Source organism: Delphinus delphis, chromosome 4, assembly GCF_949987515.2.
Source record: "Delphinus delphis chromosome 4, mDelDel1.2, whole genome shotgun sequence".
Lineage (NCBI taxonomy): Eukaryota > Metazoa > Chordata > Mammalia > Artiodactyla > Delphinidae > Delphinus > Delphinus delphis.
In genome coordinates, this window is record NC_082686.1 from 116,862,014 (window position 1) to 118,015,446 (window position 1,153,433).

General features: G+C 45.1%; 4 protein-coding genes and 4 pseudogenes across 4 annotated transcripts; 4 read left to right on the forward strand and 4 right to left on the reverse strand.

The window, feature by feature from the left end:
• The first annotated feature begins 48,839 nt into the window (after nt 1-48,839).
• On the forward strand, nt 48,840-683,205 carry CLSTN2 (calsyntenin 2). Its single transcript, XM_060010069.1, has 17 exons — nt 48,840-49,005; nt 286,470-286,592; nt 532,284-532,479; nt 533,218-533,426; nt 540,472-540,621; nt 572,811-572,996; nt 583,724-583,972; nt 591,261-591,382; nt 640,945-641,107; nt 661,265-661,431; nt 668,480-668,628; nt 672,637-672,854; nt 676,829-676,999; nt 677,490-677,635; nt 677,766-677,889; nt 678,658-678,842; nt 680,783-683,205. Exons 1-17 carry the CDS (start codon nt 48,894-48,896, stop codon nt 680,963-680,965), a joined length of 2,853 nt encoding a protein of 950 aa, XP_059866052.1. The 5' UTR covers nt 48,840-48,893; the 3' UTR covers nt 680,966-683,205.
• On the reverse strand, nt 120,000-126,671 carry LOC132423904 (condensin complex subunit 3 pseudogene; annotated as a pseudogene).
• A 73,990-nt stretch (nt 683,206-757,195) lies between the features above and the next one.
• Nucleotides 757,196-786,579, forward strand: TRIM42 (tripartite motif containing 42). Its single transcript, XM_060010070.1, has 5 exons — nt 757,196-757,533; nt 762,572-763,269; nt 767,659-768,482; nt 771,549-771,773; nt 786,493-786,579. Exons 1-5 carry the CDS (start codon nt 757,196-757,198, stop codon nt 786,577-786,579), a joined length of 2,172 nt encoding a protein of 723 aa, XP_059866053.1.
• A 63,621-nt stretch (nt 786,580-850,200) lies between these two features.
• On the reverse strand, nt 850,201-851,203 carry LOC132424277 (eukaryotic translation initiation factor 3 subunit J-like; annotated as a pseudogene).
• A 113,915-nt stretch (nt 851,204-965,118) lies between these two features.
• LOC132424455 (SIN3-HDAC complex-associated factor pseudogene) lies at nt 965,119-968,690 on the reverse strand (annotated as a pseudogene).
• Nucleotides 968,691-968,966: 276 nt separating this feature from the next.
• SLC25A36 (solute carrier family 25 member 36) lies at nt 968,967-1,009,999 on the forward strand. The gene is made up of 7 exons (XM_060011340.1): nt 968,967-969,211; nt 986,327-986,491; nt 990,531-990,608; nt 992,705-992,805; nt 1,000,820-1,000,886; nt 1,003,768-1,004,057; nt 1,006,095-1,009,999. The coding sequence occupies exons 1-7, from the start codon at nt 969,171-969,173 to the stop codon at nt 1,006,286-1,006,288; spliced, it is 936 nt and encodes a 311-aa protein (XP_059867323.1). The 5' UTR covers nt 968,967-969,170; the 3' UTR covers nt 1,006,289-1,009,999.
• A 57,590-nt stretch (nt 1,010,000-1,067,589) lies between these two features.
• On the reverse strand, nt 1,067,590-1,068,558 carry LOC132424278 (PDZ and LIM domain protein 1 pseudogene; annotated as a pseudogene).
• A 9,989-nt stretch (nt 1,068,559-1,078,547) lies between these two features.
• Nucleotides 1,078,548-1,140,165, forward strand: SPSB4 (splA/ryanodine receptor domain and SOCS box containing 4). Its single transcript, XM_060010071.1, has 2 exons — nt 1,078,548-1,079,241; nt 1,140,038-1,140,165. Exons 1-2 carry the CDS (start codon nt 1,078,548-1,078,550, stop codon nt 1,140,163-1,140,165), a joined length of 822 nt encoding a protein of 273 aa, XP_059866054.1.
• The last annotated feature ends 13,268 nt before the right edge of the window (nt 1,140,166-1,153,433 follow it).

Genomic DNA, 1,153,433 nt, shown 5'->3' on the forward strand with positions numbered 1-1,153,433 from the left:
CTTCTGTTTCCATGTAAACGTATAGAGTCCATTTATAAAATTCCTTCAAAACTCCATTTAGGGGCTTCCCTGGTGGCGCAGCGGTTGAGAGTCCGCCTGCCGATGCAGGGGACACGGGTTCGTGCCCCGGTCCGGGAGGATCCCACACGCCGTGGAGCGGCTGGGCCCGTGAGCCATGGCCGCTGAGCCTGCGCGTCCGGAGCCTGTGCTCCGCAACGGGAGATGCCACAAAAGTGAGAGGCCCACGTACCGCAAAAAAAAAAAAACAAAAAAAAACCTCCATTTAGAAAATTGATTGTAACTGCCTTGAATTTATAGACTAATTTGGGGAGAATTGATATTCTTATAATATTAAGTTGTCCCGTCCATGACCTTGGAATGGATCTCCACTTATTCGGATCATATATATGTGTATTTTTATTTATTAGAATTGAAAATTTTACTCCCTCTAGGTCTTGTTCATTCTTACATCTTTTCTACACTTTTTGGCTATTGTGAACTGCGTCTTTTTAAAAATTAGATTTGCTAATTTGTTATCACTGGTGTAAAGAAATGATACCGATTTTGAAGGTTGCCCTTTAACACAGTAATTTTGCCCAGCTCTCCTACGCTGTTTGATTCTGCTAGTGTTTCTAGTTAGATGTTTATAATATTTCTGAGTAGTGAGCATTTTATCTTTTTTTCAGAGTCTTTCTTCCTCTTTCTCTTTTCCATTGGCCAGGACCTTCATGATCTGTTTATCAGTAGCCTGCATTTTTATAGCATCTGACGCTTCCCTGCCCCAGCTTCAAGCCTTCCTGGCCACAGATGAATTGAACCAGAAATTAACACTTGAGACAAAATGGGCCAATCGGATTCTCTTCCCCAGGAATTTGGAATTGGGATTCAGAGTTGGTGGTCAGTCTCTGTTGGGCAAGAAATCAGAAAGTGCTGTCAACGTTGCATGGGGAAGCCATGTTTGGTCATTTGCACACAGAAGCAGAGAGAGAAGGAAACAAATAAGTCAAAAGAAGCAGTTTAAGAGACAGAGAGAGGGAGAGACAGATGGACAGAAATAGAGACAGACAGATGGACAGAGACAGAAGCATATGAAGAGAGAAATAATCCTGGAGATGCAAGACACAGGGAGAGGCCCACACCCACACATTCAGAGTGTCAGAGGGACAGACACACAGAGACAAATAGAGAGAGACGTGGAGAAAAATGCAGAGACACACACAGCAGACATAGAGAAAGAGGGACAGAAAGATAGACAGGAGTCCCAGGCTCGCCGAGGCCATAGGAGTCCATCATGGTACAAAGGCAGAAACACTGCTGGTTCCTGGCATCTGTCTGCAGGGCTCGCTGGCTGCAGCTTCCTGGGAGGCCTGCCCTCAGGTTGGGTGAGAATCCTCTGAATCCTCGTAACAAATCCACTTCATGTAAGCTCCCTTGAGAGGCTTCTCCCTGCCCTCAAACGCATCATTCAGCCCAGAACTCTCCTCTGCACTCCAGTTTTGCACAAACGTGACTGTACCTAGAAAGTTCAAAGACATGTCAAACCTAACCCTTCCGAACTGGAACTCTTAATTGTTCCCTCCTGAACACGACACCTTCCTGCCTTCCCAGAAACCTAGGAGCCACCTCTGATTCCTCCCTTCCCCTCAGCCCCTACAGCCGACCAGCACACAGCACTGTCCCACTAGCTGTGTCTCTAATCCATCCCCATTTCTCCATCTCCAGGGTCTCCTTCCTGATCTAACACCATCTTCTCTCACCTGGGACACCACAGCAGCCTCATAACTGGTCTCCCTGTGTTCACTTTGCTCTCGCTCATCCATTCTGCACACAGCTGCTGGAAGTGTCCTCTTAACATTTAAATTGTCTGGTAGCATAGCCCCTTCCCAGCGGCTCAGGCACACACATGGTCATCTCCAAGGACCGTGCCACAGCTGGTCATCTTGTGCCACGAACCCTGCTAGACTGACTCTGTCCTTGAGTTGTTTATCCTTCCTCCCAGGGCAAGGATGCAAAGAGCCTGCTGTTGAGTCTATAAACGATGAAGTCATTTTCTTGTTTCCACCTCTTTTGTTTTTAAATTTTGATTGGAGTGTAGTTGATTTACAATATTGTGTTAGTTTTGGGTGTACAGCAAAGTGAATCAGTTATACATGTATGTATGTATGTGTATATATATGTATATATATATATATATATATACATCTCCACTCTTTTTTAGATTCTTTTCCCATATAGTCCATTACAGAGTGTTGAGTAAACTTCTCTGGGCTATAAAGTAGGTCCTTATTAGTTCTCTACTTTATATAAGGTACTTTGTATATGTAAATCTCCACCTCTTTTAATTTTACTTTATTTGCAGAAATTAGCAGACTTCACGTGAACAGAACAATCTTTCAGTCGTTCATGAAGAGGTAACGCTGCACCCCCTGGATGTGGTGTAAGCTCGCTGCTCTCCAGTCTGTCTTTCCAGGGGGTTCTACCCCTCCTGGAAGTCCTTGATCCTTGAGGGCAGGAAGGTTCCAAGCACCGCTCAGCTGGGAGTGATTTTATCCTCCTCTGAATCCCCAGACCACTTGCCCTCTGAGCTCCTGAGAGCACACTGACAAGGGAGGTGTGTTTGGGGGTGTCTGTCCACCCCACAATTGCTTCCTCTTTGGACAGAGTGTACCCCACTGCCACAGGGGAGGGGGCCTGGTTACACCACGTGACCCGTCTCCACCCCACAGCCGATTGGACCAGGCCAGACACCTGACCCAAGTCAGGCCAGCTGGGCTTTCTGTCTTGAGAATCCTTCTTTGGGCCTGAAAGCCATCGATTTCAAGCAGTGTTTTGGAGTGTGGCCGGAACCCAGGCATGCAGTGGCAACCATGTGACCTGTGCTGCAGAGATTTGGCCACGAGGGAGGAACGAGGAGGCTGGGGGGGGTGGGCGGTGGGCAGGGGGGAGCTGCCTCCAGTCTCTCCTGCCAGCCCTTGGGTCGGCCCAGCTTCTCTGCCCTTTCCCGGGTCCCTGAGTCACATCTGTATCCTTACCATGAGCTATTTCATGGCTTATATCTGTAACCAGCTCTAGCTAATGTGAGTAGGTTTCTGCTACTTCCGACCACACGAGTCTGACTCCACTGGGTATTTGTGTTCTGATATTACAGTCACCTCGTCTTTCCTCTGAGCGTTAAGCTTCCGGAAGGCAGGAATCTGATTCCACACATCTTTGTACCCTCACAGTGCCTGGTGCAGTGTGATGTATGACAAATTACAAATTCATCAAATAAATGACCTTATTTATACTAGTTATGAAAGAGAACCACATGCCTCAATTTTAAGAAACAGCGATTATTCCTAAAAGTGCTTAGTATTTAAACAATGGATACTTAAGAAGGTTATCATTTTAATGCAAATTCGGGCAATTGTGTCTTGTAAGTAACAGTTTTTCTAAGAATCCTCTGCTCCAGAGCCTTCCGCGGTTCTCATTGCCAGCTAAAATTATGTTTACGTTCTTGGAGCTGCACTCAAGACCCCTCAGAACATGGTCCAAGGTTCACGTCCATTCTCTCTCCTACCTCGTGCTGCAGTCACATCAGACCTCTCCTGTGCCCCTCCTCTCCCTGTTGTGCTCAGACTTGATTTACTATTTACAATGCTCTCCCCTCATATTTATTCTCAAAAATCTTAACTTTTTCTTGGAGACCAGTTTAGAATCTCATACTTCGTTTTAAGTCCTTTTCTGGTTGATACAAATTCAACCTGTTCTCTCTTCCTCCAGAGTGTCTCAAAGTAGTGGGCAAAGTACCACAGCCGGGAGGGAAACATACATGCTGAGCGTGAGCTCAAAGGACCAAGGGGCAAGAAGTGATTCAGGCCACAAACAAAACATTCCATCAATTAAATAATTTCAACAAACTCTTCCTGAGTACTTAGAATATGCAGGTGTCTGCCAATTGCTAAGGTTTTCCTTAATCTTCCAGTGGCCCCTCCCCACAATTGTTGACCCCCACGACTGGTATTTTCTCAATCCTCTATAAAAGGATAGGGAACTACAGCTCCAAGTGGCCTTTACTCACCAGATTGACGTGTATTAACCCATTCTTGTAGAGACATTCTGGAACCTTCAGTAAATAAGAGCTTTGTGAGTTTAAGCACTGGAGACCGTGGCAACACAGAGCAGACCCCCTAAACCTAAGGATATCAGGGAGGACTTCCTGGAGGAGGTAAACTGAGTTAAGTTTGAAAATTAAGATCAAGTTGGTTTCCTGGCACCCCATCTTACGCTGCCTTTGTAGTCTTCTGACCCCACCCTTCCTCTCCCCCCAGGCCTGGAGAGGTGAGTGAAGCTTGGATGGTTCTCCTGCAGACCCTTTAGATAGACCAAAAATACCGCAGTGACACATGAATAATGAACTCTTCTATATTTTATTTGCTAAAGAGCAGCATCGTGTCCTCATTTATTTCTGGTGCTAATTCAGACCTTAAGCAATTGAGTTTGTTGAAGGTGAGGGGCCCCTGGACCCAGGGTGGTAGTTGGTCAGATTCAGCATCTGCTGTTTTCTCTATTCAGCACCTGAATGCGTCTGGCAAAAATCCATGCCACGCGGCTCATGCCTGCTACACAAGTCTCTCTGGGTCATAGAAAGCTCTATAATATTTGTTTTTTAGAAACCGAAGTTTTCCCTACGGGTAATGCATGAAAATTTACAGTCCCGTGGACAAAATTAGGTGTCGGATTAGGAATTCAATGCATGGCGATCTGTCTTCCTCTCAGAGAGATATTGTTGCACAAATCAGAAAATCATAACCTGGCTATGTATAATCAACAACATTTCATTCCAGAAAGCATATTCTAGCTGGAATGATAAGGCCTGTTGAAGCTGTGGATGGCATTTCCCGAGGTTTCTGAACAGCTACACTTTCTGGGAACCCTGGCGCTTTTCCAAATGTATCTGAGAATTTGCTAGTAAGCTCTGTTCCTCATAACAGAGCTAATACAGCCAAGGTTGTGGGTTCATTTCAACAAGGGACAGTTTTCTTCACTTTCTACAGCTATATTTTCCACCTCTCAACAGTTCCTGTTAATATATTCCAAGTTAAAGAAACAAAGATAAATCTATGAACCCCACACGCCATTCTGGCTCCAATCGTATGTCTCAAATCCTTTATCACCAAGCAACAGCAATAATCCGTGTCCTGTTTACCGTAATTACCATTTATTGCACACCTACTCTTTGTCAAACACACTATTTTACCTAATTTTACTTGATCACAACCCCATACGCATGGGATTAATACCCCTATTTCCAGGTTTTAAAAAATGGAGGTTCAGAGAGTCCAAGAGGGTTGTTCAAGGTGCCACAGCTAAGATGTGACGCAGGGAGGAGGGATTTCCTCACCTCTTCCCACTCCGCTCCCGCACATGACAGCCCAGTCTCTTCCTCCATGGAAACCACCTCAATGGCTCTCTCCAAGGGCACCAGCGACTGTGGCTAAATGCAATGGAAAGTTGCCTCTCTCCTTCCTTACCTCGGCTGACCTTTCTGCGGTATTTACCACAGGTAGCCTCCGTGGCCCCGTGGCTTTCGAGTTTTCCTCCATCTCCTCTGGATGCTCCTTCTGTCCCCTGAGTGACTTTCCTGCTCTCTGCCATCTCTTAAGGTTGGTGTGGCTGGGCATCTTGTGCTGGGTCCTCTTCTCTTCTCGCAGTGTCCCCACCCTTGGGTGGTCTCACACATTCCCCTGGCTTCAACAGCCATCTGCTGGCGGCCAGCTCTTAAGTCTGTATCTCTCTAGCTTGGTGCTCTCTTTTCTGTCTCAGACCTGTAGCTGCCACCACCCACTGGACATCAATGTGTCCTGATGCCCTGCAGGCACCTCAAGCTCGGTAGACCCCAAAGAGGACTTGTGACACAGCAGTCCTAAGGGACAGCCAGGATTAATCTCATCACTGTGGACCCCAGTCACTGGGTCTCTTTCCTCACCCACACAGCTCTGCTTGGCCCACTTCCCCGGACTAACCCCATCTCTTGAGTCCCCTGGAAAGACCTCTTCTCTGACTGGTCCCTTCACCTCCTTGCTTGCACTGACAGCTGACTTTCCCCCAAGGACCTGGCTTCCTCAGCAGCCTTCTCAAGTGGAGGCTGTCTTTCCTCCTTTAGAGCCTAGACTTGAGGTAGATGTCCTCCCGGCTGCTGATTGCGGTGTCCTGGTGATCCTTTTTTCCGTCTTCCGGTTCACCTTGCCTATCATCAGAATGTCCACTGTCCAGCCCTGTTTGTTGCAATTATATACTGTCCTCTCACCCTTCTTCAGATGTCAGTCATCAAAGATTTGAATACCTGGCTCACTGTATTTCTCTCCTGCACCAAAGTCATGTTTGGTGACTTTGGCATTCATGGAAAGAGGCATCCAACTTCTTGATCTCTCAGTTGCTTAACTGCCCCATCTCTGATGAAATCGTCCTCCACTCTACCTCATCACCCCCTCCCATGGGCACACCAGAGACCTTCTCGTGAGTAATGACTGTAACCTCAAAGTCTTAGCCTAAAGCATAGCAGACTCTGACCCCTGCCAACTTTCCCATCCTTTAGTGCCTTTACTCTAGCAATTCTTTGACTCCTCGGGATCCTAATTTTGAGCCCAGCCACATTTTTGCTACCCATCACCCCTGTTTCCCTTATTTTCAAATTTAAATTTCATCACCATTTATTCTCGACTACACCCTTGCTTTTTGTTCCGCTCCTTGCACTTTCCTGAAAAAACCCGAATCCTGTTGGTTAAAGCCAACTTTCCATGTGTAACAGGGAAGAGCTAAATCGGACTCCATGTTTGATCTGTTTCCTTGACTATAACCTTTGCTTTTCCTTGCTTTTGTTATTATAATCATACATAATGGCCTGCCTCAGGGAACCCTGCCCCTCTGCCTGAATGTTAAACTAAAGTGCCTCTGTTCAGCTCCCAGGGAGACAATCTCACCCTGCCCACGTGTAGATGGCTGTGGAAATTAACACATCCCCTCCCTGAGGCTGGCCATTCCAGGGGACATTTGCAAATCTTATGGCCTTTTTACTTTATTTCCTCATCTCCTCCCACTCTCAGTGCTATAAAAGAAACTGGCATCCAAACCCTGATAAGATGGTTTATTGGAGACACTAGTCTACCGTCTTCTCTGTCTGCTGGTCGTGCCACGTGGACTCGGTAACACACCCATTCTACAGTTGCATCTCAGAAGCTAAACATGGCTGGAGAAAAACCATCAGGTTTCTTTTTGGATTTATCATCACAGATCCCAAGTAGGTCCTCAGATCTAGACAATATTTCACACTTTCCTGCTCTTCTCAAACTTCTGGCATCTTCTTACTCTCAGCTTGTAATCTTGCTTCTTCTTTCACTGATAAAATGGAAGAAATGAGAAGAAAACTGCTTCTGCCAACCTTTTGCTTCCCAATGCTCTGCCGTTGCCCTTACGACAACGGAGACACCCCTTTTGCTGCTGTCTGAAGCCAACTATTTCACCTGAATCTGAATTTTTCTCCTAGACCTTTCCACTCTCTCTTTCTTAAAATATCAAAGTTCCCTTCCCTATTGACTCATTCTTATTAGCATACAAGCATGCTCCCATCTTAACAACAAAACGTCCCTCGACCCCGTACTGCCCTATTGCTTTTCTACGCTTCACAGCAAAGCTTTTCGAAAGAGTGTATAGTCACCGTCTTGCTACCTCACCTCCCATTATTTTTTGAGCCCACCAGGAATAACTTTTGTCTTCACCACTTTCTTAATTCCACTCTGTTGAGATCCATGATCTCCAGATCCCAAATCCAATAATCCAGTCTAAATCTTGGTGTTCATCTCTTAGTAGTATTTGCACTGTCCATCACTCCCTCTTTCTTTGAAGCCCTTTTTTCTCTTGACCTCCAGGATACCAGGGTGGACTTCTCTCCTGAAATCTAGACTCTGACTACCTATCCAACAGCTCCATTTGTATGTCTAATTAGCATTCCAAACTGAACAGGATTGTTGATTTCTACCCAATCCTATGTCTGAATCTTAGCTCAGCTTCTTAGGAGTTGTGCGATATTGCGAAAAAAAAATACTCAATACATTTGTGCCTCAGTATCTTATTGTAAGTTCTGCATAATAATTATTACCTACTTGATAATGTTGTAATAAGGATTAAATGAGGTAATAACATGAAAAGCATTGATCTTAATGCCTGGCATATAGTAAGTGCTCAATAAATGACAGTTCTTCTTATGTCCCGGCCTCATCCTGGTCTCCTCTTGCGTGTTCTTCATTCACAGAATTGGCATCACTCAGTCACCCAACTCAGAACCTGACATCACCCTTGATTCCTTCCCATTCCTAACCTCCCACATCAGTTAATAACCAACAACTCTCGAGTCTACTTTTTAAACATTTCTCACCACCCCAGCCTTTCTCCATTCCTGCTGCCCTTTCTCAGCTCCTCTCTTGTCCGGCTGTGGCTCCCTATTGTTTCTCAAGTCCTTTCTCCCCGTGCAGCCAAAGTGAAGTGATGGCTTTAAAATGCTGATCTGTTCCTATCACTCCCCTTCAATTTCTCCCTACTGGCCTTAGGAAGAGGTTAAATTGCTCAGCGTCACTACGCATTACGAACACAATACAAGGCACTTCAGTTTGTACTTGGCCCCATTTTGCAGCTTCCTCTCTCACTGTTCCCCACTCTGTCTCCAAATCCAAGGTTCAGTTCTTCTGAACCACTTGCCGTCTTCAAAACTTGCCGTGAGTTCACATTGTATATGCACTATCTTTTGCCCAGGACACCGTGCTACCCACCCACCCCCACCCTCTTTACTTGGCTAACTCATACCTGAGGGTTCAGTCCAGATACTTCCATCTATAAGAGGCTAGGGATGATTTTCCTGTTCTGGGTTAACCGCCCCCTCCTGCCAGTGCTTACACTAGTTCCTGTACTTTGCTTATGATTTCCCATTTAAATTATCTGTTTCCTCACCAGACTTTGAGCTCCTGGAGGGAGGGACCTCATACTCAAAACCCTTAAAAGAATACTTTTTTAATCCTTTGACCTTGGAGTACTTCACAGTTTCTTGATATTTTAGGTGTGCACTTAATCGGATGGAGCACACATTTACTTATAAGTGTGCCTGGGAATTAGTTCTTTTGATGGTTGTAATGAGGCTATAGGATTACATGGTCTCGAAGCTTCCTTTGTAGTTCTAAAATGTCAGGAAGGACTCTCTGGAGTATGGAGCTGTAGGGGGCCAGGGTGTCACCCACCAGAATGAAAGGGCTGAAGATGCTGGAGGAGTCTGAGACCGTCTCTACCCACTCTAAGAGAGCTGAGCAAGGGACTTACTTCCTACTTTTCCATCCAGTTTAGAAACCATGTAGACACTGTCTAAAAGGAAAGTGATGAAACTACTTTCTTTGGGGAATGTCTAATATTCATTTTCCACCCCAGCTTCTTAGAATAATGAAGAAGGCAAGATAAAACAATGAAATGGTGCCACTCCCCAAGGGCCACTTGCTGTGCTTTATAATCGTGTTTCTGCCACCCTGTAGAAAACAATACTTCCTACAGCGACATCCCCCTCGGAGTGTTCATGAGTCCTCATGCTTAGAAACGGATGCTACTGCAGGTCTTGCTGACTGTTTGGAGGAGGCGAGGGCTGAGCAGGTGTCTGGCATCTAGATGAACCTCATGACAGGGGAACAAACTTAGTCATGAGTTTTTAGAGAAATCAGTTAATCTAGTCTGGATGCCTCCTGTGGATGAAGAATGTCTCCTGCCGTATTAGTAAACGAAGGATGTTGCAGCCATCGAGCCAGCAGCCACCGGAGCCGTCCCCAACTCTGTACCCTGGTGGAATTCAGGATGGAGAAAAGCAGGATACTGGCCCTAGACAGTTAAAGGCCTATCAGAGGAATGATTTCAATGAGCCCAGACTCTTGCATCTTCCCATGCATAGAAAAGCGCTAAATTCATGAACTTGACATGTCTGGTTTTCTTTAATTAACAGTAATCTTTGATGTTCCCAACTACCTGGCTTTTACTGCAAAACTCCTGTGCATCCTGACTCCCCCCTGTCCTCTTGGGAGCAGGTCCCTCAGAGCGATCTGAGAAGTGGCCTCCCGGGCTTGAGTCCTCAGAAAGTCCACCAAATAAAACATAATTCTCAACTTTTAGGTTGTGCTTTTTTTTTTTTTTTTTTTTTTTTAGTCAACACTACTCTATGCTGAGTCTCTGTGCTATGGAGTAGTGGTATAAAGATGGACAGGATGCAACGTCTGGCCTTAAGGAACTCACCATGAAGAGGAGGAGACAGCAAGGACAACGGTGTGGGCTGTGATATGATGAGGGAAGGAAGCCCAGGGGTAGGAGTGGAGAGGCAAGACGCCTAATTGACCTGAGACAGCAGCGATTTCTGGAAGGATCTGAAGGCAGTGAATTTCAAGATGAGTCCTAAATAATGGGTAGTAATTAGTCTGGTAAAGGTATGTGTGGCAGTCTGATATGAGAAAGGATGGTACCAGAATCTGCAGCTCCTATGCATTCCCTGAGGAACGGCAGTGGGTGTGAAGAGGAAGGAGGGGAGGGAGAGTGGCCACAGGGGCCACAACATGAAGACCTTGCATGAGGCAGGGAATTCTCTGGCGTCTAAAATCCTTCCCATTTCTGAAATTCTAGGGCACGCTGGTGCCTGACAATATTGGGGGCTGGAGTATTACCCAATGTGATGGCGGGACTGAAGATACTGAAGGACTCTGAAACCATCTCTACCTGTTCTAGAATATCCATAGCTGATTACACTTGTTTCTTTTTCTGTTAGTTGTTTGAAAACCATGTAGACAATATATGAACAGAAAGGTATGGAACCTCCATGCTGTAGAGATTTGCTTGAATCGTGAAGGCAATGGGGAGCCATTGAAGATTATTAAGCAAGGAAGTAAACTGGTTTATGTATTCTTTTAGAGAGGTCAGTCTGCAGGGGCAGAGAGGAGGAGGGTGCATCTGAGGGCAGGGGTGGGAGGCGAGAGGACCAGTGTTTTCGTGGACCATCTGCAAGTAATGGAAGAGTCATGATGCTTTTCCATTGCTGCAGCAGCCATGGTTGGGTCCAGTGCAGGATGGCAGAGGGCGAGGGATGCCTCTGGAGTCCCGAGAGAAGCAGACTGAAGCCCTGCCTGCTCGGGCGCTCTGTCTGCCCAGCCACCCACTTCAGCCCCCATCGTCATGGTCACCTTGCCTTACTTCCTGATTGTCCCACCTCTGGACATTTAAGCCAGCCTGATCCAACCTGCCCCAGACCCAAGCTCCTTACCCTCCCGTCCCAAACCTGCCCTTCTCCTCCTTGCTCTGTTTCGGACACTGGCACAACCCTCCTCTCAGCTTCCCACACCGGAAGCCTGGTCTGGATTTCTCCCTCCACAGTCTACACGCAACCAACCTCTGAGTTCTGCCAGTTTCACTTCCTAAATATTTCTGGACTCCACTGCCCTCAGTCCAGCCCTCATTACCCCTGGCCTGGGTTTCTGCCAAGGATTCCTAGCTATTCGGCCTCCATAGGCTCTGTCCGTTGGGAGCTTGTCAATAATGCCTTTCTGAGATGCCCTTCTGATCCCCCATATTTCTCGGCACCACGTGAGTTCTATTTCCCTTTTAAGGCAAACTGAGAGTTGAATGCTCCAAGAAGCCTCATCCTCGGGCTGGGTCAGGGCACCTTTCCTCATGTTCCAGTAGCCTCCTGGCTTCCTTCCTCGTGGCGCTTCCCACCTGCACTGTAACTGTTTTCTCTTCACTCATCTCTTCATACGTTCCCACAGGACAGTGATTCTGTTGGGTTTGTTTCGGGGAGCTCCAACGAACAAGGCTTGACACAGTCTTAGGAGACACTTAATATATATTTGCTGAAGAAATGTGAAACAATAGACAACATTACGGAATCCTGGTGCCTGGTCCTGTGCTTACTTAAGTGATCTCCTTGGGCTTCACATCATCCCTATCAGGGAGGTGTTATTACTCTTATCCCCCTTTATAGGTGAGGAAATGGAGGGTTAGAAGTTGAAGTGTCAGAGCCAGAATTTAATGCCAAGCACACGTACTCCGGAGCTTGTGTTCTTTATCACAAATGAAATCACCCACTACCACAGCGGGGAGAGCTGGGATCCCAGGGGCCATTCTCACTGCAGAGCAGTTGCCCTCTGGAAATGAAACATGGGTAAGCTGATGGGTTCAGGGGCTTTCCCTGCTTTGCTTTCAATAGCTGGGGAACCAACTGCATTTTTTTTTTTTTTTTTTTTTGCGGTACGCGGGCCTCTCGCTGTTGTGGCCTCTCCCGTTGTGGAGCACAGGCTCCGGACGCACAGGCTCAGCGGCCATGGCTCACGGGCCCAGCCGCTCCACGGCATGTGGGATCCTCCCGGACCGGGGCACGAACCCGTGTCCCCTGCATCGGCAGGCGGACTCTCAACCACTGTGCCACCAGGGAAGCCCCCAAGTGCATTTTTAACCCATCCCCTGCCTCACTTCCAGGCTACAAGCCTGACTGCACCTCAGACCGTGTCCTGCCACGTCTCACCTTCCTTCTTCCCTCTGCCTCCGGACTGTGGATGGGGGGGTTGAATTGCCCTTTCCTTCCATGCTGCCTCTGATGTAACTTTCTGGGTGAATAGTGTGGAAACAAGTCCTAAGGGCTGACATGTCCCAAAGCCTGGCCTTGTGGGAGCTTCTTCCCACAGCCTGGCTCACCCTGCTCTCCAGCTGGAGCCAGCAGTCCACCCTGACCGGGGGCAGAGGAGGTGGAGGTGCTTCTCCATCTTTCTTCCTGTGCATGGCTTAGCCTAGCTCAGGCCTGGGGCACAGCAAGGAGCTCGATAAATACTTGCTAAGTTCAATTGAAAACCATCCTGCAAGCAGAGACCTGTGATTTGCTGGGGGATGTTCCAGTCATTCCCAGAAGGGGGGATTTGTATAAGATGTCCATTGCCTCTGCCTCCTAGAGCCCAGGGAGGGTAAACTCCCCATGAGACCCAGAGGATTAATACAAGAAAAAAGTCATCATAATACCTTTATTGCTCCCATTGAAGACATTTTCACATGTGGCAGTCTTTTAAGAAGCAGGATTGAGTCATGTTTATTTCTATATCAGAGAATCAAATCTCAGGTGTTGTAAGGTTTGGGTATCCTGGAGAAAATGGTTTGTGTATGTGTGCATGTGAGGATGGTGAGTATTTAAAGGCTAAAGGGGTTAACTTCTCTGGGAGCATACAATTCTTTGGAGGTTTTGTGGGTACAAGTCTAAGACTGCAAAATCTGAGATGTGAGTCTCTCTTCAAGACCTAATCGATGGTCATCTTACTACTTCCTATAACAGACACTTGTAATTCAGTCTCCTTAATTTTAAATTTTCTTTGAAAAGCAATAAGAGGAATCATTTCCAAGAAGTGGAAAGTTTCCCAATACATGTCACCTTTGGCTTCCTTTGGAGTGAACTGCGTTAGCCATAACCTCGTCTGCAGGTAGAAGAAGCGGCCAGCTGCCCACACTGCCTATTTGTGGATTTCCATTTATTTTCAAGCTGCCAAATGGCACGGGTAGAGCACTGGACCCAAAGGCAGGCAGGACTCCACAGTTGGGAGGGAAGAGACCTTAGAGCTTGGCAAAGAAATTGGCAAAGAGTGCTCCGCCAGCCCAGGCCAGGAGGTACTTGGCAAATGGAGGTATCCGATGGCCAGCAAAGCACCTCACAGTGTGAGGACAGAGGCACAGTGTGGAATCTAAACTGCCTATCACCAAGGACTTGGGTGGACATGTCCAAATCAGACACTTCTCAAGCATGGTCAGCAACTAAGCAGTTTAATTTGCAGATCTCTGTCCAGGCTACAGGAGCACCGCTTGTCCAGGATTCCCATCTCTCTTTTCTTTTTTTCGGTACGCGGGCCTCTCACCTTTGTGGCCTCTCCCGTTGCAGAGCACAGGCTCCGGACGCGCAGGTTCAGCGGCCGTGGCTCACGGGCCCAGCCGCTCCGCGGCATGTGGGATCTTCCCAGACCGGGGCACGAACCGTGTCCCCTGCATCGGCTGGCGGACTCTCAACCACTGCGCCACCAGGGAAGCCCCCCATCTCTTTTTTCAGTTGTCAGTTTTTACAGGATATGTGCCCTGGTCTGTGAAACCCAGCAGACCATGTTCCATTGCTCAGAACTACCAAAAGTATCTCTTTTCAGAAGTCCATTTTCATTTCCCTCAACGGCAGTCTTGTTTTATTTTTATTAAAAGTGAAAATTCTGTGCCTCTCTCCAGTGCATTTCCCATCCATGCAAGTATATTTTCCTCTTTAGTCTTTGGACAGGGGTGAAATTTAGAGTTTTCTCATCAGCGGGGGCCATCTCTGCTCTACCAGGAGTAGAGGTGATCTGGAGGGAGAGGTCTTGGCATGAATAAGTCAAGTTGCCTCATGGATTTTCTAAACACCCACTTTATTCTATTCCTCTCCCATCTCCACAGCAGCTAGAGAGGCTTCCACCTACTCCCCACCAATCTCAACTTCCCTGTGCAAAAATCCCAGGTGGAAATAAACTAAGGGTTTCAGCAGAACTGCAATGACATGTCTCAAAATAATGTGCTGCTTTGGCTATTTCCAGATTTATGAGACCATTTGTTTTCCTAAGACCCCACTTTGTAGTTGGCTGAGATGCAGTTGGAGAGGCAGCGCTTGCAAGGATAACCCAGAGCTGGAATCTGAATGCCTCCCAATACTTCCTTGGATTGAAAACCCAAGTGGCAGGAGGGAATCTCGGATCTGTACATGGGAGCTACATGGGAGATGCCTTTGCTTCTGCTGTGGCAGGAACAGCCTACCTCCGAATGGCATGTGGCTTCTCTCCTTGGTATTTTAAGAAACTGTCTGTCTTGGGCTCTAGTTAATCATAATTTCCCCACAATTCAATTAAAACTGGCAGGCAAAAATGATCTCCTTTTTCATAGCCTTGATTACATGTTAGGCCCGATTCCAGGACATTAGCTCCTGGCGTCTGGAATCTTGGAGTCTGGAAGGGAAGTGCACTTCTGGGTCAGCCTGGGTTGCAAGCGGTCCTGCCCCAGGTTCCCTATCTAAGTTGTTTGTTTGTTGTTGCCTCTGAAACCTCATTCGGGAACTCAGCGTGCTCTCTGCTCATCTGGGAGTCCTGTCTATACTGGAAGTCTCTCTTCCATGAACTGGTGACAGCAGCACAGCACACAGCTGTGAAAACACAATGCGGGGGATCTGCTGGACTTGGGAAATCTCTCCCTCAGAAAGTAACAAGGCAGAGACTAAATCAGGAACATGCCCATACTTGCTCCCTGACCTGAGAGTGACAAATTAGGCCTGGGAGAGCAATGGGCTTTTTAGATAGCACTCCACATCTGTGTCCTGGGGAGCCACCAACAGTTGTCTCAAATGCCCTTTGAGATATATTTGGAAGAGAGATTTTCGCAAGCCCTAACTGTCCTGCTCTGTGATCACCCACTGTGCAACTTACTCCAGTGTCCTCCTGCTTCCTGGGGAAATGCAGACTCCTGGTGAGAAACAGAGAGTCCCCCTGCCACCCTGCGCTGGCCCAAAGTCAGCTGCCCTGACAAAGCAGAACCTGCTGACCCCCTTCATAAAACATAACTGGGGTCTGTCACATGGCACACTGGGGAGGGGAGGCTGGGTTTAGTAGCCCTGATTCCGCCTTCTGTTGCTCACCTTCTCCTTGGAGACTCCTGGCGGGTCACTGCTGCCATCACCAAGGTAGCTTCAGGTGGTGCCACTCCCCTTCTAAATCCTAATGATTTGCTGCTTCTCACTGATTTCCCTGTGGGCAGCACCTGGCAACAGGCAGGAATACTTAACCAAGACTCCACTACAAGATCCCGGATAAGACTAGGGAAATAAACACACACGATAACTGGCAGCTCAATCCATCTGGGGTCCCAAGAGAGGTGTCCCCGACCATCTCCCATAGCCAGAGGCCATGTCCATCTATCACTGTGGCCGGCACATCCTAACCCCTCAATTTCAGGCTCTTCTAGGGATGCTGCCCCTTTTGAGTCCCAAGTCCTCCTTCCAAGCTATAGTGTCTTGTCAGAGAACCATCTGCTTCCACAGGGCATGCCCCACACTCCCCTTCTCAGGTTTCCTGGCCCCTGACCCTCATTACCAAAATCCAACATACGTTCCCAGCCTCTCCTGGGGGGGTGGGGTGATGTAGGTGAAATCAGCACATGTCCTTCTAGAGGCAGTAAGCAGCGAGCAGTAGACATAAGTAGGAGTGGTGAGGTTTGGAATACCAGCAAATCTCTCCTCTCATCCCTCCTCACTGGGCGAACTGTCTCACACCAACTTCCTTTGGGGAGTGCCTGGCTAAACGATGGAAGACCCCTGTGGCAAGCAATTCATTTTTACAACGAATGTAACGTATTTAATCATTAACAGTGCTTTCATGTCCTACACTCTTTTGTCGTTGTCTCTGTTCTCACCTGCCTCCCCTTCGTGATGTGAGAGTCTTGCGCAGAAGAGCTGTGGGTCTTTTAAATTTTATTTTTATTTTTTATGTCCATCGAAAGAGCTCTCAGCAAACACTACCTGAGGGAGTCGTGACCAGCAGGGACAGTTTTGTGATTGTCCTGTCTGCGACCTGTGGCCTGGAATGGAGACAAGGCTAGACCACAAGGATGTTTAACAATTACACTTTAATAACTTACATTGTAGATACCATAGCATCTAATGAAAATAAAAATGTCTTGAGTGCCAACTGTGTGTGTGTCTGGCCTGTGCCAGATGCTCAGGGGACTTACAGCTCCAAACGAAAGCCAATCCTGGTTTTTGTCACAGTCACTTCTGTGCTTTGCGTGTAGTTTTGCCGTATATGAATCCATTCATAGGACATATAATTTCCTTTTGCCTAGGTTTGAAATTTTATAGGAATGGAATAATGCCACATAGAGTCAGTCCTTTGTGGCTGGCTTTTCTTGCTTGACATTATGTTTTGGGGATTTATCCATGTTTTTCGAGACTATAGCAGTAGTTTATTAATTTTCATTGCCTTATCATATTCCACTGAATGCACAATGTATTTATCCCTTCTACTGTGTGTTGACATTTGTGCTGTTTTCAGTTTGGAATGATCACAGTGTGGCATAAACAGTCACACATGTCTCCTGGGTCCCGGTGTGCAACAGTTTCTCTAGGGTAAATGTCTGGGCGTGGTGCTCTTTGGTCACTGGATGTGTATCTTAAATTTTCCTATGTAACAATTTGTCAAAGAATTGTGACACTTTCCACTCACACCAACAGGATAAGATAGTTCCTGTTGTTTCACATTGTCATCAATGTTAGGTATGATCAGGCTTTTAGGTTTGGACAATCTGGTGGTTATAATTCTCGTAAATAATTAATAATATATATTCAGAATACTAGACGTTAGTAGCTGAGATATATCACAAATAACTTCGCACAGTTGAGGCTCTTATTTTCACTCTCTTTGTGGTACTAGATGAATACATACTTTTAATTTAATGTAATCACATTTATTGATCATTTCCTTTATGGTTGTAATACTTCTTATGTATTGTTTAAAAAAAAACAACTCCTCTACCTCAAGGTCATGAGGCTAGTCTCCTATCTTATCTTTTAAATATAATTTTGCCTTTCATGTAGGGTTTTTTGCTTTTCTGTTTTTTGGGTTGTTTTGGTTGTGCCACGTGGCTTACAGGATCTTAGTTCCCTGACCAGGGACTGAACCTGGGCCCATGGCAGTTAAAGCTCCAAATCCCAACCACTGGACAGCTAGGGAGCTCCCTCATGTAGGTTTCTTAACGCACTTGGAGTTGGTGTGTCCCAGTACAATTGATGGAAAGGCATTATGTCCTCATTTGTATCCAATAATCTTTTATCCATACTTGCTTGGGTATGTTTCTTTATACTTTATTCTACTCCACTGGACCATTTGTTTCTATCTTAATTATTACAGCTTTGTAATAAGTCTTGATACAAAGTAAGGCAAGATCTTCCAACTTGTTCTGAAAATGTCTTGGTTGTTCTTGGTCCTTTGTACTTATGAATATATTTTAGATTAGTGTGTAAATCTCCATAAAGCAAAAAGATAAATAACTCTTTTTGAATTTTTAACTTTAGATATAATTGACATATAACACTGTATAAGTTTAAGGTATACAACGTGTTGGTTTGATACATTTATATATCGTAATCTGAAAGGCACCATAATGTTAGCTAACACCTCTATCCTATCACATATCTATCATTTCTTTTTTGTGGTGAGAACAATTAAAATCTAGTCTCTTAGCAACTTTGAAGTTTATAATACAGTATTGTTGACTATAACTGCTATACTGTACATTAGATCTACAGAACTTATTTACCTTCTGGGTGCAAGTTTATAGCCTTAAACAACATCTTCCCAGTTCCCCCACCCCTTGTCCCTGGTAATCACCATTCTACTCTGTCTTTATGAGCGTGGCTTTTTAGATTCCACATGTAAGTGAGATCATACAGTATTTGTCTTCTCTGTCGGACTTATCTCATTTACATAATGCCCTTAAGGTCCATCCATGTTGTTGCAAATGTCAGGATTTCCTTTTATGTCATGGCTGAGTAATATTTCATTGTATATAGTATATACCACATCTTTAAAAAATTAAAACTTGAATCACCATATGATCCAGCAATTCCTCTCCTGGGTATATATCTGAAGGACTTGAAATCAGTATCTTGAAGAGATATTTAAACCCCCATGTTCATTGTAGCATTGTTTGGAAACAACATGAGAGTCCATCAGTGGATGAATGGATGAGGAAAATGTGAGATATATATATATATACATAGTACATATACATAACGATATATTATTCAGCATTTTTGAGTTCTTATTGGGATTGCGTTGAATTGATATGTTATTTTGGAGGGAAATGACATCTTTCAAATAAAAAATACTCTTGATCTCATAACTTATCTCTAGACATTTATTTAGGTCTGTTTAATGTTTCTTGATAATGTTTTATCATATTCCCTGTTGAGGTCTTTTATTGTAATTATTTTTGGGTTTTTTTGATGTTTCTATTTTTATTATTTGTGCCTGGTATATAGAAAGGTAAATGATTTGAGCATATTATTTTTCTTTCTTTCTTTCTTTCTTTTTTGTGTTACATGGGCCTCTCACTGTTGTGGCCTCTCCCGTTGCGGAGCACAGGCTCCGGACGCGCAGGCTCAGCGGCCATGGCACGGACCCAGCCGCTCCGCGGCATGTGGGATCTTCCCGGACCGGGGTACGAACCCGTATCCCCTGCATCGGCAGGCGGACTCTCAACCACTGCGCCACCAGGGAAACCCCCCTGAGCATATTATTTTTGTATCCCGTAATCTTGCTAAATGCTTTTATTGATTCTAATGATTTTTCTATAGAGTTTTTTACATTCCACACTTACAATCTTATAATTTGCAAACAGTAATAGTTTGTTTCCTTTTTTCTCCAATCTTTATACCTTTTTTCTTTTTTCCCCAATCTTTATTCTTTCTTTCTATCTTTATTTCTCTTTCTGTCTTTCTTTCTTTCTTTTCTTTCTTTTTTCTTTTCTTTCCTTCTTTCTTTCTTTCTTTCTTTCTCTTTCTTCCTTTCTTTTCTTCCTTCCTTCCTTCCTTTCTTTCTTCCTTCCTTCCAATCATCATAGTGATTTGATATTTGCATACAATAAGTCTAGTAACAATCTGTCCCTGTACAAAGTTATTACAATATTATTGACCATGATCCTTATACTGTGTATTACATCCCTGTGAGTTATTTATTATAGAACTGGAAGTTTGTACCTTTTAATTCCCTTTACCTGTTTCATCCACTCTATCTCTCTCCCTTCTGGCAACCACCCATTTGTTCCTTATCTATGAGTCTGTTTTCTTTTTTGTTTGTTTGTTTGTTTTGTTTTTTAGATTCCATATATAAGTGAGATCATATGATATTTGTCTTTCTCTGTCTGACTTATTTCACTTAGCATAGTACCCTCTAGATCCATCCATGGATCTAAAGGCAAATGTCAAGGCTTCATTTTTTCTTATGTCTGAGTAGTATTCCATTGTGTGTATATATATACAAGTATATGTATATCATATCTTTTGTATTCATCCATCTATCCATGAACACTTAGGTTGCTTCCATATCTTGACTATTGTAAATAATGCTACAATGAACATTGGTGTGCATATATCTTTTTGAATTAGTGTTTTTGTTTTCTTCAGGTAAATACCCAGAAGTGAAATTGCTGAATTATATGACTGTTCTATTTAATTTTTGAGGAAACTCCCTACTGTTTTTCATAATGCCTGCACTTGTTTATAATTCCACCAAAAATGCACGAGAGCTCCCTTTTCTTCACATCCTTTCCAACACTTGCTATTTATTGTATTTTTGGCGATAGCCATTCTGTCAAGTATGAGCTGATATTTCACTGTGGTTTTGATTTACATTTTTTAGATGATCAGTGATGTTGAGCATCTTTTCATATGTCTGTTGGCCATCTGTAGTCTTTGGAAAAATGTTCAGGTCTTCTGCTCATATTTTAATTGCGTTGTTTGCTTTTTTGATATTGAGTTGTATGAGTTCTTTGTTTATTTTGAATATTAACCCCCAATGGATATTTCATCTGCAAATATCTTCTATCATTAAGTAGGCTGCTTTTTAATTTTCTTGCTAGTTTCCTTCAATGTGCAAAAGCTTTTTAGTTTGATGTGGTCCCATTTGTTTATTTTTGCTTTGTTTTCCTTGCCTGAAGAGACAGATCCCCAAAAATATTGCTAAGACCAATGTCAAAGAGTGCACTGCCTGTGTTTTCTTCTAGGAATTTTATGGTTTGGTCTTACTAATTCATTTTGAGTTTATTTTTGTACATGGTGTGAGAAAGTAGTCCAGGTTCATTTTTTTTGCATATAGCATTTCAGTTTTTTCCAACACCATTTATAAAACATGCTGTCTTTTCCCCATTGGATATTCTTGCCTCCTTATTGTAGATTAATTGACCATATAAGTGTGGTTTATTTCTGGTCTCTCTATTCCCTTCTAATGATCTGTCTGTTTTTGCACCAGTACCATATTGTTTTAATTACTGTAACTTTGTAGCATAGTTTGAAAACAGGGAGCGAATACCTCCAGCTTTGTTCCTCTTTCTCAAGATTGTTTTGGCTATTTGGGGTCTTCTGTGGTTCCATACAAGTTTTAAAATTACTTGTTCTAGTTTTGTGAATATTGCCATTGGCATTTAGATAGAGATTGCATTGAATCTGTAGATTGCCTTGGCTCATATAGTCATTTTAATAATATTAATTCTTCCAGTTCATGATCATGGTATATCTTTCCATTGTTTGTGTTGTCTTTAATTTTTTTAAATCAATGTCTTATAGTTTTCCAAGTACAAGTCCTTTACCTTCTTGATCAGATTTATTCCTAGGTATTTTATTCTTTTTGATGCAATTGAAAATGCGATTGTTTTTTAATTTTTCTTACTGAGAGTTTGTTGTTAGTGTAAAGAAATGCAACAGATTTCTGTATATTAATTTTCTATCCTGCAACTTAGTGAAATACATTTATTAGTTCTAATAGTTTTATGGTGGTGTTGTTAAGATTTTCTATATGTAGTATTATGTCATTTGCAAACTGACAGTTTTACTTCTTCCTTTCCAATTTGGATTTCTAAATCTCTTTTTCTTATCTGGTGGCTGTAGCTAGGACTTCCATATTATGTTGAATAAAAGTAACAAGAGCAGATATCCTCTAATTCCTGATCTTAGAAGAAATGATTTTGGCTTTTGACAGTTGCATATGAAATTGGCCATAGGTTTGTCATATACGACTTGTATTATGTTGAGGTCTGTTCCCTTTGTACCCACTGTGTTGAGAGTTTTATCATAAATGAATCAAAGGCTTTTTCTTCATCTATTGAGATGATCATATAATTTTTATTTTTCAGTTTAATGTGTTATATCACATTGATTGATTTGCAGATATTCAACAGTTCTTGCATCTCTAGGATAAATCCCATTTCATCATGTTGTATAATCCTTTCAATGTGTTGTTGAATTTGGTTTCCTAATATTTTGTTGTGAATTTTTGTACCTATGTGCATCAAGGGTATTGGCCTGTAATTTTCTTTTTTTGTGGTGTCTTTGTCTTGTTTGGTATCAGGGTGATGCTGGTCTTGGCGAATGAATTCAGAAGCATTCCTTCCTCTTCAGTTTTTTTAGAATAGTTTGAGAAGAATAAGTCTTAACCCTTCTTTAAATATTTGGTAGAATTCACCTGTGAAGCTCTCTGGTCCTGGACTTCTTTTGTTGGGAGTTTTTTTTAAATTACTGATTCAATTTCATTACTGGTAATTGTTCTGTTCATATATTGTATTTATTTCTGATTCAGTCTTGGGAGATTATATGTTTCCAGGAATTTATCCATTTTTTACTAGGTTGTCAAGTTTATTGGTACATCATCATTCATTGTAATCTCTTATGATCCTTTATATTTCTGTGGTGTTGGTAGTAACACCTCCTCTTTCATTTCTGATGTTATTTATTTGGACCATCTCTCTTTTTTTTCTTCATGAGTCTGGTTAATGGTTTATCATCTTGTTTCTCTATTCAAAAACCAGCACTTAGTTTTATTGATTTTTTTATTGTTTTATCAGTCTCTATTCATTATTACCACTCTGATCTTTATTAACTCTTTCCTTTTACTAGATTTTGGTTTTGTTTGTTCTTTTTCTAGTTTCTTTAGGTATAAGGTTAAATTGTTTATCTGAGATTTTTCTTATTTCCTGAAGTAGGGTTGTATCAATATAATCTTCCCTCTTAGAACTGCTTTTGCTCTGTCCCATAGATTCTCTTTTATTATTATATATATATTTTTGGCTGTGTTGGGTCTTAGCTTCAGCACACGGGATCTTCGTTGAGGCATGCGGGATCTTTCATTGCACGGGCTTCTCTCTAGTTGTAGCCTGTGGGTTTTTCTCTTCTCTAGTTGTGGCTCACAGGCTCCAGGGCACATGGGCTCTGTAGTTGTGGCGCAGTTGTTCCAGAGCACATGGGCTCTGTAGTTTGCAGCATGCAGGCTCTCTAGTTGAGGTGCATGCGGGCAGTAGCTGTGGCATGTGGGTTTAGTTGCTCTGTGGCATGTGGGATCTGAATTCCCTGAGCAGGGATTGAACCTACGTCCTCTGCATTGGAAGGTGGATTCTTTATCACTGGACCACCAGGGAAGTCCCTGTCCCATAGATTTTAGATCATTGTGTTTTCTTTTTCATTTGTCTCCAGGTATTTTTTAATTTTCTCTTTGATTTCTTCAGTAACCCATTGGTTGTCCAGTAGCATATTGTTTAGCTGCCACGTGCTTGTGTTTTTATTTTTTGCAGTTTTTTTCTTGTCATTGATTTCTAGTCTCACACCGTTGTGGTTGAAAAAGATGCTTGATGTGATTTCAATCTTAAATTTATTGAGACTTGTTTTGTGGCCTAGCCACAAACTAGCGATCTGTCTTGGAGAATGTTCCATGTACACTTAAAAAGTATGTGTATTCCGCTATTTTGTATGGAATGTTATATATATGTATATATCTATTAAGTGAATCTGATCTAATCTATTATTTAAGGCCAGTGTTTCCTTCTTGATATTCTTTTTGGATTGATCTGTCCATTGATGTTTATGGGGTGTTAAAAACTACTACTGTTATTATGTTACTGTCAATTTCTCCCTTTATCTTTGTTAATATGTGCTTTATGTATTTAGGTGCTCCTAAATTGGTCCATATATATTTACAGTTGTTACCTGTTATTGGATTCATCTCTTTATCACTATATAATGTCCTTCTTTGTCCAGTCTGTTTTAAATTCTATTTTGGGGAATTCCCTGGCAGTCCAGTTGTTAGGACTCAGCGCTTTCAGTGCCATGGCCTGGGTTCAATCCCTGGTTGTGGAGCTAAGATCCCAGAAGCTGCACAGAATGGCCAAAAAAAAAAAAAAAAGAAAAGAAATAAAGACAAATATATAATATCACTTATATGTGGAATCTAAAAAAAAGAGATACAAATTTAAAATAATAAAGTCTATTTTGTCTGATATAAGTATTGCTACTCCAACTTTCTTTTTGTTTCCATTTGCATGGAATGCTTATTTTGTTTCACTTTCATCTATTCCTCACTTTCAATCTGTGAGTGTTTTTAGGTCTGAAGTGATTCTTTTGTAGACAGCAAATATATGGGTTTTGTTTTTTTCATCCATTCAACCACCCTATGTCTTTTGATTGGAACATTTAGTTCTTTTACTTTTAAAGCAATTATTGATATGTATGAACTTACTGCCATTTTGTTCATTGTTTTCTAGTTGTATCTGTAGTTCTTTTTTGCTCCTTTCTTCTTTTCATCTCTTCCCTTGTGATTTGAGCACTATCTTTAGTGTTATGTTTGGATTCCTTTCTCGTTTTTTGTTTGTATATCTATTATAGGTTTTTGAGTTTTGGTTATCATGAGGTTCATATATAACAACATATATATTCCTCTTTGTGTGTGCATGTGTGTGTATACATATGATTATTTTAAGTTGATGATCTCTTAAGTTCAAACACATTCTAACAATGCTGCATTTTTACTACCCCCTCCCAATGTTTAATGTTTTTAACATCATGTTTTATATTTTTTTGTTTTGTGTATCCTTCAATTACTTATGGATAATAAACAATTTTATTACTTTTGTCTTTTAACCTTCCTACTAGCTTTTATAAGTGGTTGATCTCCTACCTTTACTGTGTGTTTGACTTTACCACTGAGTATTTTTGGTAATTTTTTATATTTCTAGTTGTGGTCTTTTCTTTTTTGCTTAGAGAAGTCCCTTTAACATTTCTTGTAAAGCTGGTTTAGGGGTGCTGAACTCTTTTAACTTTTGCTTCTCTGTAAAGCTCTTGATCGATCCTTCAAATCTAAATGATAGCCTTGCTGGGTAGAGTATTCTTAGTTGTAGGTTTTTTTCTCTCAACACTTTGACCGTATTGTGTCACTCCCTTTGACCTGAAAATTTTCTGCTGAAAATTCAGCTGATAGACTTATGGCAGTTCCCTTGTATGTAACTAGTTGCTTTTCTCTTGCTTTTAAGATTCTTTCTTTATCTTCAACTTTTGCCGTTTTATTTATAGTGTGTCTTCTTGTGGACCTCTTTGGGAGTCATCCTGTTTGGAACTCTCTGTGTTTCCTGTGCCTGGATGTCTCTTTCCTCACCCAAGGTAGAGATTTTTTTAAGCTGTTATCTCTTCAAATAAGTTTTCTGCCCCTTTCTCTCTCTCTTCTCCTTCTGGGACCCCTATAATATGAATGTTAGTATGCTTGATGTTGTTCTGGGGGGCTCTTAAACTGTCCTCATTCCTTTTTCTGTTTTCTGTTCAGCTTGGCTGATTTCCACTACTCTTCCAGTTTACTGCTCTGCTCCTCTGGTTCATTTATCTATCATTGATTCCTCCTAGTGTATTTTTTTATTTCAGTTATTTTATTCTTCAACTCTGTTTGGTTCCTCTTTATATGTTCTAACTCTGTTGAAATTCTCACTGTGTTCATTCATTCTTTTTCTGAGTTCATTGGGCATTTTTATGATCATTACCTTGAACTCTTTATTGGTTAGATTGCTTATCTCCACTTCTTTTACTTCTTTTTCTGAGGTTTTATATTGTTCCTTCATTTGGAACATATTCTTCTGCCAGCAGCTTTCTCTAGCATCACCCAAATTCTGAGGCTTGATACCTACCTGATTGTGGCCTCTGTTGTCACCCCAGAGGATGGATCCTCATAGGTCTCACCAGTGCTGTACCTCAGTGACTTCTCTGCTATCCAGTGAGCCAAGCTTTGCCCTTCCCAGTGATGTTTGGATCTCAGTCCAAGGGAAGACATGGGTGACTCTTCCTTGGGCACTCTAACTTACCCAAAGGATAGTGATTGTTTCTTATATATGTGATTCATGTATTCTTTGTAATTTTCTTTCACACTCACTAGCTAATTCCATATTACTCCAGTTCCCCATTAATAATTACTTATTTAAAATTTTCTGTATTCAGATCACAGAGGGGATTCTATCTCCTGACAGGATGCTGACCAATATATTCTCAAAAATATATATGCTGTTATTGTGCAATATTTTAATCCTATCCTATTTCCTTTAAATTTGGCATTGCCTCTGTTACTTTACAATGAGAATTTTTGTTTATATTTAAACTGATATTTATCATACCTTAGCTCCCCACTTGTATTAGTTACCTGCTGCTGATGTAACAAACTCTACAAATTTAGTGGCTTAGAACTATACAAATTTATTATGTTACAGATCTGTAGTTCAGAAGTCCAAAATGTGTTTCATTGGACCCATGTCATGGTGTTGGCAGAGCTGCATTCCTATCTGGAAGCTCTAGGGAGAATCCATTTTCTTGTCCTTCCTAGCTTCTAAAAGGTGCCCACATTCCTTGGCTGGTGGCTCTCTTCCTTCATGTTCAATGTCAGCATGTTGCGCCAAGTCTTTCTCATCCTGTCATTTCTCTGACCTCCTCTTCTGCCTCCCTCTTCCACATTTAAGGACCACTGTGATTACATTGGGCCCACTCAGATAATCCAGGATAATCTCCCTATTTTAAGATCAGTTGATTGGCAACCTTAATTCCACCTGCTACCTTAATTCTCCTTTGCCATGTAAGGTAATATATTTCCAGATTCCAAAGATTAGGATGTGGACATCCTTGGGGGCATTATTCTGCCTACCACACCATTTCTTCTTGTAACTCAGAGTTTCCATCTGGGATTAATTCCCTATTCCTTTGTAATTTATGTTAATGAGAGTAATTTTGGTGATAAATTTCTTTTGTCTGAAAATGGCATTATTTCATTTTCATTCTTGAAAGAAAATTTTGACAGTACTTTTCTTTCAGCATTTTGTGTCTTGACTCCCACTGTTTCTATAGAAAGGTCATCATCAAATCACTCTTTGTTTGCAGGTAATCTCTCTTTGTCTATAGTGTTCTCAGGTTTTACTTTGTTGTATTTTGGTGTGGACTTTTTAAAAGTATTTATCCTTTTGTTAATTTATTAGAATTTCTGAACTGGAGACTTGGTGACTCTCAACAATTCTGTAATGTTCTCAGAAACTACTTATTTTTATATTATCTCTTCCCTTTTTCTCTCTTGGCTTTTTCTGGAAATCTCCATCTATCTCTCATGTCTTTTGACCTTTCTTTTATATTTTTTACTCATAATATCTCTGGCCTGAATTTTGAGTAATTATCTGCATCTTTTTGGCAGTTCCAAATTCCTCTTCAGATACTTAATAATTTGTTGATTAGTTTTTTCATTTTGTTTTTTATCTCAATAATCACATATTTTTATTTCTAAAGCTGTATTTTGTTCTTTCTAAAATCTGCTTAGTTATTCAGTAATGGTTTCTTCCTTCTGTTCTTTTGAATCCTTTTAAAAAATTTCTTTAGGTACATTAAACATGCTTATTTAGATTTTTATGTCTCCAAATTCCAATATCTGATGTTTTTGTGTGTCTGTTTTTGCTATCTGTGTGCTGGTTTGTAATCACATATGTATATGTAGTTTTTGAAATTGTGCTGTTTATGTTACTCCAAACTTTACCTGTAGTAATTCTTTGAAGGCTACACAAAGTTTTATTCCTCAGTGTATACATTTTTTTCTGCTACCTATAGGTGCTACCACCTTGGGACTTTAATTTCAATGTTCTGCTATAATTTGTTTTGGAATGCACAGATAACATTTTTTAAGACCACAAACACATGAAAGGGCTGATTTATATCTATGGATGCTCAGGAGAGATATTTTTTAATTTACTCAGCATTAGGGTTTAGACAGACAGGTGTCCTTGCTGTCCCTTTCTGTGTGCTGAGGTTTATTCCTGAATCTCATAGTAAATGTGTAACCTCTTTAAGTAGAATATAGACTTGAGGTTCTGAACATCACATACCAGGCAGACATTAAAAGTGAACCTCAAGGTCTACAAGACTGGCAGAATCACCCAGGGCAGAGCCAGTTTTGTCGCTCACATACTTCCCAGGGTTTCAGGTTTCACTGAATTTTTTATTCTGCAGAATCCTTATTTTTGTGTCAGCTCAGCAATATATTTAAAACTTTTCTGTTTTGTCTATTACTTTAATAGCTAATCTATCATATTGTTGAAAATGGAAACTTGCAATTTGTATTTTATTCTTATCATGATATTTGGTTTTCCCATCTGATATGAGTTCTACTTAATTTAATTTAACTGCTATTTAATATTCCATTGCCTGAATATATCATAACTGATGAACACGTTTTCTGTTGAAGGATATTTATAGTTTTCTGTTTTCATAATTATGAAAAATACTGCAATTAATATATATATATATATATATATATATATATATATATATACCTGTTTTCACGTGCATGTATATATTTTTTAAATATATAACTAATAGTGATGGCTAGGTATTATGGGTAGAACTGTATTCCCTCCAAAAGTCCCCCTTACTCTCAGTACTCAGAATCTGGCCTTATTTGGAAATAGAGTCCTTGCAGATATAATTAGTTCAGGTAAGATGAAGTCATACTGGAGTAGGGTGGGCTCCTAATCCAGTATGACTGGTGTCCTCATAAGTAAACAGCCATGTGAAGACACAGACATACAGGGAGGAGGCCATGTGAAGACAGAGGCAGAGATTAGAGAGATGCTGCCACAGCCAAGGAACGGGGCTACCAGAAACTGGAAGAGCTGAGGAAGGATCTTCCCCTAACGGCTTTAAAGAGAGCAGAGCTGACAGCTTGGTTTCAGATTCTAGCCTCCAGAATTGTGACAGAATAATTTTTTTTTTTTTAAGCCAGCCAGTTTGTGGTAGTACTATGAAACTAACCTGGATCAGAGTATGTGTGCATATTTAGTTTTTGTAGATTCTGCCTAGTGCTTTCTAATGTGCTTGTATCAATTACATTCCCACTGTCAACGTATGAATATTACCATTGCTCTTCATTTTCACCAGTGTATGATTTTATTAGACTTCTACAACTTTTCTAATTTGTTAAGTGTGAAATGGTATGTGTCTTTGTCCGTTTGGGCTGCTATAATAAACTACCACGTCTGGGTAGCATCTAAACAACAGGAATTTCTTTCTCCCAGTTCTGGAGTCTGGAAGTCTAAGTTCAGGGTGCCAGCGTGGTCAGGTGAGGGCCTTCTGCTGGGTTGCCATCTTCTTACTGTATTCTCAACATGGCCAAAGGAGCAAGGGATCTCTGTGGGATCTCTTTTCTTAGGACACAAATCCCAATTATGACAGCAGAGCTTAATCACCTAATAATAACCTAACTACCTCCCAAAGACCCCAAGTCCTAAAACCATCAATTTGGGGTTAGGCTTCGATACTAATTTTCAAGGGACACAAACATTCAGATCATAGCAGTATCTTTTTATCATTTTTAATTTCTATTTCCCTGATGACCTGTGATATTGAGCATCTTTTGAGTGTTAATTTGCCTTTCAGATTTATTTTTCTATAAATTGCCAGTTTATAAATTTCCCCTAGTTTTCTTAATTGCTTAGTTTATTTTTATTGATTTGTAGAAATTCTTCATATATTCTGATACCAATACTTTGTTAGTTATAAGGATTGCAAATATCAATTTTCACCCCCATGGTTTCACATTTCATTTTATTTATGGTGTCTTTTAATGAACCAAAGTTCCTAATTTCAAAGTACTGAATACATCAATACCTTTCTTCATGATTTGTGCTTTTTGTTTTGTGCTGAGGAAATTCTTCCCTACATTTAAGCTGTAAAAATATTCTCCTTAACTTTCTTTTAAAATTTATAATTTTGCATTTTTCAGATGAAGTCTTTGTTGCATCTGGAATTCTTTTATTGCCACGATTGAATAGTCCATCATTTCCCCCGCTGACTTCTGTGCATATATTACATATTTTATATGTGTTGGTCTATTTCTAGGCTCTCTCTGCTGTTCCATTTCTCTGTTTGGCTATTGTTTCACACAATCCCAAGTATGCTGTTGTCCATTTTCTAACTTTTTGTGTTGGTTGCTCAACTGAAAAATCTTCACATTTTCTTCTTTTCCAAGGTAAGCATTAATGACTATTCTTTCTAAATATCACATTAGCTTCATTCTCTAAGTGTTAATACGTCGTATTTTCACTATTTTTCAATTTCTAAATGTTTTTAAATTTTGATTTTCTCCTTGATCCATTAATCATTTCAAAGTTTTTCCCCTTGAATTTTTTTTTTTTTTTTTTTTTTTTTGCCGTATGCAGGCCTCTCACTGTTGTGGCCTCTCCCGTTGCGGAGCACAGGCTCTGGGACGCGCAGGCTCAGTAGCTATGGCTCACAGGCCCAGCCGCTCTGCGGCATGTGGGATCTTCCCGGACCGGGGCACGAACCCGTGTCCCCTGCACCGGCAGGCGGACTCTCAACCACTGTGCCACCAGGGAAGCCCTCCCCTTGATTTTTAAAGATGTGAGCATTTAAAAACATTTTTTGTTATTAATTATATTTTAGTATAATGGTAATAAAAATATTGTCTACACGATATAGACTTCTTGGTATTTGTTAACATTTGCTTTGTAAATATCCAACTTGTGTTTGAAAATTAAACTGTATTCTTTAATTGTTTATTGCTGGGTTTATATTTGTGCATTAGAGCAGAATTTCTGATAGTATTGTTCAAATTTTCTCTATTACTAAATTTTATAGGTTTGACCTATAAATTACAAAATGAAGTACATTAGCATATTTTGATTGTGAATTCATGACTCCTTGTAATTCTGTAAAGTTTTGCTTTATATATTTTGAGATTATGTTATTAAGTACATGGAAGATTAGAACTATTATACCTTCCTGGCAAGTTTACCATTTTATCTTTATGTAAAGATCCTCATTATTTATAGTAATACTTTTTTTAACTGAATGAAAGTTTCTTTAAATTCTATAGTGCTTTACCATTTTCAAAAGTTTCACAAACATGATTTCATGTAATCCCATAATAACCCTTCTTACCCCCCTACCCCTATATTGCCTCTCCCCCATTCCCTTTCCCCACTGGTTCTCTGTATCTGTGAGTTTGGTTCTTTTTTGTTTTATTCACTAGTTTGTTGTATTTTTAGATTCCACATATAAATTATATCATACAGTATTTATCTTTCTCTGTGTGACTTATTTCATTTAGCATAATGCCCTCCAACTCCATCCATGCTGCTGCAAATGGCAACATCTCATTCTTTTTTTATGGCTGAGTAGTATTCCATTATATATATATATATATATATATATATATATATATATATATATATATATATATATATATACACACACTACATCTTCTTTATCCATTCATCTGTTGTTTGACACTTAGGTTGCTTGCATATCTTGGCAATTGTAAATAATGCTGCTATGAACATTGGGGGGCATGTATCTTTTCCAGTGAATTTTTGTTTCTTTTGGATATACACCCAGGAGTAGAATTGCTGGGTCATATGGTAGTTCTATTTTTAGTTTTTTGAGAACTCTCCAATACACACACTCTAATTTTCAACTTTTTTAAGGTGTTTCACTTGTAAACAGCTTACAGCAGCATTTTTAAAATACGTAATTTCAAATCTCTATTAATAGGTATGTTTAGTCCTTTCATATTTAGTAATGGTATATTTGGATTTATCATATCGATTTATTTTGTTTTAAAAAATCTGCCTTCTATGCTTATATTTTTTTATTCCTTTACTGTCATTTATTGGACTGATCACGTTTCCTCCCATCCCCTTTTCTCCTTAATTTTTTGGAAGTTATTTGATCTATATCTTATCTTTAACTGCTTACCCTTAACGTTTTAACCAGCATACTTGTGAGCAAAGAATATTTTAATTCTGAGCTTTCTATTCTAGTTTTCATGCTAGTTTTGCCCAGTATTTTGCTGCTATTTTGTTTATATGCCACTCAAATTACTCATTATTTTAACTTTTTTTGTTTTGTTTTGTTTTATTGCTTAGATTTTGTTTAGATGTGTCCACGTGGTTTTTACTGTTCAGTTTTCCTTCTTCCATGTTAGAGTTTCCTTCCATGAGGGCCTGTTGGTGACCCAGCATTGGGTGCCTGAAAATGTCTTTGTTTCTTATTTATTCCTCAACAGCAGCTCAGTTATTTAAAGAATTTTTAATTACAGGCATGTTTTAAGCACTTTGAAGATACAGGCGTCTGATCAGTTTCTATAAAGAGTCTGAAAGAAGCCCTAATCTCTGTTTGTAAAGTACAAAGTTTCATATTCATGTATATGAATCGTGTTACTTAAATCTTCATAATCACTGTTTGCACATTTGCTCTTTGAAAAACTCTTTCTCTCTCCCTCCCTCCCTCTCTCTCTCCTAGGTAGCTTCAGTATTAAATCAACCTTTAGACCAATTTTAGGAAAATGAAATTACTTTGGATTTTAGTAGTCTGATTTAAGAGTTTCATCCCCAAACTCTAAATCCAAAAAATAGCTTAGTATTTTTTACAATAAAGTCAGCTTCCAATATTCAGTTGCTCATGGACAAAAGCAGGAAGGGAGCCACACTTTGCCATTTAGGGAAAGCATTGGGTTTTTAATGTCCTTCAATTCCTCTGTTGGCAAATACATACCGTTTATCATGTGCCACCACACGGCACTGCTTTTTGACATTCCCAAGTGCTGTAGAACATCATGTGAAGGTACTATAATATATCCTGTCCCCTTTGGACACATGATTCACTACACATTACCATGCCAACCTGGAAAAGAATTTCTTAAATATTGAGAAATATGAGAGACATAAAACTTTAAAATTACTTGGGTGAGATGATTTCCTTGGAGCAGTCTAGCAAGCCTGGATGGCTATGAAAGAGAAAGAGCAAGCATGGGTAGCCTCCTTCTCTGAACCGGGAAAGTGAAGAAATGTTTACCTCTTCACTTCTCTCTCACAGGGACCTCTCCATTGGGCTGTTGGTGTGGAAGCCATCTCCTGGCTCCTAGTCTGGTCGGCTCCAGGCATTTTAAAGCACTGATGTTTGTACACCTACTAACCCCCATTATGTAACTGAGCATGGTCTAGAGGAAGCTCTGGATCAGGAATCAGGAGAACTAGAATCTAGCCCAGGCTGTGTGACTTTAAGCCAACAGTGTAACCTCTCTTTGCTTCCGTTACCTCGTGTATAAAATGAAAACAATACTTTCACCACCTATCCATTAAGATACGCTCTTACCCTTTACCACCATCTCCACCAATAAGATTTTTTTGAATTTTCCTGCAAAATGTGACATGAAAATATTAGCTCTAGATTTTTATAAGAAGAGTGGTTTTGCAGTACAATGTTTGGTGAAATAGTCAAAAAAGAGTAATGTAGAAAAATACTCTGTTCAAAGAAAGCAAACCATTCATTCATTCATTAAACAAGTAACTTTTTAACACCTGTGTGCCACCAACATGAGTCTCTCGTCTCCTAAAGCTTGTATTCTATTGGGAAGAGACAAGAAGAAAATAAGCAAGTAAATTCACAAGAAAATATCAGCAAAGAGTGATTGCAGAGAATTAAAAGAGAGCAATGTTAGACAGTAACTTGGTGGCCTCTCTGGAGAGGTGACATTTAAGACGAGACCTGAATGTCACTTGATGGTCAGAGGGAAGTACAATTTCAGGAAGTAGTTCAGTCCTAAGGCAGAAAAGAGCTTGGACAAAAGGCCAGTGGACAAGGAGAGAATAGTCTGAGAAGCAGGCAGGAGCAGATCAAGTAAGGCTTTGTAAGTTAGACTAAGATTTTTTTCTTTTGTTTTAAGCGAGATAGGAAGCCCCTTGAGGATTTTAAGATAGACAGGTGCTGGGGAATTAGGAGAAGACATCTATTGAAGGTAGAAGTGAGTGGTTAGTGGGGAGGAAGAGGGAGAGACTGTAGGTGGTATATTAGTTTTCTAGGGCTGCCACAACAAAGCAACACAGACTGAATGGCTTATAATTAATTTTCTCATAATACTGGAGGCTAGAAGTCCGAGATCAAGATGTTGGCATTTCTCCTGAGGCCTCTCTCCTTCGCTTGTAGATGACTGTCTTCTCCCTGTGTCTTTACATGGTCTTCCACGTATGTGTCTGAATTTCCTTTTCTTATAAGGACACCAGTCAGATTGGGTTAGGACCCACCCTAATGACCTCATTTCAACTTAATTACCTCCTTAAAGACTCTATCTCTGAATATAGTCCCATTCTGAGGTGCTGGCTTCAATCTACGAATTTGCGGGGGGGATGCAGTTCAACCCATAACAGTAGAAGATACAGTGTGAGCAAAGCTGCAGAAGCAGGTTTCCATGGTGTCTTCAGACAGACAGTGAAGGTAGCAGCCTGGAGCATAGTTTACACATAATGGAGTCACAGAAGGTCAAGTTATCAATGGAAGTGGAGGTCAGGCTCGTGAGGGTACTGAACCCTGATGAAGGAGTTTTGACTTTCACCTATAGGTCCGGGGGAGCCTTGGAGAGTCTCCCAGCAGTGGGGGAGAGCTGGATATTGATGGTTAGGCAGTTGGTTGTATGAAGACCATGTAGGAGAGGACGGGAGCAGAGGACAGTTTAGGGCATGGAACTCGAGTCAAACCCTTAGAGAGAGCAGGGAGGGAGGAACATCCTCCAGAAGAACTTCCAGTGGTGATTTAGACAGCAGGGAGACAGGACTGGATCCTGGGAAGTTGTGCTGAAAGGCAAAGGCTGCTGTGCAAAACTTGTGCTGGGATTACAGTCAGGGTGACTCAGGGCAGCCCTCCTTGTCTCCATCCAAACCCTGCACCTACAGACACAATGGAAGCTAGGCACATTATCTTTGACTGGAAAAATATGACTCCAGTAGCAGACAGACCTCAGTTCAAATCCCAGCTCCTTCATTTATAGCCATGTGTGATGGTCAATTTGGTGTGTCAACTTGACTGGACCCCAAGGTGCCCAGACTTTTGATTAAGCATTATTCTAGGTGCCCCTATGAACTGCCTTTGAACTGGAACACTGGCTTTTTCCTGCCTTTGGACTCAAACTGAAATATCAGATCTTCCTGGGTCTCTAGGTTGCCAGCCTTTGGACTGGAACTACACCATCAGTTCTTCTAGTTCTCAGGCCTTAGGATGGACTAAATGACATAATGTGTATAATGTCTGGCTCATAGTAGGTGCTCAATAAATGGCAGGTTCCTTCTCATCCCCCTTAGTGGAGCAAAGCCCTGAAATGACAGAGCAGGTAGATTTAGATACAGCACATCTGAACTGCTCTGGCAGGGCATGTGGTCTGGTGCTTCTTGTGCCAGTGTTGGCAAAGCAGCTGGTGGGGCTGGAGCTGGTGTGGGCCCATGTGTGTCCATTTGTGTGCACATTTTTTTCTGTATAGACAACACCAAATAATGGGCTAAGAGTCAGAAAAAAGGTGCCCAACAGCAGGTGTGGCCCTAGGTGAGTATCCACTATCACTATCGATGGCTTTATTTACTGCATCTCTACCATTTGGCCGAGAAAGGATTCACCTCCTTACAATTCATTTAACCCCGAAAATAACCTTGTTACATTAGGTTACATACTGTATTCCAATTTTTAGATGAACTAAGGTTCAAACAGAATAAGCAGTTTTCTTGAGTCATATTTAGTTAGAAAATGGTAGAACTGGGTTTGGAATCTAGGTTTGTCCAATTCTAGAATTCATTCTCTTTCCACGAAGCTCCACTGGTTCCTTTTCTTGGCCTTTACAAATCTCAACATTTGAGCTACAGAATGGGACTAATTACACATTACACACAGGACTTACCTCACCATATTTCTCTTTTCCCAGCCTTTGTTGTAGACCAAGTTGGAAGAAGTATGTTCCAGTTACTCTGGAGGCATTACAAACCACCCCAAAACTTAGTGGCATAAACAACTGTTACTGAGCAAAGACTCACTGCCTGACATGCATAGAAGCCAATATTATGGCGCCAGCTTTTGAGAAAAGAAAGGGCTTTATTGAGAGGTCAACCAGTAAGGAGGCAAAAGACAAGGCTCTCAAATCTGTCTCCCAGATGCAGGGTTCAAAGGTGAAATTAAGGAGTTAGGGGAATTTCAAACTTGGAAACTGTTTGGCTAGTCTTGAATTAGTCTGTACAAGCTAATGGCCTGCTGGAAGCTGGGTATTCCTTACTGAAGGACTTCTTGCTTCATAAAGGGCTCTGGTGGCAAAATTTTTATTCTTTGAGTTTCACAGACTGATGATTCTTGGTTCTGGGTCATCCTGGAGACGTGAGTTCCTGTCTTGCACATTTACAGCACTGTCTCTGTAAAACAACTCAAGGTTTGATTAATCAACAAGTTATTTAAGGAAGCAAAACCAGTTTAAGTTGGTCAATGTTTTATGTGCTGTTTCACAACCATCTTGTTATACTCGTGGATTCTGTGGGTCAGGTATACAGGCAGGGTATAATGGGAATGGATTGACTCTGTTTAATGATGTCTGAGACTTTAGCTGGGAAGGTCCAAACAGCTGGAGGTGACTCAGCAGCTAGGAAATGAAATTATCTGGAGGTTCTGGGATGACTTAAAGGTTGGACTCAGCTGGGGCTGTCAGGGCACCTACATGTGGCCTCTTCACATGACCTGGGATCCTCACAGCATGGCGGCCTCAAGGTAGTTGAACTTTGCCAATGCAGGTTCCAGGCTCCAAAAATGAGCATCCCAGTGAGCAAGGCAGAAGCTTCATTGCCCTTGTGATCTGAGAAGTCACAGAACATCGCTTCTGCCAAATTCTACCCGTAGAAGCAGTCCCAAGCCTGCTCAGACTCAAAGAGAGAAAAGATAGGTCCATCCGTCAATGGGAGAAGTGTCACTGAATTTTATGGCTTTTCTTTTTTTTTTTAACACCACAGGGTATAAACGTCCAAGGAAAGTGTAGGAGACTGTACCAGAATCATTCCTTGCTGTCATCAATGACATCTTTGTTTTCAGTCAGGCACTCTACCTCACCAAGCATAGAACACTCATGTCTAAACAATGTCGAACATGAACTGGATTTGGTAGTGAACAAGCTTGTCTTGTCTTCTCGTGAAGAAAAATGCCTGAACTTTAAAAAGCTCCTTTGCCAACAGCAGTGTCTGCACTAGCACCAAAACATCTGAGAGATGTTGAAAATTCTGTAACCTGTCCAGTTGCTGGTGGGTCATGAAGACCCAACTTTGCCTGCCAAGATGTGGGAGGGGAGCAATAAATGACTCCAGTCCTTTAACAATCAGGTTTTTGACCTTTCTTTTAAAGTTAAGTATTTTCAGTTAAATTCAGTTTAGGTCATGTAGAAAGCCGCAGTTTAATTTTCTTTTTAAAAATAAGTTTCCATAAGCTGGTATATTTTATTTATTTTCTTCATTTATCCAGTTTAAATTATTTAGGGGCTGTGTTTTGGTGCTTAATTGGGCAAGGCATTAATGACCCTGGTGAAAATGAGAGGGAATGGCGGTGTTTATGTCAGGCCTGTTCCCTTTGGATTCTATTTCCTGAAACAGGAGAGTTATTTATTTATTAAAAACTATTAACCCAAATAAATTGTCTGAGATTCATTACTGCATTGCCAGGTGGGGCCCTGGACTTGGAGCTTAAAGTGACCAAAGCCTTACATCATTCTTTCCACCATTTTTTGAGCAAGATGTGTAAAGGAACATGCTCCAATAGCAAGTCAAGAAAAAAGGGGGGAGCCTCAAATAAATTCAGATTTATATCACTACTTTCGTGACAACTAGTTATTTGAAAAGTCATTATTCAGAAGTGACGGTGGATAAAGATTTTTTTAAAAATCGAATTCCCAAAGCTACCTCTTCTGATTTGAAACTAGTTTTTAATTGTTTTAATTTACTTTTATTTTTTAACATCTTTATTGGAGTATAACTGATTTACAATTGTGTGTTAGTTTCTGCTTTATAAAAAAGTGAATCACCTATACATATACATATATCCCCATATCTCCTCCCTCTTGCATCTCCTTCCCACACTCCCTATCCCACCTTTCAAGGTGGTCACAAAGCACCAAGCTGATCTCTCAGCTGCTGCCCACTAGTTATCTGTTTTACACTTGGTAGTATATTTAAGTCCATGCCACACTCTCACTTCATCCCAGCTTACCCTTCCCCCTCCCCGTGTCCTCAAGTCCATTCTCTACATCTATGTCTTTATTCCTGTCATGCCCCTAGGTTCTTCATAACCATTTTCTCTCTTTCTTCTTTTTTAGATTCCATATATATGTGTTAGCATACGGTATTTGTTTTTCTCTTTCTGACTTACTTCACTCTGTATGACAGTCTCTAGGTCCATCCACCTCACTACAAATAACTCAATTTCATTTCTTTTTATGGCTGAGTAATATTCCATTGTATATATGTGCCACATCTTCTTTATCCATTCATCTGTCGATGGACACTTAGGTTGCTTCCATGTCCTGGCTATTGTAAATAGAGCTGCAATGAACACTGTGGTACATGACTATTTTTGAGTTATGGTTTTCTCAGGGTATATGCCCAGCATTGGGATTGCTGGGTCGTACGGAAGTTCTATTTTTAGTTTTTTAAGGAACCTCCATGCTGTTCCCCATAGTGGCAGTATCAATTTACATTCCTACCAACAGGGCAAGAGGGTTCCCTTTTCTCCACACCCTCTCCAGCATTTATTGTTTGTAGATTTTTTGATGATGGCCATTCTGACTGGTATGAAGTGATACCTCATTGTAGCTTTGATTTGCATTTCTCTAATGATTAATGATGTTGAGCATTCTTTCATGTGTTTGTTGGCAATCTGTATACCTTCTTTGGAAAAATGTCTATTTAGGTTTTCTGCCCATATTTGGATTGGGTTGTTTTTTTTTTTTTGATATTGAGCTGCATAAACTGCTGTATATTTTGGAGATTAATCATTTGTCAGTTGCTTTATTTGCAAATATTTTCTCCCATTCTGAGGGTTATCTTTTTATCTTGTTTATGTTTTCCTTTGCTGTGCAAAAGCTTTTCAGTTTTTGTATGTTCGATTTGTTTAGTTTTGTTTTTATTTCCATTTCTCTAGGAGGTGGGTCAAAAAGGATCTTGCTGTAATTTCTGTCATAGAGTGGTCTGCTGATGTTTTCCTCTAAGAGTTTGATACTGTCTGGCCTTACATTTAGGTCTTTAATCCATTTTGAGTTTATTTTTGTGTATGATGTTAGGGAGTGTTCTAATTTCATTCTCTTACATATAGCTGTCCAGTTTTCCCAGCACCACTTATCGAAGAGGCTGTCTTTTCTCCATTGCATATTCTTGCCTCCTTTATCAAAAATAAGGTGACCATATATGCGTGGGTTTATCTCTGGGCTTTCTATACTGTTCCATTGATCTATATTTCTATTTTTGTGCCAGTACCATACTGTCTTGATTACTGTAGCTTTGTAGTATAGTCTGAAGTCAGGGCGCCTGATTCCTCCAGCTCGTTTTTTCTTTCTCAAGATTGCTTTGGCTATTCGGGTTCTTTTGTGTTTCCACATAAATTGTGAAATTTTTTGTTCTTATTCTGTGAAAAATGCCATTGGTAGATTGATAGGGATTGCACTGAATCTGTAGATTGCTTTGTGTAGTATAGTCATTTTCACAACGTTGATTCTTCCAATCCAAGAACATGGTATATCTCTCCATCTATTTGTATCATCTTTAATTTCTTTCATCAGTGTCTTATAGTTTTCTGCATAGAGATCTTTTGTCTCCTTAGGTAGGTCTATTCCTAGGTATTTTATTCTTTTTGTTGAAATGGTAAATGAGAGTGTTTCCTTAATTTCTCTTTCAGAATTTTCATCATTAGTGTACAGGAATGCAAGAGATTTCTGAGCATTAATTTTGTATCCTGCTACTTTACCAAATTCATTGATTAGCTCTAGTAGTTTTCTGGTAGAGTCTTTAGGATTCTCTCTGTACAGTATCATGTCATCTGCAAACAGTGACAGCTTTACTTCTTCTTTTCTGATTTGGATTCCTTTTATTTCTTTTTCTTCTCTGATTGCTGTGGCTAAAACTTCCAAAACTATGTTGAATAATATTGGTGAGAGTGCACAGCCTTGTCTTGTTCCTGGTCTTAGAGGAAATGGTTTCAGTTTTTCACCATTGAGAACAATGTTGGCTGTGGGTTTGTCATATAAGGCCTTTATTATGTTGAGCTAAGTTCCCTCTATGCCTACTTTCTGGAGAGTTTTTATCATAAATGTGTGTTGAATTTTGTCAAAAGCTTTTTCTGCATCTATTGAGATGATCATATGGTTTTTCTCCTTCAATTAATATTGTGTATCACATTGATTGATTTGCGCATATTGAGGAATCCTTGCATTCCTGGGATAAACCCCACTCGATCATGGTGTATGATCCTTTTAATGTGCTGTTGGATTCTGTTTGCTAGTATTTTGTTGAGTATTTTTGCATCTATGTTCATCAGTGATATTGGTCTGTAGTTTTCTTTCTTTGTGACATCTTTGTCTGGTTTTGGTATCAGGGTGATTGTGGTCTCATAGAAAGAGTTTGGGAGTGTTCCTCCCTCTGCTATATTTTGGAAGAGTTTGAGAAGTATAGGTGTTAGCTCTTCTCTAAATGTTTGATAGAAGTCACCTGTGAAGCCATCTGGTCCTGGGCTTTTGTTTGTTGGAAAATTTTTAATTACAGTCTCAATTTCAGTGCTTGTGATTGGTCGGTTTATATTTTCTATTTCTTCCTGGTTCAGTCCCTGAAGGTTGTGCTTTTCTAAGAATTTGTCCATTCTTCCAGGTCGTCCATTTTATTGGCATATAGATGCTTGTAGTAATCTCTCATGATCCTTTGTATTTCTGTAGTGTCAGTTGTTACTTCTCCTTTTTCATTTCTAATTCTATTGATTTGAGTCTTCTCCCTTTTTTTTCTTGATGTGTCTGGTTAATGGTTTATCAATTTTGTTTATCTTCTCAAAGAACCAACTTTTAGTTTTATTGATCTTTGCTATTGTTTCCTTCATTTCTTTTTCATTTATTTATGATCTGATCTTTAAGATTTCTTTCCTTCTGCTAACTTTGGGGTTATTTGTTCTTCTTTGTCTAATTGCTTTAGGTGTAAGGTTAGGGTGTTTATTTGAAATGTTTCTTGTTTCTTGAGATAGGATCGTATTCCTATAAACTTTCCTCTTAGGACTGCTTTTGCTGCATCCCATAGGTTTTGGGTCATTGTGTTTTCATTGTCATTTGTTCTTAGGTATTTTTTGATTTCCTCTTTGATTTCTTTTGTGATCTCTTGGTTATTAAGTAGTGTATTGTTTAGCCTCCATGTGTTTGCATTTTTTACAGATGTTTTCCTGTAAGTGATATCTAGTGTCATAGTGTTGTGGTCGGAAAAGATACTTGATGAAATTTCAATTTTCTTAAATTTACCAAGGCTTGATTTGTGACCCAAGATATTGGCTATCCTGGAGAATGTTCATGATCACTTGAGAGGAAAGTGTATACTGTTGTTTTTGGATGGAATGTCCTGTAAATATCAATTAAGTTCATGTTCTTTAATGTATCAGTTAAAGCTTGTGTTTCCTTATTTATTTTCATTTTGGATGATCTGTCATTGGTGAAAGTAGAGTGTTAAAGTCCCCTACTATGATTGTGTTACTGTTGACTTCCCTATTATGGCTGTTAGCATTTGCCTTATGTGTTGTGGTGCTCCTGTGTTGGGTGCATAAATATTTCCAATTGTTATATCTTCTTCTTGGATTGATCCCTTGATCATTATGTAGTGTCCTTCTCTGTCGCTTGTTATAGTCTTTATTTTAAAGTCTATTTTGTCTGATATGAGAATTGCTACTCCAACTTTCCTTTGATTTCCATTTGCACTGAATATCTTTTTCCATCCCCTCATTTTCAGTCTGTTTGTGTCCCTATGTCTGAAGTGGGTCTCTTGTAGACAGCATATATATATATATATATATATATATATATATATATATATATATATATATATATATATATATATATATGTATATATATATACATATATATATATACACACATATATATATATATATATATATATATATATATATATATGGTCTTGTTTTTGTATCCATTCAGCCAGTCTATGTCTTTTAGTTGGAGCATTTAATCCATTTACATTTAAGGTAATTATCAATATGTATGTTCCTATTTCCATTTTCTTAATTGTTTTGGGTTTATTATTGTAGATCTTTTCCTTCTCTTGTGTTTCTTACCTAGAGAAGTTCCTTTAGCGTTTGTTGTAAAGCTGGTTTGGTGGTGCTGAATTCTCTTAGCTTTTGCTTGTCTGTAAAACTTTTAATTTCTCTTTCAAATCTGAATGAGATCCTTGCTGGGTAGAGTAATCTTGGCTGTAGGTTTTTCTCTTGCATCACTTTAAATATGTCCTGCCACTGACTTCTTGCTTGCAGAGTTTCTGCTGAAAGATCAGCTGTTAACCTCATGGGGATTCCCTTATGTGTTACTTGTTGTTTTTCCCTTGCTGCTTTTAATATTTGTTCTTTGTATTTAATTTTTGATAGTTTGATTAATATGTGTCTTGGCATGTTTCTCCTTGGATTTATCCTGTATGGGACTCTCTGTGCACTTCCTGGACTTGATTGATTATTTCCTTTCCCATATTAGGGAAGTTTTCAACTATAATCTCTTCAAACATTTTCTCAGTCCCTTTCTTTTTCTCTTCTTCTTCTGGGACCCCTATAATTCGAATGTTGGTGTGTTTAGTATTGTCCCAGAGGTCTCTGAGACTGTCCTCAATACTTTTCATTCTTTTCTCTTTATTCTCCTCTGCAGTAGTTATTTCCACTATTTTATCTTCCAGGTCTGTTATCCGTTCTTCTGCCTCAGTTATTCTGCTATTGATTCCTTCTAGAGAATTTTAAATTTCATTTATTGTGTTGTTCATCGTTGTTTGTTTGTTCTTTAGTTCATCTAGGTCCTTGTTAAATGTTTCTTGTATTTTTTCCATTCTATTTCCAAGATTTTGGATCATCTATACTATCATTACTCTAAATTCTTTTTCAGGTAGACTGCCTATTTCCTCTTCATTTGTTTTGTCTGGTGGGTTTTTACATTGTTCCTTCATCTGCTTTGTGTTTCTCTGTCTTCTCATTTTGCTTAACTTACTGTGTTTGCTGTCTCCTTTTTGCAGGCTCAGGTTCGTAGTTCCCATTGCTTTTGGTGTCTGCCCCCAGTGGGTAAGTTTGGTTCAATGGGTTGTGTAGGCTTCCTGGTGGAGGAAACTAGTGCCTGTGTTCTGGTGAGTGAGGCTGGATCTTGTATTTCTGGTGGGCAGGACCGCATCCAGTGGTGTGTTTTGGGGTGTCTGTGACCTTATTATGATTTTAGGCAGCCTCTGTGCTAATGGGTGGCATTGTGTTCCTGTCTTGCTAGTTGGTTGGCATAGGGTGTCCAGCACGGTAGCTTGCTGGTCGTTGAGTTGAGCTGGGTCTTAGCCTTGAGATGGAGATCTCTGGAAGAGCTTTTGCCATTCGATATTACATGGTGCCAGGAGGTCTCTGGCGGACCTATGTCCTAAGCTTGGCTCTCCCACCTCAGAGTCAGAGGCCTGACACCAGGCCGGAGCACCAAGACCCTGTCAGCCACATGACTCAGTAGAAAAGGGAGAAAAGAGAGAAAGAGAGAAAGAAAGAAAGAAAGAAAGAGAGAGAGAGAGAGAGAGAGAGAGGGAGGAAGAAAGAAAGAAAGAAAGAATGAAAGAAAAAATAATGTTATTAAAATAAAAAATAATTATTAAAAGTTAAATAATTAAAAAGTAATAAAAAAGAAAAAAAAGAATTAAATAAAGAAAGAAGAGAGCAACCAAACCAAAAAAAAATCCACCAATGATAACAAGCACTAAAATCTATACTAAAAAGAAAAAGAAAGAACAGACAGGACCCTAGGACAAATGGTAAAAGCAAAGTTATACAGACAAAATCACACAAAGAAGCATACAAATACATACTCAGAAAAAGAGAAAAAGGAAAAAATTACATATGTCGTTGCTCCCAAAGTCCACCACCGTCAATTTTGGGATGATTCGTTGTCTATTCAGGTATTCCACAGATGCAGGTACATCAAGTTGATTGTGGAGATTTAATCCGCTGCTCCTGAGGCTGCTGGGAGAGATTTCCCTTTCTCTTCGTTGTTTGCACAGCTCCTGGGTTTCAGCTTTGGGTTTGGCCCTGCCTGTGTGTGTAGGTCACCTGAGGGCGTCTGTTCCCCGCCCAGACAGGATGGGATTAAAGCAGCAGCAGATTAGGGGGCTCTGGCTCAGGCTGGGGGGAGGGAGTGGTATGGAGTGCGGGGCGAGCCTTCAGGGGCAGAGGCCGGCGTGACGTTGCACCAGCCTGAGGCGCGCTGAGTGTTCTCCCGGGGAAGTCGTCCCTGAATCCCGGTACCCTGGCAGTGGCGGGCTGCACAGGCTCCCCGGAAGCGGGGTGTGGATAGTGACCTGTGCTTGCACACAGGCTTCTTGGTGGCTGCAGCAGCAGCCTTAGCGTCTCATGCCAGTCTCTGGGGTCTGTGGTGATAGCCAAGGCATGCACCCGTCTCTGGAGCTCATTTAGGCGGTGCTCTGAATCCCCTCTCCTCGTGCACCCCAAAACAATGGTCTCTTGCCTCTTAGGCAGGTCCAGACTTTTTCCCGGACTCCCTCCCGGCTAGCTGGGGCGCACTAGCCCCCTTCTGGCTGTGTTCACGCAGCCAACCCCAGTCCTCTCCTTGGGATCCCACCTCCAAAGCCTGAGCCTCAGCTCCCAACCCCCGCCCGCCCCGGCGGGTGAGCAGACAAGCCTCTCGGGCTGGTGAGTGCCGGTCGGCACCGATCCTCTGTGCGGGAATCTCTCCGCTTTGCCCTCCGCACCCCTGTTGCTGCGCTCTCCTCCGTGGTCCGAAGCTTCCCTGCTGCCAGCCTCGGTCTCTGCCAGTGAAGGGGCTTCGTAGTGTGTGGTAACTTTTCCTCCTTCACAGCTCCCTCCCAGTGGTGCAGGTCCCATCCCTATTCTTTTGTCTCTGTTTTTTCTTTTTTCTTTTGCCCTATCCAGGTAGTGGGGAGTTTCTTGCCTTTTGGGAAGTCTGAGGTCTTCTGCCAACATTCAGTACGTGTTCTGTAGTTGTTCCACATGTACATGTATTTCTGATGTATTTGTGGGGAGGAAGGTGATCTCCATTTCTTACTCTTAACACCATCTTGAAGGTCTCTCCTATCTGAAACTACTTTTTTAAAAAATTTACTTTATTGAAGTATAGTTGATTTCAATGTTTTGTTAATTTCTGCTGTACAGCAAAGTGATTCAATTATATATATATATATATATATATATTCTTTTTCATAATCTTTTCCATTATGGTTTATCACAGGATATTGAATATAGTTCCCTGTGCTATACGGTAGGACCTTGTTGTTTATCCATTCTATGTATAATAGTTTGCATCTGCTAATCCCAAACTCCCAATCCTTCCCTCCCCCTTGTGGGCAACCACAAGTCTGTTCTCCATGTCTATGAATCTGTGAAACTACATTGTTTTGTTTACTTATTGTATATGTTTCTCTCAAAACCATGATGTGTGAGAAAAAGATGGAATTTGGAATTAGGCAGACATGAATTCACAATCTGCACAAATAGGTGAATGTAGATGAGTTACTCAAACTTTCTTAGACAGTAACCTGGTTAGAACACAATAGGGAACATAACACCTGTTGTTGCAATGATTAAAATAAGTATGGGTTGCAAAACCCCCCATTGCAAAGCCTGGCACCAAGTGAACAGGGACACATTATTTGTTGTGTTGGTTTACCCATTTTTTTGCATCTGCAATGGCCCAGCACAGGCAGAGGGCACAGCTCCATACAAATGATGTGGACTTGAGGCTCTTGTGGCCCGAGAATTTCCAAGTCTATACTTACTCACCTTCATCCCCTCTAAGCCGGGTTGTTGGTGACTTTCTCTCAAAAGACACAAATCAGCGTTATGACTGGCATTTCAGAGACTTGGGAAGTAGAGATAAAAGGGAGACATTTTTTACATTTATTGGATGGTGACTATGTGCCAGGCAACATATTGAGTGTTTCACATATATTTTCTCATTTACTTCTTGTAATGACCTTATGAAGTAGGCATAATGCTCCTTAATCAACCACCCCAAAACATAATGGCTTAATGCAACAACCATTTATTCCTCTTCATGAGTCAGCTGGGCGGCTCTGATGCGGGTCAGGGTTGGCTGACCTCGGCTGGGCTTGCTCATGTGTCTGTGTTCAGCTCGTGGGTCAGCTGGTGCTGACCGGTCTAGGATGGCCTTGGCTGGCTGGACAGCTCAGCTCTACTCCATGTGGTCTCTTGCCCTACTGCAGTGGTCCAAGAGAGGAAGAGGAAACATGCATGTTACCGTCCCACTGGCCAAAGCAAGTCATGTGGCCAAGCTCTGAGTTGAGGTGGGAGAATACATCCAAAGGGAATGAAATCAGGGGGACATGAACAAATGGGGGTCATTAGTACACTTGATTTTTCACAATAGGCATAGTTATTACCTCCAGAGGAGGAGATGGAGGCTAGCAACGCTGTGCCTCTTGTTCACTGGCCTGCCCCCTGGTGTCTTTCTCTGCTGTGTTCTTTTTGGTGATCTACTACATGGGGTGGGGATATTTTCCAATCAGCTGTATTTCCCCTTCTCATTATTTGGTCTGCATTTGAAATTTCATGTAAAAATTTGGGGACTAACCGATTGGTCTTAAAGAAACTCAAAGGAATGACATCAAGGGACAGTGTGGGTAAGTTAGTAAGGTGAGTCTACTTATTAGAAAATGAAGGGGAGGCAGATATGTAATTGGATGGAGCACAAACAGAAGAAAATGAGACAAATTTATATTTCTCCTCTATCTGCTGGTTTCCCTGATTTTGCCTGCGTCACCTTCACCTTCCCTGCCTCCATGCCATCCTTTCTGGATCCCGACATCAAGTCTGGAAAAGGCAAGAGCCTGATATGGACCTGAGGCACTTATTAGCCCTTTGATCTTGGGCAAGGAAGTTCCTTCCCTAATTTCCCCGAGCCTCCATTTGCGCATGTGAGAAAGAATAAGAGCACAGATGTGGGTTGTGTGGGTTTAAGGAGACCTTCAGGTGAAGCGCCCTGCCTAGGCTGAGCCTTCCTGTAGCCGCCATGAGTCATGGCTGCCCTGCAAGTGCTTTTTGGTGCCTGGAAATGCAGAAGAGTCGACCTGCACAACTGCAGCGGCTCTGAGTGAGCTGCCAGGGCGGTGCAGAGCGGCTGAGCAGCACGAGGGCTGTTAATGGATTTTATGGCTTTGTTGAGTATCCCAAATTACAGTTATTAATTATAGGATGCTGTTTAGACACCGTTGCCACATATATTTTGTTAGTTGATTTGTATAGGCATATATCTGGCAACATAAAGAATGTGTAGGACCATAACACTTACAAAGCACTGTAATCGCCTTTTACTGCCCTCTTTGGCTTCTCAGACAGGAACAAAGGCTTTGAGGAGAGGACGGACAACTCTCCTTGGCCTTTGGACTGTCTAATGTCTAATTTAGTGTCCAGTGGCAGGGTGACATAACCTGTCTAGGTGCTCAGTATATGAGTTGAATCAATGAATAAATAACTTTTTTTTTCTAGATTTCTCTATTTCCTTAACTATTCCTTATGAACCCTGACCTGTGTGTGATATTGACACTGCATATATGTATGCAAATAAGGTCAAGGATTTCTTCTGAGCCATCAGTTAATGTTTAGGGAGTACCTCTATGAACCTTGTGTGGCCTGGGGGTGGTGGGGAGTTGTCAAGAGTGCAAGGCCGTTGCACTCTGGGTACTGACAATTACGAGGTGTTACAAGGCATGACGTCGGGTGGCCTGGTCTCAAGATGCGTGGAGTGAAACACAAAGGTGGTAACTTCTTGCCTGGGTACCATACTGCAGGGAGGTGTCTGTCCCACTGCAGCCTCGGCAGGCCCAGCGGCCCACGTTGGCTTTTGTGATCTGGTCCATCAGCCTCCGAGAGCCGTGGCTTTTCCTGCCTCTCCAAGATGGTGCGGAGTGCGGCCATTGCCCTCCGGGTCCGCGGTGATGTACCCGTCTTGGCAACTCAGAGCAGCACTCGCGCTTTCCAGCTCTAGCGTGTGCCTGGCGCCCTCCCCAGACCAGGCGGCACAGAACGTCCGGAGACCCGGCCAAGGGCAGGACCTGCAGCAACGCCCGCCCGCCTGCCCCTCCGCACGGATGTCAGCTCCAAGGGCGTGGCGGGGCACGGTGCGCTGAGCCCCCGCAGGCGACGCTCAGGCTCCCGGGGACCACTTCTGAGGGAGCCAGCCCTCCCACGAGGCAGTTATTTGAGAGCCGGAGCGAGGGCGCGAGGCCGGAGGGCTCCCCGCAGCCGCCCACCCGGTCCTCTGGGAGCCGAGTCCTACCTGGAGGAGGAGCGCCCCGGAGCTCGAGGACGGTGGAGGAAAGTTGGGGGGCGAGGGCGCGGAGCCGCGAGCCTAGGAGCCGCGGCCGGTGTCCGCGTCTCATGAATATGCAGGAGCCACCTCCCTCCCTCCGTGACGTCACGGGCCGTCCTGGGGTGAGCGCCGGAGCTGCTCGGGGTCCGCGCCAGTGAGCGCGGCTGCTGAGGGCGAGCTAGCGGCGCGGCGGCGGGCACCGGAGGCCGAGCGCGGCGGCGCCCGAAGCGCACACAGCGGCAGGGCAAGGCGGCCCGAGGCCCGGCGGACACCGGAAGGCGAGAGCCGGCGAGGGCAGTAGGCGGCGGCGGCGGCAGCGGCAGCTCGTAGGCGGCGGCGGCGGCGAGGATGGTGACTGGGAGGCTGTGCTGGGTACCGCTCCTGCTGGTGCTGGGCGTGGGGAGCGGCAGCGGCGGCGGCGGCGGGGGCAGCCGGCGGCGCCGCCTCCTCGCCTCTAAAGGTGGGTGCTGGGGAAGTTTCTTCGTCTCCGAGGAGGGAAGCAGGGAGGGCTTGAGGGTGCAAGCGGCGGGGACCCCGCTGGATTTGCACACCCTCCCTTGCCGCAGCTTCCCCGGCCTCCGTGCGCCCGGGATGACCAAAGTGAGCGCCCAGCGCCCTGGACCAGAGAGATTCCACCTGCGGACGCCGGCCCAACCCCTGGGCAGGTTCTAGGGACCCAGGGGAAGGCCAGGTCTGGGGAGTCCGGACAACTCTGTGGGCTTTCTGCGTCGGAGTGGGGGTGTAGTGGCCGAGTGGCGGGCTCCGGCCCGGGAGCGGCGGGAGCAGGGCGCTGGCACGGCGCGGACAGGCAGTTGTCTGCTCCAGCCCTGAGGGAGGAATCAGTGGCGGCGACGTCAAAGGAGGGAGCAGAGCTCGTTTCCCAGCTCGGGGATGGGGTGGAAACTTGTGGGCTCCGGGGAAGGCCTCCCTGGCTGGCTTCAGGATCCCCCAGGGCGGCTCTGGCTCCCCTGGGAACGCGCGCCCTCCGGGTGGGCCGCGGAGTCCGGAAGAAGTGCGGGATGTGACCCTTCCCCATGGCCTCTCCGACTGTGCTTGGGCACCCGAGCACAGAGGCGCGGAATCCGGTGACCTCCCTCCCCGCAACCCTATTGGCTTGGAGTTCTTGACCTCCCCGCTTCTCCCGCCCCGGAGGAAGCAAGATCCTGGTGAACGCCTGGCGCGGTCGGGAGACTGTAGGCTGGCGAGCCGCGGAATTTGCTGCCTGGGAGCGCGGGGAGGAGCGCCGGGGTGGGGGCGTCTGGAGGGCGAACTGAAACGGAAGGTCACGTGCTTGCTGGACGGTGGTGGGAGAGGCAAGGGAGGAGCAGAGCGGGCTTGGGTGGCGATGGGCGCAGGAGAGGCGGTGGCAGTTCTGGGCTGGAGTGCCCGGCTTGGTGGTAACTTGTTGATTCTCTGCGTTTTGACTAGGATAGAAGGGCGTGCGATTGGTTTAAAGGCTGTGGCCAGATTTGCCCGGCAACCAGTACGGGAAGGAACGTGGTCACTGACAATCCTCAGAGGACGGAGGAGTTTGCTCTTGTAGATAAAGAGGCTCCGTATTAGCGGCAACCTGATTTGCAAACTGGCTTTGAACTGTAGCTTACCTGTGGCTCAGGAGGGAATGTATTCTACGTTTAATTACCCTTGGAGGGTGGGGAGAGCGCGAGGCAGCCAGTTCGCCTCCTCAGACCTCGGGAATGCCTCTCCCGCAACTTGAGAGTGAGACGGTTGAGAAGAATAGGAGAGTTTCTGTTTATGCTGTAATTTTTTAGTTTGGTGGCATCGTTTTTTGTAACATTATTTTATAAGCAGGCATCCTGTTCCTTTTCATCAATTCCTACCCCACCCCCATCCTTGAGAGGTAGTTTTTTGGGGAGGAAGACGAAAACTGATTATGAAAATGTCTCAAACATGTGGTAAAGGAAAGGTAAAGGAATGGGTAAAGGAGTCGTTGATCATTCAGAGAGACGCTTGTTTTGGTGAAAGCAAGAATAAAAAACAAAGAACGACCAAATCGTTTGCTCTCCTTCCCCAATATAGACACTTTGTTAAATAGGCAGATTACATGTTTTCGATTTTTTTCGTCACTTTGTAGCGGAGCAAATGGCGTATGTTTAAGCCGATGTTTACATACAGGGGGGCTCACAGCAAGTGAAGGAAGGGAAAAAAACTTGTTTGGGAGGAAGACCTGGTATGCTTATGCATCGCCTAGTTCCCAGGTCGAAATGGAAAACTTGGTAGAGATAAAAGAGAAAGATTGAAAAGAAAAAAAAAAAAAAAATCCAGGCTTTCAGTGATTCACGCATATGTGAATAATTACGTGCATTTTAACCAACACCTTGCATCTTCTCCACTTAGAACATATTCATTTCATGTTGAAAATAAGCCATTTGTCTTTCCGGAGTAAAAAGTTGATTGGTCCTGCGGAGCTAGAGTTGCTGTCTCCCCCGCGTTCTTTCCTCTTTCTCTTTTCAACCACTGGGGGGCTGCAAAGGGCGCCGTTAGCTACATTTTTCTTTTCATTTCTTTTTTAAAGACAAATGTGTAATATTCGATCAAAACAGAGACATTTGCTATGACACTTTAGCTGGGATTTACAGGGCTGACTCTCCTTATTACAATGCACGTGCATTTTATGTCTCTAAATTTTATATAATTTCTGAAGAACATTTGAGATACTGAAGGTATGCTTCATATATGATGTGTCCCACCACTGACTCTGCCTTTTCTAAGGTTCATGTCATTATTATCCCCATCACTAAAAAGGAGAAAAGTCAGGAAGACCTATGAAGAAGACTGAACAAAAAAATAGCTTTCTTTTCCCATACAATTTCTGAATTCATTCACAGAGGAAAAATGGGAGTGGGGCATCAAGCTGCGTGGCAGACCTGAATGCACCCTCTGGACAACTGTCTGGAAGTATGTCCTCCCGGCTTGGGCTCGTGTACGATGTCGTGTTTGTGGCACACAGCTTGTTCTGCCTTTGTGTTTCTTGCTTCCTCCTGTAGGGAATTGAGCAGCTAATCCCTGAGAACTGTTTGGGGTTTTCGCAGAATCTCTGCACTTTGAGTACAAACATACTCCTGACGTCAGAAATAATACAGTGGCCAGGCAACTATTATAACTCCTTCCTTTTCTCTCCTGTATCTTGATTATTCAAAAAAAGACAAACACTTTCTGGATGCTTTGAAAAGACCAGATCCTATGCACATGTTTCATGAGCAAAGCTTGGGAAGGCATTGTGGACCCAAGGAGCCTCTGGAGCAGAGAAAGGCATGTCTTATCCAGGGAAGAAAAGGCAATACAAAGTAACCTCTTAAGATTTGTGCCAAATTTGGTGATGCATCAGTGGTCTCAGGTCTCAGGGATCTGGTACACAAACGCTTTTCAGTCCTCAACATCCAGGTATTGGTTGTTCAGGACGATGCTTGAGTAGAGACCATCAGCAATAACTGATGTAGTGCCCGCCTGTGTGTGCGCCCAGAGCCTGGCTCAGTGCTCTGGAGGATTCTTAGCAAATATAAGATCACCCCCCCCCCCAACCATTCCCATCTCACTACTACCTTGCTTTGAGAGCTTTGATCTGACTGGAGACAAGATTTTTATGTGAAAACTTTAAGAGAATGACAGCAGGCTGAGTTTGTGCAAGTATAGTACCATGCGATGGGGACGCAGACAAGGGAGCTAGAGATAGGAAGAGGGCTTGCAAGCACAGCATTTGGTAATAGGGAGGGGAGGAGATTGTAGCAGTAGTTGTATAATTGTAGTAACTGCAGTTTGTGGAACTTCTCCTTAGTGTGTTACAGGCACTGCGCTAATCCGTTTAACTGGGCTGTCTCTCATTTTTACAAATGCAGGGCTGGTTTTGGTAGCCCATTTCACACAGGAAGAAACTAAGTCTGAAAGAGGGCAAGTGACTTGCCAGGACAACCAGGGGAGGATGTGACACTGGGGTGAGAATGCGAAGGCTCACCATGGCCAGTGCGCCTTGACTGTTCATCGCATATTCTCCCCTTTGGATTTAAAGGCAGATCTAGTGACCACAGGGAAGCTGACTGTATCTCTGAGATCCCCAAGAGCCCCTGTGGCCCTGCATACACAGGAGGAGAGTCCAGGGCTGCTGTTTCAAGGACCCTGTTGGGAGATAAATGGAGTGGGCCTTGTTCTCAGCCATGGAAACCTGTGTTCTAGCTTCAAGCAGCAGCCTCATCCTCCCTCTTAACAGATTCAGAAACCATCCTTGCGTATTCCAAAGTGCACACGCAGAACCTCCCGTGGGGGCGAAGGTGGTGTGGACTTTTTATGGTGAATTGTCCTATATCATCTCTTGGAAAGTAGCATGTGTCTCCTGGGGGTGTGGTAGTTATTTCCCCAACAACTGAAGCACAAACGACAAAATGTCCTCAGCACTGCATCAGAGGGTGCACCCTGACCTTCACTCATCCCAAAGCCCCTGTGGTTCCTGGACCAAGATGTGCTCATTCCTGCCCTGGACCCTTTGGACCATGTCTTCAAGCTAGACGGTCACCTTCCTCAGCCTAATGCCTTCTGTGACTCAAGACACAGCCAGGCCTGGGCATGGTTTCTCCTAGGAGCCTTCCCTGACTGGTCCCCCTGGCTGGTCCCCCGGGATATGGCTCTCCCTCTGGTGTACCTGTGCTCCTTGTCTGGCTCCAGCACTGCCCTGTGAGCTCTGAGGGCTGGAATCTTGTCCTGATTCTCCCTCCCTGTCCTGGTCTCCAAGTCCACCCCACTGCCTGGCCTCCGGATGTGAGCCGAGCAGTCAGTAGTGAGTGGCTTGGTGAATCCACCTGTCTGCAGTTGCAGTGCTATTGTTTAATGACACAGAGATTTTGGATGTTTTCTCCTGTCCTGTAGGAAGGAAAATTTGGGCTTCATAGCGAGAGAAACCTGGGTTCCAATCCTGGCCCTACTGCTTCCCAGTAAGATAATCTTGGACAAATCAATGAATCCCTTTGAACCTCAGTTTCCTTATCTATAAAATGGGGATACAAAGACCTACCTTGCCAAGTGGTTGTCAGGCAAGTGTTTAGAAATCACTTAGCACAGTTCATGGCATGTAAACAGCATTAAATACACAGTGACTGTAATTACTGTAATTACTGATCATTTAAACACTGGGTTCTAGCATCTGAGATTTGGTGACATTCTCCCTTTCTGACTGACCTCTTGGCAGTTCAGTAGCTTCGTTCATATCTTCCCTCCGTTCAAACTCTGTTCTCTCTGTCTCTGTCTCCCTCCACATGTGCATATGTGTGGACATAGTCATATATAAATACATGCACACATAGACATTTGGCTTGAATTGTGAAAACACCTGCCTCTTTCACTAGTCTATGAATGCCTTTGAGGCTGGGACCCATGTCTTGTCTCATTCATCTCAAAAGCCCTGGCACTTAACGCAGGGCCAGCTCTGAGGGAGGACTCAGCAATGTGTGTTATCTAAATAAATAAACATCTCTATGTGCCACTGCCGAAGGTGTGGGATTCTGGTCTCTGGAGGAAGAGCTTTACTGGTGTGATTTGGGTTGTAAAGAGAAGTCCCCTGACCAGCAAACACTTTCCTTCCAGCCTTGCTGTCTCAGAATGCAGAGAAGCACTCTTTTTTTGTTTGTTTGTTTAAGACACTGGCAACCTCTGTGATGATGCATGTTTATGTGGAAGGGGGTAATTGACATTGTGATAGCCAAATGACAGCTTGAGGCAGATTATTATTTTATTATTTATTATCTAGCCCACCACTAATTGGACCCTGTGGAAATTGGAATGGTGGGTTTGCAGATAAATCATGAGAGGACTGAGCTGGGGGAAGCCTGCTGAGCTGAAGACACTCGCACTGAACAGGACAGAAGTTCGCCATCTTAATCAGCTGGGGCTTCTGTAGCAAAAATAACATAGATCAGGTGGCTTAGAAACAACAGAAATTGATTTCTACAGTTCTGAAGGAAGGAAGTCCAAGAATGATTATGTTCTGGTGAGAGTTTTCTTCTGGGTTGCAGACTGCTGACTTCTTACCGTGTCCTTCTGTGTGGAATGCAGAGAGAGGAAGCAGGCTCTCTAACGACTCTCGCAAGGACACTAATCCCATTCATGAGGACCCCACCCTCATGATCTCTTCTAATCCTAATATGCTGGGATTTGGGTTTTAAGGAGAGGGTCTCCAAAAGACCCTGTCTCCTAATACTATCACACTGAGGGTAGAGTTTCAACATGTGAATTTTGGGAGGACACAAAATTCATCCTACCAATCATGCTGTCAGCTTTGGGGGAGCAATAGACAGAAGACAGGAGGCAGCAGTGGTTGGAGGAGGATGCTTGGGGTGAGAGTGAGGCCAACCCAAACATGCACTGGGCCTCACTTTTAGCTGTTTCAGCCAAGAGCTATGTCTCAGTCTCCTGTTATTCTCTATGAGCGGATTGAAAAGCTAAAACAAATATCAGATATCAAAGAGCTCTGTCTAGGACAAACATCACACATGACACAGACTATTGGAGAACTTGGTAGCTTCTGGGAAAAGGGTAGACGACTGTGCATGAAACACCTGGAAAAAGTTTTGTGGGAAAGGAAGAAATTGGCAAGGATAGGAGAAGCCAGCAAAGATTAACGGAGAAAATGAAAGAGGTCTTGATGGGAGAGTAGGCATTTGGTCAGCAGATAGGAGGTGGGCAGGACAGGTAGATGCAAGGTAAGAATGCCCATGTTGGTACGCAGGCAGGAGTAAGGAGGGAGCCCAGCCCTGGACAAATATATTTCTGCATACAGATTTATAAGGCTAATAAAAGAGTGAATGTTTATTGAATGCATACCGTGTGCCAGGCACTATTTTAAGCACTTTATATATGTCAGTTGGTTTCATCTTAACCCCAGTTGGTTTGATCTACCAATGATGCAGGTAGAATTACTATCCCATCTTTACAGAGGAGGACACTGAGGCCCAGAGAAGGGAAGTTACTTGCCCAAGGTCCCACAGCTTAGAGACAGTAGAACTGAGATTTGAACCCAGAGCAGTGTGGCAGACATGGATTTCCCATATCACACAGGCTTACCTAGCAGAGTGATGTGTTTTCAGCCCAAGATTATGCTCTGAGTGAGGCCAGAGAGGCCTGCTGCCCTGGAACATTCTGAGGCAGTTCAGGAACATTTGGGTCTTCAAAATTGCTGAAAGAATCAGTTTCTCTGGAAGCCTCACTCTCTGATTGACTTCCCCGTCAGGAGCGAACATCATCTTTCTCTTCTCGCCCTGGCAGCTGGAAGCCTTCCTCCCCTCCCGTCATGCTTGGCCTCAAGTAGAGAAGGCAGCTGTCTGCATTGCATGGTCCATTGGAGGGGTCTCCTGAATCAGGAAGACCTCCCAGCAGTTGTTCATTTGGGTTAAACATGGCCCTCCTCTGACTCTTTTTTTTTTAAGCAGGCAGGGTTAAGAAAAGCTACCACAGACACTTTCAAGTATATTAGATGTACTTGAAGCCTGGACTCTGGGGAGAATGAGGAGGGGTTACTGAAAGGCGAGTGTGGCAAGAGGGGAGAGAGATGGCATAGATGAAATAGAAGGTGACATGACTGCTCATAAGACTGCCTTTTATTCTGCTGTTGTGGCAGGATTTTATATATGTCGATTGTCTTTTTCACACATACCCATTTTACAGATTGGTAAGTGAACACCACAGGGCACGTAGCCGCAGAGCCAGGAATCAGACCAAGCGGTCAGACTAATTGCAGTTGGTTGCAACCCAGCACCAGGAAGCCAGGTGATATCTTGGATGATGTCACCCGAAGACCACTTCTCCCACCTCTTAGTGGTTTTCTAATCCTCAGGCACTTGTTTCCAGTACCTTCTCAGGACTTTGCTTGTCCCCAGCTCAGTGTCCTCTGCTTACATCAGTCCTCCGGAGATGGCCCTGACCAACTCTTCTCCTAGCTCACCTTAAGCCCTGCTCAGAGGCTTGCTCCATGTCTGGCCCCTCTAGGATGCCCTGGGGTACCACCAGCCCCATGTGTGTGCCAACCCAGCCTCTCATCTTCCCTCCACGAAGCTGCTGCTTACTCTGTGGCCTCTGTTTGGATCAAAGGTACAAGATCTGCACACTCACCCAAGCCAGAGCCCTGGAGTCCCCCAGCATCCTCATCTGTCCTCTTCCATCACACCCCATCCTTCATCACGTTCAATTGATTCTACCCATAAAGACCTAGAACCTTCCCACTCCCCTCCATGCCCGTTGCTACTGCCTTATTTAGCACCTCTTGGGAATGAAAGCACCCCCTCCTCATCCCATCCATCACCCTGTTGCCAGGATGGGTCACATCAACCCCGGTCCCACCAGGCCTGTAGGAGTGCCATCCCAATCATCATGAATTCCATCCTTCACCATCCCTGCTGCAGTCTGTTAAGGTCCCAGGGCTTTGAGAATAACGTAACACTCTTGGAATTGCCTCAAGATTCCATCCCTCCCAGGTTACCCTTGTGACGCTCATTGTCTGAACAGCCTGGCCTCTTGATGTCCCCGGCTGACTCTCTACTTCCATGGGCAGCAGAATCTTTGCTGCCACTGGGGTTCCAGCACCTGAAGTCCAATTCTCCTATTACGTTTCATTGCCAATGCCCGGGGGGGGGTGCTTGGGGATAGGAGATGGAACAGGCCACCAGTTCCCATCCTAGAGGAAACCAGCCCTTCTCCCACCTTCTACCTCTCCTATCCCTACCATCACCCCTTCAAGGAGCTCAGGCATTCATAGAGCAAAGGCCTGGACCGAGTGTCTACAGAGATCTTCTGCCTACGCTCTTGCAACCCAAGCCTCCTCTGAAGCTAGGATACACAGAGAGCCTCACCCCTGAAGACAAACCACGGTCCTCTCAAGATAGATCCAAACTCTCCAGCCTCACATAAAAGTCCGTTGATGGTTTCTCCCCTCACTTCTCATCTGGCCTTCTCTTCTCTCAGTGAACTTTCCAGCAGTTTCCAGATAGTAAATACTATCTTCTCTCAAGAGCTTACTGTGTGCTGGGCTCTGTTCTGAGTGCTTTATGGGTATTAATACTCCTTCAGTCCTCCACTCAATCAGATGTCTGCTCTTATTATCCCCATTTTACAGGTGAGGAAACTGAGGCCAGGAAGGTTAAGCTACTTACCTAGTTCACCCAACTACTACTGCTACTACAGCAGAGCTGGGATTTGAATGGCCAAAGTCTACTTGCAGAGACAACCCCCTTATCCGTTGGGTCAGTGACTCTCAAGCCTGGATGCACAGTGGAACCACTTGAGAGTTTCAAAATAACAGAGGTGCCTGGAACACCCCTGCAGAGATGCTGGTGTCATTGATCTAGGACTTGGGGTTTAGTTTAAAGCTCTCAGATGTTTGTTATGCCCAGCCAAGGTTGAGAAGTGCCCCTGCCAACCCCTATTGCTGACAGTTCCCCAGGGAATGCTTCATTTCTTGGCATGGGTTGCAGGGCTGCTCCTGGGTGGGGGCCTTGACCCTCTTTATTTCACCAACTCTGGTTTCCCCCATCACAGTGCCTATCGCCTCCCTGCCTCTCCAGGCAGACTGTGACCCCCTCGAGGGGGAAGCATCCTGGTCACCTCTGTGTGACTGGTGCCCAGCACAGTCTGAGGTCCAGAGTGAATGCTGAGTGTTGAGGGAGTGACGATATGCCGGGGTGATGCCACCCACACTGGCTGCAAGTCCCTGAGGACTCTGCCCATGCACACTTCCCCCAGTCAGGGCTACTCCCTGCCTTTGGTCACTGGTAGGAACTAGTCATCAGGCCTCTCCCCTTTAGTTAACTGATTCTCCTTCCAAACCAATGACAGACAGCATTCACTTTGTAAAGGTTGAAAACACTAAGTTCCGCAGATGAGTTGAGTGAACTCTAACCACACCAAGATGTGTAAGGGAGTCAAGTCCAGCAGATGCCGCTGGAATTCTCACTGAGAAAGGCTGTAAATGCCACTCGTAGCTTCTAAAAATGCTTAATTGGCTGAAATTTGACTTAAGTTTTGCCGATAGAAAAAAACAAAACAAAACACACAGCACATCATTTTTGTGATTTCTGCCACTTTGCATTTCCATGATGTGTGTCGTATTATATAGTTAAACAAATCTGCAGTCTTCAAAGAAGCCTGACGAGGAAATCACCTGTGGAGAAGGCAGTGACTCCAAGTCACGTGACTTGGATCCACTGATCTGTGTGAGGCTCAGGGCACATCACGCAGCCCTCTGGGGTCTGCTTTTCCCTGTGCAGAAAGGACAGGAGGGCACCGCCCTCCTCTATTCAAGAAAGTTCTGAGTATCCACGTGCAAGTGGCTCTGAATACCCTTTGGAAGGATAAAGTGCTTAAGAAAATAAGGTGATCAGATTGAAGAAATTGGTTTTGAGACTTCAGGACTCCAGCCCTCCAAACAAAACCCTACATCTTTCCGTCTTTATACTGTCTTACCAATTTAATTAATGATATTTTCAGGAGAAGTCTGAATTTAGCGGTAAGGCCCTTCCTAATTCTTTAATGTACATTCTGCATATGGTACACGGCGGGCGTTCACCATGGTTATGCAAGGGGTCCAGCAGTTGCAGGCCCATACATTTTCAGGGAAGAACCAGTCAAAACTGTTAATATGATGTCAAGTTGATGTGTCATTTTCCAATTTGCATGGATAACTGCACCTCAGCAAATTAATTAAAACAGATAAATGTTAATCTAATGCATGTCTCCTTGTAATTAATGAAATATAACCATTACCGGGTATTCGATTTATTATTTTAGTTTATAAAATGCCGAATTCTTCTGTAAAGTTAGATACAATAAGAGGAGAAGCTGACCCATATATAGCACTAGGAAAAGTGATCACATTTCAATAAATTAATCACGCTCTAAAAGGATATAGTTCATTAACACCATGAACTGAAAGTGTTCGATGTAAATTAGATTAACCTTTTTAGCGACACTTGCATTTATATTGCATATTCTCTTCAAACTCCAAGCACTTTACATATATTAATTCGATGAACCCTCACCAGACCCTTGTTAAGTAAGTACATATATCAAAGTTGGAAGGGAGGAGAAATGAAACCCTTCAAAAATACTGAAATCCTGGTCTTAAGATTTATGATTTCCTCTTCAGCAGTACCGTTTATGCTGGGCTTCTGGAGCTGGAGAACATGGGTGGTATTCAGGCTGTCTCGTGCTGTCAGGAAACAATTAGCCCATCACTCAGTACCTGAAGCCAGAGATGCTTGTGCTGGGCGCTCAGGCCAAATGCTCTGCCTTCTTTCACAAAATACACCCCAGCAACAGTGGGTCTGGCGGTGGACAGGGCAGCCCCAAGTGGATGTGGGTGATGGGAACTTAGTGCCCCACTGGGGCATCCGAGGGTCATCTTCCCTTGGGCCAGCTGCTGCTCCTTTTTACATCCCTACCCTTGATCATATATCTGGGTGCTGAGGTTGGGCTGTGGTGAACAAGACCTTGGGAGGCTATTGGGAGAAGAAAGGAGGAGGGACAGGGAGATGGGAATGGGCTTAACCTCTTCAGCTGGGGGTCTTTACTCAGGCCCGCCTGAGTTGGGGGCCAAGACCTCTGTCTCTTTACCTGCTGGGATGGAGAGTGAGAGAGGAGGAGTCCCTCTGCATCTAGCTGAAAGCCTGCTCCTCAAAGAAACTTTCCTGAGCGAGTACCTGGGTCTTCTGTAGCAGCTGGTCACTGGGACCACTCCTCTCCTATGGGGGCTCTGCCTACTTGCAGGACTTACTGTCCGTTGCCTACTGAAGATTGCACAGCGGGGAGAGGAAGCAGGGCTCGCATTATAAAAGCCTATGAAGAATCAGGGGAGGAGACTATAAGCATTTCCCAGCTTGATTGACTGTGTGTTTGGTGGTCTGAATATTTATTTTTCCAACTCTTTCTGTTCCTTCAAGTTCTCAAACCCGCAAGTGCTTTCCTAGGGGCAGATTTTCACTTTATTCCACAAACCCATTGAAATGCTGTGTGTCTCAGATAACGGTCTGCCCTGGAGCTAGCACATCACTAATGGTTAGACATGAAATAGAATGTAGGAGAACAAAGTTGGAGTGTCGGGGATTCTTCTCCCTGCTTCTGGAGTTGGAAAATCATGTGCTCTGGTCCTCATGCAAGGACAGTTGAACCCCACCCAGTCCTAGAATCTCAGCTCATTCTGCTCTGCCAGCACTTCTTGGCACACTTGTCTGCTGCAAAATGCTCCAGATTCTCTCCTCCAGACCTCGTACGGAAGGGATGAAGAATCTGGATGTAGGGTCAAGAACCAAGACAGGCCATGACTCAGGAAACTCACAGAAATGCTAGGGAATGAGAGAAAATATTGAATTTGCAGTTTATGGTATTTTAAGAGTTTCCTTCCTTCCTTCCTTCCTCCCTCCCTCTTCATTTCTTCTTCTCTTGTGTGTTTTTGTTTGTTTGTAGGAGGGTGTGTGGTCATTTGGAGCAGGGAAGGAGGCTGAGATAATTTACAATCAGAGTTAAAAAGAATTTCACTTTCAAGATCTAGGTTTCACTTTCTTTTTGTTGGTTATTTATGTTTTTTTCCCGAAAGCAAACCAATTATTTTGGCTTTATGGCGCCATCATGAGAAATATCAAGATGGCTTATCTTGTGTATTAATTTTAAAATTATATTTAAGTCTTTTTAGTGATTTATTCTTCTTTTAACTAGAGGTCACAAATAAAGCACCTTTTTTTTTTTTTTTTTAACTGCACTTGTATCTTTTCCCTCTTGAAAACCCCCCTGCATCCCCTCCCCGCCAACCTTCCAGTCCTTAAATTGCAGCCCTCTTACTTGGAGGAACTCGAGTCAGAGACCAGCCAAGAATCTTTGCTTGAAGACGGAGTTTTCCTGGAGTTTTGCTTTCAGACGTGTCCCACCTCTTGTCTCAGAGCCCACGAGGGAGGAGGGGAGGGCTGACGGAATTGTCGGGTCATCTTCAGCACCCTTCTCATCCTCTCCTTCCCCTCCTGCCATATCTCTTCCTACTCCCTAAGTCCCTCCAGGATCTCTCTCTGCAAGACCTTGGTGGTACCAAGGTCTGCTTTTGGAGGTAGTGTTTGGCTGCTCCCTGGAAACCACTTCTTCTTTTTTTTTTTTTTTTTGCGGTACGCGGGCCTCTCACTGTTGCGGCCTTTCCCGTTGTGGAGCACAGGCTCCGGACGCGCAGGCTCAGCAGCCATGGCTCACTGGCCCAGCCTCTCCGCCGCACGTGGGATCTTCCCGGACCGGGGCACAAACCCGCGTCCCCTGCATCAGCAGGCGGACTCTCAACCACTGCGCCACCAGAGAAGCCCACCCACTTCTTAAATTACTACCAATAATCATGAGAATCATCCTCCTCCTAATCTTACAATTTGTTTTCTCCATCCAATGGGAAATGTGAATAGAAGCATCTTTAGAAAACTTTGCTACCTCTGTGGATCAGAGCCACCTAACCTTTAACTAAAGACAGGGGGTTCACTATGCAGCCACAGCTTCCAAACAAGTCATGTGGTTCATACTTCCAACCAAACGGGCTCTGGTAGAGGAGATTTGGAGCTGCCCCTGCCCCTGTCTCAAGTCTACTAGACGTGGTGACCTAATGCTCTCCTTACATCATCTTATCAGAGAGGAAAGGCCCTGACATTCCTGTAAGCTAAGGCAACGGGACATGATGCAGGATCTCACTTGGCGATGTGCGCATTAGAAAGAGAGGACGCTGCTCAACCCCTAGGGTTACGCATTCGCACACTGGTGGCGTTTGGGGCAGCATGGCAGGCTCTCTGGAGGGGGTGGGGGACGTGTGAGGCAGATAGGTCTCTGTCATGGTGCTCAAACCACATTAGGGTGATTTAGCTCCTGTGCTCAAATTGTGGAAGCCCTCCCGGGATGAGTCTGTGTGACACCTTCTGTCATCTAAAAGCTGGCAGTGGTGGCTACAGGTCTTAAAAAGCTGGGCTCCTGCCCATGCTGACTGCCGACTCTGGTGGGTCTTGATGTCTTTTCACTCGTGGGTCCTGGCATGGAGATAGCCTGGTACTTGGTGTGGGTGGCTTCTCTAGCCGTGGGTGAAGACGTGCCCTTGGACATCCTCTCTCCCCAGTACCAAGGCAGCCTTGATTTCCAGGGACCTTGAGCCCTGCCAATCCCCAGCCATCCCTCCTGAACACCTAAGAAGGCACCCCAAGAGACAAGGGAGGGGTTGCCCATCCATTGTGATGTAAGAGCCTCAGGTGTGCAGCCTGGGGGTGTGCTCAGATCCAACCACAGGAGCACTGCCTGGATACGGGCATCAAGCCCAGTGTCTCCCCTTCATTAGTCACAAGGACTCACCTGGTTCTCTAGCTCGGTTGCATCTGCTTAAAGGCAGGGCAGGGTTTCTCCTGAGCAGCGGCCAGCACACCTGCTCAGCAGTCTGTAGAGCACCGATCCTTCTCTGTCTGGTGTTCTCAGTGTTTTTCAGTGTCCTGAGCTGTTCTTGTCTCTGGTCCTTGCGTCTTGTGGCAGGCGCTATCTATATCCCTGACTCTTGTCTTTCTACTGCAGCCAGCTCAGGATAGGGATGGTGGCGGGTGCAGGGTGAAGAGGCAGGGGCCTCACTGCTCAGAGAGCACTTGGTAACTTGGATTCTCCTTGCCTGACTGTACTTCTCTATCCCTGCAGCTCATGGACCGGTTCCTCTTTAATCCACTTCTACGCAGCCCTTGGCGGTTCTTTCAAACACACACACCCAGTCCATCACCCCCTGCTCAGAATCCCTCCATGTCACTTCATCACTTTCAGGATAAAGTCCACTTTCTTTGGCTTATCCCAAAAGGCCCTTAGTGGGTGCCCACCTGTTCCTGGGCTAGAAGGTGAGCTCGTGTGAGCAGAGCCCAACACCTGCACAGTGGCTGAGGAGTGAATGAGCGAATCTTCTCTCCATATGTTGTCCTCACACTTCAGCCTGACCCGCAGAAAGAGCCCAGTTCCCTGCCTCATGGGTCTTCTTGTGTCTCTGCGCCGATGCACGCCCCGCCCTTGCCCCATCTGCCTTTGCCTTGTCTGGCAGCCTGGTGCGCCTTCTGGGATCCATCCCTGGGCATCCCCTGGGAGTATTCTTACCCCCTACCTCGATTACACAGCTCCCATACGGACCGCCACGGTGGCACTTATCAGCTTGCCTACCTGCCCACCTGCCTGTTCCTCACTAAACTGCCTTATCCCTGAGGTCAGTGTCTGTGACGTCCTCACCCTGTGCCCCCAGGCACGTGTGGTCTAGCACAGGGTAGGAGGGTGAGTGATGTCTGGAGTTCCCTAGAACTCAGCTCGTTGCCTTGTGGGGATGGAGGGCTGGCGTGGAGTTCCTCTTGATTTATCTTTCTCCTTCATCCCCCTGGGTCCCCAGTGCCCATCTTTCCAGTGCAAGCCCACCCGAGTAAGGCTGGTGGAGAAGGAGGATTTGGTTAGGAAGGTTAGCATCGTGGGCTGGGTGCTGGCTATCATTGGCATGAGCTGGTGCGTTCAAGGATGGCGAGATAGAGCCAGGCTGGGGGCAGGTGATGTGCTGGAGGTGAGACACATTGGGGCCTGGGAAGCTAGATGGCTCAGGGCCTTGGACCTCTGAGGCTGATGATTCTGGGGGCCATTTCCAGAGTGTATGTGCTTCTGGGATAATTAATGTAAAGTAACTTTCCCATCAATGCAGAAGCTTAGTCATGAGCTCCCTCTTTAATCTGTAACACTGAATACCACCTATCTGGGAGAACATCTTCTGTCACTGCGCCGATGAGAATTAAGTTGTAACCATCGGCTGCTGCGGGTCTTACGCTCTGCCCAGCGTGCCCTCCATGTCTCTCAGTGGTTACTCCTGGCTCCTGTCAGCATCCTCTCAAGCCGCAGACTGTAGAAGTCCTACATGTATAAAGCACGCCTCCTTTTCCAAACAGGCCATTAAAAGTGATTTGCAGTTGGTGACATCAGATGCATGTGTATGGAGAGGCCAGGATAAGGTCTTTAGTTGGAAAAGCTTTGCCATCAGTTAGAGTGAGATGGCCCCACGTGATGAGGCCCGTGGAGGGCTACCCCCATAGCTAGAAAAAAAAAAAAAGAGCAAGTGGGAATCCTTCAAAGTCCAAACATTTACTTCCAGATCTGAGGATATGCTGCTTCAGTTCTAAGCATTCAAGCTTTGACGCTGTGCACAGGGAAACACCACCATCCCCATCCCACCCAAATCCAGGACTTTGGAGGCTGGTGCTGGTAGGGGAAACTCCTGGGGGTGCTCCCTGGAGATGTGGCTCTGCAGGGCTGTATGGGGCGGGTGGCTAACAGCCCTGACTCTGACCCTGAAGCCCCCCTTCTCCTTGGGGCAGGAGTTTTTGTGTCCATTATGCTGCTGGGGCCGGGGCTTGGACAGGACTGAGCTGCCGCCTTCCTGTAACTCTGGCTCAAGTGGGAACAGCTTCTCCCTCTAGATATTAAGGCTAGAGCTTGGACCCAACTGGGTCTGACTAAAGGCTCAGGGTGCATAACAGGGAAATAAGCAGAAAGGATTATGAAGGCAGACCACTGGTTTGCATTGCTTCAGAACGAATGGCCCCTTTTTACAACAAATATTTTATAGTCCTCCCATTATTATCCTGAAATGAATTGTGCTGATATTAACGCTTGCTTGCATACATAATTTAACAAATCAGTATAATGCCTTAACTGAAATATAAAGAAACTAAAAGGAAAATAATGTATCATAAAATAGTGTGTAATGCTTGTGCCCACCTATACTAGAGGAGTAGTGAATTAGATGTTTGCTGTGAATGCCACAGCTGCAAACGCAGATGGCTCCAGGTGCGTGGTATTGGCAAGTCAAATATCATGGTTGGCCTTCCCTGGTGGCGCAGTGGTTGAGAGTCCGCCTGCCAATGCAGGGGACACGGGTTCATGCCCCGGTCCGGGAAGATCCCACATGTCACAGAGCGGCTGGGCCCGTGAGCCATGGCCGCTGAGCCTGCGCGTCCGGAGCCTGTGCTCCGCAATGAGAGATGCCACAACAGTGAGAGGCCCGCGTACCGCAAAAAAAAAAAAAAAAAAAAAAAATCATGGTTGATATTGGGGTGATGTGATTTTAAGAAATGGTGACATACTTCCGGTGAAATTCTGAACGAGACAAAAGTATCCTCAGGCCTTAATTCATAGGATGGTTGTATTCCTGAGAAACTTGGGGTTTATTAAAGCTACACGAAGAATATTTAGCTGACCCATTCCAGTGCATTAGTACAAGGAAGAGAACCGTGGAGTTCTAGATGGTGTGCTGGGGGATGTCCAGGCCGAGAGGTGCCTGGAGGATATACGCCAACACACACACACATACACACACACACACACACACACACACACACTGACTCCTAAGTTCCTGCTTCTAAGATGTACCAAAGCTGGATCCCACATGTACTTGCAGGTGAAATTGCCTTAAAGGGTAGACAGCTTCTGGAGCTGTAGTCTTTCTAGGGAACTTCTGGGGCAAAGGGGAAAATGCCACTAGCTGGTGGACACCTGAAAGAGGTTGTCCCGTTTCACCAGAAGACCTTCTGAAGAATAAAGCCTTCCCAGGGGGCATGTTGGAAGACCGCACTGAGCCCATCAACCATGTGCTGGAGCATCATTTAAGGGGATAGACCAGCGGAAGGGAGGACTGCTACTTTGCCTGGGATGGAGCCAGGCTGGGAGTAGGTGACATGTTGGGAGTGAGACAGGTTGGGGCCTGGGAATCTAGATGGCTCAGGACCTTGGACCTCTGAGGCTGATGATTCTGGGGGCCATTTCTAGAGTGTATATCCTTCCAGGATGATTAATGTAAAGTAACTTTCCCATCAACGAAAAAGCTTAGTCATGGGCTCCCTCTTTCATCTGTAGCACTGAATACCACGTATTTGGGAGAACATACTTTGCTTTAAGTATAGACATGTCTTCCCCTTTCCCTTCTGCTTCTCTTCCCCACAAGCAGAAGAGTAGGGTGGAGGGGTGGAGGAGAGAGCAGACCACACTCGACCCCTCCATCAGGAGACTTAGGAATACCTTGCCTTTTGTGGGGGAGCAGAAGCTTTGTGGATCAGATAGGAGTTTAAAAATGAGTTGGGTTGAGTCTTAGTAATTGACTGAAAAGCTGTAGAATTGGGCTGGAGTCTCTTTAAGGCAGTTGCCATCCAGTAGGAGGCAGGAGCTTGATAGCACCGTAGGGGGCAAAAATAACAGCTTTTCCTGTTTATATCCAGATGGATTAAATGCTAACAAACTGGCTAGAGTATTTATTATGGTCCATACTGATATTTCAGAGATAAAACATTGTTTTCTTGGATGGAAAATTCTTCCTTAGTGTTCTCATTGATAATTTAGAGGAATGAGGGGTTTTATTTTGTTATTAGTCCCTAGGTGTCTGTTTATTCCCCCCCCCCCTTCCTTCACATAAGCTTTAAGGTGCTCCTAAGAGAGAGGCTGAATTGCCAAAGAGAGTTTCAGTAACTCTGAGATGAAAGTGCATTTTAATATTTTGATTTAATGGGAAATGGTATATCCCCTTAATAAGGAGTTCAGTGACATTTGGTAGTTCTGTAATATTTGACTGGGAGTTGAGTTTATAAAAATTTCAGCCCAACGGTAACTTCAGGGCACTGAGGGATATGTGTATTTCTGAAATGAGAAGACCTGGTTGACATTCTGATTCTAAAACCAACATCATCTCCTATGCATCACCATATTTTCAATTATAATGGACGATGAGCTGTGCATTTAAAAGTGTTTAAATGTCCCAACATCATCACTTATGGACTTACTAAGTCCCAGACCCAGCTGGGAAGGGAGAGTTCTCACACGCACTCTTCCAACTTAACTTACTAACACGCTTCCTGCTCCAAGACTGCTTTGTTTTTTTTTCTGCCTACATTGGTTCCTCAGGGATTCTTTAGAAAGTGGAATCTTTTTTAACTTCGTGGGGGAATTTACATCCTGAGTCACCTGAAAAGGTTGAACTTGGGAAAAGCAAAATCATGGCAGGAAAAGCCTGAGGTTGTATGAAATAGCTCTGCCAGCCAGACAAAAGTACTTCTAACAAAATCTGGGGAGTAAAACCAATGTCTAGGGCATGGTGTTCTAGTATCTCTTGGGTGTTTCAGGATGATTCAGACCTGCTCTACATTTGTTTCTCATTTCAGCATTAGCTTACTCTCCAAGGAAACAAATGCCCTAAATGGATTATATCAAGAACCCGATATGCCACTCGTAGGCAGCGAATAAGGTCGGGGTTACACTCAGGCAGTCCTAGGAGGCAATGGTTTTGTGGAGTAACGTGGGTTCTTATTTTTAAAATTTTTTAAAAATAAATTTATTTTTGTAACCAGTGGAAGCAAATTTTATATGTCACCTATTTCGAGTGTACATTTCAATGATTTTTAAAATAAATTTACCAAATGGCTCAACCATCGTCAGTCAGTTTTAAAACATCTCTATGACTCCGATAAGATCCCTCATGCCTATTTACTCTTTGTTTTTTTTTATTGTTGTTGTTTGTTTGCTTTGCCAGGAGGCTCAGGACCAGACCTCCCTACATCAGAGACTGGTCACAAAACCAGGTCTGCGGTGGCCCTCGCTTCTACCCACAGTCAGTCTAGGGTGGGGCAGGCCCGGTCTTTTCCCCACCCACCTCATCCAGCTGGGCTGGAGGAATAGAACAGCTGTTGAGTTCGGTGAAGCCTGCTACCAGTGGCTTAGAATTAGGGGCCTCTTCCCCAGTGGGGCTGTGAACTCCCGGCTGGCCTTACAGCAGGTCTTGACCCCTTCTCCAGTGTACATTGTCAACAGACTTAATAAGATGCAGGTTGGATAGAGACTAGTCAGCAGCCTCAAGGGTGTGTGTGAGGAGGGGATTTGTGTGGCCATCGAGGGTGCCTTGCCCACGTTCCCTCTGCTCCTGCCATTTTCATAGATTCAGGCCCAACTTCCAGCACTAGGTGCCCTTTGCCTGTGTGCTGTCTCTGGCCGTGAGACCCCTCTCTGCCTGTGTGCGGGCCAGGTCAGAAGTCCCAGGGAATTAACACCCCCAGGAATGGTCCTCCACCCGTGACTGACAGGAGTTGGTGGATCAATACCCCTGCTCCGTTGTCACTGAGGTGGGAGAACATCACAGCCTTTCACGTGGTCCTCCAGGGGTTCCCACGAGGTCTGGGCTCCACTTGCCCAGTTTCCACCCTTTGTTCCTGAGTCATTTCTCCCCTCCCCCACTGATCTTTCCTGAGATCGCCTCCAGATAAACCACCTGCACTCAAATCCTTGTCTCAGGTGGAGCCTGCTCCTGAAGGAACCCAAACAGATAGAGGGGCAGACAAGAGAAGGTTTTTCTTTTTTTTGTTGTTGCGGTACGCGGGCCTCTCACTGTTGTGGCCTCTCCCGTTGCGGAGCACAGGCTCCGGACGCGCAGGCTCAGCGGCCATGGCTCACGGGCCCAGCCGCTCCGCGGCACGTGGGATCTTCCCGGACCGGGGCACGAACCCGTGTCCCCTGCATCGGCAGGCGGACTCTCAACCACTGCGCCACCAGAGAAGCCCAAGAGAAGGTATTTTATAGAGAGCACTTCAGGATCTCAATGCTGGGATTCCATTGCACATTTAGTCAGACTCACTTGGCGGCTGTGAGGTCTCGTGGGGCGTTTGGAGGACTGCTACTCCTTACTGGTGTCCCCCTTCACTGAATTGGGGCGTTCCTGTGTGGCACTTAGCCTGGCCTTCACTCCCACCCGGGGTGAGGAGGTCTCCCTGCAGCGAGCTCTGTGCAGGGCTCTGCGGCCCAAATTCCCTGGGCCTGGGGGGGATGGGCGGCTGTTCCTTGGGGCCCAGGATTCTGAAGGCCCCTTGAGGGCAAGGTTGCCCCAGCTCCTTCCCCAAGATCTGGGCTAGGGTGGGTGCCCAGCCCCCCAGGGGAAATGAGGTGAATTAGGCTGATGCCTGCAGCACACATCATCCACACATCTGGGGCAACATCTGGTGCCTCTGATCGCAGCCAGATTTCTCGAGTGTCTATTTTCAGCATTTTCCCAGAGCGCCTATAAGTGAATTTGCAAAGCGGTAACTCTGTCTGCAAGGCTTCCTTCACTGACGTGGAACAGCCGGCAGAACAGAAAATCTCTCCCCTTCACCCATCCTGGTTTGCCCATGAGTCTGAATGACTGTGGTCATTCTGTCATTTCAGGTAAGGCAGTGAAAAAATCTGATTGATACAAATTCGGCCCTTTCTCTGAGAGACTTAGTGCCCTGAGCCACTGCCGGTTGAGCGGGTTGACGGGAATTAGTCCGTCCGCTTAGCTTCAGTCACATGGCCCAGCTCAAGTGGATGTGATTTGGTATTTTTTATGTTTCTGACAGCCAAATGACTTTATTTCAGAGGTGACTCTTCTCAGCATATAAAATATATGTAAATAGGTGATTTCAGGTACTGAGGACAACCCCTGATTTATTTAAAAAGTTCTTTTAATTCTAGGTGGCTGACTGATGCCTGGTGTGTGAATGGTGTGTGAATGCTGATTCAGTGTAGGGGTCCAGATTAGGCAACTTAGAAGACATGGGGTCTTGGAAAAGTTGCATAACTTCTCTGAGAGTTAGATTTCTCGGCTCTACGATGGGTATATGAAATCCTACCTCAAGATGCTGTTGGAAAGATAAAGTAAGGCCTAGGATGTAAACCACTGGGCATAGCAGAGGCTGGTATTCTGGTGATCTACAGCTAGGTAGCAAACTACTCCCCAACTAATCCATGTAAAGCAGCAACGTTTTTAAAAAATATTTTTTATTGGAGTATAGTTGATTTACAATATTGTACAATGGTATACAGTAAAGTGAATCAGTTATATATATATATATCTCAGTTACATATATATATGTCTTATATATATCTTATATATATATATCTCCATTCTTTTTCAGATTCTTTTCCCATATAGATTATTACAGAATATTGAGTAGAGTTCCCTGTGCTATACAGTAGGTCCTTGTTGATTATCTATTTTCTATATAGTAGTGTGTGTATGTTAATCCCAATTTATGCTCATAGATCCTGTGGCTTGGGAATTTAAATGGGGGTGGGGTGGGGAGGATAGCTTGTCTCTGCTCCGTGATGCCTGCGGTCTTGAATGATCAGGAATTGGTTGGGGTCATCTGGAGGTTTCTTCACTCCTGTGTCTGGTGCCTGGGCCTGGATGACTCAAGGATTGGGCTCAGCTGGGGCTACTGACCAGCGGCTGCATATGATTCAGCTTCCTGCCTGCATGAAGGATAGTCGTGCTTCTTACCAGGACACAGATTAGAAGCTGCACCGCCTCTTGTGGACCCAGCTGCATCCTCTCCTAAGTCATCTGGAAGCAGATCCTGCTCACCTCAGGGCTTTCTCTCACTGGATGATGGCTTGCATTTTCTCCTTGACTATGTCCTTGACCTTGGCCTTAGCCAGAGTGGTCTCTACTCTCTCATGCCCCAAGAGAGAAAGAATGGAGGACACTCATTTCCTGGGTAGCAGGCAGGGAGCACATGCTATGAGGGGGCAGCATGCACAGTGGGACCTCTGGAGGGAAGATGGGTCCCCGTAGGAGGTGCGACCCAAAGGCTGGAGGGAAGGGGGTGATGAGGAGATGGTCGGACCTTGAGCATAGTTACCCCTGTTCTAGAGACTTTACACCCGTCAGCTCACCCTCACAGGGGCTCTGTGCCTAGGTCGGATAACTTCCCCACTTTATAGTTGAAGAAGTCTCCGAGTGCTCTTAGTAAGTCCATAAGTGATGATGTTGGGACTTGAAGCCGGATCTGTGACTTCTGAGTCTGTGCTCTTACTATCGCTCTGGTAGGCAGCTTCCTATTTGGTGACACCTTTCCATATTTTGTTCTCTATTTATTGTGCATTCATCCTTTTCCCTGACTCCATTCTGTACTCACTGAGGGCAAGAGTGTGTCTTCTCCTCTTACATTCTCCTCCTGTGTGCTTGGGAGTCCCTCAGAAAATAGCACCGGGGCCAGGTCGAGAGGCCGCCATCACCTCCATGGGTCCAGCCTGGCGATTCTCTGTCTTGTGAGCCCCACCAGCTGGGTCCCGGTAGATTGAGAGCAGGGAAGGCATAGTTGTTCATAGCCTAGTCTCCAAAGGAAATTTTGTTCTCGTTTATTGTTGAAGTATTGATTTTGAAATTGAAACACAGAAGGTCTACTGAAGGGATGTCCCATTCGGAACAGGCTCTCTTTTTTCTCCTGTTTTCAGGTTAAAAGCAATAATCATGAAGCAAACAGAAAAGGCACCCTCCAAAGAATGTGAATGGCTCTGACAGGTTACGGCTGCTGGATAGATGTGGGGTTTACATGACAAAAACCTGAGCACAATGCCCATTGTCAGTCACCAGTAATAAGATTTCCTGAAAAGCTCAAGATCTTAATTAAAAAAAAAAATCCCATAATTTATTTTTGCTGGTAAGTGTCCTTTTGCCTGAGGAACTACTCAGGCTAGAATATTGCTCTTCCTAAACTTCATTTCACCAAGGCTGGGTCTGCTTCATCCCCGACCCTGCACCTTCAACGCCTCTTCCTGGTTGAGCAGGCTGTTTGGAGCAGAGAAGTCTTGGGTGAATGTTGTTGATTGGAGAGAAACAGGAAGATCTACATTTTGATGGGGAAACCAACAAGCTGACAGATTAAAATATTCAAAGATGATTCTGGGCAGGAGGGCAACACGGGCGTTGAAGTAGGCTGGAGAGTCAGGGCTGGTGGAGGTGATGGGGGGGTTGATGACTGCTCTGAGCAGGGAGCCCTCTGTGCCTTGGGGCCGCCCAGCTCTCCAGCCTCATCTCCAGCCTGGGTCTGGCACTTAGAGCATAAGGAAGGAACCAGGTGTTTCCCCCTCCAGGCAGGCCCACTCCCTCCCCCTGAAGGACCTAGGATGCCCTCACCTCCTCCCTAGGCACAACCTCCATACCAGATCCCCAAGATGGAGAGGGATTTTCTCTTCATGGGCGACTTTTCTGTGACATTTTGCATTTCTCCTCCCACAGTTGTGTCCTGACTCTAACCTGTGCATACCTCAAATAGAGCCTTACTTTTATTTTATTTTTTTAATATGAAAAGCTGGATTTGCCTGCCAGATAGTGAGGCCTGGAAAGGGGCAAGGCTCATCTCTTAATTCAATCCCTGTTCCCCAGTACCTGGTAACTCACAAACTTTTGACCGGGTGAGTGGGCAAAGGCATGGATGATTTGTTGATTCAATGAGATGCTTTGGAGTGTGGGACTCTGAGGGTTCTGGAGAGGGCAGACGATGTCAGGGAAGGAGCTGAAGTCAGCAGAGAGTGCGTGCCATGTTGGGCACACGCCGAGACCAGCCTGTTTTTCATGGGCTGCCATCTGAAGGCCTGCGGAGAACGGGGACCCCCTTTCTAATGCTGAGCCTCCCCACCCTGAGCTAGGGGGGCTGGGCTAGCACAGGAAACATTCTCAGGCCCACAGTCTCAGGATCACCACGGGAGCCCATGTGTCAGACTCTTCAAAGGCAAGCACTTTCCCTTGTTTTTCTGCTTCTTTTTTCCTGCTGAGTCACTGCCTGTGAGAAAGCCGCTGTTTCTCCCACCTGCCAGTGGGGGACCTCGTGTCTGATTGTTGATCCACACTGCAGAGGCAGCCGGGGCTGCTCAGAAATAGGGCTTAGCCGGGGCGCCCAGGCAGCTTGCACTCCTTCACAGGGAGCGTCTGGGGACAGCTGTCACTCGGAAGGCTGCTCAGAGCAAATACCTGCTCCCGCCTGATTTGTAGTCTGGGCAGGGTAATGGCCACTGGAACCCTTGTTCCATAGTGATGTCTCCTAGGAGCCTGGGGGTGGGGACCATCAATGAGGACTGAGGATGTCGCTGACCCACTCTTGGGAGGGCTTATTGGCCACGTGGGGTATGTGCCCCACCTCCAGCACGTGTTCAGGAGGTTTGGGAGTGAGTGATGTGTGCTCTTTCTTTCTTAGCTTTATCCTTCTGCTGTTCATATTTCCTCTTCTTCTGCCTAAGTCGTTCCTTTTCTCCTTTGGCACGATATGCATTTCAGGACAAAAGACTGAAATCCGTTGTAGAATGTGGTGGGGCATCCGTGGATAAAATAATACATCTGAATTCTGCCCAGGTTGACATGATGAACTTGAAGCCTTGATATACTCGGAGTTATGATCTACCTGGTGGGCTGGGGGAAGGAGCACCCGGGAAGGGAGATCCACTAGGAACCTGCAGAGAAACACACCTGGCAACCCCCTGCTCCTTCTAAGGGATCAGAATGTGCCCCTGTAGAGTCAGGATTAGACAACGGTGTCACGCAAAGGAAACCCGATACGTCTGGGAAAATAGATACTCCTTGAAGCATTGGGCCATCCGGCCACGTCTGCACAGGTATACCATGTTTCATCAATCCTAGGATGACGATTGTGCTTTCAAATGTTAACATCTCTGAAATCAAGATGGGTCTTTTAATGGATGGTGCCATAGATACAATGAAATGTGATGAAATGTGGGCAATGACTGTGTCATTCCTTTGCCTGTTTGCTGTCAGATCTGTCCCTACCCTCCTGTTCCTGGGCTTTGTAAGGGAGGGCACTGTGGTCCCCAGCAATTTGCCAATTGCCTCTGCCTCGGTACAACCCATGGGAGGCCCTGGTGGAGACTGGAGAGTGGGGGAAGGAGAAGTCAAAGTGTTTCTCCCTCTGCTTCTTGTCCCTGGAAATCACTGCTGCCACACATCTCCTGCGCCTGCTGTTGCCCTGCCGAGATTCCAGGTTCTGCCCTGCGGCTCCACCTTCTGGGCTTTGGTGACCCTGCCTCCTCTATCCCTTCAGCACTTGGTGGTGATGGCTTCCTGTCTTGCCATTTGCTGCTTAGCTTCCTTGGACCCTGTCACTTGGGTAATTGATTCTTTGCATTAAATTTCCTCTCTTTAAAGTATCTAGAGTAGTCATTGTTTTCCTGGTTAGACCCTGACTGCTACGAAGATACAACATCACAAGATTAAACATTGAGGGGCCATTATTTCTCTTCCCCAAATCCCCTGCCTGCATAAGAACATGATGTGACATTATTATTCATTTACGGTCATCATGGGGTGTGTGTGTGTGTGTGTGTGTGTGTGTGTGTGTGTGTGTGTGTGTGTGTGACTCACTGCCCTCTCAGCTCTTTCCTCCATGTTACGGCACAGTGGGGTGGGAGGGACAGGGGAGATATAAATGAAAGAGAAGACCCCACCTCTGCCTTCAAAGGGCTTACACTCAAAATGTGGATAGAAGTGGAGCTTCAACAAAATAGAGAATAAAATTAGGTGACAGCATATGGTGTTCTTTGGTTGGTTCTCTAGGTTTTCTAAAAGTAGAGGACGGAACACAGATTCAAGTTACAGAGTGGCAATTTGCAGGAAAGACACATCTACATTTTCACAGATGCAAAGATTAGAGAAATGCAATCTGGTTCTTATCCTTATAGCAAGGCTTGCTTTTTCAAGGAACAGGAAAGACTAGAGGGTTTCCTTGAATATTATTTTATTTTATAATTAAAAAAATACATTCTTTTTATAGAAAATTAATAAAAAGCATAAAAAATAGTAGCAACATTTAAAAATTTGCATTAAAAGATTAAAAATTGCTATATTTCCCGTCACTCAGAGGTAACCCTCAAGGTATTTCTAGATTTTTCTATGCATATTTTTACATAATTTAATTCATACCATATATATAATTTATGTCTTACTTTTTTCACTTATCATTATCACATAAGTATTTTTCCAGGTTATTAAAAACTCCTCATAAACATTGCCTTTAATGGCTACATAATATTTCAATATGTGAGTGTACCATAATTTATCTGAGCAGTCATTTTGTCAGATATATTAGTGGCTTCTATTTCCTTTTTTCATTTTAAATAATTCTGTAGTGAAAATTTTGTATTTCTTTTTATGTCCTTAGGATACAGTTCTAGAAGAAGTATCCAAGGGTAAGGACATTATAAGGTCCCTGATACATTTTGCCAAGCTGCTTTCCAAGAGGGGTCCATTGGCTTATCTTCCTATTTATATCCCTTTAGTTCTCTAGCCTCTATTATCATTTTTTTTAACAGGTATAATTAATATGCAGTAAACTGCACATGTTTCAAGTGTACAATCTGATAAGTTTGACATACATGTGCACCCATGAAGCCATCCTCACAACCAAGATAATGAACAAATCTATCGCCTTCAAAATTTTCCTTATGCCCCCCATACTTCTCCCCTGCTACACCTCCCCACCTCACTCCCATCCCACAGACAACCGCTGCTCTGCTTCCTATCATTCTACGTTTAGTTGGCATTTTCTACTTTATATAAATGGAATTATACAAAATCTACTCTTCTTTTTGTCTGGCTGTTTTCACTCAGCATAATTAGTTTGAGATTCATCTGTTGTAGCATATATTAATAGTTCATCCCTTTTTATTGCTGAATAGTGTTCCATTGTATGGGTGAACCAACATTAGTTTATCCATTCAGCTGATGGACATCTGGGCTGCTTCCCAAGAAAGCTGCTATGAACATTCATGTACCAGTCATTTGTGAACATACGCTTTACTTTCTCTTGGGTGAATACCTAGGAATGGAATGGATGAGTCATATGGTAGTTATATGTTTAACTGGTATCTTTTGTTAGTAGTAATTACGTCTTAGGGCAAAACATTGATGCATTACAATGATGATAATAATAATAGTTGTTATTATTAAATTATTTTAATTGGCTTTTTTTTTTTTTTTTTGCGGTACGCGGGCCTCTCACTGTTGTGGCCTCTCCCGTTGCGGAGCACAAGGCTCCGGACGCGCAGGCTCAGCGGCCATGGCTCACGGGCCCAGCCGCTCCGCGGCATGTGGGATCTTCCCAGACCGGGGCACGAACCCGCGTCCCCTGCATGGGCAGGCGGACTTCGCCACCAGGGAAGCCCTTAATTGGCTTATTGAACCTTGTGCTGGTTCCCTGATCAAAGTTGAGGTCAGGGAGGAGTGGAAGTGAGGAGGACAGAGACCCCTTCCTGTCACTCTTTTACGTGTTCAGCAGAGAGTAACTAAGGGGGGTGACCTGTGCACAGAGTGGTTTCTAAACCCCTGCTTCTCACTCCGGTCTGTAGCCCTGTCTCTGCTCATCATCCCTTTTCCTCAGAAGAATAGACTCATGTCCTGCTGGTCTTTGATTGGAATGTCCTGCTTGGATTCAACTTTCTCTTTATAATACTTGGTGATGAAATAACCTAGTCCTGTGCCAATCGCATCACCTTCTTTTCTTCTTCTACAATCGATACCCTTCCTAGTATTAAGGGGGGGGTGGTGGTTGGAGGTGGCAGGTATGGGACTGTGGAAGCAACCACATTGTGGGACCGACTGGGAACTCCATGAAGGCAGACTGGCCTTTCTTGCTTGCTGTCCTTGGCTGGAAGAGATATTCAATAAATAATTGTTGAACAAATAAATGCATGAATTTACATAAGGGGAAAAGTAAGCGTCAACAGTAGTCAGAGGACCAAGTGATCAAACCTATTTCCTTTGGGCAACGAGAGAAGGTTTCATGAAACATAGGGTGCATATGAGAAAGCAATACAAGGTAAAACCTAACGTTAGATTGTGTGCTTCAGAGAGTTTAGTAGAGGAGAGGAACTCTGTTTCCTGTTTGAGAAACTTTCCGTACATCATGACGTTGAACACCCATAACAACCGTGGGCTAGAATTATCTCCATTCTATGGTGAGTAACCAAGACTCTGAGATTTGGGTAAATCTGCCCCAGGTCCCAGCTAGTGGGAGTGAGTCTACAGAGTGCGTACCTCTTGGAAGGGATGGGCCTTGAAATGGCAAGAGAAAGGGTGAGATCGTTTTTGTCCTCTAAGTGGTGTGAGACACTCACTCTTAGTCGACTGGTCCTGCAAACATGAAACCCTGTGCTCTGCAGAGGAGGTTGCTGTGGCTGGAAGGGCCTGAACCCCTCTTCCACTCTTCTTCCCAGGAGCACAGTATGTAGTGAGATGCTGGCTGGGACCATCCCCTTTGCCCACTGTGGCAGCCCAAGGATGCCAGCTCTCACATGGCCTGTCTTGGGGCCTTGCACCCCAGCATCTCTGGGGTTACTTAGGAGTCAGGAAGATGAACAGAGTTTGTCTCCGTGCTAGTCTGTCTTCGTTCTTCTCTGAGCCTTCTCGGAGCCACTCACCACATTGACCTTAAAGAGAGAAGTTTCTGATGCATCTGATAAGGACTTCTGTTGAGTTCCATGAACCATCAGTTTGGTGTTAGTTTCTTTTTCTGGGAACTGCAGTCAGATCCAGAAGGCCTTTGCTTCCTGCTTTGCATTCTGGGCTACGAGAAGGATGATGACTGTGGTGGGTTCGTCTCTCAGCACAGCTCGTCAAGGAGCTCTTCCTGGACAACGTCTTGGGCTGGGGCCAGAGCCGGACTCACCCTTGAGAAGCCCGTCTGGGTGGCCCATGCTGAGCGCAATGCTTGGCACACAGTAGCAGCTCAGCGGCTATTGGAGTGAATAGCACTGCAGGTCGGCTTGGATGACATCGCCAGGGCAGAGGTTCCCCAACTTTCTCAGCTCCCAGCACCCTTTACCTGTGTCTCAGGAATTTTTTTTACAGTGCCCCTAGGCCGAAAGGAGTTCTGCTTATTAAATCGATTGGTCCCCCAAATTTAATAACTATTTATGCTCTAACAACTTAGTGCCTACAAGCACCACATGGTGTCTCAGACTGTGGAACCACACTGGGCAGTGCCATCTGCATATCTTGTTCCGCATTGATTTTTACACAGTTCTTGCCTTTTATCATGAGAATCCTGAAAACTAGGGCTCACAAAGATGGCATCATGAAAGGAAGGCAGCCCTCTAACGTTGAAACTGAACTACCTCGAGCTAGTCGTTTGCATGGCACCTGGCAGATGTCACTGTATGTCCCTCGGAAAATCTAAAACATCCAGTGGCATCTCTGTGAGGTTGCGGTGGCTCTCCCGGCGTGCCTCGGCACGCACTTTGGGAACCGTGGCCCTAGCGTCACCGTCCTCCTTCAGCTCACCTCACAGTGTCCTCTGTCTCAGGGCTAGAGCCCTGCCAGAAGTGCTCTCAAGGGTTTTCTGGTCTAAGGGGAGAATGATCCTCGAATAATCCAGTCTGGGCCATGCCGGGGGTCAGGGCAGGTGTTCTGCATGGCAGGGGAAGGGCCCACTGCATCTGAGAAAGCGCATGATTGCAAGATGAGAAAGGTAGGCATGGGACATGTTGCAAGCACATGTTCTAACCCACCCTGGAGAGCCAGAGGACGCTCGGGTGGAGATGACACCTGAGCCTGGGCTCAAAGCATGAGCTGGAGGAAGCATTCAGAGAGAAGGGGCTGCTGCCCTTAAGCAGGCAACGTAGGGCCAAGCCACCCAGAAGGGGCTCTGGAGGCTGTGGAGTTGGAGGGATGGTCTGCATTTCCGGGCCGGGATGCTTTCTGAAGAGGGAGTGAGACACGGGCTTATGCCCTGAAGGGCAGACTGTTGTGTCTTTTTCCCAGTCCTGCGGGCTGTGCAACCCCAAACCTTTGCCGGGGTGCTTTGTCTTCTCTCTTTCTTCATTTTATTTAAGCAAACAAGAAATGCATTTTGCCTTTGTTATAAACTGCTCTTTCCAGGAGGTTCGATTCCATCTCCCAGCTACATGTGTCTGGCCTGTGGCTGCCGCCTCCCTTCTCTTCTGTCGGGAGTGACCTGCTTTGTCCTTCAGAACAGCGAGTTGACGAATGCCATCTGATGTGTCTCCTAGGCACCTCCATTCATCTTGATGGCAGGCTTCAGACAACACCACCACGGTTGATATTTTATACTTTGAGACTTTTCTGCAGTGATATCATTTTGCGTGCTTTAGGTTTTAGTGCCACCTTCTCTGGGTCCCTGGCACGTTTACACGGTGTCACTTGGTAAAGAAAAAGCTTTTCTGCAGTTCTGTTCAAAGGCTGTTTAAAAGAATGAACGAAAGCCTCTATCATTTGCCCAAATCTAGTTGTGGGCAGCGGTTCTGCCAGAGATGCAGTCATTGATCCTTTGACAACAGCACTGTCTGAACCCACCTCTCTGCCTTGGTATCTGGAGTGGTACCTCTCATGACCTTCGCCGTGACCCGGAAGAGAGGCAGAGGGGAAGGAAGGGGGCATTTGGACTTATGAGTGAGCCGTGGGTCCTGTGCAGCTCTGGGCAGAAGCCAGGTTGATCTGTTTCTCTCTTGTGGGGTGGGAATGGCATCTTCCACACCTGGGGCGTGGGCTTCTGGTCATGGTCTTGGGACCTCTGCTCTGGTGAGCGCTGAAGGGGAAGGAGGGCGGGTAAAGGGCACTGCTCCATCCAGATATGAGGCAGGGTGGCCAGCTCTGGTTTACGGTATCAATACAGGGAAGCAAACACATTCCTTTCTCAGAGCTGGCCCAGCCCTCTTGAGAACCAGGTAAGGCACCAGCGCCTAGCTTTCTTCCATTCGGGGACCTGCCCGCCCCCTGGCAGGGGGCCCAGAGCCTTCCCACAGCCTCCTGCATCCTCCAGAGACCTCCCACGTCTCCCTGAAGCCCCAGGATGCCCCGCAGTGTTCTGCGGCCTGCTGTTCCGCTTACCATCTCTAAAACCAGAGCCTTCTCTCGTTGCTCTCTTTCAAGATCAACTTGCCCTGACAACCTGTTGGACGGTGGTTCGACGGTCGGCCCACTGAGCTAGTGTTGTGCTGTTTACCTCTGGAAGGCGGTGGTGCTTCATCAGCACTGGTCCCCGGAGGGCAGGGAGGTGCTGGAAGGGCTCGGGCCAGGACCAGGAGAATGGACCAGCCAGTGGAAAGGGTGCCCTGGGCTCCAACTCACTGTGACCAAATGACCTGGGAAGATCTGGGCTCTGCAGGCCAGTGTTGCCATCCAAGTAGGTCTTGGTCGTGAGTGAGGATGACACCGACTTCCATTCTCAGCACTGCCGTGCCTGGGGCGACAGCAGTAGCCTCCTACTCAGGCCATAGCTCTGCTGTCTCCCCACGATCTGTAACCCATCATCTTCCCTGCGGCCAGAAACATCGTCGTCAAGCCCAGATCCCAGTATGCCGCTGTTTGTTTGAATCCCTTCAGCTGCTCCAGTCATATCGAGGATGGAGTCAAAGCTCCCTGACTGCATTTATGGTCCTTAATGACCTAGCCCCAGCCTAACGCTGGACCCCGTGTTTGTCGTTCCCACACATACACCATGACGGCTCTTACCTCCTGCTTGGATGATGCTGTTTCCTCTGGGGGATGGCCATTCTCTCCCCATTCAAACTGCCTGATAATTCCTGTTCGTCTTTTCAGACTCACCAGGCCAGGCCTCACCTGCTCCAGAAAGCCCTCCCAGGCTGCTGCAGGTTGGGACTGGAGCCTTCTCTCTGAGCTTGCACAGAACCCTGCTGTCCCTTGAAGCACAGACCACACTGCACTCTCATGGTTTATTTATTCATTAATCTAAATCCCACTAGAGGGACTTCCCTGGTGGCGCAGTGGTTAAGAATCCACCTGCCAATGCAGGGGACACAGGTTCAAACCCTGGTCTGGGTAGATCCCACATGCCGCGGAGCAACTAAGCCCATGAGCCACAACTACTGAGCCTGCACTCTAGAGCCCGCGAGCCACAACTACTGAGCCTGCGTGCTACAACTACTGATGCCCGTGAGCCTAGAGCCCGTGCTCTGCAATAAGAGAAGCCACAGCAATGAGCAGCCTGTGCACTGAGTAGCCCCTGCTCGCCACAACTAGAGAAAGCCCATGCACAGCAACAAAGACCTAACACAGCCAAAAATAAATAAATAAAATTAAAAAAAAATCCCATTGGAGCCTGGGATTGTTGAGATCAGTGACTACAGTCCTCAGAGGTACATGTGTGTCTGTCGATGGACTGAATGAGTGAAGGGAAGGTGCCCAGAGTCAGGCTGGTGGCTCAGTCTTATTTTGGGTCCGTTTGTGCTTGGGCCCTGCCAGAGGTGGGAGATTGAGGAGAAAGGTGACTAGTAAGAGTGAGGCAGGGGATCAGCCCCCAACATGCAGCCAGGCTCCCAGGCCGTCTCCACTGGGAAACTGGACTATAAATCAGGAGAGGAAAATGTGTAAGGTCACAGACATGTGTAAATGCATTGAGGGCGGAGGAAGCCCGCAGCTCTTTAAGCTTCAGCCTTGTAATTGCCACCATCCCTGGTAATGGCCTTGGTAATGGCCTGATCGTGGCAGGAGTCAGGCACTGGCCAGAAGCCACAGGAATGATAGATGAATGGGATGGATTTGGGGAGCAGAGGAATAAGAGCTACTTTTGAGGGATCTTGTGAATGGAAGGCCTCTTGCCATTCTTCTGCCTTCTTCTGTGACTGGCCCAACAGAAACCTGCAAGGTGGCCTTGTCTTTTGAAGCTTTTAAATCATATCCATTAGGATGTGATTAATTTTTCAGTAGGTTATGCCTCTACCTGAGCTCCTGGGCGTGGAGGTCAGATCAGTTGTCAGCAGTGGCCACTGTCATCTTCCATCTGCACTCAGCAACACCCAGGTATCCAAGGAAGGACCACCAGAGAATGGTCATGGCTGTCACCCACGTTTGTCCTTCAGGAGCAAGCCGAGGGGATTTGGCATATGGGACTCAAGGTGGCTACAGGACAAAACCCCATGCATTCTCTGGGAGCCTAACTGTGCTTTCTTTGTATAATTTCTTTCTTTCTTTTTTTTTTTTTTTGCGGTACACGGGCCTCTCACTGTTGTGACCTCTCCCGTTGCGGAGCACAGGCTCCGGACGCGCAGGCTCAGCGGCCATGGCTCTCGGGCCCAGCCACTCCGCAGCATGTGGGATCCTCCCGGACCGGGGCACGAACCCGTGTCCCCTGCATCGGCAGGCGGACTCTCAACCACTGCGCCACCAGGGAAGCCCTCTTTGTATAATTTTGTTTCCAAAACTGTGGATGATTTTCATCTTCCCTCCTGCTTTAGGAAAAGCTGTTTTGTTATTAAAAGTGGTTGCCAATTTATTCTTTGCCTAACAATGAGAACTCCCAGTTTCCCAGGAATAAAATACTCTGAATGTCTCTTGGATATTTTGAAGTTATGGCAAATAACTTTATTTATTTATTTTATTTTTTATGTGTTTTTTTACACATCTCACTAATATTTACACATAATAACATGCTTGCAGACACTACCTATTTGTCAGGTGGTCAGTTTGCCAAGTGGTCCTTCTGGTTCTCTTGGAGTGAAGAGAACCACATGGGATGATTCACACCTCTTAGGTCCCATGGTCTCACATTAAGGTTCTCTGGAAATGGGAGAGTGAATGCAGGGTGTTGGGTCTGCTGAAATATTTTGTAACACGAGATCCATGCTGTGTGACCCTTGGCAAGTTATATAACCTCTTCTTCTGCAAAGTGGGCAACAATAATTCTAGTTTGTTGTGAAGATAAAGTAAGGATGTGTGTATATGTGCGTGTTATATATATGTAGCCCACATATAGACATATAGCTGTGTATATATATGTGTGTGTGTGTGCACATGTATCTGTATAGCAACAAACATGATTAAATATTTGGTATAATCCAAATACTTAAGGATTGGTTATTTGGTTTAGAATAGGTTGAGAAACCCGAATGGGACTCTCCACTTGGATGGCATTTTATGCCTTCTTGAACATGTGAAGTCTTTGGAGAATTCAGTACTCACATTGTAGGCCATGGGGACTGAAGAATTAACTAGAGGCCACAAAGGAAACTGGAGGTCAGAGTTAACTAGAAATTCACAGTTGCAAGCACTGGGTCCCTTGGAACTGTGGAACACTAGTTAATGGAATTCTGGGGATAATAGAGGATTAACCTTCAAACTTGTCCTCTTCTTCAGTCCTTGTAGAATGTTACCAAAATTTCAAGAAGTATAACTGATTGAGGACTCTTGGCATAAACATTATGACCCTCGTGACCGCCGTCTTCTGAGAGATTTCTTTTTTCTTTTTCTTAAGCGAAAGACAGACTGTAACTTTTTTATGGCTCTGTGTTCTGTTTAGTTTGGATCTTGAAGTATTCCAGAAACTCAATATGTCGAATATATTGCTGCATAAAATCAGGGGAAGATGTAAAAAGAAATTAAATATATTTTAAGAAACTCCGATGAAAAATTATTGACATTTTAACTCAAAATCCTGTTGGTAAGTCTGTTCTCTAGCAGCAGCAAAAGACATAAACTCTTTTTATTTGTTCATAACTTTGAGCTATAAAAGAGATCATTATTCGCATTTTTTTCTCATATGGTAGCATAGCCTTCAAGTTTAAGAGGTTGGAAAAGTGAGGAGAACATGCAGAGTATTACGGCCATCAGGAAATTGTGTAGGGCTTTGTGTATAATGCTTTTTCACTCCTCCAAACGTGTTCATATGCATTTTCTTATGGGAGACTCACAGCCTGCCTTTGAGATGGGCAGAGAGGGTTTGATTATTCCCGTTCATCAAGGCCAGGAGGGTTAAGTGACTTGCCCAAGGTCACCTAACTAGTAAGTGTCAGGGCTGCTACCAAAAGCAAGGCTTCCTGGGTTGTCAGTCACTGCCAAGTCTTGTCCGTTCTGCCCTCAGATGGCTCTTACTCCTTTCAGTCTCACTGCCTTAGCCTGGGTCAGCTATGAATCCTTGGGAAGGCTGCATCCTCTTCCTAGTTGAACTCCATCCCACCCACCTGATCTCTCAGTCATTTTCTTGTTCCGTGGTAGACCTTGAGTGTCTCCCCTGTGCCACAGCCAGATGACTCTTCTAAGAGCGTCTCCATTGCCACTGGAGAATCTTCAGGGGCTTCCTTTTGCCAACCACATACATCATCAGGTCCTCCCTGCAGCCACCTGTCTTTCTGCCCTGCCTCTGCCTACTCTCTTAGGCCTCCAAGCTCCAACCTTACTGAGTCATTGTCTTTACGTGGGTCCTGCGTGCTCTGCTCCCCTCCTTCCCTGCGTCATACGTAACCTACAGTCCACCTGTACCGTCTTCCGTTACCACACTATGGATCTGTGCCTCTAGGCCCCTTCCAAAGGAGACTTTCCCAAATAAATCATCACCCACTTGCCCCCAATTCAAGGATCTCTCCTCCCTTGAACTCTAACCCTTAGCACCCACATCGTGGCATTGACTGACTTTCTCCTGCAACATTGTAGACTGGCCTAGTTCCCCTTATAGAGTCTGTGAGCAACCTGAAGGCAGGGACCTAGGATGGGACCCCAGCTTCGGAGTCAGACCTATTTGAGTCCAAGTCACCCTGTCCTCCTACAGCCAGCCGTGGGAACCTCAGTCGGTTACTAGACCATTGCTGGAGTCACCTGCAGGGCTTCCAAAAAAGGAGGTCTGCACCCCACTCTTAGACATTGTCCGGTAATTTGGGCTGGGCCGTGGCCTGGGCATCAGAATACTAAAAGGCCCTCAGATGATTCTGATGAGCAGCACAGTTTGAGAGTCACTGATTAAACCTGCCTAAGCAGATAGGTTAGAACCTTCTCTCAGGTAAAGCACCTCTTGGGCTTTCCTGGTGGCGCAGTGGTTAAGAATCCGCCTGCCAATGCAGGGGTCACGGGTTCGAGCCCTGGTCCGGGAAGATCCCACACGCCGTGGAGCAACTGAGCCCGTGCGCCACAACTACTGAGCCAGCACACCACAACTACTGAAGCCCGCACACCTAGAGAAGCCACCGCAATGAGAAGCCCGCGTGCAGCTGCAAAGACCCAACGCCGCCAAAAATAAATATAAGTAAAATAAATAAATTTATAAAAAACACAACAAAACACCTCTTGCCCAGAGTTCCTGGCACTGCAAGCTATGGCGTGCGTAAAGCCTCTGGTGCAGGGTGCTCTCCTTATGTGCCAGTAAATGGAGGTCATTACAATGATGATTCAACGTTGTAGCCTCCGCAGCACCTCACACCCTGGCCTGAACAGGGTAGGCGCTCAAAGCCCAGTTGTAAGGTATGAAACATAAGAACAGTACGTGCTTTGTGACAGCAGTGTGATGTGTCAGTAACCCCTGGTGACCATTTTCATGACAACACTTGTCGCCAGTGGCCTGTGAACTGCCTTGCGAGGCTCATCCTGAACGCAGCTGCACTTGGCCTCGAGGGCCCTCCCTCTGCCCCTGTCAGAGGCAACTGCAATATTTGTACCCCACCCCTGCCCTGAGGCTGCCTCCTGCAATCCCATTTGGCAGGAGTTGACTGGTGCTCATGCTGTTGTTTCCAAGGGGAATTGTGGCCTCTCTCTTTACCAAGTCATGACGGGTCAGTGGCCGGGAGAGGATGCTCATTTTAGAAATAGCTCTTAAGCATAATGATGGGATTCGGCTTCCAGAAAAGCTAAAAGGACGATGGCAAGATCCATTGTACACCTGCCCCTTGCCCTGTGTCAGATGCTTTGCGCGACATTATGGAGGGCCCGTGGTCTCTGTAAAACCCTGGGTAGTCAATGCTGCTTTTAAGGGCGGATTTTTGCCTTGAGGACATCAGTCAAGGGGAAGATTATGGATTAGAATTATCAGGCTTTCTTCTTGGCATTCATGTGCTCTTCTCGGGACCGAATAGCTATATGTAGTCCTTCCTGAAGCCAGAGAAAAGCAGTGACCACTGAAGATTTGGAATCTCAGTGCCAGTAAATGAAACGCTTATAGAATAAATATACCTCTGATTAGGAGGGGTGCCGAGAAGCCTCAGTGCTCTGCAGGGCTGGAGAAAAATGAGATGAGAGGCCTCATAAAAGAGCAGTCAATTATTTTAAAGACGAGTTGGCATCTTTTAATTCCTCACCAGATAATGAAATAGCTATTTGAGCCTGAGACTATGGTATCATTTCTGGTGTATTCAACAAAATTGATTCAGCAATCATTTATTAAGTGCGCCTCTGTCCCAGGCCCTGGGCTGGGGCCTGGGATATGTAGAGGAAGGAGCTTCAGTCGCTGGCTGTGGAGAGATGACTGTCTCTTGGGGAGAAGTGTAGGATGGAGAGCAGTGCAGGCTTCCTGGAGGAGGTGAGGCCTCAGCCAGACTTGAAGGAAGGGAAGAGTCTGTCCAGTGAAGGACTTGTTGAGCAGGGTAAGAGGTCTCCATCTAGGTGAGCTGGGCAGGTGCTCTGGGTTCTGAGCCCACCCATAGCTGCGGAGTGCAGACCAGGCCCACAGTTAGTGGCCTGGGCGGTACTGCCCCTCCTCCGTCAGCAGGCACTGGAGCCAGGAGGACAGGAGACGTAGATCCCAGCCCCAGCTGTGCTTCCTGCCTGTGTATGACATCAGCCATCGAAACCCACTGGGCTCCAGTGTCGCCATCTGCCAGTACAGCCTCTGATAGCCTCTGAATCCCTGACCTTAGGTGCTGAAGAGGGTCAGAGAGACTCTGTCTGCAGAGGCTTCCTGGAGGAAAGGGCTTAATGGGGTCCTGAGGGATACTGGAAGGTCCTCATTTATTCTTCTTTCAGGCCCCCTAAAAACATTTCAGTCCTCTGCTCTTCCCCCACGCTGCAGGCAGGAGCTGCATGAAGAAGGAAGTAACGAAGTGACTACTCTCTGAGGATCTGAATTCCCTGTAAGTTTTAAGTCTAGCGGAAAAGGAAGAGCACAGGCTGTGGATACTGACAGTGGGCTGCAGTCAGCTCCATCACTTGCTGACAGCGCCGCCCAGCTCCTTCTCAGAGCCTAGCATTCTCTTCAGTAAAATGAGGGTAATCCCAGTTACTCAAAGGTTTCTGAAGATTCCAGATTATCAATGAAAGCCCTTAGCAGAAAGCACTGCCCATTGCCAGGTCTCAGTAAACTGTGGTCAGTAACATCCATTACACCACGACAGTTCCCACAGTGCAGGGGGTGCACGATGGGGAATTTGAGGGCGATGCCAGAGGTGACCCCACTGCCTCAGTCCAGGGCAGAATGTGAGGATTGTAGAACCACTGCTTTCTTCTGCCTTGGCCCTCAGTTAGGTCTCAGTAGTGTTTATTGAATGAATAACTGGATGAATGAATGACTGGATGAATCAATAAAAAAACCAGAAATGGCCATCTGGTATTTTTTGCTAGGAATTTTGTCTGCACATCTGTCTTTATTGTTAGAAATCAACTGTTCCTTTAGTCTACCTTGAAAAAGAGAAAGGATTCCTGCAGAGTTTTATATACGGGTGAGATGTTGGATAACTGGTGGGAAAAGGAAGCCACCCTTATTCGGTGCTCGCTGTGAGCGAGCAGGGGGCGGGGGGTGTGGGCACAGGCAAGGCCTCAAGAGCGGGAGGTGCAGGAGCGGGGGGTGGGGCTCGGGAAGTCGGCTAGGCAGAGGGAGGCAGGTGCTGGAATATGGAACGGGAGGGCTGTGCCTGACCGTGCACTCCCTCAGGGCAGAAACCGCAGCTGTCAAGGGCCCACTGGCTCTGGAGAGCACAGAGTGGGTGCTTGTTAAGTGTTCATGAACCAGAGAGTGGTACCATTATTCCCAGTATTAACTGCAAATATGGAATGGTACCCTGCGTAGAGGTCATTCCTCTGAATCAGGACTAAGGGACTGATGGAGACATTGCAAAGCGAGATTCAGGAAATCTTGGTTCTGAGAAAGGGCCTGTGATGTCTGACCCTTAGACAAGCAGTGATAGGCATGCAGAGCTTCAGACTTCTCAATACACAAGGTCACGAAGACCAGGGACTGGCTCCTGGTCATGTGTGGGTCCCTGCATCCAGGCCAGACTGACACAGAGTGGGACTCTGTGAGTGCTTGTACAGTGAGTGAGTGCGTGGATGAATGGACCATTCCCCCATCACTTTCCTGTGGGCGGTGCATCCTCAGTGAATCAGAAGGCCCTGCATCACATGTGCAGTCCCTGCTCCCTGGTTCCCCGGGCGCCGGCTGAATCATGGCCATGGTCATTGCAACAGCACAAGTGCCGCCACAACCAGAAGCTCCTACAGGGTGTCAGGCAGTTGCTGAGGGCTTTGGACACCTGACTGCACATAATCCTCATGACCCAGTTAGGAGGCGACTGTTAGGGTGCAGAGACTGAAGCTTGGGGTGGCATTAAGCTGACTTTTCTGTGGAGCCATGGAGCGAGTTCAAATCAAAAGGCTGAGGAATACAACTCATCCAAGTACCATGACCCCTCTGTGTACATCACTGAGTTTCAGAATTGATCCCAGACTGTCACCAGATATTTCTGCAGAGCAGTCAGAGCTGGCAGACCAGCCTGGAAACCCTGGGAAGAGCCTGTTCTGCTACCCTGAGACCACCCAGAGTTTAAGGCTCGGCCAGGATGGGCCAAGCCATCTAAATTTGCCACAGATCTGAATACTAAGGTGAGAATTACTAACAGCTGCCACTTAAGGGGACCGCTGCCGTGCTCGGGGCGCTGGGCCAGGTGCTGTACACGTGGAATCTCACAGGATCCTTGAAATAGTGCAGGGAGCAAGTAATACTCTCCTCAGTGCATAGATGAGGGAAACTGAGGCTTGGGGGTGGGGGCGTCAACAACTTGTCCAAGGCCACTCAGCCAATGGTGATAGAGCCAGGAGTCGAATGGAGTCTGTCTGAGCCTACGTCCCTGCCTTTTCTGCCCAAACCTGCCCCCGTGTGCCAACCAGCAGGCCTGTGACGGATTCACCCAGCAGGCAGATGGCTGGGGCGGGAGAAAGGACGGTGGTTCTGTGTCCTGGTCCAGCATGCAGCCTGCCATGGACAAGTCGCCTCACCTCGCCAGGCCGCTTCTTCCACATCTATAGTAGAAGGGAGCTGAATATGCTGAGGGTTGATGACTGCGGGGGTGTGAGCGTACGGCTGTGTCTATATGTGTGCCCGCATGTGCGTCGGCGATTTGGAGACTTACCACCCTCCCCAGCAGACGTGATCCCTAGAATCCAGATATGCAGTCTGCTCCTTTGGGGACCTCCAGTAACGAAGGGCCCGCCTCCTCCACCTGCCTCCTCTTCCTGCTTCAGCCACTTACCACCTGGGCCCCAGCCTGGAAAGGACCAGCAGCCACTTGCAAATAGGAACCTGTGGGAGAGAAAGGACAAAACCTCCAGCCCTCCAGGACCGGCCCTGCAGCTCTAACCCATGATTTGTAGGTGAGGATGGGAGTTGGTTTGATGCCTGCTGTTTTCTCCCGTCTTCCTGCAGCCTTAACTGATCTCTTATCCCCACCGCGTTTCCTTAAACAAAGGGCTGGGCAGTGCTTCAGAGCCCCGCGGGCAAGCGCACTGGAGGTTTGGACAGGGATGAGAGAGGGACCAAAGGAGGAGGGGACCACCGAGAAAGCCAGCTGCCCAGTGCGGAGAGAACCCCAAGCGTGGAGACAGTCTCGCCGAGCATCCTTGGGCCCCAGACACTACAAGACCTGAGACTCACCGTCTGTCCTCTCTTCTCTTGTTCCTTCCAGAATCCCACGTTGGCCTTGAGCACAATGATGGTGTTAGCCATAAACAGTGTCAACTGGTCTGGCTTTTTATCCCTGTGCCTTTTTTCCTCACCTGTGAATCTCCAAGGCACCTGCTAGATTAAGCACCCTCATATCAGGATTACCAGGCTCCACGGGCATCATTCTAATTCACAGGCTTTGCAGCCTTTCGGGGACCCTCCTTCCCTTGTGCTGACTTTTTACCAGGTCTGTTTGGCCTGGAGGCTGAGAGCCAGGCCCCCGACCAGGCAGCCTGGGCATTGTAGGAAAGCCACTGCCCGGCACAGAACAGACCTGCTGTTGTTTCTGTGTCCTGGCCAGGGAAGGGGTCAATCGCATTATTTTTTAGTCTTCACCTGCTGAGAAAGGTATAGTTTTGGAATCAAGGTTATTTCCCCATGTTCGCTGCTCAGCGTGTTCCGAATATTTCCCTTGCTGGCCTGCTTCCGTGACATGTGGTGACGTGGGGGGCAGGGGCACGGATAGTTGTCATTTTGACAGTGGGAGGGGCTGGTTCTGAGGAAGACCCTCACACAGAAGCAGCGTCACTTTCTGGAGAACACTGTGCTAAGTTCAAACACCAGAGGAAGGGCCAGTGCAAAGTTGAGGGAGGACCGAAAGGGACATTTTGTCTCAACAGAGTGAGGAAGCAGAGAAAAGCAAGGGATGCTCTGAGCTCATCCATTCAATTGTTCCAAAAACTTGAATCCGATGAAACCCAACACCCGCTGTTGCTGGGTGCTAAGCCAGGCCTTTCCCACACTCCTGGGGAAAGCTCTTTTCTCAGGGGATACTTACGAATTTGTTTTTGAAATGTTGTTCTTGGGCTGCTGTCTCCTTTCTCAATGAAATCTCCACGATATCGAGTGCAGGAGGCACAGAGAGTCAGAGAGAGTGAGCTTACACATTTAAAGTTTACAGGTTTAGATTCTGCTCGGTAACTTAGAGAAAGTGCGTAGAAAGAAGAAAGACAGAAATCACGATAGTTATTACAAAATGTTGTACAGATAAAGGAAAGTGAGGCATCTGTATGATTTAGGTGGGAATGGCATTTACTTAATCATAATTGTGTAAGCCCTGAATATAGGGCTAACCAGACTGCAACATAGCCAACTCCGTTGGGAAGATTGGGGGTGGTGTGTGCACACACACGTGTGTGTACGTGCATATGTGTATGCGTATATATGTGTGTGTGCACATGCGTGTGTGTATGTTGTGTTTATGCGAGTGTGTGCGTGTGTCCATATTTAGTTGCATGGAGTGGAGAGAGAACAAGAACTAAATCCTCTTCTTCCAAAGTGGAAAGATGATGCCTAGAGGTGATAAATGAGGAAGCAACATAAACACGTTTATTTAGAGATATGGAGGTAAATAACGAAAGAAGCAGCTAACGTAGTTAACAGCAGTTGCTTCTGGGAAGTGGGAAATGGGGCAGAGGGGAGATTCGGGATAGCCGCTGTGTTGTAGCAAGCCCTGCAGAACAGTTTGATTCTTAACTCTGTGTATGTAGGACTTTGATAAAAAGTAATCACACATTTTTAAAAAAGAAAATGTTAAAAAAGTAATCACACATTTTTAAAAAAGAAAATGTTAAAAAACGGATATATAATACCTAGTGGGTCCCCCTGCCCATGCCCCAGGATGTGGACACCCGCTTCGGAGGCAGCAGGCTGTGCAGCTTGGTCCCCTGACTTCTGAGGCCTGTCCAGCAGTGGGCTGTGATCCACGATAAATGGCCAGGGCTCCAGGCCAGTCTGTGGTGACCGCCAGGGCTCCTTGCCTCCTCTGTGAGGGCCGCATTAGCAGTGACCACTGCCCACTGCCCAACACCGCAGAGCCCTTGAGATTTGTCACTTGTTCTCTAAGGGTGTGCGGGGTAAATGTGGGCAATTCTGTTGTCATTTGTCATTTACATTTCCTTGTTCATAGAACTCAAAATAACAGGTTCAATTCTTTCTCATCATGCAGGTAGCTGAAGGCCAGGTTCCTACAGACAACCCTATGTGGGTTTCTTGCTCGGTTTTGTGAGGACTAATTTTTAACTTTGGAGAACCGAGATGAGCTCTTCATTCTACTAGATCATCATCAGCATCGTGCCATCCGATGGCATTTCCGCTTACCCACTTGTCCAGGCCATCTGTTAGTCATCTTTGTCTCTTGTCTGTTTCTCTCATTCCGTATCCCATCCATCGCAAAATCCTGTGAGTTCTGCTTTGAAAATGCACCCATGACCCATACATTTCTCTACCTGTCCAGTCACCACCCTGGTCCAGGCCATCATCATCCCTCCCCTGGGTTACTGCAGTAGACATTTCCCTGCTCCCACCTTGGACCTACAGTCTGAAAAAAGGAAATCTTAAAACTCAGATGCCTTCCAGGGGCGCCCAGAGTGGAATCTAAAGTCCTCACGATGGTTAGCAAGGTTCTGCATGATCTGCCCGTCTCTCTAGCTTCATTGCCCGTCACTCTGTCCCCAGCTCACTCTGCTTCAGCCACACTGCCCTTCTTAAGGTTCCTGACCGCTTCAGACTTGCTGCTGCCTCAGGGCCTTTGCACTTGCAGTTCTCGGCTGGACTCTTCCCCGAGATATTCACATGCCTTCATTTCAGATAGGTCTCTGCTTCCATGTCAGCTCATCAGATAGGCTTTCCATGACTATCATGTGTAAAATGGCAACCCTCCTCCACATCATGGTCTCTCGCCTTCTCCTGCATTATATTTTTTCATAGCACTTGCCATTTCTACTCTATATTATACATGTATTTATTTATCTTCCTCTTTGACTGTAATCTCCGTGAGAGCATTTGTCATCTTGGTTCCCTGATATATCCACAGCCCTGGAACAGTGCCAGCACACAGTAGGCACTAGGTAGATATTTGTTGACTATCCCGGTGAACGAGTTTTGCACCCACTGTGATCAGAACACTTCCAGGGACTATAGGATATAGAGGCATTGGACTTGTGCCCTGCATTCGATTTGTCACGCTCACAGAGAGTTATGTGACCACGGAGAGTGGCGTATACTGACTTCCAACAGCAGTTGTGGACGTAGCGTACTGCTTTCTTAGTTTCCTCGTGTAACTGTCACCTGGATGTCTGGAATGAATGGTGTGTGGTATTATGGAGGGTGGGGCAGAGAATGGAGCCCAGAATACGCTGCCCTCGAGAAACCTTCATGTGTGTGTTTCACTGGGCAGATCAAAGGGATCTCTGTCTACGGGTCACCTGCACATATTGGAGTTTTACTGATGTATCTCAGTGACATCATCTCTTTTCTCTCAAGCTTTCTGGAAAATGTCATTCTCTCAACGGACTTTTTGAGATGATTTGGCTGTGTGCATTGGAGTGATATAGCCCTCACTCGCAGATTGGCCTCTTTGTGAAAATGTAGTGATATTTAACAAATATTTCTGAGCGTCTGCTGTATTCCTAGCTCTGTTCTAGGAAGTAGGGATATGGATGGAATTAACCTCTTTGCAGGGGCAAGAGTGACCCATGCAAAAGAGCATACATCTATGTGGGTATTAGTGTCCTTTGAAAGTATAGTCTCACCCCTTACCATGTAACTTTTATCATTGCCTAAGCTTCAAGGTGGCTATGTTAAGTTTCCATAAATTGGACTTTCTTCTTCAACGAACGGAATACCAGATATTAATTAATGGTCACTGACTATTCCTACCAGCTTACTTTTCTGGCTATATCTAATTATTAGAATTAAATGGTGAGACAGGTTAGGCAGACTAAATCAAAGGAACAAAAAAGAGTCCAGGCTTCCAAATTGTGTCCTGCATTTGCTAAATCAATTTCAATTAGTTGTATAAAGACATTTGGCTGCTTTGTGAAGGAAGATGGTTGCCTCTTCAGAGAGTCTTTATTCTTCCCAGTTATCTATGATGACTTTGGACCACATAATGGCCCTGAGAGCCCATGTCTCCCTTGGGCTCATGCTGCAAGGTAAGCAGGTGAAAAAGTAGGTTTCCAGGCTGGGACTCACAGGTGGAGAAGGTAATTCTGTCTGTTTCCAAGGCTGCCGTGCCCCGGCCCCCTCCGTCTCTTGCTGGTCAATATCTGTCTTCAGTATTCAAAGATGGCTGGTGGGAGAGTTGCCATGATTTGTGTATCTCCTTCTCTCTATTAGCAGAACAAAGAAGAATAGACCTGAGTGATGAGGAACTTGCTAATTTAGCCAATAATAATTTATTTTCTACTAAGGAGAAGCCAAATGCACTGTGGGCAGCTTTTCCCAACCAAATTAGGTGTCCATCCACAAACTAAACATGCTACTAATTTCTCGTCTCTTTTTGTGTTTGTTTCTAGTTGAGTTTTCATATTTGGGGGTTGTTATTATTTCAATTTATTTTTAGATTATGAGGGGACAAATGAACTTATTGCATGCTCCAGTTACACTTTAGGGAGGTCTTTTGGTATTCATTTTTAATATGTTTATACTTTTGAATGACAGTGTACCACAGTAATATTAAAATATCTTAAATTTTTTTTTTTTAGTTATAAAACTTTCATCGGTTCCTTAAGCGAATGTAATACTCTTGGTATTGAATGCTTCTGTAGAGGCTTAACTTCTGCTGAAAGATAATTGTTTATAGTTAGAAATGCTAGGAGGTCTTTTAACAATGGTTGGAGGGGCTTCTTTTTTGGCATCTTACAAGCTTTCATAGATCTGAGAAAAAGCTGTGCACCATGGCAAAGAGACTTGCCAACCCCGCCCCACCATTGGGTGATGGGATCCGCACCCAACCTGCTTGTGAGTAGACATCCATCTCTAGTTTCACTGAATTGGTACTAAAATCTTCCTGTGATGTATTTATATCACGGCTAAAGTTGAAAACCATCCCGTGGTTTTCATCCTGCATCCCGTGAAGAAGAAATGTGTGGACAACAAGGGTACAAGAGCAGAAAAACATTAAGGACTCTATAAAAATTAATAGGAACTAGACATAACCAGACACTATTGAGATAAGTTGACTAATGTTGGTATTAGGCAGATTCCAGATATTGGTTCAAAGAAAAATATGTATTTCTATGGGTTCCATAATAAACAATACTCTAAACCATCACAAACACTTCAGAAACAGAAGCAACCAATAGGTCCCATTTGTTTATTTTTGTGTTTATTTCCATTTCTCTAGGAGGTGGATCCAAAAGGATCTTGCTGTGATTTATGTCATAGAGTGTCCTGCCTATGTTTTCCTATAAGAGTGTTATATATGGAACCTAAAAAAAAGAAAAATGGTTCTGAAGAACTTAGAGGCAGGACAGGAATAAAGACACAGATGTAGAGAATGGACTTAAGGACACGGGGAGGGGGAAGGGTAAGCTGGGACAAAGTGAGAGAGTGGCATGGACATATATACACTACCAAATGTAAAATAGATAGCTAGTGGGAAGCAGCCACATAGCACAGGGAGATCAGCTCCGTGCTTTGTGACCACCTAGAGGGGTGGGATAGGGAGGGTGGGAGGGAGGGCTATGCAAGAGGGAAGAGATATGGGAACATATGTACATGTATAACTGATTCACTTTGTTATAAAGCACAAACTAACACAACAATGTAAAGTAATTGTACTCCAATAAAGATGTTAAAAAAAAAAAAAGCAACCAATAAAAACCTCAGAGGTGAGCTCTTTCCTATGTAAAAATCTGCCCCTAATCTGATATTTTTCCCCCTGATGTTACTGGAAGAACTTGGGGTTGGTTACGGCATGTTCTGTCTGCATGTTTTGATCAGTGAAACTTGATTATGTGTGTGTTACTCACCTTTCATAAGCAGCCACTCATGTGGAAATCAGTTTACAAAAAGAATGAATGGACTGAAAAAAAGATGGGAGGGGTGGTTTTTATCTGGTTTAATATAATCTAACCACATTAAAATCTTAATTAGGAAAGAGATTTTAAGCTGTGGGTCTCATCTGGAGAAATATGCCTGAAAGCACTCCTAAGAGAGAAATGAGCTTTTTCCTTAATTCACTGTCATAACTTGGTTCACATATTCATTCCAAGGCCTTGAAATCCCCTGTTTTAACCCTACAGCCAAGAAAATCCACATACCATTATATTATGAACTTGAGGGATAGGAGAAATTACTGCATATTACTAAGACTGTTATCCTTCGGATTTCTAAAAATACAGAATTTTATGTGTAGAGCTCATTTTTATTAAATCTTCAAATACCCGTGTGATTGAAATTTCTTGGAGAATCAAAATGCCACTTTTCTTTTGCTACACTATAGTATTAAATGATGTAATAATTTAGTATGTAATTTTTAATATATTTTACAGTCAACTCCCAGATGTTTTAGAAGATACTGGGTATCTTTTTTTGTGTAAAGTGCTTCACATTTTAAAGGGGAACTCACCCAATCAATAGCATGTTATTAACTTTGCATATTTGTCATAATATGAAATTAAAACCCAACAGTCTAATGCTTCTGAAAATGAATATATAAAGCAGTATTATTTTTTAATCATTCGTAAGTTGATTCAACCTCCCCCATGGTCTCCCTTCATTACATTCCTTTTTTCCTCTCTGGGTTCTCTCTCAGAACCAGAAGTAAAACCCACTGGAGTCATTCCATAAATTGATCCATCTCATTAGTGAGCCAAGTGATGGTTATTGATAACCATAGTGTGGTCAAAAATGCTCGTCATGGGAGTTGAGCAGGGAGTGTAGGAGGGGCCTGGTGGGGAAACGTGTTTGGGGAAGCTGAGGAGATGAGGGGTGGCAGGTACCAGTGCACGGCAACTGAGGAGACTCATAAGTTCTGATCTTACCCAAGAGCCCAGGTTCTTACCCTGGAACTATTCTCCTGGATGACCCATGGCTATGGGGGCTTCAGGTGGTCACAAACAAGGAGTATCATCACAGATGCTGCTTCAAGAGAGTAAAGCATCATCTACCAAAAGAGACAGAAGGAGACACATCTTGTCAGTTTCTCTGCTCCCGTTTCCCCTGGATTCCCAAATCCCCAGAGAATTTCCCAGAATTCTCTGCTTCCAATTCTCTGCTTGATATTCCTGTCTGGGTCCCAGTTGAATATCTCAAAAGTCAACAGAAGTCTTGTTCACCTATTCTCCATCTTCAATCTCAAATCCTTTCCTTTTCATATTGGCACCACACGCTTGCCAGCCAAAATACTTTTCTTTACCCATTACATTCCAAACTGGCAACAATGCCATCAGCTCTGCGTCCAAAATGTGTCCCAGGTCTGCCCAATTCTCCCTATTTCCACTGCCACAACCATGTGTAAGTCACTGTTGTCTGCCACCTTCGCCTACATCACCTGTTACCTGGTCTCCTGTTTCTGATTTCCACACTCTCTCAACAATTCATTATCCACAGACAATTGTCCACTCAACAGATTTTTTTTAAAGACAAGTAAGATCATGTTGCATTGCTGCTTAAAACTCTCCAGTGGTTGCCCACTGTATCCTGCCTAAAATCCAAACTCAGATGAGACATATGAGGCTCACAGGGGCGGAGTGGAGTGGACTGAGTGAGCTTAGCCTGCGGAGCTGATCATTTCGGTCTAAATAAGGACAAAGAAAGGAACACCCCAAATAAAGTGGTATGAAACAGAAGTAGAGCTTTTTGAGCTTTATTTCTTGTAAAACCTCTTAGGTATTCCTCCCAGCTTTATATCAGTCAACCATTTGATAAACAGGCCTTCTGGGTTGTTCTCTAGATTGAGGTTCCTAATCAGGGGTCCATGGGTGTGTACCTCCCGAAACTCTGACATCGTTTGCAAAATTGTGTGTGTAGGAGTGTGTGTTTGTGTTCAGATGTGCATTGTTTTTCCTGGAGAGAGAATCCATTACTTTCATCAGCTTCCCAAAGATGTCTATAGCTGTCACTAAAAATAGCTTATTTAAATATAGGGACTTAGGGATACAGTTGAGGAGGAAAAGACAGTGGAATCTTGGTTGCCCAGAGATTCCTTTGTCGGGGTCTGTGTTTAGGACCTGGTTGCCATGAGCTTCAGTTTGTGTCATCCAGGTTGCACCACCGTCCAGTAGGACTTCCTGTGATGAAGGGAATGTTCTACGTCTGTGCCATTCACTACGGCAGCTGCCAGCAACATGTACACTTGAAATGTGACAAGTGAGACCGAGGAATAGAATTTTTAAACTTTATCTAATTGTAATTAATTTAAATGAAGATAGCCACACGTGGCTAGTGGTTAGCACATTAGACAATGCAACCTCAAGCCTGGTGGTCCAGTGTAGTGGACAGGAACGAATCACCCTGGTGTCATCTAGCACTTCAGCCCTTCCAACTTCTCAACATCTCTCCTCTCACATCCTAACTCTGGGAGGTAGAGCAGACATGTGTTCCTCTCTGATATTATTGAGGAAGCACATAGAACTGAATTTTTATAGAGCATGTTCCAGGATGTACTGAAAATTCTAAAGTAAGTTATCACATGTGCATAGAGGTTTTTGTTGTGAATCATCATTATGTAATTCTTAAAAATAACATGTCTTTATTACATGGTTTTGTGTTCCTGGGTATTATGCTCTGTTACCTCATTACTTTTCACCCCAGCCCTTTGAGGGAGTATGATGGGGCCCATAGAGGCTCGCATCTTGCCCAGTGTAAGTGGCAGAGCTGGGCGTCTAACCTTCCGTTGTCCGTGTTCCTGTATGCAGCCCCCAGTCCCTGCTCCCCTTCACATGACACAGGGTTCAGCATACCATGGGGAGGGTGTTTGTTCCATCCACCCTGATGCCCCGTCTGTGGAGCACATATAGCTTTCTGTCAAGTCTAGTAGCAAAGATTCTGCTTGACCCTCCCTTGCAGCCCAGACTGTTCAGAGCCTAACTTGAACTTTCTCTGTTGCTCTGGGCAGCTCTCCCCAACCCTGCTTTTCTTTATGAACTTGTGCATCCCTGTGCTGCTTGATCGCGCTCAGCTCTGTCCTTAGCAGTAGGTCAGTGTTGATGCGTTCTTGCCTGGCTGGAAGGAGAGGTAATTCTCTCGGGATTAACGCAGCTCTGGCACCAGAACACAGCACCAGAGAGCTGGGTTTGTAGGCAGCATCTGTTGCACACTCAGGGGCTGGCTATGGTCTGGTGTTACTGGACCATATTTGAAAGACGGTGGGGATGTTGGAGAAACAGAGTTGCTTTGAGGGCTGGGTATCTGCCCAAAGAGATACATCTGATCGTCCTCATCCGTTTTTCTTATGTACACTGCTTAACTTCAGGATAGACCATACATGCCTATTATCTAGCTCGATGCCTTTAGGGAGGCTTTAGGTCTCCAAAGCAGCATTCCCATCGAGATGTCTTTAGAAAAGTGCCAGTTGTACAATGTTAATACAACTAGAAGAGCTGGAAGCTGGCTAGCACCAGCCTTCCCGTGCTCATTTGGAACCTGGCCCGTTCTCTGTATCTGAGAAAAAAGAGTGAAGTATTTACGTAAATACTAAAGTATACATTGTAGACTACTAGTGCAGTACAAGTTCAGGAACAATTGCAGCTGTCACACAAGGCAGGTTTCCAAGGACAGAATCAAAAGCCACGTCTTTAATTAATTCCAGCTCCTGTAGCTCGGAGGCTGAACTCAGAGGGGTTTGGTGACTCGCCTGCTGCCCTCAAGGTGTGCAGTTTGTTTTGTGTGTGTATGTGTGCCTGGCGCCTCAACAAGCCTCACCAGGAGGATAAAGAGTGCTGGAGACAGGAGACCTGGAAACCTTCTACCGCTCGAGGTGGATAAATTCCACCGCCAGCAACGACATCTCCGTGCTGTTTGCTGGCGTGCAGAAAAATAGTATTAAGGAAGTGCTTTTCCTTTTCTGTAATACCTCAGCTATCTATAAGACATAAACTGCAAACCAATGACATAATGGCAAAGCAGCCCTTGGAGAGCAGCCCTGAATGGTGAGAAAGGTGGGATTACGCGGGGGTTGAGCTGAAATATGGGAATGATGAGCTTTGTTGGCTGTTTTTAGTGGTTCCACCGGCCATCCAGTGTTGGCTGATATTAGATAATGCCATAATTAACATTTTCAATAGAAGTCTACACCCATGTCTCATGTTCTTTCCTTAGGGTACATTTCTGTGGCTTTAATTTCCGAGTAAGAGGTATCACACTTTAAGAACAACTTGATACACACTGTCAAAGCACCAGCGGTTTGTAAGGGCCCAGCCCTGGGCATGGCCATTGCTTAAGATCTTTTCAAATGGTATAAGTGAAAGGAAAAGGCAGTTGTACTTTCAGGTTGCTTTAATTGGATTATTAAAAATACTTGACTCTCCAGAAGATAGAGCTCCTGCCCTTACCTCCCTGCTCTGTGTTTTCCTCTCAGGGAAGCGCTGACCTAGAGCCACCAGTTGGCGTGTCAAACATTCCCTTCATCTTATTGGTCCCAATTAGACTCTCCTTTTCAATGTCATGAGTTAAAAACAAATAACAAAGAAACAAGAAAAAAAGAAAAACAAGTCATGCTAGTCGTCACAAAGATGGGCAACCTTCAGCTGGGTGGAATTTTAAAGTACAGTGTTGAGAGCAAAGTAGCAATATAATGAAAAGAACCCCCAGTATGGTGACTCCTTGGTCCATTTTCCATAGTATTTGTGGGGCATCTGTAGACAGTTTCCCCTTCTCAAAAGTTTATTAAGCACAGATGCACACTACTATATATAAAACAGGAAAACAACAGAACCTACTGTATGGCATAGGGAACTATATTCAATATCTTGCAATAACCTAGAATGGAAAAGAATCTGAAAGAAAAAAAAATATAACTCAATACATATATAACTGAGTCACTTTGTTGTATACCTGAAACACTGTAAATCAACTATACTTCAATGGAAAAGAAAATATTAAAACATTTTAAAAAACCTTCCAAAAAAAGTTTATTAAGCATCTACTATGTGCTGGTTGCTTTGCTAGGTCATGAGATACAAGGGTGATTAAGATGTAGTCCTTGCCCCAAGGATTTTGTGGTTCATGGGGAGACTAAGCTGTGGAAGCACTAGGGCAGGGGCAGCTAACCTGGCCTTCCTGCTGGCTACCTGGAGAGGCAAGGTGATACCGTAGTAGGGGTGAGGCGCAGGGAGGATATCTGAGCAGAGAAAGTTGCAAGCAGTCATCAGAGAGCATGGTGAGGCTTGAGTACTGGGGGGATCAGTATTATCCCTGTGTAAATGGAAGTCTGCTGCTGGTTGGTGGGGGCCTGCCTGGATTTGGAGATTTTTTTAAAAATAAATTTATCTATTTTTATTTATTTATTATTTTTGACTGTGTTGGGTCTTTGTTGCGGTGCGCGGGCGTCTCATTGCGGTGGCTTCTCTTGTTGCAGAGCAGGGGCTCTAGGCGCGTGGGCTCAGTAGTTGTGGCTCTTGGGCTGTAGAGCACAGGCTCGGTAGTTGTGGCGCATGGGCTTAGTTGCTCCGCGGCATGTGGGATCTTCCCAGACCAGGGCTCGAACCCGTGTCCCCTGCATTGTCAGGCGGATTCTTAACCACTGCACTATGTTTATATGAATAAAAATCTGGGCTCTGGGGCTTGTAACACAGGTGGATTTGCGTGGTGATCACTTAGTCACCCTTGGTAAGTGTAAGGACAGAGTGTGAAAGCCACGTGCCACCTCATGCGTCTAATATGGAAAGGAGTCCAGCCACACTCCATCCTCAGCGGGTGCAGGGAGAGCCCTCTACCCTGGGACAGGCCCTCTCACCTGCTTTACAACTTGGGAAGCACTTGGACTTGTGTTATTCAGTCCCTCCTCACAGAGGCCTTTGAGGGCGAAAACGATAGCCAGCCAACGTCACACGGGTGAAAATGTTGGGTCCAGGACCTCTCTGGGGTTTCAGCTCTGATGTTGCAGCCCCTATCAGCCCCCTCCTCCTCTGCCCATCTCGGGCTGCGGCGTGGTGTGGGCCTCAGAGGCACCTTTGCGGCCACCAAGGGCCCCGCCTTTCCCCTGCAGGGTTGTTTTTCCGCATCCCACCGTAGACCCACACTTCCTCTTCTGCTCACTTTTCTCCCATGCCCTGGGGCTGCGGGTTTCCTCTCCCCTGCCTTTCTGAGGGTTTTCACTTCTGTATGGTTTTCTGCTCTCCACTTGCAGAATGCCTCTGCCCAAGGCTTGTGCTCCTTGCCTCCATGTGGCCTGTCACAAAGCTCTCCCACTGTCCACCCTCTGCGTCTCCCTTTGCTCTGTCTGCTCTCATTTCTCCCTGCCTGAAGTAAAGGCTGCTGTTCTCGGAGACCGGAGTTCTCAGAACCTGCACAGGTGAGTGCATCCCGGAACCTCCCTGAGCTTTCTGATTTCTTAGCTCGGAACGGAGGGTGTGAGAATCAACGGGGATCACGTATTCAGCAGCTGTGCGCTGAGCCTTTACTGCGTCTGGGGTGCCGTCAAAGGGCAAGCTCCTTCTCCCCGGAGCAAGCACCATGCCAAGGCTTTTCCCACCCGCCCTGCAGTCCACGGTTCTTCCCAATTTCCTCCCCCGTAAAAGGAGGATTCCACTGCCAGCAACAGTGTAATCCATGTGCATTGGAATTAGCAGATTTGAAAGTGTGATACCAATAAAAGGTTTAAAAGTGTCACGTTACATACAAATTTGGAAATCGTTTGGCCTGCCCGTATTTTTTTCCTTACAAATTACATGATTTCCAAGCCAGATGGCTGAAGTAACAACTGCACTCACCCTTGAACTGGTAAGCAGAAATACCCCGTTCTTCGTCCATATCCTGGGGGTCCTTTTGTTGCTAGCAGGCTGTGAGGCATTTTTGGTAACCATTGTGCTGTTACTTTAACATTCACTGTTATTATCATTGGAATCCTCTTTTTTTATACCCTATAGGGGTATAAATGTCATGCATGTGTTTATTAAGAAGCACTGTTTGGGCTTCCCTGGAGGCTCAGTGGTTGGGAGTTCGCCTGCCGATGCAGGGGACGCGGGTTCGTGCCCCAGTCTGGGAGGATCCCACATGCCGCGGAGCGGCTGGGCCCATGAACCGTGGCCGCTGAGCCTGCACGTCCAGAGCCTGTGCTCCGCAACGGGAGAGGCCACAACAGTGAGAGGCCCGCATACCGCAAAAAGAAAAAAAAAAGAAGCATTGTTTGTCCTGAAAATTGCTTCTGAATGTCAATAGGTTTGGGCCTGATATACCAGGAGGAGGCCAGGCCACTGCCGTAATATGTTGCGTGGTAACATAAGGGTGACCACTCTGTGGAATATTATGACCATGCTGAGAAAATAAAAAGCAGCTTTAAAATAAAATAGGCAAGAGTGTTTACAGACTTATGTGCTTCTAGGGTTCATTCCCCTGACTTCGTATTTATCTGTAGGTCTGCAAATGTGGCTATTTTAAATTGTCTGGCACCCTTCGCTTAAAATTGTCCTGCAAAATCAAAGAGGTCACCCACCATGTAAAAAATGATCCTAACTTCTTACTGCCAAGTTCCTGGTCTATCAATAAATAAGTAATGAAATGCTTCATAAAGAGGAGAAGGCTCACTACAGGAAGGTCCAAGGTGGAGGCCCTACCTGGATGCGTTAGAGACAAACAGGTAGATGCCGTGTGACACAGGTAAGCTCAGGAAGGTGCTAGACAGGATGACCTTGGAGGTCTCACTGGAATGGTTTATTCACATTTCCCCCAAATGTACCTTGACGACCGTTGTTGGCACACAGAATGGCTTTAACTGGGTATAGAGATAAACTGTTTTTATGTTAATAGCTATGTCTTTATTTTAATATTGCTTTAAAGCATAGCTAGCATATCAAACTCATGATATAAAGTTTCCTTTTTAAAATAAACTTATTTAAATGAACAATATGGGTCTATTTAAAGAAATATTTTAAGTAAATACTACGACAGGTGGCACATGGCTACAGGAGAAATCATGAGAGTATTATGCAAATGATGGAAATTTGGAAAATGTTGGGTTTAGCTTGTTTAGGTAAATATGGGTGTCATGTTGATGGAAATCCTGGCAAACTTGTATTGTTCTTTTGGGGCAATATATTGCATAATTAGATGTACTGCTATTTCATATGTGGCTAATTTCAGAAGCTAAAACAACCGTATCTATTAAATGCTATTTTATTTGATTAATAAAAATGCTAGATTGTTTTAGGATTGAATAAATATAAAACGCTAATTGGATATAAAATGCTTATTTATGTGATCATAGGCATTGCCATAAAATTATAAGACAGTTATTACTGTTTAATATTGCCTTAATTAGAAGAGCTCTTCCAAAAGTTAGAAGACAATAAGCTTCTCCCCATAGCAATTCCTAAGGAATCAGTGATGTCGCAATGAGATCAGAAGTCAAAATAGAACAGGGTGATTTTCTTTTTCCCAAGAAGGCACAGGGAGATGTTCAGCTGTACTTTTGAAGGCCAGGATTTAAATAGGCTGCCACAGAGTTGTTAGATTTAACTTATCTATAGGATGTCCACTGTGTACCATTCTCACCACGTCCCTGGGGAAGTGGTGACGTTTATATGAGCCAGAATTGTTTCAGGAGCAAATAATAGAAAACCTAACTCAAACTGGCTCAAACAAACAGACAAAGGATTTATAGTTTCACACAATGAAAAGCCTAATGGTGGACTTCAGGCATGGCTGAATCCAGGTGCTCAGGAAGTGTGATTAGGACATGGCTTTCTCCATCTCTCAGCTCTGCTTTCTTCTTCACTCTCCAAGGTTCTGTCCATGTGGTAGCCCCTAACAACATGAGCTGCACCTGAGAGAGGAAACTCAGGGGCACACTAGCATCTATCAGGGCTCAAGACCACATGTGGTGTAGAAGAGTCATGGTTTCTCCTCTCCCACTTCCCCCGTTGCTCGTCGCTCTGTCTCAGGGTGCTCTTGTACCCTTTGAGGTCCTCTCTCTTGCATCCTAATGGGATGAACAGGGAGTTAATAGTTTCATGTTCTCTTCTTATAGTCCTGCCTCTCTTCCCAAGCCCATCTTTAATTCCCCTATAAGGGAGGAGGGCTAATTGGCCAGCGCCTTAGATCTTATTTGGGCGACAGTTCCTGGTGTGTGTGTGTGACTGGCAGCAACCACTGGTGAAAAGTTTGGGCATGGGCCTTCTTTCTCTCTTTTGCTCCCATAGAAAGATCCAGCCTGGTCTTTCCTCCTTTTCCAAGAATACCTCTTTTGGGTAATTAAAGCCAAACCCTTCTTTTGGGCCTGGGGGTCTCTCTTCCTCTTTTTGTTTCTACCTGCAGAGGTTCTGGAACACACTGGTTCCAAGATTCAGATCCATGTGTTTCTAGATCCATGTGGCTTCTGTCCCAACTCAGCCTGTACCACAGACCTCTGCAGTGGGGGACCCTGGAGGGCCCTTTGCTTCCCATTACTGCTGCTTCTCTCCTGACCTGCAAGGACGAAGAGGGGTGAGTGATGCCAGCGTCCAGCTAATCCTGGGTCTGTGGATAATGAGCAAAGGGGCACCAAAACCTCAGCTTAACCCCCAACACGCCCTCTCCTGGAGGGCCTTTTGCCCAAAGAGTATGTTCCCACTTCTCCCACCCTCCCAAAAAGAAACTCATATACTGTGCCTGCACCTCCCTGTGTGTTCATGTATTCACACTGATTGATTTATTAACACAGATTCCCCAAACGGTGGACAAAATTGTCCACTTTGTGAACAAGCATATCTTGGTTTAAATCCTGACTTTGCAACAAACCAGTTATACGATTTTGAGCCAATTTGAGTCTTAGTTTTCTCATCTGTCAAATGGGGATAAAAATACTGACCTAGTGAGCTTGGGAGACATTGACAAAAGTGTGTGACAAGTGAATGATAAATGCAGGCCGCTGCACAAAGAGACTTGCGACTGGTGCTGGGAATCTGTAGCAGCAGGACTGGTCCCCACGGGCTGCTTGCTGGGGGCTTCCTGGGCAACCCAGGACACCTGTGGTGAAATCTTCACCGGGATTTCAGAAAGGTCTCCCAGTGGAGTGCTGGCTTAGCCTGCTCAGTCCCCAGGGATGATGGCCTATCTACCCTTCGTACCTGCTAGTGTCAGGGGTGAAGAACAAAGCTCACTCACAGGCAGACCCAGCACTTTTGTGCTATGCCTGGAGCCGTGCAGGTCTTGGGTTTAGGCAGTGTCTGCCTACACTGAAGTGCATTTGCCTCCCAGAAATTTCAACTTGCCTTTACCCAGCCCTATCTTTGAGCTGGCTTAGAAACTGCCTGTGACCTTTCCTTGTGTTTCTTTAATGTTCCATATCATACTTTCACATCCATATTATCTGATCCTTAGAGCACTTTGGTAGGTGTCGTACTATTTGACAGATGAGGAAACTGAGATGTGGTGTCTTACTTTAGATCTCCTAATTTCTGATCTCATGCTTACTCTATTGCTCTGAGTCACACATCTGGCATTCTGTCTTTATTATTCCTACATGGAGACAATTTTTTGTGAGGTCTTAAATTTCTTGTGACCTCACCTTTTGTGAGGTCTCATATTATTATGCCTGTGTTGAGATCCTGGACTTTAAGCACACCTTCCAGAATGTGCAGTGCCCTTGAGAGGGCTGGTTCCCTTTGCTTCCCCCTTGCTAACCACCCTGTCCCCCAGCCTCCGCTCCTATTCAATGCTTATATGATATTAACTCCAGGTGCATCCTTCCTGCATATTTCTTGTTGCTTACTTGAGACTTTTGGATGGGAGAAATTGATTAGGCAATCAACAGCATTTAGTGAGAATATACTTGCCCCATACTCTGCTAGGAAGTGAAGGTGTTATAAGAATTATGAGATGTTTCTGTTGCCACTAGGGAGTTTACAAGAGAGAGATGGTCCTCTCCTTATGATTTCTTCCCCTTCTTTCCTTCTTTAGAATCCTGATGTCCTTCCTAAATGACTCAGGTCTCAGGCTCAAAAGACTGCCTTTGAACATAAAGAACACCATGCATTACTGGTGTCTTGACCTTTGTCTCTCTGACATTTGCTGGGTGCCTGTTCTGAGCTGTGGCTCTGACTTTGAGGGGCTTTGGAGAGTTGAAAGTTGGTGATATCAGCCACGCCCCTGCGTCTTCCTTGGCATCTGTCTGTCCAGGCCGAGGTCCTGCTTGCAGTGAGCATTCAAGGATGCATCAGAGGAATCACATTTCTTTCCTGAGCTCTGAACATCCAATTTTTCCTCTGGGACCCCAAATGACCCAGTCACCCATGAACAGAGATATTTCTTTGGGAAACTGGTTTTCATTTCCAGCCTCCACACCTCACAGAATAGCATATTTCCTGTGTGTCAAGTTAAATATGCTGTTGTCCATTCTGATTTTCCCTTCCTCTTGGGAACCAAGTAGGCAGGGGCTTGTGCCTAGGGCTTTGTTAACCAGGGAGCCACATGGCAGTTTTATGGACTTTGCATCTCGCTCCATAAGCTGACTTTTCTCCTCTCTCTCGCCTGTGATCCCTTGAATTCTTCTTCTCTGAATTGTCTGCGGTTCTGACATCCTGATTGGGCTTCTTTGTACAGAACTCAGCCACTTTTCCACATGCTTCATCCCAAGTGAGTATGGGGAGAGCTGTGTGAAGAAGGAGCTTGACGTCTTAGCAGATCCATTACCGATGTCCGTCATGGGCATGGCAAGGAAAAGTAGTCATACCTGCTATCTGCGCTAAGGTGTAAAGGGGGGATGGAAAACTTCTGGCTACAGCAGTGTGGGTGATATATAGGTACTTTTTATAGATGACAGTGTTTGGCCATCGCCAATATTCCATTGCACCCGTATCCCCGATTTTTAAAATTGGACCTTAGGTATGCAGAATTGGATTAATCATAGTTCTTTTCATGACACAGTATTATCAGTGGCCCTCTTTTATTTATTAAAAATATAGCAAACACTATGAACTCACAACTCAAACCAAGAATTGTATATCACCGATAACTTACACCTACCCATGTGCTCTTCCCCCACCCCAGCTACATGCCTCCCTTACTCCAGAGAGGTGACCATGATTCTGAAGGTCGAGTTTATTACTCCCTTGTTTATTTTTTTTAAAGTTTTTAAAATCACACATGATACCTAAACCCAAATTGTTTGGTTTTACTCGAACTTTATAAAAAAAGTGTCTTACTGGATATTGTCTTCTGGGACTTTTTTTGTCCAGCCAACTTGAAGATGTTACTCTTCAAGTGTATCTGTTTAATATTTCAGTGTGAAATATATACCCTTTATTTGTCCATTCTGCTGCTGATGGGCCTTCGGGCGGGTGACTGGCCAAATTTGCAAAATGATGCCAGATTGCTTTTCAAAATACTTGTATCATTTTATATCCCTACTGGCAATGTGTAGAATAGCCACATTAAACTGCATTTTCTCCAACACTGAATATTGTCAGCATTCTTATTTTTGCAGTTGAATGGATGTACAATAAAATCTTGTGATCTTGATTTCCAATTTCTTGACTGCTACCAAGGCTTAGCATTCCTTCATATGTTACTGGCTATAAGTGTTTTTGCTTCTGTGAAAACGCCTGGTAATGTCTGTTGCTAATTTTCCTATTAGTTGTTTGTGTTTTTCTTATCTCTTTGTAGGTGCTTTTTATGGTGTTGATACTAATCCTTTGTTGGTCTGTCTATTCCACAGATATCGTCTTCCGGTTGTAGCTTGCCCTTTTTCTTTCTTTGAGTCATCTTTTGATGAGTAAAAGTTTTTCATTTTGTTGAAATCAAATGTATGAATCTTTTCTTTGATTGGTAGAACTTTCTTAATCTTGTTTAGGAAATCGTTTCCTCTTCCAAAGACAGAAAGATAGATAGCTAAACACACACACACACACACACACACACACACACACACACAGGGAGTTGATTTTTGTGAATGATGAGTTCCAGAGCCAGTTTCAATTTTTACACACAGAGAACCACATTTTCCAGCTCTGTGGATTGAATTACCACTTCCTTTCCCCTGTGATGATCATGCTGTTTCTTTCAGATGTTAAAATTCCACGTATGTGAAAATCTCTTCCTGGGATCTCTGGTTTATGGGTCATTTTTCTAGGCCTGTACCGACACTCTTCTGTCTCAATGATCACATCTCTATGTTTAGTCTGTGTAGTCTTCGTATCTGGTAAGTTCCTTCACTGTTTTCTTTTGCAGAAGCAGTGCAGGCTGTGCCTTGTCTATTTCTCTTCAATATACATTTAGAATCCGTTTGTCAAATCCCTTGAAAAAGCTTGGTGTTGTTTTTGAACGGAGTTGCATCAAATTTATAGGCCATTTTGGAGAACACTGACATCTCCCTAATGATGAAAACACCCTTTCCATGAATGTGGTATATCTCTCCATGAGGGAGAGGCCTGGAGATGATAGTTTTCTTAGGACCCTGGAATTACGTGTTTAGATAATAGTGCACGTGTTTAGATAATAGTGCCCCCTTCTTTCTTCTTGCCAGTTAGAGGTTTGTATGGTCTTATGTTAGAAAAAGCATTCATAGGCATCTGGTTAAAACGTTTTCTTTCCTGCTCCCAGGGGGATTGTGAGAATTTAGATGAAACCATGTTTGTAGAGTGTCTGGTGCGGTGTCTGGCCCAGGGCGACACCTCAGTAATGAGAACAGAGCGTGCTGCTGGGAAATGAGGCTCCCTGAGCTTAAGAATCATGCAGACCTGGCTCTGCATCCCTGCACCTACCAACTAGGAGGCCTGGAGCAGGGACCTCACGTCTCCTAGTGTCAGTTTCCTTTACAGAAACTGGGGATAGTAGTGTCCGTAACACAGGGCTCTGGGAAGGTTCTGTAAGGTGCGCAGTTCGGTGTGTGGCACTTGGTGCAGGATGGACCGCGGCCAGGCCAGGACATTGACCGTCCCCCTTAAGCTTCAGGAACTGGCCGTCCCCCTTCCCATCAGGCCGCCTGCCCGGCCCTGCCCTGCCCTGGACCAGAGTGGTCTCAGAAGCTGACAGCCCCATTTCCTCAACTGATGTTCTGACTTATATTCTAATCACATGTAGAGGCTACATAAGATCTAAATAGATTTCTGGAAGCCTTGAGGCCAAGTTTAAAATGAAATTACCTCTGATGGGAAGACCAGGAGCCTCAGCCTTGGCTTTCCTCTTCTCCCTGGACTTTGTGATTTTTTTTTTTTTTTTTTTTTTTTTTTTTTTTTTTTGCGGTACGCGGGCCTCTCACTGCTGTGGCCTCTCCCGTTGCGGAGCACAGGCTCTGGACGCACAGGCTCAGTGGCCATGGCTCACGGGCCCAGCTGCTCCGCGGCATGTGGGATCTTCCCGGACCGGGGCACGAACCCGTGTCCCCTGCATCGGCAGGTGGACTCTCAACCACTGCGCCACCAGGGAAACCCAATCACAATTATTTTAAAGTCCTTATCTGCCAACTCAAATAATGGGATAGTACATGGGTCTGTTTCTGTGATCTTTCTTTCCTTGATTATTGGTCAAATTTCCTTGCCTCTTCATATGTCCTGTAATTTTTTATTGTATGCTGGTCATTGAATACAGAAAACTGTAGAAGCTCTAATATTGTTTTTTGCCAGGGAGGACTCCCCTTTCTTTCTGTTAGGTAGATAAGGTGAGAAAAGTATGATCCAATAAAACATATACATTTATATATTACACACCAGTCAGTGCTCAGTGCCTCTTTGAAGTTTCCATAGTTCAGGCAGTTTTCCTCATTGTAAAGATGAAGCTGCAGTTTCTCTTACACCAAATAATTAAACAAGCACCTCCATTAATATGCAGTGCTCTTGTTTATTCACATAATTAAACACAAAAAGAGAGATAGTCAATCAGTTGGAAGGTAGCTTTCTTAATGGAAGCAGATGACTAATCTGACCTGATTTCCATTGATGACAGGTGCCCTCTGGAGAGCCCTCCAGGAGAGGGCCGACCTCGATGAGGTGGGATGTGGGGAGAGTCAGTGTAAATCCAACTCTGGCCATCTGGATCCCAACAGGGAAACCCCAGCTAGCAATCAGCACTACAAGCCACTCAGAGAGGCAGCAGGAAGGGTGAACCTTTAGAATTACTTGGGAGCCCGTACTTTAGAGACTTTCTCTAAGGCTGGGGCCCTCTCAGGGACCAAGTTTCTTGCCTTCATGACCTTCCAGTAATTCACTAGCATGATGAAGCTCTTCATCTAGGAGTGAGGACTTGAGGAAGATGTCCGAATCGGAAAAAGAAACAAATTTCTAGGCAGGAAGAGATGTTTTCTAGCCTCTCCAAGTAATACAAGTAAAATTGAGTATGAAGGGCTTCTTGCAATAATTTGGTTGTGACCTTTGGCCAGTTCGTGAAAGACCCAGTGGGTTTATTTGTGAGGGCCCCATGATTTTATTGGGTGCTGAGAAAAGTATGGAAATCTAAAGCTCTTCTCCATCCTGGAGCAGGCACTGTTGTTCAGTTCTCCACAATATGGCCATGTAACATGCCCCTTCTATTGGTGCATTGGAACCAAAGGTTATGATTCATCAACGAGTATCATTACGTCAGGTAGCCCTCATCTCCTATGGCCATTGGAGAAGGCTAGGGAAGAGAGAATGGTAACTAGTGGCCAGCCCTGGATATCACCACAACTGGGGAAGGTGGCCCCAGGAACCCAGAGGTAGACGAGCTAAGCCCTGCAGACATTGGCCTGGGGATGCGGTAGTTCTTGGCAGGGCAGCTCTAAGGAGGACAGTGTCCCTTGATTCCTCGGCTATCAGGTGACCCCCAATACCCTCATGTCAGGCACGGTCTAGGTCCTAAATCGCATGCGTGAGCTGGTTTTTGTCCCCCTCCTCACTCCAGATCCTCCCAGTTTGTGTTGTGATTATTGGTTCCCCTGTTCACGGTATTTCCTGTCTGTTCTCACTCTGTGGTGACCTTGACCTCCCTCCCCGTCTTTTCTGTTAATCCAGCCTCGGGCTATATTTCCTCTGGCTGTTCAAATAGTCGTGTCAGGCTCCTAGCCCTTCTTTCACCCTCTGCCCAACAGGACTCGCACACAGAGCCCCACCTACCTTCCTTTATGTCTCCTTTTGGCCCCAGTAAACCTTCTAACGTATAGCTAGTATGTGCTGATCCCACCCACTCTGCGTGCTGTGTGCATAAGTAAAACAAAATTCCTGCTGTTGAACCACTACATTCTACTGAGGAGACACAAGTTTCTCAAGTCTTAACAAGATGGGACTATATTTAATTATGTGCTACATGGTGTGGCGCTGGTAAGTGCTGAAGAAAATCTGATGGGAGAAAAGTGAATGTAGCGAAGTGGAAGAAGAAGTAGATCTTGACCTGGGATGTGTGTCCCCGTCTCCGCATGTTTGGACTTTGGCTAATGTCGTCACCAACTGGCAAGGTAGCTGGCAAACAACTACGGTAAAAGAAATGAAATGATAAACAGAGTTGTAGCGAGGCCAGCCCACACATACCAGGATGGAGATAGCTCACAGCTTCTGAGGTTGACGGCTTAGTCGGAGCAATATCGTACATTTGAACTAGGCTAGAGTTAGCGATATCTAAGTTCATTCATGCTGCCGCTAACATTAGCAAAACGATGGTTCAGGAGCCAGAGCTGATACATTGATATTCAATATAACATCCACATTCTTGGAAAGGCAGCTCCCCGTTCAATCCCCGTGGAAGTTTCACAGTTTCTCAGTGGGGTTTCCATGGATCCCCGGGCCTTAATGAGAACGTGGTATTCATGAGCACATAAAGAAGGCTGACCGATGGCTTTAAATCACGTTAGACATTTTTCTTGTGAGATATTTTGTTTTCTTCTTTCTGAAAAATTTAAATTTCAAGAAAAAGACTTTTGGCCACAGATTTTATAAGAATCTTCCTCCCACAAATCTAAAATAATCTTATGAAAAATTCAAAGCCTGGTTTTTAAAAAACCTACAAGGCTTTCTTCAGTATGTGGATCTTTTAGCTGGGAAGCCTTTCCTTAGTTCATATGGAAATGTTCATGGAAGTGGTTCGTCTCCAAGTCTCTGGACCTTCTGCAGGCACCATGGGATCCATTTAAATCTCTCTGGCTGGCTGTAGAGCGCCTCACCACGCTTGCCCCATGCCATTTTCCCCCTCAATAAGATACACAGTAGGTTGATGTTTTCTAATCAAGCATGGGCCACTTGATTGCCTCCTGAATTTATGTCCTCACTACCTCTCCCCAGGTGTGTGACACTTTCTATGCTGTTAACATTTCATGTCTCATTTTCCCCATTTGTCAAATGGGAATGTTCCTAAGTACTGATAGGAGTATTGTGAGGCTTATATATAATTTTTTTTTTTTTTTTTTTTTTTTTTTTTTTTGTGGTACACGGGCCTCTCACTGTTGTATCCTCTCCCGTTGCGGAGCACAGGCTCCGGATGCGCAGGCCCAGCGGCCATGGCTCACGGGCCCAGCCGCTCCGCGGCACGTGGGATCTTCCCGGACTGGGGCATGAACCTGTGTCCCCTGCATCGGCAGGCAGACTCTCAACCACTGCGCCACCAGGGAAGCCCTTACATATACTTTTTAAGTGCAGTGCCTGGTATATGACTGATAACAAATAGTAGCTCTGTCAGTAAGGCCTAGGCTGGGATGAGTGAAGTACCCATCTCGGGTGAAATTTCAGGAGGCTTGCGCGCGCGCACACACACACACACACACACACACACACACACACACACAAAACCTGAGAAATAAAACTATTACTTTAATGCAACATTTTAGAAAATCAAAATTAATGCAAAAATCCATGACAAAAAGAATGTCAAAATTTAAAATAGATATAAGATCAGTGTTACTGATTTTTCCTTTTGTCTCCAATACAGCTCGGCACGGCACTGATAGTGATATGTAAATATACATCTATGCCCGTTCCTGCCCTTTTATTCCTGCTTGGCCCGCCTTGAAGCCCTCTTCGTCTATCACTCACTAGGGAATCTGAAAATAGGATGGAATGGGGTAGGGGATCGTTCATCTTGCTGGATGGCTTCCCCAAGCTGCCGGGCTTGCTGAAGAAACAGCATGCAGAAAAACATAGGTGTGTCCAGGAGCACGCAGGCTTCATTTGGGACTGAATCATTAAGAGTATATGCTCAGGCCAGGGCCTGATTAGATGGGTGTGGAAACAGGACACAGGGGAGCAGGAGAGGCAGGTGTTCTGGCAGCTGGCGTGGTTAGCACAGCATGAGTGGTACCCATCGGGGCTGCTGGCCAGGGCTGTCCTCTAAGGTGGAGCATTTTTCTTCTCCCCATCCTATCTCATCCCATCTCAACCCTGTTTCTTTTTGAGCTTATGGTAATTCACGTACAGGAGTATAGTTGAGTCCCATCATCTATGAATTTAATGCCTTCATTTATTTGTGCTTCCAGCAATTTTGAAAAGGAGAGAAAAAGAACAGTTGAAATAATGCTAGGGATTCCACCATCCCACTCCAAGCAGGTGGGCTGCAGAGTGAGCAGGCCTGGGGGCAGCAGGAGGCTCAGGCTGGCCTAGGTTCCCAAGTACCTGCCATGGTGTGAGAACCTTGCAATGCCAAATGTGTCCCTGTGTTTGCATACTGCTGTGTGCATATGTGACGCTGTGCACCATGGTAACTCTCTGTGAGCCGGTAACCACTTCCTCTGGCCTTAATAGAAGAACCAGTGACCTTGTCCAATAGTGGAAGAAGGATGCTGGCTGGTTCTATATACTGTCTGGGCAATTTAAGGGATTTCCTGTTAATCCAGCTTCTGACTCATTTCCTCAGGCTGCCTCAAATGATCTTACCAGCCTCCTAGACCTTCTTTCACCCTCTGCTCACCAGGACTCACACGCAGAGCCCTACCTGCCTGACCACCCATGATTTTCATAGCATGTGCGGACTCAGAACCTAGCCTTGGGGGAGATGCAATTTTTATTTTAGGCACTCATCTACTCATTTAACTGCCAATAGTTACTGAGTTGAAGACTCTTGTTCAGATACTGTGCCAGCCTCAAGGATGCCAGGCCTAATAGGGGACAACCTTCCTAGGAGCTCCTGTTCCAGCGGAGAACGACCACATGTAAATAGCTGATTCCAGCACAGGGCGAGTAGTGTTGGGGGCATGATTCTGTGGGGTGATGGCCATTCTTCTTTCCCAGCTCCTTGAGTTTGCCCCATGAGTGTCCCATGCTTCTTTAAGGGAGCAGCTATGAGCTGGCCAGCTCCCAGAAGCTACAACCCAGGTCTTTTCAGGGTACCATGTCCCTGGCATCCTTTTCCTTTTGGTTAGTGTTCCAGGGCTCATCTCACTTCCCGCTCCTGCAGTATGCCTCTCCTGACATCTTCAGGCTCCTGTGAACTTCCACGCTGTTCCAAGGGAGGAGCAGGCAGCTGTTCTTGCAATTTATAGGGGTCCCCAGGGCCCAGAGCCCCCCATTTGTCAGGAGCTTCATAACACCTGCGGTCGGCTTTCTTCTAATCTGCCAGGATCAGAGGCAGTGCTTTGCCTCTATCAGGACCTCCAGAGTTTCAAAGTTAACAGAATTTTCCCAATGATATGAACAAGCGGAGGATTACAGTTTGGTTCCAAAAGGACATCAGAGAGTGGGTGGTGTTATTTGCCCAGCACATACTATTAGTGATGGTCACAGTGTAACTGGCTGGGATTCTGCCCAGCCACTGGCTTGGTCGTCTGAGGCCATATTCTCTATTCTGCTAAAACATCTGGGAGAAACATGGGGGGTGCAATCAGTCACCCCGGAAGTTGGTCCAAAGGGCATTTGTTTGCAGATTTTCCCAAATATTTAAATGTTTGGCATATATAGACTTTTTAAAAATGGTTTTGTTGGTACCATACAAACACAAGCCTGTTGACTTCATTTTTGCATCAATATAAATGTTTTCCTTTATGACAATTTAACTAATGTGCTGTGTTACAGATTGCTGAATAAATATGAAATATGTCATGGACTTCTGCTAAACAAATTCTGGCTGTGACATTGAAGAAAGGTTTATTTCTCTTCCACGTTTAGAGGAGGAACATTTTCTTATCTATTATGCTTATCCAGACACACTATTTCCTGTTTTGTTTTAAGGTCCCGTGTCCTAATTATACGTCTCGATCTTAAAACTGACCTTATTGAGTCACTGATTGCTTTGGAAAGATTTCTTTTCATTCCTTTTTATTGTGCAAGTAATTCGTGTGCACAGTACCAAAAATTAGTTCAGAGAAGCAGATCTAGAAAACAATTTAAAATCACCAGTAATCCCATCACCCAGAAATAATGACAGCAAACATTTTGTTTGATGTTTATCTGTTCAGAGGTATTTATTTGCCATTCATTCAGTAAGTATTTATTGAATTCCTCTTTTGTACTCAATACATGAAATCATCCTATATATAGTCTCTGAGACCCGCTTATTTCTCCTAGACACGTACATCTTTCCAAGTCAATAAATGTGTGTCTACACTGTCTTTTAAAATATCTTTCAATTGTAAGGGCATATCGGTATATTCTGTTATTTGAAAATTTCAGTTATCGTAAGTTTCTGTTGTTATAAACGTTGCTGCAACAAAGGTTCTTGTAAATATTTCTTGGCATGCTTGTCTGATTATTTGGGAAAGATTTTCATATGTATTTACATCCAAATTATAAAAGAAAGTGTAGAATCCCCATGGCTCCCACACACAAAAATGCCCCAATATGCAGGAGTCACTGGTAATGAAACTGCTGTCTCAGCAATGGAGTTTCACCTGTGCTCTTGTACCTGCCCAGACTTTGCTTGGTGGGGTTTGCATTTGATCATCCTTCAGTTTCAATTTAAATGTGACATTCTCAGAAAGTCTTTCCTGACTCTCCATCAGGTTAGTTCTGTATTATTATTGCTGCCACCCCCAGCCCTTCCAGAGTGTCTGTACCTGTCCTGTTCTATTAAGCTCCCTGAAGACAGGGCTGTCTTTCCAACCAATTAGCGTGGTGCTTTGTTGAATTCAGATATTCGTTGGTTGAGTGAAAGTACCTGTCTGTGGTTGTCTTATGCTTTTCTTTGATTTTCTCTTCTGTCTTTCAGGAGATTTCTGTGCCCTTGCCACCAATTAGGAGGCCTTGGTCTTATTCTTTGTGTTGGTGTAAGAGACTTTTTCTGTCCTAACTAAGATGAGAAGATATTGACTCACCCACACGTGAAAATTCCAGCGGTGGGAGGGGCTTCAGACATGGCTGGATTTGTGTGCCCCATGATGGTTCCCAGAAATTCATCTTCCCATTTCTAGGCCTGGATTTCTTGTAACCTGGCCTCGTTCTCCGGCAGGCGTTCTTCTGGGCAGGGTGGTGGTGCTCAGTTGCTCCAGGTGTATGTTTTGCTCTCTCTTGAGGACTCCATCAAATGTGAATGGAGGGTTCTGAGCCGCCTGACTGTGGTCCCAGGCCCTTCCCTGAACCGCCTGCTGTGCCCGAGGAGGTGGGGTTCTCTGGGCCCGGGTCCCACTGGAAACCAGAAGGAAATTCAGGGTGACAAAGTTGACTGTTACCGCCGTCCGCTGCACTCTAAAGTTGTTGTGTGGTCCTCAGCACAGCCAGCCTCTTGGGGCCTTGCTTTGATGCTGTTTGTGTAGGAAATTAGAACAATAATGCTGCCTTGCTTGTTGTGAGGACCCGATGAAACAGTGGATATGAAAGCACTTCGGCATTTATAAAACAATTTGAAGAAAGAGGGGCTCCTCGTATTGCAGATTTGGGGATCCCTTTGTCTTTACCCCACAGGTGCAGCTGAGTGGCCTGTGTGTTCCAGAGGTTACAGACGTGTCACCTGGGGGATTGGTCTGCGCTCAGAGAACCAGGACCCCTCCCCACCTGCCCAGGGCCATTTCCCCACAGAACCTGAGGTGCCCTGGCGGGCAGGCTGCTTCCACAGACCCTCTTCCTCAGACCCAGGGACCCAGGGACCCTCCCTCGGCTGGCGCCAAGCACTGCTAACATGGCCCCTGGTTAGGGTGCAACATTGCCAAGGATCTACAACCCTTGACTGGTGGTGTGGCGGTGCTAGAGTCATGTCTGTTACAGCTACTCTGCTGGCGTCTGCGGGTGCCCGGTTCTGGGAGGGTGTCTCAGCAGAGCTGAGGAGCCAGTGACAGAGCATGGGGAGAGGGTATCCTCTGCTCCAGGACATGCCTGCCTGCCACCTTGACCTACAGATCACCAGCTCCTCCAACCCCATTTCTCTTTAACTCAGACCATGGATCTGCCCATTATTTGCTGTGTGACTCCAGACCCACTGCTGAATCTCTCTGAGCCTTGGAATCCATTCTGTATACAACGATCCCAGCTGTGCACTTGAAAATGAGATAATGTACCACATCTTCTCTGTCCATGCATCTGTCGATGGATGCTTAGGTTGCTTCCATGTCTTGGCAATTGTAAATAGTGCTGCTATAAACATTGGGGTGCATGTATCTTTTTGAATTGGAGTGTTTGTCTTTTACGGATACATGACCAAGAGTGAGATTGCTGGATCTTATGGTAACTCATATGGTAATTTTTAGTTTTTTAAGGAACCTCCATACTGTTCTCCATAGTGGCTGCACTAATTTACATTCCCACCGACATAGGAGAGTTCACTTTTCTCCACATCCTCTCCAGCATTTATTATTTGTAGACTTTTTGAATATTATTTAGCCACAAAAAAGAATGAAATAATGCCATTTGCAGCAACATGGGTACATCTAGAGATTATCATACTAAGTGAAGTAAGTCAGACAGAGAAAGACAAATATATATCACTTATGTATGGAATCTAAAAAAAATGATACAAATGAACTTAGTTACAAAACAGAAATAGACTCATAGACATAGAACACAAACTATGGTTACCAAAAGGGAAAGAGAGGGGTAGGGATAAATTAGGAAATTGGGATTAACAGATATACACTACTATATAGAAAATAGATAAGCAACAAGGACCTACTGTATAGCACAGGGAACTACATTCACTGCCTTGTAATAACCTATAAAGGAAAAGAATCTGAAAAAGAATATATATATTCATCTGAATCACTCTTCTGTACGCCTGAAACTAACGCAACATTGTAAATCAACTATACTTCAATAAAAAAAAAGAGAGAGAATACGTGGATGCCACCGGCCCAGGGCTTAGCACAGAGGGTACGTTTACTCAGCGCTCATAACCTTCCTGGCCTGGCCCTTCCGACGACTCCCACAGGACTGTTTGTCTCTGGACGACGCGCCAGAATGTAACCCTGGTCCTTCCTAAACCCCTGGACCACTGGGCCCCTTTCCCTGGCCGCTGCTGCCCTCACACCAGGGTTTCATAGAGTTCCTGCAGGAAGAGTGAGTGTCTGGGGACAGGGGGGTTCTAAGTGCTGAGCCGAGGGCTCAGGTGGCCGGCGCAGTGGGGGAAGCCTGAGAGCGGGGGCTGTGAGGGAGAGGACCCCAGCTCTGGGATACGGAACCATCCTAGTCAGGAGAGTAAGGCCAGAGATGCCTCTGAGGGAGATGAGGGTCATCGCAGTCCATCAGAGGAGGAGATCCGAGATGCCGCTTGCGCTGGGGGTGTGCAGGAAGCCGCTGAAGAAGGCAGGAGGAACCACGACAGGAGACTTGACGAGACTCAGCACGGCGGAAGGTGCACGGGGAACCTAGCCTGTCACATTGCCTGTACGCACCGCCCTGCACTGAGGACGCCACTGTCTCCTGCTTCTTTGAAGCACAGAGCCTGTCCAGAGTGGGTGCTCAGAAAGCAAGCACTTGAAGAGACAGTGATGAGAGATGGGAGGGAGGAAGAGAGAGAAAAGAGGGAGAGAGCAATTGAGTGAGAAGGTCTGCTGCAAGCAAGCCAGGGAGTGGAGGGAGAAGAGATAAGAAGGAACGAAGTGGATCAGTAAGGATGCGCCAGAAAACACAATGCAGACATGTCTTTCTCTCTTTGGAGAAGCAATCTGGAGACAGGCTGTCCAGAGCTTGAGGGGTCCCTCGGCCGTGCCACCAAAGTCCCCAGTGGTCTCTTTCCCCCTTCAGCTGTTGGCTGTGTACTTGCTGTGCCCGGGGCCTCAGGGCTGCTGCAGCGGCTCCAGGTGCACTTCAGTGTTGGGGGGATTTGGGGGGACTGGGAAGCTGAAAGGAGAAAGGGTAGCCGGCTGCATGGGTCCATATTTTCAGGACAGTAAAAGCTTTCTCAGACACCCCAGCAGACGTCTGTCTCTAACTCATTGGACAGAATCGTGTCTCATGACCACCTCCCGCTGCAAGAAAGGCGAGTCATTAGCTTTCGCTGCCTCTGTGGTGAGGCAGGCGAGTCAGAAGGGTTGGAAAAGGTATGCGGTGAGTGACAGCCAGTGCCCTTGATCCCGCGGGCTTACCCTGGGTGACTGAGCAGCTGCAGACTGAATGAACCCAGCGAGGGAGGTCAGGGGGTGGGAGGCGCTTTAGAGGGGAGCCAGTGAGCCTGAAATTCCAAGGTGCATCGACACAGAAGCAGAGCTGGCCCTGGAAATGCGGTCTGGAGGTGGGGCCGGAGACAGAGGCGTGGAGGGTGGCCGTTACAGCTGCACAGCCATGGGTGAATGTGTCCGTCAGGGAGAGTGCTGACCTGGTCCAGGCGACAGGAGGGAGAAAAGCCAGGGGCTGTCAGGGCAGTGCATCCTGGAAGAGCCAAGGGAAGAGGGCCTGTGCAGTGGGTGGATGGTCCAGGCACGGCTGTGGGAGGGGAACCGCCTCAGGAGAGCATCAGTGGGGAGCATGGTGGGCCCCGAGTCAGAAGGTAAACCACGTCACTTCAGGCAGCCTTTCTGGGAATTGATGAATCTAATTCTGGGTGAGGGAAAACAGTAGAAGGGGCTGCGCCTCTGGGCCCGGGGCTGAGGGCAGAATCGCAGGCTGTGCTAACCGTGTACCCAGCCCACGGGGGAGGTGCTGAGGTGATGGGAAAAGGCCGACGAGTTCTGGTGGCTTTGAACGAGGGCTTAGTTACTTCGCCCAGCTCTGTGTTTGGGCTTACAAGGATATGGAGGGCATCACTGAGGGTGGGAATAGAAAAGAAGTGCATGGAAACGGGTGGGTGATATGGAAACAAGGGCTTTGGGTGCCAACTATTGAAATGTCTTTTTTTTCTGAGGCTATTGCAACCCAAGTATATATAAACGGCACATATGAACACACCGTGGCACGTTACAGACAATCTGATGCCTGGGTCTAAAGTTGTAATTTAAGAAAATTTAATCGCGAAACACTAAAAATAATCAGAAGCATAAATAGCACAGCAAGCCTGTCATCATCACCAAACTCAAAACTGTAACTGGAAAGAGTATGAGATGCTGTAGAAAATGGACCAGTTGGAAGAATAAGCTGAGTCTTCCAGATGCTCCCAGCCTGCGCTGGAGGTGGGGAGCGGGGTCCACGTGCGCCTGGAACGCCTGAATCACTATAGTCTCCTTCCGGACGCCGGGCTGGAGCGCAACCCTGGGCCGCGTCTCCCTCCCCAAGTATACCTGCAGCTCCTGGGATGCAGACATTTATACCAGCCAGTGCCAGTCACCCCTTGCTCCCTCCACCAGCCTCCAGGACCAGCCAATGCGCTGCCCTTTTGCTGAGTGGAGAGCTGCTTCTTTCTCTCTGTTATCATGTCCCAGGTGACCTTTCCCTTTCCGCAGCTGAGAGAACCTTGGGTGCCCACTGTATCATCAGGCATTGTCAGGGGTGGGGCTGTGACCAGGGCACTTTTGCCTGGGGCAAGGGTGATGTTGAGACTGGGGAAAGTGACCCAAGAAGGCCACACTTGGGGAGGCATCTGTGCAGGTGGGGAGCCCTTTGGGGATCCAGGGCTTAGGGAGGTAGCATTGGGGGCCTGCGATGGCAGGGAGGATGCGGTTTTACATAGGCATTCACGATGGTCTCGATGAGAAGGTGACATTGAGCAAAGATGTGAAGGAGGTGGGGAAGGGAGGGAGCAACGTGGATGAGGGGAAGGGCATCCAGCCGATGGGACAGGCGGTATAAGGTCCACAGTAGGACATGTGCCTGGTGTGTGTCTGAGGGTCAGTGAGGAGGCCACTGTGTCTGGAGGAGAGTGAAGGATGGGGGAAGAGAGGAGATGAGGTCAGAGGCCTGATGGGGGTGGGAGGTGGGCTTCTGCAGGGCCTTGCAGCCATTGTAGGGGCTTTGCGTTTTCCTCTGAGTGAGATGAGGGTCATTGCAGGAGTTTGAGTAGAGGAGCAACGTGACCTGACTTAGATTACAGATGAGCGATTGGACTGCTGTATGTCAAAAATCGTGAAGAGTCCGCTTCCAAGCTAACAAATTCACCTGCCACAGTCTCATAGATGTTGGCAGACACAAGCCTGGTCAGAGATAAAGGATTTTATTACTCACAGGATACCAGGCAACACAGCCCCTGCCTCTCGTTCACAACCATTCCCCTTGCTCCCTGAGTTCTACCGGGGCCATTCGGAGCAGCCCAGGTGGATGCTGTGCACACAGTGGGTCTGTGTCACCGCTGGGGAACCCCGGGCCTAGGAACCCACAGTCTTATAAGGGACTATTGGCAAAGCTGCCTCAAGTTTGTCCTGGAGTAAGACAGCATCTTTATCATCTTGTTCAGGAGACAATCTGCCCTCTGCCCAGGAAGGAGATACTATCTCTATCCTCCGAATCTGTTTCTATAAACGTCCTCGAAAAGATAGTCCAGGACAAACACTGTCACAACACACGTGGAAATACCATGGAGAAGTTCCACCTTCCGCAGCTGTATAGTGACAATAAACTAAGTAGGAGGAGGTCGGAAAGCCAGAGGACCCATCAGGAGGATGTTGCAGTGACCTGAGAAAGAGATGATGGTGTTTGGACCGGGTCATAGTAGTGCAGGTTGTGGAAAATAAAAAGTTTCCTCTGTGTAGAGCCACTCAGGGCACTCTGCCCTGGCCATGCAGGAGAAAGATCAGTCCTGCTTGCTTCCTGAAGCCTCAACTCATCATTATAGAAGAGAGACTGTGTGATAGTTAATTTTATGTTTCAATTTGGTGGGGCCACAGTGCCCAGATATTTAACCTGACATTATTCTGGATGTTTCTGTGAGGGTGTTTTTCGATGAGATTAACATTTAAGTTGGTGGACTTTGAGTAAAGCAGATTGCCCTCCTTAGTGTGGTGGGCCTCGTTCAATCAGTTGAAGACCTTCATAGAACAAAAGAGCAACCTCCCCTGAGCAAGAAGGAATTTTGCAGCATGTGGCCTTCAAACTTGAACTGGCTCTTTTCTGGGACTCCAGACTGCTAGCCTACCCTCCAGAGTTTGGACTTGCCAGCCTATATAATGTCATGAACCAGTTCTATCTATATCTATCTATCCATCTATCTATCTATCCATACACACACACACACACACACACACACACACACACACACATCCTATTTGTTTGTGCTTCATCCTGCTTTTGGTGGGAGTCACTGAAGAGTTTAGAGTATTTAGAAGAAGGACATGATTGGATTTATATATTAGAAGGATGCTGAAGAGGGCCAGATGGTGGGTTGGGAGACTGGGCGTTGGGGGACAATTATATTTATCCAGGTAGGAAATGACAAATTTGGTGGCAGAAGTGGGGATGGAGAGGAGGTCTGGAGTGAGGAGATACTTAGCAAGAGGAACTAGTAGGAATCAGAGCCCATTGCATGAGGGATGAAGGGGAAAGTCAGGGTGGGTCTGGTTCCTGGGTACGCTGGGGATGCCAGTGCCTGTTGGTACAGGAGAAGGAGAATTGGGCTGGGGCAGCAGGTGATGAGTGTTCTGGGGGGCATGTCAAACTGTGCTCCCTTATCTTGAGGGAGATGCCCAGGGAGCACAGATTTGGGAGATGTCAAAACTTGAGGGGGGTTGAAACCCTATGGAGTGCGTAGAGCTTGTCCCTGTTGTCCCCAGAGCATCATTCCCACGGAAAACCTGTCCGAGTGCCTCGCCCGGCATCGCCAGCCTAGGTCTTCACCCAGGGGCCCAACACAGAGAACGGGTTAATGCTGAGGGGAAAATTCAATACCTGCCACCAGAACTCAGCAAAGGCATTAAACACCATCTGGTGCCAGACAAGTGAAACAAATGAAAAAGGTCTCCGAGGAGACCCCACCCTAGAGGGAGGCGGCGTCTTGCCTGTACTGGAGGGAGTAGGGGAGGGGCTTTCCTTGTGTGCACACATGTGCACTCAGGTAGAACCCTCAGGCACGTACACACATGCGTTTATGAATAATTGAATCTCCGTAAACCTGCCATTAAGTAGCTCATTTTAGTTTCGCAGACCGCCCCCGCTCTGTCCCCTGTGACGGCTGTCTTGTCCCCATTGATACACAAGGAGAGTGAGGGTCCTGGCCTGCAGACGGGCTCAGAGTGCTGCAAGGGAAGGAGAAAGGCAGTGGTTCTGGCTCAGGTCCTCCCCTTGGGTGCCATATGGGCCACATCGCACCCGGGATGGCAGGTCCAAGGCCAGCAGGCTCCAGGCTTTCTGCTGTGACCGGGAGCCTCCTCCCTCCTCCCCCAGGGCTGGTTGGCCTCTGAGGCAGGACTCTGACACCAGAGTTATGAGTGTCTCTGGCCGGGTGCATTATCTAAATTATTACGGATCACCCCGCGTAATGGCAAAAGTAAAAACCGCTGTTGGCTCAGTGAATAAATCCTCGGTGTTGATCAGTCATCGCGTGGTGTCGACGTTTTTAATGGGCACTATTTACAGGGAGACTTGGCAGCCTGCTCCGTCGTCTAATTGCAGGTGGAAAGTGGATGCCGGTCTCGGCTGTGCCGTAAAAATGTAAACTATAAATGACTGAAGTGCTCATGTGCTCCCTTCTCTACCCAGTACTCATTTCCACCCCGTATTTAGATACCAGGTGGAGAATAAAACTACTCTCCTGTGAGATGATAACTTTTAAGATGTGGGGCTCCCAGCTTCTCCCATTTGATGCCCCCAGTTCTTCCTGGAGCCGTAGTTTCCCTGGTTCTCTCTCCACGGGGGAAGCATCGTTCTGAGCTATGCAGACAGTCCCCTGCCTCTTAAGTGCCACGATGTTATTGCATACTCTTAAGTACTTTGAGTTACTGCCCCCGTGCTCCTTAATGCTCCTGTGGGTTGAAGGGATCGGAAGCTTCCAGAAGAGCTTAACTCCACCACAGAGCCCTGAGAGGAAGTGGATTCTAAGGGTGGGTGTGTGCTGATGATGGCCTGAAAGCAGGTCAGGAGAGCCAGGTCCACGCAAGTGACTCAGTGATGCGGTTTACCCGCAACCTTGCCAGGAGCCAGGCTTGTTTCACGCTACACTTAGCTCTGAGACACCTGCAAGCCCTGTTCTGTTAGAAAATTCCCCGTCAGGGGTGTGTACCTGATGTTCTAATGGGGGCTGGGTGGGCTGTGTGTACATGAGTGGCTCTGTATGCTGGGGCTAGTTTTTTTTTTTTTTTCATACAAGGGTAACTTTATTAAAGCAAAGAACTGAATGTAATTTTAAAGGACATTTTTCAAAGGACTCCACCTCCATCATATCTTCTCCTAATTTTTATCTTCGCTGAGAAATTGTGCAAGGTTAGTGTCTTGGCTCGTCTTGGTAGTCTCATCTTCATTTCTTTCTTTTTTTTTTTTTTTTTGCGGTACGCGGGCCTCTCACTGTTGTGGCCTCTCCCGTTGCGGAGCACAGGCTCCGGACGCGCAGCCTCAGCGGCCATGGCTCACGGGCCCAGCCGCTCTGCGGCATGTGGGATCTTCCCGGCCCGGGACACGAACCCATGTCCCCTGCATCGGCAGGCGGACTCTCAACCACTGCGCCACCAGGGAAGCCCTCATCTTCATTTCTGATTCTGGCTCTGGAACCTCATGATCACTTTCAGGGTCAACCTCAGCCTCAACAGTCTGACGTCTCCTGTTCGTTCTAGCTGAAGCTATCACTTTTCTCCGTCCTCTGTTGGTCCTTTGCTGCGTGGATTTCGTTCGGGATGCTTTTACCTCCTTGACAGGAGTTATATATACTTCTTTATTCTTTTCATCTTCACTTTGAAAAACAGTTGTAGTTGTGTTGTCATCCTGTGCCATTACAGCTTGGTCACCATGTTCTTCATTTCCTTTTTCTAACTGAAACTTGATTTTCTCCAAAGCTCTCAGACACGTTCTCTCTTTTACTTGCTCCAGAATCTCATTCAATAGAACTAGAAGATCTTTAGCAAGACTGCTCCTGAGTTCTAAAGAACTCAAGGCTTTCGTATAGACCCGAATTTCTGGTGAATATGGACATGGTAGGATCTCACTGCAAATTTTTATAGTCAGATTGTCATGAACTGTTAAGGCCTGATAATCTTGGGAATTCTTGGCCTGAGGATTTAATCCACTTGGTCTTGTCAAATCTACAGGTAACTCAGCAACATTAGTGATATCTATTTCGGCTAAAGGAGAAGATGCAGGGGCATTGGCCAGTGTTTGTAGAGCTGGAAGAAAAGGCTTCTTCAAAACATTCCTGGTTAGTCCTGCTTGCATAAGCAAACATTGGGAAGAACACGCCTAGGCAATGTTGAAGTCAAACATCCTCTTCAGTCACAGGATTGTACCATAACAAGACAAGACAAGAAAGAATCCTACTGCTAGTTTTTAATTCATGTTCCAGGAGCACTAAGGGAGTCCATGGAACGACTTTGGGATGATTTGAGGGGGTGCTATGAAGTCCCCTCTTTTTATGGGTCCAAACGCTTTTACCCACATGCCATGGTACCCACTATTCTACCCATAAGGGGTGCATTTCTTAGGGATTTAAGGCAAGAAGACCCCCCCATTCATGTCCAGAATGGAGCCATTCTCCCTTGTTAATACATTAGTTCAGATTACAGTGTGGAACCATTGAAGGTTAACCATGAAAAAAGGTTCGTTCTCTAAGTCTGTTTCTGTTTTGTAAATAAATTCATTTGTATCAGGCTCACAGACTTAGAGAATGAACCTATGGTTACCAGGGAGGAAGGGTTGGGGGGAGGGATAGATTGGGAGTTTGGGATTGACGTGTACACACAGTGCTATATGTAAAATAGATAACCAACAAGGACCTACTGTATAGCACAAGGAACTCTGCTCAATATTCTCTAATAACCTAAAGGGGAAAAGAATTTGAAAAAATATAGATACATATATATGTATAACTGAATCACTTTGCTGTACACCTGAAACTAACACAACATTGTTCATCAAGTATATGCAAGTATAAAATAAAAAAGAAAAGAAAAAAAAGCCATCCAACACACTTCTGGGGGAGAAGCACAGAATCAGAGTGAGAGTGCAGTGCACCTAGCCTGGCAGTGGGCAGAGCTGGGACCTGGGCGCTGCACTTCTGAAGACAAGTATCCTGGAGAGATGCTGAGAGAACATGGTGCATGCCAAGCTGTTTGATGGGTGAAAGTGGAAGATTATACTGGGAACTCCAGGTCCACTCCAGGGTAGAGGGGACCCTTGGAGGCAGTGGCAATGGGGCAGAGCCTGTGGCTGGGGTGCAGCCTGGATGCCCGAGATAAGAGAAGCATAGAGGTGCTGGAGGCCCCTCACTTTCCCAGGTGACTCTAGAAGGAGCCAGGCAGCCTACTGGGTGAGGTGGGGAGAAGCAGAGGCTGCAGAGGCCTGAGCCATCCCTGTACAGGTGAGAGGCGCCTCCTACATTAATGATGCTTTGGCTCCTTGGTCTGCCTGACTGTGTCCACATGGCCTGCTGTGCTCCAGGCCATCCTCCTAGGGGGGCTCCTCTGCCCTGCTGCTTGCAGTCCTACCCAGCTCCTTAGCTGTACAAATACAAGTAAGGGTGGGGGAGACCTCAGTGGGCTGATCAGCTTTTGTGGGTGGTTGGGTTGCTTGCCCTGAACTGATGTAATGGTCCATGTGCGATCTCTCAGCAAAAAGGGCTCAGAGTCAGCTCTCTTTTTTTGGCGTCCCACGGCATGCAGGATCTTAGCTCCCCAACTAGGGATCGAACCTGTGCCCCCTGCAGTGGAAGTGCAGAGTCTTAACCACTGGACAGCCAGGGAAGTCCCTCAGAGTCATTTCTAAGTAAGATTTTTTAAGAAATCAAGTGATTGAACGTGGGCAAGTCAAGAAGCATCATCAAAGAAATGCGACAGGATTTCCTGTGCCTTTTATAGATATTACAAAGCCCCACATGTTTGTCAAGCTCAGGTTGTCCTTGGGCCCTGGTCCCTCTGGTCGCATCAGAGCTGAATGGGGTGCAGGCTGCCCCTGTAGAGGACTGACAGTCGGGAGGGACAGAGAGACAGGCAGAGTCAACACAGTGTCACAAGTACGTGCCAGGACAGATCCATGTGTGATGTGCAGCTCCGCAAGAAAGAGAGATGAGCCCTACTTGGAGATGGAGGCAGGTGACCCAGGAGAGGTGCCAGGTGAGCAGAGAACCAGGGGAGCTGTGTGTGCAGAGGCCCGGACGGTGCGGCGGCATGGCAAGTGCAGCTGTTCTGAGGCTGAAATGGACAGTAGGAGACACAGGGTGTCAGGGGGTGAGGCCGACAGTGAATTGGGAAAGGGCTGTTTGATAAGGGCACTCCTTGACGTTCAGCCTGGAGGTTACGGGGAGTGCTGAGGGGCTTAAACAGGGGAGTGACATCATTGCAGAAGGACACGTGGTGTTGCTGAGTAGAGAATGGGATGGAAGTGGTGGAGGCAGGTAGGTGTTACCCAACAGTGCCAGACCCTTGTAAAATAAGGCAAATGCGGGTGTGACTTGTGGAATATTAGATGATTTTGTTGTTAATGTGATGCTTGGTCCCATGGGAGCTAAGTCATGGACCTCTGCAGACAGGTGCAGAAGTGGACTCTCTGAACAAGACATATGAAATGAAGAGCCCCCTTTCTATTGCATGGACCCTTCCCAGAGTTTGTGCCCTTAAGAGCCCATCATGACACCTCCAATATAGGAAAGATGCTGGGTAGATGAGGAAGGTGATGCAGGATTGGGAGTAAAAAGATTCAGCCTTCTACGGTGACCTCTGCCCTTCACTGGGAGATGTGTGTCCTGGGAGGCCCCTCCCTCCTGCCATGCTGGTCATCCCTTCTTGGTCCCTGGACACCACGACTTGCCCAAAATCAATGGTTCAGTGAGCAGACACAGAATTGAACAGATCTCACCCCCAGGGAAAGAGAACCAGGCCCAGGACAATAAGAGGAGAGATTGTCCTGCAGGTAGAAGTTACCTTCAGGGAGGGGGACCTCACAAGAGAGTTACTGGTGCCCAGGCTTGTGATGCTGGTGGCATGAATGGGGGGAGGGGTGGCCCAGGAAATTGGCCCCTAAGAGGAATTCCAGACTGTGCCGAGAGTCACTGGGAGAAATACACAATCTCAGAAGGGGTCTCTTGAAGAACCACCAGTTTGTGAGATAAATTTCTGGTATGGTTGTGAAAATGTCTTCTGTTATTCAAAAACTATTTATTGGACGCCTACTGTGTGCCATCTCTGCTAGGCATTGGGGGTCCACCGGTGACTATGGCAGACCACCCTGGCCTTTCTGGAGTAACTGAGTGGTGGGAGGGATGGGGCACACACAGATCCCACAAAAATGATTTAATTCCTACTGGGAATGACAGAGAAGCCCAGGGGCCCGTCATCTGTGAGTCTTCAGTTTCTACGTCAATATGGCCAAAGCAGGGAATCAGGGGGTTGTGGGGAGGCTGGGGAGAACCCTGACAATTTGGAATGAACGCCCAGAGCAAGGCTTAGGACCGGTTCTGTTCCTGAAATGCAAATGCATTGAAGAGAGCAGGTAGAACTCTCTCAAACAGAGGAAACTTGGCATTGTTTTCTTGAGTCTGAAAGAAAACTTGCCGTTTGTGCCTGGACCTGCCCTTGCTTTCTCTGAGGCTGTGTCCCCGTTTGTAATACGGAGAGCAGACTGGAAGGTCCTCCGAGGGTGGGGCTGCTCTGTGTCCCTGACATGCTGGGGCATTGGCCTCCCCAACTAGGGGCACCTCAAGCCCCCATTCCCTCAGCAGGTCCTGGGCCCACATGCAGCACCTCTGCACAGGTCAGCTCTGTGGAGGGTGCTGTCCTGCACCCTGCGTCCCAGTCCTGGCTTCATAAGGCAGAGGAGACGCTGGTACAGCTTTCAGTGACGTGAGCTGAGTCTGCTGCCCCGGGAGCTGCTCAAGCTGGGCGCCAGGGCGCCTCCATGGTGGCGGGCGCCCCAGGGGAGCTCAGAGCTCTGACTCCTTGTTTACCAGGCAGCTTTCACCGGATGCTGTGTGTCTCACTGCTACCGCCCCTACCCTGCTCCTCTCAGGCACTGCTTCTTGGCAGGAGTCTGGTCCCAAGGGAAGAGAGCTCAGGCTGGAATCGCTGAGCCTGGGTGTGGCCTCCACCCGGCCCCAGACCTGGGGTTCTGGTTCCTGCTCCAGGACTCGGCGCTGCCCTCCTCCCCGATCCACAGCAGCACGGAAGGTCCCGTGGGGGATGATGGGGGTTGGGGGCCATCAGCAGAGGTTAAACTCTTAGCTTCTGAAGTCCCACTGCCTGTGTTTGAACCCCAGCTCCACGCACTGTAGAGTATAGCCCATCTGGGTCTCAGTTTCCTCATCTGCAAAATGGGGATAAGTATGGATACCTACTGTGTAGCAGGTGAGGATTCAATGAAGGAGTCCATGTAAAGCTCTTAGCACACTTCCTGATGCGGCATTAGCGCTCATTACACTTTGTGGCTATGTACTAATAAGACATGTCAAGTCTGAGCATGGAGGTGGCGGTGTTCCACATGTGCGCCTCCCACGGCACAGGGCACCCCCTGCCCGGGTGCCCACCCTTTGTCTTCCCCTGTGTCCGTCCCTCACACATGTGGGCAGCCTGGGGGAGTGTGCCGTCCTCCCCCAGGGAGACCTGGACTGAGCCGCAGGCAGGGCCCACCTCAGCTGCATGTCCTTTTTCCCGTGAAGTGAGGTTTTCTTTTCCCTGGAGATCCCTGAGGGGTTAAAGGACTTTTCTGCAGCCCTCTGGCAGCCTTGGCCTGGCCCCAGTGGACGTTTGGTCACTAGCAGTTACCCTGTGGTTCAGGCAGCCGTCGGGCCTGGATCTTACCCACACCTCACACAGCTGGGTCTGAGTGATGGCTTCTCGTCCCTATACGACTATTCGTCTTCAGTCTCACGGTGATACTGCAGGTAAAGTAGGCACACACTTTGCACGTAGAGACGCACACAGACCCAAGTCTCAGCTCTGTGGCCTCGAGGCAGTTACTTGGGCTTTCCGGGCCTCAGTTTTGTCATCTGTAAAATGGAGATGATAACCCTTATCTTGCAGGATTGTTTTCAGTCTCAAGATGCTACGTATAAAGCACCTGGCACACATCTGCTGCTCAATAAGTAATAGTTGCCCCTTTTGTTAAATGAATATACCCAATGCCAGGGATTTGGCCCTTTAGGATAAACTTTAGTGATCACTTACAAAATTATCTGAGCTACACTAAGGAAGTCAAGCTGGAACCGTAGTCAACTGCTTGCATTTGGCAGATGAGAAATTAAGGACCCCACAGAGTTGGTCCCCTGTCTCGGATCTCCCTGGTCAGGAACCTTGCTGTTTCTCAAATTCTTTCCCCTCAGCTGACACATTATTTGTCAGTAAACAGGAACTTTGAAAGGGACCCCAATGTTGTTCCCCAAGTAGGTTTGTTTCCATTTGCTCTCTTGGGTACATTCCAACTTTTGGTGAGCAAACTTTTATTCATGGGCATGCTGACCCAAACTAAATCCGTGTCCACCCAGTGGTAGGCCTTAAAACACACTCACAAAAATGCTGCGCGTGCAGAAAGGGGTTCACTTTTCTCCAGGTGTTTACTTTGCAAGGCGCAGGTCACGGTTTGCCTCCTGACCCTGTGCCTTCTCTGGCTGTGTGACTACGGCAAGGTGCTTGTCAGCTTCCCCATCAGAGGTGAGAACAAACAAAGAGCACAGCCATGTAGGGGTTTTGTTATCCTTAATATTACAGATGGTTATTTCTAATCTCTCACTGCTTCCCAATGGATGTTGATGGGGGATGTCAAGGAGGGGTTAAATCATTCTTCATGAGCAAAGCCGGAGAAGGAGGAGAGAGCGATGAGGCCGAAGAGATGTCCGAGGAAGATTTAAAAGATGTGTTGGGTATGATGTATGATGTGGCCCCCTCTGAGATCTTCAGTAACAGCCGTCTTGCTGGGTGTCCTATCTGAGGTTGGGTTTGCTTTATCGGGGTAAGGATAGAGTTGAGTGTGGGATGGGCGCGGAAGCAGCTCACAGATCATGCAAGGAAATGCTGGATGCCTCAGGGCTGGGCGCTCACGGGAATGGAGGAGGTACCCTGCGTGGAGTTACATGGGATTGAGGGCAGTGACCATGGCTGTTGTTGCTAATAGTGAAGGGCATCCCTCCCCCTCCCCCTCCAGGTGGCCCAATCCTGCTTCCCGGAGGGGGAGTGATGGGTGGTGTTTGCGGGTCTACCTCTTCTGCAGCATCTCCCCTCACCCCCTGCATCCCCCCAGGGGGCTGGGAGGAGATCGAGTCCCTCATCCCACTGGAGGGGTGTTGATGAGCTCTCTTGAATGAATTCAAGCCTCAGCACTTCAGTATTTTTGACATGAGGATATATCACTATGGAAAAGTATTGGAGTTGGGAACTATTAAAGTGTTTTCTGAAGTCCGACTGTGGACCGCAGATTTATAGGGAAGGGTTTTGTTAGGAGGGGAAGGTGCCGAGAGCGTAAAAGCTGACCAGACCCAATATCTTTCGCCGACAGAAATGATATTTCAGTAGGTAAAATAAATAGTATGTGGACGTGCTTGCAAATACATCACCGCGCCCTTCATGTCCTGTGCGGGGTTGGTATGTGCAAAATGTGTCTCAAGGCTCAGAAAGCAGAAAAAACTAAACAAAAAAAATTGCCTCCCCATTCAAGGGCCGTCTTTCCTCTGCTTCCTCTCCGTGTCACAGAGTGTTATGGGGCTTGGAGAATGGAATGCCGCTTGTCTCTTGTTGGATTGGTCACCAGAATGGGGGCGCCGAGTGGCTGGAGTCGCAGTTCCGACCCCTCAGGGCCCTGAGCCACCCAGTGCAAAGTGACACTCTGGGGCTGGGTGGGCTCAGTGTGAGACCTCTGTCCCCGAGGCCCTCCTGTCTCGGTTAGCTCACTGTCCCCTGCCAGGAACGTCTGGGAGCCGGAGCTGGCTCTTCGTCTTACAGATGGGTACCAGGGGCCCACAGAGGGGAGGGGAGACCCCCATCTCAGAGGCCTCCCTACTTCACACTGCCCGTGCCCGGGGCGCCTCCCTGCCACCTGGCTGAGAGCCCAGGTTCCTGAGCCAGAGGTGGGACAGTGACCTTGAGAGCCTCATCACGCAGCACCTGGGGGGATCACCTCCCTCCACCCCGCCCTGAACGGAGCTCTGGGGATTGTTGCCAATGGCATCACAGGGTAGATTTGGGGCTGGTGGTGAGACTTCCCCTTCAGCTGTGTATTTCAGGAGAACCTGGAAAAGTAAGTGTCGGTCCTTCTCCTGCAGTTGTCAGCCCAGAGGCTTCGTCAGAGCCCACGTGACTCGGCGGGTCGGGTGCAGGAGCCAGAGAGACAGCTTTGCCTTAGACGTAGTTAGTGGGTTGACTGGTGTCCACAGAACCTCAGAAGGTGGCCTTATTTGGAAATGGGATCTTTGCAGGTGTAACTGGTGAAGGTGAGGTTCTACTGTGTTAAAGTGGGGCCTAAATCCAACCACTGGCATCTTTATCAGAAGAGGAGAGGACACAGAGATGCAGGGGATGCAGCCCCAAGCCAGGGGCCCCCAGAAGCTGGAGGAGACAAGGAACAGCCCTTCCCTACTGCCTTCAGAAGGAACGTGGCCCTGACAAATCTTACTTTTGGGTTTCTGGCGTCTAAAACAGTGAGAGAAGACGTTTCTAGGCCACCCAGTGTGTGATGATTTGCTCCTGCAGCCCCAGAATCTCAACAGGTAGAGAGGCGTTGCTCCTGGATCTGCCTCTTTGAAGAGGGCGTATGGGGTGCTGGGATTTAGCCAAGGGGGTAGAGTTTGAGAAAATGAGAATGTTCCAAATTGGGTTTTCTGTCTCAGAAGCTGTAGTAGTCAGGGGTCTCCAGAGAAACAGAGCCAATAGGATGTGTACACACACACACACACACACACACACACACACGAAGATTTGTTTTGAGAAGTTGGCTCATACAAAGAAGGAGGCTGAGAAGTCCCACGGTCTGCTGTTTGCAAGCTGGGGACCCAGGACAAGCCGGGGGTGTAACTGACTCTGAGTCCGAAGGCCTGCGAATCTGGAGCTCAGAGAGCAGAAGATCTCTGTCCCAGCTCAAGCAACCAGGCAGGAAGAGACAAATCCCTCTTTCCTCTGCCTTTTTTTTCTATTCAGGCCCTCAGCGGGGTGAACGATGCCCGCTTGCACTGGTGGGCAAACGGCTTCTCAGTCCACTGATTCAATGTTAATTTCATCTGGAGACACCTTCCTAGACACACTCAGAAATAAGGTTTTGCCAGCTCTCTGGGCACTCTAGGGTCCAGTCAGGCTGACACACAGAATTAGCCATCCCAGAAGCTATGGCTATGAAGAGCATGGCCCCCGCAGAGTGAGTCGTGGAGCTTCTGTATTGCATTTAAAAAGCCCCACTGACTTGTACGGGGCAGGCTGTGCAGGAAGCCAAGGTCTTCCTTCTGAAACTGTGTGATGGGTTCAGTGGGTCACTTCCATGTTCATGCTGTTACGTCTTAAAATCGTTTCCATCTCTTCTTTTCTCTGCCTCTTCCCCAAACTCCCAGGATCTGGGACATTCTCATTCTGAGACTCCAGCACATTCTCTCAGGCTTTCTAGAGGTTTCTCTCCCTCTGTCTGGAGTGAGAATGGAGGTGGTTTGCAGTAAATGGAGGAAGGAAACAATTTTTGAAGAGAAATGAATTCTCCCCTTTGTTTTTTTCCCTGACTTTTTACATTTTAAGTATGGCAGAAATAATGAGTTTTGTGATTCAAAGTCTGGTGTCCATATGGTAATGCGTGTGTCCTTAGCGTTCACAGTTGAATTTAGATCTGTAAAGGATCCCAGGGGAAAAGAGAACACCGATAAGGATGTCAGGCCCACGCGTGCAAGGCCTGTGCCCCACATGTTGACTTTTTTTTTTGTTTTTGTGCGGTACGCGGGCCTCTCACTGCTGTGGCCTCTCCCGTTGAGGAGCACAGGCTCTGGACACGCAGGCTCAGCGGCCATGGCTCACGGGCCCAGCCGCTCCGCGGCATGTGGGATCTTCCCGGACCGGGGCACGAACGCGTGTCCCCTGCATCGGCAGGCGGATTCTCAACCACTGCGCCACCAGGGAAGTCCCCACATGTTGACTTTTAACTTTATCGTTCGAAATTGGAAGTCATCCTCGTAAAAACATTGCCAAGCCTTTAGAATACTCTTCCCCAAACTATCTGACTCAATGAATTAAGAACTTGGTAGGGAATGTGGGCTTGGGGAGTGTCTGCATGTAAGAAATGCACACATGCAAAACACAGAGATGAGACGTGCTATATTTCAGATGTCTAAATATTGTAAATTTTGAAGTTAAATTTCCCCCAGAGCTTTGGCGTTTGTGTCATTTTCATATCTGGTGCTGGGATCACTATCGTTTGATTCTTCTAGGATTCCTCCTTATTTCTTCTCCCCATCTCCTGATCCCTCTGCTTCACCTTGGTCAGTCTAACACTGAGATCTCCAAAGACTCAGGTTGGAGACCTCAGTGAATTTCAAAGTCGCCAGAATACAGCGGATAGAGTTCCCGAAGGCCAAGTTCAGAGAAGCCAAAGCTGTTTCTGAGAGGTCAGAGCTTCAGCTGGTTCTCTTAGCATTTCGCCTTGGCTCTGCCTCTTCTGTGTTTTGGTTCAGTGATGAAACACGCTGTCCATCACGGCATGCGGCAGCACTGAGAACTGTCAGGAGCTGTGTGCTGGCGAAAACCCCAGAGCCGGGGGCGGCAGCAGGATGCGAAGTCACCCTTTCCTGTCTGGAGGGCTTGCTGAGCGCCAGGCACGTACTAGCTGCTTGACATACCCCATGCCACATCCTCCTCTTGTGAAGTAGATAATATTATACCCATTATAGGGATGGAAATGAAGAGTTAGGTCACTTCTCCAGTGTTAGACCTCTGGTTAGAGGTAGAATACAGGCCCCAGGATGGCTGCCCACAGAGCCCCTGCTCTTTCTTATTTCCCTGATACTGACTCTCTTTTTTTGTTGGTTGGTTTGGGTTTTTTTTTTAATTAATTTTTTAATAGGAGTATAGTTGATTTACAATGTTGTGTTAGTTTCTGCTGCACAGCAAAGGGAATCAGCCATACATGTACACATATCCACTCTCTTCTAGACTTCATTCCCATATAGGTCATTACAGAGCACCGAATAGAGTTCCCTGTGCTATACAGTAGGCTCTTATTAGTTATCTATTTTATATAGATAGCAGTGTGTATATGTCAATCCCAATCTCCCAATTTATCCCTCCCCCCTTCCCCCGCCCCCACCCCCCTGGTAACCATAAATTTGTTTTCTACATCTGTGACTCAATTTCTGTTTTGTAAATAGGTTCATTTGTACCATTTTTTTAGATTCCGTATATAAGCGATACCATCTGACATTTTGTCTTCCTCTGTCAGACTTACTTCATTCAGTATGACAATGTCTAGGCCCATCCATGTCACTGCAAATGACATTATTTTGTTCTTTTTTATGGCTGAGTAATGTTCCATTGTATATATGTACTACATCTTCCTTATCCATTCCTCTGTTGATGGACATTTAGGCTGCTTCCATGTCCTGGCTATTGTAAATTGTGCTGCAATGAACATTGGGGTGCATATATCCTTCCGAATTATGGTTTTCTCCGGATATATGCCCAGGAGTGGGATTGCTGGATCATATGGTAGCTCTGTTTTTAGTTTGTTAAGGAATCTTCATACTGTTCTCCATAGTGTCTGTACCAATTTACATTCCCACCAATAGTGTAGGAGGGTTCTCTTTCTTCCACACCGTCTCCAGCATTTCTTGTTTATAGATTTTTTGATGATGGCCATTCTGACTGGTGTGAGGTGAGACCTCATTGTAGTTTCGATTTGCATTGCTCCCTGATACTGACTCTTTAAAGCTGGGTGTATGCTGAACTGTATCATCAGGGAGCTAAGAAGTGGACAGAAGTGGGGAGTGCGGGTCACGCTTGCAGCCTCCATTTTCCCTGTCTTCTAATGCGTACGGGAGGTCTCCTCTCACCAAACAGGCGGAAGACTCAGAGAACATGGGGCTGAGGGGCGGTGGAGACCTTGTACCCCACATTCTCCCATTGAGGAAACAGCCCCAGGGTGGGAGGACACAGGACTAGTCAGGTACCTGACACCCAATGTTCTTTCCTACCCCTCTTCAGTCTTTTTACAAGAAAAATGGTCTTGTCCCCTCATTGGAGATGATGTAACTGAAACCTAAACTGAATGCACTTTTGGAATTGTTCATTAAAAATGCGTGCCCAGCAATATTTTCTCTAAGGACCCCAAGCGGCAGATAAATGGCATCTTCCGCCTTGACGTCCCCTCGTTGGCACATGATATTACAGCCAGAGAGAGAGGGTAAGGGCTCTGTGGCATAAATTAGGCTGAAGAAAGAGGAGCCCCGGTTGAATGGTGGGCGCGTGTCCTTCCTTTCTCATGTCAGCCTTCTGTTGAGGAGACGTCGCTTGACACTGCTTCTTCTAGCTTTTACTCATCTTGGAACATCTTGACAGCGCCATGTCAAAAGGCTAGGATGCCCTTCTGCCAAAGAACTCAACAGCTGCGCCTGGTGTTTTTTTAAGGGCCTCCAGTAAATCCAGGTAAAGGACTGATATTCTTAGGAAGCCAGTGGAGGTGGGATGTGGTCAAGCTTTGCCTCTGTGTCATCTTGTGGTAAATCAAACCGATTTTTACACGTGGCACGTGGAGGGAAGGCGTTCTTGGACTAGGAAGATGGGCAGAGCCTTGTTTGGTCATTCTTGGCTATTTGCTAATGAGGAGTGACTTAACAGTTGTCAACGGGTTGGGTGAACGTAACCACCATATCCCTGGAGTGGTTGAGGCGTGGACTGTCTGTGTCCTGGCGGCCACCCGGAAGGGTCCCGGGGAGGCATCCTTACTACTGCAACGCTTGCTGTCCCGAGTGAGGAGATTAATCGTTTGGATAAATGTTTTGAGATAGAGCAGGTATCCCTTGCTATCCAAAGTCTTGATGCTTTGCTGTCAACTTTCAGGCACCAAATTGACTCTGGGCTTCTCTATTTGGGAGAAGCATCTAAGTGAATGGGTTTGAAGATCAAGGGATATTTGTATAGTTTCCTTATTCCAGGCATCTCTTGACAACAAGGACGGCATATGTGAGTTGGAACTTGGTGTAATGGAGAGGACACAGACTCAGAAGCTGTTAGAACTGGGTCTCTGCTGCTGCAGTGAAACGGGGTGGTGTTATCCAAAGCTGACCTGGGGAAGAAATCAGGTGGCTGGCAGCTTGCATGATTTGAGATGTGCTGGGGAAGATTCCTATGTCTTCGAGTAATTCTGTGCTCAGACTGAATTATCCATCCAAAGTCACATGGTTAGTGAGAGACAGAGCTGGCATTCAAAGAGCAGGCAGTCTGACTCTACCGTCTGTGCCTGTAGCCACTGCACAATTGACTGGGGACCTTGGGTGAGTCCTTCCTCTTTCTGGACCTCAGGACCCCTCTGTAAAATGGGGAGGTTACACTCCAGGACCTTCAAACCGCTCAGCTGTCCAGGCACTCTCTAGCCTAGGGGATACTGGGGCATGCTGCTCTGGGCCCAGAGCAAGCATAAGTAGGTGGGAGGACCCTTTGACCTCCTTCTCCCCCTACTGCAGACAAAAGGAGGGTGCTGCCCCCGGACATATTACATGGGGCTTGTCCTGAAAATTACGTCTGTGCAAAATGAACAGGCTTGCTGGGGAGAACAGGCTCATAAATATACTCAGGGGAAAAATTAATTCGTTAAAAATATATTTCCCATGTAGTCTTTTTATGAGTCTGCCTCAAATTTATTCTTATTCTCCTGCTCTGTCTTTGCTCCCACCAAGCCCAGGTTCCAGGGCCAGTAAGTACCATTTCTGGGTGGTCCACAGCGGGTACAGGGTGGCAGAAGTGTGGGCACGCCTTCCTGCTTCCTGTCAGCTGGGCGTCAGGCATGGTGCAGAGTCGGCAGTGGCCCAGGACCCAAGACCTGGCTTCCAGCCCCGCATCCGCTCTTTGCCATCTGTGTGACCTTGGGCAAGTCGCTTGGTCTCCTTGCCCCTCAAATTCCCCATTTACCAAATCGAAGGTAACAAAATACTCCTCTGGGTTTGTTTTCGAGAGATGAGTTGGTGTGTAAGCAAAGTGAAAAGGGCTGTAGAGATGAGAGAGACAGCCTGGCCCTTGACAGAGAGCGAGGACGCTGGAGTCAGATGGGTCCGGTGGAATCCGGCTTCAACACTTATCAGCCAGTAAGCCAGCATGAGTCCCTTCACCTCTCTGAGCCTCAGTTTCTTTATTTGTAAAATTGCAATCATGACCCCTACTTTAGAGAGTTGTTTCAATATTAGAAAAGAAATAGGAGGCCTGGCACATAGTAGATAGTATAGAAAAATTATGATATGCTCTGGGACACAGCTTAAGAGAACACTGAGGCTGCACAGACCTCCTGTGTAGACCAAAGGGACGTAGCATGGTGGCAGGGTCAACCTAACTGCATCAAGGACCAGGTTCTCAAAGGTAATGACTTCACAATGATAACCAAAGCAGCTTTATTTTTTTAAAATTATTTATTTATTTTTAACTTTTTGGCCTTTCCACATGGCATGCAGGATCTTAGTTCCCCCACCAGAGATCGAACCCGTACTCCCTGCAGTGGAAGCGCGGAGTTTCAACCCCTGGGCCACCGGGGAAGTCCCCAAAGCAGCTTTATTGAACACCCACCTTGGGCCAGCTGCTGGGCTTCAGAGAAGAGCCTTCCCCTTCTGCTGTAACTTCCCTGGGGTGCCAGGTATGACACCCCCTGCCCCATTCCAATGGTGCATTTATCTGTCTTCTCCAGAGGCCATGAGCACATTCTTAAAGTGCATGCAAAACACCTGATAATTTAGTGTGGGAGCAGAGAAATAAACACAAATGCCGCTTATCATTCTGCGAGCGTCCTTCACTCAGCACCGACACTACTGATGAAACGGGCAGCCATCGGTTTAATAAACAGTTGAGTAGACTGAAAAAAGAGGAGAGGCAGAACATTCTTCAGGGTTCCTGGGATCTTAGGTGAGCCAGGAAATAACTGAAATGCTGTTTTATGTCTGTGCAAAATTACTTTTTTTGTGTGTGCATGTGCATAACTGGGTGAAACGCTGGGTTTTACTAGGGAGAGGGTCCATAACACTCTTCATATTCTTAGAGGGCTGAAGATCAAAAGGTTACAGCCTATTAATCTACTGAGTTGTTTTTTTTTTTTTTAGACAGGAGGAGGTGGAAATAATTAGTTGTATCATAATATATGGGAGAAAATGTCTCTCATTAGCCTTTTAATAGCTTGAAAGGGTGCAAACTTTCAAGACCTCACCGATGGACGTTTTCAATTAATGTTGAGTAAATTTGCATTTTGTAAATGTGACCAAATGTGTATGATGCTATATTTGAAACATTTCGAGACTCTGACAGAAAGTACAAAGCCAGAACATGGAGGTTAACGTTGATAATCTCAAGTCAACTCTCTATTTGTTTTAGAGATGGCTTTGCAGTGCATAGAAATTAATAAGTAATTTTCTTGGTGACAGCCTGAGGCAACTGAATTAATGCTTAAATCCAAGTCTATGCAGTATGGAAAGGAGCAAATGATTTTTATAGAAGTTGTCTCTAGCAGTAGGGGAGAGGGAGGTACTATGGGGGAGCATCTAATGAGAATTCTCATATTTTAGTCATTAACCTAGAATCAGGATGTCACCATCCTGTCAGAGAAAGAGGAAATAAAAATCCCAGAGGCCACAGGAGTCTTGAATGCCAAATTGGAATCAAAGTTTGAAATGGGGCTTGTCCTCTCTGCAGAGGTACTCTGTGCTGTTTCCCTGGGAATGATCCCCTTCCTGCCATGAGGCATTCCACGTGGGTAGTATGCCTGCAAATGCTGACCCCAGGGGGCTTGCAGATTTAGGGGAGCCTGCCCTGCCTTCCTCTCCTTTATCAGAACTTCTCCTTCAGCTGGAATTGCAGCTTCTGGAGATCCAAGAAGAGTGAGAAGCATGGAGGAAGGTCAGGGGGAATTTTTCGGAGTTTGATATCCACTGATATCAGTCAACTTTTTTTCCTGCAACCTCTTCATTCAATAATTCATTTATTCTGGGGGAGAGACTTGAAGTCAAATAAATCTAGATCCAAATGTACATTTCTCATCCACAGAGTGGGAACTGTAATGCCTACTTCACAGGGTGGCCATTAGGTATATTAATAAAGCAAAGCCCAGGTACCTGGTGGGCCTACAATGGTAGTTCGGACTGAAGCATTGTTATCCTATTCTGGGCAAGAAGCAATCTATCCACACACACAGTCTATCCAAACACCGTGGGCTTTGGGACCCCCCCTTCTTGTCCTTCTTATGCCCTTAGTGGCCTTTCGGGGAATTTTTATGGGAATTTCTGGGAACCTACCCTTACCTGGTTTAGGGATGATTGACACTCAAAGGACATTGTTTTCTGCCTAATCACACATATTGGAATTTTTCTGAGAACAGCATCTTCCTAGGGAGTTTTAAATTCTGGCCAGCCAGGATGCTAGCTAGCCCTATGGCCTGTGTCAGCTAAGGAACTTTTACCAAAGCTCTACCTCCTTTGGAATTCTGATTCATCCCAAGACTGGAAGAGGGCTTGGAGATCCCAGTGGCACCTTGTCAAGGGAATCACTAAGTACCTAGGATGGCCCATTAGTTGGAATGTCTTTCCTCAGTGTACTGTAAGCTTTTTGTGAATTATACAGGGTGATAGGAAACCGATGACTCTGAGAGCTTCTTGGGTGGTCTTCCAACCCCACCCTGCCACTCTCAGTCATTCCCAACACAGCGGCCCTGTGAACATAGAAGAAACAGAGCATGGTGAGAGGGTGGACTTTGGAGTCCGGGTTTGAGTCCCAGCTCTAAGTCCTACTAGTTGTGGGAAATTGCTCCATCTTGGATAATAATAATACCTGCATCCCAGGGCTGTTATGCGGATTAAATGAGAGGATCCACCACCCTCTGCCTGCCTTCCCGACCTCATTCTGAGCTCCCTGGGTTCCAGTCATGCTTGTTTCCTCTTCATCCCTGGGAAGTACCATCTTAAGACAGCGCTTTTCTGCTTTGTGCGTCTTCTCCCCAACTCACCTCTCCAGCTGCGTGGGTGCCACGTGCTGCTTTCACATCTTTCACATCTCAGCTGGAAGGCACCTGCCCTGAGCACCAGCGCTGGACCAGGCCCCCTGTCCTATGCTCACAAAGTAGCCAGTTCTTTGGCCTCAGGGCGTTCACCCCCACTTGTAATTATAGATTTGTGTTTTTATTGGATTAAAATCTGTCTCTCCCGGTAAACTGTGAGCTCTGCAAAGCTGGGGATCGCTTCATTTGCCTGTTTTCTTTCCCACTGCCTGGCCTGGGATTTGACACCAACTAGATGCTGGATAGTATCTGGTGAATGAGTGGCTGAACATTTATCTTCTGAAGCCCTGGCAAGCACATACATTCCACTAGTGTTTGGTTTCACTTTTCAGAATGGTTTCCATTCCTCCATTCCATTACAGGCACACCTCTTTTTATTACATTTCACTTTATTGCACTTCTCGGATACTGCTCCTTTTTTTTTTTTTTTTTTTTTTTTTAAACAAATTGAAGGTTTGTGGCAATTCTGTGTCGAGCAAGTCTATCGGCACCATTTTTCCAACAACATTAGCTCACTTCATGTCTCTGTGTCGCCTTTTGGTAATTCTCACAATATTTCAAACTTTTTCATTGTTATTATACTTGTATGGTAATCTGTGATCGGTGATCTTGGATGTTACTACTGCGACTTGCTGAAGGCTCAGATGATGGTTAGCATTTTTTAGCAGTAAAGTAGTTTTAATCAAGGCATGTGCATTGTTTTTTTAGACACACTTAATACTTCAGTATAGTGTAAATATAACTTTTATGGGCACTGGGGAACCAAAGCATTCCCATGATTCGCTTTATGGACATATTCGCTTTATTGCAGTGGTCTGGAACCGAACCCGCAGTATCTCTGAGGTATGCTTGATCTAAAACATTTCCAGCCCAGCCCAAAATCCATAGAGTGATTTATGCTGCTTTTAATTAGAACCAGCTCTGAGACAGCTTGGCTCAAGTCTAGAAGAATCCCATGACTTTGTCAAGTATTTGCCCTGAAGATTCAGATGGCATTGTACACCTGTACCTTTCCTTCTGGATACACCTGTTTGAAGTAAGTGGGAATTAATGATATCCTGGGGTACATATCATAATACAGATATGTAGGTAAAAAGTCCAACCTACTGTATAGCATGGGGAACTCTACTCAATACTCTGTAATGACCTATATGGGAAAAGAATCTAAAAAAGAGTGGATATATGTATATGTATAACTGATTCACTTTGCTGGACAGCAGAAACTAACATAACATCGTAAATCACTATACTCCAATAAAAATTAATTTTAAAAAATGCCCAAATCTGGGCACAACTAAGACATTTGGAAATGTTTGCATTTTCACTTTCAGAGTCTACTTTCCTTCCCCTTTGTGCATGAAGTGGACATAGTATTAATGTCCACATCACAGCATCGCATCGAATGCTCTGCCCATTCCCATTATTCTTGTCCCTTCAGTGAGGATGCTAGATCTGTTTTTATAGGAGGTTGAGCATCAGATAAAATGCAAGACATTCTGTCACTCATCAGAATGTTTCCAACATTTAGCATTTTGTCATTAATTTTGACCTACATTTTAGATCATATTTATTTATAGATGGGAGTATATTTAATCAAATTCTTGAACATTATGTACACTGTTAGAGGTAAAGAGTGGTAATACTTTTTAGATTAAAACGTGTGTGATAACTATAAAGAAGTACAAATTACAGAAAATAAAAATATAAAGGAAATAAAAGTCTTACATAATCCCTGCACCCTAAGATAATTACAGTTTGCATTTTGGAGTGTATAATTTTAGTCTCTTCTCTTGTGTTATATGTATATATTTATATACCAATTTGGAATCATACAGTACATGCAATTTTGTAACATCCCTTTTCTGAAAACAAATACATTGACACATTTTAACAATCTTAATGATTATTTTCAACCTTTTAAAGAACTTTTTGAGGCTGGAAAATTTCAAACAGATATGACAAGAAACACACCACTGTTATAAACCTTCATGTACAGTTTCCCAGGTTCAACACTTCGGTACGCAGGCCTCTCACTGTTGTGGCCTCTCCCGTTGCGGAGCACGGGCTCCAGACGCGCAGGCTCAGCGGCCATGGCTCACGGGCCCAGCCGCTCCGCGGCATGTGGGATCTTCCCGGACCAGGGCATGAACCCGCGTCCCCTGCATCGACAGGCGGACTCTCAACCACTACGCCACCAGGGAAGCCCAAGTTTCAACACTTTTGATTCATCTGCCATGGAGGTATTTTGAAGGACCTCTTAACCATCATGTCTTTTATCAATACGTGAGCCTGGATCTCTGAAAGATAAGGACTTATCATTAAATACATACCCACAGTGTCATTATCTCACCTAAAAATTAATAGTAATTTCTTATCATCATGAAATATTCAGTCACTGTTCAAATTTCCCCAATTGGCTTATAAAAGATTTTTACGGTTTGTTTGAATAAGGTCCAATTAAGTCCATAAACTGCAATTGGCTGATATGTCTCAGAAGTGTGTTTTAATTTAAAAGTCTCCCTGCGTGTGCACGCGCGCACATGCACTTTTTTTCTTGCAGTTTATATGTTAACTTTTTCTGTAGATTTTCCCACGGTCTGAAATTATGTCCCTGTGGTATCTTTATAACATGTTCCTCTCTCCTCTGTATTTCCGGTAAATTGATAGTTAGCTCTAGAACTTTGCTAGGTTCTGGTTTGAAGTTTTGGCAAGATGACTTCATGTGGTGTAGCATATTTCCATCAGATGGTATGTAATATCTGATTGTCCTTACTTTTGTGGCATTGGTAGTCATTAATGATTATTGCCTAAGTAATTATTTCACTGGGGCCTGTGGAATAGTGATATTCCAAGTTTATCATTCCTTCTGCCCTTATTAGCTGAAAGACTTTTATTAAGATAAACTTCCCTTTATTAACTGTTTGGCAGATTTCAAACTAAGCAGTTGGTTCCTTAATCTTCCTTACTTGAAGGTAACTAATGTGTGTTGTGTTCTGTGAAAACATGGATTGAAGCACATTTGATGTGCTTTTCAGTAATTATTCAGATAATAATGTTTCAGTTAACATTATTATCAATATTCACATTGACCCAACTGTGGTCAGTGGAAGCCTCTTTAGGCCGGCGCCTGGGTTCTCTGAGACACAATTCCGTAGTCTTTGATGACATCCGTGCTTCCTGTCGTGGCAGAAACGTACACAGGCTGCACATGGCTCCTCTTGTTCATCTCCTGCCCCAGACCTAGAATTAGCCATTTCTCTAAGGGGTCTTTGTTCCTTTTTACTGAAAAATGTGTTTTAGGTAGTAGGGGTGCCATTGCTGCTGGGTTTTTCATTGTTTCTAGTCTTCTCATTAGCTAGAGCTTGGGAAAATGTATTCGGTTAAGCTATATGAAATTGTCATGTTATTGGTTAAAGTGATCCGATATTGGCAATTTCACGTGGGTTAATCTGTTTTTAGAGAAAACACATTATGAGTTCAAACTGATCTGTTCCAGTGAGTTTGTCTTTACTTCATTGATCCTGACAATCTGAGCCACTTATCCCTAGATATCTGGTGAGGCCAGTTCATACTTCTTTTCTTCTCTTAAGGGTTTCTGGGCAAGTGTTGATTTGGAACGTCATTCATTCATTCATTGTGTAATAGATGCAAGTCTGTCCCTTGCATCCACTATAATTTATTTAATCCATTTCCTTTTCCTGAATACTTTGATTCCATTTGTTCTCTTTGTAAATGTGTCTGCGGTGAACATATTTGAATATAAATCTTTCGTGTGTATTTCTGATGATGCCCTTAAGATGAACTCTTAGAATGTGGAATTTTGAGGCCAAGGGGTAGAGACCTTTTAAGGCTTTTGGGTGCATTTTGCCAACTTGCTTTCCTCTCCTGCTTCCACCACTGTTCACTGTTAGGTTTTTGGTCAAATTCTTCATTCCTAGTCACATGGATCTTTCTAGTTTGTATGTCCATCGTTTGCACGTTAATACTTGTGTTATCAGTACTGACAATATGAAAAACATGTGGAACTATTTGTAAGTAAATTAGAGTTTTTTAGTTTATAACCATGCATGATATTCCTGTAGCTGATTCAGATTTAGAGCCTGTGTTAAAAACACTATTGATTTCTTTCTCCGCAACAATGCCCTATATCTCTCCCCTGCCACCAGGTTATTTGTGGGGCTGAAAACAACTTGAGGACTGGGATTCTAAGTTCTGGGGGAGCATTCCATTTGATATGTGTAAATTATATGTGTGTGTGTATATATATATATAAGTATTAATAAATGCATATGTATTTTATAAAGTAATTTATTTTATTTTATTGTTTTTTAAAGAAGACGTTGGCGGTAGGAGTTTATTAATTAATTTATTTTTGCTGTGCTGCGTCTTCGTTTCTGTGCGAGGGCTTTCTCTAGCTATGGCAAGCGGGGGCCACTCTTCATCGCGCTGCGCGTGCCTCTCACTATCGTGGCCTCTCTTGTTGCGGAGCACAGGCTCCAGATGCGCAGGCTCAGTAGCTGTGGCTCACGGGCCTAGTTGCTCCGCGGCATGTGGGAATCCTCCCAGACCAGGGCTCGAACCCGTGTCCCCTGCATTAGCAGGCAGATTCTCAACCACTGCGCCACCAGGGAAGCCCTAAAGTAATTTATTAAATAAGTAGGAACAGATAAACAATATGAATTAGATTAAAAGACAACAGTAACAACTTCTAAGTGTCAAAAATGTCAAACTCTGCCTAAATTATTTTGAGTTAGATAAATTGGAACTTTCCTTCTTTTACTTTAAGCGGTTTTAAGAAATCAAAGCTCCAGCATTCAATATCTCTTTGTACAAAAAAATTCATGGTTTGCCTCCTGTAAGCCAGGCATTGTAGGTGAGCTTGTACACTTCATACCATTGCTTACTAAGCTGCTAAAGCTACCAGATTTTGCGCTCACCTGGTCAGTTTCTCCTGTGCCTTGCACATCAGCTGTTTTCCGTAGCTGCGCCTTCGTTTCCTCATCCCCTTTGGTGTCTTTCTTAGGCATTGCCCTCCAGTGCACAGCTGAGGCAGTCCTGGCCCTGAAGCTGACTGCAGTCCTCAATCTGCGTGCATCCTAACTTCTCTGTGTCATTTATTATAGAAACACATTGTAAGTTTTAGTCGACACCCTTGGGTGCCAATGTGCAAAGAAAGGAACCTCCTGAACCTTTTCAAGTTGCCAGACCGTGCCTTGCATACGTTAAATAGAGTCAACTTTTTCAACAGAACCGTTACAAGGTGCGTTATACACAGGAGATTTCCACCGCTGGTATCATTCCACGCTGTTTCTGTGCCCGGGACGTGGAAAGAGGAAGGCCAGTGGCTAATGTCGCCCTACTTGCGAGTGTTAGTATTCCTCCCTGAGCAGCCTGACCCGACCTCATCCAGATGCTGCCAGGGGTCTGAATGTTTTATTCAGCGCCGGTGTGTCTTCCCATTGGCAAAAAGAGAGTTCGAGTGGACAAGCAATTTGAAGAGATTAAAGAAAATGGACCGCTTCTTTAGAAATGTGGTTTTACTTCTCTTTTCATTTGAACCCAGTGGCAAGAGGAAAAGAATAAAGTCTCGCCTGTGGATAAGGCAGTGAGGGTGACAGTCCCGCTGAAGGGGAGAGAGTATTTTTCACGATTACAAGGTGGAGTGTGTGGGATCCGGCTGTTGGGCCGCCCCAGCCATGAATCAGTCATATCTAGCATGACGGGGGGATGAGGGAAGAAAGTGGGGCTTTGACATCCAGCTCCTGTTGCCAGTAGCAGTGATAAATGAAGGAACTAAGCCCCCTCCAAATCAGGCGGCCCTCGTGGAGAAGAGGCAATGTAATAAAGATGGGAGATACCTTTCCCCTGTGCCTCGGTGAGCTCTCCATACGATATATTACTCCTGATGTTTATCACGTTAAATCCAGAGAGCAGTGGGGAGACATCATAGCTCATTTTTTATCATCTTGAGATAGACAAGATGTGGTCGTGACTTTAATTAACCGACTCAAAGCAAGTTTATTTAGAGCCTCCTCCCAAGGCCGTGTAAGTGCTGTCTGTGAGAGTGACTTGGCCACGTAGAGCTAGCTCCTGGCTGAGACGGCCATCTACTCTGCACAAGGGACCATCTGGTTCATGTACACAGAGTTCATTTTCCAGAAACCAGAGGGGTCAGCAGAAGCAGATTCTAGGCAGGCTACGGTCTCTTGTCTGGGGGCCAACAAAAGAATTCAGCACCAGCTTAGACAAGATCTTTGTAGAGGACAGTCCCAGAGGAAACGGAGTTTTCCTTTCACACATTGTGGGGAGGGGTAGGTGGTGCAGGAGGAAAGATGGGAAGCCGGGTCTTGTCGGAGGTTTCATCACGTGTGTGTCCAAGGCTCTTCCACCCCTGGCCTGTCTCTTTACAGCCATCTCCTTTCAGTGCTTACATCCTGCCCAAACTCCCTGCAAAGCCTCAGTCTCTCTTGCTTCCACACTTTTGTACACGTCATTCCCTCTGTCTGAACGGTGTTTCCCCACGTTCCAGATCTGACGATTTCCTACAACGTTTTTAAGGCATTTCTGTGTCACTTTAGACTATCAGAGTGATTGCTTCGCTCTGCTCACCAGGCAAGAACCTGCACGGCGGCACAGGTCGTGTCTGCCTGGGTCTTTACTGTGTCTCAGCATCCCAAGCACAGATTGTGCAGAGCGGGAGAGAGAAAGCTTTGCTGAAGTAGGGAGCTGGGCTGAGCTGTTTTCAGTCACGATCCCTCCAGCTCCATCACACCCTGGTCCTGAGTCTTTATTTTACTTGAATATAAAAGCCTTATTTTATTTATTTATTTATTTTTATTATTTTTATTATTTTTTTGCAGTACGTGAGCCTCTCACTGCTGTGACCTCTCCCCCTGCAGAGCACAGGCTCCGGACGCTCAGGCTCAGCGGCCATGGCTCACGGGCCATGATGGCTCACGGGCCGGCATGTGGGATCTTCCCGGACCGGGGCACGAACCCGCGTACCCTGCATCAGCAGGTGGACTCTCAACCACTGCGCCACCAGGGGAGCCCTAAACGTCTTTATTGAAATAGAATTCACAAGTCATAGAATTCACCCATTTAAAGAGTGTTATAAAGTGATTTTTAGTATATTCGCCAACTTGGGCAACCATCACCACGATCAATCTTAGAATGTTTTCATCAACAAAACCCCATGCCTGTTAGCAGTCAATACACTGTTCAGTTCATTTGATTTGTTATGCATTTGAAACCAAAAAGAAACCCTGCACCCGTGAGCAGCCTCCCTGTTACTTCCCCAGCCTCCCTTTCCCCCAGCCCTCTGCAGTCACTAACCTACTTTCTTTCTTTATGGACTTGCCTATTCTGGCCGTTTCGTAAAAATGGAATCGTACAATCTGTGGCCTTTTGTGTCTGGTTTCTTTCATTTAAGCCCAGCGTCATTCAGGTGCATCTGTGCTGAGGGATGTCTCAGTACTTCAATCCTTTTTACTGCCAAGTAACATTCCATCGTGTGGATGTATCGCCTTTTATTTTTCTGTTCATCGGCCAATGGATCCCAGCCCCGATTCTTAACGACAGCTCTGGTGTCGCCTCCTCCAGAAGGCCTTTCCTGCCTCACATCTGTCACAGATTTGGGACGGTTTCCTTTCTGCACCTACCACTCGAGTATGACACTGTGAGAGCCAGGACTCGACTGTCATTTTCGCATCCTTGGAACTTGGCAACTGGCCTAGCTTGGTGTTGCCACCTCCAGCTATCCGTTCTGGGTGATTTTTTGCACATCTTCATACCCTCTGTGTTACTTATGTTGAGAGATTTATAAAATAAAGGAAAAGGCAAGAATATTTGGTAAACGTCGTGTTGCTTCCATCCAGAATTTTAGCATCATGTTATATTTCCTTCAAGTCACTTTGTCTCTCCTTAAAAAAAAAGGATTTAAAACTCTTAATACTTTATATCCCCTTTGATCATCAATCTTGGCCGTCCTCCTTCCTCTCTTTCCCCTTTACCTTCCACAGGAGACACCAACCTGTTAGTCAGTTTTGCGTATCTTTACAGTTCTATACATGTAGTCATGAAAAATACCAGTAGTCCTCTTTGGGGTATGTTTTAAGTTTTCTGTAAACGATGCCACAAAATGCATATTGAGTCTACAACATTCTTTTCATTTCAGCTTCTCTCTCTCTGTTGATATGTAGATTAGTAGTTCATTCTTTCTAACAGCCATGTAATATTCCACCTGGGCTTTTCATTTACATAATATTTTCTTTTAACTAACTCACTTCGTATGGAAATTAATTTAAGAAGGAACCTATGTCACCCCTATAAATGGAAAATGATTATTGCTTGCCTTAAATAATGTTACAAGGAAATAAAGAAAAGTATGGCCATTAAAATTGAAGTATAAAGCATAAAAAATTGACCAGAAGGATATTGTTGCCATGATGACTGAAGCGAGACAGGAGGGGGGGCGAATAATGCTAAGAATCATGATCTAAAGGGAGGTACATTTATCTGAAATCTTAGCATTGTTTATTTAAATGGAAAGCTGATAGAGCTTGCCTTAAATATTGATATGAGGAAATTAAAAGTATACATGGCTATTAAAATTAAAATAATACCCTCCAGGGTAACCCCTGCTGTCAGCTTGTATGCCACGGTTGTACTGGAACATACTTTGGGAAATCCAGCTTAGTTAAATGATTGAATGAATGAACACATCCAAGAATGAGTGGTCTGCAGTGGAATTTCAGGCATCATGCCCAGAGCCCAGGGGTGATCTGTGGTGAGACTGAAGACTTCCTCAAAAACCCTGCCTGCACACTGAATGGCGCCCAGACTTGGCCAGCGTCCGGAATGACAGCCGGCCGAGGCAAAGAGAGGTTAAATATCAACAGATTGCCTAGCGTCACACAGCTAGTGAGTAGAAGAACTGGCTGTGAACGTGGGGAGGGTGACTTCGGGCTCCGGATCCTTCCCCCTGCCCCATTGGTGCCTCTGTCCCCAGCTGGTGGGGCTGTGTGAGCCCCTCCTCTGGGGGTGGTCCTGTGTTCAAGGCCTCAGCGTAGGCTGGACAGGGAACCGGCAAACTCGGCGTCCACTCCTACGGAGGCCATAGCCCTGCAGCTGTGTGAGGCACCTGCAGCCCCACCACACCCAGGGGCGAAGGCCAGACTCAGACCCTGCCCGCGGCTCCAGAGAGAGAGTCTGCTCTCTCGCCTCCTGGTCTCCGGCCCCACCTGGTTCACCGTCTCAGTTCCCTCCTAGTCTGACCAGCTGTACCCCTCTGGCCGGCACTGATGAGCCCCAACTGTGTGGTCCTTGCAGACTCCTGGGGAAGCCCAGGCAGGTGGCACTGGCTGGAACTCGAGTTTGAGCCAGAGAAACAATCAAAGGGACCTGGCGTCACGGGGAGCAGGGAGTTAACTCTGGCCCAGGCACGAAAGGCGTCTCCACGGAGGACACAGTGACCAGCACGCCCTGCAGAGGGCCAGCCCCGAAGAGGAATACATCGCCTTCGACTCGCCCCTCTCTGGGTGGCCTTTGACTGACTTGTCTTCCTAAAGGCTGTTGCCAAGGAAATCCTGAAATTTCACAGTAAAACCAAGAAAACCATCTTTTACGGCAAGTTTTCTAATCCCAGGTACATAAAATCAAAGTGCGATACACAGTTTTAGCCTCTCTTTTTAACCAGCAATTATAATCTCCAGACTAGAATGATTATTTCCAGAAGGAGGGACCAGAACCAGCCCCTTATCAAATGCTCGTAGGTTCTACATGTTTTACCTTGGCTATCTTGTCTTCTTAGTCTCTCTGAGCAGGGGAGGGCCTTACCTCCCTGAAGGGGAGGATGCTGTGTGCAGGGGGGCCAGGTGAGGGATCCAGGGCACGGAGTTAGGAGATGCTGGCACTGGGCACGGTCTCCGTGGCTCCAAAGCTTCCTGTCGACTGCATCGCTTTGGGAGGAGGACAGTAGGGTCCCAGGGGCTGAACGTGAACTTAAAAGAGTCGAGGGAAGGGGAGGTGGGCTGTGCCCCATTGCAAAGCCTCAAGACAGTGGTGACCCTGGGACAGTGTGCCGCTCACTTGGCATTCTCCAGGCTTAATCACGCTCACCTGTGGTTCCATTGCCTCCTACAGCTGTATGATGTACTGAATCTTGTACTAAGTATGTCAGGGGCCACCAGTGGGAGGGAACAGGCAGAATGAAGAGAGTGGAAGGTCATACAGTTCAGTGGGAAGGAACTCGGTAGAAGCAGCACACGGGCTCGAGGGATAAAAACCAGGCCGTGATTAAGGGTCTGCAGTGAGGCTACCGGCCCAGCGCTGGGCCCACACACTCTCTCCTTTTATCTGAACCCAAAGCACGGGACCTTGTTAATCTGCTCCTGTCCCTTCGGGCCTGTCTCCCGTCTCCACCTTCTCTGTTCTGCCCTGTGCCCTGGGGAGCCAACCTCTGGAGGCTGCTTCCTCCAAGCTTCCTTCCCTCTTGCTTCTGGTTGAGTTTGACCAGAAGTAGTTACCTGCTCTTAACTTACCCAGGCTTCGATGTCCCCACTGGGGACAATAACAGTCTAAAATGGGGAGAATAACAGTCTGTACCTCAGAGTTTTGAGGACTAAATGAGATCCCCTGTATGAACTGTTAGCGCAGCAACTGACACACGGTAAACTCTCCACTTTACTATTTTCGCAGTCTTACGCTTCACCTGGGACGATTCAGCAAAGGCCTTTGAGTCTCTGTTCTCACCTGTGAATGGATGCTAACAGCATCTCCCCACACCTGCCGTGTGGGTTGAGCAGGACACAGAGGCCCACTTGGAGGGATTAACTGAAGAGAGTTAAGGAAGGGACTCTTACTAGATGAACCATATGGAGCTGCCAGTGACTTGACCATTTTTGACCTACAGACGCAGCAGTTTCACGTGGTTCCAAGGTGTGGGCAGTGTTAAAGGGGTGACGCTATTATGGGAGACTGAAGTGCCCAGGCCTGGCAACATGGCAGCCCTTAGCGCCCAGGCCACAGGGGCAGGGGGAGAGCGGTTAGCAGGACCGGCAACTGGGCCCTGCCCAGACCTGTGGCTGTAGAGACAGGATGGTCTGCAGCAGCTGAGACCCTCTGTAGGCGAGCAGGGACCACACTGGGACCGATGGAGAGAGTCAGAGGAACGAACACCCCAGCCTGTCACTCCTCCTGCCATTTCTGTTTTCTCCTGGTGCCTTCCTTTGGTTAAACCCAACCAGACAGACAACAAGGGAGCGTGGATGAAGCAGATGGTAGACATCAGCCTCTCAGACATGGAGGCGAGCTGGAGAATAAGTCTGCAGGGGCGAGAGGGGTGTCACCAGCTCCCATGCTTTTGGCTCAGATGAGGGCCCTGCAGTGGGCCTGGTGTGTGTGGCTGCTTCCTTGTCATCCTTACTGTTACTGCTGTTGAGGGGTCTGAAGGCCAAGCAGGGGTGAAGAGGGATGCAAAGGTTCAGGAACATCAAAGGAAGAAACACGGCACTGGACCAACCACAAGAAAAGCTCCCACAGAGGGGCCTTCGGAGGCTGTCCTGGATTCCACGCAGCCTCTGGTGTTCCCTGGCTGGGATTCAAGGCCAAGAGAGGCAGGAAACACAGCATCTGATTCCCACTCAAAGTCCACGCCAGGCTGATGGCGTGAACAGCCTCAAGGTCTTTGGTAGAACCGAGCTTTAAATGGCAAATTGCTCCAGGGAGAGGCTGTGGGGAGAAGCCATCAATTTGGGGCCTATGCAACTTGCACAAGCTTGCAGACCTTCAGGACTTTTTCTGATGAATGAAAAACAGTTGGACCTGGATGAAATATCACAGACTTCTATGAAGCCCCATTATAGTTCACAATCCATCCTCAGCGTGGCCGCTGCGCATCTTCCTAAAAGCGCTCTCATCGTTCGTCCATACCCCACCTGCACGCTTGCTGGGCCCTGCCCAAAAGACAGGGGAAGAGGGTGGAGCAGTGGGCCATCTGCAGGCCACAGGGGCCAAGAGGAGGCCTCATTCACACTTGTGTTTCTCCATCTGTGCTCTTAGACCCGGCCCTCCACTTCCTGCAAGGACTGTGTGATCATCTCCAGAGAACAGGCATCTGGCATCACCAGGGAAGCTTCAAAATAGTATTGAGGCCCAGGTCTCACCTCATTTACATCAGAGATGGTGATGTCATTGGTCTGGAGCGTGGCCTGCGTTCTGGGACTGTTGTAGAAACTCCCCAGGTGACTCCAGTGTGTACCCAGCATGAGGGTCATGGCCTTCAAGCAGAGGGGCTCTTGAGCTGCATCAGAATCCCCAGGAGGACTTGGAAACACAGATTGTGGCGCCCCAGCCCCAGAGCTGCAGGTGCAATAAATAGGTCTGATGTGGGGACTGAAAATGGACGTTTCTCCTAAGTTCCCGGGCAATGCTGATGCTGCTTATCTGGGGACCACACTCTGGAACCCCTGCCTTAGTGGAAACTGAGGCTCAGAGAGTTTAAATGATTTGCTTGAGGTCAAATGACCCTCAGTGGATAGAGAACTGAAGTCTGTTTATCCCCCTCCAGGCCTGGCTGGTTGAACCTGTGCAGAAGGCCGATATTTTCTTCAGATATTTCTGGTATCAAGTTATCACAGAAAGCCAAACGTGCTCCCACCCCATTCTAGGTTTATCCTTTTAAGTCTGTGATTATTAGACCTGGCAGATCAGAAGAATCCCAGGCTGGGCGGGGAAAAGCACTTGTTTAAAATATTTATTTCTAACCAGCCGAATCTCCCAGCGCCGTGAAGTGGGTTTGGCAATACCCCCTAAGGGAAGCAGTGGCCTCCCTGAGCTTCTCTTCTGAAGTGCAGCCTTCTCCTCCGGTTTGGAAAATCCTTGGCCTGTGCTTGGAGCCCAGCAAACCTGGGTTCCAAGCACAGCTTGTCAATTTGTAGGTTGTGTGGCCTTGGACACGTTACCTAACCTCTCTGAGCTCACTTTCCTTCTCTGACAGCCCCACTTCTGCACAGCGAGGATCTGGGGAGGATTAAATAGCATGCCTCGGGTGTGGGCACAGTACGTCGTTTCTGCCTTCCCTAGGCTGTGTGGTAAGGACAGACATAGCTGCCATCAGGAAAACATAGCCAACCATGGGTCTGCAGGAGTGAGCACAGACCCTTCCTACGGGTGGAGCTGGCAGTCAGGTCTCCCAGAGCATCCGTGTGGGCTCCCTGTCCCTCCTGGGTGCAGGGAGGATGGGCCCTGCCCAAGAGCCCGGCCCTCCCAGTCGGCAGCCCCTCTGTGCCCTCGCTGTGCCTCTGCCGTCCTCTGGGCTCTGGGTGGGAGACAGTTTCATGCCCCGACTCCGTACCCTGGTGATGGATGTGTGTAAGTGACTTGGGCTCCTCGGCCACCATTGGCACACACGATGATGTTATTGAATTTGTATACACTGTAAATTTTATTAGAGGAAAGCAATCTAGTTCCAATTCTGGTTCTCCGGAGTTACTGGACTGTACAGAAGATAAACCGGCTGGTCAGCTGGCCGGGGATAGAGGTCAGGGCCACGGTGACTCTCTCACTAGCTTTCACTGGGCATGATAAACAGAAGTGTGTGGCCAGTGCCAAGAGCACCAGACGCCTCCCAAGTGGTGGGGAAGGCCTTAAGGGAAGGGGCGGGTATGAGGCCAGCTCAGAGCTGCTCACCACAGGGGCTCAACAAAGAGGAGTCCCTCCTGGCTGACCCTCTGTCTCTGTCGGCCCCACTCTCCATCACCCATCTCTCCTTCTTCCCTTCCTCCCTCATGGTTCTTCCTCCATTCCTGCCCCTCTGAGCTTCACGGCTTTGGGGAAACAATTAACTCACCTCTGTGAGCCTCAGTTTCTTCATCTGTGAAATGGACTCCGTAACCCTTGTCTCAGAGGGATGTGGTAGGATAGAGTGAGATGATTACTGTCAAATGCTTGGGCATAGTCAGGGTTAATGCACGTGAGGAGCCTCTCTGTCATTGGAAACCCCTCTTGGGTGATTGAATGCCTTGTCTGTAGGCACAGATTTACTAACTGTCTGCTTGGAAGGAGGCTTGGGCCTGACCCCAGTGGGTGACCACAGTTGGTTCTCAGGCAGCTCAGTCCGGCTGGGGATTCCCAGCACACAGGACAAGGTGGTGAGTGACCACAAGGGGCTGGTGGTGACCAATAGTACCACAGAGCTCATGGGAGGGAGTGGTCCTTGGGGACCCATATAGTCAAGGAGTGCTTCCTGGAGGAAGTGAGGGTGAGCTGGGCCTTTATGTAGAAAATAGACATATGGTTACCAGTGGGTAAGGGTGGGGGAGGGATGAATTGGGAGATTGGGACTGACATATACACACTGCTATATATAAAATAGGTAACTAATAAGGACCTACTGTGTAGCACAGGGAACTCTACTCAATGCTCTGTAATGACCTATATGGGAAAAGAATCTAAAAAAGAGTGGATACGTGTATATGTATAACTGATTCACTTTGCTGTACAGCAGAAACTGACACAACATTGTAAATCAATTCTACTCTAATAAAAATTATAAAGAAAAAAAAAAAAGACCTGGCCAGATTCGGGGAGGGTGGGCCAAGTAAGGAGGCCAGGCATTTATTAAGTGCCCTCCCTATGCCAAGAGCTTTACACTATCCTTTTAAGTTCTTACTTTAAGCCAAGAAATAGGCATGCTTTTCCCTCCTTGACAGATGCTGAGACATCAGGATAACAAGAGGTAAGGGATTACACCCCAAGGGCCGGGTAAGGAAAGTAAGATGCACAAACCCAAGGCTGTGTAGCCAGTAAGTGGTGGGAATGACTTTCAAAACTAGATCTGTCCGACCCCACAGACTCTGCTGTAACCTCCTCTCACACCACTGACACCCACATGCCCCTGTCTCTGCCAGAGGCCCCTACCTGGTACCAGGGAAGGAGACAAAAGCGCCCCCTCTTGACTAGTAAGTAGGGTGCGAGTGGGTCTGTCTGTAGGAGACCCTGCACTCTGTGTGTGTGTGTGTGTGTGTGTGTGTGTGTGAGTGTTCTTCATGGACAAATTTATTAGCAGAGGTTGACTCACTGAGCACTCTGCTGTGTATTAAGCGTTTGTCGACTACTGTTAACTCCCTGTCAAGGATGGCCCTGACTGGGGAGGAGGGCACTTAGGAGGAAAACTTAAAGCTGATGTCACGAGAGACACTCCTTCTATTCCATCCTGCAGCCACAAAGGCAGCTTTCCCTCACACGATTAGCAGGGACTGAGCTCCCCCTCAATTTCATTTCCACCCAACTTCTCAGAAACCTGGCTATTTCTGGAACACACCTGGGAAACGCCTGTAGGTTTATGGACTGTTGTTTCTGAACTTGACAGAAAAATTGGCTTGATTTTGTTGAAGGTTTTCTGTTTTATTAATGTTGGGTTTTCCCTCTAGATAGGAAGGCAGCTCAGTGATGTGTAAACCTCCATTTTCATCTTTTTTTTTTTTCTCTCAGAATTTCATTCCACTTCATCACCTGCTGCCTCCCATCTACGGCTTCCCAGAGATGGATGGCAGTGTCCAGAAACCATTTTCTTATTCTTCTTATCTTGTTTGCTTAAACCCTGGCTCGGATGGGCTTTCCTCTCCTTGAGCAGGCCCTGGATTTTCACCTGATTTCAAGCCACCATAATCATACGGCAAACAAGTTCTGTGTATCTTTCCAGATTGCAGAATTTAAGCAGGTCTTTGGAAGTCGAAAAGGGCGTGTGTTCCTGAGAAAAAGCTTGGTGGAGGAAGAACAGCTTAGATTTCAGAATCGCCTAGCTGTGTTTAAACCTCAGGTTTGCCCCTGACTAGTGGTGAGGCCCTGGGCAAGTTAACCTACCTCCGTTTTTTTTTAAATCTTTTGGCCGAGCCGCGCGCCATGTGGGACGTTAGTTCCCCGAGTGGGGATCAAACCTGAGCCCCCTGCAGCATCGAGTCAACTACTGGACCACCAGGAAAGTCCCTAACCTACCTCCTTAAACCTTGGTTTCTGTGTATGCAATAAGGAAATAAAAATGCTAGCCTGCAGGCTTGTGGAGGGGGTTAAAAAGAGGTGAAATGAAAGCATCCAGCACGGTACCCAGCATGTAGTAGATATTCAGTAAATGATGCCTTTTTCCTTCTGACACCTCAGACAAGAAAACAAAACATGCCCTGGTTTAGTGCTAATCTTAGGAAGGTGATAACAAGTAGAGGAAACATCTCATTTCAGCACCCTATTCATCAGTCTCCCAGTCTGCCTGGCGTTTAGAGCTGTCCTTGGCACGATAAAGTATAAAAGAAGAAGGAAACAAGGGCCCCCGCTCAAAGGAGTTGAGTTGGGGGTGTGAGATACGTGGAAGTGAAATAGCTGGGGTGCCTCTCATGCTGACCCCATCAGGAGCAGATGTGCACGGGGGCCTTTGGCATCAGTATAAAGAGAAGGCCTGGGAGGAGGCCGAACTGGAGAGTGCCGATGGCTTTGGGCTGAATTTGGATGCGGGGAGGGAGTCTAGGATGGCGGGGCATTCTGGGAAAAAAGATGCTTGCTTGCTGGGGTTGGGTGCCAAGCCACAGTGGGGAGGTTCTGTCAGTAAGGCAGAAGGGTATAGAATGAGCGCTGCAATGAGTGGCTAGAGTGAGCCATTGTGGAGCCTTTTTTTTTTTTTGCCATTTTTATTTATTAAAATTTTTTTCTTTTTATTGAAGTATAGTTGATTTACAATGTTGCGTTAGCTTCTGGTGTACAGCAGAGTGATTTGGTTATACATATATATTCATATTCTTTTTCATAATCTTTTCCATTATGGTTTATTACAGGATATTGAATACAGTTCCCTGTGCTATACAGTAGGGCTTTATTGTTTATTTTATATATAGTAGTTTGTATCTGCTAATCCCCAAATCCTAATTTATCCTTCCTCCACCCCCTTTCCCCTTTGGTAACAATACATTTGTTTTCTATGTCTGTGAGTCTGTTTCTGTTTCGTAAATAAGTTCATTTGTGTCATATTTTAGATTCCACGTGTAGGTGATATCATATGATATTTGTCTTTCTCTTTCTGACTTACTTCAGTAGTATGATAATCTCTAGGCCCATCCATGTTGCTGCAAGTGGCGTTATTTCATTCTTTTTTATGACTGGGTGGTACTCCATTGTGTATATATACCACATCTTCTTTATCCATTCGTTTGTTGATGGACATTTACGTTGCTTCCATGTCTTGGTTATTGTGCTAATGTGCTGCTATGAACATTGGGGTGCATGTACCTTTTTGAATTAGAGTTTTCTCCAGATATATGCCCAGTATTGTGGATTCTTGAGGTAGGAAATGACATGGTTACATTCAGTGTTATAGCCTCAGCATCGAGCAAAATGCCTCATACACAGTAGGTGCTCAATAAATAGTTGCAGACTGCTTGTTGGATGAATGTCTGGTTGGATGACCAAGGCTCAGCTTGAGCATCACCTCCTCCAGGAAGCCTTTCCTAACCCTGCCAACCCCCTCTCTGCCTGCGGGGCCCCTGTGCGCTCTCTGTTGTAGACCATGACCCACCCGGTTGGCCTTGTCATTCTCTGGTCTGCCATCCCCACTGGACTCCAGTTTTCCTGAGGACAGGACCATGTTCTGTATCCTCAGCCTGGCTCATGGAACACGTGGGTTGGATCAATGCCCACACACATGGTTGGAAAGATAGGGTGCAGCTCCTGAATGAGGACTGAGAGAGAGAGAGAGAGTTTGCAGAACTTAGAGGCCCTTAAGGGCTACAGATTGGACTGTTTAATTGCAGTGTAATTCTGGTTACAAACTGTGGACCGAAACCCAAATAAGCATGGAAAAGGTCACAAATGAGGCTACTTTGTAACAAACTATTTGGAAAAAAGTGTGAACTATTTTGTAGCATTGGACAGTGCTGGGTTCCCAGAGCAGTGCCTTGGAAATCACTTAGGCAAATGCTGTTGTTTTATGGACGTTGAAAGAATGACAACGATGCCCGAGATCACTTGGCTTGAACGTGAAGGGCGGGGTGGGACCCAGTATCCTGACTCTTGAGTCATCCTTGCTGGAATCCCTACCTCATGCCAGAGCCTCTTCCTGGAACAGGGGGTTTCTGTGCCCTCCCCACTCAGCAGCTTCGATAGCAATTTCTCTAGGACACATCAGCCTGCTAATCGCCATACCGAGTGCTTCACATGCATTGGCTCATGGAATCCTCACCTGTCCGTGAGACAGGTATCACAATCTGCATTTCACAGGGGAAGAAATCAAGGCCCAGAGCAATGATATGGACCATCTAAGGCCACTTAGCTGTAACCGGTGTGGTGCTGAGATTTGAACCAAGTGTTCCTGACTCCTGAATTAATGCCATTCTAGCGGTGCCGTGTTGAAAAGAATTGCTCAGAGCAGCACACATGCGGGAGCCACATGGGAGCGTTCGCAGCAGCAGCTGTTTCCTAGCTGAGCAGATCAAGCTAGAAAGACATGGGTACTTTTCGTGCCCTCCTCAGCCTTCCCTGACAGTAGCAATGTCTTTTCTTCCTAGATCCCTTTGGTCACTGATGCCATCAAACTGAATTTTTTAGCACAGAAGTGTTACATCCCAGGAATTGATTTTCTTGCATAATATTTCTAGAAAAGTTAATCGTCTCATTAGTCATATTTGCATTCTGTTTTAATTGCATCTTGAGAGCAAATATATTCATGTTTCTCCTATGTTATAGTTCTCACTTTAACAAACTTTTAACAAAGCAGAGATCAGAGCACATGAAGAATACCTTGCTGTCTTAAAATACTCCACCTTCCAAAAATGTAGGGCCCAATTTTCATTGCAGCTATAAGCTAATTATCAGATACAAAATATGGATCACAACTAATTATCAGGATCTGACCTTATTTTGAAGCCATAGATTCCCATAAACTAGGTTACCATTACTAAAGGAATAGAAATTTAAGTAGGAATTCAAGAACTGCAGTAATGAGTGGGTATGAAATGTTTATATTGTTAACAAATGGCAAAGGCAAGAGATCATTTTCCTAGGCTTATGTCTGGTGAAATTTTCCAGAAGCCCACCCTTTGCAGGGCCTTATTAGTGGGACAGAGATGATGAAACATCCATTTCCATTTCATTAGCATCCTAGAATCTTCTATTTGGAAATAAGGATGGCTGCTTCCAGTTTTCAGTTTTTTTCAAAAAATGGACACCATATGCCTGCTGTCTACAGAGCTCTGTGCTGCATGAGGTGAAAGATTGTGAGACAGCTAAGCCAGCATCCTTGCCCTAAAGAGGTCCATTGGAGTAGGTAGAAATGAGGTGTGGTCCCAAATTCCAGGCAGGGAGCACTGAAATCCCATGAGGGCAGCTGGTGGTGAAAACATCAGGGGAGAGCTCTTGTCTGGCCTAGTGACATTGGAGCTGGGTTTTGATGGGTCACGAGGATTTCATTAGATGGAAGAGAGGAATGGAGGAAGCATCTGGGGTGGGAGAAAATGTTGAGAGGGAGATGGAAAGACACACGTTTAAGGAACTGAGGAACAGTAATAAGATCTGTCTGTCTAGGGACTTCCCTGGCGGTCCAGTGGTTAAGACTTCGCCTTCCAATGCAGGGGACACAGGTTCGATCCCTGACTGGGGAGCTAAGATCCCACATGCCTCGGCTGCCAAAAAACCACAACGTACAGCAGAAGCAATATTGTAACAAATTCAAGAAAGACTTTAAAAAAATTGGTCCACATCAAAAAATCAAAATCTTTAGGAAAAAAACAATGTGTGTGTCTATTGCTGGGGTCTTCATGATGGTGGCATCGTGACAGTGCAGAAGGCGCGTGCTAACTTTGGGAAGTATTCATACATGTTTTTTTCCTGGGGAAGGATGGTCCATAGCTTTCTCAAAAAGGCCAGCGATTCCCCCAAAAGTTTAGGCTCTCTGGCGCGGAGGATAGTTTTTGTTAACTGAGCATTGGGGAGCGGGTAGAGAAACGCAGAAATGCATGTCAGAGCAGACCGTGGTGGGCCTTGAGGCCAGGGCTCTACACCTGGACTCTTGGGGACTCAGCTGGGGTGGGAGGCAAGATGGAATGGAGGTGACAGAGGCTACGTGGGAGCTGGGCAGAGGCTAGAAGAGGCAGGAAGGCCAGAGGGAGGCTGCTGTGCTTCCAGGACGGACGAGGGCCTGGGACGCAGGGAGGGGGCTACCAGAAAGGAGAGCAGGAGAAGCTGCGGAGGAAAAGGTGAAAGGGTTGGAGACAGAGGGAAAGCAGGTAGAGATACGCGGCAGCAGAGAGTGCTGATGGCGTGTGAGCTCTGGCGCCAGACCGCGCAGTTCAAACCCAGCTTTGCTGCCTCCCACCTGTGCAACTTGGGGCAACTTACCTAACCTTCTGTGCTTCGGTTTCCTTAGCTGTAATGCTGGCTCCTCCCTCAGAGTTGCGTGGGCGAGCATCAATTGGACTGAGATGCACCAGGTACCTGGAACAGCCGTGATGAGTGCCCCAGGAGTGTGGGCTTTCATCCCCAGGAGGCCGGCAGCAGCTCCACCTGGGCAGAGCTGGTCCACTGCCATCTCCCCAGGGTCTGGAACCATGCCCGGGACACAATGGGGGCTCCAAAATTGTATGTTCAATGCTGAATAGATGACTCACGGTGACGTGCTAGGAACTGGGACACAGGCCTGCCCTTGCTGGAGGTACGTGTGCTCATGAGCAGGGCACCATTGAAAGCTACACAAGAGGGTGCCAGGGGACACAGGACCTCACCCCGGCCTCCTTCGCAGGCCCATGTGTCGAGCCGTTGCACACTTACCATCATGTCCAGTCCTCCCGGTGGCCTCCTCTGAGCATGGCGGGTTGGATATGATTATCCCCATTTTTCAGGTGAGAGACTGAGGTCCGTGCAGTGAAGGAACTGGCCCTTTTCAGCTACTCCCTGGGAGGCAGCCGCGTGGGCCTGCTCCTTGGCCCTGTGTCTTCCCATCTCTGCGGCTTCCGTGGATCCTCAATCTATGATTTCCCAAATTGCAACAGAAGTGTTTAGCTTACTAAGAAAACAAAATGTCCAAAGAGAGTATGCATTTTAAACAACAGAAATTAGGGACTCTTAGTAATGCAGAAAGAGCTTATTCAGGATATAATGGTTTCACTTAACGATGGGATTAAGCAGAACATCATCACAGGCAGATCTCAGGAGCAGCTGAAATCCCTGTGGAAATCCCTGTTTCAGGAGCAAATCCCTAGCCCTGCCCGACCAGCTCTGTGGCTTTTGACAAACTGCTTCATCTCTCTGAGCCTCGGTTTCCTCATCCATAAAATCAGGATAATGAAACTCCTTCACGGCTGTTAGGAGAACTAAATACCATGTGTGTAAATAACTCAGCAAGGTTCTTGGCATATAGGAAGAGTTCAATAAAGGGTTGTTACCCTTCTTTCTTCTGTCATTATGCCTTATTTGTGCAGATAGCCTAGCTTCGAGGGAATAATGTAATATACGTACTGTTGGAAAAGCTGAAAGGCTAGTCCTCCAGATACAGGAGAATAAACTTGTCAGTGAAGGTCAGGTGTGATATTACTGGAGAAGAGGTGTGTGAGGTGGGGGAATGGGGTCAGGGGAGGTAGGCTTTTTACGACTATAACCAAGGCTGTCCCACTGCTAACCTGCAAAATTGACCAGGAGCTGCCTTGATACAATACCCAAAGTCCTCTTAGAAGTGAACTTGGCAAGGGCAAGGGCAGCCTCAGCTTTCCCAGACATGCGGAAACCCTGGATCTCAGGGGACCCAGCTCTGCCACACCCTGACTGTCTGAGTGAGCTGAGCCTCGCAATGGCAGGTCCAGATGGGATGACTGATGTGATGGGGCCTCAGGGATGCCTGGTCCAGAGGAAGTACTCCCCATCTGGCTGCTAGAGCAAGCCCTTTAGAGACTGGACCCAACACCAGTGGGCTGCCCTCTGTGGGATCTGGGGTAATGAGACTTGTGGTTGACCTGGGTAACTGGTTAACCACAGTGGTGGGCAACACAGGGAAACATCTGAGTTTCACAGGCATACATACTGAGTGCTGGGTCTGAGTTTCATGGGTGTGCCATTCTTGTCACTCATTCAGCATTTTCTGAGCATCTTTTGGGGTCGGGTCTGTGCCAAAAAACCTGGAAAAGATAAACCTTGATCCCTGCTGTCAGTGAATTTCCAGCCTGGAGAGAGGACAGAGGAGGAAACAGACCAGGACTGGACACTGGCCCAGTGCTCTGGCAGAGGGAAGCCCTGAGCAGAGGTGAACAGGAGGAGACACCCCTTCCTCTCTGCCTGGGGGCCAAGAAGCAAGATTCCCCGAGGGAATCCCAAGCTTTTCCCCAAGACTCCAACCTTCTCAATTCACACAGAAATAGTAACGTTGATCATTTTCTCAAAGCGAGCTTTTCTGGATCAAATTCTATTTTGTAAGCAGTGCCGTAGTTAACACTTCAAAGGCGAGGAATTAAAAGGCGTGTAGATAAATGCAAGTGAATGGACAGTTACCTTTATCTGGTGCATCAGTTAGCTGCTAACACAGGTCCACAAATCCACTTAGCCCCCACTCTCTGTAACCCTGTGGAAATGAGAAGCTCACTGCAGAGACTGGATTTGCACATTCCCTTCGGGTTGTTCCTGAATTTATAGGTCGTGGATCTCTCCAGATCGCCCTGAGTGGGGGTGGGCGGGGGTTCCATGGCTGTGGACAGCACACAGGAACCTGACTTACTCTAATCCCCACCAGCCAGCTTCTCTCCAGGTCTGGGGCAGGTGTTCTCCTAGAGCTGGAGGTGGGAAGTCCCCTGCACCACTCTTCCGGGCTGGAACCCCCTCCGAGAGTACTCTCGCCACCTTTCCTCTGAGACCAGGATAAAGTCCACCTTTCCAATAAATCGCATCCGGACTGTTATAGCCAACTGGGACATGACACAGTTGCATTCTGCACCAGGCAGATGGGAAGTCCTGCTGAGGACTGAATGGGCCATGCTATCTCTTACCACAGTGCCTTTGCATGTGCTGTTCTCTCTGCCTGAAACTCCTTTGGTGCCTATGTTGCTTCTTCGGGACTCAGCTAAGTGCCCGGAAGCCTTGTGCTCACCGATCCCGACGCTGATCACACAGTATTTTAAATGGTTGTTTATGCAGCAGCCTCCCTTACGGACAGTTCCTGCCTGCTAGCAGTCCTCGAGCTGTAGCAGTTGCTACCCTGTAATAATAATAGTGATAATGATGAAAAGTAGTGAAGTGTAGAGAAGGAATGCCAAGTGAGGGCTCAGCATGAGGAGATGAGTCAGGCGTTTGGAGAAGGCCAGGAGCATGGTGGCTGTGTGCCAGGAGTCCCAGGCACCCAGTTTGCAAAATGCTGGGTGCAGTGATTTAGTCTCCGCTAAACGTGTGTACACTGTCCTTTGAGAAGCACCTTCTTTCTGATTCCAAGTTACTGACCTCAGCAAGTCTCAGGTAATGGGGTAAAGGACCATTCTCTAAGTGGAGGGCTTCCTAGTCTACAGACAAGCACGCCCACCCTTGTGAGGTATTATATTGAGGGATTATATCCTCTCCCTAAGCTGCTCAAATACGAGTATAAAGAACGCATGTACGTGATGTGGGTTTTAACTGCAAAGACAAATCAAGCCCTACCACCCTCTTGTGTGGCCACCGAAGGATCATCTAATCTATTAGTTGGTTCAATGTGAGCAGACTTCGGGAAAACAAATACTAAATACTTGTAACTGCTGCTTTGAGGGCCTCCCTGGCTGAGCAGGCAGGACTGCAGACGGTGCAGTCTTCCCTTTACCCTTGCCCTGCCTTGGCCCTTCCTCCCACAGCTGTCACGAGTCCTCATATGACTAAGCTGTGTCATATGATGACACACATACCCACACCCCCATGTCCCCCTTATTGTAACTCATCCTGTGCTAGTGGGGTTGGAAGATGGAGTCTGGTCCCAGCTCTGCTGTATGACCTTGGGTGGATCACTTCTCCTCTCTGGGCCTATTTCCTTGTCTATAACCAGGGTTCTTCTTTTTTTTAATTCAAGTTTAGGTGATTTACAATATTGTGTTAGTTTTGGGTACACAGTGACGTGATTCAAATATATGTATATATATAACTGAATTATATATATATATATATATATATATATATAATTGTTTTAGATTTTCCATTATAGGTTATTACAAGGTATTGATATACTTCCCTGTGCTATACAGTAAATCCTTGTTGCTTATCTATTTTATGTTTAGTAGTTTGTATCTGTTAAGCCCATACTCCTAGTTTATCCCTCCCCCTTCCTTTTCCCCTTTGGTAACCATAAGTTTATTTTCTGTGTCTGTGAGTCTGTTTCTGTTTTGTACATAGATTCATTTGTATTACTTTTTAGATTCCACATGTAAGTGATATCGCATATTTGTCTTTCTCTGTCTGACTTACTTCACTTAGTATAAAATTCTCTAGGTCCATCCATGTTGCTGCAAATTGCAATATCTCATTGTTCATTATGACTAAGTAATATTCCATTGTATATATACACCACAGACTCTTAAGCCAATCGTGTGTTGATGGGCACTTGGGTTGCTTCCATGTCTTGGCTGTTGTAAATAGTGCTGCTATGAACATTGGGGTGCATATCTTTTTGGATCAGAGTTTTCATCTTTTCTGGGTATATGACCAGAAATCGGATTGCTGGATCATAGAGTAGCTCTATTTTTAGTCTTTAAGGAACCTCCATACTGGTCTCCACGGTGGCTGTAACAATTTACATTCCCACCAACAGTGCAGGAAGTTTCCCCTTCCTCCACACCCTCTCCAGCATTTATTGTTTGTAGACTTTTTGATGATGGCCATTCTGACCAGTGTGAGGTGATACTTCATTGTGGCTTTGATTTGCCTTTCTCTAATAATTATATAACCAGGGTTCTTAAACATGTTTTTGGACCATGGACCTCTGTAGTAGTCTGGTGAAACATATAAACCCCTTCTCAGGGTCATGTTTTTTAATTAGTAAAATAAAATACATTAGATTATAAAGGGAACTAATTATATTGAAATAGCTATCAAAAGATTTATAAATTGTGATAGTGCAATATATATGCTTATTTATTAACACATTAAGTGACAAAACCTGGTTGTGGGTGTAATACCTATCCTAATTCTGAAGTAGCGATGGATGTAAATGATTTTCTGAGATGTCTGTGATAACTGTGACGTGCCGCGCAAGCACCTGTGATTTCTGTTGGTCACAAAGTCCCAGGTCCTAGATCCACAGCTAGGACTGCTGTGGTCTGCTGCCTACATACACAGTAAAGGAAATCCTGAATTGCTGTGAGATTAGGGAGGATAAAGATGTGTTTCCTATCCAGATTTTAGGCACCCCCTGAATTGTACCCATGAACCCCAGTAGTGAACCCCTGGACATCATGGTCTCTCTGGGCTCTGCCAGTCCTAGCAGTTTACTGGTGTCAGACTCTGCAAAAGGTAGGCCATGGCCTTCCAGCTTGAGCCCCAAGCTAGAGTGAGAAAGGGGTGAAGGAACCTCCCAACCCCACGTTAACTGAGCACCTGCCATGTACGGGGTACCACCCTAAACCTATAGTACCCAGGGCTGGATAAAGTACCCCCCCATCTTAGGGAAGGATTGTTGGAAATAAATCATTTAAAAGTTAACTATATAAAAGAGGTTCAAAACCCTGGCTGAACTCCTGCCAGAAGCCTGCTCTGAAATAGGAATGTCTCAACCACCACCATGTTTTCCTGCCATGTCTTGTCACCCTTTGAGGAACTGCCATCTTGCACCATCAACCCTGCCCTGGATGTGTTCCCTAACCTCTCTGAGCCTTGGTTTTTTTATCAGTGAAGGAGGCTGAGAACTACTCCATAGGATTAAATAACAAGCACAGTTAGGGAGTAGCACACAGTTAGGGAGTGATGTGGGCACTGGCCCCGTTTGGACAAGCCTAGTTGTGGCCTCTGGGTGCTGGAAGGCTTGCATCTGGGGCACTTGTGTACTAAGACTCTCCAGGGCCTTTCTGGACCTAGGCTGGCAGATGGAGAAACACCACTCACCACCTTACAGCCTGCTCAGTGCTGCAGCGCACAGCACTCTGGGAGGTGTCTTCTCAGTGTCACTGAAGGAGGACCTCCATGCCCTGTTAGAGGCCTTGTCTCTAGCTGCTGAAAACTCTTCACGTCCCTCCCCAACCCTGGAAAAGCCCACTGATGGTTGTGCGCGTTCCCTGTTGCTGAATAAGGATCTTGGAGATTGTCTTCTTATGCAAAAAGTTTTGGTTCTCATTTCTGGTTTTATTGCTTATTATCTCAGAAGCTCCAGTCTGCTTGCTTAAGCTCACCATGCTTCAGGTTCTTCTTTCTGAAAAGTGGAATAAGAATGTCATCCCTGGGCTTCCTTGGTGGCGCAGTGGTTGAGAGTCCACCTGCCGATGCGGGGGACGCGGGTTCATGCCCTGGTCCGGGAAGATCCCACATGCCGCGGAGCGGCTGGGCCCGTGAGCCATGGCCGCTGAGTCTGAGCGTCCGGAGCCTGTGCTCCGCAACGGGGGAGGCCACAACAGTGAGAGGCCTGCATACCGCAAAAAAAAAAAAAAAAAAAAAAAAAAAGAATGTCATCCCTGCTGATGGAGAATCATGTTGCAGTACTTACCAGGAAAATCAAAGCAAAATAAAACCTAATCACATGGAAAGAAAAAACAGGACTTTCTTAAACAACTTTTGTGTACAAAAGAAAATCAAAACCACAATTACAAGCTATTCATAGAGCAACACTGTATACCAAAACTTATGGAATGTAACCAAAGTTGTACTTAGAAGCAAGTCCATAGGCTTAAATTCTTAATAATCAATGAGAAAGAATGAAAATAAATAAAGCATTCAACACAAGAAATTAAAAAGGAGAAATCTGAGGAAATTCGGAAGCAATAAACCATAAATATGGTAGGAATTCATGTATTAGAAAAATAGAAAAACATTAGAATTTATAAGTGAACCTAAAAGCTGATTCTTTGAAGAAACCAATAAAATGGACATGCTCTTCTGAGATATAATCAAGAAAATAAGAGAGAAAGCAGAAATACCCAAGATTAAAGATGAGAAATGGTATATAACCATGATTTTGGAATAGATTAAATTAAATTACAAGAGCATAAAACCTACATCTCTAAGCTAAGATATTGGGAAGCTTCTGAAATGTATGGCATCCTGAGGAATCATATATGATCAGATTTGACTCAAAAAGTTAACTTGGCTAATAGCCATGGAAGCAATTTAAAATCGTGTTTAATGAATTATCAAGACAAAATAGATGAATTTTCTGAGGAGGGTCAAAACAAACTGAGTCAGGGTTTTACTGGAGCAGGTGAGTAGATGGGGTAAAACAATGACCAGAACGTGGTCAAAGGCACAGGGAGATTAGAATGAAGTCAGGTGGTCAAGGCCAAGGGCAAGTGTGTGGGAGGCAAGGGCAGGTGAGCCAGGGTCTGGGACAGATTGGATCTAGAGACCAATCCACAGTTTCCTACTTTTGAGGCTCAGACCTGGCCACCTGGGCCCTGCCTTTCTTTAACTTCATGGTCAGCCTGGGAGCTAGCCCTCACCACCTACTCACCCTTGAGTTCTGTGACTGTCAATAGGACAGGGTTTTGAAAAACTTGAGCACTTGTACTGATGCACCTTTAACAGTAACTTGAGGGAAAGGATTGCCCTCATCATGGTCAAGAAGTTTATTCCTACAAAGCCATTGTGTTGATAACTTCAAGACTTTAGGTGCTTCCCATGGTCTTGAATATGTTATCCTGAGAGGCGACACCAAGAAGGCTGGGAGCAGAGGGAGATGCCCCGGGAAGCAAATCTTCTTTTTCTCTGGGTCACCATCCAAATTTAACTGGCATCCCAGACTCTCCATATTGTCTCTCTGGAACCAGAAGGTCCGAAGATGTTGGGATTTTCAAGGTTCAATTCCCAAGGACCATTAAATGCATCATCATGCTTTGCTTCATTCATTTAAAGCAGGATGTTGGCAAATACAGCCTTGGGAGTGACGGGCACTAGACTCATGAGTGATAAAATGCTGCATGGAAATATTAGATCTTAACTGACTACTTTTACTATCCCATGGAAGAATTACTCTTATATGATCTGCTCAACCATGGTGGAGAGAGAACGGGAACTAATGGTTATCAAGTTCCCATGATTTGCCACCCATTTTACATTCACTATCCCACGTAATGCTCACCATCAACAACCGATACGCAAATATTATTATCCCTATTCAACAGAATGGGTAAATGAAGGAATTAAATAACTTGCCAGTGGTCTTTCAGCTAGAAAGTGGGAGAGATGAGATTTACACCTTGATTCTAAGGTCCCTGATTTTTCTACTCCATCATCCTACAATTTTTCAGGTAGGCACAAGCCCAGAAATTTTCTGAAATGTTCCACCCTGTTCTCCATGGTGCCTGTCAGGAGCCCCTCAGCAGCCTGTTTGTCTGCAGGAACAGATGGGAGCTGGAGAAGCAATCTCCCACTTCCTGCTTCTACAAGGAGGCTACATAGCCTCTGTCCTAGTGTTTCTCCAAAGCTGTCTCTCCAGTCTTTCTCTGTTGCCTGAAATATTGTTTGGAGGCACCAAACTTTTGTTCCATCATGAGAGAAAAGGCCAAGGGAGGAAATAACCCTTTGAATGAAGACAAGTGGATGTATATTAACATAAAAGTGTGGCTGATTTCTAGGAGATGCTTTCCTGGAAGAAGGGCTAGACAGGAAAGTGAATAGGGTTGAAGGCACCAAAACTTTCATCAGAAAGGAATAAGCACAGGGCTTCCCTGGTGGTGCAGTGGTTAAGAATCCACCTGCCAATGCAGGGGACACAGGTTCGAGCCCTGGTCCGGGAAGATCCCACGTGCCGCGGAGCAACTAAGCCCGTGCACCACAAGTACTGAGCCTGTGCTCTAGAGCCCGGGAGCCACAACTACTGAGCATGCGCTCTAGAGCCCGCGAGCCACAACTACTGAGCCTGCATGCCACAACTACTGAAGCCTGTGCGCCTACGGCCCGTGCTCCGCAACAAGGGAAGCCACCGCAATGAGAAGCCCGTGCACCGCAACGAAGAGTAGACCCCGCTCGCCGCAACTAGAGAAAGTCCATGTGCATCAACAAAGACCCAACACAGCCAAAAATACATAAATAAAAATAAAATAAATTAATTAAAAAAAGAAAAAAGAAAGGAATAAGCACAAACAGGAGAGACTGATGATTGTCAGGACAGACTCTTTTCATTTTACAGCCTTGCTACCTTGGGGGAAAGAATCCTCTACTTAGGCTCCTGTTACATTAAACCAAAGCAGTAGGTTGTTGATTTATGTTCATCTGTGACCACTATGACCTCCAGATTCCCTTCTAATGCATCACCTTCATTTCCTTTCACCCACAGACACTCACAGATGCTTAGGAGTCAGAAAAGAACGGCAAGGAGGTAGGCTATGCGTGACAGTTCTTTCTGCTTCTGTGACGACCACCCTGAACCAGTTGTCAGTGGCACTCCTATCATTCACATTTCCACGTCAAGGAGTTTGGTAATTTATCATCCATGTGTTTTAATCAGAGAAAGAGATGCCTGGAGTGGATTTCATCACTCTTGGGGGAGAAGAGGTTTGACCCCTGACCCTCCCTGCACCCCCAGCCTGTGTGACTCCCTGATGGATTAAATGAGGTAACGTAGGGTAGCAGGAAGTTGTCTTACCAACTCAGAGAGGGAGGCAGTGATGTTACACAAACTCACTGGGCCTCGGCCTCCTCCTTTCTAGATTCTGTATAATTTTTTTTTTTTTTTTTTTGCGGTACGCGGGCCTCTCACTGTTGTGGCCTCTCCCATTGCGGAGCACAGGCTCCGGACGCGCAGGCTCAGCGGCCGCGGCTCACGATCCCAGCCGCTCCGCGGCACGTGGGATCTTCCCGGACCGGGGCACGAACCGTGCCCCCTGCATCGGCAGGCGGGGCCTCCTCCTCTCTAAACTGGGGACACAGTCACCTTCTCGTAGGCAGTTCTGAAGATCATTGAGTAAAGCTGCCAGTGCAGGGCCAGCACACTCTTCGGGCTGAATGGCCTTGGGTTCCTTACCTCTCTCAATTTTTGTTTTTAGAAATGATTGCTGTCATTCTCTGCAACTATCAAAATTTTTTCTAATTAATTTATTTACTTTTATTGAAGTACTTTCAGGTGTATAGCAAAGTGATTCAGTTATACGTATATATGTATATATACACTTTTTTCAGATTCCTTTCCCTTATAGGTTATTATAAAATATTGAGTAGAGTTCCCTGTGCTATACAGTAGGTCCCTGTTGGTTATCTATTTTATATATAGTAGTGTATATCTGTTAATCCCAACCTCCTAAGCAAATTCTTGCTCTGTTGATGGGGCGAGGCACAGCCTTCATCTACTTCCTATAGCTTCAGACAGTTAATGTCCCTGGGGTCTCTGCAGGCCTAGGTAGATGATGTTTCAGTCCTGAGGAAGAAACCACCACATCGAAAACCTCTTTGTGGCAAGTATGTTACATAAATGATCTTATGTGAACCTCCAGAAAGTCCAGGAAGGTAGGCATTATGCTCATTTTAGAGAGGAAAAGATGGAGTCCCAGAAAGTTGAATGATTTCCCAGTGATCACACATAATCACGAGGGATGTAAATTTGAGTGTGCCTGACGAGTAAATGCCTGGATCGCAGGTGCTGTCATCCCCCCGATCACAAAGGCTCCCCTGTGGGTGGCCGTTTGAGGAAGGACACTTTCCTGGGAGAAATGGGGCTGCTTCCATTGTTTTGAAGTTGGTATCTTTGCCTCACTGGCTTCAGGAAATGGAGTTCTCGAAATAACCAATCTCCTCACCTCATCCTGCCGCCTCCCTAAAAAGGATAAGAATTAACCATGTGTGTTACCTTCTCTCTGATTGACACGAAGGCCCGCCCTCTTGGCAGAGGTTGTGTCTGTACAGTCTGGACACTGTGTGTATGAGGCTTTGGTTCTATTCCAGGCTCTGTGCTGGGCGCTGCAGGCACAACTCTATCTCTCTACGATTCCCAAGCCCACGGCCGTGGCAAACAGGTACAACCAAATACTCCTTGGGAGGTGATTTAAAGTGAGGCCAAGTGTCTGTTCCAGAGCAAGGCCAGCCTTGGTTTAGTTAAGCAAGAGGCAGGGCTTGTCCTGGGCATATGCCCCTGTTTTTGTGGGGACCCATTACAGCCGAGTGGAGGGTGGCCCTGAAGTTTGGAAGAAAACGTCTAGGGCCATTTGCTTTTGACTACCTCTTTTAAGCTCCAGGAATCCAGGCATTCACTTAACCTCTCTGGATCTCAGAATCTTCATCTATAAATAGACCCAAGGAACGCTTTCAGAGTTGAGGCCTGGATAAACTGATACCGGGAGCTTCTTGGAGCAGTGCTTGGCATATGGTAGACTGCCCTCAGGTTCCATATGGACTGTTTACCTCGAGTTTATGCCTCTTTGTTCTTCTTTTCATCCAGATGGACTTTAAGAATCCCCGGGTACTTGGATTTCAGATGCATTTGGTAGCAGTGTGCTTCATTTCTCTTTCCACCAGAGAACAATGCATGTTTGTTGAATTGAAGGCTACCTTGTGATACTTTGTTTCCTGGGCAGGCTTTAGCTGGAACATGACCTCTTTAAATCATCCTGATGGAATGACCGATTTCTGATGATGACCCACTTCTGATGGGATGTCTAATCCCTGATGGAGTGGACAGTGAAGATTTGGCCAATTTCTAATGTGATAGCCAGTTGGTAAGGGGCCAATTCCTGGCGTGAGGGTCAATTTCTGCCTTATAAAAGGGCAACTATCATTTATTGAACATCTACTGTGGACCTAACCCAGTGCAGGAAATGTATGAATTATATGTGATTTAAAGCACTCCAACGATATTAGCATGTAGATGACGGCAATTAAGAGTCGGTTCTAGAGCTTCCCTGGTAATGCAGTGGTTGGGAGTCCGCCTGCCGATGCGGGGGATGCGGGTTCATGCCCCGGTCCGGGAAGATCCCACATGCCGCAGAGCGGCTGGGCCCGTAAGCCATGGCCGCTGAGCCTGCGCGTCTGGAGCCTGTGCTCCGGAATGGGAGAGGCCACGACAGTGAGAGGCCCGCGTACCGCGAAGAACGGAAAAAAAAGAAAAAAAGAGTCGGTTCTAACATCATATTACGTGGCTCAAATGTCATTTTTGCCACTTTAAGCATATTACTTAACCACTGTGTGTCTCTGTGATGATAACAGAATCTCCTATCATAGGGTTTGGAGGAGGAATTATCTCCTGCCACATAGTAGGTGTCCATTAATATTTAGCTGCCCTTATTTTTATCCATATCTTGCAGACAGGGAAACCAAGGCTTGGGAAGTGACAGTGAGAGAGTCTTCCTTTCCCAAGAGGAAAACTCAAATTTAAATCTTGCCTTAAGTTTTGCCTGAGATCCAATTCTGGATCTCAGAATTGTCCTATACTCATTTTCAGTTCAGGCCAGCTCTTTGCAATGTGAAGACATAAGCCTCTCACTTGTTGGGAGTGATACCTGCGGGGACATCCTGGGTACACCATGGCACTGAGACACCAGGTTAGAGGCAGGGCCATGGTAGACCTCTCCTAAGTATAGACTGCTGAGACCCCATAGAAAGTCCGCCCTGCTGGGGGGAAGGGTAGAGTTCCCAGTCTCCAGAGGTTTCACAGGCAGAGGCTGAGCCTGATTGATGCCCGCTGGCTGTATAAGAAGTGAGCTATGACCATCCCATTGCTGAACAGAAGCTCCACGGTAAGAGTGGCTTTCAGCTCTTATGCATTAACTCTTTCAGTCTCTACAGCCATGCTCGGAGGCATGCAGGTTGCCTTTTACTTCTCTGAGGTCAGAGAAGTTCACACCTTGCCTTACGGCACACTTTGGCAAAGGCCAGATTTGAACTTGGGTTTGTGGGACCGTTTAGTCTGTGCTCTTCCTCATCCTGTGCTGGCTTTCTCCATGAGGATAGGACCGCAGGGCTAGAACAGGGCCAGGAAAGGATCCTGGCAAGGCATTAAGGGGCAGTTGGCAATAGACAGTTCATGATCCCAGTAAGCAGTTAAGCTGAGCAAAACTCCATAGGAAGTGGGCTTCCCTGGTGGCACAGTGGTTGGGAGTCCGCCTGCCGATGCAGGGGACGCGGGTTTGTGCCCCGGTCCGGGAGGATCCCACATGCCGCAGAGCGGCTGCGCCCGTGAGCCATGGCCGCTGAGCCTGCGTGTCCGGAGCCTGTGCTCCGCAACGGGAGAGGCCACAACAGTGAGAGGCCCGTGTACCGCAAAAACAAAACAAAACAAAAAACTCCATAGGAAGGAGGTGAGATTGGCCATGGTATAGAGGGTTTATAATAAGAGGAGACCTCAGCCTGAAAGTCAAGGAAAGTTGGATGTGGGCAAGATTGATGACCACAGGCCCTCTGGGATATCTCAGCCCTGAGGCAGCACTGCCCACATGGACAGCAGTAGGAAACTGCTGCATAAACCTGGCTATATCACTCCTACCCGCAGAGAGCCAGGGCAGGGCGGTGGCTCTCACTCTCCCTGACTCCACAGCCAGTATGTTCCTGGTTACCTATATTTGGGTTCCATTTCAATACCAAAGCCCTGGCCTTTACCCATCTTGGGGCAGGGCATCTCTAATTTGGGACAGGAGAATGGATAGTGATCTTGAGCTTCTGAGGAAAGCTATAGACTCTTCCCAGGAAAGTATGCAACATTTGTGAAGGTATCTAGGCCCCATGGGATTTCTCTATCAATCCCAGAAAAGTCTATAGATCTGATTATAAGCCTTGCATTAAACTAGTAGGTTGAACCAGTGGGTTGAACAAAAGTCAATGGGTACAAATAATTTCATGTTCAGTAACAAACATAAAAACAGATAACATACCTCACACTAAACAAGAAATGTGCAGCAGCTAGGAGGAAAACTTCGCAGTCTTATTGAGAGCAAAAATGAAGCTGTGAATAAATGGAAGGAAAGAATGTGTTCTTGGATGGTAAGAGTCAACGTTTAAAAATGTAAATTCTCCCACTTTAATCATTAAATTCTAAGCAATCCCAACCAGTAGTCCAAAGCTGGTTTGGCTGCTTAGGTGGGAAAGCTTTCAAAAATGATACTAGGGTTCATTTAGAACAGAGGTTGGCAAACTAGGGCTTGCTGAAGTCCAGACCACCGCTGTTTTTGCAGATAAAGTTTTATTAGAACACAGCTACACTCAAAATTTGTTTACATATGACCTGTGGCTGCTTTCCAGCTATAAAGGCAGAGCTGAGTAGTCACTATACAGAGACTGTATGGCCCACAAAAAGCTGAAAATATTTACTGTCTCTTTAACAGAAAGTTTGCAGATTTCTGACCCAGAAAATTAAACACATGAATATATCCATGTAAACATGAAAAGATGGATATGGGCAGACTAGCCTTACCCATTTTCAAAATGTTTGATAAATACACACTACTTAAATCAGTTCGGTATTGGCACATGAATAGAAAATTGTTCAGTGCTATGAAAGGGTACAGAAATAGGTCCAAATATTGGTAGAACTTACATCTAGTATAAGATAAGATGACATTTAAAATCAGGAGGAATAGATGGACTATTCAGTAAACTATTTGATATCTAGAAAAAGGTCTCAGTACTTTGCTTATACCTTATAGGAAAGAAATCATAGATGAATACAATATTTAATAATAGTCAGTGGAATCATCTAAAAGCTAAAAGGAAACAACGGTACAAAAGAAAGTTGATGTATTTTACTTAAAACATTTTTTAAAGCCTGCCCAGTAAATTTACTATAGCAAAGCCAGAGACACTTGCAAAACAGAATATCCTCACCATGAGGGACAGAGGTTGTAAGCAAAGAGGGCCAATGAATCAATGAGGAAATAATAAAACAATCTAATCAGCAAAGAGCATCAACAGGCAGTTCATACATACACAAGAAAGAAATGAAAAATATCAAATAAACTATGGAAAAATGCTCATTCTTCCCCTCATTGAAGAAGTGTAAACTGCAACAACTCTGATGTATCTTAGTTTATTGAATACCTGTCAGATTACGAGCTTGGCAAAGACATAAAAAGTGTCAAGGGTGCGTGGAAACAGACATTTGCATACATAGTTTGGAAAGAGCAATTGCAGTCTCGCTCGAGGGTAATTTGACTGCTCTTATGAGCATCGTAAATTCATCTACACTTTGACCCCTGTTGCTGCTTTTAGAGGTTTATTCTCCAGGTATCCTCAAACACGCAAAGATACTTGGAAAAGATTAAGTGCACATTGTTTGTATTAATAAAATAACAGGAAACGACCTAAATACCCATCATTAAGGTTTCATTGTGTCAGTGTTTCTCAAACCTGAGTAATGTATCCATTCCATTTAAGGGAAAAAGAAATTCTCAGGAACCCGTTCTATTGAATTTAATTATTTTTATTTTGAGGTTTCTCTAGAATGTGGAACTACTGAACTAAGTATAAACCTCGTAGCTTTATAGTTCTAATAATCCTGTAAATTTAAAAAATGTATAAATCATATATAAACAAATACAAAACCAATGAAATTCAAGTTAACACTATCAAGCTTATAAGATGTGTGTATTCTGAAACTGAAGGATGGACGTATTAAACAATGGCGTTGTATAGACACGGATTCAATTTTATATATAGAATCTATACTTTCGGTTCAATAATACCGATAAAAGGAAGGCCTGCTTACATAAATAAAATTTTTTTTTTTTTTTTTTTTTTTTCCGGTACGCGGGCCTCTCCCGCTGCGGAGCACAGGCTCCAGACGCGCAGGCTCAGCGGCCATGGCTCACGGGCCCAACTGCTCCGCGGCATGTGGGATCTTCCCGGACCGGGACACGAACCCGCGTCCCCTGCATCGGCAGGCGGACTTTCAACCACTGCACCACCAGGGAAGCCCTAGGATTTTACATTATATAAATACATTTAGGTTTTGCTTGTTAGTTCAGGCTATTCAGACCCATGAATAATCAAAACCTTCAAATGAGCGGTTTTAATGAGCGGTCGTTGATAATCCTGTGAAGCTGTCCAGTTTATTTGAAAGTAAGGTTAGCATCCTGGCTTATTGAAATGTGTGTTAAACAGTAATAAATCTAATTATCACTGGAACTGAGACCAGAAACATTCTTCCTGGGCTATTTACTGCCGTGCTCATTGCTAATGAGTTCACGTGCACACGCGCAGACTGCTGTGGACAGCCTGTTTGAGTTCCGGTTTTGCCTATTCTACGCAGAGGACTCAATTTCCCCAGCACTTTTCTCTTTTCAAGTTAACTTTGAAATCTTTATTTCCACAGACTGCCATGATGTCATTTGGTCTTCATTTGCAGTGACCCTGCAACACAAACAATGGGGCTACGTCTTTGAGCAGTTCTTGGTTCAAAGATGGCTATCCAGATGGTCCAAAAGATGGCTTTGACTCCTTGACCTAGGAGATATCATCAAAATGAAAATGCAAAATCACCAAAGACTGAGCTCCTGACTACCAGGCTCACTGTAATGTGGTGAAATCGGAGAGTTACCCAGAAGGAGCTGGAAGAAAGGGGTGAGGGAAGAAAAAGTAGTCCCAGCTCCAAAATCATAGTTACAGTTACCACCCAGGATGTATTTCCTGGGAGCCTGTGACGTGCCTGTTGAAATCGTGCCCGAGCTTTGGAGCCAGGACACACGGGCTTGGATCTGGGCTCAGCCACTTACCAGTTGACTGATTTAGGGCTTGCGGAATGGTGAGTGCCAGAGCTGGCACTGGGACAGATGGCCCCACCGCTCAGGGCCACCCAGCTCCTTCTGCCAGGCTTAATTGACCCCTGCTCCGCACTCATGATGTCACGCAGCATCCCACCAGTCAGGGCCCCCTAAGGCGGTGGTCAGGGGCAGTGGAGGGAGAGGTATGCCCGGCTCACTTCAAAGATTTGGACCATGCAGCTCTGGGCGGTTAAGTAGATGTTGGCAGAGAGCATCTAAGCATTTAAAACCTTTGCATCAGATGTTTTCATGCACTTCACTGCCAAGAAGTGCAAAGGGTGCTTGGTTTAACTGTGGTTATTTACAGCCCAAAGAAAGTAGCTGGCAGTTCTCTGGAAGCCAGGGGTTTTATTTCTCACTCCTGTTTTCCATTTCGGGGATTTACGGTCCTTGGGTCTGGCAGAACTCGCCTGAAAAGCTGTGAACTCAGTCCTCTCCTGCCTGCCTCGCCCCACTCTCTGGAGGCTCTCGGAAGGCACAGGCTGTGTGCCCTTGCGAGGGGAGGCCCGATTGCTGGTGATGCCGCCAGAGGTGGCTGGTCAGGTAGGCCGTCCTCCTCCACTGTGGGCATTGGGAACACCAGCCCCAAAGATCTTGACCTAAAAACGGAGGTCAACGCAACAACTTGCTGTTGGGTGTTTTTTTTTTTTTTTCCATCTACCATTTGACCTTTGATTTTCCTTAAGTAAAATGTGTATTTTTGAAAAATTGCCCACTTCGGCTCAGGGCTATCATCAACCACTTTTGTCTTGATTCTTTGGCCCTTTAGTATCTGAGAGAGATTTCCTCATCTTGCCTACTCCCCGCCCATGAGGGTGTTGCACAGGAGGCTCAGTTGGGAGCGTGCACTGGCCTGGACAGTGACTGAAGCTGCCCCTCCCTGGACCACGTGCTGGAAACCTTAACTGTTCTGGCACATTGGAGGTGCTTCATAGGTGACTGCTGAGGGCATGGAGGGGAAAGGGGTCCCCGGTTATCTGGGCCTGTCCACAGAAGTGCAGTTCTGCCTCCCTGCCCAAATTGGTACATTGAGTTCTGCTCATAGACGTGTAAAAACCATAATAATATTCATAGTAACCCTCAGTGCAACTGAGCATGTCCTCTGTACCCACCTCTTCTAATGCTTACAACAGCCTTGTAAGGGAGGTACCCTTCTCTTTTTAATTGAAGTATAGTTGATTTACAATATTGTGTTAGTTTCAGTTGTGCAGCAAAGTGATTTCAGTTATACTTATAAACATAAACTTAAATATATATATATATCCTGTTCAGGTTCCTTTCCATTATAGGTTATTACAAGATATTGCATATAGTTCCCTGTGTTATACAGTAGATCCTTGTTGTTTATCTATTTTATAGATAGTAGTATATATCCGTCAATCTCAAATTCCTAATTTATCCTTCTCTCCTCCCCTCTTCTCCTTTGGTAATCATAAGTTTGTGTTCTATGTCTGTGGGTCTGTTTCTGTTTTGTAAATAAATCTGTATTTTTTTTTTAGTTACCACACATAAGTGATATCATATGATATTTGTCTTTCTCTGACTTACTTCACTTACTATGATAATCTCTGGGTCCATCCATGTTGCTGCAAATGGCATTATTTCATTCTTTTTTATGACTGGGTAATATTCCACTGTATACACATACCACATCTTTATCCATTCCTCGGTCAATGGACACTTAGGTGGCTTCCATGTCTTGGCTATTGTAAATAGTGCTGCTATGAACATTGGGATGCATGCATCTTTTTGAATTAGAGTTTTCATCTTTTCTGGATGTATGCCCAGGAGTGGGATTACTGGATCATATGGTAGCTCTATTTTTATTTTTTTAAGGAACCTCCATAGTGGCTGCACCAATTTACCTTCCCACAAACTGTGTAAGAGGGTTTCCTTTTCCCCACACACTCTCCAGCATTTATTTTTGGTAGACATTTTGATGATGGCCATTCTGACCAGTGTGAGGTGATATCTCATTGGAGTTTTGATTTGCATTTCTCTAATAATTAGTGATGTTGAGCATTTTTTCATGTGACTTTTGGCCATCTACATTTCTTCTTTGGAGACATGTCTATTTAGGTCTTCTGCCCATTCTTTTTTTTTTTTTTTTTTTTTTTTTGCGATACGCGGGCCTCTCACTGTTGTGGCCTCTCCCGTTGCGGAGCACAGGCTCCGGACGCGCAGGCTCAGTGGCCATGGCTCACGGGCCCAGCCACTCCGCACCATGTGGGATCTTCCCGGACCGGGGCACGAACCCGTGTCCCCTGCATCGACAGGCAGACTCTCAACCACTGTGCCACCAGGGAAGCCCTCTGCCCATTCTTTGATTGGGTTGTTTGTTTTTTGTATATTGAGCTGTATGATTTGTTTGTGTATTTTGGAAATTAATCTCTTGTTTGGTTGCATCTATTGCAAATATTTTCTCCTGTACCATAGGCTGTCTTTTAGTTTTGTTTATGGTTTTCTTTGCTGTGCAAAGCATTATAAGTTTGATTAGGTCTCCTTTGTTTATTTTTGCTTTTATTTCTTTTGCTTGGGAGACTGATCTAAGAAAATATTGCTACGATTTATGTCAGAATGTTTTGGCTATGTTCTCTTCTAGGAATTTTAAGGTGTCATGTCTTATATTTTAGTTTTTAAGCCATTTTGAGTTTATTTTTGTGTATGGTGTGAAGGTGTGTTCAAACTTCATTGATTTATGTGTGGCTGTCCAGCTTTCCCAACACCACTTGCTGAAGAGACTATCTTTTCCCCATTGTATAATCTTGCCTCCTTTGTCAAAGATTAATTGGCTGTAGGTGTGTGGGTTTATTTCTGGGCTTAGTATTCTGTTTCGTTGATTCATATGTCTGTTTTTGTGCTAGTACTATACTGTTTTGATTATTGTAGCTTTGTAGCAGTGTCTGAAGTTTGGGAGGGTTATCCCTGTAAAGGAGGTACTCTTATTACTCCCATTTTACAGATGAAGAAATAGAGGCACAGAGCAGTTAAGTAGTTTGTACAAGGTCACAAAGCTAGTTAGTTGCAGATGTCAACTCAGTTCCAGTTGACTGCCTGCATTTGTGGCCACTATGAGATGCCATCTTATTTCACATCATTTGAGTCCCTTTGGCATTAAATGATCTCATTGTAGGACCCAGCAGGGGTTCTGCTCTCACCCCTGTTGGAGTAGCTTCTCTGGCTTCCCAGTCAGGGGCTCTCTCTCCTCTGAACCTCCTACCTGGAGACCTCACTTGCCCGAGATCTCTTCCTGGTACTTTTCATGGACACATGTCTTGTCTCTCCCCTGCACTGTCAGCAACCATGGTAGGTAGAGGCCTACTCTGGGGACAGCAGTCACACCTAGCAAAATCCTCCTCCACTAGTAATCCTGAAGCTGGTTATTCCCTCCTTCTTTTTTTATCAGCCACACCAGAAGTTGATCATTCTCATTTGCCTTTTCAAAGAACCTGCCATTGGCTTTCTTGATCCTCTCTAAATTACGCTGATTATCTTATCAGTAGTGACTTTAATCTTTTCTTTTTCTTTCTTCTACTCTCTTTGGGTTCATTTTACTCTTCTTTTTCCAGTTTAGGAAGATGGATGTTTTAGCATATTCATGTTTGCCCTTTCTTTACTTAGGGCTGAATCCTGCATGTTTTGATGGGTATATTTTTTATGTCACTGAATTTGAAATGTTTTCTGTTTGTATCACGATTTCTTTTTTTTGACTCACGGGTTAGAAGTGTGTTTCTTAACTTCCAAATAAGTGGGGGATTTTTCGGGTTTATCTTTCGATGATTGATTTCTCCTTAAATGCTAATACTTTTACATCTAAACAGAAACACCCTCCCGTTTATCATTCCCGACCCTGGGGCAGGAGCTTCCCCCTCTTTATTGCAGCTCCTTACACCCTCCCTGCTCAGGCAGTGTCAGTGTCTCCATCCCACAGATGCCCGCTGTCACACAGCTATGATGTGTGAGTTGGAACTGTGGAGGCAGTGAGAGGAAGGCAGTCCAGTGAAACCCAGCTCTTCGTGGTTCTGAAGCTCAGCTCTGCCACCGTCTCATCTCCAGTTCACAGTCACAGGGGACATGAACAAGTGAGGACTTCGATGTTGGCAGAGGGATGGGGTGTCCATGTCATCATCACTCGGGTGGATACCAGCGTCTGCTGCCCGGCAGTTACCCTTTTACTTCCTGCCTTGCACTCATTTTCACTAATTAAAGTGCTCCCTCCAGACTGCCTGGGTGACTTTTGACAAACTCACGTTGTGATCACCAGCTCTCCTCATTTCAGCCACCCACAGGATGGAGCAAGGCTTCCACAGTCAGAGCAGCAGAAAATGAGTTCTAAAAATGCAAAAATAGCTTGGAGGGAAGGAGCTGCCTTGGGCTATGAGGGTCATGTCATCTGAGCAGCCTGTGGTTGTCAGTGCTTGCCTCCCACACGCCACCTGATGAGCAGACCTGCCGGCAAGTGGCTCCCTTATGATCCCATCATAAAACAAGTCCATCCGGATGGTTCATCCTTAGCAAAAAATTAGGAGGAAAATGAGGACTATGGTCATTATATGGCACATGGGTTTTCATTATTGTCTCGTCCCCCGGCCCCCTGGCCTGTTTTTTTTCTCTGCCCTCCTGGAGGTAATCTCTTTGCTGTCAGATTGATTATTCAGGGCAGCTGAAGAGAGAATTTGCTTCTGCACAGGTCCTTTCCAGAGATCATCAGTAAATAATAAACTCAGGAGTTTCTAGAGCCTTCTGTTTTATGATGAGGTCATTTGAGCTTGAAGTAGTGAGAGGATAAATTCTATAAAGAGAAATGCAGAGAAGATATGGTCCAGGTATTCTGAGTGTTAGGGATCTAACCTGCTAGGTGTTTGTTAGTTCTTTAAAAGCCTTTAAATGATGGAGTTAAACACTGTATTCACAATTGGCCAGGAGCTGGGGCAGGCTTGGGGCGGCTGATCCCAGCCACAGGGCTATCCCCAGGGAAGATGGCCCTGAATGCCGTGGAATCTTCACTCGCCTGACACGAGCTAGATGGCCAGTTTAGTCTGTGGTGTTTAGTATGTGTATGGGGCAGGAAGGACTGTTCATTGTTTATTAAAATAACGTTTTTTCCTTATACAAAAGCAATGCATGTTCACTCTGGATAACCCACCTATAATCTAATCATTTATAGATAATCACTTTAACTTTCTTGAGTACATTTTTTCAAATGTTTCTTAAGGAAAACATATACTTGTAAAAAAATGGATCTTACAGTATGCATTTTCTTTGAATCTTACATTTTCAAGTAAGTATATACTGGAGACATATTTCTGCGTTGATGAATGTGCTGGTATAGTGTGTTAATGGCTGCTTTGTATTTCATTGTCTGAAGGTACCACAATTTATTTAACCAATATTTTTGGGTGGGTTCTTTTTCTTTCTGCTATACACAGTGCTTCAATAAATGACCTTTGAGATAATTTGATAGGCACATCTTTCCTTCTTTTTTTTTTCTGCAGTACGTGGGCCTCTCACTGTTGTGGCCTGTCCCATTGCGGAGCACAGGCTCCGGACGCGCAGGCCCAGCGGCCATGGCTCATGGGCCCAGCTGCTCCGCGGCATGTGGGATCTTACCGGACCGGGGCACGAACCCGTGTCCCCTGCATCGGCAGGCGGACTCTCAACCACTGCGCCACCAGGGAAGCCCGATAGGCACATCTTTAATCTTTCTAACCCTGGGATAAATCCCTAGAACTGTTGGGTCCAGCGCTGGGCCCTTCTTTCTAACGCTTTTGCTCTGCAGTGCCTAAGAGCATTGCACTAGAACTGCGCGCGTTATGCTCTGACTCCCACAGTGAAGCCGAATCCGGCCTCTGCACACCAATAACGAATTAAATTTCGGAGACAGAGTTTTGGGTGAAGCAGAAAAGAATAGCTTTATTGCTTTGCCAGGCAAAGGGGGCCACAGAAGGCTAATGCCCTCAAAACTGTGCGTCTCAACCTGGAGTGGGTAGTGAGGAGTTTTACAGTAACGGTTCAGAGAGGGTGTGATCAGCTCATGGACATTCTTCTGATTGGCTGGTGGGGAGGTAAGTGGGAGTCAGCATCATCAACCTTCTGGTTCCAACTGGTCTGGGGTCTACATGCTTATGGGCAGCATACCGTTACTTCTCCCACCTGCAGGGGGTTTCAGTATCTGCAGAACAGCTCAAAGATATTGTTGTGTGTATCCCTTGAGGGGGTGCCAGGACCCTGCCCCAAGGCCGCACTATTGTTTCTTTTAACTGTGACTCCCCTGCCTCTCCATCCCCTCCCTTCTCTGATTAGCAACTGTTTGAACCTGCCTGTTGGAACTCAGGAAAGGTCATGGAGGCTGAATGAAGCCTATTTCCTGCAAACAAGAAATGGGGGACAGAGTAAAGGCTTTTGTGCCCAGAAGCCCCACAGGGTCCTGCTTGGTATCAATAGTTCAAACGTGAGGGCTCTCTATGTCTTTTATTCCCAATATAGGACACAACAGAGAAACTAGGTGAATATTCCCAGGCCTGGTGGTCATGCATGTCCTGAGCACAGCTTCGCAATAGCACCTAACACTCTAAATGAGAATCATTTGCTTACTCTTCTGTCTGGACTAGAAGCCACTGGAGTGAAAGGTTCTCATCAATCCTTACAACCCCAATACCCAGTACCTAGTGGGAGCTCAGTAAATATTATTTCATTCATTCACTTAGTAAATATTTATTGAGTGCCAACTCTGTGCTGGGTGTTCTTCTCCGCACCAGGGAAACCTCAGTGAGAGAAACAGATTGACAGCCCTGTTCTGGTGGAGCTTTCGTGGACCTGAGCTATGTGGCCCATGGCTGCCCGCTCAACGCCAGTGGTTTCTCCGCCCTTCCAGGCCCAGCTTCTCTCTGAAGTCTTCCCTGACCCCCTGTGCCTCCTGTGAACTCAACAGCAGTGAATGCCCGCGTGATTTATTTGACACTTTGTTTGTGTAGTATGAATTGTTTTCTGTATTTCTACGGCTCTTAGCCTTCCCGGCTTGACCGAGGACACATTGAAGGGTGAGGACACCATGAAAATGGAGGCCATGGTTTCTGCATCTGTGGGTTCATGGCTCCAAACACTGTCTTGCCCAAAGCTGCTTCACAGGGTGGTGCTCTGCCCACCCAGCCAAGTCCATCCAGGCCCAGCCAGGCACCGTGCTTCACAGCTGCTGGTTACCCCTCCTCTCCACTTGGCTCCCCAGCACTAATGCTTGAATTGCATTTTCCACCTCTGAACTTACAAGGACAACTATCGCGAAGATGACTGGGAAAGGCCAGATTCTCTCAATGAAATGGAAAGCGTATCAAACTTATTAGAAGCAAACGAGTAGAAAGTGAATTCTGATCAACTACATGTGATGCCTAAGGAATCCTCACTGTCAGCCTGAAGTTCTCTTAGACAGTCAGGGCTGGAGCTGGGTCTCTGGTCATAGCTGTGTTCTGGGCCTGTTCTGTCCTAGCACTTCTCTGCCAACTGCTGACTTTTCCTTCATTCTTTGCCAGGATGTCCTCTCCTCTGATCTGTTCCAGGCCATCCCGGGCTGACTGACTGGTTTCTTATCAGAGAGCTCTCATACACATCGTCAGGTTCTCCGTCTTTCCCTAAGCACCTGGTCAATGTTAAAAGCATTGTTTAAATGCTTAAACATTTAAAGCAAGGTTCTTAAACAGCCTAAGAGTTCTACCAGTGTTTCTATTGCACCAGTTATTTGTGTTTCTGTTGGTACCATGCGGAAGTTTGCAAATATAAGAAATGGGAGAGGCACCCCCTGCTCAGTGGAAACAAGCCCTGCTAATGTCCTGAGCAGAAGAGGCCTGCCCTGCACTGCTGACAGGGCCTACCTACAAAACCTCATCCTGCCTGCAGTGGGAAGGGTTTTCTCAGCATCCCCTTCATTGAGAGGAGAGAAAAAAAAACACTCAAATCTTATGGCTTGAAACTACTCAACCCTAGAATCTTCATCCACCCACTGCCCACACAGACCTTTTTCCCGTGCCCTTTCATCCAATATCAAATGTCCACCTGGCTGTAGCTGCCAGCGTTTGGAATGGCTGACTTGCCCCTCTGCTGGAATTTAACTGTTTGCTGATTTACGTGTGGACTCTCCTGGAATCCAGTCCAGATTTGATTGTGATTATGAAAGCTTGTAGCTGCATCTCAGGGGAAATGGTTGAAACTGGAGGGAAATGAATCAACCATGAGAAGTTGCTGGGTTAGGTGGAGAAATTCCCCTGCAAAGGGTCAACTAAGAAGCTTAATTTGGGGTAGCAAAGGAAGAGAGGAAGGACAGAAGACAAAAGTGGAACCTACCCCCCTGCCCCTGACCCCATCCTCCTTTGGATCAATGTTAGGAGATGCTCAGACCAGCTCTCCTATGATAGACTTTGCATCTGTGTTTGGCTTCTTTTCTCAATGAGGTGGTAAGCACAGAAGCACCGAACTAACCTCTGCTGGTGGATTGTTCAATTAAAGAATTGGGAATCGAATCTGGAGCTGTCCAATGCATAGTGTTTGTCACTAAGGTCTAGGGGAGATGGTTGAGGCAGAACTGACCCATTTTTTACCAACATGGAACCAAGTGTGATGCAATATGCAGCTGGGAGCATTAGAAAATTAAAGGTGACTTTTCAATCCACGATTGCAAGCTGACAGCAGCTTGAGGAGCTCTATGTAATGAGTATGTTGTCTCCATTAGGGGCCCTTGATGACTGGTAGGTGAAAAGCTGTGCCACAGCCTAGAATTATTATGCTCCATCGCAGAAGAGGGCGAGAGTGACAGCACGGTGATCTATTCGTGCTGTCTGTGGGGTTAATGGTGAGTTTTCCTGCTGCTGGTCGCCTATAAAGACAGCAAAGAAAAGGGAAATAGTGTGGGGGAAAAATCAGTAGTGTTAGCAGAGTTATGATAATAAATGTAATCGTTTATTTCTGGGATGGTTTTTATTGAACGAGTTATGAACTTGATACTTTTTCCTTTTAGTTTATAAGTTGGAGAAAATGAGAATCCGGGAAAAAAAATCCAACTTTCTGATAGACACGGCAGCCATGTTGGGTCAAATAAAGCTGGAGTTTTCATAGTCTTTGAAAAGGAGGACTGAGAAATGATGTCTGTGCAGACAGAGGAGCTCTGGGGATGCTGGGGGCAAGAGTGTGATCTTTGATGTCAGAAAGACCTGTTTTTGCATCCTGCTTCTGCCTGTTATTAGTTGCATGACCATTGGCCAGTTACTTCATCTGTAAAACAGCATAAGTGTATCTCCCTAGCCAGGGTGGTTATGAGGCTCAGGTAGCATCATGCGTATTTGTAAAGGTGTTTAGCATGGCTCCTGGTAGGAAACAGCTGCTCAGTAAATAAGCCATGGCTCTGGTTTGCTGATGCCATCACCATCTTGGAATTCATATTTCGTTATAGTCACACAGTTCAATGGCATCTCAGCCACAGGCCAAGAAAGAATTGTGTGATGTATTTGGCTTTTTAAGTCTGTTGATTAACAATAATCACTTTAGTCTCAATTTTAAGGAGCAAGCTCAAATCTCTAAAAGATATAGAAAGTTCCTCCAAAAGATAATAATAAGCCTTGGAAATAGCCAAGCAGAAGTGGAAGGGTCAGCTACCATGAACCCTGTAGAAAAGATTACCTGGGTGGATGGAAAGGAGGAATGAGTCTATTTTTTTTTTTCCCCCCAAAGTGAGGTTCAAATAGTTATTTCTAAAAAGCTAGAAAAAATTCTGAGGAAGAATATGTTGGTTTTCAGGTTTAGCTTTTTAAATGGTCCAGTGCCTATAAGTTTGATTATTCTTGATTATTTGCTAGGGAGGAATTAATACATACCTACTTTGCAGCAGCTGTATTCGTATACATTATTTTCACAGTTCAGTGACATGACGTATTTTATCCACATCTTATAGATGAGGAGATTGAGAATAAAATATTTAATGTAGACTAAAGTTGTACTGCTAGAGTGAGGCCAGGGTTCACATTCCAGTCTCACGGTCCTCCTGCTGCCTCATGGAAGGGAGAGGATATGGGCACCTGGAAAACTGTCCTTGAATCTTCTTCCCCTTCCTCCTCTCCCAGGCCCAGTGGGTGCCCTTCCTTAGGCTCTGACAGCAGTTGGGTCTCTGCCATCACCCTGAGACAGGAAGGGGGCAGGACACAACCTTTAAAGGAATGACAGCCATTGAGGACATGACATAAACTGGTTAGAACCAACTGGGTCCAAGATGGCAGACAATTGACTTCCACTAGACTTTGTGCCTCAGTATACACTTATTGTAATACATATGCTAAATGACACACCCACAGGCACCATGACAGTTCTGAGGCCGACCACAACAGACCAAAAGTGGGTGGTGGCCTAATTCCTGGAAATCCCCCCCCGTCCCCCAAATAGCTGGAATACTCTTCCCACTTGTTAGCCTATGAAATTACACAGCCCTATAAAAACTGACCACCCCATTCCCTGGGGCCTCTCTCACCTTCCCAGATGACCCACACTCTGTCTATGGAGTGTGTATCTCCCTGAATAAACCTTCTTTCACTTTGCTGTGGCTGGCTCTTGAATTCTTTCCTGTGTGAAGCCAAGAAGCCACACTTGGTGGCCATCCCAGGGACTTGCCTGAGACCTGGGATGTGACCATCCTCTCATGCCCCACTCTCTTTTGCACAACAACCCCACTTAATTCAACTGTACTGTGCTCACCTCTTCACTAGTCTTTATCTCTAGAGTGAATTCCAAAATTGCAAAAAACTGTGTGCTGTTCACCTCTGAACCTCCAGGACCTTCCTGTGAGTAGCTGGCATGTCATGGGTACCTAGGAAATGTATGAATGAATATTGGAAGATAGTACCCAAGTGGCCGGCTTCCAGTCTTTTCCTTTGAGCCACAGTGGGTCTCAGCCTCATCTATTCAGGGTCCTGTTTGGGCTCATGCTTATCCGAACTCCATCTTCTTTCCCTCATCTGTGGGTCTTTTTCCATCAAGACAAAAGCCCTCCCAGCCCCCGACTCCTTTGGTCCCCAGCTTCCCTCTGGTTGTTTCCACTCTGTCCGAAGTTCTGCCCCCTTCATAAGCTTCCAGAACTCCACCTGCAGCTCTAATTCTTGGCTGTGTCTGCTCATCCCCCCGTCTGTGAGGATACTGCTCAATATACCCTCAAATCACTGCTCTCCCAGGGACTGGAGCTCTGTGAATCCACACAGGTGAGGCAACATCCAAGGTTTGCTATAAGAATGAGATGATTGCAAGGTGTGTAACACGGATATATGCAGTTGTTGTTGAACTTGAGTTCACGTGCCCCGAAGCACAGTGAGGCCAAATAAACCAAAACATCAAAGTTTTGGAGCGGAGAATGGTTTATTGCAAGGGCAAAGCAAGGAGTATGGGCGGCTCATGCACAAAAGACCCAGACTCCTTGAAGATTTTCAGGGCAGAGTTTTAATAAGGAAAATTGGGAGGATGGGCTGCAAGGTGTGTGACTTTCTTCTGATTGGTTGGTGGGGAGATAACAGGGTGGTGTTCCAGGAATCCTGTGCTCAGCCTGGCTGGGGTCCTTAGTTCCTGTAGAAACACTCAAAGATACGTTGTTATGTATAACCCCTGAGGAGAAACCAAGACTCTGCTTTACTGCCACACTATTGTTTCTTGACTGCTTTTCCCTTGTTTCTGCATTCCCTCACTTGCCTAACGAGTAACTGTTTGAATCTTCCCTTTGGAACTCAGGGAAGGTCTAGGAGGCTGAAGCCCTTTTTCTTACAAACAATAATTGGCAGACAAGGAAAGGCTTTTGTACCCAGGAGGGCTGCACAGCGTCCTGCTCAGTAATTGGGGAGATTTCAGTCTACTTCTGTCACCTGTCAGCTATGGGACACCTAATTCTCTTAGCCTCTTTCCCCTTATCTCTACAATAGGGCTAAAGATACATATTACATAGTAAGTTTATCGAAGCACAGATTTGTTTCTGGCACTGTGAGGATGCTGTGTGTGAAAGAGAGTGTCACTGAAATGAAATGGAGACGGTGGCTGGCCGACCTCGCACATCCTCAACTCTACAACATACACAGCGATTCTAGGGATGACATAAACGTGCTATTTCTTTGTGGGAAATGCATCTCCAAAAGAAAAGAAGATGCTTCTGTTAACGACAGGATAGGACAAGAGGTGAAGCTGTGTGAGAAGCTGAGGGCTCTCTTCGAGTAGAGACACACTGAATGGGGGGAGTTTTGCCCTATAGTGGCATTTGTCGGTTTGGGTTTATTCCCCCCGCTTAGGGCAGATCCCTCACAGATGTCAAGATACTACTAAAAATGAACGATGAAGAAAAGATAGACAATACGAAAGAATCAAAAGCTTGGGCAAGTTTCATTTGTTCCTTTGTTTTGAAAGATTAATTTCTTCGTGCCAAGGTTGATGTTCCTCCTTTCTCAAGTTTGCCATTAGCATTCTGAGTGAAAAGTTAAACACTTGAAACGGATAAAGATTACTTGCCAATGTTTCCCCATGAATCAGATTGAAAATGCAAACTGTGACATGAGGCAGAGACATTCATTTTATTTAGTAGGGAATGGGGAGAGGAAATTGCTGGCTTTTACACTGCAGCCCCAGGTGCTGGTAGGTCATACTGGCAAATTCCTCAGTCCCCTTTCCCTGAACCCACCCTGACTCCAGTTCTCCAATTCCAGCCACTGCCCCAGCATCCTGCCACCCCTATGTCCTTTAGTAGCACTTCTGAATGCTTCAGAGAGGAAGACTCCAGGAATCTGTCCGGTGAGAGGTAGAGCTTTGCTCATTTTGATCTACTGAATTTAGCCAGCATTCTGCTCTAGAGACGGAAGAGAGCTTGGAGGTAAATTATCAAGCTCGTCAACTTAATAGCTGTTTGGCCTTCAGCAAGCTGCTAAACTCTTCAGGATTTAGCTTACTTATTATTATTTTTATATAAAATGCAGATCTAACTACCTATTGGCTGATTCATTTAACTAACTGTAACCCCCTCTGTTGTTCACCACCCTCCACCTGCCTGGAGTTAGTGTCAGGCAGGACATTTCCCCCCAGCTGTTTGTAGATAACGAGTCTCTGAGGAGTGCTGCAGTGACAAAACACTTTAACTGGAGCAGCTGCAGGGGAGCAAGTACAGTCCAGACTCCCAGCAGGTGGGCGTCCAGAGAGAGGATTGTGAGCATTGTTCTGTGCCCAAGGGTTGGGGAGTTACTCAGGAATGTTAATCCTTTTCTGTGATCTTTCTTCTGACCTTATGTGAGGGCTCTAGGCTCCTCTCCTGTAGCTGGCTTTTTTTTTTTTTTTGCCTTCTCTCCTACTCCTTGACTTCAGAGGGCTGTGTGCTTTATCCAGAGGACTGGCAGGGTTAATGATGGGAATGCACGTTGCTTTTTGCACTGGGGTTTACTTATGGAGAAACTGTCCGGTGGGCCACGCTTCTAGGCTTTGCTTTGCAGGTGGCAGGCGGAGTCTCGGAAATGCATCCTGGAACTGCATGTGTCTCTATTCTGCCTCATTTCTGGGATCAGAATGAGTTAGGTTCACCTTGGATTTTAAGATCCTTCAGAACTTGACCTCTGTTTACTTCTCCAAGCCCCTCACAACAGTTCTAATGCTTCTACACAACCTGCTTCAAGTGGAGAGGTGGCTTCCTTATCCCTCTCATACCCCACATGCGTGACTGCTTTCAAGCCTTGGTACCATCCCCTTTCTGGGGTGCTCTTGTTGCTTTTCTGTACTACTTCCAATCGTTTAAATGGATCCATGAACCTTCTCATGATCTACCATAGATTCCTACTTATTACTCATTCTGGAGCTTGACCTTTGCCAGGGGCTATGTTAGGTGCTGGAGATATGAGGGAGAATTGAACATGGTCCCTGGTTGCAGTGAACTTACATCCAGGCTTACCTTTGATACATTCCCCATGTTTGTCTCAGTAGCAAGCACAGGGCTTGCCATCAGGAACATGCAGAAAATGTGCTTACTCTTCAAATCAGTGTAGCCACAGACAGCATTTGCATTTACACCCCAGGGCCTTTGCACATGCTATTTCCTCTTCTTTGGACTATTAAACTCCATCAGGTTTTAGCTGAAATGTTACTTCCCCATGGAATCCTTTTAATCACTGAACACTATATCGGGGTCATATTTATAAGCACTCGTGAGTTGAACTCTTATGTCATAGCATTTATCACAGTTTTTAACTTATCTACTTGCATGGTGATTTGACTATTTTCTGTCTTCTTTTCAAGATTGCAAGTTCTGTGGTAAAGGTGATCTAATTTGTTCACTACTCTATGCCCAGGACCTGGCACAGTGGTAAATCCACTATGTTGCTGTTCGATTAATCTGTATCAAAAAAATGGCAGAAAAGATAGATGGATGGATGAATGGTTAGATCAATGAATGATTGAAAGAATAAAACCAGGCCTTCCCAAACAGCAACCCTAGCCATTCAGAGACAACTGAATGGCAGATATCTGCTCTTCTTTTCCCCTCCTACCATGATTTATCCCTCCAATCTTTCATCACCCTTCGACCCCTTGATCCTGAGTGTCTTTGTATTTCCAGGGGCAGACCCTGGTTCTTGTGTTGAGTGGCATATGGTGAGTCTGTGTTTTCAGCGTAGGGTTTTTAGCCCAGCTGTCCTCCGGAGTCCTTACTCAGTACAGAGATGCTACCCAGTTCTAGTGGTAACACTGCCTAAGAGGCATCTGTGGGCAGGACACAGCCAGGGCAAAGAACAGGAGGAAGAATGTCAACATCTGTGTGTCCTAAGCTCAGCGACCTTCCTCCCTCCCTTCCTTCCTTCCTTCCTCCCTCCCTCCCTTCCTCCCTCCCTTCCTTCCTTCCTTTCTTATGAACATTGGTCCTCTGCCTCCATTCAGTACTCACCAAAGGTGAACTTAGTACTTATATTTTTGATGAGACACATAAGCTAGAGATTGGTAGGAAACATTCTTCATTAACTTTAGAAAGTTCTTACCAAAGAGAAGTAATAGGTTCTCTTGGTCTGGGACTGTAGATGTTTCCTGATGTTGTACACAACCCCAGAGGAATGGGAGGCCAAATCCCAAGGAGTCAACATTTCTACTATGTTCTTTGCCTTTCTTATGGCAAACTGGGCACATGTGCATCTCCCATCTGCCTTCTGAGAGGCACCAACACATGTTTGCAACATACTACCCTGTGCTGGTGACCTAAAGATGGAGAAGTATGTGTATGGGATCACATATTAAATAAAGAAGGGCATCCTCCTTTCTTACCAGCCCAAGAAGTGGCTGGAGTACCAGGCGGGGAATGGGAAGATGAAGTTCCTGTTCAGTGAAGCCTCTAACCAGCTGCGTGAGTTCTGGCAAGTCCTTTAATATCCGTGGGTTTTCACGGAGGTGAGGAGGAGGGGTGTGTATGGGTGAATATTCATTCATTCATACGTATTCCAGCTGCCTGACAAAATCTCATTTCCTGCAGCAGCTGAGAGTCTGCCAACGTCTGTCAGAAACCGAGCCTACAGACAACTGTAATAGAATATGCTGCTGTCTTATGGTTATTTTACCAAATTCACAGGTTCAAGGAGACAATAGTTGAAGGTTCTCTGATTACTACACAGTGCAGGGCACACTCATGTAGGATACAGTCTGCTGCTGAACTTGAGCAAGTTCCAGAAGCAGAGATTCTAGGGGCTTGGAGGAAGCCTAGAGGCAGTCCTCCCATCAGACTCTTGAATCCTCTCTCCAGCATCTGCAATAAGTGTTTTCCATCCCTGCCTAACCCCTTCCAATGACAGGGAATGCAGTGCCCTCCTAATGAAGCCCTGTTGCTCTTTGAATTAGGACTCAACCAACCTCTTTGTACATGTGAATGTAAGTGTGTATATGTAAGCGTGAGTGTGATGATACATTTTGTGTAATCCATGAGTTTGTTTCCAATGTGTGTGGCTGAATCTCCCACCATTTGCTCCCCACAACAATTCCAAAGAGAAATAGAATATTTCTAGGACTGTCAGATATTTGGGATTCTTGCAGCCTCTCTCCACCAGTACAGTTAATTGAGGGTCGATTCTGTTGGCGACTGTTACACGTTACTCATCCAGGGTCTCTGTGGACACCTCATTTCCTGCCTTCTATAAAAGAAATCAATGAACAGATGGGTGTCATTGTTGTGCTGAAAGAAAAATGGTGGATCAGAGCATTTTGTTCCCCTCTTTGCACAGGGAGCGTTTTCCTGCCAGCAACTGGGAAGCATCATGGTCTCCTAGGCACAGTCCTTCTGATCAGCATTAGATCCACTTATTTTCCTTGTTATATCTCTGCAGGTAGGACTGTGGTATGAGCTGATATTCGACACACTAGGGACATTGCTCACCATGCTACCTCCTGGGGCCACCCTGGCCTTGAAGTGGGGAGGGGTCAGTTGGGCTGTATGTATCTTTCATGAGAATGCACGTCCTGTGGGGTCAACTACTCTGCCCAGAGAGTGGACGTGACCAATGATCTGTGGCTGGGTGCTGGGGTCTGTCTGATGAGAGACACAGGTGCCACTTTGATGCACCTGGCTCTCAGCATCCTGCCTCTGCTTCCTCTTGTGCTCCTCCCTCCATTGCTGCCCCAGGATCTCACACAAGCCTGGGTGGATATAGGCTTAATAGAACTACATCTAGAGACTGAAAACTTGCCCCCTGTGGACACCCTAGGATTTATAGCCTTCAGAGGAGGTTTTGAACTACAATCTCCTTTGTGACTCAGTTGTGTACTTGCCAGATTCTGTGCTTTAGCCCTTTGTACAAGTCCTTGGTCAATCACGTTGCATAGAGCCAGCTAAAGTACAGCTCATTTAGGGTAACTCCTGGAGAGCCCCTCAGATGAGCATTGACCCATTAGTGAGACGTATGAAATGATTAGATGTGTTCAACCAACTGCAAATCTATCTTGGGGCTTTTCCCCCACCTAATTCATAAGACTTTCATAATAGACTTTGCTGACTACCCTGTGGACATTTGAACATGTTATGCCAATGGCAGAAATGGCAAAGGGATTTCCTCTGGTGTGACTATGCCTACAGGTTACGTGTGGTCCCTCTGAAGTATGATTATCTTGAGAAGAATATTGGGGCTGTATCTCTGTTCAGTGACATGAATGCTGGGGTTGATTAGCAATGTCTGCTATGGGAATGTGGTAGCAGAGTAGTAGTGTGTTTGCTGGATTTAGTGTAATGCATGGAACACAGGCTCTGGAGCTGCACTTCTTCAGTTCAGATCCTACCTCTGATACTTCCTATAGTCGTATGATCTTAGGCAAATTACTTAAACCCTCTGTGCCTCAGTATCTTCAACCGTAAATTGAAGATACTGATAGTACCTACTACCTCACTGGGATTTCCTGTGGATTGAATCAAACATATAAAGTGCTTAGGATGGTTCCTGGGCACATGGCAAGTGCAACATAAGTATTTGCTGTTATTGTAATTATTAATGCATATCCCTGACCATCAATCCAGTAAAAAATTATGGTTAACCTGATGTATTTGTCATTAATAAGTCCATTTGGGGTCCTCAGGATTACTGTTTTGTTTTTTAAGAGCTTATAAATAATCTAAGATGTTTTCTACGATTTTCTTGGGCATCACTGTGTATCTTATGACAAGTAGTTTTGGATTCATGCTTTCTCACTTCTTAAAAAGTAAGACTTTTACCATTGCCTGACCTTTAGGCATTGCTCTCATTCCACGTTATTGCACAGCTGTCTTTGACAAATCCTGGCGACATATTAGGTGTCACTGTGTACCACACATGGTTCTAAGAGCTTCTCTTTCACTGTCTCACTTACTCTTCACAACAGCCTTTTCAGGTTGGAACTGTGATCGTCTCCATTTCACAAATGGTTTAGAGATTTTTAAATATAGCTATGGTTTATGGAACTCCAATACCTTGCCCATGATTGCTCAGCTGGCAAATGGCAGAACCTGAATTCAAACCCAGATCAATGGCTCATGTGAAAGGCGATTTGAAGACCTTTTGTCTGGTGGAGAAGGTTTTTAAATGGAGGGAAGAGGATCCCAGCTCATATCTGAGACAGGATTTGGGAGCTGGGGTAAAGTACTGGATCAGGAACCAGTGTCATTAAAGACCAAGCAGATAGGAGTTGTGATATGTCCATTTTACCTTTGTTGAGTTTAAGGGAAGGAGGTAGAAAGAACATCCGATTAAGATTAGATTAAGTTTCCTCAGTAGGTCAAGGGACAGGTCATTGAGATTAAGACAGAGTCCAGGTAGATGGATGGTCAAGGATCAGGCAAATAAGCCAATTAATGATTAAAAATATGAATTGTGGCCATGCTTTTAATTGAATTTATATTTTTAATATCCTAGGTAAAGTTATAATATCCCCTGCCTTTATAGGTGTCTCTTAGGGTCCTGCATTGGAAGAGTCCATTTTTCTACCTGCCAGAATCGATCTCTCAGCATGAGTCCACCCTTCTACCCATCCTAGACTTCCCTGAGCTGGGTCGTTGCATTGTGGATAAAAAGGTGAATAAGATAGACCCATGTGTTTGAGGAATGTACTTTCAAAGTTAAGGAAAGAAAATAAAAAAGTAAACACACCTGCACAGTAAATTGAGGCTTATATAGAGACAATCATTAATTTCTGTAGAGATCCCCAAAAGAAATACCTAACCCAACCAGAGATGGGAGAAGAAAGTCACTGAAGGCTTCTCAGAAAAGGTGAGTTTTGAGTTAACCAGGTTAGGTAAGTTCTTCGTAGGTGGCAAGACAGGGAGATATGGTAATGTGTGAAATATTTGGAAACTTCAAAATGTTGGCATGGCTTGAGTGTAAGGTGCAAGAATGGCAGGACCACGGGGCAAGACTCAGGCCATATCCCTATGGGTCTCAAAGTCCAGCTTAAGAAGTCTGGATTTTAAGGTATTTGGAGCTACAGATCTCTATGGTTTGGATGAAAGGTTGAAGGTAGGAGAGTCAGGTTTCTCGTCAGCCCTTCATTATGCTGACATCTCGGATTCATTGGGTTTTTTGTGGCCTGTTATCCTTTTCCCCCTAAGAACACCAGATGCAAATACAATAAGATTAAAATAAGATTTAGAACACTTTTATCACAGAAGAGATGGTGCTATCATAAACGTCTCTGTCCCACAGGCAACATTTGCTATTAATAGTGGAAGATTTAACAGATGCCCATTATCTGAGAATGGGATTTGTTCTGATAATGGCCAGACAGTGAGTTCCAGACACAGTTTATAATCCAGAGTCTCCTTTACTCTTGTACAGAACACATAGAACAAGGTTGACTTTTATGTGACACCTGGTCATGCCATAACTTGTTGGGGGAGACATTTTTTCTGAAAGTCTTATATTTTTAATCTAGAATATAGCTGAGCCCACAACCCCACCCCATTTCACATTTATGTCCACCAAGTCTGCACCGACATTCAAGGTAATTTGAACTGACCTTCACAGAATTGTAACTGCAGAAAAACAAAGGAAGCCAGCTCTGCACGGCAGCTGTCACTTGGCCCCTTCCTATCACTCCCCCAACCCCAGATCTTCTACCCGAATCTGAAGTGTCAGGGAGTCCTTCAATACCAGGAAGATGTGGCCCACCACAGTGGATGTGGTGACATCATATATCATCCCTGGGGCTCTTCCTGGGCTGCTGGAGAGGCCCTCACATCTTGTAGTAGGTTATCTGAGGCAAGACCCACAAACAGGATTTCACTGGCGCTGGATGCATTCTCCTTATTTTCTCAGCCTTCTTAGTCTGGTCCTGGCTTCCTGAGACCCGTCAGCATAGAGGCTAAGGCTCCTCATGTACCACTCAGCCTGAACTCAGTTACACAAGCTGGCTGAGCCCTGGTCCCCGCTCACCCCCTCACCTCCTTTTCCACTTGCTCAGACCTCTTTGGAGTCTTACTTGGGGGCTTGTTTTCCTACATGTGGCCTTGTGCACCCTTCAGAAATCAAGCATGGTCCTTCTGCTCTTTTGGGGTTGACCTCTGGCTTCCTTTCTTGGCCAAGGTTCAGATTTGACCTTGGACTTTGTGGTCTCTGAGTGCCCTGGTTAAACACTTAGGTGGCTCCCCTCAGTGCAGGCCCTCAAGTCTAGGCCCCAACCCTGGCATCTGCAGGAGAGCACTGTCCCAGAACAGCCCTCTGATGTGCCCAATGGAGAACAGAATGTATCTGTTTAGCAGGCTCTAAACACCCAAGAAATTGAGAGAGAAGTGAAGCCCTGGGAGTTCAAGGCCATCCCATTTTGGTGGTCTTCCTTTTCAGCTTCTTTATATCCATCAATCTGCTCCATCCAGGAGGAGAACACACGGTGCACCTCAGCCTGTCGCAACATCACGCTGGCCTCTGCCGCCACAGGCTAGCCCCCCATTCCATACCCCTCCATCCCCCCCGGCCTGAGTGAGCCAGAGCTCCCTAATCAGCGGCTCCTTTAACCCCCTCCTGTCTGGGTGAAGAACAGATACCAGAGAGAAACCTACATGCAGAGGCGGGGCCAGATCCAAAGCTGAACCCCAGGAGCTGTGTGGAAAAAGAAGAGAAAGGGAAATTTCTCCCAGCAGCCTCAGGAGCAGCAGATTAAATCTCCACAATCAACTTGATGTACCCTGCATCTGTGGAATACCTGAATAGACAACAAATCATCCCCAAGTTGAGGTGGTGGACTTTTAGGAGGAACTGTAGACTTGGGGTTTGCTGTATGCGATTGACTAGTTTCTGATTTATATGTTTACTTACTTTAACTCTCAGCACTTGTTATCATTGGTGGATTTCTTTATTAGTTTGGTTGCTCTCTTCCTTTTTTAAAATTTTTATTACTTTTTTATTTTAATAATATTTTTTATTTTAATAATTTTATTATTTTCTTTTTTCTTTTCTTTCTTTCTTCTTTTTTTTTCTTTCCCTTTATTCTGAGCCATGTGGGTGACAGGGTCTTGGTGCTCTGGGCAAGTATCAGGCCTGAGCCATACAGGTGAGAGAGCCAAGTTCAAGTCATTGGACCACCAGAGACCTCCCAGCCCCACATAATACCAGTCAGCAAGAGCTCTCCCAGAGATCTCTGTCTCAAAACTAAGACCGAGCTCTGCTCAATGACCAGCAAGCTCCAGTGCTGGACACCCCATGCGAAACAACTAGCAAGGCAGAAACACAACCCCACCCATTAGCAGAGAGGCTGCCTAAAATCATACTAAGTTCACAGACACCCCGAAACACACCACTGGACTCGGTTCTGCCTAAGAGAAAGACAAGATCCAGCCTCATCCATTAGAACACAGGAACCAGTCCCCTCCACCAGGAAGCCTACACAAACCACTGAATCAACCTTACCCACTGGGGGCAGAAACCAAAAACAACGGGAACTACAAACCTGCAGGCTGCAAAAAGGAGACCCCAAACACAGTAAGTTAAGCAAACTGAGAAGACAGAGAAATATGCAGCAGATGAAGGAGCAAGGTAAAAACCCACCAGACCAAACAAGTGAAGAAGGAAAAGGCAGTCTACCTGAAAAAGGAATTCAGAGTAATGATAGTGAAGATGATCCAAAATCTTGGAAATAGAATGGAGAAAATATAAGAAACATTTAACAAGGACCTAGAAGAAATAAAAAGCAAACAAACAATAATGAACAACACAATAAATGAAATTAAAAATTCTCTAGAAGGAATCAGTAGAAGAATCACTGAGGCAGAATAGCAGATAAGTGACCTGGAAGATAAAATAGTGGAAATAACTACCAGAGAGCAGAATAAAGAAAAAAGAATGAAAAGAATTGAGGACGTCTCAGAGACCTCTGGGACAACATAAAATGCACAAACATTCAAATTATAGGGGTCCCAGAAGCAGACGAGGAAAAGAAAGGGACTGAGAAAATATTTGAAGAGATTATAGTTGAAAAATTCCCAAATATGGGAAAGGAGATAGTCAAACAAGTCCAGGAAGCTCAAAGTGTCCCATACAGGATAAATCCAAGGAGAAACACGCAAAGACACATATTAATCAAACTATCATAAATTAAATACAAAGAAAAAATACTAAAAGCAGCGAGAGAAAAACAACAAATAACATACAAGGGAATCCCCATAAGGTTAACAGCTGATCTTTCAGCAGAAACTCTGCAAGCCAGAAGGGAGTGGCAGGACATATTTAAAGTGATGAAAGGGAAAAATCTACAACCAACATTACTCTGCCCAGCAAAGATCTCATTCAGATTCGACGGAGAAATTAAAACATTTACAGAAAAGGAAAAGCTAAGAGAATTCAGCACCACCAAACCAGCTTTACAACAAATGCTAAAGGCACTTCTCTAGGCAGGAAACACAAGAGAAGGAAAAGACCTACAATAACAAACCCAAAACAATTAAGAAAATGGTAATAGGAACATACACATCTGTAATTACCTTAAATGTAAATAGATTAAATACTCCAACCAAAACACAGAGACTGGCTGCATGGATATAAAAACAAGACTTGTATATATGCTGTCTACAAAAGACCCACTTCAGACCTAGGGACACATACAGACTGAAAGTGAGGGGATGGAAAAAGATATTCCATGCAAATGGAAATCAAAAGAAAGGTGGAGTAGTAATCAAAATAAACTTTAAAATAAAGACTATTCAAGAGACAAAGAAGGACACTACATAATGATCAAGGGATCAATCCAAGAAGAAGATATAACAATTATAAATATTTATGCACCCAACATAGGAGCACCTCAGTACAAAAGGCAAATGATAACAGCCATAAAAGGGGAAATCGACAGTAACAAAATAATATTAGGGGACTTTAACACCACACTTTCACCAATGGATAGATCAACTAAAATGAAAATAAATAAGGAAACACAAGCTTTAAATGACACATTAAACAAGATGGACTTAACTGATATTTATAGGACATTCCATCCAAAAACAACAGAATACACTTTCTTCTGAAGTGCTCATGGAACATTCTCCAGGATAGATCATATCTTGGGTCACAAATCAAGCCTTGGTAAATTTAAGAAAATTGAAATCACATCAAGTATCTTTTCCAACCACAATGCTATGAGACTAGATATCAGTTACAGAAAAAAAAAACTAAAAAATACAAACACGTGAAAGCTAAACTGTACTTTACTAAATAACCAAGAGATCACTGAAGAAATCAAAGAGGAAATAAAAAAAAACCTAGAAACAAATTACAATGAAAACACCACGGCCAAAAACCTATGGGATGCAGCAAACGCAGTTTTAAGAGGGAAGTTTATAGCAATACAATCCTACCTCAAGAAACAAGAAGAGTCCCAAAAAAACAACCTAACCTTACACCTAAAGCAATTAGAGAAAGAAGAACCCCAAAGGTAGCAGAAGGAAAGAAATAAAGATAAGAGCAGAAATAAATGAAAAAGAAATGAAGGAAACGATAGCAAAGATCAATAAAACTAAAAGCTGGTTCTTTGAGAAGGTAAACAAAATTGATTAACCATTAGCCAGACTCATCAATAAAAAAAGGGAGAAGACTCAAATCAACAGACTTAGAAATGAAAAAGGAGAAGTAATAACTGACACTGCAGAAATACAAAGGATCACGAGAAATTACTACAAGCAGCTATATGCCAGTAAAATGGGCAACCTGGAAGAAATGGACAAATTCTTAGAAAAGCACAACCTTCCAAGACTGAACCAGGAAGAAATAGAAAATAGAAACAGACCAATCACAAGCACTGAAATTGAAACTGTGATCAAAAGTCTTCCAAAAACAAATGCCCAGGACCAGATGGATTCATAGGCAAATTCTATCAAACATTTAGAGAGAAGCTAACACCTATCCTTCTCAAACTCTTCCAAAATATAGCAGAGGGAGAAACATCCCAAACTCATTCTACGAGGCCACCATCACCCTGATACCAAAATCAGAAAAATATGTTACAAGAAAAGAAGACTACAGGCCAATATCACTGATGAACTTAGATGGAAAAATCCTCAACAAAATACTAGCAAAGAGAATCCAGCAGCACATTAGAAGGATCATACAGCATGATCAAGTGGGGTTTATCCCAGGAGTGCAAGGATTCTTCAATATACACAAATCAATCAGTGCGATATACCATGTTAACGAGCTGAAGGATAAGAAACATATGATCATCTCAATAGATGCAGAAAAAGCTTTCAACAAAATTCAACATCCATTTATGATAATAACTCTCCAGAAAGTAGGCATAGAGGGAACTTACCTCAACATAATAAAAGCTATATATGACAAACCCACAGCCAACATCATTCTCAATGTTGAAAAACTGAAACCATTATCACTAAGATCACGAACAAGACAAGGTTGCCCACTCTCACCACTAATATTCAACATAGTTTTGAAAGTTTTAGCCCCAGCAATCAAAGATGAAAAAGGAATAAAAGGAATCCAAATTGGAAAATAAGAAGTAAAACTCTCACTGCTTGCAGATGACATGATATTATACATAGAGAACCCTAAATACTCTACCAGAAAACTACTAGAGCTAATCAATGAATTTGGTAAAGTTGCAGGATACAAAATTAATGCACAGAAATACCTTTCATTCCTATACACTAATGATGAAAATTCTGAAAGAGAAATTAAGGAAACACTCCCATTTACCATTGCAACAAAAAGAATAAATTACCTAGGAATAAACCTACCTAAGGAGACAAAAAACCTGTATGCAGAAAACTATAAGACACTGATGAAAGAAATTAAAGATGACACAAACAGATGGAGAGATATACCATGTTCTTGGGTTAGAAGAATCAACATTGTGAAAATGACTATAATACCAAAAGCAATCTACAGATTCAGTGCAATCCCTATCAAACTACCACTGGCATTTTTTACAGGGCTAGAACAAAAAAATTTCATAATTTGTGTGGAAACACAAAAGACCCCAAAGAGCCAAAGCAATATTGAGAAAGAAAAACAGAGCTGGAGGAATCAGGCTCCCTGACTTCAGACTATACCGCAAAGCTACAGTAATCAAGACAGTATGGCACTGGCACAAAAACAGAAATATAGATCAATGGAACAGGATAGAACGCCCAGAGATAAACCCATGCACATATGCTCACCTTATCCTTGATAATGGAGGTAAGAATATACAATGGAGAAAAGACTGCCTCTTCAATAATTGGTGCCGGGAAAACTGGACAGTTATGTGTAAAAGAATGAAATTAGAACACTGCCTATCACCATACACAAAAATAAACTCAAAATGGATTAAAGACCTAAATGTAAGGCCAGACACTTTCAAACTCTTAGAGGAAAACATAGGCAGAATACTCTATGACAGAAATCACAGCAAGATCCTTTTTGACCCACCTTCTAGAGAAAGGGAAATAAAAACAAAAATAAACAAATGGGACCTAATGAAACTTGAAAGCTTTTGCACATCAAAGGAAACCATAAACAAGAAGAAAAGACAACCCTCAGAATGGGAGAAAATATTTGCAAACAAAGCAACTGACAAAGGATTAATCTCCAAAATTTACAAGCAGCTCATGTAGCTCAATATCAAAAAAAGCAAGCAACCCAATGCAAAAATGGGCAGAAGACCTACATAGACATTTCTCCAAAGAAGGTATACAGACTGCCAACAAACCCATGAAAGGATGATCAACATCACTAACCATTAGAGAAGTGAAATCAAAACTGCAATGAGGTAGCACCTCACAACAGTCAGAATGTCCATCATCAAAAAATCTACAAACAATAAATGCTGGAGAGGGTATGGAGAAATGGGAACCCTCTTGCACTGTTGGTGGGAATGTGAATTGAGACAGCCACTGTGGAGAACAGCATGGAGGTTACTTAGAAAACTAAAAATAGAACTACCATACGACACAACCATTCCACTACTGGGCATATACCCTGAGAAAACCATAATTCAAGAAGAGTCATGTACTGCAGTGTTCACTGCAGCACTGTTTACAATAGCCAGGACATGGAAGCAACCTAAGTGTCCATCGACAGATGAATGGATAAAGAAGATGTGGCATATTTATACGATGGAATGTTACTTAATCATAAAACGAAACAAAATTGAGTTATTTGGAGTGATGTGGATGGACCTAGAGTCTGTCATACAGAGTGAAGTAAGTCAGAAAGAGAAAAACCCATACCATATACTAACACATAAATATGGAATCTGAAAAAGATAATGGTTCTGAAGAACCTAGGGGCAGGACAGGAATTAAGACGCAGACGTAAATAATGAACTTGAGGACACGGGGAGAGGGAAGGGTAAGCTGGGACAAAGTGAGAGAGTGGCACTGACATATATACACCAGCAATTGTAAAATAGATAGTGCGAAGCAGGTGCATAACACAGGGAGATCAGCTCTGAACTTTGTGACCACCTAGAGGGGTGGGATAGGGAGGGTGGGAGGGAGATTCAAGAGGGATGGGATATGAGGATATATGTATACGTATAGCTGATTCACTTTCTTATACAGCAGAAACTAACACAACATTGTAAAGCAATTATACTCCAATAAAGATGTTAAAAGAAAATGTGCTCCATCCAGGGTCAATGAAAAAAAACAGGGACATTATCAAAGAATGAGCAAATGCAGGTCAAATGCTACCTGGTCTCTAGCATAGTGTCAGGAGATATGAGAGAAGAGTGAGTCCAAGTTCTGACACCTTTTCTCTGGTAACTTAAGTCCTACTGGAGAGACAGCACAAACACACAGACCCATAAGTAGGGAACAGTGGATTCTCATGCGAGGAGAATGCTAGACCAGCAGAGAAGTCTTCCTGAAGGATGTCTGGATGAATGTGACCCTTGAAGGAAAGAGCAAACTTAGCCTAGGGAGAGGGGCAAGTTCTGAAGGGGGAAATTCAGTCTCTGAGGCAGGCTGGACATAATATGGGTAAGAAAGACAGGAAAGGAGGCAGGCTGGACATAATATGGATAAGAAAGACAGGAAAGGAGGCGGGGGTGTAGAGGATGCTGATCGGGGGGATGGAACAGTGCTTTGTGGTAGGAAGTTGGAGGCCCTTATTTGCCAGGTTGAGAGTGTGAACTAATGGGGAGCATTGAAGAATGCAGGCCCGGTAAGCTGATGGAAGAATCTTCGTGATGCTGGGCTCTTCCTAGTGTGATGTGCTGGGCTGGGTGGAGTAGCGCTGTTTTCAGCTGTGGTGCCTTGAGCAAGTTTTTGACTCAAAGCCAGTCACTGTTTCTTGATTTGAAAGGTGGGCTGATGACAGCGATCCCCTGAGGCAGTTGTGGGGATTGCTATGGACAAACACCAGGTACAGCATGGTGCGGAACAGGTAGTGCTCCATAAACACTGGGCATGAGATAGGCTGTGTGCAGAGTGCCTGCGAGGGACCAGACAGACCCAGGGCATGGCCAGGTCGGGTTGAAGAACGCACCTTCATCACATGACCAGATCAGAAGCTCTTTAGTTTGAAAAAAGTGATGCAAAATCTAGAGACAAAAGGAAATCTAAACGAAGATGTGGTGTGTATACACACATACAATGGGATATTACTCAGCCATAAAAAAGAATGAAATGATGCCATTTGCAGCAACGTGAATGAACCTAGAGATCATCATACTAAGTGAAGTCAGACAGAGAAAGACAAATACCATACGATATCACTTGTATGTGGAATCTAAAAAATAGTACAAATGAATTTATTTACAAAATAGAAACAGACTCACAGATATAGAAAATAAATTTATGGTTACGAAAGGGGAAACGGGGTGAGGGAGGGATAAATTAGGAGTTTTGGATTAGCAGATACAAACTATTGGATTGGCCAAAACGTTCATTTGGGTTTTTCCAAAAGTTTTGGCCAACCCAATACTATGTATAAAATAGATAAACAGCAAGTCCTATTGTATAGCACAGAGAAGTATACTATATTTAATATCTTGCAATAAACCATAATGGAAAAGAATATATATATATATATATATATATAACTGAATCACTTTGCTGTACATCTGAACTAACACAACATTGTAAATCTACTATAGTTCAATACAAAATAAAAATAATTTTTTTTTTTAATTAAAGAAGGAAATTTACTCCTTGACTGTACTCTCAGGAGTCTGGCTTCCCAGGAGCTGTGCCAGTGAACAGGTTTTCCCCAGTTTCACCTGCTGGCTGTGTCAGCTCCCAGCTGTCCTTGGGGGAAGGAATTCTTGGTAAACATCCTGCCCTGCCTGGGTGGTAAGTGACAATCAGAGAAAGAAACTGAGAGCATTTCATTTCCAAAATCTGTTTACAGTTTGAAGACATTTCAAAATGTTTCTGGTGACTTGCTGCACTTCCCTATGAAATCATTTTCCTAAATCGCTCTGTAAATGAAAACATCTTCGTCACTTTTTGTCGTTGAAATGTAACACACATGGGCCATCCGCGACTCCAGACCTTCTGTGGTTCCTGGGAGCCAAGCACAAAGGAAAATACCAAAAGGAAAAATACCCCACAAGAGATTCTGTTGATGATGTGCTTAAAAGTTCCACTGTGTGGTTCTGAAGAACCCAGGGGCAGGGCAGGAGTAAAGACGCAGACATAGAGAATGGACTTGAGGACACGGGGAGGGGGAAGGGTAAGCTGTGACAAAGCGAGAGAGTGGCATGGACATATATACACTACCAAATGTAAAATAGATAGCTAGTGGGAAGCAGCTGCATAGCACAGGGAGATCAGCTCGGTGCTTTGTGACCACCTAGAGGGGAGGGGTAGGGAGGGTGGGAGGGAGACGCAAGAGGGAGGGGAAATGGGGATATACGTATACCTATAGCTGATTCACTTTGTCATACAGCAGAAACTAACACACCATTGTAAAGCAGTTATACTCCAATAGAGATGTTAGAAAACAAAAAGTTCCATTGTGTTGTCAAGTTCTATTATGAATGGGAACAGCAGCCCCTGTTCACCTTTATGCCTCGTTGCACAATCTTGCGATTTCTGTTTGCTTTGTCTGACTTCCTCTGTTCATGGTGATGTTCCCAGTCCCGGCACATGGTAGATGCTCAGTAAATATTGGTTAAATAAATAGTGGTGCAATTATTCCAGCCTGGCTGTGCCTCACTATCACTCACGGGACTTTTAAAGGGAGCACATCCTGGGCTTCCCTCCTGCCCCCTGATCATCGGAGGCTTCAGGGGGACTGATTCAGAATCCCTGTCGTGGATGAGACTTTGAGGCTCCTGGGAGTGCAGTGTGTGCCCTTCAACCCTCCTGGCCTTATTTAGAAATGTGTAGACCTGAGAAGTGGTCTTGCTGTCCGGTTCGCTGAGGAATCTTCCCAGTACCATTCCCTGGAAACATGCTTTTGGACAAGCTGGGTAGCCCTGCCAGGAAAAACATGCACCTTGATAAGGATAAGCATGACACCGACGCCGTGTTTTGCTCCGAGCCCTGGGTAGGCAGTAGTGAGTAGGTCCTAGCAAGAAACTGGTGTTCACTTAGCATGTGCTTGGTGTTTACAAACATCATTCCTGTCCTCGTGGCAGGAGACTTAGAGGGAAGTGTCATTGTTTTTGTCATGGGGAATCAAGTCTTCAAGAAGCCGAGGGTCTTGCCTAAGGTCTCAGATCTGGGAGACAGAGTGGGCGCCCAACCCCACCCGTGCCCAGCAGGATGTCTCATCCTGGGCCAGTGCTTGTGGGCACTGCCGTGCTCCAGGCTGGAAGGGTTGGGAAGACAGAGACAGAGATGAGGTCACTTTGCAGAGAGCAGTGGGCTGGGAGTCAGATGACCTATGTCTGAATCCAGCCTCTGTGGCTTCAGGCAAGTTCATGACTACACGAGGGGGTTGCACTGACAGTGAAAGCTCTGCTCGCCGTGAGCTCACTGCGTGCTTACCATCCTTGGGGATTCAGAGAGGGGACTGAGTGCCAGAGAAAAGATAATCCTGAGAGAGCCGCCCCTAGCCCCCCGTCCCCACTCGGCCCCATGATGTGTCTCTGACCATCCCCTGGGAGGGGTGAGTTGGGTGCTGCCTGGTGGGTGGACATTCTCTGAGCCAGCTGGTCAGGGGGCCAAGGACCAGGAACGGCGGGTGGGTGGGCACCATTCTGCCCTTCTGGAGGCCACCAGCTCCATCAGTTCTTCCCCACGGTGTGTCTGCACCATCTGGACTCCTGGGACGATTTAAGCCCTTTGTTACCCAAGGTGTTCAGATGGGAGCTACAGAACTGGAGACAGAGACAGAGACAGAGAGAGAGGGAGAATGAATAAAGGCCAGGCTACAGGCCCATTCTGCAACCTGACTCCTTCAACCATGGCCCAGCCAGGCTTCCTCCGGTGAGGGGAGCATGGGCAATGCCCTCTGTGTTGCTCCCTGAACCGTCATTGCACAGATATTATTATTACTTAAGCCAGAGTCTACTTATAAAGTCAACTAAGTGACAGTTGAAGTAATAAATAATGGTGCCAGGCCAGCCAGCCAGGAGGGGGCCCCGTTCCAGTCCACACCCTCCTTGGCCTGAAGGTGTCCTCTCTGCCTTCCTACTTGCCAGTTTTCAGTCTTTTAATCTCTCTCCCACTGCACCCCTGGCCCACTTCTGGCCTCCTTCTCTCTTACCCTCAAATAATGGAGCCCAGTAACGTTCCCTCCGATCCCTATGGACTGTGCACATTTCATATTCTTGGGTGTTGAGTTTCAGTGTCCCAAGGCCAATGACTGAGGGTCCTCAGAGTGCAGGGTGGGCTCTGACTCAGCGTCCACAGGGTGCGGTAGAGGGGCATAGATCTGGTCATTTTAAAGATGGGCTGGGAAGAAACCATGGCGATCTTCCACTCTCACTCTCCCCTCGAGAAGTATTTCCTAACGAGCAGTGTGCAAAAGGATTTGGAATAGTGCAGGATGAACATGGCTGATGTATAGTTCTGCACTGATTTCATTGGATATTAAAACACATGCAATGGACATGTCAAACTATTTCTCAGATGGAAGTAATAATATCTTAAGACAAGGATAACTCATTAGAATGAGTTGATTCAAAGTCAAGTCAATAATAAGAACAAGGAGCAAATAAAAGTACCAATAGGGCTTCCCTGGTGGCGCAGTGGTTAAGAATCCGCCTGCCTATGCAGGAGACACGGGTTCGAGCCCTGGTCCGGGAGGATCCCACATGCCGCGGAGCAACTAAGCCCATGCGCCACAACTACTGAGCCTGCGCTCTAGAGCCTTTGAGCCACAGCTACTGAAGCCCGCGTGCCTAGAGCACGTGTTCCGCAACAACAGAAGCCACCGCAATGAGAACCCGTGCATAGCAACAAAGACCCAACCCAGCCATAAATAAATAAGTAAATTAAAAAAAAAAAAGTACCAATAGTGTCCAGATAGGGCAAGAACCCGAGAAGGGAATCTGGGAGGGGCTTAATTGTTGGAGACACTCCCCAGGGGGCTCTATAGTAAATGGAGTCACCCCTGAGAGGGTACAGTTCCTTCTGAAACCAGCCCATTTGTTCCATAGGAGAAATTCACACAATTAACAGAGCTTGGACTGCCTTTTCCATCGCTAATATTCTTGGTATAAGAGAGACACCAGGTCCTAACCCCCAGCACCAAGATAGAGCAGAATCACCTGCTGCATGAACTTGACAGTCACACTTAAAACCTCTTCCTAATCCAGTGGGGTGGGGAGCGGACGACCTTCTCCAAGGTCACAGACTCAGGCAGAGTCAGAGTCAAGCATCAAACCCGCGTCTATCTGACTTTAGAGCCCATGCCCTTTCTCTTACTTTCCTAGAGGAGCTGTAAAGTCTCTTCAAACTCTACGAAATCTATGACTTGAATTAAGGGTATTTTAATTTCTCCCCATGCCCTTTGGAAAATAAAATTGACCTTCTATTTTCCTGGGGCTGGCTGGTTCCTTTAACTCTCACAGGCATTTTAATTAGCATCAAGTCCATGTATTCAAGGAAATGAATTTTTATTTCAAATGGTGCAAGAGCTTCCGTGGGGAAGAAAGGAAAAACATATTAGCAAATGAACTGTTCAGCCCTCAAAACTCTTTTTCTAAATTATAAAGGCAGCATCAAAATTAAGTGCCAAAATTAAGCAGCTAGAGTGCTTTGCAGTATTAATACTATGTCCTTCAGTCTGCGACAGCAATGGCAACAAACATTGGAAAAAAGCTACGCCCCCAACAAGGTCTGTGTCCCCAAGTTATACTGTCAGGAATCTCCCTTTGAATATGGAAATTGGCCACGTTCTGAGGTCCTCGTCAGCATACAGTCTTTTCCTCGTGGCAGGTTTCATGTGTAGCATACTAACTTTGCATGAATGATGTTCTAATACATCAATGATGTGACTGCAACCAGGACTTCAGAGTCATTGCCAGGACCCATGGGACTATCAATGCCCTCTTGAGGCCTTGAAGTACCTTCGGTTAAGACCCAGACAGATTCTAGAAACTTAAGCAGATTTTATTGACCGTATGAGACCACCACATTATAGGTGGCAAATGGTGTCTTCAACCCTACAAGAGGCTTTCACAAAGATTTTATGAGCTCAATTTCTCTATCCCTTTCTAATTAGTTCTGTCCCCCTCCCAATACCAGACTATAGCTCCTCACGTATTAAGGGCATTTGGGTTTGGGAGCAACCATGGTGGAGAGAATATTAATGGAATACACAGAACTTGCACCATTGCATTTTGTTCTGAAGTTTCTCCATGAATTACCACCATGCAGGGAGGACGGTCTCTGAAACTGTCTTGTCATGGGGCCCCGCCCCTTATTTCGGTGCTCCAGCGTGCTTGACTGTGCTCCCCAGTGCCCTCAAGCCAAATGTCAAACATGAAAAGTTCTTTAGATCTTACAAATCTCCTGCTAACAGAGACAGTGGGTATGGATGTGGAAGACCAGTGACTCCGGAGAATGGGCAGAACCGGTGGGCTGTTTACAACTATTCCATTCCTGAAAGTGTCAGCTGACGGAGGGCGAGTGACATGCATTTTCTGCCTTACACAATAATTAGCATCAAGCCTTGGCATGATTATTACTAGTATTCCACTTCAGCTACAGACACCCTCAATTCTCAGAAAGTGTTTGGACACGTTGCTTGGTCTCCTGGTTATGAGTATTGGTCATGCTATACTCAGATTTCTGCAGAAATGGGAGAGGAAAGGTGAGTGGCTGGAAGAGAACATCTGGGGGACAGGGAGTGTGTTAGTGATCAGTGACAAACATCTGTGTCTCTTTAGTGCTATGTGTTTTCCAAGGGCAGCGACAGCTGCTCGAAACCCTGTAAATTAGCTTTAGGACTTGGAAGTAATAGAGCTACAAGCTGGCACCCACACTGTGGGTGAGTGGGTTGCCGTTGATTTGTCTGCGACGGGCTCTTGTGTCTAATGCTTGTGCAGTTGTGTCAAGCTGCTCTCCTAGGAGATAAACCACAATGGGTAGACGAGGAAATTTAAGGACGCTGGTTGAAATTTAGTCAGCTTCTTGGAAAAACAAAAGCGCCTTTCCCAGAGAATAGATTCTAAGGGAAAGTCATTTCATTTTACCAAATGACTCCGAAGTGTAGTTTCAGAGTTCTCAGACCGTATCATATTTCCTCCTGCCTGCCTTCCTGCTCCCAAAATCTTATTTTCCATCTGGTGGCCAGTGGTTTCCTACTGTCTCCAGCTCCCCGAATAGCTCAGGGCATAACTAATTCTGCTTCTAACTCCTGCCCCTTTGCCTCTCAAGCCAGTGCTATCTAATGAAGATCGTGTTTCACTTAGAAGTTTCCCAGCTTTCCCAGTAGAAGGTTTCTGATATTCCAATTGACATTAACGGCTTATAGGACATTACATCCCCCCAAAGCTTTTGTGATGTGCCAGAGATTAAATGTCATAGCTGGAAGGGATGAAGCTCTGATGGTAGACTGTGATATTGGTGCCTGGTATTTTGCTCTTTTGCTGAATGACTGGCCCCCGTTCCCATGGCTTCTTCTGGTGATGATTGGTTGTGGGAAGTCTTCTGAGTCATGACCCAGGACCGTATCAGTTAGGGGCATTAGCCGGTGTGTGCTTCAGTACAGGTGGAGAGCCATCAAAGCCTCCTTTGAAAATGCCCAGAGATAGATATGGCCCCTGCTGGACATTGGCCAGTGGATACAAGCTCTTGATTCAGAGTTGCTTCATCTCACAAGGGATCTGTGGTCTCTTGCCTGGACTGGTCTGCTATGCCGTGGGGAAAACAAGAGAAGGGACAGTTCTAATCCTCTTGGACTTGGTGTTCTGTTTGAAGAAGCATGAAATAAGAGGGGCAGTAGGCAGGGGTAAATAGAGCCAGCATCTGGGCCCAGGACGCAAGGGTTCTATCGCTAACCCTGCGTAGTCTAGTTCCTGGTTAAACTTGGGTGGTCCAACTCTTTTCTCTGAGCCTTGCTTTCTTCATTTATAAGTTGGGATCTTGGACCAGCTGAGCTCTCAGACTTCTCCCAGCCCTAATATTGGGTATAATATTATAGGTTTATCATCTCAAATGAATGGACACTCTTTGAGTACCTATAAAGTACCAGGAACTCTAAGTATATTTTTTTCTAATATAAATAACAACTCTGCTATTACATATATTCTTACATATGCAATAATGGCAACTTTATTATTTCCTTCACTTTATACATGAAGATACCAAGTCTCAGGAAGTTTGGGTGGTTTACTACACGGAGGGGTTGCACTTTCAGTGAAAACCACTCCAGACTTTGAGTTTGGGTGGTTTATCCAAGATTACAGAGTGGTTTGGGTGACTTCCTGTCTCCAGACCCGGCAGTCCTTTCCTCTCTCCAATCCATCCTTAAACTGGAGAGATACACCAACCGTCTGATCTGGACTTTCTGCTCTCCTGCTTAGGGGTTTCTTTGCCCAGCGTTACTGAGGGGCTACTGTCTCTCTTGGGATAACTAGCATCATAAAAATGATCATAGCAGCTAATATTACTCAGCCTTTACTATGTGCCCGTAAGCAGCTTACAGTCAAGTTGAGGAGATAAGGCATGCTAATATGAAATATGTAGGTAAAACGACACAAATTATTCAGAACGATATGTAGTTGCACATGTGCTTTCAAATTCTAGAAGAGAGATAGATGGGGTGGGCCAGAGAGCCCACACATACCTCCTCTTCCAACTCTCCTCAATTCCCGTGCAATTACAGGGCTGGAAGGTGCTGTTATTAAAGTTTCCAGATGGGATTCATTGACTGATTTGTGGAGTTGTACATTTTCATTGTCACAGGTGTTGGAGGTTTTCAGGAAGTGATTTAAGATCAGGAGATAAAGAATGTAATTATTTCTCCCAAATGCAAACGGCAGCTTTGATTACATTGGATGGGAGTCCTCGTATTTTTGTTCTCTGCCTAAAATACAATGAAACGTTATTTCCTGCTATTCCTCTTAGAGAAATGAATTTCCTAAATGCTTAGCACAACGCAGTGATATAAGACATTGGGCAGACTATTTCTGAAAATGGCATTGGGAAGATAATATAAACTGAATACATTTGCCTATTCAGCTTAAAGGCCAATAATGGTGAAGAGTGTAGAGAGAAGAAGCAGAGACCAATGGGAAACTTTATTCTGTGCAAGTGTGAGAGCCAATGGGAGGTTTCAAGAACTCCACAAAGCGAACCACAGAAGGATTGCAGCTTGGTGGATACCGACTTCTGCAAACTCCTGTCATTATTACAACCGCGCTGGGCTTCCACAAATCCAAACCGATATTTTCTACCAACTTCCACAAAGATGGTACAATCCGCAAAGTTAGAATAAGCCTTTTCCGCACCATTGAATTTTAACATTTCACATTTCTGAGTATTTGGCTACTAACACAGCATTACCTTTAATGAGAAATCTCAAAGCTGATTTCTCTCCAACGGTCACTGTTGAATTACTTGATGTTAAATCCTTCAGCAAGACTGAGGGAGAGAGAGAAAGAGCTATAAAGTGACATTAATGATTTAATCAAAATAAGTTTGCTTGGAAATGTACAGACACTGCATACTTACTATTTTGAAGGCAGTAAACTCTTTTTTTTTTTTTTTTTTTTTTTTTTGCTGGAGATTTTATTCGTTCCCCTGGCTTTGGAGGCAATCACAAAATACTCAAAAATATGTAAGCCTCTTTGGACCTAGTTCACTGCTTTATAGTAGACATGAAGTCCCCTGTTTTTCTCCTATCTGGCTTCCAAACAACTTATCTGATGGCTCTAAGTTACTGAGCTATAGACTCTGTGCTCCCGAAAGTATTATTATTAATTATTACTGTTTTATATTATGCAAAAGCATTAGGAGTTGAGTACCCACTCAGGAGCAGGGGGCAAAGGTGAAATTCACTGGACTGCCATGCCCAAAAGAGCAAACACTTTCCAGCCCAGATCATAGATCTAGGATTAAACCATAGGTTCAAGCCATATTTAGAGGTGAGATCCTATGTGAACACTTGAAGCGTTAAGAGTCACGTGTTGGGACAATTAGGCAAGTGAGGGGCGTGCCAGATGCCACAGTCCAGAGAAGGACACAAGAGTCTGCTGGTCCACACATGGCCCAGACAATCTCATCCAATAGCAACTTTCTCCCCTTGGGCAGATTTTAATGAACAAAAGGGTGAAAGAGTAACTGCTAGCTTTTAAGGAGCTCTGCTGGAAGTCCCCCTAGATTAGTTTCCTAGGGCTGTTGTAACAAATTACCATGAACTTGGTGGCTTAAAAGGACTGAGATTTGTTCTCTCACAGCCTGGAGGCTAGAAGTCTGAAATCAAGGTGTCCGTAGGGCTGGGGTCCCTCCAGGCTCCAGAGGACAAGCCTTTCTTGCCTCTTTCAGCTTCTGGAGGCTCCAGGCATTCCTTGGCTTGTGGCCGTATCACTCTCATCTCTGAATCCATCTTCACGTGGCTTTCTCTTCTCCCATGTGCCTCTCCTTGGTGTGTCCTAGTAAGGACACTTGTCATTAGATGTAAGGCCCACTTGGATAATTCAGGATTGTCTCATGTCTAGATCCTTAACTCAGTTACATCAGCGAAGACCCCTTTTCCAGATAAGGTCACATTCACAGGGTCCTAGATGTGGACGTATCTTTGAGGATGTATTCAATCCACTACACCCACCAGATTGCTGCTTCCGTCTCAATGGCAAGAACTGGGTCCCACGGCCTTCCGTATCTGCAAGGGAGGGGGAGAGATGTACATTTTTAGCTGTCTAAAGCATTTCTATCATGAATTCCTCTCAGTGTGATGCAGGTTCAGTTAGTGCTGACAGAGTAGATGAAATCTGTTTGCCAACCCTGAAGAAAATGGCTGTCTCAGGTTAAGGGGTAAGATGAACACAGGAACAAAAGGTGGATTGAGGATACTGGGACAGTTTCTGTTGGTTGGGCTCTGGGCCAGCCTGCCGAGGCATCATGATGCTGCCGAGGCATCTTGCCGCTGATTTTTTTGACAGTTGATAATCAGATGTTGCAGAGCCCTGTCTAAAGACTGGCGGTGTCGGACTTTACCCCTCCTCCTGAGAGGTTACACAAAGTGTTTTTCCCTCCTGTCTCCCAAAGAAACATGCACATGCAACACATGTTGCATACACATGCCGAATAACTCTTTCTAAAATCCCACGTCACCACCTTCTGTAAATTGCATTTCTTTTTATTTTTAAACCATGCAACTTTCATGAACTTCTTTTTGGAAAGCCCTAGCTTTCTTTATTTACCCTAATGACTCCTCTCATCTTTTGCTGTGAACTCATTTCCTTTCTTGACTTGACATGGGGCCTTTTCCTCTTATTTCTCTCCCCCGCCCCTTTTGATGTGGCAGTGGCTCCCCGCTCAAGGCCCTTGGCTGTCTGTGGACTGTACTGAGGTATTAAAATGACCATCTGCCACCGGAAGGCAATGCACCTCATCCTCCACTTATTAACTTTCGGCAGTGATCAAGGTGGGCAGCTTTTTCTTAAGCAAAAGAAAATGATTTAAAATGTTGCTTTCAATATTCACTTTTAAACTCTAAAGACTAGAAACTATGAGATCCTCTTAAATTCTCTTTAAAATATGACCCTGTGGGGCTTCCCTGGTGGCACAGTGGTTGAGAGTACGCCTGCCGATGCAGGGGACACGGGTTCGTGCCCCGGTCCGGGAGGATCCCACCTGCCTCGAGCGGCTGGGCCCGTGAGCCATGGCCGCTGAGCCTGTGTATCCGGAGCCTGTGCTCTGCAACGGGAGAGGCCACAGCAGTGAGAGGCCCGCGTACCGAAAAAAAAAAAAAAAAAAAAAAGTATATATATATATATATATATATATATATATATATATATATATAACCCTGTGATAGGAAAGTAGGAATCTGTGTCACTGAAGGTTTTCCTTTCCTTTTCTTTAATAAATGTACTTCTGATTACGCAGCCTCCCACGCAGCCCAATATACCACTGAGGGTCCAGGCTTAGCATGAGGACACGGCCACAGTCCTATTCATGGGCTGGGGATAATTTCTTGCATATGTACAACAGAGGTGGGCTGTGAGGCTTACAATCTAACAAGATAGGAGAGGCATCTTTGGGCCACTAGGTTGCTGTAGAGAGTTGGGACACTACCATAAACCCTGAAGTGATGCTTCCTGATAGCACCAAGGCCCAAGTGCAATTATAATTACCTTCTGCTCTCACCTTGTGTCCTTGGTGCTCTTAGAGAGGCTGCCAAGACAGTCTTTACTGGGAGCTTTTGTGATGCCCCTTGTGGTCAGGATGTATCACTACAGGCCCTCGTGCGGGCAAAGGGAAAGGCAAGATTGTAGGGAACCTGTTAGGAAGAGGGTAGCAGATGTGCAGGGGTCAAACCTGGGTTTCCCTCTTGATGTTGGGCACTACCAGTCACGTGTCCTCGAGCCCTTCTGCCAGTTTTTTTTTTTTTTTTTTGGAAAATGGAGCCGCTAATATCTCCTTTATCATTAGGATTTGTATAAGAATCAAACAAGGCAGTGTTTCTGGTACGCAGTAAGCGCTCACGGGGTAGGTGTGAGTTTCTACCTCCCACCCTCCCCAGTGGACTTCACTGCCTCTGCTGGCCACAGACTGGCCTTGGTTGCCACGTTATCAGTTGATCACCAGACAGTAGTAGTAATATTAACATTAATATTGGCCGTCCTTGCATTTGCCGAGCTATTCCAGTGTGCCAGTGTACGTGTGCTTTCTCCTGGGGGATGGCCTAGGGATTCAGGCTAGTTCCATCTGGAACATGTGGCCAAGGAAGGGAGCAGAGTGACGGAAAAGGCACAGCTGCTTTAACTGCATTGACCCAGAAGTGACACCACTCAGTTTTGCTTGTAGTCATCCATTGACCAGAACCAGTTCATGTAGCTGTGGCAGCTGGATGGAACGCCTGGAGAAATCCCCTTTTGACAAGATGCTGGTCTGTCCATTTAGCCAAGCCACGGGGATGCTAATTTCTGCATTGCCTTCGCACTGCCTGCCGCACCCCCTGCTGCAGAACTGAATGAACGTGCACAGCTGGCCTGCTGTGACTGGGAGAGAGTCAGCCACACCATCCACTGTGAGCTCTCAGGGGAGACAGGAAGCCTCTATTCACAGTGTTCCCTCAACCTCCCATGCCTGCCATAGTGCCTCCAATCCCATCATCACAGGCTCTTCGTAGCGTCATTTAGAGACTGTATGCTTATCTTTCCAACAGCAGCCTGGAGAAGTGAGTTATGCATTCATGTATTTTTCAGGGTCCTTTTGGAGAAAGCGTGTTAGCTGTGATCTCAGGATCCTAGTCACAAGATGCCAAATTAAGTCTGAACCAGGAAGTATGCTCAACCATGTCTAGATTGTCAAAAATAAAATACAAAGCAATATTCTGGAGGGGGTGGGGGAGATATTCTTTTCTCTTGTTTTCCATGGCTTTGCTAAATTCTTGGAGAATCACACCCAATGGGACAGGCCTTTATAGAGCACCTACTGTGTACTCAGTCCCAGTTGGGCTCTCAAGGAGTGTTTGAACTAGTTGGGGAGGGAAGATAAAGACGAGAAAAAAGGCTTCACAATACCAGGGCTGTGCAACAACAGAGAACAAAATACCTGCCAGTCCTTGAAAAACTGTGGTATTCTGATCTTCAGGGAACCGGAGCATGGTGGATGGAGACGGTAGCGGGAACTGCGGAAGCTGATTAGAACTTTATCTTCACCTTGCTCTTATCAGAGAACAAGGAGATACTTGTTCACAGTAAAGGCTGGTCATCTTAGCCGGAATGGAAGGAACTGTACAGCTTTCATCAGAATATTGCCAACTTGCACAATTCACTCTTGTGCGGTTGTTAAGGATATCTTTCCCCCTGCTGACCGGTTCTATGGCCCCCTTCAAAGGATAACCTGGATTCTTCCAGAGACAGCCCCTCCCTCCTGCCCTCTTCTTTACAGAGCAGCGAGCTAGGGGCACGGGAGAAAGAGAGAAACTCACTGCAGTATCACCACCCACCCTTGGAAAGTCATTGTTCTCCAAGTGAGAGCTGCCAGCAGCAGACATTTCTATTCTGTCCCCAGCACAATGTGAGAAAAGACCCAGGATTCTTTCTTTGTTGCCAACTAAGCCATGTCCAGCTGAGAGGAGCCCCCTCTTTTCTTGCTTCCCACCCCAAGCCTGCTGACTTCACAGTAGAGCAGAGTTCTCTGGGCTGACTTTACATCCTCAGCAACAGTGCAAAGTGTAATAATTCTATCTCATACCAAATACCCCTTGATTGACCCCAGAAAGAGTCGCTGTTCATAATTCAGGAAAAACCGAAAGCCAGGATGAAAAAAAGAAGCTGTTGCTGAAACAGAAAACTAAAGGCAAAACCTGAATTTCTGGTGGTAACATGGAAGGAATCTCATTCCAGGGCAAGGACTCGGGGTGACTTAGAAAGAAGTGTTCTATTCAGGTCTTGAGATAGCTCCAGGTTTAGGTTAAACAGTGACTAATAGCAGTTAAGAATGAGTGAGGGAAGTACCACGTTTATTCAGAGGCTTATTTCTTTAAATTCATCCCTCTTAAGATGCATCGCCTTTAAATATTTGATCCCTCTGACTTCGCTATTTTACTAAAGTTACCGACAAAGTGCATTCAGGTGCCATGCCCGTGACCGACCCTGATTGAACATCTGGTTTTTGTCAAGGTTCATTCCCCAAACTAGCGGAGTTCCGGGAATGAAGGCATAGTATCCTAAGACAGCTCGAAACTCTCTCAACCCTAACATTTAAAGGGCCCACACATGACACACATTTTGGTAATTTTAGTCATAGCTAGTCATGGACGGTAAGCTCCGTTCCTCCGCTTCGAGGCCTGGGGTCCCTCAGTGAAGGAGAGAACACATTCCTTTTCTCCCAAGCGACTGAGCATCAATCCTCTCCCCTCCTCAGAGCAACAGTGAAGGGTTTGACTGCTGACTCCCGGCATCTACACCAGGCAGATTTCACAGAGTCATTCATCAGACAAACATTTACTGAGCATCTACCCTGTGCTGGGCTCCTTCCACAAGGCAGGTGCCTTCCCCAGGAAAGACAGTCAGTGTGGATGCTGTTCGATGAGACCCCTGGCACCCTGGCCTCCCACTAGCCCAAGACTAGACAATGTAGCCGGCCTTATAGACACCTGGCATTGCACCTCTGTGTCCTGGGACAGGACCTGCCTTCCCGTTATTCCCTGGCATCTGTACTACCACCCCTGAGAAAGGGCAGCTCTGGGTCCGTTTGCTGCTGTGCACACATAGGGTCCCCTTGGAGCACAGGTCATACTTGGTGACCTAAGAGGTGGTGGCCCCTGAGTCCAATCTCCTTCAGTGTAAGCCCCCAACCCCCTGCTCAGTCTGTGGGGACCAAGGTGGTGGGCCTGGTGTCACCTGCAGAGCACCTGCGGAACACGATCACTCCCCTGGGGAGGACCAGTGGGGTTCCTGCTTTTTCAAATGGCCATGTGTAGGGCAGGCATTTGAGGCTGCCTTACCGTGTCAGATCCGGTCTGCAGAGCCTCCACCCTTTCTTTCTTTTAATACGGTCCAACCCTGAGCAACACAGCTTGCAGACGGATAGATTCTCTGAGTGATAGACGACCAGGACCATTTCTGCTCCAGAGAGAGGTCCCCACTGGGACCCACATCGTCCCTAGAATGTGCTGCTTCCAGAGAGCCAATTCCAGGAAACCTGTCCAGAGCCTGCCGGAATTCTCCCAGGAATGGGGCAGATTGATCCGAAAGGGCTTTCTTCGCACTGGCAAAGTGAGGCCAGAATTGTGTCTCAGTACTCCTCCTGGGCCCTGCAGGCTGGATGCCCACCGCCTGGCACCCCAGAGGGCAGCTTCCCTGACACATGAGAAGGGGCAGGAGGCCTGGCCTCAGATGTCCCAGCATTCCGTCTCCTCCCCTGTGTCCACATTCCAGTTTCTGCCTGGAATTCTAGAAAACAAGGTCCCTCTCCAGGATGGCCCACGAGGAGATGGGAGGGTCAGTTAAGTCTTCCCAAACCCACACATGATGGTGGACAGTGCACAAGGCCCTTGTTCTTTACACATAATTTATACAGAAGAAAGGCCACTTGCAAAATGAATCTTCATAAAAGCAAGATAGCAAAATTTCACAATAGATTTTTAGAACACTGTCATGAAAAATAGAACTAGGAAGTATAAACGCATGTTCATTTTACCTTATGCTTACCGAAAATGGTGTTATAACTGCACCTGTGTGCTATTTTATGCTAAGTCAAGTGTTGAGTATTTTTCCCCGACACTCTTGTTAAGCTGTAAGCAGGGGGAACATTTGAGTGGGAACTCGCTTTGGAAATGATCATTCAATTAATGATGTGACAACTTTTCCTCTTTTACACATTCTCACTGTCGGGCATTGATGAGAAAAATTCTCTTTGAGACGACTAGCAATCTGGATGGATTCTTTCACTGAGTGCTAGGACAGCTGGGAAAAGACAGACAAGGACACACTAGAATTTCTGCACAGCCCACAGGGAACTTCCAGAACGATGTGGTCCTTGGTGACGGCATCTGCTTGGAGGGTCCCCACATCCTGCCCTGGCTCCCCAAAAGGAGGCTGCCCTTTGGGCTCTTTAGTTTTGACTCTCCACTCTCTTATCAGAGTCTTCCCTACCCTTTTCCTCTAACACAAGGAGGCGCAGATCCCCTGGATCTGCCCTCTTCCCCTAGCTCTTCCTTAGTCTCCCTCCTTCAGACAGGAGGAGCTCCTGGTGTCCCTGTTGTTCTGTGACATCCAAGGACAGCTCCAGGGAAGAGTCTTGTAGGGCCAGTTTTCAGGAGAGGGGTTCCCTGGCATTGAAATGTCAGACTCACCCGGTCCTTTAAGCAGGGACTCTTGGAGCAGACATCTGCATATTCACCTCTCCAGGGTGACGAGAACATTCTGAGTACACCCGTATGTAAACCCACAAGCAGAAGGAAACTTCCCTGCTTGTCTCACTAGCCAGTGGCGCCCCCTTCAGTCAGCATCGCTGCAGTCCAAGGCCAGGGCAGGGTTTGGTTCCTCACCTCTTCACCTTGGAGTGGAACCCAAGGGAAGATGCAGGAGCGAGAACACTCTCTAAGGCTTCTCCCTTGTTACCCCGAGAGGAAAGGATTCACCATTCTACTGGGGATTAATGACATGATTTTTTTTTCTCCTCGTTCTTTTAATCCTCACAAGACTGCAGGGACATGGGTGTCCATCTCCCAGTTTGATAGCTAAGAAAACAGAAGTTCAAAACATTTAGGGGACTTCCCTGAGGAGAGACAGCCAGTAGCAGTAGGGGACCTCAGACTGAGCCCAGCCCACTGTTCCCATCCAGCCGCTGTGCCAGCGCAGTGAAGGGCAGATAAGGGAGCCCTGCGAGAAGGGCGGGAGGGTGTTGTATACCAGGCATTGGGTGTTCCTCTCCAGAAAATATAGAAATGGATTTTCCAGATGGGATCTTCTTCAGAAATTTTAACATTGACTCTTCCAGTAATTATGTGCATACAGGTAGAACCACCATATCAACAAGTCAGGGAGTTGACATGGGCCATCTCAAACCTTCAGTCTTAGCTCACGTGGGGAAATTGGAGCGTGTTTGGCATAAACTATCCTTGCTCTTTAAAGTTATAAATCTCGCTGCTTAATACCATATAATGTGCAATTATTTAGAAATCAAAGTCTCCATCATACTTGCCCAAGCCTTAGGGAGAAAACTCTTCAGGGATTCCTGAAGCCAATGGAACCTGGGCAGCGGCAGTGGCAGTGCGGCTAAGCCACATCCACCCCCAACCCCGCCTCTCTCTAGCCTCCCTTTTCCAGGCATTTCTCTCTCCTGCTGGCCCAGTGCTCCCCCTGCAGCTAAGAGTCCCATCTCTTCTTGCAGGGAGCAGGCATCCGAACACACTCACTACGTTCCCTCTTTGGACATACTGTAGAAGATGTGCCCAGAAAGGGAAGCCCTGCAGCCAAAGGGAAAGGAAGGGACCAACATTCGTTGTTCTCCTGCTGGGTGCCAGGGAGAGCTCCCCTTATAGTCTCCCATCCTGGGGACAGCTCTATGAGCTGGGAATCATGATCCCATGTTAAAGGTAAGGAACGTGTGCCTCAGAGGGGTCCAATAACTTGCTCAAGCCAGGCAGCTGTGAAGTGGAAAAGCCCAGATTTGAACACAAGAGATGGGGACAGGTGGAATTCCTATGGTAGAATCCCAGGCACTGTGGTTCATAGCTAAGAGCATTAGTTCTGGGCCTGTGGGTCTTTCTTGGGTCTCAGTACACTACATATGGAAATCACTCCTGTCTCTTCCTTGCCCACATAGAACATGAGAAGACCGCCTGCACCATGGCCCCTTCCCTGGTGTGAGCTTGCTGGCCCCAGCGGTGAGCTCTCTGCTGTCCCAGAAATCCAGGTGTTTCTGAGGAAGATCACATCACCTCCTGGCAGGTCAGCTCTGACTGCTTCCTGAGAAAATCTGGAACTCATGCTTGGGGGGAGCCTTAGCTGGACCTGTGCCCTGAAGAGCCTTGGTTTGCTCTCATTGGGAGAAGTGCTCCCGCCTGACCAAGGGGATATTTGGCTGTGGCTCGGGTAGAGGTGGGTGGACAGGCTCCTTCCTGCTGCCTCTGGAGGTCAGCGATGGTTGTGGTGAGGGCATGAGCCTTTTCTGTAGACTGCTCCTTGGTCTTTCCAAGGCTATTGGACTTTAGGGAGGTCCCCCTGGTGGCTGTTCTATTAAAGCACTGGGACCCATGCAGCTCTTCAGAGGGGCTGGGAGAATTCTGAGGGAACCGAGGAAGTTCCCAGGTTGGTGGAAAGACCCTCGATTTCCAAAAGAAGAATTTCAAGGCAGCACAGAGACAGGAACTGAAGAATCAGCCTAGAGCAAAAGGGACCGTGAGGAATTGGGTTTCATGTGACTCATCATGAGGCCATGCGCTCCAGTTCTAACTTTGTAGTCAACACCCAAGGGACCTAGGGAAACCATGCTTTTCTCTGGGGCTCATTTTCCTCTGCAGTAATTAAAGGGAATTCATTAAAGCTTTCTAGATTGCCTCCCAGTTTGACCATTTGATCACAATCATCCCGCCAACTCCATTGTCATGTTAACCCTCATCGGCTTTCCCAGAACCATGATTCTCAGACTTCTGTATGCCAATTTTATGCCAGATTTGTTAAAATATTTCTTTATGTTAAAGGGCTGACAATTTCAAGTCACTATCACCACTCATCTTAAAATCTGCAAATATGAGAATAATTCCACCTTAGTACTCAGGTTTTGCCTTGAATTTATCAATCCTTTTATTTTGCAAAGCATGGTACATGGATCTGTGCTTCCTTGGGCTTCTTAATCAGGATGAACTTCTTGAATTCCAAATGGATGTTAAGATGATCAACATCTTTCTTAAAGAGCTGCTCACTCCTGACCATTAATACAGAAAACACAAAAGACTGGGAAATGGGCCATTTTTCAAGAGTAACCTCAGAGCATATTTGCACAGTAATATCTTGGCAATAAGAAAAAGGGAAATGTAACCATTCAACACGATGGGACACCATGTTATTGAGTTAAGAACTTAATTCTTACACTTCTGTAGAGAAGAGAGAACTTTGATTCTAAGGTCGGGGATTTTCATTTTGCTATTCCTCCAAATGCTTTTATTTGTTCTTTATTATTAGAGAAAAATTTAAAAGCTAACTATGGACGGTCTAAAATAATTCCATTGGAAGGTAAATATGTTGCTGCAGTCACTGGGATGGTGATGATGATGATGATTTCTATTGTAGATATAGGAAAGCCAAGGTTCCTCAAGGCTCATTGACCTCAATCATTCAGGGAGTAAGGGCTTGACTTTCTAACTCTCATTCCTAAGCTCTCTCTGCTGCTTCTCAACCTCTAGGCTGACTCTGGCTGCCCACCTGCAAGCGCTGCTTCCCAGCCAGACAGTAAACTTCTGGAGCGCTGGGTGATGGCTTCTCCTGCTGCCCTGTTAACCCCCAGACCAGGATAGGACTTACAATCGGATCCCAGGAAAGGAAAGCAGACTAGTTGGACAGAACCATTGTCCAGTTTCTGACTGTGCTCCAGAGGGGTCCTAGGTTCCTCACCCCCATTCTCCTATTGTCCTCAGGGGATGAAGCTGCACAGTCAAGGCTTAGCATGTGTCACGCTATGGTCCTCATCTCACGGGCTTTCTTTTTGAGCTCATTACTTCAAGGAGGGACAGTGATTCTAGTGGACAGTCTCAAGGAGTCTGTGCCCAGGGAGGACATCTCCCTTTTGATGCTTTACACTAACCCCTATCCCCGCAAACACAGTCCCTGTCCTGCTACATCTATCAAGTCTTCTTGCCCTGTCCTCTCCATCTGAGATTGTGTTTCATTGTTCATCTCCTCTGGCCAGATCCCCCCAGTCCATGGTGACGAGCTCACGGATGTGGCTCAGAAAGACCCCATCTTTGTTAGCCAAGTCAGAGAGGTGACCTCCCTGGTGGAAACTTGAGTCACCAGGGACCTGGGAGGCCCCTTCAGCAGAGGCTACCATGAGACAAGTCTGAAGCCACGTGGTGAAGGAGCAGCGTTCCTGCTTAGGTCTGGGATGTCTCAGCTAGACAAAGTGCCGCCATCTCCACAGAGGAGACACCCGCTTCCCTCCCCCAGGGCTTCCTTCTTACCTGGGCCCAGCTCTCTTTCTTCTTGCCTCCACATCCTGATTCAACAACACCTCGGTCTGCAAGACCTTGCTTAGCACCTATACTCGGTGTGCTCTTGGGATCTATGAGACGAGAAAAATGGCCCATCCCTTCCAGCAGTCAAAGTGTAGCTGAAAGACAAGGTACATGTATTAGAGCAGCTAGACGGAAGCAGCAGCAGCATTTATGGAGTGCCGGCTCTGCCCCAGCAGCCACGGTGCTAAGGGCTTTATATGCATTGACTCATTTATTTGATCCTTAGGACGGCCCTGGAACGTTCCTCTACAGCTGAGGAAACTGAGTTTTAGAGAGTGCAAGTGACTTGCCCAAGGCCACACAGCTCATGGGATGCCAAATTGGGCTTCAAACTCAAAGTATGACCCCAAGGCCTGTGCTCTTTTTTTAATGTGTCTTTTTTTTTAATTGAAGTGTAGTAGCTGTACAATATTATATAAGTTACAGGTGTACAACAAAGTGATGCACAAGTTTTAAAGGTTATACTCCATTTATAGCTATTGTAGTATATTGGCTCTATTCCCTGTGTTTTACAGAAGTACTTATAGCTTATTTTATACCTAATAGTTTGTCCTCTGACTCCCCTACCCCTATGTTGCCCACTTCCCTCTCCCCACTGGTCACTGCTACTTTGTTCTCTATGTCTGTGAATCTACTTCTTTTTTGTTATATTCACTAGTTTGTTGTGCTTTTTAGATTCCACATATAAGTGGTGTCATACAGTATTTGTCTTTCTCTGTCTGACTTATTTCACTTAGCATAGTGCCCTCCAAGTCCATCCATGTTGCCGCAAATGACAAAATTTCATTCTTTTTTATGGCTGAGTAGTATTCCATTATGTACACACACACACACACACACACACACACACACACACACACATCTTTATCCATTTAACTGTTAATGGGGTTGCTTCCATATCTTGGCTATTGTAAATAGTGCTGCTATGAATATTGGGGTGCATGTAGCTTTTTGAATTCATGTTTCTGTTTTTTTCGGATATATACCCTGGAGTGGTATTGCTGGGTCATATGGTAGTTGTACTTTTAGTGTTTTAGAGGAACCTCCATAGTGTTTTCCACAGTGGCTGCACCAATTTACATTCTCACCAACAGTGTACAAGGGTTCCCTTTTCTCCACATCCTCACAATACAAAAGTGTGTGCAAAGCATAGGAGTAAAGATGCAGAGTGTCACTGGCAAGGCTAGCTCAAAACGCCAGTGAAAGAAATGGAAGGAATTCTTTAGTTTGTTGAAGCCAGTGTCTTTCTTTAAAATAGAATCTGCTTTGATTTCCTGCTCAAGTAGAGAAAGCACCATGTTGATGGGATTTTCATTTCTGTTCTATGAGGGGTGGTAAAGAAAAGAGAAAGATTCCTTTCACAGCTTGTCTTCTAAGCAATTTCAGGACCACCTGTATTTTGGAAGCTTATTTTGCTTTTGAAATCACAGACGATGTGCAGTAACAGGGAGAGGACCAAATATTGAAAGTGTCTTTTTCACTACACTCCAAATAATTACTTTTCCTCTAAATTTCTTGGTGTAACATATACATTTTTAAAACCCACAATAATAAGGAGCCTTATAAGTCATAGGAGCGCATCTTCATGGGGAAATTTCAAGGAGAAAGTGGCGGAGATGCAGACAACCACACACTGTATATTATACACAATGCCGTGATTTCCTTTGTAAACTCAGTAAGTGGGAAAGAGTGATTTATCCCTCTGTCAAATACAGATGAATCTGAGGGCTGTGATCACTCTCACCTCTGGCTTCTCATGGATGCATACAGACCTGGGGAAGTGCTGGGTCCTAAGCAAAGGCAAGATGAACTTGAGCTAAGATTGCACGTCTGACTCAGGAAGCACCGTGAGAGAAAGGGGACTGTCTGCCTCTTTAGGGCTCTGGGCAGATCCCTACTTACTGGTGCTATGGAAAAGGCACGGTAGAAAGTTCTCTTTGCAAACATGCCTTTGGAGACAGAACAGGAGAAAAACGTACCATAAAAGATCCCTTTGAGGCCGATTTTCATTTAAACCAAGTGAAGTGCAAATGCCTATCACAGAAAATGGCTCATCATCTGTTGATGGTAATTTTCTGGAGAGGCCTTGAGATGCCAACTCCATCCTTCTGACGGCTGCCTCAGTGTTCTGCTGGAGCCAGCTCTGCAGCATGGGGGAACCAATTGTTAAATATTCTGGAATTTGGGGAGCCAGTTCTTAAACCACTGGTGGCTCGAAATTGGCCAAGTTTGGAGTTTTTACACTGTGGAAATCAGCCAATGCTAGAGATTGAGATTTCTGCTTTTGTTTTCTGGAGGCCTGGCTCCCTGGCACATCAGTAGGCCACCTGACATCGAATTCAGAACATCCAGCAGCACCCCAGCTGTGTTTCTCAGTGGTCTATTGAGACCCTGTGAACCTGGGGGTCCAGCCAAAGAGAGCCTGTGGACTGCCTGCAGACCCCGACTCTCTCCCTCAGTGATACAGGCTCTCGGGGCTTCACTCCAGCTGCTAGTGGGAACTGCCCCCAGTCAGCATGGCCAGGGGTGCTCACACTGCCTTCACCCAAGCTCCCATTTCAGGGCCGTGCCGTCTGGTGCCCTGATTCCAACCCACATTGCTGTATCATTCACACAGCTGAGAATGGAGCTGTGGTTATAAGAGTTTCAGTCACATAACTCCATTAACCTGGGGTTAAATCTTTCAAAGTTTCCTGAAAAAATATCTTATTTCCCTTCATAATAACCCTCCAGGTTAAGCTGGGTGTGATCATTCCTGTTTTGCAGGTCAGGACCGTAAGGCAGAGAGTGGTTGGATGGATAGATTATGCAAAATTATGCCACTCATTGGTGGTAGTGCAGGACTCAGATTAAAAGATTAATTTTAAAAATAAAATGAATGAAGCAATTGAGTGTGTGTGTGTGTGTGTGTGTGTGTGTGTGTGTATCACGCATGAATCAGTGACAGGAAATGTGGGAAGTTATTTGCAATCCTAGGAAGGCACCAGGTGCGTGGGATAACTGTGGAAGGTCAGGCCAGTGAACATGGGAGGCTCTGGGGACCGGTGATGGCCTGCAGTTACTTACAGCTGCCTCTGAGCAGATGTGGGTAGTTATACTCCAACCAAGTCTCCTTGCTGGCCTTCAGGATAAAGCCCAGATTCCTTGCCTCTGCCCACAAGCCTGGTCCAAACATCCCCTCCCTGGCAGATCTCATGTCATTCTTCTTCGCCTTAGGAGTTCCCAACCCAGTGGCTGTGCTCCCCACTCCTCTTGCCCCAACCCCAGCTCTGTTGAACTGCTCAACTTTAGAACTTTGCATCTGTTGGTTCTTTGCTAAGGAATCTCCCCTCTAGACCTGTCCTCACCCATGGGATGGGATAGGTCTGCCCCACGGTGCTCCTACTACCCCTGCGTCTGTCATGACCCTCATCATGTAGCATCCTGTCTTCTCTCTCTTCTGTTTGTATCCATCACTAGCCTGTAAGCTCTGGGGAACAGACCTGCATGAGGCTAATCTCTAAAGTTACATCCCCCAGCCCAAGCTACTCAATATAGTTTGTGCTGGGAGAATAAAGGGACGGTCTTAGACAAAGCGATAATAGCTCTTACAATAAGATTTGTCCAATTTCCACGGCAGAGCTTGTGCATTCAAGTGAGTTCATGCCTTCAGATGGCTGGATTCTAAGGTTCTTGGAGGCAGGGTGTCATACGTCTATCACTTCTATTCCTGGTGCCTGGCACACAGTAGGTGTGCCACTCAAGCATTTGTTGGATGAAAGTAAATGACGAATGACTGACAAATGGGTTGACATTGTTTTCACCATCCTGGCTGCGCGAAGACCTTCACCCTCTGCCCGCAGTTTATCCATCATTAATGTGGTTGACATCTGATGCCTGATGCCCGCTTTGCCAGGAGCCATCACTGGAACCCTCTTGGTGAGGGCAGCTGCAGTCTCCCCTCTCCTGCCCTGAGGGGACTCACACCTTGACTTTCCCAGACCCACTCCTGCGCCTGGACACTGTTTGTTTTCCTTCTTTATAATAAGGAAAAGCGTTGGCCGGTTTGGCTCCCACATCCTCATTTCCAGTATGCTTTCTGATGATGATATCAGTTGTTCCCGGAAGGGAGGAAGCACCAGCCCATTTTACAGTTGAGGAAACTGAGGCTCCAGGAGTTGCAAGCCTCATTCGAAATCACAGGCTCTGAGCAAGTGAGAGGTGGATCTGGGAGCTGCACCCCGTTCTTCAGCCCCTAAGCCTATTTCTTTTCTTTTGTTTTAAATTTTTTATTTTCTATTGGGGTATAGTTGATTTACAAAGTTGTGTTAGTTTCAGGTGTACAGCAAGATGATTCAGGTTTACATATTCATATATCCATTCTTTTTCAGATTATTTCCCCATATAGGTTATTACAGAATATTTAGTAGACTTCCCTGTGCTATACAGTAGGTCCTTGAGACTATTTATTTTCTTTCTGTGATTCTGTCTGATTCTGTCTTTATCTTCCCAGTTACAGGACTCTGTAGTGGGGTGCACAGCATTTCCCTAAAACATACATTGCTTTTCTCTGTGTGTGTGTTTACAACATTCAAAGGTATAAAGTCATGAATGATGGGCAGCCTCATCCCTTGCTTCTTTTGAGGGGTCACATATTTCCTGGAACCTCACCCCTTCCTCTGCTCACCAGGCTAGAAAGAGAGCTCATTCTTCACTCCCACTGGCGCAGGGATAGAGCAGGGAAATGTGAACAGAAAGTCGTCCGCAAAGGGCAGGCAGAAAAAGTCCCTGCTTCTGATTAGATTTTTCTCCCCGAACCAGCTTGTCCCTTTCTGATCTCTGCACCTTGCCAGGACCTCCTGGGACAAAGGCTTTTGTGTTTGGGATTCTTTCAAGGGATGGCACCAGAGCCATACCCTCTTTGGTCATCAGGGTGTCATTCCCCAAGAGATGCGTTGAAACATTAAAGAAACCTTTACCAAGAAGCTGTTTCCATTGTATTGTTCTCAATGAACAGTCACTGGTCCAGAGGCTCTCGCTCTTCAGGAAAGAGAAAGTAGCCCTCCAGCTTTGATCAGAAATCTTTTGCGTGGAGAAGCTTGCTATAGTGACCGAGAGCGACCCCGGTGGTTATGCTGAGAAGTTCTGGAAGCAGCCAGCTTCCTGCATCATTTGCATGGGAGATGTAAACCCAGGGTCATTGCTGGACCGGAAACCTGTGTTCCCCTGTCCTGGGCAGTTGTGGCTTCTTCAGTGGACTGAGTGTCTGGTGTGTTGGTGCTTAATACCGGGACGTGAGCTTTCCTTGCCTCTGGAAGACTACCCATTCCATCTGAGGAACAGCTGAGTGGGAAATCCTGGTGTTTGCCAGCTGCGGTCCCACAATCCCCACCTCATGAGATTTCCCCATCCGCAGATGCCCTGCTCTATTATTGACTTAATAGTTTTCTTCAGAGGAACTTAGTTTTTTTTAATCAAATTTATTTTTCAAGGAAACTTTCTATTTTGACCACGAATGGAAACTAATATCACTCGCTGTATATCTGTGAAAGTAAATATGGTGAAATCACAGCAATAGTATTAAATTCTAGCCAGACGCTGTGGCCTGCAGGAGGCTGTAAGCATGAGGCCCACTCAAAGCCAGAGAAAGGGCAGCCAGGTTTAGAGACAGAGAGCAAACAGAAGGATTTGATCCAAACTGAAAAGAGATTGACTTTCTCCCTTCCAGCGGGGCCAAGAGTCAGGTGAGGTCAGTGCAGCTCCTGGGCGTGTAATTAAGAAGGCACTTGGTCCCAGGGATGGCTGTGCACTTGCACCAATGCCAGAAGGGGGCGCCTCCTTAAATTTTGCACCTTGGGCCCCTCACTTTGTCCTACTCTGATCCAAGCCCTTTGTGAGTCAGTCTGATTCATCACCAGGTGCCCTTACCACTTAAGTTCATCCCTGGAGGACCAGACGCAGCCTTGGGAAACACCAACTCCTTCCAACCGCCTGCCCTATTGGAAGAGAGTTTGGGTTGGTGTGTTTGTGCTCAGGCAGCTTTCTTTTAGCTGTGGTTGAACTCTCTGCTAAGTCCGCAGTCAACCCCGCCCCCCACCATTTAATATACCACCGGCAAGTGTGCAGAGTGCTTTCATCTGGTTTTCCAGCATCTACCGTTTTGCCCCTTTTAGAACCTGGGTGATGTTTGCTTTCAGTCTGTCTTCTGGTGTTGCTGCTGTACTCCTGACCCCTCTTCTTCCTCCCACCCCAGAGTCCCACACAGGCAGGGGAACGGTGTTACTAGGATGGTCCTGAGTACATTATGCTCTTCCTGTGTCTGACATGCCTTTCTCAGCCTGCTTCCTTCTCAGACCTCAAAGCCCTGCTCAGGTGTCCCTGCTCCCTTGGTGAGTATTCCTCTGCTCCCGCATGATGAAGAGTAATTCTTCCTCAATCCGATTCTTCTGTACTGGGCATTACATCGCGGTGGCCTCTGCAGCCTGGGGCATCCTTGAAGGTGGAGTTGTGTCTTACACAGCTCAGCGCCCTCAGTGCCGGTAACCAGGGCTCAGTCCAGCAGGAGGCCAAGAGCACAGGCTCTAGAATCAGACAGCCTAGGTTCTGCATGCTTGCCCCACCTCCACACATCCCTCCCCACTAAGCCTGCCTTTCCTCACCTGTAACACAGAATTAGCGGTACTTGCATCAGGGAAATGATGAAGATGTTATGAGGCAAAGCAGGTGGATCCCTTGACCTGGAGTCTGCCCATGACTGCTAACTCCCCTGGAAGGGCGCTCACTGAAGAGCTGGGTCTCTGGTTAGGGTATAGGGAGGGGCAGCAGAGATCAGCTTTCTGTAAACCACACTTATCACCGCCCCTCTCCTTTTTGGAAATTTTATTATCAACCACATAGGTCCAATGCTTCTAGCTCCTTAAAGAGCTTTCATAGTCATAGATTTATAGGATGAGCAGAGCAGCTCTGGGACAGGAGGGGAAAGTGGAGAACTGCCCATGTTACAAATGGGAAAATCATGGAGGTGAAGCAACTTGCCCAAAGTTGCAAAGGGAGCCCGGGGCAGAGTCAGGCCTGGGACTCTGTTCTCCTAACTGGGTTCCATATTCCTCCCATTTGGTCCCTTTGCCTCTAGGAAACCTTGTAATTGGGATGTCCTGCTGCTAACTGTTTCCTTCTTAGGCCATGTTATCTGAACTGTTGAAGTCCTAACCCCCAGTACCTCGGACTTTGACTGTACTAGGTGATTGGACCTTTACATTGGTAATTAAGGTAAAATGAGGTCATATGGGTGGGCTGTAATCCAATGTGACTGGTGTCCTTATAAGAAGAGGAGATTAGGACACAGACAGAGGGACGACCATGTGGGGATACAGCAAAAAGATGTCCATCTGCAAGCCCAGGAGATTAGCGTGAGAAGAAACCAAACCTGCTAACACCTTGATCCTGGACTTCTAGACTCCAGAACTATAAGAAAACAAATTTCTGTTGTTTAAGCCACCCAGTCTTGTTATGGCAGCCTGAGCTGACTACTACAAGACATACGCTACAATTGAAAGACAAAAAATAAATAAATAAAAGAATGGGCTATCTGGGCAAGGGGAATGATGGAAAAACTCCCCAATTCCATGGAAGAGCCATCATTTGGACTCATCACTGCTAGGACTTTCTGAGGTTGTTTCAAAGCTGAATGCTCTGGAGGATCTGGCAGTGCTGAGGTTTGGGGAGGACGCTATGGTTGTTTTTCTGAATCGACAGTGGTTAGAAGAGGCAAAGTGGACATAATTCAGTGGAGCAACCTGGGCCCTGTCATGGAAGTCGGGCCAGGTAAAAGGACGGGGCTGTATTGAGCCTCAGAATGAGTTCTGTTGGGAAGTTTGCACGGGGGGACACTGGTTCAATTTCAGATACCCCTAGGTTCGAATTCAGACACTGGCAAGTCACTTAACCTCTTCGAGGCTGAGGTCCTCATGTTTAGAATATGGACAATGCGTTGTCTCCTAAGACAGAAATAGATGTCACATCTGGAGTAGGGAAGAGGCTTTGTAAGCGGTGGTGCTGTTATTATCATCACTTCATTTGCTAACAATTCCTCTGGTGGTGCCCCTGCATTCCTAGGACACGGGGCAGGAGTTCTGGGGCTAAAGGTGGAGAAGCAGCCCCAGAGGCTGGTGGGAACATGTGGGTGGGAGCCAAGGAAGGCATAAGGGAGGGAGAGAGAAGACCCAGCCCCCCACTAGTTACAGGGCCAGAAGGGGTCAGATGCTGGCTCAGGAAGTGAGGGTGTCACAGCTCAGAGTTTCCACAGGTCATGCTCATGTTCCTTCCCCTTCCCACTGCCTATCTCTGCGAACTGCTTCCTACTGTATGGGGAGCAGAAAAGACATGCTATGGCTCCATGGCTTCCACTCAGCAGAATCTCATAATCAAGTCAACCCAGGGTCAATCGGTCATTAGTAATGAGCACCATGGCATGCCCTGAGCTCTCTTTGTGACTTTGGGCAGGTCATTTTGCCTCTTTGATTTTCCCATCTGTAAAATGGCCATAATCCCACCTTCCCCTCCTGTCCCAGAGCTGCTCTGCTCAACAAATCTATGACTCAAAACTCTTTGAGGAGATAAAAGCGTTGGACCTATGTGGTTGATAGTAAAATTTTCACTGAAAGGAGAAGGGGCAGTGATAACTGTAGTTTATAGAAAACTGGTCTCTGCTGCCCCTTCCTACCCTAACCACCTCTTCAATGAGCTCCTTTCCGTGGGACTTAGCAGTCATGGAAGTTGTCGTGGGCAGACTCTAGGTCAAGGGATCTGCCTACTTGGCCTCATGACATCTTCATCTTTTCCCTGCTGGAGCTCTGTGATACAGGTGGGGAAAAGCAGGCTTCGGAAGGGGTGTGGTGGTGGTGGAGGTGATGGGAGCATGCCTAGCGCTAGACATTGAGGAGTGGAAGGAGGGAGAAGCCTTGGTCCCTCCCGTTACCCCAAAGACGTGGGTGAGATGTGCAGACAAGACACAGTTCAGTGAAGTAGTGGGTGTAAACCAGCCAGCACATAGTAAATGCCGGGTTCATGTAAGTCACAAGTTAGAGCACAGCGATTGCTGGAATGCGTGGGCAGCAGCCTCCTGTGTCCCAGAGAGAGCATTGCCTTTGGAGTCCTCCGCTGCCACCTGGGTGCTGCGTGGAGGGAAGCTCCTCTAGCCTCGATTTGCTGGTACCTAAAATGGGTGCCTTCAGGGTTTCCCTTCTGGACTTGGAAGCGCTCCCAGTGGGAGAATTCCTCCGGAAGGAACACAGTCCCCAGCAGGGGAAGGCTCAGCTCTGCAGCTCACCCCCGGAAGCATGAGGCCTGGGCATTTAGGGCGAGGACGGCACTGCCGGCACCAGGGGGCAAGCGCAGGAATCCTGCAGCTCATCTCACCTTCCCTCCTGAGAAAATGAAGCGGTGAGAAAACACACAAGTCTGCTGTTCGAAGTTAACACCAACTTTAGAGGGAGTAAAAACACAACTGTAATGGGGGTCATTAATTATAGTTCTGATCCAATCAGGAGCAGAGCAAAGCTGAGCATGGTCATCTCTGCGTGCTTCTCTCTCCTGTTGTCCTGCAGAGCAGCAGGTCCCCAACCTTTTTGGCACCAGGGACCGTTTTCGTGGAAGACAGTTCTTCCAAGGACTGGGTGTGGGGAGGATGGTTTGGGGATGATTCAAGAGCATTACATTATTGTGCACTTTGTTTCTATTATTATTACATCAACCCCACCTCAGATCATCAGGCCTTAGATCCCGGTGGTTGGGGACCCGTGCTGCAGAGGACACTTCTCACACACCCCTCAGAAGTGCTTAGATGTGACTATAATGCTGATTTTCATGGGGACGCACCAGCCTTCAGTGCAGGTTTTGCCGCCGGAGGATGCCTCTCCCCACTGCACGAGCTTGTCAATGCATCCTTAACAGGATGAATCTATTAGCTGTGCAGGGCTGGCATGTATGAGGAGGCAAGCCTGGATGGCCCCTCTTAACTTCAAAGCCAGCAAAACACAGTGCATGGATGTGAGGGGCAGAATGTTGGGTCCACATCAGAAACCACGTGGCAAGGAGCAGCCGTTCCTGCTAATGGGATCACGTTAGCTGAATCATGAACTCCTGATTCACAATATAACTATTTTATTAGATAATAAAGAATGCGTTTACTCCCAAGAAATGGATTCCTAGGAAATTCCCATGAAGAGCCCTCTTGAGCATGCTGCCCTGTACCACATTATCTCCCCAATGGGGTGGAAACAAGAATTAATGGTGCAGGAACAGTGTGCACCACTCGGGATCATGGGGGGACAGTGTCTGTCTGAAGAGTGGCAAAGCAGTGGGCACAACATGCTCTCCAGAGCGCCCCAGAGGGACAGGTACACACACCAGTCACTTTGGTCTCCTAGTGCAGGGGTTCACACACTTTTTCTGTAACAGGCAAGATGTTTTATTTAGCCTTGGTGGCCCATAGGTCTGTCGCACATTCTTTCTTTCTTTTTTTTTTTTTTTTTTTTTTTGCGGTACGCGGGCCTCTCACTGTTGTGGCCTCTCCCGCTGCAGAGCACAGGCTCCAGACGCGCAGGCTCAGCGGCCATGGCTCACGGGCCCAGCCACTCCGCGGCATGTGGGATCTTCCCGGACCGGGGCACGAACCCGTATCCCCTGCATCGGCAGGCGGACTCTCAACCACTGTGCCACCAGGGAAGCCCAATGAGGATAGTCTTTAAGGACAGTTGCGGGAATTAGATGAGCCTATGAGCCTATGAAGCACAGGGCCACAGCAGGAGACATTCAACCAAAAGTTCCAGATATTGTCATCATCATATTATAAGCAGTGTTAGTAGTCAGAGGGGTGGTGGTATTAGTAGTACCTACGACACCTGAGGTAAGCTTCCTGGTCATCCACCCATTCATGTCAAGGCTGGCAAAACAATCATGGTTATGGACCCTCCGAGAGAGGTGGGCTCCCTTAAGGTCACACAGTGTGTCTTAGAGCACCTTCTACTCCTAACCTAGGGCACATCGGACCACTTCACTCTTACACTAGTGACTTCTCTTTAGCGTTGTCCCCCACCAAGAAGGACCCCTGGAAGGCATACACCCCAATGCCTTCACCTGAGTGGTAATCCTGGCCCTGACATATGCCAGATGATAGGACCTTGGGCAAGTAACTTAATTTCTCTGTGCTTCAGTTTCTTCATCTGGTAAAGGGGGATAATAATAAAACTAATAGCATGTGATTAACATGAGGTTTAAGTGTGTTGATATTTGTAACACACTTAAAGCAGTGCCTAGAGCGTGGTAAGTGCATTATAAGTGTTTGTTAAGTGTTATAGAGAAAATAAATAAGAGAGATGCCAGGAGTGAGTAGTCAGGGAGGGCTTCTCTAAGGAAATGACACTTGAGCTGGAAATTGAAGGCTAAGATACCAACTGTGAAAAGACAGAGGGTATAACATCCCAGGCAGAAGGAACAGCACATGCAAAGACCCTGGGTAAAAACTTGTTCAGGGTACTGAAAAATAAGCCTGTTCATATTTGGGGATGGCTGGACAATGAGATGGAGAGGAAAGCCAGGGTCAAATCGGGGAGGGCCTCATTACAGCTAATCTTTATTTAATATTACCATACAAAGCTGCCAGGGTTGTAAGCAGACTGCTACAGAGGAGCTGAACCAATATGGACAGTGATGCAAGTAGGGAGACCAGATGCTCTCTACTGCAGTAGCCCAGGCAAGGGATGCTAGTGACGTGCACTATGGTAAAAGTAGTAGGAGACGGTAAGAAAGGGGTGAATTTGTGGACATTTTTGAGGGTAGAGCCGCAGGCCTTACTGATGAATGAGATGTGCAGGCAGCATGAAAAGAGGAGATAAGGATGACCCCCCCGTGTTTGGTCTGATCAGTTGAGTGGATAGCGGTGCCAATAACTGGTTGGGGAAGACTGGGCAAGGAACAGATTTGGGAGAGGCAATCAGGAGTCTAGTTCTGAGCATGTTGAGATGCCTATGAGACATCCAAGTGGAGATGCTGGCAGAGTTGGCAATTGAATATTCAGGTGTGAAGCTCAGGGGAAAGCTCAGGGCTAGGGATGAAATGGTGGCATCATCAGCATACAGGAGGAGGTAAAGTTTCCTGCAGGATGAAAACATGTGGGAAGTGAGTGAACATAGAGAGGAGGCCCAAGGGCCAATGACCAAGCCCTTGGCCAACACTGAGGCCAGGAGAGGGGACCCAGCCAAGGAGACAGGGGACAGCAGCCACGAGGTAGGAGGAAGCCCGAGAGAATGTGGTGACGCAGAGGCCTAGAGGACACAATGTTATTCAGTGTGATCTTCTCTGAGACTGGATAAGGTGAGGCCCAAGAACTGACTATTAGATTTAGCAGGACAGAGGTGACTTGTGACCATGGAGGAGTGGCCTCAGTGGAGCGGTGGGGACAGAGCCCAACTGGAGTGGGTTGAGGGATGATGAGGGGGAAGAAGTGAGAACCTTGAGTGTTGTCAACCCTTTTGAGAAAGGTTGCATGAAGAGGCACAGGAAAATGGGGCATAGACTGAAGCGGGGAGTGGAATTGTAGGGCGGGGAATGTTTTCAGAGAGTCAATGTCAAGGCATGTTTACGGTGAGAATGAAGTTGACTGTTTGGGAGACAGAGGGCATCGAGTGGGCAAGAGGAACATGTCTGAGGTCTACAGAGAGGGCTTGACCTTAGGAGCAGGGAAGTTGCTACCGCGATAGGAGGGAAAGCAGAGTATGTGAGAACAGATGGCAGTAAGCCAGAGAAATTGGGAGTGGGAACATGAGGTAGTTCCTTGATTTCATCTGCTTTCTTTATGAAATATGAGGCAGAGTTAACGGCTGAGAGTTAGGAGGGGGAGAGAGAGTGTTGGAGTTTTAAGTAGAGAAGGGAAGGTGTGAAATAATCAGATGGGGAGTGAGACTGAATTTCCTGGGGAAAATGTTGTAGCGCTGTCCATGGTGCTGACCACTCACTGGCAATTTGGACTCAAACGCATAGGCTGAGCTAGAACTGTTTACTTGATTTTCTCTAAACACATTTACATGGGGCAGAATCTGAGAAGGGGGGCACTTGGGTTAAACTGGGATTGGAGTAAGGGAGGAGAGAAAGCAGAAGAGAGAGCCCAGGCAGTTAGGCAGGTTTGTGAGAGAGGGATTAAACTTCTGGACAGTGCACTCTAAGCAGAATAAGGATGGAAATAAAGACACCAGAACATGGTTGACAGCAACAAAGTGGCAGGGTCAGTGGGGTCAATGCAGGGCCCTGTGGGGGGGGGATGTCAAAGAATTGTTAGTGCATTTATGCCAGAGTGAATGAGCAGGAGGGATGGGAGGTGATGGTCAGTAATGGGTGCTAAATAGAAATTTTGTAGTTGGTTCAGTGATTGGTGATGATGTATGACCTTAGGACTGGGTACCTGAGGTGGGAGGAGGAAAAAGATTGGGTCAGGGAGGTCAAGGAACTCAGAGGTCATGGTTATGGACAGACCATTGCCATTGATGTTCAAGTCCCCCCACATGAAGACAGGGAGGCAGGTCTGAAGTCATTGGTGAATGGCGGGGCGCAGGGTGACTGGGAATCTGGCAGATGACAGCAGCGTGATGATATGCTTCAAAAGAGCTGACAGTTTTGAACGAGGAAGGCAGCGACAGGGTTTGGAAGTGGCAGTGAGGATCCAAAAGGCACCTTCCCCCTTCTCTGAGCTGCAGAAAAATTAGCCTCTACCGCTAGAAAGTCCTGTTTGAGTGTCCTAGGGACTTCTGGGTTTCCATCAGAATAAGAAGGTAAAGGAACTTTCCAAAGCTCAGCCCTGGGTGAGGGATTGAGGTGAGTTTGCTTTCGATATTCTCTGAGTTTCACAAGGACTGGCAGGCAGATGGGTTAGAGGATCAGGAAGGGATATTAGGTGGCATAAGAGGAGGAACAGGCTAGTATGGTCTCTCCATCACTTGCTTCTCCTTCCAATCCTTTTGCAATTTTTTTATTACTTGACCTTTAAGACTTGAGGGTCATCCTTTCCCACTTCATTCATTCATGCACCCTTGCCTGCTCTCATTTAAATGATGAGGGCCTCAGCTGTGCTGGGGACACAGAAATGGCCGTATTTGGATGCTGCCCAAAGTAGTGGATCCCTGACATTTTGTGCAGATACACATGTAGGCTGGCATTTGTCAGGAGGTGCAAGTGCTATTTTCCTGGCAATGGTGAAAATAATGCAATTAGCAAATTGTTGAATTCAAAAAATTCAGAGCAGGTTCAAGGTTATCATGATAGTGTCACTCTCCTTCAGTTGCATACCAGGATGCATTCTTGAGTGGGGGAAATAGGGGTGATGTTAGGGTCAGCGAGCTGGGATATATGGGAGTGCCCCCCAATATTATCTCAAACCCAGAAGGCAGTAATAATCTGGGGAAACCTGCCAGGGTTCAGATCCCAGGTCCAGGACTTATTAGTCACTTGACCTGGTCCAAATTGCTTAACCTCTCTAAGCCTCTGCCTCCTCATCTGTAACATGGGAATAGTAACACTCCTAATGATAGAACTGTCATGAGAATTAACTAAGGTGCAATGCCTATAAAACTCTTACAGTGGGGTTAGTCCTGTACATAGGAAGGTTTCAAAACACAGTAGGTTTAATTATTGTTAGTAACATGCTGCAGTTCTAGATCAAGTGCATCACCATGGGAAAGATGTTGAAAACCACTGGTGTGATGGCAGGGGCAGTGCACAAACAGGTGACCATAACGCAGATGGCTGAGTGGAATGACAGTGCTGAGGGCAGGGGTCTGTGGAAGTAGGATGAGTGGGCTGTCAGGAATCACGGCTCTCAGATCTCACCTGAGTCTAATTTCCTTATCAAGAGTTACAGATGTAGAAAATACACTTATGGTTACCAGGGGGTGGGGGGGGGGAGGGATAAATTGGAAGATTGGGATTGACATATATACATTATTATAGGTAACTAATAAGGACCTACTGTGTAGCACAGGGAACTCTACTCAATACTCTGTAATGGCCTGTATGGGAAAAGAATCCAAAAATGAATGGATACATGTATATGTATAACTGATTCACTTTGCTGTACGCCCGATACTAACACAACATTGTAAATCAACTATACTCCAATAAAATTAAAATATTTAAAAAAAAGAAGTGATTTCCCTGACCCTTACGAATGGAAAGAGCCAGGCTAATATCAAGGGCTTGAGAAGACTTGGGGGGATAAGAATAGGACTGACTATTGGGTTATTGTGAGCATTAAATGAGTCAATATTTATAAAGCAGTTAGGACAGTACCAGGCACAGAGTAAGGGCTATCTAAGTCTTTCTGTTTTTATTTTTCTCTTCTGTTGTTTATAAGAGTTTAGAATTTTCAAGTTTCATCCCAGATCCTGGGAATACCACACTGACTTGTAAATCCAAGTGTCATCCCCATTTTAATAATAATAATAATAATAATAATAACACAGTAGTAATAGTAAAGCATTTAGAATTGACTGTGTCTCAGAATTAGGAAGCAAGTACTCACATTGCAATAGAATCTTTGCTTTAATAAATAACGGATACATTGCAGGGATTCTTGGCCTCTGGTTTATGGACTGCCTGAAAATTTATGCAAACATTTGCAAAAACATACATTTGTATGTTTTTCTAGGTTGAAGATAGATCATCAGATTTTTTTAAGAGATCCGTGTCCCCAAAATAGATTAGGAAACATTGAGCTCTCCCAATTAAAATAGAATTTCATTAGCAAAAAAAAAAAAAAAAAATCAATTTAAATAAAGTTGCCACTAGTCCAACTCTTGAATGAGTGAGGAAATACCCAATCAGGTAATTCCCCCCCACTGTGGGCCTGACTCTGCTCTATGGTTGATACCGTAGGTAATGAAACAATGCATTAAATATGGTTTCTGCTCTCAAAGATGGCATCAGACAGCATCCTGGCGGGAAACAGATGGCACATTCAAATTAGGTAGTTTGAAGAAAGGCTAATAAAGGGGTTATTTACAAAAGTGTGGGCAGGATGTTGTGAACGACAAGAGATAGTGTGGTACCCTGGTCTAGACATGGTGGGGCACGTGACAACAAACGATTCCCCCCCCCCCCACCGCCCCCGCTCCCCGGTGTGAGGCGGGACTCATTACGAACCTGAAAATAAAGCTGGGAAGGGAGGGTCTCCTAAACGCTGTGACTTTCCTTTCAGTGGAGGAACTAGGCCACATTGCAGGAAGCTAAGGGGAGATTGCTGGGCCAGTAAATACCCCAACCTCTCTCCTCCCTTCCTCAATCCCTGCAGCAGCCCCGATTTCTGAACCCAACCACAAGTGGGCGGTCACGGGAGCTCACTGTTGTGGTCCATTGTCTCCCGGAGCACACAGCTGGTCAGAGAAGGGAAGGTCCATCTGGAGGGGAAGTGGAAGATGTCCAGCCCAGGGACCTTGTCGGGAAAAGGGGATGGGCTGACTGGATCATGTGAGACGAACACATGTGGGAATCAGAAATGCAGACACAATGCATAATTAAATTCTCAGCAGGAAGAGTAGTTAGTGTTTCCACAGTAAGGGTTAGAACATGAAGTCATCACATTTTAGGAAATGTGAATCTTTTTTTTTTTTTTTTTTTGCGGTACGCGGGCCTCTCACTGTCGTGGCCTCTCCCGTTGCGGAGCCGGACGCGCAGGCTCAGCAGCCATGGCTCACGGGCACAGCCGCTCCGCAGCATGTGGGATCTTCCCGGACCGGGGCACGAACCCGTGTCCCCTGCATCGGCAGGCGGACTCTCAACCACTGCGCCACCAGGGAAGCCCGGAAATGTGAATCTTATATCTAAAAACTTGTGATCCTAGAAACTGAGTGGCCATGACAGTTTCCCCTAACAGCAGCAAAGAGTTGATCCCAATTTGAGTGTTTAGTGTTTGTCTAATTGAATTGATTCCTATCACTTAAAAAAAAAAAAAAAAAAACTTTTCTTTTGAACTAATTACAGACTTATAAGAAGTAAACCTAGCACAGAGAGATCCCACAGCCTCCCCTGTGGTGATAGTATGTTATCAAAACCAGATCCCTACCACTGTGTAAGATATAAGGGTCACATCTGGTGAGAGTGTTTATTCAGATTCACCCACTTTGTAGACCAAAGTCTGGGAAACACCTCTCCTGGCCACTCCCTTGGCAGCCCTGTGAGGCTCTTGGAAGAATTTGTGATACCAGCATATAGTTTCCAACCCCTTAACAAGCTGTGTGTCCTTGGTCATATGTCTTAACTTCTTTGAACTCTGGTTTCCTCATTTGAAAAATTGGGAAAATAACATCTTCCTCATGAAGTTGTCATGAGAATAAAGATAGTCAAAGCATGAAGAATGTGTGATACGACCCATAGCTACCGTTGTCTGCATCTCTGCAGAATAACTACTAGCAAGGACTCCTGGAGTCAGTGGACCTGAGTTCCAAACCAGGTTTTTTTTTCCTAATTAGCTCTGACTTGGGATGGTTAGTTAATCCTTCCTGGTCTTAGTTTCCCATTCTTTAAAAGAGGATTATACCTACCTCACAGGGAAGTGGTGAAGATTCAAGGAGACGAGGCACGTGTAGTGTCTGGTACACAGTAAATGCTCAGTACTCTATGCTCTCATTATTGGATGGTAGGGAAGGACCACACCTTCCTTCTCTGTCTGCAGCATCTGGCAAGCACTGGCTCAGACAAGGTGCTCAGTCAACTGTTGACAAGCAGAAGGGTATATGAATGGCTGGGTCTTGAGCGGGTTGGCGTTCTGGAACCCCTAATCGGGCACCCCATCAGCCGAGCCTGGTGTGTTGAAGCTCGGCACTGCTCCGAGCCCTTCGTCTTGCAGCCCTATTCATCACTTCTGACTTGTGTACGCCGGCACAGCAAGTGATGCATCGCTCAGCCCCTTATCACGCCCAGGAAGCCCGCTTTCATGTAAATGCAACCCTGACGCCATTCATCAAGGGGACGCCATGTTCTCCTGGTAAGCTGCCTAACGTACAGTGAACACAAGTTCCCCAGCGTACTGAGCGAGGCGCCTGGTGGGACAGATGCCAGGTTTGGCCTGCTGACATTCAGGAGATAAAAGTCCTGTGTGTCATAATGTGATCGTCTCTAACACAGGTTTCCAGACGAGGGCCAGGGCGGGGACTTCACAGCCAGAGGGACACAGTCAGCTCCCACGCATCCCTCATGATGTACACTTGGGAATATCACACAACCCCTGGGAGCTTCAGTTGCCGTCTTTGCCTCTCGGGAGTGGCAACAACAGACTCCAGAGTGCTGGAGAGAACCGCAGCATTCTGTGGGCCTCTGCACTTGCACTCTGTACAGCCACTGTGGGGCTCGCCGTGTAAGGAGCACCCCACGGCATTTTTTAGGGAGACATTGAGGGAAGCTCCACTGATGATCAGAGGAAGTATCAGATGCATGTGCCACGAAACCCTCACTGAAGTCCTTCCGAGAATCAGAGATCAAGTCCTTAGGGAAGGTTGCCCCGGGGGTATAATGAAGGGACACCATGTTTTTCCCCATTCATCCCTTCAACAAACATTCATAATTACAAACTATATGCCACATGGCAGGGCGGAGTGGTGGGGTCACAAATAAAATAGCCCCTGCTCTTAGGGGCTCACTTCCTAACAGTAAAGAAACAAACATGAAACAAGTGTGGGGTTAAGTGCTGTGACAGAGGGAAGCTTGGGCTGGGAGGAGGGGTCCTGAACCATCCTGCAGGAGGCTGGAGCTGGCGATGCTTTTCTAGCGCCGATTTTATATTTTGTATCTTTGATTTCAAGAAGTTTCGGCATTTGCAATTTTTTAGCCCGATTCAAAGCGATGTTTGGATCCTGTGTCTAACTGTTTTCAGCACTGACAGTCCTTTTATACCGTATGCCTGAGCTCTTAATTTTACTTCCCACTGATTTGATTGCACTGAGTTCGTTCCCATAGATGTACTTTGATACCATCTCCCCCAAGAAGTTGACGTCAGGGGCAGGCTTTCTGAACCTTTATGGGCCAAAGGTAATCTTTCCACTTCCTTCGTACATGAAGGACAACGTGACTCCTTGTTCGTCTGTTGGGTCTCAACAACTCTGTCCCTCACAACTTGATAGATCTGGGACTTGCAGTTAGTGAACCAAAGGAGAAGTCTGAGGACGCCTGACCCTATTTCTTTGGCAGCAAACTTTTTTCATAATATTTTGTTCAGGTACATCTTAGACCATATTTTGTCCTTTCAAATCCAAATTTTCTCAGGTAACTAAGAGTGAGTTTCTCGGAGGAATTTTTTCTTTGTAAATGCAATGATCCTTTAGGTCATTTTTTGGCTCAGGAAATGTTCTCTTTTTTTTGTATCTATTTGTTGCTTCTATAGTGTAGACTATACTGGTGTTTTCTTATGGAATACAAGTGATGTATGTGTTTGATGATTGTCGTCATCTGTATTTATCATTTTCTCCGTCTTGACTTTTACCTTTTTGTCCTTTCTTTCTGTATTCTAAGAGAGGTTGTCAAGTTTGCGGTTCACATCCAGAATACCCACAGTCCCTTAGGGGCAACAGGCAGACCTGGCTCCCTCTGGCAACGTTTAGCCCAATGTTAACTACTTCTGGTGTTGTCTTTAATTCTGCTTCTGCTTGAAGGTGGTAGAGGTGTGAGATGGGGAGATAGGGGCAAGTGATGTCTGGATGGTGAGAGCTTTTGTGTCCTGTTGATGTTGGGGAGTCATTCAAGCCTTTTGTGCAGGGTGTGGCCCAGGCAGTTTTGTGTTTTAGGAAGCTCACTCTGACATTTGTGTAGAGGAGGATGGACTGGAAGGAAAAAGACAGAGGTAAGAACATAGCACAGGGAAGGCCCGAAACTTGCCCTACAGTTGACCAGTGTTTTGTCTGAACTGGCTGGCAGATGGAAATTAATGTAGACACAGGCAGCAACGTTTAAAACACTGAAGACTAAACAGATCATTGTGGCGCTAGTTGTGTGTGATTTAAAAGCAGGTGATACAACACCCCCAAAGTGATAAGCTTCTCTCAGAGATGAATTAAGATTCAGTCTGGCAATGACATTAAGGTTTCTGATACACAGCTCACACGGAGAGCTGCAATTATGATACGTATCGCGATTCTGCATGGCGGGCTCAAATATCACATCATGTTGGTTGAAGTTTAACAGTAGGAAAGAATGTAAAAGATGCCTCACTTTAAGGGGAAACACCTTCCTCTGGCTTCCATGGTTTTTACCGGTAGCACTTAAAGAATTCTTTTTTCTGTGTTTGAAGGTGAATAATAAATAGACCCATATGTCCGTTCCTTCTTAGTTTTTCAAGCTAATACAGGTAACCTTAGTTAGAATGCATAAGTCTGAAAAACACTGTGTAAACCAACTTCATCTCCCCATGCAGGAAAAGAAGAGAAAATAATTCCCCTGTGCTGTGAAATATAGAGGAGAGGAGGATAGGGTAGGAAAGATGCCTGGACCCTGGGCTTTGGTAGACCCAATTTCCCGTCCCAGCTCTATCACTCTCTAGGTGTCAGAAGTTGTTTAGGGTGTCTGAAACTCAGTTTTCTGGCCGGATGTTGAGCACAATAGGGTGTCCTGAGGATTGAACGAGATGACATGTGAAAGTATAGCGCAAAACAGGTGCTCCAGTGAAGTGAGCTCTTTTAAAATATTTTTGTATTTCTTAAAATTGAAATACATGATTAATAGCAAAGGACGTCTCAAGCAGTTCTTACAAGAGTAGCTCAACTCAATAGCTAGAAAATGCTTAGTCCCTTGTAATTGCATCTGTGTCCCTGTGGGGACAGCAAAACCCCTTAGGCCTTCCCAGGGAAGTCCCATTTCTAAGATACTGTATTGAAAGGAATGTTCAATGTCTTTGGAAAATGATAGATTTTTGTCATCATTTTAAAGGATGTTAAAGTGGAGATGGGGTACATTCTTCAGATGTTTGCTTAATGGGGCAGCATCTATCTGTCGACTTGGAAATCACACAGAGGTCTGATTCTTCAGTGGAATCATAGACAAGGTCTTGATCCATGCCTAAGCCACTGTGTTTATAGCCAAGGCATTTCCAAGAGTGACCTGACACTTGGGGGGCAACTGACGCTTGGTACATCAATAACTAGGGACTGGGTAGAAGCATGGCCAAGGTTACATTTTGAAAGGCCCAGATCACTCCCATAGCGTCTGAAGGTTGACTCCTGGAGAGGGGCAAAGGTGGGGCAGCCAGGAGCCCACCTTCATTTCCAGGTTCGAGAACATGAACAGATGTTACTGGGAGGCCAACCATATTACACACTACTGGAAAAACTTGGGAGGTAGGAATCCAGGCATGCCATGCAGGGCATTCGGTACCACATAGAAAACCTGGGGTATTCTCCCTGGAGATGCAGGAATAGTATCCTTCCCTACTAGAATAGCCACAGCCCACCGTGGAGGCAATAGGACACTTTTGGCTGCAATTTAGACCTCAGGAGGTCAGCGCTTTGATGCGATATCCCCCTACCCATGTCCCTTGGGTAGCTGATTGCAGTTAGAATAGAAAGAGCAACTGACTTGAAATTAAAGCTCCCACTTGGCTCGGAACCACACCTCATCATTTACCTGTGATATAGCTTTACTGACTTTGAATCTCAGTTTCCTCAGTTTAGCACAGAAGATGTCTTTATTTTTCCCTTTTGCTTGTATGCGTGTCCTCTGAGCTGGGTGTTCCTCTTCTGGATGTAGAAGAAGTCATTCCACTAGAGTCGCACAGCTCTCACAGCCCGAGTCTGTCTATCTCCTGTTTGGATGGCTCTCTGCTCTCTGGCCAACATCAGACAGGAAGGCTCTTCTCCATGAGTCAGGACAGTCCCAGCCCCGCCCCCAGACAACTGGCTCCTTGGGAAAAGCAGCCGTGCATGGGGTTCGTAAGACCATCCAAACAGTCGGGACTCAAGACATTCCCCTTAAAATAATGTTTTCATAGAAATGTGGACTGTGCTAAAACGGAGAAAGCTTAGGTATTTCATCAGGTCTCTTTGGGCAGAGGGAGTTATCACTTGAGCATCAATTTCGGAGAAGATAGTTTGACACTTGCTGAATATCGTCTTTATGGATTTCTCCCAAGGCAGCACAGAGACCACCAGACAACACACTGTGCAATGCAGATTATCACTGCTGAGCTGGACTGGGGCAAGGAGGGGAGGGGGAGGGAACAGCTGTTACTCAGTGCCCAAGATGCATGCTCTGTCATTCCACTAATCCATCAGGGAACATCATATTCGTCAAAAGCTCCAAAATATATAAATACATTCAGCAAACCCCTAGGTGATGGCTTGTGAAGAGTTTCCCAACTAGGTTGCAAAAAAAAGGTTGGAAGTGCATATAAGAACATTTTAGAAAGGAGAACACGTGGAATTTCTTGCCCCAGGGTGTGATCACTTTGCAAACAAGAATGGGTTCAAGAAAGGTTTAGACAGCATTGCCAAGGGGGTGTTCCTCATAATAACAACAGTCCGAGGTGATGCTTTTAAAAGATATATTGGGGATATACCGGGTATCACAGGCATCCTTTGGAGTTATACAATGCTTAGTTGCATATAAAATCCTCTGAGATCTGTAGTAAAGATACCTGTTTAATTTTGTTTCATTCCGAGTTTCCCCAACTTATTGATTCTGAAAACTTTTTGATATCCCTAATCACACTCCCTCCCTCTTTTGGGGCACACACTTGGGAAGCCCTGGAGAGTTTCCGACACAGTTTTCCTCCGTGTCATCCTTGTGGCCATCCTTGGAGGTGGAATCTGGAGCTGAATGGAGAATGAGGTTGATCTGATGTGTTCTTTCTGCTGTGTTTCTAGTCTCACATTCTCTAAACATAGATGAGTGGGTAGGAGAAATTCATGAGCACCTAAACTTCTAGGAACATCAAAGAAAATCATCTGAAGGGGGAAGATGAAAGCAGATATTACAGGGCCATGTGGGCGGCCCGTGACACTGTCTTCTCCCACCCCGAAAGCACAGCCATAGAGGAGCACCCATGATCACACGTGGAGCAACAAGATTTGGCTTTTTGACAAATGGACGTGTTAATCGGGTGGAGTATATGTTGCTTTTTTTTTTGATAACTGAAGTCAGTTTATAAAAGAAATGTGTTGTGTGAGTCTCTTCCTGTCCGGAGCCCCTCCATTTTAGGAATCTGGCTTAAACTCTAATCTCTGAAATCGTATAACCCCAAACCCAGTCATATTTCTGCTCTTTGCCTTGAGAGCCTGGTAAATGCAGGTGTACGCTTGGGAGATTTACGTCTCTATCTTAGGGCATTAATATGGGTAAGTCATTGTTTATCTTGGTCTTAAGAAGATTCCAAGGTTTTAGATCCAGGAAGACAGAGTAAAGGTCGCTGTCATTCTTAACGAGCAGTTTCTTCAGAGCTTATCATCTAGAGCGAGGCTGATTATGGCTACCAGCCAAGCTCCCCTGAAATGATTTGGATGGATAATTGTGCTCTAGTAATTAAAATATAGATATCACTCCTCGTCATCAAGCCCCAATAGGATCTTGGATTCCTACTGAAAATAGACAGATCTCCTCCTTGAGTTTTGCTGTGTCTGTAACTGGCACTAAAGGGATATTGTGGAAAGAGGACAGACTTTGGAATGAGGCAGAATTAGTGCCACAACTTAATAGCTGTGTCTTAACGAAAGTTACTTAGCCTTTCTGAACTTCAAGATCCACAACTGTAAAATGGAACAAAGGTGCTTATCTCAAGGGAATTATATGGACTAAGTAAGACGACAATTAGTACCTTGCTTTGTCAGTGAGAGACATGAGACTCAATATATAATTGTTATTTTTGTTGCTATTGTTACTATTATTTGGTCCAGAGGCAAAAAACACAGGTTTTGGGGGTGAAAGGGACTTGAGCTGGAATTGTGACTCTATTGCTTAACCAGCTGTGTGACTTTGGGAAAATCACTTTGCCTCTCTGAGCTTTAGTTTGTGCATCTGTAAAACACGGTGACTCTTAACTGCCCTGCAGGCTTGTTGGGAGAATTGGATGGGAAAACTTAGGGAAACCCATGAGCACAGTCCTGGCAGGGAGCAGGGGGTTGACGAATGACTGCTCTTCTTACTCTGCACTTGGAGGAGGAGTTGTGGGCGGATAGAGCCAGGGTAGCTGGGTTTAATGTCAGATATGGACTGTGGAGATTGAGTAGCAGAATATATGTCAGGTCACTGTAGAGATAGCTGAAGTCAGTTTATAAATGATATGGCTACAAAAATGTAGGACTGTTTGATCCTCTATCATAATCATAGCCTGCTACCTCTAGATTATATTGGAGGTTGAAGATGCATTTATTCAACAAATACTTATTGAGAAGCAACAATGTGTGGGGATTTGGGCTAGGTACTGGGGGTGCATTGATTTATTCTGAAGGAGGAATCACTGATGAGGGCTAGCTCTCTAATCAGGGGCAAGGAGAGATTCATATTCCTCCGGTCCTAACCTCAATAGGGCTCAGGAACCCAGTGATATGAAATCACTTAGGCAAGAGCTGGGGTCCTTCGCAGATATCAAATTGCTGACATCCCAAACATAGTATACTTGTTCTTTTTTCTGTTTCATTGTACATGCTGTTTCTCTGCTTGCCTAGAAAGTTACCACCATCCCCAGCCTTCCAACCTGCATTGCTCTTATACATCCTCCTGGACAAAGCTCAGGGGTCACCTCATCCATGAAGCCTTCCTGGACCGCAGTCTAGGTCAGGTGTCCCTCCTCTGGAACCTGAATTCCCTCCCTGTGCTCCCTTCCGACTTCTTTAGCACCCACCTCTCAGTGTCCTCTAGCTGGGAACCTCTTCTGTCTAGACCATAAGCTCTTGATGGCAAAGACTGTACCTAACCCAGGGATTGTAATGTGTTAGGGGCAATACTGATAGGATTTGAATGTGTGTGGCATAGCATACTTGCAAGTCACAAAGAGATGTAATAACGGTAGCTGTTATTGCAACTACGGCAATATTTACATAAAGCTTTGTCGTTTACAAAACACTGCCTCAGTCTTTCTTCACTGAGTTCTCACCCAGCACCATGAGACGGACAACTTCAGAGCAGAACCTGCTTCCCTGTCCCCTGCCCTGCAAATAAGGGATCAAGAAAGGACTGATTGTGTGGGCTGTGCCACGTCAGGCCTAGAATTGAAATCCAGGCCTGTGTGGTTCCACATCCTTTTGTTTTCTCTATTGCCATTTTATTTGTCTGTTAATTTTCTTGCGTAACAGAAGTTCTTAGGAAAGGACACACACACACACAGGACATATGCACGTGGAAACGCAAAATCCAGTGACCAGTGCAGCGAATGATGGACTCTCCAATAAAGACTCTCCTAGCCGGCAGCAGCTCTCCTTCCTCTAAATTACTTACCTTTGTCTAATTTCCTGAGACCTGACATCTCTCCACAGGGACCAGAGTCTAACATAATAATACCATAGGGTATGGGTTGTGAATATTGCAAACACACAAAATGGCAGATAGCAGATCTCTTCCAAGACCCTGTGCTTGAAGGGAGGACAGAGTGCTATGTGACAAGGGACAGGGACAGATAGAAAGGGAAACCAGCTTTGCTGTCCCCACAGTGCTGCTTGACAGGGTCCTTTGCTGTGTTAGACCACCTGTCTGGCCCTTGTCCAGCAAATGGGGACCCCGTGCAGCCACTGGGCCAGTGCTTAGGGAGGAGCATCCTTCCTGGGTCAGACTCACCTGAGGTAGGTGCACTGTACAGGTGCCCTGAGGCAGCACGGCTGGGGTGTGCTGAGATCAAGGGTGAGTGAAGCCAGGAAGACATGGGGACCTCTGTCTGAACCTCAGCGCTGAACGACAAATTCACCTTGTGGGGCATCGGAAGATATGTCAGCACCTTCTCCTGGATCCTGTTGGGCCCCGGAAACACATGAACACTTGCTCTGAATGGCTTTCTCTTTGAACCATTCAATCCCTGGACTACCCTCTCTTCTCACCCAGGTCAGTACAGCCCTCCGAGGTCCTCTCTGCTCCTGCTTCCTCCAGGACTTGTAGAAAAGATAGAGGAATGTGCAAAATTAGAAAAATAGACGTGCCTCTTTCTGGTTCTGAGTTGCTTTGTTGTGATGGCTCCAAATCAAAGTCCATTTTGAGAGGCTGTGTTGGCATTTCTCATGTCTTCTCTCCCAGACATGGAAAGAGCACTAAGAACAAAAAAGATCCAGGTCCTACCCCAGCTCCATCATTTACTATCAGCATGATATCAGGCAAGTTAATTACTTTTCTGCACTTGGGTTTTCTCTTTATACAATATGAATCATCATACTTTGTCTGGCAGCATGGTTGCTAAGGATTAGGGATGAGTCAAGTGCCTACCACATGGTAGGTGCTCAGTGTGTGGACACTTTCTAGGTAGAAGCTGGAGAGAGCATGTCACGGTAGAGCAGACTCCTTTCTTTCTTTCTTTCTTCCTTTCTTTCTTTCTTTCTTTCTTCCTTTCTTTCTTCCTTTTCTTCCTTTTCTTTCTTTCTTCCTTTCTTCCTTCCTTCCTCCCTTTCTTTCTTTCTTTCTTTCTTTCTTTCTTTCTTTCTTTCTTTCTTTCTTTCCTTTCTCTCTCTCTCCCTCCCTCCCTTCCTTTCTTCCTTTCTTTCTTCTTTATAACAAAGCGAATCAGCTATATATACATATATCCCCATATCCCCTCCCTCTTGCATCTCCCTGCCACCCTCCCTATCCCACCCTTCTAGGTGGTCAGAGAGCACCAAGCTGATCTCCCTGTGCTATGCAGGTGCTTCCACTAGCTATCTGTTTTACATTTGGTAGTGTATATATGTCCATGCCACTCTCTCACTTTGTCCCAGCCTACCTTTCCCCCTCCCTGTGTCCTCAAGTCCATTCTTTACATCTGCGTCTTTATTCCTGTCCTTCCCCAAGGTTCTTCAGAGCTTTTTTTTTTGATTCCACATATATAAGAATCCTTGCATTCCTGGGATAAACCCCACTTGATCATGGTGTATGATCCTTTTAATGTGTGGTTAGATTATGTTTGCTAGTACTTTGTTGAGGATTTTTGCATCTATGTTCATCAGTGATATTGGCCTGTAGTTTCCTTTTTTTGTATCTTCTTTGTCTGGTTTTGGTATCAGGCTGATGGTGGCCTCGTAGAATGAGTTTGAGAGTGTTCCTCCCTCTGCTGCGTTTTGGAAGAGTTTGAGAAGGATAGGTGTTAGCTCTTCTCTAAATGTTTGATAGAATTCGCCTGTGAAGCCATCTGGTCCTGGGCTTTTGTTTGTTGGAAGAGTTTTTTTTTTTTTTTTTTTTTTTTTTTTTTTTTTGCGGTACGCGGGCCTCTCACTGCTGCGCCTCTCCCATTGCAGAGCACAGGCTCCGGACACGCAGGCTCAGTGGCCATGGCTCACGGGCCTAGCCGCTCTGCGGCATGTGGGACCTTCCCGGACCGGGGCCTGAACCCGTGTCCCCTGCATCGGCAGGCGGACTCTCAACCACTGCGCCACCAGGGAAGCCCTGTTGGAAGATTTTTAGTCACAGTTTCAATTTCAGTGCTTGTGATTGGTCTGTTTCTATTTTCTATTTCTTCCTAGTTCAGTATTGGAAAGTTGTGCTTTTCTAAGAATTTGTCCATTTCTTCCAGGTTGTCCATCTTATAGGCATATAGTTGCTTGTAGTAATCTCTCATGATCCTTTGTATTTCTGCAGTGTCAGTTGTTACTTCTCCTTTTTCATTTCTAATTCTATTGATTTGAGTCTTCTCCCTTTTTTCTTGATGAGTCTGGCTAATGGTTTATCTATTTTGTTTATCTTCTCAAAGAACAAGCTTTTAGTTTTATTGATCTTTGCTATTGTTTCCTTCATTTCTTTTTCATTTATTTCTGATCTGATCTTTATGATTTCTTTCCTTCTTCTAACTTTGGGGATTTTTTGTTCTTCTTTCTCTAATTGCCTTAGGTGTAAGGTTAGGTTGTTTATTTGAGATTTTTCTTGTTTCTTGAGGTGGGATTGTATTGCTATAAGCTTCCCTCTTAGAACTGCATTTGCTGCATCCCATAGGTTTTGGGCTGTGGTGTTTTCATTGTCATTTGTTTCTAGGTGATTTTTGATTTCCTCTTTGATTTCTTCAGTGATCTCTTTATTTAGTAGCATGTTGTTTAGCCTCCATGTGTTTGTATTTTTTACAGATTTTTTTCCTGTAATTGATATCTAGTCTCATAGCATTGTGGTCGGAAAAGATAACTTGATACGATTTCAATTTTCTTAAATTTACCAAGACTTGATTTGTGACCCAAGATATGATCTATCCTGCAGAATGTTCCATGAGCACTTGAGAAGAAAGTGTATTCTGCTGATTTTGGATGGAATGTCCTATAAATATCAATTAAGTCCATCTTGTTTAATGTATCATTTAAAGCTTGTGTTTCCTTATTTTTTTTTCATTTTGGTTGATCTGTCCATTGGTGAAAGTGGGGTGTTAAAGTCCCCTTCTATTATTGTGTTACTGTCAATTTCCCCTTTTATGGCTCTTAGCATTTGCCTTATGTATTGAGGTGCTCCTATGTTGGCTGCATAAATATTTACAATTGTTATATCTTCTTCTTGGATTGATCCCTTGATCATTATGTAGTGTCCTTCTTTGTCTTTTGTAATAGTCTCTATTTTAAAGTCTATTTTGTCTGATATGAGAATTGCTACTCCAGCTTTCTTTTGGTTTCCATTTGCATGGAGTATCTTTTTCCATCCCCTTACTTTCAGTCTGTATGTGTCCCTAGGTCTACAGTGGGCCTTTTGTAGACAGCATATATATGGGTCTTGTTTTTGTATCCATTCAGCCAGTCTGTGTCTTTTAGTTGGAGCATTTAATCCATTTACATTTAAGGTAATTATCAATATGTATGTTCCTATGACCATTTTCTTAATTGCTTTGGGTTTGTTATTGTAGGTCTTTTCCTTCTCTTGTGTTTCCTGCCTAGAGAAGTTCCTTTAGCATTTGTTGTAAAGCTGGTTTGGTGGTGCTGAATTCTCTTAGCTTTTGCTTGTCTTAAAGCTTTTAATTTCTCCATCAAACCTGAATGAGATCTTTGCTGGGTAGAGTAATCTTGGTTGTAGGTTTTTCCCTTTCATCACTTTAAATATGTCCTGCCACTCCCTTCTGGCTTGCAGAATTTCTGCTGAAAGATCAGCTGTTAACCTTATGGGGATTCCCTTGTATGTTATTTTTCCCTTTCTGCTTTTAATATTTTTTCTTTGTATTTAATTTTTGATAGTTTGATTAATATATGTCTTGGCATGTTTCTCCTTGGATTTATCCCGTATGGGACTCTCTGTGCTTCCTGGACTTGATTGACTATTTCCTTTCCCATGTTAGGGAAGTTTTCAACTATAATCTCTTCAAATATTTTCTGTCCCTTTCTTTTTCTCTTCTTCTTCTGGGACCCTTATAATTTGAATATTGGTGCATTTAATGTTGTCCCAGAGGTCTCTGAGACTGTCCTCAATTCTTTTCATTCTTTTTTCTTTAATCTGCTCTGCAGTAGTTATTTCCACTATTTTATCTTCCAGGTCACTTATCCATTTTTCTGCCAGAGTTATTCTGCTACTGATTACTTCTAGAGAATTTTTAATTTCATTTATTGTGCTGTTCATCATTGTTTGTTTGCTCTTTCATTCGTCTAGGTCCTTATTAAATGTTTCTTGTATTTTCTCCATTCTATTTCCAAGATTTTGAATCCGCTTTACTATCATTACTCTGAACTCTCTTTCAGGTAGACTGCCTACTTCCTCTTCATTTGTTTGGTCTGGTGGGTTTTTACCTTCCTATTTCATCTGCTGTGTGTTTCTCTGTCTTCTCATTTTGCTGAACTTACTGTGTTTGGGGTCTCCTTTCTGCAGGCTGCAAGTTCGTAGTTCCCGTTGTTTTTGGTGTCCGCCCCCAGTGGGTGAGGTTGGTTCAGTGGGTTGTGTAGGCTTCCTGGTGGAGGGGACTAGTGCCTGTTCTGGTGCATGAGGCTGGATCTTGTCTTTCTGGTGGGTAGGGCCATGTTTGGTGGTGTGTTTTGGGGTGTCCGTGAACTTAGTATGATTTTAGGCAGCCTCTCTGCTAATGGGTGGGGTTGTGTTCCTGTCTTGCTAGTTGTTTTGCATGGAGCGTCCAGCACTGGAGCTTGCTCATCATTGAGTGGAGCTGGGTCTTAGCCTTAAGATGGAGATCTCTGGGAGAGCTCTCGCAGATTGATATTATGTAGGGCCAGGAGGTCTGGTGGTCCAGTGTCCTGAACTCAGCTCTCCTACCTCAGAGGCTCAGGCCTGACACCCAGCTGGAGCACCAAGACCCAGTCAGCCACACAGCAAAGTACGTGGGGAGTTTCTTGCCTTTTAGGAAGTCTGAGATCTTCTGCCAGCATTCAGTAGGTGTTCTGTAGGAGTTACTCCACATGTGGATGTGTTTTTGATGTATTTGTGGGAAGGAAGGTGATCTCCACGTCTTACTCCTCCGCCATGTTGGAGGTCCTCTCTCAGATCAATTCTAACTGCCCAACAACTCAGGCAAAGTACTGAACACGTCTCAGAATCTCACAGGAACAATGTTGTGTTTTTATTCATAAAACTGAAATAATAACATTTGCTCTTCCTTTCTCCAGAGGTTTTTGTGAAGTCCAAGTGACTTCTTCCAACTCATGAGCTGGCTTTCTACCTGTGCAGTGAGAATGGCTGAGTCTGTGAGCTGAGGGTGGGGACCAAGAGGTGGAGGGGTGGGAATGAAGACAAAGGGCTGGCTTCTGCTTCCTGCCAGCCTGCAGGTGACCAGCATCGCAGACTGACCCACCTGCTTCAGTAGTTTGTATCCCTGTACTGTACAACGCAATCACCTTGGGTGCTTTAAAAACTACTCATGCCTGGGTCTCACCCCCTCCCAGAGATGCTGATGTGAGTGGTCTGGGCTGTAGCCTGGGCATCTGGATCTTTCAAAACTCCTCACGTGATCCCTTTTTAAATTTATTTATTTTTTAATTTATTTTTGGCTGTGTTGGGTCTTCGTTGCTGCGCGCAGGCTTTCTTTAGTCGCAGCGAGCAGGGGTTACTCTTTGTTGCAATGCGCCAGCTTCTCATTGCAGTGGCTTCTCTTTGTTGTGGAGTATGGGTTCTAGGTGCACGGTCTTCAGTAGTTGTGGCATGAGGGCTCAGTAGTTGTGGCTTGCAGGCTCTAGAGCACAGGCTCAGTAGTTGTGGCGCATGGACTTAGTTGCTCCTGGCATGTGGGATCTTCCCAGACCAGGGCTCGAACCCGTGTTCCCTGCATTGGCAGGCGGATTCTTAACCACTGCGCCACCACAGATGTCCCTCCCCATGTGATGCTAATGTACAGCAAGGGATGAAAACGTCTACTTTACAGAGAAGCAGATCTAAAGAAATATAAGTGACAGCCCATATTTAACTGGCTTTAACTCCGTCTCTGTGTATTGAGTGCCTGCGCTTTTTTTTTTTTTTTTTTTTTTTGCGGTACACGGGCCTCTCACTGTTGTGGCCTCTCCCGCTGCGGAGCACAGGCTCTGGACGCGCAGGCCCAGCGGCCATGGCCCACGGGCCCAGCCACTCTGCGGCATGTGGGATCCTCCCGGACCGGGGCACGAACCCGCGTCCTCTGCATCGGCAGGCGGACTCTCAACCACTGCACCACCTGGGAAGCCCAAGGGGAACATTCTTTTAAGTGGCAGGGTCAGGATTGGCACTCAGGGCTGCCTAACTCCCAAATCTGCCTCCCTCTGCTTACCACTGTGCCTCCTGATAGGCAGTCATTGGCTTCCTGCAGTGATCTCAACCATGTCCCAGGCACCATGGAAGTGACAGGAGACCCCTCCCTAAATCACTTCAAACCTCTCTGTAGTCTCCATCAAGGAAGAAAACTCAGAGATACCACTCCGGTATGCAGCAAAGCAGTAGCGCTAGGAGACGGCCAGTGACACAGGGTCCAATGGCTCCTTTCCACAGAACATCTCCAGGGTTGGGGAGGGCTGTGGGCTGCAGGAGTCCAGAAAGGCTCTTGGAGGAGGAGGTAAAGTGGATCCTGAAGGACATGGTGTTCTAGGTTCTGGCCCTGCTTCAATTGCAGCTTTTATCACAGGGTGAGCCTCAGAGGATGTGAGGTCTCTGCTCCAGTTTTAACGCCCGGTCCTTGGACTATGTCCCCAATCCTGCCTCATGCCTTCTGGGTGGAGTCCTGGTGCTGGGGTCCTTCCTGGTCCTGTGCAGTATTTCTCTGCCTTGTGCTTTGACCAGGTGGGCCCTGTTTGCCATCAGCAGAACTGGACTGTGCCAGGGATCATACTGGAGCCCCCCTGGGGAAGGCACAGCAGGAGTGACTGGGACAAGCTCATGATAAGGGCTGCTTTAGAGGAAGCATGGCTGATGTTGGGTCTTCGAGACCCGAGTCACTATTGTTGAGTTTCGGGGAAGCTGCCTGTCTTAGGAGAATAGTGGCAGTAATAACATGTGGGAGAACTGCTGGCCTGTCCAGCACAGGAAACAGCTGCTAACAGAATCCCCCAGGACCTCGGAAGGTGGTCTTCAGGCTAGAGCACATGCACGGTCACTGGAGTGGGGTCAGTCAGCTCCTGGCAGCTTCTGCTGCCTGGAAATCCAGCCGCTAGCCCTGCTCAGACTTGGCAGGGGCCCCTCACGTAGCATGTACTCTTCGCACAGCTGATGGGGCTTCACCCACACCCCGTGACTGTGAGGAAGAGCCTCTATGCTCCATCCAGCTCTACTGTCACAGAGGACCTTCTCTTGACTCCCGGGTGTGAGTTCTGTGGCCCTAAGAGCCATGCTTATCCCTAGAAGGGGCTCTTTTCCTGAATAGTTTCGAACCTTGCCTCCCTTGATTAAGGCAGAAACCAAAACACAGAAGAGCTGTTCCCTGGGGGTAGAAGAACATGGGACTTGGATTCTAAAGCGCATGTGATGGCCCTGAGGTTTTGGACACCTCACTTCATTCTTCGTGGACTCGGTTGCCTCATTCATCTGATTGATAGAGTCATTTGTGATTTCCCTAAGGAGATGGCTAGGTTAAAGAGTACACATCCTTCAGTAAATCTTGGCATCCAGGTGTGTGTTTGCAAAGTCTCAACTTGGCTCCTTTTACTTCCTGTGTGTGTACACTGAGGATGGAGTTCACGGTTTTGTGGAGAATATCATTAGGACCAGTGGATGTAGTTTCTGGGGACAAGGGACACCTAAGAGCATGAAGCTTGCTCACAAAGGACCCCCAGACTGAGGTGAGCCTGGAGGACCACAGGATGGTCCAGGCTGCCCAGGCCAGGGAGGACCTCTCAGTGAGAAGGTTCCACCCCAGGGGTATGAGGGAGCTGGAAGTCCTTGGAAAAAGCCGAGGAGTTGTCCAGAGCTGGGCCCCCCAGACAAACCCACACCGGGTGCTAGAGACTCCCAGGTTCCATTTCCATAAATTACAGGAAGAGTCATGAGTGACCAAGTGATACACCTGAATTTCTGTGATAGTTTTTCTTCTTATTTTCAAACCCCCTTTCATGTGTTGAGTCTTATCATCATCCTGTCTTTGTGTCTGGACATTCTTGCTCAAGTAATGACTGGTCTAACGTTCTGGGGCCCTCGTGTGACCTGGAGAGGAGTCCTGAGAGGCAGGAGGTAGCATCCCGATCCTGGTTTAGCCCATTGTGACCTCAGGTAATAAGTACCTTATCTCTTTGGGCCTCAGTTTCCCTAGCTGTAAGATGGGAATAACATCTGTCCCATCCACCTCACGGGAAGTCAGTGGTGATGATGCCTTTGAAAGGGCATTGGGATGTTGCGGGCAACTTTAAACTCTACAAGTGTAGAGAGCAGCCAATCAACCTGAACTTGAATGCACCTCCACTTTCTGCTAATATCGTGACCAATGAGCTCCCAGAGCTCCATCTTCTCATCTGTCTGATAAAGATAATAGTCCCCTCATCACAACAGGACCATTGGGCTGCTATGAATTATGATAATGTGTGTACAGCATCTAACAAGTGCCTGACATAGTCTACAAACCCCAAACAGCAGCAGCTGTTAGTGATTATAATCTTCACAGATATGAATACAGGTAATTTTGCCAGGTAGACCCAATTCTTTCATGGAAATCCCTTCCCTTCCCTTTCACTATAATGGTTCTTAGTACCTCTGTTTACATCTAGAATCAGCCTTGCTAAGCCTTCCTGGGCCCTGGATGAAGCGCATCTTCTAGAGCTCGAAGGCTCACTCTCTCTGCATTTCACCCTGTTCTGTCATTTGAGGAAAGACGTTTCTGTGTGCTGGCTGTGCCCGTCACCCCACAAGGCAGGACAGGCTTCAGTCAGAAAGCCTAATGATTTGTGTAAGAATTCAGGATGCTCTGATAGCATACTTCCAAGGGCTTCTTTGCCTGAGATCTTTGAAGGAAGCTTGTAGAAAGACATGTTAGGATTCCAGCTTTCCTAACCCACGAAGGTACATGGAGGGTGCTATGCTAATTGGCATGTCTGCCGTCTCCCTCCCAGAGTGCCTTTGTGCTGGCTGTCAGCTTCCACTTGGTAGATACTAAACACTGTGAAAGTGAATGATATCATGACTGACAACTTAATAGATGTCTTTTTGAGCTGCACGTGCTCCCGCGTGCTCCCGCCAGATAAAATTAACAGAAGCCTTCAAGACCGCTCTTTTCAGGCTGAGTCTTGAGAGAGAGAGAGTCTTGTTAGCAAGAGCCTCCCTACTCACATGAAAGGCAGGGAACTCAGTCTGATTGGAGATTAGGGGATGGACGCTTGTCAACAGGGCTGCTGCCTGACTTGCTGGAGAACTGACATCTTCCCAGGTCTTCTGATAACAGGTAAAAATTATGAGGGGTGGAGCCAAAGAGGACTCCTGTTCATGTGCGCAGGCCCCCAGATGAGGCTTCATGTTAAAAGTCGTCACCTTAGGAGATGGCGCACTTATTCGGATTACATCGGAAGTACTTAAAATGTCTTTTCATTTCTTTTTTTTTTAGGTTGTTTTCAGAGTCCCTACAACCCCAAATCCCAAAGTAGTGCAGCTCGGGTTGGCTAGATTAGGCTCAAAGTGCTACTTGTTCTGGAAGTTAGTGATGCTGGGCTCTTTTTTTTTTTTTTTTTTTTTAGTTTTATTGAGATGTAATTGATATACAAAAAAGCCACACACATTGAATGCGTACATCTGATGAGTTTGGACATATGCACACACTCATGATACCATCACCACAATCAAGGTACTAAATATATCTATCACTGCCCAGAATTTCCTTATGTTCTTTTGTGGACTTTTTATTTTGTAAGAACACTTAACTCAAGATCTATCCTCAACATCTCAACCTGTTTTAAACAAATCCCCATTCCCCCTCCCTGCAACCCCTGGCAACCACCATTCTATTTTCTCCTTCTATGAGTCTGACTAATTTAGACACGTCATATAAGTGGACTCAGTCAGTATTTGTCCTTCTGTAACTGGCTTATTTCACTTAGCATAACGTCCTCTAGGTTCATTCGTGGTGTCGCAAATAGCAGGATTTCCTTCCTTTTTAAGGCTGAAAAAGAGTAGATAAAGAAGATGCACTGGGCCCCGCCCCACACTACCCTGCATCACACTAAACCATTTTTACTCACCCAACAGGCGACACATTCACCTGCCTCTGGGCCTTTACATGTGACTTTTTTTTTTTTGCCTGTAACAACTTCCCTTTCTTTGGGGGCTTGATAATTCCTTGTCATCTTTGAAGGGTCATTTCAACTCTTATCTTCCATGAATGAGGTTCTCAACTCCAGTTTTCCCCCAAGAAGACCATTTCCTGCCCCCGCACCTCTGCAGCTCCATGTCCGTTCCTTGGCAGTTTTGTCATCTTGGAAGAATTGAGTTATGGCATCGTTCCCCACACTGTGATTTCTTTTAGATCAGAGGACAGATCTTCATCAGAACTCTGTAACCCAGCCTCCAGTGGAGCATCCATTACATGGTGTCAGCTCAGTAGATATTTATTCAAAACTCTAGACAGCGAGAAGCATGGGTAGGTGGGAAGAGTTCAAGCTCTGACACGAGGCAGCCCTGATTTTGAAACTGCACAACGCGGACTGGAACTCGAACCCATGGGCCGGGCGTTGAACCCAGCCTAAACCCAGATTGGGAGTTGAATCCACTGTCTTTTAATTAAGATCACACACCTGGTCTCAGGACTTAAAGAAGCTCAGGGCCTTACTGCCTCGTTGCAGAAAGAATTCAGTGAGAGACAAAGTGATAGATACAAAGTGGATGTATTTAGAGAGATTCACATTCCATAGACAAAATGTGGTCCGTCTCAAAAGGCAGGAGCGGCCCTAGGGAATGGGGTCATCTCAGAAAGTGAGAGTGGCCAAGGGAGAGCATGGGCCATCTCGGAAGGTGAGAGGCCCCCAGGTATGGGGTGGTTAGTTTACGGGCTGGGTAATTTCATCGGCTAATGAGTGGGAGGATTATTCCAATTATTTGGGGGAAGGGGTGGGGATTTCCAGGAATTGGGCCACCACCCACTTTTTGGCCTTTTAGGATTGGGCTCAGAACTGTCATGGCGCCTGTGGGTGTGTCACTTAGATGCTAATGTAGTACAGTGGGCGTAGAAGGAGGCTCAAGGTCTACTGGAAGTTGAATCGTCTGCCATCTTGGACCTAGTTGGTTCTAGTCCGTTTATGTCATATCCTCAAGGCCTGCGTCATTCTTTTAGAGGTTGTGCCCTGCCCCCTTCCCTCCTGGTTCAATTTCACCTTCCTTCCTGGCCCATAGGAGTGGGGAAGCCACAGGGAAACCCCCAGTGTCTCTGAGCCTAATGTCTCCTGATCCGTAGGAGAGAAAATGATTCCTAAAGGTGTGGGGTTTCTAAGAGAAATCAATGGCATGGGCCAGATGCTCTGCACGGCACCTGCAGGCTGTGTAAAGCATCTGCTGGGAGGAGCATAGCTTCTCAAGGCAGTTCTCAGAAAGAAGCTTTCCAAGTGGTTCTGGCAAGGCTGAAATCTCTGGAATAAGTACATAGGCTCTCAAGGGACTACTTAGAAGAAATCTCTCTCAGTGGTCTGAGCAGATGCTGGTGTTTGATTAGAAATGCAGCTTTGCTTTCCGCGAGCCAAGGCTCATGATCAGACAGTGTCCTGCCCAGGGCTGCCCCAGGTCTGAGCCCAAGAGCCCCGGTGGCAAATTCTAACACATTTCCAGCTTCATCTGCGTGCTCTGTTCAGCCTTCTGCAGTTTAACAAGTTCCAGGGAAGATTCCAGTGCCTCTTCCAAGCATAGGAAAGTTTCTTGGGTTCAAAGAATATCATTCCTGGAGCTGGCAGAGTGATCGTTCCGACACATCCCGCCCATGTGGGACAGATGGTGTTACAGAACATTTTGTCCGATGAAAACCATTGCCCGTGAGTGAGATTGCCTGCCATTTGAAAACGCATTTCCACAAGAAGCTTGCTCTGTTTCTGGGAATTCGTTAGAGGGGCTTGGACGTGCAGTGCCAGAATGCTTGGAGCCGCGGTGCAGACTCTGGGAAGACCTTTCCCCAGGACCCCCTGAACCCACCTGTCGCTCCCTGGTGAGGTATAATTTCCTGTGATCCCTGCTGGATCAGAAAGCCTGTTGAAAAGTACACGCCAAGGGGCACAGAATCCATTACAGAAAAGAAAATAAACAAAACTGGAGACAAGTGGAATTCAATAAGTTCAACTAAGCATATGATACCTTACAATAGCTGGGATGCCCTAAAATTGCTGAACACACCATAAGGGAGGAAGGATTTAACTGCAGTTAAGTGTGCGACACAGGTTGTTTTTATTAGCAAAGGGGTATTACAGAAATAGCAAAAGTTCAGCTGAGCGTTGTTAAGATAGCGCTGAAAAGCAGAAGGATGAGATAGCTCAAAGCAAGAGGGTGAGCCGCAGCACAGCACCCAGGAAAGTGAAATGAAAGGGTTTCGTGGAGCAGACAGTGTGTGGAGACAAATGGGCAGCACTTCTCCTCAAAGGCTCCTCGAGGTTTTGCTAAATAAAGCACGTAGGTAATTCAGAGGAAGTTCAACTGGGGGAGACGAAAATTCGACAGGAATTGGTGTTGCACCTACAAAGTGGCGAAAGTAATCTAGTAAATATCTTACTGGCAGCACACAGAAGAAAATATCTTAATCCAAAAGAGTGATGGTGCTGGCGTAGAAGAGTTTTCGCGTGCTGGGACGCAACAGTGAGGGAGACACTGCTGGTCAGCTGGGATGTTTACGTCAGTCTCGAATCTGAGACTTTACCCACAGTGATATTATCCTCGACGGTCTCCTCCATCCCTCCGGCAATAGGCCCAGCTGGGAATGCAGCCCCCTTAGCAGAGCAAGTCCTCAGGCACCTGTGCATTTATTCATCAACATTTACTTAGTACCTACGCTGTGCCAGCCTCTGTTTCCGGTGCTGGATGTACAGAGACGAGGTAAGCACTTGGCACCGTGAAAGGAACTTGCTGATTGTCAATCTTTTGAGCGAATTAATGATTGAATGAATGAATGGACAGATGTATGGGTGGAGGAGTCAGGGCGTCTGATACTCTCTTTCACTAGCGGAGGCCAGGGTGTAATAGATGGAAACAAGGAAGTTCAGCTGAACTATTTGCATGCACTCAGATAAGAGTCTGTGCAGGACCCAGTGGGCACCCTGGGGAGGCAGTTGCTCTCCCTGGGAAGTCAGGGAGCGTGTCCCACAGGAGGATAGAAGGAGTCCTGAGGCAAAGCCTTCTAAGACGACCCTCCTGTCCCCTGGCCCCCCTTGAGAGGGCCCTTGGTCTCCTGGAATGGTTCAGCTTCTCTGCTGGATCCTTGGCCCTACTGCTTGCATGGGTTGCCCCTTGCCCACTCATTCAGTCTATTTATGGCCACTCTGGGGTGACCGACACACCAAACGAATCCTGCCCTGGTGTCGGGCCCATGGGGTTGACCCACACTTCCCATGGATGTGACAGGGTCCCCTGCAACATGACGAGGGGGTAACTTGCTCACTTTATTATTTTTTTATTGGAGTATAATTGCTTTACAATGTTGTGATAGTTTCTGCTGTACAGTGAAGTGAGTCAGCTATATGTATGCGTGTATCCCCTCCCTCTTGCATCTCCCTCCCACCCACCCCCCATCCCACCCATCTAGGTCACCACAGAGTACCGAGTTGAGTTTTGCTTTTGTTTTGCGGTACGTGGGCCTCTCACTGTTGTGGCCTCTCCCGTTGCGGAGCACAGGCTCCGGACGCGCAGGCTCAGCGGCCATGGCTCACGGGCCCAGCTGCTCCGCGGCATGTGGGATCTTCCCGGACCGGGGCATGAACCCGTGTCCCCTGCATCGGCAGGCAGACTCTCAACAACTGCGCCACCAGGGAAGCCCCTGAGCTTTGCTTTATAGCATGTTCCCACTAGCTATCTGTTTTACACATGGTAGTGTATATATGTCAATCCTAATTTAAAAATCATCCTGTGTTAGGGGGCAGTGAATGCATCTCATTCCAGAATCATCTAGAACTCATAAAAGAGGATCACAGTAGAAACAAACAGATGAGTGAGAAAGGACAGAATTAAAGAGGGGTGGAGAGTCCACTGCTCACGTAGCGGCTCCTGACCCCCCGCTGTGGCCCTCAGAGGGACGCGGGGCTCCCTGCAACCCTGCGAGGACTACGTAAGGTCTGCTTCTTCCAGATGGAGGCTGAGTGGGAGGGTAAAGAATGAGGATGGTCACAGGCCAGCAAGGAACGCCCAGAGAACCCTCACTTAGCTGGAGAGGTGGGGTGGACGTCGTCTTTTCCCTAAAGCCTTTAATTGCTAACGACTTTGAGTGGGATTTGTTCAAGTGATTCTTTGCGTTCAAACTCTTTGTGTTCAAAGTCATTACTCACTGTGGTTCCTCTGGATATCTGAGACGGCTTAGCCTGGCATATTCCCCATCATGGCACCTTATAAATGTTCACGCTGATTAGAACTTTTATTTTTCATAATGACCCTCTAATGTAATGATAACACAAGTAATAGTCCATATCTAATGTCTTCTTGTCCAAAGGCTGAGGGAATTCGTTTCGTGTATTTAGTGCCGAACTCCTAAAGGAAAACTGTTTAAGCCGTTGCCTTCGCTTATGCATTTTTATGAATCTCTGGATAATAAGAGGGAATGGCTTGTCTGGAAAGTCGGGAGAAAGGGAAGATGTTCAGGTCATTTGTGATGGCCTTTCGGATGATCTAAACACCGTTTCCTTATCACAGAGCTGCTCAGAAACATCAGGTTCTAGGCCAATGACAGGACCAGGAGACTCTGAGTGCGAAGCTGGGGGTTTTGCAATACCTGCGTCTGTTTCAGATGCAGTGGCACTAGGCCACTGGACTCCGGGTGGCCCATAAGCAGGCCATGGGTGCAGCTGGTTGCTAGTGGGCAGGGGTTTATTGTGGGAGTGTGAGAAGAGTGTCCTCCTCCAAGCCAGAGAGAGGAGAGCCCAGGAACCCGCTGAGCACTCCAGAAAGACTGGGACCCCCCTCAGGGAGACTAACTGAGAAAGATGGAGGCTGCCCATTTTTCACCAGGCTGCCCTGCACATCATGAGACTTTCCTTTCATCCTGAGGCCTTCACCCCTTAGTGATGCCCTGTCCTGGCATCCCTCTTCCCCATCTGTGTTATTTTGTGTATATTCCCCCAAACCTGCTCTCAGTAATACCTCGAGGGTGAATAAGTGTAGCTCATGGGTCCCCTCTCCCAGGGGTGCATTCACGTAAAGTGTGCAGTGAAAAACTTTGGGTGCAGGAAAGTGGATTGCAGACTGGGAGAGAGCTTGGTCTGAGGAAACTTTCACGTCACTGGAATCATCTTGAGGATAAGGAAACACGACTTCCACCTCACCCATGAGAAAGCTTGTCAGATAAAATACCAGGCACCCAGTTAATTTATTGCCAGATAAGCAGCAAACGACCTTTTAGCAGAAGTATGTCCCAAAGATTGCATGGACATACTGATACTAAATTAATCATTTGTTGTCTATCTGAAATTCAAAATTAACCGGGCTTCCTGTATTTTTATTTAAGTTAATCTCATCCGTGAGTCCTAGACTTGGTACAATCTCCTGGGGTCCTGAATGTGGCTTAAATGCTACCCAGTCCCAGCAACAGAGGTACAGGTGAGTAGACATAGTGGTCCAATCCACTTGTGCCCAGACTGATCCGAAAGTGGTGCTTCTGCCTGCATCCTCCTGGTTATTTCAGGGAAGAGGAGGTCCTTCTGGTCTATTGTAAGCCCAAGATGTAGGAGAGGGGGCACACTTTGAGCCCCTACCCACTTGATTGGGAGGAATGAACACTGCACAGTGACACAGGTATAAGCTGTGAAATCAGAACTGAGTTCAAATCCACCTGTAGAACTTTGGTCGAGGGATACTCTCTCTGTGCCTCTGTTTCTCATCTGTGAAACGGAGATGACATCTACCTCTCAGGCTGTTGTGATTTTCCAAAGTAAGATATGGAAAACAGCTGTGTAGTGAACCCCATGATGTGCCCCAGCTGCTGGGAGAACGCTCGGCAGAAACAGCTTCCAGCTGTCAGCCCCTTCAGGCCCTGCCTCAGCTGTGAAGAGTCATATTGCCCAAAGTTAAATCCCTTCCAGGGGCCCTCATCCAGTGATCGATGAATGCAAGAGCCTAAAGGCCTGCCCATCTCAGCTCAACCCCGGATAACACAGAAAGGGCCATTCAAGCTCTAGCGCATCGCTGGTGGGTCACTGAGCCTGCATCAGTTCTCCCTCTGCCATTCCTGCTTCCATCCCTTCTCTTCCACAGCTGTGACCCCAAGGCCACTGCTGACGAAATATCCTTCACAGTAAGCTCTTAGAGAGTCTGTTTCCCAGGGAACCCTGCCTGCCACAGCCTGGTACCGTTCCCGGCACGTAGGATAGGTGCTCAACCCATGGAAAACATGGACAACAGCAACCCAAGAATGGCAACAGCAGAGTCAAACATACAACGTGGACCTAGTTGTACATGGCAGCTCCTGCACCTCCTTAGACAGGGCTTCCTTGCTGGCGGTGATGTCATTTGACATTAGATTGTGATCAGTGCAAGACCCATGCCTGCCCCTGTGCCTCTCTTGGTGGTCGACATGGACCTGGAAACACAGCAGGTGCTCAGTAAATGCTTGGGCCACATTTAGCGGCTTGGCCTCAGAAGATCCATGGAGCAGTAGACTTCCAGGGGACAATCATTTACAGATAGGAATAGCTTCAGGAGGGAAGAGATACATGAGTGGTTGCAGTAGGCAAGTGTGGGGTTTGGGGATACCCTTGGTCCATGAAATAAGGTCATGAAGGAAGAGTGATGGATCCCCCAGAGACCCTAGGAATTGGTGGGAGAGAAGCTCTGGGCTACAGGCAGGGCTGGAGAGAGAGCAGGCTACACCCAGGAAATGGGAATTAGCTCAAGGTGTCCAGGGGGTTAGGCAATGAGCAGAGGTCAGAGGCACATGGAGATTATAGAATGAGAAGCCTGTGTGCCAGGCTAGGGAGTGTGATCTTTATTTACAGGGCGACGGGGGCTCTTAGAAGGAGGGGAGCAGGGGGTGGGGTGGTCCAACCTGCATTTTACAGGCCACTCTGCCCTCAGTAGGGAGGATGCCTAGGTAGCGGTTTGGCCGAGGTAGTGGGGCTGGAAAGCAGACACACAGGAGACTTTTCTGTGAGGGACGTTATATACAATAAATATGGTAAAAGATGAATTAATGGATGAGAGAGAAGGGAGCCATGGAGGTGGATATCCAGGGTCTTCCCCTTCCCTCACCACTCTGTCTACCCAGCTCATCATTGCAGGACCCAGCTGAGGTCCAGCCCTCACCTCCTGAAGGTCATTATTGACCTCCCCTTCCTCTGAAGTTACTACAAAATTACATCTGAGCTACCCAATCACACAGTGAGAATTCTGAATCCTGTCCTCATTTTCTTATGTTATTAGGAGCTTCTCCAAGCAGAAGCTGCCCTTATGTTCCTAAGCCTATCACCGTTGTGGCCTCTCCCGTTGCGGAGCACAGGCTCCGGACGCGCAGGCTCAGCGGCCATGGCTCACGGGCCCAGCTGCTCCGCGGCATGTGGGATCTTCCCGGACCAGAGCAAGAACCCGTGTCCCCTGCATTGGCAGGCGGACTCTCAACCACTGCACCACCAGGGAAGCCCTCACCTGTCCCTTTTGAAGAGTGGGCCCTCCAACAACCTCAAAATGTCTTGACATGTATCCTCATGGGATCTTGTATTTCTCCCCAGCACAGATGCCAATTTAATTACCAATGTACTTACTTAGTGCTGTACCTCCATTGTCCCTCCCACATACAGTAGTTACTCATTAAATTAATCTTTGTGGAATGAAACTGTTACTTGTGGCTTCCACCGTGTACATGGGCAATCAGTGTTCACATTCCATTAGTCCAGATGGATGTGTGGGTGGAAACCATTTTGAAAGTTGTTTCCAGGGGGTTGAATCTACTCTCTCTTTCAACCCCCAGGATGAAGCAGCCCCCGTATCATAAAGCTACGCTTCATAGCTAGTTCCCTTCCCTTGTGCTGTAGGAAATCCCATTTTCTCCCACTCCATGCTTAGTGGAGTTGGAGGCAATCTACGTATCCCAGACATAAATGCTTCATGAATCCAGCAGATACCGAAAGAGAGCCTGGTAGGTACAAACCCTGGGGACATGCTCTAGAGCCAAGGAGTGTCCCCACACGCACGAACTCCAGCTCCAACATTCCCAGAGGAAGCCTGATCCACCTGTGACTGGAGCCACATGGGCTGTGGAGCTTGGGTGCCTTCCTGGTGTATGTGGCGTCTCTGAGAGGTTGGTTTATGAGGATTTCAGAATTGCATGCCAGGGCATGATGTGGGGCTTTTGCTAAATTCCTGTAGAGGAAGAGATGAGGTTTCAGCCTCTACTGTTGAGAGGGGAGGGGGGATCCTGGCACCTGGTAACCTACATGACCCCTCTCAGCTCCATTTCTGGACCCTGTCGCTCAGACTGTGTAGGTGGAGGCTGCTTATAAAGACGTAGGGGTGGGGCTTCTCTGGTGGCGCAGGGGTTGAGAGTCCGCCTGCCGTTGCAGGGGACACGGGTTCGTGCCCCGGTCTGGGGGGATCCCACATTCCGCGGAGCGGCTGGGCCCGTGAGCCATGGCCGCTGAGCCTGAGCGTCCGGAGCCTGTGCTCCGCAATGGGAGAGGCCACGGCAAGGAGAGGCCCGCGTACCACACACACACACAAAAAAGATGTAGGGGTGGAGGAGCAGATGCACCCGCTGGCACAGGGAAGACAAGGGGCTGCCAGGCACTTAAAAACACGTCACCCTATGCAAAAGCATGGGGATGCTCTGCCTGTGATCATGTCACTCCTCAGGGCTGGAGCCGCCTACCTGTGGCGGGAACGTGGCTGGAGCTCTGGCTTGGAGCTTCGGCATTCTGCCCAGCTCAGGCAGTGGGTGCTGTGGAAAGAGCTATGAGGGCTGGGTGTACCTGTGTATATTTAGGGGTCGTGTTTAAAAAGGAAATCACAGGCCACCCTGGTGGCACAGTGGTTGAGAGTCCTCCTGCCGATGCAGGGGACGCGGGTTCGTGCCCCGGTCCGGGAAGATCCCACATGCCGCGGAGCGGCTGGGCCCGTGAGCCATGGCCGCTGAGCCTGCGCGTCTGGAGCCTGTGCTCCGCGACGGGAGGGGCCGCAACAGTGAGAGGCCCGTGTACCGCAAAAAAAAAAAAAAAAAAAAAAAAAGGAAATCATGGCACAGGTGAATCAGAGAAGTCATTCTCAAAATCATCACCTTGCCCCTGAATTCCTTCCCTGAGAGCCTCATTCTTTGGAGGTTAAAAGGCCTCTGGAGTTCTCAGATTCTCTTTGGGTGAAAATGAGAGACTTGAGATAGAAAGAGTCTGAGTGTCATCCACCAGTGGAGGATGATGGTGGATGCCTGGGGTGCCATGGGGAGGCCGATCAGAGGGCTGTGATATCAGCCAGGGAGGTGGAAGAGAGCACCATGTGGGGAATGCGGCTTCCGGAGGGAGCTGAGCTGAGCCAGGAAGGTGCTCGACAAGAGGGGGCCCCATGTCAGAAAGACACGTCCCTGACCTCGCTGACAGTCATGGTGGGGGCCCGTTTATTCACTGACTGAGCATGTATTTATCAGAGCCTATAGTGGGCCAGACACTGTCTCAGCTCTGGAGAAACAGTGATGGACAAAACAGGGCATCCATTCCACAGGGGCCAGACAGACAATCACAGAGTCAAGTCTTACAGAAGGTGTGATCCCTGTGATAGAATGATTAAAGAGTGGGTTATGGGGGCAGGGAGAGACAGTTGGGATGAGGTCTTCAGGAAAGGGCTCTTTGAGGTCTGAGCTGAGGGCAGAGTTATGGGAAGCAGCTAGTCATGCTGTTGGGGAAAGGCATTCCACACAGTGGGAACAGCTAGTGCAAGCACCCCAGGTAGGACTCCGTTTGGTGAATTTGAGGAATAAAAAGGAAACCAGTGTGGCTGGTGTATCGCGGGGGAGGAAAAGTGATGCGGGATGAGTCAGGACTGGGCCTCATAGACCATGGGAAGAAATTTGCATTTTATTTCAAATGTGATGGGCAGATTTGAGAGGGTCTAAGCAGACATGGCCATGGCTTGCTTCATGATCAAGTTTTCTCTTTGAAACCGTCGCTCCAGAAGCTCTGTGGAAAAGGGATTGTAGGAGAGAAGAGTGAAAACACAAAGATAAAGTTGAGAGTTCTTGCAGAGGTTCAGGCAAGGAATAATATTGGCTGGGCATAGGATCTTGCCAAATAGAAGGAAGAGGGCTTCCACATTCCACTGTGTTGGTGTAGAAATGTCAGAACCTGTGATGGACTATGTGTGGGTGTGAGAGGATTGCTGGTTAGGAAAAGGTAGGAATCAAGCCCCCCCTGGGATTTTTGCTTGAGCATCAGTAAAGGTGCCATTTTCTGAGATGGTGGCCCTTATGTGAGGAGCAAGTGTGGGAAGGAAATCAAAAGTTGCCTCTGTTCCCAAGTGTCAGCCGGAGGGGAGGGCTTCCTGAACATCTGAATGGGGATGGTAGATTATACCTGGTCAGGGACTCATCTGTAAGAAATGAGCAGGTAACTCGGATTCAAAAGCTGAACATCCTTGCCCTTCCTTTCTCCCAAAATTAGGGGCTGGGAATTAAAATACCTGGGCTCTGAGGCCATGCCTTCCACGGGCTATTCCTGTGGAGTGTGGGGATACTGGGGGACGCTAAGACTCCTGGGAGACATGGGGTTGCTCTGACTGCTGACTTGGGCTTGAGGAGGCCCTAGGGCTTCGGCTTTGTAGAGTCACACGTAGACTGCATGATGGTATGAGACACTTTCACCCAACCTTTTCTTTCTTTTTCCTGCACTGGGATTACATTTGCACCAAGATCGAATCTGCATTTTCTCTTATAAAATGCTTGCACATTTAATCCCATCTTGGGTCTTGGTATCGGCTTCTTGGAGGACCTGGACCAGTAGACCTTGCTGACATCAGAAAGGACAAGGGCCATATTAACCCTACCAGATGCCAGCAGGGCAGCAGGGGAGGTCTTGCCCATGCCCTTTGTGAAGTGGATTGAGTTCTTGGAAACATACAATGGGAGCAGCCATCACTGTTGGGATATTCAATCCTCATTTTTAAAAAAGGATATGCAAAAGTGATATTGAGGATTAACATATGACATTTTTAATAAATATCTCCATTTTCAATCATATGCAGCAATATCAATAACATGATGCCCATCTGAAATTCACTATCGTGAGCTCTGCACAATTAGTTCCATGCATCATTCTGTGCTCATAAGAATCTTGTAGACTTTTCCAACCCTAAATCAGTTCATTGCTCATACATTTGTGTGTTTTGTAACAGATAATAACATATATCTTGTTCCCCACCAAATGTCCTGTGACAATCTGTTTTCATGAGTCGGAGTTACTTTCCTCCTGGGACCTTCTCAATTCCATGGAATTCCATGGAATTCTCATTCCATGCTGAACTGTTCTAGGATGGTGTTTATCTTCTGCCAATGTCCTTTACCTATCTGTCCATACATCCTCTTTGCTTTTATTTCCTTATTTCTTCCTTGTTCAGTTATCTCCAGAAGTAATGTTGGTGTATGTGGAAACCAACATTCTCTTGATCAACCAAAGTTATTCAGAAGTAAGTATGTCCAAACCAGATATCTTGGTTAAGAGAATTTATAATTGGTGAGGAACAGTGATTCCATGCAGAGTGCTACATGGGTCTTTGTGCAGATGATTGACAAAAGCAGTAAGAGCATATTCATTTATTGATCTTTTAATCACATTTGTTGCGCACCTGCCACGTGCCAGACCCCAGGGTGCTTAGAAATTGTCAGATCAGGGATCCCAAAAGTTTCTTTTGAGAAGGATGCCTTAAGCATTGAGAGACTCTTCCAGCTGCAAAGACCTGTTCTATTTACCTCTAGAAAAAATTGACACCTTTAGCAGTGGAGTTACCCTCTAAAATTGCTAAGATCATGATTTCTCTGTTGAGATGCAATGGTTGCCTCCCAAACACTCTGAAAATTCAGAGTCCAGATTTATTTCAGAAATTCATCATGATGCTTTTAACCTTTGATGCCTTTTGCAGGAATGATATATGGAGTTTGTGTCTTTTTATGGTGGTGTCTCCAACCAGGTTGCAAGTGATATAAGGACTGTGATTTCAGACAATTATTCTCTTGACAGCATGCACTCAGGTTCATACAGCAAGAGAGGAAGTTCCTCTTGCTTTTTTCCAGAAAAATCAGCATGGCAAAAATTAGCTACACAACATTACAACAAGTGGTGTGCAAACTAAGTCAATCAGTTGCTCTTCTTTCACAACCAGAACGAGAGAAAGGACTGGTCTTGTCACCATGTTGATGGACTTTCCCCCAACAAAGATGAAATTAAGAATTGATTATGTGAGCCTGGCCTTGACAACTTTAGACATCCTTTCTTTCCCTCCCTCAACTCTGTCTCTTTGTTCACTCTCCCCTGTTCCTCTGCTCACACCTTTTCTCTTTATTCCTACATGAGTAGTATGTACTATGTTTTAAGTCCTTTGCCAGGTTATACAGCAAACTTTTTGGTCTCAGAACATTTTAACATTCTTAAATATCATTAACAACCCACAAGCTTTGGTTTTTGTGGATTTGACCTATTGCTCTTTATTTCCTTAGTAATTAGAGCTAATAAAATGTGATATATATATATCTTTATTAATTCAGTTAAAAATAATTTAAAAACCTATCACATATTGATAAAAATAGAGCACTTTTTATTAAAAATAACTATATTATCCAAAATTGTAAAATAACGAGGAGAGTGCCCTTGTTTTACATTTTTGCAAGTGCCTGGCTGATGAGAAGACAGCTGAATTCTCATAACTGTTTCTGGATTCTGTTGTGATACCTCTTATACAGCCTCTGGAAAACTCCTCCAGAGAGAATGAGGACAAAGACAGCAAATACCACCTTAGTACTTTCATGAAAATAGTTTTCACCTTGTGAACCCCTCAGAGGGTCTCAGGGACCCCTCAGGGTTCCTGGGCCGTACTTTGAGAACTGTTGTGCTAGGGCTAGAGATACAGGCATGAAAGACCCAGCATCTTTACCCACCATCTGGTAGTGGAAAGACACAAAAGGATATTTACAGCCCGGTTTAGTCCTTGATGTGCTAAGGATAGGCAGGGGGCTATGGTGGGACAAGGAAAGAACTAATTAAGTCGGCGGGGTGTCTTTAGGAATGGAGAGGAAGGGGAGGGTCAGAGAATGCTTTCCTGAGTCAGTGGTGCAGAGCTGAGCTGAGCTGAGCAGATGGGAGTGCAGATAATTCAACGTGAATACAAATGGAACCACCTTGTCTGATACCCTGATCAGGGATGATCATGAGGGTGACCTAGGGCATTTGGCTTTCAGCTTTATGATGATTTTGTGTGTTTGGTGGTGGTAGAGGGCAGGCTTTTCTAGCCTATCCTCTACCTCTGATATCCTACAACTTCCCAGGAAGGAGCCAGAGCTGGAGAAATGCAGATAACAATCCGCATAAATAAGAAGTGAAATTGACCTGCCAGTGCTTTCTTTCTGAAGCACTGAGAAACAGGTGAGCATTCTGCGGTGAATATACTGTAAACCAGAAAATTGCCATTCGTTGTTCTAAACACCTTGGGATCTAAGACATGAAATGGAATTTGCAATAAAAATGTATCTCACATTTGCTACCTTCTAGAACAAAGTTGATAGCAAAAGCCACAAAGGTTTTATTTATTAGTTTGCCAGTAAAGAAACAAGAATTTGGTGTGTTTCTGTCTGAGGTTAAAAGGAAGTTGCGCTGTCACATCCAATCTTCTCACTCATTTTGAATATAATATTTTAAAAGATTCTTCAGTGAGTGTGATATTTAGTTTTATGTGTCCATTTGGCTAGGCTATAGTATCTAGTTATTCAATGAAACACTCATCCAGGTGTTGCTGTGAAGGCATTTTGGACATGTGGTTAACATCTACAGGCAATTGTTTTAAGTAAAGGAGATGATCCTCAATAATGTGGGTGGGGGCTTCCCTGGTGGCGCAATGGTTGAGAGTCCGCCTGCCGATGCAGGCGACACGGGTTCGTGTCCCGGTCCGGGAAGATCCCACATGCCGTGGAGCGGCTGGGCCCGTGAGCCATGGCCACTGAGCCTGCGCGTCCGGAGCCTGTGCTCGCAACGGGAGAGGCCACAACAGTGAGAGGCCCGCGTACCGCAAAAAATAATAATAATAATAATGTGGATGGGCCTCATCCAATCAGTTGAAAGGCTTTAAGAGCAAAAATGGAGTTTTCCCAGAAAAGAAGAAATTCTGCCTCAAGACTGAAGCATTAACTCCTACTTGAGCTTCCAGCCTGCAGGCCTGCCACATGAATTTCAGACTTGCCAGCCCTTGCAATTGTGTAGGCCAATTCCTTTACACACACACACACACACACACACACACACGTATCTATATATGTATGTGTGTCTCTCTCTCTCTCTCTCTCTCTCTCTCTCTCTCTCTCTCTCTATATATATATATATATATATATATCTCCTATCTCTATCTAGCTCTAGCTCTAGCTCTAGCTCTATCTGTCTCTATCTGTCTCAATCTCTCTGTCTCCCATTGGTTCTATTTCTCTGGAGAACTCTGCCTGTTCTCTGGTCTGTTCAGTCTTGGCTCTTCTGTGCCCCCTCAGAGCACTTGGTCCAAGGCTCGACCCACAGGGGATGGAAACAACTATGTGCTGCTGCATTGACCTCTGGTTGGGGGAGGAATGACCCAGTGCGGTGGGCACCTCAGTCCTTCCATTAGGGACCATGACCTTGTATGATTTCCTTAAACTCCCTGAACCTCCATAACCTCATCCATGAAGTGGAGCCCATGCAACCCTCCCACAGGGGCGATGGGGAGGATTTCATGAGACCGCACACAGTAGGCCCTCCGGAGTGGCCGCTCCTGGTTAGTCATGTAGTGCTCGTGGTTGAACAGTGGATTACAGAAAGAGTTGTAGACAATTACGTGTAGTAGCATCAATTCCAAAGTAAGTTATGGGCTGGTTTTAGGGGTTAGAGATATTTTAAATGCAGTGAAGGATGAGATATTGAAGTAATAACAATCTTGGGGAATTATAGGTATGACAATTTAGTGCACACTTCAGTCCAATAAGGTTGTTCAGTAGGTAAGACATTTTGTGTGGAAGTGTGTTGGCTCTAGTAATTGAATGGGAGCATTAAACCGTCAGAGTCTTTTTCTCCCCTCTTCCTATTCTAAAAGATTTTTTCCTGAATGGCTCCGAATCTTCTTCACAGTCTTAATCTAATCTTCCCCGCCCACCAGTAGATTTATTGGGTAACTTGGGCATGTCTGTATGGGGCAGGCTGGGTCCCATGGGGGTCCTCACCGAAGCTGTGGGTGTTGAGATTCAGAATAAAAGGGCCTTTACTGGGGACATTTAAGGTGCTCATCACCACTGACTCAGCTCTGGCTTAGTGTCTCATTTCATCTTCCACCCAGTAACCCTGCGGGGTTGGTATTACCTCCATTTTCTAAAGGAGAGTGAGCAGAGGTCTGGGAAGATTGATACTTGACTAAAATACCCTGTTGGTTACATAGTGTCAGAACTATGACATTAAGCCCAGTACCACTTACACCTAATCTCAGGGTCTGTCTTAGGGCAAGCTTTGGGCAGTTGGCTTTATCTGGATGGCTTGTGCAGAGAGCTGAAAAATCGCACTTTTGTGAGATTACACAATTCCCCAGTGCACAGTTCTTGCTAGCCTTTCTCCTTGCCCACGTGCCAGTACTCAATGGGATAATGGTTTCTGGTTCATCCCCAGGCTGGGGCAATTTAGTTCATGACTTTCAGAGAACCCATACTCTAAACAATTGAGTATTTATGGATGGAAAATGACAGATGGGAGGGAAGAAAAAAATAGGAAAGGTGGATAAATGTACGGATAGATGGATAGAAGGAAAGGAGGAAGGAAGGGAAGGAAAGCACTGGTCCGCCCTCACTGAAAGCACCCATCAGCCATCTTTTCTTCAAATGCTTTTTCAACCCAATTAACACAGTATAATGTAACCCTCATCCTCTGTGAATCTTTGCATATGTGAGTCACACACATGGGATTTGCATTTAAACTCTCTAATTGGTACCTCTAGCAAGAGCTATATAGTGCCTCTAATTAAGTGATGGCAAATGTCACCCTATGTTTTGCGAGGCACACCCTCTTTCTATTTGGGTGACGTCGCAATACCTGCTCATTGGAACCAAAGAGCTGCTAATTGCTTCAGGAGGTGCTGGGAAGGCAAAGGTGTGCTCACCTCATTTATCAAGGTTCCAGGCACTGTGTCAGGACCTGTGGACATCATTGTGACTAGGATGCTTCCTCTCCTTGAAGAGGGGGAAGGAGGGGCAAGGAACCAGCTAATGGCAATGCAGCGGACCTATAGCCTAATAACAGGCAATGCAGGGTGACAAGGTGTACAGAGGAGGACCACTGGAGGAGGGGGGCTGGAGCTGCCTCTGGCAGGATGAACAGGCAGGAGCCAGGAGAAAGGAGTGTGAGGACAGGGGTAGACAGCACAATGAGGGCAAAGGCATGGGTCACGGAGGGAGCAGGGGTCTTTGGGTGGCTTCCCTGATCTTGTGGTTGGAGAGCAGGAGAGCTTCTGATGGATCCTAGGCAGGGAAGTCAGGACCAGATTTGCCCTTAGGCAGGCTTACCTCCACCTAGACACAGATCCCATCCCATCCTCACTCCGAAGCAAGGAATAAAAATACTTTTTGAAATGCTATGACAATTATTGTAGTTAGGAGTCATTTTATTGCAAGAACAGACACCCACTCAAACTACTGCAAATTTAAAAAATGATGGTTGAGGGAAGAATTATTGAAAGGCTTCACTTGGGAGCCTCAGACAAGCCACGGCAGGCTGGCGAGTCAGTGAAGGGTGAGCGGGGCCAGGACTGGAGAACAGGATGGGGGGCCAGCCTCTATATCTTCTGCAGCTGCTTGGGGTGCTTCTCTTCTCTCTGTATGTCGGCTCCCAAATCCTCTGTCTCCTGACCGATTAGCTTTCTTGGATTTTAATAGCGTTCCATCTCCGTCTAAATGTTGGGTTGGGTGATCACTGCATGAACGCCAGCCCCAACTCCTTATGAATTTTCACCTCAAGTGCCCATCGCCAAATACATTATAGTTTCTCGGCCTCTTAAATGAAAGTTTAAAGATCCAACCAATTGGCCCAGCCTACTCCACCCACGGATGCCCCCTGGTCTAGGCAATTCTACCAGCGGATGGAGTCAGAAGGGGAAACTGGGCATGGCAGGTAGAAGAACAGCCTGACAGTCACTAGAGTGACCCGTTTCCTAGGATGTAGTTAACCTCACTGGAGCATTTTGCAATCAGTCTGGTATGTTTTTGCTCACAATTCACTTTTACCCAGGGAGAATTCTGAGGATTGAGGAGCTAGCAATGGCCAGAGGGTTAATTGAAGGATGTAAGTAGAAAGACTCAAAGGGTGAGTCATCAGCCCCTTGGCCCTGCTGCTTGGATTGAGTGTTAATGCAGTTTTTCAGTGGGTGCATTGAGTGGAAGCCGAGAGACGAGAGCCAAGGCGTGTTCTGCAGATGCATCTGTGTTCTAGTTAAAGGCGCACTGAGGGGCAAGACCTAATTTCTCTATATAAATGGAGCAGAAATATCACACTGGCATTTCCTCTGTATGAGTGCAAAGACACAGGCATTTTCCAGATGCTGAAACATCATGGAAAGGAGACAGGACAGAGGCAAGAAGCAGTTCCTAAGGGGGCATGATATGACAGAATTCAGCCTCAAGAGGGGTTGTATAGCAAACAGGGACATTATCTCGTGAAGAACCGATGAAAAGTCGGTTCTGAAGATACAACCAAATGGAGCAAAGCGTGTGCTGACTGGCCTCAGTCTTGGAACAAAAAGGCAAAACGTTTGTCAGGGAAGGGAAGAGATTAAATAGGAAATTACAGCCAAGCCACCAGCATCAATACCTATTGCTTCTTTCTGGAAAGGAGATGGTTCTCCAGTGTCTCTTGAAGCCAGAGTCTGGAAATGGTTCCTGGATGATTCTGTGCAAGCCAATAAGCCCTGGGTGATGTAGATGATATCCATCAGTCCAGCCTCTTAGCTGGCCTTGCCCCTCAAGCTATGGTCTCCAACCAAATATGACTATTCACATTCTCCCCATGGTGTAGCAGGGTGCCTTTACCATCAGGCCCTTGCCCGTGCAATGCTCCTCTGCCTGGGACCCTCCATATCTTGTATCCCTGCTTAATTCTTACTGCTCAGGACTTAGAATCTACTTTCTCCAGGAGGTAATTCTGGATTACCATGGTGGGGTGAGTACTTCTCTCTTTTTCCATAGCGGTCTGCTTTTCCTCTTCTTACCTACCTCTTGCTACACTGGTATCGTGGATCCCTTTCTAGTCTGAGAGTCTCTTGAGGATAAGGACTTTGTTTTCGTCCCATATTTATTCAAGTATAATTTACGCACAATACAATTCACTCTTTTTAAATGTGCAAATTGATAAGTTTCAACAAAGACACATAGAGGTGTAACTATCGCCACAATCAAGATACAGAACAGCTCCTTCAACCCAGAAAGTTCCTTTGTGCCCCTTTGCAAGCAGACCCTAGCAGTTACTGATCTGTTATCTATCCTTATACTTTGGCGTTTTCTAGAATGTCATATGAATGGCATCAAACAGCATGAAGTCTTTTGTGTCTGACTTCTTTCATTTCACCAGTGAAATACTTTGGAGATTCATCCGTTTTGTCATACGCATCAGTTGATTTCTTTTCAGTGCGGAGTAGGTGTTCATTGTATGGGTATACTGCAATTTGTTTATCCATTCACTAGCTGATGGCCATTTTAGTTTCCACTTTGGCACTATCCTGAATAAAGAGTCTATGAACATTTACCTACAAGGGTTTTTGTGTAATTTATGTTTTCATTTCTCTGGGATAAATCCTAGGAATGGAACTGCTGAGCCATTTTATAAGAAATTGCTAAACTGTTTCCGAAGTGACTATATTATTTTACATTCTTACGAGCAATGGATGACTTTCAGTTGCTTCACGTCTTCATCAGAACTTGGTATTGTCCGTCTTATTTTAACCACTCTAGTAGTGACATGGTGATATCCCATAGTGGCTTTAATTTACACATTTTTGATAACTATTAATGTTGAACATCTTTTCTTGTTCTTTGCTGTTCATATATTTACTCTGGTGACAAGTGTGTTCAAATTTTTGCCTTTTAAAAAAAAACATTGTCTTATTTTTGTGTTGTAAGAGTTCTTCATAAATTTTGGATTCAAGTCCTTTATGAGCTATGCTTATATAATATTTTCTCATAGTCTGTAACTTTAAAATATTTTCTTAAAATTGTTTTCCAAGAATAGAAATTTATAATTTTTATAAAGTTTGATGAATCAATTTTATCTCTTATGATTCATGCTTGTTTTTGTCCCTTCTAATAAATCTTCACCTAATCCAAGGACACTCAGGGTTTTTTTCCTGTGCTTTCTTTTAAAGGTTTTGTAATTTTAACTCCTACATTTAAGATCATGATCTATTTAGAGACAATTTTTGTGTATGATGAGCAGTAGGATTGAAGTTCCAAAGTAACATTTAATCAAAGGACTATCTTCTCCCCCACTGAATTATCTTGGAACCTTTGTCAGAAATTGACCATATGTATGTGTGTCTATTTCTGTACCCTTCATTCTTTCTATTGACCTGTATGTCTATCTTTATGTTAGTATCACACTGTCTTGATTACAGTAGCTTTATAATAAGTCTTAAAATCAAGTAGTGTAAGTCCTCCGACTTTGCTCTTCTTTTTCAAAATTGTTTTGGCTATATCAGGTCTTTTTCATTTTCATATAAATTTTAGAATTAGCTTAACCATTTTAAAAATTCTGCTATTATTTTGACTTGGGTTGCATTGACACTTATAGATCAGTTAGGGGAAAATTTACATCTTAACTATATCGAGTCTACCAGATCATGAACACTGTCTATCTCTCCACTAAGACCTCTCCAGGTCTTCATTAAATTCTCTCAGCAATATCTTAGAGAATTTACAGATCTTGCATGTATTTTGTGAAAGTTATTCCTAAATGTTTCATTTTTTGATGCTATTATATTAATAAGTTTAAATTTCCAATTGTTTATTTCTAGTACATAGAAATACAATTGATTTTTATAGATTGACTTTCTATCCTGTGACTCTCCTCAACTCACTTATTAGCTCTAGTAGTACTTTTGTAGATTTTGCTTCATTGATGATCATGTTCTCTGAAAATAAAGACAATTTTACTTTTTCATTTCCAACTTGAGTGGGAAAATATTCACTCTTCAATCATTAAGTATGATGTTAGCTATAGATTTTTATAAAAGCTCTTTATCTGAGTGAAGAAGTTTCCTTCTATTCCTCATTTGTTGATAGATTTAATTATGAATGAATATTGAATTTTGTCAAATGCTTTTTTCAGGGACATTTTCCCCCATTTTACCGCCGATGTTTAGACTGTTTTTGCACATTTTAAGTACTCCATAGTTATTTGTTGAATGAATGAAGCTGGGCTAAATACCTCTGAGAATGTAAGGTTATACTTCAACCATTCAGAAGCGTGAGATGAGCTAGGGGGACTTCAGAGTATTTGAATGCTTAGTCATGTCAGGAGTACTAGATTTGCCTAAATGATCATGCAGTTTTTACAATATTCCCATGAAGAAAGTGTCTCCATTTTACAAATGAGGAATGAGTAATAGATGGAAAGATTAAAAAGCTATAATATTGTTGGGATGTGGGGAAGTAGTTCTGTGTTTCATTACTCAGCAGAAATAAAAAGACAATCAAGACAATCATTAAGTTCAGAAAACAAAAAATAAACAATATGATATTGCTTATATGCGGAATCTAAAAAAAATGATAGAAATGAACTTATTAACAAAATAGAAACAGACTCACAGACTTAGAGAACAAACTTATGGTCACCAGGGCAGAAGGGTGAGGTTGGGGGGAGAGATAGTCAGGGAGTTTGGGACTGACAAGTACACACAGTGCTATATTTAAAATGTATAACCGACCAGGACCTACTGTATAGCACACGGAACTCTGCTCAGTATTACTATGACACAACCTAAATGGGAAAAGAATTTGAAAAAGAATGGATACAGGTATATGTATAACTAAATCACTTTGCTGTACACCTGACACTAACACAACACTGTTAATCAACTATACTCCAATATAAAATAAAAAGTTAAAAACAATAAATGAAGGAGGCTGGTTCCAAATATAATGCAAGTTAAAATGGAGGATGATCCAGCCATTTGATGGAATGAATGAATCAAGAATCCAACTGGTCTCTATACAAGGAATGGTGTTCTTGGAATGATGGTTGGACCACTAGGAAGGAAAAGTAATCCTTGCACGATAATTGGCTCAGCCATGAATGGTATCCTTGTAGTCAAAATAATGTAAATTTAAGTTACTGGTTTGCAGACCTGAGGATTTGATCTATACACAAAGCAAAGAAGATTTCATTGGGGTTACTCATCAAAGTGCAAATGTTTATCAACCTTGACAAAGCAAAGTTGAGATAGATCTGAAGGAAGTTAGAAAGTGAGAGAGAAATGAAGAAATTTTAGGAATATGAACCTCTTTATTTTCCAAAAAGGGAATATCTAAACCCCTCTGAGACTCAGTTCCTCACCTGTACAATGAGATACGACGTCTCATCTAGAGGGGTTGTTGTGAGGATTAATGAATGAATGTAAAATGCCTAATATGTGGTAGGTACTCAACTAACTATAGTAGTGATAGAGAGGAGAATCCCCACTAATGATGCAGAAATCTCGACTTCTTAACTTCAGGGTCTGCAGAGCACCTTTCCTGTGACACTTTCACTGCCCAGAGAGCAGGGGGGTAATGAAAGAGCAGGGGCTGTGTGGCCAGTGGAGGACATCTGAATGACATGACAACCCTGTGGGCGGTGTCATCTTCCCCATTTTATAGCTGAGGGAGTTGAGATGCTGCGTGGCCAACTGACTTGCACTGAATCAGCCCTGAAGTGGCTAAACCAGGGCCACAGCCCAGCAGCCGTGACTCTAGATTCCGTTGTCTGCCACTGAGCCAATTGGTGCGTGAATCTGCAACACTGGGTAAGCTCCTGGTATATCTTCTGTACACATTTCTAATGAATAGGCCCCTAGGTTTAATTAAAGGAAAAAAAAGGTTAATTATTTTTCCCAACAGTCGCAAATTATTTACATTGCATTTGTGTTGATGGCTAATAAAAGAGCAAAGGAGTGTGGGGACAACCCAGAGTGGCTGTAATTCTTCCAGGGTCCGTAATGAAGCACTAGTTTGAATGCCAACAAGTGAGCATGGCTGAGCCTGCTGCCCCATTAAGACCTGCTCTAGGCAACGGACTCTCTACCCTGGGCATGATTCAATCATCAGAAATAGGTCTCAGAGGCCAACAACTGAGAATAGCAACGCATATGTCCATGCCCCGCTAAACGGCCCCTCGGTTAGTTCATGGTTGCTGTGGAATGGGTGACAAAGGGCAAAAGAGTGGCCCAGGTTGAGCCTACCACCAACCCTGGAACAGCTCTTAACTGACCTTTCAAAGCATGATGAAGTGGGAAGGGGACAGAGCCACTGCCACAGATCTGTTCTCAAATCTATGTATAAGCTTTTGCTTTGCCATGGCTATTGAAACAATATGTAATATGTATTGTGTGTATAATATATATTATAATGTGGGTTATATAGTGTAATGTGTATTACATATATTATGATATGAGTGTGTGTGGGGGGGCACTTTTTGGATATCATGATGTAGGAAAGAGTTTTGGGTTTTCACCAGTGTTAGTTATTAACCCTGTGGCCATCTTGGGAAAGTCACCCCTTGTGAAAGTAGTTTCTTTGTCATTTCCATAATGATCACACCTACCTCTCAGGTTGCTGGGGGGAGCATTACATATGTGACAACGTCTCTTAAACTGTGAAGCAGGTTGTGAGGATTAGCATTAGGACAGCTTTGATTATTCTAGGGCTCCCTATAATCTGTCATTTCATTTCGAAAGCAGCTACTCTGCACCCAGATTCCTCTGGGGGAAGAAAAGGACAAACCAAGGAACTCCCAGTTGAAGACTTAGATCACTACTTTAGAAAGATCACTCTTAATGTCAGTGTGGAGGATGGATTGGAATGGGGCAAGACTTCTTACTGGAAGACAAGTCAAGAGACCATTGCAGCCATTCACATAGGAGAGCTGGGCCAGAGACAAATCAAGGGGCTGGAATTAGCAGAAATAGGATATTCACCAGATAAGATTTTCACATAGGACTATTACACCAATCCTGGTACAAGTCTTAGTGCTGGTTGACTTTAAGTTATCTTGTATTCATTTGCTTGTAACAAAGTACCACAAACTGGGTGTCTTAGAACAGCAAGAATTTATTGACTCACAGTTCTGGAGGCCAAAAGTCTGAAATCAGATTGTCAGCAGGACCATGTTTGCTCTGAAGGTCTCTCTTGTAGATTTTGGTAGTTCCTTGGCTTGTGACCGCACAACTTCACTCTTCACGTGGCGCTCTCCCTGTGTGCATGTCTGTCTCTGTGGCTAAATTTCCCCTTTTTATAAGGACACCAGTCATTTTGGATTAGGGCCCACCGTAATAACCTCATTTTAACTTGATTACCTCTGTAAAGACCCTATCTTCAAATAAAGTCACATTGCAAGGTACTGGACGTTAGGACTCCAATCCATCTTTTGTGGGGGGGGGCACCTCAACTAGTAATATATATATGATATGCATTTTAAGTGTATTAATTGTACATTATAGAGTATATCATTCAGCTGATCAAATTATTGAAGAGCAACTTAAAATGCTATATAATTTAGACCATTTAGATAGACTCAGTCTTTAATGGATCAGAAAATATTAAAATGTTTGTTGTATATTTACACATTTGTTGGTACTTATCCATATACATGTATATAAAATTTAGTAACAGCTCCTAATAATGGATTGGATAAGATTGAGGTCAGAAATCCCAGCACGCAGTTGTAATCTGCTAGTTTGTTGATTGATAATGGATTTTAACTCTGAAACATCTCTGAATAGATAGTAGTATTTAAGAATTAAAGCTTTTGATTAACTTTTTAAAATATCTATACTGGGCATCTAGAAATAGAAATAATGGGATTTGGGCAATATTCATAATATTATTATGGATTCAAATAATGATCTTAAAAGTCAATCTTTTTGTTTTATTTTTTCCATTGTTTTCCAGTGAACAAGCACAAGCCATGGATTGAGACTTCGTATCACGGGGTCATAACAGAGAACAACGACACAGTCATTTTGGACCCACCACTTGTCGCCCTGGATAAAGATGCACCGGTTCCTTTTGCAGGTGAGATGAGAGCTTAGCATGGCTGGGCTCTGCTCATTTGGGAGACAAGTCGGGACACCTCCACGAAACCCAGGCTTGGGCTTCATTGCTCTTGTCACCACCTGTGGCTCTCACAGATCGGCTTGTGCTTTCAGAGCTGTGTGCTTCTTCTGATTCCTGGTGTGGATTCTGTGTCTCCTTATGGTTTTTCTCCTTGGTGTTGCCTGCAATGCAAGACCCTTATATCTTCTTGTTGTGAGAGATGGTGTATTGCTGAAGTGGCCTCTGGAGTTGGAAAAGCTGGGTCAGCAAGGCCTGTGGGGGAATTTTCCCTCTAGACAGAGGGAAAATTCTGTATCTTCTCATCGACACGAGAAGATGTGTAACCCACTGTCCCCACTACCCACATATCACGAACGGGTGAAGACTTGTAACTTGGTAGATTGACAAGAGAAAAAGGAAAGCAAAAAGGATCGGGAGTTATTTGCTCAGGGTAGGACAGACTTGTGCCCTTGAGCTTCAAAATGGGTGTGGCTTTTAGAGGAGGAATCTGGGGGCAGTGCCATTTGCCCTTGCAGCTTGAGAGCCTTCTCATTGTCATCAAGATGACCACTGCTTCCTCCTCTAACCTCCTGCAAGGGCCAGATCCCAGGAGGGGTGTGTGAAAGAAGATGGCTGTGTCTCACGTTTCCATAGATTTTGGCAAAGAAAAGGGGATGGGTGATGGCGGGGCGGGGCGGGGAGGGGTTGGACAAAGAATTTCTGAAGATGCCTACATCGTGAGTGATATTGTTAACACTTTATAACTGTCAGAAGAAAGACAGGACATTTAATGAAGGTTTTCAAGATTTCTGGAAGATTGCTTTATGATCGATGGGTGCCAGGCTGAGGTTTTTACCATGATGAAGTCTAGATTTTCTGACAGTTTGTCTGTTACATTATGAGCTACTTGGGCAGAAAAAAAAGGCTCTTTCACACTTCTAAGAGATAAGCTCTGTGAAGTCCTGTTTTTCATTACGGAACATTATAAAGTAAGGAGTGAGGGGGTGAGTTAAATGGGGAAATTCAGCCTTATGTGAAGACAAACCCATAAGCATTCTCGCAGAGCATGGGGGAGATACTCTAGACTCTCAGAAGAAGGCTTAGTCTTTATTTTATGTAGAATGGTAACCACCAAGGGTACCTAACTGTGACTTCCATGGTGTTTAGAGTTGGGACATTTCCATACATCTTCCAGCCATCCTCAGAGGTCCCAGCTCAACCAAAGGCCACTTGGCAGTGTGAATCCCATGCTGTCTTTTCCACAGTGGATGAGGTGTCTTCCCCAGACCTTCTTTACCAGCCTGGGAATATTCTAACTCATCCACTTCTTGGACATAACTATACTGAGGTTAATCAGCAATTCTCACCAACCCCCTGGAAATGAGATTTTAAAACAAACACTAGCAAAAATGTTTGGGTCATGGGAATGTTTGGACTGTCATGCACTGTGTGTTTTAAAAAATGAAATAGAGACAGCATTTAGAAGTTGGGAAAGTTTGCATAAAACCTGCAGGATTCTGGTTTATCTTGATGAATTAGATCTGAAATACAGAGTTGTGTTGTGGCTTCCCTCATTAGACTGAGCATGTGCAGGTCCTTTATTCATCTTTCCATTGAAGTATGTGACCCCTCTTTAAGATACAAGAGAAAAAACTAACGACATATTAAATGGGAAGTAAACAGATGCTTTTAAGTCACTGTAAGGTAGTGAGGCTAACACTTTTAAAGTGAGGGATGTGTCTGTTTATTCATTGTGTCCGCCTCAGTGTAGCCCTGTTCTCATCCAGTAGCGTACTAGGAAACTGAGGTCGTTGAACAAGCTGTTCTACAGTAAACTTATAAACTCTAATGTAAAGACTAAAATGGAAAAAAAAAATTCAAACAAATCTGCTATTTGAAAGTTTGGATTACAAACACTTAACCTTCCTCGGTTGTCGACCTGAAGGACAGTTAATCATTTCACCTGAAGATTGACCAAAGGATTTCCTTCAATTCTAAATCCATCAAATACTTTTAAACTTGAAGTTGTATTCACACCATCAGATGTGACCGCAGGTGTTCTGACACCTCTTGAAACTAAGATTTGCTTCTAAGCGAAGCCCTGAGCAGTTATTTCCATCTAAAGACAATCTCTACACTCCGTCTGATATTGGCAGCTACGTTTAAAAAAAAAAATCTAGCTAAATGCATCAAAATATAATCTTCCAAGTTCTTATGGGTAAAAAGTAAAGGTGCTTTTTAGAATGGTCAAAGCTATTTTTCTCAGTGTTATTTATGATTGGCTCTGAGACAGGACACAAACACTAACCAGCCATGCGTGCTGCAAAGAACATTTATCTTAAAACATTTATCTTAAAAATAAAATACTGAAGAGTTATTTCAGATCCCTATCGTTCTCATAAAATTGAAAAATTCGTATCTGCCAGCTCCATCACTTCTTGAAGTCAACTGCAGCTTTTGGTCCCCCCCTTATCAACTGCTCTGGTATTGTGTGTCAGTTTTTCCACCCTCATCCCAGTGGTCTTTATTTCCAGCTTAGCCAGTGAGATGAGCTATAAGCTCATGGGGGGATGGTTCCACCCGTATCACTTTTGCTCTGTGTTGTTTCTCTTGAGATTTTCCCTCTTTAAAAACTTTTTAAGAAAAATTTCCTACCTAAAATATCACTCATTTAAATAAAAATCATGATTGAATTTTGTGGATAAATACAAAATTCAGGGATATAAAATAGCTTTTGTTATATATCTCCTGCTTACGACAATGTGCTTATTGTAGAAAATGTGAAATCTTCTTACCCCCAGAGAGAGTCTCTGTTAACATTTTAGTGTATTTCTTTCCAGTCATTTTGCTACTCTGTTTTAATCCAAAAATAGTGATACACTTTATATTCAATATTATAACTTATTTTTCCTACTAATGAATATAAACCATTTTATTAAATACTCTTCTGCATCTCATTAAATGGCTGCATGATTTCCAACTCAATGAATATTCTATAGTTTACCATTCTTTTATTTTTTTCCAGCTTTATTGAGATATAATTGACATATAGCATTGTGTAAGTTTAAGGCATACAACGTGTTGACTTGATACACTTATATGTTGCAAAATGATTACCACTGCATAGTGTTACCTAACACCTCCATCTCCTCACATAATTACCACTTCTTTTTGTGGTGACAATATTTTAGGTCTACTCTCTTAGCAATTTTCAAGTATCTAATATAATATAATAAAATTTATTTATTATTATTTTTTTTTGCGGTACGCGGGCCTCTCACTGCTGTGGCCTCTCCCATTGTGGAGCACAGGCTCCAGACGCGCAGACTCATCGGCCATGACTCACGGGCCCAGCCGCTCCACGGCATGTGGGATCCTCCTGGACCGGGGCACAAACCCGTGTCCCCTGCATTGGTAGGCGGACTCTCCACCACTGCGCCACCAGGGAAGCCCATATAATATAATATTATTAACTCTAATCACCATGCTGAACATTAGATCTCCCAAACTCATAACTTGAAGTTTGTACCCTTTGACTGACATCTCCACGTTTCTCCACCACAACCCCTGGTAACCACCATTCTGCTGTCTGTTTCTATGAGTTCAGCTTTTTCACTGTTCACATATAAGTGATATCATACAGTATTTATCATTCTCTGTCTGACATTTCACTTAGCATGCTGCCCTCAAGGTCCATCCATATTGTCACAAAGGGCAGGATGTCCTTCTTTCTCATGGCTGAATAATGTCTGTATACATCTCCTTTATTCATTCATCCGTTGCCAGAAGGTAGTTTCCATATCTTGGCTATTGTGAATAATGCTGCAATGAACATGGGAAGGCAGATAATCTCTTCAAGACCCTGATTTCATTTCCTTTGGGTATATACCCAGAAGTGAGATCGCTGGATCCTATGGTGGTTCGTTTTTTTAATTTTTTGAGGAACCTCCATACTGTTCTCCATAATGGTTGTACCAATTTACATTCCCACCAGCAGTGCACAAGGGTTCCCTTTTCTCCACACCCGCTCCAGCATTTATCACTTGTAGACTTTTTGATGATGGCCATTCAGACTGGTGTCAGATGACTGGCAGTTTATCTATTTCAAGTCTTTTTTATTACAATATGTGTCTACATTTCTGATTCTACCATTTGGATGGATTTCAGAATTGGAATTAATGGGTCAAATATTTTAAAGTTCTGAAACCTGTTAAAATGCTTTCCAGAGAAGTTGCGTGCATGTGCGGTCACATTCACACACATCTCTCATTCCCTGACCCTGTATGGCTCATTCTGACGGTGTGGTTTCATGGCAATAAGATGGATTCACCAATTACAGGAGTCTCACTCTTTTCATCTGTGGAATAAATGTATAAGCTTCCCAGGGTTGCTGTGTTGATTAAATTTAAAGAATGTCTAGGATGCATGTTGCAAAGATTCAAGATATAGTAGAAGTTTTGTAGATTTGAGTTTACTTTCCATGATCCTTCTCTCTTCTCCTTTCATAGAGGAGATCACTGACTCATAGAGAGCCCAAGAAGGTTACTCAGTGTCCCAGAGCAGGCTAGCCGTGGGGCTGGGATTGGAGCCCAGGGCTTTCATCCTTGCTGTGAATTCCCTTTCCCTGTGATATTTGCGTTTGATTCCTGACCCAGCTGATTAGCAGAGGCGCTCTCTCTCAGTCAGTGAAACCTCCCTCAGACCTCAGTCAAGTCCATGAGACCTGACTCAGTTCTCAACCCGGTGTCTGAGCTCAGTGGACATGATCTTAGAGAATCACATACAGAAAAATCCTTGAGTCATAATGCAAATTCTGTCCACTGCTTGGCAAAAAAAATGGTAATGAAAGCAAGCTGGGCACACCGTGAGCTTATTAATTTCTACATGAGCCCCACTGAGGCCTGTTAGGAAACCGTGGAAACTTTTAAATTTGAAGGGAATTAGATTGCCTTTCAGAAGTAATAGAACTGCTCATTTGTCTACACTGGGCCAGTCTGGACTTATCTTTGGGGAGCACAGGGCTACAGAGAACGATCAGGCACAGTTGACTTCCCAGCCTGGGTGACTCTCTGAAGGCTGCCCAGAAAATTGCCTGGGGCATGATTTGGCCTGGTTTGACTAACCGGTAGTAGCAGAAGGTGCTTTTTCCTCCACGGTTGTCTCCATGGGTCCTCCTTGTTCTGTGCAGCATCTGCCCATCTATCTGCCTCCTTGCCTTTGGACTCACCCAGGGCCCTTGTTTGTGCTTTGGGCCCCAAAGCTGCCCAATGGCAGAGATCCTCCCTGGGGGTTTGTACAGCGATGGTGTCTTATAGCGAAAAAGGAATCCTGGTTGTGCGCAGTCCCAGGCTCTGAGCAGACGCACATGGTTTCACAGTTAGCCTCTGCCTTTGACCAGCTATATGGTCTTAGACAAGGTACTGAACTCCTCTGAGGGGCAGTTTCCTTATATTTAAAATGGAGGTAAACACAGTACCTATTCCTGGGTTAATACATGGATTAAATGAGATACTAATGCAAAGTACCAAGAGCGCTGGCAGCCAGGAGATGTCCAGTGTATCATAGCTCTGATGATCCTAGCAAGGGTAGTAGTGAGAGTAGTCAGAGTAATAATAATTCTCATTATCATCAATAGCCGTGTTTTATTCATTTTAGGTTGATTACAACAGTGTGATTAAAATCTGTGATGATGATGTTAAGGAAAGAAGAAAAGTAAGCTTGGAGTTTGTTCTGAAGGCTTGATGCCGTCACCCACTTGCACCACCAAGCTACGTTGCCTGTATTGTTTGGTTATGTGGCAGTCTGGGGACAACCAGTTAACTAATGCAGGGGAAAGTTGTTTGTGAATTGTGCAGAACTCTGTAAATGTTAGTTGAAAATGAACGTACCCTTACATTCTACCTATCATTTATCCCTGTGGAGTAACCTATTAGTTGCAAGATATACTTTCAGATTGCCGCAGACCATGTGCCCTTTTATTATAAGCACACACACACGCACACACACACACACACACGTGTGCCAGCACCTGCACACACAAAATTACATCCAAGCCTCACACCAACCCTGTGGAAAAAGTAGGTCAGCTATTATGATTCGGTTTTGCAAATAAGGACATTGGGACTTAGAGAAATTAAGTAACTACTCCAGGTTACCAAGCTAAGGACAGACCAGCCCTGTCACTCAATTCCAGACCCTCAGACTCCAAGTGCTGCCTTCTTTCCCCTCTGCCGATTGTCCGGTGTTTGAGGCATATGTCACTGGCTGTAGAAGATTTCCACGGTACCCGGACATAGTGTTAAAGAAAGTTGAATCCCGTGCTAATCCATTCCCTTTTAACTTTTTAATCTTTCTGATTATGTCAAGGAGAGAGGTGCAATTTGGGAGGCTCAAGATGTCTTCAGTACCCTCAAACACTTGCTAATCTCTCTTTTTGACAAAGAGCAAGCGCTATCCCAATAGCCCTCCGTAGGCAACAGCATTGCACTAGAATTTTAATAACATTCTGTTGTATTTTATTTAGATTACGCTCTATTTGAGGCACATATTGCTGGCTTTTCAGTTTTCTTTTTAAATAAATTCAATGAAGTTTTTAAAACTTAAAGAAAAATTTAAAGACATTTAAAGAAAAATGTAAGTAAATAAGTATTTAGGTAATTTATGGCAGTGGCAAAAAGCCATAAAAGAGGTCTTTGGCTGAGTACCACGTGGATACCAGGCAACAGTCACATCCAGGCCTCACTGCCCCATCCAGCAACCTCGGGATCACTGGCACCGGACACAGCCATCTTCAGTCTGTCCTGCCCCACGGCTCTCTGACCTGTGGTCCTGGCAAGCAGAGGGGCCGTCTGTGTCAGCCTCACCACGGAGGCGCCTTTGCGTTCCAAGTTGGTTGCCGCGGGGCTCATTCCTGAGGGCCAGAGAGTGGTGTCCCACCCTGCTCTCTGAGCATTCACTTGGCCTCAGCCAGAGGTCAGTGCATAGCAGGGCCTGCAGAGAATCAGGTGTAGACTTAGCTCTGGAATCTACAGTGTGGGCTACTGCCTTGGGGAAGTAGCCACATAACTCACACACAGAGTCGGAATCTAGCAGAAACAGGAACCAGCATCTATTCATTCAAATACATGTGAAAATTACTAAAAAGAATAAAGAGTCAAACAGTATACGCACACTCCCAAAGCCCTGCCGGCCTGTTTTTATTCATGTCTAGATACATAGGTCTTATTAATTTGGATATAGTATGTATGGTTCAGAGCCTTTTTTTATTTTTTTCTTTGCACAGAACATTTTCCAAGCAGATTGAAACAGATTAAAAACATACTACTTAAATGTAGGCATAATTATATATCATATACTTGTATCATAGTTTACTTAATCATGCTACTGGGTTTTGTATATTTGAGTTGTTTACAAGATTTTCCCATTTAAAAAAAATTACACTGCCATGGGCAACTTTGCTTAAAATACCTTTCTTATATAAACATAGGAGTCAGGATTTTATGTTTATGGTTTAGTTCATAGACAGTAAGTAAAAAATAAAATAAAATAAACAGATGTGTCCTATTTTCAGTGACAGGTTGAGATTGTGTTGTCAAATGTTTCTGCTGTTATGATCTGTGATTGCCCAATTTTCGAGCAGAGGGTGGGGTTCAGATTAGACTGGGAAGTAAAGACTGGAGGGGACTCCCACCCCTGTCTGCAGCCTGTGGCAGAGTCCCCTCCCCTGTCCCCTTCTCTGCAGGCTTCAGGCCTCCATCCCTATGGCGATGTCTCCCCCTCGCTACAGTGACTGTGATCTAAGCGTTTCCAGCTGTAGGCAAGATGTGATTTGAGAACGATACAGAAGTTATTTTAAAGTTGAAAAAAATTGAGGGCTGAAGGCACAACAACCAGTAAATAAGGCAGAAGATCTGGTCAAGTTGATGCTTTTGATCACTGGGGGGACGGGGAGGGGGGTGACAATGAAAAGTTCCCTTTGTAGTCCCCAGAAGCAGCAAGGCTTATTGGACCGCACCTATGGTCCCGATTCTGCTGCTGCTGGAGGGGCTCGCGAGGCAGGCTGGGAGAAAGGCAGGCCTGATGTATCCATCACTCTGGAATTGAAGTGTTGATCGTCTCTATTCCTTGGTTCTCTTTCTTCTGCCAGCTTGGTAGCTGCCAGCCTTGACGGTGATGGGTGTGGGGTTGGGGGCATAATGGGGTCCTTTCTTGGTTATCCCTTCACGGGCACTGCATTCACTCCAATTTTCCCCTTTCACACGTTTTATATCTCCCTTCTGTCTGCTGAGGGCTGAGCAGCTCAGGAGGCAGACCTCAGCTCCAGTGGGGGTAGACAGGAGCCATCAGGTCATCCTTGGGCACCGGGAGCTGGGAGCACAAAGCCCTAACCTCACTGAGAAGAGAACACAGCACTCCTGCCGCCACACTTTCTAGGGTGGAGCTGCTCTGCCAGAGGGAGAATAAGGAGCTTCCCTGGTTCTCTGCTGCCCATGAGTTTGGGGTCTTTGCCCTGAATTTTTTCTCTTGGCTATAACAAATCTTTCCACTTTTTTCTTCTTGTTAATTATCCTCTTTCTTGGTCCACCTGAAAGTGGCTCTCAGTGTTGCTGAAACTGTCTGTCTGTGTATCCCCTGCCACGTGGCCTTTTGTTGTTGTTGGTTTTAACTTCTCTCAGGCCATGTGGCATTGCAGCCTTGGTGAGTTTTGGATGGCCCATCTCATCATAAAGATTCTACTGCTCACTTCTCCTCCATCACATTCTATGCTTAATCCTGGTATCCCAGACCTCTCCACAGGAGCCTGGCTGGACTGGGTTCTTTGGCGGCAGCTGGAGACCCTGTGAGTGTGGTCACACATGGTCACAAGGGATGGCTGGAGGAGGGACTAGAGCCACAGTGCAGGGGAAGGAGCTTGGGAGCAAGGGGTGGTCAGTCAAGGAGGAGGAAGAGGGAGAGGGTCCCAGGTAAATCCCCACAACAGGGGCTGACTGGAGGTCACTGGAGGTAGGTGACTGGTGGTAGGAAGCTCTCCACCAGTGACCCTGACCTTCTCGATGAGAAGACTCTAGTGAAGGTGAAGTCATGCTCCAGGTAAAACTAAGGCTTAAGGGAGAACCAGTGGGTAGTGTGGGCTGTTCTCCATCAATAAGGATGAAGAGTAAGGGGCATTCAAGGAGGGAGGCTTGCCTGGGACTGAGAGATTCCTAGGCTGTGGGACTTTCACTGCCAAAACTGAGAAGGTCCTGATAAACTGGATCAAGTTAATTACCCCAGCAGGAGGGATGTGGAAAACTTGAGTGCTGGCCCTGAGAGAGAGCTTGAGAGACGCCCTTGAATGCAGGAATTTCAAGTCTCCTGGGATTCTGAGTAAATGACAGTATACTAAAACAAGATGAAAAGTGAACAATAAAATTAATAATAATAGCAAGACTGTTGCCAGCCCATATGGTAACAGTGCCAATTAGAAACAGCTGCCCCTTCTTTCAGACAGACACTGTCCTGCACCAGAGCACGTTACTTGGTAAGTAGGGAAAGAGGTGGATTTTAACCCCTAAGTTGTCCCCTTGATCATATATCCTTATACAGGAAACAACTTACACACAGCACTGAAAATTCACTAACATTTATTGAGCCCATACTACATAGCAGGCACTGTAGTAGGTATTTTACACACACTACAACATTTACTTTTTACAACAATCCTCTGAAATAGGCATTCTCATTAACCCTATTTTATAGAAGGAGAGACTGAAGTTCAGTCAGATTGTATAATTTGCTCAGAACATGGTAGTAAAGAAGTTGTCATTCCAAATGGTAAAGTTGACATCTCAGTTAAGTGTTGCTGTCCAACAATCACTGCAAAACTTAGGATCATTGAACAAGAGCCATTCATTCTTTCTCATGAGTCTGCCTGTTGATTGGGCAGTTGTGCTAATCTGAGTCAGACTCAGCTGATGCCAACTGGGCTCATTCAGGTGTCTGCAGACAGCTGATGGGCAGGCTGTAGGCTGGCTGGTCTAGAGTAATGTAATCTTAGGCGTGTCAGCAGGCTAGCCAGAGCATATATATTCCTGTGCTGATTGCAGAGAAGCTTAAAAGCACAGAAATGTGCAAGGACTTTTGCAAGCAGCTACTTGGGACAATTTGTTACTGTCCCACTAGGTAAACTAGTCACATGGCCAAGCCCAGAGTGGGAGCAAAGTACCAAAGGGCACAGAGAGGTGACAAGTTAGGGTCATCAGTGCAGTCATTCTATCACTACTCTTAGGCCACAGTTATTCACATCCCTCTTCAGGCAAAATATGCTCACTGCATCCTGGGACTCCCAAAAGTGGTATCCAGTCATGGCATCTAGCTTGAAGCCAAGATTTTGTGATCCTCCTCAGGTCTGGACACAGCTCCTCTTGATCCAGAGAACTGTGAACTAAAAAGATAATTTATCTTCCCCTACACACCCTCCAGGGAAAGGAAAAACACAATAAATTCTGATTCAAAAGGGAGGAAAATGGGAGCACACAGCAATCACTGGACTTTCCTGGAGCAGTCCTGATATTCCTGCCAGAGAAATGTTGCCAGGTGTCCCGATTTTGAGGGTGATTCTGTTCTGCAGGAGGACTCCCCAGTGCACTCTTTTCTACTGCTCCCTGTTAACCACTGTTCTGTTTTGCCATCATTTTGTTCTGCTTCATCCCATGCCTGGTGGACTCGGTGGGAGTGGGCACAGTGCCCCTGAGGTCAAGTTCCTGGCCTCAGTCCCTGAGGACACTCTTAGCTTCATTCATCTCTATGTCAGTGTCCCTGACTCTGTCCAGCTCAGCCAAAGACAATGGGCCCAACTGAAGCCCAAAGTCCAGAGCTCCTTATATAACAAATCAGGAAACATACAAAACAAAAACAAAGCCTTTGCTTTTGCTGGAGAAACAATTCAAAAGGCACAGGCACCCTTCCAGCTCCAAGCTCAAAGACATCGGCGCGTAAAGGACTACCAGTCTATGGCCTTATTGACAAGTGTGATGCCAGCGTGTTTATGGTACTTTCACACTCACTGCCCCTGGTGGCCAGATTCCAGGCCACATGACCCAGCCCCCTTGCCTGACTGCGATTGGACCTGGAGTGGACATCTGACTCTGATGAGTTGGCGAGTTCCAGCCTGTGACCTGCTACCTGGGTAGAAAAGACCACGTAGGCCAGTTGGCTTCCTGTCTGAGTACTGAGGGACCACACTGGAGGGTGAGGGTTGCAGGTAAAACTTCTGTGACACATGCAAATCACAGTATAAGGGCTTGGTCAGCAGACTGAGAGGAGGCAGCTGGTTCCAGGGAGAAACAGATGTGACCAGAGGGAACAGAGTCTTAAGTGGGCCCTGATGGGAACTGTGGCCTCAGTTCCTGAGTGGTCCTGGTTTCCTGCTGATCTCTGTACTTGTGTCTCCACTCTGCCCTGAGATGACTATGTCTCTGTCTCTGAAAACCAAAGAGGCCAAATAAAAACCACCTGTTAATGTGGTTTACTATATTAAGGGCATGAGGCATTGTTTGAGCTACAGGAGAGAGAAGAGCCCAAGAAAGTTAGAATAAGGGAACAGCATAGAGAAGAAGGCACTGGGAATTTGAAAACACTGAAGAAATCCTCTTAAAAAGCCGTAACCGGTGATCATCATGGTGACACCAATGATAATTGAAAACCAGCTGCAACTGTCCATAATTGGACCGTTTAATAGCCAAACTTAGACAAGTTAATACTGATTCAAATCCCTTCTCTAGAAGCTATCTCTGCAGCTTAAGACAGTAGCCATATCGAATAGGCCTGCAATCGGACCCCATCACAAATATTAATTATGAACATGGATTTGTAAGGTCAATGGTTTTACTTTAATAGGAATTAGGGGCCGATGAATGCCAGTCCTAAATGTCTTCGCCTGTTGGGAGACTCCAACAGGAGTACAGGCAGGCATTTATAGTTCAGCTCTTCTGCTTTGGCACAGTGTCCGGCGTGAGATCACTGAATACCTTGACGTGAGTTCAGAGCTCGATTTTATGATCTTGTAGCTGCCTGTAATCACAGATGAGGCATCAGAGGCCAGCTGTCCTCCATGAACCTTGACAGTCTGTATAAACTAATTAGTTTTTTATGAGCCATCCTTTCAGAGGTTTGGAGAGAGGGCCTATGAAGCCAAGTTCACTATGATTTACAAACTTAAAGAATTATTATTATTTATCTAAGTTCCAGCTGAGTGCCATGGTAAATGACATCCCTGGCAACGGTCAGCTTGGGACTTTATTAAAATATAATACTTTGTATTTTTTTTTAGTAGAAAGGTGAATCCCAGTGTAGCAGGAGTTCTTTCTGCACAGTAATGATACTAATAGCAAAATTTCAAGGTCAGAGAAGGAAAACAATTTGGAAAGTGTGGGCATATCCGCAAAGCCCACTCCTGGCCCGTTTTGCTGAAGGTTGCAAGGATAAAAACACGATGCTCTTTGGACCCAAGTCCAGTGTCCAAGAGCACCCCTTGGCCCTTTGCCTTTTTTGTGTCTTTCTCTTAGAGTCCTAAATAGGTAAGATGCCAGATATAACACTCACTCAACTTCCCCCACCGCTGCCTGCCCCTCTGCTGTCCCTCCACCTCAGCGATCTTTGGGCCATCCTTCTCAGTGCTGTTTCCCGTCCCCTATGGTGTCTGCCCTGGGCTGGCCATACCATTTGGGTATTCTATCTCAGCCTCCACCAGTGCATGCTCCATCACTGCCCACCTGTGACGCTTGTTACACTAACACTGAACTTAGGGCTCCACCATGATGCTGATTGGCCCAGTAATAGGGCTTCATCACCTCCCCTCACCACCTCTCTCCCAGCCAAGGAGGAAATGGCCTTTCTCCTCTTCCGGTCCACCCTTGCTGAGGGTTCCCGCAGAAATGTTGTTTCGACTCCTAGTGTTTACACTTCTTTCTGTCCTCCCTTCCCAGAGACGGATGGGCGCTCCCAGGCTTTAGGTATGTAGGATAGGTTCCCATGCAGGCCAGAGCTGTGCTGTGGTACGTAACCTTCCACTCAAGTTTCTGCCGCTGATTCTGCCCTCTACCATCTGAGTTTTTTTCTCATTTGTAGTGTTTCTCTTTCCTCTCACAAGCGCAGATATTCTTGCCTGCTGTCTGGTTTCCACTGGGTGTCTCCACTCACCCCTCCTCTCACGCCCACATGTAGTCTATCAGACATGACTCTAAATGTCTGAACTTAATTTACAAAGAAGCCTCGACTGTAAATGATATTGTATTTTTAATTTTGTTGTTCATGTAGTCACTGCTAATGTATAAAAATGCAATTGCTTTTTTTTTTTTTTTGCTGTGTTGGGTCTTCGTTGCTACGTGCGGGCTTTCTCTAGTTGTGGCGAGCAGGGGCTATTCTTTGTTGCGGTGCACAGGCTTCTCATTGTGGTGGCTTCTCTTGTTGAGAAACACCGGCTCTAGGTGTGCAGGCTTTGGCAGTTGTGACACATGGGCTCAGTAGTGGCTCACGGGCTCTAGAGCACAGGCTCAGTAGTTGTGGCACACAAGCTTAGTTGCTCTGCGGCATGTGGTATCTTCCCGGACCAGGGCTCAAACCCGTGTCCCCTGCATTGGCAGGCAGATTCTTAACCACTGCACCACCAGGGAAGTCCAATGCAATTGCCTTTATATGTTTATTTTTATGCTTTGTGTCCTGCAACCTTGCTGAACTCCTACATAGACAATCATGTCATCTTCAATTAGAAACAGTTTTGTTTCCTTTTATTCCCTTACTGCACTGACTGGAAATGAGAGATTTTCTTGCCTTGTTCCAGCACTTAGAGAAAAGCATTCACTCTTTCACCAATAAGTATAATACAACGTATAGGGTTTTTGTAGATTCTCCTTATCAAGTTGAGGCAGAATTCTATTGCAAGGTTTCTGAGAGTTTTTTTGTCCTTGTTTTGTCATAAATGGGTTTTGATTTTGTCAAGTTATTTTTTTCTGGTATTGATTGATATGAATGTGTGGTTTTTCTTCTTTAGTTTGTCAATATGGTGATAACATTGATTGATTTCCATATATCAAACCAACCTTGCATCCTTAAAGAAACCCTGTTTCGTCATAGTGTATAATTCTACTTGTAAAATTCATGCTACTGAATTTTATTTGCTAATTTTTTATTTATTTATTTATTTATTTTGCGGTACGCGGACCTCTCACTGTTGTGGCCTCTCCCGTTGCGGAGCACAGGCTCCAGACACGCAGGCTCAGCGGCCATGGCTCACGGACCCAGCCGCTCCACGGCATGTGGGATCTTCCCCGGACCGGGGCACGAACCCGTGTCCCCAGCATCGGCAGGCGGACTCTCAACCACTGCGCCACCAGGGAATCCCTATTTGCTAATATTTTATTCAGGATTTTTTCTCCCATATTCATGAGGGATATTAGTCTGCCATATTCTTTATTTGTCTGTCATCTTCTTCATCTTTCTTCATCTGATGCGAATCCAGATGCCATTATCTGGTTTCATATCAGGGTAATACTATCTTCATAAAATGAATTGGGAAATGTTTTCTCCCTTTCTATTTTCTGGAAGAGATTGTGTAGCACTGGTGTTAATTCTTTTGTAAATGTTTGTTAGAGTCCTTCAGTGAAAATGCTTTCTGGGGAGTTTTACAATTATAAACTAAATTTCCTTAATAGTTTTAAGGCTATTCAAACTATCTATTTCACATTGGGTGAGTGGTGATAGGTTATGTTTTTCAAGGAATTGGCCCATCTCATATAAATTGGCAGATGTATTTGTGTAGAATTGCTTTTAATATTCTCTTATCATCTTTTTAATGTCTGCAAGAACCTGGAATGATATATACTAGTTCACTCTTGATATTGAAAATTTGTCTTCACTCTTTTTTCTTTGTCAAATTTGCTAGAGGTTTGTCAATTTTGCTGACCTTTTTGAAGAACCAACTCCTTGTTTTACTGATTTTTCTCTATTGTTTTTCTATATTTTATTTCATTGATTTTTGTTCCTATCTTAACATTTCTTTCATCTACTCATTTGGACTTATTTTGCTATCCTTTAGCTAGGCTTTTGAGGTAAGAGTGTAGATTATTGATTTTAGATGTTTCCTCTTTTTTTTAACATCTTTATTGGAGTATAATTGCTTTACAATGGTGTGTTAGTTTCTGCTTTATAACAAAATGAATCAGTTATACATATACCTATGTTCCCATATCTCTTCCCTCTTGTGTCTCCCTCTCTCCCACCCTCCCTATCCCACCCCTCCAGGTGGTCGCAAAGCATTGAGCTGATCTCCCTGTGCCACGCGGCTGCTTCCCACTAGCTATCTATTTTACGTTTGGTAGTGTATATATGTCCATGCCTCTCTCTCGCTTTGTCACAGCTTACCCTTCCCCCTCCCCATATCCTCAAGTCCATTCTCTAGTAGGTTCTCTTTTCTAATGTATGCTTTAAATGCTATCTGTTTTCCTTTCAGCACTGTTTCACCTGTGCTGTACAAATTTTGATGTATTTTTATTTACTTCAATGTATTTTATTTACATTGAGACCTCCTCTTTGAGCCATGAGTTTTGCTAAGTTTCCAAATGTTTGGAAATTCTTCTGTTATCTTTCTGTTGTTAATTTCTACTTTGGTTCCTTTGTGGTCGGAGGGCAAACTTTGTATGAATTTAATTCCTTTAAATTTTTTGAGGTTTGTTCCATGGCTCAGGATCTATCTCTGTATAAGTTCTCCAGGTGATTGAAAAGAACATATATTCTGCTATTGTTGGGTGAAGTGTTCTAAAGGTGCCTGTTGGTTGATAGTGTTGTTGACTTCCTTCTATATCCTAACTGATTTCCTGTCCAGTTCTATCGATTGTTGAGATAGGGCTGTTGAAAGCTTCAAATTCTGTCTTTTTCCTTTCAGTTTTATCAGTTTTTGCCTCACAAAGTTTGCAGCTCTGTTGTCTAGTGAATACACGTTTAGAATTGCTATGTCTTCTTGGTGAGTTGACCCTTTAACCTTTACATAGTGTCATTCTCTGTCTCTAGCAATTGTTTGCTCTTTTTAAAAATTGTTTTTATTTATTTATTTTTGGCTGTGTTGGGTCTTCATTGCTGCACGTGGGTTTTCTCTAGTTGCAGCGAGTGGGGGCTACTCTTCATTGCAGCATTCAGGCTTCTCATTGCGATGGCTCCTCTTGTTGCGGAGCACGGACTCTAGGCACGTGGGCTTTAGTAGTTGTGTCATATAGGCTCAGTAACTGTGGCTCACAGGCCTAGTTGCTCTGCAGCACGTGGGATCTTCCCAGACCAGGGCTTGAACCCGTGTCCCCTGCATTGGCAGGTGGATTCTTAACCACTGTGCTACCAGGGAAGCCCGATTTTTTTGCTCTTAAGTTTATTTTATCTGATATTAATATAGCGAGCCTGCTTTGCTGTGATAAATGTTTGCATGCTATATCTTTTTCTATTATTTAACTTTGAGTCTGCCTCTTTCATTATATTTGAAGTAAGTTTCTCATAGACAATATGTTGGATCTTTTGTTTAATTTACTCTGCCAGTTTTTGTCTTTTAATTGCTGTATTCATACCATTTACATTTCATGTAATTATTGACATTTTTAGGGTTTAAATCTGCCATTTTATCTATTATTTTCTCTGTGTTCTCCCTGTCTTTTTTTTTTTTTTTTTTTTTTTGCAGTACGCGGGCCTCTCACTGCTGTGGCCTCTCCCGTTGCAGAGCACAGGCTCTGGATGCGCAGGCTCAGCGGCCATGGCTCACGGGCCCAGCCGCTCCACGGCATGTGGGATCTTCCCGGACCGGGGTACGAACCCGCATCCCCTGCATCGGCAGGCGGACTCTCAACCACTGCGCCACCAGGGAAGCCCTCCCTGTCTTTTTGCAACTCTGTTTTCTTAGTCCTGCCTTCCGGTTAATTACTTGAATGTATTTCAGAATTCATTTTGATTCATCTATGGTGTTTTTGAGTGTATCTTTTTGTGTATCTTTCTTAGTGGTTGTTCTGGCTAGTATGTACACATAATTTATCAGAGTCTACTGGTGTCATTATTTTGTCTGTTCAGACAGCATATAGAAACCTTACCTCATTTAGGTCCCCTTACTCTCCCCTGTTTATAATTGTCTTAAATATTTTTTCCACGCATTTAGAATCACATCAGAGAATGTTATGATTTTTGCCTCAACTGTCAGATGTAATTTAGCAAACTCAAGAAAGTCTATTATATTTACCCATATTTTTAAACATCTTTATTGGAGTATAATTGCTTTACAATGGTGTGTTAGTTTCTGCTTTACAACAAAGTGAATCAGTTATACATGTACATATGTTCCCATATCTCTTACCTCTTGCGTCTCCCTCCCTCGCGCCCTCCCTATCCCACCCCTCCAGGTGGTCACAAACCACCTAGCTGATCTCCCTGTGCTATGCGGCTGCTTCCCACTAGCTATCGATTTTACGTTTGGTAGTGTATATATGTCCATGCCTCTCTCTCGCTTTGTCACAGCTTACCCTTCCCCCTCCCCATATCCTCAAGTCCATTCTCTAGTAGGTCTGTGTCTTTATTCCCGTCTTACCCCTAGGTACCTCATGACCTTTTTTTTTTTTCTTAGATTCCATATATATGTGTTAGCATACGGTATTTGTTTTTCTCTTTCTGACTTACTTCACTCTGTATGACAGACTCTAGGTCCATCCACCTCACTACAAATAACTCGGTTTCATTTCTTTTTATGGCTTAGTAATATTCCATTGTATGTATGTGCCACATCTTCTTTAACCATTCATCTGTCTATGGACACTTAGGTTGCTTCCATGTCCTGGCTATTGTAAATAGAGCTGCAATGAACATTTTGGTACGTGACTTTTTTTGAATTATGGTTTTCTCAGGGTATATGCCCAGTAGTGGGATTGCTGGGTCATATGGTAGTTCTATTTGGAGTTTTTTAAGGACCCTCCATACTGTTCTTCATAGTGGCTGTATCAATTTACATTCTCACCAACAGTGCAAGAGTGTTCCCTTTTCTCCACACGCTCTCCAGCATTTATTGTTTCTAGATTTTTTGATGATGGCCATTCTGACCGGTGTGAGATGATATCTCATTGTAGTTTTGATTTGCATTTCTCTAATGATTAATGATATTGAGCATTCCTTCATGTGTTTGTTGGCAATCTGTATATCTACTTTGGAGAAATGTCTGTTTAGGTCTTCTGCCCATTTTTGGATTGGGTTGTTTGTTTTTTTGTTATTGAGCTGCATGAATAATGGAGCTGGAGGAATCAGGCTCCCTGACTTCAGGCTATACTACAAAGCTACAGTAATCAGGACAGTATGGTACTGGCACAAAAACAGAAATATAGATCAATGGAACAGGATAGAAAGCCCAGAGATAAACCCACGCACATATGGTCACCTTATCTTTGATAAAGGAGGTAAGAATAACAGTGGAGAAAAGACTCCTCTTCAATAAGTGGTGCTGGGAAAACTGGACAGCTACATGTAAAAGTATGAAATTAGAACACTCCCTAACACCATACACAAAAATAAACTCAAAATGGATTAAAGACCTAAATGTAAGGTCAGACACTATCAAACTCTTAGAGGAAAACATAGGTTGAACGCTCTATGACATAAATCACAGCAAGATCCTTTTTGACCCACCTTCTAGAGAAATGGAAATAAAAACAAAAATAAACAAGTGGGACCTAATGAAACTTAAAAGCCTTTGCACAGCAAAGGAAACCATAAACAAGATCAAAAGACAACCCTCAGAATGGGAGAAACTATTTGCAAATGAAGCAACTGACAAAGGATTAATCTCCAAAATTTACCCATATTTTTGTTTATCATGTTCTTTCTGTTTTCCTGATGTTCCAGGTTTCCTTCTTTTACAGTTTCTTTTTTGTTTCAAAAACTTCCTTTAGCCATTCTTTCAGAATAGGTCTTCTGATGACCAATTCTCTTAGTTTTCCTTCCTCTGAGAGTGTCTTGATCTCCTCTTCATTCCTGAATCATATTATTGCTGGATATCGAATTCCAGGTTGACAATTACTTTCTTTCAGCATTTGAAAAATATTGTACTTCTTCCTTCTGACTTCCTTGGTTTCTGGTTAAAAATCCCCTGTTATTCTGATTGTTTTTCCCCTATAGATAAAGTGTTATACTGGCTGCTTTCAATATTTTTTCTGTCTTATATGTTCAGAAGTTAATTGTGTCACCTTGGCTTAGACTTCTTTGAGTTTATCCTGTTTGATATTCACTCAACTTCTTGAATCTATAGGTTTGTGTCTCTTGTCCAAAAGAGAGTTTTCAGCCATTACTTTTTTTTTTTTTTTGAATATTTTTCCAGCATTGCTCTCTTTTTCCTCTCTTCCAGAACTCCAGTGATGTGAATGTTAAATCTTTTGTCATGAGTCCTTGAAGCTTTGTAACTCTCTCTCATCTTTTTTAGTTTGTTTTCCCTCTGTTGCTCAGATTGGTCATTTCTGTTTTTCTCTCTTCCAGGGCACTGATTCCTTCCTCCATTCTCCTGACAAGCCCATCCACTGAGCTTTTTATTTAAGTCATTGTGTTTTTCCCTTCTGAAACTTCCATTTGGTTCTTCTTTATATCTTCCATTTCTTTACTGAGGTTTTCTAATTCTTTGCTTAGACTTTCTATTTTATTTTGATTCATGCATGTTTATAATTGACCATTCACGTGTTTTTATCATGCCTGCTTTAAAACCTTTGTCAGATAATTCTCATATGTCCTTTATCTCAGCAGTGCCATCTATTGATGTTCTGTTTTTCATTCAGCTTGAGATCTTGTTAATTTTTGGTATAATGAGTGATTTTCTGTTGAAACCTGAAAATTTTTATATTATTCTGTGAGACTCTAAATCTTATTTATACCATCTGTTTTAATTGGCTTTTTCTGACACTGAGCAAGAGAGAAGGGTAGGCACCATGTCCTTACTGACAACTGGAGGTAAGAGTCTAGATTCTCTACTTGGCTTTCATTAATACCTGAGGGGGCTTTCTCATTACTTCTGGGTTGGGGAGGGAATTCCAGCTTCCCACGTGGTCTCCAGTGATACTGCAGTGGAGACAACCTCATTACAGCTGAGCAACGGTAGAAGTCCTGACTCTTTCCTAAGCCTCTTCTGACACCACCCCAGTGGGGAGCAGGGAGGGCTCCTCATTACTGTCAGGTGAGGGTGGACACCCAGGCTCCCCACATGGTCTTCATTGACACTGTAGGATGGTCATCATTACTGCCTGTTGGGGATGAAAGTCCCAGCACCCTACTTGACCCTCCCTGACAAAACTTTAGCCAGGATGTTGGGGTACCTCATTACAGCATCATGAGACTGGAGGTCTAGGATCCCTACTCAGCCTTTTATGGCATGGGTAGAGATGAGGTCACAGTTTTTTATGTAGCATTTATCTGAATAGAGCGGCAATTGTATGAAAATTATTTGTTTTGCTATGTAGCACTTTTTCTGGTCCTTTGGCTAGAGAAAGCAAGCTTTTGCTTGGGATTTTGTTGTTTTTTTGCTGTGCCTATTTTCATTTCTGAGTTGCAGCCTTCTTCAGCTTCAAGTTTGGGATATATGAGGCAAAAAGAAAACCCAGGGAACTCACCATCATGCTGTTTCTTGGGTTCCCAAGCTCCCTAACTGGTTTGCCTCTCTCCAACTTTCAGAGTCTTCCTATGTATATATATCTCCAGGATTTTTAATTATGTTTAGTAAATAGGAAAAAGGCTAATGATTTTCTTCTGTAAATGTAACCCCAAGTCTACCAGGTCTTGTCATTTTCCAAAAGAAGCCAGAAATCCAGAATTTTGTATGAAATTTCCAAATTTTTTAAAAAAAGTAAATAATTCAGTTTTATCTATAGAGCACTGTGTGGGCAGACGGTCTACAGATTAAACAACACTGGTGGCTGAACTTCGCCCCAGGCCATCAGCATGTGTCCTCTGGTTTAAGCTACCCAGGCAGTGAAGGATGAAGGACTGGGGGTTTGGTACACTTGGAGGTTTGCACACTGCCAAAGAGGGATGTTTGCCTGTCCCACATTTGTTCATTTATTCATTCAAAAGAAAACTTTGAGAGTCTACTGCATGTGAATTACAGTGGTGAATGAGACAGTCAAGGACTTCTCACTATGGAGCTTACACGAGCAAACAAAACACACCCTCCTATAGTGGACATCATGATGGAGAAGAGGTTTTCAGAAATAGATGTGACTCTATGGGCAGCTCCCTAGGTGGGCCATCTTTCTGATGGTTGATCCTAGTGGATTTCCTCAAGAATCCAAAGTCATCTTTCTTGTTGTGTAAGAGGAATACCTGGGGACAGCTCCACTGGCTCCAATGACAGCCAAAAGAGAGAGAACAGGAGCCTCCTAGCTACATCAGTGTGTCCTGATCATTGTCAGAGATAGCAGAGCTTTCTCAATCTTCGTGATGGTTTGGGGAAAAAATCCAGAGTCACATTAATGAAAACCAAGGAAATAGGAGGGCTGACGTCTGGATGTAGGGTTCGGGCATGAGTTATCATTGCATGGACAGGGCCTGGAGATGGGAATGAAGGGAAAGAGCCGCTGTCTCGCATGCATTTACCTGGTCAAACCAAGGACTGGAATGGAATGGGTACCACTTGCCATTTCCAGGGTAGAAAGGAGACGGGGATGAACCCAGGAAGTCACCATCACAAATTCCTTTGACCCCTTTTGGTCATTAGGGTGGATATGAGATGATCAGTCCTGACTCTGAAGATGCTTATGTTTCTTCAAGTCCCCTGAACTCCCAACCAGCATAAATACCCACGGTGGGGGGCAACCAGAGAGAGGCAGCTAGATCAGCAAAAGCTGTCCCACTCTCATGTATTGGACAGTATTGTGTTTCTGCACACACAGATTTTGTAGTAAAGCCAGAGTTTGAAAACCCCAGCATTGAACTTGCTGTTTATATTCATACCTGAACATTACCTGTGATCACAATGACACCATGGTTATTTTGTCATGAAAAAAATTACTTCTCCTCTCTTATACTCAGGCCTTTCCATCTCCAAACCTTGAAATCTTCAGAGCTCTTTGGCAATTCCACTTTTTTTTATGAGTTTCAGCAATAAAAGAAGTTGACTTACTCAGCCAGGAAAAGGATGACAAATACTAATTGAATTTAATTTTGCAGAACCCTGCAGCTGGAGATAAGGAAGCTTAAAGACATGAAAAAAACAAACAAAAAAGCACATAGCTTGTCTTCCTGCACGGCAAATACAACCCTGCCTGACTCACAAGCCCTCTCCCTTTCCTCCAAATGGGAGGAGGCCCCAGCCTCAGCTTACTGCTGCCGAGGTAGCTGTCTCCACTAGGAAATGATGGTTCAGTGGCATTTGCAGCAAATTGCAGACAGGAGAAAGAGCTTGCTGGAAATAGACTGGTATCAAACTATCACAGCTCATAAAAATAATAGCCACTGCCTGCCTACTGTGTGTTTGGCACTCTACCGACAGACCTGCATACATAATTCCATTTACATTCACCAATCGTGTGAACTTGTGAAGCTGGTACTACTTTTACTTTAAAGATAAGGAAACTCAGTCTCAGAAAGGTTAAGTGACTTGCTGAGCTCATACAGCCAGGTACATCTTAGAGCCAGAATTCACATAAGCTGGCATCATTCGTTCAGGTCACTGGTTCTTTGCTGGGGTGATTTTTGCCCCCCAGGAGACACTCAACAACGTTCGGAGACATTTTTTCGTTTTCTTAATGGGGTGGAGGGTTGCATCTAGTGGGTAGAGACCAAGGATGATGCAAAACATACTGAAATACACGTGACAGCTCCCCACACCAAAGAATATCTGACCTAAAGCATCAATAGTGTCGAGATTGAGAAACCCTGCTCTGGAAGGCAGGAGGCTTCAGTTTTAGTTTCTACTCTGCAGGTAGCTCAGGACGTAACTTTGGAAAACTTACTTCCTCTCTTTGAGCCTCAGTTTTCTCGAATGTTAATCAAGAGGATAGACTATTAGATTGGATTATCTCTAAGGTATTTCCAGCTTTCATACCCTACAGATCCTGAGAAACTTGAGAATTTCATTTGTGGCTCTTGAAGTGGTCTCGAAGATGCCTGTCAAATGTACTGAGGCTTCAGGCAAAAGTAAGGAGAGTTTTTGCATGGCATCCCTCTATAGAGTGGACATTTTATGCATTCTGCAGTAGAAAAAAATGTCTTCACCTCATTGTATTTGGGTCTTAGTTGATGGTCCTGTTAAATTTTGACTTCTTGCCATAATTAAATTGCCCCTTCTGAACCAACCAATGATTGTGTCACCATGGGCTGGCCCAGCTGCGTATTTCATGGTACGTTGGTGTCTTTGGGGAAGGCAGATCAGCTAACCATGGGACTAAGGTATCTGTGCCACACACACCCTGGCAACCACAAGAAGCGCTGAGCCCTCAGCTTGGGCAGACCGTATAAGCCTTACCGTGGCTCTGTTCTCCTGGATTGGCCCAGCTGGCCAGTGGAGGTCTGAGGAAAAAATTACTCGAAGGCCAAAAATGACTGCTTTGCCAACACACTACACACATATACACCTACATACACATAGATTAACCCACACATTTGGCAAAGGATTAAACCTTGCAATCACTTCACTTGTGTTTATTTTATGAGGATTTAACTTCAGTATTTTATAATTGTGGAGAACAGACCTTCAGCGTATTAAAGATGCATTGCTAATGTTTTTGTGAAGGTCGGTGGAAGGAAAACAGGGAGGAATTTGCTTAAATTTTAGAGAAAAGGGCATTTGAGAATTGGTAGATTGAATTCTCAATTGTCTATGAGTCATGGGATAGCATGTAGGCATGGGTGTGATTCAGTTCCTGCCTTAAAGGACCTGGCAATGTCTTGATGCGGAGGCATGTTAGAGCTGGATTGGAGGTGAATGACACTGCTGTAGCCGTCGAGGCTGTGAGGCTGAGCCGGAGTCACAAGAGTAGGTGAGCTTTTTGCAGGCTGAATTACTTCTGTATCGTCAGGGCTGAGCAGAGTGTCTGGCACACAGATGCCTCAGTGAGCGCTGCTGGGCATAACAGACCCAGCACAGTTCTCTTTCCTGCTCCATGTATGCTGCACTGAAGATGTTACCATACCCTGCTCCACCTGAACTAGTGACTCCTTGAGGGCAGGAGTGCTGGCTTGTTCATGTCAGTATCCCCTGCACCTGGTCCAGGGAACCCCTGAGGAATGGATGAAGTCACGCAGAGCTGAGTGGCGTACCCAAGAGCCTACGTTTCCAGGACTGCAAACTCCCTGAGCACGAGGGATAGTCGGTGGAGCTCCATGGATGCCAGGGAACCTGAGAGAGAAGGCAGAGAAAAGTAGGCAGGAGACTTCCAGAGAGTGAGAGGAAAGTCAGAGTGCCTTTTCCTGGTGAGAAAAGTCAGATTTTTGGTGTCTGAAGGCTTGTCTGAGTTTTCACTTGCTGCTTAACAAAGTGCCACAAATTTAGTGCCTTAAAACAACATCTGGGAAATCCCTGGTGGTCCAGTGGTTAGGACTCTGCGCTTTCACTGCTGAGGGCCTGGGTTCAATCCCTGGTCGGGGAACTAAGATCCTGCAAACCACGCAGTGGCCAAAAACAAAAAGGAAAACAAACATCTGCTTACAATCTCAGTTTCTGAGAGTCAGAAGACTGGGTGGGCGTGGTGTGGCTGGGTCCTATTCTCAGGGTCTCACCAGCAGAAGCCCAGGTGTCGGCAGGGCTGCGTTCTCACCTGGAGCAGGGGTTCTCCTCCAGGCTCCCTGGTTGTTGTCAGAATTCAACTTCCTGTGGCTGTAGGACTGATGTCCCTTATTTCTTGCTGGCTGCCAGCCAGGAGGAGGTCTCAGATCCTGAGAGTTCTTGTAAATAACATGAAATACATGCCAGGCATTTCACATCAATTTTTTCATTTAACCCTCTAAACCAGGGGTCAGCAAACTTTCTTACAGGGCCCAACAGTAAATATTTTAGGCTTTGCAGGTCAAAAGGTAACATCAAAGCTATTAGGTAGGGCTTCCCTGGTGGCGCAGTGGTTGAGAGTCCGCCTGCCGATGCAGGGGACACGGGTTCGTGCCCCGGTCCGGGAAGATCCCACATGCCGTGGAGCGGCTGGGCCCGTGAGCCATGGCCACTGAGCCTGCGCGTCCGGAGCGTGTGCTCCGCAACGGGAGAGGCCACAACAGTGAGAGGCCCGCGTACCGCAAAAAAAAGCTATTAGGTAGGTACTTAATATAACCATTTAAAATGTAACCATTTAAATATATAAGAGCCATTCTTAGCCTGTGGGCTAAAAAACCAGGCTGGCTGAATCTAGCCTATGGATGGTAGTATGCCCACTCCCTGCTCTGAACAATCTCACTAGGCTGAAGTTAATATTATCCCCACTTTAGAGATGAATAAACAGAGACACGGGGGCTTTCGATTACTTGCCTGACTCTGTCAGCTCCCGGGTAGGTCTGTTTCTGGTTCCCAGGTCTGATTCTCATCTGATACGCAGGTCTGGTTCGCCAAGACCTGATCAAACCCCACAGGTGCAATGATTTATTGCCTGCTTATCTTCCATCTAGATGCTAACTCCCTCGCTTTCTCTCAAGTTTCCACAAGGGCCTCAGGGCCAGAAGTGGACAGTCTACCACGTACAAATTGCATGATCTTTGTGGCTGTCCAGGCTTAATTCATCAGAGTAACCCTTCATCTAATCACCCATGCCCTTGCCTGAACATCAGAGTCACCTACAGACCTAAAAATCACATTCGTGGGTTTCCTCCTTAAAGAATTCAACTCAGTAGGTCTGAAGCGGACCTGAGAATCAGAATTGTCTTGAGACTTTCTAGGCAGTTCTGATGCAGAGCCAGATTTGAAAACCACCAAATAGATCAGTGCTTCCAATCAGCTGGGTGCTTTTCAAACTTGGAGCCACTCAGGCTCCTGCCCAGTTGGTTATTGTCACCAGGGATGACTGGGACACACTGACATCTTTTCTCCCAATTATCTCCTTCCATCCCAGAGTCCCCGCACTTGCTCACAGCTGGCCTTCCAGAGATGGGGTCAGTGGGCTTGGAGGAGCTATGGACAGCTAGATGGCTAACAAGCACTGCAGGTGAATCTGAGGCACTCCAAGGTTGTTCTCCAGAGACCCACAGGGATGAACGAACTAAACAGTAACTGACCATCAGGTGGACCCAGCAAAGTTTGCCTCTAGCAATTACTTAATTAGACTTCAATGACATTTCATCCAAATCAGACAATGGGTGTTAGAAATCGCAATGGTCTTTTAAATTTAGTGGCATTGAAACCAAACACTGTACACAAATAGAGTTCAAGTTCTGGCTGAAGGGCATTATTATGCTAGGATTGGAGCAGCTGGTGACTATTTCCGGGTCCTTCCTGGGAGACCGTTAGTGCAGGCATGAAGGCAGTTCAGCTCAGAGAAGTCTGTATTCTACATGTAGCCTGTTCTTCTTCCCCTGAAGCTTCATTCTAGGAAGAAGCTGTACGAACCAGTCCCAAGTTTGTCCTTGGTCAAGGTCATCATGCCTTGACTGTAGTACGGTACAATAGTTTGTACACATTTTAAAATCGCAGTCCCCGTGATATGTAATGAAATATAGAGAACTTAGTGCCCTGAAAAATGCTTGGAGAATTTCGCTTAAGTATTCAGGGATTCATGGAGCCCCTAAACCACTCCATCCTTAGACTCCAGGTAATGACCCCCAAATGTAGCAGAAAGTCTTAAGAGGGAAAGAGGGGGGACCTGTGTTTAAAACAATTAGCTTGTCTATGTTAGCAAGCCATACAACATTTCCAAGTTTATTTCTAAATCTGTGAAATGGGAGTGTTATTACCATGTTCTTTACATCTACAGAACAGTAGTGAAAAACAAAAACCAGAATGTATCATGGATATGAAAGCATCTGGAAGTGTTTAAAAGGTTATTTTGAAATGGAAGATCCTGTTATTATTATTATTTTTTTAAAGTGTGTCTGGTTCTAAGGCAGCTGTCCCCAACCTTTTTGGCACCAGGGACCCGTTTCGTGGAAGAAAATTTTTCCATGGACCAGGGTGACGGGGGCGGGGGGTGGGGGTATGGTTCAGGCGGTAACGTGAGCGGTGGGGAGCGTTGGGGAGCGGCAGATGAAGCTTTGCTCGCTCGCCCACCACTCACCTCCTGCTGTGCGGCCCAGTTCCTATAAGGCCATGGATTGGTACCAGTCCATGGCCCGGGGGTTGGGGACCCCTGTTCTAAGTCATCCAAGTAATTCTTCAATCTCATTAAGGCATTGTTTGTATACATTCGAACATTTGAAAGAGCATCAAAGACAGAACATTTCTCAAAGATTGAACTGAACAAATATTACTGAGTCCCTCACTGATCTCTACTCTAGAATGCCTGCTCCTCCCACACCTGTCTCTTCTTTAACACCTACCGCATCTTCAGGCCTTGGGTCAGCCACCGCCTCCTGCTAAGCCTTCCCAGCTCCTCCCCTCATCCCACTGACCCATCACCCAATACTTCCCTCTATGGGACCTTGACAATATGACCTTGGAATTGCTTGTTCATCCAGCTCTCTCCTCTCTCAACAGGGACCACCCTGAAGTCGGGGAAGGTGACCTGCTAGCCTCTAGGTCCCCCATCCTTGCACAGAGTAAAATGTCTCTTAAATCAAAGGGAGATAAATGAGTTTAAAGCCCTATCCTTTTTGATTGAGGTGAATATAACAAAGGCCCTGCCCTCTGAACATTTACTTAGTGAGGAAGCTGACATGAGAGATGCCCTCAAGTCCACTGCGGCCTTTAAAGACTAATGTGATCTCAGTTCACCTTTATTATGGGAGGTAATTCTTGAAATGGCCATTGAAAGATGACTGGGTCCCAGAGGCTTCATTCAAAAGGAGAAGGGAAGCCGGGAGCAGAGATGCAGGGGGAAAAAGGTGTGGTCGGTCCCTTTGCCTGGCACACAGGCCTCGTGTGTGGAGGAAGTGGGAGCCACAGCAAGAAAAAGCAATGGGACAAAAATGTGGAGCACGTTCTCTGCCAACCTGGGAGTTTGTACTCAGTGGGCAGCCAGGAAGGTTTTTCACTGACAGGACTGAAACAGAGGCATGAGTGTGGACTGTGGTGAGAACTTCAGTTTTTTGTTTTGTTTTGTTTTTGAGTGACGTGGAGCCATTTCAGGGTTTGGAGCAGAGGAGTGGAATGAACTGATTTACCTCTGGTAGGACTTCTCTGGCTGCTGCATTGAGAATATATTGTAGGAGGATGCAGGCAGTATCAGAAAGCCAGGGAGGAGGACACTGCAATAATCCAGCTGGGAACGCTGGTGGCATCTAACAGGAGGTGAGAACTAGTGGAATTTATTTATTTATTCATTTTTTGGTGGGTAGGTTTTCAAGGTAGAGCTAGCAGGATTTCTTTTCTTTTCTTTTTTTTTTAACATTTTATTGGAGTATAATTGCTTTACAATGGTATGTTAGTTTCTGCTTTATAACAAAGTGAATCAGTTATACATATACATATGTTCCCATATCTCTTCCCTCTTGCGTCTCCCTCCCTCCCACACTCCCTATCTCACCCTTCTAGGTGGTCACAAAGCACTGAGCTGATCTCCCTGTGCTATGCGGCTGCTTCCCACTAGCTATCTATTTTACATTTGGTAGTGTATATATGTCCATGACACTCTCTCTCTTTGTCACGGCTTACCCTTCCCCCTCCCCATATCCTCAAATCCATTCTCTAGTAGGTCTGTGTCTTTATTCCGGTCTTACCCCTAGGTTCTTCATGACCTTTTTTTTTTTTTCCTTAGATTCCATGTATATATGTGTTAGCATATGGTATTTGTTTTTCTCTTTCTGACTTACTTCACTCTGTATGACAGACTCTAGGTCCATCCACCTCACTACAAATAACTCAATTTCGTTTCTTTTTATGGCTGAGTAATATTCCATTGTATATATGTGCCACATCTTCTTTATCCATTCATCTGTCGATGGACACTTAGGTTGCTTCCATGTCCTGCCTATTGTAAATAGAGCTGCAAGGAACATTTGGGTACATGACTCTTTTTGAATTATGGTTTTCTCAGGGTATATGCCCCGTAGCAGGATTGCTGGGTCATATGGTAATTCTATTTGTAGTATTTTAAGGAACCTCCATACTGTTCTCCATAGTAGCTGTATCAATTTACATTCCCACCAACAGTGCAAGAGTGTTCCCTTTTCTCCACACCCTCTCCAGCATTTATTGTTTCTAGATTTTTTGATGATGGCCATTCTGACCGGTGTGAGATGATATCTCATTGTAGCTGTGATTTGCATTTCTCTAATGATTAGTGATGTTGAGCATTCCTTCATGTGTTTGTTGGCAGTCTGTATATCTTCTTTGGAGAAATGTCTATTTAGGTCTTCTAGCAGGATTTCTTGATATGTTACATTTGAGATGTGAGAGAAATAAAGGAGTCTAAGATGGCTCCAAAGTTTTGGGCCCAAGCTAGAAAGATGGAGGTGCCATTGCCTGAGTTGGAAAGGCTGTGGATGGAGTGGGTTTGGGAAGGAATACTGGGCATTCACTTTAGAATAATCCATTGCTATGTCTTGTAGCATTTAAGTGGAGATATGAAGTAAGCAATTGGATACTCAAGTTTAGGGCTTGGGAGAGAGGTCTGACTGGGGAAATAAATTGCGAATTGTTGGTATACAGCTAGTCCTTTAAGCCATGGGATATTCAGATGTTTGAGGGAAGAGATGGGACAAGCAAAGGAGACTGAGCAGAAATAACCAATTATTAGGAAAAAAGCAAGAGCGTAAAGGATCTGGAAATAAAGTGAAGACAGTGTGGCTGGAGCATGGATGAGACTAGTAAGATGCTCCCAAACAAGTTCCTCTTTTTCCTGGGCACAGAATTAGACTATATTTCCCACCTTCCCTTGAAATTAGGTGCATCCATGTGCCTTGAGTCCTGGACGGTGAAATGTGGGTGGAGGTGAGGTATGCCACCTCCAGGCCTGGCCAACAAAATCTCCTGCTCTCCATGGCCTCAGGGGAGAGTGGAGCCTGTGGATGGGAGGATCTGGTCCCCCGATGAGTCTTTGGAGTTGTACCCCGAACACACACACACACACACACACACACACACACACACACACACATAACACACATAACACACACTCCAGAATATGTCACAGGTGAGAAATAATCCTTTATGATTTTCAGCCACTGAGATTTGGTGATTGGCTGTTACAGCAGTTAGTATCTCTGACAAAGACAGAGAGTGATCCCTTGCTGCTGCCAGCTCAAGGAAGCTGAGCGAGGACTGAGAAACGGTCCTTGCACGTAGCAACACGGAGGTCTTTGATGACCTTGAAAAGGGCAGTCTCGGGGGAGGGTGAAGGAAGGTCTGATTGGAGTTGGCGCCATAGAAAACAAGAGGAAAGAAATTGGGGACGGTGAGTCTGGACCCACAAAGAACCGGGGACTAGCTGATGGGGAAAGAGGGGTCAAGAAAAGTGTGGTTTTGTTTTCATATGGGAGAGATAAGCACACCCTGTGCCATTTGTTGGTGGAAAATGTCAGCTCTTTCCTGAGACCGTGGCGCAATTTGGCCCGTGGCCCGCGCCTCTGCCGCTCACCTGGGAAAGTTATTTGTTTCCGCCTGAATAGCAAATGATATCGTTTTGAAAGGCCTCCTGGTGCCTGATTGATTTGTTAGGGAGCCTGACAGCCTTAATGGACTTTTCTGACAAGACAATGGTTTCTCCTGGCAGTGCTTATCCTGGAGAGGTTACAGGGATGGTAATGAACAGCGTTGTGCTCAAAGACAGAGGAGGGGAAGGAAGAGGGAAATGCTGCAAAGATTTGTACTTTACGCGGAACCTGCACTTAACATGGGAAGGAAGGAAGCTCCCAGGTTCTGCCTAACTGGCAGATGCTGGCGGAGGGAACAAAGACAGGCGAGAAGGGTGTTTCTTCTGGGTCTTCGTTAGTAGGAGGCAACCAGGACCGCCCTGTGAGGATATTTCCTTTGGCGATTAATCTCCATGGATCTCCCCTTTCCTTCTGCTCTCCATTTTCCAAAGGAGAATGTCCTTTGGAATGCAGTGTGGCATGTTAGAAAAAGGCTCGACTTTAAATTCTTTCTGTGAGATCTTGAGTAAGTCATTTCAAATCTTCAATTTCCCCTTCTGGAATATGGAAATTGTAATACCTGAAATCGCTTCTGGCATGCAGCAGGGATCTCCAAGTGGGGGCTGTTGATATTTGGGACCCTCCCAGAAGATGTGATGGCCCAGAGAAGGAGAACTGATGGGTTATCATCCGGCTCTTTCTCTCCAACCTTGCACACGTTACTGACCCTCCCTGTGCCTCCCTCCCCTCACCCATAAGTGAAGGTCATCACAATACCCATGCTCCAGATTTAACGGGTTTATTAATGAATGAATACACGGAAAATGGTGTCTGGCGCATCATAACTTCTCAGTGAATTCGCTCTTAGAATTATTTGCACGTGTGTCTGTGGTTTTGTGTTAATTTGGAAAAAGGCTCATTCCTTGGCTAGTTGGTTGACTTAACGTGGTACCTGGGCAGAACTTGGGGGTGCAGTGAAGGATCTGGAACTAAGGGTAACAGTGTGATACTCAGCTGGTCACTCCAGATATGTCCAGATGTCCTTTCCCAGAAGAGCTAGATGTGCTGATGGGTTCCCCTCCCCCCATCTGAGCAGCAACATAAGCTACCTTGAGGTCCTTGCAGTTGCCTGGGGTCTTATTACCCTGGTCACTGCCCCACAGGCAGCCAGGCTGCAGTAGTGCTCGTGACGGGTCAGACCTGCCTGTCCCCTGTTCTGGATCTATGAGGCATTGGAAGGAGCTGGTGACACTTAATGACAATGCATTGGTGGACCTCACGGCATTATTGACCTGCTCATGATTCTTTGGGGCTCAAAATATGGTGGGGAGTAGGGGAGTCAGGAGGCGTGTGAGAAAAGGGCAGACATTTTCTTTAAGATGTGGCCTCTGTCCTGCCTATGACAGGGTAAACATTATCATGTGCACTTAAAAGTTGAGAAAAGTGAAAGTCAGAGAGGTTATGTAAATTGCCTAACATCACACAGCATCCAAAGGGATTTGCTGGGATCTGAACCCAGGTCCCTCTGACACCCATTTAAATGCCATGTTTTTTCACATTTCTTTTTCATTATACCTATGTGTGGTTCAACTTGACGCCGGAAGGCGAGGATATATGCAAAGGCGAAGGACATTATGCCCAGCCATGAGGAATGCTCAGAAGGCAGGATGTGCTCGAGGAGCACCTGAGCATGTGATAAATGGTCAGTTTAGCCAAACCATGAAACAGGGATTCAGAGAAAAGCAATTCCATGTACCTCCTGGGTCACAAAAGGTGAGGTATCAGAGACATAGTAAACTGAGGTTGGAAAGCAGATGAGGCGAGGAAATCCACAGAGGAGGCGTGAGGAGACTGAAGATTGGGTGCCCTTGCTGCTCAGACTTGACTCCACACGGCCATGTTCTACGCATGCTCACGATGCAGGTCTTCGTGAGTCCATCAGTCAAAGCACCGCCTTCTGCCACTCCATGAGGACTGAGCACCCACCGTATGCAGGCACCGTGTCTGGGGCTGGAGCGCAGAGGACAATGAGACAAGGTCCCTGCCCTAAGGAGCTCTTACTCCCTGATCAATGCAAACAGCCGGGCCTCACAAAGCCCCAAACCAGTGGTGCCCGCCGGTCAGCCCAGAGGGTGGGTGGAGTGTGCACCGTGCCCTAGGGGCTGGGAGTTCCATCTTCTGTCCCTGAAAAAAATGCACCAGAATCCACAGGGGTAAGAGATTTTATTATCCATATAACCTTGAATCCACTCCTACTTAAAAAAAAATAGAAAGGAAATCATTCACAAACTTCAGAACGTTTGCTTTTATTAGTAACCAATTGCTGTCTGTGGAAATACTGCTGCTGAGACCCATAGCTGGAAACAACTCCAGATTAGTCTGTTCACTGGGGTGGGAGGGTAGGTGGGTGGTTATCGGTAGTGGAGTCGGGGAGTAGATAGAGGCAGGGAGGGAACCCACGGGACACCTTCTCCTTCTCCAGAGTGGAGCCCTGGGCTCAGCAGGAGGCAGATGCCCGGAGGGAAGGGCATGCTGTCATGGCTGGGGCCAGCCTTCCCCAGCTTGGAAGCAGAGGCCAAGGCGGAGGCTAAGGATGAGTGGCAGGGCAGGGATTTGGCAAAGTGTCCCCAAAGGAACTGATGGAGGAATTGCGGCCCCAGCCAGCAGGAAATGAGCTTGAAGTGCTCCAGGTGGAATCTGGCTTCATTAATACCCATCTGCTCTTATCAAATGTGCGGACACCTGACAGTAGAAGCCAAACCTGACTCCTCTTCTGGACGTGAATTAGCTCCCCAAACCAACTCTTCAGAGCTGCTTCTTTTAAATAATGAAGGATTTGATAAATGCACTACCAAGTGGATTCAGAGCAGCCAAGGAGAGAGGCTGAGATCAGGTTTAAAATCTCCCAGGGAAGCCCCCCATGGACTCTCCAGGGAGACATTTGTACTTGCCCTGTTAGCTTCTCTGTTTAGGGAGGGTCTGATGGGCTTTTCTCTTTGGAATGCTAGTGGAACGCTGTCCAGGGTCCTTCCAGGGAAATCTCAGGGGCCAACAGGCACTTGGTTGGCTTGAAATGGCAGACAGAGGTAGGTCTACAACACAGCTAGTTGAACCACGAATTCTTAGTCCCGGGAGATATCAGAGCCTGCCCTGCCCTGAGCAGTGGAGTGAGCAATTGGGACTGGTTCTCTCTTTCTTCTGTTCCTACTTCTTTACCCATCCCCAGGATCACTGTGTGACCAGAGCCCTCCTGTGCAAGGGTGGAATGTTGGGAGATTCCCAGACCCTTTTTCAGAGCTTTCTTAACCTCGTATTTCTCCATCACAACTGACCCATCACATGTCCCATTTCCAACTTCTAAGATGCCTGTGTTTTAGCTAATAATCTAACAAACAGAAGAGAGAAGAGTTTGAGAGCAGGCCCTCCTTCCCAGGAATGTTTGTGCTTTCCAATGAGTTAGTGCAAGAGAAAGAGTGTTCCAGAATCACCACGTGAACCTCAGTAAGAACCTTCCCCTCTCTGAAAGCCAATTGTTGAATTTTTAAGAGAAAGGATTTGGTCTAGGTGATCCATGCTTTTCATTCTGTCATTGTATTTTCATGTCTTTGTGGCATGATTTCAGCCAGCAGAGAAAACTTTCTGTGACCTTTAACTCAGACTACATTGACCTGCCCTTTTTGTCTTCCAGTGTCTTTAAGTGGCGATAATGATAAAAATGCCTTCCTCAGGGAGTTGTTTCAAAAATTAAATAAGATGATGTTTGGGAACATGAGCCACACATTCAGAAGGTCAAAACACCTGTGAGGACTGAGGTTGATGGTAGTTTTTAAAATAATCTAGAACAGAGCAGATTGAGCATCTTGGGATTGGAGAAGTCCTCCTGGATACCCCTTGATGCACTTGTTTTATTGGTGCATGGGATATATTTCCAGGAGTTGAATTGGTGGGTCAAATGTGAACACTGCTAGTATTCTTGGTACCCAGTGCAGAACTGGCTTCCAGAAAAGAACTCACTTAACATTTAAGAAACAAACTGCTCTCTCCTCTGTTTTGCCCCAAAAGAAAATCTGCAGTTTTACTTTTTTGTTGATTACTAGGGAATTACTAGGGAATGTGAACATTTCCAAAATGTTTATGGGTATATATATTTTTTGTTTTGTAAGTTCTTTATTCATATATTTGTAAATGATTATTGCTTCCCTATTAAAATGCAAAAAACATCTATCTCTAATTTCTTCTTTTTAATAGTAACCTATTGCTATACTTTTTGTAAGAAATATTGCTCTTTTGTGCTTTTAAATTTTGATTAGGTTGTTTTGGATATAAATCTTAAACTGTATTAGTCAAATCCGTTGATGTTTTCTTTTGTGTTTTTTTTTCCATTACTTTTTTTTATAATGGTATTTTTTAATACAAATTTATATATTTATTTACTTATTTTTGGCTATGTTGGATCTTCGTTGCTGCACACAGGCTTTCTCTAGTTGCGGCGAGCGGGGGCTACTCTTCATTGCGGTGCGCGGGCTTCTTATTGCGGTGCCTTCTCTTGTGGAGCACAGGCTCTAGGCGCACGGGTTTCAGCAGTTGTGGGATGGGGGCTCAGTAGTTGTGGCTCACGGGCCCTAGAGTGCAGGCTCAGTCGTTGTGGCACACGGGCTTAGTTGCTCCACGGCATGTGACATCTTCCCGGACCAGAACTTGAACCGATGTCCCCTACATTGGCAGGTGGATTCTTAACCACTGTGCCACCAGGGAAGTCCCTCCCATTACTTTTTGCTCTGAGTAAAAGGAGAAAATGTTCTTCATCTAAATATCCAAACAATACTAATACAGTTTTTCCCCCAAGGTTATACATGGCTCATTTTTAAATTAACTCTTTAAACTACAGGTTTCCCCCACTATCCGAAGGTAGAGCATTTCTTTCAAGGCTTTCATAAGCCAAAATGACATAAAGCAAAGAGCAGTTATCTTAGGACATATCTTGCTAACAGATACACAAAATAAATCAAGATAAAGCACAGATGCTCACAGACACACTTCAAAGTTATGGTGTCTTGATGTTGAGGTGCTGAGTATAGTTCCCTGGGCTTTAAGGAGCTTGGTGGTGTCATTCTGGTCGAAGTGCATAAAGGCTCCCTGAAAAACAAACACTAGATGCTATTTTTGCTTTTCGCCTTTTTTTTTGCAAAAGTGAAAATCCTCTTCGGATTTCTTTCAGTTAGTGAAAGCAGGTACTAATGTAGGTCTTTCGAAAAAGTGAAGGGGCATAAAGCAAACTTTCAAAAAGCAGAGATACCTGTATTTGAAATTTGTTTTGATGTAGGATTGGTGAGGCTCTAACTTAATTTCTTATGAGTAAAAGTATTTTACTAATTTTCTTAAAAGTAATCTTCTTAATCCTTGATTTAGTAAATTTAGCTGGCCATATCCAGGAAAAGATTTCTTTTAACTGACTTTGGAATACAGTAAGATCTTTTAATCTTACAATTATGATTCATCTTTTTTGTTTTCTTTGTTTTAGCTTTTTGTTTCTCTTTTTTCATTTTAGCCAAGAGAAATTTACAATATCTTTGTTTACTGATTCTCTTTCCCCCGAATACAGATGATGCTTAGAATCTCTGCCCTCTGTGAGTATTGTGTGTTCTGATATTGTCGTGTGTTGCTTTGGCATTTACCTGCCTTCTTAGACATCTTCTTGTTTTATTTTTTTCATCACTCATATAGTTTTCCAGTGTTCATTTTGCTTTTATGTGTTACCAATAGAAATTTTCATTGTAGTCCTGCATTTTGGGGTTCTGCTGCAATCCTTCTTATTTCACTCATCTTGTTTTCATTAATTCTGTTGGGTTTTCACATTATTTGTTATCTTTGAACCCAGTTCTGCAACTAAAGACCTTGGGGCTTCAAGTGAGCTGTGTAACTTTTCTTTACTTCTCAGCAGGTAATTAGGAGAATAAAATGAATCAATATTTGTAAAGAGCTTGTAGCCATGCCTGGCACATAGAAAGAGTGCAATTAATCTAACCTATTATTATTAATACCCATCACCACTTTCTGGTTATTTTATACTCTGCAAGCATACAATGGATAGAAAATAACAATTCCCAGTTTGAACTGCTCCCAAGTTTCTTCATATCTTTATGACCATCACAACAGCTTCTTATGAGGACCGTTTATTTAGGAAAAATATGTCACTGCGATTTCGTCTACTGACTCCCATTTCTTGCTCTCAGATTTTTGAAACTTAGGGACTTCAACTATCTATAGAGTAAAAACAATGATGTGTGTCTCTTGGTGGTTGTCAGCAGGAGTCAGAGTGGAGAGTTGAGGGTGTTGGGTGGAGGACAGCATTCTGCTTATCAAACCAGGAACCATTTAGTAGAAGAAAGATGGCTCAGCCTTTGGGTAGGTACTGACTTTGCACTTCTGGATCGGGGGTATGTGGGGGGCTCAATGGACTTTGGGGTCAGCAGGTTACTTCCTTTCAACCACAGAGCTTAGGTGGCCATCAATGGATCCTTTTCATTTTCATTTGATTAGTGAAAGATAGCACTTTCCTGTCAATTTTGGCAGGAGGTTAACTTCCAGGGCCAGATTTGGGTGCTTTTGTGAGGGGTGGTCCTTGCTGTGCCTTCGTACATACTTCCAAGGGGTACCAGGTGAGACTGCATCAGCTGCTGCTCATGAGGGGCCCTTCCAGCCAGGAGATCCATGTTGAAGTGCAGCGATGTCTGTGTTGCTGTCTGAAGCTGCAGCTCCCCAGGCTGAGTGAGCAGAGCACCCCAGTATTTAATGGCTGAGAAGGTAACAGGGCCCCCTATACACCCCCCTCCCTGTGGGCTGGAAGCTGGAGAGGACAAGTGGCATGAAGAGGCCAGCATGGTAAGATGCAGTGGACTCAGTTCAAGTGGTAGTGGAAGAGGGCTTTTCAGTGGTTCAACTTTGAAGTGGTTCTAACTTTTTAAGTTTAAGTTGGAGACAATGAATTGAGTTCTCACATAGATTTCAAGGACTTTCTAAGTACCTACAGGGCCATTCAGGTATTCATACATTCCCTCTCTTATTCATATTTATTGAGCTCCTGCCATGTGCTAAGTGCTGGGGATGCGGTGGTGAACAAGATGGAACCTCTCCTGTCTCTTCTGAGAAAATCCATTCTTCACTGCGTACCAATTGTGTCACCCTCTTTTAGTAGGAGCCTTGCATGTATCACCACATCCGTGTCATGACTCTGGGAGGTTGCTGCCATGTTCCTATTTCACAAATGAGGAACTGGGGCAAAGGGACTTACTGGTTGTGTCAGTGGAGGATCAGTATTTGACCTCCTGTGTGCCTGACACTAGAGCCCTTCCCTCGCACTTCCTAAATCTACCAATCCCCACAGCCTGTGAGTGATCAGAATATGTTTTCAAGGGTGCGGCCCTAGAACCAGAGCTGCGGTGTTCAAATGGATAGAAAGAGCCGTAGCTGGAGCATGCTGGATACTAAGAAACATCTGGAAGTATTACACACTTTCAGGCAGGCGTTTGGCATCCAGGAACCAGTCAACCGACGTGACACACGCCCAGCAGGAAAGAGGCATTCTCACCTGGAGTACAGACTCTTGAAGTTTGAGAGAAATGTTCACTTTTGCTCGTGTCATCCTCAGGGAAATCATGCACTAGCCTGAGCTGAGGTTGTAGAGGCTCAAGAAGACATCAAGCTGCTTCCCTTTTGGTTGGATAACTCATCACGGTGAAGCCACCCGTGTCCTGACCAGTCTTTGCCCCATTCCTCAGGGAGGATGCCCCTTGCCTGGATGTTTCACCTTGAATAGATCTTTGTGGGCTCTGTCCACGCATTGGGCTTGAGAGAGGAGGGTTTTTATAGAAACCTGCAGAGCGGACCTATTTACAATAATTGGGAAGAAATGTGGGGACAAGGAGGGTTTATAAAAAATACTTAGACATCCATGAAGTCAAGGATACTGCAGCATCCCCTCAGCTTCCTAGGAAGCTTCAAGTCTCCAAATTCATAATACCCCCACTCCTACTCTCAAGTACTTCAACAGTAACTAGAGACTCTGCTCTTTACATTACAGTGAGCATGACTTTTAAGAAAGGTTTTGTAGACTTAGGGCTGGAGAGGGTTGCCTCATTCCCTGGATGGATAGAACCCAGCCTCCTGTGGGGGCTCCACGTGGTAGAATCGGAGTTATGACGGTCAGTAGAATTGGGACCTCGTCCCAGCCCTGTCACTCACCAGCAGTGTGGCTCTGGTACATCACTCCCTTCCCTGGCCTCAGTTTCCTCCTCCATAAATTCAGCAATTCAGTTTAGATGATTTTAAAGAAACTTCCAGCCCTGTTCTTTAAGGTCCATTCTAGAGTGATTTGTTTGCAGGGATGAGCGGTCTGTTCTCAATTATCTATGACCAGTAGACAGAAAGAGAGGTCCCAAACCACATAAGATATGCTGGGTAATTCATATATATCTATTTATCCCCACAACCAAAAACTTTTAAGTAGCTGTAATAGCTACAGTGGTATAATGGAGCTGAATCGTTGTACACATTCAATTGACTTGAATGAAAGCAGATGTGGATTGTAAAAGAGAAACCTGCATTTATCTCACCTCTACATCCCCGGCCCCTCACCCTGTTCACCATGCCTCCCTCAGCCTTTCAAACTAGACCTTCACCTCCAGTAATCAGGAAAATATGGGAAAAGAAAAAGAAAAAATATGGAATCTTTTGGGCTTCCAAGTGCCTGGTGTTCACAATTCAGAGAGGATGTAAGGTGTTGTTGTTTTAGTTTTCAAGTGTAATTTTGACTGTGCTTGATTTCCAATTCCCAGCATGCCTGTTGACTTTTGACTCTAAATCTGCATAGATTTTCCCTGTATCATCCATGTTAGATATCAGATGCAGAGACTGTTGCCCAGGGATTAAGTGACCTGTCAAACATCAGGGATCTAGTGAGCAGCCAGGACTCCATCGCACAGCAGTGCAGTGACACCAAGGACCAAGCCCCTTCCCTGTCCCCTGTTTCCTGCCTGGCTGCGCTGAATCAACCATGGACATTTGACTCCTCGGGAATGTGATGGGTTCCTGCCGTGGGCATTCCCTTGAATGAGCAGTCATTTACATTTGGCTTTCTTATGCATTATTTTAATCATTTTGAGCAGAGATTTTCCTTCTGGATTGGTTAGGCTCCATCCAGTGTTAGAATGAGTTTGCAGGCCTAGGGGAGTCGGGGACTGATGACAGAAAGGCAGCCGTCACTGTCCTGTGCAAGAATGGAAGATCAGTTATGGGTTAACGTTTTGCAATTGCCACAGGTTATCCACAAAGCAATTAATCTGCATACAGATGATTACAAGTTGATTTGGTTGTACCTCTTTGAAATCCAGACTGATGTAAGTAGAAAGCTTACGTGCTGTGTTCTGAGGACTACCCAGAGCCACCCGGCCTGGAAACTGCCTTTAGTGAGCTGGAAGTTCCACCCTCAACCTCTCATCTGCTTATAATTCTTCAGTGACTCCCTGTTGACTTAGGCTAAAGTCTAAACTCTTAAACATGACCCATAAGTCCCTCTAGTATGTGCATTCTGCCTATATCTTTAGTTTCATCTTTTTCTGTCCCACTTACCTCCCAGCAGCTATGACAACCTTACTTCATGTTCTCAAATATGCTGCCCCTCTGTTCACTCTAGACCTTGCCACATAATGTTGCTTATACCCAGAATACTTATCCCCCACTCTAGGATCCCCTGCCCCAGGCCTCGGTCCTAAGGCTCTGGGAAGCTGATCCTGATGCCTCTTGCCTGGGCTGTGTGCTCGCCACACTCTATTGTAGTTCCTGGTTCCTCTACCATAAGCTCCTTGAGGGAGAGAACTCCGTCTGTCTTTCCACCACGCCCTGTCTCCTTACACTGCCGGTGCACAGGGGGCGTTCAATGGCTATTGAGGAATGAATGAACCAACGAACCAACAATCAAGGTGGAACTTCAGACTGCTTAACCGGGAGAAATAGCTCATAGCTATCGACACTTTTCCTTTCGTTTTTATAACCTCATAGCCATGAGCAATTTTCCTTTCATTTTTAATACCAGAAGTAGTACATTAATGTATTCTCCTTGTTTAAACAAATAAAAAGAAAAAAGAGAAACATTGCAAATGAGTCTAAACTCCTCTTACCTACCATTTCCAGTCCCACACTCTTCAACTATATTTTCTATTAATTTTCCTGACGTGTGTGTGTGTTTGCATGTTTGTATTCGTGTGCCCACATATCCTCCAAAATGTACAGGATTACATGGGAATATGTCTTTGCAGCTTGCTTTTTCAAATTTACAATATGTTTTAAATTTGGTTTTGTGTTAGCACCCTTAGCTCTGATTCATTCTTTTCAATGGCTGTCAAGATTTCCGAACATGGATAGAACGGTTTATTTAGTTACTCCCCTATTGTCCATCAACGTTTAAGTACCTTGTAATCCTGGAATCTTCAAGAGAGAGGGACTCAGGGATCATATGATCAGGTCTTCTCTTCTAGAGCCTGGAATCCCTCCAGTAGCATCCCTGGGCAGACATCTCCTACTTTTGCTCAGATGCTTAAAGGAACAGAACACTCAGTACCAGAGAAGGCAACCCTAATTACAACATTTGTTCCCATAGTAAACCAAGATCTTCCCCCTTTTAATTCCCATCCTTCTTTCTTAGTTCTGTCCTCTGGAACCTCAGCCACTAAGCGTACCTCCTCCTCATGGCCACACTTGCCCTCCGAATGCGTGATGGGAACTAGCATGTCGCCCCACTAACAATTCTTCTTAATCTTTTGCCAAATCCTCTGCCACTTGGTTTCTAGACCCTGTGAGCATCAGGCAGCCTCCTGAATGCACCCAGTTTGGAAAATCCTCTCTCAAAGTGTCACTCTTAGGAGGGAATGCAACACACTAGATAAAGCCAAACCAGCCCTGGGTTCTTTGAGATTATCCTCTCCCTTCATCTCACCATTACACTGGTATTCATGTCACCTGGGATCTGCATAGCTTCAGGCCCCAGAGAAAGAGGAGGCAGGATGAGTAGCTTTTGTTCTGGGAGTGGGCACTGGGATGACCTTGGGTGAGATCTCTTCTCCTGGAATGCAGGCCTGGGCAGGGGGAAAGGGTCACCGAGATGATGCCGAGTGCCCTTAGAAAGTGCCAGTGAGCAAAGGGGACAGAAAGCATGATCCCTCTCCCAGACCATTTTGATTGGCGTGAGCAGTGGAGGAAGCCAGTCCCAAGGAAACTAGGGATGCCTATTGATTCTTATCAGAGTAAAATGAGGAGCACCTGCCCCCCCCCAGGCTTAGGCAAGCAGTCCCAGAGATGCCCAGAATACCAGGCAGAAGCACTGTCCTGGGGAGTAGCAGTTGGTGCCCAATGTCTTGTCTTCCCTGTTTGGTCCAGGAGAACATCTAGTCTACCCTCATTCACCTAGTCTAAGGTCTGACCTTGTGACGTGAATGTAGGGCCCCTGGTGGGGTTAGCAGGAGGAGGAGTCTCATTTCCTTCACAGAGGGTTAGCATTGGCTTCCTGAGGATCGAGGCTCAAATCCAGCTCTGTTCTCTATCAGTCAGAATGCTTTGGTTGTAAACAACAGAAACACACCCTGCTGGCTGAAGCAGAAGAGGATTTACTGGAAGAATATGAGAGCAGAGGGAACTCACAGACCCCAGAGGAGGTTGAAGGTCCAAATTTAATTCCCATCCTTGAGCCAATCTGTTCAAGATTTGGTGATCTGGAAAGTTCAACCAAGCCAGGCAGTTTGGTTTATCATTCTAATCTAAAATAAAGAACCATGCCTATAAGGTATCCCCAAAATAGCCATTCTAAGTCTATCTTAGATAATGTTATCCAAGCCTCAGCTTTCTTATCTGTTATATATTTTAAAAAAGGGATGAACATGCCTATCCACTTTGAAAGGGTTTTCAAAGTGCCCAGCACAGAGTCAGTGATCGATATTCTTTAGCGTCAAGGTATCCCAGGGACTAGAGTCAGAACTTGCATCTTTTCCAAATAGTTTGGTACAACACTTGCCAGCTCGTCTGACCTCTTTCTGACACATCTTCACTGCTTGCAGCCCTTCAATAAAGAATTTCCCAATTACTTAAATGGTGTTTTCAAGGATCGCATCCAGAGATCGAGGGAAAATTCCCACCACAAGTGATGACTCACGTGGCAGATAACTTTGAGACCAGGGAGAGTACAGCATAGGGGGAGAAACTCAATAACTGCATAATTTAATGAAAGCAATCTTTCTTTACTGTCTGAAGTCTTATGTGTTTTCTTACACTTTGGAAAAGCACAGATACCATATATTTTGGAAGTCTATACAACGTAATAAAATTAGACTATTTATTATATGTGCATTAATCTGAATGTATCAAATTTTTATCAAGAAACTAAAATAACTAACACTTACGGGTTGTGCATTATGATGTAAATCTAGGGCAGAGGGATGAATATTTTAGTAAAGGCACTTAGTTATTAAATTTTGCAATGACAGGGACCTGAATCCCCTGGTAGAAATAGAAGGTAGGGAGATTCTCTTCCCTCTTCTGTGCCACTGGTAGGTTTGATAATCAGAAAAGCTGCCCATCATTCTGACTTCCTTCTCCCTCCCTCTTCCTCCTCTGCCCTCATCCTTTTCCCTTATTCTTTTCTTCACTCCCTCTTACAGCATTCACATCCTCTTCTTTTCATTTCCTCTCTCCTTCCCTGTTTACCCCCACTTCTTCCTTCTATGACAATCACAAACTCTCCCCGGCCTTCAAGACCCACCACTACAGGCTCGTTGTTTGGAATAAAACAGTTTCCTCCATAAAATGTAAGGTGCAATTAGAACACGGGGCAGACAACTAGTACTTAGCCAGACACCCCTTAACCATAACAGTTTATCTGTCTTTATCCCCATGATAGTTGTCTCCATGTAAGAGGTATCAGAGGTTGGAGAGAAAGAAACATTGGATGCAGAGCTGGGAAGGGATGGGAATCCTTGTTTGGCTCTTAACTACCAGTGTTACCTTGGGAAACCTGAGACTCTTTGTTCATGTAGGTATTTAGCACAATGCCAAGCATAGAACAAACATTCAGTAAATTAAGAGAGTGGGGAGAGCCTAGTAATAATCACGCACAAGTAACATAACCTCTCTGTGCCCCATTTTTTTAATTTGAAAAATCAGGATAATAGCACTGCTTTTCAAACTGCATTATTGTTAGATTTAATAAGTAATTTATGAAAAGCTTAAAACAGTGCTTTGTATATAGTACATACTCAATGTGTGTTATTTAATATAAAGCAAGTATATCAGTCTGAGTTTGGTCAAGGAAATGGCTAACACTCCAGGTGTTTCCAACAGGAAGGGATTTCACAGAGAGGATTAGAGGACATAAGGTCTTTAGAGAAGCTGTGGGGTGAAGGAAAGGGAAAGCCACCACTAGCATTTAGGAAGTCAGGAATTGCAGCACAGTGGGGGTGATTTGCAGAAGGATGCCCAGTGCACCTGGCATCAGTCCATCCATCTGCTCTCTGCTGGAGAGCCCCCAGGGCTGCTCACCCCCCATGGCTTCAGGGGCAGTAGGGCTCTGCTCTTCCTCCACCTTCAAACTCTCCTACACGTGCCTCTCTGCCGTTACTCCTACAAAGATAGAAATCTGTTACCTGCTGGTTAGAATTCTAGGAAATCTAGTTCCCAGGACTCTAGGCCTGTGATACAGGACAAAACACAGAGGAGAGAAGGTGATGCTAAGTTGTCCGAAACAGTCAAGCAGAGTGGGGAATAATGCCCGGGGTTGATCTAAAGAGTATGTGAGGTTTAGAGTGTGAGTGCTTTTTGTAAACTTCAAAGTTCCATGCAGGTATTAGATTTTGATGGTAATGGGAGTGAAGTGGGAGGGATATGTCCAGACAGTGAATCCAAGACCAGGTAAGAAAACCTGGGGAGCCAACTGGCAGTGGAGTGAAAGGATGCTCCACAGATAATCTGACATATTTAAGACTTTACCACGTGCCACGCTCTAGTATAAATGCTTTATATGTACTAACTCATTTAATCCTACAAAAACCCATGCAGGAGATGCTATCATTACATTTTACAGATGAGGAACCATGGTCCGGAGAAGTTACATAACTTGCCCAAGGTCACGCTGCTAGTAAATAGGATTGGAATCCCAAAAATGTGACCCCAGGGGGGCAATTTCTTAACTGCCAGGTAACAGAGAAAGGAGGGGATCTCAAGTTGGAGTTGGCTGACTTCGTGATTCCCCAGGAGCTGGCTCTGGCTGGAGCTGAGCGTCTGTTACATGTTCCAGTTTGGTTTCTATATCCTCAGAGAAAAGGTTATTTTAAAAAGCACAGGTTGTTATTTCACTCTTCTAAAAGCAATTCTGCACCAAGGTTGGGGATGTTTTCGCCAATCAAAAATAATCTGACAAACTAAACTAAGCCACTTTGACCCAGGATGGCTGTCCGTGGAGCAGACTTGTAACTTGCCCCGAGAACTGACTTTTCCTGTTAGAATTCATCCTCATTCAGCCCACAGTGGCACCTCCTCCACAATTTGCTGAGATCCAAGAAAAACTGATCATCATTCAATAGTCACCATCAAAATACAGTTTTGTTGATTTCTTTGTACATGACAAACATTTAAAGGTAGGAAAATGCAAAAAGCAAAATAAATCTTGGTCTACCATAGGATTATGATATTTTCTGTACCTTTTCAAGATCTGGAAGGAATAGAAATTGTTGGTGTCTTGAGAGAGGGGTTTTGGCCCTAGAAATTGTATGTAGCACATGACATATTTCTTCAAATAGCCTTCCCTCACCTTTGGTTTTCTCCCAGTCAGCTGCTTCTAGAGAAAAAAAAATAAGCCATATTTGCCTTAGAAAGCAAGAGCACTGTTGCTGGGCTAGAAAGTGAAACTATTCAAGAAGTGTCAAGTGCCGAGGAAGCTTGGAAATGATGCTTTCAATTTTAAAAGTTCTCTAAAGCAGAAAGGAAGGAAGAAACCAAACCATGCTCTGCTCTAGCTCCGAAGCACATTAGCACTTGTGGCCCCGCAATGAACCAGATCGTCCCCAAAGTCTTAATTAATGACTCAGCATAGAAGAGCTGATCCATTTTCTGTCTGCTCCAGCAGAAGATGACCAGGAATAGGGCCTGTGGTCATTTTTCAAGAGCTCATCATGGAGCTGGGACTCAGGAAATAAAAACAAAACTAAATAAATGTCGACAAGAAATATAACAGTTATTATTTTGTAAAAACACAATGTCTATGTAACTAAGCTACTATCAGCAGAAATTTCCCAGTTCTTATCAGAAAAATGGCCACCCCTATTAGCTAAGAGATTCCAGTCTTTTTTTTTTTTTTTTGGTCTGATCTTATTTATTTCTCTTAGAACATCTCATTTTTGCTGGACTCAGACTTAGAAGTAGAAGCTCTCAGAGAGGACAGCCTCCGTCTCTTGGCAATCTGTTCCTGATGTTTTTCTTTGGCCTCCTTCATTCTCTTGGCTAAAAGTTTAGTATATTCTGCAGCCTCTTCCTTATCTTTCTTTTTCCTTTTTTTTTTTTTTTTTTTTTTTTTTTTGCGGTACACGGGACTCTCACTGTTGTGGCCTCTCCTGTTGGGAGCACAGGGTCCGGACGCGCAGGCTCAGGGACCATGGCTCACGGGCCCAGCCTCTCCGCAGCATGTGGGATCCTCCCGGACCGGGGCACGAACCCGTGTCCCCTGCATCGGCAGGTGGACTCTCAACCACTGTGCCACCAGGGAAGCCCCCTTCTTTTTCTTAGTACGCTGTTTCTTCAGAGCAATACACCGACATTTGTGTTGCAGAACACGTGGAGTAACAAGATGCTGAATCTTGGGTGCTTTGGTCCTAGGTTTCTTACCGTCTTTGTTTAGGGACTTTCTCACAACATACTGGCAGATTGGGAAGCAAAACTCTGGAGTCATTGAACTTGCTATTTCTTTGCCTGTATTCATCAATGCTATGTAAGCAAAGATGTAACATCCTGCATCCCCTTAGTTGCAAAACTGTTAGGGCTCTGGGGTGGTGCTCTCAGTACAATCCAGCCACTTATTTAGTTCTTACTTTTTAGGTTGGAAAGACCCCACCCAAGGACCAAGTAGGATGTGAATTTGAGTGAGGGGGCAGAGTATAAGACAGAGGAGCCCTGGGATCGTGGTGAGCTGGAGAAGGTCTGCTCTCAGGGAAAGCAGGACCCAGCAATTGTTGCCTCGTTGGCCCAGATTGCTAGCTCTCCTGATTTTCAAGGGGAATCTGAGTTGATCCATCTAAACCTCCTGAATTTTACATTTCAGCAAGTAGTTCAGATTTTTTAAAACACTGAGCAGGTCAAGCAAGCATGTCTTTGGGCCAAATTTAGCCCACCGGAGCTTTCTCCCCAGACACCTTTCAAGGCAGGTGACAGTTTTACAAAATAGCCCAAGACCCATGACACCTGGAGCAAAGATAGTGTTTGGGGTGAATCCGTTGAGGGAAATGACGACTTGAGTTTGCTTCTGATAACAGAGTGTGTGGCGTCCCCAGAGGGATGAGGATATAGAAACAGCCTTCACAAACACAGTCGTGTGAGGCAGGATTAAATGGTGTAATAGTCTGAACCATCTCACTGAACGACGTGAGCGGAGGTGGTGGAGTGGCAAAAGGGGAACCCAACCTGGGCGGAGCAGGAAACCCCAAGTGGCAGCGTTTGGTTCACACACAAGATTATTGTAGAAAGAGCGTGGACCTATTTTTTTTTTAATTTTAATAACTCAGAATTAAAAAAAATAACCACCAGCGCATCAACTCCAACCACGCTATGGTCCATTTGGGTAGCACCATAGCAACCGTCATACATGAACTGCAGGAATGATGGACACTCGGGTGCCCGGGTGCATTCGTCTCTGAAGAGTGGGGTTTACAACTTTTCCTAAAGAGAGGGAACGGGAACGGGGGCACACGGCTCTCACATGAGTGCCAAGGACTCAGAAGTTTTTCCTCTCATCAAAGCCCTTCTCTGGCCTGCCTTCCCAGAGAGCACGCAGGGGACCTCTGGGCTCACACATTAGTTGCCTATGAGTGAGCTTTAATTAAAGCTCAGGGCTTTAAAAGCTCCAGATTTCCCACAGGTAACCTTTCAAAGCACAGCTCCTTCATTCAGAGAATTTTGAGCTCCTTACGAAAACAAGGGTGGCTTTTTTATCTAGGAGCAATCTTGTTTCCAGAGTTCTCTTTCTTGATGAATTTTTAAATATTTTATGTATGCTGCTCACTTTTCATTCGGTGCAAGTCCTATCTTGGTGTCCTGGAGGCTGGTAAATACAGTGGGAAAGAGCACCTTGATGGTGCCTTGATGCAGGGGCAGTGCCCAGCCCTTCCAGACTGGCCAGTGGATTCAACTCTGACGTAGGGGCAGCTGGGCTTCTGCACATCCGTTTGGTAAAGCACTCATCAGGAAAGCACCTGCTGGGAAGCCTGCCTTCTTCCAAGCTTCCTGGCTGACCTCCGCACCTCCCTGAGGGCATGCCATCTCAGGTGGACAGGAATGTCTCTGAAAGACAGCATTGTCACTATCATATCTGCTGCTTACTTACGGCTTTGGTTTTTTCTTTTTTTTCCTCTGGAAATTTTATTTTTTTTAAATTTAAATTTTATTTTGTATTGAGGTATAGTTGATTTACAATGTTGTGTTGGTTTCAGGTGTATGTCAAAGTGATTCAGTTATACATATACATATATCCATTCTTTTTCAGGTTCTTTTCCCATATAGGTTATTACAGATATTGAGTAGAGTTTCCTGTGCTATACAGTAGACCCTTGTTGATTATCTATTTTATATATAATAGTGTGTTTATGTTAATCCCAAACTCTTAATTTATGCCTCCCACTCCCCTATGTTTCGCGTTGGTAACCATAAATTTGTTTCTGAAGTCTGTGAGTCTGTTTCTGTTTTGTAAATAATGTCATTTGTATCATTTTTTTAGATTCTACATATAAGTGATATAATAAGTCTTTCTCTGTCTGACTTACTTCACTTAGTATGATAATCTCTAGGTCCATCCATGTTGCTGCAAATGGCATTATTCCATTCTCTTTTTACAGCTGAGTAATATTTCATTGTATATATGTACCACATCTTCTTTATCCACTCCTCTGTCGATGGACATTTAGGTTGCTTCCATGTCTTGGCTATTGTAAATAGTTCTGCAGTGAACATTGGGGTGCATATAACTTTTCAAATTATAGTTTTCTCTGGATATATGCCCAGGAGTGGGATTGCTGGATCGTATGGTAGCTCTATTTTTAGGTTTTTAAGGAACCTTCATACGGTTCTCCATAGTGATTGTACCAGTTTACATTCACACAGACAGTGTAGGAGGGTTCCCTTTTCTCCACACCCTCTCCAGCATTTATTGTTTGTAGATTTTTTGATGATGGCCATTCTGACTGGTGTGAAGTGATACCTCATTGTGGTTTTGATTTGCATTTCTCTAATGATTAGTGATGTTGAGCATCTTTTCAAGTGCTTCCTGGCCATCTGTATGTATTCTTTGGAGAAAAGTCTATTTAGATCTTCTGTCCATTTTTTGATTGGGTTATGGGATTTGTGCTCCATGCTGTTATGAGAGCTTTGGCCATATTTACTCATTCCGCATCACTGCAACCCCAGGGAGTGGGCATTTTTATTCTCCTCATTTTATAGATGTTAGATGGAGAATGGAAGACGTGAGGGCTCAGGTATGTTGTCAACATCTGTAAATGACAGAGCCAGGCCGTCGGGCTCCAGATGCTATGCTATCCTGCCTCTCATGGTTTCTCTGCTACCAGGAAAATAACTCCCAGATGAAAACAATCAGATACATCAGTTCAGCTTTAAGCGTCGCAGGGGTACAGAGTGTGCTCTGTCACCTGTTGCAGGAGTCCTCAGAGGCCTGCGGTCTAATCTGCTCACAGCACCCCCTGGCGGAGGTGGCCCACCTTCCAAGTGTCATCTCACTATATTCATCATGCTCTACGTCAGTGTCATGATGTGTTTGGTCGCTAGCCTGTAACACTGGTGGGAGCAGGGAGTGCAGGTTCCCTGGGAAAATAGAGCTGTGGGTATTATCAGGACCACATGTGGAATCCGGCCTCTTGTCTTCCCACCTGAACCCCATGGTTAGTTTACAGACAGTTTCCAATTTTAGCCTTAAATTGGTCTAGATGTGTTTAGCTTTGGAACCAAGCATCCTTGCCTGGGCAGCATAGCAAGTGCCCCTCCCTTGTCTATTACTATTAACACCATCACTCAAGAAGAAGATTCTGGGTGCCTTCAGAGGCGAGTTCTCCAAGAGCCATTTCCATTTAATTCAGTAGAAATGTCTTCAGTAGAAATACATCATCAGGATACATGAGCAGAATTGGCATCTGCTTCCATAATGCATTCCATCTAATTGAAAATCCCAAAGCAAAAGCAGTTGCGTGAACTCAGAGGCAAGAAAGAACAGAACAAGACCCAATATCACTTTCCTGGGCAAGTTTGTTATTGCTCGTCTGCCACAGCGGGGGTAGAAGCATCATGGAGACATACTGGGAACATTGAGAGGTTGAGACGCCCTCTCTCCTGATCCTCCGTCTACTGTTCTAAAATAAATACTCCTAATTGGAAGCGATTATTTAATTGCTTCCATGGCCTTCATCACCGCTGCCCCCCACCTCCTAACCCCTGTTTCTGTGGCTGTTTGATTCCAAATGCCTCAGTGTTCAGTGTGGACTCTTAAGAGAACCCCACGTAACTAAATGAAGATCAAGCCAAGTGATTCTGGTGACTCTGGTTCCTGATGACACTCCAGTTCTCACAGGCATGTGTGCAGCCTCTGCAGCCAGGAGGGTTCTGGAAATGTGTGTTATCCCTGAGTATTCTGGAAGGCCATGTCCAAGCATGAGTTAGCTCAGAGGAGTGGGGTGTTTCAGTAGGGCCACTTGGGCTAGTTCCCTTCCTGTGAGTGATTCCTGCATAGAGAAACAGTTACCAGTGTGGGCTGTGGAGTCATATAACCTGGATTCAAGCCCCAGCCTGCCCCTTCCTATTTGTATGACCTTGGGAAAATTAATGAACTATCATAACCCTCAGTTTTCTCATCTATAGAAGCAAGTAACAATGAGACCTAGTTCTCTGTATCGTTTTGAGAGTTAAATGAGGTAATATATAAAAAAAAAGTTTAGCACAATTCCCCAAGCAATAATAGTTACTTTTAGTTGTTCAACTTGTGTTCAGTAAGCATTTACTATGAGCCAGGCACTGTCCTAGGGAGTGGTGATACATCAAGAAACACAATGGAAAGTCCCCCCAGCATAGAGCATATCTTCTGGTTTTTATGGTGTCCCTGTGCACACAGGCCCCACAGACAGGAAACAAGGCCCCTCAGAGTGGGACCCAGAGTGCTTTCGTCTGGGTAAATCTTTTTTTTTTTTCTTTAACATCTTTATTGGAGTATAATTGCTTTACAATGGTGTGTTAGTTGCCGCTTTACAACAAAATGAATCAGTTATACATATACATATGTTCCCATATCTCTTCCCTCTTGTGTCTCCCTCCCTCCCACCCTCCCTATCCCACCCCTCCAGGCGGTCACAAAGCACCAAGCTGATCTCCCTGTGCTATGCGGCTGCTTCCCACTAGCCATCTACCTTACATTTGGTAGTGTATATATGTCCATGCCTCTCTCTCGCTTTGTCACAGCTTATCGTCTGGGTAAATCTTCACAAGAAAATGAGGTCCCCTGGTCAGACAAGTTAAAAAAAAAATCCTGATTACAATCTTACAATCAGTCATTATAACTGTACAATCTTACTCATAATAATCTGTAGATCTCCCATGCACAGCCTCATATCAAAGGGTCTGAGCACTCCTGCAGTAAAGATGCCTCCTTAACTTTGACTAAACCAGCATTCCCCAAACTTACATGACCTCAAAATCTTCGTTTGCTAATTCTTATTAGACTGACTGCCTATGTTCTATGTTCTGAGAATGATAAGGAAAATGCTGATTAGAGATGACTGAAAAAGCAAGTCTACAGTATAATGTGAAATACCAGGGTCTGTTCTTCCACCAAGGAGCCCAAGCAAGGGGTACCTGCAAAGAAGGATGCCTCTCCTTGTCGTCCCATCACATCCTCCCACCGCCCGGAGTCAATCCTGCGGAGACGTGTAAGGCAAGACTTGAGCACTAAATGCTGAACTTCCCTTCTCTTATAGAGAAGTCTGTAAATCACTGACTGGTGTTTGCCCTCTTTGGAATAAACTCCTAATTGATTTCTAAAGATTGCTGTTTGCAAATTAAATTACACTTCCCTTATACATTATACAAAGAAGCATAAACCAGTCACCTCCACTGGGCACACACCCCCTCCTTGAGTTCCTAGGGTGTGATTACATTACTTCAATTGCACTGCTTCTTTTCAACTCAAGCTACATGAATTGTTTCTCTTGCTTAATCACCCATGTCTTATTACAGAGACAATTTATTATTTTAGTGCAGCAAAAAGTTCAAATATTTTATGCAAGATGAATATGGCCACTGACATTTTTATTCCCTTTTCAAGTTCACATGCACAAAAATCACACTGGAAACTTTTCAAAATATTTGTGGCCATTACTGCAGTGTCAAAACCTCCAGAAGGTGGTTGTTTAGATGTAGCGAATGGACTTGAGGACACAGGTAGGGGGAAGGGTAAGGCTGGGACGAAGTGAGAGAGTAGCACTGACACATATACACTACCAAATGTAAAAGAGATGGCTAGTGAGAAGCAGCTGTCTCGCACAGGGAGATCAGCTCAGTGCTTTGTGACCACCTAGAGGGGTGGGATAGGGAGGGTGGGAGGGAGATGCAAGAGGGGATATATGTATACATATAGCTGATTCACTTTGTTATGCAGCAGAAACTAACACAACATTGTACAGCAATTATACTCCAATAAAGATGTTACAAAAAAAAAGGAACGACTCTAGAGAATATGTTTCCTCCTATAACATTGCAAGGGATTTTATTGGCATATTCACACAAGCTCATGAAGAACTTCCCCTAGGTGTGAAAATGCCTTTGAAAACACATTGGGAGTGAACTGTTGATACTTACCTGAGTCTCCAGAGCATGAGCCTGAGTGAAAAAAGGCAATCCCAAACGGCTACAGCTGCATGATTCCATTCATATAACATTTTTGAATTGCAAAATTATTGAAATGGAGAAGAGCTTAATGGTTGCCAGGATTAAGGAGGGTGTGGGGAAAGAAGGATAGTAGGTTATTTCCACCTCTTAGCTATTGTGAATAATGCTGCAGTGAACATGGGAGTGCAGACATCTCTTGGAGATCCTGATTTCAATTCTTTGGATAAATACCCGGAAGTGGGATTGCTGGATCATATGGTAGTTCTATTTTTAATATTTTGAGGATCCTCCATACTATTTTCCATAGCAGCTGAACCATTTTACATTCCCATCAACAGCGCACAATGGTTCCAATTTCTGCACATCTTTACTAACACTTATTATTTTGTTTGTTTATTTTTTGTTTGGGGGGTTTTTTGATAGTGGCTATTCTAACAGGTGTAAAGTGATAGCTATTGTGGTTTTGATTTCCTTATGATGAGTGATGTTGAGCATATTTTCACATATTTATTGGCCATTTGTCTTCTTTGCAGAAATGTCTATTCAAGTCCTTTGCCTATTTCTTATTCAATTTATTTGGGTTTTTTCTATCGAGTTGTTAGAATTCCTTATATTTTTTGGATATTAACCCCTTAGCAGATATATGGTTTGCAAGTGCTTTCTCCCATTTCCATAGGTTACCTTTTCACTCTGATGATTGTTGCCTTTGCTACACAGAAGATTTTTAGTTTGACATAGTCCCACTTGTCTAATTAGTTTGAGGGAGCCTCACTTGTCTAATTTTTCTTTTGTTGCCTGTGCTTTTGGTATTGTATCTGAGAAATCATTGTGAAGACCAATGTTATGAAGCTATTCCCCTACATTTTCTTCTAGGATTTTTTTAAAATTTCAGGTCTTATGCTTAAGTCTTTAATCCATTTTGAGTTGATTTTTGTTTATGGTGTTAGATAAGGGTCCAATTTTATTTTTGTGCATGTAGATATCCAGTTTTCCCAGCACCATTTGTTGAAGAGACTATTTTTTTTCCCTATGGTGAAGTCTTGGCACCCTTGTGAAAGATCTTTTGATTGTATATGCATAGATTATTTCTGGGCTCTCTATTCTGTTTCACTGGTGTATGTGTGTATATATATAACTCTATAGCTTTATAATGTTTATAATGTTTTGAAGTCAGGAAGTATGAAGCCTCCAGCTTTTTTCTTCTTTCTCAAGATTATGTTTGCTATTCAGGGTCTTTTGTGGTTCCATATGAATTTTCGGGGTTTTTTTCTAGTTCAGCAAAATATAACATTGGAATTTTAATAGAGATTGCATTGAATTTATAGGTTGCTTTGGATAGTAGGGACATTTTAATATTAAGTCTTCCAATCCATGAACATAGGATGTCTTTCCATTTGTTTATGTCTTTAACTTCTCTCGTAGTTTTTAGTGTACTAGTCTTTCACCTCCTCAGTTAATTCCTAAATGTTTTAGTATTTTTGGTGCTATTGTAAATGGGATTGTTTTCCTAATTTCATTTACAGATAGTTTGTTGTTAGTGTATGGAAACACAAATGATTTTTGCATGTTGGTTTTGTAACCTGCAACCTTACTGAATTTGTTTATTAATTCTAACAGTTTGTGTGTGTGTGTATAATAATTAGGGTTTTCTACATATAAGACCATGTTGTCTGCAAATAGAGACAGTTTTACTTATTCCTATCTGATGTGTATGCCTTTTATTTGTTTTTTGTTTTGTTGTTGTTGTTTTTGGCCTATTTGCCCTGGCTGAGACTTCCAATACTCTGTTGAATAGAAGTGGTGAGAGTGGGCATCCTTGTCTTGTTCCTGATCTTAGAGAGGAAGCTTTCAGGTCTTTTGCCTTTGATTATGATGTTAGTTGTGGTCTTTTCGTATATGACCTTTATTATGTTGAGGTAATTTCCTTCTATTCCTAGTTTGTTCTGTGTTTTATCATGAAAAGGTGTTGAATTTTTTCAGATGCCTTTCCTGCATCTGTTGAGATGATCATGTGATTTTTTTTATCCTTCATTCTGTTAAAGTGATATATCACATCAATTGATTTTCATATGTTGAAACATCCCTGCATCCCAGGGATACATCCCTCTTGGTCTTGGTGTGTGATCCTTTTAATGTATTGTTGAATTCAATTTGCTAGTATATTGTTGAGGATTTTTGCATCAATATTCATCAGAGATATTGTTCTGTAGTTTTCTTTTCTTGCAGTGTCTTTGGCACTAGTATCAGGATAATGCTGGCCTCAAAAAATGAGTTTGGAAGTATTCCCTCTTTTTCAGTTTTTTGGAAAAATTTGAGAAGGATTGACACAAATTCTTCTTTAAATGCTTGGGAGAATTCTTGAGTGAAGCTGTCCTGGGCTTTTCTTTATTTTGGTGTTTTTGATTACTGGTTCAATCTCCTTACTATTCATAGGTCTGTTCGTATTTTCTAGTTCTTCATAATTCAGTCTTGGTAGGTTACATGTTTCTATGAATTTATCCATTTCTTCTAGGCTATCCAATTTTTTTGGCGTATAATTTTTCATAGCAGTCTCTTGTAATTCTTTTTATTTCTGTGACATCAGTCGAGATGTCTCCTCTTTCCAATTTTATTTATTTGAGTCTTTTCTCCTTTCTTTTTAGTTAGTCTAACTAAAGGTTTGTCAATTTTGTTGATCTTTTCCAAATGCCAACTCTCAGTTTTATTGATTTTTTTTCTATTGCTTTTCTATTCTCTATTTCATTTAGTTCTGCACAAATCTCTAACATTTCCTTCTTTTTCTTAACTTTGGGCTTAGTTTGTTCTCCTTTTTCGAGTTTCTTGAGGTATAAATTTATGTTGTTTATTTGTGATTTTTCTTCTTTTTTAATGTAGGTGTTTACTACTACAACCTTCCCTATTAGTATTGCTTTTGCTGCATCTCTTAAGTTTTCATATGTTGTGTTTTTATTTTCATTTGTCTCAATATATTTTCTAATTTCCCTTTTGATTTTTTCTTTGTTCAAGAGTGTGTTGTCTAATTTCCTCATATTTGTGAATTTTTTAGTCTTCTGCTATTGACTTCTAGTTTTATTCCATTGTGGTCAGAAAATGATTTTAATCTTCTTAAATTTGTTAAGACTTTTTTGTGATCTAAAATACTATATCCTGGATAATTATCTGTGTGCACTTGAGAAGAATAAGTATTCTGCTTCTGTTGTGGGGAATGTTCTTTATACATCTGTTAAGTCCACTTGGTCTATAGTGTTGTTCAATCTGCTGTTTCTTTATTGATCTTCTGTCTGGATGTTCTATCCATTACCGAAAGTGAGGTATTGAAGTCTCCTATTATTATTGTATTACTATCTACTTCTTCCTTCAATTCTGTCAGTGTTTGTTTCATATATTTGTGTGCTCTGATGTTAGGTTCATATATATTTATAATTGTTACATCTTCTTGATAAATTACTCTTTTGTCATTATACAATGTCCTTCTTTATCTCTTGTGACAGTTTTGACTTAAAAGTCTATTTTATCTGATATAAGTATGGCCATCCCTGCTCTCTTTTGGTTGACATTTATGTGGAATATCTTTTTCCATCTTTTCATTTTCATTATATGGTCCTTAAATCTAAAGTGAGTCTCTTGTAGACAGCATATAGTTGAATCTTTGTTTTGTTTTGCTTTGTTTAATCCATTCAGCCACTCTATGTCTTTTGATTAGGGAGCTTAAACTATTTATATTTAAAGTAATTATTGATAGGGAAGGACTTACTATTGCCATTTTGTTCACTGTTTCTGTCTATCTTATGGCAATTTTGTCCCTCTTTTTCTCTCTTGCAATCTTCCTTTGTATTTTGTTGACTTTTTGTGCAAACATGCTTTGGTTCCTTTCTCATCTTCTTTTGTGTATCATCTATAGGTATTTTCTTTGTGGTTACCATGGGGCATACATAAAACATTTTATAGTTATTACAGCTGGTTTTGCACTCACTTGGGGTACAGGATCCTTTTAACTGGCTTCTGCTTTTCTGACAGAGGGAATTGATTCATGTATTGTTGCTGGATCAGTATCTTCATGGGAAAAGGAGGTTCTGAGGGTTCTCATTCCACTGTCTTGTTCTAGCATCCTAAGTTGTTTTCCTTCGACAAAGCAAATAATATATTGATGTTCCTCATGTGATTATTCAAGAGAGCTAAAAATCTTTCAGGCGTTAAGGAAGTAAGGAAACAAGGAAGTGGGGAAGCTGCCCTGCTCACTGTGAAAGCCTGGAAATACTGTATCCACTCTTGCCTTCTCCACAGATTCCTCCAGGGCTCCTCTAGACCCAACTTTCCAGCCTTCTCCTTATCAAGATCTCTCTTACAAAGGCAAAATAAGCTCTTGCTCTGTGAGAGGTAAAGCTCTAACAATGAAGAATTTCTTTCTGCCCTATGGGGATATAGACAGAGACTTTTGCTGACTAGTTCTCTCACACTTGTGCTCTCTCCCATGATTGTCGCTCTGAACAGGATGTGAGATGGGATCTCAATCTATTTTTCGTTTTTGATATACAACTATCATAGAATCTATCTCACTCTATTGCAAGTATTGCTTTCCTATCTTTCTTCTCTAATAGTCTGTGAGCAGCTTGGAGGATGTGTCTGGTTCATCTCCTTGCCCTCAGAGTAAGGCTCAGTAAAGTAAATGGTCATCCAGTGTTTCCTAGGTGACTGGGATGGATGGATAAATGGATGGGTGGGGCACTGATGAAATATCAGGTCTCAGTAAGCAGGGGTAGGGGCTAGTTTTGGCATTGATTTCTGATGTATGGAAAAATACATCCTGACAGCACTGACATGAGGCAAATGTATTTGCTGGGAAGGGTACCCATAGTAGTATTGTGTGGTCCAATAGGCAGCTAGCCTACATTCAAAGAAATAGGTCAAACCCATGGGCATTTTAGACTTACCTGTAATACCCTCAATGACTGGTTAGTCCAGTCCCTGAAGCATGTCACAAAGAGTAAATACAGCTATTTCAGAAATGACCTTTAGTTATCTGTAGAGGGAATCCTTCCCAAACCACCCTCTAGATATTGTAGATATTGTAGTCTCCCTGGGATATTGTAGTCTAGATATTGTAGTCTCCCTGGGATCTCCCATAATAGTATGAGGACAAAAAGCCTTATAGGTTCTCAGGAGACTTCATTGGCAGGTCAGCCTGGCAGTTCCTGAAGGCAATGAGATAGCTCAAACTTGGCTTTTAATAAATAGGGGAATTATTCTCTCATTTTTTTTTATAAGTAACTACTGTTTCTCCACATTGCAGCATCTATTGTAGATTCCTCCGAATTCAGACCTTTCTCATCTCCATAACAATGAAATCCCATGGTGAGCATTGGGAAAAGAGCTATTATCCAGAGATAGAAGAGACCATTATTAAGAAGAAACAAGGGTCTTAGCTTCTTTGCGGGGAGGCTCCCACTGTCCTGGGTGATGTTACCCAAGAGTCCTTCCCACCTGAAGTAGACACTCTTCCCCTTCCTGCCTCCAGAGCTGTTAATATCCTCCCAACCATCCAGCACTGGATGAGCTCCATGATTCCATAAATCCCAGCCCTCTAAATTCTAAATGTCTCAGTCTATTCCCACCATAAAAAGGAGATTGAAAAAACTTTATGATTTTTTAAAAAGTGCAGATTGTCTCATGAACAGTGAATTAACCGTCACAAAAATACCTTCCACTGAGAAACACAGGGGGAGACAAATTCAGGGCAAGACAAGTCTGAAATATCCTTAAGTGACTGTGCCCTTTCAACCGGTTTGCCCATTATAGCTCATCTCAGGTCTAGAAAAGTACTCCACACTGAGGTGTTAAACAAAAGCCTGCATTTCTCTCAACTGTCCCCAGTTCAAGTTTCCTCCACATTCTGTCACTCAACTCTATTGTCTCTTCATTGTTTGTCTTTTCTAACTATGACTGAGAATCAGTTCCAGGAGGCGCTGGACTGTAAGATCTATTTGGGTAGGAATTGTAATGTTTTAGCACATTTTTTAATTGCAGGATTGGACACGATGCCTGGAATGTGGTAGTCACTCCGTTAGCCTTTGCTGAACGAAAGGTTTCAGATCAATTTAAGTCGTATAGTGTAGTGGTTAGGTACACAGACCTGAGAGCCAGACTTCCTGTGTTCAAATCCAAGATCTGCCTTTTTTTTTTAACTGCACAGTCTTAAACAAGTTTGTACCTCAGTTATCTCATTAGAAAAATAAGGATAATAATGGTACTACATTATTGGTACTATATACCATTGGATTATTATGAGTGAATATATTTTAAATGTTTATAACAACGTTTAGAGCAAAGTACATACAAATAAAAGGCATTCATTTTATTATTGAAACCTGTGATGTAGCTTGTGGGATAGAAGTACATAGGTTTCAAATTAAAAAACAAACATGTTTCAATCCCACCTCCAAACCTTACTGGCACTGCAAATCTAGTCAAGTTACTTTTCCCCTTTGATTCTCTGTTCTCTTTTCTGTAAAATAAGAATAATCAGATCTAGCCATACAGCTGTTGGAAACATTACAGGAGATAATCCATGTGCCATTCTTGGCAATGATGTTATGCCACTCTCTCCTGGTCCTCCTTCCCTCATCAGGGGTGCCCTTTCCCTCCTCCCTCATCGTCTCCCTACTCTGACCATCTCTCCCCTGGGATTCCTCCGAGGCCCTTTGCTCTTACTCTATTCACCCTCTTTGTGTGGTCTCCTCTCTGCCATCCCTTTGATCACGATTCCTAAAAGCTGATGTTCCAAATTCCTTACCTCCTGCCCAGAACTCTCCGTTAACTCCCAGTCCCATATACCTACCTACTCAGCATGTTTACTAGTCTGTCCCACAGACACTCAGAGTCAAAAGCTGATCTCACTACCTCTCCTCCAAACCTGATCTTCCTTCTGTATTGAATGTTGCTATAAATGACACTAACACCCACCCAGTTACTCAGCCGGAAACTTGAGTGTCTTTAATTCTCTCTCACCACTGACATTTCAAAACTCACCAAGCTCTATCAGTTCTCCTTCTATAATTCTTCCTTCTAGGACTACCCCTTCCCTTTGAGCCCTGTCACTGCCAGAGCTTCCTGATTGGCCTCTCCTCTGTATTGCACCCCACCCGCTCCTCCCCAGTACATCCATTTTCCGTAGTGAAACCTTAGTAAAATTTCTCTGGATTCTTAAAACGGAAATCCATGCATTATTTTCTCTCCGATTTAAAAGGCTTCAATGCACCCCATTGCCCTAAGAATTGAGCCCACCTCCTTCAGAGGGTGCAAAGACCTTTGATAATCTGGCCGCAGGTTCTCCTTCACCCATTGCCCTCCGTTCCCTTTTCAGACTAATTCTCTGGTTTTGCACTCCGATCGCTTTAGCCCCCTGCACTTCCTCCTGCCTCTAGCCTTTGCACATTGTTTACTCTGCCACTCCTCCTTCACTTAGTTGATTCCGTATCCTCCAAGCCTTCAAGTATCAATGGAGGGTTACCTTCTTTCAGAAAGCTGCTCTGATTCCCTTCTCCTGGTCTGTGTAAGATGTCCTCCTCCAAGTTCACGCCGTGCCCCGTGGTTACCTCCAAGCTAGCATGCACACTGGTAGGCTACCTATTTACATCTTCCTCCCCATTGGGTTATGAGCTCTCTGAGAACAGGAACACTGCATAATTTATCCTGTGTTTATTTATACTACATGGTATATAGTAGTCATTCAGTAAAGAAAAATGAATTAAAAAGAATTGATGGATGTTAGTTGACATTTCCCTCTACTTTATCAAGCTCATCTAACAAGAGTTGGATATGAAGGGGCAAAAAGTATCCCTGTCACAAATAGTCTGATACTCTTCTTCACCCTGTTAGTAGTTGTAATGTTCATCCCGGACACCCAGAATCCAAAGATTTCTTGCCCCCATTGAAATGTCCTGCATCCAGGTAGCTAGTAGAAAGTCTGTTCAGTTTGAAGTATCTTTTCTTACCTTCCCTCTCTTCCATAGCCCCTCTTTCAGAGGGTAATATTTGGTGCTCTAAAATAGGGATGACAAACTATAAACTGAGAGCCAAATTCAGCTCACCACCTGTTTTTGTAAATAAAGTTTTATTGGAACTCAGCCACGCTTGTTCGTTTGTTTGTTTGTGGTATCCGGGCCTCTCACTGCTGTGGCCTCTCCCGTTGCAGGCACAGGTTCTGGACGCGCAGGCTCAGTGGCCATGGCTCACGGGCCCAGCCGCTCCGCGGCATGTGGGATCCTCCCGGACTGGGGCATGAACCCGTGTCCCCTGCGTCGGCAGGCGGACTCTCAACCACTGCACCACCAGGGAAGCCCCACCCTTGTTTGTTTATGTGCTGTTTATGACTGCTTTCATGCCAGAGTTGAGTAGTCATGACAGAGAACATGTGGCCTGCAAAGCCTAGAATATTTACTCCCTGGCCTTTCACACACACAAAAGAAGTTTGCCAACGCCTGCTATAGAGCTTTGCTCAAGAGCATCTGGGCCCATTCAGCTCTGTGCTGAGATTTACATATGCAAGGCATAACCCAAGAAAGGGTCATGGTCTTAACTCCAATGGCTGAAAGGTATTCCTAATACTTTCCCTGCGATAACGCTTTATGTTTTTCTAAGTACTTTCCTATTCATTAAGAAAAAGATCTTCATATACAAGCATTACTGCTCCCAGGTGAGGCCCATGCAGCTGCTCTGCAGCCCGCACTTTGAGTTGTGAGGAGGTGGAGCATAGGCTCTGGAATCTCGCTGCCTGTGCCTACAGTTGGCTCACTGCTCAATGGTGTGAACTGGAGCAAATAAGGTACTTAAGCCTCTGGGCCTCAGTCTCCTCCTCTTTGAAATGTGCTCAATGAAGGTAATATCCAACTACCAAAGTTATAGTGGAGAGTAGATGGGACATGGAAAACTCTTATCACAGTGTTTGGTTTATTTTAAATGCTTAATAAATGTCAGCTGTTATGATCTCATTCAGTTGTATTCTAGTAGCATAGCAAGACATTCCAAGGAGATCTCCTGGATTTTGGACTTCCCTCCCCAAAAGGAATAGCTTAGCTCTCTAGGAACGCCAGATTTCCTAAAACTTCCTTGTCTGCATAAAATCGTCTATATATATCAGTGCCCATGTGAGGAGATCAAAACTGGCATCCATCCGTTTCATCCATTCTGATGTCATTCAGCCTCTGTCCCCATCAATGGGCCTCTTCACTGACCTGACCATTCTTGTTCTTTTGCTTTATCATGCTATTCCCTTAAGGTCAATTTCTCTCATCCTGCTTCACAGCCTGTTTCTCAAAGACCGGCAGCTGTGCTACTTCCTACAGGAGCCCACCCAGGACTGCGGTCCCCAACCACAGTGCTGTCCTCTTTTCCACAGCTCATACAGCCCTAGGACAAACAACTGCTCTGTAAATGAGACTTGTCTCCTCAGGCTTTATTTAGCTGTGTGACTCACTCAACCTCTCTAAGCCTCAATTTTGTCAACTACAAAATAGGAATATGTATCTTTCAAGGTTGTTGTGAGGATTAAATATAATTTAATAAATGTTTCTTGCACATAGTACGTGCAAAACACATTCATTTTTGTCCTCCGTGCTTTTAGCCCATGGCCGTCTGCATACAGCTGGGCACATGGACTGATTAATGTAAATTGCCCCAGATACCAGTGCTTCTCCCAGTGATTGGCATCTGAGGGCCAGATGAGGGCCCTGACAGTCCCACACAAGTTTGTTCTACCCTCTCCCTTACCTGAAGACTTTCCTCGTTAGCATGTAACATTCCCCCCACCCCGCCCCCCAGAAGTAGGGTGGTGGTAGAGGAGAGCCTAAGTGCTGCTGGGAGCAAAAATGGATCAGTCTGTTTGGAGAGACATTTAAATGCATGCTCAGTGAACACAGTGGAAGTGATAAATCAGGGCCTAAATGTGTCCAGTGCTGTGCAGGTCTGGGGACCCACCTGTTGGTCCGAGTGACTTTAATTAATCTTCTAGTTTGCTGTGACTGGTAGGGGGCAGGTCTTCCCTTTCCACTGTGGTCTGGTGAGCAGCCCTTGCTGTCTGTGAGGAGCTCTTGCTGTCTACCTGGTCTGTGCCCACAGGTTCCAGAGCTGTTTTGCCAGTGGAGCTGGGAGAGGTAGGGGCCCCAAGGGGAAGACCCAGACCATCCTGGGGGTTCCTAAGCCTCCTCCTAGTGTGGAGACTAATGTATTCCCAATCTATGAGTGAATGGGAGGTTTGTCTTCATCCAAGGTTTAAACACTGCTCTGAGCTAAGTTAAAGAAGGTGAAGACACTTTATTTACTGGAAGAAAGGGAATGAAGGAGAATAAAATACTTGGGAAAAGCAATTCTGAGAAAAGGACTTTTTAGAGAAAAGCCACAGATATGAAGGGGAGGTAGCAGCCGTATCTTTCCTTATCTGCCTGTGCTTTCTTTTCTTTTACTTGTTAAACATATGAAATATGTTTATAATAGTTGTTTTAATGTCCTTGACTACTAATTTTATCAGCTGTGCCACTACTGGGTCTGTTTGTATCAACTGGTTGTTCTTATATTGCAATATATTTTTCTGCTTCTTTGCATGCCAGGTAAATTTTTATTAGATACTGGACATTGTGAATTTTATGGTGTTGAGTTGTGGGACTTTTTTTATACCTTTAAATATTTTGGGACTTCATTCTGGAATGCAGTTAAGTTTCTTGGAATCAGTTTTAGTTTTTCAAGCCTTGCTTTTAAGCCTCATTAAATAGGGCCAGATCAGCTGTTAGTCTAGGGATAATTTGTCCTCATTACTGAGGCATTACTCCATGCCTCATGCATTACGAGGTTTTTCCTCCCTGGATGGTGGGAACGCAAACTATTCCTAGCACTGAGCTCCGTGGACTAATCTGTCTGCTTTTTTTCAGTAGTTCTTCCCTCAGCCTTGGTAGTTTTCTCATACTTCTCTTCTCTCTGGGATCACTGTGCTGTGTTAGCTGTTGTACAATATCTGAAAACCAGTGTTTTATACATTTTCCCAATGTTCTGGATTTTTAAGGCAGTCGTTTCTTATTATTCCATCACGGTGGGAAGCGGAAGTCCCATTAGATACTATTTTTATCCTCGTTTTATATGCGGTGAAACTGAGGCACAAAGAGGTTGAGTAATTTGCCCAAGCTTGCATGGTTAACAACTGGAGTAGCCAGAGATGTGAAGTCGTGTTCTTAAACTTGAGGCACTACTGTCTCAAAAGTATTTCTGTAAATCAAGTCAAAATTTGTATAAGTGATAATTTGGTATTTCCCTATTACAGAAGAAGGAAATTAATGTGTGTTTTCACATAAATCATCCAGCATTCAAAGGCACAGTCCCATTCTGCCCATTCCTGTGCTCAGAACTAAGCATGGGTGCTTCTCCAAGCATCAATCCCAATGCTGTATTTGCATCCTGTCTCAGATCTGAGGACATTTCCCTTGACCCTTTGGGGCCACAGGATGGATTGCCAGAGCCTCCATTTGTGACAGATTCTTGTATTGAAGAAAAATATAACCTGACTTTTCACCACTATCTGGAAAATTCCTATTTTCAGAACACAAACCATTTACCTGAACAGAGTAAAGAGATTATGGTTAACTCTCTATGCTGAATTATGCATGGTTTTCAGCTAAGTTCTCTGTGTTCTATTTTAAGAACATTTTCTGCACAGAGTGGAAGAAAATCTATACTGTCCAGAAGCAACTATTTTTGATATATTTTACTTCCACTAGGACAAAGAAATAATAAGTCTGAACCTTATCCATTTTTCTTGCATCATGTTTTGTAATTGGTAATAAGCGATTTCTCTTCATTTTCAGAAGTGGAACTTTCCCTTCACGTTCCAAGATGTTAAAAGGAAAAAAAAACAAGAAGCAAATTTGGCGCAAGTTTTAAAACATCTATTGTGGCATACTCAGTATGACATCTTTTTAGAATTAGGCTGACTAATCCTGCTTGATACATGAGAAGTGTTTGCTATTAAGCACTGTGCCTTCTCAGAACACCATGTCAAAACCATTTTAATTTGAGTTAAGGGTGATTTAAAAATGTCAGCTTTAAAAGGCCTATTTCAAGAATGCCTCAGAGCCTTGCGTTCAGCTACAAAGAAATTTGTGATGCATTGAAATAATAGAATGACTAAGGCAAGAAGGGACTTGAATTCTAGAGTTTTTGTTCAGCATTCATGGTGTAAAGTACAATGGATAAGGATCTAAAAGGGAAGTCAGATTACCCAGCTGAACTGAAGACATTCATCTGGGGGGGAGAAATCAAAGTGAAAAACCAAATCTGTGCATTTCTCAAATGTACTCTGCCTCTCATAGTCTATCCAGCAATCTTTGCCACGTTGGGGTTGCAGGAAGGCCTTAATAATTGCAGTTTTTGCTGCCAGTCTCCCCCAATACTGGCTGTGAGTGTGGGGCAGGGTGGTTGGTGGCATGAAAAGCAAAATGAGATAACTTCACAATTTTGATTCAGGCCAGACCTGTAACTAAATTTTTCTTCAAGGTTGCAGAATAGACACACTCACATATGAATATACACAATACGTACGTGAGTTCTATTTATTGATGCTAAGATGCCATCAAATGTGAGATGCACCGTTATTTGTACCACTAAGAAAGGAAAAGCATTGCCAGCTAATCTGTGACATGTTTTCCTAATACTTAGGAAAAAATGTTATTTTATACTTATTAAAAGACTCATTAAAACGAACAGTAGACTGTTATCCCTCCCATGCATACTTTAAAATAATATAAGTAAAATTAAATGGTTAAGGAGCCTTCAAATTATCTTCACATTTAGAGGCTGAATTTTCTCATCACCTGTCATTCAGAGTTGTCCAAGCCAAAGTTTTTGCCTACAATATTATCCTTCATGCCATTAGAGCATTGCTCATACAGCATTTTTAAAAAGTGCTTCATTATTGTATCCTGAACTTTCTCCAAGTGCTAAAAGTCATTCTTCACATTTTGATGTGTACACACTGGCAATGAAAACTACAGCATGACTACAGCCTGGCCAGAAATTGTGAGATGCCATTGATTTACTGCTTGTAAGATTCGTTGACAAAATATGAAAAAAAATGCCTCTTAGAAGACATGAAATGATATATATGTGTATATATATTTGTGTGTATACATACATGCATGTGTGTATACATATAGGTATGTGTGTATGTATACATATACACACATAGATATAGAAACATTTATAAAAGAAACAGAAGATTTCCTATCTTGTAGGATCTCATGCCAGAGAATAGGTCACCTTTCTTCCTTTCCTGGGCACAGACATTCCATCTGTGCACTTACCTCTGGCCTTGGCATTTCTACAAGCCTGGCCCAAGCCTCAGCCATAGCTCTACCTTAATTGAACCTGGATATCCTGCTCTTTTTATGGTAGTCCTTACAGAGCAAGTTATCATAAACAAAGAAAATAAGCATGAGAGACTGCATGACATTGTGGGAAAAGAATGAGATTTAGAAACAAAGGGCAAGATTTGAGCCCCACTGAGCTATAATATTTACCAGCTACAAGACCTTGGCTAAGTTACATATCCTCCCTAAACCTCATTTCCTCATCTGAAAATGATGGAGCAATATTGTCAACTTGACAGGTTTGTTGAGAGGGCAGATAACATTTATACAGATGTAAAATTATACACACATGGATCTTACTCATACTGCCAGTGTGCTGACACATGTGCTGTCGGCCAAGAGGTGGGGCCTTTACTCATGGTAGATGATCCTTAACTTTGGTCCTAGAAAAGCAGCAGAATAGAGAGCTAGAGAGCCAGCTTCAAGAGATTGAAGCAATAAAGACTGACCAGGGGATAAGGGGTGTTCTGAAGCCAGGATAAAAGAGGAAGCTAAAATTTTTTGTGGCACTACTAGGTTCCCTGCCTCTACACTCACCCTCTCTATCGGAGAACCCTCCTCTTCCCAGATGACATGCTGACCATCATCTAGGAGGTTAAGAGTGGGGGAAGTGGTATGCATCCCCCATCATCAGGTTGTAATGCACTGACATCCTAGGAGATGGGAACTTGTAATTGTTGACAATGTGACAGAACATGAAAAATGATAATGCATGAAATCAGCTGTAGGAATTATGATTTGTAAATTATCATTCTATGTGTTCTGTGTCTCAATATTTTTAGCAAGGTAGTTTTTAAAAAAGGAATATTAAGAGTACCATCTCATGGTGCAACTTATATCCATTTTGTCAAATAGTGCCTGCCCGTCCCTGTCACCTATGCTCAGGATGTTAAATAGGTTTTATATCTCCCGTCATCTCCAAGCAATTGGCAGTGACCGCTGGGAGTGCTCTGTTGTAAAATATTCTCAGGCCATGTCCATGTTCAGCAAGTAAGTGTTCTGTGAGGACTTAAATTTTAGTATCTGCCATGGATGAGGGAGAGGAGAATGGAGTCAATGTTCCATGAATTCACTGACCCTGGCCTGTGGTCCAGGTCACTCGTTCAGATCTGTGTGTTAGAATAAACAAGAGCTGACTGAGGAGGAAATTGATCTTGCACTTAATTCTCATCTTGATATTAACGTCCTGTAACTGTTCCCAGGCATCTTGCCCTGATCCTCATGTCTCAGACTCTTCTGGCAGAAGGGATTAGACTATGCCTTCATTCGTTCTTCTAACAAATTTTGATTGGGTGCTTACTGTGATCAGGAACTGTGCTAGCATCTGGGGATATATCAGTGAACAAGACAGGTGGAGTCCTGCTGTCAGAAAGAAAGACAGGCCTTCAACAAGCACATATGCTATTTAATACAGCTCCCTTGGGAATTCCCTGGCAGTCCAGTGGTTAAGACTCCACGATTCCACTGCAAGGGGGCTTGGGTTCGATCCCTGGTCAGGGAACTAAGATCCCGCATGCCATGCAGTGTGGCCAAAAAAAAAAAAAATACAGCTCTCCTTATGTGCTACAGAGGAGAGGACTTGTATAGAACCTTATGAATATATAAAAATGGAGGAACCTGGCCTATTCCAGGAATCAGTGAAAGTTTCCTTGAGAAAAATGTTGTCATTTTTAAATGCATCTTCAATATTTTCCAGGAAAATCTATGAGAAATATGAACAGAAATATTAAGAACGTTTGAAAAATAATATTGGTAAAGGTGGACACGGTCTACCGTGGGCCAACTTCTGACTTTACATTTTGGAGCCTGGCATGCCTTATTCCAAACATCCATTCTCTGTTCTCTGGCTTCCCAGAGGCCAGGGAAGTTAACTTTTCCCCAAAGGAGATAAAGACACAGCCTCTGCCACACTGTCTTCCCTCGTGGCTGGACACTACAGGGTTTTTATGGACCCTGCGGGGTTTTCACACTCAGCCATCACCTTCCCGAGGGGAAACTTATAAGCAGTGAGAGATCACGGGACTCTGAGCTTTATGAGAGGACATGACTCCCATTCCCCAGGCTGCCATGTCTGGCATTCACAGGAGCGATAGGGCCTGATGGAGTCCTCACTGCCCAACAGCCTGTGGAGGAAAAGTGCTACTTCCCCAGGTGATTCTCTCCCAGAGGACCACTGCAACAACACCACCACCCCTCCCGGATGAAGAGCCTGGGCTGACCCATGTCTCCCTCATTTTGGACTCATATACAGGAGTACACATACACTGCCAGGGTTATCTGTACTTTTTATGTGCTTGTTTTTATCAATGCCCACTTCTTCCTCTTCTTCCTGACTCATTGTTAATCCCTGATTCTTCTAGAACCCTTGCCAAGTCACTGCAGCCTACTGCACTTTTTTCTTTCCCTGATCCTCAGAAGCACATGTTTGCTAATTGCATCAGTTCCATTTTCCAAAACACACTCTAGGGGCAGAGGGCTTCTCAGGTCTCCTAGTTCAGCCCATCCCCGTCATGTTGGAGTGTAGCACAGTGCCAGAGACACGGGAGGCATAGGTGACAAAGCCCACTGGGAGTGGACAGGAAGAGCAGTGTGCTTTGGCCTTCATTTCCCAAGTCAGCGTGGAATTATTCACTATATAAAGGCATTGATGATGAGACTCAATATTTTGATCCAGACTTAAGGAGGAAAGCCATTGATGGGTAAATGACTGGCTAGTTCTGTGCTTCCCACACGTGGGTCATGAAGGGGTGTTGATTTCCCGAGGCATCCTGGGTAATGATGCTCTCATCTGTCTGTCACTAAAGGATGGGAGGAGGTTTTGGTGAACACAGGGTGGAGAAGATGGAGGACATGTGTACATATGTGTGAATGATTGCAAAGAAGTGCATGCTCTGTGGATACCTATTTGTTCCTCATGTCAGTACAGAGTGAAAGTGCCCCATTTGGGCTGTGTGTGGCTGAGACACACAGGTAATGATCTCCACTGTATACTTGCAGGGCCTCCACGGGTTCCATGGTCTCAGCCTTTACAGGAAGTGCTAAGAACTTGGACTGTAGACTCTGGGAGAGGGAAGGGAGTTTCCTTTCTTATTTGTGTTTATGTTTCATTAGGCTTATAGTTCTAGGTTGATGTAAATTGCAATTTGTCCTCTGTAACATTTGCTCCTACAGAATGTTCATTTTAAGTTTTATATATATATATTTTTTATTTTATTTTATATATATATATATTTTTTTTTTTTGCAATACACGGGCCTCTCACTGTTGTGGCCTCTCCCATTGCGGAGCACAGGCTCCGGACACGCAGGCTCAGTGGCCATGGCTCATGGGCCCAGCCTCTCCGCAGCATGTGGGATCTTCCCAGACCGGGGCACGAACCCGTGTCCCCTACATCGGCAGGCCACTGTACCACCAGGGAAGCCCTATGTTATATTTTTAAAAGTTCTAAATCTCAATAAATTTTGAAATGTCAGAGTTTAAAAACATGGTGGTATATCTTGCTGCAGGACTGTTGAGACCTGAGCTGTGCTAACATCCAGGGTGACTCCCCAGGAAGCAGCGCTGGGAGGGTCCCCATGCTGACCTCACCATGGACCCTCTTCCTCACAGTGTCTTGGGTTCTCAGAACACATTTTTGGAAGCGCTGATCTAGTTGTCCTACTATGCATGTCATTTGTCTCCTAACTTGACAACCCCACGTTACAGGGCTGGCAAAGTGTTTTATACTTGGCTTTTAGTCCTCAAGGCTGAGAGCACAGTAGGTATTTAGGGAATGTCTGTTGAATGAATAAATAACTCAGTAAAAGTACACCTGTGATAAAGTCCAAATAGACATAAGTCCCGGGCTAAGACATATTCCACCAATTTAGTTCTAATCCGGTGCAGTGAACATGTGTAGGTAATTGCTTCTGTGCCAGGCACTGTGCTAGGCATGGTGAATATAAACATGAAGGAAACTCAGCTGCATCCCCGAGAAGTTCAAAGGCTTGAAGGAGAGACAGGCATTTAAATAAAGAAATCACCCAACTGTGGATGAGCGGGACAGATGATGGATGTACAGGGCTTGAAGGTTGCAAAGGAAAAGGAATATTTAACCCTTTACCTATGTGATGACTAAAGTGGGTTTTGGAAGAAAAACCATGAGTTTACCAGGTTGACAAGGAGAGGGGAGGGTAATGCAGGGAGAGGGTCCAGTGTACTGGACTGGTCTAGGGCTTCCAGACCTTGGGGGAAACACATTGCCATGCGCCAGAGACTATTAACTTCCAAGAAGGAAAATGTAAGACTGGCAGGTTTTGGAGTTGAGGATGTCCTTGGTCACAGTGCATACTTCTTTCCTTCTCTAGAGGCAGTGCAGCTCTGCGGTGACACGATCTCGCTCTGATTCGGGGAGGTGCCACACTTCCTGACTTCAGGGATCTGTGGTGGCTTTGGACAGTGACCTCGCCCTTTGTGAATTCCCAGTTAATTGTTGTGTTCCTGGGACTGAGGGAGGCTGCTGTGTAGCACGGGCCCTGCTCTAGCATGTGGCTGATAGCAGCTACTGGGGGCATGTGTATCTGTGATATTCTTATTTTCTTAAAGTCTTATTATGCAGTACAGATATCTGTAGCTTTTTTTAAGCTTGCCATCAATAAACTGTGAATCTGTGACGGTAAATAAGACAACTTGTAAAAATGCATTTACGTTGATACTTGCAACTTAAAATTTATTTTGTTTTTACTTTAGTTTATTTATGAGCCAGGAACAACACTGATGGAGAATCTGTTTCCACACTAATAACACTAAAACAGATTTAGATGCCTATCAGATGGAAGCTGAGTATCAATTTTAATTATGATTAAGGTGACGTTTTATTTTTTTCCCCCAGGAGAGTCATGAATTTTGACTCTGAATGAAATGTTAATTGAATGTACCTCCTGCCCCTTCAATCAGAGGATATTCCTGCTAAATAATTGTTGTTCTATGTGGGCAGTTGTTAGCGGGGGAACTTTCACTGCCATGAGTTCAAAGCATCATTCCAGATGCCTTTCCCCGTCCCAGCCTGTCTGAGCCAGGAGGAGGAATCAGACACATGTGAATTTGAAACCCCTAAGTAGCTGTGTACACCTTGATGATTTATTTTGTCTTTCTAAGCCTGAGTTTCCTCAACTGAACAGTGGTCATGATACCCCCCTCACAGGATGAGGATTTCATGAAACATGTTGTAAAATGCATTGCAAAATGCCTGGCACATAGTAAAGGCATTTAACACTGTTGTTGGTGGTATTCTTATAATAACGATGATGATGATTTTATTATTATTATCACTATTACTATATTGAAATCTCAGTGACAATGGGAAATCTCAAACTAATATATCAGTCCAAGTAAGGGATGGACAGAGAGTGACGGGGGTACCTCTGAGCAGGTGGGATGGCAAGTCTGGGGGATTCCAGGAGGGGGTCTTGGGCTCCTTAGAAGCCATCTATGGGGGCTCCTTATCTCCTGGGGAACGCTCACTTATTTCTGAGAGGCAGCAAATGTAGTAAGCAGGGCACGGGCTGTGGATCCACATAGATTTGGGATCCAATCCTATGGTTATTAAAATGGGACTAATAACGCTATTTTCAGTTATTGTAAGGACTGTGAATAATGGATGAAAGCATCATTGGAGCCAGGGACTTCCCTGGTGGTCCAGTGGTTAGGACTCGGTGCTTTCACTGCCAAGGGCACGAGTTCAATCCCTGGTCAGGGAACTAAGATCCCACCAGATGTGCCAAAAAAAAAAAAAAAAAGATTCTTGGCACCAAATACCTGGGGGCTGTAGTTATGAAATGATACCAGAAAATGCAGAGTGGGGAACACATCCACCATGGCAGGCTTATGAAGATTCCCTTCTAATTAGGAATGAATGCCATTGAGATTTTGGTGGGTTTTCAGAAAAGTGAGCTGATGATCATGAGAGGTCCTTCACATAGACCTTGGGTCATGACTTGGCTGTCAGTGATGTCTGCCCCACGAGGGTCCATTCTTAACCCTGTGTCTCCTTTGTGGCCACGCTGAACACCCAGCCACTCAGCAATGAGGACCTCACTCTTGGTAGGATGACCAGCTTGTTAGGTTTTCTTGGGACTTTCCCAGTTTTAGCACTACAAGTCCTTCGTCCTGGGAAATTATTTAGTTCCAGGCAAACTGGACCGTTCGTGCCCCTGCTTGTCACCGTACTGGCTAGAGGTGACCTTTGGAAAGCTGTGGCACCTTTATAGTGCCCAGAACTACATTGGTGTTAAGCCGCTTTTTCCCTAAGCCTAGAAAATCATCAACATCAAACCTGTATATCAGACAGATTTCTTTCATTTAAAAAAACAAGCGCGAGAACACAGAACACCTGGGTCTCTAAGGTGAAACAAAATGATGTGATTTATTTCCTTTGCTGCTGTTCTCCCCTGCGAATGGTTTTTGGCATGCTTGCTTTTTTGTTTGTTTGTTTTTGTTTGAATGGTAGCATCTGAGTGGGAGATGCAGGCATTTCAGTGTGTGGAGGGCCATGAGGCACATGGACAGTGAGACACCTCCGCTCCTCAAACCCTCCCCAGACAAAACCTTTGTCCCCCTTATGTGGCCGGAAGTGACGACACAGAGCAGGCGTAGCACCCCGCAGGCTCCCCACGCCCCAGCCCAGCTAGTCCCACACAGGACCCACTCTCCCTGCCTTCCCCAGAGCTTGGCAAACTCACTGACTTCCAGGCCACACCCGCAGAGACTCTGATTTAACTGAGCCCGGATTGGGCCAGGCATCAGGGTTCCTTAAAGGCTCTCTGAGGTGATTCTAACATGCTGCCAGGACTGAGATCACGTTTCTAATCAAACAGGATGTATGAACGGTAGGAGCTTCCGGCCGTCAGCACGTTTCAGACCCGCTACCTCCCAGGCATCTGAGGGCACAAACTGATGGTCATGTGAGAGGCAAACTTCAAAGACCTGGCTGTGGGTGTCTGAGAGGAGATGAGAGGCAGTGACGTCCATTCCATTCCTGGGGCAGAACAAAGCATTTGATTTGACATCCCACAGAAAAATAGGTTAAACCGAAGGGGCCGTTTTGAAGTAAGGACACAAGCCGTACTGCCCAGGGGCCCCATGGGGGAGTGCCACCCGCCAGGAACAAGGCACCTTGTCATGGTTCCTGCAGGCAGCAGTGGCTGGGTCTGCAGAGCAGCAGCGGACCCCAGCCCGGAGGAGGGGAGGTGGCAAGTTTGGGCAGAGGCGGAGGAGACTAAGGATGTTCCTGGAATGCTGTGGGCAGCAGGCCTCCGCCGGGCCATGGTGCATTAAGTGGGCTTGCTCTGGAGCACGTGTGAGACTCACTCTAAGAACTTCCAGCAATAGTACGTGGAAGACATCCGTCAGCACTCGGAAGAGGGACGGCTGGAACACTAGGATGTGAAGGAGGGGCTGAGCTCGGGTGTCAGCTCATCTCCCATCTCCAGGGCTGAGGTCTGGCCACAGCAATTCCACCTGTGCACACCGACCGCTAAAGGATCTTCACAAGAACAAAAGGAGTCCTTATAGAATTTCTCCAACTGAGGGCTTCCATTAACACGTTTGAAGATTAGTTTATGATAAATTGTTCGTGTACACAGAGGAGATAGAAGGAGCTACATTCCACAGATTTGAAGGTCAGGTTTCAACCACGGTTTTCCCACTCCCATCAAGTAACTATGTGACCCTGGATAAGTCACTTTCCCTCCTTGGGGCTCCGTTTAGCCTATTTTGAAATGACAGATGTGGATCAGATGATTTCTAGGAGACCGCTTAGCACTGACACTTTAGGACTTCATGCTTTTTTAGTTCAGTATCTGTATTAGTCAGGGTTCTCCAAAGAGATAGAACCTCTGTGTGTGTGTGTGTGTTTGTGTGTGTGTATGAACGAATTGGTTCATGTAATTGTGGAGGCTGAGAAGTCTTACGATCTGCTGTCTGCAAGCTGAAGTCTCAGGAAAGCTGGGGGTTTAATTCAGTCCAACTCTGAAGGCCTGAGAACCAGAGGAGCTGGTGGTATAAATCCCAGTCCAAGGGTTGGAGAGGATGAGAAGAGATGTCCCAGCTCAATCAGTGAGGCAGCAAAAGAGGGATACATTCATCTTTCCTCTGCCTTTTGGTCTATTCAGGTCCTAAAGGGTTGGATGAGGCCAACCCACATTGGCGAAGGCAATCTACTGTACTGGGTCCTCCACCAATTCAAACTCCCATCCGTCTCAAAGCGTGCTCACAGACACACCCAGAAATAATGTTTAATCTGTGTACCTCACGGCCAGATAAGATAACACATGAAATTAACCACCACAGTATCTATGGGAAGAGAGAGAGGGTGTGAGGAAGGGTTTGCCCATGAGGTCTTTGATTCCTTGCTCCCGGCCACAGTCCCCCACTCCCGCCACCCTGCTTCTCCTAAGTACGTTCTGTATGACTCCAGGAGCCACAGCGGGGCTGAGATGCCAGCCAACTTGTACAAGTCAAGCCCTACCTCTGTTAAGATGTCACTTCAACAGACAGAACCTCAAGAGAGTCTGTCCTGTCTCCAAAGTTACTTCTCCGTTCAAATGAGTCCAGCTGAAAATCTGAGCTTACGTGAAGGTAAATTGACACAGACATATGTTCTAGCTGGAGCAATTGCCCTGCAGCTCACACAAGAACATTTAGTCGATGTGTCCAGCCCGTAGTCTGAGAAGTCTGACAAAGCTGAGGGTTGAGCAGATGCTGTGCAGAGGGCTTACGGGGCACCACACTACTTTGGGGGCTGGAGCCCTCAGGAGGACATGGTCAGGGGGAGTCAAGGGCTATGGGGTCCGGTCTAACTAGCTGACATGACCTGGGCTAGGGGATAACAGCAAATGACTTCCATATTGGGTACCTATAATGTCCCAGGTACAGTATTGGTACTCTGCAGATTTTTTCTAATTTAATTGTCTTCCAAACCTGAGGGCATTATTATCTCAGTTTTACAGATGAGAAAATTAAGGTTTAGGGTATTTCTAAAGGGAGAGTTACTTTGTGCTCCAGGTGGTCTGGCATGAAAACCTATTTCCTTTCCTCTATTACATGATAAATTCTAGATATTCTCATCACTCACCATTCTTGGAAACTACTTTAACTCATGGGTCCCAGCTAAGAGAACGTGGGAGTACAGGAGGTTACAGATTTCGGGGAGGGGCTTGGAAAAGCCTAAGTTTAGGACAGTCACCAGAGAGCCTCGCCCAGCAGGGCAACAGGCTGGCGGCAGCAGCACTACCAACCCAGCCATGCATCCTGGCTTATGGCCTGTGACTGCCAAGGAGAACCCAGAAAGACAGCAGTGTGACCCCAGACACCAGCCGGAATCATGTCAATTTAAGAAACAGCAAGAGCCCCTTTCAAGAGGTACCTGCTTAATTTTTTTTTTAACTTTGCTTTGCTTTTATTTTATGCTGAATTTACTCCTGAGCCATAAGTTTTTGTTTCTACAGTTTCTTCTGGGGTATCTTTTTCTTCCATGCAGCCTCCTCTTGGAGTTTAGGGACAATCTGTTCTTCTTTAATAAGAATCATCTCAATGTGGCAGGTGGAGCTCATGTAGGGCTAATCGACCATGGGTTCTGTAGATACCGTAGCTTTGTTCACCTGGATGTGCTCAGTGACCAGAGAATCTACATCTAAACCCTTAAGTTTATCATCACTCTTTGCATTTTTAAGCATGTGCAGCAAAAACAGCATTCTGTGGGGGCCACCAACCCTGTGTCCAGCCCCACTGTTTCCCTAGACACATCTGCCAACTCTACCACTCTAGGGACAGAAAGCCACCCATTGCTCCTGTAAAGTGACGTCTTTCAGATCCTCGGTGGCTTATTGGATATGCAAACCTGATGGCCTGGGCAGTCACATGGGTGTTTGTAAAGTGGACACAGAGATTTGAACCTCTTGATTTACATGATTTTTGTGGGGTTTTCTGCATCAAGCGAATAGCAATCCATTTTCAGAGATCAACTCGGTTGGCTTACGCGAAAAGCCTGCTTCATTTTTTCTTGGAAACCTGGGAATAATCTGTGCTGTGGAGGGATATATCAAAAACAAGAGCAGCGGACAACCTACTGGGACGACAGACAATATTTGAGAGCCACACATTCGGCGCTGGCGGCAAGCACGTCTGAGCCATCACGCATTCACTCAGCGCAGTTCACTGGTGCCGGTGCCGTACCAGGATCTGGGAACACTGAGACAGCCAGATCTGGTTCCGCTTTCCAGAAACCGCATTCATCCAGGGCCCTCCAAAGGATGTGCCAAACCCTGACAGTGGAAGGGTTAGTCCATCATTTGAGAATAAGCTAGGGAAGATTTCCATGTCAGATGGTTTCAGCTGAGAGTCATAACTGTTTGGCTGTGCCTTTTCTGGGCAGCTGGGGCTAATGCTTCATGAAGTTTTCATAGGGAAGAAATGAGCAAAATCTATTTTAATTACATTTTAGAAGTCAAATTTACATAATCATTTGATGTAATGCTGTTTGTTCCAGACTTCCCTGGAGTAACATGGGAGCCACTCTCCCTGTAAGGTCCTCAGCCCCTGGGGTTGCAGCCAGAATTTTCTCTGCAGCTTTCTCTGAGCTGTGCTCAGCTGCAGCGGGGTCCCGGCCAGGGATAATTAGGCTGAATGGCTGTGAAAACTCACCCAGGGGGAGAAAAGAGAGGAAAGCCTTCTCTTTAATTAATCACTCTTTTTCCCAAACTTGAGAGGAAAACACTAAAATTAAAATCCATTTTCATCATACAGTCTCCATTAATGTGAAATGTGGTTTTAGGCAGACCTTAATTCAAAGCCTGCTTTTTCAGTGGAAAAGAGTATTGCTTTTTGGTGACCTTTAATAAATCCAGAGCTGACAACATGAAATTATAAAAGATTTCTTAAGCAGCCGACTTCCCTGAAGAGCCTTTTCCCCACCGGCTGGTTCTCCGTGTGGCCGAGGTGCCCATGCTGTGACATTTGTTCCAAGTACATGTTGGCTGTGACCCCTACGGGCTGCATGCGTGTGGGGATGTGTCGGTGCGTGGTCCCCTCTGTGAGTGCCAGTGCCACGTCCTTCCTGGCTGGCTTTCACTGAGTCCTGCCTGGTAGGCACTCAGGCACAGTCTGTGGAAGGAAGAAATGTACAAATGAGTGACATTACCGGAAGGTAACGTCATCGTTCTCAGTACTAAAATTTGGCATCTCCTCTGGGGCAAGGCCATTGAGTTTGACATTTCTAAAATTTTTTGAGAAAGAATAATCATGAGTATCTTCTACCATGAAAATTTTCTCTGGCCTATATTATTTATTCAGCATCTGTTTCTATACTTTGGTAGTTTGCCTAGTTATTAAATGAATGTTTTGTGAGTAAGAGTCTGAAGAGCTAATTTGCTTTCCTCAAAATTTTGGCAGGAAAAGCTAAAAATGTTTCGAAATTTGGAGACAACATCTTTACTCTAGCCTGGTGATGGACACCTGGTTCCTTGACTAGGGTGGCAAGGGGAGAGACAAGAAAGTCACCAAGAGCAGCTGCTGGCTCCCTCCCCCCCCTTCCTTCCTTCCTCCCTTCCCTTCTTCTTTCCTTCCATCCTTCTTTATCCCCTCCCTCCCTCCTCCTTCTGAGCTACTGAGAACCTTCTCTGAGCCAAGCCTGTGATCTGTGCTGTCAACAGCACCCTGTGTACATGATGAAAAGGACACCCAGCTCCCACCTTCATGGAGCTCGGTCACATGAGGGAAACAAAGGAGTAAACCAACAACAGGAAGGCATGGGTCTAGTACTCCAAGGCAGTGGACTCGGGGCCATGCCTGAGAGGAGGCGTAAGAATTGCCTGGGTGCAGAAGGGGGAGGTGGGAAGGAGGGGTTTCAGTGCAGAGCGTCTCACTCAAAGCCTGGAGACACACAGCTATGACGCGCCTGCGACCACAGCGTGTTTGCTGTGGCAGCAGCTTGAGATACGAAGACAGCAGTGGGGAGACAGGGCTAGGTTCTAACGAGCCACAGATGCCACACAAAAAAGTTGGTTTCTAAGCACAATGGCGAGGTACTGCAGAATGTTAAGCAAGGGAGTGACACAATGAGATGTGGGTTTTATTTGTAAAGAAGACCTTGGAAACAGAATTGAGGGGAGCAGGGATAGATGAGAGCCGAGCAGAGACGAGGAGATTAGCAAGCAGGTTTAGTGGACAGAGCGGGGGAAAGAGGGAGCAGATTCTAAAATGAAGCCCAAGGCTTGAAATCCCATCCTGCGTAAAGATGTGAGCAGTCTACCCTTGTCAGAGGTCCCATGCTAACACTCAGAGACCCTTACTGTTCAAAGCGTGGTCCACAGACCAGCAGCACGGGCCTCAGCTGGGGAGCCCTCAGCCCTCACTACTGAATCAGATTCTGCATTTGAACAAGCTCTCTGGGTCATCTGGCTTATGTGAAAGTTGGAAAAGCACGTCTGCAGAGGATCGTGGGAAGGAAGAGTGCAACTCGGTAAGCTGTAAGCAAGTTAGGAAAGTGTAGTGTACAGATGCGTCTCGTTGAGCTGATTATGCTGTTCAGGGAAGTAGCAGCTGAGGCTCAGAGACTTGAAGGGATATGTGGGCAGCTGACGGAGGGTCAGCCTTGACCCAGCCCATTTCATGAAAGCCAGCGATGGCTGGATCTGCTGGCCCGTGTGTCTCTGGGGCAGCCAGGGAGACCAGGACAACGTGCTAAGGTAACATCAGCCCCTGGATCTTCCCTGCCCTCAGCCTAAACTATCTCGCTGTTGGCCAAATGTGCCTTCCTGCCTAAGACTGTTTACACGTGTTTACACGTGTGTGAGTTTGATCACCGGGATCCTTCTGACTCCCTGTATAAGTACACCAGGCAAGGGACAGGGGAAGCCCTATCCAAGGTCAAGGCAGAGGGACGGAGAGAAAAAGACAGATTCGAGATCACAAAGTTCCAGTTGCAATGACAGAGTCAGCAAATCTTTGTCATGGGCAAGATGAGGTGCTAAGATGGGGGCTAGTCAAGGTCAGCACTTGAGCTCTGCCATGGTCACTCCAGGTCCTTCAGTGGCTGGGAGGGTGGCGCATGGGAGTTACCTCCATGGGGTACCTATCGGCATACCCAGGACACCTGTCATCAGCCACTCTAAGCACAAGGGCGCCGTGCACGTGGCACCCAAGGGGATGGTGCCCCTAATTAGTGTTGGCAGGAGCTACACTTGTTTATGATGTTACATAATCAGATTTGTATAATTGCTCTTTTATAACTCACTTAAAAAATTCAAAACAGCACAGTGCAGGCAGGGGAAGTGTGAGCAGGGGCCTCTGACAGGTGGGTGTACCAGCCCTTCCTCCCAGGGAAAGGTGTGTACACCAAGAGAGAACACAGACAGAAACAGGAAGTGGAAAGGCTGTTTGCAGAGCTGCCAGAATCAGGGATGGCTCCCTTCCGTGGGACAGACCTTAGCTGAATTCTTTTCATTACAAGGAGATAGAAGTTCTGGATCCCAGGAGACAGGGACCCACCTAGAGTTTCGGTCTTTGTTTTTTTCTCACATCCTCCAGACATGACAGTTGCCATGTCACCGTCCTGACAGATGTGGGAGGCTTTGATTGAGTGACACTCCTGGCATCGGAGACCCCACGCTTGGTGATGAGGGTGGGTTATCAGTTCTCAAAACCATAGGCAGGCCTTGTTGAGGGCAGTTGGGTAACTTTTTGCAGCAGTCAGGGAGCCGTGTTCTGCCTTCTTTGGAACTATCTTTGGGGCAGAAATTGTGGGTCCCTTACTTAATTTGGGCACATTTCTCCCCAGTTTTTTCTAGAAATCATAAAATAGATAAGGAAGGATTCTTCACAAGATATTTGCAGACTTCCTATGTTCTCACCTCTCGTTACAAATACATGACAAGTCTAAGAAGAGATGCAGATCCTTGCAAACGTTATATAAGAGATGGAAATAATCTTCTTGGCTTCCTGCAAGAAAAAAAATTATTCCATGTAGAGGTGAGGAGGTCTTGAGCCCTGTGGGGAGGAAGTTTATGAGAATTTCCCATAAGTAATTCACAAGAGAATTTCTCAAGCTAGGACTCACTGTGGCTTCAGGAATTCCATGAACTGTCTGAAATAATTGTGGGTACAATTTTTATATAGGTGGGTATATTTTTATGGGAAGCAGACCCATGTCATTTATAAAATTACAAAGGCTGTGATTTAAAATAGCTTAAGAATGTAGAAATTTTTTCCACTTTATGAGGACCCTTCAGATATGTCCCATGTGGTCCTCATGTTATCCTTGCGAATGAGGCAGAGCAGGGACCATTTTCTCTAGCTTAACTGAGGCATAGAAATGCTCAGTGGTCATTGGCCACATACCTACTGGTTCTCGGAAACTGGACACATAACCAAAGTTATAACTCCTATTCTTTCAGCTCCGGCACAAACTTGAAGAACAGAAATTATTGCCTCCAAATAAATAACCCAGGGCATTTGGACATTTGGAAACTTAAGAGCCTTAAATTCTGAATCTGAAAAACTGACTTCCATGTGTTCAAGTCAGATCTCTGACAACCCACATATTCCCTCTCCCCACATTTTGCTGATATGAGGTCACGTGCGATGACAAAGCTTTTTCTAGCTCAAAGTTAGCCCTGGGTATGACCACTAAAGATGAGAGACCTTCCCCCCAATATAGCCACAAGAACCTCCTTGCCTCAGTCCTCTCCTGGGCACTGGGACTCTCCTTTCAAAATGCAGGTGCCTACCCACCATTTTTTTTTTATTTCTTTTTTTTAACATCTTTATTGGAGTATAATTGCTTTACGATAGTGTGTTATCTTCTGCTTTATAACAAAGTGAATCAGTTATACATATACATATGTTCCCATAACTCTTCCCTCTTGCGTCTCCCTCCCTCCCACCCTCCCTATCCCAGCCCTCTAGGTGGTCACTAAGCACCCAACTGATCTCCCTGTGCTATGCGGCTGCTTCCCACTAGCTATCTATTTTATGTTTGGTAGTGTATATATGTCCATGCCACTCTCTCTCTTTGTCACAGCTTACCCTTCCCCCTCCCCATATCCTCAAGTGCATGCTCTAGTAGGTCTGTGTCTTTATTCCGGTCTTACTCCTAGTTCTTCATGACATTTTTTTTCTTAGATTCCATATATATGTGTTAGCATACGGTATTTGTCTTTCTCTTTCTGACTTACTTCACTCTGTATGACAGACTCTAGGTCTATCCACCTTACTACAAATTACTCAATTTCGTTTCTTCTTATGGTTGAGCAGTATTCCATTGTATGTATGTGCCACATCTTCTTTATCCATTCATCTGTTGATGGACAATTAGGTTGCTTCCATGTCCTGACTATTGTAAATAGAGCTGCAATGAACATTTTGGTAAATGACTCTTTTTGAATTATGGTTTTTCTCAGGGTATATGCCCAGTAGTGGGATTGCTGGGTCGTATGGTAGTTCTATTTGTAGTTTTTTAAGGAACCTCCATACTGTTCTCCACAGTGGCTGTATCAATTTACATTCCCACCAACAGTGCAAGAGGGTTCCCTTTTCTCTACACCCTCTCCAGCATTTATTGTTTCTAGATTTTTTAATGATGGCCATTCTGACTGGTGTGAGATGATATCTCATTGTAGTTTTGATTTGCATTTCTCTAATGATTAATGACATTGAGCATTCTTTCATGTGTTTGTTGGCAACCTGTATATCTTCTATGGAGAAATGTCTATTTAGGTCTTCTGCCCATTTTTGGATTGGGTTGTTTGTTTTTTTGATATTGAGCTGCACAAGCTGCTTGTAAATTTTGGAGATTAATCCTTTGTCAGTTGCTTCATTTGCAAATATTTTCTCCCATTCTAGGGTTGTCTTTTGGTCTTGTTTATGGTTTCCTTTGCTGTGCAAAAGCGTTTAAGTTTCATTAGGTCCCATTTGTTTACTTTTGTTTTTATTTCCATTTCTCTAGGAGGTGGGTCAAAAAGGATCTTGCTGTGATTTATAGACTCTTGTCATAGAGTGTTCTGACTATGTTTTCCTCTAAGAGTTTTATAATATCTGGCCTTACATTTAGGTCTTTAATCCATTTTGAGCTTATTTTTGTGTATGATGTTAGGGAGTGTTCTAATTTCATACTTTTACATGTACCTGTCCAGTTTTCCCAGCACCACTTACTAAAGAGGCTGTCATTTCTCCACTGTATATTCTTGCCTCCTTTATCAAAGATAAGGTGACCATATGTGTGTGGGTTTATCTCTGGGCTTTCTATCCTGTTCCATTGATCTATCTTTCTGTTTTTGTGCCAGTACCATACTGTCTTGATTACCAAAAGTACATTATAAGGGTCATACACCATGATCAAGTGGGGTTTATTCCAAGAATGCAAGGATGCTTCAATATACGCAAATCAATCAATGTGGTACACCATATTAACAAATTGATGGAGAAAAACCATATGATCATCTCAATAGATGCAGAGAAAGCTTTTGACAAAATTCAACACCCATTTATGATAAAAACCCTGCAGAAAGTGGGCATAGAGGGAGCTTTCCTCAACATAATAAAGGCCATATATGACAAACCCACAGCCAACATCGTCCTCAATGGTGAAAAACTGAAAGCATTTCCACTAAGATCAGGAACAAAACAAGGTTGCCCACTCTCACCACTCTTATTCAACATAGTTTTGGAAGTTCTAGCCCCAGCAATCAGAGAAAAGAAAGAAATAAAAGGAATCCAAATCGGAAAAGAAGAAGTAAAGCTGTCACTGCTTGCAGATGACATCATACTATACATAGAGAATCCTAAAGATGCTACCAGAAACCTACTAGAGCTAATCAATGAATGTGGTAAAGTAGCAGGATACAAAATTAATACACAGAAATCTCTGGCATTCTTATACACTAATGATGAAAAATCTGAAAGTGAAATTAAGAAAACACTCCCATTTACCATTGCAACAAAAAGAATAAAATATCTAGGAATAAACCTAACTAAGGAGACAAAAGACCTGTATGCAGAAAATTATAAGACACTGAAGAAAGAAATTAAAGATGATACAAATAGATGGAGAGATATACCATGTTCTTGGATTGGAAGAATCAACATTGTGAAAATGACTCTACTACCCAAAGCAATCTACAGATTCAATGCAATCCCTATCAAACTACCACTGGCATTTTTCACAGAACTAGAACACAAAATTTCACAATTTGTATGGAAACACAAAAGTCCCCGAATAGCCAGAGCAATCTTGAGAACAAAAAATGGAGCTGGAGGAATCAGGCTCCCTGACTTCAGACTATACTACAAACCTACCCTCCCTTTTGATGAAGGTGGACCTTAAACTTTATTTTGAACCACACTTCTCCCAAAAGCAACCTTAAGAATTCTGTGTTTTTGGAGATAGAGAACAAACTGGTGGTTGCCGGGGGAGGGGGTCGGGGGAGGGATGGAGTGGGAGGCTGGGGTTAGCAGATGTAAGCTTTTACGTATAGAATGGATGAACAACAAGGTCCTACTGTATAGCACAGAGAACTATACTCAATATCCTGTGATAAACCATAATAGAAAAGAATATTAAAAAAATAATATCTATATGTATAATTGAATCACTTTGCTGTACAGCAGTAATTAACACAACTTTGTAAATCAACTATACTCCAGTGTTTAAAAAATGCTGCATTTAAAATTCACAATCAGACTAATTCCTAAAGAAAAATATGTATTGAATAGTTGCAACCTGTTCCAACGTGTGAGTGGAAGTCGGATACCGAGCCCTGTAAAAAGAGTATCATCACATCAATCTCACTGGATTATTTCAGATTGAGTGACATGAAATGAGAACGTGCCGTCACTCTGCCAGGCCCCAAGTAGGAGCAAAGAAGTGATCATTGGCCTTTTGACGTCCTTCAGCATGAGTTTCTGGTCGGTATTTCCATTCTCTGTCTTCCCTGCTTTACATCCTAGAACATATGCTGGACCTGACATTATAGAAAAGGAGTATTTCTCAAGGCTTTGCAGTGCTTCCCTTTTGAACTTGGCTGTCCTCAGGTTAAAATTTTCTGATTGTTTGAGACTTCTATTTGATTCAGTCCAACAGGAAGACAATCAAAGACACATCATTAACTAAGATGTCGTAAGAGCCATTGCATGACATTTGTAATGCACTTCTTGTGTTTAATTTGCATTCTGATGTAAGAAATGGATGTCTTTGCCAGCAAGCACACACCAGGCATGGGTTTGCTCTATGCCTAACTCCCTGCTACGTGCTGGGAGCTGGATGTCACACTTCCAGGTCTGGCTGGGGTGACAAGCTTAATGCACCAGGAGCTTTTGAGACAAGTATGTGTGATGTAGAAAGGCATAGGTGCTTCCTAAATGACCATATTCATGAAACTGAATTCAGCGCTCACTGGAACTGTTGAAGAAGGGTGTAGAGGATCAGTTTCAAACTTTGAAAGCAAACATGCTTCAAACTAAGCAAAGACTGTACAAGAATTGAGTGTGTGCTCCATGAATAGCCCTTGGTACATGCTGCGAGTGGAAGTCTCTGGGGATCACGTAGGAGATTAAAATGATTTAATAAGGGAAAGTGTTTAGGTAATAAGTAGAAAAACTATGATCCAGTGGACGAGACATAATCAACAGTAACCCAGTCTGCCTGTGTAATGAGGAAGGTCTTGTATTACTTGGAGAAATGATGGAAGAGATTTACTGCAGATCATAAGTGTCATGAGAGTATCTTCTTGTCTTTTAAATTCGTAATTGCTCAGTTGTTTATACAGAAGAAAATTAAAATCGGTGGTAGTCTCACTGGCAAGCATTGTTGGTATTCCAGCCTATTTCTTTCCAGCGTTCTTTGTGTAGCGGTGTGTGTGTTTGTGTGTGTGCGTGTGTGTGTGTCTGCTATGAGATCACATTCTATGTACAAAATTATTTTTGTGTATATTAATTATTCCCATGGCATTAAAAATGTCTTCACAATGTGTTTTTAAATGGCTGCAAACTGTTCTGACATATAGATGTGTCACAATTTAATTAACAGTTTTCCCACTGTTGGGCATGTAGGTTGTTTCCAAACCTTTGCAGATAGAAACATAAATATTTTAAAAACTATTACAGTCATCACTTTTGTGCCAAAATATCAGTGTCCATTTCAGATTCTTTCCTTAAGATGAAGTTCCAATAGACAAATTGCTAGGTCAAAAGGATATAAACATTTCTAAGTTTCTCCACATCTATTCTTTTCAGATTCACTATTTTATTTTCCCACTAATCGTATCCAGATGTTCTGCCTTTCATAGATTCTGCGGGCACTATTCTTATATGTTTTTTCCTATGTTGGTTGCAAAATGATCTCATCTTTGTTTTAATTTGTTATTCTTTCTTATTGATTGAATCCTTTCCCCAATGCTTAATCACATTTTTAATTTCCTCTTTTACACATTTTCATAGATTTTCAGCCTCCTTTCAGCCTCCTTTCAGCCTCCTCCCAGCCTCCTCCTCTTAGGCTCCCTTTAGTAAAGTTATTTAAATGGACCTTGAGATTAGGAAAAGAAAGCCCAGTGTGGAGACTTCTAACTACCCACTTGCTAATTTCACCTGGGTGGTGACTGCCTCACAGACGTATGTAGCTGAAATTACTTTAATGCTTTGTGCTTAGGTCAAGTATTTATACATAGGTGTTTTTTTTTTTTTTTTTTTTGCGGTATGCGGGCCTCTCACTCTTGCGGCCTCTCCCGTTGCGGAGCACAGGCTCCGGACGCGCAGGCTCAGCGGCCATGGCTCATGGGCCCAGCCGCTCCGCGGCATGTGGGATCTTCCCAGACCGGGGCATGAACCTGTGTCCCCTGCATCGGCAGGCGGACTCTCAACCACTGCGCCACCAGGGAAGCCCTATACATAGGTTTTTTATTTGACAGCTAATCCATGGCCCAGCTTTGGGAAGGCATTATTTCTTCCATATGACCATAGATAATAGATGAGGTCATTTCCAATTCATTTGTCTTTTCCTTTTTTCTTCTTCTGGCTCTCTTTAATCAAATCCTTAGAAAAGCTGTAAATGCACACAATAAGAATGGAAGTCATGTTTCTGATGGGAGGTTTGTCATTTCCCATTTGCTGCTGTGATATATATTCTTTTCAAACCTGAAGCGAGGATGAATTTTTCTACGTACGGTTAAATTCCATTACTTCCTCCCTATTCATCTTTTTTTTTTTTTCCTTTAATGTCTTTTGTGGAAACTTCCATCTTAATATCTTTGAGCTTTGAGTTTTCTATGGGGTGCAAGACCTCTTTGGGTTTTAACGAAATGTTGGAAATTTCCATTCTTCTGACATTTGCCCTGTGATTACCGGGAGCTGTCTGATGACAAGGAGTGCCTGAGAAGGGTCTTCTGTTGTTTATCCATCCTATGTATAATAGTTTACATGAGGTCCTGCTGTATAGCACAGGGAACTATATTCAGTATCCTGTGATAGACCATAATGGAAAAGAACAGAAAAAAAAAAAGAATGTCTATATGTGTGTAACTGAGTCACTTCACTGTACAGCAGAGATCGGCACAACATTGTACATCAGCTATACTTCAATAAAAAAATTAAAATTAAAAAAGCTAATAAAAAAGAAGGGTCTTCTGTGTAATTATCTTTATTTTCAAAACTGGTTCACTATATCAGCTTTCTCATTGATGAAAATCATGATATGCCTATAACATCATGACTGTTTATGTAGGGAGGTACTAAGCTACATGTGGACATGTCCTTGGCAGTAAATGGATAACCTCACAAATGTGATGTCTGTATTACACTATTGACTCACATTTGGGTCAGTCCCTTTGGTAATTGTATATCAGCTCCATGTATCTTTTATAGCTTATCTTAGCCATCAGAATGTCTTTAGAGTTTACTCTGCTACTTATCATTGATATTGGGAGTTATTCAAGGTCAACCATACACCCAAGCTAATTAGGATAATGCTGTAAAAATTATAGATGTTATAGTTGCCCTGTTCTGCCTGATTAGCTGTGTGACCTCAGTAAGTGTCCTAACCTCTCTGAGGTTAGGTTTCTTGATTTAGAAAATGGAGATTATAGTAAAAACTTTGCAACATAATTGTGTTTGTATATACTATATTTCTGTGTATGTTTACTTGCAGTTGAAAATGATCCAGCAGAGAATGAAACATGTGTATGTATGTGTATGTGTTGGAAATGATCTAGCAAACTATGAAAAATGTACAGTGTGGCAGCGAGAGGGGCTGGTGGCTGAGATGAAGGCAAATGGTGATCAGATTCATGTGAGTGGTGAGGCTTCTCTTATTCGAGCAATAAAACATTCAGATTAACTATTCGCTGCTGGTTGCAAGAAGGAGAAACATCCCCGAAGGAAAGTTTAAAGCTAACTTTGAAGCCTCAGTTTACAGGCATTCATTACGAATGCCACACTGAGTATCCATATTTCATGATCACACACGGTCCATCCTCATCTCTCACAGATTCCATATTTGCAAGTTCACCTACTTGCAAAAAATGATTTGCAATCCCAATATCAATACTCACAATACCTTCACAGTCACTTGTGGGTACGTGCAAAGTGGCAAAAACTTGAGTTGCCTAATGTACCGGTTTCCAGCTGAGGTAGAACAAGGTGATGCTCTGTCTTTGTGTTTCAACTCATCTTGTTAACAAGTATCCTTGTCATTGTCCATTTAGTGCCGTGGCTTTTGCGTTTTTGTGCTTTTGACAGGTGATTTTGCTGTTTAAAATGGCCTCCAAGCATAGTGTTGAAATGCTGTCTAGTGTCCCTTATGGAGAAAATACTTGTGTTAGATGAGCTTCGTTCAGGCGTGAATTCTAGTCCTTCTGGCCATGAGTTCAATGGTAATGAGTCAACGATATGTATTAAGTACGGTGTCTTTAAACAGAAACGGGTCCAAAACAAGTTTATGTGTTTATCAGTTGATGAAAATGTTACGACCAGAGGATCTCAGGAACCTAATCCTATATTTCCCCCTAAGGGCAATGATTCAGTATTCATGAATTCAGTGTTTGTGGTGACTTTCTTGACTATAACTATACTGCGAATAACTAGAATAACAAGAATCAGCTATGGTTGGTGATGATTCCCTTTGAGGACAATTCCCTTGCACTAGTTCCCCTGACCTGCCAGCAAAATATAATCTCTAGCCTGTTAGGGAAGTACCCCAGGATCACCAGACAGAGAGAGAAGAAAGTAAGAACTGGTCATGGTTCTCATAGAACAATGGCTATTAACTGGGAACTAGGCCAGTGGGGGAGATCTAAGCGAACAGGCCTGCTTCCACATGCAGGCCTTTGTTGAGAGCCTTCTCTGTGTCAGACTAGATGCTGAGGTTACAGAGGTGACTTAGAGCCCTGCCACGGAAGAGCTGATCGTCTTTGATCCCTACCTCTCTACCCCCAACGCTTATGAAGTATTGGGGGCGTGTGCTGGCCATCGTGTAGTGCATTTAATCTCCACAATGACTCTATGAGGAGGTACTATTGCTACTGTCGCTTTTTAGAGGAGGCACCTGAGGTCAGATAACTTGCTTGAATTTACACAGTACATGGCAGAGCCAGTAACTGGGTCCAAACTGTGAAGCTGCAGACACCCAGGCCCTCAATCATGGGTCTACACTACCCTTTCTGGTTAGGGGACGGATGTGGAAACAAAGACAGTTCCAGGCAAAGGTGCGCCCTGCTGGGGGTGTTTACAGGGGCTGAGGGAGTCCTAGGCTGGTGTCACCTCCGGAGGCTCAGACAGTAGTAGGAGAGAGAAAGTGTGGATTAAGAGCTTCTCAACAGAGCAGGGAGGGCTCAGAGACTCAGGGGCACTGCACAGTCTCCATGGGGTTCAGTTCTAAACCACAGCTGTGTGGGGGCCACCCGAGGCTCCTTGAGGCCAGCCAGCAAGAAAACAAGCTTTTGTCAAAAAAGGCAATGACTCATGCTAGCCTGTCTCCATTGAGTGTGATTAAGTGCAGTATGAATGCACTTTCCATCGGCATTGACTTTTAAGAGTGATTCTCCTGCTTCAGATATGAAAGAAAAGCCAGTTTTATCCGGAAGAAAAATAAAACCATCAGTGCTTTGAGTTTTCTTAGGTAAGGGCTAGATTTTCTTCATTCTTCCCACTCCCACACAGAGCTCCTGAAAAGGAAAATGTGTCAGTCAGCAAGAATGTTACACATCAAAAAGATGGTCAAGGCTAGAGGCCCAGAAATATTACACAGATAGAGGCATCTGTGCTGGTCTGAGTTTTCCCTCCTGTGAACTATAACAGTACATTCAGAAAGCACTCCTGCACTGGGCAAACTAGGCTCTAGGGTTCTTGGGCCCCTCGCTAGGTGGGCATAGCTTGTGCAGACAGCAATACTGCATTGCCTCTGCTCAGCTAGCTACAACGGATCCACTTGACTCGTGGGTGTTCTTAACAAATCTTCCAGTACTGCACCTGACACCCTTCAATAGCCTAACACCAGAAACATGGGCGCTGGATTGCCGAGGGTGACTTCATCCATCATCCTACTGTCTGGTCCCTCTCTCTGCACTCAGTGTTGGCTTGGTGACCCTCCCAACCTTTTGTCCTTTAATTTTTCTCAATCTCCAGAGGGAATGCAGAGAATATGTGGTTCCCTGAGTAGATGCTCCTAAATTCTTAATCTTATAGGTGAATAGAACCAATAAAAGTGTAAGTGGGTGGAAGAGAGAAAAGCATATAGCACTGGAAATCACACCCCAACAGTGAAATGCAAAACAACCACGGCAAACTTGAAAAAGTATTGAGTGCATTTTTTTTTGAATTTTATTTTATTTTATATTTATACAGCACGTTCTTATTAGTTATCTATTTTATACATTTTGGTGTATATATGTCAATCCCAATCTCCCAATTCATCCCACCACCACCACCCCCCTCCCCTGCTTTTGTCCATATGTTTGTTCTCTACATCTCTTTCTCTATTTCTGCTTGCAAACCGGTTCATCTGTACCATTTTTCTAGAATCCACATATATGCGTTAATATACGATATTTGTTTTTCCCTTTCTGACTTACTTCACTCTTTATGACAGTCTCTAGGTCCATCCACGTCTCTACAAATGACCCAACTTCATTTCTTTTTATGGCTGAGTAATATTCCATTGTATATATGTACCACATCTTCTTTATCCATTCATCTGTTGATGGGCATTTAGGTCGCTTCTGTCACCTGGCTATTGTACATACTGCTGCAATGAACATTGGGGTGCGTATGTCTTTTGGAATTATGGTTTTCTCTGGGTATATGCCCAGTAGTGGGATTGCTGGATCATATGGTAATTCTATTTTTAGTTTTTTAAGGAACCTCCATGCTGTTCTCCATAGGGGCTGTATCAGTTTACATTCCCACCAACAGTGCAAGAGGGTTCCCTTTTCTCCACACGCTCTCCAGCATTTGTTGTTTGTAGATTTTCTGGTGATGCCCATTCTAACCGATGTGAGGTAATACCTCATTGTACTTGTGATTTGCATTTCTCTAATAATTAGTAATAATTATACTAATAATTACTATTATTACTAATACTAATTAGGCACCGTTTCATGTCCCTCTTGGCCATCTATATGTCTTCTTTGGAGAAATGTCTATTTAGGTCTTCTGCCCATTTTTGGATTGGGTTGTTTGTTTTTTTAATATTGGGCTGCATGCGCTGTTTATGTATTTTGGAGATTAATCCTTTGTCCGTTTATTCGTTTGCAAATATTTTCTCCCATTCTAAGTGTTGTCTTTTCATCTTGTTTATAGTATCCTTTGCTGTGCAAAAACTTTTAAGTTTCAGTAGGTCCCATTTGTTTATTTTTGTTTTTATTTCCGTTATTCTAGGAGGTGGGTCAAAAAAGATCTTGCTGTGATTTATGTCAAAGAGGGTTCTTCCTATGTTTTCCTCTAAGAGTTTTATAGTGTCTGGTCTTATATTTAGGTCTTTAATCCATTTTGAGTTCATTTTTGTTTATGGTGTTAGGGAGTGTTCTAATTTCATTCTTTGACATGTAGCTGTCCAGTTTTCCCAGCACCACTTATCGAAGAGGCTGTCTTTCCTCCACTGTATATTCTTGCCTCCTTTTTCAAAGATAAGGTGATCATATGTGTGTGGGTTTATCTCTGGGCTTTCTATCCTGTTCCATTGATCTATCTTTCTGTTTTTGTGCCAGTACCATATTGTCTTGATTATTGTAGCTTTGTAGTATAGTCTGAAGTCAGGGAGTTTTATTCCTCCAGCTCCGTTTTTTTCCCTCAAGATTGCTTTGGCTATTCAGGGTCTTTTGTGTCTCCATACAAATTTTAAGATGTTTTGTTCTAGTTCTGTAAAAAATGCCATTGGTAATTTGATAGGGATTGCCTTGAATCTGTAGATTGCTTTAAGTAGTATAGTCATTTTCACAATATTGATTCTTCCAATCCAAGAACATGGTATATCTCTCCATCTGTTTGTGTCATCTTTGATTTCTTTCATCAGTGTCTTATAGTTTTCTGAGTACAGGTCTTTTACCTCCTTAGGTAGGTTTATTCCTAGATATTTTATTCTTTTTGTTGCAATGGAGAATGGGATTGCTTCCTTAATTTCTCTTTCTGATCTTTCATTGTTAGTGTATAGTTATGCAAGAGATTTCTGTGCATTAATTTTGTATCCTGCAACTTTACCAAATTCATTGATTAGCTCTAGTAGTTTTCTGGTGGCATCTTTAGGATTTTCTATGTATAGTATCATGTCATCTGCAAACAGTGACAGTTTTACTTCTTCTTTTCCAATTTGTATTCCTTTTATTTCTTTTTCTTCTCTGATTGCCATGGCTAGGACTTCCAAAACTATGTTGAATAATAGTTGCAAGGGTGGACATCCTTGTCTTGTTCCTGATCTTAGAGGAAATGCTTTCAGTTTTTCACCATTGAGGACGATGTTGGCCATGGGTTTGTCATATATGGACTTTACTGTGTTGAGGTAAGTTCCCTCTATGCCCACTTTCTGGAGAGTTTTTATCATAAAAACGTGTTGAATTTTGTCAAAAGCTTTTTCTGCATCTATTGAGATGATCATTTGGGTTTTATTCTTCAAGTTTGTTAATATGGTGTATCTCATTGATTGATTTGCATAAATTGAAGAATCCTTGTAGCCCTGGGATAAATCCCAGTTGATCATGGTGTATGATCTTCTTAATGTGTTGTTGGATTCTGTTTGCTAGTATTTTGTTGAGGATTCTTGCATCTATATTCATCAGTGATATTGGTCTGTAATTTTCTTTTTTTGTAGTATCTTTGTCTGGTTTTGGTATCAGGGTGATGGTGGCCTCATAGAATGAGTTTGGGACTGTTCCTTCCTCTGCAATTTTTTGCAAGAGTTTGAGATGGATGGGTGTTAGCTCTTTTCTAAATGTTTGCTAGAATTGGAAGGTTATACCTTTCTAAGAATTCATCCATTACTTCCAGGTTCTCCATTTTATTGGCATAGAGTTGTTGTAGTAGTCTCTTATGATGCTTTGTATTTCTGCAGTGTCCATTGTAAGTTCTCCTTTTTCATTTCTAATTTTATTGATTTGAGTCCTCTCCCTCTTTTTCTTGATTAGTCTGGCTAAAAGTTTATCAATTTTGTTTACCTTCTTAAAGAACCAGCTTTTAGTTTTATTGATCTTTGCTGTTTTTTTCTTTTTTTCTATTTCATTTATTTCTGCTCTGATCTTTATGATTTCTTTCCTTCTACTAACTTTGGGTTTTGTTTCTTCTTCTTTCTCTAGTTCCTTTAGGTGTAAGGTTAAACTGTTCATTTGAGGTTTTTCTTGATTCCTGAGGTAGGATTGTATTGTTTGTATTGCTTTAAACTTCCCTCTTGGAACTTCTTTTGCTGCATCCCATAGGTTTTGGATCATCGTGTTTTCCTTGTCATTTGTCTCTAAGTATTTTTTGATTTCCTCTTTGATTTCTTCAGTAATCTCTTGGTTATTTAGTAACATATTGTTTAGCCTCCATGTGTTTGTATTTTTTACATTTTTTTCCCTGTAATTTACTTCTAATCCCATAGTGTTGTGGTCAGAAAAGATGCTAGATGTGATTTCAATTTTCTTAAATTTACTGAGGCTTGGTTTGTGACCCAAGATGTGATCTATCCTGGAGAATGTGCCATATGCACTTGAGAAGAAAGTGTAATCTGCTGTTTTGGGATGGAAAGTTCTATAAATATCAACTAAATCTGTCTGGTCTATTGTGTCATTTAATGTTTGTGTTTCCTTATTTATTTTCATTTTGGTTGATCTGTCCATTGGTGAAAATGGGGTGTTAAAGTCCCCTACTATGACTGTGTTACTGTCAATTTCCCCTTTTATGGCTGTTAGCATTTGTCTTACGTATTGAGGTGCTCCTATGTTGGGTGCATAAATATTTCCAATTGTTATATCTTCTTCTTGGATTAATCCCTTGATCATTATGCAGTGTCCTCCTTTGTCTCTTCTAATAGTCTTTATTTCAAAGTCTATTTTGTCTGATATGAGTATTGCTACTCTAGCTTTCTTTTGATTTCCACTTGCATGGAATATCTTTTTCCATCCCCTCACTTTCAGTCTGTATGTGTCCCTAGGTCTTAAGTGGGTCTCTTGTAGATAGCATATATATGGGCCTTGTTTTTGTATCCAGTCAGCAACACTGTGTCTTTTGGTTGGAGCATTTAATCCATTCATGTTTTAGGTGATTATCGATATGTATGTTCCTATTACAGTTCTCTTAAGAGTTTTGAGTTTAGTTTTGTAGGTCCTTTTCTTCTTTTGTGTTTCCCACTTAGAGAAGTTCCTTTAGCATTTGTTGTAGAGCTGGTTTGATGGTGCTGAATTCTCTTAGCTTTTGCTTGTCTGTAAAGCTTTTTATTTCTCCATCAAATCTGAATGAGATCCTTGCCAGGTAGAGTAATCTTAGTTGTAGTTTTTTCCTCTTCATCACTTTAAATATATCTTGCCACTCCCTTCTGGCTTTAGAGTTTCTGCTGAGAAATCAGCTGTTAACCTTATGGGCGTTCCCTTGTGTGTTATTTTTCCCTTGTTGCTTTTAATAATTTTTCTTTGTCTTTAATTCTTATCAGTTTGATTACTATAGGTCTCAGCACATTTTTCCTTGGGTTTATCCTGCCTGGGACTCTCTGTGCTTCCTGGACATTGGGTGGATATTTCCTTTCCCATGTTAGGGAAGTTTTCGACTGTAATCTCTTCAAATATTTTCTCAGGTCCTTTCTCTCTCTCCTCTCCTTCCAGGACTCCTATAATGTGAATGTTGATGCATTTAATGTTGTCCCAGAGGTCTCTTAGGCTGTCTTCACTTCTTTTCATTCTTTTTTCTTTATTCTCTTCCATGGCAGTGAATTCCACCATTCTGTCTTCCAGGTCACTTATCCGTTCTTCTCCCTCAATTATTCTGCTATTGATTCCTTCTAGTGTATTTTTCATTTCAGCTCTTGGATTGGTCATCTCTGATTGCTTCTTCTTTAATTCTTCTAGGTCTTTGTTAAACATTTCTTGCATCTTCTCGATCTTTGCCTCCTTTATTTTTCCAAGGTCCTGGATCATCTTCACTATCATCATTTTGAATTCTTTTTCTGGAAGGTTGCCTATCTCCACTTCATTTAATTGTTTTTCTGGGGTTTTATCTTGTTCCTTCATCTGGTACATAGTCCTCTGCCTTTTCATTTTGTCTATCTTTCTGTGAATGTGGTTTTCATTCCAAAGGCTGTAGGATTGTAGTTCTTGTTGCTTCTGCTGGTTCCCCCCTGGTAGATGAGGTTATCTAAGAGGCTTGTGCAAGCTTCCTGATGGGAGGGACTGGTGGTGGGTAGAGCTGGGTGTTGCTCTGGTGGACAGAGCTCAATAAAACTTTAATCCACTTGTCTGCTGATGGGTGGGGCTGAGTTCCCTCCCTGTTGGTTGTTTGGCCTCGGGTGACCCAGCACTGGTGCCTACAGGCTCTTTGGTGGGGCTAATGATGGACTCCAGGAGGGCTCACGCCAAGGAGTACTTCCCAGAACTTCTGCTGCCAGTGTCCTTGTCCCCTAGGTGAGCCACAGCCACCCCCACCTCTGCAGGAGACCCTCCAACACTAGCAGGTAGGTCTGGTTCAGCCTCCTATGGTGTCACTGCTCCTTCCCCTGGGTCCCTTTGTGCACACTACTTTGTGTGTGCCCTCCAAGAGTGAGTCTCTGTTTCCTCCAGTTCTGTCAAATCCTGCAATCAATTCCCGCTAGGCTTCAAAGTCTGATTCTCTGGGAATTCCTCCTCCCGTTGCCAGACCCCCAGGTTGGGAAGCCTGACGTGGGGCTCAGAACCTTCACTCCAGTAGGTGAACTTCTGTGGTATAATTGTTCTCCAGTTTGTGAGTCACCCACCCAGCAGTTATGGGATTTGATTTTATTGTGATTGCGCCCCTCTTACCATATCACTGCAGCTTCTCCTTTGTCTTTGGCTGTGGGGTAGCTTTTTGGTGAGTTCCAGTGTCTTCCTGTCGATGATTGTTCAGCAGTTAGTTGTGATTCTGGTGCTCTCGCAAGAGGGAATGAGCACACATCCTTCCACTCTGCCATCTTGAACCAATCTGGGTGCATTTATGTAAAGTAGTTCGGGTGTTCTTATAAAAAGAAGAGAGCGTCTTCCAAGAAGTAGCATTCCTACTTTAAGTGTAAGAAATTCCTGGCTTCACCCACACGTGTGCATTCCTAAAGAACAATTCCTGTCAGCTACTAGAGAACAATTCAAAGATATATCTGTTGGTATTCTGTTTACATACTGGTTGCTAAAACCCATCATTTGATTTAAGTAGGTTGTTCTGCCTCAAGAAGTGGCTGAATAAATGAAAATGTGTCTGGATTTCCATTGCTAAATTTTCTTTTCATCCATCTCGTTTGGGCCAGGCACTAAAGCTCTGACAGTGTAGCCTGGGGCTGATGGTCGCCATATAGGATTTGATTAGTCTAACAAGTGATCGTCCTCCACAGTAAGTTTAAATACCCAGTTCTTAGGTCCACTGTTTGTTCTACCTGACTGTGGATGTGAACCAATGATTTGTTCTCCATTTTAGCTCTATTGAGATCATGAAGAGAACTGTGGGTTTTTTATGTGCCAACTCTGATTATTAGTTATTGTCTGGAACACTGTGTTGGAAAGAATGCCAAGGCTGAAACTGGCTCAGTACAGAAGAGCATCGTGATCAATTAGCAATGTCTACCATGAGTGCAGCTGGACAGAATTGGGACAAGTGAGACCCATGTTTTACATCCCTGAAATAGAGCTGCAACATTTGGAAACTGGGAAACTAGGATTTCCTGGGAAATCCTAGGAGGATGGAGGATGGACCTCCCAGAGCATCAAGTTGAGTGTGTAGGTGGGGAAGATTGTGTATCTTCCTGTCCGTTACAACACTTGGGTCCCCCTTTCAAGCTGCCAAGGCTCTTCTGAAGCCTCAGATCCTTCCTTAACAAGGAAGATGAGGAGAATGCAGCCTAAGGAGCAAATCTAGATAAGTGAGATTTGTAGCAAACCCAGCTCCACTTTGCTCCTCTGTATATGTTCTCTGATGTAGAATGCCTTTGCCCTGGCCTAAACATCTCTGTCCACAGGTTCCAATCCCCAGGTCTGCTGCACATTTCTGAGTTTCAGAGCAAGACGAAAGCCTATGGTTATTGAGGGAACACTGTAGGTCAGGGAGAAAAGCTGAACCTCACTGAAACAGATGAGTCGAGCAATAAAAATTACCTAAGGAAGCTGAAGGTGCGTGGACACATCCTTTGTTAGTTGGGAACGTACCTGCATTCTCGAGGTTCAAGCTGCTTAAAATCACTGTGCTGCGGCCTTCAGGCAGAAGTCCAGGTGGTCTGCCATGCCCTGGACCAGCAGACAGGGAAGGCTTTGAAAGTACAAGGAGAAACCTCAGTGATTTCTAGGGTGTTTGGCCTGAGGAAGGGCTTTGCCATCTCTCTGATGCCTCAACTTCACATTGCATGGAGCTTTGGAGGCATGAGAATTCTGGTTTGGCTCAGAAGCCCCAGCATAGGGACAGAACAGTGTGGATAAAGGCTTCGGTAGAACAGCCCAGAAGCCTGGATTCCTGGAAAGGGTAGCTCTTCTTGGACTCTGATTGATTCTGTGAAATGAAATTACACCCACAGTGACATCCATTATCTCCTGTCACGTACGCATATCATTTGTCCTTGAGAAACAGACTACATAGAAACAGGGAATGGATTGGAGGCAGAGGAAAGGGGAGGAAAATAATATGAGATGGCAAGCTTTGAGCTCTGTGGTGAAAAGGTTCACTGGCATACCCTGTGGCTGCCCTCACGTAGCTTACTATCTAGTAATTGCACAATGACCTGAGATCGAACAGGGAGGAGCTGAGGGCTCTGGGTCTTCAGAGAGGGAGGGATCACCCAGCAGAGGTCTGGGCCAGGAATGTGCAGTGAAAGGGGCGCTGGACATGCCTTCATGCATTTATCCCCTCAGCCCTTTAACCAACCTTTCTTTCATGGGGTTTAGAAACCCCATGCTGGGCATTGGGGTCACAGAGATGACCCCAGTTCTACCCCTCAGGAAGTTCAGGGAATGCATGTAGAGAAACACATGCACATGGTACTTACAGGTGCTGGGATAGATCTGATGGGCAAGGGGGTGGGCAGGCTGGACTAGCTGCTCCATGAGGCACTTTGGGGCACATTAGAGAATGGCACATCTTGTGGACAGATGCCATCCACGGGTATGTGGCTTGGCAGGCAGAAGCTTCGCTGTGAAAATCAGGAAGAGTCCCAATCTTCTGGCTGAGTCTGCACCCAGCCATGGTGTTGACTTAGCCTGTGAACCATGGGAGCACCCAGGCACTCTCGTGCAGTGTGCAACCTGCACAACTGTACACAGCATCCCGGTGGCAGTGGGCTAGAAGCACACAGCCCGTGTCTTGACTTCGACGTTGTGTAACCTTAAGCAGCCCACTTGAGCTCTCAGAGTCTCATTGTCTATATGTGCAGGATGGAAACCGTAATATGTAACTACCTTGATTGTTGTGTGTGTGTTAGTGTGTGTGCTGGTGCTCTGGGCCCTGGAAGGCTCTACACAGATGTTAAATATTAATATTTGGTAGAGATCTGCCTCTTAGGCCCTACCTTGCTTATTTGTTGCAGAAAGGATTTTTTTTAAGAGGACATAGAAAATAAAGTCAAGAGGTGTTCGTTCCCCATAGCTTGATTGAAAAGCATCATTGGGACAAACGACCAGAACCACACATTTGCATTAATTAAATTGACCATGAACTCAGCTTAATGTTTCATTTCACCTTTCTCCTGGCATGATGGTGCCTGAGTGTTTTGGAACTCAGATACATACACGCTGGCAGGGATGGCTGAAAGATCAGCAACAACCAATGTTTGTAATCAAAGAAGATTAAACTCCATATTAATTAACGGAAATCTAATGATTGACACTCTTGTGGGGCAGAGTGGCCCAAGCCTGCACTGCATTCACAGAAATGGAGGTAATTAAACAGTGGACCTTTCTGGAAGGAAAAGCTTTCATTATTATTGAGTTAAATTCTATGCATAGCGCAATTCTTTTACCAATGGGGAATCAAACCAAGTGTTGTAGGAAATTGGGACCGGTGACATGCAGCTCCTGACCTGAGTCATCAGGGTGCTTCTCCAGGTGTTTCCCAAAGGGACTTGGGGTAGTGTTAAGAGAAGGGGCTTACTCCTGAGTTCAAATCCCAGCCCCATCACTCAGAAGCTGTGTGATCCCAGGAAAGTTACTTAACCTCTCTGTTTCCTCATTTGTAAAATGGCGATAATAATAATTGTACCTATCTCAGAGGGGTTGTGTGAGGATTTGATGAGTTTGAAGTGGTAAAGATAGATGGAAAGCAAAGGGGAGGAAATGCTGGATGGTTTCTCGAGCAAATGCTCCCTAATGGGCCCCATCTTTACAGACAGCAGCACGTTTAAGCCTCAAAGCCAACATATGAGGTGCATCTTCACAGATGAACATGCCAAGGAAATTGGAAGAGAGTAAATACCAGGACTGCTTAGATATCCTAGTGAGTGAGGATTGATGGCTCCCATTTACCGAGGGGACTAACCCCGCGGCCTCTGTTCGGTGCTGTTCATTCATTGCCTCTCTCCCTCACCTGCAGTACTCGGGACCTCCTGACACAGGTGAGGAGATGGAGGCTCAGGGAGGTCAAGGGTGAGAGTTCATGCTGGAGCTGGACTTGCGCCCAGAGGCACCTGGCTCCACTCTCCCTGGGGGTGTCTGCAGGAGGGAGGAGGCTGAATGGAGGAAGGCAGTCACCCAGTTTCTATGTCAGCCACCCTTGTGACAAAATGAGACAGAGTCCTTGCTTGGGGTGCACCTGTGGTCTGGGTGTGAGGACAGAATTCAAAATCAGAGAACGGAAGAACGTGTGTGACCCACAGTCAGTTCCTTGTCAACCCCAGGGTCCCCGCCGGAACGATCCATGCATTGGACCATAAAGAACGGGATCCTCTACTGCGAGGTCAGGTTATGTGGGTGCAGGAGGGGCAAGGATGCTAGGGTGTAGGGATACATGTTGTCCACCTTGTGGGGCTGTGGATCTATGACTGGAAATCCTGGTCCAGGAGGTGGCAAGTGCCACAGGGACACAGCATTTCCAGCTTGTTTTATTATGGCCTACAGAACGGTTGAGCGCCGCTTTACTTGAAAAGCATATGCGGTATCCCCTGGCAGAATTCTGGAACCTGTGGTCCAGAGAGGTCCCAAGGGAGGGCATGCAGCGCCTTCCCCAACATCACTCCTCCCTGACAGACCCAGTAAGACGTCTGCCTTTGACCTCTCGCCCTGCCTTTGACCTCCATTTAGCACCCTTGCAACCAAGTCATAATTTAAGAGAAATTACTCCCTGACTTCCTCATGCCTGATAATTCTTTACCGGCGTCTCTGGGTGATTTCCTTCCCGGGGTGCTCTCATAATCACTTTGTACTGGTTCACCAAACAACTGATGCCTCACAGCGCCATTGCATTCTGTAATCATTTATCCCCTAATCTCTCGGAGGTCACCTCTGCTCATCAGGGCCCCAGACACCCAAGAGGGCAGGAGCCCAAATGCCGGCTAAGTCCAGGCAGGAGAGAGCAAATGGCAGGTTATTCAGAGTGCTGCCGTCTGCCCACCTCCCCTCTGGGCTGGTTGTTGACGTCATCAAAAGATCTGCCCGTTTAATAGTACATGCAGCTGCTCACTAGGCCTGACTAATTTCAAAAGAAGGAAAGCGTGTGCAATTCAAATGAAGTGTGCTGGTGTGATGCAGACACACACGTGTGTGGGGGTTCCCAGCTGAGGCAAAATGTGATTACTCAAACCACAAGTGGTTCAGCTAAGTGAACACTGAGCTTCTAGCATAAAAGTACAAACAGAAACCAACTAACTGCATTCTCCAACCTCCTTTTCCTGCTCATCACGATAATAGCACGGTGTTTTTTTATTTTTATTTTTTATTGGAGTATAATTGCTTTACAATGGTGTGTTAGTTTCTGCTTATAACAAAGTGAATCAGTTATACATATACATGTGTTCCCGTTGAAAGCAGCTACCCTGGTTTTGTTTTGCTCATACCTCAATCCATAAACGCCTGCGGAGTGATGTGGGAAAAGAAGACTTAAGAGCTTTTTTGAACAAGTTAAATCTACAGCCACATCTCAACTCCTCTGAGTCTAGCTGAGCGATCTCGGGAAATTTATTTAATGTCGCTGGCTAAAGTTTCTTCCCCTCTGATATGAGACGCAGAGTGACAGTTTAATCAATATGCGTAGGACATGTATAAGGTCAGCAGTTAAGACCTCACAGGATGTGTGACAAGAAATAAGATCCTGTATGGGAAAGGGTGTGCACAGTGACCAGAACGTGATAGCCAATCAATACGATTATTATCATTGGGATGACTATTTAAAACGTAATATTCAGTATTTTGCGTTTCATTTTGTTGATCACCAGATGGGAAAGTCATAGAATGTTTAAGGAAGATTGTGGCTGGCAACGTTCCTTTCAGTCTTGGTTCATTTGAAAACCTTGAGGGAAAAGCTGTTACACACATGGACTTAGCTCTCTGGGGGTTTGAACCCCACCCCTATGTCCCCCTTGCCTCTCTCATTCCCCTGTCATGTGTGACATATTCAGATGAAGACAAAACACCTGAGGTGAAGGAATGAATGAGCCCACATTTTGAGGGCAAACTTCCTAAACAATGGCTGTGTCTTTGAAATCAGATTCCCCATCTTTGAATTCCTGCTGGTTGGAACATAGACTCACTTCCCTCTTTTCCTTAAAAATATCGGTCACCCATGATGCTGCAAGATACTGTACCCGTGTTCATTCAACTCACCTTCACAGCAGTGTTACGGCTGAGGAAACCAAAGCCTCATAGGGATATGTGGCCTCAGGGTGATTCCCAAATTCATATTTTTCCCATATCACATAGAAAGTGGTTAACATTTTTATAAATTTATAAAAATTGTACAGCTAACAATATCAAGGTGCAGAGGGAAAAAGTCTGTGCACGCTGTTGTGAGAACTTACAAGAGCTGTCGTGTCAGAGCCCCAGGCCTGGTATAAAGTCGGCTCCTAACAGATGCTCAGTCTTGGTGTCCCTGCACCTCCAGCCAGGCCCTCCTCGGAAAGCCCCTGGAAGCAATCCCTCAGGATAACGCACCTGCTCTACTGATTCCTGGCAGTGGGGTCAGAGCAATGGCTCTGACCAAACCTTGAAATGCTGACTATTTAATTGTAGGAAGGTGTTCTTTTTTTAATTTATTTTATAGAAGTATAATTGATTTACAGTGTTGTGTTAATTTCTACTGTACAGTAAAGTGATTCAGTTATACATACATACATTTTTTTTCATATTCTTTTCCATTAGGAAGGTGTTTTGTAGGTATGATCTAGTCAGCTCACTCTCTCGCTGTCAGCACCTGTGACTTTTGGGGGGGTCTGGATTAATTCCAAAAGGCGGCAGGGCTGGAGCAGCTCACAAAGCCTCAAAGGATGTCTAATGGTTGAACTCACAGTGCCATGGACATGCGGCCGGCAGCGCACTCAGGTGACAGGTGTTGGGCGAAGGTTACAGTGCAGCCCTGCCCAGCTCCAGTGTCAGAGGCAGCAGGAGAGGTCTGTACCCTTCACCTCGGGGACCTCTGTCCTTCCGGCACCTGCTGGTTGACGTTGAGCTGAACACATGGGGCTCAGGGGCCTTTGGGCCCCTCCCAGAGGGGAACAAGGCCATACATGCACCAAGGAAAGGTCATGCAGGTTAATATAAGGCTCTTTTCCTAGATGAGGAACGTCAGGGAGATGGTGGCTTCGGCCCTGCTTCTCCTGAGCAATGAAAATTCTGACGGAGGACAACTTAGACACAGACCCTGCTGGGACAGCTGGAGGCTGGGACAGCTCCCCAGAGCCTGCCTGACGGTACCCCAGCTCTGTCCATTCAGTCAATCTCGAGAGTAATCATTCATGTAAATTGGCCCCATTAGGGCTTACTCGGTAAAATTGCCAAGCACGGGCCTCATCTTCACACAGTAATAGGACAGAAAGGCAGACAGTTGTGTTCCCATGTTCTGAAACGTGTGGATGGCCGGGATGTTGGGAAAGTTGAGACAGGGCAGATCTGTCAGGCATGTCTGCACTACGTCCTGGGATGGAATGCAGCGTGGACAGTTCCCAGGGCTACCGGAAGTAGCTTATTCAGAGCGAGGAGTGTACTTATCCTTAAGGAGGCAAGTCAGAGTTCTGGGCCTGTGAGACGGTGGTCTCATCAGATCTGAGGAGCGAGGCAAAGCTGTTGGGGGTCAGAGGGCAAAGTACAGGCATGGATCGCAAAACAGAGGGTAAGATGAGCAAGGGCAGATGGGTCCGAATTTAGGCTGAGAACTGGGGAAGTTTCAGATACTTGCCTTTATGAGGCAGCAACTTGTGTAGAGTGTGGAGGCTTGTGTGCCCAGGTGGCCAGAGGAGGCAGCAGGGGCCTTCCTTGTCCTTGGCTCTTAGTAGCCAGCAGCTGAGTGTCTTTGGAGGACTGCCTGTGGCCTCCTGGATAGAGCTTTTCCTGTCAATAGAGAGATGGAGGTACCTGGGGATCCACGCATCTCCCCCAAGGGCGCCCTGAACCAGTGACTGTCTAGCGAAGTATGAAAGTCCAGGCCCCTTGCCTCAGGTCAGGACAGTTCTGAGCGGTATCTTACCCTCCAGAGACCCTCGCAGAATCCAAGTGAAGCCACCCCTCCGTGGGACTCCGCCTGAAATCACCTCCTCATCTGAGTTCCTCCCTTTCCTGCCAGCCAACCCCACTTCCTTATAGGTCTCCCCTGGGAGGATGTCTTAATGAATCCCTTATACAAGAACCTGTGTCTCAGGGTCTGCTTCTCAGGAGCCCTCTTAGGAGGTGTCTGACTCATGTCCACGATGGCTCATCACCTCCCAGCAGGTTCTGAGCTCCTCCTGTGCGCCCCACACAGTTCATAGCTCTGTGTTCACATTCTACCCCCTTGGCACTCACCTCCAGCAGGGGGCGCAGTGGAGCAGCACACAAGCCGCAACGAGTGAACGCAAAGTGGTGCAGGTAATTGTGGAAAGATGGAGGTCAGGGTGGCTGTGGTCATTCAAGGGGAGCTTCCTGGATGATTATGGGCTGACAATTAGTCTTGAAGGGTAGGAGTTAGAAAGGCCACAGGAGGATGTGAGCAGGGGAACACATGAGCAAAGATGCTGAGGCAGCGGCCAGCACTGGGGGACCAGAGACCAGAGAAAAGGGAGGCTCGGCTGCCTGGGCCCTAACGTGGGTTGGGGAGAGAGCCTGGATACAAACCAGAGGCCGGCCTTTCCTATTCCACCCGGAGGGCAAAGAATGCCCCACTCTCTTCCTCGCCCAGGTGAGCTCCATGGGCACGGGAATAGTGGGGAATGTCCAAGCTGGTCCTAGTGTCTGGAGAATGAGCCAGCTGGCAACACCGTAACCATTCACAGGTCACTGAGGATGCAGTGGGATGTGTGTCCCCTTGGCATGCCCGATATGAAGACTCTGGGACTCCCCTTAACTTCCAGCAGGCAGCCTTTCCTTTGTGGTCCTGGTCACCTCACCAGCCCACACTCAGCCCAGGTACGAACAAGTGTCTGGAGTGGAGCAAAGAGCGAGAGTGGGGAGAGAACCACTTCGAAGCTGAGTGCTAAGTCAGTCTGGGCTTCCCCTGAGACAAGGATGGAGGTGGTTTACTGGGGGGTGACCCCAGGAAGCTCAAGTACAGGAGTGAGGGACATGGGATGGACGGGAGCAAAGCCAGTGAATGGAGCATAAACGCACAGACTCCTGCTGCAGGCAGCCGGGTTCTACTCCCCTGGGGACCCTCGGACATATAATTAGGATGATGAACCATCTCAGTCTGCCAGACTGACCCAGTGTTAGCACTGAAAGTCCTGCATCCTGGAATCCCCTCAGCCCCTTGAAGACCACAATGGCCACTGATATCATGAGAATATGCACCTAAGGGTGGAGAGGTTGTGTTTGTCGACACAAGCCCCGCATTGGTTGAGAGTTGCCTCTGGGGATCAGCTCTCCTGGACTGCCCCTCATAAGCAGCTGAGCAATCTATATGACCCTGGGAAAGTCCTTGGGCAGAGAAGCTGGAAGATGCAGGCTCTTGAGGTAAGAAGCCATCAGCATACAGCGAACAGTCGTGGAGCTGCAGGTGAACTCAGATGTGGGCCAGGAGGATGTGGGTGGAACCGTCAGTAAGGTCAGCTACCAGTACCTGTGACCTCAGGTATGGAGCTCCTCAAGGTAGGGGCGGTGAGGTCAGTTGTAGATCTGAGGCACTAAGTTGCTTCCCCCAAGGTCACTGGCTTTGTTCCAGTGGCAAGGGGTGTCCAGCCTCAGAGCCCACACGCCTTGCTTTCACCTGCAGTCTCCAGTCATCTGTTTATCCGCCATCCATCTCCAGCTGCATCCAGCCTGAGACACATCCCTTCTGAATAGTTCTGCAGACAGCTGCTGCAAAGAGAGGCTATTGAAAGCCATCCTAGGAGTGAGTTAGTAATAGCTCACCTTGAAAAATAACAAGGTTAAGGTTGAAGAATGTTCTATTCAATTCCGTTGTAATTAAGAGAACTTTTCTGCGTTGCATGCTGCATAATTGAATTATACCACCGATTAACTTTTTAAAATAATTATTTGTAGATTTGTTTCCCTTACTAGTGCATTTTGTAAAATATAGTATACTTTGCCACTTAATAAAGCAGATAGATGCCAGGGGAGAGATGGCGGAGGAGATGTTGTGTTCAGTGGTTCCATCATTACTATTGATTGCCCAGCCTTATTATTCACCTCAGAGACACGGCAACTAATAGTAATGGAAATGAAGGAATATTCGTGTTCCATGAGGCTTTATTGAAAGAGGAAATGAACGATACATGGAGACAAGGAATAATTCTTTGTTGGTTGTGACAACGGTGCTTTCAGAGGAAGGATTAACCTGCATCTTTTAGGAGCAGCTGAGGCTGTCCCTCCTGGTGCTGGGAGATGTCAGGTCTGAGGCCCGCCCCATTGGAAACCCCCTCTCACCGCCCCCTGTCTGTGGCCGGCTGAAATGAGGCGGAGGCTGAAATAAGGTGGCGGGCCTGATCTGGGTGGTCTGAGATGGCCCTTCCCTGAGCTCCTGCCTCTACTTGGTATTCAAGACTGGCGGCTCTCAATTGAATCATATAAGTCATCCTCTAGACCCCTGGAGGGTCTTGGCCTGAATAATGAGATGAGATAAGTGGTGGTGGACCCAGGCACTCACAGGTGTTACCCTGAGGTCTGGCCCTGCTCTCCCTGCCCTCCCTGCCGGCACTCCTTGCCTTGCTGCCACACTCCAGCCCCCCGCCGTTCTCCGGGGCTTCTCTCAGCCGCACCTCACCCAGGAAGCCTGCCTCTCCTGCTTACAGGCCAGTGGCTGCTTGCCCTCCAGGACTGGCCTGCAGCTGTCTCCTCTCCCAGAAGCACACAGCTATCTCGCGGCCAGTCCCTGAACTCTGTGAGGATCCGCCCTGTCCCTCTTCATTGCCGCCGGGGCCCCAGTAGAGCGTGGCACAGAGCAGTGCCAGGGAGCTTACCTGGGCATATTTACAATGACCTCTTTGCCAATGCCCCCAAAGGCGGGTTGTTTTTCTTTCCAATTGCAGTATAATTTATATAAAGTTCACTAATCTTGCAGGCACAGAAGGATTATGTTTTCCATATCTACACAAGCTACTGTACAGACAAAGGTATGGGACATTTCCAGCAGCCCGGAAAGCCCCCCTCTTGCCTTCCACCCTCAGGGTATAACCACTCTTGTGATTTTTATCACCATTGATCAGCTTCGCCTGTCGCAGTCTTTACACAGATAGAATCGCGCAGCAGGGACACTTGTGTCTGCCTTCTTTCCCTCAACGTTACATCTGTGAGGCTCATCTTGATGGTATTTTATGTGCCCGTCCCCTGCAGGGCTTCCCTGTTCGATGCCCACTAGGGGACCCCTGACTGCGGAAGACAGAGAAGAGCCCAGGGCTGCAGACAGAGCTCCCCCTGGCTGCCGCAGGCTCAGGGCACGGGGAAGGTGGCCAGGTCACTGCTGGGTGACCAGCCTGTGGACTGAAGCTGCCACAGGCCCTGGTTCTTCGAGAAGAGACAGCTCAGGGCATCCTCAAAGGGGATGGGCGGAGAGAGAAACAGAGGAGGATGGAGCCTTCATGATGGATATGGGCAGGTGGCTGTGCTCTCAGGAAACCCCTGATTTGTTCTGCCAACCAAGTCACCGACTCTGAAGTGACCCACCTTCCTGACCACTGTAGCAATGCAGCTTGGTCTCTGCTCAGGCCTGACAGGGTGAATTCGGGAAAGCAGATGACATCTGCTTGACTAAAGTGGACATGAGCCTCTCAAGGCCAGCAGCCTGCCTTATTTGCTCCTGGGTCCCCAGCACCTGGCAGGTACCTGCTACACAGTATGTGCTCAGTAAAGTCGCTGCCACGTGACCAAAGGAGGCGGAAAGATGGGCAAATAGTCCCACCTTGAGGTGATGATCAGGCCTCCTTCTTCACACTGCCCTGGGGGGTCCATACCCGTCAGTGCCCTCTTAACCTGTTTCAAAGGCGAGTAGGCCTTACTGGAGCGATGCAGGCCATCCCGTGGCAGTGAACCCCGCCCTGGGCTTGCCTGTTTGGGCTTGTCTGGGAGCAAACAGGCAGTCTGTTTGCTCCCAGAGCCAGGGCCCTGCTCTATTCACCTCTGCGCCTGTAGCCCCAGCACAGGGCTGGGCCAGAGAAGGGGGTTCAAGGAACTGTGTGGGCATCAAACTAAAATACTCATGTCCTCTCTTAAATAAAGGGAAATTTTAGCAAGGAAGAAGGAATGTCCAAAGTTGGTGACATCCTGAGATTCCTGAATCTTATGTAGTAATATGTGTGCGAAAAGAAAGAAATATTACCATTTCAATATCCATGTTCTCTCCCCGTCCCCTGCCCGTAAGTGGGACGTGGACTGTCACATCAAGTCCTGGACTTTTTTGTGCAGAATCATGGTACCTTTGTAAGCGGGAAAATTGAGGGGCTGGATTTATTTGCATTGAAAAAGGCATAAAGTGACTGGTGGAAAGAGTAGGAGATATCTGGAACGTAGAGGGACAAGGGACGGCCAGAGGCAGGGGGCCGGTGAAAGGAGAAGTTTTGAGTTAGGAGGCCGAGGAAAGTAACTGGAAAGCAGCCTCCATGCCTGTGAGGAACTGAGAAAGAGACAGAGAATGTTCAGAATGTTTTGCTGTGCGTCGTGGAGGAAGTCTCCTTGGATGGCTTCTGAGACAGCTCAGGAAAGACTTGCATTTCTGTTCAGCTGTAGAACTGGGGCGTCTCCCAGTGCGCCATGATGCAATGTGGGTTGGGGGGGGCAGGCAGCTTTACGTAGAGGTGACACACCTGGGGGTCATAGGTGAGGTGCACTGGGGGCCGGGAGAGCCAGGGCTGCGTCTGGGGGAGTTTGAGAATCAGTGCTAGTGACCTCGCATGTCTGCGTTCAGCCCCAGTCTTGGTAAAACAAGGGCTTTGGTACACTGAACTTGATCTGCGATGGTAAATAACTTTTATTCATTCAAAAGCCAATTAGGCTTAATTGGTAGAGTCTTCCAGGGGAGTGTAGGGAGAAGGGTTTTGAGGTAGAATCCGAGCTCAGTAAGAAAGGGTGACATGACTGATGTAATTGACTAGCAGTATCTGTCCTGGATGCCATGGACAGCACACTGGCCATGGTTTAGAGTTTCCCTAAGGCCTCTTTTAAAACTCAAGGTCAAAGTGTGAGTGTGAGTCCATGTGTGTGGTGGATAAAGCCTCACAAGGGGTTGGGAGGCGGTGTCATTAACTATTTAAAATCTCATTCAAAGAGCATTTCATATAGAGTAGGAACTTTGTAGATGCTTTTGAGTGAATTCATATATAAATGCATATGGGTACCTCGAATACTGGAACATAATAGGAACAAATTCTTTTCATTTTAACAAATATTGATTTGGTGCCTATAAGGTGGCAGGTACAGTGAAAGATACCAGGAAGGAGAGTTGTTCCTGCCCTCAGTGAGCTCCTGGACTTTGAGGAACTTTCAGAAATGAAAAAATAAAACAAACAAACAAAACATTAAGCTCACCTTGAGTATCTCAGTATCTCACCAGAGTATCTCAGTAGCTACTCACTATGGGCAGACCTGGTCTGGGGTTCTGTGATCACCCCTCTTTTGCCCATATCTCTTAATCCAGAAACATGGGGCGGGACACTTCCAGTCACCTAATTAATTTACTCTGAGAAATTTTCCCAGGCCCCCATTCACAGTCCACTCGTTGAGATTTTATGGGGAAAAGGTCTTTGATTTTAAAAGCTCGGCAGTCTGATTCCTCAACCCACAACTGATTAGGAGCACAAGTTTTGAGGTTGGGGGTGAGTAGTGGAGGATTCTAAAGGGAGCCCTCTGATTAAGATTGGAAAAGAGGGGCTTCCCTTGTGGCAGTGGTTAAGAATCCGCCTGCCAATGCAGGGGACACGGGTTCAAGCCCTGGTCCGGGAAGATCCCACATGCCGCGGAGCAGCTAAGCCCGTGTGCCACAACTACTGAGCCTGCTCTCTGTAGAGCCCACGAGCCACAACTACTGAAGCCCACACGCCCAGAGCCCGTGCTCCGCAACAAGAGAAACCACCACAATGAGAAGCCCGTGCACCTCAACAAAGAGTAGCCCCCGCTCACCACAACTAGAGAAAGTCTGCACACAGCAACGAAGACCCAACGCAGCTAAAAATTAATTAATTAATTTAAAAAAAATTGGAAAAGAAACTATCAAAGAGACAGCCAGTGACAAGCTTGGGAACCACAATCAGGAAAGAGGACATGAAACCAATGAAAGCCCAGCCTTAGGGGAACTACCCACCCTTCTCAAGCACCGGCCCTCCAGACACATGATGCTGCATCAGATTAGCTAACTGGTCCAGAGAGGACAGGAGTGTGGGGACGGGAATGCTTGTTTGCTAGAGGAGGCAGGCGACTGGTCGTGCCAACCACAGAGAAATAAAGCTCAACAGCGGGATTATTCAGGCAGTAAGCATACTAGCCAGAAACCGTATATCCTTGTTGGCAAAGGATGGTGGGGATGTACTGCTGCGCTAGGTCCTTTACACACATCCCCCTGAGCATCACAGAGAGAGCCTTACCGTCAAGTGCGCAGGTGCAAACAGGTGGCACCATGGCTGCCGTGGGCCTGCAGGGGCTGGGTGGGCTGGGGAGTGTGCGGTGCCCATAGAACTGCAGGCTTTTGTGGCATGGGAAAGAGGACTCGGTGAGGAAGAACTTCTGATTCTCCAAGAAGCTGGAAATCGGGCTTCTTATGAAATCTCCCAAGTTTAAAACATTGACACCTAATTCAATTTTTAAAACAACCCCACAAATTCCTTCTTCTCCCCTATTTCCTTCCCCATGTGTGATCTCCATCTGCTTGGAGGGTTATTATTATCCTGTGTACACCAAGGAAACCAACTTATAGAGTGGTGGGGTGATTTGCTGAGGTTCCCAGAGCTGGTGGACAGAGGAACTGAATTCTGCAACTAGGTCTGAATTAAAAGGGATTCACGCTTCTCTCACTGTGCTGTTGTACAGTGTGTGTATTGCTTTAAAGTTTCAGGCATCTCGACTTTTATCATTTGCAACCCATCCTCACCAAGCTGAGGATGGGTTCCACTGCAAAAGAGTCTCTGGGCTGCTGTTTCCAGAGGAAAAGTGATGATCACTCCTCAGAATGACTTTCTCCCCTAAAATGGAGCTGCTGCCTTCCCCAGAGATGACATACAGGGATGGTCAGCTGAGGATGAGACACAGTCCCTAAGTCATGGTGTCAGACCTCCGATTTTCCTATTGCAAGGGGAGGCTTATCCCCTTGTTCTTTAGATAAATAGGTGATAGATGATAGCCAGATAGATGGACAGAGAGACAGATGGATAGAGGGAGAGAGAGAGAGATGGGGAGATGGAGAGATGGATAGATAGATGATTGATAGATAGATAGATAGATTTCATAATACAGAAGTTTCTAAAGACTAATATAGCTAAACCCTGTTTTCCTACCACCCGGCTTAAATAAAATATCACCAGTTCAGGTGAAGCTCTGTGTGCCCCTCTCTGACCAAATCTTCCAGATTTCATCAGCAGGAAGTTGGTGTTTATCATTTCCATGCATCCTCCTATTTTTCTGAGAGCCAAAGTATATACAGTGTTTTTTTTTTGTTTTTTTTTTTTGTTTTTTTTTTTTTTTTTGCGGCACGTGGGCCTCTCACCGTTGTGGCCTCTCCTGTTGCAGAGCACAGGCTCCGGACGCGCAGGCTCAGCGGCCATGGCTCACGGGCCCAGCCGCTCCGCGGCATGTGGGATCTTCCCGGACCGGGGCATGAACCCGCGTCCCCTGCATCGGCAGGCGGACTCCCAACCACTGCGACGCCAGGGAAGCCCCGTCTACGTACTTTTTAGGTTACACGCATGCATACCCAGATACTGATACACACGTACAATCACGCATGTGCACCATATATATACACACACGTGTGCATGCGCCCACACCCACATACAGGGTTTCCGCTTTTCCTTGCAGGTGATTCATGCTTCGCTTTCTTCCGCAGATCTTATCTGGTCTCTTCAGTGAGCCTTTGGGGTTAGTGGGCTGATTGCGTTACCCTCGCTTTTCGGAGGAGGAATAAGTACTTCAAGAGGGGGTAGGAGATGGACACGCGTCTCCCAGATGGCAGAGCCTGACTCGCACCTGGGCTTCCTCTGCCTTGCTCTAGGGCACACTCCCCTCCCAGCCACGGCAGAGTCTCTGCTTTGCTCTGGGTCACTCAGTCACGGGCAAAGGTGGATGAGTCCAAACAGAAAAGTCATTCCTCCACAGACTGAAAATAGCAAGCCTCAGTTGAAATTTGTCTTTCCAATTAATGTAATACAGTCTTTTTAACTTCTCTCATTAATTGATAATGTTCTCTGCCCAATCAGCTTCTTTGATTGCTCCCTTCTTTAAAGCTTAGGGCCAGGAGCTGGATGGGCTGCATTTAAGTTATGACTTATATAGGAACTTGATATTGGCATTTTCTGCATGAAAAGGAGATACAGGTTAATTAAAAATTGGAAGCTGGTAAATTTCACCTTGGGCAGTTCGTGTGTGCTTTTGGCAGGAGTTGATGCAATTATCGATCAAATAAAATTGTCATCCAAAAGAACATAGCTTTTTTTCTTTTAAAAAGAATGCAGCAAGATATTTATTATTAAAATCAAGCCTTTACCAAAGATGCAGTAATGACATATGAAAACTGGGTAGGTTTTTGTCAAAATGAAGAATTACATATATTTTAAATTAAATGCTATTAGATTTTATTTTTAAGTGAAAGAATAGATTGGGCTTCTAAGTTATTGTTAGGCTAAAAAACACCATTCTAGGCCCACCATAATTACTCAGTAAATGCTTGTCAAATCGAACTGAATTGAAAAGACGTCAAGACGCCATTACACTTAACCAGTCTTGAGGGTAACAGCAATTGTAGGGCTGTGCCACATATCTAATATTGATGGAGTCCTAAAGAAGACATGAGTGGTTTTTCTTTTCTAAGAAAATCACATTATTCACACACTGCAGGGGATTGGGGGCATCAAGTTCTCAAATCAGGAGTGCGTGTTGCCACTGTGGGTTTCCTACCTCACGAGCTGCCCCACCTGGACGCGCCTGCCTCAGGTGCCCACTTTCTGTGGAAAGAAAGACTTTAGCAGCGCACATCCTCTCAAAGTCAACGCAAACCTCTGTCTGAAACGGTTCATGCCAGAGGCTTTGCTCTGGTTAGCTTCAGGTCACATTTCTCAGTGTAAAGACCCCCTCTGTCAACAGCCTGTGTTTGCTGAGCTGGTGGCAGATCCTCCACCAGTTCATCTGACTCAGCCTGACGCTGGGGACAGGGGGATGGCCAGAGCGGGGGACCAGCGGAGGTCTGGAGTCAGGATGGGCTTCGTCCTCGCAGCTGCCGGTCCTGGCCTGCCGCCCCCACCTCCCACCCTGCCTGGAGAAAGCTGAGCGGGACAAAGTCTTGCTGATTCCAGGTGACAAGACAGGGGGCTGAGCAGAGTGCGAGACGGAAGGGGAGAAGAGCCGATACAAAGGAATGCCCTCCACGTGGTCACCACTGTGGGCAAACTGGGGCCCAGGGATACTTCCTGTGATGCCTGATGCTAAGAAGGTTCTCCTATCGTCCACTATTGCATCCACTAGCCACATATGACCACTGGGCATCTGAAATGTGGCCCGTGAGATTAAGGAACTGTTTTTTTACATTTATTTCCTTTTGATTAATTTTTATTATTGATTATGTACAGACTGTGCTTTCAAGTTGCTGGCCCAAGGGATGGAAGAGGGTGTCATTTACCCAGTGGCTCTATCTCCTGTCACCTCAGGGGGTGTTATACCTCACAGGACCCATCCATCAGCCTGCGTAGGTGCAGGAGTTTCCTGCAGGTACCCTCCCCGCGCACCAACCACTGCTGCATCAGAGCGGCACAGGTGCAAAGGAGGGGCTCTGGCGGTTGTAGCGGAGGCAGGAGCTGACGTATACTCCTGCGTGAGGCTATTTGCCACGGATGTGCCTACAGCAGTAGTTCTCAGATCGGAGCGAGCATCGGGAGGTCCAGGAAGGCTTGTTGAAACAGATCGGTGGTGGCCAGCCTGAGGGCTTTTGATGCCCATGCCAGTGGTCAGGTGGCCACATGTCCAGATTCCCTGGGCTCAAGTTAAAGGTGAGCCAGAGGATGTGTGATGGAGCGGAGGTGACCAACCATATCGGTTCGCCCAGCTGAGAACGTGAGACTTTCAGTGTTCAAACCAGAACAGTCCCAGGAAAACTGGGACAGGTTGATCACCCTCTCTGGAGGCATCTTTTGGCCACCTGGGCTTCAGTGACTTTGCCAAGTGGGAAGTTTAGGCCCAGCCCTGCTCGCCACTCAGGGTGCCTGTGAGAATCAGGGTGGTGCGTGAAGCCTGGGAAATTTTATTGTTGGGCTTTAAGATGAGCTGCTTCTCCAACAGTAGAGGGTGCAGGTGGCCTCTGGAGCAATAGGTTTGATCTCATCCCCAACCTCTGAGCAGCATCTGGAAGTGCAGCCCCGGTAAAGAAACAAGCCTCCCTGTGCAGGTCTCAGTTCTCCTGGGGCAATCCTGATGGCCTATGGAATGCACCTTAGTGGGGAGCTCTTCATGGACCCTTTGATTCCTACCTGGTGGTGGGTTCCTTTCCGTGTTAGGTGTGATGTTTTCAAGGAGAGACTCTTTGGACCATTTCTCCTTCACAATCAATTAAATATGAATATCATCTCTGTTCAGCCCTGTATAGATGTGGTTGGCAGGGGCGAAGAGGAGAGGCACAAAACTTGCTCCCTGCTCTAGGATGTCTCTGACAAATTGGGGAGGAAAGAATGGTTTGATGGTGCCCATTCCCAATTCCCCATCGCAGACAAACAGATGTATGCATGACCTCTCCCTCTTACCCTACATTCTGTCTACCCTTGGGCCTAACAATGCATTTGTCTGCCTCCCTGTCCGGCCTTAGACTGTGAGCGCCTTGAGGGCAGGGACCATCTTGCCGGTCTCCCTATTCCTGGGCTCAGCTCAGAGCCGGGCAGGGAGCTTCCAATTGGAGGCTGTTTGCTGGAGGAGGGAGGAATCTGCTCCTCTGTACGTGCTGAGTTCAGCCAGGAAGAGGGGCTGAATGGTAGCCAGGGAAGCAACAGGGTCCTGGAGGAGGTAAGGCAGGCCCTGGACCATCAGGATAGCTGGCTTTTTAGAGGAGAGGGGATAAGAGACTGTTCTTGGCTGTGGAACAGCATAGCCAGGGCACAGACACTGGAGAGACCCTGGAAAGTGTGGGTGACAGGGAGGGGCCCAGCCTGGCTGGAGTGAGGGATCAGACTGGTCAGCGGAGGGGAGAGAGATTGGCTCAATCCAAGGAGCAGATAATGAAGGGCCTTAACAGCCCAGAGGAGGAGGAGGTATCATGTATCAAAGGAGAATATAATAGTAAGCAAAGGTTTCTGAGAATGAGAGACAATAACATCTTTCTGGCTTCTTGAATTTTCCAGGATGATGTGTGATTTGTTTAGGTGGCCTTAGCAACTAAAAGAGTGCAGTTAGTGAAATATTACTCAGCAATACAAAGTGGTGAATTACTGATAGATCCAACAACATGGATGGATCTCAAAATCACTGAGTCAAAGAAGCTGGGCCAAAAAAAAAAGGAGGACATTCCGTATGATTCCATTTATATAAAATTCTAGAAAATGAAAGCTAATCTCTGAAGACAGAAATCCCTGGGATGGCAGCAGAGAGATGGGTGAATGGTAAAGGGACCTGAAGAAATGTGGAGAGCTGATGAAAAGGCCTGTTATCTTCATTACAGGGATGGTTTCACAGTATAGACACATACCAAAACGGATCAAAATGTACACTTTAAATGTGTGCAGTTTCTTGCATTTCAATTATATCTCACTGAAGTTGTTTTTAAAAAAGGTTATCCATAACAACAGTGGAAGTTGAGAAAACATAGTATACTTTCTTAAGCAAAAGGGAATACTTTATATATGTCAATTCTCTCAAGCAGCCCAGTGATGTAGGTGTTAGATTCCCATTTCACAAATTCTGAACTGAGGCCCAGAGATATTCAGTGACTTACTCAGTGTCGCACAACTTATGAGTAATGGGCGGAGCCAGAATTCCAGCACAGGTCTGTCTGATCTCCAGATCACCGTGTCATGTATTTTATCTGTGCCTCTCAAACTGCATTCTCCCTCTGAGAGCATCCCCAGTGCTCAGGAGGAGAGGGATGGACTGATGAGTCAAAAAGCACTTCCAAAACCTCCGAGGACTCGGCGTCTCATCTTTCAGCATGGCTTTGGATGGGGGAGGATCTTACGTTATGATTATCAAGGTGATTTTAGCTCAGATTTTGAACTCAACCACTGATTGCTAATCACTTCCTCTTCTCAATAGACAAGGCATAACTTCGTGTGAAAAGCAATCAGTAGAACAGGAAACAGGAGGGTCAGAGATGGGTGTGGGCGACTTAAGTTTCAGATATATCCCTGCTGTAATCTTTGAATGTTTGATTATGAACACATATCACATGGAAATAGAAAATTTGAGGAAAGTGCGAAAGGAGAGTGGAAAGAAAGGCGAAGGAAGGAAGAAGGAAGGAGGGAGATAGAAAGGAAGGAAGAGATGGAGGGAAAGGTCTCTACTTCGGGACATATGTCAAGATCAGTGCATGGCCAACTCATTCTCCTGGCCCTTCCGCTCTCACCCAAGACCCTTGTCAGTAAGAAATGATGATCGCTCCAACTCCCTAGGATCCTCTCAGAGACCCAGGTCTTTGGAAAAAGATTCTATTGCCATCACTGAGCACCATTTCCTGGATGTTTTGGAAAGAGTCTTCAGTGCTGGCTGAGAAAAAGCGCAGTTGATTGGGATACTTTGATTCCCTGAGTTTTTTTTATGGTTTTCAGCCTCCCCAGTCCAGGACATAATTTCTGAGGTTTGTAATATTGGATTGAGGAAATGCTGATCGATTTGTTTCGGTTTTCCTTCTCACTATGCTCCAGTTAGCAGCTCCTGCTTCCACCAACACTACTGACTAATTATCACTTGCAGTGCCATCCTTGATGCTGCAGAAGGTCCCATTAGCACCTTACAAGGGATTTATATGAAAATGACTGTGAACTGGGCTTGGACACTAATGAATTAATCTACTGATATTCGTGGGGAGAATCCAGTTGCTTCTGAGCAGGCCCGGCTCCCCCTGAACGAACTGGATTCTTTCTAGGCATCCTTCATACCCACCTACCTCGACCCCGGCAGCCTCCCCAGACACCTCTCCTCCCCTACCCTGTTTTTCCTCACCCGGGTCAATGCTGCTGCTCTTGCAGTGCTATCCTGAGCACACTGTGCTAGAGCTCTCTGGGATCTCCACTGGTTGCTCCCTAAGGAGAGGAACCATAGTTATTCCCTTTGTATCCACAGGACCCAACACAAAGTAGTCCCAAGAAAGCCAGTATAAGTGTTTACTGTGTGCCAGGCATGGTTCCAAGGACTTTACTTGGATTCCATCCCTTGATCTTCAGAACTCTATGAGATGAGTTGTGGTATCATGCCTGTTACATAGATGGGGAAACTGAGGCACAGAGCAATTCAGTTACTTGTCCAGGGTCATACAGCTAGGAAACAGAGGTGCTGGGATTCAAACCCGGAGAGACTGGTTCAGAATCCAATTTCAAAGTTTGTTGGTGTACACTGAGTTGTATTTTTAGAAGTTGAGGTCTTTTTTCAGGTACCTAGTCAATATCTGTTTGCAACGGGCCAAAAACTTAAGCTGAAGGAACAGCGCCTATGGGGACCATAGCCTAATTCCACAGCACAATTCCAGCTTTGGCACTGGGCCAACCAGGCCTCTGTCCTGTTTCAGACCCTTCTCCTCACAGCCTTCAGAGTCAAGGCCGAACACTTGAGTAGACCTTTACTCCCTTGCTTCTTCAACAGGCAATGACTGGCACATCATAGATGACTTAACATTTGTTGAATGAATAAATGAATGAATGAAGAAATGAGCACGTGCTTGCACCAAAAGATACACCTGTATGAGGACAGAATTGAGCAATTTTTGCCTTTCTAAAATCACATCCCTGCTAACTTGCTCATGAACTAAAAGTATAACCCTGTCAGTAGTCTCATAGATGAGTTTCTTACACATCAGACAAGATTTAAGGACCCAAAACACAGGATTTTATCAGAATTTCATATATGCTAAACGATGACAAATTTTCATACTGCGTCAGGTGAAATTGTGTTTTCGGGTTAGAAACAGGGCTTGAGAGGCATGTAAAACAGTCTCTGAAGCCTCTTTGACCAGACTACTAGATGCGGAACAGACATTTTTAAGGCTTTTAAAACCAGACTTTATGTAAAAGGTGGAGAAATAAAGATCAAAATCCCTTCAGTGCTCTAATTTTGCTAATAGGCTTAGGAAAAGACTTTCACTGTCTTTCTGCATGTTTAAGATAATGATGTATTCTGGAACTGTCTCAGAATTCCCATGTTTTGAATTTTTTTGAGCCTGGTTTGACATGGGATTGAGTTCATCTTGCACTCATTTACTGAGCCATTCCCATGAGTCAGGCACTACAGTTGGCCCTGTGTGGGGATTTAGGGGACTGGTAATAGAGAGAGCGTTAGAGGGGGCTAAGAGAATGGAGTCCTGCCCTCAGGGAGCTTCCTATCACTGGGAGCGCTAATCCAGCAGGAGGAGCCTGCAAGGTGCTAAAGAACGTCTGTCTGGAAGGAGTTCTTTGATTTGGACTACAGAAGACCAGTTCAGTCCTCTTGGAGGGGGGGGCCTTTGAGGTGAGGTTGAGGGACAGGTGGAGAGATTGTTACAAATGAAGAGAAGAAGGGAAGAAAGGGGCATCCCCATGTCTTCTGAGAAGCTCCTGGTCCATCAGGGGAAACAGACCCAAACACACCCAACCCCGCCAATGGGGGACACAGGGAAGGCTCCTCCCTGGTTGAGATCCTGGTGGGGCCCTGGTTCACCCTCCACTTGAGAGCGTGGCACGGATAATGCAATGTGTAGGCATAAGGAATCCGATCCACACTTTCTCTTCTGCCTTCAAACCACCTTTAGCCTCTACTCCTCTAGCTCAGGACCCCACCCCATAATTTATTGTGAAAATAGAAGCCATCAGAAGACAGCTCCCTAACCTCCCCGCCCTTCAGTGGATGCAAGTCCTTGCTCCTCTGAGGGCCGATGTGTCACCTGACCTGCAATGATACCCTTTTTCATACCCCCAGCTAAGGGACTGCTCCCATCAGCATACAAACAGGCTCAAGTACCTGGTATTAAAGGAAAAACTTAAATCCCTCTTTTTTCTTCACCTTCAGCTGCATCCAAAGATCTCTACTACCCTTCTTAGCAAAGCACTGCTTATTTCTCTGCACCCCGGTTTCCTCATCTGTAAAAAGGGGCTATCATTAATAATAGTCCCCTAGGCTTGTTGAAACATTAAATCAGTGAATCAGTGTGGAGCACACAGAAGGGGCCCGGCATGAGCTTTCACTGTTTGTTAGCAGTTATTAATCTCCAACAAGTTGCCTGTACTCATTGCCCGACCTCCTCGCTCTATTACCCCTCACCCCCCTCTGATCTGTCCTCCCTTCCTGATGTGCAGCTGAAATTGCTTTGTAAAGGTCACCAGTAGACGACGCGAAGCTCAATCAGATGACATTCCCCTGTCTGCTCCCTTTGGCCCTCACATCATTCAGCAATGCCCACTGCCCTCTCTCCTTTTTGAAACACTTCTCCCTTGGACTCTGGGATTCTGTGGTATTCCTGGAAGTTCCTGCTCCTTTGCTGCCTCCTCTTCGTCCGCCAAACATTGGAGAGTCTTTGATGCACTGTTTTTACCCTCTGCAGGCCAGACTTCCCGTGAACTCCAGGCCCGCATATTCCCCTGCTCAAGGGTCATCTCTGCTCCACTGCCTCCCAGGGACCTTGAATCCAAAGTCAAAAGCAGAGCCCTGCCCCCTCCTCCCACCACAGATGATCATCCCTCCATCCTCGCCCTCTAAGCCACAAGCTCCCAGCCACTCGGACTCACAGTCATCGCTGAGTCCCCCCTGCCCAGCCACATCCATGGCCACATCGTCCCTCACCTGGAGGACCCCATGAGCCTCCCCATGGGTCTCTCTGCTCCAGCTCTTGCCCCTCCCTGGTACATTCTCCATTCAAAGCTGGAGGGTCTTCTTAAAGCAAATTCCACATCATATTTCTGTCTTGTTTCATTCAGTTTGAAGACCTCCCAAGGTCCTGAAGATAAAAACCATCCCCTCCCCCATGGCCCGCAAAGCCCCCAGGGCCTCTCGGAGACCTGCCTCCCATGCTCTTCTCCTGCCAATCTTGTCCTTGCTTGGGACACTCAGACCCTGTGGCCTCTCTCTGTTCCTCCAACAGGTGGGGTCTTTGCACTTGCTGCTCCCTCCCTGGTATGCTGTTGCTCTGTCCATCCCATGGCTCTCAGCTGCTTCCATGCCATTACAAGCACCTTAGCCCAAATATCTCCTCCTCAATTGAGCCTTCTCTGCTGCAGTTAGCTATGCCATTGATATGAGTTTCTTTTCTATCTGCTCCACTATAATAGAGCCCCACAATGTGCAGGAACATTATCTGCCTAGAATACAACCGTGTCCCGAGCATCTCACATCGTGCTGGCCATGCACTAACTCCTTCGCCAATCTTTGTTGAAGAATGAACCCTTTGACAGCCCTACCCACCTGCTACGGCATCCATCTCCACTTATCCCAGCATTCCTGGGTGCCTATTAGAATAAGTGCTACACAGAGAAGAGAACCCTGCAAGATGCAGAGTCCAAAGAGTCTACATGGGTGTAAATCCATTTTCTAACCTTTATTAGTCAAGTAATACTAAGCAAGTTACTTAACCTCTCTCAGGTTCAGTTTCATCATCTGTCAAGTGAGGGTGAGAATAACGATATATCACTCACAGGGTTGCTGGGAGAACTGCACACAGTAACGCGTGCGATTGTGCTTTATAAAATTATACAGTACTTTCAGTACCATATATTTCAACTAGAAATAGCGTTTGCAGGCAGCTATTGTCATTTTCATTTTTAGCCAATGGGGAAGCAGGGACTCCATGAGGCTGGGGACCAATTTTCATCCCCACCCACGATGTGTGAGTGCATCAAACCCTGCCATCAATGAGCATTCATTTTCTCTCTCCTTCCCTCCGTCTCTCTGAAACTTCATATCAATACATACCTTTATATATTGGGTTAGCCAAAAAGTTCATTTGGGTTTTTCCGTTAAGATGTTACGGAAAACCCCGAACAAACTTTTTGGCCAACCCAATATATTGCTTTGCCAGTTTTCTAGGAAAAAATGACACCTTGTTTTTCTTTATATTTATTTTATCGTAAGCAAGGATGAGCATATGTTTATCGACTATGTATATTTCTACCGTAAATTGCCTATTTGTTTTCTCTGTCCACTTAGGGGGGAAGGGTATTGAACTTTTCCTTATAACTTTGGAATCAGTTTGTATTTTAGGGATTTTAGCCTTTTATCCATCATATATATTACAATATTTACCCTAGCTTTTTAATTTATCTTTTAACTGTTTATCATAGCTTTTCATTTATAGAAAGGCTTGTAAAAAATTATAAAAGGATTTACCCACGTTTTTGTTCAATATTTAGGTACTTGTGTTATTTACATATAAATCTTTGATCTATCTGAAATTTATTTTGGGTTAAAAAGTGATGTAAAGATCTAGCTTTATTTTTTTCCCTGAAGAGTTATACAAATGCTCCAACCCTTCTCTGATGAAGAGTCATCTCTGCCACCCTCCCTCCCTGATTTCCAATGCAGCCTTTATATTTGGATTTGTTTATGAATTTTCCATGCTCCTCTCTTGATCCATTTGTTTTTTCTTGTACCTAAAACCCACAGCTTTCTACCTTTAACTGGCTTAGTATCTGGAAAGATCTTCTGTTCTGAAGCCCCCTGGCAGTCCTTACATATTTATTCTTGAAGGTGATCTTTAGAATCTTTAGAACCACTGTATCAGTTCCCTAAAAACCATCCTGTCGGAAAGTTGGTAGAGACAGGGTATGTTGATTGAAGATATTAATATGTACTGGTAAGTTGCCCTCTGGGAGGTTTGAACTAACCTGCATTCTCAACACCCTCTCACAGGTCTGCCCACATCAGGCACTTTTGACTCCCTACCTCACTGCTATAATGGAATATGACATCCCACTGTCATTTCAGTTTGCATTTCTTTGATTGCTAGCAAGGCTGAGCATCTTTTCAGGTGTTTACGGCTCACTTGGTTTATTGTTTATGGATTGTCTCATTCACACCCTTTTGTAATCTAATGGGGATGCTCATCATTTTCTTACTGGTATGTAAGAGCTCTTTATAAGTTAATGATACCAACCCTTTGTCTGTTATATACAATGTGCACATTTAAAAAATTTATTTGACATTTAAGTTTGTTTTCCCTATAGAAGTTTGTGAATTCTTATGTGCGCCTGGCACATAATAGGAGCTTAATAAATGTTAGTTGAATGTCGAATTCATAAAGTCAAATCTACCAAGATTTTCCTTATGGCTTCCGGCTCTGACCGTCTCTCCCGTGAGGACTGTGTTTTATTCTTTCTGATCATAGCAAAGGCTGTACTGTCACATCCATTTCTCCATTAGTTCCTCATAACTGCCCTGTTAGGTAGAGGGGAGAGGGGTAACTTGAGTTCATTTTCACATTTAGAACCTGAGGTTCAGGAGAGAAGCAGCAGCAAGTTGACATGGAGCCAGCAGGAGTGGCCAGTCTGCCAGACGGACAGATGGATGGACAGACAAGGACAGGACCACTGGAGCCATGTCCAGGGTGTGCCCAACTCCTTCTGGTGAAATTTAGACCCTCCAGCTGCTCCTCTATGCAGAGCTCTCTGGGCATTATTTAGAGTAATTAACTTCTTACTAATATTTTGACTAATTAGGAAACATCTGGACTCAGTTTGAGTTGTTTGTTTGCCAAGTATTTTGGCCAGTTTGGCATTTAGTCAGCCAGGCTCAGTCCTTGAAGTGATCTCTGCATCGGCTCTGAGAATCAATCTTGCAGAGAAATCACACAGCCACTCGGAGGGTAGAAGGAGATGAAGTCTCACACCCACTGTTTTTAAACAGATGCCAAAGACTTTGGGAAAGACGGCCACCTCTGGCATCGACACTCTAACTGATATTCATAGTTATTATTCCTAGGAATGCCTTTGCTACTGCATCTTCCTTTTCAGAACATTTCCTCCAAAAACATTTACTCGATTCTCACGATAAACTTGTGAAGTAATTACTACAGAGAACAGGGGTCGGCAAACTTTTTTTCTGTAAAGGGCCAGGTAGTAAATATTTTAGGCTTTGCAGGCCAAGGAGCAAAACTGAGCTACCATTTTTTTGGAAATGTTATTGTCTTTTTTACATTTTACATTTAAAAATACAGTAACCATTCTTAGCTTGCAGGCGGTACAAAAATGGGCATAGGGCTGAGTTTGGCCTGGGGGCCACAGTTTGCTGACCCCCAACATGACTAGACAACGAAACTGAGGCCCAAAGAAGCGAGGTGACTCTGGATGAATCTTTTTTTATGAGCATAGACGATAATATGTAGGGCTTTCAAGCTTAATAATGATGGCTCAACCTAATAGTCATTCATACATGTATCCATTACCAACAATTTACTAAGCATTTACTATGTGCTAGGCCTCATGGTAAGAAGTGGGGTGATGATGTGAAGAATAGTCATTTAAAGTTCTGGCTTTGTACCAAGGGGCGAACACAGGGTTGGGGGTGGGTGGTGCTGGTATGAATTGGGAGATTGGGATTGACATATATACACCAGTATGTATAAAATAGATAACTAATAAGAACATGCTGTATAAAAATAACCTTAAATTAAAAAAACAAAAAGTTCTGGCTTTGATTTAGACAGGCGTGCACTCAGACCTGCCATGTACATGCTGTGTGACCTTGGAGTTCACTTAACATCTCTGAGCCTCAGTTTTTCTCATCTGTAAAATGGGCATAATTAGTTCACCTGTAGCATACAGATATTAGCTCACTGGACTGTTGTAAATATTTAAGAGAATCATCTATGTAAAATCTTTAAAAAAAAGTCTCAAATATGGTGTCCATTACATGGACGCTAATAACAATAGTAATGATACCAATAACTGTAATTTACATTGAACCTTCATGTAATTTACATGAACCTTCAAGGAGCTCACTGTCTAGAGAAAGAGACAGGCACAGAAAGTCATAGCTGCCCAGCATATGTGATAAGAAATGCTGAGGACACAGAGGGGCTGCAAAGAGGTCAGCAGGGAGAAGCTGCTTGTGCTGTGTCTGGTGGGGTGAAGAGGGTTTGTGCCAGGAACAGACTGTGCAGAGGGAGTAGGAAGCACTGAGAAATCAAGAAGCTCTGACTGGCCGCCCACCTTCCTCACACTGGGGAGGCCACAGTCAATGGCCAGTTTCCGTAGATGGGGAAGACGGAGCCCAGGGTGAGGAGGTCACTTGCCCGGGATCACACAGGGAGACTCATCCAGCTGTTCATTCATTCATTCATAAAATCTTTATCAGGCAGGCAAAGGGAAATGTACTTCCTGTATGTGCACTGTCCAGTGGGGCAGCGGTGGGAGGGGTTCAAGGAGGGATGAGCACACGAGGAACCACACTCTAAGGTATGACCTAAAGGGAAATGCAGGTAACCTGCAGTTGGAGTGAGGAGGCAGGAGGGCAGAAACCCAACTGCGCAGAATGGGGAGAGTTAGGGACATCAGAGCCGGGCTAAGAGGATGAAGGGATTTGAAGAGGCGAGGAAGGTACTTCAGGCCTGAGCAAAAGCTGGGCTGGGGGATGCAAGGTCTGGGCATGGGCTGAAGAGAAATACCTGCAGCCCCTTTACGATAAAAAAAAAAAAACCTCTCAGAATAGTGCCCTGCCAGGTGGTGGACACAGTGAGCACCCAATTCAAGGTTGGCCTCCAACCCTCCCCCTTCTCCTTGGCCTCAGCCCCTCACTCTCACCTGGACTCTGCATAGGCTGAGCCGCACACTTTTTCCCCTCAACTCTGCCTAACAGCCCAGTGCCTAATGCTTCCTCCTGCAGGAAGTTCTCCCAGACTACTCCAGGACAAAGTTTCCATCAACTGTAGCACATGACCCAGCTGAACGGGAGCAGGCCCTATTCTGGCAGCCACGTTCCTGGAGGGGGTTGTGCTCCTGGACAGCCGCCCACCCCCCAGATCCTGGCTTGAGTGCTTACAGGGGCACCCCCTGTTCCCATCTCTCTTCCTTAACCAAACCCATGGGAGTGCTTAATCAGGAAGTTTGTTTGAAGGATGAGTTGAGAATGAAACTACATTGTGTAATAAATTCTGTTTACTAAACTGCTATTATAATCATAGCATGCACGTATGCATTTATCTGCATAACAAATTCGCAGAAAGAATTCATGTTTAAGTCCAGCTGTCATGTTGGACTCATATTACCTGCAGTCCTTTCTCATCAGAGAAGTGGCAAGGTCCTTAGCTAGGTATAGCGAGGTATGTGTCAGTCCACACCCTGTCCAGATCCCCTGCTTTGTCTTCTCTTACTGTGTCTCCTGTGTCAGCCACTGAGCCTTGTCTGCACCCCAAGTGGCTCTCCATCCCACCTCGCTGTGTCATGAAGGGGCTGCAGAGACGTCTGTCTCTGTTGATCATGGCTGTGTTCTATCAAACTAGTGATTTCCCTGTAATTTGGTTTGCATGGACATGTGCCGTTCAAGAATTTGACATGAGTTATGCAAACGTGCGTGCTGAAGCTTCCAGGGGAAGTTTTCTCTCTCTCTCCTCTCCCTATTATCCTCTCCTGTGATAATAAGGTGTCTATTCGTGGTTGGAAGAATGCCACATGGGATGATGGTTTTGTGTACAGCCTCGCCTTTTGATAGAACTTCCAAATTGTGAACAATTTGCAGATATTTCCTCTGGTTGGTCACAAAACAACAGTTTTGTCTTCCTCGCTGGGAGCTGTTGCCCAGAAAGCAGCCTTCCCCCTCTACCCCTCCACCTTTCATCAGCTATATATGATTTGCTGTTTATCTCTGGAGGTAGGGTCCCAAAATCTACAGTTCAGTAAATACATCAAGGTAGCTTTATGTATAATATATAGAAACCGAAGACCTTGACACAAGACTGAGCCAATATTAGGCCCTTCGGTGAAACATTGTAGTTGAGAATTTTATGGGTTTTACTGGATCTTTGATGCTAATTAACAACCTTCAGACGCAAATCCCTGTAAGGACTGTCTCGCCTGCCTCCCTTCCTTCTGCCATTTTTCCTTCTTTTAGCATTTACTAAATTCCTCCTGGGTACCAAGAATGCAGGAATGAAAACTCCCCAGCTCTGTCTTACAGAGTTGACATTGGGCAGTGCAGACAAGGAAACCTGTGTATGTAATCAGTGCAGTTATAGAGACCAGCCTGGGCTCACCTGGGGAATGGGGCCTCTGAAGTGGCTTTCCAGAGAAGGGGTGCTGGAGATGGGTCTGCAGGATGAGTAGAAGCAGGGTAGGCCCATGCAGAGCTGAGGGGGATCCTTGGACAGGGCCACTCATGTTCTTTGGTCTTGGGACCTCTTTACACTCTTCAAAAATTATTGAGGACCACGAACAACTGATTTATGTAGGTTCTGTCTATCAACACTTACCTTATTAGAATGAAAACTGACCTATTTTAGAAATATTTATTCATTCAACAATAATCAACCTGTTAGATGTGAACATAAATAACATCTTTTGTTGTTGTTGTTGTTGTTGTTGTACGTGGGCCTCTCACTGCTGTGGCCTTTCCCGTTGCGGAGCACAGGCTCCGGACGCGCAGGCTCAGCGGCCATGGCTCATGGGCCCAGCCGCTCCGCGGCATGTGGGATCTTCCCGGACCGGGGCACGAACCCGTGTCCCCTGCATCGGCAGGCGGACTCTCAACCACTGCGCCACCAGGGAAGCCCCATAAATAACATCTCTGCTGAAGATTTTGTGTTCTATATTGTTCGAAACAAAGTGAATCCAGTGAGAAGAGTGGCACTGCTTTACCTGATGGCGAATTTCTTTTAAGATCTAGCTTAATAGAAGACAGCAGAATTCTCATGGCAGCTTTTTCATTCGCTCTGTTGTAATATTATACCTCGTAGCTTTTGTAAAACTTGGCTGTATATTCATGAGTTACTAGAAGTGAAAAAGACAAAAACATCTTCATGAAATTATGAAAATAGTCTTGAGTTAATGGGCTCTTCCTCGAAAGGGTCACAGGGAACCCCAGGGGTCCGTGGATTGCCCTTGGAGAATCTCTGTTTTGGAGACAAGAAGGTCAAGGATGTATGACTGGCTAACTTGCTAGGCATTAGGCTTCTGCTCTACAAGCAGGGCACCAAGTGCTTTTCCTGGAGGCTACCCCCAACCCCTGCTCAGCAGGGCAAATGGGGAACATACTCAACGTACTTTTCCTCCAACTCTTACAGAAATTGTTTTGGAGAAGAGCCTTTGCTATTATGGTGCTCAGACTTCTGTAAAAGAGGCCTGTTTTTAAAGCAAATACATTTTTAAGAAGGTATATGTAAAAATATTCTGTGCGTGGACTGGCCTTCGTTTTCCATCAATAACAGAGTTTCTATGCTATTATAGAGAAGAGCATTAACAGTTATTTGATTAAAAAGCCACTAGGCCCACATCTTAATATTTGGAACATTGTGATCATTTAAGGCTTGGTTGGTTTTTGCTAGCTTTCGTAGTTTTGTTTTTTCCTCCAAAAGCAAAAAGAGAAAAAGAATCCCATACTCAGAGCCATGACTGTTTTTGCAGGGCTGGGTGAGCTGTCAGAAGGCCCCTGACCTTGGAGACCACTTGTTAGCTGTGCTGACATACAGGGGCCATATTTATGAGCTACATAATTGAATAAAGATGGGTTTAGAGATGGAAAAAAAGAATGCCAGCCACATGTATTCATGTGGCTCCCTTGGGATTGGGCTTGTTTTCTGCTTCCTTGCTATTAATGAAAAGAAATCCAATTTGTTCTACATGGTGAGATTTGTAATTTAGATGCTTATTAATTCTGGCTTCGCATAGGAGCTCTTTGAAAAATATCGTCTTCAAAGCATTTACCCTCAAAGGCCAGCAAACCATCACTGAAAACAAGCCGAACACGTGTGGCTAAAATGTTTTCTGTGTCTCACTCAAGCTTATCAAGTACCTGGCATGTGGAAAACCCTGATCTAGATGTTGCGGAGGTTGGAGTTAGAGAAAGAGCGTACCTAGCGCGGCCCACCTTCCGGCGGGGGGCGGTGCCTAGCGCACCATCCAATGGGAGGCGGTGCCTTGTGTGGCCCACCATCCAATGGGGGGCAAGGCAGGTACATAGAGCAGACAGGGGAGTGTTTCCCTATGGGAGGCCAGCCGGGTGGTGGGGTGGGGGGGAAATGGTGGCTTATGGGGGCATGGTGTGAGCCCAGTGTGGAACCAGGTGGGCTAGGTTTCCAAATGAGGATGCTGGCATTCTGGCGTGAGCGAGGGGCGTGCCTGCCTTAGCGAGGCTGTCAGTCCCAGAAATGGTGCAGGACCGTGATTCCTCAGCCACTACTGAATCCCCAGACTCTGTCCAGCCCTGAAATGCACACAGCAGGGGAGGCTAGAGCAAGAGCAAGGTCTCCACCATTGAAGGGTATGTGGTCTTGTTGGGGATGCAGATGAACACGGGGGCGGGGGGGAGATGGCAGGAAAGCCTGGGGCCTTCTTGGAAAATTCAGACCTCAGGTAGGCAGTTTAGGTTCTAAATGTTCACAAGAGGAAACAAGAGTGTGAGCATGTATGAGTTCAGCCATTCATTCAGCAGGTATTTCCTAAGTGCGTATTTGGTGCCAAGCCTACCACTAGGCTTGGGGAACGAGAGGGGATTAGCTGTGCTCCCCTTCATTCAGAGACTGGCATCTTTTTCTCCCATGTGCCTGGTAAGATGTTGAATACACAGTAGGTGCTCAATTAGTGTTTCACTGACTTGGATCCAAACGAAAGGTCAGCCTCTGGTCTCAGCTCTGCCATTTCCCAACCTCGCCATCTTTGACAAGTCATTTAGCTCCTTTGGACAATTTTTCATTTATAAAAGAGGGATAGTCTCTAAATAATTCTTCCAGGATTTTTTTCAGGTGTAATTATAATAACATCCTCTCAGCATAGAGCTTTCTACAGTTTACAAAACACATTTACTTCCAAATTTTAAAATGAATCCAGTTGAAAGGCAAGGGGGGCAGACAAAGTAGGTCTCTAGAGATGTCTACAAAGGGTGTCAGAGCAAATTTGAGCCTGAGGGACCATTTCGTGTCCCAGCTTGGCCCTTGGCCATTGTAACTTGGCTCCGTTAACTTGGATGTTCTAAAGGAGGGAACACTGCCCTGTGTCCCAGGAGGTGTCAACCCTCTCTGGCTGGATGCGTGAGGAGACCAGCCGTGACCAAGAACCCCACTCTGCCTTACATAAGGTCACCTTCATAAGGCAGAGCGTGTGGCCTTGGCACCGTGAGAATCCAGAATCTTGGGGAAAATGAGGTCCACAGCAGTGCCTGCCACTCCTTCTCTTCAATTTTAAGTGAGTTACTTCTTTCTCTGAGCCTCGTCTTCTTTATCTTTGAAATGGTGATCAGAAACCTTGCTCATTAGGAGAATTGTATGGTTTAAATGGCCAGTATATGTAAAACTCAGAAAAGGATATAAGCAACCCGGGTGGTGACCTCGGAAATTGACAGTAAGAAGATTAAATAGCTCCAGACTGTAACTACATGAGACTTCATTTCTTTGAATTTTCTGATAACTGTGGCTAACCTCAGAGCCCTTCATGTTTTCTTCTTCATCCCTAATAATCTTCCCAAATGCTGGGTTCAGTTCCAAATGGAGACCTTGGCTGACGGCGGGGCTCTGACTTAAGCCCCTGTTGGAGGTTTGGGTGCTGCCACTGGCTCTCTGGGGCCGTGGTGATGGAGACAGGGGACCCCTCTGACCTCCTGAAGCCAGCGCAGGGGCAGGGGTGTTGTGGAAAGAGAGCTGGCTTTGCATCTAGGCAGGTCTGAGTCCCTACCCAACCGCACCACTTAGTAGGTGTGACATCCACGTAGGTGGGCAAGAGGCTACCCTGCCTGTCTCCTCAGGTTAGAAAAGCTGACAATGTACTTTCCATGCCTATTGGTATAAACCCAAAGAAAAATTATCTCTATCAAGTGCCTAGTGCCCCACATGTCTGTAAGTCGTAAGCAATGCATGATAGTCTTTTTACCCCTGAAGGGCAGAATCAGGTGAGCTGTGTCACACACGTGCACGCGCGCGCACACACACACACACACACACACACACACCTGTGCACGATGCCCCCTCCCTCCCCATTTCCAGTACTGAACATGGGGCAGCCTCTCTGCTCTATGCTGAGGACCTTATAAATGGATTCAAGCTGTCACCACAAAAGCCAGGGTCAAAAGGGGCTTCATCTGTATAGTAGTAGCCTGACATGCTCACTTCCAATAGGAGCTGAATTAGAAATCGCATCTCTTAATACGTCTAGAAACCTGAAACAGATTCCTTTAAACTCTGTTGTCTCTAGAGAATACCTTCTAAAATCCTTTAGTCACTGTTTGCAAGCGTGGTGGGGTGAAGGTATTCGGGGCCCTGGCCTCCTGAGGGAAAGTAGACTCTTTCTCTTGTTTCCTTTATATCACCCCAAGCTAGGCCAGACACCGTGGGAGGAGAGGGGGAGGGGAGAACAGTCAGGGCGCAGGGAGAGGTGACCGGGCTCTCAGGCGGTGCCCCAAGAGGAGGCCAAGAGGACGCCAAGAGGAGGCCAAAAGGAGGCCAAGGAGGCCTTGGTGGGCCAGCCTCACCATTCCAGAAAGCCATGTCCGCAGCAGCCAGCACAGGCAACACGCTCGCAGGGCCAAAGAAGAACGCAGGAGGCCCTAAACCAAGACCATACAGCCATGGAAATCCAGATTCTTGAAAAATATTTTAGGAGAACAAAATACTTCCGAGATTTTGTTAAATTAAAAAAAAGCAAGCCAGGGGATTATATGTACAATCTGACCATGGATTCGTTTTTTTGTTTGTTTGTTTTTTAACGCACAGAACAAAGCCTGGCAGGATAGACACCATAAACTGACGGATGACATTTTAGTTTTCTCTTTACACTTCTCTGTCTTTCCAAGGATCTTTGCAGTGAGCATATGTTACTTTTACAGTCAGGGAGGGGATGGTGCTTTGAAGTGTCCATCTCTCTGCTTGGACGAAAAGCGGGCGATGGAGACCGCAGTCATCCCCACACCCATCCGTGGCTCATGGTGTGTTCCTCCCCACCTCAGAGAGGCCTCCTCCTTTCTGCACAAATCCACATCCTATTCATCTTCCAAGACCCAGTCTCCGCCAGACTGCCCTTGCCAAATAGACTCACGGCACTCTTTCTGTGCACCGCCGTGATTTCACGGGACTCCCATCGTGTTCGTGACGAACGCCAAGTGCCTAGGCCAGTTCTGTGCACGCAGCCGGCGCTCATCAATACTCTGAATCAATGACCCAAGTGCCATGGAGAATCCCTCCTGTTCTAATTGTTTCCCTTGGTTACAAACACTCACCGTGACCTCTCCCATTAGAAGATACAGTTCTTCCCCACAGCATCACCCCTCTAAGAGGACGGCAGCTTCTTCAGGCTTTACTGCCAACCCTCCTGGCTCCATCGTCCACGGACCCTGACTCCACCTCTTTGCGGTCTTGGGCAAATTGCTGAAACTCTGAGTCTCTGTTTCTACCTCTGTCAACTGGAAGCAAAATACAAAATCTGATTTGCAGGACTTGAGAGTGAGACAAAATGAATGTATTGAGAACCACGGCTGCCTCACACCTTTTCGTTCCCCTCCCCGTCTGTGTGCTATCTTGCTCTACCTAGAGAGCCGGGCTTCCCGGGTCACTGCACCTGCTCCAGACCCACAATCCTGTTACTGCTCAGCCTCTGCTCTCAGCACCCACAGAGTGTGGCTTTTCCAGCAAATTTATGTCTCAGTTGGCGAAGTGGCTTTCTACCGACTCAGGGCAGTTTGTTGCATCCCCATCAGATTTCTGGTGTTCTGGGATCCCTTTAGGGGGTTTTGTTTTTGTTTTTTTATTTATTTTTTCATTTCTGCTGTTTCTATATGAGCATCACTGAGTAACTCAGAGTCCCTTGCCCTGTGGAACGCCTCCCCAGTCCTCTCCAATGAGCCAACTGCAACTTCCCCATGGGATCCCATGCTGCCCCTCCTCCCACCCTCCTTGCTGTTCCCCCTGGGGACTCCTGGCCCCTGTGTTTCCCTGATCCCTTCAGCAGGGCATAGACTCTGCCTCTGACAACCCCACCTCCATGCGTCACTCCCCCATGGTGCACAAACAGAACGGTGAGGTTGATCATCTCTAAACAGTCCCCTCAGGACTGGGCATAAGGTGTGAGGTATACGGTGAGTGCTCAGACGTGCTTAGTCATGTCCCTGGGACCATGATTTGGGGCAAGACATGGAGTGAGTGCCTGTTAAGTATTTGCTGACTGAATATTTGTTTTTCTTTTTTGTTTTTTTGTTTTGCGGTACACGGGCCTCTCACTGCTGTGGCCTCTCCCGTTGCGGAGCTCAGGCTCCGGACGTGCAGGCTCAGCAGCCATGGCTCATGGGCCCAGCTGCTCCCAGCGGCATGTGGGATCTTCCCGGATCGGGGCACGAACCCGTGTCCCCTGCATCGGCAGGCAGACTCTCAACCACTGCGCCACCAGGGAAGACTGGAATATTTGTTTCTTTTAATTGGTTCGTTGTGTCTTGCTCCTTCATCCTTCCCAGCATTTCCTCTGTCTTGTTGAAATCAACTTCCCTAAAATGGCCAGACCCTAGTTTGTGAATCTTATGCTTTCCTCCACCATTCATGGGAGCAGAAGGGTCTCAGCCATTTCTACTTCTGGCTTCTGGTATACTAAAAAACAGAGCAATGCCAAACCCATTAGAAATACCATGGTGCGTTTAAATGATTACATTTAACAATTAGAGTCATGTGGTGAAGGCTTCCTTTGAAGTCTTTTGGGGTGTCCCTTTAACATGATCTACAGGTATAACCATGAAGACCAAACATCAAGTCTCAAGGCTCTTTTGAAGGTGAGAAGTGGACCAAAGGACCTCCACCCCACCCCTATGATAGATCCCCATCCCCCCACATTTGCTGAACTTTGAGCCTGTCAACTTCATCTTGGGCCTTTTGGAAACGTGCGCCCAGGGAGTGGCCGTCCACATTGGAGTTGGTTCTTGGCATCAATAGAAGGCTACAGACCCCTCAGTTCTGTAACACTAATGACACCAATATCAATCCAGGAGCCAGACAAGCTAGAACTGGAGGATGAGCACAGGCTTCGGGGCCAGAGGGCTTCAGATGCCCAGGGCTGCACCGCTCCTGTTAGATGTCAGGACCCAGGCGAGTCACTCACCACAACACAGCTGTAAGGATCACCAACTCAACTCAGACAGTGCTGCTCAACACTGAGGAAGGAAACGCGGGTGCAGGGCTGGCGCGTAGTAGGCTCACCATAAATGACCCCAGTGGTTGCCAATCTCTTGCAGTCCCCCCTGGAATGGATGCTGCATTCTGATAGATAAATGCGGTCTTGCTGGAAGATCCTGGATCTCCTCTGGGAGAGCCTACCTGGTTAATTGTGGCAAGCATATTTTGCAGTGAATGAACGCAATTCGACATCATTGTGTGTGGTGTTGAAATCAGATCAGACGGCCTTCCCCAAGGGAACCGGTGAATTTTTCAAAACCTCCCTGCTCGTTTCTCAGCCAGCTGGAGTGCTGCGTGTTCTGTGTTGACAGAAACCCCCCATCATACGGCGCCAAATTATTAAACAGTGTTTAACATTTCAGAAGCACAGTCCTCACTCCAGTTTTGTGCTAAGCCATACGGCGTTCTCAGAAAGTCAGTATGCGTGTCAGATCCCTTCTCTCCCTCCCCCATCCCACGACTTTCCTAAACACCGCCCTAACATAGATGTAAAGGCAAATTCTCCACTAAAAACTAGTTCCTAACTGGACTGGCCTATGCAGAATAGGGGACTCTCATCCTGATTTAACTTGTACTGGCTGTGTGATCTTTGAGCCATGGTTGCATTCATGATTCATTCCTGTTTATCCAACAGATATTCATTGAGTGCACGCTATGTGCTTGGCTCTAATTTTGAATACCAGGGATATAGCGGTGAATAGGTCGTCCTGGTTCCTGCCCTCATGGAACTTAGAGTCAGATGAGAGAGTCAGACACTAAGTACATGATCAAGCCACTGATTATTTGAATTGTAATCTTGACGAGAGGCAAAACAGAAGTACAGGGTACTGAGACCACGTAACTGGGGATCAAAGGGAAGGCTTCTCTGAAGAAGGCCCATTTAGGCCCAAGCCGAAGACTGAGTAGGAGGGGAGGTCGAGGTAAGGTGGCCATGAACACACCTGTGAAGGGCTTGAGACAGCAAGATGCTGGGGACACATGGGTACTGGGGAGATGTCTGGGCCACCTGCTGCTCCCACAGGAGGGTGGTCCCAGGTAAGGCTGGTGAGAGGTGGCCCCAGTTTATGCAGGCCTGTCAGGCCCTGTGCAGGAATGTGCTCTGCATTGTCGAATTGGCTCTTGTCTGAGACAGGAGAAGGTGGGAAAGACCCTGGGCACTGGGTGAGGAGGTGAGTGGCCCGGAGGGCTCTGGGGGTGGAGTAGCATGAGGGGACGCTCTGGGGACAAGTCTTACCATAGATTTCTCAGTTTTGTGGAGGGCTGGTCCTCTCCCAAGCAGGGCATAGCTGGTGGCAAAGGAGGCAGGCCAGAGGATGCAGGACCTGGGGATGCCAGCAGACCTGTTGGGCATACTAGGGTCCCTCTGTGATCGGGGCATTCAGTCAGGAGTTTCAGGTCACAGCTGCAAGAACTAGGCAGCTACAAGAATCACCCCTTGTGCCCTACCGGGAATTATCCCCCAGATCACCAAGTCCTTCCTCAGCCCCTCTGCTCCTTCCCATACTGTGGGGCAACATCCTGAATGTCTGCAGGTACTTGGCCCTGTCCTTCCACTTTCTCAGGCCTGGGTTCTGCCCCCTTCCCCCTCCCACCATGCACACGCAAACACATATGGCCAGTTCTTCCAGGACAGAAGCCTGCCAGTTGGAGCAGAAGTGATGCTTGGGACTGTTGCTGTTTGTGGCATGGTCACTCTTCTGGGCCTCTCTGTCCCGACCTCCATCTGTCACCTCCAAGGAAGTTCTGGTCCTTGGGGTTCTAACCTTCCGTATTTCTCCTCCCCCACCCCTGCCCCATCTCCATCTCCTGCTGACTTGGCCTTCTCCGGTCCGAACATCTGTCCCTTGAGCTACTAAAGAGGTCTCCCAATTCTTCTCCTCTCTCCTGCCTGGTCCCATCCCATCTAAACTCAGTGCTGCCGCCACAGATATATTTATGAAATCTACATCCGGTCGTTTCCTCTACAGCCCTCTGTGGACACAGGCTGGCCCGCAGGCTCTGGCTGGTCCGGCTTCCCCCCCGCCATCTCCTCAGCCCCTTTCCCACCACTCCCTGGCGAACTACCACTGCCTCGTTCCATACACTGGTTGGTTTCCCAGGCTCTCGTGAGCCTTCGTGCTTTTGTAGCTGCCGTTCTTCTTTCTGAAAAGGCCCCACCTATTTCCTGTAGAAGTAGAATTCCCTATGCATCCTTCAGCCCTCATTTCAGGATTTGGTCACCTCCGTGAGCTCTTAGAGTCTGCAAACACAACTGAGAGGTCATTTCTGGGCTGCGGCCAAGCCCTCTGTTCTCCCTTACCATGGGGTTAACTCACTGATTCCAGTGGTCTATTTCCAGCTCTCTCTCCCTTGTCGACTTAGGCTGGGATCTCCTTATCTACCCAGTCCTGTTCCAGTGCATTGCTCTCCAACGAGTCTACTTCATGCCATTCAAGCTGGAATGGATATGAGATAATACAAGGAAAGCATTTAGAACAGTGCCTGTCACAGAGCAAGCATTAAATAATTGTTAGCTAGTACCTTCATGCCTTAGCACTGTCTTATGTATTATTTTTCATCTTTAATTCATTGATTTATTATTCATTAGTTCATGACTATTAATTGAGCACCTGGTACAAACCAGCTTCTATGTTAGTTGCTGTGGATTCAAGAACAAACAAAAACAGATACAGACTCTGCCTTCCTGGAGAATCCCAGGCTGAGGGAAGGGTCTGAGCAAAGACACCTGGGGAGTGGGGAGCGGGGCTGGTCAGAGCCTGGAGGGAGGCCAGTGGTGCCAGAGCAGAGACGGGAAGAACAGGTGAGCAGGACGTGGCTGGGAGGTCAACAGAATCTTCATTTTAAAAATAGAGTGATGGGCTTCCCTGGTGGCGCAGTGGTTGAGAGTCTGCTTGCCGATACAGGGGACACGGGTTCATGCCCCGGTCCGGGAAGATCCCACATGCCACGGAGCGGCTGGGCCCGTGAGCCATGGCCGCTGAGGCTGCACGTCCGGAGCCTGTGCTCCACAACGGGAGAGGCCACAACAGTGAGAGGCCCGCGTACCGCAAAAAAAAATAATAATAAAAATAAAAATAGAGTGACCATATGATCCAGCAATCCCACTCCTAGGCATATATTTGAAAAAGATGCAAACTCTAATTCAAGAAGATGTATGTACCCTAATGTTCATAGCAGCACTATTCACAATAGCCAAGACATGGTATATACACGCACACACACACACACAGTGGAATAGTACTCAGTCACACAAAAATGAAATAATGCCATTTGCAGCAACATGGATGAACCTAGAGATTATCATACCAAGTGAAGTAAGCCAGACAGAGAAAGACAAATATATGATATCACTTATATGTGGAATCTAACATAACAATACAAATGAACTTATGTACAAAACAGAAATAGACTCACAGACATAGAAAACAAATTTATGGTTACCAAAGGGGAAAGGTAAGGGGGGAGGGATAAATTAGGAGTTTGGGATTAACAGATGCACATTACTATATATAAAATAGATAACCAACAAGGTCCTACTGTATAGCACAGGGAACTCTATTCAGTATCTTATAATAACCTATAATGGAAAATAATCAGAAAAAGAATATATATATTCATATATTTAGTTATATATACATATGTATATGAACCATTTTGCTGTATACCTGAAACTAATACAACATTGCAAATCAACTATACTTGAATAAAAAAAAAAAGATTAGTGAGAAGCCATTGAATTAGGGCTGGTGTGACCAGACCTGACTAGCCCAGAACTGGGGACATTGAAAATACCTAATGAATACTGTTTGAATAAATAGATGATGGGTGGGCACATGCGTTAATAATAGCAACAACTAAGGCTTATGAATACTTACTATGTTCTAGACACTATCCTAAGGGCTTTCTATATAATAACCCCTGCAATCCCCACTAGAACCCTATGAAGTAAGTGCTATTTTAATCATTTGCTTCCCGCTGATGAGGAAAGGGAGACACAAAGAGTGAAGTAAAAGGAACTTGCCCAAGTCCCACAGCTAGTGAGTGTGGGCCAGGATTTCTACCCAGACACGGGCCCCGTGTCCTGGGCCCTGTGGGTGGGAAGATGGAGGAGTGAGACTGTACTAACAAACCGTGCAGGGGATGAAAAGCCTTATCTAACGTTGCATCTCTAATTATGAAGATTATTCCGGTTACTTCTTTACACGTGCATCCGATGTTCTCCATTTTCATCTGAGGCACCTCATTAGAGGTAATCCGGTTAAGCCTGGTTCTGCTTTCTTTCGCAGGGCTTTCCTTTCTCCCCTGCAGTCTGTGCCTGTCTTCTCCAAATGCTTAGAAGCATGGGAGACATTTACTTTTAGCGAGACGGCCAAGAGTTTCATTGTGACGTGAATCTGAGATCTCCCCCTGGTAGCTGTTTGCTTGCTCTGTGCGAGTTTTGCTAACAAGTAGTTGGTTTCAGATCGCTAGGTGGGCATTACTTTAAAAATTGGGATCCCAGTTACACAGAAATAAATGGTTTCCTCCCTTCCGGCGGGGACACGTGTTCTGTGCACTGTGACCTTCCCCCGTCGGGCTGGCTGGGGAGCGATTCTCAGAGTGATTCTCTCCAACGCTGGGCCCCAGACCCGCTCCTTCATCATTGCGCAGGAGGAGTTTGACTTTCCTCCTCTTTATTTGTCTTCCGTTGCCCCCAGGGAAAGAGGCAAACTGTTTTGACAGCCTTTCTGCTTTAGTCTGCAACTCTTGTTCGGCTTTGAACTGGGAGCTGGTTTGAAGTCATCCCTTTGTCTTGGGCGTAGGCAAGACAATTCTAAGCTCTCTTTTGGAATAATGAGAATTGAGACCTCCCTGGAGGTCCAGTGGTTAAGACTCCACCCTCCCGATTCAGGGGGCACCGATTCAACCCCTGGTTGGGGAACGAAGAGCCCACATGCCCCACGGCGAGGCCTAAAGCAATAAATTAATTCAAATAAAATGATGAGAACTATGGAAACTGAACATCTTCTGGGTCCTTCCTTCTTTCACACGAGCCTTGTCAAGGGCTAAGACAGGTCAGCGAGTTGCAGTCAGCGGTGAAGTGACCTCTGCGAAACCACAATGAAATTGTAGTTAATTGGGGTCAAGGAAAAAATGCGGGGGGGTCTCAGAGGAACACGATTTGGTCGGCTTGGTTTTAGAGACTGACAACGGGTACAAGGGAGAAATAGCGCTGGGAATTTGCATTTGTTTTAAAAATCGAGAGCAAAACCTCTTAAGGGTTGACATTTCTGGCAATTGGATTCTTTGTTAGCTTGTCTCCAAAGGTCTCCGCCCTAATCCTGGGCAATTTCTATTTTATGTTATTGGTATATTTGTTAATTTTTTTCCTTAACATACAGAAAACATTTGAAAGAAGCAACGCAAGGCCTCTAGGGGAAAAAGTTCAGGCAATTACATTGAACGAATCAAGTAATGTGCCAATCCCCGGTGCTAGGTGCTGGGTTATAAAGGTGGATGAATCAGGAGCTGTCACCACCATCTGGAAACTTGTCCTCTAACAGAAGAGACAGAAAAACAAGCACAACAGATCATTTTATGGCTCTTCGTTGAATCCCTTTATATGTCAGATGCCGTGCGTTGTGCATTTCTCATTGCACATGAAGGACTGTTCGGTCTTTTTACAGCTAAGGAGACTGAGGCTCAGAGAGGTCGGCCTGGGTTACTAGACGCAGGGCTCTCTAACGCCGTAGTCCATTGCTCCTTTTTCTCTTCAGTGTAGCCTCCGTGCCCCAAGTGGAGGCCAAATCCTCTCTGCCGGGGGAGGGGCCCCAAGAAAACTCCACAGAAGAGGTGGCAGTGCAGTGGAGCATAGTGTCATTTTGAATTATATGACAAATTACCGCTGAGAGGGGCTGAGAGCAGAGGCGAGCCAAGAACGCCTGGAGGAGGTGGCAACTGCGGTCAACGCTTTCGAAGAAGCACAAATGGGTTATAAAGTTGTAGCAAAGGGGCATAACGATTCCAGGAGTGGGACGACTCAGAGATTGACAGGGAGGTTTTTACAGCTTTCAAGTGCATCGGTATCAGCTACTCGGGGACTCTTTCTGTACTCACAGTGTGAAGTGTGTCATTGATAGAGAGTCTAGACATCATAATGGCTTTGCAACACGAAGCACAATGCCCCCATCTCCAAATCACAGCAAATGCAGCGGCAACTTTCTCTGCCACTGGTCCTCAGGCCTTTGGGAAGTTAGCTCTGCCAGTTTGGGAATGTCAAGGGCAGCTCCAAGTGGGAACAGAAACAGGTCCTACCTTCTGGGGTTTCCCCCTTTGCCCTTTGACCCACCTCCATCCCAGTCCTTGGGTGGCCACGGGCCAAGGGACTAGAGTACGCAGTGCAGACAGCCTGGTTCAAGGAAAGGAAGTGCTTTGGACCACGCCGTCACCTGTAGGGCACACATTGGCAGGTGACAGGTCCTGGAGGTTTCCCGAGTATGGTCTCATGGGATCCCTATAACTATGCCATGAAATGTTTTTTTTTTCTCGCTTCCATCTTCAGTTTGAGAAATTAAATAGCTATCCTCAAAGCCAAGCTCTTAGGGAGGGATTTGGGTAGAAAGGAAATCTCATGAGTTTAATTCAAAGCCCAGAACTTTTTCACGATATACAAAAAACCCGAGGCTTCCTGACATGGTGCTTCCCTTAGCTGCTGCCCTGGCATTGCTCCTGGGATGGCTGTTCACTTGAAAGACCCCTGGGACGGGGAAGGGATCAGATTACCCCTTTGAACCATGACTTTGCAGGTATACTTTCTTATGCCTCCTACCTGTCCTCACCTCCTTAATCTGGGTAAGAGCTGCTTATTGTTAAGCCTAATCCATGTGGCTGTTCTCCTGGAGATCTCACAGGACTACGCACGTGGGGGAGTTGGGTACTCTTCTTTTTATCTCCATAATACCCTGCAGGGGCCCACGTTTCAATGTTCCAGTGTGTGGTGTTGTTTTTTTTTTTTTAATAAGCCAATTTAGAAAAACAAACACAAACAGGGATTTTTGCATAAAAATCTAGATTTCTAACCATTCAGTAAACCTAGAACATTCAGGAACTGGGGCATGGATCCCTGACATGAAACCCGTTGTGAGTTAGTAGTGGTCACCCCATTAGGAAGGAGGTTACAGTCTCCCATTTAGTCCCATCCCTCCTTGTTTTTCTTACATGAGGACCACTTCCTGGTTTTGTGCCAGGCCTGGCCCCTGGGGGCATTGGAGTAACTGTCACTGTAAAAATCTGTCTCCCCAAAGAAAACGCACCTGTGTTCCTTAGGGCAGGGCCTCTGCTCACTCATGGCCACCTTCTAGCACAAGGCGAGCACTGAAAACTACCCTCAGGGAACGCAAGCGTGAACTAAGTTTCCATTTATCTCGGTTACGTGAGAGCATTTCATCACTTCCCAGCCTAGGCCAAGGAAATAGTACAGTGACCCGGAAGGTTGCGGGTGCTTCCTGGTGAGGGCAGGACATGGACAGTGAAAAGCACTGCTGATATGGGGAGGGGTGAAGACCCAGGGGGTCAGCCTTCACTCACCTCCCTGATCCTGCCTTGGACCCCAGATCTGCCACCTGTACCAACCAGGTTCAGAAACACGGAAAGCCTTCCCAGAACTAAGTGAGTGAAAGCCTTGAAACAGGCCCTTGCCCAAGTCCAGGTCTGAATGACACCTGTGATTTCCCAGCTGATTGTAAATACTGTAATTGGGAAAGATGGTACACCAAGAAGATTTGCTTGGAAGAAATCACATCAGACTTAATTAATGACTCCAGAGCAATCAACCAGGCTCCTCTGATTTAAAGCCCCACAGACCAATCCACGTTAATTGGATTTGATTGTATTTGCTATTTTAATTAGTAGGCGAATTATGAAAATGTTTATTTCTTCATAACAAATGAGTGGATGCTCTTATCCACTCACTACTGTGGCTTTTTTGCCTTCCCCATGTGCCGAATGTGTGACCTTCCATTGTTCCCTTGCTCAAGTCCTTTAGTTATCAAACTGGTTTTCAATTAGGAAAGGGCAATTAAAAGGTTCCAGTGTCCTGCGCAGGAGCCCCTGAATATAGGGGCTCCTCCTAGCAACTTGCCTTCCAGGAGACCCAGCTGCCACATCTGTCCGAGCAAAAGTCCCAAATCAGAGCTGATGTCTTTCATTAAGGTTACAACCTAAGTCAGTTTCTGGAGGCTGTTATGGGCTTAGTGTGGTACGGGGTCTGGAGTAGAGAGTAGGGGGAATAAAAAGTGAAGAATGTTTGATCACTGCCTCCAAGTTGATTTCCGTCTCACTGAGGCAATGGGCAAGGCAGGAGGAGAGCTGAGCTGAGGGAGAAAGAGGCAGGATGGGCTTGCAAAGGAGCGTTCATCTATCTACCCCAGCTCTGGAGGAACTGGAAACGTTAAGACTCACTCACTCATTCCACGGGCATTTGCTGAGTTCCAGCTGTGTGTCGCACTCTGCTGAGGTGCCACAGGTGTGATGATCAACCCAGCTATGAGCTTCACAGCCTGGTCTGGGGACAGGCAGATTAATATATGATTACCATTCGGTATGAGCAGTGGTGTCAAGGAGAGAAGCAGGGCAGCACAGGGAATAGGATCTCACCTGGCCTTATTCCTGACCCCAGATCTTAGGTCCTAGATCCTAAAGGAGAACCATGGCCATGCCAGTTGCAACAATGACAGCTGTTTGAGTTTGGGGGAGCCCCAGACTTATGGAGTTATGATCAAGTCTGAATTCAATGGCCTATGTCAGATGCTTAGCATGGTGTTAGTGCAAGTAGCATTTGTTAGATGGTGCCTGTACTCTTACAATTATCTAATGTCGTTCCTGTGGATCCGCTTCTTCAACCCACACTGTCTTCTTTTCTCAACATCTCTTAGCGTCTGTGTTGCCCATTTTGCCTCTCGATCGCATGGCATTTTAATCATCGGTTTGTTCTGCTGGTATGCCAGCTCCCTGATGCCAGGGACTGTGTCTCGCGTCTTCCAGAGCTGCATGGGACAAAAGCAGGTGCTCACTGACTGCAGGCTGGGGAGCGATTAACAGGGGAGATCACACCTTTCCCAGGGGTGGTGGTGATATGTGATCAGAAGCTGTAATTGCCTTGGAGGTGAATGATATTCTAATCTGTCCCTGCATTTTTGAAGTGAATATTTCATTGCACATAGTTAGTGGAGGCATTGCGAAATTGTTATACCACTCAACTTTTGAAGAGACACCTCCTATTAATCTCATCAAACTACTCCAAGGTTTAAACTCATTGCGAATACAAATAAAGCTTGCCGTGGAATAATGCAGAGTAGGCTGTTAGCATGTTGATGGGAAAATTGTCTCACTTTAGGGATAGCTCGAGGGAATCAAGAAAATAAGTTCTCAGTGCTAGTTGGAGTCATAATAAATGAATTATTAGAGACATTTCCATCTGAGAGTGTCGGTGATTTTCCCGATTAGTGGATCCTCTGAGAACAATACTTCTTTGTAATGAAGCCGAGCCTTTAAAAAATAAACAAACAAACAAAGAAAACAATCTCCATGAATTATACCCAAGAAGCGTTGAGTGGACCAGATGGCTCAATTATCCACAGGATTGTTGCTTTTGCGTCATCCTTGGAAAGCGCAGGTGGTAGAGTTTAAGGCATCTCCTGGGAGGACACATCTAGTAAGTCGCCTCGGTGGATGGAAGCTGCAGCTTTGTGGCTTTCTGAAGCAACCAGAACTAAGGGGTGTGGCTTCAGAGGCCAGAGACCTCTGCTGACAACCTCCCAGCCAGGCCTGCCCTGCAGCCTGGTGGCCTCTGACCCCCGGTTCTAGTATCGGACCCAGCAGTGCCCAGCTTTGTCAGGAGTCACCACTTTTTCAGACTTTCTTTTCCTCACATGCAAAATAGGACATCTCTCTGCTTTGATTTTCTCTCAGGGACACGAGGAGGCTCAACTGAGACGGTGTAGGTGACACCTTGGGTACTAATTTACTCTCCCAATACTCAAAGGGCTTGTTAAGAACGAACTTATTTACAAAGCAGAAACGGACTCACAGACATAGAAAACAAACTTATGGTTACCAAAAGGGAAAGGGGGTGGGAGAAGGATACATTAGGAGTTTGGGATTAGCAGATAAAACTACTACATATAAAAGAGATAAACAACAAGGACCTACTGTATAGCACAGAGAAGTAGCCAGTATCCTATCATAAACTATAAACGAAATGCATATGGAAAAGAATACACACACACACACACACACACACACACACACACACATATATCAGAGTCACTTTGCTGTACACCTGAAACTAACACAATATTATAAATCAACTATACTTCAATTAAATAAGTAAATAAATAAGGGCTTGTTAAGGATACCTGACTCAATGTCCAATTGTTAGAGAATGGAGAAATACCAAAATTCACATGTGCCCTCTCTCACATTTAATGCCAGGCTTGTTAGTTCCCTAGGAAGCCTCACTAGTTTTGTTCCTCTTGTAATCAAGGCTTCTAGAGACTGCAACCCCCCACCCACTGTTACAAGAGGTCCATGCCGAACGTAGCCCTGAGGGACTCTCACCCACTCTGTCCCCTTCTGTAAGGACATAGCAACTGGGGTGGCATGGATGGCAGGGAGAATCCCAGGGAATTTAGTCAATAAAAGTAATAATAATACCTAAGATGAAGCATGTATTAATTGCTTGTTACGCTCAAGTCAGGGCCACCTTGTGCTGACGTGCAGGCTGTGCGCACAACAGAGCCCCCAGAGCTGTGCGGCTCATTACAGCGTGACTGCGGGGCAGTGCATATTGGCCGCATGGGGCAGGGACTGTTTCAACTCCTGTGTTACATGAGGACAGCTAGGCACAGGGAAATGAAGTGACCTCTCCAAAGTCACTCACCTCGCGAGCGACAGAGCCTCGTGGACTGGTTCCAGAGGCCATGCTCTTAACACCTGTGCTACGTCATCACTTGGGAAGTCTCGCAGGAACGGTGCTATCCAGGCAAACCCCAGGTGCCTTGGGCAGAGGCAGACAGGTGGGCCAGTGACCGCCCAACGCCATTCGACAAGAAAAAGGGGCAAAGAAAGGGCTTGGAAGGCTAGGTAATGAGATGAATTCCAAGGGTGTTGGGGAGAGCAGAGGGCGGAGTCGCGTTCAGCAGAGACAGAGCAGGTAGATCAGGAATCCCTGTTTTCCAGCAAAGAATGATGTCAGGATGCTGGGTTTCTGAAGAAGCCAACTCACGGTACCCAACAGGGCAGAGCAGTTACTGAAGAGCCCAGCTGGAACACCTGTTCCTAGGAGAGTAACGAGGGCCCCTCAAGTCTCAGGCTGTGACCTAAATATTAGTGATTAATTGTGAAAACTTTGCTGTTACTGGAAGCTGATTATTTTCTTCATGCTGGCACGAATGTCTCCACGTGCTAGAGTTCCAGGGAATTACTGTGATGCAAGAAAGAGTCCAGGGACCCAAGGCCCCTCCTCGGAGCCACCGTTCCCTACTGAGCTGAGGCGTGTCATTTAAGAAACACAGATTGAGTGCCTGCTCTGTACCTAGCCGAAGAGGAAATGGAAGACAAAGTAAAGTGGAAGATTTGAAGTTTAAAATAATTTTTAAAATCAACCCTCCCTGCAAAACAATATATGCTCTGAGTTCTCAGGGGACAATATTGATTTAACGTATTTTTCTTCCTTTCAAGAAAGGTGAACTGTGAAAATTTTGCATATTATTATAAGAGCCTATATGTAACAGTAATTAAGAGTTTGGAGTTTGGAGTAAAATTATTCTTGGATTTTACACTGTTTACTAGCTGTAGAACCTTAGAAAAGCTAATTAAGCCTCAGTTTCTTCATCAGTAAAGTGAAGAAAATAATAGTCCTCGATCATTTAGGACTTTTCCAAGTGCAAGAGTAATTCCACCTTCCCCTGAATCAGGAATTAAGGAAATGTCTTTTTTCCTACTACCGGAAGCCTGGAGGCAGGGGGAATAGATCCAGAAGCTCAGTGACGGTATCAGGGACCCAGGTCTTCTGTCCCTCTGCTCTGCTGTCCTCAGCATGGGTACCATGCTAAGCGCGGTTCACTGCGATCACAAGGTGGCCACCAGTGGCACTTGGGTCTGGGTGCCACTCTCTTCTCATCCCAGGGGAGAATGAGAAAAAGAATCAGTGCCCAACCACACCACATGTGTTCTTATCCTCAGTCTGTCTGGGCCATGGTTGTGAGTCCCCTCCAAGTCAAGCTACAATGGCCAGAGAAACCCCATGCACTGATTTGCTTCTTAAGTAATCAGGCTGCCCCTGTGAGGCTGGGGCCAGGCTGACTGCACGTCAAATCAGGATCTAATTAGGAAAGCGGGTGAGAACATGGATACTGGGAAGGCAGCCAACAACAGTGTCCAGCACGAGTACCGTGACCGAGGTTTGTCACGAAGGATAAAGAGATCACGTCGAAAGTTCTGAGCTTGCACCTTAGCGCGATTGTAGATCACTTTAATAACAAGCAAAGACTCAAACCTTGTAGGAATTTCGGTCTCTGCTTCAAATAATAATCGTTTTGTTCTTTGGAAACACGCCCCAGGCACAGCACTACGCTGATGCTTTGGAGAAGTGGCATCTGAGCCACTTCCGCTCAGAGAAAAGGCCACTCTCGCTGCCAACACTTTGCTGCTGTTTATGGCTTTTATACTTTATTGCAAGTGCATTCCCAGTGGTCTCTGAACGCTGTGTTCTAGTGTCCTAAAAAAACGTCCTTGTCCTGCCGTGAGACGCATTCTCATCTGAAGTGTCATCTCGGGGCGTGATGTACATCCAGGGTCTGACCACAGGCAGCCACGCGTCTCATCTTCCCTCAGCCCAGCTGCTCTGACAGCCCTTGTTATTGGGTTCCCTGCAGGAGCCCTGCACGGTGCAAGGCGGCCAGGAGATCCCGAGGATGGGCGGAGGAATAAGGTTGCCGGGACAACCTCCCACTTGGACAGCATCACAGATCTGGTACTGGGGAGCCTTGTCAGAACTCACCGCCATTTTTAGTTTCCAGGTAGGGGATGGGGAAACCAGGTGAGAGGAAACACAGAAAAGGGAGTCCCAGCCATGGGTCCAAAACTAAAAGTGACAGCTCTGTCACCTTCTCTCAAAGGAGAGAAAGAGGGTGTGACAGGGTCGCTGGAAAATGATGGAGTGATAAAAGACATGGTCTTGATTTGGTGATTTTAGTTGCAGGTGTCACATGCTCCAGGGTACACTGTTGACATTGAGTGGACACCTCAGGCCTGGCCACACAAAGTCAGGCTGGCAGAGTTCCTGAGAGCTGGGTGCCAACCAGACCCTACCTTCAGATGGGTGATGCCCATGCTTCCTTTTTCTTTGAGGGGGGCTCAATTTTTATGTATCTTCCAGATTATACCAGGTTCAGGAGCACCATATTATTAGTTGGAGCTCCGAACCGTGTCAAGTAGGAAGAGGCCATTTGGGGGAATGGGATTGTAGCCTGATGCCTCTCCAGAAATGCAAGAATAGATGGAAAATGTGCGAGAAGACACAAACGGAAGGTAAATGCGGTCCCTAAGAAACTGGGCTGCTTACACCTGCTTATTTGTTTGATGAGAGGTGAGCAGAGGCAACAGAGAAAAGTATCTGAAGTCATTTCTACTGAGTGCCAAGAGCAACGCTCCACCCAAGGGACACATACAAAGGTTATGCTGGGAGAATGCAGGGTGCCCCCTTATCTTTGGGGGGCGTGAAGCTGAAATCAATGGGCTTGGTTACAAAGGGTAAAGAGCAAGGGTGTCTAGGTGACTGACGGTGAGTGATGATGGTGAATGATTATGGAAAAGCGTGGCGTTCCTGGCTGTATGGGTATACCTTGGGCAGAGCACAGCTTGTTCCTGGAATGGGGGCCTCGGGTCTTGAAGATGAGGTTAGAAAGGACATGTCTCAGGACCCTCCATAGCCTTGGACCCAGGGTCAGCCCAGACCCATGCTCACGCCTCCTCGGCCCACCTCTCTCCTCTCTGCCAATACCTTCGACACTTCCTGCCCAGTGAAATCAATCTCCTACCTAATTGCCTGTGAGGCAGGGTCTGGCCCAGCCAGTTGGTGAGCATGTGCGCCCCTCAGCACCACACCTGCCCCCCCCCCGCTTCTCTTCGGATCTTCACAGCTCCCGCCAGTGGTCTGCGTTGTCCAGTCTGTACCCCCTCCTCTGCACTTGCTTCCTCCACGCTCAGGTGTGGACGCCCCTCAGGTCCACCACCCTCCTTCAGCAGGAATAGAGAGACCGTTGGGGACCCAGAAGCTAATGACGTAGCACCCCTTCAAGCTGATAGTCCTTAAAATGTTGCCATACTTTTATTTAGGAGTGAGGCTGAGGGTGGGGGAGGGGTGTGCACCCCACTGAGAAACCGAAGCCCTCAAATAACCAGAGCCTTCAGATAACCAGAGCTTCCCTCTGAGAAGGTAGTTAGGAGACTCTGGTGGTCCTTCAGCCCCACGCCACCCCCAGAGATGATCAGATGGTTCTCCTCGGAAAGAGTCCTGAGAAATACGTATTTTTCCCACTTCTGCTACTTTCGTGTCCAATTCAAACCGGCTGTCAAGGGGCCACCCGTGCTCCCAGCTTCCTGGGGAATCCAGGGTCCCAGGGGAGAAGGGCTGCAGGCTTGTCCAGCACAGGACCAGCACTTAGAGTAGAGTGGCTCAACTAGTGTCTGACTCTAGGGTAGACCCCAGGCCCCTCACCGGCACCTCCTACCACCCTCTGTGGACCTATGTCTCCAGGCTGCAGAGCCCCCTGCACAGGAGAAGGGAAGCTCGGTGGCAGGGACTGTTTGCAGGGCAGAGTCTTAGTCGTAAGTAAGCTCCCAGCACAAGGACTTTGTCAGTAAAGAGAAAGGGACCGAAATTCAATGCGGGGGAGAGACCGGGCTTCCCCTGGACTGCGTGTTACGTTGCTGGTTCCCATCAGGCTGAGATAACCTGGCTACTAATTCCCATCCTGAACACTGAGATGTGAACCCACACTGAGTCGTGTTCTGGGTGCCATTTAAGAGTGATGGAATAAAGAATGTGTTGAGAGCTTAGGGCTGGCAATGCAGACACAAGCCTGATAGAGTTTCCGCTTAAAGAACTTCAGATTCTAGTGGGGGAGATGGACGAGAAAACAGCCAGTGGGATGGAGAGTGACAGATGCCAAGTGAGGATCATCTCCAGGGACTGCAGGAATGTAGAGGAGGAACCCCAAGCCAGCCTGAGGGTGGAGGGAGTCAGGGAAACTTTCTAGAGCAGATGGTTCTTTTGAAATGAACCCTTCTATTATTTCTGGTTGAACCTTAAAAATAAACAAAAAATTTGCCCAAATGCAGGTTTTGAAAGACACAGAGTGAGTGAGAGAGAAGACAAGGTGTGTCTCAGACACACATCCACTGGAATGCTATCATCACTCTTGGAATCTCTAAGTCCCGGGTGGAAAACCTCTAAGGGATGTCTGCGTTACAAAGTTCTGATGGAATCAGTGAATCAAAAACTAAGTCCCCGGGACTTCCCTGGTGGCGCAGTGGTTAAAAATCCACCTGCCAATGCAGGAGACACAGGTTCGATCCCTAGTCTGGGAAGATCCCACGTGCTGCAGAGTAACAAAGCCCGTGCACCACAACTACTGAGCCTGCGCTCTAGAGCCCGCAAGCCACAGCTACTGAAGCCCACATGCCTAGAGCCTGTGCTCCGCAACAAGAGAAGCCACCGCAATGAGAAGCCCGCTCACCGCAACGAAGAGTAGCCCCCGCTCACCGCAACTAGAGAAAGCCCGCGCGCAGCAACAGACCCAACACAGCCAAAAATAAATACATAAAATAAATAAATGTATTAAAAAAATAAACTAAGTCCCCTGTTTGCAAACCAACATCTCTGTCGTGCAAAGTCCTGTTTCCCTGAGCCAAAATTTCTCACTTCTAGAAAATCACTTACATTATCTGAATTAAAATTGAAGGGAGAAATAAAAATCACACTTCATGCTGGGTTGATTTTCTCTAATGATCTGATCCCTGCCCCTCTTTGGGTGAGAAATTATTACAGCCATAAATATTTGTAATTCTTTCTCTGATGTACTATATTTGTTAACATCGCCACAGGGTAGATGCTGTGCTTGAAAAAATAAGAATGTTGAATGGTGGGGACTGAAGAGAGAAAACCAGGAAGGAGGATGGGATTCTTCCCTTGAGCAGGCTTCCCCAGCAGTGGGCTCTAGTGGAGGGAGGTCTGGACCACGGGTCGGGGAACTTAGCTTCCAGTTCTGATGCCTGCTAGCATTGTGCCTGGGGACAAAAGCACTTAAACCTCTGTGGACCTGTCTCCTCTTCCACAAGATATCTGGGGGTTACTAAAATAGATTCATAGATGCAAAAAAGGTTTTATATAGCAGTAAGTCCCACATATGCACATTTCAATGAAGAGCACAGGTGCTAAGGAAGCTACCTGCTTCCTCTTCACCTTCACAAACAATATGCTTGACACTCTTCACTTCTCTGATCTCCCCGTCAACAAGGCTTCAGACTCACACAAATATGGATTCAAATCCCAGGTCTGTGATTTGGGGCAAGTTGCTTAGTTTCTGTGATATTCAGTCTCTTTATCTGTTCAATGAAGAGAATTACTGTTCAATTAAAGATGAAGTCTGTACAATAATTTTATACATGGTAGCCATTATTATGACACGTGTTGACTTTATTAGTTAGGATGCTTTCAGCAATTAATAAAAAGTCCAACTCAACTACAAAAAAAAAAACTGGAAGGAGAAAATTCTATTCCTCATGTAATAAGAAGTCAGGGGGTCAGGATAGCACCAGGTGGAATTGAGTATCAACTCTGTGATATCACTGAAGATCCAAATTCCAGTGTTGGCTTCTGTCCTATGACTGGTCCCTTGCTTTTCTTCAAATATGGCTGCAACAGTTCCCAGCATCACATCCCCACTCAACAGTGTTCACAGGTCATACCCAGAAATGGATGTCCTCCTGATCTCAATAGACTAGGAAATCTACCGATAAGGAAAATGAGTAGATCTCTGAAGAACAGCAAGATAAGGGCCTGTGCCGTAGCCCCTTGAATAAGACTCAAGGCTGGGGACATGATATCATACCGTCACATCTCTCCCGTACTACCTTGAAAAGGACTGTGCGCACATTAGGCCTTCACTAAAGTGTTGCTACTAATTTAAAACAGTTAATGGAGCACCCGGTTATTAAAAAACTATAGTGTTACAATATTTATCCTTTATGTAGAAAGCTGTCAACTGTGGTATAATTTCTAAAAGCAAGAAAGAAAAGGAGGGACTTCCTTGGTGGCGCAGTGGATAAGAATCCGCCTGCCAATGCTGGGGACACGGTTCCAGCCCTGGTCTGGGAAGATCCCACATGCCGTGGGGCAACTAAGCCCTTGCGCCACAACTACTGAGCCTGCGCCCTAGAGCCCGTGTGCCACAACTACTGAGCCCGCACGCCTAGAGCCCGTGCTCCACAACAAGAGAAGCCACCGCAATGAGAAGCCCGCGCACTGCAAGGAAGAGTAGGCCCCGCTTGCCACAATTAGAGAAATCTGGCACGCAGCAACAAAGACCCAACGCAGCCAAAACAATGAACATTAAATTAAATATTTTAAGAAAAGAAAAGAAAGAAAAAGAAAGAAGTTAATTGTTTAACAATAGAGAAATGGTTTAATAATCAATAATATACCCCCCTAATTCTGAAGTATTAAAAATGATTTTAGATGACATATAAAAATTCTCTATAATGTATAGTGAGTAAAATAAAAATGCATACACACCACATTGTTTCCACTACGGAAAGCAAACATATCTATAAAATAAAAGTATGTATAGGAAAAAATCCACTAGAAGAAATCAGACCAAAATATTGACAGTGATTTTTCTAAGGTATAGGAACCTGATTGATTGGTTTTCTTTATTTCCCTACAATGTTCAAAATTTCTATAATTCACCTGTTTACTCTTTTAACAGGGAAAAAAACAATTTTAAAAAATAATGGTGCTTAGTCTGACCACAGAGAACGCCTTCTTGGCATGGACCTGCATGTATATTTATATCTTTCTATTCTGTCGAAATCAATGTGAAAAGGCATTCCAGACTATGTGGGAAAATCTCTGCATCTCATGCATTTTTAACAGATTTGTTGAAATAAGCGAGAGATGAGGGAGAGGACCTCTTTGCCCTGAAAACAGGTTATATAAACTAGAAGTGATATTGTGGTGATGGTGACCAGAGACATGCAGGTTAGGAGACGCTTCTGAGACTGCAAACGTGTCATGAAAATGCTGAAAACTTGGGAAGCCACAGTTAATACCTGTGACAAATGAAAGAGGATTGGCATGCATCTTTATTAAGACATTTATTTTGATTATAAAGAGATTAAAGAGCTGAAGCCGCCTCCAAGGCAAGAAGTTTGATGAAATGGATCAGAAAGCATGAGATGAGGTTTCCAGACAACAAGTTTAATGTCTAAGTGGACAGTGCAGTTCACTTCATGATGGGTGAATTGTTCATGAAGACCTCCACCTTCTCCAAATGCCTCGTCCATAACTTATTACTGGATCAAAGCCTTTAAGAAGTCAAATGTAGTTTTCCTCCGTACAGTCCTACCCCACAATGAAGTGTAAGCCACAGAATGAAGTACCATTTAATGCATTAAGAAACACTGGGTGTGTCAGAATTCCACCCTCCATGTTTCATATCCAAACTCTCCCCTGCTGCTTGGCATCATACCTGACGTGCCACCATTATTGCTTTACTCTTTGACCCTTGAATAGCCCCTCATTTCTTAAGATTCCCCAAACAATGCTTTCCCTCTGGGAGATAAAGCTTTATGTGACTGTTAGAGCATCTCATAGATTAGTAGTTGACCATCAATAAGGGAAGCATCTAGTTGGAGAGGCAAGACAAGAGGAGGAAGTAGGCCTCGAAAGGCAAGATCTTCTCAACATTGCATGTCTTGTGCCTGAAGCTTCCAGAGATCATGTTCTCATTGGTTGTTCTGTGAATTACCTAAATCTTCCATGGAACTGAGGAACAGGGAACCTAGAATGTGTTGAGCATTTCCCATACACGATATAAATTCATAATCCCAGCTTTTCTTCATTTTCAGAATAACATCAGCTCTGATTAGTTAAGAAACTTAGAAGTTTGCATGTTAATACATGGCAGATTTTGGCAAGGACTCGAAAGCCTGAGAGACAGAATTCTCCAAAAGCTACTACTCTTTCTGAGCAGCTGCCAGTTTTAGTCAGGCAAGACATGTCATGGTGCTGTCCGTGGTACTGAAAGCCATGACTTTACCAATTATGAAGGACCAAAGGAATGAAAGCTTAGGCCCTCGTTAGAATCAGCAGCTTTCTTTTCGCCTCTGCACCTTCAGACAAAACTGTCTCATTGACCTGTGCAATTTGGTGTGACATTTTCCCAAAGTGCTCTCTACAACCGTATTTGCTTTAGACATCAATTTTAAGAGTGAAAGGTCGACTTTCTGGATGTGAAATATTTTATACATGACATTTTATCTGTCATTGCTAAGATTAATACAAAGTGTTTGCCCTGAAGAATAACTCAAAATGCAGTCAAACAGATTATCTATTGCACAGAAAGAAATAACACCTCATTAAAGAGACTGTGTATATAGCTCTTGGCAAAGAGGTCAGTATCATTAAAGCAATGCCAGAAAGCACACAGCAGACAAAGAGGATGAGTTTATCTTGCCTCATCCCTGAATGAGCCAGGACTCAGTCTTATGGGGAAAACTGAGAATCATTAGAATTGAAGCTAGGCTTACTGGTACCCAATCAAAATCTGATTTTCTACCGTTCACTATGGTAACAAATGCTCTTATTGCTCCTCACAGCATAGCCATCATTCTGCCCTCCAGAGGGACAATAACAGGGAGGATAACCCCAGACACTCACCACCTGCCACTGTTGCTGGGGCAACAGGTGCAACTCACGAGGTGCCTTCATGCAGGAGAAGACCTGAAAGCCTCCTTGAACCCATGTAGGATCAGTGCACCACTGGTCTCAAATTTGGGGTATAGATCTTCCATAGGCAAACCTCCCTCATACTTCTCCCCATTTTTAGAAGATGGAGTCAGCAAAAACTCTGGGCATGCTGCTTGGTGTACTCAAGGGAATATGGGTTTTGGAGTCAGATGGCTTTCTGTTCATGTACTGACTCGACTGACAAACAGCTGTGCAATCTTGGGCAAGTCACTTTACCTTCATTCACCTCAGATTTCTAATCTGTAAAGTGGACATGACTGGAAATCCTACTCCCTAGTGTTTCTGTGGGGATTAACTGAAATTAGTACCATGTACTCAATAAATGTTGGTTTACTTGCCAATCCACAGAATTGCCAATCTCAGCTGTGGGCGCTAGAGAACCCCCTAGCATGTTCATTTCTTACTATAGTTTTCAGACATATTTAGTCACAGGCCCATTTGTTAAGTGAAATTGTGCGGTGGAAGACCTGGAGTTCCAGCACCTCAGGCCAGTCGTGCTTCAATCCCAGTACCCCGAGATGGTCCCAGAAGTCTGTGGGAACCACAGGTTTCTCGAGGATGGTTTATCAATTGCTCTGGGTACTCATTGTGTCTTCTTTTCATCTACACTGGCCTTGTGACTATTTTAACTTCTTCAGAAAGAAACTAGGTGTCTTCTCTAGCCCTAAACTAGAAAGTTCCAGGAGATGGACCCTGTTTCCAACCAAATGAGTGCAGACAGACATTTCCTGGCATCCTGCAAAGTAAATAAATGACATTTGTGTTTTGATCTTCCCCACAGTTCCCAGGATGGGACTGCACACCACATATTCAGCACACAAGCTATACCTTTAAGCCAGGTCCTGTTCACTCTTCAAATCTCAGGGCAGATGGAAACTCAACAGAGAAGTTTCACTGAGCTTCCCAGTCCACACAGACTCTTCTTTCAGTGACCTTCTCACTGGATTGTAAAACATCTGGGATTTGAGGGGGAATCATCTTTGGCTGTTTTCCCACAGTTCTCAACTCCTCTCTTTTTCCTAATTTTGCCTAAGCTAGAAGCCCTGGGGAGCTCAGCATATACACAATGGGTAGAAGAGAACTGAGACATATCCTCACAGTACGGTTCATTATATTGTTTGTATTTGGGAAGGCTCCCTTGAAACATGGGATAATAGGAGTTCTGATGAGAAAGTGGGACAGTTGAGTGATTAAGACAGTGGACTCTGGAGTCTAATACTCTAGGTTCAAACTCTGGCTCTGTCACTGGGTGGCTTGGGACAAGTTATCTAACCTCTCCCTGCCTCAGTTTTCTCATTTGTAAAATTAAAATAATAGTAGTTCTTTACTCACAGGGTCGTTGTGAGTATTCAATAAGCTAGTACATGTAAAGACCTCAGAACAGTACCTGGCGTGTAGTTCCATAAACTTCTTATTGACACTTTGCACAGTGCTTAATAATGAAATGAGTTAGTATGGGATTGTCGAAAGAGCACTGGACTGAGAGTCAGGATCTACATTCTAATTTTGGGTCCTCCATCCACTTGATGTGTGATTTTAATCAAGTTACCTTTGCTCTTTGGACCTGTTTCTCGCAATTGTTTCATCAGTGGGTTGAAGTAGATCATCCATAAGGCCTCCTATTATCTATATCTTGTATTTATTTATGTATTTTTATTAAAGTGAAATTGATTTATAATATTATATTGGTTTCAGGAGTACAACATAGTGATTGAATATTTTTATAGATTATACTCCATTTAAAGTTATTATAAAACATTGGCTATTTTCCCTATGCTGTACAATATATCCTTGTATCATTTATTTTATACATAGTAGTTTTTACCTCTTAATCCCATATCCCTGTCTTTCCCTTTCCCCCTTCCCTCTCCCCACTGGTAACCACTAGTTTGTTCTCTATATCTATGAGTCTGTTTCTGTTTTGTTATATTTATTCATTTCTTTTATTTTTTAGATTCCACATATAAGTGATATCATACAGTATTTGTCTTCTCTGTCTGACTTATTTCACTAAGGATAATATCCTCCAGGTCCATTGATGTTGTTGCAAATAGCAAAATTTGATTCTTTTTCATGGCCGAGTAATATTCCATTGTGTGTGTGTATATATATATATATATATATATATATGTACACCACATCCTCTTGATCCGTTCATCTGTTTATGGACACTTAGGCTGCTTCCATACCTTGGCTATTGTAAATAATGGTGCTATGAACATTGGGGTGAATATATCTTTATGAGTTAGTGGGGTTTTTTCTTTATATACAAACCCAGGAGTAGAATTGCTGGATCATATGGTAATTCTATTTTTGCTTTTTGAGGAACCTCCATACCATTTTCCATAATGGTTACACCAGTATACATTCTCACCAATGATGTATTAGGGTTCCATTTCTCCATATCCTTGGCAACATTTGTTATTTGTGTAATTTTGATGATAGCCACTCTGAGAGATGTGAGAAGATATCTCATTGTGGTTTTGATTTTCATTTCTCTGACAATTAGTAATGTTGAGCATCTGTTCATGTGCCTGTTGACCATCTGTGTGTCTTCTTTGGAAACATGTCTATTCAGGTCTTCTGCCTATTTTTTAATTGGGTTGTTTGGATATTTTTGATACTGAATTGTATGAGCTGTTTATATATTTTGGATTCATAGGACATACCATTTGCAAATATTTTCTCCTCTTCAGTAGGTTGTCTTTTCAATTTTTCAGTGGTTTCCTTTGCTGTGCAAAAGATTTTAAGTTTAATTAGCTCCCATTTGTTTATTTTTCCTTTTGTTTCCTTTGTCTGAGGAGGCTGATCTAAAAAAAATATTGCTACAAACTTATGTGAAAGAGTGTTCTGCCTATGTTCTCTTCTAGGAGTTGTATGGTTTCCAGTCTTACGTTGAGGCTTTTAATCCACTTTGAGTTTATTTTTGTATATGGTGTGAGAAAGTATTCTAACTTAATTCTTTCACATGTAACTGTCCTGTTTTCCCAGTACCACTTATTGAAGAGACTGTCTTTTCCCTATTGTATATTCCTGCCTTCTTTGTCATACATTAATTGAACATATGTGTGTGGGTTTATTTCTGGGCTCTCTATTCTGTTCCATTGATCTATGTGCCTGTTTCTGTGCCAGTACCATACTGGTTTGATGACTGTAGCTTTATAGTGTAGTCTGAAGTCAGGGAGCGTGATAACTCCAGCTTTGTTCTTTTTCCTCAGGATTGCTTTGGATATTCAGGTCTTTTGTGTTTCCATGCAACTTTTAGGATTCTTTGTCATGAGTATTTTGGTAGAGAGTGCATTAAATATGTAATAGATTGCTTTGGGTAGCATGGACATTTTAACAATATTAATTCTTCCAATCCATGAACATGGGATATCTTGAAAGATCTTGGTTTCATTGAACTTTTCTATTGTTTTTTTGGTCTCTTATTTATTTCCTCTCTGATCTTTATTATTTCCTTCCTTCTGCTGATTTTGGGCTTTATTTGTTCTTTTTCTAAATCCTTTAGATGGTAAGTTAGGTTGTTATTTGAGATTTTTCTTATTTCTTGAAGTAGACCTGTATCACTATAAACTTTCCTCTTAAAACTGCTTTTGCTCTGTCCCATAGACCTTGGAAAGTTGTGTTTTTATTTTCATTTGTCTCATGGTATTTTCTGATTCCCCCTTGATTTATTCATTGACACTTTTTTCTTTTTTTTAATAGCATATTGTTTAGTCTCCAGTGTTTGTGTTTTTCTAATTTTTCTTCTTGCAATTGATCTCTAGTTTCACATTGTTGTGGTCAGAAAAAATGCTGCATATAATTTCTATCCTCTTAATTATGTTGAGACTTGCTTTGTGGCCTAGCATCTGATCAGTCCTGGAGAACTTTCCATGTGCACTTGAAAAGAATATGTGTTCTACTGTTCTGGGTTGGAATGTCCTGTAGATATCTGTTAAGTCCTTCTGGTCTAAAATGTCATTTAAAACCACTTTTTCCTTATTGATTTTCTGTATGAATCATTTTTCCATCGATGTAAGTGTTAAAGTCACCTACTATTACTGTATTATTGTCAGTTTCTCCCTTTATGTCTGTTAATGTTTGCTTTATATATTTAGGTGCTCCAATATTGGATGCATATATGTTAATGAGTGTTACACCCTCTCCTTATCGTGATCCCTTTATCATTATATAATGCACTTCTTTGTCTTTTGTTATAGACTTTGTTTTAAAGTCTACTTTATCTGATATGAGTATTGCCACTCAGCTTTCTTTTCATTTCCATTTACATGAAATATCTTTCTTTCCCCTCACTTTCAGTCTGTGTGTGTCTTTAGATCTGAAGTGAATCTGTTGTAGGCAGCATATACATTGGTCTTGGTTTTTTAAATCCAATCAGCCACCCTATGTCTTTTGGTTGGAGCATTTAGTCCCTTGACATTTAAAGTGATTATGGATAGGAATGTACTTATTACATTTTGTTACTTATTTCCTGGTTGTTTTTGTAGTTCTTCTCTATTCTTTTCTTCTTTTAGTTTCTTCTCTTGTGGTTTGATGATTTTCTTTAGCAGTATGCTTGTGTTCCCTTCTGTCTAGTTTGTGTATGTATTGTAGGTTTTTGATTTGTGGTTAGCATGATGTTCATATATGTTGACCTATCACTGTCTCTACTTGTTTTAAACTGATAGTCATTTAGGTTCAAACACATTCTAAAAGATATACATAAAATATAAATTTTTACTCCCTCCTCATTTTCTGTTTTTGATGTCATATTTTACATCTTCTTGTCTGTCCTTTAATTGTTTATTTTAGTTATAATTGACTTTACAATTTTTGCCTTTTAGTCTTTTTACTTGCCTATTTATGTGGTTGACCCATAGCCTTTCCTATATATATTGCCTTTACTACAAATTCTTGTAAATTCTTACTTCTTGTTGTAGCTTTTTCTTTACCACTTAGAGAATACCCTTTAACATTTAAGGTTGATTTAGTATTGATGGACTCTTTTAGTTTTTGCTTGTCTGAGAAGTCCTTTTTGTCCTCTTCAATTCTGAATGCTAACCTTGCTGGGTAGAGTATACTAGGTTGTAGGTTTTTCCCTTTCAGCACTTTAGATATATATTCCACTCCTTTCTGGCCTGCAGAGTTTCTCCAGAAGAATCAGCTGATAGCCTTATTGGGGTCCTTTGTGTGTGACTCTTTGTTTTGCTCTTACTGCTTTAAAATTCCCTCTTTGTCTTTAATTTTTGCCATTTTAATTATGATATGTCTTGGTGTGAGTCTCTTGGATTCCTCTTGTTCGAGACTTTCTGTGCTTCCTGAATCTGGAAATCTGTTTTCTTCTTCAGGTTCAGGAAGTTTTCAGCCATAATTTCATCAAATACATTTTCTATCCCTTTCTCTCTCTTCTGGGACCCCTACAATGAAAATGTTATTATGCTTGATGTTGTCCTGGAAGTCCCTTAAACTATTCTTTCTTTTTTAATTTGTTTTTCTTTTTGCTGTTCTGAGTGGGTGATTTCCATTATTCTATCTTGAAGATATCCTATGCATTCTGCTTTATCAGCCAGTCTGCTGATAATTCCTTCTAGTGTGTTTTCATTTCAGTTATTGTATTCTTCAGTTCTGATAGGTCCTTTTTTATATTTTCTAGTTCCTTGTCAAAATTTTTGCTATGTTCATCTATTCTTTTCCCAAGTTCAGTTAGCATTCTTATTACTAATGCTTTGAATTCTTTATCTGGTAAATTATTTATCTCTGTTTCATTAGTTGTTTCTTCAGGTTTTTTCTTGTTCTTTCATTTGAAACAAATTCTTGTCTTCTCATTTTGTTTACCTTTCTCTGTCTTTATGAAATTGGGTGAAACAGTTACCTATCTAGGTCTTGAAAGTGTGTCTTTATGTGGGGTCATCCCTATGCAGTCTGTGCATGCCCAGTGGTTTTGGTGGGAGACCTGGATCTTCCTCTGGGTGTGCTGGCAGCTACTACCTTGGTGGAAGTTAGGGCTGGAAATGGAGGGACTAGAACCAGTGCAAGGTGTGAGCCGGGGCTTCTCCTATGCTCAATGACTGTCACTACCCTATCGGGGGCAGGGGCAGCATCCAAAGTGCTGGAGCAGAAGCCCTGAGGGTCAGATCCAAGTCGGTTCCATTCGCTCTAATTGTGTGCTCTCCCTCCACCCCCAGCAATGGCACCTTCACCGTAGTGGAGAGCAGTGCCAGAGCAAGAGGAGCTGGAGTGGGCACCCGGTGCAGGCTGAGGTGCTGGCTGCTATGGTCCCAGCAAGCCAGTCAGAGCCCTAGGCTGTTTCCAATTCTCTGCCTTCACATGCTTGCCAGCCACAGCTGCCCTCACTCCATTCAGATGCAGGGCCAGGTCCAAGCCAGCTCTGACCCCACCACGTGCACACTCTCCTTGGCGATGGCAGTCTTCTCTCTAGTGTAGAGCTGAACCAAAGGAAGAGGGGCTGGAGCAGGCACCCAGTGCTGGCTGGGGTGCACGCTGGGACAGTCTCAGGAATCTGGCCAGAACCCCAAGCCATTGTCAATCTGCTTCCTCCACCTTATTTCCAGGAATAAGCCAAAGTGTGTGCATGTTCTTTATGAGCAGAGTCTTAGCTTCTTACAGGTGTCCAGTAAGACCCACTGGTTTTCACACCAGCAAAGGGGACTCATCTTCCTAGTGTCAGACGCCAGGGCTGGGGTGCCCAATATATGGTTTGAACCCCTCACTCCCCAAGGAAGATCTCCAAGCCTGTGATATCCCCCTTCTCTTCTGTGTCCCCTGATAGGGGCCCCGGGTCCTGACCTGATCACTTCTCCTCCCTTACTACCCAACTCCCTGTAGATCTTTCTCTACAGCCTTAGTTGTAGAAGAGACTTTCTTCCAGTTTCCAGTTTTTTTTTTCAGCAAGAATTGCTCCACATGTATATGTATTTTGGATGTGTTCATGCAGAGAGGTGACCTCTGCAACCTCCTACTTGGCCATCTTGATCTCCCCTCTTGTATCTATCCTTTTCCAATTTTTAACTATGGTAAAATACACATAACATAATATTTACCATCTTAACAATTTTTAAGTGCACAGTTCAGTGGCATTAAGTACTTCCACATCATTATGCAACCATCACACCATCCATCTCCAAAACTCTTAATCTTGCAAAACTGAAACTCTGTGCCCATTAAGCAATTACTCCTCATTTCCTCCTTCTCCCAGCCCTGAGCAAACACCATTCTACTTTCTGACTCTAGGATTTTGAATACTCTAGATACCTCATATAAGTGTCATAATGCAAATATTTATCCTTTTGTGACTGGCTTGTTTTACTTAGTATAATATTCCTAAGGTTTATCCACATCGTATCACATGTCAAAATGTCCTTCTTGTTTGAGGCTGAATAATATTCCATTGTGTGTATCTACCACATTTTGTTTACCCATTCATCCATTGATGAACATTTGGGTTACTTCCACCTTTCGACTATTGTGAATAATGCTGCCATGAACGTTAATATACAAATGTCCCTTTGATTCCCAGCTTTCAATTATTTCTGGTATATACCCAGAAGTGGAATTGATGGGTCATATGGTATTTCTATTTTTAGTTTTTTGAGAACCCACAATACTGTTTTCACTAGCAGCTGTACCACTTTGCATTCCCACCAACATTACACGAGGGTTTCAATTTCTCCGCATCCTCATAGCGTTTGTTACTTTCTGGGTTTGGGTTTTTAATAGTGGCTATCCTAATGAGTGTTTGAGACATCTTCTTTTGACTTTGTGACTTTCTGCTTGATGTGTCAGAAATGGCTGGTCCAGGGGTCTGCTGCCCAGGACCCTGCTTGGGTCCTACTTCCCATGTCTGTTTTCTGTGCTGGGTACTTGGTATTCACAGAACAATCTCCAAACCTTCCCTGAAAGGATCGTGATTTGGGCTTATAAATACATGTGACACACCTTGAATTAAAAAAAGAAATTCAGCCCAACCTCGTAAAAAATCAGCCTCTTCCTTTGATTTTATAGGCATAAGCAATTCGGGTCATATTTATGGGGTTAAGATCCAAGCTCTGATCGATGGCTTCTCATCTGCTTCCTGTATTCATGGCAAGGCCCCAGAAAAGCAGGCATGGGGAAATCTATGGCTGGGTGCCACTAAAATATAAATGTTCCTTCATTTCTAATAGATGCTAAAGAATGAAGCTTATATCGTCGAGCCTGCCATAAAATATTAAATGTGAGTAATTCAATGTTACCCAAGGGCCAGAGCTAAGCTGGTGCGTTTCCCTTCCCCTCTTCAGGGAGGAATGGCTCTGAGTGCCCCACCTGGCCTCCAAGAACTGGTGGGTGCCTGCACCTGTATCATTCATGGCTAGAGGCTGCCTTTCTTAGTGTCCCATCATGCTGGTTGCTGCAGGGAATGAATGGCAGAGAGCCAGGTCTGCAACCAACATTTTTGACTTCTCCTGGGAGAGAGAGGACCAGAGGGGCTGCTTCTCTTCCTGACTTCTTCAAGTAAAAAGAAGATTCCCAATGTCTGATTTGACCTAAGGATATACTGTGTCAGTTACTTGTTGTGTCCCAGATCCTGCCCCCTCAGCCCCTCTGGTCTCAGTGCAATCACGATGGACAGGTCAGTGCATACTCTCAGCACCTCCACATCCACTCAGAGCACCTACTTCACACTCAGGCGCTGCCCAGAAGTGTGGGAAAGTTCATGTTCCCAGGAACAACTCCCCACAAATGGGAGGTGGAGGATGGGGATGGTTAATAAATATCTCAGCTGCTCGTTCTTTAGAGGGAAAATGTCCGTGTGCATTCTACGTGATTCTCAGTGGCTTCCCAGCAGGATCGAGCCCCATTTTGCCCACAGCAATAACTAGCTCAATTCTGCACCTTTCCAAGTTCCCTTGTCTTGTTTTCCTTGCCCCCTCACTTTGCCTTCCTGAGACACCTCCCAAGGAAATTACCTGGTCCAAGTCTTTGTCTCAGGCTCTGCTTTCAAGGGGGGCTCAAAATATGGCAAGGGTTTCTGGAAGAAGAAGTGAACTTTGAGGCTTGGAGGCTGATAAAAAGACAAAATAGCTCTAAACGTCAGCATCTATGAAAAGAATTAGGCTTCAGTTGTGCTTCTTGTTCTCTGTACATCTTACCCAGACCGTCAAGGTCAGGCCACAGTTGTGCAGGTCAGGTATTGCACGAGGGCACCTAACACAGGAGTTTGAAATTTGATGCTTGTTCTGCTCACCAGGCCACACCCTCAAGTGCTAGGCTACATCTGGCAGAATAAAAGCTTTGTTTCTTAGCAGGATACTGACCACTCATTCTCCAGGCCATGTGGCTTCAGGTTGGCATCTGTACCAAGAAGGTACCTTTTTCCACTTTGCACAAAGGCCAGCTGTGGTCCTCAGTCACATGGGGTTCTGCCCTATGTCTGACTACTTTTATCCACAAGGCTGACACTGTAACCAAGGCAGTCGCTCTCCCATGCCCTATATGACATTTTATTTCTGCATCTGCCCTTGGCTAATACTGACTTTCTCCCTCACTCTTCTCCCAAAATGTACTCCCATGTTCTCCAGTGTTTGTCTTCAAGTCTCTGCTCATTCCAATAAGCTTCCAAGCTCACTGGGATCACTGTAGTACTTATTGGGATTCATCTATTTGTTCATTTATTCATATGTTTATTATTCAAGAAGGTGTTCAGTGTTTTCTGATAATGTGCTTGGCTCTGTGTCTGCAGACATGAAGCAATCCAGCCCCTGTCCTGGGGAGGGACAGGCAGACAGAGATAGACCAGTGATCAGTGCAGTGACAGAGGAATGCACAGGGGCTCTGTGAGCACGAGGGGTCCCTCTCCCAGACTGGGGAAGAGGCAGTGGAAGATAGATGTCTTCACACAAGGTAAAGGTGGAGGGTGGGAGATGTGGAGGACATTCCAAGAAAGAACAGTAAGTTCAAGGACAAGGAGACAAGAATGTCCACAGGGGGCTCTAACTGTTCAGTTTTGTTGGAAGAGAAACTTGGAGGTAGAGAAAGGAGAGATGAGGCTTGGCTGGGGTGGGGGTGGGAGGGTGAGCATGGCCATGTCCTGCAGGATAAGCCCAGAAAGGTGCTGGTAGTAATCAACTCTGTAAGAAACAGGGAGACACTCCAGGTGCTCAGCAGTGGCTTCACTCTTGCTTATATTTTGCAAATAGTAGAAATTCAGTTGATTTCCCCCCCAAATCTACCTGTGTTCCTGGATGGGAAGCCATGTGGAGCAGGGGTTCATTGGGCTGGGATGAACACTTGGCTGTAATGAATGGATGAGAAATGTTGTGGATGTGGACATGGTCTTCTCAACTTGGAAGGTGCTGAGTCATGAAGATAAGAGACTCTGATTACCTCTGTTGATCCCCATCCCTTTCATAGAGTGGACACTGGGTTTTCCGGTCTACCCATCTCCGAGGTGAATTTCATTGTCTTTTCTGGTCAGAAAGTCTATAGGCAGGGTCTCATTGCCCTTCTTCTGGACAGAGGCATAAGACAGGAACAAGAAGAGAGGCAGGCAGGGGGTTGGCAGTGGGCTGGGAGGAGGGGTCCAATCCCTGTTCATTTGCTCAAGATCTTAGCATGACCTTGTAAAATTCAGGGAGTGCAGAAAAAGCTTGAGGTCTTTGTGTCTTACTGACCTTTATTCAAAGCCAGGTTCAAGCTCAGGCAAGTTATCAATCTTCTCTGAACATCAGACCTCCTTCTCAAGGGAGTTCACGGTCCTTCCCTGGGCTGTTCAGACAATTTAAGAGACAATACAGAGTGCCTAGCCCAGAGCCTGACTCTGAGGGTGACCCCAGATGGAGTTCATTACATGTCGTCTTGTTCCTCTCTCCACCTTCCCCTCCTTTAGGGATCTCTTTCCACTTCTCTCGGCCTCCCTTTCTGTAAATACATGAGTTCTATGCCAAGGGGTGTCAGCATTGTCCAACTCATCCATCTCTCTACGAGTTAATCCACTTCTGTGTTGCCACCAGTGAGGACTTCTTGAATCAGAGCTCTGACTGTGCGCTTAATTTGCCAATAATTCACCATGTGACTGTTGGCAAGTCACATTTCCTGCCTGGGCCTCAGCATGTCCATCTGTGGAATGGATGAGTGGACCAGGTCATTTCTGAGAATCCTCCCAGCTCTAACATTATATGATTCATGACTATATACTGTCTAGGAAATAAAGCTCAAACGCCTTAGCATGGCATGTAAGCTCTCGCCAGGGCCCCCGCCCCATGGTCTGACTACAGTTTTACTCACATCATCCTTGGTTTTCTCTTTTCCGCTATCCAGTCCCTTGCCTTCTCACCCCAGTGGAATTCTCTGCTACCACTTAGGAACCCTATCACACTATCTATCTTTCCCTCACTCATTCTGTTTCATCACAGCAACTAACAGTACTGGGCAGAGAGGAGATGTACAATGATTACTTTTTTCTGAGTTAATTTGAAATTTGATTATGAGTATTACTGAGGGGAAGACAGAGAAAGCCTGAGCTTATAAGCAGATATATGGCTGGTGAGTTCACTAGACCAGGCCATCTACACAGTTGTTAGGGCCAAAACACTGGCCCCAAAAGTCCCTGCAACTCCACATTCAGCCTGTTGGTGAGACTGTTATGAGCAGATGAGATAAGAATCACACATGGATTTTATGTCTGGATATGTCACTTTGATCAAGGATGGGCAGACTGGAGTTGTGGATAGTGTAACAGAAGAAGGCGGGGTTAAGCCTCATTTCAGCTTTATCTTAGCTTGCCACGTGCCCTGGAGTCCAGCTGCTTAACTTCTTGGGCCTCAGTTTCCTCATCTGCAAAATGACGGTGCTCTTATCTCTGGAGGGTGTCCCACCTTGATTGAGACATTGCATACAAAGGTCCATTGGGAAAAACAACCAAGTGCTACCCCAAAGGTATCAAGCAGTATCTGAAGTCATTGCTTATCACCCATTACAATAAGGCTTCGTAGAATGAGCAAACCCAGTCATGCACCCCCACCGCTGAGAAATGACTCATTCTCATGGATGTGACCTGAATAAGTGGAGGAAGTATAGCAGTCCTAAAATATTAAAAGCAAGAACAGCCTGATGGCCTCATTCATCACTGCCCGACTGCAACTTTCTGCTCTATGTCACTCGTGCGTTTACTACCCCATGTTCATTCAGTGAGTGCACAACAACATTTGCTGAAACCCTGCTCTGTGCCAGGCCCCGGGCTAGGCTGTGGAGGTATGAATGGAAGGCCAGGGTCCTGCCTTAGAGCACCTCCAAGCCACGTGGGGAGGCCCACAGAAAGCAATTGCAATAAGTTCTGATCGCTGACAGAAAGAAGGGATAGCCCATGGGAGGCCAGGAGAAGGATCACTAAATCATCATGGTATCTGGAAATGTTCACAGAGGATGTAGAATTTGAGAGGAGTCTTACAGGATGGGTGGGTAAGGCGTTTGCGGAAGCGGAAGGGGAGCCAGCCGGTGGTAGGGGCGATGAGCCTTGAGTTTGGGCTGAACATCAACAGCAAAAGTTGGAGGGAAAGTGTGGGAACCGGCCGGCAAGCAAGTGTAAAGCCAAGCCAGCAGTCTGGCTGAGGACCCTGGAAGTCAGCCTTTCCTTGACCCCAGAGCCTCAGGGATGTACCGTCATTGTTACCACTTGGTGTTACCTCATGGGCAGGCACAGAGCCTGAGTGTCCGGGGGAGCTGCTCTCGTCCAGGAGGGTATGACTGTCAATAGAGGAGCAGCCATGGGGGCTGCTTGAAGGAGTGACTAGCACCTGACCCTGACCAGACATTTCTTAGGCTGCAGGTCGCCTTGTAGAGACTCGAAGGCTGGGGCACCTTCCGCCTCTAGATGGGACTAGTGTTGAGTGTCCTGCCCTGTGGATAGTGACTTGCATCCTGGTCTTGCTTAAAATCCAAGCGTGGGACAGGAAGCCTGCCTCTGGCCGCCCAGGACCTCTGGACCTGGTGACTTACTTGGTGGCTACGGCAGGAAGTGGAGCAAGGTGCATGGAGGACTCAAAGGATCGTATACTATGAGGGTGGTAGTAGTTAAGGAGGTATACACTTCAGTGCCACCTTCTAGTTCTTAAAAATGATCCATTATGGCAGGCAGCAGGTGGGGAGAAGTTGTCAAGGGAACTCAGAGCCATGCGTCCTTGCTCAGAGATGAAGAAGGCAAAGAAAGCCCCGTTGAGACTTGAAGCGGCTCTTTTTCTGACATGAGTCAGAGGGCTCTGTGCATCCTCCAGTGCCGAGGCCCCCTCTTCCTCTGCAGGCCCGGGCCCACCGTGCTCTAAGACAGAAGGCTGCAGTTTGGTTGCCCCTGATTGAGATAGCCAGAGTCTCAAAGAGAGTTAAAGACAGGATAAAATCAGGTCAGAAGCCTTCGAGATTGCATTTCTAAGAGGTTACCGTTATTTGTAATAAAGACAGAAGGGAGAATACGGTTATGTAAAGAGATCTCTTCAGGTGGCTGCCGATTCCCGCCATGCTGATATCGATTCAATCATGCACCTAAAATTCGGAGGCCATGAGCTTCGGGAAGTCAATTCTTCCAAGAGAAAGGGGAAAACGAGCTCACAAAAGACTTGACTATGGCACTGTGTCTTTGTGTCATGTGTGGTGTGTGTCTGTGTGTGTGTGTCTTTGTGCTGTGCATGTGTGTCTGTGCCTGTGTCTGTTTCTGTGTGATGTGTATGTGTGTGTGTGTCTGTGTCTTTGTGCTGTGTATGTGTGTCTGTGAGATGCATCTGTGTGTGTTTCTGTGTGTGTGTCTGTCTGTGTGTCTTTGTGCTGCATGTGTGTGATGTATATGTGTGTGTGTGTCTGTGAGTGTCCGTGTGGGTGTCTATGTGTGTCTGTGTGTGTGTGTCTGTGTGTATGTATCTGTGTGTGTGTCTGTGTGTGTGTCTGTGTGTGTGTCTGTGTTTGTCTGTGTGTGTCTGTGTATGTATGTCAGTGTGTGTCAGTGTGTGTCTGTGTGTGTCTGTGTGTCTGTGTATGTATGTCAGTGTGTGTCTGTGTCTGTGTCTATGTATGTATGTCAGTGTGTGTCTGTGTGTCTGTGTGTGTGTCTGTGTGTATGTGTCTGTGTGTGTGTCTGTGTATGTATGTCAGTGTGTCTGTGTGTGTGTCTGTGTGTGTGTCTGTGTGTGTCTGTGTGTGTGTGTCTGTGTGTGTGTCTGTGTGTCTGTGTATGTATGTCAGTGTGTGTCTGTGTGTCTGTGTGTATGTGTCTGTGTGTGTGTCTGTGTATGTATGTCAGTGTGTCTGTGTGTGTGTCTGTGTATGTGTCTGTGTGTGTCTGTGTGTCTGTGTGTGTGTGTCTGTGTGTGTCTGTGTGTGTGTCTGTGTATGTATGTCAGTGTGTGTCTGTGTGTGTGTGTGTGTCTGTGTGTGTGTGTCTTTGTGTGTGTGTGTGTGGGTAAGAGAGAGGCAGGAGGCCCAGAATGGCTTACTCTTCGACCTTTACGGCTCTCAGAACCCCTCCCCCTCCCTGACAACTGAGGCTCCACGCCACACCAGAATCTAAATTAAACTAGATTAAACTAGTTAAATTAGTTAAACCAGAAAAGTCCTCTTTTGTCCTTTCCAGTGTCACGGTTGGGCCTTTGGAAGCAGCAGGGGAGTGAGGTTCAATGAGTCAATTACTGCTTTTTTTGATTCTGGTAATTGTGTTGTCAATCAGCAGAGTTATTTGTAGGTTGAATACTGTCCAATTAGGTTACCGATGCATGAGTTACTGACGATCAATAATAGCTTCTCCCGTGTGCTGACTGTGCGTTGGACAACGTGAAGGCCCTTTGAACATTTTACTTCTTATAATCCTTATAATAACCAGGTAATAGCCAGAAAGAATAGATATTTGTCTCCCCATTTTACAGAGGTAGAAACGGAGGCTCGGGACCATATTCAAGCTCGCAAGGCAGGTACGCGATGGAGACCGGATTTGAATTCAGGAAGGATCCCTCGTTCAGCCTTTCTGGAGCCTGATGGTGAGGGGAGGAAGAAGACAAGGGGGGCCTGCAGTTGCAGACGAGCATGAAGGGTCTTGAATGTCATTCTAGGGGGCTCAACCTTCCTTCTTTCTAGTTTCCGGGCTCTGCCTGTGGACTGGCCTGCACCGAGCATCCCCTGAAGTACGGACAAGCCCGTGGAGTGGCAGAGCTCTCCCACTGCTCAGGACTCGAATTTGGGGCACAGAGGTCCCCAACCCAGGCCCCACGTAATAAGGTGGGGCTGGGAACCGGCCGTCTGCCAAGTACACAGCCCCCAGCTCTCAGCAGCCTGTCAGAGCCAGTGTAGGCATGCCAAGATTTCGCTGAAAGCCAGCTGCTCTCCGTGTATTAAAAGCTGAAGTCCTGGGGGCGGGAGGTGAGGGGGTGGAAGAGACGGAGGTCTTCTGTGTTTTCTTTATGGAGCCGTTTGCCACTGCTCTGTGTGAACTGCGCCACAGAAAATCAGCTACCAGGGGCTTCAACTGGCAGCTTTCACTGGACAATGGGCTGATGCGTCTGCTGAGTGCACCCCATGGTCATGAACCGAATCGCACAGACTCACAAGGGAGGAAGGGGCTAGTGGTCCTTGCAATACTCACCCTCCACCAGCTCCCTGGAGATGAACAGTTGAGGGAAGCACGCAGCACCTACCTCTTCCCAATCAGCAGCAATGTGACTGTCTCCAAAAGGGCCGCTGCCCACTGGGACTCAGCTGGCCAGATCCAGGCTCCCAATTCAGGGATGTAGGGCTTCCTTCCTGGGAGCCGACATTTCTCTCTCTCTCTACTCTGGGGCCCAGTTACTGCCCATTCTGTGTTGGCAGATGTATCAATGTCCAAGGGCTGCTATAACAAACACAAAGCAAACGGCATAAACAACAGAAATGTATTGTCTCACAGATCTGGAGTCTGGAAGCCTGAAATCGAGGGGTTGACACGTTGGTTCCTCCTGATGGCTGTGTGGGAGAATCTGTCTTCCTCCCGGTTTCTGGTGGCCTCAGGCGTTCCTTGGTTTATAGATGGCATTCTCCTTGTATCTTCACATCACCTTCCCTCTGTACGTGTCTCATTCTGTGTCCAAATTTCCCCTTTTATTAAAGATACGGTCATGTTGTATTAGGGACCACCCTGATGACCTCATTTTAACTTGATCATGGGCAAAGACTCTCTTTCCAAATAAGGTCACATTCACAGGTACCGGGGGTTAGGACTTTAACATCTTGGTGGAGGTAGGGGACACAATCAGCCTGTAACAGCCGAGATGCTGCCTTTGCGTCTGAATCTGTGCTGGAGCTATGGATACGTTGGCTGCCACAGCTGGTGGAGATACACTCAGGGTGTAGGACAGCTTCATTTCAGATGGAGAATAGAATCTTCCTCACTCGGAGATCTTGAGCTCCGGACCAGCCCACAAAGGAAGCGTCTCTGTTTGCAGGGGGAGGGGGGAACAGCACCTGAGCCTCTACCAGCTTTCATTCCATTTGCATTATCCTTTTCAGAGGTAGCTGAGCACTAATGGAGCTCTTACTCTTGACCTAGAACTGGTTTAAGGGCTTTATAATATTAGCTGACTGAACCCTCAGAATGTCCATAGGGGGTGGATACTAGCATGAGACCTGTTCTACAGACAGCAAGTAACTTTCCTGGGCTCACTGAAGTGACAGAACTGGGATGAAAACTCAGGCTCTCTGACTCCAGGGCCCAAGCCCTTAATGCATAATTCTTGATAATGCAGTTAATGCAGCCTACCTCACAGATAATGAGGTAGGCTGATCAGATATCTTAACACCCCGCCCCCCAAACCCACCCAGAGCTTCTGATTTAGAAAATATGAGATAGAGGCCAGGAATCTGAATCTTAAGAGCACCTGTAGTGATTCTGACGCGGCGTCCACGGTCCACACGTGGATGAACAGTGTCCTCCTGTTTCCATGGAAATGACTTTAAAGTCAGATACGGTGCAGTCCTCCGGGTATCCAGAGCAAGCACCCTGGTTTTCCTCCCACTTCTCTGACTGCTGTCTCTCTCCTCTCAGGCACGTAGTGATGGGTCTCCATACACACCCACTCCACTCTCTTCTCCACACAGCAGCCAAAAGAATCTATTTGCAATACAAACCTGAGGCCACATATCTGTCTGTCACCCCGTAGCTCCTAGAATAAAACCTGCGTCCATAACACTGCCACAGGCCTTCCGGGAGCCATTCGTGCTCATGCCTGGGTTTAAGTCCCAGCTGTGCAAATGGAGCAAGTATTTTAAGCCCCCTGAGCCTCGTCTATAAAGCAGAAATAGTAACATCACTTCCACAAGGGTGGCAGCCAAGATGGAACGTGGCAATGCACAGAACGTGTCCAGTTCCACTCGTGGCCCCTAGGGGGCGCGCAGTCAGAGGCGGCTTTCATGGTAAGCGCACCCTCGGAATTTCCAGCACTGTGTGACCCCGACCTCATCGGAGAGCTCTTATTTGCTGGACCCTAGAAAGATGTGTAATAATTGTGCAAAGACTAGGGCCCTTTACTGCACAGGTCTGGCACTAGTTCTTCGGGGGCTTTTCCAGCCCGAGACCCAGGAGAGCACGCACCTTGTAGAAAAGACAGGGCCTGAAGGTTCTCAGTGTACAGATGCCAGGCCCTCCCCTTCCCCAGCCTGGCCATCTGCTCTCTTAATCTTCCGGGCACAGCGCTTGTCTTGTCTGCTGTTTCTGAGCAGACAGTGGGGCGTTGTGGGCTCTTGTTAACTAATGAGGTGGGAGCAGAGATGAGGGTTCTGGCCGCCTGACACAGACCCGCATGTGCTGCTCCATTAGGAGGGAATGGGGATGTGTCCTGCTATGCGGTGTTTCCTCTCGGCAACGCTGCCCTGTGTCAGCGGCCATGACCAGCCGTACCATACCATCTGCTTCTTGGACAGTGGTTTGTGGGTTTGAGGAGGGCAGTCGAGGTTTGAATGTGGCCCTCGGAACGTTGATACCTTGCCTGAACCATAAGGGGATGGATTGAAGCATCTCAAGAATGCTTTTTCCGTTTGGATCATTTGTGCTTTTTTAAAATTCCAAGAAGAGGCCTGGCCCCATGACCAATGTTCTGTGCTGACCTGCTATGCTTCTCTCTCTGCTTCCTTCTCTCTCTCTCCCCCACCACCACCCCATTCTCTGAGGAAAATGTATTAAGAAGACCAGAAGAGACCCTTTGGAATTACAGCCAGCTCCGAGGTCACAAACTAGACCTACTAAATGACATCCCTGGGACCAGGGCCCACGAATCTTTGCATTCAGCTTGGCATTGTGCTTCCTCAGAGCCATGGGGACCTTGAAATGGAGTTTGGAAGTTTTCATCCGTGGCTGAACTGCATGTGCTCTGTGGTTCCCACACGTAGAATAGAACCCCTAGACCACTCAGGTATTCAAACTACGCAAGACAAGTGCTGGGGCATATGTTACTGAATGGTCCTTATTCCAGCAGCTGCACTGCAGTTGATCTATACCCATCTGGTCATGGTTTCCTCGTCTCTGAAAGTCAGACCTGGTCCAAGCCACAGCACTGCATTATGCGGGAGAAAGAGCCCAAGTTTGGGGGTTGGACTTGGTTCAGACACTGGCTCCACGACTGACTAATTGTCTGGCCTTGAGCAAGGTACAAGTGTCCCCCGGTTTCCTTTCCTGAAAATGAGTACAAACAGGTTGACCTTGCAGGATTTCTGTGAGAATTCAAAGAGATGGTGGTTGTGAAGTGAGTGGTGTGTGAAACATCAGGATTCTTCCCCCACTCCCCTGGCTATAGCTCGGATGTGTCCCTTTATGATCTTGTTGAAACTAGTACTTGCCTAGCAGATGGCTTCCTAAAGCACGCATTGCATATTGGTCCAGGCTACCTTGTAAGGTAGACCTGACTTTCAGGTGTTCTAATATACTTCTTACGCGAATTTCACCTTCCCCTGCATATGGAGCATTGTAATAATCTATGCTGACTAGATTTGCAAGTGATTGCCAGAGAATGAATAAAAAGGGTTAAAAATTTATAGAATAGTCTTATTTTTTGTAAAAAAAATTAAATGAAAATAATAAAAATATGTATACATACAGAATGATCGTATATGCAAAGAGAAGGCTTTAAAGCATAGTGTTAACAGTAGTTTGCCTGGAGGGTGCAATTACAGAGCATTCTCATTTCCTTTTTGTTTTTTCATAAACTTAATTTTTTAGAGTAGCTTTAGATTTACAGAAAATTTTCAAATGATAGTACAGAGAATTCCCATAAACCCCGCTCTCAGTTTGCCTTATTATTAACATCGCACATGACTATGGTACATTTGTTACAATTAATGAACTGGTATTGATAGATTCTCATTAACTAAAGTCCACACTTGTTCAGATTTTCTTACTTTCTACCTAATGTCCTTATTGTGTTCTAGGATCCCATCCAGCACGCCACATTACATTCAGTCATCCTGTCTCCTCAGGCTACACTTGGCTGAAACGGCTTCTCAGACTGTCCTTGGTTTTGATGACCTTGACAGTTTTGAGGTAGGCTGATCAGATATCTTAAAGAATGCCCCTTGATTGGGATTTGTATCATGTTTTTCTTGTGATTAGACTGGGCCTCTAAGTTTTGGAGAGGAAGATCACAGAGGTCCAGGGCCATTTTCATCACATCATATCAAAGATACATACTGTCAACCTGACTTGCCACTGTTAAATTTGACCTTAGTCAGCTGGCTGAGGCCATGTTTATCAGGTTTCTCCACCGTAAATGTAGTTGTATCCCACCCCCCTTTTCCATACTGTACTCTTTTGTTTATTGTTCCATATTCTCTGAAGTTTTTTTTTTTTTCTTTCAATGAACATAATTACTTTGATAATCAGGGAGAATAGAGGTATTTTCATTTTGGAAAAAAAAAAATGACAGGGTCTCATCAGACCTTCATCCTTTCTTTCTGTGTTGTTGTGGCTTGATTTTCACACTATTGCACACGGCTCCTCCAGAAGTCCCTGCAGGGAGTGGTGGTCTGGCTGCAGCCTCAGTTCCTGCTGAGTGTGACCCTGACCTTGGCCCCTGCTGCTGGCCTTGTGGAGTGTGTATCTTGCAGCGTCACTTCCGATGGAGCCGCCTGAGCGGCTCCATAAATCAGCCGGGAGCCTTGCCCTCACTGTAAAAGCGAAAGGGACTTTCAGCTGCACTTTCTCCTTGCTGCCCAAGGTAAACAGGATGTAAATCTTGCTGAAGGAGAAGTTCATATCCATCCACCTGAAAACACCCCAGCAGCTTGGAAGACAATCTGCTCCACACCTCCGTGCACTCAAAACACCCAGCCCCGCCTCCCCAGGCCGGGCACATTGTGTCCAATTCTCAGTGGGATGAATGAGTGAATTAGAGCAGTTTCCTCCCTTCTCTCATCCCTGGCTTTTTGTCAAAGAAGCAAGTGAGAGTGACGCATTGAAAATGGACAGCTTTTCATATGGTACCAGTTTCCTGGTCACCTGTAGCAGCCACACTGTCCTAAAATTCACTATCCTTGGGTTTTGTTTGTTTGTTTTGCCAAAGAAACAGTTTTCCAGAGTGAGTCTGAGAGCAGGTGTCTAATTGCTCTGCTTTAAAGGGAGCCTGGTGCAGAAGGAAAGGTTCAGAAAGGATATTGTGGGGTCTGGGTGCACCGGATGGTTGGCCTGTGGACTGCACTTTGTTTATTTAACACCTAAAAGAGGAGAAAAGAGTCTTCAGTCATACCTTGTAGTGGCCTATCTTCCCGGCCCAGGTAGCATTCCCCTGTGAATATGGAACATTCTCAGCAAATTTCGCAGCTCCGGGTGCTCTCTGTCTTCTCATGCAGAGGTTCTCAATCTTGGCGCTACTGACATTGTGGACAGAATAATTCTTTGTTGTGGAGGACCGTCTTGTGCATTTAGGATGTAGCAGTATCCCTGGTTCCTACCTACAAGAGGACGGTAACACCACTCCCCCCAAGTTGTGACAATCAAAAATGTCTTCAGACATCGCGAGATATCCCCTGAGGGGAAATCACCCTCCGCTGAGAACCTCTATTGTAAAGGGATAGGTGTCTGCCTAGGCCCCGGGCAGAGGAACACATTTCCAACCCTTAGGTATGCCTGCGTTTCTGCTTTAGGGCTGGGAGATACAGGCAGTTCCTGCCTGTGTAGGGCAAGTGACTTGCCAACCATTAACTGCAGAGGTTTAAAACCAGGGAGGCAGTCCCCATCAAGATTCCTGTTCTAGTTATCTGTTGCCGTGTAACAAAGCACCCCAAACTTAGTGCCATAAAGCTGCAACCACTTCTGGTTGCTGTGGACTTTAGGAGGGAACTATTTGTCCCTGTTCTCAATGTCCCTGCCTCGGTAGGAAGATTTGAAGGCTTGGAGGGACTTGACACCTGGGACCTAGAATCATCCAAAGCTGTCTTCACTCCTATGCCTGGCGGCTGATGCTGGCTGTCCTCTGGAACTAAGCTGGGACTGTGGACAGATCATCTACTTGTGGCCTCTCAGTGTGGTCTGGGCTTCCTCGCAACATGGCGGCCTCAGGGCACTCAGATGCTTACATGATGTCTTGGGGTTCCAAAGGCGACTCTCAAGAGACAACCAGGTGGAAACTATCTTGCCTTTTATGACCAGGCTTTGGAACTCACATGGCATAGCTTCCACTGTGGTCAGAACCACTCCCAGATGGGAGGAGTGTCAGTCACATTGTATGAAGAGCACATGGGTGGGGTATGTTATTGTAGCCTCTGTCCCAGTTCCCTCCCCGACTTTATTTTCTGTAATAGTGTTTCTCTCACCCCATCCCATGGGCCCTGACGCCTGACTCTCTTCTCTCAGGCTCTCTGCTCTCCTTTGTTCCACCACAGAGGCTCCCCCATAATCATAGAGGTTGAGTTGAAATTACCCTCTAGGTCGGCTAGAAAGGATGACACTCGTGTTTTGTTTGGTTTATTCCCTCTCCATATCTCCGGTGGCTCTGAGAACCTTTTGATTCTCAATTCTAGAGGTCCTAAGAATAGCTAACTCCATTTCATCTTGAAAAAGCTCATTTTAAGGCAAAACCACAGCATCAGTTACTGTGAGGTTAGCTCAAGAAAGAATTTTGGGACTGATGAATTAAGATTTCACACAAATCTTTGCATTTAAGAGACTGTCTTAAAGAGTGAACTTGTGTCTTCCACAGTCAACCAACGCGCAGTGCACACATTAGGTTCTTAACAAGTGTTTACCGAATAAATGTTTCTGACCTCAGTCACCAAGCATTTTATTATACTCAGTCTTTTCTATATTAGAGGCTTGTGAGATTTTCCTTAAACCTGGAAGATCTAGACAAAATAGAAATAGAATTTGAAGTTTTACTCCTCTTTAATCCTCATGTAAATCCTGGTTCCATTGAGTAAGTTCATATGATTATTCTGTTAACTTGAGTTTCTAGGCTGTGGCCATAGCTAAATTTTTGCCTGGGGTAGTTTTGAGCCAGTGCTGCAAGCAGTCTGGTATTGCTGATGTATGTATAGGCCGTTGTTTGTTCCTGGCTGAGGACTCACTGGTTTGATCATCCAACTGTCTTTACTAATTGCTGTGTGCTCAGGCTTACGCTAAGTGTCAGGCATGGGTGACCATCCAAAAGAAGGCAGACCCTGCCCTCAAGTCTCAGGGCTGCTTCTTGCTTCCTTTGTTTGTCTGCTGTGTTTATTTCCAGTTGGTTAGGATTAGCATATTCTTCCTCCTCCAGCCTTCTCTCTTCCCATTCTTTGCCTTGCCTGGTGTATCAGTCCACTATATTTTTGGTGATGCTGCATAACGAGCCACCCCACTTCTTGTTGGCATACAGAAATAAGCATTTATTTACTACTTACTTGTCTGTCATCACCTGGAGTCTGGCTGATTTAAGCTGAGTTCAGTTAAGATAGGGTTTAAGTTTGCTCTACACGTATCTCATGGCTGGGCCTGAAGTGTTCTGAGACATGTTCTCATGGCAAAAGGCAAGGGCACAGAGAGCAAATCTGATTGTGCGAGCATATTTTAAGCCTCTGCTCACATTGTGTCTACTAATATAGCAATGGCCAAAATGAGTCATGTTCTCAGCCCAAAGTCAAGTTGCATGCCAATAGACTCCTCCTAGGGGGCAGGGGACAGTGCTTGAATATTTACTGAGTGGTGATCTAATCTATCACGCCCAGTACTTCTTCTACAAGTGTCATACTCTTTCTGGCCTCTGGACCTTCATATGCCATCCCCTGGACCTGAAATTCTCTTCCTTTGGAGGTCAAAATATCCCACTCCCTGACTCATCTTTGAAGAGTCCAGGCAGGCGCTGCTTCCTCTGGGACACCTTTCCTGATAACACACTTAGGTTCCTGGACTATTCTCCGGGTTCCCATAACATTCTGCATATCCTGCACCAAGTGGACATATCTGTTGGTCTCTGTCAGCCCCACCATTCCATCCATGAGTGTTGAACCACATCTAAGTCACCATTCTTTTCCCGGCATACAGCACAAGCTCGAAGGTTTTGAAAAGCAAATGCATGCTGTGTTTGTGGCGTTGGGTGAGAGGGTTGAGATCTCTCTACGCTGACAGCTCTGGGGAAGCACAGATAGAACTGGGATTTCAACACTTCCAAGTGGGAGGGCCATTTGGAATGAACCATCCGAGCTGTCTGGGCACGTCTGACTGTGTCCCACAAATGCCATCTGCTTTGGAGGCATGTGGGGGCTGGGAAATCAGTGTAGATCGTGTGGCTTAGGTTCTGTACTGGAGGGCATCACACCCTCACTTGCCCATTTTGAACTTTGTTCCTCCTATCCTGGTTTAGATAGGGAGTAGGCCTGAATAGCTTCCAGTTTGTTCCCCAAGTAGTAGGCTTGGAGGATTCGGGGCCAGGAGGCATTGGGTAGATATGGGCTGTTTTAGGCAGAATCTGTCATCAGTTTGTCATTGGTGTTCCTGTGTTGATTTTTTTGGTAAAGGGGGTGGGGCTGGGAATGTGGAGCAGAAGGCCGTGCATGTGGTTAAAGGCAGTAACGTGTGTGGCTGCCACTCATCTCTGGAAAATTCTAGAAGCGATAAGGAGGGTGGAGGGGACAGACTTACAGGCTGCTTTCAACCCACTTCAGCTTCTTCCAAAGCCTTTCACTGTGAATGACCAATTTGAAGGTAACTCAATTATCTGTGTTTGCCTGTTCAGTGTGGTACTCTTAGATATAATAACCCATCATCTCGGCTTTCTGAAACCACGCATATCTTCTCAGGCTGGGTCTTCATCCAAAGAAGTGAGTGGAGACATTCAAAAGGCACTTCCAAATCAATACCCAGAATATGAGAGATGGCAGGGAATGGCAGAGCCCCAAACCCTTCTACCCCTTCTTGTGTCATTTCCAATTCCCCTAAGCACGCAAGCATTCAGATGAGTCTCACCAACTCAGTGGTGTTTTCTCCATGCCAGCTGAACTGGCCTTAGAATTCACCAGGCAAGATACCACATTGTTTATGCAAATTTAGAATTTCATGGTAGCCAAGTCCATGCAGCCACCCTGCATATAATAGCCCAGACAAGTTCTTTTGGGTATCCTCATTTAGAGACGGGCTACAGGGAGCTATTATAAGAACTTATGGGACAGGTACAGGGCACCTCTGTCTCGTCTTCAGTGACCCGCTCTGTTGTTGCTCTCATTTGACCACTCTATGTATCCACAGCCCTGGGCTGTGCTTTGCCTGCCCACCTTCCCAGTTCTGCCCATTCAGATCTTCTGGGCAGCACCCCCTGCTAGCACAAGGGCATTGCACAGTGTAGGAGTTATCCGATAAGCTTGTAGGATTGAATTATGAGAATTAAGTATGTTTAGTAGCAAGAGTCAAATATGCAGAAACTCTGAAGTGAGCCATTTTCAGTCCCTACTTATCTAAAATTGGGGCTGAAAACTTTCTTTGAGTCTCTCTGTACAGTCAGCCTCTCACTTTCCCTAATGACTCTTAGTCAATGACTTTATCCTTCAGCATCTCATGGTACTCACCTGCAAAAATGAGATAATGACAACCTTGAATGTAGCTGTGAGGATTATGGGTAATGGGTAGAGAGTGAAATGTGCATGGCCCTCACTAGATGATCCAGAATCTGAAATAATGGTTAAAATTGGGACCCTCCATCTACCAATCAATCCACTTAACCTGCTTAAGCTGGTATCATAGACTTCCCTGTACTAGTCCCTAGGTCACCATATTTTTATTTTCTTCTAATACATAGATAGTAAACACTGAAAGAATATCTTATCTAATCTTACTTTTTTATAACTTTTCTCTCCTGAGAGAGATTTCACAGCTCTACTAAAATTTTGTTTTATTTTCTTTCAAGGGGCCCAGATTCTGTTTTCTCCTGAAAAAACCCTGTTCACACATTTTGAACAGAGTCATTTTCTTGATGCTTTTCTCACAAAACACCACCTAGTAAAATGTTATTTGGAGTCTCCTAATAGATCAAAAAACAAAATAAACACACAAGTATTTTTCTATTGAACTTTTCCTTGTTGAACAGGAGAGATTAAATCATTCCAATGACGTGGAATCTGAGGGAGTTGGAGATCCCGAGGAAGTTTTGCTTAATCTTGAGTCTGCTGTGGTTTTCTTCAATAGATATTTATAAGATAGTACTGCAGAGTCCACCATACTGGTGAGCTCCAGTCATTTTCCTGGAGTACTAAACCAGAGAGTGAACAAAGGTGGAATGGACCTAGAACGGACTTATTATCTCATCGTGGTTCCTCTGTTTTTTGGTGAAGCAAATATCTGATTAATCACTAAAACACAGACTACAACACTTCATTCTTGCTGCGCATGGCTGGAGCTCTGTGTAGATAAGACCTCCATGAATCATTTCTCCTCTCAAAGCAATAGAGAGTTAGCAGTCATAGCAAATATACTTTTATGATCTCCAGGTAGTGCTTCCTTCAGCCTGCCTCTCAGGAATTATTATTAAAGGAGTCAATTGTGTGTGCTTGTTTTCACATGAGTTTTCATCAAATGCTCATAGACCTACTACATATCTACTGGGATGATCTACCCTGAATTGCTTCTTCAGGGAAAAAAAGCATAGAGATGGAACCTTTGAAGAATTTATATGTGTAACCTCTTCATTGCTTTTGACCGAGAAAAAAAAATTAGATTTTGACCCAAGAGCCAAGTCCAATCAACTAATCTGGCAGCTTGGAGAGCTGAGTTGAGAAGGATCTGATGCTTAATAATGACTCAGTACAGAGGATGCTGTGATGAATTCGCATTGACTGTCACTTGGGTAGAAAGGGAGAGTCATGGTACAGGTGTTGGGTATTGGGTCTGTCTCCTAGACTTGCAAAGTTAACCAATAAAGCTTTGGCCCTTGGAAAAGTTCCTCTTGAAATGGTAGAGTTACCAAAAGGAGATGTAGCTGTAGTTCTTTGACTTCAAACTCTCAGATAGAAACTAAATCATTCAGTCTAATCCCACAGACTTGCATAGGCTGAACTGAATTCTGTGGTTTCATTTCTGGAGCACTGGTGCCTAAAACCAAGTTTTTTAACTTTTAAAACATCTCTTTCAAGTTAGAAGGGCTTTTTCTTTCTCTGATCACCTTTAGATTCATTCCCCCACTTAGGGTCAATCAGCAAAGCCTGTCTACAATTGCCTTGCATTCTCCCTCCTGTGTCCCTGTGTCCCTATCAGCCAGGGCACTTTTCCTGCCAAACAGGCATCAGCACCAGTCTGCTCTCAAGGAAGGATGTGCTATTAGTCATTTACATCTCAGCACGAATCTCACTATTTTTCTTTCTCTCAGAGAATTAGAGTTTGAAATTTCTCTGAGGAATGAAAGACCTCTGTTACAGAAAGGTAGGCCACAGTAGGAGATAGGGGCATAATTTCATGCAGGAAGGCCTTTATATTATGCTCCAAGTCACACCACATATAGAATGGCCTAAGCTGCCTAATACGTGAGGCCAGCCCTGCTGCCATTTGACCTGTAGTAGAGGGAACTCCTTCTCTAAAGATTCCACTGTGTCAGGCTTCCCTGGTGGCTCAGTGGTTGAGAGTCCGCCTGCCAATGCAGGGGACACGGGTTCGAGCCCAGGTCCGGGAAGATCCCACATGCCGCGGAGCAACTAAGCCCGTGCAACACAACTACTGAGCCTGCGCTCTAGAGCCCGCGAGCCACAACTACTGAAACCCGTGCACCTAGAGCCCATGCTCCGCAACAAGAGAAGCCACCACAATGAGAAGCCTGTGCACCACAACAAAGATTTGCCCCTGCTCGCCGCAACTAGAGAAAGCCCGCGTGCAGCAACAAAGACACAACACAGCCAAAAATAAATAAATTAATTAATTAAAAAAAAGTTTCCACTGTGTCAATCACACACACATGCATGTGCATACAGGTAAATTCTCTGAAGAGCAGAATTCCAGCCAGTCCCTCCGCCTGCCTCCCAGAGCGCTCCCCTGTGTCCCCTCTTCCTCCTCCCTATTATGGTACCAATAGGGTCCCAGTGGCTTTGCCGAGACCAGCCATCAGTCTTCACTGTGGCTGACTGCTTTCTCCTCACTCTGTGTATGCTCACCAACTTTACCATTGGGTCTGAATCCAATTACTTTTTAGAACGCACTGAAGGAATGTAACATGGGGGGGAGAAGCCCATGTTCCCTTTTGTAAAATGAAAATCCTTTCGCCATAGGAATCATCCATTTAGTCCTTCAAGACTGTCTGTTGGTTGCTTTTTATATAATCCTGTAGATTCGCCAAGAAAACAGTAGATGGCATTCCGGTGGGAGTCCCATCTATGGCTGCAGTAGGGAGTGTGGCGTGAGGGCTGAGGAATGGCCAGACCCGAAATCTCGGAAACTGAAATGTCTTTGAAATGGTTGCTCAAATATTGAAAGCCCAGGTGTTTGAATCTGCTTGCAAGACAACAGGACCCAAAGTTGAAGCAACAAGTATCCATGTACCCTTTGCTAGCTCTCCTTCCATGCACACGTTTCCCTCTCTAACAAGACTCTACAGATACACAGGTTAAGGGAGCAGTGAGCAGGCTGGCTTGCAAAAGGGGACAAGCATTCTGCATCCCCGTATCTCTCTCCAAAGCCTTCTCTGTCTCTCCCCGCTCTCGCCTCGTTGACATCTCCCATAAGACTGAGAGGGTCATTTCTATGAGTTGCCAGAAGTCCTGGAAGGAGAACCAAGAGTCAGGCAGCAGCTGGGGGCTAATGAACCTCTTCCTACACACAGGCACCCTGCCATCCCCAGGAGAAATGACCTGGCTGCAACAGCAAATGATGTCCTCCCTCTTGGCTCGGTGGCAGTTAGGAAGAAAGAGAATAACTTTGGTAAGCTGAAAGGCCCACATCCCAGAAAAGCAGATCTTTCTTTAACGATGCCAAGAACACTACCTGCTAGGAATTCACACTAATCTCAGAAGGTAATAACAGCTAGAGGAGTTTCACTCACATAAAACGAACTTGCAAAAAATGCAGGTATTATGCGCAAGCTAAAAGGCCAGCTACAGATTTCCACCTTCAACAGGAAGCTTTGCCACGGCTGTTGGGTCCCTGAAAGGCCCGTGGTGAGGGACCAGATCTAATGCAGAAAATAAGATGTAGGGCAGGGATGGAGTGTGACTTGTGAGAGCTCCTCTACATGTTCTAGGTTTCCAAAAGTAAACCAATGAAGGACACATTAAGTAATGAGCACATGAGTGACATAATGCCATCTCAGAGTCATAGCAGTGGGTGCTCTGTGTGATTCTGTTCCATTCACCCATTTACTCCTTGCTTGCTAGAAACTTCATGGGTTCCCTCCTCCCAGATGTCTTCACAAGATGCTTTCAAGTTCATGTTAGCCTTCTGCAGATGGTATGCACAGAATCAGGCACTGATTTCCGTTTCTTCCTTCATCCAAGGAATCAGTGATTTTTCTGCCTTGGACTCCAGGTTACTGAAGCTTGGGGTTTTCGGTAGTTCTAGAGAGTGAGAGATTAGCTGCTTGAGATGAAGAAAGTCACTGAGTAAAGTTATCAGAAGGCTAATTAGGTGTTTCACAAACCCTGGACCCCTCAACACCAATCCCACCCACCCTCTCCTGCCAACACCTGAGCAGTTTCTTCTCTCAGACCCCACAGAAAGCTTAGTCCTTATTGGCCCAGCATCCCTAGTATCACTCCCAACCTAAGAGAATTAGTGCTGGGGGAAGCGTACTCAGGATGCTTCAGGGGCAGGGAGAGGGGCCAGTAACCAGGATGGGATGAGGGAAGATTGCCCAAAGAGGGGGACGACTCAGGTAAGTATTGACATATGATTAGAAGAGGATAGAAGAGCTTGTCAAAAGACATTTCTCAATATGGGGCGAGAGAGAGAGGGAGAGAGAGGGAATGTATCAGAGTTTCATTTAACTTGTCAATGAGGAAACCAGCAAGATGACAAAATCAGTACAAAAGAGAATATGAGAACTGGGATTTTATATAGTCTGTGAAATAAAAAGAAATTCTGAGAAGAGATAGATAAATTAGATGCAAAGCTGGGTAATTTCTGCAGGGCAATGAAACTATAACTTATAACTTCTGAGATTCTTTTCTACCAGCATCTGTTCCTTACCAGAACATGTATGTTTTCTATATGTTAACCTCTAACCTTTACAGAATATGAAATATCTGGGACCTAATCAACAGTAAGCAGTAAGAAAAACACAGCCAAGTCCCCCTAGAGCAAGGGTCAGCAAACTATACTTAGAAAGACCCAGATAGTAAATATTTTAGACTTTGTAAGTATTGTAACTACTCAGTTCTGCTATCACAGCACAAAAACTGCCCTAGACAATAGTTAAATAAATGGGTGTGGCTAAGTTTCAATAAAACTTTATTTATAAAAACAAGTGGTTAGCTAGATCTGGCCCACAAGCTGTAGAATCTGCTCCATGATGACATTAAAGGATCACCTAATCGTTGATTAACTTATTTCCAAGTTTTGGTATTTTTTTCTTTTCTTTTTAGAATTTATGTATTTATTTATTATTTTATTTTTTGGCCTGTTGGGTCTTCGTTGCTGTGCGTGGGCTTTCTCTGGTTGTGGCGAGCAGGGGCTACTCTTCATTGCGGCACACGGGCTTCTTATTGCGATGGCTTCTCTTGTGGCGGAGCACAGGCTCTAGGTGCGCTGGCTTCAGTAGTTGTGGCACACGGGCTCAGTAGTCGTGGCACACGGGCTCAGTAGTCATGGCTCTCAGGCTCTAGAGCGAGAGCTTAGTTACTCCGCGGCATGTGGAGTCTTCCCGGACCAGGTCTCGAACCCGTGTTCCCTGCATTGGCAGGGAACCGCTACACCACCGGGGAAGCCCGGTATTTTTTTCTTAACAGGTTTCAAGTAAAGGGAACAGCAAGTGCAAAGGCATAGGGCATGAGCTCACACATTGTACTTGGGGACTATGAACGAGTTAAAATTCCTGGAGCACTGATATAGGTGTATCAGCTATGTGAAGAGGAATAAAGCTGGATAATTTAGGGAGAAAATCAGCCATGGTTTAACCTGTAGCAAAAAGTGTGCCTGAGTAACACACCTGGACAAGAAAGTGAACCAGACCCGGTCTAATCCCAATGAGTGACCTGTGACGGTTGAGTGAATCTTACTAAACCTCAGTTTTCCTGCTTCAAAAATAAGGATAATATTGGACCCACCAGAGTGTTGCTGTGACAGTTAAAAGAGATGATGCATGTCCCAGGACTCAACAACTGATAGCTTTTAATTATAAAACGATCTTTAATATTTTTTATTAATCAAAGCCAAAGGGAGGTCCTAGGGCTACAGTTGAATCCACAGTTGTTTGTTGGAAAGGGTAGGTGCCGGGTTCATGAAGGCATAATGGAAAGTCCTATTGCTCTTTGGTGTGTGGGGCTTTGTCCTAAGACCAACTCAATCTCTCCCTTCAATACCCAGCTGGGCTTAGAAACTCAGGGTCTCCTGGAATTCCTATTAAGAATCCCCGTACCCCCCACCCCTTGTGATAGACAGCAAGGCTCTGGGGGCAATTACCTTGTAAATAAGGACACAGTTAGCAGACTTTGAGCAAAGCTGCTGGGCTAGCAGCTTCATTTGCATTCTGACAATGGATGTGATAATTAAGGGTGGGAGGGAGGGGGACGCAAGAGGGAAGTGATATGGGAACATATGTATAACTGATTCACTTTGTTATAAAGCAGAAACTAACGCGCCATTGTAAAGCAATTATGCTCCAATAAAGATGTTAAAAGAAAAAAAAAAAAAAAGATTCCTACCCATTCATTAAACCCCGAAGAGATTCTCTAAGAAATATAGCAGCCCCTTTCACTTATGGCAATGTCAGCAGTGCCCCACACTTACTCAAAGCCACTCTTTAAAATTATACCTATTATTGGATTTTTTTTTTTTTCCTAACTGGGCCCAGTTTTCTCCTTCATAGGAGAGGAATTCATGTCTCCCCACCCAACCTCCCAGCATCCTCAGCCATGCCCCATCTTTTCAGAGAGCGTCCTCTGTCTCAGATTGCTAGTAACATCTACTCTCTGTTCACAGCTCTAAGGCTTACTCAGATGGCCACAATGAAATAATAATAAATGATAATGATAAAGTATTTACTCTGGGCCATTTATGTTCTTTTTAACTTCTAAGTAGTAATACTGTCGGAGTAATTATACAAATGCCACGCAGTGCTGTCCATCTTTGCCTGGGTTCAACTAACAGGCTGCCTGGCGATCCAGGGCAGAGGAACAGCCCCAAGTGCTGAGTCTGCATCAGACTGCAGACTCTGAACTACAAGGGTGGACCTAAGGCAGGTCTGAAGGCTGAGCCCACTGGAAAACGGTCAGCCTGGGCAACAAGTCATCCATCACACACTAACACTCAGGAGTGAGCTGGCTTGTTTTGCAATGGCTCCTTGTATTTGGAGAGTAGCTGGGCACATAGCCTTGGTATCTAGAAGAGAGGAGAGGTGGGGGAAGTGAGGCTGGAAACAGGAAAGACCCTCCTGAAAGTGGCAAGGCAGCATCTCACACGCGACAGCATCCAGCCTCCGCAAGAGGGCGCCACCTAGTTGCGCGGATCAGGGCAGAACTTGAGGCCACGAGAGGACTCTGGACTTCCATCTGGGGGTGTTTGTGCACCTAGCTTTGTGAGATTACATACCTTGTGTGGTTAAATTGCATACTTTGTGTGGTCAAATGTGCACTTTCATTGTAAAGAAACTTTACAGCCTTTGTCAGTCAATGGTACCCACCACATTACCACCCTTGTGAAATGTAAGCCTCATTTCTGTGTCACTCCATGTGTGATTGCCCCCAAATCAGCCCCCACTGGCCAATGTCCTAGCGTTTTGGGTGGCACTGTCAGAGAAAGAGGATTTCCACCTGTTCCACATCCTCCCAGACTCCCGCACCCCACCCCAGCTCCTCCGGCATCTCCAGAGACACCGTGAAGGTCCACTTCCAAAGCATGCAGCCCCAGCCTGCGTTGTGACTACAGGCGTGTCGTGTATTAACACAGAAGGGGTGACTCTGGAGTGGCCTGTGGTTGCTGGGAATCAAGTACAGAAAGCCACCCTTTTTCACTTTCTTCTGCGAGACAGACTTGAAGAGAGACTTTGCTTTCTCACTGCTTCCCCTGGCACGTCTTCCTCACCATCTTCACACTTACCTTTGCTAGGCTGCTCTTCTGGAGGGGGGACCCTGCCCACTGCACAGGTGTACTGCTCACTGGCAGATGCCCTTCAGGGGGGACGTCTCTTCAGACCCCATCACGTGCTCCAGCCTATGCCCCGCCTCTACGAAGTGTCTGAGGATGCACAGGACTGATCTCAGCCTGTCCTTGCAGGATTCAGAGTTAATCAGTAAGGAGAGGCCACACCCCGATTCCATTATGTTATCAGAAGAGCAGATAAGCTAATGTGTAAGTCTGAGGTGTTTTACAGAAAGAAGGGGCTTTGCTACTAAATTGTGCGTGGATATAAGAATTACTTTCTTAGAATGGCATCTTTTTTATTTTAAAGTGGCACCTAATTTTTTTTTTTCTTTAAACTTAAATATGAACCTTCACTCTCCTGAATAAATAGTTTGACTTAGGGAATTTGTCTGCTACTTCACATGCTTGTTTTGATTCTTTGAGCCTCTCTTTCTCGGTCTGTAAAATGGGATTATTAATATCAATCACAGAGGATTGTTGTGAGGCTAAAACGAGAAAATGCCCTTAGCATTGAATGTGGCATCTGGCACAAAGAGGGTGTTGAGTGAATACGTCTGTAGGTAGAGAACTGTCAGCAATATGGGCTTATCAGGCACAATGCTGGGGTGGCCATGACGTGCCTCCAAGTTTCAGGGATGAAGGGTCGGTGTGGGTTGGTGCAGCCCAGGAAGTGTCCTGGAGAAGGAAGTTGCTGTCTGCACCCTGTGAGTTGGGGGGATGAGAGGTGGCCTGGCCGGCCCCAAGCGTGGCACAAGTGACAGAAGGCAGGCTGAGGTGGCCCTGCTTCCTGTCTCCCACTCACTGCACCTCCTACTCCCAGGAGGAGTGGAGATGGAGGACCAGGTCCAGGACAAGGAGAAATTGATGCCACTCAAGGCTGCACTTTTTTCCTGGTAGGTGAACATCTGTTTGTCGCCTTCTAAAATTGTAAAGGAATGTAAGCTTTTGTCTTTGAATAAGAATGAATGAAAAGATGACCATCAATGTTTTTTGAGCATCTAATGAAACGCATGTCACTGAAGACACAGCTCAGACGTCTTTATGTCCTCTCAGAAGCCTTCCTGGGTCCTGCAAGCTGAGGTAGGGCCCCTGCCACCCTTGTCAGTCCCTGGTCCTCCAGCACTTGCCACATTGAATTCTGATCATTTGTTTCTCCCACTGACTGTGAGCTCCTCCAGAGAAGAGACTGTGGCCTGCAGCCCAAAGAGCCTTGGACCCACAGCTCGGAAAGCATGCGAATTTGAAGGGAAGACAAATACGGGCGTAGACCCTTATTAGAGGGAGTGGAAAGCAGAAAGTGAGCTGGGAGTCGGCAGAGCGAGAGCCTGTGCCCCGCAACGGGAGAGGCCGCAACAGTGAGAGGCCCACGTACCGCAAAAATAAAAAGAAAACTTTTAAAACATTTTGCACTAATGTTTACATTATCATTTCACACAATGAAAAGGGGAAAGGAAACTGGGAATGAATACCAACTGAGCGCCAGTTACTCTGTAAGCCACGTTACATGTGGTGTCGTCCACGAGGAAACAGGCTTACAGAGGAACACACCCCAGGACACACGGTCAGTATGAGGCAAAGCAGATCCAGGCTTGGAGCTCAGATCAACCACGTAATAGCTCATTTCTCTGCGGTCCTGGGCAAGTCACTCCCTACACATCAATCTGGAAACTAGAGATGAAACGAGGTATTTTATGTTAAAGTTCCTAGCAGAGGGGCAGGAATATAGTAGGTGTCTAGCAGCTCTTAGTTTTTGTTAAATTGCTTGAAATGATGTTGCCAATTAAATTTACTCGGTTGCATGAATCTTCTAAAGTGACAGCAGTGGTTACCCTCGAAGGGATATTAACATCAGACAGTTAAATGCTGCCCAGCCAGAAGGGACCAGAAAGATGAACTGACCCCATGTGTCTGAATGCTGCCCTGGACCGGCAACATCAGAGCCACCTCCGTGAGCACATACTCTAGACACCCTTTCCCACGGACACAGTTACTCTCATATCCAGACACACAGATGTGAGGACAGAACCACAGAGGCCTGCCGGGAGAGGCTGCCAAAATCTGGAGAGCTCCCCTCTCCTCCCACCCCAGCAGAGAAGCTTTCCAGGAGTCCTGCGGTAGACGGAAAGCCAGGGAGCCCTCTTGGGAGCGTGTGGACCAGCGTCTCAGTGACCATGGCTGCAGCCTCCAGGGGACCCTTCTGCTTACAATCAGGATAGCCCTTGGCTGAAGAACGAATGCGGCCAGGAAGTTCCTTGCCCGCCCTCCCACACACAGCCGGATGATCTCAGGGTTCAGCAGATTCCGACAAAAACCCTGAAGAGCCTAAAAGAGAGCAGATCTGGTCTGAGCCCAGAGCCCCCAGAGACTCCTGAAGCCCAGTCCTGAGGGTGGCCCAGAAGCCATGCACAAATCACTCTACCTCCCTCAAGTATAAGAATCACAGGTCCCACGCAGGCCTGGCCTGCGCCCCGCCTGCAGATGCTGGCTGTGATACGAGATGGCTCGTCTGCAGTTCCTAAAGACGGACGGAACGTCCATGGGCACCTCATGGAGCAGGGCGAGGCTTTGCCAGGAGGGTACCAAGCAGCTGCCAGTGGTCCCATCCCCGCCCGCGGTCACGGAGCACCGTGTGTTCCTCCTGCTGCTTGGACGTCTCCTCCAGGAAGCCTTCCAGGTCTCACTCTGGGCTGGGTGCCTCAGGTACGTGCCCCTCTAGCATAGAGATTTTTATTATTGTTGTCACTCGGCACTTGCCTCCTTGACCCAAGATGGTCCGTATCTGTGAGGGAGGCAAGGGCAGACAGCGACGCAGAGCCTGGGCAGAGAAGAGGCGGCTCCTGACAGGGGTCAGAGCTCAGTGGAGACTGGATCCACCTCATTTTGTGCTTTCCCCACATGCCTTTAGGATGAGATTCGGGGAAGAAGATATTTGGAACTCCGATTATTTTATGCAGGACACAGAGGACTGTGGTTTGGGGGAATCTGGGTGCCGTTATTTCCAGCCTGGCCAAGGGTCGCCAGGGTGCTCCAGGGATTCAGACTTCTCCATCTGAGCCATTTAATGCAGTGCCTAGCTGACCAGCCGCAGAGACTTAATACTGAGGAAAGGATGATGCATTTCTGGGTTGTATGGCAGAAATGCAGACTTTTTTATAGATTCTGACAGCCCATTATCCAATAGCAAGGGGTTAAGTCTGAAGTGCCCTAGAGAGAACGTCTCTTCCTGTTACAACATCGGCCAGGCTGACACTGAGGGAGGCTGCTCTCGCCGCGTCCTCATCAGGCTTAAGACGTCTTTGATCCTCCATCAGACCGAGAGCGGGCGGAGTGCCAGCTGGGCAGGCTGGGGCTCCCCACGCTGTATGTCAGGAGATGGCCCATCAACAGGTCTCTTCCGCTGAGAATTCTGTGAAGCCTGTCTCCCCGGTCTCTCGCAGTGTCAGGGAGACATGGCCAACCCCATTCCCCATCCCCTTGGAAAAACTTCCCAGAACCTTCCTGGCTTTAGGGAGCAGTGAGAGCTCCTGGAAGGGGCTCTGGGCTGAGGGTCCACAGCCTGGCTGGATTCTGATCCCAGTTTGTGGCTAAATAGTTGGTGACCTTGGGAGAGACTCTGAACTCTCCTTTGGAGGGGGATTTTTAATCTATAAAATTTTTCACTGAAAAATGCCTAAAATGACCTATCTTGCTGTAGTATTGGTATTTAAAGATCATTCCCTTAATGAATATGAAAGCACTTAGGAAAACATAAGGCAATATGAAAAACAAGGCATTAGGAACGCCTTTCAGCCATGGAAATGATTCGAGACTGTGACCCTTTCTTCGATCATGTCTTGCGTATTCTAACCTCCGCACAAAGCTGGAAGAGACCCAAGAGATTATTCTAGATTAATATTACTCTAGTTCCCAACCCTGGCAACTCATGACCGTTCCCTGGGAGCTTTTTCAGAAGTATCAATCCTCTACTGCCATCTCCCACCCCATCATTCCAATCTCCCAACTTCCATATTTTGATCCTGTTAGTCTGGGGGTGGGATAACAGCATGGGTGGTTTTTAAATGCCACAGATGATGTGCACCTGAGGAGGGAAAGGCTGGTTTAGTCCAGCCCTTGGTTTTGTAGGTGCAGATGCAGTGAGGTTGGGGGCGGTGGGGCTCCCTGCACAGGCGCACTCCGAGGCAGTCATCAGGAGGCAAAAAAAATAGCACAAAGACCACAGCCAAATGGCCCTCCCAGGCAGGATTGCAGCCAAACCTTATGACATGCAGGCATCTATGCCAAGAGCAAAGGTCCTGTCAATCAAAGATGTCATCTCCAAGTCTGCAGTCACACCATGAGCCCCCGGCAATATCTTCCAGGAACACTGCCCTGGGAATTAGTGCAGAGGCAGGAGATGGTGGTTTATTTGCTGGTGTTTGTGGGGGTAAAGAAGCCTGTTGTCCTGTCTCGCTCTGGACTCGGCTCTTCAGGGCAGGGGCTGAGTGTCCTCATCTCTGCCTCCCCTAGAGGGGAGTGAGAGGAAATCAAACAAGAAAAAAATGTTTGGTGGGTAAATGAATGAGTGATTAAGTGAACGAACAAAAGCATTTGAAGTGCTCAAGCACAAGGCTTACATTTAAACCTTGAACATCATATAATGAACCATTTCCACACTCAACTAGCTCTTCTGTCCTAAATTTTAATTAAGTCAACGTAAAAATCATTTTGATAGTTAGCCAGGGCTGCGCTGACGCTGAACGTTATGTGTACTCATATTAAGGAAGTAGAAGGAAAACGAAATGGGACTTTTGATTCTCTGCCTAACTCACAATAAACCATTTATGGTGTTAATTGTTTATAATAACTTAATGACTTAATTACTCCCATGTAGGTTGCCTGGAATAATGAAAACACAGAAGGATCCCAAATCTTTTGAACTAGGTTTAGAAATAAGGCTGGCTTCACCTTTTATCAGTTGGGTGAGGTTGGTCATCTTGCTTAAGCTCTGACCCTCAGCAGCTTCATCTTTAAATATCTATCTTGCTAAGTTAGGACAGTCAAGACATAATATGCTCACTTCCAGTTACATTCTACTGACCAGAACTAGTCACTTGGCCCCAACCTAACTGCAAGGGAGTCTTAGAAATGGGCAGTAAATGTCTACTGCCTCTCTTGGGCAGTAAAGCTCCACGTATATTAGTTTTCCCCTCATTGTGCTCCTGGGAACACATTTATAATTTAGGAAGGAAGAATAGAGGATAAGAAAACCACTGGTCTGGGCTTCCCTGGTGGCGCAGTGGTTGGGAGTCCGCCTGCCGATGCAGGGGACGCGGGTTCGTGCGCCGGTCCGGGAGGATCCCACGTGCCGCGGAGCGGCTGGACCCGTGAGCCATGGCCGCTGAGCCTGCACGTCCGAAGCCTGTGCTCTGCAATGGGAGAGGCCACAGCAGTGAGAGGCCTGCGTACCGCAAAAAAAAAAAAAGAAAAAAAGAAAACCACTGGTCTGGAAAGCAAGGCCTTACTCCTCCTATAACCCTTCCTTTCTTTATTCCTTCATTCCCTCATTCATCAGCAGGTATTTATCAGGCCCCTTGAGGTGAGCAGCTCCAGATAGAGTTGAGGGCAGCCTCTACCTTCACGGCACTAATATTCTGGCAGGGAGGCTCGAGGGAGGCATGGAGCAAGAAACAGACAATAAATAAGTAAAAAGCTGACCGAAGAAATTCAGATAGTGATTAGCAGTATGATACATTAAAACTGACTGATGTGATCCTAAGTACCTGGGGGGAGGGGAGAGAGAGGAGGCTTTTGAGAGGAGAATGACCAAGAAAAGCCTCTCGGAGGAGTTGTCATTGGAATAGAAGCCCAAATGTCTGACCTACTCATCCACACTAAGTCCTTCACTGAGAAATGAGGATATGGTATCAGAGCCGGAAGAGGAGGGTGGAGTGAGGAGCTTTGCAAATACTCTCCTCGAAAAGGACAATAATAACTAATAATAATAAATAATTTTAAATTTTTTAATTTAAAAACTAAAAATGATAATAAAAAAAATTTTAAGGACAATAAAATTAAAAAAAATTATAAATAACCATTTCTGGACTCTGGAAATTGACCAAAGGCATGCAAAAAACTGAGGGAATGTTATGAACAAGTTTGTATCAATAAATTAGACAACTTCAATGATGGAAAAATTTCTAAAAAGACACAAATAACTGACTCAAACAGAAATATAAGATCTGAATAGACCTCTGGCAAGCAAATATATTGAATTACTAATTTAAAATGTTCCCACAGAAAAGCCCAGGCCCAGATGATTTTACTGGTGAATCCTAGCACATGTTTAAAGAAGATAACACCAGTTCTTCACAAACTCTTCAGGAACTAAAGGAGGAGGAAGCACTTCTCACCTCATTTTATGGGGCCAGTATTATACCAAAGTCACGCAAAGACATCATAAGAAAACCACAGACCATAACCTAAATGGGAGGGAAGTCCAAAAGGGAGGGGATATCTGTATGTGTATGGCTGATTCATTTTGTTGGGCAGTGGAGGCTAACACAACACTATAAAACAAACATACTCCAATAAAAATTAAAAAAAAAAAAAAGAAAACCACAGACCAATATCTCTCATGAACACAGATGCAAAAATTCTCATAATATGACAAGTCAAATCCAGCAACACATAAAAAGGATTATACATCATGACTCACTGAAATTTTCCCCAGGAATCAAAGGCTGCATTAACATCCAAAAACCAATTAATATACTACACCATCTTATTAGAATGGGAAAAATTGGCAAGGACAAAAGCTACGTGATCATCTCAGTAGATGCAGAAAAAGCATGTGAAAAAATTCAACGTCCACTCAAACTAAAAATAGAGAAACATCTTCAACCTAATAAAGAGAATTTACCAAAAAAAAAGAACTACAGCTAATATTATATTTAATGATGAAAGACTGGAAGCTTTCCCCACAAAATGGGAACAAGGTAAGAATGTCCACCCTCAGCACTTCTATTCTACATTGAACTGATGTTTCTAAGTCAGTGAAATAAGACAACAACAACAACAAAAATTATTAAAGACATGCAGATTGGAAAGGAAGAAGTAAAAATCGTTCTTATTCACAGACAACATGAATCTGGATGTAGAAAATCCTACAGAATCAATAAAATTCTACTAGAACTAATGAATGAGTTTAGCAAGTCAAAGACACAAGATCAATATTAAAAAATCAATTGTATTTTTATATGCTAGCAGTGAACAATACAAAAATAAAAATAAGAAAATTATTCCATTCAAAATAGCATCAAAAATAATAAAGTATCCAGGAACAAATTTAACAAAAGAAGTACAAGACTTGTTCACTGAAAACTATGGAAAAAATTGATGAGAAAAAAATAAGCAATAGCTAAATAAATATCTAAATAAATCCAAGTTCATGGATTGGGAGATTCACTATTATTACAGTGACAGTTCTCCACAACTGGATCTATATAGTCAATGCAATCCCTATAAAAATCTCAGCAGGCTTTTATTTGCAAAAATTGACAAGCTGGTCAAAGGACCCGGAATAGCCAAAACAATTTTGAAAAGGAAGAACAAAGTTGGAAGACTTAGACTTTGTGATTTAAAAACTTTACTATAAATCTACAGTAATCAAAACAGTGGGGGTACTGGTGGGAGGGTAGGAATACAGGTCAATGGAACAGAAATGAGAGTCTAGAAATAAGCCCTTACATTTTTGATCAAGTGATTTTTCAACACAGATACCATGTTAATTCAGTGGGAAAAGGATAGTCTTTTCAACAAATGGTGCTAGGATAGTTGGATATCCTCATGCAAAATGATAAATATAGACTCACCTCACAACATACACCAAAACTAACTCAAAATGGTTCATTAATTAACTTAAACATAAGAGGTAAAACTATAAATCTTTAGACTAACACAAGAGAAAATCTTCATTAACTTAAAGACAAGGAATTCTTAGTATGACACTAAAGGCATGACCCATAAAAAACTGATAAATTGGACTTCATCAAAATTAGCAAACCTTTGTGCTTCAAAAGACACCATTAAAAATATGCAAAGACAAGCCATAGACTTGGAGAAAATATTGTAAATCATATATTTGATAAAAGACTTGAATACAGAATATATATAAGGTTTGATTTGTAAATTAGGCATAGTAAGAGATTAACAACAATAACTAATAATAAAATAGAAAATTTTAAACAATATACTATAATTCAAGTTATATGAATGTGGTCTCTCTCTCTCTCTCTCTCTCTCTCTCTCTCTCTCTCTCTCCAAACATCCTGCTATACTGTACTCACCCTTCTTGTGATGCTGTGACATGATAACATGCCTACGTGATGAGATGAAGTGAGGTGAATGATGTAGGCACTGCGACATAGCATTTGGCTACTACAGACCTTCTAAGGATATGTCAAAAAGAAGATCATCTGCTTCAGGTGATACTGAATCACTGAGCCTTGATGATGTCGAAGGTTGGGTCTCTGGAGCAGAGAATGTTGATGGTTGGAGATCCCAGACAGAGCGAGACAGCATGAGATTTCATCATGCTACTCAAAATGGTGCACAATTTAAAACATATGAATTGTTTATTTCTGGAATTTTCCATTTAACATTTTCAGACCAGAGTTGACCACAGGTAACTCAAACCGTAGATAACTGGGGACTGCTGTATTTGGCTTTTTCCCTTCCAGCCTCTGGGACAAGCGGGCACCTAGGAAAGGTGGAAGATGACGTGATCTGAGCTCTGGGAGTGACCTAGGTGCTCTTACTGACCAACCCAGAGCAGTAGCAGCACTGGATGGGGCCTGGGCAGCATGTGCAGGAGGGAAGACAAAGCCAAACTCACATGACTGCAGTAGTGGCCACCTGCAGATGGGAAGAAATATTCTAGGCCACTCTACACTCAAAGGAGTGCTTGCCATGGTGGCCTGGCAGTTGGTCTGGTAGTTAAGAACATGGGTTCTGAGCCCACCACCCAGATTCCAGGCTTCTCACCCAGGGCCAGGTGATCCAGTAGGGACACCAAGGGGTGGTTTAGGCACCAGCAAAGGAGGGGGACACACAAAATGGAGAGAAGTCCAGCTTCAGAGAAATGCATTCAGAACTTTAGAATTCTAAAGCTTAGAAAGTATTTTACTTCCATCATCTGCATTGGTTTTCTGTCACTATTTTTTATTATTTATATTTTGAATTGGGAAAGTTGTGGCTGCAGAGCATTTTTTTAAATATCTTTATTGCAGTATAATTGCTTTACAATGGTGTGTTAGTTTCTGCTTTATAACAAATTGAATCAGCTATACATATACATGTATCTCCATATCTCCTCCCTCTTGCATCTCCCTCCCTCCCACCCTCCCTATCCCACCCCTCCAGGTGGTCACAAAGCACCGAGCTGATCTCCCTGTGCTATGCGGCTGCTTCCCACTAGCTATCTATTTTACGTTTGGTAGTGTATATATGTCCATGCCTCTCTCTCACCTTTCCCCTCCCCATATCCTCAAGTCCATTCTCTAGTTGGTCTGTGTCTTTATTCCTGTCTTACCCCTAGGTTCTTCATGACATTTTTTTCCCTTAAATTCCATATATATGTGTTAGCATATGGTATTTGTCTTTCTCTTTCTGACTTACTTCACTGTATGACAGGCTCTGGGTCCATCCACCTCACTACAAATAACTCAAATTCGTTTCCCTTTATGGCTGAGTAATATTCCATTGTATATATGTGCTACCTCTTCTTTATCCATTCATCTGTGGATGGACACTTAGGTTGCTTCCATGTCCTAACTATTGCAAATAGAGCTGCAATGAACATTGTGGTACATGACTCTTTTTGAATTATGGTTTTCCCAGGGTATACGCACACTAGTGGGATTGCTGGGTCGTATGGTAGTTCTATTTTTCGATTTTTAAGGAACCTCCATACTGTTCTCCATAGTGGCTGTACCAATTCACATTCCCACCAACAGTGCAAGAGGGTTCCCTTTTCTCCACACCCTCTCCAGCATTTATTGTTTGTAGATTTTTTGTTTGGTGGGAGGGAGGGAGACGCAAGAGGGAAGAGATATGGGAACATATGTATATGTATAACTGATTCACTTTGTTATAAAGCAGAAACTAACACACCATTGTAAAGCAATTATACTCCAATAAAGATGTTAAAAAAATAAAGTGCGGTTGGCTTCTGTTTGCTAGAATTTTGTTGAAGATTTTTGCGTCTATGTTCATCAGTGATATTGGCCTGTAGTTTTCTTTCTTTGTGACATCTTTGTCTGGTTTTGGTATCAGGGTGATGGTGGCTTCGTAGAATGAGTTTGGGGGTGTTCCTCCCTCTGCTCTATTTTCAAATAATTTGAGAAGGATAGGTGTTAGTGCTTCTCTAAATCTTTGTTAGAATTCACCTGTGAAGCCATCTGGTCCTGGGCTTTTGTTTTTTGGAAGATTTTTAATCACAGTCACAATTTCAGTGCTTGTGATTGGTCAGTTTATATTTTCTCTTTCTTCCTGGTTCAGTCTCAGAAGGTTGTGCTTTTCTAAGAATGAGTCCATTTCTTCCAGATTGTCCAATTTTTTGGCATATAGTTGCTTGTAGTAATGTCTCATGATCCTTTGTATTTCTGCAGTGTCATTTGTTAGCTCTCCTTTTTCACTTCTAATTCTATTGATTTGAGTCTTCTCCCTTTTTTTCTTGATGAGTCTGTCTAATGACTTATCAATTTTGTTTATCTTCTCAAGAAAACAGCTTTTAGTTTTATTTATCTTTGCTATAATTTCCTTCATTTCTTTTTCACTTATTTCTGATCTGATCTTTATGATTGCTTTCCTTCTGCTACCTTTGGGGTTTTTTTGTTCTTCTTTCTCTAATTGCTTTAGGTGTAAATTTAGGTTGTTTTTTTGAGATGTTTCTTGTTTCTTGGGGTAGGATTCTATTGCTATAAACTTCCCTCTTAGAACTGCTTTTGCTGCATCCCATAGGTTTTGGGTCATCATGTTTTCATTGTCATTTGTTTCTAGGTATTTTTTTAATTTCCTCTTTGATTTCTTCAGTGATCTCTTGGTTACTTAGTAGTGTATTGTTTGGCCCCCATGTGTTTGTATGTTTTACAGATTTTTTCTGTAATTGATATCTAGTCTCATAGCATTGTGGTTGGAAGAGGTACTCCATGTGATTTCAATTTTCTTAAATTTACCAAGGCTTGATTTGTGACTCAAGATATGATCTATCCTGAAGAATGTTCCATGAGTACTTGAGAAGAAAGTGTATTCTGTTGTTTTTGGATGGAATGTCCTATAAATATCAATTAAGTTCGTATTGTTTAATGTATCATTTAAAGCTTGTGTTTCCTTATTTATTTTCCTTTTGGATGATCTGTCCATTGGTGAAAGTGGGGTGTTAAAGTCCCCTACTTTGATTGTTTTACTGTCGATTTCCCCTTTTATGGCTGTTAGCATTTGCCTTACGTATAGAGGTGCTTCTATGTTGGGTGCATAAATATTTACAATTGTTATGTCTTCTTATTCGATTGATCCCTTGATCACTATGTAGTGTCCTTCTTTGTCTTTTGTAATAGTCTTTATTTTAAAGTCTATTTTGTCTGATATGAAAATTGCTACTCCAGTTTTCTTTTCATTTTCATTTGCATGGAATATCTTTTTCCATCCCCTCACTTTCAGTCTGTATGTGTCCCTAGGGCTGAAGTGGGTCTCTGGTAGACAGCATCTATATGGGTCTTGTTTTTGTATCCATTCAGCCAGTCTATACCTTTTGGTTGGAGCATTTAATCCATTTACATTTAAGGTACTTCTCGATATATATGTTCCCTTTACCATTTTCTTAATTGTTTCGGGTTTGTTATCGTAGGTCTCTTCCTTCTCTTGTGTTTCCTGCCTAGAGAATTTCTTTTAGCATTTGTTGTAAAGCTGGTTTGGTGGTGCTGAATTCTCTTAGCTTTTGCGTGTCTGTAAAGGTTTTAATTTCTCTGTTGAATCTGAAAGTGATCCTTGCTGGGTAGAGTAATCTTGTTTGTGGGTTTTTTCCCTTTCGTCACTTTAAATATTTCCTGCCACTCCCTTCTGGCTTGCAGAGTTTCTGCTGAACGATCAGCTGTTAACCTTATGGGGATTCCCTTGTGTGTTATTTGTTGCTTTTCCCTTGCTGCTTTCAATATTTTTTCTTTGTATTTTATTTTTGATAGTTTGATTAATATATGTCTTTGGGTGTTTCTCCTTGGATTTATCCTGTATGGGACTCTCTGCCCTTCCTGGATTTGATTGACTATTTCCTTTCCCATGTTAAGGAAGTTTTCAACTATAATCTCTTCAAATATTTTCTCAGTCCCTCTCTTTTTCTCTTCTTCTTATGGGACCTCTATAATTCAAATGTTGGTGTGTTTCATGTTGTCCCCGAGGTCTCTGAGACTGTCCTCAATTCTTTTCATTCTTTTTCCTTTATTCTGCCCTGTGGTAGTTATTTCCACTATTTTATCTTCCAGGTCACTTATCCATTCTTCTGCCTCCATTATTCTGGTATTGATTACTTCTAGAGAAATTTTAATTTCATTTATTGTGTTGTTCATCATTGTTTGTTTGCTCTTTAATTCTTCTAGGTCCTTGTTAAACATTTCTTGTATTTTCTCCATTCTACTTCCAAAATTTTGGATATCTTTACTGTCATTACTCTGAATTCTTTTTCCAGTAAACTGCCTATTTCCCCTTCATTTGTTTGGTCTGGTGGGGTTTTACTGTGCTCCTTCATCTGCTGTGTATTTCTCTGTCTTCTCATTTTGGTTAACTTACTGTGTTTGGGGGTCTCCTTTTCGCAGGCTGCAGGTTCATAGTTCAACACTGGTTTTGGTGTCTGCCCCCAGTGGCTAAGGCTGGTTTAGTGGGTTGTGTAGGCTTCCTGGTGGAGGGGAATGTTGCCTGTTTTCTGATGGATGAGGTTGGCTCTTGTTTTTCTGGTGGGCAGGACCACATCTGGTGGTGTGTTTTGGGGTGTCTGTGACCTTAGTATGATTTTAGGCAGCCTCTGTGCTAATGGCTGGGGTTGTGTTCCTGTCTTGCTAGTTGTTGGGCATAGGGGTCCAGCACTGGAGCTTACTGGTCGTTGAGTGGAGCTGGGTCTTAGCATTGAGATGGAGATCCCTGGGAGAGCTTTCGCCGTTTGATATTACGTGGAGCCGGGAGGTCTCTGGTGGACCAATGTCCTGAGCTCAGCTCTCCCACGTCAGAGGCACAGGCCTGTCACCCGACCAGAGCACCAAGACCCTGTCAGCCACGTGGCTCAGAAGAAAAGGGAGAAAAAAAGAAAGAAAAAATAAAATATAATAATGTAGTTATTAAAATAAAAAAGATATTATTAAAAATAAAAAAATTAAAAAGTAATTTTAAAAAGAAAAGAAGATAAAGGAAGGGAGCAACCCAACCAAAAAACAAATCCACCAATGATAACAAGTGCTAAAAACTATCCTTAAAAAAATAAAATAGACAGACCCCTGGACAAATGGTAAAAGCAAAGCTATACAGACAAAAATCACACAAAAAAGCATACACTTACACACTCACAAAAAGAAAAAAAGGAAAAAAATATATATATTAAGAAAAAGGAAGAGAGAAACCAAATCAATAAACAAATCTACCAATGATAATAAACTCTAAATACTAAACTACGATAAACATAAAACCAGAAACAAAGTAGATTCCAAAAGCAAACCCCAAGTCTACAGTTGCTCCCAAAGTCCACCTCCTCAGTTTGGGATGATTCGTTGTCTATTCATGTGTTCCACAGATGCAGGGTACATCAAGTTGATTGTGGAGATTTAATCTGCTGCTCCTGAGGCTGCTGGGAGAGATTTCCCTTTCTCTTCTTTGTTCTCACAGCTCCCAGGGGCTCAGCTTTGGATTTGACCCCGCCTCTGCGTGTAGGTCACCGGAGGGCGTCTGTTCTTCGCTCAGACAGGACGGGATTAAAGGAGCCGCTGATTCGGAGGCTCTGGCTCACTCAGGCCGGGGGTAGGGAGGGTCACGGAGTGCGGGGCGAGCCTGCGGCAGCAGAGGCCATTGTGACGTTGCAGCAGCCTGAGGCACGCCATGCGTTCTCCCGGGGGAGTTGTCCCTGGATCCCGGGACCCTGGCAATGGCGGGCTGCACAGGCTCCCCGGAAGGGGGGTGTGGATAGTGACCTGTGCTCGCACACAGGCTTCTTGGTGGTGGCAGCAGCAGCCTTAGCGTCTCATGCCCATCTCTGGGGTCCGCGCTTTTAGCCACGGCTCCCGCCCGTCTCTGGAGCTCATTTAGGTGGTGCTGTGAATCCCCTCTCCTCGCGCACCCGAAACAGTGGTCTCTTGCCTCTTAGGCAGGTCCAGACTTTTTCCCGGACTCCCTCCCGGCTCGCTGGGGCGCACTAGTCCCTTCAGGCTGTGTGCACGCAGCCAACTCCAGTCCTCTCCCTGGGATCCGACCTCCGAAGCCCGAGCCTCAGCTCGCAGACCCGCCCGCCCCGGCGGGTGAGCAGACAAGCCTCTCGGGCTGGTGAGTGTCGGTCTGCACCGATCCTCTGTGCGGGAATCTCTCCGCTTTGCCCTCCGCACCCCTGTTGCTGTGCTCTTCTCCGCAGCTCCAAAGCTCCCCCCGCCCTGTCCGCCACCCGCAGTCTCCGCCCGGGAAGGGGCTCCTAGTGTGTGGAAACCTTTCCTCCTTCACGGCTCCCTCCCACTGGTGCAGGTTCCGTCCCTATTCTTTTGTCTCTGTTTATTCTTTTTTCTGTTGCCCTACCCAGTTACGTGGGGATTTTCTTGCCTTTTGGGAAGTCTGAGGTCTTTTGCCAGCGTTCAGTAGGTGTTCTGTAGGAGTTGTTCCACGTGTAGATGTATTTTTGATGTATTTGTGTGGAGGAAGGCGATCTCCATGTCTTACTCCTCTGCCATCTTGAAGGTCTCCCTGCAGAGCATTTTTAATTCATGAAGCTCCTAAAGTTCTTACCCCAGTCCTGGTTCTACCACTTAGTAAATGTGTGGCACTGTGTATGGTCAGGAACCTTCACTTCCTCATTTGTCAAACTGGAATTATGTCACTACCTCCCAGGACTTTTGATGACTTAGGTAAGCCTGTAAGTTCTGAGCACAGGGCCGGAGTGGTCAAGAGGGCCTCCCAGACAAGGTGGCCTGGCCTGGTTCAAGGGATGAGTAGTGTGCTCGGTACAGGGGCCTCTTCCCCTCCAGAACCCTCGTCTCCTGTCTTACTCTGTGCCCTGCCCTCTGGCTTCCAGCTGGTTCAGCCAGTGGGGCCAGGCAGGCGCTCAGGGGAAGGAAGGAGAGTGACGCCAGGTTATTCTCTGCCCTGGCACCCTCCTTGCTTGGCCACTGCAGGCGGATGTGCCCTTGACCAAGGGCCAGATGTCCTGTCAGGTGGCCCGGTCATCACAGCCTCTGGCTTCAGATCTCTGAGACTGCTTCCTCACCCCCACCCAGGCTCTGGGGTGCTGTCTGTGTCCCTGGCCCCTGCCCCAGTCCCTGTGGTTTCTCTACACCTGAACCTCACCCTGGTCAGCAGTCTGTTTACCCACCTCTCCTCTTTCCTCCTGGGACTGTGACTGTTACAGGTAGAGATGAGATGAAGAGGGAGGTAAAGAGAAACCTACCCCATGTGAAAAGACTAAAGCTGGCCTTGGGCCCTGTAAGGGCCTCTGCATGGGAGGCTTGTGGGTGGATATGTGGGAGAAGAAACCGGGGCCCCATATAGAGAGACTTTGGTGCTGAAGCTAAAGTGTTTGGAGTTTATTTGAAGGTATGCTAACCAGTAAAGGATTTTAAGCACTGCGGTAGCATGATCAGCTTAGCTTTATAGAAAGAACTTTCTGGCCGCCTTATGGAAGTTGGATCGGAGGGGAGGCAGTTAGGAGGCTATGGCAATTTTCCAGGTAAACTATAAGACAAGAAAAAGGCACATTGGTGAGATAATGGGGAGGTGGGATTTCAGGCATTCATTACGTGTAACTTGTGAGGAGTACAAGAAAGGGAAAAATCTAGGAAACTTCCTGGATTTCTGGATCAAAACATTTGGTAGATGGTAATTCCATTTATCAAGATATTAAAGAGAGGAAGTTTTAAGAGAAAACGCATGAATCTGTAAAAATGCTTTGAAAAAGAATCGAGATCTTTTTCTGTACATGGTACAGAAGCACCATATAGAAAATGAGTGACTTCTCTCCAGAAAGGGAAAACGCTACCCTACCACTTAGTAGCTGGGCGGCCCCACACCTCGTGGGGAACTTCTTTGACCCATTGTGTTCTCATCTGTGAAGGAGACTTTCTATGCTGGGTTGCGGTGAGAATGAAAGAACCTAATTTATAGATAAAACCCCAGGTATGTGGTAGGCACTCAATAAATGCTTGTGTTCAGGAGCTTCCAGAAGGGAGCTGAAGTAAATAGGAAGGGCTTCCTGGAAGAGAAGGCTCCATAGGACTAAAGCTGGCCTCAGATGTAGACGACTTTGGCGTATGTGCAGTGGAGGAGGCTGATTCAATGATTCCATGAGGAGAGGCTCAAATGTGGGGCTAACCCAGTAGAAGGACAGAAGCCATCCTGGCTGGAGGAGACAGCGCTGGGGGAAGGACACATGGGACCCAGAGCCATCCAGACCCTACTGGAGGATACAGTCTTCGGCCTGAACGGAGCCCCATTCCTCATGGGTCAGGACCAGAGTCTCAGCTTTCCTGCTGGTTCCAAGTTGTCGTTAATTCTTAACCAGTCCTTGTCTCTACCTATGCTTGAAGGCCCCCAGGAGGATCCATGGAAGCTGTCAAAAAGTGATGCCAGGACCCAGACAGACCCAGGTCTCTAAGCTGCGCCTCCACCCTTCCTCTGCCTCTGTCTTGCCTACAGTCAGAGAGCAGAGAATTTGCCCTCTCTCTCCAGAGTGTCCACCACCTGCTATTCATTCACTGTGGAAATTTAAGAGTTATTTTTTATAGCTTCAGCATTCATTGATGATCTTACAGTGTTCTGTGTGAGCTTTAAATGAAAAGAACTATCTGGAAAGCAGTTAGAAAGAAAGGCGGGTGGCTCCCTTTTTTGTGTGAAATACAATATGACCTTTATTAAACACTTGGACAGTCTTAAATACATTCAAGTCATTTAAAATATTAAATTTTCCATGCTTATTACAGTTCCTAGAAAACAAATTAACTAAGATTCAATATTTCTTCAGAACAAAAATGTTGCAAATTTCTCCCACCAGATCTGGTTGTGTCCATTAAATCTCTGTGGCATGGGGGATGAATCCAGAAAACCCAGCATTGACTTCCAATGAAACGTGAGCCACATACGCGACCTCTTCACCCACAAAAGAACGTAATTTACTGTATAGATTTCCAGGGTTAGCCTGCCCCCCTCACAGCCAGTGCACAATTCAGGCATTTTGACTGACAGTTGACTCTACTCCTCTAGGAGAGTGCGGACCCCTAGGGCAAGGACTCGCCATCCCAACTGGGGGTCACAATGCCCACCTTAAGTAGAGGTTCAGTAGCAGTTTTTAAGGAAACGAATGAATTTGGGGCTAGATTGTCGTTGCTCTGTTACCCAGCAATGCCTGAGACCAGTCGTTGAGATGAGGAAGAGTAATTAACAAATTCATCCATTGGATTCTAGGCCCTTCAGTTGTTATAGCTTCCTATTTAACTGTCTTGTGTAAAATTCATCAGCAGCCATTATAAGTCAATACTGAGTCGGTGAGAGAGATTTTCATGTCATGGATATTTATGAACTTCATACTTGCATTTCACGGCAGGCAGCAGAGGGATGCCCGCTATGGGGCTTTCCTGCCTCTGATGTCACCAATTAAACCTGGGATCCAGCAGAAGCTAGCAGTGATGATCCATCTCGGAAAGTCTGTACGTGGGTAGGGCCCTGCTTGGTCAATGCACTTGCCGTCCTTTTGGTCTGCAAATCGTATCTGATCAGTTGACATATCTGACTTGCATTGCCCAGTGTGTTTTTTTGCTCATTTGTTTTTAATATTCTTTTTTTTAAATGATTGGCTTTTAATATTTAAAAATCAGGAGATTTCTCATAAAAATCTGCAAAAGCATCTGAAGGTTTCAGCGTGGGTCCTCAATTTCTGCTTGACCACAATCAGAGCTAAATAATAGCCCAGCCACTTTGGACCCGGCATCAGCTCTCCTATGGCCAAGCTCCCACTTGTCATCCTTAACTAGTCTGCTTCACTCACTTCTGTTACCTAGCCTTGTATTATCTCCAGGAGTTGAAATCCCTAATTGCAGATTGTCTCGGATCAAGGCTGGAGATGGATACACATACCTCACTATGGGTAGCACCTTCTTACGGTCAATAATCATGGGACTGAAGGACAGTCCTGGATTGAAAGTTTGGGGGCTCTGCCTGCCCCACCAGACCAGAAACCCAAGATGGCTTGGTGCTTACCTTGTATCCTTCACCCAGCACAGTGCCTGGCATATGGTAGATACTCCATATATACTTACACCAGGAAGGAAGGAAGGAAGAGACGGAAAGACGGCATCGTCATGGAAAGCTTATGACACAGCTTGGTCCTGATTTTGTGGTTCTAGAACATGGTTGTTGTGTCAGGTTTGAAGGAGGATGGAGGAGACCCCAGTAAACTCCACTAGCCTGAGAGAACTGTACTTACTCAGCCTGCCCTTGCCCTGGGCAGTCTGGAGCCAAGCTCACATGGGAAGGACACATAGCTGAAAAAAGAGAATCCTTCAAGCTTACAGATGAATAAATACACATTTCAAAGATGAGCTGACTTTCTCTGATGCCCAGATCCTGGCAGGGGCCATGCTGGACCCGTGAGCACACGATATTCCTTCCATCAGAACCCTAGTACCACCCCACCCCAACCAAACACACACACCACGCCACCTCCAGTGACTTGGCGAGGAAAACATGGTGACTCTGGATATCAAACACCCATCTGAGAGTCTGTGATTTCCACAAGTTTGTGCATTGTGTAAAAATTTAAACACATGCTAAGTGAAAACAACACCTTTTGCTGTTAAGGAATTTTCTCACTTCTCAGAGGTGACATATTTCACCCGGCAATTCCCCTGGCACCGAGGCTGCTAAAAGATAAAGGGGGTCAGATACAGCATGCCTCCTATGAGTCCCGACAGGTACCTCTAGAGGCAGGGATCTGACAGGGCTTTGGGAAGCAGAGGGCTTCAGCCACAGGAAGCGTGTAGGTTGATCTTTGAAAACAGGGTTGGCTGAACCTGGAAGAAATGGCCCTGGAAGGCAGTTGCAAAAAACAAAATCTACAGAGGATGAAGGAGAGAACGTGCTCAGCTGGAACACAGGGAGTTAGGGGGTGGGTGACAAGGAGCTGTCATAGACTAAGGACCAGACACGCGCCAAGCATTTTGTACCCAAGCTACTTTCCCCAGGCCTCACCAGTCTTTGGTGCAAATGGGACCTCCACACCAGTAACTAGTAACATACTGTCAACATACATGATCCCAACATTCAGGCTGTTCATGACACTGGCACGATGCAGGCTGCAGACCATGCAGAGTTCTGCAGTTCCCAGATCTTGTATGAACTTCCTGGGTTATCCCACATTCCTCCCTGTTATGGATTGAATTGTGTCCCTTCAAAATTCTTTCACTGAAGTCCTAAGCCCTAGTACCTCGGAATGTGACCTTATGTGGGAATAGGGTCTTTGCCGATATGATTAGTTAAGATGAGGTCATCCTGGAGTGGGTGGGCCCCTAGTCCAATGTGGTTGGTGTCCTTATAAAAATGGGAAATTTGGACATGGACATGCACACAGGGAAAACGCCATGTAAAGATGAAGGCAGAGATTGGGGTGATGCCAGCAAATCATCAAAAGCTCAGAGAGAGGCGTGGACAGATTCTCCTTCACAACCCTCAGAAAAAGCCAACTCTGCCAACACCTTGCTCTCAGACTTCTAGCTTCCAGATTTGTGAGACAATAAATTTCTGTTGTTTAAGTCACCCAGTTTGTAGAACAACACGAACAAGTGAATACACTCGCCAACACTGGCTTTCCCTGGAACCTTCCTGTAAATCATCCCAATGTCTGCCCTCCAACAACCTATGCCCAGGCATATTGAGTCCAGTCTAAACTCAGACTAGAGCCTCAGCGTCCATCATCCAATATAATCCTTCTTAAAGAATGCCAGAGAAGGAAATTGTATCTTTACTTTCAGCTTAGTAACTGCAACTCGGGGAGATTATAGGACTCACCTAGGGCCACATATTCATTAATTTCAGGGTTTCTCCATCAAACCAGTTATGGTACAATTGCTGAGTAGCGCATGATCAGCAAATCTGTGGTCAGGGAGATTTATATTAAACAGTGGCACTGCCAGTAAGTGGGCATGCTCTCCTCATCCAGCCCTAACCCTAGAGGGACACCCAAGATGTCCACCTCACCCTTCCTGGAGCTGTTGTAATACGCTGATGCTTCATGATGGGCCTTGGGTGGCCAGAGAGACTAAACCAGTAACAGCTGCATGGCAAGAGGGTTTGCAATTGGGGGTCTGGTTGGAGCAGGAATAACTGCAAAGGCATAGGACGAATCTGGAGAAAGGTATGCAGCAGGTGGGGCTGTCCCCAGCCTGGGAAATCCAAAGGGGGGAGGGAGTGACAGGAACTCAGTTTACTACTGTTCTGTCAGGAATTCCACACTTAAACACACATGCCTTTGTCCCAGGCCATAATGCTTTCATGGTCTCCAGGATGAAATCCAATCTTCCCTAAAGGTACCTTGTGAAGATCTAGTTGCAGGAGATGCTCTACAAAAAATTGATTCCAAGAATGCATAATCTTGGGAACGCTGGTTCTCTTGGAAATCCTCAATACAAATTAGCATATCAAAGTCTCGAAGAAGGCTTGCAGTTAAGAAACCTGTTCTAACTCAGCAATTTCCAAACATAGGTCATAGCCATAAAAGGAACTATGAGTGTGTATAATATCCATTAAAAATGGCAGCGTATACTCCAGCACACATGATCGTACTACGACGTTAACATTGGTAAGATGAGAGAGAATCTCATTGAAACTTTGAGGACTGTTGTTTCTTACTCTTGGGAGAAGTTCAGCTCAGCCATCAGGGAAATACGACCTCTTCCCCCTGACTGCTCCTTGAGTGACCACCAGGCATAAAAGCATGCTCAATGTGAAAACTACATTTTCAAATAGAAAATGATCATCTTTCTGCTGTGCTGAACTCCCACAGAAGGTCCATCCTGAGGTCTGCTCTGTTATGTGCTGTCTGTCACGTTGAGCAGTAGAATCAGAGACCAACAGCTCAGAAGGAATCTCTCCAGCCTTTTTTGTTTTGAGCCATCGGGATGCGCAGCCAGGGTGCGCAACTGTCTTTAGCAGAAAGAGCTCTCTAAGTGCACAGGGCGCTGGCAATCAGGACTGTTGGCTCAGGAGGGAGAGAACTCTATTTAAGGGCACAGGAGCAATTGCTCTGACCTACAAGCACTGTCACGAGTGAGGCTCTAAGAGTGGGAAAGTCAGGGAGGTGTAATCATCTCTTTGAAGAGCGAGGTGGGGTCTGTCTTCCCAGTCTGCTGGAGGGAAAGGGTCAGAGCAAAGAGGCTGAGGCTCCCTGTCATCACTGGAGCACTACAATGGGTCACTCATCCCTGCCAGAAGTTTCTGGAGCGCTCATTCAAGGACTGGATATCTCATGTGCCATCGGCTCTTTTCCTTCCCAATTGCTTGGGCTCTAGACCCTTCTCTCCATCTTCTCCGCAGGCTTCCCACTGCTGGACCCCATCACTAGGCCTGGATGGCCTCCACAGCCTTCCAGCAGTCTCCCTGTCCAACTGCTTTGCCCTCTGCTCCTCTGCAGAGAGATCCTCCTGCAGGGCTACATCCTTCATCCGGCAGACACTGTCAGTGCCCACTAACTGCAGGATGGGCCACAAACTCCTGCCCACTGGCTTTCGCATCACAGCCCTTTGTGATCTGGCCCTTAGTTGCTGTGTAACTCTGTGACCTTATATCTCAGGAGAGAAACCAAGTCCATCAACCTGTCTGTTCTACGCCTCTGTTCAGGCCTTCCCCCCACCCCTTCCTCCCCCTGCACTTCTCAGACTGCAAATGCTGTCATTCTTCACAGTCCTCCTGAAGTTCCACAGCCTACCTGATGTGTCTTCAGAGTGATCTCCGATAGGACCCATGACTAAACCGTCTTGTAGCATTAGCCTTTCTCTCCGCGTTGCTAGCCGTGTTTACAGCTATCCTTTTTTGCCCGAATGGGCCTCTCTATTGTAAGTTTGTTTGCTATTTCATTAATTTCTATTCTTTGGATTTGCTCTTTCTTTGAAAACACCGATACAATTGATAAACCTCTGCTAAGGATGATCAGGTTAAAAAGAAAGAAGACAAGAAGACATAACCTAGAGCAAGAATGAAAAGAGAGGAGAGCAGATGTTAAATGACAATCAAATGGTATTGAAAATGACTATGACAATACATTTGAAAATGTAACTGACATAAACAAAATTTTAATACAGCTTTTCAAATTGATGAAAGAAGAAATGGAAAACCTAAATGATCTTATAAGTCAAATAAATGGAACCAATAATTTTCATAGTCAGATGGCTGTTCCCTTTGACTGTGCTGGGTGCTCCCTGATAACTTCTTGATAGCATCAGAAGATACCTTAGTATCACTGCACTGAGGTTGGCCTTCCCACACTTCTCAGTACCCTGGAGAGGGTTGGGAGAAGGAGGCCAGCTGCTCATAGACAACGCTTTGCTCTGATGATTTCCTCTGGCCACACCAGCCCAACCCAAAGTCTTTGGGCATTTCTCAGAATTTCAGACAGACGAGGCCTTTAGCCTTCCAGCTTCCTTTGCCCACTTAGGAGCAGGGTGGCAGTTCTGAATCTTGTTTTTTTTTAATTGAAGTATAATTGACCTACAACACTATGTTAGTTCCTGGTGCACAACACAGTGATTCAATACTTCTATACATTACAGAATAATCACCATGATAAACCTAGTTACCATCTGTTACCATACAAAGCCATTATGAAGTTATTGACTATATTCCCCACACTGTACATTTCATCCCTGTGACTCATGTATTTTGCAACGGGAAGTTCTTACTTCTTAATCTCCCTCACCCATTTCACTTATTCCCCACCCCACCCCCGCACCGCCTTCCCTTCTGGCAACCACCTGTTTGTTCTCTGTGTCTATGGGTCTGTTTCTGTTTTGTTTGTTCATTTGTTTTGTTGTTTAGATTCCACATATGTGGCATCATATGGTATTTGTCATCCTCTGTCTGACTTATTTCACTTAACACAATGCCCTTTAGCATAACGTCCAAATATATTGTTGCAAATGGCAAGATTTCATTCTTTTTTAAGGCTGAGTAATGTTCTGTGATACACACACACACACACACACACACACACACACACACACACACACCTGCTTTATCCATTCATCTACTGATGGACACTTAGGTTGCTTCCATATCTTGCCAGTTGCTAAAAATGCTACAAAAAACGCGTAGGGGTGCATGTATCTTTTCAAATGAGTGTTTTTGTTTTCTTCAGAAAAATAGTCAGAAGAGAAATTTCTGGCTCGTGTGGAAGTTCTATTTTTAAATTTTTGAGGAACCTCCATACTTTTTTCCATGTGGCTGTACCAGTTGACATTCCCGCCATAATGCGCGAGGGTTCCCTTCCCCCCATCTCCGGCAGTTCTGAATCTGGACATCTGGACTCTCTAATGGACTGTATGAATGGGCCTTGTTCTAGGCTGCTCACAAAATGTAGTTGAGGGACTGATGGAGGGCAGCTGCCCTGGTCCAGGTTTCACCCTTGTGCATTGAAGAAGCTGACATAGGGAGGAGGGACACATGAAGGGAGAGAGGGAACAAGGAAAAGGGGAGGACAAATGTCCTGCTCTCTGACCCTGGGGCCCTCCAGCCAGAGACCATTTTCTTGGGGACCCCTCACCATGGAACACAGTCGTGGGAGCCTGTGCCCCAGCTGCCACTAACATGGCTAGAGAGGCCCTGATGGTCTTAGCTCTTGGAAACTCAAGACTTTGGCATTGCACCAGGGCCAAATGAGCTCTATCTTCTTATCCATTTTGTTTTATTGCCTGATTAACCTAGCTTTATAGTTTGTAGGTTATATTCTTTGTCTTCACTTTCTCTTTCGTTTCTTGTATTTTAATTGTTCTCAACTGATGTAGGAGTTAATGGCTTTCTTTTATCTCCTTTGTACTTTTATCCCTGCCTTCTACTTTATCTACTAATTCTCTCATCATATTCAACTTTTCTTTTGAGCTTTCTCTTTATGTTATTCATTTTTATTTTAGCCTTGTTATTTGCCTTTCACGCTGTTTTAAATGGCCTTTGCCTTGATTCATCTTTTTGTTGATAGCCTACTGTTACTTTATTGTCTTGTATGCTCTTTAATTACCAAATGGCAAGTTTGAGGCAAAGTCGTGAAGCAACCAGTTGTGAGGGTTGTCCTGTGTCTCAGGAAGGACATCTTGAGTGGCCAGAAATAGCAAGCCACTCATGCTATCTCTGTACGATGAAGACTTATTGAAAGGATACAGGCCAATGGCAGAGAAATAAAGTGCAGTAAGGATATTCAAGCCTCATTAGAAATGGAAAATTATCATCAACTATCTTTTCCGTGTGTCTCTCACACTGGGGTTCCTTGTTTCTCCCTCTCTGCTCCTCTGTTCCATGTGCCCTCTTCAAGCAGTTGAGATCTGCTTTCCCAAGGCCCAGCCCAAGCACCCAGCTCAAATCTGCATGCCATGTAGTCCAGAACCTACTACCATCGAACTGACTCAGTCACTGTCAATCAATTCCAAATACTGGGGAGAGAGGCTCTGGTTGGGCAGCTCAGCTTGGCTCAGTTTTCAACTTCCATCTCTTGCCTTATCTCCACCTGCTTAGCCATCAGGATGGTGGCAAGTAATACTCAAGGCTGTACTTTCTAGGCTGCAGCAGGCAGGTTCCCTAGCCAGGGGCAGTGATGGACAGGGAAGGGAGAGAGGCTGGATGCTTTTCTCCTTCCACGTGATCCCACTGAAATATCACAACCTCCCTGCAAAGATCCCCCTCCATCTGCATCATCCCTCTATCTCTTCTTTATTCGACTAAGTATTCAACCAAATACTTGCAAAGTACTTAGTTGAATAATCCAGTAAGCAACTGGCCAAAATTCCAAATCCCCCTCCGTAGAGGTAAAGCTTACATGTATTTTGCTTGTAAATGCTGGAAAAAAGTTGTCCTTTCCTGTCTTTGTAAAAGTCCCTGTGCAGAATTGTGCTGTAAATCCAGGGTCTTGTCTGACTGTACAGTCCCAGGAAATTTGGCAAGATTTGCCCACAGGAGAGCAGTGTCTCAGTTTAATTGAAGTAAGCCATCATGTTATTTGTAGTCTTATTCTCTTAAGTCTCCAAGGAAGGAAGCATCATGAAAGGTCCATGAGCTGGGTTTGGGATAATTCTTCTATCAGCATTTCTTGATGAGGTCTTAAAACTTGACAAGAACCATCTTCCTGCCAGGTACACTATAGGGAAAGACCATGTCTTGCTGTGCGTGCTCCCATACTCCTTTCTCCTGGCAGCAGACCCTCACAGGAATTACTCTGGATGGCAAATAGTAGATGCTCAGTAAATATGTGATGAATGAACTGCAAATCCACTTGACTCCAATGGAGAAAGGAAGCTAATATCAGTACACATCAATTATCTATCATGTTCCAGGCACTGTACACACTTAGCCTGTACAAGGCTAGTACCTACAACCTTCCTGACTTCATGGAGTCTTTCCAAAGACTAAGAGTTCTTTGCTGGAGCTAGGAAAGGTGAAGCTTGAAATGCAATGACTGCCCCAACTAGGTAGGGTCTATGAGGCCCTTACCAGCCTGAAGAAGCTACAGAAGACAGACCTTTGCCCTTCATCTTCCCAGTAAAGATTTCTTGGTGTCTACGTCTCTTAGGGGAATTTGAGGCAGGAGATAGATGGGCCCCAGACTGAGCAGCGGGAGTTGGTCCCCTGTGGACAGACACTCCAAGATGAAGACAATAGGAGGAGGGAGGAGAAGCTGAGCCCTGCCCAGACAAGAGACAAAGAGGCCACATATTTCTCATTCTCAAGGTCAAGGAGACCTTCCGAATTACACATGCACAGGCAGGCTCCTCAGGGTCCAAAAACAGAGGGGGTGCCACCCCATAGTAGGTGATGTCAACCTACCCATAGGCCTCTTCGCCAGAATCCATCTTGGCTAAGAGATGGGCACACACACAAGGGAGGACCCTGAGATAAACCAAATAAAACTCAGATCCAGGCAAAGCAAGATGAATCGCCAGAGGAAACCCAGAAGAAATGCCCCATAAAAGTGATTCAAACTACCACAAGGGTGCAACTCTTTCTCTGAGCCCACCAATGTGTCCATCCACATGTACCCTTTTTCCTCCTAATAAACACTTTACTTGTTTCACTTGAAAGAAAGAAAGAAAGGGAAAGAAAGAAAAAGGGAGGAAGGGAAGGAAGGAAGGAAAGAGAGAGAGAAAGGAAGGAAGGAAGGAAAGAAAGAAAGAAGAAAGAAAGAAAGAAAGAAAGAAAAAGGGAGGGAGGGAAGGAAGGAAAGAGAGAGAGAAAGAAAGAAAGGAAAGAAAGAGAAAGACAAAAGAAAGAAAAGAAGGAGAAAGAAAGAAAGAAAGAAAAGAAAAGAAAAGAGGGAAGGAAGGAAGGAAGGAAGGAGGGAAGGAAGGGGAGACTGTAATTTGTTTATCTATCATTGGGGCTATAAGAGACCTGAGACATGAGAACTAGACTTTCTCACTGGCATCGGACCCTATCGCCCATTTGAATCTGGCTGTGAGGAAGGCAGCAGGGAGACCTTGAGGCTCCACCAGGAAGGGCTTCTTTAGGTACCCAGAAGGCACATGAGCGTGGGAATCAGATAAACTATGTCTGAAGCCTGAGAGTCACTTACTGGCTGTGTGACCTCTCTGAGCTCTGGTTTCATTTTCTCTAAAATTTGGTAAAATAACTCTCAAGAGTTTCGACAGAATTAAGTGTGCTGATATGCATGAACCGCCACACCTAGCGTTTAATGTATAATAGTTGCTCACTTATGCTGTAGATGGCGGTACCCTTCCCCCCACCCCCTTCCCCCCACCCCCTTCCTATCGCAATCAGTGTGACTCAAATCAGCCCAAGCCTGCCTGCTACCCACTGAAATACACTTGGGCTTGAAGCCTTCAGCAGTCTTTGCTGTCAGCACTAGTCTAGCAGCTGGGCTTCCCCTGCGACAGCTACATTCTGCTCCCTTCCATTCAATTCCCACCCTACTGTCTGGAGGGAGAGGTGCTAGTTGAAAATCCCCAAAGGACCGCACATTCCAGGGGAATGAAGAGGCAAAGATGAATCACCTTCCCCTTGAGTTGCGGCTGGGTGTCTGCCAGCAGGAGCTGAGACCATCTCATTTAGCAGGCAGGAGCCTACTGTTTCTAGCTGATAGTCTCGGGTACCAGCCAGGCCAAAAAACAAGCAGATGATCTCCAATCTCCAGACCATATTGAGAGGAATGTGCCCCCAGAGTACCCCAGGGGACCAGTCCCAGGGAAGAGGAGGAGAGTGGCTCTTCAGAGTAGCTCATTGGCTGAGTCTTGCTGGGGGTCATAACACAGTCATTCAGCCGGTGTCCACCCCACAAATGGGAAGGTTGGTTCCATTTCCTAGGAGATTGATGTTAGCATAGTGGAATGTTGGTGATAAAATGCATTCTCTCGGGCTTCCCTGGTGGTGCAGTGGTTGAGAGTCTGCCTGCAGATGCAGGGGACGAGGGTTCGTGTCCCGGTCCGGGAAGATCCCACGTGCCGCGGAGCGGCTGGGCCCGTGAGCCATGGCCGCTGAGCCTGCGCATCCGGGGCCTGTGCTCCGCAAGGGCAGAGGCCACGGCAGTGAGAGGCCCGCGTACCGCAAAAAAAAAAAAAAAAAAGAAAGAAATGCATTCTCTTACTGGGGAAGGGGAAATGGAAGGCTGCATTTCTAAGTAAAATAGTGAAACATAGCAGGAACTTTTAAAATGTTCATGCCCTTTGACTCAGTATTTCCACTTCCTAGAATTCATCATCATTTTGCCAACATTATTTTAAAAACACATTAAACTGTTTATCCCAGTACTACTTAAGGTTGTAAGAAATTGGAAACAACCTACATTTCAACCATTTGAATGTAGGTTAAAAATGTTTGCCATTATCCATACAATGGAACATTATGCAACCATTAAAATTAATGCCTGCAGGGAGTCTTTAATAAGCTAGGAAAATGCCCTTATACTATGAAACAAAGATACAGGATACAGAATTGTACATAAAGCATGAGATCTACTGTTTAAAAACAGTTTACCAAAAGAATATGCCTAAAAATTACTGATGATTGCTTCCCAACAGTAGGATTACCTTTCTTTTTTTACCTTTTTATATTTCTAAATTTTATCTACTGAGCATAAAGATAAAAATTGAAAATGAAACAAAAATAAAACCAAGAGATACCAGCCTAAGGAAATGGACTCTGCTGGTGGAATTTCAGGCACCAGCAGGGCTGTATTTGTTGGAATGAGAGCCGCCTTTTGTCTGTTCAATGACCCCGCCCTGACAGTAGTCTATATGCCTGACCACTGAGCCCACTCTGACAATGCTGGGCTCTGAGAACATCCAGAAATATTTGTGAAGAGCCCTTGGGAGTGTGTGCCTGTCACAGAGCCAGGAGACCCCATAAGAATCAGCCCCTGTGGAGGGGGAAGCACGGCCCCTACTGAGGTCTGGCCCTATTTCTTGAGAAGAATAAAGGATACGTCCATGTGAGTTCTAAGCCTTGTCCAGCCAGGTATAAATTGGAATGCTTATCAGATCGGCCACCTTGAGGGACAGCACATAATGATGAGATAATAAGTTTTATTTATAGCCCTTTTATTGAAGTTCTTGATAATTTCTTTTTTTAAGTCTGCAATTCCTCCAAAATTTGGAAACACTGACAAGAATTATTTTCATTTCCTCTTGAGATAAATCTGATCAGAGGCACAAAGCCTAGTTAAGCACCTTCAGCCAACCCTGGAGGGCCTCTCCTGCTGACCCAGCCTCCTGCATCCCCACCTCAAAACACCCCCCGGGCTGGGCCCCCCCCGCCCCGGGCTGGGCCTCTGTGGCTGACTGTGACACATAGGTCCTCCTTTATTCAACAAGCTTACCCTGAGCACGTTGTGTGCGGGATCCCCATCTGCTCACATGGGACTTGTGTAGCTGAACGGGACAGTCCGTGGCTGGACTGCGTGTCCTTCCAGGGCCTTCTCTACTTCTGCATCCCCATGGCCCCGGTACAGGACCAAGTGGACTTGAAGGGCAGCTGAGCAAAAGTGTGTCGGTGGGCTTTGCAGCTCAGAAAGCAGAGGCTATCAGCTTCAGGTTTGATTTCTGTATTAGTTTCCAAGGGCTGCCATAGCAAAACGCTACGAGCTGGGTGGCTTAAAACAAGAGAAACACTGTCTCACAGCTCTGTGTGCTGGAAGTGTGTCAGCAGGGCACGCTCACTCTGAAGGCTCCCGGCGAGGATCCTTCTTTGTCTCTTCCAGCTGCTGGTGTTTGCTGGCGGTCCTCACATTCCCTGGCTTGTGGATGCATCACTCCAGTCACATGGCCGTCTTCTCCCTGTGTGTTCACATCGTCTTCCTTTTGTGTATGCCTGCCTCTGCCTTGAAATTTCCCTCTTTTTATAAGGACACCATCATATTGGACTGGAGCCCACCCTAATGACCTCATTTTAACTTGATTACCTCTGGAAAGACCCTAGTTACAAATACGGTCCCATTCTGCAGTTGGGACTTCAACATGCTTTTCTGGGGGGACAAAATTCAAGCCTCAATAGTTTCTACGGCTGACTCCGCCACCCGCTAAGTGTGTAGCCTTGGAAATCACCCAACCCTTTTTCACCTCCACCACATTCTACTCTGTATAAAAGCACCTAATGCCAAGATCACTGCAAGGCCTAAATGAAGTTCTGTGTGTAAAGCACACAGTGTGATGCCTGGCTCATCCTGGGTGGGACTTCTCATTGTTGTTATCAAGCTGTACTTACTGGCCACACAGTCCCTCCATACAGGGGAGAGTCCTGGCCCGGCCAAGCAGGGCTGATGCTGCAGCTCTAGTTCCACACTGTGGGGGCTCCAAGGGTGGCAGGCCAGCAGGAGCCTCCAGGCTGACCGGCTCAGTGTCCCAGGCAAGAGCACAGAGCCACACACAAGGCTGGTGATGTACCAGAGCTTGTTGAACTGAACAATCAGAGCTCGCCATTTTAGAGCAACCTCACAGAGGCCACCTTTGCCACAAGGCCTTCTGGATACCAGAAAGCAAGAAGTCTTTAAAGAATAAATTTTGGGTCAGAAAGCCTTGAATTAGAGAACACGATATGTCCATACCTACCTCTCTGATTCTTCTCCTGCCACTGACCCCACCTTCACTGTATTCAGACTCCCTTTCTGTTCCATAAGAGGAGGCCTGCACACTTCTGCCTCAGGGCCTTTGCACTGCTTGTTTCTTCTACCCCAGCTGCACTATGCATCTGCCCTCCACCCTCCTTCCCAGTTTCCCAATTTGTCTGACTAATTTCTTCACATTCTTTCATGAGAATTTAAGAGAGTTTCTTCTCTTCTCACCTACCATCCCCCCGTGCCCAGTTATTTTCCTGTTCATTCCCATCTTAACATTAAACCCAATGTGTAACCACATCTTCAGTCTTGTACTTATTTGTTTGATACCTGCCTTTTCAATTGTTGAAGAACCAAGTTCATGTGCATGACACACAGTAAGACCAGACAAACCAAAGCAGAAAGAAGTTTATTGAACAAGAAGGTGCCAGCCAAGAAGATGGGAGACTTCATTTTGTCTCAGATCCATCTTACTGACTGGCTGGGGTGTGAGGTTTTTAAAGACAAGCGTAAGAAAACAGAGGGGGTCTTGGGCCGCGTGATTAGCTGGTACACGGTTCTCTGATTAGTGCGTGGTGAGGTAACAAGGCGGTATTTCAAGAGTCAACATCATCAACCTTCTGGTTCCAGCTGGTCTGAGGTCTATGTACTTGTGGTCAGCAGTTTCCATCTGGTGGGAGTCTGATTTCTGTAAAAAACAACTCAGGAATGTATGTCAGACACTGTTATCTGTGTCCTTCAGGGAGGAAATAAAGATTCTGTGACTCTGCAATATGGCTGATCTATTGTTTAAATTGTTGCCAGTTCTCCTGGCGCAACTGCTCTCTTTTGTTACTACATGTTCACATGCTTCCAATCACTAACACCCGAGCCAGTCTCTTGAGACTCAGGGGAGCCTTGCGAGACTAAAACTTTTCTACCAACAAGAGATGGGGAACATGGCAGTGGGGCCGGGGGTCTGTCCCTGGGAAGGCCCTCCAGGGCCCTGCTGGGTTTCAGTCCCCACTTTGATTTGATGCTCCTCATTCCTGAGGGAAACAGGTGGGGGACAAGAAAAGAGGAAATAAAGTTTTGGGCAGGGAGGTTAATCGTAAATTTAGCAGAGAAACTCGGTTTCAAGGGAACTCAGTGTCACCATTAGGCCAGATCCCAGATTGCAGGGTCGCTGCCAGGTTTATTCTCCATGGGCTGCCTGACACCTTGCTCGGGTCTCACCCACAGTGGGTGCTGGGGACTGTTTTGTGGGTCTCTGATAGACGGAAACCATCACTCTTTCCTCCAGATAGCGCATGGCCCCGTAACACCAAGGGAGGCTGATCGTCCGGGGAAGATGAGTGATTCGTAGTCTCTACTTTCAACTGAGTGGTATTTAATCAATGTGATGTTCCAAGGGCGTCTGTTCATTTTCATGGAAGGTGGCAAGCACCCTTGCAGCCATCTTTGTTTGTATCTGTGGGCTGTGCTGTACCTCATTCTTTTTGGGGCTCAGTTTGCTGGGGTAACCCTGCTAACAACCTCCCTGCCATAGAGAAGTGATATCCAAAAAAGAGGAAGCATCAGAGGCTGTTATCCTTTGCATAAACCTGAAGCATGCTTCGCATAGGCTCTGTGAGAAATGAGACGATTCTATGCCCTAAGGAGGAGAAATTAAGGAAATGCAACTAAAAGGTTTTGGGGGGTTTCTGCTACAGGACAATCAGGTGGCCAGGAAATGGATTCTTCAGCTCAGGGAGGGAGGTCGCCACAACCAGGCATCATTAAACTTCGTGCACTTTGAAAACTGGGACATTTGTGTCAAGTTAGAGAGATTGGGCTTCTGACCCTAGCAGAGCATCAGAACCTGGAGAAAGTGGGAGTAGCTGACAATGTGGCCTTTAAAATAAATCATAACAATCTAAACAAATGAGAGATGCTGAGCGTGAGAACAGACAACATTTTAGAGTTGTTTCATGAAAGAAAGAATCAGATCATGGCACAGCAACTACCTAAACAATTTGAAAGGTGCTGGTGCAAATCAATTTTGATGTCCCTGTTAGATAGTCAGTAATTTACTCTCTCTGCATGATTCCAGAGAGGACAGCAGGTAAATTAATGCCAAGACATCTTGGCTGGTGCCAGAGACACAAGGAAGACCACAAGGGAATATCGAAGGTTTTCTTGTCTTCCTGATGAACTCCTAATCATCCTTCTAGCCCAACTTAGATGTCCCCTCCTCCAGGAAGCCTTCCTCTACCCTTACAGCTGGCTAACTGCTCCCTCCTCACTTGTCTCTGTTGTACTTATCAGACTCCATGTTAAATAGGTAGACACATGTCTGTTTCCTCACTATGAGGGTAACAATGTCAGACTGGAAATTGTACCTAAATAGTGCCTTCACTTTGTCAATGATTGTGTTGTTTTTCAAATTATATTAAAAAAGAATGGATATATGTATATGTATAACTGATTCACTTTGCTGTACACCTGAAACTAACACAACATTGTAAATCAACTATACTCCAATAAAATTTTTTAAATAAAATTTAAAAAATTTTTAAAAATAAAAGTGTGACAAATGAAAAATATTATAGTAGTAGTTAAAATCTTTTCTATAAATAAATTTAAGTAAAATCAAGCAAATCTAGTTAAAATTGTGAAGTAAAAATATTATAAGTCTTTGTGGATTATTGCCAAAATCATGAAGGTGATCCTTGGAAAACTGAGGTTGAGAAACGTTAGAAGAAAAGCTCTGAATCTCTCTTTGGTCTAAAATGTCACGTTGCTATGTGCATCCAGCTCCTTTTCCTAAGATCTCAGCTTGGTGTTCTATTTCTTTTGCCTCCTCTGCAGTGTCTGGAAATAACAGGTGCTCATTAACTACCCCTAATATCCCATGCATGAGTGTGATTGGCTGGGAGAGTAACAAGTGACAAAAGGTATAAATAGTTGAACTCTAAGCTGACCACAGAAGTTCCAGGCCAAATGCTATTCGTTGAACAGGAGTAGGATGAAAAACTAGGGCTGATAATTTTGTGCAGAAATGTGCAATGCAGACTTCCTAATCGATGAAAAATAGGCAATTCTGAGTAGCTGCAGAAATGACTCCTTCCGTCAATTTTATTTTACTGGGGTATGCAGAATTTTGGATCTCGCTGGAGATAGTATAATTATGTGAACTTCACTGCTGGGAGCCAGGGAATTAAATTCTTCTGGGTCTTCTACAAATACCCGCTACCTAGAGAAGGAGAAATTCCATCTCTCCTTCCATTTCTCGGTAGCTTAAAAAGTGAACTGCATCCACATATGTTTTGCATGGAAAGTACGAAGAAGCACAGGGGTATTTACTGTACAGTGAGATGGATCACGAAGCTGTAATTTATCTTGTGTTGGCCCAAGGGGGAAATGAAGCATCTTATTAGCATTGCTGGTCCGCGTGAATCACAATAGGCAAATCAGAGACAGAGCAAAGCATCGAAAATACAAATATTCGTGTGCAGCGAAGGAAAATGTCAAAGCGGAGTTTGGCTCTGCTGGAAATGGGTTACATTTAGAATGCATTAGCTCCTGACACCCAGGTCCTGGGCAATCTACAGCTCTTTCAAGTTATTTACTGTAAACTTGGAAGCAGCCAAGCTTTGCCATTTGCATTGGCTTTCTGTGGCCAGAAAAAAAAAAAGGTACATGAAAAGAAAATGAGAGAGTTGTTTTGAGTCAGTTTGCCAGAAAGCCTGGCTCATTGGGGTGCATGTCCTGTCCATGAACTTGGAATGCCTTGGCCATGGTGGCTCTCAGCCTGGGGAGCATGCTCAGACCTACCATTGCATTCCTGCTCACTCTGATTCCTTGGAAAATGATGGTTTTATTTTGTCCCAGAATTAGAAAATGAAGCAGCTGAAGCTGGGAGTTACGAGTCTTAATTATCTTCCCTGGCCTTTTCTTCAGGAACCTCAAATTGATTTTCAAATTTCTCTTCTGAGTTTAACATTTTAATCTGCCTGCCTTCTGTGTGGGCTTTGCAGGCACTACTGATGACAAGGAAATGAAGAATTAGCCAGCCACATAGGAGGTGCTTGTTACCAGCTGAGCAGCCCTGGTCCTGATGAGAGGTGCTCGTCTGGTCGTTGTGTAAGAAGGTCCTTCACCTCCCACTCACCTTGATCAGAATGAAAGCTGGAGTCATGCCTGACAGGCAGCAGCCTCTGAACTTTGGTTTTAAACTATGAAGGTGTCCCCTGAGATGCTGACTTATTAGCTCCAAGAATTGATAGAACAGTAAAATAGTCCATATACTTCTGTAATATCGATGGGGCTGCCATTTCTCTTTCTTCTGCAGCTAGAAATATGGATTTTCCTGACACTTGCCTTAACTTGAATTAAACATTTAAAATATGCCTCTGCCCCTTTAGGGTTCCCCACCCAAACATTTGGGAACTTCAGTACAAGATATGGATTATGGGCAGAACTTGTCAAGAAGTGAAAATACGAGGTATTGTACACCTGCAGTAGTTTGTCAATTTCAGAGGCCTTGCCGTACAAGGAGGCAGCTTGGTTTGGAGTCTGAGCACCAGAGCCAGGAAAACGTGGGGTCAGATCCCATAGTGACCTTGAATATGTCATTCAGTTGCTCTGTGCCTTAGTTGCCTCATCTGTCAAATGAGGTGAATACCTGCTGGCAGTGGGCTTGTTGCTAGGGTGAGAGTCCCTGCAGGCAGAGTGCCCCGTGCCCGGTGGTGAATCTGGGAAGGATGTAACAGTGTATCCAGTTCAGAAGAAGCCAGCCACAGGGTAAGCTTAGGGACAGCATCAGGCATTAGAGGAGCCCTGGCACCTGGAACGACAGCCCACCAAAGATGGTTCCCGGGACAGAGCCCCAGAAGCAAACTGGGGTCTGAAGCAGGGGCTAAACAGACCTAGTAATGACCCAGTGAAGGAGGAAGGGGCTTGACAACTGGCAAAGGGAAACCTGGAGGCGGGGTCCTAGTGATGGCCTTGCTGGGATCTTTCTGACACCAGATGGTGACCTTCTCTGAGGCTTTTTCTCTCCTGCGAGGTCAAAATCAGAAGCAAATGAGTTTCGGCTTCAGTACAAAGGTGCCACCACTGGTGTGAGCAATTGCCAACACTACCGTGCACAGTCTCCATGCTAGCATCCTGCAAAGTGCTTTCTTCACTTTGCCTTGTTGATTTACACCTCACAATAGCGCAGTATAGTAGGTTCTGTTATTATTCCCATTGTATGGATAAGAAGACTGAGGTTTAGAGAATTTCAGGCATTTTGGCCATGTTCACAGAGTTAGGAATGTTGGAGCTACTACTTGAAGCCAAGTCATCCTGATTCCAAAGACTCTGGTCTTAACCATCATACCATTTTTCCTTTAAATTGATTGAGACTTTGACAGCCAATAAACATCCCCTGAGCACCTGTATTAAGTTAGGCCTTAAGCTAGGCAGTAAAGTCAGGGAGATAAGTATAGATTCTTGCCTCCAGAAGCTCCAAAGGGAAAAAAAAAGGATGTGTGGAAACAATTGACAATGCAGGAAGAAAAGTGCAGGGAGGCCGGGAAGCATGGGGCATGGGGGAGCTCCAAGGAGGTGGTGCCCATCTCAGCTTGAGAAGCCAGGCTCCCAAACAAGGTAATGCTTAAAACTGGGTTTTGGAGCTTGTGTAGGAGTTCTCCCAGTAGATACATATAAGGGAGAGTTCTTTATTAGTTGACAAAGAGCAGCTAGGATGCCCCATTTTCTTAGGAACAAAGGCTGCTGATGGTAATATCAGCTGCTTAGTAACCTCTCAAATGCGCAGCTTGCAAGCCTTTCTGTTTCCACAGGTTCCCGTTTGCAGATAATCTGCAAAAGCCTGCTTGTTAAGGCGGTTTTTGCTCCTTCTTGATTTCCAGATGAAAAAGCTTGTGCATTAGCTGCTGTTTGGCTTTCTGATATTCTAACCTTCAATCAGCAATTTCAGAGCAGAGCCTCTCTCTACCTGAAGTGGCCCTCGCCAAGCAGGTTTGGAATTGCCAGATAAGCATGACACATTTTCTCAGAATATCAATTCTGCTCAAAGAGGCAAGGATACACAACATTAATTTCATAGTTAAGGACGTTTAGATAATGTATAGAGTGAATTGAAAATGAGCATGACTCTCGAGAAATAAAACATTAGCTTTGTTAGAGACATCACAGTTGACATGGGCTACTTTTTGGCATAGCAATGCCTTCTCCATCATTAGGTGATGATGAAATAGCTGAGTGGGACCTGGATTAAGCTTGTCAGTTTCCGGCCAGCATAACACTTGCAGTCAGTCCTTTGCTTGCCCCAAAGCCGAACCCCTCCATTCTCTTTGTAGAAGGGACGAGGGTCCATTGCCTGGTGTATAACCCAGTAGTGCCTGCTCTTTCATTCAGATGAGCACCATGGTTATTCCTCACGCTTCACCAGCAATGGCTGAATTCTTACAGCAGTTTAATGTCTTGCTTGAAATTAAAATAATGGGAGACACAAACACAAGAAACCCACCACCGGCCGTGTCAAGTCATTAAACTGTAATGCAGTGAAAGCACGGCAGCAAGAAATCACTGGTGATGTGAGGGGAGCAAAATAAACATCAGCTGGGTTTTTAATTAACGGCCTCTAAATAATGAAAATGAGCAAATTAGACTGACTTTGAGTAGCAAAATACCACTGCAGTATGACTATTACTGTTGATGGATAGCATGGCGTCTTTGATGGAGAGGTTTTAATCAGGCGGCAGCTCTCTCGAGCATCTCCTGGAAACCATGTACCTTTTAGCCGGCATCTGCAAGTGTTAGCAGTTATTTTTGCCTGTGGGCCTGTGGGAGGGGAAAGTGTGAAGAAGCCAGACACAGGGGCTTTCCCCCACCTCTAGCTTCTATAATAATAATAATTATTATACTACTAAGAAGACAGTAGTGATCAGAGGTGAACTCTGAGATCGGGTGGATCTGAATGTAAATGTTGGCTTATGATTACTCTGTGATGTTGGAGAAGTTTCTTAAACTCTCTGTGCTCCAGGCTTCTTATTTCTACTTGCACAAAGAGTTGCTCTAAAGTGACTGGCACAGTACGTGGCACAAAATAAGCACTCAAGAACTACTGAGTAGCGAGAGCAGGCCTCCTACCTTGTTCCTGATTTTAGGAAGAAAGGATTTGTTATTTTACCATTAATTAGTATGATGATAACTGCAGGTTTATCATAGATGCCCTTTATCAGTTTGAACAAGTTTCCTCTATTTCTAGTTTACTGGGAGATTGTATTACCTATGGGTGTTGAATTTTGGCAAATTCTTTTTCACATCTATTGAAATTACCATGTGGTTTTTCTCCTTTATCCTGTTAATATGGTGAATCACATTGACAGAATCTTGCATTTCTAGAAGTTCTGCTTAGTCATATCCTTTTTTAGAGTTGTATGAAATTTGCTAGTATATTGTTAAGGATTTTTGTGTCTATGTTCATGACAGATAGAGGTCTGTCATTTCCCTCACTTACAGTGTCTGTTAATGTCTGTGTCAGGTTTTGGTATTGGGGTAACATCAGCCTCTTAAAAAGAGAAAGTGTTCCCTCCTCCTCTATTTTCTAAAAGAAAAATTATGTATAATTAGTGTTATTTCTTCTTTGGATATATGATAAAATTATTAATGAAACAATCCAGGCCTGGAGTTTTCTTTGCTGGAAGATATTTTTATAAAAATTACAAATTATTTAACATATGATTTAAATATGATAATCAAGAGGGTTTTTAAAATATACTTTGGATTTACCTAACTTTTCTTTCCTAGCTTCTTGATATTAGATTTTTTTTTAATAATATATGCACTTAAAGCTATAAAATTCTCTCTGAGCACAGATTTATCTGCATCCCCACACATTTCGATATATTGGGTTTTTTTGTTTTGTTTTTTTTGTGGTACGTGGGCCTCTCACGTTGTGGCCTCTTGCGGAGCACAGGCTCCGGACACGCAGGCTCAGCGGCCATGGCTCACGGGCCCAGCTGCTCCACCACATGTGGGATCTTCCCAGACGGGGGCACGAACCCGTATCCCCTGCATCGGCAGGCAGACTCTCAACCACTGCGCCACCAGGGAAGCCCTCTATATTGTTTTTATATTATCTTTAGTTCCAATTATTTACTAATATCCCTTTCAATTTCTTCTTTGTTTCACGTACTATTTAAATGCATATTGTTCAATTTCCAAATATCTGGGGTTTCTCTAGATCTCTTATTGTTAAATGTTAATGGTTTCCATTTTAATCCCTTTGTGGTCAGAGAATGGACTCTAGGATTTCAGCCTTTCTCGTTGATTGGTTCATGTGATAGCCCAGCATATGGCCTTTGTGGGCATGACATGTGAGGTTGAAGTGAATGTGTTTTCTGCAGTTGAATGTAATGTTCTATAAATATAAGCTGGGACAAAGTGGTTGATAGTGTTTAGACTACCTATGACTTTATTGTTTTTTATCTTGTTGTTCTATCAATTACTAAAATTCTCCTGCTGTGGTTGTGGAACTGTCTATTTCTCCATTTAATTCTGTCCATTTTTGCTTCATATGTTTTGAGGATCTATAATTAGGTGCGTACGCTTCTATGGTCACTATCTCTTCCTTTACAGTTATAAAACGTCCTCCTTTAGCAATAATCTCTGTTTGCCATCAGCTTCATCTGATACAAATTTAGCTGCTCCAACCTTCCTATGCTGACTATTTGTATTGGATTCTTTCCCACCCATCCCTTTTGACCTATCTGTGTTTTCATATTTGGAGTGCATCTCTTATATACAGCATGCCTATAGTTAGGTCTTGCGTTTTTATTCATTCTGATAACCTCTTTTTATTGGAATGGTTAATGTACGTATTGATACGGTTGGAGTCAGATCTACCATTTTATTATTTGTCTTCTGTTTAACTTCTGATGTTTGTTTTTCTGTTACCCCTTTCCTGCCTTCTTTGGGATTTTTCTAACGTTCTTTAGAATTTCCCTTTATCTATTGAGGTCTTAGCTATATCTTTTTTTCAATTTGTAGTGGTTACTTGCTCTTTATATATATCTATGAATTTTCACAGTTTTCCTAGAATTATATTTTATAATTTTGTGCAACCATAGAGGTTCATTTACCAGCCCTCTCCTGCCACCCTTTATGCTACAGTGATCAAGTGTATTGTATGTATACATAAGCCCCAGAGACGATGTTACGGTTTTACTTTAAACAATAGTTTAAAATATGTATTTTAAACAAATTAAGAGGAAAAAATAGTCTTTTAGACTTACTCAGATACTTACAATTCCTATTGATCTTCCTTCATCCCTGAAGAATCATGTTTCCCCCAATATCATTTCTCTTTTGCCAGAAAAGAATTCCTTCAGCATTTCTAGTAGGCCCAGTCTAGTGGAGATGAACTAAAAATGTCTTCATTTCACCTTCCTTCTCGAAGACTATTTTTGCTTGCTATAGAATTATGGACTGATAGGTATTTTTCTTTCGTTTTTTAAAGACGTTGTTCCTCTGTCTTCTAGTTTCCATGGTTTGTGACCAGTTCACAGACATTCTAACTAATGTTCCCCTTATACAATGTCATTTTTCCAATAGCCTCACTAAAAAAAGTAAAAAGAAACAGGTGAAAATGAATTTACCCAAAATATCATATATTATCATTTCTATAAGTTATCAAATAGAAAATTAGTAATGAGAAATTTTACATTCTATTTTTCATTAAAAAGCACTTTTAAATCCATCTCCAAGCATACTTAAAAGTTTCCCAGTAATTGTATTGAGTGTCTGTCCTTAAATTTACATTTAAAGTGATAAAAATTAAATAAGATTAAAAATCTAGTTCCTTGGCCACACCAGCCCCATTTCAAGTGTTTGAGAGCCACATTGTGGCTAGTGGCCGCTGCACTGAAAAGTGTAGAGTAGGGCACTCCACAAGTCATTCTTTGAAGAGAAACTTGCATCCTGTGTCTATCCAAGTTCCAAAAGGCACTGTAGATGAGAGAAACTCAGAATAGTGGGAAAAAAAATAAATTTGAAAAAAATGGGCTTGAACCTCTGACTGGTTCACTCTTGAGGCCATATGTAAGACCCCTGTCTGGACACTGAGAAAAAGGGAACAGCAAGAGATTCCAAAGAGTTTAGCTGTCAGCATGATTCTACCAACTGTATTTGAATATCAGGTCTTCCTCCGGTTAATTGAGGAGGCTGCGGTAGTCAGTCCCTATATCTTGAGAATTCACTAGCACTCATTAACTCCAAACACCTTTAATTATTCGGTCCAATATATAGCTTCTATTTCTGAAACCCAACTGTGAGCCCCATGAGGGTAAGGACAGAGTCTTAGTCTTCTGGAGACCTCAGCATCTAGTAAGATTCCCTCCCTGCAGGAAGTAGATGCTTACGAAATTGTGTCGATGGAACTAATTGGACAGCAGTAGAGGGCCATTGTATCTGTATGGGACTTTTTCACTCTCTGGGGTGCTTCAACATGCATTATTTTCTCTAAGGGACAAGGAGTTAGCTTCTCAGATAAGATTCCAGGTAATGGTTGTGGGTCTTACTCACCTGTACCCAATAGCTGTGGGCAGATAAGATCTCTTCATTTTTAAGTAAGATTCTGTACCCTTATTTGACAGTCCCCATTCCTGCTTGGCAGTCAGAAAGGTATTTATTCCCATCTGGTAATTGCATCCAGAGCCGTCATTTTTGAGACACAGGGTTTAAAACACTCTCGTAAAATATTAAAAATCTAGACACTGTAAACACAGTCCTGGTCAGTGCGGTTTTCTTGTTCCCTCCCTCCTCCTGCCATCTGTCCACACATGACCCAAATTGTGGACACCTCAGGATCAACCGGTGAGGTCAGCAGGAGGGCTGGACGTCACTAACACTGGTAAGATCACAGCAGTGGAACTAGGAAAGAGCCCATGTGATATGGCCTGCCATCACTTTCTGCCGACTTCCTCATGCAGCTGTGGTGAGAGTTCCATTCTATAACTTTCCACAAATCACCCAATGCGGTTGAGGCCATAATAAATTCTCAGCTTTAGAAAGAAAAAAGTACTATACTGATTATAATATGGTGGCCATAGGAGGGAGATGGCTGCATTCCCATTTCACAAATGGGGAAATGAATGTATGGGAAAGATTAACTTTTTATCCGTTTCAGTGAAGACAAGTGAAGAGTCAGGGTTTGACCCTTAGGCACTGGCCTATACTACCCTTCTGCTGGGAAAAGCAGCACTGAAACGCCATTGCAAACAGAAAGACACAGTAGTGTTCAGAGAACTGGGTCTTATCTCAGCAGAGTTATTTAGGCTGAGACGATTTCCTTCTTGCAGCTACAGAATTCCTCGGGGGTGGTTACACAACAACTGCTTCTTTTAAGGGAGAGATTTGACTAATCCGTCATCATTTTTGTTCTCACAACACCCAGAACAGACACCTGCTGCAGCCTCAGCAGTACTTTATCTCACTCACCTCCTTTCGCATCTGCCTCCTTCTCCTTTCTCCTGTCTGCGAAGACAAAGCTGGTCCGCAGGTCATCTAAACCTCCCACCCCTGGCTGGGCAGATCAGCACATAGAGAGAAGCAGGCCACTTGCTTTCACTGTCATCCTAAGTAAATGTCTGGCTCATTGTAAATGCCCAATAAATGTGAGCTAGAGTGAATTTTATAAATTATTACTGTTCATTTTCTTCTTACTCTATTTTTTACACCCAGGGAAGATTTGCTGAGTGAATGATGACTACAGCACATTTTTGTACCTGGAGTCCTTCACCTCCAGACCATGGGCACCAGCCAGACCAAATGGCAGCCCGACAGCTCTTCAAGCTCTTCCTGACCCAGTGGTGACTAGTTGAGCCCTGGGGACCTCTCCAAATCTCTCAGCATCTACGTTAGTTGCTACATCATTTATTCTTTTAACAACATTGCCGAAGAAGGAAAAATGCATTCACTTCATTGGTTTTTCAGTAACAAAATAACTGTGCTGTGTTAATCTTCCAAAAGGAGGGGGATTTGATCTCAGCACAAAGCTTTAGGAAAATGGAATGAGTTTTTAAATAAAAAAGTGTTTTATTTTTACTCAATACTAAGTACGCAGAGGGCTATAATGGTGACATTCCCCCTGCCCCCCATACACTTTGGTTTCTAATAGAAACAAAGTAAGTTGCCAATATGCTTCCAACTACTGCAGGCTTTCAGGCAGGATTTATTGTAATTGTAATAATAAAAAGTAGATAGACCTTTATACTTCCAAAATTTTTTCACGTTTAGGGTGTCATTGCAGCCTCACTGTACTTTCAGGATTAGGCATGGCTATATCCTCAGTTGTGATGAAGGGGAACTTGGGAAGCACCCAAGGTCATACGGCTGAGAAGAGCCAAGCTGGGGCCCAGACCAAGACCATCTGCCTGTGTTGGCTTGTCTGAGATCTCCCTGCCAGCCACACACATGAGGGAGCAGTCAAGTTCAAAGACACTCTGCTGAAACTTTCCCTTTAAGCTTTCTACTTTGGGAAATTTCAAATTTTTTTAACTTCTTATTTTGTATTGGAGTATAGCTGATTAACAATGTTGTGATAGTTTCAGGTGCAGAGCAAAGCGACTCAACCATGCATATACATGTACCCATTCTCCCCCAAACTCCCCTCCCTTCCAGGCTGCCACATAACATTGAGCAGAGTTGCCTGTGTTATACAGTAGGTCCTTGTTGGTTATCCATTTTGCGTTTTATTTTTTGTTGTTGTTGTTGGAGTGAAACGCATTTTTTTAAACATCTTTATTGGAGTATAATTGCTTTACAATGGTGTGTTAGTTTCTGCTTTATTACAAAGTGAATCAGCTATATGTATACATATATCCCCATATCTCCTCCCTCTTGCGTCTCCCTCCCACCCTCCCTATCCCACCTCTCTAGGTGGTCACAAAGCACGGAGCTGATCTCCCTGTGCTATGCAGCTGCTTCCACTAGCTATCTATTTTACATTTGGTAGTGTATATATGTCCATGCCTCTGTCTAAATTCATCCCACCTTACCCTTCCCCCTCCCCGTGTCCTCAAGTCCATTCTCTACTTCTGCGTCTTATACCTGTCCTGCCCCTAGGTTCGTCAGAACCTTTTTTTTTTTTTTTAGATTCCAGATATATGTGTTAGTATACAGTATTTGTTTTTCTCTTTGGACTTACTTCACTCTATATGACAGACTCTAGGTGGATCCACCTCACTACAAATAACTCAATTTCGTTCCTTTTTATGGCTGAGTAATATTCCATTGTATATATGTGCCACATCTTCTTTATCCATTCATCTGTCATTGGAGCTTAGGTTGTTTGCATGTCCTGGCTGTTGTAAATAGAGCTGCAATGAACATTGTGGTACATGAGTCTTTTTGAATTATGGTTTTCTCAGGGTATATGCCCAGTAGTGGGATTGCTGGGTCATATGGTAGTTCTATTTGGAGTTTTATAAGGAACCTCCATGCAGTTCTCCATAGTGGCTGTATCAATTTACATTCCCACCAACAGTGCAAGAGGGTTCCCTTTTCTCCCCACCCTCTCTAGCATTTATTGTTTGTAGACTTTTTGATTATGGCCAGTCTGACCGGTGTGAGGTGATACCTCATTGTAGTTTTGATTTGCATTTCTCTAATGATTAATGACATAAAGCATCCTTTCATCTGTTTGTTGGCAAGCTGTATCTCTTCTTTGCAGAAATGTCTATTTATGTCTTCTGCCCATTTTTCGATTGGGTTGTTTGTTTTTTTGATATTGAGCTGCATGACCTGCTTGTATATTTTGGAGATTAATCTTTTACCAGTTGCTTCATTTGCAAATATTTTCTCCCATTCTGAAGCTTGTCTTTTCATCTTGTTTATGGTTTCCTTTGCTGTGAAAAAGCTTTGAAGTTTCATTAGGTTCCATTTGCTTATTTTGGTTTTTATTTCCCTTTCTCTAGGAGGTGGGTCAAAAAGGACCTTGCTGTTATTTATGTCATAGCATGTTCTGCCTATGTTTTCCTCTAAGAGTTTTATAGTGTTTGGCCTTACATGTAGGTCTTTAATCCATTTTGACTTTATTTTTGTGTATGGTGTTAGGGAATGTTCTAATTTCATTCTTTTACATGTACCTGTCCAGTTTTCCCAGCACCACTTATTGAGGAGGCTGTCTTTTCTCCATTGTATATCCTTGCCTCCTTTATCAAAGATAAGGTGACCGTATGTGTGTGGGTTTATCTCTGGGCTTTCTATCCTGTTCCATTTATCTATATTTCTGTTTTTGTGCCAGTACCATATTGTCTTGATTACTGTAGCTTTGTAGTATAGTCTGAAGTCAGGGAGCCTGATTCCTCCAGCTCCGTTTTTCTTTCTCAAGATTGCTTTGGCTATTTGGGGTCTTTTGTGTTTCCATACAAATTGTGAAATTTTTTATTCTAGTTCTGTGAAAAATGCCATTGGTAGTTTGATAGGAATTGCATTGAATCTGTAAATTGCTTTGGGTAGTATAGTCATTTTCACAATGTTGATTCTTCATATCCAAGAACATGGTGTATATCTGCAACAGTTTGTATCATCTTTAATTTCTTTCATCAGTGTCTTATAGTTTTCTGCATACAGGTCTTTTGTCTCCTTAGGTAGGTTTATTCCTAGGTATTTTATTCTTTTTGTTGCAATGGTAAATGGGAGTGTTTCCTTAATTACTCTTTCAGATTTTTCATCATTAGTGTATAAGAATGCGCAAGAGATTTCTGTGCATTAATTTTGTATCCTGCTACTTTACCGAATTCATTGATTAGCTCTAGTAGTTTTCTGGTAGCATCTTTAGGATTCTCTATGTATAGTATCATGTCATCTGCAAACAGTGACAGTTTTACTTCTTTTCTGATTTTGATTCCTTTTATTTCCTTTTTTTTCTCTGATTGCTGTGGCTAAAATTTCCAAAACTATGTTGAATAATAGCAGTGAGAGTGGGCAACCTTGTCTTCTTTCTCATCTTAGTGGAAATGGTTTCAGTTTTTCACCATTGAGAATGATGTTGGCTGTGGTTTTGTCATATATGACATTTATTATGTTGAGGTAAGTTCCCTCTATGCCTACTTTCTTGCAGGTTTTTATCATAAACGGGTATAAATTTTGTCAAAAGCTTTTTCTGCATCTATTGAGATGATCATATGGTTTGTATTCTTCAATTTGTTAATATCATGTATCACATTGATTGATTTGCCTATATAGAAGAATCCTTGCATTCCTGGGATAAACCATACTTGATCATGGTGTATGATCCTTTTAATGTGCTGTTGGATTCTGTTTGCTAGTATTTTGTTGAGGATTTTTGCATCTATGATCATCAGTGATACTGGCCTGTAGTTTTTTTCTTTGTGACACCTTTGTCTGGTTTTGGTGTCAGGGTGATGGTGGCCTCTTAGAATGAGTTTGGGAGTGTTCCTCCCTCTGCTATATTTTGGAAGAGTTTGAGAAGGATAGGTGTTAGCTCTTCTCTAAATGTTTGATAGACTTTGCCTGTAAAGCTTTCTGGTCCTGGGCTTTTGTTTGTTGGAAGATTTTGAATCACAGTTTCAATTTCAGTGCTTGTGATTGGTCTGTTTACATTTTCTATTTCTTCCTGGTTCAGTCTTGGAAGGTTGTGCTTTTCAAAGAATTTGTCCATTTCTTCCAGGTTGTCCAGTTTATTGGCATATAGTTGCTTGTAGTAATCTCTCATGATCCTTTGTATTTCTGCAGTGTCGGTTGTTACTTCTCCTTTTTCATTTCTAATTCTATTGATTTGAGTCTTCTCTCTTTTTTTCTAGATGAGTCTGGCAAATGGTTTATCAATATTTTTTATCTTCTCAAACAACCAGCTTTTAGTTTTATTGATCTTTGCTATTGTTTCCCTCATTTCTTTTTCATTTATCTCTGCTCTGATCTTCATGATTTCTTTCCTTCTGCTAACTTTGGGGTTTTTTGTTCTTCTTTCTCTAATTGATTTAGGTATAAGGTTAGGTTGTTTGTTTGAGCTGTTTCTTGTTTCCTGAGGTAGAATTGTATTGCTATAAACTTCCCTGATAGAACTGCTTTTGCTGCATCCCATAGGTTTGGGGTCATCGTGATTTCATTGTCATTTGTTTCTAGATATTTTTTTATTTCCTCTTTGATTTCTTCAGTGATCTCTTGGTTATTTAGTAGTGTATTGTTTAGCCTCCATGTGTTTGCGTTTTTTACAGTTTTCTTCCTGTAATTGATATCTAGTCTTATAGCATTATGGTTGGAAAAGATAGTTGATATGATTTCAATTTTCTTAAATTTGCCAAGGCTTGATTTGTGACCCAAGATATGATCTATCCTGAAGAATGTTCCATTTGCACTTCAGAAGAAAGTGTATTCTGTTGTTTTTGGATGGAATGTCCTATAAATATCAATTAGGTCCATCTTGTTTAATGTGTCATTTAAAGCTTGTGTTTCCTTATTTATTTTCATTTTGGATGATCTGTCTGTTGGTGAAAGTAGGGTGTTAAAATCCCCACTATGATTGTGTTACTGTCGATTTCACCTTTTATGGCTGTTAGCATTTGCCCTACATATTGAGATGCTCCTATGTTGGGTGCATAAATATTTACAATTGTTATATCTTCTTTTTGGATCGATCCCTTGATCATTATGTAGTGTTCTTCTTTGTCTTTTGTAATAGTCTTTATTTTAAAGTCTATTTTGTCTGATATGAGAATTGCTACTCCAGTTTTCTTTTGGTTTCCATTTGCATGGAATATCTTTTTCCATCCCCTCACTTTCAGTCTGTATGTGTCCCTAGGTCTGAAGTGGGTCTCTTGTAGACAGAATATATACGGGTCTTGTTTTTGTACCCATTCAGCCAGTCTAAGTCTTTTCGTTGGAGCATTTAATCCATTTACATTTAAGGTAATTATCGATATGTATGTTCTTATTACCATTTTCTTAATTGTTTTGGGTTTGTTGTCGTAGGTCTTTTCCTTCTCTTGTCTTTCCTGCCTAGAGAAGTTCCTTTAGCATTTGTTGTAAAGCTGGTTTGGTGATGCTGAATTCTCTTAGTTTTTGCTTGTCTGTAAAGTTTTTAATTTTTCTGTCGAATCTGAATGAGGTCCTTGCTGGGTGGAGTAATTTTGGTTGTATGTTTTTCCCTTTCATCATTTTAAATATGTCCTGCCACTCCCTTCTGGCCTGCAGAGTTTCTGCTGAATGATCAGCTGTTAACCTCATGGCGATTCCCTTGTACGTTATTTGTTGTTTTTCTCTTGCTGCTTTCAATATTTTTTCTTTGTATTTAACTTTTGATAGTTTGATTAATATGTGTCTTGACATCTTTCTCCCTGGATTTATCCAGTATGGGACTCCCTGCTGTTCCTGGGCTTGACTGACTATTTCCTTTCCCATATTAGGGAAGGTTTCAACTAAAATCTCTAGAAATATTTTCTCAATCCCTTTCTTTTTCTCTTCTTCTGGGACTCCTATAATTTGAATGTTGTTGTGTTTAATGTTGTCCCAGAGGTCTTTGAGACTGTCCTCAATTCTTTTCCTTCTTTTATCTTTTTTCTGCTCTGTGGTAGTTATTTCCACTATTTTATCTTCCAGGTCACTTATCTATTCTTCTGCCTCAGTTATTCTGCTATTGATTACTCTACAGAATTTTTAATTTCATTTATTGTGTTGTTCATCATTGTTTGTTTGCTCTTTAGTTCTTCTAGGTCCTTGTTAAACATTTCTTGTATTTTCTCCATTCTACTTCCAAAATTTTGGATCATCTTTAGTATCATTACTCTGAATTCTTTTTCTGGTAAACTGCCTATTTCCCCTTCATTTGTTTGGTCTGGTGGGTTTTTACTGTGCTCCTTCATCTGCTGTGTATTTCTCTGTCTTCTCATTTTGCTTAACTAACTGTGTTTGGGGGTCCCCTTTTCGCTGGCTGCAGGTTCCTAGTTCCCATTGGTTTTGGTGTCTCCCCGCATTGGCTAAGGTTGGTTCAGTGGGTTGTGTAGACTTCCTGGTGGAGGGGAATGTTGCCTGTTTTCTGATGGGTGAGGCTGGATCTTGTCTTTCTGGTGGATAGGACCACATCCAATGGTGTGTTTTGGGGTGTCTGTGACCTTATTATGATTTTAGGCAGCCTCTGTGCTAATGGGTGGGGTTGTGTTCCTCTCTTGCTAGTTGTTTGGCATGGGGTGTCCAGCACTGGAGTTTGCTGGTCGTTGAGTGGAGCTGGGTCTTAGCATTGAGATGGAGATCTCTGAGAAAGCTATCCCTGATTGATATTACAAGGGACCAGGAGGTCTCTGGTGGACCAATGTCCTGAGCTCAGCTCTCCCACCTCAGAGGCTCAGGCCTGACACCCGGCCAGAGCACCAAGACCCTGTTAGCCACATAACTCAGAAGAAAAGGGAGAAAGTGAATAAAAAAGAAAGAAAGAAAGAAAATAAAACAAAGTTATTAAAATAGAAAATTAAAAAAAAATAAGTATTATGAAAATAAAAAAGTAATTTAAAAAAAGAAGAGAGCAACCAAACCAATAAACAAATCCACCAATGATAGCAAGCACTAAAAACTATACTAAAAAATGCGGACAGACAGAACCTTAGGACAAATGGTAAGAGCAAACCTATATAGACAAAATCACACAAAGAAGCATACACATGCACACTCAGAAAAAGAAAAAAAGAAAAAAATTATATATATATATAAAAGGAAGAGAGCAAACCAAATGAGTAAACTAATCTACCAGCGATAATAAGCTGTAAATACTAAACTAAGATAAATATAAAACTAGAAACATATTAGACACAGAAAGCAAACCCAAGTCTACAGTTGCTCCCAAAGTCCGCCACCTCAGTTTTGGGATGATTCGCTGTCTCTTCAGGTATTCCACAGATGAAAGTTACATCAAGTTGATTGTGGAGGTTTAATCCACTGCTCCTGAGCCTGCACGGAGAAATTTCCCTTTCTCTTCTTTGTTCACACAGTGCCTGGGTTTCAGCTTTGGATTTCCCCTGCCTCTGTATGTAGGTCACCCGCTGGTGTCTGTTCTTTACCCAGACAGGAGGAAGTTAAAGGAGCGGCTGATTAGTGGGCTCTGGCTCACTCAGGCTGGGGGCAGGGAGAGGTATGGAGTGCGGGGCGAGCCTGCAGCGGCAGAGGCTGGCATGACATTGCAACAGGCTGAGTCACACCGTGTGTTCTCCTTGGGAAGTTGTCCCTGGATCACGGGACCCTGGCCGTGGCGGGCTACACAGGCTCCCAGGGGGGTGTGGATCGTGACCTGTGCTTGCACACAGGCTTCTTGGTGGTTGCAGCAGCAACCTTAGCATTTCATGCCCGTCTCTGGGATCTGAGCTCATAGCCAAGCCTCGTGCCCATCTCTGGAGCTCATTTAGGCGGTGCTCTGCCTTTTGTGGGCAGACAGGGAAGGAATCCCCTCTCCTCATGCACCCTGAAACAATGGTCTCTTGACTCTTAGGCAATTCCAGACTTTTTCCTGGACCCCCTCCCTTTCAGGCTGTGTCCATGCAGCCAACCCCAGTCCTCTCCCTGGGGTCTGACCTCCGAAGCCCGAGCCTCAGCTCCCAGCCCCCGCCCACCCCGCCGGGTGAGCAGACAAGCCTCTCAGGCTGGTGAGTGCTGGTCAGCACCGATCCTCTGTGCGGGAATCTCTCCACTTTGCCCTCTGCACACCTGTAGCTGCGCTCTCCTCCACGGCTCTGAAGCTTCCCCCCAACCCACCCCCCATCTCTGCCAGTGAAGGGGCTTCTAGTGTGTGGAAACCTTTCCTCCTTCACAGCTCCCTTCCCACTGGTGCAGGTCCCGTCCCTATCCTTTTGTCTCTGTTTATTCTTTTTTCTTTTGCCTTACCCAGGAACGTGGGGAGTTTCTTGCCTTTTGGGAGGTCTGAGGTCTTCTGCCAGCATTCAGTAGGTGTTCTGTAGGGGTTGTTCCACATGTAGATGTATTTTTGATGTATTTGTGGGGAGGAAGATGATCTCCATGTCTTACTCCTCCACCATCTTGAAGGTCCTCCCCTCCATTTTAAATATAGCAGTGCGTGCATGTCAATTCCAAACTCCCTAACTATCCAAGTTTTTCTCTGAAATGGGAGGGCTTAAAATCAACCTTTTTTTTTAAAGTGTAGATTTCTCAGTTCGGCCCTAATTTGATATTCTGGGCATGAGTACCTCTTGTTGTGATTAGCGTTTGTCCTTTCCATTTTATTACACCTAAAGCGAATACCGATGTCTCCATGTAGAGTACGCTTTAAGAAACCCTTCCACCCAGCCCTCCGGCAGTGTGGTCAATGTTCCCTGCCTGCCAAGTGTGTGTACTGGGAGTGTGCAGCTGAGAGCAGATGGTACCACCCTCCATCGGGAGGGACCTCACCAATCTGGAAGAGAAGCCTTTGCAGGACCTATCATTTTCCCTAAAGCTGGTGTCATGAACCTGGCCATGCTTGCTCCAACAGACTAGCTGCATGCTGGGGGTGTAGTGTTTCTCAAGGGGATGCTATGGCCATTTCAGATGAGATGGTTCTTGATGGTATAAGACCGGCCTGCTCAAGGCAGGACATTTAGCACCCTTGGCTCTTGACCAATAAAGGCCATTAGCAATCCCCAGTCACTGTGATGAGCTAAATCAGACACGCAACACCTCCCACCCCCTCAATGAACTTTCCCCATGAGGCAGTACTGGCCCTGGATGAGATTTTGCAAATTCACAGGATGCCAACGATATTAGCCAACGATATTCAGGAAAATAAAGATGTGAAAGCTGTGACTGATAAATGTAAGGTACTTCAAGGAGCCAGACTGATTTTTAATGACACATGTGACACACATTCAAAATACTTCTGATGGTGAAACGAGCTCCACATTCAGCCTCTTCTGATCTCAAACATGGACAGGGAGTTAGCCAGAAGTATGTGGCTTTTCTGCAACATAATAAGAGTGAGGAGTGCTAACTCTTAGGTGGTACATACGTCATGCCAGTCACTGTTAAGCACTTTGCATATATTAACTCATTTAATCCTTCCAACAACCAAGAACGCTATGAGGTAACTATTGCTAATATTGTCCCATTTCACAGATGAGAAAGCAGGCACGGAGAGATAAGTGACTTGCCCAAGGTCACACAGGTAGTTAATAGAGGCAGGGTTCGAGCCCAGCCTCTCTGGCTCCAGAGCCAGATGTTTACCACCCATGCTTGGATGAGGATGTGGAAATGAAGTTCCCCACCCCCGGAGCTCTGTAGACATCGAGCTCTGCCTGGTTACTCTCACTGCAAATGCCCCAGCTGTGCAATACATAGAAAAATGAGTTCCTCTGAGACTGGGAGTTTTCTGAGAGGTGGTGGATCATGTTTCAAGTATCAGGAATAGGATATGGAATCATGATCTGGGTGGAAACTATGGTTGATAAATTATAAGCTTTTTGGTTTCATGACCGCTTTATGCTCTTAAACGTTGCTAATGACTCTGAAGAGCCTTTATCTATGTGGGTTATATCTATTGATATTTACTGTTTTAGAAACGAAAACTAAGAAACTTACAAATGCTTATTTATTAACTTATTTAAAAATTACAATAATAAACACATTCCAGGTTAACATATATAACATAATTTGATCCAAAAAATACATTTTCCAAAACAAACTTAGTGTGAAGAGTGGCATCGTGTACATTTTTGCAATCTCTTCAGTGTCTGCCTTGAATATCCTCATGTCTTCTCTGCCTTCAACCTGTTGTGATCTGCCTTTTAGGTCAAAGTATGTGAAGAAAAAAATATGGCCTCACCCAGATATATAGTTGGAAAGGGAGGAGTATTTTAATCTTTTCAGATAATTGTAGCTATTCTTCTCTGATACTGTACCAGAACTCCATAAGCAATGGTTTCTTAAAGTTTAGCTACAATACAATAAAGTACCTGGAATCACATTAATGAACTCATTATACACTGCTGCATTAAAATCCATTGGTCTATTTTGCCTTTTGAATGAATCTTTTACCCATACATTCTGTGTAACAGTATGCATTGATCATTTAGAAGTTAGTGATTTATGGTTAAGTAGCTCTTTCTAAAGTTGACATATTTCATTATACATTATCAGTCAGTCATTAATAGCACTACTCACTTCATCAGAAAAGTATTAAAGCATTGGTAAATTGTCTCACTCTCTATGGCAGGCACAAATTTTCCAAAATTGAAGTCTCAACTTTATCATTGGCAACCACTACTATGAGTTCTTTTCCTTGAAGTGACAGGCTTACTTTAAAAGGAAGTTTGCCACACACTCAAGTTTGAATAAACATAGTTTGTCTGTCAATCATTCTTTCAAGTAAGAATAGCATCCCCTACAAAAACTTCCTAGTTTAGCTCCCATTCAACTTAAATCACATGAAAGCTTTTCCTAGAGACAAACCTGCGTACTTTGCTCTGCAAAGATGTTTTATGTGTACTTTCCATTTTGTCACACAGAATATTAAAATACATGTACTCAAGGATTGAGATTTTAAAAAATGGGTAATTTTTACCGCATCATTAAAGTCATTCTTAAGTGAAATTGGCCTTCTTTCTTTCCTTCTTTCTTTCTTTTTACAGTGACTGTATGTCACATAGAATGAGGTCAGGTGCTACTAAGGCACCAGCACTTTTATTCACCACTGGTTTTATACCAACAATGCAAATATCAACACAGAGACAAAGTCAAATAATGTCTTAGTGTTCATATGATGATGATTTTGACTTTGTGGACATAGCAGAAAGGGCCTTGGGAATCCAAGGGGTCCACAGATTACACTTTGAGAACCCCTCTTTTGGAACATCACACCCACATGAAAGAACAGAGGGCACAAGTGTTAGATTCAAAGGGTCTAGACATAGGTCCTTGAGCCACTCCTTACTATCAAAGTGACCTTGGGTGAACCAGGTAATCTCTCTGAGACTCAGTTTCCTCACTTGGAAAATAGAATCAACCCAATCTGTTGGTCAAGGGTATGCAAGAGTAGGAACAAAATACATTCTAAAAATCGATTTCATTCATTCATTCATCAATTTCTTTCATTCATTCATTCATTTCCCCCAGAATCTTAGGGGAGGAATTAGGAGACAACTACACCAATTTCTGCTGGTGTGTCAGGAGGCATGTTACTGCAGAGGAAAAGGTAATTGTGAGATAGAGGTAGGTGATAAGGGGCTGGAGCCATGGAAACCCCGCCACCCAGCCCCAGACACTGCAGGGGCTCCGCTTCTGATCTGGCCCCTCCAGGGGGCTCTTGGTGAAGCTGAGTTCAGCCACCTTAGGCCACAGCCACTGCAAGATAGCCCCATGCTGCTGGCCCCATTTCCCCACAGAACCCGTTGCTGATCCCAAGTGCATGTGCATCTGTGCATTGCACTCCCACACACAGGTCCTGGCACGCTAAGTCTCCCACCTCAGAAAGCAGATTGGAAAGCAAGATTTTTTTTTAACATTTTTTTTTGAATTGTATTTTATTTTTTTATACAGCAGGTTCTTATTAGTTATCCATTTTATACATATTAGTATATATATGTCAGTCCCAATCTCCCAATTCATCCCACCACCACCCCTCCCACCACCGCTTTCCCCCGTTGGTGTCCATACGTTTGTTCTCTACATCTGTGTCTCTATTTCTGCCCTGCGAACCAGTTCATTTGTACCATTTTTCTAGGAAAGCAAGATTTTAAAAGTGATATTGTTACTGCGTACAAGCTCCCTCTGCTCACCACATGACAGGCCAATAAATCAGGAGACAAGGTGTTGAGGAAAGGAATAGCAACTTTATTCAGAAAGCCGGGAGTCTGAGAAGTTGGCAAACTAATGTCCTAGAGTACCATCAGGGCCTGGATGCTAGTTTCTTTTATAGAACAGAGATGGGGAGGAGGTGAGGAAGTAAAGTAAAAAGGCCATAAGTCTTGCAAAACATCTCCTGGTTTGGCCAGCCTAGGGGAGGTGATGTGTTAATTTCTTCTTTCTTGCAGCCATTCACAGGTAGGCAGGGTCAGAATGTTTCCCTGTGAGCTGAACTAAAGCACTTTAGTTTAACATTTAGGCAGAGGGGCAATGTTCCCCGAGGGAGGCCATTATGTATGCCAATAGCTATAGACAACATCCTTTTAGTGATCATAGTAACAAATAGCAACAGAGAGCAAAGGTTAAAGTAAAAGAAACAGATCCAACATGGAGTCAGATTTTGTTCTTCCCTGTTACAATATTTTTTATATAGAAACCATTAGGTCTGATCTTTTAAGTACATCTCCCTCCCACTGTAGTGCTTTATTAGTTACAAGGAATTCTAGCGGCAGGCCTCACAAAAGATCGTGATAGCCCGATGTGTCATTCACAGATACTGGGAACTGCAGTTTTAAATATCCTTACTCCTCAGGATTCTATCCCAGGACGTTCCTTCCACAGTCTCTCAACTTGCTGTGCTTTTAATTTGCTATTTGATGTGATTCTAAGTAAAGAAAAATTTTTCAATGATTAGCATAGATTTTACAGTTTATCTTCATACTGTGGAATGCCCATTTGTTTCAAATGCAAACAGAAGAGCAGTTAACTGCTGTGCAGAATCTCTGAAAATTACAGCATTTGCGTGTTCTAGCTCAGGTGTGCATATGTATTTAATCCTTTAGCAGAGCATTGTAAAGGCTACACAAATGGTACTCCATGGTTTTCATTTCACTTCTTGATATGCGCATATTCTACCAACATTCTCTGCATTTGACTTGCTGATAGTAAGGACGGTGTGAAAAGCAAGGGATAATGGCTTGTTTTATCTTTCCTCTTCTTCTCTGTCATCATTTTCAGCATAAGTGATTGGCTACTACAGGGAAGTAACATAGTAAGAAAGGATAGGACAATGTTCTTCAGTTGCTTGCCTTTTTTCTGTGTTCAAAACAATTTTGGTTCAAACAGAAGGGGTAGCCTCTCGGGGCTGTCAGCTCCCTGCTTAGTGGACTAAGCACTCGTAGCTGTCATATGCTTACCTTGTTCTGTCTCTGAGTCCCCCTGAATGCCGCTCCCCCATCCCCACATCGTGGGTCCACCATAATGCTGTGCTTGTGGTACATCCTGAGCATGAAGATAGATAGATAGATAGATATGAAGAGAGAGCAGGAACGGGGAGGCATGCCTATTACACCCATCTCCACTGCCCGGAACACGCTCCATTGTCCCATCAGGCTTCCTTTACAAAACCCAAGTTCAAAGATAAAATTATTAAGAATTTCAACATGGTGACAGCAGAGATTTCAACCAAGCTCAGGGCCCTCTTGAGTACATGGCCCTCATGTGCGTCTCAGGTCACACACCCATGAAACTGGCCCTACCCCATTGCCTCTACTCCGGCCACATCGGTCTCTGCAGTCCCATGTCCCTTCCTTCTGAAGGGCACTACAGTGTGCTGCCCCCTCTGCCTGAAACTCAGTCCCCTCCCTCGTGGCCTGGGTGCCTCCCTGTTTCTCTTCCTGTGATCTCAGCTGAGCCATCACATCCTTAGCTTAGACCTCCCTGCCTGACCTGCCCAGATCAGAAATCTCTTAGCACCAAGAAGCCCTCCTTCAATGCATGTATCACCATCGCCATCCTTCATAAAGTAGCTGATTATCTGATTCCTTATTTCCCTCCCACACGTGACTGCCAGCAGCTTATGGGCCAGGGTTTTGTTCATCACTGTTTTGCCAGTGCTGGGTGCACGGTCCCTAATAAATATGAGGTGAGTGAATGGATGAATAAACGAATGAATGTTTTTGCAACCAGAACACACAGGTCAGATGAAGAGGTGGGATAAATGAGTGTGGCATGAATTCTAGTTTTTGTTTAAAGGGGGCTAAGTCCCATCTCAGTCTGAGCTGGTGCAAACTAAGTGAGCATGGCATCGCCCTTGTGAACTTCACTGTCTCTTCTAGGAGGTAATGAGGACTTGAGGATCGGGTATCTTTATCCCTTAAGGTATACAAGTCGTTTTGTATGTGTCTCCAGCCCCAGCATGGTGCCTTGCACTTACTCACTCCATCCTCAAAAAATTCTGGTTCTATTGAGCTGAAATTAGTTCGATGAAATTACGTTGCCCTGAGGTTTACTTTTTCTTACCTTCCCCTTATGTCTGCGTTTCTCCCTCCTCCTTTGCCTTTTCCTCCTTCCTCTCCTTTCTTCTTGTTCAGGATTTCTGAGCCTTGAGAACTACTTTAGGTGTGATCAGATAGCTCCAACACAAAATGACCCTCATTTATATTTAGTTTAATTGGACTCTTCAAAGAGAAATGGTCTGGTCTGATGGGTCTTAGAATCATGGCTGTAGTTGGGCACTCCAGAGAACACCCCAGAACCAGTCTGGGCTCATTCGCTGCTAATATTCCCACATTGGCATTGATCTTGGGATAGAATCTCAAGGCAGGCATGTCAGAAGTCCATCCCTTCAACCCCAGCCAATTCAGAGCAGAAATGAAACTTGAGGATGCGATGTAACCTGTTCTCCTGCCCTGAAGGCTGCAGAGCTAGCCTTGTCCGAGAGGCAGTAACTGGCCTGAGCAACAGCGATGGAATGGGAACCAGCCTTCTTGTTAGAGCCTGGCCCACAAGCTGTCTGTCTTGTCCATTATTCCACAACTACATTTGAGAAATGGCCAGGAGGGAATGTAGTGAAAGTGGAGTGTTCATAATGAAATTGAGGATCGACGAAATAATAAAAAACAAAAGCCTAAAGGTAAAACTGGTATTGACTGACCATCTCAGAAAACATTGTCAGTAAGAGATCGGGGCACCTTCCTATATGTAAAATGCGGTGGGGACTTCCTCTCCTGAGTGAGCCTTGAGTGGGAATGTAGAATGTTACTGGAAGCAATTCCCTCGGCGGTCCCCTTAGAAGTAACGGGGCTGCTTGGAGACGGCGCGGTGGGGCAGAGAGGGCGTGGAGTTACGACTCAGCCGTACTTGGGGTTTGCACCAACTTCCGCTCTGTGACCTTGAGCAAGTAATAACTCCTTTGATCCTTTTTGCTGTTGTTGTTAATTTGTACGGATTGGTATAAAACACCTGCCTTGCAGGGTTGTTGTGACGATTAAACCAGATCACCTGGGCGGAGGTACAAAGCTCGATGCCTGACACACAGCAGCCACGCAGCCGCGTTACCCCTTCTCCTCACGGTGCCTGTGCTTTGTGGGCAGATGCCTGGTCGCCCTGAGCCTGAGGCCCCCCTTAAACTCTAGACTGTAGGCACCTCATCCTGGTCGCAGCAGTGCAGCTGGGGCAATGTCAGACCAGGCTTGGGCATGCCAGGTAGATGTTCTCCCTGCAACATTATCTCCTGGGCCCTTTTACAGGTGACACAGTTGAAACCCGGAGAGTCACTATAATTTGACTAAATCAACAAGTCAGTAGTGAACCTGGTACGTGACTCAGGCCCCTGGACTCAAGCCTGTGTTTCACTCCCCAGCAGCCTATAGCTGGACACCTTGCTGCCCGTGTCATGTGACACTCACACACCCCTTTGCTCTATGAAGGGTCTTTCTGGACATCTGCACATCGTCTCCCCAACAAGCCTGTAAGCTCCCTCAACACAGGAAGAGAACGTGTCTCAGTACTTTCCAGGACACTTACTACAGGGCTTACAGTCAGGGTTCAAGAAACAAACATCCATCAACTGAGATAAAGAAGATATTTTCGTGGTCTTGTTTTAATGCTATAATACACATGAACCCAGCTGACGGAGAGAAATGTATTCATTTCACAACATGGTCAGCTCTTTAAGAAGTTGGCTTTTCAGGCTCCACAGGGATTCTGGAACTCACATAAACTCACCCCCGCTGTTTGGAGAGAACATGGCAACTCCAAGTGGTGTCCCTGTCCCCGCAGGGAAGTGGTAGGTGAGAGACGTGAAGGGGGGGAGAGGAGAAGGGGGAGGGGGCTACAGCAACGCGGGGTGCTTAAACCAAGAGTAAAGGACAGAGCCAAGCAATGCTGCTCACATTTACTGAGCAAACAGATCACCTGGGGACCCTCATTAAGTTAGCAGATGCAAACTATTATATATAGGCTGGGTAAACAACAAGGTCCTACGATATAGCACAGGGAACTATATCCAATATCCTGTGATAAACTATATAGAAAAGAATATAAGGGCTTCCCTGGTGGCGCAGTGGTTGAGAGTCCGCCTGCCGATGCAGGGGACACGGGTTCGTGCCCCGGTCCAGGAAGATCCCACATGGCGCCGAGCGGCTGAGCCCGTGAGCCATGGCCGCTGAGCCTGCACATCTGGAGCCTGTGCTCCGCAACGGGGGAGGCCACAGCAGTGAGAGGCCCGCGTATCGCAAAAAAAAAAAAAAAAAAAAAGTATATATATATATATATATATATATATATATATATATTCTTTCCATTATATATATATAATCGAATCACTTTGTTGTACAGCAAAAATTAACACAATATTGTAAATCAACTATACTTCAAAAAAAAAAGACATCATGGACACACCAGAAAAAAAAAAAAAGATGCATATACTGACTCAGGAGGTCCAGGTGGGACCTGGGAGTCTGTATTCCTAACAAGCTCCCCAGGGATGCCCAGGCCGCTGCTTCACAGAGCACACTTTGAAGAATCAAGGATGTTGTCACAAAACAAAAGGCACTGAAAGCTTTGGCCTTTGTCTCCTTTCCTCTGCAGTCATTTGTCTTTTGACCGCGGGCAAGTTCCTTAATCTCATACTGGGCAGAGGGCAAAGGAGAAACCTCCTGGGAAAAGGGGCAAAGTGAGATATCAGCCAGCTCCCTGCTTGATGAGCACCCACACACCCCACTTTTTCTGCCGGGTCCACCGGATGGGGCACATTTCAGTTTTACCATCCAGGACATGAACGTGTTGGTCTGAGTTTCTAAAGGCCGCTTCTTTTTTTTTTTTTTGCGGTACGCGGGCCTTTCACTGTTGCGGCCTCTCCCGTTGCGGAGCACAGGCTCCGGACACGCAGGCTCAGCAGCCATGGCTCACAGGCTCAGCCGCTCCGCGGCATGTGGGATCTGCCCTGACCGGGGCACGAACCAGCGTCCCCTGCATCGGCAGGCGGACTCTCAACCACTGCGCCACCAGGGAAACCCAAAGGCCACTTCTGCATGGACAATTATCTGTGTGGAGGAAATGGTCTGGTTTTGGGTTTGCAAATCTGGTCCAGTCGAAGCTCTGTGTTCAGTGTGGCCGTTCTCAGGATCCCCGCTCTCTGCCTTCCATCCTCCTGCAGGGGAAATCTGTGCATTCAAGATCCATGGCCAGGAGCTGCCCTTCGAGGCTGTGGTGCTCAACAAGACGTCGGGAGAGGGCCGGCTCCGCGCCAGGAGCCCCATCGACTGTGAACTGCAGAAGGAGTACACGTTCATCATCCAGGCCTACGACTGTGGCACGGGGCCCCAGGAGACGGCCTGGAAGAAATCGCACAAGTGAGTGACCTGATGGAGCTCCCTGGACCCCTCACCCCTGCCCTCCCATCTCCATTCACACGCTGCTCTTCAGATATGCCTGTTCAGTGGTCACACCATGCTGCTCCGGCCAGCCCAACTGCTGGCCAGGTCCCCAGGCCCCTACAGGCATCAGCGCGGGCCTCCTTCTACCCCTAGAATACTCCACCCCTCTGCTCCCCATGAAGATACTCCTATTTTTACCATCAGGACTGAGTTCAGATGTCACTTCCTCTGGGAAGCCTTCTGTCAACCAGCCCATCCCTGCAGACCTCGTTGGGACCTTTCCCTGGATTTCTGCCAGGCCATGTGCTTCTCTCCATCACAGCACTTTTCATCTGGCGTTGTAACTCTCAAATAGAGTTTAGCTCAGCCCCTAACCCAGAGTAAGAGTGGTTCAATTCTTACTGGTTGGAGTGAATGAATAGCGGAGGGAATGAGGAGATAGAGGAAATGCGTCACCTAAAGCTCTGTAACTAGGAAGGTCAGAGAAGGGGAGGCACCTCTCTGGGGTGGATTCATCTCAGAGGATCGGGGCAAGGACAGGTAAAGGGGTCTCAATGGGAGGGAGGACAGAACACTCAGGCAACAGCCACCCCGACTGTCTTGTGGTCTCTCTACTCTCCTGACCTTGGGACCTGAGTCAGTACCTGTGGGAGGTGTGGGAGGATGATATGATTCTTTCTTTACCACCATCTCTTCCTTCCTGTGTGGTCCTAGGGCCGTGGTCCATATCCAGGTGAAGGACGTCAATGAGTTTGCTCCCACCTTCAAAGAGCCGGCCTACAAGGCTGTCGTGACAGAGGGCAAGATCTACGACAGCATCCTGCAGGTGGAGGCTGTCGACGAGGACTGCTCCCCACAGTACAGCCAGATTTGCAACTATGAAATCGTCACAACTGATGTGCCTTTTGCCATCGACAGAAACGGTGAGTGTCCTGAGAGGACCCCGGTGAATGGAAGCAGGGAAACAGCTCCACTCCCCACCCCTTTGAAGGCCCAGTGAGGGCTCTGAATGCACTTGGCAGGTGACGCCTCCCTTGCTATCCCTGATGTAGGCTCTGCCCTGCGCTAGAAGGGATGACCTTACGTAATCAGCAGCCCGGCCAGGTCTAAAACACCCCAGAAACCTCCTCAGTGAATCGTCTATAGAACTCACAATGCCACACATTTGGATACTGAAGACAGGTTGGTTTTCTGGTAGAATTTTCCTGCCGTCATCCAGATGTGAGCCATGCCATCAACTCAGCCACATCTGAGTTTCCTGTATAACACGTGTAACATTAGCCACACCACGACAATCTGCTCCCAGACAGAGAGAAGCTAAAAGAGAAGGCGGAGATTTTGGAAACACCGTCCAAGCTATAGATCCATTCAGGAATCTTTAAAGCTCTTGCCAAGGGTTTTTGAGAACTTCCACCCCAGTGAGAACGAGGAATGAAAGACCCCTCCCACCACACTCCAATCTCAAACTAAGCTTACTGAACTGAAAAGAATCCTAGAAAGCCATTTGGATATTTCCCCATCACCATTATTAAAAAACTCATTGCAGTGTAAACACCACAGCCAGAGACCCAATCAACTCAGCCCACTTTAACTGTAATTCTCAGTAACTTGATATTAATCAAGTATATTGTCTCATTATTAGCAGGAGTGTGTGGGTGTATGTACATTATCCTCACTTTGTTTCAAATAGAATTTAACTGCTCAGTGATGGCAAAGTTGCAAAACCTGAGGCTTATCCACACCACAAATGTTTATTAAGTGCCAGGTACAGTGCTGGGAACTGGGAATAGAGAGAGAGGGGAAGTCAAAACAGAAGTGGGCCTGCCCACATGGAGCTTACCCTCTAGCAAAAAAAATCAAAATAAAAAATAGAAAGTCAGGCAGAGTCAAGGGTGAGGGTGGGGCACAAAGCGTGCCATGAACCAGGGTTAGGCAGCGAATTAGCCCTCAGCCTCCTGGTAGCCCATGCCTAGAGGGAAATACCATCAGTCACCTGCTCGCCAATCTTCAGTGCTTCCCGTGTTTCTTGATGTTGAGACCAGGGAGAAACTTACCCTGTGACAGAGTCTTCTGCATCCTGAGAATTGCAGCAGATTCCATAGGGCATGGAGGCCAAGGAGACACCCTCATCCTTGGTCTCCTGGAGTTTATGATCTGTCTCAGAAGATGAAACCAATATTCATCAAACAGACAAAATGGTAATAAGGAAGTTTCCTTAAAAGATGCTCAAACATGTGGCCAGCGTCATACACCTGGACGTCACTAGAGGCTAAGTGTGTAGGACACAAGATCAACGCATGAGAAAGCGAAGGAGAAAATACTGGACTTTAAAGTTTGGTTCAGGACTAAGAAGCAGGTAATTTCAATTAGAAGAACTGCTCCTGATAGCTTTTCCTACAGGCCCTATGAAGTGGCTGGCCTGTCCCCACCACACAGACACACATGACACACGCACACACGTGCACACACACACACACACGCCACTCTACAAAATATGAAACAACTGCTTTGTATGTTTCTGGTCCCCTATGATCAGCTGTGCTGTCTATGGCCACAAGAGCTGTGGAACTTGGGGAGTGACAAGTCCTTGCTGAAGAGCTAGACTGGACATGGGGGAGGGTATCTGGAACAAGTGGTCACTGCCCTTGGCCTCCTGCTTAGTTCTGGAGAGCCACGACCCGGGAGAGAGGAGATGCAAATTCCTTCACCTGAGGGTAAACTGCCCCAGTCACGAAGATAATTACTCACCTTGATGAGCCATTTCACTAACACATGCCAATTTATTTACCTAGCTGTCTCATTAAAAGTGAGTAATGGTCCTTTGCCAGGCCTTTGCCTCCAGCGTTGGTTTACAGCCTGAGATGAAGAGGAGAGCCGGCACTCTGGGAGCGTGCCCCCCCCTCCCCGCCCACCCCATCCATGTCGAGGTTTACAAAAGCATTTCTCAAGTAATGAAGGCAGGACCTAAGGGCAGACGCAGAAGCAGCTCCCATTCTAATGAGCTTCCCAGTTGGCCCTTATCCATCACTTCTCCCAGTGACCTTCCCAGCTCCTTGAAGAAGTTCTTTGCATGCACATTTGAAAAAGTGCTGCTGGGCTTCCCTGGTGGCGCAGTGGTTAAGAATCCACCTGCCAATGCAGGCGACATGGTTCCAGCCCTGGCCCGGGAAGATCCCACATGCCGCAGAGCAACTAAGCCCGGCGCACCACAACTACTGAGCCCGCGCGCCACAACTACTGAAGCCTGCACATCTACAGCCCTTGCTCCACAACAAGAGAAGCCACCGCAATGAGAAGCCCGCGCACCACAACAAAGAGTAGCCCTGGCTCACCGCAACTAGAGAAAGCCCGCGCGCAGCAACGAAGACCCAACGCAGCCGAAAATAAAATAAATTAATTATTTTTTTTTAAAAGAAAAAGTACTATTGAGTTGGGCTCCACTCATTCAGGCCCCAGGACTTTTTCTTTTAACACAAGATTCAACCTCTTCCAACCAGAAGTCTTCGGCCCCCCTTCCCTTGAATTCCTCCCCTGAAAACTCATGGCAGTAAGAGTCCCTGCCCCACTGTGGGGTAGTGAGGCCTCAGGGAGAGGCAGTGCCTGGGGATGATGTTCACAGGTACTTAGCATATAGTGTTCCATTCATGGCGCCATGATTATTAGATATTTACCTGGGTGACTGGGACACGAAGGGTATTCATTCCTCATGGATTTACAGACTGAAATTGTGAGCCAATAATTGAGTTGGTGGCATTACCTCCCTCTTGGGAAATTCTGGATCCATTTCAGACGGCTTCCAGCCCCCATCTTCTAGCATTTGGCTGGTCTCTAGAGATTGGGAGGGCCTCCTTCCTCACTTCCATTGAACTGATGGAAAAACTGATTCCTAAAGCATGAAGAGCTGGCCATATAGCAGCTGTCACCTCAGTGGCAGAGTGGGGACTGGAGCCAGGTTCCCCGAGTGTTGGTCCCAAAGCCTTTTCACCAGTGATATTATCACTGTCTTCAGTGACATTTGACAGGAACACATGGCAGTGGTATTTAAGTTCAAAAATACAAAGGTGTCTTAATCCTACGCCTACCACTCTGTGTATGTGTGTGTGTGTGAGAGAGAGAGAGGTCCTTGACAAGCTACTTAAACCTGGCCTCAGATCCTCATTGTAACATGGGAATTAAGTATTGCACTCCGCCAGGGATGGGAATGATGGCTAAGGGAGCATCAGGGCTCTCGGTGACACCCGGTCTCCACTTGGCAGACTTTTCTACCTTCCAAGCAGTGGTTGGTCTCATGCAGCCTCTGCTGAGCCCTCCACAGGCTGCCCTGGTGAGTAACAGGCATCGGATACCTATGAGCACAGTGTGTCCTCAAGTCTGTCTGTTCTCCAAGTACATGAAAACACTTCTCTTCCACCCGAACAGAAGAGAAACGCACGTCCTTTGTGGAAAACAAGGGAAGCATAGAAAAGTATAAGAAGTAAGTCACCTGTTATCCCACCAAAGAGAACCACTACTGACATTCTACCAGCACTTCTTCTATGAAGTTCTTGAACAAAATAAGGCCACGCTTTCCTTGCTTTTCTTTATCTTCCCCTTTTCACTTAACATTCGATTGTGTGGATTTTTTCCATCCACAAACATGCTTCGTAATTAGCACTTTTAGTACGAACAGCAGTCCGTCTAAGCAGAGAATCAGGCTTAGCTTGTCTCTTCCTATTGGGCATCCAGTTTCTTTAGTCTTTTTCAATGTAATAAAGAATGCTTAGATGAACATATTTGCACCTCTGTCTGCAATTTTTATCATTTTTTCTGGAGTCAGTTGTTAGACGTGGAATTGCATGGCCAAAAGGTATGAACACTTGCAAAGTGACTGGCCTGCATAAGTTTCCTACAGGGCGACTCCGATTTAAATTCCATCAGAAGGAAGGTGCAGGTAAGTGCACTTGTCTCATTGCAACCCCTACTCCACCTGAGGTTTTAAAAAATACCTTCACTATGACACGTGGTAGGTACGGATAGTTCTTTGAGAGTTAACCTTCCCAAGTTCATCTGGAACAGAGAAATAAGCCCAGAGATCAGTACTTACCTGGGTTAACTGTGGACTCAGTTCTCCTGAGAAGGCACCTCTAGGAGAAATCATTCACACGTGGGGAAAATAACACAATTGTCACAGAAGCAAAAAGGAGGGCTGTTTCTGATCTTTCAAAATGCTTTTAAATGTGTGACTTAGCCAAACACGACCCTTCCCTCTACAACCATCAGTGAAAATATTATACTCTGAGGCTTCAAATCCTGTGCTCTGAAACCCATTCTCCCATGCGTGAAGTCGGTGGTGGTGGAGAAGGTAGTTTCTCAGTTTCATTAAGACTTCTTACAGAAGGGGAGCTGCCGTAAATTGAGCCAAGGATTGCGGGCTCGTGTGTTTATTTATTTTTCTACCGCAATCAGTAGTGTTTGGTCTGCTGAATGTCACACGGACAGTAAACCCTGAGCCTTCCTCTTCTACGAGGTGTATCTTTTGAGAGCCGTTTAACTTTAAAGAAAGTTAAAACCTTTTGTTCAATTAGATGTTGCTGAAACATATTTCTCGTGGTCCTATTGCAGTGCTTCCACCTGGCAGAAGTCCTCCCCTGTGATGGCTCTAACCACGAACTAATTTATTAACAGAAGCCACAGAGAACGTTACCAACCCCACAGTGAGCTGTTGCAGATGTGCTTGGGACCCCGAGCTGAGACCGAAACAAATATTTGGAGAAAAAGGAAAGGGATTCTGAACATCCGCCACAAGGCCAAAGATACAGCAAACACATTTTTATTCAGAGATTCTTGACCGGCTTTGTTAAAGGAAACTTGACTTCCAATCCCTGGCTGCAGTTGCATTTTTAGAAACAGTCCAGAGCAGATAGCAGAAGAAATGATTCCAATTCTTGGTCCAATGTCTTGGGCAACTTCGTACCCCCTGACCCTCCACACCCTGACCTATGCTCACGTTCATAGCACCTGCTCATGACCTCGTGCTGAGTACTGTCTTACTAATATTGAGTGATGGGTGGATGAATGTTTCCTATCTTTAACACGTGATGTGGCTTTTCTAATTTTCTGAGCTTTCTTGGGTCAGTCCCTGTTGTCTCAATTTGCATGAACAATATACATCAGTTGGCATGGAAGAAAACTCATTAAAAAGTTTCCCCTTAGTTTTGATGAAACAGAAAAATATACCTGAGTCACACACACATAGGCAACAGACTTGTGGTTGCCAAGGAGGTTGTTTGGGATTAGCAGATGCAAACTAGTATTACATAGGATGGACGAACAAGATCCTACAATATAGCACAGGGAAGAATATTCAATATCCTGTGATAAATCATAATGGAAAAGAATATGAAAAAGAATGTATATCTATGTATAAATGAATCACTTTGCTGTACAGCAGAAATTAACACAGCATTGTAAATCAACTATACTTCAATAAATTTTTTTTTTAATTTTAACAAAGGTGCACAAAAATTAAATATATATACCTGAGTCAGCCATTCCATGTTTGTGTATTTGCTTGTTGGTTTATTTGGGTTTTTTTTTTTGTTTTTTTAACATCTTTATTGGAGTATAATTGCTTTCCAATGGTGTGTTAGTTTCTGCTTTATAACAAAGTGAATCAGTTATACATATACATATGTCCCCATATCTCTTCCCTCTTGCGTCTCCCTCCCTCCCACCCTCCCTATCCCACCCCTGTAGGTGGTCACAAAGCACCGAGCTGATCTCCCTGTGCTGTGCGGCTGCTTCCCACTAGGTATCATCGGTTTTACATTTAGTAGTGTATATATGTCCATGCCACTCTCTTGATTTCACTTCTGGCAAAGGATGGTGACATCATTTGAATTCTAATTTGCTGTCAGCTCCACCATTGAAAAAAAAAAAAAGCCAGAATGAAATTATTCTCAACAAAGGGAGACTTTAAGCTCTGGGAATCAAAAAGTAAAGAGTAGGGCTTCCCTGGTGGCGCAGTGGTTGAGAGTCCGCCTGCCGATGCAGGGGACACGGGTTCGTGCCCTGGTCCGGGAAGATCCCACATGCCGCGGAGCGGCTGGGCCCGTGAGCCATGGCCGCTGAGCCTGCGCGTCTGGAGCCTGTGCTCCGCAACGGGAGAGGCCACAACAGTGAGAGGCCCACGTACCACACAAAAAAAAACAAAAAAGTAAGAAGTATTAAATGCACGTCAGACCTTGATTCATTTTTTGAAACCAAAATTGTATTTCAGCAAAAATAGTCGATTAAAAGTTTGCTCATCAATTGTCAAAGATTTATTTCTGAACCATAATATCAAACCCACAGGAACAAATACACACAAATGGCTCAGAAACAATGTCTGGTCTCTCTTGGAGGAGAAAAATGTCTTTGCCACCAGGGCAAGGAATCTGTTATTCTGTGTAGCTTTCAGAAGAGAGGTCACACGTTTTCTCGTATTGATTTTACTTCCTATTTGGTAGCAAAATAATGTGAGACGAGGCAATGAACATTCCTGGCGAAGAGCCCAGATGTTAAAAAATACGTGTCGGGACGTTTCTGAATTCCATCTTTTTCCCAGAGATTTCATGTCAGATGAGCACACGTTGCCCTACATTAGGGACACAGCCTAATGTAGGGTTAGTTTGGTGCAGTTTAGGGTGGTCTTCTGACGACCCCGTACTTAACACAACCAGTTGGATTCCAGATGTGTGGGCAGAATTACCCAGCAGTTCCGTTGCACAGCTGGGGCGGCTCCAGCCGGCAGTTCCTAAGAATCTGCCACCAAGGCACAAGCAGGTCACACGTGGAAGCCACGCCCCTACTTGCCCTAGTCTTTACAAAGAGATAGGGAAAGGGGACATTTTATTCTGGTGAAGGTTGAAAGAGGGCAGAAGGGATTTTGAAGAACTGCAACGTGGTTAACTTGATCTGAAATGATTTTCAATGTCCCTGTATCTTCAGGCAACGTCAGGAACACGGAGAAGCTGAGCTATGACAAGCAACGCCAGTATGAGATCCTGGTGACCGCCTACGACTGTGGACAGAAGCCTGCAGCGCAGGACACCCTGGTGCAGGTGGACGTAAAGCCAGTTTGCAAGCCTGGCTGGCAAGGTGGGCCTGCTCTTGTCAGTACTGTTGGGTGAAGGCAGCTTGGCCATGTGTATAGGAGGTGCTGGACTTGCCCTCCAACCCTCACAATGCATCACTAGAGGGATTTGTAAAGCACAGGCACTCTGCGGTGAGAAATAGAGTAGCCTGCTTGTTCTTACAACTCCTGGGCGATAGAGTACCCCCATTTTATAGCTGAGAGTGTCCAAGCCAACTCATCCAACTCGTGTGCCCAGTTTGTCCAATGTGCCCTTTCTCAAGTCTCATGACCACTTCCTATCAATAGGAATTGTCCCACAGTGCTCAGGAGAAAGGGCCAATTCACTTTACCTAAGAGTTCGGAGTTCAGCTGGTGCATTTCAAGTTTTAATAATTGCTCAGCACCTGGGGAAGGTTGCGTGTTCCTTGGGCTTGCACGGAGGGCGTACAGGCAGCGGCTGGAGATCCAGAATCCAGCCTCTGTGTTAGGGGGTTTCTAAAGTGTTGGCTCTGGTAATGGAGAAGCAATGGCCTTCGATGGAGGTGGATATCTGTGCCAGTTTAGATCTTTTAGGATGCAAAGACAGAAGGTTCAGGTTACCCTTTGAGGATGCAGGTGTAGCAATGAACTAAGGGGAAATAAGGATGGGAAGGCCAGCTGCAGAGACGGAGCTCGCAGAGGATTGGATGGTTTATGGAATAACAAGAGCTCTTGTGGTGGCACCAATAGTTCTGGTGGCCGAGCAGGGATGCTGGAGTTATCTCTGTGCCACCGTTTTGGTTGTTGATGCTGTCGCAGGGTTCTGCTTACACATAACTTAGGGCGCGCCATGGTTTCATCCACTTTGTGCCTCTGTCTGCTGCCTTCCCTTCATAGGTCTTAAAAGCTTCAGGGCCCCTGTTACATTCTACCTCTTTCTCTGTGTCTATCGCTCTGTATCTTGCATTCTTAACTCCCCAAGAGAGGGTGCGATTAGCTGTGTTGGTCGTTCATGTCCCTATGGGACAGGCTGACGCCAGACCACATATAGGTCACTGGGCAGACCTTGAATGGCTGCCTTTTAGGCAGGCATTTATTCCTAATCCAATTCAGCAGGCCAGACTGGCAGGACCTCATGGTGCAAAGCAAGGACACCTGAGGACCCACCAGGGTCATTGCCCTCAGATCGTCCCCTGCACAACTTTATCTTCCTTCATCTTGCAACTAGAAAGATGGGAGGGGGTAATTAAATCCACCTCTGGAGAGAACCGGAATCGCTTGCCTTTGAACAAAGTAGACAAGGTGAAATGCTGAGTAGGGGAGACACAGCTAAGACTTGTGAGAGGTAAAGAACAAAGGAGAGTCTTCTCTGTGTCTGTCTATTTCAAGCAAGAGACAGAGAAAAAGGAACAAGCCAGAGTGGGAATCTGTGTGTCCCTGACCTCAGGGGACCTGAACTCTGGTTGAGTGTAATTCACTTGACCCTGAGGACCCTGAGGGCAGGATTCTGTCTCTTTTGTTCACAGTGGAATTTCTCAGGTTTAGCGTATGTCTGGCCCCAACGGTAGGTGCTCAAGAAACAGTCATTGAATGAATGAACGAATGAATGAATGAGTGCAAAGCTATCTGAGTGAAGAAGAACTCACCTTGTTTTATTTTGACGTGTAACAACTGGCCCCAGTGAAAGTCTCACTTTTGAAAAGAAAGCTTTCTAAGCTCGGAACGAACTCACAATGGGATTTAAAGTGAGGAAAGCAAGACACAAAGCCGTGTCTGGAGAATGAACCCAATCTTTTTTGTCTTTGATAAATGAGACACCTACAGATTTGGAATCACATTGAAATATATTTAAATGTAATTTCCTAATGGAGTTTGTACTTGTTTCAGTGTTCAATGTATGCAAAGTGAAACGTGTTGATAATGTTTCATTCTGCGTGTGAAGAATGCGTGGGGCCCCTTCCTCGGGGCATGAGGCTGTTTTCCGCTCTAGACAGGGAGGTCCAGGAGGCAGGGATGCTATCCATCTACTGGTGTGTCTGCAGCCCCAGCACGGGGCCAGGCACAAGGCAGGTGATTGGCAAGTGCTGAATGCATGAATGAATGGTGAAAAATGTACCTTTGTGTGGAACAAAGACAAGAAGGAAGCAGCGCCTCCCTGCACCTGCTCACCGTGCCAGGCAAAGCGATGTAAGCAGGTGTAACGTCTGGACCAACTACGTGATGGTGGTTCCCTGCCTAAGTCTGCCAGCCTTGGGTGGGAGAAGCCGACACTGGATTCTCCATCACCCCCCTCCTCCCTCTAGCTCACCCACTGTAGACAGCCTGTCTACAGCCATTGCTGTAGACACTGTAGACATTGCATCGTCTGTCTCCCCAGCCATTGTCCCAGCAGGCTTTCAGATCACAGACAGGTCCTCCAAGATCTCAGATATGTGTGGTGATGGTCAAATTGTTTTCCTGGCATTCCTATCCCAGGCCCCAGACCTAGAGAGCAATCTTCCGTCCTACCACCGTACTGGTCCACTTTACTCCTCCACTGGGGGCAACCACCATTTCTGACCAGCCCGTCTCGGGCTGTTCTCTCTTCTACTCCTGGCCAGGCCTGCAGCCTCAGAGCTCAAAGTGCTCCTTTCTCCAGGGAAGAGCATGACCACAGGTCCCAGATATGTGTCTCGTGTCCAGCCCCTTCTCCCAGCTTTGTGGGGCAAACTGGAGTGAGCCATGTTTTACTGGGTTGCTTTTTGTTTGTTTGTCTGCTTCGTTTTGTTTTGTTTTGTTTTGTTAACCACAGATGAAGCAGGCTGTTCCTCACTGGGAGAGCCCATCCGGTTCCTAGGGGAAAGGCTGGTTCTTCCTGAAGCAGGTGTTGGGTGAAGGCTGCACTGTATAAAATAAGACAGGAACCAAGAGACGGGAGGCCATTCAGGGCACAGTGAACAATGTCAGGAAGCCGGTCTGGCTTGCGGAGGGGGTGTGGACTGGGGAGCAAATGGGGAGCGAATTTGGAGCAGTCGGTGGAGGGGAGGGTTGGTAGCCAAGATTTCGGATGCCAGGGTGAGGAGCCGTGATGCTCCCCAAGCCCCTGGGACCGAGCTGTGAGTGCAGGCTCTGCGGACGTGTGCCAGGCGTAATTGCCCAGAACAGAGGCTCCTCCCTGAGCTGGCTTCTCTCAAGCAATGACAGTCACCAAGCAATCGCAGTTGGCAGTTCAAATTCTTGTACCTGTTCTAAGTCATTCCCCTCCAGGCAGGAGGGGACTGCAGCATAGTGAAAGCAATCCATCATGCTCAGAGCCTTCTGTCTCCCCTGGACCACTCACTTCCAGTCAGTGCCATCGCAAGCCCTTTCTGCGCTCAGCTTGTCCCAGGGAGCTAGCTCTGCTGGAGGAGCAAGGGACCTGCTCACAGCTAGAGCCCTCCCTTTCTCCCAGACTCCAGTGATGCCCCAGGGCATTGGTCCTCTTTTCCATCACAATAGCCCCTTCCAGGAATGCAGGGCTGCCGCTTTCCCAAGGCGATGCTGGCCTTACCCAGCTGTACACGAAGGACATCCCACCCCCTGGCTCTGCTGCCACCTGCCTTTCAGACCTTGGCTACGGCATCATCTGCTCGGGCTATGGTATTCCATTCTCTGTCTTTTTTCTGTGGGTGAATATTGTCCTCCCAGAAATGATATGGGCTCCCTGAGGGCACAACCACATTCCTCACGGTCCCTGGCACTCCCCGAACTTTCTGTCCATCACCTAATGGCTTGCTTACCACCATCACTCACCAATGGCAGAGCAGGGCTTATCAGAGGCTCAGCTGGCAGCAAAGGGAGGAAGGCTTTGCATCCATAAAATGACCCCAGGGTACCAGGTATACGCGCCTTGCTCTGACGTGAGTTTTGTCTTCTCGGCTGTATTCTGAGGGTGTAATTCTGAGTAGATGGTGAGGGTCAGCTTTCTCTGCAGGGGTAGGTGGAGATTTGCCTAAGGAAATGTCACTCCCATTCTCAGCTGCCCAGGGCAGAAGAGCATCCTCAAAGCATCAGCTAGACCTGTGTGGGTGAGAGGGAGAACTAAACCTCTGTGTTTTGTCCTGAGCTCTGAGAACACGCAGTATCCCTATAGCAGCTCTTATTCATGGAGATGGATGATTCTAACAGGAACCAGAAAAAACGTGTGCCTGCAGCGCACATGCTAAAGATGAGCTTGTGCTTTTCATGCCAGGCATCTGGACTTGCAGTCTTCTTAGTGTCTGCTTCCCTTCTGCCAAGCGGTTATAGGTACCCACGCCTGAGGACTTCGGGAAGAATCTGCATCCATCCATGGGTCAGAGCACCACAGAGGATGCAGTGCCCTCAGAGGCTCTCGGGGGGATGGGGGCAGTAACGGCAATGGACAGAGCCAGAGATGGCACTGCTGACCCCTGCCCATAGGGGCCACGGACTGTGTCCTAGAGGAGCATTTGCAATTCAGTTGCTGGTTTGAGGGTTTTGTTTGTTTAGTGTTTACATTATGTTATGTAATGTCATCCTGAGAAACACATCTCTTCTTTTTCCCTTCCTTTATTGTTCTCTATAATCCCTTGGCCCATCTCTTCTATGTTTCAAGCTGAAAACATTGTCTGCACAACACTTACTTAGGACATTTTCCCTTTTATTGTTGCAAGTCAGATTTTGTATTTATTATTACCTGCTCCTGCCACCCAAGACCCAAAGTTCAGTCTGTCACTGTCCCCTTTATGCAAAGCAGCTCCCCTCTGAAGAGGACCACTATAGACTCTCTCCCTGGCCCTTCACCGTTTCTTTCCCAGGCATGTTGCTGACCAGACATCCTGCCATTCTGGATCTGAAGCTCCCACATCAAATCAGCTTTCCAGACTCCAGCCCCCGCAAAATCCCATCTTCATTTTCCGACTTCATCCCATGGCACCATCCCACGGCAGCCAATTACACCTCGCCCAACATCAGTTCACCCAACGCTGCAGGTTCCTAGAGCTTCTCCCTCGGGCCCAATTCCTGCCCCTTTTACCTTCACAGTAAGGTGTCTTATTTCATATAGAAAGAAAAGGAGACGCAGCCACGTAATGAACCATTTCTTCTCTCTTCTTTGGGGCTTGAATAATTCTCCAGGTGCGTCAAACTGTCTCGGTGTTTCTACCATTCCACAAACCAGGCCTTCGTAGGAAGGAGAAGGGTGTCTTTGAGAGGAATGCTTCTCAAATCTGAATGTGCACATGAGCACCTGGGAGGCTGGGTAACATCCAGATTCTGACTTAGTAAGTCTGGGGTCGATCTGCATGTTCCTGGTCCATGGCCTTCATTTGGAGTGAGAAGGTCCTGCAGAAAATACTTCTAAACACCTAGAGTATGTCTAAGATTTTTGTGTTGAAAAGACAGCAGCCTGAAAGCTGCTGGTTGAGATTAATTTTCCCTTAGTTATTCGCATTGTGAGATAACTGAAACTGACACACATGACGCAGTAGGAGATATTCTGATGTGAATTCATTTACCCTTTACGGAAGGCCCACTGTGTGCTGAAGGTTGAGAATACAGAGGAAAAAAGGCCTACCAGGACTCATAGTATAGAAGGCAATATGGGGGACACAAGCTGTGCTGGAGGGAGCACTGGGGACACAAGGGAGAGACATTTAACCTTGCAGGGGCCCTGGGGCAGAGGCACCTGGGATCAATCTTGAAGGATAATAGTTTTAGCACAGCGAAGAGGAGTGTTCCAGGTTAGGGAGCAGATGTCAGGAAGCTGGGAGGGAGCATGATGCGTCCAGGGCATGGGGGACAGCATTGGACAGGCCAGTGGGGACCAGATCAAGAGGGAGACCTCCTGTGTTACCCCAACGGCAGTAGGGAGCCCAGAGGCTTTCATGCCCTGGCGTGATGAGGGGTGATCTTGGAGAAGAAGGACTTTCTGGCCAACCACATAGATGGTGGCTGGGATGCAGAAATTGGGGCAGGGAGACCAGCTGAAAAGGATGATTCTCCTGAGTGCACTAAGCAGAGCACTTCTGGAAAAGTATCTAAAGTCACGTATTTATTCCAAAACCAATTCAAAGTACTGAGCAGCAAAGGAGGTTAGATTTTCAGGCAAATCCCATGAGACCCGATAGGCTAGGGGACAAGACGCAGTCAGCATGCCTTGGGTAGAGTAAACCACTGCTAAGCCTTGTCAAGTATATATTCTGTCCCTTCTGCAGCTGTCCACTTGCCTGCCACCCTGTCAAGGAGAGAAATGCCCAGGCCCCAGGGGTCAGTCGGCTTCACCCCGTCCCTTGCAAAGGTCAGATCAATTATCGATCAAGTACCACAAAGAGCTGACTTAGGTTTGACTACTTCAGAGGCATTGACTTTGGATCACAGAGTGATAAGCCCATGTAGGTACCCAGATTTGCTTAAACAGAAACAGACAGGCTCAGAAGGTGGCGACGTGTCCATTGGAGGACTTCTGGTGATGTCACCCTTGTTGCAGGCTGAAAGACAGAGCAAAGGGTGGCTCCTTGCCCTCCGTTCCCTCCTTCACTGTCCTGCCAGGGAGTCCAAGATACTACCATTAGGGTACCAACATTGTGTTCTAAAGGATTGTTAAAAAACAAAATTCAGTTTAGTAAATGTGAAGATCTAATTGGCTTTATTCAACAGTTCATGAATTGGGCAGCGTCCGGTGTTCACAGGGGTTGTAAAAATGGAGGGTTTTTACTGAAGGAGGGAGGGGTGAGAAAGTTACTAGCAAAAGAAAAGAAAGAATTTTTTCTGGCCAGGTCACCTTCTTTTGGGAGAAGGGCAAGGGTCTATTATTCATATTACCTCTTCTTCCTTTGTGGGATGTAAAGGGTCTCCATTGACCAGAAAATTCCAGACTGTCCAATTAAGATTACATCCCTAGACTATCTTATACACTGCAAACTAATATAATATTGTAAATCAACTATACTTCAGAAGGAAGGAAGGAAGGAAGAAAGAAAAAAAGAAAGAAAGAGAGAAAGGAGGGAAGAAAGAAAGGAAGGAAGAAAGAAAGGAAGGAAGTGGGGAGGGAGGGAGGAAAAAGAAAGGAAAGGAAAGGGAAGGGAAGGAAGGAAGGAACGAAGGAATGAAGGAACGAAGGAAAGAAGGAAGGAAAAGAAACAGAAAGAAAGAAAGGCTTACATGCCTGGGGAAGGTCAAAACCGTAGTCAGGTCAGGTATTAAATCTATGTTTGGTATCATGGGCTTTAGCACAGGTAGTGCCTTTTCGGGCCTGTGGTTTTCTTTAACAGTTCCCCCCTTTTGGTCAAACTCTCAGCCTAACTGAGAGATATGATCAAAAGTTAAGGCAATAACACCACTCTCACCTATTGCTCTGTAGTTCTCACAGCTTTGTTGATCGTTGGTGTGGTATCTATAGGTCACAGTGTCTTTGCTTAATCCCTGTGACATTCACAGGTCCCAGTTCCAGGCTCATAATGCTTAAGTTGATCATTCTCTTCATTTTTTTCCTGATGTTCCAGTCTTAGGGAGATCATGTGCTTGGTAGTTAGCAACTGCAAACATGCATTTAAAGGGTTTTGAGAGAATACAACACACCAGGGTTATTATTATGATTATAATAAGCACGATAATTCTCAATGTTCGGAGTGCACTTCAGAGCCATGGTCCCCAAGACCCAAACCAATCAAAGAAAGACCCCACTGAAGCAGTGACCCTCTCAAGCCAAGTGGCTTGTTCAGTAATCCTACGTAACTGAGTTTCAACTTCCCCAAAGTGTCAACTCAGGTATAGCAGGTGGTGTTGGGTACGGCACAGACACCTTGTTCAGCTAAAAGGTAATCAAAGGCTATTCTATTATCAAGAAAAACCTTGACCAGAGAATATAAAGACCTTTGCTGGACAGCTAGTGCTTTTGCAACAGAATTTGTAATGTCTCCAAGTGTTAAGGAGAGATTTCTGATCATATCTCACTTGTATTTACTCCTAACCAGGAGATGGATTTATTCCCTGCATTTGAAACTGTGCACCTCAGGTTGGGACTTGAACCCGCACGGCCGGGACTCGAACCCAGCCAAAACCCAGACTGGGACTCAAACCCACATGGATGGGGCTGGAGCCCAGCCAAAACCCACAGTCTTCCAACTGAGATCACACACCTGGTTTCAGGACTTAATGAAGCTCAGGTTCTTGATGTCTTATCGCAGAAAGAATTCAGTGAGAGACAAAGTGATAGGTAAGAAGTGGATTTATTTAGAAACACACTCCACAGAGTGTGGGCCATCTCGGAAGGTGAGAGAGGCACCAGGATGTGGGGTTGTCCGTTTTTATAGGAGTGGATAATTTCATAAGCTAATGAGTGGAAGGAGTATTCCAGCTATTTTAGGAAGGGGCGGGGATTTCAAGGAATTGGGCCACTGCCCACTTTTTGATCGGTTATGGTCTTGGAACTCTCATGGCGCCTGTGGGTGTGTCGTTTAGCTTGCTGATATGAGCGTATACTGAGGCTCAAGGTCTAGTGGAAGTCAACTTGTCCGCCATCTTGGACCCATTTGGTTCTAATCAGTTTATGTCATGTCCTCAGGCTATGTCATTCTTTCAAAGGCTGTGCCCTGGCTCCTTCCCTCCTGCTTCACATTTACCTGCTCAATCCAGGGGTCAGTCAGGTTTTTAGTGCATGTGGAAAGAGAATCTCCTTTGTCATTTTAGCAGATGAAAGAAAACCAAGTTTTAGTTTCACATAAGTATATTACTGATGGTTGGGCCGCACCCCGCAGGCCTCTAAGGCCTGTGCTTGCCCAGCTTCAAGACCAAAGAAAGAGCCTGGAATCAGCAACAGAGACGTCAGTGGTTTAATGGATGGGGGAGCTTACACGTCTGAAGCAAGGTCCTGCAAGGACACGCCACCACCGCGTGCAGCAGCGGATGGTGGGCAGGACAGGGTGGCAGTCTTCACTCCCCAGGGGATGGGGAGATTGCCAGTTATACGGGAAATTGACAACAGGTTGGCTCATTAGTTACCAGGGAAACCAGCAGAGGGGCACACCCCTCACCACCCCTTTGATATGCTGTCACTAGCTGGGGCCTGGGGTAAGTATGTAGTCATGCGTGTAGGGTGTAGGTGAAGCAGACACTGGTCTGGCAGGGGATGTACAGAGAGCAAGAGAACAGCCATCTTGAGTGGCCTGACCATATACTGATAGTAAAGCGTGTTTTAACACCCTTATAATATCGACTCAATTTTAACCAGTTTGAGGGATTATACAAGGTAAAATTCCATCTTTTCCTCGCTCTCATCAACTTTCTGTACACAATTTAGTTTGTCCTTCATAAGCAGAAGTTCCAGTTTAGGCAAAATTACTCTCATTTCCCTTAATAGGAATGCATTTCCACACGTCATATCTTTCCTTAACCAAGAAACACATCCCACTTTCCTTGCATATAAAGTTGTGTCCCTTATTATTACGAATAGCTTTAATTACGTATATGAATTAGAATTCTTAACTCTTAGAAACCTTAATTTCTAGTGAAAACTCAGAAGCAAGCAATTTTTTTTTTTTTTTTTTGCGGTATGCGGGCCTCTCACTGTTGTGGCCTCTCCCGTTGCGGAGCGCAGGCTCCGGACGCGCAGGCTCAATGGCCATGGCTCACGGGGCCAGCCGCTCCGCGACACGTGGGATCCCCCCAGACCGGGGAACGAACCCGTGTCCCCTGCATCGGCAGGCGGACTCCCAACCACTGCGCCACCAGGGAAGCCCAGAAGCAAGCAATTTTGAACCACATGTCAGACGAGCATTTTTTTTAGATTGACAAATTTATGAATGCATTTCATAATTTCTAGAAACATGTGTTTCTTCACAGGACAGTCTTTCAGCGTGACACAAAACATGTTTACTAATGAAACTGTGCACCTCTGATTGGAACTTGAACCCATGGTCTTTTAATTAGAGTCACTCACCTGGTGACTGGACTTACTGAGGCTCAGGTTCTTTGTGTCTCAGCACAGAAGGAATTTAGTGAGAGGCAAAGTGATAGGCAAGAAGTAGATTTATTAACATAGGACACTTGTGAAGGAAACAAGTGGGCAGGCGAGGGGGCTCTGCCCCACAGATTCAGCAGGCTACATTTTTATAATCAAAGGAAAGTGGAGGAGGGGAGAAGACCACCTTCTTCCTCATTCTTCAAGTAGATGTCAGGCTTACATCACTACCTCCTCCTTCGTATCAGGCAGGAGAGTGTTTGACCCTATGAGGTCAAACTAGGACTGTCGTAGCGCTTATTCAAATCAGCAGAAGGGTGGTAACATATACTAAAATATGTTGAATCATCTCAGGTTTCCATATGAGGGTCTCCTACTTAGGAATGTCACCTTTCCCTTAAATTCCTGTCCTTGGTCCTAAGGTTCATTATCTTGATGAACTCAACCGGCAGATGCAGGCCTCATTTTTTTTCTTTCACTTAGTGACCTCAGGCATATCTCATGCTTTTATTTATGGCCTTATAGTTAAGCAAGCCTGCTTCATTTCACGACATTCTGATAGCTTTCTTGAGCTATCATTAACTTACAGTGGTCTCCCAAAGTTCCCTAGGTTTCCCTCTCTATAATCCCCTACTGGGACTTCTACAACTACCTGTGTAACTATCCTACTCTATCTCTATCACTAATAGAACCAAATTTATCTTGAGTTTCTTTGCAATAGGAAGCCAAAAGTAGATAAACCTATGTTCAGTAATTAATGTTTCACAATTTTCTTATTTATAAAAGACCTAGATATTTAATACATTTCTACCATTTAACTTTAGAAAACTCAAAAGTTTCAAGTTACCAAAAGAGATTTCAAAGGCTATTTTTAAGTACCTATACCATAAAATATAATTGTTTCTGAAAAGTTTATATATAAATTCTTTCCTATTTACATCTATCTAAAACATTTGCTGTCATCAATCATGTTTAAGTTACCCACAAAAGCTTCATGGGACACTAGACAAAATCAGTCATCATTCTAAGTTATTTTATTTTTTGCTGACAAATTTTGCAACAGAGAAACATGAATCTGACTAATAAAACTGAGCAGAATAAAAGTGGTTTATCTGCATTATGTTCAATGTCAATAACCTTAAAAGGTATGTCTGTTTTAATTAGCTTTTATTTACTAAAGATTATTCTAAATCACGTCAACTTGAAAAATACCTGAGTTAGTTTCTGTTATATTTCTGAAGCAAATGAAACCAACTAGAGCTCTTTTACAAATTAATTTTGGCAATACCATCCAAAAGTAGAAAAACATATCTATATATACATATATAGACAAAGAAACATACTGCTGCACACAGAGAGCTTATAGTTACTAATATTAGTGGAAAAGATTTGTAAGATTTCTAGTTAGCCCAGTTTCCAAATACCTCCTCACTCTTTTTTTCTTTTTCTTCTGGTGAGAAACTTCCCTATTAAGATTGCATCTCAAAGAATGATTCTTTGGTCCTAAAGAAGATAGGAATAGGAAATTTATATCACAAAGGCACAGATTAAGCGCAGTACAATTCTGTTTCCAATGTCTTGATTTTTGTAAGCATTTTGAGAGGAATAGGTGAGGTTTGGGGATTGGCAAAAAAGAAAAAAAAGGCAGGTGAACTTTGTGGTTTTTGTTTGCTTGCTTTATTATTTTTAATTGAAGTATAGTTGATTTATAATGTTGTGTTAATTTCTGGTATACAGCAAAGCGATTCAAATATATATTCTCTTTCATATACTTTTCCATTATGGTTTATTACAGGATATTGAAGATAGTTCCCTGTAAGGCAGGTGAACTTAGAACTTCTAGAGAGCCACACCTTTGACCCTGCAGAGATTCTCAAGACAAAGACAGTTGTTTCCAATTCCCCAAAGGATTGGGTTGTAGCTTTTGTTTTAGGTACCTTTTATGTCTTCAATTTTTTCATTGGGCTTTTGCAGTAAGTCTTTCAATGTAGCTATTTTGGAATTTCAAAAACCATTGTAGACTTCTGCACACCTATTAAAATAGGTATCCCATTCTGTTTGTATGATGGAGCCCTTGCTTTTATGTATGTTTTTTAAATGATCTATCTATTCCTCATAATGGCCATTGTAATTCCTCTAAGGGCTGACAGCAGTTTGGTAGGTCCCTGGCTACAAACGGAGCTTAACCCATATTTCTATCCAGCTGTGCCCAGCCATAAATGGGGTATAACTCACATTTCTATTTAGCCATGTTTTGGAACCCTCAAGCTGGTGGCTACCAAGCCCAGCTCTCAGGACACAAAAAAAGCTGAGCAAGATTTTGCCATTTTTGTAAATACCTACAGCTTCTGGAATCACAGTGCTCAGACATAAAATAAGAAGGTATGCCGGAGGTGGCACACTCAAGTTTTGGATATAAAGGAACTCATTAGCAATTAGCCTTTATCTACACAAAAGAAGACAAACACGTGCACATTAACATATAGGCAGTAACCAAGAGATGTTTCTGTGTCCTGGCGAAAAGAAGGCCCTGCATGCACCACCAACAATTCCCATGGAACCTTGGGGAAAGGGCTGAACCGGCCATCCCCAAGGATTGAGGAACTGAGGACTGATTCCAAACAAAATGGAGAACTGCAGCTGCCACAAACAGTCCCCAACATGGAATCTGGGGAAGGATTCCAAGCACATGAGGAATTGCACACTAAACTTTCATCAGTTCCCAGTGTGGAATCTGGGAACAGAATCAATGGCTGGGGTTTTCCACTCAAAAACCTGGAAATTGCATTCTGAAAGGCTAAGGGCTTGGCTCCAGGCAGAATCATCTGTCAGCTCAATTGGCTGCAGGCAGAATCATTTACCAGCTCAAGCTGACCTGCCCTGTAAAGGAAGCCAGTTATACTGGGAGCTTGAAAGCGAAGTGAATGGAGCTCAAACTGAGAGGAATTTGCCAATGGCCCTCGGAAATGGTAAGAAGGACTGTGAACTGAAAAGTATTCATGGGGCACCATGCCTGTGTTCCCTGTTGTCCCCAAATGCCATTGGAAGTTTGCTTCAATCCCACTGCTGCCACCAAATCTGGTAAAAAACAGAATTCAGCCAAGTAAATGTGAAGATCTAATTGGCTTTATTCAATAATTCATGAATCAGGCAGCATCTCATCTAGTAAATAGGTGCTCCAAGGAGTTGTACAAAATGGAGGGTTTTTATAGAAGGAGCGTGGGCAAGGAGGCTATTAGCAAAAAAAAAAAAAAAAGAAAGAAAGAAAGAAAAAGCTAAAGAAAAAAGAAAGCGTTGCTTCAGACCAGGTCACCTTCTTTGGGGTAAAGGGCAAGGGTCTCTCATGCAGATTGCCTCTTCTTCCTTTGGGGGATAGAGAGGGAGCACGTGACAGATTACCTTGTTGGTGCTGAGAATAAAATTCCAGACTGGCCGATTAAGATTACGTCTCTTGGGAAGGTTGAAACTGCAATTAGGTCAGGTATTAAATCTAAGTTTGATATCATGGGCTTATCACAAGCAATGCCATTTGTGGCCTGTGGTTTTCTTCTTTAACAGGATAATCCCCACTTAAATTGCAAATGCCAAATGTCACTATTAAGCCAGGGTTCAGCAAAGTATAGCCCACAAGCCAAATCTAGTCAACCTGTTTCTGTGAAACCGTGAGCTACAAAATGGTTTGTACATCTTAAATGCTTGAAAAAAAATCAAAAGATGAATAATATTTTGTGGCACATGAAAATTACATGAAATTCAAATTTTAGTGCCCGTAAATAAAGTTGTTTGGCACACACTACACTCATTCATTTACATATTATCTCATGGCAGCTTTTGCAATACAACAGCAGAGCAGAGTAGTTACATGGGGACCAGATGGCCCTCGAAGCCTGAATATTTACTATGGTCCATTCCAGAAAATGTTTGTTGACACTTGCACCAAGCTATTATTGTCCATTGACTCCTTAGTGGGAAGTTGTTTATTGGAGTACCTAGGACAGCCTAGAAAAAAATGGAACAATAAATGGACACATTTAGATAGAGGCAAAGAATTAACAAAAGTCCAAAGCAAGGTTCACTGCACAGAGGACAGATAAGCAATTCTAGCCCATTTTACAGATGAGGAAAACTTAGGCCAAGAGAGATTGAGTGACTTGCCCAAAACCTCACAGCTGGTAAATGGCAGAGATGGAATTCACATTCATGTCAGTCTATCCCAGAGGGACTGGGGTATGAGGAGGAAGGAGGAGGATAGAACAAGGAGGTTGGGAATTTCCAAAGGGGCATGTAACCAGCTTTATAAAAGGGCATCTCAGAAAACTGTTCAGAAAAGACACAACCGGTGTGTCCTTAGGGAACGTATTTAACCTCTCACCTTATCTCCAAAATGGTGAGGAGACTTACCTTGAAAGGGCAGCTAGAGTTCAATGAAGCAATATATAGGTTCCATCTAAAAGGTGCCCAATATTCTTTCTCTCCCCTCTCCCTGACTCACCCAACTCACACTTCCTTGATCGAGCCTGGTCCAGCACACTGTCCCCTTGAGATTACAGCTCATTTGAAAATAAACTTGCAGATTGTCCATCTCTTGCAGACTATTTGTCTGAACCTAAAGTTGCCTCTGGTGATCTCACCGGCCAGAGAAACCCCACTTGAGCCTGAGACCTGGGTGTTAAGCTTTAAATGCAAAGACGTCAGGCCCAAGCTCAGCTCTTCACACCAGAGCAGGAAGACACTTTTCTCCTATAAGAGACATGAGCATGACAATTACCCACCATCTACTCTTCCATTCGTCAGGACAGAACCTGGCTTTATTTGAGGTTCATCCCAGGGGCTCAGCTCCTTTGTCCCATGTGCCCTCTGTGTATTCTCCTCCTGTCCTCCTGACTCTCTTCTTTATCAGAATTCTCTACCTGACCCCGTCTCCCCATTCTCCACCTTCCTCTCCTCCCCCTTTATTCCTTCCACAATTCTTCCTCTGATTCCTCCACCGACCTTTCCCAAGTGTAGCCCTGAACCCAACACTGGGGGAAGGTGATGGGGGCGCAGGGATGCAGGAGTCAGGAAGGTGACGGGGGTACTGGGCTGCAGGAGTCAGGAAGGTGATGGGGTCGCAGGGCTGCAGGAATCAGGAACCATCCAGAGAAGACAGAGCTGGATGGGGATAAGAAGGGCTCCATCAGCATTTAGCTCCATCTTGGTCCACAGGCTTTGCTGAAACCTCTTCCCTGTCTGAGCTTCGGTTTCCTCAACTGTAAATTAAGAATCATGATCCTTGGCCCAGTTATTTCATAAGATTGTTAAGAAGACCACAAGAGGCTCTATGTGTGGAAATGCTTTGCAAAATTTAAAGCACCGTGCAACTAATGTTATGATCAAAACTGATACAATAGATACTATCACACAAATGAGCACACGCACATACACACAGCCTGAAATCCACAGAGCTGGGTACGTCTGTGTGACTTGAGCATCATGTCCTTGATTTCGGAGCTGAAGACCGGAACCGAAGGGAGGCAGTGGGGTGGGGAGGGAAGAGCACAGTCTCGGGGGCTGAGAACCCAGGTGTCAGTCCCAGCTCAGCTCCAGTGCAGTCTGCATCCTCGAGAAAGTCACTCCTGCCTGGTTCAGCTTCCCCAGGTGCAAAGGGGACAACAGTGCCTTCTAATGAGTATGGGATGAAAGTCTGCGGGTACAGCGCCGCCCTCAGAACCACACGTGGTGGGGCTCAGTGAAGAACAGCTCTTTTTAGTTCCCTTTATTTCAATTTTTTAAATCACGATGGAACATTTTGCCCTCAAACCCAGTCATTGGAATTCCACTAACTCTGGTGGGCGTGACCCCAGGACCGCGGTCCTTGAGTTAGCTCCAATCTGCCAGGTGAGCATCCGCGCCCCGGGAGAGGCTTCGTGGGGCTCTCCTCCTCCATGAATAATGACCTGTTTTGACAGCACTGACACAGTAGATCCTTAAGGTGCAACAAATGGCTCTGACAAGGATGCTAATTTTCTTACTCGGCGGCGTTTTAATGCACTTAAAAGACTTGCTGGATAGGGCTCCCCTGGTGGCGCAGTGGTTGAGAGTCCGCCTGCCGCTGCAGGGGACACGGGTTCGTGCCCCGGTCCGGGAAGATCCCCCGTGCCACGGAGCGGCTGGGCCCGTGAGCCATGGCCGCTGAGCCTGCGCGTCCGGAGCCTGTGCTCCACAACGGGAGAGGCCCGCGTACCGCAAAAAAAAAACAGACCTGCTGGATAAATGCACCCACGCGCAAACCTGGCTCCCCGTGGCTCCACGTGAGCCTGGGGGGAAATGGACCCCAAGGTTTCTGGGTCCATAACCTCAGCCCTGCGAGGGAGGGGTGTGGGTGGACTGCACTCACCCCAAACGACACTCAGCCAATAATAGTCACCACTGCCGGCGCACTTTCCTGTGTGCTGTGCTCTGTGTGAGGGTGATGCGGGTACTCACGTACTCATGCTTCACCACACCCTGAAAGCTGCTCGTTTCCTATTTTGCAGGTGGGGACTTGGAGGTTGAGAGTCTTGCCACCCAGCTGGTAATAGACAGGACCAGCCTGCAACCCCAGTCCCTTCTGCCTGCACACACAGGGCTCCTGCCCAGTCAGATGCAGTGTCTCAGAGCAAAGGAGGACACTGGCCCCCTTGGGAGACCATTGGAGGAAAGCTGTCTTGCAGAGAAGCCTGCAGTCAGAACCCTTCCCTCGTGCTATAAAGAAGACGTGTCATTGGACAGCAGGGCACCGTGAGAGAGGACAGTGGCTTTCAGGGTAGCAGTGGGGAGAGATATCACTCCTGCCACACAAGCCTGTCACTGGTGCCTGCCTTTGTTCAGGATAGGAGGGCATCTCTCAGCCTTCTTAGATGACCCCTTGGATTCTGAGAAGGGGACGGGCTTGCCCAAGGACACCCAAATGCTGAGAGGTGGAACCACGGCGGGTATAGGTCTTCTGACTCAGAACTCCACACTCCACCCTATCTCTCCATGGACCTGGGTCTCCCCCAGAACCACATACATTCAGCCTACTTCCTCTTCGCTGACAGTTCTTTTAATATTTGCAGGCACTTGAATCTTCTCCCTGCGGGGAGTCAGGAGAGGGTATGGCTTTAGGAAGGCTGGCTCCAAAGCCAGAAAGATCTGGGCTCAAATCCAGGTTTCATCATGCCTTAGCTCAGGGACACTAAGCAAGTCACTTACCTCTCTGAACCCTCGGATGTGGTATCTGCAAAGTGAGACTAATAACAGTACCTGTCTCAGAGGGTTGTCCCGAGGCAGAACTGTGCCCGGCACACAGGAGCAGCTCCATTAGACCCACAAGGGAGATGAAGAAACAGAGGCCTCTAATGTGGTTTTAGGAGTCAGGCCAGGCTGTTGGTGCCATTTGCTGGGGGTGTAACCTTAGGCAGGTGATTTCACATCTCAGGCTCAGTTGTCCCATCGGTGAAATGGCCCTCCTTCCTCAGATGGATGCCAGGCAGACGGATAGCACATATAAGAGGCCCAGGCAAGACGTTACTGGGTGGCATCAGCTTAGACACTGATATCGCCATCAGCACGTCAAATACACTTGGTTTCCGTGATATGCCTGTGACCACAGCAAGCCACCTGCCTCTCTTTGCCACACTTGTCCTCATCTCTAAAGTGGGCAGAATCGTGCCCCCTCCTCTCTGCATCCTCATCACATGGCTCTTGGTGGATTGAGCAACAGGCTGGAGATCTGTGAGTCAGCCCTGGATTCACACTGTGGAGGGTGTCATGACCCTGGAAATGCCAAGACAGGGGCCTGGAGAACTGACCCCACTCTAACCACGCAGGGGGACGGCCATGGTCCCAGCACAAAAGAGAGGCTCTCACAGCTTCCATTCAACTCAGGGAACTTCCCCCCAGGGCCTACCCTGAGCCAGGTGGGTGGGGAGTCCTGGGGCTGTGAGCTGGAGCTGGAGGGTGAGGGCAAGCAGGTGACCTGATCCTGAGTAGATGATTCTGATCCAGGGAGGTCAGAGCAGGGACGGGGGACCCAGGGGCTGGGAGAGCAGAGAACAGGCGTGCCTGAGCCTTTGGAAAGTCTTCCCAGATGAGATGGCACTGAAGCTGCATCGAGGGGGTCAATACCATTGACCAGGTGCCCTGAGGGGGTGGGGATGGAGGCCGTGCTGGGAACGGGCAGGGAGGAGTACCCCCCAGAGAGCTTGGTGCTTAAATGCTGCACCTTCCAGCAGTCGGTTTCCACCCGCGTCCCGCTCAGCCTCTCTTGCTCTTTAACTGACGGGGGACCAGAGTTTGCGTTGCAGGGAAGGGTGTGGAGAAAATTCTGCAGAGGTGGATGAACCAGTGTGTGTTTCCTTGTTTGTCTCCATGACAGATGTGGCATGATTTCCAATGCGGACAGTGAACGAAGTAGACAGAACTTTCCAGAGAGCTCCTGTAAGGCTGTGGGCGTAACAGCCAGAGTTCACCTGGCCCCGAGGAACATGGTGGGGCTCAGCAAGGAGGGTCCCTCCTCCCTCCCTTTCCATGGAGCCCAGCCAACCTCAGCTGCTGAGGTCTGGGTGCCTTCAGAGCATCCCCAGTTGGTACCCTCAGCCAGGAGGCTGGTTTCCCTAGTCAGGAGGACAGGGCAAGGCCCGCCACGGGGGCAGCAGGCACGGGCACATGGGCCCAGGGCAAAGTGGAAGCTCAGGGGGCCTGGGGGGCCTGGAGCTGCCTATCAGATCATGAGCCAATGTGGGGAACCTGTCTGGGGCCTCTAGAAACTAGTACACTCCGAGGATGACGGATTTCTGTAACCTGACTGGGGGAAGTTAGTATGTAGAGTAAAACGTGACCACATTTTCAGCCAGTTTAAGACAAGTGGGTTGTTTGTTTTGCCTTGTTTCAGCAATGAGGCGTTAGCTGGAGACCGGAAGCCCCTCTGCGTCTCCCACCACCAGTGTCTGTCTCTGGCCCGAGACGCTGCATCCCTGGGTGATGGCGGCCAGCGACACACAGGCACCACCCGCCCGCGAGGAGCTGGGGCCTGTCCACCCGCGGAGGTTGGGCAAATGGCACCCTCCCTTGGGCAGACTCTCCCACCTTTTTCCAGGCTCCAGGCCCAGAAGCAAATAGTGACAGCATGTCAGCTCCTCCCAGCCTCCAAGGCTTTTGCTCTCAGGCTCTCAGCTCCGTGGATTTATAACATCCCTCATTACTGAATGCAAGACGAAGCCCCCCGTACCCAGTGTGTGGGCGGCACTCAGACATGCCAACAGGAGCCCTTTGTGGCAAAGAGAAGAGGCAGGTTGTCTGTCGGCCCAGGTGAGCAAGGGAGAAGGATGGTTTTCAGGCAACGTTTGCCGGTTCTGTGTAATAAGTAGCAACTGAGCCACTGCAACTTTTTAATGTAAACATATTGTAAATTATAGAGTGTTTCGTGCTCATTTGAAAATAATTTTTAAAGGAAAATAATTACAATAAAAATTCCCGGGCATCCCTGGTGGCGCAGTGGTTGAGAGTCCGCCTGCCGATGCAGGGGACACGGGTTCGTGCCCCGGTCCGGGAAGATCCCACATGCCGCGGAGCGGCTGGGCCCGTGAGCCGTGGCCGCTGAGCCTGCGCGTCCGGAGCCTGTGCTCCGCAATGGGAGAGGCCACAACAGTGAGAGGCCCGCGTATTGAAAAAAAAAAAAAAAATTCCCCATGATCCAGTGAATGCAGTGTTATCAGTATTATAGTGTACCTTTCTCCCTTCATACATAGTTATTTGAACTTTGGTTTTTTTCCACTTAACTTTGTGCCACATGTATTGTCCCACGTCATGAAACCTCACCACGCTCTCAGCCGCTGCGTGACGTTCTCTCCAAGAAGGTCACACATGCTTGACGGGGTCCTTGAAGTCAGCTAAGGCAGTGTGATTGTCTAGCTTTAGCTTGGTTCCACTTTTCTGTGTATCAGTGAATACCTGTGCGAAAGTCTTTGCATTTTGGATTACTTTCTCAGGCGTGTGTTACCTGGAGAAAAGTGTTTGGGCATTTTGAGGCCTGAGATAAGTTTGGCGGAGCATCTTCCTAATTGTCTGCGATGACTTCCGCTGCCCCCGGCCATGTGAGGGACACCTCCCTCCACCCCTGTGCACTTGGACTCTCGGCTTGCCAGTGTATTTCATGGACTCTGCAGATCTGTGCCGTATTTTCTGAAGAGATGATAATTTGGTTCTAGTTTTAGAAAGTCGCTCAGTGAAATGAAAAGTCCTGCCTGCAGTCCTCTAATATCACGGGGAGTCGTGGTCCTTTTATTTAAAAAAATAAATAAATTCTGCAACCATGTGCAACAGATCTATTGATTAAAGAGAGTTACGTGACTGGAGTATGAAAAGTTTACATAAGCCATCTTTACAAAAAGACTGAAAGTGTGTGCCTGAAATCCCATACTCTAGCATTGTAAATGCTTTTCAGGGCTATAAACATAAAGATTCTTGAAGAATAGCTACGCCGTCTTGCACCAATAATGCATTTGTCCCAAGATAAGAAAATTGCCTGGAAAATGCTCATGTTTATTGGACATAAGAGAGAAGAGTTTCTATAAATCCAGGAGAAAATACCCTGGCTGGTTGAGTTAATGATTTCCCCCTTGGGAGAATTGTTTTCCGGAATGGCTGTTCTTAAATTGCCTGGTTTCTGCACCTTTCCAGCATCCATTCTGCTGGATGTGTTTCTGTTTGGGAGCTGAGAAGCATGTGAGATGAGGATCTTTGGGGACGAAAAGGTTGGGGAGAAAGCAGCAACCAAGCTTTAGGTGGGGACCCTGCTTTCTGAACACCATACGGTTCCCTTGGTTGGCAGCATCGGCTGTTGCCCTGACAGCCCCAGACAGCGTGGAGCCAGGGTGAAAGGGGAGGGCCAGCAGGCTCAGAGGCTTGTTGGAAAACTAAGGTGATCACATGGACATCAGAGAACCATGCCGAAGTGAATGGATCCCCTCACAGCGCATGGACAGCCAGGGACCAACCAGACTGGGTTGCAGTGTCCCGGGGGCCTGTGCCAGGCGTGGAGGCAGAACAGACTCACCCAAGGGCTATGTGCAGATCCAGTGGACCTGGAGAAGCAGCACACAGAAAGGACCCCAAACCCAGCCTTGCCGAACAGCAGCAGTATCTTCAATTCCGAGAGACTGGAATGAGAGGAGAATCCAGAAGGAAGGCAACAGGAAGAAAGTCTGTCCCCGGAGCCCAGAACCTGGGCAGAAACACCTTCTGTGAAGCATCCTTGTCATTCATTCTTCAGATATTTATTGAGAACCTGCCATGTTCCAGGAACTGCACCAGGTACCGGAGATTTAAAATCTAACCAAAAGAGACACAGTCCCTGCTCTTGTGGAACTTGTGATGGTAGATGGGAATGGGGTAGGGGGTGAGAGTTTCAGATGGAAAACAATCGCAGAAATAAATGAATCGTTTAGGCTACTGGTCAAAGCCAGTCATATCGCCAAGCCAAAAATCACCAGGCCAGGGATGTGTACTCCTTCCACCAGAGGAGGGTGTCAATGAAAATAGTCAATAAACAATCAATAATAAGAATAGCAAAGAGTTTTATTTGAGCCAGACTGAAGACTAACCCGGAAGCCATCTTCCCAGATGACTCAGAAACTGCTCTGGAGAAACAGCGTTTTCAGCACAGTTTTATATCTTGTCAGACCAAAGAATATTAAACAAGTCAGGGTTATACTTCCTCAGGTTTTCAAAAAAAAGAACAGATCGGCACATACGCAGTGAGTCAGTACGGCCTCGGCACCTGGGATGGGAGTCTTATCATCAAAGGAGTATCAGCATTGGCGTCCCAAGAGGGGCATTTAATCTTTACTTTTAACATGAACGTTGTTTACTTCTGGTCGCTGTGCCCTCTTTTTTAATCATTAAAGCATATGTACACTCTATGTCTGATAGGCTACAAATGCCTGAAACACAGTGAGACCAACCAAACTGAAACGTCAGAGTTTGGAGCAGAGAACTGTTTATGGCAGGGTCATGCAAGGAGACAGGTGGCTCATGCCCAAAAAACCCCCGAACTCCTCCAAGGGTTTCAGCAAAGCACTTTTAAGGGCATGGTGAGGGGGGGCATGGTTAGTTGTTGCAAACTTCTTGGTGCTGGAATCCTTCCTTCTTGCAGCTGTCCAGGCAGGTCAAGTCAAACCTCCAACAAGACAAATGCTATGCTCTGTTCTGCAACTTTTTATCTCCATACAAATGGAAAAGTGTTATACCCTTAAAGGTCAGAGCCTTGAGAATGGGCTATCCTGTATATTTCAGGCTATAGGCAACATTCTGAACTGGAAGCAAAAACAACAGAATACAAAGGTTAAAGTAAAAGAAACAGATTTGTTCTTCCGTATTGCACTTCTCAAATCATCTATGGGGAAGGGCCAGTTTTTTTTCCCAATCATCATGGAGCATGATTTTACAAAAATATAATAGAGACAGATTTCTAGAAAAATGAAATAAATAGCAAAGGCATTCAAAATATAAGCCAATTTTTTAAGTATAATTAGATTCAACAAATGTCAAATTACTCTGTCAAATTGCTATAAAATTTCTAAATGCTACCCTGGATTTCTATGACAGAACTATAACAAGCAGTTCCAAGGCCACACCGGTCTGTAGACCACAGTGAGTAGCATTGCCCCAGAATCTGTCCTTGCCCTTGCCCTTGCCCTTGCCTTCCACAAAATCAGAAATGATTTAGACTTGGATTATGTTTCCAACTTGGTCTGATCACAGGCCATCTTTACATGGTCCTTACCTCTCAGCACTGGTTCTCCTGGTTGACAATGGCAGGCCAAGGAAGATGGTACGATAGAAGCCTCGGGCTTCATCGAGAAGCTATTGGGCAGGAAGCTGTCTGAAGTTTCCCAGGTGCTCCCAGAATAAGGCCTGAAATTGTCCACCTACATGCCTGACTCTGAAATCACAGGTGACGATGTGAGGGTATTATCAGGCCAAGGAGTCGGTAATCATGGTGATGATTTGGGACAGAATTAGACTCCCTCTGTCATCAGGAAACTAGAGAGAACTTCACAGGCAGGACAAAATTTGAGGACAAATTACTAGTTGTTTCATTTGACATTTATGGAGACATCTCAGGGGATTAGAAAAATTGCAAATACATGAAGTTTTCCAAAATTGGAGTCATATGTAAGTACAATTTCATCATCATACACACTTGTCCACAGACACTCAAACTCAGGCGGAGGTGTGTACATATGTGTACACACACACACACACACACACACACACACACACGCACGCACACACGCCACGTCTTGGATCCTTTTCATTTTAATGCGTGGCAGTCCAGAATCTCTGAATTCCAGATGACTGCCTTCTTCGCCTTTGATGAAATTGGAGTGTGTGTGTGTGTGTGTGTGTGTGTGTGTGTGTAGATTTTCATACATCTAATCACTCACTCATTTCATAGATATTTATTGAGCACCTATTATGTGCCAGGCCCTGCACAGTGATGTATAAGTTATGCTCCAGAGCATGACTGGGTGATAAACAAAGAGTAAATAATTCTCAGAAGGAAGAGAAGGGCCAGCCACAGAGGGGCCAGGGACTGACCACCAGGCGGAGGGCTGACCTGCGTTGTACTCCCTGATCTGAACCGTGGGTACTTTTTCTCTCCCTTCTTCTCCTTTGTAGTTAATTAAGATCTCCCTTTTTAGTAAGAACTAAAAGGTAATAAAATCCTCTTGTGAAGATTAAGTATAGTAAATGCCAAGGGGTTAGTAATAAAGGAAGGGCAAGGATTCCTTATATCTGTAATTAGTTCAGAGAGTTTGTGTTTTCTTTCTTTTTAAATTGTGCCTGCAGGTAATTGTTTTTAATTGGGGAAGGGAAAGCCGTATAATGTAATGCTCAAAAGTAGATGTGCCTCTTATGTGTTGGGCCCAGGGTAAGTGGTTTGCGTTTGTCATCTGATATAAACCCAATCAGCAGCTCTGAAATAGGTGATAACATCACCAGTGTTTGCGTGAGTAAACTCAGGCAGGGAAGGAACTGACTGGCCCCCCTGTCCGTGGTACCAAGTGGCAGAGCTGGGACTCACACCTGGGTCTAACCCCAAAGCCTGGGCTCTTCCCTTTGGGGTAATTAATATTCCCATTCTACAGATGAAGAAACTGAGGCCCAGAACCATTAAGGAACATGCCCAAGGTTATTCAGCTGGAAAGGACACTATGTAATTCGTGGGTCCCAGTTCAAAATGAGAATGAAAAGCCTTTTGCTTTAAAATTACTAAGATCTTCAAGAAAGTGACAGCAGAATGTTACACCAAGTATGGGACCCTTCTGCACATGAAGCTGGTCTTGGAACCTGGACTGGACTCCTCACCACCTCCTGCCTCCTTCTGGCTGAATGTCCCATCTCACGGTTATAAACCCACAACAGCAGAAAAGGAAATGTTAAATGAAAATGAACTCAGAAAAGCAAGGGATCCTTTTTGGAGTCATGCAGGCCTGGCACAAGTCCTGGCTCTAACACATGTATGGTCTTATCTAATTTTCACACCAGCTCCCTGAGATGTAGTTGTAATTTCTCCCCATTTTACAGATGAGGAAACTGAGGTAGAGAGTGTCTTGCCCCAGGAGCACTAGCTGGTAAGCAGAGAAGGCAGGCATCTGACTCCTCACCCCTCATCTCTATACTCTGTTGCCTAAGTGTCACCATGGCCCTACCCAAAGTCAGGCTGGGATACTGAGGAATTCACCCCAGGAGCCCTGTAGGGAGAGGAGAGAGAAGGCGAGTCTCAGAAGCCAGCCCTTTTCACTACCATTTACAACAAGGGCCGCTCCCTGGCCTAGCACTTAAGTCCCTTGTAACCTGGCCCCAAAGTTCCTTTCCGGCCCATCTCACACCAGGCCTCCTAGAGGCCCACCCCTGGCCTTACGTTTGTCTGTGCTTTCTGAGTCCTGCCAGGCTGCTGGTCAGGGGGCACCATTCATGTCGCTTTCCATCTAAATGGCACCCGTTGGCATTGTACAGCCCCAAGGCCATGGTGGTGACACCCTAGAGTTCTCTCTGCCCCCCGAATGCCCCTCATTCTCCAGTGCTGTGTTAACCATGCCTTCTACCGTCTGCATCCTGATGCATTGACAACTGGGGACTTGCTGAGCCTGGAGGGACTGCCCCTCTCAATTAGGTAATTCCTAGAGAGAGCAAACAACTTACCCTTTTGCTTTTCAAACACTAACCAACCGACCCAGAACCCACATCCCCATCCACCTCTTTTATCAGGCTCTCACACTCCAGCCAACATTCACCTGCCCTACTCACCCCAGGGCCAGGTACCAGACATCGAGGGACAGCCCCTACGCCCCAGAGGCCACTGAAATTATACGAACTAGGCGATCCTAAGGCTGCTTACCCTGCCTCGCCTCTTCCTTCCCATGCAAACCACAGTACAGGCCCTTGCCTATGGTTTTCCCCTCTCCCTCTGCCTCCTGACTGACCCTGTGCTTCTCCATGTGCCCCCAGTGGTGTGGGCCCCCTCGCTTTGGGACTCGTGAGTATAACAAATTCTCTTATCAATGGCAATAATATCCTGATCTGTTGGCCTTATCACACTTAAATAATAATACCACCTATATTAAAACAAAGCCCAGGTTACTTCCCCCAGGAAGCTGCCTCTGATCACCCTGGTCGGGATAACTTATCTCTTCCTCTTTGTTCTCTGGGACCCACATTTTGTCCCTCTGTCCCTCTGTCTGCCTGAAAGCTGGCCATGTGGCTGCCTCTGCCCTGACCGTCAGCACCATCCAGTTAAGGGTTATGAGTCACACTTCTCTGCCTCCCTTGCCTGGGGCTCTGCCTGGCACATAGTAGGTGCTCAGTAAATGCATGTCATCTAGAATAAAGATAAGAATGATACAAGACTGATGATGGTAGTGGTGGCAGTAGCTCTCTGTTCCTGGTGCTTTGCATACCTTTTCTCCAATTCCCAAAGCAGCTCTGCAAGGTAGATTTGTGTTGTCATCATTCTACAGATGAGAAAATGAAGCTCAGGGAGGTTCACTGATTTACCTAAGGCCACACCGCCAAGAAGTGGCAGAGCCATGGTTCAGACCTGAGTCTGCCCAGCTGCAGAGTTAACACTCTTGAATTTAGTTAAATTGAATTGAAGTTAATTCCACATCGTGTGACACTGTCAGAGGTGATTCTCTGAGTGGGTTGATGGAGAGGTGGCAATCAGGAATGTTCTAGTGTTCTGCAAATGAGCACCAGCTAAGCCAGCTGCCGAGTGATCTTTTCAAAGCACAGTCTAGATTCTTCATGGCCTCACTAAGCACCCATTTATGGCTCTTCACTGGCCCTAAGATGAAACCCAAACCTCTTAGCCAGCATCTGTCATCTGATCACTTACCTTTCCAGCCCATCTCTACCTCTTTACTCACCCCCAACTCAGAGGCACTGGACGGCCAGTGGAGGCAAAGATGCTCCCTATTAAGCGTGGGTACCTCCCTGGCTTTGCCCTGGGGGAAAGGAAGTCCCTTGGTGCCAAACCAAAGCCACTTATTTCTAAGAGAAAGTCTTGAAAGATGCCAGGTGGTTGATGCCTGCAGAGACTGGTTAGAATGTCAGCTGCCTGAACAATCCCTGATCAGGAGGGAAAACCCCTTTCCTATCCCTCCCACTCCCGGCATCCCCACATCCAGCCACTTACCTTGTATGAATCCTAGAAAACCCGATGCTTCTTCCTCTGCTAGAAGGTGAGACCAGGAAGAGCTGGAGGCCCTTTGAACATGAACAATAAAGGAAAAAGGAATGTTCGGACACACCTGTGTCTGTCCCTCTCATCCTTCTGCGTCCCTTCTGAGTTCAGAATTGGAACAATGGACCTGAGTGTCTTGGATTACAAGAGCCCTCAAAGCCTGTGCTTTCCAGAAGTCTCTGATTAGCTTTGTTCCACCCACAGGCATCTAATAAGAGCATTCCAAGTGGTTAATATTCTCCAGATGAGAAAATGTATGTTCCCCCAATTCAGCAGGAGTTATAATGCCATCATCCTGTTTCTAAATCCTTAATGCACCGAGGAGGAATTTAGCTCCTGAAGGCATTCCAGTGCTAACCTTTTCAGGAATACTTATGACGTCATCGAGCTTGATTATTAAAACAACAGGTGGTCTACTTCCTTTCTCTTCATTTGAGAAAACAGTGGAACCACAATTCATTAACTAATCTCTAGGTCCTTTATACATTGAAAAGATTTTGTTTCCAAGCAGGACAGCTCAGAGAAGTTTAGGAAGCTTGTGAACCAAGGAGTGGGATGTTTCTATCATGAGGCTTCAGCAGGAAGGTTGCTGTGTTGGGCCCTTAGCCTTCAACGCTCACGATGAGCCCACGAGGAGGTGTAACTATCCCGAATGTACAGATGAGGCCACGGAGGCCCAGAGATGACAACTGTTTTGCAAAAGTCACATGACCCGCATTCGGAGGAGATGAGATTCAAGCCTAGATCTCTCCAGTCTTCAGTGTCCAAGCAACCCCTCACCCACACAAACTGCCCCTAAGGTCAAGCAGTGATAAAACTGACAACACTCCTTGATCCTTCACGAGCATCAGAGATTATCGTCTTTTTTTTTCCTATATCAGTGCAAATTGAAGGTTCAAAAATGAATCTGGGGACTTCCCTGGTGACACAGGGGATAAGAATCCGCTTGCCAGTGCAGGGGACACGGGTTTGAGCCCTGGTCCGGGAAGATCCCACGTACCGCGGAGCAAATAAGCCCGTGCGTCACAACTACTGAGCCTGCGTGCCACAACTGCTGAAGCCTGCGCTCCATAACAAGAGAAGCCACCACAAGGGGAAGCCCGCGCACCGCAATGAAGAGTAGCCCCCACTTGCCACAACTAGAGAAAGCCCACGCGCAGCAACAAAGGCCCAACACAGCCGAACAAATAAATAAAATTGAAAATCTTGAAAGACAAAAATGAATCTGTAAAACTCACCATTCTCAGTTCCAGCAAATCCTCAGAATCAAGGAGGAGCTATTGTAAAAGAGCCCTGTGACTGTGGGCAAGTCACACCAACTCTCAGCCACAGTTTTCCATCTGCACAATTAAGATAGTAGCACTCATGGACTTTCCTGGTGGCGCAGTGGTTAAGAATCTGCCTGCCAATACAGGAGACACGGGTTCGAACCCTGGTCCCGGAACATCCCATATGCCGCAGAGCCTCTAAGCCCGTGTGCCACAACTACTGAGCCTGCGCTCTAGAGCCCGTGAGCCACAACTACTGAGCCCGTGTGCCACAACTACTGAAGCCCGTGCACCTAGAGCCCGTACTCTGCAACAAGAGAAGCCACCGCAATGAGAAGCCCGCGCGCCACAACGAAGAGTAGTCCCGGCTCGCCACAACTAGAGAAAGCCCACGCACAGCAATGAAGACCCAACGCAGCCCAAAAATTAATAAATAAATAAATTTATTTTAAAAAAAGAAAAGATAGTAGCACTCACTCACTGGGTTGCTGGGAGAATTAAATGAAAGAAGAGACCTAAAAGCCCTTAGCACCTTGTAGGTGCTAATAATTTTATGTCTCCTTATTTCCTGCAATAAATGTTATTGCATAAATAATCACTTAACAATAATAACTGTTGAATATGTCCCTTGTGTTTGAGGCTGAAACGACTGCATTTAATCCCCCCAGATCCTGGGTGGTAGGTGTGACTTTTATTGAGACTCAGGGTGGGTAAGTAGTTTGCCCAGAGTTCACACAGGAAGTGGGAGGCCTGGAATTTGAACACAGACACCCTGAATTTAAAGGTCATACTTTTAGCCATCCTGCCATCCTTCCCTCTGGAAAATGAAGATGAATAGATATTTCATGTGACAAAGGCTGAATTTGATGACTTGCATTTTGCTCTCTTAATCCCCACCCCAGCTCCTTCTTGGAAAATGAAAGATGTTTGTGTGAGCTTCCCACTGTCTCCAGGACGCTACACTCAGAAAGCTTCATTGATTTCTTTTACTATATGGTTGCAATTTTGCCTACGCTTCATAAACCCTCAAAAACAAGCCTCATGAGGTCACCAAAGCAACTGGCAGGTGTGATGATCCTAAAGTTCTTCTGTGCCTGATTTCTCTTCAGAGAGGGACTCGTCCCCTCTACCCAGGGGCGGCAAAAAGAATTAAAACTTTGCTAGGACTGTGCCTCCACTGACTTTTCCTTCGTTATTTGTTTGCTTCTTTATTTACACTCCTTCAGAAAAGGACTTGATGTGGAATTTCTTATCAGAGATAACCACTAAAATATCTAGATGAGAAAGAGAACCCACAGTCCCCACAGAATAAAGGGAATCGATACTGATGTAAGGCCATACCAAGGTCCCCCTGCACAAAACCATTTCCCTGATTATTTTTAAATCTGTATCTCTAAAGAAAAGGAAGATCCAGGGAGAGAAAAGTGAGGAAGGGAAGGAAAGAGGCCCCCTCCTTGACACCATGTTTAATTATTGGGAAGAGATTCCTCCATTATCAGTTCTGGACCACTTGCCTTGCTGAGGACAAAGAAAAGCAAACATGTGATGGGCTGCTGTTGGGATGGATGGCTCTGCAGGACTGAGGGTAGGGGCAGACGGAGGCAGTACCAGAGAAGCTACAAACAGGCTGTGGCTTCTCTCTCTGGCTCAAGAAGGGATGCCATGGCTGAAGTCAAGGTTAGGTCTCTGAGGCTTCTCAGATCCACCTGGCAAACATTTCCTGTGCTCAGAGCTAGGTGTGGAGGGATCAAAAATAAACGCACAATTCCTGCCTTTAAAGAGTTCTTCGTTACAGGAAGAGGCAGGCACACGAATGGATAATTCCAAGATGATATCCTACAGGATCCATTCACACTTCCTACCACTGTCTAGTGAGTATGTGCTCTGTGCCGGCCATTGTGCAAAATGATGGGGATTCAGGGTAACTGTCAGCTTGGCGTCTAATACTGTAGTCTAATGGCGAATATCCTGTGAGAGCACAGAGGAGGGTTTCAACCCAGACTGGAGAAATCCTGAAAGGTTACATGGGGGCGGTGACGGACAGAAGAGAATAGAAAGGGCACTCCACGCAGAAGAAATGGCATGATTGAATGCTCAATAGTATGAAACATTGTGTACCTAGGACACGACGAGACTTGTCATGTGCGGACCTCTGCTTACAGCACTGTGAGTTTTAGATATATCTAAGAAAAAGCCCTCCTGTCTACCAGTGATTGGTCCTTTAGATTGACCTCTAGAGCATGGGCTATAGCAGCTTCGTGATCTCATCCTCCGGGAGAAGACACAGCTCCGCGGAGCTCTGAGTAAAAACATGTAATTGGGTGTATTCTCTTTTACTTGTAGTCGCTATCATTTAAACATCCTCCCATGGCAAGTTCCCTGGTGATGAACCCCACAACATGGTGTGCAATCTTTGCTTATGGCTCAGAGAAACCCCTTAGAGTATGGCTGGTTAATGCAGGGGTTCAGAGCTAAACCCAAATTACCTGGTTAGCTGGAATGTGGCAGGGTTGCAGTGCAGGGGGGATGCACATCTCCTTTGCTCGCTGGGGAAGGAATAACATGGACTGGGGCCCTACTGCATGTCAGGCCCGCATGGTTGCACCTGGCCCTCAGCCCCCCAGTGTGGTCCCTACTTCACTGATGAGGTACCTGAGGCTAGGAGACCTTCACTAACCTTCCCAAGAAACTCCTGACCTGATTGAGTCAAGCCAAGATCATTGCGGCATCCACTTCAAATGAACTTCTCTGAGGCTTCCCATGGGCTTTCATCCTTGACGTTCAGGTCTCGGCTCAGACAGGAACTCTCTCCATCTATGGAGTCACTCTCTGTCACCACTTTTCCTTTCATAGCACTTACCCTCCCTGACAGGACAGCATGGACATATTCATTATCTGCCTGTCTCTCCCAGCTCCACAAGGCAGGGACCCTTCCTGACTCCTTCACTGCTGTATCCGTGATGCTACAAGCAGAGCCAGGTACATAAGAACCCCAAACAAATAAATGCTTTCTTACCAAACGAAGCCATCTGACAGTCCGTAAGCCCAGCCCTTCCACTCCACTGGTTTCCTCAAGGTGGCGGCCGGTGGCCCATGGGGTGTTTGTGGGGAACCCCTGGGTGGCTGATGAATGACCCTACATGCAGGACTCTCTTGAGTTTCTCAAGGGTGAGGGCAGGCAGTCCATGGCTTTTCATTTCTACCTTAGCAAAAGGATACCATCTAGCAATGTGACAGATGTTTGAGATTCATAAACTAATAGTACCACAACTCATGTTCCTTGATGATTCAGACTTCTACCCACAAGTCTGGTTCAGGCTGGCACAGACCTCTCAGGCAGCTGTCGCTCTCAGCAAGCGCTGTTGCCAGTCCCCATGAGCGTGGCCTCGACTCGCCTCTGACTTTCAGTGGCTGCTACGGTTGTTTCAATCAATTCTTGTGTACACTCACGCTTGGTGTGTATTTTTGTTGATTGCTCTGTTTCGTGTGGTACCATTTTGATTGTGATTTTGTTCCTCTCCAGCCTTGTATTGTCTCCAAGTTATTTTTCCACTAAAAAGCAGGGATAAGACCATCAGCCCTCCTTAAGTGAGTCACAGTCCTGAATGTTCGGGAAAGAGTCCTTGCACCTCACCTCGTGGCCTCATGTAATCCTGAATTACCTTGCTCGCCTTTATTTTGTGACCAGAGGTATACGTTCCTAAAACTCACCTTGCTGGGCAAAACGGGGAAAATGGGGCAAGGGGCTTGACACTCGAAAATGTCATCAGTGACACGTAAAAAAGAGAGAGAGGGAAAACGTTAGCACGGTGTTACTTTTACACAGGTTAAGTGGTAGAAATAGATAAGTACTACAATAAGTAGTACTTGAAGAGACCTGAGGTTTGCTTGTGGAAGTGGACACAGGAAAGGTTGCAGCTGGTACGTTACTGTGAAGAGGGTTTTCTGATGGGAATGGAAAGTTGTAACAGTGGTCCAGGCGGGTGTGGCTTTTTACACATGGTGAGGGGAGTCGCTGGTAGAAGTTTGAGGTCTGTGCACGTGCCTGTTTTGGACATTCCTACATGGCTCGGCTCAGCTCAGCTGGGTGCAGGTTTCTGCATTCACCTAATATTTCTCGTGCAAGAAATCTTGCATAAGCGAATGTGAAATTCCCATTATCCTCAAATTGTTTCCTAATATATCAATTGTGGTGGAACAAATTCACGTTTTCAAAACACGTGTTATAGCGGAACTGTCTGTACCTGACTTACTGTCATTCTTCCCTTGTTTGCTCAGATTGGACCAAGAGGATCGAGTACCAGCCTGGCTCAGGGAGCGTGCCCCTGTTCCCCAGCATCCACCTGGAGACGTGCGACGGGGCTGTGTCCTCCATCCAGATCACCACAGAGCTGCAGACAAACTACATCGGGAAGGGCTGTGACCGCGAGACCTACTCTGAGAAATCCCTTCAGAAATTATGCGGTAGGTTTTTCCCTGTTGAGAATAGTTTTTAATTATTTTTTTAAACAATATATACAAAGCATATGTTATTATATTATGAAAGAATCGCCCCTCCCCACTTCATCGGTATGTGTAACCTCTGGATGGATACTGTTTACTTATCATGGTTAAAGGGTCAGGGGGCACAGGTTTTGGCATCAGACACACCTGATCAGATCCCACCATGGACCAACTGCATGGCTGTGGGCAAGTGATGTGACAAAGCCTCTATTCTTCATCAGTAAAATAGAGATTCATGACCTCATGTGTGTTTTTTTTTTAAATTAATTTATTTATTTTTGGCCGCGTTGGGTCTTCGTTGCTCTACGTGGGCTTTCTCTAGTTGCAGTGCGCTGGCTTCTCATTGTGGTAGCTTCTCTTGTTGCAGAGCACGAGCTCTAGAGCGCAGGCTCCGTAGTTGTGGCGCACGGGCTTAGTTGCTCCGCGGCACGTGGGATCTTCCCGGCCCAGGGCTCAAACCCTTGTCCCCTGCATTGGCAGGCGGATTCTCAACCACTGCGCCACCAGGGAAGCCCGACACCGTGTGTTTAAGAGCACCTAGCACAGGGCCTGAAGGAACAGGGATCCCTTCCACCGTGTTGGTTTACAGAGAGGTGCCTGCCCAGGGGCCAGTGTGAAGGGTGGTGTCAGCCACTTGGGGAGAGGTGGGTCTCCTCCCCCAGGACCAGCTATGGAACTTGAGGGCTTAGTGCAAGTGAAAGTGCAGGGCCCTTTTCCAAAATTATTAAGAATTTTAAGGCAGCAACAGCAAAGCATTAAAGCAAGCTGGGGGCCTCGTGTGATTGTTCAGGTCACAGGCCGGTGAAGCCAGGCCTGGCTGCCCAAGTCAGAAGAGAAGAGCGAGGGTGAGAGTGGAGGTGGGATCTGGAAAGTCCAAGTGTGGGGGACAGAGGGCTTGCTGTCCACAGGCTGAAAGATGGCGCCCCAAGATAGGAGCAGGCCAGAACTAGGAGCCAGGCTGCTGGAGGTTCTGTACAAGGAAGCTTAGCTTTATTGAGCACCTGCTGTGTGCACCCTCCTAGAATCTTCACATGCCCTACGCTAAGTTCCCCACTACACTGAGGAGGGTCTTATTCACCCAGTTTTAAAGATGGACAATTTGAGGCCCAGAGAGGAAAAATGACTTGTTCAAGGTCATGCAGATAGAAAGTGACAGAGCCAGACTTTGAAGGTAGGTTTGTGGGAATGAAGGGCTCTTTGGCTCAGGGTCTGTGACTCCGGGCCAGGCCTCTGGAGCTGGAACGTAAACCGCTCAAGTCAGCTGTGGAATAAGATACTCAATACGGGGGGGACGGTACCATGTGCTTGGTAAACCACACCGTGCACGGGTGGATGGGTCTCCTTCATCCCCACCACGTATACTTCATTTCTGTTCTCTCCAAGAATATTCAGGCCCTCACACTGACTCTCCAGCTGGGCTGTGGGCAGCTTAGGAAAGAGCTTCCTCTTAGACGGGGCCTACACTTGGGGGTAACTCCATCCCCACCAAAGGAAAAGGAGACTCCCGAACACACAGCGTAGCCTGCATCCTCTCCTGGGGACCCCTCCACTACTCTCTTCAGGGCAGTTTTTCTCTCTCAACATTGACACACACACTCATGCACACACAGGTGCATACAGGCACACACAGGTACACACATGCATACACAAATATGCACATACGTGCGTGCGCCCCCCCCACACACACACCTTCACACACACAGCTCTTGCCCAAAGGACCAAGTGACAATTTGAGAACTGAATGTGAAATACACCCTGCTCGGGTATCACTGCGTCCTATTTGTCATGTCACCAGGCCGGCAAGGAGGGCATGTGGGAAGGCACGTTTTTCCAGAATGATGCAGGAGATTCGGAAAAACACCACGACCTCCATATTCCAAACTGCTCTTGTGAAAATGGCTGTCAGGGGCCCGCAGTATTGAGAAAGCTGCCTCTGGTTCTCTCCTTCTGTCCGGGAGCGGAGAAGCCAGCTCCGCTGACAACTTACTTTGAATGAATATCCCATTTCGCTCCCCGCGCACCTGAATTATAAGTCAAGTCCACCCCGTGCCACCACGGGTGACGGTCATTTCCTAAACTCCTCCAGGTTAGAAAGAGATGATGGAATCAGCTTGTTAAAGATCAGATGGGCCCAAGGGCGCACACTGGTGATTTGATTCTGAATGTTGCGAAGGGGAGACCAGGAGATAGGTAGAGTGAGAAGGATTTTCTGAGCGAAGAAACTTTAGAGCCAGATTGCATCTGGTTGTTAGCATAGCTCATTGCTTCTGGGCTGCCAGCCTCACGGGGCAGGAAGGCAGGTTAATTCAGTCAGGAAAGCACTTTCCCCTGAGATGCGAGCTTATCTGGTGCTGGGAGCGACCATTTGTTAAGAGAGGTCTGCCTGTCTTTCTGGTGACCTTCCCGGCAGTGCCACCCTCCCATCGCACTTCTGGAAACCCTGAGTGAGCCTGACGGGCAGGGCCACTCCTGCCTCCAGATTAGGAGTCTGACTCTTGAATCGGCGGAGGGAGAGTTCAGGAAAGAAGGGCAGGAGCAAATGAGTGAGACAGATGCCCATCTGCTCTGGGGTCAGCTTCCTCAGGCCCCACGCGCTCTCCAAACCATGAGGGAAAGGCAGGCCAGATCGCTTCTAAAGCAGAGCCTGGGTTGTAATTCCTGACTCCCATGGGGCACCTTAGGTTCGGGAGACAAGCTTCTCTGTGTTTTCAGTGGACGGTCGACAAGTTGCTGGCGGGGTTTCCCAGCCAGGGAGCCACCATGACACTTCAAGCCCCGACGTTCATGCATTTTTCATTCTACAAATCTTTATTGACTTTGGGTGGAAACAGGGAGACCAATTAAGATGTTATCGTCATAGTCTAAGCAAGAGAGAATGATTTCTGAACCGGGGGAGTGGCGGTAGGGATGAATTTAAGACAGATTTAGGAAGTAAGAGTCAATCACTGATTAGCTGTCAGCAGTGAAAAAGAAGGAATCTTAGAAGATTCTAATGTGAGCATCTAACTGGACGAGAGTGCCACCAGCCAGTAGCCACCAAATTCAGGGCAAGGGCGGATTTAGGGGGCAGTGATGACTGGACCTGTGGAACATCCAGGTGTGGGTGCCTAGCTCTAGCCTGGCTCTCCACACCCCGAGGACCCACCTCCATCCTGCTGATCCGTCCCTAGAGCCCATTTCTCCCTGCCGTCCTGCCTCTTCTTGGCCAGGGTACCCCATCTGTCGCCGTTCCCAGTTCATTCCCATCCCTAAGCCTTTGTTCATGTTTCTTCCCGCTAGAATCTCTCTCTCCTTCGCCATTCCAAACGCTTCCCTTAAGTCAATATTCGCCTGCCCTCTGTGCTCGCCAGGGTCAGTCCTGGGGCGCTTCCCGGTGTCTTTGAGTTCTGGCGTTGCTTCTGTGACATTTGTTGTTGTGCGGTGACCCAGGCAAGGGTGTCTCCCCAGAGGCGCCTTGTGGAGGTCCAGTCGCTGCCCACCTGCTTCTTCCTCCTGCAACGTCGCTCCACAACGAGCAATGATGGGATCCTGCGTAAGGGGCCGTCGGACAACAGCTGGGCAAAGCTGCTGTCGGGAAACACCGGACAGGTGCAGTAGCACCAGAAATGGCTTCTTCGTTTCCAGGGGAACACTGGACGTCAGGCATATCGCTGCCTGCAGTTTGTGCATGGAAACACTTCCATTCCATCTTGAAACAAAAACGATACAGGGCCCTGCACCTGTGTCCCCTTCAGCTTGTAGGACCAAACTTAGCCTAACATGGTCCCCCATTGCCACTGGCTTACATGAAGCCAGGCCTCTTGGGGAAGTTGGACAAGCCGCTTATCACCTCCTCTGGGTTCAGAGATTCAAGATGAAGGGATCTCCCATCTCAGTCCCAGGCTTTCCCGAGGTGAAGTGTCACAGAACTGCCTTGAGTATGAAATGCATGATGAAGCCCCAGTGACTCTTGGCCAAATTAAACTTGACATTAACCAGAGCCCAAGAAAAGGCTCACTTCCGTGCCCCTGAGTCTCTGCATATTACAATAAACAGCAAAGCAGTTTGTGACACATATATCATTCGGAGACCAGAGGCCAGGGCTTCTCCTCCCTGGAATCACAGGCTCCTGGCATCTGGCCGGCACCTCCCCATATGACACTCGGGGTCAGCTGCTTTCTACATGTAGAGTCAAGAGCTCCGAAGACAGGTCCTGTTGAAGGCAAGGCTGCAGAGAGAGACCCTTCTGCTAAATCAAGGGATTGAGCTGTCAGACCAGCTCAGATTACCAGTCGGTGAGCTGTTCACGGGATTTATACACTTGTGGGTCCAGGAGGTCTTCGTAGCAAATCCATTCATTCATTCATTCATGTATTTATTAGTTCAGCAAATATTTGTTCAGTGTCCAAATGTTCTAACTCGTGAGGTTATCTAGAAGTTAGTGAGACCACTTAACAATTCAGTCTCCTGGGGAAGACAGACATGTAAAAGAAGTTCAGTCCATGGCTTTCTGCTACACCGTGCAGCGTAACAGAGCTTGCCCTCACTGAGAATCACAGTTCAAGGCTTTTATACCTTCAGAACACCCCAAGCAGGGGAAGCCATCATCAGTTCCTCCAAGATGCCTCGAAACAGCTGGAGCTTCCAGGGGGGGCAGAACCAGCCCCCCAGTCATAGCCAGCGTTTCCATTCTCAGAGAGCTGAAGTGGGCCTCTGACTCTAAGGAAAACTGATGCATACGTGTTGGGAGTCCCATTAAATCACTACTCATACATGAGCAGGTTTGCACACACTGACCCGCGGGTGACGACAGTGAGCAATGGGCTTCTCTTTGGATATGACTTCTTTGCAGTCAATTACGCAGCTACCATACAGCAGGCCCTTCTATTCCTGGAGAAGGTTTTTGCCTACAGTGGCCTTTCCCAGGCTGGTCAGCAACTGGGTATCCACGGCTCTGCCCCAAGAGCTTTGCTGACCACCCTCATCCAAAGCCCAGCGTGCTTCACCTGGACAGTTCAGGGCCTTTGAGGAACCCCTCTTGTCTAGGATTCCAGAGGTGGAATGATAGTCTGATCAACGGTGTGAGCTCTGGAAAGGACATCAGAAAGTCCGCCACATCTATCCTGAAGGTATGCAGATAGAGAAGTGCAAATGGTAGCCGCTGATGTCAGTCACTTAATGTGGTGTATCAGTCAGGATAGGGCAGGTTATGCTGCAGTAACAAGTGATTCCAAAATCTATTGGCTGAAAATAACAAAGGTTTGTTTTCTATTCCTACCACATGTCCTTCTCGGGTTGACTGTGGCTCTGCTCTATGTTAGTTTCCCCCTGGGATCCAGGCTAACAGAAAGGCCTCTATCTAGAACATTGTTGATCTCATGGCAGATGGAAAAAACATGTGATGAACCATGGACTAGCTTGTAAAGCTTCTGCCCTAAGATGACACGTCACTTGCACTCACATTTCATTGGTCAGAGCAAGTCACAAGGCCAAGTGCTATCAGTGGGTCAGAAAAGTATGTTGAGAACAGAATGCTTTCTATCATCATGTAGTTCAAGTACAGCCTTTGTCAAGAGGACCTCCCTGGCTTCCCCTGAGACTCTCTAGCGATGAACTCTTCCACACGCCAAAACTAAAAGACTTTCTACTGGGTGACTAGAGGTAGGGCCCATTTCTATCTGGTTCGTTGCTCCATTCTCACCACAGTACCTGGCATAACTTAGACATTACATAAGCGTTTAATGAAGTAACGTGGAGTTGCTATTGCTAATCGTGAGAATACTCCATAGAATGAGGCCTGTGTCCTTGAGCACAATCGTTCCTCTCCCCTGAGACCCTCTCCTTCTTGCCATCCTTCCCCCTGCCCCATGATGGACCATGAGGAGGCATGGCTGAGGCTCCATGTCTGTCACCATTGCCACAGGCCTACCGTGAAATGCTAAGGACACTCTGCCCTCACCAAGGCACCAAAGCAGCATGCAAACCCAGCAATTAAGAAGTCCAGACGGTGACCACTGTCCCCAGGCTCCATGTGGGCTCTGGCTCCACTGTGCGTCCTGAAATCTGCCTAAGTCACCCCTGTCTTTATCTACTTGCTGACTCAGAGATGCTTCCCCACCCTGATAGGGCTCAGGGCCTTCAAACCAGACCTCACCTCTGGTTGTCAGCCTCCTGCACTCAGGCTGCAGCTGCTGTGCACCAGACCAGTGTGAACTCTCAGCAACGTGGTGGTCCCAGGGACCTTTGTGAGTGTTCCTAAGGGTGTCTTAAATACACACTGGGGCTTCCCTGGTGGCGCAGTGGTTGAGAGTCCGCCTGCCGATGCAGGGGACACAGGTTCGTGCCCCGGTCCGGGAAGATCCCACATACTGCGGAGCAGCTGGGCCCGTGAGCCATGGCCGCTGAGCCTGTGCGTCCGGAGCCTGTGCTCCGCAACAGGAGAGACCACAACAGTAAGAGGCCCGCGTACCGCAAAAAAAAGGAAAAAAAAAATACACACTGATGTGCAGATGTTTCTGTTCCACCTTTCTGAGTTATGCATCCTGTTTACCCACTGCTTTCCATGGGATCCTTTGGGGAAAGGAGCGAGAACTTCAGGAGAAAGGAAAATCTCTCTCAGTTTAAGTGCACTGAAAAAATGAAATACAATCTGTTGAGTCTGTGAAAGCCTGCACCATCTGGTAAAATGCAGAGTGATGCTTCCCAGGAGGCAACATCCGTGGGTCAGGTAGGGTGGCACGCTGCTCCCCTCACCAGGGAAGACACACAGCTCCACAATGATGGCCTAGCCAGGGCACATGCCTCTCTGTGGACAGCCACCTGTCCAGGGAGGTGGGGTCCTGAAAACTGGGCTGGGCTTGGCAGGACACTATGCTGTGTGATAGAAAGAACATTGCTGGGGGTCTGAGAGCTGGACTTGCCTCTAGCTAGCTGAGTGTCTGTGTGATCCTGGTCAAGTCATTTCCCCTCTCTGGGCCTCAGTTTCCATGTTTGTAAGATGTGTAGGAGGTTGGGGGTGGGTAGGGATATATTGGGAGTATGGGATTAACAGATGCACACTACCATATATAAAATAGATAAACAACACAATTTACTGTATAGCACAGGGAACTATATTCACTATCCTGTAATAAACTATAGTGGAAAAGCATCGAAAAGTATACAAATATATACATATGAATATATGTATAACCAAATCACTTTGCTGTAAGCTGAAACTAACACAATTTTATAAATCAACTATACTTCAATTTTTTAAACTGTGCAGTAGGTTGCAAGATCTCCCTCCAGGTTGTTTGAGGTGGTGCAGCGGGAGTGTGGGCTTCAGGGCTGGCAAACCCTGATGACGGGTCCCCTTACTAGCTGGTGTGATTCTAGGTTCGCTGAGCTTCAAGTTTCTTATCTGTAAACTGGAATCGTAATCGTATTCACCACATTGATGAGTAACTAAGAAAAAGCATTGAAGTATTTAATTCAGGTCTGACACTCACTCAGTGCCCAATAAAATGTTCCAAGGAAACTAAGAATAAAGGTCTGTCAAAATTATAATTCAAAAATATACATGCACCGCTATGTTCATAGCAGCACTATTTACAATAGCCAAGATATAGAAACAACCTGAACGTCCATTGACAGATGAATGGATAGAGAAGATGTGGTATGTATATATAATGGAATGTTAGCCATAAAAAAAGAATGAAATAATGCCATTTGCAGCAACTTGGATGGACCTAGAGATTATCGTACTAGGTGAAGTCCGAAAGAGAAAGACAAATACCATATGATATCACTTATATGTGCAATCTGAAATATGACACAAATGAACTTATTTACAAAACAGAAACAGACTCACAGACATAGAAAACAGACTTGCAGTGGCCAAGGAGTAAGGGAGGTGTGGAGGAGGGATAGAGTGGGAGCTTGGGGTTAGCAGCTGTGAGCTATTACCTATAGAAAGGATAAACAACAAGGTCCTACTGTATAGCACAGGGAACTATTTTCAATACCCTGTGATAAACCATAATGGAAAAGAATATAAAAAAGAATGTAGGGGCTTCCCTGGTGGCTCAGTGGTTGAGAGTCCGCCTGCCGATGCAGGGGACACGGGTTCGTGCCCCGATCTGGGAGGATCCCACATGCCGCGGAGCGGCTGGGCCCGTGAGTCATGGCCACTGAGCCTGCGCGTCCGGAGCCTGTGCTCCACAACGGGAGAGGCCGCAACAGTGAGAGGCCCGCGTACTGGAAAAAAAAAAGGAACCTCAAAGGGTGGAGTTCTGAGCCCTGTCAGCCCTGCCCTGGTTCCCCCATGCTCAGGCCTGCGGCTCTGTGTGGGCCCTGTACTGGGCCCTGCTAGATTGTGTTGGCTGCTCTGGCTTGAGCTAGAAGTCAGGAGCCCTGGGTGCTCAGCCTGCGTCTCCCTGGCCACCTGAAATTTCGGGAACCAACACATTCCCTGTGAGCCCTAGTCACCAGCTGTCGTCATGCTGGACAAATCCTGGTGTCTGAGCCAACTCACTCATGGGGCAGAGCAGCTGTTGCCAGGTTGCATTATTCTGGGGAGTCCTAGGCAGATGAACTTGGTCCAAAGACTACATATCTCCCATTCCCCAGCCACCCCCAAATCTCTACCTGCTACCACCTTGATAGAGTTCTTCTTTCAAATACCTATGGAGGGTGATAACCTTTAAGGCTTTGTAAGTCGTTAAAACATTAGTGTGAATTAGCTTATCAGATAAGTAAAATGGACATCAAGTAAGTCTCAAGGATTATAGGAGAACAAGTAATATTGATGAGAGGTGGGGGGCATGAACAAGAGGCTGGATGGACAGGCTCATGCGAGCATTGGGTAATGCCCGGAAGCATCTCACGGAGGCACTGGGTAGAAGAAAAGGCAGTTATAAACATGGCATGCTACCAGGCAAAAGCCCCAAGAAAAACGCATTAATAACGTAGTCAACGCTGCCCACACTTCCCCTTGATGAGCATAGCTGCAGGGTGATCGTAAATTAAGAAACCGGAATCTCCACTCCCACCCCCCACCCCGCCACATCTCAGTCACTGCAGGTCCCAGAGGCCTTTCCCAGGGCGAGCTCCTCACAGGGCTTAGCAGAGCATCTGCTCTAAGGATACAGATGGGTCACACAGCCAGCTTTCAGCTGCAAACCCATGGGCATCTGTTCCAAGGCTGCAGGGAGAACTGGCTAGGTTAAACATTTTCAAAGAAGTACATCGGTTTCCAATACGGCACCTTCCTGAGGGATTTTCATGTGTCATTTTAACTGTAGATGTTTGTAGTGGCTGACTCTGAAACGCAGCCCCTAGATGACATGAGGCCCTGATATACCAAATTCAGAAGTCCAATGATCCCAGACAAATGGCAGGTAATACACACACCCACTGTCCATTAAACACATTTACGACTGCCAGGTCAGTGCTGTGCCAGGTGGGAGCCCACACACACTTGGTCCCCTGCACCGAGCATACTTTGGACTCCCTGGCTCTTGTTTCCTGGTATCAGGAAGCCCCTGACCTTCCTCCTCCCCTGAGTAGCTGAGCCCTGCCCCTCTGTGTGACGTAAGGATGCAGAGAACACTGCTGGCAGCACCTGAGCTTCAGTGGGAAGTCCGTGGCGGCCCAGTTATCCTCCCAGCTGGGCCATCCTGTCTTCTGGGCCAGCCTTGCAGGCTCACTCAGCTCCGCCCTCCACAAAGCTGTTGGTGTGATTCTCCCAAGACACAAATCTGTCTATGGCACTCCCACGGCCTCAGGATATCCTTAGCCTGGAATCACAGTGGTAGCAGAAATAATAACAGCTCTAACAATAACGACAGGGTTATAGCTAACGTGGAGTGAGCTCCGCTCATCGCGTGTCAAGCATGCTGCCCCAAGTGCAGGTGCTGTCTCTTCTTCAGTTCCCACAACAGCTGGGAGGGCAGGTGGCAGAGAAGGGGGTGGAGAGTCGGAAAGGTGAGGTCACTGGTCACAGTGACAAGGCTAGCAAGCCAGGCCGCCACCAGGCATCAGGTTCAGGTTCTGCTGATTTCAAAACCCGTGTTCTCAACTGCTATACCGTTTGGCCTAAACGAATGGTTGGAAAAAAGCGTGGTGAGTGCAAAGTGACTCATACTCTTTCTCGCGGGGTCAGGACCTGAACTTTCCCCGTCACAGCTCTGATCACACTGCATCCCAGTTGTCTGTCGATGTGTTGGGTCTGAGCTCCTCCAGGTCAGAGACTGTGCTGATTCACGTTTACGTCGCCGGCACCCAGCAGGGGTCTTGGCACCCGACTGGTGCCCAATAAATGGCTGACAGGGTAACGGATGGATGAGCGCGTGAATGAATCCATCGATCCGAATCCAACCCTGGCCTTCTCCAGGACCCTTGTCTGCTTATCGAAACCCCCAGGGTAATCTCATTTCTCTAATTCCTCCAGCACTTTTTTCTTGTATAATAGTTAATTGCACTCTGTCCTCCCACATGCAATACTTTTGTCTGTAAGTTACTGGTGCCTCTGCAAGCCGACGGTAAGCAACACGGGCAAGGATGGCATTTAACCCTTCTTTTCCCGAGTCACCTAGCTCGGGCTGAGCACCTAGCTCTGGGTAAGTACGCCGAGTAGTTCATTCTGACCCAGGAGCAGAAAATAGAACGTGAGGACACCCACCCTGGGAGGAATGACCCTTTGCTCTTTCTGTCCCCATCCCCTGCAGGAGCCTCTTCTGGCATCATCGACCTCTTGCCGTCCCCCAGCGCTGCCACCAACTGGACCGCAGGACTGCTGGTGGACAGCAGCGAGATGATCTTCAAGTTCGACGGCAGGCAGGGTGCCAAGATTCCTGACGGGGTTGTACCCAAGAACCTGACGGATCAGTTCACTATCACCATGTGGATGAAGCACGGCCCCAGCCCTGGTGTGAGGGCTGAGAAGGAAACCATCCTCTGCAACTCAGATAAAACGGGTGAGTCTTGCATTTCCTCCTGGCATCTGCCCCCTCTGTCCCAGCTGGTCCGGCACGGCCACGGCCACCAAGGGTGGGGGAGAAAAGCGGGAGTGTGACGGGGGCCCTGGGAAAATATTCTGGTCTCTGTTTTTCTGGCTGATGATTTCCTCGCCTTGGGGTAGAGCAGGACCAGGAAAGGGAGGCAGGGTACAGACACAAAGAGTCAAAAAGCTGGGATTCGTGGTTTTCAGACTGGGTTCTTCAGAACCCCAGTGTCCCCAGAAGTAACTTAGGGCTGCTATATGAGGTGGGGTTGGGGGAGGAGGCTTCATCCTTACTTCAAGCAAAGCAGCTCTACCTTCACGGTATTATATCAATATATAGACAGATTTCCAGAAGTTTATTTTCAATGGAAGCGTCCTTCTAATTTACAACAGCAGTTTGAAAATCACTGCTGTGCATGACGATGATAGCTAAGCTTTGCTAGGCAGTTTTCATCTTGCGGAGCCTGTGTAAGGCAGTTCACAGCTTGGTGGTTAAAAACACTCTACCACCATGGGCTTCCCTGGTGGCGCAGTGGTTGGGAGTCCGCCTGCCGATGTAGGGGACACGGGTTCGTGCCCCGATCCGGGAAGATCCCACATGCCGCGGAGAGGCTGGGTCCGTGAGCCATGGCCGCTGAGCCTGCGCGTCCGGAGCCTGTGCTCCGCAATGGGAGGGGCCACAACAGTGAGAGGCCCGCATACCGCAAAAAAAAAACCACTCCACCACTTATTGGCTGTGTGATCTCGGGCAAGTGGGTTAACCTCTCTGTGCCTCACTTTCTTAGTCTATAAAATGGGCATTATAGTATTATCTACCTCATAGGGTTTTTATCAGCATTAAATGACATTGTATGTATAGTGCAATAGAACAGTACCTGACGCACCGGAAGTCTAATCTGTGTTAGCTCTTCCTATTCTAAACAGTGCCTCACATCTCTACAAACAATTTTACGAAAGCATTATTGTGTTTCCTGTTTTAAGGATAAGGAAACATCCCTGAGACTTTAAGTAACTTGTCCCAAGTTATTCAGCTGGTAAGTATCAGAACTGGAATGTAAGCTTAGATCTAGCTAACTCCATCGCTATGCTCTGGTCACCACACCCCACATGCAAACACACACACACACACACCACCCCACATGCAAACACACACACACACACACAAATACTCTGATATCTTATGAAAATGTTATGTCTATCTTAAATTATAAGTCCACCTTTTCCCATTTCAAATGCTCCTCTTGTTAAAATACCCCAAATAAATAACTACTCTACACTACAGCTGATAGTGCAGTGAGAAGACAGGATAGAAGAACGGCTGACCGTTCAGCTTTGCTGCTCAACAGCCAGAGTTCCCATGGCAGCTTTTCCACTACTTAAGGAAAATCAAGGAGTTGCTAATCTCACTGAGCCTTAGTCTCCCCATATGTAGAATGGGGAAAATAAACATGAAATAAGGTATGAAATCCCTTAGCAGCTCCAGATAAAAAATCTGTGCTCGACTAATTAACCTGATGTTGTTATTGTCATAATCATTATTATTTCTAGTTTTATTCCACATTATACAACTACCAGGACCCCACATTTCCTGTTTCAATCAATATTTGTGGTAAAAGCCAATGTATTTTCTAGATACAGAAACGGAAACGGGGGGAGTTGCCCAGCTTTTCCCAGTCATGTGGTGACTCTGTGTCAGAGCCAGTGCCAAGGATTTGTTTTCCTGGTCCTTCGTACAGGAAGGACGCTGTAGACACGCTTAAGGTGGCACTGAGGTTTGGGCCTGGGTCCAGAGCTCAGCCCAGGACCGCAGGAATCACCCTGGGGCCCCATCTTCGCAGTCTCTGGTGGGCTGTCCCCTCCTTGATCCAGGGCCAGCATCCAGGAGACAATGGCTTAGGAGTACACAGATGTATGCAAAGTAGCCCTGGCTGGAGTTAGCGCCCACACACACAGAGTCCTTTCTGAAATGTATCAAACACCCCTGGGAGGCAGGCCTGACACATATAGACCTCTGGCTTACACAGGAGGAAATTAGAATATGAAAGGTTGAGCAACTGGCCAAGGATAACACAACTGATTATCAAAGGAACAGACTTGGCCCTAGCTCCTCCGGCCCGCGTTTCAGGTCCACGCTACTAGACCAGCGGCTCTTAACCCTGCTCTGCACTAGAATAACCTGGCGACCTTGTAGAAGTACCTAGATGCCAGGGCCCTGCCCCAGCTCAGGAAGTCAGAGTCTGGGCGATTCTTTTGTGCAGCCACGGCTGAAAACTCTGCATTAGATGATGATGCCTCACTTTCATCAGAGCAGCACCCCGAACAGGCATGTCAGCCCCTCCAACCCACAGGTTCTGGAGCTGCTCAGCTTTGGGCTCAGTATAAAGTAACCCTTTGCAAATCAGTTCAACGCTGGCACAAGAAAAGATGCGGAAGATTTTTCTCTGCCTTAAAAAAATACCTATAGATATCTCCTTGCCCTAAATAAAAAATTATCAGGAACAAATTAAAACTCGATTAGAGCTTTTATATGTCAGAAAAATGTCCAAGTTATAAAAGCTACACATGTTTATAACGGGCAGCCTAAAAAACACAGAAGAGTATAAAAGAATACAAAAGTCACCTAAAATTCTAATACTTGGAGGGATTTTCTGTTAACAGTTGGTATATTTCACTACCAAATGAAATCTTATTTTTACTTCTATGTATATGTAGAATGTTGTTACAGTTTTCCATCTATTTTTATAATACATGTGATACCATTATGTTATGTTTCTCTTAAATAACATTACATATATCCAGATCATTTCTCTACGTGATAAAATGTTCTTTAAAAATAAGAATTACATGACAGTCTTCTGTCATTAGGCTTTATTGTACTTCATTTAATTGGCTCCCTTTTGTTAGACATTTAGATTGTCTCCTTTTAAATGCAAACAAAACAATGCTGTAATAGGCATTCTTGTACTATATAATAAGCATTCTTGTATATACCTGTATGGACGCTTCTCATTATTTCCTGACCAGAAGCTGAATTACTGAGTCAAAGAATATAAATGTTAGGAAGGCTATCGACGTAAATTACCAAGTCGCCCTTAGTGAAAATTGCACTCGTTTCTGTCTTGCCCACTAATTAAAACTTACCAATGCTGGCCTATCATGAAGTAATTTATTAATAGTTGGAGAGCAGAATTGATTAGTCGCCAAGGGCTAATTGCAGTTTTCAGAAAGAAAGAAAACCACTCTCACCACCAACAAGAAGCATCTCGATGACTAACAGCCTTTCATCAGTTTTTCCTCTTGCCATTGTCCAGCAACCCCAGGTGGGGCTGGGTAATGAGGTCGCTTAGCTTTGCTCAGATATTCAGGGACTCAAGGTACTTCAATTATTTATCGCTGCCCTTTTCAACCACAGAACAGAAAGTTAGAATAGAGGGTTGAACACAGAAGGGTTTTATTAGCTAGACCAGAAAGCGGTGTACCTCACTTCTACTCACACTTTCTGGGCCAGAATTTGTTCCCAAGGCTCCACCTAACCATGGGAGAAGCAGTGATGTGAGTTAAGCTACGTGTCTAGGAGCAAAGGAAACAAGGTTAGCTGAATACCCAGCAATGGCTCTACCGCAAGGATACTGCATGAGGCACTGGTGCCCCCTCCAACACCATCTTTGTTGGCCCTTTTCTTTCCGTTCCTGGTGTGAGCAGTTTCTTTCCTGCCCTGTCTTAGAAACTTCTCTCCCAACACACATCTGCTCCTTCTGTAGGACCCCTTCTTCCTGGCATGCAGCTCTCTTGCTAACTCTGCGTTTCATCTGAATGATACGTGCCACCTGTAGTGCTAGCTACTTTCATACAGGGCTTTCCAAGACAGAGGGGCCAACCTGGTCCAGCAATCACTAGATGACAGAGGCAGAGGTGCCAGCCTGCTAGAGAGTGCTGGGGTGGTCCCCCAGCCTGCTGGGAAAGAAACACTCCCACACTTCCAGAGATGCCCAGAAAATCGCTCAGAGAGACCGAGGTTGTCTGAGGTAGAGAGGAGGTGGGAATCTCACTCCCAGCTGCCTGTTGGCTGAGCTGCAAACACTTGTACATCTGCTCCAGGCTGGTGTTGGAGCAGAGCCCAGGAGAGCTCTGGGGAAGTTTGACTCGTGTCCCAGGAGTTTAGGGTACATGAAAGCTGGACTTGACTCTTGCCCAGGGGGTGTGAAGGCAAGAGGCTGATGGGGACTGCCTCAGCAGTGGGGTGAGAAGAGAGGGGCAGCGGAGCAGGGGCGGCCCTACTACAATTTGGCGGAACACAGATGTTTCTGTTCTAATCATGGGAACCAAGTGGGCAACCAGAAATGGTCACAGCTACAGCCAAGAGGTCTGCATGCCAGGAAGAGGGGATCCATCAGGAGGAGGAGATGTGGGCGGGAGGGAGAAGTGACCAAGGGAGGGCAGGAGCTGAGAGGAATCATGAAAGGCGTCAATCATGGAAACATCACTTACACCAGGAATGGAGAGGTAAGTGCCAAGAAAGGTGGGATTGAAGCTGGCACTAATGTCCCAGGAAGGACTGCCTCACTTATCAGATCAATTCCTATGTAAAGATTAGAACAGGCCCTTTCTTATGGGTTTAGACGAGGGCTAAAGTCATATTTCACCGGGGCCCAAACCCACTTCCGTGGCCATGGGGGGATCTCTACAGAGCCTCTCCAAAACCCAGCCAGTGCACCCCTGAAGCAGCCCATATGTAGACACCCACGTGACAGAGGACACTGGACATCCCCGGGAAAATGAGAAACTTCACTGCTTCTTTAAAGAGACTCCACTTCTTTCCTTCTTAGCTGCTTTCCCCTGCCCCTGACCATGACTGGAGCTGGAGGAGGTTCGGGGAATGAAGGAAGAGTCAAAGAACACACCTTCCTCATCCTTTCCCCACGGGCGGCCACCAAGCCATGGGGCGAGGCTGAGGAGCGAAGATCTTTTAACTGATGAGACATTGGCGTTTGATCTGGAGAGAACCCTTACGGACTATTTTAACATCTGAAAGTGACCAGAATACATTAGGATCTGCCAGAGACGTGGGCAAAGAAATGGAGGGGAGTTGCCAGGGACAGGGAAAGAAGTGAAGCTGATTTCTGAGTGTATCATGTTACCAGCACAGTGAAGAGCCAGTTACCCTGGTGTGGGTGGTGACCCCAGGGACGCAGCTAACGGAGGGTGGGGGAGGGAGGACCCTCTGGAGGGAGGCCAGGAGTTACTCCCATGAGATCTGTCCTTTCATTCTTCTTCCACCTCTTCACCACAACCTCTCCTGACTCCAAATGAAGCTAAGGGGGAGAAATCTGCTTTCTATATCTTTCTGATAGCTATCAGCAGAAACTATAGGATATCAGCTTAAGCAATATTGAGGGAAACAAGAAGTATTTAGTAAAATCCCCATAACCAGACCTGGGTGGTTTCATCAGTGCAGAGGTGGAGTGGTCACCCGAACATTGGCCTTGACCAAACCTACAACACTTGGCAACTAAACATTCTCCTTCCTTCCATCCTTTGGTTGCATCCTGAATAATGGTAACGCTTTTGTGAAAACGGCATCTGATACTATTTTGTTATGTCATCATGGTCACGAGGCAGTGTCATAGTCCTTGTAATAACTAACAGTCATTGAGCATCTGTTCTGGGCAGATGCTTTACACACATTTCCTCATTGTATCAATTAAGATGCTTTCAGTTACAAGGAACAGGAAATACAGATCAAACCGATATCAGATGATTAAAAATCAAAATAATAACGGGAATGTAGGGTTCTTGTAACTAACAGAGCTAAACAGCTTCAGGTAAAGTGTGATCAAGGTGCTGGGTCCTTTTCTCTGCAATTTTTCAGATCTGCTGCCATATGTATATCAATTTCATGTTAGCAAATATGACTGCAGCAGCTCCAAGCTTCCCAGTTATATACTGCAACTTCTAGAGAGAGGTGGCGGTCTCTTCTATTCGCTTCCTGCTAAGAGATAGAGAGTTCTTTCCCAGAACTACTCAGAACAGCTCCAGAATCACTGGCCTGACTTGAGTCACTTTCGTGACAGAAGCCCCATGGCCAGGAGAATGGGCTGCGCTACTGAACACGGGCCTGGGTCCTGAACCACTCGCTGTGGCAGGGGGCTTTTCATGAGCTTATTGGGCTGAAACCAACTGAAAGCCCATGCCTAGAAGTGGGACTGGTGTTGATTCCTCCCACTCATACCTCCACGGGCAAGGTTTCTAGAGGATGTGCAAGAATCAGTCACAATATCCTATTCTCATGATACATCAGGATAGCCCAGCATCCCTGTCATGATACAGTGAAGGAAATCGAGCCTCTAAGAGGCTGAATAACTTTCTCAGCATCATCTAGAGATACAGCTCCACCCCAAGTCTCTCTGAATCTAGGGCCCATGCTCTTTCTGCTGTATCTGGTCACCTGCTCATTAGCCCAGTATTTATGAAACATGTGCATCATATTAGATTTCTGTGTGTGCTACTTTGTGTGAGTCCTCTGAGTACTGGTCGAAGAACAGCTCCCAGGGCTGTTATCTTGTGACTATAGGACATCATGGCTGGGACCCATGGTGTGATTTTTTTTTTTTAAGCGGGAAAGGAAGTTTTTTTATCAGGGGAGAGAAAAGTCCCATCTGTTGTCTGTGTATGGGGAAAGAAGTATTTATTCATTGCTTTGGAAATTCAGGGAACCATGTCTAACACTGGGAAATCAATGTCCCCTCCTCCCAGCAACTAAAAGTGAGGCAGCTTTCCTTCACTGCACACAGATTAGGCAGAAAAGGAGACATGCTCTGTGGTTGCTGTTGGCAAGTCTGGTGAAATAAAATAAAAGCCCAGAACTCCGGGAGAATCCAGCTATGTTAAAGGAACCCAGAGTGGCTGATGTGATTGTCAGAGAGGCCCTTTGACCCTCCCAGAAGTATATGTAAAAAACAACAAAAGAGCTTGTGAACCTATGTAATTTTATCCAGGATCTGATGCAGTATCTGAGTATAAGTTAGGTTGGCATTTAAAGCCCAAATGGCTTCTCAGCAGAAGTTTTGCTGTGAGCTTTCTTGAATCTTCCTCTTTCATTTCAGAGAGCTCCACTATGTGTGTTCTAGAACTATTTATTAGACCCAGTTGTAAAAGAGAAAATCGGAATGCCTGTTTCTTTGTTTTCTGAGGTGTGCTAAGTGATGGAGTGGAGATCAGCACAGGGAATCTGGAACCCCTCAAATCCTCTTTCTGCTTTTCAGAAATGAACCGGCACCACTACGCCCTGTACGTGCACAACTGCCGCCTTGTCTTCCTCTTGCGCAAGGATTTCGACCAGGCAGACACCTTCCGCCCCGCGGAGTTCCACTGGAAGCTGGACCAGGTATGGCGCTCACAGCGCACTTGCGCCCTGCTCAGCCGCGTGCGGGGATGGTTGGTTTGTCCAGGGATGGTGGCAGTGGGTAGGCATCTCACGGTTCTGGTTACTTGCTGATTTGGGGGAAAATCAACTCTGGGAAACACAGTCGGGATGGCAACTGCTGCCTTAAAGACCAGTCGGAGGTGGGGAGGGCCACACTTCCCGGCTAGAACCCGCACCCGGTAGGTGCCAGCGTGCATCTTGTCGACTTTCTCTGCGCGGAGGTCCTGGGAAGCTGATCCTCTCCATCCCCAGGCCCAGTTTCTGATCTTTGTTAGCGCATATTGATGTCATAAATGCTCCGTGTCTCCTCTTTGATGCTCTCTTTGGGAGACGGTGCAGCCTCGCTTTTGGTGACACAGGTTGAGAACAGGGACCTGAGGACTTTGAAGTCATCAGTGACACAGTGCCCTGTGAGCAGTTCACGTTCTTTTCTGAAGTGGGAAAATCTCTGCCTCACTCCAGGGCCTTCTGACTTGTGATCACAAGGGCCGCTGTGTCGTACTTGTCAATGACAGATGAAGTGTCTGGTTGGAATCAAAAGCTTTGAAGTGTCTGTTTCGGAGGGCTGTGCAGCGCTGAGATTGCGGAGGTGGTACTTCTCTGGGCGGCCGTGCCGCTGAAGAAGTGTCAGTGCAGCAAGCCCAGAGCTGGCCTTTGCTTAGATTTGAAGGTGGGGGGCATGCATTTTTGTTCAATGGTTTTACATTGTCAGAAAGGAGGGTGGCAGTCGGCAGGGAAGAGGGTCATCGAATGGACGCTGCTTAATGAAGGAGATGAAATGATGCTCATTCTACTGCATCTCGTTTTTGCTTTCTTTCTGCCCAACCCATATTCTGGGAGCTTCTGGGGCCCCCAGTCTTCTTTTCTCCCTCCAAACTCCACTGTGGGTGCCACCTGCCTCATCTTGTCTAGGGCTGAACGTTTCATAATCCTTTCCCTTCTCTTTCCCAATTACCCGTGTCTACCCCACCCTCTCCCTTTTCTACTTAAGCCTCAGACCCCCAGTGGGGCTGATCTCAGAGTGTGTCACTGGGAAGCATGCCAGAAGGAACCCATTTCCACCAAGATGGGTATGATCGCTACCCCGCTTCCTCCATACAGAAGTACTGACATATGCTCTTTAAGACAGAGATTCACTAACCTCAGGGAATGTCTCAATGGTGGAACATCAGGCAGCGTGACAAGGTCAAGGATGCCAGGTTGATGCAAAAGATGTTTGAGAGAGCCCTGTGGCAACTGCCTACTCCATTCTCAGTAAATCCCATCCTGCTGTACCCCAGGGTTTGGGAAATATGGCATCTGGATTAATATATGTTCCTCTGAATTAGGAATTCTGGGTCTTGCAGAAATGATGCTATCTTGACATTGTTTATTTGACTTCCCGGCAGCCTCTCAACTAACTTCTAAAATGCCATTTGGCTTCTATGGGATGTTTTTATAAATACGTAATATGAATTGAGATAAATTAAAATAAATTCCATATCATGAGGGGTTTCAATAAAAAAAAACATTGCTATACTGGCTGAGATCATTATAGATGCCCTGCAGCATTTCCTAAGATGGGATTGAGAAGCACTGATACAGGCAAATGAAGTCACAGGGTTTGGAATTTAAAATAGGTGAGGAACGAATTCTGGTTCTATAGATAAAAAATATAGTGAATTTAGGAATTCTGAAATCTGTTCCCAAAGTGCGAATTGAAGGAGGGGCTGAGAGTCACTGAATACCTTCCAAACTACTCTGATCTCATTTATTACCATTCATGGGTGCCCGCTCTGTGCTAGGCACGCTGCATGAGTGGCTCATTCTCATCTCTGCCCCAGTCCTGCCAGGTGGATAATATGAGGCAGGAGACCACGGTCCAGTAAACTGCCCAAGGTCACACAGCAAACCATGGTTAGGACCTGCTTTTTCCGTATGTTAGGCTGCCTCTTTGGTGCACTTGCTAATTAAAATTTTAAGTGTTTTTATTTTTTAATTTAAAATTAATTTAGAGATAGGAATTATGCAAAGTGCAAAATGTTTATAGTCTTGATGAAACCCTATGAAACTGTCAAATCTTCACTTTGTTCAAGCTCAGTCTTCCTTGTCTTAGCTTGGGCTGCCACAATCAAATACCACAACCTGGGTGGCTTAAACAGTTCTAGAGGCTGGGAATTCCAAGATCAAGGTGCCAGCCAATTCCATCCCCCCCACCGTGAGGGCCCTCTTTCTGGCTGTAGACAGCAGCCTTCTCACTGTGTCCTCACATGGTGGAGAGAGCTTGGGTACATTTCCTTCTTCTTATAAGGTATGAGCCCTATTGAATTAGGGCCCCATCCTTATGACCTCATTTAACCTTCATTACCTCCTAATGAAGGTTAGGCCCTTTCTCCAAATACAGCTATGTTTGGGGGTTAGGGCTTCAACATATGAATTTTGCAGGGACATAATTCAGTCTATAGTATTCTTCTACTAAACAAATTAATATTTAAAAATGTAACGGCTGCCTATTGATGATCAGAAGCCCCAGCTCACTTGGACAGCTGCTCATGCCCTGAAAGGAGCCACAGTGGGTGAGATATAGGAAACCTCCACCAAACTCATGCTAGCAATCCAGTGGTATATACAGACAAGCCCAGCTTTCTCTGTCCCCTATTTAACTCCCTATGTAGACAGAAACTTACCAGAAGTTTCTTGGAAGTAAATCACTTGATGCCCAAACTGTGTATACCTGATAGAGTCTCCTTCCCCAGGAAGCCATCCCAGGTCACCCTGTGAGTAGTTTGCCTCTCCTCTGTGCTCCCCAGACTCTATGCTTCCCAGATTCCCCAATACTTACTCTATCCTAGTGACCCATTTGTCCTTCCTCTCTGCTCACTTGGTGCTGAGATCCTGGTGGGCAGGACTGTGTCTTACTCTCTCCAAATTCTCAGTGCAAATGGTAGCCCTGAGCACACAGTTGGTGCCCAGTAAAAGTTGGCATAACGATGAAGGGATACTGAGATCAAAAGAAAGGAGAAATGGAGTGAGGGAGGGAGAGAGGGAAGAAGAAAAGGAAAATTGAGATCTTTTAAAACCTCCTGGTGATTAATTGATTGTTTGATCCATTTTTATGGAACACTTTAAAATTCTAAAATTTTGCCATTTTTACTCTCTGGGTCTCAAACGTTCGGCTTTGATCTTGATAATATATTATTTCAAAGATCTCACTGACTTTACCACCAGTGGCTCTGTAACTATTACAAAACTTCCTGGCCTTGGCCAGAAAGGGCTCAAGCCAGTCTAACATATTGTGTGTATTCAAATTCCTGGCCCACCTTAGGGATTCCAAAGCATAATAAATGTTCTACTGCCTGATGGGACCTCATTTATTCGGAGCATAAACTGTGTGCCAGGCTCTGCAGCTAAACTAAAGCCTCTGCTCTCTGGAAGTATCCATGATAATGGGGCAAACAAACACATAAACAGACAGTGTACAATCCTATGTACAGTCCTATGTGATGTGTGCTGGGACAGAAGGCAGAGGGCCAGGTAGGGGGAGTCTGTGGGAACCCATTCCAGGGGCACCTGCCACTGGGAAGGGTGGGAGGGCTCAGAGGTATGGAGCCAGGTAGCTGGCAAGGAATGACTAGGAGGGCCATCTTCAGGGAACTGTAAGCTTTCTGTGTGTCAGGGCACAAGGGCGGGGTGGAAGGGGAAGGTGTTGACAGTGTTACGGAACCTGGACTTGGGTCCTCTCTCCTGCATGCAGTAAAGCCAATCTACTGACACAGGTTTTGGTGAAGGAAAACACAGCGTTTATTGCAGGGTGCCAAGAAAGGAGAATGGGCAGCTCATGCTCAAAAGACCCAAACCCCTTGATGGCTTTCAGGGAAGAGTTTTTAAAGGCAGTGTGAGGGAGGGGCCCTCAGCATACATGATCAGCTCGTGCACGGTTCTCAGATTGGTTGGCATCAAGGTGAAGTTTCAGGCATCATCAATCTTCTGGTTTCAACCAGTCTGGGGTCTATGTGCTCTTGGTCAGCAGTTTTCACCTGGTGGGTCTGGTGACTCTGCTATGTGGGTGGCTTATAGTCTCAACTGTTACCAGTTTCCTGGCCCAACAGCTCTTCTTTGTTTCTACATCTTCACATTCCTAATCATTAACTCTTTTAAGGCAGTCTAATGTTTTGTGTGTTTTTAAATTCCTGGCCCACCTTAGGGATTCTTTTAAGACTCAGGGGAGGCCTGAGAGACGAAAGCACAAGCCTTTTACTTCAAAAGACAGGGACACAGGGGCTTGGGTACAGTTTCAACAGGTGTTAGGACCCCAGTTTGGAGGAGCAGGTGGGAATTAAATGCCAAGAGGCTTTTTATATCATGTTATTGAGTTGGTAATTTATCCCCAAAGAATGGACCACAATCAAAGCATTTTGTTATTCAATAGAAGACTAAGAATTTGAGGGATGTAAATGTGAGGGATGCTAGTATGATGTTCATAAAATGTATCACATTTAAGCAAATGTAACTCAGGCCAGGCCATTCAGTGGGGCCAGTAACAGGGGTTGTGATAGAATCAGGGTCTTCTACTTCTCTTTCCACAGCCAGGAGATCAATCACATGACAGATGCTACTTGTCGGCATGGAAACCAGGGCATGATAGGTGGGCGGGCTTCCACATAGCTCTTCAGTTGTGTGCCCAGGGAGTGTGGTAGTTGTCATGGAGGAGCTGAGTGCTTCCAAAAAGCCCACCCCTTTGCCCTACACCTCAGAAGGCCTTTGCCAGGGTATATGGACTGCCAAGTAAATCCATTACCAGGCAACCCCAAGAAATGCCCTGGCAATCCAGTGTACCTCTTGAAAAGGGATCATAACGACGAGGAGACTGTCATTTTAATGGGATTTTTACTTATGATCTGCTAATGCAAATCCCTCAAGCCTGCAGTTAGTCATGTGCAAACCCAGAGCAGAGCAGAGGAGAAGGCCCAGCTGCCAGCTCACATGGGAAAGGCTTATTAATTTGCAGCCCCTCCTGGCTTTCATGTTATTTGGATATGGTAGACTCAGCATCACGAATTCTAATGATCTTCCCTTTGGACTTGCTGGTGCTGGGAAGGAGACCCATTGATATTTTACAGCCTGTTCACCTATTGGAAGACACAGCTTGAGTGACAGCCTTAACGGACCAATAAGAGGACAGGTGCCCCAGGCTCAGACAAGGGAAAAAGATGCATCTCTGAAAAATCGCAGGTAGCACAGGAAGCAGAAGTGAGATACATTCTGTTGGCCATTGCCTTCTCTGTGCAGAACTTGTTAACAGGGACTGGGGGAGAGAAGAAGGATATGAATGACCCTGTCCTGGGAGCCCACAGCCCTGCCCAGATTATACCCAGTTTGAGAGACCCTGGAGAGCATTCTCCTGCAAGAGTCCCAAATAATCGTGGACAGGAGAAGCAGTCAAAGTAAGTATGGATGCCTGGCTGGGTGAATGTAGGTCCTCATTCAGACTCAACCACCACACAGCTCCAGGCCACACAAGAATCCAGGCCTGGTGCAGTTCCAGTCGTTCAGAAGTAAGAAATCAGATTTCTACAGAAAATCTTCCAATTTTTAATATTTTCTCATTTAAAAACATCATCAGACCAAACAAATGTTCTGTGGTACACCTTTATACTCTGGTCACTGATAAAAACAAAAACAAAAACACAACCACCAAAAAGCCCCACTATCATTTGGACACAGGAAAACCATACCATAACATGACTATTTGAGAAGTTTAAACCGTCTTTAATGAGACCCACTTGTCCTTTCTAAGCGCTTCCTGTCCTAGCCCCTTGCCCCACCCTTCATGAAGAATGCTGGATTCCCAGTATCAGGGGGAGTAGGGGGCATGTCTGGTCCCCAATGGCCCCACACCACACCCAAAGAAAAGGGGCCAGTGTGAGTGGGGCAGGGTCCCTTAGACCCAGGTGATCTTCTTTCCTCCCACATACAGGAGAGAATACGTCACAGGACCAAATTCCCCCAGAAACAAATGACAGAGCCAGGATTTGAGCCAAATACTCACATTTGTCAGGCCAACGCCTTTGCCCATCAGGTCCATTCTACTTGCAAAGGCATCTAAAGCCCCTGGAAGAAGCAAAATCCTTTATTCTTGGTGAGAAAAGAGTGTTAGAATGATGTAGAATCAGCCTATTTGCATCTGCTCTTACAGCCAAAATGGGAGTCAAATGAGTGAGTTCAATCATTATTATAGCCAAGTGCCAAGGAGTTAATTGGAGAATGGTCAGTCCAGTCCAGACCAGTCATCTTAATGAGCAAAATAATTGGGCATTGTCAGTGCTCTAATTCCACATTTAAAGACTAACTCTTGGATGCATTGGCCGTGTTTCCTCTAAAGCAGTGACGCCACCCCACTCACTGTCCTGCCCTGGACACTGGTCTCCAGTGAGACCTGCTTTCCTTTAGGAACATGTGTCCTAAACAGAGGGGGAGGAAGAATGTCCAGAATCTCTTTTGCCTCTCCTTTTGTAGGAATCCCAAATGACGTTTTCTAAGATGCCAACTTGCAGGGTTGTTCTGAATGGATGATGGACATGGGGAGAATCACAAATACAGTGGCTCTCTTGTCTTTATTTCTCTGTAATACAGAAGGACCCGCAATAAACTCCCACTTCTCTGAGTCCCTCTCCTTTCCTCTTCCCATCTCTAAGAACTTCTAGACGTTTGGGGAGATGTGGCATCTGTGACTTCATGGTGTTGGTGGAGAAGGGTCCTCAGACCCACATAAGACACCCTAGGTTCTCTTGGGTTGGGACTGTGCAATGACTGGATTTCCTGCTGTTTGGATAGGTGACTGCTGACGTGGTCAGCCCAGTTGTTCTATTTTCTTTAGAGCGGGCACCAATATGCTGGAAATCCACCACTTCAACCCATTCCCTGAGCTGTGTTCTCTCTACCTTAAAGCTCCTTTCCTGGAAGCCTTTCATCCTGCCCCATCTCTGCTGCACTGGTTACCTCTATGCCACAATACCTCACCTGGGCTCCTCGGGGTCCCAAGTGAGCCACCTGTGGTGGACAAAATAATGGCCCCAAAGGTGTCCACCTTCTAATCCCTGAAATCTGTGAATATGTTACCTTACATGGCAAAGGGTCTTTACAGGCGTGATTAAATTAAAGGTCCTGAGCTAGGGAGATTATCCTAGATTAGTCAAGTGGATCCAATGTAATCACAAGTTTCCTTATAGGAGGGAGGCAGGAGGATTAGAGTCAGAAAAGATGTGACAGGAAGCAGAGGTCAGAGTGGTATGGGGCCATGAGCCAAGGAATGCAGCCAGCCCTACGAGCCGGGAAAAAAAAGAAACAGATTGTCCATTACAGCCTCCAGAAGGAACACAGCCCAGCTGACACCTTGATTGTAGCCCAGGGAGACTCATTTCAGATTTCTGACCTCCAAAACTGTAAGATAATAAATCTGAGTTGTTTTAACACAAAGGTTGAGGTTATTTCTCATAGCAGCAATAGGAAATGCATACTCTGTTCATGAGCCTTGGGGAGGCCACCTCCCACCTCCCCGCACTTTACTGAGGTGACCCTGGGCCCAGCTATCCAGGCAGGTTCAGAGAATCTTCTGTACCCACAGTGTGTGGTGCCTCTGCCTACCCCCACACCCCTGTCTCTATGGAGCCCCTCCCCTTGGAGGTGTGGCCCTAGGAGGGAGGGAGGAAGGAAGAGGCACTGCCTCTAACATCCCCCATTCACTGCCTACTTTGCTTTTCACCAAGCCTGCTTCTCCACGAGCCTCTGGATTAGGATTCCCAAGGGGCATATTTAGCCTTTCCTTCTGTCCTAAGCCATATTCTTCCTCTAGCCTAAGATGCCGGCCCCCTCACCAGCCATGATAAGTGGCTCTTATCATCTTCCCTAAAGGTACCTCTCTGCCTTTAGGGAAGAAACACTGAGACCTTCATGCTTGGTTCTGAAAATGCTAAAACAAACAGAAAATCCTCTTTCTCTTGACAGAGCCTCACCTGGAAGCTTACAACTGACAAGCTGATACATGAATGAGATCCTCTAGATAATACCCGTCCTTCCCCTGAAGCACAGAAACCTGCTTCACTGGAAGGTCACCCCTCGAGTTCACACCTCACCCCACTGTGCTGTCAGCTTTGTGCCCCAGGGCTCGCTCCCAGGCAGAGGAGCCTCTTGGCTCCAAGGAGCACAGTCCAGGAGCAGTAGCTTTACTGCCCTGGGAGCACCTCTCACCCAGAGGGCACGGGAGCAACTAGGCGTGGAGGTGGGGAGCATTTCTGGGCAGCCCCCTGCACTCTTCTCAGGAGTCTCTGGGAAGCCAGCCCCCCTATCCCACCTGCCACAGCCATGACCTTGACAATGCCCTCTTGTACTGACTTGTTCTCTGTCCCTGACTCGCTCTCCCACTTCCTCTTTCCTCCTCCCTAGAAGCAGCTCCCTAATGAACCCCCTGCTCTGGTTCGTCTGGGTAGCACAGGTAGTTTTGATCTACAAGTGGGCAGTTAGCAAACAGCCACTGCTATTATTATTGGAAAGAAAGGGACTTCTTCAGAGTTTCAGGGGCATAACTATGATTAAAAGGAGGAAGCTACCAAGAGACAAAAGTAAAGTGAATAAAAGGAAGGAAGGGAAGTTCAGCGAGGTGAAGATGAGTGCTGCCAGACGTAAGTGGAGCTGATCTCGAGCCTAACCAACAGTAAGATCTGATGACAAATAGATAACTCTATCTGTGTCGTACTGGGAACATAGTCTCCACAAATCCACTGAGGGCTTCCCTAGCCTTACTCATCAATATATCCTGAGCCATTTGCTTGAAGAGCTGGTTTCTCAAGGCTTTCTTGGATTTCCATTATTACTCAAAGGATTTTCTTTCATTTTTCTTCTGAAGAGCCTACGCTAAAGGAGAATCCAAACTCTCGGTGAATTGAGACCTGCAGGAATGTCATTCCATTACCGAACCAAACCTGGGTCTGCTTGCCCACTAGCAGTAAAGCCAATCTACTGACACTGAGTTGTGGTGAAGGAAAGTGCAGCATTTATTGCAGGGCGTCAAGCAAGGAGTCCAGGCAGCTGGTGCCTAAGAAACCAATAGCTTTCAAGGAAAGATTTTTAAAGACAGGTGAGGCAGGAAGGTTGTGGCGTGCTTGATCAGCTTTTGGACATTCTTCTGATTGGTTGGTGGTGAGGTAATTGGGAGTCAACATCATCAACCTTCTGTTTCCAGCCTGTCTGGCATCTACGTGCTTGTGGGCAACATACAGTTCACTTCTTCCACCTGGTGGGGGTTTCAGAATTTGCAAAACAGATCAAAGGACATGACTCAGAATATTATTTATGGCTCTTGTGGAGGAACTAAAAGTCCTCGACTTTGTTTAATGGCTAAACTATTGTTTTGTCTTGCTTAACTGTTTTCCTTTCCTTCTGCATTTTCTCACTTCTCTGATTAAATTTATTCTTTGGAACTCAGGGAAGACCTAGGAGGCTAAAGATTTTCTACATATAAGAGGCAAGCAGAGCATATTGGGGGCAGGGGGGAGTCTATACCAGGAAGGTCCCATAGGGTCCTGCTAGGTTATAATTCTCTTCTCTGCTGCAGTCTCACTGTCTTCTCCCACTCTCTCATTCCATCTTGAAGTAGAAGGCTATACCTCTGCTAAATTTAAACAAATCAAATATGCTAATTATCCTATACCTTTCTCCCTTTGCTGTCAGACCTGGTTCCTCTCTGGTCTGTTTTCCCCAGATGAGCATCTGCTCAGTAATTCCTTTTGCTCCCATGAAATCATTATTTGTGTCTTAGCCTGTACAACTGCCCAGAGGCAACAAATGCATTTTTTTTCAGTAGACATCCAGTAATACATATTTAAAAACAGACTATCATTTTACTGTTAAAAAGAAGAAAACAATGTCAACACAATTACAAATGCTTAGTAAATCAAATCACTGTTTCAGTAATAAGATGCTCAAGCCTTGGGGTGGTCCCAACGGAGGCAGCTTTGACTCAGTCACCACACTGGCTGTGCCTTGCTCCTGTCTTTTTAGACTGCTTTGGGGATTAGGTGCCAGTGGGAGGGGAGGGAGACTCCTCCTTGGCATCAAACCCAAGTGTCTGCATTTGTTATATGCAAGATATTTTTTCTCTCTGTCACTTCCACAGTATAGAAAACAAGAAATTGGCAAAATTGAAACCTGATACAAAATGACACATTCTAGTGCTAACGCCCTCATTTAAGAGACACGAGGCAGAGGCACGGATCACCATGAAGTCACTGTATACTGAGAAGGAGAACTGCATTGAACATTACTTCTGTTCTTACTTCGTGCCAAGCACTTTCTTTTAATTCTAACAAAAATCTTGCAGTTTAGGCAAAACACCCAGGTTAAGGATGAGGAATAGGAGACATAGTAGGGATCTTTCCACATCTCTTATCTAATAAATGGAAGAACCTTGAATATGACCTCAAGACACACATATGCCAAGAGGGTAAAAGGCACTATTATTGACTTGGGAGAATTTACAACCTTAATGAATATACAGGATGACAAGAATGAATCAGTATCCATGCTGATACCTAAGTGTTTAGAACAGGGCATGGATGTCCAGCAAGAAACAGATTCCAAGCTCAGCTTATCAGGAATCATATTTTAGCATCTTTTGAAGTAAAGATCACCTTGCTCCTGAGGTACAGGGGTGAAAGGGCTGTTCATCCCATAAAACAAGAGAATCCAGTGAAGCTGATTTCCCAGGGAAGACCACTCCTCCAAGGATGTCCTGCAAAGCAATAACCCTGGAGGCCCTGGGCAGTGATAGTAATTCGCCCTACCTTCCCTGCTTCCTCTCACTGCGTCATCTGTTTCCGTACTTAATGTCTAAACATGCAAATAGTGCTGCACTTTCTGCTCATCAGTTTAGCTAAAGGAAGTGCCCTTTAATTATGCTTTTAACTAATGAACCTCCTCCATCACCTTGACAATTAGTGCATATTTAGAAGGAGGAAAGGCCTCATTATGAATCAGCTACTGCATCTCTTGGTTACTCAGAAGATGGTGGCTTTCTTGAGACAATAGAAATCAGAATCAAAACACAAAATAAGCCTTGTGATTGCATTAACTTCTAGTAGCCCTTAGGTGTAAGAATGGCAAACAGTCAATAACGTTATATGTGATGGAAAAAAGGAAAACTAGCATTTTGTGAGAGGATATTGTGTGCCAATCCCTAAATTCATTGTTTTGCGTACATTAAGTCTAAGCTGCCCAGTTACTTTTGAAGTTATTTCTTAACTCCATTTTATAGATACTGAAATTGAGGCTCTGAAAGATTAAGTAATCTGCCTAAACTGTTGGACCAAGTCCATTATTTTCCAAAGCTCCGTGTTCTTTTCCATTATGTGTTTATCTTGTTGAGGAGTATTTATATAGCTCGGCAGAATGGGGTATCTGCCAAGTTTTCACCATATTTCTCCATGCATTGGTCTCAGCAGACACTCGCAGGAATAATTTGCTTCCATACAATTCCCAGGCACAGACAGATTGGACAACACTATGTATGCACCTATCTGCATGACTTTTTTTTTAAATATAAATTTATTTATTTATTTATTTATTATTGGCTGCGTTGGGTCTTCTTCGTTGCTGCGCGCGGGTTTTCTTTAGCTGTGGTGAGCGGGAGCTACTATTCACTGTGGTGCGTGGGTTTCTCATTGTGGTGGCTTCTCTTGTTGCAGAGCACAGGCTCTAGGCACGCAGGCTCAGTAGTTGTGGAGCACGGGCTTAGTTGCTCCGTGGCATGTGGGATCTTCCTGGACCAGGGCTCGAACCCATGTCCCCTGCATTGGCAGGAGGATTCTTAACCACTGCGCCACCAGGGAAGCCCTGCATGGCTTTTAAGAATAAAAGAGAATGTGTCATGGGAAGGCAAGTTATTTCCACTATCTAACTGACCTGTTCCTCTTTCAAGACCATCTTTCAAGACTCAAGGCTCACATCCTTGATAAAGACTTTCCTGTAATTCCCTCTCCTGTAGAGAATTGACCTTAACTCCATGGAGGCCCCAGAATTTTATCACATTTTTCACACTTTATTACACTTATTTGTTTGTTGGTTCATTTCTTCCACTACACTGAGATTTCATGTCTTATTTCACCTCTTTAACCTTTAACACAGTGTCTAACACAAAAAAATGTGTCCAATAAATGCTGCTTAAATTTTAAAAAATGAGTCCTTATCTGAATGTCATAATCTGATCTTCTACACTGTGATTTCCAAACACTGCTCCATAGACCTACAAGTACCAGTTTGGCTATGTAGGTATTATCTGAGGAACATTGAAAAAAGCTTCCAAAAACAAAACAAAACAAAAACAAGATGTTCTTTAATGGGTGAATGAATAAATAACCTATTGTGTATCCATACATGGAATGCTGTTTAGCAATAAAAAGGAACAACATATACAGCATATCTATTTACACAACATAGATGAATTTCAAAAATATTATGCTAAGTGATAAAAACTAGACAACAAAGACTAGATATTCTATGACTTCATTTACATGAAATGTCCACAAAAGGCAATTTTGAGATGGAAAATAGATCAATGGTTGCCTAGGGCTCAAAGTCAGAGTAAAAGTCAACTGTAAATGAGCACAGCCTTTTTGGGGTGATGGAAATGTTCTAAAACTAGATTGTGATGGTTGTTGCACAACTCTATAAATTTATTAAAAATTATTGAATCATACAATTACAAGTGAATTTTATGATATATAAAATAAATTTTATCTATACAGCTATTTAATAAAGTTATTAAAAATAATAATGAAAACAATTAAAGAATGAAAAGAAAGAAGGAACAAAGAAAGCAAGCCACAGTTCTTTGAGCTTGAGTGTTATAGAATGAAGATCATCAATGCCAGAATTCCTGGAAATTTAGGGAGTTAATATGAGAAAGGAGGGATATACAGGAAGAGAACTCAAACTCTGAATATAAACTTCCCGCAAATCCTTGTCTGACCCCTGAACTGGGTACACACAGAGGAGACTTTGGAAACCCAGTGAAAATTGATAGCAGGAGAGATGAAAAACCTGATCAGAGATTTTAGTTACTGCTTACTTGAAATTAGACAAATTTTGGAATTCCTCCAAGTTATAAGGACTAGGTAAACACCTAGAGTTTTCCAATGAAATGACAGACGAGACATATATTAGAAATAAAGTTCATATGCCAGGATTTATGGGCTTGTCCAAAATTAAGGGTAAACCCAAACAGTAATATCCTTATATAGTATAAAACCAAACTCTACAGGTACAAGGTGACCGTCCAGTAATTTAATAAAAATGAACAATCTCAGAGAAAGATAACAAGAATCCAGAGTTTCTAACATGTACAGTCCACAGTCCCCAGTATTAAGTATAAATTATTAAACATGTGAGGAAACAGGAAACAATGTGACCTAAGGTTCAGAGTAAAATCATTCAAGAGAAACCCTGAGATGACACAGATATTGGAATTTTCAGAAAGCAGTTTTAAAGCAGCTATTTTAAATTGTTTTAAAAAGCTTTAAAGTAAATGTTCTAACAATGAATGAACAGATAGAGAATATCAGCAAAGAAATGGAAACTATACAGAAATGTCAAATCTAAAGTGGTAAATACAATATCTAAAATGAAAAGAAGGATTTAGCAGCAGATTGGAGATAGAAGAGTCAATGAACTGGAAGAGAGATCAAAAGCAATTGTACAATATGAAGAGGGAAGGGGAGAGAAGAAAGATTTCTTAAAATCTAGAGCCAGTGAGGAGGAAGGGAGAGAGGAGAAGAAAGGAGAGGAGAAAAGACAAAATTCTTAAAAGGATCAAAGGACAAGAATAAGTGAATGGGGCATAAAAAAAATTAACTGAAAAAGTAGTGGTTGAAAAATTTTCCAAACTTGGTGCAAAACATCATTTTAAAGTTCGAATAAGATAAGCAAGTTCCAAACTGGATAAATACAAAGAACACTCCTAAGCACATCATCCTCAACCTGTTGAAAACCAAAAATAAAGAGGAAATTTTGAAAGCACCCAGAGAAAAAGAAAAAAATTATTTTTCATATGGGAGAACAACAATGTAATGTGAATTACAGCTGACATTTTACTGGAAATGATGGGGACCAAAAGACAATGGGATGACAAAGTAAGTCTTCAAGATAGAAAGGAAATGGTATCAGAGGGAAAAACAAATCTATAAGAAGGAAAGAAGAGAACTGGAAATGGTAAATATGTGAGTGAATATAAAAGACCATCTTTCCTTCTCTCCTAATTTCTGTAAATGACCATGACTTTTACTGCAACAATTACAAAAGTGTTGTGAGCATATAATGTATATAAATTTAAAATACATAAACACAGTAGAACAAATGATGAGTGTGGGGAATGGAGTTATACTGTTTTATGGTTCTCACATTTTATGTAAAGTGTTATAATGTTAGCTCTAAGTATACTATGATAAACTAAAGATGCATATGAAAGAAGGCCTACTTTAAAGACCATGAGATTAAAGGGATGATCAGGAAAAAATACAAGTTAAGGATGTTGTAGGTTTCTTGAAACAGACAAATAAATGGGCAATGGTGGTGACAATGGCAAAGAACAGTTGATGTGCATGGGCCACAACAGGAATGGAGAAATTGAACCTGGGATTTTTAGACAATGCTTAAGGAGCGTGCTCAAGAGGTGCTATGAATGATGAAGGAGGGCCTGATCTTACCTCCCAACCCTTCCCAAGCAACCCCTGTGCTTGACCCCTCCCAACCTTAGTTGAAATTGGGCACAATATTTAAGAATGTAGGGTTCTCTATTTGCCATGAAACAGGGTTGTCAAGGGCCTAGAGAGAAAATTATGAGGTTTGGGTTTCAGAAAGTAAGCAAGAGAACCAACAGGTGTAAGTTTAAGGGATTTGGAAAATGACCTAGGAATGTGGGAATAGAGAGCAAGGTGGAATTTGCTGCTCTCATGGCTGCAAGCAACAGTGTCAACCTTGTCTCCTTGTGTATCAATCATGTTTTTTTTTTCCCTTATACTTTGATGCTTTGACATTTGGGGGCCTTGTGGACCCAGGAAAGAAGTACCTCTCCCAGGGTTAATTGGTACCTGGAGATAGTAAATGAATTGTCTGCCAGCACACCTTTGCTATGAAAGCCAATAAATCCAGAGTCCATACCCCATCTGCCTCCTTTGATTGGGCTCCTGCAGACCAGAACACTATACACCTGCCATAAAGCATTCCAGGGCCAGGTACTGGACAACTAGGGACCACCCTTATAGCCCAGAGCCCACTTGAATTATTCAGCCAATTATTCTTCCCACGCACTCTGCCTCCTGAGCAACCCTGGTGCTTCCCTGTGTGGCCCTTCACAGTGTGCCATGCCTCCTGTTTGTAGGGATCTATGAGTATAAAAACAACTTCTTTCATGGGTGTACCTTGCCACACCAGATTAAAAAAAAATCTTGGGTACATTTTAAAACTGTGTATCATTGGGGCCTAGAGGCCTGTGTGTGACATCTGCTAATCAGCATACTGGGATGGAGTAAGTGTCCTTTTTTCCCTTTTAAGCAGAAATACCACTCTTTGTTCAAATTGTTTATGCTCGATGTGAAAGTGAATACAGTGAAGAGGTCTGCAAAAGCAACGATTTTAGCCATAAATTAGAGGTTAAAGGGAAAATTATAAAAATATTTACAAATTAGGGTATCTACAAAGGTCTCAGAAATGATCCCTCATTTGCATCAAGACCATCCCATATTTACTTGGCATTGCCTTAAATCCTCATCTCTCACTTCCAGACCTTGTGGCCCTTTTGCCATCAAGAGCCAAACCAGCCTCTAACAACAGCCCAATGGAGGCTCTGCAGTCAATTTCCTTATAATGTAATTAAAGGTACATATTTTGGCCTTCCCTCCCCTTTATCAGAGGGGATGAATTATTCTTCCTAATCCTGTCCTGACTCCATTGTCCAAGATGAAGATAAGACAGTGCTGGAGCCACCCCTGTGCTTGACCCTGTGGATTCACTGCCTTCTTCTCTTTGATGGGTAGGTGGTAACTTCCTGTGTGCTCATGGGGAAGAAAACTCTTTCCTTTCCCAATAGGAAAGTCTAATATCTGCCTTCATGACATTACATGAAATGTTAGAAACCAAGTACCCCTTGCCATTCTGTTTAGGTTGCCCTGGAAACAGAGCTTGGCATCAGCTTCATAATGTGGTCTGCTTCTATTAAAAGGGTCATGTACCCTTCCATCAAATAGAGCCTTCTCAAAAGGTTTCATTACCAACACAAATATAAGGGGACAATAAGGCTTTAGCTATGTGGGCAGAAAGCAAAGAGAAACTATTCTACCTATTATCTAGACTCAAATAAAAACTGTTTTACCAGTGCAACAAAAAGAATAAAATACCTAGGAATAAACCTGCCTAAGGAGACAAAAGACCTGTATGCAGAAAATTATAAGACACTGATGAAAGAAATTAAAGATGATACACATAGATGGAGAGATATACCATGTTCTTGGATTGGAAGAATCAACATTGTGAAAATGACTATACTACCCAAACAATCTACAGATTCAATGCAATCCCTATCAAACTACCACTGGCGTTTTTCACAGAACTAGAACAAAAAATTTCACAACTTGTATGGAAACACAAAAGGTCCCGAATAGCCAAAGCAATCTTGAGAAAGAAAAATGGAGCTGGAGGAATCAGGCTCCCTGACTTCAGACTATACTACAAAGCTACAGTAATCAAGACAATATGGTACTGGCACAAAAACAGAAATATAGATCAGTGGAACAGGATAGAAAGCCCAGAGATAAACCCATGCACATACAGTCACCTTATCTTTGATAAAGGAGGCAAGAATATACAATGGAGAAAAGACAGCCTCCTCAATAAGTGGTGCTGGGAAAACTGGACAGCTACATGTAAAAGAATGAAATTAGAACACTCCCTAACACCATACACAAAAATAAACTCAAAATGGATTAAAGACCTAAATGTAAGGCCAGACACTATCAAACTCTGAGAGGAAAACATAGGCAGCACACTCTATGACATAAATCACAGCAAGATCCTTTTTGACCCACCTCCTAGAGAAAGGGAAATAAAAACAAAAATAAACAAATGGGACTTAATGAAACTTCAAAGCTTTAGCACAGCAAAGGAAACCATACACAAGACGAAAAGACAACCCTCAGAATGGGAGAAAATATTTGCAAATGAAGCAACTGACAAAGGATTAATCTCCAAAATTTACAAGCAGCTCAATATCAAAAAAACAAACAACCCAATCCAAAAATGGGCAGAAGACCTAAATAGACATTTCTCCAAAGAAGATATACAGATTGCCAACAAACACATGAAAGAATGCTCAGCATCACTAATCATTAGAGAAATGCAAATCAAAACTACAATAAGATATCATCTCACACCAGTCAGAATGGCCATCATCAAAAAATCTACAAACAATAAATGCTGGAGAGGGTGTGGAGAAAAGGGAACCCTCATACACTGTTGGTGGGAATGTAAATTGATACAGCCACTATGGAGAACAGTATGGAGGTTCCTTAAAAAGCTACAAATAGAACTACCATATGACCTAGCAATTCCACTACTGGGCATATACCCTGAGAAAACCATAATTCAAAAAGAGTCATGTACCACAATGTTCATTGCAGCTGTATTTACAATAGCCAGGAGATGGAAACAACCTAAGTGCCCATCATCGGATGAATGGATAAAGAAGATGTGGCACATATATACAATGGAATATTACTCAGCCATAAAAAGGAACGAAATTGAGTTATTTGTAGTGAGGTGGATGGACCTAGAGTCTGTCATACAGAGTGAAGTAAGTCAGAAAAAGAAAAACGAATACCATATGCTAACACATATATATGGAATCTAAAAAAAAAAAATGGTCATGAAGAACCTAGGGGCAAGACGGGAATAAAGACACAGACCTACTAGAGAATGGACTTGAGGATATGGGGAGGGGGAATGGACTTGGCAACAGAAAAATACAAACGATAAAAGTTAAAAAGTCATTTTTACCAAGTAAAACAGCAAAGTAATACAACTTTTTGTTTTAATAAGAACACCAAGCACGGTAAGGGTATGTTACATATACGCTGCTGGGGCACGTGGGAATTGGCCCAGGCTTACCTGGGGCATCCTGAGGCCTGCAGCTCCTTTCGCAAGTGACAGATGACGCTTTACCATTCAAATGCCCGTGGCAGAGGAAGGACAGCTGTGTGTGATATACTTGGGGAAAATATACAGCCTCATGAGGGCAGACGAAAGCATATAGAAGCAAGAGCATGATTTTTGAACAGAAAATCTCAGGTTCCCATTGCACCATGGCCGCCCTCTAGCAGTGGGAACTTAGAATATTACTTAACCCCTCCAAGCCCCTGTGTCCTCATCTTAAAAATAGGTTAATAGGCATTAGAGATGTGCATAAAGCACCTGACTCACGCTAGATGATAATGAATTACATTGTTTTATCTTTGTTCGCATTTTTACTTTTTCTTGCCCACACTAGAGAGCAGAGTCTTGGCATAGCCAGTCTGAATCTGTCCTGGAGGATTCTGGAATTCTGGGCTTTATGAAAACAAGAAGCTATGCCCTCTGGTATACTTGGTAGTGGGTGGTAACCTGGCTTAGTGGTTAAATGCACAGATTACTGAACCTGACTTTCTGGGTTTGAGTCCCAGCTCTGCCAATATTTAAACTTGAGAAAGTAGGTTCACTGGGTCTCAGTTTCCCCTTCTGTAAAAAATAGGGATGAAATAACACCCCATAGGGTTGGAAGGATTAAATGTGGTAACACAACGCATTGCACCTTGCATAGCTTTCTGACTCCAGGCTTTCTGCATCCCTGCCAGTCTGACCAGAACCTTCTGTGGGCATCACAGGCTACCCTGGGGCTTCTCAATTCCTGTTCCCATTGCAGAGGTTCTAACTGACTCGGTGCAGGCTAAAGGCATGAAAGACTTAAGTGGAGGCGCATGGCTGCCTAGGTCTCTGCTCTGTGGATCATATGGGCTCCACACCAGTCACTTCCCTTTTTTTAAATTATTTATTTATGGCCACACCCCACAGCATAGAGAACATCCCCAACCAGGGATCGAACCCATGCCCCCTACATTGGAAGCGTGGAGTCTTAACCACTGGACCACCAGGGAAGTCCACCAATCACTTCTTCTCTGTGCGTGTCTCCACCTCCACGGCAGTGGGAAAGGGACTTCTAAATCTTATGAAGGAAGGATCCCTTCCTACTGGAACTGAGGCTGTACGTGAATGCCCTCCGTGCCTGTGTGTTCGACACTCATTCTCAGAAGAAGCAGCTCATGGGCAACACCATGGCATCATCTGCCCCACAGAGTAGGGGCTCCCACTGAGTTTCATTCCAGAACCTGAAGGCTGAGACACAGAGAAGGCTTTTATCCTCCCTGCCTGAACGGCCCTGGACCACTTCAGAATGTGGCACATCCCCTAGGAGTATGTTCTGAGCAGACTTGGCTTCTGAGAGCAGGATTCTGTGACTCGCCACCTTTCAGGTAAGGGCAGTCTGTTTTACCAGGCGGTGTCGTGGGCTGAACACTGACACCATCATCGGCTCAGTCGCCATGGGGCAGACCCCACACCTTGCAAAGGTCCTACAGCATGCCTGCCTGGCAGTGACGTCAGGGAAAGCTCACATGTGGTCAGTTAAGGAAGTCTAGAAGGCTTGCTTCCTCATTACACTTTATCGCTGGAGGCTGCTCCATTTTTGCATTTCATCTGACAGCCCCCTATCTAGGGAGAGAAAGGCGGGACGTTTAAAGGCTGTTCATTTAATAAGATTGTAGCACAGTCTCAATCCCCTGCAAGTCATCTGTCCCTAATAGTCTTCAGGTTTTTTATCCAGGGAGGAAAGCACAATTGGTCACTTCAAATCTTGAAAAACACACTTTACATCACAACTGGAGTCAAGTGTTAATTTGTCTTTCCATGTCTCCATGTGACTTTTGTCCACTTGGCTACCTCGCTTTGGCCATTTTTCCGAAGACATCGTGGGGGCTGCAGCACCACTGCCTGACCTACGTGTTTCCTGAGCACCCATTTCACCCTTGCCCTGGGTCTGCTGGTGTGGTTCACATACCACTGGTATACAGGAAAGCTAATCGTAGCCAACCTATAAGAGCACTTAAATGTTTCATGGGAATCAACTCATTTAATTGGGGAGATATTAGTCTATCACCAATGGCATTAAGGGGGAGAAATTAGAAATACACAAATGGGGGCTTCCCTGGTGATCGAGTGGTTAGGACTCCACGCTCCCAATGCAGAGGAGCCTGGGTTCGATCCCTGGTTGGGGAACTAGATCCCACATGCACGCCATAACTAAGAGTCTGCATGCCACAACTAAGAAGCCCGCATGCTGCAACTAAATAGATCCCGAATGCCACAGCTAAGACCCGGCACAGCTAAAATAAATAAATACGTTTTAAAAAAATAGAAATACATGAATGGATATTTAAAAATTTGTTGCCCATTTATTTTAATGTGTAAGAGAAAAAAAGTGTAACTTGCACATTACAACTGTGATTTCAGAGCTATGAGATGATATTAAACTACTTTCTAAGTCAGTTTATTTAAGTAAAAGTGAGTTGACTTAAAGGAAAAATATTAAAATGATAGTAGGAAAAGCATGTGAATTTGCACATTTATTTAACAGATATGTCCTTTGAGCACCTAGTTAGTACATGGCAGGAGTTGCTCTGGACCCTGAGGATACAAAGTGCACAAAGCAGTCAAAAATCCTGGACCTTCAAAACACCCAAGTAAGCACTTCACTGAAGTTATTCGAATGGCCAGGAAACGCTTGAAAAGAGGCTCAACTTTACTAGACATCAGGGAAATGCAAATTAAATCCACAGTGAGCTGTTCTGAACATCCACCAGAATGGCTAAGAAACAGAGAAAAAAAAAAGAAACAAGACAACACTAAGACTTGGCAGGAACATAGAGCCATTGCAACTCCTGCGTATCGCTTATGGGAATGTAAATTGGTGCGGCCACTTTGGAAAACTGTTTGGCGGCATCTCCTAGTATCTCCTGCTAATTCTCCCAGCAGTCCACCCAGCAAAAACACATACATATGTTCACTAAAAGACATGGACAATATTTGGGAAATGAATGGGTCTCAGGAAATGCTAGCAGAATGAATTAAAACCTATCTGAACTGCTTTGTGCAGAGACAGGTAAGACAGTATCCCTGTCCTTGAGTAGCCCCAGAGTAGATTCTCTTCACTGAATGCACTTTTCCTAAGTGTGTACTGTGTCCTGGATTTCATACTAGGCACTAGGAATGCAGGGCTAAATCAGAGATGGGCCTTACCCCCTCAGGAAACAACAGTTGCTTCCTCGGCAACCAGGAGGTCTTGCCCTTTTGCACTTTGCTCAAGGAAATTTGGTTGAATGAATATCAATATGGACAGCCCTCGTTTATATTCTGTAACGATTTTTTAATGTAATTATGTAGTCTATCTCCATGAGAACAGGAACTTCCTCTGTCTCATTTCTTGCTGTGTCCCCCAGGACTAAAGCAGTGCCTGCCCCGTAGCAGGGGCTCAGGGAGTGTATGCTGGAGGCAAGGATGCATGGATGGGTGGGTAGATGGATGGATGCATGGATGGATGGGTAGGTGGGTAGGCAGATGGATGGATGGATGGATGGATGAATAGGTGGGTGGATGAGTGAAGATGAACATAGATGGGAAGAGGTTACTAGTCTGTAGGTAAACTCTGCTTCCATTCAAGGTAGGGGCCTCCCACCATGAAAGGAATATTCCACAAAGAGTCTGATGAACCTTACTCATCTCTGCCGAGGACACTCACCCCGGCAGTCTGAATTGTTACAATCAACCATGGACATTTTTTGTTTTACTTAAGACATAGATTAATATTTCAGGAGAACATGGCTCTAATTTACAGCGAAGACCTTTGGTTTAATCAACACAAGAAAAGAAAAAAAAAAAAAAAGAAGTCCATGAACATCATTGGCCCACTTACGTCTTCCCATTGCACTCCTAGCTGGGTTTACCTCTTTGGCCTTTAATTATTTGATTCTCTTGCGTGGCCTTATCTCTGACACTTTAGGATGAAAATGTGATTTGCCATTCAGAGGTTTCAGCAAAAATCACACTCCAGTCAGCAAATTGAGAGTCTGATAAAGGAACAGAGGGACGGAGCGAGGCTTTGAACGGATGTCTTTAAAGTGTTTTTAATTAAATCTGTGTTATTATTCAGGATGGTGGAACATCATTTACATGCATTACAGGGTTTGTTTAGAATCTCAGTCGTGCTGTTCTTATAACGGCAGCATTCGTCATGGAGCCTAAGGACAGTGTGACAAGTTTGCTTCTTTAGTCAGGTATGTTGTGAGCAGCATCTACTGTGTATACCTGCTTTATACTAGTCATTAAGCTAACTTCTGTGGGGGGTCACAAAGAAATACTCGGCAAAAGTGCTGCCCTATCATACCAGGAGCTGGATGACATTACCAGGTTGTAATTCAGCAGAAGAGAGGAGGGGGTTGAAGGACTGAACATTACTGAGTTTTTCTGGGCTGGGATCTAGGTGCTTTGCCTGCATTCACTCTTTTAATCAGCACAGCAGTCCACAAAGAAGAACCATTACCCCCATTTCTCAGATGGGAAACCTGAAGCTCAGAACATTGAAGTGGCTGGTCCTAAGCCACACTGCTCCTTAGTTGGGCTCTCTAAAAACCTGTGTTCTTTCTGCGACAGCAGACTGCCTCCTGGAGAGGCTGAGAGGGCCACCATCCGTGAAGGCTTGCCTTACCCACAGCTGCGAATCACGTGGCCCAAGTGGTGACTAGTTGTCACCACTTCTCTACACAACTAGGTAGCCTTGAACTTGCGTCTCATCCCAAGTGTAAGGCTTGGTTTCCTAAAGTGTTTCCTCTAAGTCTGGGTTACATTTGTTATTGGAAACCCCAAGAACCTGCAAGAACAGCATTCCTTGGAGTCCCCGACGCTGAGCACTTGATAAATGTTTTTGCACTAACCCAAATAATTAACAATGATTATGTAATAATAATAACCATTTATTGAGCATTTACTATATGCCCAACCCTGCCCTATAACTGGTTTATGTTGTTTAATTTTCACAGCACTCAGCTCCTACCGTCTGTGGCTCAGTCGTATAATCTGATGACAAAAATCAGATTTCTATGATGATGGATTTTGCTAGAAAAAAATTTATATACTATCTCTCTGACTCTGAAAATATCAAGCCAATATTGAGTCCTTGGAGAGTTTGCTGTTTCCAGATGCTTCTCTTTCTCCTGATTGCCTTGGTCTCAAGGTTTCGTTTTCACTGCGTGACTCATAGCCCATCTACCAACTGCACTGAAAACCATCTACCAGGACTCAGCAGTGAGGCAGCCCTTAATTACCTGATGTCTTCAAGGTCCCGAAAGTGTAATTAGTTTGATTGGACCTTGTAATTAAATGGTCAGCCAAGCACATGGGAGGATACCTTCTGCTTGGACATTCTCTTCTTTTTCTGGGCTGAGGCCCTGAGAACTGCATCACCACAAACAAGGACCCAGCAGGGTGCCAAGCTGCCCTAAGGCCTGGGATGCTAGGGCAGCATTTAGAGATGGAGGGGCTGGTCTTTTTGCCAGGCAGCTCTGCTCACTGGCAGAAGTGCCCTCGGTGTAATGAGTGGTACAATCCCTCCGTCTCTAAATATTTCTCATGGAGTGTCTCTATGTGGCATGCCCAGGTGCCTGAAGTTCACCCCTTGCCTTGCATGGGTTACAGATACCTAAGACCCCTGTAAAAATATTCTCATTGAGGTGAGGGCAGGGGTTGGGTATCAGGGCATTTCATAGGGAGCTAGGAAGGAATTCAGGAATTCAGAGTTAGCTTATGATCCCCAAGGATTCTGAACATAAATATCTACTTCTTCAGTCACTCAGCATAACAGGAAGGCATTTCTTCTCATTGCATATCAGAGGCTGGTCCCCAAATCAGCCTTACTGGTAATTATTTAAGGACACAGAAAATATCTGGGAATTGAGCAAACAAACCAAGCAGCTTATATACATACACGGATGACCACAGAAGAAAAGCATATTTGATGATACAAATGAACTTATTTACAAGACAGAAATAGACTCACAGACATAGAAAACAAACTTATGGTTACCAAAGGGGGAAGGAGGGGGCATAAATTAGTTTGGGATTAACATATACACACTACTATATATAGAATAGATAACCAACAAGGTTCTACTGTATAGCACAGGGAACTATATTCAATATCTTGTAATAACCTACGATGGAAAACAATCGGAAAAAGAACATACACACAAAATATATATATCGTTTTTCTGTATACATGAAACTAACACAACATTGTAAGTCAACTATACTTCAATGAAAAAAAAAGATTAGGAACCAAGATGGCGGAGTAGAAGGACGTGCTCTCACTCCCTCTTGCGAGAACACCAGAATCACAACTAGCTGCTGGACAATCATAGACAGAAAGACACTGGAACTCACCAAAAAAGATACCCCACATCCAAAGACAAAGGAGAAGCCACAATGAGACAGTAGGAGGGGCGCAATCACAGTAAAATCAAACCCCATAACTGCTGGGTGGGTGACTCACAGACTGGAGAACACTTATATCACAGAAGTCCACCCACTGGAGTGAAGGTTGTGAGCCCCATGTCAAGTTCCCAACCTGGGGGCCTGGCAATGGGAGGAGGAATTCCTAGAGCATCAGACTTTGAAGGCTAGCGGGATTTGATTGCAGGACTTCGACAGGACTGGGAGAAACAGAGATTGCACTCTTGGAGCACACACACAAAGTAGTGTGCGCATCAGGACCCAGGGGAAGGAGCAGTGACCCCAGGGGAGACTGAACCAGACATACCTGCTAGTGTTGGAGGGTCTCCTGCAGAGGCGGGCAGTGGCTGTGGCTCACCGTGAGGACAAGGACACTGGCAGCAGAAGTTCTGGGAAATACTCCTTGGCATGAGTCCTCCCAGAGTCCACCATTAGCCCCACCAAGGAGCCCAGGTAGACTCCAGTGTTGGGCTGCCTCAGGCCGAACAAACAACAGGGAGGGAACCCAGCCCCACCCATCAGCAGTCAAGAGGATTAAAGTTTTACTGAGCTCTGCTCATGAGGGCGACAGTCAGCTCGACCCACCACCAGTCCCTCCCATGAGGGAACTTGCACAAACCTCTTAGACAGCCCCATCCACCAGAAGGCAGACAGCAGAAGCAAGAAGAACTACAATCCTGCAGACTGTGGGGAAAAAAACCACATTCACAGAAAGATAGACAAGATGAAAAGGCAGAGGGCTATGTACCAGATGAAGGAACAAGATAAAACCCCAGAAAAACTAAATGAAGTGGAGATAGGCAACCTTCCAGAAAAAGAATTCACAATAATGATAGTGAAGATGATCGAGGACCTCAGAAAGAGAATGGAGACAAAGATCGAGAAGATGCAAGAAATGTTTAACAAAGACCTAGAAGAATTAAAGAATAAACAAACAGAGATGAACAATACAATAACTGAAATGAAAACTACACTAGAAGGAATCAATAGCAGAATAACTGAGGCAAAAGAACAGATAAGTGATCTGGAAGACCAAATGGTGGAATTCACTGCTGTGGAACAGAATAAAGAAAAAAGAATGAAAAGAAATGAAGACAGCCTAAGAGACCTCTGGGACAATATTAAACGTAACAACATTCACATTATAGGGGTCCCAGAAAGAGAAGAGAGAGAGAAAGGACCTGGGAAAATATTTCAAGAGATTATAGTCGAAAACTTCCCTAACATGGGAAAGGAAATAGCCACCCAAGTCCAGGAAGCACAGTGAGTCTCATACAGGATAAACCCAAGGAGAAACACGCCAAGACACATAGTAATCAAACTGTCAAAAATTAAAGACAAAGAAAAATTATTGAAAGCAGCAAGGGAAAAATGACAAATAACATACAAGGGAACTCCCATAAGGTTAACAGCTGATTTCTCAGCAGAAACTCTACAAGCCAGAAGGGAGTGGCACGATATACTTAAAGTGATGAAAGGGAAGAACCTACAACCAAGATTACCCAGCAAGGATCTCATTCAGATTTGATGGAGAAATCAAAAGCTTTACCGACAAGCAAAAGCTAAGAGAATTCAGCACCACCAAACCAGCTCTACAACAAATGCTAAAGGAGCTTCTCTAAGTGGGAAACACAAGAGAAGGAAAGGACCTACAAAAAAAAAAAACCCAAAACAATTAAGAAAATGGTCATAGAAAGTACATATCGATAATTACCTTAAATGTGAATGGATTAAATGCTCCAACCAAAACACACAGGCTTGTGAATGGATACAAAAACAAGACCCATCTATATGCTATCTACAAGAGACCCACTTCAGAACTAGGGACACATACAGACTGAAAGTGAAGGGATGGAAAAAGATATTCCATACAAATGGAAATCAAAAGAAAGCTAGAGTAGCAATACTCATATCAGATAAAATAGACTTTAAAATAAAGAATGTTACAAGACACAAGGAAGGACACTACATAATGATCAAGGGATCAACCCAAGAAGAAGATATAACAATTATAAATATATATGCACCCAACATAGGAGCACCTCAATACATAAGGCAACTGCTAACAGGTATAAAAGAGGAATTTGACAGTAACACAATAATAGTGGGGGACTTTAACACCTCACTTACACCAATGGACAGATCATCCCAAATGAAAATAAATAAGGAAAAAGAAGCTTTAAATGACACCATAGACCAGATAGATTTAATTGATATTTATAGGACATTCCATCCAGAAACAGCAGATTACACTTTCTTCTCAAGTGCATATGGAACATTCTCCAGGATACATCACATCCTGGGTCAAAAATCAAGCCACAGTAAATTTAAGAAAATTGAAATCATATCAAGCATCTTTCCTGACCACAACACTATGAGATTAGAAATGAATTACAGGGAATAAATGTAAAAACACAAACACATGGAGGCTAAACAATACGTTACTAAATAACCAAGAGATCACTGAAGAAATCAAAGAGGAAATCAAAAAATACCTAGAGACAAATGACAAAGAAAACACGATGATCCAAAACCTATGGGATGCAGCAAAAGTAGTTCTGAGAGGGAAGTTTATAGCTATACAAGCCTACCTCAAGGAACAAGAAAAATCTCAAATAAACAATCTAACCTTACACCTAAAGGAACTAGAGAAAGAAGAACAAACAAAACCCAAAATTAGCAGAAGGACAGAAACCATAAAGATCAGAGCAGAAATAAATGATATAGAAACAAAGAAAACAATAGTAAAGATCAATAAAACTAAAAGCTGGTTCTTTGAGAAGATAAACAAAATTGATAAACCATTAGCCATACTCATCAAGAAAAAAAGGGAGAGGACTCAAATCAATAAAACTAGAAATGAAAAAGGAGAAGTTAAAACAGACACTGCAGAAATACAAAGCATCCTAAGAGACTACTACAAGCAACTCTGTGCCCATAAAATGGACAACCTGGAAGAAATGGCCAAATTCTTAGAAAGGTATGACCTTCCAAGACTGAGCCAGGAAGAAATAGAAAATATGAACAGACCAATCACAAGTAATGAAATTGAAACTGTGATTTAAAATCTTCCAACAAACAAAAGTCCAGGATCACATAGCTTCACAGGTGAATTCTATCAAACATTTAGAGAAGAGCTAACACCCATCCTTCTCAAACTCTTCCCAAAAATTGCAGAGGAAGGAACACTCCCAAACTCATTCTATGAGGCCACCATCACCCTGATACCAAAACCAGAGAAAGATACCACAAAAAAAGAAAATTATAGATCAATATCACTGATGAATATAGATGCAAAAATCCTCAACAAAATACTAGGAAACAGAATCCAACAACACATTAAAAGGATCATACACCATGATCAAGTGGGGTTTATCCCAGGGATGCAAGGATTCTTCAATATACGTAAATCAATCAATGTGATAAACCATATTAACAAATTGAAGAATAAAAGCCATATGATCATCTCAATAGATGCAGAAAAAGCTTTTGACAAAATTCAACACCAGTTTATCATAAAAACTCTCCAGATAGTGGGATAGAGGGAACCTACCTCAACATGATAAAGGCCATATACGGCAAACCCACAGCAAACATCATTCTCAATGCTGAAAAACTGAAAGGATTTCCTCTAAGATCAGGGACAAGACAAGGATGTCCACTCTCACAGCTATTATTCAACATAGTTTTGGAAGTCCTAGCCACGGCAATCAGAGAAGAAAAAGAAATAAAAGGAATACAAATTGGAAAAAAGAAGTAAAACTGTTACTGTTTGCAGATGACATGATACTATATATAGAGAATCGTAAAGATGCCACCAGAAAACTACTAGAGCTAATCAATGAATTTGGTAAAGTTGCAGGATACAAAATTAATACACAGTAATCTCTTGCATTCCTATACACTAATGTTGAAAAATCTGAAAGAGAGATTAAGGAAACACTCCCATTTACCACGGCAACAAAAAGAATAAAATACCTAGGAATAAACCTACCTAGGGAGACAAAAGACCTGTATGCAGAAAACTATAAGACACTGATGAAAGAAATTAAAGATGATACCAACAGATGGAGAGATATACCATGTTCTTGGATTGGAAGAATCAGTACTGTGAAAATGACTATACTACCTAAAGCAATCTACAGATTCAGTGCAATCCCTATCAAACTACCAATGGCATTTTTTACAGAACTAGAACAAAAAATCTTAAAATTTGTGTGAAGACACAAAAGACCCCGAATAGCCAAAGCAGTTTTGAGGAATAAAAACGGAGCTGGAGGACCCGGACTCCCTGACTTCAGGCTATACTACAAAGCTACAGTAATCAAGACAGTATGGTACTGGCACAAAAACAGAATCATAGATCAATGGAACAAGATACAAAGCCAAGAGATAAACCCACGCCCCTATGGTCAACTAATCTATGGCAAAGGAGGCAAGGGTATACAATGGAGAAAAGACAGTCTCTTCAATAAGTGGTGCTGGGAGAACTGGACAGCTACATATAAAAGAATGAAATTAAAACACTCCCTAACACCATACACAAAAATAAACTCAAAATGGATTAGAGAACTAAATGTAAGACCGGACACTATAAAACTCTTAGAGGAAAACATAGGAAGAACACTCTTTGACATAAATCACAGCAAGATCTTTTTTGATCCGCCTCCTAGAGTAACGGAAATAAAAACAAAAATAAGCAAATGGGACCTAATGAAACTTAAAAGCTTTTGCACAGCAAAGGAAACCATAAACAGGACAAAAAGACAACCCTCAGAATGGGAGAAATTATTTGCAAATGAAGCAACTGACAGAGGATTAATCTCCAAAATATATAAACAGCTCATGCAGCTCAATATTAAGAAGACGAACAACCCAATCCAAAAATGGGCAGAAGACCTAAATAGACATTTCTCCAAAGAAGACATACAGATGGCCAAGAAGCACATGAAAAGCTCCTCAACATCACTAATTATTAGAGAAATGCAAATCAAAACTACAATGAGGTATCACCTCACACCAGCTAGAATGGGCATCATCAGAAAATCTACAAACAATAAATGCTGGAGAGGGTGTGGAGAAAAGGGAACCCTCTTGCACCGTTGGTGGGAATGTAAATTGATACAGCCACTGTGGAGAACAGTATGGAGGTTCCTTAAAAATCTAAAAATTGAATTACCATATGACCCAGCAATCCCACTACTGGGCATATACCCAGAGAAAACCATAACTCAGAAAGACACATGCACCCCAATGTTCATTGCAGCACTATTTACAATAGCCAGGTCATGGAAGCAACCTAAATGCCCATCGACAGACGAATGGATAAAGAAGATGTGGTACATATATACAATGGAATATTACTCAGCCATAAAAATCAATGCAATTGGGTCATTTGTAAAGATGTGGATGGATCTAGAGACTGTAGACTTACTTCTACAGAGTGAAGTAAGTCAGAAAGAGAAAAACAAATATCATATATTAACACATATATATGGAACCTAGAAAAATGGTACAGATGAACTGGTTTGCAGGACAGAAATTGAGATACAGATGTAGAGAACAAACGTATGGACACCAAGGGGGGAAAACGGTGGGGAGGTGGGGATGGTGGTGTGATGAATTGGGCAATTGGGATTGACATGTATACAGTGATGTGTATAAAATTGATGACTTATAAGGATCTGTTCTATTAAAAAAATAAAATAAAATTCATGAATTAAAAAAGAAAAAGAAAGAACGAAAAGCATATTTGAAAATTAGGAATACACTCCGATCTGTGAGGGAGAGAGAAACTTTCTAATAGATACAGGCAATCCCACCATGGAACCAAAGCAAAGCAGTCAAGCAGGAGTCTGCAGTCGTGAATCTCGCATGTGGCTTGCGCTCAGATCATGTCGAACCGGGGAAAGCGTTCCTGAATCAGAGTCAGGGGGTGTGCTCTCTTCTTCTGCCTGCATTGGACTAGTGTTGTGTTGTTACTGCTGGTTTGGCTTTCATGTGGGTTTAGTGGCTTGGAGAAAATACTAAGGAAGCAAGGCCATCTGAAATCAGGAGACCCCCTGCCCACTCCATAAGCTGCCTCTGATGAAATCACCTTACTTCTCAAGCATGTACTTTTCTCACTTGTTGAGCACATAAACACCCATCCATTCATCCTCCCAGGGACTCTGAGGAGAATGTGGGATAATATGATGGGTACTTTGAAAATAATAAGGTATTATTTCATTAATGGAAGATGATGAGGGCCGTCACCATTAATTATGGTTATTAAGTATCTATTATTAATACAAATTAATCCTAAATCTCGTGAGGAATGAGGTGGGTATAAATAAATAAATGAGATCTAAATGAATGGCTTTAAAGGCAGTCATGATAGTGATTGAGTACCAGCCTGGTTCCTCTCACTTCTACGTGAGTGTTGGGGAGAGGGGAGACCCCCCCCACACACCGACCCTGCTTAATGGAGTGAGTCTGTTGAGAAAGCTGGCCCTGAACTCAACACATCTGGTGAATGAGACACCTCCTCCCCAAAGCAACCCATCCCTCCTTCCCCACCCTGGCTTTCTTTTATTCTCTCTCTCTCCTTCTGACTAGCTAGCTCCCCTGAATTGCCATCCCTTCCTCCTTAGGCTAAGGGACTGAAGATGTGGTCCGGACAGGGGTGTTTGCAAGAGCCGTCCCCATCCCTCTGAAACTCTAAACACTTTGCAGGCCGTCCTCCAGCAAACCTGTAGGAGTGGGCCTCCCCTGCCCAGCCTGAGGGACACCCTGAAGCTCAATGCTTCGGGATGAAATGGAATGCTTCCAGAGGCCTCACCTCCTCTCCCAAGGCCCTCCAGCCTCCCACAGTGCCTACTTCCTCTTGACCTGCAGGAACCCTTACCAGACACACTATTCAAATTCACATCCGACAACAGATTGTTCTTTCTTTCTGGAGTGGTAGCACCACATTGCGGTTTAGAGCAGAGCCACTCCATTTTAATGTGCAAGACCATCACCTGGAGATCTTGTTAGAATGCAGATTCTGATTCAGAGGGTTGGGGTGGGGCCTGAGATTGTAGTTTCTAACCAGCTCCCTGGGGACACCTGTGCTGCTATCAGGTGCTGCTGCCTATGGATGGCTCACACTTTGCTCAGCAAGGCTTTCCAGCCAGGCTCTGGACACAGACTCACTGTGAGACCTTGGGCAAGTTATTTAGCCTCTGTGGATCTGTAAAATGGGGAAAATACTACTACCACCTCCAAGAGTTGTTGGAAGAACTGATTAAGGCAATGCGTGCTAAGTTCTTAGCCCAGTGAGTGGCACAGAGCAGATGAGAGAGGTCAGTACTCACTGTACCACTGATAAGTGGGGATCACAGGAAGACGAAGTAGGAGCTTTCTCTTAAGGGTGCCTTTCCCTGGGAAGACATTTCAGAGATTTTGAAGAGCACATCGTTCAGGCTTAGCACTGCCTGGAACCACGGCCAACTAATTCCATACCTCTGAATGCAAAGACCGTTAGCATTTTAGGAAAACAAGTCCCTATTAAACAGCGTTTAGCTCGTGGGGAAACCTGGCTTTGGGGAGATTGGGTAGTTCTCCAGCTACGTTGTGTGTGGCCAGCCTCACCCACTTAAATGTCTTTAGGTAGATGGGATCCTTGTTTGTTTATATAAAGTGGCCATAGGTTACACATAGTGAGGAACCCTCCTGAAGATACTGAGGGCGTTCAGGGGTCAGAGCAACTGCGCCTGGCATCAGTGAAGGATTTGGGGCTGGGTGGAGAGGTGGAGAGCAGTGTGGGGAGTACGGTGTGGAGGGGTAGGAGCTGGCCTGGGTGGGCCAATCAGGGTGGGAGAAGTAGGAGAAGGAGGGTCAAGCGATGGAAGTAGGGTGCAGAATGGAGCCTAGAACCAAAAGACAACAGTGTGTTTGGAGAAGCAGGGATTATGAGTTGGGTAAGATGGGTGTGTTTGTTTCCTATTGTTATTGTACAAGTTGCCACACACTTATAGCTTCAAGCAACACAAATTTATCTTACAGTTTGGAGGTCAGATGTGTGAAATCGGGACTAAAATCGGTGTTGGAAGGGCTGTGTTCTTTCTGGGAGCCCTAGGGGAGAATGGGGTTCCTTGCCCTTTCCAGCTTCTGGAGGCTGCCCACATTCTTCAGCTCATGGCCCCTTCCTCCTTCTTCAAAGTCAGCACTCACACCACACCAGCCTCTGCTTCCTCACATCACCTCTGACTCTTCTGCCTCCCGCTCACTTATAAGGACCCTTGAGATTACATGGGGTTTACCCAGATCATCCAGGCTAATTTCTCATCTCAAAATCCTTTACTTAATCACTTCTGAAGACCCCCTTTGCCAAGTAAGGGAACATAGTCACAGATTTCAGGGATTAGGGTAGAGACATCTTTGGGGACCATTAGTCTGCCTACCAGGTGGGGGTGACTTAAATCCTGGGTGTCTGTCTCCCAGGCTTTTGTGAGAAATGCAACTTATTAAGGAAGTTCCTAAAAAAGAAAAAGAAAAGTTTATTCAAGAGTTTGGAACAAAGGGAAGAAGTTTTCATGACCCAGCTATATTAGCAGGTTCATAAAGAGAACCTCCCCCTCACACAGGGACTGAGGACCAAGGTCATACACGGCATCCTGGTAGAGTCACCTTCATCAGGATCTCTAGGAAGAGCCACAGGAGAGGCAAGGCAGCCCGCAGTCCATGAGGACCTGGGAGAGCACTCGTCCTTGGCCTTCCCTCCCTCTCCTCAGCACCACCCTCCGCTTACCTCCTAAATTCAGAAACTCCCTTAGAGCCTCGGTGTATGTAGGACAAATTCTCCTGTGTGCTTTTCCTTAACTCTCACACTATACCACACTGATAACTCTTCTGACACCAGATGTGTTTTTTTTCTTTTCCACACTGAGCAATTTTGTCCAACACCAGCTGGGTGTCCTGCAATTCAATTCAATTCTGACACTAACTGAAGTTAGCACAGATCCCAGAGATTAAGGGCTCAGTCCCAGGAGACGGCTCCCACTTCAGGTGCCAATCTCAACTAGTAGGTTCCCAGGTTACCCACCACTTCTGTCTAGCTCAGCTACAAATCGGGGGTTCCCACGAACCCTTCCTTGGAGTGGATCATTCGCTAGAACAGCTCACAGGATTCAGGGGAACATTTACTTATGTGTATAAGTTTTATATAATAAAATCTACAGATAAAGAGCAGAGATGAACAGCCAGATGAAAAGATACATAGGGCGAGGTCTAGAAGGGTCCCAAACTCAGGACTGTCTGTCCCCATGAAATTGGGGTGTGTTCCGCTCCCAGTACATAGATGTGTTCACCACCCCGGAAGTTCCCCAAACCCCGCTGGGATTTTTATGGAGGTCTCATCATGTAGGCATGATAGATTACTAACTCTTTTTCCATTCCTCCTCCCCTCTCCCCTCACCATAGAATAGCGGGTACGACTGAAAATTCCAAGCTTCCCATCATGGCTTGGCCCTTTTGGTGACTGTCCTCCATCCACCAGATGTCACCTCATTAGAACAAATGACATTTCTATCACACAGGAGATTCCAAGGGGGTTAGGAGTTTGGTGTCAGATGCTCCTGTCACTTAGGAAATTGCCAAGGTCTTCGGAGCTCTGTGTCAGGAACTGGGGTCAGAGACTACACATTAGAACAAAAGATTCTCCTAGCGCCCTTACTTACAAGGATTTTTAGGTCAGGAACCAGAAGTAGAGACCAATATTTTATTTACATATATATCTTATTATCTTACTCACACTCAAGCATAAGAATGAATGCTCTGTGAAGTGGTTTTAAGTCTGAGCATCTCCCCTGCTTCTGCCACACCACTAGAGAGGGAACCTCAGAGGCATGGCCTGGAAGAGCCAAGGCTCCAGGCTCCCCGAGCAGGACCTCGGCCTCTTCCACATGAGGCAGGGCGCCTAGCACGTGGCAGGCTGCATGAGTATTTATTGAATGGATGAATGAATGGATGAATGATGAATGAATATAGTGTGCAGACTTTTCAATGGGATTAAATTATTTAATTAGGGATTCTCCTTTTATGTGTACTTCCTGAACACCTATAACATCTCACAGTTTACCATTATTACACAGGATTCAAAGAATCTTCGTTTCTCAAACCAAAACACAGTGGTGACCTATGTGGCCACTTTGCTGTTTCTGTCATGGTGCGTGGTAGGATGGAATGCTGGGCATAGCCTTGGAGCACTTTCTATGTCCCAGCCCTGCACTTTGGGAACATGGCAGGAACAAGAGAAGGCTCTTAGGGGTTGAACTGGGTCCCTCCAAAACAGATGCTAAAGTCCTAACCTCCAATACTTCAGAATGTGACCTTATTTGCAAAGTTGTTGTGAATGGAATTAGTTAAGATGAGGTCATACTGGAGTAGAGTGGGCCCGCAAACCAATATGACTGGTGTCCTTATCAAAAGATGGCCATGTGAAGATGGAGGATTGGAGGGAGGCATCTGTGAGCCCAGGAGGGCCCGTGGCTACCCAACACTAGGCACGGAGCAGACCTTCCCTCAGAACCCTCAGAAGGACCAACCCTGCCGACACCTGGATCTCAGACTTCTAGCCCACAGAACTGTAAGACCAATAGTTCTTGGTCTTATAAGACCGGTGGGTGCTCCTTCATTGTAGCAGCCCTAGCAGCCTAATACAAAGGCCAACACAGAATTGTGGACTTAGACCTTCCCAGTCTTGTTTGAAGACTTTGTAAAACCTGGTCCTTGAACAGTGTAGCTTGGATAGAAGCCAGGATGAATGAGCCACACTTCTCTATGTTAATGTGGAAGCCCATTTGTATTTTCTGATATCTACAGTCAGACCCAAGCTTGGAAACAGCAGGTGCTGTGCACCCTATCAGTGCTCAGAAGTCCACGCTGAGTGACCACCCTGGGCTTGGAGCTGGTCAGAGCACCCCACTTCTCTCCAAAGCCAGGGAAGGTTGGTGTTGGCAGGATTTTATGTTTCTTTGGGTGTTTTTTTTTTGAGGGGGGGTTTCAGGGGAAGTGGGGAGGGAGAAGAGATATTGCTGGATCCTAAACTGTTCCCAAAGCTTTGTATGAGACTAAAACCCAGGTGTGAAAATTCCACATGGCAAATCTCCCTAACAGACTGGTCTTAAGACCTTGGATGTGCTAACGGATTTAAAACCACAACTGTTCCCTAAAGATTTCCACAAGTTCTTCCAAACTTAATGGCAAACAAAGAACCCAATTCCTTTGCTGTGGAATTCCAAGCTGAGGCAACCTGTTCACACATTTTCCCTGGAGGTCCCTGTGAAATGCAAACAGGCCTCTCTACAGAAATCTCTCTGCAGGGGGGAACAGGTGATCCACTTGTGGCAGGGATGGGTCTTTTCTGGAGCAACCATGATGCTCACAGCCAAGGCCCACTGACAGTCTGTAATTATAACCAGGCACTCCAGAGGCCACCAGAGCAAGATCCGTGTGGGAAGCCCACATGGTGGAGCCTCTGTGCTGCAGATTCATCCTCTCCGTTTGGAAAGCACACTTGTCTCAGCTACTCTGCCAGAGAGCTGACAGATACACACCGGGCGGGCATGTGGCCGAAGGTGAGACAGGTTAGCCACGTGGCACCTGGTTTACGGAGCCAATACCTGAGGAAATCTTGGCGAGATCTGAGATGTAGGACATGCTGGCTGACTTGTCCTGTGCTGTGTCTTTGGAGATGGAAACACTTAACCAATTCCGTTCAAGATCAGCTCAATTTTCCAAAGGGGCAGAATTTCTTATTTGAATTATTCAGAGGAGTTTTATTCGCTCACACCAAGATATATATCAACTAAACTATAATTATGTTTCTCTAACGGTATCCACTGAGATGCCTCCTTTTTTTTTTTTTTTTTTTTAACTTGCAAGGAGAAGTCAGACTCTGTATTTCTGGACAACCAGCCTCAATATTCTGACTGGCAGGATGAAAAATTAATTTTCTTCAAATACATTATTGAATAGTTAGCTGCGTCTCAGCAACCTGTTTAATATACTGGGGTCCCCTTCAAAGAGCCTATGATTCATTCTCATCTTTGCCAAGAGATAACATTCAAAAGCACCTGATGACAGGAAACAGGAGTTCTGGGCTCCAGCCCTGCCACTAACAAGCTCTTTCACCTTGAACGAGTCCCTGATATTCTCTGGGCCCGAAGGCTGGTCGAAGGCTCCAGAGGACCCTCCCACCTGCTCTTCTGCAGCTCCTCACAGACATCCATTCCTCCCTCTCTACCTGAAGGCAGGATCCTGAGGGCTCCCTAGGATGGGGTCTGTCCTCCTTGACACAGTGTGAACCTTTGCCACCCACCTCTCCTTCTTTGCGTATCTCTCCGTATAGTGCTCGCTGGGATTCCAGGTCTTTTAAGCGCTCCCCTCACCTTATTTTTAGAAAGGTCATGGGCACTTGGTACCCAGGATTTGGTCCCTATCATGGCTGAAAGGCTGTGTGCCCAGTAACAGAGGAAGAGGCCTCAGGGGAGAGCAGAGAGGGGTTGGCAGAACATGACAGCTGTTCACCTCTCCATTCATGCTTTCACTCATGCGATCTACATTTACCAAGAACCCGGAGACAGACGTGGTCCTTGCCCTCGTGGATCTCAGAGTCAAGGACTGGCCTCACCAATGAGATAGCCGCCAGCCACGTGTGACCGTCAAACCCTTGAAATGTGGCTAGTCTGAGCTGAGATGTGCTGTTAGTGTGACATGCACAATGGATGGCAAAGACTTCATAAGTAAAACGTGATGTACAATATCTAAGTTTTAATATTGATTACATGTTGAAATGATAAATGGATGTATCAGATTAAATAGAGCATAGTATTAAGTTAATTCACGGTAGCTACTGGAATATGCTGGATTACATATGTGCCTTGAGTGTTGAGAGGGACTTGGGAGGGTGGAGGTGGGCGGGGATGGTGTGGGCTGGCACAGAATAGCCTGGGTGGCATGGTGGGGAGAGAGGCAGCACAGGAGGGCTGAGCACATCCTGGGCCACATGCGGGGAGGGCAGAGAGCTCATGCCAGGAACAACGGAAGTGGATGACGGTAATGAGGGGCAGGCAAACACCAACCATAACCCCTACTTTTCTTAAGCCCTCACTATGTCAGGTGCTGTTCTAAGTGTTTTATAGGTACTAAGTCATCTAAATGCAGTACTCATGAGGCGGTTACTATTGTCATCATTTCCATTTTATAGATGAAGAAACTGAGGCATAGAGAGGGGGTGTGGCTTGCTTGTCCTGTCACATTTTGCTCTCCCATAGCCAGGAAGTAGTCAAATGAGAATTTGAACCCGCGAGGCCTGATTCCAGAGCGTCAGCGTTGAACATGCTACAGCCCCTCTCTAGGGTCGGGCCGAGGGGTGAGCACCTTGTGGGGAATGGGCACCTCCACAGGTTTGGGGCAGCACAGAGCCCAGTCTGAGGAGACAGGAAGGCTCCTGGGGGCAAGGAGTTTGGGGGAGAAGGGCAGAGACTGATGGTCCCATGACACCTGTACTGCCAGGTTCTCTGCCCACCCTGTCACGAGCTGTCCCCTCACCCACTGTGCTCCAGCCACAGGGCCACCGCCTGCACTGTTCCCTCTGTCTTGAACATTCTTACCCCACTGGTCCCCTCACCTGCCTCCTTTCCTTCACCATCACTTCCGGTCTCCATAACTAGGTAAACCTCCCAATTAGGGGCTCATATGGCACCTGGTACCTCCCCTTCCTAGTATTTCTTTCAGATATAATGTTACATTTATTTATGCGAGCGTTTTATTTTCTGCCTATTCCCTTAGGGAAGGAACTGCGTCTGTTTTCCCTCACTTTTTATACTCCACACCTAGAATAATTCCTGACCCATAACTGCTATCAATCAATATCCACTGAATACATAATCAAATCTTCCTGCAACATGGGTGTTCTAGCCATTGCACAAATAAAGAAACTGGCACTCAGCAAGTTTAAGAAACTTGCCCCAGGTCCAAGTCCAGGTAAGAGGGCAGAGGGGAAATTTCCTCCGAGCTGGCTCACTCCAAAACCACTGCCTCTCAGTGGGACTGCGAGGATGTGCTGATGCTCCCAGGATGGGCATCAAAGCCAGAGGCTGCGGGGAGGACTGAGCAATAGGCATGGACCCTTTCCTGGCCAGAGTCATACTGGGACTCACCCGTATCTGACAACTTTTACCCTCCTTCCTTTACCCCATGAGGCTCCCACCTTCCGGAGCTCTCCATGCCTGCTGAGCTTTTGCAATCCTTCCTCTTGTGCTGCCAACCTGATGAGGTTGCCAGGATTCCAAGTGTTTGTTTGTTTGTTTTTTGGTGATACGCGGGCCTCTCACCATTGTGGCCTCTCCTGTTGCGGAGCACAGGCTCCAGACGCGCAGGCTCAGTGGCCATGGCTCACGGGCCCAGCCGCTCCGCGGCATGTGGGATCCTCCCAGACCGGGGCACGAACCCGTGTCCCCTGCATCGGCAGGCAGACTCTCAACCACTGCACCACCAGGGAGGCCCAATTCCAAGTGTTTGACACACATATGGGCTCATCCCGATGATCATGCTCCAGCTTCCTGAGCTGGACTCTTGTCACCCTTTTCTTTCTTTTTTTTTTTTTTAAAAAAAAAAAAACATTTATTTTTCACAGTTCTAGAGGCTGGAATCCAAGATTAGGGTTGCCACCCTTTTCTAGAGGAACCAATTCCACTGTTCTGGCTTTTACTGTAATCATTCATTCGTTCGGTAGTTGTCAAGTGGCCATCATTTCCCTTACACCATACCTCGAGAAGCTCACAGTCTTTTGCGGGAGGGGGTTGCACCCACAGGATGAGATTCTAAACACCTCAACCCCATCCTAAAGTGACTCCATTTCAACCCCCTTTCTCGAGCCGAGCGATCCGCTTGGTCTTTGTGCAGCTGATTACGATCAGGGAAAGAGCAGCAGAGGAGAAATAGTCTCTTTTCTAACTGTCTAATTGAAGACATGTGCTTCCCGGCCTGTGAAAATATTGAACTCACTCTGTACACGGTTGCTTACAAACTGCAACAGGCAGGCCATGCCTCCGAGGCTCAGATCGGAGCCCCAGGGCCCTGACAGGTGTCAGCTGTTCAGGAAATTCAGGAGGAAAATGTCTGCATGTGAATTCCATGGCACGTCCCGGAAACCAAAACCAGGGAGGAGTGAAAAAGCTGGGCAGGCTTGCGAGGCTTTTTGTTTTGGGGGGCAAGGGAGTCCTAATGCTTATTGGGGAAGCTGGGAGAAATGAGTGATCAGAGGCAGGAAAGCTTCAGGGTCGGCGGGGAGGGATGCGGGCAGTGGGGGGGGGTGGGAGACGGTGGCATATGGTGGACAGTGGGAAACACTGGCGGAAATCTTCCTGTTTTGCTCACTGTAGCATTCCCCGTGCCCAGAAGTGCCTGGGACATAGTGGGCGCTCAATCAACCTGTGTTGAATGAACTGGATGAATCTCACACCATGTGTCTTCTGAGATTTTTTGTTGCAGGTGATGTTCATAGGTGCCCAACAGGAAAGTAAAATAAATGAGGTCAGAAAATTCGGCAAACTGACTATTCTATCTGCCACATTAGCATATTAAGTTCTCTGAGGCAGAGGTTCTCAAACTTAGCCCATCTGAATCACCTGGAGGGCCTGCTGAAACACAAGCTGCCAGGCCCCACCTCCAGAGTTTCTGTTCAGTGGGTCTGGGGTGGGGCGTGAGAATTTGCATGTCTAGCAAGTTCCTCAACGTCTTAGCTCAGGCTGCTATAACAAAATACCACAGACCAGCAGTTTAGACAACAGACATTTATTTTCTCACAGTTCTGGAGTCTGGGAAGCCCCAGATTAAGGTTCCTGCAGATATGATTGCTGGTGAAGGCCCACTCCCTGGGCTGCAGATGGCTGCCTTCTCCCTGTCTCTCGTGACAGAAAGAAAAGGAGGGGACTCTGGTCTTTCTTCCTCTTCTAATAAGGGCACTAATCCCACCATGGGGGCCCCACCTGCATGACCTCATCGAAACCTAATTATCTCCCATAGACCTCACCTACAAACATCATCACATTGGGGGTTAGGCCTTCAACATATGCATTTTGAGGGGATACAAACATTCAGTTCATAGCACTAGGTGATGCTGATGCTGCTGGTCTCACACTCTGAGAACCACAGTTCTGAGTCACCTTGCAAAAAGAAATCTGTTTTACTGTGTTCAGTAAAACTTTTCCAAAATATTCTTGTCTCTGGAAGCCATTGTTCATGGTACATCTTGCAGGACAGTGTTTTACAAAACCCAGTTGGGCAAGAAGCCTGAAAGGGTCTGCAGAGAACATTTTCCTGAGTGATGGCTAGTGAGGGGCCACATAGCCATTGGCTGGTCCTGTCCCGCCTACTCACTCCTGCAGGACACAGAGCCCTTGGAATGCACAGTCCCTACTTCACTGAGAGCAGGATTTGTGCTCTAACCTCTGGCTCGCACATCAACTCAGGCAACCCTACCTCTGTGGGGCTTTGCAGAATTTGCCAATTAGCCCAAGCCTGGGCAAGAGAAGCTTTGGCCTGGATGAGAGACCAATTGAAGTGCACTTTTTCACTAAGTGGAAATGAGGCCCATTAGTAAGGCCTGAAAGTTAAGGGATCTTCCCAGGGTGTCATGCTGGGGGGCGGTGGGAAGGAAAAAACCAGCTGGTCCAGTGAGTTGGTTATGTAGGCAAAAATCATAGAATGGTGCCAGAGTCCCACGTAAATCATTGTTGCCTAATAACAGTGTGTCTTCTCTCCCCATGGATGAGGGTAGATCCGGGGTGTTAGAAATTCTTGATTTACACTCTCCAAGCACAAATTACGAGAACAGTTTTTCAGGATGGTTTTGAAGATTTGTCCGAATGTTCCTCCACCAAATTGCAAATGGGGGTGGTCTGTGTGACTCAGATTACCTTTCATGTTTCCTGCTCCCCTGTGCTCCGCTGCCCTGAGTCAGCAGTTGTTTTTTAATTTTTTTTTTATTTTAACATCTTTATTGGAGTATAATTACTTTACAATTGTGTGTTAGTTTCTGCTTTATAACAATGTGAATCACCTATACATATACATATATCCCCATATCTCTTCCCTCTTGCGTCTCCCTCCCTCCCACCCTCCCCACCCCAACCCTCTAGGTGGTCACAAAGCACGTAGCTGACCTCCCTGTGCTATGCGGCTGCTTCCCACTAGCTATCTATTTTACATTTGGTAGTGTATATATGTCCATGCCACTCTCTCACTTTGTCCCAGCTTACCCCTCCCCTCCCTGTATCCTCAAGCCCATTCTCTAGTAGGTCTGCATCTTTATTCCCATCTTGCCCCTAGGTTCTTCATGACCTTTTTTTTTTTCAGATTCCATATATATGTGTTAGCATATGGTAATTTTTTTTCTCTTTCTGACTTACTTCACTCTGTATGACAGACTCTAGGTCCATCCACCTCATTACAAATAGCTCAATTTCATTTCTTTTTATGGCTGAGTAATATTCCATTGTATATATGTGCCACATCTTCTTTATCCATTCATCTGTCGATTGCTTTTTGACAGGAGGTCCAGCGGGTGCTTTCTGAGCTGTCATAAACACTTACTGCTGAAAACCCACTGAACTTCTCCCTGCCAGTTCAGAAGTGCAGGCAACCTCCTGGGGAAATCTTAAATAGATTTGCAAATAAGAGTGGCGTCTTTGCTCTGGCATGTGGTTGATCTTGGCACTAACTAAGACTTCATCTTTCTAATGTTCCAAAACAGTGGCCTGAGGGCAGATGGCCTTGCAGGTCCTCAGTGAGAACCCAGTTTGCATGCTTTCTGTCCTCCTGGTTCAATAGCTCTCCATTTCAGGAGCTCTCCAGTTCAGTTTTGACCTACCCTGCAGGAGCTTATATAGCACTGTCATCTGAATCTAAGACTTGATAAGGCTGTTGCAATAAAGAAAAGCTTTCTAGAACACAAGGCACTAAAATAAAATAACACACTCCTTAGCGTGGTGTACAAATTTCTCAGGATCCCAGCCGCACTGCTCTCCACTAGCATCACCGCTGGCCTCACACATCTGACAGGATGCTGGTTGGAATGTATCCTTCTATCATGCGTAGAATTCATCTCTCTTTATTGCTTTATCAAATTTTTCATTTTGCTCTAATCTCATCTCTCTTCCAATTCACTAACTCTTTTGTCAGCTTTCTCGATTTTTTGTTTGTTTGTTTCAACAACTATGTCTTTTATTTCTGACATTTCTCTTTGCTTCTTTTTCAAACCTGCCTTCCCCTAACCCCCTTCCAATTGCTCCATTTTCTCTGGTTCCTGGAACGTGAGTTTTGATGCTTTTTCTCACACACGCAAAGGATTGTTCCCTCTTTGTTTTATCAGTGTTTACTCTGAGCTCATCTCCGGCAGGAATTGTCCTGCTCATGCCCTAGGTTGTGGGCACATGTCTGTCCAGAGGTTTTGAGTATATCTTTGATAAAGGCCTAAAGACTTCAAGGATACATTTTTTAAAAAAATATCTATTTATTTATTTACTTTTATTTTTGGCTGCGTCGGGTCTTAGTTGCGGCATGCAGGATCTTTCGTTGCAGCTCGAGGGCTCTTTGTTGTGGCACATGGGCTTCTCTATAGTTGTGGCGCACAGGCTCCAGAGCACGTGGTCTCAATAGGTACGGTGCGCAGGCTTAGTTGCCCCACGGCACGTGGGATCCTAATTCCCTGACCAGGGATCCAACCTGCGTCCCTTTCATTGGAAGGCGGATTCTTAACCAATGGACACCAGGGAACTCCCAAGGATGCATTTTTATAGTGTCTGAGTTCTGGATTTCCACACCATGTGGGCTGTTTACACTTGGAGCCAATGCGCATGCTTAGAGCAGGCTTGGGTGTGTAACGTCTCAGAGGAGACGTGTCAGAGAGGTTGGCTGGCTTCCTCCCAGCATCCTTAGGTTGATGTCAGTGGTTGTCCCAAGACCCAGGCTTCAGACAGTCCCAGGCTTTATGCAGACATGCCAACTCGAGTTTTCTTTGCACGGGGACCTGAGACATTCCTCACTTTCGTGGGCTTCGAAACCATGGCTGATAGCCTGAGCCTTTCTAACTCTCTTATTTTTGTTTTATTTTGTTATTGCTGTTGTTATAGTTTGTGCAGCATCTCAATGTATTTGGAAAAGGAAAAGAGTTTCCAGGTTTGTTCAGGTTGAAAATATGCTCTAAGCATTGGGGGTGCTTTATTTTAGCTCATTTCACACAGTAACCCTACGATGTAGATACTATTATTATCTTCACTGTACAGATGGAGTTGAGGATTAGGAAGCTTTACGTATTTTCCCAAAGTCCAGAACATAATTCCCCAGAAATTCCTAAAGCAGATGTGACACCCAACCCGTGACCCCCAGGCTTGACCTGCGTGGACCCCCCCACCCCCTCCTTGGCTGCCCTGCTCACCACACTCTGTGGCTGCCTTCAGCCCCAGGGCAGCCCCTCACTCTGTCTGCCCCCCACTCATACCAAAGCTTTCCCACCCTTCCCCTGCTACATTTGGCCCGCTTCCCCTGCTGAAATGCTTTCCATCTTGCAACAGCCTGTCCCACACATACTTTCTCAGCCTTTCCCCTCTCTAGTACTTATTATAAGCTCTGAGTAGGAGCGAGGGTGAAGAGATGAGAGTGGACAAGAGAAGCATCATCAGAACTTGGCAGTAACTTAGCTGGAGGGAGGGGCAGAGGGAGGAAGTTGAAAGCAATGCCCAGTGTCCCAGCTTGGATGACAGATTGGATGAAGGAGCATTTGCTGAGGCAGGGAACACAGAACAGGGAGCAGGCAGGGCTGGAGCACGGGGCTGTAGAGCTCAATATTGGACATGGTGAGTTTGAAGTGCCTGTGGAACATCTAGTGGACCATTCAGGGGCAATCTGACATGTGAGTCCATCGCTCAGAAGATAAGTATCTGCTCAAGATCCTGATTTGGCAGTCTGCATGCAAAGCTGAGCCGGTGGCTGTGTATGGAATGGAAAGAAGAGAGGCCAAGCAGGGAAGCCCACCATGGGGTTGTGGTTCACTTAACATCCAGTAGCAACGCCTTGAGGTTAGAAACCATGTCATTTCTTTCCCTGTATTTTCTAATAATTTTCTGCCCAAGACACAACTGGTCCTCCTGCTTTACAGGGTTGCAGTGAGGATTAAATAGTACAAGGGAGAGGAAAAGCTGCTTTGACATTGAGAAGCTTGTTCCAAGATTGATTGTTGCTATGACGACCATCCTCCTGCAGCCCCCAAACCCCCACAAGTCCTGTTGCCTACAGAAGAAAAGCTGTTCAAGTCCTCGGGCCTCAGTTCCAAGCTATCCTTGCAGCCTCATCTGCCACTCCTCACCTTGCCCAAACCAACGTGACCCCTCCAAGCTCTGTGTCTGTGCTCCTTCCCTCCTCTCAGTGCAATCAGACACCCGCCCCCTCCACGGCATCACCCTGGTGCCTTGCACAAATCTGTGGACATAAGTCACAACTATTACAAGCTTTTCTGTCAATTCTGTGTCTGAACTGGAAGCTCCATGAGGGCAGGTGCCTTCTTTTCTTCAAAAAGCAGGATATGCAGTTAGTAAATGTCTATAGGAGTGAGTGAATGAGTGAATCTCCATTTGCCCCAAACCTACTAGCTTCTTTGCCAATTGAAAGGACAGATGAATGAGGAAATAAAAGGTTTCTGCTCCATTTTCCTGGAATTTTTCCTTGCCATCTATTCCTAATGAAATCTTAACAGTTTTAACCACCCTAAATGCCACCTTCTCCCAACCAGAAGTCTGGATCTCACAGTGCTTTGCACCTTGTCTGTAAGACTTATCTCAATTCCGATTGCATCTGAGTCTTCTGTGTATTTGATACCTAACCACCACCACCATGCCCCGCCCCAGATTGAAAACCTTGCAGGCAAAGCATGTATCTGCTAAGTGCTGCATCCCAAGCAGCCCTTAGTACATTCCCTCGCACATTGGTTCATAGGTAAATGTATCTCACGTTGAATAACTGCGTTCAAAAATACCTGACTCCCTGGGAAAACCAACTCAGAACTTCCAATGGGGCCCATTCAAGGACATTTGGACCAACTTGTGGGCAGCCTGATCTCCTCCCCTGTCATGGGAGGCTTCCCCAGTCTCCAACTCAACCCTGCAGTACCAGCCTGCTCCCAACTCAGACCTCCTTGGCGTTGTCCCTGCCATCACCCTTTTGGGCAGATATCCAGCATTTGTCCCTGGGCCTCGGTCTCTGATTCACTCCCCAGCTAGACAGCAGCTACCACCAGGCACTGTGGGAACACCTGCAGGTTTCCAGAGGGCAAAGCGTCTTTGGGCCAGCTGAGGGCTTGGGCATTGTCTCTGGGGGTGGCATTGGACATGGCTGGTGCCAGCTGGGTGCCCCAGGGATTCATGCACACTCAGGAATGAAAGTTCCTCTCTCCCCCCAGGAAAGGTCACTTTGCCTAATTTCCTCCTTTCATGGTGGAGCCATTGCCTTGACACAGTTATTTTTGCTGCCTCCTGGCTTGATCATTTTTCAGTTTCCCTGCAGAGGGTTAATGAGGGTCTCTTTCTCATCACAGATCCACATGTATGAAACCCTAATTAGGCGTTTCCTTTAGCTGCCTTCATAGATTACTTGGTGCAGGAAGTCTGCAGGAGTAAACCCAGTCTGACCGATAGCCTCTGTTTGGACGCCGAGTTAGGAGCTCACTGGGGAAGCTCCCAACCTTTACTACCTCTAGGTCAGCTCAGGCTGCTCCCCACTCCCAGAAGGCCCTACCTTCTGACCTCGGAAAATATAAATCTTGCCATCTTTTGTGACCCATATTAAAATAAGATAAAAACATATCCCCCTTCCAAATTGCCATATTAAAATAAGATAGAACGTATCCCCCTTCCAAATTGCCAGGATTTTCTATTTTTTTAAATCCTCAGTGAGGTAAATACAGTGCACGAGCAGTCTCACACTGTGTGGCAGGGGTATAAATAAGCACAAACTACTGCAGGAAAAAATTGGATGATGTATCGTCAAGAGCCTTCAAACATACCTCCAACGTGTGATCCAGTAATTCCATTCCAGGAATCTCTTCCAAGGATATAATCAGAAATGCAGAGAAACATTTGTGCAAAAAGAAATTCATTGTGGTATCATTTATAATTGCTGGTACCCAATGAATACCTGAGAATAAGGGAATAATGAAGTATAAAATATAGCATAGTATCATGGAGTGTATCCATATTATACAGCCATGTAAAATGAAGATAGTAAAGGCATTTTAATACTGATGTTAAGTGAGATAAGCAAACTTTCAAGTTGTATGTACAGTGTGTTCCAAATAGACCTTTCCCAACTCTTTTTTCATGGGATGCTTATAGGAATGCTATAAATAGAAAAGTTCCGTTTTCCCAAAAGGTTGAAAAATTGTTACAGGTGTATACTTTGAGGCTGCTGGGAACCTTGGATAGGCTAATGACATGGGAAATGAAACAACAAAAACAAAAACCAAGGCTTCACTGTTTTTTAAGGTGGGACGTCACTGTTTTTAGGTGGGACATCACAGGGGCTGCTGTTCATGGAGCACATTTCAGAAAAGCTGGGGGATGTGGGGATGCCTAGGAGAAGATTGTAACGTTGACAGGGATTGCTACTCCTGTGAAGCTACGGACTTATTTTGCTTCCTCCTTGGCATTTTTTTGTATTGTCCTACAAAAATGCTGTGAGTGTTGGGAAAGAAAGCGGGCCAGAGAACCAGCCTCCATCCAGCTACGGCAGATGCAGGGTGATGTAGAGTCAGCCAGTGCATGGATTCAACATGGCAGCCGGGTCCGAGAGGGAGGCCACTGGAAGAGTGGTGATGGTGGCCTGGGCAGGGGAGCCCCCCAGTGCTGCCTGATGGGGTTCTGCCTGTATTTCAAAGGGCATGAGGTGTGGACAGGGTCACGGCACTGCCATCTGTCCGCTCTCCACCCTGGGACTGGTCAGAGGTTTCCTGATGCCTCAGAGACCATCTACCCAGGATGCTCTGACTGGCCATCCGTGATTGCAAACCCCAAGTCCAGCGTGCACTGGGTCTCCTTGGATTAGATGCTTCCTCATTCAGAACTCTCCTTAGTTCCCCACTCTTTCATCACCCCTAGACTGTGTCTTCAGATCTTCTTTGGTGCCACACCTACACCCCTAGGTCAGCCTCACCTGGGTCAGAGACCCACCCCAAGATCCCTGCACCCAGCCCAGTGTCTGGTCTCAGGCATAAAGCAGGAGGTGGGTGTAAGTAGAGTTAGGACCTCTAGTGAGATGTGTCAGGTACTGAGCTGTACACAGTGAAGTGTAACAGGATTTTGGAGACATCTGCCTGGACCCCTCCTGCTTACCTTCCAAGGGCCCCTAAAATATTCATCAGGCTTTATCAGGTTAATGGATTTCAAAAGAAGCAATTTTCTGAGACATGAAACAGAACCGTATAAAAAGAACATTAAGGGGAAAAAATCTTATTCCAGAATGAAAGGGAAAAGATCATTTAGCATCCCTTTCGTGTTATCTATTCATGAGAAACAGCACATTTAACCCAGAGCGGGGTGTAGGGAGGACTTTGATGTCCTCACTTGGGGTCACCTTCATGCAGAACTCATCTGTCTGCGTTGCCACAGACGGCAGGGGCAATGGAGACAAGAGGACACAGATGAGAGACACTTCCGAGGTGGACTCCACGGGGTACAGAGGGATCTGAGGGAGAGGGAGTGGGGAGGAAAGAGAGCCTAATGCGACTTCCAAGACACTTGCTTAGGGGGCCAGAGGGAGGGGGCTCCCATCCCCAGCCTTGTCACCTTTTATGCTTCCTATTGCTTTTCCCAAGACGTGTGCCATACTGGTTTCTATTTTGCATGATGCTGTGGGAGTTGAGCATCTTGAGGTCAGGAATTGTGACTTTATCCTGGCCCCCAATGTCTCTACCCACCCATTAAGGTTAGATTTTCATTCCCAGGCCTAAGACCAGAAATCACAGGTGCAAAAGTTGTGAGGGGACATGAGTGCAAGAGTGCTGTGCACTGAGTCCAGCCAGGAGGACCCACTTGTTGTTCTTCTCTAGCTCCCCAGGCACTCTAAGGAAGGATAAAACTGAGTCCTCTTGGGCAGACTGTCTGTCTCAGAATTTATTTTGCTTGGGTTGAAGGGAGGGTGAGACTACAACAGCTCCTCAGACAAGCCTTAATCTAGAGACAAAGGAATTGCAGTGAGGGGGGGGGGGGTTCCTATTCTTCTGAAACTCATTCTTCTTCCTCTTCCCATGGTCATTGCTTTCTCCTTGATCCTTCCTAACTCCTAATTTTTTCCTCTTCTATTTTCTTCTTTCTCTTTCCCTTCCTCTGCCCCTTCTCTATCTTCTTCTTCATTTCTACTTCCAATCTAGCATCCTTCCTGGAGCTTAGAAAAACAATTTTAAATTTACTCTCTCTCTATTGAAAAACTAAGAAAAATTTGATACAGCGCAAATTTAAGCGGACACCTCCACCTGTCCACCAAGGACTTGCCAGCCTAGAGAGCTGGTAATTATGTGACCGGGATAATCTGCCGATAGCCAGATGTTTGCCTGACGATTAGCTTCTCAGGTGTTCCTCTACTCCACGGTTTGCCCCATCACGTTTGATTTGAGTTTCTATAACCTCAGTGCATATCAACCATTATGGTCATTGAGTTCTTTGCAATAAACATTGTTGATCTAAAGGTCTCTTCTCCCTCTCTCATAATTAGAATAACAGCCTGTTTGATGTTTCACTGCCTATTCAATTTTAAGTGTTGCTTCTCTTTCTTTCCACTAGATTTGTGACAAAGAATGGCATTACTATGTCATCAATGTGGAGTTTCCTGTGGTTACCTTATACATGGATGGAGCAACATATGAACCATACCTGGTGACCAACGATTGGCCCATTCATCCGTCTCACATAGCCATGCAACTTACGATCGGCGCCTGTTGGCAAGGTAACCCTAAGTCCAGACCTTCTTCCTGGTCCATCTGCGTACGGTCCATGAAAAGTACTGACAGAGAAAAGGGCAAAGCAAGTGGTATGAGAATCAGCCAGGAAAATTTTCTATCCCTTACTAATAAAACAGGACTTATAAAAATAAGGATGAATCCAGGCACTACGCTTGTATAATGATAAAGCACTTGGCTTGAGACCAGATTTTGATTTTAGATCAACATGAGAATTTCAGGTTGCCTCTGAGTTGGTAATACCTTTTATTGTTCTGGAACCTTAGCCGGTTTCAAACTGGGGCTGTGTGGGGCTGAATGTGGAATCTTATAACAAAATTGCCAGTTGGCTCTGTTGATTGCTACACAGGTCAGGAGCCAAGGATCTCTCTTTATTCCCAATCAAATTATCCAAGACCCCAACCCTCTATACCGGGAATTCACAAATATGTGGGACGGAGGGAGCGGGTGGATTGCGCATAGGGTTCAAAGCCACGAGAGGCCGCCCTCAAGTTCTGCTAAGCTCTGAGCCCCTTCCCTGCTCCCCAGGGATGGAGGCTCTTTGCTGCCTTCTCACTTGAAGGTCCCTGCTCCCTCCTCATTTCCTCTGCTGCTGCCTCTCCTCCAGTCCCTGCACCCAGGCTAATCTCTTTGGAGGCAGGAAAACCAGCCCTCTGAGCATGCAGGTAGCCTCTCTATTCCCCACTCAGATTTGCTGGCATCTTTGTCATTGCCCCCTTAGCAGCTGGGTTGTTTTGAAGTACCAATGGGAGAGCAGAGGGGAAGTAAAATGCTCCCCAAATAAGCAGGTTAGCACTTTGAGATGACTCGAACTCGTGTTGATGGATTCTTTGAAAGTTACTAAGATCGGGGGGGCTTAGGGGAAAGGTGGGTTATGGTATAAGAGTAAGTCTTCAGAGGGCTGGCTTCCTCTAGGGGAGACATAGGCCCCTCTGCACTGGGACGAAGAGTGAGTTCTGGGCAGCCCCATGCAAGAGAAGATGACACGAAGGGCAAATGGTGCAGCCCTGGGAGCACTAGAGACACAAAGTCCGGGAAGGAAACAAAGCAGGAATGAGGCAACAGAAGAGAGTATATATTTTTTAATTGGAGTATAGTTGATTTACAAGGTTGGGTTAGTTTCAGGTGTACAGCAAAGTGATTCAGAGATATATATGTGTGTGTATATATATTCTTTTTCAGATTCTTTTCCCTTATAGGTTATAACAAACTATTGAGTATAGTTCCCTGTGCTATACAGTAGGTCCTTGTTGTTTATCTATTTTATATATAGTAGTGTGTATATGTTAATCCCAAACTCCTAGTTTATCCCTCTCCCCACTTTCCCCTTTGTTAACCATAAGTCTGTTTTCTATGTCTGTGAGTCTATTTCTGTTTTGTATATAAGTTCATTTGTATCTTTTCTTTTTAGATTCCACGTATAAACCAATCATATGATATCTGTCTTTCTCTGTCTGGCTTACTTCACTTAGTGTGATAATCTCTAGGTCCATCCACATTGCTGCAAATGGCATTATTTCATTCTTTTTTATGCCTGAGAGAGAGAGTGTGTTTTTGAGCAGAAGTCACCTACTTGAAGTCTGACATACATCACGGGGTAGTAGAAAGCTTCTCAGACATTTCAGTAGAATGTGATAGGAGCTTCCTCAGTATTGCAGAGTTCCCCAGGATAACAGGAAAGGAAGACGGTGTCACCTGGCAAGAGTCCATGAAACTAACTAGTATAGCAAGGCACCGATTTAGAGGTTGCACAGGAATCATTAGTCACTAAACACAGCTGTGCTGGAGCGATGGCTCAGTGCCCCAGCTGGACACCCCCAGTCAGCCCGTGGATATTCCAGAACATAGCCTGGACGCTGCCCATAAGATAAGGGGGCCCCAGTCATATCCTCACCATGAACCTGACCACTACTCTTCCCTAGAGGCCCTCCGGGACCACATCTGGATCCCTGTCACCCCAGCCTGCAATGGAAACCTGCCCCGAACTCTAACAAGGCCAGTTGAAACCACTTTTTCCCAGTTACGTGCCAACTGGGCAGACCAGCCCCACCAAAAGAAAGTGATTTTATAAAGAATTAAGATGGTCTCTTTGGATCAGTTAGAATAGGCTAAGTTGTGCTGTAGTGACAACCAAGCCCCAGTTCTCAGTTATTTAAAATAATTCTCACTTCATATCCACTGCAGAAGAGAGGGGGCTCCTCTCTGCTTTTCCCAAGCAGACAGAGCAGCTACACTGCTGCACGCTGAGAAAGAAGAAAAAGAAAAGCATGACGGACGGTGCACAAGCCCTTAAAGCTTCTGCCTACAAGTGACACCAGTCATTTCTACTCACACATTATTGGCCAAAGCAAGTCACATGGCCACATCTAACTCCAACAAAGCCTGGAAGTGAAATCTACAATATGTCTGGAAGAAAAACTGGAAATATTGTACGAACGACACTGATGAACACCACGGTCTGTCCACTTAGTCAGCGATGTTCGTTTGACTGCCCTTCCCACAATAAAAATACAGCCACCCTTCTCTAAATGAGACAAACTCTAAGTCCCACCTGTGACTGGCGCCAAGCTCAATGTACAGGTTCTCTGAGTGATTCCTGATGATCTTTTCATTGGGTTGAGATGCACAGGAGGCTCTCTATCTGGCCCAGATGCGGCTTCACTCGCTCTGGAGACCTATACACTAACAAGAAGAAGTATTTGCTACCACCACAGCCATCACCCCCTCCATACGTGCACGTGCACACAAACACACACACACACACAGACACACACACACACTATACAACAGTGGAATGAAGAAGAATAACCAAAAAACATTTCCACTACGTAAGAGGAATAGTTAGAGAAACACAGCAGTCTTTGGTCCACAGCAATTCTGAAATCCCTCTGGGCAGATGCTGTAAGGGCCTCTGTGCTAGGGTGGGACATGTTCTTTGTGATCCTTGACTCCATTCTCTGGGAGTTGATTCCTTCAGTATCCACCTAGGCCACATCTGAAGACGACATTGTCACTCCATAAATAGAAATTCTAATATTATACCTGATGACAATTTATTTAAAAGCTATACCACAAAAATGCTTTTCAAACCAAAGTGTACGTTCATTTTAAAAGAATGTGGGAGAGGGACTTCCCTGGTGGCAAAGTAGTTAAGAATCCACCTGCCAAAACAGAGGACATGGTTTTGAGCCCTGGTCTGGGAAGATCCCACGTGCCATGGAGCAACTAAGCCTGTGCACCACAACTACTGAGCCTGGGCTCTAGAGCCCATGTGCCACAACTACTGAAGCCCACGTGCCTACAGCCTGTGCTCCACAACAAGAGAAGCCACTGCAATGAGAAGCCCGCGCACCACAACAAAGAGTAGCCCTCGCTCGCCGCAACTAGAGAAAGCCCGCGTGCAGCAATGAAGACCCAATGCAGCCAAAATAAATAAATAAATAAATAAAGATTTTTTAAAATGCTTTAAAAGAGTGTGGGAGAAAGAACGGTCACTAGGGTGTTTGAGTATTTCTGTCCTCTTCCCAGATAGATGCTAGGACCACTCTTCCTTGGAGTAAAGTGTGGCCATGTGATTTGCTTTGGCCAATTAAATGTGAGTGGAAGTGCCTTATGTCATTTCCTGGAGGAAACTAAGAGCCACTGTTGCAAGGAGGCCCTTTATGTACATGGATGTTTACAGTCCTCTGAGAAAGCACTAGTAAGTCCCCACTTGTGGATTAAAAAACTGAGGGTCTGAGAGGTGAGGTAGCTTACCCAAGGTCACCCCATCAGATTTGCCCAACCTCAACTCTTCAAAGCCTGTTCGCCTTCCACTGTGGCTTGCTGCCACTGTTGCTGATTGGTCATCTTGTTGATGTGATTATGTATTTGGGAAAATGCAGGAACTGATGTGTATTGATACAAATGCTGTAAACCCTTTACTTTCTGAGATATCTGACAACTCTGGAATCAAAACGCCACAGAAACTCTGTATTCTCTTTGCTAACCTCTTGCTATATACTTCAACTGATCCTCTACAGAACAAGAAAAAAGAGTTTAGGCTTAGGAGTCATAAAAAATTGAGTTTGAGTCAAATTCCAGCCCTGCCACTCACTAGCTGTGTGGATCCAGCAGAATCCCTAACTTCCTTGAACTCCTACTTTCTCACCGATTTTTTTCTTTTTAATCTAGAGTAATACCTATTCCTTATTACAAGGATTAGGTGATGGGTCCATGGAGTGTGCTTGGCATGTTTCAGTTGAATGAATGTGTAAATTTGAAAACATCTGCTGGTCGCCTCGTCCACCTCCTTCTCTGCTCCTTGCACCTAAACCCAATATGGCAGATTGTCTGCAAGACCTTGGTACACTCTGGCCTCTGGGATACCATCTTCCCCGTGGCTCCCTGCATGCACTGACCTTCTCCCTTTCCCTGGGATTAATGCTCACACTCAGACCCTGCCCTCCCAGGTCCATCTATAGGCGCTGGAAGATGGGGCTGATGGTATAGGAGAGAACCTGATCATTCAGGCTTCTGGGCATGGAGAAGATCTGAGTATCTTCTCTGAGGGGAATGATAATTTATTGGTGAATTTTCAGCATAGGAGAAAAATCCTTTAAACTCTTTAAAATTGGGCTTTATTGGATGAGAAAGAGTTCGCTAGGAAGATAAAGACAGCAACAGCATACAGCATGGCAGAGAAGCTTGACGTCAGCATGCCCAGGGTGCCCTATCACTGGAACGTGCATGGACCAGAATGAGTTGAGAGGAGGCTGAGATAAGGAGTTGAGACCAGACCATAGTGCGCCATCTTGCCTTGTCAGGAGCCTGGATTCTCTTTTCGTCTTGGAAGGAGACATCAAAAGGTCTTTCAATAGGACATGGCACTGTGAAGTTGATGGCCTATGATGCAGTCTTTATCTCGGCATGTTTCTAAACCTCCCGAAGTCCACTTATCTACACGCTCTAAGCCCGCTGTGTGAACGAACCCCTTTGGGCCTGTAATCGTGGGGAGTTTTTCAAGTACTTTTGAGATTGGCAAGGGAACTGGTTCCCATTTATGAAATTTCCAATTGGGGTTTAACAATGAGGATAGAAAATAACGTGCTAGCAGCTTCTTGCTCCCGGGAACTGGCTCCAGCACTGAGGCTGGGCAGTGTTCTCCAGCCCCAATTAGCCTACTGTGCCCTGTTCGTGAATTGGAAAGCCAAAGTAATTGGTAGAACTTTATTTTCATTGGTATTTTTTCCAGTAATTAAAAAAAAAAATTGAGACTTCATTTACACTTAAGAAATGTTGCCAGTACGGCCTAGAGCAGGCAGCATATTTTAATTCTTGAGAAGGGCTTTTGAAGTCAGGATGGACCTCGCCTTTCAAAAAAGTCCTCCTTCCTCTGCATGGCCACTGCATGCCACCTGACCATCACCTCTGTGCTCCGTGTCAGTGTTCTGGGGATGGAATCAGACCCTCTCTCCTGGCCGAGATCAGTCTGATCAGTCAGAAACGGCTGCCTTTGGACAAATACCAGGTCCCTGTCTCTGGGTCACGCCATTGGAGAAGATCTTTTGAAAGACTAATTAATTTGTCCTTTTCCTTAGAGTCCCTACTCATCCTTTTTTTTTTTTTTTTTTTTTTTTTTTTTTGCGGTACACGGGCCTCTCACTGTTGTGGCCTCCCCCGTTGCGGAGCACAGGCTCCAGACGCGCAGGCCCAGCGGCCATGGCTCACGGGCCCAGCCGCTCCGCGGCATGTGGGATCCTCCCGGACCGGGGCACGAACCCGTGTCCCCTGCATCGGCAGGCGGACTCTCAACCACTGCGCCACCAGGGAAGCCCCCTACTCATCCATTTTTAACAGCAAAACTTCAAGTTCTACCCATATATGGTAAAAACTGTATAATCACATCTGCTTTGTGCCTGGACCTCTACACTGGGCCCAACCAACCAGGGCCTGTAACTCAGCTGTCGTGGGGGTGAATCGGGAAGCCTGCTGATGTGCCAGACCATGGCCTTAGGGAGTCCCCGGGGTGTCAGAGAGGTGCCTCAACAGGTGACACCCCAGGGCACCTCTCCCTCAACATGACAACCAGAGCAGCTCTGTTTTATCCATTTTGTATGATATCAGGGCAAAAGTTCTGTTAATGAAATGGCTGAACATGTTTGAAGAAACATAGTTCTAGACATGCACCCCAGAAAGTACCACCCTGCCCTCTGCCTGAGTCTCATCTGCTCTTGGGGGAGCTCATCACACACTTCTCTGCTTGTGGCTCTGCCCCCAGACACCACCTCATCCCTGCCTCTGCTGGGGCCTCTCCTCCAGTGCTCTCTGGACCTTGACCTCCCTAGAGTGTCTAGCTTTGCCTGTTCCTGACAGTGGCACCCCTCTGGCCTTGGATGAGAAGGGCTTTCTGCCCTAGCTCCTGGTCTGGCTGAGTCCTACCCCCTACTTAACAAATAAAGCAGCGGGAGATAAAGAAGGGGATGGTTCTAAACATTAGAACCTGTTAAGGGACAGACAGAGAGAACCCCCATTGTGGCTTTGGGGAGGAGTCAAGGCAAAGAATAGGAATGGCCAAAAAAGGAATAAAAAGGCAGAAATAACCCTGAGGGTTGCAGTAATCAATAGCGTCTGTTCCTCAGACAGAGAGGAATTAGAGCCACCTGTGGACCTGAGATCTGCTGTACATTTTCAGGTCATTTTTTTTTTCCAGACACTAAAAGTAGTGCAGAGACTTGGAATACATGCCGTCACTTAATAAGCTTGGTCTAATTTAATACAAATTCTCTTAATAAAGTCTGTGTTGAAATTATTCTGCATCCCTGGGGGTCTCTGCTGCTGGGAGAAAGAGGCACGGGCTAGCACAGTCCGCCTTACATTCAAGTGGCATTTCCCGAGGGGTTCATGGAGCTCGGTCCCACAGTTTCCTCAAGGAGGCCAAGGTCCAGTTTGGGAAACTGCGTAAACCATCCCCACAGCACCACACTGAAGAGTCACAATGCACATGTGCTTATTCAAAGCTCTCAAAAGCCTGCCAAGAAACCAATCAGTTTGACATTACTTAACCTATGTTTCTCAATCGTATTCCTCTGTGGAACTCACTCTTTGTGGAATAGTGTTCTTGGAGCACTGTTTGGGAAACATCTCATTGGAGTTATTAATGCAGATCTCCACCCACTACTAGGGCATGAGTTTGCAGAAAGTAAGGACTATCTGCTTTCACAGATTCTCCTCCCCGTCTCTTTCCTCCTACTTCATGTCCTGGAGAAGGTCAATAATTAGTGTTTATTGAATTATACCCCATTTTTGAGTTTGTTTTGACAAAGGCGTATGGTTCATGGTCTGACACACAGGCATGACTAACAAGGTGTCTCTTTGCATTGTCTCTACTAAAAAATCAAGAAAAGGTGATTCTAGGACCTGGAGTTCATTTGACATGAGGGTATATTGGTTTAAAGACAACATAGATGGGCTTCCCTGGTGGCGCAATGGTTGAGAGTCCGTCTGCCGATGCAGGGGACCTGGGTTCGTGCCCCGGCCTGGGAGGATCCCACATGCCACGGAGTGGCTGGGCCCGTGAGCCATGGCCGCTGAACCTGCCCGTCCGGAGCCTGTGCTCCGCAATGGGAGAGGATACAGCAGTGAGAGGCCCGCGTACTGCAAAAAAAAAAAAAAAAAGACAACACAGATGAAATCAGCTTTAAAATTCAGGCATTCATGTGTGGAAACACAGTATAACTGAGTTACAATTTTAACGTTGAATCTTATTCTGAAAGTAATATTAATTAGAAAATTTGGCAAGGGTCTTAGAGTAAAAACAGTGTCATTTTAACTTCTCTGAGAGGCACACCAGAGTGGGGAGAAAAAAACAGGAGAAGGCCACTGAAAGAAGAGACAGAAAACTCACGTGACTCATTTCAGAGTCCCTCGGTTCTTGCTGTCACCAGAACTAGTGGCCAATTTTGAGTTCCTGCACTGTGCTCACCTCTGGCTTGTCTTCTGTTTAACAACCCTATGGTGTGGGTGTGATTATCATCCCCATTTTGCAGATGAGGAAACTAAGACTTAGAGAACATAAGGGCCTTGGGAAAGGTTACCTAGAGCCTGGATTTGCACCCAGGTCTGTGCCACCCAGAGCCCTCACCCTTAATTATGCTGCTACACCACCTCTGCTTCTAGGGACATGTAAAGTCAGATGGTGTTTCACAGCCAAGTAAGGAAGACCAGAGGATTCTGGAATCTGGGGTCAAACCATTTACCCAAACTCCCTGAGCATTTTTTCCCACAGATCAGACAAAATCAAGCTGAGGCCAAAGATAACCACAGGCCCCTCGCGCATTATGGTTTAATGGGAGGGTTGAGTTTGGAATCAGATGAGAATTCCAGACCCTCACTACTGCTGCTTATCTGCTCTGAGTCTTTGAGGACCATGTCTTGCCTCTGTGGTTCTGGAGAGTGGAGGGGCCATCCTGGGTGAGGGATGAGGGCCCTTCTAACTCCATCAACTTAGGTCCCCAACCCCGGAGTAATGACTTTTGTGGTCATCCCATAAGTCGTATGTTTCACTCACTTAGAACATGCCATGGAAATGTTTGCTGGAAAGGCTGGAGGGAGGGAGACATAAAAACCAAAGGATAGAGAAAGCCTGCTGAGAATGCGTCATGGCCAGCCCTGATGGCACAGCGTCTCTGTCCACAAGTCCCTGCAACTACAGTTCAACCCCCGGGGTTGCACGGACCGTTTTAAAAGCCGCAGCTTATGGGGGTCTATTACACACTTCACTTAGTCTTTGCGCTCCGTGTGTGTCTCCATCACTGAAATGAGGAAATGAGAGAAAGCAAGATTTCAGATGGTCTCACCATTTGCATTGCTCAAAATTGATATCCAACCATCCATGAAATTGTGTTCATTGAGGAGTGTCCCCATCAATAAACCATGCACAGAGCAGCCTCCAACTCAAGCAAGAGGGAACGCGGCCCCCACTACCTTCCATGGGTTTCTCAGACTAAATAGCTGTGGGAATAACAGCAGGAAAAGAAAAAAAAAAAAGATCACAGCATCCGCATACGCTTTGCAAGGGGAAGAGACTTAGTACCTTCGCACGACACAGATCTTTTACTCAGAGGAAGGTGAACATGACTGATTCTAAAGCTACGTGAACAGTCGATGGGCTCACCTCCCAGTGGAAAGAAAGCTGAGGCGGAATTCATTCCCAGTGCAAACTCCGACCCAGAATAACACAGGTAACGTTAAATCACACTTGCCAAACGCTATTATTTTTCAGGACAACTGTGTTTCCCAGCAAACTTGACACAAATCATTGAGAGTTGCTTCTGAAACCATTCAGTGTCTACAGAACCCAGTGTCATTGGACATTCTCCCCCAGCCCCGTGTCAGTTCCAACCTGTCCCCATCTTTCTGAAGCACCCCAATTATGACGTCCTCCAAGAAATGCTGCTCGAACTCTCCCGGCCATATGTACTGTATGGCGTGGAGGTCAAAGGCTTGGGGGCAAGCAAGACCTGAGTTTGAATCAGAATTTCGCTAACTTCTGCCCGTAGGGCATTAGGCCATTTACCTACCTAGCTTTGAAAACATCATCTGTAAAAGGAGTTGTATGTTTAGCAGGTAAGAGTCTGGATTCACAAAAAGAAAAGTAGTTTTTCCACATCCGTCTTAGTTTCATTTCAAGCCCTTCTTCTATCTGACTGGAGGAGATTTAACCTTGGCAAATTTGGAATTCTCCCATTTCCTTAGGGTGCTCGCTGATTTCAGGGGGCTGGATTGTATAAGGTGCTAGGGTGTCAAGGGGCCTCCAGTCATCTTTCCATGCAGGCATCCACTGAAATAGTGCCCATCTCTTTGGTCCTCAGTCACTAATGGTCCTTTAGGGCCATCAGTGCTCTCTGTATTCCCTTGCCTTACTTAGGGGCACAGAAATACCTCTGCTGCTTCTCATGTTCTCTGTGAAACCATCCATGGTCCATCTGTCCAGATATGCCAGGCTGGCATTCCATCCCAATATCACACACCCCTTCCAGGGCTCAGCCCAGGTGGTGGGCCTCAGGTGCCCTCACTCTGCATCTCTTTCATCTTATCCCCCCACCCCTTCCCTGCCACCCGCCAGTCTGGGGTATCATTTCCTAGACTGGGGGAAGGCAGATTTTCTTCCTCTATTTTCCCCCAGATGTTGAAGATACCCACATCTTCCCCACCCTCCTAAAGGTTTAGGATTCTGCAAATGAAAATGAGGAAGAGATTCGGCTTCAAGCCCCATCTCCTCTTTCCCCGTCACAACCCTCCCTGCAGCAATGATCACAAGGCAGAGGTGCGTTTAAGTGGAGGGTAAGATGGGAGAAATCAGAAGAAGAGAGGCATATTCTTATTCACTTGATAAATATTTCTTCATAATGGCCCAGGAGGCCAGGTTTGATTTTGGAATTCTTTTATTAAAAATTGTGGCTTCAGAAAAAAATAAAGAAGAGAGGCTATGATCTCAAAAGTACTATCCTGCCACTTAAGCATTAAATAAAATAGTATATAAAAGAAATTTGCCATGTTTTAGGGACCTAATACTAAATCATGGATGTTATTTTTCCCCCCTCTGATCTGTTGGACACATTGTCTAAATCACGTTTGGAAATTAATCATGCACTGCCTTAGAACACCTGCTGTACTGGAAATTTACCCATATTTTTATTTTACTTTTCCAGTGTCTATTCTCCCAACTAAATGTGAGCTCCTAGGGAACACAGTCCCATCTTATAATCAACTGAATCAAACAGAAGGCTAGGCAAACAGAAAACACTTTAAAAATGTGTGCAGATCTAACCTGAGGAATCCAAAATTGTGTTTGCAAATATTTAGAGAAGGTTCTTTGTACTAGAAATCAGGTTATTTTCTTTTCTTAAAATAATTCACGAGCATGTGTATGTCTAAATGTTAGCAGGGGAGCCATGTGGTGTGTGCAGACACCCTAGATATTAAATAGAAAGCGATTTTTCAATGTATCCATTATTTTTTTTATATCCTACATCACAACCACCTCTGAGTGCAAATATATTTCCAATTTTTGCTGGCCTCCTATTGCAAAATGCTAATAGAACTGCGTTCCTGGAGCTGCATCACTAATAGAGTGCATCACAGATCTGGGATTCTTGAGTCAAAAATAGGAAATATGGGTGTTTCGCTGAATGAAAATACTGTGTAGGAAGATGTCTTGGCAACCAGGAGAGTCACAGAGTGTGGTCTTTAAGGATGGAGCTTCTGAGTGAGAAGTTGAGGGGGCCTGGATGGCAGACCACAGCGGCTCTCTCCAAGCCACATTCTAGACTGGGCTGCCCAGTACCACTAGTTTGCCCAGTTAGTCCTGAGCACAGATGGATGTACTCACTCTCTAGAGCCCACATTTCACCAATTCCTGCTCATGTGACCTTAGCTACTTTCTCCTCTAACCCCAAGTTTCCTCTGTAACTATAGAATAAGTACCTACCGGAGGAATCCAGCTCCCTAACTTCAGACTATACTATAAAGCTACAGTAATCAAGACAGTATGGTACTGGCACAAAAACAGAAATATAGATCAATGGAACAGGATAGAGAGCCCAGAGATAAACCCATAAAAATATGGTCACCTGATATTTGACAAAGGAGGCAAGGATATACAATGGAGAAAAGACAGCCTCTTCATAAGTAGTGCTGGGAAAACTGGAGAGCTACATGTAAAGAATGAAATTGGAACACTTCCTAACACCGTACACAAACTCCAAATGGATTAAAGACCTAAATGTAAAGCCAGAAATTATAAAACTCTTAGAGGAAAACATAGGCAGAACACTCTATGACATAATCACAGCAAGATCCTTTTTGAGCCACCTCCTAGAGAAATGGAAATAAAAACAAAAATAAACAAATGGGACCTAATGAAACTTCAAAGCTTTTTGCACAGCAAAGGAAACCATAAACAAGACGAAATGACAACCCTCAGAATGTGAGAAAATATTTGCAAATGAAGCAACTGACAAAAGATTAATCTCCAAAATATACAAGCAGCTAATGCAGCTCAGTATGAAAAAAAACAACCCAATCTAAAAATGGGCAGAGGACCTACATAGACATTTCTCTGAAAAAGATATACAGATTGCCAACAAACACATGAAAGGATGCTCAACATCATTAATCATTAGAGAAATGCAAATAAAAACTACAATGAGGTATCACCTCACACCAGTCAGAATGGCCATCATGAAAAAGTCTACAAACAATAAATGCTGAAGAGGCTGTGGAGAAAAGGGAACCCTCTTGCACTGTTGGTGAGAATGTAAATTGATACAGCCACTATAGAGAACAGTATGGAGATTCCTTAAAAAATTAAAAATAGGGGGCTTCCCTGGTGGCGCAGTGGTTGAGGGTCTGCCTGCCGATGCAGGGGACACGGGTTCGTGCCCCGGTCCGGGAAGATCCCACATGCAGTGGAGCGGCTGGGCCCATGAGCCATGGCCACTGAGCCTGCGCGTCCAGAGCCTGTGCTCCGCAACGAGAGAGGCCACAACAGTGAGAGGCCTGCATACCGCAAAACAAAAAAAAAAAAAAAAAAACACTAAAAATAGAATTACTATATGACCCAGCAATCCCACTACTGGGCATATACCCTGTGAAAACCATAATTCAAAAAGAGTCATGTACCACAGTATTCATTGCAGCTCTGCTTACAACAGCCAGGAAATGGAAGCAACCTAAGTGTCCACTGACAAATGAATGGATAAAGAAGATGTGGCACAAATATACAATGGATTATTACTCAGCCATAAAAAGAAATGAAAACACCTAGAAACAAATGACAATGAAAACACGACAACCCAAAACCTATGGGATGCAGCAAAAGCAGTTCTAACAGAGAAGTTTATAGCAATAAAATCCTACCTTAAGAAACAAGAAACATCTCAAATAAACAACCTAACCTTACACCTAAAGCAATTAGACAGAAGAACAAAAAATCCCCAAAGGTAGCAGAAGGAAAGAAATCATAAAGATCAGATCAAAAATAAATAAAAAGAAATGAAGGAAATGATAGCAAAGATCAATAAAACTAAAAGCTGTTTCATTGAGAGGATAAACAAAATTGATAAAACATTAGCCAGACTCATCAAGAAAAAAAGGGAGAAGACTCAAATCAATAGAATTAGAAATGAAAAAGGAGAAGTAACAACTGACACTGCAGAAATACAAAGGATCATGAGGGATTACTACAAGCAACTATATGCCAATAAAATGGACAACCTGGAAGAAATGGGCAAATTCTTAGAAATGCACAACCTTCCGAGACTGAACCAGGAAAAAATAGAAAAAATAAACAGAACAATCACAAGCACTGAAATTGAAACTGTGATTAAAAATCTTCCAACAAACAAAAGCCCAGGACCAGATGGCTTCACAGGCAAATTCTATCAAACATTTAGAGAAGAGCTAACACCTATCCTTCTCAAACTCTTCCAAAATACAGTGGGGGGAAGAACGCTCCCAAACTCATTCTACAAGGCCACCATCACTCTGATACCAAAACCAAAGATGTCACAAAGAAAGAAAACTACAGGCCAATATCACTGATGAACGTAGATGCAAAAATCCTCAACAAAATACTAGCAAACAGAATCCAACAGCACATTAAAAGGATCATGAACCATGATCAAGTGGGGTTTATCCCAGGAATGAAAGGATTCTTCAATATATGCAAATCAATCAATGTGATAAACCATATTAACAAGTTGAAGGAGGAAAACCATATGATCATCTCAATAGATGCAGAGAAAGCTTTTGACAAAATTAAACACCCATTTATGAGAAAAACCCTGCAGAAAGTAGGCATAGAGGGAACTTACCTCAACATACTAAAGGCCATATATGACAAGCCCACAGCCAACATCATCCTCAATGGTGAAAAGCTGAAACCTTTTCCACTAAGATCAGAAACAAGACAAGCTTGCCCATTCTCACCGCTATTATTCAACATAGTTTTGGAAGTTTTACCCACAACAATCAGAGAAGAAAAAGAAATAAAAGGAATCCAAATTGTAAAAGAAGAAGTAAAGCTGTCACTGTTTGCAGATGACATGATACTATACATGGAGAATCCTAAAGATGCTACCAGAAAACTACTAGAGCTAATCAATGAATTTGGTAAAGTAGCAGGATACAAAATAAATGCACAGAAATCTCGTGCATTCCGATACACTAATGATGAAAAATCTGAAAGAGAAATTAAGAAAACACTCCCATTTACCATTGCAACGAAAAGAATATAATATCTAGGAATAAACCTACCTAAGGAGACAGAAGACCTGTATGCAGAAAATTATAAGACACTGATGAAAGTGATTAAAGATGATACAAACAGATGGAGAGATATAACATGTTCTTGGATTGGAAGAGTCAACATTGTGAAAATGACTCTACTACCCAAAGCAATCTACAGATTCAATGCAATCCCTATCAAACTACCAATGCCATTTTTCACAGAACTAGAACAAAAAAGTTCACAATTTGTATGGAAACACAAAAGACCCTGAATAGCCAAAGCAATCTTGAGAACGAACAGAGCTGGAGGAATCAGGCTCGTGGACTTCAGACTATACTACAAAGCTACAGTAATCAAGAGAGTATGGTACTGGCACAAAAACAGAAATATAGATCAATGGAACAGGATAGAAAGCCCAGAGACAAACCCACGTACATATGGTCACCTTATCTATGATAAAGGAGGCAAGAATATACAGTGGAGAAAAGACAGCCTCTTCAGTAAGTGGTGCTGGGAAAACTGGACAGGTACATGTAAAAGTATGAGATTAAAACACTCCCTAACACCATACACAAAAATAAGCTCAAAATGGATTAAAGACCTAAATGTAAGGCCAGAAACTATCAAACTCTTAGAGGAAAACATAGGCAGAACACTCTATGACATAAATCACAGCAAGATCCTTTTTGACCCACCTCCTAGAGAAATGGAAATAAAAACAAAAATAAACAAATGGGACCTAATGAAACTTAAAAGATTTTGCACAGCAAAGGACACCATAAACAAGACCAAAAGACAACGCTCAAAATGGGAGAAAATATTTGCAAGTGAAGCAACTGACAAAGGATTAATCTCCAAAACTTACAAGCAGCTCATGCAGGTCAATAACAAAAAAACAAACAACGCAATCCAAAAATGGGCAGAAGACCTACATAGACATTTCTCCATAGAAGATATACAGATTGCCAACAAACACATGAAAGAATGCTCAACATCACTAATTATTCAAGAAATGCAAATCAAAACTACAATGAGATATCATCTCACACCAGTCAGAATGGCCATCACCAAAAAGTCTACAAACAATAAATGCTGGAGAGGGTGTGGAGAAAAGGGAACACTCTTGCATTGTTGGTGGGAATGTAAATTGATACAGCCACTATGGAGAACGGTATGGAGGTTCCTTAAAAAACTACAAATAGAACTACCATATGACCCAGCAATCCCACTACTGGGCATATACCCTGAGAAAACCATAGTTCAAAGAGAGTCGTGTACCAATATGTTCATTGCAGCTATATTTACAATAGCCAGGAAATGGAAGCAACCTAAGTGTCCATCACCAGATGAATGGATAAAGAAGATGTGGCTCATATATACAATGGGATATTACTCAGCCATAAAAAGGAACGAAACTGAGTTATTTGTAGTGAGGTGGATGGACCTAGAGTCTGTCATACAGAGTGAAGTAAGTCAGAAAGAGAAAAACAAATACCGTATGCTAACACATATATATGGAATCTAAAAAACAAACAAAAAAAATGGTCATGAAGAACCTAGGGACAGGACAGGAATAAAGATACAAACCTAGTAGAGAATGGGCTTGAGGATACGGGGAGGGGGAAGGGTAAGCTGCGACAAAGTGAGAGAGTGACATGGACATATATACACTACCAAATGTAAAAGAGATAGCTAGTGGGAAGCAGCCGCATAGCACAGGGAGATCAGCTCGGTGCTTTGTGACCACCTAGAGGGGTGGGATAGGGAGGGTGGGAGGGAGGTGCAAGAGGGAGAGGATATGGGGATATATATATATATACCTATAGCTGATTCACTTTGTTATACAGCAGAAACTAACACACCATTGTAAAGCAATTATACTTCAGTAAAGATGTAAAAAAATAAATAAAAAAGAATAAGTATCTACCTCCCAAGAGTTTGATGAAGATTCAACAGCGTTGGGCACATAGTTCATGCCAGTCATTGAGAGTTGTTGTTGGATCTGCTGCTCCAGGTGGGGGACAAGGCGGGGAAGGGATGACCACCTGGATGCCTTGGACAGTGGCAGCTCTACCATTCAGACCCAGGCTCACACCCTTCTTCCTGTAGATCAACAGAAGTGTCGCTTTACTAGGGCAGGGACATGCTAATGGCTGTGAGGAGTGCCGTATCTATGAGGGCTTCGAGGGCCGAAATCCAAAGACCCCACATTGGCTCTCCCATACCCAAAGCCATGGTCACCTCAGGTCATCCCTCAAAGCCAAACGTGTGGACTGATCACTTCAATAGAGGTTTCTCCTTTCATTTCCAATGTGAAGATGCTCTGGGTGTCAAGTAACAACGGTCTGAGTTAACGCAGCTTAAGCTGTAAAGATGGACGATTGGCTGCCACAGCTGAGCACACTCCGTGGTAAAGCAGTGAGGAGGTCTGCTCAGGGTTCGCTCAGCCTTTTCTGCTCTCCTGGCTCCGCCCCCTCCAGGAATTGCCTTGGTTGTCCCTGGTCTGCTTGCAGGATGGCTGCAGCCGCTCTCAGCCTTCTATCTTCACATAATGATCTCCAGGGAAAGAGAGCAAGAGCAGGTTCCAGAAACTTTCTAGAGAGAAGATGGAAGCTCTTTTCCCAGAGGCTGCCAGTCAATTTCCCCGCTCAGCTCACTGGCTTAAATTTGGTCTTATGATTAACCCTAGACCAACTCCTATGGCTTTTTGATGCTGATTGGCTTCATCTTGGTATGAGGGGGCCCAAGTATAGGCCTCATTCTGTCCCTGGAGCAATGGAGATGGAATAACCTTTGACTAAACAGAGTCCATCCCTGGAACTCAAGTCAACCCCCCAAACCTCAGGGCTGCCATTGCAAGAGGACAGGATTGAGATGGATGCTGGAGAGGCACCACAGGTCTACAACTCTGCTGGACCACCTTCTTCAATTCAGCAAACAATTATGAAGCGTCTGCTGTGTGCCAGGCAGGGTGCAAGATGTTTGATGACACAGGGACAGGGGCTCATGTTATTGAGAGGGATAAATGAGCCAACTTGTGCAAAGTGCCTGGGGCAGCCCTCAGCCCCAATACCTGTTCAGTATTGTCTTCATTACAATGAATCCTGCATGAGTATTCCCTGTCATCCAGCAGACAGACTTAAAACAATAAATTCCAGCAGCATATGGAGAGGGGCAAGAGTAAGCCTGTGGGTGGCATAAAGGAGAGAGCTGACTCAAGGAGTATGTAGAAGCCTGGCCTCAGGAAGTGTATAGCCCACTGGTTCTTAACCTTGACTTCATGTTTGATTCACCTGAAAGAGACAGAGGAATGGATAGAGAAGATGTGGTATATACACAGAGTGGAATATTACTCAGCCATCAAAAAGAATGAAACAATGCCATTTGCAGGAACACGAGTGGACCTAGAGATGATCATACTAAGTGAAGTAAGTCAGACAAAGACAAATGTCATATTATAAAATCACTTATGTGTGGAATCTAAAAAAAAAAAAGATACAGATGAACTTATTTACAAAACAGAAAGAGATTCACAGACATAGAAAACAAACTTATGGTTACCAAAGGGGAAAGAACAGGGCTAAGGGATAAATAGAAGGTTGGGATTCACACATGCACACTACTATATAGAAAATAGATAACCGACAAGGACCTACTATATAGCACAGGGAACTACACTATAGTCAATATTTTGTAGTAACTTATAGGGGAAAAGAACCTGTGCCATATAACTGAAACTAACACAATGTTGTAAATCAACTATACTTCAATTTTTAAAAAAACTCCCCACACCAGTTAGGTCACAATCTCTGGGGGTGGGACCCCTCACCAGGGTCAGTTTATCTTTTTAAATATCCCCAGGTGGGGGCTTCCCTGGTGGCACAGTGGTTGAGAGTCCGCCTGCCGATGCAGGGGACACGGGTTCGTGTCCCGGTCCGGGAAGATCCCACATGCCGCGGAGCAGCTGGGCCCGTGAGCCATGGCCGCTGGGCCTGAGCGTCTGGAGCCTGTGCTCCACAATGGGGGAGGCCACAACAGTGAGAGGCCCGTGTACCGCAAAAAATAAAAATAATAAATAAATAAATATCCCCAGGTGATTACAATGTGTAGCCGAAGTCAAGAACCACCCCTTACAGGCTATTGAAGACATAAAGCACAAATACATTAACGAACAATGCTGAGCTGTGAGGGTGCATTAAAATGAACTATTGTGTTCCAGGCTCAGAGCAGGGAGAGGGCAAGGTAGGCAGGGGGCCTAAGGGGCCTTGAAGAACCAGTGGGATCTGCCTGATCCTCTCAGTGTGAGAGGAACGGGTGTGAGCAAATGTATGTGTGCAAACCTAGAGGGTGTATCAGTCTGGACCCAGCCAGGAGAGAGAAACCACACAGTAATTTCAACAAGGAAATATAAAAAATTATTAACTATAACAGCGTATTAGAGTAAGGAAGGATTAGCTGCTAAGTAGAGAGAACTCTGAAGGCTATAGGAATGCAGATATCAGGACACCCACCCTCCCTGGGGCTGAAAAAGAGCACCCTGTGGAGAGCCCTCTGCCACCCAGGCAGAGCTCCAGACTTGGCTGACACAGCGTGGCTCACTGAAGGGCAGAGAAATCGCTGTGGTGGTACTCCGGCAGAACCTTCCAGGAACCTGCCCTCCAGATGCTGGGGAAAGCTGTCCACAGGGAGGTTTCTCATGGAGCACACGGATGGGGGCCACGGCTGAGACAGCGCAGGAGAATCAGGAGGCAAAACCCAGCAACGTCCCCTACAAGCAAGTGGAGGCTCAGAGAGGCAGCAGAACCTCCTCAGGGAATTAGCAAAGCTGGATTTCCACCCAGATCCATCTTTCCTGTACGTTCAGCCACCTCTCTGAACAAACAGAAATGCAAGATCCAGACTAAGATCGTTGACATAAGCTGCCCAGGGATGGAAGGGGTCTGTGCTCCGTGAAGTCAGTGGGGAGGGCTTCGTGGAGGAGGTGAGGCTTCCAATGGACCCTAGGGGGGCTTTTATTTTAAGGAAACGAGGGAGAAAAATGACACGAGGTGGCTTCCAGGCTGCCTTTGCCACACAAGCCGCGTTGATCAATTTCACATGCAGAAGAGCCGACCTGGGCTCAGACGGGACTCGGCACAACCAGTAGAGGGAACAGTAAAAAAAAACTCTTGGGTGACGAGAAGAAGGTCCGAGGTAGAACAGAATCAAGGAAGCCCTTATATGCCAGAGAACCTCGATCGGAGCTGATGTGAAATCAACTCACTGTGAGACAGCCAGAACCCAGGGACCTGGGGCTCCTAGGACCCCTCAATCGCATGCCAGCCTCTCTGTGGAATGAATACAGGAGAGCAAATGCCAGCTCTGCAGTCACATACACCACTAGAGTACCAGCTCCAGCATTTAGCTGTGTGTCCTGGGGCAAGTCCCTCAACCTTTCTGAGTCCCAGGGTTCTTCATCCGTCAGTTGGAAACAATGATCCCTTCTTTGCAGGCTCGCTCAGGTGAAGTCCCCAGCACACAGCCTGGCGCACGGCGCGTCTTTCATCACTGGTAGATTCTCCCTCTCCTACTTTTACTCTGTAGGCCCTTCCTGTCTTTTAAGACCTCCTGCGCCTCTGAAAGTAAATGTTTTAAATTCAGGAATTCCAGATTCCTAAACAGGTGCACCTGGAGGAGTGCCAAGGTCTTGGCGGCCAATGACATCCTCTCGAGACTCGGGCTTCACAACTCTGCGCTCACCACTTGGAAGGAAAAGCTCGGGTTCAGGGGATGCAGCCACTGTGTTCTTGGCTCCCCAGCCAGATGGCGCCTTGAAGTGACGTTTCCTACCCAATGTCCGCAGGGCAAATAACGACGCTTCTTTATCTTTTAGGAGGAGAAGTCACCAAGCCGCGCTTTGCTCAATTCTTCCACGGCAGCCTGGCCAGTCTCACCATCCGCCCTGGCAAAATGGACAGTCAGAAGGTGGTTTCCTGCCTGCAGGCCTGCAAGGAAGGGCTGGATATCAATTCCCTGGAAAGCCTGGGCCAAGGAATAAAGGTAAGGAAGGAGCCAGCATCGCTCCCAGTGAGACGGTGCTTTGTGAGGCAGAGGCTGCTAAACACCAGTGCAATCCTGGACGTGGAGTCATTTCCTGCCACGTCACACCGAGCTGGTACCATGGCAAAGGTGCTGCCACAGCAGGGAGATCGGTGACCGTGACCGTGACCGCACAACAGACTCTGTGCCGTCTCCTGAAATTCCTAGATGAAGCCCTCGAGTGCAATCAGTTCAGTGCATAAAAGCAGGCACACGTTCAATGTCTACCTGGAGGGAGTTGCTATATTTCATTGTTTCCTGGGTTGGGGGGTTGCTTTGTTGTTTATTTGCCCAAAGGAACTGAGGGAGCAGTTACGCAAGCACAACCTTCAGAAATACAGAAAAGTAGGATTAAAAGTTTGGACCATGGAAGCTACTAATTACAAAGGAAGGTCACCCGGAGTGGGTGGAATTAGAAAGCAGATGCAGAGGTCACTGGGTCTTATGTTGTTAAGTTGAGGCCCGGATTGGGCTCCAGGCAATGTCTGGCTGCCAAAGGGTATATGAACAGATTCACAATTTCGTCATCCACACAACATAAAACTCTTCAAACGATCCAAGGGAATCCAAGCTGCATTTTGAGAAAAGCGCCTCCTGAGGGGCGCAGGATGTGGTTGACTGTCCTCGTCAAGCACCTCCCCGCCCACGATGGGCGGGGATAGATCTGGCCTCACCTGGACCGAGGAGCGCCTGCCCGCATCAGGCCTCGGGGTCCTGAGCAAAGAGCAGGGTAGACATCATCACAGCCCCCGCTCCATCATAGCGGATCCCAGTGACAGCAGGCAGCCCCTTGGCCTCCTCTCTGGGAGTGAGGGCGGCCCACCCTCTGTCTCCAGGGACACAGGACAGCCCCATGAGGCCCCAGCGGCTGTGAAGGTTTCCCAAGGAGGGAGTGACCAGAACAGAGGTTTCCCACCACCTCCCATCTGTCCCCACTCAGCACTGCCCATGGAGCTGCCCGGCCTCTCCACCCCAGGCCTGCGTCTCCTGGACAGGGGTCACCACTCCAACAGAGGGCCCCCTCATTTACACTCTCAGTGGTCAACTGCTTGTGGGGCTCTGACTTGGGCTGGCCTTGGAGGGACCAGTGATCTGGGCAAATCACGCCTCGACTTCACGTTGCAGTCACTTCAGCAAACATTCCGCGGACACCCGTATAATTTGGCTCTGGGCTGCGGAGAGGGACACGAAAATGAATGTTCCAAGATTATTGTCTTTGGGGCACTCAGTGGCCCAAGCAGACACCTGTAATCCGGTGCTCCAATGATTATGAGCACCGACATTTACTGAGGGTCTCCTGGGTACCAGGCACTGTTCTAAAACCTTTAGGGGTTTAACTCACTTAAGCCCCAGAACCACCTATGATAAATGTACCATGAATCTTCCCATTTTGCACATGAGGAATGGAGGCCTGGAAGAGAAAGGAAAGTTGCCAGGGATCCCAGAGTGAGTCAGGAGCAGAGCCAGAATGTGATCCCAGGCAGTTCTGCTCCAGAGCTTCAGAACCGGGAGCAACAGCAGGGAGGGAAGGCTCCTCGGAGGAGGTGAAGCCTGAGCGTATTGTTTAGGACGGGTAAGAACTAACCAGGAGAGAGGCAGGCAGTGGGTGGCAAGGGAGAGGGCAGGGCGGTCACTCTAGGCAGAAAGCCAGTGTTACAAGTGCCCAAATTGCAGGAGGCAAGCTAGAAAGTGGGACCAGAGAGGTAGGCAGAGGCCGGGTCACGGGGCCTTGTTAATGTCTGGTGTTTACTTTTTTTTTCTGTTGGCAACAAGCAACCATTGAAGGGCTCCAGGCGAGGCAGCATGATCTGGACAGGCGTGGGGTTCAGAATGCTCACCCTGGAGCCCTGGTGAGAGGGGGAAGATGGGAGGAGTACACAAGCAGGGTAAAGCATGAATGACCTTCCAGAACACTGTTTAAAATGCATGAAACACATACACACAGGTGCTCTCGATAGCTAATCACCCGTCTGAAGGAAACTCACAAGACCGCCTGTACTGCAAAGGCCAGCATTCCACCTGTCAATTTCATGGCAGCTGGCCCAGGCAAGCCCCTCGTGGCACATTTCATACAGATATCCTCACAGGCAGAGCCTGGGGTCTGATCCCTGGTCTACTGTTTGTATTGTTCCCTCAGTGTTTTGTCAAGCCAGTGAAATCTGTCCTCCGACAGATCCAGAATCCGTCCCCTCTCTGATTCTGGATTTGCTCCTTCCTCTGCGTGATCTTCTCTGCTCTAGACCATCCCATGGGGCCACAGTTGCAGGATTCCAAGCACCACAGAACACATAAACCAAAGATGCTGGACTTACAAGCCACACATTCTTAGAACTATAAATTAAGAACCATAGCAATCCCTACATAGCGGTCCTATCCTGTGAAAGAGGAAGTGCTAAATGAAATGGCACCCAGAGCTGTGGGGAGTGGAGGGGGCTCATCTGACTTTTTAGAATACCACCTGCTCAGAACCAGTCACTGCAAACGATCCTTTCCCATCCTTAGGGCGCAGCGGGCAAGAACTAGTTCACTGTATGAGAAGTTAATGAAAACACACACGATGTTACGGTGCACCCACTGGGGGCTATTTTAAGCTCATTATCCCTACTCCTCACAACAAATTAAATATTATGACCCCATTTCAGAAATAAGGAGGTTGGGGCTCAGGGACTTGGCCAAAATAAGTCTAGGCTCTTTCCGCCACAAGACTCAGATGAGAAGGCATTCTTGAAAATTCTTAAAACTGCTTCCAACCTGCCTTTCCTCCTTCGTCCCTCATTTCTTTTTTGAATAATGACTAATACTTTCTCTGCTGGCTCCCGGCCTCCTCCCTCCCCTCTGGCTAGTCCAAAAAGTGAGGGCCTGCCGTGATTAAGAAAACATCCCGTCTACTCACAGGGTCCCACGTGGGTTCCTCGTCTCACTTGTCTTCCCCTGGATCATGCATATTTCCAGCTATTTCTCCAGCATGTCTGGACTCATCACATGATCAAGGTGGTTGTTGTTATGTAACCATATGAGACACTGTGGAATCGCCACATTCCTGAAGAACACACGCTTCTGATTTTCATAGCGTCATCCCTGCCAAATTGTCATCTCTAGTGTGGAAGCGTGGGAAAAAGCAAGAGCTTTGGGACAAAACCCTCCTAGGGTCAAAGCACAGTATGGATATTCATGACCCGGGTGACCTTGGGCAAGGTACTTTAATCCTTTAAGCCCCAATTTCCTTGTGTGTAAAATGGACTTAGTATTATTTTGTAGTGATGTAAGAATTGAATAACATATATATTTTTTATATATCCTTACATATATTTATATATCAGATATAGCAAAGAGACACATACAGATGAGATATATAGATATAGATATACATCTAGATATAGATACAGATCTCCCCTAGAAAACCTGATAACTAGGCTCTCAACAAATCACAGTTCCCTTCTCCTGCTGGGCTGACCTTGCACTTGGCATTGCTGATGCCCCAGCTTCTTTTGAAAAGTAATCCTGGGTGACAGTTGCAACAGAAGAGCCTCTATTGCAGGGAATCTTCATCTGTCCCAGCCCAGAGGAGCTGGCAGGGAAGGCGAGGTGCCTGGAGGGCCACAGCCAGCCTGTCCTCAAAGAACAAGCCAGGGCTTTCGGCAGGGACTTCACTGATGTCCCAGCCTGACCCTCCAGGACCGCTGACCATTCTGCTAAGACCATCTGTCTAACCGCTTCTTGGTTCAAAGAAAGGAACCACTGTGGCTACAGCCCAGCTTTCCAGGGAGAGTGAGTGCTGTCACCTTTTGCTAGGTCCCCAGGAAGCCATCTCCTGCCCCTGTGGAAATGCCAATACCATCCTGTGTCTCGCAAAACCAGAGACCGACTCTGTCATGCCACGGAAGACAACACAAACATACAAGCAAGACCTCTTCTAGTGGAGGGTTTTATTGATCCTGCAAGAACCGTGCTGACGGCTAGCCAGTGCCCACCTCAAGCCCTGTGGCAGTCCTTGGGGTGCTCTGGCAGCCAGACTTGGGTATTCACTAGAGATCCAACACATTCCCTAACCTGTCCTCTCCCTAGGAGGCTTCAGTGGGAGTGCCCTCTGCTGATGCCGCGGGCTGCTGCCCAGTCCATCCTCCTGGATGAATTGCTTGATTTTCCTGTTCAGCCCTCATGCACGGCTCAGAGATTGGCCTTTTCTGCAGGGGGCATCATCTTGTCTCATGCTTGTCGTGTACTGGACCCTCTAGATGCTGAAAAAAGTCAGTGGACCTTGCCCTCGAGGTGCTCACAGTCTGCTGGTGGGGGGCACACAGACAGACAGATAGCAAAAGCATCAAAAGACTGCTACAGCAGGGGTTGGCAGGGACGGGGAGAGTGCAAAATACATGGAAACTTCAGTGGTATATTTAGAAGAATGACTTTCAATCTGCTCAAATGAGAAATGGATGATCTGTAAAACACTCAGAACTATTGATGATTCACCAGCATGTGGCATCTCCACGGCTGAGCACGCTAAGCTAGTGAGTCAGCCCCAGCAAGAGAGAGACCAACAAGAGGCCGACCGTAGCGTCACCTGTGCATATGCCCAGGGGCTCCTGAATCCAGCATAGGGAACAGTGCCTGTGACCAGACGTCGCAGCTCAGAGAGACGCTGCTCAGGGCTTTGAGGACAGGAGGAAACTGGATCATAGGGAAAGAGGAACAGTGAGGGCAGCGGGGGACCATTCACTCATTCATCTAACAGGGGCTTCCGGGGCACTAGGACAAGGTTCTGAGATTCGGGGATAACAGTCGGAGCCCCTGTCCTCAGCGAGCTCCTAGTCACTGCACTATAATAATTATACTACCATTTCATAGCACTATAGGAGTTCAGTGGGGACCTAAGTGAGGGAAGCTGGGGAGGCTTCAAGGAGGAGGTAACAATGAAACAATCACATGATAGTTGAAAGAGACAAAGACTGAGCTATCAGTTGGCTGGGGGTCACCATGCAAGGGACTTATTATGCGGGACAATGGCAGCATAGTACTCATGAAATAACTACCTCCTGGTAGCGTCTGGACACAGAACAGGAACTCTTGTAAAGACATCCGAGTCGTATCAGGGAAAAGCTAATATAGATAGATTTTCTCTTAAAAGCTTGAAAACATAATCTACTTCATGGAAACAGTAATGCAAAATAAAACTACACTAAGATAGTATTTATCACCTATCAGATTGGCAAAAGTCCCAAGTTTGACAGCACGCTCTGTTGAGGTTTTGGAAGAACATTCTCATACGCTATGAGAGGGAGAGCATATTGGTATAATCCCTAGCAATGGAAAATTTGCAACATCTGTCAAAATTTAAACTGTATATACTCTTTGACCTAGCAATTTCTCTTGTAGGGATTTATACTACAGATATATTTACACACTTAGGAAATGTTATATATATAAGATTATTCATTGTGCCATTATTAGTGTAAGACTGGAAATAACCCAATGTTCATATTATGAGACTGGTTAAGTAAATTATTTAATATTAAATAATATTAAACAACTTAAAAAAAAATAAAAGCTCTCCAAGACAAAAGCTAAGTGAAAAAAGCAAAGTACAGTATAGTATGTAACAAGCTACCTTTGGTGTAAGAAAGGAGAAAAATGGGAATCTATATTCATTGATTATATATTCATAAAATGCTTAGGTGTAACTGTCAGGATACGCTAGGTTATGGTGCAGTAACGAGTGACTAAAATTTCAGTGAATTATACAGCAATTTTTTTTTTATGGTGTGCACTTCATGCCCATTAAAGACTGGCTGCAGCTCTGCCCCCCTCACTGTGAGACCCAGGCTGATAGACCATTAGGGAACTTTGCAGATTTCATGGCAGAGGGAGAGGGGCATGGAACCACGCATTAACTGGCTGTGAAATCTACCACCCGGGTGTGAACCAAACAATACCTCTGCCCACTTTTTGTTGGCCAAGCAAGTCACATGACCACTGTTGAGCGCAATAGGACAAAAATGTATATCCTGTATGGAAGAGTAGCATAAATAAGCATCTCACTGGGAGGGGAAACAACTAATTTTGAACAATAATGCAATTTGTCACTAAGAAATTAATGGAACAGTGATCACCTGTGGGATAAGGTTGAGGAAATTGGTTGGATAGGAGATAGGAATAAGATGGACACTTTCACTTAGCACATCTATATATTTGAATATATATGCTCCATGCTCCATTCAAAGAAGAGAAACTGCTGGGAACACCATGGAAGAGACAAGTCTGGATCTACTTTATCTGGTTTGAGGACCCAAGTGACTCAGTGGGGAGCATCGTAGCCCCTGGGCCTTCACCCAGCATGGGATACCAGGGACCCAGGACAGGACAGATAGATAACACACCTAGGGCAGCTGGCAGGCGTGTAAACAGCAAGTGATTAAAACTCATGGGAAACCAGAGTTTAGCACCTAGAAGGCAAGACCAAGAATCGGATCTAAGAGAGAAGGAAGGCCATTAACTTAAAAATGAACTTGAAGGTTGGAAACTAAAAAGATGGGACATGGGTCAGGAGGTGGAGTGCAGGGTGAATGGGGGAGCAGTTCAAGGCCAAAGTCAAGACAGCAAAAGGAACAAAAGCCCCAGGTTTCCGGGCTATGAGCTGAGGGCGTGGCAGTCCAAGAACTGAAAGTTTCTGGGAGGGACCCCATAGTAGCCCAGAGCATGAGCGCACCAAAGGCTGGGCCCCAAGAGCACTGTGTCTGGGTTTCAGAATGCATCCTGTGGCTCCCGGTGGTATCACCAGGAGTTTATAATCCACGGGGAATCTTACAGAGGAGGGTCCCGAAGCCCACCAGAGGGCAGCAGGGATCGCTTGACGGGTTAAAACAGTTACCTGTGTACACAGCTCCTGCACTTGCACGTGCTCTGGAGACGCCTGTGCGGGCCTTAGCGGCCTTTGCATGGAGATGGAGGGTCTCCGTGAGACTGGGTACATGGTTGATCATTCTCTCCTGTGACACTGCTTTCTGTCTTCCAGTATCATTTCAACCCCTCGCAGTCTGTCCTGGTGATGGAAGGTGACGACATTGGGAACATCAACCGTGCCCTCCAGAAGGTCTCCTACATCAACTCCAGGCAGTTCCCAACCGTGGGCGTGCGGCGCCTGAAAGTCTCTTCCAAGGTCCAGTGAGTGGACGCTGGGCAGCCTGGGGCTCGGCCAAGGCATCAGGGATGGTCCCTGGGAATGCTCTCGTAAAACAGGATTCACCTCTCTTCAACTATTGGCAGCTTCTCCGCTCTCCCTATGAGGACACCCCAATGGATCTGTGTTCTCTTTTTGTTTTTGTTTTTTTAAGTGAAATATAGTTGACATACAATGTTTTGTTAGTTTCAGGTGTACTGCTTAGTGATCTGATGTTTACATACACTATGAAATGATCACTATGATAAGTCTGGTAACCATAGGTCCCTATACAGAGTTATTACAATGTTATTGACCATATTCCTTATGCTGTATATTACATCCCTGTGGATTTTTTATTTTATAACTGGAGGTGCGTACCTCTTAATCTCCTTCACCTATTTCACCCCACCCCCAACCCCCTCCCTTCTGGCAACCACCTGTTCTCTGAATCTATGAGTTTGTTTTTGTTTTGTTTTTTAGATTCCACATGTAAGTGAAACCATACGGTCCTTCTCTGTCTGACTTATTTCACTTAGCATAACACCCTCTAGATCTATTCGTGTTGTTGCCAATTGCAAGATTTTATTGTTTTTTCTCATGACTTAGTAATATTCCATGTGTGTGTATATATATATATATATATATATATATATACACACACATCATTTATTATTATTATAGTATTAATATATGTGTTAAATATATACTATATTACAAATATATACCATATATATATACACAAATATATATATATATATATATATATATATATACACACACACACACACCATAAATATATAAAACCACATCTTCTTTATCCATCCATCTATCCTTGGACAGTTAGGTTGCTTCCATATCTTCGTTAATGTAAATAATGCTGCAATGAACATTACTGTGCATATATCTTATCGAATTACCATTTTTATTTTCTTCAGGTAAATAACCAGAAGTGAAATTGCTGGATTACGTGACAGCTCTATTTTTAGTTTTTGAGGGGAACCTCCATACTGTTTTCCATAGTGGCAGCACGAATTTACATTCCCACCAATAGTGTTTAGAGGTTTCCTTTTCTCTACATGCTCGCCAACACTTTTTATTTATTTTTGATATTAGCCATTCTGACAGGGGTGAGGTGGTACCTCATTGTGGTTTTGATTCACATTTCCCTGATGATTAGTGATGTTGAACATCTTTTCATGAGTCTGTTGGCCATCAGTATGTCTTCTTTGCAAAAATGTCTATTCAGGTCCTCTGCCCATCTTTTAATTGGGTTACCTGTTTTTTGCTGTTGAGTTGTATAAATTCTTTGTATATTTTGGATATTAACCCCTTACTATATAAGATTATTTGCAAATATCTTCTCCTATTCATCAGGCTGGCTTTTTATATTGTTGATAGTTTCCTTCACCGTGCAAAAGCTTTTTAGTTGGATGTAGTCCCATGGGTTTATTTTTGCTTTTGTCTCTGTTGCCTGAGCAGACACATCCAAAAAAATATTGCTAAGACCAATGTCAAAGAGCATACTGCCTATGCTTTCTTCTAGGAGTTTTATGGTTTCAGGTCTTACTCATTTTGAGTTTACTTTTGTGTATGGTGTGAGAAAGTAGTCCAGTTTTATTCTTTTGCACATAGATGTCCAGTTTTCCCAACACCAGTTATTGAAGAAGCTGTCTTTTCATTTTATATTCTTGCCTCCTTTATCATTGATTAATTGACCATATATGCATGGGTTCAGTTCTGAGCTCTCTATTCTGTTCCACTGATTTATGTGTCTGTTTTTGCGCCAATACCATACTGTTTGGATTACTCTAGGTTCGTAGCATAGTCTGAAGTCAGGAGTGTGATACCTTCAGCTTTGTTCTTCTTTCTCAAGATTGTTTTGGCTACTTGAGATCTTTTATGGATTTAAACAAATTTTAGAATTATTTGTTCTAGTTTGGTGAAAAATACCATTGGCATTTTGATAGAGATTGAATTGAATCTGTAGATTGCCTTGGGTCATATGGTCATATTAATAATATTATTTCTTCCAATCCATGAGCATGGTATATCTTTCCATTTGTTTGTAATGTCTTTGATTTCTTTCATCAATGTCTTGTAGTTTTCTGAGTAGAGGTCTTCTACCTCCTTGGCTCGATTTATCCCAAGGTATTTTATTCTTTTTGATGCAATTGTAAATGGGATTGTTTTTTAATTTCTTTTTCTGATAGGTTGCTGTCAGTGTACAGAAACACAACAGATTTCTGTATATTAATTTTGTATCCTGCAACTTACTGAATTCATTTATTAGTTCTAATAGATTTGGGTAGCATCTTTAGGGTTTTTCTGTGTATAGTATCATGCTCAACAAATGTTTATTAATTCAATTAAATTAACCAACCTAGCCTTGACAGAGCTCCTCAATACCATGAGTATGCAAGAGAAAGAAAAGGCATGGTTCTTGTCCCCAGGGATCTGAGTTAAATTAAGGAGATGAGACCATCACTGTGACCTTTAAATAACACCCTTACTGGCCTATCAAATCATTTCTCAGCCAAACAGCTGCTTGGGAGGGCAGCTAGGAAGGGGACCCCAGAAAAACTCCTGAGAAGCAGAAAGGGAGTCACCTGGCACCTGGAGCCAGAAAAAGGAACCAGAAAGACAGGAACAAGGGTTGGAAAGATGGGTCTGCTGACTGCCATGTTGCCAGGGCCTGGGACAGATGCCAGAATAAAGTCCACAGACGGCAATTGCATTCAACAGTTCTAGTGATGGAGAAAGTGCTCCCACCTCCACACTAAAGGCCTCCCCTGGAGGCTGGGGGTAGGGAGCCGGCACCTCCAGGTCAGCGTCACACTGCAGTGAAGAAGAGAGACCAGACTGGCTAGTCTCCAGCCCTAGGACCAGCCTTCCATAAACTGGCAAGGGGAGGGGTGTCCTCTGTAAATGGTAGGGTTGGTGCCACAAAGGCAAAAAATCTGGGAGCCCGAGCCCACCACTTACTTCCACACCTTGCCCACCCTGGAGAAGAAGATGGAGTGTCTCAGCCTACCCTTCCCCCAGGAACTTTGCCAAGGGATGCAAGTTGACGGCTGCCACCAGCTGAGTCCACCCATCATTCCCAGTGTATCTCTCTAGACCCTGGGGTTCTCCATTTTAGCTTAGGTCTTTGGTCTAGATGATCAGCAGAGAGTGCCAGTGACACACATGCCTGATGAGGTCTGATGACACTGTCAGATCTGTCAACATTTACTGAGCTCCAACCACGATGCAGGCTCCTGGGCAGCTTCCTATCTACATGTCATCTGCATTTAAGCCTTACTACTACAAGGTAATTAATTATTCATCCCCACTGTACAGATGAAGAGACTGAGGTTCACAGGAGTCGTGCCCCTTGCCCAGAGCCTCCCAGTCCAGGAGGGGTGGTAGAGCCAGGCATGGACCCTTGTCTGTCTCACTTCCGAGGCTTTGCTCTTGTTGTCACACCACTCTGGCTCCCAGATGTTTTTGTGGCAGTGTATCAGGAAAAAGGAGTATGATTACAATGGCAGTCTGCTGGCACATCTGGAAGAGGCACCGCACTTGTGTGATATCCTTGTAGAGAGAGAACATATACGCTGTTCCGGCAGGCAGGAGAGTTTAGCCCTGGCGTCTCACTCAGTAAGATGGCTGTAACTAACCAGGGAGACAACAATTTATTTACCAAATCCTTATGCACATGACAAGCAGTTGCTGTCTAATTAATGTTGCCATTGATTACTTTGTTAAAGGATAATTAAAGGTCTAATGGTTACTTGTTGCTGGTATAGAAAATTCCTATTTCACCCAGGAGCTAAGCTTTTCAAGTCCCTAGATTGCTAGTAGTTTCAACTAAAATGCGGCTTTGAATCTGAATGTCTGTTGACATCCTCAGAGGCTCTCGGGCAGTCAGGATGTCTCGTGGAGGACTAGAGGTGGCTGTATGTATCTTTGTCCATGGCCGGATGATTCCAGGGTTTGCTCTTCAGTTGCCGTGACTGCTGTTTTCCCAGGTGCTTTGGAGAAGATGTGTGTATCAGCCTCCCCGACGTGGACGCCTACGTGATGGTGCTGCAGGCCGTCGAGCCCCAGATCACCCTCCATGGCACGGACCGCTTCTGGAGACCCACTGCCCAGTTTGAAAGCCCCAAAGGGGTTACCCTCTTCCCCGACATCAAGATTGTGAGCACCTTCACCAAAACCGAGGCCCCCGGTGACTTGAAGACCACAGGTACAGGTGCACACTGGGTTGTGGGGGGGGATGGGACCTTAAATTCTCACGTAAAGTATGATTCTCGTCAATCACACTTCAGGACAAATGAGGTATTGTTCACCATAGCGGGGTAATTTATGATAACAGAACAAAAAAGCCTGGAAACGATGAAGATAAATAACAGAGAGGAATGAATGGCTTAGCAAATTGTGGTACCCCCATAGAAGAGGTATGATGTTGGAGGGAAAGCACTTAAGTTAAAAAAAAAAAAAGCAAGATGCAAATTATAGAGTAGCTACATGGAGAGTGATCGCAAGTCTGTCAAGAAAAAAAATATGTAGAAAAATGCCCAGAAGGAAACACACCTAATGCTAACAGTGATATTCTCTGAGAAGCAGGAAAACAGCCAACTTGTTTCTGCTCCCCTTCACTTCCCTACAACTGCAAAATGTTCTGTAGTACACGTGTATTATTTTGGTAATGAGAAGAAAAGTTAAAGAAGCATGAAGAAAAAAATAGAGCTGCATCTTAATATATACACCGCAAAAGTCTCCTTCGGCAATATCACTTTCAACTCTCAGGGTACTTTCCAGTTGTTCTTCCCAACGGTTTCATTGTCGGGAGGGCTGTTCAGTCAAAGTAATTTGAATTGTCTGCCAGGAAGAAACACTGAGTTGCACTGAAAGCTACGGTATATTCGGCTGGTGGGGGGGAGAGGGATGGAAGGATATGGAAGGAAGGCAGGAAAACCTGGGGCCCAGATCTATGGGGGGAATACGAGTTTGAGAACCGTCCTTTGCTGCCTCCTCCAAAAGAATGTTTTCAGCTCTCCCTCTCCCCCTCCCAGAGCAGCTGCTAACGATGTGCTAGTGCCAGTGGGCCCGAGTTCCCGAAGGGCTGCTTCTATAATAATCCTAACTACCCACTGCCTTAAAGCATGCTGGTCCCCAGCAAATGGGATGCCTGGCAAGACAGCCCTTCTTAGCTCACAAAAATAGATGGTGTTATACCACCTGTCTGGGCAGGACCGTTTCCCAGTTACTCTCCAAGGTGCATTAGGTCGTGTGATCTTCCCTCTTGCCCTCATCTGTGGCTAATATCAGACAGGAAAAGGAAGGGCCTCCGACTGCGGTGGCTGCAGGCCGTAGCTGAGAGTATCTGGATTCCCGAGGCCTGACATCAGCCTATAGGCAACGCAGGGACAAGCAATTATCTGGGTCCACATCTCACCTTCTGTTTATGAGAGGTGCATGCAGACTGCATAGCCAAGTGCCCGAGAGCTATTGTTAGTACTTTTAAAATTTCACTTTTATCGTTGTAAGAATAATCATTATTATGGGTGCCGTAAACAAGCAGGCTAATGGCGTCTGCCACCCGTGACCCTCTCCACCACCATCTTCTGCCCTCAGTGACTCACTCTTTGTGCTGTTTCAGTACCAATGACATCACACCCCTCTCTCCCTCTGTGTTAGCTTACGTGTCTACTCACTCTCTACCCTCGTCCTGGAAGGTCCCTCTCTGTCTCGTTCTCCATTATTGCTGACAAAAACCTCTACCTTCAACCCCTCTTCCAGAAGACCCCACCACCCTGACCCCAGGCTGGTACCGTACACGCCCAACCACTATGTATGCTTCCAGCCACTAGCGCTCTCTCTCACACACGCTGGCAAGCCCTCGGTGGTGATTATCTGTTTATTAAACCAGACAAGGATCTCCTCCAGAGCCCAACTTATTGATTTGCCAGTAAGTCTCTGATCCCAGTACAGTCCCTTCAGCACAGTGGGAATCAAGGAAACTGATGGAAGATTTTGTCCATATGCAAGCGCAAGAGGACGAGAGAAAATGGTGGGGTGAACACACCCCCTACCTAGGGTGAGCAATCAGTCAGCAGTTGGGTCATAGGAGCCAGGATGACCCAACCTGACCTGACAAGAGTACGGCTCCCAAGAAAACCCAGAAACCACAGGCCATTTGAAAGAGAGATATACGTGTACCATTATTAATGACAGACTTTGTTAAGTGTATATTAACGTGCTTTTAGATTTTGCCAATGCTACATGAAGCCATTGAGATTGGCAAGCATTTAAAAAGTAAGTGTACGAAATTATTTATAACAACATATACCCGTTGAGAGCAAAAAATGTTTCTGGTATCCCTTAAAAACTAAACAAAATAAAATAATTATTTAAAATAGCTCTCTCATCTTTCGTGAATCCTTTCAAAATCTGTTTTCATAAATCTTTTATCATGCACAAAATACACCAGTCTGCTTAATGAGTAAATATACTTATTTAAATGATCTCTAGTTCACAAATTTTTCAATAAAAGCCCGCAAGATCAAAAATATTTGAAGACCACCGGCCCAGAGGTTGAGACTTCCACAAAGTGTGGTATCAGAAGGTCACGGTTGCCGTCCAGCTCCTCCCCTGTTGTCTGTGTGACCCCAGGCAATCCGCCGCACTCTACCCCATGGACTGTCCACTCCCCCATCAGTGAAATGGGAATGGTAACAGTACCCCCTCTAGTGTCTGTTAGGATTTCCTTTGCACTGTGCCTAGCGTATAGCAAGGACTCCATAACTACTAATCACTTTTTATTTTAAAGTAGGATTTTCATTTAGGACTGCCAACCTGTCCAGCATTCAAATACTCGAACACTCTCCTGGGAAACTTGGGGTCACAGTATCAGGCAAGGACAGCTAGGCTGTCCAGGAACCAGAAACACAGGAACAAGGGTTGGAAAGATGGGTCTGCTGACTGCCATGTTGCCGGGGCCTGGGACAGATGCCAGGATAAAGTCCACAGACGGCAATTACATTCAACAGTTCTAGTGATGGAGAAAGTGCTCCCACCTCCACACTAAAGGCCACCCCTGGAGGCTGGAGGTAGGGAGCCGGCACCTCCAGGTCAGCGCCACACTGCAGTGAAGAAGAGAGACCAGACTGGCTAGTCTCCAGCCCTAGGACCAGCCTTCCATAAACTGGCAAGGGGAGGGGTGTCCTCTGCAAATGGTAGGGTTGGTGCCACAAAGGCAAAAAGTCCGGGAGCCCGAGCCCACCACCTACTTCCACACCTTGCCCACCCTGGAGAAGAAGATGGAGTGTCTCAGCCTACCCTTCCCCCAGGAACTTTGCCAAGGGATGCAGCAGCTCGTCAACTAGACTAACCAATCTACTTATTTAATTATATCACCAGTGCAGCTCCACTTCAGCAATGTGTCGTCATACTGCTCCATGCCAGCCCCTCAGATACTGAAGAGTTAGTCACGCAAAGTGCTTCTGCCCTTGAGAAGCTCAGACTCTGCTGGGAGAGACAGAGACACACCATGACCACGGGGAGAGCTATGAGAGGCTGGTGGAGGGGCGCTCATCTCCGGTCCCAAAGGAGACCAATCCTTCTCGAGCATTTATTCTGTGCCACACGTTGTTTTCAATCCTCTCAATGCCCTTACCCTCTTTACACATAAGGACATTGAGCGGTAGGTGGTTTCTCTAATACTATACGGCTTCTCAGAAGCAGCGCTGCTATTCAAATTCACATCTTTTTTTGGTTTTTTTTTTTTTTTGCGGTACGCGGGCCTCTCACTGTTGTGGCCTCTCCCGCTGCGGAGCACAGGCTCCGGAGCGCAGGCTCAGCGGCCATGGCTCACGGGCGCAGCCGCTCCGCGGCATGTGGGATCTTCCCGGACCGGGGCACGAACCCGTGTCCCCTGCCTCGGCAGGCGGACTCCCAACCACTGCGCCATCAGGGAAGCCCTAAATTCACATCTTTTGACTGCTGTGTTCATGCTCTTCACATAAATTCGTGCCGCCCAGCCTCAGGGGCTGCCTGGACATCATCTGAGCAGTGGAGGTGATATTTGGGATCGCCCAGCCTCTCCTCCTGACCCAGCCTGAGCCTGAGGTTCAGTGACGGAGGAGGAGGATGGTGTGTCAGGGCCATGACCTGAGCTGTCCTCACTCCTGTGTTTTCCATGTGCCTGTCTTCCCACAGCCCCCAAATCAGCAGTTTTTGAAGAAATGCTTCACAACTTAGATTTCTGTGACATTTTAGTGCTGGGAGGGGACCTGGACCCCAAACAGGAGTGCTTGGAGATCAACCACAGTGAGCTCCACCAGCGACACCTGGACGCCACCAACTCCACGGCCGGCTACTCCATCTACGGTAAGGCCGTGCTCAGCCCTGCACCTGGTGGTCCCTTCTCAGTGGCCCTGTCCAGGGAGTCATGAGTGGGATGGCAGCTCCATCTCCTGTGGAGGTGGGTCAGGAGGGAACCCTTGACCTCAGAGCGTGGACTTCTAGCCCCTCCTTTGGCGAGCTATTCCAGTATCCGGGGGAATTGGCTCCCATTCCACTCCTGGGGAAATCTGTAGAAACTAGGCGGGTGCCTGCTCTTATCATGTTTGATCTCAGCAAGTATTACAGCAACATTTGGCAGATTGAGGCCATTCTGGTCAGAGCCCAATCTATGTGGAAATTCTGTGCTTCGGTTTAATTGGCTCCTTAGAATGTCTGCACTGGCACGCTGTCTGCCCCTAAACACCCTGAGCTCTTACCCTCACCGACTTCAGGAGACCCACACCGCCAGCAGCTGCAGCCTGTCTCCCCAGCCCCTCTTCTGCCTTCTTATGACAGGTGTGGTCTCTTGACACAGGTGTGGGCTCCATGAGCCGCTATGAGCAGGTGCTACGTCACATCCGCTACCGCAACTGGCGTCCAGCTGCCCTGGAGGCCCGGCGGTTCAGGCTCAAGTGCTCGGAACTCAATGGGCGCTACAGCAGCAATGAGTTCAACTTGGAGGTGAGTGAGTCCCGCAGTTGTGAGGGACGCCCCGGACCGCCCAGTCATTCATTTCGCTTATTCGGGAGAACTGCGGCCACTGGTCCACCTGCCACTCCCGGCCCACTGCACCCCTCCCTGCTCTTCTCAGGTCAGCGTCCTCCATGAGGTCAGGGTCTCAGACAAGGAGCACGTCAACCACCTCATCGTGCAGCCGCCCTTCCTCCAGTCTGTCCACCACCCGGAATCCCAGACTGGCATCCAGCGCAGTTCAGGTAGGTCACATGGGAGGAGGGACCTCAGGACACCAGGTGCTGATGGTGACTCAAGACCATCCACGCAACACTTAGGGTGCAGCAGCGCCAGAACTGAAGGAGGTGCCCGGCCGTGGAGAAGCTATGGGCCTGGCTCTGAGGCACTCACGGCCTCAGGAGGGCGCAGGTCACATACACAAGAAGTTATAAGAAATGTGTAATAGCAGACGTTACAAAGGGCTGGGGTAAAATTTTGCAAGTCCTTTTAGACCCAACTCAAAGCTACATGCTGTATGTAGCCTCCCCTGAGCCCCTCACACATGCTCACACACACGTAAGCACCACATTGCAAAGTCTCCCACCCTTACTTCTGTTCCAGTGCCTTCCATATTGTCTTCCTATCTGGCGGGCACTTCTGTCTGTCCCGACTGAACTCCACAGTTTCTAGCTTTCAGGGGGAGGGGAAGGGGGCTGCCCTATGCTTTGATGGAAAAAGCAAGAGATCAAAGAGAATGTGCACTTATTGAGCACCTACTATGTGCCTCTGTGGAAATTCACATAGATGATTTCATGTGCTCCTCACAACTACCCCTGGGATAGGAATGATGACGTCTACTATATAGATGAAAAAAGTGAAGCCCAGACAGAGTAAGGTTCTGACGCAGAGCTCTCCAACTGGGCAGCGTAGGGCAGACTTTAACCTACACGTGGATGTTTCAATCGTGTTCCATCCCCAGGGTGAGCTAGTCCCTCACTCACCACGTCCTGCGAATTCCTTCCTCCTTCCAGTGGTCCCGAGCATCGCCACGGTGGTCATCATCATCTCCGTGTGCATGTTAGTGTTTGTCGTGGCCATGGGCATGTACCGGGTCCGGATCGCCCACCAGCACTTCACCCAGGAGTCTGAGGCTGCCAAGGAAGCCGAGATGGATTGGGACGACTCGGCACTTACTATCACGGTCAACCCCATGGAGGTAACAATCGTCACGCGGGGGCTGGGAGTTCAGAGCGGGATGCCAATCGTCACGCGGGGGCTGGGAGTTCAGAGCGGGGGCTGGGAGTTCAGAGCGGGATGTTCAGAGCAGGATGCCCAGCCCCACTGGTCCTTCCCTTCTCTGGGCTCCTCCAGCCTCTCAACCTGCATGAGCCACACTTACCCACCAAATGCATTCACTGCTTAAAAACGTGTGAATTGCTCTCACCCAACAAACAAAAGCAGACATTTCTTAAGGCAAGCAGCCACGTAGTGTCTGTCCCTGGCCACCCCTGTAGTATTTAGCTCAGAGCTGACTCACGCTCAGGGACTCGGTATTGAATTTTTGATTAGCTACCAGTATAAATTAGATGGCTTTGCTCCATCTGCCTGCAGAGCTCACTTAAAGTCTCAGAATACGTTAATACAAAAACCCAATGGTAATACCTGCCATTTATTGAGCCCCCGTCACGCCAGCACTGCACGGGGTCCTCAACACGCACCACCTCATTTAATCTTCCCAGCAACCTGTGAAGTGAGAGTCACCCTCCTCATTTACCAAGGTAGGACCAACTCAGAGAGGGAAAGTAATGTACTCAAACTCCCAGAGCTGGTAACGGCACCACCAGTATTCAAACCCACGCCTGTCTGATTCTAGTTATCTCTCCAGTTGGCCATCAGCCCCCAGAATCCACCCATGAGTGTCCAAATGTCCCTGATCTGGACATAGGACACTCAAGAAAAGCCGCTTCCATCGGGCCCTTTGGTCTGCCCATGGCTGCTGGGTGGGGGGAAAGGCAGGAGTAAGAAAGCGAGGGAGTCAGTGGCCATGAGGAGGAGCCACTGAGGAATGAAAAGTATCCCAGCCGGTCCCCAGTCTCCCCGCCTCACCTGGCCTCCTGCTCCAACTTCAGAGCCAGCGTGCCAATGCCGGTCAGCTCGTCCCAGCGTGTGCTGTAGGTATGGGGCTGAGTGCACCACTCTGGGGACCCCAGCATTTCCACCTTCAGAGCGCTGAGCCTTGGGCCTAGGAGGCAAGATCATTATGCCTGGAGCACTCTGAGTACCCGGCCAGAGCGTGCTCACCAAGGGCTAACCCGGTGTTGCCTGCAATCAGTGAGGCATGAGCAGGGAGAGCCTCTGGGCCTGTCCAGGAAAGACTTCTTGGAGCCTCAGCCAGGCCTTGAAGAATGAGTAGGATCTGGGGGAGGCAAAGGTAGAAGAGAAAACACTCCAGAGATGGGATGTAGCCAAGCATGGGCTCACATCTCTTATGGCTGGTTTATGAACTCAAAACATAAATCCAGAAATAAGATTTGACTGGAATTGCCAAAAAGCTGGGAGGAGGGGGAGGGCACTGGAAAAGCGTGGGGTAGAGTTTGAGGACACAAACCCCGCGGGTGAGGGACAGGCGTGGAAAATGAGGACCGTGAACTTTGTCCTTCTGAAAGGAGTATTTTTGAGGGGCGGCACAGCCGAGTCTCGGCGTAGAAGACCTTCTGCTCCCAGAGACATTATTTTCCCACCTGGAAGAGGCGTACAAGTTTAAATGCTATCCTCGCATTGAGAAGCAAGTCATTAAAGACTTGGACACCTATGCAGATAGGTTTCAGAAATGCCAGAAAAGAAACTTTGGCCCGAAAGCCTCCCTGAATGATGGATGGGATCGGCCTCAATGTCCAATGTTTAAAACGCAACGATTTACCTTGAGTTTGGGTCCTGGAATTTGCCATTTCTTGTCTTTGTCCTCTGCCCTCCGATTGGTCTTTCACCAAAGGACTTCCCTTCCAGGAAGCCCATCTCCCAGCCCAAGGGTTTAGCGTCAAGGGAAGGAGTTGCAAGGGGCCCTAAACGTCTCCTTAATGGAGGGAGAAACTTAAACTCCAGCGTGGCCCCTGGTTGATCCCTGATGAGCGTTTCCCTTCTCTCCTTGCCATCCAGAAACACGGAGCCCCAGGGCGTGGGGAAGATGAGACCGAGGAAGAGGAAGAGGAAGACCTAAGCTCGAGCAGCAGCGACTCCGAGGGCAGTGACGAGGAGTATGGGGTGGGCAGGGGCGGACACGGGCAGGGCGGAGCCGCGCAAGCGCAGCTGGAGTGGGATGACTCCACCCTCCCCTACTAGTGCCCGCCTTCTGCACCCGCCCACGTGTAGCTTTTGGAAGCCCCACCCCGATGTACGCCCCAGCCTATCACGTCGCCTCTGACTTCTATGACAGGTCCCGGCAGGCCTTCCCCAGCATCCTGGAGCCCACCCTTTATGCCTTGGGTACTCCCCGCGTCCCAGCCCTGGGGTGGTTCCCAGAAGCCCAGCGTCATCCTCACTGGGGACTTCAGGGGGGACTTTGTCCTGTGGCCCCCACTTCTCTTGCACTGGGCTCACCCAGCAGCCTGGATCCGTGGGTACCGTGTTTGCTCTTCCCTGCAGGGGAGAAGGTCAGCCTTCATGTCGCTCCCCTACCTGGACTCCACGTTCTCAGGGCCCTGAGGTTCCAACCCCCCGTGCGGGCACTGACTCCATGGTGTCTCCACACCGACCATCAGGTTCTTCGCACCTGACTCTCCAGGCTGCTTCCTACAAGCAGGATGGTCAGACTCCACACACCGAGGTCTAAGTCCTCAGCACTTCAAAGGAACGTCCGTACCGAATTAAGTTTGCAGGGAAGGGTTTGCCTAGGCTGTCCCCACTGCTCCCCTCCCCCCGCCACACACACGTGCTCTTCCATTTTGGAGAGCCTTTCCCTTTGTCCTTTTTGAGGCCACAGAAGCTCATAGGAAAAGTCCGAAGCCAAGAGCAGGCCCTTGGCCACCGCAGGGCCTGGTTCCAGCCAAAGTTCTCTGAGAACCTGCTTTCCCGGCAGCTGCTGAGACCCGCGGTGCTGCCCTGCTGGGGGCTCCCACCACACGACACCATGAGGGCCAGGAAGCATGACACGTAGCCGCTGCCCTGGGTGACCGCTGTGACAAGCCCACAGCCAGGGATCAGAAGGAAGGGCTTCACGGTGGACGCAGAGCTGGGTGACAGGGGTGGCTGGGCTCTCCTGGGCCAGAGGGCGACCCCAAGGTTGACAAGGCTCTCACTGTCCAGTCTTAGGGTCCCTCATCCCCTAGTTCACAGTTTTGCCTCTTGAGAAGAAACACTCCTCTTGGATGTTTTGGAACAAGCATGAACTGCGCCGAGTCTAAAATAAGAGTTTGGAGATTTAACTGCTAGAAATTAGAAGCATCTTTGCCATAATAACAGCTTCTTTCTTCTCAGAAAAGGAGCAATGCTTTGGGTGGAGGGCAAATATATCCAAAAACCATTTCTTTCTTTCCTTCTTCTTTGTTTTAATAAGGAAACCTTTTCCATCTCCATCTTAACATGGACACTTTTGGAGGAGAACTGTTGCTATAGTAACTGGTCTGTGATCTTTTCTGGCGGAGAGTATAGCAGGCAAGAGCTAGGGCTGTTAGAGGACTTCCATGAGGCTCTAAGAACGTCTTTGTTTCAAATGTCTTGGGCTTTTTTTGTCCTCAGTATGTATGATCTGTCCCCTCTCTCCCCCACCCCAATTCCCAGCCCATCCCATACTGGCACGGGCACAGAGCTGGCCCCTAGGCACAGGGTATTCAGGTTCAAAAGAAAGGTCGGAATCTGTTCATCCTACTCCCTGTGTCAGAGAGACACAGCTACTCTCCTACTCAGAGAGAGCTTATGAAGGGGGACCACCATCAATGTCTTTTAGTCTGACCTCCACCCAGTGAGGATCTGTGACAGGTCTTTGCAACTTTCTGATTTGAAGAAACCACCTTAGGCAGCCTTTTCCTTCGCCTAAAGTGTTTTTTGCATCTGTTTCCTCCTTTGAGCCTCACAATAATCCCATGAGGGAATGGGGAACGCCTGTTGTTAGACCCATTTTCATGATGAGTAAACTGAGGTTCAGAGATTCAGCATCTTGCTCAGAGTCATTCTGAGGCATAGACAAGATGGGACTCCCCACTCTTGGCCCAGTGCCTACCACCCTGATTCTACCTATTCGTATTCATGCAGCTAACAGGCATTGCTGAGGACCTACTACGTGCCAAGCGCTCTACCAGCAGCTGTGGGAAAGGGAGAAAGTGGAAGAAGCTCCTCCCTCAGAGGACTTGATAGTTGCAGAGGAGAAACAGGCAGGCATAGAAATCATACAAGAGACAAACGCAGAGTGAGGGAGAGGAGAAGTCACAGGCTCTGATTTTCCCCTCCTTAGAAAAGACACTGGCAGAAGTTTGGGATTTTATATTCATTGAATGGAAATAGACACCTCTGTGAATTTTCCCAGTCAAATAGCCCTTTTCTATCAGGCAGGGTGTGCACATGTAGAAGGAGAAAATCTTGGATTTTTAGTCCTCACAGACCCCTTAGTTAAATAAAAAGAGACTTTTTAGCCAGCCATTTAGGAGCTAACAGAATTCTTCCAAAATTAAGGCAGTAAAATGAGTACTGTATTTATAGGTTTAAAGCCAATTCTTTTTGAATTGGAGTTTGATTTAAAACATTTAAGTCCGGTGTTCATGAGAGTGCTTTCTCCTGCTAGGGCTTTCGTTTTGGCTGTGGTGGGGAAGGTGGTCTGGTGCCCTCCAACTGCCTTCTATGGCTACATCACTTATTCACGGCTCGGTGAGCCGCTTGGGGCATGTGAAACCATTTTGTGGGTTTTTCAGGGCTGGGGGGGCGGGGGGAGGGAACAGGTGAAAGTGGAGCTTGTCATATGTAGAGAAACAATGGGGTCAAGTCCCCTTGTTTCCCACTGAGCCCTTTCCATCAGCTCCTGCCGTGGAAGGTCACCCTGCGTGCCAGCCCCAAGGACAAGGCACTTGAAGTGATGCTGCTGGGTCAGTGGGCATTTATCGTGTTCCCAGCACCCTGCTCAGCGCCATGGGTGAGAATAAGAAGGGGAGACTATATAAAAGTAGCAGAAGCTTCGGGGAGTATCCAGGTGAGTGGTGAGTAATGTGATCTGCCCTCTCGCAGGGATTCTAACCGCGGGTGGAAAATGCCATTCATAAGGCCAGCGTTGTCCAGGCTCCATCTGCTGGCACCTGGGAACCAAAACTCCCAGATGGCCAGATCCCCTGTGGCTTCTCACCCAGACAGCAGCGGCAGTACGTGTACACTCGTACGGGGGGGAACAGCTGACCAGTTTGGCCACAGGCCAGACCAGTGCTTGTCTTGCCAAGTGGATGACCAGATCGTGCTCTCTGGAGGTTGCAAATACATAGGCGGAAACCTCTCACACGACTCGGGTGACAGGGCGGAAGTGAAAGAAGAGGTTGAGGTGAAGAAGTCAGTACAGAATGAGTTGCCCTAGTGGAGTAAAGCAATCAGCTAGTTGGTCATCAGTCTTAAAGAACGAGAAAGGTACATTCTAGTAGGTTTAATCAAATGCTATAAATCTGACCAAGGCCCCAGTTCATCTAGCTACCAAAAACGTGCATTCTGCTTTCACCACCTCTTTCTTGAATGTACACAGCCATGCTATCAAGCAGGGCTTAGCCCACCCACCTCTGCTTGTAGCAAGGGCTGTGCCTGGCGGACCCGGACCCTGCATGGAGTTGGGCTCCTGAAGGGGAGCAATGTCCTCTGTTCCTATACAACAGGGACTGGCAAACTTCACCTGTAAAGATCCAGTTAGTAAGTGTTTCGGGCTTCGCAGGCCGTGCGGTCTCTGCTGCAGGTATTTGACCCTGCTACGGTAGCATATGCTTAAATGAATGGATACGGCTATATTTCCCAAAAAACTTTACACTAAGAAGGAGCAGGCAATTTGAATTCATATTGTCATCACATGTCACAAAATTTTATGACTCTTTTGATTTTTATTTTCAAGCATTTAAAAATGGAGAAACCCTTCTGAGCCCACTGGCCTTTCAAAACCTAGCAGCCGGCCAGATTTTGCCCAGGGGCCGTGGTTTGCACACCTCAACCATGTGTGTGGGGAAAGCAGCCTTCCGGCTGCCAAGGGAAAGCAGGTTCCTATCTTAGGCCCTCCCATCAGCTACCCCGTGGTCTTTGCCTGCAAAATAAACAGCAAATAACACCACAGTCCTTAATTAAGCTGTTTTTAAAATCCATGTTCGGGGGGAAAACCAAACCCAAAACCAAAAAATACTTATTGCTCGTTGAGTTGCCTCAAACGCAGGCAAGCATTCCTCAAGAACTGAAAGGCTTGGGTCCAGGAACCTGCTGACCGCGGAGTACAAACCCCATTGAGCTAAGGGCTAACTCCCAGGCCCAGGGCCTTCCCCCAATGACTCAGCCCATAATGATTTCTAAGCAGGAATGTTCATTATTTCAGACTGATTTCCATTCAGCCCTGCTCATGCCATCACTCTAAAAATGATCTAAAAGTCTTGTGACCGTTTGAATCAATACAGCATAATGAGTAGAAAGGCTGCCCCGGCACACTTCAAAATTAGCATTCTTCTTGGCTGTATGATTCAATTTTAGCCAAAGGAGGACTTTTCCTTAACCGTCCTCTCATTTAAATTAACCAAATCAGTTTTACAAAAAAGTGAGAGAGCTGGTCTAATCCTCTGAAAAAATTTACCAGTGCAAAGTAGATGTTTTTCAGGGAAGATCGTTCTGAGGCCTCTGGGGGGTCCCCAAAGCCTCCTGCCATGTACTCTGACAGGCTACGGGTGCTACACCATTCTCTAGCTGCATCAGACATTTATCGAGGCTGTCAAGCCAAAGCCCTGGGCACAATTGAATTTTCATGGAACCACTTTCCGTTGTCCAGCTGTAGGCAAAGGAAATGAGTAATGCAAGTTTTGAAGGCTACCCCGGCACCTTCATCTCCCTGCCTTTATTTGCTTTACTTTATACATTTATTCTGTACCTGCTTTACAGACCTTGCCCTAGTTTTCCTTTGGGCAGCAACCAGAAAGAAGAGTTAGTTGACTTGGTAAGAAGTGGGTTAGAAGCCAAACGTGACTATCCCAGGGAGGCGAAAAGAGACAGAAGATGTCACCTCCAGCAGCACCCCAGAAAGCAATCAGACACCCCCTGTATGCCATCAGTGAACAGATGGGATTCCGTGTTTGCAGCTATGTCCAATGTAATTCAGCAAACCCTTGCTCAGCGCCCGTGGCGCGCCACCCCCGGTGCCAGGAATGGGGAAGGGAGGATGGATGAGTCGTGGCCCTGCCCGTGAGGATCTCCTGGTCTTGGAAGCTGCTGGGATGTTCCCTCTGCTGAGCTGGAGGCTGTCTATGAGCCGTCAGGACTGGGGGGACAGAAGTTTGGGGTTGGGAGAGGGGGGATACCTTGCTCTGCCAGTTCTCCACCCTAAGTCAGGTGGTAGGTGTGATTCTGGGAGCCCTGCCACACATTGCTGAGGCCAAGTGGAGAACTTTCTAGGGAAGCAGGCAGTGCTTCCCTATGCGTTTCTTAATTCCACCCCAGGCTGACTCAGTTTACCTGCTGAGGGAAGCCAGTCACCCCGCCTACGGGGCAGAAATAACATGGCCGAGGGCTAGGATTCAGTGAAAGCAACCAAAGGAAGTTGGTTTTTTTTGGGGGGGGGGATTTTTTTTTTTTTATATTCGAACAGAAAGTCACAAAAATTATAATCATCCTCATCAGTTCACTCAGTCCCATGTAATTAATTTTTTTCATCTTGATCTTTTGTTAGCACTTTTATGAGTTCATCAGTTTTCCATTAGAGTTCTGAAAATGCTTATTCATTCAGTTCAGCAGTACAGTCAGTTACCAGAAACCTGTACTTGTCAGAGTCTTTTCCATGAATTCCTTGAAGATGAAACCCTTTAATAGGAACATTTTTGCGAAAGCATCAGAGTACACCCAGAACTGTCTGTAAATGACAAAAGACTTAAAAATGACCACGGTTAAAGATTTGATGAAAGTTCATAATAATGCAATCGACAAGGAAATGTAGTTATTTCTGAGACGTACATTTCAAAGGATGTTCTTACATACCAAGAGCAGGCAGCCAGACGTCGGAAGTTAGGAAGGGTGACCCAGATCCAGGGACCAGCATGAAATCCCACAGCCACGGGACAGCCTGAGTGAGCGAGCACCTCGGACGCCCCAGGTCAGAGCTGGAGAGGGAAGCAGGGCTGACTCCGGAGGACCCGCTGCATGTTCACACCCCACCCTGTGGAACCCAGGTTCTCAAGGTATCCTTGGGCCAGAGCAGCGGCATCACCTGGGAACAAATGAGAAATACAAATTCTCGGGCCCCGCCCAAGACCCGCTGAACCGGAAACTGGGGGTGGGGTCCAGCATCTGTGTTTCAAGGAGCTCTCTGATTCTGAAGCGAACTAAGGTTTGAAAACCACGGAGGTAGAGGAAGAGAAGAAGGATTTAAGCTGGCATTGGGAGCAGACGACTGTTAAGCAAGATAAAAAAAGAATTGTGTAGTGATGAGAGGGGACCAGACAGACTGCCCCACCCCCATCCCGGGCCCTCTAGGATCTAAACCACGCTCCCTGAAGCAGTGGTTTCAGAGAACCCTGGTCTAGTCCCAATTCCACTCCTCCCTGGGGCATGAGCCACTTCCTGCTGGTCTGGCCCCATTCGTGCTGGAGAAAGACGCAGCCCAGGAGAAGCTGTAGTGAGGTCACCCAGCCCTAGAGAGGCCACCTTCCAGCTTCCTATAAGCTGAGCAAACTCCTCCAAGGCTGTATTTTAAGGGGAAACAATCACACTGCAGCAATGACCCTGCATCACCAGGAGAACTGGTCTCCACACAGCCTCTATGCTGGTGGAACCGCCCAGGGCCTGGCAGGACTGGAGCAGGGTCAGTTAAGGACACTGCCAGGTGACTGCAGCATCGCTCTGTTTGTAATGAGACTGACGCATGCAGCGTCACCATGCAGGCACTAAATTGGATGGGGAATGAATGGCTTTTCTTGGAAGGGCAGTAACTCACTCTGGATGTTACTGAAATTAGAAAACAAAACCCAAAATCGAACCTGCAGCCTTCCCTACAGACGTCTTGGCCCTTGAATTTCCACGACCTGGCAAAGGTGCCAGGTTCCACCAATGCCCTTTTTCCCAATCAACCAGATCCCTAAGGTCCACCGATTATTGATTTAACTTTCTGATTTATGGCCGAAACTCTGTGAAGGTCCACAAACCTTCGGAAGTAACTAGTTAGCGCCCTAGTAGTCATTTACACCTAGCTGTGGGCGACAGAATCTGTCTTCGTGTAAGGATTTCTGGGAGTCAGAGCGCTGGGGTGCTGGGCCTTGGGGTGGAAGCATAGAAGAGAAATGGGCTGGGAAATAGCCCAGATACATGGCCTGGGAGATCCAGCATCTGCTGTTTAGTTCCTGTGAACCCTAATCCCCTCCTGATCAGACCCATCCCTGGTCCTCTCAGCCGTCTCCTTGCTGAGTCCTCCCAAATGCCCCATAGGACACTTCCATTTCTCCAGCCCATCTTGGAAAAGGTCTTCTGGTTAAATGCTCAATCTCCTGAGACCACAGAGATCATACGGGGAATAACTCATCTCTAACAAATTAGAACGTACTAACAAGAACAAATAGGGCTGTCCAGTTGTGTGCTGGGGAGAGAGTGTGGGGAGAGCTAGCCGGACCCAGGAGGGGAAGATATAGTGTTTCTTCATGTCGCTGAGATGCAGAAGAGTTTTCATTGACAGCCTGGCCTCTTTTTGTGAATTTTCTCATGAAACATTTCTGGCCCAAGACCTTAAGGCCATGTTATGTGTTTCCCTGAGGTTAGTCACTTATCACAAAGGCTCCTATGGGACAAAAGGATGCAGAGTGGGATGGCAGAATGTGGACACAGAGGCCTTCGGTAGTTCGGGAAATGGTGGGTTTTGTTCTCGTTGGCAGGCAGGCCAGGGACACCTTGTGGACTGAGGGTGAGAGGCTCATATCCAGCCAGGACACCGCGTAGAGTGAGTGAATAAGGGGGAGTGTTCATTGGGAAGCCTGGATACGGGTGAGACGCACGCGGTGTGCCACTGGGTAGGACATACCAGCCATTACATTTGCCAGAAACACTAGACAGAACCATGTCCCAATACCAGCTGGTTCCTGCCATTCTCAGGAGCAGGGAAGAGCTGGTACCTCTGGACCCCTGAGCTGACACGTCTCCAGAGTCAGGGTCCCACTCCATGAGAACGTTCAGTTGAGTGAAAAGGAACCACAGGCCTCATTTCCCAGATGTCTAATGGGGTGCCTGACCAGGGCACTGGAAAACATGGTTGTGTGAGGCTGGTATGGCTCCCCAACTCTTGCCTCCTCTGCCGTCACAGGCCCCCTCCTCAAAGCAAGAAGAGGGTCTTGTCTATCGCAACACCCTGGGTGGCTAGCAGGGCAGCTGGCCCACCGCATGTGCTCCATACATGCTGAAGTAAATGGCAGAGCAGAGATCACTTAACTTCCATTAGCACATGGGGTTTGAAAAATCAAGATGCTCCAGTGGAGGAAGACTCCGCCATCTCTTCTTTTCACGTACAAGTTCAGGTCCTTTATAAATGCAGGTGGTGGAGGATGGAAGTGCATCCTCCTGCATCTGAAGGGCAACAGTGGAAAGAGAAGAGAGTGGGGTTGTTTGAAGAGGGACCCCCTCCCAGCTATAACCTGTAACAGGAGTCCTTAGGCAAGGAGCAGGGGTAGGTGGGCCTCCACGAGACCACTTACTCCTCCCCAAAGTCAGGGGCAGCATCCGAGGAGAGAAAGCCGTACTGTGTTAATGCCCCCAGCCCTGTGCTGCTCTCCAGGCCCTTTTATCAGATTCACTGCAGAGGAGATTCATCAAGATGAAGCTCAATCCCCAACAGACTAATGAAAAGAGGGCAACAGACATGAGAAGGGCCGAAATGCAGACGGTGTGTGTTAATCACAGGCAAGAGAAACACGTCGCCTCTAATGTCTGTTTGCTTTTATCTTGAAATGAAAATGCATCTCTGCTGCCAAGACCCTTTTTCCTGAGCATTTCAGTACAGAAACGGGACGCACACACATACACACACATACGCACACACAAGCAAAATTGGAGGGTTCTTTTCCCCAGCGGAAAGAGCTATCAGAGAAATGAGCCCACAGATTGTGTCTATTTGCAGAAGCAGAAAATCGACCGCAAGTCTCAGCTACAGGCTCCAGCCCCCATGTAGAAAAGGGAGTGAAAAGCGTGAGGAGGCATCCGCCCTTGGGAAGGTCCGTTAACAGCGCTGTGCTGGGGGCCTCCACCTGTGCCTGGGGGTCACAGGTGTGACTATCATGTGCACGTCCACCCCCGGAGACAAAAGTACATCCGTCCTGGTGCATATGGAATGCAGGGATCTGGAGCCCCCACCCCAGCCCCCCAGCTCCCTTACACGGCTGCAGAGGAGCCTCTGGCAGATGGGATTCTGGAGAGGTCATGCCCATCTTTACTAATCGGTTTCAAGGGGTGGAAATAAAGCAGAAGCATTTTGGGGGTCGGTAAGCTAGACCAGTAGCCAGGGCTGATCACCCAAAAAAGCAAGAGAAGAGATGGAGGGGAAAGGTGACTCAGAGTTGGAGAGGGAACAGGCGAGGCTGTGCAGGAGTGACAGCAACAGGGACACCCCTCACCGGGGAAGCCAGAGGATTGCTCTGGATCGAAAGCCATATCCAGATTTCAGTCAAGTAGGGGTGAGTCTGGCCATATGACCACAGAGGCAGCAAATCAATTGTTTCCAAAGTCAGAGCTGTTTGAAGGTGATTTCAGTTCTTCGTTGAACTAGTCATGATGGATCAATCCACCTGATGGCTTCCAGCCTGACCTCAGTGCTTCCAGAACCGGTGGTTGGTGGACTGAGCTGGACAGGCTCGGAATGAGACTGAAGAAAACCAGTTGGTGAGTTTAGAAAAGAAATTGCATGTAGAAATCAGTTGTTTTCAAAGAAATCTGTAGGGATTAGAGTGGGTCTGCTATGTTATTGGCATGGACATTATGTCAGTAAGGTAAGAGTCAGAATGATTTTTGTGGGACATTCATTTGGAAAATTAATATATTAAATATAAATTCTCAGAGACAAGTACCTAAGGACCGCTAAATATATGTCATATACATATCTATAGTGCAGACATAAGTGAAATATAGACTGAAGATGTCGATGGTTCACATTTTAAGTTCCTTAGAAGCCCTGGTTTGGATGTTAGACTTTTTCTCATTGCTGTTTACTTCTAGCTCTCAAAGCACTGGAACAGCGCCTGGCACATAGTAGGAGTTTGCTAAGCATTTAGAAATTGATGGTCCAGCTTGTCACCACTCAGTAGACACTCAGTAGTGTCCCTATACCCCAAGTTAAATGAGCTGCAGAGAAGCGGGTCGGCAACATCCTCCTCGTAGATCATCACAACTGGCTGAGGAGAAGCCTTTGTGGATTCCCAGATGCGGTGCCGCGTTCCGCCAGCTGCAGGTCTTGGGTCTGGCTCTCTGGTAGTGATCCGCGATGGGATGTTACATTAAGTGAGCTGATCCCACTTAAACCAAATCTGCATAACTTCCAGCAAGCTATTTCTACAGGGAACAGGGCTGGGGGCTCCCCTCTTCTAGCCTCTGCCATTTCCTAAATACTCAATGATATTCCGTTGAATTTTGCCAACTTCAGTTCTGAAACTAAATGTAAAGGTTCTGGGCTCAGCCAGTCTGAAAGGTCTAGAAACTCCTTCTCTCTGCCCTTCCCTTCTCCCTCATCTGGAGATGCCACCACCATTTAGATGCCTTGGATGGCTGTTTCTTCCCAGCTGCCCAACCACAGTGTGTGGGGAAAAGGTCCGGTGAGCTTTCTCTTCTTGGAACCTCTGTGGTGTCGACACTACAGACAGAGGAAAGACCAGTAGCATCATTTTATAGAATCACCTTAGATCACTGTTACAGTCTGGGCAGTTCCTGCCAGTGTGGCCAGAATGCCTCTTGCTGTGGCCGTCTGCATCTCCGTGGCTGGGCCAGTGTGTACCTGACACATGTCAGACTTCTGAGATCTTCCAGCTGCCTCAGAGTGAATTCTTTCAATTTAAAAAATGTGTTTATTTGCTACATATACTATTGTGTGTGTATGAGTGTCATACAAGGCAAACTCTGGACTATCTCGTTAGAAGGATGTTGTGTGTTTACAGCATCTTGAATCTAATTTCAGGAGAGCACACTATCAACTTGCTCAATGAACGAGAAAATGCCCTTTCACACCCCTACCCTCTCTCAGCACCCCTTCCCTGCCTAACTGAGCTGTCCTATCCACTCCAGGCTGACACAGAGTGAGGGGCACTGAGAATCGGTATGTATATAAAGATATAGGAAGAAATAAGTACCACCACAGGAATCTGCTGGGCTTCTTCCCATGACTGTGATCTTACCCATGTTTGAATTACAAACTTCAAATTTCTAACAATTCAGATTCTTGCCATTTCCAAGTAATTTGTTAAATGCCTATTTAACACATAGATATTTATTTTCAACCTTGGCTTGTAAACGTCTACAAACTGATTCATGTTGGTGGTCATTACGACACTTTCTGTGAATTGGTGAATAAATATGATTTTCGAATTTCACAGTAAGGATGACGTTGGCGAGTTTTTATTTTTCAGACTATTTGATGAAGTAAGATGGCAAGAACAGCTTTAGCTGGGTCACTGTTCTCTGGGGCTCTGTCCTAAATCCATGCATGGGGAAGAGAGGGGCGTGGGATGTGAGGGGTGGTGACATGGCAAATTGGCCACTATCCGGGCTCCATCAAGGCTCCCTGTTATCCTCAGAGCTGAACTCAGCAGCACTGTTACTGGAGACCAAAACAAAGGCAAAGCTAAGGTGTTTACTGAGCACCTACAAAGCGCTGGAGCTCAATGTGTATAATCTTAATTAAGATGAAGAAGATGAGACCCAGAGGGGCTGGGGGCATTGCAGAGGGCAGGTGGGGCTGAGCACAGCTCTCTCTCTCTCTCTCTCAGCCTGTTCCTTCCTGCCTCTCCATTCCTGCTGACCTTCCCTTACACCCAGGTGCCGCCCAGGGCCATCTAGCCCCTGAAGCCCACTGAAGATGCGCTGCCTCCCCCTCCAAAGCTGGTGGGGAACCACAGCACTTCCCTAGGTTTATGGGAGTCGCAGGTACAGCTGCCTCTCCCTCCTGATTCATATTGGGCCCACCCAGGGGTTAAGTGTTACCTTTTGCTTCCAGAGAGAAGGAGGGAAAATTCAAACAAAGTTTTCTTGGAGGTGTTGGCGTCGTGGAAGGCATCCGCATTGCACATGACACAGCAAACACCACCTATAGGCGCTGTCATTTTTTTAACTCCTCTGGCTACCCTCCTCCAGCCATGTGCCATCTGCCTGCCCTCTCCACCCTTTCCTTTCCTACCCCTGTTCACATCTCCCCCATCCTTCTCTGCAGTAAAAAAAGAAAAAAAAATTCCCTTCTTTTTCTCTTTGATGAGCAGCTTCATCATCTTTTGTTCATACCCTGGTCTCCAGCCAAAATCCATGCCCATCTTTCTATCCCAAAAAGTTCATCATGACCTTCTCCCAAATACAGATTGTTCCCACCCTAAGAGGAGCTCTTCTGCCTGATGTTAAGACAGCATGTTTATCACATCGAACTATATTTTTCCTACTACGTCTCAGAGAGGCAGCAAGAAGACTGAGAAGACTTTGTTTGGGAATCCTTCTATCTTCACCTGCAAAACACACACACACACACACACACACACACACACACACACACACACACACGCACCCCTATCCTTGGGCTTCTCTGGAGCCCAGCGTACAGGGTCCCTGACAGTTCTCACCATTCCCTTATTCCCAAAACAATGGGACCCATGTTCTTGCTGTCTGATAAATAGACTCTTCATTTTCTTTCTGTGCCTACTCCCTCCCGTCTCTTTCAAAAGCATCCCCTCATCCCTCGGCCTCCACAGCAGCCTCCTCCCGGCCTCCCTCTCTGACTCTGTGCCTGCATGAGACTCAAGTTCTGCTGGGAGGTGCCCTCCCCAGCTGACAGGCTACAGGAACTCGCCCTTCATATACAAGGTCCCTGGAGCTCCAGGGGTTCCCCCCGTTCCTCAGGGCAAACAAGCTAGATTCTTTTATATATATATAGGCACGATGCCTCTGAGACCCTGCTCCATTTGCCTCAAGCCCTATCTGCTCTGACAGCCCACTTAGTATCACGCCTTCAATTTCCAGTTTGTATCCTCTTGATTGTGTTCATGAAGGCAAGACCTCAGGTTCCATCAGTGCACTTCCAAGGCTACGCAAAGTTGTGGAGCTCAAGCAGGTAGAAACTGCTGCTGATAGAGGGTACCAGACCGGGGGTGTGATGTCGGCAGTAATGTGCTGGCCAGCAGAGGGGTGAAACCTACAGGCTGGAGCTGGCTGGTGTCATGCACGCTGAGATGCTGGGCTGCCAAAGGGAAATGGAAAAGGTAAAGGGCCCAATGTTGTCTTCCAAGGCCAGGTGCCATGGGCGACACACGACATCCCTGGGAAATCTCTTCCTCTCCACTGGTTGTTCACCGTGTTAACAGCCTGCCCTGAAACTCACTCCGCATCAGTCCCACCCAACTGGGACCAGAACATGTTAGCAAAGTAAACCAAGGGAGAAACCGTCCAAAGAGCCTCTCCAGGCCTTTGCAATAATCTTAAAATAAAGCTGAATGGACGATGGCTTAGAAATATTTCCCATTCCAACACATTTTGTCACGGGAATCATTATTAATATAGGAATTGTATTAAGCTCGAACTAAGTGCCTGGACCTATGCTGTGCTTTATATGCCTTATTTTATTTTAACCTCACAAAACTTTATTAGATTTATATCTCCATTTACAAAGTGCAGAGAAGCCAAGTGCATAATCCCAGGTGCCAGGATGCTACAGTTCAGGGTCACCCAGGCTCCAACTGGTGCTTTTAACCCATAGATCAGTCCAAGAGTGGGTACCTATATTCTGTGAGCTCTATATTCATAAAGCTACTTGGAAACCTTTAGGAGGACAAGATCACATACATCGGTCCCATTGCAGAGACTTCCATGTGTGCCTATGAACTTCACCGGGACCCTAGCTGCACACAGGCCCCCAGCCTTGGGTCCCAGGATCTACACGCACCACCCTCTGACCTCACTCAGGGCCTTCAGCCCAGTTGTCTCTTCCCTAAAAGATAGGAAGGCAGCCCCAGAAGCCCTCTGTGAGTTGACCTTGAGTTCCCTTCCTCAAGGCCACATTGTCAAACCATTATTCCTGTTCTACCCTTCACTTTATCTGCCCTTACCCTTCTAATTACCACCGACATTTACAGTCACCCAACAATTGCACAGTCATGTCATAAGGGCCTACCATTTTCTTGGGATGAAGTTAAACACCACACGCACGTACATATGTCTGCAAATACACCTATGCACACCCGTACGTATCTAGGGCCTTCCATTTTCATACCTTAGTAAAACCACTTACTAGTCGCGGCACCACTGTTATGTGACAATCTCCCTGAGCTTTCATTTCCTCATTTATAAAATGGTGATAATGGTACCTTTCTTAAAGGACTCATGATAATTAAATGAGATAATTCCCATTAAGAGTCTGCCACAATGTCCAACCCTTTAGGCATTCAGTCAATAAATTACACCACAGTTATGATCTCCGATCTCCCCTAGGCAGAGATATTGTGGGTCACACCCTCATTCATTCAGTCCTTCCTTCATCTACTCACTCATTCATTCATTCAGTGGTTCTGGGGTCTAGCCTGGACAGCACTCTCCATGGGTGGCCGCCACCTTATCTCCTCAGTATAGATGTTTTCAGAAAGGGGGGAAGGGGAAAGACACTTCACTGTATTTTGCTTTGGACCAACATCTCATTGGTATTTTCTAACGTAATCCTTCCAGCGGCCCCATGTGGAAATCATCTTCATTTTCATTTTATATAAAGGAACTGGGTTCCAGAGAGATCAGGTCTCCTGTCAAGGTCACACAGCTGGTGAGTGGCAGAGCCCAGATTCCCACACAGATGTGGTTTTCTAAACACTGTGCTTGGGCTACGGAACCAAGCGTCTGACCACATGGCTAGGAAATAACCAGCCTTGAAGAGTGAAATGTTGCCTTTGAGAAAGCAAAGTGTGCAGGTGCTGGAGCCCAGTAACAAACGCTCTTTTCCTTTTTAGCACCTTGGGCTACCACTAGTCCCCAAGCACACAGCAGATAAGAACTGAGAAGTCCCCGTTACACAGCTATAGTTCCAAAAATAAAGCGAGTGCTAAAAAGTCTGTAAACCAGAGAGAGTCTAAAAGCCAACAGGAGAGCAAACTATGTGGAAATACAGACTTAGAAACAAGGGCAAATGGTTCTCCCCTCCCAGAGCAGTAACGCCAGCGAGCCATCCCCGAGGTCTCTGTTGACCTCTGCGTCCTGGACTCTATGACAATCCTGAGAGCAATTGGGAGTCTTCATTCATTCGTCTGTTTGTTGCCCAAAGATGTTCCACAGTCATTACTCAGTGTCTCCTGTGAGCCAGGTACCAGGATACCAGGAGTACCAGCTCTCCTCATTCACTGGATGACCAGTCGAGTGGAGAACAAAATAATTATTAAATAACCCATAAGTAAGGGTATAATTGCACTTATGAATCTGCAAAGGAGGCACCTCTGGAGCTACGGGCATCTATACTAGGGTGGATTGCCATCATCAGAAAGCTAAAATTCCCTTAGGAAGTGATTAAGTTGAGAGAAGAGGGAGAAAAGGGAAGCGTACCGGTCAAGGTTCCTAGCTGCAAACGAGAAAGTCGCCTTTAGCTAGTTGAAGGCAACAGATATTTATGAACAGAATCATTGGGAAGACGAGAGAATCTGAGCTTCCAGGAACACCTCCCAGCAGTGCCTTCTCCAGCGTAAATGAACTGAGACCTGAGTTCAGATGTGGGCTGCAGATCTGGTAGAATTTCCATCTTGCTTTCCTCTCTCCATCTCCTCCCCTAAGACTTTTACTCCAAAACTCCCTGGGATTCCATCTCCTGAAACGCCATGCCTCAGCCAGGATGAGCCACCCGATGGAGAGTCTGTGAATGTATAGAATAGGCGTGGGACTACTCTAATCCAAATGGACTCAGGTTTTGTCGATTAAGATTATGCTACTTGCCTGCTCCAAATCTACCAAGAGACCTCCATAACATCAAGATAAAGGGAAACGCACTGCACGGCTGATGATACAGTTAATAAGCTGGCCACCACCTACATGTAACAGACATACATCCGCCACTCCTTCCCGTGTGGAATCCTGCAGTCCAGAGCTCGTCCGTGTGCCCATCAGACTTAACTAAGCATGAGGTAAGGCGGTTGGGGAGCCTGAATTGATCTCAAAGAGCAGGATGCTTTCTGGAAAACGTAGCTATTTATCTGCAATGCCGGTGATAGGCAGCCACGAGCCTTTTCAGACATGACATGTTTGAAAAATTGAAAACTACATTGTGTATTTTCCTTCTGTTAATAAATAATAAACTAACTTTTTGCCTGACAAAAATATGTCAACTCTGTCACTTGGCAGGAGATCACTTTGATTTAAAAGACCCTCTGCTGCACATACACACTCTCTCTCTCTCAACAGCAGCCGGAAGGGTAGCACGAAAGCCTGGTGCTAGCAGATTTTTGACCCAAACACAAGTGGAAGCACGCTTCTTTCACTAGAAGGTACCTCCGGCTGGGACTGGGTTTGACAGAGGGGCAGTGGGACAGACTGCTCGCTACCAGGAAACTCTGGCGAAGGCTTTCAGAGATGAGCAACCTGGGTGCATGTCCAACATACCTGCAACAGCTGTGCTGCCAGATTTCCTCAACCTGTCCATACAAGAGGAAACATGGTAACCAGACGCAAGGATAAAGGTGGTATCAAAGAGGTGCATTGAAGAATAGCCACTCCTAGCTGAGAAAATTAATTTAAGGCACCAGTTTCAGAACTGTGTGCTAGCTGGAGTGGAAACTGAATTTTCCTGGGGGTGGGGAGACACTCAGCCTGCACTGTCAGCCCATCTTGAAGGCAACCTGGGCTTCTGCAGGAAGAACCCTGGGAGGATTTGGTCTGTACACAATGAAAATCTCAACCCAAGACAGATGGGTGTGAATGGATTCTTCCCCCGACATAAACGTCCCCTGAGGAAAGCTGAAGCGGACCAGCCTGGGGGTGTTTCTCCCCGACGTGGGAGGTGAGCTATGAAAAGAGTCCAAGGATGTGCCCACCCAGGACGGTGGCCTGGCGGGTGCACGCATCATGTGGCTAGAAAGGCTTTACATTTTCTGGGATAAAAATATTTCCCTCAAACGGGATATTGTTTTAGAGAAGAACCATGCACCTTAAAGACGTCCCCAAAATGAGAGAACTCAGGGATCCCAAGACTTTTATTTTGACCAATATACCAGAGAGAGAAGAGAGAGGAGAGGGGGAGAGGGTGGGAGGGAAGGAGAAGTAAGAAAACCAGCCTTTCTACCCTCGTTCAGCTCCTTTATAGATTCAGTCGACTATAAGATGGAAGTTCTAACCCTAAAATGTTAGAAAATATTGTAAGTTTTTGTAGATTTACATATAAAAAGATTAATAGTAGGCACAAAGAAAGCAGTGAGGGTTAAACACACAAACACACACACACACACACTAACAGCCACTCCAAAGAAATCCTCAGTTAAAATTAACTAGATAATTGTTGTATAATCAAAGTGATGATTTCTTCAAAGATACTTCATAATAAACAGCATTGTATGTGAGGCAGAGAAAGAGAGAGAGAGAATGGTTAGTTAACATTGAAATATTCTAAACGGGAATCCACACTCTAGAGAGGGTTGCTTAAATTCTTTGGATATCATTATTAAAATCTATACAGGAGGGTTTTTTTACCAGCTAAAGAGAGATCAGAAATATTTCTCAGAACCCAAGAGGAAAATAAACAAAGAATATGAACAGACATTTCAAGAAGAGGAAACTCAAGGGGCTAAAAGGCAGATAAAGAAATTCTCAGACTCATTAGCAATGATAGAAATGCAAATTTAAACCAAATTCAGACATCACAGACCCATCCAATTGGCAAAAATTAGAGAGCTGGGTAGCGTCAAAAGTTGATGGAGCCCAAACACCCTTGTGCCCCGCTGGTGAGAACACAGGCAACCAGCACCAGGACCCAGGACCCAGGACTCCAGCCTGACAATCCCCAGAGAAGTTGTCTCGGATCCACCTGGTAAATGGGGATGTTTGTTGCAACATCATTTGCCGTACCAGGAAGTTGAGGCCATCTGAAGACATGTAAGTAAACGTGATGGGATGTGAAGCAGGGCTCAGAAATAACAGATTGGACTTAACGTGTGCAGTAGCAGATAGTAGAGTGTGCTCCCCGGCCTCTTCAGAACAGAACCATTATTCCTCCAGCCCCTGGAGCTTCTGGCCACGGATGCTCTTAGCCACATCCTTATCTGACAATTGCTCTCAACCAGAGCAAGCGCCTTACCCACCCATGTCCGATAACTGGTTGATGCCTTGAGACTGGGCCCGTTGCCTTAAGTTAGGGCAACTCTGCCTGAGTTCCAGCTCTAGAGCTCTGCACAAGGTCCCCATCATGTGCATCACTGGTCAGTTCTTCCCACTGTCCAGTCCTGCTTCTCTCCCTCCTCCCCTCCCCGCCTCCCAGGGGTTGATCCTGAAGCACAGAACATTCCCAGTAAACTTCCTTCACGCGAATCTCTATCTAAGAGTCTGTTTCCTGGGAAACCTAACACGCATAGCAACATAGCTACATCATGTAAGAACAGTGATAAGGGAAGAAAAAAAATAAGTAACAGAATGAGATCTCTAACTCAACAGAATCAATATAAGTTAACAAAAAAATGCACACAAACCATACATGTTTTCAAAATCACATACAGATAAAGGAACATACATTGACACGTTACATGGATTACCCATGCGATAGGGCCTTGGACAGAGACCAATGATGACAACATGGCATGAGCTGAAGGGTGCACTGAGTCAGCCCTTTTGCACCTGAGGTCCAAATTAGTACTACTACTAAAAATAATAACAGCAAAATAATTTGAATTGATGAAATTGAGGGGTGGGTCAGGATATGTGGTTGCCTGCAGAGACGGCTTGGGTCTTTGTGGTCCTTGTATTAAGAACAGGTAAGAAAACAAAAGCAGGGCTTCCCTGGTGGCGCAGTGGTTGGGAGTCCGCCTGCCGATGCAGGGGACACGGGTTCGTGCCCCAGTCTGGGAAGATCCCACATGCTGCAGAGTGGCTGGGCCCGTGAGCCATGGCCGCTGAGCCTGTGCGTCCGGAGCCTGTGCTCCGCAACGGGAGAGGCCACAACAGTAAGAGGCCCGCGTACCACAAAAAAAAAAAAAAAAAAGAAAAGAAAACAAAAGGAGCAGCAGCTTCCTCACACCAGCACTGACGTCTAGAGCTCACTGGCCCTGGGAGCCCCCAATTTACAGAGCACTCCAACCAGCCCCTCAGCTTTATGGCTGGCTGCTTCTGCCATCGGAATGTCTTAAATATCTTTGGCCCTGGAGTAAACCTTTCATTCAATGTACTCATAGCAGTCAGGAAGGATAGAGAGTGAGGACTCACCTGTTTACAAACGGAGCTCACGTGACTGTTTGGTGACTTCTTGTACCTTGATCAGAATTGAGTTTGGGATGTGTTTCTGCTGTTCTTCTGCAGCAAAATTGTGGAGGAGAGAAATATAGCCCCACCAACCTCGAATTGCCAGACGCAACCAGTGTTTGCCAGAAGGTAATTGTTGACCAGCCGAATCAGCTGTGGGGCAGAACCCAGCTCTCTCTTTCCCAAACCCCTTTGCTCTTCTCCCAGGCAAGAAGATCACAGCGCCCTCTCCTTGTTACGGGGCTCCAGTCAGCGTGGTCCTGAGATAAAGTGCTAGCCAATGGCATGCGTATGGAAGTGATGCCAGCCACTCCGAGCCTGTCCCTTAGAAACTTGCTGGGAACAGTCAGTCCTGCAGGCTCTTTCCCTTCTGCCACTGGATCCGGAGCAACATGCATCCTTGGAAGCAACGTTGACGATGGCAGAAGCAGAAGACGGATCACTTGAAGCAGAGCTTCCCGCTGAGCAGGAACACTTGCTTTGGACTTTATGAGCAAGTTCAAAATGAATTAAAACACGTTTAGAGCAAAGCTGGGAAATGTAACATTTTGTAGCCTGGTAATCATTCGATACACTTGGGTTTGTGTGTTAAGCCTTCTAGCATTTCCTTAATCAGGTCTGTTTACAGCTGCCTGGTTATCTCACCGATTAACCAAAAGAGTCCTCCTCAGATTTTATTTTAAAAATAGCCTTTTATCTAAAAAGAAAAAAAGGGATAAATACCCAGGTGTCAGATAGAGAAGGTTATAAGAATGGATCTGAGAAATATTTTAAAATGGCTCTCTTTATAAGAAGGAACTCTTAAAGGGATGAGAACATTGAATGTTACTCATGCACTGGTTAAATAAATATGTACATGTTAAGCTTTTAATTACATAAGTACCCTTATTTTAACTTAGGTAAGTTCAGCAAACGTTACTAATTGCCAATTCGGTATCCATTCCCACTTCCCTGCTAATGAACGGAACAGTTAAAATTGTACAGCCTCCCTATGCCCGTGCAGCTAAGCATGGCCGCATCACTCAGTTCTGGCCAATAAGATGTAGAAAGACCCTGAGGAAGATGTTCTTGCCTGAATTAAAAGGCAAGGCTTAGTCAGCCTTCGCCCTCCCCCTTCTTCCTTCTTCCTGCCTGGAACACGGATGAGAGGACTGGAAGGTGCAGCAGCCGCCTTGTAACCACGTGACCCAAACACAAGGCGGAAGGTGGGCGTGCTGAGAGGGACCGAGCAAGGAGATGTAAAGAAGCCTGGGGTCCTGGTGGCCTTGCTAAGCCAGAGTAATAGCCTGGACCCCGCCCACCTCCCCTCCCCACCTCCCCTCCCCTCCCCACCTCCCCTCCCCTCCCCACCTCCCCTCCCCTCCCCACCTCCCCTCCCCACCTCCCCTCCCCACCTCCCCTCCCCACCTCCCCTCCCCACCTCCCCTCCCCACCTCCCCTCCCCACCCCAATTAAACCAATGTTGGTTGAGTTTCTGTTATTTGCAAACAAATGGATTCCTGATACCATATATTAATCTTTCTTCTCATTTTCAAATACAAAGAGTTTGCTTTTTAAAAAGAAAAGCTGTGAACTTAGTGTTCTACAAATTTATACAAATGTGCTGTAACTTATAGCTTTAAAATGATATTCAGAGACTGGAAGTCTCAAAGAGAAAGAGAGAGAGATTGTCTGATAAGTAAGGGTGTCTCCTAAATGTCCAATATAAAAAAGTTAATTGAAAGTCTAAAACCCCATTTGTAAAATTGTTTTTTAAAAACTTGTTTTAAAAAGTTTTCTTGAGAAATAAATATGTTTTGACCAGGAAAAAAATGACCTGTATGCAAGTGTTTGTAAAGAGCTGCAAGTTATAACTTTTATAAATTTCAAGCTGAATTCAAAATCAAAAAATGAGATGCTATTATAATTAAACTCATTTTAATTACTAATTTTACTTTTAAGTATAACCTTTCAATAAGAAAGTAACTTACATGCTATGGAAACTGGTAACATTCCAAAATTATTCTGTGTTATAAATATGAGCTTAAGATAAACATAAAATAACATGAAAATTTCTTCAAGGTGTGAAATAATAGAAAATATATATGTTGGTCTCCGCCCCTGGTTCCTGACACAGGGGTCCTAAAACCCTTGGTATTTCCTCGGTAGACTTTCTGCCAGCCTGGATCCCGAGTAACCACGTGCAGCAGAACTCCCACTGACCCATGGTAGATGTGAACTATGAGTGGGAAATAAACCTTGGTTGTGTTAAGCTACATAGCATTATTCTGGCTAATTAACTGAAAGAATGAATGACTATATTCATCTAAATATAATGCAACACAAAACTAAAATAAGAGTTAAATAAGCTCCTTGGTGGGCTTCCCTGGTGACTCGGTGGTTGGGAATCTGCCTGCCGATGCAGGGGACACGGGTTCGAGCCCTGGTCTGGGAGGATCCCACATGCCGCGGAGCAACTGGGTCCCTGAGCCACAACTACTGAGCCTGTGCGTCTGGAACCTGTGCTCCGCAACGAGAGGCCGCGATAGTGAGAGGCCCGTGCACCGCGATGAAGAGGGGCCCCCACTTGCCGCAACTAGAGCCCTCGCACAGAAACGAAGACCCAACACAGCCAAAAATACATAAATAAATAAATAAATTTATAAAATAATAATAATAATCTCCTTGGTGAATCCACATGTATATGCAAAAGCTAGGGTTACATATTAGGGCTTGGAGATAGAAAGTCATAGGATAATTTTAGGCAAAACCTCAATTATCTTGTATTTGTCTATGTTCTCTATTAATCGCGTGGATGTCTGCCTCAGATACTGAGAGTCCTATGGTTTTGAATTTCCTCGAGTCCCCCTGAAGAAAAAGAAAAAGGAAATGGAAGTTGTTTTCTTCTTTAAATTGCTGGTACAATAACCAGATGATGCCAACACAGAAAATGACCTGGAATTGTAAAGTGGAAATCATGCTTGCCATTTGGGGGACTTCCCCAACCATCAAGAGCTCCTTGGAAGCTCTGTCTGATCCTGTCCTGTTCTAGGATCAAATTCAAGAAAACGTCCCTGGAGACTGATCTTCCCCCTACATTTTGACCACTTCTTCACAATCTCCTATGAATATTCCTTCACTTCTTTGCCTTCAACGTTACTGTTTCAGGATTTGGTGCTATGTCCTCGATTCCGTGCCGTGCTCTCTCCTGTGAAGATCTCATGCATGCTTGTGGCTTCACTGACTTCCAAAAGTCACCGCTATGGCAGGTGCCTCCCCAGCGTTGCGGATGCATCTGGTGCCTCTTCACGGGGCATCTTCACTGAGATGCCCTGTAAGAACCTCAAGCAGCTCATCAACCTTCCCCAGCAAAGCTACTTCTCTCCCTCTGGCCTCTCTCCACATCACATCAACCCAGACACTTGGATCATTATCCTTGGAAATCCCCACTCATCCAAAGTCTTTTTTTCTCATCTATCAATATTTCTTATTTTTTCTAACATCTGGGCCTTCTCTTCTCACGCAGAGCTACTCTTGCTCATACTACTGCACCAGCCCCAGCCTTAATTACCCCACTCCTATTCAGTTCAACACTGCTTTAAGTGAGCTTTCTAGCAAATCTCATCTGCCTCTTTCAAAGCCTCCCCCATCACCCAGGTTAGAGTCCCCCTAGCGAGGTTCTCCAGGCCCCTTGTGGCTTCACCCCTGCCTTTTTTAATGAGCCTCTTTTCTGTCCCCTCCTCTCCTGACACTCTGAGTTCCAGTGCAAGCTACTTGTGCATCCCTGGACTCCACGTACATCCATATCTCTGGACCCTTGCTCATGCTGTGCCCCCTACCCAAAACGTCTCTCTCATCCAGTTTGTCTGGCTAAGTGCTGGTCATCATTCAGGTTTCATCTTGGACACCATCTCCCCAAGGATACCTTCCCTGCCGCCCAAGCTCACCCAGGTCCCCTCCTCTCTGATTCTCCACACCCTTGTGCTTCCCTCTGACATGGAACAATCAGATCATCCTGCCTTGGCCTGTCTACTAGCCAACTTTCCTCTTCCCTCCCTCTCTATGGATGGACAGAGATAGATTCTCTATGAAGCTGAGGATGTTGTAGCCTCAGGACTCCTCACTTAACCAGCTCCTTCCCTAGACTCTGCCAGGGGCCCCAACAATGTGTCTTCATGGTCACATGATTTGTCAAAAAAGATATTTAAACAAAATGGCTCAACTCTGTCATCTTTCTCCGACATCCCCCCTGCGTCACTTCCCTTCATGTAGGTGGCACTGGAGTGGTTGTGGGATAGATTTAATTTGGATTGAGTGGGGCATTTTACAAAAGTGCTACACAGTTATTTCTGTGGGATACTCTTACCACCCACATGTGCCGACCCCTCCAGCATTGTGTACAAAGGTCCAGAGGTGGGATGACAGTATAAACATGTTCCACAGCACCTGCAGGTGAAAAAGAAACACAGTGAAAATGCATGAAGCCAGAGCTAGAGATGTATGCTCTTATCTTCACAGGAAGAAAACAACTGTAAGCAAAGGCTTTGGTGCTCGTCCATACCCAGATAAGAACGTCCCTCTTCTTAGGATTACAATCAAGAATGCTGTATACACAATTATAAACTTGGCACACATTTTAAAATTCTTTTGAATGGAGTGTAACAGTCAATATTATCACGATTCTTGTGTTATATGGCACAAACCTGTAGCAATAATGCAAACAGAGAACATGTCTATGTGGAAAATAGTGTGTCTTAAACGTCCCCATGTATCAGGGTACAGCTTAGTGTAGCTGATGCAATTTTTTCTCCAAAAAAGTCTGGAAGTTTCAGATAAAACTGCATAAAAAATTACCACTGATGCAAGAAAATGACCTGAAGACACTTGTCTGGCCCAACTCCTACACAGTCAATGTATGAAGTATAAAAGTAAGTTGATTTCACAGTTACGCAGTTAAATACAAAGTGTTGGCATTCAAAAGTGAATTTGGGGCTTCCCTGGTGGCGCAGTGGTTGAGAGTCCGCCTGCCGATGCAGTGGACACGGGTTCGTGCCCCGGTCCAGGAAGATCCCACATGCCACGGAGCGGCTGGGTCCGTGAGCCATGGCCGCTGAGTCTGCGCGTCCGGAGCCTGTACTCCACAACGGGAGAGGCCACAACAGTGAGAGGCCCGTGTACCGCAAAAAAAAAAAAAAAGTGGATTTGAATATCCTTTGTGTAATTCTTAATTACAGATCAATTTTGTATAATTTTTCAGAATTAATGAACATTTTAAAACTAAAATAGGACAGAAGGAAATTATCCTAGGGGAAGCCAAAAATATCAACTGGAAGACAGACTAACAAAGGCTTCAAAATGTCCAAACCTCTTCTATCACACTAGACTAAAAGGCTGGTGGTCCAGAGGAAGATAAGGAAGGAATTGTGATATCTAAAATGTATAGGGGACTTCCCTCGTGGTCGAGAGGTTGAGACTTCGCCTACCAATGCAGTGGGTGTGGGTTCGATCCCTGGTCGGGGAGCTAAGATCATCCCACATGCCTTGGGGCCAAAAAAACAAAATATGAAACAGAAGCAATACTGTAACAAATTTAATAAAGACTTTAAAAACGGTTCACATCAAAAAAAATCTTTAAAAAATAAAATAATGTATAGATAACAAAACAGCAGGAAAGATAAAAGAGATGGTGAGAATCAGAGCACTACCAAACAAGAAACAAAAGAGCAAGAGAAATAGAACAGACAACCCATATACTGGAGATATGAGTTTTCCCCAAATTTACAATTCTCCCATTTACATGCCATTACTCTGATGACACATGAGGATGAAAGAAACTTTCCTCAACCACCAATAATATAAAGCAATTTTTGACAAACTATGCAAAAGGAATGACTGAATCATCTTTGTCATCCTTAGAAAATAACATAAAATTGTTGCCACATGGGGCTTCCCTGGTGGCGCAGTGGTTGAGAGTCCACCTGCCGATGCGGAGGACACGGGTTCGTGCCCTGGTCTGGGAAGATCCCACATACCGCGGAGCGGCTGGGCCCGTGAGCCATGGCCGCTGAGCCTGCGCGTCCGGAGCCTGTGCTCTGCAACGGGAGAGGCCACAACAGTGAGAGGCCCGCATACCGCAAAAAAAAAAAAAAAAAAAAAACTGTTGCCACATAAAGAGATGATCAAAGTATATGCTATCAAAATATGTTAGTAAAAAGCATTACAGAGCTGTGTCTGACTGTTAATTCAAGCACAGTATTATTTTTCTGTTTTGTCAGCTTTTAAAAATATGAATTTGATATAATTTCTTTGTTATTCTAAATAAATAGCCCCTTTTTACCTAATTGCATAGTCATGATCGGTAAAGAGCAAACAAAAGCTGGACCCGCTCCCTGATGGGGGAAATTGCTGTTTCTAAGTTTCTGTGTTACCGGTCTGGGTCCTTGGACTCTTTAATCAACAGAAATAAATAAGAGGCCAGATGAGGAATTCAGGCAAGACTTTATTGGGACTCACGCTGCAGCATGCATGCAGTTATTTTTAGTCCCTTATAGTTTCTTTGTGTTCTATTGTTCAAGGAGACGTTTGTCCAGGTGCAAGCACTGCAGTAAAGGGTCCCAGGTCCCAGCCTGTCTCATATCCACTGTCTCAGCTTGTGCCTGGCACCTCAGCACTTGCTCAGTGAAGGAAAAAGGGGCAAAAGGTCGTGAGCCGGCTTGATTATTATTGCCTTGCCCCTATGACTCCCTAAGTCACTCCACAGTTTATTCCTCTGCAAATGCAAAGTCCTTTCTTGTCCCGAAGGCTGTTACCTGGAGCTGGGGGATCTGCCTCAGCTCCTGGCAGGTCATCAACCCTGCAGAAGCCGCCTGCACTCCACAGATGAGCAGAAGTTCTGGGAAGTCTGGTTTGGATGTACGTGGTCCAGCAAAGAGCCCCACTACTGTGATGGGCCCGTGGCGGTTAAGCCAACATCGCAGAAATGAATAGAGCCCCCTATTGCGTGTTCCCACTCAGTGGACAGTTACAGGCTCACGAGCTTATTCTTTAAAACAATAGAACAGTAAGTAGTCTCCTCCTCTCCTAATGCTGGCTCCTTGGAAAGGATCGCTCCGTGAGGATGCTCAGGCTCCCATATGGCCAGGTCTTCATGTCTGTTTTCCTGGAGGCTGCCCGAGTCCCAGACAAGAGCTGTTACGAGAGCTTTAGTAGATTGTTAAAGGTGTTCTCTTCTGGGCACGTTTAAATGGCCCCGGGCCATAGTGGCAATGACTTGCCTCAAACAGTACTTTCCAAAGGGAGGCTGCCAACTTGATCATTTCTTTGAAGGTTCACGTTCTGCTGCTTTCTCCCCGCTACCCAAGTGCTGAGCAGAAGCTGTGCTTAGAGCCAGGCCTCCACCATGTCGACCAACCCCACAGCCCAGGGCAGAAAAGGACATTCACACTGAGCGTGCAACTGTCAGAAAAAGCTATAGGCTGTGCATTGAAGGCTCCTCAGCTTTTTCTCCTCTGGTAGAAGTCACTATAGGGCACTTCCAGTAAAAATAACTACTATAGGTCACAAGCCCAACCTAAGTGCTTTACTTTTGTAGTTAATTGTCTCAACAACCTATGAAGTTGTACTATTATTGACCCATTTTTGCAGATGTGAGAATTGAGGTCCAGATGGACAAAGTGATTTACCCAAGTGCAAGCAGCTGGTAATATTATAAAAGACAATTCGATCACGTGTTTAACACTGTTTTCTTAATTGTACACTGACAGTGATGACAACAACCACACACTCGCACACCTACTTAGTGCCAGACGCTGTGCTAAGACAATGGAGAGTCCAAGACGAGAAGGACAATTTTCTTCTCCCACTGCCTTTAAGGAGCTCATGGGGGCAGGGACAGACATTTTAGCAAGGAATTTACGACAGTGGAAACACAAACACAGCATGTGTTAACGGCAGGAAGCCTGGGCGAGTAAGGAGGTGTTTGCTAATGCAGGCCTAAAAAGGAGGTATTTTGCTTCCCACAATCATTTCCTACAGAAATCTTTCCATATGACATTTTAAAATGGTGATACTTTTAAAGAAGGATGAGAAAACAGAGAGGTACAGAACCAGCATCAAAAGTTCGTTTCTGTCTTTATTATTCTTCATAGAAATTCCTATCATATCATATCATCCCCATTCAATTTCTCAGGTTAAAAAAACCCTGAGGTTCAGAGAGGTTAAGAGACCAGAGCAAGGTTACACAGCAGAACCCAAATCTGAATGCAGGTCTGTAAAATAATCAAGTCCACCTGCTCCCCAGTACCCAACATTGCCTTTCCTGGAATGTAGCCACCACCTGATGCAGGGACCACCACGCAGGACCTGGGACCTGAGAAAACTCGAGGCTGATGGGAGGTTTGAGGCCTGCTTCTCTACTGCTCACCCACAGCTGCCTCACCTCATCAGGCCCAAGATTCATCGCCGCCAGCATCCACGCCTGAGCTCAGCTCTCTGGGGACCACTTCTGAGGAGCTCGGTGACTCAGGGCCTCCTCTGTAAATTCCTATTAAGCACTCTAGATTTAATAGCTGCTATTAATACAAATTATGCTTCATTAAGCATGAAGCTAAGGAGAACTCGGCTCAGAGGCTCCAGTTCAATACAGGGCTGAAGGACAAACAGAACGGCTATTTTTAATCCTGGCAATGTCAGCGGGGAGAGAGCAGCCTGACACTGCATGTGCCTGTCACTTCTGCTGCAAATGGAGTCTTTCACATTTCAAATAAATATCTCTTATTTTCAGCTCAAGGTGTATGAGAGAGGGAAACCTTTCCAATCTCTGAGGTATGGTAACACCTGGAACATTCTTCCCTTCAGAAGACTTTTTTCTAGAAAGCTCGAAAAAGAGCAGGGAGGAAGAAGCTCTCAACATGTCCCCACAGCTCCGAGGAGGCTCTGGTTCTCTGGGGCTGCGGGTTTAGCAATGCTTGCCCTGCTGCCCTCACTGTTAACCTTGCTGCTTGTGGACGGTGGTGTATCCAGAGGTAGCTCAAGAATAGGCAAAAATCAGACCTGGGTTATTCCAGATCAGGGATCAGCAAATGTTTTCTGTAAAGGGCCGAAGAGTAAATATTGTAGATGTTTTGTGGGCCCTGTGTCTCTGTTTTAAATATTCAATTGTGCCCTTGTAGCACAAAAGCAGCCGTAAGATGACATGTAATGGAATGCGCATGACAGTGTTCCAATAAAACTTTATTTACAAAACTGGCAATGGATCAGATTTGGCCCCTGGGCTGTAGTCTCCCACCTCTAATTCAAATTTTCTATTCCATCCCAGATGTTCTTGCAATGGGTGTAACCTTAGTCTATTATGAACATGCTTATATCAGCTCTGTTTACTTACAAAGCTGGGCAAGTGGCATTCTTTTTTTTAAAAAAAAAATCTCTGTATGTGATACCAGGGCAGGATTATGGCATTACCATGTTTGAATTGGTTAAATTTGCTTATTATTTCCAATCAGCTCAACCAAGTCTGTGATACACATTCATGGGGGTGCAATTTGCAATCAGCACAGTTTGCATGCTTTTCCATTTTATATAGTACATGATCATTTTTATTTGTTCTGAGAATCTGACAATGAGTGCACTGCAGTGAGTCCTGCTAATGGAATGCCCCAGTTTATCCACTGTGGTAGGTGTATCAAGTTAGAGTTCTCCAGAGAAACAGAACCAATGGAAGATATATAGAGATACAGAGATAGATACAGATATAGATATAAATACTGATATAGATAGATGGATATAGAGATAGACAGATGGATAGATAAATGATATTGGCTCATGGGATAATGGAGGCTGAGAAGTCCCACAGTCTGCCATCTGCAATTTTGAGAAGCCAGGAAGACCAACGGTGTAATTCAAAGGCCCATGAGCATAAGAGCCGATGGTGCAGAATTGCAGTTTGAGTCTGAAGGCCCGAGAACCCGGGGTGCCGAGGGCAAAGACTGCTGCTCAGCTACGCGGTCAGGCAGAGAGCATTCTCCCTTCCTCTGCCCTTTTGCTCCATTCAGGCCCTCAGCAGATTGGGTGGTGCCCACACACACTGGAGAGGGGCTTCTGCTTTACTCAGGCCTCCAATTCAAATGCTAATCTCGTCTAGAAACACCCTCACAGATACATCCAGAAATAATGTTTAACCAGCTATCTGGGCATGCCAAGGAGCCAGTTAAGTTGACACCTGAAACTAAGCATCACAACTGATTTGATACTTGTTGAGCTACGATTCATTCCCACCTCCTTTGCCCTTGTGTTTGAGGAGATTTGCTTTGGCCGATGGGATGTGAGAGTTCATTAAGGGAGGAGGGGTTTGACATTACAGGCTTGGAGCATGCCTTTCACCATAACTACATGCCAGTAAAATGATACAGCTGCTTCCAAGAGTATGTGAGGAATAGGGCAAAAGGCTTTTTAAAAAAGAATGCTGAAATGAAATTGCTAGGGAAAGAAAGGACAAAAAGGTTTTTTAAGATCATTGCTGGGCCAGATGTAAAACTAGTTACTGTTTTACAGAGCAGTAGAACCATAATTGGGAGAGAGAGGGGCAACTCTCTATCAAACAGAATTACAAGTCAAGATGAAATTTTACAATGTCTCAACTCTAACAAATAGCAAATAGCAAGGTCAAACACAGGAACATTCTCATAAAAATTAAATAATCCTTGGTTGAGCTTGTTAGCCGTTAAAAGAACATCTTACACCTTTGCCTTCTTTTCAAGCTTCTTTACAGTCGTTTGAGGGATACATCACTATTATGGAGAATAGTCTTGGGTTGTAAAGGAAAAACCGTGTCCTGAATCTGCGTGCTCCGGAACTGCTTAGGTACAGCACACCTGGAGATGCTCCCATAGGTGTGGTCCCCCAGGGTAAATAAACTACACATTTTGTGCACCGTGTTTCCTCAGCTGTTCTAGCCGGGGCAGGGGATGAGTGGGCAGAAACTCGACAAGGAGGAAAGCATCACTCATTCTCACAATGTGGTGGCTTTTGTGGATTGTCTCAGACTGTGGCAGTCCATAGCTCTGCTGTGCTCCTTGACCTTGGGGTCAGCAAGTGGGTTTGAACTCCTACAAATGGGTTAGGATGAGCGGTCGAAGAGTTTATGGCCTCACTACGTCTAGTGAGGGGTCACAAAGCAAATAATATAACACCCCAAAACCTTCACAAAGATGCAAATAATCACAAATATTTTTTCCGTTTCTAATATTACAGTATCATTTTTGGTTCTGTCCTTTCCTACGAGCATAGCATCCCTTAGAGTGGGTCAATGGGCCCAGGTCAACCAGGAACCTCACTCAGGCTGTCGTACACAAAGTCACACTCACTTAGATTTATCTTGGTACGTGGCTTAGTATCACTCGTATCTCACACAGCCAAAGCAGGTACTTTAAGGGGTGTCGGATAGGCTTCAGAAAGCCTTCCTGAATCTCTCAGGGCTTTGCCGGAAGCCTCAAGTTTCTTCTCCTCAACAGACTGAGGACCAGGGGTTGGCACACTTTTGATGCAAAAGGTCAGATAATAAATACTTTGGGGTCTGGGGGTCATGTGATCGCTGTTGCAACTACCCAACTTTGGCATGAAAGTAGCGACAGACATATGTAAACAAACAACTGTGGCTCTGGTCCAGTCAATTATGAGAACAGATGGCCAGCTAATTTTGGTCCATGATCTATATTTCACCAACCCCTGCTCTAGGCCATAGCAGGCTTCCTGCTATGAAAAACCGTCCCATGTTTGCATGGCCTTGACATGCTGCTTCCTACATATTGTACCTACATCCTTAAAGCCAAGTAAACTGTTGGTTTGCTTTCCCACCATCTGTGAGAGCTCCATCATTTACATGCAGTGAGCACTAACATCCCCTCCCCTGGGCAGCAGCTAAAGGGCTGCACGCAGTAGCTCCTTAAAAGTGGGCAAGGGAGGGGCTTCCCTGGTGGCGCAGTGGTTGAGAGTCCGCCTGCCGATGCAGGGGACACGGGTTCGTGCCCCGGTCCGGGAAGATCCCACATGCCGCGGAGTGGCTGGGCCCATGAGCCATGGCCACTGAGCCTGCGCGTCTGAAGCCTGTGCTCCGCGACGGGAGATGCCACAACAGTGAGAGGCCCGCGTACCGCAAAAAAAAAAAAAGCATGAAGCATGTATTTTACAAGACCAATGCCCTAACCCACACCAGCAGCTGGTATGGACATGAACATGAAGGTGGATGTGGCCAGAGGTTGAGTTGGGGCCTGAGGAGAAGCCAGTAGCTGAGCAGCTATAAAGCTGGACCCCAGACTGTTAGGAGGGGTAATAAGATGGTAGCTACAGCCCCCCTGCCAAAGTCACAGGCCGAAGCCCCTTTCTGCTTGAACACAGCCGACTGGGAGCTGGGGAGAAGTTGACAATGTATACTTCAGCCCTCTAAGAAGCTGCCCTCAAATCCCCTTAGAAAAACTACTTTCATAAACTGTAGAGATCTAACTTTTTATCTTTGAAAAAAAAAAGTGTACAGAAAAACAAATCTGAAAACAAAGGCTTTGAAATGCTGAACTTCAATTCCCTGGGAAAAGCTGCTAGTAAATAAACTACACAGAGCTACCATTTTTTTCCTCTGAGAGAAAGAGAAGAAAGTGAGTTCTGAAAACAAAACCTTTGAAATAAAGTCTTTGAAGCAGCCCACCTCTGCTCCAAAACTGGTCCAGCCACTCTAGAAAAGCCAGCAATAAACAAATAGGTGCAGGGGAAACAAAGTGTTATTTGCTTGCTGTGTTATAACTTGATCTGTAAAAGACGTCCTCCCATGAGGGGGGGTGGGGGAGGGATGGACTGGGAGTTTGGGATTAGCAGATGCAAACTATTATAGAGGGATGGATAAGGAATTCCCTGGTAGTCCAGTGGTTAGGATTCTGCACTTCCACTGCAGAGGACACAGATTTGATCCCTGGTCTGGGAGCTAAGATCCCGCATTGCCGCATGGCCAAAAAATAAAGAATGGATAAACAAAGTCCTACTGTATAGCATAGGGAACTATATTCAATATCCTGTGATAAACCATAATGGCAAAGAATATGAAAAAGAATGTATATATATATGTATAACTGAATCACTTTGCTGTATAGCAGAAATTAACACAATTTTGTAAATCAACTATACTTCAATAAAATTTTTTTAAAAAGATGTGTTCCCATGAGGAAGTTACAGAAAAGACCCTCCAATTCCCTCCACCTGCCAACCCCCTCCCCACCCCAGGCCTTGTGGCATAGACATAAAGACCCTCTGGGCAGGGAAAAAGGATTTATGGGTCAAAAGTTGATATCCTACCCCTATCAGTTCCAAATGGTAACTGACATTCCAGTTAATTAATATGAAAATTAATTAATGTGAAATACTCTCCACAACTGCTGTAGCATAGCTAATTCAAGGTTTAAGTAACAAAAATTCTGTCTATGGTGGTTGATTTTTGAGTTCAGGTTTACATGGAAAGTACATCTGGTCTCAAACTCTGCCCTCAAGTGTTAATAAGCTGAATAAGCAGGTGTGTCCTTTCCGGGTAAGTATGTATCTTGTGGAGGGTGTTTGTTTATGTCTTGCTCTGAGCTTCACCTGTGCCTCACACATCCAGAAGTGCAGTACAAGCTGGACCTCTCCTTACCAGTCCAGCCCACATCCTTCAAAACAAGTAAACTTTATCTCCATTAGTTGTGTGAGTTTGATCATTTACCCAACGTGTGCTCGCATCCCATAATTTAAAACAGAAAGGAGAGTGGGACTTGGATCAATGTAGCATTATAAGTACAAAATTTGAAACCCCCTTTCTTTCCTCCAATCTGAGCAGATGGTAATGACAGACGAAATATAAAAGGAAACTGCTAAAATCATAGCCAAGTTCAAAATCAGGATGACTGTGTCTATCAATGTGAAATGGAAGAGAAAACCAAAGCGGTGAGTAGAAGCTAGAACTTCTGTCTTGCTAAGCCCTGGATTAGTCTGGGCTGTCTGAAAATTTCATTCTTGCAGGTTGAGTAGGAAGTATATGTGTTGAACACCAGGTGAGGGACCCAAACCAGCTCACTGCCCAGGGCTTTTAGGAAAGATTTTCTTCCAAATAAAGCACTCGTGGGAAAAAGGTTCCATTTTCTGCCTACATCTCCCATTTAACGTGGGATGTTCCTGTGCAAAGACAGGATGCCTGAAGCTGAGAGAGCATCTTGTAACTATCGAGGAAAAAGAGACAACCTGGAATCCTTATATGGCTGGACCACTCAATGAACTCTGGACCACCCAGTCTCTGTAGTTCTAAAGTAAGTAGTAAATGTCATATGGTTTAACCAGCGTTGGTTGGATTTCCTCTTATATGAAGTCAAATGCATCCTAATTGAAATGTATGTGTGGATAGAGCAAAAGCTCCCTCTTGATGATGACGAGTCTTCCAAAACACATGAGGAAACCAAACGCAATAAAAGACAGAAAACAAAATAAACTAATAAACAATCCAACATGAATTCACCCCAGATGAAAGTAAAATTCTAGACAGTCTGACAATGACTTTAAATAACTATGTCTAGGATCCTCAGTGACAAGAAGTATCATCAATAAAAAACGGGAATGATGAGATAGGCAGAAATTAAAATACTAGTAAATCATGGAAATGCTATTAGAAATCTTGAAAATTAAATATACAGTTATTGAAATAAACTCAAGAGAGGAAGTATATGCTACACTGGGCACAATACAAGAACTGACTCACAGGTAAAATATATAAGTCACAGGGATGGAATGTTCAGCATAGAGAATATAGTCAATAAGATTGTAATAATTTTGTATGGTGACAGATGGTTACTAGACTTATTGTGGTGATCAGTTCATAATGTATATAAACGTTGGATCACTATATTGCACACCTGAAACTAATATAATATTGTAGGTCAACTGCAATTTAAAAAAGGAAAAAAAAAGAATTCTGAGAGGAAATGACCCAGAGGATAACCTAATAGAGACAATTATCAAAAAGACCAGGTAAGAGACATGGAAGATAATGAAGAAGTAATATTTGAGAGATAAAAGTAGAACATTCCCAGGATTTAAGAGACACATAAGTTCTCAAATTAAAATTTGCTCTACAAGCAAAGCAGGATAAACACAAACTAATCCAAAAGTAGACATATCATAGTGAAACAGAGAAAGAGAAAAATCCTTAATATACCCAGACCAGAAAAAAAAAAAAAAGATTACTAACTAAATAAGATGTGGTAATTAAACTGCACTGGGGTGTTGCTGGGAGCGACTCTCCCTCTTCCTGAGCTGTCCTCACTGCTCTGATTTCACACGGTCTTTGCTAACACCCTCTCAAATCTCGATCCTGTCTGTAACTTCCTATTCTTCCCCTGTTCCATTTTCCACATTTCTTCAACATTCAAAACCCATTTTCCTCCCATCTCAGCTTTTTTATTCATAGCCCCTCTTGCTCAACTCCATGTCAGCCATTCTCTCTCCAAAACATCACCCTTCTTTTATTCATACCTCTTTTACTTTTCTAAATAGGATTTGTGGTGCTTTTCAAATATGTATACAACAGACAAAAAAAGAGAGAGAAAAATTGATTAGCTACCATTAGAATAAGGCATTGAAGCCAAAATTCCTAAAAATGTACATCGCACAGTCCTTCTTATTTACTAAGGTCATAGGGTTTGATAGGAGCTTCCAAGTGTCCAAAACAAAAAGAGAAATACCTTCAGTGCAACATGCATAGTTTCCATAACACAGAAGTGTACCAGTTGGTAAGGAGAACCATTTCCATACAGAAGTCAGGGATACAGGACCCTGTTGCAAGGGTCCTGTATCTTACCCCCTATTCTTTCTTGCTCCCACCCTTAATACCATTTCTGTGGTGTCAAAGCCAAAGGGTGGGTGGGTGTTAAGTCACAGAAACCCAATTCCATATTGACCTACTGAAGGCTTTGAAGCATTCATGCTGGAACACAGAGCACTATTCAGCTATGTTGCATCTCCTTATCAAGCAAGCCACAGCTGACCAAGACAGGCAATTCCCCTAAACATGCATCTTTGGTAGCTAGGGATTTATCACATGTGCCGTTCTTCATATTTAATGTAGCCTGTGCATTTTTTTCATTTTCATTATTTTTTCTCTTTTGCTTATTTTTAAGCATTTTAAGAATGCTTCAGTCATTTCCTCTAAGTGCATTCAATTTATTTTGGTAAAATTCTTTGAAATATTAAAGAAGACATGGTAGAAAAAGATGCCTCAAAGAATATAGAAATTACATAAAGGACCAAACTGTCCAATTTTTGTGATATTATGCACAAGTATTTAAGCAAATATATCATTACATGAGACATACCTGGAAAAAAAAAAAACTTGAAGGTTTTCCAGATGTGACGACAACCCTAAAAATTTACATGATGTTTCCAAAAATAAATTCTTCACCAGAAAGAAATATTTTTAAAACAATCAACATTAAGAAGCAAATTTGGGTCAACCATGATGGAGGAAAGACTGAACTATCTTTTATTTACTCTGTAAACAATATCACAAAATTATTGACATATGAAAAGACCATCAGAGAGTATGTAGCCAAAAATGTACCAAGACAAACTCAGGAAATGCTCCTATTGATGAGATGAGGATGCCGAGGGCCAGAGCAGGTGCTGTGTGTCCCTCACACCAAGGAAACTGATCAGAGCTGGAAGCTAGATGTCCAACCCCTCAGCACGGGCCCTGTTCCTAACCTTGCAGAGTCACCTACACACTGTACACAGGGACACAGCTCAGACTCTGAGCACTAAAGGTTGGGTCCAATCCTGGCCCTGTGATTCGCGCTTCCACACCACTCAGCCTCTCCAGGCAGCTGCTTTTTCCATTTGAAGCCTGAATTAACAAATAAATGATTCTTTGGCTTATAATAATGCATGCGAATCAAGGCATTCTGTCCACTGGCCAAAGCACGACCCACAGACCTTCAGGCAGCTAAAACCTTCACTCACTGACCCAGAGTGTTAGCCTTCAATTTCTTCAACATCCTGGCTTTTAACCCTGAGGTCTGTAATGATTAACAAAGTTGTTCCAGGCAGCAGCAAACACCCAACTTTAGCCTTTCCCTTGAAAGTTATTGTATTAAGGCTGCCAAGTCTGGATGACAGGCTGCTGTCCCCGTTTCCTAGTTTCCTGGGTGTTTTTCTGGGTTATGTTCTAGAGACAGCTTGTATGGAACATAGGCCCAAATGTAAGACCGCTAATCACGACCCAGACCGATCCCTGCTCTAGACCCCAAAGGAAGCCCAGCCCTACCTGTCAAAATTGCCTCTCTATTACCATCTGTGATGGTTAATTTTATGTGTCAACTTGGCTGGGCCACAGCACCCAGATATTTGGCCAAACATTATTCTGTATGTTTCTGTGAGAGTTTTTTTGGATGAGATTAACATTTAAATCAGTAGACTTTGAGTACAACGCAATGTCCTCCTTAGTGGGGTGGGCCTCATCCAATCAGCTGAAGGCCTGCATGGAATAAAAGACTGACCTCCCCTGAGCAAGAAGGAATTCTGCAGCATGTGGCCTTCAAACTGGAACTGCAACTTTGGTTCTTTCCTGGGTCTCCATAATCACATGAACTAATTCCTTAAAATAAATATAATATCTCTCTCAATCTCTCTCATATATATAGGATATATATACATATGTATATATATATATATATATATATATATATATATACATATGTATATATACTATTGGTTCTGTTTCTCTGGCAAATTACGACTAATACACCTGCCAAGATGGTTTCAAGCAGCATGTCATCCAAAAATTCAATACACTATTCCAGATCTTTAAATATAGCATATGGCAGAAATCCTTGTGGGTTTGTAATCTTAGGCTAAAAGAAAATTATATAGACCAAATGTTGCAAACTTTGGGGCTCAATCTAACCCACAACACGTTTAGTTAGGTCCACACAAGATTATTCTTAATTTTCAAACTAAAAATTAAAAATAGGATATTTCACTTTAAAGATTATTTTAAAGAGATTCAGATTTCTGCTTCTCTTGGAAAACTAGGGGAGCTGGTCATGTGGAGCTGGCACCCCTGCTTGGAAGAACTTGGCTCGAGCTGAGAAGATGCTGGCTCTCTAGACGGGCGGTGTTCCCCACAGTTCCACCCCCGAAGCAGTCTGACACCCAGCCCTCTCTCTCTTCTACTTCACCTACCTACCTGGCTCCTAACGGCATTTTGGTTTGTGATTCTTGATAACAAAATGAGGATAACCAAGCCAGGATAAAACTAAGAGGAAAAAAGCAACACATGGTGTCCTACCTTCCTAACTCCCCTTCACTCCAGTCAAAGTTCACTGGCCGAGTGACTTGACAGGTCTATAACTTTCAGGAACCTTGCTTTTCTCCTGGGTAAAATGGGGCTAATGGTACAGATTCCACGTGATGTTTATGAGGATTAAATTGCATAATGTTTGCACAGCACCTGGTAGCTATTATTATGATTTATTTATTCAGCCAGAAGCCATACTCCGCTTGGAAATGATGGGCCTGACACCAGCGGGGCCTAGAGATCAGAAACTTGCCGTGAAGGCAGCTTCATTACACAACTTGTGCCATGGATGATTTGAAGATGTTTTTAGATATTTTGCTAATTTCCCACAATGACCTTGGGAGGCTGCTATTATTACCCACATTTAATAGGTGAAAGTATTGAGGTACGAGAGTCCCAGTCCCTGGACTCCCATACATACCTTTTTCTATCATTGCACTTGCCAAATACATCATGATTATCTATGCTCATGTCTGCCTTTCCTCCTAGACTGTGAGAACCTTGAAATGAGGGACCAGTGGGAGTCCCCAGTGGAGCCCTGCTGGATCACAGAGGGCTGGGCGCAGGAAAGTGCTCAGCCAGCCCCTGCCGAATCAGTCAGTCCATCAACAGAGGAAAAGCCCACATCAGAGAAGCAGCTGATGCCCTGGCCCGAGCCCCAGAGCACTGTCCTCTCCCCTGTGGGGCAGCATTGTTATTTTTCCTTAAACTTCTCTTGGGCCACTACTCCTTCACCAGATGGAAGTGGGGGGTTTCAGCTGTGCAGTCATACGTAGATCCCCGGGTGCTGATGGGGGCTCCAGCAGAAAGAAAGGTGACGCCGACCCCTCGGTGCCAGGGCAAGTAGGTGACTTCCCTAAAGCCGCGGACTCCTCTGCAGCTCAGGCTGATCCCCTTTCTTCAAAGTACTCCACCCACACCCTAACCTGGACCCTCCGGCACTCTGATGCCAGATCCACTGTCCAACAACATGGAAACATTGCAACCAACACAGCAAACACTACAGCAATTTGGAAAGTCAGATTTATTAAAGTCTAATCTAACTTTGAAAAAGTCACCTGTTTTTTTTTGTTTTGCGGTACGCGGGCGTCTCACTGCTGTGGCCTCTCCCGCTGCGGCGCACAGGCTCCGGACGCGCAGGCTCAGCGGCCATGGCTCACGGGCCCAGCCGCTCCGCGGCATGTGGGATCTTCCCGGACCGGGGCACGAACCGCGTCCCCTTCATCGGCAGGCAGACTGTCAACCACTGCGCCACCAGGGAAGCCCAAGTCACCTGTTTTAAGTGCGCAGTGAGATGAGTTTCGACAAAAGTATTCCATCTTGTAATGACCACCATAGTCAAGATATAGACTATTTATTTTCATTATCCCGAAAAGTTCCCTTTGGCATCCCCTAAGTTTCCTGGCTTCAGGCCATGATGATATGCATCTTGTCACTATAGTTTGGCTCTTTCTAGAATGTCATAAAATGGAAGAATAGAGTATATGTTCTTGGGTGTCTGCCTTCTTTCATTTAACACAATGCTTTTAAGATTCAACTGTGTTGTGGCATCTATCATCAGACGGTTCCTTTTTATTGCCGAGTAGATTTCCATTTCAAGCATATATCACTATCCATTCACCTGTTAAGGGGCATTTGTGTTGTTCTCAGTTTTGTCGATTTTGAATAAAGCTGTTAAGAACTTTATGTACAAATCTCTATGTGAAATATGTTTTCATTCCTGTAGGATAAAAATCTAGAATTGGAATGGTTGGGTCATATGGTAGATAGATACATGTTTAACTTTATAAGAAAGCGCCAAACTATTTTGCAAAGTGGCTATGCCGTTTCCTCTCCCATAATTTATGTGTTCCAATTGTTCTATATCCTCTTTGACACTTGGTATTATCAGTTTTTTTAATTCAGCTATGCTTATTTGTGTGTAGTGATATCTTGTTGAGGTTTTAATTTGAATTTCCTTTTTCCATCTTTTCATATGCTTACTTGCCATTCCTAACTTCTTTGGTAAAGAGTCATCAAATCTTTGTCCATTTTTTAAAAGTTGGGTTCTTTGGATTCTCAATACTAAGTTTTAAAAGTTCTTTGTGGGCTTCCCTGGTGGCGCAGTGGTTGAGAGTCCGCCTGCCGATGCAGGGGATGCGGGTTCGTGCCCCGATCTGGGAAGATCCCACATGCCGCGGAGCGGCTGGGCCCGTGAGCCATGGCCGCTGAGCCTGCGCGTCCACAGCCTTGTGCTCCGCAACGGGAGAGGCCACAGCAGTGAGAGGCCCACGTACCGCAAAAAAAAAAAAAAAAAGTTCTTTGTATATTCTGGATACAAGTCCTTTATCCAATATATGGCTGACACACATTTTCTCCTAGTCTGAGACTTGAATTTTAATTTTCTTAACAGGGCTTCCAAAGGTTTTAATTTTCATGAAGTCCAATTTATCAAATTTTGTCTTTTATAGTTTCTGCTTTTTGTGTTTTATCTGGGAAATCTTTACTTCAGCCAAGGTCATAAACATTTTCTCCTATATTTACTTCTAGAAAATTTATAGTTTTAGTTTTTATAATATAGTAAGTTGCATTAGGGGTTAATTTTTATATATAGTATGAGATTAGGATCAAGGTTCATTTGTTTCTCCATATGACTGTCTAATTGGTTCCACTCTATTTGTTGAAAATACTAGCTTTTCTTCATTGAATTATCATTGCACCTTTGTTGAAAATCAATTTGGTCCATTTCTGGACTTTTCATTCTATTTCATTGAGTTATATGTCTATCCTATGCCAAATCCAAGCTAACTTTATGTAGTTTTATGTAGCTAATTTTATGTAGCTTTATGTAGTAAGTCTAGAAATTAGGTACTATGTGTCCTCCCTTGTTACTCGACTCTATAAAAGTGGCTTTGGCTACTCTAGGTTCCTTGCATTTCTATAAAAATTGTAGCCTCTTCTTAAAGAAGCTATAAAGAGATTTCTAGGATCTCAACTGGGATTGTTTTGGATCTATAGATCAATTTAGGAGAACTGACATCTTAATATTGAGTCTTCAAGTTGATAAACATAGTATATTACTCCATTTCCTATGTCCTTTTAAAGTATACATAAACATATATATACACATAAGTTATATACGTAAGCATACACAATCAAATACATTGTTGGCATTATTTCAAATAAACTGTTATCTATTCAATCAATTAAGAATAAGAAAAATAAAAGTTTTTATTTTACCTTCATGCATTTCTTCTTTAGTACTCTTCCTTACTTTTTATAGACCCCAGTTAACTGAGCTGTATTGTTTCTTTAAAGAACGTCTTGCAAGGTAGGTCTACTACTGGCCACAAATTCTCTTAACTTTTATTTGTCTGAGAAACAAATTTTTATTTGTCTTAATTTTTCCTTCACTTTTTTTTTTTTTGTGTGGTACGCGGGCCTCTCACTGTTGTGGCCTCTCCTGTTACGGAGCACAGGCTCCGGATGCGCAGGCTCAGCGGCCATGGCTCACGGGCCCAGCTGCTCCACGGCATGTGGGATCTTCCTGGACTGGGGCACGAACCCGTGTCCCCTGCATCGGCAGGCAGACTCTCAACCACTGCGCCACCAGGGAAGCCCTTCCTTCACTTTTGAATGCTAACTTCACAGGGTACAAAATTCTAGTTTGGTGGGATTTTTCTCTAAATACTTTAAATGTTTCTCTCCAATTTCTTATTTCTTTCATGGTTTCTGAGAAGTCAGAAGTAATTCCTTGTCTTTGTTCCTCTATAGAAAACATTTTTCCCCCTCTGGCTTCTTTCAGGATTTTTTTTAAAATTATCTCTTAATTTCTGTAGTTTGAACATGATATGCCTATGTGTAATTTTGTTCTCTGAGCTTCCTGGATCTGTGGTATGGTGTCTGACATTAATTGGGGTCAATTTTAGTCGTTATTGTTTCAAATATCTCTTTTGTTCCCTCCTTTCCTCTCCTTCATGTATTCTCATTACATATATGTTAATCCTTCCGTAGTTGTCCCACAGTCCTTGGATATTCTGTTCTGTTTTTTCCAGTCTTTGTTCTCTCTGCTTCTCAGTTTTCAAGGATTCTATTGTTATATCCTCTAGCTCAGAGATTCTTTCCTCAGTTGTGTCCAGTCTACTAATAAGCCCATCAAAGGCATTCTTCATTTCTGTTACAGTGGTTTTTATCCCTAGGGTTTATTTTTGGTTCTTGCTTTAGATTTCCATCTCTCTACATACATTGCCCATTGTTCTTTAATGTTATCTACTTTATCCATAGGACCCTTAGCATATTGATCATACTTGTTTTAAATTCCTGGTCTGATAATTCCAACATCCCTGCCATGCCTGGTTCTGATGCTTGCTCTGTCTCTTCAAATTGTGTTTTTTTGCCTTTTTGTATGCCTTGTGATTTTTTTTCTTGATAGCTGGACATGATTTACAGGGTAAAAGGAACTCTAGTAAATAGGCCTTTAGTGAAGTAGTGGGAAGGTGTGGGGGAGGGGAAATGTTCAATAACTCCTATAACTAGGGCTTGGTATTTTAGTGAGCCTATGTCTCTGGACTGTGAACTTCATAAAAGTTTTTCAGTTTTTTATTCTCCCCCCTTAGGTGGGACAGGATGGGCTAGAACTAGCCCGATTTGCTTATTTTTCTTTCTCCAAGTCAGTTAGGCTCTGAAAACACCCCAGCAGGTTAAGTTCCAGTTAACAAGTTTCCCTGAGTGCAAGCCTTGTTGGGAAGAACAGAGCACTCTGTAGATTTCAGAATGGTTCCTTTTCCCCTGCTCCTCTGGGAAGCACAAGGGAACTTTCTCTGATATCAACGTTTACTGTGGGAAGCTGATCAAGCTACTGGAGGTAAAGCTCACAATATTTGGGGGTTTCCCCTATGACTACATTCTTCTAGAGATTTAAACTCTCAGCCTTGTCCACAGTAAGCCTCCAGCAGTTAGTCGTTTACAGTTCAGGTTTTCCTACCCCAAGCACTGGTTTCCTTAGCAGTTTCCACTCATGAATCTCTGCTCCAGTAGGTCATGACTCCATGCATTCTCCTGCCTCTTCAATCTTGGGGGCAGCAGTTTGCCTTGTCTCCTCCCCTCTCTTACAGATTAGACCTGTTGATTTTTCAGTCTTCTCAGCATTTTATTTGTTCTTAGGGTGGAATGGTGACTTCTAAGCTCCTTACATGCAGAACCAGAAACTAGAAAACTCTTAAGTCTTCTAAATTTTTTCCCAGCAATAATTTTTCAGTATACTAAAAATATATTCAGTGTATACAGATTTTGTATGTATTTTAAAATTTTTCCTCTAGATATTTTATATTTTCCCTAAATAATTTTGTTTTCAGTTATTATTATTATTATTTTATTTTTTTTGTGGTATGCGGGCCTCTCACTGCTGCAGCCCCTCCCGTTGCGGAGCACAGGCTCCAGACGCGCAGGCTCAGCGGCCATGGCTCACGGGCCCAGCCGCTCCGTGGCATGCGGGATCCTCCCGGACCAGGGCACGAACCCGTGTCCCCTGCATCGGCAGGCGGACTCTCAACCACTGCGCCACCAGGGAAGCCCTGTTTTCAATTATTTTAAACAGGATTTTTAATTTCAATTCTGAAGTGTTTGTTGCTAGTATATAGAAATATAATTTATTTTTGTACATTGACTTTCTGTCCTGCAAGCCTATAAAATCATTTAGTAGTTTAATAGCTTTTTATAGATTTATTAAGATTTTCTATGGAGATAACTATGTTATCTGTGAATAAAAACAGTTTTACTTCTTCTTTCCCAATCTATGTACTTCTTATTTCTCTTTCCTGACTTATTGCACTGGCTACAACTTCCAGTACAATGTTAAAGCAATGTGGTAAGAGTGCTCATGCTTCCCTTGTTTCCCAAACTTAGGGGCAAATCATTCAATCTTTCACCAGTGAGTATGATATGAGCTGTAGGTTTTTCATAAATGCTCCATCAGGTTTAGGTAATTCCATTTATTCCTAATTTTCCATGTGTTGTTGTAATTTTGTCAAATGTTTTTTTCTGTATCTATTAAGAAGAATAAATTATTTTCTGTTACAGTCTGTTACTGTGGTGAATTATATTGAGAGATTTCAAATAATAAACCAACTTGTTGCTTTATCCCGAACTGGAAATGATCCACATATCAATAGGACAATGAATAAACAAATGGTAGTTTACCCATACCCTCCTCCTTTATTTTCTCTATCATACCAGCGATAAAAAGGTAGGAAACCTAAAAATATATAGACAAATGATGTGGGAAAATCACAAGAAGGAAACCCCTAATTGCTGATGAGTATATGAGGAAATTCTCAGTCTCACTGGTAATCGGAGAATGGCACGTTAAAATAAGAAAACACCATGTTTTACACAGTGAGCCCAATAGCCACAGGCTTCTGGTTGCTTCCCTCTCAGTGGGACACAAGTGTTGATGCTGTGATAAAACACCCAATTATTGACATATATTAAACCATTACTATCTAGTGCCTGGCTGGGAGGAGTAACTGGTGTTGCTGTGTTTGAGGGCAATCTCAATAGATAGCTAGTGGGAAGCAGCCGCATGGCACAGGGAGATCAGCTCGGTGCTTTGTGACCGCCTGGAGGGGTGGGATAGGGAGGGTGGGAGGGAGGGAGACGCAAGAGGGAAGAGATATGGGAACATATGTATATGTATAACTGATTCACTTTGTTATAAAGCAGAAACTAACACACCATTGTAAAGCAATTATCCTCCAATAAAGATGTTAAAAAAAAAAAAAGGTCTGAGTGACAAGAAGTGACAAGATAAGCCCCATAACTTGATGCTTATCTGGAAGAAACACTTACACAAATCCAAGTACAAGAAGAAACATGCAAAAATATTTATCACTGTGTTGTTTGTGATAGCAAAGAGGAGAAAGCAACCTAGTTGTCCCTCTGAATAAATAACTGTGGAATTTGCCTATGATAGAATGCTATGCAGGAGGAGTAATAGATTTGATTTTTAACACAGCAACATCGATAAATCTAAAAAACTATTGAGTAGAAAAAGTAAACAGCACAATGAGATCTATAGTACAGAGCCATTGCCATAAATTAAAACAAACTGTGCATGATATATCTTTTTTTTTTTTTTTTTTGCAGTACGCGGGCCTCTAACTCTTGTGGCCTCTCCTGTTGCAGAGCACAGGCTCCAGACGCACAGGCTCAGCGGCCATGGCTCACGGGCCCAGCCGCTCCGCAGCATGTGGGATCCTCCCGGACCCGGGCATGAACCCGAGTCCCCTGCATCAGCAGGCGGACTCTCAACCACTGCGCCACCAGGGAAGCCCTGCATGATATGTCTTGAAGAACAGACTTATCTGCATAAACACATGGACGGTGGATTGAATGGATGTACATAAAATATTCTAGAATGGACACCTACAGAATAAGGGAAATTAAGTGGGTTTTGGGGATAAAGGGGAAAAATGGAAATAAAATAAATGAAAGAGGGTATGAAACCAAACAGGGGGTGATAATATGCCTTGAGCTGAAGCATATGATCAGCAAAGTCTGGGGACATGCATCTTATGGACAAAAAAAAAAAAAGTTCAGTTTTAAACAAAATTTCAGCTCCTGAGCCAGAAGAGTAGGGGACAGATTTGGGATCCCAGGTGCTTCCATGGAGCCCTTCCACAGATGAGAAAAAATGTAGCCGTGTCATTGACTAGACCCAAATCTACAAACTGTCAAACTCTATATTCTAAGTGATTTGTTAGCACTGTTCTGGCCTCAGCACATGGCTCAGCCCTATCTCTTCAGAGGTGTTATTTTGCTGATGTTGATAATTATACCCCAGCATCATGAACAACGAACTCTTGCACATTCCAAAAGGGCTTAAAAATCCAACACCATCGCAAACTCCTCTCCTTTTGATTCCCCTGAACAGGTAAGGCAAGCCTCGCCACACCTACAACAGGATAGGTCTATCCTGAGTTTCTGCATCCCCTGAAGGAGGGAGGGACCTGTGTGTCCTCTGTTGCCTCTGCTGGGGCTGTTCCAATGACTTTCCTTACCCGAGTCAAATCACCGTAAAGATAGAGATTGAGGAAAACATGTTGGTTTTCAAATTAATTTTACATAGAGAGATGCTGTGCTCTAGTTTGGGTGGTGAACAGCTGTCATCAACTTTTTTGTGTCCCATCAAGACAGAGGGAACCAGAAGCCTATGTCTGTCAAGATATTTGGGAAAAACATGGTAAAGAGAGATAACTCACCTTTTCTGTCATTTCATCTATCTATCTATCTATCTATCTATCTATCTATCTATCTATCTACCTCTGTGACAACGTTATGGAAATGTCATAGAGCAAATGACTCTACAGTCATTGCCTTTGCTGCAAATGATATATTTTTGTGGGAATAAAGAAAATGTTACTTATTTAAATACTTCATTTTCATAGTAAATTTTTGTTACTCATTTTAAGTATTCAGTTACCTGGCAAACACCATTATGTACTCAAGTAATCACTTACCTTGAGCAAGCAGCTCATTTATAAATGCCACATTTAGACCAACTATTTAATATGAATTCCCAGTACTACTATGTTTATAAGGCAGTTCGTTAATTTCGAAAAAAGAATGATGGGCTGTGAATTGTACAGCATTTCCATTGCAATGCATACCCATCCCCTCTGTGGTCCTAGATCTGTATTGGTATAAATGTTTTTTATTTTTCTCTTCCACACACTTACCACAAAATGGATGCACTTGTCCTCTGCCTTGATGAGAAAATGATAAGCCCTGGAGAGGATGTTGTTGGTTGCCCCCTCCCCCACAATGTCTATCACTCACCACCCCAGTGTATAGCAGGCATACGGCCTGAGTGAGGTTGACCGACCACTCTCATTCCTGATATCGGTCCCAAATGTCCTACATCAATCAGCATAACTCCCTCTTCTTCACCAGAGTAACTGATCCAATTAAAATAAAACTCGAGACTTTGGATGGTTTAGAAAAGAGCCAATATCAGGAATGAGAGCAGCTCTCAGTGGCATGGACTAATGTATACTACCAAATGTAAAATCGATAGCTAGTGGGAAGCAGCCGCATAGCACAGGGAGATCAGCTCAGTGCTTTGTGACTGCCTGGAGGGGTGGGATAGGGAGGGTGGGAGGGAGACGCAAGAGGGAAGAGATATGGGGATATATGCATATATATAGCTGATTCACTTTGTTATAAAGCAGAAACTAACACACCATTGTTAAGCAATTATACCCCAATAAAGATGTTAAAAAAAGAAAGAAAGAAAAGAGCAGCTCTCTTGCTCTGGATGGAGTGGTGTGTGGATGTGAAGCCTAGCATTGTTGCAGCCATCCTGAATTCTAAGGCAAGCCAGTCTGGGAATGCAGCTGACCAACAGCAGAGCAGAAAGAATGGAGCAATGGAGCAGCGTCCTGGTCAGACTGAGCCTGAAGGAGGCAATTTCTACCTATGGGCATTTTAGTCATGCAAGTCATTATTTGTTTAAGCCAGTTGGGTTTTTTTTTCCCCATTTCTTGGAAACTAAATGCATCTCCGCCACACTGGTTCCAAAGTGCTAAAGATAAGTAAGAAGCGGGGTGGAGGTAGCTTATTTCTTGGAAACTCTCATCCCCATTTTTTTACCCAGCATGCTGCCCTCCCTCCAAGAGCTGTCTTTGTGCATCTGTGACATAGACCAGCTAATAAGGAGCCATTTTTTTCTTTCTAAACCCATCTTCTACTTCCAGGATCTCCTCCACACTTGTGACTCATCTAAATCTAGCCATAGCTTGCTTGTGGGGACTCTGGAACATCCACCAAGAGCCTTGGGACTCAGCCTCCTCTAACTGACAGTGCCGAGGGCAGGCTGGGAGCCACACCTCCTCAGTCACGGGCCCACAAGTCCCCAAGGCAGCAAGAAGAGCCAACGGCACAGCCTTCTCTGTGGCAGTAATGGAAACGGAGCCCAGTGGATGGGCTTCCTGTCTATAAAAGAGTCTGGGGAGCTCAGCCACTGATAACCACAGTGGCCAGCAGGCTCCTACCCCTGATACTTGGCTGCCATCATGTCCCATGACTGCTCAAACCTCCCAGACTCTCCATCTGGTTCCCAAAGATAGAGCCCCTTCCTGGTCACCAATTCTCCACCATGACTTTTCATTCCCACTACTCCATGGGCCTCAGGTCCCATGGGCCTCAAGTCAATCACCCTGCCTCCTTCCACCCCTAGTACACCTAGTGCCTTCTCATTCTTGTGTCTTTTCTTGCTCCTCTGTCCTCTGTCAGATTCTCCTTCCCCATCCCTCTACCTTTCCAAATTTTACCTGTACTTCATGGCCCTACTCCTCGGTAGCAAAAGCTTAGGGAAAAGGGCATGGGTGTGGCTTCGGACTGACTTGGGTTTAAATTCCACCTTGGGTGGTTATGAATGATGCAAAGAGGCTGAGCGTGTCTGGAACGAGGGCACCAAATATTCAGGATCCATTTCTGCATGGCCATCTGTCTCAGCTTCCCCTCCTTGCCTCGTATATCCCAGGAGTCATATATCCCAGGAACAACCTCCTGCAGAGACACCTTATGTGTTACCATGAGCTTGTGGCCCCAAATTCCATTCTGTAAGCTAGGCTGGACCATGTAGAGGGCTTCCAATACCTGAGTGACAGGCAGCTGTAACCCAAGCCATCTGAGATACTTCCTTTTAAGGTCTCACCTCTCCAAAGAGGAGGAAAGATATTCTCAAAGGAAGGCACCCCAAAAATAGCTGGAAAGGAATTTCTAACACCAAGTGTAGAGCTGACCTTCTCAGGTTACCATCCAGGCCTTTTCTAGATGAGGCCCTTTCCAGGCAGAAGGTGCGCTGACCTTTACATATAAGCACATGAGACATGAGAGAAGGGGGAAAGGAGAGATAAAACTTAACTAGTACATCGGACCTTACAGCTCTAGATTACATAAGGCCCCTAGCATCTTCTGCTTTTAACTTTTTTTCTTGGCCATCTAAGTCCCTAAGATCATCCTTTAGAAGACCTCCGGACCATAGGAAAGACCACTGGCCTTTTGGCACAAAATCCTTCCAAAAAGTAATACAGCATGTTAATTTAATTTATAAAAACAAAATGAAAAATAAAAACCTTCCAGCCTAGTGATTTTACCACTCAAGGCCCCAAGAGACAAGCCCCTCAAAGTTTATGGGCCTACCATTCTCTAGGAACTTACCATGGTTTTGTCTTTAATGAGTTTGCCCAAATTCTTCCCCTCGCCGGCAGGGAGACCACTCCTCTAGTGGAATGGCAGTTTCTCAGGGAGACTCCTGAATTGAATGCTTCCACTCACCTGTATCCAGTCCTCCACTGCCCTGCTTTCTGGTCTATGCAGCATGGTTCTGTGTCCCCACCACTATGAGGTCACCATCCTGGAATAAATTCGTTGTTCTGTGCTCATTCTAAAATATGTGCAATGATTAATAATTTTGGTTGCCTTCTTGAAAATCTGATGAACTTTGGGGAATTACTTGGTTAGCTTGAGTTTACTTATAAAAGATGCCCCCCACCAGAATTTGTGCTGAGGTCTCTTTTTCCCACTATAATGTTCTGCTCTGCAAGCAGAGACACTCCAATGTCTTTGAAACTATGGGTGTTTCCCTTACAATTACAATGATAAAGGTGGCATCTCTCCCACTGAAATCATTAGTAAAGGGCTTACTCAGCATTTCATACCTTTATTCTCTCCTATTTCCTTCCTCAGGTCAACTGCTCAGATTCAGATGGAATGAAAGCTAATGGGAAACAATAACATCTTTTCCAAAGATCTGGCCGACTTGACATTTTGTTGGCAGCCTTCACAGCACTTCACACTTCTCTGGAAAACGTTGAGAGCAATTTATAGGTTCTTGGCACATATAATAAATAGATTTTCAAAACGATCTCTATTAAAACTGCCAACAATATCTAGACTGGGTGAGACACACTGTGTTCTCTTTGTTGGTTTCCCCTGGGAGATATTACCAAATAATTATAAAGACCATAGGGATTGAGGTAACAGTTCAGTGACCATAAATCACTGATATTCTGTGACAAGTTTGTCTTTGCATAAAAAATATGTCCCAGAAATGACAATACACTGGCATCATATTACTTCTCTCAAACTGATTTTATGTCTGGAAGTTCAAAAATTCTTGGCCAGAGCAGGTGTGGTGAATATCTAGTTTTTGCTCCCTACCATCCGTTTGCCATGCTGGTAACTATTCCTTGTCTTTCTCTGGGGAACCACCCCCTCCCACACTCAGTCCATGTGCTCCTGATGGGTTCAGCCCATGCCCAACTCCAGGGGTGAACAGATAACTTGGATCTAAGCACACTGCATTTCGCTGGCCACAGCAATTGGCGTAGGCATGGTCACATGACCCAACCAGAGCCAATAAGATGTTGCTGTGGCTTCTGGGAGAGAGACAAGTGTCTTCATTTCTGGATTTAAACTGTAAGGAGGAAAGAGTTTGAGACCTGTTGCCACCATCATGTTACCATATGGCACCTGAGAATGTAGCCAAGACAGAAAGGCAGAGATGAGATGTGGAGAGAAATTGAGTCCTGATATAAGACTGTTTGAATCTTTAAATCCAGCTGTGCCTGAAAGCATCTATAATTCTGGATGGTTCAGTTAAATGAGCCAAAATTTCCTCTTTTCTGCTTAAGCAGGTTTTGATTGGGTATTCTGTTACTTCAAAACCAAACCAAACAAAAAATCCTGAGTGCCCCACCATGTACCCTGATTTTAAGTTTGAAAAATACATTCAGTGAAGGTAAAAGTGTAAACTGAGTGAGAGACAAACAGCCTGCATTTCTACATTTCCTAGAGTAGCTAGCACATCCTGGCCATACTCTAACTTCCCAAGATAGTGTGTGTGGTGTCTGTTGGACTGATTGAATGAAGGGACACTGAAGCAAGGTCAAGAATAATTGATGTCAAGTGTTAGGAAATCCTTGGGTTTCAAAACAACAACCACTGGCATTTGGAATCTCCAGTGTAAATATGCAACTGCCTATCAATGTTGAAAGAGCAGAGCTCAGGAAAGGCTGAGCCACAGAATGACATGCCTGTGAGCAAGAAGGCTCCCACTGGCCAGACTCTTGACAAGGCCACCTGTGTCCCTAAAGAGAGAAGAGACAAAGCTTAAGGGAAGGCCCCCCCGTCCTGAGACAGGCTGGGACCTGGGACCTGGGACCCTTTACTGCAGTGCTTGCAGCTGGACAAATGTCTCCTCGAGGAACAAAATACAAAGAAACTATAAGGGACTAAAAATAACTGCATGCATGCACAGTTGGGACAAATTATGGACAAGAAGATACAAAAAGACCAAAAAATCCCACTGCCACTTCTGAAGAGCTGGAAGCAAAAACAGGGTGTCAGGAGCAAAAGCAGTGTACTGCCCATGCCCCTTGCACTCAACACCACCAAACGGGTGGGCAGACCACCTAAGCCACGCCTCCAGCCCAACCCATGGACACACCCCCACCCTCACCCAAATGAGGAAACAGCTCACCCCGCTTGGGGATCAATCAAGGGAACCTGTTACTTGTTTTCACTCCCTTCTGCAGCCACAGAAGCCCCAAAAGAGACTTGCCTGAATTTCTTATCTGGCTTCTGATCAATCTCTATTGAAAGCCAAGAACCCTGGTAGGTATCACTCCCACCTCCCCATTGCAGATGCACCCCTAGAGCAGGGAACAATCAGATTCAGGGCCTCAGAGTGCCTCCCACCTCAGAGGGGTGTGAGGGTGTGGGATAAAAAGGGAAGCATGAATTTATGGAAGAAACTCATGCAGAGCCTGAGGTGGGTTCAGGAAGAAGCTGGCTTCCTCCTGTCACTGGTGAGTTAAGCATTCTTGACAACTCAAAACACCTTTCAGACTAAGAAGGCCCTGGACTCCAAGAAAGAGGAGTGCTCACAAGACCTGGAAATGAAGGAAGAACCTATACATAAGACAGAACAGCTTTAGAAAACTGTAAACCGAGCAAAGTTTGGCTCTCACCCACTAAAACCTGTGTCTCCTCTTAGCACTTTCCTCCCAGAGGTCCAGGGCTCTTGTGTGGATTCAATCACAGAAGCGATGGGTTAGGACTCCCCTGTACAAAAGAATTGGGAATTCATGTGAACAAAGGAAAACAAAATAGAAAACCAAAGAAAAGAGGGATGCTGAGAGAGAGTTCAGCCTGCGGTTCAGCTCCAGAGGTGAAAGTTCTCAGGCTCTGAAAGACTCCCTTCTCTAAACAAGGAATGGAATGGAATTCCACTGCTGGAGTTGCATTCTTTTAGCTTCTGACTTTAATCTCATTAAAATACAGATCTCTTCGGAGAGAAAATAGCTCAGGCTTTAAACCGTTGTCAGCCATTTGCTCTTCTTTGTGAAAGCTTTGTCACTTTGTCACTAGAAAGTATGATAATTAGTAATTGGTCTTTTTTCTTTTTTTTTTTTTTTTTGGCCATGCCACGCTTCTTGCAGGATCGGCAGTGAGAGCACAGAGTCCTACCCACTGGACCGCCAGGGAATTCCCCGAAAGTGTGATAATTAATAACATAAATACATGAAGAGGATGAGGAAATGGGACATCACTGAGGGCAAAATGGCATTTGGGCAAATGGCACAAGGGAGTGGGCGGAGCACAGACTTTGGAGTCAGAAAGACCTGGTTCAAAATCTTGATTCTATTACCTACTAACTGTTACCTTGGGCTAATTATTTCACTCCTTTGAAACTCAACCACCTTCTTTGTGATGTATGTATATAAATACCCATCTCCATGCCTTTGATCATTGCATCCTCTCTGTCTTGAATGCCCGTATATTCTTTGCCATTTGCCTGGCTATCTTCTATGTAGGCTCTATGTCACCTGTGTGACCTCCTCAGGAGGACTGGATTGGGGTGTCTGAGTCCTACAGCATCCACCCACATAGAGCAGAGGCTGCATCAATTGTAACCCTTGCTATTCTCCAGTGTGACTTTTCCCTCTGAATGTCTCCACTGGAGTGAGAGGCCTTAAGACCCAGGGTCTGTGTCTTATTCACCAGTGAACCTCCAGTGCTTAGGAAACTTGAAAAGATCAGGGAGAGGGACCTGAAGAGCTCTCACCTAGGAGAGATGGAGACATTGCGCTTGGATGGGCCAGAGGAGAAACAGGGCCCTCTGTGGGAGGCTGTTCTTCCACCATAGAGAGAAACAATACAGGCAGGGCAGACAGAGAGAGACGGGCAGCCACACCACTTCTCCTGTCTCCAAACCAGCTTCCTAACCTGGGGCAGAAGCCTGAATGGAGAAAAGGCAGAAATTGTGACTCTGCTGTTAGATAAAGTTGAATTCAAGGTCAAAAGCATTGTGTGAGGGCAGAAGCAGTCACTTCATAATGATGAAGGCTACAATCCACAGTGCAGATAATACTGTCATGAGCCGCTGGGAATCAAATAACAAAGCATCAACATTTGTAAAGTAAAACCACAGGAAATACAGAGAGAAACTGACAAAAATATAAGACTAATAGAAGGTTTTAATATACCTCTTTAGATCTCCAATGATCGAGTATATGAAGATAAATAAGGATATAAAATATATGAACTATATAATTAAATTTAAGTTTTTCCAAGTTGCTATGGTGCATTTATAAAAATTACCATCTTTTAGGCATAAATTCCAAGAAGCTGTTATAATGCAGACTATATTCTAAGGTTGCAATACAATAAAACAATAAATAAATAGCGAGCAAAAACATAGACATGCCAAACACTTGGAAATTAGGGGGAAAACATCACTCAGTTAACTATTGGGTCAAAGATAATAGATAAATTGCAATTGTCAAATATCTAAAAAATAAAATAATAACATCACAAATTAGAACTGGGATACATTCTAATTGTACCCACAGGGAGATTCATAACTTTAAACACTTAAACACAAAAATAAACAAGAATGAATATAAATTAAATAAGCATTCAACATAGAAAGTTAAAAGGGAAAGAAAAAAAAGAAGTTCAAGGAAAAACAATGAACTTGTGATCAAAAATTAATAGAATTAAAGATTTTAAGTTCAGGTTCTTTAGAGAAAAAAATCAACACAACTAATACGTTATTAGGTAGCCTAATCAAGAATGAAAGAAAGTGTAAAGTTATAAATGAATAAAGAAAACAAATATGCCTGAAAAATTCAAAGATATATAAGAAACATTTTGCCCAACACCGTATTAGTAACTTTGAAAATACGAATGGAATATATGATTTTCTTATTTTTTTTTTTGCGGTACGCGGGCCTCTCACTGCTGTGGCCTCTCCCATTGCGGAGCACAGGCTCCAGATGCACAGGCTCAGCGGCCATGGCTCACGGGCCCAGCCGCTCTGCGGCATGTGGGATCTTCCCAGACCGGGGCACGAACCCCTGTCCCCTGCATCGGCAGGCGGACTCTCAACACCCGCGCCACCAGGGAAGCCTGGAATATATGATTTTTAAAAGAAAATATAAATTACCAAAACTGCCAAATTAAGGAGAAAACCATGGTAGAAACTAAAAAATACGTCAAAGAGCTATCCCATCAAGATCTCACATCTGCCCAAAATACTATAGTCGGATGATTTTACTAATGAATTCTAGCAAATATTTGAGGGGCAGATAATCCTCATTTTTTTCCAAAATTGTTCTAAAGTAGGTCCAAAGGAAGGGGATAAACTCTCTACCACCAGGTGAAAGAACTCACAGTTTCACATTTTAAGGAGAGCATATAGGATGGGAGATATTGTCATGTCCATAATTGGAAAATACAGTCTCACTTTCATACCCACAATTCTGGTCTCCTTCATAGTACCTGAGCTGTCCTTCAAAGCTCTAAAAAATAGACTTTTGACTGTTATGAGAACACCACAGAAAAAGTATACCTGATGCTGTCTTGCTGTATTTACTGCCCTATATCCTTCTGGTTGAAGCTGAAGTCAACTGTGCCTGCTGAAGTCAGGTGAGTATAATTGTCCGTTTGAGCCTAAGACCACCAAGACAGGCTTTGTCCTTCACAAGTGTCTTTAAGTTCTTGTTCTACTCCTCTTGAAGAAATCCAAATTAGAAACTGTGGACATACGTACTCAAAAAAAGATACATACTCGAAGAAAAATGGCATGGCCGTACTGAAAAACTTGGTGAATTTGTGTGCAAGTATATATTTTATGGTAAAATTAAAAGTTTAAGGTACAGGAATTCTGCTTCTGTAACAAGAGTAGCTTATATCAGATAAACGTTCCCACAGATATCAGTTATAAACTCTGGACAAACTTGGGGAAAATCTAATCTACCTGGAAGCATTAAAGAGCAATCAAAACCAGGTAGACACTGGAGGAGCTTGATAAAAGGGGGCAGTGCTGGATATTAGTTCATGCAGATTTTCATCAACAGGCTTTCCCCAATCCATACAAAGTGGGACTGGAAGTCAAGCAAACATCCACAGTTCTGCAGCTTTAAGGACTCAGAGGATGGACTACATGGCTGCCGGGGTGGCTGGAGACTCAGGGGGCTACAGAGGTAAAGCCTACAATCTGCATGTAAAGCCAACCCAAATCCTCAGCTGACCCGTGAATTACACACACATGGAAGAAAATACCTGGAGCCTTGGCAGAAAGCAACCGTCAAAAGGCAGAAAGAGGGGCTCCCCTGGTGGCACAGTGGTTGAGAGTCCACCTGCCAATGCAGGGGACACGGGTTCGTGCCCCGGTCCGGGAAGATCCCACATGCCGCGGAGCAGCTAGGCCCGTGAGCCATGGCCACTGAGCCTGCGCGTCCGGAGCCTGTGCTCCGCAACGGGAGAGGCCACAACAGTGAGAGGCACGTGTACTGCCAAAAAAAAAAAAAAAAAAAAAAAAGGCAGAAAGAGCTGAATGCATATTTCAGCTGTTGCCCATCATAGAAGAGACAGAGTTTGGAGTTTGAGTGCAACCAAGAAAACTCCTTCCTAAAATGAAAATCACTAATCTTTGGAGGAAAATAAGAAAATCTAGAGTTTCAATCATGTGTCGTCCATAATGTTCAGTATACAATTATATCTTACCAGACAATATGAGGAAACAGGAAAATGTGAACCATAGCTAAGAAAAAAAAAATCAGTCAATATCATCTGACTCTGAGATGACCCTGGAATTACCAGTTAAGGACTTTAAAGCCATTATTATATTTTCAAACACTTAAAGGTAAATATAAAAATAGATGGACAGAGGAGGATCCTCTGCAGAGAAATGGAAACTATGTAAAAGAACCAAATAGAAAATTAAAAACTAAAAAGTATAATATCTGACATGAAACTTTTCTGGATAGGCTTAACGGCAAATTGGGAATAGCAGAAGAAAGAGTCATTGAACTTGAAAGAGATCAGTATCAGTTTTCCAATGTGAAGAGCATGGAGAACAAGGAATTTTTTTTAATGAAAGGGTCACAGTGTCCTATGGGACAATAACAAGCAACTGCAGTCCCAGAAGGAGAGGAGAGGGACAATGGGGAAGAAAAGGACATTTGAAAAAATGATGGCAGAACTTTTTTTTGAAATTTGGTTAACATCAATTTATAGATCCTGAGGCTCAGAGAAACCAAAACAAAACAAATACTAAGAAAATCAGAGCTAGGCATGCCATGGTCAAACTGCTGAATTCCAAAGATAGGTGAAAATCTCAAAAGCAGTCACAGAAAACAACACACTAGATTAAGGGGGAAAATATATGAATAATGGCCAGTTCTCTTTAAAAACAACCAAGATCAAAGTACAAAAAAGTGGTATCTTTAAAGTGCTGAAAGGAAAAACTCAGAATTCTATAGCCTGTGGAAAATATTCCCCCCCAAAATAAAAGTGAATAAAGACATTTTTAGATAAACTAAGATTGAGAACATTTGCTGTCATAAGAATAATACTTCAAGAAATGCTAAATGAAGTTCTTCAGACTAAAAGGAACTGATATCAGATAGAAGCTCAAATCTACACAGACAGGCTGAAGAGAACTGAAGTAAAGATGTGTGTAAATACAAGATATTATACAAATCTTAATTCCTTTAAAAGACACATGACTAAAACAAAAAATATAACACCGTTTTCCAGGCTTTTAACATATGTAAATATAATATATAAGAATAGGGCTTCCCTGGTGGCACAGTGGTTAAAAGTCCACCTGCCGATGCAGGGGACACGGGTTCGTGCCCTGGTCTGGGAGGATCCCACACGCCATGGAGCAGCTGGGCCCGTGAGCCATGGCCGCTGAGCCTGCGCATCCGGAGCCTGTGCTCTGCAACAGGAGAGGCCACAACAGAGAGAGGCCCGTGTACCACAAAAAAAAAAAAAAAAAAAAAGAATTGCTCAAAGGACTGGGGGTAAAATAGAACAAAACTGTTATAATAATCTTACTAAAGAACTTAAGTATAATACTAAAAACTATTTGATTAACCCAAAAAAAGATAAGAAAGAGAGAACAATGGATAAAACCAACAGATGGGGCAAATAGAAAACAATAAGATACTATAATTAAATTCAACTTCAATAATTGCATTAAATATAAATGGACTAAGAAAATACAACAAACTAGTGAATATAACAAAAAAGAAGCAGCCTCAAAAATACAGAGAACAAACTAGTAGTTACCAGTGGGAAAGGGAAGGGGGGAGGGGCTATATAGGGGTAGAGGATTAAGAGGTACAAACTATTAGGTATAAAATAAGCTACAAGGATATATTGTACAGCACAGGGAATATAGCAAATATTTTATAATAACTAAAAATGGAGTATAACCTTTAAAATTGTGAATCACTATATTGTATGCCTGTAACTTATATAACATTAAACATCAACTATACCTCAATTTTTAAAAAGTCAGAGGTTGTCAGACTGAATAAAAAAGCAAGAACCAACTATATGCTGTCAACATGAGATGAACTTTAAATATAAAGGAAAAATAAGTTAAAAGCAAAAAAATACTCAAATACTCAATACTGACCTGAAAAAGACATCAAATACTGAACATTTAAAAGTTGGTGGTTAATTAATATGACGGAATCATATTTTTAAAAATACCTATTACAGGGACCTCCCTGGTGGCGCACTGGTTAAGAATTCGCCTGTCAATGCAAGGGACACAGGTTTGAGCCCTGGTCCGGGAAGATCGCACATGCTGCAGAGCAACTAAGCCTGTGAGCCACAACCAGTGAGCCCACAGGTTGCAACTACTGAAGCTCGCGTGTCTAGAGCCTGTGCTCAGCAGCAAGAGAAGCCACCGCAATGAGAAGGCCGCGCACCACAACAAAGAGTAGCCCCCGCTCACCGCGCAGCTAGAGAAAGCCCACACGCGGCAACAAAGACCCAACACAGCCAAAAATAAAAATAAATAAATAAATATACCTATTACAGAAAAAAGAGAGCTAAAAGAACCAATTCATTAGGCACTAATATATGTGTACGTGCCTAATATCTGAGCTTCCAAAATAAAGCAAAATCTGACAGAACTAAAGAAATAAATAGATAAAACTACAATCATAGTTGGAAATTTTCAACACACCTCTCTGAGTAATTTATAGAAGAACTAGTCAAAAAAATCACTAAAAATACACACGATAAGAACATTATCAAGTGCCTTGGACTAATTAATATTTATAGACAACTGAAGAATGAACATGGGATGTTCTCCAATCTAGACCTTATGTTGGATCATATAAGGCTTAAGACATTTCAAAAAATTGAAATCTTACAGAGTACATTCTTGACCACCATACAATAAAAAATAAGAATAGAAATGAATAAAATTGAAAACAAATCGTAAGTAACATCAATAAAACCAAGGGTTTTTTATTAATAAATTTAAAAATCCCTAGTAAGAATGACAAGAAAAAATAGAAACAAATACAAAATGCCAATTTCAGAAATTGAAGCGCAAACATCACCACAAATCTTGTAAATACTAAATAATAAGCGATTATGAATATTATGCCAATATATTCAACAAGTTAAAAACATAGATAAGTTCCTTTAGAAACACAACCTACCAAAACTGACAAGACTTAATATATAATATAGATAGCCCTGTAGCTATCAGAGACATTGAATCTGTATTAAAAAAAAAAATTTCCTGCATTGAAAACTCAAAGGATAGATGGTCTCATTTGTGAGTTAAGAACATTTTTTAAAATACCATTTGATTGTCTCAATAAAAGCAGAAAATTATTTGATAAAGTAACATCCATTAATAATTTTAAAACTATGAACAGAAGGAATTTATAAAAGGAATATAATTTTAAAACTACAATCAATATCAATAAAACTACAGTCAACATCACTCTCAAGGGTAAAAGATAGAATAATTTTCCCCTATGATTGGGAACAAAGCAAGCATGTCCACTATCACCACCTCTGTTCAGCATTGAACTGGAATTCCCAGCCATTACAATAAGTAAGAAAAAATATGGAAAGGAAAAAGTAAAGTATTTATGCACAGATGACATGATGGTGTAGAAAATCTTAAGAAATCTACAATGAAATTATTAGGATTAATAAGTGAATTTAGCAAGTTCATAGCATACGAATTCAATACACTAAAATTAAGTTCAGCAGAAAACAAATGGAAAATGAAATTTAAATTTTCAGTTACAGTGCAGTCAACAAACTTATTCTTTCAGGAATAAAGTTAACATAAGACGTGCAATACCATCGCCATTTTAATGGCTCCATTATTTTAATGGAAATAATGGGATCTGGAAATAGCAGAGAGACCAGGTGGTAGAAATTAATCACCAGGAACAAGGCTGGTGTAACCAGCATGCTGGGAAACTTAGATACAGTCGCTATCAAAGTTTTGACTCCATGGGACTTTGGGCAATGGATAATTGATCACAGCATGCCTCGGACTGAAAAAGGTTGACAACCTACTGAAGAATTAATGTATCTAGATAGCTGCAAGTACTCTAGGTTGGGCAGGATGAAGCATGATGAATCAACTCACAGAAGGTTAGAGCCTACATTGATTCAGAGACAGTGGCTAAAGGTTTGGCTATAAGGTCAGTGTTTTGAAAGAAAAGAATTGGTGACCAGGAAGTCTGGAGGGAAATTGTGTGGATGGACCTCTAAAAATGGACATAACATCTGGATATGTGTATCTATCTGATTGCTCATTCAAAGGAGGTTGTTATTATCAGGGGGACAAAATAGAATCTGTTGATGTCAGTCAACCTCTTGCCCCAGTCACCACAGTGCTTGCTCAACGAGCTCCTGAATGTAGCGACAGGGATGGAGACTATACGTGAGCTTAAAATGGACCTCCCCCACCAATTCTAACCTGCCTAACCACTGCTGAGTGGTGACCTGCCAATAGCAGAGATCAATGCTGGAAGCCCAACCTGGCACCACTCCCTGGGGAGCCATCCAGTCACCTGGTGGTACAGTGATTACCGTGCCGCCCTTCCATCCTAGAGGAGCAACGGTCTGACTTCACTGAAATAGGTCCTTCTACTGAATATGGACCAGCCCTACTGAGCGCACAGCCATCCGTGAACTTAAATGTTTATTCACTGTCTCATTACCCCTCACAACACTGCTTCTGACCAAATAACTCATTTTCACGGCAAAAGAAGTACAGCACCGGCTCACACTCATGGAATTCCAATCCGTCCTGCCACCTACCCCATCACCTAGAAGCAACTGGACTCAGAATCAGAGAACAGCCTTCTGAGGACTCAGCACAGAGCCAGCTGGGAAACAATACCTTGCAAGATTGGGGTACCCTCCTAAAGGGTGTTTTTGAACCTATATCCAATATATGGTAGTTTTCCCTAGAGCTAGTGTACATGTGTCTGAGAATCACAAAGTGAAAATAGGAGTAGCCCTTCTCATGATTACACCTGACAATCCACTTGCAGAATTTTTACTTGCTGTCTCTATACCTTTGGGCTCTACTATTTTTACAAGTCTTAGATCCAAGAGGGAAGTCTTGCCACTGGATGACTTGCCACTGGAAGTCCTTTGAATTGAAAGTCAAGATTGAGAGCTGGTCAAGTTGGACTCTGCGTGCTAGTGATCCAACAAGCAAAGAAGTGGATTACTCTTCTGCCTGGGATGATTAACCCTAACTATTGAGGGGAAATTTGGTTGCTACAGGGAGTGTTGATGGCTGGAACCCAACTGCTGAACCCTTTCTACCCAGTGAAGACAGGATTTGCCGGGGGGCAAGGATTCAGATTGTTCAAGTAGATGACATTGACCAGTTACTGTTAAGCTAACTCAGGGCAGTCATAAAATGAGAGTTCTGAATAATAAGGCTAATGTTCCCTGTCATATAATTAGCACGAGAGACATATGAGGTTTGGAATGTAGCTTGGAGCTAATACAAATTAAATAGGTTGTTTACTTAATCCAATCAGGAAACTACTTATTTTCCTGTGGAATTCAAAAATCTTTTACTGTGAATTAAACATGTGAATATGTCATAGAAAAAAAAATGTGTCTACCATTTGGGAGTATAAATGTCCCCCAAATTGGTTAATGAATAAAAATCAACCAAAATGATTTCATAAGAAGAAAGTAATACGTTGAAGAACCTTGTTCCCAACCCTGAGATATAGCTCCTGTCTTAGTCCATTCACACTGCCACAGGCAGAGTGGCTTAAACAAAAAAAAATTATCTTGTCACAGTTCTGGAGGCTGGGAAGTTCAAAATCAAGGTACAGATTTGGGATCTGGTGAGGACTCATTCCTGGTTTATCGATGGAAGTCTTCTTGCTGGGTTCCCACATGGCAGAAGGGGCAAAGAAATCTTTGGGTCTCTTTTTGCAGTACACGGGCCTCTCACTGTTGTGGCCTCTCCCGTTGCGGAGCACAGGCTCCGGACGCACAGGCCCAGCGGCCATGGCTCACGGGCCCAGCCGCTCCGCGGCATGTGGGATCTTCCCGGACCGGAGCACGAACCCGTGTCCCCTGCATCGGCAGGCGGACTCTCAACCACTGTGCCACCAGGGAAGCCCTGCGTCTCTTTTTTAAGGCCACTAATCCCACTCATGAGAGCTCCACTCTCATGATCTAATCACCTCCCAAAGACCCCATTTCCAAATACCATCCCACTGGAGATTAGGTTTCCACAGATGAACTTTGGCGGGCACACAAATATTCAGTCTAGAGCAGTTCCAAACTGACTCTGTTTCCTTGAGTCTTACTGCATATTGACTCAAGAGCTTCCCAAGAACTAGAGATCTCCCAAACTGAACTGAAATGGGCTTCCTCAGACAGAAGGCAGAAGCTTCCCAACACCAGAGAAGTACGAGGAAAGGCTGAGGGTGCCTGAGTCGAGGTTGCTGGTGGAGTGTTGCTGTATCAACAGTGGCTGGAGCAGTTGACCGTCAGGTCTGTTCCAATCCTGCTGGTATGACCCTCTTATCAGATGCTCGAGCCAGCTGCCAGCCCTCTTCTCCCCTCACCTCTTCTGCTCCCAAAGTGTGCTAACCGCTAATAAGATTTAGTACTGAGACAAACAGGTGGTAGGTTGTGGTCTGGACATCTAATACCTTGGTTGGAAGCAGGTGCATGGAAATAGCTTTCCTTATCCCAAGCTGTCATATTACTTTTATTTACCACAGGGTTGCTGCTTATGGACGGCAGCCTCTAGAGAATCCTAAAAGTGATTTCTCACATGCCAGACATGGCGAGAGACTCTGCAGCATCTCACTGATATATAAAAATGACCCATAAATTGGGTCCTCCTATGGTATCCTTCCCATTTCACAGATGAACAAACAGCAACTTTGAGAAAGTGATTTTATCGGAAGCCACATAGCTAATTAGTAACCACACTGGAACTTGAACCCAACCAGACTGACTCCAAAGCCCCCAACTGGAGTGTGCTGAGGCTGCTGGTCCAAGGACTGCACTTGGCCTTGAAGTCACATCTCTATTCTGCCTCCCAATAGAGTGGATCACTATTGAGCACCTACTAGAGCCGGGCATGGCAGAAGATGCCCTATAGCCTTTACTCCCTTAATTCCCACAACTGGCCTATGAGGTAGATATTATAATTCCCATTTAACCAAAGAGAAAAATGAGGCATTGAGAGCTAAAGTGCTTACCCCAAGTAAGACAGATCTAAGGGGCAGACAGAACTCACACCCAGATCTGGCCAACCCCCAAATTATCCTCTTTACCCTTCACCAGGTTACTCTGATCCACCTGTCCCCATGGGAACTGGCAGGTTTATTTACAGTGCAGTAGCTCGTGGATCAAGAAATGAAATATTCTCCCAGCAAATTAGGAGGCCACAGCCAATAATGATTCCAGAAGAAATATTACTACAAACTGTGGTACAATCCTGTGCTTTTGACAATTCTCTGAGGAGAAGATGCATCATGTTAGTTTATCACTTTAAATCAATTCTCAACAAGCTGTTTACCTACCAGTTTGTATCTGTGGAGACTGTTTTTGTAACATCAGATAAATGAGCAATTAGAGACATTAAAAGGCTCTTAAATGTGGTGGAGCTTATAAACCTGAACTCCCAGGGACGGTAAATGTCACATCAAATGTCTTCAGCACTCATTTCCTGTCTACCCTTTGTTTCAACAGCTGGGATATGGCACTCCTTATCCTAGTCTGAGGACACCTGCCTTCCAGCAGGATGTAATGGGAAAATTGGGGACCTGGGATATAGGTCGCTTGGATTCTAGACCCAGCTGTTCTTGGATGACCTCGACCAAGTCAACATTTCTCTCAGTTATTTGTAAATAAAAAGAGAGGGTTGGAACTAGAATATTGTTATGAGCTCTCCAGGCTCCAACATGAATGACTTCACGAATCTATGACTATGAATAGCTTCATTCTTTATAATCCTAGGCAGGATCCTAAACACGGGCAAGTTTAGCCCTCAATTAATATTAGTTATCATTGTCATCATCATTATTATTTGATGAAGTAAAAAATTCTATTTGTAGCAAAACAAGCAGAACCATTGTCTAAAATTCCACCGTTAGAGATTCATTTCTTTGGAGTTAGAGGGCTTTAAAATATCTCAGACAGGAGAAATGCTGTAAGACAATGGGTTATTTTTAAGAAGCAGGAATCTTCTTGCTTTTAACTAAAACTCTTTAATGAGTCCCTCTATACAAACCATAGATATTGAATTTTCTGGATAAAGTATGCAATGAAGCTGAGGCAGGGGGAATGGGTGGGAATACCTTGGAGTTCCTCCATTTAGGATTTCCTGCACCCTCACATGGCCCCAAGGCACTGCCTCCAAAACCTAGGATTCATTGGACAACCATTCAAAACATTTCTTTAAGCCACTACCAGCTCACATTCTTCAAGGATTAAAAACCGCTAGAGATTAAGATGAGTGATGGGGAATGGAGAACAGTGGGGTGGGTGTAGAGGATGCCAGTCTTATCTCAGTCATCTCCCACCTGGGTCACAGCCACGACTTCCTAACCACTTCCCCACCCATCCACAGTGTCCTATCAACATAGTCACTCTGCCCAGAACCACCGATATCTGATAAAAGCCAAATTCCTTCACGGGCCTCCAAGGGCTGCATGATCTGGGCCTGATCCCATCTGACTTCATCTCCTGGTTCACTCCACATACTCTCTGCTGCAGCCATGCTGCCTTCCTGCTGCTCCTGGAAAATCTCAAGCACCTTCCTGCCAAGGTGCCTTTGCACTGGTTGTCCCCTCTACTTGGGACACCCTTCTTTTCTCCAGATATCTACAGGGCTCACTCCCTACCTCCTGCAAACCTTCTCTCCAGTGTCCCCTTCTCAACAAGGTTCCCTGTTTAACACTGCAGGCTGCTCAACCCCTTGGACACTTCAATCTCCCTTCCTGTTCTGTAAATCCATGTTAAAGTCCCAACCCCCAATAACTCCAAATCTGATCTTATTTAGAAATAGGGTCATTGTCAGTGTAATTAGTTAGGATGAGGTCATCCTGGAGTAGGGTGGCCTCCAGTCTAATATGACTGGTCTCCTTATAAAAAGGTAAAATTTGGACATTGAGACACACTTGCAGAGAGGGAGAATGTCACGTGAAGACTGAAGTTAAGATGCCACAGGAACTACCAGGGAACTACCAGAAGCTAGGAGAGGTGCCTGGTACAAATCCTCCCCTAGAGCCTGCAGGGGAGCCTGGTCTCGATCCCAGACCTCCAGCCCCCAGACCTGTGAGACAATACATTTCTGCTGTTTATGCCACCCAGTCTGTGATATTTTGTTCAGCAGCCCTAGCTAACTAATACACTTCCCCTGCTCTGCTTTTCCTCTTTCCCATAGAACTTTAATGTATCACAGAATTTACTCATTTATTCCTTTTAATGCCTATCGTCTGTCTCCGCTTTTTGGATTATTACCTCTGAAGGGGCACAGATCTTGTTCTATTGTGTTCACTGCTGTATAAGGTAGTAAGCATGAAGTGAATGCTTTCAAGTGAAGGATAAATGCACTCATTTGGCTCCTTTTTTCTGTGTTCTCAAGAAACCATCATACAGTTCTACCTCACTCTTCTGTCTTAGCTCCCAGACTGACTTTCCCTGACCGAAGCCCCTGCCCCACCTTACCCACTCTCAGTGCTCATCTTCCCGCCCCTGGAGGAAATACCAGCAGGTTGCAGAAGACTGTGGCCCAAGATGGTGCAGTGAGACTCATGTTGCAGCTATTTAAACCTCATAGTTACCCTGTGAAGCAGATGTCGTAACTCATTTTATGGATAAGGAAACTGAGGTTCATAAAAGTTAAGCAATATGCCCATTGCACCCTGTGCAACTTATACATGTCGACCTTTCTCCTTCCCTCATTAGCATGGCAGCTTCCAAGGGACAGGAACTGCATCTTTACTGCTGTATCACCAGCTCTTAGGCCAGCCAGGCACACAGGAAGTGCTCCATGAACACTGTTGAACTCTCCACGTTGACACCCCTGGTAAGGGGCAAAGCTGAACCGGAACGCAGCCTGATCCCACAACACATGCTCGTGCTATAGAGCCCACCTGCCAGGGACAGGGGCCACGTCATAGCTTCCTCATATTTTTACCAGCGTTTTTCAGCAGCCTCATCTCTCCACCATCCACCCAAACACTTTCCCACTCCCCCGACCCCAAGGAACCCATGTCAACACCCCTCTGGTCTCCCTCTCATATACACATAGTACACAAAAATGCACAGGTAGAGTTTTTGTCTTTTTTTTTTTTAAATAATGAGGTTTTTTTTGTTTTAAATAACGACCCAACAATGTCTGGTGGTCTCTGGTTTGGCTCTATTAGTAGTTCCTGGGTCGTTGGGTCTCTTGCTGTGCGAGGGCTTTCTCTATTTGCGGCGGGCCGGGGCTACTCTTCATTGCATTTCGCGGGCATCTCATTGCAGTGCCTTTTGTTGCAGAGCATGGGCTCTAGGTGCGTGGGCTTCAGTAGTTGTGACACACGGGCTCGGTAGTTGTGGTGCACGGGCTTTGTTGCTCCGTGGCATGTGGGATCTTCCCGAACCAGGGCTAGAACCCGTGTCCCCTGCATTGGCAGGGGGAATTTTAACCACTGTGCCACCAGGGAAGTTCCTACATTTACTGTTTAATATAGTCATCTATTAGCAGTCCCTGGTGATATTGTCTAGATTCATCTTTTCAGTAGGAGTTGCAATGGTTGATAATTCAATTCCATCCCTCTTCATTTATTAGCCGGGATACTTCTATAAAGAGAAAATTCCCTTTATCAACTCATTATCCTGAAGCATAGTTCATACAACAGAGTCTAAATAAATTCTCTCCCTTTATTACAAGGTTTCAAAGTAACAAGTTAGTTTCCTAGTATCCTCTAAGAGAGGATCGTTGGGATTTTTATTTTATTTTGGTTATCTTTATGAATTCATAGGTTTTTAAATGTGAATGAAGGGTTAACAAACTCTTTCTCTTTCTCTATGAAAAAAATGACCTTGAGTTAACTTCCTAGCTCTGTTCCCCTGGAAACATAATAAAGGTGGAAGTCATCTATGTTACCAGGCAACCTTGCTTACGAAATGACTTCTAGTTAGTAAACTATACCTTGCCTGGAGGACTATGAATTAACTATAAATAAATACCTAGGGGAAATCCATAGTTTGAGCTTCTCTGAATGCAATGCATTCTTGTAACTGTGCATGCCCCTTGCTAGGACCCCTGGAAGTTACTCCCCTGGGAGAAAACAAAACATATTGGCTTATATGGGGGTGGAGCTTATAAGCCAGAATGGCTCCCATACCCATCTCTTGGGCCAGGTTCCCCAAGAAACAAACTACTAGATGAAGATTTATGCACAAGAGGTTTACTGGGGAGGGTTCTTAGGGAGTGAAGAAAACAGGATTGTGCAGCGGGAAGAGCTAAACTGTAATATAGTTACAACTGGACTCCTCAGCCATTCTAATAGGACTTCCTCAGTAGCTGGGATGGCCCTTTAAAGTGGTCCCAATTTAGGCAGGACTGCTCCCTGAATAGGGGTGTAATCTTTAGCAAGGCAGCTCTCCTCCACTGAAAGCAATTTCCAGAGAAAGATTCAGGTGTGCGCTGCGAGCAGCCAGCACTCCGGACAACAAGAGGAGTGAGTATCTCAGACTTAACAAGGATACCTGGATGGTGCACCACAGCATCACTATACCCACTCATTTGGTCTCATTCCTTTATACCTGAGCTGTCACTCCTTCCCCTGCCCTGCTGGCATGCTGTTCTTCTTGTCCTATATTCTCTAGCAAAGCTAAAAGAACTAGTGCCAAAAGGGACCTGTGGAATTTTGTAAAATGTAGATCTAAACCCACATTTGTCTTGTACATTTCCTGCCCCAGACCTGGGATCATCCATTTCTCCAAAGAGCCCTGGTTCGTGTTGCTGAAACTCAGAGACCACAAGGGGGTTCATTATTAGTGGATAAGTTGTGGTTTCTTGACCTTTTCAGTGGCCAGAGTTAAGAAATTTTTTTTTCAGGTAAAATACATCGTGAGTTGATATTGGTATTTTTAATTGAAATCAGGACTACTGATTTTCTTAACTTCAGCAGTCACCCATCTGTATGTTTTCTCCCATGCCAAAAATTGTGATTCTCATTGACATCAACAAAATTTCTCATTTATTTTATTGAAAAATACACACACAACCCTTTCAGAATAACAATACCAACACTACCATTAACAATATGATTACTGAAGGAACATAAGATTTCTCTTTGCTTTGTTTTGCTTCTACTTAGGGATAAACCCCACTGGGAATGTACAATCAAATTACCGTGTTTTAAACTAACTTAGAGAATGGACTTGAGGACACGAGGAGGAGGAAGGATAAGCTGGGACAAAGTGAGAGAGTGGCATGGACTTATATATGCTACCAAATGTAAACTAGATAGCTAGTATAGCACAGGGAAGCAGCCGCATAGCACAGGGAGATCAGCTCTGTGCTCTGTGACCACCAAGAGGGGTGGGATAGGAAGGGTGGGAGGGAGGGAGACGCAAGAGGGAGGAGATACGGGGATGTATGTATATGTATAACTGATTCACTTTGTTAGAAAGCAGAAACTAACACACCATTGTAAAGCAATTATACTCCAATAAATATGTTAAAAAAATTTTAATAAAAAAATAAACTAACAAGATAATTCCTCTTTGTATGGCTATGCCACCAACTCAAGTCACAGGCTCATTTTTTCATTTTGCTTTTAGTATTAGGATTGCTCTTTTTAGTTTAATTTTGTGCTATAATTATTTAAAATATTTAAGTGGTTTCTAAATCAATTCTATAAATTAAGATATATTTTCCCCTCAACCTTGTTCTTGCATTCCCTCATAAATCTAAATTTCTGGTTTATCCTTCTATCTCACATGTCAGGATAAACCAATGACTTAAGACCTTTTCTGAGATGAATGGTAGGATATTATATGCACATTTCTACACCTTTTTGCATTGAGAAGAATCCCTTGGAAATCATTTTCAAGCAATCAACAGAGGTCTTCTCTCATTCTTTTATATAACTGCATTAGATACCACTGTGTGGATGTACTTCAGTTTATCAATTCCTCGATGATGGACATTTGGATTGTTTCTAGTCTTGTGCTATTACAAATAGTGCTGTAATAAATAACACCATGAATGAACCTTTACTGTATTTTTGTCAGTATATCTTTGGGAGAAAGTCTTAGAACTGGAATTGCTGAGTGAACAGGTAGATGAGATTTCGAGAATTATGTCAAATTCCCCTCCCTAGTGTTTGCGCCATTTGTAACATTCTCACCAATAATACATGAGAACTTCTGTTCATCTAGAGCTTTGCCAAGAGAGTATGTTCTCAATTTTTTGCCATTTTGGTAATCCGATGGGTGGAAAATGGTATCTCCGTGTTGATTTATTTTGCATTTCACTTATGATGAACAAAGGTAAGAACCTTTATATTGATTAAAGGCTAATAACATTTTTACTCTAAACTTCATATTTTTAGCTCATTTTTCTGAAGGAAACCTGATCTTTTCCATCTACAATATTTAGAAGCTCCTTAGATGTTAAAGATATCAAATCTTTGCCCATAGTTTACACATTATTTTCAATTTTTCATTGTCTTTCTACTTTGTTAATGGTGGGTGGGTTGGGTACTTTTGTGAGGGTTTTGTTTCACTTTTTTGTTTGTGTTTTGTTTCAGTCCTTTAAAATATTTTTATTTACATAATCAAATTTATCAATCTTCTCCTTTATTGCTTTTGCATTTTTGTCATAATTAGGAAGGTTTTCCCCACTCCCAAGTTACAAAGCCATTAATCCATGTTTCCTTTTATTATTTGTATGATTTAGTTTTTCACCACATTTAAATCTCTTATCCACTCAGCATTTATCTTGGTGTGAAGAATGGATTAAATTTTATTTTTTTACAGAAGACTATCTAATCCTCCTAACCACATAGCTTAAGTACCTTGTTTTTTCCCCATTGACCTGAGATGCTGCCTTTATATACATATTAAATTTCCATATGCAATTTGGCCTATTTGTATTTTTCTATTTATCTTTCAGTGTCAGTCTATTTCTTCACCAACACCAATGCTGTTTAATTATAGAGGCATTAAATTTTTAAAAAATATTTAGTACAAGTACACCCCTTATTTCTATTCTCCATCAGAATTTTCCTGACTATTCTTGCTTATTTGTTCTTTAAGTAAACATTGTAATCAACATTTCTAGCATCAGAAAAAAATTCTGTTTTTATCAGAATTGCATTGAATGTGTTAATTTAGGGAGACTGACATCTTTAAGATGTTGAGTTTTCCTATCCATAAATATGGTACATATTTCCATTTGCTCAAGTCTACATTTAAGTCTTTCAAGGGTGTTTTAGAGCTTTCCTGATATAGATTTTGAACTTTTCTGGTCAAGTTTATACCTATATACTTTGGTTTTTGCTTTTGTTTTGTTTGTGAATGTAAATGGGTATTTTTTCCTTTTACGTCTTCTGTTTTTGTTTGTGTATATGAAGGTCATTGATTTTTTTTTAACATCTTTATTGGGGTATAATTGCTTTACAATGGTGTGTTAGTTTCTGCTGTATAACAAAGTGAATCAGTTATACATATACATATGTTCCCAAATCTCTTCCCTCTTGTGTCTCCCTCCCTCCCACCTTCCCTATCCCACCCCTCCAGGCGGTCACAAAGCACCGAGCTGATATCCCTGTGCTATGCAGCTGATTCCCACTAGCTATCTATTTTACGTTTGGTAGTGTATATACGTCCATGCCTCTCTCTCGCTTCATCACAGCTCACCCTTCCCCCTCCCCACATCCTCAAGTCCATTTTCCAGTAAGTCTGTGTCTTTATTCCTGTCTTACCCCTAGGTTCTTCATGACATTTGGTCATTGATTTTTGTATGTTGATTTTTTTTTCCCCAGCTTTACATGAGGAATAATTAAGAGGTAAAATTGTATATATTTAAAGTATACAACTTGATGACTTGATATACATATAAACTGTGAAACGATTACTACAATCAAGTTAATTAATACATCCATAACCTTTGGTATGGTGAGAATGCTTAAGATCTACTTTTTTAGCGAATTTCAAGTCTATAATATTAACTCTATTCACCATGCTGTACATAAGATCCCTAGAACTTATACACCTTATAAATGGAGGTTGTACTCCCTAACCAACATCTGTCCATATCCCCCAACCCCCATGGAAACCACCATTCTACTCTCTGTTTCTATGAGTTTGACTTCTTTTTTCAGAATCCACATATAAGTGAGATAATGCAATAATTGTCTTTCTCTGCCTGACTTATTTCACATAGCATAATATCCTGCAGGCTCACCCATGTTGTCGCACAAATGGCAGGATTTCCTTTTTTATTACTGAATATTCCAGTACGAGTGTGTGTGTGTGGATCACATTTTCTTTTTCCACTTTTTTTCAGTGAACACTTAAGTTTTTTCCATATCTTGACTATTGTGACTAATGCTGCAATGAACATAGGAGGGCAGACATCTCTTCAAGATACTGATTTCTTTTCCTTTAGCTATATAACCAGAAGTGGGATTTCTGGATCATATGTTAGTTCTATTTTTAATTTTTTGAGAAACTGCCATACTGTTTCGACAGTGGCTGTAACATTTCACAGTCCCACCAACAGTGCACAAGGCTTCCCTTTTCTCCACTTCCTGAGGTGATATCTCATTGTGGATTTAATTGGCAATTACCTGACGATCAGTGATGTTGAGCACCTTTTTATGTACCTGTTGACTGTCTGTATGTCTTCTTTGGAAAAAGAACGTTCATTAGGGTCTTTTGCCCACTTTTTAGTTGGACGATCTGGGTCTTTTTTTTGTTCTTGAGTTGTATGAGTTCTTCATATATTTTAGAAATTAACCCCTTATCAAATATATGGTTTGCAAATATTTTCTCCCATTTCATAGGTTGCCTCTTCATGCTATTGATTATTCCCTTTGCTGTGCAGAAGTTTTTAGTTTGATGTAGTCCCACTCATCTATTTGTGCTTTTATTGCCTATGCTTTTGGTGTCATATTCAAAAACATCATTTAAAAGTATCTCTATTCACAGATGGCATGAAGTTTAAAAAAATTAAAAAAATGTTTTTAAAGATTAGAGCTAATAATGAATTCATCAACATTGCGGGATACAAGACCAATATAGAAAAATCAGTTATATTTCTATGCACTAACAATGAACGGTACAAAAATAAAATTAAGAAACAATTTCATTTACAGTAGTATCCAAAAAAGATACTTAGGAATAAACTTAACCATATAAGTGCCAGATTTGTACACTGAAAACTAAAAAACATCGTTGACAGAAATCTTAAAAGACCTAAATAAATGGAAGAGCATCTCGTGTTCAAGGATTGGAAAACTTAATATTGTTACGATGGCAGTACTCCCCAGAGTCATCTAAAGATTAAATGCAATCCCTGTCAAGATTCTAATGGCCTCTTGTGAAAAAATAGAAAAGCTGATCCTAAAATTTATACTGAAATACATGAGGTTCAGAAGATCCAAGATAATCTTTACAAGAAAAAAGAATGTGGAGAGCTCACATTTCCCAATTTTAGAACCTACCACAAAGCTGCAATGTCAAAACAGTGTGGTCAACATAAGGATAGACATATAGATCAAAGGAATAGAATAGAGTCCAGTAGTAAACTGTACATCTGTGGTCAATGGATTTTCTCAAATCAAATTTAAAAATTAATTCAAAATGGATCAAAGATCTAAGTGTAATAGCTCAAACTATAAAGTGTTAAGAGAGAACATAGGTATAAATCTTCATGATCTTGCATTAGGCAAAGGTTTCGTAAATGACACCAAAAGAGCAAGCAATAACAACAAAAATATAGATAAATTAGACTTCATCAAAATTAAAGCTTTTGTCCTTCAAAGGACACTATGAACTTGCTGTACACCTGAAACTAACACAATATTGTAAATCAACTATACTCCAATAAAAATTTTTTTTGGCTTCCCTGGTGGTGCGGTGGTTGGGAGTCCACCTGCCAATGCAGGGGACATGGGTTCGTGCCCCGGTCTGGGAGGATCCCACATGCCGTGGAGCAGCTGGGCCTGTGAGCCATGGCCACCAAGCCTGCGCATCCAGAGCCTGTGCTCTGCAACAGAAGAGGCCACAACAGTGAGAGGCCTGCGTACCGCAAAAAAAGAAAACAATTTTTAAAAAGGACACTGTGAAAAAAAGTGAAAAGACTAAAAACAGAATGGAAAAAAATATTTACAAATCATATATCTGGTAATGGTGTAGTATCTATATTATTCAAAGAACTCTGTTACAACTCAACAATAAAAAAGACAACTCAATTTTGAAATGGGCAAAGGGGGACTTCCCTCGTGGCAAAGTGGTTAAGAATCTGCCTGCCTGTGCAGGGGACACAGGTTCGAGCCCTGGTCAGGGAAGATCCCACGTGCCGCGGAGCAAATAAGCCCATGCACCACAACTATGGAGCCTGTGCCCTAGAGCCCACGAGCCACAACTACTGAAGCCCATGTGCCTAGAGCCCATGCTCCACAACAAGAGAAGCCACTGCAATGAGAAGCCCACGCACTGCAACGAACTAGAGCCCACTCACCGCAACTAGAGAAAGCCCATGTGCAGCAACGAAGACCCAATGCAGCCAAAAATTAATTAATTAATTAATTTAAAAAATAAATAAAATAAAATGGACAAAGGATTTGAGTAGACATTTCTCCAAAGAAGATATACAAATGGCCAATAAGCACATCAAAATGTTCTCAACATCATTAGTCATCAGGGAAATTCAAGTCTAAACCACAATGAGATTCTACTTCATACCCACCATGATGGCTATAATAATTATTATTTTTTAAAAATGATAACAAGTTTTGGTAAGGATGTAGAGGAATTGTAACCCTCATAATATTGTTGGTGGGAATGTAAAAATGTAAGATGGTGCAGCTGTTTTGGAAACAGTTTGGAATTTCCTCAAAAAGTTAAACATAGAGTTACCATATAACCCAGCAATTCCACTGCTAGGTATACACTCAAGAGAAATGAAAACACATGTTCATACAAAAACTTGTACACAAATGTTCACAGTAACATTATTCATATTGGCCAAAAAGTGGAAACAATCCAAATGTATTATTATAAAGGTATTATTCAGTCATAAAAAAGGGAAATATCGATACATGCGTGAACCTTGAAAACATTAAGTTAAATGAAAGAAACCAGATTTAAACGACCACATATTATATGATTCCATTTATATGAAATGTCCAGAATAGACAAATCTATAGACACAGAAAATAGATTAATATCTGCCAGAGACTGTGGGGATGGGGCACAGTCTCTGTATAGAGAATGATAGCTAATGAGTACAGTGTGTCTTTTTGGGGTGATGAAAATGTTCTGGAAATAAATCTTGGTGATAGTTACACAATCTTGTGAATTGTGAATATATTAAAATATATTCACAATATATTTTATATATAATATATTATATTAAAATATAATATATATAATATATTAATAATATATTATAATTAATATTATAATATATTATATAATATATTAAAAACCATTGAACTGTTCACTTTAAAACAGTGGGTTTAATAGTCAATGAATTATGGGACTTCCCTGGTGGTGCAGTGGTTAAGAATCCACCTGCCAATGCAGGGGACACGGGTTCGAGCCCTGGTGCAGGAAGATCCCACATACCGCAGAGCAGCTAAGCCCGTGTGCCACAGCTACTGAGCCTGTGCTCTAGAGCCCGAGAGCCACAGCTACTGAAGCCCACAAGCCCACAAGCTCCGCAACAAGAGAAGCCACCGCAATGAGAAGCCTGCGCACCGCAACGAAGAGTACCCCCGCTCGCTGCAACTAGAGAAAAGCTCTCGCGCAGCAACAAAGACCCAACACAGCCAAAATTTTAAAAATTAATTAATTAAAATAAATAATTTTTTTAAATAGTGAATTATATCTTAATAAAAATTTTATTTTTCTTTTAAAAAGAGGAAGTCTTGCACAGACCAATGATGAAAATAAATTCAGGAGTGAAACTCAAACCTCTGTGTCTAGAGAACAGATAGGAATATTGATAAAACTCTGTTTGAGAAAGCATGTGTGGAAAAAGTGTCTCTCATACACCACTGCTGTCAGTATGAACTGTCACATTCATTTAAGTAAGCAATTTAGTAATTATAAATAAATACATAAATAAAGTATATAGCCTATGATCCAAAATTCTCATCTGTAGGAATCTAAAATCAAAGTGTGGCTGGAACAGTTAGCACTCAGTGAATGTTCTTTCTTATTATAAAGTTGATAATCATAGGAAGAGAGAATATATTATGCAATAAATTCCTACAGCCAAATTCAGCTCCCACCTCTGCTTCTTTCTGGAAAAAATAAGACAGTGTTCATATTATATATATGGTATGATAATGAAATTTCTGCTCTTTCGATCTTTGCAAGCTGCATAAAGTGGAAAGCAAAATTCTCTCCTAAAATAGAAGGTCATTTCTAGAGATGCTGAGCATATACTAAAAGAAGAGATAAAGAGTCTCATGTAGAGTTCCAGCCTCTTAATAAAAGGGATACAGTGAGATAGAACTGGGGAAGAGTGCAGGGGCGTAGGAAACAGAGCTTGAGCCTCAGTCTAACCCCACGAGGCTGCAAAAAATGCCAAGAAATATTCACAGTGACTAACGCCTGAAGCCTCATAAAAATCAGCAGTGACTATGCAGCAACTGACAAACTCAATCACTACTGACAGAAGTGCTTTAAAGAACCTATATCTGTTTTTCCTTTAATTCTTTCTCCAAATGGTGATTCCCTTTATATGTGGTATTATTGTTTGTAAACACTGCACTTTGTTCATCAAATAAAGGTTCTATCAATACAAAAAAAAGCCCAAGGAGAGGAATATCATGTCAGTCTGTATTTTCCAATGCATCATACCCAGGCTTTCAGCCCATGAAGACATACCCTGAAGTCAACTTGCCCAAGTTGCAGGAAAAGGACCAAGCAAAGAGAAATAGCTTCGGAAATCCAGCCAATAACCCAAAGTGTGATACAGGACAGGATGCTCTCTTCATTGACACTCCTCTGGAGCTGGTCCTCTGGAAACAGGGAGTATCTGTCAGCCCACCTGCCACTACCTCCCAGATCCCACCCTCCCTCCTATCCTGTGTGGTGAGATATGGTGGGGAGACAGGGATTGTGACATAAGCAAATGGCCTGGAACTGATCTATGTAAATGCCAGCCCGTGAGATTCCTAGCAGGGACCCCGCCTGTGAAGGCCTCACAACAGCCAACCTCTTGAAACCTCCAAGCTGACTGCCTCATCCAGGGGAGGAGGGACCCCTCCACGGGAGAACGGACAGCAGGATCCTGGTAGAGGAGGCACCAAGAGCTCCAGGGAGCGGGTGGCAATCGTGTAGGCGCCATGGAGACTACCACGTGTCTTTGCGCTCCATGTTTCACATGGCAGAGGTGTCCCCGCTTATGCTCCTGTCTGTGCTTCAAGTTCCTCTTCACCGCGGAGCGGAACTGCACCTGCTTTCCCTGTCCTTACAAGGATGAGCGCGACTGCCAGTGCTGCCACTGCACCTTCTCCGAGAGCCCCAACTGCCACTTCTGCTGCTGCTCCTGGGCCAATGACCCCGACTGTAAGTGTTGCTGTACAACCAGCAGCAACCGCAAGTGCCAGTACTATGAGAGCCGCTGCTGCCGCTATGCCGCCATCACGTTCCGCAGGAGCCGCCTCCCCAGCATCCGTACCTTGTAAGTGCCGCGCGCCCGACGCCGGCCGCCGGGGCTCAGGAAAACTGGGGGCGGGGGGCCCCTGCCAGCTGTGGGGACAGGGCAGGTCAGCAGCCGCGCCCCAATTCCACCTCTTTATCTGAAAAAGGGAGGCCAGGAACTTGGGAGCAATTAACTCTCGTTACAATATGTCTTGGTGCAAATATATCACACAGTCATTGTATGGTGAGAGTTGGTAACTAGACATCGCGATATTCTTTTTGAAATGTATAGAAATAGCAACTCACTACACGTTGTGTAACGGGAACTAACATAGTGTTGTAGGTCAATTACTCTTCAAAAACAAAAAAACTCATAGGAAAAGATCAGATGTGTGATTACCAGAGGCAGGGGGTAGGGGTGGGGCATTGGATGAGGTCAGCCAAAAGGCACAGACTTCCAGTTATGATAGATAGGTTACTAGGGATGTGATGTACCACAGGATATATATAATGAACGCTGCTGTCAGTTACATATGAAAGTTAAGAGAATAAATCCTGAGTTCTTAGCCCAAGAAAAATTTTTTTAATTTTTTATTTTTTTCTATTTCTTTAATTTTGTATCTGTACGAGTTGATAGATGTTCATTAAACTTACTGTGATAATCACTGTGTGGTATTTGTAAATCAAATCATTATGTTGTACACCTTAAACTTATACAGTGCTATATGTCAATTACATCTCAATAAAACTAGAAGAAAAAAGAGCTAAAAATACTATAAAGTCTGTTTTGCACTTGATGTAACAGTAAATACGTATATTCAATGGTGCTATTATTTTAAATATTTTTTGTGTTTCAAAATGTAGCAATAAAATTTACCTCAACTGCAAGAAAAAAAAAAAACTACACTTTGTAACAATTAAGTGTACGTGTCCTAAACAGTCACTAGTCAGTATAGACCTGAGTTCCAAACCCAAGCTCCCTCAGCTGTGTGAGTGAGTGCTGAGCTCTCCTGAACCCCACCACTCTCACCTCTACAAAATACTAATAGCTAATACTTAGTGTGTAAGCAACTTGCCGGGAACCACGTGCGTGACCCCAGGTAACCCCTACCTCATGCCCATCACACCAGTGAAGAAACTGAGCATTTGAGAGGTTCAGTGGCCCAAGATCACACAACTAGTAAGATGCAGTCAGAATTTGAACCTAGAGTCTGTATGCTTAAATTAAAATGCTGTCCTGCAAAATAGACAGTATGGTACCTGCGATGATTCAGGGGCTTAATATTGCTTTGAAATCTGTTATGTGATATAAAAATATAAATTGCCCTTCCTCCTCTGAACCCTTGATATCTGCAACACTCATTGGAAAAGAGTAACTTCCACAGGCCGCTTTCGACCCCTATGGCCTGTGTAAGTACCCCAGGTGGCCATGAGCTCCTGCCAGCCTTCTCTTTGTTCCTACCCAGAAGTCATGGCACTGAGGGTCGCAATTTCTCACTTAGGGCATTAACCCTCTGTGTCAGGCACTGCATAGCCTCTTCCTGCCCTGACCAAGGCGGTCTCTTCATGTCACACATGAGGGGCATCTGGAATAGCAGAGGCAGACTTCTTAGAGGGGAAAGACCAAAACTCAGCATTCTAAGATGACAGCACTTGGAGAGGCGGAAAGATGAGAGGCAGGTTGGAAGCCTTTCGAGGCTGGAAAAACAATTTTGTGAGCAAACGCTCCGTGAATTCAGGGGAAGGATATGATCTCTCTCACAGTTCAGCCCTTTGTAGCTGGTTAATAAAAATTACTCTCAGTTCATGGACCTCGCATGGTGTTTGCATGAACAGAGAACCCAGGGGTTCTGGATTCATGTGCAGAAGTTCTAAGGTGCAGAAAGTAACTCTCACACCCCTCTCTCCTCTCAACTGCCCCATTTCCTGCACATCAGCAATGAAGAGTCACCAAGCCCATTTCAACAGGGGAAGGATGACACTGGTGCTTTGGAGATGCTTAGACCAGTAGCTCCCAAACCTTGTTTTGCATTAGAATCACCTGGGGATCTTTAAAAACTACTGATGCCTGGCCCCCACCCCCAGACATTCTGATTTCATTGGCTTCAGGTATGTCCTGGGCATCAGAATTTTTAAAAAACTCTCCTGCCCCCAGGTGGCGCTAAAGTGCAGAATGGCCTGGAGGGAAAAAGAAGGGAAGCCAGGAGACTTGCCAGGTGATATATGGGAACCCAAGTACAAGGGGAACAGGCCTAAATTTGCGAGGAGGCTGCCACGGTACAGAGGAGCAGAGGCCAGTTATCTCAACAAAAAGACAAGGCTGCTGGGCTTGGTGATGGTTGTGGCGTGGAATCATGAGCACTGAATGCCCAAGTCCAAGCCTGAGGCTTTCTGACGATGATCAGAGATGCTATTGCAAGTGTCAGGGGGTTGGTGCTGGGTCCGCTGAGGCTTATCTTCCACCTGGCCTCTCTCCTGGTGTCTGGCCCACCGCCTCCCCTGTTCCTCGTCACTGCTTCCTTCTCAGCATTTTCCTCATCCTGCCTCAGTCTGATCTCATTCATCCCCCTTTGCCTTTACTCATCTCTTTTTCTCACTTCCTTTTTCACCTTCACCCCAACTCCCTGGGCCATTAACACCTGTCTCTTCTCCCTGTTCTGTCTTTCTCTTTCCCCAGCACCCTCCTCTCTCCCTCCTTCTTTCTGATTTCTCGTGCTGTCTCCCTTTATATTACACACTGATTCTCATAGCCCCACCTTATGAAACTAGAGAAATCCACCCAGCTCTCATGTATACATCTGCCCTCCCCCCTCCAGATGACCCCTCCAAAGCTGGAGCAGGAGAAAGCAGAGAGGCTGGGAAAGCAGAGAAGGAGCAGAGCTGAGAACATTGAGTCTGGCAGGCTTGGACACCAGCATGCAGATCTCTAAGGGATGAGCTATCCAGGTGCCCGCGTCTCCATAACCGGCACTGTCCCCATGGTGCCACTCCCTTCCAACATGTTCGGGTATCACCCTTGACTGCCTGGGCTCTGAGACCTGGGTCCCTGGCCAAGGGAATGGGGAAGGATCCAGAGGCTTATAGGGACTGCAAGAACGCAAAAGAGAACACAGGCAGAATGCCAAACGCAACCCCTAGACATCGCTAATACAAACAGAGAAGAAGGGATAGGAATAGTCACAAAATCAGTATGTTTTCTTTTTAAACATCTTTATTGGAGTATAATTGCTTTACAATGTGTGTTAGTTTCTGCTGTATAACAAAGTGAATCAGCTATACATATACATATATCCCCACATCCCTTCCCTCTTGCGTCTCCCTCCCACCCTCCCTATCCCACCCCTCTAGGTGGTCACAAAGCACCGAGCTGATCTCCCTGTGCTACAAAGCTGCTTCCCACTAGCTATCTATTTTACATTTGGTAGTGTATATATGTCCATGCCACTCTCTCACTTCGTCCCAGCTTACCCTTCCCCCTCCCCATGTCCTCAAGTCCATTCTCTACATCTGTGTCTTTATTCCTGTCCTGCCCCTAGGTTCTTCAGAACCATTGTTTTTTTTTAGATCCCATATATATGTGTTAACATACAGTATTTGTTTTCCTCTTTCTGACTTACTTCACGCTGTATGACAGACTCTAGGTCCAAATAAGTATGTTTTATACCTCCATCCCCATGGCTAATTCATTTATTTTCATAAACTGCTTTTGCCCTGATTGTAGCTTCTTAGAACATGCACTTGAGAGTTTACAAGTATGCACTTACTTCATCCATAGTTCTTACAATATATGAAATCAGCCTCAGATATTAGAGAAAGATTCAACACACACACACACACACACACCCCGTACAAGCACATATTTTTCATAGACTTGACCACTGTTTTCCCCTGCTGTGGACATGAGCTGGCTAGGAACAGAGGGGAGTCACTATAGTGGCCATTCATTGAATGCTTACTATGTCCAGGGAGTTAAGCACTTATCGTGGATTATCTCATGGGGACTTTAAAATCCTCATGAAGGAAGTAGTATTGTGAGCTTTGATTTACTGAGGGTGAGAGAGGTGAAGAAACTTATGTCAAAAGTGCAACTCTACAGCAGCTGTGCAACCCGCCCCTAGCACCTAGCCCCTTAGGTCACAGTTGAGGTCTGGTGATCAGAACACACGGGGGCTGGGCTTGGCTGGGCAACTAACCTCCTGGTGTCCTGTGAAGAACACTTTGCCCACCTTCTTCTATGTTCCATCTCACACACAATAGTAATGTCAGTGCCCAGAGGAGACTGGATTTACTGGCCCAGTGCAACAACTGAGAGATACACCACGAGCAAGCGTGAGGTGTCTCCGTAAGAAGGCATCACTAAGTTATTACAGGATTTAGGCGCATGTTAGGTGAGGACGCCGGGGTAAATCTCCTATTAGGTGTCTTAATAAATCTTGCCTAGAAGGTGGGAAGAACAGAGTTGAGCCTGATGCTGCAACTGGTGAAAGAGCAGCAGTCACTGTCCTTAACCAGGACAGGGGATGTTTGATCATTTTTGTGGTTTGGACAATGTTCTTGCTTTTGTCTGAGTTCAAACATGAAGAAGTGGTCTTGTTTCTGTTTTGCTCCATCACAGTCCCAGAATGGCCTTGTCTGCTGTGGGTGTTCTGTGATATTATCCAGGGCCAACAGAACCCCAAGACCCAGCTGACAGTGCCAGCCCCTCTGGACTGTTTTTCTCTTGCTCAAAAATTAACAAGCAGTTGTATCGCACTTACTGTGTTCCAGGGACTGCTCTAAGGCCATGCAGGTATTCAAATCAATTTTAATTTTCTCAAGAAACTCTATCAGGCGAGTACTAATTTTATAACGAGGAGAGAGGCAGAGAGAGGTTAATTAACTTACCTGGTGTCGCCCAGCTAAAGGATGGTGGAGGGGGGTTTAGAACCCAGGCACCATCCGCCCGCTCCCCACCCCACCCCGGCACAGCCATGCCCCTCCCCATCACACCACAAAGCAGCTCAGTGACACCCCGGTTCCTTCCGAGGTGGAGAAACGGAGCTCTCCTCCTGAGGTCCCGTGTTTGCTTCCCCTTGCAGCTCCAAGACGGCCCTGCGCATCGGGAGCAGCGACACGCAACTGGATAAGGTGAAGATGATGCCCGCGAAAAGCAACCTGGTCAGCCACCTGTTGTGCCCCATCTGCAGCCAGCTGCGCCTGCACTCCTTCATACTACCCTGCCACCACAGCCTGTGCGAGAAGTGCCTGCGGCAGCTGCAGAAGCACGCCGAGGTCACCGAGAACTTCTTCATCCTCATCTGCCCCGTGTGCAACCGCTCGCACTGCATGCCCTACAGCCACAAGATGCTGCTGCCCGAGAACTACCTGCGCGGACGCCTCACCAAGCGCTACATGCAGCAGCATGGCTACCTCAGGTGGCGCTTCGACCGCTCCAGCGGGCCTATCGTCTGCCAGGTCTGCCGCAGCCAGAGCGTCGCCTACAAGCGCTGCATCACCTGCCGCCTCAACCTGTGCAACGAGTGCCTCAAGACCTTCCACTCGGACGTGGCCATGCAGGACCACGTGTTCGTGGACACCAGCACCGAGGACCAGGACGAGAAGATCTGCATCCACCACCCGTCCAGCCGCGTCATTGAGTACTGCCGGAACGACCACGCGTTGCTCTGCAGCTTCTGCAAGACTGCCCTACACAATGACCACGACACCATCAGCCTCATCGATGCCTGCTCCGAGAGGGCTGCCGCGCTCTTCAGCGCCATCGCCAAGTTCAAAGCAGGTCCTGGTCCCCTCTTCTCCCTCCAACACTCCTAGCTCAGGAACTGATGGGGAAGGTGATTTGGGAGGATCTGTTTAGAGAGAGCCTTACCTCCACCTGGTGGGGCAGTCCAAGCCCTGGGAGACACTGAGCCAGGCTGCAAGTCAGTGGCCTGGAATCCACATCTGGCAACTACCGCCAGCCACTTAACCTCCCTGTGCCTTGGTTTTCTCATCTATAAAATGGGGATAATGGTGTTACCCAATGCAAGTTCGTGTGCCCGGCACACAGTGGGGCCAAACAAACTGACAATAGGTTGGAGTTTGGACCAGAGAAAGATTTATTGCAGGGTCAGGCAAGGAGACAGGTGGCTCCTGTCCCCCAAAACCCCAAGCTCTGGGAGGGGGTTCAGCAAGGCACTTTTAAAAGCAAGGTGAGGGAGGGGTCAGGTTGGTTGCTGCAAGCTTCTTGGTGTCTGTATCCTTTGTTCTTGCAGCTGTCCACGTAGGTCAGGTCACGATGTTCCTGCAAACCTCCAACAAGACAAATGTTATTCTCTGTTCTGCAACTTTTTATCTCTATGTGAATGGACTTTTAAAGATGAGAGCCTTGAGAATGGGCTATCCCGTATATTTCAGGCTATAGGCAACATTCTTTTACAAAAGGTTCAGAGCCAGCAGGACTAACCACATGTTAACAAAGCACAAAGGTTAAAGCAAAAGGAACAGATCTAATACGACATCAGATTTGTTCTTCCCTGAACAATTTGTTCTTTCCTCATTGGGTGGTTGTGAGGATTAAATGAGATACTCTAACTGAAGCATGCAAAAAACGATCTAGCCCATAATAAGTACATAAAGATTCTATAATCTTGGTTATAATTTTCATGACCTTGGGCCTCATTTCCTCCTTTGGAGAAGGAAGAGATTGATCCTGTAGCATCCTGAAGTTCTGTGAGCCTTTCTAAGGTGTTTTGTCCCTAAGGATGGATTTCTTCAGTATCTTCCCAATTTAAAGGGGAAAAGAATTAAGTCGATGCTGAGAGTTACCTCAGTTTTAAATTTCCCTTGAAGTCGCAAGCAGCACAGTAAAGGAACTGATAGCAAATACATAATAATGGGAAAACCCAGAAATAGCCAGTAATGTTGTAGTTAACAGCTCACTTTTCCTCTGCACGCCTGCTCATGGTTATTTTATGTTGGCTACATATAATATAGTTATAGTTTCTATAAGGGAAACTGACTCAGGTTTTCGTGATGGAACCCAGTACAGTGATATTTCACAGGGTTCGGCAAAGAGCCCAATAATTTCTGGGTGTATATCCACCAGGTTAGACATGAGGATCTCAGGGATCCTTTTAGGCTCTTTGCCCCTGGGAATAGCTTCCTTGAACAGAGGCCTACTTTACCGGGGCCTTTTAGAGGACTTATGTCTAATCCTCTCCATAATCCTACAGTACAGGCACTAATATTCCACCCCAACCCCAGGATAGACAACTGGGATTCCAAGAAGGAACTGGCCCAAGTCCCCTAGTAAATGGCAGAGCCGGTCTCTCTGACTCCGAAGTCCATGTTAATTCCACAACATTCATTTGACAACCTATTCTGCTAAACAGTGACCAGAATCTAAAGATAAAGAGATTGAAAAACAATGGGAACCACCACCACACCTGTGGTCTGTTTCCCTACGTGGTGGCCTAGAGTCAAATGACCAGCGTGCTCCAGATCAACCCAGCCTCTCCCCTGTCAGAAATGTCAGTGTCCATACAAACAGGTCTGAACAGATCGACAAGGAGGCAGCTTTCCGCTGAGCTGCACAGGAAGGTCCCACTGGACATAGAAGTGGGTCAGGGGCAGACTTTGCTAAATATGTCCCCCAGGGCCTCTCACCAGCATGAATATTTCAGGAATAACTTGATTTCTCAATTGCTCCATGCCTAGAAACATTGTTTGTCAATTGACACTTATTCAATTTGGGAACAGTACCAGGGAAGCCCCTATATTAAAGAAAGCCTACAGGAGCCACGTTGCCAGGCCAATGGAAGCCCCCATTGGTTCCTAGAGGGTTTTCTTAAGGCGGAACCCGTGGCCTGAGCTTGGCTGGATTCCTTTTTAAGTACCCCAGGTGATTCTGATGTCACAGAAGACTGAGAAGGGCAACTGGAGCAATTAAGAACATAGGCTCTGGAGTTAGACAAATAGAATTAGGGACAGGCCCTGGGTCCTTCTAGTTACTTGCTGTGTGACACTGGGCAGTCACTTAACCTCTCTGAGCCTTAGTGTCTTCATCTATAAATGGAAACAACATCTTCCTCTTCTGAAGTTATATGTAATGTATGATAATATATAGATATGATCCATATGTGTGATACATGATAATGTATGGATTGGATCTATATAAACATTTAATAAAGAGTAGCTAGTTTTGGGCTTCCCTGATGGTGCAGTGGTTGAGAGTCCGCCTGCCGATGCAGGGGACGCGGGTTCGTGCCCCAGTCAGGGAAGATCCCACGTGCCGCGGAGCGGCTGGGCCCGTGAGCCATGGCCGCTGAGCCTGCGCGTCCGGAGCCTGTGCTCCGCAATGGGAGAGGCCGCAACAGTGAGAGGCCCACGTACCTCAAAAAAAAAAAAAAAAAAAATAGTAGCTAGTTTTAAATATAGTGCCTGAAAGAGACCTTGCTTTGACTTTGTTCTAAGACCAGCTCTTGCAAAACTGTCTTATTTGTAAGGGGCATCTTCCCCCTCATCTAAGACATTTTTATCCTACCTCTCCAGACTCAGCTCTAAGGAGCCTAACTAATCCCTAATAAAGCAAGGAATTTCCTATTCAGATTTCTTCTAACAGTGAGTAACTATTGAAGAGTCAAAGGAATTAATGTATAACGTGGAATTTCAGGGGCCCTAAGTCACAGCAGGGCTTGCACGTGGAGAGGGCAGGGAGCATTTCTCAGCACCACTGCAAGCACATCCTGACAGTCTCCTGTTCAGCCCCCATCTGTATTGCCTCCCCATCCCTTCTGGGCCAGTGTGAGGGAGGAGGTGAGCAGAGGAAATGGGGGCTTCAGAAAGCAGGCCAGAGAGCAACACTGCTGACGTTCACCCCAAAGATGTTAGAAAACAGGACAGAATGGCTTTCACTCAACAAACACCATTCTAGCACCTCTACACATCCTAGTCATGGTGGTAACTGAGACAGTTGTGGTCCTGTTCTCATGGTCTGCCAGAACCCGAGGGTTTCTCTTATTGTAATGCACATCTCTGTGCCACCACCCACAGAGATCCAACTTACTGTGGACCCAGGGCTATGTTAAGAAACATGACTTGGTCACCCCCACTGCTGAGTAAAATTTGGAGAGGATTATAGCCCATCAAATCACTGCAGAGTCAGCCTTTCATGGGGAGGACCTTACCTCTAGCATAGGCCACAGAAGGTTGACGTGTCTTGAAATCACTGCCTAATGCCTATAAAGACCCTATAAACCACTGCCTATTGCCTAAGACCCTATAAATGGCAACTGTGAAGTTGCCATTTCACAGACAGAGGTGGCCCACATGCTCGTCCTGCCCCAGCATCTTCCACACTGCAGTATCGTTGGGTTTATGCGTGCCTGGAACATCAGTGACCTCTCACACTCATATCTGTATCCCTAGAGCCTAGAAAAGCATGTGACATGGAACAGGTGTCACATGTTTGTTGAATGACTGAGTGAACTTAAAATCCAAATGCCACGTGAGAGGCGGCAGGATAAACTCGGTTTTCCTTGAAATGTAACAGCAGATGCTTTCTGGAAAGTAAGTGGGGAGTAAGTAAGAGAGGGAGCCCAGCTGAACCCAAGGGAGTCAAAGTCCCCAGCAGAGAAAAGGAACATGTTAAAGAGCAAACACAGTGAAGGGGAACTTTGCTGATCTGCCACCATTGTCTAGGGCTGGGTTTTGATGAACAAGGCAAGGCAGTATTTAGAAGCAGTCATCAGAAATTTAGTTCTTTCTCCCACCCCTGCAAAAGCTTAAGTTTTCACACAGGGGAAATCCATCACTTTGTGGCATCATCTCTTCTCAAGTAAAACTTGCTGACAAGTGAAGTCTGGTGAAAACTAACATCAAAGGTGGCCTTGAACTCCCAACTTTAGACCCAAGGCTGCAGGGATTACTAGATAGAAGTATGCCAGGGAAGGATGGCTGTCCTACCCAAGGGAAGTATTACACAAGGAGAAAGAGAGGAGTGTATGGAGAGAGGCCACATTCATTTTATAAACCTATGCTAGCATCTTTCAGCCCAGCAACAAGTGGTTTCCCTCCCTTTCCACCCACATCTTTGGAGCCCAAGTTAGTTTTCTCCAGTTTGCCACTGGCTTTGACATCTGGAGAAATGAAAAATTTAACCGAAGTAACTCACTTGGTTGTTTTGCAGTCCGATACGAAATTGATAATGACCTCATGGAATTCAACATTTTAAAAAACAGCTTCAAAGCTGACAAGGAGGTAAAGCGCAAAGAGATCAGAAATGGATTCCTCAAGCTGCGTAGCATTCTCCAGGAGAAAGAGAAAACCATCATGGAGCAGATAGAGAACCTGGAAGTGTCCAGGCAGAAGGAGATTGAACACTATGTGTACGTCACCACCATGAAAGTGAACGAGATGGGTGGCCTGATCGCCTACTCCAAGGAAGCCCTGAAGGAGACAGGCCAAGTGGCGTTCCTGCAGTCGGCCAAGATTCTGGTGGACCAGATCGAGGACGGCATCCAGAATACCTACAGGCCGGACCCACAGCTCCGGTTCCACTCCTTGAACTGCATGCCCTTGGACTTTGCTGAGCTCTCCAATGCCATCCACGAACTCTTCCCCGCAGGGCCCAAGAAGGTGTGTTCCTCGGGGAACTCCCTGCCATCACCCTACCCCGTGCACTCAGAAACGATGATTGCCAGGAAGGTCACTTGCAGCACCCACAGCTTCGGCAACCAGCAGATATGCCAGCGGAGCTCCTCCCTATTGTCCTTTAATGGCCCCAACTGTGAGAAGACCGAGATGGGTCTGGAGGCCTACAGGCGAGCCCAGTCCGCTGGACCTGCCAAGCCCACAGACAGCCTCTACACTTACTGGAGTGCAGGGGTAGAAAACCAGCCTGTGCAGGACAGCAGCAGCTTCCACAACTGGTACTCGTTCAATGATAGCTCCCTGAAGACTCCAGGCCCAATTCTTATCTACCAGACTCTGGTGTATCCGAGAGCTGCCAAGGTAAGAAAGGCTCTGGGCCCTGTAGGGAAGATAGGAGGGTGTGGGCTATGGAATGGAGTGGGGTAGTCAGGAAAGGTTGCACTTACTTGTTTGACCTCTAGGGTCCAGTCACTCAAATCTGTCCCTCTAAACTCTTTGTGGTCAGTCCATTCAAAAGGGATAAGTTCCCGAAATCTTAAGTAGCCCAAGATTGTTTTAAACCAAACAATGTATTTAACTCATAGCCAGAAGTACATCTGAAAGCCCCAACTCCACTTCAAAGGCAGCTTCTCTATTGAAAGAGAGCACAATTTGGGAAACAAAGTAATTTGAAGAGACTTCTTGGAGAGGGTAACATTTTCCAGAGGAGAACGTGTAGCAGTAGAGGGAGCACAGAAATTGGAATTAGAAAAGCAGGCTCCGTTGTCTATCAGCTGTGATTCCTCTAAACTGCTACTTCTTCTAAAGAAACTGTCCAGACTCTTCATGATTTGGAAAGATTAGAAGGATAATCCCCAATGGAATTCCAGTCCTTATCTCCCGAGATTCAGCTTTTTGGGGAAGGGGGTGGGGGTGGCATTGGAGGTGTGTGGATGTCTCACAGACCTCTACAGCTACCATCACCCAGCTTCAGGGGACATGGCTGTCCTTTGACCTTCTAGGCCTAACATGAACAAATGGCGCATCTCTCAACATTCCTTTCAAATCCAGCTGAACCTAAATTGAATTGTTTCTAGAATGTTTTATTAAAGTCGAGGGAGGAAAAAAGATATTCTATCAGAGCATATCTTGCCTCCTCTTGGGGTCCTACAGGGATATCTCCCAAGCCAACCCACTGCCTGCTTCCATGTGGCAGAGCCCATCTTTTGTCTCCATGATCCGAGAACACTCACAAAGATTTTTAGCATCCTTGAATCCTAAACTAGTGGTTCTCAAACATTAATATGCACCTGAGGATCTGGTTAAAATGCAGATTCTGCTTCAGTGGGTCTCAGTGGGGCCTGAGATTCTACGCTTCTAACAAACTTCCAGATGTTGGCATTGCTGCCGGTCTGCAGACCACAATTTAGTATCAAGGGTCTAAAAACAAGAAAATGAAACCCAGACACTGACCAAGCCTTACTTTTCTATTCTCCTGAGACATTATAATCTATGTCTTGGCATTTATAATTGACCCCAAGAATGACCTTATGTTGCAAGGTAGAACATGTACAACATACCCTCCCATAGGCTGTCAGACACAGCAAAAGTATCTCTGCCCTTCACATAACAGATGCCCGCAACGGAGCAGCTGAACCTACATTTCCAAATGATCATAGATCAGCAAAACCTGCAGTGTATGTGATATTATATCAGGGATGGCATTAGGTCTCATCTCACACAACTCAGACCACTTGGGAGGTGGGCGGGATCTTGCTCTGTAGGGGAAGGACTGGTGATACCTGCTCTGTACTTGGGCTTGGAGAACAGTCACCCTATGCCACCTATAAATGGTCCCTTGATGAGCTCAAGAAAGGACCCTACACAGAAAAAATCCAGTCAAGTTATTGACTCTCAAGATAAGACACCTAAACCTACTGCCAAACAGTGGTATTTGATGTAAAAATATCATTGATCCGTATTTCAGGATCACGGGATGTAATTCACACAGGAATCATAGTACTCAGTAATGCAGGAGACGAAATCTGTGTTGGCATCTCTCTCAAGTGATGGTTGACTAACAGTGTTCTTTTGGCATGGGAAATATTCTTTAAGTTAGCCTTATACTTGTCACTCTGTACCTTAAAAATCCTAAAGAGTTTTTTCATAAAAACTCAACTTTATTTCTAGAACTCGTTCCCAAGGAAGTGATTAAAAATTCAATGAAGATTCATGCCCCAAAGTGTTCAATGCATCATTACTTATTAGAGTGTAAAATTAGAAACAACCTAAATGTTCAGCTATAGAAGGAGTAAATCACTTATAGGGCAGTTATTAAAATGGTGCTTTGCTGAATTTTTAATGATATAGGGACATATATAAAATGTAATAAGTGAAAGAAAGCAGGAATCAGAGCAATAATAATCCAAATTATATGTATTTGTGTGCCTGTGTATATTCCAAAATTGGAAAGAAATATAATGAATTATTAACTGAATTGTGGGATTAAAAGAGATGTTTATTTTCTTTCTTTCTTTATAATTTTTCTGTATTTTCCAGGTATGTATTTTAAATGAGTATGTTTTGATAATCAGAAAAGATAAGTTAATTTTTATTAACAAGTCACGTACATGTACAGTTTTAAAAGTGTAAATTCATAAAAAAATTATAAATTAATTATACAAATCAATACAAATTTTAAAATTTATATACTTATGAGTAATTATAAATTAACTTTATACACAATAACATTTAAATTTATTAACATTTAAATAAACCATGCAATATCTGTTTAAAAATGCAATTATTATAAAATATTTATATGCCGGGCACACTCTGCTAATTGACACTTGTTAATATACCTCTTCCCAAGAGGTGACATTTTATGCTTTGAGTGTCAACATATATTCTCCATGACTCGGATAAGTCACTTCACCTCTTTGGGACTCTACTTCCTTGTGTATGAAACAGAGAGTTGAACTAGATACACTGTTCAACTTTAGTAGTCTGTGGTTCCATTGGAATCGCTGAATGTAAGCCTGCTGAGCCTCCACTGTAAAATGGGATAATGAAATCTCCCTCCTAGGGAACTGTGAGGACTAAACGAGGCAGGCAATGTCTGACACAGAATCTGGTGCATAATATGTGTTCAATAAATGGTAGCCACTTTGGTTAGTGGTGTCAGGAGGACAAGTTCACCTCCGCAGTGACAGGAGCAGAAGCCAGAGGAGCATTCTTCTGTTCTTGAAACGCATTGAAAGCCTCACGTCGGGATTCATCACGAAGCCTTTCAGGACTGTTGCACAAGGTCTAATTCAAAGTCTTCAGCAGCTAGAGGGAATGAGTGAGCTTAAACTCACCCCAGAGAGTCCACGACACAGATCTTCATGGGAAAGAAAGCTGAATGGTGTGTGCTAGTAACCCACTGACATGTTCATTTCTTCCTAGGTTTACTGGACATGCCCAATAGAAGACGTGGACTCTTTTGAGATGGAATTCTACGAACTCATTAATTCCCCTCCTAACAATGTGCAGGCAGAGCTCTGTGCACAAATTCGGGATATAATGCAGCAGAACCTGGAGCTGCACAATCTGACCCCCAACACCGAGTATCTGTTTAAAGTGAGAGCCGTCAACGATAACGGTCCTGGGCAGTGGAGTGACATCTGCAAGGTACCAGGCACTTTATTTCTCGGTTGGAAGTTCTTCATCCACTATGGATGCAGCTCTGTTAGGATTGATCATGAGGTCATGGAACCCACCATATGACCTCCCTCTCTACTCCCAGAAAACTCATTAACTCAAGGGCACAGGGAGGGCCTCTGGCCTCAGCCAACTTTGCAAATGAGAATCGTCAGTTCGCTTTGATTCAGAAAACATTTGTGCCAGGTATTGTGTTAGTATGTAGAGTTCCGAGGAAAATAAGATGTAATTCTTGCCTTCACGGAGCTCAGGGTCTAGCAAACAAATAATTGTGGTGTGAGAAGGACAAAAAAAGAGTTAAGTATTAGCATCAGTGGTGAATCAAAGCAAGGATAGGGTATCAGATTTAAGCAATATAAATTATAATTAATCTAAATTTAATTATAAATTTATAATTATACAATGCAGTGAATAAATTTTTAGTGTTAGTATATCACATGCAATGAATAAATTTTTAGTGTTAGTATGTCTCATGCAGTATTTAGGATATACTTATGATACTAAAAAAATTTATTTGTTGTTTATCTGAAAGTTAAGGAATAGCCAGTGAGTAAGCCAGGATGGACTCCAAATAATGGAAGGGACAAGATTATTCCTATCTTTTTTGTGATACAAGGTTGATTCTGCTTTATATCCCCAGGGGAAATACATTCATGGGTATAATTTTATTGATATTCAAAGGAGAAAGGGAAGAAAAATGTCAAGACTGCCTAGAGCTATCTTACTGTACAGCCATGATGGTGTTCTTAGGAATCAGAGTAGATTAAGTCTTAATCAGGGATTCTTTAGAAGTAAAGAGAATAAATCCATTCATTTCGGCTATTGAAAAGCCCGAGAGAGAAGGGAGTCTCATGAGACCCCTTCCAGCCAGGACATACATCTGATACCCAAAAAAACTGGAAAGCCATCAGTTTATTCTCAATCTCTCAATCAATCTCTCTCTCTCTATTCCCTCCCTCTGTGTCGCCCACAGCCCCTCCTTCCATCTCTGCTTCTCTCTAAATCTGCACCATTTTCAGCTAGCCCATTGTTTCTCCTCCCCTAAATGCAGCTTGCATGTGGTTTTGGAGGTTCCTGGCCCATGCTCTGTGCGACCAACACAATCTGACTAGCTTCACGCCCTTGGGCTCTGGTCACATGTTTGCAGAAGAGAATCTGATTGGTTGCTACCTCTGGTGATAAAGGGAAGCAGGATGTAGGGTGGGGCAGGATTATGCTCTTGGTCATTATACCAGAAGCAAGTCTCCTGGAGGCAGGCGGAGGGGGCTCTCTACTCCATCCCGATGCTCTGCTTCTGGAGCCTGGCACCCATGTGCATCCCCTCCCCCTCCACGGAGGTCAGACACTCACACGGGAAGGACGTGGGATGAGAAAGTCGCCTGGTTACTCCTCGTGTTAGACCCCAGCCAGGTACCCTGTCCGTCAGTTGCCCCATAGACCAATTCTTGTTGATACTCTTCTCTCCAGAGCACGGAACACCCACAGTTGCTACCATGTTTGACAGCAGGTCCTTTTGACTATGGAGTTTTCCTTCAATCTAATTCCATCTGCCTTCTCATTTTTTTTTAAATTCCTCATGAAGGGCGCACTCGGTGCTGTTACTAATATTTTTTTGTGTGTATCTTAAGTCATTTTTAGATGCTAGGGCCAAGGACGGGGGTGGAGAGACAGGAGTGTGTCAGCCTTTCTCAGGTAGATATTTTGTCATCCATCTTAAATTTTGAACCCCTTGAAAACAAAATTCACGTCTAATTCATCTTTCCTTCTGCCACAATGCTTTACCAGCACTGTGCACATAGCTTAATGGTTCTTAATGGTTATTGAATTAATACACGAGTGGAAACGTGACCAAACAAATGAATCTATGAACGAACGTCTAAATAAATAAAATTAATAATTACAAAGTACCATAAGATGCCTGAGAGCTGTTAAGTGTTTTTTACCATCAATCAAGAAATAACAATCCCCCTGAAATTGTGTTTATGTGATGAATTTGGGCTCCCTATAAGGGAAGGAAACTCATTCCAGTTTCTTTGCTTTTTAACACAATTTCTTAATGAGCAGAGCACTAACTAATGAGGTTTTCTGGAAGCTTCATTTTCATCTGACTCACAGAGCTGCAATATAGATTTTTCCTTCAGAAGTAATTCTTCCTCCCTCTTTGTGATTATATTAGCATTCCAGGGGAAGCTTGGCTTTCCTTCACATTTGTCATGATTTGCATAAGTAAAGGCTTCAATAGCAAATGAAAAGAAGATGGTGTGTTTGAATGACATTTATAAAGCTTCATAAAAGTAATGACTTTAGCTCCTTCCTATAAAATCGAAGTATTTTTCCTTCAGCATCAGTTCTAAGCAGGTATTCCTGAAAGGTTTCATTTAAAATGCTGTAACAAGGCAGCAGAATCATTTCTTATCCAAAATGCAATATTTCCACCATACATCCTTTTGTAAAGGAAGTGAAATAACACCTTTTATATTTGATTTTCATAGTCTGTCGCTTGATTTTTTTTTAAGGGATTTTATATGTAGTCTAATAGACAAAGCATGAAAATTAACTTTAATGCTTTTTAAAGGTCTCACTTATTGAAGGCTGACTCTGTGTCAGACACTGTATATTCATTATCACTGATCATCCTGACCGCTCGGAAGGCAGGGAGTTATTGCCTCCATTTTACAGATGAGGAAACTGAGGCTCAGAGAGGAAAAGAGTCTGGCCTCGTGTAACTCAAAGGAGTTGAGTGGGAACCTAGGTCTCATCTAAGGCAGGAGCTCTTCGTCCCCTGTACCATAATCAGATAATCAGATGCAGCAAAGTCTAGGCAGAGTGGGCTCAGCCTTAGGGACCTGGCACCACTCTCTGGGAGAATGTTGTCAGAGCAACAGCCGTGAGAGCGGCACTTTTATTTTTCTTGCGAGGCAAGATCATGCGTTGGGAAGATCTTTGGACTTGGGCGGGTGTACCTGGGTCCAAGCCCCCAGTCTGCTAGGCGGCAAGCTCAGCGAGGACATCGTGCCGGCCTTCCTCACCTCTCTTGGCTCCCAAGTCCCCAGCTGAGAGCTTCTAATGCCCCAGTGCCTTGTTGATATTTTTTGAAGGAATGGAGATGTGTTTTTAGGCAAATCACATACCCTGTGACCTCAGTTCCTCCTCCTGCTTTTCATCTAAACCTCAGTGTACCTGATGACCACGGCCCCCATTTTTGAAAACAGCCTCCTCACCTTGATGTCTCCCTCTGACTGCAAATCTCTGCTAACTTCCAGGAAGTCTTCCTATGAAATATCTAACTTTCCACATGCGCACTGGTTTCCTGTTGCCGCTGTAACAAATTAGTAGCTTACACAATACAATTTTACCTATTAACTTAACAATTCCGGAGATCAGAAATCTAAGGTGTGAGCAGGGCTGTGTGCTTTCCGGAGGCTCTAGGGGAAAGTTCATTTCCTCCCCTTTTCCGGCTTCACGCAGCTGCCCACATTCCTTGGCTCATGGCCTCTTCTTCCATATCCAAAGCCAATAACGCTAGGCTGAGTCCTTCTCACGCCATCATCTCTCTGGTTCGATTCTGCCTCCTCTTTGACTTTGAAGGACTCTTGGGATCATACTGGATCCACCTGATGATTCAGGATAATCTCCCTATCTTCAAGCCAGCTGACTAGCAACCTTAATCCCCCTTTGCCATGTAACATAAAATGTTCACTGGTTCCTGGGAGGAGGACATGGACTTGGGGGGCCATTATTCTGCCTACCACAATCTGAGGTAGACCAGATGTCCCAGGTTACATCAGCCTTGGAAGTAAATATTCAGGCCCCAGAATATTCACACACTGGTACTGTTCTGGGTCTTTCCCTATAGCTCTTCAGGAAAGGCACCCACCCTTCACCCCACCCATCCTCTCAAATTCCTTCTCAGTCTATACTGGATCCCACCCCCCAACAGTGCCTCACATGTGCTCAGGAAGTGGTCCTGCCAGATAAACTGAGCATCTGCAGTACTTCTTCCTACCTGCTCAGGCCACACTCAGGCTGGAACTCCAGCCACAGAGCAGGGCTGCTTGGCCTTCCTGGGCATCTTACTTCAGTTTCATGAAATCCCCCTCTGGTTTTTCTTCTGTCCCTACTGCAGACACTCCACCTTAGGCTGAGACACACATCTTCAGGGGTTGGGGTTAGAGGAATTTGAGTGACCAACACTAGTCCACATTTGGAATAACTACCCCAAAACTACCTGCTCACCTACCCACATACTCACCGTGACTCCATGCCCTGAAACGAAATCAGAGTGGTTTGCAGTCATCTCCTTAGAGTTCATTCTTTTCCCAAAGGCCTCTTGATCGTTCACGTAAATAGAACCCTATTGGTCCCTCCCTACTTGCCCTGCCAATAGGTTAGAACCCTGGAATGAGTCTAATTCAGGCTCAAGCTGGACCTATCATTTTTAACCTCATACACAGAAGGTTGAATTAGTCAGACACTTCAATTCATGGTCCTTTACCAGTACTGGTGCATGCAAGGCCCTTTTCTTGTTTATGTATTTGTTTCCTTTTGTGACGCTCCCTAGATATCCATTCTAATATGTTTTATGTGCATCTTGCTGCCTTTATGTGTTCTTACATGGCGTGTGTTGTTTTGAATATGTTATTAATTTGCACAAATGCTAGTATTGTTACATAACTTACTGTGTCTTACCGTTTTCCCCTGAACACTGTGTTTTTAATGATCCCTCCATGTCACTGGGCACATTTAGTCCCTAACTCCTAATGCTGCCTCATCCTTTACAGTGTGTGTTTGTTCACCAAGTTTTACCTGTCTATTCAGCCAGGATGGACACCCAGGTGACCTCCAATAATGCTGCAGTAAACAGCCTCATTCCTGACATTTTGTGGGTGGGATAGGGACGTGGGACTTTCTCTGGGACATTGTATTAGTTTGCTAGGGCTGCCACATCAAAATGCTGCAGACTCAGTGGCATAAACAACAGAAATGTATTTTCTCACAGTTCTGGAGGCCAGGAGTCTAAGGTCAAGGTTTTGGTGGGTCTGCTTTCTTCTGAGGCTTCTCCCCTTGGCTTGCAGACATCTGCCTTCTCCCTGTGCCCTCACAGGGCCCTTTCTTGTGTGAGTGCACCTCTGGTGTGTCTCTGTGTGTCCAAACTTCCTCTCCTTATAAGGATAACAGTCAGATTGGATTAGGACCCTCCATAATGACCTCATTTTAACTTAATCGCCTCTTTAAAGGCACTATCTCTAAATAAGTCACATTCTGAAGTACTGGGAATAGGACTTCAACACAAGAATTTTGGGAGGACACAATTCAGCCCTTATCAGACGTACACCATGAGTGAAATTGCTGGGGGGTAGAGTGTGTGCATACTTGATTGGACTGCACGCATGTACTCTTCCATAAGGAATGAATGAGGACCCCGTATCTTAAGCCCCACCTACATTTGACATGATCCAGCTTTTACTATTTTGCTAGCCCAATAGGTATAAAGTGCTATCTCCTTATTGTTTAAAATTTCATTTTGTATGGTTGTTTTCAGGATTTCCTCTTCTGTAAATAGCCTGCTAAATATCTTTTGCCCATTTTCCTATTGCATTTTTCTTTTCCTAGGTGATTTGTAGTATGACCTTATATATTCTAGATAATGGCTTTAGACATTGATAATATCTTCTCCATTCTGACATTTGTCTATAACTTTGTTCATCGTGTATGTCATGAAACAGCAGAAATCTTCAATTTTGATGTTATCAAAGTCATCAATTATTTTTTTCATGGTTTGACCTTTTGAAGTTTTGTTTTAAAAATCCTTAAAATGGAGAATTTCTGAAGATGGCGGAAGAGTAAGACATGGAGATCACCTTCCCACAAATACATCAGAAATACATCTACATGTGGAACAACTCCTACAGAACACCTGCTGAATGCTGGCAGAAGACTTCAGACCTCGCAAAAGGCAAGAAACTCCCCACGTACCTGGGTAAAGCAAAAGAAAAAAGAAAAAACAGAGACAAAAGAATAGGGACGGACCTGCACCTGTGGGAGGGAGCTGTGAAGGAGGAAAGGTTTCCACACACTAGGAAGCCCCTTCATGGGCGGAGACTGCGGGTGGCAGAGGGGGGGAAGCTTCAGAGGTGTGGAGGAGAGCACAGCAACAGGGGTGCAGAGGGCAAAGCGGAGAGATTCCCGCACAGAGGATCAGTGCTGACCAGCACTCACCAGCCCAAGAGGCTTGTCTGCTCACCCGCCGGGGCGGGCGGGGCTGGGAGCTGAGGCTCGGGCTTCGGTCGGAGCACAGGGAGAGGACTGGGGTTTGCAGCGTGAACACAGCCTGCAGGGGGTTAGTGCACCACGGCTAGCCGGGAGGGAGTCCGGGGAAAAGTCTGGACCTGCCGAAGAGGCAAGAGACTTTTTCTTGCCTCTTTGTTTGCTGGTGCACGAGGAGAGGGCATTAAGAGTGCTGCTTAAAGGAGCTCCAGGGACGGGCGTGAGCCGCAGCTATCAGCGCGGACCCCAGAGACTGGCATGGGACGCTCAGGCTGCTGCTGCCGCCACCAAGAAGCCTGTGTGCGAGCACAGGTCACTCTCCACACCTCCCTTCCAGGGAGGCTGTGCAGCCCGCCACTGCCAGGGTCCCGGGATCCAGGGACAACTTCCTGGGGAGAACGCATGGTGGGCCTCATGCTGCTGTAATGTCACGTCGGCCTCTGCTCACCCCGCATCCGTACCCCTCCCCCCCCCCAGCCTGAGTGAGCCAGAGCCCCCGAATCGGCGGCTCCTTTAACCCCGTCCTGTCTGAGCGAAGAACAGACGCCCTCCAGCGACCTACACGCAGAGGCGGGTCCAAATCCAAAGCTGAACCCCAGGAGCTGTGCGAACAAAGAAGAGAAAGGGAAATCTCTCCCAGCAGCCTCAGGAGCAGCAGATTAAATCTCCACAATCAACTTGATGTACCCTGCATCTGTGGAATACCTGAAGAGACAACAAATCATCCCAAATTGAGGAGGTGGACTTTGGGAGCAATGATACTTTTTTTTTCCCCCTTTTCCTCTTTTTGTGAGTGTGTATGTTTATGCTTCTTAGTGTGATTTTGTCTGTATAGCTTTGCTTTTACCATTTGTCCTAGGGTTCTGTCTGTCCATCTTTTTTCTGTTTATTTGGTTTTTCTGTTTTGTTTTGTTTTTTAGTATAGTTTTTACCACTTGTTCTCATTGGTGGATTTGTGTTTTGGTTTGGTTGCTCTCTTCTTTCTTTCTTTTTTTTTAAAATTACTTTAAAAAATTATTTTAATAATTATTTTTAATTTAATAACTTTATTTTATTTTATATTCTTCTTTCTTTCTTTCTTTCTTTCTTTCATTCTTTCTTTTTCTCCCTTTTATTCTGAGTCATGTGGATGACAGGCTCTTGGTGCTCCAGCCAGGTGTGAGGGCTGTGCCTCTGAGGTGGGAGAGCCAAGTTCAGAACATTGGTCCACCAGAGACCTCCCAGCTCCACTTAATATCAAATGGCGATAATCTCCCAGAGATCTCCATCTCAATGCCAAGACCCAGCTCCACTCAACGACCAGCAAGCTCTAGTGCGGGACACCCTATGCCAAACAACTAGCAAGACAGGAACACAATCCACCCATTAACAGAGAGGCTGCCTAAAATCATAATAAGCCCACAAATACTCTAAGACACACCACCAGACGTGGACCTGCCCACCAGAAAGACAAGATACAGCCTCACCCACCAGAACACAGGCACAAGTCCCCTCCACCAGGAAGCCTACACAACCCACAGAACCAACCTTAGCCGCTGGGGGCAGACACTAAAAACAATGGGAACTACGAACCTGCAGCCTATGAAGGGGAGACCCCAAACACCATAAGTTAACCAAATGAGAAGACAGAGAAACACACAGCAGATGAAGGAGCAAGGTAAAAACCCACCAGACTTAACAAATGAAGAGGAAATAGGCAGTCTACATGAAAAAGAATTCAGAATAATGATAGTAAAGATGATCCCACATCTTGGAAATAGAATGGAGAAAATACAAGAAACGTTCAACAAGGACCTAGAAGAACTAAAGAGCAAACAAACAGTGATGAACAACACAATAAATGAAATTAAAAATTCTCTAGAAGGGACCAATAGCATAATAACTGAGGCAGAAGAACTGATAAGTGACCTGGAAGATAAAATAGTGGAAATAACTACTGCAGAGCAGAATAAAGAAAAAAAATGAAAAGAATTGAGGACAGTCTCTGAGACATCTGGGACAACACTAAACGCATCAACATTCGAATTATAGGGGTTCCAGAAGAAGAAGAGAAAAAGAAAGGGACTGAGAAAATATTTGAAGAGATTATAGTTGAAAACTTCCCTAATATGGGAAAGGAAATAGTTAATCAAGTCCAGTAAGCACAGAGAGTCCCATACAGGAAAATCCAAGGAGAAACACGCCAAGACACATATTAAGCAAACTATCAAAAGTTAAATACAAAGAAAAAAATATTAAAAGTAGCAAGGGAAAAACAACAAATAACATACAAGGGAATCACCATACGGTTAAAGCTGACCTTTCAGCAGAAACTCTGCAAGCCAGAAGGGAGTGGCAGGACATATTTAAAGTGATAAAGGAGAAAAACCTACAACCAAGATCACTCTATCCAGCAAGAATCTCATTCAGATTTGACAGAGAAACTAAAACCTTTACAGGCAAGCAAAAGCTAAGAGAATTCAGCACCACCAAATCAGCTTTATAGTAAATGCTAAAGGAACTTCTCTAGGCAGGAAGCACAAGAGAAGGAAAAGACAATAACAAACCCAAAACAATTAAGAAAATGGTAATAGGAGCATACATATTGATAATTTCCTTAAATGTAAATGGATTAAATGCTCAACCAAAAGACATAGACTGCCTGAATGCATACAAAAACAAGACCCATATATATGCTGTCTACAAGAGACCCACTTCAGACCTAGGGACATATACAGACTGAAAGAGAGGGGATGGAGAAAGATATTCCATGCAGATGGAAATCAAAAGAAAGCTGGAGAAGCAATTCTCATATCAGACAAAATAGACTTTAAAAAAAGACTATTACAAGAGACAAAGAAGGACACTATATAATGATCAAGGGATCAATCCAAGAAGAAGATATAACAATTGTAAAATATATGCACCCAACATAGGAGCACCTTCAATACATAAGGCAAATACTAACAGCCATAAAACGGGAAATCGACAGTAACACAATCATAGTAGGGGACTTGAACACTCCACTTTCACCAATGGACAGATCATCCAAAATGAAAATAAATAAGGAAACACAAGCTTTAAATGATACAATAAACAAGATGGACTTAATTGATATTTATAGGACATTCCATCCAAAAACAACAGAATACACTTTCTTCTCAAGTACTTATGGAACATTCTCCAGGATAGATCATATCTTGGGTCATAAATCAAGCCCTGGTAAATTTAAGAAAATTGAAATCATATCAAGTATCTTTTCTGACCACAACGCTATGAGACTAGATATCAATTACAGGAAAAAATCTGTAAAAAATACAAACACATGGAGGTTAAACAATACACTACTTAATAACCAAGAGATTACTGAAGAAATCAAAGGAAATCAAAAAATACCTAGAAACAAATGACAATGAAAACATGATGACCCAAAACCTATGGGATGCAGCAAAAGCAGTTTTATCAGGGAAGTTTATAGCAATACAATCTTACCTTAAGAAACAAGAAACATCTCAAAAAAACAACCTAACCTTACAGCTAAAGCAATTAGAGAAAGAAGAACAACAACAAAAAAAAAAACCCCAAAGTTAGCAGAAAGAAGGAAATCATAAAGATCAGATCAGAAGTAAATGAAAAAGAAATGAAGGAAATGATAGCAAAGATCAATAAAACTAAAAGCTGGTTCTTTGAGAAGATAAACAAAATTGATAAAACATTAGCCAGACTCATCAAGAAAAAAACGGAGACGACTCAAATCAATAGAATTAGAAATGAAAAAGGAGAAGTAACAACTGACACTGCACAAATACAAAGGATCATGAGAGATTACTACAAGCAACTATATGCCAATAAAATGGACAACCTGAAAGAAATGGGCAAATTCTTAGAAATGCACAACCTTCCGAGACTGAACCAGGAAGAAATAGAAAATATGAACAGACCAATCACAAGCACTGAAATTGAAACTGCGATTAAAAATCTTCCAAGAAAAAAAGCCAAGGAGCAGATGGCTTCATAGGGCATTCTATCAAACATTTAGAGAAGAGCTAACACCTAACTTTCTCAAACTCTTCCAAAATATAGCAGAGAGAGGAACACTCCCAAACTCATTCTACAAGGCCACCATCACCCTGATACCAAAACCAGACAAAGATGTCACAAAGAAAGAAAACTACAGGCCAATATCACTGATGAACATAGATGCAAAAATCCTCAACAAAATACTAGCAAACAGAATCCAACAGCACATTAAAAGGATCATACACCATGATCAAGTGGGGTTTATCCCAGGAATGCAAGGATTCTTCAGTATACTGAAATCAATCAATGTGATACACCATATTAACAAATTGAAGTATAAAAACCATATGATCATCTCAATAGATCCAGAGAAAGCTTTTGACAAAATTCAAAACCCATATATGATAAAAACCCTCCAGAAAGTAGGCAAAGAGGAAATTTACCTCAACATAATAAAGACCATATATGACAGACCAACAGCCAACATCATCCTCAATGGTGAAAAACTGAAACCATTTCCACTAAGATCAGGAGCAAGACAAGGTTGCCCACTCTCACCACTATTATTCAGCATAGTTTTGGAAGTTTACCCACAGCAATAAGAGAAGAAAAAGAAATGAAGGGAATCCAAGTCGGAAAAGAAGTAAAGTTGCCACTGTTTGTAGATGACATGATACTATACATGGAGAATCCGAAAGATGCTACCAGAAAACTATTAGAGCTAATCAATGAATTTGGTAAAGTTGCAGGATACAAAATTAATGCACAGAAATCTCTTGCATTCCGATACACTAATGATGAAAAATCTGAAAGTGAAATTAAGAAAACACTCCCATTTACCATTGCAACAAAAAGAATAAAATATCTAGGAATAAACCTACCTAAGGAGACAAAAGACCTGTATGTGGAAAATTATAAGACACTGATGAAAGAAATTAAAGATGATACAAATAGATGGAAAGGTATACCATGTTCCTGGCTTGGAAGAATCAACATTGTGAAAATGACTATACTACCCAAACCAATCTACAGATTCAGTGCAATCTCTATCAAACTACCACTGGCATTTTTCACAGAACTAGAACAAAAAGTCTCACAATTTGTATGGAAACACAAAAGACCCCAAATAGCCAAAGCAATCTTGAGAAAGAAAAACGGAGCTGGAGGAATCAGACTCCCTGTCTTCAGACTATACTACAAAGCTACAGTAGTCAAGAGAGTGTGGTACTGGCACAAAAACAGAAATATAGATCAATGGAACAGGATAGAAAGCCCAGAGATAAACCCACACACATATGGACACCTTATCTTTGATAAAGGAGGCAAGGATATACAATGGAGAAAAGACAGTCTCTTCAATAAGTTGTGCTGGGAAAACTGGACAGCTACATGTAAAAGAATGAAATTAGAACACTCCCTACCACCATACACAAAAATTAACTCAAAATGGATTAAAGACCTAAATGTAAGGCCAGACACTTTAAAACTCTTAGAGGAAATCATACGTAGAACACTCTATGACATAAATCACAGCAAGATCCTTTTTGACCTACCTCCTAGAGAAATGGAAATAAAAACAAAAATAAACAAAATGGGACCTAATGAAACTTAAAAGCTTTTGCACAGCAAAAGAAACCATAAACAAGATGAAAAGACAACCCTCAGAATGGAAGAAAATATTTGCAAATGAAGCAACTGACAAAGGATTAATCTCCAAAATTTACAAGCAGCTCATGCAGCTCAATATCAAAATAACAAACAGCCCAATCCAAAGATAAGCAGAAGACCTAAATAGACATTTCCCCAAAGAAGATATACAGATTGCCAACAAACACATGAAAGAATGCTCAACGTCATTAATCATTAGAGAAATGCAAATCAAAACTACAATGAGATATCATTTCACACCAGTCAGAATGGCCATCATCAAAAAATCTATAAACAATAAATGCTGGAGAGTGTGTGGCGAAAAGGGAACCCTCTTGCACTGTTGGGAATGTGAATTGGTACAGCCACTATGGAGAATAGTATGGAGTTTTAAAATCTTCCCATAGAGGTACTATATATTCCTGGTTAAACCAGATATTTTACAGATTTAGTTGATATTATTAATGTTATTTTTATATCTGATTATACTTTCTAATGTACTGCTGGTTTAGAGTAAAAACTACTGTGTTTGTAGGATAATCTTGATTCCAGCAATATCAATAATATCTCATTATTCTGAGAGTCTCTCTGTTGATTCTGCTTGTTTTTCCAGGCGTATGATCCTATCGTCTATAAATAATGATAGTTTTACCTCTTTCCTTACAAGTCTTGAACCACTATTTTTTTTTCTTTCCTTATAGCTTTGGCCAGGGCTATTGGTCCTACAGAAAATGGTGGCTGTGAGAGTTAATATCCTTGTCTTATTCCTGATCTTAATGTTTCTCCATTGAGCTATGATGATTTTTGATTTAGTTTTTTTTAACAGTGCTCTGACTTTTCATTTTTTATAAAAGTTTTATTAAAATATAGTTCACATACTAAGAAATTCACTCTTTGAAGTGTATAATTCAGTGGTAAATTTTATATATAAACCTTATTAAGTTAAGGAAAATTGTTTCTACTTCTAAATTTCTGAGAGCTTGTGCAACTTTGTGAATTTTTTGTATTATTTGAGATAATCATATGACTTTTCTCCTTTAGGCATTAATGAAATTAATGACACTGATTTTTCTGATGTTAAACTCTACTTGCATTCATGGACTAAACCCTATGTGATCATGATGTATTATTTTTTTAATATACTTGGTTTTAGTTAGCTCATATTTTGTTTTGGAGTACTGCATCTCTCATCATTCGTGAACCAGACCTATAATATTTTGCTTATATTTCTTTTGTCTGATTCTGGAATCAATATTTTACTAGCTTGAAAAATGAACTAGGAAACTATTGCTCTTTTTCTATTTTCTAGAACAACTCTTTCTTAAAAGTTTGGTAGAATTCATTTGAAAAACCATCTGAGCCTTTTGGGCAGGGGAGGGAATGCCAACTATCATTTCAATTTCTTTAGTATCTCAAGTTCTGTTCTCTGTTTCTTCTGTCCTGTTTCATCTGATCCTCTGATTCACAGACACACCTCATTCCCCACTGCCCCATTCACATGTCCCACTCAAGTCTTTATCTCTGGAGATCCTGACTATACTTTAAGGCAGAACTTCAATTCCCTATTTTTATGAGTCAATTCCCAACCCACCATAACACTGTTATTCCTTCCTCATTGCCGCTTGATAGCTCTGTGTGTATATCTTACACATTTATACCACCCTTATCAGGATTATCTCTATGTGTTATGTCCATTTTTATCCAGCAATGAATAATCTAACATCGTAGGTATAACATAATCTTTATCTTGCATGAAGCCCTGTTTTCTCTAAAACTAAAAGTAAATTTTGTAAAACTAGAGAGCATAATAATAACGGTGTCTATTTTTTGCCCTTTCCCTTTGAAAACAAACATAAAAGCCTTTGCATATACTTTGTACAAACATTGCTCTTCCTCATCCAAACTGTACCCCTAGCCCCATCTGCCCCATGAATCCTGATTGATCCTGTGGGCTGTCTCTCATACCTGGATCTTAACCTCACTCCCTAAATGCCTTCTCAGTAAATGTGTATTAGGAAGGAATAGGAATGGTGCCAGACCAGAGTTGTGGAGAAGTCCACCGCCTTCAAGGTAAGGCACGGAGCTCCACAGCTAAGCTGAGTTGGTGAGACCTCTAGGAGGGTTCTGCTACCCAATGTAAGCTGCCTTTTCTAGAGAGCATTGACTATTCACTGTGATCAGAGATAGTATGATGCTGCGAAGAGAAACAGTTGGCAGATGTACAAATAATGGTTCTATTCACCTTTCATTCACTTTTCTAAGAAACTTCTCTGTACCATAACCACTGTTGGGATTACAGAGAGGAAAGACTGTCATTGCCTCCACACCCCATTTAAGGTGCTCACCGTCTGGTAAGAAAATTAATTAAACACATTCAGTGAAATTTACAAATGATAAGAGCTGTGACAGAAGCAATTTCTAGGGACTGGGGGGAGGACCCCTGGGGCTAATCTCTGGTGAAGCCCACCTGGGGTCACAACCACAACACAGTAATCAGCAGTCAGTCCTTGAACTGCCTTAAAAAGTGGGACCTTGTCTGTGAAATCCCAACCCCACCACATATTAGCTGCGGGACTTCAGGAAAGCTACCTGGTTCTTCTGTGCCTTCGTTTTTTCATTGGTAAAATGGGGTCCATGGCACCGGCCTCATGTGGCTGTCGACATGAGGAGCTAATGCTCTGATGTGTGTAGCGCCTGGCCCGCAGCCGGGGCCGGGCTCCTGGGAGCTTCTGCTTCCCTTGTGGCTGGTGCCATGGCTCTCTGCTTCTGATTGCAGGTGGTAACACCGGATGGGCATGGGAAGAGCCGAGCTAAGTGGGGCCTGCTGAAGAATATCCGGATTGCCCTCCAGAAACGCTTCTGAGTGCCCCCCGCAGGGCAGGCAGCAACCTCAGAGACATACCACAGAATAGACATATGTAGACACACACACGTGTGTATATGTATCTTTCTCCCCACATTCTTCAACGAGGTTGTAGACCATGTTCCCGGGACATCTGAGCCATTTCAGCAGAAGTCTACTAAGAGCTAATAAAAGGAAATGCCTGATGTCATGGCTTGCTGTTTGCTCATTAAATAGAAACTAAGATACAAAAGTCAGCAAGTGGCTACGTTTCCATGAGCTCGGACCTAATCCTAGGCTCAGAATTCTGTGCTGTTTTGTATGAGGTAGCGTTGGTTGAAAAAAATTAAAAAGGCACTCTCTTTGAAGTCAGGCTCCCTGGGTACGCATGTTGACCCTGGTCTAACTAGCTGTCGGTGTTTGGGCAAGTCACTGATTGATGGGGAGCTCATTCCCTCACTATGCAGACTATTTTAATATGAAAAGGCCAACGTTGTTAGAATGCGCTTCCTCGTTATTGAGCCTGAACTTGCCTTCCCATAACTTTAACTCCATGGTCTGAGGTCTGCCCCAGAGCCATAAGAAGAAGAGTACTCCCTCTTCTCACTCTTTCTGATCCCCAGACAAAGGAAGAGCAGTAGAAGGTCTGGTGGGAGGCACCCTCCTATGGTTCTTTGAAGCATGGCAGGAAAGAATGGCAGAGTCATGTGTCAGCTCCAGCCTCACTGAACTTGGCCAGGCCCTTCAGACAATGTGAAGTACCCAAGCTTGAAAAGGCCCCATCTGCCTGGAACGACCCACTCCTGAACCCCACCCCACTGCTGCCTAGAAAATACCACCAGTCTTTCAAGACCTAGCTCAACCACTTGTGTGAAGTCTTTGCTGATTCTCCAGGTGGTCTAAGTGGGGATGATACCTCCTTCCTCTCCTGGGTTCTCACTAAACCCCGAGCCCTCCTCCCCCACCCCATCCCCCACAGAGACACCTCTTCCAGCCCGTGATGCTCAGGAGCTCTCATTGGTCCCCAGTCTTTAGGACAGAGATGGCATCTCATTCATTCTGTCCCAGTGGCTGGCTCAGTGAAACTCACATTGCACATTAATAACAGGGACAGAGGAAATACTGCTGGAAGGCAGGCACACAGAGTCACCCTCCTGTGAACTCATCCCCGACAGGTCAGTTTGCACCATGAGGGTCTACACACAGAAGTGGGAGTGGGCATGGAAAGGGACCGGTGGTCAGTGGTCTCCACCTCCTCTAATCCCATCCTTTTCATGAGCTGCCCCATGGCGGGTGTGGCCAGCTCATCTGGCTTCACCCGGAGGACCATGGCTTTGCAACCCATTATTTTGCCCGGAGACTCAGCATCAGAGCCAGAAAAGCCCCATTCCCTGTGAAGGATCCTTAGTGATGATCTTTTAATAATGTGAGATGAAGCCAAGCAGATTCCTGCCCCACCCCCAAACAGCACTGCAAGAAGGAATACCCGCGGGAGCTTCGTTATGATCCTATTACTATAAATGATGGCTTGGATCCACCTTCAGATTTGGTATTACCATATAATCATTTCTGTAAAAACCTTCAAAATCATCATTAGCACGGGGAGCAAATTAAATGACATGCCAGCAGGGATCTTACTACTGATAAACTAAAAGGAAATTAAACTAAAAAAAAAAAAGAATGATATGAATTTTGCATTACAATGATCACACCTACTCACAGAGCCAAGTAGGATGGCCAGAATCAGAGAAGCACCAGCACCCTGATCTTGCCTCTCTAGAGAATGTGTAAACTTGCATTCAGCAACCAAGAAGTCAGTGGGATTCTCTGAGAGGCCCATTTAAGCAGTAGCGGAGCTGTTCTTCCAAACACAAGGTGAAATTTTTTAATGATGCAGAAACCCTTGCACATCATTTGTTCCCTGGGGTTATGATTCACACAGAGTGTACCCTCCCAGGACCCTTCCTGTGGTATAAAAAGGGAGGCAAGGATCTGGTGTAATATCAGCACTTTATCTTTACTAACCAGTTGCATGGCCTTGAGTGAGTCCCTCTCTCACCCTGGATGTCAGTTTCTTTGTCTATATGATGATGTGGTTTGATTAGGTATTTTAGAGCTGATCTTTAATTAAATGAGAATAATGTTTCTTTCCCTGCTTCTTCGGATTGTTGTCAAATTCAAATGAGTAATATACACGAAAGCATGGTACAAAGTGGAAAATACTGTTAAGGAGGAAAGTTTTTTAATTGAAGTATAGTTAATGTACAATATTATGTAAGTTACAGGCATACAATATAGTGATTTGTAATTCTGCACGTACACAGTAGTACATATATGTTTGTGTGTGTGTGTGTATATATATATATATATATATATATATTTATGTGCCAAATATAACAAAGAGATTCATCTATATACACCACTGTGTCTAGCCATAATCTCTCTGTATATCTACGTATTTCAGCATCTCTATCAGTCTTTCTTTAGAGAACAGTGTATGGCTATAGGAACAGATAATTAGTGGCAGTGTCTACTTGAAAAGAGCTTATAGTATATTAGTGCAGTTGATAGCTAAGAAAATGGTAGTTTTCTGGCACCTCTCCTCTTCTTACTTTTTTTCTTTTTCTTTTTATATTCACTCTAGATTCATTCATTCATTTAACACATCTGTAATGAGATTTGGGTGCAAGGAACACAGTGGGAAATTCAACAAGCATGGTTCCTGCCCCACATATTTTATAGTCTAATGAGGAAGACAGGTGAAGCTATAAGTATATAGATGACTAGAAATGATGAAAAGTGCTAGGGAGGAAAGGAGCATGGAGCTGGGAGGTATCAATTCTAAAGAGGGTGCAATGGCCTGAATGTTGTGTTCTCCAAAATTCATGTGCTGAAACCCTAACCCCAAAGTGATGGTGTTTCCTAATTACCTTGGGAGGTAATTAGGCCATGAGAGTGGGGCCCTCAAGAATGGGATTAGTGCCTTTATAAGATGAAGCCAGAGAGCTAGCTCACTCTCTTTCCACCACAACGAGAAGACAGCCATCCGCACCCCAGAAGAGGGTCCTTGCCAGAACCTGATTATGCTGGCACCCTATCTTGGACTTCCAGCCCCTAAAACTGTGAGAAATAAATTTCTGTTCTTATAAGACACCCAGTCTATGATACTTTGTTATAGCCAACCAAACGGACTAAAACAGAGGCTGTCAGTGAAGGGCTCCCAAGAGGTGAATTTAAACCTGTCTCCTTAAGAAAGGAGAGGAACCAGTCATGTGACAAGCAGAGGAGAAAAGCATTTTTGATAGAGCTGCAGCAGGTGCCAAGGTCCTGTGGCAGGAAGAAAAACAGGAACACAGTCCCGGAGGCTGCATTGCAAGAAACAAGGAGGAGAGAAGGATGGGTAAGTGGCCTTGGCAGAACTTGTGGGCCATCACAGAGGTCATGCATCTCAGGAAGCTGTAAGCCAGGCAATGTCACAACCCTATTTATATTTCAGTAGTGTTACTTTTGGTTCTGTATGGGCAGTGAGTTGCAGGGAGCCAAGAGAAAAGGCAGGAGGACTGTTAGCACAAGTGTGGTTACCTGGGCTGAGGGGACAGATTCGAGGTGGAATCAAGAGCCCTTTCGGACCAGTGGGGTGTGTATGAGTGAGCAGGAGAGAGTAATCAAGGATGGTGTCGAAGATTCTGGATTGAGCACCAGGTGGGTGATGGATCCAAACAGGAAAGAATGGACAAGTTTCAGTTTGGGGAAATGTTAGAGTTCTGCCTTGGATGGATGGAGATACTTGAGGGACTAGTGAGCAGAATCAAACAGCAGCAACTGGTTATTGTATCAGCCTGATTCAGTCTGGAAAACAGAAAACACACCAGTCCTTTTAACAGAGAGAACTGAATATGGGAATTGGTTCAATAGATGTTGGAGGACCCAGGACAGAAAAGGGACACTGGGATAACACAGAGGTGGCAACTATCACCCCTAGGAGCCACTGTCACCCCTAGGACTGGGGAAATGAAGGGAAGAGGATGGGGTTATCAGAACCAGAGGCTCAGAGGAGGAGCCCTGCTGAGCTGGGGCCCAGATCTCTGGGCGAGGGTCGCTGCCAGACTGGTGCTGGTGTCTCTGGGAGAGTTCCAGGAGGCCAGTTCTAGGAGAGTGGGGAAAAGATCTGGAAACTGACAGTAACAGCTAAACTGCCACAGGCTGGGAAGGACCATCACTGGGAAGGGCAGTGATGCCACCCAGAAGAGGGAGCAAGAGAGAAAGGAGCCCTTGCCTTCACCCACTTCAAGGCATCCAGTCTTCCTCTGGTGTCCCCTAGTAGCAGAACCACAAGGAGCCAGTTGGCAAAAAAAAAAAAAAAAAAAAAGCTATATCTGCAGAGCCCCACCCTCAGCATCAGAGACTGAGTCCAGAAAGGCAGGGTAGGGGCTGGGAGACACGAGCTTAATAATTGGCACAGTTTTGTAATACTAGGACCCAAAGGATAGGCCTGGGCTAGGGGCACAAACTCGAGTCATCAGTGAATGTGATTCTGTGATTTGCTAGAATGCTAATGACATCAACTGTCCCCAGCTCAGCTAGGCTCTTCAGGAGAGACCAGAGAGACATAAAGCTAGTTCCCACCTTCAGATTGCTTCCTAACCACAAGGCCAACTGAAAAGCAACTGGGCATATTGCTTGGTCTCTGGAGCTACCCCCACCCCAAGTGAGCATTGGAATCACTGATGGAGTGCTTTAAAAATACAGATGCCCTGGGCCCGCCCCAGAGCCACTGATCAGATTATATAGCACAGGGGCCTGGGCACTGGTGTTTCCTAAAAGCCTCTGGGTGATCATGAGGAGCAGCGCTCTCCCAGACCAGCAAACATTTGGGACCCACTAGATGGTGGCCTGAGTTGTGGGAAGATGGTTCCTGGCTGCAGTAGGACCAGAGCTAGCCTTTGAAGAATGGGCAGGAATTGGACAAGGCACAGGCCAGAGGAAAGGGCACCACAAGGATGGCTTGCAAAAGGGCAGGGAGACAGGAATGAATGGGGAGCTGGGCACCACAGGTCCTCAGAAAATGCTCATTGATTTGAGTTGTTAAACTCTGAGTTTACCCTGTGCTATATGTCTCTCTTTTTGCTTTGAGAGATAATGAAAAACAGGGTATGTGGGGAAATGTTGATATCATTTAAATTATTGATATCATTTCAACAGTTGCTCTGCTCTGAGATAAATAAAGGGGTATATGCAGGGAACGGAGAGATAATATGAACCCCAAATTGGCAGGAGCACTGCTACCCACAAGTACCCCTGTTTCTGCCCACTGCCATGTCTTCCTGGTACAAACTCTCAGCAGCACCCAGACCCACACACTCAGCTGTGTCATGCACACACACACACATATACACTAATATACTCACACTCATGCACACACATATGGGCACACACATATATGCACACAAGTGCTCCACATTCACTGCATCTGAAGCATGTCATCCATTCCAAGGTCAGTGAAATTTTACACACACACACACACACACACACACACACACACACACAATGTACTATATATGCGTGTATGTAATCAAATATTAATGGAATGGAATATTATTCAGCCATAAAAAAGAACAAAATAATTCCATTTGCATCAACAAGTGTGGACCTAGAGATTATCATACTGTACTAAGTGAAGTAAGTCAGACAGACAAAGACAAATATCATGATATCACTTATATGTGAAATCTTTAAAAATGATACAAATGGAGAAGCAGGAGATGTGAAGGTAGAGGTTGGAGTGACACAACCATTGCCTGGAAGGGGGTCACAGAACACATAATGCGAGCATCACCTAGAAGCTGGAAAAGCAGGGCATCATGCACGTGACCCCCATTTGACAGTCCCACACTACCTTCCACTTGGAACAAGCAGTTTAGGAGTCACCTGGTGGCAAAATATATAAGAAAGGCCTCAATAAGAATCAGTGAGAGATTAGGAACCAAAATAGTGGAGTAGAAGGACATGCTCTCACTCCTTCTGTGAGAACACCAGAATCACAACTAGCTGCTGGACAATCATCAACAGGAAGACACTGGAACTCACCAAAAAAATACCTCACATCCAAAGACAAAGGAAAAGCCACAGTGAGACGGTACAAAGGGCGCGATCACAGTAAAATCAAATCCCATAACTGCTGGGTGGGTGACTCACAGACTGGAGAACACTTATACCACAGAAGTCCACCCACTGGCGTGAAGGTTCTCAGTCCCACGTCAGGCTTCTCAACCTGGGGGTCCGGCAAAGGGAGGAGGAATTCCTAGACAATCAGATTTTGAAGCCTAGTGGGATTTGACTGCAGGACTTCGACAGGACTGTGGGAAACAGAGACTCCACTCTTGGAGGGCACACACAAAGTAGTGTGTGCATTGGAACCCAGGGGAAGGAGCATTGACCTCAGGGGAGACTGAACCAGACCTACCTGCTAGTGTTGGAGGATCTCCTGCAGAGGCGGGAGGTGGCTGTGATTCACAGTGGGGACAAGGACACTGGCAGCAGAAGTTCTGGGAAGTACTCCTTGGCATGAGCCCTCCCAGAGTCTGTCATTAGCCCCACCAAAGAGCCCAGGTAGGCTCCAGTGTTGGGTTCCCTCAGGCCAAACAACCAACAGGGAGGGAACCCAGCCCCACCCATCAGCAGTCAAGTGGAGTAAAGTTTTACTGAGCTCTGCCACCAGAGCAACAGTCAGCTCTACCCACCATCAGTCCCTCCCATCAGGAAACTTACACAAGCCTCTTAGATAGCCTCATCCACCAGAGGGCAGACAGCAGAAGCAAGAAGAGCTACAATCCTGCAGCCTGTGGAACAAAAACCACATTCACAGAAAGATAGACAAGATGAAAAGGCAGTGGGCTATGTACCACATGAAGGAACAAGATAAAACCCCAGAAAAACAACTAAATGAAGTGGAGATAGGCAACCTTCCAGAAAAAGAATTCAGAATAATGATAGTGAAGATGATTGAGGACCTCGGAAAAAGAATGGAGGCAAAGATCAAGAAGATGAAAGAAATGTTTAACAAAGACCTAGAAGAATTAAAGAACAAACAAACAGAGATGAACAATACAATAACTGAAATGAAAACTACACTAGAAGGAATCAATAGCAGAGTAATTGAGGCTGAAGAACGGATACGTGACCTGGAAGACAGAATGGTGCAATTCACTGCTGCAGAATAAAATAAAGAAAAAAGAATGAAAACAAATGAAGACAGCCTAAGAGACCTCTGGGACAATATTAAACGCAACAACATTCGCATTATAGGGGTCCCAGAAGGAGAAGAGAGAGAGAAAGGACCCGAGAAAATATTTGAAGGATTATAGTCAAAAACTTCCCTAACATGGGAAAGGAAATAGCCACCCAAGTCCAAGAAGCACAGAGAGTCCCATACAGGATAAGCGCAAGGAGAAACATGCCGAGACACATAGTAATCAAGTTGGCAAAAATTAAAGACAAAGAAAAATTATCGAAAGCAACAAGGGAAAAATGACAAATAACATGCAAGGGAACTCCCATAAGGTTAACAGCTGATTTCTCAGCAGAAAATGTACAAGCCAGAAGGGAGTGGCATGATATACTTAAAGTGATGAAAGGGAAGAACCTACAACCAAGATTACTCTACCCAGCAAGGATCTCATTCAGATTCGATGGAGAAATCAAAAGACAAGCAAAACCTAAGAGAATTCAGCACCACCAAACCAGCTCTACAACAAATGGTAAAGGAACTTCTCTAAGTGGGAAACACAAGAGAAGAAAAGAACCTACAAAAACAAACCCAAAACAATTAAGAAAATGGTCATAGGAACATACAAATCAATAATTACCTTAAACGTGAATGGATTAAATGCTCCAATCAAAAGACACAGGCTTGCTGAATGGATACAAAAACAACACCCATCTATATGCTATCTACAAGAGACCCACTTCAGAACTAGGGACACATACAGACTGAAAGTGAGGGGATGGAAAAAGATATTCCATGCAAATGGAAATCAAAAGAAAGCTGGAATAGCAATACTTGTATCAGATAAAATGACTTTTAAATAAAGAATGTTACAAGACACAAGAAGGACACTACATAATGATCAAGGGATCAACCCAAGAAGAAGATATAACAATTATAAATATATATGCACCCAACATAGGAGCACCTCAATACATAAGGCAACTGCTAACAGTTATAAAAGAGGAAATTGACAGTAACACAGTAATAGTGGGGGACTTTAACACCTCACACCAATAGACAGATAATCCAAAATGAAAATAATTAAGGAAAAAGAAGCTTTAAATGGCACAATAGACCAGATAGATTTAATTGATATTTATAGGACATTCTATCCAGAAACAGCAGATTACACTTTCTTCTCAAGTGCACATGGAACATTCTCCAGGATAGATCACATCTTGGGTAACAAATCAAGCCACAGTAAATTTAAGAAAATTGAAATCATATCAAACATCATTTATGACCACAAGGCCATGAGACTAGAAATGAATTATAGGGAAAAAACATAAAAAACACAAACACATGGAGGCTAAATAATATGTTACTAAATAACCAAGAGATCACTGAAGAAATAAAAGAGGAAATCAAAAAATACCTACAGACACATGACAATGAAAAAATGACGATCCAAAACCTATGGGATGCAGCAAAAGCAGTTCTAAGAGGGAAGTTTATAGCTATACAAGTCTACCTCAAGAAACAAGAAAAATCTCAAATAAACAATCTAACCTTACACCTAAAGGAACTAGAGAAAGAAGAACAAACAAAACCCAAAGTTAGCAGAAGGAAAGAAATCATAAAGATCAGAGCAGAAATAAATGAAATAGAAACAAAGAAAACAATAGCAAGGATCAATAAAACTAAAAGCTGGTTCTTTGAGAAGATAAACAAAATTGATAAACCATTATCCAGACTCATCAAGAAAAAAAGGGAGAGGACTCAAATCAATAAAATTAGAAATGAAAAAGGAGAAGTTACAACAGACACCACAGAAATACAAAGCATCCTAAGAGACTGCTACAAGCAACTCTACACCAATAAAATGGACAACCTGGAAGAAATGGACAAATTCTTAGAAAGGTATAACCTTCCAAGACTGAACCAGGAGGAAATAGAAAATATGAACAGACCAATCACAAGTAATGAAATTGAAACTGTGATTAAAAATCTTCCAACAAACAAAATTCCAGGACCAGATGGCTTCACAGGTGAATTCTATCAAACATTTAGAGAAGAACTAACACCCATCCTTCTCAAACGCTTCCAAAAATTTGCGGAGGAAGGAACACTCCTAAACTCATTCTATGAGGCCACCATCACCCTGATACCAAAACCAGACAAAGATACTACAAAAAAAGAAAATTACAGACCAATATCACTGATGAATATAGACGCAAAAATCCTCAACAGAATACTAGCAAACAGAATCCAACAACACAATAAAAGGCTCATACACCATGATCAAGTGGGATTTATCCCAGGGATTCAAGGATTCTTCAATATAAGTAAATCAATCAGTGTGATACACCATATTAACGAATTGAAGAATAAAAACCATATGATCATCTCAATAGATGCAGAAAAATCTTTTGACAAAATTCAACACCTATTTATGATAAAAACTCTCCAGAAAGTGGGCATAGAGGGAATCTACCTCAACATAATAAAGGCCATATACAACAAACCCACAGCAAACATCATTCTCAATGGTGAAAAATGGAAAGCATTTTCTCTAAGATCAGGAAAAAGACAACGTTGTCCACTCTCACCACTATTATTCAACATAGTTTTGGAAGTCCTAGCCATGGAAATCAGGAAAGAAGAAGAAATAAAAGGAATACAAATTGGAAAAGAAGAAGTAACACTGTCACTGTTTGCAGATGACATGATACTATACATAGAGAATCCTAAAGATGTCACCAGAAAACTATTAGAGCTAATCAATGAATTTGGTAAAGTTGCAGGATACAAAATTAATGCACAGAAATCTCTTGCATTCCTATACACTAATGATGAAAAATCTGAAAGAGAGATTAAGGAAACACTCCCACTTACCATTGCAACAAAAAGAATAAAATACCTAGGAATAAACCTACCTAGGGAGACAAAAGACCTGTATTCAGAAAACTATAAGACACTGATGAAAGAAATTAAACATGATACCAACAGATGGAGAGGTATACCATGTTCTTGGATTGGAAGAATCAATATTGTGAAAATGACTCTACTATCCAAAGCAATCTACAAACTCAGTGCAATCCCTATCAAATTACCAATGGCATTTTTTATGGAACTAGAACAAAAAATCTTAAAGTTTGTTTGGAGACACAAAAGACCCCGAATAGCCAAAGCAGTCTTGAGGGAATAAAATGGAGCTGGAGGAATCAGACTCCCTGACTTCAGAGTACACTACAAAGCTACAGTAATCAAGACAATATGGTACTGGCACAAAAACAGAAACATAGATCAGTGGAACAAGGTAGAAAGCCCAGAGATATACCCACACGCCTATGGTCAACTAATCTATGACAAAGGAGGCAAGGATATGCAATGGAGAAAAGACCATCTCTTCAATAAGTGGTGCTGGGAAAACTGGACAGCTGCATGTAAAAGAATGAAATTAGAACACTGCCTAACACCATACACAAAAATAAACTCAAAATGGATTAGAGACCTAAATGTAAGACTGGAAACTATAAAACTCTTAGAGGAAAACATAAGAAGAACATGCTTTGACATAAACCACAGCAAGATCTTTTTTGATCCACCTCCTAGAGTAATGGAAATAAAAACAAAAATAAGCAAATGGGACCTAATGAAACTTCAAAGCTTTTACACAGCAAAGGAAACCATAAACAGGACAACAAGACAACCCTCAGAATGGGAGAAAATATTTGCAAACAAATCAATGGACAAAATATTAATCTCCAAAATATATAAACAGCTCATACAACTCCACATTAAAAAAGCAAACAACCCAATCCAAAATTGGGCAGAAGACCTAAATAGACATTTCTCCAAAGAAGATATACAGATGGCCAAGAAACACATGAAAAGCTCCTCAACATCACTAATTATTAGAGAAATGCAAATCAAAACTACAATGAGGTATCACCTCACACCAGTTAGAATGGGCATCATCAGAAAATCTACAAACAACAAATGCTGGAGAGGGTGTGGAGAAAAGGGAGCCCTCTTGCACTGTTGGTGGGAATGTAAATGGATACAACCATTATGGAGAACAGTATGGAGGTTCCTTAAAAAACTAAAAATTGAATTACCATATGACCCAGCAATCCCACTACTGGCCATATACCCAGAGAAAACCATAATTCAAAAAGACACATGCACCCCAATATTCATTGCAGCACTATTTACAATATCCAGGTCATGAAAGCCACATACATGCCCATCAACAGAAGAATGGATAAAGGTATGGTACATATATACCATGGAATACTACTCAGCCATAAAAAGGAACGAAATTGGTTCATTTGTTGAGACGTGGATGGATCTAGAGACTGTCATACAGAGTGAAGTAAGTCAGAAAGAGAAAAACAAATATTATATATTAACACATATATGTGGAACCTAGAAAAATGGTACAGATGAACTGGTTTGCAGGGCAGAAATTGAGACACAGATGTAGAGAACAAACATATGGACACCAAGGAGGGAGAGTGGCGAGGGGGTGGTGGGGGTGGGGGTGTGATAATTGGGTGATTGGGATTGACATGTTTACACTGATGTGTATAAAATTGATGACTAATAAGGACCTGCTGTATAAAAAAATAAATTAAATAAAATTCAAAGTATTTTTTAAATGATACAAATGAACTTATTTGCAAAACAAACAGACTCACAGACATAGAAAACAAATTTATGGCGACCAAAGGGGAAAGTTGGCGAGGGGTGAGGATAAATTAGGAGTTTGGGATTAGCAGATATACACTACTGTATATAAAATAGATAAACAACAAGGACCTACTGTATAGCACAGGGAACAGTATTCAATATCTCGTGATAACCTATAATGAAAAGAATCTGAAAAAAGAATATAAACACATAGAAGTGAATCATTTTGCTGTACACCTGAAACCAACACAACATTGTAAATCAACTCTACTCCAATAAAAAATAAAGAGGCACAGCTCTGTGACAGGAAAGGAACAGGGAGGAAAGGAAGGGCTGACGTGATGGAAGCGATAAGGTGGGACATTTCCCTGTCACCCTGGGTTCCAAATGATTTGTGAGGACATTCTGGTTTGAAATCAAAGGATTTCTTTGCCAATGAACAACCGGAAGAGTCAGCTTGTGTAGAAGTTCTCAGAAAAACGAATGCACTCCAAGGCAAATAATTGACTGAATCTAGGAAAAGATGCAATTTGGGGAGAAGCCCAAGGGACACGGGCTACTGCAAAGCTGAACCGAGCCCAGAAGCTTGAATTTTTTACCAAAGTGTACAAGGTAGCAAAATAGAGTCCCAGAGTTCTTCAGCTGCTGCGAATCTATGCATGACTACATTTTCATTCCTTTAATTCCACCAGGAGCTACAATTTCTAAATTTTCCTTTAGGAAAAAAATCATTTAGCTCAGAAATAATGCCTTTTATATAAAACTGTAGATGTTTCAGGGTTTATTTCTTTGATTTTTTTTTTTTTTTTTTTTTTTTTTTTTTTTGCCTTCCAAGAAAATCAAGATAAAGGGAGTCTTTCATCTTAATAAAACCAGGCCTAGGAAGTTTCTTTCCGAACACCAAAGTAGACCACAAATTCACTTCATAAAAATTGACCAAGTACTGCGCCAGCCAAATAGAGGAGCAGACAGAGCAGGCTCTGCCCTCCATGGGCTTCCACAGCTGAAGCAGTGGGAGAAAGTCAAGGCCACCCCTACTGGGCTCTGTGTCCAGACCAAGTTTCATGGAAGGCACGCAACATCGCTGGGGTCACAGAAGTTGAAGGGAATTAAAGGAGCAGAGAAACGAGAAGTAGGCAGCGGAACAGCACAAAGAAGGAGGTAGAAGCTGGACTAGTGTGTCAAATGCATGAGTGTAAAACAAAAAGAAATATATACATTAGTCTCTGCCCTCAGTTCCTGATACAGAACTTCTAAAACCCTTGTAAATAGGGGCTCTAGGAGAATCTTTTGTTCTAACATTTAGCCTTTGACCCCAGTTTCTGATGCAGAGCTCCTAAAACCCTTGTAATTTCCTAAGGGATGAGAGCATCTTCTGTTCTATTGAGGTGACTCTGGGTGGGCTCCTACGTGGCTCTTGGATGGGGGTTGGTCACCAGAAAGGCCAAACCGTGACTGGAAGCTTGCAATTTTTCAGCACCACACCTTCCATCCTCCAGAGAGGGGAGAGGGTCTGGAAATGGAGTTAACAATCAATCGTGCCTTCATGATGACGCCCCATAAAAATCCCAAAAGTACAGGTTCTAGGAGCTTCCGGGCTAGTGAATACATCTGTGTGCTTGGAGCGTGATGCACCCCATCTCCATGGGGACAGAAGCCCCTGAACTGGGGACCCTCCCAGACCTCACCTATTGTATCTCTTCCTCTGGCTGTTCATCTGTATCCTCTATTATATAATAAACTAGTAAACATAGGTGATTGTTTCCCTGAGTTCTGTGAGCTGTTTTAGCAAATGATCAAATCCAAGGAGGGGTTTTAGGAAAGCTGATGTGTAGCCAGTGGCTCAGAAATGCAGGTAAAGACCTGGGTATTGTGACAGGTCTGAAGTGGGGACAGTCTTGTGGGACCAAGCCCTTCCCTGGTGGGATCTGAAGCTGACTCCAGGTAGACAATGTCAGATTTGAAGTGAATTAAAGGACACCCAGCTGGTGTCATGCACAATTGCCTGGTGTGGGAAAACCCTCACACATTTGGTGACCAGAAGCGTCAGAAGGAAAAATACACAGGAATGTGTTTTTCATCTCCAATGAGTGATAAGCCTAAGTGGGGATTTGTGGCCAGATTAGAGGGGTCAATGAAAAACAAATTTTAAGTTTATCCTGTGGGTAATGAGGAGCATATATAGGTTGTTGAACTGAAAATGAATAATAGTCATTATAACCAAAAGAGCTAACATTTATGACTCTATTCCAGGCACTGTACCAAGCATTTTACATGTACAGACTCATTTACTTTTCACAAAACCCTATGACGTAGGCACTATTATTATCTCCATTTTACTGGTGAGGAAACTGAGCCACAGAGAAGTTAAGTAACTTGCCCGAGGTCACACAGCTTGTAAGTGGCACAGAGAGGTTGAGACAGAACGCAGCCTTGCCCTGGAGGCTGTGATAGGTGAGGGCTCTGCCTTCACCCCGCACCCTTTTCTCACGAACAGCTAGTCTGAGAATGAAGCTGAAAGGTGAGAGGTTGGCAGGGGGAGGGGGCATGGGGAGGGTGCTGGGGACACAGAGATGAGGGGGGCACTGTCTCACCCTCAGGAGAGAAACCTAATGAAAAGGGCACAGCGTGTGTAGGGCAGGCTGGGTCGTGCTGGGAGGAGGGCTGAGACGCCCTGGGAATCGGGAAAGGGTCTCAGAGGAGACAGATGATACCCGAGGGATGGCATGGAGGGTGAGTGAAGTCTTCCAGGTGGCCTTCAGGACAAAGACACTGAAAGAGGGGTCCAAGTCCTCACCTGGACCCAGAGACACACACCAAGACCCTGTGACAAGGTCTAGACAGGCTCTTCCTTTGTGCTGTTGTCTCATCTCAGCAGAGGCTTTGGGCCCCTGTCCCCCAGTGACAGAAGAGCCACTGATGTCCAGTGTCGGACATTAGCACCCTGAACTCAAGTGTTTGTTTCCCACTTTAAAAGCAGCTGAGGTCTTGTGTGGGCAAAATTGAATGGTTAAGCTTTAGAGAAATGAATGAGACACCTTCCCTTGGGATCAGCCCAGCACTCTGTGGGTTTGCAGGTAAGAATCCACCTGCTGATTTATTTTTAATTTTTTTTTAATTTTTTTTTATTTTTGGCTGCCTTGGGTCTTCGTTGCTGCGCACGGGCTTTCTCTAGTTGCAGTGAGCAGGGGCTACTCTTCGTTGCGGTGCACGGGCTTCTCATTGCGGTGCCTTCTCTTGTTGCAGAGCACGGGCTCTAGGCGTGCGGGCTTCAGAAGTTGTGGCGCATGGGCTCAGTAGTTGTGGCTCACGGGCTCTAGAGCACAGGCCAGTAGTTGTGGCGCAATGGCTTAGTTGCTCCACGGCATGTGAGATCTCCCCGGACCAGGGCTCGAACCAGTGTCCCCTGCATTGGCAGGCGGATTCTTAACCACTGTGCCACCAGGGAAGTCCCCCCCTGCTGATTGGAGGGACCTCACCTGAGACTTTGCCTGTGACATGTGGATTTTCTCAGGAGATTGACACCAACTCTAAAAACAAGGTCTCCCTCCCAGCTCTCCAGGAAGAGACAGGATAGGAAGGTGAAGTCTCTCACACATTTGCAGGGATTCCCAGGAGGACACCTCATTTGAGCCATTGTCACCTTCCCAGGGTGATTTCCCAGAGAGGCACCAGCATCAAGGCACCAGACCTGGGCCCCTGTCCAGTCTCTGCCACTCTGTCTCTGCAGGACCCTGGCAGGGTGTTGACACTCTCTGAGCCTCAGGAGTTCGCTCTTTGAAAGGGGAGAGTAACACCCACCGGGAAGGACACTCATGAGGACCACGGGTTACAGAAGGAGAATACATCCCCACAGCCTCAAGCACAGTGCCAGACTGATGCAGATGCCCAGTAACTGGGAGTAGTTGCTACAATTGCAATGTTAATCCACGCGATTGCCATCATTCCATTCAGCCGTGTCTTGGTGAGACCTGCATCTTTTAAGGCAGAGCAGTTCTGAACTTTTCCCAAATTCCTAGACTCTCTTTGAGAATCTGGAGAAATGACAGACCCTAGCGAAAAGCACACATACACAAGATCTGGTACAGGATTTCGATGCAGTCCAGAAGGCCCTCATCCAGCCTCCATGCCCTGCCCTGTGGGAGTCCAGGGGTTCCAAGATCAAAGGCCCTGCATTTAGGAGAATTTGCCCATCTATGAGCTCTTTAATTTTACACTGAGATGAGGGTAAGAGGGCCTCTTTGCTGTTTTTCCCAGGACAGTCTTGGGAGGCCTGTCACCATCACTGCCATGGAAGGCTCACAGAGGTCTCCTGGCCTAGAAAGGCCCAGTATTTGGGCCACAGAGCGACCAAAGAGCCCCTGGAATTGGCATGTTCACCAAGCAGTGAGCTCAGCCTAAGAAAGTAGCAGCACCTGTTCCACACACGAGCTTGCATTTTTCAAATTTGATGCTGCTGTGGCAATGAACAAATGCAATATAGAAAGACCTTCTGAAAGCACAAACACTAGCCTGTGGAGGTACCAGAAATAGCTCAACATTTAGGGAGACCCTCAGACTTGACAAGGTCAGAAATCCCTGCTATGGTCCAGCTGCCCTTCCCCAGCCCCCAGTGCAGCATCAGCATCTGTGACAGAGGGTTGCCTAGGCAATGCCTGAGCATTGGGCCTCCTGTGGTGACTAATATAATTAGAGTGGAAACCTTTTAGAGCACGGTTTAAATGGAAGAGAATCATGCCCCTTTTATTTAGCTCCTGCAAATAAATCCCATTTCCAGGGTCCCCGGGTCGCAGATTCTCCTCACAGCCACTTTGCCAGTTCTCTAATACCCAAAGAAAAAGGTTGTGGTTAGGTTGGTTGGTTTGTCTTTGTTATTTTTTTCTTTCATCTTGCCCTCTTAAAGTCATAGAAACTAACGTTAGAAAGATTAAATAGTTTTGCCTGATTTTCAAATGTGGGAAGCCTATGTTTCAATTTGCTTCCAAAGAGCTACTCAACCAAAACAGCAGGTTTGGGCTTCCCTGGTGGAGCAGTGGTTGAGAGTCTGCCTGCTGATGCAGGGGACACGGGTTTGTGCCCCAGTCCGGGAGGATCCCACATGCCGCAGAGCGGCTGGGCCCGTGAGCCATGGCTGCTGAGCCTGCGTGTCCGGAGCCTGTGCTCCGCGACGTGAGAGGCCACAACATTGAGAGGCCTGCGTACCGCAAAAACAAAACAAAAACAAAAACAGCAGGTTTACACTGTCTTCAACTTACTATACTGTAGCCAATGAAATATGAAGAAATTTAATAATAGTAACAAGCAGAGGTGCCTTAGGACAAGAGAGTTGAATAAATGAATCTATTTTGGAAACCCTCTCTGTCACCTCTGTGTTCCTCCTCTGATTCCAAACCTGTGCTTCTTCCATCCCCTCTCCCCAGCTCTTGCTGAATCTTCCAAGGCCGTTTGTCTTGAAATAAAGGTGAACAAATCTAACACTTCCTTTTCTCCATTGTTTCTTTCTTAGTAAATGATCGATCACCTGCATTACCTGCAATTCAGGAAGCTCCCACCAGGGGGTGATACTCCTTTTTTGCAGACCAAGCAATAATATTTGTATGAATCAGGGCCAAAACACCAAATTTATTCTATAGGCCTCTAAGTGGTGAGATTATGGGGTAAATCTTTCTCTGCATCTTTATACATTTCTTCTACTTTCTAAAGAGACTGTATTTCTTTAATAATCAGAAAAGAAATGTTTAAAATATTTTAAATTTATTACAATGTAATAGTATTACTCAAATAACAAAGACAGAAGAATAGATGCTGGGATATTTCCTTTTATTACCATTCAATATAAGAGTTTCTGTTCCATGGTGTACATGATGAATTCAGGGAATCTGGATGCAATCATGATCTTTAGCTTGTCCATCCCATTAAGTGGCTATGTATTATCTGAACAGTCCTCCTTGTCACTCCTGCATTTGACATGTTAGTCTGGCTCAGAAGACACAAAATGCTGCTGCTGCAAAGAATCTGGAGACCCTGCAAGGAACCAGAAACTCCAGTGACTGGTCTCTCCTTGGGTCTTAAGATATTCTTTCAACCTGGCACTACAACCTGGCAATACATTCTTTCAAGCATGTATACAACAAAATTTAGAGAAAGGAAAAGGGAGCAACTGAGGTGTTTTTCTTGCCTGTATCTCCCCAACTCTAAATCAGATTTACCATTGGGACTTTCCACTTTCACATCAGAATTGCCAGTATACACAAATGTAAAAGAGTAATGCCTCTGGCAGTAGTGGTTGTAAGGAAATGTTGCATGGAAATATTATATTAGCTTTTAATTTCCCCATGAAAAAAACACAAATTATTTTTTGGAGTTTATTGCTAATTCAGCAATCCCACTATTAGAAGTATATTCTATGGAAATAAACAAGCGTATAAAGATGCATGTCAGAAATACTTCTTGCAAAGCTGTTCAAAATAACAAAACAATAAAAACAAATTAAATGTCTACCATTTAAGAACTTGGGTATTTAAATAATGATATCTCCATACTTTTAAATACTCTAAGGTCATTAAAAGGACCTTATGGAATGAGAGTTTATATGTTGGCACGGAAAGGTGTCCACTGATTGGTGTTGCAGGGGAGTAGGGGGAGAAACAGATAATCCTGTGGAAAGAGACCAGCTAATTGGACTTTTCTTCTGCTTGGCTGAAGCTCCAAAGCTAGAACAAAACGTGGTACATATACACCCATTCTAAAGAGAATCCCTAGACACATCCATGCAGGACTAGTTACAAGACAGCAAAACCAGTCCAGTAACCAATACTCCATCCTGCTTATAACTGAGAAAATGAGTCATTCAAAGAGAGCTCATTGAACATAAAGTAGGATTCGAGAACTGGTTTCCTCCCTTCCTCTGCTGTGGAGGGGAAGGTGTGCCCCCGCTCAAGACAGGAAGAGGAGAACTCTTTGGAGAGACTGAAGGTGCTTGCAAGAAGGAGGGCTGGTAGTTTGCTCTCCAGCTAGAAGCTGAGTTGCAGAAACGAAATCCCATCTTAGTGACGGTAGTAAACTAGATTTCTATTGAGCAAATATTCCTTCCAATCAACCATCTCCATGGGGGTGTTCTTTCCTACCCCACTGATTTTGAACTTGGTCATGTGACTTGTTTTGACCCCATGGTGAGCAGAGTACACCTACCTCCTCATCTCTGGATTTGCACTCAGTCATGGGACTTGTTCTGACCAACAAGATATTAGCAGACATGGTAATTAGTAAAGATTTGAAGTGTGCATGGTTTGTTCTCTTGTACTTCTGTCATCTCCCGGGTTTAGCTTCCCCAGGGAAGCTGCTCCCCTTTAGTTTTGGCCCTGAAGGAACACACATGAACCAAACCTGAGCCCAACCAGCAGCAAGGAGCCAAGACCACCTAGAACCATCACTTGAAGCTGAGCTGCCAGACAAGGCAAACTTGTGTCAGTTGAACTGAAGTCCCACGACTGTGAGAATAAGTGCTTATTGCTACATGTTGCTGAGTTTGGCGGGTGGTTTGTTACACAGCATTATTGCACCACTAGCTAACTGATACACCTTGATAATTTACTCTGGAATTTGTGATACGTGAGCCTAGAGACTCATGCCTGGAAATATAAGGGCAGAGCCTGACAGTAGCTGCCCATAATGTCAGAACAAGGAGAAATGGGACAGAGTTGGTGGCTGCACTGCCACCATTTGGTGGGACAAGGATGTATGAGATTCCCATGTGTCCAGTGGACACAGGAGTTAGTGGGCTTGAGGCAGTCTGAGGGAATCTCATTCAAAAGCAGTGACTGCCAGGTGGAGTAAGATGCTGTGGGTGTACCTTTGGGGGAAAAAGTAGTGGGAGCGGGAGCCAGCAGCAGGGCCATGGAAGGACATCAAGGAAGCAGGACAAGGTCCCTGTACCCTCCTTTCCCGCTGTGGATCCCTCAGTCTGGCTCATTCTAACCTGGAAGAAGAGAAGTGAGATGCGAGATTAGGGGTTTTATTTAGATCTGACTAGACCTTTTAACACCTGAAAACAGGGTTCTTGTGACCAAGAAGTGACCAGAAAGCTATAAAATCTTCTAGAGGTAACATTATTGAGAGAGAAAGATGTGAGAGAACATATTGGAGACAGTAACGGGGCTTTAAACCACTCGATAAAATGGTTGCACCATTATATAAACTATATAATTTATAAATTATAATATATATAATTATTAGATATTATATATGAAGCATGTCAAGATATTTTTATTTCTATCTTGAGAAAACGAATGGCCAGGGTGGGTCTGAGTGAGGCTGGGGTCTCCAGCTGTGGGAACAGACTGCTGCCTTGTCTCCTCGGTTCCCTTGGCTTCAAGTACGGCTCACACTCAGCAAATTTCTCTTCAAATGTTCAGCCTGTGGCAATGAGATACTTTCATAGCTTTTTATTTACCATCCCCCCGAGAATGATCTTGCTTTTACAGGGTGTTACCAAGAAACAAAGGCAAAAAAACACATTTTAATTGTTCAAGCAATTCCCTCTTCTTCTTTCGGATAATAGAGAAATCAGAAGACTGTAGGGCAGCGAACTGGACCCTGGAGTCAAAAGGCGGTGGATTATGTCTGGTCAGTGGCCCAGACTCCCCAGGTGAGCTTGAGCTAGGCCCTCAGTCTCTCTGAGCTTCGTTTTCCTGTCATGTAGATCCTCTGCAAAATACGCTCCAAGCATCCTATGTGCCAGGATGTCTTTTGTTGTGGAAAAACCCTGGACAAGGCTGATAATCAGAAGATGTGTGTTCTAGCCCTTTTCACTGCACCAAGGAGCACTGTTATCCCGTGCAAAGGAGTTAGCGTCATTTAGCGTCAGTTTCCTTACCCTTAAAAGAAGAAAATAAGTCACGCCTTAGCTATCTCCAGGTTTCCCTGTGGTTTTCAAGCTGTGGTCATCTAATTCTGCATAACATACCACCCCAAAACATAGTGGCTAAAGACAACCATCTGTTTTGCTCATGATTATATGGGTCACACATCTGGGGAAGGATCCAGCTGGGTGGTTCATCTTAGCCCTACGTGGCATCAGCTGGGGCCTCTGGGGCTGGAGAATCCAGTTCTACGATGCTTCTTCACTCACATATCTGGCACAATAGTACCTCTTAATATATCTTTTCCCTCTCTCTCTCTCTCTCTTTCTCTCTCCACATGGTATATCATCTCAGAGCTTAAACACAGCAGACAAGATACAGTCAATTAAGTGCTACTCCCAGAACAGGCAAAGCACAAAGTCCACTGGATTTATTCTATCGTCAAAGTACTCAAAGTCCTCTAAGTCCAGCCTAGAATCAAGGATTGGGAAATCAACCTCATCTCTTGACGGAGGAAGGGCAAGGTCACATTGCAGAGGAGCAAATGGGATGGTAGATATTGAAAAAGAGAATCTGTCACATATAGTTTATAGTTGTTATTCTGGGCAAAAATTATGATCAATGCAGAAAGTCTTTGAAAAATTAAATGTCCATGCATCTATCAAGGGCCATTATGATCCTCATTTCAATTATCCATTTTTAATCTACTTTGGTTAGTGTGACTTTGAGGTGAGCAATGGGTCCATCCCAAATCCAGCTACAGCAGTCTCCAAAGCAGGATCTGTCCCTGAGATCAATTAGAGACCTCGGGTAATTCCTTCAGCAGGGGGACAGACAGACAGATCATGATCTAGTAGCCAACAACTCCAAAAACAATGGCTTAAGAAAAGTGTAACTCTCTCTCTCACTGCATGCCTATCACTTGCCCACTGGGCTGTGCCGCTCTGAGACCCAGGCTGACAGAACATGTGTCATCTGCAGCCTGGCCAGCCCTGCAGCAGAGGGAGGGAGCACGGCTTCCACCCAGAAGTGAGACATGTCACCTCCACTCACATTCTACCGGCCAATGCAAGCCACATGGCCACACCTGACCTCAAAGGGGCAGGTGTGTGCAGCTTTGACCTTGCCATGCCCCAGAAAGAGGAAAGTCAGAGAACCGCATTCCTAATGACCACATTTGGGGTGGCCTTTCCCAGGATGCTGCTCCAGGAAGGGGCTCAGAGCCCCTTCTCAGTGCAGTGCACCTGTATGAAGATGCAGAGAGAAAACGCACGCGGTTATGCTATATTCTCCTGTTCTAACATGCTGCATTTTTTTTTTTTTTTTTTGGCTAAGATTTACTTTGCTATTTCTTGTAAGATATTTCCCAGGGGAGTGACAGTGGTTGAAATCCTGACTTTGCCTGGAGATTCACGGAGAACAAAATGTTCCCGGGCGGGGCGCAGGGGTCGTGAGGAGTTCACGATAGTATCCATCTGCCATTTCCATAGAACATATGGAGATGCCACATGCAACCCACATAAGCGAGTCTCCACCCAGAGGATCGTGTCGTTGACCTAGAATGTGGTGTGTTAACCAAAGTCAATTTAGCAGAATGCAGAGAGCAGAGCAGTTGGAATCCCATTACCTGGGTTCAAAACCACCACATTTTAGCATGAAACTGTGAACAACTGACTCAACTTCTTTGAGCCTCAGTTTTCTCAGCTGCAAAATGACAGTAATACCAGTACTTACCTTTTGGAACTGTTGTGAGAATCACACAAGATAATATGTATAGAACGCTTAGACCAGTGCCTGGAATTTTTAAACTGCTATTCTTGCTGTGGGTGGTGGTTATTTGGCCCAGTTCTGCAAGCCTGTAACTGGTGTTGAACCCTGTGCATTGATGGTCACACTCATATAGCCAGGACCCTGGTGCTCATGTAGGATGGCACAGCCAGTAAGTGCTGTAAGGATGAAACGAAAAACAAAAAAAAGATATGAAAAGCGGTGGTCCCTTACATTTAATTATTATGGGATGAGATCATTTTCTACCTGGAACAAGGAGATAGTTATGCTTCTTACCCCAAAATGTCTCCCCTACCAAACTTCCACAATGCCTGATATTTTATTGTTAGAAATACATTCCTTTGGCTTAATCATTGCTTTGTGTAAGTGCCTTATAAACACTGATTGAGTAAATGAGGAACAGAGGGGAATGGTTTAACAGGAGTAGCCAAGGCATTTCTAACGTGTGTTTTGGTGAAAAGGAAGCAGGAGAGAAAGAATGAGAGAGAGAGACCTCATTATCATCCCTGAATCCAGTCAAACCTGGTGTGATGAATTTAAAATATGTCTACAAATTATTTGGCACTCCTCCCTTCAACAGGTGGAGCTTAACTGGGGAATTGTGGGTGGGCTGGATTTGGTGAGTGACTTCTGATATATATAACGTGGTAGAAATTACAGGGTGAGACTTTTGAAGGTAGGTCTTAAAGGCACTTCTATCTTCTTTTCTTTTGAATCTCTTGATCTGGGAGAAGCCAGCTGCCACGTCAGAGGACGTTCAAGCAGCCCTAAAGAAAGACCCAGATGAGGAACCCAGGTCTCCTGCCAACAGGCAGAGAGCTCTTGCCCACAGCCATGTGAGTGGACCTTTCAGCCCCAGTCGAGCCTTTGGATGCCCCATCCAATATCTTGTCTGCAATCTCATAGGAGACCTGGAATCAGGACCACCCACCTAAGCCACTACCAAAATCCTGACCCTCAGAAACTGCGAGGTAATAAATGTTTGTTGCTTTAAGTCACTAAGCGCTGGAAATGTGTTTCTCAGCATTAGGTAACTAATATGGGAAGCATCTCTAAGTCCATGCTTGGAGATCCCATATTTTTTCTGTAGTTGAATTGGGTTTCTATCTTTACATCTGAAATCTTCGTTGTTAGAATATCCCCTTGCCTTTGCTCGCCCAACGTCTTCACCCAGCTAAGCCATCTTTCAGCTTCATACTGGCTATCACCTCTGGGAAACCTTATCTGTCCCCCTCCAAAGGCCCCACCCCTCCTTCCCTGAGTCTCCCGTGCCTCTTTCCCCTCAGTGCAGCCATTGTCCTTTTTGGGGGGTCTCCCCAACCAGACTCTGGGCTCCTGAGGGCAGGGACCATGTCTTTTTACCACTGACCACTACCTCCCCATTACCAAGAAGTGTTTTTACACGTCGCGACCCTCAGGCAATCCAGGAGACGTGGTCGGCGCCCCACTCAGAGTCCTTTGCCGCCAGGTAGGGGGCACTACTAGTGTCAGGCTGCCCAGGTGTTAGGGAAGTGAATAAAATAGCCTTGTTCAGGCTTCAGAGGCAATAATAAGCCTTTGACTGAACAGAGGTCCTGAAAAGAGTTTCATGCCAAACTGCTGACCAGCAGAAGCCGCGAAAGTTGGTCTTGAGAACCAGCAAAGGGAGTAAGTTGCCAAGCTTCCTGGGCCCTGGGAATCTGGCCAGTTCCCGGGGATCAGCGAACATTCTGAGACTTACGATTAGAAATACAAGCACTTAACATAATAGCCAGAGCTGCACATTTGCACGTAAACTGATGATTATTAGCTCGCGGCTTGGTGATAAAAGCAGGATTCCTCGGGACGACACTCTGAAGTCTCACCAGTGGGGTGGATGCATGGCCCGGGACCTTCCCAGCTACGACTCCAGAATGCTGTTCCAGGGACCTCCCAGCATTGCTCGGGTATGGATTGGTGATGTACGCACTTCTATCTCTTTACATATTGCTTGTTCTCCCAACCTGGTGATGCAAATTCTCCCAGGTTGATGATGTTGCTTGTCGTCTCAATTTGGTGATGAACGTTCTCTCAAACTAGTAACATACATAGAGATGTAAGTGCTCCCACATTGATGATGTATGCGTATGTATATGTATATATATGGCTTGTCCTTATACTGTAACCTACTACTAATATAATAAATTTCCTTATTTCTTGCTTATTGAAGTGTGGAGTGGTTATTTTGCCAGTGAATCCTCTGAACCTGAAGCTGAAAGCAGGTCCTTCAGCAAAACACCAGGACGGCCCAGGTCTTAGCACTGAAGATCCTGCAGCCTGGGAACCTTTCAGTCCTGGGCAAAGCGAGGTTACCCTACACAGACCCTGGTCCTCTTGGGTGAAATGAGTCACCGTAGGTCAACCTACAGCATCCGTTGTACCAGCTCCTGCTACAAGAGCTGGCACATGTGACCGTCCCCAGAGAATGGCCTTAGGATGACAGGAGCTGTCTCATCCGGGGACACTGGGAGGTGGTACCACCACCCTCAGGGGGCAGTGACCAGCTGACACAAGGGTTCAAGAGGTCAGCCCGCTTGTCTGAGGTGGGGCAACTCTGTGGCACTACTTATACTCCAGAGCCCCCTCAGTGGTTCAGGCCAAGGCGAGACTACACCTGAGACCACATCCTTGTTCAGCCCTTTCCCCAGGCTACCTGCTCCCCCCACTTCCTGCTGTGATTCTCCTGAGAGCATCCCTCACTACATCACACAGGCCCAAACCCCTGCATCAGGCTCTGCTTCAGGGGAACCCACACTGAGGTGGTAAAGAGTTTCTGAATGAATGAAGGGAATCTTAATCACTTAACACCTCTGAGCCTCAATTTCCTGACCGTAAACAGAGATAATAATACTCCCCTTACAGGGCTGTTATGACAATTAAAGGAAGTGGTGCCTGGACCATGCTGCCCCCGTCAGGTGTTGTTCTGTAACAACTCTCATCTCCCCTCCCCACATGAAAGCCCCCTGCATGGGCAGTGCCACCTCTGCCCCTGGATGAGCCAGGCCCTTCCCTCTGCCCACAGTGACCGACAGCTTTCCTGAGTCTGACCCAACCCATAGGTCTGACTGTGGAGAATGAGTTTGTCTGGAATTTAAAGGAGGCGCCGTCTCTGCAGAAAGCTAGGCAGGTAGACAGGGAGTGACTGGCAAGCCATCTGATAATAGGTTTAGGTAGAAATCTGTTTGGGCTGAAGCACATCTTATTAGTTTCCTGAAGATAAAGCAGGCGTGCTGAGAGCCCACTAGCAGGGAAATGTAAGTTCCTATGTTGGGGAGAAGAGGAGCCCAGACATTTCCCACTTTAAACCTCTCCAAGTTCATTGCCTCTGTTGATGAAGAGGTCCAGGATGGGCTCGGGATCCTGGGGACAGCAGCAGGTGGCGTGGGAAGGCAGTGGACAGAGCCTCGGCATGGCCAGGCAGCAGTACTTCCCCCACTCGACACCTGCCTGTGCATGGACCCCCAGTCCGCCCTGCTGGGAAATTCAGGGCTCTGGGGAGAATGACCGCTTATGCTCAGGTTGGAAGTTCAGCAGAGGGAAGACCCTTGACCTGGCTCTGGAACCACAGGGTTCTAAGGGGATGGACAGCAGGCCTTGGTTTTGACCCTTTAGGGGAACTTGTCCCTCCTCCACCACCCAGACGCATGTGGTATGTCTCTGGTGCCAAAGGGCAGCTCTTGGAATGGGGGAAGAAGTACCCCCTTAAGAATGCTCCAGGCCTCAGCTTAAAGAGACCCGACTTCAGAATCAGGCAGAAATGGACACAAAGCCTGACACCACGCTCATCGGCTCCATGACCTTGGGTGAAATCATATCTCCACATCTCTGAGCCTCTCTTTATCCATCTATAGAACAGGTGTGATCACCTCTGCTGCACAGGACTCTGGGGAAGATGAGCTAACGTCACAGCTATAAAGCGCTGGGCTCACTGCAGGCACTCACGATGCAGAAACTGTGGCCTCTTTGAGCATGAGAACTGAGCCAGGGCACTCAGACCACGTTCTGGACCCCAAGCTGAATCCCCAGGCTGTCCTCTCTGCCCATCCTCTCCCTTCACCCATGTGGCCAAGGCTCCAGGCTATGCTGGACCCTAAGCCCAGCAAAACTCGGGTAAGATGGACCTTGCATTCTAGAAAGGGAATTCCAGATAGCTTCATAGCTAACTGCAAGACATAAATCAGCCATGATGGAGTTTGCACACAATAATAAATCGGAATGGTTCCCCTTGTCTACTACTGCTTATCAAACCAGTGCAAAACATTGTGCTTCAAACAAAACCAAACCAAATTTATTTAGTTATTTATTTGTTCATTCATTCATTCATTCTTTTGGTTCGACGAGTTGACTAACTGGCCCTCCCTTGGGGTCTCCATGCAGTGGCTGTGGTTGGAGCCACCTGAAGCCTTGACCAAGATGGTCCGAGATGGCCCACTCACACAGCTGGCAGCTCACACTGGTGATCACCTAGGAGCTCAGCCTGGGCTGTCGACCAGAGCAACTACCCATGCCCGCTTCGTATAATCACGCCAGCTGGGTTCTGAGAAGCCACACCCCAAGAGCAAGGCTTCTAGGAGACCCAGGGGGAGCAGCAAAGCTGCTAGGAATCTAGCCTGGGAAATCACACAGTATCACTCCCACTGCCTCCTGCAGGCCAAGAGCTAGTCCCAAGCCAGCCCAGAGGCAAGACGTGAACATCAAGAAGCCCGGCTCACTGGGTGCGATCGTTGGAGACCATTAACCACAGAAATAAATGCTAATTAAGGATGGGAGGAGGAAGGTCAGTATTTATCAAGCACCTGCTCTGTGCCAGGCCTTTCAGAACTATTCCCCTATGGAATCCTTACAACAAGGCCACGTAGGTGTTCTTGCCCCCATCTTTGAGAAAAGGCAACTGAGGTTGAGAGATTTTGTGTTTACGCAAGGTCATAAAACCACAGAGTGGCCAGGTCAGAGCTTGAAATCGGGACTGTGGGCTTCCGAGCCTGTGGCCCTCCTCAGCTCAGCCTGGGTTGCGGGGCTTCCCCCAGGCAACCATTTCCCAGCCGCTGAGGATTCCCTTCTCCTTTCCACTTGGACAAGTTGCCCTCTCACTGGAAAGGGAAATGACCTCCAGCTCCGTCCAGGAAGCCCCCGGCTCCTTGCTCTGACCATGGAGACAGTAAGGTCCATCCATGCCTGAGGCCCGGCTCGCCTGTCCCTTTACTGTTGCGTCAGCTCAGACCCTGTGGTTTGCCAGGAGCAGAGGCAGCCTTGCTCTGGGTCCTTCTTTCCTCCCCAGCTTCCCTCCTCCCCCTGCCGCTCTGAGCCCCCGTTTCTCCATGGGCCTCCCAGTCTGCTGTGCCGACCGGCTTTGCTAAGGTTCCCTGACTTTTATATAGACATGAGCTGGAGCTGGGTCATTAAGCCTGAATCTTTTGAAATCCCAGAGATTCATAGTCCAATCTAACGCCTGCAGTGGGTGAGGGGTAAGGTACATGTGATCTGGCACCACAGATGCGGGGCCTATAACTAGGAGTTTGAGGCCACCCCGGGAGGACAGGGCTAACTGCAAAGCACTCCAGAAGCTGAAGGCCAGGACATGCCATAAGTCTTGGGCAAGTCCTCCCGTGTAGCCGGGTGCGAGTCAGAGCCCGCAGGGATGCAAGATGAAAAGTGAAGAGCCCTGCTTCCAAGATCTTTAAGAGTTTAGCCCTCCCGGCACATAAATACCTGTTGATCGATGCACAAAAGAATGAATGAATAACCAACAAGGACCTACTGTACAGCACAGGGAACTCTTCTCAATACTCTGTAATGACCTATATGGGAAAAGAATCTGAAAAAGAGTGGATATATGTATATATATAACTGATTCACTTTGCTGGACAGCAGAAACTAACACAACATTGTAAATCAACGATATTCTAATAAAAATTCTTTTAAAAAAAGAATGGGGGCTTCCCTGGTGGCTCAGTGGTTGAGAGTCCACCTGCCGATGCAGGGGATCCGGGTTCGTGCCCCGGTCCGGGAAGATCCCACATGCCACGGAGAGGCTGGGCCTGTGAGCCATGGCCACTGAGCCTGCACGTCCGGAATCTGTGCTCCGCAACGGGAGAGGCCACAGCAGTCAGAGGCCCGCGTACTGCAAAAATAAATAAATAAATAAATAATAATAAAAATTAAAAAAGAATGAACGAGTGAATAAACTGTAGGTAGCACAACAGCAGATTTTATAGGCGTATATGCGACACCCCCAAAAGGCAGTAGGGTAGGAAAAAACTAATCTATTCATCTCGACTGAGCACCTATTTTATGCCTCTACCACCAGAAAGATCTTACCCACTTAACCATCTGGAGAGGAGAAAAGACAGGGGGCCCTTAGGCTGACCAGGCTCTGCCCAGGGACCATAGAGAGAGAGAGAGAGGGAGCCCACTGTCCTTGGACACAGGATGTGACAGGGGAAGCAGGCCTAAGGCATGGTGACCCTGCCCCTAGTAACTTGGCCCCATCTGACCCAGGAGCTAAGTCATCACATTCATAGAGGAAGTCAAAGCAGGATGGACAGCAGGTTTGAAATGTCCCTCCTCAGCTCCTCCCTAATAAAAAAAAAAAAAGGCTGAAATGTGAGATTAAGGCCAGAACTTTCCCACCCCTTCTGCACAGGAGTGACAGCCAAACCAGGAAGTACCACAATGCCAGGGACTGTTCACAAAGACAGCCCTCCTCAGATGGAGACCACGGGGCAAGTGCCCGGCTGGATGGCCACCTGCAGGTGTGACGTCATCAGCATCCTCAAGCAGTGTCTCTCTCCTTGGGTTTGAACCCATGTCTCCAGTGCCCATGGGAAGGCCCCATGGAGAGGAAAGGATGCACATCCTCCTGTGGGTTTATTTACAATCCTGGTTCCAGGAATCACTCTGTTTTTCCCAAATTAGGGCACTGATGCCCTTGCCTCTTGCCCTGGGGGAGGAAGGGGCCTGGGGAAGTAAAACCGCCTCTTTCCTCCTTCTCCCAAGAGCACAGACCACCTTCCTAACTATGACTTCACATGTGCTCGTATTATGTCTATTTCAGCTGTTCTAGCTCAATTTCCTTATCTGTTTGATGAGGGGTTAAGCTCAATAAAGCCTCCTCCCAAGTCTTAAATCCATGATTTTTATGTCAGAGTGACTGGAGTGAAGTGAGGATGGATTCACCCATAGAGGATTACCTATAATTTCTTCATTAGTGTTATTCTCTGCTGCTTTCGATCCCAGGAGTAATTATGCTTCAGCCGGCACTGTTTCAATCCCTGTTCAACCACTGCATCCCCTTGGGCAAGTTACTTAAAGCTCTGAGGCTCTGTCTTCTCCTATGAAAGTGGAGTTGGCATTCGCTGACTCACAATGTCATCACAAAGATCAAATGAGATCATGTCTGCAAAGCATAGAGCTCAGAAAGTACTCAGGAGAGGCTCAGCCAATGTTAATCCATTTCTGACTCCTCCAATATTCCCTGCTTGGAAAGAAATCCCCACAGGAACATTCCCGTCCTTACTAGCCCCTGCCCCGTTGCTATGGAAGTAAAGGTTCTTCTGTTTGTCCATGTCCTTCCCAAGCAGGTGGTGGTAGCCCCAGCCGGCTCATACCAGTTTGCAAGCGGGTCCACACCACCAACATCATCTCCTCCCAGCTCCACATTCAGGGACCTCATATTGGCTGTCTGAAATCAGCCACAGTAGGAGTGTTTACACTATAGCAATTGGCATAGTTACACATCAAGCTCCCATCCTGGAGCCTGTTTATCTGCTCACCCTGCAGGCAGGCTACACTTCTCCAACATCCTACTTACCCAGGCCCACCCAGGGCCCACGGGCAGGGGGCTGGACATTGTGGGCAACTTTGGGCCTACGGCATAGCTTCCCTCCATACTACACTGGGTTTTCTCAACAGGGGCCATGGGGCCATCACTGATCCTCCAACAAGAGGAAAAGCCAGCAAAAAGAACACGTACCCAGAGGCCGGCCAACCTTTTATCAAATCAGATGAACCCAACTGAAAAGCAAATGCTGGGAATTCCCTGGTAGTCCAGTGGTTAGGACTCAGCGCTTTCATTGCCATGGCCCAAGTTCAATCCCTGGTTGGAGAACTAAGATCCCGCAAGCTGCATGTTGCCGCCAAAAAAAAAAAGAAAAAGAAAAAGAAAAGCAAATGCCAAAAATTTTTGGCCAGGACAGGATGACGGGGACTGTTTCTGAAATAAAACCACTTTGTTGTTTAAATGTGTAAAGCTGACAGTTTAGGGGCTTCCCTGGTGATGCAGTGGTTAAGAATCTGCCTGACATTGCAGGGGACAAAGGTTCGAGCCCTGGCCCGGGAGGATCCCACATGCCACAGAGCAACTAAGCCCGTGCGCCACAACTACTGAGCCTGCGCTCTAGAGGCCATGAGCCATAACTACTGAGGCCTGTACGCCTAGAGCCCGGGCTCCGCAACAAGAGAAGCCACTGCAATGAGAAGCCCGCACACCGCAACAAAGACCCAATGCAACCAAACATAAAAATAAAAGTAAATAAATTTATTTTTAAAAAAAAGCTGACAGATTCTTTTCTCTCCCTGAACAGAAAAGAAAATTTTCTAAAGAAAATTTAAAAACAGATAGCTAATCTGTAAGGAAAAGAAAAAACAATTAAGGGCCACAGATTGTTCATCATAATAATACCTACACTTATACGGCCCTCACGGCTCACGAGGCCCTGTTTTAAACACTTTACAAATGTTAACTCATTAAATCCTCATGGTAATCTGATGAGCTATACACTAGCATTAGCTTCATTTTATACATGAAGGGACTGAGGCAAAGAGAAAAACTCTGTGATGTCAGGATCTACAACCTTTGACAAGGTCCCTGAGAGGAGTTTGCTGAAGCACGTGGAGGTGGGGTGAGAAGGCGGCCCTGGCGAGTTCACACCCTCCCCAAATCGTTCCTTCTCTCTGACCGTCTTCTCTGCCTGGACCACCCATCCCACTCTTCCATCTGACAGCGTCCTGCTCCTCTTTACTTTACATTCTCATCTGCTGTGGCTTAAGGAGGTTTGCTTTTCCCTACTTGGCCTTCTTTTCTTTCCAGCTACCCCCCTCCTGGAGAAGACATTAATATCATGACAGCTAGGAAATGCCGTTGATCCTAGGAAAAGAGACTTGTTTGTCTTGTGGGGGCTCCCTGGAAGAGTCTGGAAGCTCTAAGTTCCCCGGCCAGTTGCACAAGACTCCAAGTTCTCAGGCAGGACCTCCAGGAGAGTGTGACCCTAAAGGAGACAGCAAAAAGAAAGGGAAGACTGAGGGCAGGGAGGCCCTGAGCATCCGCCATGAGGCACCTGTGAGACCATCGGGGACCCCGTGAGAACAGTTTGCATCCGTGCCCCAAAATCTGAGTGCAGGCTTCATCAGCAAAGACAAAGACTCCTAGACATCGTGGCCTAGCTAAGAGGTAACAAATGCAACCAGCACAGCGGGCTGTAAAGTGAAATGTGAAAATCAGGAGTATATTCATGTGTGATTTATGGAAAAAGGAAAAGAATTCTGGGGAATCAAGGAATAAAAAAGAACATAAAACTTTACTGTCACCCATCGAGTTTTACATGAATAGGGAAATGAATCTAAGAGTATAAGAAAATGGAAAAGTCAATATTCAGTGATCATGACGAAAAGCTATATTTTAAATACTGAGCCATAAGTCAAGAAAAATAGAAATGAATACTCTCATTCAAGCTTTTACTTGATGACTAGGCTACTTTCATGAAATTAGGAGTGTCACTTAAGAGTCAAATTTTGGAACAATAATATATCAAAACTGTACTGGGACTATTCTATAAAGAAAATACATCTGTGACTCCTTTTCACCATTTTTTTTTTTACACTAACAAACACAATATGCTTTCATTTGAAAAGAATTAAGTCCCTCTTTAATCTTGCCCAAGTTCCCAGGGAAATTGGTGATGTGCCAGGCCCATTTTCTCATTTACACACAACTGGTACCGTACTCTATATAGTATCCTGTGACTCGCCATCTTAGAAAACCTCCCTGTCAATATACACAGACTGTATTTGCCATTACACCGCATTCCATAATATCATATAATCATTCCCTATTGAAGAATGTTAGACGGTTTCCAATTTTCTGCGAGCACAAACTATGGCAATGAAACTTGGATGTGTTCGTGCTCGTTTAAGTATTGCTGGAGGATAGACTCCTAAAAATGGAATTGTTAGGTCAAAGCTGTGACAGGGTAGATACGGACAAATTTCTTTCCAGTCATGAAGTAGCAACAAGTCTCATACTAACAATGAGCGTGAAGTATTGAGTTTATGCAATAATTTGAGGAGACATGCCATCTTTAAAATACCATCTCCTCCAATCTAGTAACATGGTATGTCTGTCTGTCTTCTCGAATCTTCTCCCCCATAACCTCTTGCTGTGTAACCTAAGCATCCACACTTCTGAACCTGCTAGTGGTTCTGATGGTTTTTCTCAATTGCTTTGACTTGAGTTTTATATTAAAACTACCATGTGTGGTTTGTGACCACCTAGAGGGGTGGGATGGGGAGGGTGGGAGGGAGGGAGACGCAAGAGGGAAGAGATATGGGAACATATGTATATGTATAGCTGATTCACTTTGTTATAAAGCAGAAACTAACACACCATTGTAAAGCAATTATACTCCAATAAAGATGTTTAAAAAAAATGAAGTGAGTAGTATTAACAGAAATAACTTTGAAAATTAACAAACTACCATGTGATGTCATCTTTTCTTGTATGATTGCCTCAACAATTTATCTTTACACAGCCTTCACTAACCCCTCACTCTGCTTCCCTCCAACATACACAATACTTAGCACGTGGACAGGAATTTACCCATGTACCAGCATCTTCCCACTTGCAAGCAAGCTTCTTACCAGCACCATTTCAAGTATGTATAATGTGCCAGGGACTGGGCTAAGCAGTGTACCTTCATTGCATCATTTAATTTTGATATCCTACCTCTGGAGACGTTATATTATTTCCATCATGCCAGTGTGGGAACTGAGGCTCAGAGAAGTGGTGTGGGGCTCCCAGGTCCACAGCTAACGGTTGAGGAGCTGAGATTTTAACCCCCACCAATTGCCACAAGCCAGCACCACCCCCTCAGCTATGGTACCTCCTTAAGGACAGGAACTCATGTTGTGTTCATCTCCTCATCCTTTCTTCTAGCACAGGGTATGATGCATCCCAGATCCTTGCCCAATGTCACTCCCTTGATATGTCAATTAGCTCAGAAAGGTTCTAAATAGTTTGTTGAGCTTGGACAAAACCCATCGGGTCTCTACTTGCCGTCTCCAATGCATGCAAGACGCTTTTAATAACAAGACAGAAGTGAGGTTCCAACACCAACACAAAAGGACGTTCTAGTAGGAGGAAATGTCACACGTCTTGAGCCTCATTTCACGCCCTCTTTGCCTGCCCTTTTACGGCCCCCATTACAGCAGCCACCAGCTGCAAACACCTGCCTCCCCAGCTGTGCGTTTCCCTCTCCTGCCAGATGCCCCGCCCCTGCCTGTGAACCACACGTGGCCATGTGGTCAGGCCCTCGGCAATAAGAACCAGGCGAGATGGGCGAAGGCTGTTGACACGGCCAACAATGACCCCCTCTCCCACCCCGCGTGGGGATCAGCCCCAGGCCCATCGTGGACCCTCCACCCGGGGCCCCAGCAGGCTTGAGCCCACTGTCCGCAGCAGTAAGCAGCTGGATGACTCGCCCTTGGACTGGCTTTCCCACCTTCTCTGTTTCACTTCTCTGAGTTCCCCACTCCTGTTCCCTGGGATCACCTGCTAAAATAAGCTACCTGCACACAAACTCTTATCTTGGGCTCTGCTTTCTGAGGCCCCTAGTTCAAGTTAACAGAGGACGTGATACCCACGCTAGCTCACATGGCTGCCGCACACTCACTCACTCACACCCCGTTGGTCACGTGTGCACGTGTACGCTCCACACGCCAGTTTGGATCCTTCGCGGTTTTTTATCTGCATAAAGGAACTCAACTGTAGTCAAGGAAAATGAAGCATTTGTCCTTTTCAGCCTCATCAGAGCCTGATTGTAATGCCATTATTTCTTACGCTACAGTAGATTACATCACTAAACATCCGAGTCTACTTCAATGTCAGCAGAGCCCGCGCAGCACTCATTTAAGAACGATCCTTTTTTTTCTTTCTTGATCTGTGCCCATGGGAGGGAGGAGAGCTAAAGGCCAAAGAACTAGTCATGGGTTTGGTAACTGACAAAGTAGGAAGGAACATATCTTACTAGCAGGAAGGAACACGCAACTGGCAGGGCCAGAGATATAGTCAGGAATTTCTCTGAGCCTCAGTTTCCCCATCTATAAAATGATGGGTTTTGGTGTTTTTTTTACCAAAAGCCTAGAATTCAGATTTTTTTTACTAATTCACGATCACTTCCCCAGTTACTCAGAACGTTGATACCTCATGTATCTGTGAGGAGAAGGATGAGGCATTTAAGAGGAATGGACCAGGCACTGACCTCACCGTGACTCCACTGCAGCCCTTAGTTCATTTCTTGTTCACAGCAGGCTGCACACTTAGCCGCGTTTTCTGCCACTGGAATTCAAGAGTTCAGGTAATGCTCTCAAAGTCAATCAGATGAGAGGTGGTGGCACCAGCCTTGAACTGGTGTCTCTGAGCCTAAACCCCTCTGGCCCCCAGGCCCAGCCCCACTCCACTCCACTGCTAAGGGTTCTGGGAAACAATAGGGTGCACAGTTAGTGTCCAAAGATTCCCGTGGGTCTCATCTCACCTCCTAAAGTGGAAGCCCCTTAAGGGCCAGGATCCCAGGGATGACAATTCCCACCTCAGCCCATGTATTAATTTCCTGGGGTGTTGCAACAAGATGGCACAAACTTGGTGGCCTAAAGCCACACACGTGTATTCTCTTACAATTCTGGAGGTCAGAAATCCAAAACAATTTCACTAGCCAAAACGCAAGTGTTGGCAGGGCCACGTAAGCCCCAGAGACTCTAAGGAGGATCCCTGCTCTTGTCTTTTCCAACCTCTACAGCTGCATTCCTTGGCTTGTGGCCTCTTCCTCCATCTTCAAAGCCAGAATCTTTTCTCTCTGACTCTGACCTGCCTCCCTCTGCTTCTATCACGTGGCCGTCTCCGTTTTGACTATAGCCGAGTCTCCCCGCCCTTCCTCTTCTAAGGAAACTTGTGATTATATATAGGGGCCACCCAGATAATCCAGGATTATCTCCCCATCTTCAGATCCCAAACTTAATCATATCTGCAAAGCCCCTTTTTCCATATAAGGTGACCTTCACAGATTCCAGGATATCTTTGGGAACTTTCTGAAGTCAAACAAGGTCAACCAAGGTAGGAGCCACTCTAGAAAAGTCACCCGGAAAACTACCAAATAGGCCAAGCCAGCCACACGCACACACTTTGGACCTGCACAAGGAGGCCAACCCACAGTGCACCACGAAATCAGCAAGTGCAAAGACATCCCTGATGCCCCAGCCTGCCTTGCCCCACCTGCCCGTCCTCCCCAGGTGCTCAGGCCTCTCCCCTTTCCTCCATAGCAATGGACTCTCCAGGGAAAAGGGTATCAGAAATTTACTCTGCCACGACTTGCAGCCTCAGCCTAGTTTTGATAGTAGGATGAAAGGCCTTATCCTCTGCAGAAAGAATTTCCAGCATCACAGACCAACTGGGGGTTCCTTCTGCTCATGCAGGCAGCAGTGAGGCCCTTTCAGCTTTTTTTTTTTCCAACAAGGAAATACTCAGTGTTAAGCCAGAGACATCTTTCCCCCAGAAAATGCATTTCCATGGCAGGCATCTTCAGCAGAGTGAAGATTCTACTGAAGACTTGTCTTCCCCCCCTCCATCTCGCATCGCTGGCAACACCTGTTCTTCTTGCTGGACAAACCGTTGTATCTGGAACTTCCGCTGCAGGAGTGGCAGCCTCGGGGAACCAGGGTACCAAGAACGGGTGAAAAGCAGGGTCCTAAGGACTCTTTGGTCCCGATCCAAAAGCGGGATTCTCCCCTGCCTTACAGAGGCCCTGTCGGTAACCTTCTGTCTGCCTGTGGGCCTCGTCCCTGGCCATGAAAACACAAGGGAAACAAAGCTGTCCCCGGCCTCCTGTCACTTGCAGGCACCCACCCTCCTCCCAAGTGGCTCTCAACTCATCCCTTGCCAGGTGTGATAGATGACTGAGAATGTTGAGAGACTGAAAAACATTTCAAACTCAAAGGAAATAAGAACTAATGGCGACATCCTTTGGGGCACCATAACAGGCTAGAGAGGGAGATATTTGGGGGCAGAGAAGTCTCAGGTGACCCTTAAATCATACCAGTGGGCAATGATACACCTTCTTTGCACACATTCTACTCGGCAAATACATTATACTTTGGGCCTTGTCTTCTTACTGAAGGACAATTTGAGAGATTCACTTCAATCAAGGTCCCCAGGATGCACCACTCTGGCCTCCACCAGGCCACTCCTCCAGCTGTTATGCTCTCCGTGCCCCTGGGGCCCTTCAAGAATCAGATCTGATTAAGTGGAGCCACGCATGGCCCCAGCATATGAGTCCCTATGAAAGTGGCTTGAGTTTTCCAACCCCACAGTCAAGCCCACAGAGCTTGGCCAGTATTAACTTAGAAACTTGAGCGGGTAACTTAATCTTCCTGAACCTTACTTTTTGTCATGTGGGAATTGGAAATAATGCCTCCTAGATTGTTGGGGAATCTCAGGGAACTACATATGTAAAAGGCATAGCACAGTGACTACTACATATCAGGAACTCAATAAATGCACCTATTCTTAACATTATTTATAATAGTATTAATACAACATGATTTAAGATCATAATCTATAGCTAGCTATCTGAGAACACGAGTAATGACCCACAGAACTCTCTCTCTCTCTTTATGTTTTGCTATTACACATCTCCCAGCTCCTTGAATATGGAGCAATGTTTTACTTCACTATTCTACATCCATAAATATGGACTAGGTGTTTGCTCTGTGCAGGAAACAAGCTCCAGGTATAGAGTTTTGTCTCAAGGGAATCACCACCTCAATGTGGAGTCAAGAAACAACCGGTACCTCAACACAATAAAGGCCATATATGACAAACCCACAGCCAACATCGTTCTCAATGGTGAAAAACTGAAACCATTTCCTCTAAGATCAGGAACAAGACAAGGTTGCCCATTCTCACCTCTATTATTCAACATAGTTTTGGAAGTTTTACCCACAACAATCAGAGAAGAAAAAGAAATAAAAGGAATCCAAATCGGAAAAGAAGAAGTAAAGCTGTCACTGTTTGCAGATGACATGATACTATACACAGAGAATCCTAAAGATGCTACCAGAAAACTACTAGAGCTAATCAATGAATTTGGTAAAGTAGCAGGATACAAAATAAATGCACAGAAATCTCGTGCATTCCGATACACTAATGATGAAAAATCTGAAAGAGAAATTAAGGAGACACTCCCATTTACCACTGCAACAAAAAGAATAATATACCTAGAAATAAACCTACCTAGGGAGACAAAAGACCTGTATGCAGAAACTATAAGACACTGATGAAAGAAATTAAAGATGATACAAACAGATGGAGAGATATACCATGTTCTTGGATTGGAAGAATAAACACTGTGAAAATGACTATACAACACAGAGCAATATACAGATTCAATGCAATCCCTAACAAACTACCAATGGCATTTTTCACAGAACTAGAACAAAAAATTTCACAATTTGTATGGAAACACAAAAGGCCCCGAATAGTTGAAGCAATCTTGAGGAAGAAAAACGAAGCTGGAGAAATCAGCCTCCCTGACTTCAGACTATACTACAAAGCTACAGTAATCAAGACAGTGCGGGACTTCCCTGGTGGCGCAGTGGTTAAGAATCTGCCTGCCAACAAAGGGGACACTGGTTCGAGCCCTGGTCCAGGAAGATCCCACATGCCACGGAGCAACAAAGCCCATGTGCCACAACTACTGAGCCTGCACTCTGGAGCACACGAGCCACAACTGCTGAGCCCATACACCTAGAGCCGGTGCTCTGCAACAAGAGAAGCCACAGCAATGAGAAGCCCTTGCACCGCAACGAAGAGTAGCCCCTGCTCACTGCAACTAGAGAAAGCCTGTGTGCAGCAATGAAGACCCAAGGCAGCCAAAAATAAAAAAGACAGTATGGTACTGGCACAAAAACAGAAATATAGATCAATGGAACAGGATAGAGAGCCCAGAGATAAACCCATGCACATATGGTCACCTTATTTTTGATAAAGGAGGCAAGAATATACAGTGGAGAAAAGCCAGCCTCTTCAATAAGTGGTGCTGGGAAAACTGGACAGCTACATGTAAAAGAATGAAATTAGAACACTCCCTAACACCATACACAAAAATAAACTCAAAATGGATTAAAGACCTAAATGTAAGGCCAGACACTTTAAAACTCTTAGAGGAAAACATAGGCAGAACACTCTATGACATAAATCACAGCAAGATCCTTTTTGACCCACCTCCTACAGAAATGGAGATAAAAACAAATATAAACAAATGGGACCTAATGAACCTTAAAAGCTTTTTTATGACAAAGGAAACCATAAACACGATGAAAGACAGCACTCAGAATGGGAGAAAATATTTGCACATGAAGCAACTGACAAAGGATTAATCTCCAAAATATACAAGCAGCTCATGCAGCTCAATATCAAAAAAACAAACAACCCAATCCAAAAATGGGCAGAAGACCTAAACAGACATTTCTCCAAAGAAGATACACAGATTGCCAACAAACACATGAAAGGATGCTCAACATCACTAATTATTCAAGAAATGCAAATCAAAACTACAATGAGATATCACCTCACACTGGTCAGAATGGCCATCATCAAAAAATCTAGAAACAATAAATGCTGGAGAGGGTGGGGAGAAAAGGGAACCCTCTTGCACTGTTGGTGGGAATGTAAATTGATACAGCCACTGTGGAGAACAGTACGGAGGTTCCTTAAAAAACTAAAAATACAACTACCATATGACACAGCAATCCCACTACTAGGCATATACCCTGAGAAAACCATAATTCAAAAAGAGTCATGTACCACAATGTTCATTGCAGCTCTATTTACAACAGCCAGGACATGGAAGCAACCTAAGTGACCATAGACAGATGATTGGATAAAGAAGATGTGGAACATATATACAGTGGAATATTACTCAGCCATAAAAAAGAAAGGAAATTGAGTTATTTGTAGTGAGGTGGATGGACCTAGAGTCTGTCATACAGAGTGAAGTAAGTCAGAAAGAAAAAAACAAATACCATGTGCTAACGCATATATATGGAATCTAAAAAAAAAGAAAGAAATGGTCTTGATGAACCTAGGGGCAGAACAGAAATAAAAACGCAGATGTAGAGAATGGACTTGAGGACACGGGGAGGGGGAAGGGTAAGCTGGGACTAAGCGAGAGAGTGGCATGGACATATATACACTACCAAATGTAAAATAGCTAGTGGGAAGCAGCCGCATAGCACAGGGAGATCAGCTCGGTGCTCTGTGACCACTTAGAGGGGTGGGATAGGGAGGGTGGGAGGGAGATGCAAGAGGGAGGGGATATGGGGATATATGTATACATATAGCTGGTTCACTTTGTTATACAGCAGAAACTAACACAACACTGTAAAGCAAATATACTCCAATAAAGATGTTAAAAAAAAAAAAAACAGTAAATGAAGAGGTAGATACCAGTCGTATTTCTCAGTGCTCATTAAGTCATAAGAGCTTCCAGAATTCAGAGAAGGTCTTAGTCCTTGGGGCAGGAGGTGCACAAAGAGCCTCTTTGGGAACTGGACCTCGAGGAAAGGGTAGGATGTGAACACACGGAGAAGAGTAGAGGGGCGTCAACGCCAAGAGCTTGGTGCAAAGGGAAGGAGTGATGGGAATTTACGTGGGGACCCTTCCCCCATTTGCCCCCAGCTGTCTGTGTGACAGCCACCAAAATGGCGCACAGGGGCTGGAGGCAGTGAGCGCTGTGGTCTGTGGGTCTGCGCCTGTGAGAGCAGCTCAGCCTGCAAGCAATCCAAGAGTCTGTACAGGCACTGCTCCTACCTTCTCTGCCCCTGAGGGAAGGAAGCGTCTTGGAATTCACTGTCTGAAACAGATCTTTTCAATTCAAATTAGCTACAGTGGTGTTGTTAATCCCCTTGTTATGGGATTAGAATATATCACTGCGTTGAGATTAGAGCCTGACAGAGAGGTTGGAGGAGTTTGGATTTAACTCAAAGTTCCAAGCCATGTGGTCCTGCCCCCAGGCTCTGGGGTCTTTGGCTGGAACAATGGCGCCACCTTGTGGCCACAAGGACCTCTATTTGGAAGAGTTTCCTTTGGGGCACGTTTTGTATGTGCTGGGGGCAGAAATACAAAGAATAAATAAGGCAGGTTAACTCCTCCCCAAGGGGCTTGCTGGTGGGCCTCATTAGTCCATCAACTAAACACCCCAGGGACTGCCTTTCTGAAGCCCGGAGCTGACCTTGAAGTGGGTGTGTGCCAAGTGGGACTTCAGGGGCTATAAAATGGCCCCTTAGACCTGCCTACTCCCTAATGCCTTAAATCCCTCTCACAGTTGACAAAACCTGTTCCTGCACTTACTCATTCATCAGCACCTCTATGAGCACCTCATCAGCACCTCATCAGCACCATTTGCCTCTATGAACTATGCTTAGGGCTGAGACATAGAAATACTTAAGGACCAGACCCTACCTTCCATGCATGGCCAAAGAGACAAAGAGATGGTTGTTGCCATCGTTTCCTCCTATGCAGACCGTGAAGCCCTCTCCCAGGCTGACAGAATCCTGCATCACCTCCTCTCTCACTCCCCCAACCCAACGCTCCCTCTGCCCCACTCCCCACAGCTCCTTGGACACCCGTGCTCCCACCTGCCACCACATTCTTTCCTGGTTGCTTCACCTGCAGGAAATACCTTCCCTCTGTCCTCAAAGATGGCTGCTTCTGGAGGCTCTGGGCAGGGATCGCTGAGCTAGTGCTGTGCTGTCAGAGAAAAATGACTTCCAAGAGCAGAAATTATGGAAGCGGCTGCAAAGGGTGGCTGCAGCTCCAGGTGGACGGACAAGGCTGGACCCGGGAGAACGCAAACAGCAGCCCCAGGGGCAGACAGGGGAGCGGGGCTTTCCTTGGACAGAAGTGCTAGTTCCACCCAAGGACTATGAAGGGGGCGGGGAAAAGAAGAGGATTTCCATCCAGCAGGTACTAGGCATAGGAAAATGGAGAACTCTGTGTTTTTCTCTGAAACACAAGGAACAGTAGGAAAGGGGAGAGGGGAGGTCTGCAGATACTGAGAGGTGAGGGGACTCTATGGGGTGAGGAGGGCATGGAAATGTCCCTGGCTGCGGTCACCATACATAATGTAAGAGTGGGAGTGACTCATGTCAAACCTTAGCCTATTTGGATGGCCAGCTAGAAACCATCCTCTACCCATCCCCCAATCCTCAAGGAAGGGTTAACATTCCTACGTTCACATTAATAAATACTTTGTGTGAATAGGTTTTACTTAGGCTCAGGGCGTTACCTAAGAAGAGAAGTGTGTTTCCACGTCTGGGTTGAGGCTATGTCACATGGACAAAGCACCCACAGGCCGAAGAGGCTGCGTGCCAAGGGGACCTGGAAATTCACAACATCCGGAGGAGGGGCACGAGCTCCCACAACACATGACATAGGTCATAAGCCCATCTGAGGTCCTGGTGGCCAGGAAACCTATCTGGTCCACCCAAACATTTCTACATCCTGTCTCATGATGAGTCCATTTCATTTTCTTATCCATCGTTTCTCTGTTTTCTCCTTGCTAACAACCTGGTGTCAAGACGTGATGCTGTGTAGATGATGTTGTCAGTGTGTGTAATGAAATACAGTCTTTAATAAAATAGATGATCGACTAGGACCTACTGTACAGCACAGGGAACTCTACTCAATATTCTGTAATAACCTATATGGGAAAAGAATATGGAAAAGAATAGATACATGTATATGTATAACTGAATCATTTTGCTGTACGCCTGAAACTGACACAACATTGTAAATCAACCATATCCAATATAAAATAAAAATTAAATTAAAAAAATAATAAAGGCTTTAGAACCAGAAACATGTGAATGCCTTTCCCAGTCCTCCTTCCTATAGATGTGACCTCCACAAGTTCCCCAACCTCTGTGAGCCTCAACTCCACATCTGTAAGATGGGGCTGTTGGCAGGCTGAGAGGTCATGTACAGAAAGAGTGTTTTTGAGGGACAGCAGCTTCATCATGTGGCCGGGAGCCCCTGGTTTGTTGTGGATGTTACATAAGGAAGAGCCAGTCTGGGGAAGGAAAAGGAACCACATTTGCGGGGAGGGGTGGCCCCCCCGCAAGTCAGCAGCATAAGCTCCTAGAATGAGGTGTTAAGTGTCTGAAATTTAGATCTAGCCACAGCTTCACATGGAATCACAACCCCTTTTTCCTAAGTAGATATCTATGGGTTTCATTGTCAGAACTTGAATTCCAACATGGCAGGAGTCCCTGAACTTCTTATCCACTTGTGGGATGACTCTAGGCTTTTGCTATCCATGTAACGGACACCTCTTGGATTATCTTCCTACTATGACTTTTCTAAGCATTGACCCTTCCCCACCCCATCCACAGGGTTGTATAGAAGCTCCACATGATAATACAACCTGCCCGCTGCTTACCGTGGATGGTCAAGGGAAGGGCACTGCCTTTGGGAAAGAGATCAGGCTCTCTCTGGATGTCTGCGTGTAGCTCGTAAATTTGGGAGCTGGTAGTGGTGACCAGGTCCCACCATGAGAACTGGGCAACAGAGAAAGTCTGGACAACAGCAAGACAGAAGGACAAAGACAGGAAACTGAAGAAGGGACACAGAGCAAAGACTCCCAGGTTGGAACCGGGCTGGGCCAGCTCTGGTCCTGCTGCCTGGCTTTACCTCTGAGGTTGGATTCAGCAACGCACCTAAGATGCTTCCAACCAAGTCCTTTTTCTCTTGAAGTAGATGGAGTTGAGTTTCCCGAGCTGACATCCAGATCAAGGTTTCACTTGGGGGAGAAGAAAGACATTGATGTTGAAGGCATGTCTCCCCAAATGATGAGCAAATAGCCTCCAAGCTCGGCAATTTGGGCAAACCTCCTCCAGGATGGTCCCCCTTTGGGGACTGATGCTTTCCGTGGGTAATAATTTCACGCAGGCACAGCAGCAACATTTTACTATTTAATGGGCTGCTTGTAGAGATTTCCCTCCACAATGAGAACATTTCCCTATTTCAGGAGCAAAATGAAAAAGGAGTCATTCATTTCACATGAAAACAGGGACTTCACAAAATGGAAACACTGTCAATCAGGCTGAATCACAAGCTGTGGTTAAAGCCTCCAGATTTTTTCCCATTAGTATGAGTATGTTTGAATTTTAGCCCAACTCTGAGCCTGTATTATAGAACATCTGATGCGTTCTGCTTTGAACCTGATGCCAAAGAGGTCAGAAAAATAGAATACTTATTGCCTAAGTTCAAGCAAATTTGGGTCTTCTATTCAAGAAGCAATCACGGCATCTCATTTACAACCTGAACTCAGAACTAGGTCTGCCTAATCAGGGAAACAAAGATAGAGCTGGAGTCTGTTGTCATTGTCCTGCTGGTGTGTTAAGTACCATATGTGGAAGGGAAGATGGACACCTCTGGGAAAGGCAAGTTTCCCTCCCCAGCCCACTGCTGCTGTGGCCAATGATGGATGCATTGGTTGCATAACTCCAAACAGGGACAGAGTCCCCTGGACTGGGGGCTGGGAATAGAAGTGAGACATGGTCCCTGCCCTCAGGGAATTCTCCAACTCAGGAAGGATGACCCTCAAGTAAAGAGACAATTCACTTAAACCAAGAGGCTGTGGGCACTTAGAGGAGAGGCCTGGAGTGGGAGAGGCTGGAAGAAAAGGAGTGGGAGGGGCTGGAGTGGGAGGGGCTGGAAGTGGGGGGGGCTGGAAGAAAAGGAGTGGGCGGGGCTGGAAGTGGGAGGGGCTGGAAGAAAAAGAGTGGGAGGGGATGGAAGCAAAGGAGTGGGGGGATGGAGTGGGAGGGGCTGGAAGTGGGAGGGGCTGGAAGAAAAGGAGGGGGAGTGGAGTGGGAGGGGATGGAAGTGGGAGGGGATGGAAGAAAGAGTGGGAGGGGCTGGAGTGGGAGGGGCTGGAAGAAAAGGCTCGGAGGATGAGCAGGGTTAGACCCCAGAGAGGGGGAAGGCCTTGCAGGCATGAACAGTGCACAGGTGTGAGTCTGGCACCCTGGGGGAAGACCGTGTCCTGTGGGCAGCTCTCCACCCACCGCCGCTCACCCAGAGGCATGCGGTGACCTCCGCCCAGCACCCACGAGGCCCAGGAATGGAGGAGCATTCCAGTCCTGGGAGGCAGGGGTGCCCAGAATGGCAGGCGGGCCTGAAGACAAGAGAAGTAGACAGTAGCACCAAGTTTCCTTAGTGACCTGAGGTGCTTCCAGAGGCAGCTCTGGCCAGCTGAGAGGGCAACTAAGGAAGAGGTTAGCGGGTGTTAACCCAGTGCTCCGGTGGGATGAAGGGACTGACCAGGAAAGGCCTCAGCCCCAACGCTGGCTTTGACCTCTCTGTGGCAGATGCCATCCCTGACCCCAGTCCGGGCCTCTGCTGAACTTAGAGATGGCCAGATCACTTCCTTGAATCCATGTCTTCTTTTGTACCCCTCCCCAGAATTTTGTACCCCTCCTCAACAGCAACTCCTCTACCTCCAAAATATACCCCACCTCCCATGCCTGTCCCTCCTCACTGCCCACACCTCAGTCCAGGCCACCATCAGCTCTCACCTGGACAACTGTGGCAGAGGGACACTGTATTCCATTATGAATCAGATCACAATGTCCCCTACTCAAGACCCTCCAAAGAATTTTCTTCCCACTTGGAGTAAGTCTGAGCTCTTTTCCATGGCCTGTGAACCTAACTGTTGGGACTCCATCCCAGAGCCTCCAGTCTCACCAAATACCACCCTGTCATGCTTACAAGGCCAAGCCCCATTGCCCCCTTTCTGCACCCACCTTTGCCCTAGCTCTGCCCTCTGCTTGTAATGCACTTCTTACCTAATGTTACTGCCTCAAGAAGCCAACATGATGCCTAATGTCTTCACACATCACTGTTTCCTTACTGCCTGCTCTCCCATTCCTGCTGTACCAAAGGCCCCATAAGAAGGGAGACTTGGACCTCTGCATTCTTCATGACTGTATTCCTGGAACAAGGTCCATCCCATAAAGGATGCCTGATGCTCATTTGCTGAATAAACAATTCTGTGCATCTGCCAATACCCCTCAAAGCTTTGGACCCTAAGGAAGGCTGGTACCTGGAATTTGCCAGGGCAGGGCAGGGCAGGCTGCCATTCTGGGGCCTGCTCTGATGCTAGGGAGGGTTCATGTGCCCCAGGGACTCCTAAGCAATGGGAACAAAGGCCCACTTTCTTGTCTTGGTGGAATCTTTGTGACAGAGCACTCAGACCTCCATCACCATGCTGATCACCCTACTTTATAATGGTGCTGTATTAGTCAGGGTCACCAGAGAAACAGAATCAACTCTGTGTGTGTGTGTGTGTGTGTGTGTGTGTTGTGGATGGAGGGAGAGAGAGAAAGAGAGAGATTTATTGTTAGAAACTGGCTTACATGATTTGGAGGCTGACAAGCCCCGAGATCTACAATTGGCAAGCTGAGACCTGAGAGAGCCAGTGGTGTAGCTGAGTCTGAAGGGCTGAGAACCAGGGGAGCTGATGGTGAAAGTTCCAGTCCAAAAGCCATCAGGTTTGGGGCAGGGATAAATCCGGAACTTGGGATTAACATACACACACTACTATATATAAAATAGATAACCAACAAGGACCTACTGTATAGCACAGGGAACTCTGCTCAATATTCTGTAATAACGTAAATGGGAAAAGAATCTGAAAAAGAATAGATTATGTATATGTATAACTGATTCACTTTGCTGTACACCTGAAACTAAAACAACATTGTAAATCAACTATACTCCAATAAAATTTTTTTAAATAGATGGATTTTTTTAAATCCACCATTTAAAAAAAAAGCCATCAGCCTCAATACCTAGGAACAGCTGATGTTTCAGTTCAAGTCCAAAGGAAGGAAAAAAACAATGTCTCACTCAAAGTCAGGCAGGAAGAATTCCCTCTTCCTCACGCTTTTTCTCCCATTCAGACCTTCAACTGAGAGATCACAGACCTAGGACTAGGTCCCAGCTCTCCCAACTCCCCTCCTATTGGTTTCTTTCCACAAGATCATTTTCCCTCTCCAGGATCATGAACTGGTGTCTGTAGGGAAGAGCCTGTACGTGAGCCTTTAACAGGCACAACTGAGTGCTGACCTTGCCTTGGAGACCACGGAGGCTCCAAAGAGAAGCCCGGCCACTGAACCTAAGGAATTCATGCTCCGGTGAAGCCACGCTTGTCGCCAACAGAGGAAGAGGCTCTGACGGTGCACCCTTGGCTGGTAACCTACTCCCGTCTGGAAAGCCAGAGCTGACAGCTTCAGAGGGGCACCTGGGAGGTGGCCAACTGGTCCTCCTCAGTCCTCACAGCCATCATGGCGCATCGCATCAAGCCAGGCACATCAACCAACTGCAATTCCGGCTCAGCCCCGTCTCCCCAAGGACGCAACAGCTGTTACGTCTGCTCCAGGAAGCCACAGATCCTGCCAAGTCAGGAGGACCATGGAATGCCATCTGCGTCCAAGAGAACAAAAGTCACGTCCACTAACATATACAGAGCACTTGATATATGCAAGGACCAGCTCCTCTGTGTTGCACGTGTCCCAGGAGTTGTGGAAGTTTTCTGGTTGATTAATTGCTTCGCACAGTTGGGTCGTTTGGTTGTTTTGTTGCTGTTGTTGTTTTCTATTGTGGGTTTTGTTAGCTTGCTGGTAGTTGTCTTACTATTATGGAACACAGCCTTATAAATGTGGCTGTTCTACGGCTATCTGAAGAAAATGTCCAAGACATTCCTACAATAAAATCTTTGAGCGTGAAGAAGTTGCTTGCATGTAACCTTCACCTCACCGATTCCTCTTATGATCTGAAAAGTTCCTTTGTTTCTTTTGATGACTGGGTCTCACGATTGTCTGCAGCAGGAGACTTCAGGGGTGAGGGAGCCCTCTGAATGTCAGCTATTGTTACCCCCAGTCTCAGGTGACGCCAAGGAAGAGAATCAGATTCTTCCCATAGGGTTTTCCCCATCGATCCCACCCAACTCCCATCACTCATCCTTTCAATCAATCATTCACATGTTCATTCAATGTGTATTTTAGCACCTACTGTGTTTGAGGCACTGTGGGGGGCAAAACAGACATGATCCTTGACCCCATATAGTTACAGTTTAGTGGGAATATTAACATCAAACAGATGAGTACATAAAAGTTTTCTTTGGAACTGTGGTACCTGCTGGGGAGAGAGAAATACAGCGTGTTTATTCATTCAACCACTAGATATTCACTGAGCACTGAGACAGGCAAAACCCCGCCTTAGGCACTCACTGGAACTTGTAACAAGACAAAAGCTGGGAAGGAAGAGAAGGTCTCCTGAGGAAATGCTGGTCAAGCTGAGACCTGAAGAACAGGTAGAGTGTGCCAGGCAAGGAGAAAGCAGAAGAGCATGCCTGTCAGAGGAACAGCATGATGGGTCCTGGGGAAGGACGTGTCTGGAAGAATGGGCGGGGAGTCCCATGGACCTGGAGCACAGGGGCTGGTGCAGGTGAGGCTGGATCAAGGGGAAGTAGCAGGGCTCCACTGAGAGCTGTCAATTGACCCCAAAGGCAGGGGGAAGCTCCCGAAAGATTTTAAGCTCACCACATCGATTCCGGCTTGTCCCACCTGAAGCACCAGAACCATCAGTCCCTGGGACTCCCCTGGCAATCCAATGGTTAAGACTCCATACTTCCACAGCAGGGGACACAGGTTCGGTCCCCGGTCAGTGATCTCAGATCCCACAAGCTGCGTGCAGTGCAGGCAAAAAATTTTAAAAATAAGTAAATTAATTAAAAGACCATCAGTCCCTCCAGGAGGCTGTGATGGTCTCCTAGGGCAGCACCCCGGGAGAGCACAGAGGAATCCGCCAGGACCACAGGCCCTACTGCTCCCTCCTTGCTGGGCGCCTGGGGCCCACTTGGCATTGGGGTGTCCAGGCCTCAGCAGGAGCAGGTGCGTGGCACTTCCTGTCCATGGATGTGGCCCAAGGTGCTGAGGGGCCGTTCTGGAGTCCAAAGGAGGCGAGGCCAGAGCCAGGACCCCACCCCAGCAAGCCAGGCAAAGTGCAGGACCAAGACACAAAGGCAGATGGGGCCAAGTCGGGGCCTGGGAGATGAAGGAGAGAAGAGCTGGAGTCATTCCTGGCCATCTGAGAAGCTCTTTACAGAACCCAGAAGCCCCCGGCTCAGGCAGTCCGAGAGCGTTGATAGGGACCCCCTGGAGCAATGTCAGTGCCGCCTCCTATGCTCCCTTTCGGGACTGTGCTCACCTCTGCCTTAGCACTTGGTGTTGTTGACATTGATATGTCTTTACTTGTCCGCAGGGCTGCTGTTTACTGATGTCCAGCTGTACACTGGACAAGGGCTCCACACATGAGGAACGCCATTGCAATCTACACATACACTCACTTACCTGTGAGCGCACAGACCTCCCTGCCATGTGGGTACTGGGACCACAGCCAGGCTCGCCCACACTCCCTGGCTCACCCTCACGTGTGCTGCTGTGCCCTGTTCCAGATGCGCTTCGGGCCGCTCTTGACATCATTTCACTTGCTTGCCCATTGCTCTCGCAAATGCAGTCTGAGTCTGATCCTGACTCAGCCACCTGCTGGGGGATGGGAGACTGGTGGGGTCTCGGCACGTGCACCTCCGCATGCAGGGGGCGTAGGTGGGCGTGTGTGCCTGCAGCCCCAGGACAGCCGCTGGGGCTCTAGAAAGCTCCCCTAGGCAAAGGCATGACTTATGGGCACCATTGTTCAGGGAACAATTTATAAATTTATTGATTTTTTTTAACTTCAAGAAAAAAGCACCCTTTCTTTCAAAAAAAAAAAAGCACCTTTTAAAATTTTTTAATGCTGTACAGTGGAAACTAACACAACATTGTAAAGCAACTATACTCCAATAAAAAAAAATTTTTAATAAAATAAAATAAAATTTTTTAGAAATGTATCTTATGCTCTAGCTTGTCTCCCCCTCCCGAATCTGTGAGTTCACTGAGAGTTTGGATTAGGCACTACTTTGTGTCCCCAACCAGTCAGGGGGCACAGAAAGAGGAGAAAAGGAAAAATGGGAAAGAGGGAGGGAGGGAGAGAGGGAAGAGGGCGAGAGAAATATGTGGATGGATGGATGGATGAATGGATGGGTGGATGGATGGGTGGGTGGGTGGGTGGATGGGTGGATGGATGGGTGGGTGGATGGGTGGATGGATGGATGGATGGGTGGGTGGGTGGGTGGATGTGTGGGTGGGTGGATGGATGGATGGATGGATGGATGGATGGGTGGGTGGATGTGTGGATGGGTGGGTGGGTGGATGGATGGGTGGGTGGGTGGATGGATGGATGGACGGATGGATGGATGGGTGGATGGATGTGTGGGTGGGAGGGTGAGTGGATGGGTGGGTGGGTGGGTGGATGGGTGGGTGGATGGATGGGTGGATGGGTGGGTGGGTGGGTGGATGGATGGATGGGTGGATGGATGGATGGGTGGGTGGATGGGTGGATGGATGGATGGATGGATGGATGGATGGATGGGTTGGTGGGTGGGTGGATGGATGGATGGGTGGATGGATTTCCTATACCCATTAGACACTGAGATTCAGCCTGCTCCTCCCTACTCCTGTTTTGACCATTACTGGCCACCTCACCACTGCCCCCTTTCTGCTGTTTCTCCCACACTTTCTGTGTTATTCCTGAGGCCATCCACATGTTCTAGGCTGAATCACTGCGGGGGACCATGCACTGCCCTTCCACAGGTGTGGCCTGAGTCTCTACCCCTTTTCCACCACCCCACCCTGCCGAGGGAGCCCGACGTGGAGCCCAGGTGCCTGGGTGGAGGTCATCCCGTGGTGTGTCTGTGCAGCTCTGACCCCAGCACTTATCCCTAGGAAGTAGGTGGGTCTTCCTCTCCCACCTCCCTGAGCAGCAGGCACCCCAGGAGGATCTTGCCGCCACCACCTCCCTCCTAGAAGACAGAACCCCCTCTTGTATTCAGACCAGTCTGTAGATTCAGCTTCTTTGTTCTCTGGGGGGATATGTTTCCCTGACATTCTTAGTGCCCAGTGCTGTTAGGTTCCTTAAGTGGCCTATTCCACAGAACACTGAGCATTTTCAAGGCTCTGGGATGTTGACTCTAAAATGAATCCCCCATGGGCTTCCCTAATGGGCACCCAATAGGCTGAAGCTGGGGAAGGTGTTTTCTGAGCACCTAATCTGTGCCGGACCTTGTCCTATGCCCCGGGGACAGCAGTGGACAGAGAGATCCTTTTTCTCATGGAATTTCCAGTCCAGACGGAGGGGAGAGTCAATAAGTGAGTAGATGTTGGCCTGTGCTGCATCACGCAGGATAGATGGCGGTCGGTGCAGGGGGCTTGGAGAGGCTCTTGAGCCCGGGGGTCTCTCTGCAGACATCACTTTAGACTTGAGAGCTGAGTGATGACATGGAGGCCTGAGTGCAGATAGAGGGGGCAGGTGAGAAGGGAATGGGCTTGGGAAGTGGGGGAACAGAAGGAGGCCAGCACGCCTGGAGGGCCGCAAGGGAAGGTGAGAGGGGGTAGAGGAGAGCTCCGGAAGGTGGGCAGGGACTTGATCAAATACCTACTCGGACATGTTACTGATACACTAATGACTCCCCTGTGTCGAGTGTTTGTTGTGGGCTCAACACTGTGTTAAGTCCTTCACCTAAGTTACAGTATTTAATCATCATAACAGCTCCCAAGATGGCACATATGAAACCATTTACCAGGTACTCCCAAGAAGGACATATACTGAGTGTCTATTATGGGCCATGCACTGGGCTGAGTGCTTTATGTGCATCATCTCATTGATTCCTTACGACAGCCTTATTTCTCCCATTGCTCAGGTGGGAAAACTGAGACTTGGAGCATTTGAATGACTTGTTCAAGGTCCCACCACCCTGTCAGTTCACGCCGACTACAGGCATATGACCGTCTACACCACGTGGGTTCTCCCCCTGCGTGTCCCTCCTGTCTGCTTGCACTTGAGGTCTGCCTTGAGGTCTGCTGGACTTTGGGAAATGAGAGGCATGATTCCCACCCGAGGGATGCGTACTAGGGGTGCAGAAGCATTGGTCCTTCCACCTGAGCTCTTTCTGGGGTCCCAGGAAGCCCATGTTGTAGGAGGTGCAGGGTCCTCTCCAGCCGCCAGAAGCTTCAGTCCTCCCCCAAAGTGGGCGTGGCTCACACCCCATCTCCAGAGATTCCGTCCAATCTGCTGCCGCCTTTAAAACCTCCGCCACGCTTGAGGAACCTTCGGCCTCTGAAGCAAAGCTCCAGAGCTGCTCCATTTTCATTCTTCTCTGTCACAGCCCAGACCAAGCCCAATCGACTTTAAAGCAATTTGCGTCCCAGAACTTTCCCAGTCTCCCCCACAGTGTTCAGGCCCATAGATCATTCAAAATGTTTTTATAACATAAAAATCCGATCCTTTATAGCAGGCAATCAGCAGTCTTAAAATAATTACCCATAACTAAAGAGAAACCAAAGTAAGATCAAATGAAATCTGATTAATGGGTGGTAAAGACCAATGTTCTTTAAATAATTCCTTAAAATAAATTTCAATGAAATAATCTCTCCATGAAGATATTTCTTTAGGGGCTTAAGATAAACAGACTTTTTTTCCCAAAGCACCTAATGACTAAATTACATAGCATTTGGGGGAGGTTCTGGTTATTTTTCCTAGGTAGAAAATTTTCTGTGTGCTTCTATTTTCCCTCGAGGCCATCACAGAAAGAGAATAAAATTTCATTTTCCCCCTGCAATTATGTAGCTGTATTATTTTTGTAATAAGCTTACGAAGAACAAGCTCCCTAAACACACTTCTCCAGTTGAAGTTCACAGGGTTGAAATCGAGAGATATATCCTCTTTGCTTCTTATTGGGCTTTTTTTTTTTAAGGTCAATGTTGATGGCAATTCAGAAAACTCAATTTCTCCTCAGATGCCCAGGTTTCTAAGACACACCTGGTAGAAACATAGCCAGGGCCAACCTGGTCCATGAGTGAAATGGAAGGTTGGAAGGACCCAATTCTCACCCAGCCCTGACCCCCACCGACCTCATGGCTTGAGCTCTGAAGTCATGTAACATATGGGTTGGAGACCTTAAAAATGGGGCAAACAAGAAGGGATCTTGTCCAGCTAATGAGGAGAGCAGGGGGCCGAGGGTGATCAAAGGACCCTTCCAAGATGAGAAGAATGTGATGTTCAGAGTTTGAACAGAACGTACAAAGAGAAGGAGAGGAAAATTGGGACCCAGCTGGAGCAAGTGGCCCTACCCCAGAGAAGAGAGCTTTCTCCTGTGAGACCAGAAGGAAGGAGACAAAGTGGGTGGAGGTGGAGGTAGTTTGAGGAAGTAGAACAAGTTTTGGGAGGGTGCCCTTCTGAGCATCTATTTCCTCAGTTCAGTGGAGGCCAAGTCAACCCCCAATGGTGAAGAGAAACATATTTGCACATAGGGTTTGAAGAGAGAGAAGAAAGTGTGAATGAGCTTCTGAGAGGAACAGAGGGGAGCACTGAGAGGGAAACACAATCTTTCCATGCAGAGCTGAGCACCTAACTCAGGTCAAGAACCATGAGTTTCTGGTGGCCCGACCAGCAAAATTCTGTAATTGTGCCCAACAGCATTTGGAGAAGGTAGACAGCCAGACTGATCTGTCTGGTGTAGAGGGTGTTCACTTGTGTGGGTGGTAGTGAAGGACAAACATAAAGGGGAGGGAAGATCTTGGCAAGAGAAAGATTGAAGTGATGAGCCCAAGGTATGATTGGGAAGGAAGTGACTAAATGAAGGGTGAAAATAGAAAGAAATTAGAATGATCAAGGGGGTAGAAATCTCAATGTGAACACAGAGAAGATGCTGTGGGAGGAACGCAGTGAGAGCGATAGAAAGATAGGGAGGGATGGTCAGAGTAAAACCACAGTTTGGAATGTCAGCATGGAGGAGATCGAGTGATAAGGACGGTATGGGCTGTGGGATGGCCATTGGAATCGATGGCTAAAGTGGAGAGGAGATGAAGGCTTCTTGAGGTCTGGAGAGCAAGACTTGGAGGGGAAGAGCACAGAATGGACCAACCATGAGGATTTCAATGTCCCCAAGAATGACAGCAGGACTTCCCATTGATGTTAATTCCAAAATAGGTCTTAAATCCACCAGCCTCTCTCATTCTGCATGTCCCCAGGTCCCTACTCCAAGCTACCACCATCTCCTGCTCTTCCAATGGCCTCTTACTGATCCCTCCGCTCCCAACACCCCCACCCCCAAAAAATCCATTTCTGCACTTCAATCCGCTTGATCTTAAAATGCAAATCTACTTATCTCCTACCATGTTGGTGGTTCCCAAACTGTCCCCACCCCAGTGGTATCCTATGGAGAACTTACATACCTCATATAAATATGGAATTTCTTGGTTGAAAAGGAATAGGGACTTCAGAGATCTCTGCCCATTTAGCGTCCCCTGCACTTGGCCATCTGCATCCCCGTGAGCTTTTATGCTTATTTTTATATTCACTTACATAAAAATAAGAATGATGGCAAATACACTTGACACAAAAGAGTAGAGCAGGTACCATCCTATTAAGGGTACCATATGGTGTGGTAGTTACAAATGGAGGTTCCGGATATAGACACTGGGTTTGAAATCTGGTTCCTTCACTTACTGTGTGATCCTCCCAAGTTACTTTATCTCTTAGTTCCCCCTTTTTCACTATAGTTTTAGATGAGAATGATACCGGTCTTTAATTGTTCATAAGTTAACCCTACCCAACCTTGCTAGAAAATTCTCAGGCCTTCCTTCCCAGGAATATCAAGAAGATATTGGTAACTTTGCTAACTCTGCAGAGTGGAATATGCCTGGAAGAGGGAACTGGTTTTGTGGTCCTCCTTCCAGTGCCCAATGGTGGCTCAGGGGTTAACTCGACCCCTCTGGATTCTTCAGAATTCCCAGGCACCCAGAACCACCATGAATGCATAAGATGGAGGAAGCCTTGGAGAAAACTTTCCTTGACCCTTTTGAGCAGTTTTCCTATGACCCTCTTTTCCAAAGCCCAGGTTTGTCAAACCGTGACCACCTCACCCCATGACCCATCCTGGTAGCTAAGAGACCCACTGCCATTCAAGGACCAGAATTACTCCCTCTCAGCATCCTTAACATTTCTTATAGTCTCACGGCTGGCTCTTTCCTTCTGTCTTCATCCAGGCTGCTCTAACAAAATACCATGCACTGGGTGGCTTAAACAATAGACATTTATTTCTCACAGTTCTGGAAGCTGGCAAGTCCAAGATCAAGATGCCGGAAGATTTGGTTCTTGCTGAGAGTCCTCTTCCTACCACCTTTTTGCTGTGTCTTCACATGGTGGAGAGAGAAGAGAGCTCTGGTTTCTCTTCCTCTTCTTATAAGGACACTAATCCCATCATTGGGGCCCCACCCTCATGACCTCATCTAAACACAGTTATCTCCCAAAGGCCTCACCTCCAATTACCTCCAATGGAGGGTTAGGGCTTCAACATATGAGTTTGGGGAATTACAAAACACTCAGTCTTAATATCTTTCTTTTATCTTTTTTCCCCCCAATCCCTCCATGGAGGGCTAATAACCTCCACAAAAGGACTCAGTTACTGTACCCCAGATTCTCATGAAAGCTAACAAAAATACACAGAAATAAAAAGCACATTTCATAGAGTGTAAATGTACAGCGGGAAAAGCATGATCTAAAGTCACAAGACTGGCTTGAAGCCCTACTAGCCTGCCCTGTGTTTTGGGTAAGTCTCCTCATTTGAGCCTACTGTCTCACCTCTGATATGAGAATAATAATACTTAGTCCGTAGGGTTTCTATGAGGATTTAATGAGTTAGTTCACGCAAAGTGCTTAGAACAGTGCCTGGCATGTGACAAGTGCTAGATACATGTTTTCATTATGTTGAGGTTGTGAGTGAGCTATGCAGCTCTTGGCGATGAATCAACACAAAAAGCAAGAAGCCAGTGGCCAAGGCTAGTCCAATCCCTGACTCCCAGAAGGGGCAATATCTGGAGACCATGGGCTCAGTAGGCCAAGCTTGCCCCCTGTCTTAGTTTGGGTTGCCCCAGAAGCAGACCCTGCATGAGGCACTGGAGGACAAACCATCTATAGGAAGTACAGAAACAGTGGTAGCAGAGGGGGCTGGTAGTCATGGGAGGTGAAGGCAATGAGTAAAAGCATGTTATTAAGCCAATTACCACAATGGAAGACTGAAATTTAATCTCATGGAAGAACTCTGAAAAGTGACACAAAAATATGGCTCAGAACTCTCCTGGCTCCAGGGAGCCAGGAGACTCTTGCCTGGACATCCATCAGCCAGTGGTTAAGGACGGACCCCAGGGGGACGTTAATTCATAGGCACTTCCAGCCAGCAGTGCACAGGGACAAAGGGGGTTCCAGTAGCCCAAGGGCAACCCTAACAAAGATGCAGGTGCTGGCTCCTGGTTGTTGGGCTGGTACAGGTGGAAATGGTGAAAACTTCTGAGGAGATATGAGCAGAGCACCCACTGCAGCTACCCTCATCCAACTTTTACAGGATCCCTCAATGGGATTACAATTCTGATGCCATTGTCATAAGGCGCAAGTGTTGTTCTTAACTCTCAGCCCCCACCCTGCCCTTCCACTTCCCTTGAGGCCCATGTGATTGAATTCAATCACTTTTCTCACGAGAGCACTTGCTCTGCCCAGGAGTATGTACTGCCGAGAGTGCTCCGTGTGAAAGCAGCAGGGGTTTCCATCAGTACAGGTGGATTCTGCGCAGCACTGATGCACTGATACACTGATGCTGTGCCCTGTGCGTTCAATGTCATATTCTTTACAGTGCCAGTTAGGGGAGCTGAGGAGAGGGGCTGTGCAGGAAGAGAGAGGAAGTCAGATTTGCTGAGCACCTAATATGTACCAGTGCTGTCCTGGGTTTCTACACCTGGCACCACCCACAGCCAGCCCTGCAAGGAGAAGTAGCCAGCCCTGGCAGCCAGCCAACCCAGAGGGTGGCAATTGATTCATCTGCACGCAGTTTCGATTTGACTTTGCCTGCTTACAAATGAGTTTGAACAGCCTTTCACATTTACGGTTCCCCAGCCTTTTAGCCTGTACATCACTGCCCTTCTCAGCACGGAAATACCATTCCTCGCCCGGTTATAACATCGTTCTCCTGGGAAAGCTGACTTCCGATCCAAGATGCAGTTGTGAGGAGCCAGCTGTGTTCGAAGCCCCTTGTGCTCACGAAAGAACCAGATTCAAAGGGCAGAAAAGAGGGGTCGAGGCAGCAGTTTCTCCAGTGCCTTTCGGATGGATCCCCTGCCACCACTGGCCCTGACACTGAAGAAGACAGAAGCCGGAGGCAGGGCTGGCTGGGCTTATTCTCCACCTACAACCACCGTCCCTCCACCCTCTGCCCTGCCCTGTGCCCAGAGGCTGACCTCTGGAGACTGTGCAGCTGCTCCTTTGCTTTCTGGCTTCCAGAGAGTGGGGGTCTGTCCAGTGAGGGGCACCACCATGAGAGAAGGCAGGAGAACACAGCTGAAGGAATTTTCCCACCCCACCCTGTGTTGATTCCCTAGAGCTGCCAAAACAAATTACCAGAGACTTGGATGGCTTAAAACAATGAAATGTATCTGTCACAGTTCTGGAGAATGGAAGTCTAAAATCTAGATGTCGGCAGGGCTGGCTCCCACTGGAGGCTCAAGGGAGAACGTGTTCCCTGTTTCTCTCCTAGGTTCTGGTGGTTGTCAGCAATCCTTGGTGTCCCTCGGTTTGTAGACGCATCACTCCAATCTCTTCTTCCATCTTCACCTGGCATTATCTTCTCTTGGTCTGTGTCTCTGTCTCTGTCTTCTCTTCTTATAAGGACACCAGTCATATTGGATTAGGGCCCACCCTAATGACCTCATCTTAACTTGATTCCATCCATAAAGACTCTATTTCCAATTAGGGTCACATTCATAGAATACTGGGGGTTAGTACCTCAACATATGTTTCTGAGGGGACACAATTCGACCCATAACACGCCTCTACCTGGCTATGGCTGGCTCCTTGTAGCCACTGCAGCTGTCCGGCAGCCTATCTTCCCCAAGTGCATCATTCGCTCCCCTACCCTCTTCAGGGCACAGTGCTGGTATCTGGGAGCCTCACCTTCTTTTGTTCTTACTTTGCCGCACCTCTGTCCATAGTCCCTTCACTAAACCCTCCTAGGTTGCTCTCTGAGTACTCACAGCCAAACTGTGAAGTCAGGAAGATACAGAAAGGGCATCTCAAGAACCATCTGGGGAGTTTGCCCTGTGCTTTTAGAGTGTAACAGGTACAGAGACAAGTGCAACGCCTTGGTCTAGAGAAGTGTATGAGATTTGGTTTGAGATGTCCCAGGAGCAAATTGCCTTCCACCAACAGCGGGACAGAGACATGTGCTGTATTTTAGCCCCCAGGCTTCATTATGGAAGCTGAGTGGGTCATATTGCAAAGACCAAGACTGTTTCTACCTTAGGACAAGGCAACCTCAGCCAGGTAAGAGCTTTCCTACCCCTTATCTTCCATCCAACTCAGGAGGAGCAACAGGCAATCTGCAGAAGAAGGTGCAGGTGGTTAGAACAGCAATTTGGGGCAAAAGAGATGCTGACTGCCGCCCCAGTCCACAACTCCCCAACAAGGTTCCCATCCAGAAGTGAGCTCAATGCTGGAGAAGTTGAACCCGGAAGAAAGTTCTGAATTTTGGTTACTGCTCTGGAGTGAACACTGTAACTAGTAAGATGAGACTTCTGGTGTTGGAAAGTGAACAAGAGATGTTTTTTCCCTAAGAGTGTCAAGAAAAGTTATGGAACTTCACAGGGATTTTATCCAAGGTTCAAGAAAGTATGAGCCACAGAGCAGGTCTGATGGGACTGTAGTGGAAAAAATAAATACATATAAATACTTATCTTCTGCTAGCACCCTGTTGGGCTCTACTCATTCTGTGTGTTTGATAGAAGGGGCTAGAGCTGGAGATATGAATATAAATATACATCAAATAAAATCAGAAAAGAAGAAGTGTAAATAAAATAGGAAGGTGAATCAAGAGACAGCATACATAAATATAGGTTCACAGGGTCATACACTGGTAAAAACTGGACTGCAAATAGGGCTCTGAGTTTCCTGGCAGCCACAGCAAATCAATTACAAAATTGAATCTGTCCACGAAAAATAAAGCATCGTAGTTCTGCAGATGAAACAATGCCTTTCTTGGACTCGAGCTTTAAATGTTTCAGATGGCTCTTCAAACAAGGTCCACTGATTTAGTGGACAATATCCTCACTAACCAGCTACAATAAATGCCATAGAGGGCTTCACCCATCAGTTTCTTACATCATCCGTCAAAGGAAGTTAAGGGCAGGGCAGAGAAAAGCATGTTAGTGGGAAGTTAACACAATTGGATACAAATAGGTAGCTCCCCTGATAGGTTTTTACTGTTTTGGTTGGAGCAGCCATTAGAACAGTGCTCACCTGATGAATTTCACAAAGCAGGAGGGGAGCAACAGGGCAGATGGCAGGGTCTGTGCAAGTGGGCAGGGTCACCATTTTTCATCATCCACCGTCCTCGGTGCCCAGGAAGGAAAATTCATCCATCACTCGTAGCCAATAACTGGCACAAAGAGCCTAACCTGCTCGGCTGGTGGAAACAATCTCAGGCTTTCCAGAGTACCCAGAAGACTTCGTATATAAGAAGTCTGTTTTCTTTCTTTTTTTGCGGTACGCGGGCCTCTCCCGCTGTGGAGCACAGGCTCTGGACGCGCAGGCTCAGCGGCCATGGCTCACGGGCCCAGCCGCTCCGCGGCATGTGGGATCTTCCCGGACTGGGGCACGAACCCGTGTCCCCTGCATCGGCAGGCGGACCCTCAACCACTGCACCACCAGGGAAGCCCCTGTTTTCTTTTTGAGACAAATGTTTACGTTTTTTTCTGGGCTTTGATTCACAGAACACAATTAAGAGCTCCTTCATGTTAATTCTGGCTGCAAATGGAAACTGAGGCTGAATGGGGTCAGCAAACGGAATGATATTCCACCAAGATTAAATACGTGTGTCCTCAAAGACGATGTTTCAAAAGCACCGAGTCATTCTAACAAGGAATTGATTTGGATATACGAGTATACTATTATTCAAATAACTTTCAAACATAACAGAGCTTAAAGAAAAATGCCATTTTCTACCTCAGCAGAGCATGTAATGGTTTGCCGCTGCAAGTAAAGTTTAATATGTACGAAGTGTCTCTTCCAGCAGGCCTCCCTCTCTGAGACCACACTGGGTTATCTGGACCTCCTTTCCCCCTCTGTCTGCCACGAAGTTTTAGGAATGAATGACAGAATAGGAGAAAGTATATCACCAGCTAGGCTGCTCCCAACTCCACTTAAACGAAAAGATCAGAAGTGGTTTCTAGGAGGAAATTCCCAAACCCCATGGGCATTGCCATGGTTAGGAACCAAGGGAGAGTTAGCCAGACTGCGGGAGGGGCAGCGAGGGGCACATAAGGTCATCCAGACTTACAGCAGCCTGTGCCGAGGCCAAGAAGCTGCAGAGCCTTGAGGGCAGGGCGCTCTGGGGACTCCAAGAGTCTCCGTGTAAGTGGAGGGTCCTGGAACACCCAAAGGCCAGGAAATGAAGCTGGAGTGGTAGAGGGCACTCAGATCTCAGAGGGCCCTCCTTATGTGCCCTGCTAAGAAGTTGGGGTTTTCTTTCTCTTGAACGTGACAGGAGACAGACCAGTGAAGGGTTTTGAGCAGAGGAGTTACACTGACCGTCAGAAAGCTTGGCCGGCATGTCCCCACACAGAAGCCAGATGTCTAGAATACCATCTGTAGCTCACACTTCAGCACATCATTCATTTGGTCAATTTGTTGACATTTATTTCAGGTGTGTGAGTTTCACCCCAGGTAAACGGTCAGATCCCAGAGGCAGAAGCCAGGTGTTCTTCTGTGTCCCCAGAGGTCCCCGGCCTCACGGCTCATGCTCCCTCGGTGTGGAGATCTCCTATCTCCTTGCGCACAAGGCCTTGGGTCACCCTTGAGCCTTGTTCCAGCATTAGAGTGGTCTGTTCCTTTCTCTGGCTCCACCAGTAAGCTGGACCTTTCTCAGGGAGCCAATGCCTTTGCTGTAATTATGAAAAGACATCCCTCCCTCCAGGGCACCTTCACGGGATGCACACAGCCAGGACATGTGCTTGGGCGACAGGACCCAGGCACAGCCACATCCAGCAGCCCTGTTCCTCCAAGCCTGGCCAGCGTGCCTTATCTCCCTGCCCTCAGTAACTGGCACGGTGTCATCGCAAGCCACAGCCACACACAAATATTTGGTGAAAGACTGTTCAAAATCCTTCAAGCTGGTACACATTGTCTTAAAACAAAAAAAAAACTTGTGTTTTTTTGTGTTTCGGATGTGTGTGTTTACGTATACGTTTTTTTTTAATAGTTTATTTCTTTTTTTTTTAAGTTAACCATTTTTTAAATTTATTTATGTATTTTTGCTGTGTTGGGTCTTCGTTGCTGCGTGCAGGCTTTCTCTAGTTGTGGCGAGCAGGGGCTTCTCTTCATTGCGGTGCGCAGGCTTCTCATTGCGGTGGCTTCTCTTGTTGCAGAGCACGGGCTCTAGGTGTGTGGGCTTCAGTAGTTGTGGCATGTGCGCTCAGTAGTTGTGGCTCACGGGCTCTAGAACACAGGCTCAGTAGTTGTGGCACACGGGCTTAGTTGCTCTGCGGCATGTGGGATGTTCCCGGACCAGGGACCGAACCCGTGTCCCCTGCATTGGCAGGTGGATTCTTAACCACTGCGCCACCAGGGAAGTCCCTATATATACATTTTAAAAGGTCTAGGGCAATACAGAGCTACTATGAGAAGTTATTCTGGGAAAGTGAGACCGGAAGGGAGTTTTATTTTATCTTGTGGTTGTTTTTTATAAGAAACCTATATAACTTTTATAATGCAATTTTTTAAATAAAGAAAAATCCTTCAAAGCTCAGATCAGGCCCCAACTCCCACTGGAAACCTCCCCGGACTCTCAGATCTGTGGTCTTGTCCTATTCCAAACATGCCTTGAGCATTGCAAAGACCTCCAGCCAAGTCCATTTTCATGTGTGGTCTGATGCTGCCCATTCACCTATGCGTGAACAGAAGAATGAAAGATTTTCCTGCTTAGCTCAGAATCACAGCCCCACAGCTGAGGGTCTTTAGTGTTAAGTGCCCCTAATTATGGAGAAAGCCCCAAGGTGCTTACTAAGAAACAAGCTAGAGGTCTTGTAAGCCTGACCCCACCACTGCACCCTCCTGTATACGCAGCCTGGAAAGCCAGAGGAGGTCATTGATGGGGGAGGGAGCCCTTGGAGGAAATGGCCTTGAAGAGGGATGTGAGCGCTCCCGTCCAGCCGAGCCAGGTGAAGAGCGCTCTTGGGGCACCACCCGGAAAGGTGGAGGGTGCTTTTGAAAGGGAGCCTGGCTGCCCCTCTCCAGCCAGATGTCGGCCCCAAGGCTGCCCCGGTGCAGACTGTGGCGAGACTGTTCTTGGGAGGCTTGGCTGTGGGTTGCCCAGACTTTGGGAGGGAGGAGCCAGTCTCCTGAGGGTCACCTGGAGAGCTCTGAAGGTGGGAGGCTGAGCAGAGCAGCCCATGACAGCCCCATGAGGCGACAGAGCCACAGAGTCTGGAGGGACAAGGGTGCCCCTCCCATGGTCCTAGCCAGTGCCATGGGAGGAAGTGGGCTGGCATCACCCCAGGGGCGGGCTGCCAGGGCAAGGGGCTCCCCCAGGAAGAGCCTGGGTTGGGGGGCAGACAGGAGCGTCACAAGAGGTCAGGGACCTGGACCGTGGGGAGCCCCCTCCTGAGAGGCTTCAGAAAAGTCCACATATTCACCTGCAAGACAGCCAGCATGACCCTGCCTGTCCCTGGAGACCATCCACGCCCAGCCCCCGCGAGTGGAGAGGGGACCACAACGGCATGGCCCATTAAGCACAAAGGTTTTGGCCTTCGTCTTTATTTTATTTTATTTTTTTCTCACAATAGTGGCTTTATTAATTTAGTTGCTTTATAAAACATTGCAGATGTCATAATTGTTAACATAACAATTTACCAAACTGTAGTTAAATGGCACAGTTTGTGGAACAAAACAAAGTTTTATAAAGGAAATGCCAAAACCCCATTAAAGTTGATCCGCTGCAGCCTCAGAGAACAAAGGAGATTTGTTTCTCAGACGCTTAAATCAGACAAATAAAATAGGTAGTAAGGAGTTTCCCTCCCCCATCTGAAGCACTCCCTCAGTAGAATAGTCTGATAGATAGAAACTAGACAGTCTATGCACTCAAGAGATTCCACAACTTGGCAATGCAATAATGGAGAGGTTGACCTTCTTCAGCTTCCAAGTTGGAGGGTTTTGGTCATTTAATTTTTAAGTATCAAACTAGCGCTTTTCAGCCGCCATATCTTCACTCTGAGATAAGCAGTCTTCTTCACAATGTATTTTTAATATCCTCACCCTCAATTTTAAGACAAAGCAACTTTAATACTAGGTGCACACCACATGCCCTTACAGCAGACTGCTTTTCTTGACAAGTTATGAAGTAGTTCAAGGAGGTATGGTTAAGGCTGTATTACTGAATGGTGCTGGTAAATACTACACAATTTTTTGTCGTGTTGCAACCTTTGTTTCCAATTTAGGGACTGCTGCTACGAAATCAGATAGCAACAACAACAACATTATTAGGTCTGGTTTTTTAAACTATGATTTAGTAGCAATGGAGGTTCCCAATTTTAACCCCTTGGCAGCAAGATCCAAGTTCCCTCATTTGCACATTAGCACCTAAGTGTCAAGGGGTTAATAACCAGCACAAAAGATACTGAACTTCTGATTGTAGCATTTGGCAGAACTGAAAGGAAAGGAAGTTGTGCTACATGTTGAAGGGATTGTGGGCAACAGAAAGAAGACACCAGGAGAAGATAAAACGTCACGTGAAGTCTTCAAAATCTTGAACATATCCTCCATCATAACCACCATGATCTGCCAGATGGTCTTTCATGGTAGCCTTTAATCCCCCTCTGGGAACCACGCCTTTCTTCTTCTTTTTGGCTTTGCTTTGCTTTTCTTCCTTCTGTTTTTCACTGCAAAGTACAGTCAATGAACTGGTAATCTTTTTCAAGTCATCAATTTCCAATGAAATACACACATCTCAAACTAAGGCTTCCAAAAAACTGGCATAGTATAGTGATTTTTCATATTGTGTAATTTTATCTTTTAGTAGCTTTCCAAACTCTGTGAAGTCATCCCTTGAAGATGGGTTCATAGCATCTATTCCATAAACTGTAGTATTAACACCAAATGTTTCTTTCGCTAATTCGAGGTCTGACTCTTCCTGTAATTTCTTTAGCCACAGTTTATCTGTCTGGTGTTAGCACTTTAGGTTCTTCAGGTTCTTCTAACCTCTTTTTAATTTCTTCTTGCCTTTTCTTCCGCTGCCATTCTTTCTCTTTTATCTTCTCTGTTTTTTTCTTTTCTGAAATTTTTACTTCTGGTTTTACTTCTGCTTCTTTTTTCATCATCATCATCATCATCATCATCATCCCAGTTATCCTTGACGTCCTCGTCGTCGCCTTCCCAGCGGTCCCCGCCGGCGGTGCCGCCGCCCCCCACCTTCCGCACCAGGTCTTCCACAGAGAACGTGTCTGCATCCCAGGAGTCAGAGTCCCCCGCCGCTGCCACCGCCATCTCGAGCCGGGTGTAAGCGTGTCTGGCCCTTGTCTTTAAGTCCCCCTCCTCCTGCCCACCCCAGAAGAGCTGAAGATGAAGACAGAATAAAAGAAGACCTCAGTCACAGGCCACAGCTGAGCTGGGGGAGGAGAGGCTTTGGATGGGAGAGAAGCTGAAGTGGGGATTTAAGCAGAAGGACTTGCTGCTGCGTGAACGTGAGTCTTGATTGTCAGGATGACTATTTCTATAGTTAAAGGGACCATAAAATCGCGGGGTCTGCAGGAACTCTTGTCGAGAGGTGGGGAAGGGAAATACAATAGAGCAGGTTTAAAGGCTGTGGTTAGAAAAAAATAAATTTTTGTTTCGTACCCCAGAGAGTTTGCCTGAGATTTCAGTTACAGGTACGTATGTGTATCCCCAACAAGACACGATCTCTTGGTAGGAAAGGATTTGTAGCCTGTGTCTCTGGCATCACCTTGTCCAGGATGGGGAGACCATGAAACGCCTAAGAAAACTGTGTTGATCAGGGGCTGGTGATTGGATCCGGCAAAACTCACAACCCAGATAACCTCCCTCTGTTTGGATACCCTGACCTCAGTGAAACAATATTTAACTTTTTTTTTTTTTTTTTTTTTTGCAGTACGCGGGCCTCTCACTGTTGTGGCCTCTCCCGTTGCGGAGCACAGGCTCCGGACGCGCAGCCTCAGCGGCCATGGCTCACGGGTCTAGCCGCTCTGCGGCATGTGGGATCTTCCCGGACCGGGGCACGAACCCGCGTCCCCTGCATTGGCAGGCGGACTCTCAACCACTGCGCCACCAGGGAAGCCCAATATTTAACATTTTTAACTAGAAGAGCCTTTCCTATGGTGATGTGCATCCCAACTCTCCTAGTGCGGAATGAAATATGCAATTTTTTCAAACTTATCGACCCACAACATTCCTTTAATAAGTTCTCATAAAACAGCTGAGGAAGTTTAGAATAAATACTACGCATCACTGACCCAGCATCTGCCAGAGATGGCATCTCCAAGCCCCCAGCCCCTACCTATGGGACCCTCCTTTCTACTGTCATTCAGTTATTCCAGAAACACTAGCGTGTGTAGTCTGTGGCAAGGTACTAGGTACTGGATATATAGCAGAGGATAAGGCAGACGCTACTATTGTCCTCTGGAGCTTATGCTCTCATGCGGGAGAGGGATCATGGGCATGAACAATAGGTGGGAATGGATACATAAGCAATGAGGAAGCGGGAAGCTATAGAAGCCCTTGACAGGATGACCTGATCCAGTCAGGGGTGTGGGGGAAGGTGTCCCTGAAGAAAGGACATTCAAACTGAGAACCGGAGGATGAATATAAGTGAAGAGAGAGAACTGGAGGGAAGAATTCCAGGCTGGAGCAGCAGCATGCAGAGAAGCAAGAAAAAGCTTGGCTACTTTCTCAACCATCCTTAAATCCAGAGGCACCAGACACTCTGGAGGAAAAAAATACAAAAAAGGAAAACTGCACTTTAGATGTTTCTTGAAAGTTAAAATATACATCAGCAATCTATTTTGCAGGAATCACTAAGAGTTTTCCATATTCCCCTTCCATGCAGAGTCTATTGACTTTCCTTCCCAGCTCCTTTGCTGCCAGTCTGGGCATCTAATGTCTCCTTGGGTGAGGAGGCACTGATGGATGTGCCACAGTTTTCCTTTATTGCGTGGTTCAATTTATCATAATGCATTTTATAAATTAGTATTCTTAAATTCTCATCATATATCTGTATCTATTGATTTATATAATACAGGTTTGATTTATGGATCACTGCAGTAATTTATAGCTCAGATAACTGATTTGTTGACCCAGCACCAAAATGTATAAGTCACCTTGCACTTTTCTCCATGACACAGATGGGTCCTAAATGATTTGCGTGATTTATATTGGCAGGGGACTAATTCAGGGCATGGAAATCCCCAGCTTTCGATCACTCTGAGGATCATTCTTCTCCTCAAAGTCCTCAAAAGAGGATGGTCAAATGTCCTTGAACCCACACACCCATACCCAGGAATTTACTCTAAGGAAAATAAGTAGCCTAGAAGGAAGGAATGGCTATGAGCATGCCTCTTATAGTGAAATTTAAATGGAATTTAAATTTAAATGGAAAGTGTTGGAAATAATATGTCCAGTAATAGGAATTATTTTGGCAAAGTATGAGTCCTCAACTAAATGTATATAATGTTAGGCTGTGAATAAGAATGATTCCCAGATTCAGTGGCCCTCAACAAGGGGTGATTTTACCTCCAGGGAACTTTTGGCAAAGTGGAGACATTTTTGATTGTCACAACTAGGGGGTTGGGGTCTACTGGAATCTAGTAATTGTGGAGTTCAGCGGTGCTGCTAAGCCGCCCACAATGCACAGGACAGCTCCCCACAGACAAATCTGGTGCAAAATTTCAATAGTGCCAAGGCTGAGAAAACTTGCCATAATACATGCAACATAAACAGGGTGTTTTACTGATATAAGAGAATGACCAGAACACAAAATTGTACCCGTGTTATAATTTCAGCTATAAAAACTGTAAATGCCTATGCACCAGGACCACAGAGGGACGAGATAAAAGGAAGGCAAATGTATTGTTACAAAGAGGAAACTATGGGCAATTATTTAAATTTTATTTTTGCTAATTAGTTTTTAAAGAAATAAAAATGGGAAAAGCACTTTATTACAAATTAATAATATTAGAGAGGAAGGAGTTACATGAGACGTGAGGGGAAGAGAAATAAAAAGTGAAGAACTCAAACACAAAACAGCTGTTTGGGCAAATATTCTGATTGAAATTCAGAATCCTTATTAGAGATGTTTAAACCAAAACACAGCCCCTCACTATGAAATGACCCACTTTATTTCTGGTAATGCTCCTTCTGGGATAGTAATATAGCCACACCAGCTTTCTTGTGCTTAGTATTGGCACGGCATATATTTTCCTTCCTTTTACTTTAACCTCCTTGTGTCTTTGTATTTCAAGTGTATATCTTTTAAACAGCATAGATTTAGGTCTTGCTTTCTTATCTGGTCTGAGAATCTCTTGCCTTTTAAGCAGCATATTTAGTCCATTTACATTTAATGTAATTCTTATTTTTTTACTTATCTACTCTGTTCTCTCTTCCTCTTTTCCTTCTTTCATTTGGGGTTAATCAAGCATTTTTCAGTTCTACATTCCATTCATCAGCTATTTAGTTATAACTCTTTTTGTTTATGTTTTGTGGTTTCTCTCATAATTAAAATATATATCCTTATCACATTCTGTCTGAAATTAATATTACTTCCTTTACAATGAAGAAACTTACAAAGTGTAATTCTCTTTACACCCCCTCCTGACTTTGTACTCTTGTTGTTGTAATATTTCACTTCTACATATATTTTAAATGCCACAATACATTTGTCATCATTTTTGCTTTAAACAGTCAGTTGGCTTTAAGTAACATAGAAAATAGAGGAAAAACAGTATGTGCTATTTATGATTTCCAGGGTTCTTCTTTCCTCCTTACATATTCACATTTTCACCTGGTATCATTTCCCTTCCACGTGAAACTTTCTTAGCATTTATTGTAGTGCAGGTCTGCTGGCAACAAATTTCCACAGGTTTTATCTGAAAATCGTTTGTTTCACCTTCTTTATTTTTTTAACCAATTTTTCATTATAAAAGCTTTCAAACATACAGGAAAGTCGAAAAAATGTATACCATGTATTCACTACCTAGATTCTACAATTGACATTTGATTATAATTATTTTATTATATATCTACCATCTATCCAACTCTCCATCCATCATTTACCTTATTTTTTATGCACGTAAGTTGCAGAAATCAGTAAACTTCACCCTAAATATTTTAGCATGTGTACCATAATTAAAGTGAATATTAATTTACTTCTTTCTTTTTAGGTAAACTTACATACAATGAAACTCACAAATCTTAAGTGTACCATTTGATGAATCTGACATGCATACACACATTCAACCCAAATCTCTTTAAAGATACATAATATAACTATCACCCAAGAAAATCCCCTCATGCCCCTTCCAGTTAAATCCCTGCCCTCTTCCCACTAAGGCAACGGTTGCTGATTTTTTCCACCATAGATTCAGTTCAGTACTCTAGTACTTCATACAAGTGAATTTGATAGCTAGTTAGCTAGCTAGATGGATAAATAGATAGATATAGATATAGAAAATAAAGATTCACAGTATGCATTCTTTTTTGATGCTTATTCTGGATGAATTTAAGGATTCATCCATATTGTTCCCTGTATCAATGATTTATTTATTTTATTTTTGAATAGTGATTAAGCATTTTTATGTGATTTCTATTTGTGTTCTCTGATTTTGTTCCTCTCCTGCTCCTTTCCTGCTTTCTTGTGGATTAATTTAATAATTTTTAGAATTCTTCTTTGGCTTTTCAACTATGTTTCTTTCAATCATATTTTTTAGTGGTTGTTGTAGGGATTATAATATACGTCCTTAATTTTTCAATCTACTTAAAGTTAGAATTGTACTATTCCACGTAAAAATGTAGAAACCTTGCAACAATACAGGATAGGCCCTGCCTCTCGTTCCCTTTCCTATCTGATAAAACCACTGATACAGGAAACCCACAATCAGATCTTGCCCTGTGCTATCATCATGACATGATTTTTCCTTCTTACTTGGAAATTGATGGAATTAATAGGCTGGCTACTTTTTATTACTCTTAAGCAAAACTCATCAAAGATCTGTGTGCTCATTCCCAGGAGACTAACAAGGCAAAGGCAACACAAGAAAGGAGCATTTAATGTTAGTGAAGTTCATGCAAGCCATCCTGCTTTGACTCGTGTCAAAGGAAGTGACCCAGGAAAGCAGTAAGGAGAGTGCCAACCCCTCCCAGCTTTGAGAGGTTGCCCAGGAGGGCTGGCAGAGTCTCAGACTGGATAGCAGGCACCCACTCCCCTCCCCACCCTGAGGGCCAATTACAATGATGGCAAACCCTTACCAGCACTTACTGCATGCCAGGCACTGTCCTAAGTACTTTAGCTCATTGATCCCACCCACAACCCTATGAGGTTGGTATAAATGTTAAGTATCTCTATTTTATAGATTAAAAAAATGTTTGTTCTCTACATCTGTGTCTCTATTTCTGCCCTGCAAACTGGTTCATCTGTACCATTTTTCTAGGTTCCACATATATGCATTAATATACGATATTTGGGAGATTGGGATTGACATATATACACTAATATGTATAAAATGGATAACTAATAAGAACCTGCTGTATAAAAAAATAAATAAAATAAAATTCAAAAAAAAAAAATGGAGACACAGAGATAAAGCGACTTGCCTGATGCCGCCCACTAGGAAGTGGCAGAGCTGAGATTTGAGCCCAGAGTCTCTGTTCTGAGGCCCTGGACCAACCAAGTAAGTGACCACCTGACAGCATGAATGAGAGCCAGTTATGACTTGACTCACTTGTACGTGTCTGTCCCTCTGCCTCCTAAATGGTCAGAATGTGTGATGTGGCCAGGAGAGGGGAGACCTCCTCTGAGAGTATGAAGACCCCCACTGAGAGGCACATGACTGGCAAACACCAGGGTGGAGCTTTTGCTCTTTAACAAGTGAGAGCAGGAAGCTAAAGGGATGAAAGGAATAGAGGGATTCCAGCTATGACCCAGAAGATTTGGAGTTGAGTTGGGGAGGGAAGGAAGGTCTTACCAGGCCTACTGTAATCACCCCAGTGGGCAAGCTGACAGCTGTGTTCACCAGGGCTGCCTCTATGGAGCCTTTGGTGTTCTACTGAACTGAATTCCACCACTCACATTTACTGAGCATCCACTACGTATCGGAAACTGTATCATGTGTTATGAATAACGCCCAGGACATAGGCTCTATGGAGCTCAGAACCCAGGGGAAAGCAGACACACAAAACAGTGACACTTGTTTGCAGTAGCGAAATTGGAAATAAATGAAATGTCCGTGAATGGGGATTAGTAAGTATGGTACATCCAGAGAGCAATACACAGCTGTAGAAAAGGATAAGGATGCTTTCCATGTACTGGTATGGAAAAGGCTCCATGATATATTAAATGAAAAGGACAAGGTATAAAATACAGTATGTTGGGCTTCCCTGGTGGCGCAGTGGTTGAGAGTCCGGCTGCCGATGCAAGGGACATGGGTTCGTGCCCCAATCCGGGAAGATCCCACATGCCGCGGAGCGGCTGGGCCCGTGAGCCATGGCTGCTGAGCCTGCGCGTCCAGAGCCTGTGCTCCGCAACGGGAGACGCCACAACAGTGAGAGGCCCGCATACCACAAAAAAAAAAAATACAGTATGTTACCTTCCACATAAAAATGGAGGGAAATAAGAGTATATATTAATGTTTGCATATATCAGCACAAAGACACTCTGGAAGGACACCCAGAAATCTAATAACAGCGGTTCCTGTGGTTGAGGTTGAAGGGTAGCGGTGCTGGGCAGGGGCTGAAAGTGGAAAAAGAGAGTTTCACTTGTTTTTATGTTATTTTAGTTTAGTTTAGTTTAGTTTACTTTATTTTGGAATTGAATGTTAGAACTGTTGAAAAAATTAAATTAAAAATAGATGTCATTACAGCCCATGAAAACGGTCTTAGCACTGCCTCCCCATATGAAGAACACTTATTTTTTCTTCCTTTTCCATCAGCCCCAATGCTGGGTCCCTGGAAGATAACTGGTGGTGGAGAGACAAATAAGTAACAGGGAGCCTGCTCTTCCTCCTGCCGGGAGGGGTCAGAGAACCATCAATCTGACACCCCCTAGTGACTGTCACCCCGAAATGGCATGCCAGCTCTCTCCAAACCATTGCCGCAGCTCTCTTCATTAACCTCCTGTCCCTGTCAACAGCGTAAGGGGATGATTTCAAAGCAAACCCTCAGAGCCTTCCTGGACTCTCAAAGGCAACAGAGGACCCTGAAGGCCATGCTCAGCTAAATGTTTCGCTTCTTGCCTCTTTCCTCTTTAATTACAGCATAATTTGCATTTATATGATTTCATCCAGCCGTTCTGTGGGCAGTGTTGAGCATGATCGACACTCCATAACTTCCCATCATAGTTGGAGAGTCAGGAGGGTGGCCGCCATTTCCGATAAAATCCTTTCCAGTTAAACAGTTCATTGGACATGTCACGGTTTGGGGTTCTCGTTATCATCAGATGTGCACGTCTCATGGATATTTCTTTACACCCATCATCATAATAAGGTCTCACTACAGAAGATGCTTGGAGAATTATGCTCCCCCACTGAGTGACTGTAATGACACTGACTTGAAAATGGGCCTCCTTAGACTTGCAAAAGAAGCAGAACTATTCCCTTAACTGGATCATAATTCTGGGCTTTACTTTCCCAGGTCTTGGGTCCAAATGGGATCAGATGCTCCATGTGATGAAACACACCAATGATAGTGACAAAATAATGTCGGACCACTAACAGGGTCCATCTACTCAGGGCAAATGTGTCTGGAGATTTCTCCAATCAACACTCAAGCTGGAGGTCTCTGCTCTGGATAATGGCTCACCTGGCTGATGTGGTTCACACCTAGCCAGCATGGCTCACCTGGTCAGCTCATCTGCGTGAAAACACAAGCTCAACAAGTTTCTTTTAACATCCAAAGTACCAGGAAGGAAATTCACCAACATACCAATGACAGTTATCTCCAGGTGGTCTAATTCCTGGTGCATTTTAAGTTTCTTCTTAATTCTCTTTTGTGCTTTCCAAGTTGTGCTTTTTTTAACCATTCGGCACATTTTTTTAATAATAAAATATTTTAAAGCAATACTTGTAACTGTAAAATGGGAAAATGTCATTTATTTACAACTGATTCTATAGCCACAACCATGACAAAGAGAAAGGGAAATAAACACTGAGAGTCCCCTTCAGTATTGTCTGACTGGATCCTACACTTTTAGGATCCACCTAACGAGCCCATCTACACCAGTCCCCCGCTCCTCCCGACCAACAAAGGTAAACTTCGCCTGCACCAGTGCCAGCCAGCAGCCACCCAGGACCAGCCCACTTTGTTCCAGAACCACTTCCATTCCTTCCACGTTCAGCTTGACTCCTGATTGTCGATTCAGGCCCCCTTTCCCATCCCTCCCCCACCCCGTGCCACGGTCTTGGTGTTGATCTTGGCTTTGACTCACGGCACTGGTCTTCGGTTCCTTCTACCCCAGACTACAACAAGAAGCCCCCTCCCAGTACTGGTCCCCCTGGTTGGCACTCTGGCTTTTGTTTGGGGGCCTGGGGGGTGGGGGCATTTTAATCTATAGTAAGATTGTGCCAAATGGCTTGAACCGTGCTGTCTGGGGACCCTAATTAGTAAGCTTCTTAGTCAGAAAAAAGGCATGAAGGCAGCTTTTCTTAACTTCCTCCTTCAAACACTCATTATGGCGTTTCTTGAAACTTGAGCCCTCAGTGAGACCCATAAGAAGGTGTTGCCTCAGGAGGGACCCCAGGGAAAGGATGAAAAGTTTGTGAGGCTTAGACATGTCTAATGCTTTAGGGTCCACAGACTCTGCGGCTGCCCCTCTCCCTGGAGTAAACGGCACTTCAATTATTTTTTGTTTGTTTGTTTTGTTTTGTTTTGTTTTTGCGGTACGCGGGCCTCTCACTGCTGTGACCTCTCCCGTTGTGGAGCACAGGCTCCGGACGCGCAGGCTCAGCGGCCATGGCTCACGGGCCCAGCCGCTCCGCGGCATGCGGGCTCTTCCCGGACCGGGGCACGAACCCGTGTCCCCTGCATCGGCAGGCGGACTCTCAACCACTGCGCCGCCAGGGAAGCCCTCAATTATTTTTAATTAGGATAAAATTAAAGTTTTCAAAACCCTAGCTGACAGAGACTGGCCAAAGGTCTCACATGCCTTTTAAATCTGTCAAACACAAAATCCAAGAAATATCTTGCTACATCCTGCCTTCTACCCAACCATTTCCCCAACTAGCAGAATACCCCCCTTATCTAAAAGTCCTTGATGCCAGCTCCGACAATTCTCCCTCACTGACTGAAGCCAGTGACAAAGGGGTTGCCTGCAACTTACAGCTGAATCCCCACAGGCCCAAGCAAACTGTCCCAGGAAAAGGCAGACTTGAATGTTATGACCCTTTGTATTAATTTTGCTGGGCAAAAATGTGTGGGTTCAAGGCAAATTCCAACAGCAACTTCCTTTTGCTTTTATTTGGGAAGCAAAGGAACACATTTATCTTTAGTATTTTTATTTACTTCTGCTGAGCAGTCAAAGCTAGATACAAATTCCTTTTGATTAAAACTACAGATATACCAAAAGATTTAATCAACAGTATTGCTAAACAAAGGAGGTTTAAACAGGAGAATGAGAATAATGTTCTCTCTCCCCAGTATGGATATGCAGCAAACCTTCCAAGCTGGGGTGCAAAAGGTTTTGGTCTCCCTTCCTTAAGGACAGGAGTCTAAAATTACTACTGCTATTTGTTCTTATAAGAGGAAAAGAATCAGGACTTCCCTAGTGGTCCAGTGATTAAGACTCCTTGCTCCCAATGCAGGGGGCCCGGGTTCGAAACCTGGTCAGGGAACTAGATCCCACGTGCCGAAACTAAGACCGGGTGCAGCCAAATCATTAAATCAATAAATATTTTTAAAAAAGAAGAAGATGATGAAAAAAGTCATATATGGCCATACCAGGAGTTTCAGGGCCCAGTCAGGGACTCAGCTAAAGAGCCCATGTAATACTAACGACATCCGTTGGTTACTGCAGGCACCAGTTGCCATTTACACCTCAGCAGACATCATGGTTTAAGCAAAAATCTCCTATTTCCAAAGAATCTGGTAGCAAATGACATGCGTAGCATGTTCCTAAAACAAACAGAAATCTGCTTACAAGTGATCAAGGAAGTCACTTCTATAAAACTATCACTGTTGGCAGATGACATGATACTATATATGGAAAATCCTATTGACTCCCCCCAAAAACTGTTAGAACTAATATCGATAAATGAAATCAGTAAAGTTGCAGGATACAAAATTAATATACAGAAATCTGTAACATTTCTATACACTAATAACAATCTATCAGAAAGAGAAATTAAGAAAACAATCCCGTTTACAATTTCATCAAAAAGAATAAAATACCTAGAACTAAATTTGACCAAGGAGGTAAAAGACCTGTACTGTGAAAACAATAAGACAGTGATAAAAGAAATTGAAAACAATACAAATAAATGAAAAGATATACCATGCTCATGGATTAGAAGAATTAATATTCCTAAAATATCCATACTACACAAAGCAAGTTACAGATTCAGTGACACCCCTATCAAAATACCAAAGGCATATTTCACAGAAGTAGAACAAATAATCCTAAAATTTGCATGGAACCACAAAAGACCCCGAAGAGCCAAAGCAACCTTGAGAAAGAAGAACAAAGCTGGAAGTATCACACTCCCTGATTTCCAACTATACCGCAAAGCTCTTGGTACTGACACAAAAACAGACACGTAGATCAATGGACTAGAAAGCCCGAAATAAAACCATGCTTATATGATGAATGAATCTTCAACAAAGGAGGCAAGGATATACAATGGAGAAAAGACAGTCTCCTCAATAAATGGTGTTGGGAAAACTGGACAGCTACATGCGAAAGAATCAAACTGGACGGTTTTCTTACACCATATACAAAAATAAACTCAAAATGGATGAAAGACTTAAATGTAAGACTTGAAACCATAAAACTCCTAGAAGGAAACAGAAACAGCACACTCTTTGACATCAGTCTTAGCAATATTTTGGGGGATCTGTCTCCTCAGGCGAGGGCAACAAAAGCAAAAATAAATAAATGGAACTATATCAAAGTAAAAAGCCTTTTGCATAGCAAAGGAAAGCATGAACAAAACAAAAGGCAACCTACTGAACGGGAGAAAATATTTGCAAATGATAAATTTGATAAGCGTTAATATGCAAATTATATAAAGAAATCACACAACTCAGTATAAAAAAAAATCCAATTAAAAAGTGATCAGGGGCTTCCCTGGTGGCACAGTGGTTGAGAGTCCGCCTGCCGATGCAGGGGATGTGGGTTCGTGCCCCGGTCCGGGAAGATCCCACATGCCGCGGAGCAGCTGGGCCCGTGAGCCATGGCCGCTGGGCCTGCGCGTCTGGAGCCTGTGCTCCACAACGGGAGAGGCCGCAACAGTGAGAGGCCTGCGTACCGCAAAAAAAAAAAAAAAAAAAAAAAAAAAAAAGTGATCAGGGGACCTCCCTGGTGGTGTAGTGATTAAGAATCCGCCTGCCAATTCAGGGGACATGGGTTCGAGACCTGGTCTGGGAAGATCCCACATGCCATGGAGCAACTAAGCCCGTGCACCACAACTACAGAGCCTGTGCTCTAGAGCCCATGTGCCACAACTACTGAAGCCCGCGTGCCTAGAGCCCGTGCTCCGCAACAAGAGAAGCCACCACAATGAGAAGCCCGTGCACTGCAACGAAGACCCAACGCGGCCAAAAATTAATTAATTAATTAATTAACTTTTTTAAAGAAAAAGAAGAGGTACAAGCCTCCAGTTATAAAATAAATGTCATGAGGATGTAATATACAGCATAAGGAATATAGTCAATAATACTGTAATAATTTTGCATGGGAGCAGATGGTTACTGGACTTGTCATAGTCATCATTTCATAGTATATTTGATTGCCACATCACTATATTGTACACCTGAAAGTAACATATATCAACTATACTTCAATAAAAATAAATAAAATAAAATAAAATACCTACTTGAGTAGAAAAGAAAAGGGAAATCACTTCTAGCCTTTTTGTGGCAATCAGGCCCCTCTGTTTCTCTGTGGCACCCTCTACTCGAGGTCCCAATCACCAGCTTGTTCTGTTCACTAGCTCCGAAGCAGGAATAACGCCACTCGACTCTCAGGCAGCATACTCCAATGTCCTAGCAATAGCTCTAAAAACACAGTTGCCTGGAAATTCCAGAGCCAGCCAAAATGAATTAAGCCCACCCCAGCCTTCTCTCCCACTGGTTACAACTAAAACTTCAAAGTACAAAAAACAGCTACTTGCAGACTCCGAGAAGTTAACAAATTAGGTAGATTAAGGAAGGGAACCAACACGTAAACAGTGATCCATATCAAGGGATGAGTTTCCCAGTTTCCCCTCTTTTATCTTCTGACTTTGACCAAAGGGTGGTGCCACTGCAGAGCTATACAGCAGACAGGGGTCCTAAAACAGCAGAGAAAAGCACAGCAGAGGACCTGGGAAAAGGGCTCTGGAGAGCGAAGAGTGTGGAGGAAATCTTAGAGAGGACAGGGCTGCAGAGGGAGATCCCTTTATTCTGTCGCAAGCACCAGGATCACCTCTAAGCTGTACATGCACAGCATCAACCCAAAGCATCATAGCCAAGACTCTGAAATCGGAACTACAGTATCGTCCACTGCCCATGCCCTAGATAGGGACATGCATGGAATAGACCCAAAGGAGCATAACAAAGTCTTTGAAACCCAGATAAACATTGGAACCACTGCCACAGATGGCAAGAAAGAACTTGCAGTTTGAACCCAATCAGATTGATTGCCTGCTAAAACAATAAAATCAACACTCTGCAGAGAATTTAACAGGACCCAAAGATTCACCACATAGTGTTCCAAAGTACTCAGCACACAAAGAATCAGGGCAATGTTACCAATTCTCAAAAGAAAATACAATCAACAGATGTCAGTTCTCAGATGATCCAGATGTTGGAATCGTCAGACAAATACTTTAAAAGAACTATTATAGGGCTTCCCTGGTGGCGCAGTGGTTGAGAGCCCGCCTGCCGATGCAGGGGACACGGGTTCGTGCCCCGGTCCAGGAGGATCCCACATGCCGCGGAGCAGCTGGGCCCGTGAGTCATGGCCGCTGAGCCTGCGCGTCCGGAGCCTGTGCTCCGCAACGGGAGAGGCCACAACAGTGAGAAGCCCACGTACCACAAAAAAAAAAAACCCAAAACAAACAAACAAAAGAACTATTATAAACATGTTCCATGAGGTGAAGGTAATACTCTCAAAATGGATGGAAAGGTAGACAATACGAGCAGAAAAATAAAAACTATTTTTAAAATGAAAACTTGAGAACTAAAAAGGAGACTATGAATCTATGAAATTTAAAAGTCACTGAATGAGCTCAAAAACCGAATGCAGAGGACAGAGGAGTGAGCAAACTTAAAAACAGATCAGTAGAAATTATTTGATCTAAACAACAAGGAAAATAAAACATTTTAAAAATGAATACAGCATCAAGAACCTATGGGGAAGTATCAGAAGGTCTAGCATTTGTGACATTGGTGTGCCAGAATTAGAAAGAGATTGAAACAGAAAACAAATATTTAAAGAAACAGTGACCAAAAACGTACTAAATGTTGTGAAAGATATTTATGTTCCATGTGAATGCTCACCAAAGGACATCCACTGCATTGGAGACTCTTCGTAACACGGACAAGGTGGAATGTTCTGTGGATATCAATCACCCCCAATGTTTGCTCTATAGATGATGTATGAAGTGGGCATGTTGGCAGGATGGCAGCTATACACAAGCTTAACAACATGAACTTCCCCTCACTAAGGCTGACTTGGTTACTGCTGTTACCAAGGGTCTAACTTACCAACGCAAGAGCCCAGCCCCAAGCTCCTAGTGTGGCACAATTCCCTAAGGGAATTAGACAGCCACCTAGTGGCAAGTTGATTATATTGCACCCATTTCATCATGGGGTGGGTGGCAACATGTTCTCACTAGACTAGGTATGTATTTTGGATATGAATTTGTCTTCTCTAACTGTAATGCTTCTGCCAGTTTAGCAGTTTCTTAAAAAATGAAACACTCTCACCATATGATTCAGCAATTCCACTCCTTGGTATTTACCCAGAGAAGCTGAAAACTTATGTCCACACAAAAACCTGCACATGGATCTTTATGATAGCTTTATTCATAATTGTCAAAACCTGGAAGCAACCAAGATGTCCTTCAGTTGGTGAATGGATAAATAAACTGTGGTACATAAAGACAATGGATTATTGTCTAAAAGAAATGAGCTCTCAAGTCATGAAAAGACATGGAGGAAACTTACATGCATATTATTAGTGAAGAAAAAAAAAAAGCCAATCTGGAAAGGCTACATACTGTATGATTCCAATTACATGACATTCTGGAAAAGGCAAATCTATGGAGACAATAGAAAGATCCATGGTTGCCAAGGATGGGGGGGAGGGGAAAGGAGAATAGGCAGAGGACAAAGGGTTTTTAGGATAGTGACGCTACGCTGTGTGATCCGATAATGGTGGACAGAGGCCATTATACATTTGTCCAAACCCAGGGAATATACAACACCAAGAGGGAACCCCCTGTAAACTATGGACCTTGGTTGATTATGATGTGTCAACACAAGTTCATCAATTGTAACAAATGTATCACTTCGTGGGGGACGTTGATAATGGGGGGACTATCCATGTGTGGGGGCAGGGGGCACGTGGGAAACCTCTGCCTTTCCACTCGATTTTGCTGTGAACCTAAAACTGCGCTAAAAAATAAATCCTTTTTTTTTATAAAGCACTCCCAAAAGGTTACATACTGTGATACAAACATTCCATTAATATAACATTCTGAAAAGGACAATGTTGTAGACATGGAGAACAGATTAGTGGTTGCTAGGGGTTAAAATTGGGGGAGGGGGGAGTGAAGAAAGGGGATGTGGCTAGGAAGGGCAACCTGAGGGATTTCCAACCTGTGACGACTGGCTATCAATGTCAGTATCCTGTTGGTGATGGTGTATTATATTTTTGCAAGATGTTACCATTGGAGGAAACTGGGTAAAGGGTACACAGCACCTCTCTGTACTATTTCTTACAACTGCATGCGAATCTACAATTATCCCAAAATTAAGTGTGATTTTTTTTTAAAAAAAAGGAATGGACTGCTAATACACTCAGCAACATGAAAGACTCTCAAAACACTGTGCTGAGTGAAACAATCCAAACACAAAAGAACATGTACTACATGATTCCATTTTTGTAAAATACAAACTATTCTATAAGTGACAAAAATAGATCAGTGGTTACATGGAGCCAGGGGCAAAGGGGGATGGAATGCAGGTGATGAAAATGCTTTTTGTCTTAATTGTGATAATGGTTTTATGAATGTACATAATGGATAAAACTCATTGAATCACACACTTTAAAGATGTGGTTTATCTGAAATAAATTATTCCTCAATAAAGTCGAGAAGAAACAGAAATAAGTTAATGGTGCAGAAACCAAGGTCTACAGGTCACGACATTATAGCTTTGAAAACCTCAACCTGGCCAGGGAGGACTCACCAAGGTTTGGAGGAAGTCTTAAGAGCTAACCTAGCAATTAGTCAACAAACATCTCTTTTAGTCTCTTAACATATGAAAAACACACGTGGAGTTCTGCACAGAAAAGAACACAGCACAGTCCTGGAACCCACGGAGATGACCGTCTAGCTGGAGAGACATGGCACACATGAGGAATGGAGATGGCCGTGCAGGGTACAACTGTGACCCTAAACAAGTCCAGGAAGAGGGGCAGCTGCCACAGGGAAAGGCCCAGAGAAGATGGGAGAAGTGAGCCAGAGATAGGAAAGGGCACAGTAAACATTGCTTCTTTCATTAACCTGTGGCATCACCACAGGTGCCCTCACTCGCCTCCACTTGAAGTATCAGTCATGTTTGCCCTCTCCTTCACCCCCTTACCCAGGGGTCCTGGTACATCACCCATCCTGATGTCTCTGGCATCATTCTCTTACTCTCTCTTTTCATTGCCACTTTCCCTGGTCTTGACCTTATCAACTTCTGCCTGAACCATTGCAGAGCCTCCTGCCTCATCTCCTCAGCACTAGGTTACCACTCTCCTGTGCACAATGACTGCACAGGTCAGGTTTCCCAGAGGCAAAGCTTAAGATGGGGATTCTTGTTCAAGTGATATATCGGGGGGATGCTCTCAAAAAACGGAGCTGAGCAAAGCAGGATGAGGCCGAGGGAGGAACCAAGCAAGGATGTGCTCTAAGCTTGAGCCCTCAGGTAAGTTCAGAGGCACTAGTTGTACCAGAGCTGGTGCCACCCTGAGGCAAAGTGGATTGATTGCCTCCTCTGAGTGTCAGCCATTGACTTGGGAGGCGGCGGGCAGGGCATGTTATTTTTCAGGCAGAGTGGCTCAGTTTGGCCGAGGACAAGGCTTTAGAAAAAGGCGACAGCTGTGAGCTATTAGCAGCGAACACTCAGAAGCTGGGAGATGGCCCCAACATAAACAAGAGATTTAGGCTGGGTAGCAACAGCATTCGCTACAATGACCTTCGATGACCTTCTCAACAAACTCATCTGCTTTCATCATGTCTGTGATCCAAACTGTCCCATGATTCCAACTGCACTGGGTTGGGGTGGGTGCACAGAGCCCAAACTCTCCATCTTCATGGAAGACCACCACGACCTAGTCCAAACCAAACCAACCTTCCTACTTTGTCCTCTCTCCCGCTCTCTCTCTCTCTCTCTCTCTCTCTCCCTCCCCCTCTCCCCCTCCCCCTCCCTCTTCCTCTGCCCCTCCCCCTCCTCTCTCTCTCATCCACGGAGGTGAAGTTGGCTAGTGAGCTGAAGCGATCATCCAGATAATTGCGTGTCCTAATCCGTTCACTTTACAGCGATCCAAACTGCCTGTGTGGGGTGATCAAACAAAGCTATGAGTACATCCCCTCCTCTGTCACTCTGGATCTCAAGATGTTTCACTGAGGCCCGGTTTTCTTGCCTCCAGCTTAGAAGGGCTCAGAGAAGGCGGCCTGACACATGAATGGACCGTCAGGCTGCCAGGCATGACATTCCAGCTCGATGCTCTCGATCCCACAGGTCTAACTGGGCTTCACAGGGGTCACAGCCTGCTCGGGAGGCCGCGAGCTGATTCAGTCTGATAGGAGTCAGGAGGCGCTGTCAGCTCCTGTCTCTGGGGCCGGGGCACCATGTCAACATGCTGATCCCAGACCAAGGCCACAGCCTCACACAGGGACGCCAGGCTGGAAGCACGGACAGTGTCACCATTTAAAGATGGCAACAAAAGGCAGAAAAGTGCCAGTGCCCTGCATCAGGGGGATGGACCTGTCCCCTAGGGGCTGGCAGACCTGGCCACTCAGCCCAGCACCTCTGGGTCTGATGCCCACCCAGCACTACCCAAACCGTAACCGTCGCAGCTTCCCTTCCAGAAAGTGTAGGTTGTGAAACCTTCCGCCACACTGTGCGGTCAGCACTGTCCTCCTCTTTCCACAGGGCGGGACCCTGAGGCTTCCGGAGATGCGGCCACCTGCCCAAGGCTACCTGCTACCCTCCTAGGACCTGAGATTCACGTTCAAACCTATTTTCGTCTCCTAACCATTCTACTCCAGAGAAAAGAAAACACGACCAAACAGGAAACAAAGTCCCAGACGAGAAAGGCTCGCTTCACGTGATTCTTCTTAGCCCAGGTAGGAAGGAGGCGTTGAAACGGGGTTTTCATGGCCCCCATCACTGCCTTTTCCATGTCGTTCTTCATGAAGCGGAGAGGAGACAGGGTCTCTTTGTACAGCTTTGGGATGCAGGGAAGGAAGCCTGGGAGGGGGCCTCGTACAGAACGAGAGCAGAGGCACAAAACACGGGCTGAACCCTTCAGGGTCTTCACGGGGTGGAAGATGAGAGCTGAGCAGGCAGGAGGATGGGGGGAGGGGACCAGACAGGAAGCGGCTCAGAAGAAGCCTTTGATGGGATCCATCCGGCAGGGGCTTCGGAAGTGGAGCTACAGACCACTGCTCCTTACCCGGCACCTAGCACAGCACCAAGCACACAGAAGACTATAAATGAATAAACGAGTAAATGAAGGGAAAAATCTGGGATACAGATAAAGGTGCGACTGCTGAAAGCTGTCCTGCTGAGAGCCAGCCCCATTTATCACATCACTTAGCGGAGAAAATTCTTCTCCAGACAATGCAAAACTGGGGCTGTGGCTCCCCTGAACCAGCAGGGCTGCCCCACCAGCCAGGGCCCAGGCCAGCCGCTTGCTGGTTAGACCTGGGGGTGCCTTGTGCCGCCCTTAATGAGATGGAACGGCTGAAGGGAAGCAGCTAATTGCGTGATGTTTTATTAATCTTTTCTCCGTGAAGTATTCATTGGGAGCTTTCACAAATACAAAGACCTGTCTGCTTTGTAAGGGCTCGGGTCTGTGGTCTCTCTGGATGAATGTGCGAGAGTTTCCTATTGAGAGATGACGGTGACAAGCACGAGTCCAGATCCTGTAGCAGGCGCACAGCTGACAGCCTCAGACACCCGGAGCTGTCAAAAATACCTTCATCGGTGAGCTGCTCTGCCAGCAGCCAGGGTTCTGTCCATAGGGAACAGGGGGAACATTGCTACTTGGTGCTATGCGATGGCTTAGACTAAGGACAGATTTATGTCCAAATATCCAGCCCACGGAGGGCCAAAAAGAGGCAGGACGCCTGCAAGAGGAAGCCATCGGCACCAACATGGCAAGGATTGTGTTGTGAGACTCACCTCTGCCTTCCCCTCTTTTCCCTGAGATCACTTCACCTGGGAGGAAAAGGTCCCAGAGAGAAGCACGAGCCTCAAGTCAGGAGTGTTGACTGAATTCTGAGGGTGGTGGTTCCTGGAAGCAGGAGGGGAGAGAGTGGTTTCTGGGCATGGAGTGGGATAGGTGGGGACGGTTTGATGGGGAGCCTCAGCCCACTTCCCACCTGGTCCTGGAAGGCGGCTGTGGGATGCCCAATGGCCCGACATTGGACCCAAGTATTGTATGCCCCCGAAGGGGTTTCTGCGTGAGTGGGAGAAGCAGGAATGGCCACTCCACTCAACCAGCCCCATAGCCAGGACCCAGCACCAGACACAGAGGCTGGTTCCACAGGAATAACTGGTTCCAGGGCCATGTGAGAGGATGCCCAGCCTGGTGAAAGGGCCACTGGGATATACCTCCAGGAGCCAAAGGGAGGTAAACCTGCCCCTCTGGTAGGTTCCCAAGACATGGAGGGCCACGGTGAGCACTTCCCCCAAACCCCACACAGCACGGTCATGGAGAAACCAGCAAAGAGTTCCAGCGATGGCTAGAGCTGCCTGAAGTGGAGTAGTGTCTGCAGCACTTCCCATGCCCAGCGTGGAGGAGGCTAAGGAGAGAGCCTTCCCCTCCCTGCCTCCCTTCCCTGTCTGTCTCCGGGGAGACCCCTGATGAGATGCACTTGGTGGGAGAGGGGGAAACCTCAGGACCAGACCTCACACCTCCTTCCCAGTCTAAGAAGGCAGGACCGCAACTCTAGCCTGCACTGGAGAAAGAGAAGGATTTGTCCAAAATGTTTGAGACTAATAAATTCTTAAAACCTTTATTTTAAGTTTTTAAAATAATGAATAGGAGGAATAAGCTTTGACTTCCAGAACGAGTAGAACATGCAACTGTTGGAAAGTGTGAAAATAAAACAAGGATCATGTTTCCAGAATCACAAAGGGGCAAGGGGCATTGCATAAGGTAGATTTCCTTGTTACTCCAAATGCAGTCCACAGACTGGCAGCATTGGCTTGTTAGAAAAGCAGAACGTCTGCCCTTAGCCCAAACCAGCTGAACCAGAATCTGCATTTAACCATGATCCCCAGGTGATTCATAAGTACATTAAGGGGCTTCCCTGGTGGCGCAGTGGTTGAGAGTCCGCCTGCCGATAAAGGGGACACGGGTTCGTGCCCCAGTCTGGAAAGATCCCACATGCCGCGAAGCGGCTGGGCCCGTGAGCCATGGCCGCTGAGCCTGAGCGTCCAGAGCCTGTGCTCTGCAATGGGAGAAGCCACAACAGTGAGAGGCCCGCATACCGCCAAAAAAATAAATAAATAAATAATTAAATAATAAGTATATTAAGGTTTGAGAATCACTAGTATAGTTGGATGAACTAAAACATTTGATGTTTATATCTCAGTGAATTGAGATTTCTCAATCAACTGGTTGCATTAGACAGGATCTGCTTCTGTTGCTTGCAACCAAAACCTTAAACTAACAAAGAAATCATCACTATGAATAACATGCCTCCTAGGATCAGCCCTTATCAAAGCAATAAGGGGGAATAGTTGGCCTTAGGGAATACTGAACCTGTCTTTGAGCCTTCCTGATGCCCAGTGCTTCCACCCAATCTCTCGCCAGCACAGAGCCCATTCTGCACCACACCCACCCAGGGAAAGCACATGGCCACAAGGACGGATTCTGCACACTCTGGGTACCATGGTCTGAATCAACAGGGCAGCCCTGCTCTTCACCCTCCGGGAAACCTGCTCTCCCTAACACTGAACTTTGTAAAAAAACAGAAGTAAAATTAGTATCAGAATTAGAGCACAAAATTGCATTTCTCAGCTCAGATTTTTCTCCCCTACAGAACGGTAGCCACTCCAACCTCCCTTCCCAGCACCCCCAAGGGTGTCTCACACGTGCACATCAACGGTCTCTTCCATCACCCTTTAGAGTCCACCATGTTGCTCCTCTTCCCTGCCGTGCTCCCTGCAGACTCGGGGCACAGCAGTCCTATGTGATGCATTGGAAGTTTTGACTGAGGGTACCTCCCCACTAAAACCTGGGCACAAGCCTGCATGGGGCCAGAGGACAATCCCAACTATAGATCCTAGGGGCTCTCCAATCACTCTCACTTGAAACTTCTTCTCAAAGGATGTATTGTTTTCCATATATATATACATATATATATATATATATATATATGTATATATATATGGAAAACATTATAGATAGATAGATAGATAGATAATATTTGTCTTCCCCACTGGACAGTAGTCTCTGTGGGGGGGTGGGTCTAGCTCTCCTTGGTTCACCACTGATATTCAGAACCAACCACATCACCAATGCTTATTGAATGAATGAACAGATAACTGAATTTGTTAAATAAGTAATAACTTCCCACTTTGGGCACATCTCAACCACTCTGAGCCTCAGTTTCTTTATCTGTATAAGGGAGATTAGAGAATCTTCTTTATCTGTATAAGGGAGATTAGAGAATCTACCTGAGATGGTTGTCAGGAAGCTAACCTCTGTCCATAAAAGGTGCCTAGCACAGGACTTTGTACCAAGCAGAATTTCAAAAATATTTGTTTCCTTATTATGTCATGTTGGTGAAGTGGCATTCGTTGCAAATCTGATACAGCGCCCGTTCAATGCCTAAATAAGCAATTTTCCACCTCTCCCCCTTCCACCCCAGCAAGCTACCAGCATCTCCTGCCTGGACCATTACAATAGGCTCCTAATTGATCTCCTCGCTTCCACTCTTGCCCCTCTACTGTCAGATCTCCATACCGAAGCCAAAGGGATCCTCTTACATGTAAATCTTATATGGGGCAAGACCCTACTTTCTCAGGCTCACAGGGACCTCCACAACTGCATCCATCTCCACTCTCTTCCTAGAGCTCTAGCCACCTGGCCTTTCTACAGTTTCCTGGACAATCCTAGCACACATCTTCCAGAGAGCCTTTGTCCTAGTGGCTCCCTCAGCCTAGTGGCTCCCCTCGGGAATGCTGTCCCCTCCCCGCTGCACCCCACCATCCAGATAGCTCCTTCAATGCATCCGGTTTTGCTCCAATATCCCTTAACAGAGAAGCCCAGACCACCCTATTTAAAACAGTACATACTACCGCACGCATGCAAGAACATACACTCTATCATCTTACTCCGTTTCATTTTCTTCCATAACACCCAAAATATTATATATATTTATTGATTTATTCATTGTCTGCTCATCCTTACTAGAGTGTAAGCTCTATGAGATCAGGTGCTTTGCTCGTTTTGTTTACAGCTGTTTGGTTTACAGAGCCCAGGACACTGTTTAGACCACAGAACTGTTCAAGGGCTATGTACTGATTGAATAAATAAATTAGGGAGAGTTTTGAACATCTCCACTCACACTTTTAGTTCTCAATTTCTATGTCACTTCCATTCTGACACCCTCCTCCCCTTAATAAAATCAAGTTCTCTTGCTATCTGCTCCCATAGCATCCTGTGTTTCTCATTTCAAGGTATTCGTCACAACATACTGTAATTGTGTCTTAATTGTCTTCCTTGTAAGATTGTCTATTTCCTGAAGATGCACACGGAATTTTCAATAAGGGCTTGTTGAGGGGAAAAATGAATGAAGTAGAATGAACAGTGTGTGGCCATGACATTGTAGCTAAGGGAACTGAGCTGAGAATCAAAGAGGATGATTAAAGGAGCAGAGACAGAGCCATAATCTTGAAATGTTCATAATAAGAAAGGAGGATGGGGTTTCCCTAGTGGCGCAGTGGTTGAGAGTCCGCCTGCCGATGCAGGGGACACGGGTTCGTGCCCCGGTCCGGGAGGATCCCGCATGTCGCGGAGCAGCTGGGCCCGTGAGCCATGGCCGCTAAGCCTGCACGTCCGGAGCCTGTGCTCCGCAACGGGAGAGGCCACAGGAGTCAGAGGCCCGCGTACCGCAAAAAAAAAAAAAAAAAAAAGAAAGGAGGATGGAAAGGAGGGAGAGGAGAGGGAGGAAGGGAGGAAAACGTATTTAATATCCCTGCCAAATGTCAGCAAACTAACTTTGGTCCCACCAGTGTCTACACACACAACCTAGCTGACATAATCTGGTCAAATGATCTTTGTGTAGCCTACCTGCCCATCTAGCTGTAATGCATTCACTTCTCCATCTGCCATTTTGAAAAGGTGCAGAGCAAGGGACTCTTGCACATTCTGTGGTTCTGCTGGCCACCTGCAAGCCTCCTCCTGTACGCCTCACTGCCTACCTAACATTACTTATCTCTTGCAATCCATACCCTCATACTGAGAAATGTGGCCTGTCTCCTCTCACTAAAGCCTTCCTGTGGACAACACCCAGCACAGGCCTGCCTCCTCTAGGGACCTTCACAATTAATCTAGCCAAGACGTATCTCTCCTTTTTCTGACCTTGTCAGCATTTATTTTGAAAGACATTCTATGAATCATTTCTTAGTATATTTGATTGGTATGCATATAGTAAGTGCTAAATAAACAGTATCAATTAGCATTAATATCACATAATCAGAATTAATATGGCTTTTCTCCCCAACTAAACGGTAGGCTCATCTAGGGTAGAGATCATATTATATCTTTATTTTGAAACCCCAGAGAACTTACCCAAGGGCTGAACAATACTAAGTACCCAGAAAATACTGCTTTAAATCTGTCTCCTTTAAAGTTATTGTAGAATAAAACCAAGGAGCCATAGAAATGCCTTCCCTGTTGTAAAAGGAGGAAGTGATCTCAAAGATGTCTTTAAAATGCTGTCTGTTGCCCTGGCCCTATCTGAGGAGCACACGGCTCATTCCAGGAGAGATGCCGTAATGGATGAAAGGTACGTTTCTGCTGAGTTAGGGGTTATCATATTCCTGCATCCAGGTGCCAGATTGATGGAATATGCCTCTATGATTTATAATACACTAATCTCACTGGAAAGTGAAGCCCAATTAATCTTAGAATCTTGCAGCTTACACTTAACAACTTTAGAACCTTGCCTGTGCACTTGGCCTGCATAACAAACATCTGCCCCTCCCCCAATGCTGGGACAACAGGGCACTAAGAACACAGACACCCTTCTCTGCAAGGCAATGGAATGCAGGGGCAAATGTTTTCCTTAGATTTTCCATGGTATTTCCAGAGAAAAGAGACTATACAACGGTGGCATTTTAAATTAGAGTTACAATGTTCGGTTACAATAACAACATGAAGCATGTACAAAATCAAAACCACAGAAACATGTGATGTGTCAGAAACGTAACGATTCAGCTTACTTTCCCTTTTGTTTTATTCTCTGCCAAAGGTCAGCAAACTAACTTTGGTTCTAGCAGTGGCTACACACGCAACCTACCTAATGTAATCTAGTCAAATAACCTTCTCCATGCAGCCTACAGCGCCTGCCTATCTCGCTGAAGTGCATTCTTCACTTTCCTACCTGCCATTTTGATGAGTTACAGCCATGCGAATTCTCTTCGTTTAGGCAGGGTGCTCCAAAGAGGAATGGGGCAGCTGAGATCCAAGAAACAACAGATTCCCAAGCAACTCAAGCAGATATTACCAGGTCTGTGCACTTTCCTCATGGGAGAGTCCCTCATGTCACGCCCAAAGTGTATTTACTTTTACTATATATATAATTCCATCAATCCTTGTTGTCTGAATGTTGAGACTTCATCACATTCAAAGGAGGACCATAACAGGCAAACACAAAGCTACAAGAAAGGCACCTACAGAAAATATACTCACCAGAAAAAAAGGGGGGAAAGCTATGTATGACAAGAAATTTCAAACTTACATTGGGGAGCCTCTTCTTACAGAAGCCAACACCCTCTACTCCTTCAATGAAATAACTGTGTTTTAGTACAATATAGTCATAACAACCCCTAGTATCCAATCACCTATGTAGATTCTTGAAGCTCCAGGAAAGCAAGGAATACGTTAGTATTTAGAACGATTTCCTTCCAAAATGGTTCAAGTGGAAAATTCTAGTGCTTAAAGTTTTAACTCAGATTTAGCTAAAAGACATATTCCTTAAATTTCTGGATAGTCGAGGATATGAGGTTTTTTAAAAAATCTGTAATCTCCTTTATTATTAAGTCAGGGGCAGAGGCAGGGACTCTTCCAAGGACTCAGAGACCTCAGTTCTCCAATGTTTCAAAACAAGAAAAACCTATGATGGAAGATAACCTTAAAGTCATTGTAAATAGATAAACAACAAGGACCTACTGCATAGCACAAGGAGCTATACTCAATGTTTTATAATAACCTATGTTGGAAAAGAATCTGAAAAAAGAATATATTTATATAGTCTTTAGATATATATATATAACTGAATCACTACATATAACTGAATCACTTTGCTGTATACCTGAAACTAACACAACATTGTACATCACCTATACTTCAATAATAAATAAATAAAGTCATTGTAGGGGCTTTTGGTATAAACATGGCTGCCCATTTCAGCTTACTGTCCATCCTCTCCATAAAATCATGGGAAAGGAGCAAGGAGAATTGAAGAAAATATGTCCACAGACTCCATTTGCAGTGAAACTAGAAACCAAATATAATCTGCAGACTCCAAAATATGCTTAAGGCTTGACAAAAGCAACTGAATCAGACAGAAACCACATGGGAAGAAAGGGAAAAAAAGGAAAATTGAGTTGTGAGAGAACTTAATGATGGCGGATCTTAAAAGTGTCAGTAGAAATAAAACTCTTGAAAGCAGGCAACTCACCATGAAGTGTGTAAGCTACCACCCTATTTGCAGCAAGGTGCAGGGACCGAGGGAAGCAGAAAGCACAGGACGAGTCCCCCTGGGGTTCAGAGAAACAGAGGAAGTAAGGCCACACAGAGGATGACACAGTTAAACCATATTTCCAGCAATCAGTCCTTTTTGGGAAAAGCAAAGAAAGCTTTGATTTATGAAGCATTACATCAGACACTGTATGTAAAGAGCTGGAACTAAAAACTTCAGCACATTTAATGATAAGCGATTTTTTAAGGTGAACAGGCATCATCTCATCTATACAAAGTTACTGTAAGGTAAAAGTTGAAGAGCAGCAAAATTTACCAACAGGTGAACAACATTCGTTCAAAAACATGTTGCTATAAAGCAAAAAAAGTACATAAATATTTCACCAGGATACTTAAAAATTAATAAAGCAACCATCCCTCTAAAAGAATATCACAAAATAGAAATGCCAGAATTCAGGGAAGTTGTAGCAAAAAAACAGGAGGAAATGAACTGTGAGCAAGCAGAACTCTGTAAAGGGACTGACAGAAAGTTTAAAAAGCCATCAGTGGGACCTCCCTAGTGGCGCAGTGTTTAAGAATCCGCCTACTGGGCTTCCCTGGTGGCACAGTGGTTAAGAACCTGCCTGCCAACGCAGGGGACACAGGTTCGAGCCCTGGTCCAGGAAGATCCCACAGGCCGTGGAGCAACTAAGCCCATGCGCCACAACTACTGAGCCTGTGCTCTACAGCCTGTGAGACACAACTACTGAGCCCACGCACCATAACTACTGAAGCCCGCATGCCTAGAGCCCATGCTCTGCAACAAGAGAAGCCACCGCAATGAGAAGCCCACGCACCGCAACAAAGAGTAGCCCCCGTGCACCACAACTAGAGAAAGCCCACACACAGCAATGAAGACCCAACGCAGCCAAAAGTTCTTAAAAATTTATTTTTTATTTTTTTAAAAAGCCATCAGAAAAATTAAAACAAAATTGGAAAGTTTACAAGGGAGACTATACATTGTAGAAAAGACATTAAAGGATATAAAGGACAGATACAAGAAATGCAACCAAGATTAAATGAAATAAAGATGGAATTAAAGGGGATTAGAAAGAAAATGATACCTACAACAGGCAAAGGAGATCCAACATATACAAAATCAGAGTCCATAAGGAAGAAAACAGAAACGATGAAACTGAATAAATAAAAGAAGATTCGACTCTGCGTATTAGAAGGGTACACCATGAACCAGGGAAAATTGAATGAGAACAGTCAGCCATAAGACATATCCCACAGGGTTGGAGGGTGAAAGAGAAAGAGGGAGAGGGAGAGACAGGAGGGCAGAAGGGGAAAGTGAGGGAGCAGGAGATGAAGGAAGGGAAAGAGGGAAGGAATCTTCTGGGCGTCCAGGCAAAGAGACCAGCCATTAAATAGGGGGAAATTCAGGCATGTCTCAGATTTACCCAAAGCAACATTCAAAACAAGAAGATAATGTAGTTAACACATCTACAAGAAAGAGAAAGAGACTTGTGTGCCAAGGATTTTATACCCAGCAAAGAATGTCCTTCCAAAAGCAAACAAAACTAACAGTTTTGAAATTTTCAAACTTATGTAATAGTGTCCCATGAACCTTTCTTGAGGAATCTACAAGATCAACCATCAGCCAGCCAGGAGATAATGGAGGAAACAAACTACAGCAAAAAGGCAAGTGAAGGGTACTGTGCACCACAATCACAAAATTAAGATTAAACATCAAATGTTAACTAGACCGAGTGTGGTGATCATTTTGCAATACATACAAATAATGCATCATTATGTTGTACACCTGAAACGAATACAATGCTATATGTCAATTATACCTCAATAAAAATTAAAAAATAATTAAGTAATTAAACAAAGCTGGAGGTTGAGGTGACAGAATTTAAATGTTATATGCCTTAACAATGTATAAGTGATACAAGTAATAAAAAATAGGAAGGGGAAGGGGTAGGGAAGATGAAAAGTAGGGTAAGTTTGCAACTTGTTGCATTTGTAATAGGGGAGCCAAAGAATATGATACAAAGCTGACAAAGCAAATAAAGAGTATGTGTAAACAACTTTACAAGACAATGGTAAACGCTAAGCTCACTAAATGTGGGTGATGGAAGAGAGGGTACGGAGCATGAAGCATATTAATTTTATCATTATTCATACAAAAGAACTAATCAATTCTGTCCAGAGAAATAGAGCACTCACAATATTATACAGAGCTACAATTATAAAGGTGACCATGAGAACAAAAATACAAACCCTGCTGAATATCAGAACTGCCAATGATCTTTTCAAACAAAGAAAATTCATTTTGTAACAACTTGCTGAGAAACCACACAAGAGAAACATAAAATAATATGCCACACCAAGGTCAAATATTAATATTTGTCCTATTAACAAATGTAAACGGACTTATCTGTTTACAAACATATTTCAGATAAGATCACAAAGCAAAGCTAAACCCCAAGTTATAGACAAGGGATACACAAAAAACAAAATGATTCAGAAAAGTTGAAAATAAAAGAATGGGCCAAGGTATAACAGGTAAAAGCAAACAAGGAAAAAAGCAGAGGGCATAACCTAAATATTGGACAAGGTTAAGTTCAGAGCATGAGGCATTAAACAGTACAAAGAAAGGCACTGTTTATAAGGCTAAAGCACGCAATTCACAGTGAATATACAGCAGTCATGAATATCAATGCAACAAGATACACAGAAGCAGTGGGCAAAAAACAGTAATTATAGCACCTGGAAGGAGAAACAGGTTAAAAAAATGGTAAGGAAATTTTAGTTCCTCTCTCAATCTACAAAAGATCAAGTAGATAAAAATATTAAATCGGTATATAACTGACCTAAAAAGCATAAATGTGCAGTAGACCTGATTCATATATATTTAGCACTATACCCTGAAATGCCCTTGGAATGCACATGAAATCCAACCATAATTCAAACCACAAAAATAATGATTTTTTTTTAACAATCTTACGTTCTCAATTACATGACTCAGACTAATACTGAGAATAATTTTGCTACCATGTCACAGCAGGTGGCCCAGTGAGTGAGCTTTATTTAACACTGGCTAGAGATAATCCTCAAGGGGAAGATAAAATGGGATTGAGAGTTCACAGAACAAAGTTAAAATCATTTGAGGATAAAAATGGTGGAGTTTAATGACAAGGCATGAGGACTGGGTGAACCCACACCATAGATTCTTCTCAACAAATGACTTCCTTCCATAGAAAAGGGCTGTAAATGAGAGAGGAGAGAAGGGGGGAACATGTGGAGGAAACCATCTGACCCATGAATGTGGGTGAAGAAGCACCTGCTCTCCCAGCAAGGCAGGCAGCCAGTGGTGTCTTCCTGTCTCCAGCCTCCCCTCTCTGCCCTACCCCCAGCCCCAGGCCCTCTTCAATGCTCCCTTCCACCTACTGCTTCTGGGTGCTCACCTAAAAACTAAAATGTCCCCTCCCCACCGTATTCGCATTTTCCCTGTTATCTTTGAAAGAGAAAGAAATTAATTACCACTGTGAATCTCAGAGCCCCTGGCCAGCACGGAGGAGGAGAGGGTTCCTGAGTCCAGTTTTCTTGCCCCTCAGATGTCATTTGCAGGCATCATGCCTTCTTCCTTGTCCCCCAGCTGGGCTCAGGAAACCCACAAATCGCCCAAGTTAGACAATGCTATTTCCATGGCTCTCATCTGTTCACCTGGAAGCTCCCTGCAGAGAGGGAGTATGTCTTTCATCTCTATATTTCTAGTGCTGAGCACACAGTGGGTCTTAATAACCACCTTATAAATGCATGTGTTATGGACTAAGTGTTTGTATTCCTCAAAATTCATATGTTGAAATCTAATCCCCAGTGTGATGGTATTTGGAGGTGTGGTCTTTGGAAGGTAATTAAGTTTAAATGAGGTCATAAGGGTGGAGCCCCCACGATGGGATTAGTGTCTTTATAAGAAGAAGAGAAACCAGAACTCTCCACCATGTGAGGACACGGCTGCCTGCGAGCCAGGAACCAAGTCTGCCGGCACCTTGATCTTGGATGTCCTAGATTCCAGGGCTGTGAGAAATAAGTGTCTGTTGTTTAAGCCACACAGTCTATGGTACTTTGTTACAGCAGACCAAACTGACTAAGACAGCATGTATTAATTAATGCACGCAGGCTGTGGATCATTTGGGAGTTTTTGTGTTTCATGCCCAAGAGGCATCTTATCCAAACTCAGTGGAGTGGTAGCAAAAGTACAGGGCTGGTATCAGACAGTGTGCCCCAGGCCACCCAGCCTGGTGAGATGGAGACAGGTCTGGAGCCCAGTTCTGTTGATATCTGGAGCCTTTCCCATGTCACTGTGATGCTCGCCCTAGTGACAAGAGTCAAATGAAATGCAGGAACAGGACTCACTACGGCAGGGCAGATGGGGCCCAGATATCCTTCCACGAGCCAAATGCCTAGGTAGGGAGCCAGTGAGCACCCACCTGGGCCCTGGCCCCAGCCCCTCTGCTAGCAGCTCTCCATCATATAAGTCCCATCCCCTCCCGGAACCTCTGTTTCCGCATCTATGCAACATGGATACAGAACCAGAGGATCTCAGAGATCTCTGTCTGCTCTCAATGTTTCCAATTCAAAGGCTGACTAAAGAAGAGTAATCAGCTTTACCAGCTCTCCACTCGCCCCTTAGATAAGCCAAAGTGTTTGGAGTGAGTGGTTGGGTGGATGAGAGATTGGATAGGAGCCTCCTTAACGAAAAGAACAGAGAAGCACTTCACTGAGGTTGCACTGCCCCATGCCACTCCATTTTTGTGTCAGATGCAAAAAATCAAAAATTTTTAAAAAGTTACACTCCGTTAACTAGGAAGCTGTTTGCCCCAGACTACCATTTATCTATTCCTGGGAGGTGTGCCACAAAGGAGCTCACATCTACAGATGAAGCCAGGACCTCTGACACAAGACAAATGCGAAGATTAGTTCCGAAGAGGTGGTTCCTTGAATACACGTATCTGCCAAAGCTGAGAAGCTGCCTGTGATCAGAGAATGGGGAAGAGGCCCTGAAAGGCTCCCTGAGCAACTCCTAGGGCTACCGTGGTCCACCAGAATCAGGAATCCCTCCAGGGGGTTCTAGAGGAAATTAGCCACCAGACACTGAGCCATGCTCCCTTCCCACCAGTCCCCAGGGATCAATAAAGGGTGCTCCAAGCACAGGACTCTCAAAGTCCCCAAATTCCCCGGGCCTATGGGGACAGATGGAGCCACACGAACAGAAATGCCTTAAGCATCACTGGCTCCTTTCACCCACACAGGAACTCCAGTTCCCTGCAGTTCCCCTTGACCAGGGCTGGTCCTTCCAGGGGCTATATCATGTATGCTCCCCAATGCCAGCTGACTGCTGGCAGAAACCACTGCTGCCCGACACACATCCCCCAGGCACCTGCCAGCCATCCTTTGTTGGAAATCTGCCAACTAGCTCTAAACAAGCAGGCTTGCCGGGCATGTCATGTCCCCTGGTATGAGTGAGAAAGACCTCGATGCACAGAAATTACTCTTGCGGAAACCGAGGGTCCAGCTCATCATGCCTGGCTCCTTCTTCCCTTAGATGAATTTGTTCAACAGTCTCCATCATGCAAATGGGCCTTTGGCAGGCCTATTCGATCCATGTTGCAGTCATGTTTAATTTCTTGTTTAGACCCTGGCTATCAATCTCCCTATCTGACTCCCTGCTCAGACCTCTCCAACTTCTTGTGTCTTCCGGTTAAATTTCAACTCCCTGATGTGGTACACAGAGCCCCACGAAGTACACGGAAGTATCCTTGACACCAGAGGTTCACAGAAAGTGGGAAGTGTCCTCTGGGAGGCAGTGCAGTGCGGTGGTTAGAACCAGCATAGGCAATGAGGTTGGAATCCCAGCTGCACCTCCTAACAGCTGGTTGGCCCCAGCAAGTCCTTTGCATATCAGGAGGTTCTCCCAAGCTGTATGTCCTGCTTCCCCTTGACTCCTGCAGCTCCAGGGGCCACTCTTGACCAGCTCAGCTGCTTACCCACCAACTTCTGAAACAAGGAGCAACCTCCAAAACCCAAGAAATCAGCCACCAGAGACCTCCAACTTGGGTTAAGACCAAAGCTTACTTTTTCTGTTCACCATGGTGGCCACTCATGGTGGGAGGCCAACCAAGTGGTACCCACAATGACGAACCTCAACTAGAGCTCTTCTTGAGCTCAGCTAACATGTGATTCTGTGTAAATAATTGCAGTCGGTCCTCCAGCACCAGGTCTGTCCAGTCAGGGCTTTCATGATTTTATTGTCCCTCTTCCCTATCTTGTCCACTGGGGAATGGCAGACAGGAAACAACAGGACAATGGCATGCAGGCATCGTGGATGTGATGCTACACGGGGCTCTCCTGAGGCTTGTGGGATGTCAGGCGTGTGTGCCCGATGCTGACCTTCACATCCATCTATCTAGTCCCCCATTCCTTTCTGAACCTCAGTCCCTTCATCAGTAAAACGGTGTAAAAACACAAACCACCTCTGCCTATTGTGAGGATAACAGGAGATAACGTGTTAAGTCATTAGGAGTCAGATTGTGGGAAACTTCATATTCTCCACCTGGGCTGACAACAGAAATACAATGCAAGGCACATAATTAATTTTAGATTTTCTAATAGCCCCATTAAAATTTTTAAGTAAAATGTATTAATTTAAAAACTCTATGTATCCAAAATATTATCATTTCAACATGTAATTAATTAAAAGCCTAATGAGGCATGTCATAGGCTTCTTTTTTTCTTCTGCACTAAGTCTTTGAAATTCTGTACGGATTGTACACTTACTGCACATCTCAATTCAGAGTGGACACATTTCAGGTGCACAACAGCTTCACGCGGGTGCCATACTGCCAGCTCTAAGGTTGGACTTCATTCTATGCACCACGGAGAGCCATGATGGATTTTCGTCAGAGGAGTGATATGCACAAAAATGCAGTTTAGGGAGCTTTCCATCTGTCCTTGGGCGAGGGGCACAGCTGTTCTGCTTCAGTGGTCTAAGCAATAGACCAAGAGACGGCAGCTCTATTTTCTATCTCCGCGGCACCAACACAAGACCTGACAGAGAGTCCTGGGTAATTGGGTTGGATGAAACCATCAATCAACAAATCACCAGATCCAGGTGGCTGCCTGGATCTGCAGAGCAAGTTAAAGAGAAGGGTCAAGATGAGTCTGAAGGTCAGAGCCTGGGATCAGGGCAGAAGGATGGGGTGCTGCAAGGAATGAAGAGGCTGGACGAGGAACTGGGGAAGTGGAAGAATGACTCTCCCTTTAGACCTGGTAGTGCTCCATGGGACATAAGCCTGCTGAGATTGAATGACTGGTGAGACAGGATGAAGAACTGGAGCTCGGAAGACGTAAGTCACGGGAGTGGCAATCACCAGGGGGCTGGGAGGCACTGGCACTCCTGAGCCAGCGCCAGGGGATGGACACAGTGAAGTGAGATGCCGGTGAAGGGTTAAACACATGTAGCGACCAGGGAAAAAAGTCAAGTTCATGTGGAGATTCTCAGATACTTGGAACAGCTGGGGATGGGAAAGACAGTTTGGAGAAGTCTTGAGCAGGATTTAGACAGCCAATGTTTGCTGAGGCAGGCAGGGCATCCTCCACCCCAGAGCCCTGGTCCAACCATTTGCATTTCATTATCCAATCATGTTCTCCGGGGACCTGGGGTGAGACTGCTCAGCAAAAGCAGCTGTTTCACTTTAAACAGTTTTAGATCAAAGCCTGCAGCATACAAGCTCTCTGTGTGACACGGGTAATGAAGAAGGAAGTCTCCCAGCAGCTCAAAGGAAAAAAAAAAAACGATAATAATGGAAATAGAAGGTATTAACACTCATCCAGAAGAAGCTTGCTTCTCAGTATTCATGATTCCCGTGAGCCTGTGTGTTAAGGATGGGAAGTGAGCTAACAGACGTGGTCATTCCAGGACTGGAGCATGCTCAGTGAGCTGCCCGTGATGGGGACACCATCAGGACACCCCCACCATCTGCCTCTTGTCTCCCCCTCTCTGGCTTTGTTCTCTCCGGCCCGCTGCCTCAGCAGCTCCAAGCAAACATTCTTATAGCCTCACAGCTAATGAGGGAAGAGTCTTTCCTGCCAGCCTCAGCAGAACCTTGGAGAAGCACTCTGGTTGACCAGGCTTGGGTTGCATGCCCATTCCTAGGCTGCAACTGTGGCCATGTCGTGGAGAACCACTGCCGGCCCAGCTGGGTCAACATGCTGCACCCACTCCCACCTGGGTGTGTTTCTAGTTGAAATAAGAGGATCGGGTGCTGGGCAACCAAAGCAGTAGCCTCTCCAGTCACCGATGGGAAGCCTACAACAAACTGAGGAGGCCAGAAGGCCAACCATCTGGCTTGCACCTCAGCCATTATCACTGATTCAACGAGTATATATTGCATCAGATACACTACAGTAACCAAAACAGACCTCATGAGCATACAACCTAGTGAGGGAAGCAGACAATACACAGGTAAACAGACAAATAGCTGCTAATTGGGACAAGTGTCATGAAGGAAATCAACAGGGTGAAGTGACAAAGAAAATTAGGCAGCTATTTGGGTAGAATGTTTAGAGAGAACTCAGAGGAGAGGCCATTAAGCTGTGATCCAGACTAAAAAAGAGCTACAGGGAGAGTGAAGGGAAGACGGTTCCAGGCTCAGGGAGGAGCTCTGCGGGCAGAGGCCCGGAAACGGGAAAGACCCTGCCCCACGTGGGAGACTAAAAGAAGTCCCGTGTGGCCGCAGCCCAGTGGTCAAGGTGAGAGTGGAAAGATCTGCCCCTGGAGAGTCGGCAGAGTCCAAGCACACAGGGCCTGCTAGGCCCTGGAAAGGAGTTCAGATTTTACTCTGAGGCACTGCAAGGCCACGAAAGGATTTTGAAGCCTCAGAGTACTAGGAAATGATTTGTATTTTAAAAGAGTGGAAATAGAGAGATTGGGTAAGAGGCTGTGATTGCAATAATCCAGCAAAAGTTGATGTGGCTGAAACTACAGTAGTGGCAGTGGAAAAACCTGGAAAGATGAGAAATATATTTGGGAGGAGGAAAGAGGCAGGGTTTGTAGGGTTGGCTGTGTGGTTTGGAGGAGAGAGAAGAGTCACAGGGGATTCCCCGGACTGCACATGTGGCTGAATGGTGGGGTCGTTTATGCAGAGAGGGCAAATTGGAGTTAAGACATCTGAATATGGTGGAGATGGAGAACTCAGCTTTGATAACTAATTTTGAGTTGACTATGAGATATCAAAATGTTAAGCAGGCATTTGAATATTTAAGTCTGGGATTCATTAGAAATTTGGGCTGGCGATAGAAATCTAGAATCAAAATACAGAAGATATTTAAAAGTGAGGGCATCAATGAGATTACTTAGGGAGTGGCTATGGGGATAAGTGAGAAGAAGGTCTAAGACTGACTCACGGGAAATTCAAAACATAGAGGTGGGGACTTCCCTGGTGGTGCAGTGGATAAGAATCTGCCTGCCAATGCAGGGTCACGGGTTCAATCCGTGGTCTGGGAAAATCCCACATGCCTCGGAGCAGCTAAGCCCGTGTGCCACAACTACTGAGCTTGCACTCCAGGGCCCACGAGCCACAACTACTGAAGCCCACGCCTAGAGCCCATGCTCTGCAACAGGAGAAGCCACCACAATGAGAAGCCCGCACACTGCAATGAAGAGTAGCCCCCGTTCACCACAACTAGAGGAAGCCCATGCACAGCAACAGAGACCCAAAGCAGCCAAAAACAAAGAAACAAACAAAATGTAGAGGTGGAAGAGGAGAGCCAACAAAAGAGATGGAAGAAGATGATCAGACAAATAGGAGGGAAACCAGGAGAGAATGATTCCATAGACACCAAAGGGGAGAATGTTTCAAGGAAGAGGAAGCAGTATGTCAGAGCTGCTGAGAGGTCAAGTACAAGGTGAACAGAAGAGTGCCATTGAATCTGGCGAGACGGAGGCACTGGAGAACTTTGCCAAGAGCAGTTTTGATGGAGGATAAGGGTGACACCTGGACAGGGGTGGTTGGAGAGCGAGTGGGAGTGTAGAGCATGGAGAGAGCATGTGTACACATCCTTTCAAGTTTTGTGAGGGAAGTGGAGAAGTGAAATGGCAACTGGACAGAGATTCAAAAGCAAAGAACATCTTTAAGGAACTGGAGAGAGATACAAAGAAGTGCTTCTTTTATCTGCTTTATAAATTGGCTGTCTGTAGTAAGTTCTTATTTGAACACTGTGTTCTCAGGCTTTAAGAAGTATATTCCATGGGACTAGATGTTCCCCAAGATCTGTTCTATATCTGTCATTCTAAAGTTCTACAACTATTCCTGTTTCAGAGGTCAGAAAGAAAACATTCTTGGTATCTTGGTGTCTTAGTCTATTTGGGCTGCTATAACAAACTACCATAGACTAAGTGGCTTAAACAAAAAACATCTATTTCTCACAGTTTTGGAGGCTGGGAAGTCCCAAATCAAGATGCCAGCAGATTTGCCATGTGGTGAAGGCCCTCTTCCTGGTTCAGAGACAGCCTTTTCTTGCTGTGTCCTCACAGGGTAGAAAGATCAGGAGAGATCTCTGGGGTTTCTCTTATAAGGGCACTAATCCCATTCATGAAGGCTCCATCCTCCTGACCTAATTACCTCCCCAAAACTGCATCTCCTAAGCCATCACATTGGGGATTAGGTTGCAACATACGAATTTTGAGGGGACACACACATTCAGTCTATAGCAACTGGTATCCAAGCAACAACTCCTCCTCATCTCAATTCACTGGGTTCTTAATTTATTCATTCATTTCCCTGTAAGGTGAGCACCATGAGGGAAAGGATTTTTGTCATTGTTCACAGATAGGCACATAAGAGGTGCTCAACAAATATGTGCTGAATGAATAAACAAATGGATGGATTTTATAAGTCGTCAGAGTGCCTACACATGCAAAACTCATTCAACATTTACTCAACAAACATTACGCATCTGACGTGCACCAGATTCTACGCTAAGTACAGTACACCTCAGTCAGCTCCTCCTTAAAGTGGGAGAAAAGACTCTGGCCTTTCCTGGCCTTCTCTGCATCCTCTCTCTTCTTATTCTTTGAAGAGAAAAAGCCAATAAGTTACACTACAGGCTACTATCTACTAAACAAAATGATTGCTCTTAGCCCTGCACACCATAACCCCAGCGTGCATCCTGGTTTCCACACTGGCGATCCACGCAACCTCTGGAAAGTCACTTAAGAAAACAATGAAAGATCAAAAAGTGTGAGTATGGGTGTGTGCTTGCACAAAGGAAAAGGACCAGGATGAAATGCATCAAAATGTTGGAGGGGGCTGTATTTCAAGTAATTTCTGCTTTATACTTTTCTATATTTTCCACTGTTTGTACAATGAACCTGGATTGCTTTCGTAATTAGAAAATCCCTCACTGACTATCTCTGGGCTTCAGTCGCCAAGGGTATCAAGTGTGGATCGCACCTGCCTTGCTTCTGTCCTAGTCCTATTTGGGGAATGATGAGATAATGCCTAAATCCACACAATCCACATCACCAGCTGAGGCTACAAACATGAGCGCATTTCTTTCATTTTTCCAATTCATCACTCGAGCAGTTGCAAGCCCTAAACAATACAGTGTCTGCCCTCTTGGGTCTCTCCCTAGTAACACTTAAAAGTGGGTTCCACTGTAAACATTGGAAATTCAACTAACTGTGGCATACACAAATGGGGTGTATTTCCCTCCCATAATAAGAAATGCAGAGTTAGGCAGCCCAGGGCTGGACCACTGCTCAAGGATGTCCTCAAGGATCCAGGCTCCTGGCTCAGCATCCTTAGTTTATGACTCATTCTTGTGGTCACAGGAAAGCTGCTGTGCCTCCAGGAAAGAAGGAGGAAGAGCAAAGGGAAAAGAGATGTTTTTCTTTTCACTTGAAATGGGAATTCTGCCTACATCCTATTGGCTAAAACTAGATCACATGACCACCCCTAGCTGCAAGGGAAGTTGAGTAAGTTCACTTTTCATGCTCTATAGTTTATTCAACCTAAGGGGTTCAGTTCCACTTCTGAAGGCCAGGTGGAGTGAGAACTGGAAAGTCTGACCTGTCCACAAGGAAGCCCAAGTTGTCATCAGTCACTGAGTGTGTTTCTGCCTTGCAGTAATGCTGTTAACAACTGGTCCACTGCAGAGGTGATGCTGTCATTGTTCCAGTTCACTGGACAGGCCATGGGGGTCTCATGCTTGGTTCTCATGTTGCAGTCATTCAGGTTACACTCACATGCACAGCCAGTATGCCTCAATTATAAGTCTAGTGGAAAGGCGGCCTGGGTCATCAAGGGCTTCTTGCCTCAACTGCAACCTGTGTCAGATATGGCCCCTCTATGATTCTTGAGACCCCAATTTTCAGCCTGGGTCACCTCTCCAGAGGATGCCATTTTCTTACTGGAAGACCTCAGACTAGATCATCCCCAATCCATCAGAGAAGGTCTGGTACAGCTGAATATTTCAGTGGAGGCAATCAGAATCTCCATGCCTTCCCCACAGGAGACTCCTTGACCCCTCTGCAAATTTGCACACCCTTCTCCCCAAATCAGCTCTGAATACAAGAATCATGGATAGGGTTCACCTCCATTAGGTCACATCAGGCCCTCTTCTGTCCTTTTACCAGGTCCTGGGGGACTTACACTTACATAATGAAAAGGGCCCACACCAGGGGCTCTTCCTGAACACAAACCTGCCTCAGTGATTTGTCATGAACACCTAGGTAGAGAAACGACTATGCTAAAAATATATCGTATTACGCTGCATGCACCTGCCACATGCATGCCAAAGTGATTTAAGACAGAAGGAGACCTAAGACTTCTTGATCTGCAATATGACGGACTCTTGTGAGCCAGCCTCAAAGAAACAGCAGGGATTCTGGGAAACATATCACAAATATTCTTTTACCTTTTCAGCTGAACTCACAAAAAAAGAAAGGTTCATCTCCCTGGCCCAGAAATACAAAGGAACTCCAAAGCAGAGAGGCAAACATGTCAGCTCCCTTATGACTGGATCTTAGCTTTTGTTTGTTTACTCTTTTATTGAGGTATAATCAGCATATAGTGAAATGTGCAATTCTCAAGTGCAAAGCTTAATGAATGTTTACCTATGTGTACCACCATGTAACCACCACCCAGATCAGGATCTAGAATATTTCCACAAAAGGCTCCTTCATAACCCCTCATCAATATCTCCCCTCAAGGGTAACCACTATTCTGACTCATCACCAAAGATGAGCTTTGCCTGTACTGGATTTTTGTAAGAATGGAATTGTACATTGGCTATTCATTTTTTGTCTAGTTTTTTTAAATTCAATAGTATGTCTACTTCATTCATCCATGTTATCATATGTATCAGCAATTTGCTCTTTTCATTACTGTGTAGTATTCCATGGTAAAAAAAAATCCACTATTTATTTAGCAATTCTACTGTTGATGGGCATTTGGGTTGTTTCCAGTTTGAAACTTGATGAATGAAGCTGCTATGAACACTCCGGTGTATGTCTCCTGGTGGAAATATGCAGGGCTTGGGGTTTTTTTGTTTTGTTTTGTTTTTTGTGGTACGCGGGCCTCTCACTGTTGTGGCCTCTCCCGTCGCGGAGCACAGGCTCCGGACGCGCAGCCTCAGCGGCCATGGCTCACGGGTCTAGCCGCTCCGCGGCATGTGGGATCTTCCCGGACTGGGGCACGAACCCGTGTCCCCTGCATCGGCAGGCGGACTCCCAACCACTGCGCCACCAGGGAAGCCCAGGGCTTGGGTTTTAATGCTCATTTGGGGACACTGTGAGATGAGACCATCAACCTAACCAAAGTAAGGAAATGCCGCTTAGAAGCCCACATGAAGCCAGGACCATCAAAGGACTATACTCTCGGTGACAGCGTAGACTAGGGAAAAACCTACCCATAAATACAGGGAGAAAAAAACGACACCACTCTGCAAGCTGTGTGGGGAAAAAAAAAAAAAATCCTCCCCTGGGAACTTATGATCACAGCCCCATACCTCACATAGCTTTAAAGTTAAAATTTACACTATCAGCATACCCCAGAAAACCCCAAGCTGATGAATTAGCATAGAAATCTATTACAAGCTGGTAATATCCCTAGAGCCCCTGACAGAAGTGAATGAAAAAATCACTGCAGAAGGACACAATTTTATCCCACATTGTGGATGATTCCAATAGATAAATGTCCACTGAACGTAAGTTTAAAATTAAAAAGCAAATGAGGAACAAACCTACCTTGAGTGAGAGTCAGCAAACACATAGAATACTCATAAGAGCTTCAGATAATAGGACAATATAATAGAGACCATAAATAAATGTGTTTAAAATAATAACCCAAAATAAATGAAGTATAATCATAAGAAACAAGGCATTATATTTTTTTAAAGCAGGCACATTTTTAAAATAAACAAATGGAATTCTTGGACATTAAAAATTCAGCCATTTATAACAAAAATCACTGAATTGTATAATTTAATTGGGTGAATTGTATGGTATGTGAACTATGTCTCAATGAAGATTTTTTTAACGTTCAACCATTGAAATAATGTTTAAAAAACTTAAGACAGGTTTAGTAAAAATAGTGCTAGACAAAGCTGTACAGAGAAATAATGAACTGGAAGATGAGCCTGAAGAAATTCCACAGACAAGGCACAAATAGATAAAAAGATGTAAAAATATGAAAGAGTATTTAGAAGAGCTGAGGATAAAACAATAACGTTCACCTATATCTAATAAACTTTCCAGAAGATGATAGAGTAAATGAGAAAGGTAATATTTGAAAAAATTATAAGAAATAATGGCTGAGAATTCCAGAACTGATGAAGGCATAGCTTCTCAGATTTAGGAACCATAATGAATATGAGGAAAATAAGTAAATCTAAACCTAGACACATCATAGCAGAACTATAGAACGCCCAAGAATATCTTACAAGCAGCTAGAGATAAAGGGCAAACTTTCAACAAAATAATAACAATTAGACTGGTATAGACTTCACAATAACAGATTTCCTACAAAATACTATTAATTAAACTGGTACACCTCAACAATAGCATCAGTGAAGGGCAGAAGACCATAGGAAAATATCTTTTAAGTACTGAGAGAATACACTCATCAACCTATACTAATTTCAGCCAGGCTAGTATATCCCAGTGAAGTTATTTCAAACAAATAAGGACTGAGTTTACCACTTCAGACCCAAATGGAAAAAAAACTGAAAAAACTACTGAAGATAAAGGAAATTAAACAGATACAAAAGATTCAAAAAGCAATTATGCTTATTTTTTTCATATATTTATAATGTATTTAAAATTAAATGTGTGTGTGTGTGTGTGTGTGTGTGTGTGTGTGTGTGTGTGTACAAAGAGGGAGCACAGGAACGCTCCATACATGAAATATGTGATAATTATTAACACTGTCCATTTGGCAAACCTGTCCCCTTCCAGGCCAGACACTGATAATGAACCATATCATGGTAAAGGGGTGTGGCTTCAGAGAAAATAAGCAGACACGTGAGTGGGGTAGGGGCAACTCAGGATCAAGCCAAGTCATTTCAAGGAGAAGAGAAACAGAAGCAAGTAAGAATAGGCAAATAAGAGCCAGGGGGACTTCCCTGGTGGCACACTGGTTAAGAATCCACCTGCCAATGCAGGGGACACTGGTTCGAGCCCTGGTCCGGGAAGATCCCACATGCCGCAGAGCAACTAAGCCCGTGCGCCACAACTACTGAGCCTGTGCTCTAGAACCCATGAGCCACAACTACTGAAGCCTGTGCACCTAGAGTCCGTGCTCCGCAACAAGAGAAGCCACTGCAATGAGAAGCCCATGCACTGCAACGAAGAGTAGCCTCTGCTCGCCACAACTAGAGGAAGCCCGTACACAGCAAGGAAGACCCAAAGCAGCCAAAAATAAAGTTAAAAAAATAAAAAAGAGCCAGGCATTGCTAAGATGGAGCTGGTAAGATGAGGTATGGGGTAGGGAGGGAGACAGACCCCAGGCAACAGACTGGGGCATGATTCCTAATTCCCTGCCCTCTGGTAGAACGAAGATGACAAAGAAGCCTGCTACCCCAAGCAATGCAGGCAGGTGGGCATGTGGATATACCACAGAAGACTGGGGATTCAGGAGGCACTGTTCGTCTTGTTACTGAGGCATCTGAGACTCTAGCGCTTAGTTGAAAAGCAACCAAAATCCTTGACAGCCTGACCTGATGACCTCTCCCAGATTCTAGAACAGAGTCAGGCCACCTGCTGGTCGTTGTGAGCTTGCTATGGCCTGCTGAGATGAAACTAGGCCAAGGCAGATGCAATAAATGAGAACTTCTCTCTCTCTGATTTTTAAGTAAGAAAACCAGGGTTTTTTTTTTTTAACATCTTTATTGGATTATAATTGCTTTACAATGGTGTGTTAGTTTCTACTGCATAACAAAGTGAATCAGCTATATGTATTCATATATCCCCATATCTCCTCCCTCTTGCGTCTCCCTTCCACCCTCCCTATCCCACCCCTCCAAAGCACTGAGCTGATCCCCCTGTGCTATGTGGCTGCTTCCCACTAGCTATCTATTTTACGTTTGGTAGTGTATATATGTCCATGCCACTCTCTCACTTCGTCCCAGCTTACCCTTACCCTTCCCCGTGTCCTCAAGTCCATTCTCTACGTTTGCGTCTTTATTCCTGTCCTGCCCCTAGGTTCTTCAGAACCTTTTTTTTTTTTAGACTCCATATATATGTGTTAGCATACGGTATTTGTTTTTCTCTTTCTGACTTACTTCACTCTGTATGACAGTCTCTAGGTCCAACCACCTCACTACAAATAACTCAATTTCATTCCTTTTTATGGTTAATATTCCATTGTATATATGTGTCACATCTTCTTTATCCATTCATCTGTCGATGGACACTTAGGTTGCTTCCATGTCCTGGCTATTGTAAATAGAGCTGCGATGAACATTTTGATACATGATTCTTTTTGAATTATGGTTTTCTCAGGGTATATGCCCAGTGGGATTGCTGGGTCATATGGTAGTTCTACTTTTAGTTTTTTAAGGAACCTCCATACTGTTCTCCATAGTGGCTGTACCAATTCACATTCCCACCAGCAGTGCAAGAATGTTCCCTTTTCTCCACACCCTCTCCAGCATTTATTGTTTACAGATTTTTTGATGATGGCCATTCTGACTGGTGTGAGATGATACCTCGTAGTTTTGATTTGCATTTCTCTAATGATTAGTGATGTTGAGCATTCTTTCATGTGTTTGTTGGCAATCTGTATATCTTCTTTGGAGAACTGTCTATTTAGGTCTTCTGCCCATTTTTGGATTGGGTTGTTTGTTTTTTTGGTACTGAGATGCATGAGATGCTTGTAAATTCTGGAGATTAATCCTTTTTTGAAGTTGCTTCATTTGAAAATAAGAAAATCAGTTCTTACTAAAAGAAAATGATGGAACCATTACCTAGGACCCAGAAGTACTTTTAAAATTAAGATGCTGTCTGTAAAATGATAAGAAAACTGAATATTCAAGGTCTGAACTAAGGAAAGAGCTTTTGGTTAGTTGGTTGATTAACAGGGGTGAAAGTGCCAAGTAAGACAAGCCATAACCACCTCTGCTCTGTATTTAGGAGCCAGATTCCCTTTCGTGTGTTATTTTCATGTTACAGAGCGAACCTTCACTCATCTAAATGATAGCCGGCTATTTGTATAGATGTCTAAGTGTGAAACTTGTTTAAGAAAATTGTGGAATGTCATAAAGTGGTATGAGTAGGAGGTAGTCAGTCGATTAATTATATTTATGACATACATTTGAGATGTAACTCAAAATGAACATTTTAAAATTCTTTTGCTGCCTCTTTGGGTTTTTCAAAACATAAAATCCCAGCAGTCTTCATTTTTGCAATGGGCAATTATAATTTGACTTCCCTTCTGAAGAAGTTTATAGTACCTTTAAATAAAATTAAAAGTGCTTCCACTATTATCTAGGTCTAACACAATGCAGAGCTTTTTAAAATATTTCCTTCTCGTTACTATTAAATCACCGGAATCAGGCTAGATTTGAATTTTGCAATATAGCTCTAGACCAGGCATCTTCAAGCACCAGATCTCCTTTTGCATCCCTCTTCCATCTTGTGTCCATGTGATCAGGCAGAGGTCATGGGTGGAGTGCCCACTTTGTGCGTTGAAGGGAGAGGTAGACAGGTTGCCAGGGTGAGGAGCTTCTGAGGGTAACTGACACACCTCTCCAAGTGGCCTCTTTCCTCCACTGGTGACCAGTTTCCTCTACACCAATAAATAAGTTTTCATTCTGCAATTAGAGAAGGCAGTGATTTAAATTCACATGTTAAATTATTCATTGAGAGCAAATTGTTTTTCAGTTGGGGGAGGAATGGAGTTCTTAATTTGTACAGACTCCACATAAGACACATTGCTACTGAATATTTGCTTCCTGCCCAATTCAGATGTTAAATCCCAACCCCCAGTGTGATAGTATTAGGAGGGTGGGCCTTTGGGAGGTGATTAGATCATGATGGTGGAGCCCTCATGAACGGGATTAGTGCCCTTAAAAGAGACCCCAGAGAACTCCCTCACCCCTCCCACCATGTGAGGACAGCAAGAAATGGCCACCTATGAACCAGTAAGAGAGCCCTCAGCAAACACCTAATCTGCCAACACTTTGATCTTGGATTTCAAGACTCCAGAACTGTGAGAAATACATTTCTGTTGTTTGTAAGCCACCCAGTCTACGGTATTCTATTATAACAGCCTAACAGACTAAGACACACACGCATTGTCTTTTTTCAGTCCCCCCAAGCCTATGAGGCAGACAGTATTAATATTCCCATTTTACAGATGAGGACCCCAAAGCTTAGAAATGTTCAGCGACTCTGTCCAGGTCCACAGCTAGTAAAGTAGGAGTAGCGATTTGAAGCCAGGCAGTGGGAATCGAGTGGCAGGGCTCTCAGCCACTATGCTGGGTCCCTGAGAAATGGCATAGGAAACAGCAAATGTAAACCGATCCCATCCAGGCTGGGTGTGCAAGTGTTGAGAAAGTGCAGGATAAGTGTGCTGGGGCTGATCTGGAGGGCTTTCTCAATCCCTGTGCCCACGTTTAGGGTCTGCTTCCACACTCCTGACCTGCAACTCAGAAATGCTGTCCATGCATTTTCATTTGAATGTCATTCGAATTTACAACCATGGAGGTCATGGACTGTGTGCCTTGCCTGAGTTTCCTGAGAAGCCAGTCAGGTGCATTAGAAGTCCTCCTCATCCCTGCCCCACAGAACAGGAAGTAAGAGGTACCGTGGGACTCTACCCTTTTTCTTGGTATCACTGTTGAAATCCAAAGCTGTGGGGAAAAGGTGATCAATTCCCCCAGGTTCTCAGTTCAGAAAGTCCCCTGTGGTGGAGGAGAAATGAATGAGAGGTGTGGGGTCCTCAGCCTTTGGAGGGCATAGAGTGACCACAGAGAGAGGCTATTCCTGCCCCAGCCCTTGCCTCCCTGGTGAGACCAAGGAGGAGACTACATGAGGAGTGGAGATCCACGCTGGAGACCTGAACAGGAGGGGCTGTGAGGTGGGTGGCCTGGGCAGGGTCTCAGGGTTGATGCGGGAAGACATCAGACACAGCCAGGTCTCCAATATCAGAGAGCTGTGCACTGAGGAGGGCCCAGAGCCCCCCCAAAAGAACTCAGTGATGCAACCCCCCAAGACAGCCTGCACCTGGGTGTTGTCTACAGAGAGGGCACTAAGAACCAGGTGCATGAGAGGGGATCTTCAAGATGGCAGAGAAGTAAGACGTGGAGATCACATTCCTCCCCACAAATACATCTACATGTGGAACAACTCCTACAGAACACCTACTGAACGCTGGCAGAAGACCTCAGACTTCCCAAAAGGCAAGAAACTCCCCACGTACCTGGGTAGGGCAAAAGAAAAAAGAAAAAACAGAGACAAAAGAATAGGGATGGGACCTGCACCTCTGGGAGGGAGCTGTGAAAGAGGAAAAATTTCCACACACTAGAAGCCCCTTCGCGGGTGGAGACTGCGGGTGGCGGAGCGGGGAAGCTTCGGAGCCATGGAGGAGAGCACAGCAACAGGGGTGCGGAGGGCAAAGCGGAGAGATTCCCGCACAAAAGATCGGTGCCTACCGGCACTCACCAGCCCGAGGGCGGGGGCTGGGAGCTCAGGCTCGGGCTTCGGAGGTCAGATCCTAGGGAGAGGACTGGGGCTGGCTGTGTGGACACAGCCTTAAGGGGGCTAGTGTGCCACAGCTAGCCGGAAGGGAGTCCGGGAAAAAGTCTGGACCTGCCTAAGAGGTAAGAGACCATTGTTTCGGGGTGCGCAAGGAGAAGGGACTCAGACTACCTCCTAAATGAGCTCCAGAGACAGTGTGAGCCGCGGCTATCAGCGTGGACACCAGAGACGGGCATGAAACACTAAGGCTGCTGCTGCAGCCACCAAGAAGCCTGTGTGCAAGCACAGGTCACTGGCCACATCTCCCCTCCCAGGAGCCTGTGCAGCCCGCCACTGCCAGGGTCCCAGGATCCAGGGACAACTTTTCCGGGAGAACACACAGCGCGCCTCAGGCTGGTGCAACATAATGTTGGCCTCTGCTGCTGCAGGCTCGCCCCGCATTCCATTCCCCTCCCTCCCCCCGGCCTGAGCTAGAGCCCCCTAATGCAACCTACACGCAGAGGTGGGGCCACATCCAAAGCTGAACCCCAGGAGCTGTGCCAACAAAGAAGAGAAAAGGAAATCTATCCCAGCAGCCTCAGGAGCAGTGGATTAAATCTCCACAATCAACTTGATGTACCTGCATCTGTGGAATACCTGAAGAGACAACAAATGATCCCAAAATTGAGGCGGTGGACTTTGGGAGCAACTGTAGACTTAGGGTTTGCTTTCTGTACCAAATTTGTTTCTGGTTTTATGTTTATCTTAGTTTAGTATTTAGAGCTTATTATCACTGGTACATTTCTTTATTGATTTGGTTGCTCTCTTCCCTTTTCTTTTTTATATATATACATATTTTTTCTCCTTTTTCTCTTTTTGTGAGTGTGTATGTGTATGCTTCTTTGAGTGATTTTGTCTGTATAGCTTTGCTTTTACCATTTGTCCTAAGGTTCTGTCTGCCTGTTCTTTTGTTTTTGTTTTATATAGTTTTCCACACTTCTTATCCTTGGTGGATTTGTTTTTTTGTTTGGTTCCTCTCTTCTTTCTTTTCTTTTCCATTACTTTTTTATTTTTATTTTATTTTAGTAACTTTACTTTTTTTTCTTTCTTTTTTTTTTCTCCCTTTTCTTCTGAGCCATGTGGCTGACAGAGCCTTGGTGCTCCAGCCGGCTGTCAGGCCAGAGCCTCTGAGGTGGGAGAGCCGAGTTCAGGACATTGGTCCACCAGAGACCTCCTGGCCCCACATAATATCAAATGGTGAAAGCTCTCACAGAGATCTCCATCTCAACGCTAAGACCCAGCTCCTCTCAACGACCAGCAAGCTACAGTGCTGGACACCCTATGCCAAACAACTAGCAAGACAAGAACACAATGCCACCCATTAGCAGAGAGGCTGCCTAAAATCGTAATAAGTTCATAGGCACCCCAAAACACACCACCAGACGTGGCCCTGCCCACCAGAAAGACAAAACCCAGACTCAACCACCAGAACACCGACACCAGTCCCCTCCACCAGGAAACCTACACAACCCACTGAACCAACCTTACCCACTGGGGGCAGACACCAGAAACAACAGGAACTATGAACCTGCAGCCTGCAAAAAGGAGACCCCAACCACAGCAAGTTAAGCAAAATGAGAAGACAGAGAAATACACAGCAGATGAAGGAGCAAAGTAAAAACCCACCAGACCGAAAAAATGAAGAGGAAATAGGCAGTCTACCTGAAAAAGAATTCAGAGTAATGATAGTAAAGATGATCCAAAATCATGGAAATAGAATGGAGAAAACAAAAAATGTTTAACAAGGACCTAGAAGAACTAAAGAGCAAACAAACAATGAAGAACAACACAATAAATGAAATTTAAAATTCTCTAAAAGGAATCAATAGCAGAATAACTGAGGCAGAAGAACAGATAAATAACCTGGAAGACAAAATAGTGGAGGTAACTACCACAGAGCAGAATAAAGAAAAAAGAATGAAAAGAATTGAGGACAGTCTCAGAAACCTCTGGGACAACATTAAACGCACCAACATACAAATTCTAGGGGTCCCAGAAGAAGAGAAAAAAAAAGCGACTGAGAAAATAGTTGAAGAGGTTACAGGCAAAAACTTCCATAATATGGGAAAGGAAATAGTCAATCAAGTCCAGGAAGCACAGAGTCCCATACAGAATATATCCAAGGAGACACACGCCAAGACACATATTAATCAAGCTATCAAAAATTAAATACAAAGAAAAAATATTAAAAGCAGCAAGGGCAAAAGCCACAAACAACATACAAGGGAATCCCCATAATGTTAACAGCTGATCCTTCAGCAGAAACTCTGCAAGCCAGAAGGGAGTGGTTGTAGGACAAATTTAAAGTGATGAAAGGGAAAAACCTACAACCAAGATTACTCTACCCAGCAAGGATCTCATTCAGATTCGATGGAGAAATTAAAACCTTTAGAGACAAGCAAAAGCTAAGAGAATTCAGCACCATCAAACCAGCTTTACAACAAATGCTAAAGCAACTTCTCTAGGCAGGAAACACAAGCGAAGGAAAAGACCTACAATAACAAACCCAAAACAATTAAGAAAATGGTAATAGGAGCATATATATCGATAACTACCTTAAAAGTAAATGGATTAAATGCTCCAACCAAAAGACACAGACTGGCTTAATGGATACAAAAACAAGACCCGAATATATGCTGTCTACAATAGACCCACTTCAGACCTAGGGATACATACAGACTGAAAGTGAGAGGATGGAAAAAGATATTCCATGCAAATGGAAATCAAAAGAAAGCTGGAACAGCAATTCTCATATCACACAAAATAGACTTTAAAACAAAGACTATTACAAGAGAAAAAGAAAGACACTACATAATGATCAAGGGATCAATTCAAGAAGAAAATATAACAATTGTAAATATTTATGCACTCAACATAGGAACACTTCAATACATAAGGCAAATGCTAACAGCTATAAAAAGGGGAAATCGACAGTAACACAATTATAGTGGGGGACTTTAACACCCCACTTTCACCAGTGGATGGATCATCCAAAATGAAAATAAATATGGAAACACAAGCTTTAAATGATACAATAAACAAGATGGACTTAACTGATATTTATAGGACATTCCATCCAATAACAACAGAATACACTTTCTTCTCAAGTGCTCATGGAACATTCTCCAGGATAGATCGTATCCTGGGTCACAAATCAAGCCTCAGAAAACTTAAGAAAACTGAAATCGTATCAAGTATCTTTTCTGACCACAATGCTATGAGATTAGATATCAATTACAGGAAAGAATCTGTAAAAAATACAAAAACATGGAGGCTAAACAATACACTACTTAATAACCAAGAGATTACTGAAGAAATCAAAGAGGAAATCAAAAAATACCTAGAAACAAATGACAATGAAAACACGATGACCCAAAACCTATGGGATGCAGCAAAAGCAGCTCTAAGGGGGAAGTTTATAGCAATAAAATCCTACCTCAAGAAACAAGAAACATCTCAAGTAAACAACCTAACCTTACATCTAAAGCAATGAGAGAAAGAAAAACAAAACCCCCAAAGTAAGCAGAAGGAAAGAAATCATAAAGATCAGAGCAGAAATAAATGAAAAAGAAATGAAGGAAACGATAGCAAAGATCAATAAAACTAAAAGCTGGTTCTTTGAGAAGATAAACAAAATTGATAAACCATTAGCCAGACTCATCAAAAACAAAAGGGAGAAGACTCAAATTGATAGGATCAGAAATGAAAAAGGAGAAGTAACAACTGACACTGCAGAAATACAAAGGATCATGAGAGATTACTACAAGCAACGATATGCCAATAAAATGGACAACCTGGAAGAAATGGACAAATTCTTAGAAAAGCACAACCTTCTGAGACTGAACCAGGAAGAAACAGAAAATATAAACAGACAAATCACAAGCACTGAAATTGAAACTGTGATTAAAAATTTTCCAACAGACAAAAGCCCAGGACCAGATGGCTTCATGGGCGAATTCTAACAAACATTAAGAGAAGAGCTAACACCTATCCTTCTCAAACTCTTCCAAAATATAGCAGAGGGAGGCACACTCCCAAACTCATTCTACGAGGCCACCATCACCCTGATACCAAAACCAGACAAAGATGTCACAAAGAAAGAAAACCACAGGCCAATATCACTGATGAACATAGATGCAAAAATCCTCAACGAAATACTAGGAAACAGAATCCAACAGCATATTAAAAGGATCATACACCATGATCAAGTGGGGTTTATCCCAGGAATGCAAGGATTCTTCAATATATGCAAATCAATCAATGTGATACACCATATTAACAAATTAAAGGAGAAAAACCATATAATCATCTCAATAGATACAGAGAAAGCTTTCAACAAGATTAAACACCCATTTATGATAAAAACCCTCCAGAAAGTCGGTGTAGAGGGAACTTATCTCAAGATAATAAAGGCCATATAAGAAAAACCCACAGCCAACATCACTCTCAATGGTGAAAAACTGAAACCATTTCCACTACCATCAGGAAAAAGACAAGGTTGCCCACTCTCACCACTATTATTCAACATAGTTTTGGAAGTTTTAACCACAGCAATCAGAAAAGAAAAATAAATAAAAGGAATCCAAATTGTAAAAGAAGAAGTAAAGCTGTCACTGTTTGCAGATGACATGATACTATACATACAGAATCCTAAAGATGCTACCAGAAAACTATTAGAGCTAATCAATGAATATGGTAAAGTAGCAGGATACAAAATGAATGCACAGAAATCTCGTGCATTCCTATACACTAATGATGAAAAATCTGAAAGAGAAGTTAAGGAGACACTCCCATTTACCACTGCAACAAAAAGAATAAAATACATAGGAACAAACCTACCTAAGGAGACAAAAGCCATGTATGCACAAAACTATAAAACATTGATGAAAGAAATGAAAGATGATACAAACAGTTGGAGAGATATACGATGTTCTTAGATTGGAAGAATCAACACTGTGAAAATGACTGTACTACCCAAAGCAATCTACAGATTCAATGCATTCCCTATCAAACTACCAACGGCATGTTTCACACGACTAGAACAAAAAATTTCGCAATTTGTATGGAAACACAAAAGACCCCAAAGAGCCAAAGCAATCTTGAGAAAGAAAAACGGAGCTGGAGGAATCAGGTTCCCTGACTTCAGACTATACTACAAAGCTACAGTAATCAAGACAGTATGGTAGTGGCACAAAAACAGAAATACAGATCAATGGAACAGGATAGAACGCCCAGAGATAAGCCCACACAATATGGTCACCTTATCTTTGATAAAGGAGGCAAGAATATACAATGGAGAAAAAGCCTCTTCAATAAGTGGTGCTGGGAAAACTGGACAGCTACATGTAAAAGAATGAAATTAGAACACTCCCTACCGCCATATAAAAAAATTAAGTCAAAATGGATTAAAGACCTAAACGTAAGGCCAGACATTTTAAAACTCTTAGAGGAAAACATAGGTAGAACACTCTATGACATAAATCACAGCAAGATCCTTTTTGACCCACCTCCTAGAGAAATGGAAATAAAAACAAAAATAAACAAAATGGGACCTAATGAAACTTCAAAGCTTTTGCACAGCAAAGGAAACCGTAAATAAGACAAAAAGACAACCCTCAGAATGGGAGAAAATATTTGCAAATGAAGTAACTGACAAAGGATTAATCTCCATAATATACAAGCAGCAGATGCAGCTTAATATCAAAAAAATAAACAACCCAATCCAAAAATGGGCAGAAGTCCTAAATAGACATTTCTCCAAAGAAGATATACAGATTGCCAGCAAACACATGAAAGGAGGCTCAACGTCACTAATCATTAGAGAAATGCAAATCAAAACTATAATGAGGTATCACCTCACACCAGTCAGAATGGCCATCATCAAAAAATCTACAAACCATAAATGCTGGAGAGGGTCGGGAGAAAAGGGAACCCTATTGCACTGTTGGTGGGAATATAAATTGGTGCAGCCACTATGGAGACCAGTATGGAGGTTCCTTAAAAAACTAAAAATAGAACTACCATATGACCCAGCAATCCCACTACTGGGCATATGCCCTGAGAAAACCATAATTCAAAAAGAGTCATGTACCACAATGTTCATCGAAGCTCTATTTACAATAGCCAGGATATGGAAGCAACCTAAGTGTCCATCGACAGATGAATGGATAAAGAAGATGTGGTACATACGTACAATGGAATATGACTCAGCCATAAAAAGAAACAAAATTGAGTTATTTGTAGTAAGGTGGATGGACCTAGAGTCTGTCATACTGAGTGAAGTACGTCAGAAAGAGTAACACAAATATCATATGCTAACACATCTATACGGAATCTAAAAAAAAAAAAATAGTTCTGAAGAACCTAGGGGCAGGACAGGAATAAAGATGCAGACGTAGAGAATGAACTTAAGGACATGGGGAGGAGGAAGGGTAAGCTGGGACGAAGTGAGAGAGTGGCATGGACATATATACACTACCATACGTAAAATAGATAGCTAGTGGGAAGCAGCCACATAGCACAGGGAGATCAGCTCGGTGCTTTTTGTCCACCTAAAGGGGTGGGATAGAGAGGGTGGGAGGCAAGTGCAAGAAGGAGGAGGTATGGGGATATGTATATGTATAGCTGATTCACTTTGTTATACAGCAGAAACTAACACACCACTGTAAAGCAATTATACTCCAATAAAGATGTTAAAAAAAAAAAAAGAAAAAGAAAGAACCAGGTGCATTGACTGGAGTAGCAGCACTGACCACCAGAGACCTGCAGTCTCCATGCCAGATGCGGAGACAGGTACCCTCTTATTTTCCCACAAGAGAAGCCAGAACATAGAACAGAAAGGAAGAGGAGAGTATGATGACTGAAGACACAGCCATGTCACACCCCCAAACTAACATTTAGAGACACAGCTCTGGGAGGGAGAGTTTTGAATCAGACATGAGGTTGCATTTTTTGAGCGAATAGGATTGAGTCTTTAATATTGGAACGAGACTCTTCTAATAACTAGAAGTAGCTGAAGAGCTGTATCTCTGGTGCAGAGGTTGATGAGGTGACAGCTACTGCCATCTGGAAAGAAGGGGAGGTCAACATAGCACAGCTGAAGGGCAGGTACTAGAAAAAGTTATTTTGACACTGCAATAGTTGAGATGCTGTGACATCCACTTCACACCACTAGGATGATTAGAATCCAAAAGTCAGATCATAGCAAGTGTTGGCAAGAATTTAGAAAAATCAGAACCTTTGTTCCTTTCTGGGGGGAATGTAAAATGGTGGAGCCATTTTGGAAATCAGTGTGGCAGTTTGTCAAAAAATTAAACATAGCGTTACCACTTGACCTGGAAATTCCACTCCTAGGTATATGATACCCAGGAGAATGAAAACATGTCCACATAAAAACTCGAATGCAAATGTTTATAGCAGCATTATTCATAACAACTAAAAAGTGGAAAAACCCCAACTGATATTCAACTGATATTTGGGATACATCCATACAATGGAATATTATTCAGCCATATAAAGGAGTGAAATACTGATGCTGCAACGTGGGTGAATCTTGAAAACATCATGCTAAGTGAAAGAAGCCAGTCACAAAAAAACCACATACAATTCCACTTCTATGAAATGTCCAGAATAGGTAAATCCACAGAGATAGGAAGCAGAATAGTAGTTCCTTAGGGCTGGGAGGGTTGGAAGGTAATGACTACAAGGTGTATGGTTTCTTTACGGGGTGATGAAAATGTTCTAAAATCAGTTGTGGTAATGGTTGCACAACTCTGTGAATATACTACTTCCCTGGTGGCACAGTGGATAAGACTCCACGCTCCCAATGCAGGAGGCCTGGGTTCGATCCCTGGTCAGGAAACTAGATCCCACATGCATTCCACAGCTAAGAGTTCACATGTCACAACTAAGGAGCTGGCGAGCCGCAACTAAGGAGCCTGTGAGCCGCAACTAAGAGCCGGTGCAACCAAATAAATATTTTAAAAAGTAAAATAAAAACCATTGACTTGTACTCTTTAAATGGGTAAATTATATGGTGTGTAAATTGTATCTCAATAAAGCGGTTACCAAAAAACAAACAAAAAATTGGTGACATAATGGAAGACAAGCACCAGACAAAAACAGAGAAGGAGGTTGGGCAGATGGACGGACCTGGCCTGGAGCAGTGGTGCTCACACTGAGAGGGCCCTGGAGTCCACTCCAGGGAGGGTAGGCCTGACCTGGGCACCCTGAGCTGGCCCCAGCTGGCCCCCATGCAGAGTGTCCTGACCACCGTGAGAGCACAGTCCCAGAGGGCTGCCCACAGGGTTGGGGGACCTGACTTGGGGGCCTAGAGGCTGGAGAATGTGAGAGGAGGCAGCGGAGCTCTAGACAGCGGGGTGACCTTACCTCAGCTCTGTTCTCTACATCCCTCCACTCAGGGTGCAATGCGGACTCGCACGATCCAGCTTGTTAGACATGCAGAATCTCAGGGGGCGCCCCAAAACTACCGACCCAGGATCTGCATTTTATTACACCGTGGAAATCACAATGCCTCCTTCAGAAGGATTTTGTGAGGATCCTTATTAACAGTGATTGCAGCCATTACCTGACGCCGTCTATGTACCAGATACTAGGATAATATAGAGAGATGCCTCATTTAGCGCCTGCACATTGCAGGCGCTCCACGTGAGGTAGCTATCCTTTAAAAGAGCCTGACTTGGGGGAGGGAAGAGCCTGAACGCTGGCATCACACAGGCCGGCTGCTCATCCTGACTCTGCCCCTCTCTGACACTGTGATCTGGGCAAGGTACTTAACCCATCTGCCCCTCAACTTGCTGATCTGGAAACTAGGCTCACCCCAGGAAGCGTGCGCAGTGGCGCTCCGGGAGAGCGGCAAGCAGGAGTCCAGCAGACGTGCGATGTTGCCTTCGCTCCCTACAACCAGATCTCGCGGGACTTCACCAGAAAGAGACCCAACCACCCTGAGTCGCCCTGACTCTTGCGTCCAGTCCCACCCCTATCGTTCATTCGTGAACCCACTAAGCAGATTCTTCCTGGGCACCTACTGTGTGCCAGGCACGGTGCTGGGAGTGCAGACACTGCAGCAGGGGTCCCTGAGTCCTGAGTCGCGATCTGGCCTTGTAGAGGGAATGAAACAGGCCTGTTTACCCACCTGCTTCGAGAGCTATGAAAACAAAGCCCATCGTCTCTCAGCAGCCATCTGAAACAATGTTTCAACTCTCGGCCCTAATGGGCTTCCACACTGTGAAAAAGCACTTTTTCGAGGGAGGCAGGAGCCATAAATTAGTATAATAATACAATTAAAATGCATTTTCCTTCCACTTACTTAAATTACTCTTCTTTGCGTCTTGAGAAGATGCATCCTTCCTTGGAGGTATTTAAGGAGAGTCAAAGAGGCTGTTGAGATGAAGCAAGAAATGCCCCACACGGAAAACACAAATACCCCAGCTTGCAGGCCAGGGAGAGCCGCCCTCCCGGTGATGGCTGTCCCTGACTACAAGAGATTCGGCCCTTTGGGGATCCACAAAAGCCCGCGGACGGAATGTCCCCGGACAGGTCACTGGCCCTCTCCATAAACATCCATTTGTTCATTCATTCAGCAACGATTTTCTTCTGCACCTCCTCCATGCCTGGCACTAGGAATAACCTGAGATGGATGGGACACAGTGCCTACCCTGAAGGGCACTGTCTAGGAGGAAGGTGCCAAGCAGAAAGAGTAGGACCGGGGGCCAACCAGTGCTGTAACAGGCAGATGACGGTGAAGGAGCCCCACCCGTCCTGGGTGGGTCGGGGAGGGGCAGGCAGAGTGGGTCTCCTGTGGGAGAGCCTTGTGCTGAGTCTCCAAGGATGAGAAGGAATTAACCAGATGGGGGAGGACAGAAGCGGTCTTCCAGGCAGAGTGACCAGCAGAAACAAAGGCCTGGAATGTGGAAAGCAAGGTGGTGAGGTGCATCAAGCCAGAAGGCAGGGAGCAGAGGAGGGCAAAAGGAGGAGGAACTCGCTCACCAGACCAGAAGGGTCTGAACAGGGCTAAGGCGTGGGGACTTTGTCCTGAGGGCCTTAGGAAACCAAGGTGAGCCCCGGATAGCAGAGTTGGAGAATCCAGTAGCCCAGGAGTCACAGGATGAAGCCAGACACCCATCCTTCAAAGGACACAGCAGCGAGTACCATTCCGTCCTCTGAAAAGCACTGATTTGGATCCCGAGTTATTGGTTTTGTGTCGCCACCTGCTGGCAAGATTTCTTCAATGCAGCTGATTCACCCAAACGTTCCAACAGATCTTTTAAAAACATATTAACAGGCACAGGGAAATTCCTTGAAGTTAGGAAAGATCAAATTAAAGTAGCACTTATTATAAAAAGAATATTGTTAGAATTTCATTCAAAAACAAGAGAGGAGAGCATCATATGAGAGTCGTGAGTTCAAATCCCAGGTCCCTCCATTTATGATGTGCAAAAATCACTTCTCTGGGCTTTGTTTTTAATATCCATAAAATGGAAATAATATCTTACTCGCAGTTGTGAGGGGAATAAAAGGTATGAATTCTGTAGAGAGAAATATAATGGCAGTTGGAGTTAGGGTGGAGGAAAACCATCATGGGACCTATAGCTACCACCTCCACTGCCTCTGCTGGAAAGATTGGCTTCCTCCTTTAGGTCCAAGACACGAGGAAACACCCACAGTCCCACAACGGCACCCCAGGCAGGACCACTCCCTGCTCTCTTTTCCTCTTTCCTACAGACTCCAGGAGGTCGGCTGCCCCCTCTGCCCTGTGGCATCCATCCTCAGCCTTGCTACCACCTGGAAAAGGATCTCCCTCTTGCCATGCTTCCTGTGAAGCATGCTGACATCTGACTAACCCCAGGAAAACAGCAAAACAACCAACAGAGGAATGACCAAACTGAAGACATCTTCAATGTCTTACTCTCTGAGGGGGTAACAAGAGAGTCTCTGCATCTCACTGAACTCCAGTGTCCTCCTCTGGGAAAATGGGACAATATGTGGCCATGCGACAGACAACTCGCATAAAGTGGCTGGTACAGTCCTAGCAAACAGAAGACCTTCCAGTATGGACGTTACTATTAGAATTATGGTGGATAATCTTACAGTAGGATGGCTTCAAACATCAGATGACCATTTGGGTCTTTTCCAACCTAAAACTTGACTTCATTATCTTAAGTCATCTTGCAGATGTGGGAGTGTAACCCAAGACAGGGAAGTTTGATAATGACAGGACAAGAGTCCAATGATTGGGACCTTGCCAGGGAGACCATACAGAGATCTATAGCACTGGGGCCTCTGGAGAAAGAGGACACCAGAGTTTCTGGGAGAAGGGGATAGAGTCCTGAAAGGAAATGTACAGTGAGAGATGTTTCTGTCAATCAACACCTCTTCCCCCAGCCCCGAAACTAGAACCTTAATATCAGTACAACTACCATCTATTGTGCCCTACTTATGACTTTCCCTGTGCTGAGCCTTTCTACTTAATCCATTCACCCTAATTTAATGCTTTCAACCACCTTGTGAGGTAGATACTATTACTCCCATTTTACAGATGAGAAACTGGGCTGGGAGATGTTAAGAGCCAGGATCTCAACCCTGCCAAGCTCCAGAGCCTGTGTGCTATCTGCCTTCCTCACCCTGCCACAAAGTCCTGTCCATTCTTCGTCCAACATGTCCCAAGGATCTGTCCTTCCTCTCCATTTTCTGAAGTTCAGAAGCTTGTCATGTCACATTTGTCTTTCAGCCTCCTACTTTATGGTTCTGCCCACACTCTATCACATTGCTTTCTGCCACCATGGACTCTAGGCCAGTTCTATCCAACAGAACTTCATGCAACGATGTTACAGAACTTCATGCAATGATGGAATGTTCTAGATGAGCACTGTCTGAAATGCCAGCCACCGGCTACCTGTGGCTACTAAGCATCTGAAGTATGGCAATTGTGACTGAGTAATTGAATTTTTATTTCAATTGATTTAAATTTAAGTAGGTATATGTGACCGGTGGCTACCATATTGGGATAGTGCAGTGCCTGGCAATCCAGATGCACCCTCTGTAGAGTGGGACTCCACAGTAAATGTGTACTGTGTGACAGTTTAAGCCTGGTAATCCATCAGAACCCAAAGTGATGGTTTATACTTTCTCATCCTGGAAAATGTAGAAAGCCACGAGCACCTTGGCCTAGGCAATCATTTTTTGATAAGAATATCTGCCTTTGGTTGAGTACCTCCAGTGCCCTAGCTCCTCTGTTGGGCACTTGACATGTATCTTTTCTAAACCTCACAACCCCTGCAAAGTAGGTACTATTACTTTATTCACTCATATAGTCAACTAGCACTTACTGAGCACCTACTATGTGTCGGACACAATGCCAGGCACTGAGGACATTGGGATTCATAAAACAGATACCTTGTAGTTTCGATTTTATAAACCAGGGAGCTGAGGCTCAGTAAAGTTAAGTAACTCACTCTGTCGCATCGCTGTAATTGGAGCCTAGGCTGCCGGACTCCACAGCCTCCTGACTCCTCCTCCCAAGAAAACAAAATACCTCCCTCTTCTCTGGGTTAGTCAGACCACATGTGGAGCCTGCAGCCATGTTTTAAGATGGGCGTTGACCAGGACTTCCCTGGTGGTCCAGTGGTTAGGACTCCACGCTTTCACTGCTGTGGGCCCGGGTTCGATCCCTGGTCGGGGGAACTAAGATCCCGAAAGCCGTGCGACAAGGCCAAAAAAAAAAAAAACCGAAGACGGGCATTGACCAACTTGAGTAAAATAGCAACTCAAGAGAAACAGCTGAATGTTCAGGGGACAAAGAATAAAAGAATAGAAAGAGAGAATGAACCACTGCTACACATGACAAGGGTGATTCTCAGACATAATGTTTGAAGAAGGAGACCAGAAACAAAACATTACCTAATGTATGGTCCCATTTATATAAAATTTAAGAACAGATGGTGATAGAAGTGAGAAAAGTGGTTACCTTTGGGGTGGGTAACAGAGGAAGAGTACGGGAGAGAGGCTTCTGGGGAGCTGGATGGGTGTCTTCCCCTGGAAACAATTCATCGAGCTCTATACTTAATACTGTGCACTTCACTGTCTCTATGTTATCATTCAATATAAAAGCTCATGAAAAGAAAAAAAGGCAGTGAAGGTGTTGTCAGACAAATAAAAACGGTGATAATTCATTCCCAAGAGATCTTCACAAAAATATTTCCAAACAATGCACTTTACAAAGAAGGAAAGTTAAATAAATAATAAATAAATAAATATCCAAAAAAAAAGGAAAGTGATCCCAGAAGGAAGGTCTGATATGCTGGAAGAAGGGGTGAGCAAAGAAATTTAAAAATATATGAGTAAATCTAAACAAGTATCAATTATATAAAAGAAAAATAATGTATAATTTGTGGGGTTAACATAATAATAAAAAACAGATTTAAAATACCAAACAAAATTAGATGGAAGCGGAATGAAAGTGATTAATGTTAAAGTAAGTTTAGGAGGAGAGCTAAGTAATTAATTTTGGGCTTTGTTATAGTAAGTAACAAAGTAAGAAAACCACAAATAACAAGGATCTGTGACTCACTCACACAGTCAACCCTCCCTTTCCATGGATGCAAAACGTACAGATATGAAAGGCCGACTGTAGGGCCTTGGGCATCCATGGATTTTGTTATCCACATGGGTCCTGGAACCAATCCCTTGCAGGTACCAACGGATGACTGTATAACCAAAACAAGAGCCAGTTATCAGAAGGCAGATGCTTCTCAAACCCAGAGGCTGTCTATAAAAGGGGAGACCAGATCCCATACAAGTCTGCACAACAGGTTGTTAAAAAACAAAATTTCACTGAGTAAATGTGAAGATCTAATTGGCTTTATTAAATGACTCATAAATCAGGCAATGTCTCATCTGGCAAACAGAGAGGTGCTCCAAGGAGTTACACATAACAGGCTTTGGGGACAAGGAAAAGAAGTCATCAGTAAGGGGGAGAAAAATGAAAGTTCAATGGAGGAAAGTAAAAGTCCAGGTGAGTACGGCGTCTCATTGGCTGAACTGTGGCGTCTTCCATTGGGGCTTGCTGCTGGGCAGGAAAGAAGTCTTCCTTTCTCTTACTGTGGGAGTAAAGTGGTTGCACTACCTGCTTGGTCGTGCAAGGTACCACTCTTCCTGTTGGGGTCAGTAACTGAAGTCGTCCTGTTTGCGGTAACGGACAATGGGCATGACAGGGCATGAGAGCTCCCTCTCCAGGCCTTCCCAACTCCACGTTTAGTTGAGGTTCCCTTTTATTAATTTTCACAAAGTATAGTAGCATTTCTCCCAATTCTTCCCCCAAAGGGACCTCCAGCCATTTATCAGAGTAGCTGTACACCGGAGCGAGCAAACTACCCAGACCTTTACAGTGTTATTATATACAAGTTGTGAGGTGACACTGAGACCAGGGCCCCAAAATGCCAGGCAGAATGACAGAGATTAGTGCCATTCTCAAAGACTTAAAGATACATACACCCCTTTTAATTAACTGTAATCCCTGCAAAACCAGATGGATAATAGAAGGTGATGGTAGACTACTATAAACTGAACTACAGGTAGCCACATTTGCAGCTTCTATGCCAGATACGGTACCTTTATTATTGACAGAACAGATGAACACAGCCTCTGCTACTTGGAATGCGTCTACTGATCTAGCCCCATCAGGAAGGATGACCAAATCACTTCCCATTCACCTGGAATGGACAGCAGTGCACATTTACCGCCTTGCCCTTGGGCTGTATTAACTCTCCTGCTCTGTCACAATATAACTTGAAGGAATCTTGAACATCCTGACATTCCAAGGTTGGTCCACTATACTGATGATTTCACATTATTTGGACATGGAGACTAGGAAGTGACAAGTACTCGGAACATCCTGGAAATAAGCATTTATGCCAGGGAGTGGCAGATAAACCCTAACAAAGGTTGGGAACCCTACCTATCTAGTGATGTTTTTTGGAGTCCATGGTCTAGAATATGCCAAACATGCTCTCCGAAATAAAGGACAAGTTACTGCACTTGGGGCCACCTGCCCCTAAGAAAGAAACACAATACTGCCTGAACACCTTGCAGGTAACGTGGAAGGCTGCCAGTTCTGAGTGGGGCCAGAGCAAGAGGGAGATTTGCGGTGGACTCAGACTGTAGTACAAGCAGCCCTAATGCTCGTGCATATGGTCTGGCAGGTCCAGTGATGCTAGAGGCATCTGTGGTAGTTAAGGGCACTCTATGGAGTCTCTGGCAAGACCCTGGATGAGAGTTGCAGCCCAGACCCCTAAGGTTCTGGAGCAGGGCCATTCAAAAGACAGCTTCTGGCTCAGTACTGGACCCTGGGGGAAACTGAAGGTCTGACCGTAGAACATCATCAACTGGGGCAGCTGTCAGACCCACCAAATCATAAGCTGAGACAGGCAAAATTGCAATCTGTCACACAATGAAAATAATACATTTGGGATGAGGCTCAAGCAGGTATGGAGGAAATAGGAAAACAGTATGAAGAGGTGGTCCAGGTCCAACATACCCTGCATCTCTCGCCCTGATGCCTTACCATCAACCCAGATCAGTGGCCCCTGAGGATCTCTCTACAGCCAGCTGACAGAGGAAGAAAAAAATAAAATGTCTGATAGTAGTTAGGTCAGCAAAATATGTTGGTGTCCACTAAAAATGGGCTGCTGCTACAGAGAATGGCCCTGAAAAAGCGTGGTGAGGAAAAAGCCTCCCAGTGGGCAGTGTTTAAAGTAAATCGGTCATGCACTTTGTGTGGGGGAAGTGATGGCCTGAAGTAATGCTACACACAGACTTCCAGGTAATGGCAAATGGTTCGTCTGCTTGGTCAAGGGCTTGGAAGGATCAAGATTGGAAGACTGGAAACAAGGATGTCTGAGGATGGACGAGGCATGTGGATGGAGTATGGAATGGGCACGCAGTGTGTGGATCTTTCTGGCCCACATCAATGCTCTCCAGAAAGTGCGAGTGGCAGCAACAGAAGCACGGAATAAGCAGATGGATAGGACGACTCATCCAGTGAATGCCAGTGAGCCTGAGCCACCTCAATCTTGCAAAAAGTTCCATGAATGAATGGATGAGTCATGGTAGCTTGACAGGATGGGCTGCCTCTCACCAAGGCTGATCTAGCTACCACTGCTGCTGAGTGCCTGACCATCAGCTGTACAGAGCAATGCTGCGCCCCCAATATGGTACAATCTCTCAAGGACATAAGCAGCCATTTGGTGTCAAGTTCATTATCTTAGATCTCTTCTACCCTGGAGGAGGCAACAATTCATCTTTACTAGAAAAGATACATATTCTAATTATGGGATGGTCTTAATAATGGTCATGATAATGGTCAGATAATGGCCAGCACCATTATCTGAAAGCCACAGATTGTCCGCTTCTGGGGCGGCCAAACCTAAGGCAGTCAACAAATCAAAAAGTTGGTTCTTTGAAAAGTCTAATAAAATACACAAAATTCTGGCAATATTGGACCAGTAAAGGAGAAAGAACAAATAAACAATATTGCAAATTAAAAAGAAGACAAAACTGTGGATGCTGATGAGGTTTGAAAGGACTAAGATAAATAACTGGAGGAGAAGAAAGAACTCGTCCTTAAAGAGAATGCCAACCTGGGCTTCCCTGGTGGCGCAGTGGTTGAGAGGCCTCCTGCCGATGCAGGGGATGCGGGTTCGTGCCCCGGTCTGTGAAGATCCCACGTGCTGCAGAGCGGCTGGGCCCGTGAGCCATGGCCGCTGAGCCTGCGCTCCGCAACGGGAGAGGCCACAACAGCGAGAGGCCCGCGTACCGCAAAAAAAAAAAAGAGAATGCCAACCAATAAATAAAGACACAGACCTACTAGAGACTGGACTTGAGGATATGGGGAGGGGGAAGGGTAAGCTGTGACAAACCGAGAGAGTGGCATGGACATATATACACTACCAAACATAAAATAGATAGCTAGTGGGAAGCAGCCCCATAGCACAGGGAGATCAGCTCGGTGCTTTGTGACCACCTAGAGGGGTGGGATAGGGAGGGTGGGAGGGAGGGAGACGCAAGAGGGAAGAGATATGGGAACATATGTGTATGTATAACTGATTCACTTTGTTATAAAGCAGAAACTAACACACCATTATAAAGCAATTATACTCCAATAAAGATGTTAAAAAAAAAGGAATGAAGGTGCTAGAAAAATTACTGTTTTGCAACCATCATCATAATGATTGATGCAGGCAAGAATCAATAATGGATGCTAAAACTCATGTGTGAAAGTTTGATAAGGAATAGGATAGTTCCATCATTTCAAAGTACCTCCCTAAATTACTTATTTAATACAGAAAGTAACATAGTAACTTTACAGTGGAGAAAACTGTTGGACATCACCTTAACCAAGTGATCAAAGTTGACATAACAAATCATCATCACCTGACTTGTGATGACGACTTATGCACTGAGCAGCAAACAATATTTTGTAGTGCTCCTACGAGGAAATGCATAACTCACATCTAACCATGAGGAACGTGAGACAAGTCAACATGACAGACTTCTACAGAACAACCATCCTGTCCTCTCCAAAATGTAAATGTAACAGAGGAGCAAGGAGGGACTTCCCTGGTGGTCCAGTGGATAAGGCTCCGTGCTCCCAATGCAGCAGGCCCGGGGTTCCATCCCGGGTCAGGGAACTAGATCCCGCGTACGCAACTAAAAGCCTGCCTGCCGCAACTAAGACCTGATGCAGCCAAGTAAATAAATAAATATTTAAAATTTTTAAAAAAAGGGCCAAGGCATCTCTGAGGAACTCTTAAATCTAAGAGCAATGACAAATACGTGTAACCTTGAATTGGGTCATGAACCAGAAAAAAATAACGCTAGGGAGGAAAAAATATTTTCCTCTCTACCCTCCTAGGTTCTTGACTAAGACCCTCTGTAATAAGAGACAGATGAATAACAGGCAAAAACAGAAGTTTAATAACATGTGTACCTCCTGTATACATGGGAGACATCCAGGAAAACGGAGTAACTCCCCAGAGAAATGGCCCAAGCCACCATCTTAAATCTCTAGCTACAGACAAAAGAAGATATTGGGGCAGGGGAGGGGAGAAGCTAGATATGGGGGGTGACCAGGAAGAAAGCACAGTAGACAAGAATAAAGTTGTTATACAGATGTACATCGTGGCTTTCTCCATTGATAAGTTTCCTGAGATTTAGAGTCACCCTTCTCTTCCTGGTAAAGACAGGGAGATGCCCTTACAAATCGAGATTTCCCTTATCACTGTAAATGTCTCTTACAGAAGGGTAAGTTCTACTCAGTTTTCAGAGCTTTCCTATGTCTGCTGTTTCTTAAAAATAATCAGCTTAAAATGATCTTTATGCCAAAAAGGTGTATTTGGGGGTGACAGACTCTGTACCCCTTCACTATAGAAGACATTATTGGGACAACTAGCATAAGTGGAATATGAACTATATATTAGATAATGCCAGATTGTCTGTTTGCTAAATATTAAATTTCCTGAATTCATTAAGTTCCCTGTAGTTATGTAAGAGAGTACCCTTATTCTTAGAAAATAAATACTGAAGTGCTAACCTACGAAGAGGCATGATTATCTGCAACTTAGTCTCAAATGATTCAGGAGAAAAAAAGAAAAAATAGAGAGAGAGTGTGTTAAAGAGAAAACCACAGGACTAAAATGGCATCACTTGTGCTAAAGCTCATGATACCAAATCTAGATTTAATACCTGACCTAACTGTGGTTTTGACCTTCCCCAAGGATGTTGTCTTAATCCGCCAGTCTGGGATTTTTTCTGGTCAGCACCAATGAGGTAATCTGTCCTGTGTTACCCCTCTAGTCCTCCAAAGAAGCAGAGGTAAAATGTATGATAGACCCTCGCCCTTCCCCACAAAGAAGGTGACCTGGCCTGAAACAATGCTCTGTTTTCTTTTGTTAATAGCCTCGTTGCCCCTCCCTCCTTCTACTTGTAAAAACCTTCTATTCTGTACAGCCCCTCAGAGTGCCCTTCTGTTTACTAGATGAGATGCTGCCCAATTCACGAACCATTGAATAAAGTCAATTAGATCTTCAAAATTACTCACTTGAATTTTGTTTTTTAACACAGGGGTGGGGGGAATGATATAGCAAATATGGCAAAATATTAACAGTGGGAAAATCTAAGTAAAGAATATAGTTCTTTAGTATATTTCTTACAATGTTTCTGTAGGTTTGAACTTATTTCAAAATAAAAATTTAAACTTTAAGAATAAAGGAATAAGAAAGTATTGTGAACAATATTATACCAGTAAAATTTTAAATATAAATAAATGAATAAATTTCCAGACAAATCTAACCTGATAAAACTGACTGAGCTGAAAATTTAAATAGATTTATAATCATTAAAGAAACTCAGGCAGTAGTTTAAAATTTTCTCCACAGTTAAACACCAGCCAGACTAAATGGATTTACGGGTGAGTTCCACCAACCTTTCAAGGAACAAATATTTCAAACTCCCATTTTTATTCTTTGAAGCTATTATAACCTTGACATCAAAAGCACACATTGATACAAAAGACCATGAATAGACAAAGCAATCCTGAGAAAGAAAAACGGAGTTGGAGGAATCAGGCTCCCTGGCTTCAGACTATACTAGAAAGCTACAGTCATGAAAACAATATGGTACTGGCACAAAAACAGAAATCTAGATCAATGGAACAGGATAAAAAGTCCAGAGATAAACCCACGCACTTATGGTCACCTAATCTATGACAAAGGAGGCAAGAATATACAATGGAGAAAAGACAGTCTCTTCAATAAGTGGTGCTGGGAAAACTGGACAGCTACACGTAAAAGAATGAAATTAGAACACACCCTAACACCACACACAAAAATTAACTCAAAATAGATTAAAGACCTAAACGTAAGGCTGGATACTATAAAACTTTTAGAGGAAAACATAGGAAGAACACTCTCTGACATAAATCACAGCAAGATCTTTTTCTATCCACCTCCTAGAATAATGAAAATAAAAGCAAAAGTAAACAAATAGGATCTAATTAAACTTAAAAGCTTTTGCACAGCAAAGGAAACATAAACAAAATGAAAAGAAAACCCTCAGAATGGGAGAAAATATTTGCAAATGAAGCAACTGACAAGGGATTAATCTCCAAAATATACAAATAGCTCATACAGCTCAATATGAAAATAACAAACAACCCAATCAAAAAATGGGTAGAAAAGCCGGAAGGCGCGGGGCCACCGACCGAGGCCGCGGGAGGCCTGGGGACGCCGGTGCTATGGCGGAGGCCCGGCATGTGGGGCACGGAAATGAGGCTTCGGCCCCAGGCCTGGCTCCAGGCTGTGAGCTGGCATAGCTGCCCTGCTCGCTGGACGAGGCCACCAGGACCCAGGCCACCAGGAGCTCACTGTCCTCCATTTTGGAAAGTCCTGGACCAGATGACCTAATGACAGGTTCTGCAGAAGTCAAACCATCTTCCTGTCCGAGGCAACAAGGGCCCCAGGGACGGAGGCTGCACAGGACCCCTCGGCGTCCCATCCACCGTCTGAGTGACGCTGGAACAGCCTCTGCTCCTCTCTGAGCCCCACGCACCCAGCTCCACTACAGGGTGAGCTAGGCATGAGGACCACATTTCTCAAGTTTTCCCCCAGAAGGGCTGTCCCCCAGGAACGGGGTCTCAGAGCTCGTGCAGGTGCAGCCGCCCTGGAGGGTCCACGTCCCGAGGGAAAGTCCGCTGAGGCATTTTTATGCCTTCCTCCATCCCTTTCCTCCTAAGAGGCCCAGCCAGCGGAGATGTTCTGAACTGGGCGGATGTTAATGGAACCCCTGGGCTATGACACACGCTTCTTTAAAAGGATTTCCCCAAGAAGCTGCCTTTCAGGTGATCCCCCATCACACCTGCAGTCTCTCTACCCACCTTGAGGACCAGGCTGAAGCGAGGCCCTGGGAGAGGCCCCCGGGAGAGACATGGTGGGTCTTCCGGTCCTGGAAAATGAGGCCTGTTTTTGTTTCCCCTGAGGTCAGTGGTGTCCTCCATCCTTAAGCTCCTGTCACAGTGCTGGAAAGAAAAACCGATCCGACAAACTACATTTACTACTAGGAAACTGCACAAAGACTCAGGCCTCTGCTTTCCCTGTGCTCACAGCCGAGTGCCTGGGTTTTCCTAAAAACCTCTCCCTACCTAGTTTCTCTGTGCATATATCACTGCATTTTGGACACTTGGCTGTTAAAATTTTCTACAAGCCTCTTCGGCATTGGATAAAAATATCTGCATAAGTAAAAATAAGCCACCAAAAAAAAAGTGGGCAGAAGATCTAAATAGACATTTCTCCAAAGAAGACGTACAGATGGTTAAAAAGCACATGAAAAGATGCTCAACATCCCTAATTATTAAAACTACAATGAGGTATCACCTCACACTGGTCAGAATGGCCATCATCAAAAAGTCTACAAACAATAAATGCTGGAGAGGGTGTGGAGGAAAGGGAACCCTCCTACACTATTGGTGGGAATGCAAACTGGTACAGCCACTATGGAGAACAGTATGGAGGTTCCTTAAAAAACTAAAAATAGAGCTACCGTATGATCCAGCAATCCCACTCCTGGGCATATATCTGGAGGAAACCATAAGTGGAAAAGATACATGCACCCCAATGTTCATTGAAGCACTATTCACAATAGCCAGGACATGGAAGCAACCTAAATGTCCATCAACAGAGGAATGGATAAAGAAGATGTGGTACATATATACAATGGAATATTACTCAGCCATAAAAAAGAACAAAATAATGCCATTTGCAGCAACATGGATGGACCTAGAGAACAGTATACTTAGTGAAGTCAGACAGAGAAAGACAAATACGATATCACTAATATGTGGAATCTAAAAACTAATACAAATGAATCTATCAATACATACAAAACAGACTCACAGACATAGAAAACAAACTTATGGTTACCAAGGGGGAAAGTGATGAGGGGAGGGATAAATCAGGGGTTTGGGATTAACATATACACACCACTATACGTAAAACAGATAAGCAACAAGGATTTACTGTATAGCACAGGGAATTATATTCAGTACCTTATAATATTACCTACAATGGAAAATAATCTGAAAAAAATATGCATATGCATATGTATAACTGAATCACTTTGCTGTGTACCTAAAACTAACACAATATTGTAATTCAACTATACTTCAATTAAAAAATAACAATTATTATTTCAATAGATTGAAACACCAAATATATAAAAGTATACCTTAAAAAACACAACAAATAGGGCTTCCCTGGTGGTGCAGTGGTTGAGAATCTGCCTGCTAATGCAGGCGACACGGGTTCGAGCCCTGGTCTGGGAAGATCCCACATGCCGTGGAGCAACTAGGCCCGTGAGCCACAACTACTGAGCCTGCGCGTCTGGAGCCTGTGCTCCGCAACAAGCGAGGCCATGATAGTGAGAGGCCCGTGCACTGCGATGAAGAGTGGCCCCCGCTTGCCGCAACTAGAGAAAGCCCTCACGCAGAAACAAAGACCCAAAACAGCCAAAAATAAATAAATAAACAAAAGGGGGTTTAAAAAAAAGAATATTATAAAAAAAACCCACACAACAAATATATAAAAATACATTGATTTGTAATGATAATTTTATAAAGCCATCATTGGATGTCTTTGGAGGTTGCTAGGATGTCAACTCATTCTGAAATTGACACTTAAAAAGAATCCAGCATTTACCTTGCCTTTCCCATTCAGACTCTTTTTCACGGTAAACAAATAATTGATTAAATTCTTCTTTACAGAAAAATCACAAATGATAAATGTAGGAAGAGTTAATGACTTAGAAAATGACTATTTTGCAATCTCTAATGAAATCATAGCTAATCATAGCTAATGATCAACAATGGCTACCAAAAGCATGGTGTGAAAGGTGAATGGGAGACTGTAACAGATGGGTTAGGCTGATGCCACCTGAACAAGTTGATTAGTATTAAGATCACTAAAAGTGAGACAATCGGATATTATGTATCTCCTGATGTGACGAAATAGGAAGTACACAGCACCACCTATAGAGAAATTTTACTAAATAAATATTTTAAAATTTTAAACATTTTTTAAAAAGAAAAGGAAGATCCTAACTCTAATCAAGTCTCTGCTTCTAATTATTAGTTTTCAGAAACACAAGGGATGGAATAACATGTAAATAACAGTTCAAAATTAAATCAGATAAATACAGAAGGCAAGACACCCTATAGTACAAATGAATTAGTTTCTTCACCAAATAAATAGCATTTTTAAAAAGAAGAGAAAAAATTTACAGCCTAAAAGAGATTTAAGAAACACACTAACGAAATGAAATGTGTGCAACTTTTTGCATCGTGGTTCAAATAAACCAACAAAAAAAATTACAATAATTTGGAAAATCAGGAAAAACTGAACTCACACTGGATATTAGATGATATTAAAGAATTATTATTATGGGGGTGGGGGAGTAATCATGGGTATTGTGGCTGTGCGTCTTAAAAGTCCTTATCTGGGCCTCTTGCCTTCCAAGATGGCCCACACTCTGTCTATGGAGTGTGTATCTCCCTGAATAAACCTTCTTTCACTTTACTATGTCTTGCTCTTGAATCCTTGCCTGCACAAAGCCAAGAACCCACACTTGGCGGCCATCCCAGGGACTCAGACATGACTTGGGATGTGACCATCCTCTCGCACCCCACTCTCTTTCCTGCAACATCTTTTCTGGCACCCAGTGCGGGGCCTCCAAGGCCATAATCTCGATCAGCCTATTGGGCTATGGCTCCCCTCTGAAGGGTGGCTGGGACTTACCCTGAGCCACGTAGATTCAAGTAGCCCGTTAAGGGGCAGCTGACGTCGCCTGCAGGATCTGGCAGAGACCAGCTCTCTGGCCGTGAAGAAGCGCACTGAGGCCAAGGCTTTTCCCCCTCAGTCTTTCTCATTCTCCTATTGCTCTATCTCTTTGGACGTGAAAAGATCCACCCAGACGACCACCAAACATCCAAATTAAGACTGCGTGGCAAGTAATTGAGAACCTGGTTGGGTCTAAAGGACTCCTGCCAGGGGGCTTATCTGGTGGCGCAGTTGAGAATCTGCCTGCCAATGCAGGGGACACGGGTTCGAGCCCTGGTCTGGGAGGATCCCACATGCCGCGGAGCAACTAGGCCCGTGAGCCACAACTACCGAGCCTGCGCATCTGGAGCCTGTGCTCCACAACAGGAGAGGCCGCGATAGTGAGAGGTCTGCACACCGTGATGAAGAGTGGCCCCCGCTTGCCGCAACTAGAGAAAGCCCTCGCACAGAAACGAAGACCCAGCACAGCCAAAAATAAAAAAATAAAATAGATTTTTTAAAAAAAGTCCTTATCTGTTAGAGGTACACATTCCTGTACTTACAGATTAAATTACATGATGCCTGGGAATTACTTTCAAATACCCAAAAAAAAACAAAAAAAGTGGGGGAGGAGATGGTACAAGAATGGCAAGAAATTGATCACTGTTGAATTTGGATGATGGGTCATGAGGATTCATTATAACATTCTCTCTAATTTTGTGTACATTACATAATAAAAAGTTAAAGATAAACATATTATCACCTTAATAGTTGCAGAAAAAGTTCATTTGATCACGGTCAACAACCATTCATAATTGCTATTCTTAGCAAATTAGGAATAGAAGGGAATTTACTTAACTAAGTGTGCCTATCAAAACCTACAGCAAACATTATAGTTAACAATGAAACAAACATTTAAAAAAATCAGGAATAAAACAAGGATGCCCCTACTATTACCACTTCTCAGCACTGCTGAATCAGAGAACCTAATCAGTACAAAAATTCAAGAAAAAGAAATGAGATACAAGGATTGGAAAAGAACAAATAACAGTTAATTTTCTCAAATGAAATGATTCTCTAGCTAGAAAAACCCAAAGTGACAATAAACAAATTATTAGAATTATTCTCAGAATAACTAAGTTTAGCAAGGGAATGGTAAGGAAAACAAATGGTATTTACCCTCAGTGGGGAGAGAGAGGATTCAACAGAGATAGAACACAGGTAGCTTTCAAAAGCATTGGTAATGTTCTATTTCTTAAGATAGATGGTGGAGAGGAGGCTGTTTATTTTATTATACTACATACCTTATAGTGTGTGTGTGTGTGTGTGTGCACGCACGTGGTTTTGTTTGTATGAAATGTCTTATAATAAAAAATTAAAAGCAAATGAAAAATAATGGATTCCCTATTTCTGGAATTCCTAAAGCATAAAACATATGGCCACGTCCGTCAGGGATGTTGTAGAGATAATTCTTGCTTTGGGAAAATTACAGTAACTTGCTCTTGAATGTCAGTTGCCATTTTCAAAATTTCTCTAATAGTTTTTATATCACCCAATTATTGCCATGTGGCAGTGTGAACTTGGGGTTGCCCATGCTAAAGGTTCAGAAACAGCCAAAACAAAACCTATGAATCACAGAAGTAGTAATTAGTAAAAATATATATATATATATATATTGTGCACAACATCAAAAAGACAGTTTGCAAACTGGGAGCCCTCAAGCCAAACCTGGAATGAGTTTCAAGGGTACAACGTTACAAAACAGCTCATAGAGTGAGAAGGCAGTGTCTTCATGGTAACTGGTAATTAAGCTAAATTAATGACTAAGCTGGTTTTGTCTGCTCAGGGAAACTTCAAGACTGGTCCCCATTTGCTTTTGATTTTAACCCCAAATATTCAGATATTTACCAAAATTCTGGAAATAAAAAAAATTTAATGTACGCAACTATTTTGAAACACTGCATGGATCTACACTGTGAAGGCCAAACAGAAGACATCTATCTGTAGGCTCCTAGGCTATGACCTCTGTCTAGACGCATAATCTTAGGAGTAGCCTTCCACCCTGAGTCAGTAGGGTCATTCCCTTTTAGACGGGCCCTGAGTTCTCCAGTACACCCCACAACTCCCCATTCTTCTCACACCCTGCCATCTTCATTCTTCTACACTGGCCCAGCAGGTAGCTGCGTTTGCAAACCTGTCTTCCAGAATCTACGGCATTCATGGGAATTACCTGTATTTCTCTCAATTCACCATCAGAGGGCAGGCATGGAAAACAAGAGGGGAAACCCATAGCTTTTGCTACTACTAGTACTTTCAGGGAAAGGAATCTAGGAATTCACCATGTGCATCTGAATTTTCACCATGAAAACGTTACATGCTTATCTGAATTGAGAGGTATTCTGCAAACACAAGGTATGAGGCTGGGAATGTTCATGTCTTGCTAGAGCTGATCAAAATCAGCAGCCGCAGTCTAAAGTGGGGCCTCTCTATGCAAATGCTGCCCTAAGGATCAGAGCTTGGCGTTATGCAAGCATGTGGCTCGGGACAACCAGAAACTTGGTTTATTTCAGAAATTCTTACAAATGAGTGAATGATTCAGTAAGCTTCCATCACACTTTTCTGCTGAACGTGTCCCTTGAAAATCTCTCCGGGTCTTCTCTCTTCATATAGTACATGAGGACTCTCTACGGGGCAAGGTGGGGACAAGCTAGCCTCTGTCACAAACAATGGCCAGTTACACGGCGTGTGGTATGCTGGTAAATGCTTAGCAACCAGTTCTCAAAACAAACAAAAAAGCCAAAAACTCTGATTCATGGCATTGCCATTTCCATGGCGTAAATACTCCTACCTTGACCAACTTCAAGCTACCAACGTGGCGTCACTGAACATGGAGTTGGGAATAGAGGCACACAATGGGCTCTCAGCAGCCAGTACAAGTCAGCTTTACCACACCACTGACTCCCACCCACCCTCCACCTCCATTGCAAAGTTAACGCAACTGTGGAAGCAGGCCTACCCTAACATTTGCAGAGTTTAGCGTGAGGATATAAATGGAGGCCCAAAGACTATATGTCTAAATATTTAAATTATAAGTCAACCTAACAAACTCTTGATTTAAATATCGCTTATCCTGCTGCCATGACAACTATACCATCATAATTACCTAGTCAGGTTTACATTTAAAATTTTATGCCTAACACAGCCAGACAGAAGAAGCCACCCCTGGCCCTCTATCCCAGGCCCAGCCCCTGCCCCTGCTCACCGCAACACGCACAGCCCTAGTTCGTGCTTCCAAGCTCCACTGCACCCTGTGCAAACAGCAGCCGCTTGGCCATCCCTTGGCCCAAGTGTGAGCACATTGGCAGTGTGATCTCTGCACAGGAGAATGGACCCAGGGTAGAGGCCACACCAGCATAAAAGTGGACTTGAGTTCATCTGGGCAGGGAGTTATGGGGTCCCAATACCTGAAGCATGGAGGAAGGGGTGAGTCTCCAAATGGGCATGTCTCCATTGCCCTGTAGATTCTTCATCCCTTGGGGAGGTTAAAGCCAGACCAGGGCCAAAGCAGGCCCTTTAGAGTACAGGACTCGAGCCGGGAACTGTCGCTGAGAGTGATTACTGCACAGAAGTCCCTCCAGCCATCCAGGTCCTCGGAGGATCTACAGTGTTTAACCTCCCGACCTTGACAGGGCTCCTGAAATTTCAGTCACTCAGGTAGAGTACTGAGTACTTACAATTGGCTGGGACTGAGCTGTATGGTGAAGGAATGAAAAGATCTTTCTGGCCCCAGTATTCCCCAAAGGATAGCTCATTACACTGAGTCTTCACTTATACTTTAGGGAGGGGTCAGCAAACCAGGACCCGAGGGCCAATCCTGCCAGGCTGTTTTCGTATGGCCCTTGAGTCTAGAATGGATTTTACATTTTGAAAGAGTTACGAAAAAATCAAAAGAAGACTATTTCATGACATGGGAAAATTATATGAAATTCTAATCTCAGTATCCATAAATCGAATTTTATTGGAACACAGCCCAGCGCATTTGTTTACACATTGTCTGTGGCTATTTTCACTCTACGACTGCAGAATTGAAGGGTTGCCTCAGAGACTATGGCCACAAGGCCTAAATTATTTACTCTGACCCTTTACAAACAAAGGTTGCCTGCTTTAGAGTTAAATTTCTATCCTGTGTTTCTCCAGAGAACATGGGTGATATGGAGGGTAAAGGGATGTGAATCCCTGAGAAGGAAGGGCAGGAAGGGGACCAGGAAAAGGGAGACCAGAAGTTCTGACTGGGCGAACTACAGAACCTTACCCCCTTTCCTTAGAAAAGAAACGCTACACAAAGGCAAGGAGTGCATTTAAGGACAAAGAGGAAGGAGAAGTTGGCATGTTACCCTCTAACTTCATCAACACCCAGGCCAGGGTTTGCCTTTATTTTTCCCATTAATCTCATTTATAGCCTCCACTTAATTGGAACGTTAAATCTCAACAGTGGAAGTCGCTACAGTTCCTTGTCCGTGTAATGATTTTTTATGGTTGAAAACAGCATTGAGGGCTCATCGTTAAAACATCTAGAGCAGCTCTGTCTCCTAGAAATATAATGTAAGCCAGGTAATAACCTATAAGGGAAAAGAATCTGAAAAAAAATAGATATATATGTATGTATAACTGAATCGTTTTGCTGTACACCTGAAATTAACACAAAACTGTAACTCTATTATATTTCAATTAAAAAAAAAAAACTAAGGGTAGACAAACTTTAAAAAAACAATAAAGAGGGAATTCCCTGGTGGTCCAGTGGTTAGGACTCGGCACATTTTCACTGCCAGGGCCCAGGTTCAATCCCTGGTCAGGGAACTAAGATCCTGAAAGCCTTGCGTTGCAGCCAAGAAAAAAATAAAATAAAAATAAAAAATAATAATGTGGGCTTCCCTGGTGGCGCAGTGGTTGAGAGTCCGCCTGCCGATGCAGGGGACACGGGTTCGTGCCCCGTTCCGGGAAGATCCCACATGCCATGGAGCAGATGGGCCCGTGGGCCATGGCCGCTGAGCCTGCGCGTCCAGAGCCTGTGCTCCACAACGGGAGAGGCCACAACAGTGAGAGGCCCGCGTACCGCAAAAAAAAAAATAATAATAATAATAATGTAAGTCAGAATATAATTTTTAATTTTCTAGTAGCCTCATTTTAAAAAGTAAAAAGAACTGGTAATATTAATAAAGTCTCTTACTTGATCCAATATATCTATAGTATTACCAATACATGTAATCAATATAAAATTATTAATGGCTATCAAATTATTCTCAACACACCTAAACATTTTCTAATAACTGAGTCAAGTTTCAGGTTTTAAATGTAAATTGAAATTAAATAAAATTAAAATTCAGTTCCTCAGTTGCACTAGTCACATTTTAAGTGCTTAATAGTCACATATGGCTAGTGACACTGTATTGAACAGTGCAGCTCTACACAAATCCACAATACAGAACTGCCATGCATTGTTCTCTGATTAGTTTCTATCAACACAGGGTATCATTAAATATTTACAGAGCACTTATTCTCTCCCTTTAAGCTTTCCAGACAACAGGAAAATGACATGTGTAATGTCTCCATGTTGACTGCCTTCTTTGCTTTCTGGCACTGCAAAATATTCCAGGCTCACCTCGAACCTTCCCAGCAGCTTCATCTTTTTAACAGATAATTTCGGCCAGGTCATCCCCTGCTTCACACCCCTCAGTGACTTTCAGAGAATAAAATCCTTACTGCAGTTTCAAGGCCCTTTTTCACTTCTCAAGCCTCAATTCCTGATGCTCTCCGCCCTTGCTCCCCTTGCTCACCTGTACTCCAGTTACCTGGGGGTTCTGACAGTTCCTAAGACATGCCCAGCTATTTCGACCTCAGGGCCTTTGCACGGCTAGCTCTGTCATGCTTCACTTTTCACCTCACATCCCCTCCGCAGAAAGGATTCCTCAACCTCTGTACCTAAAAGAACTCCCATCCTCAAGTTACTTATCGTCTCACCACCCGCCCATCTCACCTCAGCACTGGGTATAATCTCTGTCGCTATGGTTGCTTTAAAGCATATATATTGTCAACTCTTTTTTCTTTATTTTTGGCATTTAAAAATAAGGTTTAAATCAATACAAATGCAGCAGCTATAAATGCAGACTGATACAGGAAAGTTAAATTGGGCATCAAATCTGACAGTGTTGCCATTGGTGACATGATTTCCAACCCCTTGAACAACCCTTGGCAAAATTCCAAACAAAATAAAGTACATTGTTCTTTGGTTTACACAGTAGTTGCACCCCTGGAAAATTCAGTGTTTATTAAAATTGAGCAGAAAATACTTTTGTGTTTACATATAAAACGGGATTAGGTTTTAGGCTCAGAGCATTATACACAAGTTTTCCACCTACTTGAGCGTCAGGCAGGGCACTTGAGAGTCACGTACAATCTGCAACCGTTTTTCACTGAGCCAGACTGTCCTGGGCCTGGCAGGATGTTTAGCATCCCTGACCTCACCCTGACCTTGCCAGCAGGTCCCCCGATCACTGTGCCACTCAAATGGGTCCCCATTTGACTGAGATTTCTAAAACATTTTGATTTCTAAAACCCATCTGTTTTAGATTTCTAGAACACCTCCTGGGCTGGCTAGGGCCATTGTTTTAAAAGAAGTCGTGACACAAGACTGAGACCCATAGATTAGGTAAGCAAAGAGACCATGGGATAGGTGTGTCTGTGATCACCCCACCTCACCACAGCAGCTATCACGATATTAGAAATGTGCTGTAACTGCTGGGAAGATATTCTGTTATCGGGAAGGCAACAGAGCACCTGTGTGTGAGGTCTTCCCTGAGCCCAACAGGGAGTCACCCCTTCTTCCTCTAATCCCCGTAGCTTGGCACCTCTCTTGGGCCACTGAGGGCTTCTGCTGTGTATCAGTATTACCTAGTGTACAGTCGTCCTCCCTATTAGCCTGCAGGCTCCAGGAGAGCTGCATCCAATCCACTCCTGCATCTCTAGCATCCAGAATGGAACCCAGCATATACTCCACCAACGTTCGTGGAAGAAATACATGTCTATGTGCTTTAACCAGGGACGAATGGGAGATGGATCAGGCCTGAGGCAAGCCCTCTCCCAGGCTGTTCCTATGCACTGCTGAGCATCTGGGAACCCTGAGCCCCAATGCAGACCAGGTCCTGGGCTAGACCCGGGATGCAAGTGAGCAACACAAATGCCTGCGCCTGGAGAGGAAACAGACCCCACACCCTTAGCAACTGTGGCAATTGAGGAATGCATGGGGCTGGGTGTTGTGGAACAGGGGCAGCTAACTCTGCCTAGAATGGCTGGAGCCAGGGAACAGGTCCGAAGGACGGTGTCTGAGCAGAGAGTAGGAGTTAGCAGGAGTTGGCCTGGGTGAGGATAGAGATAGTTCCAAGCAGAGGGAGCCAAGTTTGCAAAGTCACATTAAGGGAACTCTTCCTCCAGATACCCCTTAGGCACTGCCCTCCTCTGGTCACCACCATGTCAAGGAGACAGGAAGAGCACAGGAGAGAGACTGGGGGCAAGTTCCCGAGCATAACTTACTTTAAAAGACAAACAAACTGCATATCCAACGGTCAGCCCCGTCTCTCTCTCACCAAGCCTCAATTACTGACCAAGTTCTTCAGCGCTTAGACAAGTCCTCTTGACTTCCTGAGGATTCCACCTGTTGGAAGTGCCTTTCCTTGGGGATATGATGTTTCCAGACCAACATCTATATAAAAAGTGTGACCTCACCTTCCTGCACTGTTGGTGGGAATATAAACTGGCACAAGCACTATGGAGAACAGTATGGAGGTTCCTTAAAAAACTAAAAATAGAGTTATTGTATGATCCAGCTATCCCACTACTGGGCATGTATCTGGAGAAAACTCTAATTCAAAAAGATACATGCACCCAATGTTCACAGCAGCACTATTTACTATAGCCAAGACATGGAAGCAACCTAAATGTCCATCAACAGAGGAATGGATAAAAAAGATGTGGTACATATATATAACGGAATATTACTCGGCCATAGAAAAGAACAAAATAATGCCATTTGCGGCAACATGCATGGACCTAGAAATGATCACACTAAGTGAAGTAAGTCAGACAGAGAAAGACAAATATCAGATGATATCACTTATATATGGAATCTAATTTTTTTAAATACTATAAATGAACTTATTTACCAAACAGAAACAGACTCACAGACTTCAAAAACAAACTTATGGTTACCAAAGGGTAAACATGGTGGAGAGGGATAAATTAGGTGCTTGGGATTAACATACACATACTACTATATATAAAATAGATAACCAACAAGGACCTACTGTATAGCACAGGGTTCTCTATTCAATATTCTATAATAACCTATATGGGAAAAGAATCTCAAAAAGAACGAATATATGTATATGTATAACTGAATCACTATGCTATACACCTGAAACCAACACAACATTGTAAACCAACTATACTCCAATAAAATATTTTTTAAAAAGTGAGACCTGATTCACTTAGCCAGTCAGGTTCTCTCCCTAGCACACCTTTGTGGGGAAGGCAGAGGCACTCAGGTTTACAGAGCTCCTACTCTGTTCCAGATGTGGTTCCAGGTGCTCTACATATGTCACCTGGTGCAATCCTCCCAACACACCACAGAGCAGGCATTAAAATCCCTGTTTACAGTTGAGGAACCTGAGGCTCAGAGTGGCCATGCAATGTGCCCAATATCACACAGCTCTTAAGGGGCCTACCAGTCTCCCCCCAGCCCCTAACAACAACTTCATGATGGTTTGAGGGGTGAAGGTGTGACCTGTGTGAGGACTCCAGGGGCAGGATTCTCAGGAAGTCTCCTTGGCCAGAAAGAAGAATCAGCCAGTCTATGACAGAGGTGCAGTCTGGGGTCTGGCTCAGGTGATCATCAGTGAAACACAGAAGATACCTTCCTCTAGGAGGTTTGTGAGCCTTAAACGAGTGAACGCCTGGTACGTAGGAGAGGCTCACTCCCATGCGTTCCCTGCCCTGCTAGCCTGATATGCCTGTGCTCTGTTATCCATGGCCAGTTAGCTTTCCAGCCTTTGCCCACAGTTGGTGCCTCTGCAAATCAATCAGGCAGATAGCAGGAGACTGGCAGTGCACTCAAACCTTTTAACTAAAGAGACTTTGCAAAGGCACAATAGGCAGGGATAAGGCAACCATCAAGAGGTTATGAGCTACTGAAGTACCAGCCGTGCTGAGAAAGCCTTTCTACCCCCAGACCTGAAGGACAAAAGAAGGGGACAGAATTACTGGAGTCTAGTAAAAGCTGGGACTGCAGAGAAAGGTCTGCCCACCAGAAGCTGTGGCTGTTCATCATTGGTTCTCAGATTTTACAGAGCATCAAAATCACCTTGTAGGGCTTGTTCAAATACAGATTGCTGGGCCCCCCAGAAGGTCTGGCGTTGGGCCGAGAACTTGCATTTCTATGAAGCTCCTAGGTGATGACGGTGCTGCTGGTATGCTGATCACTTTTTGAGACCCACTGCCTCAGAGGAGCAGAACCACAGTGAGGAGGTGTAAATACCTTGACCTCTCTCTCCTTCCATCTTCCAATCCTCTGCTGGCGTTTTCCATTGGCTGGACCCGACCTGATTGCTAGAGGGTAGAGGCTGGAGAGAACCTACTGCTGGGACACAGAGCAGGGAAGAAAATGGATCTGAGAGGCACAGAACAAGGAGTAATCAGCAACCCTCCTCCCCTCCCCCTCCCCTCCACTTCCATCACTCCATTCTCATTCAAATAGTTCTGTCCTATGGCTTCTCTGAATATTACTCTTGAGTGCTAGAATACATTATATTTTGCTCAGAGGCTTAAAGAAAATTATGATTCTCTCAACTCAATTAAATAAATAAGCTATCATGTCTTATTTCCCTGCAGTAATTGTATGCATTTCCTGTGTTGAGAAGTATTGAGATTCATATCTGGAATAAAGCTGTCATTCTCCACCCCCTTTTTTTTGACACCAATTGTACTTGAACATTTGTTACTTTTTTTTTTTTAATTTATTTATTTTTGGCTGTGCTGGGTCTTCGTTTCTGTGCGAAGGCTTTCTCTAGTTGTGGCAAGTGGGGGCCACTCTTCATCGCAGTGCACGGACCTCTCACTATCGCGGCCTCTCTTGTTGTGGAGCACAGGCTCCAGATGCGCAGGCTCAGTAGTTGTGGCGCACGGGCCTAGTTGCTCTGCGGCATGTGGGATCCTCCCAGACCAGGGCTCGAACCCGTGTCCCCTGCATTAGCAGGCAGATTCTCAACCACTGTGCCACCAGGGAAGCCCCTTCACTTCACCCCTTTGAATTCAGCTTTCCCACAGCTGTTTCCAGGAGGTCAGTTTTCTGATTAATTTTTTTTTCTTAGAATTTAAGGGTTTTTTAAACCTAAGAAAATGATAATGAAACAGTATTTCTTGAACTTTCTCACAATGTCTCTTCTTACATCCCTTGTCCCAACTTTGAGGAGTAAAAACATTTTTTATTTTTTAGCAGGGAGCCTAATCTCTGAAGATTTGTATGAAGAGTTCAGGAGGAAGAAAATCTGTTTAATTAAATTACACTTTATATTTGTGAATGAAAACATTAACCATCGTTAGTAGTTCTTCAAAAATCCCAAGTCTCCAGAGCGATCCTTGAGACTGAGATAATTTATACACAGCAACTCCCAGAACTGAGGCAGGATTGATAAGAAGAGAAATCAAGGTGCTCTGGGCCAGATGCCTGGGAGGGATTAACCTTGCTGAAGTGTGACTTAAAGGCAGCTTCTGAGTCACTGAAGAAGTTCTCCCCCATCGAATGCCCTCATGCTGCCCCTCAGCCACCTGTCAGAGTTCCCGGCTGTTCTGTCTTCCTCACTGAGTAACCATGCTCTTTGCCTACAAAGGGGCTAGGGTTTATCTTTTGATAGTGGCAGCCTGCAGTGCTGTGTTGAGAAGAATCGTGGTGCTTACCTTCCAGTAAAACAAGTCAACAAATAAAGGAACAAGATAATTTTAAACTGTGGTAAGGAAAGAAATCCTAACATGGGAGTGTCTGGCAGAAGCAACTTTACACAGAGGAGTGGTCACGGGAGACTGCTCCATGGTGTTTGAATTTAATCTGAAGAATGGTATTTTAATACACACTGAAAGATGAAGATGAACCTGCCATACAATTGCCAAAGGAAGCAAAGGCCTGGAGGAAGAAAAGACTTTGGAATATTCCAGGAACAGGACGAGGCCAGTGGAGCTACAGTAGAACAATCAAGGGAGGGAACAGTATGAAATAAGTTTAGAGAAGCTGGTCAAAGGCATACGGAGCCTTGTAGATGAAGTGTAACAGGTATTCAGAGCTGAGTAACAAACCAACCCAAAACTTAGCGGCTTAAAACAACAGCCATTTATTTGCTCACAATTCTGGAAGGCAGCCATTTGGGCTGGGATCAGCAGAAGAACCACCAGTCTCACCTGGTGTCACTTAGGTGGCTGCCATCATTTGGTGGCTCGTCTGGGACTAGATGATCTATGATGGTTTCCCACACACGTCTGGTGGTTAGTGCTGGCTATTGGCCGGTCAGTCTAGAGGGCCTCGGATGGAAGAGTTCTTCTCTGTCAACATGATTGCTTATCCTCCAGGAGGCTAGACTAGCCTTCTTCACATGTCGGTCTCAGGGGAACATTCCAAGAGGATAAAAGTAGAAGCTGCAAGGCCTTTTGAGGCTTAGTCTTAAAAGTCAAATAATGTCACTTGTACTGCATTCTGTCGGTCAACACAAGTCACAAAGCCAGCCTAGAGCCAAGGGGTAGGAAAATGGACTACGCCTCTTTATGGGAGGAGTGGCAAAGTCACATAGCAAAGGGGCATGTGGACAGGGATGGGAAAAATTTGTGACCAATTCTGCAATATACTCCACCAAGGTCAGAGGTTTCCATTTTAAGCTAAGAGCAACGGGAAGTCACTGATGAGTTTCAAATATGGGAATCAGGTAAATCTGGTTTATGCTTTAAAAGGGTCACTCTGACAAACAAACAAACTCATAGAAAAAGAGATCAGATTTGTGGTTCCCAGAGGTTGGGGAGCGGGGAGGGGGAATTGGAGGAAGGCAGTCAAAAGGTACCAACTTCCAGTTATATGATAAATCAGTACTAGGGATGTCATGTACAACATGATAAATAGAATGAACACTGCTGGATGTCACAGGTGAAAGTTGTTAAGAGAGGAAATCCGAAAAGTTCTCATCACAGGGAGGAATATTCTCTTCTCTTTCTTTAATTTTGTATCTGGATGAGATGACGGATGTTCACTAAACTTATTATGACAGTCCTTTCATGATGTACATTAAGTCAAATCACTCTGCTGTGCACCTTAAAGAAACACTCTGGTAAATGGGTAGCTTAAGACAAGAATGTAAACAATGAGAGTGAGGAAGGAATGTAAGCAGAGAGACAGGTTAAATGGCGCTGGCAGTCTTCGTCCAGGCTGGAGATGGAGGCTAGCCAGGGTGGGGACAGGGGAAGAGTTTCCAGCCTGCTCTTCCTGACAGCCTGACCTACAGATCTGGGGCTTACCTAGCAAGCCTTTAAAATCACATAAGAAATTCCTTGCAATAAATCTCTTGATACATTGCATATTCCTACTGGTTCTGGTTCTCTGGTTGAACCCTGGCTAATACAGGGGTCATCAACAAATATATAATACAGATGATATCTTACACCACAGGACTGTGTGAGATCTCCCAGGGAAAGAAAAGAGAGGAGGGCTAAGGAGACACCAGCCCAGGGCACACCAACACTTAGAAGTCAGTTAAAAGAGGAAAAGAGAGAAAAAGAGACTGACAAGGAACAACCAAGAGGAGTAGGAGTAAACCCTTGTGAGTGGATTGTCACTAAAGCCAAAAAAAAAAAGTGTTTCAAGAAGGAGTGAGCAGCCTGGAATCGGTGCCCTGGGGACGCCTCTCGCACCGTGACTCGGGCTGGCTACTCGAGCTGTCTGTGCTGGGTGTCCTGTGTACACACTTTGGAAGTGACAGCACCATGAATGCAACCTCCAGCTTAGAGCTGAATGGACTGCAGCCTGTTACCATTACTGTTGGGACAGTTGCAGCTGGTTATCTAGCTTACAAAAGATTTTATGTTAGAGATCATTGCAGCAAATCTATGGTAAACCTTCACAGCCAGAAAGAAAACTCCAAGATGGTACATGCTTTTGATGTGGAGGATTTGGGAGATAAAGTTGTGCACTGCTACTGTTAGAGGCCAAAAAGTTCCCATTCTGTGATGGATCACACACGAAACACAACAAAGAGGCTGGAGCCAACATGGGACCTCTGATCATTAAGAAAAAAGAAACTTCAATGGACAGTTTTGACGCTAAAAACCAACTTGTCATGATGTCACCTGATTGTTTAATTAGAATGACTACCACTTCTGTCTAATTCACCTCCCCTGGGTTCTAGATATGGTATACTGCAAATTGCAGCTTTTATATTCGTGGAATTTGCCTTACTTGTTGAACCATTGTGATTCATATTTGTTTAAACAAAAAAAAGGAAAAAGGAAAAAACCTACCTCATGGCCTGTGAGTTAAAAAAAAAAGGAATGAGGGGCTTCCCTGGTGGCACAGTGGTTGAGAGTCCGCCTGCCAATGCAGGGGCCATGGGTTTGCGCCCCGGTCTGGGAAGATCCCACGTACCGTGGAGCAGCTGGGCCCGTGAGCCATGGCCGCTGAGCCTGCGCGTCCGGAGTCTGTGCTCTGCAACCGGAGAGGCCACAACAGTGAGAGGCCCGCGTCCTGCAAAAGAAAAAAAAAGGAATGAGGAAATGGTCAACTGGGTTTAATGCTATTGAGAGGTCAGAGAAAATGAAAACAGAAAAGTTTTTATTAGGTTTGGTCATATGGACGTCACTGATAAATTTAGCAAGAGTGACCATTTCTGTAGAATAGCAAGACCAGAGCCACATACCAATGTGTCATCATCCCCAATCCTCACAATAGCCCTTAAAGCTAAGGTTTGTTAACCTTCCATATTACTCAACAGTGAGCGTGGTGTTGAAGTCTGAAGCTCTGGAGCCCAAGAGCCTGGGTTCAAACCCTGGCTCCTCCACTTACTGACTGTAAATTATTTAACCAGTCTGTACCTCAGCTTCCTCATCTGTAAAATGAGATTAGTGATAATATCTCCTTCACAGGGTTGTTTGAGAATGGTATGATTTAATATATGTGAAGCCATTTGAAGACTTGTTAAATATTTACTATCTACTTTATCACCCTTTCCCTGTGCAGATAAAGAAACAGAGACTCTCAGAGCTTTCTGTAGATCCCAAGACTAATAGTGAAGGAGAAAGGATGTCAGCCCTGTTCTCCTGGACTCCACACCCTGAGTTAAGAATTTGAAGAATGGCTCCCACTCAGGCACCTCAGATCCAGGTTCCTTTCAGAACAAGAGGCCTCTTCTGGAGGTGAGCCAAGTGCTCAGCAGGACCCAGTAAACAAGCCATACCCTTCTGCTTATACCCTCACATGCCCAGAGACTGAGCTGGTCAGTTATGGATAACATACACACTCCTTAACCGGATGATGTGAGCATCCCATCTAGTAGACAAGAACGAATACATACCCACATCCAGTAACTGGGGTTACTTAGTCACATGTTTCCAAACAGGATTATCATCTAATCCCAACCTATTCACTCTTTTTCAGCCTGGAGATTACTTATCTACATCATTATTTATCAATGTTCAATTATTTCAAGGAGACCAGAAAATAAATTACAGCCATACAAATATAATTACTATCGCAGAACTCTTTAGGAAAACAACATGATGTTCTGCATCCAAAATAAAAATAATGTTAACACCCTTTGACATATCAAATTCCTTTCTGGGAATTTATCCCGAGGAAATAATCCAAGAGAAGGAAATAGTGGGCATGATGATGCCGGATTATTCAGTGGTATATTACATAGTCAGGTCTTCATATCGCCATAGCAATATGAAAATTACTCATGCTTTAATGCAATTTAAAAAAAATACAAACTTATGTCTGCACTCTTATACAACAGGAACTGCACAAAAATCATATATGCAGAACTGAAGAAAATAATAAAGAAAATGATTTTGGTTCATCTTCTCTCAACATCAGGTTTATGACCTTGGGCAATAACTTTAGCTCTCTAAGACTCAGTTTCCTCATCTGTAAAATGGATATAATAGTAATATATATCTTTTAAGCATTTACTATGTGCCAAGCACTGTGTGTGCTAAGTGCTTTACAGGCCTTACCCCTCAGTGACCCTGTGAAATCGGAATGACTCTCATCATTTCCCAAATATAGAAACTGAAGCCCAGGGACTTCCCTGCTGGCACAGTGGTTAAGAATCTGCCTGCCAATGCAGGGTACACGGGTTCACACCCGGGTCCGGGAAGATCCCCCATGCCGCGGATCAACTAAGCCCGTGCACCACAACTACTGAGCCTGCGCTCTAGAGCCCGTGAACCACAACTACTGAAGCCCGTGCACCTAGAGCCCATGCTCTGCACCAAGAGAAGCCACCACAATGAGAAGCCCGTGCACCGCAATGAAGAGCAGCCCCCCCTTGCCACAACTAGAGAAAAGCCCGCACACAGCAACGAAGACCCAACGCAGCCAAAAAAAAAAAAAAAAAAAGAAACTGAAGCCCAGAGATGTGAAGTGACATAGGAAGAGGAGATTTGTGATCTGAACCCAGATTCCTTCCCAGCTGATCACTGAGCCAGAGCCCAGGATCACTAGACTATTGTTGAAGGTAATGGTAAAAAATTAAAGTTAGTATGTGAAAAGCGTTTAGCGTCTAGTATCTGCTACATAGATCTGTTTGCCTGGTGGATCACTGGGTAAAGAGAAACACCAGCAGTGGCGGGAGAGGACACAAGATGGGGCCCAGCTGTGGAGGCAGCCCAGAAGGTTGGGATCCAGAGAATAAATGCTGATAGTTAATTTATAGGAATTTGTACCTGGCACTGTGCTGATTGTTAACTCACTTAATCCTTGTAACAACCCTATGAAGTAGGCAGTATTATTACTCCCATTTCTTAAGTAGGAAAACCAAGACACAAGAGATTAAGAAACTTGCCTGAGGTCACATAGCGAGTAAGTGGAGGAACCAGAGATCAAAGCCCAGGCAATGGCGGCTCTCGAGTCCACCTGCTGTGCCACCTTGCCACAGCTGACTCTGTAAGGTTGTACCAGTTGTCTGTGGTCATCTCACATCTAGGGATTACTGGTGAATATATTCCCCATTTCATTCACTTACTATTGCTATAGTGTGTATACGGTTTCTTTGAAAAATAAAAATGTCTACAAGTGGGCCAAGGACTTGATAGACATTCTCCAAAGAAAACTTACAAATGGCCAGCAAGCACATGAAAAGATGTTCAACGTCAGTAATCGTTAGGGAAATGCGAATCAAAACCACAATGAGCTACTACTTCATATCCATAAGAATGGCTATTATGAAAATAAAATAATAACAAAATAACAAGTGTTGGCAAGGATGTAGAAAAGTTGGAATCCTGTGCCTTGCTGATGGGAATGTATAATGGTACAGAGGCTGGGAAAAAATGATTTGGCAGGTCCTCAAAAAACTAAACATCGAGTTACAATATGCTCTAGCAATTCCATTTCTGGGTATATACTCAAAAGAATTGAAAGCAGAGACTCCAGTAAATATCTGTACATGTTCATAGTGGCATTATTCAGAATAGCCAAAGGGTGGAAGCAACCTGTTATGGGGTTAATTCTGCCCCCCAAACTCATTTATGGAAGTCCTAACCCCCAGGACCTCAGAATGTGATTATATTTGGAGACAGGGCCTTTAAAAAGGTAATTAAAGTTAAACGAGGTCATTAGTGTGGGCCTTAATCCAACATGACTGGTGTCCTTATACAAAAAAGGAAATTAAACATACACACACAGGGGAAAGACCATGTGAAGATACAAAAAGAAGACAGCCATCTACAAGCCAAGGAGAGAGAGGCCTCAGAAGAAATCAGTCCTGTTGAGACCTTGATCTTGGACTTCTAGCCTCCAGAACTGTGAGAAAATAAATTTCTCTTGTTTAAACCATCCAGTCTGTGGTACTTAGTTATGGCAGCCTTAGGAAGCTGATATACAACCAAGTATCCATCAACAGATGAATGGATAATCAAAATGGGTTATGTACATATAACGCAGTATTACTGAGCCTTAAAAAGGAAGGATATTCTGACATAGGCTACAACATAGATGACCTTGAAGACATTATGCTAAAACAGTCCCAAAATATTGTATGATCCCACTAATATGAAGTACCTAGAGGAGTCAAACTCATAGAGACAGGAAGTGAAATGGTGGTGCTAGAGGCTGGGTGAAGGGGGAAATGGGGAGGTTCAGTTTGGGATGATGGAAAAGTTGCGGAGATGGATGGTGGTAATGGCTGTACAATATCAATGTACTTAATGTCACTAAACCGTACACTGTAAAAAAATGTCATGATATAGGAGTTCCTTGGTGGCCCAATGGTTAGGATTTGGTGCTTTCACTGCCGAGGCCCAGGTTCAATCCCTAGTCAGGGAATTTAGATCCCAGGCAAGCCACTTGGTGAGGCCAAAATTAAAAAAAAAAAAAAAGATAGATTTTCTGTTGTGTATTTTGCCACAAGTTTTAAATTTTTAAATGAAAATAATAAGAATTTCTAATAACAAAATTAAATGAAGACTATATTAGTACAATTAGAAAAACAAAAACCACTCCACATATTTTCAACAAAAAGGTGTTAATACTGTACCAGGAATTGGTTACAAGATATTGAAAGGAGCAAAAGAGGGAAAATCACCAAAGGATTAGCAACTGCAGGGCCACTACATGCTAACCCTGGAGCTGAAGACGTAAAGGAGAAAATGGTGTTGTCACCCAGAGCCCTGTTGTCACCCACAGTGTACTTCTGAGGCTGTCATACCCAGGAGCCTGCGCTTGTTGCTCACAGCTCCTGTCCCCACTGTGCCCAGAGGCCCTACCAGAAACTGGGGGGTCTTTCTCTCACCTTCCAGTCTCTGGCCAATGTCTCCTATTGGAAGATCCTACCAGAAGCAAGCTGAAAGAGATTCTGGGGAATGTAGTTTGCAGGCTTCCAGCCTAGGGGAGTTTAGAGGGGGAAACTGATTGATGACAGACTAACCAACTCACAAGTTTTTAAACAAAGTGATCGGAAAGAAGGGAGCAGCAATGGGAAAGAAAATGAGGTTTTGAAACTCACAGGATTCCTGTGGACAGTTGTTACCTGCTATCACCCCTGTCTCCCCGTTTTGTGGAACTACCCTTTACTAACCCATGGGATTACGTGGGGCTGTCAGTCAGGGAGGATGTTCCCTCGTACTCCACAGGGCTGGGCAAGGGACCCAAACAAGTCAGTCTCTCCCTCCTATCCCCCTGGGCAGTGATTAGTTCAGGGATAGGTACATCATCCAAGCAGGCATATTCACAGCTATTTTAGGGAACTGCTAGGCAAAAAAAGGATCTCTCACTTTAAGAGATCATGAGCTACAAGGCCCCTATAAGCCTGAAGGTGCTGAACCCATCTTCCTACTGATGAGAGAGGGCCTGCCTGGGAATATAACGTCAGCTTTTTTTTTTTTTTTTTTAACCACCGTGTCAACTACTTGTTTGTGTTGGGAGTGGCATAAATTCAAAACCCAAAGACAGCTTCTTCTGCCTCTTTGAAATATTCAAAGCTTTCTCATGTGAAATGCTGTTGATTCAGGTCTCCTCGCTTTAAGCTTATGCAGTGGAATATTTATTTATTTATTTTATTGATTGATATTTTTTTTTTATCCTAAATGCAAGTTCAGCCAGTTCAGTGATTTTCTTGTCTAACACTCTTGGTTACACACGGGAGCTGCCCTCATGGGGCAGGGCCCTGCACTGTGGCCCTATAATTATATGCTTTGGGAACTTCTGTAAATAATTGCCTTGGATGGCGTCCAAGCAGCTTTCTACTGAGTTCTGGTGTGTACATAAAGGTGTCTCTGTGACCTGCCAACTGTGTTTGTTTGCTTGGTGATTACAGAGGTCACCAAAGCCAAGAAAAACCTAGAAACCATAGCCTCTACCTCAGTTACTAGGTGACAATCAGAACACCTTGTGTACAACCAAATGCTTTTGGAGTTTCCTGTGCCTATAGTTACTAATATGATATTTATATAACTGGAATTCTTTCTATCGCAGGTGACAAAAACCCAAATTAAACTAGGCACATAGGAAATTTGTTGGATTCCAACAAATTCCAGATGCAGGAATCTCTTTCATCTCTAGAAGCTCTTGTCTTCCTTTTTCTGGATATCACCATGTTGTAATTCTATTCAAGCATCTCAGGCAAACACCAGCAGAGTTCTTGGTCAGAGCATACCTGGAGAGTGGTGTGCCATTTGGGAAGTCATTCTCCAATCAAGGAATGAACAAATGCAAGGGGACACAGGTGCTGACATACCAAGGATGGGGTGTGGGAGCCATCTGCCCCAGCAGAAAGAAGAATTTTATCATCGATGTTGTTGAGAATCACTTGCACTCATGATAATAAAAAGCTGACTATTAATCAGTTTTTATTACTGTTTTTAAATGATCTACAGACAGTGCTCCCCTTAATTCTGTACCCAGGCCAAAGGCTCCCACCAGCCCACTAGATGTAGGCATCCTTCCTGTCACTCAGCACACCTGCCCAAAGAGCTTATCAGCTCCCACAGCTTCACCTGCCACCTCCTGACTGGTGGCTTCCAGATCTCTCTCTCCACCAGCGGCGTCAAGAGCTGCCTGCAGAGCATTTCCACGACATCCCACTCTGTCTGATACTGAACTCCACCTTGCTTCTCCCCCTGTGCATCTGATCTCAGAAAATGCATCTCTATGACAAGTGCTTAAGAGTGCGATCGGGAATGCATGAGATGCATTCCTGATCGGGCAGGTGAGTCAGCAATGGCCTCCCTCACACTGCCCCTTCTTGGGGGGCCTCTCAGCGACAAGGCTCTGTGCTGGACATCTGAAAGGGCTGACCTAATGTGGCCTGACATTGACACAAGTTGTTTATCCACAAATCTCCTTCACAAACATCCAAGACACACAGAGCCTCTGCTTTCCCCAGCAACTTCCCAGATAGGAAAGGGAGCAAAGCTCAAATCACGTTCTACTTCTTACCCTTTGTTCCCACGGGGACTCTTGCTTGTGTGGCGCCCAGGCCTGGAGGACTCATCAAGGAGGCCTGAAGAGGTTCTCGGAGGGGCCTCCACTGTTGGCTGGGACCCACTGGGGGCAGCGGGGGTAGGGGAGCCCCACAGAATTCAATCACTTCTGAAATTTATCTCCAAACCTGACCCCTAGATACCAGAATTTCAGTGGGATTATTTGGACTCATTTCTACAACACCCCAAACTTTACCCGCCTCCCCCAACAAGGCTAGTCCATGCATAACATTCATTAAAATATTTGCCAAATGCCCAATAGTTTCTTATATTTACACACTCGTCTATTCTTCCCATCCACCCTGGGAGCCTGGAAGAGTTATTTCCTCACTTCAGAGAAGAGAGACTTAAAAGAAATGAACATGACTTGGCTGAGATCCCACAGCTGGTGACTGGAGGAGCCAGGACCCAAACCCGGACCTGTGCTCCGAGGTCTCAAGGGATGCTCATTGGCAGAGAAGGCTGTCAGCACCCTGGGTAGGGCTACTCCACTCACAAATGCCTCTCCCACCGGCCTGTCCCGGTAATCAAATTAGCACCCCCACAGAGTACTCCCCTTTGAGCAACAGAGCTGAGGTGTGACACATTGGCTGGTGTGAATTCATTTACCCGGTTGCCTTCTGAGATCACGGCACCAAGGACGTGGGCATCTTGCCAGGAAGAAAAGGAAGGTACAGACAGGCCCCAAGTGCTCTATGGAAAGGGGAGACTTGCAAGGTGGGCCCTCCTGGGAGACTGAGCTCCTTAGGGCACGGGGGTTCCTAGAGGAGAAGCAGGACCCACAAAGGGACAATGTGTGTGCCTTCTGGCTGAGTCTGGATTCTCTCCTCTCCAAACAGGGTCAGAGATCAGATGCAAACATGACCCCTCTGTTTACCAACCTGCTATCCCAAGCAAACATGAGAAAGGACAAAAGGGATTATATGCGAGGTCATCACTGACACTGCTATTCTTCCCTAAAGTCACTGACCTGATTCGGTCGTGATCTTAAATAGACATCAGCACTCACCGTGTTTCCAGCCATCCATCCATTCATTCATTCATTCACTCGTTCAAACACCCTGAGCACTCCATGCTGGCTTCTAGGGGAGCCAGTGAGACACGGCCATACTCTCCGGGCCATCACTGACTTCCCAGCCTCCTCCTAAAACCCCAAACTCCCTAGTCAACTTGACCTAGAGCTTCTTAACCAAGGATCCATTGACTCTTAGAAGCAATCAATGGAACCCTCACCAACTTTTTTATTTATGACTATGAATTTTTCTGGGGAACAGTCCCTTCCCTGGCTTCAGCAGGTACCCACAGAATGACCTGCTGCTTAGGTCATTACCAGAGCAGTACTGCAATATTATTCTTCTGCAGAAACTTCCAACAATGTACCGTGTGCTGGAGATCCTTCCCATTTGCAACAGCAGGTTCTATAAAAGGAATGTGTGCACTAATGAACAAACCCTGTAATTCGACTTTCTCTGTATAATAAGTTCCTTCTTTAAATGAGGACTAATTTGATTCACATTTGGTAACAGGAAGCTAGAGCTGTCAACACAGACATTTATACATGTCACGGAGGCCCTAAAATAGCATTTGAAGCCAGCCACTAGATTCCATAAAGCTGATACCTTAATGGAACCATTCTTCCCTTATTGCAAAACAGTCTCCACATTGATGAATATGTTGCTAACTGTGGCAAAGAAACGTAGGTTTGGGTTTTTTTTTTTAAATAGTAGCACTTCTGTGTTGCAGGGAGAACTGTTAACGTGATATTTTCAGATTAATATTAGATTGGTTTATTTTAAGAAGAGTTTTAAAGGGTGAGAGCCTGTTTTCCTCTGCAGAAGTCAGATTAATTCACTGTTTTAAAGAAATGAATCCAATCTGGTTTGATAGCTTCCCTGCTGGTTGCTAGCTGTACTGAGGGTTTTAGCAATTAATTTGGAAACCCAACAAAATCATAGCAGGTGAAATAAAATACAACACTTTACATGCAGAGATTCCTGATAATATCTGTACTTAGCTACTTTGCTCCTTCCTCCTTCCCTTTTCTTCCCCACTTGAAAGTCTTCTGAGCTCAAAGCAGGGAATTCACTTTGTAGCCAACTTCCCAAGAACACCCAGTATCTTGAACAAATGTCAAGCAATTAGGAAAAGACAGAATCTAACTGTGAAGACAGGACTGACACAAAATAAATAGAAAGTAACGTAAGATGATAGGTAATTAAGCATTAAATTATGAAGTGCTGACTCAGATGCTATTTGAGTTTAGAACACGGAGATGGCAATGTTGATTTGATTACTGTGGTAGATTTGAAGTAGCTGTAAAAATTGAGTTGGATCTTGAGAGAAGATGGTAGTGATAAAACTAAAACCAGTATCATTAACAAGAGAAAATAAAGTAAATAAATAAAATACCAATTTGTACAAGCTACTGCCAGCAAATGCTATGCATGAATTATCTCATTTGATCTTCAGAGCAATCCATTTCACAGATGAGAAAACAGGCCCAGAGAGGTTAAGGACTTTGGCCAATGATAGAATCAGGTTTGTCTCCAACCTAAGCCCCTGTTCTTTCCACCACACCACATATACCACCTCTCCAAGCTGTAGGCCACAGCACCCGTCCTCTTCTCTTGAAGAACGTTACCTTTTAATATTTTGGAATTGTAAAACCAAAGTAATGTAACATGATTCAAGAAAAGCTACCCCCTGGCTGTACCTAGACTCTCAAAAGGTAGACATGGTTTGTTAGTTGAGTCAGAGAAGATTTGGTTATTCATCTGGCTCAGAGTGTGTCCTATTGATAAATCCCCCAAGGAGTGGAGTGAGAAGCAGCGACTTCCACAAACTAGACACAAAAGATGGGAGGCCAAAAGGAAAGCCCTCACCCTCAAGCAGGAAGAGGTAAGGAAATGTCTAACTTTCTAAGAGATTCCAAATAAAGATGAGGGGTCCCAACGAAGCTACATGGATGGCTGGGAAACTAAGTTTACATGTTACTATGCCTAAGATCACAGGTGATGCAATCCAGTTTAGCCGTAGGATATGTGGTACCCAGCCTCCAAGATGGCCCCATTGATCCCATCTCCTGGATTCACACTCCTGTGTAATCCCCTCCCATATTGTACCAAGGCTGTTCTGTGTGATCAGAAGAGTGTGATAAAAGTGATGGGATGGGGCTTCCCTGGTGGCGCAGTGGTTAAGAATCTGCCTGTCAATGCAAGGGACACGGGTTCGAGCCCTGGTCTGGGAAGATCCCACATGCCACGGAGCAACTGAACCCGTGCGCCACAACTACTGAGCCTGCACTCTAGAGCCCACGAGCCACAACTACTGAAGCCTGCGAGCCACAACTACTGAAGCCTACGAGCCATAACTACTGCAGCCTGCAAGCCACAACTACTGAAGCCAACAAACCACAACTACTGAAGCCTGCGTGCCACAACTACTGAAGCCCGTGCGCCTAGAGCCTGGGCTCTGCAACAAGAGAAGCCAGCGCAATGAGAAGCCCATGCACCACAACAAAGAGTAACCCCCACTCGCCGCAACTAGAGAAAGCCCGTGTGCAGCAATGAAGACCCAACACAGCCAAAAATAAATTTTTTAAACATGTCCTAAAGAATAAGAGACTTCCATTTCAACGGCAAATACAAATGGGGAGACATATTCATTTACAAAAAAAAAGTGATGGGATGTGACTTCTGAGATTAGATTACAAAAGACTGTGGCTTCCTTCTCTACCAGTCTCTCACTGAAGTCCACTACCGTGTTATACCTTGTTATAAGCATCCCTATGGAGAGACCACATGGTGAGAAACCAAAGCTTGACAACAGCCTTGTGAGTGAGCTTGGAAGCAGATTCTCCAACCTGAGTCAGACCACCCAGCTAAGCTGCTACCAATTCCTGACCGCAGAAACTGTATGCGATAATAAACATTTGCTGTTTTAAGTTGCTAAATTTTATATTAGATCTCAGATAGCTAATCCAGGGTAAGATGGGCCTTACAAAAGGAACAGAAGCTCCTGACAAATATAGCCCAACAGAGGAAAATGAGCTCCTACCTCTGAAACCGAGCAGGACCCTGTGGGGCTCCTGGGCACGGAAGCCCTTCTGGGTTCCCCATTCCTTGTTTGTAGGGAACAGCCTCCAGGACCTTCCCTGAGTCCCAAAGGGCAGATTCAAACAGTTGCTAATCAGGGAAGGGAGGGAATGCAGAGACAAGGGAAGAATAGCCAAGAAATAATAGTGCAGCTTTGGAGCAGGGTCCTGGTTCTGCCTCACGGGATACACGGAACAGTATCTTTAAGCTCCTAATAGAATTAAAACTCCCAAGTGGAAGATGTCAGCATTCTTCATTCCAGAGAAGACCACCTTTGGTCAGATTAAAGTAACCAGAAAAGCTCATCAAAAGATTCCCCGGGGCTTCCCTGGTGGCACAGTGGCTGAGAGTCCGCCTGCCGATACAGGGGACACAGGTTTGTGCCCTGGTCCGGGAAGATCCCACATGCCGCGGAGCGGCTGGGCCCGTGAGCCATGGCCGCTGAGCCTGCGCGTCCGGAGCCTGTGCTCCGCAACGGGAGAGGCCACAACAGTGAGAGGCCCGCCTACCGCAAAAAAAAAAAAAAAAAAAAAAAAATTCCCCGAGGGCAATTCCCTCGTGGTTCAGTGGTTAGGACTCACTGCCAAGGGCCTGGGTTCAGTCCCTGGTTGGGGAACTGGGATCCCTGCAAGCCATGTGGCATGGTCAAAAAAGAAAAAAAAAAAAAGAAAAAAGATTACCTGAGACCAGATTAAAGGAGTGCAGACCGTGCACACACCCTAATCTTATCAGCAACCCCACCCTTGAACTACTGGTATAAAACTCATCACCAAATCCTGCTGGGTGTGGACACACAGTTTTCAAGGGCAGGAGCCTGCTGTGTCCCCCCTTTGCCTGGCAAAACAATAAAGCTATTCTTTTCTGCTTCACCCAAAACTCTGTCTCCAAGATTCGATTCAGCTCCGGTGCACAGAGGCTGAGTTTTCAGCATCACCTCCATGTTCCAAAGCTCACTCTCCTGTTTCATGCTTCTCCAGAAGCATGAAATAGCAGAATAGCAGAAAGGCTATTCTTTTTGCCTGGGGCATCTTCCTGACATGTCTCCCTGTCTGCCTTTCAGATCTGGGCTCAAGCATCACCTCCTGCAGGAATCTCCTCTGATCTCCCTAGCTGGGTGACTCTCTCTGCCTTCTAGGTTCCCACTGTTCCTCCCCACCCCGTGCTTCCCTTTGTCACAGCCATGATTTGTTACAGCCTGTTTACTTGTCTGACCACCTCCACTAAACTGTGAGGTTTAGCAACTTGAGGGCAGGGCTGATTCCGGCATCCAGCTAAGTACTTGGCACATAGCAGGTAACCAGGAAGGTTTAGAAGGATTTCTGGGAGCTCAGATCCACAGAAAGCTCCTGAAGAAGAAAAACAAGCAACTTCAAAGCAAATGGGGGGTGGTTTGAAGAGCAAGGAGGGGATCTAAGGGACACACAAGAAAGGGACTTCCTCTTCAAGAAGCCAGGGACCAGGGCTGGGATCAAGGCAACCCGGCAGCATGCCTTAGAGTGGAAATACCATTCAGAGTGGGCTGAGAGGGGGTGACCTGGGGCCCAAGGCCTGAGACCAGGAAGCCAGCTCTGGGCAGGACACAGCATCTAACCAGGTCTGGACTTTATGCCAACCAGTTGACCTTGGCCTAGAAGCCAGGTTGTCTTTATTTAGGATTCACACAGAGCTGCCACAGGGAAAAGAAGCCTGGGCCAAGTGTGAGATCAGCAGGGTCAGCCAGTCTAATCCGGAACTAGACTTTGGTTAATCAGAAACCAAGTTCCTAGACAATGCTCAGACGCAAGGCAGTGAAGGAGGGGAGCAGTGCCCTGGAGAAGTTTTCCATTTGTTTCCTTTTTAAGATTTCATTTGGGAAAACAGTTCAAGCTCATAAGAAAGGGCTATTTCCTACATCCTGATCAAGACACAGGGGTAGGGAATGAGGCTATCCTGGGAATAAAAATCTTCCTAGATCCCAGTGCCCCCTTATCCAACCTTGATGTGCACAGATACACGAAACTCAAGCACGAGAGGTCATTATCACCAGCAGCAGCAATGGCAACATCAGCAGCCCTAGTAGTCTGAGACCAAAGTTGGATGGTGAGTTTATGGTTGTATCTCTGTTTCAGGTGGGCATGGGATAAGCCCTGTTAATATAAATCATTTCCCACGGGGAACTCTACTCAATACTCTGTAATGGCCTATATGGGAAAAGAATCCAAAAAAAGAGTGTATATGTGTATATGTATAACTGATTCCCTTTGCTGTACACCTGAAACTAACACAACACTGTAAATCAACTCTATTCCAATAAAAATAAAAATACATATATATATAAAAATCATTTCCTCTAGCAAGCCAAGTTCTCCACGATTAACCCAGCACAACTCCAATCACCACCCACAGTCCTCAAAACATACATGCCCTTATATCCCTCACCCAGGCTCAGTTTTGAGACAACACAGGTTTATATTTACACACTGTTTCAGTTCAAGTTCTTTAAGAACAAGAGAAACCAAGTTGTAAATATTTCCCCCAATTTGTCACTTGTTTTCTTTTGTACATGTTATTTTTTTGCTCTACAGAAAATTTTCATCTCTATAATCAAATTTGTCTGTCTTTTCTTCTATGCCATCTAGGTTTTATGTCCTATTTAGACAAGACAAAATTATATACTTTCTGAAGCCTCTCATATTTTCTTTTCTTCTTAAAAATTTTTTTAATTGAAGTAGAGTTGGCTTACAACGCTGTGCTAATTTCTGCTGTACAGCAAAGTGACTCAGTTATACACATATATACATTCTTTTTTTATATTCTTTTCCATTATGGTTTATCCCAGGAGATTGGATACCGTTCCCTGTGCTATACAGCAGGACATTGTTGTTTATCCATTCTAAATGTAATCGTTTGCATCTACCAACCCCAAACTCCCAGTCCATCCCTCTCCTTCCCCCTTCCCCCTTTTCATCTGTTCTCTATGTCTGTGAGTCTGTTCATTTGTGCCATATTTTAGATTCCACATATAACTGAAATCATAGGGTATTTGTCTTTCACTTTCTGGAAGTCTCTCATATTTTCTTCTAACATTTTTATGGTTTCATTTTCAAATCACTTTTATTGAGGTATAATTTACGCACAATAAATGCACGCATTTCAAGTATGCAATTCAATGAGTTCTGACAAATATATACAGCCAAGTAATCAGCAGTACAGTTAAGAGCATTTCCATCACCTCACTGATTGAGTTCCAGCCAGTGAATTCCCTCCATGTGTCTCCATCCCCTTTACAGTCAATCCCCACCTCCAGCCCCACCCCAGGCAATCACGTGTCTGCTTTCTCTCCCTCTAGATTAGTCTTGCCTATTCTAGAATGTCATATTGGAATTGTATCTGGCTTCTTTCACTAACATCTGTGAGATTTACCCATGTTATTGTGCATATTTTCTTTCTTTTGTATTGTTGAGTAGTGTTTCATTATATGGATAAACCATAATTCGTTTATCCTTTCATCTGCTGCATCTTTTCCAGTTTGGGGTTATTATGAATAATACTGCTTGGCTCTGCTTTTTTGTTTTGTTTCTGATGGTTTAATTTTTTTTAATACCCTTTATTTTGTAGAGCGGTTTTAGGTTCACAGCAAAATTGAGTGGAAAGTAGAGAATTTCCATACACTCCCTGACTCTACACGCGTACAACCTGCCCACTGTCAACATCCCCAACCAGAGTGACACATTTGTTATCACTGATGGACATACACTGACACATCTTTGTCACTCACAGTCCGTAGTTTACCTTAGGTTTTACCATAGGTTGTACATTCTATGGGTTTTGGCAAATGTGTAATTTTGACAAATGACCTGTATCCACCATTATAGTATCATAGAGAATAGTTCCACTGCCCTAAAAATCCTCTGTGCTTTGCCTATTCATCTCTCCCTCCTTCAGCCCCTGGCAACCCCTGATCTTTTTACTGTCTCCATAGTTTTGCCTCTTCCAGAATGTCATGTAGTTGGAATCATACAGTACGTACTCTTTTTAGATTGGCTTTTTTCCCTTAGGAATATGCATTTAAGGTTCTTCCTCCATGTCTTTTCATGGCTTGATGGCTCATTTCTTTTTAGTGCTCAATAATATTCCATTGTATGGTTGTACCACAGTCTATTTATCCATTCACCTACAAAGAACTTCTTGGTTGCTTCCAAATGTTGGCAATTATGAATAAAGCTGCTATAAACATCTGTGTGCCGATTTTTCTGTGGGGACATAACTTCTCAGCTCTTATGGGTAAATACCAAGGAACACAATTGCTGGATTGTAGGGAAAGAATATGTTTAGTTTTGTAAGAAACTGCCAAACTGTCTTCCAAAGTGGAAGCCAAAGTGGCTGTGAAACCGTCCACCTCAGATTGGGACTCGAACCCACGTGTCGGTACTCAAACCTGTCCAAAACCATGATTGGGACTTGAACCCATGTGGCCAGGAGTCAAACATGGACAGAACCCAGTCTTCCAAATGAGATCACACACCAGGTTTCAGGACTTAATGAAGCTCAGGTTCTTTTTTTTTTTTTTTTAATAAATTTATTTTATTTATTTATTTTTGGCTGTTTTTGGTCTTCGTTGCTGCACACAGGCTTTCTCTAGCTGCGGTGAGCAGGGACTACTCTTTGTTGCGGCGCGTGCTTCTCATTGCAGTGGCTTCTCTTGTTGTAGAGCATGGGCTCTAGGCGCACAGGCTTCAGTAGTTGTGGCACGCGGGCTCAGCAGCTGTGGCTCGCAGGCTCTAGAGCGCAGGCTCAGTAGCTGTGGCGCACAGGCTTAGCTGCTCCTCGGCATGTGGGATCTACCCAGACCAGGGATCGAATCCATGTCCCCTGCCTTCACAGGCAGATTCTTAACCACTGCGCCACCAGGAAAGTCCCAAAGCTCAGGTTCTTAATGTCTGATCACAGAAAGAATTCAGTGAGAGACAAAGTGATAGGTAGGAAGTGGATTTATTTAGAGAGAAACACACTCCACAGACAGAGCACAGGTCATCTCAGAAGGTGAGAGAGGCCTTGGAAGAAACACACTCCACAGAGTGTGGGCCATCTCAGAAGGTGAGGAAGGCACCATACAGTGAGCATATGCTCTGAGGCTCAAGGTCTAGTGGAAGTCGACTTGTCTGCCATCTTGGACCCATTTGGTTCTAATCAGTTTATGCCATGTTCTTGGGCTAGTCATTCTTTCAAAGGTTGCGCCCTGCCCCCTTCCCTCCTATTTCAGCTGTACTGTTTTGCATTTTCATCAGGAATGAATGACAGTTCCTATTGATCCACATCCTCATCAACATTTGGAATTGCCAGTGTTTTGGATTTTGACCATTCTAATAGGTGTGTAGTGGTATCTCATTGTTTAATTTGCATTTCCCTGATGACATATGTGGTTGAACATGCTTATTTGCTATCTGTATATCTTCTTCGGTGAAGTGTCTGTTCAGATCTCTTGCCCATGTTTTAATTGGATTGTTCATTTTCTTATTTTTGAGTTTTAAGAGTTCTTTGTATATTTTGGATAACAGTCCTTTATATGTGTTTTGCAAATATTTTCTCCCAAACTGTGGTTTGTCTTCTCACTCTCTTGACTTGGCTTACCTTTTTGTATTTAAATATATCTGAAATTTAATTTTATCTAAGGAGTGAGATTGGAAGCCCAAGTTTTGTTTGTTTGTTGCAAATGGGATAATCTAGTAATCCCAACATGTTTTATCGAATAATTCATTTTTCCCCACTAATCTGCAATGCCACTTTTATACCAAATTCTCATATGTATTTGGATCTAAAAAACAGAATGGTTTTTAAAGTCTGTGTCTAATGGCTACTTAAAACAAGTAGCCTATATACTACCTAAAACTTCTTCAAATGTGACAAAGTACCTAAGTCATTTTCATGCATGTGTTCACCATTTCCTGTTCTTTATTGGAAACCATGGTTGTATAAACTACATTGGGCTGGAATTTGCCCAAGGACAAATCAGGGGCTCCCTGAGAACAGAGACCATGAGCCTGGGAGCTCCCTGACCTGTCTGCTTTCTCAGACTGGTCACTACCTAAGGGCAGCAATCCAGTTACCTCCTTTATCAGCAGGTCAAACACAGTAACATGTTTCCTCCTACTTGGGGGAAAAGACCCTTTTGCTACTATGATGATGAGGATGCCCCAGGGAAGAGGCTGTACCATCTCTGAAAATCACTGGATACCCACCCCACATACTGGCCACTCCCTTCTTCTTGTTGACTGTTTATTAGACCTGTTCCTAGCCCTGGGGCCCCCGAAGAGAAGGTGGCAGTGTGTGCTGTGGGCTGAGTAAAAATAAAGACCACCTCTGTTGGGTGTCCATTGCTGACATTCCTCCCAGCAAGCAGAAAACCACTTGGGGGGTGGAGGGTGGCCTAAGCTCAGGTCCACGTCTCCCCTCTCAGTGGTCCACGCTGGAAGAGGAGGTCTTCAGCTTGACCTTGCAATGTCCCATACCCCACCTCCTCCTGGATTGCTGCTCTCCCAGCATTGCCAACTGCCGCCCTTCCCACCCTGGGCTTCTTCTCCCTCCCTTTCTTTCCCTTTGAATATTTTGTTTTCCTTTTCGGAAGAGAGGATCATGAGATAGAGCTCAGCTCGAAAAACATAACTCGGAGGGTGGGGATCAGGGGAGGGCTCAGTACCTCCCTTTTATCTTTTCTTTTTTTTTTTTTTGTGAGGGATAGTTCCCTGACCAGGGACTGAACCTGTGCCCCCTGCAGTGGAAGCACAGTCATTTTTTTTTTTTTAACATCTTTATTGGAGTATAATTGCTTTACAATGGTGTGTTAGTTTCTGCTTTATAACAAAGTGAATCAGTTATACATATACATATATTCCCATATCTCTTCCCTCTTGCGTCTCCCTCCCTCCCACACTCCCTATCCCACCCCTCTAGGTGGTCACAAAGCACCGAGCTGATCTCCCTGTGCTATGTGGCTGCTTCCCACTAGCTATCTATTTTACGTTTGATAGTGTGTATATGTCCATGCCACTCTCTCACTTTGTTACAGCTTACCCTTCCCCCTCCCTATAACCTCAAGTCCATGCTCTAGTAGGTCTGTGTCTTTATTCCTGTCTTACCCCTAGGTTCTTCATGACATTCTTTTTTCTTAGATTCCATATATATGTGTTAGCATACAGTATTTGTCTTTCTCTTTCTGACTTACTTCACTCTGTATGACAGACTCTAGGTCCATCCACCTCACTACAAATAACTCAATTTTGTTTCTTTTTATGGCTGAGTAATATTCCATTGTATATATGTACCACATCTTCTTTATCCATTCATCCAATGATGGACACTTAGGTTGTTTCCATCTCCTGGCTATTGTAAATAGAGCTGCAATGAACATTTTGGTAAATGACTCTTTTTGAATTATGGTTTTCTCAGGGTATATGCCCAGTAGTGGGATTGCTGGGTCATATGGTAATTCTATTTGTAGTTTTTTAAGAAACCTCCATACTGTTCTCCATAGTGGCTGTACCAATTCACATTTCCACCAACAGTGCAAGAGTGTTCCATTTTCTCCACACCCTCTCCAGCATTTATTGTTTCTAGATTTTTTGATGATGGCCACTTTGACTGGTGTGAGATGATATCTCATTGTAGTTTTGATTTGCATTTCTCTAATGATTAATGTTGTTGAGCATTCTTTCATGTGTTTGTTGGCAATCTGTACATCTTCTTTGGAGAAATGTCTATGTAGGTCTTCTGCCCATTTTTGGATTGGGTTGTTTGTTTTTTTGTTATTGAGCTGCATGAGCTGCTTGCAAATTTTGGAGATTAATCCTTTGTCAGTTGCTTCATTTGCAAATATTTTCTCCAATTCTGAGGGTTGTATTTTGGTCTTGTTTATGGTTTCCTTTGCTGTGCAAAACCTTTGACGTTTCATTAAGTCCCATTTATTTTTGTTTTTATTTCCATTTCTCTAGGAGGTGGGTCAAAAAGGATCTTGCTGTGATTTATGTCAGAGTGTTCTGCCTATGTTTTCCTCTAAGAGTTTGATAGTTTCTGGCCTAACATTTAGGTCTTTAATCCATTTTGAGCTTATTTTTGTGTATGGTGTTAGGGAGTGTTCTAATCTCATACTTTTACATGTATCTGTCCAGTTTTCCCAGCACCACTTATTGAAGAGGCTGTCCTTTCTCCACTGTACATTCCTGCCTCCTTTATCAAAGACAAGGTGACCATACGTGCGTGGGTTTATCTCTGGGCTTTCTATCCTGTTCCATTGATCTATATTTCTGTTTTTGTGCCAGTACCATACTCTCTTGATTACTGCAGCTTTGTAGTATAGTCTGAAGTCAGGGAGCCTGACTCCTCCAGCTCTGTTTTTCGTTTTCAAAATTGCTTTGGCTATTTGGGGTCTTTTGTATTTCCATACGAATTGTTAAATTTTTTGTTCTAGTTCTGTGAAAAATGCCAGTGGTAGTTTGATAGGGATTGCATTGAATCTGTAGATTGCTTTGGGTAGTAGAGTCATTTTCACAATGTTGATTCTTCCAATCCAAGAACATGGTATATCTCTCCATCTATTTGTATCATCTTTAATTTCTTTCATCAGTGTCTTATAATTTTCTGCACACAGGTCTTTTGTCTCCTTAGGTAGGTTTATTCCTAGATATTTTATTCTTTTTGTTGCAATGGTAAATGGGAGTGTTTTCTTGATTTCACGTTCAGATTTTTCATCATTAGTGTATAGGAATGCCAGAGATTTCTGTGCATTAATTTTGTATCCTGCTACTTTACCAAATTCATTGATTAGTTCTAGTAGTTTTCTGGTGACATCTTTAGGATTCTCTATGTATAGTATCATGTCATCTGCAAACAGTGACAGCTTTACTTCTTCTTTTCTGACTTGGATTCCTTTTATTACCTTTTCTTCTCTGATTGCTGTGGCTAAAACTTCCAAAACTATGTTGAATAAGAGTGGTGAAAGTGGGCAACCTTGTCTTGTTCCTAATCTTAGTGGAAATGGTTTCAGTTTTTCACCTTTGAGAATGATGTGGCTGTGGGTTTGTCATATATGGCCTTTATTATGTTGAGGAAAGTTCCCTCTATGCCTACTTTCTGGAGGGTTTTTATCATAAATGGGTGTTGAATTTTGTCGAAAGCTTTTTCTGCATCTATTGAGATGACCATATGGTTTTTCTCCTTCAATTTGTTAATACGGTGTATAACATTGATTGATTTGTGTATACTGAAGAATCCTTGCATTCCTGGGATAAACCCCACTTGATCATGGTGTATGATCCTTTTAATGTGCTGTTGGATTCTGTTTGCTAGTATTTGTTGAAGATTTTTGCATCTATGTTCATCAGTGATATTGGCCTGTAGTTTTCTTTCTTTGTGACATCTTTGTCTGGTTTTGGTATCAGGGTGATGGAAGCATAGTCTTAAATACTGGACTGCCATGGACGTCCCAGGTTCAGTACTTTGAAGATTGCCCTAAGTCAAAGTTACTCACTGCTTCCCAAACCTGGTGTTAGCAGGAGCTCATGATTAATATTTCACAGAAAACAAATGAATAAAACATACTGCTAAATGTTCCTTTCTGGCAGCTCTATCCCATTAAAGGCCTGTGCGGCAGGTCTGTGAGCCTCCCTCTGCTGGCAGATCTGAGACGGGCTCAGCGGCTCAGAGAAGGTAAAGGAGCCAGCAGCCCTCCTCCGAGCCCCACAGTGAGCAGTGAGCAAAGCATCTTGGGAGGGCCCAGAGCAGGGGGACAACCAGGGTACTGGGAGTTCGAGGGTGCATTTCCAGCTCTGATGCTCACCCGTGGTTTCACTAGAGCTTGTGTTTCCTCATCTCTACAATGATGGTGGTAATTCCCTCAAGGGGTTGTCATGAAGATGAGATGAAACTACACGTAAAGCAAGTATCTATCACATAGTCAAGGCTCAATGAATGGCACCAATCAAATTATCCAAGACTCATTGGAATAACTTTGCTCTATTCGTGGAAAGTGTTCTTAAATTAGCACCTCTACTCACCATGATGATGAATCTTGGTTGAAAACTACATTTTAATGAAAGGTATCATGGACTTTCTTCATCCTCCCCATTCCCCTACTCTCCCCCACACCCCAGCCTACTCACTACTCCTGAGAGAGCGCACTCAGTCCAAGCCACCAACTGCAACAGCCCCCTAAGGCATCTCCTGTTTCCTTTCTTGCCCTCCTTCCACCCAGCCTCCACACATTACCAGAGTGATCTTTTGAAATTGAAAACTGGGTCCCTTAACAGATACACACTACTATATACAAAATAGATAAACAACAAGGACCAACTGTATAGCACATGGAACTATATTAACTATCTTATAATAACCTATAATGGAAAAGAATCTAAAAAAGAATACATACATAAATATATATATGTAACTGAATCACTCTGCTGTACACCTGAAATGAACACAACATTGTACATTAACTATACTTCAATTAAAAAATGGTTAAGAGAAAAAAGCGATAAAATACAATTGATGTTTTAAAATAATCTATATAGCTTTCAGTAAGAAAATTATTCAATGTATATTGATTGTGTGCTTAGTTTATGGCAATTACGTTAGGAGGCATAATTGAAATTATCATGATGTAAGGTGAGTATTGATATTTCAATTCTACATTTGAAATAGCTGAATGTCACAGACTGTTAATTAACTTGCTTGATATCACAAAGTGGCAGAAGTATAATTCAAACCCAGATCTTTCTAATTCCGAAGTCTGTATCTTTACTATTTCCCTAACCAAGTGGCTCTATTTGTAAGTTTGCAGGGTGGGGCAATGGGGCAGGGGAAAGTTACATAAAAGATAGGAAACTGACTATTCCAATAAAATGCAGTATTTGACTCTGAGCCAAAAGAAAGAAAGGAAAAGAAAACTGGGTCCTTGCACTACCTGTGCTTAAAAGCCTCCAGTGGGTTTTCCTCTCACTTAGAATATGCAGACAAAAAATGTCGCCTGCCACATCAGTAAACAAAGGATGTTGCAGCCATCAAGCCAGCAGCCACTACCCCCAATTGTGCACCCTGAGGGGATTCAGGATGGAAAAAAAACAGGATACTGGCCCTAGATAGTTAAGGTGCTTATCAAAGGAATGATTTCAATAAGCCCAGACCCTTGCATCTTCCCATACACAGAAAAGTGCTAAATTAATTAAGATGTCCGGTTTTCTTTAATTAGCAGTAATCTTTTGATGTTTGACTACCTGTTTTTTGTTTGTTTGAACTCCTGCATATCCCGGCCCCTCCCTGATCTTTTCGGAGCAGTTCCTCAGAACTCTCTGAGAGGCTGAATCCCCAGGCTTAAGTCTTCAGTAAGGCTGCTGAATAAAACATAATTCTCAACTTTTAGGTTGTGCTTTTTTTTTTTCTGTCGACAGACCTACAGGTGCCTACATGAGCTGGCCCTGTCCACCTATCCACTTCCATCTCCAACCTGTCTTCTCTTGCTCACTCTGCTCTGCCCCACTGCCTTCCTTTTTCCTTAAACTCACTCAGAGCCTTTTCACTTGCTATGCCTAGAAATGCACTTCACCCCTGTTACAGGCTGAATTGTGTCCTCCCAAAATGCTTATGTTGAAGTCCTAACCTCCAGTACCTTGGAATGTGACTGGATTTGGAGATAGGGCCTTTGAAGAGGAAATTAAGGTAAAATGAGGTCATGTGGGTGGGCCCTAATCCAATAGGACTGGTGTCCTTATAAGAGGAGATTAGAACAGGGACACACACGGACTGAGACACATTCATATGAGGACACGATGAGAAGGTGGCCATCTGCAAGCCAAGGAGACGCCTCAGAAGAAAACAAACCTGCCAAAACCTTGATCGTGGACTTCGAGCCTCCAGAACTGTGAGAAAATAAATTTCTGTTGTTTAAGCCACGCAGTCTGTGGTATTTCCTTATGGCAGCCCTAGGGAACTAATACAACCCCCATCTTCACACAGCTGGTTCTTTTTTATCCTTCTCAGCAGTCAACGTAAAAGCCATGTCCCCGGAGAGTATGTCCATCACCACTCAGTCTAAACTACATCTTCCCATCACTTAATTTTCTTCATGGTAAAATATTTCCACAGCATGAAATTATTTGATTTGTTGACCAGTGTATTGTCTGTTGTAAAGTAGAATATAAAATCTGTGAGAGCTGTCACCTTGTCCGTCTCGTTGCTCTGCTAGGACAGTACATGGCACAGGGTAGCCACGTGGAAAATATTTATTTAATGTCCACGATGCCAAGTGCCCAAGAGGCTACATAGACAAATATGAAATGGTTCCCAACCTGGGGAAGCGTGGGGTCCGCGGTTGGCCAGGAATCCTGGCTCTCAGGGAGTGCACGAGCCTGCGGGGTGGACAGGGCACGGTCTGGAGAGGCCAGCACAGAGCTGTGCAAGCACACAGCAGAGGAGGGAGGTGTTGGGACATTTCTGAAAGCCCAGAGGAGTGAAGCAACTGTGTGAATGTGGGCAACGCCAGCAGTTCAGCTGGCTTAGAGGGACCTGCGCTTATAGGAAGGGGTAGGAGAGTAAGGGGGGCGGTAGACAGAGACTTCACCATTAAATGCCAAGCTAGGGGAGTTGAACTTTCCTCTCTCTCCTTTCGCCTCTGTCTCACTCTCTTCCTCCTTCTCTGTCTCTCTATCTCTCTGTCTCTCTCCCTCTCACTTTGCCTCTGTCTCTGTCTCTCTCGTTTTTCTGCCTCTTCCTCTTCATCTCCTCTCTCTCTCCCTCTCTCCCCCCTCCCTCCCTCCCTTCCCCTTTTCTTTTTTTCTTTTTTTTAAAATAAATTTATTTATTTTTATTTATTTATTTTTGGCTGCATCGGGTCTTCATTGCTGCACGTGGGCTTCTCATTGTGGTGGCTTCTCTTGTTGCGGAGCACAGGCTCTAGGTGCGTGTGCTTCAGTAGTTGTGGCTCACGGGCTCAATAGTTGTGGCTCGCAGGCTCTAGAGCTCAGGCTCAGTAGTTGTAACGCACAGGCTTTGTTGCTCCGCGGCATGTGGGATCTTCCCAGACCAGGGATCAAACCCGTATCCCCCACATTGGCAGGCGGATCCTTAACCACTGTGCCACCAGGGAAGTCCCCCCTTTTCTTATAAGTAGAAAAAAATGAAGAAATCCAACCTTATATGTGTGCTGTGAGAACAGAATGATATAATATATGTGAAAGCATCCACCAACGTGTCAGATCCCTAACTGATAAAAATTTGTTGAATAAAAGTTAGTTGCATAACTGTAATAAATAACTGCATAAACTGTAATAACTATCTAGGGGACCGTACATCCAAAAGCACAGAATGCTTCCAGCTTTTTCCATCCTGAATTCCCCTCAGGGCACACTGGCACTGTGGGGTGTGACTTAATTCTCTTTATAAGGGGATGATGAGCAATGCTCTTTGTTCTTTTTGTTTACATTTTTACATATATTTTTTGCCTGGATTTTCATATTTCTGATCCCTGTTACTCCATTTTGTTTGAAAGTGAAAGTCTTACAGAGCCAAAATTATGGAAAAGCTGGGAAAACAACTTTAAGTATTTCCCAATAAATGAAAAGAGGAAAAACAGTTTCGCTGTGGCCAAGAAATTGGATGGCGATGGTTTCACGGACATCCTGAAAGAAGACATTAAGGGATTAATTGAGGAGCAGAGAGAAACATAAAGTAAAAGAAGTTCTTAGAACCTCATACTTCTGGGAGATTTAAAGGCTTTTCCAAGGTAATTCTGACTACAGGCTGTGGGGCTTTCCCCGACACTGATCTTTGACCCTAACTCCAAGGTCAGTGAGACTTCCCAGTCCTGTTTTCTGTTTCTCTTCTGTTCACCCAACTACTATGCAGGGTAAGAGGGCATGGCCCGAGGTCAAGGATGGAGAAGGTGGAAAGCTGCTGAAGCAGTTCTGGGGTGGGGCGTGAGGGGGGACCCAGACTCAAGGGAATAGGCCACCTATGAAATAAAACTGTTATCACTCTCTTCGCCACCAAATATTTGCCAAGTGCCGCTTTGCACAGCGTTGCTGCCAAACCAGAAGTCTATCCTTTTAACTTTCGGCCATTGACTCTGGGTATTGACCCAGTGCCAACTTCTTGCCAGGTACTGTTCAGGGGAGAAAAAATCAACTATACTTTTTGGCTTTGGGGGCTGAAAGACCCAAACCAGCACACGAGAAACCGTTAAAGAACACTCCAAGGGTGAATTCTAGGTTTTCATTTACAGACTTAAAAGGCCCATAGGGTACCCAGCACAATGAATGAACACACTCCACCACCATCATGGTACTTTGTGGTGAAATTTCCCAAAACCAGGGATAAAAGGAAGATCCTAAAAGGTTAAAATAGCAAAAAAACATGTTCTATATAAAGACCAGAGCTACAAATGGAGTCAAGCTTCTCAATATTAGCTCTGGATGCTAGAAACCAATGGGGCAGAGACTTCAAAAGTCAGAGTGGGGGAACTTCTCTGGTGGTGCAGTGGTTAAGAATCCACCTGCCAATGCAGGGGACACAGGTTCGAGCCCTGGTCCGGGAAGATCCCACATGTCGCAGAGCACCTAAGCCCGTGCACCACAACTACTGACCCCGCGCTCTAGAGCCCACGAGCCACAACTACTGAGCCTGTGTGCCACAACTACTGAGCCTGCGCTCTAGAGCCCACGAGCCACAACTACTGGGCCTGTGTGCCACAATTACTGAAGCTCGCGTGCCTAGAGCCCCTGCTCCGCAACAAAGGAAGCCACCGCAAATGAGAAGCCCACGCACCGCAACGAAGAGCATCCCCCACTCGCCGCAACTAGAGAAAGCCTGCACGCAGCAACGAGGACCCAACACAGCCAAAAATAAGTAAATTAATTTATTTTTAAAAAGTCGATTAAAAAAAGTCAGAGGGAAAATGATTCTCAATCTAGAATCCCATACTTAGCCAAATTATCAAATATGAAGATAAAATAAAAGCATGCAAAATCTAATAATAACACCTCCTATGCAACTCTTCTCTGGCAGCTGCTGAAGAATGTACTTCAGCAGAATGAAGCAGCAAGTAAAGAAGAAGAACAGAAACCAAAAACCAAAAAACATGAGATCCAGAAAACAGGTAAGGGGATGTAAATCCCGGGATGACAACTGTGCAGCAAGAGAGTAACTATAACTAGTTCAGGTTGGAGCAGGAAGAGGGAAGAATCCAGGAGGGAGGTCTCCAGAGGGAGGCGGAAGAAAAGGGGATTGACAGACTGATCTTAAAACCTTTAGAAAATAATATTTTTAACCATTGATAGATAGATATGATGTAGTATGTGGAAAAAATTAGGACAGGTAGAGAAAATTAAGCAAATAGAAAAAAAAGGGCAATTGTTAACCAAGAAAAGTAAAAAGCTGTGCAAGAACGGCATGTACACCATTTGGCTTTGCAGTGGACAAAATTTATATAGCCATAAGATGATAAATAATTGTCAGTTTAACTAAAAAATCATGATACAACTATTAGGAAGATGAAGCAGGAAAAATGGGGAGTTTAGGAGTGGAGTAAGAAAGATAAATCTGCATCTCTGATAACCTGAAGTGTAATGGATAATGTGAAATTAATAAATCAAGGAAAACAGCATGAATTGCTATAATTGAGAAATCTGGAACTAAAGAAAAAGTAAAAAGTTGAAAGTGGCTACCTCTAGGAGCAAAAATGAGGAGACTGAGGAATCAGTAGGAAGTCGGAAAGTTACTATAACTTTTCTAATACTATATATTTACTTTTTTACAACCATATGCATTGCTTGAAGTATTTTTTTTATTCTGGTAAAATTCCCATAACATAAAGTTTACCATTTTAACCATTTCAGAGTGTACAATTCCATGGCATTAAGTACATTCACATTATTGTTCAACCATCATACTATTCCACTCCAGAACTTTTCCACCATCACAAACTGAAACTTCATACCCACTGAACACTAACTCCCCATTCCTCCTTCCCCAAACCCCTGGGAACCACTAGTTTACTTTCCTTCTCTATGAATTTGACTATTCTAGACATCTCACATACGTGAAATCCTATCAATATAATTTGTTGTTTATCAGCTTATTTCACTTTAGCATAATGTCTTCAAGATTCATCCATGTTGCAGCATGTGTCAGAATTTCCCTCCTTTTTAAGGCTGAATAAATATTCCATTGTATATAACCATATTTTGTTTATCCATTCATCTGACGATGGACACTTGGGTTGTTTCCACCTTTTGGCTATTTCGAATAGTGCTGCTATGAACATTAATGTGAATGTATCTGTTTGAGTCTTCGCTTTCAGTTTTTCTGGGTACATACTTAGAGGTGGAATCACTAAATCATGTGGTAATTCTATGTTTAAGTTTTTAAGAACCTGCCATAGAGTTTTTCACAGGAGCTGCACTATTTTACATTCCTACCAGCAATGCACAAGGGTTCCAATTTCTCCACTTCCTGGCCAACACTTGGTATTTTCTGATCTTGTTTGTCTGTTTTGTTTTCTTTTTATAGTAGCCATCCTAATCAGTGTGAAGTAGGATCTCACTGTGATTCTGATTTGCATTTCCCTAATGATTAGTGATGTTGGGCATCTTTTCATTCTCTCTGAAGAAATGTCTCTTCAAGTTCTTTGCCCATTTTTTTGAATTGGGTTGTTTGTTTGCCTTTATTACTTTGAGATAAAAACAAAGCATTAATGTTAAAAGCAAGATTCAAATGCCAACAGGCAAGTTGGGTTGCAAAGCAGAGACCCTGGGGCTTCCCTGGTGGCACAGTGGTTGAGAGTCCGCCTGCCAATGCAGGGGACACGGGTTCAAGCCCTGGTCCGGGAGGATCTCACGCGCCATGGAGCAACTAAGCCCATGCGCCATAACTACTGAGCCTGCGCTCTAGAGCCTGTGCTCTGCAACAAGAGAAGCCACCGCAATGAGAAGCCCACGCACCACAACGAAGAGTAGCCCCCACTCATCCCAACTAGAGAAAGCCCGCGTGCAGCAACGAAGACCCAATGCAGCCAAAAACAAATAAATAAAATAAATAAATTTGTTTTTTTAAATGTATGTATGTGTATAACTAAATCACTTTGCTGTACAGCAGAAATTAGCACAACATTGTAAATCAATTATACTTCAATAAAAAAAACAGAAAAAAAAAAAAAGCAGGGACCCTTGGTAAGGCCCTTAGATGGTTTCTTAAATGGGAGGCAGGGCACAACTTCTGCATTACCACACACCGTTGAGGTCCCAGGCATTGTCCACACAAAAGTGTGTTACACCCTATCTCAACAAAATCTACGCATTTCTTTGCAAGGTGTCACTACCCTTCTAATACTCCTGTCCTGGAGGGTAGGAAAAGTTGTATTTTGTTTTTTTGGGTTTTTCTCCAAGCCACCTGGGACACATTCCTAAATTGCTCCCTGGTGGACAGTGTTTCCAACAAGATAACTGAATCCTTCTGGGGGAAATCCATTTTCTACCAGCTCCTTATATATTTCCAGAGCGAGCTCTGCTTATCACCTGCGTATCTAAGGAAGGCCTTTAACCATGACTGAATTGAAATGTGACACAGAGTAACTGATGTTGCTGATGGGAGAGGTGGCTCAATGGGACATGAAACCTGCATTTGGGAGCCACTGCCCTCATGACTCCATCTGGGGCTCAGATATAAGCATACATTTCGTCCTCTGGGCACCACATCTCCTTAAGTTCTCTCAAAAGCCCCCTCTCCCCCACCCCACCCCACCCCTTTTTTTTAAAACTATAGCTAATATTCTCATTCAACCAATGAACAATTGAGATGGTGCAGAATAGAGGATGAGAGTACAGATTCTGTAGCCTGACTCCCTAGGTTTCCATCCCAACTCAGCTACGTGCTAGTTGAGTCACCTTGACAAATCCTCTAACCTCTCTGTATCTCAGTCTCCTCGTCTATAAAATGTCCTTCATTGGGTTCTACAGTTAAAATACATGAAAAGTGCTTCCAACAAGGCCTGGCACATGGTGAGTACTGTACACATCTGAAGCTCTTTGAGATGATTACCATCAAGGCATCAAGTACCCAGGAGGACGCTTACCCAACTCTTACCAATGATGTCCTCTGAGGAGTAGGATTTAGGAAGAGAGGCTGAAGTGACAATTTTAATTTCTAACTCATGCACTTCTGTATTGTTTGAAGGTATTACTTTTTATTAATAGCAAAATAAGGAAAAAAATTTAATGGCATCTGGCTGAGAATATAAAACAATCTCTCCAACCTCCCACTAAAAGCTAAAAAGACACAAAGATTTTTTTTTAAATCTTACCCAAATATTTAAAACTAATGTTGCCAATCTAGAACCCATATGAATTTTCTGTACCTACAAGACCAACAAAGGCTAAGTGGGGGGAAAATGGCATTGGTGGTCCATCTGTGCTCCAATTCCCCACAAATAGCTATTAAGAACTTTTCTTCAGCCCATAGCAATTAAAAAAAAATGTTTTTAGTAGAATTTTACTTTAATATAAAATGAAAAAAACCCACAAAAACCCAAAGCTCTAATAGGTTAAAACAAGTCGAACAACCATTCTACATAGATAAAACCTTCACAAAGGTCAACTGAAGTAATCCAGAGCTAAAAGTGAATTGTGCAGATTTTCAAGGAAAATCTGTCATGTAACAGATGAACAGTAACCGTAAACAGTAACAGTAACAGTAACAGTAAACCAGTCATGTAACATAAACAAAGTATTTACACACTTGCAAGCCCTCTAAGAAATGTGCCCCAAGAAGCATTAACTTTGCTTTTTCGTGTGCCGTCCTGAAGACCTGCACATTTTATTTTTCAGATAATTTAACACTTTTAATAGAGTGTGTTCTCTACCAAGTGGTAATGCTTTGGTACTATTCATATACGACTGCTTATCCTAAAGACTTGACATTTCCCCAAGAGGAACTTCCGCTTTAGAAGTTTCATCTAAATTAAAACCTTTATCAAACATCAATATGGAGGGAGGTGACACGGGATGCAACATATACAGTCAAGTTACCTCTGTAGCTTTAGAAATTACTCTTTCAAGATATTCGCACCAGAGAGCTTAGCCTGTCCTGCTTAATATTCAGTCGTACAGGTTTGAATCATCAGAACCTTGGCAAGACCTTAATATTTCAAAGTTATTAACAACTACCTATAGGGGCAAGTCCATGTTTACTGAGTTATAACAAATTTATTATAACGAAGGAAAACAAGTGTAGCCAGCCATCTTAAAAAAATGCTCCAACCACTGCTTCTGAATATAGAAAGACTAAAACTACATACATTTATCATAAAACAAATCCCCTCTGTCCCCTGAAATTCCCCTAATTTCATTCATTAGAAGGGGATTTTTTTTTTTAATAAATGGATACTAGGAAAGCCCAAGGGGATTTTTAAAAAAGACTTAAAAGCACTTTACAGCCTCATTCAGCTTTCCTATGAAATACTCAGCATCTGAAATATTGGGTTGGCCAAAAGGTTCGTTTGGGTTTTTCCATGACATCGTACAGAAAAAACCCAAACGAACGTTTTGGCCAACCCGATATTATGTACACTTTTTTTTTTTCTTTTAGTAAGCTAGACACTGGCTTCAGAGTTTGTGGAACTGAAGGAAAAATAACCCACTCAAAACTATCCTAAGGGCCTCCCTGGTGACGGAGTGGTTAAGAATCCGCCTGCCAAGGCAGGGGACAGGGGTTCGAGCCCTGGTCCGGGAAGATTCCGCATGCCGCGGAGCAACTAAGTCCATGCGAGCCTCTGCTCCTCAAGAAGAGAAGCCACTGCAATGAGAAGCCCGCGGACCGCAATGAAGAGTAGACCCCCCCTCGCCACAACTAGAGAAAGCCCACGCACAGCAACGAAGACCCAACGCAGCCAAAAATAGATAAATAAAATAAATAAATTTAAAAAAAAAACTCTATTAAAAAAAACCAACTATTCTAGAAATCGTCATTTGGCAGAATAGCAGGCATCCAAGTTAAAAATAGGAGGGTCATTTTGTTGCTTTGTTTTCCAAAATTTAAATTGTTTTTTGTTTCCTTTCTACATAAACCTGTCACCACGCAGGAGTGGAGATGGGCAGAGGCTCTGGCCCCTGTGCCTCCGGCTTCTCAGCAGCTGCTTTCTCATTGCTGCAGCAAGACTTGAATAGATGTGTGTCAGATGAGGACTTCCCCAAGACAGCCTTTATAGATAATGCCACAGCATATTTTCTGTCGTATCCAGTATGTGAGATCCAAAATGGAAAACACTGTTAGAGCCAGAAGCCATCCCTGTATCTGAGCCATCATCTGACTGGTTACTATAACAGGGAGATTGAGCTGGAAAAGCACTTGAGGTGGTACTGTGAGCATCAGAATTACCACGTTTAAATCCCTTTGGCAGTTTGCTGATCTGGTTGCTTTTTATCCTGTTTCCAGATAAGAGTTTTCACTTTCTCTGGTTTCAGTGTAGTCTTTAGACTGGGTCCTGCCCTTGCATCTACCACGTGATTCCAGTTGTTTTTTTTTTTTGATCCTGATGGTAATTTCTTCCACCTTTTCACAGCAGGACACGGGCATTACAGGTGTCTCCTGATCAAGTCTCATGTAACCGAAAGCAGCTCTGGAAGTCCTTTTCATAGAGTTTACTGTCAGTGAATCGGGAACTGGAGGATTTAGCTCTGCAAATACAGCAGCCCTCTATACTTTGGTATATCTTTGGCTTGTGAAAACCAAACACCTCTTCTTCTGGGCAATACTCTTCCAAAAGCAGCCGATCCACATGCAATAACGTTCCTGAGGTGTGGAGTGCAGGAGTGCATACCAAACCAATTCCCCCCTCCAATCACTCCCTCCTCCTCAACTGCCATGTCTAGAACGATTGTCTCCTGCAGTTCAGCAGCAATTAAAATTTGAGGTTAGTACCAATCAGGAAATAAAGTAGCAGTCCCCTCTACTTCACAATGAGCTTATTTGTTTGTTTTGAGCCAAGTAACCAGTTGTGGCCACCCACAGTTTCCCCATCAGCTTCTCTTTCTACATTCAGTTAAAAACTACAGCTCCCAGAAGACCCCTCAGTAGGACTGGGGGGGGGGGTCTGGAAGAGGTACAGGTGTGCCTGACGCTAAAGCAAGCTCACTTAGCCCCACCCACCCTGCCTTAATATCATTCTGAAAAAGCACCTAGAAGCTTGTTTGTTTAAGGGGCAAGGGCTCAAGAAACCTCATCGTGTGCTGGTCCTGAAGGAATCACTTAAAGATATTAGCCAACAGCAACGAGGAAGGAAAATTATAAAACAGCTGGCAGATGACACAGTTCAGTGGAACCGCAACAAACATGACAGCCAACTAACCCTGGAATCCCCACAAAAATGAAGGCCTCAGCAACCACACCCCAGTGGGCAGCCCCAGGGGCTACCGGACGGAATGTGCAGGGGGCAGAGTCTCCTTCCACGATGCCATCTGAATGAGGTTCCAAAATGAACGGTCACATTAGGAATTGCTATTGCTCTTACAGGAATAATTTACTCCACATAAGAACTTGGGCTCCCTCCTTACCAGCTTCAGAAGCTCCATTAAATGTAATTACCACAGCATTCACTATGCCCAAAACATGGAGCTACAGCCATTGTCTTAAAAGAAATACATCTAAAATGGTGCAGGCACTCTGGAAAACAGTCTGGCAGTTACTCCAAAAGTTAAACATTGAATTATCATATGACCCAGCAATGACACTCCCAAGTATATTCCCAAGAGAAGTGAAAACGTATCTGCATGCTAGAACTTGTACACAAATATTCATGGCAGGATTATCCATGACAGCCAAAAAGTGGAAACAATCCAAATGGCCATCCATTGAGAATGGATAAACAAAATGTGATATAGGCATACGACAGACTATTATTCAGTCATGAAAGGGAATGAAGTACTGATGTGTGCTGCAACATGAATGAACCTTGAAAACATTATGCTTAGTGAAAGAAACCAGACACAAAAGGCCACATATTGTATAATTCTATTTATATGAAAAGTCCAGATTAGGCAAATCCATAGAAAGTAGATTAGTGGTTGGCAGAGGATAGGGAGAGAGGAGAATGGGAGTGACTGATAACAAGTGTGGGGTTTCTCTTTGGGTGAGGAAAGTGTTCTGGAATCAGGTAGTGGTGATGGCTCTACAACCATCAGAATATATGAAAAACCGCTAAACTGTACACTATACACAGGTGAATTTTATGGCATGTGAAAGATTCCTCAATAAAACTGCTGTAAAAAAAAGATAGAACTAACCCCCCCACCAAAAGTTAATACAAGGGTTTGGGGGAAGTATGGCCAGAGTGTCAATTTTTATTCCTACTTTTTGGAGTTTCGTTTGTTTTTTTTCAAAATTTCCCTCTCTAATGTGCAGCTATTACTTCAGTAACTGAAGCTCTGGGATCAGAGAGATTCTGCTGGATTCAAATCCAATCTCTTTCTGGATGAACTGGATAATCTTGGGCTAGTCAATTATTCTAAATCTCAGTCTCCTCATGAAAAATTGGGGGAATAATATCAATGGCCTCATAGGGCAGTTGTGAGAGTTTAATAAGAGAATGCTGCAGATCAGAGCCTGGCATATTAGTAAGTGCTCAAGCAATATTAGCTGCTGCCAGTTTTGCTATTAAGAATACAATGCAGTAAAATAATATTACTAATTATCATAGGTAGCACTTACATAGCACTCCTGTGGTGCTTTACATAATTTTAAGGTGTTTAGTCCCCACAACTGCCTTGTGAGGTAGGTATTCTTATGCCCATTTTACAGATGAGCATTTACTGTGGAGTAGATGCACACTTGCCAGTGACACGCAGTCTGTACATTTTGTGGGAATTTAGGAGCAGGTAATGAGCATAGAGAGCTAAGGCAATCAGGGAGGACTCCGTGAAGGAAATGGTCTTGGAAGGAAAGGAAGGTGAGCCCTGGATAATCCCACATGGGTGGGAAAGTGTGGTGAGGACCCTGCAGGTGAAATGGAAGTTACCAAACAAAGAGGTGGGAAATATCAACATTTGTTCATTGTGGGTGATGAATACAGATTATATTATATTATTTCCTGCACTTCTGCACCTTAGAAATAATTACTAATTAACAAAAATTTAAAATATTTAATCATGTTGCAGAGGGATAAAACATTTTCTTTCCCTCAGTCTTTGACCTTCTTGTATATACATACAAGAAAAAACTTGCTGGTTAGAAATATGAGTAAATGCCAGTTTCTTTATTCTTTCTAAAATAAAGAATATTTATTCTACACTAATAGTATACTATACTAAGCATTGTTTGTAAACACCGTACTGTTGTTTGTGATCCTGTACGAGTGTCTGTATAAGCCTTTCCATGCACTGAGTGCTACTCTGAGGTAGACACCAGGAAGCATAAATGCTGGGTCATAGACCCAATTATTAAAACGTGTATCAAGCAGGGGCCAATGGGAAATTTCTGTACCTCCCTTTCAATTTTGTTGTGAACGTCAAACAGCTCTAAAAAAAAATAGTCTAAAAAAAGTAAATCATAGACTGGGCAGGCTAGCGTCCCAACTCCGCTTGCTTACCGGGCATCCAGGTCGTTTCTCACGTGGTCGGGGCCGGGAGCGTGAAGTTCGAATCCCCATGTCTGCGCGGGCCCAGGCTGCACCCGGTGCAGCCCTCCGGGAGTGAGGACTAAGTGCGAGGACCTGGTGACCCACTACCCTCCGGGCACGCGCTCTAGCCCCGCCTCCCGGCCCCTTCCATTGAGAAACCCCTTAGCGATCACGTGAAAGAGGCATGCCGGCTGCTTCACGTCACGCAGTGCGGACCAATGGTAGCTTCTGTTTATATCGCGGGGGGGGGCAGGGTCGGAATATTCACGCCCCCGCTGCCGCCGAGTTGCCCTCTAGCGCGAGTGGTGAAACCTAGCCAGGGTGGGAGGCGGCGTGGCTGCAGCGCGGCGGGGAGGGCCGCGCCGGTCGCCTTCTGCAGCCGCGTCTCCGTCAGTTCCCGTCGCCGTCACTGGGGCGCCGTGCGGCTCCAGTCCGGAGCGGAAGCTGCGGCCGTCGCGGCGGCCGGAACCGCGTCCCGCCTCAGCGCCCGGAGGACATGCGGGAGAGAGAATGAGCCAGAGGGACACGCTGGTGCATCTGTTTGCCGGAGGGTACGTCCCAGGAGGGGCTTGCAGACTGGGGCTGAGGGCGCTGGGCTGAGGCCGAGGGCCGTGGCCTGAGACGCGGGCGAGAAGGGAGAAGGGGCTTCAGCCCCGGGAACCGAGTGAGGCCCGGGCGGGGAGGGTTGAGGGGACTGGAGCCGGGGGAGCTGAGGGAGCCCACGGGACTGAGGCCGAGGCGGGGAGGGGTGGGAGGGCGACGCCGTTAGGACGTCAGGCTTTGGGCCCGCGGAACCGGAACGAGGCCTAGAGAGTGGCCGGCGGGGCTGGCGTCCACGCAGGCCCAGTTCACGCGCCGCGGCCTAGCGGACGTCGGGGATGCGGGGCCGTGGAAGGCCAGTAACTGCAGGCCTCACGTAGGTTGCTCGGTCGGGGCGGCGTTGGGGGGGGAAAGCGGGAAGTGCGGAGGCCGAGCACAAAATGGGCGCCGGGCCTCCTCCTCCTTCCGTCCCTGGCGCGCGGGCTGTGGGGCTGCCTCACGTCGCTCACGCCCCGCCTCGGATCTCCGGCAGCTGATTTCCGGGCCCTCCTCGGCCCCGGTGGGTCGTCAGGGGGCTTCCGGCGCCAACTGGAAGGCTTTGGGGTTCTGTCGCCCGCAATAGCTGTAGGTTTCTAGGTCTTGGAAAATTTCCTTTCTCCAGGTTGCGAGATGCGCTACAAAGCGACAGTGCTTCTGGGGTCGGATTCTGTTCCTGAGAACCAGGCGTCTTGTACACCCGCTGCTTTTCGTCTGCTCAAAAGGAGAAAGTGGGGGGTAGGGGAGAAGTCAGAAGCTTTGGCAGTAGTTACTGTGTGTACAAGATTAAGACTAAACTTAAAGTCTCAGTTCCCTGATTGCCAGCTTGAGTACTACAGATCTTTTGTTCACCCAGTTTAGTCTCCTTTTTAGGTGGTTCTTTCCAAATTATTTGGAGAGTCGTAACAATTTTAAATTTAGGAGTTACTTTTTATCTGTAGGATCACAGTTATCAAAAATGGCTACGGCGAATTATGCTGAGGCGCTTTGCTGCCATTATGACCATATAAAGTCGCATCCCTTTAAAACATACAGTTTGTTTTTAAATCGACTACTTTAAGAATATTAAAGTAATACATAGGCGGTTCTATGCACAGTGGCTTGACTGGAGTTAAACGTGTGGACTCTATTGCCAGTGATGACAGTACTTTCCTCGAGTTGGCACATTCATTGAACATTTATTGTACACCAGTTATGGGCCAGGCACTGTTCTGGCATTAAAATACTTTTCATTTAATACTGTTCGTTTAATTCGTGAGACACGGTTTAGGCAGGGTTTGCTTTCTATATTTCTGATACGTAAGAATAATCTTGGCAGATTAAATCATTTTTTAAAAACGATTAGCCATGTAGATGTTCTTGTAAAGATGTGCAAGTAATTGGGTTCCCTCCTATAATTAGATCATAAGGTAATTTTTGAAAGTTAGGATACCACGCATCTACTTCTGGCCACTATTTTGGGTGAAAGATGGACACGCTTTTTGATTTTAATTCATCTTCATCTGTAAAATGAAGAAGTTGTACTAAGTGATCTCTAAGGCCCTATTCTAGGTCCTAACATTTTTATTGCTCTGCATTCAAGATTCAGATGTCAAGTTTTGTTTAAAATTTACTTGAAATGTTAGCTTGATTGCACTAACTTCCCAGTTTGGATTAGGATCATCAGCCACGTTGTTGTTACTAATGCCTGTCAAGGCCCTTATGGTTAGCGTTTTCTTTAAAAACAGAAATGGGGCATTTTTGCAGCATCTAAACCCAAATAGATTTAGGAGCCCCTCTACCCCCCAAAAAAGAACCTAGCATATGCAGGTTTTTTAGAGTATTAAATGAAGTACTTGTTTATAGGTCCTGACACAAGATAGGTACTCAGCCTTATAAATTTTCTTCTTTTGCATCCCATTTCGATTTCATGTTTATATGTGGTCTCATAAGTCATTTCAGTAAAACTTGGCTTACCTTTTTTAGAGAAACAGTAGAACTAGGAAGGATGGTAAAGATCATCTGGTTTTGCCCCTTCAAAATATGGGAAAATACCAAGGTATAAAAAATTTACCCAACATTAAACAGCTTTTCATACATGTAAAATGAGAGTTAAAATTATCTCTGAAGAACCTCCCAGCTCTATATTAAATGAAATCATTTAGAATAGATTTCTGTATAAAATTTCTGTAGAATATTTTGGAAGTCTGTATGCTAAGCATTATGGAAATGCAAACTGAGTTGTGGGTAACATTGTTCTTAATTGAAGATGTCTAGTATATCTCAAAGTTGCATATTTAGGCAATCATTTTTTGGAGGTTCTTCATAGAAAACTAGATTTCATTTTTTTATCATGATAGAATTATGTAAATTAGGAGTTAGGAAACTTATTTTTTACTTTAATAATAACAAGATAGAGACAAGGCGAGAGATCTTTTTATTAGCCGTTGTGCAATAACCAATAACCTTTCACAGTGGCATTTAATCTTTAGACAAAAATTGTCTTAAGGTGGAGCCTTTGGATTGTTTTCCTGATGGTTATAATCGTATTTATTCAAATATGTGTTTATCAAGCTCTCAGATTTTTAGTAGCCTTATAGATGTATTATTAAATCAGGAAAACTTGAAACAGACTAGCACTGGACCTTGGGTCTGGGTGACCGACTCACATGCATAACTCGTGCTTTCTTTAACACACCCTTTGGTCCCATTATGTTTTTGTCAGGGTTAATATTCAGAGTTTGTAAGGTCATCGGTTAGGTTGATTGAGTTACGGAGGCTACTCACAACTGCCCCAAAAGGGTGTAAATATGATTTAATTTTAGCTATGCTTTTAATAACACTATATGTTTGTGTATGAAGACATAAGCAGTATGTTTTTAAATTCTTTTATAGATCTACATTGTTTAGTTGTGTGTCAGCTGCATATGTCCACCAAGAGGCAGTTTGGGTTTTTTTCCATTTGAGAGAGAGATTGCCTCAAATGGGAGGAATAAACCTTCAACATTTAAGTGGATGAATTTCCTTCCTTTGTAGCTCCTGTGACAGCGAGAGCTTAATACATATAGTTAGTAATTTCAGATTATCTAAGAAATGGTTTATTTTTATATCCTGGAATTAATCAATCCATTCATTTATCAAATCATTTATTTTTCATTTATTCAGGAAGAAACTCCATTTGGGTGTCAGATAATGTTGATTCTGTAGAAATTTTGTCATAATATTTGTTAAATTACTTGCACCTGTTTCCTTGTAAAATCAGGGCAGAAGTAAACTACTTAAAAGTATAATGTGGTTTATTTACACTTGGTCTACATTTTTTATTAGCCTTATTTCTATAATTTTTATAACCTTTTTCTTTTTTTTCTTTTTAAAAATACATTTTAATTCTTACTAATAGATTGCAAGACTAAGGTAATTTGCTTATCCTGATGTATTCTCAAACTTATTTTCCTGTAAGGGGTTTAGTGTAGTATAGCATTGTGGGTCAGGGACGCCTGGGAGTTTCCAAGACCTTTTTGGTGGTCTGAGACATTAAAGCTCTTCTCATAAAAATACTAACACATTATTTGCCTTTTCACTGTGTTGACATTTGGACTGATGGTGCAAAAACAATGACTGGTGAAGCTGCTGTTACCTTAGCATACATCAAGGCAGCATCACCAGACTGTGCTAGTAGTCACTAGCACTTGCAATTTAAAAACACAGGGTCCCTTAATAATGTTTTTGAAGCAGTAAAAATTAATGTTTTAAATCTTGACTCTTGGGATTTCCCTGGTGGTCCCGTGGTTAAGACTCCACGCTTCCACTGCAGGGAACGTGGGTTCAATCCCTGGTCAAGGAACTAAGATCCCACATGCCACATGGCACGTCCCCAAAACAAAAAATCTTGACTCTTGAGTACACATCTTCATTTCATATTCTGTTTGGCAAATGGGAAACATGAGTAAAGCATTTCTACAATTGTTTCATCCTCAAGCTGAACTAGCCTCTTTTTTCATGAGAACCAGTCTTAAAAGAACAATTGATAGAGAGACTATGACAATTCAGACTTGAATATTTGTCAGATATTTTCTCAAAAAATGAAAGAAGTGGGCCTGTTGGTTCAAGAAAAACCACAACAAATGATAACATTTGTTGCCATATGATAAAATTTGAGTTTTCAAGCAAAAATTAGAATTTTTGAAATCTTTTTATTTTTATCGTTTATTTATTTATTTATGGCTGCGTTGGGTCTTCGTTGTTGCATGCAGGCTTTCTCTAGTTTCAGTGAGCGAGGGCTACTCTTCATTGTGGTGCGCGGGATTCTCATTGCTGTGGCTTCTCCTGTTGCTGAGCATGGGCTCTAGGCACATGGGCTTCAGTAGTTGTGGCTCGCGGGCTCTAGAGCGCAGGCTCAGTAGTTGTGGCGCACGGCTTAGTTGCTCTGCAGCATGTGAGATCTTCCGGGACCAGGGCTCAAACCCATGTCCCCTGCATTGGCAGGCGGATTTTTAACCACTGCGCCACCAGGGAAGTCCCTTGAAATCTTGAATAGATAGAAAATGTAATTTTTAAAATATTGTATCACAAAACGTATCTACACTTGGAAGACCTGTATAATCCAGTGAACCAATATTTTTCAAATAACCAATGCATGATGTTATAAAGTAGTGCATAGGTAAAAGATTCAGAATGTAAAATAAAGCAATGGATTTTAATGTAACAATATGAAAAGTTTATTGGTATAGTTCAGATTCCATATTGCAGCTAATTTCAAGAGCCTACCACATGCCCAGTTTCACTGTAATATTGAAAGATATCCACAGTTATCTGAAAGGGGGCGTTGAATTGTTACACTAAAAGATTTCAGTGCCATGGTTGGGGAAAAAGTAGAGTAGGATAAAGGGGAATAATGGGGGTGCACTGTAGTTCTAAGGAGGAGGACAGTGGAGTCTTTGAGAAGGTGACTTTTGAACGAAGACCTGGAGAGGAGAGAGTTAACTATTCAGAGGGAACAGGCCTCTTCCTAAGTAGGGTAGGAGCACTGAAATGAGGCAAGTATAGCCAGAGTAGTAGGCTATTGTTAGGCCATTGAAGATCTTTTGCTTTTCTGAAATGGGAAGAGTCATTGCAGGAGTTTTAAAGCCAAATTCTGGTCGTACCATGCTTAGAATAGACTGTACATAGGGCAGGGCCAGAAGTAGGGAAATGATTTGGCTACTGGAGTAATCAAAGTGAGAGGTAACGGTTCTTCAGAGAAGGTTGTAATGTACTGTATGTGGTGTGTGAAGAAAAGTCAAGAATAACTCCAAGGTTTTTAGTTTAGGCACCTAGAGGGAGGGAATTGCTGTTAACTGAGATGGGAAGGAAGGTTGTGGATGGAATAAGGTTGGGGGAAGATCAGTATGTAGTTCCATTTAAGACGAAAATTTGAGAAGTAGAGAAGCAAAAAGCCAGTTGTTTAGGTGGCTGGTTATATTAGGTAACTCCAGGAAGGAGCTCTGGACTAGAGATAACACATTTAATAGTTGGTGGAACATAGATGATGACATGAGCCTAGACGAGGTCAGTAAGGGAGTGAATATAGAGCAGAAGAGAGGAAATTTCAGCAAAAGAGATCAGCAGCAGAGCAGGAACCAGCAAAGTAGACTTAAAAATTGCCCAAGAAAATGTGTTCTGAAAGTCAAGTGAAGAAACAAATATACAGTATTTAGGAAGGACATGTGTTATTGTCCATTAAGATGAGGTCTGAGAGCTATTAATTATTGAATTTAACAATTGTGGAGACCTTTGGTTACCTTGATCAGCAGTTTCCAAAGCAGAGCAGGGGGAGGGAAATCTGATGGGAGTGGGAGAGAAATTAGAGACAGTAAATAGGATTTTGAGGTTTGTTACAAAGGGGGATCAAAGAAACAAAACAGTAATTTGGGTGGGCGGTGTTACTTTTACTAAAACTACCACATACCCTCAGCATATTTTGCTTCTGTAGTGAATTTTAGTCTTGATATCATTGTTTTTCCTTACGTTGAAGACTATACATCCACATCTTGGGCTGTATCATAATGGCTTACTTCTGTGTTTCCATGTTTATCAAAGTTGTTGGTTAACATTTTCTTTTTTTTTTCAGTTTATCAGTGTTTTGATTTTGCTTTAGTATCTCAAATAAGCCTAGCTTGTTAATTTTTTTCCTGCATGAGAAACACTACATGTACCCCCCCAGCCAAATACCATTATTTTCATCCACTCTCATATCTGACTTTTCAACCACTCTCATATCTGACTTTTCATAAGTTAGTCTGTCGAGTATGTAGAATATGTCCTTCATTCTTCAAGAACTTGTTTCTTGCCTGAACATTAAAGCTTCAGAAGAAATAACCTCTACAAATATACTATCAGAGAAACAATCTTTAGTAAGACTTTCTAAATGATTTTTATGGAATTTCAGAGACAGGCTACATGTTTTGAGATTGCAACTCTATAGCTAACATTTTTTTTTAATTTTTTAAAATATTTATCTAATTTTGGCTGTGTCGTGTCTTAGTTGCAGCAGGAGGGCTCTTCGTTGCTGCACGCGGGCTTCTCTCTTAATTGTGGTGCCCAGTCTCCAGAGCATGTGGGCTCAGTAGTTGTAGCACGCAGCTTAGTTGGCCCATGGCATGTGAGATCTTAGTTCCCTGACCAGGGATTGAACCCTTGTCCCCTGCATTGGAAGGCGGATTCTTAACCACTGGACCACTAGGGAAGTCCCTATAGCTAACATTTTAATGAATCTCTTTCTTAGTGGTATTTCTTAATATGACTAATGCCCTAATTAGGAAATTACAGGGGAGTGTTACCTGCAGCAGAAAAATGACAAAATATTTTAACCTATTCACTTTGCTTTACAAAGCTAGACACTGCAGTTGTCTGACAAAATAGTTTTGTTTAATGTTAACAGAAATATATTTCTAAAGTACCTGCATATACATATATATGTGTGTATATACGTACATACACATACACACAAATATTGTGGACCCAATCAGAATAGATTTTGTCCATTTATAAATTAACCTTGCCTATTCAGAACAAGTGTCCTGATCCATACATGCTCAAAAGGTCAGAATCAAAGATATATGTGTAACAGCCACAGTCTTAGAATCCCATTTCTTTTCCTTGACCCATGCTTTCCTTAGCAGAAACCTGGGGCACCTTAAATTCCTCCATAGGTGTGGCTAGTTAAGTTCTTTAAAGCCAGGGGAACTGAATCTAGTGGTTCAGGCCCTTGGGGCTATCCTGCTGATCAGGTTTTGCATCTGCACTGACCTAGGGATTTATGACTCTTGGCATCATGGCTGAACTGATCTGCTTGTTACTAATATTTACTTAGTGAACAATTTCTTTTTCCCCTTCCCTATCTTCCCCCAACCTCCCACATTTCTGATTCTTGTGTTGCTGTAACTTGGGTGAGGGAGAGTATCTTAGGGCCCTCAGAGTCCTTTCTCTTTCTTAAAGATCTGTTTTTCCAGAGTGTTTCATTTTGTTTTTTTTTAACCAGTTTCTTGGTTCCATTGTGCCTAGCTTCAAAAAAAAAATTTTTTTTTCCATTCTAAGCAGCTTTTAGCCATTGCTTTACTCAAGGGATCCATAGCCCTTGAGTAGTTAGAACCCCTGGCATGTCAAAAAATTTTATCTTCATTATATACAGTAAACAAGTAGAAGCCACACTTGAAAGTTCTGACACATTTACTCCCAAATTACCATAGGCTAAAAATGTGTCTACATTCCAGTAAATTCCTGGGGTGACTTGATTTACTTATTGTATAATTTCTCAAACATCATGAAAATAGAATAGTTTTAAATGTCTTGTAAAGGTGTTTCGTGATAACCATGTTAAACAATCCTTAAATATTCTCTAAAATCAATGCATAGTTACATGATAACCTGACTCTCACCAAGCAACCTTGGCCTCATATCTTTAAAAGGTATGACATTTGCCTTTGAAACTTTAAAATTGGCATTGATCCAAATAGTTTTACGAAGAACACATAGTTGAGATTTTCTAATGTGGATATACCAAGGGTATAGGGGCATTTTACAGTTTTATTTGATTCATAACCTTAGAAACCTCCTTTCTAGATTTTTTTTTTTTTTTTAATTTTTGGCTGCATTGAGTCTTCATTGCTATGTGTGGGCTTTCTCTAGTTGTGGCGAGCGGGGGCTACTCTTAGTTGCGGTGCACGGGCTTCTCATTGCAGTGGCTTCTCTTGTTGTGGAGCACGGGCTCTAGGCACATGGGCTTCAGTAGTTGTGGCACGCAGGCTCAGTAGTTGTGGCTCGCGGGCTCAGTAGTTGTGGCTCACCGGCTTAGTTGCTCCACGGCATGTGGGATCTTCCCAGGCCAGGGCTCGAACCCATGTCCCCTGCATTGGCAGGCGGATTCTTAACCACTGTGCCACCAGGGAAGTCCCCTTTCTAGATTTTTGATATTACAGAATAACACATTTATATGCTCTTCTTCTATCAAACTTGGCTGTTCTCTCCTTGGAATTCTTTGCTAATTGAAGCATTTAAAGCAAATGAATGAGAGACTTTGAATTGTAACTTTTTCTTTTACCAGTAAAGCATCCAACTTAATACTTTCGTTAGTAGCAAATTACATTGGTGACACCTTGCAATTGATCTTGACACATTGGCCACATCACTGGATCAGAAGGGACTCAGGACCAGCTAGAAGGCTAGAAATAAAATGAGGCCCTGCTTTAAGGCACTTGCAGTGTGGATTGTGAGGGGAAATATAAGAGGAAGTTTAGAATGTAGAACCAGTGAGACTTGAGGATAGTCGGATATCAGAAGGCCTCTTTATCCTTTGATCTCCCTTCGAACTGATGATTGTTAGCCTCCAATACCGCAGGAGCATGCTTGGTGTGTTAAACTCTAATAATTAGAATTAGAGCAGAGGCCAGTATGGTTGGAACAGAGTGAGTGAGAAGGTGGATAGTAGATGAGATCAGGAGGAATCAGGGAAGATCAGATTGTGTTAGATCTTGCAGGCCATTGTGAGGACTTTGACTTTTATTCTGAATGACATAGGAAGTCTTTGGAAAGTTTTGAGCAGAGGAGTGACTTAATCTGACAAGATTTTAATACAGTCACTCTTATGTATTGAAGATACATTGGAGGGAGTGGGGTAAGGGTAGAAGAAGAGAGACACTAATTAGGAGGTTAGTCCAGTAACTTCGACAAAATATTGTGGCTTAGACCAGGGTGGAAATGTTGAGAGGTGGTAAAGATTCTGGATTTATTTTGGAGTTCTGAGTCAAAGACACTGGCGCAAATACATCATTTTTTCATGGAGTCCATTGGGTCCCAGAAACATCAACCACATTCTCCAGTTAAAAACCCGTGCTGTTTTTAAAGGATACTTACTGCTAAAATTATGATTAAACATTTATTTAAAAATAAAGAAGTTTATACGTATAGTTACAAAAAAAGCTGCTGAAATAAAAACCGTTTCCTTGCCCCCTTCCCCCATGTCTCCTTACCAGCGGGAACTTCTTATTTTATCTGCTTAATAGTTAGGTTTGGCATAGAATTCTAGAATAAGTAATCTTCTGCAGTTTTTGAGTAGTGTGATGCTATTATGACTTTTCCTGTGTTTGCGACCTTTTGCTCTTTCTAGAAATTCATGAGATCTTTGTCTCCAGTATAATGAAAGATTGCAATATTGTAACTTGATGTGGGTTTTTTGCATCCATTGTACCCGCTAAACCTGAGCTCACAGTTTGAGTTCGTGTGCTTCAGAAAATTAGCCTTCTGCCCTGGAATACAGTTTTACCCATGGTGGGGAGGAAGAGAATACCACCTGGGTATCCTAGCTTTGCTACATTACCCATCAGCCAGTCCTTCTGTTTTAAATTCTTAGCCTTACCTCCATCTTGAGTACTTGGTGCACTTAGTCATTAGGCCTGTTGTAAGGAGTTCAGCAGGGCAAAACTGTTTGCTTCTCTCTGGTATTTGTTTCTGCAAGCCTTTCTTCCTCTTTGCCAAGGCAGTTAATCCTTCCCATTTGATTCATTGCTTGAAATCGTGTTAATTTCTCCTCTTTGTCCTTGTGGCATTTTCCTTTAGACAGTGAGTTTTGACATGGTGAAGAGATAAATCTAATGTAATTAATCCTGCTTTCATACATAGAGATTTTTAAATGTTTATTGACAGCAGTAGTTTTGTTCTCTACATCAATTATGATGATTTCAGTGTACAAAATAATTACTTTAAAATGACTAAGATAAAAAGCAGCATGAGAAACACTGGAGCGTCACTCCTGTACTACATACCTATTGCATTTTATAATGTAAAACTGCTTCAGGACAGTGTAAGTGCTTGTGTATACACCCACTTAAACCGCCCTCCCCCCGCAGCTCTGTACAGTTTAGATCGTCATGTATTTTATTTATTGAAGTGTTTTTTTTAGGAATCATAGTATATATGTCTGTCGTCTGCCATAAAGTATTTGTAATAGTTCTGTTAAAAAATTTAGTTGCTGGGCTTCCCTGGTGATGCAGTTGTTGAGAGTCCGCCTGCCGATGCAGGGGATACGGGTTCGTGCCCCGGTCCGGGAAGATCCCACATGCCGCGGAGCGGCTGGGCCTGTGAGCCATGGCCACTGAGCCTGCGCGTCCGGAGCCTGTGCTCCGCAACGGGAGAGACCGTAATGGTGAGAGGCCCGCGTACTGCCAAAAAAAAAAAATTAAAAAATTTAGTGGCTATAATCAGTAATAGATGCTGACAACTTAAGTAGCTAATGCTTATTGAGTACTTTCTATGTGTCATGTCATGGGTTATATCATTATCGTATATTATCCTTACAACAAGCCTGTGAGGCATAGATACTGTTCTTCCCTGGTAGGTTGGTTGGTTGTTTTCTTTGTGTAATGTGTTTATTCTCTCGGAACCAGGAATGACTGAGTATGATATAGGTAGTCATTCCTGTGAATGTGCTAACTTTGCTTTTTGCTTTTGTTTATTTTAATTATGCAAGTAATTCATGTTCATTGTGAAAACCAAGGACATATTCTTTAGGTTTTACAGAATATAAATTTGCATGTTTATTACAAATTTGGGGTCTATTGGGGTTTATGTTCAATAAGCTTATGTAAATATATTAAACAGCTTTCAAAAAGCTAGGCAAATTTGAATTAAAAACAAATATGAGTTACTATAAATAAATCACTACTGTAGTGTGAATACAGTGTGGTCTACCATGTAGGCTCTCTTGAGTTCTGTAGTATATACTAAAGTGTATACTGTGATGATTCATATCTCTTACTATGTAGCCTCAACAATTAACATAAAAAAACTATGGCTTCTGTTTTTAAGATTCTCCTTGGGCCTTATATATAATTAGGGGTTTTTTTTGTTGTTGTTTTTTTAAGAAGATGTTGAGGGTAGGAGTTTGTTTATTTATTTTTGCTGGTCTACTTTTCTGTGCGAGGGCTTTCTCTAGTTGTGGCAAGCGGCGGCCACTCTTCATCGCGGTGTGTGGGGCCTCTCACTATCGCGGCCTCTCGTTGCGGAGCACAGGCTCAGTAGTTGTGGCTCACGGACCTAGTTGCTCCGCGGTATGTGGGATCTTCCCAGACCAGGGCTCGAACCCATATCCCCTGCATTAGCAGGCAGATTCTCAGCCACTGCGCCACCAGGGAAGCCCTATAATTAGGTTTTTAAGCCTATTTCATAGCTGCTTAAAAATATCAGTTTCTTATTCATTGAGTGTAGAACTCTCCCTTGGCCTGCTTAATTTTGTTTCAGATCTTTTATGGCCCTACTATTTGTCTAATTGACGCTTGATTTCTGAAAATATAATCATGGTTTTGATCTTTTCTTTGGGGGGATTAAATTTTTTAATTTCCTATTTAAAGTCATAAATGGAATTTTTGAGAAATACTAATTTTTTGGTTTCCCAGTACATAAAAAGGTTTGCTTATACTATACTGTAGTCTATTAAGTGTTCAATAGCATTATGTCTAAAAAAAACAACATATATACCTTAATTTAAAAATACAGATGACCTGGGGACTTCCCTGGTGGCGCAGTGGTTAAGAATCTGCCTGCCAATGCAGGGGACACAGGTTCGATCCCTGGTCCGGGAAGATCCCACGTGCCGCGAAGCAACTAAGCCCGTGTGCCACAACTACTGAGCCCGAGCACCACAACTACTGAAGCCCGTGTGCCTAGAGCCCGTGCTCCGCAATAAGAGAAGCCACCACAGTGAGAAGCCCGCACACCACAACACGGGTTTGAACTGCACAGGTTCACTTATAGGCAGATTTTTTTCAGTAAATGCATACCATAGGACTACACAACCCATGGTTGGTTGAATCCACAAATGTGGAGCCACGGATACAGGAGGGCTGACTATATAGTTATACGTGGATTTTTGACTGTACAGAGGATCGGCACCCCTAACACCCAGGTTATTCAAGGATCAAATGTATTTGATTGCTGGGAATTTCCTGGCTGTCCAGTGGTTAGAACTCCGTGCTTCCACTGCAGGGGGCATGGGTTTGATCCCTGGTTGGGGAACTAAGATCCTGCAAGCCGCGAGGTGCTGCCAATAAAATAAAATTTAAAAAACCCAAATGTATTGATACTTGATTGCTAAAAAATGCTAACCATCATCTAACAACACAGCTGCCACAGACCTTCAATTTATTAAAAAACGCAATACTTGTGGGACACAATAAAATGATGTATGCCTATACTATAATCAAAACATAGGACATTTCTGTTATCCGAGGAATTTCTCCATGCCCTTTGCAGTCAGTTATTCCCACCTCAGCTGCCTCTTGGTGACCACTGATCTTACTTCTGTTCTAGATTTTTGGCTTTTACAGAATGTCATAAAAATGAAAATGTTACAAAATGAAAGCCTTTTGTGCTGTTTTTTTTCAGTTAGCATAATGTTTTTGAGATTCATCCAGGTTGCTGCTTTTTATTACAGAGCAGTAGTCCATTGTATGAATAGACCACAGTCTGTTTATCCTTCATCAGTTGATGGACATTTTGGTTGTTTCCAGTTTTTGGCTATTAAGAGTAAAGCTGCTGTAAACGTTCATGGACAGGTCTTTGTGTGGACATATACAGGCATAGCATGTTTTATTGCACTTTGCTTTATTGTATTTTGAAGATAATGCCTTTTTTTTTTTAAAACAAAGGTTTGTGGCAACCCTGTGTTGAGCAAGTCTATCACAACCATTTTCCCAACAGCATTTTTATTTCTTTGCTCATACCCTTTTTCTGTCCTATCACATTTTCCCACGATTTTCCATTCTTCATCAAACCTAGCATAAAAATGCTCAGTTTTAGCCACTTCTTAGGGTCTTCATTTTCTTATAAAGTTTTACACATAAAACTTAAATAAATTGTATGCTTTTCTCTCTTTCTTTTTAAATTGAAGTATAGTTGATTTACAGTGTTGTATTTGTTTCTTGTGTTCGGCAAAGTGATTGTTATTTTTATATATATACTTTTCAGATTCTTTCCCATTACAGTTTATTACAAGATATTGAATATAGTTTCCTGTGCTGTACAGTAGGACCTTGTTGTTTATTTTATATATACTGGTTTTTATCTGCTAATGCCAAACTCTAATTTATCCCTCTCTCTCCCTTTCCCCTTTGGTAACCATAAGTTTATTTGTAAGTTCATTTGTTGCATTTTTTTAGATTCCACATAGAAGTGATATCATATATTTGTCTTTTTGTCTGACTTCCTTCACTTAGTATGATAATCTCTAGGTCCATCCAGTGTTGCTGCAGATGGCGTTATTTCATTTTTTTTTCATGGCTGAGTAACATTCCATTGTGTATATAATACCACATCTTCTTTATCCATTCATCTGTTTATGGACATTTAGGTTGCTTCCATGTCTTAGCTATTGTAAATAGTGCTGCTATGAACATTGGGTGCATGTATCTTTTTGAATTAGAGTTTTCTCCAGATACATGCCCAAGAGTGGGATTGCTAGATCATATGGTAACTCTATTTTTAGTTTTTTAAGAATCTCCATACTGTTCTCCATAGTGGCTGCACCAATTTACATTCCCACCAACAACGTAGGAGGATTCCCTTTTCTCCACACCCTCTCCAGCATGTATTATTTGTAGACTTTTTGATGATAGCCATTCTGACTGGTATAAGGTGATACCTCATGGTAATTTTGATTTGCATTTCTCTGATAAGTAGTGACGTTGAGCTTCTTTTAATGTGCCTGTTGGCCCTCTGTATGTCTTCTTTGGAGAAATGTCTATTTAGGTCTTTTGCCCATTTTTTGATTAGGTTGTTTTTTTTTTGATATTGAGTTGTATGAGCTATTTGTACATTTTGGAAATTAATACCTTGTCAGTTGCATCATCTGCAAATATTTTCTCCCATTTCTATAGGTTGTCTTTTTTTTTTTTTTTTTTTTTTTTTGCCGTATGCGGGCCTCTCACTGTTGTGGCCCCTCCCGTCGCAGAGCGCAGGCTCAGCGGCCATGGCTCAGGGACCCAGCCGCTCTGCGGCATGTGGGATCTTCCCGGACCGGGGCATGAACCCGTGTCCCCTGCATCGGCAGGCGGACGGACTCTAAACCACTGCGCCACCAGGGAAGCCCTGTAGGTTGTCTTTTCGTTTTGTTTATGGTTTCCTTCACTGTGCAAAAGCCTTCACTGTGCAAAAGCTTATAAATTTGTTGTTTATAGAATGGATAAACAACAAGGTCCTACTCTTATAGTACAGGAACTGTATTCAATATCCTGTGATAAACCATAATGGAAAAGAATATGAAAAAGAATGTAAATATATATGTATGACTGAATCACTTTGCTGTACAGTGAAAATTAACACAACATTGTAAATCAACTATATGTCAATAAAATAAATTTTAAAAAGAAACTCATCTGTTTTTTCAAGGCAAAAAACTTACAAGTTTGATCAGCATTTTTAAAAATTAAGATGTACTTTTTTTAGACATAATGCTATTATTGCACACTTAATATACTACAGTATAGTGTAAACATAACTTTTATATGCACTAAAAAAGCAAAAAATTCATGTGACTCAATTTATTGTGGTAGTCACTGTATTGGGATGGTCTGGAACTGAATCTACAATCTCTCTAAGTATGCCTGTATGTGTTGATTTTTCCCAGGTCAACACCTTAGGAGTGGGATTGCAGGGATGTACAGCAGTAATATGTTTGACTTTGTAAGAAACCACCAGACTTTTTCTCAAACTGTGACTTTTTTTTTTTCTCCAAAATCTACCATTTTGTGGGAATTCCCTGGTGTTCCAGTGGTTAGGACTCTGCACTTTGACTGCTGGGCCGGGGTTCAATACCTGGTTAGGGAACTAAGATCCTGCAAGCCACACAGTGTGGCCCCCCCAGAAAAAAAAATCTACCATTTTGCATTCCCACCAGCAGTGTTTGAGGTTTCTAGTTGTTCTGTATCAACACTTGTTATTGTCAGTCTTTTTAATTTTATCCATTAGTAAGATGTGCAGTGTACCTCATTGAGGTTTTAATAAGCATTTTCCTGATGAAAAATGATTTTGAAAAATCTTTGTTTATTTGTATCCATATATCTTTGTTGAAGTATCTGTTCGTCTTTTTTTAGTTGTTTTTATTTTTGAGTTTTGTTTCTGAATATAAGTACTTACAAGATAAGTGTTTTGCAAATAGTTCTCTCAGACTGTGGTTTGTTTTTTTCATTTTCTTAACAGTTTCTTTCAGAGTGTGGAAATTTTAAACTTTGGTGAAGTCCAGTTTATCAGTTTTTTTCTTTTATGATTCATGTGTTTGCTTTTTGTTGTTCAATCTAAGAAATATGTGCCTAACCCAAAGTCAAAAAGATTTTTCTCCAAATGTTTCCTTCTAGAAGTTTTGTATAGTCCATTTTGAGTTACTTTTTAAAATATGATATGAGGTAAGAATCAAGTTTCATTTTACATGTGGATGTTCTCTGTTTTTCATTTGTTGTGTTAATTTTTCACTTTTATTGCATAAAGTTTGTTTCAGTTTTATTTTCTTGATGGCATGTACTGTTAAAGTAATATGAAATACTCTTATTAATGATTTCTTGTCCTAACTTTTTTTGGAATGATATTGTTTTCATGCCTGCTTTCCTTTTATTATATCTTTTGTATATACACATTTTTTAAATTCTATACGTAGAATTGTTTAGTATCTTTCTGTGGTGGGCTGTTTTTCTTCTTGCTCTAATGCCTGTTTTGGAGGTCCAGGTTACTTCTGACTCAGTCTGCTTTTCTCTTTCAATGCAGTAAGAGGTCTCTTGAGTGATTTTCCTCTGGTTAGAAAACAGTTCTCAGAACTCCATTGAGTAACTATTAATGCTTTAAGAGAAAATTATTTTCCAGTTTTGCATTTAAAAAGAATAAATTACTCAGCCTGTCTCTTACATACTTTCAAAAAGTTTAAATAATATCCTTTAAGAGCTTTTATTTTGTTGCTATTTTGGTGATCAGTCCTTATATTTAAATTGGATTCTCCTAGCTAAGCCTACCTACTTTGCACAGATTCCCACGTGGTGGGCCTAACATACAGATTTTGAGACTCAAATTCCGTATTTATTTGTAGGTGAAATGCCTCTGAGTATTTGGATATTTAAAATAAGGGGACATGTATGATTATCCATCAGTGGTTTATTTCATATTGCTCTCAAGACCATTTCTTGAATTTTGAAAGATAAGATAGGAGTTTGAGAAATAGGATATACTTCAAATAATGGTCTAGGTTTCAACACAAGTAATATCTGGGCAAGGAGTACCAAATAAAGCCCTAGAACAGTGTTTAAAAGCTATGATGTGACGTACCAGTAAATTTCAGTAGTAACACCCACTGTTTGGAATCTTCAGCTAATTATTCTTGCTAGGTAGATATTAAGCTCAGTTACTTTTAACTACTAAAGGTGTTTGTATACAGTCAAATAAGTGAAACATTTAAAAAATTATTTAGTCTTCTAAAATCAAAAATCGTAAATTTTAGTACCTTCACAAAGCCCCAGTTGTTCATTTGTTTCATAGCTCTGCGCATATGTACTAATTTGTGAATTAAGTAGATAAGTTTTGTTCTTTGCATTTTTTTGTAGATGTGGTGGTACGGTGGGAGCTATTCTGACATGTCCACTGGAAGTTGTAAAAACACGGCTGCAGTCATCTTCTGTGACACTTTATATCTCTGAAGTTCAGCTGAACACCATGGCTGGAGCCAGTGTCAATCGAGTAGTGTCTCCTGGACCTCTCCATTGTCTAAAGTGAGAGCACAGTATTCATGAATTTTTTTTGTCGGCTTTACCTTAGTGATGCCCATGTTTGTTTATTTATATTCTGCCATATTTAAAAAGGTTTTTACAAACTTAATGACAGAATTACTCCCATAAATTCAGTAGAAACAATAATCCCTAATGGAGAGGAACAGTAAGTTGGATAATATGTACGTTGGATAAAATGTAATATTATTTCCAAATCATGTGTATTTGGAGTATTTTCTACATTTATCCAGTGGATTTATTTTCTCAAGACATTATAGGTATTTTGTTTTGTTTAAATAAATTCATTTATTTTTGAAATGTGATCATGTTAAATGCTAACTCTTTATGTGTATTTTTAATTTTCAAAGTGCTCACACAAGTAAGTACATCCAATTAATGTCAGTCTGATTTTTATATGACCTAAATATAACTAAGGTTTAAAGCAGAGTTCTACTGATTTTAAAATGTACTTCAGTGATCGGCATTTCTTAATGGTTTGAAAAAGATGTGTTTTTACATTTTACCATACTTCATTGTGTTACAGATTAGATTTGAAATTTCAAAACTATTGAAATTGAGTTTTATATGTTTAAACTTAGATATGTAACTGAATGCCCTGGATGTCTGTCTTATCAGCTCAGTTGGGACATAATCTATTTGAGCTTAGTTCAGTAGTGTTTATTTTGTAGTAGCAAGTAAACTCATACTGTGTGTTTTTCACTACCAAAAGATTTCATCACTCTTTTCTTTTTTCAAATTTACTTAAGTACATGAGTGGGTAGAATAAAATTGTTAACAATTTGGGGTTAAAATGCCATTGTTGTAGATATATACTTCTATCTGCTTAATAATAGAGTATTTTAATATCATGATTTTGACAGTTATTACCGAATGTAATGCTCCTCTTCTTAAAATTCTTCCTTTGACCTTTGTGACAATACTATATTTTTTAAATTCTATTTTTCAGTGGTTTTGCCTTCTCTGACTTTCCTCAGAGGAACTGTAGGAATCCCTCTGGGCTCTGTTTTAATTTCTCATTTAAGAGTCAGTTTAATATTTCACCTGTCATCGGTGTCCAGATGGCTTCCGACTCTGCATTCTCTTGCCTTAAACTCTCTTGACTCTTATTCCCATTTTTTCCCTATTTTGGGGCTCTGTCCTAATCAATCTGTTTCATGGTTTCTTCCTTTGGTTTTTAATTTCCCAACATCTCTTGAGAGATAATTTACATACCATAAAATTCACCCATTTAAAATGTACAATTCAATTGTTTTTAGTATATTCACAGAGTTGTTCAAACCATCACCATACTCTAAATTTAGAACATATTCATCACCACCACAAAAAGAAGCCCTTTCCTGTTAGCAGTCACTCCTGTTTTCTCCTCTTCCTCTCCCCCTAGCCCTAGGCAACAACTACTAATCTACTTTCTGTCATTATAGATTTGCATATTCAGGACCCTTTACATAAATGAAATTATATAGTATGTGGTCTTTTACTGGTTTCTTTCATTTAGTGTGTTTTCAAGGTTCATCTACGTTGTAACAAATATCTTTTTGTTGCCAAATATTCCATTGTATAGGTACGTACCACATTTTATTTATCCACCCATTGGTTGATGAACATTTGCATTGTCTCCCCTTTTGGAGTATTACAAGTAATGCCATTATAGGAACACATGGTTTATTTTTCTGGGGGATATACTGGTAGTGGAATTGCTGGGTTGTATGGTAACTATATTTAACACTTTAGGGAACTGCCAAACTGTTTTCCAAAGCGGATACATCATTTTACATTCCCACCACCAATGAATGAGATTTCCAGTTCCTTGCCAAAAAATAAAATAAAGTGTAAAATAAAATTCCTCACCAACCTTTGTTTTACTCCATCTGTCTTTCTGATTATAGCCATCCTAGTGGCTATGAAGTGTTTCATGGCTTCTTAACCTGGAACTTTAGGAATTCCCCCCAGGCTTTGTCAATTTCTTAGGGGCTCTTGGATGAGCTTCAAGAGGTCTGTAAATTAGGTGAAATTGTATGCAAAATTGTGAGTGTTTGCAAATGTGTTTTTTTTTTAAAGGACACTTACCTTTCTTTTACTTCTCAAAGGGATTATTAACAGAAAGGGCTAGCAAACATGGAAATTTTCAAAATGTGCTCTACAATTTGTCATTCTTAATTCTGCTTCTGTCTAATCTAGTTTTATCAAAAGTGCTTCTGGGGACTTCCCTCGTGGTCCTCTGCACTCCCAATGCAGGGGGCCTGGGTTTGATCCCTGGTCAGGGAACTAGATCCCACATGCATGCTGCAGTGAAGATCCTGTGTGCTGCAACTAACACCTGGCACAGCCAAATAAATTTTCTTTCTTTCTTTCTTTCTTTTTTAAGTGCTTCTGTATCACCTGTGTCAGTCATCTGGTGGCATGGTAAAAATGTAGATTGCTGGGCACTGTCCTGTACCTACTGAATTAAGAATACTTTGAGGGTGGGATCTAAGAAATTTGCATTTTGAACAAATGCTCCAGTAATAATGATAATAGTAAGAGTTATCAAGTGCTTACTGTGAGCCAGGTACTCTTTTAAGCTCTTTTTTTTTTTTAATTTATTTATTTTTGGCTGCGTTGGGTCTTCGTTGCTGCATGCGGGCTTTCTCTAGTTGCGACGAGCAGGGGCTACTCTTCATTGCCGTGCGCAGGCTTCTCATTGCGATGGCTTGTTGCGGAGCACGGGCTCTGGGCACATGGGCTTCAGTAGTTGTGGTGCTCGGGCTCAGTAATTGTGGCCCACGGGCTCTAGAGCGCAGGCTCAGTAGTTGTGGTGCGCGGTCTTAGTTGCTCCATGGCAACTAAGAGCATGGAGCTTAGTCCGGTCTTCCCGGACCAGGGCTCAAACCCATGTCGCCTGCATTGGCAGGCGGAGTCTTAACCACTGTGCCGCCAGGGAAGTCTTAAGCTGTTTTTTTTAATTAACTTATTTATTCCTTATAGTAACCACCACCCTACCTGCCCCCTTCCCCCAAAAGTACTGTTTTTCTCTGTTTACTGCTGATGAAAGTAAGGATAAAAGTCATTACTTACCAAAATTGAGCTCTTTATATTGGGAAGTCAGGCCCCACAGTTCAGGCCCTTAATTAACCATTCTGCTCAGCTGCCTTTCAAGAGATCATTCTTAAGTGTACAGGTGCTTCAGAACCACTGGCGCAGTCTGTTAAGTCTGAATTAAAATACCTACTCTTCCTCATTCTTTCTTTCTTACTCCAAAACTTCATTTAGTAACTCACCTTCAGAAAGCCTTCCATGACTTGGACATGACTCTGTTCCTTTTCCTACTGGGCATATATATCTAGCTTGTATAGTATTTGCTTATTGATATGGTCTGTTAAATTATTTATTTCAATATAATTCTTTTTTCCACGACTGGATAGCAAACTTCTCAGTGGCAGGGGCCTTACCCTCTTTTCTGTCTCCCTACTCTGCTTAGTCTTTATACAGTACCTATTCAATATAGTAAATGTTAACTAAGTAGAGGAAGGAATAGTAGCAGACTAACCATTTTAGTACCCTAAAGGATGTTAGGGTGATAAATTTTGCCATGGCATTTCACTGGAATGGTTGGATAAGATAATGCTGCAGTATGAGGGAGTTGTCCAATATCAAGGAAAGGACCTCAAATACTAGGAGGGAACTACATTTCTAATTGGGAATTGAATTTGCTGGTAAAGGTAGTAAAATGGAGGAGATTGAAGATAAGAGTAGCATGATCATATGAAAATAAATGTAGAAATCTATATTGATAATTATGTCTTGAAAACTTTTAGGAAAGAATCTGAAAGGAGTTCTTTTTATTATTGCTACTAAATCTGTTATCAATCATTATTAATTTATACTTTGTCAAGAAAAACAGATTTTTATAAGTGAGCAACACTGACAAGAGTATAACATATTATAGTGCAAACATGGGGAATTTAGACTCTACATTTGCTGTATAAATAAAGTACCACACTTTGAAGGACATTTCTTTCTAAATAATATTTTTCTCTTTCAGGGTGATCTTGGAAAAAGAAGGGCCTCGTTCCCTGTTTAGAGGATTAGGCCCCAATTTAGTGGGGGTGGCCCCTTCCAGGTAAAAAAAATACATTTAAGTTAATCAAATTGTGGTAGTCTTTCTTGTTTCAAGCTTCATGAGGGGGGATCCTGAAAAGAAATCAAGATAAAGCACTATGGTATAACAAATGGGTATCAGTAGCCATCTAAAAGGATAGGCAGATTGTACCGTGTGCAGGTGCAGAGGACCTCTTAGTGAGATCACTGTGAAGCAGTTTTTGCACCAAGTTCAAAAAACCAAGAAGGCCTTAATATGATGAAAGGCCAAAAGGCCTTTCTCTATGATTTCTTTTTATCTTAGATTGACTTCTTCCATGATAGAACACTGCAGAGTTCACATGATAGAACACTGCAGAGTTCACATTCAGAGTGAAAATGTGTACCCAGCTCTCTGTATTCAAACAGTGTAGTAGATCCATATCTTATTTATTGGGTTTCAACTTTTTATGGGCTCTTTCTTTTTTAAAAATGATCCAAAATTTCATTCTTACTGTAAAGACTAAAAAAAGTGTAGTGTAAAGCTTGACATATTACCTTAAACCCATCACCTCTCACCGTGTGCACCTTTCCACAGTTACTCCTCTTCCCTCCCCATACATAACCACATTGATAAGCAGTTGGTTATAGTCTTCCATTAATTTTTCTGGCTTATGCACATAAAATGCATAATATGTAGACTTATTATTATTTACGTAAATTGAATCATGTTTCACCAAATTTGTTTTGAAGCTTTCTCCATGAAAATAAGTGAAGCTTTTAAAAATTGTATAGTATGACTGATCCCTTATTGATAACCCTTTAGATTTATTTCCAGATTTTTGCTGTTAAAAACAATGGTTTTGTGAACATAGCTGTACCTTTATCCTTGAGTATTTAAGCAAGTATTTTTCTTTAGGATAGTTACCGAAAAGTAGAATTTCTGGATAAAAGGGCGTATGAACATTTAAACTTAGTGAACATTGCTCAATTGCCTTCTGAAAAGGCATGCCATCTTTTTATTCTCAGATAGGGAATTAGTTGCTCTTTATCCACATTTTACCAGGGTTGGCTACTATCCGTGTCTTTTAATACTTGTCAAATAGACTAAACATGATTTTTCACTGTTTTTTTAAAAATATACATTTGTTTTATTTTGTTGCTTTCATGTCCTCCTTCTTGTAATTATTTGTCATTTGTATCTCCTGTGAATTACCTATGTATATTCCTTGCCCATTTTCTCATTAGGATGCTTTCTTTTCTTATTCATTTCTAGTAATGCATTATTTATTCCCCTTGCTAATTTGGTATCATTCAATGTATCCTTTTTTTTTTTTTTCTTTTTCGTGAAGTAGAATGTTTCATTTTCAGTCATATTAACTTCCTTTTTTTCTTAAGCACATTAAAAAAGCACAGCAGTGATACTCTCCCCATTTTTACTTGTTTGTTTACTCTTCCCCTTATTGGACAGATAATCAGGATTGTTGGGCAATAGCAGGATATTTGATACAGCAAGCAACTCATGCCTGGAAAGCTCAACAGTGAGGAGGTAGTTGGGATGCATGAAGTCACAGTCAGTGAGTTAACAGGGAAAATATTTACAAATTTAATGGGATGTTTACAAATGTTAGGAAACAAGATCTGACCTGATGGGACTGATTTCTTTTGCAATTGTTCTTTTAAAGGGTGCTGTGAACTACTCTTTGTGTAGTATAGATTGGTATATAGCACAGTATCTCAAAATTGTTTAACATATACTTTGATCACTTGAGTCAGTTCTGCCTTCCTCTCTTCAAAAAAACATAAAGTACTCATATCACGTTTACTTAACTCAGTGTATTTAACTTAGCCTTATTAACATTACATAGGCCTGCCAAAGTCTTATACTTTTTCAGTTAGTTGCTGTCGGATTATTGGGGTAGGACTATCTGAGGATGCTTTATCTTTAATGAGTTGATACAAAAAGTACTTCATGGTCTTCATGAAGAAATATGTATGTGATGTTACATGAGAATGTAAATAAAAACTAAGGCATTATGTTTTTAGATTTCTGGAATAATAAAGATCAATTTATATGTCTTTTAAATCTTAAATCTTAAATCAACATGCTTATTGACAAAATTTAAATCTTTATTTTAGAGCAATATACTTTGCTGCTTATTCAAACTGCAAGGAAAAGTTGAATGGTTTATTTGATCCTGATTCTACCCAGGTACACATGATTTCAGCTGCAATGGCAGGTATGAATATATGATATTAAAAGACAAAAAATTTTCTGACACCTAGAGACTTAATATTGAATTTTGATGAATTTAACCTTGTAAAGTTAAGGCAGTTAATGTGCTTTTCATTGATTAGCATCTGTAAACATGATTTTTACATTTATTAGTATACAATAAATTTGATTAGGTGGTATATGTAAAATCTTGTCAGTTGGCATTTTGGTATTTAGGAGTTTGTGATAGCATGCAGGTAATATAATATTTACATTGTTTTGTGTAGTACACTGAATATTTAGTGATCACTTTTAACAGTTTTAAGAATCCAACCATAATTACACTTACAAGTTACAGAGCTGTAATTTACTCTTTTCTCCTCAATTTCTGTTAGTGCCTTTTCCCTTTTTGCTGCATGTTTTGGCTTCTGTCTGAAATGTGCCGGCAGTTTTGGTAAAGTATTCATTTTGTCCTGTGCTCAAATGCTGAAATTTTTGTGAGTGATATATTATTGATAATTCAGAGTTATTGCAATGTATGTATTGAAAAATATGTTTATCATTCCACATAAATCGCACTAAGATAACACTCAAAATGTAGGTACCAGATATGTGTACATGCTTGCTCTAGAAATGTTTCCAGGAACTCTTCTATCATCATTGATGAGACTATATGATTCTGAATTAAAATAACTAGTCGTGGGCCTCTGCACTGCCTTAAAGATAAACTGGAAGATTGGTTTGACTAGTGTGGTTCTGGAATCATTTGCTGCCCTGCATGTTAGACAAAGCCATGACCTTTGGTTCTCATTAGAAAAATTCTGTATAGTTTTCTGAGATTTGTTCTATATTTAACCATGTCTCATATTTCCAAAATATGCTGTGACTTTATAAAGCAAATTATAACTACTTTTGTCAACTGTTGATCAGTATATTGAGTTTCAATTAGATGCTTAATAATGAGTGCCTTAAACTGTTAACCATTTTCTGTTTAGAAATAAATTGGATCAATTTCAACCACATACTTAATGAACTAAGAGTAAGTTTGAAATACTAATTTCTGAAAGGTCAATAGCCATATAATAAATAGCATGTACCTTAAAAATTATTTTCATGGCTTTTTATATTTAGTAATTGTTGACTGACTCATTGAAGTTTTAAAGCTGGAAGGTAAAGCTTTAAAGATCAAGGTGGTGAAATACTCTTTACCAATGAAGAGAGATCTTGGGCAAGTTAGATAATTTATGTGAATCTCCATTACCTTATTCTTGTAATGAGTGGGTTGCTCTACATAGGTTTATGTTCTGAGAATTAGTTCTTTAATACCACAGAGATCATCTAGTTACAACTAGAATTTTTTTTAATGTACTTTTACAGATGTTGAATACAACTAGATATGATTTTTCCCTCTATAAATTTGAGTGTAAAGTTAGTGGCTAATTTCAAACTACATAACCACTGTATTAGGGTCTTTAAGAATATATTTCTGGATTACCAGTGTTCATGTTTTTGTTTCTTAACCCCAGAAAATTGTAAAGAAATGTTAAGCTTTCTTTTTTGAAAGAATTGATGCCAAGAAAGTAGGTAAGCAATTATTTTAAGTTGAGGATAGTTATATATTCAGTATTACAAATTTAGAGTTTCAGAATATCTTAATTCCCACTGGAAAATCTTTTTTCATTGGCATATCTAATCAGAATTTATTACTATATTTGTATCACATTGCAGAGAATTTCAGTGGAATTGCCATTTTCTACTTTTTTTCTCAAATGTGTACAAATGTTAACTCATAGTTTTCAGTTTTTATTTATACATTGATACTATTTCCCAACTTGAATTTCTTGAATTTTGGTAAATTGATAGTCTTATACTTGTTCAGAGAGTCTTGCGCTATTCATTTATTGTGTAATTTGAAAATACTTCTTCCATTTGTTTGCAGTTAGATTTTTCTGGGAACTATGCCTTCAGAGCTTCCTTGCACTATTCATGAGCAATAACATTTAGCTTTGCAGTTTTTATACATAGCTACATGGTTGGTGAAACTGAATGGTCCCATGCAGACTTAAGGTAGCCTTTTGCTCCTTTCATTCTTGTAAGAGTCTAGACCAGACTGCATTGGTTTTTCTTCAGGATAATTTCTAGAGATCTTCAAAATGTGAATTGGGGATGCAAAGTGCTTAGAGGCAGTCATGTGAAAACTTGTTTTTTAACTGGCTGTTCAAAAAAAAATGCTAACCTTGTCACTTTATCGTCAAAAATGCACTAAAATACACCATTAATGATAGTGTCTGCAAGATTTTGCCACATCAAGTAGCACATGCATTAAGCTTTAGTAACATACCTTGTACGTAGTTTTTATTCCAAGTAACCTCAATTCAGTTGCATTTTGTATTTTATTAATATGAACTTGAGTGTTTTAGATACTAAACCTTTTTAATTAAAAGGACAGTTTGTTTAAAGGCCATCTTGTTTTCTTTTGTTTTAGTATTTCAAGGGAATAGTATAAGAATTTGTAAACCTCTCAATTTGAGCTATGAATTTTCATACATTGAAAAATTTTTTTCCAGTTGTGAGGCTATTTAATCAAATCAAGTAATGGTGACTCTGTTTTACCTGCCTTCCCCCCACCCCCTCCCCGTATGACATTTGCCAGACTAAGTGTGTCTTAGCTATTGAGGGTATTTATTTTCTTGAGAGTTTCTGTGTGTATTTGTTAAAATGAATTTGCGTATCCCTCTGTATACACCTGGACACAGGCGTGTATACAAAAAAATATAGTATTACATTTCTTCTTTATAGTAACTCCCAATTTTCAAAAGTTTTTATCTGGGTTGTATATACTTTTCTGTACAACGGTACAGATTTAAAAGAAATGAATTCTGATTTTTATTGGATTATATATTCACACAGTGATTGCTTAACTTTTTCAATACCAACAATGTAATTGTTTAACATTTACTACATACCTAGTGGGTTTTATTTGCTTATAGCATTCACTGTTATTTTTCAGGATACATTTTCTATTTAACTTATTATTAAAGGTTAAATTTTTACTCATTAAGTAGAAATTTTGTCTTGCATTATAAAATATTCTTTTAAATAATTTGTCCATGGCAGTTTATTTAGCCAAATGGATGGCTAGACGTTTTGTGTGTTTGTATGTAAACATTCTTCCTGTTTTTTTATTTTGTAGAGCACAAGAAACTGAATACAAAATAATCCAAAATATTTCATAAAAATGGATGTGCAATATTACTGATCATAGTGCAAAAGGTGAAAGGTACTATTGTAGCCACCTATACTTTATTTTTTTAAAAAAATTACAGTTACAAAATGAAGTTACTTGAATTTTCTATTTTTGTTTTATTTATTGATTTATTGATTTATTGATTTTAATTTTAATTCTTTTGGCCATGCTGCGCAGCTTGCAGGATCGTAGTTCCCCCACCAAGGATTTAACCTGGGCCCACAGCAGTGAATATGTCGAGTCCTAACCATTGGGCCACCAGGGAACTCCCCTGTTTTTGTTTTTTTTTACTAAGTAGGCTGATTGTTAAGGAATAGAAAATTGTGATTTCAGCTCTGAGCATGGTAGAATGGTAGGAAAATGGGATATGATAATCCCCTCTAAATATTTTCTTAGATTCCCCTTTGACAAGGTTAGCATTTTTTCTTTAAGGCAAAATTGATCTTATTTTAGGTAAGTATTTGGACTCTGAAACTGCTACAGATGGCAGAATTTTCAGTACTCGGTACTTTTTAAAAAAAATTATGGCCCATTCTTATATTCCTTTCTTTTTCTTTTTTAACTTAAAATTTTCAAAAAGTTAGATCTCACAGTAAATATTTCTCAGATCCTTCCAATGGGATTCATTTTGTACACATGTTTCTGATGAGGTCACTGCTTGTTGTTATGATACAGAAAAGCCTGTGTCTATTTTAGGCATTTACTGTACATTTCTCCCGAGAAAAGAGTGAGATCGTGTCATCTCATGCTCCCCATCCGCAGGTCACTTCCTGTAGAAATATGGACTAACTTAAACCTCGTGAGTACTGATCTGAGCATCTCTTGCAGCCTCTAGTTATAAGAAACACACCCTGGGAATTTATAATAGCTGTGGAATTAATAGAAGGCGGGAAATGAATTTTTATTTCCTGAATTTGTGTGTGCATTATCTATTTTATAAAACTTTAATTCTGATTCCTTTATAATATTCCTTCTAGAAGGAAGAATTGGGTAACTTTTCAGTCATCGTGTACTAAAAGCTTGGGGTCGTTAGCTTGGCCATAGTAGCCTTGACCTCCAAAGAATTCCTTAGCAGTATTTAAGATTTACATGGCTATTAATGGTATCATGCCGTTCGACAGCTTTTAGAAAAAACAGTAGTTCTCTTCGCTTAGCATAACGTTTTAAAAGTCTAATACAGTGCTTTCTATTCTCTTGTCTGTTGATACTTGGCTTTCTACTTTCTTACAAAAACATTGATCTTAATACCTACCGTTACTTTCCAAATATGGGACAAGAATATATGGGATCTTGTTTGTTTTAATCAGGTTTTTTTGGGGGGTTTTTAGTAGTTTTAGTATATTTTTCTTAGAAGGTTAGGTGGGCTTTGTTCTTACAGAAGTTAATTGAAATAAAAAGTACTGAAAATGCAATACTACAGGTATCACTCACTTAATGAAATAGACATTTTCAGCAAGTTTACTATAACCAGGATTTCTGTTAATCTGGTTTTTAATTGGTTTACATTATCAGATGGAATATTAGATGAAACAGAACTTTAAAAATTGCATTTTAAAAGTTTTTTTTAAACTTTCTAATAAACTATTAACTATACTACTAATAGTACGGCCAGTATACTGCCATTTTGCTTTAACTGACTGTGGAGCAGCAACATTAATTCTTCTTAACCTACAGGTAGATTCTTCATATACTTCTAAATCAGTTTTAATGTTTAATGGGGTGCTCAGAATATTAATATGAAATAGCATATTATCAAAATGTCACAAAATTTAAATGTCAAAATAAAAAGTAATAGGAAGTTTCTAAATTTCAGGGGCACCATCCCCAGCATCTTTGTTTGTCTTAAAAGGAGTAGGAAGATATGTTTAACTTTGACTGTTTGTCAACTTCAGACTGCCTTACCATATATAATTCTAAGCTAGTAATAAATTTTTATTTCTTCCTGCTTGTTTCATGTTTTGAATTAATAGATTATATTTTTCTAGATTTAATTAGCCTAATACTGTCTCCATAAGTTTATACTTAGAGTGTCTTTGGTTAAGAGGATGTAATAGCATAAAATCCAAGGACCAGAACTGGTAAAGGACCAATAGCTAAAAACCTGTGGATTATGCCTTGATTCTTTTGTCTAACTTAATGGTTTGCTAGCAGTTAGGCTAGTGTCTTTATTAAGAACTAGCTTGTTACTGGGAGAGTTGAGCCCCAACTGTAGTAAGCGCAAGCTGTATAGATATAAGATGATGACATTCTCTCACTTACCTAAATTTTAATGTGTCATGTTCCATAGGTCAATCTGTGTCTGGAAATGAATTTTAGTTAAGTGAGAAATACCTGTTGTTTGCTTCCTGTTTAGTTTATTAACATGTACGCAGCATTATGGGTATTTAAAATTTTATTCCTAGTAATATTTATAAATATGTGTTGTAATATTTTAAAGTTTACACATATGGGGGTTTTTTCAGCTTCTAATTGAGGAATTTGAGACTTAGAAGAGTGTTAATAAGCTTGGGTCCTGAGCTTATATTTTTAGACATAGAACTTTTACTTTTTTTTAAAAAAAAGCTTTGATGCTCATCTTCTTTTCAAGTAAAGTATAATAAATTGAATGAGATTTTTACCTAGACAGACTGCTTTTTTAAAAGTTGGATATAAGCATTCCCAGTTTTAGGCTTTCAAAATTTAATAAAAAGCAAATGGTTTTTTCCTAAAATTTCCACATAATAATTAATAAAAACCATTGTGAGTAACGCAGAGTGTTTTGTTGGTTTGTGCTGCTGAGCAGCTTTTTACTAATAAACTCCTAATATTACTGTATAAACATTTAGCTAATGCACATATTTAAGTTTAAAATAAAGAATCATTAAATTAGGCTTATGACCAGAATTCTGATGTCAGGTGCACATTTGCTTTAGAATATAATTTGAATATCTTTAGTTTGACATTTTCACTGAGAAGAATGGGGTTCAAGAGAAAAAAAAATTGAACTCCATAACTTTATTCTCAGTTAAGCCAACATGCAAGAAAAACCTTTTCCAAACAAAATATTTAAACTGATCTGGTTTCATATTTTTCTCCTCTTTCCTTTTATCAAGAATATATGCATGAAAAGAACTTTTTATTTGAAACATCTTCCTGACACCCTGTCCAACACATTAAATTTTTATTATTTTAGTACTGGCTGATGCTTACAAAATTGTTGGTCCCTTCCTAGTTTTATATTATGTATGTATGTAGTATTAAAAGCACTTGAGAAATGGAGACTATATAATCATTACAAAATTATTGAAGGAGTTATTAAACCAAACTTATTTCAGTTATTTTGCCTCATAATAGAGTCAGTCTGAGCATCTGTTTGTGAAACATCTGGCTGTTTCCACAGTATTAATATAGTGGATTAAGGGAGTAAAATTTGAGTTGGCTAAATTATCTGACATTATAGAAGGGAAAAGAACCTGTGAGACTAAATTCTACTTTGTAAACAATTCAGTAAAATTATTTTGCCTTTGTAGATATACCCATACTAACTTTGAAAGCGAAAAAAGTTTTATGATTAGTTCTCCACTATATGTTAACTAAAAAAACAAATTACTCCTAAGTGTACCACAGCATTTTTGTTCCTGAAAGTACTTTACTAATATTAAGTGTGCTGGTTATATTTCAAAACCTTTCTAAAAATAATGTGCTTGACCCACTAGTATTTGATAGCAAGTATTTAAAATTAAGATCCTTAGACATTTCTGCATGTAAGTTTTCACTGAATTTAAAGGCCAAATGAATAAATGTAGGTTGATGTAAGTTATATCAAGTTTGTGTAGTGATCTTAAGTGTTCACAAGTATTATATGAAAATCCTGTTTTGTATAGATGAAGCAATCTTCATAAATTTCCATCATCAAGATTGCATTTCATGTGCTGCTATTTTCCCACAGCACTAGGAAGATAGCAAGTAAAAGATATGCACTAGCCTAGAAACATACTGTTCCAGAGATCTTACTTTACTACCTGGAATGAGCCATCTTAGGGGACCACCCTTCTTGGTAGTTAATACATAGTACTTTAGTTTTAAAGTAAGATAGAACTACCTTCTACTTTAAGTTTGTCTCTTCAGTGTCTATAAAAGTAAGAGGGAAGTTCTGATTTGTAACTTTTTGAACTTTTAAGTTTTTGTATGTTTTTAAGTGGATGAAAAATAGATCTGTCCTATTAACCCTAACAGAACCCTTATCTCTGTGATACCATTATTTTAAGAGTATTAGTAATTGTGTGCTTATATAAAGTATTCACAAGGCCAAACAACAATTCTTTCTGTTGTACAATCAACTTAAGATCAGATATTGGTAAATGCTGACGTTTATGTAGACTCCATTTTGAACATAGTGGTTTGTGATTTAGTTGGACCCCAAGTAGCTATTGTAGAGTTTGCATGCAAAAAAGCCCTAGAATACACAAGATTTCTATGTTTCTTTGTAGAAATGGGTTTCTGAATTTAGCTTAGAGAGTAGAGTGCCACCCATAGGATATTCTGAATATGTTGGAAGAGGAGTTTATATATAATCATATTTTGCTCTTAAAAGAATCTTTTAGTTATGGTCAGAATTTGAGACTGATTTGGAAATAAAAAGTACAAATGTTCATGGTTGAATGGATTTGTAAAATAAAAGTGTAAAGCATACATCATTTGATAGTTTAAATATTTATTTTCTTTAATATAGATTTATATAGTTTTTAAAATCTTGAAGTTAATAGTGTGTTCTTAATTTTTACCAGAGTTCATTTTAAACATGTTTGTTTAGGTTTTACCGCAATCACAGCGACCAACCCCATTTGGCTTATAAAGACTCGGTTACAGCTTGATGCAAGGTATGTTAATTCATTAAAACAAAATTTGTTAAAGTTGGCTTCAACTAAATTTCTTCTATAAATTTGTATCAATGAGATCTCAGTGCCAGGTATCTAAACATTTTTTCCCCTCATTTGCTGCTGATTTTTTTTGTTTTGTTTTTTGGTTTGGTTTTTTTGTTTGGTTTTAAAACTTGGCTGCACCATCAGAGGCAAAAGTGACATTAATAGTAGGCAGTATGACAGTTTCTAGGAAGGAAAGTATATTGTACACTGTGTTTTTCAGTAAAGGAAGAAGAAAGAAAAATGACTTATTAATCTAGCCCAAGCTGTGATACTTTCATTCACTCCATGTGTGATTATAATCGGCCTCCTGACACCTAAATAAACAACATGATCAATGAGTCTAGACTGAGTCTTTAAGGATCATTGCTCAAACTCATGAACCTTGTACCCAGAGCGTTCTGGCGTGGAATTTAGCTCTTGTGTATTCATGGACTTCATCTGTTACCGCCAGCCACTTTATAGCAGCAGGATCATTCATTCAATATATCTATAATGAGCAGGTACTGGTAGGTTCTAGAGATATCCCAGGAAACAGTTGGGACCAACTTTAAATGGAATAGTCAAGGGATGGTTTTTTGAGCCCATTTTTAACCAGAGGCAATAGTGCAAATCTCATATATCCTAAGTTTAGGGCCTTTGATGTGTTCTGGCAGCTGAGACAAAGCTAGAAGCAGTGTGGCTTAGTGTCCTGCCATCTCAACTCCTGTTGGCCTTCAGAATGGAGGACAGGGAAAAAGTAACACTTCTAAGTAGAGCAATGACCTTATCTGATGTATTATAATAATAATAATCACGTTGATAGTTTTGAAACTGTTTAGCCTTTCAGTCTGGAGTAGACTGTGTATAACAATTTTCACTGTTTTTTATATTTTAAAATTAAAAATTTTGGGAAGTCTAGTGTAGATATCATAGATTATAAATAAAACTGATCTAAGAAATCATTAACAATTATGCCTGCTTAAAGCTCTGTTTTCCACATCCTGTCATGTGGAATTGTATGCTATTTGGAGACTTGAAAAGCAGTGTCTAATTCTTGTTTCATCTAGAATAATTTTTAATGAAATGTTAAGTGTTGCAGCAGGACTCAGAGTTTATCTCCTAAAGCCAGAGATCTGAAAGGTAATGGTAGGTAAGCCAACCCAGAGGTTAAAAAGTGTGAGATGCCAGTCCCTACTGTACTGTGATAAACTACCAGGGGCATGCTTCAGTATGCTATAGGGTGGATTGTAGGTGATCCCAGAAAAGCATGGATTAAAACTCTTTAATGTTGTAAGTGAAAAAAATAATAATCAAGCCAGCACAATTTCCTAGGCTTAGGGGTGGGGAAATGGGATGGGGCTGGGGTAGTAGTGAAAGGTTGATTTGAGGACGCTCCCTTACAGCACAGATCAAGAACAGGGCTGATGTGTTTGCATATTGACCTTGAGGACTCACAGCCCTTGACTTCCTTGTAAGAAAGGATATGACAGCAGAAACTAATTACAGTTGGTTGCATGGATCATTCAACTGAGAAGCTATTTATTCAGTACCATTAGTTGAGGATAGTCATTGATTCAAGACAATTATTAGTTTATAAAATTGGAGGAATCTGTAGGTTATCAGGTAGGTGTCTTAGTTGTGATTTTATTTTGTTATGTTATCCAGTTGTATATAATTTATAAATAGTTAAGTTTTCTATTTCTTTTCCGGTGGGTGGCATTTAAACCCATTTCTTACAGATAAAGTTGTATTGGGGGAATCATGATGAAGGTAGTAAATATTTTTACAAACTCAAAATTATATACTTGTAAAAGAGTAGATGCTGCACCCTTAAGTAGCACTAAGAAAGTTTTCTTGGGCACAATGCTTCATAAATACTTGATAACTGTAGAAGTCCTCATTCAGTATTTACTGAGGTGAAAGATATGGCCATTACCTTCAAAGGATCATAGGAAATTTGATTTAAAGTCACCCAGTCACTTTTGGGGAAGAACTGGGTGGGCTTGGAAGAATCCCCCAGGTACACAGAAATTAGCCTAATTATACTCCTTGCTTTGTGATATTCTATTATCATTGGTGTCTCAGTCTTTTTTTTTTTTTTTCCCCCTGTATTGGGTCTTTGTTGCAGTGTTCAGGCTTTCCCTCGTTGCAGCGAGCAGGGGCTACTCTTTGTTGCAGTGTGCGGGCTTCTCATTGCGGTGGCTTCTCTTGTTGTGGAGCACGGGCTCTAGGCTCGAGGGCTTCAGTGGTTGCGGCACACGGGCTCAGTAGTTGTGGCTCGCGGGCTTTAGAGTGCAGGCTCAGTAGTTGTGGCGCACGGGCTTAGTTGCTCCGCGGCATGTGGGATCTTCCCCAACCAGGGCTTGAACCCGTGTCCCCTGCATTGGCAGGCAGATTCTTAACTACTGCACCACCAGGGAAGTCCCAGTCATTCTTTTTATATATTATTAAATGCGAAAAGACTCAGCTTACTTAGAACTACATTTAATATAATGTGAGGGGTTTTTGTTTATTTTGTTCTGTTTTTATCTTGAGCTGCAGTCACAGTGTGTTTGAACACAGTCACAGTGGATTTTGTTGCTTATTCATACAGTCAGACTTCAATGAAACTGAAGATTCAAAGTAGTTATTTTGCATTCAGTAAAATAAACTATGTTACCTGTCTAGTATGACAAATTTGGGACAGAAGAATAGGAAATCTAAAATGAATGTTTTAAAATTCTGATTTTACTTCCTCATGAATTAAAGAGGGTTATTCCTTAGTAGAGTGGCATATTTCTATATATTTCATTTACTTTATTTAAAAACCTATACTACTTTATTTTTGTTAATAAGGTTTTTCCCTTTTGCTTTTCAGGAACCGTGGGGAAAAGCGAATGGGCGCTTTTGAGTGTGTCCGTAAAGTGTATCAGACAGATGGACTTAGAGGATTTTATAGGGGCATGTCTGCTTCATATGCTGGCATATCCGAGACTGTTATCCATTTTGTTATTTATGAAAGTATTAAGCAAAAACTACTGGAATATAAGATTGCTTCTACAATGGAAAATGAAGAAGAGTCTGTAAAAGAAGCATCAGATTTTGTGGGAATGATGCTAGCTGCTGCCACCTCAAAAACGTGTGCCACAACTATAGCATATCCACATGGTAAGAGGACTTGAATGTATATGAGTAATCTTCTGTTAAATCAGAAATATTTTCCCACCCCAGCCAATGGCCAACTTATTAGAGTATTTATAATTTTACTGAATTACAGTATAACTAAATACAGTTAACCGTAATGGGTTAACCGTAATGGGATTAAACCTGTATGAGTCACATAAGGCTGTTTTAATAGGTCAGTGCAGGTATGCTATAGTAGCATGGTGGCAATTAGGCATGGGCTCTGGACAGTCAGATTTCAGCCTAGAGTCAGATTCCAGCCAGGTGACTTGGGCAAGTTTCTGTTTTTTAAAAAAGTATGGATGTAGGTGCCATACTAGATACTTTATTACTACATACATATATACAGTATACATTATTGCTAATCTGCACAAATATCGTGCAAAGTACTTATAAGTCTAGAGATAATGCCAGAACATAACCAGAATTGTTTTCATTTTCAGATGGGAAACCAGAAATGTTAAGATTAAGTAACTTGCTCAAGGTCACATAGCTTAATTACTCAGTGGTGGAGCTCAAATTTGAATTGAAGTCTGTAATCCCAAAGACCAAGTTATTTTGTATTGTTTCATGTTGGCAAATAAGTATATATTAATGATTTTTAAAACTTCTGTTTTTTAAGTTTTATAATATTAGCCTTTTTCATTAATAACTAAGAAGACCACTTAAGAATTTCTCTGTAACACGCTGAGGGTTTTTGTGTAACATTTTTGTTGTTTTGTTAAAGTGTAAACTTTGATTTTGGTATGTTTGAGGGTTTAGTTTGGTTTGGGTTTTTCATCTAAGTGCTTCGCTTTTGTTATGCTGATTAATGTTTACAGTCACGTTTGTAAAGCTAAGGCTATGTGATTAAAGCTCTGTCAGGAAAAATGAAATAGCTAGAAAATGAGTATTTGCTCTAAAACGTAATTTATGAATAAAAACAACTCTTGAACAAAATGGGACTGTCAGCTTACCTCCAGTTTCCTGAGGGCCATTCCTGACTTCTTTAAGAGAAATCAAAAGAGGACAGTACCAGCAGCATTGGGTAGGTTCTGGCCTCCTATGGGACGGTGACCTGCTCAGGTGAGAGAGAGAGAGGGTTTTGGAGTTGCAAGCACCCTGTCTCTTCAAGTGAGATGATATCATTATAAGAAGAGGTACAGTTTATAAACAGTATTTTGGAGTGAAATATATAAATGACATGAATATTTAAGACAGGACGTAGGAGATTTCAAATGTTAACATTTGCAGTGAAAGTTACTTTCAGCCATTTCCCTCAGGCCCATCAGGAGCATTGTGTTGAAAAAGTTTGAAAAATAATGGGCGTGGAAAGAACAGATTCTTCGGTTGAAACTCTTAATTCTTGTCCCAGCCTCTGCCTTCAGCTGACTAAAACTTCTTAGTAGCCCCCATTTCTTTCTTTACCTTTTAAAATGAAAAATTAGACTAACCTTTAAGATCCTTTACAGCTCTAAAGGTTTATGATTTTTGCCTGGTTGCTTCCCAGATGTGGCCTTTTAGCTGACACTAACTAGTATTTTAAGCATTTTCAGACTCGTCCACATGAAATTTCATGTTGGTATATGTGGACCATTGTGAATAAATTAATAATTCTACTTTTTCATTGTAATGTCCACTTCTTAAAAATCTTTCCTGCTTGTTTCTCACTGTATCTTTTTGTATTCATCTTTGATACCACCTCTATTCTCTTTCCAACTTTACCTTTATTTATCACATCTATTCTCCCTTTTATCTATATCCAGTATACAGCTGATATTTTTGTTTATTCTGTCTTTTACCATTCAGGAACCTATGAAATTTTATAATTAGTATATGTGATTTTAGCCAGCTAGCTTAGGAGTTTGGTGAAAGACATGGCTATGGTAACTAGTTTCAATAAGTTGCACATTAAAAATTACTCCTCATTTATCCTGAGCTTACACTTACAGTCTGATAAATGGGATTTGTCCAGTATTAGGAGGGGTATAAAGATACCACACTGGTGTTTAAATAAAATGACTTTATTTTTTTCCCATACAGAAGTTGTAAGAACAAGACTGCGTGAGGAGGGAACAAAATATAGATCCTTTTTTCAGACACTGTCTTTGCTTGTTCAAGAAGAAGGCTATGGGTCTCTTTACCGTGGTCTGACAACTCATCTGGTGAGACAGATTCCAAACACAGCCATTATGATGGCCACCTATGAATTAGTGGTCTACCTGCTCAACGGATAGCACCACCAGGCTGCTGTACTATAAAGAGGGAAGACCAAAAGATACAGTGGACCATGGAGTACCGAAGCCAGCTTGGTGGACAGAAGGAAAATAGTGTGGGAACATGGAACTATACCTAAGTGGAAGTTTGGTTGTAGGAATTAAAGTAATCATAACCACATTACTTAGTCTTTTTAGTAATGTGAAAAAAAACCTTGGCTGCCTCCAAGAAAAAGCCTTTAGAAGCGCTCGTTCTTCAAAATTGCCATTTTCTCTACCATGTCCACAGGACACAGTTGGCATTTTGTTGATTTATGGCAATCAGAGTATAGTGTTTATTCCATGAGCACTTTTCCAGTTTTCTAGACAGAGCCATCTGTAACTGTATAACTATCCAAAGATAGTATTGCCAGTCATAAATTTCTAACTTCTGCATAATTCCTATAAAATTGAAAACAGTGATAGTATTTTCGCGTTTCCTTGAGAGGATCTGGCACTATATTTTAAAGTTAATCATTTGGGATTAGTAGTCACTGTTTTTGACGACAAATGAAGTAGTGTCTAAACATGTGTTTATTTTTAGCTTTAAAAATGTTTTGGTTTCCACTGCTCACAGGTGCTTTATGTTTAGCATAATGTGAACACTTAAATTGTTTGTTAATGTATCAACTCAAATGGTAATAGTTTGGGACACAACCAGTAAAATGTTGATTCTTGGCCATTTCAGTAACTTGAGCATGTCCTCTTATCTTTTCTAACCTAATGATACATGAATGAATGCAGTGTCTTTTCAGTGACTAATTAATTATGAACTTGAATTATCCCCTGCCATACCTAGGTATCATTTTCTTAAAATGGAAAAAATTTACTGCTTCTGAATGTTTCTCTGTTTGGTTTCACATTAAGAATTTGAACCTTTGAATTATTTCCAGAAGCTCTGCATACGTTGTATTTATTTAGTAGAGAAAATGGTAATTTTTAGCTTTGTCCTTACAAGGTGTTTTCTTTTTTTAAGATGATGTTATAAATACCTGGGGCAGCATAAACATTATAGACGAAGGGCCCTCTGCAATCTGATTGGGCAGGTAATGATCCTAATTAACTTAGTTTTATAAATGAACAAACTGCTTTGGACAAGGAATTTATTCCATCCGAATTTCTTGAATGGTAAATCATAGAAAGATTCAAGTTAATTCAGATTAAGCGTGTTAACAGGATATAGCTTTTACATTTTGCTGTTGAGTTCAACTGCACCTTTTAATACTTTAAATGTATTATATGTATGGCCCTTATGAAGATATTTACTGTAATTCAATTAAAAGACTTTCGCTTATGGATGTTGCTATACTGGTGTATGAAACTTATACAATTAAACTCCAGTGTGGTAGTCATTTCAGTATACATGAACTGTACATTTTGTGCAATGGCTTTATCTTAAGAATGACTTTTTGTGAATGCACTTTGTGGCCTTTTGGGGGGGAGGGTGAGAGTAGGAGAGAATTCCCAAGATTACTTTTTTTAAGTATTGGTTATGTATTAGGCAGAAACAGTGTTCATAACATTTTTCTGGGATTTAGGTATATTTTGGAGATCTTTACTATAAATGTTTTAAGTATTCTTATGCACACTGTAGTGCCCCTAACATATAAAAAAATCATAGCATGTCATTGCAAGCTTTCTCCACTGTCACCAGTGAGACACAGTGCCCTCTTAAATTCCTACACCTTAACTTCCTTGCAATCAACAGTAACTGGATGTTTTTGAGGTGCTTCGATTGGAATTTAAAATATTCCAATCTCTTTGGAGACCAAAGGCAAATTCAGTTTCATTACCTTTGGGATTATTAATACCTTTTATGGTGAATTTCAGCTTTGACATATATTGTGAGGAACATGCCCCCCACCCCCAAAAACAAACAGTAATGGGGTTTGTAACTTAAATCTGTAAAGAAAGTGTCAATATATAGTGTTTTCATTTTCATGTGCCACTTATCCTGCCTAATACAGTGCAATTTGCCTTGTGAAGATCTGTAAACATTAGTTGTATTGAATGTCAGACAGAGACTCTCTAATCTTAGTGATCTGAATACCCCACAAATGATTAAGAATGATATAAAAACCAGCAGCTAAGGAACATCTTATCTAGTTGTAGCAAATTCATAACAAGTGTCCTTCAAGGATGAACTCGTATTCTATTCCTGTTTGTATTTGTATTGACCCTTTAGTGCATTTTTTTCAGCTTTTAAAAGTGAATATATTTACGTGCTGGAAGGAAAAGATCTTAGAGTCTCAGACTTTGTTTCTTTGTGCGACAACTGGAAAGGAGCAATGAAGTTTATTTTGTTTTTTCCCCCCAAAGTACAATCTGCCGTAGTTTATGTATGACAAAGATAATTTAAAAAGAAAACTTTATATAAAAATTGTACATAAAGTTTGTCTTTGAAACATTTCTTTGGAGATTTTTTTTTAATTGATGCAAACGTTTAAAAAGAAAAAAAGAAAAACACTTAAAAAGCATTGGACTTCTTTTTTAAACTGTTTTATTTTCATCTGTTTTCTATCAGATAGCTTTTTATTTCTAGTGTAGAGGTAGTCAGCACTCTTCAAATTGGTATGTACTTTTATTGGAGAATTGTCTCAGAAAATTGAACTTTTCAGGTTAAAGCGGTACATACTGAAAGAACATACTCATAGAGCAGCAGATAGGAACTCTGGTACTTGTGGCTTACAGAAACAGTTTACTAGATTTCAAAGTCAAAAATCTGAGAATGACCAACCTGTGATTGTGGGGTACCATACAGTGCTTTTAAATCCAGGGAAAAAACTGTATCACCAAAGCTTTTGTCTTGGTTTTCCTTATGTATGTAATTTCGTGGAACCAATCTTACTAGATGGAACCCTCAAGCAATTGATTTTTTAACTCTGACACCAAGAGAGAATATCATTAAATTATTTAATCCAGACTTTTGTCTCCTAAAACCAAATGCCCATTGTGGAATAGCATTATTCTATGAGGACCGGCTGAGTTTGGGTTGTTAAGAATAATGCGTGTTTACTCTTTACTGGAGTATAAATACGTCACCATTTTTAGATTTTGTTTTAGATCACTACAAATACTGATTTGATCTTGAAGGACTTAAGTGCTAGGAATCAGTTTATCCTTTACCCTTCCAGCGTTGTTCGTGCTGTCTTTTGTTGTTTACACGCTTTTCTGCCTGGACTGTTAGCAGTATAGGGACCCCTTTGGGGCTGGTAAATAATAGTTCAGCCTTTTTCTCCTCTAGTATTGATCATGACTTTAACATTCCTAAGAATATAGATGTTTCTAAATGATTTAAATTGGAAGGGGATTTTAACTATATAAAAGTATTTAATACAATATACTAACTTTCGGCCCACACAAATCTCCATTGTGCCCTTATATTTCTCAATCTACACTCTGCTTTTTATGCTACTCCTTTTAGAAACTGAAAATTCTAGTTTCACTCAGTTTTTGTGTTAATAAACATTTTGAATGTGTACCCCTGCATATGTGAACCATTAAATTATGACCTGTCAGTCATAGCTAAATAATCAACTTCAAAGAGTTGATATCCTTTGACCATTTATGTGACGTTTGCTATTGAATTCCTGTATGTGGCTGTAAATTATGTGCATTTACTCTGTATTTATGTTAACTAGCTGAATTTTATTTGAATTGTTAAAATTCCAAAAATTAAAATATGCATATGAAAATCCAGTGTTCATTTTTCAGTTTTTCTATAATGTATCCTAATACTCTGGTATGGTGAGAATGTAATCGTACTTTCTTAGGATTAATGTGTAGAACAAAAGTGCATGGCCATTTTTTTCAAGTTAAGTGTTAGGGTCCTACCTGCTAGACCTAGTGATAGATACCTCTAGGAATTGAAAGGTCAAATAATCCCACTCCCTCATAGTTCAGGAAGAAATTTCTTTTCTTGCATATTTTCCACAGGTTTGTTGATCTGTAAATCCAGGACATTTCATGTATCAAAATATCTAATTTGCAAAGAATATTTGAGAAATTGGAGCCTGATTAGGTTATTTGATTGATTCCTCCCTAGCTTGTAATTTTTTTTTAACAGTAGGAGCTTTTGTTTTAATTTCAGCCTTTGGGAAAGCTAAGAATATTAAAGGTAAAGAGCTGGAAACTTGTTACAATAACCAACTGAATCCACATATGATAGATTGAAATACAAGTGACACAGGTATAAGTGTTATGTAGTGCCTACCCACTTTATATTTTGTCTGTTTTGTTTTTTTAGGTTTTCCCAAATTGTAGCAACCGTCAAAGCACCTAGTTTTGTTAGGAAACCAGGACAAATTTGTCATGTTCCATTTGTCAACATAATGCTGAAATTGGCCTCCTGACAGTACTCTTTCCACTGAAGACTGAAATGGTGGGTAGAGTGAAGATATTGGCAAAATAATGGTATGACTTAGCTCAAGTGTCCCAGATGTAAATTGTGTGGATGTTACCAAATATCAGGAGCTGTGATAGAAGAAGGAATCTGTGAGTTAATGATTTCTTAAGGTTCAAGTGTGACATCTGTACAACTGACACTCAGGCAAGCAAGCAAAGTGTAGTTAAATGATTTCCTTTGTTAATTTTTTGCATTGCACAAACCAGCTGGCTACCTTTATGTATGGAGTCAACTCAGTAAATTTGTAGAGTGCTATGTTTATACAGTGATTTCATGTGATTTCCCAACAGCCTGTATATTGGGTGAATAGACACATGATATTTAAAGGGTTGTTAGTTACAGCTGGTCTTTTTCAACTTGGGTGTTTGTGTTTACTCACTACAGTAGGTTATTCATCAGCACTTGAGATGACCCTGAGATGATTAAAAAAAAAAAAAAAGCCTTCCCTGGTGGCGCAGTGGTTGAGAGTCCGCCTGCCGATGCAGGGGACATGGGTTCGTGCCCCGGTCCGGGAAGATCCCACATGCTGCGGAGCGGCTGTGCCCGTGAGCCATGGCCGCTGAGCCTGCGCATCCGGAGCCTGTTGCTCCGCAACAGGAGAGGCCACAACAGTGAGAGGCCCGCGTACCGCAAAAAAAAAAAAAAAAACTAAAAGATAGATGGGGATTGGCTTAGAATGAAACATTGGGGAGTCATGAGAAATGGAGCTCAGTAAGTAAACTGGAACAACATGGCCTGTCTGTCTTTGAAACTGATCTATATAGAGCTTAGATTACGTCCTGAGGCTACTGGAACGGCAGTGGATTTTTTTTCCCAAAGCATCATAGAAAATCAGACTTAACAAATAGGTTCAGTTTGTTTTAGATGGGCAGCCCTCAATTATACTACCTGTGAACCTCAGGGATGTTGTATTTTCTCTGAAGTGTCATGGTGATTAATTCTGTTAGAAAAATCTGGAAAGGCTGCCTGGAAAAAAATAGTATTTTTACCCAGACTTTGAAACAGGGATGGAAATATGGGCTGATACAGGGAGGGGTGTTCCTTGAAGTAAAGATCAAAGTTTTCTAATAGCCCATTAGGAAAAATAATCCATTTTCTTTTATTCTTTCCTGGGAATTGATTCAAAAGTAACTGTCTTGACATTTTGAAAACTAGTGGTAGATCCAGGATTCTAAACCTAGTCAAATTCAAAGGAGCTCATTACATCTAGCCCAACAAAATTTAGTGCTAGACCCTCCTTTTCTGTTATCCAGTTCCCTACTTTTAAAAGCACCTCATAGGGGCTTCCTTGGTGGCGCAGTGGTAGAGAGTCCGCCTGCCGATTCAGGGGACGCGGGTTTGTGCCCTGGTCTGGGAAGATCCCACATGTCGCGGAGCGGCTGGCCCATGAGCCATGGCCGCTGAGCCTGTGCGTGTAGAGCCTGTGCTCCGCAACAGGAGGGGCCACAACAGTGAGAGGCCTGCGTATGGCAAAAAAAAAAAAAAAAAACACCTCATAATTCCTCCTTGAGTCTCATTGTCAAGAATAAATAGCCCATTTTCAACTGCTACTTCTGAACCTTAGCTTTCAAGATGATCCAATAAGATTGATGAAAATTGTATGAACTGCGAGTTTTAGTGGCCCAGGTTATTTGATCTATATCTTCCTAAACTACATACTGATTTTTTGTTTTGCTTTTTGTCTCCACACCCCTGATAAGTATGCTAGGGCAACTAGACAATAATATGAATAAAAATGAACAATTACATCACCATACACAAAAGATGGATGATAGGTCTAAAGGTAAAAATTAAAATTGTAAACCTAGAAGAAAATATCTTTGCAACCTTGGAGTAGGCAAGGATTGAAATTTACCAAAAAAAGGCACTAACCGTTAAAAAGAAGAAACATCAAAATTTAAAAGACACCATTAAAAGTAAAAATGCAGCCACAGACAAAATATTCACAGTATATCTGACAGGACATTTAATAAGGAAAATTTTTAAGGTAAAGACCTGAACAGCCACTTTACAAAAAAGTAGGCATATGAGAAGATACTTAACATGATTAATGAATTAGAACCAAGGAAACACTACAGTGCACCCTGTACAATGACAAGTAAACATCATACCGAGGAGGTTCAAACAACTGGGACTCATACATTGTTGTTTAGAGTGTTAAAATGGTACAGCTACTTTGGAAAGATGCCATTTCTAGGAAAATTTAAAACTATATCCACTGTATCACCCAGAATTATTACCAGGTGGGGAGGAAAAGTTTCCCAAGAGAAATGAAAAGTTGTCCTCAAATGTTCATAGCAGCTTTATTACTAAAGGTGGTCATCAAGAGAAGGTCACTTTATGTTCATACAGTGCAATACTGCACAGCAAAACGGAAAGCAAGATGTGAATTACTGATACATGCCATAGCATGGATGAGTATCAAAAACATGTTAGATGCAAGAAGCCTGGCACAGAATAGTATATCCTCTATTCCATTTATGTGAGGGTCAGGAACAGGCAAAACTACTCAACATGATAGAAGCCAAATTAATGTTTACTGGAAGGTGTGGGGGAGGAGCTGACTAACAAGGGGGCCTAGTGGAACTCTGGAATAATGGCCATCTCTCACATGTTGATTTGGGTAGTGGTTAAATAGGTGTGTACACAATATGAAAATCATTAACTGTACATTTAATATTTGTTCACTTTAAACATGTATTTAAAAAGTAACGTGAAATAAAGATACTTAAGGAAAAGAGTAAATTTTGAGTGAAAGCTACAGAATGAAACCCATGAAGACTTCAGATACTGGAAGTATCAAAGTACAGTTCATAAAGTAGTCATGCTTAATATGTTTCAAGAAATATATAAAATGGAGGTTTTACAAGTGAATATCTGATTGTGGTATCATGAGTAAGCTGGACCTTTGAGCAACTCATCTCTTCCGTGACAGCTAATCTTAGAACATGCTTCTTAAGGCATTGCTGGCAAAAAAACAGAAGGGTTCCCCAAGGACTTTTTCCCCTCCACTCCTCTACCCCAAGCCCAAAGCTAAACTATTAGAGTAAATCTGGATTAATCAGGGTAGGGACTGGTGCTGCAGCTTAGATGACCAGGAGCAGTTAGTTATATTTGGGGTCTGGGGCTGAAGAGTAGGGGAGTCAGAGCAGGCTGAGGTGCTTCCAGGATGGGGATACCAGTAGAAGTAGAATTAAATCGTTAGAGGAAAACTTTACAAGTTAGGCCTACAGAATTCTCATAGCATTACTTGATGATCACCAAACACGTTAAGACCAGCCACTATGAGTGATTACAGAAACACGGAAACAACACATTTAACACTGTCAAACACTTAATAGGTTCCAACTGACAAGACAGAAAATGCAGAGTAGCTGTAATTACTGAGATGAGCATACAATAAGAAACATAAGGGATAAACAGACCAAAAGTTAAAATACAGGAACTGACATCAACTCAATAGATAAGTCAAAAATGGACTAGACATAAGTGAAGTGATTTAAAATGTAAGGTATATCTAAATCATTGACCTAGAAGACAGCAAAGAGAGAGAAAAGGACTGTGTGAATGAGAAGTTAGGAGACATGGAGGATGGAATGAGAATGTCTAATACTACATTATATTAAAGTAATGAAGAGAATAGAGAAGAGGCAATATTTTAAAAGGTAAAATTCCCAGAGTTGATAAACATGGATCCGTAGCTCCACGAATCACAGTGTATCCTAAGTAGGATTAAATCATGCCTATACACATAGCGAAACTGAAGAACATCAAAGCAAGGTGAAGATCTTGATTTCTGCTACCTGCATAATGGGCTACGTTTTAAGGCCAAAGTTTCTAATGAGTGCAATTAAAATACTAGATAAAATACTTCAAAAATCTTATCATCCTAGAGTTAATATAATAATGAGGAACAAGCAGGCCAAAATCCAAGATACAGCAAGAACCTATAAAGTTGATAGGCACTTAGACGTGTTTGCTGATCTAACTATAATCTTGATAGCCTTTCAGAACAAGGGAGACAGAAGCAGATGACCAAGCAGGTCTCCCCTAAGTTGAGGAGCCTAGTAGACCCTTACCGTTAAGCTGGGACCCCAGAAGTACATTTGGAGTCTTCTTTCTGCCCCCTTGGGACCAGACAAAGTTTCCTTGGTGCTGAGCAGAACTGAGAAGAAAAATTGAAAGAGGAAAAGAGCCTATCCCTGAAACTGTAGATCAAGTACTGACCCTTGAGCAGAATTAAAGCCCAAATCTGCATTATTAGAGTGGGGCGGGGGACCCTCGGGTCATGAATGAAAGTGGTTCCAGAAATACAAATCTCAAGTGCACAATAGAAGCAAATCCCATTCATTCCTGGAAAAAGCAATCCTCATCCCTCATCCCAGGTTGTGGTAGAACCACATCCAGAGTTCTCCAAGGCCTATGAGACTGCACCACTGGGGAAAACCCTCAAAAGAGAAGCAAAAACGGCCTGTCCTCCCCCCACCAAAAAAAACAAAAACAGATTCTGGAGGTATCAAAGATTGCCAAATGCAAACTAGTACATTTTTAAAAATATAAGGCCTACTTGAAAACAGAATGGGCCGCTTAAAAATGGTAGAACAGATTCGAAAACCAAATATAACTTCCAGAAATGAAAAATAAAATTTAAACCGCAGTTGGACAACGTTGAAGGAGAATTGTGGAACTGAAAGATGGAGCAGAAGAAATGCAGCAAAGGGGAAGAAATTACAGACGAGAGAGTAAGATGCAGGCAGGATACACAGCAAGTCCAATAGATGTTTGATTGGTGTCCCAGAGAAGCAGAGAGAAAACGGATCATAGAGATCATCTGAAGCTACAAAGGCTGGGAATTTTCTCAAACTGATGAAGAACAGTACTCCACAGATTCAAAATCCCAGGTAATCCCAAAGAGAATAAATAAAAATGGGCCCCTATCTAGACACAAAGTGTCTAGATAACCAAAGGCAAAGAGAAAAATTTGAGAAAAAAGCATCCAGAATTTTTCCTTTGACAGAACCTTCAAAGCAATGACAGCTAGGCTGACAACTAACTCCACATTAATAACAGAAGACAATGGAACAATTCCTTCCAGGGTACTGCCAAACTAGGATTTTATACCCAGTAAAAATCTTTCAGAAATGAGAATAGAATAAAGAAATTTCAGAAAAATTAAAACTGGGAGTTTGCTATCAACAGAAGCTCACCAAAGGAAATCCTAAAAGATTTAGGCAGAAGGAATCTGAGACCAAATGGAAGGCCTAAAATGCAAGATAAAATGGTAAACAAAAAAGCAGTAAGTTAGGCAGGTAAATGCAAAAGGTGTTTAACCATATGAAAGAGATAATTGTGGCTTTTTTTTAAATAACAGAAAAATACAGCACATTACAATTTTTTTTTAATGTTTTAATTTTTGGCTGCATTGGGTCTTCATTGCTGTGCGCAGGCTTTCTCTAGTTGCGGCGAGCAGGGGCTACTCTTTCGTTGCGGTGCGCGGGCTTCTCATTGTGGTGGCATCTCTTGTTGCGGAGCACAGGCTCTAGGTCTGCGGGCTTCAGCAGTTGTGGCATGCGAACTCAGTAGTTGTGGCGCACGGGGTTAGTTGCTTCGCGGCATGTGGGATCTTCCCAGACCACAGCTCGAACCCGTGTCCCTGGCGGGATTTTCCCAGACCAGGGCTCGAACCCGTGTCCCCTGCACTGGCAGGCAGATTTTTAACCACTGCGCCACCAGGGAAGCCCCGAGCACATTACAATTTTATGAAAGTGAGGAAGGAGGTAAGTGGGAGTTTGAACATTCTATGAACCTTGTATTAACCAGAAGGAAGACAAAGATTTTGATTCATTTAAAATTTTAAATATACATTGTAAATGTATATTTAATATACATAAATATACATAATATACATTGTATATTTAATTGTATATTTATATATACATTGTATATTTAAATATACATAAATATACATTGTAAGACATATACATTGTAAGACCAATGAAAGGCCTCTTCCCCATACTAGTAGAAGGGGAAAACATGAGATTCAGTTAAAAAGAAGGCCAGAAAGGAGAGACAAAAAGCATGAAATAAGATAGTTTTAAATCCAAATATATCAGTAGTTAAATTAAGTGGAAAAGGACCAAATGTTCCAGTTTAAAGATTTTCGGGCTGAATTTAAAAACAAACAACAACTTTGTGAAAGACATGGCTAAACCATAAGGGCATGCTAAGGTTGAAAGTAAAAGAATTGGTTAAGGTGTAAAAATACTACCCAAAGGAGAATAAGTGTAACTATATTGCTACCAGAGAAAAAAGGCTTTCAGGCAAGAAAACATTCCTAGAATTCAAGAAGGTTAGTCACCACATATTAATAAAAGATTTGTTTCACCAAAACACAATGATCCAATGACTTAAAATTTTCATGCATCTAATGACATTTTCTCATTGTATAAAGCCAAAATGGAAAGAACCACAAGAAGAAACAGACAAACCCACAGCAATAGAGGTAGTTTTTGACAAAGTTCACTCAGAAATTGATAGAACAAGCAAATAAAAACAGTAAGCATATAGATTTCAACAAGAGGATTAACAACTCTGACCCAGTGGAAACACATAGAACACTGCATTCAACTCTACAGAATATGCGTGTTTTTTTCAAGCATACACAGAATGTTGATAAAAATGGACTCAACAAAGCGAGAGAGAGGCATGGACATATATACACTGCCAAACGTAAGGTAGATAGCTAGTGGGAAGCAGCCGCATAGCACAGGGAGATCAGCTCGGTGCTTTGTGACCGCCTGGAGGGGTGGGATAGGGAGAGTGGGAGGGAGGGAGATGCAAGAGGGAAGAGGTATGGGAACATATGTATATGTATAACTGATTCACTTTTTTTTTTTTTTTTTTTGCCGTACGCGGGCCTCTCACTGCCGTGGCCTCTCCCGTTGCGGAGCACAGGCTCCGGACACGCAGGCTCAGCGGCCATGGCTCACGGGCCCAGGCGCTCCGCAGCATGTGGGATCTTCCCGGACCGGGGCACGAACCCACGTCCCCTGCATCGGCAGGTGGACTCTCAACCAGTGCGCCACCAGGGAAGCCCTGATTCACTTTGTTATAAAGCAGAAACTAACACACCATTGTAAAGCAATTATACTCCAATAAAGATGTAAAAAAAAAAAAAAAAAAAAAAAATGGACCCAAGCAGTCTCATCGAACTTCAAAGTATTAAAGTCATACAGAGTTGTTTCTGGGACCACAAAGCAATTAAACTGGAAATCAACAAGAAGACTGAAGAACTTTGTGAGTTTGGAAATTGAGAAACATGCTTCTAAAGAATCCACAAATCCCCTCAGTCAAATGGACAAAATATTTTAAACTGAATAACAAAAAGTCTAAATGTCAAAACTGATAACTTTTTAAGCAGTCCTTAGAGAAAATTTTACCTTTTAAGCCCATATATTATAAAAGGAAAAAAAGGCTGAAAATTAATGAGGTAAGCATTTATACTAGTTAGGGTAGGCTAGGGCACAGTAGTTTAGAGACTCAAATACATAATGGCTCAACCTAATAGGAATTTATTGCTTGCTCATTTAAGGATCTTGGGCTGAGAACAGGTTGGTTCTGCGCTAACAGTCCTTTAGAGACTCAGCTAACTGAGGCTCTGTGATTCTCAAAACTCCCCTTCCAAGGGTACACTGGGGCTGTGGTTCTCATACTTCAGCATATATCCAAATCATGCAGACAGTTTTGTTTTTCTGGTGTTGTCATTGTTCTTTAAAGTGCAAAATGTTACCTATCTTAGAGAAGCTATAAATCGGTAGGCAAAATTCCATCATTTGGGGAAATAGTTCAGAGAATAGAACGTTTAGATGTGTTTTCCCCATACTATTACAAAAATATTTTCCCCCCAGCCTTATTGAGATATAGTTGACATATGACATTGTATGCGTTTAAGGTGTACAATATGATGATTTGAAAGTACACTTTTGTGTGCAAAATTGTTGCAGGAAAGAGAGTGGGGCACGAGAGGATGGTCACATCCCAGGTCACCTCTGAGTCCCTGGGATAGCCACCAAGTGTGGGTTCTTGGCTTCACACAGGAAAGAATTCAAGGGCGAGCCATAGCAAAGTGAAAGGTTTATTCAGGGAGAAACACACTCCATATGTCAGAGTGTGGGCCATCTGGGAAGGTGAGAGAGGCCCCAGGGTATGGGGTGGTCAGTTTTTATAGGAGTGGGTAATTTCATAGGCTAAGGAGTGAGAGGAGTATTCCAGCTATTTTGGGGAAGGAGTGGGGATTTCCAGGAATTGGGCCACTGCCCACTTTTTGACCTTTTGTGGTCAGCCTTGAAACTGCCATGGCGCCTGTGGATGTATCATTTCGTTTGCTGAAGTGTTACAATGAGCATATACTGAGGCTCAAGGTCTAGTCATCTGCCATCTTGGACCTATTTGGTTCTAATCAGTGTATGTCATGTCCTCGGGCTATGTTATTCTTTTAAAGGTTGTGCCCTGCTCCCTTCCTTTCTCAAAATGATTACCACAGTGAGGTTAGTTAACACCTCCATCCCCTCTCATAATTACCATTTGAGTGTGTGTGTGTGTGTGTGTGTGTGTGTGTGTGTCTGGTAAACCATTTAAAATCGGACTCTTAGCAACTTTCAGGGATATAATACAGTATTGTAAGTATCGTCACCATGCTGTGCTTTAACTCATAACTGGCCGTTTGTACCCCCTGACTAAGATCTCCCCAATCCCCTCAATCCCAGCCCTTAGCAACTACCATTCTATTCTCTATTTCTATGAGTTCAGCTCTTTTAGATTCGTATGAGATCATACAGAATTTGCCTTTCTCTGTCTAACTTATTTCGGAAGATGTTTTGGTATGATGTAGTCCCACTTATTAATTTTTGCTCTTGGTGTCATATCTAAAAAGTTGTTGCCAAGACCAATGTCAAGGAGATTTTCCCCTATTTTCTTCTAAAACTTTTACGTTTTCAGGTTTTACATTTAAGTCTTTAATCCATTTTGACTTAAATTTTAATCCATTTTAACTTAATTTTTGTGTCAGATCGGAGTTCAATGTCATTCTTTTGCACGTGACCATCCAGTTTTCCCACCACAATTTATTGAAGATACAATCTTTTCCATATTGAGTGTTCCTGTCTCCCTTGTCAAATATTAGTTGACTATGTATGCATGGCCAGTATCCTGTTTTTCTCCATCCTGAATCCCCTCAGGGTACACCAGGGAAGGAGTGGGGGGCAGCAGCTGTAGTGGCTGATAGCTTTAAGACCTCCAAAACATCCTTTGCTTACTGAAACGGCAGGCGACACTTTGTCCACAGTAGATTATGACCAAATTGGGATAATCCCAACAACACAAGGCTAGTTTAACATTAAATAATGTATTAATGCAAATTTATCACATCAGCAGATTAGTGAAGAAACACCATATGATCATCACAGATATGGAAAAAGCCTCCAGTGAAATTTAATATTCAGTCATGATAAAACTCTTCACAAACTAGAAGTAGAAGGTGAGTTCTTTAACCTGATAAGAAATATCTCCCAAAAACCTATAGTAGCCATCATACTTAGAAGTGAAATGTTACTATAGTTCCTTTGAAATCAAGAACAAGTCAAGAATGCTGCCATTACCACTTTTTGACATTGTACTTAAGATCCTAGCCAGAAACAATTAGAGAGGAAGAGACTAAGTTATTATGATTATCCACATGGAAAATTCAAAAGAATCTATAGATTAATTTTTAGAATTAACGTATGTTTAACAATGTTGCTAGGTATATAGAAATAATTGTGTTTTATTGAAGCAACAAACAAAATATTACAAACTTTAAATAATACCATTTACAATAGCAACAGTGAAAAATAACATAGCTGGACCTAAAGCTCAGAAAATATGAAGAAAATGATACAAGATGATACACTCTTTTGGAAAACTATTAAAGAAGTCCCAAATAATTGTAGAAATACAACATGTTATGGGTAGGGAAACTTAGAGCAATAGCAATTGTCTCCAGTAGACCTATGGATTTTATATGATTTAAGATCAACAGCATTTTTCTTAGAAGTCAATTAAAGTAATCATTAAATGTACATGGTAAAACAAAGGACCAGAACAACCTAGATGCTTCTAAAGAAGGATAAGATAAGGTGACTTTTTTTTTTTTTTTTTTTTTTTGCAGTACGCGGGTCTCTCACTGTTGTGGCCTCTCCCGTTGCGGAGCACAGGCTCCGGACGCGCAGGCTCAGCGGCCATGGCTCATGGGCCCAGCCGCTTTGCGGCATGTGGGATCTTCCCGGACCGGGGCACGAACCCGTGTCCCCTGCATCGGCAGGCGGACTCCCAACCACTGCACCACCAGGGAAGCCCAAGGTGATATTTTTATTATAAAGTTAGAGTAATTAGGACTTCTGGTATTGGCACAAGAATATACAGCTGAAACAATGGAGCAGAAGACAGAGCCCAGAAACAGACACACACCTAGACAGAGACTTGATTGTATCTGAGATAGCATCACAAATCATTGAGAACTGGATGGACCATTCAGCATGGTGCTGGTTCAAGGTTAGCCATATGAAAAATTATAAAATTGGATATTCATATCCAGTTGCTGGATACCTTATGCCATACTAAAAGAATCCATTTCAAATGGATTAGATGTAAATGTGAGAGGCCAAAATTTTACAATTTTAAGAAGAAAATATAGGAGAAAATCTTTATAAACTAGTGGGAGAGAAAGTTAAGCAAGACACAAAAAGTGCACATCAGACGGGAAATGATTGATAAATTGGACTACATTAAACCTTATAACTTCTTTTCCTCAAAATACTTCAAAAAGAATGAAAAGATAATGCCAAACGAATATATTTGCAACACATGTAATTGACAAGGTATAGTATCAGAATGTATAAAGAACACCTGTGACTCAATCGGTTCAAGACAACCCAATAAAAACCTGGACAAAAGTCATAAATAAGCATTGTGCAGGAGAATAAAACCTGATCTGCAAAAAGCAAGTGAAAAAGTGTTCATCTTAGTAGTAATTAGGGAACTGCAAATTAAAATCACAAGAGGTCATTTTATAACGATCAGAAAGGATGTAGAACAGAGGAATTCTTCTGCACACCAGTTGGGAGTGTAGAGTGGTAGCATCCCTTTGGAAAACATTTTCATTATATTATAAAGTTGAAGATCCCTTCCACTCCTACGTGTCTACACCAGAGAAATCCTGGCTCATGTGTTCCAGGAGTCATGCCCAAGAATGTTCACAGCAGGCCGGTGGCAATAGAAAATCACTGAAAACATTCTGAGTGTCCAAGGACAAAAGAGTGGAGAAATGCACATCAGTGAAAATGAATGAACCACATGATCAGCATGGTTCAGTCTCAGGAGCTTAATTTTGAATAAGAAATGCAAATCACAGAAGCATACGTGTAACTGGATTTATATAAGATAAAGTTCAAGAACCTGCAAAACTCAACAAAATGTGTTTAGGCAAACATATATGTGTGTTTTTTAAAAAGCAAGGGATGGGCTTCCCTGGTGGCGCAGTGATTGAGAGTCCATCCGCCTGCCGATGCAGGGGACACGGATTCGTGCCCCGGTCCAGGAAGATCCCACATGCCGCGGAGCGGCTGGGCCCGTGAGCCATGGCCGCTGAGCCTGCGTGTCCGGAGCCTGTGCTCCGCAACGGGAGAGGCCACAACAGTGAGAGGCCCGCGTACCGCAAAAAAAAAAAAAAAAGCAAGGGAATGTTAAAAATTCTGGATGGTGGTTACCTCTGGCAGGAGAAAGGGGAAGAGGGTGGCATGGAGAATAGGCACAGAGGAGACACTGAACGAACTGATGCTCTGTTTCTTCAAGCTGCTGATGGGTCTGATGATTTAAAATTTTTTCCTTCCTATCTATCACTGCATAACAAATTACGCCTAAACTTTAATAACTTAAAGCAGCAAATACCTACTGTCTCATGGTTTCTGTGGGTCTGCGTCCTTCATCCCAGGGACTCTCGGGGGCTGCAGTGTCAGCTGAGGCTGCAGTCAACTCAAGGCTCTCCTGGGAAAGGATCTGCCTCCGAGGCCACTCGTGTGATCATCCACAGGACTCAGTTCCTCACCAGTTCTTGTACTGAGGCCTCAGATGCTTGATAACTCTTGACCAAAAGCCACTCTCAGTTCCTTGCTACAGTGCAGTTCACAACAGGGCAGCTGGTTGCATCAGAGTGAGTGAGTAAGGTTTCTCTCAATTCAAACGTGTTTCTTTCTTTCTTTCTCTCTTTTTTTTTTAACGTCTTTATTGGAGTATAATTGCTTTACAATGTTGTGTTAGTTTCTGCTGTATAACAAAATGAATCAGCTACATGTATACATATATCCCCATATCCCCTCCCTCTTGCATCTCCCTCGCACCCTCCCTATCCCACCCCTCTAGGTGGACACAAAGCACCGAGCTAATCTCCCTGTGCTATGCGGCTGCTTCCCACTAGCTATCTATTTTTGGTAGTGTATATATGTCAGTGCCACTCTCTCACTTCGTCCCAGCAAACGTGTTTCTAATTGAAAAGGCTTCAGGAATAGAATGAGTTTAAGACTTACATAGAAATAAGGCATCTTGCCCCTTCCGAAGCTCTAGGGGGCGCCCGGCAGCTGCTGTAGGGCTCGCAGCCCGGTCTGTCTCCTGGGTTCTGCAGGGGGTTCTTCCCCTTTGAGCCCAGCAGCTGGCACTCAGAACCCACAGAACCTGGAAACAGCATGCACCCACAGAGGAGTACCCCCGAAAGTTCGTTGCAGTAACATTTTAGGAAAATCTGGGCGATGCTTAAGGGCCTGGTAGATTACAAACATTAAAACATGGAGAGAAATACAGAATGATTTTATAGTGTTCTGTGATGATAGAGAACAAATTAAATGTAATTTGAATATTTTCACCGTCAGGTATTTGTCCTCTAAGAAAGACACAATTTGGTACTGGTTATATATGTCCAAAGATGGGCTGCATCTTAATAATTTTATGATTTAATGGTATAATTTAGCCAGAAGGCAATTACGAATTTGAAAGCAGCAGCTCCTAGAATCTCTACCCCACAGGGGCATCGTATGCAAAATATTGACATTGTATCTTTAAAACGATTAAAGGTACAATTCTTTAATTGTATCTTTACAAATCTTAAAAACTGATTCTAATTGCAGTTGTGATAAATGCCCTCTTTTTACCTCCCTCTAGCCCTTCTTCTCTTGGGGCATGAGATTTTATGCTGACTTGAGTGGGCATTAGAGTAAATACTTTGCTGTGTCATACAGGAAATCAAGGATTTAAAGTAATATTGTGTTTTTTGGTGCAATTTCCTCTTTGCTCCCGGAGGGTTTCCCTTTAAAGTAGGTGGGATGAGGAGAAGAGCCAATGACTGCAGTTGGCCTGTCCCGGCAGTTCCCTCGGCCCCCATCACCGAGAGTGTGTTCACAGTCTAGGGAAGCACAGAACACATTCATCAGTTTTCTTGTTTGTTTACTAATATTCAGCAATGTTTACTGAGTTACAGAGAAATCCTGGCAGAGCTTGCTTGAATTTAGAATTTCCTTCAACGGTTCTTCATTGTTTATGAAAGACCAATATAATTGCACTCAGTTATATTTGTGGGAGACACAGAACTAGGAGAGAGAACTGCTTTCCAAAGGATTTGGTAGGTAGAATTTGCATTTACAATTGCGCCCCTGGAGTTTCAGATTTGGAGAGGGAGACAGAGTCCCAGGGCAGAAAGTCCAGCTCGCTGTGCCCCACAAAATAATTGTGCCTGATGGGCAGTGAACGCCCTGCCCCAGGTGAGGAAGTAGAGGAGGGCAAAGCTGTTCAAATGGGGAATTATCAAAGGGGGTGAGAGAATCACCACAGTTTCCTAGCTCAGACAGATCTGGGTTCAAATCCTGAGTCTGCCCCCCGCTCTGGGAACTTAAGTCATCTTCTCCTATTTTTCCCATCTATATAATGAGAATTGTGATACCTGCCCCGATAGGGCTGCTCTGAGCACTAAATGTGAGATACACTTGTGAGTAGGCCTGCTACCCAGTATAAGGCCAATAGGTGCAGTACCCCGCGGGGCATTCCATTTTGCCCAAAGGAAAGCTGTCAACTCCGCCTTTATTAAAACCCTTTATCTGCCTGACCTATGCTTCGAGAAAGTTCTGCCAGTGTCAGTCTTTGCTGTCTCAAGAAAAAAAGTAGAAACTTGTGTGCAAAGGAAAGAGTTGGGTAAAGAAAGCATTTTCCTTTATTTTAAAATGAAAAACATACATGAAAACAGTGAGAGGGACTATGTCAGTAAGTTGAGTTCACCCAGTGCCTACAGAGGGAAGGAGAGAAATCATAATATAAATTTGCCATGCCCAAAGTTCTGCAAAACAAATCTGGTGTTAGAAGACAAAAAAGTTGGTCAGTTTTTTGGTAGAAGAAATATGAATTTTGGTGTATTTCGTATTGCTTCCTCTCATTACGGTTCTTGGGAACTTGTATAAGGTCCTTCTTGTGACTATCAGGCAAGGGCTAGCTTCGGACTGTGAGTCTGAATCTCCTGCTCATCCCTGTCGCATTTCAGGCTGAGAGCTCGGCGGAAAGCTGCCACAAATGCGTTTCCTCTCTATTCTTATGCTGCAAGCAAAGCATGGTTAGATTTTAATTTCACATCATCTAAGGGTTAATTAGCCAGCCCAATTTAATCGGCAAGTGTCTTACGAGAAAAATGTGCAGCGTTGTCTTGGCTAGGTGTTTGTGTATAAAACAGAATTGTGTTGATGGTTACACTTCTTATCGTTTGTTAGCTCTTCTAACAAAAATTTAGGATTCAAGTCGTCGAGGGGCTCAAGGCTCAGCTCTTTTAGCATGCGCAATTTCCCAGTGTCTACTGCCTTTTCATCCAACCAATGGGGATAGTGATTCCCGACCCCAGAGTCACCCTTGGAATCCAACAGAAACCTGAAGAAGAAAGCACAGCTCTCACTGTGGTGACTCTGCTCTTGTTGTGGGGCTGCAGAGGCCATTTTTTCAGCTGTGTTGCCAGCAGTCCTCAGCCAGGACAGCCCCACACACTAGGGAGCGCTTGCAAGGTGCTCTTAGCGCCCAGGTCCGCTGGAGGGGTCCACTGTCTCCTGCAATGTGTGGGACAGCGCCAAACCACAAAGCTGTCCTGCACCCTACACGAATTCTCACTGTCCTACCAGAAACTCATGTAGATGAAAAACCTGGTCCTAATTAGCTCATCCTGGAACTTTTTTATGTAAACACATAGTATTTTTTTAACATCTTTATTGGAGTATAATTGCTTTACAATGGTGTGTTAGTTTCTGCTTTATGACAAAGTGAATCAGCTATACATATATATCCCCATGTCTCTTCCCTCTTGTGTGGTTTTAATATTGTGTTTTCTAGAAATGCATCTAACTGTGTAAATCGAGGTAAGATTATGCTTTGTTTCATTCTGACTGAAACTTTACTGAGGGTTTTGCCATTTTAGAAAGTTGAAACCACTCCTGTATTTGAGTCACTAAGAAAACACCCCGGTTAGCCTGCCACACACACAGTGATTTTAGGTGTAGGTATTAGCATCTAACTATGTACTTCATGGTGTCTGCTGGTATAATTGCACAAGCATTTATATATTGAAATACATATTTTTACAAATTATTTTCTTTTCATTTCTCCTAACATAACATTAGAATTGGGACATTGTACTGATTTGGATATATTACATGTGACTGATTTTTATTTCAAGATGATAAAGGGGACTTTGCAAGATATTTGTCATATAAAAGGGAAGTTTCCTCGGGAAAGCTGATAGCCTGTGAAGCAGGGCATCACTGAAGATCCAGAATTCTGCAGTGCTTCTGCGTCTGACGTTGTTGTTTATATCTATTTGGATTAGGCTCATCTACCCTGAACAAAATACCCAAATACGTGGCTTAAACAAGATAGGGTTCTGTTTCTCTCTCCCATAAAGGAAGTCCAAAGATAGGTGTCAAAAAACAAATGATTCATGACACTTGATCAAGACTGTAAGGAAGACTCTATTCAAGGGGATCCGCTACAATGGGGGTTTGTAGCAGGGGACCGAGATCAGACTCAACTCTGAATACAACAAAGACAAGTAGGGATTTATGCCTAAGGAGCAGGGTAGGAGGTAAGTGGATGAAAAACTACTAAAAGCAAACATCAGGGATGAAGGAGGATTCTGGCTAAAATGGCCTAACAGTATTCCTGCTGAAGGCAAGCCAGTGCAATCAGACATCGCCTGGACAATGGTGGAGGACGAGGAGGCTGATCTGATATCAAGGGTGATCAGATATTGATGGCTGGGGCACTGTTCTGGCTAAACTACTTCAGCAGGATTCTTGTTAAAACTGAACAATGCAGAGATGAACACGGGAAGCTCAAAAGTCAGCGTCTAATTGAGAAGAGAGCTCAGGGGAGACTGACTAGAGTTTGACCAAGTAGCGAATCTTGGTCATAGGCAGTCCCACCTGGCATGGCAATTCCTCTTCATCAGGGACCCAGGCTCCTTTTATCTTTTTGTTCCCTTATCCTTATGCCAGGTTTCCATTCTCAGTGCTGTTTTATGATCCAAGATGACGATGGAGCTCCAGTCATCCTGGCCACAGTGTAAGCAGGAAGCTAGGAAGGAGGAGGGCAATGGCTACCCAGCAGCTGTCTGTTCCCTTACAAGGAGCTTACCCAGAAGTCCCAGCCAACATCTTCTGCTTATATTTCATTGGCTACTCCCTAACTGCAAGGGAAGCTGGGAAATGTAGTCTTTCAGCTGTGCACATTTTTTTCCCAGAGTTCTGATAATAAGAAAGAAAGGGAGAATGGATATTGGAGTGACATTTAGCAATTTCAGTTGCTGCTGCTAGTGTTTTTGATATTGTAAAAGCACCTCCCTCCCCAGGTGTAGGGAGCTTCATTTTTATGAAATCCAAGAGACTTGGGTCACACTGTAACCCATCCACTTACTTATTATGTGCTGACCTTAACCATGTGACTTAACCTCTTTGAGCCTCACTTTCCTTGTCTGTACAATGGGGATAGAAATGGTACTTAGTTCTTAGGATGGATGTGAGCTTTAAATTGTTGGTGTAGGCCTTACCAAAAGCCCTTAGGAAATCCACCTCTCCTCTCCCACACAGACACAATTACACACTTCGCAGTAGCACCACTGAGTCCTCCATGAGGAAACTTGTCACTCTTTGCTTGAGGTATCAGCTTGGTGAGCAGAGGAAGCGGGTCTCCAGGAAAACCCCCGCCTCACACCTGTCAGCTCTTGGCCAGTTGCTCTGCGGGAAGGATGCGAAGACAGCTGGGCTTGGTTTTTCTGGGCTTTTCTCCATTGTCCTTTCCGGCAGGGCCAGCCAGAGGCCAAACTCTTGAAAGCAGTGAGGTTTCTTTGCCGCATCTGTCTCTCCTGGCGGCACCAGAAAAGATCTGACCAGCGATTGTGGGAACTGCTTGTCTGCTTCACTTCCACAGGAGGAGAGCTTTTAAAATAGTGTTCTTTGCCATTGGAAAGCAGTTATACTCCAATAAAGATGTTTAATAAAAAAACTTTCATTAATTAATTTTAAAAAAATGATTGTGTTCTTTTAAGTACCAAAAAGGAATCAGGGCTCCTTGGAAAAATGATTAACCCCAGGGCTGGGGCAGGATGTGGACAAGATAAGCCTGGGACATCTTGTGCCAGAAAACAAGGAAGCTCTCAGGACTCCCTGGGTCCTATGGAAAGGAGATAAATCCACTTGAAGGGACTCTCTGTGGCCAAAGATGAGACAGTTTGAGCATCAAAAAGAATAATGATCGTAATTTATTGAAATATATATACTTTAAATCCTCTTTAAATGATACTAAGAATGTATTGTGGGGTTTTTGTTTAAGTTTGGTAAGGAGTAAGTCATTATTCTGAAAACAGGTAAATTAAAAAAAAGAAACAAGCACTTATCCTGTCTTTGCTGGATAGCCTATATTTCAGAGTAATCAAAGAGTTGATGGGGAAAAGTTTATCTTTAGAGAAGAATCATGGTGAATAAAAGCAAGAAACATGATTTGATTAGAAAACCACTATTTTTGCAACCCCTGTTGAAATAATGGATCTAAGCCACAGTCATCATTGCTGCTAAAACCAGGCAGTGAAAGGCAAGGGGGCTTTATGATGGTTAATGAACCCCCTGATCCATTTGAACATCACCCAAAGTGCAGCATCCAGATGTGATATGCCTCTGGGTGCAATGCCATGGAAAACACACAGCACTACTATGAAGTATCCCTAGCCCCCAGACTGACCCTGAATAGAACCACACTTCGAGGTCTTCCTACAGAAAACGCAGGGGATGGAGGAACGTATTAAGAAGCAGAGGATGCGATCAGCCAAGGCCAGAATGTGGGAAATTCTACAGGATAAATGACTCTGTTTCTCCAATAAATAAATGATGTAGGGTAAAGAATGAAAGAAGCTCCTATTATAGATTAAAATAAATTTAAAAGATATTAAAACACATAAGCTGTATGCAAAAGGAACATAACTGGATTCTGATTTGGACAAACCAACTACAGAAGGACATTTTAGCACAGTTGGGGAAACACAAACATGGATTGGGTATTAGATGATTTTAAGAAATTACCATAATTTTGTTGGGTGTGATAATGGTATGTGGTTATGTTTTTTTAATAAATTTATTTATCTATTTATCTATTTATTTATTTATTTTTGGCTGCGTTGAGTCTTCGTTGTGGTATGTGGGCTTCTCATTGTGGTGGCTACTCTTGTTGCAGGTCATGGGCTCTAGGCGTGAGGGCTTCAGTAGTTATGGCAGACAGTCTCAGTAGTTGTGGCACATGGGCTCTAGAGCACAGGCTCAGTAGTTTTGGTGCACGGGCTTAGTTGCTCCGCGGCATGTGGGATCTTCCCAGACCAGGGCTCGAACCCATGTCCCCTGCACTGGCAGGAGGATTCTTAACCACTGCACCATGAGGGAAGTCTGGTAATGTTTTTTAAGTCCTTATATGAGGGTCAAATGATAAGGTGTCTAGAATTTACTTTAGTATGCTCAAAAAAAAAAAAAAAAAGATGAGTGGATAATGGATAGAATAGCTGAAAGAAGAATGGCTAAAACTCAGTCACGTCTCCTGCTGACTGCAAGGGAGGCTGGGAGATACATCTTCCCATGTGCCCATCCTCTGCCCCCTGAGACCTGCCAATGGCTGATGACAATGGGTCATGACTGAGGAATAGGATTAGCCCCATCATCTGAACTTGAGGTTAAAAAGAAGAGAAGGGGAGCTGGGGAAGCAAAGGGAAATAGGCAGAAAAAGAAAACCAATGAGCTTAATCAAAATTGGGTATTACTTTGCTCACATACATGAAAGGCCCAAGCAATGCCAGACTCAGAGGACCCTCGGACTGGGTCTCACTCGTCTCTTGGTCCTGCTCTATATGGTTCAGTCTCAGGAAGGTTCTTACTCCACAAAATGCCCCCAGTCCAACCAAGCACCTGTCATTTCTGCCATTCCAGAAGAGAGAGAGCTCCTCTTTCCCAAGAAGCCAGCAGAAGCCCCAGGACTGACCAAATCTCCTTGGCTGACTTGGGTCACGTGCACACCCCTGAGCCAATCGCTGTGTCCTACGGATTGAATTGGTGAGGGACCCGGCTGGGTCAGGTGTGCATCCCGGGAGCCAGGCAGCCTCACCTGAGTCATAGTTGACTGTGAGGGGGGCAAGGGTTGCTATTGCCAGAAGAAGGGGGATGCAAGCATTGGCAGAGGAGACACATAGATACCCCTTCATCACATCATCATCTTCAGCCCCCAGTCCTCATTTGTAAAATGGAGATGATCCTGCCTACGTGAGGAGTCGATGGGATCTGCAAAATCGTGGTGCATGGTAATATGATCAGTGTAACTGTTCTCACCTCCAGTCTCTCTAATGGTTCTATTTCTATTCCTTTTCATGGAGACAGAGCTTGTGCTACAGGCAGCCCTCGAGCCAGCATGTGTGTGCTGCATGACAGCTACCTCACGGCACCACCCTTCCTGCTCGGTGGTACCAGGAGGCCCTGCAATTTGCCACCCGCCCAGGAGTAGTGGTACCCAGCAACTGGTCAGGCCACCTCCAGATATTTGCAAAACGTGTTCAGTGGAGCCAGTGGTGGTTCAGACTCGTTGTGCTTCAGCATATCTGTGTGTGGTCAAAAGTCTCTCTTTTTGAAAACAATGATTTTAAACACCTGAAAACACACATTTTATTGTGATATGAATATCTCTAGATAAGAAATTTGGTAGCTTGATTCATTTGTCCCCATGGAGAATTCTGATATATCCTGGCTTCTGATAACACAGGTTGAGGAATTTTTATTATTTTTTTTTATAAATCTATTTGTTTATTTAGTTTTGGCTGCATTGGGTCTTTGTTGCTGCTACTCTTGCATTGGGCTACTCTTCGTTGCGGTGCGCAGGCTTCTCACTGTGGTGGCTTCTCTTGCTGCAGAGCACGGGCTCTAGGCGGCGGGCTTCGGTAGTTGTGGAGCACGGGGTTAGCTGCTCCGCGCCATGGGGGATCTTCCCGGACCAGGGCTCAAACCCGTGTCCTCTGCGCTGGCGGGCGGATTCTTAATCACTGCGCCACAAGGGAAGTCCCAGTGTTTTGTGTTTCTGACCAAGGTTAGAAGTCGTGCAAGAGGCCAAGAGCTCAATACTTACCTTAGGGAAAGAATCAAGTGAAGCAGAAATAAGAATATTGGCCTTGGAAACAGACTGCTTGGTTTAAATCCCAACGTGTGACCTAGAACAAGCATTTCTTAGACCCAGTTTCCTCATCTGTAAAATGGGAGTTGGAATTTGGCTGTGACACTTAAACGGAGAAACACTTTGGGTCCGGCCCAGGCAGACCAGCACACAGGGCAGCTTCCATCCCCCAGTGTCAGGATGGTCTGAGGCAGCAGGTGTGTGTGTGTGTGTGTGTGTGTGGTGGGGGGCTTGGTGAGGACCGCCCTGGGGCTTTCACCACCTTTGTCTGTCCCCTTTTTTCGCCACCTGTCTTGCCAGGGTGCTGCCTGCTGGCAGGGTCCCACCTGCTCCCCTCCTCCAGCCGGGAGCTGCCGGGGGCCTCCCTTAGAACAATGCAGGACACTTCTGGGGCCTGGGTCAGGGCCCTGCTTTGTGTCCGCCTGGGGACCTCTCTTCCTCCCAGCCAAACCCAGCCCAGCCAAGCCCAGATGGGTGCATGGCCGAAGCCCTTGCAGGGGACGTCAGAGGGGGACTTTGTGGATAGGAATGTGGGGGACAGAAGACAGGGATGGCCCCAGGGCACCACAGCCTCCCAGACTCCCTCGCTGTTCACCCCAGCCCTCGGTTTCCTCAGCAGGGATGGTTCTGAGCTTGTGCTCAGGACCAGGCAGGCCTAGAAGCACAAGTGTGTCTGGATTTATGAGAGCTGTATGCAAAGTTAATTCTATCTCCTGGGAACTATTTTCCCCCCTTTTGGGCACCAACCCATTCCGTGTGTTCAGGTGGCATTCTTTAAGGTAATTCTCTCTCTCCTATAATTTTCTTGCAATGACTCTGGATTTTTTCTCTTCCAGTTTTATTACGATATTGACATATCACATGTAAGTTTAAGATATACAATGTGATGATTTGATATATGCATATATTGCAAAATGATTACCACAACAAGGTTAGTTAATACTGCATTTTCTCACATAATTCCTTCTGCATGTGTGTATAACATTTAAGATCTATTCTCTTAACAGCTATCAATTATGCAATACAGTATTGGTAACTATAGTCACCATGCTGTACACTAGATTCCCAGAACTTATTCATCTTATAGCTGGAAGTTTGTAGCCTTTGACCAACATCTCCCCATTACCGCCACCTTCCAGGCCCTGGTAACCACCATTCTGCTTTTTATTTCTGTGAGTTCAGCTTTTTTAGATTCTACATATAAGTGAGAACATACAGGTTTGTCTTTCTCTGTCTGACTGATTTCACTTACACAATGTCCTCAAGATCCATCCATGTTGTTGCAAATGGCAGGATTTCCACCTTTTTATGGCTAAATAGTATTCCATCTTCTTTATCCATTCACCTGTCGATGAACACTTATCTTGTTCCTATATCTCAGCTATGACTAATTACGCTGCAACGAACACGGGGTTGCAGCTACCTCTTCAAGATAGTGATCTGTTTTCCTTTGGAGGTATACCCAGCAGTGGAACTGCTGGATCATATAGTAATTCTATTTTTAATTTTTTGAGGAACGTCCAAACTGTTTTCCATAGTGGCTGCCCCAGTTTACATTCCCAACGAACAGTGCACAAGGGTTCCCTTTACTTTGGTGGATTTTTTCTGAGTTAGACTCAAGCACAGGGAGAACTCATGGACTGAGGGTGTCTGATGCTGTACAGAAGACCAGGGGGAGGGAATAGAGGAAGGTAAAACAGAGAAGGAAAAGAATAGTCTCCAATAATCAGTGGGGCAGGGAGACAGTTCCATTTTTAATTATATACATAACATGAGGCTTCGAATGTTTAGGGTTTTTTTTTTTTTTTTTTGGCTGCATTGGGGCTTCATTGCTGCACACAGGCTTCTCACTGCAGTGGCTTCTCTTGTTGCGGAGCATGGGCTCTAGGCACGCGGGCTTCAGTAGTTGTAGCATGCAGGCTCAGTAGTTGTGGCTCGTGGGCTCTAGAGCACAGGCTCAGTAGTTGTGACACACGGACTTAATTGGTCTGCGGCATGTGGGATCTTCCCAGACCAGGGATTGAACCCATGTCCCCTGCATTGGCAGGCGGATTCTCAACCACTGTGCCACCAGGGAAGTCCAGAATGTTTAGGTTTTAATATTTCAAAATAAAATGAGTGAGTAAAGACGCTCCCAAAGGAAAAAATCACAAATAAGCAGATTTGTCTTCACGGAGAAAGAAATCAAATGAGTTCCTTGTAGAAGGTTTTTTTTTTCATTTTTTCTTTTTGAATTTTATTTTATTTATTTTTATACAGCAGGTTCTTATTAGTTATCTATTTAATACATATTAGTGTATATATGTCAATCCCAATCTCCCAATTCATCCCACCACCACCCCTCCCCACCACTTTCCTCCCTTGGCGTCCACACGTTTGTTCTCTACATCTGTATCTCTATTTCTGCCCTGCAAACTGGTTCATCTGTACCATTTTTCTAGGTTCCACATATATGCGTTAATATACGATATTTGTTTTTCTCTTTCTGACTTACTTCACTCTGTATGAGAGTCTCTAGATTCATCCACGTCTCTACAAATGACCCAATTTCATTCCTTTTTATGGCTGAGTAATATTCCATTGTATGTATGTACCACATCTTCTTTATCCATTCGTCTGTCGATGGGCATTTATGTTGCTTCCATGACCTGGCTACTGTAAATAGTGCTGCAGTGAACATGGTGGTACATGTGCCTTTTGAATTATGGTTTTCTCTGGGTATATGCCCAGTAGTGGGATTGCTGGGTCATATGGTAGTTCTATTTTTAGTTTTTTAAGGAACCTCCATACTGTTCTCCACAGTGGCTGTATCAATTTACATTCCCACCAACAGTGCAAGAGGGTTGCCTTTTCTCTACACTCTCTCCAGCATTTGTTGTTTGTAGATTTTCTGATGATGCCCATTCTAACTGGTGTGAGGTGATACCTCATTGTAGTTTTGATTTGCATTTCTCTAACGATTAGTGATGTTGAGAAGCTTTTCACATGCTTTTTGGCCATCTGTATGTGAGTTCCTTGTAGAAGAATTTTATCTTCGTTGTGCATTTGATCATCATTAATAATCCTGGGAGGCAAGTAGTATTACTACAACAGAGCAAGGAAATGAAAGCTCAGAGAAAGTAAGTGACTTGCCTAAAGTCACACAGCTGGCAAGCGGAAGCCAACTCAGACCTGAGTTTCTCGCAGGTTCCAAAGTCTGCACTGGTTTCAGCACTCCTGGTCTCCCATGAGACATTGGACATCCTGTGAGCAAGGTGCTTGCTCATTTTGATGGCAGTGAGGAGGGCCCTGTGGGCCAGAGTCTCCTTCCCTCTAAAGTGAGGATTTCTCATCCCACTGCTCAGGGCAGTCCTAAGGCTTAAGTGAGATAATAGATATGGAGGAATTCTTAAAAGTATTAAGAACAGTTGTTCTCTGTACAGGTGCTGCTTTTTATCCCGGGAGCCCTGTTACTTCTTTTAATTTGTGGCATTCACAGTCCAGGCATGCTCCACAGTGGCTCAGGCATCTCCCCTGACAGACTAGGGGAGAAATGCAGCAGCTCCGGCTAGAGAGCAGGCAGCTGATTGTGATGGCCTCGAGAAGGAAGCGATGAAGATGGGGAGGAAGGGGCAGCCCCGGCCAGGGCAGGAGGGATGATAAGCATCCTAGAGGCAAAGCCAGGGAGGAGGCCTGACAGCAGGAGGGGAAAATACACACACAAATGAAAGAAAGGAAGCCACAGGAAAGAAGCCATCTTCGCATCTTGACCTGCCAGCGACCTTGGATGCCCACAACACACACCCACACGCACACATACACACACACCCCACTGGGTACCCCTATTCACCCTATGGCCTAGTGCTTTTCCCAGCCCACACCCCTAAATAATGAAGACCTCCAAGATACCACTTTATTTTCCCTTAAGTATAAAAAAGAGTAGGGCTTCTCTGGTGGCACAGTGGTTGGGAGTCCGCCGGCCGACGCAGGGGACACGGGTTCGTGCCCCGGTCCGGGAGGATCCCATGTGCTGCGGAGCGGCTGGGCCCGTGAGCCATGGCCACTGAGCCTGTGCGTCCAGAGGCTGTGCTCTGCAATGGGAGAGGCCACAACAGCGAGAGGCCTGCATACCGCAAAAAAAAAAAAAAGATGATGTAGAAACCATTGAATTACCTTAGCAATTTTGTTGAAGAATAATTGACTATATATGAGTTAGTCTATTTCTCAGCTCTGTTTTGTTGCATTGACCTATATGTCTGTGTGATCTGTATGTGCGCCAGTTCCACACTGTCTGGATCATTATAGCTTTATAGAAAGTTATGAAACCAGGTAATGTGAGTCCGTTTACTTATTCTTCCTTTTCAGATGGGTTAGCTATGACGGATTCATTGTTTTTTCATATGCATTTTAGAATCAGCTTGTCAATTTAAAAAAGTCTCCTGGATTATTGATTGGGATTGTACTAAGTCTATACATCAATTTGAGGGAATTGAATCTTAGTAATGAGTCTTCTAATTTATGAACATGGCATATCTTTCTGTTTATTTAAGTCCTCTTTAATCTCTCTCATACAAAGCTTGCACATACTTTAAACATTTATCCCTATGTATTTAATGATTTTTATGCTCTTATAAATAGCACCGTTTTAAAATTTTCAATGTACAATTAATCATTAATCGTACGTAAAAATACAATTGATTTTTATATTATGACTGTGTTTTCTGATTTCACTTATCTCAGTTAATAGTCTTAACAGATTTTTTGTTGATTCTTTGGAATTTTTTTACCTAGATGGTCACGTCGTTGGCAAATAAAGACAGTTTTGTTTCTTTCTTTCCTATTTAAATGGCTTTCGCTTTTGTTTCTTGCCTCATTGCTCTTGCTAGGATTTCCAGTATGATGTTGGTAGGAGTGATGAGAGTGAACATTCTTTTTTTTTTTTTTCCAGCCCAAAGTAACAAATTTATTCTTTATTTTTTATTGAGAGTGAACATTCTTGTTCCCATTCTTGGGGGAAAGCCTTCAGTCTTTACCAAGGGGTATGAGTTTGGCTGTAGGCTTTTAATAAATACTCTTTTTTCAGGTTCAGAAATTTCCCTTTGTCCCCTTCTGATTCTTAATTTGCTGAGAGTTTTTATCCTAAATGAAAGGCAAATTTTCAAATGCTTTTTTTGCATCTATTAAGATGATCACATAGTTTTCTTTTTCGCCTGTTGACATTATGAATTATATTGATTGACTTTTGAATGTTCAGCCAATCTTGCATTCCTGGGATAAACCGCATTTGGTCATGATGTAGTCTCTTCTTTAATAGACTGTTGGATTAAATTTGCTAAAATTTTAAAGGAATGTTTATATCTATGTTCCTATTGGTCTGTGGTTTTCTTTTCTTGCCATGTCTTGAGCTTTGGTATCAGGGTGATGCTGGCCTCATAGAATAAGTTGGGAAGTGTTCTCTTCTATTTCCTGGAAGAATTCGTGTAGAATTATAGTATAGAGTTATAATAGCCGCTTTAAAATCCTTACATGCTCATTTGAACATCTGAGTTATCTCAAGGTGGTCTTTTTTAATTTTCTTTTTTTCTTCCTGATGGGCTAAATTCTCCTGATCTTCATATTTCAAATAAATTTGAATTGTATCCCCAACATCGTGCATCTTATTTTGTAGAAACTCAAGATTCTGGTTTGTATATTTATTCATTTATTTCTTAGTAGGCGATTACCTTTGTTGGATTCTGACTGCAAATTCTCTCTAATAGCAGCTCAAATCTCACTTTATTTCTTTTCTCTTAATGAGGCTGTTCACAGTCTGCCCTGGGCATGCACGGGTCAGTGGTTCCGGAGATGTGAGTGGAGCTTTTGCACTGAATTTGGGACTCTCTCTGACTCTCTCCTTTACAGGATCCACCTTCACTTTTCAAGTGGCTACAGTTGCCCTGAACTCTGTCTTCTTCTTTTTCAGGCCAGAAAGTGCAGGTTTTCTAGCAGAGGTTTACCGACCTTGTGTGGAGCTAACTTAGGCTTATTTAAGTCTAAAACCCATGAATATGAGTAACTCACCCTGTGCCATTCATTGTTTTCCAAGTATAGGCTCGTCCCCAGGCTCTGCCTGCTTTGGTTCTTTCTTCAGTGTCTTCAGGTCTTTTTTTTTTTTTTTTTTTCAGTACATTTATCCAAAGTTTTCATTGCTTCCTCAGGGAGGATCAGGTCCTTTGGCCATATTGGCAGTGGAAATATCCTTTACCTTTGTTTTGTCTATATCATGTTCCTTTTAAATTTATTTTAAGCTTTTCAAACATATGTCTGACAAAATATTGTCCAATATAAAATGGACTTTCATTTTGCCAAATTCTAACAGCCGTGACATCAACAAAAACGTAAGATTATTAAAAGGAAGCCTGTTGACACCCCTTCAAGCTGTCCACAAGAAAGTGTTCATTCTTGTGTGTTCTAACAGCACTGGGGGAGGCCCCTTGAGGAATGCTTTTCTCTGATGAAGGTAAAGTCCTTAGCTCACATTATGGGGGTAGGAAGGGCAGGAGAGGGGCCGTGCTGGATAAACAATGTCGCACTTCCACAAGGGGAGATACCCCCCAGCTCTGTGAGTGATTCATTTACTCATTAAATATTTACAGAGCACCTACTATGTGTCAGATAAGGTGCCGGATGACAGGAATATGACTATCAGTGATTTACTAAGGGAGCCAGGCATGAAACGACCCACAGGTGTAGGATTTGAAATGTGACTCATGCCCTGCATTAAAAGCATAGATAAGAGGGAATAATGGGGAGCTTGGTCCAGCCTGAGAGGTCAGGGGTGGCCTCCTTAGGAGTGAGAGATCATGGGAAAGAGGAGTAAAAGTTAATTAAGTGTGTGTGCTAGCAGGGGTAATTCCAGGCAGAAGGAAAAGCATGTGTAAAAACTCAGAGATGGGAGGGGGGATTGGAAATGCGCAGAAGGGAGAGACACAAGCGAGCCAGAGCGTGGAGGCCCGGGAGGGCCCGGAGCACAAGATGAAGCCTTTCAGCATCACAAAAGTGCCTGATCACTCGAACTCTGGTCCAGTTTAGGAGTTTGTTTTTCCTTCTCCTCCCCTTCCCCATCCTCCCTCTGCCCTTATCCCTTTGTTAAATTGTTATGAAAATGACTCATGGGTTATAGTCAAAGAAAACTCAGTGCCCTCCCCGATCCGTGCCCCATGCTATAGAGATAACCATTGTCAAGGTTTCTCATATGTGCTTCCAGAGTGATTTCACACACACACACACGTAATATATAGCTTTTTCTAAGAAACAGCTGGTGTGTGAGGGGAAGGGAGATGGAGTTCTACTTGCAGTGTTTCATACCTTCATTTTTTCCTCTTGACAACACATGCAGAGACTTTTCCACATTAGCGCCGTTGGATATACATCAGTTTTTTCCAAGGGCTGCATGGTACCCCAAGGCACGGATGTGCCATTACGTATTTACTCAATCTCTGATTGATGGGTATTTTAAGTTCTTACTATTTTTAATTGTTACAAACAATGTGGCCAGGAACACTCTTATAAAGACATTTTGGGGCACATGTGTGAATATACGTGTAGGATAAATTCACTTCAGTGGAATTTCTTGGTGAAAGGTATGCACCTGTATAATTTTGAGAGGCATTACCTAATTGTCCTCTGAAGATGTTTGTCCAGGGCCCTTTTACCACTAAAATGTTCTATAGGCATAGTTCAGCATCAGGGGCCTAGGGAAACGTCTGGGCACTGAACAGTATGGATTAGTTTCCTGACACAAAGGGAAACTGCAAATTCGAGATCAATAAATATTTAATTAAATATCTCTACAACGTATTACTTGTAAAGCTGTTATTCATACAAAGTTCATTATATCTGAAAACAATTTGTAGGTTATACATTTTGCTTATTTTGCAAGAATTCACAAGTACGTATAGCGACTGTTGAGAAATAGGCTGTTATAAATTAAATAGCCTATCATAAATTGAACAGCTCATCCTAAGAATTACTTACAGTCAAGTAACTTCAAAAGAACCCTTTCAACATTTCAATATCAGCAAAAGTTGTACTTAATATCGGATATACATGTATTGTAGTGTATGATGTAGGGCATGGCTTCTGACAGTAAGAGTGCCTGAAATCTGTAAAGGTCTTAAAATGGCCTTGATTATACAAACCATGTAGGGAATTGCCTGAACCCTTATACCTTCATTAACATTTTGTATTTTCAAAACTTTCAATCTATGCCAAGCTGATAGGCAACTTTTTTGTTTGTTTCTTAGTTTCATTTTTGTTTAACTATGAGGGCAGTTGGGCACATTTTTTGTGTACTTCTATGTGGGCACATTTTTTGTGTATTTCTATGTCATTTTTCTCTTTATTGTGAACTAAATTGTTGTGTTGTAGATCCATTTTGCTATTAGAGGTTGATCCTTTTCTTGTTGATTCGTGAGGTCTTTTTTTTTTTTTTTTTTTGAGGTACGCGGGCCTCTCACCGTTGTGGCCTCTCCCGCCACGGAGCACAGGCTCCGGACGCGCAGGCCCAGCCGCCACGGCTCATGGGTGCAGCCGCTCCGCGGCATGTGGGATCCTCCTGGACCGGGACACAAACCCGTGCCCCCAGCATCAGCAGGCGGACTCCCAACCACTGCACCACCAGGGAAGCCCTCGTGAGGTCTTTTATATAAAGGAGGAATATAGCTCTTTGTTACTCAAAAATTTGTTGCAAATATTTCCCTCCAATTTGTTATTTGCTTTTAGCCTGCTTTATGATAATTTATATGTATTCTTTTTTGCCTCAGAGAGTTTGATACATTTTTCCTAGTTAAATTTAAAGTTTTCCTTTATGGCTTCCTGCAGGAAGTCCAAGAACAAAAGGAAGCCTCGAATTGTTTTTCAGCGGGAAAGTTGATACGATCTTATTTGTGTTCTAAACGTGGCTGCTGCCCAAGGAACTGGAGACCAAGTCTCAGGAGGGAGAGATGAAATTCAAAGAGAGTGGTTAGAAGGTGAGAGGTGATGGTGGCTTGGCTTGAAGGAGACAAATGGGAGAGCGATCAGGAGGCAAAACCAATGCAAATTATGATGGAGAATTTCCCAGATTTCTTGTTCTGATACTGAAATGATGCAACAGGGCAGCCACTCTCCGATATAGCAAGTACTAAAGGGGGGCTAGGGTTAATAGATATATTTATTGTTTGTTTATTTTGGTGGAGGGCTGGGGCTCAGGTTGGTGAGAACGTGAGTTAGGATTAGGACATGTTGAGCTGAAGTACCACTGAGATATCCAGGGGGGAAGTAGAAGAAGCAGTTGGATCCAATGGCGATGGAGTGTAGAGGTGAGATATTTAGCAGGTGTGTTTCCAATTTATGAGTCTTGTTTTCCACATTGAGCATCAAAGTTCAACAAACACCTTTGTGAGTTTTTTAAATTTAATTTAATTTATTTATTTTTGGCTGCGTTGGGTCTTCATTGCTGTGCACGGGCTTTCTCTAGTTGCGGCGAGCGGGGGCTACTCTTCATTGCGGTGCGCGGGCTTCTCATTGCAGTTGCTTCTCTTGTTGTGGAGCACGGGCTCTAGGTGCGCGGGCTTCAGTAGTTGTGGCACGTGGGCTCAGTAGTTGTGGCTCGCGGGCTCTAGAGCACAGGCTCAGTAGGTGTGACGCACAGGGTTAGTTGCTCCGCGGCATGTGGGATCTTCCCGGATCAGGGCTCGAACCCGTGTCCTCTGAATTAGCAGGCGGATTCTCAACCATTGCACCACGAGGGAAGTCCCCCCTTTGTGGTATTGACTCACCAGGTTTCACTCAAAAAGTTCAACTTGGGTCTAGAGGTTGGCATAGATTTAAGGAATTGCTAAATGTTTTTCCTGCTGAAAAAAAAGAGCTTTTGGTTTAAGCAAAAATACACACCCATGTTAACCGTGAATTGATAGCCCTAATTTTTTTTTACATTTAAAATTAATATCAAACATACAGAAAAGTTGCAAGAACAGCGCAAGGAATGCCCTTGTAAAAAATCAATCTACCTAGAGCTAGTTATCTATTTTTGTGTAAGAAAAAACTGCCCCAAAACAACGACCATTATAGGATGTATCATGATTTTCTGAGTCCAGAATTTGGGCAGAGCTCAGGTGAGTGATCTCTGTTCCATGTGGTGTTGACAGAGGTCATGGAATGCTCTTCAGCTAGTGGATAGAGTGATCTGGAGAATCCAGGAGAGCTTCACTTGCAAGTCCGGCACCTTGGTGAAGATGGCTGCAATGCTGAGTTGAGCTGGAAGTGTCGACAGGAGCACCTATGCAGGGCCTCTTCAGTATGGTGGTCTCAGGGAGTTGGATGTCTTTTTTTTTTGCGGTACGTGGGTCTCTCACTGTTGTGGCCTCTCCTGTTGCAGAGCACAGGTTCTGGACGCATAGGCTCAGCGGCCATGGCTCACGGGCCCAGCTGCTCCACAGCATGTGGGATCTTCCCGTACCGTGGCATGAACCTGTGTCCCCTGCATCGGCAGGCGGACTCTCAACTACTGCGCCACCAGGGAAGCCAGAGTTGGATGTCTTATAGCAGCTCAAGGCCCCTGGAGGAAGCTTTCAAAGTAGCCCAGGTCGAAAGTTCAAAGCTTCTCATGACGTAATCAAGGAAGTCCCAGAGCATCAATTCCCCCACAATCTAGTGGTCTAACAAGTCACTAAGACCAGCTCAGATTTAAAGACAGGAATTAGTCTGTCTCCCAATCAGAAGAGTAACAATAAGTTTGTGACCATCTCTACTGTACCACAATTCACCAATTGTTATCTTGCCATATTTGTGTCATCATTCTTCTCTCTGAACTAGTTGAGAATAAGTTACATACATCATGCTCCTTTACCCCTAAATATTTCCTTACATATTTCCTAAAAACAAAGAATTCTTTGACATATCCACAGTACAGTAGGGATTTTAACGTTGAAAACCACTATTATCTAATCTATAGTCCATATTGTAATAGTCTAAATAATGTAATTTATAGCAAATTTTTTTTTCTGGCCCAGGATCCAATCCAGGGTCGTATATTACCTTTAGTTAAGGTCTCTTTCGCCTTCTTTAATCTGGAAGGATTCCTCGTCCTTTCTTTTTCTTTTATAACTTTGACATTTTTAAGAGTCATGCCAATTGTTTTGTAGAATGTCCCTTAATTTAGGTTTGTCTGCTTTTTCCTTGTTATTAGTTTTAGGTTATGTATTATACTTTGGGCCAGAACACCACAGAAGTGATGTAGTGTTCTTCTCAGTGCAACATATCAGGAGGCAGTGATGTTGATTTGTCCCATTATTGGTGGTATTAACTTGTAAAAAATTTTATAAATTTATTTATTTTTGGCTGCATTGGGTCTTTGTTGCTGTGTGTGGGCTTTCTTTTGTTTTTTGGTGTGGCGAGCAGGGGCTACTCTGCGTTGTGGTGCTCAGGCCTCTCATTAAGGTGGCTTCTCTTGTTGCAGAGCATGGGCTCTAGGTGTGCGGGCTTCAGTAGTTGTGGCTCGTGGGTTCAGTAGTTGTGGCTCGAGGGCTCAGTAGTTATGGCTTGAGGGCTCTAGAGCACAGGCTCAGTAGCTGTGGCACACGGGCTTAGTTGCTCTGCGGCCTGTGGGATATTCCCGGACCACGGCTCGAACACGTGTCCCCTGCATTGGCAGGCGGACTCTCAACCACTGCGCCACCATGGAAGCCCCCCAGGTCCTTTTAATAGATGGCGCTGTAATTGCAGTTTTCATCTTAAACCACTTTATTTTCAGAGGGAATGAGAGACTATGTCAAGAACATAATGAGATAATTCAGTGAAAATAATGAAATGCTTGACTACCACACAGGTAATAGCTGATAAAAAAAAAGTCTCCAGTGACAATAGATCAGGTAGCGTGGAGCGGGTAACTTTCAGTTGTGTGGGTGGAATATATTCTGAGTTATTAATTCCCCATTTGCTCAAGGCTGGAGCAAATTCCCCATTTGCTCCCCATTTGCTCAAGGCTGGAGCAAATTCCCCATTTGCTCATCCTCAGTGATGGCTTGACCAGGCTTCCTCTCAACAGAGGGTGCGCTATCCGTGTCAGTAGTGGGGTGTAGAGGCAGCAGTCGGGGCTTTGGAGTCAGCCAGACCTGTCTTCAGATTCCAGCTCTGTTATTTATTGCTGTTTGATACCGGGGTGTTAAATGGGGTTAAGAAACATGACCCTATAAGATATTATGTGCCTTTGCTGAGATAACAAATGATGAAAGCCCAGTAGAGAGACACATTGTAAGGGTGAGTTCTCTTCTATTGTAGCTCTGCAACTTCATGGATTTACTTCTGTGCACTGACAGAGCCCTCTTATCTATACATCCTCTCAGCCACACAATGGCCTCAGCCAGCTCTGAGGATTAGACCACCAAGGAATGAGAGCAGAGGGGAGCGATACTTCCTCCTACACCACACCTGGTATTTCTTCCAGGACTCAAGGAGCATTAAGTCACCTGCTTCTCTCTTTATAAAGACATTTAGTAACGTTTTTAAATACCTAACTATTGCTCAGTCTCTGTATTGGATTTTTGCGGATGATACGAAGAAGTATAAGAAGTAGTCCTTGTTTTCCAGGAACATAAAATCCCACTAAAGACACAAAATACTTACAATGAAAAGCACACAAACTTGGGTTCCAATCCCAGCTCTGCCACTTATTAGCTGTGTGACCTTGAACAGTCACTTAACCTCTCTGTACCTCTGTTTCCTTACCTGTGAAACAGAGCCACCAATACCCACCTGGTCAGGTCATCACAAGGTTTAGAAGAGCTGCTACGTGTAAGGGACTTGGCACAAAGTTGGCCCTGAGACAATCCGAGTTCCTTTGTCTTCAAACCATGTGGTAGTTAAATAATGTAACAGGAGACCTGTTACAAAATTGCCTGTAAGTAATTGGCAAGTGAGATGCCCTGAAATAAAGGCTCTTGGAGTTCGACGGAGGAGAGAACCATTCAGGCAGAGGGGGGTGGAGTAGATTCTTACATGAAGAAGGGAAGTGACTGGCATCCTCCACGGATGGGCCGATTTTCTCAGATGCATCATGGGAGCCTTGTTTCCTGCACCAACAATAATGAATAAAGACTTGGATGCCTAAGATAGGAGTGGCACACTGAAGACTGAAGAAAGTCATTAAGTTATCCACCCAATGCCCAGACCACTGATACTGTTTGTCCTTGAGTTGCCAGTTCTCAACATCCATCTGTCTCAATGGCCTTTGGGCCCACTGTGAATGAATCGTTCCAACTCCTGCAGTCATCAGAGTCCTCTGGGCAATAACAAACCAAGTGGAGGACAGATATATACCCAAGATAAAGGAAATGCTAATGGACAGAGATGCGTTCACCCCAATACTCTTTACAAAGTATAGCTTTGAACAAAAACATACAGGGAAACTTACTTGCAGAAGATGTGAATAACAATCACCAGCTGTTGTAAATTATGTTTTGTCCCCAGTTATCAGCTCCCTCTTCTGTAAGAGAATCATACATCCTTTCTCTGCCAGCACTCTCTGAGGATGGAGTATAGTGGTCTCTCATTGATTTTCAGGATGGCCAATGGAATGTGAGAGCATGCAACAGGCACATCAAAGCAAAAACATTAAATGCATTTCAGTGATTTATTTGGCCTCATGCTCTTGTCTTCTCAGATGATCCTACTGTCAATCTGGGTCCCAGAATGAGAAAGACTGGTGCTCAAGGTGAGCTAAGCACAGCTGAATCATGACAGCTAAAGACCAGTAAACCAGAACACCCATGAGCTAGAGGTGTTTGTTATTGTAAGTCACTGAGGTGTGGAGGTTGTTTGTTGCCACAGCAAAGGCTGACAAGTACGTCAACATTAACTGAACACTTGTTCAGTGCTGGCGTTGTCCTGAGCAATTATATGTGTTCTTTCATTTAATCTTCACAGTAATCTTACAAGGTAGAGTTTCACCCAGTGTTCTCCATTGTAAACATCAGAAAATTACTCTGCCTGTGTACAAAGGGAAGTACAGAAGGAAGGCTTCTGCTTCCAGCCAAGATAGAAAAACACAGGCTGGATGTGCCCTCCCACCTGAAAGAACTAAAAAGTCAGTGAAATATATAAAACAATGGTTTTTTTTTTTTTTAGACAATGGTTTTTAAGATATTGTATAATGGGCAGTGAAGGACAGCAAGCTCTGAGATATGGGAGTTTGCAAAAAAAGGGGAAGAGTGGCAGAGTGTGGTATTCTCCTTGGTTTGGGAATATGGAGCTGAGAGCAAGGAAGCTAAGGCAACTAAAATTTGCAGGGCAGAGTACTGGAAAGGAGAGAGCTACACAGAGAGAGGACCATGGAGATTTGCAAAGGGTCCCCCTAGAAGATTCAGCTGAGCACAGATCAGGGCGTGCACAAGAGGAAACTATCCAAGGCATGGAAAGTAACTACCAATAAAACTAGAGGGAACATGGGCTTCCCTGGTGGCGCAGTGGTTGGGAGTCCACCTGCCGATGCAGGGGACACGGGTTCGTGCCCTGGTCCGGGAGGATCCCACATGCCGTGGAGCGGCTGGGCCCGTGAGCCACGGCCGCTGAGCCTGCGCATCCGGAACTTGTGCTCCGCAACGGGAGAGGCCACAACAGTGAGAGGCCCGCGTACTGCAAAAAACAAAAACAAACAAACAAAAAAACTAGAGGGAACAATCTCTGGAGCTCACCTAGGACTAGAAATAGCTTCTTTCCCTACCAGCCAGAGTGGTCATCAGGCAAAATAAGGAAAGGCTCTTGCTCCACAGTGGGAAAAAATTACCAGGCATGCAAAAAAGCAGGTACCTGCAACCCAATGTGAGGAGAAAAATCAATCCATTGAAACTAACCCAGAAATGACCCAGATAATAGAATTAGTGGACAAGGACATTTTAAAAAGTACTATGACTGTATCCCATACATTTGAGATACTATTTGAGATACCAAATATGTTAAATAAATACATGGGAGATATAGAAAAATAAAGGCCCAAGTTAAATTTCTAGAAACAAATCTACAGTGTTTGAGATGAAATCCCACTGGGTGGGATTAATCACAGATTAGACATGGTAGAAGGAAGAGTTAGTGAAATTGAGGACATAAAAATATAGACACTGTTGAAAATGAAGCACAGAGAGGAAACAGATGAAAAACATGAACAGGATAACAGCAAGTTGTGTGACAACTTCAGGGCACGTGGAGTAGGGGTCCTTGAAGGAAATGGAGGAGCAGAAAAATATTTGAAGAAATAATAGCACCCGAATTTCCCAATATGAATAAAACTCTAAACCCACAGATCTAAAAAGCTTAAAGAAACTCAAACACAAGACACGTAAAGAAAATGACACTGAGGCACATCATAATTGAATTGATTAAAACCACTCATAAAGAAAAAATGTTGGAAGTAGCTAGAGGAAAGGAGGAAACACATTACATACAGAGGAACAAAGAGGATGACAGCAAATTTTTTGTCAGAAACAATTCAAGCTAAAAGACCATGAAGCAACATCTTTAAAGCAATGAAAGAAAAACAATCCATCAACCTAGAATTCTTTACCGAGAGGAAAAGCTTTCAAAAGTGAGGGCCAACAAGGCTTTTTCAGATATACAAAAGCCTCAAGAACTCATTACCATCAGACCTGCTTTATAAGACCCACATAGTTTAAAAGTAAAAGGATGGAAAAGATGCATTGTGCTAACACTAATTTTAAAAAGTGAGAGCAGATATAGCAATATGAAACAAAACAGATTTCAGGGCAGTGCATATTATTAGCAGGCACAAGGAGAGTCATTTCGTCAAGGGATGTAACAACCCAAAGGTATATGCACCTAAAACAAAGCTTCAAAACACATGAAACAAAAAGTGATAGAACTGCAAGAAGCGGGTAGATCCACAGGTACAGTCATACATCCTTCTCTTAACAGCTGACAGAACAGATAGATAGAAAATCAGTAGGAATAGAGAAGACTTGAATAACACAAGCAGCCTGACCTCATTGGTATTTCCAGAACACTCCACCCCACAACAGCAGAATACATGTTCTTTTGAAGTGGACCCAAAACATTTAGAAAGTTCAACTATATTCTGAGCCATGAAATGTTTCAGTAAATTTAAAACTATTTAAGTTATACAAAGAATGTTCTCTGACCACAATAGAAATAAATTAGAGATCAATACTGGAATGATGTCTGGAAAATCTTCAAATATTTGGAAACAAAATAACACAATTCTAAGTAAGCTATGCATCAAAAAGAAAAAAAAATTACATTACAAAGTATTTTGAACGGAACGTAAATGAAAATGCTACGTTGCAAAATTTGTGAGATGCGGTACTTAAAAAACAATTTATGGCACTAAAGGCCTATATTAGCCAAGAAAAATGGTCTAAAATCAATGATCTCAGCTTCCACCTTAAGAAACTAGTGAAAGAGCAAATGGATGCCAAAAGTAAGCAGAAGAAAGGAAATAGAGCCAAAAATTAAACAGACAAAAACAAACAAAAAAATAGAGAAAATGAATGAAACCAAAAGCTGATTATTTGAGACCATCAATAAAATTGATAAACTGCTAGCCAGACTGAACAGGCAAAATAAGAGAGAGAAGACCCAAGTTACCAGTATCAGAAACAAGAGAGGTGATATCACTACAGATTTTTCATGTAATAAAAGGACGGTAAGGAAAAATTATGAACAACTTAATGTCAATATATACAATAATTAGATGAAATGACAAATGTCTTGAAAGATATAAACTACTATAGTTCATTCAAAAAGAAACAGATAAACAGAATGGCTCTATATCTATTTTAAAGTCATTGAATTTCTATTTAAAACTCTCCCCATAAAGAAATCTCCAGGAATTTCCCTGGTGGTCCAGTGGTAGAGAATCTGCCTTCCAATGCCAGGGACACAGGTTCGATCCCTGGTCGGCGAACTAAGATCCCGCAGGCTGCGGGGCAACTAAGCCTGTGTGCCACAACTACTGAGCCCATGCACCCTGGAGCCCACGTGCCACAACTAGAGAGAGAACCTGCACACCACAGCTAGAGAGAAGCCCGGGCGCCACAACAAAGACTCAACGCAGGCAAAAAATAATAATAGTAATAAAATAAAAAAAAGGAAAACTCCAGGGCCAGATCACTTCACTGGTGAATTCTATGAAACATTTAAGGAGGAAATAATACCAATTCTATATAAACTCTTCTTTTTTCTTAGAAGAAAAAGGAACATTGTTAACTCATTCTTGAAAGCCAGCATTAGTTTGGTGCCAAAGCCAGGCAAAAGACATTACAAGAAAAGAAAAGCACAGACTGTATTCCTCATGAACATATATGCTAGTGGAATCCAACAATGTATTAAAAGGATAATATGTCGTGGCCAAGTGGGATTTATTCCAGGAATGCAAAGTTAGTTCCACATTCAAAACTCAATCACTGTAATTCACTGTATGACTAGATTTAAAAAGAAGGGAAATTGGGAAATCACAGAATGCCTGGGAAGGCTGGAGAGCAAGATCCAGAAAAAGAACAGGCAGGAGCAGCAACAGCAATAAAATCAACAGCAAATGCCGGGCAGCAGGAATACAGCTGGAATCACACCCCAAACCCAAACTACTGAGCTGCCATTCCCAGCACTGATCACTGGACACGGGAGTGGGTACCAGTGCTAATGGCATCCCTGGGATCTGGATGTTGCTGCTGCCAATGCCTCCATCAGAATGAATTCTCGGGCTTCCCTGGTGGTGCAGTGGTTGAGAGTCCGCCTGCCGATGCAGGGGACGCGGGTTCGTGCTCCGGTCCGGGAAGATCCTACATGCCGAGGAGCGGCTGGGCCCGTGAGCCATGGCCGCTGAGCCTGCGCGTCCGGAGCCTGTGCTCCGCAACGGGAGAGGCCACAACAGTGAGAGGCCCGCGTACCGCAAAAAACAAAAACAAACAAAAACAAAGAATGAATTCTCCACCATGTTTGCTTTTTTGGAATAGCTGATTCCAGCTTTGAAAACCCAGGAGGGAGGTTCTGATTGGCCAAGCCGTCAGGAAGACTGGAAAAGGGAGGGCAACAGAAGGGGTTCTTAGTTGTCAACAATAGAATCCACGTCACCTACTTCATGCAGGTGGGACTTAGTAAAACAGAATAAATAGCTTGTGGAATCATTCAGATTGTTGAAAATTAGGCTCTGGACCGAGCTTTCTGGAAAATACTTCTGTCTACACTGCAGAACAGGCCTGGTAAGGGAGCTTCTGCCACAGCTGAGATGAGGAAGCTGCCACTCTTACCCTGATCCCAGAAAAGAGTTGCCTCTACTTCCCCAGAAGTACCAGCCAGAACTAACACCGTAGTCCTAGAGAATTTCCTGCAGTAGCGAACTTCTGAATCTGACTGGTGTATTTGTCTGGTAGAATCCAGATCACACCCCCATCCAGGGAAAGGGAGGCTAGGACATGAAGGGGCTTTTGTTTTTGTTTTTATAAATTTATTTATTTATTTTTGGCTGCCTTGGGTCTTTGCTGCTGTGTGTGTGCTTTCTCTAGTTGCAGCGAGCGGGGGCTACTCTTAGTTGTGATGCATGGGCTCTAGGCACATGGGCTTCAGTAGTTGTGGCATGTGGGCTCATTAGTTATGTCTTGCAGGCTCTAGAGCACAGGCTCAGTAGCTGTGGCGCACAGGCTTAGCTGCTCCGCGGCATGTGGGATCTTCCCGGACCAGGGCTCGAACCCGTGTCTCCTGCATTGGCAGGCGGATTCTTAACCACTGCACCACCAGGGAAGTCCCATGAAGGGGTTTTATTTGTTTGATTTTACCAAAAATAAAATGCAAAGAGGGTTTGCAGGAGATTTGAGAGCCATGACTGGGCGCTGGGATTTTTGTCCATCAGCAGGAAGTGACTCTGCTTCCTACCTGGATGCATGCAGAGGGGAATTCCTCTGGCTTAGAAAGGCGGTTCAGCCGCTCAGGGTCCCAATGTGACAAATGCCACTAGAGAAAGGTACATTTATTAGTTCACAGATTGGAAACTGAGCTTCCCAGACATTTGGTAACTTGTGCAAGGTCACAATTTGAAGAACAAACATTGGCCAAGCCCTTATAAACATCACTTCCTTTAATCCGTACAACTCTATGTGCTAGATAGTATCTCTCCCATTTTATATGAGAAAAATGAGGCTTATAGAAATCCATTAAAGGCTAAAAGTTCTGTGGTGTGACCCTGCCGTGTTCTGCCCTCCGTCCCGCCACCCCATCCCACTGTACCAAGGTGTTTTATGACCACAGAACTCTCCAGGACTCTGGGTGTAGGTGTGTGTGTGTGTATCCTTAATATCTTGTCCTGCATCAAGTTCAGTGTTCACTGGATGAATTTGGGGTCTCTGTCACTGAGTCTCACCTGTCTTCTTTCTTACTACAGGCTAACTCGGGTGTATTCCAGAGTCCTCCCGGGGTGCTCAGACCTCAGGGCGCCAGTAGCTCTGCTCATCTAGGAAGTAAAGGGCAACAGGAAGGGGAATGGAATAACCTGGGATCTGCAGCTATGTTGGTATGCAAATCATTTGTATGCAAATGATTCCAAGGAAATAATGTTGGGGATCCCTGGGTCAATCATTTTTGTGTCCTTTGAATGATGAAAATTATTTTTGGTGCCTTTAACCCTCCATGTTTCGTAGCTGTACTGAAACAGTTTTTTTTGTTTTTTTTTTTTAAATAGACTTCATTTTTGGAGTAGTTTTAGGGACACAGCACAACTGAGTGGAAGGTACAGAGAGTTCCCATACACCCCCTGCTCTGACACATGCACAGCCTCCCCCATAATCGGCATCCCCCACCAGAGTGATACATTTGTTACAATTGATGAACCTGCACTGACACATCATTAGCAGTCAAAGTCCATAGTTTGTCTTAGGGTCGCTCTTGGTGTACATGCTGTGGGTTTCAACAAATGTCTAACGACCTGTATCCACCATTATAGCATCACACAGAGTAGTTTCACTGCTGTAAAAGTCTGTGCTCCAGCTATTCATCCCTTCCTCCCTCCTAACCCTTGGCAACCAACGATCTTCCTACTGTCTCCATACTTCTTTGCCTTTTCCAGAGTGTCATATAGTTGGAATCATACTATATGAGCCTTTTTAGATTGGCTTCTTTCACTTAGTAAGAAACATACATTTAAGTTTCCTCCATGTCTTTTCAAGGCTTGAGAGTTCATTTCTTTTCTTTTTTTTTTTTTTTTTGCGGTACGTGGGCCTCTCACTGTTGCGGCCTCTCCCGTTGCGGAGCACAGGCTCCGGACACACGGGCTCAGCGGCCATGGCTCACGGGCCCAGCCGCTCCGCGGCATGTGGGATCTTCCCGGACCGGAGCACGAACCCGTGTCCCCTGCATCGGCAGGCGGACTCTCAACCACTGCGTCACCAGGGAAGCCCGAGAGTTCATTTCTTTTTAGTCCTGAATAATATTGTATGGATGTACACAGTTTATTTATCCGTTCACCTACAAAGGACATCTTGGTTGCTTCCAAATTTGGGCACTTATGAATAAAGCTGCTATAAACATCCATGTGCAGGTTTTTGTGTAAACATAGGTTTTCAACTCCTCTAGGAGTCTGCCAAACTGTCTTCCAAAGTGGCTGCACAATTTTGCATTCCCACCAGCAATGGATGAGAGTTCCTGTTGCTCCACATCCTCATCAGTGTTGGATGCTGTCAGTATTCTGGATTTTGCCCATTCTAACAGGTGCGTAGTGGTATCTTGTTTTGATTTGCATCTCCCTGATGACATTTGATGTGGAGGATTGAAACAGTTTTTAGCATAGCTTTGGATAGGCTGACCCAGGCTAGACAGTGAATCAACAAGTCCACTCCTACGAATAGGCCCAAGAAAACATTAGCACAGATGCAGTAGGGAACCTGTTCAAGAATGTTCATAGCAGCACTGTTCATAATAGCCCCAAACTAGAATCAATCCCAACACTCCTTGAAAGGACCATGGAAAAATAAACTGCTGGCAAAGACTTTTTCTTTTGACCAAACTTTAATGTTTCCTCTGCTCATCCAGGCCTGACCTTGGGCTTCCCTCTCTGTTCCCCTAGAATCCAGTTTGAGTAGGAATCCTGCTAAGTCAGTTTAGCAAAAACTCTCCCACACTTTGGTATCTGACCACCCTCAAGATCTGATCAAACCTCTCATCCCTCATGCTGGCCTGCCTTCAGCAAGGACCCTGTTGAGTCAGTCTAGCAAGAATCCTCCTTAACCCTGTGTTTGCTCTTAGTAATTTTCCATCCCCTGACCCCCAACCTTGCTCCTTGGCTATAAATCCCCACTTGTCTTTGTTGTATTCAGAGTTGAACCTGATCACTCTCCCCTGTACCTCCCCACCCCGCCCCCATGGAAGAGTTTTCCTTATCATCTTTTTTTTTTTTTTTTTTTGAGGTACGCGGGCCTCTCACCGTTGCGGCCTCTCCCGCCGTGGAGCACAGGCTCTGGACGCGCAGGCTCAGCGGCCATGGCTCACGGGCCCAGCCGCTCCGCGGCACGTGGGATCCTCCCGGACCGGGGCACGAACCCGCGTCCCCTGCATTGGCAGGCGGACTCTCAACCACTGCGCCACCAGGGAAGCCCTCCTTACCATCTTTAACAAATGTCAGGAATAATTTTTTAACATTGTGTTTGTTCACCCAATAAGCTATTTAGCCATGAAAATGAATGACCTACAGTTGCATGCGTCAATATGGATGAATCTTGTTGAGTCCAAAGAGCAAGTCCTAGAAAACTACATACAGTATAACATCTTTTAATAAAGTTTAAAAAACAAGTACAACTAAATAAAATAATGTTTAAGCATATATATATTGTGTATATATATATACACACATGCAAAAACACACACACAGTTGACCCTTGGGTTTGAACCACACGAGTCTACTTACACACGGATGGCTTTCAAGAAATATGTCCCATGGTTCTACACAATCTGTGGTTGGTTGAATCCCTGGGTGTAGACCTCGGATACAGAGGGTCAGAGGGCCAACTATAAAGTTATATAAGGATTTTAAACTGCGTGGGGATTGGCACCCCCATTTCCTGGGGTTGTTCAAGGGTCAACTGTATAGATATTTGAAAAAAATAATCTAAGGAAATGATAAATCTTAACAATCAGGAGAGTGGTTTTACGTGATGGGGAGGCAAAATGATGGGCTAGAAAAGGAGCACATGGGAGACGTAGGTGCCTTGGGTTGGATGGTGGACTCATAGGTGTTTACTATATTATGAATAAATACGTAACTATGTAAGGGCCATGCATAGTTTAAGGGAGGGAGGGAGGGGGTAATGGAGATAGATTTTCTTCCTCCCAACCTTTGTCTTTCCTTCCTTCTGCCATGACTTCAGTCATTTATTCCATGACCTTTTATTGGCTGTCTACTGCGTACCTGGCCCTAGGTTGGGTGCCAGGAGCACTGAGGTGAAGCAGACACAGTCGTGCCCTTAAGAGAGCCGCTGTCTGCTGCCGGAGTCTGACAGTTCCCGAAGGGTTTGCGATGTGCTGTGACAGAGGTAAGACAACAAGCTGCTGTTGGGCTCCCTAACCCACCTGTGGCTGCTGGGAGGGCTATAGGGCTTAGAGAAATCAGTGAGTTGGAAATGGAGGTGGGAGTGCAAAAGCTGTAAAGAAGAAAAAGACAGCTCAGCCCTGGAAGTGCTCACATCTTGTGGGAGGGGAGGATGGCAAGAAAAGAGGCAGCAGCAACAGTGGAATTGGGGCCCTGAGAGAGGGCACAGGCCAGAGGGCACACACAGGAGGGGGTACACTGAGACTAGGCTTTCAGGAAGGCTTCCTGGAGGAGAGGGCATGCATACAGGCAGAGAATTGGAGTTACCTGGGCAAAGTCTGTGCCAGGGAGAAAGGTCGGTGTGTGAAGGCTGGTGTCAGGGAGGAAGCTTGGTTCCCTGGAGTTGCTCAGAGGTGGCCTGGCCCAGAGCAAGGGTGCAGGAAAGTGCGACTAGCACGCAGGAGCCAGATTCAGCTAAGAAGTGGGAAAACCACCCGGTGGGCCATCCTCTGAAGGGGGCGGCAGGGCTGACTTTCACTTTGAGAAGCCAGCTCTAGCTGTGGAGCAGAAGTAAGGAGGCGCTGCAGCAGTTGGGGATAGAGATGGTGGTGAGTGAGCTGTAGAGAGGACCAGAGAGCAGGGCCCCTTATGGGCAACCCCACACTGCAGGCTGGGCTCAAATGGGGTTTCCTCTGAGGGAGGGCAGAAGATGTGCCGACAGCACACACCAGCCTTCTCCTCCCTGGCATGCATCTCCTCGGAGCAAGCCTCAAGCGCCAGAATTTCTCAGTACTGACGGTTTTTCCTCACCTTCTATTAAACTACAGTTGATACTTTTGGAAGACTGAGAAGGAGACCAAGGTTGCTGAAACCTGGTAAGTAGATTTTAAGCCGCTTGGGAGAAGAGGCAAGCAAATGGTGGGGTTCACAGCTTTGCATTACAAACAGAGGTTCTGGACCCCTGACTGTAGCAACCCCCCAGTGGAGCTTCTGCTCTAGGCATGACTTTGCCTTAGCCCGAGAAATCCCAAGAATGCTGCAGGTCTTCACCTCCTGCTCAGAAGTAGAAGAAAAAGACTTACTGAGCAGCTACTATGTATGTAACGTGCTACAACACATAACCATACACAGGAAATCCTTCTGTCCCCATTTACAATGAGAAAGCTAAGACCCAAAGAGTCTGAACTGAAATTAAACCCAAAGGCTGCCTGGCCATACCCATGAAATACTGTGTTTCCTTTGGAGTGAGACTGGCTAGTTCTTTGAGGGTTTATTTTTTGAATCAACCTTGGACAGTTAAGAACGTCTTGCATGAGTTATCTATTGCTGCACAAGAAATTACCCCCCAAATGAGCAGCTTAATACAATAAACATTTATTCTCTTACAGTTTCTGTGGTCAGGAATCTGGACACAGTGCAGCTGAATGTCTCTGATTCAACGTTTGTCATGAACTTGCGGTCAAGGTGTCAGACAAGGGCTGCAGTCTCATATGAAGGCTCAGCTGGGACTGGGGGGTGAGATCTGCTCCTAAGTTCGTTCACTTAGAAGTTGAAGTGAGTTGTTTGCAGGCCTCTGTCCCCACCACATGGGCCTCTCCACAAGGCTGCTTCCACATATAGCAGCTGGCTTCTCCCAGAGAGCTAATTCAAAAGACAGTTAGAGAGAGAGAGAGAGAGAGAGAGACAGAGAGAGAGAGAGAGAGAATGCTCAAAGTAGAAGCCACAGTCTTTTTATAACCTAATCTTGGATGGGTCATCCATCACTTCCACATTACTACTATTATTTTTTTAACATCTTTATTGGAGTATAATTGCTTTACAATGGTGTGTTAGTTTCTGCTTTATAACAAAGTGAATCAGTTCATCACTTCCACATTATTCTCTTGGTGAGAAGCAAGTCCATGAGGCCAGCCCACACCTAAGCAGAGGGGTTACACAAGGGTGTGAAACCAAGAGGCAGAGACTGCTGGAGACATCTTAGAGGCTGCTTACCTCAATGTGAAGAGTCTTAATAGCCAGGTTATTCTGGTTTCTACCAAAATGACAAATTGCTTCACCTGGTATCCAGGGGCTGGAGTATTTTAGGGCCTGCAGGGACACTTGGGAGGCTCTTGTGGCCACTCCTTTGGGCCTAAGGCATATTTGGAAGGGTCAGTATGGTGAATCTATCTGGAGCCCCCAAGGGAGAGGGAAGTTAGTTTCTCAAATTGTGGCTATTTCTCCTTCCCCATCTTGTCCTTGAAGCTGTTGTCATGTTTCCAGCAAAGAGCGCAAGTGATGGCATCCTCTTCCTCCACCCCGTCAGCCAGATTAGGTTCAGGTGGAGAAGCCACTGAAAGTCTTCTTTCAATTTCCCTTTGCTTCTATATCTTTTTTCCCCAGATTTTCTTTTCTTGCCCCCCACCTGTGTCCATAGCCCCCTCAGTAACTTGCAGAGTAGGTGCTCCAAGAGTTTCCTAATGGGGGGGATAGAAAGGCCTGCTGTGGAGACCCCCAAAATACAGTAAGTGTGAATGTACATCAGAACTGTCACTCGGGTCAGTTCAAATCACATTTACTCAATGTCTGTTCTGTGCTGGGTACAGGGAATCCAGAGATGTATAAAATGTATTCTTGTCCTTTGAGGGGGTTCACAGCCTTAGGAGGGAGACAGACATACAAACAGGCAACGACAGAACAACAGGATAAGTGCAACAAATACTTGATCAATACACCCTTTGGCCATCCCACCACGGCTACCCTGGTTTATGAGGCATCATCTTTTGCTTGGACTATTTCAGTAGCTTCCAAGCTGATTTATTCCATCCACCCACTCTGCTACTGAGAGATCTTTATAGAATGCAAATCTGACAAAATATTACCCTGCTTAAAGCCCTCAACTAACCTTGGGGGAACGGTCAGACTCTTTGGATGGCCCCCAAGACCCTAGCCACTGTCCATCCCTCCAGCTACATCTTACCTTATTGTTTACATTCCAGTCATACCATAGGCTCTGTGCTGTGATAGGAACCTAGCCAGGTGACCATCCCATCCCTCTGCCTCCAGGAGCTAATTCCAGACTGCCCTTCCCAGTCTGGGAAAGGAGCCCCAGAGCCGCCATCAAAACATTTCTCGCACTAGGTTGGATTGTCTTTGCTTGCCTGTGTCCCAGATGAATGGGCGCTCTGCATCGAGGCTCTTTGATACCTGGCACAGAGAGGGCTGGGGTCAGACCAAATGACTGTGGAATGAACTGAGGTCAACTCTGGGAGCAGAGACGAAGGCACCCAGACCAGTAACTTTCAATATCCCCAAGGAAGCACTGATGCTACAAGCACTCGCCCGGCCTCCGCTCTGGCCACGCCCTCTTCCTTATCTCTCTGCGCCTGCTGGCAAAGAGGCTGCCCACCTTCAGCGCTGGTAGCAGGCAGAGTAGAGAGACCCACCTACTTGCGCCTTGGGTGGGCGGGGAAGGCTCCGTGAAGCAGGTGCGGTATGAAATTGGACTTTAGAAGATGAGTTGAAAAAATTAAGTGTAGACACGTGTCTGAGGAAGAGGTTATTAAACCATGCCCTTTCCCCGGCTGCTATTTCCCACATGCATTAGGTAAAGACAGCAAAGCTGCCGAGTGACTGTGTGTGTCCCCTCCAGCTCAGGGGTACCCACCCCGGCGCTCCCGAAGCTCTTGAATGAATAGGGAGGGGCGCTCATGAATGAGTGCGTGAGTGAGGGAGTGCGCGGGCTAGCGGGCTGGTGAATGGCGACCGCGCCGACTCGGCACGGGGACGCGGGCGCGGGCTCCACTTCCCTCTCCCGCCAGCTGGTGGCCTCGGGAAGGTGGCGGCGCCGGCAGCGGCCCGAGCTGGGACGGGCCGGGGCGCGGGATGGTGGGGGAAGGGGCGTTCCCGGCGGCCGCGCCTTCCGCGGCTATTGGATTAGTGGCCTTCAGGGATGAGCTCAGCCGGATCGGCTTTCAGCTGCAGCCTCCGGGCCGGCCGGGAAGGCGGGGAGCGGGCGGCGGCGGAGGAAGAGGGGGAGGCGGCGGCGGCTGCAGCATCCAGAGCTGGCCGCGGCGGCCGACGCGCCCCGCGCACAAAGGCGCCCAGCCTCTGGGGAGGGCGATGAGTGCACCGTAGCCCGGGCCCGGGCCCCAGCTCCAACCACCAGTGCGTGCGCCCAGGGCGCGGGGGAAGTCGCTGGGCGCGCCAGGGGCCGGAGGCCGAGGCGCGGCCCGTGCGCCCCGAGCTCGGGACTCGCCGCCCTCCGGGTCTGGCGCGGAGCTTAGGAACCGCTGGAGCGCGGGCCTTGGCGCGCCCCCGGGATCCGCGCAGAAAGGCGCTTCCCCACTCCCACCCGGCCTCCTGCGCCCTCCCGCCGCGCCGGAGCGCCAACTTCCCAAGAACGCTCCAACTCCAGGCCACCCTGCTGGGCAGAGGGGGCGCTGCTCCTGGGCACGGGCCGTGAGGACGCGCCCCTGGCCCCGGGGAGCCAGCCGGCATCTTCGGGGTCGCTCGGGCGCCCCTGAGTGGGCGGCAGCGGCGGCAGCCGCCTCTCCCGGCAGTCCAGGACCTGCCAGCGCTGGCGATTCCTCCAGGGCAGGCGCTTGCCCTCTCTTTTATGGTGAGTATTCTCCATCTTCTGGTGAGGGGCACGCGGGAGCCGAAATCTGGCCGCGCCGACCTCGTGCGGGCCGGCACTCGCCAGAGCCGACGCTCCTGGCGTGGGTCCCGTCCAGGTCCTCGGGAATTCCTCTCTGCGGGCGGTGGCAGTCCGACCTGGTTGGTTTGCGCGCAGCCATGGGGCGTTGAGGGCCGGCCCCTGGTGCCATAGGTTCGAAGCCCGCTGCTTTTCTGCGTAATGGAGACACCACAAAAAACTACCCCCTTCCCCCCAGTCACCCTGCCTGGGTTGGGTCCATGATCTGTCATTCACTGGCTGGGTGACCTTGGGCAAGGCGCCAAACCTCGATTTCCTCATCCATAGGATGGGGATGATAATGGTGCCCTTTTAATAGGGCTATTGGTAGGATCTATGGGGTGGTCCTCGTAATGTACGTGGACCTGTGCCTGGCACATAGGAGATACTCGATCAAATGTTAGCCAGCATTATTATTAGCTGTGTGAGCCCAAGCGTGTTATCCAACTTTCCAGAGCTGCAACAGCTCTCTCGTGTATGTATTGGGGACAGTAATTTCCAGGGGTCTGTTCATCTGGGTTGTTGGTGGGGCGTGTTCAGAGCGGTGGAAATCAAGCGCCCGGCACGCAGTGGGCGCTCGTGAACTGGTGGCTGTTATCGTTTACTCTTGACGCTGGATAGTGAGGCTTGTCGCCCGGTCCGGGCGCTGCTTGGGGCCAGTTCCTGGCCTTGCTTGGAGACAAACTTGGCGATGCTTAGGAAGGGAGGGGGTCGCGTGCTTCGTGAGTCACGGGCAGGGGGTGGGGGTGGGGTCTGGGAAGGAGGGAGGAGGCCATAGCTTGGAGCGCGGTGAATGTGTCCGCCCGGGTAGCGCAAGACGCGCCACGGGCTCGGAGCCAGGAGGGGACGCGAGCCCAGGACCTCTCCCTGGCGGGAGAAGCGAGGGGGAGTGGCTGCTCCTGCCTCCCGGATGGCGGAGCGTGGGCTGTTGCGGACTGGAAAGGAGAGGAGGGCACTTCTGGGCCGCCAGCGCTAGGAGGTGGGGAGCTCTGGGCTCTGGAGTAAGGCTTGAGTTCGAATTCCGCCTCCACACCAGCGGTGTGACCTTGGGCAAGTACTCTCATCTCTCCCAGCTCAGTTTCCTCGTCTGCCCCATCCTCCTCCTGGGGGAGTTTGGGGGGTGAAGGTAGGAGTTCTCTCCTCTCTAGGAATCTGAGCCTCCCTCCTCCATGCACCTTCTGTGCCCCTGCAATCGATGAGCATAAATCAGGAAGGCGTGCCTGAGCCTCAGAGAAACGCTATTAAAAGGAGAATCCAGGAACTGCCCGTCCCCCCTTCCAGGAGGTCATCGCACCGAGGGAAGAAGCATCAGTGCACTACGTCTCTCCCCTCTCCTGTCTCTCCCTCTGTTTTCCCACCTTGGTGGCTCTATCCTCCAACAAACTCCTGAAGCCTCTGTCACTGAGGCTGATGGGGGAATCCCTCATCTCCCACACCTTCATTTTTCAAAAAGTGCTACTGATTAATGGAGTTTGTAGAAAGACTGTGTCAGTAGCATGATATGAACATGCTTGACACAAGGGCAGAATCCTCTTGAGATACATACCCTCTGATTGATTCCATTTTTTAAACTTCCTTTAAAAGTACTAATAAAAGGAATTTAAGCCACTTTTGACAAACAGCAAACAAAATTCAACTTGCTGGCCATTCCACTCAAATATCTCTCCAGTCTGTATTTCTATTTTATTTCAGAGACTGATAAACTGAATTATATAAAAAGAAAATCTACAGGGACATCACCAGAAACAGTTAAAAGACATATGACAAAAGACATATGACAAACTGGGGAGAGAATCGTCACTCCTGTCACAAAGGGCTCATCTCTTTAATGTGTAAAAATGTTCTCAAGTCAAGAAGAAAAAGGGCAAAAACAGACAAAGACCATTAACAGTTCACATGCACAAAATAAAATTGAAATAGCAAACATAAGACAAGCTGCCCTACCTCACTCAGTAAGAAAAATGTAAGTTAAAACTCCAATAAGATACAATTTTTCACATATCAGATTAGCAAATAATAATAATTTATCAGAAACATCTTTTAAAAGTATATAATAGATCAAATCTCTCCCAGTCTTAGAACGTCCTCGAGGTTGCCAGGGTGTAAAATGTAGGTGCCCCCAGGGCCCTCCGGGTCTGGTTACTGCTCCCTTCACCCCTTTCTCACTGTTTGCCTCTCTCATTACCCTCCACTCCCCGGCCTTTTTGGTTTCGCGCCAACACTCCAAGGACTTTTTCCCTTGGCTTTTTTAAGACTGGCTCCTTCTCCTCGTTTAGACAGGCCTGTCCTTGGGAGGCTTCGCTTCTACCCCAGAAAGTGGCCAAGACCTGGGCCAGTGCAGCGTTCCCCATCCCTCTGGGAAAAGACCTAGTGCCATTCACCATATGGGGGCTAATTGATTCTCCCCGAGTTGCCTGACCTGTGGTAACATTGCCAGGTTCTTGAAAGGCCCCTCCTCTATTGGTACAGGAATGAAGGGTCTCAGGCAGCCCGGCAGGTAGAACAGGCCACTCGGTGCAGAAAATCAGGGGGTGTGAAGGTACCTGGAGCAAAGCTACCAGAAGTCTCTGCCTGAGTCAGTTAAAAAAAATAAGTACATAAATACATGCACTTAACGTATGTGAACATAACCAAACATACTTGGCAAGAAAGATCAACAACAAAAAAATTAAATAAAACAGCAACACATTTTATTTTGTTATTATTATTATTTTTGGGCCATGCCGCGCGGCATGTGGGATCTTAGTTCCCCGACCAGGGAACGAACCCATGCCCCCTGCAGTGGAAGTGCAGAGTCTTAACCACTGGACCATCAGGGAAGTCCCCATTTTAAATAAAATATTTTAAATAAAACGTGGTCCCTAAATAAGTCTCACTGGCTGTATCGGTTCTGAAGCTGGAGGAAAAACAGTTGTCTGTGCTGAACCCCTTGGGAAAGAGGATGGTAGGTTCCCAAATTGGGTATCATGAACCTTCTTCAGAAGAACTTTCCAGGGCGGTGTTGATTGCATGTGATTTTTTGCTACACATATTGAGTTAACCCCCATTTAAAATGCTATGAAAGAAAAATGAAAGAAAAGTTACGAAAGAAAAATGTTTGTTGTTAAAAATGCAGACTATACGAGAGGTGTGGAGTGGAAGTTTCTTCTTCAGTCTGCGAAGTGCTTTCTAATGCAGACCGAGGTAGCAGATGCCTGTATGGTGCTGGTAGGAGATAGAGGCTGGCTGGGTGCCGGCCTCGCACCCAGAAGAAATGTAGCACGGGGTGCAGAAGACAGCTGTGGATGCAGGACGAGGCCGAAGGGAGAGGGAGGGACACCACAGAGGGTGCCCGGTCCGGCTTGCGGGTGGGAGGAGAATGAATGACTGTCAGCTGGGCAAGGGAAGGTGGGAAGGCCCCCGGAGGCCAAGGTATGGGCAGGACGTGGTCTCTCAGGAGAGTCTGCTATGACTGGTCTGATGGGGGCCGTGCTGGGAGACTAGGCGTGGGAGAAGTAAGCAAGAACAGATCTTAAGGACTCTTACATGCCAAGCTAAGGGTTGCGGCTTCTCCCTGGAGAAGCCACCTGGAGAGTTGAACAAAAGGTGTGTGTGTGCCTTGGTCAGATTTACCCTGTGGCAGCATGGAGGGTGGCTTGGGAGCCACAGACTGGAGTCCGGGAGCCCCACTGGGAGACCATTTAGTAATCCAGGCAAGATGTGAATTGAGGGAGAGCTGAAGGCATTGAGGGAGACTGGGAGACAGGGGGATCCGTGGCAGAAATGGGGACGAGAGAAGAACCTGGTTTGCCGGAGAGGGAAGAGGCTGCTTTCAGTCCTGGGCATGTAGATTCTGAGGTGCCAGTGGCCCCCGAAACCCCAGGTCTGATATCTAGAGTGGGTAGGCGTGTCCTAGGGGAAAGAGACCAGCTGGCTTTACAAGGTCGTTTGAAGGAGCCCCTAGTCTGGGGTGGCCAGAGGCCTTGGGATAGGTGGATCTGGTGCTGAGGAGAGAAAGCGGGGCTGGAGACTCAGTTTGGGAGGATCCACAGAGGGCTGGAACTGCCAGTCGTAAGAGAAGATGCATGCGGAGAGGGCGCAGCAGACGCTGAAGATGCGGCAGTGGGTGTGCCCCATTTACGAGGCCAGCAGGTGGACCTCAGGGCCGAGAGGTGGCAGGAGACTGCCCCGAGCTCTACACCTCCATGTGCTGGTGTGTGCAGAGGGAGAGGCCCAGAGCAGTTCCCAAGTACCCCACCTGGCTTCCAGTGCTGTGAAAAGTCACCTATGAGTGAGCCTGGAGCTCTGACTTCTCCAGAAACTCGTGGGGCTGAGTCCACAGAGACCTCTCACCTGTCAGCCACATTCTGTGAGATGCACATGTCACACAGATTCCCGGGGCCAGAGTGGCTCTCTGCTCCCTGGGGCTCCCTCCCTCTCTTCTCTCTCTCAGGGTCTCCCTGTCTCCCCACTTCCTCTCCATCCCCTCTTCGTCTCCAACAATGCCCCCCACCCCCGTATCTCAAAAGTGCTCCCAGAGACAGCTGAAGCTTAACAGAGGGACCTTCAGAAATCCCAGCAGCTTCCTACTATGATCTCCTAGACCAAGCCTGAGTTTCCCTTTTCATTCAGGCATCCCGAGTTTTCAGACAACCAGTTATGCTAAGTGGGCAATGTTTGGCTCATGAGATAAATGATGGGCCAGACATGAAGATCATTGTGTTTTCGTCATAGAAGTTGATCCAAGAGCATCCCGTTATGCAGCACCCACCCTGTCCCCTTTCTCCTAGCTCTGCTCCAGCCTGAGCCATGCTGGGTCTCACAGAGGCCAGCTGTCCTGCAGAACTTTACCCACGTGTGCTTAGGGCACAGGGGCAGCTGGAGCGATGACCAGACCCGCCAGGAATGCACGTGGAAATAGGGCATCTGGCCTTCCTGCCTTGGAGGTTTGTCTCTTTCAAATGACCTGGCAGGGCACGCTGGCTTGGTCACCGCCCGGCAAACCTCCTTCATCCCATCCCCTGCGTTCCCTGCTGGCTGACAGCCTGAGCTTCCGCCCTGGGGGCTCCTGGCTCGGTCACCCGTGGGAAGATTCCCATGGAAACCCCACAAGAAGGAGAGGCACGGGGAAACCTCATTGATTCACAGTCCAGGAAGATGGGTGTGAGATGGTTCCACCTGGAGCTGCACAGATGGCTCTCCTGGGAAGAAAGGGCCTGCCCAGCCCAGTGTCGCATGAGCTCCATGCACGTGTACAGAGAGAAAAGTTACTGGACGCCTGTGAATGAAAGCTTGGAGGTTCTTTAGCTCATTCACCATTGGGAGGTTCATTCTGAATCAGCATCTTTTAGTAGAGTAGCCTCTGTACTTTATATTTGTACTAAGAAAATCTTAGAAACATCCCAGCCTAACCAGGTCCAAGTGGGTACCGTTGGCACCATTGCACAGAGGTGAAAATTGAGGGCTGAAAATGTAAACGGCTTGCCGGAGCCCGGGGAGCTCCGCTCTCCCAGTCATGCCTCGGTGGAGGTTCTTTCTAAAGTGGCAGGTTGCTTTTATTTCTTTGCTCGTGCTTGTGCATCCACCATTTTCTCTGAGCCAGAGCCCTGCAGAGTCCTGGGGACTCCGGTGAGGAGACCCAGCCCCTGCTCTTGCATTGTCTCCCGTCTGGTGGGAGGGAGGCAGCTGAGGAGACGTTAGGGCCCCTCGTGATAAGTCTGTGATGGAGACAGGTGCAGGGGCTCTGAGGGCACGGGATGGGGAGCTCCCCAGGGGCACTGATACCCGAGTAGCATGAATTGCCCAGGTGCGTGTATGTGGAGGGGCGTGCAAGGGAAGGGGAAGGGGTGAAGGCAGCAGAGGGTCAGGACACGCAGGTTAGTGGGGACGCCATGAAGGGCTTCACAGAGGGAGGTGGGTCAGGAAAGCATCAGGGAGCATTTGGGGAGGGTTAGGGTTAGGAGTTTGTACTTTATCCTGAAAGCTGTGGAGAGCCTGTGGAGGATTTTAAGCAGGGAGCGTGAATTAGATCAGCTTTGCATTTTTACAAGTGGTGTCGTATATATTTGAAACCAATATGCAGTCTGTTATAGGAATTCAAGTGGTATCAAAGTGCACTGCTTTTTACAGTCCTTGTCATTATTCAGACCTGTCACTGGGTCTGACCCCTTTGGCGTGAGCTCTCTCAGGAGGGAAGTGATAGGGTCTTACACTTTCCTGTAGCCTCAGATCCCCAGGGAGGCATCGTTACTGCTGGTTAAATGAAGGCATGAAATCTGCCCCCAACCCCTACCCCAGCAAGTCCAAAGCCATAGGCCGCATTGAGGGGAGGGCCTTTAACCCAGTCGTTATCAGTCCTGCGGCAGTCCTGTCTCCCGGCAGACCCCATGCCTGGCTGAGTCCAGCAGACAAGACTTCGAGAATGGGATTTGGGGTCCTGGGCCTCTGAAGACTGAGCGCCACACCTTGCAAACCGTTGAGGCTCCTTAAGAAGTGTGACACCCACGCTTCGCGTCTCCTCATTTCCCCTGTCAGGTTGCAATACCCGCCAGGGTCCTGGGAAGGGCAATCGGCAATCTGAGTTCTTGTTTTCTCGCGCAGCCATCACTGAAGCCCTGGGGCGGATCCTTCCGGATAATGTCATTAAGCATCCCCATCCAAGCATGGCCTAAGAAATTAAGTTTGGTTTGAGGAAATGTGATGGAGGCATCGTTCAGTATGCTGTCTGCTTGCTGGGTTGAGAGACAGTGTTATTCCTACCAGGAACTTAGACTCTGTGGTATCTCCTCTGTGCCTGGCCCAGCGCCACGAGCTATGGTGGAGACAAGAGGAGAAAGGTGACCAGTACCCGCTTCCTCTGTCTGGAGAGAGAGGGCAGGGGCTGAGCCTGACTTGGCCACTGCTGCGTGTCCCTAGCTCTCAGCCTCACAGAGCCTGGCACATGACAGCCATCCACCAAGTGTTTGTTGAAAGAATAAATGAGGCTGGGAGCAGGAAGGCTGCACAGCAGTGTATAACAAGGGGCAGACTGGATACAGCCCAGTGTCAGCGGCTCAGAGGCAGTGACTGTGTTAATGGAGAACGAGGCCCCGTGCTCTCATCTCCTGACTCCAGCCCCGGCCCTTTCCCTGCTGAATCCTCTAGAGAGAGCAGAACGTGAGAACTTGCTGAAGCCCAGAATCTCCTCTTCACACCCATACATGTATTCCTCCCTGTCTTCCAAAGCACAGTGCTTGTTTGTGTATGTGCTAGGTGGGGTTGGATGGGAGTTGGTGAAGAAGCCCAGGGGAGAGCTTCCTGTCCCCAGAGGAATGCCCCTCAAGGTAGAAAAACACAGATCAGTGGACCAGAAAGTCGTGGCTGGCTCAGGGGTGACAGAAGTGTGGGGCAGGCACCTAGAGGCCCTGGGGGGATCAGGGCAGGCTTCCTGGAGGAGGTGGGGCTCTCAGGCTGGATTGGGGAGGTGAGGAAGGAAGGACTGGGGGTCCCAACTGCCTGGACAAAGACATGAAGATAGACCTGTGACCCCGGTTTAGGAGTTGGGAATCTGCATTAGTAACTTCCTGTCTCCCAGCTCTGGCTTCTGATCCTGACCACTGCCTTTGACAGGTTCCATGGGGAATAAAACCGAGTTACTTAGCCCGTCTTTTATTCATTTGTTAGTTCAGTCACAGCTGCAGGAGACCGTAGGAGCTGGACCTTCTCTGGGGCGAGGACTGCAGAGGCAACATCCCAGCTGGGTGCAGGGGAGGTACGGGCAGAGTAGATCTGGATGGAAGCTGGGGACCCCATGAAAAAGTTATAGCCCCCTATTGTGAGCATTTACATTAATCTCCACATTTTGGTTCTATGAACCACCCTGCCCTTTGCTTCTGTAGCTGAATCCTAGTGCACGCCCTGGTGTTTCTTTAGGATGCATTCAGGTGGTGAAATGGCAATGTCGCAGGACATACACAGTTTAAAGGAGCACTTAACATTTACTGGGTGCCTCCCAGGTGCCCTGTGCCATTTCAGACTTTACAGATGTCTCCCCTGGTCCTTGCAAAGACAGGCAAGCTTAGCACATAGAGCACTTTTCAGATGAGTCTCAGAGAGCGTAAGCCCTTGCCAGGGCCCAATGGACAGGAAGGGATTCAAACCCTGCCCTTCGTTATATTGTGCCGTCACTAATTTTCCTTAGTGGATGGCCATTAATGGACATGAGCACTTCACTCTGGGTCCTGTCTTGGGGGGAGTAGCAAAGGGCTGCTGTGTGTCCACTCCACCATCGCCAGGGTGGGCAGCTTCTGAGGCCCCCACCTGCCACTGATGGGGCAGAGGCCTCGAGGCCAGCAAGGAAAGCACCGTGCCCTCCATGACCCAGCATGGTCTCCTCTGGGGCTGCTGCTTGGCCGTTGCTTTCAAATATGTTAAAGGTGTCTTTCAACAGCTCCAAAGTTGGCATGGTGTGCACAAGGATAAAGCAATTTCCCTAAGAAATGTCGCGTGTGGGCCACAGAGCTGCCTACAGTCGGCACCGTGAGAGGCCCTGTTCTGTTTTTTGATTAGACCTTTTTTTTTTGTTTTGAAGTCTATTAATTTATTGAGTAAAAAAATCATTGTCAGACATATTAAATTCAGTTTGGTTCAAATTTGGCTGATGTCCATTTGCAGCAGAGATGAATGGAGGAGAAGAGAAGACACAGTGATGCTGGTAACGGGACCCTGAACAAAACCATCTTCCGTTCATTATAAAAGCGGGCATCACGCAGCCAGCGTGAGTCAGTTAGCTAACGAGCAGGGATAAAACCAAAGTAAGCGAGAACTTAAAAGAAAAGAGAGGCCAGAGCTTTCAGAGGACAAGATGCAGCAGGGGCTCGCTGGAGAACAGTGTTGGGTGCAGGGCTGCCTGCTCACTTAGGGAACACAGTGATCACATCATAGCCCTCGGGTGGAGTGACCCGCTCCCGGGTGTGCTTTTCACAGTAGATCTGATCCTCCACAAAGAAATGGCCCTTCTGTTTCAGGTTGTTGCCACAGTCGGTGCACACATAACACTCAGGGTGGCGGTGACGGTCCCGCCGCTTCACAAACATGCCGACAGTGCTGGTGCCACATTTGTCACACATGGGCAGCTTCTGGGCATTTCCAATCTATGCAGCCACTTTGGTGACTGGAGCCTTAACTCTCCTGAATCCTGAGGGACGGTGGGGATCCCCTCTCTCCTCAGACTCCAGGATTTCCTGCAAAACCAGGAGTGAAGTGGACTGTTTTGGAGGCTCATTTAACTCTCGTTTCTCCTGCGGCATCTTGTAAACTTCAGATTCTTTATCAATGACGAGTCTGCTTGGAAGCTGAGAATGGTCTAACGCTCTGCCATTCGTCTCCTGCCCACTGGCTGCCGTCTTTGACTCCAAGGCACTGTTGAAGTTGGAGATGTTTTCAGAGGAGTAGAGGCCAGCTGGGTTGTTGTACTGGTTTGTGATGACCCTGGAGCAGAAGTGGAGGCAGGTGAGGCGGTAAGGGGCAGGGCGCTCTGGTTGTGGGTGCTTCCTATGTGTAGGACCTCTTGCGGTTCAGAGGCTAAGTTCATCTTGTATGGATAATGTTTCCCTTCCTCTGTCACCAGAAGCGACCAGATTTTCTGTTCAGATCTGGTTACTGTGAGAGTCAAGTTGTCTGTGCAGCCCTTGATTTTCTCCTGAGCTTCCAAGTGCGTCGATGGCTGTGATTACATCTCCAGCACATAATAAATTAGCTATAGCAGCCTTGCTTCCGGGAGTGACCCGGGAGATGGTGAGAGGCTGCTCGAAGTCCTTGCCCCCCACAAGGCAGAAGCCCCACGGTCCCGGGCCCTGGAGGACTAGTTGCTGGGTGGTCATGGCGCGGTGATGGCGGGCGGCGACTCCAGGGGACAGATGGGGCAGGACGCGGAGTGGCGCGTTGGGCTCCCCGACAGCTGTGCTGATTAGATCTTTCATTTTTCTATTTTATTATGCTTAATTTGTATATTTTCACTCTTTTTCATTTACTAATATAAGTACACCAGCCATGACTTCCTCTGGGCTCTACCTGAATGGGATCCCACAGGTTCCAATATATGGAATGTTTTTTGATATTCTTGTTTTCTAGATACTGTACAATTTCTATATAGGTCTCTTTTTTGATCCGAGTTGTTTAAAAGAGAGTTTTCAAAAACATCCAGGTGGTAGGATTTTGTGATCCATAACTTTGTGATTAATTTCTAGTTTTTCTTCTGTGTTACCAGGTTCTGTATTATGTCTGCTTTTTTGGTGAGGTTTTATTTGTGGCCTAATATATGGGCAATTTTTAGAAATACGTATACATCAATTAAATGTCATTACTTATGCAATTTTGGTTTTTCTGTGTCTTTACTTAATTTGGTCCATTGATCTGTCATGAGCCGAAAGAGGTGAATTAAAAATCATCTGCCTCTACTGTGTGTCTGTCTGACCTTTCTTGTATTTCCTGTAGCTTTTGCTTTGAATTTTGGTGCTGTTATTTGGTGTGTTCAATCTTCAATTGTGGATTATATTCTTTATTGTTATAAAGTGTTCTTTGTCTCACTTAATATCGTTTGCCCTGAATTCAACCTTACTTGCCTCATATTAAGGTTACTGTACCTGCTTAGTTTGATGTAGCCCTTACTTGATATACATTTACCTTTCCTATTTTTCAACATTGTTCAATTACTTTGCTTTGGGAATATCTCTTAAATATGCCATACGGTGGGAGTTTTGTCTTGTTCCCCAACCTTACAATCTTTTCTTTTTAGTAGTTCACTATGGCCAATCATTAACATAGCTAGTATTTTTTTTTTTTTGCGATACGCGGGCCTCTCACTGTTGTGGCTTCTCCCGTTGCGGAGCACATGCTCCGGACGCGCAGGCTCAGCGGCCATGGCTCACGGGCCCAGCCGCTCCGCGGCATGTGGGATCCTCCCGGACCGGGGCACGAACCCGTGTCCCCTGCATCGGCAGGCAGACTCCCAACCACTGCGCCACCAGGGAAGCCCCATAGCTAGTATTTTGGTCATAATTTTACTATCATATTTTATGTCTCTGTGTTTTTGTTCCTATTGCTTCTTTTTTTATTAATTTTTAAATTTTATTTTATCTATTTTTTTATACAGCAGGTTCTTATTAGTCATCAATTTTATACACATTAGTGTATACATGTCAATCCCAATCTCCCAATTCATCACACTCCCCCCACCCCCCCGCCGCTTTCCCCCCTTGGTGTCCATACGTTTGTTCTCTACATCTGTGTCTCTATTTCTGCCCTGCAAACTGGTTCACCAGTATCATTTTTCTAGGTTCCACATACATGCATTAATATACGATATTTGTTTTTCTCTTTCTGACTTACTTCACTCTGTATGACAGTCTCTAGATCCATCCACGTCTCAACAAATGACCCAATTTCATTCCTTTTTATGGCTGAGTAATATTCCATTGTATATATGTACCACAACTTCTTTATCCATTCGTCTGTCGATGGGCATTTAGGTTGCTTCCATGACCTGGCTATTGTAAATAGTACTGCAATGAACATTGGTATGCATGTGTCTTTTTTTTTTTTTTTTTTTTGTGGTACGTGGGCCTCTCACTGTTGTGGCCTTTCCCGTTGCGAAGCACAGGCTCCGGACGTGCAGGCTGAGCAGCCGTGGCTCATGGGCCCAGCGCTCTGCGGCATGTGGGATCTTCCCGGTCCAGGGCACAAACCTGTGTCCCCTGCATAGGCAGACGGACTCTCAACCACTGCGCCACCAGGGAAGCCCCTCATGTGTCTTTTTGAATTATGGTTTTCTCTGGGTATATGCCCAGTAGTGGGATTGCTGGGTCATATGGTAATTCTATTTTTAGTTTTTTAAGGAACCTCCATACTGTTCTCCATAGTGGCTGCACCAATTTACATTCCCACCAACAGTGCAAGAGGGTTCCCTTTTCTCCACACCCTCTCCAGCATTTGTTGTTTGTAGATTTTCTGATGATGCCTATTCTGGCTGGTGTGAGGTGATACTTCATTGTAGGTTTGATTTGCATTTCTCTAATAATTAGTGAGGTTGAGCAGCTTCTTGGCCATCTGTATGTCTTCTTTGGAGAAATGTCTATTTAGGTCTTCTGCCCATTTTTGGATTGGGTGGTTTGTTTCTTTAATATTGAGCTGCATGAGCTGTTTATATATTTTGGAGTTTAATCCTTTGTCCGTTGACTCGTTTGCAAATATTTTCTCCGATTCTGAGGGTTGTCTTTTCGTCTTGTTTATGGTCTCCTTTGCTGTTCAAAAGCTTTTAAGTTTCATTAGGTCCCATTTGTTTATTTTTGTTTTTATTTCCATTACTCTAGGAGGTGGATCAAAAAAGATCTTGCTGTGATTTATGTCAAAGAGTGTTCTTCCTATGTTTTCATCTAAGAGTTTTATAGTGTCCGGTCTTAAATTTAGGTCTTGAATCCATTTTGAGTTTATTTTTGTGTATGGTGTTAGGGAGTATTCTAATTTCATTCTTTTACATGTAGCTGTCCAGTTTTCCCAGCACCACTTATTGAAGAGACTGTCTTTTCTCCATTGTATATCCTCGCCTCCTTTGTCATAGATTAATTGACCATAGGTACATGGGTTTATCTCTGGGCTTTCTATCTTGTTCCATTGATCTATGTTTCTGTTTTTGTGCCAGTACCATATTGTCTTGATTACTGTAGCTTTGTAGTATAGTCTGAAGTCAGGGAGTCTGATTCCTCCAGCTCCGTTTTTTTCCCTCAAGACTGCTTTGGCTATTCAGGGTCTTTTGTGTCTTCATACAAATTTTAAGATGGTTGTTCTAGTTCCGTAAAAAATGCCATTGGTAATTTGATAAGGATTGCACTGAATCTGTAGATTGCTTTAGGTAGTAGAGTCATTTTCACAATATTGATTTTTCCAATCGAAGAACCTGGTATATCTCTCCATCTGTTGGTATCATCTTTAATTTCTTTCATCGGTGTCTTATAGTTTTCTGCATACAGGTTTTTTGTGTTCCTAGGTAGGTTTATTCCTAGGTATTTTATTCTTTTTGTTGCAATGGTAAATCGGAGTGTTTCCTTAATCTCTCTTTCAGATTTTTCATCATTAGTGTATAGGAATGCAAGAGATTTCTGTGCATTAATTTTGTATCCTGCTACTTTACCAAATTCATTGATTAGCTCTAGTAGTTTTTTGGTGGCATTTTTAGGATTCTCTATGTATAGCATCATGTCATCTGCAAACAGTGACAGTTTTACTTCTTCTTTTCCAATTTGTATTCCTTTTATTTCTTTTGCTTCTCTGATTGCCGTGGCTAAAACTTCCAAAACTATGTTGAATAATAGTGGTGAGAGTGGACATCTTTGTCTTGTTCCTGATCTTAGAGGAAATGCTTTCAGGTTTTCACCATTGAGGCTGAGGTTTGCTGTGGATTTGTCGTATATGGCCTTTGTTATGTTGAGGTAGGTTCCCTCTCTGCCCATTTTCTGGAGAGTTTTTATCATAAATGGGTGTTGAATTTTGTCAAAAGCTTTTTCTGCATCTATTGAGATGATCATTTGGTTTTTCTTCTTCAGTTTGTTAATATGGTGCATCACATTGATTGATTTGCATACATTGAAGAATCCTTGCATCCCTGAGATAAATCCCACTTGATCGTGGTGTATGATCCTTTTAAAGCATTGTTGGATTCTGTTTGCTAGTATTTTGTTAAGGATTTTTGCATCTATATTCATCAGTGATATTGGTCTGTAATTTTCTTTTTTTGTAGTATCTTTGTCTGGTTTTGGTATCAGGGTGATGGTGGCCTCATAGAATGAGTTTGGGAGTGTTCCTTCCTCTGCAATTTTTTGGAAGCATTTGCGAAGGATGGGTTTTAGATCTTCTCTAAATGTTTGATAGAATTCACCTGTGAAGCCATCTGGTCCTGGAATTTTATTTGTTGGAAGATTTTTAATCACAATTTCAATCTCATTACTTGTGATTGGTCTGTTCACATTTTCTCTTTCTTCCTGGTTCAGTCTTGGAAGGTTATACCTTTCTAAGAATTTGTCCATTTCTTCCAGGTTGTCCATTTTATTGGCATAGAGTTGCTTGTAGTAGTCTCTTAGGATGCTTTGTATTTCTGCGGTGTCTGTTGTAACTTCTCCTGTTTCTTTTCTAATTTTATTGATTTGAGTCCTCTCCCTCTTTTTCTTGATGGGTCTGGCTAATGATTTGTCAATTTTGTTTATCTTCTCAAAGAACCAGCTTTTAGTTTTATTGATCTATGCTATTGTTTTCTTTGTTTCTATTTCATTTATTTCTGCTCTGATCTTTATGATTTCTTTCCTTCTGCTAACTTTGGGTTTTGTTTGTTCTTCTTTCTCTAGTTCCTTAAGGTGTAAGGTTAGATTGTTTATTTGAGATTTTTCTTGTTTCTTGAGGTAGGCTTGTATAGCTATAAACTTCCCTCTTAAAACTGCTTTTGCTGCATCCCATAGGTTTGGATCATCGTGTTTTCATTGTCATTTGTCTCTAGGTATTTCTTGATTTCCTCTTTGATTTCTTCAGTGACCTCTTGATTATTTAGTAACGTATTGTTTCGCCTCCACGTTTTTGTGTTTTTTACGTTTTTTTTCCTGTAATTTATTTTTAATCTCATAGCGTTGTGGTCAGAAAAGATGCTTGATATGATTTCAATTTTCTCAAATTTACTGAGGCTTTATTTGTGACCCAAGATGTGATGTATCCTGGAGAATGTTCCATTCGCACTTGAGAAGAAAGTGTAAGCTGTTTTTGGATGGAATGTCCTATAAATATCAATTAAATCTATCTGGTCTATTGTGTCATTTAAAGCTTCTGTTTCCTTATTGATTTTCATTTTGGATGATCTGTCCATTGGTGTAAGTGAGGTGTTAAAGTCCCCCACTAGTATAGTGTTACTGTCGATTTCCTCTTTTAGAGCTGTTAGCAGTTGCCTTATGTATTGAGGTGCTCCTATGTTGGGTGCATATATATTTATAATTGTTATATCTTCTTCTTGGTTTGATTCCTTGATCATTATGTAGTGTCCTTCCTTGTCTCTTGTAACATTCTTTATTTTAAAGTTTATTTTATCTGATATGAGTATTGCTACTCCAGCTTTCTTTTGATTTGCATTTGCATGGAATATCTTTTTCCATCCCTTCACTTTCAGTCTGTATGTGTCCCTACGTCTGAAGTGGGTCCCTTGTAGACAGCATGTATATGGGTCTTGTTTTTGTATCCATTCAGCAAACTTGTGTCTTTTGGTTGGAGCATTTAGTCCATTCACATTTAAGGTAATTATCGATATGTATGTTCCTATGACTATTTTCTTATTTGTTTTGAGTTTGTTTTTGTAGGTCCTTTTCTTTTCTTGTGTTTCCCACTTAGAGAAGTTCCTTTAGCATTTGTTATAGAGCTGGTTTGGTGGTGCTGAATTCTCTTAGCTTTTGCTTGTCTGTGAAGCTTTTGATTTCTCCATCGAATCTGAATGAGATCCTTGCCGGGTAGAGTAATCTTGGTTGTAGGTTCTTCCCTTTCATCATTTTAAGTATATCATGCCACTTCCTTCTGGCTTATAGAGTTTCTGCTGAGAAATCAGCTGTTAACCCTATGGGAGTTCCCTTGTATGTTATTTGTCAGTTTTGCCTTGCTGCTTTCAATAATTTTTCTTTGTCTTTAATTTTTGCCAATTTGATTACTATGTGTCGCGGCGTGTTTCTCCTTGGGTTTATCCTGTATGGGACTCGCTGTGCTTCCTGGACTTGGGTGGCTATTTCCTTTCCCATGTTAGGGAAGTTTTCAACTATAATCTCTTCAAATATTTTCTCGGATCGTTTCTCTCTCTCTTCTCCTTCTGGGACCCCTATAATGCAAATGTTGTTGCATTTAATGTTGTCCCAGAGGTCTCTTAGACTGTCTTCATTTCTTTGCATCCTTTTTTCTTTATTCTGTTCCGCAGCCTTGAATTCCACCATTCTGTCTTCCAGGTCACTTATCCATTCTTCTGCCTCAGTTATTCTGCTATTGATTCCTTCTAGTGTAGTTTTCATTTCAGTTATTGTATTGTTCATCTCTGTTTGTTTGTTCTTTAATTCTTCTAGGTCTTTGTTAAACATATCTTGCATCTTCTCGATCTTTGCCTCCATTCTTTTTCTGAGGTCCTGGATCATCTTCACTATCATTATTCTGAATTCTTTTTCTGGAAGGTTGCCTATCTCCACTTCATTTAGTTGTTTTTCTGGGGTTTTATCTTGTTCCTTCATCTGGTACATAGCCCTCTGCCTTTTCATCTTGTCTATCTTTCTGTGAATGTGGTTTTTGTTCCACAGTCTGCAGTATTGTAGTTCTTCTTGCTTCTGCTGTCTTCCCTCTGGTGGATGAGGCTATCTAAGAGCTTGTGCAGTTTTCCTGATGGGAGGGACTGGTGGTGGGTAGAGCTGACTGTTGCTGTCTTGAGCAGAGCTCAGTAAAACTTTAATCCGCTTGACTGCTGATGGGTGGGGCTGGGTTCCCTCCCAGTTGATTGTTTGGCCTGAGGGAACCCAACACTGGAGCCTACCTGGGCTCTTTGGTGGGGCTGATGGCAAACTCTGGGAGGGCTCATGCCAAGGAGTACTTCCGGAACTTCTGCTGGCAGTGTCCTTGTCCCCACTGTGAGCCACAGCCACCCCCCGCCTCTGCAGGAGACCCTCCAACACTAGCAGGTAGGTCTGGTTCAGTCTCCTATGGGGTCCCTGCTCCTTCCCCTGGTTCCTGATGCACACACTACTTTGTGTGTGCCCTGCAAGAGTGGAGTCTCTGTTCCCTCAGTCCTATCAATGTCCTGCAATCAAATCCCGCTAGCCTTCAAAGTCTGATTCTCTAGGAATTCCTCCTCCCGTTGCCGGACCCCCAGGTTGGGAAGCCTGACGTGAGGCTGAGAACCTTCACTCCAGTGGGTGGACTTATGTAGTATAAGTGTTCTCCATTCTGTGAGTCACCCACCCAGCAGTTATGGGATTTGATTTTAGTGTGGTTGCACCCCTCCTACCATCTCACTGCGGCTTCTCCTTTGTCTTTGGATATGGGGTATCTATTTTGGTGAGTTCCAGTGTCTTCCTGTTGATGATTGTCCAGCAGCTAGTTGTGATTCTGGTGCTCTCGCAAGAGGGAGTGAGAGCACGTCCTTCTACTCCGCCATCTAGGTTCTTGGTCTCTATTGCTTCTTAAAGCAAAATCTTTCAGTATGGTGTTTTATTTTGTGTTCTTTTTGACAGTTTGGAAGATCTGTATTTTATTCTTCTGGAGTTCTTCTGGAGGTTGCCTTTGTAACTATGTAAAAATGTATTTAATCTTTTTTTTTTTAGGCTGTACTAGTTGTCTCCCTTCTCAAATAAGTGATCACAAAATTAGTTTACAAATTTGCTCCCAATTTTTATCTGCTTTGTGACAGCTTTTTCTTACGGTGAGTTTTCTTGGCTTACCATATTTTTCCCTGTTCTGTTCCTCCTCTGTTTCTTTTCCAGCATCTTTGACTACATCATGTGCTGGTTCCTAGTTAGAAGAGGCGGACTTTCCTGAATCAGCATTGTGCAAGGGATGCATGTAGAGGAGATGCCAGGAGGTATTTTAGGAGAGCAGGATTGCTCCCTGGTTCCTGGTAACTCTGTTCACAGGACCGTGGCTGTGATTTCTTTTAGCTTCTACCCAGTCAGCAGAGATCTGCAGCCCTGGGCTTCCCCCAGTTCAGGCCCTTCTCCCGCTCTGCCTCAGCAGCACACTGCTTCCTGTGAAGATGGCAGACCTGTAAAGTTTTCTCTGTTAGCCCTGCCCTCCTCTTTCCCCACAGTGTCAGAGGCAGCTCCCACGGCTAGACCGCATACCCTATTCCCATTGTTCCCGATTAGGAATCGTTGGTCTTCTCCTTCAGGGAGTGCCAGCTACTGGCTGGCTCTGCCATCTTCAACTGAGATCTGCAGCCACAGGTGTCTTCTGTAGGTGTTTTCTCACACCTCGTTTGATCTTCAGTGGTTTTGGCAATGCTTGACCATTTTTTTGGCAGCCTCTCTTTATAAGTTGTGGTTGGATTACAAATGTGTTCTAGTTTTGCTGAAGACAAAATTTGCATTCCTCTTTCTCTTTCTCTCCTTTATTTTGGGTGATTTTGGATATGAAAAGGAGTAACTATTCTGCTCTCTTAGAACTGTCTAGTGTTGTACATTTTTATGTATTCTGGTATTTCCTGAAACATTAGCCAGAACTCTCTGGATAGGGTCAGCATGAGCTGAAGCTGGGGTCTGACCGTAGAAAGGAAAGAAAATGGGAGTCGAGAATAAAATTGGAGGGTTAAAAAAGCAAGGCATATTATTGCTGCCTGTGCCGCATGGCACTTTGGCTGGGACTGTGCCACTGTTTGGGTGGGAGGTCATGGCCAGGCAGAGCGGGGCATGAAAAATATCTGCCTCCTCATCTATCTCAAGGAAAGCCTAGGAGCTCTCAGACCAGGGAGGGGAGGACACACACCTCTGCTCTGGATAGCTTGCAGGGCTCAGCTCTCCATCTCTTCCCACACCCAGGGCCCATCCAAACAGCGCAAGCACCCTGGATTCTGGCTAGTCTCTTAGTGATGGTGGCCAAGTCCTGAAAACCAGGATCTTGTCTCAGCGGAGGTTGCCCAGGGTCAATGCTGTTAACTATGTTTATATGCCTAAAGAAAGAGCTAGCCCATCCAAAGGGAAGGTGTATATGCAGGATGCCCAGAAGATAGAGCCAGAGAGGAAAAGCTGCCCGCAGAATCTCAGGCTTGACTTTTGATATTGTCTCTTAGCTTCCCACACCACCTGGAGGGAGCATGTTACCCCCATTCAACAAATGAGGAAACTGGAGTCTTAGAGAGGCAAAGAGTCCTTCCTGTGGACACACAGCTAAGCGATGGAGAGAGGGATTTGCATAACTTCTCGCTGGCTCCAGAGTCGGGGCATCAACTCTCTCATCCCCCTGCCTCCAACTCACCTTCCCATGGAGACCCCACCCCATCCTCAGATGGTTATCTTATGTCCATGTCCACGTCCCTGGGTGACCTTGGTGGCTCCTTGCTCAGTGTCTGGCTTCTCAAGCCTGGCTGCACTTTAAATGCTGTTTAAGCTCCCCAGGGCAGCCAGGGATGGGAACCAATGGGCCACACCCTAAACATCTTTGACCCCCTGTCTTGGGCACTTTGTCCCCCCCAACCTTGGCACAGGGCTTGTTTCTTGGGACCAAATGCATTGGGGTTCTCTATGTTCTGTGATCTTGAGCAAATCAAACTTCTCTGGGCTCAGTGCTTATTTCTAAAATAAAATTGCCTGTGACTACTCTAAGAGCCGAACACAGACTCTGAAGCCAGACGGCCTGTGTGAATCTGGGCTCAACCCCTTCTTAACCGTAGGACGTTGGTTAATTACTTATCTCCTCTATACTCTTTACTTTTCTCATCTATAAAATGGGAATGATAATGAATGTCTTATAGGGAGGTCTTAAGGATTAAATGAGCTAATAAATATGAATCACTTAAAACAGTGTCTGGCATATGGCAAGTTCTAGATAAGTGCCAGATATCATTCGATTCATTAGTTACTGTTATTAATGCACGCCCAGGGCCCAGCCAAGGCATGGGCATAAGTGGCTGTCGAGGCTGCTGTAATAACCCGCGTCCTTTGCTTCCTTCCAGGAGCTTGGGCCCCTGCCCCAGCCCCGCAGAGGCTGTGGACGTGTACGGTCCGGAACCCTGGTTTCCAGCCCCGTGGCCCATCCCTGGCTGCGGGGACCGGAAGCTCCCACGAGGTAGCGGTGGCCCGCAGCGGCCCCGTCCCGGCAGCGAGCCATGGGCCAGAAGCTCTCGGGGAGCCTCAAGTCGGTGGAGGTGCGAGAGCCGGCGCTGCGGCCGGCCAAGCGCGAGCTGCGGGGAGCGGAGCCGGGGCGGCCGGCGCGGCTGGACCAGCTGCTGGACATGCCGGCAGCGGGGCTGGCGGTGCAGCTGCGCCACGCGTGGAACCCCGAGGACCGCTCGCTCAACGTCTTCGTCAAGGATGACGACCGGCTCACCTTCCACCGGCACCCGGTGGCGCAGAGCACGGACGGCATCCGCGGCAAGGTGGGCCACGCCCGCGGCCTGCACGCCTGGCAGATCCACTGGCCGGCGCGGCAGCGGGGCACACACGCTGTGGTGGGCGTGGCCACGGCGCGGGCCCCGCTGCACTCGGTGGGCTACACGGCGCTGGTGGGCAGCGACGCCGAGTCCTGGGGCTGGGACCTGGGCCGCAGCCGCCTCTACCACGACGGCAAGAACCGACCCGGCGTGGCCTACCCCGCCTTCCTGGGGCCCGATGAGGCCTTCGCGCTGCCCGACTCGCTGCTCGTGGTGCTGGACATGGACGAGGGCACACTCAGCTTCGTCGTGGACGGCCAGTACCTGGGCGTGGCCTTCCGTGGCCTCAAGGGCAAGAAGCTTTACCCGGTGGTGAGTGCCGTGTGGGGCCACTGTGAAGTCACCATGCGCTACATCAATGGCCTTGACCGTAAGTGCAGCCTGCTGAGAGGGGAAGGGGTGGGCAGGGGTGGGTCCAGAGGCTGCCTGTCCCAGGCAGAACTGGGGGGGCGGGGAGACGGGGGAAAGCATCCTTCTGAGGCCCCATCCTCCATCAGCACTTGGGATAATCCTGAACTCGTGGTGAGGACGTGGACTCCGAGGCCAGGCTCCTGGGTTTGGACCTTGACTCTTTTCTGCTTGCTGGGTGATCTTGGCGTGTGCCTCGGTTTCCCTTTCTGCGAAAGTGGCTCAATGATAGTAATCTAGCTCCGGGTTGTTGTGAGAAATCAAATAAGATAATAATATATGTGACGTGCTTAGGACAGTGCTTAGAACTGGCGCCTAATAAGTGATTTGGGTGTTGATGCTAAAATTACGAACGTTTCAGTCGCTGTAAGGGTTGTGGCAAAACGATGTCTCCCGTGTTTCTGGCTTCAAGTTCACAGTGGGAGGAGAGTGACAAGTAGAAGACACAGTCCCTGCACTTGAATCCCATGCACTCGAGTTACTGATAAATAATAAGTAGTGATAACTATCATTTATTGAACACCTACTGTATGCAGGGGCTGAACACTCAAATCTAGGTCTTCCCGCTGAGCTCTCTGTTAAAGGGGGCATCTGGCTGATTATTGCCTCATGGGAATGAGAGCCGCAAGTTGTGGAATCTTCTGGTTTCTTTCAAGAGGACCTAGAAATCTAGATTTTGTGTGAACGATTCCAATTTTTAACGTTGGCAGCGGCTTAAGACACCGTGTGGACACACAAAACACCCTCGCAGGTTGCACAGAAGCCCACAGGCCGCTGTGTTTGACTGCTGGCAACTCTAAGGCCTCCTCTCATTTAATAGACACAACCATCCTGTGAGGCAGCTTAAAAATCCTAGTAACGAAAATAGTTCTTGGTTTTGGGAGGGAGTCACTTAGGGAGGCAGGGTGGCCTCTGGACAGAGGTGCATGTGGTCGCCTGTCCCGTGTTGAATCCCAGCCGAGTGGGGCCTGGAGTCAGTCACCTGTGAGCTTGTACACACCTCATCCAAACAGGCTTCCTGCCACACCCCTGACGAAACTCCCAGTGCTGGGCGCTTAAAGCCAGAATTCCAGCTTATTCATTTTATTTTATTTTATTTTTTTGCGGCACGCGGGCCTCTCACTGCTGTGGCCTCTCCCGCCGCGGAGCACAGGCCCCGGACGCGCAGGCCCAGCGGCCATGGCTCACGGGCCCAGCCGCTCCGCGGCATGTGGGATCCTCCCGGACCGGGGCACAAACCCACCTCCCCTGCATTGGCAGGCGGACCCTCAACCACTGCGCCACCAGGGAAGCCCCTAGCTTACTCATTTTAAATGAGAGATATAATTGCCCCTCTTCAGAGAAGAGAAACTCAAGAGCAGAGCTATGGAGAACCAGAGCCCGAACCTCCCCAGGTCGGTCAGCCTCCGAAGCCCACTCTTTCCCCATGCTCCCCCCTTTGGCTGAGGGGCTGAGAGTGACATGACACTCCAGAAAAGAGGTTAAGAACAAGATTTTAATCAAGTAAAAATTGACATTGACTCAGGTTAGCGTGGGTTGACCATTTTCAAGGGCGACAGACCACCAGAAAGTGGCTGGTGTGCTCCACTCTGTGGTACAATTGGCGATGCTTTTGCTCCTATTTCATTTCCGTGGTTGTTGGACTCAGGTTGCCATTGAATGGCAGAGTGGCCTGTTTTCTCTGATTAACTGTTTAAGTAAAGAGAGGATGAGTGTGTCCTGAATCGGGCTAGTTCAGTCACCGCAGTGCCTTGTGGAGAATGTTGAGAACCCTCAAAGACATGATGACCAGGCAAACCCCAGTGCTTAGAAAACCAACAGCAACAACAAATACTCTCTTTAAATGGAATTGGAAAATCTACTTGCCAGAGCTGATCACTGGACTACAAGGATGGCCTTGGTGTACCCAGGCTCTGGGATCTGACATGCCTCATTTCCCACTGCATCCCCAATGCTCAGTGCTTTTGTGTCTTTGGTGAGTCACTCTAAGGCTTTAGGGCTCGTTTTACTCAGCTGTAAAATGGGACAGTGTCAGGTCCCTTTCATAGCTGCTGTGAGGTCTTGTGTGACGGCACCAATACTATGGCAGCTGGGATTAAAGGCTGGCACTGATACCAAGAGGAATTACCTGAGCCAACCATTGGGCCCCCGAGGTGGGCTTCCTCTTGGGGATTGATTCACACTTGGACTGTTGTCTGTTGATTCGTTTACTGGCACAAAACTAAGGTGCTAACCAGGTTGCAGCCACGAAGGATAGGATCAAGGGTATTCAAGCCGTGGTGTTCCGCTTGCTGTGCTGCGGAGGGTGGAGGCTGGGTGGGAGAGGACAGTCGTGATCAGAGCATTCTGAGCTCTTGGGTCCTTCCGGTGGCTGGAGGTGCTTGGTGAGACTAAAACTTGGAGCATTCTATCCTCCCTGTCGGCAGTGACTTTTTCAGGTTGGCTGAGGCTAGAAAGCCCATCCAGGAGGCAAGGGGAGACAAGGCCAGGATGTCATACGATGCGAGCCTGTGGCATCTCCTGTTGGGTGACAGGATTAGGCTTGAGTGCTATGGTGCTGGCCCCTTCTCCAGATAGGAGTGATGTTCTCTATCTTGGGCAGGGTGTGACTGCAGAAAGGGGGAGCTCAGCTTTTTTGAACAAGCCCTGACTACAGGGTGAGCCACCAAAGAACAGGCTGAGGGGAGTCTGACGGGCTGGCTGGGAAGGGACTGTGTGATGCCTGTAGCTAGTGACCTGGGCTGCAGTCCAGCGGATCCCTGGACACCGAGAAGGCTTTGGCCCTAGGGAGTCTCTGGGGCAGGTAGGGTGACCCAAGGTGGAATTCTGTGCATGAAAAGAATTATGAGCCAATTGGTTGTGGCCACGAAGGTGGGTCCCCAAATTCAGACCCAACAAGGGGGTTAGGTGACCACAGTTAGAGACAGGCTCTAGGGCAGAAAAGCAGGGCCGCTCTCTGGGGTTGCTTCCCCACAAGGCCATGGGGGGTAGAACAGATGGGGTTAGAGTTTGGTCCCAGGACTCACCAGGAGGCCCTGGACGATGATTACCTCCTCGCTCTGGACCGCAGTGTTCTCCTTTGTAAAACAGGCGTGATAAAGCTCGCCAGCACAGAGCAGGGCCACAGCGACTGGTGCTCGCTGCTTTGACTAACTAGGTGAGCTGGGCCAGGTCCGGGGCTTCACCTCTGGATAAAAACAAAAGTGGCCTCAATAAGAGACTTCCCTTCTAATGTGTAGGAAGGAAGTTAATGGGCATGATTTTCTCAATTTTTGATTTTTATGACTATGAAAGCAAGACTTAGGAAGAGCTAACTGTCTGTCACTCTGAAGTATGGGTTTCTGGAGGACAAGAGCTCCTGGAAGTGCATCTTTCCTATTACAAATGTGTTCTTCGGCTACACCATGGAACGAAAACAGCTCAGCGTCTTGGGGGGTTTACAGTAGAGAGCTGCAGGATGCCCAGGGGCTCTGCCATCCGAGTGAGCTGGGAAGTGCAGAACCGAGGCCAGGCAGACAGGCCAGCTGGCTCCGGATGACTGGGTCCAGGGTCAAATAATAACAGCAATCACAGCGCCACGCTAACGACACTTCTCTGATACTTAGTCTGTGCTGGGCTAGATTCTAAGCACTTTACAAATTTTAATTCGTTTAATCCTTGTAACAACTCTTTGAGCTAATACCTTTATTAGCATCTTCATTTTCCGATGAAGAAATTGAAGCCCAGAGAGCTTGAGTAATTTGCTCAAGGTCACACAGCTAATAACTGGATCAAACTGAGGCACACTGGCTTAGTGGTCCCTTGTGGAGACGTTTACAGACAAGGCAGGAAGAGAAGGAATAGGAGAGGCTGCTCCACCTGGCTGGGTGGCCACTCAGCAAAGAACTGGACCCTTTCCTTCAGCGGTGAGTTTGGAGGAGGCCCTGAGATGCTGTCCCTCCCCCCCGGTTTCACCTCCAGCCCACCAAGCTCTTGACTGAGCACAGCACTCCACGGGGCGTTCTGAAAACCTAGTTGCATGTAAACAGCCCCAGCGGTGGCTGTGAATCAGGCATCCTTCGGTCGCTAACAGGAGAATGTCACTGAAAATGTCCCAACTGCCGTGAGGGTGGCCCGTGGGGTGGGCCAGGCCTTTGGAATCTGCTCCGGGCTGGTTTCTGGAATTGCCCTCCAGCCCCTGGCACCTCGTTCCACATGCTGGCGGCCAGGAGGGCTGACAGAACGGCTTTGTCTCCTGTCTTGGAGTTCTTGTGGTAGTGGGTAGTACGCGAGTGACACAGGAAGAGGAGAGGGGACCCCAGACAGAGCAGCTTTGATTTGAGGGTCATAATAATTATACATTTGGGGGATTCCACCCAAGTTCTGTGCCCTGGGCCAAGTGTTTTACTCATTTTCTTTTTTTTTCAGCCCACGCAATAAACCTTGAGGCAACGTCATTGTTATTAAACCCATCTTATAGCCAGTGGCAGAGCTGCCCTGAAACCCAGGTCGTCGGGACCATTGCCGTGCCTCCTGCTACCTGGGCCGGCCCTGCTGCCTCCACTGTGCCCGCCGATTCCAAAGAGCAGGTGTCCGAGCCCAGGGCTGACTAAGCGGGGACGGGGAGCGGGTACCCCAGGATCTCAGGCCCAGCGGGCAGGGAAGCCTTGTCCACCTGCTTCGAGCCAGGGAAACTGTCGTTCCAGACGTCATTCCTAGATGGTTTAATTGATCTGCCAACAAGCATTTATTGGTACATCAGCTCAGCAGAGGAGGCTGGCGTCCAGCCAAGGCTTCTGGTACTGATGAAGGGCAGAGAGTTTTCTACCGGGATGGCTGCGAGGACACCGTCCCCTTGCCAGAGCTGTGTGCGCTGCACTCACGACCTTCCCGCCCAGCTCCCCTGTGTCTCCTGGGTGGCACCATCCTCTGGACTCTGCTCTTCCCCCCTCCTGAGCCAGGTCCAGGCCTGGTCTCCCCTTTGCCCCGCACCCTATCATTGCCCTGACTCCAGCTCACCACAGCCCTCAACCCAGGGCTCTGTCCCCTGCATCCCCAATTCAAGGCTGAGTCCTCCTCCCATCCCCCCCTCCCCAATCCCCGCTTTGCCCCAGTCACTCACTTTTCCACATGTGTGTGCCTTCTTGGGTGGGTGTGAAGCTCCCCAGGGCACAGATGGTCAGCCAGGAGGCATGTGTGGGGAAGCGGGCACACTGGGGACTTTAAAATACTTTTGAAAGGTAAAGGATGCATGTGGCAACAAATTTCAACGCTACCAAAGCGTGCCTGGTGAAATACCTCCACCCCGAAGCTCCCCAGCCTCTCTTCCTGCTGGTGACCACCAGGATCACTTTCTCCTATGTCCTTCCAGAATCTTATGACAGAGAAGTTTCACACAAATGTGATCGTACTGTGAACACCGCTCTGCACCTCGTTTTCCGCCTTAATAGATCTTGGTGATCGTTTCATATGATTAACGTAGAGCTGCCTCATTCCTTATTAACAGCTGCATGGGTTTCCATGGTGTGGCTGTGTCATAATTGGATTATCCAGACCCTTATTTTTGGACCTTTAGGCAGTTTCCAGTCTTTGAGAATAAACTTTTGGTCCTGATTTGAATTTTATTTCTGCCCCCTGCTGGCTAATTGACATCCTCAAGCCTTTGTTTTGCCATCTGTGCAGTGGGAATAATTATATGTACCTTGCAGGGTTGGTGAGTATTAAGATAGATGCAGAAACGCAGCGTGGTCCAGCATGTCGCTCGCGTTAGGTGCGGGGTGGAGGGGAGCTGTTGATATCACACACTTAGCCTGCATCATTGATTGTGCTGTGTCCAGTGCTGAGCTCGTCTTGGGCACCCGATGAATGCTTGTGAAAGATTTGGTTTCTGATTTAAAATACGGCACAATCACATTAATTTGCAGTTAAGACGGCTTCAGACTCATTGTTGGACCACGATCATTTGAGATATATAATTCAGTCAGTCCTTACACGGGGTGTGTGTCAGCACAGTGAGACCCCTGGACCCCTTACTTGCACACAGCAGGTTCATAAGAGGTGTGTTTCGCTCTTTTGTTATTGCTGCTGCTGCTGAGAGTGGCAGTTCTCTGAGGCGGGACTGCATCCTAGCCGCCTCAGCCACCCTCATAGCGGAGTACCTAGTAGGTGCTCAATAAGTGCATGTTTTCTCCATCGCAGCGGGACTGGAGTCATAGCTGCCTGGAACGAAGTGAGGCTGGCTCTGAGCTGTCACCCCCTTGAAGCCTGACCCCGGAGTGACCCACTTCCACCCCTCATTGTGCACCGTGCACAGCACATCTGTCCCCACACCCGGGCCAAGCAGAGGCTGCATGATGGCCCAGCAATTCAATTCAGGATCTCAGCATTCAGAAACTAGCCCCTACCCTTTGTTTCCCACTAAAAAGGAACAGACTTTCAGCTGAAAAAAGGTTTCACTCAGACGCTGTGGCCCTGCTTTGAGGGCTTTTTTCCCCACAATTAACACAGTCATGAGTAGGTTCAGTCCAGGAAGTCCTGCCTGCAGAAGGGAGCTTTGAAACACAGGCCCGTTTGGGACAGGTGTCACCGTGGGCCACCACAGAGCTGCTGCCGTCTTTCTCAGAGGCTCACAGCCTGGTGTCATGGGAAGAACTGCGGCTCAGGGATCTCCCAGCCCCGGGCCCAGTCCTGACTTGGCTGCTCGTTAGCTGTGACCTTGAGCGAGTCACTTCACCCCTGAGCCGGTTTCCTCATCTGTAATAGTAATAGAAATTGACTTTGCCACGATCCATCGGGATCGTGGGTCATATATGGCAAGTGACTAGGCTGGTGCCGGGCACATAGAAGGTACTGAAAAAGGTAGGTTTAAAAATTGCCGGTTGTAACTATTATAGCTCTCGTAGGCTGTTAAAGTTACTTAGTGTTATTAGATGTGGAAATAATTATTGTTATTCAATTTGGGTCCACACTGTGAGCTCTGAGGGATTCCACACAAGGGAATACATTGGTCTGGGGAGGTTTTGGACTCTTTTCTCTTTAGGATACATGAAGGAAATGCCACCTGAGGTCCAGAGGCCACTGTGAGCTCGTCACAGGTGAGCTGGGAGTGCTCAGCCTTCCCTGCGAGCAGCCTTAAAGGCTTCCAGCTAAATGTCTGGCTCAAGCGCTCTGTAGCTCCCGCGGGTGACTTGCCTGGTGAGCATGTGTTCAGCACGGATGTCCAAACAAGTGGTGTCCTCGCCAGCTGTGCCCGCACGTGTGTTCAGCGGGGATGGGCTGTGAGGTGGTGGGCCTGAAGACCAGCATCTGCCTCTGAACAGATGGTTACTAGGCCTGGCTGCGGGCTGGCCGCTACTGGACCATGGAGGAAAGGGAGTGAGGAGGAGACGGCCGGTCTCCACCTTTCTGGGACTAGCAGGGCTTGAAGACAGGCCCCAGGCTTTAGGGCTGGAACGGGCCATTCAGCAGCCTGTGCAAGACCCACATTTTACAGGTGGGAGCTGAGTGGACTAGAGAGCTGGGAGGACTGGCCCAAGGTCACCCGCTAATGAGCGGCAGAACCAGACTAAAACCCAGGCCTCCAATCCCTCCTTGACAGTGCACCTTGCCAGAAACAAGAGAGTAAGCATTCAGTGCCGTTTATGAGTCCATATTGAAAAGCCCGACATAGGTGAAGGAGGACGTAGGAGTTCAGGAGGAGAATGATGGGTGAGGGTGGAAGGGCCTTTGGAGCTTGGGTGCAATTTAGAAGAGGTGCTCCCCACTCCCACATCCACACATAGGAAGACCCTCCGTGGCCTCTCAGTGCCTCCCACATGTCAGATAACCCCCTCCTGCTCAGACCACAGAACTAGGGGTTTCAGCGCCGGCAGGACCAGACATAACTGATCTCTCCATTTACTACCTGGATGACCCGGGCATAGGTTTCCTAACTTCTCCGTCCTGTACAGTGGGTGTGATGCTGGGACTTCGCCATAGACTTGTAGTCGGCTGCGCACCTCAAACTTTCACGTGCCACTCACGTCCGCTGGGGATCTTGTTAAAAGCAGGTTCTGACTCAGCAGGTCTGGGTAGGGCCCCAGACTGCATTTCTGACAAGCTCCTAACGACGCTGATGATGCAGCCTGTTGAGGCATCAGGCAGTCTGTTCAGCAGAAGGGTTTCCCGAAGCCGGTATCAGCAGCTGCCACTGCATGGAAACACCCTGAAATACAGCACAACCAGACCATTCGTTCTCACCCCTGCCGACGGGCGTCGGTGGGACTGGCCTGGGTGCCGCTGGGAGGGGCACAGGGCAAGGCCTCCAGGACGGCTCGTCGCCAAGTGAATCCATACTCTTATGCATGAATTTCCCGCGAGGGCGACTTCGTTTGGGAAGGGATTACCGCAAATAGAAACAGCTCCGTGTTAAAACAGTCATCGCGTGAGCACTTAACAAGAGGCCAGGCACAGCTCAGCACGGCACGTGCGCCATCTGATTTAAACTGCCACAGCCCCGTGCAAACGCCCGTGAGCGTTCTGTGCGTGTTATCTCGTTCCATCCACGGATGACAAGGCACTGCTCTCCCACGTCACTCGTGAGGAGACTGAGGCTGAGGGGGGATGAAGAGCCCGCTCATGGCAGGAGCTTGGCAGGCAGCCATCCGGCAACCTTGAACCCACGCCTCTCACCTCCGTGCCGCTCGGGGTCATGTGAGTCTGCCGTGGCTCTGTGGGTGGTCCCAGGCCTCGGCTGTCCTGCGCTCCGCAGAAGGGCTCCCCGACGCGATGGTGCCGGCGGCTCCCACTGCCACAGCCTGTGAGCACCCTTAAATACCGCACAGCCAGATCATCTGTCCTCACCCCTGCCCGTGGGAGTGGGTGTTGCCGGGAAGGCAAGGCACAGAGCAAAGCACATTTGCAGGAGGGTGTTCGAACCGCTGGGAGAGCAGACAGCCTGCTGGGCTATGCCTGCGGCCAGGGAGCCGGCTGATTCTCCCCGTCTCCTCACTTGGTTAAGACCAGGGGGCGGTTAGCATGAGTTATGGCCTAACCCAGACACTAATAAGGCTGCTTGTCTGAGGCCGTCCATAATTCACGTTAAGGCTGTGCCGTTTAATGGCCCTGCTTCATCGGATCTCCCTGGACTCGGTGCCTCCCTAATGATTTATTTGCTTGGGATGAAATTAAGCCGAGACAGGGTGAGCTTGGAAAACACTGCCGAGCCGGTTCTCCCCAGTTCTTCCTCCTCGGCAGCAGCTGCTTTCTATAAATAGAGCTGCGAGCCCCGCTTCGTGACCTGCCTGCTGGGAACCCCAACGGGTACAGGCTGCCCCATCCTGGGGCCCCACTTGACGAGGCACCTGAGGTCCCCATCTCTCACACCTCCAAGGCCCATGACCTCACCAGGGAGCACTGAGGGCCAGAGCTGCCAGCAGAGACATGGTCGTCCTTTAAGTAGAAGCGTCGACCCATTTGGATCCATTTGAGTCAATCCATTCGGAGCCACAGCGGCATTCCAGATCTTGTCCCATTGGTTGAGGTCTCTCCCTCAAAATGCATCCACGATGGTGTCCCAGGGTGAGGGCGGTTTTGCCCTAGTGCTTGCTGAGGTGGACAGTAGCCCTCTGCTCGTTGTCTGGGCCCTGCTGGGGGTGCCATGTGGGATCCCGGTCTTCCCCCTGAGGGTGGCTCCCTCTGGGGTGAGGGGCCAGAATCACAGCCCGGGGCCACTCACAAAGCTCACCCAGGGGCCAAGCATCGAGAAAAGGGGAGGGACGTTTAGTTGAGGCTCCCTTGGAAATCCAGACCCCAGGAGATCCAAGTTGCCTGAGGGAAGGGGTGGGCGTAAGGTTGCATGTGTAGTGGGCGGGTCCAGGAATGGGATGCTCTCAGGCACCCCACTGCTGCCTCCACTGCACGTCTGCCCCAGACCCCCTCCCGTCCACCTGTGCCCCGCCTCTCCTGTGTCATCTCTATTCCCTCATAATTTGGGTATCTCTTGGGGATAGCTCACCAGGACCCTGACCCCTCCTTGGTCCCTGACCGCTTCCGCCTCCCTGTTAGCTGACACGTTATTTTCCCAGGTCTTGGTTTAAAGTCCTGAGCGTTTCTGATGGGCCAGCGCTTCTCAGGTGCAGACAGAGGTTCCCACCAGCCCTCTGATTGGTGCCTCTGGGTCAGGTCCCACCTGCTGGTTCCCTTAGTTGTGGGGAATCCTGGAGCTGGTCACTTGGCACACTTACCTGGACCTCAGCGACCCTCAGGGAGAGTGGGAGAAACACAGGTTCTGGCTGTCTCTGAATCCGTGGACCCTGGAAAGTGTGTGTGTGTATTATAAGCTTCCCAGTTGATCATGCCATCAACGCAGCACTGGCTGGAAGTCAGCTCCTTGAGATGCCTGGCTGGAAGGAGGCTGCTGGAGTGAGTAGGGGTGCAAGGTCATGTAGTGAGGGGGGGTGCTGGTGGCTAAGCAGAGATGTCCCAGGTTTACAGGTACTAGTTGTCGGGAGGTGCTTGGAAAAGGTGGAGGGGATAGGTCCTGGAAGGAGCTCTGCACTAGGAGCCAGGAAACCTGGCTGGGCCCCTCCAGCTTGGCAATGGCTGTGTGACCTTGGGCGAATCACCTCCCCTCTCTGTGCCTCTGTTTCTCCATCACAGGAAAGAAGGGATTAGACAAGATAGCCTGGAAGAGTCCATTACTCATCGGTATCTAACATCCAGAGGCTGTCTGCACGTCTGATCTTTTGGATGACAGACTTTATACAGCTGTGCTGTGCAATACAGTAGCCACTAGCCACGTGTGGCTACTTACATTTAAGTTTAATGAAAATAAAATAAAGAATCCAGCTTTTCGGGCTTCCCTGGTGGCGCAGTGGTTGAGAGTCCGCCTGCCGATGCAGGGGACACGGGTTCGTGCCCCGGTCTGGGAAGATCCCACATGCCGTGGAGTGGCTGGGCCCGTGAGCCACGGCCGCTGAGCCTGAGCGTCCGGAGCCTGTGCTCCGCAACGGGAGAGGCCACGGCAGTGAGAGGCCCGCGTACCGCAAAAAAAAAAAATCCAGTTTTTCAGTTGCGTAGCCACATTCGAGTACTCCATAGCCACATGTGGCTGGTGGCTACCATATCGGGCAGGGCAGGTGTAGAACATTTCCGTCATCGCCCCAAACTCTAGTGGACAGTGCTGCTTTAGAGCCACTGGGAGGACTGGGGAGCCTCACGGAAAGGGCGTTGGCCACTGTTTCCGTCATGGGGCTATTTCCATCTGGGGCTGCAAGGAGGTTCAGCTCTCCCATGAGTTAGTTATTCTAGGGCCCAGCTCCAGGATGGAGGGTCAGGAAGAAGATTCAGCACAGGTGCCTGCCCAGGGAGAGTTGGGCAGCAACACTACCAGGAATACTTGGAGAACTGGGTGGGGAGAGCCAGGAGGGGGCAAGGACAGGAGGTATGCCAGGAATGCGAGGAGGAGGGCCTGGGGGACAGCAGGGGTCAGGAGCCCTGGTGGGGGGGAGGGGCAGCTGCACCAGAGAAGCAAGAGCTCCAGTACACCCAGCGCAGGTTGGGGGAGCAGCGGAAACCCCTCGCTAGTCTGTGTCCCTGGGAGCATCCCTGAGCCCGCGGAGCCTCCACCTCCTTGTGGGTGAAAGGGGAGGAATGAGAAAGAGGCTTGTTACGGAGATGAAATAGAACCAGACCCTTGAGAGCCCTTTGTAAATGGTGGCCCGGATCGCGGTAGAGACTGCTTCACGAGGCCCGGTTGAGTGTCCGTTTTGACTTGTAATCATAACTGCCCTCAGTGGTGATTTTAAGGTTCTGGGGTGTCTGTCCTGTCTGTCCATCTGGGCAGTAGGCTCTTTGGAGAAGGGGTGGGTGTGTTCTTCCCATGTCCCTGCAGCCCTGAGCACGCAGGCGGCTTCCGTCCATTCTGTCCCACTGCAGCTGAACAGAACGGCACTGGTGGCCACCATGCGGGGGCCCCTGGCTCTTTCCTCCTTCCTCCTGACCTGGTGGCCCTTCGCCGGCATGTACTCATGCCCCGGGAGTTGTCCAACACTTTCCTTGTCCCTGACACATGTGTGTGTCTGCCTGGGTCTGGTTGTCATTTTCTGACCCCAACCCCGCCGTGTATAAACAAACCAAGGGCAGAGGTCAAAGGCCAGAGCGGGGCTTTTCTGGCATCTCGCAAGGGGTGCCCTTGGCAGGAAGTAGCCTGGTGTCTAGTTTCATGATGAAATGGGCTTTCATCTGCATTCCTCGCTGGGAGGTGACTCGACTGGCTGACTGTGGATGATGGATTGCCTGCTGCACCCCAGCCCTGCATGGGTTCATGGCTCAGGTCTGGCTCTGGCTTTTCATGAAGTCCCTACCAAGACACGCAGAACATGGAAAGGGGAGTTGAAGCCCACCAGAGCCACCTGTCCCACCATATGCCTGGTGGGCTTCCCCGCAGAAGTGGCTGTGAAGATACGTCAAAGTAACCGTTTGCTAAACACTTCCCTGCCCCAAACTAAATGCTTTATATATATGCAATTCCATTCAATCCTTTTTGGTGAGTCATGTTAACATCCCCATTTCATGGATAGGGAAACTGAGGCTGTGAGAGGCCAAGTGGTCACAGGGTCAGAACTGGAATGTGGACCCTAGTCTGTCTGATTCCCATTTCAGGTTCAAATGTCCTGAAAGTTTCCTTCTTGCCTCTGGTATCTTCCGTCTGATCACAGTGAGGTTTTTCAACACCTGAAATGCTCCCTGCTCTCATTGTTTAGCCTCAGCGTGATGATCTGAACTTCTCTAGGTGTGGGCTTAGGGCCAGGTTTTGCAGAGCTGTGTGACCTGGGCCAGCCACAGAACCCCTCTGAGCCCCAGGTGCCCTCACTAGACAGTGGGAGCACCTCACATATCCAAGGAACTGGAGTGGTGGGGTGCCAGGTACATGGAGGGGCCCAGGGGAACTGTGCTCCGTGGTTTCTGAGGAGACAGTCACTGCTGTCCCCACGCTACCCACCCTCACCAGCCCCGGTAGGACCCTGGTGGTGCCTCTCTCGATCCAAGAACGTGTCCAGCAGAGGACATGGGAAAGGCATCAGCCCCGCATGGGCCCCATGTTCTCGGCCTTCTGAGAGCACAGCTGACTCTGCCCTGGGAAGTGAGGGCTCTTAGTTGCACCCCTTTCTCGGAGCAGACCCAAGGAGATGGATCTTGTATGTGGCCTCCCTCACCAGAGCCGGCTTCTTAGCACTTCTGTCACAAGAGCGGGCCCCCAGTGCTCAGGCCAGCATTCACATCTCACCAGGCAGATTTCACCTCCGCTTTTGCCTGTGCTGTGCCTCCTGCCTGGATGCCATCTTCTCCATCTCCATCTGCCCAGAGCTGTCCTTTCTCAAGGCTCAGAGAGATGCCAACTTCGTTTGTAAAGTGCTCCCCAGTGACCTCAGTCCATACTGACAGCTCTGCTCTGTGCTGCTGGAGCGCACTTGGGTGGATGGAGGGTGTGCGGGGCTTTACAACTCAGCAAAGTTGAAGGCACGACCGCATTCTTAGTGACCAGCCCTCCGACGCCTCTCTCCATGGCTTGTCTTCCTTAGACTCCAGCCCGCCGCTTACCTCTCCTCCTCTGAACCCCGGAATCCTCTGGGGGCCCTGCAGAGTAGAGGGAAGTCAGGCAGAAAGCCCGGGTTTGAATCCTAGCTCTGCCATTCCGGGCTGCGGCCTCTCTGTGCTTTCCCTTTGGTGTCATCACCTGCAAAGGGCGGCTAACGATGGCCGTGCTGGAGGGTGGCAGAGAGGGGTCAGGGAACCTGTCAGCTTGGCAAGCCCAGCTCAGCGCTGGAGGGGGGCTGCCCTGGATGGCGCTCACGTGGATTCCCTTCCTCTCCCAGATAGGAACAGCCTGAGATACAGCCCTGAGTAGACAATGGGCACACAGTAAAGACTTCTTGGCTCTTCCAATACTTTCTTTTGCGATGTTTCTCTCTTAAAAGCAACCTGAGGTGCTCGAGGCTGAGAGCAGAAGCATGGTGCTCGCTCAGCCTCTGAGGGGGACCCTGCCTGGCCCTTCCCTCCCCCTCCCCACCCCCCCACCCCGTCCTGGCCTCCCTGTGCCCTCCCTCCATGCCCCCCGGGCGGCTGCACCGGCCTATAAATCAAACCTGTCCCTGGAGACCTCTGACCCAAACCAGATGGCTGTACAACGCCAGCACAGAGTAGGCTCAGCTTCCAACAATGCCTGACCCCTCCCCCGCCTGACCTGGGGCCTTGGAGATTCTTTAGGCAGCTGCCCTGTCAATCACTACCAATTGGTGATCCAGGCCTGGCAGCAGCTGGGGGCCGTGACCTCACAGAGACACTTAAGAGACTGTCTTGGAGACATTCCATTAAGCCATATATAAAGATCTCTTGAGGGTTTGTGGTGTCTGCTTTCTGTACCACAGGCAGTAGCCTGGCCCAATAGCCTGAGCTAGTATGCTCTGTGCCACTGTCTGCCTCCTCCTCCAGGAAGTCTTCCCTGGCTAGAGCCACTGCTGGAGCTTGTGTAGCAGAGCCTGTCTGACCCTCCAGGCACTCATTCAGACACTGTTCATTCTGTCTACAGCCTTTCACTGTGCTTCCTTGCCTGGGCCCATGGGGACGCTTGGACATTGCCTTGCTACCAGGAGCCCCCCGAGACAGCTATAGATAATTACAGGACAGGGTGAGCAGGGGACCCAGAGCACCATAAGAACTCAGAAGGTGGATGCACTATAACCTGGGAAGCCAGGACAGCTTCTCTAGGAGGAGCACTTGAGCTGTCTTGAAGGATGAGTTGGAGTTTGCCAACTAGAGGAGGGGGAGGAGTGTGTTTCAGACAGAAGAACGGCATGCAGCAGGTACTGGCTCGGGGTGCAAAGCAGCTTGATAGATTCAGGGGCCCGCAAATTGGAGAGCATGCCAGAAGTACACCTGGAGGATGATTGAGGGTTAGAGGTATATCAGTATGAATTAGGTTTGATTGTGTGCAACCCCAAATCTCTAATAATAGGCTTAAAATCGAGTAGAGGTTCATTTCTCTCTCACTTAAGAGAATTCTGGAAACAGGCAATCCAAGGATATTGTGGGGCTCCAGGAGGTGATCAGTGCCTCAGGCTCCACCTGCCTGCTGCTCTACCTTCCCGGCTTGTGATTTTCGTTCTCTCAGGTACCTCATGGTCTCAAATGGCTGCCACACCTCCAGCCTTGACACCTACATTCCAGGAAGTAGGATGGAAAAAGAGCTGGAGGGCACACTGTCTCTCTTTAAAAGGATGTCTCAGGGGCTTCCCTGGTGGCGCAGTGGTTGAGAGTCCGCCTGCCGATGCAGGGGACGCGGGTTCGTGCCCCGGTCCGGGAGGATCCCACGTGCCGCGGAGCGGCTGGGCCCGTGAGCCATGGCTGCTGGGCCTGTGCGTCCGGAGCCTGTGCTCCGCAAGGGGAGAGGCCACAACAGTGAGAGGCCCGAATACCGCAAAAAAAAAAAAAAAGGATGTCTCAAATACCCTACTCTGCTTCTGCTTATAGCTCAGTGGTTAAAACATCACATACCACTCTTAGCTGCAAGGAAGCTGAGAAATGTAGTTCTGATCAATAAGTGCTGACTAGAACATTGTTCTGCAAAGGATCCAGAGGCCCTACCTTGCCTCTGTGGGAAAGAACACTGCTCGATTAATGATGTCTCCCTTCCTTGTGGGCATGGAGCCGACAAGATGCATCCCAGTGTTTGTCTTGCTGGTCTGCCGCCAGGAGGTCCTCTCCCCAGGGATTCCCAAGGTGTTTGGTGCAATTCCTGCAAACAGAGCCAGGCACACGGCCAGCCGCTCTCCAAAGCCCCGGAGCTGAGCAGAATTCCGGGTGAAGGGTTTCTTGGTGCTTTGCAGTCTGATCTTGTGTCTGATCTACAGCGTCCTTAAGGCATCCATTGCGCTTCAGCAAGCCTAGAGTCTGCAGAGTGGGCCGTGCCATTAGAGCATGGACTTGGAGGACAAGAAAGGAATACAGTGTCACTAAGGTAACTGCAGCCTCATCCCCCAGTGAGAACTTCTCCAGAAGGTCATAATAGAGAAAGAATTTGAGGAAAGTTCTGAGCCATTTTATTTCACAGCTGGAAATGCATTGTCTCCTGGTTTAATTTCACACCTGCTGTGTGTCAGAGCCTCAGTTTCCTCAGCTGTGAAATGGGGTTAATACTACCTGTCTTCAGGGGTTGCTGGAAGGATCACATGTAACAAAGGAAGGCAAAGCAGGGAAGAGACACAGAGGGTAGCAGTTAGGAGCACAGGCTCTGGCCTCAAACTGCCTGGGTTCCAATTCTGGCTTTGCTGCTGGTATATGTTACTTAACCTTGTGTAACCTTGTGTATGATAACTTAACCTCTCAGTTCCTTTGTCTCCTTATCTGTGAAATGGTGATGATGATAATAGTAGTACCTACCTTAAAGGGCTGTTGTAAGGCCCATACGTGTCATAATATACACGTAAAGGGCTTACACATCTGGCACACGGTATGTGCATGTAAGAGGTAACGGCTCTGAAGAGCACAGTCTTTGTGACCAGGCAGGTGTGGGCTAGGATTCTGGGTAAATTCCTCCTTTGGGTCTTAGTTTTCTCATTTGTAGAACAAGGCTAATAGGACCTGCCTTGCAGAGTGAGGATTAGTAATAGAATAGCTGTAAAGTGACACGTAGGACACACTCAACAAGCCAGCACTATGGTGACAATTATAATAATGAGACCGTGTCCCAGGCTCTGTTATCAGCATCTTTTCCTCCTAAGAGCACTAGACAGCTAGGCTGCTAGTGACGTTCCTCCTGGGGAAAGTGAGGCCTAGGGACTTGCCCAGGGTCACACAGCTGGTGAAAAATGAAACTGAGCTTTGACCTCCCGGGTCAGCTGACCCACAGCCCGTGCTGTCTTACGTGGGAACGTTGGTCCTGAACAGGAGCAAGCCTTGGGTTTAAGGGGGGAAGGGCTGGGCGTGGAGGTTGCCCAGAGCTTCAGGGACAGCTGCCCCGGAGGTGCCATGCGACACAGAGGACCAGGGCTTCTGAGCCCTTGTAGTCCAATTCGCCTGCAAGTCGCCTGACCCTTGCTCGGAGCACGAGCTCTCTGGGCCTGTCTCGAAGAAGGGCTGTCCTCGTGGGACTCCCGTGGCAGGCAGTGTGGACGGTGGTGGGGCAGCAGGCGTGCAGCTCGCTCCCTCGGAGTTGAGATCCGCAGGTAGACAGTGGGAGGCGAGGGAGGGGCTGGAAGAGCATGTGAAAGCCAGGTGTCCAGAAGATTCCGTGTTAGCAGAGTGGGGGGGGGGGTGGGATTGTGGACGGGGCGGGGGCAGACAGGACGCGAGCAGATGGTGGAGGAAGGTAGGCCACGTAGGGAGGTGGGCCCAGGGGAGGGACCCAGGGGAGGGACCCAGCAGGAGGCGAAAAGTCCAGGGTGTGCTCTTGAGGCCCCCAGTTTTGGTGTCCCAACAATGTCAGGCACTGTCGCAGCTGCTTCACATCCATGTCCTTGTTTGATCCTCAAATTGTCCTGGGGAGCAGGTGTGACGTACCCATTTTCCAGGCAAGGAAGCAGAGGCTCCAGAGGCGAAGGGGCTTGCCTGGGCTGGCCGGGGGCAGCAGAGCTGGACCTGGGCCCAGAGCCGAGTGCCAAGCCCACCTGCCACCTGGCGGCGGGAGGAGCGGGGTGGTGAGTGTCTCCAGCCACCTCCTTGAGGAGTCCCTGCCTTGTCTGTGGCGGGGATCCGGGTGCTGGGACACTTCTGCGCTTACAACCTTAAAGGATAGACTTTTCTTTAGGAAGCAAAAGTTTGGTCGTGCTCAGTGAGCAGGAAAATGGAAGTGACCCCAGGGCAGAGATTTAAGGCCCTGCTGGCCCCTTGGGCAGCACCGTGTTTAATAGCTGGGACGGAGGCTGCGGTGTCAGCGATAAATCCACTCTGTGCCATGGGGTGGGGGGCCGCCCTCCCCTCTGAGTTCCATCTGGACCTCAAACTCCTTCCCAAGCCTGGCTTGGAAGTGGGCCGGCGGCCGCCCATCCCCCTCCCCTGGACAGCTGAGCTGTTAGCACCAGCTCCAAGGGGAGGCGTCACCCGTGCTACACGGGGACACACAAAGACGGCACAAAGTACAGGGACCGCATTGACACACACTATAAAAAATAACGCTGCAAGGCTGTGCTCCACACACGGTATCTAGGTGGCTCCAGGAGAAGAGGTGAATTTCCTGCTTCTTTGTGCTTAATGTCCTTTCCAAATCAACACTTACAGAAGGATAGAACTGTGGAAAGTCTAACGCTTTCTAACCATCCCCACTTCCCATTTGATTCCTGGGGAGCCCACCCCCCATCCCCTCCACCCCACAGTGGCGGGCAGTCCCAGGCCTGGTGCTTCCGGAAGGGCAGCGTCCATGCCCTCTGCTCTCCCTGGAGCTGCAGGTGGCCACTCAGCAGGACACAGGTACAACCTTGAGGGCACCCCTCAACCATTGGGAGCACAGGGCTCAGTGGATACGTGTCCCTGGCTCCCCAGCCTCCAGTGGGACAGCCCTGAGGTGCATTCTACACAGCCGCTCAGAGGGTCCGAGCACGAGCCCCCGGCTATGTCCACTCATTAACACACCCTCTCTAGTCTTCCTCCCTTTCCTGTTTCACTCTCCCCTCTCCCTCATTTTTATTTCCTGAGATTGCCTCCCCCCAAAACTACCGGCACCCAAAGCCTCATCTCAGGGGAACCCCAACTAAGACAGGCCCACTCTGAACACTTTCTTTTTTTTTTTTGGCACGCGGGCCTCTCACTGTTGTGGCCTCTCCCGTTGCGGAGCACAGACTCCGGACGCGCAGGCTCAGCGGCCATGGCTCACGGGCCCAGCCGCTCCGCGGCATGTGGGATCCTCCTGGACCAGGGCACGAACCCGCGTCCCCTGCATCGGCAGGCGGACTCTCAACCACTGCGCCACCAGGGAAACCCTGACCACTTTCTTGTAGAGCATCTCAGATGTGTTCTAGGCATACACAAGTGCATCTGTGTCCGTATCCAAATACTGATTTCCAGATTCCTATCTTGTTCTCTTTATGCTTATTCCATCTACTCAATAAATTTACTGAATAAACTAAAAAAAAGAAGTCCACAAATGGGACCATTCTGCAACGTGCTTCCTTCGTGACTGGATGAGACACTCAGGGGGATTTCAGGCACCCGTCGGTGCACCCAGGAGCCCTTCCTGGCGACCTCGATCCTGTTTATGGGGCCACCCACATCCCCCAAGAGTGGGGCCAACCCCAGCTAGAGGTTACTGGTCCTCAAGGAAAGGGAGTGTGGGACCAATCCTCTCTTCGCCCAGCCGGTCAGTAGGCACTGTCCAAACACTGGCTGAGCCTTCTCTACCTCCCCCAGCAGGCCAGACCTGGGCTGGGGCCTTGCAGCTGCAAAGAGGGGCTGACATGGTCCAGTCCGTATGTCCAGCAAGAGTAGAACAGTCGAGTAGGAGCCCCAGGTTCCCACAGTCCTCAGACAGGGACAGAGGGCACACAGGGGACACAGATATCCAATCAGGGAGGGCTGTGCAGAGGAAGGGACTTCTGCCAGGTTGGGTAGAGCCTGAGGAGCAAGGTAGACCATGGGGGCTGCTGGAGCAAAGGTGTGGAGTGTGAAAGACGGGGTGGGGGCAGGGAGGCAGAGTAGGACGGTGAGCACATGGGGTGTTTCTAACAACTGACCCTATCATTTTCTTCGACTGCAATGAATTCTTTTTTTTTTTTTTTGCGGTACGCGAGCCTCTCACTGTTGCGGCCTCTCCCGCTGTGGAGCACAGGCTCCGGACGTGCAGGCTCAGCGGCCATGGCTCACGGGCCCAGCCGCTCCGCGGCATGTGGGATCTTCCCGGACCGGGGCACGAACCCGCATCCCCTGCATCGGCAGGCGGACTCTCAACCACTGCGCCAGCAGGGAAGCCCGACTGCAATGAATTCTTTATGCAGACTTTCACAAGCAGGTCTGTGTGTGCCAGTGGCCTCAGGGTCAGGAACCAGATGAGATGATGAATGCACTTGGACAGAAGCCCTTACCTTATTCTGTAGGGAATTTGTCAAAAGCCAGTTATCTTTGAAAAAACCAATTTTCAGGGAGTTCACAGAAATCTTTTCAGAGTTTGTGGATGTTGATTGCTCTGCCACTAATCAGCTGGGTGACCTGGGGAGTCACTTTAGAGCCTGCTTGGAACTGCTCTTTTTGTTTCTTCAAAGTAGCAAGTGACATGTAGGTATATCTACTGTGGGAGGGACGGGGACATTCAGGAACACCAGTCTTGGGTGATGCTGGCCACCCACCCCTTTTTTCTGCTCCTTCTGCCCTTCTAGTCTGTTTATAAATTGAGGGGAATACTAAGCAAAACATCTCTCTCTCTCTCTCTCTCTCTCTCTCCCTCTCTCCCCTCCCTGCTCCACTGCCTCCCACATTGGGAATATACATGGTCAGCCCAGAATTTAGACCCCAGTTCTACTACCATGCGACCCTGGGCAAGTAATTTTTTAAAAACTCATTCTGCACATATTAATTGAGCACCTCCTGCTATCGCATGCACTGGGGATACAGAACTGCAGGGACAAAACAGACAAAACTCCCTGTCCTTATGAAGCGTATATTTTAGTAGGTGGAGATAGACAATCAGCCCATCAGTGAATAGTAAACTGTTCGCTGGTGATACGTGCTATGGAGAAAAATAAAGCAGGGACGGGGCTAGAGTGTATTGGGGGAAGTTGGAGTTTGCGATTTTTAAATAAGGTGGCTGAGGAAGGCCTTGTTGAGAAAGTGACGTTTGAGCAAAGAACTTGAAAGAGGAGCGGGAATGAGCCATGCGGGTGTATCTGGGAAGAGCTCTCCAGGCAGAAGTAACAGCAGGTGCAAAGGCCCTGAGTCACATGGTCACGTGTGCTGGAACTGAAAGGTGAAGGGAAGAGGCACAGGGGGTGAGGCCAGAGAGGAACCAGGCGGTGGGGGGAGGCAGACCAAGTATGACCTTCAGTTTTCTCTCTGAACGAGATGGGGAGTCACTACAGAGTTTGGGGAAGAGGAGTGACCTGATTTGCCTTAGGTTTCAGCCATCACGTTAATTGCAGTCTTGGGAATAAGTTTTTTTGGGGGAGGGGTGAGGGTAAAAGCAGGGAGGCCAGTTAGGAGGCTGTTTCAATACAAATGAGAGATGCTAGTGGCTTGGATCAGGATGGTAATGGTGTAGGTGACGAAAGGTAGCTGATGCTGGATGTATTCTGAAAGTGGGACCAACACTTTCTCTTTTTGAGAGCAAGAGAAAAGTCAAAGAGTCAAGGATGGGGGCTTCCCTGGTGGCGCAGTGGTTTGAGAATCTGCCTGCCAATGCAGGGGACACGGGTTCAAGCCCTGGTCTGGGAAGATCCCACATGCCGCGGAGCAACTGGGCCCATGAGCCACAACTACTGAGCCTGCGTATCTGGAGCCTGTGCTCCGCAACAAGAGAGGCCGCGATAGTGAGAGGCCCGCGCACCGCGATGAAGAGTGGCCCCCGCTTGCCACAGCTGGAGAAAGCCCTCGCAAAGAAATGAAGACCCAACACAGCAAAAATAAATAAATTAATTAAACCACATTAGAGAATGGCTGAAAACACTTTAAAAAAAAAAAAAAAAAAGAGTCAAGGATGATCCCCAGGTTTGGGGCCCAGGCAACTAGAAGGATGAAGGTGCCTTTATCCAAGATGGGCAGGACTGCAGGTTGGTGGGGGGGTTGTCAGGAGCTGGACCTGGGACATGTAAGGGTTGAGATGCCCACAGGGCATCCAAGAAGAGGTGCTGTATAGGCAGTTGGATATGGAGTGCAGGGGAGAGGTCCAGCATATAGATGGTTTTTGTAACCATGACACAGTGTGAAATCCCTGGGGTAATGGATGTAGCTACTAAAGAGCAGAGGTCTCAGGACCAAGCCCTGGGACACCATAATGCTTAGAAACCAAGTCTCAATTTCTCCTTCTGTAAAACAGGGATGAAAACCATAACTACCTCCTGGGGGCTGTTGTGGAGATTATGTGAGATGGTGCATGTAAAGTCTCTAATAATAAATGGCATAGAGTAAGAGGACCATAAACAAGCATTGTTATTAATGATAGAAATTATTGTCTCAGCAAGCGTATGCCTCTTACAGGGGCTTTTCAACTTTTAAATCCACTTCCTATGGTTTTTGACCCTCCAGAATGTCCTGAGCAATAAGACAGGACATACTTAGCTCCATCTGGCAAGTGAGAAGCCTGGGGTTCAGAGAGTTTTAAGGGAGGTGCTCAGCTCTCCCCTGCATGTTAGTGACAGAGCCAGGGCTCCAGTGCAGACCCCAGACTCCTGCTTCTCTGATCTTTCTGCCACGGCCTGTTAACGCTGACAAACGACTTAATTAAACAGAGCAGGTGCTGCCTGCCCTTGAGAACGTGGACGCCAGCTCTGCTTGGGACAAGTTCCCATGGCAGTGCCCACCGCAGGTAGTGCCAGGGGCCCAGGTTCATGCGGAAAGGCCAGGGGACACAGGCTGAAACCTACAGCAGTAGTGACAGGGCAGGGCAACCTCCTTTTGTTGGAAAACTTCCTTTTGAAAAGCAGCTGCAGAGGTAGGGCTAGTTCAGCAAAACTGGCCTTCACTGGAGCCGGCCCACCCAGCTGCTGCTTGTCTTAGTGGGCAATGTGTCGTCCGACCCAGCAGGAAACACACTTTGCAAGAAGCCGTGAACCCAGAGTTAGCAGTGCGGGGTGGAGGAGCCTGGGGTGGCTTTGAGTCAAGCTGAGCAGGGTTCACATCTCAGCTTCCTCTGTCCCCAGCTGGGAGCCCTGTTGCAGGGTATCTCACCGCTTTGAGCTGCAGCTTCTTTTTCTGCAAGGTGGGGCGGGGGCCTTGATTCTTAGCCTCGTTCACGAACTGGAAGTAAAGTATGTGGTACAAAACGGGACTGGATAAATAGTAGATGATATCATTACGGGCAGACAAAAGGAAGCCTTCCAGGGGGAAATCAACCTGTGCCCAGCCAAGCCCTGCTCCCTCACTAACCACATCTTCCGTTCTCGACCGTCACGGAGGGGTGATTAGGACACACTGCACTGAAGGCCTTCATCACCATTACAGTTAGCACCACTGTGGGCCCCTGTGCAGCAGGAGTGAGGCCTGAGGCTGCGACGCAGCAAGACGCTGCTGGAGCGGCCCAGGCAGCTGCTGGCTTTGCCATGCGTTACCCACGAGTTGGTCCTCTGGAGGAATGGCTGGCAAGGGGGCTCAGTCCCCTGCTGTGGGGTTCGCAGCATCTCCGGTGGCCTCCCAAGCTTGCTGACTTGCTGACCCAGCCCCGCACTGACCCAAGTCGGGGAGAGAGAGGAGACAGTGCCCCCTCCACCCGGAGGGAGCCCCTCCCTGTGCCAGCGTACACTGGCTATCTCGTCAACTCCTTCACCCCTGCTCCACGGCAGGGAGGGGCTACTCTCCCTGTATTAAGAGGCTCAGAGAGGTAAAGCAACTTGGCCGAGCTATTTCCAGGACAGACTGTTGCTCGGGCTTGGCCTCTTGCTACTCTGTCTCCCTCCCTCGGCCCTGCTCAGCAGGGGCTGTGGGCCGCACTGTGGCTCTGAGCAGAGGGGTGGCGTGGGGTGCTGAGCCTGACCTGCCTGGAGATGAAAGGTGCCAGGACCCCCACTCAGAGGCGGGAGAGGAGGTCAGGAGGCCGGGCAGCCCCGCGGATGCGGGAACATGTGCAGAGGTCATGCAGGGAGATGAAGCCGTTCGTTTTCATAACAGAGTCTGTAGGGAGAAATCAAGGCTTCTTGGAACTTAAAAGCTAAAAATGCCAGCTGGACATAATGACAACAGCAACAATAATAAAAAATGTAGTCGTGCCATATATCGTGGTAAGCACTTTTCATATTGTAAGTCTTCCCAGCAATCTGCCGAGCAGATGTTACTTCCTTTTCTACTTTGTAAATGAGGTAATTGGGCTCAGAGAGGTCACTTAACTTGCCCAAGGTCACCCAGCCAATAAGTGGTGGAGCCAGGATCCAAACCACAGTCTCTCTCATTCCCAAAACATGCTTATTCTGCTTCACTAACTGAGGTGTAATTTAATTCATCAGAAGGTTCCACCTTAGGTGACAAAGAGGAGGCCCAGAGAGGTTAACCTGCGCTCGAGGCCCCAGTGGATTAGTCACAGCTGGGGAAGCTTCCGGATCTCCAGAGCCACCTTGCCGCCCTGCAGTGCTGGAGGAGAGCTGTGTGCCAGCTGCCAGGCCCAGCTGCGCCCTCCCCTCCCCCCTCCTCCCACACACATCGATCACACACATACACATTTTCACGAAGCCACTCAACCTCTGCAACAGGGCCCAGACAGGAGCCGAGGGTCCTTCTTACCAGCTGGGTGTGAAGAGCCATGTGCCTCCTTCCTCGGCCTTCCAGAGCCTGGGCCACGCCTTGCCGAACTCAGGCCAAACAGCCCCTTCCCCTCATACCACGTAAGCCTCCTGGGAGACCTTGGGCAGTCTTGGCCATGCTCTGGGCCTCAGTTTCCTCTTCTGGGAAGTGGGGGGGTAGCGGCACCTCCCCCCCGGGCTGTCTGGGGGCTTTAGTGTGGTGGCGTCGATAGAAAAAGGCAGCCAAGTGTCCGGCATGCCGTGGACGTTGAACAGATGCCACCCGGCCTGGCCCGGTTCCCTTTAGTTACTGGTAGCTGGGCGTGCTCATGCTGTTTCTAGGGCAGCAGCCTGGCTGCCCGGGGCCCGTTGGAGTCCAGTGGGCACCCTCTGCAGCTGACACAGCTCGTGCCCATCTTCCCCCTCCTCCCGTGCCTCCCACCGGCAGCCCCTGTGGTCCCGCCCGGGCGTCCCCACGCTGACTGGGCGCCGTCCACCCCTCTCTCCACCGCGGCGCTGCACACAGTAGGTGCTTGGGAACTTGGTGAATCACAGAATTTGCGCTCTGGCCCTGGGCAGGTCTGTGCTGGCTCCCACAGGGCATCCCGAGGAGCGACTCTGCTGGCCCTCCCCAGGCCAACGTGGCCGGTGGGGCAGTGGAGCCGCCCAGCTGCTCCCTGGCCCTTCCTCATCTTGTGAGAGTCCCTCTGCCCACAGTGCCAGAGCAGATGTGGCATTATTAGAGATCTTGCGTTCAAACTGGTGGGCAGCCAGGAGACCCTTGCAAGCAAGTGTGGGCTGAGTCTGTGCCCGGATTCGGGGAGCCTCCTCGGAGGCGGTGGAGCTGCACAGCTGCTCCTTGCACACACTGTGCCCTGAGCCCAGGGAAGGGCGAGCAGAGCAGGGCAGGCTTCTCGGAGGAGGCAATTTTTGAGTCGGCCTGAGGAGAGCACGGGTTGGATCTTGTGCTTGCCCCTGGCCTTTTGTTTAGCCCACCTCAAAAGTCCTGCAACAAACACGTGGAAACCACTCGCCTGGTAGGGCTGAGACTGGAGGAGGCCCCATCCCTCTCGGCCGACTCTCCGCACCCCGTGGCCTGACCTCTGTGCCTCCCCAGCTCTGAAACCTTCCTCTGGCCGTGGGCCCCGGCTGGGCCACCCACTGCCCTGGAGCAGCTGCAGTCACTCTCTAGAGGGGGGTTGTGAACGCCCCAGTTCCCTCGCCCCTCAGGTGGGGTCACCCTGAGTGTGGCTATGCCCCCGGAGCCCACGGCAGTAGCTGCAGTAAGGACACTCCCCTCCTGGTGGTGCCCCCGCCCTCCTGCCTGTGACTCTCTTGTCCCCCAGCCCGACACCTTTTCTCTGCAGCTGCGCTTTCCTTCTCAGAGAACAGGGGGGATCTAGCAGCATCCTCACAGGGCACCAGGGAAGCACTTTATGAGACAGTGTGTCAGATAAAGCCTTGGCTATCTAACTATATATAGTTGCTCCCCGACAGGGCGTGACCAGCCTGTGCCCACTTGAAGAGCGCTCCCGGCCCCTGTCTTGGGCCCGCCTGGACGTGGCAGTGGGGACGGGAGGCCCGGGCAGGCGGGGACCGCCGCACGGAGGGATGCTAGGTGTGGGGGCAAGGCTGCAGCCCCTGCAGTGCCCCGGGAGGGGCCTGCTCCACGGCTGAGACTGCAGAGGGCATGTTCAGGAAGGGATTTCCGGGCGACTCTGAGGCGGAAAGTTTGAGACTGTAAGCTCCTCAACAGCTGTGTCCTCTGTATTATTTGGGCCCCTGCCTGGAGCACCATGGCTACAGGATGAATACAAATGCATAATGGAAGAGGCTGTCCTGGGGCTCAGAACAGACTTTTTCATTCCTCGCTCCCCCAGCTGCTCCCTTCCAGGCTCCCCTGAGACTTTGCTGGGACTTGATGTTGTCAAAACTCATATAAATCCTAATGTCCTCTGGCTCTGTTGACTGCCAGGCCCCAGACATCAGGAGGAAGGAGGGAATTTTCACTTCTCTGTGAGGGGAGTGACTGGGGAGGGCCCGTGCCTACCCAGACTTCCTGGGAAGCAGCTGGGACCTGGCATGCTGGAACGGCATGGAACCCTCGGTGCCCTGTCCCCCTGGAACATTTTAGGTAATCTGCCCCGGTGCGTTCGGCTTAGAAGGCTGGGCGGGGCCGGGGGGTGGGTGCGTAACCCAGGGCTGGTACTGTGGGCACAGGGACTCTCACAGGATGAGGAAGGACCAGGGAGCAGATGTAGCATCATTAGAGATCTTGAGTTCAAACTGGTGGGCAGCCAGGAGACCCTTGCAAGCAAGTCTGGGCTGAGTCTGCGCCTGGATTCAGGCATCTATAAGAAGAGCATCGACGGGGCAGAAATAACAGCCAAGGCAGAAGAACTGGAGGCATCTTCTGCCTCAGTCAGAAGCTTCTTATGTGCTTTCCTCTGGAAGAGGAAAACCTAGGATGTGATGACCATCCAGGGCCAGAGGTGGAAGCAGCTAAATAGGTTAATAAGACAGCAAGTGAGTTTAGTGACCAAAGGAGGTAGATGGTATGACGCATAGTCAGGGCCTCTCCAACCCAAGTTACATTGGGACCTCGCCTCCTTTCATTTGGACCTCATACTTCTTTTTTTTTTTTTTTTTTTGCGGTACGCGGGCTTCTCACTGTTGCGGCCTCTCCCTTTGCGGAGAACAGGCTCTGGACGCACAGGCTCAGCGGCCATGGCTCACAGGCCCAGCTGCTCCGCGGCATGTGGGATCTTCCCGGACCGGGGCACGAACCAGTGTCCCCTGCATCGGCCGGCGGACTCCCAACCACTGCGCCACCAGGGAAGCCCTAACCTCATACTTCTTTTGATGTGGTCTCTGTTAGTCTTAGCTAACTGAGCAGGCGGCTCTCATTTTCCAGTGCCAGGGAGCTTGTGACTCTCTTCCACAGAATATTATGTCACAGAATAATATTGTCACAGAATATTATTGTCACAGAATAATATGTCCTGCCAGCCAGATTTACTTCCAAGGCCTAAGAGCAGGACTTTATAGAACTCCCTGATGGGTTCCGTCCTATTGCACTATACCAGATTTCCTAGACTGTGGAGGGCATTTGGGTTTCTAATTCCCTGCTCGGTATTATCTATCATTTCCAGCTTGTGCTGCTTACACAGGTGGTAACATCATCATAAGAAACATGTTAAAAATGCACAACATCCTACATTAAATATAACGAAGGTGTAACTGTCAGCTGAGTTGCACTTGACTTCTTGACACAATGCTTTTTTTTGGTAAGTATTTAATTAACATGTATTAATTTTAATTTTCTTTCAGTAGCTTTTGAATCAATACATTCACCCTAGTCCTCAAACATTTTTTAAGGCCCTTGAAAAACTTGTGGTCCAGAGCCTTGTGCCTGACATGCCCCATGGTTGAACCAGGCCCATTGTCTTTTCCCCTCTCTCCTGGTCAGCTGCATCAGTGTCCTGGCTGACCTTCCTGTCTCTGGGTCCCCTGTCCTCAACCTGGTGTCTTTGGTACATGGCTTCCAGCTTATCACCCTGAAATACCATTTCTCTTTGTTCCATTCTCTCTTGAAAGTCTGTGTTGGTGGCCAGAACGAGGCCAGACCACTCAGCCTGCAGGGGGGACTCTCCATCGCTAGCTCCCAGCACCTGTGTGACCCAGTGACCCCCCCTGCCCTAACACAGGCCTTCCTTGAAGTCAGGCCAGGGCCTTCGTCGACTCCTGGGCCCACGATGCCGATTCCTCCATCTCTTCCGCTGCTGCCACCCTCACCCACCCTGAGAAGGGGAAGAGCTTCAATGATACCGTCCTGGGCCCACGACCAAGGCTTTTAAACAAGAAGAGAGTGTGTTTCCGAGGCTGACCACCATCTCTCGGAAGACTCACATTTCCCAAAGTCTTGATCCTTTCTTGGGAGCATCTCTTAAGGTCTCTTTATTTGGACTTTCTGCTTGTCTCCCATGAAGGACGGGGACTGGCCTCTCTCTGTTAGGCGAGGAGGGATGGGTCGGGGATCTGCAGGCAGCTCTGTTAGGGAGGGAGGACCAGATGGGGAGCTGGGGTGTGGCTGGTGCCACAGAACACAAGGCCAGGGGGCCTCTGATTGGGTGGCAGGGTGGTAATATTCATAGTTAAATTAATTTTACTTTTTTTCTTTGGCTGCATTGGGTCGTCGTTGCTGCGCGCGGGCTTTCTCTAGTTGTGGCGAGCAGGGGCTGTTCTTCGTTGCGGTGCACGGGCTTCTTACTGCGATGGCTTCTCTTGTTGCGGAGCACAGGCTCTAGGCACGTGGGCTTCAGTAGTTGCAGCACGCAGGCTCAGTAGTTGCAGCACGTGGGCTCTAGGGTGCACGGGCTTCAGTAGTTGTGGCACACAGGCCCAGTATTTGTGGCTTGCGGGCTCTGGAGCACAGGCTCAGTGGTTGTGGCGCACGGGCTTAGCTGCTGCGCAGCATGTGGGATCTTCCTGGACCAGGGCTCGAACCGGTGTCCCTTGCATTGGCAGGTGCATTCTTAACCACTGCACTACCAGGGAAGTCCTAAATTAATTTTAAAATAAAAATAATATTGATAATAAATTATTGATAGTCATAGTGACCTTTCAGTGAGTACATTTGAGACCCTGTTCTGAGCACTTTACATACATAACCTTCTTAAATTCTCACGATACTCACATGAGACCAAAACAGGCTCAGAACAGAAGCCGCAGACGTCCAAGGCCACACAGGCTGGGAGGACAGCCCAGGTCTGTCTGGCTCCCCGTGCCTTTCCTTCTCCACCAGACCACTTTCTTAGGAGCAGCAGCTTTTTGCCGATTCTTGGAGAAATGCAGCATTCCATCGATCCATCCGTCTAGGCCTTCACCAGGACCACATGGTTTTAATTACTGTAGCGCTATGATTAAAAATCTTTTAATAGCCCGTAGGACCGCTCCTCCCTCATTATTCTTTATTTTAGGGTTTTTCTGTTTCTTCTTTTGTGTTTACTTTTCCGGGCAAACCTTAGTTAATCATTTTGGTAAGGTCCCCCAAAACCTGAAGGTATTTTAATCGAGATCATACCGCATTTTAGATTATTTTAGGGGATAATTGGTGTTTTTGAGTTATTAAGTACTCCTCTGCAAACATAAAATGCCTTTCCATTTATTCAAGTTTTCTTTCATGTCCTTTAGTCTGACTTAAATTTTTATTCTTACAAGTCTTACACGTATCTTGTTGTGTTTAGCCCTAGGTATTTCATCTTTTTTGTAGTTATCATGGAAGGAATCCTATCTTCCGTTCTATTTCCTGGCTGGTTCTGTCTAGTGGGAAGCTGCTGATTTTTGATTACTCGTGATTTTCGGCTTCACTGAATTCGTATTTCTCTAGTAGGTTCCCTTCTGATCCCCTTGGGTATTCTAGGTAGACAAGCATATTGTCTGCAGATAATGACAATTTTTCTTTCTTTCTCTTACTAATTATTTGGCCGTACTTCTAGGAGAGTGCTAAGCAGTGGTGGTGTTGGTGGGATCATTTAATTGTTAATGACTAAATAATACGTCACCATTAGGTTATGTCGTCATGTAATTACCCATCCTCACTTCTGTACATTGAGGTTGTTTCCAGTTTTTCCCTTTTGCACATAATGCTTCAGTGAAGGCTTCTGCTTCTGCTTGCTGTCCTTTTTATTTCTATCAGCGTGGTAGATGGTTAGGAGTAAAAAGAACGGCTCGTTTTTGAGATTGCTGATACTGAGTGCCAGCTGATTTTCCAGGAAAGGATTCTCTAATTAATTAAGCTAACATGTATATTTGGAAGCTTCAGACATTTGGTTAGTGCCTCGCAGAGTCTCAGGCCCCGGGCCAGGGGTTGGGGGGTGGGCACCATTTCCTTAGAGGGAATTTATGTTAAGTGAGCTCGGTCGTGAGTCCCGTCGGGAAGGCATTTTATCGTGAACTCAGATTTAGTTGAGAACAAGAGATTGGGGCATCAGAATAGGCTGGTGCCGAGGTTGTCCGGCCCCTTGGGGCCCCCTGACCTAAAGGCCAACATGGCTTACGTTCACCTTCTGAGAATCCCCTCTGTTCGGCGCTGTCGTAGACCGTGCAGCCCTCAGACATGTGCTGCAGCGTTGCCTTGACTCGTCTTGCCCTGGCCTGACTGGGCAGCCACGGGTCTGCTGCAGTGGTTGTCATGGCCCTGCGGCAGCCACGTGGCCCCCTGCCCTGGCTGCCGTGGCTCTGCCCACCCTGTGCTACCTTCTGCGCAAAACGTCTCCCTTTCTTTCGTGGCTCTCCAGTGGTGTTCTGGGGGCTCTTGTCAACCCGGCTACGCTATAGTCAGCTGCTGGGCTGCATCATTCTTCCCTATCACCCTGGCCTCCCCTTGCATAAAGTAAACAGGGTGTTATGGGTTGAACTGTGTGCCCCTAAAATTCATATGTTGAAGTCCTAACTCCCAGTACCTCAGAAGGTGACCTCACTTGGAAATAAGATGTAATAAGTTAAGATGGGGTCATGAGAGTGGGCCCTAATCTAATACGACCAGTGTCCTTATAAAAAGGGGAAATTTGGACACAGAGACACAGCTGCTGGGAAAATGCCACGTGAACATGAAGGCGGAGATCAGTGGGATGTGTCTACAAGCCAAGGACCACCAGAGATAGCCGGCACACCACCAGAAGCTAGGGGAGAGGCCTGGAACAGACTCTGTCTCTCAGCCTCCGAAGGAACCAGCCCTGCTGACACCTGGATTGTGGACTTCCTGCCTCCGGAACTGTGAGACAATACATCTCCGTGGCACTTTGTAGCGGCAGTCCTAGCTAACTAGCACAGAGGGTAAAGCCTCATCTGCTCAACACAGGTCTCCATTTGCTCAGGAATGGTGCCTCCGGATGGCTTGAACAGGTGGAGAGGGATGGAGGGGACTAGAGCCTGTCGAGGGGACTCCCTGCCTCCCAGGACTTGGTTGCCCTGGGCCTGAGCCTGGAGCCTAGAGAGAGGAGGCAAGGGCACCCTCGGTGCCCAGACAGTTAACCACACAGTAGCTCTCTGGGCAATGCTTCTTGCATGAACCTGACAAGGAGTTCCTGTGAACGGCTCAGAGCCCCCCCGTTTCCAGGGCCCAAGCCAACTAGCTGCTCCTCTGGTGGTGGAGATACATGGTGACCACGTGGGGATGTAACTTCCAGGAGGCCGAGGACGGGCTTTATGGGACCTGCAGCTCTGCAGTCATGGAAGGACAGGTGGGAGGTGAATGGGGCTGCCCTTAACCACGCCCCCCAGATTGTCCAAGGCCGGCAATGGACGAGGTCCCTTTGGAGAAGGACGGGGACCTTAGAGCCCAGCTGCTATCCCCTTGGAAACTGCCACCACCACGCCACCACAGGCTGGCCCCATGTGCCCTAGTGGCCTGGCCCGAGTGGTCTGAGGGCTGCCCTTCCCCTCCTCCCTGGCCACTGCAGACCCCCAGACTGGGAAGCTGGGGGAGACCTGGTTAAAGACTTGGGAAACAGACCTGGCAGGGCCGGAAGCTGGGAACCTTGTTTCCATGGCAGCACTTCACCTTCAGCTTGGGGGACGCCTGCCCGGAGACCCCTGGTCAGCACCTCGCTCTGTAGCCGGGGCAGAGACTTGGGAGTCCAGCTGTTCGGGGTCAAGCCCACCTCTGCCTCAGCGAGTTCTGTAACCTCGGCCAAGTTACTCAACCCCTCCGAACCTCCATCTTCTCATCTGCAACACGGATATAACTCCCACCTTTCACAGTTCTCTTGAGGATTCGATAACATAAGGCATACAAACTGCCTAGCACAGCGCTGGCATGCTGACGTGATCACTGCCAGGTAGCTCTTATCACTACCTGCATAATGTTCTCCAGATGACAGACGCCTAGGCTCTTTCCACCTTATGAATGTTTTCCCCTTCCTTAAGCTGAACAACAGACAGCACCCTCAGTTCAAGATGCACTGATGACGCATGCCCATCTCAAATTCATCAGAGTAGGTTCCGCACTATTCGTTTCCGCTCACCAGCCCTTGCTCACCAGAGACTTTAGGATTTCCCAGAAGCATTTTAGAAGGATGCTTGTGCGTTCATTGAGCTTTGCTGTGGGCAGTACTCCCACTCAAGGGCCTTTTCCTCTATGAATACTTCTCTTGCCACACATTCGGTGCCTTTTCAGTCGTGCAGGGGAGGGCCTCAGAGAATTATAAGTTCTCTGACATTCTGACAGTTTGTTTATTGGTTCATGCTTTCATTGATTTATTCATTCCTTCATCAAAGAGCAGGAATTACTTAGGCAAGAAAGGTGTATCCAGGCAGAAAGAGCAAGAAATTAGAGTTATGAGAGGGCTTGGGTTCTGGGGGCAGCCTGGCATGGCTCGAGTTGGAGTGAAGGGTGTGGGCATTGATTAATAGCAAGTATTTACTGACTGTGAACTATATGCCAGGCCCTGTGCTCGGTGCTGGAGATAAGGCCATGAACAGGCAGCCGGGGACCCCGTCCCATGGAACTTACAAGTCCACAGGGAGACGTGTCACAGCCAAGTACAGAGATTATCCTGTGGTTCCTATCGTGTTAGGCGTCACACTGGGGAAGCAGAGGGTGCTGAGAGAGTGTGTGAGGGGCCTGGTCTGTCTTGGGCATCAGAGAAGGCCAATATAGGGACCCTGTAAGCTCAGAGGAAAAATTAACAAACTAGTAAAGTGTCTGCTATGGGGTGAGAGTGAAGAAAAGGGTGTTCCAGGCAGAGGGAGCAGCGTGTGCAAAGGCCCTGAGGCAGGAAGGAGCCTGGTACAGTTTAGGAATGGAGATGGCAGGTGGCACACATGGAGCATGGCAGGAAACAAAGCTGGCAGTGGGGGGCAGGCAGGGTCTCACAAAGATTAAAGGAAGTTGGGACTTCCCTGGAAGTCCAGTGGTTAAGAATCCATGCTTCCACTGGAGGGGGCGTGGGTTCAATCCCTGGTCGGGGAACTAAGATCCTGCATGCTGGGCAGTGCAGCCAAAAAAAAAAAAAAAAAAAAATGGTCAAAGGAAGCAAGCAGGAAGTAAAGCTTTGTGTATATAAGAATTTTGAGTGAGGATAATTTGGGGTATGGGCGAGATTACAAGCTCACTAACAGTGCCCAAGGCCAGGCGGCCAAGTGGTACCTTCGAGATGCCTTGTGGTCAAAGTAACCGCTCGAGGAAAGCATCATCGCCAGGGAGGAGCACGCTGCCCGGCAGAGCTCAGCAACTTCAGGGCAGCAGGGCCACCCTACCTGGAGGAGAGAGGCCACATCTCTGCCTGCACACCCGACCTGGGGTCTCCAGGGCCCTCCTAGGCCCTTTCTTCCCCCGTCCCTGGATCCTGACAGTGCAGTGTAGTCACTGCACCCAGCTTGCGCCTTGTCCAGCCCCTCTGTTCCCAGGGCTTAAAAGAGGAGTTACTGCAGCCCGAACCAGCTGTGGTAACTTCAAGAAACCAGATGGTTCCTAAGTGGCCATGCCTGTCTTGCGTGCTGCATAAAGTTGTTGGACATCTCTGTCTTCCCAAGAACCACAGATCAGATGCAGCGATTGTTTGCAACAAGGCTTTAGAAATCTTTACCCGACCCAAAGCCACACCCTTTGGAGACGGCAGCTGCCAGCGACCTGAAGCCACGGCCCCTGGGAGCCCGTGATGAGGCTGAGCCAGCTCCACCTGCAGGCCCAGCTGCCCTTTTAGGATGCAATTGATTCTAAAGCAAGAGCTGATGATGGAGCTCTGGGATGAGCCCCATCCAGGTCACACATCCCAGAGCAAGTCAGCTGGGTGCTGTCTCTGAGCTGCCCTGGGTCAGGCTCTGTATGGACACAGGGGATCCCACTCGTCACCCCACGGACGCATCAGCGTAGGAACAGTGCCCTTATGTGGCACCCTCAGCTCTACACAACCCCGACCCTGAGAGCGAACGGGAAGGCTCACTTGGGGCCTTGAATGGAACCCTTCTCAGATACTGTTTGCTGTTCATCTACATCCTACTGGCATTGACACACGCTTTGTTATCTGCGTCCCCCTCCCTTCACAGAATAGAAACAGCAGATGGGAGCGTAGGGGGTAGGTGAGGCCAGAGGCAAACACACCAACTTCATCCCCCGCAGCGTGGACCACCTACCCACGTGGAGGGACACAGAACAGCAACAGCAAGCATGAGCTCCCAAAGCATCGCCATCTGGGGCCAGTCAGCAAAGGGGCACACAGCCCCCAACTCGGGAGCCGAACAGAGCAAGGTCACGGCACCAGAGGTGGCGTTTTCTTTTGTAATTCTGCATCCTGAAAAATGGATTCCATTCCATCCAGGGATAATTCATTTAAGAGGAGGACATAATACCCTTTTGCTGTATATTCATATATCAAATTATTGTGGTACACCTTAAACTTATACAGTGTCATGTATCAATTATATCTCAGTAAAATGGAAAAGATAAAATTAAAAAAAAAATGAAGGCATAATGCATTTTAGAAAAACTCCCACCCAAAGAGATCAAGCTGAAAGTAAGTTGGTACTTACAAGGATAACTTGTCAGAAAAATTCACTGATGTTGAAAAAGCTCTTTCCCTAAGTTTCAAATAAATGAGGTGTCAGTGAAATAAATAATCCCACCATTAAGTAATAAGAGGCACCCCAAGAAGGGTGAGATTCATTATCTCATGAGAGGCACAGGCAGTGAGTCCTGTCAGCTCGTGCAGAGGAACAGTCCCTGTGGGCCCAGATGATAGGATGGAGGATGTTCTGCAGGGCTGGGGAGGGGTGGGTGGAGAGGACAGGGAGATGTGGTCCAGGCAGGGGGGATGGCGGGAGCAAAGGCAGGGAGGCTGGGAGGCCTGAGGGTGGATTCCTTAAGGGGAGCCCTCCTGGGGCCAGACCATGACCCAGACACACTGCAGACCTCTCCTGGGTGGCTGCCACTGACCAGTCTGCAGAAGCTTCTTTGAGGGCCTCCCTGCCCCCCCCACCCCGAGAATCCCCCCTGCAGGGCAGATGTCTGGTGTTGTTTTTGGCAGCTCAGGGTCTGGAAGGGTGTGGGAGGTGGGAGGAGATGGCCTGGCGGGGCTGAGAGGCTGCCAGGCCTCGTGGCCTGCACGCAGGTGGCTGGTGTCAAGCGGGCAGTGGTCGTCTGCGGACCTCGCTGCCCAGACCTGGGCAGGGCCACCCATCACAAGTGAGCCTTTGTGGCCCCGGCTTACAAAACCAGCCAAATATTTTCCCGATCACTTTATGAGGTGCTGGCTCTGCCTGTTCAACTTGGGAAAAATAAAGTGTCACATCATTTGCTCCTTTAGAGTTGAGAAGGTTTGAAGTCACGTGAATCCTGTGCCCCTGGGAAGGCCAGTCAGCTCGAGGGCGAGGGGTGTTCCCTCTGGAGGGGACGTGGGCACCAGCCAAGCCAGCTGCAGGTTTTGCAGAGGGAGAGAATGAGGCCCTGAGCCTGGGAACCCAGCCCCCGAGCCGGTGTTAGATGAGGAGACCCTGCTCCCCGAGAATCTTCTTTAACACCATGCTTTGGGGACCGTTAGCCCCCTGCCCACAGGTGAGGTCAGGGAGCTCACGGAGAGAGTTGAATGGAAATTGTCCTGCAGACCCTCCTCTCGAGGCAGAGAGGATTCTAGAGGGGTTTCAGAGCCGAGGTGCACGGTGAGGGGGGATGATGTGCACTGAGGTTGAAAAGCATCAACCTTATGCAGTAAGCTCGTGGGCAGCCAGGACACACTGTGATTTCTGGCCTCCGCTGAGTTCTCACATCCCCTACAAACCCCCCTACCTTTTTTTTTTTTAACTGCCCATGGCCTGTAATTTCACTGGTAGAACTGCTTCCCTTCTGCCTCTGATAAGTGTCATTTATAGAGTACTTGCTGTATTACGCCAAACACTTCAGTAGATGCGGAATTCATTGCTTCAGCTGAGACCTAATCTGCACCTGCTGGACGCTAGCCCTGGGGATGCCACAAGGAAGTTCTCCTTCACGGCAGCCCTGTCCAGAGTAGTAGTGAACCCATTGTTACAGATGGATGGACGTGTGGAGCTCAAAGAGGAGTGACTTTCGAAGACATACAGCTAAGACCTACAGCTAAGACACATACAGCTAAGACACAGCTAAGCAGAGCTGGGTTTCACAGCCAGGCCAGTCTGACTTCAAAGCCTAGCTTCTCTCCACTCCCTCCCTCAGCAGTGTTAGAAAGAGGCAAGTAATTAGTAAAGAAGAGACAATGTGTGTAACCCTATTATAATCTTCTGGTTTGTCCTCGAGGTTTTATTCAAATTAATCATAGCTTCCTATGCCAATTATCTTTTGAGATGAATAAAGATAGTTTTATGTAAAAGCAAATCTATGAGGCCCACTGAATTCCACACCGAATGCGGTAACTCCATATTGCCACCTGGTGGCAGAGTCTTTGCATACGTAACAGGGGAGAGAGATTTAAAAGAGAAGAGCAAAGACTTAACCAGGGTAAGCTGGGACAAAGTGAGAGAGTGGCACGGACATATATACACTACCAAATGTAAAATAGATAGCTAGTGGGAAGCAGCCGCATAGCACAGGGAGATCAGCTCGGTGCTTTGTGACCACCTAGACGGTTGGGATAGGGAGGGTGGGAGGGAAGGAGACGCAAGAGGGAAGAGATATGGGGACATATGTATATGTATAACTGATTCACTTTGTTATAGAGCAGAAACTAACACGCCATTGTAATGCAATTATACTCCAATAAAGATGTTAAAAAAAAAAAAAAAGACAACCAGACAGCAACTGCAGCCAGTGGGAGGGACTCTGTGTTGGAAGTGAGAGCGCAGGGGCTCCAGTCTGTGCCCTGCCCTAGACCCACCCTGCTGGCCCTGAGCCAGCCGCTTCCGCTCTCTGGACAGCAGATCCTTGATTGTGCAGCTCCGGCATGGACTGGTATTCTTCCTGGAGATCCCTTCTAACAGACATTCCCTGACTCTTCGTTGTCTCTCTTGTGTTGCATTGAACTTGGGAAATTTATGCAGGTAGATTTTGAGACACCACAGGGGGAAGTGGGGTTGGGCAAGTAGGGCTTTCCGGAGCCCTCAGGCCACTGTGTGAAGGTAGCACCTTCTCCTGCAAGTGGGCGGCTTGGCCCGCTGTGGGTTCTCACTCTTTCTCTGGGATTCTCTCAGACTCCAGGCGCTTAAGGTCAGTTCTTGCCCCCTGCCTTTCTTCAGGGGACCAGAGATCCTCTTCCACACACTAGGGTGTTTCCAACAGGAATGACCTCTGATTGTAGTCCAAGAATTTAAGTTCAGGATCTAGCGAAGACTTAGCACAGTGGGGGAGGTTATTAGTGTATTCACTTGTAAGGAACCGGAAACCTGACCCGAACTGCCTTACGTTGATAAAGGGAATGTATGTGCTTTTTAGTTCTGGGGTAAATTTGGGTTCAACTTCACCTGTATCCAGGGTTCAGACACCGTTGCCAGGATCTAGATCTGGTTTCTCTCTATTTCTCAGCCTTTCTTCCTTCAAGCCTAGTGGTGCCTTAGGGGTGTCTTATGGGGCTTTAGGTCCTCATACTCTCAACCTACATGAAAAGACACAATCTAAGTAAAGGCAGTGATTCCACACTGATCCCTAGATCTCCCATCCCACAGAGCACCATCCCTAAGCGCCTCCAACACACACACATTCTGGACGGAGGTCCCATGGTTGGGGTCTTCTTTCTAGCATCCCAGAATGACTGCAGGAACTTCCCTCCTTATCCAGCAGGAGCCAGCATGCTTGCGCTAGCTTTGCCTAGCACAGGTCCTGGAATGCATTCTGATTGGTCCAATTTGGGTCACATTCCCCGCCCCCCGCCCCCCCCTCAACCAGTCACCGTGGCCACTGGATTGGAATGTGCTGACTGGCTCAGCCCCTGTCACAGGCTCCACCCCTGAAGGTGGGAGGGGGCAAAGTCTCGAAACAAACACACTCCACAAGGGAATCCAAAGATGTTTTACTAAAAAAGGAAGCAGAGGATGCTGGAGGCAAAACCATCAGGAATCCATTAGTAACTAACATAAGGGTTAGTAGAATGGAAGTTTATAAATGATTGATCTTTCAGTTAAATCAGGGGGATAAGGCCATCCTTCTGATAGCGTCACTTCATTGCCCCTGGGAAGTTTCATTTGGTAGCAACCGTATCCTGTCCTCCCATGCTACCATCCACAGAGGACAGTCGTGCTGAGGACACATTTCAATGGTGACTTCCGGGCTTCCCTGGTGGCGCAGTGGTTGAGCGTCCGCCTGCCGATGCAAGGGACACGGGTTCGTGCCCCGGTCCGGGAAGATCCCACATGCCGCGGAGCAGCTGGGCCCGTGAGCCATGGCCGCTGAGCCTGCACGTCTGGAGCCTGTGCTCCGCAATGGGAGAGGCCACAGCAGTGAGACGCCCGCGTACCGCAAAAAAACAAAACAAAACAAAACAAAATGATGACTTCCATTCTTAGGGTTCGGGGTTTACACATGGGCGTGTGCCTTGCATGTGAATATCTTCCTGTAACTACTGGGGCTTCCTTACACCCCCTCCTCTTGTCTCTGATGTTCACTGCGAGATATTACTTATCTAGAGTGGGCTTCTCTCACTGTTCTGCCCTGCTTGGCAGAGGTTTAAAATTCCAGATAGAGTTCCAAATAGGGAGGGCTTTAGGGACCTGGTCCAAGCCCCCTCCAAGGTATAGATGGGAACCAGAGAGGGTCAGAGGGACCCTGGTCCAAGCCCCCCAGGCAGTGGATGGGACGAGTGAGGGTCAGGGCCTTGCTGAGTTCCTCCAGCCAGTTAAATTGCAGAGCCAAGACACTCCGCCTGGCAGCCCCTTCTCCAGGGGTGCCTCGTTACCATGGGATTCCTGAGCTGGCAAGCAGGAAGGCAGCCGAGGTGAAGGCCCAGACGACATCTTTGTCATGAATAATCACAAAATCAGTTTTCCTCAGTCAGGCCCCTCACCGTGGCATTGCTGGTACCTCTATTGCAAGTACTTGTTGCTACAGGACATCCCTTCCTAATTGTATTTTGCTTGGGCCAATGTTACAAATTAACTTTCCCAGCACATTCAGATGAGGCCAAGGGAGGAGGTGGTGTGAGAGCAGAGACTTGATTTTCTGCATATAAACCACAAGGGGATCATCGGAAATGAATGCTCTGCGTGTGTGCGTGAGTCCTCAGAGACCCAGAGTGTTGTGCTGGGTGGCACTCTGTGCCAGGTCCCAATACACCCTAGAATCAGACCTGGGCCCTGCTGAGAAAGGCATTTCGGGGGTGGGCGCAGCATGTGCAAAGGCACGGAGGCTTAAAACACACAGCCAAGTTGAGGAGCACGTGAAGCAGAGAGTAGCAGCGAAGAGACTAGTTCATGGAAAGAGACCCCACTGGTCTAGTTTGTCATTTATTCCTTCATTAAAACCTGGGCCTTCTGAAGTCTCGTAGTTTTTAAATTTAGATTTTATTTACACTAAATGCATTCATAAGGTTTATTTAAAATAACAGTTATAAGTTCCCTGCCTACCCGTTTCCAGCCACCCTCCCCAGAAGCAACGAGTGCTGTCAGAGTCTCCTGTTTTCTTCTAAGATACTTTTCGAAAATACACAAACAGCAGTATTCCCCTCCCTGCTGACACGCACCCTTCTTTCTTCTGTTTTTAAAAATTAATTAAATTTTGGTTGCTGCGCACAGGCTTTCTCTAGTTGTGGCGAGCGGGGGCTACTCTTTATTACAGTGCATGGGCTTCTTGTTGCAGAGCATGGGCTCTAGGCGCATAGTAGAAGCTCTAGGGCTTCAGTAGTTGTGGCGCACGGGCTCAGTAGTTGTGGTGCACAGGCTTAGTTGCTCCGCAGCATGTGGGATCCTCCCGGACCAGGGCTCGAACCTGCGTCCCCTGCATTGGCAGCTGGATTCTTAACCACTGCACCACCAGGAAGTCCCACACCCTTCTTTCTCCGCTTCATGGACCTTGGAGGTGACTCAGCACACGATGGGCTTCTTCCTTCTTCTTGACGCTGGTGGGAGTTCCGAGGTAGCGCCCCAGGCTGAGCACCTAGAGTTTAGAGACCTCTCGTGCCGCCCTCGTGTTGCAGTGGAAAAGACCAGAGACCCAGAGAAAGTGGGGAGCCCCCCACCCAGATCTCTCAGCTGTCCAGTGACAGATAGGACCGAAACGCTAGTCTTCTGCCCTCACATCGACCCGGGGACAACCAGGCCCACTTCCCTGCCTCGGTGGTCCTCATTTGTCAGACCAGCAGTTGGCAGAGGTGAGGGGCGCGGCTGCTGTTTTGGGTGGGCATTGCAGGCCGTCAGCTGACATAGCACCGCCTCTTGTGGTGTGGCTCCAGACTTCCACAGTCACCTTCAGACGTGTGCTCTCCCCTCCCCTTCCTCTCTCCTCTTTCTTCCCACCTTTGCGGCAGCAGCCCTGTGTCCAGCCTCTGCCCCATCCCTAGCCCAGCAGCTGGTCCCTAAGACAACACGGGCCTTCCATCCAGAAGTGGCATCCCAGGTATTTTATTCTGAGCCCCAATTAAGCAGGGCAGGCTGCTGGCTGGCAACGTTGCGGGGAAGTATGTTTTATGGCCTGTGAAAGAGCTCAGGTGCTATTTATAACTTCTTAATCGATGTTGCTAAATGGGGTCTTAATGCAAGTCCCCTGGCAACTGCGCATTCTCATCACGGAGAATATCCTCCACGCAGCCTCGCTCCCTGCATCTGGCGCCCCTCTCGGAGGAAGTGGTGCCTCCCCCGTGCTCAGCAGCTGTCAGCAGGCTGCCTGGCCCTCCTAACCTCCTCCTGACACAAGCGGGCCCTTTGCAGTCCCGCCTTTGGGGTTATTTGGTCCACAGCTGTCACTTCCATCAGGAAGCTGAAGTCCTTGGGCAGCTGTTTGTCTCGGGGCTGACATTCTGTCCCCAACCTCCCTGCACCTCCACCCAGCCTCTCCGTCAATGCCAGGGTGGGATGAGGGACGCCTATGACTCAATACATTGGTAAACATCCACAAAATCCTTCCCATGAATACCTCGTGGGTTAACAGTAGTTTCAGTTATTTAAACAGAGCAAGGTAACTATTACCGCCTTCCTCCACTCTCCCTCCCCCACCCTTCTTTACAGCTGGGGAATTCAGGCTGAGCATGGGAAAGGGAATCAACTAATGTCATTGGTCGGGCACTCTCCTGGAACTTTACATGTGCCACTTAATTCAGTCTTCACCCCAGTTACTTTATAGAGAAGGAGCCTGTATCAGTCAGGATGGGCCAGGTCTTGCTGCAGTAATAGACAAGCCCCAAGTCACACTGACTTCAAACCACCAAGATTTGTCTTTGCCCTTGGTACATGCTCATCACTAGTCCCCTGGAGGCTCTGTTCTGCAAGGTTTGTGTCCTCACTTCAGGTCCGGGGTCACTAGAAGCAGATCCTAATGGTCACTAATGGAAAAGAGAAGGCAGCAATGCCCTGACCAGCTTGCTGCTAAAGCTTCCAGGTGGCAGTGACACACCACACTTCCACTCATTGGCCAAGGCAAGACTTATGGTGGCACCTAACTTCGGTGAGTAGGAAAGGGCAAGGTGATTTTGTGCCCGGAGGGTGAGAGCTGGAACATTTGAGAATAGTCCTAACAACCTCTACAGAAGCCGAGGATCCCAGGGGGAAGCCGGATCCCACAGCTCCAAAGTGGCAGAGCAGGGATTCGAACCCTCTGTTGCTTCTCCCAGATATCTGTGCTCTTTTCCCATGTTTAGACATGGGCTCTCAAGGCAGACTTCTGGCTTGAATCCTACCTCCAGGACCCACCTGTTGCGTTACCCTCACTAGGCAAACCACTCCACCTCTTAGAGCCTCATTTCTTTGTCAGATGAAGATGTTAGCACAAGACTACGTTCTGAAAATCAAAACTTCTTTCCTAAGTTTGGGGCAAACTCCTTTGACAGCCAGGTCAACCTGAACTGGTGTGAGGCTGTTTTGAGTCGTTTCTTATTTCACTGTGAATATTCATAGGTTTCACTATAGAAATATCAATGTGTGTGATTGCAGACGCTGCCCCAGACCCCTGGGATGTTAGGCGACACGTGGCATATGCAACCTAGTTACTCAACTCTGGAACTCTGAATTCCCAAACAGTCTGCCCCAGGGTTTTGGCTAAGGGACCACAGATCTGTCTCACCTCCCTCAAGGGGTTGTAGTGAGGATGAAGGGAGATGATGTGTCAGAAGTTCTGAGCACGTGGGCTTCCCTGGTGGCGCAGTGGTTAAGAATCCGCCTGCCAATGCAGGGGACACGGGTTCGAGCCCTGGTCTGGGAAGATCCCACATGCCGCAGAGCAACTAAGCCCGTGCGCCACAACTACTGAGCCTGCACTCTAGCGCCCTCGAGCCACAACTACTGAGCCCATGTGCCACAACTACTGAAGCCCGCATGCCTAGAGCCCGTGCTCCACAACAAGAGGAGCCACCGCAGTGAGAAGCCCGTGCACTGCAACTAGAGAAAAGCAATGAAGCAGCAACAAAGACCCAACGCAGCCAGAAACTGTAAATAAATAAAATAAAATGATAAAATAAATAAATTTATTTTAAAATAAAAGAAGTTCTGAGCACAGGTCCAGCACATAGTAAGTGCACAGACATTGGTGGTGATTCTGGGTCCCTAGGTTGGACGGACGAGGCAGGAAAGAGGCCCCACAAGAGCTGAAACAAAAGCAGGAAAACAGTGGGGCTGCTCCAGTTGGCACATGGTTGAAATCAGCGCATCTCCCTCGTTCCTGAGTACTGTGTTCTAGTCAACAGAGGTTCTTTAGGACCTCATAAATCCTTGAATGTGTTTTGGAATGGTTCACTCTGACAGCAAATAGGATGTTCGTGCAGGTCCTTGGAAAAGACAACATGCTTTGTAAATCTAAGGTATTGTTCTCACACATTAAATTTAAAAGCAAAAGCCTGTGCCCTTGCCTGCCATTGGTCAAGAGTCCGAGATGTTGTCTTCTCACTCACTTCTCAGTATCTCACTCAGAATCGTGGAATTTGCCAGAGGGTTCCAAAACCCTCTTCCTCCGAAGTCCCCAAGGCCCCACCTTAAGGTGGGAAACTGGGACCCCATCCTTCCAGCAGCTTCCCTTCTATCTGCTAAAGAGACTGGGGTTGTACATAAAATTTCATCTGGCAAAGGGGCTCTCCTGCTTTGGCAAAGAGACCTGCCCTTCCTCGTCACACAGGCTGAGAACTGTTGCCATGTGTGCCCCTTAGACCTGGGTTAAGACTGCCTGGGTTGGAATCCCAGATCACTAGCTGTGTGACCTTGGCCAATTATGACCCCCCCCCGCCCCGTGACTCACTTTCCTCATCTGTAAAGAAAGATGTTGATGGTTGTGGGGATTAAATAAGTTAATTTATGGAAGTTCTTAAAACAGTGCCTGGTGCAGTAAACTCACTAGAAATGCTAACTGTCATTATTATTATTAATCAATATATATGTTATTACTATCACAATGAACTTGTGGCAGAGCCAGACCTGTGTCTTCTGTCTCTCACTTCAAGAGTCTTATCCAACTAAAGTCAAGTATTTGAAAATAAGAAATGGCGAGTGTATGGACAGATTGCAGGTGGGAATGTACAATGATGCAGCTGCTGTGGAAAACAGTCTGGCAGGTTCCTCAAAAAATTAAACATGGAATCGACATGACCCAGCAATTCCACTCCTAAGTGTATACCCGAGAGAAATGAAAACAGGTTCTCAAACAGATACTTATACACTAATATTAATAGAAGCACTAATCACAATAGCCAAAAGGGGAATACACCCCAATGTCTCTCGGTGGCTGAAAGGATAAACAAAATGGGGTATATCGATACAATGGAGTATTACTTAGCCATTAAAAGAAACGAAATTCTGATACATGCTACAGCACAGATGAACCTCGAAGACATGCTGAGTGAAGAAGGCCAGATACAAAGGTCATGTATTGTATGATCCCATTTATACGGCATATCCGGAACAGATCAGTTCCTAGAGATAGAAAGCAGATTAGCCGTTGCTGAAGGAATAGGGAGGAACTGCTGAATGGATACAGGGTTTCCTTTGTGGGTGATGAGAATGGTTTGGAGCTTGACAGAGGTGATGGTTGCCCAACACTGTGAATGTGCCAGATGCCGCTGAATCACGCATTTTAAAACAGTCCCTTTTATGTTACGCAAACTTCACCCCAATTAGAAAATAAAATTCCGTGCAAGGAAGTTGTCACCAGACTTCCATCAACAGGGCAACTATGTGCATGCAGGAATACCCGAGGGGTGAACTTAGTCACGCTGAGCATGGCACGGGGGGAAGCACCCTTCGCCTCCCAGGCCCCTCAGGAAGCTGTGTGCTTCTCAAATTGCGGGTGTCTGCCTTTTGTGATTCCCCAGCACCTGGCCTGGCACACAGCGGATCCTCAAGAAATATGGGACTCCTGGTGGTAAAAACATAGCGAATACACATTGGGTCTGCCCGCCCCTCACCCTCTATGTAGTATTGTGCCAGCAGCCCAGCCTCGATGCTTGAGTTCCTCACTGCGAAATAACACGGGACATGGTGCTGTGTCTGCACTCACTGTGCTGGCCCGGTGAGATGATGCATCTCAGCCCCCTGTGGCCGGGCCAGTCTTGGCCCAGAGGCAGGGTTCAGCAGAGAGCAGCTGCTACTTGCCTTAGGTTAGTAGTATTGTTATTTCAATTGGGAAATAAGCCTTTTATTTCTGCAGCTTTATTGAAATACAGTTGACATATAACCTTGTGTAAGTTTAAGGGACAAAACGTGTTGATCTGATACACTTATATATCACAAAATGATTGCCACCGTAGTATCAGCCGACACCTCTGTCATCTCACATAATCACCGTTTCTTATTTGTGGTGGGAACATTTAAGATCTACTCTCCCAGCAACTTGCAAGTATATAATACGGTATTAGTCGGTTATTATTACTGTTATCCAAGGTCAAGGGGATTCTCAAGCTGCATTCCTTTAGGAAACTGGTTTTGCCACATCCTGAACTAAGGGATTTTTCTGCATTTTCTTAACTCCCACGATCAAAAAAGTTGCTTTTGTCTGTCATTTTTCTCTGCTAATATGTTTTTGTCCATAAACCTCTACCATCCGCCACCCCTTGTCCAGAGTAAAATAAGAAATAAGAAGATACCTGATTTTATGGGAAGATAGATGTTATAGGCACCTTACACCAAATACAGAAAAGTTCTGGGTGTTGAGAGGTGTCTTGTGAGGAACAGACTCTGGAGCCCACGGCGGTGCCATTTCTCGGAAGCCCCTCTCCGTGCCCGAGCCTGCTTGTCTCTAAAGTGAGGGCACACGGGGCCTGCGCAGAGGCGCTGTGAGGACTGAGCAGCTGCCCAAGGGCAGTGCTCACACGGCACCCGCCCGGGCGAACTCCGCATTTGCCGCAGAGGCGGTTGTGCCACTACCGTCCCCCCGTGGGGAGCTCTGCGGTGCCCTCTCCTCCAGTGTCCTCACCCCTGCACACTCACGGAGAGCTGGTGGGGGGAAGGAGTGGGTGTGTCTGGTGACCGGGCGAGTGACATTTGCTCAATCTGGACTCTCGGGATCCACGCGGAGACCAAAGGGAGAAAATGGGTTTTCGTGAAGCTCTGGTTTTCACATGCAGTTGTGGATATTATGGCTGTGGAAGGACGGGGGGCAAACTCGTGGATCCCCTGGAGTTTGTGCCTGTGTGGTTGGATCAGACCTCCTGGCAGTTCATGGGGGATGGGCTGCCCCCCGTGTGGGGTGGGCTGGTTCCGACTTCCCAGCAAGGTGGTAGATAAGCTTCACTCTGAGTAGAGGTGACACTGTCAGCCCAGGGCTGTGTCTGGGCCTAGAAATGTCAATATTTTGTTTGGCCATGCCAAATTAAAGTAACTCAGAAACGTCACATAAAAAAATCTGAATTCTTGGCTTTTGTGGAAAGGGCAGGGAATCTGGTAACAGGGGCCCACATTCCTGCTTGGAGCTGAGGCCAGAGCTGAGTGATGACCCCTGGCGTGTGTCTCCGGCGTCCGTGGACCCCACCACTCTCCCCCTGCCCGCTGCTTTCGTCTGCTCTGCACTGGTCACTTAGGGTACCTGCCTGGCCCCTAGGCACTGGAGTTTGCAGCCTCTGGTCAAAAACCCAACCATACTTGTGATACTAGAAGTGGTTTCATTCATGCACTGATCATGAACTGTTTGAAAAGTTATTTTAAAACAAGAAATCATTTGCCTTGAGACTAGAAGTGGAAATAGAGCAGTCATTGCTAAATATACTAACGATTATCCCTTATCAGGGCTCTTGACACACTGAAAATATTTATCTGCAGATCTCATCATTGACCACTTCTTAGTAGACACAGTTTTCCTCTTCCAGAGCTATCCCGTAAACACGGGTTCCTCCTGAGTCTAACTGGATCTTGTAACTAAGGGAGGCGGGGAGCCAGGGTGAGAAAACTCAGCAGACTCCAACCAAGAATTCAGTTTACTCATCAGTTTTCCTTAGCTTAAGAAAAACAAGCTTCTGCCACCCTCCTCTGGGCCTGTTTCTGGGCTCACACTGGGAAAGGTCAAATAAACACAATAAATCCATTAGAAGGCCTTCATATTAAACCCCTGGGGCCGGTGCTGTTTAGCAAGAGGCTAAAGTGATGCCGTTTCCCAAGTGGAAGTTGGCCTGACCTTGGCGATTTGCTAGAAAACAAGAGTCAACTGTGCCAGTTGGCCTTAGTGGTTGCAAGGAACACAGCCCCAGGGCTGCTCCAGGAAGGGATGGGTGATTCTGGTGGTCTCCAGCCCTGCAGAGGAGAAGACCCCTTCACGTGGTCTGCACCTGCTTCCTTCTCCTCTCCTCTCCTGAAGATTTGGTCTTCAGGCCAAATCCCAGACAGAACCAGGTGGATTGAACAACCCGTTAGTAACTATCCCCATAGGCAGGGTCCTTCCTCGAGGCCACCTCATGGCTTACCTGCCAGCCAGGGCTGGGCTTTGTTGGGTCAGGGGCCCCCCTCCAGTCCATTCAGGGGCCTCTAGTGCACAGACAGTGATCTAGCACTACCACGTGGAGTTGGGGTCCGGGGCATGCGGGCACCTGTCACTGAGTGACAGAACCAGTAGGGCTGCATTTCCTTTGCAGGGACTGTCACCCTACCTTCCCAGGAGAGTTTGGCAACAGAATACACCCCAAACCACACTGCCTGAATTCCAGTCCCATTTTTCACTACTTAACTGTGGCTTTCGGTGAGTCACTCTGTGCCTTGGTTTCCTCAGTCCATAAATGGGCTTTCATGATAGTAATACCTCATCGGGTCATAGTGAAGTATAAGTACAGTAAGACATAAACTGCTTAGAACATCTCACGACACAGGAAGTGCTAGGTAAGTCCTTGCCATGACTGTTCACATCATTATCATCATCATCGCCAGCAAGCCAGCCAAAGAGCCCAGAACACCAAGACGGGCTTTGAAAATCTACCAGCACTCATGAGTGTCCTCGTGCTTCTGCTTCTGGGGAAAGATTGGAAGGAACATCCCCCAAAGTAGAAGAGGCTGAGGGATAGGGCTGGATCAGGGTCCCACAGGGCTGGGGTTGGACCCCAGTTCCTGGCCTGCTCAGACCTCTGGTGGGAATTATCTGTGGTTGTCGACATGCAGCATCCCACACAGGGCGTCAGGTCCTCAGCTCACCACACCAGCTGCCTCTTTTTTTTTGCACTTTGTCCTAAAGGACTAGCTGCTCTGAAAACAAAATAGCTGTCATTTGACGATGGCCCACGTGTGCCAGGGCCTACGCCGGGTACCTGTCCTCTGCCCCCGTCTCGTCCTGCTCCAGCTCCCGGTGAGACGGGGCTTGGCCCCCTGCTACAGAGGAAGCAGCTGCCCTGTGAGACCAGAACTGGCTCTATGCCTTCTCACCCCAGGCCTGTGCTTCTGCTTCCCAGTGACGCCTTCCCCGCGGCTATGCTAAGTTCACAACAGACAAGAGCGTTACTACCCATTAACTAGAATTTAACTGTAATTCATCTTCTAGCCAAGCTCTCATTTGAGCCAGATTAAGGCCAACTCATGACTCTTCTCATTCGCTTTTGCCCTTTCTCTTTTTTTGTTTTTAACTGATACACAGAATTGGATTAAACAGAATCGTTGGTTGTAATACACTGTCATCATTGGTCCCGTGCATAGCCCTCTTTTATTCTGCTTTGCTGATTCCTATATTTATTTCTTACTAATTTAATGCCACCATGAATCCGTCGTCTAGCCCAAGGACTCGAAAATTGACAACCGGGCGCTTCTGTGCCTCCATGGTCTAGCCTTGCCAGCCCCCATCCCCTCTTCCTCAAGGCAACCACTCCTCTGAATTCTGTGTTTCCTGTTCCTTGCAGGCTTTTTAGACACCTATAGTATGTGTCTAAATAACGCCTTGCTTAGTTTAGTTCTCGAACTTTCGAGTTTGCCTCTTCCTTTCCCAATACCACACTGTGTTCATTCCCATGGCTTTAAGTAAGTCCTGCTCTCCAGCTGGCTATCCCCACGCTCATTTTTCTTCTTTAGAAGGGGACACACCATGAGGAATGGGGGTCCCATCCCTGAGGGCCCCAACCTTACCCTGGATGGGATGAGTACCAACTGTCTCTGAAGGATGCTACTCCCCTCCCTGGTCTCCCTATCTTGGACATGCTTCTTTCAGTGTCTGTAGGGGCAACAAGGTTGTTCCCATGGCTGCAGCAGCAGAGATAACTTCTAGGGGTGTTGGGATGGTCCGTGGTGCAGGGTACACGCCAGCCAGGCCCTCCCCCACTGAGGCTGTCCTCGGCCAGGGCCAGGGTGTCCAGCCATTGTGGAGCTCCCTGGAGCGGGCTCCAAATTGAAAACAGTCAGATTTTCTGGGAAGTTTTTCAGCTGAGTTAGGAGCATCCCTCCAGCAGACCCGCGGAGCCGGCACAGTGTGTTGCTAATTCTGTCAGCCTGCAGGAGCCTTCTGGAGGGTTCTTTAGCTGACTTAGGGAAGTAGGAAAGGACTACTTTTAAAATTCATTCCCTGCACCAGAAGAGCTGGGCCATAGTTTGCTTTGTAGAGGTGAAGGCTCACTGCAGCTGTCTCCCCTCCCCCAGATACCCTCCCACTGGCCCAGCACCCACGATGTCCAAAGCAGAGCCCCGGGGCTGGGCAGCGAGGACAAGAGCCAGTCCATGCCTGTGGGAGCCCACAGTCTGCACTGACTTTTTTTTTTTTTTTGACAGACTAGATTTTCTCCAACAATTGATTATTGTTTCCTCAAAGTGTCTTCTGGGAAAACTGTGAACTTTTCCCAATGTTACACAAAAGAGATTTCTTTGAATGCATCTTAGAGATACGCCTTCAGAGCCAACAGACATCCTTCTCAGCCCTCAGCAGAGATAACTCTTATTCATCCTTTAAAACTTCTCTTAGCTGTAGTCTCCTCCAGGAAGCCGTCCTGGACACCCTCTGGCTGGGTTAGGTGCCCCTCTTCCTGGCTCCCTCAGCTCCCCCTACAATTCCTTCTCTTAAGCACAGACCCCTCTGTGCTTTTTTCAGTCTCCCTGTCCTGTCTGTAGCCCCGTGAGCCTCTGTGGGCCAGGCTGTCTGCTCAGGACCTGCAAAGCACGTTTGTAAGTAGAAGTCTGATGAATACACGCATATGTGATGAGCGTCACAAGTTAGACAAGACTTTATCCTCAGAGTCCCCAGAATGACATTAGAACTCTGATACCCCTCCAAACCCTTCTTGAGAAGCCTTTAATCAAAACAGTGATGTTCTTCGTGCCTTGATTTTTCCATCCGCAGAATGCACCAATCATCTTACATGGTTCAAGTTTGCTGCTGAAACAGACTGGCCTTGGCCTTGTACTAGGGTGGAGCCTGAGCTCGGAGTCCTATCCAGCACAGCTCCCTACACCCCAGCCAGGCTCTCAGAGGCTGGGCAGGTGATGGGACCCTCTTCCCTCTCCCCACTCCTTCCCAACCCAAGCACACAGAGGTTCCTCCAGGCTGCATCTGCTTGGAGGTTGAGAAGGCCCCACAGGGGCCAAGGCCACAAACCACCCCAGGAGGGGAGTCCCCAGTGCCCACCTGGAGCCATTCATTCAGCCTCAGAGCTGGGAGAGGGCAACAGGTAACACCCCCCTGGCTTCAGCAGGGCCAGGCATGGCTGCAAGGTGGGCGGACAGGTAGCTCCAGCCCTGCCGAGATCTCGGCCAGCGGGGCAGAGAGCACTGGTGGATGGAAGGCCCTCGGACAGGGCATTCAGGTCACCGGATCCCTCGTTCTTTTGACAATGCTGTGGCTAAAATGAGCCTCACCTGGTAAAGCTGAGGGCAGCCTTTGAGCAGCCAGCCTTGCTTTTGATATAATAGCAGATTGTAACCAGCTAGCCCCCTGGACCTGGCTCAGCACCACCTCCCCCAGGAAGCCTGCCGGGCTTGTGCCAGCACCTTGGGAGCCACGGCCCTGGATTACCAAGGCTCATGATCTAACATGTATTTCACAGGCATCCCTGGCCTTGCCATTCACTTTTTCTTGTGTGTTGAAACCTGATTTGATTGGGTGCAGTCAGAGTCCTTCCACTGCCAGGATTAAACGTGACTTCTGTCAAGTGTCAGCTGGTAGAAAGGACCCCCAGCCTCCTTGCCAAGCCACTTGCCGCACTGGTAGAGGCTGAGGCCCCAAGGAGGTTGGGGAGGCCGCTCTGCCAGACGGTGGCCGAGGCCTGCCAGAGCCCAGGGCTGCCAGCTGCTGCTGAAACAGACTGGCCTTGACCTTGTACTAGGGTGAGGCCGGGTTGGGGAGAAGAAGCTCTGAAGTGGCACTGAACACAGATGATCTGAATGCCAGAGGCTTCTTGTCCCCAATTCATTGTCCAGCCCCCAACCTGGTATCCCCACAGCTACTCACCAGCCCCCCCCACCGTCCTGCCTGCCTTGCCCCCGTATGCTTTGTCCCTGAGAACAGCGAACTGGTCAGCTGGGTGAGGAGGGAGGTGAAGAAAGGCAATGCTGATGGGCTGAGCAAAAGAGAGCAGGAAGTAATGGTCAAAGTGGTGGTGGCTGATTCAGCATCCCTGGGGTCCTAGAAGGGGCATTTAGGAGCAATGCTGCGGTCCGTGCTGTGGCCCAGGATGTGGGTAGCTGGGTGAATGGGCGTGGCCTCCAGCCCCAGGAGGCTGCGTGATGAGAGGGTCGTGCCTGTGGAGGATTCTGTCACCGGGGAGGTGGCAGGCGTGGGTTGAGAAGGGACCGGGGAGGCCAAGCCAGAGCCCTGACAAGGACCAGAAGAGGACCCGGCCAAGTGGTGTGAGCCACGGAGGAGCTGGGACTTCTCATAGCAGATGGAGGCTGCAGAGCTTTGTATGTGGCAAAGGAGCGAGGGGTCCTGCCCACCTCCTGGCCCTGAGACACCAGCAACGCCCAGGGAAGGCTGAAGGGCAGTGGTGTCCTGGGAGAGGAAGCTGGGTTCAGTTAAGGCGGGAGGTGGAGGGAGCTCTCAGAAAAGAAGTTGGGTTGCAGTTTTCTGTGTGGAGTGGCACTGCCAGAGGGCACAGTGGGAGCGCTGAGGGTGGGGAAGCCAAGGGCTGGGGTCAGAGGTCAGGAGGCACAGAGCTTTGTGGGTGTGGCACTTTAGAGACACGACGGCCACTGGAAGGAGGCTCTTCCAAGCACCACCATCTAATGGACCTTCGTATCACTCACTCTACCTTCCTTTGCTTCTGTGTTCCATTTACTCCCCCCTTTTCCTGGAAGCTTGTGCCATCCTGTTTCTTGGATTCCTTTTTCATTTTGCTGGAATAACTCCTTAAGTAACTTTCAGGCTGGGTGGGTAGAGGCTCTTCTTTTAGAGCCACTGAACACATCTAAAAATGCAGCTGCTGTTCACTCCACAGCCACGTAGCTCCCCTTTGCCTGGGAGCAGCGCAGAGTCTTTAGGTGAGAATACCTTGCTGTCTAGTACTGTGTCGGGGAGCTGGTGGACAGGCCAGCCCCTCGGGCACTTCCGTCTGTGCCCATGATGCTTGCTGGAACCAAGTTCATCTGAAGATGCTGCTTTTGTCCCAGCTGTAGTCATACCCTTTTTGTTGTGGCAACAGTAAAGCTTGCTAACAGAAACCTCCAGATTCCAGGGGCTTTCTAGATGTGAGCTGAGGTCTCTGTTGGCCATGATAGGGCCAATTGGTAGAGGTATGGCGTATTTTAGAAGTGAGCAGGTAATGACACATTTGCCCATTTGTGTAGTTAGCTAAGTGGGTTGACACTTGACAGGTGCAGACCCAGAAGGTGGGGGAGCCATGTCATTGGGGAGGAGGTGACTCTTGATTTGGGTCCTGAAAGAGGAGACAGGCTTCTGACAGGCAGTACAGGGGAGGATGTTCTAGCTGAAGCAATAGCATGAGGGGAGGCCCAGAGGCGTGCAGACAATACTCTGAGTCTTTGGACACCAAAACCATGGTCTGCAGAAAGTGATTAGCACAGTGTCTGACACATAGAGTGTGTGTGCTTGCCCACATGCATGTCTTCTCCTTTTTTTCCCCCAAAAACCATGTCTACTTAAGTTCAGATTTCAGGGCTGTCACTGAAAGCTTCCCCTATCTGCTGACCATTGTCTAAACTGTTCCAAAAGAATTTCACCTCTTGACCTTAAAAATGTTGATCTTTTTTTTTCAAAATATAAATGCAGGAATGGGGGTAGGGTGATGACTCGTGTCTTGGCATCTCCTCACCATCAGCAGAGGAGACTTAAAGGGGCCCAGAGAAGAAGCTTAAGGCACAAAGTGCCTAGCTCTCCACTGTTTCATCATAGACATAGACCATCAAAACCAGATGAGCTAACACCCCCATTTTATTGACAGCAAAACAGAGTCCCTGGGCAGTTCTGTGGCTTACTGAGGGTCATGTAGGAGGCGAGTGGTGGAGAACTATGGAAAATTCAGCTTCCTGGAGAACTTTGGAAATGATTGCCTTGTGATATTTTTAGCACAGAACAAGACATCCAGCCCTAGCTCCAGTAAGTCTTCATCAAGAGCTGAGCACTGTTGTCAATTAGGATGATGTACCGGGACATTTTTAGGACCACAATAAGTAAAGTATTACTATTTTTTAAAGGTACCTCTGGGGCTGATGGCCTGGAATAAGACATACTGTAGAGAGAACGCCTTTGGAACAAGGAGCGTGTTGTGTCATACCGTTGTCACAAGGCATGGATGGAGGTGTTGATGCCCCCATTTTACAGATGAGAAAAATGTGGCTCTGTGAAGGTGAGCCAGCTGTCTGGCCCACTGGTGGTGGGAGCAGAAGCTGGATAGTTTTCTTTTAATAAATGTTTACTGCATTCCTTTTTCTTTTGGCCTTGCCACGCGGCATGCGGGATCTTAGTTCCCCAACCAGGAATCAAACCCGGCCCCCCTGCAGTGGAAGCATGGAGTCTTAACTACTGGACCACCAGGGAATTCCCTGGGAGCAGAAGCTGGGATTCCAAACTAGTCCCTTCCCCCCACTTTGCCTGTTGGGACAGGTGGGAAGGTGCCTGGCTTGTGTCATATCCACACCCACCCACCAGGGAGCCAGGGCCCTCCTAACTCAGTCAGTGACTGATTTTTTTTTTAATGTAAACTTGTTTTTGAAGTATAACATATATGCTGAAAGTATACAAATCTCAGGTGATTAAGCCTGATGATTTTTACAAACTGACCACACTGGTATTGCCAGAGCTCAAATCAAGGAGCAGAACGATACCCACCCCCCAATCACTGCTCCCCACTAATGTCACCACTACCCTAACTTCACCACCCTGCTCTTGAACTCTATACAGATGAGGTTACACAAAATGTACTTCTTTCACTCAAAATTATGTTTGAGTGATTCATCCATGTTTTTTTTTTTTTGCATGTAATTGTGGTTCCTTCATTCTCACGGCTGATTAGTGTTCCACTATCAGAAGAGACCCAGTTTGTGTGTGCATTCCACTGATGGCGGAGAGTAGAATTCTTGTTTCCAGTTTAGCACTTCTCTAAACATCCGTGTACGTGCATTTTGGTGAGCATGTGTACACCAGGGGGAGACTGTGCGCCCTAGGTTCAGTCTTAGTAGATGCTCCCAGTTTTCCAAAATGGTTGTGCCAGTTTCCACGCCCACCCGAAGCCATATGAGAGTTCCAGTTGCTCCACATCCTCACCAGCACTTGCTACTGTCTTATTTTCATTTTAGCCATTCTTGTTGGCATATAGCAGAGTCACATTATGGTGTTAATTTGCATTTTTCTGATGGTTCTTGAAATTGAGCACTTTTTCATATATTTATTGGTTATTTGGATATTCACTTTTGCAACAATGATTCCTTTTTAAGTTTATCTTTGTCGGAAAATATTTCTAAGAATGGCTTCCAGGCTGAAAGATGCTGTGTTTCTCTTCCCACCTGGGTGATCATTTCTAAACCTTGACACTTGGCAGTTCTAAAGCCAAAGGGAGTTAGAAAGAGAAGTTGGGGGATGGCCCAAGCCACACGGGGCATCCTTGGAGCTCTGGAAGTTACTTTCTCTGTGCACTTTGGGGTTACTATGAAGTCATCAGTTAAAGTTCCCTCAGAAATTAGGAGAGGTTTTTTTTTTTAAACAATTGCAAGGTCTTTTTTTTTAAATTATTAATTTATTTGTTTATTTTTGGCTGCATTGGGTCTCCGTTGTGGTGCATGGGCTTCTCATGGCGGCGGCTTCTCTTGTTGCACCGGCTCTAGGCACGCGGGCTTCAGTAGTTGTGGCACGTGGGCTCAGTAGTTGTGTCTCGTGGGCTCTAGAGTGCAGGCTCAGTAGTTGTGGCACACGGGCTTAGTTGCACCACGGCATGTGGGATCTTCCCAGACCAGGGATCATACCCGTGTCCCCTGCATTGGCAGGCGGATTCTTAACCACTGTGCCACCAGGGAAGCCCCGGGAGAGATGGTTTATATTTCACATTTAGAGCTAAAGGTGTGCTCTGAACTCCGGCCCCTCCCCCCCCTCACTTCCTTTGGAGTTTGGGCTCTGGAGTGATTTCAGTGACTGCAGAGGAATGAATAGAAACATAGCTCTTTCCTTCTCTTCAGCACCTAACTGGGCAGGGAACACACAGGGCATTGAGTTTGCTGACCAGGCTTAGCATTTTGGACATTGAGGACCTAGTATGTGCCTAGAGCTTTAAAGTGATTACAGAAGTTCTTAAGCCCTGGCAATGATTCTCAAACGTTAACAGCTCAAAATTTTCCCGATGCAGAATGCAAGCCCATCTCCCGACATTCAGAGAAGGAACTGCTGGCCTCCTAGCAGACCCCATCTCATTAACATCCCTACCCAAGCTCGTCCTCACAAAGGGTGACCAAACAAATGCCTGGATGGGGACGAGATAGCTAGAAGTGCTGAATGTCGGACACCTACTACGTGCTGGTCACTGTGCCAAGTGCTTTCTACTCTCTAACTCGTTTAACCCTCACCACAAGCCTCCTGTCAATTAAGACCTGCCCTGTTCTCAGAGGGTTTACAGGAGAGTGGGAACTCAAGACAGCAACCTTGTCAGGTAAGAGCAATTTATTTCAATAGCTTGAAACAGCTGTAGAAGACACGCCCCAAAGAAGCGAGTCAATTCGTTCATTTAACAAATGGTTTCTGAGCCATCCCCCTGTGACAGGCCCAGGCTGGGGATTGTTGGTCCATTTTACAAGTGAAGAAACAAGCGCTCAGAGTACCTTCACAGAGGCACAGACTTGCAGTTGGCAGAGCTGGAAGTCAGGGGCTCCAGATTTCTGCAGATCCCTGGGATGTGCCAGAGGAGAGGGGTCTGATGGCCGTGAAGAAAGGGAAAGTGGCTGACCGGGTCCACGTTGAAATGGGTGGGCAGGAGAGCAGAAAAGGCATCTTGGTGGCAGGGCGGCCCATTTAGGTGGGTGCAGAGCTCACGGCAGGAGAGGTGGGCACCGGTGAACTGGAAAGCGGTCGGAGCCAGAGTAAGAGCCTATGGACTGTGTGAGCCTGGGAGACAGGTGACCCTCTCCTTCGCTTCATACCTTAAAGCGATCTTCCATTATTGCATGGTGTTTAAGGGAGGCACCGTGAAGCTCCACCTGTAGGCTTTTGGGCTGTGTGACTCTGGACAAGCCCCTTCACCTCTGAGCCTCAGTTTCCTTTTCTCTGAAGTAGGCATCTCTAAATAAGATACAGTATGTCCCCTACATACGAACCTTCAAGTTGCAAACTTTCAAAGATGCGAACATTCATTCGCATGTCCAGTCACGTAAGTTAGTCCACGTGTCTGGCGTACGTTGTCACGTGCGTGCATCCTCTACAAGTGGTTGTGCTTTTGTGTACAGTACCGTATAGAGTACAGTAGTACAGTATCTTTATTTCAAGCCCAGGATGTCCGGAAGCAAGCGTAAAGGCAGTGGTGATGTAGCTGGTACTGCTAAGAAGCGCCAAGCGATAACGATGGAAACAAAAGTGAAAATAACTGAGAGAGCGGAGCGAGGCAAAAAGATGGTTAGACGTCGCTCGTTCTTATAACATGAATTGTTCAACCATCGGCACGATTCTAAAGGACAAGTGCAAGATCATGGAGCATGTGAAGTCCGCTGTGCTGATGATGTCGACAGTGATATTGAAGAAGTGTGGAAAAGTGATGGAGGAGGTGAAAAACTTCTCAGCGTGCGGATGCAGCAGCAGCATCAGAGTTGAGTCCCGCTCAGCTTAATGCTGATTCAGGAGAAAGCTAAAAGCTTTTATGAAGACTTGAAGAAGAAACGCGGCGAAGAATCAGAGGGTGCATCTTTTAATGCCAGCCTTGGCTGGTTTTATCGGTTCAAGGCTAGAGACAACCTTCCAAGGTAAAAGTAAGCGGCAAGGCAGCGAGTGCAGATGTGGTAGCTGCCCGGGAATTTCTTGAATTCTCTTCATCCCAGAGAAAGGACTAAGAGAGACAAGAGGAAGAAGAAGTAACTGAAGAACCGAAGAGATTCACCATGCAGAAAATGGCAGGGGATTTTCTTTATTTCAGGAGGCACTGTTAGTCTCTGAGGCACAGGACCCGAATGTAGAAAGGTACACAGAGGTTGCAGCACCCGTTCAGAATGCAATCCAGCGCTACTGTGTCATCTATGACGAGAGAAAAAGAGCTACTAGCCAGACATCACTGGATCGTTTTTTCAAGAGGGTAGATAGAGTTGAATCCGGCGAGGAACCAGAGCCTGTGCCATCAGTGTCAGGCGTGAGTGAAATTGCATCTCGCCCTCCGTCTCCAATCGCTGACGATCCTTCAGTGCTACCATCTCCCACCTCCTCTCCCTCCTCCAATCAGTAACTCTTCTTGCCTGTTCACTCGATGCCAGCCCCTGTATCCCAGCTGTTGTACTGTACTACTGTACTTTTCACGCTACCATACTGTAAGATTAAAAATGTTTGCTTATTTATTTTTTCTTTTTTATGTATTATTTGTGTGAAAAGTATTATAAACCTATTACAGTACAGTACTATATAGCTGATTGTTCTAGTTGGGTACCTAGGCTAACTTTGTTGGACTTACAATCAAATTGGACTTATGAACACACTCTCGGAGCAGAACTTGTTCATATGTAGGGGACTTAACTGTAAACCTAACGTAGCAAAGGGACAGAACAGATGCTCAATAAATGTGGTTAAATATAAGACAGTTTCCAGTTTCCAGCTGCCTGGGTCTAACTCCCAGCTTTGCCATTTACCAGCTGTGTGTCCTTGGGCAAGTGACTTACCCACTCTGTGTTTCTGTTTCTTCCTCCTTAAAATGGGGATAATAATAATAGTTCCTACCCTAAGAGGTAATTTTTTTTTTTACTGTATTACCTTTTTATTTTTATATTTTTTACATCTTTATTGGAGTATAATTGCTTTACAATGTTGTGTTAGTTTCTGCTATACAACAAAGTGAATCAGCTATATGTATACATATATCCCCATATCCCCTCCCTCTTGCGTCTCCCTCCCACCCTCCCTATCCCACCCCTCTAGGTCGTCACAAGGCATCGAGCTGATCTCCCTGTGCTATGCAGCAGCTTCCCACTAGCTATCTGTTTTACATTTGGTAGTATATATATGTCAACGTTAATCTCTCACTTTGTCCCAGCTTCCCTTGCCCTCCCCAACCGTGTCCTCAAGTCCGTTCTCTACGTCTGCATCTTTATTCCTGCCCTGCCACTAGGTTCATCAGTACCGTTCTTTTAGATTCCATATATATGTGTTAGCATACGGTACTTGTTTTTCTCTTTCTGACTTACTTCACGCTGTATGACAGACTCTAGGTCCATCCACCCCTAAGAGGCAACTGTGATATGAGTTTGATACATGCATTCACATGAGTTGGTACAGATAAGGAGCTTAGCACAGCACCTGGCCACATAATATGTCTTCAATAAACAGTAGCTACAATTATATTTCATCTCTCATGTTGCCTGGTAAATAAGTAGCAATTGATCATTAAATAAGGCTTTTAAAGGTTTTTTTCTCCCCAACGTCCAGTGGCACAGGCGGCAAGCATTGGTGCTATAGGAGCTAAAAGGAGATCATGGGAACTTGCGGTGGGCAGGTCAAGATGTTAAGGATGGGAAGATTCGGGTGGGGAGGCAGGGAAAGGGGTTCACAGAGGCATAATCTGGGGGACTGTGCAAAGCTTGGATGAGAACCCGGTGGGAGACAGTGAGAGAAGAGCTGGGTGCAGGGGCATTGCTAGGGGAGAGATGGGGACACCTCGAGGGGGGTGTCAAGTGTTGGCCTAGGCATGGTGACCATGTGACCGCAAGACTCGGGGTGAGTAATCTGCTTTCTAGGCCTGGGAAAGAGGGGGTGCCCAGGCCTCCCTAGCTAACTTCAAGGGTTTGTATGAGGATCAAAAGAGGATACGGAGGTGGGAGTGTTTAAAACCACCAACACTCCACGAGGATATGCAGCCTCGCCCCGCGTGAAGGAGGGCTGGGTACGCTCTTGTGCATGGCTTCCCACGCACCAGCCAAGTCTGGGTTTGATTTTAATGACTCTCCTCATTAACTCTGCATCTCCAGTAAATGAAAATTCCTATAAAACACACTCTCAACAACCTTCCCATTCCTTCCATTCCCTTGTGATATTATTCCTCTCACAACTCTTGTGTTAGTGTTTACCACTTACAGTTTTATTGTACCTTAGCACGTTATAGAATGCTTTTAAAACATCACTTGTTCTGTTGACAAAAAAACAAGTGCTAAGATGCAGCATCAGGCCTCTAGCATGTTCCTGTGGGTTGGGGAAAACTAGGGCTGCAGAAGCCACATGAAACAGCATGTGACCACCACCCTCTTCATTCCAGACCCAGCTGATCAGCACCATTCCTCTCCCTCCAGACCTCCCAGCCTGTCCTGTCTTATGCCTCCATGCTTTTACCTGTTCTCTCTGCCTAGAACACCCTCCCCAACCTCACATCACATAAAACTCCTATTCACCCTTCAAAACCCCTTTCCAGTATCCTCTCTTGGAAGCTTTCAAACGACTCTTCCATATAGAAACTGCTCAGTTTCTGTCCTTGTGCATTTAAGAATTATTGCGTATGTTACGCTCTGCTACAATTATTCACATATTTAAACTTCCAGACCTCGAGCCTTCCTTCACACCCAGGGCTGCCATTGGCCTTGGCTTAGTTCTCTCTGTATCCCCGGGGTCCAATTAGAGAGCCTGGAAGAGAATAAGAGCTTCATAAGTATGTCTGCAATAAACCTAACTAAACCTCGGTCCTATGTCCAGAGGTTCCATGGCTTATGAATTCTAATTCATGAATTTTTTCTAGAACTGGACATTTGAAGAAAATGCATTCCTCCACTCACCATCAAAAGAGGCTAGAGGAGAAGTTTGAGGGTTCAAGGGCATTTCAAACAGCCCCCGCCACCTCACCTGTTTCTAAGAGGAAGCCCCCTGCAGACCCACCCTAGGTCAGCGTCTCGCATTTTATCACGACCTGCAGTGAAAAGTAATTTTTACATGGAGACACACTGAACACTTACATCAGAGACAGAGCTTTCGTGGAACAGTATTCACCCCTTGCTGTGGCATTGCTCTCTGTTTCTTCTTTTTTCTTTTCTTTCCTTTTCTTTCTTTTTTTTTCTTTAATCGCTGGTCACCACCTAATGAATTGATTCCATGCGTCTTTAGTCGGGTTGGTTGCATCCCACAATGTGGAAGACACTGCTCTAAGCCTTCAGCTACTATAACCAGAGAAGGCTTCTCTGAGGAACTGGGGCCCTGAAGGGCAGCTCAGGAGCAGGCGGGCAGGGGGTGAGCAGGGGCTGGGTAAGGGTGAGAGGTGTAGGGACAGCTCTGGTGAGACTTAACTCTCTTCCCTCTCGTTGTAGCCGAGCCCCTGCCGTTGATGGACCTGTGCCGGAGATGCATCCGCCTGGCCCTGGGCCGCCAGCGCCTACAGGACATCGGCTCCCTGCCCCTGCCTCAATCTCTCAAAAACTATCTGCAGTACCAGTGAGCCGGGGATGGAGGGGCAGCGGAAGGCACCCACAGACCCAGGCCTGTCGCTTCACGGTCACACTGTACATCAGGAAGAAGTCTCCCTCTTCACCCTGGTTCCCCAGGACATTCACTTCTTTGAAAGGCCAGGACATCTTCCCAACTTTGAAAATGAAATGTCTGTTGCCAACAGTATTTGCTGCCTTGAAGCAGCCCTCCCAAGTCAGACACCTCCTTGGAAGCCGGAAAGCGCCCGAAGCCTGCGCTGGGTGGAGATCCTGCCCGCTGAGCGGGACACAGCCGCCAAGCAGCCACCGGCATTGATCCGAGAGCCTGTTTCCTTATTCAAGAGAATGAATAAAACATTTGGGCAGGACACTTTCTGCTGTGTGCCCCGCTGCAGACAGGGCCAGGGGAAAATTGGCCAGCTCCGGGAGAACATTGCCTCTAAATAATGCATGGTGAAAGCAGCTTGATGCCCGTGCCCCTCTGGGTCCCCAGCCTTCCCAGGGCAGCAGGATTGTCATGACACTTTAGGACTTTGTGCCCCTTTGAGAGACTGTTACCTAGGGATGCCCAGCTGCGGAATTGGCAAGTGGACAAAGCAGTGTTGAGACATCTCCCAGCTTACCTCTCTGAACGTTGTTCACTTCCCCTCTCACTCGCCGTCCTTCCCCACCCGGACCCCCAGTCTCTGGATGCCCAGGGCACCTCTATTCAGGGAAGCTGAGTCTGACAGATTCACCCCAGGGAATGAGTGTATCCTTTATTATTATTGTTTTAAGTAGCGATGCCTTTTAAAAGAGTGTGGTGAGGGCAGTACTTAGTCCAAAGGTGCTAACGGGGGAATTGGAGGCCTTGTGACACCCACGGGGGGGTGATGTCCACGGGCTGGGGAGCCTTCCTGGGGGGCTGAGGGTCTCCAGGCAACCGTCCATTCAGGATACAGCCTGACTGCCACAAAGCTTTATTTGAGCGAATTATTTTTTCACTTGAGGAGACTTGTACGAGTTTGTTTCTGTTTCACGTGTGTGTGTGTGTGTGTGTGTGTGTGTGTGTGTGTGTGTGTGTGTGAGACGTGCTGTTTATTTATCAGCTTGGGGCCATGGGGGCAGCTCTGTAACTGGAAGGGTGGATGTGAGGCATCTTCTCCACCCGCCCCAGCCTGTCCTCCCCCGGGGAACAATGCTGCTGCCGCCGCTGCCACCACCAGGCATCTCTCGCGTTTCCAACACTCTCTGCCCAGACTGATTTTTAACTGGAAATTGTCACAGCAACGGGACACCAGAGCCCCAGACGGCACTGCCCCCTGCCACTTTAATGTGAATTCGACGAATGAAGAGCGTTTCTAATAAAGTTTGTCATTCAGTCCTTCAGTTTGTTCAGTGCTCTTTGGGAAGGGACTGGGAGGGTGTCTTCTATCAACCTGGCTGCCAAACCTTCAGAAGGCAGGACTGTGCATCCCTCCCCAGGCACTTCCCGTCTCTTCTGTCCGGTTGTCCCCGTGTAATCCCAGACTCTAGTCATTTTACAAAGGCCTGCCCCGGCGGAGAGAATGGGCCTGGGGCCATATAATGCTAGCTTCCATGGTGGAAAAACAGGCCAAATTATTGATGCCAGGGCCGCGATGTCCACAGGGTGGCTCTGGAGGGGCAGAGGGTCAAGCAGGGTAAACCCTAAGGGCCAACAAAGTGACCCAGAGGTGGGGCTGGATGCGACTTTGGAAGTGCATGGTGTCACCAAGAAGCGGTGCAAGTTGCTGAAGGGTGAGCGTGTGAGGTCAGGAGCCAGTTCAGGCTGGGGTCTAGGTCAGGACTAGTGCAGTACTCACTCAGTAGTACAGGCCACCGACACACACTGTGCCAACCTCTGAGGACCCAGAGCTCAAGCAGATCTATCCCACCCCCAGCAGAGACGTTTACAGCACAGCCTAATAAAGTGAGAGGGAGCTCACGAAGGGGTTGGGCAAGGTAGGGCCTGAAGGGAGGGCTTCCTGGAGGAAGAAGCACTCTTCACACCCGCTTTTTAAGGGAAGACAACCTTGGTGAGAACAGACCAAAAGAACCAGACATGCTGCACTGCCCCCAGGAGCTGTGTCCTCCACCCCCACTCCGACCTCTGACTGGGCTCAGCCTGAGGCGGGTTTGGGCTGTAGAAGGGCAGCTTTCTGCATAGGCGCGGGCTCAGGCTTCGGGGTCAGGAGGCCTGGGTCTGAGTCCCAGCTTTCTATATGCTGTGACCTTGGGTAAGTCACCTCCTCCTCCACACGGTGTAGGGGCTGGACCAGGTGGCCAGTGGAGGGGGACCCTCCCTCTCCCAACTCCTCGGGTCCCAGTTTCAGCGCCAGCTTTCCAGCTTGGCTGCATCTGCCTTGCTTATGCAATTGCCTGCCCCCAGCAGTGCCCTCCTGGTCCTCACTCCACCCTCCTCCAGGAAGCCCTCCCTCACCACCCACCACACTCTGCCCGCTCTCAGAGCCAGCTCCCTGCCTCCTGGGCTGATGACACCTCTCCTGGCACCCAGGACCCTCACCCAAACACCTGGAATGGAGCCCCTCTCTGCCCTGTGGTCTCATCTGCTCAGTAGGCTGTGAGCCTTGGGACAGTAGGACCTGTGCCCATTATTCCCGCACAGCCCTGGGGCCACACACATGGACTCAGAGAAGGCCTGGCGGCGGCGGGGAATGAGAAGATACCCCCTTTATAGCTGGGGTGCCCATGAAACCTGCAAGGAAAATCCTGGGGGCAGAGAGGAATTCCTGCTGGATCCTCCGGGACACCACGCCTCTGACTCCCTGGCCATTCCACGGGTATTGTTGGGCATTTACATGCACCCAGCGCTGCCTGGGGACGAGAGGGAGATGTGGCCCTGCCCTTCTGGAGCTCACGTTCTGAGGGGGAGACGATGACGCAGAAGAAAAGCAACTGTGAGGGGCTTTCCTGGTGGTGCAGTGGTTGAGAGTCCGTCTGCCGATGCAGGGGACGCGGGTTCATGCCGCGGTCCGGGAAGATCCCACATGCCACGGAGCGGCTGGGCCCGTGAGCCACGGCTGCTGAGCCTGCGCGTCCGGAGCCTGTGCTCTGCAACGGGAGAGGCCACAACAGTGAGAGGCCCGCGTACCGCAAAAAAAAAATGCAACTGTGAGATGACGTCAGAGGGAAGAAATGAGCTGGGCCAGGGGCTAAGAGCAGGGAGCAGAGGGACCCCATTACTGAGGGTGATCAAGGAAGGCCTCTGGGGAGATGCCGAGTTCTGAAAAAACAAGAGGGAGCGAAACATGTGAGAGGCAGTGGTGGGGGGCTCTCTCAGTAGGGGGAACTTCCGGCTGCCCCATCCTGCTCAAATCGGGGAGCTCTGTGCCCCGATGAGCTGAGCTGAGGTCAGAAGCCCTGCGCTGCACTCTGCCTAGGCTCCTGTTCAGTTTGCCTGTGTGTGTGCAACGTATGTCCAGGGTTCCTTGTGTATCAGTACACACACACACACACACACGCACACACACACTGATGGCCTTTCCCTGGTGGACATCCTGGACACCTCATGACCCTCCAGGGCCAGTGCCCATCGTCACCCAGCCCCAGACCCTCCCATCCCCGGCATGTTCTCTGAGGTTGCTGACACCGGCACCAGCTGAAACAGTCCTGCTAATCGCTTTTTAATGGTCTGCAGAAGAGCATATGGTGAGCTCGGTTCCCCACAGATCTGAGCCCTGCTGAGTCCCCCCGTTCACACTTTACCCCAATGTCACATTCCCACCTTCCGGATCAAAGCCGCCCCTCTTTCCCGGGCTTTCTCCCCATCGCTCATGCCGTGCCGCTGGCTACTTTAGGGGGCTGCCTTTCACCAAGAAGCAGATTGCATCACCTCACGATGTTACAGCCAAGAGGGCAGCAGGTGGCAAGTAGCACGGTTACGTGGCGACTGGTCTGTGCCAGGACAGCTGTGCCCGCTCCCCGGGACCTGGCTGCAACAGAAGGCACATGTGTGCCTCGGCAAATGGACAGGAGACTCCGCGGCGTTGCTCTTCAGGTCCTCGACAAGGAGTGGAAATCTCCACTTTTAATCCAAAACACGAGGAGTTGGTCTGCTGTTCCCTCTAGTTCTGGGGGCCTGGGTCCCATCCCAGTCTGCAGATGTGTTTTGTTGTCCTACTTAGAGAGTGTGTGTGTGTGTGTGTGTGTGTGGTTTAATAAAATTGAGCTCAACTCAGAAAAGTCAAGTAACTGAACAGAAAATCCAGATTTCTGACTCCTCTTGAAAATTAGGGAGGTGTAGTAAGACCAAGCACACATTCCTTGATGGTGATGCTGGCAGAGGCTGAGCAGTGTCAGCCCCTTGAGAAGGGGCCTCTGTTCTGTAACCCACCCTTGGGTCCACCCCTCTCAAGTCACATCAGGCGTTAACTCTGGGCGTTAACTGTCTCCCTCCTGGCGTTAACTGTCTGGGTCTGGATCATGACTTCTGCATTCGCCTCTCTGGACTATTACCAGGACATACATCAACTGGTAAACACACACACACACACACGCACACACGCACACGCGCACACACGCACACACACACATGCACACACGCACACACACACACACATGCATACCCCCACCAAGGGAGGCTTCAGGAGGGGAGTCTGCTAATTCCGGACTTGACTTTGAAATATCTCACATGCTCAGCCACTGATGTCCAAGGAGCTCACAGACACCCAGGATCTCTGCCCAGACACCAAAGATGACCTGTGGTTAGACAGTGAACTCAAGCACAAAGACGAGAATTCTTGGGTCCTCCGTTAATGAGCTGGATGATATGATTAGGCAAGCCCGGCTGCACGTTAGAATCCCTTTGAGGAACTTCGTAAGACGTCCCAGGGCCCAGGTCCTTCCCCAGACCAATTAAATCAAGACCTCTGGGGGTTGGGGTCCCTGCTTTGATAGTTTTTAAAGCTCTCCAGGTCAGTCCAATGTGCAGCCAGGGTTGAGATCCCCTAGATAAGGTGCTGAATTACGTCATCTCGGTGAAGACATGGTTGATGTTAGAATGTACAGCCGCCCCTCGGTATTCACGAGGGATTGGTTCCAGGATGCCCCAGGGATACCAAAATCCTCAGATGCTCAAGTTCCCTCGGTATCCACAGGTTCCACATCCGCTGATTCAACCAACCGCAGATCGACCTGGTTGGTTGAATCGGAGGATGCGGAGGTAGTGAATACGAAGGGCCAACTGTATATCATAGACTAGAGGAAGCTGCCCCAGCCCACCCAGAATTCTCCAAGAGGAGAAGATTTTGAATGGTGCTTGTCACCAATGTGATTAAGTCCAAAGGCAGGGAGTCCTTACCAATCCTCTTCCTTCCTTTAGTGACGTTGACCTGTTTGCTCTCCAGAACCGGGGAGGAAGGACCAGCCACTTCTGCCCTGATGCTGCACAATTCATGATAGACTGATTCTAGCCCCACCCGCTCCTGACCCGTGGGGCTGGAGGTGTGTGGAGAATTTCTCAGAGAGCATTGCCATGATCCATCAGAATAACTGTAGAATAAAAGGTATGGGACAGACTGAAGATGATACATTTGGCCAATAATACTGATGCCCCCTCCACTTTCTTGATGGGTTTTGGGTGTAAATAAGCCAGTGACAAGCCAACTCCGGCGTGGCGACCGTGTCCTTACCTGCTTTGTCTATGCAACAAATAAGACTCTTTTCCTGAGGAGCCCTGGCGTTGGTTGAGTGCCCAGCCCACCAGCCTGTGTGGGAGAATCAGGGTGAGTGCCGTTTCTTCCAACTGGCACAGAGGCCTCAGTTATACTGGCCCCGTGCCTGGAGATTTTTCCATCCAGCAGAGATAATATGCTAATGATTTGCTGCACAGGGTTGGCATTTGAAGGAAAAAGTTGCCATTCGGTCATCACTTTGAGTCAACAACTGGCTGTGTGCCAGGCTTTGTGCCAGCCCCAAGGGGTGCCTTGCTCCTGCTGCCAGGGGTACCCCACACCCCAGCAGAGGGACTGACACGCAAACTGGTGGGCGCAAAGCCCAGTGCCTGCTGACGGTGTGAACAAGGGGCCCAGAGGAGAGAAGGCCCAGCAGAAGCAACGCGTGGAGGTGGGAAAGGGCTCAGAGTGTGGTAGGGAACGCCCAGCTGATGGAAGACGAGCTGTGTGGAGGCAGGGCGCAGTGATGCAAAATGAGGGCTTGTAAGGCACACTCAGGGATAAGGGCTTGGAAGGGGTCGGGGTTCCAGGACACAGCCAGCACACTCAAAAGGGAGGCTGAGGAGAGTTAATAAAAGGGCTGCATACACAGGTGTGGGCAGGGCTCGGGGAATCCAACCATTGTGAATCAGCACCCTGCATCAGTGGGAGGGGAACGTTGTTACGTCACTAGGTTCAGAGGGCTAAAAGAGGGGAACAGTAACTGGAAAAAGGGGACCTGCAGCTGTAAGAGAGCTATGGCCTTAGATGGAGGGACACAGCCTGTGCCAACCACAGTCTGGCAAGGAGGGAGCCGGGGCATAAATACTCTGACCCATCTCTTGTCCCTCCTCCCATCTCCATCCATGCCTCCCCATTGGTTGAAACCCCAGGGAGCCCAGCAGGCAAGGGCACCTGATTGGCGTTGTCCTTAGAAGTCCTACAGAGCAGGGCAGAGAAGGAAGAATGTGGATCTATGGGTGTCAAGAGAACAGCCCATATACTTTATCCTAGAGACCTGCAAAATTCTTTTTTCAAACACAGTTGCAAAGATCCAAAACTTTAGTGAAATAGCTAAAAGGCAATGTGTTCCAGATGTGTGTGTTGGGGGTGCTTTTGAAGCCCACCCCTCTGCCTCTCCCACTTGAACATCAGATGGCAAACGGCTGAAGCATCTCCAAGGAGCCTTAGGCTACCGTCAAAATGAGATCCTTCTGAGTAACAAGAAGCAGCAGGTGCAGGGCCTGGACTACACTTCTTAAATGCTGTTGCAGGAATCACAGCAGCCTTGAGGCAGGAATGCTGAGGGTTAGTTTGTGTCTTTGTACAGCCTTCCTGGAGGGTTTGTGGAAGGGCACTTAGCACGCAGGTGAAAGTAGAGGTGGGGAAATCCAGGGCAAGGCTGTGGGTCCCAGGGGCCCTTGGGAGCAGGGGCTGGGGAAGAGAGAGCCAGTGCAGAAGGCCCACATCCTTGGGGCTTGACGACTGGGTGCCTGCAGGAGTTAGGCAGGGGTAGATGGGAGGACACTCGCCATCCATTCATTCACTCATCCATTCGTTCATTCATTCAACAGCTGTGTATCGAGGCCTGCCACGTGCCGGGCACTGTGGGTGGTGCTAAGGATACTATAGTGAAGAAAACAAACAAAACTCTCCCCCCTCATGGAATTTATCTTCTAGTAGGAAAAGTACACAACCAAGTAAGCTGGTAAATATAGAGTAGGCTGGACGTTGCCAAACAGGGAAAAGACGTAGGGAGCAGATGGTGAAGTTGCTACAGTGGTGGGCTTGCAAAAGTTTAACAACCAGCTCTCTGGGGAAAAAGTAAAAACCCTGATTTGTAGTGTTTGCTGTTTTCCATAGTGTAGATACTCGCACCACGGCTGATTTCAAGCTCCCACGTGATGGCACTAAATACAGAGCTGGGGAAAGATGATCAGTGGCCAATCCTTTGTAGTATTTCCACCATATGTATACAATAAATGTAAATTACCCATAAGACAAAGATGATAGCAATATAATTAAAAGTGATGAGTTTAGGGTATTTCTTACCTTTTCAAAATATGACTTACTTAATTGCAAGTTTATATAATTTATTTTTAATCATTGTTGTCATCAATAGCAAGCTTTCAAAATTCCTGAAATTTTAACCATCAGCTGTTGCGAGCCAGCTCCAGGACGTCACCAGACTGCTGGGATTGGCATTACCCCAGTGCCATTCTGACCCACCAAAAGTGAGCACATTTTGACTGGCCTAAGATTAAAATGGTCTTTTTCCTGAAGTGCCCCTTGCAGAGTGACGAGGTTTGAGTATACAGGAGTGAGGTTTAGAGTAGACAGGAGTGAGGAAACCACGCCTGGATGAAGCAATGACCCAGGGTCTGACCCAGGCACAATCAGAAGTTTATGCCACTCCTGAGCACACACGATGCACGTAACGTTTCCAGGTACTACTCAAAATGGAAATGCAAGGTCTTAAAGAAAGTGCAAAGCAAATCCAGGGGTATGTAAAGAGGTTTATCATGATCAAAGTCAGTTTGTTTCACGAGTTGATTTAAAAATCAAAAAGTGATGCAATTCATCATAGTGACCAAGTAAAAGAGAAAAAACATTATCATCTCAGATGTGGTAAAAGCATTTGCTAAACTGCAACACTCGTTTATGATTTTTAAAAAAACTTTCAGAAAACTAGGAAGAGGGGAACATTCTTAATCTAGTAAAGGAAATCTACAAACGCCTGTAGCTAATATCACATTTAATGATAAATTATTGAATGCTTTCCTCTTAGCTGACGAACAAGAAAGATTGCCCACTCTCACTATTTCTATGCAACATTATATTGGAAATCTAGGCAGTTCAATAAGACAAGAACAAGAAATTACAAGGTATTATAAATTGGAAGAGAAGAAATGAAACCAACATTATTTGCAGATGACATCATTGTATACATAGAAATGAATCTACAGAAGATTTGAGAATTAATAAAAGAATTTAGAAAGGTCACTTGTTGCAAGGTCAATTTTTAAGAATTGTATGCCTATGTGCTAGCAACAATTAGAAAATGAAGTATAAAACAGTGCCATGTATAGTAACAAAAATAAGAAAATCTAATGAAGGATGTGCAGGACCTCTACACTGAAAACTACAAAACATTGTCCAGAGACACTGAAGAAGGTCTAAATAAATGGAGAGATATACCATGTCCATTGAAAGGTTCAATATTGTTAAGATGTCACTTCTCCCCCAAATATCTATAGAGTCAATACAATAACAATAAAATTTTTCTGAGTTGTGTTGTGGAAATTGACAAGTTGATTCTAAATTCATTTGGAAACATAAAGGACTTAAAATAATTATAAACAATCTAAAAAAAGAAAAGTAAAGTAGGAGAAATTATTATTACCAGATACTGAGACTTACTATAAAGATATAATAATTAAGATAGTTTGATTTACGTATGGATAAACAAATAGATGAATGAACAGACTAGACTAGACTAATAGAATAGAATAGACCACGCCTACATTGTCGATGAATTGTGTTACTGGAATTCAGTGGGAGAAAGATGGTCTTTTCAACGAGTATTGCTGTGTCAATTGTATATCCAGGTGGAAAAATACAAATCTTCCCCCATCTCATGTTACAGACAAAAATTAAATTGAAAGTGCTTATAGACCTAAACACGAAATGTAAAACAACAACAACAACAAAAATCTTCTAGAAGAAAACATAGGAAAAAATCTTCATGTCCTTGGGGTAAGCAAGGCTTCTTTGCAGCACACACAATGCAGTAACCATAAAGAAAAAGCTAAATATATTGAACTTCATTAAAATTAATAACTTCATCATCAAAAGACATATTAGAAAGTGAAAAGGCAAGGGCATAGTCTGGGGGAAGATGGTTACCATACACATAACTGACCAGGGTGTGCATTACTATTCCTAACAGGCCCAAACTGGGAACAACCCAAATACCCATCAACAGGAGAATAGATAAGTACATTGGGGCAATAGTCATACAATGGAATAGTACATAATAATCTTTTTGGAAGAGGAATGAACTACTGCTACACACAGTATGAAGGAATCTCATGACAATGTTGACCATAACAAGCTAGACATAAGAGAATACATAACTCCATTTAGGTGAGTTCAAGAACAGACAAAACCGAGCTCTGATTGTAAAAGTCAGAAGAGTGTTACTTTGGAGCGGGCAGGGGGTGTGTTATTGATCTTGGTAATATACATGAGGAAGCTTGCTGGGGTCCTAGAAAAGTTCCACATTTGTATCCAGGTGACGGTTACATGAATACATACATATGTAAAAACCCGTCAAGCTATGTGCTAAGGATTCGTGCACTTCTTTTATGAATAACATACCTAAATGCAAAAAAAAAAAAAAAAAAAAAGGGAAGAAGCTGTATCCCTAATATTTCTGTTTTCAAAGTTATTTCCTTTCCACTAGAAATACTTTGGATTCAATGCAGTATTTCCCTTGGCAGCAACTGTAGAGCTATTGCATCTGAGAAGGGAGATGGTTCCACAGCAGAAAAAAAAAAAGAAAAAGAAAAAAGAAAAGGGGGCTGAGAGATTTGAAGGTTTTGAAGAACAAAGAATCTCACTATCTTTTGAAATCATCTCCAGGGAGCTTATGTCTCAGAAGAGCTCACAGGAGCACAACATCTGTTCGGTGATTTCCCATATCAAATAGCCTCCTGTAAAGCAAGTGTGGATGCCCTTAGAAGCCTCATTGACCACAGGGAATATATTCTAGAATTTCACATTTCCATCTAAAAATGCACACTCCTTTCCTGGATAATGGTCACATTACACAACAGCTCCTAGGATTTTCACATAGAGTCTAATAGGACATCACTGCCTGCTAGCTACAGAAAAGGCAACTTTTTTTTGTAAACAGAGAAGATAAATCTTTTATTTTTTAATTTTCGTAAGAAAAATCTTGGGCTCCCCTGGAAGCGCAGTGGTTAAGAATCCGCCTGCCAATGCAAGGGACAGGGGTTCGACCCCTGGTCCGGGATGATCCCACATGCCGCGGAGCAACTAAGCCCGTGCGCCACAACTACAGAGCCTGCGCTCTAGAGCCCGCGAGCCACAACTACAGGGCCCACATGCCTAGAGCCCATGCTCTGCAACAAGAGGTGCACCGCAGTGAGAAGCCCGCACACCACAACGAAGAGTAACCCCTGCTCGACGCAACTAAAGAAAGCCTGCACGCAGCAACGAAGACCCAACGCAGCCATAAATAAATAAATACATAAATAAATTTATTTTTTAAAAAAAGAAAAGAAAAATCTCTTGGCAGGTTAATCAATGTGATTACTATTCCTCCCCAACCCCTCCAAGATTTTCAGATGAAGTTGCCAGCACTTGTTCTGAATTACTAGAAATCTGAAACAGAGACTGAAAATAATCCTCTTCTTGTAGGAACACAAACAAATATTTCCAGATGAAAGAGCATGATGTTGGGGGCTGCAGGCACAGGGAGTGGGTGGGGACATACAGATGAAACAAGATAGGTGATGAGTTGAAAATTTTTGAAGCCGAGTAATGGGAACATGAGACTTTATTATACTGTTCATTCTATTCATTGTTTAAAATTGCCCATAATAATAAAAAGAACGGATTCTCTGCAGGTGAACTGATTTGGAAGGATGGACATTTACATCTGATCACATGAGTTAATAATCAGAGGATTCTGATTGTTGAAATCAACCTGCCATTTCTCATCAACATTTGAAAATGAAAATAAAATCCCTTCATTTGATCTCCAGGTCACTAATCATTTCCTATCATCAGTGTTTTCTTCACTGACTGGAGTCCAAACTTGGAGTTTAATAGCTTGTTATTTTCATTTTTTGATCACTAATGAACATATTTGACTTTTATGTGCTCTTTTTTTTCATCTAGATTCTTTCATTTAGGATAATTATTTTACAAAACATCCATATCTTTATGTGCTGTCATAGTTCATTCCTTTTGACTGCTGAGTAGCATTCCATGGGATAGATACACCACAATTTGTTTATCCATTCACCACTGATGGACATTTGAGTCGCTTCTAGATTGGGGTTACTACAAATAGAGCTGCTATGAATATTCATGTGTGGCCATGTGCTTTCTTTTCTCTTGGGTAAATACCTAGGAGTAGAATGCTGGATCATATGGTAGGTGTATGTTTAACTTTTTAAGAAATTTCCATATTGTTTCCAAAGTTGTGTCATTTTACTTTCCCAGTATGTAGGAGTTCTAGTTCCTTCACATCCTTGCCAACATTTGATAGGATCAGCTTTTTTATAAGTTTAGGTGTGAAGTGGTATTTCACTGAGGTTTTAATTTCCAGATCCTAATGACTAATGCTGTTAAGTATATTTTCATATGCTTATTTACCACCGATATATCTTCTTTGCTAAAATATCTGTTAAATCTTTTGTCCATTTTTAAGTGGCATGTTTGTTTTATTTTATTTTGAGACTTCTTTACATATTCTGCATCTGATATCCTTTTTCGGATGTAGGCTTTATTTTCTCCCAGTGTGTAGCTTGTCTTTTCATTCTCTTAGCAGGGTCCTTTAAGAGCAGGTATCTTTAATTTCAGTGAAGTCCAAATCATTCATTTGTTCTGTTATAGACCGTGTTTTGGGGTCTTATTCAAGAAATCTTTGCTTTACCCAAGCTCACAAAGATTTTCTCCTGTGTTTTCTTCTAGAAGTTTTATAGTTTTAGGTTTTACTTTGAGATTTTGATCCACTTTGAGTTAATTTTTGTGTTTTCTGTAAGACATTGATGAAAGTCATGCTATTGCATAGAGATACCCAAATGTCCCAGCACCGTTTATTGAAAAGGCTTGCATTTCTCCACCTAATTGCGTTTGCATGTTTGTAAAAACTCAGTTGTCTATATATGTGTGGACTTTTTCTGGACTCTTTACTCTGTTCTATTGATCTATTTGTCGGTCTTGATGCCAATAATACATACTCTTGACTACTGCAGCTTTATAATAAGTCATGAAATCAGTTAGCATTAGTCATCCAACTTTGTCCTTCGTGAAATTCATTTTGGCTATTCTCAGTCTTCTGTACTTCCACATACCTTTTAGAATCAGCTTGTCAATTTCTCTCCAAAAGAAAATTTGCTTGGATTTCAATAGGGATTGCATTGAATCTATAGATCAATTTGGGAAGAATTGATATCAACAATATTGAGTCTTCCAATTCGTGAAAAACATATATTTCTCTATTTACTTAGGTCTTCTTTAAATTCTCTCAAAAGTGCTTAGCAGTTTTGGTGGATAAGTCTTGCACAAATTTTGTGAGATTCACCTCTAAGTAGTATTTGTTGTTGCAGTTGTACATTTTAAACAATATTTCCTACTTTGGACCATTGTTTGCTAGTATATAGAAATACAGTTGATTTGTGTGTGTGTGTGTTCTTGTATCCTGCAATATTGCTACACTCATTTATTAGTTCCAGTGTCTGTTTTGTAGATTTCATCAGATTTTTTACATACGAGATCATGCTGCCTGCAAATAAGGATGGCTCTTCTTCTTTATTAGCAATCTGAATGTCTTTCTTTTTTTTTTTTTTTTT

Bases quoted from the DNA above. Each gene is read 5' to 3' on its own strand.
- CLSTN2 (XM_060010069.1), top strand. From the start codon at position 48,894: ATGGTGACTGGGAGGCTGTGCTGGGTACCGCTCCTGCTGGTGCTGGGC. The intron at 641,108-661,264 runs GTAACCCTAAGT...TTTATCTTTTAG, and splicing joins GATCGGCGCCTGTTGGCAAG to GAGGAGAAGTCACCAAGCCG. The intron at 668,629-672,636 runs GTGAGTGGACGC...CTGTTTTCCCAG, and splicing joins AAAGTCTCTTCCAAGGTCCA to GTGCTTTGGAGAAGATGTGT.
- TRIM42 (XM_060010070.1), top strand. From the start codon at position 757,196: ATGGAGACTACCACGTGTCTTTGCGCTCCATGTTTCACATGGCAGAGG. The intron at 757,534-762,571 runs GTAAGTGCCGCG...TTCCCCTTGCAG, and splicing joins CTCCCCAGCATCCGTACCTT to CTCCAAGACGGCCCTGCGCA. The intron at 768,483-771,548 runs GTAAGAAAGGCT...ATTTCTTCCTAG, and splicing joins TGTATCCGAGAGCTGCCAAG to GTTTACTGGACATGCCCAAT.
- SLC25A36 (XM_060011340.1), top strand. From the start codon at position 969,171: ATGAGCCAGAGGGACACGCTGGTGCATCTGTTTGCCGGAGG. The intron at 969,212-986,326 runs GTACGTCCCAGG...ATTTTTTTGTAG, and splicing joins GTGCATCTGTTTGCCGGAGG to ATGTGGTGGTACGGTGGGAG. The intron at 986,492-990,530 runs GTGAGAGCACAG...TTTCTCTTTCAG, and splicing joins GGACCTCTCCATTGTCTAAA to GGTGATCTTGGAAAAAGAAG.
- SPSB4 (XM_060010071.1), top strand. From the start codon at position 1,078,548: ATGGGCCAGAAGCTCTCGGGGAGCCTCAAGTCGGTGGAGGTGCGAGAG. The intron at 1,079,242-1,140,037 runs GTAAGTGCAGCC...CTCTCGTTGTAG, and splicing joins CTACATCAATGGCCTTGACC to CCGAGCCCCTGCCGTTGATG.